The sequence below is a fragment of the Ambystoma mexicanum genome, chromosome 9 (genome assembly GCF_040938575.1).
Source record: "Ambystoma mexicanum isolate Mex_15411 chromosome 9, UKY_AmexF1_1, whole genome shotgun sequence".
NCBI lineage: Eukaryota > Metazoa > Chordata > Amphibia > Caudata > Ambystomatidae > Ambystoma > Ambystoma mexicanum.
In genome coordinates, this window is record NC_090931.1 from 575,893,203 (window position 1) to 577,046,635 (window position 1,153,433).

Consider the following 1,153,433-nt stretch of genomic DNA (forward strand, 5'->3'; position numbering starts at 1 on the left):
ATCTGTCGAGCAATTTATAGGTAGGGTGAGTCCAATGACTCCATCCTCCAGCCACCAAGAATTTGTAAACAGAGAAATATTTTTAAGACTCAAAACAATGAAAACTAACATTATTTCTAGATTGGTTTATATAATGTCATTTAACAGGGTCTTGCATAGTGGGGTTTCTGCCATTTTGGTGACCTCTTGGTGTTATGTTCTGTAAGGGGGGGCAGCTCAGTGGGGCAAAGAGAGAGGCAAGGCTCGAATTCTGACCTGATCCGTGCAGATTCAGAAGGACCTGCTGTCTGTGTGCAAGTGAGATTCTGGGTAAGTTTGACACTTGGGGAGGCGAGTGGACTGGCACATGGGCACCAGGTGCTATGCTCTACCCAGGTTCACCCTTCGAGCACAGGTAGGTGTGGAGATGCAGCTTAGTGGGAAGGGAGAGCAGATAACGATGGTGAGTGTGTTGTGGGGCGATATAAGAGCCGCTGAGCCGCTGCTGGGTGTTTCTTAGCTGGCTGATGTATGGTGGGGTAGGGGGAGCATGATGGTGAAGATAATAAATCAACTGGTCGGTAGGAGGCTATGGAGGATTTTTCAGGTCCCTATCTGAGGTGATATCTTCCAGATTCCTCCCTGTGTCCTTGCAATAACCATCAGATGCTGAGCAATGCAACCACACAATAGGAAAGTGGCCACAAAAGCTCTCTCAGAGTTTGAGAATATCACGTTGCCCACAAGTGACTCTCTGGGGCTAATGTCCTGCCTGTATGAGTGTGTAGGTGCCAAGCTGTGCATTAAATTGCCAGTTTATGGTCATACCTGGCACAAAGAACTTGGGGTGGAAATACCCGAGAAGAACTGGCAGGAGATTAGGAAGGGCCTGTGGAGTTCCACCCAGATTGTGCAATACGCAGAATGGGGATTTACCGTTTTAGCTAGGGACCACCTAACACTGGACAGAACAAAACACATGAGACGAGAGAAGGAAGATGGCTTATGTTGGCAATCGTGTGGAGGTAGACATTTGGGGGCACTGCCCAAGCTCATACAATATTGGCCGAGAGTGCTGTCAACACTTAACTGCATAACTAGAGAATCTCTCCCAATGGATCCTATTGTATGCCTCCTAGGTGTCCTTCAGGAGTAAAGAGTAACAATTCTCCTCTCAAATGCACCTGTTCTTCGTTCTATGCTCCTGGCAGCTAAAGCCACTATTACTGCCTGTGTTGACAAATGGAAGTCGACCGGGCCTCCCTCACTGGAGAAATGGTGGACGCAAATGAGGTCTCTACTGATGGCTGAGAAGATATCTCACTTTACGCAGGACAGTGTGCAGGTCTTTTTTGCAAAGTGGGGTTGTTTTGACCCATTCTAGATCTCATAATAGGGACTTCATCTGTCCTGCGAGGCTGAGGGAATTGGCTCTCCGGGACTGTTTCTAGCAACCCCCCAGAGCCTCCACGCATCAACACCCTTAACTGAAATAATAAGTGAAATCATAGCTTTGAATACTAATCTAATGATGTTAAGAACCCTTCTGTGTTTGTTGTTGGTTTATTTTCCTTTTTAACTTCTACTCCTCTTTCTGAAGTTGTTATTAGAAAGTCATCTTCTAGTTATGATACAACTGGGATCCCAGACATAATTCATCAGTGCTTTTTCAAGAGTCCACAATTGCTGGACGAGTGCATTAAGGTCATTCATCCTCTAAATGTTCTGTTTCTGCCAACAACGAGGAGTGTTCTGCTATGCATTTTAAATTGCAGTCTAATCCTTTAGTTGTATGGATTCTTTGTTAGATGATGATGCTATTCTTCTGAAGCACCCAAAGGTTTTCACTATATTTCACTACCTGCCTTTTCTTAGCTTGATCAACACTTAAGATATTGATACAGTGGAATTTCATGATGAGAAATGTGTCTCTATTGTTCTGTTGCACTTTAACTAGCGGCCAATTGTAACTCTTTTATTTTCACTGGTAGTTAATCTTAGAGGCCACAATTTGTTTTATGATGATAAATTGTCACCTAGGTACAGGCAAGGGCAGTCAGTCGGTCCCTGACTCAAATCCATCTAATGTTAAATTCAGCTATAACAAATTTTCTCTGAAAAATAATTAGGTCTTTTAACGTATACAAAGATCTAACATACCTTCCCCTCAGTTTGTGCATTACAAACACAGTAGCGAAGATTTTCAAGTGGTTAATGCAGAATGGTCATGTCACAGTTGATTTTACAAACACATTTTAACTCTCGAGTTGGATGGCAAAGATCCAAGTCACAAACTGGTATCCTGGAAGGTGATTAATAAGCAAGGTTGAAAGAGAGGCTTTAGATAACTCCATAAACTTGCTACAAAAGGGTCAAAGGTCACCGACTCGGTGTGTCTTTTTTTCTTGGCAAAATCTCCTTGCCTGGGATAGTAGAGGAATGACTTTTGAATTGTAATTATTTTCAATGTTTTTTCATACAATTGTATTTAACGATGAATCACATTTCTTGGGTAGTGAATAATGTCTATAGGCCACCAAAGAAACTAGCAGCTCGATTAATGGAAATAATGTGCGCTGAAATTTTCGGCGCAAGCGTGCGAAAGCGTGCGAATCGCAGTGCCAGTGCGAAAATCGCAGCGAAACCCGCGCACAGCGATTAATGGAAGTCAGTGCGCAAGGAAATTCCAGGATGTGCGCCAAAATACTGCGTGGTGCACGCTGGCGCAGACGTCTTCAAACCGCGTGCGCTAAGCGCACAGCGTAAGCGCACATAGTGCTGCGCACAGAACAAAAGTAGGCCTAACACGGGGCGTGACACGCGGAATGGGGAACAACGCGTGAAAATGAGGGCGTCACGGGGGAAGTACAGGAGGCAAGTGCACGGAACGCCCACACGCTCGCCTACAACACGTATTCATGGAATCAAATAGGGCAAACCAGGCCCCCACTCATGTCCCCCTGCACCCCCACCCCCCAGCAGTCAGGGGCACCTTCCAGCAGGCCCCCACTCATGTTCCCCTGCACCCCCACCCCCCAGCAGTCAGGGGCACCTGCCAGTAGGCCCCCAGTCATGTCCCCTTGCACACCCACCCCTGAGCAGTCAGGGGCACCTGCCAGCAGGCCGCCACACATGTCCCACTCATGTCCCCCTGCACCCCCATCCCCCAGCAGTGCAGGGGCACCTGCCAGCAGGCCCCCACTCATGTCCCCTTGCACCCCCACCCCCAAGCAGTCAGGGGCCCCTGCCAGCAGGTCCCCACTCATGTCCCACTCATGTCCCCCTGCACCCCCACCCCCCAGCAGTCAGGGGCACCTGCCAGCAGGCCCCCACTCATGTCCCACTCATGTCCCCTTGCACCCCCACCCCCCAGCAGTCAGGGGCACCTTCCAGCAGGCCCCCACTCATGTCCCACTCATGTCCCCTTGCACCCCCACCCCCCAGCAGTCAGGGGCACCTGCCAGCATGCCCCCAGTGCAGGGGGACAAAGTAGACGGCCTTGTGAAGACATGAGGAATGAACCTGCAAATTCAGAGGGAGACATGGAAGCAAAATCATACATTAATACACCATGCAGTGTACAATACAACAACAATATACACAAGGAATGTCTACACAGTATTGACTACAGACTGCCCACACAGCTCATGGGAACCCAACGTCACTGTGTACATCACTGTCACTTGTTCACACCCTTTGCAAGCCCATGGAAACGGGAAGCAGGAGGGGTGTGTGTCTCATGAACCCAAGCTTCTAACCCAAACTCTGGACAAGCCTGCATGTGCCCAGCCGGAATACAATGGATGCCCACGGGAGCCCCACAAGGCAACACACTGTCAAATTATTTAAAAAAATCAAAAATCAAAAATCAAAAATGGCCATGTGGGGTCCGGGGGGGGAGGCCACCCAGGAGGTCCGAGGACAGGGTGCACACCAACACCCACCTGTGTGGATGTTGGGAAATAAAACATCTCCATGGGCTCATGGCCTGCATGGCTATGCCAATGTGGGAGAATTGCTGCTGTCACTCTCATGACCCTCTGTTGCTACATCAGGAGATGGTGGTGCTATGGGAGGCAGCCCACGCAAAGCCCTGGTATAGTCCTCCATGGCAGCAAGCATGCGGGTGTGGAAGGTCTCGTTCTGGAGGATTATAGTGCAGAGATCCCAATGCAACACCTGACGTGATGCCCAGATCTCCTCCCGAGTTGCCCGCATCTCAGCTGAGAGCGTACTTGTGAGGTGCTCCAGCCGCTGTTCTGCCCTAAAATTAGCGGAAGTCTCAAGCTCAAGAAGAGTCTGCCTGAGGTTATGGAGTTCTTCACTCAGGGCTTCCCTGTGGGACTGGGACTCTATTGAGATGGATTGGCGCAGAGTCTCCAGTGCCGTCCGTTGGTCCCTGTTGGACGCCAACATGTCTTCCCTGTGTGATTGGCAAATGGGGTCTGTTGCCTGCTGTAGTTGCTCCACCTGCCTTTCAGGAGGGATAATGGAAGTGGCCACCCTCTCCATTGCCTGAGCCATCATTTCAACTGATGCTGACTGTTGGGTTGCCATAGCATACATGGAGTTCTCCCATACGCTATTGCCTGGTGGCGTACGGCCACCGCGTCGACGGGCACCACACCTGTTTGGGGCAAGGCAATGTGCACCTTGCTGTGCTGGCACCGCCTGAGGCTGCAGGACTGCATTCCCCCTCTGATCTGCTGGCCCAGGAACAGGATCAGATGCTGTGGAGTGTGACCCTGCATCCGTAACCGCCAAAGGCGCCTCTACCAACACTGACATCCCCATAGAGGGATCTACCCCTGGTGCAGGTGGGTTGGCCAGAACAGAATCCCTGCCAGAAACACTTACCTGTGACGGCACATAGGTCTCATCATCCGAATCAGCACCTGAATAGAGGTCTGGGGAGGTGCACCCAGAGACACCCCTGGAAAGTATGGTCTGCAGGAGGATTGGGTTCTCACCCACCACCACACCACGTCCCCCGCTGGTGCCCGGTCGTGCCTGGGATTCCTCCTAGGTCTGCACCATCTCCTCAACCTCAACAGCATCAAGTGCGTCATCCCCTGCAAAAACATGAAAGAGAAAAAATGGAAACAGGCATTAGCACCATAGCACACAAATAGGCCTGTCAAGCTACAGAACCAGTACATGATTCACACATGTCCCACATGACTATAACCCTCCCATGCCTGCACTGTCACTGAGTAGTAAGGGGAGGCAAAAGGCAGACACTGATGACACCAATATGGGGGAGCAACACATTTGTTGCATGCTGGGTAGCACTGCCATCACACATTGGCCTGTGAGTGGCATGACCAATACACATACATGACACATGGCAGCACACAGATGGCATTTAGCATAGCCATGGTACATTTGACAAGTACAGCCATTTGTCAGTGATTGAGTACTGTCACCCATCCATGTGAGATGGACATGATGACATGAAAAATGCCGCAGACTGGGACTAAGTACACATGTGCCACTCACTGCAACACATGCAAGGTACAAGAATACAGTAATAGTTGGCTGATCTATTTTTCCTCACATTGACATCGCAGGAAACATCTGTCATTTTCCACATGCAAACAGGCACTCATCTAAACATTTGTGCTGGCCAATACTCCATCAGCCTGAATGGTCTCATTGTGTACATAACCAGGTAAAGCATTGCCCCAGTGTGGCCAGTAAACAATGACCGAAGCATATCACATATGTCACAATATGGTTGATAAATGTCTAGCAAAAAAGGGGAGAGTGGAAAATATTATCCTGAAGGCACACTTACAAATTCTGACTAATGTAATTGCAAGATGGCAGTACAAGGTCAACTGCGCAATTGCGGACCTAATAGGATACTGTGGGCAGAAGGGATGCAGTCATAGCCAAATACAAGGCACGCAATCCCATGTGAGGAAGGAAATGGATGACCCATAACACTCTGGAGTACACACCCTCACCTGGCACTCAATCAAAACCCGTCACCCAAAATACATACACATGCACTACACAGACACGCATGGGCACTCACCGGACAATGCTTCATAATCAGGTAGTTCTCCCACACCTCGGATCTGTTCCTCTGTGACGAAGGTCCCAGCAACAGACTCATGTTCAGTGAGTTCGTTGTCCTCTTGTCGAGACCCACCGCCAGTAATCAGAGTAGCGGCATGATTTCAGACCAGCTTGTCCTTTGCTCTGCGTTTCAGGTCGTTCCACCGCTTGTAGCAATCATCAGCTGAGCGCCTCACAAATCCAAGGGCACTTATGTGGTTGGCGATGGTCTGCCAGTGTGCCTTACGTTGACCAGGTTTGGTCTTGGACCCTGCAGTCACCACCATTTCGTGGCTATGTTGCGACACATAGCTCACAAGTGCATTAAGCTCCGCGTCATTAAAGCGAGGCTTCCTTGACGTGCCGGAGTGTGTAGCCGTGCCTGGGGTCTCAGCCTGTCGTGCCAGAGCACCCTTCTTCCTCTTTTTAGAAGGTGGAGCAGAGCCAGAGTGGCTAACGCCGCTCTGGTCAGTAGGGGCAGAATCACCGGTGGACTCGGTTGTTGGAGTGTGCGAATGCACATTGACCATGGGACTTGGTGCAGGCATTGTCTGAAGTGTGATGTTGGCAGGGGGAACATCAGTATGATGGACCAGGACCGACACTGTCCCGGCTGGGAGAGTCAGAGCTGGGGCGGATGGAACTGCAGCTGCCCCTGCAGCCTCACCACCCTGCATACTTGGGGCAGCAGATGACATAGCTGCCCCAGATCCACGTGCCTTGGTGACAACTTGCACCGCCACACGTGGCCTAGACTTGCTGACCTGGAAGTCAGCCAGGGAGTCATCCTGTGCCAGGTCAGGTGCCACAATGGGCTGGTCCAACAGGGGCTGAGCTGGGATGGTCTCAGCCGCGTTTCCCTCAACCATGGGGGGGAGCATGGGCGTCCCTGATTGGTCCTCCACACATGGGGGTCTAGGGGCACCCTGCAAATCCTGGCCACGTCCCCTACCACGCCCACCACGTCCACCTTTTGAAGGTCGGCCACCTTTGCCTCCCTTACCGCTTGGTCGCCTCCCAACCATGGCACTGATGTTGGTGTGCCTATGGGAGGAGCAGTAAACTATTGTCCTGGGCAATTGGGGGGTCAAAGGGGTAGGGTACTAGATGGAATTCGTACCCTAGTGCTCTAACAAGGCTGTCTGTGACCCCTGGGGGAAGATGACGGGTCACGCAACGCACAGGCAGCCCAAAGACAAAAATAAATGTGCACGCAACCCCTCGTAGACCACGTGCGTGGATAAATTAACCCACACTACGCTGTGGCACCCAGAAACACAAAAATAAGCGTACGCGTAATACACGCAGCCTACAATGACCTCTGAAGGGGAGTGTGACACACGGGGCAAGCACAGTTGCTAAGTACGTGCGGAACTCACCGTCTGCCTGGAATAAGAACATGAAAAAGATGGGCGTGTGCGCGTTGGCAACACCCCCGCCAAAAGAAGAATTGTACGCTGTCTGAGGAGACAGGACAAAAGGAGAAGTGAACACTGTTTGGGGAAACAGGCCCAAAAAAAGTAGAAAAATGAAAGCTGTCAGAGGTAACAGGGAGTACGAACTTGAAACGCTGTGAAGTAATCGCATGTGAACCGACAAGAAGTACAGAATTCACCCACTCGCTCTCCACGAAAAGCACGTACAAGAAAATGGCGTTCTACATCTACCTTTTAAACCGGCCCACACGTACACGTCACTTACGCATGTACGCGTCCTTTCCTCCAATTATACGCGCTGACACTCGGACGTGCAGCTTTTCCACGTGTGCTCTGTCATCACGTGCTATGAGGGAAACACCCGCGTGTGTCAGGTCACAGACACGCTTACGCGCTAAGGGCCTTTGGTCCAATGAAATCGCATACATGCGCTGACGCGCTTACGCGCTAAGGGCCTTTCCTCGAATTACACGCTGATGTGCAAGATTTTCACGTGCCAAATCACTCCGTATCAAGCTGGCCACGTGTTCACACACGGAAGACCACTCTCCTGCCCAGAAGGCCGAATTACTGCCCCCAGAACCCCGAGCACACTCCCACCTGCCATCTGCTGCTGCCTGATTGCCTGCTGCCCACGTGCCCTGCCATTTGCTGCCTACACGTCAGCCTGGGGTGCTGTTGCTGTGACCACCCCTGCTGGAACCGAAGACTCCCGACTGCTATTCCATCGCTTCACAGCCCAGCCCCAGGACCCAGTTGCCCACCCACACCTGCCTCTGGGGTTGCCATGTCGGGCACTACACCATCTGGCACCACTGGCAACCCCCAGCCAGAGAGGCAGAGGGCCACCAGCTTCACTGCCACTGAAGTTGGTGTCCTGGTGGAGCAAGTCCTGGGGCAGTATGATGCCCTCTTCGGAAGTTCGGCCGCCGACAAGGAAGGACGGACTCGGATCTGGACGGACATCGTGACTGCCATCAACGCGGAGGGGGTGGCAGTCCGCGACTTTCAACATGTCAAGAAGCGCTGGGAGGACTTCAGGTCCAGGACAATCAACAAGGCCGGGGCCACCTGTCGGAACATCAGATGAGGGTCCTGGAACGCATATGCCCAGCGCTCCACGTCCAGGCCCTTGAGAGGCAGACCCGTCTGGAGTCGAGCGGTAAGTGTACATGCATACTGATTGGAAGCTGTGCGTGTGGTGGTGTGCCAGTAGTGTGCAGGTTGTACATGTGGTTTTGTAGGGCCATGTATGGATGTGTATGTACAGGGCTGTGAGGCTGACACATGCAAGTCCTTTCATGTGTGAGACACATGGATGGTGTATGTGTGGGTAAGCATGCAGGCCAAATGCAGATGTGTGAGCACACATGTTTGGATTACTGTGTATGTAAATTGGCATGGTTATGGTGTCACACATGGATGTTGGTTCCAGCTGCATGTATCTGCACCGTGTACATGTGCATGTTTGTGTATTTGACATGGGTGCAACAGTGATGCAACATGGATGCATGTGAGACTGATATGTAGAAGACTGATTGCCAGATGTGACATGGATGCCAATCCCATCACTGCGACAGTTGGCGGAGGTGTACACATGCATGTAATTGTGGTGGCGTGTGTTTCATGTGATGTCTGGCTCACCTTTGGCTGCTCATGCTGTTGTATGTGTATGGATGGTGCTGGCTCTTGCAATATGGCTGTGCAATAGCTCGTGTGTGTGAGTTGCAATGACATGTGTGTTGGGGATTGTGATGCCATGTCTAAAGTTTGACAATGCCACTCATGTACAACTGTCATGTGTGTATGAGTCCATTGTACAGTGCCCTGATGCCTGTCTCCTATCTCTCCCTTTCTGCAGCGTCAACTGATGAAGAGGGCGGAGAAGGTGCTGTGGAGCACAGGGGCAGAGATTGCACCGCCAGCCGGAGACGCAAGGCCCGGCTCCCCTCCCAGGTTGTCATCTCGTCGGGGAGTGAGGAGTCTAGTGCCGCGTCCCAGGTCGCAGCTGCCGAGGGGAGGTCCAAGAGACAGAGGTTGGAGTTGGACTCCTCGGCAGCCGAAGGGGCAGCTGAGACCCCACGGGGCCCGACGGAGGAAGATGGCACGGAGTCATCCAGGTTGGTGGGGGGTTTGGTGGAGGAGGAGGCCGTGCAACGGACAGAGACGGGGTCTGGAGGTGGGGATTCCACTGGTGCTAGTGGTGCAGTGCAGGGGCAGGGACAGGAGGCAGCACAGGCCGCCGCGGAGGTGCCTGTGTGTAATCCTGTCCCCGATCCTGTGACTGCATCATCTTGCACCAGCAGGGATACCTACGTCCAGACCCGTTTCAGGGAGGGGATTGGCTTACACCAAGTGGCCTTCCTCTCCCTGCGGATGTGGCTATCCGGCACTGGGTTGAGCCTGTCCTGGGTGGGGTGGCGTTGTGTCAACGTGCCATGCAAGCTGACCTGCAGTCTTTTCATGAGGAGACTGCACGTCTTCTTGCATGGCTGGTTGACCGCGTTGACCCACTGGGACAGCTCACCAGGGCCAGATTCCTCCGTTTTCTGGACCTTGTTCCGACCCCCTCAACTGAACCCCCTAAGCGCCAGTCGTCCTCCGTGCCATCTTCCCAGCCATCTGTCACCTGGGTGCCCTGTGGAGCTGCCTCTGACCCTGCGGCCAGGCTGGTGGAGGACACATCCCTGCCACAGTCGAGAGTCGGACGTCCAGCAGGGGTGGCCACCTCAACAACTGCACCCCAGCTGGAGGAGGATGTGCAGGCAGCAGGAGCTAGGGCACAGGCAGCCGCACAGCAGCAGCAGTAACAAGGTGGGAGCCATGATGGCTCTTGGCCTTCATCATCGGAGGGGCAGGCATCGTCCGGAGGGCAGGAGGACCCTGGACGGGAAGTGTCTTCCATGTGGCAGCGGTTGGGCCATGCGATAGATGCGGAGCGGCAGCGGGCGGAAGAGGCATGGCTCACGATGGTCAGGGCGGAGAACTCCATGCGTAGGGCCCTGAGGCGGGCCGAGTGCCTCGAGGCCATTCACAGGGACCTGGAGTTCCAGATGTCATCGTCCCTGCGAACCCTCTGGGCCATGGAAGAGGACCTCCTCCGGGACATCGAGCAGGAGTTCGATGATGCCCTGGCCCGGGACATCAACATGTGAGCCGTGGACTTGCCCGCTGCCCCTGTAAACAGTTAGATAGTGTTAGGTTTCCTTTGGTTTTTTTCTTTATTTTGCTTGCGCTTGGACAATGCACCACGTTTCTGTATATAGTTTTTCATTAGGTAGTATTTTTGATAGGTTTCATTTCTTCAGCTGGGATCATGGACCCTGGATTGTTCATCTGTATATAGTTCACTATTGGATTCATCTTTTTTTGGGGGATTTCCCCATGGAGCAATGGTTTTCACTTTTGTTTTTCCCTTGGATTTGCTTTGTTGGACTGTGACTTTGGACACCTTTCCTTTGGATTATGATTTCTTGTTTTTCATTATTTTACGGACATGCAGCTTTTCTTTTTTTATTCCCATAGTTGTTTGTTTGATTTTAATTCCATTCATGTTGCTTTTAATACATTTTTTTCTTCATACTTCGATGTGTGGTATTATCTCATTGGTTTCATGCATGTCATGATATGGGTTTTCACATTCACTTGCAACCATTGTGTGTGTGTGACGGACATGTGTTCATTTACATACTTGCCATTGGGGTTGTATCATGTAATTGCCTTTTCTATGTGGGTGGATGCAATACCTAGTTGGGTCTTTGGGCTGGGGAGGCTGGCCATAAGGGCCATGATTGAGGATCGTCATGACCTGGGGGCAGGGGGACATGAGTGGGGGCCTGCTGGCAGCTGCCCTGCACTGCTTGGGGGTGGGGGTGCAAGGGGACATGAGTGGGGGCCTGCTGGCAGGTGCCCTGCACTGCTGGGGGGGTGGGGGTGCAAGGGGACATGAGTAGGGGTCTGCTGGCAGGTGCCCTGCACTGCTGGGGGGTGGGGGTGCAAGGGGACATGAGTGGGGGCCTGCCAGCAGGTGCCCCGCACTGCTGGGGGGTGGGTGTGCAAGGGGACATGAGTGGGGGCCTGCTGGCAGGTGCCCCGCACTACTGGGGTGTAGGGGTGCTGGGGGACATGAGTGGGGGCCTGCTGGCAGGTACCCCGCACTGCTGGGTGGTGGGGGTGCAAGGGGACATGAGTGGGACATGAGTGGGGGCCTGCTGGCAGGTGCCCCGCACTGCTGCGGGGTGGGGGTGCTGGGGGACATGAGTGGGGGCTTGCTGGCAGGTGCCCCGCACTGCTGGGGGTGGGGGTTCAAGGGGACATGAGTGGGACATGAGTGGAGGCCTGCTGGCAGGTGCCCCGCACTGCTGGGGGGTGGGGGTGCAAGGGGACATGAGTTGGTGATCAGTGGTGCAAGCGGACAGGTGGCTTGGCTGGGGTGCATGGCCATGGTGGATGGGCTGGCTGCGGGACATGACCAGGGATGCGGGTTAGTCCCCTGTGGTGTGGTCTGCCTGCAGGGGCCGTGGAGGGTGTAGAGGGAACACCTGGGAGGACCCACACTGCCAATTCACGTGTAGGACTCCCCGCGCACCCCCGAAATTCACGTACCCCGCTCTGACAGCTAAATCGCGTGTGGAACTTCCCGCAAACCCCTGAAATATACGTATCCCACTCGCACAGGGCCTATCGCGGGTGAAACTTCCCGCGAATCCCAGTAATACACGTACCCCACTCGCACAGGGCCTATCGCGTGTGAAACTTCACGCAAACCCCAGGAATATTGGCCCTGTGCGAGCGAGCGGGGTACGTGTAGTTCTGGGGTACAGCGTGAAGTTTTACACGCAAAAGGGCCCTGTTGAGCGGAGTACGTGTATTCCTGGTGTTTGCGTGCAGTTTCACCCGCAATTTCAGCAGGGTACGTGTATTCCTGGGGTTTGCGTGCAGTTTGACCCGCGATTTCAGCACGGTACGTGTATTACGGGGTTTGCGTGAAGTTTCACACGCGAAAGGACCCTGGTCGAGGTAGTACGTGAATTTCAGGGGTGCGCGGCAAGTTTTACACGCGAAAGGGCAATGCCCGTGCACAATACGTCACAGACGCACTTACGCGCTAAGGGCCTTTGGTCCAATGATATCACGTACGTGTACTGACGCGCTTACGCGCTAAGGGCCTTTCCTCGAATTACACGCTGACGTGCAAGATTTTCACGTGCCAAATCACTCCGTATCAAGCTGGCCACGCGTACACACACAGAAGACCACGCTCCTGCCAAGAAGGCCATTTTCCTGCCCCACAGAGCCCCGAGCACGCTTCCACCAGCCATCTGCTGCTGCCTGTCTGCCTGCTGCCCACGTGCCTTGCTATTTGGTGCCTGCACGTCAGCTATCTGCAGGGGTCCAGTTGCTGTGTCCACCCCTGCTGGAAAAGAAGACCACCGACTGGGATTCCATCGCTCCACAGCCCAGCCCCAGGACCCAGTTGCCCACCCACTCCTGCCTCTGGGGTTGCCATGTCAGGCACATCTCCATCTGGCACCACTGGCAACCCCCAGCCAGAGAGGCAGAGGGCCACCAGCTTGGTGTCCTGGTGGAGCATGTCCTGGGGCATTATGATGCCCTCTTCGGAACATCACGCGCCAACAAGGAAGGATGGGAGAGGATCTGGGACGACGTAGTGGTTGCCATCAACGCGGAGGGGGTGGCAACCCGCGACATCAAGCACGTCAAGAAGCGCTGGGAGGACTTCAGGTCCAGGACCCTCCACAAGGCCCAGCGCCTCGCGGAGGGGGGCCGGGCACGCATGGGTAGCATCCAGATGAGGGTCCTGGAACGCGTAGGCCCAGCGCTCCACGCCCAGATCCTTCAGAGGCAGACCCATCTGGAGTTGAGCGGTAAGTGGCTAAGCATTGCTGTGTGAGACAGGGCATGTTGCAGTGTGCTGGTAGTCTGATGCTTGCCTGTATGTGTGACATAGGCCATGTATGGATGTGTGTGTGCAGGAACATCATGGTCATGCATGTTAGACCAGTTATGTGTGAACCACATGGTTGGTGCATGTGTTCTAATGCAACATGGGGAGCTCTATGTGGAATGCACACATGAAAGCATGGCTGTCTCTGTTCCTGGACATGGAGGGGGGGTGAGGAATGGGTGCTGATGTCATGTACATGTATGGTGCACATGTGTGTGTGTGTGCCTGAGAAGTGTGTGTGTAACTTTGAAACGCCATGGATGCATGTGACTTTGAAGGCAACATCTTGGTTTACAGGGGCCCTTCTACATGGATGTTGATGTTGATTGCAGGCGCCAGGACTGTTTCTGCATGTGTGTTGTGTGCATTCACCCAAGTGTTGTGGAATGGCAGGATGGAAGTGACATTTGACAGTGCCACTCATGTGTTATTGCTTCCTGTCTAGGGTATTTTGTACTGTACCCTGATGCTTGTGTTCTATGTCTCCCTCTACGCAGTGACAAGTGAAGAAGAGGGCGCAGATGGCGCTGTGGAGCCAAGCAGCGGGGATGCCTCCACTGGGCGGCGACGCAAGGCCCAGCCACCCTCCCAGGAATTACCATCATCCGGGAGCGAGGGGGCTGGTGCTGCGTCTGCCACAAAGGCTGTGGCGGAAGGACCGGGTGAGCCCCCACAGGGGCTTCCAATGGCGGAAGACGGTGTGGAGACATCCAGGTTGGTGGTCTCCACAGAGGAGGAGGAGCCCGCTACTGAGCCGCACATGGGGCCTGCTGGGGGTAGTACCACTGGTGCAAGTGGTGCAGTCCAGGGCCAGGGTCAGGAGGCAGCACAGGTCACCGCGGAGGGGCCTGTGCATGTCGCTGTCCTTGACCCTGTGACTGCACCATCATGCACCAGCAGGGAGGCCCCGTCCCAGGCCCATCCACAGGTAGGGGAGAGTGCCATATCACCTGCCTCTCCACTACCTGCGGGCGAGGGGTCCCGTGACCGTATGGGATCCGTCCTGGTGGGTGTTGCATTGCGTACGTGTGTCATTCGTGATGAAATGCGTTCTTCCTGGGCGGAGAACTCACGCCATCACGAAGAGCAGCGTCGTGACGTGGCACTGCTGGGAGGTGCCCTGGTCGGTGGGTTCCTACATGTGACGCGCACTCTGGCGGACCTCTCCTCCTCTGTGGAGGCTATGCGCCGGTCGTTCTCCACATCGTCTTCCGGCCCAGATTCCACCAGGGCCCCCTGTGGACCTGGCCTGACCAACACAGCCAGCTTGGTGAAGATCCCATCCGTGCCACAGTCGGGAGTTGGCGGTCCAGCAGGGGTGGTCAGGGCGGAGAACTCCATGCGTAGGGCCCTGAGGCGGGCCGAGTGCCTCGAGGCCATTCGCAGGGACCTGGAGTTCCAAATGTCATCGTCCCTGCGAACCCTCGGGGCCATGGAAGAGGACCGCCTCCGGGACATCAAGCAGGAGTTCGATGATGCCCTGGCCCGGAACATCAACATGTGAGCCGTTGGACTTGCTCGCTGCCCTTGTAAATAGTTAGTTAGTTAGTATTAGGTTTCCTTTGGTTTTTTCTTTATTTTGGACCACTTGGACAATGGACCACATTTTTGTATATAATGTTTTTATTAGGTAGTAGTTTTTGGTAGGTTTCATTTCTTAAGTTGGGCTCATGGACCCTGGATTCTTCAATTGTACATAGTTTTATATTGGATTCATCTTTTTTAATATTTTTTTGTGTTCACCATGGAGCAATGGTTTTTACTTTTTATTTTCCCTTGGATTTGATTTTTTGAACTGTGACTTTGGACGACATTTCTTTTTGGATTTCATTTGCTTATGTTTTCTTGATCTTCATAATTTATCGGATATGGACCATTTCTTTTGTTATTCCCATTGTTGTGTGTTTAATTTGATTTACGTTCATGTTATCTTTAATATATATTTTTTTATACTTCCATTTGTGGTATCATCTCATTGGTTTCATGCATGTCATGATATGGGGTTTGACATTCACTTGCACCCATTGTGTGTGTGTGACGGACATGTGTTCATTTACATACTTGCCTTTGGGGTTGTATCATGTAATTGGCATTTCTATGTGGGTGGATGCAATACTTGGGTGGGTCTTTGGCATGTGGAGGCTGGCCATAAGGGCCAGGGATCTAGATTGTGATGACGTGTTGGCTGGGGGACATGTGTCGGGGCCTGCTGGCAGGTGCCCCGCACTGCTGGGGGGTGGAGGGGCAGGGGACATGTGTGGGGGCCTGTTGGCAGGTGCCCCTCAGTGCTGGGGGTGGGGGTGCAAGGGGACATGAGTGGGACATGAGTGAGGGCCTGCTGGCAGGTGCCCTGCACTGCTGGGGGGTGGGGGTGCAAGGGGACATGAGTGGGGGCCTGCTGGCAGGTGCCCCTCAGTGCTGGGGGGTGGGGGTGCAAGGGGACATGAGTGGGGGCCTGCTGGCAGGTGCCCCACACTGCTGGGGGGTGGGTGTGCAAGGGGACATGAGGCTGGCCATAAGGGCCAGGGATCTAGATTGTGATGACGTGTTGGCTGGGGGACATGTGTCGGGGCCTGCTGGCAGGTGCCCCGCACTGCTGCGGGGTGGGTGTGCAAGGGGACATGAGTGGGGGACTGTTGGCTGGTGCCCCTCAGTGCTGGGGGGTGGGGGTGCAAGGGGACATGAGTGGAACATGAGTGGGGCCTGCTGGCAGGTGCCCCACACTGCTGGGGGGTGGGTGTGCAAGGAGACATGAGTGGGGGCCTGCTGGCAGGTGCCCCGCACTGCTGGGGGGTGGGGGTGCAGGGGACATGTGTGGGGGCCTGTTGGCTGGTGCCCCTCAGTGCAGGGGGGTGGGGGTGCAGGAGGACATGAGTGGGGGCCTGCTGGCAGGTGCCCTGCACTGCTGGGGGGTGGGGGTGCAAGGGGACATGAGTGGGGGCCTGCTGGCAGGTGCCCCTCAGTGCTGGGGGGTGGGGGTGCAAGGGGACATGAGTGGGGGCCTGCTGGCAGGTGCCCTGCACTGCTTGGGGGGTGGGGGTGCAAGGGGACATGAGTGGGGGCCTGCTGGCAGGTGCCCTGCACTGTTTGTAGGGTGGGGGTGCAAGGGGGTAATGCGTTGGTGATCACTAGTGCAAGGTGACATGTGGCTTGGCTGGGGAGGCATGCCCATGGTGGATGGGCTGCCTGCGGGACATGACCAGGGGTGCAGGGTAGTCCCCTGTGGTGTGGTCTGCCTGCAGGGGCCGTGGAGGGTCTAGAGGGTACACCTGGGAGGACCCACACTGCCAATTCACGTGTAGGACTCCCCTGCACCCCCGAAATACATGTACCCCACTCGCACAGGGCCTATCGCGTGTGAAACTTGCCCGCACCCCAGTAATACACGTACCCTGCTGAAATCCCGTGTGGAACTTCCCACACACCCCTGTTATACACGTACCCTGCTGAAATCGCGTGTTAAACTTCCCCGCACCCCAGAAATACACATATCCTGCTGAAATCGTGTGTGGAACTTCCCACACACCCCTTTAATACACGTACCCTGCTGAAATTGCGTGTTAAACTTCCCCGAACGCCAGAAATACACATACCCTGCTGAAATCACGTGTGGAACTTCCCGCGCACCCCAGTAATACACGTACCCTGCTGAAATCGCGTGTTAAACTTGCCCGCACCCCAGAAATACACGTACCCTGCTGAAATCGCGTGTGGAACTTCCCACACACCCCAGTAATACACGTACCCTGCTGAAATTGCGTGTTAAACTTCCCTGCACGCCAGAAATACACGTACCCTGCTGAAATCGAGTGTGGAACTTCCCGCGCACCCCAGAAATACACATACCCTGCTGAAATCGCGTGTTAAACTTGCCCGCATCTCAGAAATACACGTACCCTGCTGAAATCGCATGTGGAACTTCCCGCGCACCCCTGTAATACACGTACCCTGCGGAAATTGCGAATTAAAATTCCCGCACGCCCCAGTAATACACGTTCATCGCTCGGCGTTTGCTGTTTGCCAGCCCTGTATACTGGTCCAGGGTTGGCGCAGCCCTTTGCGCTGAATTGGGAATTTTGATGGCTTTTCCTTGCGCGAGGGCGTTCTTGGGGGCGTAACTGGCGCTGCTGCAGGGTCGCTGCGCCACTCTGCACCACGGCTGGTTTTGGAGGCTAAAATCCATGAATACGCTGTGCGCGGATATCGATTTTAGCGCACGCGGCTGGCGCAGACATTCACACGCGCACACTGTGCGCCAGCCGCGTGCGCCACTTTTGTGCGAAATTCTATGAATTACCCTGTAAGTTTATTATATTGATTTGACCATACTAGTACTGTAATGGCTGTAATGAAGGACTGGTTTGAATGAAGCAACGCTCATAATGTTGTTATTTTAGGTGATCTTAATACTTGTTGCCATAATCATTGTTATGTCAAGACTGAAGCCGATCCAACCCTGATTGCTCCCCAGAGTACCCCAGGAAAGCTCACGGTTTGGCTTGATTTGATTTTCTAACTACCTGGGGTCTGAATTCATAACATTTCCGGGCCAATTCTTGTATATCTGCTAGTTATACTTGGTCCAATTTTAAAACAAAATCCATTATTTTTCATATATTTTTTTACTGGTTTGTTTTTCAAATTTATGGTCCTAATTTGATTAGTACTCTAGCCAGTGACCATGTTTTTCTGGCGGTTTATTTTTTAAGCATGGAACGGGTATGTAGCACAACCTTGAACCTCAGCAATGTGCTGGTAAGTAACGGAAGTAAGACACGCTGTTGGAATGTATCATGTTGACGACAACGGCTCTTTTCTATCCTTGTCACAGGCTTTTTCTGCTGATACTATTTCGGATGTGATAAAAAAATGGAAATCATCCAGAGCCTCATTTCCTGGTGGTCTGTGCAATGATGTCTTTAAAGCTGACATTACATTTTGATCTACTATGTTATCTGAGATATTTCATGAAGTTCTTATAACATCCTGTTTGCCTGTTTCTGGACTAAATCTTACATCACTCCAATTTATTTATTTAAAAAAAAGGGTTCTTATGATTTCCCTGGACATTTTCATTCGATAGCCCTGATAGACGTGACTATTAAATCCTTTGTTCTTCTATACTTCTAAAACAATTGCAGAATTGGGCTGACAGTTAAGATATTATTTATATTATTTAGAAAACATTGTAATTCTCTGGTTAATTGTTTCTCACAGAATATTGTAAAATATTATGCCTTTCCAGATTCCTTACATTCATTATATGTTGCTTTCCTGGCCTTCCAAGCAGCTTTGAGAAAATTAATAGTCATAAACGTGGGACCAAACTCGCCATTTGAGGGTTTCCGAGTGGTCTTTTAAAACTATTCATTCGTTTTTAATTGGATACCATGATCTGAGTAAGGTAAGGTTATATAGGGTACTTTAAAAACCCCAATATCAGCAGCTGCAGGATTGAAACAAGGCCATGTTGTGGCACCAATTCTTTTTCATTCATATTTGGCTGATCTAGGTCTTTATTTTCATGATTCACATAACTTTCCAGTGAAATTAGGGCCATATTCCTTACAATGGCCAACCTCTGTAGATGATTTGATATTAATTGGATCAAATGAAGGCTGGCCTTCAACATCTACTTGATTCCATTTCGGGTTTGTCTTGGATAATAACCTTTCTATTGATATCTAAATCATATATAAGGCTATTTCCTAAATAACTTTAGATAGCCAAAATTCCTGATTGTTTTTTGGAAGGCCAACAATACTCAGAATTAAATGAAACCAAATATTTAAGATATCAGCTAAATAATGTGTGTAGCAAGCAACCAGCTATTTCCCAAAAATGTAAAACGGTATCTTCATTACTGTTAATGAAAACATTTCAGTTGCAGTACAGAGGTTTCATGTGTTTACCATTGATAAAGTTGTACGCGCTAAATAACATGCTGATCAAACTGTATGGTTCTGAACTATCGCTAAATGTCTGTAAGAAGGAAGCACTTGCACTTGCTTGATGGTAAGATTTGGAAATTTCTTATACGCTTTCGGGCTTCTGTACCAACTCAGGTTGTAAGGTCAGAACTAGGGCTGGTCTCATTATATTGAAGATTAACGTTACATTGAGTATGGTTTTGGATCGATTAAAGTCTGCTGAATCTAATACCAAGAATTTCAAATTAAAATGTTATTAAATACAGTTCAAAATTGATATCTTTATGCAATCTGTGCAAACAGTTAATGAGTAGCATTTATTGCCCTTTCACCGATTTTGGCAATTCTACCTTTCAAGTAGTTAAAAAACGAATTCAGCGGGATTGGTATTCCAATTGTACCCACCCTAAAATAGGCATTTGTATGAACAATTCATAGAACACTTTCACTGTTTTCTCAACATGAAGCCATATAGAAATCTCTTTCTGTGTTGGCATGTTGCAAAAGCATTCATGCATTTTCGGTCAACCTACTTCGGTATTTTAATGTAGATATGTCGTTTTTCCATAAGTACAGAGTGTATAGAAACTTTAAATTGTGTAATGTCTTGAATGCCAGGCATTATCATCTTTAAGAAATAAATGTTTAGGAAAATGTGTGAACACCTTGGCAGCCCTTGCGAGTGACACTTTGTGGACACAGTGTTATTGGAAAATCAGATTTCCTGAATAAGTGCTTTGATTCAATTCTGCAAACTTATATTGTAAAAATGTTATTTCTTTTATAAATGATATTTGCTAAATTGGTTTAATCGTAAATCTAGATCAAATTCTTTTTTTGTCCTCTTTAAGAATGGATTGAATTAATATTGATTGTATTTGTGCCTTAAATGTCTTACTTTGTTTGTGTAAGGTTTGTTTTTAAAACCATACGCACAATAAAATAAATAGTGCTGAATTTATCCCCAATGTTTACAGTGTGGAAGGACGCAGACCTGAGTGAATTAAATAAATAAATTAAATACTGATCGAGGATATGAAAAATGGTTGTTTTTTTCAGATCAAAAATGTACCCCTCATATCATGTCACTAACCCTAGTGTTTATTGTTTATTTCCTTTTCTTACCAAACTTTGATCATAACACCCACCCTGTTTTGGCATTGCATAACAATTGTCCATCATGAACTAGACTATGCATGTGCACCATTTCCGCTAACTATGAGCTTTGTGCCCTGAAAAGGGCCCTAGGACAAGGCCTTTGAACCAAAGGCAATAGATCATGCCAGAACGGATGGGCTGACACAATAAGCCCTTCATTGGAGTCAAAAACTGTCATGGGAGAGAGGACCTATGCCCCTCGCCTGAATAGGGCAAGACTGGAAGTAGACCTAATCGACTTTGTTCACTCGGAAGTGGATCATCACGTGGTGTCATTAGCCATGAACACTGTTGACGGACTATGTTTTGGGATAAATGGTTGTGTTGCTTAAGGCAGGATGTGGGAACAGCATGCCGGAAGGCCTGGTATGTGCTTCTAGAAATTTCAGGGTTTGTGTGCCCTGAACAATATAAAAGTTGCAGATCTCGAGGGCAAGGCAGGTAACTTCGTTTGGAATTATGTCTGTTTGTCTTACAAGCAAACTGATTAATGCGTTTTGCTTACTCATCACCAATTTCAAAAGATAAATCTGTTTCTAACGTTCACAACAGTCACCAAGAGACTCCTTGCCACTACTTTAAATGTATTTCATTGCGATTTTACATCACTTTCATCAAAGTGCTGTTCCTCATCTTGTACACAAGCAAAGTATAAAATAAAATAAAATTGACCAAGCCCTAACATGACTGAGGAGGAATAAGAGGGAAAGCAGCTGAGAGGGGATGCAAAGAACTAGGATGGCTGCAGTGGGAATAGGCAGAGATGGGGCATTCCAAATCTCGGGCTATCAGAGAGAAAACATATTAACAATAAGATGCTCGACATAAGTGTAGACCAACCAGACATGAGTGATAGAAAAGAGATTATGAAAGGGTAAATACAATAACCATAGAAGTATGATAAGGAGGGATTCAAGATTATGCGTTCACTTAAATCCAATAGAGGAAACGTAACTGAATCAGAGTGGCAAACTAAAACCCTTTAAGTGAGGCACGAGAGGTGTATAGGGGAGCTAAGAGACAATGTATGTTTCACCTGAAGACAGGTTACATGCACAGTAGAACATAGGCAGGAGGAACACAAATAAGAGAAGAGATGTATTCCAGGAGGGACAGGACCACAATGGGGAGGATGATGTTGCCAGTCGGAAAAACAGCATATCCGATGTCTGTTGTATAGCTGATGTGTGCAGGTTCTGGAGAGTGAAGAAGTGTGGACAGAAACTGAGAATGGAACAATGCTTCCATTTCCTTTTTTGAGAGATGTGGTGAGTTAGAATTGGGAGATGGACAATGAGGCATGATTAGCTTCAGTTGTATTCTCTCTTCAACATAAGTAAGACTTAGGGGCCGATTCATGGAACAAACGTGCGCCGAAAATCCCAGCGCAAGCAGGCACAAGATGGCGCAAGCGTGAGAAAGCAAGCGCACGCGTGCGATTCAAGGAAGGCGCTGCGCTTGTTTCCCACTGGTTGTGTGCCAAATCGGTGCATGTCGCACGCGGGCACACACGTCATCAAACAGCGTGCGCTATGCGCACAGCAAAAGCGCATATAGCGCAGCGCACACAACAAAAGTGGGCGGAACAATGGGCGTAACACTCAAAATGGGGAATAACGCGTGAAAAGAAGGCGTAATTGGGAAGTACTGCAGGGAACCACACAGAACGCCCACACGCACGCGAACAGCCCGTATTCATGGATTCGAATACGGGAAACCCGCGCACGGCAAAAGACGCACACAGGCGTGAACGCGTCCGCCACACAAAGGCAGGCGGAAGCGTCCCCGCGCACAGTATAAAAGTGCGCGCAAACAACAAACAAGTATATACAGCTACGATGAAGGCCCCATTTGTCGCAGCACTGATCGTGGGACACCGCAGGAGGAGGAGAATAGCCAGGGCATGCATTTTTTCACCACGGACAAGCCTTTTTGGGATGCCTGACGACCAGGTGTACGGCAGGTATAGGTTTCCACCCCGTATCATCCTAGACCTGGTCAGGGAGTGGGAAGATGACCTTACATCCCCCACCCTTTGCTCCCAAGCATTGAGCCCCTTGGAGAAGGTGCTCAATGTCCTGCATTTCTTGGCCACTGGGTCATTTCAGTGGACTACTGCCATAGTGGGGGGGGTTTCACAGGCCACGCAGTCACGCTGCCTACACCAGGTCTTGGCAATCATGACAGCGCGCCCCTCAGTCCGCAGGCACATATACATGCCCAGAACACCCGCAGAAAGGCAGGCCATTGTCCTGGACTTTTACAGGGTGGCACACTTCCCCAAAGTGCTCGGTGCCATAGATTGCACCCATGTGGCCCTACGTCCACCTAGGGCCACTGAGCACATCTACCGAAACCGCAAGCTCTGGCATTCCATCAATGTACAGGTGGTATGCGATGCAAAGGGAATCATCACCTCTGTCTACGCAAACTACCCTGGCTCCACCCATGACAGTTTCATATACAGAATGTCCGCCCTGAGCCGGGTCCTGGAAGCTGGGCAGCATGGCGACACATGGCTCCTAGGTGAGTACAAATGCCCTTGCACATGCATGCATGTCACACACACACACAAATACACAAACCCCAATAGTCACAACCATTATCACCTCTCCAGGGGACAGTGCCTACCCACTGAGCAACCACATGATGACGCCAATCCGCAACCCCACCACACCACCCCAGGTAAGATACAACGCGGCCCATATTGCAACCAGGGCCATAGTGGAGCGCACATTCGGAGTGCGCAAGTCACGCTTCCGCTCCCTTGAACGCTCTGGCGGGCAGCTACTCTATGCACCCCCGGTAGTGTGCAGGATCATTGTGGCAGCATGTGTCCTGCACAATGTTGCAACACGGCAGGGCGTACCGGTGGACATGGTGGTGCCGCCACATCCCCAACCACAGGCACAGGCGCTGCCCATGGGTGGGGATAGGGCACGTGGCGAGGAAGCCCGAACCCAGCTTGTGGCCACATTTTTCACCTAAACTCCCACCCCTGCGGAGTGCACACAGGCCTGGTACATACCAGGTGACAATTGATGATGACAAAGAGACAGTCAACTGTCACAACCTTACCACCCTGAGATTGTTGCCATGGAAGTGCCACATTGTGTGCATCCCTAGTTACTTAAACAGAAGCAATCCTGTGTGACCAAAAGGCACACATGCAAGGTGTGAATCACACACACCTGCAAAACAGGCCATGACTATCACTGGTATGTCACTCAAACCCTCCCAAACCACAACATGACATGGCAAGCAATAGCCATACACCAACACAGTACCAATAAGGTACACATTGCCATGTGAAAAATGTAAATTGGCATCAGACAATGATGCCTGACATGGAATCAGATGAAATGACTGACCAACAACCTCCCACCCAAAATAAGTCATACCCAAATGCATTCCAAAAGTCGTAGTTGTAACATAACAATGAATGCCTGTCTACATGCACATTGTGCATTGCAAAATCAACACTGCAGCTTCTGTGTGCCGTGTCCACCTCCTGCAACGCACTGCTCAGTGCACAGCACAGTTAACAGCCATTGCGTGTGATGCACACCCTGAGCATCACATCTAAGCGACAAACCACATCAAAAAGCAAATTAGGCATGTACAGGATCCACAATTGGTCATAGGACATGTGCTGCAGGGACACAGTGGGCACCAGAAGGCAAACAGAGTGTACACATGGACATGGAAGGGTGGTTGTACATGTAGTGCATTATAGTGCGAGTGTTTGGGCCAGTAGGGACATGGACTCAACATATGCATGTGCAATCAAGTGACCATCAGTGTCCTCTACACATCACATGTGAACATTCACCATGTGTACACCCCAGCATGTCAAACCACAACTATCCCCTCACACCTGAAAGGTAAACACAACACATGAACAGGCATTGATCAGCAGAACACAACATGTACATAGGATACCACAATTACAATGTCAGGGTGCCCATCACACTGCAGGACAAGGCAACTATCACCAACAAAGCACCCCCCCTCCCTTACAAATCACCATGACCCACTGAACAACTGCACCAGGGTTATGGAGCCTTCATCCTTGAATTTCACCTGGCCACAGGATCACCCTTCCCCTTTGTCACCATCTCCCACCTTGTGTGTAAAAAGTTGCCAGCACCCTCAGAGGCCACCTTGATTTGCAAAAACACTACATCCAAGAGAACTCAAAGCAGGCCAACACAGAAGCCAAGCAAAAAGCCTGCAGGCAGAAAAAACTAACCAGAACAGCCTCCAGTAGATGACTTGAAGTAGCAGTACCTCACAAAGGCCAAGTACTACCACAATGACGCAACAACCAAGGTAGCACAGTAAAACAATGTCACAACAGGATGTGTACCATGTGTGGTACATAACATAGAATGATGCATGGGACTCTTGGCGAGGAGTATTATTGGGGTGCTGGGTGCGGTGGAGACATGGGGTTATTTGGGAAATAATAGCTATGTGGGCGATGGTGGCTGTCAAAAGAAGGGACTTTGTGTAATAGAGCTGTGGGCTTGGAGTGACGATGGGTACCTGGCGTGATTTATGCAGCTTGGACATGATGCTTTCCGATGGCCTGAAAATAACGGTGTTGTGACTATCAACATATCATACACATTCCAACACGTGTGCCTCATAACATTAATTCTTGGGTGCTGCCAATGGTATCCACTACAGAATAATTGCTCATTTTATTATAGCCGATATGATAGCTCAGTGGGTTGCACGCTCACTGCTGCGATGTGTGTGTGTGTGTGATCTGCAGGTTGCAGGTTCGAATCCCAGCAAAGCCATATCAGCCTTTCATCCTTCTGAGGCCGATAAATAAGTACTAGCACTGGTCGGGTGACATTGAATGCATATTTGCTCTATACAAAAGAGCATAAGTGCTATACAATAACATATTATCATTTGGCCTTGGACGTCTGCTTGCATTCACAGTAATTTGACAATATGGATCTATACACACAGATATTAATGATGCATATGGTGATCCATTTTTGTATGACATGTATATCACATTAGTGAAATCATAACCATATTTTTTGTAGTGTACTTAGGAACAATGCTATTTGATGCCACTTCCTGTTTTAGGTTAAGGGGTGAAAGGTTGTGTTTCATCGCTTCCCAGGATGTGAATTTCGTGTGGGGTCAAATGACATCACTTCCGGTGATGTCATCAGAGGCCAAGGGTTGTGAGGCGAGGGGTGGGCCACTTTTTTTAGGCGAGGGGTGGGCCACTTTTTTTGGGGTATCCGAGCCTATTTCTTGTCCCAGTCCGACCCTGTCCATGGCCCTCATACAGTTCAGAGTGAGATGGCCCGCGTAATGTTGCTACTTCTACATTCTGAAGCAACTTTACCTGGTTCTCGAAAACACGATTCGGTATGCCAAACGAGAAATACGTCAGCAGCAAGGAATATGGATCGGGCAACCTTATGCAGTAGAAGGCGAATCATATCTGTGGTTAAGACATGTGCACTCCAAACGCGGGTATGGCAATAAGGCACTGTTTTTTTTTTTATTTTGTTTTTTTTTAATTTCTTTTTATTGGTTTAAACAAACCTTTAGAGAACAATAACATCACATTTAATTATTCATAAAAAAAGAAATCACAATTAACAAATAAAGCAAAGAGAAGCAGAGTATATCGCAGAATAAAAATATATAAACAATTAAAATAATAAAAGGTAATGAGAAGAAATGAACACTGAATCGGGCAATGTTGCTTCAATAATCGCAAGCCAATATTTAGGTCAATTTTTCCTGTAATTTGGCTAATTCATCTTCAATGTTTTTAAGGAGAAATGTCAGGGCGTATGTTGGTTTATTATTTATCTCTGTAAAACATTCCACCCACCATTCTTCCATGGTATGAAGAGGTGTATTTGCTACAATTGTGCTAAACAGTCTCATTCTTCTTGTGGAGAAAGCTTCACAAGTTAAAACCAGATGTTTGATATTCTCTTCAAAATGGTCACAGAATCTGCATTTTGGGTTCAGCTTCTCATATTTGCTCCATCGTCTAATTACTTCTTTTTTCTTAAATTGATTTAGTCTGAATTTCATAAGCAAAGTTCTTTTTTGTATGTCTGGACATTTTTCAAGATATTTGTAGATTGAATTGTAGGCTTCCCCTTCTGGAGAACCATCCTTCAAGACCGAATATTTGGCTCTATTTGTGCAGGTGCCGATCCAATCAATTTCCCACAACTTTTTTTTTACAGCATCTGGATTTCCCATCAGAGTGATTACATCACAATTTGTATCCATTAGAATTTGGTGACATTGATTTATCCAGGCCGAAAAAACTGTTTTTGATTGTTTGGCAACCAATTCGTGTAGAATTTTCATTTGCGGTGCACCATTTGGCAAGATTATCTTGCGAAAAATTGACAAAGTGTTCTATGTAACTTTTGCATTTATTGAGATCAGTCCCAATTCGTACCTTACTACAACTGCCGGCAATCCTCTACCAACTTTCAAAATTCTGCCCCAAAAGATATTTTCAAGGTTATCCCACAGACTTGCAGGGCATCCAAAGGCAGTTTCGGCGCCATAAATTATAGCAGGCACGGCTTTTTGTTTGTAAAATTTTAAAGTCGGAACCAATGAAAACTTGCCATATTTTGTATCTAAGGCCATAGCTTGGGCACTTAATTGACGACATTTTGATTTTGTTTTCTCAACCCAAGTATGATCATTTATGTTGGAGTTTAGCCACATGCCCAGGTATTTTACCTGTTTTACCTGTTGTAGTGGTTCGCCATCAAGGCGCCAGTTGAATTTCTTGGATGTACCTTTAGTCAAATTTTGTAATGTTAAAATGACAGACTTACTTGGATTTATCTATAGACCATTAGTTTGGACATATTGTTCCAACGCGTGCAGTTTCCTTTGTAATCCAATGGGTGTAAGTCCATTAGGGCTAAGTCATCTGCATAAAGGATCCCATTTAGAGCAGAGTACATTATTTTCGGGTCAAATCCTTTTGCTATTCCAAGTGCTTCACCGATATCAGAGATGAAGGCATTGAATATTATGGCCGCTAGAGGGCACCCTTGTTTGACTCCACAATGAGTACGAATGGGTTCCGATAGAGTTCCACTTGCATCCAACCGAATATAGATCTTAGTATCAGAATGCAAATCCCTGATGGCATGTAAAAGGCTGTTTGGACAATTCCAGCTTTTTAATTTTGTCCAAAGGATTTCTCTGTCTATGCTATCAAAAGCATGAGACAGGTCAACAAATGCAAGGTACACTTTCGTTTTTTTCATAATCATGTCCATTTTTATTAAATTGATGAGTATTAAGTTTAGGCAGCAGCCAACGCCCTTCACAAATCCACTTTGTCTGGCATCAATATGATTGGTTAAAACTAACCATTCCATCAATTTATGCTGAAGTTGTGTTGCATGAATCTTACCTATTACATCTAGCAAGGCAATAGGCCTATAATCCATTGGGTTTGATCGATTGCCCTTTTTAAATATTGGGACAACAATAGCTTTTTTCCACGACACAGGGGTGATACCTTCCATGGCGATTCTATCAAATAGTACCTTACAGAAATCAGCCCAGGCTTCTGGATCAGATTTTAGCATGGCATTTGTTATCCCATCTGGACCAGGTGCTCGAGAGTTAGAAAGTTTTTTAATGTCTGATAAAATGTCTACCTGATCAAACTGATTATCCCTAGAAGAGGGAACAGATAGCGGAGGGTCAGGACTGTTTCCCTTTTTTGAGAACAGGATTGAAAAATGCTCAATCCATTTTTTTGATGCCCTCTGTATTCCAGATTCATTGTTGATAGTTGACCAGAAATCTGTAGAATTTTTCTCTTTCATAGACTTTGTTATTTGTTCAGCATCATGTTGTTCGGTTAGAGCACAATGTGCTATAAGCCAATTCTTATAGTTTTGTTTGCTCATTTTCCTCATCTTCAGCTCATCCATTTGACTGTCAATTTTTAATTGTCGCAGGGCCCTGTGCATTTCTCTTTTCCTCATGACAATTTCAGGGTTGTAAATATGAGGGTATTTATGAGACTGAATACCACTTGGATTTCTCGAAATCTTATATTGTTCTAACAGGGGGGTATAATCTACACCCAACAAATCAATTTGTTTCTCATAATCATTTTTCAGTATATTCACCTGCTGTGAATTGAGTTTTAATCTGTTACCACTACAGTTGGGAATTATATTCCAATTCCATGTTGTTGAAAACGATTGTTGTGGCATTTCAAGATGTGCTACAATCATATTGTGATCACTGACTTGTGTGTTAAGCACTTTGAAATTTAGAATCCGTAATGATAAATTTTCAGATACAAAAATGTAGTCCAAGATGGAGTTTTGTTCATTTCTTTGCCAGGTTGGTTTGGCAGGTATGTCTCCCTCGACATTACCATTCAGCCTGGAGATTCTCCGTAAAGTTAGTTCTTCGGACCAATTTTGTATCAAATTCTGTTTCCTTGAGAGGTTATTATTACTTCTTTCTATAAAATCCAAATTAAAATCTCCACATATAATCAGACCGGCACTGGTATCTTTAATCATCAGTTTGTCAATTATATCCATAATTTGTTCAACAAAGGACAATGTTCCAGCTTTTCTATGATGCCTATACAAATTTATGACAAAAAGTGTCAGATGTTTATTGTCATTATTAATGTTCCTTTTGATGGTAACAACTTGAATTTAAGATGATATGTTGTTTTATTCCATCAGCCTACAACCAGAGGCTTTTTTCACAAGAGGATGCCTGCGCTTGGACGTCCTTTAATCCCTTGAATAGCAGGATTGAATGCTATTTCACAATCCTCTGTAATAGGACAGATATCTAACCAAGTTTCTTGCAGGCATATTATATCTATCTCATTTACCCATTTATCTTTGAAGTTATAAAAATGAGTAAAGCCTCTTGTATTCCACGAGCCAATGGTTAGGCCAATATTTTTCGGCTTCAATAAACATTAACTTCGGCTATTGTTCGCTGAGGTTGCTGCTAGCCAATTCCACTCGTTATGAGGCACTTGGTTCTCTTCACTTCTTTTTTTTGAGGGATTTGATGAGTGTTTTTTACTGTCATTCGAATTAGCTCGGATTGTTTTACTTTTTGATTATTAGTATGATCATTTCAGAGCAGATTGAGTTGTTTGTAGTCCGCTTTCCAACTTTCATCTGCCATTATTTGCGAATTTGACTGACTTTCATTTGGAACTTCATTTCGCTGACATTCAGTCAAAGGGACTACATCATTTGATTTTTTGTCAGAATGGTATCTATGTACTTCGATAATGTCAAAGCCGCAAGGTAGTAGGGCTGAAATTTATATATAAAAACACTCTATCCAAAGCAATATCATCCTTGAATCCCACAGCCTGAATGTCACTGGACTCAATAGTGCGTAACACAGGAACATGATGGAACAGACTTAAGACATTTTTTCTGTTCCTTATGAGTCCATCCTGAATATTCAGAATTCTTTCAAGACTTAGGCAGTATTTTGCCTTTATTTTGTTGATATTATTTTTCTCACCATTAGCATTGGCATTATTTCCTTGGGCTTTAGAGAAGTCTCCTTTCGCTTTACGGGAATTACGATCTGCAAGCCCATTGTTGGTTGCAAATTATTTTATAGAAAATAGTTTATCCTCTTCCAATATTCTTTCTGCATCAGCTGGTTTATAACTCGAAGCCATATTCATTTTTGGGTCGATGTTACCTTGGCTTAACGACATAAATGGAAATCTTTTCCTTTTTTCATCTAAGGTTTTAAACGGGCTCACTATTTCTTTGTATGAGTCAGAAGTAGGCTTTTTTGGTTCAAGCACCCATTCGCAAAAACGCCCAGATACTGATTCATCTTCTTTCCTTGTTAGACCGATGGGCTCAATCGATGTCTTAGACGGAGCCAGGTCAATCTCCGCATTTTCCTTATCACATCTCATTTTTTTCACTTCCTGTGGATCTTCATATGTTGACAGATTCATCAGAGTCTCAATGTCAGCTGCTTCAGACTCCATTACAGAATCATGATCTGGAATGGAAGGTATAGATGTTTCATTTTGTGTTTCAAGATATTGCAAGGGCATTTTTTTTGTTTTTCTTTATTGACATATTCATCCGGGATACTTTTCAAAGTATCGCAGTTGTTGGCTGATACATTAACAGTAACTGATTTCAAATTTCTTAAGAAAGCTCGAGCCCCATTTGTTATTTTACCTCTTTTTTGAATTTTAGATTTCTTTTTTTGCAGAACTCCTTTTAGAACTTGCTTTGAGTTATTTTTCCCAAATATATCGAAAAGCATCTTAGGTGCTTCTACATTTTTTTCTTGCAAATCTTTGATCTCACTTGAAACATTTTTTGTTTTATCATTTGTTGTTTTTTTTGTACCAAGATCTTCTTTCGCGCTGACATTAGCGCATGTTTTGGGCTGATCATCAATGACATTTCGTACATCATTTATTTCTATTATTTCAATTATGTCTTCTACCTGAGGTTTTCCCAAGGTTCCAATATTTATATTTTCACTCTGTTTGGCTTTTAAGGTACAAACACGCTCTTTTGCTGAATCATTCTTGACCTTTTTAGATCTATCCAGCCTTTTCGCTTGCAGACCATCCACTAAAATCTCGCGCTGAGCCCTGGGTGCAGTAAAGGATTCTTCTGACAGAGGGAGGCACCCTTGCCATATTTTTCCTATATCCTTTTCTGCAACTACTGTTAGAATTTCTTTATCCTTTTCCAGGAATGTACAGTCTTTCTTTTTGGATACCTGTTCAATAATTCCGCACTCAAAATTCGGTTGCACTGTTGGCAGATGATATTTCTCCATAATGGTAACTTTGTAGTTGTCTAAATAAGGGCTGCTATTTTTACCATCATTTGAGGCAGGTAAGTGTGGTTTATTAAAAAGTTTCAGCGCTTCTTGAGCAACTTCTGCGATTAATTTTTTATCCTCACGTGAGTTGTGATTGGCGTCTAAGATTAATTTCAGAAAGTTGGCATTTTGAGTCTTACCTTGTTTTTGGTTGTCCTGACTTCTTTGTTGTTCGACTTCCATGTTAGCAACTTTAGTGTTTAGCAAGGCTATTAGCGTAGTTAGGTCTTTAATGTTTCCATCCATTTGTTCATATAATTTGAGGTACGGAGAAAGTACAATGTTCATGGAGGACATAACCATTGTTTGGATGTCCGGTACATTTCTTCCAGATACGCCCTTTTCTTTTTGTGAATACGACGTTTTCTTTTTCACATACCCACGTCTTATTTTAGGAAAAGGTCTTTCCATTAAAGACGAATCATCAGAATCAGAAGTACAAGAAAAAGATGATGTAGATGAAATATTTCTTTTTTCATTTGTGGAAGCCGAAATTTAGTTAAGACCTTTGCTATGCGTTTGGATTTTGTTTTTCGGTCGCTGTGAATCTTATTGGTGAATGAAGCGTATATGACTGATTTGGAGTTCTTGTTTGAGAACAGGCCATTTCGTCCAAAAGGCTATTTCTTTTGCGTGCGGGACTGCGAGATATTATAGTTGTGTCAAGGTCTACCGAGAAATTCTTTCTTATTTCAAAATTTTCAGTATATACATCGTCATGAGGTAACTGCTGTGTCATAACGCCTCCTTTATTTAATGTGGATAGACTCTTTTGTTTGTTGTTAGTCCGATTGTTGAAATCGAAATTCATTTTTAATAGATCTTTCAAAAGTTTATCTGCCACAGTAATAGAGTCTCTTCTTTCACAGTTTGATATACCATGATTTTTGGTAAGCGGTTGCTGATCCAATATGTTGCAATTGCCAAATTGGGGTTGTTCATCATCACTTATTTGTAATGGAATTTTTTCAGTCGTGTGATCCAAATCCGACTTGGGTCCGCTCGCCACACATTAATTCTCCAGATTGAGTCAGAGTATTCAGTTTGTTATCTCCATTTGTACATTGCACAATTCTTTGGTACCATTTTTTTAGTTTCTGTATTACCATCAATTGGAAACTCGGAACACAAATAATATTTACATTCTTGGACTCCATCTTTAGTGGGAGCGCTAGGTACAGGCACAATACCAGTGGAGTATGGAGATTTGTTTGTTTTAGTTGTTTTAAAAGTTTCACTTTCAATTTCGGTTTCAGCTTCAGTAATAAAGCAATCATTATCAGCTTCGTTGATAGAATTATTGACCAAATCAGCACCGTTCTCACCATTCTCATTCTCATTCCCGTTATCAAACTGCTCATGCTCGCCAAAAGGCGCAGCGCTCATCTATCTCACCAAACTCGCCATTCTCACCATTCTTACAACACTCCTGCATACAATCCTGCATACACTGTTGCATAGAGGTTACAGCGCTACCGCCTACTCATGAATGCATTTGAAAAGCATTTGAAAAATCTGCAGTATTTGAATCTGTTGTTACGTCAACTGAATCATTTTTATCGGCTCCTCTTATATGTGCCAAAGTTTTCCTTCTTACCGTGGGTTTGGAAGAACTACCTCCTCCTCGGCGAAGGCCTGATCGGTTCTGAGGCGGGTCCATTGCTTCATTATTTTCCATCAGAATAGTTAAAGGACCCGCACTTGCTTAAAAAGCAGGCGGGAAAAACAACCAAAAAATATAAAAAAGCACACCAGCGTGGTCAGCGGAACCAAAGGACCAAAGGCACCAAAGACACTCAAGACTCAGTGCCGACTTTGCGCTGCTTCGCGGGTGCACTGGGTTCTTGAAGAGTATAGCTCCGCCTCCTGGCTGACACGGAGCTAAAGGAAGGACTCCAAAGCAACAGCAAAACGAAAAGCACAGTGCCTCCAACACACTCAAGACTCAGTGCCGACTCCGCGCCGCTCTGCGGGTGCACTGGGTTTTTGAAGAGTATAGCTCTGCCTCCTAGCTGACAAGGAGCTGAAGGAAGAACTCCAAAGCAACAGCAAAATGAAAAGCACAGTGCCTCCAAGACACTCAAGACTCAGTGCCGACTCTGCGCCGCTCCACGGGTGCACTGGGTTTTTAAAGAGTATACCTCCGCCTCCTGGCTGACAAGGAACTAAAGGAAGGACTCCAAAGCAACAGCAAAACGAAAAGCACAGTGCCTCGAAGACACTCAAGACTCAGTGCCGACTCCGCCCTGTTAAACATAGCAGTTAGTGAGTGACTAAACCTAATTAGTAGACCAACTCGAGGGGTACTTGAAAGGTTTAACACATTTGAGATCTCTTGTCTCACCCGACAATCCCCTCCTATAAGACCTTCACTCCAATCTCATCAATCACATATTTAGGGGGGGGGGGGCAAACATCACAATTTGTCAAATCATAGCAGCGTACGTCTTTGGTGGTATTCAAATACAGCATTCGAGTTGTTTGAGAAGCTTTCTGACACTGCGCTTATACATGGTAATAGAGCCATCCACAGATCACCAGGAGACAATATAAACCCAGGAACAGGATTAGTACAATGAAAGCATCCTGAACAATGGAACTCCTTAATATCCCTATAGATGTTTGTGACCCAGTACCAGATAGTATATGCTGACTCCAACATCAGTAATATATCAGTAATATTACTGATGTAGCTTGGCATGAATGTGCAGCATTCACTCTTTACAATTGCACACATGCCACCTTGGGATCCTAGGAGGGTCCATTGCCATACGGTTCTGGAGGAGCATGGTCCAGATGGTCACTTGTTCACAGGATAGTAATATCAGGGATGCAGCAGTATCATTTGCAATACCTTCAATCAATCGGGACAACAGGGTCAATCTGTCTCTGTTTAGTTTAACCCTAAGGGCTGGTCCCTGTAACAATCCCTTCCCACTCAGAGCTTCTCTTTGGTCATATGTGCACCGGAAAGGTGCGGGTATGCCGAATGGCAGGCAGGACATGGCCCATTTAGCAACTTCCTCCCCAGTTAATGGGCAGCCAAGGGTATGCCTTATCCTCATAAATTAAATATGTTCCGTGATATGTGATGTACCCAGAGAAATCAGGGTCAAAATCAAACGTGACATTATTAATGATTACACTGGAATTGGCCAAAAGGTAATATCAACGTTTACTGTTTCCCATGAATAGTACACCCGGTTGGTGTAACATATAGGGCCAGTAGCCTGAGAGGAAACGTGAAGTTCTGCTGGTCTCGGGTGGGAAAATTCAGTGGACCAGTAAACCCCATCTGGGAATAAAACCACTATAGGGTTTGGGGCTTTGGGATCAGAAAACCAATGTGAGATCCAGGAAGAGATCTGCCCAATTAAAAGGAATGGCTGCCATAGGGAACGTAGAGGACAAGTCAAATGGAAGGTGTGCACAAAACCAACAATCTGGGGGGGGGGGTGGTGGTGTGTGTGTGTGTGTGTGTGTGTGTGTGTGTGTGTGTCTCCAAGCATCTCTGCTATGGATGTGCTTTGTGCTGTAATGTATGAATGTTCAAGTAGTTCAAAATGTTTTTGAGTATGTCAAAGCAGTCTAGAACAAATGTCCTGCTAGAAATACCCCTAGTACCTTCGCCATACAAACACAGTGGTCATTACAATGAAGAGAACTACCTTGAGGGGGTAACAACATGGTCCAAATCCATCAGGTACTGGAATGTTGGTCAATGTAACTTTCAATCTCTGCCAATGCACTCCCACATTAGGGAGGTGCATTGTTGTCCAGTGGACAGGTTTAGAGGTGTGTGAGTGTACATGGAGGCACTTTTCTCTCCCCAGAGCCCTGTCGAAGCCCTCTGCAGGACTGCCGTGCATACATTCACGGTGCTGGATGGTGAGCTCCAGTGGAGTCAAGCGCTGTAGATGGTACGCAAGGAGGGAGACCTGGGTCGGGGTGGTCCCCTCTGGAGCCTCGGTTGCCTGATGAAGGAGTTTGAACAGTAGCTCCTGCAGAGACCCCACTACCGTAAACAGGCTCTGCAGCTGGCGATCTTGGCTCAGCAGCTGTGCATACAGGCGCAGAGGGAATAGGGGAGGCTGGTTCTGTCTTTGCTCGTTGATGTTCAGAAAGAATCAGGTTGAGCGGGCACTGAAAAGCTGAGGCAGTGGCTTGAACTCCAGTGGGAGAGTTGTCTGGAGGGAAGGAGCATGGCAAGGAGTAGCAGCCAGTTCTGGTAGGACAGATCGGACCTGGCCATGGAGAGAATGATCAGTCTTGACTAAGGCACGACAATAATCAAGAACAGTCTCATCCACCAGGTTCAGGTTAAGAAGGTATGGGGCTGCCGGCGGAGCAGTTTCCAAGAGCACGGGACGTTCTGTAAGAACCTTGTGTGCAGACAGTCCATGCTTACGCTGTGGGTTATTGCGCATATGGAATACTGCTAGCGACACCGCCTGTGGCCACTTTAGCCCTGACACTTCTTTGAGAGCCTGAGCTTCAGATCACCATTTTGGCATTCCAGTGCACTGCTTAAATGCAGTTAGTATGCACAGTGGAATTGCTGGGAGATTCCTAATGCTTTGCACACTTCTCTGATAACCTGACCAGTAAAATGTGTACCTCAGTCACTATCTATGATGAGTGGGAGTCCAAACCGGGATAAAAATTCAGATAACCGTTTCTTTGCAACAGTAATAGCATCTGCCTTTCTGCACGGATAAGCTTCTGTACAACCTCAGAAAATATCGGTAATGACTCGGCAGTATTCAGAATTCTGCCACCTGGGGAGCTGTATGGAGTTTGTCTGCACGTTCAAGAACAGCTCGACCTGATGTGCAGACAACTTAGTCTTCACCACTCGGCCCACATTATGGACCAGCCACACTGAACAGTTCTCACAATATGCTTGTGCAATCAATGTGAAGGTGTTAGCAAGCCAGTCTCGGTTCACACAGAGAATCATAGCATTTTTACCTGAATAGGCAACAGTGTGGTCCACTTGGGCCAGGTAAGATAGGAATGCTTCGGCGGCACCAGGCTGCCGTCTGGGGAACACCAAAGTAAATTGTTTCTCAACGTACAGAGCCGCTGAGTCCAGACCATTGGGTTTTTGCCGCAGGGCATCAAGAATCCGATGTTACAGGCTCAAATTCTATTGTGGAAAAATCAACCACAGACTCTTCAGGTGGATTGGTGAACGTCTTTAATATAAGTCAGCAAAGTGAGCAAACACAGGACAACCAGCAACCCAACAATAAAACGGGACTCGGCCGCAGCAGCCCCTCCTCCCTCAGTGCTCAGCCTTTTTACACAGCAGACATATATTTCAATAGAGGGGATGGTTCAGACATTCCTTGATATTGATGAGCAACAACGTTTCTGCATGATGTTCACAGAATCTCATCATATGAGCTTTAGGCATACACAAATTTCTCACGCCTGGGAGAGTATAATCTGTATAGTAGTAGAAGACATTCTACAATATATTTATATAGTTTCTGCTGTGCATGCTACTTCCATGGTTCTAGCACGGTTCAGAGTGAGCTGGTCTGCCTAATGTTGCTACTTCTAACTGCTGAAGCCACTTTGCCTGGTTAGGCAGTTCTGTAAAACACGCTTCGATATGTCAAACGGAAAATATGTCAATAGCGAGGTCTAAGGAAGAGGGCAACCTTATGCAGTAGAAGGCGATGCTGTGGTTAAGACATGAGCACTACAACATAGGACAAACACTGTTATGGCAATTAGGCATTGTTAAACATGGCAGTCGGTAAGTGACTAAATCTAGTTAGTAGGGCTACCCCTTCAAATGACATACTAAAAGGATTTCCACCAAACCCATAGATGGCAGATCATCTCTCAGGACTCGGGTACTTCCAACCTGGTCAAAGAGCGCTAATAAAACAACTTTACACTGCATGACATTACAGATCCTACCAGGGGCTTGGATTGTGACCTCTGCTCACACCAACACTCTGCACTCAGACGTTGGCCCGTCATAACCCTGCAACACAGTTGCAACGAATGACTCCAATGTATTTGATTAAAAAAGACTGATATTAGCATATGAAAGTCATTATCGGCCTCCTCTGAGACAATATGAATGTTTGGAATGCCGTCAATGGCTTCGCAAACAGCCAGGGAAACAACAAAATGTGTTTCCCTGCATTCACGAAACAGCAATGACATTTCCCAGCCAGATTTCTTTCAACAAGACTCTCCAATCTAATTTCACACAACAAAGTAAAAGCTTAAACACTGAACAATGCTTTCACTTTTATAGGTAAAAAACGTTCACATTAACATTGCACCTGAAGCAAACTCATGGTAAAACTGTTAGAGCTCAACCAAGTTTAACATTCAGTGTACTGGCATGGCTTGTGTACTTTACTCATTATTAAGTTAATAGGTTTTTACTCCACCACTACAACTTCTAAACCAGTATTGCTAGTAGCACTATATGTATAGCCTTATAGACCTCTGTAGGGGTCATTCCAGCTTGGGATAGTGACCCTTTCTCAAAGTATGGCTTGAGGTGAAGAAGAAGATCATTTTACTAAAATAATAACCCCTCATTTGATCTTTAAGATGTGCAAAGCCTCTGAAAATGTGCTTGTGATGATTATACCTAGAGGGGGAGGTGATATTGGACTCCGACAGTCACTGCATTAAGGCGATGACTTGCCACATGCATTAGTCAGTGCTGGAGCTAAGAATGTCATCTGTCCTGTAGAGTAATTATTCCACAAGGGCATTTCTGCATTAGAGGACTTGGCATACGTCAGTAAGCTTTGGTCCAATGTATTTCAACCCTGGGAATTGTGTTGGGGTTTGGCTTAGGACATCTTAAACATAGAATTTATTTGGAAATGGTATAGCAAGTATTGGCTGAGAAAAGACTAGTGGCTTGTGTGGAATAGAGGCATAATTAAAGACTATGGGCCTCATTACGACCCAGGCGGTAAGTTACCGCCTGGGCCGTGACTTTACCACCATGGCGTAAACTACGTTTACGCCATGGTGGTTGGCGGACTTACCGCCCCATTCCGACCTTGGCGGGGCGGTAAGTCCCCAATCCCCATTTACCCTTCCCCATTCCCATTTTTGCCCCATAGGGCATAATGGGAGTGGGGAAGGCGTTAATTACGCCACCGTAAATTACGGTGGCGTAATTAACTCCATGGTCCCTTAGCGCCATGGATTTTAACACCCGCTAAAAGCAGGTGTTAAAAGCACCATGGCGCTAGGGGACCTCGTAATTGGCGGTAAGGGGTCGGCGCAGCTAACGCTGGCGTTAACCCCTTACCGCCAGGGTCGTAATGAGGCCCTATGCAAATCCAAAAGAATGAAAAGAAGGAAAGAAGTGTTACAAATAACAATTTCACATTCTGATATGTTTTGATCTGATTAGAGTTACATAACACATGCAGGAGGAAGACATGATAACTGAAACAGATGTTGTTTACACCACGATAAGTAGTAGATATCTTTCATTTGCATGGTCATAACTAAGAGCATGTTGTAGGTGCCTTTCCCCGGCTTACTACGTGTAAGAGTAAATAAAATAACCAACACAACCCCTGTCGGGGAATGAGGCACTGAGAACCGGCTGCAAGAGTTCAAAGGATGGTTTATTTCTCCAGCTAGGAAATAACCCAAAAAAGCCCAACCTCATTTACATCATCACTCATATATATATATATATCAATTAAAGTAACTCTAACAAAAAATACTAAATGGACCCGATTGGCCAGGCGGTGTGGTGCTGTAGGTGTGGGTGGCATCTCTTCCTTCTGATTGGCTGAGTGGCTGACGAGATAATGGACGTCAAATATCTTGTGATCCACGCAGGTCAGGGTCCGGTCACTGTGGTCACTCCCTAAGCTAATATGTTGCATTTGTAAAACACTAAATAACAAATTATCTAAACATTTTATGCTACTTTTCATATTTCTACACAAATCACACATAGTATTTATTGTCAGTACAATTGGGTCATTCGTGGCTTTAATTGGAGGCCTTGACCTTTATTGTGCATGTAAAAAGAGTCAAGCTGTGTTTCACATATCTCCTAAGCTTTAGACCTATTAGTATGAGTAAAAACATATATTGTGGCAAAGTGCTTAAGGTTAGTAGTGGGTATGTTGGGTGGGTTTTGCAGCGCAGGCGAGGGTCTGGCACTTGAAAGAAATACCTTACAGGGAGCGCAGGGTCAAGATGGCAATAAATTACTCTAAATGGGGGTGGGTGGCTTGCACGTTTATGGGGACGAACGAGCAAAAAGTGCTTAGCTCATCCTGGTTCATATGCTGGTTCTCATGCTGGCAGTGATCTCAGAGGAAGAAAACTGTATTATATTGGTTGTTGCAACTTTCTCCAGCTTCAGCGTGAGAATGAGAGCGCAGAGCTTTCCTTCGCAGGGGGACTGCAAGGGTGGGGGCCAGCCAGCTGCCTGCGCGCCTTGTGTGTGTCTCTGTCCTCGGCTGTTGCGGTGGAAGGGGAGCTGAGCCTTGCTGTACTATCGCAGTGAGGCTTGGTTACCCAAGATGGAGTCGAAAGGGGGCACAAAAGATGGATGCCCCGTGTCCTGCTCAGTAGTCCCATCTATGTAGCGGTCAACCGTGGTTAACTTTACATAAGGGCAAGGGGCAACCCCACTACTGGAGGCACGTGGTCAAAGTGCCGTACTGAGGAGTGTGCAGCATGAGAGGGCCTGGGGGCCTCTCTCTCCCATACAATGTATATTTTCATCCTGATGGTTTCCTATGAACGCCCCGAGGGAGCATGCAAAGAGATGGGGAGGCATTGTACTAAATGATCGTGAAGTTACCAAAATGCCATGGGTAGCGTAAATATCATCACATACCTGATGACATCACAGGAAGTGTCAGCACAGGACCGTTGACCCTAATGACATCAGAGGAAGAGATGTTATATGACCGTTGGCCATTACGACATCACATGAAATAATATCCCACATGTAAAAGCCATCCCTAAAGTAAGTGTTCAATTAATAAATGACAAATTATACTAAAGTAGACAAAATGCTATTGAATTGTCAAACGCATATTAACTAATGTGCTACCTTGCTATGCCTTGGGTGCAGTCATGTTATGTCAGGGGAAGGGCACACCCCACAGAGCCATCATAGGCTAGGAGAACTGCCTTAATATAAGCAACTAATAGACCAAGAACCTCCTTCCTGACACTGGGTGTAGCCCTTGAGTGTAAATAAACTGCTTTAATGGTTTGATTATATTCGAGACAGTTATTGAAAACAGATTTCAATAAGCCTCAATAAACATCCAATAAACACCCAATCGGAACCATTACAATTACAAAACAGACAGAAAGTTGATATTGTCCAATGCATTTTGGATCAACGATTCTTCATCAGGTATCTGTCTATAGAAAATAGTGAAAACAAAACAAAATCGAAATTTCCTTCGCTAAGTAAATAATACTAACCATTTAATGCAAAATAACGATAAAAATAAATAACAAAATGACTTCAGCATTATACCTGTATCTGAGATCAAAATCTGTGTATCTTTGGGTGTTTTGAAATGGATCAAATTGTCTACCATCTATAATACAAAAATAGTCACAAAAATGCATGTCTAAGATTCCTCTCCAAAAAAGGGCAGAAAGAAATCAGAAAAGGATCATGGAGAAAGCTGTCAGTCATAAATCGGAACTATGCAAAAATATGTGTAAATTCACACATATGGCCACAATGTCCTTTCAGTAGACAAATAATGTATACATCATCATTATATCCTAAAAAGATTCTAGGAGTTAATTCTTCTTGACTGCTAAAAAAATGGTGGCTTAGCCTGAACGTCTTTTAATTGTGCCTAACAGCAGAGACTATAGAACGCCAAAACGGCGTGTTCACAGGTAATCTAAAAAATGCAATTCTTGCATGCGTAGCTTGAAGACATCACCACGTAACGCTGCAACACCATCACACTCGGTGACATTTTTAAAACGTAATTTCCTGTAAACACTGAACGGATGGATGTGCCGAAAAAGGATTCTATGAGTAGCCAAAAAGGGCCACTGTTGCCTAAATTGCTGTGAAAAGGTGAACATTAAAAGATGTTCACTGAAATGAATTAAAATAGAGACAGAAATAATAATCTATTTAGATGATGGTTATGGAATCTATACATTTCTCTAAGAATGTCGGGTTGTTTGTAGGTGGTCTGTAGATGAGTGGGAAGGATTGATTGGTTTGATGGCCCAGAGCTAGGTGGAGGTTGAGTGATTCACAATCTGGGATCTTTAACGATCATGCCATTGCCATTCTAAGGTGAACCTTGGCATGTCCGGTCCCCCTTCGCTGAGTGCAACTCTGTGCCATGCTTTGACACTGATCAGACGTTGACCAATTAGCATTGAATCCTTTTGTTTTCTGTGGTTTTTTGTCCCTTTGGGGGTTGAGTTGGTATGGCAATTGGACATTGGTTTGTAGCTTGGAATTCTGTTGTCTCACCAGTCCCTGGTGACGATGGTTTGTTCAGTTGTGGTGGTTCTTTTCTAGCTTGGATCCTTATTTAGTTCTTCGGTGGTGTTTGCTTCCTCTCTCCCTATGTGGTTAAGATTTATTTAAATGGATGGTTGTATGGGTTTGTAAGTGGATAGGTAAAGCGGTACAGAGATATTTTGGATAAGATATCGCATAAAGGTTCTCTCCTTTGAAGAGATTTTGTGCAAGGTTTCCCAGAGTATTCAGTTCCAAAAAGTAGTTGGTAGCTTTGTTTGGCTTCCTTCACTGGTTCTTGCATCATTATGAGTCATTCTTGTCTGGCGGCTTTTTCCGTAACCAAGGCTTTTCGGAGTGCTTTCTGTGGTTGGCTTACGGGGAGATGTGGTGCAGGCGGATCATAATAAGCAAGCGACAGCATCTCAAAACCAAGTGCTGACATTGGGTGCAAAGTACTGCCTACATTTCTCTAAGTACTACCATCTTACAACAGGTAAAGCCTGACGTCTCATGTATAGTCATCAAATGTATATATATAGCCTCAAATGTCCAGATGTTACTATAATATGTCAATTGCAACCTAATTTCCCCAGGTAGGGCCTTGTTCCACTGGGCTTGCTCCTCCAAAGGTGGCAGGTTGAACATACTGGGCCCCATATTCAAGAATGACTAAACCCCCTGTGGGTAGAGGTGTGTGGAGTTAAGGGGTGATGCAAGGGGTGTGCATATTGACATTGGTGCCGTTGAATGTATCAGCTTGGTTGTTTTTTTAGTTTTGAATGAAAGCTGACAAAGCCAACTTGGCGTAAATATTCCTTCGAGTGTGGGATTTTGGATTCATGACGGGATTCAGAATAGTTTTGTTTGCTGTGTCCTTCATCTACAGCATTCATCCAATCACGTTTTTGTATGCCCTTTACATTGCAACGTCAGGCAGACCCGGATTGCATGACTACTCTTGTCACACCATTCTTAACACTACCTTTGGTCCCTGCTCCCCCACTCAGCTCTATACTTGAACAATGTGCACACTCTTAATAGGGAATTGCAATTTAAAACTGATTTTACACCATTGTGGACAGGATGCTTTGAACTTCCACTTATGGGTCAACCTGTACTTGTCGCAATCACCTTTCCAATTAAATGTGAATGCCCCATTCCAATATCTCTCTCGCTCTCTCCTCCATCTCATTTGTTCTCTCTCACCTATTGGCACCCAAATGTTACCAGCAGAAGCGCAGAGTGAACCAGGACCTCGCTGGGACGTCATTTCACCAAAATGCCTGGGGTAGCGGAAGTGACATCTCACGACATTTGACCTCCAATGACATCACAGGAAGTGATGTCATTTGACCCCACCCCGAAGTGATATCGCGGGAAGTGATATCGCGGGAAGCGATGGAACTTGACCTTTTACCCTTTGGCAAAACAGGAAGTGGCATCACATAGCATTGTTCCTAAGTACACTCCAAAAAATATGTTTACGATATCATTATAATGTGATGTACATTTCATACAAGAATGGATCGCCATATGTATCGTTAGGATCAGTGTGTATAGACCCATATTACCAAATTACTGTGAATGCAAGCAGACGTCCATGGCCAATTCATAATGATGTGTTATTATATAGCACTTACGCCTAAGCGCTTTATATAGAAAAAATATACACCCAATATCACCCAACCTGTGTTGGTACTCATTTATCGACCTCAGAAGGATGAAAGGCTGAGTTGAGGTGTTTAAGAACAGACTAAATCAATGACTCACCCCCGAAGTGTGCCTGAAATAAACCTTGAGTCTAGCAATCATTGTATAGAATTCCAGAAAGACACATTATTTGGTATTCCTATTCTTTCTTATTTAGGGTCTGTGCTGAAAGTGTTAGACTTGTGGCACCTCTGTTCTTTTTTTTTTTTTTTAGAGGCCTGAAAAAAGAAAGCCACCCACTGCAGAAGTAAAGGGCCACATGGTGCTGGCCACAGCCCAGGAGCTTGCATTACCAAACAAAAAGACACTTTTTTAGAGGTAGCAAGGGAGACCGCAGGGGTAGCAACGCAGTTGGAACCTCTGGCGACCCCTAAATGACGTCGCTGGGACCTCGACGTAGAGAAAAGCAGCAGCTGCACAATGCCTCACAGGGCCAGTGCTCACCTCGCTCACAGAGCAGATGAAGAGCAAAATGTGCTGCGCCTGATTTGAGGTTTCGGTTAGGCCTCTTTATCGTGCAAGTATATGCTGCAGGTATTCCAGTCCTGTATTGTGGAGTGTTTGGTGATTGATGCACATTGCCTTGCAGGTAGATCGCTGCCTGATTGGAAGCCAGTGAACACGGAAGGCAGATGAGATGTGTTCTCTAGGGCCTAGATCTAGGAGGAGACTTGTGGCCATGTTCTGTACCCATTGGAGTTTTTTTAGCAGGGATGTAGCGCCTTCCAGTTATAGGGCATTAGCATAGTCTAAGCACGAAAAGGATGATCGCCATGATTGCGGTCAGGTAGGGAAAAAAGGGGCGGAGTATGTGAATGTGTGGGTAGAAGCTTTTTGTCACAGAGTTAAAGTGATGTGATAGGGTCAGGTCTGCATCCATGTGAGGGAGTAATGATTCAATTTGGATCCGAATAAAGGAGGATTGTTAGAGGGCCTAGGAACCACGAGGAGCGATTTGGATTTGATTTATTTTATTTATTGTGCATTTGTTAGGCGCTTATACAGGGAGTCAATTCTGTTTCAAAGCACCCACAGGGCAGCATCAAGGGAACATGGGATTGAAAAACAACGAATACAGTGGAAGATAAAGACGAGTCTACTATGCCTTGTGAGTATTTAGAATGTGCAATTGCAGCGAGAAGAGAAGTGGGGGGTAGGGGTAAGTGCTGGAATGTCTGTGCTCATGGGTGAGCAGCAGATGACGTGCATAGTAAGGTAAGTGCTATGACGCCTGGGGCCGCAGTGGGTAGAAAGGTGCAAGCCTACAGGACTGAGGCCGGTGGGTGCTGAGGCAAGTGCTGAGAGGTAGACAGAGGCTGGGGCATTTGGGTATCGGAGGCCAAGTCACAGAGGGACACATAAGGGCCCTGGCCACCAATCACAGGAACTGTGAGATTATCAGAGGAGGGACGTAGCAAAGGAGGAGGTGAAGAGGAAAGTCTTGAGGAGCTTTGGGTATTTGAGGAAGTCCTGCTCAAGACAGAGAGGGAAGGGGAGGGTTTCCATAAGAGGGAGCCAGATGAAGAAAGTGATCGCCTCCGGCCCTATGTTTAGCGAAACGCTTTACGCATAGAAAGATGGTGCCAGGGGACCGCAGAGGTTTAGAGGGAGAGTATTTAGTAAGAGAAAGTTGCAGACAGCGAGGTCCCGGGCTCCAGACAGCCTTGTGGATGATGCAGAGGGATCTGTGCCGTAACCAGGAGCCAGTGAAGAGTTTTTAGGGCAGGAGAGATGCAGTCCCTGGGCTTAATTGCAGTAGTCAAGCCTAGAGAGAACCAGCGCTCGGGTAACATTGAACTTCTGGGGGAAAGTGAGAAAAGGGAGAATTCCTTTCAGAAGGAAGAGTTGAATTCAGGACGTATTGGTAATGTCCTGAGTCTGAGGGAGGAAGGAGAGAGAGTAGTCTAAGGACTCCAAGGTTTCTGGCTACAGAAGGAGCAGGGAGAGAGCCCATAGAGGATGGCCAGAGTGAAGGGGGAAAAAGAGGGAGCAGGGGTCCCTATGGGAATGATCTCAGTCTTGCTGGCATTGAGGCAGAGATTGTTAGAAGTACACCAGGACTGGATGGCAGTCAGGTATGATGGAAGATGCAAGAGGGTCAGCAGGGAGTTTGAAAAAGAGTTGTGTGTTATCTGCGTAACACTAGAGGTTGGCTAAGGAGGAGGAAATGAGGAGTGCTAGCTGAGCAAGGTAAGTGTTCAAGAACAAGGGGGAACAGTTTGAGCCCTTTGGGACACCACAGGTGGAGAAGGAAGTAGGTGAGGAGAAGGTGCCCAAAATGACTTGGGACGTACGATCAGTTAGGAAGGAGATATAGCCATTCCAGTGTCCACTCTGAGAGAAAGGGTATCATGAAGCGGTTTTATGAGGATGGAATGGTTAACCATATCAAAGGGAGAGGCGATATCGAATAGGATGAGGACAGCTGGAGAGCAACAGTGGCCATTGTGGCTTAGCAAACATTCACACTATATGGACAAGGCATGTTTCTCTTGCTACGAAGAATTGTTACCTCTGTGGATAGTGGTTACAAATACAGTGTGCATATAATTTATCAAATCACAATACAGGTGTAGGTGATATGCTATATTGCAGCTCAATTAACCTAAAATCATAAAACAACCTCACCTCTTTCGCATATCACATGCTTTACTTTTAACACTAACAGATATTGGAAGTAACAGGTCTCTTACTTGGAAGAAAGTCTCTCCATTACAGGGCCCTCAGAGCAAGCAAGATAGAGGCTAGCAACAGGGAGGACACTTCACATTGCTGCTGCAATGTGGAAGAGATATGCATAGTGCATTTACACAAGTGTGCATTGCTTTGCATTTGCCATATCTGTCTCTTATTTATGGTGCACAGGAATCTGCATAAATGAATAACACTTTAACTGTACAAGAGAAAAAATAGACCGGGGGAGTTACCAATGAACCAACCAATTGTGAGAAGTGACCAGGCCAAGCCAAATCTTCAACCATCATGGCTTTTGATAACTGATTTGGCTCCGCCAGGCTCCGCCAGGCTCTTGACTATCAAATGTCAAAGTGGAGCCAAAGGCCCAAAAGTAACCCCAGCCAGAAGTGAATGTGTTCTGCTAGTGATTCCAAGCAAAGGACTGACACTCCTTGTTCCACTCTACAGCATTCCCATGTTCTGAACAATACATTGAGACTCACATGAGGCATCTTGTAGTAGGCCTAAATGGACAGCTGCTGGAGAATGCTTGATACGGTGGAGCGATTGCCCCGGAATCAAGGAAACTAAAAATAATCAAACAGACAATGTGTAAGTAAGAGAACAGCAACCATTGTACGAACAAGAGAAGTGGTGTTGGATTCTGAAGGGCTGTAAAAGCAACACCATCTAGCTTCCTGTATGCATGTTGAGGACAACCAGTAGTTATAATTATAATTGTTCTTTTTTAACAAGCTTAATACCAGGGATCCGTTTCTAAGCATGGGCCCTATGCGTTGTCTTGCTTCCAAGACAAACGCGTTACCCCTGAGCTACACTCCCTGCATCCCGGCCTTATAGTCCTCACCATGCACACAGGGACTGGATGTGGGGGAGGGGGGAAGTTATTTTATTCTTCCTCTGATCTTGTTGATTATACTCTACTGAACAGTTAGTCGCCCATCATCCATTGGTCCCTTTAAATAACCAACCCCAAATGTTGTGACACATACCAATGGCAACATAGAAAAATGAAAAAGTACCTCTACACAGTAGTCTTCAAAAAGGTGAGGACACCAACTCCCAGGATGAGGTGGGCCCCAAAGATATGCAGTGGCTTCAGATACTGTTGTCCGGCAAGCTGAGGAAAAGGCTTTCACCTTTTACAAAAAGGTGGTTTGTGTCCTCCTAACGATGATCGGACCATTTAGAGTGGTATCCAAAGATGGAAAAGAGCTCTAATGACAGATGTGGCCCATTGGCCATAGCACTCAGAGAAACCTCCCAGCAGCTGACTCTCTGAACACAAATGTCCAGTCAGCAGAGTGCTGATTCAGTGAGGTCACAGAGGTTGCTGGGTTCTGAAAATGAGATCACATGGAATGTCTCCTTCACCTGGGCTGTCATTTTTAAAATGTTTCATAAGATTTTATTTTCAATAGAAACAAAATACAACAACAACCAGTCAATTATATAACATTAGAACAAACATAAGTATACCAAACAACTGGATAATAACAGCAATGGATTACCCAACAACATCCAACCAATGAAGCTAAAAAAAAGAACAGAAGGAAAAAAGAAAAGAAGGAACATCAGAAATAGTTCATAAACAATTAATCCAAAATTAAACATTTTCAATAATCAGATATAAGAATTATGGAAGCATCACACAATAACTTGGAAGAAGTATATGGAACCATAAAGCAATGGTAGCGACAATTCCCAGAAGCATTACAGGTCAAATGTAACTCATGCATCACGCATAAACCTAGAGCAAGCTTCTCCATATGTCCCAGAACTTGTCAATGTCTCCTGCATTTTCTTAGATGGCTTTCTCGTAGGTTGAAATAGTGAGTAGCTCTTCCACCCAGTCATCGATATTGAAGGAGCTGCTTGATTTCCAGGATCACAAAATCATCTTCTTAGCGACCATGCAAGTGCGGTGCAACCACATTTTTTTGCTGAATGTGATTTCATCCATCATAGACACATCTCCTAAAATCAATAGAGAGGCAACCATGGGGACTTTACAGCACAGAACAAAGCCTAATCTCTCACATACATTTTCCCAGAACGTTTTAGTCTTTGGACAAAACCAGATTAAGTGACTGAGGAAACTGTGTGGGAGCGAGGGGCCAGCAGGCCCCTCGCATCCTTTACTTCTCAGTACAAAACTGGGACCAAGTGCCTCCAGTAGTGGGTTCGCCCCTTGCCCTTATGCGATGTCGACTATAGTTAACATTCACGTAGATGGGACCACTGAGCAGGACACAGAACAACCATTTTTGTACCACCTTTCGACTCCATCCTGGTGACTAGGCCTCACTGTGATAGTACAAAACGCTTCTCTTCCCTTTCTCACAACGGCCAGACGCACAGGGCACATGGCCCCCACCATCTTTCCCACTCTGACTGGAAAACTCTGCGGCTCCATTCTCACGCCGGAGGTACTTGCAACAAATAATAAATGTAACACATCACTCTTCCTCTGAGATCACTGTCCTGAATGTGAACCAGCATGAGCTAAGCACATAGCTCGTTCATCTGCACAAACGTGTCCTTGCCCCCACACCCTCTCCAGTGGAAATGTACTGCCATTATGACCCTGTGCCCCTGCAAGGTATTCCTTTCACGTGCCAGACCACTGACCACGCCATGATGCCCACCCAACAGATCCCCAACTAACATTAGACCCCTGCTGCAGTATATTGTTGTCTACCACTAACAAACTGTCACATACCAGAGATTCTTATGAACACAGACCCTGACTTCAACTGGTGTATTATGGTGGTCAAGACCCTTAACCTAGGGCCTTTATAATCCGATGTTATTGATAGTATAGATGCATGTGTGAAGTTTATAGAGACATGATAAGTTGTTCAAAGACTTTGAACGATTATTTTTTAGTGCATGCATTTTTAAGAATATAATGTGTTAGCTTAGCTAGTGACCACCCTGCTTCACAGCGACCTGACCTTCACCCATTCGGAACACAGATGCCTGATGTCCATCCTCCCGCCAACCAAGCAGCCAACCCAGAGGAAGAGATGCCACCCACACCATGGGCACCATATGGACTGTCCAATCTGGGACCAACGTAGTATCCTATGTTATTTGCGTCATTTGCCCTTTAAAGTGTATTGTAACATTAATTTTGGTCAGAGCGCTCTCAGAGGCACCAGAGATCTTTGAATGCCATTTACTTATATAAACCTTGCCTTGAACTCTCGCAGCCTGCTCTCTTTGCCTCATTCCCCATCTGGGGTGTGTCAGTTTTATTCTTTTGCATGAGAAAGACGGGGAGTGCACAAACATTTGGTGACCCCCTGCGACGTGATTTGGAGAGATGCCTCGAGGCCCGCACCATGCAGCAAGATCCGGGACACCCCCCAGCAAAACCATCGCCTCCGCGGCTGACCAGCCTGTGCGCATTACAAGAAAGGGTCAAGGGTTCCCGGTTAATGAATACCCAACTGAAAAAAGCTGCTCACCGAGGCGGGCCACGACTTGGTTTGGGTGCGGACCTGACTGGGGTCAGACCGTGAGCGTTGACCCTCGTATTACCCGACTGAACACGTGAGTGCCAGTTGCGAAAGTTCCCAAAGAAAGGTAAGGGGGAAAATAAGGGAACAGGGGAACAGGTGGTAGTGGGTTAAAGCCAAGAGTATGGGCTGTCTGAGTGATGTTGAGGCTTTTCTGATCTATCCTTTATATGGCCATTAGGATTTGTGAGAAGTAAGAAGAAGAGAAGAGGTCTCCTAGCCCGAACGGGGTATAAGGCAGCGCCGCGTAGCATTGTCTCGTCCAGTGCAGATAAATAAGTGAAGATAAAGAGAAAATAGTAGCGGTCTCGTATATTGAGGAGACTCGAAGTAGTTATTTAGAATATTCTTTTTCCGCGTGAGCAAGAATTCTTGGGAAAGAGTAAGAGGGTGTAAGAGGTGGGGAGTGAATGAGAAGAGTAGCCAGCGGGGGAGGATAAACAGTGTTCAGTAACAGGAACCAGGGAGAAATAAAAGCGCTCAGGTAGTGCATGTTATGTGTTCTATGTCTTTTTTTTGTTCATTATTGTCGCGGATGTCAAAATGTTGTAATTGATTTGTTGGTAAGGAGTTAAATATGCGAAAGTGAACTGTTGAAGGTGAAAATGCAATGATTACAAAGGTAACATTGAATATTGATGCACAATAACTCTCAGTAATTGAGCAATGCTTAATATATTGCTGACCTATAAAAAGAACGGTGGTTGAAGGGTGTGATTAGAGGGAGGATCAAGTGCAAGCGCGCACACAAAGCGAAGGGAGAAACATCGACATGGGGGGAATAACACCATTAGCTCACATTTGCCAACATCTCCCACTATATAGTGACAGGATTGTTACGCTCACCTGGCTCCCAGAGGGGCGACCGTCGGAACTGGATTGCTGCGGCCTCTAACAACGTGAATTGTAGTGCAGAGATGACTGACTGGACTGGCCTGCTCAATTTCGTCTGCTTGAACCGTAGGAGTATTCTCCTGAAAAAAGAGAAAAGGATTTAGCCACCCGTGGATTGAGCGAGCAGACCCCCACCTTTTTCCCACTAATCACCTCCGATGTTCCCTTTCACCAGTCTCACCTTATGGTTTTGAATGTTGAGCTCTCCATCCTGCGTGGAGTGTAGGGGCGCCTAGATAACCAGTTACTTCACTGGTCCGAAGGAATTGGGTGACTACCAGACGAATATTGACTCCGAGGTAAGTGGCGAGGAGCCGTAAGTATTTGGTTCTTAAGAGTTCAAAATGTCTGTTATTTACTCTTGTCCGATTCCTTCCTTTGTCTTGCAGCTTGATTCGAGAGGAGGTTGTCCCATAGCAGCTGATTGCGTTTAGGTAAGAGTCTGTGTTACCCAACACTGTCCGGTAAAAAATGCCAGTGCTTTCCTGTTGCTTCCTCTCTCCTTACAGGTGCAGCGTAAGCCGATGTGGCGTGCAGAAGAATAATATCTATGGCGGTAACTCGGTAAGTCTATAGTGATAATAGAAATTGTCTTTGTTGGTTTTCTCGGCTCACCTTATTGTCTTTCTTCGTCCCCTTAGGTGCCGGGAGTTCGGCGATGAATGATGGAGCAGCAGGATGCAGGACTGACAGGAACGGTAAGCGTTACGCTGCATGATGCAGAATAACGCGAAGCGTGTGCTGCTCATCGGGCGTGGTTTAAATAGCCTCCAAAGTAGTCCCAGGTAAGAAGTTCCCCAAGACCACACCCGAGTAAAAAATAGTCCCTGAAACAAAGTAGTTCCTTCCAGGCCTCACGTTGGCTTGGATTCTTTGCAGCATAGTCTGCCTGAGGTAAGTTTCTTCATATGAGCCTGGCGCCTACGACAGGACTGATCTCATATAGCCCCTAGCAGGGGTGGCTGGGTTTTCAATAGGTGTCTGGATGCCTGCTCCCTTGACTGATGGACTTGGTCTGGATGTCCGGGGGTAGGCATCATGACAGCACTCCCCCCCAAGGCCCCTCCTAAGGTCGTTCTTCCCCTTGGTCCTGGTTTGTCTGGGAAATTCCGATGGAATCTTTCCACCAGTCGAGGTGCATGAACGTGGTCACTAGGCTCCCATGACCTTTCTTGTGGCCCGTAACCCTTCCAGTCAATTAAATAAAAAAGTCGTGATTTGACCATCTTAGAGTCCAGGATATTTTTAACTTCGAATTCGGGTTCCCCATCTATTAGGATGGGGTCGGGTGGTTTGGTTAACCTGGTTCTGGGTTGTACTGGCTTCAGAAGTGAAACGTGAAAGACGGGATGAATTCGCATATTAGAAGGTAATTCCAATTTGACGGCCACCAGGTTGATAATGGCTTTAATGGTGTAAGGTCCCAAATATCTAGGGTTAAAGGTCTGAGTTCCTTTTAGAGGTAGGTTTCTTGTAGCTAGCCAAACTTGATTCCCAACCTGGTTTTGTGGGGCTTCACTTCTATGTTGATCTGCATTTTTCTTGTATTTTTCTTTTGCTCGTTTCAAATGTTCAGTTGCCTCCTTAAAGGCTTGTGTAATAGTAGCGTGTAGATGGTTCACTGCGGGCATTTCCAAGTGTTGGGGCGAGTCGAGTTGTTGTATGCGTATTCGCAAATCCATAAAATATCCTTCAAATTGCCTTGGGTTTGGTGTAACATGCAACGTAGGTATTTCTCAAGAGTCTGGTTGGTCCTCTCGGTCTGACCATCGGTCTGGGGATGATGACTGGTTGATAACCTCACGTCGGTTTGCGCCAATTCACAGCATTTTTTTCCAAAACTGCAAAATAAACTGACTACCTTGGTCAGAGACCAACACGGAAGGAAATCCATGTATTCGGACAAAGTTTTCAAGAAATTCCTTGGCCAAAGTTGAAGCTGATGGTAATCCTTTTAAAGGAATAAAGTGAGCCATTTTGGAAAAAAAGATCCACTATAACTGGAATGGTGTTAAATCCACTACATAGGGGAAGGTCAGTAATAAAATCTAGGGATAAGGTGTGCCATGGTGTAGGCGGAATATACAAAGGTTGTAAAAGACCAGCTGGTTTCTTCTTCAGACTCTTGTTTTGGGCGCAGATACCACAAGATTGCACAAATGATTTTACATATCTTCGCAAGGTATGCCACCAGAATTGTCTTTTAATTTTGGCCTTTGTCTTTGCAATTCCTGGGTGTCCCTCAATCAAAGCATCATGATAATTGGAGATAACTAGTTCTTGTAGTTCCTTGTGTGGTAGGAATAGACAACCTTGATAGTAGGGTAGTTCATCGATGACTGAATAATCTTGGCCTTTCTTTAGCCATTCCTGCAAGGCAGCTGGATCGAAAAGTTGTTGGATCTTTTAAATTAATGTCTTCTAGAGTTTGTAAAGTAGTTATACCAAGGATTCTTTTCTCCGAAATTATAGGCACCGGTTCAGGGTTCGAGTATGCTTCTCCCAATCCTATACGAGATAAGGAATCTGCTTTGCCATTTTTACAACCTGGTCGATAAGTAATCACGAAATCGAATTCCGCGAAGAACAAGGCCCACCTAAGTTGACGTGATGACTGGGCCTTGGCTGTCTTCAAATATTGTAAATTCCTGAGATCGGTGATTACAATGATGGTATGCCTGGCACCGAGAAGATAATGCCGCCAAGCCTTGAATGCAGATTTGATGGCCAATAACTCCTTATCGATAACTGCATAGTTTAATTTGGGTGCCAAACATTTTCTTGACCAGAATGCTACTGGATGAAGTTGGCCGGTTTCAGGATCCTTCTGGGAAAGAACAGCCCCCATGGCTAGACTGGATGCATCAGTTTGAACTACGTATGGAAGTTCAGGGCGTGGGTGCTTTAAAACAGGTGCAGACGTGAATTTCAATTTTAGTTCTTGGAAGGCCCTTTCAGCCTCTTCGGTCCATAGGAAGCACTTATTCTTTCGCAAGAGTGCTGTGATGGGGTGTACAATATGTGAGAATTCTGGAATTAATCTGCGGTAGAATTGAGCAAATCCAAGCATGCTTTGTACTCCTTTAACTGAACTAGGTGATGGCCACTTGAGGATTGCGTCCACCTTTCGAGAGTCCCTTCAAACTCCTTTTGGGCTCAGGATAAATCCAAGGAATTCGACTTCTGTAGAGTGAAAAATGCATTTTTCCAATTTTGCATATAACTTATGCTAGCGTAGTTTTTCAAGAACGGCATGAACGTGCTTAACATGGTCTGATTCTGAGGAGGGGTACACAAGGATATCGTCTATGTATACAACAACACAGACGTCAATGAGTTCTCAAAGGACATCGTTCATAAAATACTGGAAGGCTGCCAGTGCATTGCACAACCCGAAAGGCATCACCTGATATTCGAACAATACATACTTGGTGCGAAAGGCAGTTTTCCATTCGTCGCCTTCTTTACACGTACCAGATGATATGCCCCTCGGAGATCTAACTTGGTGTAGATACAAGCATCCTTTACTTGGACAAGTAATTTGGGGATCAGAGGCAATGGGTATCGCTTTTTTACCGTAATTTGGTTTAATGTGCAGTAATCTATGCACGTTCTAAGGTCACCTTCCTTTTTGGGCACGAAGAATAAAGCTGAGGCTGCGGGGGACTTGGATGGACGAATGAATCCATTAGCAAGGTATTGATCCAGGTATTGTCGTAGATGACGGTTTTCGGGCTCCGTAAGGGCGTAGATCCTACTGCATGGAGGTTGTGCACCGGGTAAAAGATCGATCTGACAATCGTATGATCTGTGAGGCAGTAACATGTTTGCCTGTTCTTTCTGAAAAACATCCTGAAATTCTTGATATTCCTGAGGTAACTGCGCAATTGGAGTTACGACTGTGGCCAACCCTTTATTCAAGGTTTTTTCCGGGTAACAGGTGTGTGCACAATCCGGGAACGTCATTCTCTTCTCTCGCCATTCAATACAAGGATTATGTGTTTCCAATCACAGCATTCCCATAATTATTTGGAACTGCGGGGCCTTGATTAAGTCAAACACAATGCTTTCTCGATGCCCATCTTGACCCAACAGCTTCACCTCTGTAGTGGAGTGAGTTACTGGCCCAGAGGCTATTTCAGTCCCATCGACAGTGGTGATGACATCAGTTGTGGTCTTTTTGCAAAGAGGCAGGTTCATCCTTGTAGCCAATTCGTGTTCCATGTAATTTCGGATGGCCCCGCTATCAATGTATGCTCTCACTGCGTGCATACGTGATGGCTGCCTTGGATCAATAAGGACCATTGGCACAATTAGGTGCGAAGTCTGAGTGTCCTTTTTTAAGCTCGGCAAGCGAACCTCTATGCTTGTCGGGCGTGGTCGTTTCCCGAGTCAGGCTCTATTTGGCTTTTGTCCGCAACTCCTACCACCTTATTGGGTGGTTTAACAGGGCAATCTCGCAGAAAACTTCCCGAAGTTCCACAGTACAGACACAATTGCAATTGTCGTCTCTTTTCTCTTTCCTTTTGAGTAAAGGGTCCTTTAACCGCCCGATCTGCATGGGTTCTTATGTATCTGTTCCCTTGGGGGTAACGTTGGGTTTAATAAATACCCGATTCTCAAATTTAGCTCGATCAGCCTTTCTGTTCTGAAGTCTGTGATCTAACTGGACCACCAAGTGTATATATTCAGCGCAATCCTGGGGTGGATTCACTACTTGAGCTAACACATCTTTGAGTTCTCCTCGGAGTCCACGATGAAATAACGTAATCCGTTTTGCCTCAGGCCATCCGGTTTCCACCACCAACCTATTAAAGGTTGCGATGTAGGTGAGCAGATCCTGGTTACCCTGTGGTAGGGACAAAAGTTTGTTATCCAAGGCCTGTCCTTGTAAATGTCAGGGGAATAGTCTTTCCATGCTTATTTGAAAGCCCTGAAAATCCAGAAGAAGAATATCATCCTGGTTGACTAGTGGAATTGACCAATCAGCTGAGCTGCCACTGAGATACAATAGTACAAAGGCTACTTTGGCTTGATCGTTCGGAAAGGCTCCAGGTCTACATAAAAAGTGCAAGCGGCACTGGTTCACAATTACGGCAACCCTTTTTGGGTCTCCGGCAAAGCGTTCGGGTGGTGCTAAAGGAATATTTCCAGGTAAAACTATTTGCACAGGGTTGCTTGATGGAGCAAGAGTTGGATTCCCCCCAAGTCCAGGTAAGGGTGTTTGCCCAACTTGGTTTTGCGGCAGTTGCGTAGCAAGATCATCAGTGTGTTCCTTAGACACAATCAGTTCTCTCCTGAGAGCATTAGTTTCTTGGCGGGTGGAGTGTACTTCTGCCCTAAGTTCCCCTAATAATTGGGCCAGTTGGTCAGTTTCTGAGGTCTCCATAACACCCGGGTGGGAATTTGTTGGGCGGCTTCGCGTTCTGTTACGCTCACCTGGCCCCCACAGGGGCGACGGTCGGAACTGGATAGCTGCGGCCTCTACCAACGTGAATTGTAGTGCAGAGATGACTGACTGGACTGGCCTGTTCAATTTCGTCTGCTTGAACCGTAGGAGTATTCTCCTGAAAGCGGAGAAAAGGAGTTAGCCACCCGTGGATTGAGCGAGCACACCCCCCGTTTTCCCACTAATCACCTCCGATATTCCCTTTCACCAGTCTCACCTTATGGTTTTGAATGATGAGCTCTCCATCCTGCGTGGAGTGTAGGGGCGCGTAGATAACCAGTTACTTCACTGGTCCGAAGGAATTGGGTGAGTTCCAGACGAATATTGACTCCGAGGTAAGTGGCGAGGAGCCGTAAGTATTTGGTTCTTAAGAGTTCAAAATGTCTGTTATTCACTCTTGTCCGATTCCTTCCTTTGTCTTGCAGCTTGATTCGAGAGGAGGTTGTCCCGTAGCAGCTGATTGCGTTTAGGTAAGAGTCTGAGTTACCCAACACTGTCCGGTAAAAAATGCCAGTGCTTAACCTGTTGCTTTCTCTCTCCTTACAGGTGCAGTGTAAACTGATGTGGCGTGTAGAAGAGTAATATCTCTGGCGGTAACTCAGTAAGTCTATAGTGATAATAGAAATTGTCTTTGTTGGTTTTCTCGGCTCACCTTATTGTCTTTCTTCGTCCCCTTAGGTGCTGGGAGTTCGGCAATGAATGATGGAGCAGCGCCGGGTCGAGGCGGTGCTGTGAAGACTGGTAAGTATAGCGCCGCGCTGCAGCTGGTGGTGCGACACGCACAAAATAATGTCCTTTTCCTTGTTCGGATGCGCGAAGGATCCAGGATCAGATGAAGAATGAAGGTAATGTTCTTGCTCTAACCTTTTCTTCTTATTTCCCTTCTTTCTAGGAGCACCAGATTTGAGGCAGGCGTGGCAGAAGACTAGATGCTGGACTGGCAGGCACGGTGAACGTTACGCTGCAGGATGCAGAATAACGCGAAGTGTGTGCTGCTCATCGGGCGTGGTTTAAATAGCCTCCAAAGTAGTCCCAGGTAAGAAGTTCCCCAAGACCACACCCGAGTAAAAAATAGTCCCTGAAACAAAGTAGTTCCTTCCAGGCCTCACGTTGGCTTGGGTTCTTTGCAGCATGGTCTGCATGAGGTACGTTTCTTCATATGAGCCTGGCGCCTATGGCGCCAGGACTGATCCCATATATGAGCCTGGCGCCTATGGCGCCAGGACTGAACCCAGAGAGCCCCTAGCTGGGGTGGCTGGGTTTTCAATAGGTGTCTGGATGCCTGCTCCCTGGACTGATGGACTTGGTCTGGATGTCCGGGGGTAGGCATCATGACAAGGATACAGAAATACCACAATCAATGGGTGACGGAGATAAAAGGGGACAGCGTGACACCAATTTGGGCAGAGGGAGGGTCGTTTGACAAAAGGGTGTTAGATTTATTATCCACACATTTATTGGCAAAATATAAGGGAAAACAGTTGCAGAACAGAAGGGAGGAATTGGACCTGTGGCGAATGTTCGAGGAAATCACCCCTACAGCAGAGGTAAATACAGAAAAAACAATAGAAAAACAGAAAACATCGAGAGAGGTAAGCAGAACACCAAAGGGTGAATGCACAACGACCACAGTTGAGAATGATACAACCAAAATATACCCCTTAATGACAAGACCAGCAGTAGGATACAGCGAGCCTCGGTATGTACCAGCGTGCCCGACCCCCACTCCCCCAAGTGGAGCGGTAGCCACTGCGCCACTGCCATATGACAAAGGAGGCCTTTATGGCCCAACCAGTGCGGCCCCCTGTAAATTTAGCACAATTAACCAGATATTTAGACCGCCAGTTAGCGCATGCACAAATGGAAATAACACGGCTAAGAGCACTGTGTGACATGGACCAAATGCTACCGGGGGGATGGGAAGTACCACCATTGTCCGTAGCAGATCTCACACACAGGGGAATCAGCACCAGCCACACCAGGACCAGTGCAGTCCGTATTGTCTCAGGGAGCACTCACACCACAGGGGCGAGAGAAAGAATGGCGATCGGGAGAATTCCTGTTCCACCTGAATGACAAACCAGTGAGAATCATAGGCCCAGCCAGCCCAGAAAGTCAGCGAGGGGAAGAACAAGATGAGAATGGCGAGCAAGAAGAAGAAATAGAAGAGGTGTGGAGTGACCTAGACGAATACGAGGAAGGAGTGGCAGCTGCAGGATCCCCACTGCCACATCATTTCGATGACTTAGATCCACGATCACCACCACGATGGCAGGGTAGATTAAGGCAGCAAGTAGGGAATATGCTGGTGAGTAAGGCAAAGAAAGGGATGGTAAGTAAGACAGGACAGAAGCATAAGTTGCAGATGCCATTGATACACAAGGGAGCAGGTAGACCACACTATATCCCGTGGGCCCAGATGGACAAAAACAACTTGTTGATACTCCTCCCCCCACTTGCGGGAGGGGCAGAGAAATGGATACATGCATTCGAAAAGAACACGGCAGGAGTACCGTTAGCAATAGGTGATGTAAAAAGTTTCCTAGTGTCTGCCGTCGGTGATCAAGCAGACGCTGTGTGGGAAAAGGCGGGGGTTCCCAGGAGTAACAATGAGTTGTGACCGCCACGATGGATCACCCTTCAACAATGTTCGAGCACAAGTATGGGACGCATTGTGGCGCACATTTCCAGATATTCCAGATTTACATTTGGTAATGCAATGTACAATGGAGGAGAACGCGGTTCCTACGCAGTTCATACTGCAGGTGCAAGACTTGTGGAGAAGCGAAACTGGTACGGCGTGGAACCAATCCACTGCCTTGTTCTATTTTATAATCAAGAAAGGGCTCCCGAAGGAGGTACAGAAGGCCTTGGACAAAATAGCTGGGTTAGAAGCCAAGGGTTGGCCTTAAATTCAGAGCATAATTGTGCACCACTGTAGGAGGATCAAAGAGAGAGAAAAGTTTTAGCACAAAAAAGGCTGACAGACGAAGCGAAACTGGTACAGAATAAATGAGTGAAGGTCGTCGCCATAAACGCCAGCGTAACAACAGATAGAGAGAACGAGGGGGATAAAAGTGCGGGAAGCAGGCCAGTCGGAATAGCAGCGCTGTGGGCAGCAGGAGAACAAGGACCGTGGAACGGAGAGGAGCAACACAGAGGACCACAGTGGTAAGAAAGGCCTGCAAGAGGACGAGGTGGGTACCATGGCCAGAGAGGGGAGTTCAGAGGCATGGGGAATAGAGGGTTCAGTGGCCAAGGGATGAGAGGAGGACAGCAAGGGTCATGTTGGAACTGTGGGAGATGGGGACACTATTCAAGAGATTGCAGAATGCGGCCCTCAGGGTATTTCCAAGGGCAACCACCCGTGGACAATGAACAGGTATGGGGATGCCCACACCCAGGTAGCCCCTATGGATTACCAATGGGAGGGGGAAGACCACAGGACCAGTGTCATAACAAACCCCAAATGCAGCAAAGACAACCACCCTCACAACCACATCACAGTGCATCACAGCCCATGACAAGACAAAACACTAGGAAACGCCAGCATCAACAGTTTTGCGACAGCTGCACATGGTGCACCTGCACCGTTCCGTGGCGAAACAGTAGCTGGAGGTAATGTTTTCTCAGTGCCCGGACAAGAAAGGTACGCAGATTAGGACAGCCTACAGGGAGCACTTGCGTGTCCAGTCCTAGCCACCACCCTACGTGCAGAAGAGGAACCACTAGTGGAGGCAGAGATAGGAAACAAGCAGTTTATCTTTATGGTAGACTCAGGAGCGGAAAAATCATGTCTTATGGAAGGGCGGTTTCCGCTCTCAGGCAGGAATTTGGAAACACGGGGGTTCTCTGGGGCTATTTTAAAAGTTCCTTACACCAAAGATCTTGATATAACTGTGGGGGGAAAAACAGTGCGCGCACCCTTACTGTACTACGAAGACGCGCCAATCAACTTGCTGGGTAGAGATTTGCTAAGTAAATTGAACATGACCATTTTGTTTACCGAGCAGGGAATAGTGTGTTCCACCCCAGGAGTATGCCCAGTGCGAGCAATGTTAATGAGTAGCATGATGATGAATGAAGTTGTGGTGCGAGGGATACCCATTGACATAGACATGTTTATCTATGGCATCAAAGTGTTAGCCCGAGTAGTAACTGAGATAATGAAAAAAGAATGGAGGACCCCATCAGACTTTGTATTCCGCCCAATTGAATACAGACGTCGTGCCAGGCACTTTACTGTCCATAGACATCGAGGCAGTTCAGGTATTAAGTAAACGTATTGTGATCATAGGCTTGGACACGCATGGATGCGAGTGGAGAACTGTGTTATGCATAGATCCAAACATAATGCTAAAAGATCTAACTGACGAAGAACTATTCACTGACAACGAAGATGATGGGGAGATAATAATGGAAATAAGCATACCGTGTGATATTATGATCCAGTACAGAGAGGTACACAACCCACTTATGGTCAGTGTTAATGCCCCACCAACAATATTTGAGGAAGACATGGCAAAAGTAGCACCAGAAATTTGGACTACAGGCCCACATGATGAAGGGTTATTACATGAAGTAACACCAATAAAGATAAAACTCAAACCAGCTTCCATACCACCAAGAGTGAAACAATATTCAATATCCAGAGAAGCAGAGGAAGGAATTAGGGAGACAATAAATGCACTCCTGAACCAAGGTATAATAGTGCCATCAAACTCCCCATGTAACACAGCCATCTTTCCGATTAAAAAAGCAAAAGGAGGGGCGTGGAGGATGATCCAAGATCTCCACCCACTTAATGATGTCATTCAAAAAGAATTCCCGCTAGTGCCTAACCCAGCATCAATACTGTGCAGTATACCCAAAGAATCTCCATGTTTTACTGTGGTTAACTTGAAGAATGCCTTCTTCTCCATACCACTTGACTCAGGATCGCAGTACCTCACAGCATTCACACTGGGAAATAACTGACATGAGCATCGCAGACTCCCACAGAGATATTGCAAAAGCCCAAGTATTCTTAACAGAGTATTACGAGAGGACATTGGAAATATAGATGTAGAGAGCACCATTATACAATACGTAGATGATTTACTCGTCTGTAGCAAAACAGAACAAAAGTGTAGAGAAGATTCCATAACACTGTTAAATGTGTTAGCTACGAAAGGATACAATGTTGATAAAGGGAAACTACAATATTGCCTTGCTGAAGTTGTATACCTCGGACAGTTAATATCGAAAGATGGAAAACAAATACTCCCTGACAGGGCAGCTGCTATACGTAACATAATAATACCAAAGACAGTGAAGGACAGGCAAACATTTCTTGGCATATGTAACTACTGCCGAGCATGGATCCTTGAATATGCAGCATACACACGCCCATTATTGCAAGCATTAAAAGAAGTGCAAAAAAGTAGAGCCCCAATAAAATGGACACATGATGATGTCTCAGTATTTCAGACTGAAAGACCTTATCGCTGAGGCTCCAGTACTCGCGAACCCAGATTATGAGAGGGAATTTTTCTTGTTCTCACACTGCAATGGAACACTGATGACGGCAGTGTTGACACAGAAAACATCATTAGGCCACAAGCCACTGGCTTACTACAGAGGAACACTGGATACAGTGATGCAGGGACACTTCGCGTGCAAACAGGCCCTCGCAGCCGCGGCCTTCGCCATTGAAAAAAGTGCCACAATTTTAATGGGATGTTCAGTAACATTGTATGCAGAGCATTATTTGCGATTCTTGAGCGGTCAAAATCAACACTGACAACACAGAGTGCAACCGCATATGAGATAATAATTTCAAGCCCCAACGTGCATGTGGTCAGGTGTAAAACAGTAAACCCAGCAACATTCATTACAGAGACATGTACTATGGAGGATATGCAGGAACACGACTGTGCAACCTATGAGGGGGAGGGTGATGATATTCCCAAGGCGAGTGAAAACTCCCTGATGGAAGGAGAAATACACTTCATCGACGGTTCCGCGTCAATAAACCTGGAAACAGGAGAGAAGCATGTAGGGATGGCGGAAGTTAGCTATGAAACAATCGTCCAAAACGTCTCCAGTCCCATTACTCAGCACAAGCGGCTGAATTAACTACATTAATTGAAGCATTACGTACAGCCAAAAGAAGCACAGTGACTATATACTCAGATTCAGCATATGCAACTACCACTGTCCATTCAGGACTATCACGCTGGCGTAGAAGAGGGTTCAGACGAGCAGATGGCTCACCAGTACAGCACGCCACACTATTGAATGAATTAATAGAGGCGTTGGAAGAGCCATCAGTAGTGGCAGTGGTGAAATGCCAAGCCCATACCAACAACACAGATGCCATCTCATTGGGAAACGCGGAAGCCGATGCAGCAGCGAAGGAGGCCTCGTATTTCAATATAACACCAGCAGCTGAGTGCATTGTTAAAGCCGCCACCGTAGAACCATTAGAAGAAGCCTATAGTAACACACCCATAACACAGCTAATAGAGCTACAGAGGAGAGCACCAGTGGAGGAACAAAACTTATGGAGCAAGCAGGGATGTAAACAATTGGCCACAGACCTCATTTGGAGGCAGGAGACAACAGGGAAGGTAGTGATGCCGGCAGAATTACTAGAACTAGCATTCCAAGAGCTGCACTTTCCAGCCCATGTAGCGAGACAACACATCGCCGAAGACATTCAAGAACATTGGTTTGTCCCCAATTTACAGGAACATTTGTCAAAATGTATCATAGACTGTACAACATGTCAAACATACAATTCAGGGATGACATTGAGGACATTGCGAGGTACCTTGCCACAACCGGCAGGGCCCTTCAGAGAGCTCCACATAGATTATGCAGATATGGGAGAGAGATGTAACGGGGCAAGATATCTAATTGTGGTCGTATGTCCTTTCTCAAGGTGGGTGGAGACAGGTCCATGCCCCCACCCAGACGCGAAGTGCGCGGCAAAGTTTCTGGTGAGAGAAGTGTTTTCCCGGTGGGGAATATGTGATGTGATACGGTCGGATAATGGCACGCACTTTGTGAATGACCTCTTCAAAGAAGTTACATCACTCTTAGGGGTGAAGCACAAACTGTGTTCCATTTATCATCCAATGGCTAATGGAGTGGTGGAAAAGATCAAGAGTCTGCTCAAGAGTAAACTATCGAAATTGGGTGTATTGCTTACCCCTAACACTGTTCCAACTCAGAACACAACCATGCAAGGACCACCATTTGAGCCCCCATGAAATTGTTACTGGGAGGTGAATACACACACCACTCTCCCCGATTAGGAGAGCATCAGATGCACGCAGGGCTGCCACAGTGCTGGGGGAAGAATTTAAGGAATACTTGACTCAACTGACACGCGCAGTACGCAGCATAGCGCGACAAATAGCACCGCCTTTTACTGAAAATGTGGCAACTGATACTATCACGCCAGCTGCAGATAGCCCAACTGGGCCACTGATGCCAGGAGCACAGGTATATGTGAGGAGTTTTGTCAGGAGATGGAATTCACCAAGGTTTCATGGACCATATGAAGTGATTTACAGTATGCCCACTGCAGTGAAAGTAAAGGGACTGAAATATTGGGTGCACCTCTCAGATGTGAGGAGGGCACGCAATAGTACACTCCCTCAGAACGAACAGGAATGTGCAGGTGGTACTACAAGTGAGGTTGGGAAACAATGACAACCTGATCAAATTAAACAAGGAACTTGTGAGGAGCAAAAACAATGATGTGCCTTCTGATTTGCCTTGCCCTACTTCTCTATCTTTCTCCCTTTCATTCTCCTTTCATCACTATATCTTCCTCCTGCTACAAAAATGCACAGTAAAAAAGAAAAATATAAATGAAGCGAATAACAGGGAAATGTATAAGTACAGCAACCATTAACAAAACAATGAGTAAACATGATGTGTAAATATATATAATGTACATATTCAGGTGTCTTAACAAATTTGTATCGTCCCTCCAGGTGACAAAATGGCCCAGCGAAGTACACTCGGAGAGAACACGTTAATGTTGGATAGCAATAGGGATGCCATTAGGGCTAATAAGTTTAGCAATGGTGAATGTGTTTTGAAATGGGCTGCTGTTTTGCTTTCTGTGATGTTGTTCTTCATGGCCTGGTATTACACTCTCTTATCTCTGGTTAATGACATGCATAAAGGGGGGAGCGGGGCTAAGCTGATACAAGAAGGGTCAACCCTAATATGAACTGGAGTAAAGACAATATGGGGAGAAACATATATCATTGGTATTAACGATACAAATGTAACACAAACTTCAGAGCACGCTCTTGCTGATCCAACAATTGTCTCCTTGTCACATCCTAGCATAAATATGAGTAATGATTATGAATTAAATGAATATGATGGCGACTATTATTGGCCGAGTAACTTAGCCAACTCAAGTATGCATGCAGAGACAACCATAGAACCTACCTCATATCACGCCGCTGCTACTAACGAGTATACACATGCCATATTCAACAGCAATGATACTGCCTGGGCCGAAATGTTCCCAATACATTATCAAAAGGTGAGAAGTTATAAGGAGGGAGGGAAAAGGAGAGAAAAAAGGGGGACGGGAAGGAAAAGATACAACATTTATCATGACCTGGGATTAGATGAAATAGAAGACCCCCGCCTCCCTGATCAATCTAACAAATGGTATTCAGACATGAGTGCTACGGCAAAGCAAGCAACAAATGAAAGCTGCTATGTCTGTTCACTCATACCGCATGCATCAGGGACACCCAAAATGTTGGTACCACAGGAAGTGCCCTTGTCGGAGGCTCAATGTTTGATTCACTTAGTTCTGTGTAGGATAAAAATCACCTTCCAGGCACACACCGTCAGCCTAGAAAGACTGGAAAATGAGAGAACATGCACGAGCCGGCGTCAAGGAGTAATTTGCATCAGAGCGCCATTTCTTGTCATAAAAGGAACGAGGTATGCAGAGAACAAATGGCACGATGAAACCATCGAGTGCAAAGCAGAAGCACTCTGGGGACTAGCTGAGGACAACTTCCAATGGATAAAGGAAGTGTGTGCCCCTATTTGTCACTAAGCTAACATGGATCACAGCTATGGAAAAGCCTATAAAAATACAGAAAGACGTCCAGCAGGAACTATGCTTCCATGAGGAATGGAAAGTGAACATGGGGGAGGCAAGGAAATGCAACAAGACAGTGATATGAAGAAAGGCACCGCGGCACTCATGGACATGTACTGGATTTGCGGCAAACAAGCCTACCTGCATCTACCTGCATCCTGGGAAGGTACTTGCACCTTAGCCACCCTCCATACGGCCCTGATGGTAATACCCGAAAGCCATATCCAAGGAGCAGCAGGGGAATCGGCTGGCAGATAGGCCGCAGGAGAATCGGCTGGCAAATCAGCAGCAGGGCAATCGGCTGACCCATCGACAGCGCCCCAACAAGTAAAGACATAACCTCCAGCTTATGAACTGTTGTCAGAACACGAGTTGAAAACAAAGTTATCATGAAGTAAAAGATCATCCAACTATATTTCGTCTGAATCATCAAAACTCCTTGGTGAGATCCTACAAAAGTACAAGCTCTTCTCATCCACAGAGACATTTTTTGCATCGCTCCTAGCGCCAGGGCTCCAAGCACGAGCAAATGCCAAATGGTTACAAATAGTGCGCTGGGAGCTAATCCAACTGGGCAACGACACTGAAGAAGGATTCAACGTTATAAAAATAGAGCTCCGTGCCTTGCGCCTAATGACAATGCAAAACCGATATGTTCTAGATCTCCTCTAGGCGATGGACGGTGGTGTTTGCCGAAAAATCCGGGGGGCGTGTTGCACATTCGTGCCATCTGAAGATGCAGATAACGGGACGCTCTCACATGTGATAACAGCAGTTCACAATTTAGGAGAGAGAAAGCACATGGTTTGACAACATGTTCAGCTGGATACCATAATGGGTAAATGTGATGATGAAAATACTCGTTCCTGTCATCGTCTTTGTGTTGCTATTCTTCTTCGTGTGCCAATTAGGACTCCGGTGTTGTGCAAAAAGTATGCCTACCTCAACTATGAGGATGGTAACAATGGGCCGACCGACAACGGTCGCAACTATGATAGATGCACAAATACAAACAGGGGGACATAACACTCCAAAATACAGGATGACTGCCATCTATAGGCAATATGGGGACAGGGTTGATAATTTATACCACACCACCATCAAGGAACCAGGAGAATTGCAATGGTATAAAGAGGTGTGGGTAGACCTGGATGGGGATGGTGGGATATACCTAACATGTACTCCAGACGAATATGCAAGAAGAGGTAATAGCTTGAGAAGTGTATGCAGAGCATGGATGCCGATAAAAGGTCCACCAGCCTGGGAAGAAGCAGTTGCTGAAGCTGAGTACTACCGAAGGGAGAATGAAAGAAAACAAGTGTCATAATTAGTTACTTTAGATGTAACGAAAGGGGGGAATGTGTGGGAGCGAGGGGCAAGCAGGCACCTCGCATCCTTTACTTCTCAGTACAAAACTCAGACCAAGTGCCTCCAGTAGTGGGTTCGCCCCTTGCCCTTATGCGATGTCGACTTTGGTTAGCATTTGCGTAGATCGGACCACTGAGCAGGACGCAGGGCATCCATTTTTGTACCCCCTTTCGACTCCATCTTGGTGACTAGGCCTCACTGCGATAGTACAAAACGCTTCTCTTCCCTTTCTCGCAACGGCCAGACACGCATGGCACATGGCCCCCACCATCTTTCCCACTCTGACTGGAAAACTCTGCAGCTCCATTCTCACGCCGCAGCCGGAGTTACTTGAAACAAATAATAAATGTAACACATCACTGTTCCTCTGAGATCACTGTCCTGCATGTGAACCAGCATAGCTCGTTCATCTCCACAAACGTGTCCTTGCCCCCGCACCCTCGCCAGTGGAAACTTACTGCCATTGTGACCCTGTGCCCCTGCAAGGTATTCCTTTTATGTGCCAGACCACTGACCACGCCACGATGCCCACCCAACATTTCCCCAACTAACATTAGACCCCTGCTGCAGTATATCGTTGTCTACCACTAACAAACTGTCACTTACCAGAGATTCTTATGAACACAGACCCTCACTTTAACTGGTGTATTATGGTGGTCAAGACCCTTAACCTAGGGCCTTTATAATCCGATGTTATTGATAGTATAGATACATGTGTGAAGTTTATAGAGACATGATAAGTTGTTCAAAGACTTCGAATGATTATTATTTAGTGCATGCATTTTTGAGAATATATTATGTTAGCTTAGCTAGTGACCACCCTGCTTCACAGCGACCTGACCTTCACCCATTCGGAACAGATGCCTGACGTCCATCCTCCCGCCAACCAAGCAGCCAACCCGGAGGAAGAGATACCACCCACACCATGGGCACCATATGGACTGTCCAATCCGGGACCAACATAGTATCCTATGTTAGTTGCGTCATTTGCCCTATAAAGTGTATTGTAACATTAATTTTGGTCAGAGCGCTCTCAGAGGCACCAGAGATCTTTGAATGCAATTTACTTATATAAACCTTGCCTGGAACTCTCGCAGCCTGCTCTCTTTGCCTCATTCCACGGTTGGGGTGTGTCAGTTTTATTCTTTTGCATGAGAAAGACGGGGAGGGCACAAACAGAACCTCTCGCACTTTTGCATTTCCAGCAAAGCTTGTTCTCCAAAAGTTGCTGTTTAAACAACCTTACAGGTGTCCAGTAAGACCTAAAGAGCAGATTTGTCTGCGATGCTGTAAGGCCCCAGTCTAGACTCATCAGGCGTGTATTTTCACAGCACTGTTGCCAGCAGCTCAGATCGACATCTTCTCCCATCTCCTCTGTCCATCGGGCCCCCCTTACGGCAAGCCTTTAAGACTCCATACATTGTAGCAACAGGATGAGATGCACTTATACATGTCTATAGAGCTGACCAGGCGGCTTTCTGAGCTGCCAATTGAGACACATCTAAACATGCTGTAACAATGTTCTTTAATCTCCTGTATTCAGCAAACATACAATCTGTCTTGTTAATTGTCTGACTTAGTTGTGCATATGAGATCCAATTGCCCCCTCAATCAGATCTTTGAGGTATTTTATACCTGTTAAAAACCATTCTGGCCAAAAGAAAACTTTACCTTGATACTTCAGTGCCGGATTAAGCCAGATCGAGGCATCTGGGAGTAAGTAAGGCTCTGCACACATGCGTTTAGAAATACCATACCAACAGTCCTGCAAAGATTCTGTCAATGGATTACTCTCTTTCGATTTAATTTTTCTAGTTGTCAATAGAGCTTTGGGATCCAGCTGTGACACTGCATAGCACCCCCAGGCCAAATAATGTGGTTGTTCATTGTCTATTTCAATGATCTTACAAAGATGGCGTGTGGCAAATGACAGATGGTAGTCGACGAAGTTTGGCAAGTTCCTTCCTCCCTGCTTTAATGGGAGTTGCATCTTCCACATTGCAAGCCTTGGTGGTTTTCCATCCCAAATGAACTTTTGCATGATTCTGTCGATTTCCTTAAAAAGATGACCGGGTATTTTGATTGGAAGCATAGACAAAATATAGGTTATCCGTGGTGCCAGATTCATTTTTATACAGTTAATCTTCCCCCATGTGGACAATTTCAAAAGTCCCCATCTATCCAGGTCAGACTTGAATTTCGGGAAGATCTTTGCAAATGTATTGTTGGTAACTTGGCCACCTCAGGACGGATCCAAATGCCCAGATACTTCATCTTTGCGGTACACCAGTGAACTGGAATTGAGCACATGTGTGTCGTTGACAGAGATTATTTACTGGGAGAATTTCGGATTTACTCCAATTCACTTCATAACCAGACACTACATAAAATTGCTGGATATCTCGCATCATGTGAGGTATGCCATTTGCAGGATCCTGAAGGGCAATCAGTAGATCATCTGCGTAGAGCCAGATTAGGGGCGCGAGCGGGCAGCCCTGTCTGGTACCCCTATGAAGCTTAAAAGCATCCAAAATGAAGCCATTTGTAAGCACACTTGCAGATGGATTTGTGTACAATAGCTATACCCAATGCTTAAAGTCCTGTCCAAATTTAATTCTGTCTAGGCACGAGAACAAGAAGGCCCACTCCACATGATCAAACGCCTTCTCGGCATCCAGCGAGATCACTGCATTGGCAACTGGATGTTTATGTCCTTTCTCAATTGATAGCAACAGGCATCTCATGTTGTCAGCCACAGCCCTTCCAGTGACAAAACCAACTTGAGTTTCAGGGACCAATGACGACCCAACTGTTTCCAATCGTACAGCTAAAGATTTTGCCAAAATTTTACAGTCAGTATTTATCAGGCTGATTAGCCTGTAGTTTTCACATCTAGTATCTAGTAACAGATCTGTCTTTCTTCTTCAGGACTGTTATTAAGGCATGCCGCAGTGTATCCGGTAGCAAGCCAGTCTCAAAAGCATTGTTGAAAACATCACATAGAAGCTGTAACGCAGAATCAGGCAGAATCCTATAAAATTTGGTAGGCAATCCATTTGTACCAGGCGATTTACCTACGGTAAATTTTGAAATTGCCAGGTGAATATCCTCAATTTCCAATCTTCCTTCAAGACTTGCCGCCTGGTCATCTGACAGTTCAGATACAACTAATGAATTAAGAAAGTTTTCTATCTCTGTATTCTGACATGTCAGTTTAGAGCTTTTCATAGAAGCAATGAAATAATATGTTTATCTCTTTTTGTTGTGTTTCCAGAGTATTATTCAAACCTCTAATTGCAGTAATAAAACAATCACTTTTGGCTACCTTTAGTTGGTGTGCCAACAGCTTTCCTGCTTTCTCGCCGTTTTCAAAGCAGTTAATTATCTGCCTGAATAAGGCATAATCTACTTGGCCGGATATTAGTTTGTTCAATTCATACTTTGCTCTCCTCAGTTCTTCCAGTTAGTTCCTTCAGCCTTGCTTGCTGCAAATTGGTTGTCTAGACGCTTAGCTTCAGCAGATAGCCTTTGGATTACTTTAGCCTTCAATTTCTTTTGCTTACCAGTTTTTGACATCAGCACACCATTTAATTGCTTCCCATACAGTGGAAACTGTAACATCACCGGTCTTATTCATTTGAATAAAGTTTTCAATTTCCTCCACAACCTCATCTCTAATCTGTTAGTTATTCAGAATGTTAGAGTTCATTCTCCATCTTCAGGATTCGATCAGAGCATGTTGCAGTGAAAGACGTAAGGATATAGACGCATGGTCCGACATGGCAATGAGTCCGATGCTTGAATCATAACAGCTTGAAGTCACCTGACCAGAGGTCAAGAAAAAGTCAATGCGGGAATAGGTATCATAACATTGTGAATGAAAGCTGTAGTCTCTATCAGACGGGTGCTCTAATCTCCATATGTCCGCCAGGTTGAATTCACCCATCAGACACTCTAAAGATCTCTTGCTCCTTTTCGGAATTCGCATACTGTCACCATTTGAGCAATCTAAGGCTGGATCCAACACCTGGTTGAAATCACCAGCCATCACAATTGAATCAACATTATAGCTCTGAATCAATTGAGCCAGCTCATGAAAGAAGAGAGGGTCATCCAGGTTTGGTGCATACACATTGCACAAAAACATCTTTGTATCTTGCACTTTGACTAAAACACAAACAATCCTTCCTTCTTTACCCGCCTTACTTGAGAGGATTGATATTGGCAGATTTTTCTTAACGAGTATTGAAACACCTCTTTTGCTAGACCAATAGGTCAAGAAAAAGGTTTGACCAACCTATCCCCGTTGCAGCTTTTCAGCTTTTCAGCCTCAATACAGTCTAGATGTGTCTCCTGGAGAAAGGCAATATCACATGAAGTTGATCTCAATAAGACAATATGTTGGTCCGCTTCACAGCAGTTTTTAGACCGTTGACATTCTATGAAACAATGTTAAGATGATTCACAGATCTAGCATTCATATTGCAAATCTTATTTAGGGTAAAAAAAAAGTGTGATTAGTATAGAATAGTAGAAAGAGAAAATAAAAGAGAAAGATGAGAGCCCACACCCCACCCGGGCATAAGGAAACCAGATAACACTAAAGAAAGTCACCAACCCCAGCCCACCGTCCCCACCCTATAATTATGTACAATAGCTGTCAGCAATGTATAAACAGAGTGTATACCCTCAATACACATCAAATCCGAAACAACCACACCTATGAGTCGTACACCATAAACATGTAAGTTGTTGTCCTAATGTAAGTTGTTGTCCTAATATTAATGCATATTGATAGTGGCAAACATTGGCCAAGCGAAACAGCCAGGCTCGCAACGTCCCATCAATTCAACTCTAATCATTCCAATAGTAGACAGTACCTAAAAGCCATATAAACACATAACGGCAACACCCTAAAACCACTATAGCAAGATAAACCGTACCCAACAATACGATTCTACCATTAATGACATAAATAATCAGTGCATCTGGAGCTCCAACCACTGAATAAGAAAGTATGTGCATGAAAAACAAATTCAACTGAGCCGATCCCCAAATTCACTGAATTCATAGAGCCCACACAGCATACAGGCATAGAAGCACCCGCCCGTACTGCCCGCAAGCACCATGCAGCATGTTGGTAATCCCCAAAAATGTTACACACATGGAACTTACACAAAGAGATCAACAAACCCAAAAGTAGCATGTCAAGGCTCTCCAGAAAGCAGGCACCCATGCCCGGGTGTCCCTTCACCAATCTCCAGCTCCAGTACCATGTATATGTTGATAATATCTAAGCATATGTTCCTGTAAGAAAATCCATGATGCAAGGGCTCTATCAATAGTTATAAATCTCTAGGTAATTATGTGTAGACACGTGTTTGGCATATTGGAGCAACCTGCAACAAGAAGAATACATTGGAGATGGGCTTCACTGCTACTAGAACATGTTGGCTTCTTTGATTGTGGGCCTGTGAATTATGCGCCATTTGCTGATAGAATCTTTTAAAGCAAAGGTTTGTTAAAACAAGGAGCGCATGCTCTGAATTATATGGTGTGCTAAGGAACAAGTCGTGTTCCAAATAAAATTATTATCACGTTTAAAATAAACTTTTAAAATAAACACAGCACATAAGGTTCTTTTTATCCTATGAAAGGGGATTTCTACACCTGCACCAATGTTTTCTCTCTGTTATATTTTCCTCCCATAAAGTAACACAGCACAGTCTGTGTACCCCAATGACTGCCTTTTTCATAAGAACATCTATTTGCATAACCATAGGTTGGTGAAGCATGTTTCCCTTAATAGTATTTGTATTTTGTATTTATTGTAATTTATATAGTGCTTTACAGACGAGGAACCCACATGCAAACAGTGCAATAACATTTCCCTTCTTGAGTATAACCACATGTGACAGTTGAACAATATATCCACAATCAGCCTAGGTAATTTCTGACCAAACAAAATCCTAATTGGAAGCAAATCAGAACCTGTCTCCGATGCAGTCTGTTGAGGCTAGAAAAAGAATACAAAAACGAGATGGTGGCCTCAAAAAGTTGGGTGTCCTGTCACTGTTTGTTTATCTATGACAACGGAGCACACCAGGAGTGTCACTGCTGAGCATGGTGCCCAAGGCAGAAATCAGCCTCTACCATTCTTTCCTTCGGGATAGTGCACTTGGTCGTTTAGGTGCAGAGTCAATAGATGGTTCGAAATTGAGGGGTGCTGGGAGCTATTTAGCTCATGCGTGTGGCCTAGAAGACCCTGGTTAGCTTGAGACCAACAGCTACCAGGATCTATTTTTGGCTCTCCGGGCCAACTGATGCTCAACAAACACACTTTCCTGGATTTCACAGAGCATTTTCGACAATCTATAGATAAGCATCGAGACACATCTATGTGACTTTTAACGCATAGGGGTCAGAAATAATGGGCAATGTGATATATTTGCGTCCTCTGTTCAAGTTAGATTTGCAGAATGCAATGCACTTGCACCTGGTTCCTGAGTGGTAGTTCCTGGTCACTTGTTAATGCTGGATACTGTGGCAAATCGTGGGATTACATCACTTCTCCCCAGGGGGGAGACTTTGCCAAGGACTCCCGTTCCTGTGAGGAACTCCCTGCCCAATTCACTCAACAACCAAAGGTATTGAACCCTTCTGGAAAAGAAAAAAACAAATCCTTCTGCATTTGTTACTGCAGTATCCAACTGGAGAGGAATACCTGCCTGGTACTGTGAAGAAAACCAGTGGAACAATAATGAATAATATTCCAACACAAAAAGGTCTACAGTGTTACACAGGGAAAGCACCAGCGCAGAGTCATAAGGACTGGAGGAGGAGACTCCAAAAAGAAGCCCAGGAAGCTCAAAGCTGCGACGGCAGTGAAGCAAGTGGGAAGAAAGACGCACAACTTCGTACATAGGGAGGGAGCTTACAGACTACAGTGCCCAAATTGCACCAGGAAGGAATAGCGCTTTGGTAAACTGAGGGAGATGAGCATGTCTCTGGAGAGTCATCCAGACTTGTTGAGCAAAGAGAGAACACTGGGAAACGGAACCCAAATATCAAAACCCTAAACAGAGTGGCACTGCAGAGTGTGTCCAGGAACAAGCAAGAGATTAAGTAGGTGGTAGCCCTGACCCACAGAAGTATCCAAGAGGTGAGCTGTCAACCCGGTGGTGCAGCCCCAACAACAAGAAGGTAAAGGGGAGAGCCGTGGAGGATAACACGTATAACAAATACTATACTCCCACTCATCACAGTATTGTTACAGGGATTGAGAATCACGGGCTCCCTCAAGCTCATCCCAGTGAGATGCCAAGTATCAGAAGAGTGAGAATCATCACTGGATCAATCCTACTCGTCCCAGTGAGATGCAAAGGAAGAGTGAGAATCATTACTGGGTTCATCATATTCGGCCCAGTGCAAAGTCATGTAACAAGAAGAGTGAGAATCATTACTGTGCTTATCCTACTCATCTCATTAGAAAGCCAAGTGATAAGAGGAGTGAGAATTCTGATGGAAAAAGTTTTCTCCAGCTATTCAACATACAAGTTTGATATTAGCTAAAGAGAGACTTTCAAGTACATGTAAGAAACCCAAAGTGAAAGAACCTCAGGAAAGAGGAACCCCTTTATGGAGGCTATGGAAAGGCCAAGAGGATTGGAAATGCCCCCTAAGTGAATTAAAGGAACCAATACAAGTGATAGCCAAGAACTAACTAAAGATTCTACATGAACAGAGCTGTGCTGAGGAAGCAACCCAGGAGAAGGGAGCCATTTTCCTGAGCTTTAGTTGTTTAGTATTAGTGGTAGGGTAAGAATAGATTAGTTTTGATGGAGGACAGACTATTCCTTTGGACTTCACAACTGAATGACGAGCACCATAGTTTAGTTTTGCTAGGTAGGGAAACCCATAGTTCTGAGAAAGCGAGGCATTTTCTTATCATTTAAATAAATTCACATAAAAATGGAAGAACCCAGTCCAGGGTTTGAAATTCAGAGGAGCTGGAGCTATTTAGTTCCTGCTTGTAGCCTAGAAGAGCCTGGTTAGCTTTGAACTAATAGCTACCAGGACCAACTTTTGCCTTCCCAGAACAGCTGATGACGGAGAAAAACACACATTTAACTCCATGCATTTAGGGCAACGTATACATAAACATTAGGACATATTTATACAACATTTAAAGCATAAGAGATCATAAATAATGGACAAAATTATATGTTTGCATCTCATGTTGAAGATCAATTTGCAGAACACAATGCACTAGCTCCTCATTTACCAGTGGTAGCTCCTACTCACTGGTTAATGCTGCATACCCATGGGCAGCTTTTTGCTCCTGCTTGTCCTATCTCAATGTTGACCCCGGCAATAGCTCAGTCTGGTATCTCTGGTATCATTCTGTTTCTTCACACCAAGCGCTGCTCTGATGGCAGCCTATTTCTGATGCTAGCACTGCAGTGAGATTGTGCGTACCAGCTTTTCCTCTTTGATATATTTTTGACTGACAGAATAGCCTCAACACAGGTTGTATGCCCCAGTCAACCCGTTTTTCATGGGAATATCTTCTTGCATAGTTATAGGTAATGGTGGGTGAAAATCCTGTCCAGTGAAACGGAATTGGCTTGCCGATTAATCACCTTTTCTGCTGGTCTTCTAGCAGGTTTTTTTTTCTGTGTAGAAATTTCATTTGTTGCTGAAATTTCAATATCTTTATATGGTCCAAGTCACAAACAAAACAAAGTTTCTGAGAAAAATCAAAATTAAAGCTGTGAAACACCCCTTTCACGCCCCAAAATTACCTGTTCCTGAATGGATGGGGAGTATTGCTTAAATGTGTCATGGATCTCCATCGGGGAACAGGATGTATTAGAAATCCATCTAAGAGTGTCTCTAATGATGATGCACATTTCTGAAGTCCATTTTCAAATATGCGCTAAGGATCAACTTGTATAGGTTATAGAACTCAGCCCTAATGCTATCAGAGTCCGCTGCCTTTCCAGATGGGAGGGCATCTATTGTGTGGACGATCTCCTCTACAGTTATCAGCGTGTCCAGCTGAGCCCCGGTCTCTGGCGATAGGTGAGTTAGAGGCAGCCCATCTAAAAAAATGCTAGATCCTCCACGGAGCTGCAGTAGCCCTGCATGTATAACCTGCTATAGAAATCATAGAACACAGTTTTAATGTCCCTGCTCCTATACACCTGGTCTCCGGTGGAACCCCTAATAGTCGGGATCCTCCTTCCGGACTCGATGCGAGAGGCCTTTATCACTGTCCTCCTCAAGCCGAATGAAGATGCAGAGGACTGCATATCTTACAAGCCATTGTCGCTTGTCAACTTTGATGTTAAAGTGTTTGCTAAGGTGTTGCCTAATTGTCTGATGCCTTTGATGGCGCATGTGATTCATCCGGATCAGTCCGGGTTTATTCCTGGGCGCTCAACTGCTCTCAATATACGGCAGGTTTTTAATAAAAAGCCACAAATGGATCCTAAAAGCCAGGCAGTGGCTGAGGACATCATAAAAGGTTTTGACTTAATTTGTGTTTGGGCCAGACATTGTATCTTATGTTAGGCTGCTCTACACTGCATTGGTGCTAGAGTCTTAACTAACTGGTTGTTATCTGAGCCAATATCTATTGGCAGAGGTACTCGTCAGGGATGCCCCTAGGAGATCTCATTCGCCATCGCCATTCTTACAGGTGAGTTTGAATAGGGGATACCCTGGATATAATCTCCCTTTATGCGGATGATGCCATTTTGTTTGTGTGTGAACCACAAACGCACCTAGGCCCGCTCATGCGTGATGTGATAAAATTTGGCAGACATTCAGGACTTCATATAAATTGCGCTAAACCAGTGTTTCCCTTGATGGGGGCTTCAATCAAGTCTACCAAAATACTTGTTTTCACATGGTCGCTGCATATTAAGTGATATCTGGGATTTGACATATCTAGGAGCATCATGACCCTAAATAGAAGTAAATATGGGAGCTCTATGTCCCACCTGATGGCTAAGTTACAACAATGGGTGGGATTACCATTGACCCTGGTGGGCAGGATTGCTCTGTTAAAAATGGCTGTTCTCCCGAAGTTGCTTTACCTGTTTCAAATGTGCCATTATGGCTGGGCAACTTATTTTTTAATGGCTTTCAATCGGCAGTCACTACATTTCTGTGGCTAGCGGGGCAGTGCGGTATAAGTGGTCCACCTTGACCAGGCTGTATGAGGCAGGTGAGTTTGCAGATTCTGACTTCAGAATGTACAGGATGGCCGCACATGCCCAATATGACACTTACTGGTTTGCGTGCGAGCCTGTGTATCCACATGTGAAAATTGAGAGGCATGCCTCTTGTAGCAATGATGAGAGATCCTTAATGCTGTCTGAGGAATATGCAGATGAGTGTTGATTCGACTTGGTGGGTGCAATGTTGCTAGCATGGAGGAACATGTTGTGGTTAATGGGTGAGGCTCACCCGTATAGCAAAAACCTCTGATATTCCATGCATCTAACACCCACCTCTGATGCGGCTATAATTGGTACCTGGAGGAAGGAAGTGGTTCAGACGCTGGGTGATATGTATATAAAAACTATGGTCTGAATTTCCCCTGGAGCAAGATTCAAACCCGGTGTCATATATGTTTTGCTCTTATGGATATCATGCAGTGGTATCCACACTGTATAGGCTTATAAGGTGTCCAGTGATAAAGTCACTGAGAAATGGCCACCATGGAGCGACATTTCCCCAAAATGCAAAATCAAACACTTTCCCCAAATTTTCTTGGAGTTTATAATATAAAAGTATACCCCTCTGTGAAAACAAAGAAATTGATATGAGGCCGGGAAGCCCAAAGGAAACACACCAACACAGGTTACAAAGAACATACAAAGTGCTTTATTTAAAAGCTGCAACAGTTACCAAAAAAGTCAATTGAGAAACGGATAGCTATTCGGCTCTCAGAGTAACAGAACGAACTTCAACGAAAGTTCACTGCGTTAGTGTGAGAGACCGTCCATTGGGATACTCGTGTTTTTATACTTTTTATCCTGCGTTGGCCAACCCCCTCGCGTGTTAACCATTATTAGGACCAGGCCTAGGGTTCCTTGCCAGGTCAATCCCATAATGTATGCATTTTTGATCAGTTCCGCTGATACAGTTGTTCATTTACACATAGGTCAGGGATAGGACAAGGTCTCAGTTCGCGACCCCAACAAGTCGCCTGCAGGCATATTACTTATTCATGTGTGCGGAGGTCACAACGGCCAGAATCCCACTCGAAATGTCATTTGGCCTCCATTTTGATATTCAGGGTGACTTCCACATTACAAGAGAACCTAAAATGGAGGCTAAATCCAAGATGGCGATTTACACAGTACATTAAGGTCAAGACCTTGCCGCGGAATCTATTTACACGATGTAGGCCAACACACATTCAAACAATGCAATAGGAGGTATAATATTATTTCGATTCCGACAGACCCTCCTTTTGGCCTATGCCAAGTGCTAGCATCATTCCTAATACTTTTGAAAATAACTCCATGTGTTATCATCCATAGATTCCGCATCATTGTCTGTAATGTCTATGGCCATTAGGTCGTTCATCAAAACCTCTTGTAACATGAATTCTTTAGATGCTCTATCTGGGGCATATATTTTATGCCCTATTGCGCTCACTGCTTGGGCACAACATCCCACTAGCATTCCACATATACTCGGGAGGCATTGAAAACAGCAACAAAGGAATAGCAGGATCCCTAAAATAACCAGAATAACGGAAAGCACCTTCCAACCCCAAGATCGTAAAGAATCCCAGAACCAAGTGCTAAGATTCCAGTCTCCTAAAGGGATATGTACTTCAGAACTGAGAGTATGTAAGTTCTGAATCACTTTAAAAAATGTTGGTGAGGAGTCTGGTACGAAAACACAACAAGCGGACCCCACTAATTTGCATACTCCACCTCGTTCTGCCAGAATGACATCTAATGCCATCCGATTTTGAAGTGCTACCAATCTTATTGCTTTTTGCTCTAAGGCATGGGTGCACAACATACGGCCCGCGGGCCAGTTGCGGCCCGCCATGCTCTTTTGTCCGGCCCGCGAGGCACAAAGACTTTCCTAATGGAGGGCGGCCCGCGGCCGCCCTCCATTAGGAAAGTCTTTGTTGTCTTCCGGGCCGGACAAAACACTGGCCGTCATTGGCTCAGCACACATGCACCACGTTGCTCCTACGAGCCACGTAGCGTGTGTGTGCTGACCCAATGGAGGGCCAGCACTACGGCTGGCGTGGTCCATAAGGCTTGATGCCGGAAGGCATTTCAGCCTTGGACCACGCCAGCCGTAGTACGATTCCAGCTTTCCTGCTTACCTGCCGCTTACCTGCCTTCCAGCACGTCTCCGGTAAGTGGTCTGTTTGCGTTTGTGTGTCGGGTCTGTTTTACTTTATGTTTGTGTGTGTATGTTGCGATGGGGGGGGGTGGGGGGGTGGGGGGGTGTCGGATGTGTATGAATGTTGGAATTTGAATGTATTTTGTGTGTGTGTTGAGATGCGGGGATGGGTGTCGGATGTGTATGAATGTTGGAATTTGAATGCATTTTATGTGTATGTTGAGATGCGGGGGTGGGTGGGTGTCGGATGTGTATGAATGTTTAGATTTGAATGTATTTTGTGTGTGTGTTGAGATGCGGGGGTGGGTGTCGGATGTGTATGAATGTTGGAATTTGAATGCATTTTATGTGTATGTTGAGATGCGAGGGTGGGGGGGTGTCGGATGTGTATGAATGTTGGAATTTGAATGCATTTTATGTGTATGTTGAGATGCGGGGGTGGGGGGTGTCGGATGTGTATGAATGTTGGAATTTGAATGCATTTTATGTGTATGTTGAGATGCGGGGGTGGGAGGGGTGTCGGATGTGTATGAATGTTTTGATTTGAATGTATTTTGTGTGTATGTTGAGATGCGGAGGTGGGGGGTGTGTCTGATGTGTGTGAATGTTTGTATTTGAATGTATTTTGTGTGTATGTTGAGATGCGGGGGTGGGGGTGGGTGTCGGATGTGTATGAATGTTTTGATTTGAATGTTTTTTGTGTGCTGAGTTGGGGGGGTGGGGGTTCGGGTCTGTATGGGTGCATGTTTGTGTGTGTGCTGAGTTGGGGTTGGGGGGGTTCGGGTCTGTGTGTGCTGATTTGGGGGGTGGGGGTTCAGGTCTGTATGGGTGCATGTGTGTGTGCTGAGTTGGGGGGTGGGGGGTTCGGGTCTGTATGGGTGCATGTGTGTGTGCTGAGTTGGGGGGTGGGGGTCTGGGCCTGTAAGGGTGCATGTGTGTGTGCTGAGTTGGGGGGTGGGGGGTTCGGGTCTGTAAGGGTGCATGTGTGTGTGCTGAGTTGGGGGGTGGGGGGTTCGGGTCTGTACGGGTGCATGTGTGTGTGCTGAGTTGGGGGGTGGGGGGTTCGAGTCTGTATGGGTGCATGTGTGTGTGCTGCGTTGGGGGGTGGGGGGTTCGGGTCTGTATGGGTGCATGTGTGTGTGCTGCGTTGGGGGGTGGGGGGTTCGGGTCTGTATGGGTGCATGTGTGTGTGCTGAGTTGGTGGGTGGGGGGTTCGGGTCTGTATGGGTGCATGCTTGAGAATGTGTGTGCTGCGTTGGGGGCGGGGGGTTCGGGTCTGTATGGGTTCATGCTTGAGAATGTGTGTGCTGCGTTGGGGGCGGGGGTTCGGACCTGTATGGGTGCATGCTTGAGAGTGTGTTTGGGGTATAGTGTTTGGTTGGGGGTGAGGGGGCCATGGGGCATAGTGTTTGGTTTGGGTGAGGGGGCCATGGGGCATAGTGTTTGGTTGGGGGTGAGGGATAGGGGCCATAGTGTTTGGTTGGGGGGTGAGGGACAGGGGGCATAGTGTTTGGTTGGGGGGTGAGGGACAGGGGGCATAGTGTTTGCTTGGTGGGTGAGGGACAGGGGGCATAGTGTTTGCTTGGTGGGTGAGGGACAGGGGGCATAGTGTTTGCTTGGTGGGTGAGGGACATGGGGCATAGTGTTTGCTTGGTGGGTGAGGGACAGGGGGCATAGTGTTAAGTTGGGGGTGGGAGCCATGGGGCATAGTGTTTGGTTGGGGGTGAGGGGGCCATGGGGCATAGTGTTTGGTTGGGGGGAGGGGGCCATGGGGCATAGTGTTTGGTTGGGGGTGAGGGACAGGGGGCATAGTGTTTGGTTGGGGGTGGGGGCCATGGGGCATAGTGTTTGGTTGGGGTGGGGGCCATGGGGCATAGTGTTTGGTTGGGGGTGAGGGGCCCATGGGGCATAGTGTTTGGTTGGGGGTTAGGGGGGTGAGGGGGCCATGGGGCATAGTGTTTGGTTGAGTGTGAGGGGCAGGGGGCATAGTGTTTGCTTGGGGGGTGAGGGACAGGGGGCATAGTGTTTGGTTGGGAGCCATGGGGCATAGTGTTTGGTTGGGGGTTAGGGGGGTGAGGGGGCCATGGGGCATAGTGTTTGGTTGGGGGTGAGGGACAGGGGGCATAGTGTTTGCTTGGGGGGTGAGGGACAGGGGGCATAGTGTTTGGTTGGGGGTGGGGGCCATGGGGCATAGTGTTTGGTTGGGGTGGGGGTCATGGGGCATAGTGTTTGGTTGGGGGTGAGGGGCCCATGGGGCATAGTGTTTGGTTGGGGGTTAGGGGGGTGAGGGGGCCATGGGGCATAGTGTTTGGTTGGGGGTGAGGGACAGGGGGCATAGTGTTTGGTTGGGGGTGGGGGACAGGGGGCATAGTGTTTGGTTGGGGGTGGGGGCCATGGGGCATAGTGTTTGGTTGGGGTGGGGGCCATGGGGCATAGTGTTTGGTTGGGGGTTAGGGGGGTGAGGGGGCCATGGGGCATAGTGTTTGGTTGAGTGTGAGGGACAGGGGGCATAGTGTTTGCTTGGGGGTGAGGGACAGGGGGCATTGTGTTTGCTTGGGGGTTAGGGGGGTGAGGGGGCCATGGGGCATAGTGTTTGGTTGGGGTGAGGGACAGGGGGCATAGTGTTTGCTTGGGGGGTGAGGGACAGGGGGCATAGTGTTTGGTTGGGGGTGGGGGCCATGGGGCATAGTGTTTGGTTGAGGTGGGGGTCATGGGGCATAGTGTTTGGTTGGGGGTGAGGGGCCCATGGGGCATAGTGTTTGGTTGGGGGTTAGGGGGGTGAGGGGGCCATGGGGCATAGTGTTTGGTTGGGGGTGGGGGCCATGGGTATAGTGTTTGGTTGGGGGTGAGGGGGCCCATGGGGCATAGTGTTTGGTTGGGGGTGAGGGGGCCCATGGGGCATAGTGTTTGGTTGGGGGTGAGGGGCCCATGGGGCATAGTGTTTGGTTGGGGGTGAGGGGGCCCATGGGGCATAATGTTTGTTTGGGGGTGAGGGGGCCATGGGGCATAGTGTTTGGTTGGGGATGGGAGCCATGGGGCATAGTGTTTGGTTGGGGGTGAGGGGACCATGGGGCATAGTGTTTGGTTGGGGATGGGAGGCATGGGGCATAGTGTTGCACTCCAAGAGTGAACTCAATAATAAAGCTAAAACAGGCACAGTTAGGAGATGTACATCCTTTGCTTTTTTGAGGAAACCTGACTCAACGAAGGCCATACTCCTCTTGGGTAACCCAAACAGCAAACTATAGCAGTCCAAAATAACGGAATGTCCAATCAAGGTTCAATAAAATATATATAATTTAATTAAATAGACGATATACAATAACTAAATCGAAATAAATGATAGCAATGGAAAATGTGTAGTACAAAATGTAAGTTTGAAATGCAATAAAAATCGTTACCCCTCAAAAACATCTTTTTCCATGTGTTTAATACAAATTGGGGGTTGAAAAAGCCTCCTGACATGTCCCGCCTACCGCCCCGCCCACTTTTACTTTTCGGCCCACTATAGCCCTCATGTAAGGTACTTTCGGCCCTCTGTCAAAATCAGTTGTGCACCCCTGCTCTAAGGTCATATGGTAGAGTATGTCCGTGGTCCGGTTGATCGTTCTCTCCAGTACCCTTGCTAATCCCCTAATGTTCTCTGAGTTTGTTATTTGTCCCCAAAAGGGCACAACTGATTTCGCTATATCTCCCAATACTTGCCCAAGGGTATCTCCGTTCTCGTCTCGCCGCGGGCGAGCCTTAGAAACCTCCAATGTACCAGCTACAAATACCCCGGGTAACAATATTCCTAAATAACAGGTTCCCTGCCAATCCTTGGGCAACCAGGGAAATGCTAAACTACCACAAACAAAATAAACAGGCCCTCCTACATACAGAGGCCTGTTTTCCCCAGTCAAGTTTACAATGTTTTTACAACCTTCAAAATCTCCCATTGGCCTAGTTCCATTTCTCTATACACAGAAGGGAACCGAGTCAGGACTATGATTTATAGAATAAAAAGGAGGTACAGCGTCCTTATTGCCTATCGGAGCCATTTTAAAGGAAATCAGAGTTTGAAAAGGAAGAGATAGTTTATCAGACGGCCTAAAAGAAGCGAAATTAGGTTTACTTCTATTTGCGAAAAGCGAGCATCCCAGGGGAGTCAATTCACGTTTCTCAAAATCATTCAAATTAGTTCCATCAAAGTTCCCTGAGATGCTATCATTCCATCGGCCAAAGAATAGTGCTCTAAGAGAGGCATAGCAAGCAGTCGTTAAAGGTAGAGGATGTATATACCATCCCAGTCCCTTGTTCCCATGTGGCGGTAAATGAGTACAAATCTAACAATTACTCTTATTAAAAATGGCATGAGTAGCATTCATTACTATCAGAGTGTTATTATGATACTTTTGTCTATGTTGGGAGTCTCTAGGGACAGAGTGTGAAGGTGTACAGAGGGAGTCAAAACAGTCGGTACGATTTCGGTCAGTAATAAAGGTTTCAGAGGATAGATTTCTTCGAAATACCAAAGTCCTACAGCAGCGGTTTCAAAAATAACAATTATCATTATCAACACACAGCAGTACGTTTTCGGGGCCCAGGAACATTGTTCATTGTTCGATTTGGTCACCCCCTTATTTACAAGTCCAGTGCGGGGAGCAGCGGTGGAGGTGGCAGGCATCGTAGTTTCTCAATCGACGGCCCCAATGTTCGTTGCTGGCGACGCTACGGTTGCGCGATTTCTTAGTCCTTCCCAACCCTAGCCAGCAGAATCCCCTTTGTTCAACAAAAACTTTTTCATAACAAGAGAATTTCCAATCACTTCCTTTTTTCCAAATGCACGAAAACTTGTGCCGTAGTTCTATTTCCTTGGTCGAAGGTTGTACCTGGTGGTACCCAAAATTGTCTGGTCCGGAAGTAAAGTGTCGTCACTTCCTGAGGGAAGCGACGTGTCGGAGGCGACGGAAGTCGCAGAGCTTGAAACAGTGTTTTCCGGAAGTGATTTTTCAAGAGAGTGCGGAGACGAAATGGACTGTTCCCCAAGCTCCTCAGGCTCATAGAAATTCTCTGACGCACTCACAGCGCTGTTTGCTACTCCAAGATCAGAGACTGTAGCGTCAGCGAGAGGTTCTGCTTCTTCTGTAGAGTGTGGCGTCGGGTGAGGAAGTTTCTTGACATGCGTCACGTGGATCCAATGCTTCTTTCCAGCCACCCGCACTGCTGTCCTGGTGACCAATAACACCTGGTGGGGTCCCCGCCAGCGAGGCGCAAGACAGGAAGACCTCTCGTAGGCCTTCACTAGGACCCAACTTCCAGGCTGTATATCGTGTCCCGGGCCCGTGAACCGTACAGGTAAAGCTGCATGCACCTGGTGATAAATGAAATACAGGTTTTTAGTTAACTGGTTACAGTAGTCTACAAGCAATACATTTTCCACCTCTCTCAGGGCTTTAGGTTTTGGGAGACCCCAAATATTAGCAGGTCTCCCCATCACTACCTCAAATGGAGAAAGCCCAGTCTTAGTCTGAGGTGTGGTACGCATAGCTAGTAACATGATAGGTAAGGCACCTGGCCATTTTAGTTTGGTATCCGCACATGTTTTTGCAAGTTTATTCTTTAAAATACCGTTGTGTCTTTCCACCAACCCAGCGCTTTGAGGATGTCTAGCTGAGTGAAATCGTTTCTCAATACATAGGGCTGTGCATATGTGCAAAATTACTGCTGCAATAAAGTGGGGACCATTATCTGACCAAATTATCCTCGGGAGCCCAAATCGAGGAAAGAATTCTTTTACCATAATCTTTGCAGTGGTCATGGCGGTAGCGTCTTTAACGGGGAAAGCCTCGACCCATTTACTGAAGGCACAAATAATTACAAGAACATATTTTAGATTATTACATCGTTCCATTTCAATAAAATCAAAGTGAATGACCTCGAAGGGAACAGAAGGGGGCCCAAAGCTTCCCCTTGGAGTCACTGTCCCCTTACCCACATTGTGCTGTAGGCAGATCATGCAGTTCTGGACGTGCCTCTTCGCAGTCTCCAGAATCTTGTTATTTACCCAAACTTGTTCTAACATTTTCGTGATCTGCTGGGCACACACATGCGTAGGACCGTGTGCCATCGTAACCATTGCCAATACATATGAATCAGGGAGCAACCATTTCCCTTCGGATGTATCCACCCAACACCCTTCATCATCCAGTTTCCCCATTGCTTCAGCCCACTTTTTAGATTCTTCTATTGTGGCATCAGTTTGAATATCTCGCACAGACCCAATACCTTCATCCATTATGCAAGCATCTCTCATTTCCCTCGAGGCATACATGTCCGTGCTAAGGTCTGTGGCCGTTTGTCTGGCTATCAAGTCCGCAAAAGTGTTCCCTTTGCCCACATCATCTATGACCTTGCGATGTGCTGCACATTTCATGATCGCTAACTGTTTAGGGAGTGAGAGTGCCGAGAGTAATTGCTGGATCTTGGTCCCATGTGAGGTCAGGAACCCTCTTTCCGACCAGAGCCTTCCAACGTTGTGAGCCACCCCAAATGCGTACTGGCTATCAGTATATATATTAACTATATGCCCTTGGGAGAGTTCACAAGCTCGGGTCAACGCTATAATCTCTGCGGCCTGCGCGGAGTTATGCGAAATTCTCTTAGTTTCAACAACTTTGCTCAATGTAGTAACTGCATAAGCAGCTGTAGATGTACCGTCCGAAAGTTTGAAGCAGGAGCCATCACAATACAGCTCCCCTTCTGGATTCTCCAAAGGAGTATCTATGAGGTCTATCCTGCCCTTCGTTTCTTGTTCAGTGGCATACATGCAGTCATGTAATTCCTCGTCACCGCAAACAATGTTTTGCGGGAAAGGTAAGAGTTCAGCCGGATTAAGAACACAACACCTCTTAATTTGGATGTGAGGGGCAAACAGAATTAGTTCATACCTTGTTAACCACGCAGAGGTGAGGTGTTGCGTTTGGGTTTTATTCAATAGAATATCAACAGAGTGAGGTACCATCAAAATCAAATCATGGCTTAGGACCATCCCCTCACTCTGTTTTACAGACGCGGCAGCAGCAGCGACAGCGCGCAAACATCTTGGCAAAGCGCATGCGACAGGATCAAGGGCGGAGGAGTAGTAGCCGCACGGCCTATTCTTCCCTCCGTGTTCCTTTGTTAACACAGCCAAAGCACATCCATCACATTCATGCACAAACAACACAAAGGCCTTGTCATAATTTGGAGTACCAAGAACCGGTGCCGAACATAGCGCGGTTTTGAGAAGCTCAAATGATCGTTGATGTTCCGATTCCCATGGCAGTGGCAGAGAAATGCCCTTCTTCGTCAGAGCCAAGATCGGTTTTATCACTAGTGAGAAGTTAGGGATCCACAACCTACAGTAAGAAGCCATACCTATTAGGGCTCTGACTTCCTTCTGTGTATTTGGAACAGACATGCCAGAAATGTGTTTTATTCTTTCAGGTGTCAATCGACTCCCCTCCTTTGACAGGAGGTAGCCTAAATAGGCAACCTCCTGACAACAATATTGAAATTTTTTCAGCGAAGCTTTGTGACAAATTTTAGCTAGATGAACAAGCAACAGTACAGTGCCTTCTTTACAAGCACTCTCAGAGTCAGCAGCCAAAAGCAAATTGTCAACATATTGAAGCAGTGTACAAATAGGTGGCAATTCAAGGGTGTTGAGCTGCTCTTTCAAAGCTCTACTATAAATGCTGGGACTTTCAGTATACCCTTGAGGTGCCCTTGTAAATGTAAATGAGCGTCCCCCCAAGGTGAACGCAAACAGATATCTACTTTCTTTATGTATCGGAATACTAAAGAAAGCGTTTTTTAAATCCACAACGCTGAAGTGCGTAGCCGTAGCAGGGATCATTGTCAATATAGTCGTCACATCGGGCACAATTGGAAATTGTGGGGCGACCACTCTGTTAATAGCACGAAGATCAATTATGAACCGGTATGGAATTGCATTGTCGCCTTTCTTATGTAGAGGCAAGATCGGACTATTACACAAACTACCTGTAATCTCCTCGATCACCCCACGATGCACAAAATCGGAGACAACGCATTTCAAAGCACGTTCGCCCTCAGCTGATATTTTATACTGCGGAATGCGTGGCAGTTTCACCCCATGTTTCAGTACTATTTTAACGGGCTCAATCTGTAACACTCCGACATCATTGTCGTCCACCGCCCACAAACATTCCGGGACAATGCTAAACTCAGGGGGTAAAGGTTGAATCAAAAACTGAGAATTAGGAAGTTGCTGTGGCGAAACCGTCAGCCGTACTCCATCGGAAGAACAATGAATTACTGCGTTCAATTTCTTTAACAAATTCAACCCCAGCAAATTCTCTCCACAGTTTGAAGTGAGAAGAAAAGGACAATGGTCCGTAAAGGGACCCAAAGAAACGGATACCGGTGCAGAAACCGGACAAACAGTTGGTATACCAGAAAACCCTACGGAAACATTTGTTTGCCCTGACAGTGGGATGTTTGGAACCCGAGAATGATCAATGGAGCACTTCTGGGCTCCAGTGTCAATCAAAAACTGGTGTTTCCTATTCCCTACTAATAATTCAATGTAGGGGCCTTTCTGATTAACGGGAATAGGTGAAGGTTCCAAACCCTGCTTCGGGCACTCCTAATGAAATAGAGCCTCGTCAAAGGGAAGCTCTTCAGAAAGGTAGGCAGCAGAAGGGCGATTAAATATGTTCCTAGAGTCCATACTCAAGGTCTGATTTTCCCGTGAAAAAGGTTGCTGAGGATCTTGTAAAAGCTGACCTCTATCAGGGCCCCCTGCTCCAGGGCGGCCCCTAGGTCGTCTACCCATACCCCCAAATGCGCTGTTTGACCTCTGGCGAAGGACAGGGCACTGTGCCCGCCAATGACCTTCCTGGCGGCAATAAGCACATTGATTATTATTCACAGGACCTAAAGGAGCATTTCCTTTCGGGACATACTGACCTCTAGTCTGTGTCGTGCCTCCTCTGGGGTTTCTAACAATTTGCTGTAATAATACTTTGGTTTTCAAATCTCCCTTCCTCTTTTCAATCTTTTCCTTCTCATTATTGACACGGTTCTCATAATACTGAGCCATGTGCAAAACCTCAGATTGAGATTTTGCCTGCCAAGCGCTCTCAGAGGACATAATATGTGACTGGATGTCAGGTAACAATCCACGTAAAATTTGTCCACGAACAACCTTTTCCCCGACTCTGTACCTAAATCCTGTTCACTGAAGTCAGAAAATACCTGCTCGAATCTATTAAAAAATTCGGTGGCGCCTTCAGTTTTTCCTTGGACACAGGCCGTAAGCTTATCCCAAATAATTCTTTTCTCTGGAATTATAGTTTTTAATTTTGCAACAATTCTATCAGGCAAAGTAAGTATTACCTGTGGTGGTTTCTCACCAGCTGGTCTTTCCCCATCAATTCTAATCATATTAGCCCACATATCTCCCAACCCCGGCACATCGTCTATTGTCCGAACCTGTTTCCATAGATCTACGGGTAGGAGTACAGGGAATAACAAGTCAATGTCACTCAAGGTGAACACAGAGGACTGCAAGACGGACTCTATTTCTTTGTAAAACCCAGTCGGGTTTTTCCTGATATCGGGAACTGATTGTCTAATTGTGTTCACTTCCTGTCGTGAGAACGGGACGTTAACGAATTGCGATACATAATGTGCAGGGATATCTCTAGCGGGGGCACCAGTCCCAGCGTTGGCGGGGATCTCAACTTTTGGGACAAAGGTCGGAGGAACCTCTCTCATAGGCAACTGAGATATTGGTACCTCCGGCCGCTTACTAAGCAACAAGGCCAGGTCGAGCGCTAAGGCAGCTGTAGAAGTATCAGGCGAAAAAGCCCTTTTACAAATCCCCAACAATTCTATGGGGCAACTAACCCTCTTTCTTATACATTCTTCTCGCAGGTGCTGTACCATCACCTGAATTACATTTCTTTGCATTTCTACTGTATACTGATTATACGTGTCATATACTTCATCTGGCGGAATCGATGTATCCGAGATCCATCGAATCGCATCTTTAGTACAAATTCGTACTTCTTCAGGTGCCGATCTACGGCACGGAAGGAACCGTTTCTGTACATATATTCTATCGTCTTCATCGTCCTCATCTCGTGTTTTTTCAAAGTCTTTCCTAAACTCAAACAATCTTTCAACATGCCCATATACTTTCTGCTCTGTGTCCCTCGAAAGTGCCAAAACATTCAGATCTCCCACCCCTTGTGGAAGATCCGAATTTTGTAATCTACCCCACATTACACACAACTGAGTCCCCAACCCTTTGATAAAACATTTTTCTCGGGAAAACTATTCAAATTAGATAATGTGGAAAAAACATTCGCTTGATCATCTTTCTCCATGCAATGCTTAGCCCATGCAAACAATTCCTGTTTCTTATCTGCAGAAACAGTACTACGAGTGACAATCTTCAGTCCTGCACCTGGATCGACTTCAGTCAATACGGGGCCACTCGGGAGCGGAGGTATAGGTAAATTCAATAAAGGTGCAACTATCGGTGTAGAAGGAAGGGGCGGTGCGATAGGTGGAGGAAATACAACCAGAGGACTAGGAACAATAGGTTGTATAGGGGGAACAGGAATAACAACAGGAGCTACAGCAGGAATGGGCAGAGCGCCCAAAATAGGAGCATACGGAGGTGGCGCTGAGGCGTCGGGCCTGCGTTCGTCTAGTAACTTCTCGATAAATTCCTCAGAAACATGGAAATCTTTAGAGGGGTACATTTTCTGGATCCCGAGTGAAAAAGCTCTATCCATATTTTTAACTGATTCTGAACGCTTTTCTTTATCATATAATAATGCTTTTTCGGCATTTGTTTTATGACGACGTGCATGTTTATCCCTACTTTTAAGCTGCTGTAATGCTTCTTTTTTCCAATTCTGTAACACATCAAAGGCTGCTGGTCTAGCCTTTTTCTTTAACAAGATCGATTCTAAGTATTCAATACGGGGGATCTCAAAACTGCCATTGATTGGCCACTGAAATTCGGAGGCATGTCTGGTCTGTCTGTGCCAAATATCATTAAATACTATACTTCCAATGCCATACTTACAGTACATAGTACACACCGGCGACCCCTCCTGTGGTGCCGGGCGGCCAAATTCCAAGGATTGTCAATCGCTGCGGAACAGAGCCCTAAAGCAGCTAGACAATTTCCCAGGCATTTCACAAAAAATTGGTGTTGCCTGGTCAATAATTGTGTCTGCAGATACAATACGCCAAATTCAAAGTGTCAGGGTTAAATTAAGAGCCGGGTCACGACTGCACCTGACCAAACCTAAGGAGGACCGTACGGTTTATCAAAGAACTTACCTAACGAATTTTACCTTGTGTTTGGTGGTTTCGGCAAATCTGGCCGCCTCAAAAAAAATGGACCCTCGTCAAGATGCCGTGTTAGACCACACGACTATCGTCCAAGGATCGGATCGTGCAGCGCTGCCGAGATATCGCGTCTCGATCGGTCGGGCCCGCAGAATCACACCGTCCGATCCCGGTTCGATAGTCTGCGTCAACCTTCAATGATCTGGCATCAATCTTGAGGGTCCCTATTCGGGCGCCAACTGTGAAAACAAAGAAATTGATATGAGGCCGGGAAGCCCAAAGGAAACACACCAACACAGGTTACAAAGAACATACAAAGTGCTTTATTTAAAAGCTGCAAAGTTACCAAAAAAGTCAATTGACAAACGGATAGCTATTCGGCTCTCAGAGTAACAGAACAAACTTCAACGACAGTTCACTGCGTTAGTGTGAGAGACCGTACATTGGGATACTCGTGTTTTTATACTTTTTATCCTGCGTTGGCCAACCCCCTCGCGGGTTAACCATTCTTAGGACCAGGCCTAGGGTTCCTTGCCAGGTCAATCCCATAATGTATGCATTTTTGATCAGTTCCGCTGATACAGTTGTTCATTTACACATAGGTCAGGGATAGGACAAGGTCTCAGTTCGCGACCCCAACAAGTCGCCTGCAGGCATATTACTTATTCATGTGTTCGGAGGTCACAACGGCCAGAATCCCACTCGAAATGTCATTCGGCCTCCATTTTGATATTCAGGGTGACTTCCACATTACAAGAGACCCTAAAATGGCGGCTAAATCCAAGATGGCGATTTACACAGTACATTAAGGTCAAGACCTTGCCGCGGAATCTATTTACACGATGTTTTTAGACAACTTGGCGTAGGCCAACACACATTCAAACAATGCAATAGGAGGTATAATATTATTTCGATTCTGACACCTCCTAGAATACTTGGGGAGAGTATTTCAGGGATCAGGAAAATAAGTTACCTACCTGGCGACTTTTTCCAGATGACACTATCACACGGAACTGCTGATAATGGGTCACAGTCCGGATGTCTCATCCAAGTATCGGGATACATGGGCTATCTCCAAGTAGAATTGTTTTATGAAGTCTAGTATGGAATGTGCAGGTTGACCCGTGAGCTATCACTAAATTAATGCTTTAAGCTGATCCAGTTGAAAATATTGAATAGGTTTTACTACGCTCCTGCCAGGTTGTGGTGGTTCAATCATGGGTTGGCTGATGGCTGTCCTAGATTTGGGGAAGACGTCAAAACTATAGTCACATGCTATGGTCCTGCCCATTAATTAGTGCATTCTGGTCTTACATGTGTGATACACTGCATACTATTACAGGGGTACATTTGGGTCGCTCACCGTTGGCATGCCTGTTTCGGGTATTTGGTAAACATCCCATGATACTGCTGAATATCTGTCTTCTGTTGACTCAGCGTTGGGTGTTGCTAAAATGTACTGATCCAGTCTTGAATGTTCAGTGCATACTTGAAGCTCAACCCCTCCAAGACCAAATTCCTACTCCTCACCAATAACACCGAACACTCAGACATACAGACCTGGTTATCAACCATGAACTCTGAGGGATTCACACCTGAGCTCACCTCCTGCCCCACGTCTCTCAGGTTCCATATCGACAAACACCTCTCCCTCAAGACACCCATAGCTAAGAAAACTCAGCCAGCTTGGTATCAGCTCTCCTCTCTGCGAAAAGTCAAGCCCTTACTCCCTCTGGGGAGCTTTAGATCCACTGTTCAAGCACTTGTCCTATCCCACCTGGATGGGGGCAATGCACTACTCAAAGGCCTCCTGTTGCCATTCTTTGTGCCCCTGATAAGTGTCGTACACGCGGCCACACACCTCATCAAGGGTCTATGCAGATATGACCCCATCACCCCAGCCCTCATCAACTTTCACTGGTTCCCACTGCATGCACACATCACTTTCAAGTCTTGCTTCATCACCTATAAGGAAGTCGCCCTCAAGTCACCCAGCTACCTTGTAGAGAAACTCAGCATCTCCACCGGACAGCGCACCACCAGAAGCCAGGACACATGCAGACTTGAAATCCGCCACTGCAAAAAAGAAAGGACCAGAAAACAAGCCTTCTCTGCCTACGCCCCAAGACTATGGAACCTCCTCCCTGTCAGCATAAAACTCGCCCCCATGTTCCTACAATTCAGAAAAGAACTCAAGAGACACCTCTTCAAGGAATCACACTGCTTCAACACCTAAGCCATCACATCTGCCCTTGTGCCACCTGACTTGCTAGATGACATCCGCCCCTCTGCCCACCGCCACCCGGTACAGCTGTACCACATCTCTATGCCTTCTGTATCCCACCCCGGCTGTACATCTGTTCTGGTATTAACTCTGAAAAGCGCTCTGGTATGCATACATACTGTTATATACCTCTGTAAAGCGCTCCGTAGGGTATCTGTGTTGTTTTACAGCTCTGTAAAGCGCTCTGTTGCTTCTTGAAGCCAGGTTTGCACTCAATAAATATCATAATAATATTTATAATCATAATAATAATAATTATTATTATATTAATAATAAAATTAAAATGCTGCCTAGCAAGGAGCAGTGGTGGAGGGATAGACGTTGGGCGAATGAAAAGGAGGAGCTCTGGGCTACAATGCTACCTAGGATGTGTTGCCACAGGGATATAGTAGAACCCCTTAAAGCATTTCTTCTAGGCTCTAATGTTCAACGACCCAGGCTCTGTTAGTCTACCTCTGCAGGTCTTGAATAACAGGGGCATATGGTCACTAATGAGTAGGTCACTGCAAACCTATTTTTGTGCCGGTTCACTACCTATGTATATGTTGACTGTGTCTGAGTGGATACATTATATGTTGCTCTCCTTGGAAATATAGGGTCTGAGTCATGGAAATGAGCAGAGAAATCCTGCAAGGGCTGCGTGCCAAAAAGGACACTGCGCAAGCCTGCGTGCAGGAAGAAGAATGTGCGTATTCCTGGAATTGACAGCACACAGTAACCATATACGCAAGTCGCGGCCGGAACGCCCCAGACACGCCCACACACAAAACATGAACAGCCAGAACAGCTACCTTTGCGGGCTCCCCGGGTGCGAATACACGCACCCTTCAAACAGTGCATGGGGTCCCCCATAAGCAGGCCTGCGACTCAGGGACCCTGCACGGGTTCCCCCGTAACTGCATACAGCACCCTTACAACATGCGTATGAAAAATCGTAACTCTGTAATAACTCCGGAAATCTACATGCGAACCCATGTAAAACGTTCCTGCACCTCGCTACACTGCTTACGCGCACCCCTAAGTTACATCAGAACCCTGATTGAGTACAAGCACCCTGAAATCCGACATGCGACCCCACCTGCATGCTGAAAATCCTACACGCAAGTGTACTTACACCTTCCTTTGGTTGGCGTATCATATGAAGGACTTGAGTGGCCATTTCCCAGCAGAGACGTTGCGCGATCAAATCCATGAATACATCTAGTGCCACGCAGTAGCGGACATGCAAGGGACTGCCTGCAGGCCGTCTCTCGGTAATGCCCACTTTTTTGCATGTTCTTCCCCAATTTTGGTGCACCCCCCCGTGCAGTCCATGCCCACGCTCTTCTTAAAGTATCGCGCAAGACCCTCGACGGCTCACACAGACATGCCGTGCCAGTGCAAACTCCATGCAAGTCCAGGAAAAGTACTGCGCATTTGGTTCCATGAATTGACGAAGGTGGATTTGTGCTCAGTTGCATGCGCAAGTAACATCTTTTCCGCGCAGATAATTCCATGAATCAGGCTCACAATGTGCAATGAGCATTGCGTTTGTATTTACTGCCATGCATGTTAAATAAAAGTTATTAAAAAAAAGAAAGACACTAAAACCAATACAACATTCATCGCAATTTGTTAAGAAAGGTTATGTACAACCTTGATCAACTGCTTGCTTCGCAAAACACTGCCAAAGTGTCTGCCTGTTCCAGTTGGCTAACATTTCAGTTAAAATGATGGATTCTTGAATGCTCTAAGTCAATAAAATGGATTTAATCTTAAGAAAAATAAAAGAACAGTCCTGTTAGTCACTTACAAGAATTTTTTTTAAGGGGTGAGAACTGAGAGTCGGTGGCAACCGGTGATCAGGCCTTTCAGCTAAATCCTGTATTACAAATGTTTTGTGGGATGCTATGAATAAGTTATGATTTCCACTTGCAATTGTATTGGTGATTCAACATTTGTGTGGGTGGGGAGGAATCACTGTAAATGTTCCTGTGCAGAAAGGAGTGAGATAAGGATGTATTCTTGCCAACAGCTATTTTTACTGTTCTTCAATGTTCTGGTGGAGAATATCTGGACAACGAACAGGGATTCTCAGCACTGAATTATGTCAATCACGCGATTCGACTCTTCACACATGATGCAGCTTTCACTTATAAAACTCCTACAGATGGCGTTGAATATGATCTTGACATCTGTCTGCCAAAGAAGATGATTAGCAAGACCAAAAATATGTTGTTTCGCGCCTAAAGACCACCAAAACCTGATTTGTTGTTCATAACATGAACATCAACCAAGTTAGATTTTTGGAGTAGCTTGTGGTACAATTTAGTCGGGATGAATAATGCACGCCCAAGTGGAAAAAACAACCCTATCCTCTCGAGAAAAGGTGTTGTAACTGTTAGGCAGTCTGCTGAATGTTTTTAAGGATCCTTTTCCCTATCCGTATCGGTCCCAGGCATTACCATTAGCACTTTATGGTGCCAAGTTGTTGGGATAACAATAACATTTCATGTTTGGCCATTACAGGGAACGCCTTCTTTAAAAATATTTTCCCATTCCGACTAAGCACCTCGAATCGTAGATAATATTTTAAATGCACAAATACATCTTTACTTTAATGGGTAAAGATCTGGAGCTGCGGAGATCTTATTCTTAATAAGGAGGCACTGCCTGCTGCTGTCCTGAAGGCACCAGGATCGTCCTCTTCTATTGCATGAGAGGAGTTAGGGATATGGGCAGAAATTTCAGGTTAGATTATATCTGTGGATTACCCTTCTATAATAGATGAGTACACTGCACGGATTGTGCGGCCGGCATTTGATGAGTGATCCAAAGCCGTCAAGGTGGATGCCTGCACAGATCTTGCCAAAGAAGGTCTCATCCTGAAAAGCCATCCAGGGTTTGAAGGCTACTTCAATCTGGATGAGGTTGAGCCATTCTGTTTTACAGACTTACTTCCTGGGTTGCGCGTGGTACCCTAGTTTTGGACTCCTCCTCTTCTCGATGGAAGGTACATACACATGATACACATGATTTATGTAATGCCCCCTGCCATGAGTTGTCAACAGAGCTACTCCAACTGAATGAAAAATGTCATCTTAAATTACTGAAAGTACTGGTCTCTCTTTACAGTTTTGTCGAATGGCAGATCTTGTGTTGAACGGTATTACTGGTACTGATGTACTTGTTACCTATGGCAAATAGGTGGTAGCTGAAACTATTGTCATTAAAATAAGAGCTTTAACCAAAGAGCTTGAAACAGGGGCTTTGGATGCAGGTTTGTTGTAATGCTTTTCGATGCAGGTTGGCATATGAGGATGGGGATATGGTAGTTTGACCATGTGTCCCACCCTTATAATGCCCATCGCTAAATGTTTAGGAATGTCCTCCCATTCCCACCCATTTCCTTCCAGCCACACCTTCTTTTGCACCCTTTGGCTCAATTTCTACTGTGTGGTGGATTTGTCAGCCATTTTTACTTCCATAACGGTGGCCGCCGTCTGTTAATGTTATTCTAAAGTTATTTGACTTGATTGATGCTTTAAAACATATTTACTGTAGCTTTCAAGTTATGTTACACATTTTACTGTGTTTTGTGTCTAAAATAAACAAGGTACTGTAGTAGTTATGTTATGGTTTAAAATGGTTCTGAATGCACATTTACTGATTTGTGGGGGTTGCTCTAGTGCTAAGATGTAAGCAGTAGCTGATTGGCTGTCCGTTTGTTAGTGATGTCACTATTATGTGATTGGCTCTCAAGGATGTGCTTTTTTCCCACATGGCAGCCATTTTTCTTTCATCAAATCCGAACAGGGCTCTAGAGCTGTAGTGAGTAAGTCAAGTGAGTACGTCAACCCAATCATTTTAATTCTGTTGTGGCAGAGCACACAGATAATTGAATGGGCTGTGCTGGAGCTGTTGTCCACGGGCATTATTATCCAGAGCGTATGCATTTTGTCTTCACAGAATTTCTGTGAGCCCAGCAGGGAAGCCCAGAATCACCATGACAAACCTGTCTGTCAGCCGAAACAAATGCCTAAATGCACACTGTTGTGTGTTTGGCTTCAAGTCAACCCGATCGTGTTTCTGGTAAGCATTGGAGAAATGTGCAGCTCCTCTTTGTGCTGGATTACCCCATGCTTCTATAGCCAGTGCTCGCTTATATAAATTTGGCCAGCTGACGTGCGGTTGCTGCATGATTAGCTCTGGGCGGCACATGATGAGGTAACCTTGCAGGGGTCCTGCGCACAGGAGGGTCTGACTCTCTCCCCTGGATCACTGATCGCACTGTGCAAGGAGCAGGAAGACAGGCCCACTGCATTGGGGAGGGCTTCCAGCAGCCTTTTCCCTAGCTCGCTGCAAATAATCCATGCACTCTGCGCCTCCTCAGTGCTGACTAAGCAAGGGCATTTACTCACGCTAGGCTGCGCTCTGCGTGCGCAGCCGAGCTTCTCCCAATCTCCCAGGGAGCATACACACTCACCACCAGTGACTCCCCGGTCTCTTCTCTAACTCAGACACAAGTTTCTGCAGCTCTGCTTCACAGGCACTCGCATACTCTCTCTCACGTTATGCACCAGTGTTTGACTCGACTCATCACCCTGAACTCTCAGGCACCTCTCCACAGACCTACTTCACACACCAGCACAGACAATCATGCACTCACACCTTAAACACCAGTGTCTGTCTCCACTCCTGCAGCTCTGCTTCACAAGCGCAGACACACTCTCTTTTGTTTCTCTTGGCCATGAGTGTTTTTCATTCTGACCCCTTAGCAGGAGGTGGCATCGTCAACCTGGTCCTTCCGAGCATAAATGGCCTTTCTTCACCCACTCTATAGCAGCTCTTAGCCGCCCCAGTATGTGCACCATATGCAGAGATTACCCATTGCTGAGCTCCGTACTACAGTTTTCAAAGACCTCAGAATGATGAAAGGCAGAGTGGTTCTTGCCGGAATTTTAACCAATGACTGGTACGTTTCTGCAGGGAGCAATGCTCTGTCGGGTTTTAAAATGGCCCCGGAAGTGGTAACTTTTTCAAGTTTGACTGCACCTTCAGGTAGAAATGTGTCTTTAACTTTTTAGCTCAGTGTTTAATGTTGACTTTTTCAGTGGGAGCGGTACATTTGCGGGTGAAAAGAGCAGTAGGTACACATTGCACATGCTGTATGTGTGATATTTTGTACTTGTTCATGTATGCATGAGTTGCGGGTGGACCAGGGTGCAATTTGGCCTGCCATACTTTTTAACCACAAATGGATTTCCTTCTCAATCGGGCGCCATGTCTTTGAGGGCATGCTATTTTCGTAAAGTAGCGTCCAGGAGCCTATAAGGGACGAGGAGACACCTGTAGCAGTTTCTAGGATTTCCAGAGGTTCATTGTACAGGAGCCAGAAAATAAAACACACACAATTAAACACGTGACTGCTTGTTTGCAAAAGTGTGATATCCCCTCTACAGATGCTCAATGGGATTGTTATTCGCAACATTGATGGTGCTTAATAAGACAAACGCATGTGTGCAGTTGCTGCGGGCACTCTTGTTCAGAGAAGACATTCTTGGCGTTCTGTTGAGATACTGCCCTCATCGCCATGACCAGACTTAAGAGGCAAAGTGTCACTGCATGTAGACTCTCTTGATTGGACAACATTGCACAGAACAGGTTGGTCTTTGTTCTCACTAGAAGGTTTTTGTAAGATCATTTATTGTAGTGTACCTTTTTCTAAGAATGTCAAAACCATTTAAATAAATATGACTTCAGAATACTTACATCTCTAAACAAGCATTGGCAATGGCAACAGATTGGGCATCTGTTTAGGCATGGCCAAGGCATTTGCCAAGCGCTGTCGTAGTGGTATTAACTGGCTATTGATGGTAACAGGTGCAACAAGGTGCATGTACCTGGGCATCTATTAGCAGTGCTTGGCAAATGTCTAATACTTATTTACAAGCCAAAACTGTGCCAATGCTTGTTTCTTTTGTTTTTTATTCACATTTTAAAATACCCATAACATACCAGCAAATTGTAATAGCAATATACATTCGGGCCTGGTCATTTTGCGATCTTCCTTCACATAAGCAATGGGTATTACAATATGTCTAGTATTTTAAGATTCTAGGGACACCATTCCATCATATAATCTCCCCTCAGGTAGTCTAGTATCATACCCCATCCGCAGCAAAATTTGTCTCCCTTGCCCTGTATTTTTTAAGTGATCCACTCCATGGCAGGTATATCCCATACCTTACGTAGCCATTCGACAGTGGTGGGGATGCTTTCTGTTTCCACTTCCTTGCAAACACCACCCATGTAGCTATCAGTAGTATCACATATGCTTTGCGTTGGGGTTTTAGTGGGATTTGGAACTTCGGATCGAAGAGTCCACAAATCCATTCCCTCAATGAGTAAGAAGGGGGACCTTGCACCATATCCTGAATTTGTGCCTTGACTTCCCCCCAAAACTTTTGCAACACCGGGCACTCCCACCAGATATGTCTCCAATCCCCCTCCCTGCAGATCCCCTCCAGCCTTCCTGAGTTACTCCTGGGTACATGGCGTGTTATCTCTCTGGGGTGCAATGCCACTGTACTACCATCTTGTACCATGCCCCCCTAGTTTGTATGGCACGGGTAAGTTTAGGGATCTGTGCCCAGAGACATTCCCATTGCTGCATCAGTATATCTTCGCCTAATGTGTTCTGCCATTTCCCCATATATGGACAAGCGTGGTCTGGACCCTCTCCTTGTATACTTGCATACAGGTTCGATACCAGTTGTTTGTCCCCCACGTGTGTTGATATGAATTTTTCAAACACTGCGAGTTCTCTCTGTGTAGTCTGACTCATGGTAGGTTGCTTTATCCAATGTCTTAATTGATAATACTCCAGTCTGTCTTTTTCTGATAGCCCCAGCTGCTGCTTACCCTCTAAGATGGATCTAACTCTGCCCTGTATCATCATGTGGTCTACCTTCTTCCATCTCACCGCCCGCCAAGCTGTAAAGGCGGTATGGCTCATTCCCAGAGAGAATCGAGGGTTACCAAACAGTGGGGTGAACAGAGATGGAATCGTGGAAGGTGTCCTTTCCTAATCAACCTGTCCCAGATATCACACGCCACTGACAGTACTTGGCTGAAACTTACGTTTTTAGGCCTATCGAGTTTTCCATCTAGGAGCCTTCAATGTAGCCATTGCTATTCTCGTGACTTTCCTCTGCCACATGTACTGTGAGATCATTTTATTGTAGGTCTTAAAAAATATGTGTGGAACATTGACTGGAAGCGTTTGTAAGAGGTATAACAATTTGGGGAGCACCACCATTTTTATTGAGGCTATCCTACCTAACCAGGCTATTCGGAGTGGTATCTGATTGTAGAGAGAATACTTGGTAAGTTTGTCCCGTACATTGCCAAAATTGAATTTGTTAATTTCACTCCTAGGTAGGAGTGAGTCTACAGCTAATTTAAATGGGGAGACCTTCTCCAGTGTTGCCTACTTGTTTCCAGTGAGCCCTAGGTTTCACATTTCTGATTTGGCCATATTGACCTTTAGCCCAGAAACCTTCTCCATTTCTGCAAGTTCCTGAATTAATGCCAGAATTGACGTTTCTGGCTTTGATAGAGTCATCAGCATGTCATCCGCGAAGGCTGACAGTTTGTGTTCCACAGCCCCAAAGTGGATTCCCTGTATCGTGTTTTGTCTAATGTACATGAGGAATGGCTCCAGATATATAGCATATAATAGGGGTGACAAGGGGCATCTCTGTCTTGTCCCTCGGGATAATTGTATAGAGTCAGATAGGCGCGAGTTAATAGAAATTCTCAAGGTAGGGTTATTATAAACTGCCTTTATCATTTGTACAAATCTTAGACCCACCCCCATGTCTGTTGGTGTCTCCATTAAAAATGGCCATTCAACTCGGTCAAATGCTTTCTCTGCATCAAGCGCGATTAATACTTCAGCAATGCCACAGTGCTCGACCTTCTTTATCAGGTGGCACACCCTTCTATTGTTGTCCCATGTGTTCCTCCCTCTTATAAAACTGGCTTGGTCTGTTCCCACTAGCCCTGGTAAGAGCGGTGCCAAGTATGCCACCAACACCCCAGTATACATTTTGGCATCCAAGTTTAACATCTCTATCGGGCGATAGGATCCGCATAACGTTGGGTCCTTATTGGGTTTATTCAGGACTATGACTTTAGCCTCTGTCATTGAGGGGGTCACTCTGCCCCTGTGGGCGAACGTGTTGTATAGTCTTGCTAGTATGGGGCTCAATTTTGTTCAGAACTTTTGGAAAAAGGCCATCAGGTAACCATCAGACCCAGGGTTTTATTTCTCGGTAAACCTTTAATCACTGCCCTCACCACTTCACTAGTGATCTCACCTTACAGGAGGGCCTATACCTGTCCGCAAACTTGCAGCATTGAGACTCGCTTTATGTACTGTTTCACTTCTTGTTGGTCAGGATGATCTAATTCATATAGGGCACCATTATATAATTCAAAGGCATTGGTTATTTTTTCCATTTCTGCTGACAACGTTCTGTCACTCATCCTCAAGCCCGTTATGGTACGCTTTGCCTCCTCTTTCCTTAACTGCCTAGTCAGGAGTCTGTGTGCTTTACTGGCGTTAACATAGTACCGCTGTCTTGTGTACAGTAAGGACCTCTCTGCCTTACAAGAATGGAGCAGATGCAGCTGTGAGTTAAGATCCTTCAGTTTCCTATATGTGGACCGTTTCTTATCAGTTGCTAAGGAGGGCATGGTCTCCTGTATCTGGGCTTCTATATCCGGCTCCACCACCTCTCTCTGTCTCTTTTTTGGGGCTGTATTGCTATAATTTCTTCGCGAAGAACCACCTAGAAGGCCTCCCAGACCGCTTCCAGTGACACCACGCAGTTCTCATTTTCTGCAAAGTATCGTCTACTTTGTCTCTCAAGGTGTCCAGAGCCACATCATCGGACAGAATCTCCTGGAGAACGCCCAAGCCCATAGTCCTCTAAGTGGTTCCCATCTGCGTATTGAGATAGTCAATGCTGTATGATCTGATAAAGAGATTTTCCAACAAGGATGCCGAGACCCAAATATCGTCGATTTTGAAAGCATCTGGTGTACATGTGAAAAACAGATGAAACCACTATCCTCACCCCTCACTTCTCGCCAGGCATCCCTGAAGGCCATGTTCTCAAAGGCTTCTTTTAAGCTTTTCAGAGGGGCGCTGTTACCTTGAGCACTATTTGAGCTATGGTCCCTGGAGGAGTCCCAGGCTAGATTGAAATCCTCTGTGAGTATAATCTCTCCTATTGCGTATTTTTCTAGTTTTAGGAGTACATTACGGAAGAGGCTGGGCTGGTTAGAGTTCGGTGCGTATAGAGTGCCCAGAGTTAAGTGCTTGTGTCCCAATTTGCACAAAGACATATCTTATCAATTTATCCTCAATTGAGTGAAAACTCTTTGCCTGGAGGGAGCAATCAATGATGGCTCTCAGTACGCCTGCCGCCCTCCCCACGGCGTTCGCTTGGTATATATGTGTGAATTATTGAAAATGTGGGACTGATTGGTCAGTTTTTTTATGGGGGTCTCCTGTAGCATGATAATGTCCGGTTTGTTGCGGCTAAGTAACCTTTCCACTTTTTTTCATTTGGTGGGGGAATTCAATCCCCGTACGTTGTAGGAGGTGATCTTAACTGACATTATCTCTGTAGTAACCTCTTCGTTTGAGCCACGTTATTATAAAGGTGTGTCCCCGTCCTACCTTAGCATTGAAAATTCCCTTAATTTCACTTCTCACCCCCTCCTTCCCTATCTCTGCTGACCCCTTCATCCACCAACCCCACCGCACCTCTCTGCCCCCTCATCTCACCTTTTCTGCCCCCCCCCCCTTATCCAGGTCAGGACCTAAGATCCCTCAAACCATGCTTTACTCACATTCTCACTATCTCCTCTCTCGCACTCCACTACTGCTAATGCCTCCCCTACAATCTACTTGCGTTGTGACCTTCGTAATTTTGACGCTACCCTCTTTTCTGACAATTGTTCAGCTTCTCTTCCATCTCCCCATGACTTTGCTCTACTCTCAGTGGACAATGCTCTCTCTTCCTTTCCTCTTCTATCTCCACTGCCCTAGATCAACTTAACCCTCTTTCTCTCTTTCGTCCTACTCGGAAGCCTTCTCAACCCTGGCGTACCTCCCATCTCTGTTCTATGTGGTGCCTTCTCTGGCGGTTAGAGAGACTCTGGCTCAAAACTCCCTCACTTTCTAATCAAACTTCTTACTTTTCTTACCACGCACTTTACAACTCTTGTCTTGCAGCAGCTAAATCCTCCTTGTCGGATTTTTCAAACTCTCTCCCGTCTTCTCTCTCCTCCAACTACTGATCCCTCGACCAACTCCACACTCTCTCCTTCTGACTTTGCCAATTTTTTCTCCTCCAAAATCCTCACACTCGGGCAAAAAATTAACTCCCTCTCTGACTCCCCCTCTCCTCCCTCTTCTACTATGTCCATCTTCTCACCAGTTTCCCATTCTGAAGTCTCCTCCCTTCTATCCAAAGCCCACCCCACGTCCGCCCCCTCTTACCCTCTCCCCTCCATTCTCATCCCCAAGATCTACCCTCTTCTTATCCCTTACCTTACCACCTTTTTCAACTCCTGCCTCTCCTCATCAACCTTTCCCTCTACATTCAAACACGCAACAATTATTCCTAGTCTAAAGAAACCCTCCGCCGATCCACTTCTCACTGCTAATTACAGAACTATCTCTCTTCTACCTTTCCTTTCTAAGCTTCTTGAGCGCATTGCCTACTCTCAACTCTCATCCTTTGTTACTTCTTCCTCTCTCCTTCCTCCCTTCCAATCTGGCTTCCGTCCCAAACATTCCACTGAAACTGCTCTCACCTCTATCCTTAACTCACTCCTCTCTGCTCGTCATGCTAAGCAATCCTCTATCCTTATTCTACTTGATCTCTCTGCAGCTTTTGACACTGTCCACTATCCACTCCTACTCCATACTCTTTCCTCCTTCGGATTTAAAGGCCCTGTTCTAAAATGGCTATCCTCCTACCTCTCCTCCCGTTCCTTTGCTGTTTCGTGGGGAGGCCAGTCCTCTCCTTCCTTTCCTCTTATCTACAGTGTTCCTCAAGGCTCTGTACTTAGTCCTTTCCTTTTCTCTCTTTACACCTCTCTCATTGCCCCTGTCATCTCCTCGTTTGGCATTTCCCATCACTTCTATGCTGACGATACTCAACTCTTTCTTTCTCCTCCTTCACACCTGACCTCCACCTTAAACGCTCCTCCTGCCTCACTGCTATCAAGAACTGGATGTCCTCCCGCTTTCTCTCTCTTACCACCGATAAAACCAAAGTCCTTTTCTTCCCCTCTAATTCCATTCCCCCTCCCGCCCCTCCTCCTTTCATTCACTTTCCTCCCTCTGATCTCCCGATCTCCCCCCAAGCTCGTAATCTAGGTGTTCTTTTTGATTCCTCTCTCACCTTCTCACAACACATTTCACTTACCTCCCGCACCTGCCGATACCACCTCTACAATGTACGCAAAATCTGTTCCTCCCTCACATTCCCCGCCACCAAACTCCTAATTTCCTCTCTCATCTTCTCCCGCCTCTTCTACTGCTCTTCTCTAATCTTTGGACTTCCCGCATCTCAACTTGCCCCTCTTAAATCCATATACCACTCTGCTGTTCGTACCCTCTGTCTCCTTACCTCCCTTGACTCCATCTCTTCCTCACTCTCTTACCTTGGCTGGCTACCTTTCCACTCACAGCTTAAATTCCACTTTCTCTGCCTTGTCTTCAAATCCCTCTATGGTCTTGCTCCTCCTTATCTCTCCTCCCTTCTCTCCTTCTACTCCCCATCCCGCCTCCTTCGCTCCGCTGACCCTTTCCTCCTCACTGTTCCTCCTTCCCCCTGCGCCTCCTCCAGTTTCCACTCATTGCAACTCCTTGCACCTCTGCACTGGAACTCACTCCCTCTTATAATCCGCTCTACTATGACTTTTGCCTCATATCGCACTTCCCTTAAATCCCTCCTCCTCCATTCTCCCCCTTGAAAACTTCCCCTCTCACCTGATTTCTCTCTCCGCTTTCCTATTCCTCTCTCTCTCTTCCATTTTCCCTTGCCCTGTCCAACTCCCACTCCCCCCCACCTCTTCCCTCTCCCCTTTCTACCCCCCCTCAGTTAATTGCTCTTTGCACTGTTTTGTTGAATGATTCAAGATGTAAATTTTGCTCCATTGTTAAGTGTTGTTGTTTTTTTGTATTCTGTTGTTCCATTGTACAGCGCCTTGGTGTAAAGCGCTCTATAAATCAATCAATCAATCAAACCGCCCCAAACAATATCCTGGAGCTATGGACCTGGTATAATCCTGGGAATTTCCCCCATGGGGGTGCACTACACCCTGAAGTAGATTCCAAAATAAACACCAACCCCCACCCTCTGCTCGGACCGATTTCCCCAGAAATTCATGGGTCTTTTTATGAACCTAACATGTCACCTACACCCCCAAACAATTTAACTGAGCAGCATCTGACTGCGGGCCTGTAGTGCAATCTGAGCACTGGTCAAACATGATGTGAATTACTTAACACAAGGACCTTTCAGTTTAATGTCTCTGTCCCCTTTCCTTCTCCTGCCGCCCCCATTCCCAAGGTATGTTGCCATCTCCAGTGGAAGTAACCCTGGCTGTTTGCGTTGGGTGTGTTTCTTCCTCCTCCATATTCTGTATGAATAGCCCCTCTTCGAGGGTCGTTGCTCGCTGTTGTCTACCTTCCCATGTGAACAGGATTCTTAAGGGGAACGTCAACTTGTAGGCAATGTCCTTTGCTACTAGCGTTTTGGCCACTGGCTGCATTGCCCTCCTCTTTTGCAACATGGGCAGCGCCAAGTCCTGCTATAGTTGGACTTGGTGCCATTAATAGTGAGGCCTTGCTGGGATTTTGCAGAGTGTAAGGTGTCGTCCTTCATTGTGTAAGAGGACACGGCTACCATAACGTCTCTGGGTCTCGCTCCAGGATCTCGCTTTTTGGGGTCCACTCTCTGTACACGGTCTATTTTCACTTCTTCCGGTTGGGTGTCTGTCAAGAGACTTCCAAAGCACTGTTGCAAGGTGACCTTCAGGTGAGCATCCAGAAGAGTCTCTCTCAGGCCTTTCACCCTTATGTTAGACCTACAGGAACGGTTTTCCAGGTCTTCTGCCTGGAGTTATAATTTGTGGGTCGCCCTGGATACATGTTCCAATAGAATGTTGGATACATGTTCCAATAGAATGTTGTTGTCCTTGACCTCCCTCGACACTTCAGACAACCCCTGTTCCGTTGTGTCCACCCTAGAACCGGGGTCTGGAATTTCCTTCCTAACTTGCTGGGGCGAGTCCTGAAGTTCTTCTTTTATTTTACCCAGTTGTTTATGAAAAGAGCTCACCATTTTATCATCCATACCATTTAGGCATTCCTGCAGGTCTTCTTTATTCTGTGCCATGGGTCGCATGCTTCCCGCTTTGTGTCCTCCTGTAGCTTGCTGTTCAGTGGCCGTCCCTTGAATTTCCTCTTGCTGCCGTTTCCAACAACGTTCCAGTTGGCCCCCCTGGGAGTAAAGTGATCCTTTTGGTTTGGCCGGCGTGCTTTTCACTTTGGGCCCTCGGATCTGGAATGTTACTCCTATCATACTCTCCCTTCCTTTTGCTGTAGATCTTTTTGGGGCCTTCCCACCTCACTCTGGACACCATCCGTGCCCCCTCGGTGTCCTCTGAGGGGCTGCCGGGTCCAATAACTGGTGCGCCGCAGTAACGGGGCTTGATTCAAGGATGAGCTGAACACGTAGGACCTTTAAGCGAGGTAACGATTTATTAGATAGATGGGGATGAAGAATTTACTCAGACACCAATAAGACTGACTCAGGAAGTTGCCAATACATAGCTGTTTATTTGCAATTATCAAAAACAGAGAGTGCAACGGACGTTCGCTTGAGTCTCGAAACGTTTCCCATTAAAAAATACACTTTTATAACAAAAAGTCGTCATCAGTGACGTCATACTACGTGGCAAAATAAGAAAACCTACTTGAGGTTGTGATAGGACTAAGGGGAACATCTAGGTAAACTTTCTATGGGGGTTAGGATTGTGATTGGGTCTCTCTCTAGTTAGGTGGATAACTATGCCCAACCCTAGTGCAAGTCATCTTTGCTGTCATCAAAATACACGTTTCAATGGCTTTCAAACTATAGGGCTCTTTGCTATGTGGACATCTATGATTGGTTGGCATGCTTGTACCCTTCTGGAATATTGCACTTGCTAGCAGCACACAAGCTGGTACCTCAGGTGCTTGTGGGTGGACTTGACCATGCCTTCCCACCCAATAAGTCAAACATCCATCATCACTCCTACTGTCTGCCATTCGAATTGTCTTTGATCTTGGCCTTGCAAAGTATCACCACGTCTGAGAATAAAAAGGAGTGTGAGCCCAGTCTTATCTTCAATCTTGATGTGGCTTGCCCAAAGTCTATTTCCATCTACAGCATGTGACAGGCGACTGTGGTTTAGCTCTTTCCTAGCATTTGATACTATTAAATGAATAGAACTTGGCACTCATAGTGTTTTTCCATTGCACCGCAAACAGGAGCTCACCTCGCTTCTCACATTCATTTTATCTTCTCGAATACTGGACACTGGGCAACTGGGCCAGATAAGCCTTCTCAATTCATCCTTCATCGTCAGCCGTCTTTCATTGCTGCGCCACACTTTGTAATCAGATTCTATAAGGTTCATATACTTTCTTCCTTGGCATCTCTTCTTGATGCATCATCCATGCTTCACGTGACCTCACCAGTCTCTTGCCTTTGTCACTTCACACTTCTTCAAGAACCTCCATTAAAAAATGGTAATTTCTCCGTGGGTATATTATGTGGGGCTTTCTCAATGGATACCTAGCTTCGTGGATTCTTCGTGGGATAGGTACCATTATCGGCAGTGTGCATCTCACAATTTCTGGCTTCCAACATATAGGAAGAATGTGGGTGGGACTTCCGGCAGAGGAACTTGGCTCCTCCCATACACTCCCCCCTCTGGTTGATTCATCAACCACTCATCCCATCAGTCTTCACATGAAAAAGTGCTGCTTTGGAGTCCATATCTTCATTACTCCTTTCAGAGATCCTGCTGATTTCACATGTTCATCAACACTCCAGGTCATGTGACTAAATTGTCCATTCAGACTTCAGTAGATCCATGTTCCCTCAGGTGCTAGAATGCTCACTTCTATATATTTTCTGATGTCTTCATCTGTCAGCTCTTTGGGTCCAAACCGAGACTCGACATTGATCATGATCTTCATTCCTACTGCTTTCTCTGCTGTCTTCTTGCACTGTGTGATTATTATTCTGATCACACAGAATCTGAACATGATCATCACCAAAAGTGCTCTGAGCAACTTGAAGCTATTAGCCATCCATTGTGGAACCCATGAGAAGATTGATGCAAACCAGCTGTCATCTGCAATATCTTCTGTCTCATCTTCCATTTTAATGTGCAAGTTCATCAGCATCGTTATGGCCTCTGATAAGGTCCCATACTCGTTGTCTTGAGAAGGTATGAATGTGCAACATGATTCTCCAATTTTGGCACAAAGAACTCCATCCATAGCTGTAATCATGTACAGGACATATCTGTTCTGCAGGGTCATCAATCTTATAGCTCTCAACTCTTCCTTGGTAGTGTGGAATCCCTTTATGGTAGTATTAATAACCTGCAGAAGTTCCCATCTGGAAAACTGTTTCCATTTGGCATTTGCCATCATCTTGATCCCTGGCATGAAAATAGTTGGAAAACTGCAGCAGTCTGACTGAACAACCTGTGATCATACAGAATCGAGTCCAAGGCTTCTATGGACTTAGTTGAAAAGTAGTTCTTCCTCTTTGTTCGATTTAGAAATCCAACTGATCTCCTCTTCCTCAGGTGAGCATCTGCTTTTGGGAACTCATCAATACTCAGGTCACTCTTCGGAATCACCAATGCTGGAACGTGAATGAGAACTGTGGAACAGAGCACTCCCCAGTCTCTGGTCAACTTCATATATGGTCTGGATCCACAGGCCCAGTAGTGATCCATTATCACCACTGTTCCATCCTTCATGCCTGGTACATCGAAATTCACCCACACTGCTGATTTATTCCAACATTTCTTGTGCTATTGTTTCTGAAGCACAGTTCTGCATTTGCTAGAGGTACTATCTGAAACAGTCCTCCTTTATCATCGACCCATGTCAGCAAATTTCCCAATTTTAGACCAATGCTTGCATTCATTTTCTGCAGTATCTATGACTGGTGCATAGAAACCCGTTAGTACTGATGCTCTACAAATGATCAGGCCTTCAGTCCATTCATTTGGAGTAAGCACTGTTCCCTTGATTTGCAGCTGGCCTCTCTCCTTGCATCTTCGTATTTCTTCAGGGTCCTTTTCTTGACAATTGAGCTTTTTGTTTACTTCCCATCTGATTCCTGCTCCATTCATTCCAGGCTGTCCATATCTTATCACGTGATCTCTGGTATGAGGTCTCTCTCTTGTCTTTAATTCTTGCACATAATCATCTCTGTCTGGAGCTGTCTTCTCAGTTACCCATATCAAGGATGCTGTTTGACCCTGGAACGAGAATACGGCAGAGTGCAAGATGCATCAGGCAATGATCTTTCTGGGCTGCTACTTCCATAGCTATGAATATCTTAGAATTCCCCAGGCCATAAGGTATAAGAGCACAAACAGAGCAGCTCTCCTTGGACGTTCTTTCTCCCACCTTTTTCATGTTCTGATACCACATGTTATTACCCAAGTGCACTGTGCTGTCTAGATAATTGTTTAACTCATGATCATCTTCCCTTGTGCTTCTCCTGTGTCTCTCTCTTGCACGGAGGGTGTGCGCATAATGCTCATGAGTATATCAATAAGGGTCCTTCCTACGGGGGAATCATAGGAACACTTGTCATAGAAATGGGTGGCCTGACCCAAGCCACTGGTGTGGTGACAATCACAAATGGTCATGGCCTTTCAGTAATAGATAACTATTTAAGAGTCGCTGGAGTTGGAAGAATCACAGGGACTTCTACCTTGCTTGGACCAATGAAGTAAACAGTATGGATCAACAAAATCAGGAAAACAATAATAAATGCTGAGCATGCATATATTATGCACCAATACATGAATCCCCACCATTTATGATTTTCCACACATCGTTGTATTTGCTCGCTTTCCAAAACTGTATAATTCTCGACATTCCTCATTGTGCCTGTGTAATGCTTTAAGGAACGAAAAAACCTTTTTAATCAGGCGACCCTGTTAAATGATCAGGTAACTGTACGATCTGTTCAACCATCGCCATAAGTAGCCTCCTGATTGCAGGGCCATTTTTAGGATCCTGTAGAAAAATGTGTACATTAGTACTGTGACAAACAAGAGCAGGATAAGCTCAAAGTATGTAAACAAAAACAGCAAGAAGTAGCCTATGGGCATCAGCATTTGTTAGAACCATTGGATTAAACAAAAAGAAACTCAGTAAGGAACGAGTTTGGAAACTGCTCACGTTTCCAGTCCTCAAAGTTGAACTCCAAGTTTGGAAAATTCAGTATGTCAACACTTTCTAAAGTCCAATACAAAGATTCCTGTGAGTCAAGAACTTGGTTTGCACTCTTGCTATAATATCTATAAAGAGTGTCTGGGGTGAGCCACAGTCCAAATGCACACTTGCATTTATTCAGTCTGTAACCTTAGCGTCCTTCTTCCTCGTCATCGTTCGGGTCTGCACATGCTGAACTTCTTCTTGCCTTGCTTCCGAATCGATCATTGGGGGTGGGTTGGTTTCACCAGCATATGGCTTTACGTCACTAAAGTGGATCCAGGCGCATCTCTCTTGGACTTTTACTACTGAGGGAGTAACGTTCTCAACTATGTAGGGACCACTGAAGTGTGGCTCGTGCCACTTACGGGTGAAGTTACACACTAGAACTGGGCCTCCAACAAAGAGTCGAGGTACAGGAACTAATTCTTGAATTCTGGATGCTGATTGGTCTTCATCTATGTCCTCTGACCGAACCCCCTTGCGTTTAAGTTGAACTGAAATTACAGAGATACTAGCGGTCATACATGTCAAATAAGTTCGGAACTCATTTCCTTACATTTATGCAGTCTTCTGGGAATCACTTTTGATCCTCGATGGAGGAGACAAAGGCATTCTCATTCACCTCCCTGTCACTAACCCGTAGGGTGTGAGGTGGTGGTCTGACCCAGGCTGATTACTTAAATCACATAATGCAAGGGGCAGGCAGTACAGCCATCCCTTCTTCAGTGTCAATTTTAATTTTGCAATTCTCTCTTTTAGGATACTGTTGAGTCTCTCACATATTCCGTTCACTTGCGGGTGATAAACAGAAGAAAACGTATGTTTTATACTAAGCAATAGACTAATCTGTTCAAATACTTTATTAATAAAATGGGGCCCATTTCCGGATCTCAGCCCCTCACGTACTTCCCATCTGGGAAAGACTTCTCGGACTAAAAGCTTCGCTGCACAAGTGGCATCACGTTGTGTGCAAGGACCGGCTTCGATCCACCTAGAAAAGGTACACACCACCACTATCATAGATCTGTATCCACTACATACTTGCAGCATATCAACATAATCAATATGTAAATGCTGAAAAGGACCACTTGCTCAAGGAATCACTCCTCTGATCGGTCACAGTGTGTGCCCAGTGGTAAACTTTGGCATACGATACAATGTACTACATAAAATGCAACGTGTTCTAACAGGTTCAGTACAAACCAGTCTTCCGGAATAGCTGCTGCAAGGCTTTCCCTAGTTACATGCGTGGGGTAGTGCAGCTGTTCAAGTGCTACCTTTAACAATGCTACTGGAATCACTGGCGTTCCAGTGCTGTCCTGTCGCCATAATGATTCAGAGGGGGACAAAGAACACCCCCTGCATTTCCCCAATTCCTGCTCTTCCGGTGGCGCACTGCTTTGAACTTCCATCACCTCTGTTATTGACAAATGATTAAACCCTTCATTTACTGTCATAGTTGTGACTACTTTCTCCTTTATATCTGGAGCATCAAAACTTGAAAGATCTGGTGAATATGCAACCCATTTGGCCTCTTTGTCTGCAATTTCATTCCCGTGAGAGATAAAGTCAGTTTTCTTAGTGTGTGCTGCGCATTTAACTATTGCAATGGCTACAGGGAGTTGTAGTGCCTTCATAACTCTACCCAATAATGCTGCATTGTGCACTGGAGTGCCATCCGCTCGGCGGTAGCCCCTCTGTTTACAACGTGCTAGCCCTACGTGCATGGTCGACATCACATAGGCAGAGTCACTGTACACTGTTACTTCCTGCGCTGCGTGTTTCTCAAGCGCCACAATAAAAGCCACCAATTCTCCTGCTTGTGCTGAAAAGTGAGACAGTAGTATTGCACTTGCTACCACTTCAAATTCACCATTGGCTCTGTGCCTTACCACAGCAGAACCTGAATGCCTTTCTCCACTAGTTTTATCAAATTTCAAAGAACCATCAATAAAAAGAATCTCCCCCCCTGCTAGCACATTTTCCTTTACACGCGGGATGTCATCATAGAATTCCTCATAGTTAGCACAATCATTCACATGCTCACCCTCTGCCACAGGTTCAGCAACAAACGTGGCAGGGTTCACTATTTTACACCTGATTATTTTCATTGCTGGATTTGATATAACTACCTCATATGCGGAAGCTGTTACGCTCACCTGGTATCCACGGGGACGCCACCCAGCCTGGTTGGATGATTTGCACTCTCAAACCCTTTCCCAGTCCCTTGGTAAGGCCTCTGGTTAAAGATGGTTCTGCAATATAGGAGAGCTGGATTCAATACCAGATTGTCTTTATGTTTTCCGACCTCCCTTGGACTCAACTCCTTCCTCCCCCTTGGGCCTTCTCCTCCCCTTAATATTGTAAAAGGTGGATTCTCCGTCCTGCTCCTCGTGGCAGGGGCGCGTAGATGTGGGGGGCGAGCAGCGACCAAGTTACTTCACTGGTGCAAGCCCCCCTGTGGGAATCCAGGCCTGCTGAGACTTAATAGGTTTGCTGCTTTACAACCTTTACATTCAGTTCTTATGTTCCTCTTAGTTTGAATAATAATGTCTTGCTTCTTTCCTTTTAGGTATGGAAAGGTATTTTGGTTTTTTCATGCAGTTTGAAGATGAGCATGGGCCGGTTGTCATGATGCCTACCCCTGGCATCCGGATCAAGCGCATCAGCCCCGGGAGCAGGCATCCAGATATTTAATAAAACCCCAGAAGCCCCGGCTGAGGGCTGTCTGGGTTCAGTCCTGGCGCTTTAGGCACCAAACTCATAATAGAAATCAGTCCTGGCGCCATAGGCGCCAGGCTCATAGACTTTACTTATCTCATGCAGACCATGCTGCAAATGAATCCAAGCCAACGTGAGGCCTGGATGGGACTATTTTACTTCAGGGACTATTTTTTACTCGGGTGTGGTTCTAGGGACTTCTTACTTGGAACTACTTTGGAGGCTATTTAAACCACGCCCGAACAGCAGCACATGCTTCGCGTTATTCTGCATCCAGCAGCGTGACGCTAACCGTGCCTGTAGTCAGCATCCAGTCTTCAGCCACGCCCGTCTCGAAGCCAGAGCTCCTAGCAATAGAAGAAAGAAGAAGGAAAGGTTAGAAAACAGATATTATTTCAATCCTTACCTGAATTCCGGATCATCACGTCTTCAAACTGAAAAAGACATTATTCTACACGCGTCGCATCGCCAGCTGCAGCGCCGCGCCATACTCACCAGTCCTCACAGCATTTTTCGATCCGGCGCAGCCTCCATCATTTTCTCCACCAAATTCCACCATCTAGGGGACAAAAGAAACATAAGGTGAGCCGAGAGAGCCAACAAATACAACCTCTCCACCTAGAACTTACCTGATTAACAACCGGAGGCATTATTCTGTAACAAACCGCAACTTCAGTCAATTTAAACATGCATCTTTTGCCGGACAGTGTTGGGTAATACAGACTCTTACCTGAACACCATCAGCTGCCACAAGACAATCTTCCCTTGGACCAAGCTGCAACACAAGAAAGGAATGTACAAGAGTGAACATCGGACATATTGAACTCTTTGAACTTTATTCTTACGGGTTCTCGCCTGGAACCTCGGAGTCAATATTCATCCGGAACTCTTCCAATGCCTTCAAACCAGTGAAGTAACTGGTATCTACGCGCCCCTGCATTTCACGCAGGATGGAGAGCTCATCATTTACAAACATAAGGTAAGCTTACTGAAAGTGAATATCGCTGGTGATTAGTGGGAAGAACAGTGGGGTGCCATTACTAAAATCCACTGGTGGCTAAATCCCTTCCTCCACTTGCAGGAGAATACTTCTACGGGTCAAGCAGACGAGATTAGGCGGTCCAGTCCAGTCTGCCATCTCTGCACTACGCTTCACGTTGGAGGAGGTCGCAGCTGTCCGGGTCCGATCGACGCCCCTGTGGGAGCCAGGTGAGCGTAACACCGGTAGGCGAAAGCGTGGTGTGCGCGATGCTGTCCGGTGAGTAATGCGCGATGCGCGGCGCTGTTTCGCCTTTTATATTGCTAACCTGTGTCTTTTCTCTCCTTGCAGGTTGCGATGTTCCTCGCCGAGCGCCGTAATGTTTCAGCAATGATACTGACCAGGAGATGACTACCCATGTAAGAATTGTGTGGCTTTCTTCATTCGGGAGGAAACGTGAGTAAACGCTTACTAATGCTGTCTTTCTTTCTCCTCTTTCCAGGTTATGGTATTCCAGGATGCATGCAGTGCCGGATGATGGAGTTCGTACCTTCAGGTGAGTGGAACTGAAGTCAGCGATGGATTGAAGACAGGATACTGTTCCAGGAATGTTTCGTAGTGTTCTTTCTCTCTCTGCAGGTCTTTGGTTTCAAGTAAGCTGGCATCAAAGAACTGGACACAGTGAGCGTTACGCTGCCCACAGCAGAATAACACATAGCATGTTCTGCTGTTTGGGTGCGTTTAAATAGTCTCAGGTAAAGTAGTCCAGGTAAAATAGTCCCGGGCCTGACACACCCGAAGTAGTCCAGGTAAAGTAGTCCCAGGCCTGCCACACCCAAAAGACTAGACTGCATAGCTCAGTTCCTTGTAACTGAGTTATGTGTGTGCCTCCATGTTGGCTGAACCCCCCCAAGTTAAATAGTCCCAAGTTAATAGTCCCATTCTAATGTTGGTCCTCATTGTGGTTATGAGCCTGGCACCAAAGGCGCCAGGACTGACTCCAAGAGAGTCTTGGATGAGGTTTTAAGGCCTTTGACCTGGCCCTAACTGGAAGGGTGACTTGCCAGTGAGGGCCAGGGGCAAGAGTCATGACAGAAGCTCTCTGAGATGCCAATGTACCCTTAGGTTTTTCCAAAACATCAAACAAAACATGCTCTGCAAAAAGTGTCATGGAGCACCCCATCACAATACTAGTAGACTTCTCTATTGCGAACTCAGCTGCTGCCAGCAACTGTTCGTAAGGAAAGTGCCCTTTTATAACTGGATCCAGAATCCCACTATAATATGCCAGAGGTTTATACCCTAAAGTAGTTCTCTGTGTAAGCACTGCTGTCATGACTGTCCCATTTGTGTGTGAAAATAAAAAGAACTCCTTATCATAGTTGGGAATTCCTAAAACGGTAGCTGTACAAATTGCTTTTTTCAGTTCTTCAAACTCTTCCTCCATTTCCTCATTCCATTCTATTTTTTCCTTATTCACTAGTGCTTTCTTCAGAGCCTGCAAAAGGGGTCTTGTATATGAACTATAATCAAACACCTACGCTCTGACATAGTTGCATAATCCCAAAAACTGTTGCATGTGTTTTATCATGTTCATCTTTGCTGTTTTCATAATCGCTTCAGCTCTTTCAGGTATGACCCTTTTTCCCTCATGTGAGATTAACTGGCCTATATAAAACACTTCTTCTTGACAATATTGCAACTTCTCTTTGTCTACCTTATATCCCTTGTCTGCCAGGATAGTCATTAACTGAATCAAGTCTTGTCTATACTCATCTTCTGTTGTGCTACAAACCAAAATATAATCTACGTACTGTATTAGAACGCTTTTCAAATCAATATTGCTTAGGTCCATCTGAAGGACCCTGTTAAAGATCGATGGAGACTCACAGTACCCTTGGGACAAACGAGTGCTTTTCAGTTTAGTTTGGCGAAACACAAATTACTTAAGATCTTGGGAGTTCTTATGCAACGGGATTGAGAAAAACTAATTTTTTAAGTCAATCACCGTAAAATATAGTGCTTCTGCTCGGATACTACATAATATTGTTGCCAGATTAGGAACTAAAGGAAACTCTGCTTCTACAATCTGGTTAATCGGTCTCATGTCTTGTATGAATCTGCACAACCCGCCCTTTGATTTTTTGATAGGATACACCACGGTATTACATGGTGACTGACGTCACAAAAATACCTCGTTAAATCAGGACTGATATAGTCTTAAAAATACACCATCTGCCTCTCGAGACATTGGGTACTGTCTTGCTCGAGGTAAAATTGCCCATGGCTTCAGCTTAATCTTAACCTCCCCTACCCCCTTCTAAAGGCCTACGCCATAGGGGCCTGAAGCCCATAAAGAGTTTGGCACTTTTTCCAAATCTTCATCAAAAAATGCTGGGTGCTGTCGCACTGTCACCATTCACTGTGGGATCTCTCTTTTCCATATTTTGATCAAATATGTAATACTCATCTCAGATATTACTTCATCATCTGATGGATCATCTCTAAACATGTCTTCATCTGTGACGTCAATCTACACCCTTCTCCAATGGCAATCACTGTTCTCCATGGCCTGCCCTTGTCATTGGTTCCTTCGAACATGGCCATCTCCCCTGGCACTATGGCTGCATTTAACTCTAGGGGAATAATCTGTCCCCCCTCTTCGTCCATATGTATATGTGGCATAAACAAAAATTCATCAAGTATCCGCATAATCTTTCCAACTAAGCCGGGTAGCCATGTTTACAAAATGCTTACTCCATAAAGAAAGAGTTCTGGCTCTAATGGTATTCCTCGTAGAGCCATTTGCCCTGTAAATGCCAATATAAATGTGCCGACATTCATATAATGTATCCCTGGAGTAGAACACACTATGCCTTCATCAGTAAAGGAAATTGTCATATTAAGTTTCGTCATTAAGTGTCATCCTAGAATGTTAACCAGTGTCTGTCTTGAATACAATAATGGGACAGACATGTCACACTCTCCTATGTAGACTGGTAATTTGTCAGTAAGAGGAACTCTACTCATAGCTCCAGAGAATCCTTTCCCATGCATGGTATTTCCCGACATTGGGTATTTTCCCTCTTGTATACATGAACAAGTAGCCCCAGGGTCTACTAAGAAAGAAAAAGATTTGCCTCCTATTGTCACATCAACCCTTGGTTCCTCTTGGGGATCTGGTGTCACCAATAGTACCGAACACGTCAAGTCACCCTGTGAGTTGTCCTATTGTGGATACATACTTATCCCCGTACCCATGAAAGGACTTCCTCCTACCACAGTGATACCCCCTACACTAGGTGTCCTGTGTTCGCATTCTGCTGTATCTGCCTGGGTGTGTGCTGTGACTGCCCTTGCAGGGGATTCAATGGTGCTTGCTGTGGCTGCAATGTCTGCTGCATTTTTAGCGCTTATGCTTGATACACTGTTTGATCTTGGGCAAACCCATCCCTAGCTTGTGAGTTGTATGCTGGAGAATAAACTGTCCCCCCTCTTTAGAATTGCCCATTCTGTACATACCCTTGGCTTCCACATATGCGGGCAATGTGCCCTGTCATCCCAAATGTCAACATACAGGAGGAGCATTTCTAATGTGTCCCCCTTGATTAAATCCTCCTTGCACATTCTTATTATCATTCTGCATATTCTGAAAACCACCTTGGTTATTCTGAAAGCCACCCTTCCTCTGTAACCCATTCCTCTGCCTCGTGGTATAAACCCATTCCCTCCTTCATCCATTTGGCATTGATTATTCGCCTGCTATGTACTCACTGCTTGCTGCATTCCCAATCCTTCTCTGTTTGTTAATACCGCCCCTTCCATGGCATACTTTGACAATTTCTTCTGAACTAACTTGGCTTCCTGAAGTTTTTTAGCATCTTCCTTCTTCCTATTTTTCTCTTGCAACAGTCGACAGTGATGCACTATAGTCAACTGTATCTCTGCTGATGGCTTTGCTTCCATTCCCACTAATTTATTGAGCTATCTCTGTACCTGCTCTGGCAATCCCTGACATAGAATCTGATAAAATACTGCCACTGATTTTCCCCACGGCTGCCGCGTTTCAAGAGTCCACTGTTCCCGAATACTTTGAATGTAAGCAAGCAGATCTTTGTCATCTTTCATTTTACGGGCCATAAGTGCACCCATATCTGACATATCAGGATACTGTACCCTGTGCGCTCTCCAGACATCTGCCCTATAATTGTTAAATGGCACGCTGTGTTCTGTGCTGTGACACTTTAATATCCTGCTCTTGTCTAAATGTCATCAGCCCTTTCCCCAATAATGGCTGCTAAGAGACCCTTAATGTCCCCTATTGCTAACATAGTTTCCTAAATCATAGATCCATTTTCCCACACCTGTCGTTAAACTGGGAAGTTTACACCTTAAATTATCCTTATCCATTTGTGTCTAAGGAATATACTGCGGTCTGGCCCCTCCTTTTCTCCAATAAAGGGAACTGCGTGAACCCAAATCCACAATTGGTTCCTATCGTCTGCCTATCCATAGTGGGGACAATGGTTCCTGGTCGCCTTCTACCTGGCAACAACCTCAGCCTGCTCAAATAGGGTGGCGAGTCTCCTTCTCGCGATGCGATTGTCCTTTAGTGTGGCTCTGGGTACGCTATATAATCCGGCGTTCTATCTTTAGGCTGCTCTAGATCAGACCATCTCACTTCCTTGTCTGTCTGCAGACATCCCTCGGGACTACATACACCTTTTTCCCTCTTCCCCACAGAAGATTTCTCTCTCTTCATCTGACATATCTAGTCCCCAACTAGTATGGCTCTCTTCTTTTTCACCCTTATCTAAAGTCAGCCTGTCTAAGGACAAGGCTCTGTGCTCAATACTTAACAGGTCTATTTCTTTGCTTTTTGAATGGAAGACCAGGGACTGTTCTCCCTTCCCTCGGCTTCCCAATGTGGTTTTCTTCTCTAAAGTCTTGATAGACTTTATCGATCCTATCTCTGATGCTCCCTATGTCAAAATTCTCCTCTAGGGTTACCCTAGATAGCCCCGACGTTGCTCCCTGTGATGGGAGGAACTCCTCTATATTGCTCCATGATATTACTGGACTTGGTTCCATTAACTCTTTCTGAATGCGATCAATGTCCCGCTCCATTTTTCTCCTTTTTCACTCCTTTTCTTCATCTAACTCTCTTTGCTTTCTCTCTTCCCATCTATTTGTATTCTTTTATCCCTTAATTTCTGTGCTTCCTCCTCCCCTCTCTTCCTTTCTTTCCTGTTTCAGTCTTTGATTGCTCTCTGTTGTCATATTTCTTTTGCTCCTCCGCCCTTTCTTCTTTCTTTTGTTGTTCTTCCTGATACATCTGTTCTCGTCTCTGCCTACTCTTCCTCTTATGTTCATCCTCTTTCAATCGCTTTTCTCGTTCTTTGTCTTTTCTGTCCTGCTCGTCTTGATCTTCCCTTTGCCTAACTTCCTCAATACTTTTCCCATCAAGTTTGAGCAATATCTGTCCTCCCATCCATTCATTTCGTATGAGTGTCACCTCGTCAGCGTTCTCCTTTTCTCCTTTCCATCTCTTAATTTCTCGTTCAATGTCTGTGGTTACATTCAATCGTTCGCTTTTCTCCTCCTTGTTCCGTAAGATCTTAAAGATCTCCTTTCTTCTAGTCTCTTCTGGACTATCGTCAGTGCTATAAGCAGGCGGTTCATATATTGGGTTACTATACCCTGCTGGCGTTTTCAGCTCCTTCAACGGATACAATCCTGTGCTTTCCATATCAATGCTTTTGACTTCAAGCGAGGCAAGGGTAGCAGAAGGCTGAACACCTTCCTCCTTACACTGATTAAGCATCCAGTCCTCAGGTGGTGGATCCTCTCTCTCTTCCTTATGCATCTTCGAGAGCTCTAAAATAGCTAACCTCTTCTCCAATTTCTTCCCTGTGTATGCAGCGCGCACATATGTGGTTATGAGTTGCAATACCGCTTTTGACAGCGATCCCCCTTGTGGCCATGGCATGAACATTTTGTCTGCTTTATCTTTTACCCATTCCGCACTATACTGTTTAAGTTTAGGCACATGTTTTGGCAGCGTCTTAAACAGGTGCATCAGCGGAGTAATATCTCCCATTGTGACGAGTCTCAATGGACTGTCAATACTTACCGTCGTTAACACAGATACATTTCAGAAAAACAACAAATATGAGCGCGCTCCAACCTTCGCCGCTCAAAGCCTCTATTTCTCAATTATCGCAACCTACTTTTCGTTCGGCGCTGACAATGACTAAAAAAAAGGTAATAACTTTTTATGTCTAGTTCAACTTTACACAGCTTATTCCTGTCGCTCTTGGACACCTTTTTTTATTTACAAAAATAAACTACATGTAGACAGACAAGCTAGTCGACTTTTCACATATATACCATGATACTCTTTTTTTCCTAGCCCCTAAAATACTCCAATTGGAGTTTGAGTGATTCCATATCATAAACCTGTTTATGTGCTGCCTATTTATACCCCGATTGGAGTTTTGAAAGGACTCCTTCTAGACCTGCCTTGAGATAGGAGACCGGGCTCAACAAACGCTCCTCATTTCCTTTTAATGCTCCTCGTTATTTTAAACCACCCCGTTACTTTTCTATATTACCTCAATTCAATTCCCTTATTTTGTCAGTCCCTTCAATCTACTCAACATTCGCTCTTCAGTTCAAGACCTTCTGTTTCGACTCCCCTCCTCCAATCGACCACCGTCGCCTTCTGCCCGCTCAGCACCTCTGGAAACCAGGAGGGATTTCGTCAAAGAGGGACCCATCCCACCTATATCGATCTTCTTGCAAGTTTTCTATATCGGCCGCTCTCCACAGGAAACTTTGCAATCTTTTGGCTAGATGGCGGAGGGTGTCCGATCATCCGAAACACTGGAAACCTACTGGTTGATGGGTACTCTAACCATCCTATCTCTGTAACCACGTGAACCCGTAGGCCCTTTAAGCCAGGTAACGATTTATTAAATGGATGGGGATGCAGAATTTACTCTGACACCAATAATAAGACCGACTCAGGAAGTTGGCAAAACGTAGCTGTTTTATTTGCAATGATCTAAATCAGAGTTCGCCCAAGTCTCTCAACGTTTCACAAGAAAAAATACACTTTTATAACAAAAACTCATCATCAGTGATGTCATACTACATGGCAAAATAATAAAACTTACTTGAGGTTGTGCTAGGACTAAGGGTAAGATCTAGGTATACTTTCTATGTGGGATAGGATTGTGATTGGTTCTCTATAGTCAGATGGACAACTATGCCCACCCCTAGTGCAAGTCATCTTCGCTGCCATCAAATATATGATGTTTCATTGGCTTTCAAACTATACGGCTCTTTGCTATGTGGCCCTCTATGATTGGTTGGCATGCTTGTGCCCTTCTGGAATATTCCACTTGCTAGCAGCACGCAAGCTGGTGCCCAAGGTGCTTGTGGGTGGACTTGATCATGCCTTCCCACCCAATTAGCCCATCATCCAACATCACTCCTTCTGTCTGCCATTTGAATTGTCTTTAAACTCGGCCTTGCAAAGTATCACTACGCCTGAGAACAAAAGGGGGTGTGAGCATAGTCTTATCTTCAATCTCGATGTGGCTTGCCCAACGTCTATTTCCATCTACACCATGTGACAAGAGACCGTGTTTTAGCTCCTTCCTCGCATTTCATACTATTAAATGAATAAAACTTGGCACTCATAGTGTTTTTCCATTGCACCTCAAACAGGAGCTTGCCTTGCTTCTCACGTTCATTGCATCTTCTCGAATAGATAACCAGTTTCTTGGCTGCCTCAACCCTTGACACTGGGCCAGACAAGCCTTCCCGATTCTTCCTTCATCATCAGCCGTCTTTCTTTGCTGCGCCACACTTTCAGCCCTTTCTGCTCGTGGGGTCCTAGTTTGCTAAAAAATTACATGGAACATCCAGATTCTATACAAACATATATATATATATTGGCGTCACCGCCTGCAGTCCATTGACTATTATAGCCAGCCTTCATGATTACTTAGTATACTTGCGTTCCAGCATCTGTACAGTCATAAAGCAATTTTCATTTTCTTCAGTGCTCTTCGCATTTGCAATCTTCAATCCCGTACATTAAATGTTACTCAATTCATTTACTTTGTCACCAGATTCTTTAAGGTTCATATACTTTCTTCCTTGGCATCTCTTCCTGGTGTGTCATCTCTGCTTCATGTGACGTCACCAGTCTCTTGCCCTTGTCACTTCACACTTCTTCAAGAACCTCCCTTATAAGGCTGTAATTTCTCCACAGGTATATTATGTAGGGCTTTCTCAATGGATACCTCGCTTCGAGGATTCTTCGTGGGAGTGGTACCATAATCGGTGTTGTGCATGTCGCAATTTATGGCTTCCAACATATAGGAAGAATGGGGCGGGACTTCCGGTAGAGGCATTTGGCTCCTCCCCTACTGAGCAATTTGACCCCTGTAGGTGTCCTGCGGACTCGCTTTGATGCGGCCTCTTACAGCTGTCACTTTCGGGGGGCCCCTATCTGCTTTTTGCTCAGAGACAGATGGAGCCTTTGAGTAGGGGTCATGGCTCACCACTGCACTCCCTGGGTTCTCGCGGCCCCCTCCACCTAGTTCTGTGTTGGGGGGATATTGTACCTGGAGGAGGGGGAGCCTCTTCCACTAATGCACTCCTGTGTGCAGTAGATCAATTGTGTCTTCCTTCCCTATCTCCCATGCGGGGGGAGGGGTGCCCGTAGCCCTTGCATCTGGCGTAGTTACCGGAGCGAGTGAGCCATTCCCACGTGGCCCCCCGCTCATCTGTAGGCAGCTGTGGACAGTGTCTTTTTCTGCAGCCAAAAGAGTCATGCTTCCCCTGCTGCCCGGGTCATAACTTTCAGTGCTGGATATCCCTCACGAACATCTCACGGGTCCACACGGGGCCCGCAGACCGGCTTGCTTGTCCACAAAGCTGCTTGTCCACAGGGCATGGGGCGGGGGCGCACAGGCTACGGCGCAAGCACCTCACATTCCTCCTTGAGGGTCACTCCTGGGGGCGGTGGGGGTACACTTTCTGGATGCACGCTTTCTGAATACACGAAGGTTAAATTTCATGATGATGCTTATAAGCGCCCAAGGGCGCGCTGCAATAATAGGCCCCTGTGGAGGACTAGGAACACATCCTCACTTGTCGGTGGCTATCTTGGAATGCAATGTTTGTTTTTAAAACTTGTTTTTAGTGTTGCTTGATGACTTATACATTTGATTTTTGACTGACTTATTGGTCCAGTGCTCTATAAAATCATTTGTTGATATGGTTTATGTTTCATAAATATCATACATTTAAAAAAAAAAAACGTTATTTGTACTAAACATCTGCTGATAACGTCCTTGGCACTACATTCACAATGCTAAAGGCGTTACGAGCACACCCTTAATGCGTATATGGTTAAGTGCAGTTAACAATGTACAAAAATGCATGCAGCAGCTGAAGTGTTAAGCCTGGTTAAACTGTCCTTGCGTATTTCACTAATAAGCTAAGAGTCAACAAGAATGTTTCTATTAAATAAATCATCATTACGATTTCTCAAATAATATATCTTGAAAAGAAACGTTTTTGTTACCAAGCATTGTAATGAAGTGTGAAAAAGAAATATGTGACTTTATTGAGGAGGGCTTGTCGAAGGTCACGGCCTTCGTATTACAGTTACAAAAATACATTTCTATTTGTGCTGGCACATGCTGTTAATTGCTGTCAATTTCAGAACATACTCGTCAAGAGAAAGATAGCTCAGTGAGATAAGCACTAGCTTCTGAGTTCATTGTGCAACATACTGGTCCAAGGATTGCATCCTAGAAGTGACAACTCAGCCTTGATCTTTCTGATATCCATGAACTGAGTACCGGTGACATGTAATAATAACCTCTGCAGTATGGGTATGTGACTAGAGACCTTCCTCAAAGACTACCCTTTGGAACAGGGCCTGCAACCTATGGCTCTTCAGATGTTTTGGACTACAAGTCCCCTGATCCCTCACCCTTGACTAAGCCAGCAAAGACTTGTGGCTGTCATAGTCAAAATAACAGGCGCGCCAAAGGTTTCAGACCCCGCCTTTAGCGGCTCACTCTGGAATCCCAATGAACAAGCCCTGATTGTGCCATTTAAAAACACTGTTCTGCCACCACCCACCACCAACCTCTACCACAACGTTAGGGTGGTGACTCAAGGTAATCAAAAACACCCAACAGAAGAAATAACAATTGAAAGCCCATGACCCCATCTTGAAAGGCTGATCCAATCTATTGAATCATAACTCATGGTGCCAGCCTCAAAATGCTTCCTGCAAAAGACTCACCATTAACCATACTAATTTCTCTTGACATATTCCCACGACAACTGCAGCCAACATATAACCAGAATTCAGCCTACTGACAATTATCTCAATCGGCCTGAGGATAACAACTGCTGCTAAAACAACTGTATGCCCTGCCATGCTTCATAGAATTGAAAACCTTGGTATTTGTTTATTTATTTGACCAGCGTGCTGCACTTAGTTGATGCCATGAGGGTGACCAAGTTATGGATTCTAGGCGATTGTAGAATGTGTTCCACTACAGGGAATGCAGGTGTTGGCAGACTGCTGCCTTATGGTTAAGTGGGTTCTTGAATGTAGCCACTTCATGATAGCTGGAAGCATGCAGAATACATCCACCATAATTTATCAACTTAGATGTTTTTAGAATTTTGCTGAATATAGAAATTCTAGTTTTTCATTTTACTACAACCAATGCATTTGTCCTCTACAACCTCTATGACGCTTTGCACAACACGTCTGCAATAAGAATGTACCTACCTTTCAAAACAGAAATTTGAACTGTAGCTACACACATATAATCCCCTTACCCGCCCCTAGCTTATTCCCCTACTGTATATCTCTCCACCCACAAATATGCCATTTAGATATAGGTGGCTAGCAGAGGCTCGGCCATGCCCTCATAACCTTTAATGGCCATTATGAACACACGCATACCCACACATCCGAACTTTCCCATACTACAGACTTTGGTCCCTCTGAGGGCTTTCAACATACAGTGCGTTCAGACCAAACCCATGGTGAAAGGTGCGATACAAATGACAAAATGAAATGTATTTATTTCTTTATTTATATGCAGGAAGAACAATGTTCTTTGGTTTATGATTGCGCGCTCGCCTATCCAAACTGTATGAGTTAGCGGCTAAATAAATTGAACAATTAAACCACCTAAAAAAGTGCCTACTCCAGAAAGTAACTGCAGAGCCCAATACTGTCTCACCATCACAAAAGACCTACACTGAACCGTACTAAACGGACGAACAAAGATAGTCCTAGCACCACCCCCACATCAGAAAGCCACCGACCTAACATTAAAGGAGCTCTCATAAATGCTAGGTCTTTAGTTGCCCATGCAACCGAAATATCAGATATCATACTAACAGACAACCTGGACTTCTTGGCCATCTCAGAATCTTGGTTACATGATGCGGCAGGCCCTGCCCTATCGCTGGCAGTCCCCGATAACTATACTATCTTGTGAGCAGATAGACATATCTCTTGAGGTGGAGGAATAGCAATTATAGCCAAGACCAACAAGCAGATAGACATATCTCTCGAGGTGGAGGAATAGCAATTATAGCCAAGACCAACTTAGACATGAGAATTGTCACAACACCCACTATGAAAACTTGTGAATGCCTCACAGTCAAAATCGCCACTGCCAATTCACAAACACTAAATATCTTTCTTATCTATAGACCACCAGATAAGAGCTTGGCTTCTCCCAGAAAGTTAACTCACCCACGGATAATAAAGGTTGAATCCTCGACTGGATAGCAGAATATAACTGCGAGGTAAATATCACGTCTATTGCTCCTCAGATCTGGACAGACCACCATCTCTTAGTATTCACATTGGCAACTAACCTAGCCACGGCCCAGTCCTCGCTTGCCCCACCTTCACTTACGAGGAACAAAAAAATCATGACAGTTGAAGAATTGCTGCCCCATATAATACCTAAACTTAATTCTGTATCGGACAATAAGGACCCAAACTCTCTAGTCGAACAGTACAACGAAGTCATGAACTCAGCCCTTGACAATATCGCACCGCTCAAATTAAGGAATAGCAAACCTAAAAAACACCTTAACTCTTGGTTCACCCCTCACTTAAAAAACCTTAGACTACTTAAAAGAAAGCTTGAAACTGCTTGGAGACTCTCCCCATCAGCAGAAAGCAAACTAAACCTTACTAAGGTCTCAACCCAATATAAGAAAGACATCCTCTTAGCCAAACAGGAGACTTAAAATAACAGAATATCTCAATCCAAATCTAGTGTCAAAGAATTGTTCAGTATTCTGAAAGAACTGGAAACACCCATTGTACCACAAGAAAACTGCATCAAAGACAAAAAGTGGTTCTCCAGTATCCAACACGCCTTAACTAACAAAGTCGCCAATTTACAAACCAAAATTTCCCACAAGAAAGCCTCGCTAGCACCTCAAACTCCTCAGAGCATACCTCCCCCACCACATTATAAACAAGAAATACGCTTTAGCTTCTATAAAGTATCGACCATTGAGGTGGAGAAGGTCATACTGGGACTTAAATCGCCCAATTGCAAAGGTGACCAATGCCCGGCACAACTTATTAAGGATGCTGCGAGAAAACTCTCACCCTTCATAACTAAACTTATCAACTCTTCATTCACTACCGGTACTGTCCCAAACAACCTGAAAGAATCCTGGGTACTGCCATTACTGAAAAAGCAAACCCTTGACCCTGCCATTCCCATGAACTTTAGGCCCATCACGACTGTGCCATTTCTTCAAAAAAATTTAGATGAAGTAGCCTATATTCAAATACAGAACTTCCTGGAATCTAACTTCCTACTAGGATCTCGTCACTCCTCCTTCTAGACCTCTCGCTGTATTCGACTTGGTTGACCACAAAGTCTTATGCAGCTACCTAGACTCCACAGCTCACTTCTCTAAGGAGGCTATAACCTGGATCGAGTCTTTTCTGAGCAACCTCACCATGAGAGTCTTCTCTCCATCGGCCTCAGCAGACTCTATCCCTATAACCTGGGGTGTACCACAGGGATCCTGTGTGCACCTACACTCCACAATGTATTCACTAAGCCCCTCTTCGACGAAATTGACAATTTGGGTATCGCCTACACGAACTATGCAGATGATACCCAAATCCTCCTTCTGCTTTCAGGAGATTATGCCGTGGATCTGGCTTTGGTGAATAGAATTTACAGCATTGTTCAGGCATGGATGGCCACCCATGGACTATGCCTGAACGATGACAAAACTGAGCTTATTATCTTAGGCACCCCGACCCACATATCCAAATTTAGCCCAGATTATGCCAACTTCACTATTGATGGCAACAACATAAAAGTAGCAAAGGAAGTGAAGACCATAGGGTTTTACCTAGACGCCACCATGAACTTCTCTAAACAAGTCAACTCCCTAGCCTCTGCTACCGCATACACATGCAAACTTAGAGCCAGTAAAAAATTCCTCTCCACCGACAGCAGCCTTACGCTCGCCAGGCCCCTCATACTTTTCAAAGTGGATTACTGTAATGCGCTCTACATTGAAGCGAATAAACAGACTATCCACAAAATACAGGTTCTCCCGAACAATGCCTTGAGAGCAGCACTCAAAATCAATAGAAATGAGCATATTTCCTCTACAAGAAGAAAACACAAATGGTTATCCACCTTTGATAAAATCCAATTTAAGATTACCTCCCTTAGCCACAAGTGCCTTAATAATAATGCACCGCCATACCTCAGGGACAGAATCTGGAAAAAAAAACCTTGTCCAGACCTACTAGAACAGTCAACTCTAATTGCCTCCAAGTACCACGATTCAGACTCTCTACTATCAGAGGACACAGTTTCCCAGTTAAAGCTGCGCAATTGTGGAACTCCCTACCTCCTGGTATTAGAGAACCCCAGCCCTTCTCTAAATTCAGACAGAATCTGACCAACTGGCTAAAAGAAAATGATAAATAATCACTCTGACTAACACCCTCTTGACACACCTTACTCACGCCCACCCTTCTGCTTACTGATTCGCTTACTATGTGCTAGTCCACTTGGACTCCTTTCCTGATGTATTGCGCTCACTTTAATTCTATGTTACTTGATCATGTAATTTACACTGTATATACTGATGTTCTAGTGTATATTTTTTCCTGTATTTCATGTACCCATGTACCCTGTAACTAAGCTGAACATGTTCTTATCTTCTGCGCCCTGATGCCCCTGGGTCTGGTGTGCATTATAAATAAACTAAACTAAACTAAACATACAATAGTTAAGAAATCAGATTTGATGGGAAGCAGTGAGCTCCTTACAATGGGGTGAGTTTGAGGGGCATTCTCACCAGGTTGTGGAGGGGTGTAAATGCAACAGTCACTGGGGACAATACCTAAGTAGAGAGACATGGATTAAGGAGAGTGAACATTGGACATTTGTAAGTGCAAGTTGGCCGTATGGCCAGCTGTCCTTGGGATTCGACCATGATCGGTAAAGTGCTAGAGAGGAGGCAGAAGAAGTGAGGGACAGAGGCAGGTTAGATGCAAGGGGAACATTTTAGCAGGCAGATGGGGTTTTTAGTTTAAGAGGGTAATTCAGAGCCAAGGAGGTAGGCTTTTAGTTTGGTTTTGAACAAATGTGTGTGGACTGTTTCTCAGATGTCCAGGGGACGAGAATTCCATGCAAGTGGAGCAAAAAGAGAGAAGGAGCGGAAACGAGAGGAAGCACAGGGAGAAGAGGGGCCTCAAGGGTAGTCAAGGAGGCAGAGCAGAGATTATAAGAAGACTTGTAGAGTTGACTAGAGGAGGACAGATGCAGTGGTGCCTTACCGTGGATAGATTTGTGAAACAGGAGACATTTTTTTTAATCTGGCCGTTTTGCATCGTAAGCCATCCAGCCTGGTGACGGTGCAGAGAAGTAGATGTGCAGTGAGGGAGTTCAAAGAGAGTCCTGATAGCGGAGTTAATGATCTTATAGACAGGACAGAAAGCATAGTTGGGGAGACCAAAGAGGATGCTGGCACAGTAGTCCAGTTTAGAGAAGACAAGAGTGGTTGGCGGTGTAGAAAGGAAGGAGGTTTCCCGATTTTCCTAATATTTAGGAGGTTGAAGCCAGCTGCTTTTCCAGTTGTGGAGATGAAAGTAGAGAAGGTATGAGAAGGGTCATAGATGACGCCAACTTTCTAGTTGAAGAAGAGTAGGGGAGAGGGTCAGGTGGGAACTGGATAGGCAGAGGAAGAGAGGATAGAGAGCTTTTGGAAAAGAAGAAGATCACCTTTGTTTTGGTAGAGTATAACATCAAAGAGTGCGAAGCTATGCAATATTTAATGGCACAGAGACAGTAGGACATTTTGATACAGAGATCAGAGGAGAGATCAGGAAAAGAGAAGAAGATTTGGGTGTCGTCCGTGAAGAGTTGGTACAAGAACCCAAAGGAGGTGATTAGTGCCCCAAGATCAGAGGTGTAGAGTGTAAAGTGGACCCAAGACAGAGACCTGTGGAACACCAACAGTTAGACGAGTGAGTTGAGAGGTGTTGCTGCTCCAGGAGCCAGAGAATTGGTGAGGGGCAAGGTAGGATTCCGTCCAGGCATGGGCTTCATTGCGAATCCAAAGAAAAAAGAGAGTATTGAGGAGATCAGAGTGATTGACAGTGTCAAATGCAGAAGACAGGTCAAGAATAATTAGGATAGAGGATAGGTTGGAGTGCTTAGCAGCAGTAATGAAGTTGGACACATTCATGAGAGCTTTTTCTTTGGAGACACAGGAGCAGAAACCTGCTTATAAGGGGTCTCAAAGGTTGTGGCTGACTATGAAATTAGTAGGACGGTTCAACACAACCCTTTCAAACACTTTAGAGTAGTGCGGAAGGAGAGACACCGGGTGAAAGTTAGCTGATAGGTTTGGGTCAGCCCCTTGCTTTTATAGGAGAGGGATAACTCTGGCTGTTTTGGGACACCTACCTCTCACCCATCCAGCCCAAACCCTATTAGTCCCCCACTAGCACTAAAGCAATCACGTGACAGATATGATACTCCAAAAATATTGCCTTCACACTGATGCCAGGACATTCAGCATAATTGCACTAATATACAGACATGTCACCCATGCAACACACATGATGAATGATAGGATGGCCCATCTCAAATCATCACACAACCATGTGCTTACTAATTCTAGTAACACAAATTCAATGTGTTAGAAATATGCCCACACATAACGTTGCTTGACACCGTGGCTCTTCTCTTCCTTTTTGATCAACATTTCTTTGATCTACTACCAATGATTACACATGAACCCCTACTACCACAAGCATACATCCATCCATTCCACCCCCTTGTACCTTTCCAGTTGTCTGTTGTTTGTTTCTATCATGCGCCTGCATCTCTTATCCTCACACCATTTTTATTATTTCCATTCCACCTCACAGCACAGTCTAGTTCACCCCAGGAGGCGGCGCAATACATGAATATATTGTCAGGCCTCAATGCTATAAGATGTTCTGGTGGGGCTGGACACAGTATAAGAGATTGTGTTCCTTTTGGATACAAAATATAATGCTTATTTTTATGAGGCACAGCTATTGTTCGTTTGATCGCAGAAAAATTGAATAGTTCAGTAGTGGGAATACAGATAACCTTGCATCACAAAAAGAGACCTATTGCACAGTGAAAGGTGCGCCCAACCCACAGCCCAAAAAGGGTCAGCTGACTAAAGGTTATTTGCACAGGACAAAGAATTGACAACCTGCAAAGGACTCATTCCCAGTACCATATTTCGTGATATGAAAATGTCTAGTCTGTGATGGTGTTTAATAACAGTCATAACAGTTTATTGTTGATGTGTGTCTTGCACCTGAATCGCAACATAAATAGTGACATTTTTAAAAATCCTACATTACAATAAATGCATTTAAAATAATGATATCATGTTCAATTTCTCGTCCCAATAAAATGAGCTTGTATTCGGAGCTTATTGGCAGGTGCTCTGGGGGCATGTTTACCAGCCATATTTGGGGGGAGCACAGCTCCTAGTGATTGAATAGCGTTGGAATTCCACTTGTTACCTCCCTCAGTAGAGTTCTGGTCTCCTCCAATGTGATTGGTGCATAATGGCAGATCGGTTCTAAGTCAAGGCACCAGTACTTTTTTTGATCTGTGCGAATATGGCAATTGGCACCTTTGGGTCAGGCAATATGGCACCCGGTCATTTCCCGCCTTTCTTGCGTAGTTAACACTGATTGCTTCCCTGTAGTGGAAATATCTCTTGATGCTACTAAGGCTCACACGCATTGCAGTTGTTCTTCTAATTGTGTTCTACTAGGAGCCTTACTAAGATTCCAATTATTAAGAGAACCACTGGCGCAGTGATGGCCAATCCGCGTCGTAAAATCAACGTCTTCACCGGCAGGAAATCTTTGTTTTTTGGCTCATCGCTTCCTGAACGCATGTCCTGCAGTGGTAACTGATCCGACATGGTGCTATTTTGCAAACCCTCATGAATAATGATTGCACTATTCGTATCCTCACCTGCAAAACATGAATAAAGCATATGTTAGATTTGCATAATCACAGCTAAGAACAGGGATATGTTACAAATCTTGATATTTACCATAGGAGAATCATGGCACCATGCACATATTAAGAAAGGGAGGTGTGGCTGAAGGTTTCAAATTGTGATGAAAACAGAAAACAAAGTGCAGCGTTAACAAATGTTTAGAGGTGCACATTTCTGCACTTCACAATGTGTAGAGATGTGAGTTTGATGAAAGCTCTCGTTTTTCTTCACTGCCATTGAATCTACAAGCAGAGGACAATCCAACCTGCAGACAAATCTACCACCATTGTCTGCACTCTAGGATGCCTCTACTTACATTACATCCATCTGCAAATAGAGATGCCATCTGTATTGCTCTAACTCCCCCTGCTTGAAGTAATTTACAACTTGTGATCGACAATTCCTACAAAGTGGGCCAGCCAACCCAGAGTCAATGCCTCCAACACCCTCAAGCCCAATTACAATTTGCACTCAATAACGCCAGCGGGAACAGAACATCACCTGCTCACCAGGGTAAAAGGCCATCAGCAACCACATAGATCACAGGCACTCACAACTGCCCCGCACTAAGGGTCACCCACATGTAACATATACACCCATCAGCACCTTAATAATCATTGCCAAATCCACCCCCCCCCCAGAGAGAATAGAGTCAACGTAATCTCAATACTTTCAAGAATGGTCTAATACGTACTGAGGTTTTGCCTGCTTGATTCCGGGACCACACCATAGATGCCCGCAGAGTGGTGCTCGCCCAGAGGAGTGATTACGACCCCCCTGCACCATATCTATACCGACCCGATGATTTTTTGGACCGGATGATTGTCGATAATTACAACTGATGACAATGCGGCCCCGGGAGTGCATATCATGAGCTGGATGGTGTAACTAGCTGCAGGCTTAATCAGGCTGCTTGTACAGCGTAATTCTGAGTCGCTATGGAGCCACTTTCCAACTTCACGACCGAAGGTGTTTTTTCTTGTGAAGAATCTCCCTAGCCCATGCTTGATAGCCTTAAGTAAGATGTGTGGCACCTACCTCCCGCTGGATCAGAGGCCATGCTGACGGCTTAAGCGCCAATCTAGCTGCTCTTATTCATTTGATCCAGTGTCTAACCTTTACACTACATTAATAGTGTGTGATTTTTGGTAAGACCAGGTATTGACCGGGAAACCCTGCACTTAGAAAGCGGTTTTTAGCCGTTTTTCTCCTTTTATAGCCTTCAAAATTGCACAAACAAGTTTTTAATGTGAAGAAAAAATGCTCCACAGAGCTGCGCCACAGCGTATATTTGTGGAAACTGAAATTTATTGATTATAATGCCCTTTTCGATAACATGTGTTTCGACACACCAGTGTCTTTTTCAAATCAGGACTGGTAATAAAAACTAGTGAAAGTGTAGCCGAATTCACAATGAAAAACATATATCAGAGATCATAATGCATAATCAAACACATGTAGAAGTAAACCATGAAAACAAAAGATGAAATTACATTAAAAATAGTCAGAGAAAAAAAGGGAGGGGTGAAGGGGCAGGAGGTTCAAGGTAAGAAAACAGAAAGAAAAAAGGTAAAGAACAACAAAATATTAGTACATACTCATAGGTCATTATCTAGTAGTGTTTAAACAAAAACATCAATCTTACTTAAGATGATAGATATAGAGGTTTGCCCATGGAGGCCTTACCTATATTCCAAATCAAAAGTCTTCAATTCAGTAGAACAGAAAATCATGGGTTAAATCCTCCTGTTTTGATTCATGCCAAAATATCACATTTTAGACAGTAAATACATGTGACTCGTCATTTAAAACGTCCAAAATTGGCAAAGTCTCCTATATTACATATTATTTAAACTATGGGCCTCATTCCAACCCAGGCGTTAAGGGGTTTACGGCGCCGTAAACTGCGCCGACCCTTAACGCCTGATTACAAGGTCCCTTAGCGCCATGGTGAGTTTAACGCCTGCTTTTTGCAGGCGTTAAAATCCATGGCGCTAAGGGACCTTGGAGATAATTACGGCACTGTAATTTACGGTGGCGTAATTATCTCCTTCCCCACTCCCATTATGCCCTATAGGGCAAAAATGGGAATGGGGAAGGGTAAATGGGAAATGGGGATTTACCGCCCCACTCACCTTGGAATGGGGCGGTAAATCCGCCAACCACCATGGCGTAAACGTAACTTACCGCCTGGGTTGTAATGAGGCCCTTTATGTTTAAGTGAAAAAAACCTACAATAGTGAACTACCCGAAATTAAAATAACCTCAATTATACAAATTAGTAATTTTTTGTAAGAAAGTGTTCATGTAAATACTGGATGAAATCCTAACCTGATAGAATAATAAATAAGATAAACAACATCTGACTAAAGCGCGGCAAAACAATTCAAATGATGTACTCATAGACCAAATAGTGCTAAGTCCAAAGGCGCTGCAACTACATGTATGAAGTATGCGCTTACTCTGGTCCAAGCACGGCCAGCCCATTGCTTCAGTTGCAGCCGTGCGCCAGAATGCGCCAACAAAAAAGCGCTGGGAGCACAAAAGAAATGTGCTGCAGTTTACCTCCGGCTTATACTCAATCTCCTTTCGTCTGGGTCAGTCGGCAAAGCGTTTTCTAAAAATATCAGTAGGAACACATGAAGACATTTAAGGAACGTTATATGGCGGTAACAGAGAGATCCTCCTTCGCCAGATGGAAACTCGCACAATTTGTAAATTTAGAGCAACAGAATTTGGCCTGAACCAAGACCATGAAATGGCGTACTTCCTCTAAGGGGGAAATAACACATAACGTTCCTTAAATGTATTCATGTGTTCCTGCTGATATTTTATCTGTACTACAATACTACATGTTACTCATTGTTCTCGACTAGCATTCATGATACTGAAATATTTGGAACCATTTGGCTTTACAGTTAATTTGTTTATATGACATCTTTTTCATGTAATCCTGGGGATTTAAACACATGTTTAGCGTGAATGGTATTTTGTTCAGCCGTGCCCCCATCACCTTTGTCACTTCATCTAATACTACAGCTTTTTTCTGCTATCTGGTAATATACTGGTAATATACTGAGATATTTATTTGCCTAGCCTTTCCGACTACTCTACATGCTAAAACTACAGCCCCATGGGGACCTTTTGTCTATTTCGACGATTCGTATTTCCTTTTCTACAATTCGAACTCTTAATATGGTGCTCATTTATTTTGCCTGACTCTCCGAATAGGCTGTAATGGAAATAGTAGTAGGATTAGGGTTGCCTAGACAACCCTTGTAAACTTGGGAGAAACCGCTTTGCCGACCGACCCAGACGAAAGGAGATGGAGTATAAGCTGGAGGTAAGCTGCAGCACATTTCTTTTGTGCCCCCAGCGCTTTTTTGTTGGCGCATTCTGCCCACGGCTGCAACTCGAGTAATGGGCTGGCCGTGCTTGGACCAGAGTAAGCGCATACTTCATACATGTAGTCGCGGCGCCTTTGGACTTAGCACTATTTGGTCTATGAGTACATCATTTGAATTGTTTTGCCGCGCTCTAGTCAGACGTTGTTTATCGCATTTATTATTCTATCATGTTAGGATTTCATCCAGTATTTACATGAACACTTTCTTACAAAAAATTACTAATTTGTATAATTGAGGTTATTTTAATTTCGGGTAATTCACTATTGTAGGTTTTTTTCACTTAAACATATAGTTTAAATAATATGTAATATAGGAGACTTTGCCAATTTTGGACGTTTTAAATGACGAGACACATGTATTTACTGTCTAAAATGTGATATTTTGTCATGAATCAAAACAGGGGGATTTAACCCATGATTTTCTGTTCTACTGAATTGAAGACTTTTGATTTGGAATGTAGGTAAGGCCTCCATGGGCAAACCCCTATATCTATCATCTTAAGTAAGATTGATGTTTTTGTTTAAACACTACTAGATAATGACCTATGAGTATGTACTAATATTTTGTTGTTGTTCTTTACCTTTTTTCTTTCTGTTTTCTTACCTTGAACCTCCTTCCCCTTCACCCCCCTTTTTTTCTCTGTGACTATTTTTAATGTAATTTCATCTTTTGTTTTCATGGTTTACTTCTACGTGTGTTTGATTATGCATTATGATCTCTGATATATGTTTTTCATTGTGAATTCGCCTACACTTTCACTAGTTTTTATTACCAGCCCTGATTTGAAAAAGACACTGGTGTGTCGAAACACGTGTTATCAAAAAGGGCATTATAATCAATCAATTTCAGCTTCCACAAATATACGCTGTGGTGCAGTTCTTCGAGTGTGGAGCATTTTTTCTTCAACTTTTTTCCTCAAGGGGTAGGGGTCAAATGCCCCTTTATTGCCCCAACATCAACTGCAACACATTTTTTTGAATTGCAATATTTAACCAGGCGCATGGAAACATTCTCGTAGTTGGTACAAAGTAAAACCCCACCAGTGTGGCATAATAAGTTTTTAATGTGAATTGTTGCTTCTATTTTAATACAAGCCCCCGATGAATTTCCCTTCACTGTGTTTGGTGTGAATGTACGAGCAATGAAACATGTTGGGCTGATTGGGTGTGATGCAGTGTGAGTTTCAATGTGTGACTGAGTAGAGTATAGTTTGATGTAAGTCAATTGAAACATTTTTTGTGTGATTTTTTGATAGTGATTTTTCACCTATCCCGTATGTGGATCCGGAATTAAGACGGTTCCTCTTCTCTCACTGTCACTGTGTATTTTTGTTCTTGAGTTTTCCCGTGTCCACTTTTTGCATTTTGTATTGTGTTGCTGAATATTAACAGATCTTTGAAGGTGTTTACTTTTAACCATTGTTAATTAATTGAATAAAATATATTTTTGGAAATCATGCTCAATTTGTATTGTGCAGTGAAAATGGCTGGTTGATTGTTAACCTTGGGGCTGTTATAACCCCCAGGTTGGGATGATTGATCTAGCGTGAGGTTGATGTTCTACCTGTGCCACTCCACTGTCCACCAAACTCTTTGTATAGTATTTAAAGGTTTTCCTAAATTAGGGGGCATGTTTGGTGGAGCAGTATAAAGACCCTGTTCCCCCCACCTCTCTGTGTGTCCGTTTGTCCTCATACGTACTGAAACAGCAGCCAAGCCCGCCGTCGAAGTTCAGGACAAGCTTGAGGCTGGAACCTATGGCAGTCCTGGCCTAATCTAAATGTGCTCTCCAGACATGCTCCAGCCGCAGTTGGAGAACTCCTGCCACGAAAATACAAACTGCAGGGGCAAAAAGAAGTGGAGGCTGGGGGGTATTTGTGATCTACTTCAAAGAGAAGACATGTTACATCTTTTCGGGCTCCAGATATTAGTTTGAGCATGTGAGGATATGCCGCTTTTGTCTTGTCTGCAATATATTGATAGGCTGGCTACAGCCCCACCTTCCTCAAGTAAATTCCACTCCTTTTTCCGATGACGTAGATAGTCACACAAACAACAGAAATGATCACAAACATACTGTGACACATACATCCTCCAAATCCCTGAAAGGAACTCTGGGAAAGTCCACATTTTACAAGAGAAGCAATCCCAAGTGTTAGGCATTGATCACACAAGCAGCACCTTCCAATATCAGTTCACATGCACATATTCTGGCACAGTCTTTAAGCATGAGATCTATTGAGTGCCATCCACACCAAGCCAGACAAGGATCTACCCATGTGCCTCTGTAAACAAGTACAGCCTTTAGATCACTAAAATACCATGTAAGCCAATGTGGAATGCAGTATAAAGAACGCCTGACCTGAGTTTAGAACTCATCAGGGGAGTGATGCTAGTCCCCAGAAGGAGGGCACCAAGCAACAGTTTGGAGTATTTGCCTGCTTTTAGGAATCAAAAGGGGCACATACACTGCTTATCTGCAGGGTTGAATCTACTAATTTTATATCATGATCCCGTCAGGCCGTGGCACACCAACCTAACACCCTAATTGAAATATTATTGGTAAATTAAAACAAAAACATGTTTGTCCGAATTATTTGTTGAAGGTTTAAAATGGATGTGGTATAACTTCATGACATGATATCAGGGTCAGGCATTTTTGGTGAATGTATTTCCGTGCAACCAACTTGAATTCAAAAGGCCATGAAAACCTTCCTTTTCAATAAAGCCTCTGATGACCAACACAACACCAACAGAAGACAACACCCCCTGAAAAATGGACCAGGAAACAGAGGCAACATTGCACTAAACCAGCTGAGAGTCCATCTGCGTCGATTCCGGCCACATCTCTGGCGGTCCAAAACAAACATCCTTGCCACTAAAACCTAACTACCTGTGGTATGCATGACAGTGTGTGGAGTCAGAATAGGGAATGCAGAAGTGGAGATTCTAGAAGGAGGGTTGTGGAAAGAAAGGTTGGGAAAAGGATGCTGTGGAGAAGTGCTTGATGTTTTTTTTACCTGTCCAGAATAATATTAAAATAAAGTAATAAAATATTGACGCATGGCCTCCAGCAGTGTTAGTACTAATTGTGACAAGTGAGTAAAGCCCCACCAGACCAGAGGTGAACCAAAAGTGCAGTAACAACGGTTGTGAAGCCCATTGACCAGCTTCCGAGCTCCGGCAGGAAGACAAGGAGCGATGAGCCACCAAACCGAGACAAGGTAGAAGATACATATATAATTATAAAGTAGAAAGGCTGGGCGTGCAAACATTAGCAAGACAACTGTCGCAACCCCTGCTCCCAAAAACCCCAAATATTATCCCCACTAAACATATTGCCTATGGCCGTTCCCGACGACCATCCATACAGCAATATTTTTGGTGGGGATAAAATTAGCTGATACCAAAGGAAGACGAGCATCAGGAAAGCTTTATGTGGCCAGCAGAGGTAACACACTGCTGCTCAGATGGCTGTATCAATAGAAATTGGATACTAAATTGAACCCAAATTCGGAAGTGACAGTGCTTTGCTGTGAATACATGAAGAAAGTGGTCGTTTTCATGAGGAAATTGGATGTCTTAAGGGCTATGTGCATCAGATAAAAAATATGTGCAGGTTCGGCACCAGTGGTCCACAGACTCAGAAATATTCCACTATAGCTAAGGGGAGAAATAAAAACAGAGCATGTAAAATTGTAGAAAGAAGGCATTATTGAAAAAATCACAGCACTGATTGGGTGTCTCCTATCTAAATAGTAATAGTAATGAAATTCGGTACAATTTCAGTTTGTGCATCAATCCGAATGCCTTGAATAAGTGTATAATACAGTATCATAATCCACTCCCAAATATTGTGGAGGTTTTGTCCACCATTGTAGATTCCCAGATTTTCTCAATGCCCGACCTGAAGTCTGCTTGCAGTCAAGTCAAATCCCATCCAGTATGAACAAAATCAACAGTGTTCATTACGCTACAAGGACTTTTCCAGTTCAAACACATGCAGTTTGGTCTAGTGTCTGCAGCTTAAGTTTTCCAGAGAATTATGCGTAACTTATTCATGTTGGAAGTTGGAGTCCTATCTTTTTTTATGGACAATATATTAGTTTATGGATATTGAGAAAAGGAAAGGCATTCTCAGAAAAAGAATCAGAGATGTCCCACGACCCCACTCTCCCTACTGTATTTGGCCTGCGAGGCCAGGCCACGTGTTCGGCAATGCCGAAGGATCTCCTCCGCTCGTCCCCTCCGTCGAAGATCTTGCTCGGCGGAGACAGCTTCACAACTGCGTCGAGGGAGGGATCGATATATTAAATCTTTAAACAGGAAAAAACGACCAAAGGTCGAGGAGATGGAATCTGCAATGTCTCTCGAGGAGCTCCGCGTAAAGGCGACCAGTAGCAGGGCGGAAAAAAACAATCTGAGGGACCTCGACGCGTGAGGGATTGTGGGTACAACACACATCACTATATGGATAGTATTTCAGACACGCCTTGTCGACGTCCCTTTTCGACTACGAAAAACAAAATGCAATACTCCGCAGTGACCACTGGATGTCGGACCTATGCACAGCATGTGATTCTAAGCAGATTAACAAGCATCAGAAATTAGTTTATGGATATTGAAGGAAAATGGGGGCTCATTAGGAGTTTTCCGGGATCCCGCCACCTGATAGGTAATTCCTGCCTAGTGCAAGCGGCATGAATACCAGTAAATCCCCATTCCATGGAGTCCCATACAACTCCATCGGGGGGCGTGGGGGGATTCAGCATTACCAGCACCAGTAACACTGGGGTCGGTACTACTGGCTGTTTGTTGGCGCTGGGGGCTCTGATTTACCCCTAGATTTTGGCTACCCCATTGGCAAACTCAAAGTATGCTGGTATGGAAACATGCTGGTTAATTCCGGACCGCGTACTCCTAATGACTCCCATGGTCTGACATTAAGTAAAGAAACATGTACATTCGATCAGAAAAGTATTGAAAATCTGGGATATGGGATTTCGCCATATGGCATAAAACGTACAAAGGACCTTATGAATATGATTAGAGAAACACCAGATCCAAAGGACAAAGAGAAATAACGTTAATTTTTGGGTATGGCGCAACACAATGCAAGATTTATTCCAAAGTTTGGAGACTAAACAGTACACATGAGGTACTTACTTAAAAGTAAATCGCAAATTGAATGGTCAGAGGTGTGCCAAAGAGAATTGTGCATAACTAAATTGGTATTAAACTAAACCCCATCTTTGTGAAAGTTCAGGTTAGAGCGAAAAACTATCATGTCTGCTAATACCAGCAACATGCGTCTAGGTGCAGTACTGCTACAATCAGAAGGAGGTGAAGAAATGGTCATTGGATTTGCATCAAGACTACTCACAGATGGAGAAATGTCATACTTGACATTAGAGAATGACGTGATTGCAGTCAAGTGGGCGATAGACAAATTCTGAAACTTTCTGTGGGGTACTTAATTTGAGGTATGACACGACCATAAGCCACTAAAGGAGACACTAAAGTCAAAAGGACTAAACAAGTTATCAACCAGAATTGGGAGATGGGTGACTTCTCTAGGAGAATACTTAGATGTTATTGTAGAATATGTACCAGGAAAAAGGAACATTCCAGCTCACATTCTATCATGATTGTCAGTGGGTGGACAAGAGGAATACGGAATGGAAAGAGAACATGTATTAGTAATTGAGCAGAAAGTAATTTCTAAAGAGGTTTGGGATGGAAATATGAAGTAAAATAAAGCACTGCCAGGAGTGCAGAAGCAGATAAAGTAAGGGGCGTGATGAGGAAGGACAATCGTAGGAGTTGGTTTGGAATGAGTGTGGCCTGCCAGAGATGAGATTCATGTTATAAAGGGCAATGTATTCAGGTGAGATCATATTGTACCTCCATTGGGTGTGAGAGAACAAATAATAGACTTGGCTCATGAGGGGCATCAAGGAATAACAAAGAATAACAAAGATTAAACAGTTGGTCAGAGTTGAACTTTGACATTTTTCCCTCCATTTGTGGGCCCCCCAAACTTTTAGCTTTTGTTTGGCTTTCTTATCCTGACTTTTTCCAGTGGAGCCCAGCCTTCAGCTGAACTCTCCTGGGCTTTTGCTCATTTGTTATGGGGAAACTGCACATCCTTCAGGCTGTCAGTAGTGGAAAACTATGTTTCCCTTAGTCTTTGACTATGTTTCTATTTCTTGGTAACTTTTTAACAGTGCACAATGTACCTTCCAGTACCGTGCGCTGGGGTACCTTTTATTTTATGGCCCTAGACACCCTCAAATGATTTTTTGGTGATTGTACGAGTGTGCCTGGGACTGGTGGCAGCAGTTACTTTGTATAATATTTTACTTCTTTTTACTTAATCATATCGCATTTACCACATTTGGTTCAAGACTGTGACCATGTCCGAAAATGGCAGAGCCCCAAAATCGTTTGTTCTGTCCCATGGCCATCTTGTATCTTGCCTTCACCCAAGTCAAGTATCCCGGGATTTCCTTATTTGGGCATGCAGCCTCCCGCAAAAAACTATCTCTTTCAGGGCTTCTGCCTGTCACATGTGTGTGCCCATGAATCGGGTTGGGACTGTCTGGTCTGAATCCACACTGTTGGTGCCAGGATGTCTGGAGTGCCTGAATGACTGAGACCACTGTTGGCCATGATTGATCCATGAATGGGAAGCATGCAAGAGAGAAGATCTTCGATTGGAAGTCCTCAATTTTGGCGCAATACTAATCTTTGGATAAGAGAAGGGGCTCTGCATCCATTCCAGGTCGATCACATGAGTTCTCACCAAACTATGGAAGAAACAGACTCGGGAAAATGCTGGAGATGCTTTGGAAGGTTTTGGCACCTTTTGCCCTCTGCTGTCCTGTCGGACCCCTGCTTTCTTCTTCGAAGAAGGCCTGCCAAGTGGCTTCACCCCTTTGGAGTAGTGGGAACAAATACTCTCGGTGCCCCCTCCTTAACCGCCCAACGAGACCCTTCGGAAGTGTTCCTGGGCCATCCAGTGAACTGTCCAGCTCCACTTCAGGTTATCCCGCAGAACCGCCACCATCTCAAGTGCAAACCCGGGTCTTAGGTCATTGCTTGCTTGTGGTCCAATGTATTCTCCTGCCATATATTGCAGGCCTTGTTCCTCTGGGTCCTGAATTTGGAGAGTGCGTAACGCTGCCCACATCTGTGATTCCCACGTCACTATGTGATGGTGACGGTCGCTGTAGATCCCTTGCTGGTCTGCCCTCCAGTGCCCTGAAGCCGGCTGCACAAGAATTTTCCTGATATCTCCTTCGGAAGCTGAAAAAAGGCCACAGTCCCATCATGGACGATCGTTCTCCCCCACAGCCGCTGAGAGCCGAAGCACCGCAAAACTGCATGACCCAAACCTACTAGCGACCTTAACTAAACTGGCAAAGTTTGGTCCAGACTGTGCCGAGGATCAGTGAGTACTTGCATCACTTACCGGTGGCTCCCTTGCACAACCGATCCCTTAAAAGGTATTTGAACTTGGCTGGGTTAGCCTACGCTCCCTAGCTATTCTCACCATTTGAACACTGCTTTGCCATTAAGGGCAGGGCCTACTCGAATAGTGGGAACCAATTCTTCATCACCTCAAGCCCCTTGCTGACTTGCTACAGCCCTCCCAAGAAGACCCGCTTTTTGCTTCATCTGCGTGTTTTTGCGTTTTTACGCACAACTGTACTGTTGAGCACAAGGCTCCACTCTTTTTAGGGTAGAACTCGAAAGTTAGGGAGCGAAGTCTGAAGAATTGCCTAATCCTATAACTGTGCTAACTCAACCCTCTCTTTACAGGTGGTGGCTAGATTGTACCACTGTAGTACATTAGGAAACGTAATGTATATATATATATATGACAATGCATTACTTACCGTAAAAGCATTTCTGATGGTTGTATCTGCCTAGATTCACATGCTGTGCATAGGTCCGACATCCAGTGGTCACTGCGGAGTATTGCATTTTGTTTTTCGTAGTCGAAAAGGGGACGTCGACAAGGTGTGTCTGTAACACTATCCCTATAGTGACGAGCGTTGTACCCACAATCCCTCACGCGCCGAGGTCCATCTGTTTGTATTTTTTCTGCCCTGAGGGAGCCTTCGATACGTGAGTGAGTACAGAAAAGAGAGAGAGAGAGATGTAGAAAGATGTCTATGTTCCTTCCATCCGAGCGGGGAGGAAAGGTGGGCGCATGTGAATCTAAGCAGATACAACCATCAGAAATGCTTTTACGGTAAGTAATGCATTGTCTTCTGATGTTTGTTAATCTGCTTAGAATCACATGCTGTGCATAGACTAGCGAGCAGTACCCGGAGTTGGCGGTGGCTTATGAGAAGGAACAGTAGAGAAAAGATGTCTTAATACTGCCTGTCCCACCTGGGAGTCAGATTTAGAGTGTGCGTCTAAACAGTAGTGTTTTGTAAAGGTGTGCACCGAACTCCAGGTTGCCGCCTTGCAGATGGACTCAAGGGGAACATTTGCAATGAAAGCTATGGATGCCCCTGTGCCTCGAGTAGAATGTGCTCTTGGCTTGAAGGGTAGTTCTCTCTTAGCAAGGGTGTAACAGAGAGTGATGCATTGAACAATCCATCTAGATATAGTGGACTTTGAAACTGCATCTCCTTCTCTTCCTGCTGCCACCGAGACAAAGAACTGATTAGTCTTTCTCAGTGGTCTGGTTCTTTCCATGTAAAACATGACATCGAGTGTATGCAGACTTTTTTCTCCCAGATTGGAAGGGTTTTGAAAGAACGTTGGTAGTTCTATTGACTGGTTCACATGGAATTTCGAGATGAATTTCGGTGCAAACCTTGGGTGTGTGCGTAGAACCACCTTGTCTTTGTGAACTGTTACGAAGGGGTCTAGAACTGAAAGAGCCTGTAGTTCACTTACTCTCCTAATGAAGGTGATAGCTATTAGGAAAGCAGTCTTAAGAGTGAGGTGCTTAAGAGTTGCCTTGTGCATGGGTTCAAAGGGCCCATGAGTCTGGTAGTACTACATTTAGGTCCCATCCGGGAGCTGGGTTAGCTATTGGAGGGTGTATTCTCTTTACCCCCTCCATGAAGGCTTTGATGACTGGGATTTTCCACCACAACACTTTGTGCTGCTAGGTGGACTTAAATAGAATTGAACACCAGACCTGAGTCCAATAGGTGGGTCAGGTACAGAACAATTTGTGTGGGTGAGCAGTCGACCGGGTTGATGCTTTTCCCTCTACACCAGATGACACATCTTTTCCACTTACTAGAATAGCAGTGACGAGTGTTAAGCTTTCTAGCTTCCCTGAGGATGTCCATGCATCTCTGCGGGAGTTCTAGATGTCCAAACTCTATGATCTCAGGAGCCAGGCTGCTAAGTTCATGTTCTGAGGGCATGGATGCAATGTCTTGCCCTTGTTCTGTGACAGCATGTTGTACGGGCAGGGAAGTTTCACTGGGGGAGATAGGGACATCTCCATCCAGTGAGCGAACCATGGCTGCCGGGCCCACATAGGGGCCACTAGTATCATGGTGACTTGTACCTGGTGCATCTTGTGCACAATCTTGTTGAGAAGGGGAGTCGGGGGAAAAGCGTAAACAAATCTCCCTGACCATGGAATTGACAGACCGTTCCCCTAGGACTAGTTCTGGAGGCGTAACTTTGGCATTCTGAGTTCTCGAGAGTTGCGAACAGGTCGATTTCTGGGAATCCCTATTGTGTGAAGACGTTGAAAACAATGTCTTCTCGCAACCGCCATTCGTAGTCTGAGGGCAGAGGGAAGTCTCCGCTGAGCTCGTCTGCTAGCAGTTTGAGTTCCCCTGGTACATGTCTTGACAGTAGGAACATGTTGTGTCTGAGAGCCCACTTCCATATATTCTGGGACAGCTTGGACAGTCCTGGAGAGTGGGTGCCCCCCTACTTGTTGATGTAGTACATGGCTGTGGTGATGTCCATAAGGACCATCACTGTCTTCCCTTGTAGGTTTTTTTGGAAGGCTTTTAGTGCTTTGAACATCGCCAGTAGCTCCAGTAGGTTTATGTGCTTGGATGCTACGCTCGGAGTCCACACTCCGTGAGCAGTCTGATGGGATAGGTGAGCCTCCCATCCTGTGAGGGATGCGTCTGCGGTTAGAGTGGCTTCCACTGCAGGTGTGGCAAAAGGTTTCCCTATTACCAGGTTTTCCTTTATCCACCACCGCAGCGAGAGAACCAAGGCCTGCGAGACCACCACTAGATGTCCCATTGTCCGCTGGCCTGACACCACCGGCTGTTGAGCCACTCTTGCATTGGGCGCATGCGCAGGCGCGCGCGTGGTACCAAATAAATACACAACGCCATAATTCCTAGCAAGCGCATCGCTTTGCGGACCGTCACCTCTCGACCTGCCACATATTGGGGGATCAGAAACAGCATGTTTTGGACCCTCTCGTTGGAGGGGAAGACGAGGCCGTCCTTTGTTCGAATTGGAGCCCCTAGGAATTGTTTGACTTGGCTGGGGTCTAAGCTGGACTTCTTCTCGTTGATGGAGAAGCCCAGTTGGAACAAAAGGTCTACAGTCTTTTGGGTGTTTGAGAAGCATGTCTCGTAAGAATCCCGTTATGTGCCAGTCGTCGAGGTAAGGGTATACTGGGATGGATAACCTGCGCAGGTGGGCCGCTGCCACTGCCAGTACTTTCGTGAATACTCTTGGTGCAGATGCTATGCCGAAGGGTAGCACTCTGAACTGGTAGTGTTTGCCCTCTATCATGAACCTGAGGTATTTTCTGTGCGCTGGCAACATTAAAATATGAAAGTATGAATCTTTCATGTCCAGTGTTGTCATGTAATCTCCCTGAGATAGCAGTGGGATCACTTCCTGTAATGTCACCATACGAAACTTTTGTTGTTTGACAAACTTGTTCGCTGGGCGCAGATCTAATACAGGGCGCATGGTTAGATCCTTTTTGGGTACAAGGAAGTACACTGAATTAATACCTTCCATTACCTGAGATAGAGGCACAACCTCTATAGCTCCTTTTTCCAGTAGCTGATCTACTTCTTGGAGAAGGATGGCGAGGTGTTCCAGTGTCATGCGTCGTCCCCTCGGGGGTCTGTATGTTGGGGAACTGTTGAACTCTATACAGTAGCCGCGGGCTACGGTGGATAGTACCCAGCGGTCCGATGTTATTCCCTCCCATGTTGGAAGAAAGGATGTTAACCGTCCCCCGACCGGCGATGCATGGGAGGGGACCCGAATCTTCGCGTCACTTGGTGTTGTTGGTGGCTTGGGAGCCTCTAGGGGTGGAACCCCGGCCTCTCCCCTTGCCACGGCGTTGACCTCTCTGATTGTACTGGCCACTATTACCTTGGTAGTTTTTGGCAGAATAATGTTGTTGCTGGTTTTGTTGCTGGCGTTGGAAACGAAAAAAGCGCTTGTTACCAAATCCCCGCCCGTTAGGGGGCTTTGAGATTTGGTCCAAGGTCTTTATGGTGTCAAATTCTTTTTTCGCATTCTCCAGAGCGTCGTCAACTGCCTTTCCAAAGAGGTTAGACTCTTCAATGGGCTTATTAATGAGGGACGCTTGCGTTTCTGCCTTAAACCCGGAATTGCGAAGCCAGACGTGACGCTTTAGCCAAATTCCCTGTACCAAAGTACGGCCAGCCGCTCTGCTGCATCGAGGGTATTCTTAACGATGCTTTGGTTGCCCAGAGAGCCTTCATTAATTGTAGCCAATAATAGAGTATTTGGGGGTTCAGGAGCTTCTTCGATGCCCTTCTTAAGCTTTCCCCATTGAGCATCCGCGTGGCTTGCTATTATTATTATTGGCAATTCTAGTTGAGAATGCTGCAGAGGTGGTGATTCTCTTGGCCAGGGCATAAAGCTTCTTCCCCTCTTTATCTGGGGGTGCCTTGCTGGTAGACAGTGGGACCCCAGCCCTCTTCCTAGTGTTGGTCACCACTAAGGAGTCCGGGATTGAATGACCCCTAATATATAGTGGGTCTGACTGAGAGGGTGAGAAAAATTTCTCAATTCTCGGATTGACTCCTCTCACCAGTGCCGGAGTGGACAGTGAGGGGGTAATACGTCTTTTAACTGAGGCGAGGGTGGGAATTGTTTGGCTAGTGGGAGGTTTTTCCTTGATAATCCTTTCCACGAAGTCAGTATCTGGGGTGACCTTCCCAGTTTCGAGTTCGAAATGTGCTGCTGCCTTCTTCAGTAGCGCATTGAAGGTGGGCTGATCATCAACAGGCGAAGGGTTCCTGACTGGTGTAATTTCAGTAGACCTGATGACTATACTGTCTGAGCCTGTAGACCTAGCTGGTGACTGCCAGGGATTTGGGTCACCCTCGCCTGTCTCCTCCTCGCAACCCTCCTCCACTATGTTAGAGTCCTCATGAAACCCTTCTTCTTCTTGTTGGTCTTCATCATTAATGAACTCGTCTTCCTGCTGGAAGTGAGTGTCCTCCTCAGTGAGGTCGTAAGAGTCCATGTCTTCGTGTATGGGGTTATAGAACCTTGGGTATTTAACCATTGGACTCTCCTGGGGTGCCTCCCTTGGTCTTTTGGGTGCCCTATTTTCTGGGATGGCCATGAACCTATCTATTTTATCCATACAGGACTGGAGCTTCTCTAAGGTCCACTGAGGTAGGCCAGAGCGGTCTGGGAATGAAAACTGATTTTCTTCTTCTTCTACCTGTAGTTGCCTGGTTCTGTCCCGTAACGTCGAAGAAAGCGAACCTTCACCTTCTGAGTAGCCTTCTCGCATGTTTGGGCTTTCCGTCGACGGCGGGAGCTGTCCTGACCTGTTTTCCTGCGCCTTCGGCGTTTCTTTGGCCTTGTGCGCGGTTCTCGCCGTCCGTCTCTGGGCATCTTTAGTGGATATACGCGCGAGGCTTTCGGCGACCATTCTCTCTGCCGAGGGATCGGTCGCCGTCGTGCTAGGTAACGTCGAGTTTGTACTGGTAACGTGAGCACTCTTACGAGGCGCGTCGCCGGAGGATTTGGTGTTAGCGCCCTTATCTTTAAAATGCCCGGACGCCTGTCGCGGAAGCGGTGGCGGGGAGGGCTGACGACCCTTACGGTCGGCGGAAGACGCCGGTGGACCCGACGCCCCCATTGGCACTATGGCTGCCTTCGTCTTCGACGAATGTGTGCCGGAGGGTATGTGTTTTTGTGCTTTTTTGTGTGCGTCCTTGTCGCAGGGGTGTTCATCCCCATAAACTGGGCGTGAGCCGGGCTTGTCGTGGCCGGAGACGGACGACGAGGAGCGTGAACGCTCCTTTGAGAGGTCTACAACTTCTCGTTACGGGGGCCGTGTAATCACTGTCCTTATCACATTCGGCGGCGGCGGCAGCGGGCAAGGAGTCAGGCCTAGACATGGCGTAGGCCGCCCACCTTTTGACCTTGCGGTCCTTTAACGTTTTGGGCTTAAGTAACTTACAGGCCGCACAGCCGTCCTCCTTGTGATCGAGGGGCAAACAACGGTTGCACCGTTTGTGCTTGTCTTTCCAGGTATATTTACCCTTGCAAAAGAGGGCAAAACCTAAAGGGTGTCCTCTCCATAGCTGAGGGCCAGAAGTGTGATTATGACCTCGGAAGAGAGGGAGGGGAAAGAGAAAGGCATTCTCAAAGAGAAAAGAAAGACCACACAACCCCACTCTCCCTACTGTGTAAGGCCGGCGAGGCCAGGCCACGTGTTCGGCAGCGCCGAAGGATCTCCTCCGCTCGTCCTTCCGTCGAAGATCTTGCTCGGCGGAGAAACAGCTCTGCGTTGAGGGAGGGGTCTTTGTTATTAATATTAATAATAAACGACCAAAGGTCGAAGGAATGATTTGGCAATGTCTCTCTCCGTATAAAGGCGACCAGTAACTGGGCGGAAAAAAACAATCTGAGGGACCTCGACGCGTGAGGGATTGTGGGTACAACGCACGTCACTATAGGGATAGTGTTACAGACATGCCTTTTCGACGTCCCCTTTTCGACTACGAAAAACAAAATGCAATACTCCGCAGTGACCACTGGATGTCGGACCTATGCACAGCATGTGATTCTAAGCAGATTAACAAACATCAGAAAAATATATATATATATTGTCTAGTTTAAGGATGTTGTGTAATAACTGATTTGGCATTGCTAAAGTTACTTGTGTCTATTGGTCCGGCCGACAATAAATGTATAGATATTTTTCATATACACTTGTCTAAGAGTAATTTGTGGATCATTGCTTTGTGTGCTCATTGTGGGATTCTGATCGCTCTCACCCCTCCTGAGACTTAGTCATGACCGCCTACCAAGCTACCTAGATTGGTCGGGCCTGTCCAGCAGGTTCCCCTGTTTCACTAAACCTAGGGTGTCCTCCTAAAGCTTCTGCCCACCAAGTCAGAGTTTAGAAATCCATCTTAACAGTGGCCAAGGCGTGACCAACCAGTAGAGACAATCCTTAGTTGGAATGCTTTATTCATACGAGAGATGCCCCTGACGAAAATGACGGTACCCTTAATACCATGGGAACGAGTAGGGATGGACATAGTAGACCCAATTTAGAGTCAGGGTCCACCACATTTTTTGTATAGTATTAATTTACCTTTTGTCAGGATGGGAGATGAAAATAATGAAACACTTCTACAAACACTGCAATTCAATTGTGAAATGGGGTGTTCCAAAGGGAAGGTTACCCCAACATACTACTTACTGACAATGGGGTGCAGTTTAGATCAACACAAATAAAAACATTTCCGAAGGAGTCTCATTGAGATCCAATTTATTTGGTTTAACTACCGCCAAAAAATTGATCAGTAGAGAAATCTAACAAAATAATGAAGGACTGCATCAGATAGGTATGGGCGAATAACAAAGACTGGCTAAGGCAATTGTTGAAAGAGTGATGGTCAATAGACTCTCGCCTCATTCCACCACAGGTGTGTCTCCTTTTGAAATGTGCAGCGGGAGGAGACCCACTACTGACCGAAGAGGTTTGACGATTACATTGTTGATTGTTAAAGGGGGGATGTGTGGCATGCATGACTGAGCGTGGATTCACAACAGGGAATGCAAAAGAGGAGATTCTAGATGGAGGGTTGTGGAAAGGACGGTTGGAAAAAGGACGATGTGGACAGGGGTCGGGTGGAGTTTTTTGTCTGTCCAGAATTATACTAAAATAAAGTAATACAATATTAACGGCATCCAAGAGTGTCACCTCAATACCTGGGATGCAACTGCTGCAAAGTGAGCTTACTTAGAAAGGCTAGCATGGTACAAAACATAGCAATATTAGAGGCAATTTAGAATGTAAAGGGACTTGCTCAAAATGGTCACCTTGTTCAAGTGGGGACGCAATACTATTTCTCTCTCTCTAGGCATCTGCTAGCATGGGTCTGAAATATGAATGCCTCAAATCGACATCTGATTCAGGCTCATCCCTCACATTGAATTGTGAAGCAGGTTTGGCTCTTGGAGGATCGAGATCCCTCTTCCTCCCCTCTTTCTTTCCCTTTTGTGTTCTCAACATTCACCTTTAGATGAGCAACTCCTGGCAATGGCACAATTGTCCGTCTGGTTTACTAAGAAGGGCGGTTAAAAACTGTATCTGGCGGAGAAGCCACAACACTTTAAAGGCATGCTTGAGCACATCTCAAGACATCATACAAACATTGCTTAACTAATTCTAGTATCAAGAAAACAATGTACTACAAACTAGCATGACAGAAAATGGTTCAGCATCTTGGACAGTTTTAGGTCCCTCTTTTCCAGATCAACTTTCTTGAATTATTGCCAAAATGTCATATACATACACACACACACACACACACACACAAACACACAGACACACACGCATAACTTCCACTTCTGGTATGCTCTTGCCATTTCCCCTTTCCTTTACATCCCAGACCATAACTTGGTTGACCCTAGGAAGGAAAACAATAGACCATATTCAGAGTTTGGCGGTATTTCAGTAGTACGTCTGCCAAAATACTGCCAAAATCGATTACTGTTACTGCCACTTGGTCTTGTGGGTTTACCACGGGATTACCAGTGGTGGTAAGGTGATGCTAGTCCCCATTTATGAAGACCATAGAACTCCATTGGGGACTTTTGGCGGAACTGCCATTGCCGGAATTACCAAGTGGTAATTCTGCCGATTTATGGAGGAAAAGTAGAAGATTTACCCCCAGCATCAAGCTAGAGGTAAGTCCTCCACTTTTCCTCCAAAAACAGGCACAATTACCACTTGGTAATTCCACTGGTGGTAATTTCCCCAAAACTTGAAGTTTGGCAGTGCTGGAAAGATGGTAATTCCATTGCCCCAAAAAATCTGCAGCAGCAGAATTACCACCATTTATTTTCCAGCACCGCCAAACTCTGAATGAGGCCCATTAATATGCCAATATCCAGGCAAGCCTCAATGCCATAAGACTACTACAGTGGTTGCGGGCTCATTAACATAACATACAGAATGGAACACATGATATGTAGAAGCAGGACTGTAGTGTCTGCACCAGGATGATTGAATATGAGAAGATCATACCTGACATGCTCCACTACATCGTGACATAGGGAGTACACATCATGAAGCACTGATGGAAAAAAGCTACAAATCACTTTTACAAAGGTAAAGGTTGTGCTCTTAAGTTAAAATGAGATGCAGCTAAACATTAATGTGTGCATCCGTAAGTTGGAGCCATTGCTTTGATATTCAGCACCCCCTAGTAGAAGGCCAAAAATGACATAAAAAATGAGAGTTCACTTTAGGCGAAAAGAAGAACTGGGGGCCTCATTACAAGTGTGCTGGTCTGGAACAAAATGCTGGTAATTCCGGCTCTGGCATTTTTTCAGTACCGGCACACTTCAAGTTTGCCAGTGGGGGTCACGGATCTCCCGGCAGGCCTGACCTGCTGGGAGTTCAGGCCCCCATGGGAATGGGAACTTACTGGCACTCAGCCGCCCATAATATATCCCGGTAAAACTGGGATTTCAGGCGGCGGAGGCAGTAAGGGCAGTTTGCCAGTATCCCGCCATACTGGCAAACCTAGAATGAGGACCAAGTGCATCAAGGACAGTGTTTATGTGTGTTTACTGGCAAGCAGATTTTACCTGCACTGTGCCGGCCACAAACATCTGTACAGTATGCAAGCTCAAAAGAATAATTTGTGGCATTTGTGGCATGGTGCCGATCCATATTGTGCCGCACTACATTGCCTTACATGCATATTGCACATTTCTGCCCAAAGAAAATGTGTACAGAAATGTTCAATACGACTGTGCAGCAGCAGCGCTTACCTGCGAAGGAAATCCCGGTGTTGGACCGCTAAACACTCCTGCATTTGTCCGCGCTAAAGACACATTTACGGCGGGCAGAAGGCAAGAGGCAGACTCGGCTGGCCCAGAGGAAAATAGAGCAATGGCTAAAGCAGGTCAGTGTCGGTCGGTTTTGTCAGGCACTTTAATGACTTACAGTGCCCAACAAAGCTGGTAATTTCAATCAATGTGACCTGACCAATGTGCTTTAAAATGCATCATTTACAAGAGATCTTGCCTAAAAATGTATCCCCAGATACTATTCTAATAGTTTGTCATGAAAATTCACGAACTGTGATTTTTGATTCTAGAGCCAGATTCATGGAAAAAAGCACATTTACCCTGCAAAACCTGCACGCTGAAAACAAATGTGGGTGCACCTGCGCAAATAAGAAAATCTGCAAGCTCTGCGTATTCACAGAAATTTCAATGAATGAATGAAGAAGGCGGCAAGAGGGAGAAACATGAGAAGTTTTGTTTAGTCTGTAAATCAGCATTACCGCTGCATTCTGCGCTCTTTGCACTTTACTGAGTTGTGTTTTTTGGAAAGCTCAACAAGCGACTATTACAGTAGTTCAAGTGGGCATTTGTGAGTGCTCCCACTACCTGCGCACGATCTTCTTCCGGAATGTACTGATGAGTTTGCCGTAGAAGTCTCAGGGTGTAAAAAATAGCTTTCCCCTTGGCCTCAAAACCTGGCTTTCACTACCCAAGTTATCCTGCGAGATGAAGCCAAGGTTTTTGACTTTAGTGGAAAATTTAAGTTCGACTCCCAGTAGCTTGGGGAGTGGTTGGTTTTTTATGGTGGCCGCAGGATACTCAGGGACAAACAGAATAAACTCTGTCTTGTCGGCATTCAATTCCAGTTGATTAGAGGTCATCCACCCACTAATCTCCTGAAGACATTCACTGATCTAAGCAAAGGTTTCCCTAACCATGTCAATTGTAATGAAAATCTGAGTATTGTCTGCATAAAACTGGAAACTAATTCCATGACGTCTCAGGATTACCATGGCCAGCTGGAGATACAAGTTAAAAAGGAGTGGCGACAGTGAAGACCCCTGTGAGACCCCACAATCCACCATACTAGGGGCTGATGTAAAAGCACCCAGTCTGACACATTGTTGACGCATCTCCAAAAAACACCTGAACCACCGAATGGCCTGCTCTGAAACTCTCCCGACTGTCCTCAGTCTACCCAGACGAATATCGTGATTAACCGTATCAAAGGCGGCTAACAGGTCAAGCATCACTAAAAGTGGGAGCTTGCCCTCATCAGCCACCTTTAACAATTCGTCATAGACTGTTAGCAGAGCTGTCTCCGTGCCATATTTTTGACAGAACCCAGATTGCAAGGGATCCTAAAGTGATTCCTCTTAAACAAATGCCTGTAGTTGTTGAGTCACCACTTTCTCCAATATCTTCCCTGGCCAGGGAATACCAGCGATAGGGCAATTGTTCTGAAAGACCAAGGGATCCAAATTAGATTGGTATCAAGTCAAAACATATCTTACACCCAGCAATAATTGATGCTTCAGCTCCGACCCCAAAGAAAGCATCAACATCCTTTCTAGGATTATCCGCATTTTATGCAAAGTTTGTGTCATCATTTTTGGAGGGAAAAAAAGGAAGCCTTAACTGAGGAACAGCATACAAGTGGACAGATTCACAACAATTAGCATTTTCTGAAATGAAAACCTATTTGCTCCCTTAAATATTAAATTAATTAATCTTTTATTACGCGCTTAATACCAGAGACCTGTCCCTAAGCATGAGACTGGGATTCAAACCTGTGCTGTCTTGCGTTGCCCCTGAGCTATGCTGCTTAACGCCTCATTTAATGCAAGGCTGGAAATATCAATAAAGCTTGACGACAATGCCACGGGGCCATGCTAACCCAAAGTAAGAACAGCCAAGAACACATTTTCTGCAATCGCATCAAAGACTCTTTCACTAGAGGAACAAAATCATCCCACAATTGAAAAGGAGATGCTGGCATGTGCGTGGGCTGCAGAACATTGTCAAACATATGTTTTGCGAATCAGGATATACCTACTGACAACAAGGCCTTAGTGCACTTGTTGAAAGCAGGCAGCACAAGGCCATCCACCCCAAGATTAGCCCGTTTAGCAGCAAAACCTCAAGAATACTCTTTTGATATTCAACATATTGCGAGTTGAACGAACAGTCAAGTGGATTACATGTCCCACCTACCGAATGGAGAAACTCCCAATGATACATTCCGAGGGATGAATGCATTGACGACACCCTTACAGGCATGTGAGAAGGCATGCAAGCCATCAGTGCATTGGAATGGCAGAGAGCCATGGAGACTAACAAAATCCTCAAGAATGTAGTACCTCACTACACAAGGCAATAGTCAGAAGGACCCTCTTACTGCCTTTAGCACCGCACAGAGGAAGGTCCACCGAATAACCCTCCACCGGGTCAGTACTAGTCAAAGGAGAGAAGGTGGTCCCTCCCTCTACCCTCAGACACACTATAATGGAAAAAAACTCACATTGCACACTTCGGCATTATACTGACAAAGCAAATAGTTAGAGGTATACTGGTGGCTGCAGACACCGAATTTGAATACACAGTAGCTGACAAAAATGCCACAAATGGAAAGCAAGGGAAAAAAGGCTTAAAAAACACCCCAGGCCCCTTTGCAAACCATTGAAACGGCAAAAGGCCTGTGGGAACGTGTCGGCTTAGAATTTATCAGACCGTTACACAACATGGAACTTGAAAGCAAGCAGGACATTGCAGCTGTGGATAACTTGTAGAAGTGGACTTAACTATATTTTGCTCCAAACATCACTACGCCTACCACCCGTTGGGACATTAAAAGACAATTTTGGCAGGGAAGGGCTACAAAAAAAATCTGTGATGGACAATGGGGTACACTTGATTTCAGGAGGATTGCAACAATCCTGGGAAGACCATGACATATAGCAGTGCAAAGTTGCATAAGATCCTCCCAGGCCAATGGCCTAGTTGAGAGAGTTAATGGCTTGCTTGCAAACTAAAAGCAGCCTTCGGAAGGGATCCCCATCCAACTGAGCTGTAGGCAACTTGCACACACATGCTAGCACCCACTTCTGTAATAGTGGCAACCCATTTCCAAATCATGAGAGGATGACAAGTTCATTCTATGATAATATACCATAGCTTCCTTATATCAGAACAAACCCATCCATCCCAGAGGATACATTACAGACTGTGAAGAGTGAGCAAAGTAAACAGTAGCTTCTGTATGACAAACACAATGCAACACAAGTTTCAGGTATTGTTGAGGGTGATTTTGTGGTAATCAAACTCAATCCTAAAGGTGTCTATAACTTATCCAAGCATAGTTCTCCAAAATGTGTAATCAAGAGAGGAGAAAATGACGCCTTCCCTAGTGATAGCAGAGTATGGAAGATACACAGAGAGCCATAGCCACTGCACCTTAAAACGTGTCTCACAATGTGAGTGTCTGAGTAGATGCACGCGCTCAGGAAGACCCCCTAAATGACTGCAACAAATCACCAGAACTCACTTGTATAGCTGTCATCGATATAGGAGCATTCTATCCTCAAAGATCAAACCTATTCCTTGAACATCTGATGGAGACCAGCAACCGAGAACCTAGTCTTGTCAGAACACTCAGAATCAGAGACCAAGTCACCAAGACAAGATCATTTCGTCCTGCAAATGGCAGGAAACTATCCAGCCGATTTCAATGTCTGATAAAGGGAGGTATGCAGTGATGTGCGGTTATGCACTGACCTCCGCATCGAGGAGCAATGATGCAGTGGTGCGCGGGCATAGCCAGAGTCACTGTGCGCATGTACTTGGGCGCGCATCAAAAGCACTGAGCTATCAGCAAGCGAACAATTCCTGGACCACCCTAAGGCCACTTATACTCTAATGATGGATATATGAATCCAGCACTTTTAAAATTAATAACAAAACTCCTTTATATCCATCCCTGCTTCAGACCTCATTTACTTGGACCAAGCAACTTCAAAAGTATCAAAATAACTCACTTAAGGTTAGGCTTGATTCTTAGGGTTCCCTGACAGGCTCTCTACCCATGTTTAGTGGATTGAAACAGGTGTCTATGTTGGCCCTGCTTCTTTTTAATATGCACATGGCTGACTCGTCTCTAAATCTTCCCATGGAACAATCAGACAGCCCAAACTGGCACCCCACAAATCTTATGGTTCGGCTAAACAGACAACTTCTATTAAACCTTACTCCCAGGTGTTTGCAGGCCTTGTTAGCCCATCTATTTATGCCCAACTCTCCTCCTCGCTATTCCCCCTTACCACTCCACCATAGTTGGCGGCTCAGCCTTCTCTATCCTAGCTCCCACCATCTGGAACACTCTCTGCACATCTGCTGCACCGAGGACTACTTTTCCTTCACAAAAGTCCTAAAAACTGGCTATCTGCCACATTATCCTGAAACCTGTCCCTAACCTTCCAATTCCTAATCCAAGCATATGAACATTCAGCACAAGGCAGCGCTCGCCCTTTTTGTGCTGGCCCCAGCCTTGCAGCACCTGGCGGTGCCGGCCATTATCGCGGCGGCGTGGACCACACACATAATATTAAACACAAATCATGACCCTGGTTCCCACAAGCACCACCAGCTGAAACGCAGGCCTTCATATCGTTTGTCACAGGATTGATTAGTCACTGCACTTGGAATGTACGTGGAAAACAGGCAAATCACACTCAGAGAGGTTGTGATAGACTCACCACCATCGCACTCAGGCAGATTGGATTTACTGCAGGGAATTGTCATTGGAGGAATGGTGCCATGGCCATGTCTCGCGCCCGAAGGTCAGGTGGGGGTTTCTCGAGCCGGGAAGGCAATCAAGAACTAGCCCCAGGATCGCACTGGAAGAACCTGAGGGATGAGCTGGTATCGTGCATGGATGAACTACAGGGTGGGCCATCCATGGTAAAGATAACAATTGAGAAGGTTCAGTACGAGCACAATATCTGGGTAGATTTGCTATGCTATCCACCTAGAAGAGCCTGTAAGTATGGCCCATGTTCCTCTAGTTTCAATTTGCTGAAGCATAGACTGTCGCTGTCGCTAACGGTTTTATCACAGTCCAAGAATCGACAGAGGAAGCCACAACCTGATCGGCGCACATAAAACAAATAACCACCAAATCTGCTAGGTACGTATAATGCACCACTCCTTTGGACACTGGCCACAGGCATGGCTACACACACATCAGAATACAGCAACAACTATGACAAATTTGTTTGTGCTGGTCACATAGTTTTCTGCCTACTTACACTAGACTACGCCTCAACACCTCTGACATCAGTATGCAGCAAGGAATTATGACAAATTCGGACACGCTGAACACATAACAAGTCTCTAACACTCACAAAATCTCCTGACTCCTCTCAGAACCCATCCACGTGCCTGACCTCATGCGCTACTCTTTACCGGAGTCCGGCCAGCCCTGCTAAGGCTTATTTGACCAAATTCACACAGACACATTCTAATCTTACTCCAACACTCTGGACTTCGGTCCCCAAGGGCGTTCCCACCGCCAGTTCATTGAGACAATAGTAATGTAAAAGGCGCTATATAAATGACAACTACACAATCCTTTCAAGTGCATTACCAACAAGATTCATTATTTAGAGTCAAAGAGCGGTCTCCGCGAAAGAAATAATAGCATACATACCAGAGAGGGAGTCTGTGTATGAGGGTGCCAGTTCTCCTGTCGTCTTCTGTTTTAACCCTGCTCGCTCTTGAGCCTACAAAGAAAAGGTGCAGTTTCAGTCAGGTGGTCTCCGGGATGAGTGCGTCTTCTGCTTTCCCCTTCATTGATAAAAATCAAATTGCTTTACACCTCCAAGTCACTCTGATAAACCCTCACATTTCCCCAAACCTACCACATGCAGGTACCCAGGCCCAGTGAGAGATACTGCATATGCTCGCTGTGCATATATGCAAGCAACTCAACAGTCTTCTGAAGCCACTTCAAAAACACTTCTTCAGTAGAGAAAAAGGCAAGCATTGACAAAGCCAATAATTTTCGCAGTTGTGTGGTGAAACATTGACACAAACAAGCACGCTTAGGAAGATGGGGTATGTGTCAGGGGGAGAGCACACAAAGTATGGATAAATATAAATATGTGGATTGATGAACGAAAGAGTGAGGGAGATGTGAGAATGAATGATTATGAGAATAGACTAATTTTGAACCAGATGGTGCAGAGAAAATTAATTAAAGATTTGAAAGAAGAGCGACTTAATGAAAGTTTAAGGCCATATGATAGTGCGAGGATGTATGGAGGGAAAAATGGATAAGTGGGTGATTGAATGGATTATTAAATACATATTCAGGGAATGATAAATGAGTGTGAGGATGGATGAATCAGTGAGAATGTGTGAATGGGTGACTGTGAAAACAGCAGTGTAAAGCTCAAAGCCAGGACATGCCACATGGCTGCGTTTTTTACCAAGCAGGGGCCAATGCAGCGGCCAGGAAGTTCAAGCATGTGTGCATGTGCTAACTTAACAAAGCCTGGAATCGGACAACATATGTGTAGGTCTTTCAGCAACAGTCTGTGGGCCTAATCATGAGTTGGGGGTTGCCCTTAAATGCATCAGTAACACTATTACTTCCACACTTAAGGGCTGGCCCAATCAAGAGTTGGGTGCTAAATGGCCTGTTTTACCTCCAGCTTTTTACCGCCGGCTGTATTAGCGCGCAGCATTTGTTCCGGAAAGGCCCCATTGGGTCCAATGGGGATTTACCGTTAACGCCCAACCCATGATCCGGCGCTAATAGCACCGGACCGGTTGGCGCTGGCGCAATTACAGTTGGGCCCGGGATACCGCCTAACTCGTGATGAGACCCTGTGTCCTTGTTTCCATAGTTCGAATTTGTGGGGAAAGCGAGGGGTGTGCTTCAGCTACTCATTCTACTAGCAGCTCTGCAGTACCATGCAAGCAGCTGGCTCTACCCACACATTGCCAGAGGCAGCTTTTGAGGCCAGCAAGGCAGATGCCATCTAAGGGGACACCTGAGTTCTGAATGATTTAAAGTCATTGGTGGCTGGTGAAGTCAAATATTTCCCTTAGAATTAGACCAAACAGTCAAGCTTAGCGAGGGACCCTGAAGTAATGCAGGAGTCCTGGGGGATCCACTGTAAGAATGTTTTTGCATTATGTAGCACACTCTTTGAGAATAATTTGACTAAAAATCATACAATTCACAATCCTAGGGTAAAACATGACAAACAACTACAAACACAAGGCCAATAAGTGTGCACAGGAGCATTTTACACTTTCATGATGTCTGTGCCCACAATATAAGCCAGCATTGCCACTGTAAAAAACGTTCATGATGTCACACCCAAGATATATGCCAGCATTTCCACTGCATGCCCCTTTCTTGCACCTTCTAATCAGTAGTCACAATGGATGAGATAGTAAGAGTGCCTTCCACGTCGCTTCCAGCCTGTCTACTGAATCGAAGCTTGAGCACATTTACATTCTCTGAGGATGGTAATCTTCTGTGTCTGTGCTGGAGTGTGCACTCTGTTTATACTGCTACTTTGCTGCAGCCTGCCTCTCTACTGGCTTGAACAGGGGAACTGTGCACCGTTAGGCTTTTACCAAAGATGCGGTGTGGAGAAAGTGTGCGATGTACCAGTCCACTGAGAACAAAGGCACTGATACATAAATGATGGCTAGCAGAGCTAAAGCCACGCCTGAAAAACTATCACTACATTGGCCGACACAAATTAATTTGGCAGACACTACAATAAACTGTGTGCCAGCCATGTGCACTACTTTTTGTAGAATCATTTATTGAATTAAACGCTAGTCGTTTTTTTGTTTTTAAAAGGACATACATAAAACAGCTATTCTGTACAATGCATTCTTTGCAGTCTTGCTGGTCAATAGCGGTGTTGACATTTGTGGCTTTGATATTACATTTAAAAGAGCAGGGAGTTCATTATTTCTGGCTTTGACAGCCTATGTACCCTGTAAGCGACACATCCAAGGTGGCAGAGAGGATAGGAAGTTGTGATAATATATACACGTGGAATAACTAAGATTATCCATATTTGTTTTCTCCATAGGAGTAGGAGAAAAGCAGAAAATTACACTTGCTCTCATTAGTGAAAGGCTTCAGAGGCGGAGGGAGGGACAGCAGCAAATGGAACCAATAACTATCCTGTAGTTATGGAAAGTTTCACGTTGTGTGAAAATTCACGGCCTGGCTACAGAACGTTTTCAAAATAATGATTGGTGGAAACATATTTGGCATAAATATATTTTTTATGGCCTAAGGACCTTCATGATTTCTTAAAGCTTCTGGCCAAGGCAATGTTCAACGGGCCAACCAAGCTCTGTTTGCAGGCATGTATGTGTCATGGACTGACTCTACCAGTCTTCATGTTCCCTTTGATGACAGTCCTTCTGAATGGCCAACTCCTCATCCTGATGACGCTAGACCCACCAACGCCAGTCTGCCCATTCATTCGTCCAGTGATTCACAGCAACATGCTACAAATGCAACTGTAAAATGTAGATGAAGAATTTTCCAAATTTAGAAGGAAAACATTTAAAATACATCGCACCCTACCATCACGGTCAAAATAGAGACTAAAGATGTGTTGTCGTCCTTCTGTTTTGTGGATAATCTAATTTTATCTTGCTTTGAAATGTTGCAAAGTATATTGAGATGACCTACATCTGGAATGACACATTTCCCCAAATACATTTTTCCATTAGACTTTGCTATGCGCAGCAATGTGGTTGGAGACTAGAATCAATGGTATGAAAATTATATTATGTGCTTACCTGCACAGAATGAGAACTGTCCTCCAGGGGTGTTGCTAGGTCTGTAAAAGATACGGGGCTATGCTGATTTTGGGACTGTCGGGACCAGGGGCTAGCTAGCTTTTTTGGTTGTAACCCCTGAGCTTCTATCCGGGGCTACAACCTAAAGACCCGGGGCTGTAGCCCTCCAAACCCCCCTTAGCAACGGCTCTGCTGTGTTACTGATATCAAATGTTCGGTTTTTAATAACAGTGACCTATTTCTACAATCACTTGTTGATACAAATAATTGAATTACTGTATTGGCTGCTTTCATTAGTTGAGGCTGCGCTGATATGCATTACAAGGGAGAGCAACAGCCGCCTTCCCGTGGCGACACGTGATTCTGTGAGTATATTTTGAGTATGCTCTTCTCTGTTGGACACAGGGGTAATCAGCAGGGGTGTTTGCACTGGTTTATGCCACCAGAGCAGTTGAAGTGATCTCATCTGTGTGTGACTGCCCATTAACATACAAAGGCTGTCCTATAAAAGGGTGGGTCACATTGATATAGGCATCGAAATGTAAGTGATGCTCGCTATGAGCGCAGAGTGGGTGTACTGATGACTCATCGAGAAATACTGTGGAGGGTGGAGATGACCATTCCTTTAAGGTATCATGGACAGAGGTTCCATTCAAATGTGGTGAGAGCTGTGAAAGACCTCTGGAAAAATTACCTGCCCAAGCTAGAGAAGACCTTGCAAAGGATCTTGGATGGTGGAGGGTTGGTGGATCCGATGTTGCTGAAGTAGAGAACGCCATGACATACCTGGCACTGGGAGCTTTTACAGGATGCCTGGCATAACTTGGGCCATCCTATGTGGACAACGATTTACATCTGCCCTTTGAAGGGAAGCTACGGCACCAGCACACTACGATGAGGCTTTAGCACAGTGCAAGTCAGGGGTGGTCATATTTTGGTTATCAAACAAATTTGCATTACTAGGCCAGGAGGCTAAATCAGGGTGAACATGCCAAGACAATACCGTACAACATGGGTTTGACCCCCGGTTTGGCACTTAGAGGCTGCGAGGTCCAGTATTAACTGCCATATAAATCACTAATTAATAATAGACAAATGTTCCCAACAACACTGGATTGGCCTTAACGTGAACAAGGGACAGTAACTCAAAGGCTGGCAATTTTACCACTTCACAAAACTGCGTGCTAATTCCTCTGCTGCTAATTCTGCTGGAGGAATTACCACCAAAGGAATTACCTCCAAGTAGATGGCTGTAAATCCAGAATTAAAGATGAAGGAATTAGCACATGGTAATTTCACGAAATTACAAGTATGGTTACTGCCAAAATAGGTTGTACATAGAGAGAGGGCACACCTAGAGTTCTGTGTGTTCTAAGTATTATGATAAAAGAATTTAGTTCACACTGGAACTCTCTGGCACCTGAGGGTAATGAACAATCATGAAGTGAATCCTACCAGAAACCAGGTGAATTCCTGTGGTGATTCCACACATGATTTTAGACAAGGAAAACCTTGATCATGTTACAAACACCAGTAAACTTCCTCTGAAAATATTAATTCTTCAAAAGGTCCTCTGCTATGCAACACTTAACACCCCCTAGGGGACAGTGTAAGCGGTCGAAACAAGCAGGTGTGTGATGCTACAGAGTATCAGGAGCCGGGTGGCAAAGCACGACAGAGAGAGAAGAAATCCCAGAGTGATTGATTGATTGTTTATTTGTATAGCGCCTATACACAGTGTTTCAAAGCGCTTCAAGGAGGGAGGGAACATGGGAGAAATACACGTACATTCTTACAAGTCCTTGAAACAGTACAGAATGTGAAAAATGTACTATCAAATCATAAACAGATAGTATAAGTGCATAGAACAATAAGGGAGTGAAAAGGGGGGGAAGGAGGGAGACAAAACTAGCAGTAACATTACTATGCCTAACGACAATTGTTGCAGTGCAAGAGTGACAAGAGGAGGGGGAGGGAAGGGGGGTGAGGGGAGAGGAGGGAAGGGGTGAGGAAAGGAGACAAAACAAGTGACTATCAATTGAAGGTCAATGACTGTCAAGATAGTGCTGGGGCAGGAAAGGGCGGAGAGAACATAAGGGAAAGGGGGGGGGAACCAACGAGCTGTTATCAATTGTCAAGGGACCGGTGATAAGAGTAAGTGCTTAGGGAAGTAAGAGGTATAGGAGGAGGTGAGGGGGAAGAAAGACGGCTGCAAAGACAGGCGCTACGAATTACTATGCCTGACGGCAATTGGGGTAGTGCCCGAAAATGACAGACGGCAGTAAGGAAGGGGAGGATGGGATGGGAGGGAGAGGGGGGAGGTAAGGAAGGGGGGCATAGGGCGTAGGGGAAGGCAGAAAGACAGGAAAGCGGAGAAAGAGAGCAATCACAAGGGGCAGAGGGGAAGAAAGAGGAAAAAAGGAGGAGGAGGAAGACAGGTAAACACTCATGGGGGCATTGGGGGCACACAGACACTCACAGGGGCCATTGGGGGGACACAGACCCTGTCAGGGGGCATTGGGGGCAAACGGGCATTCACAGGAGGCGGCATTTGGGTGCACACGGGGGGAAGGAAGTAAGAAACCCCAGTGTGCAGAGCAAGAAGGAGACCAACCCCAGAATGGGAAGAGAACACAGAACACCCAGAGGGGGGGGGGAGAAATAGACAACCCCCAGAGTGGGGAGACGAGAGAAAGAGCCAAACCCCAGAGTGTGGAGAAAATGAAGAAATCCCTGAGTGGGGAGCGAGAATAATGAACGCGTCAGAGTGGGGAAAAGTGGAAAGAAACCCCAGAGTAGGGAGTACGAAGGATCAGAGCCCCAGAGTGGGTAAGAAACTTTGAGACTGAAACCCAGACTAGCAATGGAGAAGGAGGAATGCCCCAGAGTGTGGAAAGTTGGAAAGAGCCCCAGAGTGGGAAGTAAGAAGGAGCGGATCCCCAGAGTGTGGAGGCGACTGAGAAAACGAACCCCAGACTGGGAATTGAGAAAAGCCCCAGACTGGGTAAGAGTTCAAGAGAATCGAAAAGACAAAAAGTCTCCTGAAGGGAAAAGTACAGAGAATAAAAACCTAGGTATAGAAGGAAAAAGACTTGGCTGGGGTCCTGGGACAGCAATCCAGTACCACCCAAACTGTTTGCCTGGAACTTTATGCATGGGCAAGTGCCTAGGGTTGGGGGTCAGAAGCCAGCAGCCAACCTTTTCCATGGTCATTTAGCAAAAGCCTGTCTTTGTTTTGTTGTTTCCTTTCAAGAGGTAGACAAAGAAAGTAGTTTAGAGCAGTATTTCGGACCGAGGACTTAAGACAGCCTGAAATTCCGACGAGCACCCTTTTGACTTTCGTTTGTAGAATAACGCCAGAGCTTATAGGTTTAGGGAAGAATAGTCCCTTTTGTTCTGAAATAAACACAACATAAAAACCGTACCTCAGACATGTCGGTCTGGGCAACTATCCTGACTATTGTTCTTCAGCCTGCCAAGCCTTTACTGAAATCAGAAAGACCATATACAAATATGCTTGGTCCCAACACAAAAGGGGCAGTCAAGCCCAAACCCTTTCATCATATCTTTTCTGCACAAGACCACAAGCAACCCCAGTTATTTTTCAGCCTCATTGGGCATCAACAGTGAGGTGTAGGGTGAGTCTCTAGTTCCAGACGGCTTGCGACACATGTCTGGGCATATCCGCCACAGTCGGGGTGACTATAGCAAAGCAAAAGAGGCGATGGCTGAAAAGTTTAGAATTAATCTTAACCTCTGGGTAGGGCCTGAGACTGCTGGGCCTAGAGAAATGGAAAGCGCTGACTGCTGTGCTGATTGCTTTCTTTCCCATGATTGAACACAAGAGCTCAGAATATATTACCTGCCAAATAGCACAAGGCTGCTCCTTCACCTTCATGTACTGATTTCTTTTCTTTCCTCCCCGTGTAAAACAGAACATCATAATATACTGCTTGACAATGATCACACAATGCTGTAGTGTAATGAACTGGTCAATTTCCTACTGTGGATTTATTTTCTTACCTACCCGTACAACAACGGAGTTCAAAGTAAGCCCTTGACGAGGATACACAGTAATGTGTGTCTTTATCTTCCAGAAGTGACCTTTTTCTCCATCCCTTCTCAATGGTCCCTAGAATTAAGTTTCTGTGGTGTTTGGCCAGGATCCCTAGGCTGCCCTGCCATGAATTCCTTGGTCTTCAAGTGCTGGTTGACTCCCTTTCCTCAACATGAATGCAAGACCTCTCAATATGTGATATTCCCAGGATCACAAGACGCTACTTTCCACAATTAAGGACAACCCATTCTCTCTGACATCGTCTTGTTGTAAAACCTGTCATATGCTGTAAATTGTGTCCCAAATTGTCATTTCTATTGTAAAAATCAGCAGTTAAACCGGCGCAATTACTGCAAGTTGATGTTTATACCGTATTTTGGACGATTTTACAAATTGAAATTGCATTACATTGCACATGGGAGTGAAAACGTGGGCATCTCTGATTCACTCTTTCTCCTCCCCCCTGGAATGTAATGCAGTGAAGGGTCAACAATTACCCTTTTCTGCATTATAAAAAGGTGTTCTGTAGTGGCATGATTCGCTTCAGAACATATTCAAAATGTTTTAAAAAATAAAAATGTTTAAAATAATGCATGTATGTTTACAAAAATACTCGCTGAAAGCTCAAATTATCACCAGCAGTAATGTTAATCACCACAGTGGTAATGAAGCCCAGCAAATTAGCCAAAGTTGTAATGTGGCCCAATCCAGGCAATACCCCAACTGTAGCATAAAAAGTAATTCTAGTGCATTTCGTGGCTTTAAGGGGTGTACCCTTACCGCTGACAATATGCGAAAAGAATGCGGCCACTGGTTAATTCCACTGATGGAATACTGCCAGAGAACACCTTCATTTCATACCTCCGCACACGAGGTGGACGTAAAAATTTTAGAAGATCCCCAAAGGGTTTTACTTTGTTACAGGAGAACCATTTCAGCATGTGGAAGCCACACGGCATGACAACGTGGGCATCACCCTTTCTCACCCCAATGTAAAGCAGAGCAGGGTCAATAATGAACAATATCGTGGTTCGGGCGGATATCTTGCGCTCACACCATATACTTGTGCTCAAGTATCAAAAATTATTTTACAAGTCTAGCATCCTTATTCATAACGTCATTCCAAATCAATTGGCATAATGTTTGTCAATGATTTTAATTCTTCATGCAGAAAAACACAGTCGACACGCGTTTCGACCACCGGCCGTTCTCAAGGCCCATATGCACTTCCGATATCTCTTTGATTTGAGATCTCAATGTAAGTTGATCTCATTTAATCTTTAGTTTCAATCCCACCTGTCAGGATGAGTCTATTGAATAAGATATTAGGTGAAAATTATAAGCTCCCGTAATCTTATACTTGTAAGTTTGTGGCTCCAAAGTTCAAAAAGACACCATTTAATGCTTTTTTTTTGGAGCATTTTAAAGAACAGAGCCTGGGATCTAGCCCATTAAATGGTGTCTTTTTGAACCTTGGAGCCAAAAACTTACAAGTATAAGATTACGGGAGCTTATAATTTTCACCTAATATCTTATTCAATAGACTCATCCTGACAGGTGGGATTGAAACAAAAGATTAAATGAGATAGATCAACTTACATTGAGATCTCAATCAAAGAGATATAGGAAGTGCATATGGGCCTTGAGAACGACCGGTGGTCGAAACACGTGTTGGCTGTGTTTTTCTGCATGAAGAATTAAAATCATTGACAAACATTATACCAAATGATTTTTTGGATTGACATTATGAATAAGGATGTTAGACTTGTAAAATTATTTTTGATACTTGAGCACAAGTATATGGTGTGAGCGCAAGATATCCACCTGAACCACGATGTTGTCTGTTTACTTGATACAAGCTTTGTGGGAAGCTTGAGGGAAGGATATCACTTGCTGACGACTTTTCATTTAGGATTCGAGAGTGGTAAATAGCGCACACAATTCAATAGCGATCCCACAAAACTGTGAGCCAGGGTCAATAATGACCTTTTTCTTCATTATGAACATTGTTCGCCAGTGGCATGATTCAATGCTGTATATCACTAAAGAGATACTCACTGCTTCCCTACATCATTGAGGAATAAACAGAAAGGCAATATAGAAAACGGTATTGGTTAAGTTAACCTGCAATGGAACACAAACTCAATTTGTAAAATTGCCCAAAAAATGATAAATTTTAATGAAAGTTGAATTAGGCAAGAGCAGAGACGTCATTGCACCAAAATGCCAGGGGTTGTGGAAGTGACATCACCGGAAGCAATGGAACACAACCTTTCACCCCTTGACAAAACAGGAAATGGCATCATATAGCATTGTTTCTGAGTACACTACAAAACATATGGTTACGATATCACTGTAAAGTGATATACATTTCATACAAGAATGGATCATCATATATATCGTTAATATCAGTGCGTTTAGGCCCATATTAACAAATCACTGTGAATGCAAGCAGACGTCCAAGGCCAAAGTTAATGATGTGTTATCGTATAGCACTTACGCTTAAGCGCTTCATATTCAACAAATATACATACAATATCACCCAACCTGTGTAGCTACTCATTTATATACAGTAGGTGGATTTTTTGTAAGATTTAATTTCTTAAACAATAGCGCAGATGCGGATCTTGCCAATGAATTTCGTACATCACGTGTCCTTCATCAGGGTCTACAGATCTCATCTGATACATGTCAATCAGTCATGTTAAATTAATATACAAAATTGCAGGTACATAATGTAAGCGTCATGATGTCATACCATCATGTCATACTCAATACCCATATGAGTTAGCAAAGTCAAGGATTCAAAAACCATAGTAGGCCACGTGGCATTCACAACAGGGACAACATGTAAGAGAACACGGAGAAAAATTAGAAAATATGGCAAACATATTAATGTAGTATATCATTATCGCAGTATCAACCTTATTTTGTAATTTTGACATAATGCTGTATATTAAACCCTGCCCTTGTGTACCCATGCTGTATGTTAACCTTGTTATAGCGGAACCTCATTGAATTGGAGTGCTCATATGTACCTTAACATGGCATGCCTCTCATCGATCATGTCGTAAGTAGCTATTCAATGGCTAGTGCTTAACACGTGCCCACATGTGAAAAATGCAACCGACATGTGAAATCTTAAAAGACACCCATGAAAAACCTATCATTGATGACATCCCTACACATTATACAGATTCTGTTGTGAGGGCAAGAATAGGTTTTGAACACAGACAGATTCCTAAATTGAACTCTTTGGGCCTCATTGCGCGTATGGAGGTAGCCATGGTGCTATTAGCGCCATGGCTGCCTCCATACCGGGCTCCGATACCGGGTTCCTTCAATGAGGAATAACCAGGTCATTCCTACATTGGAGTACCTGGTAATTCCTCCTTGAAGGAACCATTCCCCATTCCCATTTGAGCCCCTATAGGGCTCAATGGGAATGGGGAGGGAGCTAATAACGGGCACGTAAATAACAGCCTGTTATTAGCTCCCTGTCCCCCTTGCGGGACCCGGAAAGGACGTCTGGTTTTACCAGACGTCTGTTCCGAGTCCCGCAAAGGGAACCTCGTAGTAGGCGCTCCCGTATTGATGGGTGCCAGTCCCGTACTGGCACCCTTCATTACGGGAGCACCAGGGTCGTAATGAGGCCCTTTGACTCAGACCTCCCTTAGTTTTATTGAGGTGGGGAAATCCCAGCTTAGTATAGGGTAAGTTAGGCCTTTTTCCATTCTTACTTTAAGTTAATAAAATATTAGATTTTGTATTCCGAATCTGTTGTCTGTGTCTTGCTTCATGATGCCTTCACAGATGACTTATGTAAAGCTAATCAATCAATATGATCATTCACTTAATGGATAGAATAAACACACTAATGACGACAGGCAGATGAATACGTCATTCATAGCCAATGCCCCTCCCCAATATTGATATGATATGGCATTTATAACGCACCTATACACAAGTGTTTCAAGGCGTGACGAGGCAAGGGAGGGGAACAAAGGGAATACAGACAACGATCATACTAGGCTAGGTGTCATTCAGATAGCGCAAGTGCAAGGGAAGGGGGAAGGGGAAAGTGCGGAGGGGGGGTATAGTGCGGTACTTGGGATAATAGAATAAATAACAGCAGGTAAAGTACAGCCAGCAGGTGGCAAGGGCAAGGGTAAGTGCAGGCATCGAGCTTCAAGTGGTGGTAGTGGGACTGTAGGGGTACAGAAACAGTCCCCAAGTGCGAGAGTTGCCAGGAAGGCAGCGCAGGTAAGCAACTGGCGGGGGAGAGGACCTGGGCCCGAGATCAAAGGGTGGCCAGGTAGCTAGTGCAGTTTCATTATCAGCCAGGAAGTCAGCAGGGGAGAGGGGGAGAGAAAGCAGAAGCAAAGAGAAAGGTTTTGAGGTGCTCCCGGAACCGGAGATGATTCTCCTCAAGTTTCAGGGAGGCAGGGAGGCTGTTCCAGAGGGAGGCCCCAGCCTGCATAGGTGAGAAATGCTACTCCCTAAGGCAACCATACCAGCCTTATCCCAGGCAGATACAGGATACCTGATGTAACTAAATATGGCTAAATATGGCAAGAATAAGTAACCTAACTGTCACCTGGCACACGCACATACAATAGACATGAAGCAAATATGCACTCACCATGAAGAAACGCAGACACTAGGTTAAACATGCATTTATACATGAAGAATATCGCTTGCAACCATAACGACACGAAGAACATAACATAAGCAATATATAAGCTGAAATGCAACATGAACAACACACATATATAGATCACTAACATAGAAATGCGGCAGAAATGGGCAGCCATCTTTGTCAAAATGGAAGCAGCAGCACACATTGAAATGAATGAAAGGCCTTGAGGAAGCGTGAACTGCTGAATATACTGAAATACAGACTTGTACAGGGCACTGAGAAGCAGTTGTGCAGACCCTACCAAAGTTACTGAGAAATTAGGGAGGGTTTGAATGGCTCGAAAGAGGACGCAAGATAACAATTGCCATGGCACAAGGCACATTTCTCTAAGATTAATTAAAGAACAACCAGCTTTTGAAGTCCAGGTGCAGAGTAATTATAAGCGAAAACCTTCTTAATTAATAAATCCACTAACTCTCTAGTGGCCAGAAAAGTAATAACATGTGCACTCATATTAGCAAACATCTCGATAAATGCAGGGTGAAATAATTCAGAAAATGTTCCCCTCAAGAGCACTGCCTATTCATTAGCCCAGACGGAGATAGACGCCTGCTTCGACTCCCCACATATTCTCAGAAATGCAAGGCCGAGCAAGTACGACTACAAAGAGGTTACTCTGGCTCATGGCCTAGGATTAAGAGATAATGGGCCTCATCAGGGGTTGGGCAGTCTCCTGGCGCTAAATGCGCCAGGATACCGCCCAATGCTATTAGCAGTCCCGCTACTTGGTCCGGCGCTATTAGCGTTACAGTGGTAAGTTCCCATGCATGAGGCATTGGGGTTGGAGGGTGTTATTACCACAGGTGTTAATTGCACCAATGGTAATAGCAGTGAAAAGGGCCCAAAAACAGGTGGAAAACAGGATTTTTACCTCAGGCAAAAAGCTGGAGGTAAGACTCCATACTTTCCACCTAGCTCATGATAGCTTCAGCCCTTAAATGCGGCAGTATTAGTGTTACCGCTGCATCTTTTTTAATTGAAAGGAAAACAGTTGCTAGGCCTCTCTTCACCTCCTTTCATTTGGCTCATGTGTTGGTGACTGGTCAGTTGCCCAAGGTTGGTCAGTAAGATGCCAACCAATGAAAACCCCCAATGCTAGGTCGCCCATTACGTATTATGCCAAGCCAACCAAAAACATATTCTACAGGTGACTGACATGTATTCACTATTATCAATTCAGAGCTGGCCTCAGGTGGAGTCACCAGATACATTATAATGAATAAGAAGACTAACCACTATATATTCTATGTATAGTTAATTCCCTTAACCAATCCCTCCACCACATAGGTTTTTGTAACCAAGATTGAAGTATGACGTCAGTAGTGATGTATTTTTGATTTATAAACCATTGTTTTGTATGAGACTTTTGAGAGGTCCACGATTTTACTGCATGTATGCTGTCCCAGCTTTATTTGGATTGGTAATAAAGCAGGTTTTGCCTTGCACTTTAACTATTTCCGTTATTCAGTGAGGTATTTCCCGGCCTTTCCTCTCTGCTTAAACTGGGGTTTCTCAGACCACTTTTACATATGGTAGCAGATCGGATGGCTCTACCAGAGCACTCAGATTGACGAAGTTCCCTGCTATGGCCTGAAGACTGCGAGGTGACCCGTGGAGACCGGTATCATGCATGAGCTGAGAAAGGTCGACAGGCGCCCCCTTGGAGAAATTCCTATCTGATCCGCACAGGGCACCCTGTAGGGCGGAAGGCGACTGGCTGATTGGGTGAAGTTCGATACTGGAGGCTCTTGGCTGACCATCAGATGTAAATATATAGCATCTGCTCGGCAAAATGGGTGACAAATCTGTTTGTATACTGGGGATCTGTTAGATGAAAAAAGATTGGTTATGGTGGATTACCTGTGACAAGGTCACAGAGGACACCGCACAAGGTATTGAAGGTGGTGAGATTTCACAGGACAAGGTTGCGGAAGGGAGCGTTGTAAACCCACTTCCGCGGTACAATAAAAAGAGAAGGTTACCTAACCAGGTGATGAGAAGATAGCTGTATTGTATTTGTGTTGTATTCATTTGTGTAGTGATTGCTGGCACCAGCCGTACTTTATAAGATGGTTTCATTTTGTGAATTCGGGTAGATGCTGTGACGTATAAGGTGTAATGCTTGGGGGGGGGCGTAGAAGTGTTGGAATTAAATGGAAATATTGGTGGGAGGAGAGCATGAAGGAGTGGTGAATAGGGAGTAAGCAGAACTGAAATAGAGGTTTGGTAATTATAATTAATTATATTTATAATTGGTAAGTATAAATTGTGACATGCAATTATGGGAGACACTTCCCTTAGACATTTATGCAAATCATTACCTTGGTACAAAGACAAAATTGCCAAGTACCACGCCCAGTGAGTGGAGAGCACTTCGGGCAAGATTTGTATCCCTTGGCTGCCGGCAGCCACTATATCAGATTTCAGGCATGATATCAGCACTGCAACACATGACAACATATTTGAATGCTGCATACAAAGGGCAGAAGTTAGAAAAACGATTAGCCATTCTAGAACTGTGCAACATGTATGGAGAAGAGACGGAAGAGCCACACGCGAGAGTGGATGCTCAATCAGCATGAAGGGGAGGGCACAGGGCCCTCGGCTCTTCCTCCTCCTCCAATCCATCTCCCGAAACACAGGGACTTTATCCATTAAAATAAATAAAAGCAGCATCAGGGTACACTAACCACACATATGCGCCTCCCCGTCTACAGCAGTGAATATGTTATGAATGGAATAAAAATGAATACACATAAATAAACAAAATTCAGTGTCCACGTGCGAGGAACAGAGTGAATGCTGGGAGTTACAGGCAAAAAGAGAAAGCGAAGTCAGAGAGAGACAGGTGAAGAAAGAAGAAGAGAAAAGAACAAGAGAAAAGAAAACAAGAGCAAAGAGAATGGGGGAAGAGAGAATGGGAGAGGAGATATGAAGAAGAGAAGGAAAAGGAAAAGAAACAGGAAGCAGACAGAGAGGAGAGAAAACAAGAAGAGAAAAAAAAGAGAAAGGCAAGGAGAGAAGGAAAGGAAAAGAGAGGAAGGAAGAGATAAGGAAAGACAATTAGAAATAGAAAGAAGCAAGGAAGGGAGCCAACAAGAGATAGGTGAGATTATCAAGGGATGAATGGTCCAGGATAAAGATAGAGACAAAACACAGGAATTGAGAGAAAGACAAAGATATTGGGAAAGACGTAGCAAGGAAGTGGATGAGATACTTAAAAAGCATACTCTTCCAGACGAAGATGAGGGAGAACCCATGCAAAGGAGGATTGGGAATGTGTAGAGTCAGAAGGGATGGGGCAAGCAACATAGCAAAGACAAGAGAAGAGCCTCCACAAGGCAAGGGAAGGAGCGTAGTGGAAGAGTTAATGAGTGGGACAAACATAATCCCCCTTAGGAGACTAGATTTGGAGGACAGGGAGGACAATGAAAGCGATGAGACAATGGGCCTCATTACACCTGTGGCGGCCATGGTATGAACGGTGCCGGTAAGGGACTGGCACCGTTCATACTGGGCCGCCACATTACGAGTTCTGCAGCAGGTCCCACTCTGAACGCCTGGCCAGACCAGACGTGCAGTGCGGGACCCGCTAGCGGAACAGATGCTAACAACAGGCCCATCATTAACGGGCCCGTTGTTAGCATCCTCCCCATTCCCATTGAGCCCTATGGGGGCTAAAATGGGAATGGGGACATACCGGGTCCGGGTCCCGTGAAAGGGATTTACCGGGCCCTCCAAGGTCAGAATGGCCTGGTAAGTACCCTTTGCGGGACCCGGACCCGGAGCCAAGTTTGGGGGTAGCCATGCAGCTAAAAACGGCATGGCTACCTCCAAACTCGTAATGAGGCCCAATGTGTATAAAAGAGGAAGACGAAGAAAATGTGGAGGACACCGAGGTGGAACTATCTGGGGAGTCAGGGAAGCTGCTGGGATAGCAACAAAACTGCAGCAGAGAATGGGAAAGGTTGGGGAGACTGGATTTTGCAACATATACATGGTGGCTGCATGCAGAGGGAGATAAGCCTGGGAGAATGCTTGTATGGCTGTGCAGGCAAGAGGAACCAAGGGACATGATTAGTGACATTGCTGATGAAAACAGAGAAGTTAGGACCCAGTGTGGGATCAATGAGGTGTTCTCAAGATTTAACAAATCCCTATACTCTAAATGCAAAACAGAAGAGGACAGGAACATTGACAAAGCCTTAGCCCAAATTAATCTACCAAGGCTAGAGGTGGATCAGGTAGACATGCTGGATGCACCTCTGTCGCTGGAGGAGATAAGCAAAGTCATAAGAGAACTTCTGACTGCCAAGGCCCCAGGGTCAGAGGGACTCCCGGGGGAGTTCTATAAGGCATATGCAGAAATACTAGTGCCCAGACTGCTGGCATTCTTCGCAGAGGCGTATGACTTGGGGGTGTTACCTACTAGCTTGAGGGAGGCTATTATAGTACCCATCCTGAAGCCGAGAAAAACCCCATTGTTCTGCAGGTTGTATAGGCCTCTCTCAATGATGAACCAGGACTGTAAAATCAGCGGTGCTGACAAATAGACTCAAGAATGCAATTGGGAGCCTGGTCGACATGGACCAGACGGGATATGTTTCCTGGTGTACCACAACATGGAATTTGTAGAGATTACATCATGTCTTAGATAGTACTAACCAATGGGCGAAGGATTGTGGGGTGGCCTCATTAGATGCAGTTAAGGCCTTTGACTTGGTCCGTTGGGACTGACTGTTAGCAACCCTAGAGAGATTTGGGATCAGCAAGGCCTTTTTGAAGTGAGTGGGTGAAACTGATTTGCACTACACCCACGGCATGGGTATGGACAGGTAAACAAGTCTCTGCTACATGGAAGGTACAGAGGGGTACCAGGCAGGGCTGCCCATTGCCACCGAATCTGTATATCCTAGCATAGGAACCTTTAGCCACGTTCCTCAGGAAGGAATGTACAGAAGCTGGGATTAACATAGACGGCGAGGTACACTTGGGTCTCTCTGTACGCCAATGACATGCTGTTGTACATGAAACAACCGGATGATAACCTACCACACTTACTGGATGTTGGCACGTTCTCAGGCAGTAAGGTGAACCAGTCGAAATCCTGCTTGTTCCCACTTGCAGGGCTCAAAGGCCTCATCGAGGAGCAACTACCGCACCTGGGCCTCCAATGGGCGAGGGACACTTTTTGTTATCTGGGTATCAATGTATGGCATGACCACACGCATAGGGAAAACACGCTGAAGGCTCTGGAGGGCGTAGCTAACTCAATGAGGTTCTGGAAAGAAAACATCTCCTGAGGGTACCTGGCAGAGCAGCCCTCCTGAAGATGGTAGTACTCCTCCGCCTGTTGTATTATTTTATTAATATACCCTATAATATACCGGTAGCTTTCTTCCACAAACTAGATACTATGGTCAAGAAATTTGTGAGGGAGGGAGGAATAGAGTCACGTTGTGCACACTGCAGAGGGACTATGCTGAGGGTGGGATGAAGGTACCCCATTTTGAGTGCTATTACCTGGCAGGACAGCTGTAATTTGTTGTGAACTGGCTGGGAGATGAGCCCTCGCAGGACACCGGGTTGCTGCAACCGATGCTAGGAGGTTACTCCCTAAAGGAAATATTGTGGGTGACAGAACTTGCTGGAGTAAGAACCTCCGGGCTGTTGAAACCTGGTAAAGACATATAGTGCAGGGCCTGGAAGCACCTAGGAGTGTCTGATCCCTCTTCTGTGCATGTTTCCCTCGTGGGGGTTACTGGAGAATAGCAGGGAGTGGTGCGACAGCACAGGAGGTAATGCAAAAGTAAAGGGGTAGCTACAGTGGGGGACTTAGTACAATAAGGAAAAATATTGGATTTCCAGATCTTGATTAACGTACATGGCATACACGAGGGCCAGTTCTTATTATACATAGGTATGGTAAGAAGAATTGGGCAGAGATGGTTGGGCCCACAAGTAGAGGTGCAGATCAATGCGACACTATATATCATATATGATGTGTCAGAAGGGGGACATATGGTCTCCAGATTGGACGAGTCCTTCTTGGGTAACATTGCCACACGATAGTTGAAGGTGCGTGGGAACTGGGAGGCAGACATGGGGAGAACCTTCACAGATGATGATTGGAAGAAGGTGCTGTTGTAAGCCAAACAAGTCTTGAGGAACGCAAGATTCAAGCTAACCCAACTGTATGTCACACACAGGGCGTACATGACCCCACACAGACTATCTATATGGCGGGTTGGACAATCATGCTTGCCCGAGATGCGCGCAGGTAGGGGCGGACATGATGCACATGTTTTGGGCATGCCCGGTGATCGGAAAATGTTGTCCAGAGGTGGCTGTGAGAGTGAAAAGAGGAGGTATTCATATGCAGGCATGGCCATCTGAGTATTGCTTGCCTGGTCTGTTCTCGCGAGGTGGAAGACATGAAGCACACCTTTCCAAAATGAAGGACTTGATCTGTATTCTGGTAAAACGCACAATAGCGATGGCGTGGAAAAGGACGGAAGGTCCCAAACTCTAGGCTTGGTGGGAGGACCTGAAAAGGTGATCACTAGCAGAGACCGCAGTATGGTATAGAGCGTTGAGGCGGGGGATGCATGAAAGGAGCGAGGGAGTCGAAGGTTGGATCGCATTGACACAGTCCATGTTCGCTCATGACAGAGAGGTAACAGGATGAGATTTGGGTTTGGGGGGAGTTCGGAGGGGAGGCATTCACTCAAGGGGTTAGTTATGGAGCGCATGAATGATTCAATGGAGATGGACGAGGATATAGGGTATAGTTGGGCTTGGATGGGAGGTGGACAAAGAGAAGGACTGTGAACAGTTTACCTGCAGTTTGCACTTCTATTTGTCTACAGGATTGTAAGGAAATGGTGAAACCTATCTTTGTGTTGGTTTGTTTGTAAGTCAAGCACAATAAAAACTGTTTTTAAAAAACAAACCTATTCGAGACATGTAGGGCTGTGATGTAACGCAACTCTTTGGCAGTGTAAAAGCATGTTAAATATTACATCCAAGGGTTTACCTCTTCTGTTAGGTTCTTCCAGTTGACTCTTAATACATACACAGTAAGGGAGATCGCTGGAATGGCAGCGCAGATTGTCATTGCGGCCCACAGACCTGAAGAAAAGGGAACAGTCATTAGTGGACAGCCAGTCCCTATGCAGTTAAGAGCAAAATCCTAAAGGATGCTTGGCTCTCTTTCATGATAAAGCATCACAAATGTGGTATGTAGCCTTGCTCGCAATGCATACACAGTTCAGGTGCTCATTATTACAACCCTGCACCCAATGCATGCACCGTTCAGATGCCTATTATTACATCACACATTATTACAACCATGCACCCACGCCATAAACAGATCAGATGCAGATTGTTACAACCCTGCACCCAATGCAACTGCGGTTCAGGTGCTTATTATTACTTCCCACTACCCCTCAAGCACTCCATTGTGCACCCTCTCCTTGAAAAGCCTTCTGCCGACCCTTCCTGTCCAGCTAACTACCGTCCTATCTCCATAACCCCCTTCCTGGGCAAACTCTTCCCAACTGATCCACCACACTGAATCTGTTGGTTGCCTCCATGACCATCAGTCTGACTTCAGAGCTTCGAGAGGCATGGAAACTCTCTCCTGAACACCCGTGATGACTTGCTCTCTGATCTCAATTCCAACTCTCCTTCCATTCTCATCCTTCTTGATTTTTCCTCTGACTTTGGCACAGTCAATCATGCCACCCTTAATAATCAGCTCCATGACACCCTCAACATCATGGACCTGGCACTGGACTAGTTGACCTCCTTCCACTCTGACCGACCTTCCCAGGCTCAACTGGGCCCTTTTCTCTCCTTCACCTAACTCTCCACCTGCAGCATCCCTCAGGACTCTATCCTTTCGTCGTGGCTCTTCTACATTCACAGTGCCCCTCTAGCCCACTTGATCTCCACCTTCTCTCCTCACTTCCAGTGTTATGCAGATGATACACAGTTCTCCTTCAAGCTTCCCTCCATTTCCTTCTCTTCCTCCCCTCTCATTCCTGACTGCTGACTGCTATTTAGGCATGGTGCGCTGCTAGCGATCTCTGCCTTAACGCCGGTAAGACAGAGAGCTTTATCATTGGACCCCTTCTCCCTCCTAATTTCTGGTTACTCTCCATGGGTACCCGCCCTCAACCTCTTGTGAGGCTAAAATCCTTGCACGATCTTCGACTCCTCTCTTTCCTTCTCTCCTCACATTGCGGCCCACTTTCAGCTGCAACTCCTCAGAGGCATTCTACCTTTCCTCACCTTCCCACATGTCTCCAGAGCTCTGGTCCTGTCTAGGCTGGACTACTGCAACAGCCTCTTCCTCAATCTGCCTTTATCCTCCCTTTGCCCCCTTCAACTAAACCAAAATAGGACTGCAAGACTTATCCTTGGTCTCAAGCCCAGGCGCTGCATCACTCCAGCCCTAAAGTCTCTCCACTGGCTCCTGGTGGCTGCAGGGATCAGGTTCAAGACCCTCTGCATCATCCACAAGGGGTTATGGGGCCGGGGACCCTGCTACGTCCAACTCTATCTCCCTAAATACCTCCCAGCTAGAGCCCTTCGGTCTTCCAGCTCTATTTATCAGCAAACCAGACACTTCTGTAAACAGAGAGTGGGTGTAGGTCTCTCTCTACCACAGGTGCCTCCCTCTGGAATGGTCTCTCTGCCTCTCTCACACTTGAGCCGGATCTCCTGAAGTTCTGGAAGCTTTTCAAGACCCTCCTTTTGTCCTTCCCTCTCCCCCTCCCGTGCTAATGCCCCCCTCTGCCTCTTTGACTGGCTGTCTGGTCCTTCAGTGTCCTACAGGGCACCAGGTCCTCCTCCCTAGTCCTCCCCTGTAGCCTTGTCTCCCTGATCCCTCCACCCCCAATAACCTGCACTTGCGCATCTGGGCCCCCTTTCCCTGACCAGCCTGGCTGGGTGTGCCTCCCTTCGATCCCAGCACACCCCGTCCTCGCACTTAGCAAATGGTCCTCACCCCCTGCCTCTCTGCATCTCCTGGCACTTGCCCTGCTGGCCTCCCCTTGGCACTTGGGCCCTCCTCTTCCCCTCCTCCTCCCCCCTGCATTCGTTTGCCTCCCCCTCTCTTCCCTCCCACTTTAGCATTACCCAGCCTCCCCGACCGGCTTGCGCCCCCCTCCCCACTCCCCTGCACTTCTTGTTAATGTTGCACGATCCGAATGACACAAGGCCTAGTAGGACCTTTATTGTTATTTTTCTTCTCTGCCCCCCCCCCCCTGTATTGTTGTGGCACCTTGAAACACCATTTGCTGTATAGGGGCTTTATAAATGTCGAATAAAATAAATAAAAATACAATAAAATAAATCCCTGCACCGAATGCATGCACAGGTCTGATGTCTATTATTACATCACTGCATACAATGCATCCACAGTTCAGGTGCTCATTATTACAGCCATGCACCCACTCCATACACAAGTCAGATGCCGATTGTTACAACCCTGCACTCAATGCATCCGCAGTTCTGATGTCCATTACTACAGACATTACCCAAATGCATGCACAGGGCAGATGTCTATTATTACATTCCTGCATCCAATCCATCCACAGTTCAGGGGCTCATTATTACAGTTTTGTACCCAATGGATGCCCATTATTACAACGATGCACCCACTCACACAGGTCAGATGACGATTGTTACAACCCTGCACCCAATGCATCTGCTGATTAGGTGTTCATTATTACATCCCTGCACCCAATGCATCCACTGTTAAGATGCCCATTGTTACAGCCGTGCACCCAATGCATGTATGGGTCAGGTGATCATTATTACAGTAGTGCACCCAATGCATTACTTCATCCGTGCACCCAGTTCATACACAGGTCAGATGCTAGTTATTAAAATCCTGCACCCAATGCATCTGCAGTTCAGGTGCACATTAGTCCCCCCTTGTAACCAATGCATGCACAGGTCAGATGCCTATTATTAAATCCCTGCACCCAATGCATCTGCAGTTCTAGTGCTCATTATTACAGCATTGCACCCAATGCATCTGCTGTTCAGATGCCCATTATTATTGCAATGTACCCAATCCAGACACAGATGCCGATTATTACATCCCTGCACCCAATGCATTTGCAGTTCTAGTGCTCAGGATAACAGCAGTGCACCCAATACATCCAGAGTTCAGATGCTGATTATTACAGCTATGCACCCACTCCATACACAGGTCAGATGCCATCTGTTAAAACCCTGCACCCAATGCATCTGCAGTTCAGGTGCTCATGATTATATCCCTGCAACCAATGCATGCACAGGTCAGATGCCAATTGTTACAGCCCTGCACCCAATGCAACTGCAGTTCTGATGCTCATTATTACATCCCTGCACCCATTGCATCTGCAGTTCCAATGCTCATTATTACAGCCGTGCACCCAATGCATTCCCAGTTCAAATGCTCATTATGAAAACGATCTCCATTCTATTTTTAGAAAGATAATCACAAGATTAGAGTTCAAAGCTAAATCCTAATTACATAATCACACAAATCTCTTTACAGGACACCTGAAATCAAATCAGAACCATAAGGCAGGTCATACATGTAACATAGCATAACGACTAGCTGCTTCTAATGCTGTACACTCAGTGTTAAAAAATGATTTTTAGCCCGTTGGGTAGGCCCTAGGGTAACAAAGGTAATATGCAGACAACTCAAAACACAATCTAACAAAATTAATCTATTCATGTATTTATTTGGAATGTGCATGTCGCCTAATTCAGAGACAGTCATTTCATGGCACCTGGGTTTAGGGTGGTTGGGTGGGAGGAGAATTTGTATAAAAGTAATGGTGGACCTTAGAGGAGTGATGGTGAGAAGTTGCAGAAAGAGGGCATACAATATTTGTTCACAGTAGTGTTGCCACATGTCAGGTTATACAAGTGCAAATGACAAAACTGTGTTCCATTACAGGGAACATGCTCCCTTAATATATGTGGAAGTGCATGTTTAACGCCAAACTGGAGGTAAATACAAGAGGTGCTGATATAATGAGAATACACAATATATCACGACCAGTATCAGGCCACTGCTTGAGTCTTTAGCCGTTCAGTCCATTTCTTGTGGCCCGTCACCATTCTCCGGGAAGTTGGAAGCCAGTTCCAGAGTTTTGGGCCTTGGCATGGAAGAGGTCCTTCCTCTATGTCAGTGTCCCTTGATTGTGGTGATGTGAGATGCTATGCTGGTTGATGATCTCAAGGTCGCAGTTGGGCAATGGTTATGGAGCGCTTGATGAGGGTACACTGGTCCATGCCCCAGAAGGCTACTAGAACTAGTCGTAAGGTTTCGGAATCTAAAGTGTTTCAATGAAAGAGGTGTAAGTGTGGAAAAGATAGGAAGTGTGAGGGAGCCTTCTGTAAAGGTAGAGAAATGAGGACCAGTAGCAAAAGGGACAGGATGGATGCTAATGTGTAGCCATGGTAACAAGCTGTGTGACTGCGGACATATTTATAGACAAAGCCAACAAAAAACAAAAAACAAACACAGATGTCAGCAAGGAGGAGTGAGTTGTGTAGAGATTTTGCAAAATAAAGGGAATGGCTGAGCTCAGAAGAGGCTGGCAGCGAGTGTAGAAATAGGAGGGAATCTAATATACTGAAAGGTCCATGGCTCATTAATGACCCCTTTATTTCATATTGCTTAATCTCGGATGGTATCCGGTTAGCAAGCATTCCCATTGTTGACAAATAAGGGAGCGGATGCATTGGGAAAAACCGGATTTGCTCAGAGCTGTACACATTGGTTGAGTAGGAAAATCTGGATCAGAACTCAGATCTTTCCTTTGCTTAGTTAAGGCATGGATCCAAGGCAAGGAGGAGTGAGTTGTGTAGAGATTTTGCAAAATAAAGGGAATGGCTGAGCTCAGAAGAGGCTGGCAGCGAGTGTAGAAATAGGAGGGAATCTAATATACTGAAAGGTCCATGGCTCATTAATGACCCCTTTATTTCATATTGCTTAATCTCGGATGGTATCCGGTTAGCAAGCATTCCCATTGTTGACAAATAAGGGAGCGGATGCATTGGGAAAAACCGGATTTGCTCAGAGCTGTACACATTGGTTGAGTAGGAAAATCTGGATCAGAACTCAGATCTTTCCTTTGCTTAGTTAAGGCATGGATCCAGTGCTCATGGTCCATCCAGCCATCACTCAGGGTTTTTTTTGGGGAGGGAATGTTCTTGGAGCAGAGGTCTTCAGGTAGTTCAACTACACCAGGATTTCAGGATAACCACTGGCTTTGTGGAGAACTCCCACTTAGGTTCAGAGTATTCAAATGTATTCAGTTTGGCTACCCTGAAAACCTGGGTGGATTTGGCTCTTGAAGATGGGACCGGGAATCCTTGCACTTAAAGGGACAGGATCCTTCAGGCCACCAAAGGAAAATGGATGCCATGATTACATGCAGATGATGTCAGAAGAAAGGGGAACAGGGAAAACACATAAGGAAGGGCAAAAAACACCCAGATTAGAGATAGGGAAAAAACATTTCATGACTTAAAGAGTTTGTGTAAATGTAGAAAATAAAAAGCTCGTTTGAAAACCTTCTGCCTAAAAGGGGGGGAGGAGCTGAAGCAAGATAGTGTGGAAGGTGCAATCAAGAGGATTGGTTTCAAATTGCGAAAAGAAGATGGCTGCCGGACATCAGACGTACATGGTGAGGCGAAGAAATGCCTCACCATGTACAGTGCGAAAGGAGAGATTGGAGAGGCGACTAGCTAAAGGGAAAGAGGCCCTTGCAGCAAGCAAAGACTTATCGACATTAGATGTAGACACACAGATCTCAATGCTTTTATTTTTACTGGGCATTAGTTCAAAGATTAGACCATAAGCCAACCTGAGCCGCACGTACCACATTCATGGTATTTATTTCTGCAGTCATTAATGGCACAGCGCAACCTCCTATGATGTCTGGGTGCTGCACATTTTGACAAGTAATACATTTACAAATATAACAGTTCATATAAACAAATAAAGGATTCACATGATTCTGGGTGGGTGGTGTAATCCATTGTAATCAATGGGGCAACATGGAAGAGCATGCAAGCTCAGAGTCGTAGACTTTAGGGGTGTGTGGTTAATAAATGACTGCACAGGATGCTAAAGAGCAACAAGACCATGAGCCTCATTACGAGGTTGTCGGTAACTCGCCAGTCCTTCTGGCGGGTTGACGCCAACCCCGTAGCACTGTTACTGCCGCCTGATCTCCCGGTGCCACAGGGATATCACAAGTGGCAGTAATAATGGTTAATCCCCATTGAAATGGGGACACAGAAGCACTGGTGCTTCCGTGACAGCCATGCCAGTAGGGGCCTGAACTCCCGGCAGGTCAGGCCTGCTGGGGGATCCGTGGCCCCTTCTGGCATCGTTGTAGTATGTCGGTCCGGAAAGGGTGGCGGTAGGTTGCTACCGACACCCTTATTTCCGGACCGCCATACTTGTAATGAGGGCCCATGTCTACCAATGGTAAGCAGATAGATGCGTTGGATGGGAGCTCATTGGCTGCATTTCACACTGGTTTACCTTCATTGGGGGGATGAACATAGTTAACCTCAATCTGATAGAAAAAGCGTGGCGTGGTGGTTCCAAACCAAGCCTAGCCATATGTTTGATAAGATCTCCACTCGCTGAATAATGTCATAAAGGGGTTCTGAGCTTGTAATACTGCTGCTAAGTTGCCTTTCTATTACCAATTGATGGGTCCTTCATATGAGATCTGCCAGGGAATTTGGATAATTTGGATTTTAAGGTGGGGCTCAGGAGGCGATTTTTTAGTGTAACAGTTGTGCAATGCCAGGATTAACTGGGTTTCCTCCTTCCAAAGAATCATCCCAAAACCTAGGCCGCAATGAGCGGCTGCACTTAAATTCTTGGTGATTCTACCATATCATTGGCAGGACCAAGTGCTTGAGGGGGCGGGATTCAGAATGGGGATGGGGTACACCCCAGAGGCGTTGCTAGGGGGCTATAGACCCTGGTCTTTTGGTTGTAGCCCCGGATAGAATCTCCGGAGCTACAACCAAAAGTCTAGCTATCCCGCAGTCTTGACAGTTCCAACATTAGCGTAGCCCCGGGTCTTTTCCAGACCTAGCAACACCCCTGGTTCACCCTGCTACAGGATGAAGGGGCGGATGGGGATTTCCGAAACAAGGAAGGAGGCCCATCCCAAGGGTGAAGGCATTGAAGGGGGAGATGTTGTGGTTGCACATTATAAGCACACAGAAAGGCCAAATTGTATGTGCCTTTTGATGGATTGCTGCATAAGGAATAGTAGTCCAATTTTCTGAGGCACTGGGCCTAGTTAGATATACTTTATTAACGAGGATTATTTTAGGGTTTTCCAAGAATAAGATAAGGGATGGTGCTCAGCGTAGCACAAGTCTGAGCCTGTTCCCAGGTTACAGGCCACTCCCAAGAAGGATAGACTTGAAGGTTGAGGCTGAATCTAGAGACAATGCCATGTGGAGAGTTAATATTATCATTATTTTGGAAGAACGGAGCTGGAGGCAGGAGTGGCTCAGTGCCTAGTATAGCCTTATAGACGGAGGGAGGGGTTCAAGGCTCAGGTCACGGGTACACGCGGGTGGACAGAGTCCCCTGCACTTTTTTCAGAGGGTGGCCTGAGTTCCCCCCCAGCTAAAATGAGAAACATTGATTGTCTTCTTTGAATTTATGAAATAATGCCAACCTCGAGGCTCAAACCACTGGTTTTAGGTTTGCAGGGCAAACACTTCACCACTGCACTATATAACCTGATGAAAAATAACAAAAAACTAAAGGTGATATGTCACATTTCGGTACTGCATGTTCTAGGGGAAACATTGGGACTAGTTCTTGGAGTTTAAAACATGCAGACCTTGAAAGGTTTTCAAAAACACTGCTAGAAGAAAATATCCTCTATTGATTTTGTGCGTGCGTTGATTTTATGAAAGGCAAATGTAATTTGTGCCATGCAATTTTGGTGGCTATGCAAAGCCAATTCAATGAATTGTGCATATTTCACCTTGATATGCTAATTCCTGGTGGCGTCACCTCCCATTGCGTTTGTTAATGAGTCCCCCCACTTCATTTTTAGGACTTGAACATTGGAGGGGTTGTTATCACAGGATAATGACCCAGCAACAAGTTATAGCTCGAGACGAAGCCAAAGGCCATAGGTTGGGGGAGGGTCGTTATCCCCAGCGATAATGACCCCTCCCGAGGTTGAAAGGCTATTAGCAGCACATTGTGGTAGTAGCAATACATGTTTTGGAGTTTTCGTGGTGAAGTTCAAAATGGTGCTTCAAGAATGAGTAAAGTAAATAAACAGAGTTGGTAAAATAAATGTGGTTTTATTTTGTAGTATTTAAATAGCATGGTCGCCTTCATAGGGTAATCATTTTAATTGCAACTTGGTTGAACTGCAACAAGTTTAGCATGACCATGCATTAGGTGTCATGTAAAAGTAAATTGGTTTCTCTATAAGAAAGTGAAATCATTTTCCTATGCTTTACCTTTCTCTTTTGTGTGTTAATTAGCATGATGCAGCTAAAAAAGGTCATCTCAGAGAGGAATTGTCTTGCTGAAACATAATCTTGCCTGCATGTTGCATTGTTGTTTCCCTGTCTGCTTCTGAAGACAGAATGTTTTTTAAGACAGTCAATACCAATAGTTATTGACTGCACTCTAAGCCTTCTGATTGGCTGAGAAGAAGTCAATAACGATTTCCATTTGCTAATGTTGTTAATAAGTGAGAGGCAGCTTTTCAGAGTCATCAGGTACACCTCACACTTTGCAATGACTCTGATCAGAAAATCTCATGGCATCACCACATTTGTTAAGACCAAGCCTATTTGAACACACCATACCGAGGTACGAACTGCGGCCGAAATGTAATATTTCTTGGAACAAATATACCGGAACACCTGAAGCTTTTGGACCACGCAGCCCCACCATGAGCTCACGTAATCATTCTATAGGAAAAGCTGGGAATGTGATATTGATTATGCGAAAACATAGTCATCAAGCACATAAAAAAATGAATCAAAAGGATCCAATCCTCATCCCTCCTGAAAGCTATGCAGTGGCTTGCGGGCAACATCTACATTATGTAAAAAACAAACAAATAAATAAATAATAGTACATGAATAAATACCTATCACTCCAAGTTTGGCTACGAACATGAGCGATCCCATTAGTGGCACTCCAACCACATAGTAACCAATGGCGTATGTTATGGCGCCAATCTTTTGTTTCCCTATCCCTTTAAGGATTCCATTTGCTGTGCACTGTGGGGAAAGAAAAGTGACAAGAATAAGACGCTTATATTTCATAAATCTGCTGAAGCACCAGCTGATTTAGCAACACAACAACGAGGGTTCAGATGACTGCAACAGTAGCAAATGAGGGAATATACCACCCACCTCCAATGTCCGCTTGAGTTGTAGTCTCAAACAGATTAATAACCATTCTGGACACAGAACGCTCCGGTGTAGGGTGGCAATAGGTCCCGAGACAACAAAGACCCATTTCCACAGTCATAGGTTTTTCTTTTCGAATATATTATATTCTGGTACTTTAGTGCCACTGATTCAATTGAAGTGAACCCAGATTTCAATTCCCAGAATGCGTTTATCAAAGGGAAATCACAACCCAAAACATGGTGTTCAGGTGTCATGGGGTATACATGTCAATTCCTCCTAGTTTGGAGAACAACTTGTTTATGTTTAGCTTACAAAGAAGGTATTTCATCCATATTTCTTTCTTCTAAAATGACAGTCAATGTTTTCTTTTTATTACAGGCGTACATGGAGCCACATGGTCACCCCAGGAACTAGTCCAATTAATGTCAAGTTTGATGGACATATTTCCTCTTACACTACGGGCTAGGTCTTGGATTGGTTTTCATGTTTCATGCCAGGGAGACTTGGTTCATCCAGGTGGGATCTTTCCGCTCCGCCCTCTACCTGTAATGTGCAGCATGCTCCAAGGGACAATCCGGACCCCCAATTTATTTGGTATCTGTGCAGAGGGGGATGTGGTTCTGGTCTTCAGGTTCTCTGATATCCTCACTGGCAAAGTCCACCACCTCGGGGACTGCGACTGTGCTGTTGGGGATTAGATGCTGTTGCGCCTTTTTAAAAATCAGTCTTAAATTGAATGCATCCTTCTTTCTTCTTTTAAATCTCAATCATCCTTTAGTGGGCACTGGCTGGCGCCCCTTTCTTCTCTGACATTTACTGAACTATGGGTTCTTCCGCTAAATCTCTTGGGATTAGGATTGATTTGTCTCTCAATCTTCATGGTCACATGCCTCCTATTGGTAAACCCGGTTACTTGTACCTTCATCTTTGAATAAGGTAAAACCATTTTGTGCTTCTTCTGGTTTATGTACCACTGTACAAGCCTTGGTCTTATCCATGCTTGGCGGTGGAAATGCTACTAACTCTGGCTGTCACATTTCTTCTCTTGAACCTCTAAACTTGCTCTTCAACTCATCACTGGGCCATGTAAATGGTTCCATGTCTTAGAATCGTGGCAAAAATGGCAGTGAATACAAAATTTCGCTGCAAAAATGCAGTGGTTTTGCCGCCACAATCATGTAAAGGATGCGGGGGACACCCCCCCAACCCCCAGACCCATCATACCATTTAACGGGTGCGTGGGACACCCCTGCAACACCCGGACCGATTATACCATTTAAGGGGAGTGGGGGACACCCCCGCAACCCCGGCTCCCCTTAAATGGTATAATGGGGTACACCTTTACTGGGTCAAACCACAGCATTTTTGCTGCGATTTTGTTTACCAGCGACATTTTTGTCGGAATATTATTAGCTGATACCCTGTAAATCTGAGCATCATTCCTGCCCAACTACACTGGATCCCTCTGCGATTCAGAATTGACTTTACACTTTGCTGCAATACCTATCTTTTGCATTCCATTATCATTTCTTTGTTCATCAAACACAACACGTACATTATGCATTGTTTCACCTTAAAGTCCCCTTTTCAGTTTGACTGCGATGTATGAAATTAATACTTTCAGATGAAATGATGGCCTATTAAAATATTAAAAGGCAGCAGCATGGTCATGAGCGGCATTAGCATGTGAATCGGAAACATAGATTTACGAGTGGCAATACTTACAGCAATCGACTCAAATAAATGGAAGGCTGAATACACCAGCAGCGCGTGGGCAGCTAGTTCTATGATTTCTCTGTTAAAGGAAGAAAAAGAGCAATTACAAACCTTGGTATTACCTTGCAGTGTATTTTAGGCACATAAGGAGTTGGCTGTCTAGGGTGTGCCCAAAGTTTTAAGTCATGTTTATCTCCGTTTATGTAACAGGAGTGACTTGCTCATCCGTTTCCTCACAATAACGTGATGATATGATATGGTATTTATAACACGCTTAACACCCACAGGTTTCTCAGAGCAGACCCGGGGATCGAACCTGGGTTGCTCCGTGTCATTTTGCTTCTAAGGCAAGCACCTTACCACTGAGCTATCCTCCTGAGACTCCTGATGTTTTAAGATACCCTACAGGGCAGTGAGAAACCATTGCTCTGTAGAGCTGCTAGTTCACCTCGAAATCTAGACTGCAGTGGTCAAAACTGAGCGAAAAAAACAAACAGAAAGGTCACAAACCCCCCAAAAATAATTCTGATGTGCCTATTTGGCTGGTAAAATATGGCACAAAAGTAGGTTTATTAAGATGTAAAACATCATGTTCAGGTTAAAAAAAAGGACGTAAACATTTTTTTTGAAGTGTACCTTAAATAATAACAGATATTAGCTGACAACATTTGTGACGTTTCATTCAAACTGCAAAAATACTTTTGCTCGAAAGAATTGGGCTTTAATTGAACATTTTTGAAATTTGCGCGAATTTTGAATGTTTCTTTGAAAACCGAGACCTTTTTAAGGGCTAAAATAATTAAAAAGGGAAATAAATTTGGCCAAGAGAGGACAACATCTACAAAAATCAAAAACCTAGCGTTTTCAGTGTGTACCTTTGTATTACAAAATGTAATGATTTCTCTGTATGCGTCTATGCAAAAATGGTGTATCCCCTTGGAAGAAACCATCACCTGTTGCAAGGAAAGGGGACAGGGCACATGTAGAAGTCTGCCAAACGATACAGGTAGTATTGCAGTCCTTTCTGCAGTTGAATTTATATAGTTAAAAAGTGTGTCATCTTGTCTACATCACTTTTGCTTCCTTATTCAGTGCCCCTGTCAGAGGGGGTCGATATGAGCATGCCGGTCTAGGAAAAATGCTGGTAGAACGGCCTGTGCTGTATTTTTCCCGGACCTGCAAACTCAAGAGTCTGCCAGTAGAGGCAGTGAACTACCGGCAGGCCTGACCTGCCGCGAGTTCAGGCCCCAACCGGCAGAGAAGTCACTGAATCACCGGACCCGTTAGCAACGGTGTCAGTGATTTAGTAGTTCCCATTCCATGGAGGGACTCCACAGAATGTGAACTTTCCGCCGTTGAGGGCATCCGTAATGTCTACCGGTAACCGGCTGGTAGCAACGGCGGGTTACCAGCAGACTCGTAATGAGAGCCAGAAGTGCATACCTAGGGCCTGATTTACAAAGCATTTTTCAATGGGATAGCACCATCGTAAAACGCTTTGTAAATCAGGCCCTTACAGGATTGAGATGCGACATGAACTCAGGATGTTTCTCCAAAATCTCTAAAGGAGTGCTCCAATCACTAAACCAGACTTTTGGAAAACAAATGATCCGTTGCCAGATTGAATGGTCGTAAATTTAGAAAGACTCATTGGATGTATAGCAGACGGGCTCCTCCCATATTTAGCCAACAATTCAACATCATCAAAACCATCTCATTAAGTGTAACAATGTTTCAAGATAACACTGAGAGGTGTGCATGCATAGTTCAGAACCAAGAATGTGATTACTCACTGGTCGCTGGTGAATACTCTCGCTAAACCCTTCCTCGCTCCTCCAATTATTGCAATGTCTATGGCAAACACAACACCTGGAAAACAAAATCAACCCACAACTCATAAAGGAGAATTCAATCAAAACAAAAAACGTCCCTCTAAAACTGGCATGCACTCAATATTATTCGGCATTTTTGCTTAGGATTTAACTGATATTCCACCGGTCTATGACTTTTTTTTACTGGCGATGAATAGTCTAATTAGACAATCTACATTATTGTTTATTGCTGGAGCTGTGCAGAATTTGTCTTGCATGTAAATGCATCCGATCTAGGAAAACACATAATGGGCCAGATTTTACAAAGCAACATACAGAATTATTTCTTTCTGTAGAAAGTGTGTCTACCTCATTGAATCGTTCAAAGAACAGTGCAGTTTTCGTTCACAGATTACTTATTGACGGAATCCATTTTGAAAAATTCCAAATTCCAAATTATACAGAACATGAACAGGCATTCAACATCATATAACAGCAAATACTGTATTGCAGTAATATTAGGACATTCATTAAAATGAGATCTTGACTGAGTGGTAACACATCTTTTCAATAGCGACAATATGGCTTAACGCTTCATTATGCAGTTTCAATGTTGAAAATCTTGCCGGAAGCAACTAGCTGGATCCCATTAAAAACTCTGTCGATCACCCACAGGTGCTTCTCTACTGTGCACACCCCACCCCTCTCAGAAGAGCATCAAAGCCCACTCCACGAGACCGACCAGAACTGTCTATGCTCACCGACTCATCACGCCTAAATTCAGACGAGCTAGAGCTGGCGGCTCGAGCTTGACAGCAGAACTGTGGAACGCACTAACACCGGCCTTGAGAGCTGAACAATCATACTTTATTTTCCGTAAACTTCTGAAAACCTGGCTCATCACCTAGAACCTTTCCTGAGCAGTCACACCCTCAACACCTTCTGCCAACACAAGAATTCCTGCTTTGTAACCTTCTCTGAAACAGCGCCTTGATGCCCACGGGTTTAGTGTGCTTTTCAAATGTAACATCCTTATTCTTTATAGTACATATTTTTAGATATTAAAAAAAAAAAAAAACACTCAGCCGACTCAGGGAGACACAATGACATTGTTGGAGCGAATCTCTCCTCAGATTATGTTCACTGTCTGGGGAGGTCCTTCTCCAATCAAAGCAAGCTTCTCGGTGTGTGTGCTCTGCTTACCTATAGTAGCAGTGATCGAGCAGCAAGGCTCAACTATCAGGGAGGGATGTGGGACTTCAGGAAACAGTATACAACTTTATTGCTTTGAATAAAAGGAACATAGACACCCAGTTAGAAAGACTAAAAACGTATCTACGTTGTAAGTACTGTGACTAGACGTCACACAAAAAAACCCACTCTCACTCTTTTCTGAAGGTTCAAGGGTGTTTATTCTTGATTTGATACAGCATATTAAGTTGTGTATGATCTCAGTGTTTTCAGGTCCTCAAGGAGTTTTGTGGTATTTGGACCTAGGGCATCCCTCTTGCTCTGTCATCTCCATTGGGTTACCCCGACCCTACCCCGGGCGTCCATAATCCCGGTTAGTACTAGAGGCTCAGTAACCCCCACTATCTGATGCTTTGGTTAGGACTAAGATTGTTTCTCTAAGGCAACAGCCTACTCTCTGCCTTGGTACTTTCTAACTGGCACTAGGCTAGCCTGGCTTAGTCTTCTAAAAGGGTTGTTAGAGAGCCTTGGACTCACTCTGTTGAACTCATTCAGAGAATCACACACACACTCTCTTTGCCCTTATACTCTGCCATTCTCCTTTTAGTTCTCCTCCCTATCAATGGTCTCTCCCTCCGATGTTTCAGTCCTCCCGACTATCTCCACCCTTATATATTATATTCTCTCCCTCTCCTTCTACTATGTCTTGTCACTTCCACTGCCTCTCTTCCTACCACTAATACCTCCTCTATGCTACCACTAAAGGTCCTCTTATTTCATCTGTTCCCACGTCTCTGGTACTACTGCATCCTTGCTACTAGCACTACCTCTCATCTTCCCTCCTGTCTCTCTCTCTCTCGCTTCTCAACTCTACTGCCTCCCACTACTCTACCACTGCCGCTTGTAACCACTGCTCTACTACCACTCACTACTGCTACCACCTCTTCACTACTACCACTGCCACCTCTCCACTACTAATACTAACACTCATTACTCAGGCAGGCACACCCACTCAGTACCTTTTCTCCAATAATAATCTCCACACTCCATCTCTCTCCTCCTCCTGATCTCTTGGCCGCCCTCCTGCCTCATCTGACCTCACCCTACTAACCCACACTGAACCCTTCTCAGTTCCTTACTTACAATGCCCCTACTCTTCCCAGGATTTTCTCTCTGTTCCTAGCCATTCACTTGCCTAATCTAGAGTGGTGTCTGTATGTGTGTGTTTGTGTGTGTGTCTGTGAAGGTGCTGGAAAAATCTCAAAAGGGCATAAAAGCCCCGCCCCTTTTCTCCACGCGGATCACTGCGTTCAATTCATGGAAGTAGACAGTCCGTAGGGAACTGCCTATATCTGCTGCCGTGATCCGCATGCAGCCCTCCTTTAACAGTAATAGGGCCCTGGTGGGTCAATGGCTTTCGCGGCATGTGGGGTTCAACCTGAGCAGCGCCCCTCTGCATGAGGCTATCTCTTTCAGTCACTCCTCCTGGCTTCTCTTTTCCCTGCACCATTACCACTGCTCTGTCGCCAGCCTCATCTTCTGCGGCCGCCTCCTGTAACCCCGTCGATTACCCAAGAAGCTGTTACGCCATATGGGGATGTAGTACTGGAGAAACCACGTCTCTGCAGACCAGTCGGGCCTGTGGTTACTGCCTGCATTCACACTGGCACCAGAGGGGAAGGGCGGGCGTTAGGATCCTCATACCCCCTACCCCATTACTGATGAGGCCAGAAAGCTGACTTTGGCACAGTACGAAAAAGTACAGTATGTACAATAGAAAGAAAATCAATTCACTGCAGGATTTTAAAAGATATGTGGAACAATATTTAGTTTATTGTGGTCCGAATATGGCTAAGCATAAGTCAATGTTTGAGAGTTATCCTTAGAAAACAACAGCTCCCTTATGAGGGGCTTAGATCAATGCCAGGGTGACATAAGATCAAAGCTCACTTCAGTTTAGCTTTGCAGTTCCCCAAAGTACCACCCGTACCACAATTCGACAGGTGGGCCTATTCATGAGAGCAATATTACAGTTTGGAACTTCACAGAGAGGTTTCATTTGCATTTCCCTAGCATGTTAAGGTGTTAGGCAGTTCTTGCAACTCCACAAAAAATGGAGTGGAAAAGCCTTTGAAGTGGTTCCAATATTCCTAATGGCTGGTCCAGTGGCTTAGTGTCCCCGGATGAAGGATCGCCTGAAGCAAAAGGAGTAACCTCCAGAGTGTCAGGATCCTAAGAAACTCCTTGAAGAGTTCCTGGGAGAGCCTCAGGTCATAAAGGTTGCTGGCAGCCCAAGCCCTCCGTTGCCTGATGTACTCACCTTCTCAGGTTTGTATTCAGGGAGAGAATACAGCCGGGTATCTTAGGGAGGTCTAGAGGGTTTGCAAATCTGCTAGTTCCACTGGGTCAAAGGAAGGCGGCACAGGTGCAGGCTCTGCTTTAGTCGCTTGAGGGTGGTTGATACTCGCAGACACTGGCAGAGCTTCATGTAAGAAAGGAGACATGAAAGATTTGGAGGTCTGGCAGAGAATTCACACAATTCACCTTCCGGTTTGGGTTTTGAACATAAGGGTGAAGACCTGGGTTTAAGTAGTAGCTTGCAAGCAAAAATGAAAGCTCCGCTCACAATCCCAGGTGCGCATCTATTCAAATTCTGGCAGCCACCCACTCAATCAGGGATGCCACAACCAACTTTCTCGGGCATCTTCCTAGCCCTATTTTCAAGGTTGAATACAGACAGCATTCAAACACACAGTCGTATTTAGCTCAAGCAAATAATAGCCATCGCTATTAAGGAATGCAGAGGCAATAACCATCTTGTCATATCGCACAAGATTAAACTGTCCTATTAGTTGTCCTATTAGTAAGTTTAATTATTAAAACAATAAGTGCCAGGGCGTACCATTTTTCTAAAGAACCCAGCATCACTGTTTGTCATTTATTTATTTAATGTAAATTACAGGGAAACCAATGCATTTTGGGCCTAAAAATGCTTCCAAAACGTTAACATTCATTTACAGAGTCAAAGACCAGTGTCCTTAACAATGGGTGAGAGGATGTGGGTATACGGGCAGATGATGCAGGCGGTAGAAGCAGGGATGAGGACAGTAGAGCATGATATAGGAACGGGATATTGAAGGAAGTGCTACATTTTAGGATGAATAGGTGCAGGATAAGAGCAGTGGGGTTGTCATAGAGAGGAAGGCATAGAGGAGAACAGGGAGATGTGGTGGTCTAGAATGCTATGCAAGCGGTTCTTCAGAAAGGAGGATAGCTTAGGAGGTTAGGTTTAAATGGAGATAGAGTGTGAGTAGTGCAGAGAGGGAGAGAAGGAGCTTTCCAGAGTAAGAGAGTGGAAACGAAAGGGAACGCAAGGGGCACGTAGGTGTGCCGAGGATAATTGTTGGGAGTGAGGGGGAGAGCACAGAGTGAGATGAGCCGATAGGTAGGGTGGGGCAAGTCAGTCTATTGTTTTGAAGATGATGTGAATGAGTTTATACTTTGTCCTCTGTCTCCTAGATAACCACCCTTACTGACGACAGGTTGGGGGAGGTGGAGGTGACGCACGGAAGGTTGAAGAGTGTACGGACAGCAAAGTTAAGGACATTGTCAAGAGGTGAAAAAGCATAGTTGGGAAGGCTATATAGTAGACCAGCACAGTAGTCAGATTAAGTACTAAAGAGGAGATTAGGTGCTTAGCAGTGTTGAAGGGAAGATGCAGATGCGGATTTAGCACTTGTTTGACAGACAAAGAGCGAGAGGCCCCTGCCTTGTCCTGGTGACACCTTCAAAAACTCTTCACACCAGCCACAATACACACGCCCTCATCACTCCTTGCTGGAAGTCAGGTGAAGTGGAATAAAAAGAGCAGTCTTAAGTGATCGCTCAAAGCACCTGGCTAAACATATGTCATGGCTCATGGGAGCCCATTTCAATATGAATGGCCAATAGACACACTCTCTAGCACCCATGGGCTCCTTAAATAAGAATGTTCTTTGGTTCTGAAGGGGCAGGCAGCCAGAGTAGAGCTCAAACACTAAACTGCCACTACATAAAGTTAGTAATTGCTCTGTCAGCAAGGCACTAAAGTAGATGAAACCAGAGCAAAAGAGGTGATAACACTGCTCGATGTTGGGTGTTATCAAAGGCGGGTCTGTAACCTGCTGCAACGCGCACATGTAAAGTCTTCAGTTAAATTAACAACAGCCAGCAAAGGGCAGCCTTTAACATACACACAAAGCAAAGTGCACATTTAATGCCAGGAAAGTAAGAAATATGTTGCTGTGTAGTAGACAAAATAGGGGCAGCTGCTTGCCCCCTTCCCCGAGGCTCTTGAGCACATACAGAGAATAAGACAATCAGAACACTGTGGGGCTGTTAGGCATACAAGGTGCTGATATGTTCTAATTTGTCTTCCGGACCTGTCCAGCAAAAGATATGCAGATCCCTAATTTGCATGCTATGGATTAAAATGATCAGAAGCGACATTGCAGTATATAACATTACAAGCAGTGTTATCAGTCTTCAGTACTCTAGGACACCATTGGGAAAGACATTAAAATAATTTTTCACTTGTAAGCCAAGAGAATAATCTGCTGTGCAATGTATACATATTCACTATTGTTAATATGCAACAACTCAATAGTTTAGTAAATCATGAGGGTTTTTCCTCAATTGCAAACTAAATAACTTCTAGCGACACCCAATGTCAGCTGATCAGGCACAGTGAGATTAAATGTTTTGCCCAGGATCACACATTTCCTTAAAGGGATGTAATCAATATTTGGACTCATGCTCTGATTAAGCACTTGACTATATAACTTCCAAGTGATAGGTTACATATTGTTTAAGGTTGAGTTTCTAAAAACAAAATAATTGTTTTTTCTATCAATGCCTTGGAAAGTACACAAATCACATAAGAAACCTACCTGACATTGTTAATGGGGGTATGCCAGAGGTTTTGGAGGTTAGTACGAGCTCACCCATTCAGCTCCCCAGGCCCAACAACCCTGCCCCAGAATAAACAGAGGACGCAGCCAAGGGCAAGTTAGACTGTCGTTTATTACAAAAAAACGACGAGGATCATACAGGACATTCAAGAGATTTCCAGAGTCACCAACCCAACAAACATGTCACCTGTTTTTGATGCGGAACAGCGTCAGCACCTGGAGCCTCCCCCAAAAACATATCTCTCGTGTTGATTGGGTGCTCGCAGTGGTAGGCATTATGGATCACCTATTTATATCTTACTCTATTGGACCTTCCATGTCAGGTGGCTACTCTGCCCCTTCCCCATGAAACTATCTATTACATTGTTGCAGGGTTGCAGGATTACCATTGGTCCTTGCCCCCTGCCATTCACCCCTGGATTTCTGTCCTCTGATTGGCTGGAACTAATCCCCTCAGGCCTGGGACCCAGTTTGGTTCTCAGCCCTCTGTGCACCTCTTCAAGGTGATGTGAAATGACTATGTGGTCCCAATGTATCTGTTAGCAATACCACTTTTGCCTATGAGAATGCTCTCCTCGTTGCAACATTGTTAACTTGTTTGTGTTTCTCTTCTCATCTGGGTTGCTGAGAACTGTTCATCTTCATACCACGGGTGAATACCCATTGTCTAGCTCGGCTGCATCACGTGGTTGAGGTGCACGAAATCGAGCTCATCATGCCTGCAATTATAGGATTTACTTTGTTTTTCTGCAGGTGGCTCCTTGTCATCTTAAGTTTGGAATGTGCTGCTTGTCTCTGGCCTTGGCTGCAAGCCCTGGCCTTCCGGCTTTGCGCAGCCTGGTTCTGCTTTTCTCTCGTCTCTTGTCCTGAGGTTGAGGCCATATGTGTTTTTCCGTTATACTAATACTACAATTTCGGCACACTTATACAGTGCTATGTTGCCTATTGGTTAGTCCTACTTGGTTGTGCCAGGATAATTATGTGATCCTGTTGTTCCAAGGGGTTAGTTGCCATAAGCCTCTGCAAGCTTGCTCTGCATCTCTTGGTTGCCTTGCGTTCAGCATTTCAGCAATTAGCTAATGAGAAAAATAATAAAAGCTTTGACAGTATGTAAATGTATCTGTCCTCTACCTACAGAACTGTGTAAGCATGTTCTTCATGTCTACGAGTGTGTGTTTGTGTAAAGCTGTGCATGGTTGCGAGTGTACTTCATGACTAACGTGGCTACGCCGTGGTGTCACTAGTGATGTCAGCACCATGGTTTCTCTGCATTTAGTCAACGTCATTCATCATGGAATTTGGGTCTAGGACCACTGTTGAGGCACCAGTAACCATAAAGACATTTATTGGATAAGGTTGGAATGGCGGTCTGAGGGAATACCTTGCTGCATACGTGTCAGTCACTGGTCCTCCTGGCGGTTGTCCGAATAATGAGTGGCTTTGTGCTTTCTTGATTCTTCGGGCTGTCATGTTAATGGGGATGAGGGGGAGCATTCCTGGGACCCTCTCTTCAAGATTATATACATTGTTACAGAAATCAAGCAAAAGACATGATTAGCTTTATATTCGCTCCTCTGAATGCATGATTGCAGTAGAAGCCTGCAAAAGAATCTGGACCTAAAAACAATAACATTTGGTTTATAAAAAAAGGTAATCACAATGTAAGAGAATTCCATATAAGGTAATCTGCTTGAGCCATTATTTTACACAGCATGCAGCGTTATATACCCCTTCCATTTATTATCACCCACCAATTGCACTTTCTAAAGGACAACAGTCTTTACCTAGGCGCTTCTGAGTCTGGCTCATCAACCGCTAATCAGTTTATTGAGATGAGGTTGACACAAAGCTGAACCTGGGGGTGCTGGGGCAGCAGTGGGAAAGGCATTGTGCTTCCCTGCACTCTGAACTATGACATGACAAGTGTGAGCTGGGAAGACTTTAGACAGCTGATCCTGCGACAGAGGAGAAATGTCAGACTGTATTTCTGTCACAAGCTGGCTGTGTATGAGACACGGGACACAGCCCATGAAATTGGGACAGTCCTGCAAAATGTTATGTTATGTTATGTTACTTGGCATTTATATAGTGCCTTATATATCATTGGTAGAACCTCAAAACGTGGTTTGCTGGATGGTTGGCCACCCTAAAGACACACACACAGCCCTGTTCCCCGAACTTGGTTTAATCTTGGTTTGTTAAGCTGGCAACTTGGTATAAGGTGAACACAGAGAACTCGCACAAACCGGGTTTTCGTCAACCATGTGGCTCTTTTTGGCCCATTTCAATACAACCTTATCTAATTGACATTTATGGACCCCCCCCACCCCCATACGTTTTGCTTTTGTTTGGCTAGCCGAACCTGACATTTTTCAGTGGAGCACAGCCTTCAGCTGCACTCCTCTGGCCTTTTGCTTATCTGTTATAGGGAAACTGACAGGTCCTTCATACTGTCGGTACCGGGAAACTATGTTTCCCTTAGTCTTTGATTATCTTGCCATTTCTTGGTAACTTTTCATCTATGTGCCAATTGCCTTACAGTACCGTGCATAGCGGTCCTTTTGTTTTATAGCCCTAGACACCCTCTAAGGATTTTTTGGTGATTGTGCAAGTGTGCCTAGGATGAAATGGTGGCAGCAGATTACTTTTATAGTATTTGCACTTCTTTTTAAGGAACCATATCGCATTTACCGCGTTTGCCTCAAGACTGTGGCCAGTGTCGAAAACGGCTGTGCCACAAAGTCATTTGTTCTGTCCTTTGGCCAATGTGTCCCTTTGCCTTCCCCCAGGTTGAGTAAACCCAGGGATTCCTTATTTGGGCACACAGCCTCCCACAGAAGCTGCAACTGATATTTGGTCTAAGGAAATCTGATCATATTTCCCAGTATCACAGGGTACTAGGAGGGCTACAAAGTGAAGACCTGATCCGGGTCAGACAGAGTCTTTACACAACTCTGGAAACATTGTGAATGGGGTTGCTCCTGAGTCTCTGTGATATATGGCTCATACTCTGCAAGGCCTTCTTAGGTCAAGTTCTAAGGACCTACTTGAGGTATGCACATTTCACAAAATGTCTTATGTAAACCGACTCTGTGTGTCGCGAGATGCCATCTGTGTAACTATTGCAAATCTGCATAGTAGAGATTTTTAAGATTTGATTGAAGTAGCATTTTCACTCTTTTTATGGACCCTAATTAATTAGTTAAGATGGATTAGATATTTCTGCTGTTTTCTTTCTTTTGTCTTGTGTCTGACATTGTTATTTATCAACTCTATGTGTATGCATTCCCGAATAGCGCCTTGAAACTATTTGTTCTAGTAATGAGTTTGCACTTGTAAATGTTTTACTGTGATAATTATGCATATTGGAATGTGGAATTACAGCAGTGACTGGGCATAATGGACTTTGACCAAGCTATTGGAATTGAGCATAATAGTAACTGGCCTTACTGAGCTAACTGGCCAAAATCGAACATGGCGTTGATTTCCTAATAGGGTGTAATATGAATTGCTCTGCTATTCCAGATGATCCTGGCTGTTCTTAGATAACTGATTATAAAGGAATCTGCATTGTAATGCTAACACGGCAACGCAGAACCTGTCACAGCACCGACAACTACACATATCCTTGATAATGCTTTACGTACCTGGGAAATGGATGCCAATGGTGCAAATACTTGAGGTATGATGGTTATATGTGTCGGTGGTGTAAATTCTTGAGATTTACATAGCAAACCTATGGAATGGTACAAATACCTAGGTCCTTTGAATGGATTACCTTATTTTCAGTATCATAGCAATACCTGAATTCAAAACCAGGGCATGTTATCTCATTACCTGAACCGGTGCTACTTCTTCGGTAAATGATGGTAATAGGTACTACAAATGTACTTTGTCCACAGTTGGTGTCTTATAAAACAACAATAAAAAAATAAATAGCTAGTCAATGGTGTGAGAACCTGGATACATGATTTTGATGTCTACGTATCAACTAAAACTATTGGCTTTGTCAACATATAGTTTTCTCTGCCTTAACCTTCCTGCTGATTATGCTTACGTTTACCTAATATACCTATTTCCTTCCGAGGGTTGCCTGTTTACTTCTGGTGTTGAAGAAAGGTAGAATATTATAATCTGTTCTAGAAGAATTACATCTCTCACACCTTCTGCACCTTCCTCTAGCAAGGCAGGATCAGCTTTTGTACGAAACAACATATGTATACATGCATACAGTATATAAATTCATGTTTATGTTTATATTAAAATCATTTTGTTTCACTCAAATCTTAGTATGAGTCTTCCTAGTTAAAAAGAAATAGCTATAAATCACTACTCTCACCAGGTTCATAGTCACATGATCGGTACCACATGTTCTGGCTTCCATTGCCAAGACAGCCTAAACCTTTGCTTAGGTCCCAGGGGAGAGAGAGGAAACCTTTGATTTCTGTTAGGACTTGGCCCAATCAGACTCTTGCTTAAAATCTAAATCATTTGCCACCTCTGCAACCATGCATGTGTTTCGGCATATTCAATCATTATCTGTGCCTCCCTCAGGAGACATTTCAATTTAGTTTTCAAGAGCCTTCACTCATCCTGTCAAGTCATGCGCTGTATTATGTTTGTCTGAATTGCTTCAACTGATGTTCCCTGTTCAGGCAGGCAGACCAAAACTCTGTTTGGCACAATCTTGACCGCTACCAGTATTATCTGGATGAAAATGTAGGGGCTATACAGAGTCTGAAAAGAAGCATCTCATCCTGGTAAAGTCTGCCATCTGCCAGTAATCACATAAAATAATGCATAGTGTCCAGATAGGGATGTGCAGATTGGTGTCTTTCATGGCCAAAACTCATCGCACTAATCTGCATAGCCAGTCCATGCAGATTGGTGCATGGAGAGCCAGCTTGAAATGCTTTCTTTGATTGTAATGGTTCAACTATAGAAGATTCAGTATGGTATACATCCCCCAGTCTTCCCTGCACTGCAAAGTGAAGCCTAGTCCCTTTCTGTTGCAGGGACATCTTTCATGTCTACCACATCCTGGAGGTTCTGAATCTCCAAATTCAACTACATTGAAAACTGCTGTTGGATAGGGGGAGAAAGATGGGGGAGTGACATGTGTATACCATGTCAATGATGAATATGAAATCCAGGGCGATACAAAATCACTGTTCACCCAACCCGAATGTAGTGATACTGGAACATGAGCGGGCAGGCAGTCCTTTTGCTTTTGAGAGTATGAGGCTCCTAAGCATGGGACCCTCTTACCTGTTTGTGTTTGCCCCTCGGAGTGCTCTGAAATGTCTTGTCTTTTACATTGATTGTGAAAGGCGTGAACGGCCACAATCCATCTGGACATGTCCATGCACTGACTGGAAGCAATGATCAATTTATCCTGTGATTTTCATATTGCAAGTAAATTGTCTCATGCATTTTGCCAACTGGCTTTCCTTCCTGGTGCCAAAGAGCACTTTTACTATCAAATGGCAGGTCTGAGAACTTGACCTGAACCCTTTGGAGGGGGTAGGGCCTCATTACGACTTTGAAGGTAGCCATGCCCTTAGCAAGGGCATGGCTGCCTTCAAAATCGTGTCCGGGTTCCCTGAATGGGGAAATACCGGGCCATTCCAACTTTGGAGGGCCCGGTATTTCCACCTTCAGGGAACCCGGACCCAGTCCTTCCCCATCCCCATTCGAGCCCCTATAGGGGTCAATGGGAAAGGGGAGGGAGCTAACAGGCCCGTTGTTAGCTCACTGGTCCCCTCACGGGACCCGCTCTGGACGTCTGGTAAAACCACACGTCCAGAGCGGGTCCCGCGAGGGATCCTCGTAATAGGGTGGAATGGGATTAACGGCACCTCATCAATCTCATTCCGCCAGCCTCGTGATGAGGCCCGCAGATAGATGTTAGCCCCTCATGTATTCACACCGCAACTCCAAGGTCCATGCTTCTACAGTCCTGGACACATCCTAGTAGGCCGATCACGATTTGCTTTCCCTCTTACTGAGCTACAGCAAAATCCTTCAACTTCTTCAGAAGGTCACAATCAAAATCTGCTGTACCCTTCCATAGGCAGTTATAGCATTTTACTACCAAGCACGCGGCAGTCGTACGTGGAGGGGTGGATGTCAGATTTTCTTACCAAGGTTGTCTATCTGCTTACATACCTTGTTCGAGGGCACAGCAGTGGGTGCAGCCAAGCTTTTAACCTAATCGAGCAAGGCAGCTACTATATATATATATCTGGGAAGGTGTTTGCAGATTTAGACTTAGGGTCCCATCTGTGATGACTTTATTCTTTGCCTTCAACAACAACTTTTTTAATAACTAGGGCTGGGAAATGTTTTTTAATTTTTTTCTGGTAGCAACATGCAGAAAATCCTGCTGCATAGGAGCATTCATCTCTACTTATTTTGGGCACAACAGGGACCAGGCAGGAATTGCTTCTATTTGACTAGTAAAAATAAATGTGTGCAATTTATTGCTGACCAAGGGGGTCATCAGAAGTTGGGCGGTATACTGGCTGTAAATGCGCCAGCATACCACCAACGCTAATAGCGCTACCGCAACTTGGTCCGGTGCAATAAGCGCCAGATCCCGAGTTGCGGGCAGGCGGGAAGTCCTCGCTCCCTTTGGGTCCCCTGGACCTAATGGAGCACATTGGGAGGAATTACTGCAGTGCAATTTGCGCTGCGGTAATAGTGCCACAAATGGGCGGGAACTCACCATATTTACCTCCAGCTGAAAGCTGGAGGTAAAAGCTGGGCGGTTTTCCACCCTAATCATAGTTGTGTGGAGCGGTAATGCAGTGGTAATAGCGTTACCGCCATATTATTACCACTCCGCCCAACTTATAATGAGGCCCCAAGAGTGCTTCAAGAAGAAAGTCAATGTGAAGCAGTGAGGAATGTCAGGATGGGATACATACCTGTGCTTAGCAAAGAAATTATCGTGGATCTTTTGGCATGCTCTGGATCACCAGCCCCCAATGCATTGCCCACTCTGACACCGACAGCAGTGCCCAAACTGTATGGTATCTGAAAAACAATGGCGATTGAACTTAAAGTACATTTACAACAGAACAGAACTTTTTTGCATATCTTACAAACTTGAGCTGTCGGCTGACTTTAGGCTGTAACACATTTCAAAATCTCTCAAGTGAATTTAAATAATCAGTACTTTCTTTAGTACTATTATTTGATTTGTTGGGAAATGCAGTTAGAATTGCAGTGCTATTTATTACTGAAATAATACCTCAACTGTCTTATCGTTCAATACTTTAAGAGCCACAAAATACTTTTTTTTATAGCAATAACCTTACTGAACATGATGGTCTGACAGCTCTAGACCTAAAAGCAAATCTTAGATGGTGGTCGTCTTTACTTACCCCTGTAAAGGTGGAGCAGACAGAAAGTTTCCAAATGCATGTAAAAGTTGAGTTTTAATTCCCGTTGTGGGGCAAATACAGATATATGCAAATGAATGGTCAAAAGAATGTTAATGAAAAATTTAATTGTAAGTGAGTTTAAATGTATTTTGAGTATGTATCCTGATTTCAGAAAGACTGTGGGCCTCATTATAAGTTTGCCGGTCCGGTAACAACTGTACCGGTAAGCTTGCCGGTACCGTTGTTACCGGACCGGCAAACTAAAAGTTCTGCTCGCTGGTGCCTTCCTGCCCGCCAGGTCTAACCTGGTGGGCATTCCGGCACCCACGAGCAGAGCATGTCAGATGCACCATTCACGAGTGGTGCCGGTGCGTCCGACCTCCCCATTCCCATTGAGCCCTATGGGGCTCAAATGGGAATGGGAGAATTTTATTCCGGCGCCTGCGAATGGGCAATTACCGGATCCGGTGGGGCCGGAATGACCCGGTAATTGCCCATTCGTGGGCACCAGAAAAGAAATGATACCGGTGGCAGCCATGCCGGTTTTACCGACAGGGCTACTGCCGGTCTCATAATAAGGCCCTATTCCTTCATTACAAGTTTGCTGGTCCAGAAAAAAGTGCCTGTAACAACAGTTACCGGTACCTTTTCTGGACCGGCAAACTACAAGTCTACCGGTAGGGGCTGTGAACTACTGGCAGGCCTGACCTGCTGGTAGTTTTGGCCCCTACCGGAAGATATTTCACTGAAGCACCGGCACTGTTACTTATGGTGCTGATGCTTCAGTGATCCAATTCTCATCGAGTCCTATGGGACAGCACGGGAATGAGAACTTATTGTTCCTCCGCCGCCCGTAATATCCCGGTAACACTGGGATATTGGGTGGGGGAAATGGTGAGGCGAGTCTGCCGGTAACCCACCGCTAATGTAGTTTAGAGAATACTCCAATTTGAATGATATGCTGGCAGCTACAATGGCGAGATGAAACTTGGCAACTAATGCTTTGTTTGCAGGTAAGTTTCTATCCTGCTGGCTTAGCAAAGATATTTAGAAATATGTCATGTGTGAGTCTTAATTGCATTTAGGGAGCACGTCTGTGTTAGTTATCTCTTGAATACTGGAGAAGTGGCCTTGAGTTTCCTTTCTTGCTAGTCGTCATAGAGGACTGTTGCACTAACCTGGGTATCAACGATCAGGCCCTGGCCTGGCTGACCTCTGTCCTCTCTGATCGACCCTCACACGTCCAACTTTGGTCCTTCCTCTCCTCTATCTCACTCTCCCCTTGTGGTGTTCCCCAGCGGTTAACTTCTCTCCCTGGCTGTTCAACCAATACCTGGCACCTCTTGCCCACTGCATTGTCGCTCTCTGCTCCAACTTTCGTTCTTATGTGGATGACACTCATCTTGTTTTCAGGCTTCTCTCTGCCACCTCTTCTCCCTCTCTCATCTCTGACTGTTTGTATGCAATCCAGGAGTAGTGTGCTGCCAATCACCTCTGCCTTAATGCCAGTAAAAGGGAGATTCTCCTCATCGGCACACCTGCACCATTCTTCCCTGTCATTCTCTGGCCGGCTTCCCTTGGACCTCTTCCTGTCCCCACTTGTGTGGCTAGGAACCTCGGAGTCATCTTTTGACTCCACACTCTCCTTTTCTCCCCACATCTCTGACATCTCTAAGAAGTCAAACTACCAACTGCACCTCCTCAGAGGTATTCTTCCTTTCCTCTCCTTCCCCTAGAACTTTAATGTCTCTAGAGCTCTGGTTCTCTCTAGGCTTGATTAATGCAACATCCTCTTTCTAAATCTGCCTGCTTCTATTCTCCACCCCCTGCAACTCATCTAGAACAGAACTGCAAGACTTGTCCTTGGCCTCAAGCCCTGGAATTGTATCACTACAGGCCTGAGATCTCTTAATTGGCTCCCAGTGGCTGCAACGATTAAATTCAAGACCCTCTGCATTGTCCACAAGGCTTTCTGGGGCCTGGGTCCAAAATACCTTCAACTCTCGCTCCGTAAATACCTTTCCACTCAAGCTCTTCGCTCCTCCACCTCAAACTCCCTCAGGGTCTGTTGCTTCTTCAAGCAACGAGTTGGGGGTAGATCTCTTTCCTCTGCTGGGGCCTCCCTCTGGAACAGCCTACCTGCCACTCTGAAACTTGATGAGAATCATCTCTGGTTCCGGAAGCACCTCAAGACATTCCCCTTTGCTTCTCTCTTCGCACTTCCTCTCCCCTGCTGATCTGTCTGCTTCGGCTTTGTGCACCTGGCTACCCTCAGGCCCAGGTCCCTGCCCACCCAGCCACACACCTGCACTGCTTCCTGGCAGCCCTTGCACTTGGGTCTGTATTTGTAATACGACAGTCCCCTTGCCTGCACTTATCAGACACCCCTTGTCTGCACTTTAAACCCTGCACTTGTCAACTTGCTGGCTGCAATACCAGTTGTTGTTTTATCCCTTGCTCAGCACTTTCTACCTCTTCCCCTCTCCCTTGCACTTTCTCCCTTCCCTCTCCCCTGCACTTGCGCGTTCTGACTGTCACTGGGCCTAGTAAGATCATTGTTTTTGTCCTCCCTTGAGCCCCTCCCTTGCCTCGTCGCCCTTTGAAACACTTGTGTATGAGCACAATACAAATAAAATATCATATCATATATCATTGGGAAGGCAGAAACTCTCATGAGTGAGGTAATAGAACCTCCCATTTGTTGCATTGAAGTCAGTGTACTGAGAATGTTATATAAACTGCTGATATGGGGTAGGGGTAACACAGTTTTTGATTTCTTCGGGATTGTGTGCTGTCCCTTCTGTAGTACTATTAAAGATTTACCAAAGTAACCTCACCCCAGATTAAATTCCTGCATCAGATTTCAACAAAAATGTTTGTTGCCTCAGATTCATTGGCCAAATGGTGCACCAGCGGAGTCGAGGATGAGCCCTGCGGGCCCATTGATGAAGGGAACATGCTTTGTCGTAGTGGGGAATTCGCTGAGAGGGGCATAGGTGAATCAGGGAACATTCACCACTGAAGGACAAGCAAGTTTCATTCAGAGGACAGTTCAGTAAATATTTAAGATTACAATTGTTTGTTTGGATTTGCTTATTTTGTTTGGCTCTGGTAACTGTTATTCTGGGTTTTTCAGAAAGAGCTCTTAAAAAGAATAAAACATGATCCAGGGACAGTAGAACATTAATAGTAAATAGCACTTGCCTCCACACACTACATGGAAGGGTACTACGTTGTTACATCGACAGTCTATTTTTCAATGTTTTTTTCACCTATTATTTTCCCAGAAAATGAAAAAAATATATATGGCGTATTGGGAGAGGGTATAAAGGGGAAGGGAATAATGTTAAATTAATAGGGAATGGCGGTAGGACAGGACCCCTGAAAAAAATGTCAATGAGATTTTTTGGGAAAAAAAAGGTTTTGGTAAAAAACCCATCGGAGAAAAAAAAAGGCTGTTGTGATAACATAGAACACAAATTTAAGTGGGGTTATCATAAGTGTACAAAGTCATTATTCTTATTTGAATGTGTGTGACACAATTGGGGTAACATCAGGGTACTTGTGCACTCAGGAATCCCCTAATCTATGAGAGAATGAACAGCTGCAACCTAGTTAGAACAGTTGTTGCCGCACAACTATTAAGTCAAATTCAGACTCAAAATCCTTAACATAAATGGCTGCGCTTAACCATGATTGATATAACCTGGATTTAACCAATTTCAAAAGATATGCTCAAAACCTTTCCCAGAGCTATTAAGTCCTTGAAAACATGCCCTTGACATTTATAATATTATTATACATCTTGGATTTTTATGACCATTTTTACAAAGTATATGATAAAACACAACTTCATTCAGCAGTTAGAGCCATACAATCATAAAACAATACCTTCCATAGGAATACACTTCATAAAAAACAGTTATACATCATAAAAGTTCATCGGGCCCATAATAAATAATCATCAAAACATTAAAAACCCAACAGTCACTTTGAAAATACATACTAGAACTCTTTACATGTGCCAACCTCAGCATATATAACATTTAAGAAAATGCTGTACACAGGGTATCGTGGTTTCTCCTCGGGGGAGGAGACAAGGGGCTACAATAGTATCTTCTAAGAGGGTCAAAAGTTAGGATTCCTATTACTTTGGTCTTCTTAGCCAGGCCCGGTGTAAACATTTAGACGTAGCAAACACTGCAACTGGGTCCTTACCATTGGAACAGAGATCCACTGCTTCTTGCAGCAACCTCACATTCCTAAGTGTAAAAAGGGGCAACAGAGCGCGATCTCAGGTCATTTTATCTACTGCAAAAAAGCATAAAGTGCATGAGGGATTTGTAGGCTGTCCCACTGGCTGCACACACACTGCTATTACTCGCCTTCCATTTGGAAATAAAGGAATCTACTTTCAGAGTATTGGTACGCAGCTGTATGTATAGCAAATGAGCATACCCAGGACTAACATTATCAAGATATTCCTCCAATCCATGTGACCATTTGACAGATACGATCGTTCTGTACTCAAAGCCATACAGTCCTGTTTCATCCGGTTTGTTACCGCTTCGCAATAGGCTTGCTTTACCACCATCTTTGAACCGGTTCCTAGAGATAGCCTCGACATCCAAAGCATCGAATGCAAAAGCCTCGAAAAAAAAATGCATGGAAAAAATGCATTTTTTTCTTTTTCTTTTTTTTTTTTTATGGGGGGTCCCCCCAACCCGTTTTTTTTAAAACCCATTTAAATAAAAAAAACTTTCCCTACAAAAGAATGCATTTTTCGATGCATTTTTTTCGAGGCTTTTTCATTCAATGCTTTATATTCGAGGGAATCACTGGATACCCTTTGAACCTGGTGTTATACTATGGAGACTCTCCCAGAGTATAGCCAAGTCTCGTTTGGTGAGCTCTGCACATACAAACCTAAACCAAGGAAGAGAGTGTGCCCCACCCAGTTACAAGATTCGTTAGTGCCAAGCGGTAGGGTGCTAAATACTCATTTGACCAAATCCTAATCCAATACAGTACTGGTCTCAGGGACAGGGCACCTGCAATTGCAGGCCAGTTACACCCCATTCGAAAGGTAGCTGTTGGGCCACCCTTTGGGTGCAACAGAATAGCCCTTAGAAAATCACTCTCTGTGGGGCCGCTGTTGTGCAGGCAGCAAGATGGCCGCTTGAGCGAGGAGCTCCAGCCTCGTACACATCCATGCTTTTATAAAACCCATTTGTGCCGCATTATGACGATATTGAACTGCAGCCCTTTCAACATTAAGGCGACAGGCTTCTGCTTACGAAATCCTGAGTGAATTCGGACTTTGTTAACTGAGCATTTATCACCTGAAAATCCGTCCCAAAGCCGCTCCTGCTGCACAGTGCCCGTTAGGTGCTTAGCGCGCCACCGCTCTGTTACCACTCACCGTCCGGCCCTGTTTGGGGTGCTGCCGGCCTTGGTTCACAGTAACCAGCTGGGCGGGATGGGCAATCTGGTGGCTGCTCCCCCCGGAGCTGAACCTGCGACTTCTGCGTGGACCTGACTACCTGCTTGGCTGACCCGGCTCCCCACTGCGGCGGCTAGCGAAGAGCATTGCCGGGGTCTCTGACTGCTGCTGGACCCTCTGGGTTGTGGATCTGCGGCGCCGGGAGGACTGGCGTGCCATCTGCAGACATGGCGGGCTGCACCTACATGCTGGGGCAGATCGGCAACCTGCTCCCATCCCCCGGAACTGTTGGAGTAAAGCTGACATAGGGTTCCTGCGATCACCCATGCTGCGGAGACTGGCCCTTGCCCCCGCTGTCTCAGTGGGTTGCGGGGGAGTCTCAGCCTGTAGGACACCTTCTTCTGTTGCCTGGCTACCACGATCCCATACCTGCCTCCGGCCGTGACCGTGCTCTGACTGTGGGCCGCCGCCCACTTGATGGGAGGATCATCACCCGAGTACCTGACCTTCCTGGAGCTTTGCATGAATCGGACCTTGCTGGAGGTGGGTGTCCCCATTGGAGTTTGGCCCCTGCCCCCACTTCGACCACACACGCAACTGTAGGCGCTCAAACAGGCGTGAGGGTGAGTCGGATCGGGCTCTCCTGGCCAGATCTGCGACCCGCAGCCTCACGTACGGTGATCCTAACAATTTGGCACTTAAATACGCCTGAGCGCGCTTCTTGCATTAGAGCAACGGCCCAACATTGACCAGCTCTTCATACAGTACTTGCTGGGACTGGGCCTGGGACGCTCTCTCACGCCTTTGGACTCTGGGCATCGCAATTTGCTGCTTCACTGACTAAAGCTCAGCCTGCGCATGGATGTTCCTGGCCCCGAGGCACAGTTAACTCTGCTCACTCCGGGGTGCACCGCAATGCAACACATATTGCAACAGCGTCCTGCGTCTGGCCATGCTTACATCATTCTAATGACTTTAACTGCATTCGTTCTGGCTGGGGGTCTATGGCTCTGGCAGTGCAGCCTGGGCCTCTGTATATCTCCTCAATATTGGAGCCCCTTGATCTATGGTGTACAACCCTTCCCACCCTGTGCAGTGCTGCATTTTGCCGATTGGGCCTTTAGGTCGCTACTTACTGGTAGTGACTGCCCGGCTTGTTTGGGCCTTTGAGGGGACGACTCACTGTGACTTGGGGCGGTGTGGAGCCGAGGGGCTCTGCTGGTATATACCTAACGGTCATAAGGGATCATCACAGTAGCGACCAACATGACAAAGGGGGATGGTTCCAAAAAAAAAGGGCCTGATGGATAACTATACAAATACTCACCACCAAACACTCTAATCCCCCTGCCGAGATGCCCTTGAGTGATGGCCTGACAGAGATGGCCACCTGCTCATCGCCATGCAACATGGCTTCTTGGCTGTAAACGTGAAGCTTGATGACATTGGTTCAACCATGGCTCGTTAAAGTCCAAACTGGCCTGGGGATTTGAACTTTACAAAGAACCGCCCTGACCCGCCAGCTGCTACGGATATAGGAAGAGGCAGTGCACACTGGCAGGCTACCCCCATCAATGTCGGAAGCAATGATCACAGTCCTTGTTAAGCCCAACAGGCCTGCTTCGGACATGAGCTCCTATAGACCACTGTCCCTAAATAATTCTGACACAATAATCTTTGCCAAGTTGCTAGCTGCCAGACTACTTCCACATATGACAGAACTAGTGCATCCTGACCAGTTGGGATTTATTCCTGGGTGGATGACTGTCTTTAAACTACGCAGGCTCTTTGGTGTCATCTCGCAGCTTAACCCAGAGGCACAGGCGGTGGCGGTCTCCCTTGATGCTGAGAAGGCTTTTGACTCGGTCTCCTGGCAATTCTTGTTTTCAGTGCTGCGACGCATGGGCCTGGGCGGACTCTTTATTCAATGTGTGCGGATACTATACACATCCCCGGCAGCCAGGGTCCGAACTGGCTCCACGCTGTCCCCCGTGTTCTTACTTGAGTGAGGCACGAGGCAGGGCTGTCCGCTTTCCCCATTGTTATTCGCCCTCACTATAGAACTCCTGGCTTGCATAATCCGGCCCCAGCACATTCACCAGGACTTACGTATGACGGGCCCCACGCATGTCATCTAGCTATATGCAGATGACGCCTTATTGTGCATCAGAGACCTCGGCCCGCTTCTGGATGAGGTCTGTAGGTTCACTGAATTCTCAGGATATCGCATTAATGAGGCCAAGTCGGAACTGTTCCTGTTGAATGGAGCTACCTCCCCCTGCCCCTCAACATCGAGGGGTGCCACTGAGCCCAGGACAAGTTGAAGGATTGAGGCATTATGGTCACACGCCAACAACCCTCACTGTTGCAGGAGAACCATGCAAGTTACGTGCCTATTCTTAGTGATAAACTGAACTTATGGGCCCGACTTCCAATCTCGTTGTATGGCAGACTGTCCCTTCTCAAGATGATAGTAGTCCCGAAATTACTGCATTACTTCACCATGAATGAAGTAATACACCAGGTATGAATCCCATGATCAACCACTCCATACAGGCCTGGAGAAATGTACTGCATCCCCTTCCGATCTGCGCTCCATAGTTCTGAGTAATCGTCACACTGAGAGAAGGAACCCTTTGATGGCCCCACAACTCTGCGCCATATAATGCAGCGGGCAGGGCCTAGGCTCTATAATGTTCTAGGGCGGGGGCTATAACTACCCTACCATGGGTACTAACAAATCTCTGCAGTCCCCCACAATATTTGTCCAATGACACTGTAGTCTTGTACTGCTGGTTCAGCCAATGGAGACTCTCTGAGAACCGAATGCCCAGATGATCATACGTGGCAACTTGTTCCAGGATCTTACCCTCCCATTCGATGCTCAGTGTAACCCTCCTGGCAAGCTTATGCCTTAAGACCATAGAATTTGTTTTATCACTGTTAATCGCAACAGGGGTCAAGGCAGTGATTCACAAGTTCCACAATGATTTAATCTATATAGAGGCAGAATAGCAAGGGTGCCAACGCACACCCCTGCCGTATCCCCTTCTCTACAGGCAATGACTTGGTAAGTCCCAGTGGGCCCCAACTCACTGATGCTTTGTTACAGGTATATAAGGCGCAAATGTTGTTGATGAGCTTCTCAGGTACACCTTTCCTGCCCAGAACATAGCTCTTGTGGTACACAGTCAAACGCCATATCAAGATCCACGAAGATTGCATATATTTGGGTTTTGTTTAGTAAAACATATTTAGACAGGGTCAGGCCCAATCTAAACCCCTGCTCTATCGTGCTAATACCCTGGCGGAAACCTGCCTGAAGATGATTTATAGCTTCCCTTCCGTCAGCCCACTTCTGCAGGTGGCCCAAGAGAACTTTAGCATAGATCTTCCCTGCAGTATCCAAAAGTGAAATATGCCTATAGTTCCCAGGAGCATGTCTACCGCCTTTTTTACAAATAGGCACAATTTCTGCATCACGCTAGGATAGCAGGAACGCTGCCAGTATCTGCCATGGAAGTTAACACACAGCACAGAACAGTAGTCCATACCCGTACCTCATCCTGGAAGAGGTCTATTGGCATTTTGTCGAGCCCCGGTGCCTTCCCTGCACCCAGCGCCATAATGGGCACTTCCACTTCCTTAGGCAATATAACATCTTCATCCCTTCCCCAAGCATCCCAGCTTATAAAAGATGTGTGTTCCCACTATCTGGCAAATCACTATGGTACAGGGCCCTAAAATGTTCAGGGTTGATCTGGCAGCTAAGTGGCTCTGGAGAATTCAGACCCCTCCCCGAACACAATAGTATCACCCACCTACATGGTGTATGCAGATCAGCCCAAATATCCTGATTACATGGAGATGTCTTCCTCTCTGCCACTGCTTTGTAATTTGCCCTCAGGGAAAGCAGGTGTTGCTTATCTATTGGGTTCACCACATTAGAATGTCCTTAGCAGCCCTAAAATACAAATCAAACCAGCTTTTGCACTTTAAGGCCTCCTGACAGGGGTCAAAGTGGGCGGGAGCGGTTGCAAGCAGTGCTCCTCTACATTTGTTATTACATTAAACTGTTCCTATACTTTTATTTTAAAAAGAAACTATTCCGCAATGGTTTTGTTTTAACCTAAAAAGTGTAGGAAGCAATGAACGTTCCCTTAAACAGCAGGCACATTTGTTTCAGGGTTTGTATTGTGCATGGGAGGGGTGTGGCGATGGGGTTGGTGGGGAGGGAGGCATGCCAGTAGGGAACATAGTTCCACTACTTCTTTTCATACACTGCAACCATTGCCTCCTGATGTACCTTGTTAGGCGGCTTGGTTACAAAAGGGTAGATAGTGCAGACCATACTTTCTTATGCTTCCGTAATGATCCCTGGGGAACTTTCATTCCCGCATATTTCTAGCAGATAGGGTACAATAGCAGCAAGGAGACCAGGCTTCACTACGTCAAAGTCGGGTGCAGACCATTCAATCCTTAGCCTAGCACGACTGTCAATAGTGACCAAAGAGCTTGCTGTCCCAGCCCGGCCCGCATCCCCCTGAACACAAGCCCTTAGTTTCACACCAATCTGGGCTATGGTTGCTCTCACTCCACTTTTTAACATTTACACAGATAATCCTGTCCCAACCCCAAGCACTAACAAAAATATAGTCAATCCTAGAGTTCCCCATCGGGCCTTCAAAGTAAAATTGGCAGGCTGGTCAGAACTGAACTGGCCATTACAAGCTCTTAAATTGGCACTATAGATTAGACGAGCTGCATCAATGAGCAGCTGATGGGTTCTAGTAGGTTTCTCACACACGACAGGGGGAATACCCAATGCAACATCCAACTCGTCCGAGAGCCCCACTAGTTCATCAATTGGCTCAATTTGCAAATTCAAATCCCCCATGGCCAAGACTAATGCATGGAGAGAGTATTAGTGCATGGGGGGTGCAGCCGCAATGTAATCCTAGAACCAGCCAGTGGATAGGCACGTAGCTCAACCGATATGAGCCCATCTACTTATCAGCCATTAGCCACAGCCACCTGGATGTAGTCCTCAGTATCTCTCGATATTGCCTTCCTTTCACACCCCAAAATATCATCCTGTATAATGTATCTTCAGACCCTTACGTGCCGTAACCTGTGGATTATTTTGTCCACAAGGGCTTCCTTACTCTCGTATGCTCCTACCAAGAGTCTGGGGACATTCCCCAGATAAATGCAATCAGAAACACTTGCGTTCAGGCACGTTATAAATGTCACATCATATCATATCATAGATGAGCCTCTCATATCCCCTCGCTTGGCAGCCCCGAGTACTGCGGTGAGGGCTGACCATGTAGGCAGACCATGTAGAGGCATCGTGCTGGGACCTGGGCCTGACTGGCCCAAACCACTCCTCCCATGCCTCCCTTGTGGGTTGAATCAAGAGAACCTATCGATGGTTTCTCTCAGAGCATTTAAGTTCCCCATACAAGGCCAGTCTCTAGTAATTCTCTGTAAGTGGCGTTGATTGGTGGTAGGTGCCTGGGTGCCTCTTGTCAAGCCCACTTGCCGAAACTCGTGGGGCCCATAATCTCGAGCAGTCATGGATGGAGGTGGGGTTCCCTTGTACCACAGAGCCCCTTAGTCATGGGGTCCGTCATATGCGCCTGATTTTGCCCTCGGATGCTCATGTTCCCGGCCACCCTAGGTAGTTGCAGGCTCAGGGTGTTACCCCCATTTAGGGTTTGTTGGAACGCACCCAACTGAGGTAGAGTTTTGAGGGAGTTAGTAGCATCGGTCAGTTTGACACCTTGCAACTCAAAGGAGCAATCACTTCCTTGAGTGCTTCCAAGTCTGTTGTGATAACCCCCAGGATTGTGGTGCCGCAGGCACACAAATTACTTTTGCAGGTGCTAATGTCACAGTATTCTGCACAGTGGTCATCTTGGAGGTGGTATCCTGCATTCCGTGGCGTTCCATACACCCCGTTGTTGTTGGGCTATTATTGATGTCTGCAACTTGGGTCTTCCTCTGGACTCTTTCCCCTGTTGGGGCACCACCACGAGGAGCTCGCAGCGGTTGTTAAGAGCGATTCCAAGTGAAAACGCCACTTCTTAAACCGCCCCGTCCCCACACCCCTTCGGCTTGTTTCCCATTTCCAGACACGATGCAACCTGGGGGGTCATTGGGGGTTGTTGAATCATTGGGGCATTAGCATTAGCACTAACTCTTTTCCCCTTTTGCCTGGGCCTCTGCTTTAATGCCACATCCACAGCCTCTTTTCCTTCCGAGCAGGTATCCTTTGGCTGGGGGTGACACTCTATTGCTCCCAACCAGTGCCCAGTTCCGAGCTTGTAACAGGGATAATATACTTACTCCCTGCCAGTTGCCTCTCCCCCTCAGTCTGCTTTCGGTGGCTAGATTGTTTCTCAGGATCTGCCACCTGGTAGATCTCCAACAAGTCCGGCACCTGTCAATCGATCCCACTATGGTAAGCTTTGCCCATCGCCTGTTTAACAGGCTGTGAGGTCTCAAGCGACTCTGTAGTCTCGATGGTCTCCAGGTGGGAATTTACTGCAGAGTTGGATGGGTCCCCTTTAGGTTTCCCCACAGTTTCCGTGGGCGGAACAAGTGGTAGATCATCAATACTTTGTAGGAGGCCCTGTATCTCGGTGATCAGCAGGTTCACATCCTTGATCAGCTTAAAGAGTTTGAATATTTTCTTGTTCCCTTCCTCCGGTGAGATAGGTGCAGTTGCTTTCCGTTTGGCCATCTTTTTCGGCGTGCCTAGATCAGGACGTGTCCTGGGGCCTCCAACGACGTTCCGATAGAGTACTAGAGGAAAATACAGAGGTAGATGTAGAGGGTAGACTAGAGTAGAGTAACCGGCTCAGAGTACAAAGGGGCGAGGAACGAGGAGCAGGAGCACAAAACAGAGTCTGCACCTGGTGCGAGGCAGAAGAGCTTGGCGTACTTCAGTATAGTTTACAGCTTACTCGGCTTGCTCATTTTTAACTTACACAAGCAACTTATTGAGGAGTGTTCTACTGCCAAGTTCAAAGGGAGTAACAGGAGGCATGTGTCTGTAGTTGGATCAGGTAGCCAAAGGTTTGGAATTGGGGTTGGACAGTCACAAGAAAACGTTGCTGAAAGCGCTCACTGCAGTTGCTGTCGCACCACCCTACAGTCGCCGAACACCTTGCAGGTGCGAACACCTGCACCCTTGATTCCGAGCTTCACCCTGGTGGGTCGGGGAACACCAGGTAAAGGTTAGGGGGCATGGCCAAGTGCCGCTCCGGGACTGGCTTCCACTTCCTTTCTCTTCGTCCTCCTGGTGCCAAACACCTGCGTCCTTGACTGCAGGCTTGACCCTGGCGGGTCCGGGAACGCCAGGTAAAGGTTAGGGGGTTTTGATGGTTATGATGTTATTTCAGACTGGGCATAAATGATTTGGTGGGGCTGGACTGGTGCATTGCCATTGCTCCTTTACAGCTACTTTGTGCTTCGGTGCTGCTCATGGCTCTGGCAGATGCTCTACTGCAGGATTGACACACTTCCCAGTTCTGGGTTCACCATGCAGGGCAGTGCCAGCATGCTGCTCAGTGTTCGCTGGCTTACGGGTGTATGCCGTGTAATATGTTTTTTTCCAGATACCCCCAACATTTGCCTATAGGAACAACAAATCATTACGGAGCAGTATGGTGAGAGCAGATATCAATACTACAAGAAACACAACATCGACTCACAAAGGAACAGTGCCATGCCTAAATTGTCAGCACTGCAGCAATATCATAAAAGGCAATACCATTAGACACCCAGATACAGGAATAACCATCGCCTTAAAACACTCATGCACATGCGATTCATCAAATGTGATCTATGGTCTGAAATGTCCATGTGGCATGTTCTATGTAGGCATGACCACCAGGAAGGCAAAACATGATGGTCAGAACACAAGTCAAACATTAGAACCAAGAATCAAAAATCACCAGTAGCCATGCATTTCCTAGAGGCTAGACACTCTATAGCACAAATTAAATGTGTAATATTGCAACAAATGAAACCTAACCCTAGAGGAGGTGACACAGTAAGAACACTCCAACAAAGGGAAATGTGGTGGATAGACTTTCTAGACTGTCTCAGTCCTAGAGGAATGAATGTGGATTTTGATCTTATGTGTTATGTCTAAAAATGCACCAAAAGGTTATTTGATGATAATGTTTGCTAAAACAAAGATGATGCCTGCATTTAAGGTACAAGGCACAAGCCCTATTTGGTAGACCTAACACTACTTGGCTTTAAGAAAGTATGACTTAGAATGTGACCATCTACTGGAATTTGGAAGCACGTGTTTAATCTATCAAGATGTCAGGAATGTACATGGCAGGTTTATTCAATATAATGTCTAACACTTGAGGCATTAACCATTGGTTCCACCACATGGTAATTGTAATACGGCTGAAATGGGGACCCGAGCAGACTGGTTCTGCTTCTTCCCCTCCTCAGCCTGACGTTAACAGATGTAAATCCTTCGATCCCCGACTTAGAGATTAACCATCTCCTATTTTTTCGATTCAACATTAGTGATTCTACCATATCCTGTGGATTTGATATATTGTAAGATTGCGGTATGTATCGATTGCTATTTGATCCATGGAAACTGTACCTACTATATACAGTACGGCGTCGTCCCATTGATGCGGCAACGCCGTTAACCAGGCTAACGGGCATTACACATGCACGAGAGATGGACACTATTGTGAGCTTATTCGCACACGCGCAATGGAACTCAATAATACACTTGACGTTAATAAATAAACACGAGTTCATTGCCCGTGCTATCGCTTAAAACGCATGCGCAGGAGAATAGTCGCTGGCTTAACCTGTTAGCACCGTTCACCTTGCGCATGCTCACTGTAATACTCACCACACTATTCAAAGCCAACATAGGGCTTACCATCCTGTGTATAATTGCGTAGGATGTACACCTTGGTGTTTATCTTTACGCAAGTTAAACAGTAATCAATATGGGGCTTCTCTTGTCCTGCACATATTGACGCGTAGAAGAATTGCACATGCGACCAGCCATACGCATGCCCAGTAGAGCAGTAGACGGCTCCATACGTCGGCGCTGCTCACCCTGCACATGCTCCACGAGGATACACTACTACTTAAAAAGCTTCGAGCCTGGGGAGGCTACACTCACTCCCATGCCGGACGGCAGGAGCTTCGCATGACAGACTTTAAGCTATTGAACGGGTAAGGATTGATCCTTCTATTGGGATACTCGAATTTTGGGTCATTATGGGGTGATATCCATAAACAGTATAGAATGGCTGGATATACAGATCTGGCTATTTTAGAGAGATTGATGCCGATGGATGTGTAGCGTATTGTTACACGCACCTGGCTCCCACAGGGGCGTCGATCTGAACTGGACAGCTGCGGCCTCCACCAATGTGACATGAAGTGCCGAGATGACGGACTGGACTGGCCCACCTAGCTTCGTTTGCTTGGCCCGTAGGAATATTCTTCTGCAAATGGAGAAAGGGAATTAACCACCCGGGGAGTTGAGCGTTAACCCTACCCCACTCCCGCTGTTCTTCCCACTGATCAGCTTTGATGTCCCCTCTTATAGTCTCACCTGATGGTTTGGAAATATGAGCTCTCCATCCTGCATTGAGCGCAGGGGCGCGTTGATAACCAGTTGCTTCACTGGCTCGAAGGAATTGGTGAGTTCCAGAACAATATTGACTCTGAGATTCCCGGCAAGACGCCGTAAGTATGTAGTTCGTAAGAGTTCAAATGTCTGACTTTCACTCTTGTCCGATTCCGTTCAGGTTGCAGCTTGACCCTAGCGAAGAGTTCCTTGTGGCAACCAGTAATATTCAGGTAAGGATTTGTATTATCCAACACGGTTTGATAAAATAATGTCAATATGTAACCTGTTGCTTTCTCCCTTATTCAGGTGCTGAGAGAAAATATGAAGTCTAGGGGACTAATGCCTCCGGTGGTAAAATCAGGTCAGTCTATTGTGGTGAGGAGGTTTCCCCTTGTTTGTCCCTTTGATTCACCTTGCTGTCCTTTTGTTTCCCCTTAGGGGCCGGGGTTCGGCGGGGATGCAGTGGAAGCTGCGCTGACCCGTGAAGAGGAATAGTACCCCCGGTGGTAAAATCAGGTAAATCTATGGGGGGGTACTAATATTGCCTCTTTGTATTCCCTTGGCTCACCTTGCTGTTCTTGTCTTCCCCTTAGGTGCCGGAGTGCGGCGGGAGCATGCAGAAGGATGCGGTGGAATGTGAAGATGCTGCGAAGGCCGGTGAGTTCAGCGCGGTGCTGCTGCAGGTGAGGCGATGCACATAAAATAACTTCTTTCTTCCAGCTCGAAGGCCCGATGGATCAGGAATTCAGGTAAGGATCAAAGGTATTGCTCTTGTTCTAACCTTTTCTCCTTTTTTCCCCTTTTTTTAGGAGCTCTGGACTAGAGGCGGGCGTGGCAGAAGACTGGATGCAGACTTGCAGGCACGGTGAGCGTTACGCTGCTGGATGCAGAATAACGCGAAGCGTGTGCTGCTCTTCGGGAGTGGTTTAAATAGCCTCACAAGTAGTCCCAGGTAAGTATTCCTCCCCAGCCCCACCCGAGTAAAAAAATAGTCCCTTAGGTAAAGTAGTCCCTTCCAAGCCTCCTTTGGCTTGGAGCTCTTGCAGAATGGTCTGCATCAGGTGAGTTTGCAGCATGGTCTGCATCAGGTAAGTTTTAATATCTGAGCCTGGCGCCTATGGCGCCAGGACTGACTCTTTATATGAGCCTGGCGCCATAGGCTTAGTATAACTTGATGCCTGCTTCCGGGGTTGCTGGACTTGGTCTGGGTCCCTGGGGGTAGGCATCATGACACGTAGTTCCTGTGATTTACTGAACACCTCACCTATTTGAGAGTAGAAGCTGAGTTTAACTATATGGGGCATACAAACATACTACTTCCTGACAGAATTAGATAGTAGAAAGTGCACATTTTATGCTGTAAGTAGAATTAGTAAAACTCCAAGGTCTATGGTTTTAACCATATGTAATTAATACACTTTATTCATTGCAACTAAATATGAACCAATATCCACCTTTTCTTTAAGAAACCACGGCTTCTGTATATACCAGATTTGGAAATGGGATACCGACACCCTCCTGGACACGGATGCAGTGACATCATCTACAGCAGGGTTCGCCATTAAGCCTGGGATTACAGATCCCACTGACACAATTCACGAGGTGGGTTATCAGTACTTTAATAGTGATAGATGAAAGTACTTGTATTGACCTCTATCCTAATGGCGGGTTCCTCTTTATATTCCGCCTTAGGTTTTCAAAGTACATAGGAACACATGTTCTGGAAACAATCGTAGCATCTGCCCTGAAGATGGACTGAGTGATAGTCTGAAACACGTTGGCAACAAACTAATTACATAGACAGGGTAATTCATAGAATTTCGCACAAAAGTGGCACACGCAGCTGGCGAACAGTGTACGCGTGCGAATGTCTGCGCCAGCCGCGTGCGCTAAAATCGATTTCCGCCCACAGCGTATTCATGGATTTTAGCCTCCAAAACCAGCCGTGGCGCAGAGTGGCGCAGCGACCCTGCAGCAGCGCCAGTTACGTCCCAACAACGCCCTGGCGCAAGGAAAAGCCATCAAAATTCCCAATTCAGCGCAAAGGGCTGCGCTAACCCTGGACCAGTATACAGGGCTGCCAAACGCCGAGCGGGGAACGTGTATTACTGGGGTGCGCGGGAAGTTTAACACGCAATTTCAGCAGGGTACGTGTATTTCTGGGGTGCGGGGAAGTTTAACACGCGATTTCAGCAGGGTACATGTATTACTGGGGTGCGCGGGAAGTTCCACACGCAATTTCAGCAGGGAACGTGTATTTCTGGGGTGCGGGGAAGTTTAACACGCAATTTCAGCAGGGTACGTGTATTACTGGGGTGCGTGGAAAGTTCCACACGCGATTTCAGCAGGGTACGTGTATTTCTGGGGTGCGGGGAAGTTTAACACACGATTTCAGCAGGGTACGTGTATTACTGGGGTGCACAGGAAGTCCCACACGCGATTTCAGCAGGGTAAGTGTATTTCTGGGGTGCGGGGAAGTTTAACACGCAATTTCAGCAGGGTACGTGTATTACTGGGGTGCGCGGGAAGTTCCACACGCGATTTCAGCAGGGTACGTGTATTTCTGGGGTGCGGGGAAGTTTAACACGCAATTTCAGCAGGGTACGTGTATTACTGGGGTGCGCGGAAAGTTCCACTCGCGATAGGCCCTGTGCAAGTGGGGCACGTGTATTTCGGGGGTGCAGGGGAGTCCTACACGTGAATTGGCAGTGTGGGTCCTCCCAGGTGTTCCCTCCACACCCTCCACGGCCCCTGCAGGCAGACCACACCACAGGGGACTACCCTGCACCCCTGGTCATGTCCCGCAGGCAGCCCATCCACCATGGGCATGCCCCCCCAGCCAAGCCACATGTCACCTTGCACTAGTGATCACCAACGCATTACCCCCTTGCACCCCCACCCCTCAGCAGTGCAGGGCACCTGCCAGCAGGCCCCCACTCATGTCCCCCAGCACCCCCACCCCCCAAACAGTGCAGGGTACCTGCCAGCAGGCCCCCACTCATGTCCCCTTGCAACCCCACCCTCAGCAGTGTGGGGCATCTGCCAGCAGGCCCCCACTCGTCCCCTTGCACCCCCACCCCCCAGCAGTGTGGGGCACCTGCCAGCAGGCCCCCACTCATGTCCCCTTGCACACCCACCCCCCAGCAGTGCGGGGCACCTGCCAGCAGGCCCACACTCATGTCCCACTCATGTCCCCTTCCACCCCCACCCCCCAGCAGTGCCGGGCACCTGCCAGCAGGCCCCCACTCATGTCCCCCAGCACCCCCACCCCCCAGCAGTGCAGGGCACCTGCCTGCAGGCCCCCACTCATGTCCCCCAGCACCTCCACCCCCCAGCAGTCAGGGGCACCTGCCAGCAGGCCCCCACTCATGTCCCCTTGCACCCCAACCACCAGCAGTGCAGGGCACCTGCCAGCAGGCCCCCCACTCATGTCCCCTTGCACCCCCACCCCCCAGCACTGAGGGGCACCTGCCAGCAGGCCCCCACACATGTCCCCTGCACCCCCACCCCCCAGCAGTGTGGGGCACCTGCCAGCAGGCCCCGACACATGTCCCCCAGCCAACACGTCATCACAATCTAGATCCCTGGCCCTTATGGCCAGCCTCCACATGCCAAAGACCCACCCAAGTATTGCATCCACCCACATAGAAATGCCAATTACATGATACAACCCCAATGGCAAGTATGTAAATGAACACATGTCCGTCACACACAAACAATGGGTGCAAGTGAATGTCAAAACCCATATCATGACATGCATGAAACCAATGAGATGATACCACAAATGATAGTATAAGAAAATATATATTAAAGATAACATGAACGTAAATCAAATTAAACACACAACAATGGGAATAACAAAAGAAATGGTCCATGTCCGATAAATTATGAAAATCAAGAAAACATAAGCAAAAGAAATCCATAAAGAAATGTTGTCCAAAGTCACAGTGCAAAAAATCAAATCCAAGGGAAAATAAAAAGTTAAGACCATTGCTCCATGGTGAACACAAAAAAAATATTGAAAAAGATGAATCCAATGTAGAACTATGTACAATTGAAGAATCCAGGGTCCATGAGCCCAACTTAAGAAATGAAACCTACCAAAAACTACCTAAGAAAAAAACTATATACAAAAATGTGGTCCATTGTCCAAGCGGTCCAAAATAAAGAAAAAACAAAAGGAAACCTAGTAGTAACTAACTAACTATTTACAAGGGCAGCGGGCAAGTCCAACGGCTCACATGTTGATGTCCTGGGCCAGGGCATCATCGAACTCCTGCTCGATGTCCCAGAGGCGGTCCTCTTCCATGGCCCAGAGGGTTCGCAGGGACGATGACATCTGGAACTCCAGGTCCCTGCGAATGGCCTCGAGGCAATTGGCCCGCCTCAGGGCCCTACGCATGGAGTTCTCCGCCCTGACCATCGTGAGCCGTGCCTCTTCCGCCCGCTGCCGCTCCGCATCTATCGCATGGCCCAACCGCTGCCACACGGAAGACACTTCCCGTCCAGGGTCCTTCTGCCCTCCGGCCGATGCCTGCCCCTCCGATGTTGATGGCCCCGAGCCATCATTGCTCCCACCTACAGCCTGCTCCTGCTGCTGCTGTCCATGTGCCCTGTCCGATGGTGCCTGCACATCCTCCATCTGCTGGTCTCCAGTTGTGGTGTCCACCCCTACTGGACCCCCAACTCCCGACTGGCAGGGATGGGATCTCCACCAAGCTGGCTGTGTTGGTCAGGCCAGGTCCACAGGGGGCCCTGGTGGAATCTGCGCCGGAAGACGATGTGGAGAACGACCGGCGCATAGCCTCCACAGTGGAGGGGAGGTCCGCCAGAGTGCGCGTCACATGTAGGAACCCACCGACCAGGGCCCCTCTCAGCAGTGCCACGTCACAACGCTGCTCTTCGTGATGGCGTGCGTTCTCCACCCAGGAAGAACGCACGTCATCACGAATGACACGCGTGCGCAACGCGACACCCACCAGGACGGATCCCATACGGTCGCGGGACCCCTCGCCCGCAGGTAGTGGAGAGGCAGGTGATATGGCCCTCTCCCCTACCTGCGGACGGGCCTGGGACAGGGCCTCCCTGCTGGTGCATTATGGTGCAGTCACACGGTCAAGGACAGCGACATGCACAGGCCCCTCCGCGGGGACCTGTGCTGCCTCCTGACCCTGGCCCTGGACTGCACCACTTGCACCAGTGGTACTACCCCCACCAGGCCCCATGTGCGGATCAGTAGCGGGCTCCTCCTCCTCTGTGGAGACCACCAACCTGGATGTCTCCACACCGTCTTCCGCCATTGGAAGCCCCTGTGGGGGCTCACCCGGCCCTTCCGCCACAGCCGTTGTGGCAGACGCGGCACCAGCCCCCTCGCTCCCGGATGATGGTAATTCCTGGGAGGGTGGCTGGGCCATGCATCGCCGCCCGGTGGAGGCATCCCCGCTGCTTGGCTCTACAGTGCAGTCTCCGCCCTCTTCTTCACTTGACGCTGCGTAGAGGGAGACCTAGAACACAAGCATCAGGGTACAGCACAAAATACCCTAGACAGGAAGCAATAACACATGAGTGGCACTGTCAAATGTCACTTCCATCCTGTCCTTCCACAACACATGGGTCAATGCATGCAACACACATGCAGAAACACTCCCGGCGCCTGCAATCAACACCCATGTACAAGGGCCCCTGTAAACCAAGATGTTGCCTTCAAAGTCACATGCATCCATGGCGTTTCAAAGTGAAACACACACTTCTCTGGCGCACACACACACACACACATGTGCACCATACATGTATATGACATCAGCACCCATTCCTCATCCCCCCTCCATGTCCAGGAACAGAGACTGACATGCTTTCAGGTGTGCATTCTGCATAGAGGTCCCCATGTTGCATGAAAACACATGCACCTACCATGTGGTTCACACATAACTGGTCCCACATGCATGACCATGATGTCCCTGCACACACTCATATCCATACATGGCCTATGTCACACATACAGGCAAGTATCAGACTACCAGCACACTGCAACATGCCCTGTCTCACACAGCAATGCTTGGCCACTTACCGCTCAACTCCAGACGGGTCTGCCTCCGAAGGATCTGGGCGTGGAGCGCTGGGCCTACGCGTTCCAGGACCCTCATCTGGATGTTGCTCAGGCTGACCCGGCCTCCCTCCGCGAGGCACCGGGCCTTGTTGAGGGTCCTGGACCTGAAGCCCTCCCAGCGCTTCTTGACATGATGGAATTCGCGGACTGCCACCCCCTCCGCGTTGATGGCAATCACGATGTCCGTCCAGATCCTGGCCCGTCCTTCCTTGCTGGCGCGTCTTGTTCCGAAGAGGGCATCATAATGCCCCAGGACATGCTCCACCAGGACACCAACTTCGGTGGCAGTGAAGCTGGTGGCCCTCTGCCTCTCTGGCTGGGGGTTGCCAGTGGTGCCAGATGGAGATGTGCCCGACATGGCAACCCCAGAGGCAGGTGTGGGTGGGCGACTGGGTCCTGGGGCTGGGCTGTGGAGCGATGCAATAGCAGTCGGGAGTCTTCGGTTCCAGCAGGGGTGGTCACAGCAACAGCACCCCTGGCTGACGTGCAGGCAGCAAATGGCAGGGCACGTGGGCAGCAGGCAATCAGGCAGCAGCAGATGGCAGGTGGGAGCGTGCTCGGGGCTCTGGGGGGCAGTAAGTCAGCCTTCTGGGCAGGAGCGTGGTCTTCCGTGTGTGAACGCGTGGCCAGCTTGATACGGAGTGATTTGGCACGTGAAAATCTTGCACGTCAGCGTGTAATTCGAGGAAAGGCCCTTAGCGCGTAAGCGCATCAGCGCACGTACACGATTTCATTGGACCAAAGGCCCTTAGCGCGTAAGCGTGTCTGTGACGTGATACGCGCAGGTGTTTCCCTCATAGCACGTGATGACAGAGCACACGTGGAAAAGCTGCACGTCCGAGTGTCAGCGCGTGTAATTGGAGGAAAGGACACGTACACGCGTAAGTGCGGTGTACGTGTGGGCCGGTTTCAATGGTACGTGTAGTACGCCATTTTCTTGTACGTGCTTTTCGTGGAGAGCAAGTGGGTGAATTCTGTACTTCTTGTCGGTTCACACGCGATTCCTTCACAGCGTTTCAAGTTCGTACTCCCTGTTACCTCTGACAGCTTATATTTTTCTACTTTTTTTGGGCCTGTTTCCTCAAACAGTGTTCACTTCTCCTTTTGTCCTGTCTCCTCAGACAGCGTACAATTCTTCTTTTGGCGGGGGTGTTTCCAACGCGCACACGCGCGTATTTTTCACGTTCTTATTCCAGGCAGACGGTGAGTTCCGCACGTACTTAGCAACTGTGCTTGCCCCATGTGTCGCACTCCCCTTCAGAGGTCATTGTAGGCTGCGTGTATTACGCATACGCTTATTTTTGTGTTTCTGGGTGCCACAGCGTAGTGCGGGTTCATTTTTCCACGCACGTGGTCCCCGAGGGGATGCGTGCACGTCTATTTTTGTTTTTGGGCTGCCTGTGCGTTGCGTGACCTGTCATCTTCTCCCAGTGGTCACAGACAGCCTTGTTAGAGCACTAGGGTTCGAATTCCATCTAGTACCCTACCCCTTTCACCCCCAATTGCCCAGGACAATAGTTTACTGCTCCTCCCATACGCACAACAACATCAGTGCCATGGTTGGGAGGCGACCAAGCGGTAAGGGAGGCAAAAGTGGCCGACCTTCAAAATGTGGACGTGGTGGGCGCGGTAGGGGACGTGGCCAGGATTTGCAGGGTGCCCCTAGACCCCCATGTGTGGAGGACCAATCAGGGACACTCATGCTCCCCCCCATGGTTGAGGGAAACGTGGCTGAGACCAGCTCAGCCCCTGTTGGACCAGCCCATTGTGGCACCTGACCTGGCACAGGATGACTCCCTGGCTGACTTCCAGGTCAGCAAGTCTAGGCCACGTGTGGCGGTGCAAGTTGTCACCAAGGCACATGGATCTGGGGCAGCTATGTCATCTGCTGCCCCAAGTATGCAGGGTGGTGAGGCTGCAGGGCAGCTGCAGCTCCATCCGTCCCAGCTCTGACTCTCCCAGCCAGGACAGTGTCGGTCATGGTCCATCATACTGATATTCCCCCTGCCAACATCACACTTCAGACAATGCCTGCACCAAGTCCTATGGTCAATGTGCATTCGCATACTCCAACAACCGAGTCCACCGGTGATTGTGCCCCTACTGACCAGAGCCGCGTCAGCCACTCTGGCTCCGCTCCACCTTCTAAAAAGAGGAAGAAGGGTGCTCTGGCACGACAGGCTGAGACCCCAGGCACGGCTAGACACTCCGGCACGTCAAGGAAGCCTTGCTTTAATGACGCGGAGCTTAATGCACTTGTGAGCTATGTGTCGCAACATAGCCACGAAATGGTGGTGACTGCAGGGTCCAAGACCACACCTGGTCAACGTAAGGCACACTGGCAGACCATCGCCAACCACATAGGTGCCCTTGGATTTGTGAGGCGCTCAGCTGATGATTGCTACAAGCGGTGGAACGACCTGAAACGCAGAGCAAAGGACAAGCTGGCCTCAAATCATGCCGCTACTCTGGTGACTGGCGGTGGGTCTCCACAAGAGGACAACAAACTCACTGAACATGAGTCTGTTGCTGGGACCTTCGTCACAGAGGAACAGATCTGAGGTGTGGGAGAACTACCTGATTACGAAGCATTGTCCGGTGAGTACCCATGCATGTGTGTGTAGTGCATGTGTATGTATTTTGGGTGACGGGTTCTGATTGAGTGCCAGGTGAGGGTGTGTACTCCAGAGTGTTATGGGTCACCCATTTCCTTCCTCACATGGGATCATGTGCCTTGTATTTGGCTATGACTGCATCCCTTCTGCCCACAGTATCCTATTAGGTCCACAATTGTGCAGTTGACCTTGTACTGCCATCTTGCAACTACATTGGTCAGAATTTGCAAGTGTGCCTTCAGCATAATATTTTCCACTCTCCCCTTTTTTGCTAGACATTTATCAACCATATTGTGACATATGTGATATGCTTCGGTCATTGTTTACTGGCCACACTGGGGCAATGCTTTACCTGGTTATGTACACAATGAGACCATTCAGGCTGATGGAGTATTGGCCAGCACAAATGTTTAGATGAGTGCCTGTTTGTATGTGGAAAATGACAGATGTTTCCTGCGATGTCAATGTGACGAAAAATAGATCAGCCAACTATTACTGTATTCTTGTACCTTGCATGTGTTGCAGTGAGTGGCACATGTGTACTTAGTCACAGTATGTGGCATTTTTTATGTCATCATGTCCATCTCACATGGATGGGTGACAGTACTCAATCACTGACATATGGCTGTACTTGTCAAATGTACCATGGCTATGCTAAATGCCATCTGTGTGCTGCCATATGTCATGTATGTGTATTGGACATGCCACTCAGAGGCCAATGTGTGATGGCAGTGCTACCCAGCATGCAGCAAATGTGTTGCTCTCCCATATTGGTGTCATCAGTGTCTGCCTTTTGCCTCCCCTTACTACTCAGTGACAGTGCAGGCATGGGAGGGTTATAGTCATGTGAGACATGTATGAATCATGTACTGGTTCTGTAGCTTGACAGGCCTATTTGTGTGCTATGGTGCTAATGCCTGTTTCCATTTTTTCTCTTTCATGTTTTTGCAGGGGATGACACACTTGATGCTGTTGAGGTTGAGGAGATGGTGCAGACCCAGGAGGAATCCCAGGCACGACCGGGCACCAGCGGGGGACGTGGTGTGGTGGTGGGTGAGAACCCAATCCTCCTGCAGACCATACTTACCAGGGGTGTCTCTGGGTGCACCTACCCAGACCTCTATTCAGGTGCTGATTCGGTGCAGACCTATGTGCCGTCACAGGTAAGTGTTTCTGGCAGGGATTCTGTTCTGGCCAACCCACCTGCACCAGGGGTAGATCCCCCTATGGGGATGTCAGTGTTGGTAGAGGCGCCTTTGGCGGTTACGGATGCAGGGTCACACTCCAGAGCATCTGATCCTGTTCCTGGGCCAGCCGATCAGAGGGGGAATGCAGTCCTGCAGCCTCAGGCGGTGCCAGCACAGCAAGGTACACATCGCCTTGCCCCAAACAGGTGTGGTGCCCGTCGACAAGGTGGCCGTACGCCACCAGGCAATAGCGTATGGGAGAACTCCATGTACGCTATGGCAACCCAACAGTCAGCATCAGTTGAAATGATGGCTCAGGCAATGGAGAGGGTGGCCACTTCCATTATCCCCCATGAAAGGCAGATGGAGCAACTACAGCAGGCAATAGACTCCATTTGCCAATCACACAGGGAAGACATGTTGGCGTCCAACAGGGACCGACGGGCGGCACTGGAGACTCTGCGCCAATCCATCTCAATAGAGTCCCAGGCCCACAGGGAAGCCCTGAGTGAAGAACTCCATAACCTCAGGCAGATTCTTCTTGAGCTTGAGATTTCCGCTAATTTTAGGGCAGAACAGCGGCTGGAGCACCTCACAAGTACGCTCCCAGCTGATATGCGGGCAACTCGGGAGGAGATCCGGGCATCACGTCAGGTGTTGCATGGGGATCTCTGCACTATAATCCTCCAGAAAGAGACCTTCCACACCCGCATGCTTGCTGCCATGGAGGACCATACCAGGGCTTTGCGTGGGCTGCCTCCCATAGCACCACCACCTCCTGATGCAGCAGCAGAGGGTCATGAGAGCGACGGCAGCAGTTCTCCCACATTGGCATAGCCGTGCAGGCCATGAGCCCATGGAGTTGTTTTTTTCCCAACATCCACACAGGTGGCTGTTGGTGCGCACCCTGTCCTCTGACCTCCTGGGTGGCATCCTCCTACCCCCCTCGGCCCCCACATGGCCATTTTTGATTTTTGACTTTTTTTAAAAATAATTTGACAGTGTGTTGCCTTGTGTGGCTCCCGTGGGCATCCACTGTATTCCGGCTGGGCACATGCAGGCTTGTCCTGAGTTTGGGTTAGATGCTTGGGTTCATGAGACACACACCCCTCCTGATTCCCGTTTCCATGGGCTTGCAAAGGGTGTGAACAAGTGACAGTGATGTACACAGTGACTTTGGGCTCCCATGAACTGTGTGGGCAGTCTGCAGTCAATACTGTGTAGACATTCCTTGTGTATATTGTTGTTGTATTGTACACTGTAGACATTCCTTGTGTATATTGTTGTTGTATTGTACACTGCATGGTGTATTAATGTATGATTTTGCTTCCATGTCTCCCTCTGAATTTGCAGGTTCATTCCTCATGTCTTCACAAGGCCGTCTACTTTGGAGATGGAGTTCATGTTGTATGCAGTACACAGACCAATTTTGAAGACTGCAAGACTACAGTTTGAAGGGGGCGATGTGGTGGCATATTCAGGTTGTATGACTATGACTACTTTAACTTAGTACTGTCATGTTTTAGAAATGTTTGAACTTGTCTAGATGCACTGTTTAGTTGGTAAGTATTTGGTCATGTGTGTTGTTAGTTCAACATTACTAGGAGCATATTGTATGTGGCTAGTTTCCATTAGGGACACTGTACTTTGTGACACTTGTGTCAGGTTTTTGGTATTGCTTTGTTTGCTCTCACATAGCATAGCATGGTGTGTTGGGTGGCGGTGCTGGGGAGGGGTTGGGTGACATGGCAATGTTCTCATGTTGTATTTTGCAAGGGGGTCATGCATTTAGCAGCATATGTGTCTTTTGATGACACAGCATTGGTGGTGTTTCTGTAGGTAGGGATGCACACATTGTGACACTTCCAGGTGACCAATATCAGGATGGTATGGTTGTGACAGTTGACTGTCCCTCATGTCATCATCATTGATTGTCAGCTGGTATGTGGCAGGGCTGTGTGCACTCCACAGGGGTGTGATTCTAAGTGAAGTAATTAGCCACCAGCTGTGTTCGGGCTTCCTCACCCCGTGCCCTTTCCCCTCCCATGCGTGCATGTGGTTGGGGATGTGGGGGCCCCGGCAGGCCCCGGCGTGTTGCAACGTTGTGCAGGACACATGCTGCCACTATGATCCTGCACACTACTGGGGGAGCGTATAACAGCTGCCCACCAGAACGGTCAAGGGAGCGAAAGCGTGACTTGAGCACTCCGAATGTGCGCTCCACTATGCCCCGGGTTGCAATATGGGCTGTGTTGTATATTACCTCGGGTGGCGTGGTGGGGTTCCGAATTGGCGTCATCATGTGGGTGCTCAGAGGGTAGGCACTGTCCCCTGGGGAGGTGGTGATGGGTATCATTAGTGGGGTTGTGACATTACTCAGTATCTGGCATGCATGCATGTGCTGTGGCATTTATACTCACCAAGCAGCCATGTATCGCCATGCCGCCCAGCTTCTAGGTCTCGGTTTAGGGTTGACATTCTGTAAATGAAACTGTTGTGGGTGGACCCTGGATAGTTGGCATATACTGAGGTGATGATTCCCTTGGCATCACATACTACCTGCACGTTGATGGAATGCCAGTGCTTGCAGTTTCTATAGATGTGCTCTAATGCACTGGGGGGACGTAGGGCCACATGGGTGCAATCAACGGCACCTAGGACTTTGGGGAATTGTGCCACCCCGTAGAAATCCTGGACGACAGCCTGCCTTTCTGCAGGTGTTCTGGGCAGGTATATGTGCCTGTGCACTGATGGGCGTGCAGTCATGATGGCCAAGACCTGGTGTAGGCAGCGTGACTGTGTGGCTGTGACACCCCCCCCCCACTATGGCACTTGTCCGCCCGAAATGATAACAGTGGCCAAAAAGTGCAGTACATTGAGGACATTCTCCAGGTAGCTGAGTGCTTGGGAGCAGAGGATGGGTGATGTGAGGTCATCCTCCCACTCACTAACCAGGTCGAGTATTATGTGAGGTGGAAAACTGTACCTCCCATACACCTGGTCATCAGGCATGCCAAAAAGGATTGTTCTGGGTGTGAACATTCTGGGCCTGACTATTCTCCTCCTCCTGCGGTATCCCACGACCACTGCTGCTAGGAACGGTATGTTCATCCTGGCGTCTGAGCTTGCTTGTTGTTTGCGCGCACTGCCCACTTCCTGCTGGCGTACTTGTTTCCGGATTAGCGCGTCTTTTTTGGCGCGTGCGTGTGGGCGTTCCGCGCATTTGCCTCCTGTACTTCCCCGCCCACCCCAGATTTACACGTACCCTGCTCGCACATGCCCAATCACGTGTAAAACTTCACACGAGCCCAACTTCCCGCGAGCCCCTGAAGTACACGTACCCCGCTCGCCCAGGCACAATCGTGTGTGAAACTTCCCACGAAATACACGCTATTGTTGACACAGCGGGTGTCCGTTTTTGTCACGTACCCCTTTGCACGTCATTTGTCCTGGAGGGCCACAGTATGGGAAATTCATCAGAGCTGTTTATACGTGCTTTTTGAGAGCGCACATTTTTTTTATGCACAGGGACGCTACCGCCTGCCTTCGTGTGGGGACATGTGTTGATGTACATAGTAGACTTTTGGTTTGTGTCATGGAATCGCCATTTCACTGCTGGGGCATGGGGGTGCAGGGGGACATGAGTGGGGGCCTGCTGTTAGGTGCCCCTGACTGCTCGGGGGTGGGGGTGCAGGGGGACATGAGTGGGGGCCTGCTGGCAAGTGCCCCTGACTGCTGGGGGGTGGGGGTGCAGGGGGACATGAGTGGGGGCCTGCTGGCAGGTGCCCCTGACTGCTGGGGGGTGGGGGTGCAGGGGGACATGGGTGGGGGCCTGCTGGCAGGGGCCCCTGACTTCTGGGGGTGGGGGTGCAAGGGGACATGAGTGGGGGCATGCTGGCAGGGGCCCCAGACTGCTGGGGGGTGGGGGTGCAAGGCGACATGAGTGGGGGCCTGCTGGCAGATGCCCCTGACTGCTGGGGGGTGGGGGTGCAGGGGGACATGAGTGGAGGTTGCTGGCAGGTGCCCCTGACTGCTGGGGGGTGGGGGTGCAGGGGGACATGAGTGGGGGCCTGCTTCCAGGTGCCCCTGACTGCTTGGGGGTGGGGGTGCAGGGGGACATGAGTGGGACATGAGTGGGGGCCTGCTGGCAGGGGCCCCTGACTGCTGGGTGGTGGGGGTGCAAGGGGACATGAGTGGGGGTCTGCTGGCAAGTGCCCCTGACTGCTGGGGGTGGGGGTACAGGGGGACATGAGTGGGGGCCTGCTGCCAGGTGCCCCTGACTGTTGGGGGGTGGGGGTGCAGGGGGACATGAGTGGGGCCTGCTGGCAGGTGCCCCTGACTGCTGGGGGGTGGGGGTGCAAGGGGACATGAGTGGGGGTCTGCTGGCAGGTGCCCTGCCTTGCTGGGGGTGGTGGTGCAAGGGGACATGAGTGGGGGCCTGCTGGCAGGGGCCCCTGACTGCTGGGGGGTGGGGGTGCAAGGGGACATGAGTGGGGGCCTGCTGGCAGGTGCCCCTGACTGCTGGGGGGTGGGGGTGCAGGGGGACATGAGTGGGGGCCTGCTGCCAGGTGCCCCTGACTGCTGGGGGACGGGGGTGCAAGGGGACATGAGTGAGGGTCTGCTGGCAGGTGCCCTGCCTTGCTGGGGGTGGTGGTGCAAGGGGACATGAGTGGGGGCCTGCTGGCAGGGGCCCCTGACTGCTGGGGGGTGGGGGTGCAAGGGGACATGAGTGGGGGCCTGCTGGCAGGTGCCCCTGACTGCTGGGGGGTGGGGGTGCAGGGGGACATGAGTGGGGGCCTGCTGCCAGGTACCCCTGACTGCTGGGGGGTGGGTGTGCAAGGGGACATGAGTGGGGGCCTGCTGGCAGGTGCCCCTGACTGCTGGGGGGTGGGTGTGCAAGGGGACATGAGTGGGGGCCTGCTGGCAGGGGCCCATGACTGCAGGGGCGTGGGGTGCAGGGGGACATGAGTGGGGGCCTGCTGGCAGGGGCCCCTGACTGCTGGGGGGTGGGGGTGCAAGGGACATGAGTGGGGGCCTGCTGGCAGGTGCCCCTGACTGCTGGGGGGAGGGGGTGCAGGGGGACATGAGTGGGGGCCTGCTGGCAGATGCCCCTGACTGCTGGGGGGTGGGGGTGCAGGGGGACATGAGTGGGGGCCTGCTGGCAGGGGCCCCTGACTGCTGGAGGGTGGGGGTGCAAGGGGACATGAGTGGGGGCTGCTGGCAGGTGCCACTGACTGCTGGGGGGTGGGGGTGCAGGGGGACATGAGTGGGGGCCTGCTGCCAGGTGCCCCTGACTGCTGGGGGTGGGGGTGCAGGGGAACATGAGTGGGGGCCTGCTGGCAGGGGCCCCTGACTGCTGGGGGTGCAAGGGGACATGAGTTGGGGCCTGCGGGCAAGTGCCCCTGACTGCTGGGGGTTGGGGTGCAGGGGGACATTAGTGGGGGCCTGCTGGCAGGGGCCCCTGACTGCTGGGGGGTGGGGGTGCAGGGGGACATGAGTGGGGGCCTGCTGGCAAAGGCCCCTGACTGCTGGGCAGTGGGGGTGCAGGGGGACATGAGTTGTTGATCATATGATCATATTGCAAGGTGACATGTGCCTTGGCTGGGGGGCATGCCCATGGTGGATGGGCTGCCTGCGGGACATGACCCGGGGTGCAGGGTAGTCCCCTGTTGTGTGGGCTGCCTGCAGTGGTCGTGGAGGGGGTAGAGGGAACACCTGGGGGGACCCACACTGCCAATTCACGTGTAGGACTCCCCGCGCACCCCCGAAATACACATTCCCCGCTTTGACAGCAAAATCGCGTGTGAAACTTCCCGCGCACCCCTGAAATACACGTACCCAGGCCAATCGCGTGTGAAACTTCCGGCGCACCCCAGATTTACACGTACCCCGCTCGCCCAAGGCCAATCGCGTGTGAAACTTCACGCGAACCCCTGAAATACACGTACCCCGCTCGCCCAAGGCCTATCGCGTGTGAAACTTCCCACGCACCCTCAAAATACATGCACACGCTATTTTTTACACAGCGGGTGTCAGTGTTTGTCGCGTACTCCTTTGCACGTCATTTGTCCTAGAGGGCCACAGTATGGGACATTCATAATGGCTGTATATACGTTCTTTTTGTTAGCACACATTTTGGCGCACATTTCTTTCATGCGCAGGGACGCTACCGCCTGCCTTCGTGTGGCGGACGTGTTTAGGCCTGTGCGCGTCTTTGCCCATGTGCTGGTTTGCCCTATTCGATTCCATGAATACGTGTTGTAGGCGAGCGTGTGGGCGCTCCGCGCACTTGCCTCCTGTACTTCCCCGTAACGCCCTCATTTTCATGCGTTGTTCCCCATTCCACGTGTGACGCCCCGTGTTACGCCTACTTTTGTTGTGTGCGCCGCGCTATGTGCACTTTCGCTGTGCGCTTAGAGCACGCAGTTTGAAGACGTGTGCGCCAGCGTGCGCCACGCAGTATTTTGGCACACATCCTGGAATTTCCTCGCGAGACTTCCATGAATCGCTGTGCGCGGGTTTCGCTGCGATTTTCGCACTGGCACTGCGATTCGCACGCTTTCGCACGCTTGCGCCGAAAATTTCAGCGCACATTATTTCCATGAATCGATCTGAGAGTTGGTACCTTTGGGATTGACAAACCTCAACCAGTTGAACTTTTGTTTTTACATTGATGAACAGATACACAAGGCCCTGGGGACTACAGGACCCTACACCAATAACCTGCCAAAAGAAGCGAGTTGCATTGTGATATTATAAATTGTTTTTTGAATTATGACAGTGTACTGTTCTTGGTAACACTAATTGGGGAATTGTGTTACATAAACCTCAAGTTATCTTGATTGTCCTAATTTACCTTCAAAAATTATTGTGTAAATGTCTTTTTTGAAATCTGATCATATCAGTAAAAAGTATTTTTTTCCTTTTTTGAACAAATGGTCGTTGTGAATTGTTTATTGACAATATTGAAAGTTTACATTGAATGTTGCCATCAGAATGATGTGAATTACACATCCCACGTTAACTACTAGTCAAACGAATACATGGGGAGGTTTTCATCTCCCATTTGGAGTGCACTGTGGGCAGACAGGTAGCAATACATGTCTCTTTCTCTCTTCGGTGCCAGCATGCTGCTCACTGTTCGCTGGTTTACGGGTGTATGCCGAGTAATATGTTGGTTCCGCTCTGCTGCATGATGTTGCTAAATATGGCCCAGCAATGAATACATCCCTTCCTTCCCACAGGACATAACCTTTCCGGCTTGGTCGCTTCTCCCCGATCAGGGGCAAATCGATCAAAGAATGTAGGTCAAATGATTACTTAGGCAAAGCATCCGATTGTTATCCTCATACCGACCAGAACCAAGAATGATGATGACACCTTGACTGTGGAAGGAATGCAAGAGAACAGACCTAAAAGAAAGAGAGATTCATTAACTGTTCCGAAAGTGTTATAACTCCAGACACGGAACTCCAAAAGGGCAAAGGGTATACATTATCATTTTCGTGGTGAAAAGGGCTTCAGGAGCAGTAAGGCTGGAATATGATCTGAAATACGTCAACTGTTCCATTCCCATGATCCACTTCAAAACAGAAAGCTTACAGAGGATGAGCCTTCTCATTTCCAACAGGAACATTATGGTGTCCCTGGACTGGTCAGAGTCCTACTTGCACATGCCTGCCCATCCAGGGTGCAAGCAGGCAGTACATCTGCTTCGCATGCCTACACATCCAGGGTGCAGGCAGTACCTCTACTTCGCATGCCTACTCACCCAGGGTGCAGGCAGTACCTCTGCTTCGCATGCCTAATCACAGAGGGTGCAGGCAGTACCTCTGCTTCGCATGCCTACACATCCGGGGTGCAGGCAGTACCTCGGCTTCGCATGCCTACACATCCAGGGTGCAGGCAGTACCTCTGCTTCGCAAGGCTACTCATCCAGGGTGCAGGCAGTACCTCTGCTTCGCAAGGCTACTCATCCAGGGTGCAGGCAGTACCTCTGCTTCGCAAGGCTACTCATCCAGGGTGCAGGCAGTACCTCTGCTTCGCAAGGCTACTCATCCAGGGTGCAGGCAGTACCTCTGCTTCGCATGCCTACACATCCAGGCTGCAGGCAGTACCTCTGCTTCGCATGCCTACACATCCAGGGTGCAGGCAGTACCTCTGCTTTGCATGCCTACACATCCAGGCTGCAGGCAGTACCTCTGCTTTGCATGCCTACTCACCCAGGGTGCAGGCAGTACCTCTGCTTCGCATGCCTAATCACAGAGGGTGCAGGCAGTACCTCTGCTTCGCATGCCTACACATCCGGGGTGCAGGCAGTACCTCTGCTTCGCATGCCTACACATCCAGGGTGCAGGCAGTACCTCTGCTTCGCAAGGCTACTCATCCAGGGTGCAGGCAGTACCTCTGCTTCGCAAGGCTACTCATCCAGGGTGCAGGCAGTACCTCTGCTTTGCAAGGCTACTCATCCAGGGTGCAGGCAGTACCTCTGCTTCGCATGCCTACACATCCAGGCTGCAGGCAGTACCTCTGCTTCGCATGCCTACACATCCAGGGTGCAGGCAGTACCTCTGCTTTGCATGCCTACACATCCAGGCTGCAGGCAGTACCTCTGCTTTGCATGCCTACTCACCCAGGGTGCAGGCAGTACCTCTGCTTTGCATGCCTACACATCCAGGGTGCGGGCAGGTTCTTGCGCTGATTGTGTGGATTCTGATAAAAAAATAAATATTGGTCTTCTCATGCCTTGATGGCTGGATGAAGATGGCACCATTGACACTTCTTCTAAACAAGCACACATTGGAGGAATTGCATCTGGTGCCAAGCCAAGACATTCAGTATATAGGAGCCATGCTGTTCAGTACTTAGCTGATGGAAAACCAGACAACAGGACAGCAAGATGCCCTGTCCCTTCGCTCCCAAGAATGGCCCCCAGTATGGAAATCATTGAGAGTGCAAGGCCTCAGGACCTCTTGTGGTGTGCTCACGGTACCATGGGTCAGACTACCTCTCAGGCCTCTATGGGAACTTGCACAGCCAATGGAGTTCATTGCCTTCGAATTCTGAGCACCGGCTCTCATGCATATTTTAAAAAATGATCAATATACTGCCACTAATAGGGAAAACAAATATTTTTATTAGCTACACGTTGCATCACTAAACAGGAGCTGGAATAGTTTTCATGTGGGCAGGGACTTAATGGTATATCTAATTCTTCTGTTGCGAGGTGCAGGTGTTTGGGTGACTTCAACCTAACTTGAAAGTATTTTAAACAGTTTTAAAAATGTTTTATGAATGGGTCACTATACCGCAGGAAGTTTAGCACAGTTCATTGTATTGTGTCCTGTGCATGGAATGACAAGCTAGACCAGGCCTGAAGGTGTGGGTGGGGGATCCAACAGGCCAGATGAAGATGCAGTAGCAGAACCATAAGCCTAAACAAACGGGGATCACAGAGTGTCCCCAGTGCAATGCTCATAACACGAGTTACACATCGCACAAAGAAAGGAAAAACGCATGGACGGCGGGCTCCCCTTTGAGATGGAAAACAATGAGGAGGGCCACAGTCATCTAGTCCTTTGCCGGGGGCATTACTCTGAGCGGCATGGCAGAGCCTGAAAATGAGGATGAAGTGTGGGGGGGGGCTGGGACAGTGCGCACGCGACTGCAGGCAGGACTTTAGGTGACGTAGAAAATCGATGGGGGGGGGCTCATTTGGGGGCGTGGCTTGTGTGATGGGAGTGGCCTAAAAAGTACACAAACCATAGTAAAGTACGCAAATATATAAATGCATGTAAGCATTTATATATTTGTATGCGTACCTTACTATTGTCTGTGGACTATGGAAGCCATCTTTTATAAACATAGAAATATGTTACATACTTCTATATTTATAAAAGATGGCTTGAAAAGTACACAAACCATACTAAGGTACGCACATAAATATCTAAATGCTTACATTTATATATTTATTTGCGTGCCTTTTTATGGTTTGTGTACTTTAAGATGGCGTCAAAAGTACGCACACCATAGTAAAGTATGCAAACAAATATATAACATTTATACATTTGTATGCATACCTTGTGGTTTGGGAACTTTTCAAGCCATCTTTTAAAATATTTATCTGTTTATAAAAGATGCCTTGAAAAGTACACAATTCAATCTATCTTTTATAAAGCTTTGACAACGGACAAAGTCCGAGGCTTCTTTGTCTGTCGGCAAAGCTTTATAAAAGATGGCTTGCCTTGTGTACTTTTCAAGCCATCTTTTCTAAACATAGAAATGAGCTGGGAGTCCCCAGGTTTGCAGAGGGTCAAAGACGCCTCAGTGACCTGGGGAAACAAAAGAACAGTAACTTCCTCTTGTGACCCCTTGCGTGAGGGGTCACAAGAGGAAGTTACAGTGACCTGACACTTCTGTCAACTTGCCTGACTCGAAAATGGCAGGCGCATCTCCCGTCGCAAATGCGGCCACGGTGGGATAATGTGTCCCACCAATGTTGTGGTGGGACCAGGGAGCCCTGGCCCACTTAAAACACCAACTGCAGGTATGCCGGTGGAGGAAGCAGGGACCACTCAAGGCTGTCACCTCATCAGAGCGTGGGTGGTGGTGGGGTGCGGGAGACAGATGCACCAGCAGTGAGCAAGTTAGCAGAGCCAATGGCAGAGGGAACAGTGTGCGCAGAGATATATCTGCAGTATTACCACCCCCAGGAACATGGCCCTGATCCAAATAAACATCTCACGTTTTTACCGCTGCTCAATGAAAATAGATAAAGGACTTACCATGTAAAAGAGGACCACGATCTGATAAATGATGGACTGTCCGGCTAGTTCCGTCACGCTGATCAGACCTGCAAGAAGAAAATATTAGTTCTTATTTTTAGAGGCGACAGAAATAGTATTAATTCCATTTTGAATTCATCGCCATTAGAAATAGGCAGCTCCCATCACTCGTGCATGGTTCCTGGAATCAGTTGTCCAAACCCTACTTGTTTGGCAATGTTGTAAACCAAACAGTGATGGATGGAAATGTTTGGGCCAACACTTCCTAACCTAAGGGCTTCTGACTCACCTGTGCCACTTAGTTTTCTGGTAGGGTCTCCTCAAGTAGAAACCATATATGCCCGGGCATGGTCCAAGGCTTGCTCTCTTCAGAGTCATCTGTGCCATTTAATTTTCTGGTGGGCTCTCCTCAATCAGAAAGCATATATGCCTGGGCACGGCTCCAAGCTTGCCCTCTTCAGAGCCATCTGTGCCATTTAGTTTTATGATGGGCTCTGCTCAAGCAGAAAGCATATATGCCCAGACACGGTCCCAAGCTTGCTCTCTTGGGTGCTTTAAGCTACACCTCATCAACGAGGCCCCGTGAGGCCTATTGACTCTGGTAAACCTTTGGGGCTGCTTCCTTTCCCGTGCAGCGGGGACATAGATTTGATCGTGCTTAGCAGTTTATACTGGACGGCTAGCTTTGGGGGTTTTGTCAACACTGATTGACAGAAACAAATTAAAAATTAAATGGAAAGCTACCCAGAAGAAATCCCAGCAGTGAAAAGTGCCGTTTCAAGTATTTTTAATCATCGATGTATGACTTTCTTTGTGAGTCCTTCTGCAAAGGATTAAGAGCAAATGAGGGTCCTCGGCTCCCTGCGATGAGGACATTTAGCTGTACCTCACTTATAAGGCTCTATGAGGCTGACACACACCAGGGGTTACTTGTGTTGCCATGCTTTGAGGACATGGGCTACCAGTTGGAGCTGGATTCGCCCCACTGGTCAAGACTGAAGTCCACACGGTTAGTCCCTGTATGCAAGCTCACAGAAGGAATAGCATGCGATGGAATGGGATGCTACCAAGAGGAATTCCCAGTGGTTGAGAAGCCTCAGCTCCCACATTTCCCTCCAGCCCCATGTGTGCTTCAGTGCGACTGTCAACTGTGCATGAAAAAAGGTTGCAAACTGGTGTTGTTAGCACATGCAATGCTCATGCCAGGCATTTTATGTAGTACTAAGAAAATTCTATTTTTTTCTTCTATTTTGCTCAAAAAGAGTTAGCATAAACACTTTCAGATTAGTTCTATGATTTAGTAACAGTGATTACAATAGAAGAGGGCTTTTTACTGGATACCTCGCCGTTTATTGTTTCTTTGAAAAAATATAGATTTTCCACGCTTTTGCGTTTAGTGATAAGTGCAGGTTTATTCATCAATTGTGGTGTGGGCTCGTGGTCACAATTGTGGTCATCCTAAACCTACACTTATCACTAAACACAAAAGCATGGAAAATCTATATTTTTTCAAAGAAACAATAAACTCGAGGTATCCAGGAAAACCCCCTCTATCATACCAAAAGGAGGTGTGGGCTTCACCTCAAAATGCATCCTGTGACCTTGCACTAACAATTAGGGTATCACTACAAATAGACAGAGCTTAGCAAGGACGGTTCCAATCCTAGGGCCCCACTTTTGCTTTATGATTACAATAGAAACCGCACTTTGCATGTGTGCAACACAGCTCATTTCCCTCCCAGGGATAGGGGATTATCCCGTTTGCCGCAGGGAGAGCACTAAGGTGTTAAAAGACAGGGACTGATATCTGGGCTGTCAGTGGACCTGTTAAAGCTGGATATTACATCTGGGAAGCCGGAGGATATTTTAGAGGACCGGAGTTTGGACAACCACAGTCGTAAACATGTTAAAAGACAGGCATTTAGAGATGGGATGTAAATAGCCAAGATTGACGGCGTGTGTTGTAAGAGGACAGGAATTCACGCCTTCTCTGACAGTGTTCATTGTAAAAGAACAGAAGTTTAGATTTGGGCTGGCAGTGCCTGTTTCAGAGCACACGCGTTTACCCCTATACCCGCAGTGCCCATGTTGGAGGACATGTTGAAAGTGGTCTTCTGAGAGTACACGAATGTATATCTAGGCTGGCAATGTCCATGTTAGAGGGCAGGGCTTTACTCATAAGCTTTACTCATAAGCTGCAGCGAGCTTTACTGATAAGCTGCAGCAGTCGCAATAGGTGATAGGAGACTATGCTCAGCCTGGGAATGGTGATGTTACAGTAGAGGGGTAAATACCTTTGCCATGAATCAGACCCTAAGTGTCTGACATAGTGGAGACAATGTTAAAGTCCTTTTACTCTTTCAATAAACAGTGCACCACATTTGCCTTATTTTCTATGGCGGAGAGAAGGGGCAGAATGCAACTTGTGTTCCCACTGCTCTCTTTTTCTCTGCCATGCACATCCTCCAGCATTTGGGCTGCGCAAATGCTGGGGATCCCCATGTGGTCTGCCTGCTTCATGTGCCAGCGAAAAGCAGAAGGGCCCCCTAGGTATCAAATGCAAACGCTGCCTGCCATATGTACATTGCAAGCTACGCTTACTTCATTTGCACAGCGGAGTGTAAGAGGGGAGGGCAAGAGACAGCGTGTGCACAATAGCACATCCACTGCCCTTTTGCACTCTGACGTGCAGATTACACAAAGGTGGTCAATTGTTCACGTAATGGCTACCTACCATCAAATTACGAGCTCATATAAAATGAGCTCCTAAGTGTCTGCATGGACTCCTCCAGTCCATACCGCCTGCCCTATTATGTTTAAAGCTCATCATTTGATTTGGGCCTCATCAATACATTTGTAAACATTGCCCACCTTCCCTGGCTCCACCAACCTTACAAGACCCCATGCCAGTCCCATTTAGCTAAGATTCTACTAACCACAGGTTCGATGCCTTAAAATCCCCTGCCACCCACGCGACTATGCATCTGACTACACCTCTTAGCGACTTTTCGGAATCACCTTGCACCGGCCATTTACTAATGTATCCTCTATATATCAGCCCAAATATATTTGCCTAGTTTCGCCTAATTATTCATATAACTGTACAGTCTGTATCTATCTATGCCCATTTGATCTCTAGCCCAACTGTATCTGCTTACACTGCCTAATTACTAGCTTTCTGTAACAGTATGTACCTGCATATGCCCACTTAGGTCCTAGGCCAAACTGTATCTGTTTAGTCCTAATTAATTCCTAGCATAACATATTGCATCATAGAATACTGCAACAGTCTGTATTTGTCTATGACCACTTAAGTCTCAGCCCAAACTGTATTTGCTTGAACTTGCCAAACAACTCGAATATTGTAACACTATGTAACTGCCTACCACTTGAATGCTACAATTAACACTAGTGCACACCATTGTATGTGCTACTAGATTAGACCTATAGCCGAAACCCGGACCTGCCTATTACCAGCTCCTCCCTGTTTATGACCATGTTGAAAACCACTAATACCCAGGCATTACATTTTGCATTAAGCCTCCTTACTACTATGGCACTCGCATCTGTTGCTTCATGCCCGCCTAAGGATATAAATATGAGACTGAGGGCAAGACTGTACCATCTCCATGAACCTTCATTTTACCACACCTACAGAGGTTATATCGATTTAGCTAACAAACGCTCACATATCTCAATTCTACCTGTTTGCCTCCGACCCTCCCGGCAACCAACCAATTAACCTCACGAAGAGCTAATCCTACTAAAAATAAACAACTGACTACTACCACACCTACTAGTACCCTACTACTAACTGGGTCACTTATCCATGCTAGATCTATGGTAGCTCATCCCACAGAGATCTCAGATACCTTGAGTAATGAGAATCTGGACCTGTTGGTCATAACAGAGACCTGGCTCCACGAGGCTGCTGGCCCTGCAATCATGTTAGCAATACCAGATGGTTACCAACTTCTAAGAGTCGACAGACCTAACACTAAAGGGGGTGGCCTAGCCATCATCCACAAATCCAATCTACCTATCAGGTTAGCCACTACCCTGCTATTTCTGTCATGTGAACTCCTTACTGCTAAACTCCACCTATCATGCAACCGTACCCTTACCATCTACGTGATCTATAGAGCACCTGGACCACTAGGATCCTTTGAGGACGACTTAACGAGTATCCTGACCAATAATACTAAAGACCAGGCTCACATTCTTCTACTGGGAGACTTCATCCTCGGCTTTAATGACTGCAATGACAAATATGCCTCAGCTGTTGCCGCACTGTTGAATGATTATGGCCTGACACAAAAAGTTGCTACCCCTACTCACTGTAAATGTAGGACCCTAGATTGGGTTGCTGACTTGAACTGCAACATCAGCATCACTAACATAAGACCGCAATTATGGACGGACCACCACTTAATCTCATTCTCTGCCTCACTTGATCTTATTCACCCTAAACCAATACTCATGGCCCCGCCGATCCCTACTAGAAGTAAAAAAGAAATTTTAGCAGAACATCTCTTACCACACATCCTCCCCACTCTTGACAACCTAGACAACATCATAGACCCGACCCTACTTGTGGAAGCCTACAATAGCACCATGATCAAGGCACTTGACACAATTGCTCCGATTAAAGTCTGTAAAGGTAGACAACTTTCTCATTTGAATAACTGGTTCACACCGCAGCTGAAAGACCTAAGAATTCAAAAAAGAAAGTTGCAATAAATCTGGCGCCACTCGCCGACCGAGGAGAACAAAATTAAGTTAACCATTCACTCTAAATGGTACAAAAAGGAAATCATTAGCACTAAAAAGAACACCTATAATGATAGAATATTTAGGGCCAAATCAGATACCAAGGAACTATTCTCCATCCTTCGCGAAATGGAATCACCCTTACCTCAAATTGACAACACTCCTAAAAACAAGCTGTGGTGTACTAATATACAAAATGCCCTAGCGGGAAAAATTAGCTCTCTACAAATCAAAATTGCCAACAAGAAAGCTTCCCTGCTCTTGCCGGCGTAGCCTCCACCATTGCCACAGCCTCCGCTAAACCTGCATAATAACACCCCCCACCCATTCAGCTTCAAACAAATAACTATACTAGAGACAAAAAAATTATACTCTCACTGAAACTTTCAAACTGCAAAGGAGACAATTGCCCAGCCCACATTATAAAAGATGCAGCTAGAGATCTAGCTCCCTTCATCTCCAAGCTTATCAACACTTCCTTCAAGTCAAACCTAGTACCTAATAACTTAGAACAATCCTGGGTGCTTCCCTTGCTTAAAAAACAAACACTTGACCCTGCCATACCGACAAACTATAGACCCATTACCACCGTTCCATTCCTACTCAAAAATATTGACAGACTAGCTTACTTGCAAATTCAGGAATATCTAGAAACCAACAATCTTTTAGGTTCACGTCAATCTGGCTTCCATCCCCTTCATGGTACCGAAACAGCTTTGATTGACCCCAAGACCCAAATTGACGAGTTGAAGGACAATGTTAAGTCAGCTATGCTACTCCTCCCTGACCTATCGGTGGCTTTCGACCTGGTAGTTCATGCAGTGTTATGCAATCATCTCAGCTCGGCCGCCCATTTCTCAAGTGATGCGATAACTTGGGTGCAATCCTTCCTTGCGAACCATACAATGAGAGTCTTCTCGCCCCTAGCAGCCGCCGATCCCATACAAGTTTCCTGCGGTGTCCCCCAAGGATCATGTGTATCTCCCACGATGTACAACGTCTTTACTAAGCCCCTGTTTGACACCAACTACGCAGATGACACTCAGATCCTCATCCCCCTTTCGGGCAACTTCTTGGAAGACTCGGCCTTAGTAAACAAGAATTATCTCCTCATTCAGGCATGGTTGGCATCTCACGGCCTCTGCCTGAATGACGTCAAAATGGAGCTACTGATCCTTGGCACAGAGACGGCGATTAAAAAACCTGACCGAACTATGCCTCATTCAACATCGACAATAACGTCATCAAAGTGATGCCTGCAGTCAAAACCCTTGGGATCTATCTTGACTCAGCACTCACCTTTAAGAAACAAATCAATACTCTAGCATCCTCCACAGCTTATACTTGCAAATTGATCTGAACCTGTAGATCATTCCTATCTGAGACTAGCTGCAATTCACTAGCCAATGCACTTATCATATCCAGATTGGATTACTGTAATGCTCTATACGTGGGATCTAACAAGAACATTCTTGATAAACTCCAATCTCTCCAAAATAACGTTCTTAGAGCAGCTTTACATATCCCGAATAGAGATCATGTTTCCGCCACCAGAAGAAATATCCACTGGCTAAAAATTTAGGATAGGATTACCCTTAAAACACTCTCTCTCACCTCTAAATGTCTCAATAACGTAGCTCCTCCTTACCTGGCAGACAGAGTCAACAAGAGAACGTCAAACCATCCCACAAGATCGACTAACGCCTATACCTTAGTGGTGCCCAGATACAAAAAGAGCACAGCCGGCGGCTCCAGCTTTCCGGTCATAGCTGCCCAAACCTGGAACAGACTTCCTCTATATCTTAGAACTGACCAACCCTACCCTAGTTTCAGGCGGAAGGTCCTCACCTGGATACGATCTAATGATACCTAAACTTTGACCATTTCTCCTCCCTATGACCCCTCGCTTTGCCACCCTTTGCCCTCCGGCTTTCCTGCCCCTACCTAACACTTTCTGGCATCTGCCGTTAGCTTCTAGGAATGTCATGGGCCTCCCCTGACCTTTGGGACCTTCCGATGGCTCCATCTATGTCACCCTGCTTCTGTTTCCCGCTATTAACTGATTCTTTTTACGCAGTATGAAATGATGTTTACTAAATCACACTGTATTACTGTATCACCTTGCAACTAAGTTCTCAAGCATCCTTGTAATGTTCTGAGCCCAGCTACTTTCGGGTTTGGTCTTACGCTATACCAAATAAACAAACAACAAACAAACAAGACATGGTGAAACCACTGGGTCCACCTGTGATGCTGAGCTTGATTGTGGGAGAAGGAGGTGATGCAGGCAGGGGAAGATGCATAATAGAAGCAGACAGTACCACGCAAGCCTGTACTCATAAACCATATGACTGAGGTGTGAAGAGAATATGCTCTGACCTGCCAGGAAAGTCCCAATTTCGTAGATCCACCACTCGAAACACACAGTGAGAATGCTGGGAATGGCCAACTTGCTGAGGGGGCCCCACTCCTGAAAGCACTCCCAGGACCAACCTGGGGAAGAAAAACACAAGGACAATTATTCATCTGCACGTGGTCTGTGGGTGATGGGTATGCGTGTTTTGACGAGTTTGTGTGTGTGTGCGACCATCTTCTTTGTCTACCTGTCAATCTTTGTGTATCCACACCTGCCCACCCTTCTATATATATTTCTACCTGTCTCACTATCTATAGGGATCTATCGGTCTTACCTATGTGACTGTCTATATTCCTATCTGTGTATCTATGTGCATGTCTATCTAAGCTATCTATCTATCCATCTATCTATCTTTTTAGCAATCCATATTTCTGGCAGACAGCGAGATAGGTGATGATAGCAGGCAGGATTATCAATGGCTTGATAGACAGATTGATGGCAAAGCAGATAGAAAATTAGACAGATGGATAAGCAGACATGGAGCCAGGCTGATAGGTGGATATATAGGACAGCAGGCAGATAGACAGGAGTATAGATTGGCACGCATGGTAAATAGATGGATAGACATACATAGAGGCAGGTAAGATAGATAGACAGGCAGATAAGGAGATATCTGCCTAGACATATAGATAGTTATATAGAAAGATAGATTATGTAAGGAACTCATGGTGGCAACAGTAAAGACATACACAACTGATCACAGTTCAAGGGTGTTTATTGAACAATGATAGCCGGTTGGAAAAACACCTAATCTAAACCTAAATCTAGGATGGGAGCAAGCGTCGACCATCAAATGAAAATAAGGCAGTCCTAGTGGTGTTTTGTCAAAATAAAAGGGCCTATAATAAGAAAAACCTATTGCCAAGTCCTTACGCTAAATACAAAAGAGGAGTGGGATAGGGGTCCAGTAAAGAAAGACGTGTTCTCTAATAATAAGTCAGGATGTGATTGCCAGGGGTCTCACTTTGCCACGTTTTCAGCAGGCGACAAGGTGGGTCTCCTGAGCACAGCACACACTGAAGCTTTACCCAGCGCGCTCCAGCTATTAGGTTCTCTGATGGCTTAAAGTCTCTTTGCAATAAAAAATCTCTTACCCTCGAGGGCCTGATAGTTTCAACAAAACAAATACAAAAGTTCTATTTCATGTATCACTCTGGGTGATGGCTTCATCCCCTTCGGTACCCTATTCTGGGTGCTGACCCTTCCGATACTTTGGGTGATGACTTCACCCTTGGGTCCCCCTCTTCTGGGTGCAGACCTCTCAGACACTTTGGGTGATAGCTTCACCCGTGGGTACCCCCCCTGTTCAGGGCTTGGACCCCTCAGACACTTTGGGTGATGGCTTCACCCCCGGTCCCCCTCTTCCGGGTGCAGGCTCCCCTCAGACACTTTGGATGATGGTTCCATTGCTGGGTCCCCCTCTTCCAGGTGCTAACCTCTCACAATCTTACTTGCTTACTCAAACAGTTCCTTTTTAGTGAAATTTGGGTGATAACTTTTCACACCTGGATCTCCCTCGGCCTGGCTCGGACCCCAAATGCCAAATGGGATGGTACACTTTCTCTTTGTCTCGTTAACACAGTTCACTCGTGGACATCCCTTGTTCGGGTTTACTCTTGACAACACACTGTATTTCGGGACTTCAGACTTCGCCCCTTCTTTACTGGCGTACCCCTTTCCGGTTCACTCTCGCCAACTTTACATTCAATTTATTTTCAGTGATTGCGGGATTCACTTCCCACAGTTCCTCTCGTTGCATGATTCACTCCCCTTGCTTTCTCTACAGTTCATTGGTCAAAGACTTGCAAATGTACGGGGCTTTTGCTGGACCTCCTACATGACTATTTTGATCTATCTTGGCGGCTCTCCCGTGGCCTTATGGTATCTGTAGTTTCATCAATGGAGCAATCACCACGAGCATGAACCCACATGGTGTCTGACTTTGCTCTGCTGGTTTTCCTCCACAATTCAAATAACAGTTCTTTGTTTCAAAGTTCAATTAGCCTTTTGCTACTTTTGTTCACAAAGTTCGGTTTCTTTATTGGGTCTTCCTTCGACTCACCGATTGTGATGAACAGCTTTGCTTTCTCGTATGTAGAGGCAAGACCGGTACCATTGGGCCAGGTGTCTCTCTCCGGGTTGGCTGTCAGCGGAGGAGGCACCAGGTACCGTGGGCATCTGCTGCAACACGCGCAGGCTATTGTTCCTGGTCTTATGATTCCTTCTATAAAGGTGTCACGGGTCTCTGTCGATAAGGGCAAGGTCACTCCTCCCCTTGGTAGCCTCTCGACACGCACCATCTTTCGCCTTCTCTTGAACTGCCGGGCTCTATTAGATCTCACGTTGTGCGGTCTGCTAATGATCTTCCTGTGCTGTCGAGCTCCACCTTTTATCCCTGTAGGGAAGGGAAAGGGCCGTCAGGTGTGTGCGATTATGGTCAATTGCCTGAGCCTTGTTTTGGTACATGCGAAGTAAACTGCTCTGTTGATAGTCCATTGTCTTTCTTGCTGTGGAAAAGTGTTTGTGTAAGAAAAGGGGGGGGGGGGGGTAGAGAGGCTGAATGTCGTGTATAGTAAGATAGGGTAGAGAGTTTGACAGAAGGGAAATATCTCGTCTCACCCGTCGGTGTTCCCGTTCCACTCCCTGAGGACACCCCCATCCCGGTGATCCTCCTGCACTAGTCCACCCCAGGAACTGGATCCAATAGCGATGGCTGTTTCCTGGCCACCTGGATAACAGATCCCCGGGGACTCGATTGGGATAGACCTTCGGGTTTCTCACAATAGACAGATGGATAGGCAGATAGGCGAAATACAAGTGGATAGGCAGATAGATAGGTAGGTATACAGATGAATAGACAGGAAAACAGACAGACATATAGATGTATACGCAGGCATATACAGCCAGATGCCTACAGAGCTGGGCATGCAGACAGTCCGAGAAATAGGTGTATAGGCAGAGAGACAGGCAGAATGATGGATAGGCATATAGAAAGGCTACTAGACAGATATACAGATATGCAGAATGAAGGATAAGATAAACAGATGGATACGAAAATAGCATGATAGATTGATAGACAGACAGACAGACAGATAGATGGACATGAAGAAAGACATGCATATAAACGGATAAAGAGAGAGGAAGACAGGCAGATAGATGGATGTCTAGATGGCAATGAAGATAGAAAGAAGGGTAGATGGCTAGGCAAGCAGATATACAGACATAATCGTAGGTATGAATATGCAGACAGGCAGATAACTAGATCAATAGGCAGAAAATATTTTAAGCAGCAGTAGTACAATTAAGGTTAGATCGGACTTTACATAAGAAAATGCAAAAATGATTGTATCTGTGACTTTTGTTTTCATCCATGAAAGTACACCAAATTGTGCATGCAAATCTTGCCAAATCTGATCACTCATGCTCATAGAAACAGAGGGGAGACTCTCATTAGGGGGTGTGGCCTAACTTAACCCCTATCAAGAGCCCCCCTTGCCTAAGGGAGGGTGGTTGCTAAAAGAAGTAGAGCTGGGGCACACCGTCATTTTTACCTTTGATGCACCCAGCCCCTCCGTTTGAACAAAAGAAGGGACTGGGTGCACCAAAGGTGTGACACCGTTGTGCCCCAGCTCACATGCAGCAGGCCACCCTTTCATTCAAGGAGCCGGGTGGTGCAACGCTTTAAACACAGGCTCCTTTAATGAAAGGGCTGCCTGCTGCTGATAACTCTGTTCTCTGAAACAGGAGGAGGGCTGGACTGCCAGCTCTCCTTTTGTTTACGAGTAGTCATCAACCAGCATGAAACCTCTTGGCGATGACTTTTCTTTTTTCTAATCTGAAGTGCTAACACCTGCAGGCAGCTCGTGTAATTGTGCAGCTGCTACAGAGGCTGCCTCAGGTGTCGGCGGGGCAGGGGCTAGTTGGGAGTGGGCCCTTCCAGGGCACCGGCCCGGGAGCCCTTTCTGGAGACTGCAGGGGCATGGCCCTCGCTAGCCCCGCCCCACTTAAAGCACTGTTCATGCGAAATTTGGCAAAGATTCATCAATATTTCTATCCTGAAAATGATTGTGGAACAAAACATAGATGCTGAAAAAGTCCTTGATTAGCCCATTATAACTCAAAATGGTCCGATTTGGAGATTAGTAAAGATGGGGCTCCTGGCTAAACCCTGATCTACCCAGGTAAGTTAATGATCAAAAAACAGAAAAGTGATCAGGGTGACTGAACGTAGTGTACACTCCTCACACCGTTTTTACAACATGAATAACATTGTTTCAGGTTAGGAGAAAACAAGAACAAATGGTTGTCTGGAAAAACAGATTTTCATTTTTACCACACAATTTAATGCATAAAGGTTTTGATAAAAAGTCTTAACAGAGCACTTTTCAGTTCCGAAACAGTATATCTGAGTGATGCATTAATGTATGTCCAATCCAGTTTGCCTGGATCACAGTGCAAGAAAACATGCATACACTCTAGTAACAATCAAAGTGGAACATCTGAGCATGTAGACAACATGCAATTGTCCGAATTGCGTGATTGAACCAGCTGATAAAGCTGGATACATGGTATAGTGTGGTCACAAACAATAGGTCCAGGAAGACTACACACAACTAAAAGGATCATAACTGTTACCAACTACTGAGAAATGGTCCTACATTGAAATTTAATTGTGTTTTGAAAGAAACATTACAACTCTGGTGCAATCCAGGTTTACTTATTAGAGGTGAATTTCAATATATCTTTTTAATTCATCCTACCATACCCAAGTTCTATTTACTTCCAAAGATGCGCAAACATGTAAAAAATCCTCCAGGAAGATCTAGAGTAAGGTCCATTGGTTCCATAATCAATCCATGATCTAGTTTTGTAGACTTATATTTACCACTATTCTTGACCAGTTTGCTATCATACAATAAAGATGCAAGAGCAGAACTAAATGGACTAAACAACGTACCTTGCCATTCTGATTATATTCATGTAACTTTAGATGTCTCTACCTTATATACAGCCATTTCACATATTGATGGTCTTAAAATTCCAGATTTCTTTTTTTGAGAAACCGTTCTATAAACTTTAAAGAGCACACAAAAATGTTATTGGAAATTATAAAATATGTATAGAGACATCATTATTTTCTCATTAACAAAGATTTCTTTTTTTCACAAATAAGATGTTCCGCTAATTTTCAAATGTAGTATTAGGAGGACTATTATGTCTTAAACAATCCATCCAAAATATGGGATAATAACATTATGATATTTTTATGTTATATAGATCTCTTTAATTTGTGGAAAGGTCCAGAAACAGAGTTGAAATAATGTGTGGAATTCATTAGTGATGAAGAGTTTGATTTGAACTAGGCCCTAACTTTCAGTCATATCCCAGTAGAATGTTTGGATCTCTTAGTTATGGTACAAGATGATCAGATGCAAACAAAGCTGTTTCAATTACAATGCAATTAAGAACCTTATTGAACGGAAAGATGCAGGTCTGATTAGGCTGTTTTCGACACTTGGAGGATAATTGCCGGATGGTCAAGTCAAAGGGTAATGCAAGGGTTTCTGGAAGATCTACTGGAAAAGGAAGACTTTGGGCGAATTGGGTGCTTCACGCTCGCACAGCTAAGCATTAATGCAGTTAAGAACAGCGTATGAAGATGCAATCTACCCTTTCTATCATTTGGCAGTAGGTTGCTTTATTTATTTATTTGGAATAGGAACAGTACAAGATGCAAAGACCCTTTTATTAGTCATCCAGCAATTTGATCTGTTTTAAACTGCAGAAGTTATTTAGATATTGTTATGCAATAATTAAGCAATGTAACGGTCAGGTAACGCCTCGTGCATAAGTTAGAAGCCAGAGCGAAGTGAGGGTTTTATTGCTATTAGTGCTCCAGCATGTTGTTCCGGGGCACTAATAGAGTTTTATCTCAAATTGAGAAACAGTGTGTTTGCCATTTCTCAACTTGAGAAAAAATTACAAAACAAGATAACCACCATGGATTGAGAAGAAGGGAACTACATGTAGTCCCTTCTTCCTTTCCAAAGTGGCAATTTCCAGGAAGGAGATGCACTGGGAGAACTGAGTCTTCTCGGTACTGGCGAGGGATGGAGGATGATTGCAGAGTAAGGGGGGTTTGGATGGAGGTGGGTTGGTAGTGTGGGAATTGGGGTTGGGGGTGGGGGAAGGACAAGATGAGGGAGCAAACTTACCCGATTCCCTGTGAGGGAAGATATCAGCGTCCAGCTCTGAGGAGACTCAGAGCAGGGGTTTTACTGTGTGGTAAAGCCCCTGTTCTGAGCCTTCTGATTGACACACCCCTTACTAATAATGTTTAAAATATAGAGGTAAAAATGGCTTTTCTTTTTCTCATATTCTTTTTTCTTTCCGTTTCAGATAGATAGATAGATGAAGAGACACATAAACATAAAGGTAGATCGTTACATAGGAATAGACACCTAGATACACAGATACAGAAAGATAGAAAGGCAAGCAGACAGGCAATACAGGCATACAGGCAGCACCAATGATACATAGATTAATAGATAGGCCGATAAGTAGATAGATAGATAGATTGATTCAAAGACAGTCAGGAGGGCAGACACAAAGATAGGTAGCTAGAAAGATAGACAGATAGATAATACATAGATAGATAAATAGACATAGACATGGATACTCAGAAAAGTAGATACATGCCCGGGAAGCCCTCCTCTAATGGCAGCGCCTGAGGAAGCAGCTCCATTCCGTGTTTGCTCTTGTTCGCCTTGGAAGCCTGCCGCCATCAACCAGCAGCGACTGATAATGTAAGTGTGGTCTGGGTGGGAGTACTGTATTCCATTAAAACCTACCACTCTTATTACCTTAAACAACATATCAAACGAAGTCAGTCAGCAAGTGTTAGGAAAGATTTCGTAATTGTAGGTAATTTTCCTTCCATATGGCAACCCCTAAACTTTTTGCTGTTGTTTTTCACCTTGTTCTCGACTTTGCCAGAGAAGTGCAGCCTTCTGCCGCACTCCTCTGGGCTATCGCTCCTTTCTTACGGGGAAACTGACATGCCCTTAAGACAGTCAGTACCGGGGAACGCTGTTTCCCGTAGTTTCTTTTATCATGTTGCGGCTTTCGTGCAACATGACACAAGAGGGCACTGTAAGCTAAGTTACAGCTCTCTTGGGTCTCTAGCCTTCTACAGGTCCTAGATACTCGTTTAGGATTGTATCTGATCGGTGCAAGTAATTCAGGGACGGGAATGGTGGCAGCGATCGTTTCTTGTGTTTTGAGCTCCTTTTGGCGTTCTAAGCGCGTTTTCCGCGCTTAACCCAAAATGGTGGCCTGGCTCCCAAAATGGCCAGACCACAAGGCTCCTTTGTCCTGTCCGCTGACCGTCTTGCTCCCTTCACCTTCCCCAGGTCGAGCCGACCCGGTGCCTTCCTTATTGGGGCATGTACTTTCCCGCGAAACACGGATGCTTTCGCGGGCTTCTACATGTCTTGTGTGTGCCTCCAGGATGTGGGCTGGGATGTCTGGTCCCAATACACATCCTGGGTGCCAGAGAGTCTAGGGTGGTGTGAATGCCTGGGACCACCGTGGTCCGTGATTGGTCCACGAATGGTGCGAGTGTTGATGAGCAGATCTCCCATTGGGTCCCCTCCGTTTTGGCGCGAAGGGAACCGTGGATAAGAGGGGGCTGGAAACACCACTACCATGTCGATCTCCTGAGTTCTCACGAACGAAGGAATACAGGAGCCAAGTATCCTGCAACCAAGAGGCTGGACGGAGGAATCGCTGGTGGCCCGCTGAAGGACTTCTCCTCTGCACTGCTGTCGCCTTGTGAAACCCTTTTCACCTTTGATCGAACCAGAAGGCCTGTACTGGTACTTCGACCCTTGGAATAGCGGGAACAGCTATTCTCGGCATCTTCACCATCTCCTGCCAGTAAGCCTTCGGAAGTGTCTTTGGGCCATCCAGCTGACTGACCAGTTTACACGGGAGTCTTGCTCTGTAACCGCCGCCAGGTTGTGTAGTATTTCGAGTCCTTGTCACTCTCACACGCTTCGTACACTTGGCGTTCCCAGGTCTGAAGTGAGTAGTGTACATTTGGCTCAGATACACACGGCCGCTCCGTTGCCCTGCTGTGGTAACAAACTGTGCAGGTTTCTTCGATTGGGACGTCTTTTTACTCAACACGACGACGAGGCGTTCCCTGCTCTTCTGAACCTGCCAGCGACTGAAACTGACGCGGAGAAGCCTGGGTCTGCTTGCATCGGGGACCGGTGAGTAGCATAGCTAGGATCTGGTCGCCCTCCTGCAGGAGCCCATTGCTTTTCCCCGCTGTGTCAAAACAGCGCCCTTTTCCGTACTCGCGCTCTGCTTCTGCCCACTGTGGAGGCTGCGCTTGAGTCGCGGAACTTGTTCTTCTTTTGTGCACTAAACCGAACTGCCTGATTTCCCTCGAAGAGCTTCTCCTTTTGCCCGTTGGCACCAGCGTGTGCAGGTACTTTTGAGCACAAGGCTCTACTCTTCGCAGGGCTCGGACTTCCATCTAGTTAGGTGCCTCTGAAGGCGAACTGGGTCTAAGCATTATTTCGCACTGCCTGTTTTCCTTCCCTTTTAGGTGGACTACACATTTTGTGCATATAACGCTTGAGACTTCTTGTATTTGTATATATATTGTATTGGTATGGTATGTGTTGGTTTACTATTGTTATATTGTGATTTTCTCGCTACGGTCATTGTTTTAAAGGCCTGGAAATAAATGTGTATATATTTTTAATATAACAACTGTTTGGAGTAGTTTGTAAGTGTCCTTGCTTTGTGTGCTCATTGCGGGCTTTCAGTCACCCTCACCCCTCTTGAGACCTAGTCTTGACCGCCGCGATCGCTACCTTGATTGGTCTGGCTCGCCAGAGGTTACCCTGTTCCAAGTAATTAGGTTGGCCTTCTGAACTTCTGCGCCACCAGGACAGAGTTCAGAAATCTGTCTTAACAGCAAGTAAATAATTGTCCAATCATTTCTGTGTTCCAATTGAGGGAGGTTCTCTATTTACTGCGGTATCTCAAGTTTAGGCATTTTTCCCACTTGCCAAGCATCTCAAATCTAAGTGTTTTCTTCTTACTGCTGTATCTGAAATGTAAGCATTTTTCCCACTTGCCAGGTATCACATATCTAAGTGTTTTCTACTTACAGCCATGTATCTCAAATCTAAGTGTTTTCTACTTACTGCTGTAACTCAAATCTAAGTGTTTCTCCTGTAGCGCTGTATGCCAGTTCCAAGGGTCCCCACACTGCTACTGTGTTTCAAATCTAGGTGTTCTTCCCTTAGCTCCTCCAGACCAGAGTGGAGTGCAAGGAAGGAGAGATGTGTCTGAATAAGAGGGGCGGTTTTTGAGACCTAGGGTGTACCCTTCCCCCCTGTCAAAGGGGAAACAGTGGAGGGAGATGGGTCTGACTTAATTGGACCATTGATAGAGGGCCTTCGATGGAAGCAGGGGAGAGAGAGGCGTCCCGATCTCGGAACGGATGGACCACAGGGCACTCAACCCCTGGGGGAACGTTTGGGGTGGTAATTGCGGTACACTGTAATGTACTAAAGGGGAAGGGCTATGGATGGCACTTAGTCAAAACACTGGTGGTAGAAAAGGTGCTGCCACTAAATAACCCTACTAAAACCCACACTTCTGCATACACCATAGAGGTGGTAATTGCAACAAACTAGAATGTACGACAGGTGAAGGGGTATGGGCCACAATTAGTCAGAATAGCAGGGGTAGGAAAGGGTACTGCCGCTAACCAACACTACTAAAAGCTCAGCCTTCTGCATACACCGCTCGAAATCTGAACTAAACGCAACCACACCTTTAAAGCACAACAAACCGCACACACTTCACTACACCACAATAGCAAACCACACATAGCCCCGCCCAACAGCACATGGAGATTACCAATCGAAAAACACACCTTCGCTCAGTGGACAGTGTCAACCGAACTGATGCTACCATCAGCAAATCACAGCTCTCCTGCTGCTTAGAAGTACCTTTTACATACCATAAGATAACATACGTAGATACACAGATACAGAAAGAAAGACAAACAAGAAGATAGGCCAGTGGATAGACAGACAGAAAAACAGATATATGCAAATAGATTAAAAAATGATAGATAGATAGATAGATAGATAGATAGATAGATAGATAGATAGATAGATAGATAGATAGATAGACCAATAGATTCATAGATACATTCATAACTAGATAAATACATCATTTCAAAGACAGGAAGATGGGCAGCGATAGATAGATAGATAGATAGATAGATAGATAGATAGATAGATAGATAGATAGATAGATAGATAGATAGATAGATAGATAGATAGATAGAGACACAGATTCACAAATTGAAAAATAGGCATATACAAAGACGAACAAACAGATAAGACAGGTAAATCGAGCAACAGGCGTCCACATATTTGCAATGTTGGGTTGGCGATGGAAATGGGAGCCAACTACTTAAAATCCACACAATCTGTATGTACACCTAAACCCTGCCAGAAAAAAGCCACAAAGTAGACACATTAGCATGTGAGTTCGAGACTGGCCACTACCTTGTAAATGAAAGTCGTGCTACACTGATTCCTTAATGTGGTTGCAGAAAGTGCATCTATGTCTGCAGAACTTGCATATGCCGCAGGTGGCTCGAAGCTCTAGGACTTTGGGTGAACAAATCATGACTATGGCAAAGGGGCCATCAAGAGACAGTACCTGGTTAAGGCACACTGCTTTTGCAAAGTAAGGAAGTGAAGGGAAACCTTGGTATGGCTGTGCTTCCAGAGCTATCAAAATGTCACATGCATTGGAGGGTTAGTCTTTCATGTACATTCAATATACATTCCAGGACCACTAGTTTACTTTCTGTCCATTCTCAACTTTGGAAGACTACAAGTACTAGAATTCACTGGAAAGAAACAGGAAGTACATGGTGAAACTTGTCAGCTCTGCAATCATGACAAATGGCAAACTCGGGTGAAATTCAATCGCATGGTTGCTCATTTACTAAATCACTCTTGAAGAGCACCTTGTGAAGTCATATCAGTGAGCGATGAATCCTACCAAAGAAGTGAGCAATGTCAGGACCAACAAATGTCACCACAGCGGTGCCAACTCATGGCATCTCACAACTCGAACTACACTAAAGCATAATCAAAAGAAATAAACATAGCTTAAAACATTAAACCAAAAGGGACAATGCATTCAAAATTATTCACAACACACATGCAACATGGACGCCATGCCTACATGTCAACGTCTCCCCTTACAACACACTTTTACAGTCCGTACTGCCATCTTCATGCACAACCAAGCGGACTCCCCTGTATGTCTTACCCGGAGCCATGTAGGTTCATCGCGCAGCAGGATATTGTGTTTTGTGACCAATCAGAAGATGAAGTCAATTGGCGTTCCTTCAATGTTCTGATAATCCGGCCTATGAGGGGGCGTTTTAATGAATGGAAACCTCAAAACAGATACTGTGGAACTGGAGAGAGAGGATATAAGCCCGAAAAACACAACAAAAGCTTGGGTGTCAAGTTGGCTGGGGGAAATGCACAGTGTGACTGCAGTTCCTCCCCGAACGCGACTGAGACTGGCCCAGGTCCTTGCATCATTGTGCCCTCAAAAGATGCAAAGTGGCTCTACAGAAATTGCAGATTCGGCTGTTGGCACCTGGTTATAAGACCTTGGTGGGTCGAGTCATGACAATCAGAGAATGGTATAGGCTGGGCCCAATAACCTCGTACTTAAAGGGAGCAATACAGATCGGCGCAAGGTACCTTGGGTACATAGAACAGCCAAAAGAGAACTCTGAGAAGCCTTTTAGAGTACTGCATGCTCTTCAAACGGCGCAAATATACCAACTAATGGGCACATTTAACACAATGTAGGCCATTCTAAAATCAATTAGTGTGATCCAAAAAACCTTGGTATTAATCAAACTTTCCAGTCAGATGAAGCTGACACAGTAGCATCTTGAGTTGCTCCTACTCGCTAGACGCAGTCAAAAAGAATGCACGATCGAAAATGCACTGAAGGGGGTTAATGCTTGTTTTTTGTAGACCAGTGGCAGAACCCAATCCACTTACTCCTGTACTACGAGAGTGTAGAGGGTTTTCTGGCTGCCTGGACCATCTTCAAGTTCTATTCATAGAGGGCCAAATATCCTAGTACCAATTGTTCAGGTACCGGCTCACTAATTTCGGCGGTTGAGGGGATAAAGAATTCCCCTCACCTTGCTGGGAGATCACTGAAAACACTGGTAGTGAGACGGGCATTTCTTGCTCTGTTCCACCAAGTCCGAGAACCATGTCCTCACAGGCCAATGGGGTATAATGAGTATCATGGTTACTCTGTGGATCATTGCCCACTTGTTGATCAACTTCGGAATAACGAGGAACTGAAGGAAATGCAAAAACGGAGGTCTCTTCCCAGGGAATGTGAAATGCTTCCCTCTGTGACCAAAGGCCTAAGCCCACTCCCAATCCAAATCTCTTGCATTTCACATTGCCCTCTGAAGCGAACAAATCCAGGTGAGGCAACTCCTATTTCTGGAACATCCTTTTTTTTACTGACGGGTGAACCTAGCACTTGCGATTTGCGTGAAAGAGCCTGCTCCGGAGGTCTGCCTCTTCGTTCTGTATTCCTGTAATGGTTATGGCTCTCAGAGAAATGGAATTCTCCAGAGACCACTTCCATATCGGAATGTTCAGCCTACAAGGTCCTGGAGATCACATCCCTCCTTGTTTGTTTATATAATGCATGCAGGATGGAAGAAAGTGGTAACCACGCAACTGCAGCAACAAATCGACACCAACAATCTCCTCCAAACCTACCAATCTGGGTTCAGACCCAGATGCAGTATGGATTTGGCAACCATACAGGTGGTTGACAATGCCCTTAACATCCTTGACGACTGCCACCCTAGTCTGCTGGTTCTACTTGACCTCCAAGCTGCTTTCGACACAGTGAACCACCAGGCGCTCACGGACACCCTACACCAGCGCATGGGGATCAGCAAACTTGTCCTATGATGGCTCAAACCCTACCTCGCCAACCGCCATCAGTTTGTTTAGATGGATTTCTCTAGATCGCCACTGCTACCTGTTAGCTGTGAAGTCCAGCAGGGCTCCATCCGTTCCTCAATGATCTTCAATCCATACATGGAACCGCTGGGAACCCTCATACTAACACACACCATCCACATCCGCCAATACACCGATTACACACAGCTATACCTCAAGATTAACTCCATTAAGGACATTCACAGGCTCAAAACCTGCCTCTCGCTGATCCAGTTTTGTATGTCCACGGTATAGGACGAAAAGTCTGAATAAAAATTACCGATCCCACCAAAAGACCTAAAACACACACCACGAAAAGTTCTAACTACCAAAAGTTCGAACTTTTCATGGTATCTGTTTAGGTGTTTCACTGGGGTCGGTATGGGGCTGGGGGGTGTCCCCCGCAACACCCTGCTCACTACAGTGAGCGGGGTGTTGCGGGGGACATCCCCCCTAGCCCCCCGCCAGAACAACAAAAAAACGTAGATCCATGTCCACTGCATACTTCAAGCTCAACTCCTCCAAGACCGAATTCTTTCTCCTCACAAAAAACACAAACACCCACACATACAAAGCTGGCTAACAACCGTGTACCCTGAGGGCTTCACAAATGAGCTCACCTCCTGCACCAAGTCCTTTGGGTTCCACATAGACAAACACTTCTCTCAAGCCCTTCCTCCCACCAGGCAGCTTTAGTTCCACCCTTCAAGAAAGGGTCCTATTCCACCTGGATGGGGCAATGCCCTCCTGAAAGGCTTCGCGTTAGCCGCTCCTGTGCCCCTGAGAAGTGTCCTACACATGGCAGCATGCCTCATCCAGGTTGTATGCAAATATGACCACATCCCCCCGGCCCTCATCGACCTTCACTGGCTCCCACTGCACGCATGAATCACCTTCAAGTCTGGATGCATCATCTATAAGGCAGTTGCCCTCAAGCCACCCAGCTACCTCGCAGAGAAACTCAGCATCTCTGGCAGACAGCAGACCACCAGAAGCCAGGACAGGTGCAGACATGAAATCTGCTGCTGCAAAAAGGAAAGGACCAGAAAACATCCTTCTCTGCCTACATCTCAAGACTATGTAACGTCCTCAAGTCAGCATCAGACTCACCCCCACGCTCCTACAATTCAGAAAAGAACTCAAGGGTGTTAGGTGAAAAGATCTTTTTCTAATACTTGATTTAGTAAGAACACTCTGTGACCACACAGTGGTCTTTCAAAATCAAACTGTCGTGCCCCTGCCACATACAAGTGCACGCAGGGGCTGACAGGCACGTCAGAACCAGGAAGAGTCATCGTGGGAGAACAGGTAAGTCTGCGTGTGTGTTATGATTTGGTGTGTTTAGTTGGGGAGGGAGGCAGAGGGAATTGAGAAGGGCGATTCGGTGGGTAAAACCCCCGATTTTACAGCCCGCCAGCGATGATGGGGGGCAATGGGTTGTGATATTTCTGCTTTTTGTATCACATCGCCCCCCGTGCCTCCTGAATAGCTAGACAACGCCACCCCTTTCCTTCCCCTCACCTGGTACAGCTGTACCCCTCCTCTGTGTCCTCTGTATCTATACCCCCGCTGTATAGATCTACAGCGGGGGTAGGATAGTTCTGTTGTTACCTCTGAAAAGCACTCCGTTATGCATCTGTACTGTTGCATACCCCTGTAAAGCGCTCCATTGTGTATCTGTATTGTGGTATAACTCTGTAAAGCAATCCATTGCTTCTCGAAGCTAGGTCCATTCTCAATTAATACAATAATAATAATAATAATAATAATAATAATAATAAAAGAAAAGCTTCAGCACCAGCTGAATGGCTTAGAGTTACAAAATATTAATGTGTTCCTGCTGCTATTGCTATGACTAGAGCTCGTGGACAGAGAGCTAACCCAGCGTAGCCCCCCCCACCCATGAAGGATGAGTCTGTTGGCGACACCATGTTGTTTTTGCATCCTGCGAATGCCCAGCATTCCAGCAGGTTTGCTTCCAGATACCACCAAAAAGGGCCAGATATAGCGAATTCAGAACTGGCATCAGTGCTGATTATGGATCCAACGCCTGATTCCAGTGCTCCACCAAAGGTAACTGTATCCTCCTCAGTGAAGACAAGCATATGCAACAAAGATGCTGCTGCGACCATAGAGGAAGAGGGACATGGATGCTATTCAGAGTAACTACTTTGGAGCTCAGTTTCCAATAACATAAGTCAAGACGTTTACTGACTATGGTAGTAGAGTGAGCTTTGGCCTACACCTTGGATGCTTCTTCCAGCGCATACTTCTGCATGGGGGTTCCTGAGCGGGCCGACATTTTAAGGCGCAGGACCCAAACAAGCCCTCTAGTTCACTGGGGGGGAACGGCTGGCATTGGAAGGCTTACAAATATCTTGTATCTCAGCTGGACTCGTCACTGGCAATGGAGTAGAATCTCCTGCCATAGGCTTAACCAGAGCATTTGGCGTAGGTTCCTACAATGTGCTAGTCAGGGGCCTAGAAGCTGGAGCTGGATGTGGAGGAGGTGCCATAGGTGGAGTCAGAGAATTGGGCGCACAGGCTTCTAGAGGTGTGGGCATGGGCATTCGAGGAAACTGGTCTTAAACCAATCCATTGAAGTAGAACGTTATCACTTGCGACTTTTTGAGCATTTGGAATCGATTGAAAAATTATCTTTGCAAGCAGCCTGTGTCTGTGACACAGCTGGAGTCAGGACGCTGAAGAAGATGGAGTCAATCGAGCCAGATTGCTTGGATAGCCATAGGGTTGTCTGGTTTGATGGCTCCATGGTTCAGCATAATGGATAGCTGAAGAAGAGGAGTACTGTGTGGACCAATACGGCATTGTAGTAATCAGGAATAACTACACCCTGGGCATGAAAGAAGCTCTGGAAACTATAAGCGGTAATGGAATGGAGTGCCATTTTGTCCTTGGCGACTCTTCCACAAGTGATTCCTCGGGGGACTGCATAGAGCCATGAGGTGAGAATCTACCAGACACCGAACTCATGGTTTTGAAAATGTGCAGCTGTTCCCTCCGAACGTGCCACCATCTTGTGACTTGAGGGCTGTGACACAGTAGAGTACATTTTGGCATTTGATGACTTTCCCTTGTCCCTCACTGAAGACTCAGAGAAGCCCTCTGACCGGAGTCGTATTGTAGCAGTACGAACCTTGGAGTATACTCTGGTAGAAGGCAGCTGGCCCTCGAACAAGGTGCCACAGTACAAGTTGGGAGACTCTGCAGAGCCCTCAGCAAAGATGCTGATACTAGATCCTGAAAGGTCATTGGCACCTGGAAACCTCAGCTCAAAAGTCCGTACAAGCCTGAGTGGTTCCAGGATTGCCCCTAGACGTGGATGCTACAGGAAAGGAGTCACCATGCCAGGGTGCAAAAGGAAAAAATGAAGTCACCCATCTTATCTCCTCTTGACCCTGAATATTCTGAGGTGTTGTAGAGGAATTGTGCCAAAGATCACCACCAACCGCACCAAACAAGTCCCAGTGATGATAGGGGCCCAGACTCTGTAGGCACAGTGTGTGTCGGTCCCATGCCAAAAAAGGGAAACAAGCATGACCTGCAGAAAGAAAACCCTGGTTTAGCACCCAACATAAATGAGGAAAAACGGCAGAAGTTCCAGTGCAGCAATTAACAAAAATGGAGAACAGAACAAAAAAAGGCTGAGGAACGCTTTGCTGTGCAACTGCCCCCATCCATGCAGACAAAAGGGACTGGTGGGCATAGATGGTAGGTGTAGTCAGCATAAATCAGGGCATGTCTGCATTTGTGCAGACTCCACCCCCATATTTAAATTTGGAGGACATTTTTTGTTTGGACAGACACTTGTGAAGTATGCAAGCTAAGGGATGGGAAGTAGGAGTATTGATTCCTATGGAATACGCTGCTCGTTAGCAGGTGCTAATATGAGGCGGATTCCATGGGAATACATTCGTTTTATATCCGCATGAAAATCTCATGCAGAGCAGATGGAGGAGGAAAGAAAAGCAGAGATGAAAGCTCCACTTTGTGACCATCCTACGCCTTGCAAGGGCTGTTTTAATGTCCAGTTGTATTAGATTGATTGTCATAATCGCTTTGTGCTGAGAGTATGATAATGTTGAAGACGTGGTGGTTGCAGGACTCCAAGCCTGTAGGTGTTTGGTAACTGCCTAATCGCATTCAGACGTCTCTGTTCCTCAATTCAGTTAATATTTGGGAGAGTGAGTATTTCTCGACTTCAGACTGTAGCAGACGCGCACCAATTCAGTAGTACATATTTTGACGATGATGGATTTCGACATTCAGGACTATAATATTCAAGAACCATTTCTATGCATCTCTGGTGCAGGACCACTCTTCACAAACCATTGTGTGCAGGAGGAAACAGGCACATTGGGAAAATGACTCTCCCAGGCCTTATCACTCTGTTAATGAGTCAATCAAATCTAATTAATCTAAGGGACAACCAGTGGATAATTTAGAGTGGAACGCGATAAGGGCTACTACTGTAATGTGCCTTTAGTCCAAAATGTATTGTTTAAAAAGGCTATTACTGTGCTTATTTTAGACACTAAAGATGCATGTGCCAATGACATAGCTAATTTGCAAAAACCTGGGCAGGTTAGAGAATTGTTGCCAATTTCTATGTTTTTGATCTATTTTGTTCATGTAAAAATGTTTTGCAAAATACTGACTTCTTCAGCACATGTGTCTTCTGTGTCTAAGCTAAGCAAATGGAATAAAGTTTTTTAGGGAAAAATAACAGGCACATGGCCATTCAAGACAATCCAATGGATGTATTTTAGATTAATACGTATTGATTGAGTCACTAAGATAATCATGTTCCAAATAATAGCATATTTGTTTTCAACTTTTTTTCATGTTTCTCTCTGCCATAAAAGTTCAGATTGGCATAATAATTCAAAGGGAAGATATCAATAACAAACAAATAGGTATAAACAAACAAATGAAAAATTGTAAAATTGGTCTATGATGATCTGTAGCTAAAGTGTGCATTGACAGAAAACATGATATTAGGATACATGGAACTGTGTCCCAGTTGCACTTACCTATGGAGGTCAGAAAAAAATCATAAACACCAAAAATACATATTTTAAAAATTATATATGTAGCAATCTTGAACTGTAATTGATTTATTGACTTGCATTGTGACAGAGCATTTACATTTTTTGTATATGACTGACTATGCCATGGCCATGTCAAGGCCAGACTTGCTTCTACTTAATAAATAATCCACAATTGAGACTCTTTCTGGCATTCCCACTGTAGCTTCACTGGCCGAACCAGGGATTGTAAAGTGAATTCAATCCGGTCTAGGCCATGCTCATGAAAATAGTGATTGTCCCCATTTACTTGCGAAAGCTGTTTGTGCTATATGGTTCTATTTCCCTTTGCCGACAGCTGTTTTTTTGAAGTAATCTTCAATTAAGAAATTGCTTCGAAAAAACGCATTGAATTTTCTTATTTTATTTTGGTGGGACCCCAAACCCCTCCCACATTTACCTATACTATTAACCCAGCCCCAAACCCTCGCGACCCTTTTTAACCCCTTATATAGTTCGATGAGTTTTCAAAGTAGTTTCCTTGTTAAAAATTACTTGGAAAAAATATCTGTCGGTGCAACAACGCAATACTGTGGTATATGCCAGCCTTTGGGCTATAAAAGGAACCTGCGATGTTGTTTAATTGCACCACAGTGAGGACTACCACAATATAACAAGAGCACACAAATATCGATAGCATGGGGGAAAGCAATGAACCTGATTCTAAAAAATTTGAACTGGAGCAAATAAGAGATGCCCTTGGGCATTTCTTATTTGCCCCGGGTGCCTTAAACCTGACTCACAAAGCCCAAAACTGGAGCGAATCTATAGATGCCTGGAGCATCCATGTGATGACCTTGAACAAATCTTTGAGAACTGCATTTGCATGTGAGCATTTCAGAGATGGTCCCGGCATCTCCAGACTTGCTTCGGTTTTAGACTTTGAGAATCAGGAATGAGGTAACAGGTTCAAATCAGAAATGCTCACAGGCATCTCTGATTTTCTCCAGTGCAAATATTTGAGAATCAGGCCCTATGTGTATCACAGGCATGGCTGATCCATGGGAAAGTCTCTGATGAAACTAGAGTTGGAAAGTGGGAGAATTCTGGTTACTGGGGGGTGTTGGGAGTGGGTTAGTTGAAATGACAGCCGTATATTGAGAAATAATCATTCAAAATCTAGAAGCAGTAAAGCAAATGGGGTAGGGGAATCAAATGACCCTCATGCCACACTTCCCAGTCCTGGGTATCCCTATGACTCACATAATCTATTTTCCAGGACTGGGAAGTTGGTGTACCCTCGACCAGGAGTACTCTAGTCGCCATAGAGAGAGGAAAGAATGAAGGTCTGAAAAGAGTGACTAGAGAGCATTGGAAAAAATATGCAAGGCCAAATAAGCAATGAAGGCGTACTCTTTGGAACAATTTAGTGAAGAGTGAAATAAATATAACAAAACAAGAGAACCCGAGATGATAGCGGAATTAAGAATAAGTTAATAACCATAGCAACTCTTATACTCCTACATCATAGCCCTCTTTCCTCGATAATTGTGGGATTTTGTCCCTTGAAAGGAGATGGGCCTGGAGCATGGTGCAAATCTGCAATTTCGATATTGGAAAAAGAGAGGATGCTGGTTCACATGTGCAGACATGCCACCTTTTGTCCTCCCCCCTGCATTGTCCTGGTCCCAACCACCAGTCCTTTTCTCAACAATATCGGAGATATTCCTTATCACAGAGAGATGTCAGGGAGGGTCATATGAATGAAAGGGGACTATGGACTAGATGTACAATAGTCACTATAGCATGTCAATTTATCTGATTCCTACCTCACGCTCCCTTTCCAACATTCGCTTGGGAGATTGCAAAGCACCTTAAGTCTGCAAGGATGGAGATTAGTAACAGGCAATAAATAGAAACCAAGATATGAGGACAGAGTAGCTAGAGATATTATGGAGGCCAGCCTGTCCGAACTGAGCATCAGCTCTACAGCTTGTATCTAAGAAGAATTGTAGCAACCATGCAACTATCTACAATAGTATTTCTCTCGAAAGCTACTGAGGCTGTCTTTGCTCTGACAAGAGGGACTCCCCTTAGGCAAAGCCATTTTTCTAAGTGAATATCTTTCCAAAATACAATTTACTACCCAATGGAGATAGTGGCCTTGGCTGCTTTTTGCCAGGTGAAGTATGACCGTAGGTGACAAAGAGATGGTAGATAGTCCTTTCCTGGTAACACCTAAGAGCTCTGCTGATGTCCAGGTTGTGCAGTGGAAAAAATGACAGGAAGATTCATTTCCTGAGTCAAGGAAAATTCAGAGACTATTTTGGAAAAAGCTAGGATGGGTCATAAGAACCCCCTTATCCTTGTGAAAAATGGGAAATAGTCTACCACTAACCCTGGGAACTGTGGTGAGTGCTACTAAAAAAATTGTCCTTATTTAAACCAAGGTTTTATCTGTAGAAGAAATTGGCTCAAACGGTTTGTGAGGCAAAGTGGAAAATCTTGGTCTAACAGTGGGCGGGAAAGCTTTACCGGTGAACAGTTTCTTGAGATCATTTCTACGCTGTTTTACAAATTATTAGATCAAGAAATATGTACTGACCCAGTAGGGTAATAGGTCCTCTGAGCCCAGGTCCTGCAGGAATCCAGCTTGACCTTACCTGGCAAAGTCCATGATGAAGCGAAGAACAGTCTAGAGGACAGACCAAAGGGTTTTGTTGCCTATCCACCACCGGTAGCTCAGCCTAGTCCACCTGATAGAGTAATAATTGCTGGTGGAGTGTAAAAACTGGTCACCATTGACCAGGGGAGCTATGACTTTGCTTTGCAGTTCTACTACCAGCTTGGTATTTTTCAGCCACACCCCTGCTTCCGATGATCCCAAGCAGCTGTATAAATGTGCTCAGCCATCCATCTAGCATGTCGAGAGTCACTCCTTTAGTGTCTGAAATCCTTTCTAAGAGCAGGTCTTTTCTCTATGGGGGAAGACCAAGAGTAAAGTGCATAATATCTTCCACAGGCAGTGGCATTTGGGTTAGTCTTGCATGGGATAATGCATGATTTAAATCAACCTTTTTTTCCCATGCATCTATCACTTGTTCCTGCCTGCCCAGAGAGACAAATAATGAAAATGATGACGAAGAAGTTGCAGAGGAACTACTGCTCTTGACGAAGCCACTATCATTCTTTCACAAGGATGCAAAATGTGGCATTTGTTTTGGGGTTAATTGGGAGCACTGAGTTTGTGACTCCCACAGATCTTCAGCTTTGTGAATTACATCTGGCTACAAGCGAAATCATTATTTTCTCGCCTCCTTGTCAGAACTACTGAATGTTCCCTTGATATGTAATTTTTGTTTTAGCCATGCTTAGGGCATGATGATTGAGTGAAATCTTAAGCTGTGTAGCCTTTTGGGTGAACACATGGTGAAATGTATTGAAATATATTCAGTCAATGTGGTAATATTAACACACAGTAACAATTCCTCGTTCAGTTTGATTGTCTGGGCTGTGCGCAGACCTATCTATTGTTATGGAACACAGAGGCTAATTGCCCCATTTGTTTTGGTAAATAAAACTGAATGTTCTTGTAAAAACACCAATATTTAAGATACTACAATAGACTACAATGCTACCGGGCAAAGCTATGAGGGAACAAGGAACAGGGAGAATGTCGACTAAAGGTTTAGGCAACTCCCCATTGACCTTGCTTTAGAGATAAGCCAGGATCTTGCTAACAGCTGCCACGCACTAAGCTGAAAAGCTGGCAACTTGTGACGAGGCACCCTGTTAGGGCCTTGAGTAAGGGGTTGTTCTACAACCTGCTGATAGGGAGGAAATGGATTAAGTTAAAGAACGCTCCGAAAACCATTAAAAAAAGACCCGCTTCGGTGAAGGCTCTCAGTAGGAACTGGAGCTGACAAGGCAGACTAGGCTGGAAGGACCACCCAGAAGCAGACTGGAACATCCTTCCATGCAAGCCAATGCAGAGGGGGGAATGTTCCTCCTTTTTCTGGCTGGGATTTGAAGCACCTGAAATTGGATTTCCTGACTTGAGTCTCAAAAAGACGTTTCTCTTTGTTTTTGATAGGAATTACTGTCTTTGACTGAACTATATGGGGAGTATCACTATCAGCAATTAGCTCACCACCTATGGACATATCTGATTTATGACTGGCTGTTGTTCCCACAATGGTCAATACCAATTCACACTAATCTTTTAAAGGCTTTTTTTAAACCATTTTTTGGCTGCTTTTTGCTAAGAGACTGTAAGAGACCATGGTGATTTTGAAAGGTGTTTTTTCCAATTGGATTTGATGTTTTTAGATAATTGTGGATTTTGCAGACTAGTGTCCAGGCAACTGACATCCAGCTACAGCTCTCATCTGCCTACCCTCTGAGGAAAGTAGTGAGTATCTACCCATTCTTGATATCACATTGGGAAAGGAGTTGGGTATTGAAAGGGCAGTTCCTTTCATGAGGTTGCCTAGTGAGAACTAATGAAGTAGTTAGTTGCTTTTAAAGTCGATTTTATGTTTCTGTGATGATAGATTGATCTTGGATAAGACACAGCGGCAATAACAATGATGGCTGCATAGTCATTGATAAAACATTTTGCATAATAAGTGTTTTTTGTGTAGTTACTATATTAGTTGCAATGTTCCTTTACTATTTATTCCTCATTAGTAAGCGTATTACACTACACAGGAGAGTGTAAGAGCATTTCTTGAATGTTCATTATTGAGAATCAAGTCAGAAACATTAGAATGCCTATATTATATTGAAGTGTGGGGAATCTATTTCGGATACTTTATATTGACATATTGTATTTGGGGCATAGTAGAAGGTTTTAGCAGTGGAACATCAATAAAATATATGTGGCATTAGTAAATGTGTCCTTTGTGGATGAGTAAGTGTAGTCACCCACTGCAGGGAGTTTTTGCATACTCTATCTTCTGTTGCACAGTAACAGATATATGGTTTTCTCTACCCCTATTCCTACCACAGCCCCTGCTGGGGGTGGGTCTAGGACACTCCCCAAGTGGTGGAGGAAAGGCTCTGGGAGGTAGAGGTGATAATAATCAGTTCACCCTTGTCTCAGCTGTCCCTGGCTCCAGGATTTCTTATTGATGTAACTTCATGAAATGGATGGCCTGAGAATGCAGTGCCTTAACTGGCTTGGGAAGGCCCTCTATTTCCAGAGATGTGTTACTTTTATCAGATGAACCTACTGGAGGCGACATGGCGTCTCTGTCCAAGACAGTCTCTTGTTGCACCATAGCCTATGGGATGCCTGGAGGGGCAGCCATATCTGCTGGAGGTGATGCTGATGTCTGACCTGGACACGCAAGAGAAGGTGGCAGAGGAGCCTGAGGTGGAGTAAGCAGAGGCAGAGGGGGAGGCAGTAAAGCAGACATAGAACCTCAGAGACCAGTGTCTTGAGATGATTTGTTTAAAGAAAGATCACAATGGGATGGCCATCATAAAGTGTTTTGAGTTTTTGCAACAAAGATGTCTCCTCTTGGGGGCGCTGTGGAGCAGTCAGCAAGATGGCCGCCTAGCTCTATGGCTCCGTGACCCACAGACGATAATCCATGCACAACGGTGGAATCCTTACATCTGGTCTCCCAAGAACGACGCCCAGTGCCCCCCGTACACGGGGCACACTCTGAGAGAAAATCACTGTTGGTGGCTCAGCGGCGCCGAAGTTACAGCAGAGAGCATTGTTCGGCCATACAGGCCCGCCTCCAGGACGGGCATGGAGCTTTGGAACCTTGACGGCCCCGGAATACCTGCCCACGAAGTGGAGCTGCACCTCACCGAAGAGCCCCCCCCGGGTCTGCTGCTGGCTCCGGTGCTACCCTGTGAGGAGGAGAGACGGGACCACGGACCCGCGCCTACGCCCTTCTGCTTCGCCGCCGCTGGCTTTTGCCGATGGCGGGCGGTGACGGTAGGTGCCTTGGGGGGGAGGGCAGTGGTGCTGCCGTATTCATTGCAGCCTCGCTTGGACTTCCCCGGACCTGTTGCAGGGCCGCGGCTCGCCCCTCTGCCCCTCCTCTTCCCCCGGCATAACACGCCAACCTGTCGGGATGCGGCGGCGATCTGTGACCGCCCGAGCTGGGGATCCAGATTGACTGGTGGGACGCTCACCGCGGCTTGGCCCCCTGCCTGTGAGGCCCGGCGCCGCTGGCCGTGCACACACGGACCGGCTCCCCAGCCCCCCGCCCCCACACGCTGACTGCCAGCTCCGGTGCTCCCCAGATCAGGAGCATATAAAAGACTAGCAGCGAGGGCAGCTGGGAAATCAAACTATGCGCTGACCCCTCATGGCGTGTGATCGACACCTCACATGATTTTCCACACATTCAGGTGCTGATAATCCCCATCAAAGGAACTGTGACTGTGCAGGGCAGTCACACCTCAATATCAGCATTCTCTGATCAGATCAATGTTATTTCATCATTTTACAGCCCCCCCTACCTATCTCAACAATTGCCCGGCGCCCAGCGAGCCCAAACACTGGGTAGAGAAACACTGACTACACAGGGGTTCTCCTGACACCCCCCAGCTCTCAACTCTTGCTGCTCCTGTGGCTGCTACAAAGTACTTGCTAAACCCATCAGGGTACAGTATGCACCCTCCCTGGCCAGTCTCGGTCCGCAGCTGCCTGCTACCACTACCCACCCACGTGCTGCCTACTCCTAACCGGGCGTGACATATACCCAGACCAGTGGGCCGCTTCCTGCACACCACAACCACGTGCCAACTACCACACCCAATCCAGGATCCGCGGTCCCCACCAATCCCATCAAATTGGGCGTTGCTCCCCATCACAGCAATGCCCAACAGATCGCGAGGAGCTAGCAAGGTAGGTGCCATGGACAAGTTTACCAAGGCAACACCCAGGACGGACCAAGCATCCTCCTCCACTGCACAAGACGATGGGGTTATCCTCCCAGATCCCCCACAGCCCGACCTGACTGCAATAATGGAGTCCATGGCCAAAAACGCTGCTGCCTTCCATGAAAAACTGGACGATATTAACGCAAATGTTGCCTCCCTAAGAGCTAAATTCGACCAACATGGGGCCAGGATCACTGAGACTGAGCCAAGAGTGGGAACCACTGAAGACAATGTTCACACCCTTCAAAACACAGTCACGGAGCTTGTCCGCGACATGAAGCAGGTCAAGGCTAAGTGCGATGACCTTGAATCAAGGTCACGCAGAAACAACATTCGCATAGTGGGGGTGCCTGAATCTGCGCTAAAAGAGCGGATGGAACCTGCGGTCGAACAACTTCTCAAAGATCTCCTGAATAACCCTGAGCTATCACCATTCTTCACTGTTGAAAGAGCACACCGTCGCTGGCAGCCCGGCCTAAGCGAGGAGACTTCCCTAGAACAATAATTGCAAACAGCTGAGTTACAAGGACAGAGACCACATACTTCGCCTGTGGCTAGAGAGAAGGGGGAACTAAGGCTGGAATCACAAATCATCAGGATTTTCCCTGACTTCTCAGTAGGGGTGCAGATGGAGCGACGCCAATTCGGGGGAGTTAAAAAAAATGCTGAGACAGGAAAATCGAGTACGCGATGCAATTCCCTACCGGATTGAAATTTACTCACCGAAACAAGCTGTACTTTTTCACGGTCCCGGATGAAGAAGTCAAATTCATCGAGGCACAAATCCCATTGGTGGATCCCCCGGAGGATCCAATGGACGACAACTAAGACCAAGGCTCCCACGGCCCGACCATGGCCCTGAGCGGCCGGGCCCAATCTACGAACTGCCCCCCAGGGGATTGACTGATTGCCCTCTTCCTCGCCCTACTCTGGGCCTAAAATAGCCCAGCATCAACATCCCATGTACAATACCTGTGGAAGGGGATACATCCCCAATCAGCCTGTTTATAGTGGCACACATTGGGCCCGTTCCTCGATAATCAGGCCTTACTGTTTGACGCCGGCCTACGGCGGCACCTGCTTTGATCTCGCTACCTAACAATATGTTTGCTTCATTGTAACCTAAATTTCATCAGCCGTTCGAAAGCATTCTTACCATGATATGCATTGACAAATGTGGGTCAGATGGCAGCGGCAGCCCCCACTGCAGCTGCAATGCCTCTTGAGGCAGAGTGTTTATGTTCAAGCCCCCGTTGGGCTATTGGTCAAGCGTCGCCAAGTTAGGGAAGGCACGCAGTTGGTCGGTCTGGGGGTGGGCACTACTACACTGCTAGTTTTGAATGGGCGGTGAGGGTGGGGGGTGGTGAAGTTGGGGAATGCTTTACTAAAATCGGCAAGAAAGTGACGACTGGTTTTGAAAAGAGGCACGCTTACGCCAGTGCAACACATATGGTTGTGGACAGAGAGAGATCCTTTACCTGGGATGTCCCATAAATCGTCACCATGGCTCTTAAAATAATGACATGGACCATTCGGGGACTAACAAATTTCACGAAATCCCGTAGAATTACGGCATATGCACAAAGGCATGGGATCAAGGTACTCCTATCGCAGGAAATACACGCTCAGAAACTCCTATCATCGAACATTGCACAGGCATGGGGCCCCAACAGATTTTATACCCAATATTCTACTCAATCCAGGGGAGTTTTGACTCTCATTCACAAATCGGTTAAGTTTGCACTCCACACAGCCCACATTGACACAGAAGGTAGATATCTGATCCTCCACTGCACTCTAGCTAATGAAGAATGCTTAATCGCAAACTCATACGGTCCCAATAGTGATTCCCCCGAATTCGTAGATGCAGTAGCCGCTATTCTCATGAGATATGTAGAAGTCCCAGTCATATGGGGGGGAGACATGAATCTTATACTTGACAATGTCCTGGATAGAACAACCACTACACGCAGGGCCACGTCCCGAGCCGCAAAGCAACTTCTTACACATATGGGTTCACTAAATCTACACAACGTTTGGAGAACGCTCCATCCCCAAGAGAGAGACTATACTTTCCATTCAACAGTACATAATAGCTCTTGGAGAATTGACATGTTCCTATTATCCGGGTGTCAGGTAGGCAGGGTGACTGAGGAACAAGTTACTTACCTGTAACTGTTGTTCTCCAGCATGAGTCTGGCATGGATTCACATGCTCATGAATATTCCCCGTCGTCAGGCTGGGAATCCCTGGTAAATAAAAAATCAGTATCAGTTTTGTTTCTGATCTGTCTTTCTTAGTAGTAACCAATCACTGATCTCTGGGTCATACTGCCCACAGCCAATGACTGCCCTCTCCCTAAACCCCGGCTCTGGCAGCCATCCTCAGATTTGGTAGCACGCAAAGTGGCAGTATGACCAAGTGAAGAGCCGCAGAGGGGTAGGCGGGAGGGTTCGCATGTGAATCCATGCCAGACCCATGCTGGAGAACAACAGTTACAGGTAAGTAACTTGTACCTTCTCCAGCATGGGGTCTGGCATGGATTCACATGCTCATGAATAAAAGAATACATAGCAGTACACACATGCACAACCACGGGAGGTGGCAAAGGCTCAACATTAAGCATTACATCCAAAACTCAACATTAAGCAATTCTTACCTCCTCACCAGGCTCACCTTAGGCGAACAGGTCGCGCAGCACTGCTTGGCCGACCCCGCAACGATCGATGCAGTAGAATCTTGTGAAGGTGTGCGTCGACCTCCACGTAGCAGCCCTGCAGATGTCCAGCAGGGGCCCACCAGACAGGAACGCCGTGGTAGCAGCAATCGCTCTGGTCGAATGGGCTCTTGGACGGCCGGGCAGCGGTCGGTTTGCCAACCGGTGACAGTGCATGATGCAGCCGGAGAGCCATCTGGAAATGGAAGTCTTCGAGAGAGCCTTCCCTTGATTCACAGACCCAAAGTTCACAAACAGCTGTGACGTCTTCCGAAAACTCTTTGTGCGGTCCACGTAGAAGGTCAGCGCTCTAGCTACATCCAGTGTGTGCAAAGTCCTCTCGGCCGGCGTCTAAGGCGACGGGAAGAAAACTGGTAACACCAAGGGCTCGTTGAGGTGGAAGTCCGACGGCACCTTGGGCATGAAGGAGGGGTGCGTTCCTCAGCACGACCCTCGTGTCATGAAAAGTCAAGTATGGAGGCTTGCAAGATAGGGCCTGGATCTCTCCCACTCGACGTGCGGAGGTGATGGCCACGAGGAACGCTGTCTTCCATGACAGGAACTTCAAAGGTGCCGAATGCATAGGCTCGAATGGGGCCCCCACGAGCCTGGTCAGCACCACATTAAGCTCCCACGGAGGGGCAGGAGCCTTCACCGGCGGGAATGATCAGAATAGTCTCTTCATAAATTCCTTCACCAGGCGATGAGACCACAAGGACGCCCGTCCCGTAGTCCTGGTATATCGGGAGATGGCAGCCAGATGTATTTTGATGGAGGCGTGAGCCAGTCCAGCTTTGGCCAGCGACAGTAGGTACGGCAGTACTTGAGGGCCCGTAATCCTCAGAGGGTTAATCTTCTGTGCACAGCACCAGACAGAGAACCTCTTCCACTTATGACCGTAACACTTGAGAGTTGAGGACGCCCTGGCTTTTGCAAGAACCTCTCTGCAGTCAGCCGGGATATCATACCCTCCAAACTCTAGTGCTGCAGGAGCCAGGCCTGCAAGTTCAGCGACTACGGGTCGTGATGAAGAATGGCGCCTCCTTCTCGGGAGAGAAGATCCGCGTCCGCCGGCAGCTTGACTGGTGGGGACGTTGACAAGTCCAGAAGGTCTGGGAACCAGATCTGCCTCGGCCACGCCGGTGCGACGGGGATCATTCTGCACCTGGTCTTCTTGAGCTGGTTGATGAGACGGAGCAGCAACGGCAACAGAGGGAACGCATATAGAATCAGGCCGTCCCAAAGGAATGAGAAAGCATCGCCCATGCTCCTCGGCTGCGGGAACCTGCTGGCGAACCTCTGGCACTTGGAGTTCGTCGCCGTCACGAAAAGGTCGATCCGGGGTTTGCCCCATCATTGAAAGAGCCGATCCACTTGGTCCTGACGTAGTTCCCACTCGTGGCACGAGCGCAGCTCCCTGCTGAGTCAGTCGGCGATGGTGTTTTTTATTCCTGCCAAGTGGAAGGGAACCAGAAACATCCCCTGGGCGACGGGCCCAGTGCCACAGATCCTGGGCCTCCTTGGATAGGGCTGGGGATATGGTGCCTCCCTGCTTCCGTATGTAGAACATCGTGGTGGTGTTGTCGGTGAAGATCCTCACCACTTTGTCCTTGATGGACGGAAGGAACGACTTCAGCGCCCAGAACACTGCTCGAAGCTTCAGAATGTTGATGTGGAGAGATCTCTCCTCCGGGAGCCAAAGGCCTCTTGCATGGAGATCTCCGGTGTGGGCCCCCCAACCCTCCAGAGAGGCGTCCGTCATCACCGTCTCCTGAAACGCTGGGGTCTGAAAGTCCGTGCCTGTAGTGAGTTGCGCACGGGTACCCCACCATAGGATCGCCTGACGGAACTTCTTGTCGAGAGGGATCCTGTCTTCGAAGCAGCCCGTCGCCTGAAACCAGCGGGGGTCGAGGAACTCCTGTAGCGGACGCATCCAAAGTCTGCAAAGGGGTACAAGGTAGATGCATGAGGACATCATCCTGGCAACGTCCGTGGCTAGCAGGCGCCGCTCCATGCCCAGAATGGCCTTCGTCCTCTCCTCCGACGGGCAGGCCAATTGCCCCACTGTATCGAGCTTCGCTCCCAGAAACAGTGCTACTTGCGACGGAACCAGGTGGGATTTGGGGTAGTTGATGGCGAATCCCAGTTCCATGAGCAGCCGGACGGTCCTCGCTGTGTGTTCGACGGCGAGTTCTCTTGTCCTTGACCGGATTAGCCAGTCGTCCAGGTAGGGGTAGACGTGGATCCCCTGCAGGCGCAGCCGCGCCGCCACTGGTGCCAGGCACTTGGTGAATACCCTGGGTGCCGACTTTAATCCGAACGGTAGGGCTCTGAATTGGTAGTGGCGTCCCTGAACCACGAACCTGAGAAACTTTCTGTGTCCTTTTAGAATGGGGATGTGGAAGTAAGCATCCTCCAGGTCCAACGACGATAGGAAGTCGCCCTCCTCCAGCTGTCCCAGCACGTGCTGGAGGGTGACCATCCTGAATTTCTGCGCCTTGATGTACTTGTTAAACTGATGCAGGTCCAAGTACCTTGAGTACACTCCGGAGCCCCAGAGCCTTCTGAGGACGAGCTCAATGGCACCTTTCTTGAGCATCGCCCTTACCTCCAACAGCAGTTGAGGGACGTAATTCTCCTTCCTGGCCACGGGAGGAATGAGAGGACACTTCTTTTGGAATTCCAGCGAGTGCCCGTTGGCCAGGGTGTCCAGCACCCAAAGGTCGGTGGAGATGGACTCCCACACGCTGACGAACTTCGCCAGCCGGCCTCCCACCGGGGTGCTTCGTTGGGGGCCCTACGCCACGGCCGGTTCAGTCTTGCTTGGAGGAGGCCTTGCTGCCTTGGCCTCCTTGACGACGACGGCGGGATCCCCCTTGCTTGCCGCGACCTCTGTAGGCCTCCTGGGATGAGGAGCGGGCCGCCTGGCGGTATGTAGAAGAGCTACCGCTGGATCCCTTGGAGGCACCCTGTCTGCCTCCGGAGCTCTGAAAGGGCTGTCGTTGTTGAAGTACCCCTAGGGCCCGGGCCGTCTCCGAGTCGGTCTTGATGGCCTGGAGCGACTTGTCCACCGTCTTCCCAAAAAGGTTGTTGCCGTCGAACGGCATATCCAACACTCTGGTCGCCCTGGCGAAAGTCAGTCGCCTTGAGCCATCCTCGTCGTCGGAGGCAAACCCCGTTGCTCAGTTGGCGAAATCCGGTATCGGCAATGTCCACTGCCACCGTTATGGCGTGATCTGATGCCACCTCTCCTTCCTGCAGAATTTGTAGGGCCTCCACCCTCTTGTCGTCCGGTAGGAAGTCTAGTCTTGAACCAAAGCTCCCTGTCGTAGCGGGCCACGATCGCTAAGGCATTGGCCGCCTTAATCGTTGTCGCCGCCGACGAGATGGCTTGTCGTCCCATGGAGTCCAACTTCTTGCCCTCGCTGTCCGGCGGGGAAGTGGAAGTTGAAGCCGCCGCACCCGCTGCTTTCTTGTTGGCCACTGCCGAGACGACAGAGTCTGGCGTGGGCTGGGCCCTGAGGCACAAGGGGGCGGCATCGGGGACTCAGTACTTCTTCTCGTACCTGTCCCTCTTGGCAGGTGTCGTGGAAGGGTTCTTGAGGATAGCTAGCCCCTCGTCCCAGATGTCGTCAAGCAACGGGACCGCGAGGACCGTCTTCCTCTTGGCCTCTCGTCGTTGGTAAAGAAACCCTTCCTTTTTCTGTTCCTCAGGGCAGAGCTGGAAGAGCTTGGATGCCCTGGTTATCATGGCGTGAAAGGAGCCAATTTCGTCGGGTGGAGAAGCCCGAGGGGGGGGGGGGTGATGACGGGATGTCCGTGTCATCGCCACCGCCATCGTCGTCCGTCCCCGTCGCTGTATCTGTCGCCGTATCCTCTCTAGGGTCCGGCGAGGGGGATGAGGGGTCCACAGGCCTTGTGGGCATGAAGGGAGGAGCGGGGTGGACTCTCCTCCGCTTGCTCGGAGGGCTTCCCGGCGGGCCTGGTTCTGGATCCTCCATCGGGGTCCGTGGTAACCTCGTCCTTATCTCAGTACATAAGGATTGGATCGCCAACAAAATGGCTGCCGAGCTATCCTGGGGCTCGGGTTATGGCTGCGACGGATGGGATGGCTGCTCCACTGGGCCATCTTCGTCGCCATTGTCGCTATCTTCGATTACATCAGCGGGAACCGTCCCCTGGGATCGAACCTTCTCGAACTTCTCGTTGAGGCCTATGAACCTCTCGTTGAGGCCCTTCCCGGTTTCCATCAGATCCTCCTCACAGGCTGATTCCGAGTCTGTAATGGCCACCGCCCCCCCCTCTTTTTCCGCCGGGGTCTTCACGGGGGTCTTAACGATGGGCTGGAAAGAGGATTCCCTCCGCAGTGGCAGGGATACTCTGGGCCCAGAGGCCGTTTCCACTGGCGTAGTCTCAGCCGGCTTCGGCAGGGTCGCAGCGACCACTTCGATAGAGGCCTTAGGCCTTTGCTGGCTGGATCAAAGCCCTCACCACCTTAGGTGCGTCCTGGGCCTTCGCCTTGGGGGGAGGGTCAACGCCTCGCTCCCCCTCGGGTCCCTTCGAGATCGACCGGGGCCGCTCCAGCAGCTTACCTGGGTTCTCGGACTTCCTCTTCCCCGAACCAGAGCGCTGGCTCGTGGTTGAATGTGCTGGGGAAGTCGCACACTGCCTGGCAGCCGAAGAGCCCTACCTTTCGGCGCTCCCGGTGCCCACGGACTCGCGGTGCTTGGCCTTTTGTTGGGCCCCCGTCACCGGGGCGCCCTCAAAGGACTTAGAAGCCCGCTCAGACTTTTTCTCCGCCTTCTCACCTGCTGTGCCCTTCTCCAGCTAGGCGGCGAGGCGGGAACGACGATCTTGTTTGGTACGTTCCGAAAGGTTCTTGCAGAACGCACAGTCCATCTCCACGTGCGTCTTGTCCTCATGAAGGCAGTAGAGACATCGCAAATGCTCGTCCTCCTTGAAAACATTTTGTAATCCGCATCCAGGGCAGCACCTAAACAGCTTGGATCCGGGCGTCGAGCTTCCCTTGTCCTGGGGCATGTCCGTTGAGGTAGGCCGCAGATCTTCCGGAATCCTCCAAGAAGCGTAAACTCGATGAAAACTTCACCCTTGAGGGGCGTAGAAGAATTCCAAAACGGGTCCCCGTTATCGGAAGTAGAAACGGTGGAGCTTGAGGCTCGATTAAACCAAAAAATGAGAAAATCTCCTGAAAAAGAGCTAAAACGTAGCAAAAAACTCAAGAGCTAAGCACGAGGACTCCCAACACTTGAACGTGCGGTAAAAAACTGAGGATGGCTGCCAGAGGCGGTGCTTAGGGAGAAGGCAGTCATTGGCTGGGGGCAGTATGACCCATAGATCAGTGATTGGTTACTACTAAGAAAGACAGATCAGAAACGAAACTGATACTGATTTTTTCTTTACCGAGGATTCCCAGCCTGACGACGGGGAATATTCATGAGCATGTGAATCCATGCCAGACCCCATGCTGGAGAATGTGAAGATCCTTGCACGCACGCTCTCCGATTACTCCCCTGTGCTGCTGCAGATCCAACTGGGTAGGACCCTGGTCACTCGTCCCCACTGGCGCTTTAAGTCTGAGGCTCTACCTGGCATTGGCCCTCATTACGACCCTGGCGGAAATCGAAAAACGATGGCGGAAATGCAATACCGCCATCGAATAGCGCTCGGTGCGATTATGACCCGTCACCGTAAAGTACGATGCCATTAGCGACACCGTAGTGAACGCCAACGCTAACTGCACCAAGTACGCGCACGCGCGCCATGCCAAACCGTAACTACCACCATGGCGCAATGGTACGCGAATTCTGACCCTAGCGGACATGTACCTAACGCCATGAAGCATGGCGGAAAGTACCATTCCGCCATGGTGAGAAGTATGGCATCGCGAATCAACCGTAAACGGCCCTACTGAGTGCCTGTACACCACTCCCTGGCCACATTGCACAACTCCCCGTAGGTGCAATGAAGTCACACAATGCAACCAGTGAAATGTACAAGTCACCCATGCATGCCAACGAACAAATTAATCCAGGGGCTCCAAGTGCCTTGTGAGTGGCCATCCATATTCGCCATGGCACCATTGCCGCACTGATGCAGCACAGGCATGTGAAGGTTCAAGTACAGCAACATGAACTGAAATATGAGACAAACAAAAACAGGCCCCCCATCGCTTGACACCAGTGTAAGGCAACATTCAAAGCAGTATCTTGAGTGAGACTGCACCAGCCCTGTACTCCTGCCACTAAACAAACCAACCATCAGCATAAGCATGTACCACACAAGTTGGCAGAGTGACTGAGCAGCCAGGCTCATCTCAAGAGGGGACAATGGGAGCTGCAGGGCACAGATGGCACGAATACAGAAGCTATTCCAATGGACATGACCTCAGTCTCCCTCCAAGAAACGCACGCAAACACAGGCACCTGTGACCAGCCATATTCTGATAATCACATCATTCCACCAATCCACCTGGCTGACCAGCATCTGTTACACAAAAGCTAATCCCCCGCCCATGAGCATGACAACATTAAAACAGTCATAATGGTAGCCCCTATCCCTGACCACACTGGGCTTCGTAGGCAAACGCGGCCAGTACAGTACCACGCAACCATAACCAGAAGCCGGAACCCAATGCAGATCTCCTCACAATACATCGCACCACAAATAGGAATATGCTACATTACTTGGAAAGAAGAACGCTACACGGTTAATATCAGAATAGAAATTTAATGCACCACAAAATCACCAAGCCCATACAGCCATTAGGTCATGAACCCCAAAATACATTTCATCATTGTGGGCTGCATCCGCAATAAATGACCAGCTTCTTCTTGTGTGACGCCCTGTTCCTCCATGGTACACAGGGGCTACAATCACGTTCAAAAAGGCAACATGGAAGCGCCTAGAACCGCAGGGCCGTCCCATTAGGTAGGCACTAATCCAGCTGAAGGGTCGAAATGTTGCTCCTAGCCACTAGAACTGCGTAAGGGCATGTGGCCCATTGTCGATCGTCCCATAAGATCGTAATGGTGCTCCACTGATTAACTCGAAGCAGCGGGTGTCGGGAGTAAAAGCCATCTGCAGGAGTGGCATACAGATGGCAGCGGCAAAAGGGGAGGAGATACCTGTCACCCAAATGAAATGAAAAAGAATAGTATGGGCATCAGAACTTGATTTGTATTACTCACTTCAATCACCACACTAAATCCACAGCCATATGTATGCTAGCCCACTCCAAAGGATTATTCCCACCCAGAAATCACCTGCGAATCATAACTATGAAAATCGAGGTGAAAACACTATTACAAACGAGTGTTTGTGTGCATGCGTCTGTCAAAACAGAATCCATTCGATGGGATTAGTAACGTGCATAGACACAAGTGTCTGAAGGCGCGTTGAGACAGGGAGGGTTCAACAAGGGCAGATAGACGATGGTCCCACTATGGCAGCTCTGCATCACATAGCGCAGGGGAGGTGGATAGATCCCAAAAAGCCCTGTAAATGGCAAACTCTCCATCAAATCATCTGTCCATGCATCCATACATCATTCCCTCATCCCGGTATGAAAACGCCTGATTATTTACTCACATAACATGTGAATTTTCCATTGAGTCCGTGCGTAATGCAGTCTGCAAAATCCACTGTGCTCCAGGCAGGAATTCCAGTGTTGTGAAGTAACATGTATTTGGGAACGTCCTGCCTTATCGTCCACTACGCTATTGCGCATCCCATACTATTCATATCAATCATTGCATTCTCGCCATGGCCCCTGTCCCAAGGACATTAAACAATAGAACGTTATATTTGCAGTCAGACCTGTGGGCGTCTCCTCGCCGCTAGCTGAAGACCGAAAGCGCCGTCCTTCGAATTCCTCATTTGCAACATCACATCGAAAAGGCATCTGTGACCGCTTGAAATCACAAATCCATCCATGTAGTGCGGCAATGTGTGAAAATGCAAAGTGGCTTCACTCACAAATGGGACGCCACGCCCGTCGGTGAACCGCGGTACAGTGCTGCATGAGGGTCCACCGTTAATCGAGTACTACATTCCACTGACCCTTCACAAGTTTGTTCGCGACTGCAAAGATAGTATGTGAAACAATGGGACCATAGCAGAATGAACATATGAACCAATATTTCACTGGCATCGGGATCAAATACATGATTGTAATAGCAAGATGCCATGCGTCGAATTGCAGCGTTGTGTGCGGGACGTGCTCGCCCAAAGGGGATTGCAGCTTGCGCAGGTGGAATGAATCACCACAGGTGGAGGCAATACAGCTTGAAAACACATAAATTGCACACCCAACCCCCTCCCACAACCACACCCACTCCAAAATGCTACCGGCAGGACTAGCGATGTTGGCCCTGGGGGACCTGATAGCACTGCAAGTACTCCAACTTCAAGAAGAAGACGAACACCAACTACTACAACAACCGGCCGCACAGAGGAGACGCAGGAGGAGGAGGAGGGCAAGGCAGGCCCAGCAAGGCCCGCCAGCACAGCCACTACCACCACGCAGGCAGCCCGCAATCCCACGCCTCCGAGCACATCCGTTCGACCTCACGGATGAGCAGATCCACACCCTCTACCGTTTGGACCGGGACACCATAACCGCCATTGTGGACATGACACAGGCTGACCTTGTCAGCATGATAGATAGCCCAACCGCCATTCCACCCCTACTGAAGGTGGTGTCTGTACTCCACTTCCTGGCCACAGGCACCTACCAGCACACAGTCGGACAGTTGCATGGCATTTCACAGCCATTGTTCTCACGGACACTATTGCAAGTGCTCGATGCCCTCCTGAAGCACGCAGACGACTACATCTCTCTACCACGCTCGGAGCAGGAAATTACGAACACAAAAGTGGGATTCCATGCACTTGGCGGCATACCGGGTTGCATTGGTGCCATCGACTGCACCCATGTGGAATTGGTCGTCCCACATGCCATGGAGGCCCAGTACCGCAACCGAAAACAATTTCATTCTCTGAATGTACAAATGGTGTGTGACTCCAACAGGATCATTACACATTGTTGTGCACGATTTCCAGGATCAACCCATGATTCTATGGTCTTGAGGAACTCTAAAATACCACGCTACATGGAGCGACACGCAGGGAACAGATCCTGGCTACTCGGTGAGTCTCATTTCATGCATGATAATATGGGGTATGTGATGCGGCAATGACCTGGCAGGAAGGGGGGGGTGGGGCCTACGTAGCAATGTCATTCCACAAACATCCTTCATTGTCCACGTACAGGTGATGCCGGGTATCCACTGAAGAGATGGCTCCTTACACCACTCCGGAACCCACAGAACCAGCCTGAGGAGGACTACAACCATGCCCACTCACGTACCCGTGTAGTCATAGAACAGGCATTCGGCCTACTGAAGACTCGTTTCCGCTGCCTCAGCAGGTCTGGCGGGGCACTCCTGTACCGCCATGTGAAGGTTGCAAAGATGGTCATGGCATGTGTCATGCTACACAACATGTGCGTACGTAGAAATGTGCCCATGCCCCCTGACGCAGAACTGCAAGCACCTGAAGATGGTCATGATGAGGGTGGGGATGTGGCAGCACCTCAAGGAGTCTGCGAGGCACAGGAGGGCCGTGACATTCATCAGATTCTCATTGATTCATGCTTCTAGCACTCACGCCTGGTGGCTGATACATGGACACGGGACTTGTGGCACTGTGTGTGTCTGGAACATGCACAATATGGACTGTACGCCTATAAAGGCCTCGTACACAAAGATCAATGTCCACACATCTCATTGGATGATCGTGCATTGTTTATAGCATATGTGAAATTATGTTACACACCCCATCCACCCGCCACCCAAGTGAGCCCAACACACCCCCTCCACCCTCCTACCTCCCCCCCGAACACCAGTGTCTGAAGATGCTCATAGTCAGTGGGCAGACGCTATTGCAAGCCCCCTCTCCGGGTATCAGGGGCACCCCTGCCTGTGGAGCGCAGGTTCCTCCCAGATCTACGTTGGTGGCTGCCCTGGACGGAACTTGCAACGGATGATGTCTCTGCCTGCTCACGTCCATGCATGTCCCTAAGGGTTTGTGAGAGCTCAGTGAGCACACGGCGCACAGCGGCAAGTTCAGCACATACGTCTTTGGACGTCGCATGCAGTTCCCCCCTCAGGCTCTCGTTGCTTCTCTCCATTTGTACTCTCAGGCTCTCGGTGCTTCTCTCCATTTCTGCCCTAAGTGTCTCAGTTGATGTTTCTATGGCTGCCTTAGTAGCCCCACATTCATCAGCATGGTCCATGAGGAGCGTGGCCAGTTGCTGCTGTTGCACGATCACCTGGTCGAGGGACTGTTGCCTCTGCTGTGCCATGGCCATTTGCGGTGGTGTCACAGAGGGGCTGGTCACCTCATGTTGCCTTGCCACAGGGCTTGTGGGGGATGGCCAGTCGTCGTCTTGTGGGTGCCCCTGCGTGGTATCCTCATGGTGTACGGGATGAAACAGACAGGGGGATTGAGACAGGTCATGGATGGATCTTACTTCGACATCCCCGTTTTCTGTGTCGGAGCATGCTGCCATTAATGCAGTGTCACCTATGGTGCTGCTGCCACCAGAAGCAGTGCCTTCTGTGGCATCCATTGGGGGGACCAGTGGTGGTGCTGTTGTGGGCATGCTGGCTGCTGGGGTGCCTGTTGGAGTTCCCTCCTATGTGCTGCCACTTGATTTGTGCTGCTGCCGTGTCTTGATGCGTGCAGCTGAGGTGGAGGGTCTTTGGCCGTTGGTCTTGGCCCTCTTTGCAGGTGTGCTGGTAGGGGTGTCCTGGAGCTCGTCGTTTGAATCGGACCCTGTGGTGGAGTAAAGGAGGGCGAGCGTTATTAATGGGTCTGTTGAAATTGGAATGGCAATGTATCACATGCATTGGGGTGGTACCTGAGGGTGATTTGGGTCGGGGCCTTGGAGGTGGTTTCATTTTTGTGTGGATTGAGGATGCAGTTGTTTTGCAGCCTGCAGTTAGGGTGTGCCTGCTGCACGTGTAGAGGGTGTTTTTAGGATTTTTAATTATTTATGTATTTAATGTGAGTTTTAAAGTGCGCTATCTGGCCGATGTATGTGGACGTTCTCCTGGACATGTGTTACTGTTGGACTATGTGGACACATGGTACTTCACATGATTGGACATTGTGGATTTAGCATTGTTTAATTTGGCCCACCTACCTGATTCTTCGGATGTCTGCACTCCTTTCTCCATCCCTCCGACTCCCTCTATACTCTCCATTCCAATGGTGGAGGCACAGATTTCTTCCCAGCGGGTCAACTTGATGGGTGATTCCGATCCTCCCCCGGTAGCTGTGGCAATGTTTCGGTTGGCAGAAAGTATGCTACGGACGCGGATCCACAGGTCGTTCCATCGCTTTCTGCATTGCTGTGGGTTGCGGGGTGCGGTCCCCACCGCACTTACCCGCTGTGCCACCAGGGCCCATATGGCCTTCTTGTTCGCAAGTGCCGTCCTGGTCATTTGCGTCGAGAAGACGACGGCAGCATTCTCCTGGAGGGTCTCTGTGAGCATGGTGAGTTCCTCACGGGAGAAGTGGACCTGCCGCTTGCGGTCGCACGCTTTTTTCGCTACTTTTCCCATTTTTATTGCTTTCACTAGGGTGGATGACGGGTTGGGATGTGTCTCAGGGTAGTGTTTTTAATGGTTGTGTGGGAATTCTGATTTTATAGGTGTACGGCGTGCTGTTTCCCGTTCCGGGCCCATGTTTTTGCTTCCGTTTCCGTATATTTACGGTCACCGTACTTTCCGATTGCCGCTCATTACGGTGACCGCTAAGATGGGTGGCGGAATTGCACCTTGGGCGCCGTACGACGGCGGTGAGGGGCGTTTTGGGGTCATTTCCGCCATCGCGGACTTTGCACTTCCGCCATGGCGTAGTGCTCGTGCCCGATGGGTCGGAATTAGCCGCACTTTGCTCTGTCATGCAATGGCGGAAACGCTATTTACGCGTATGGCGGTCAGGTCAGTCACTTTCCGCCAGGGTCGTAATGAGGGCCATTGTCTTTAAAGCTGTGGTCCTATCGGACATAAACACCTTTTTTGAAAATAACAACACGCAGGACACAACCGAGGGGACCCGCTGGGAGGCATTTAAAGTATACATCAGGGGGATGTGCATCTCAAGGGAGGCCGGGGTTCTTAAAACCATAAGGCAGGCCCTAAACAACTCTGAGACTAAGCTCAAAACTTTAGAACGAGAACATGCTTCCGCGCCAGCTCCAGCAACCCTAGCAAAGATTAGAAAGGAACTAGAACTATTTGAGTCTCACGCCCTGAGCGAGGTGTGGTACTATGCTCGCCCCGTGGCCGCCCGAAGGTACGGTGAGGGAGACAGACCAGGAAGAACCCTGGCCAAATTAGTGCACGCAGAGAAAGGTGGAACCCGGGTAGATAGTATTCTAGATGAACAAAGCACATGACACTGGACTGACCAAGCCATCGTCGACACCTTTGCTAGCTTCTATGCCAGCCTATATGGCGCCCAGCCGGAACACACAATCCATGACCTGGACGACCTACTAGAAAGCATTCTTATGACTCTCATCTCCCTAAACACCAGTGAACAACTCGAGGTCCCGTTCACCTTAGATGAGATGGTCCAGGTAATTTCAGACCTTCCAAAGAACAAGGCCCTGGGCCCCGACGGGCTCACATCTGAGTTCTACCAAGAACATGTTGCCATTTTAGCTCCCATACTACATGGGGTCTGGTCCGAATCACTACGCTTGGCCACTCTGCCTCCCGCCTTAAGAGAGGTTCTTATCACCGTCCTCCCCAAACCAGGTAAGCCCCCAGACGAATGTGGTTCCCATAGGCCATTATCGCTTATTAACACGGACATGAACATTTTTGCTAAGATAATAGCGAACAGATTCCTTCCATTCATGCCCCACCTAGTTCACGCGGTTCAAAGTGGATTTGTTCCCGGTCGCTCCACGGCTCTTAATATCTGTTGTCTATTCAATGTGATGTCCAGAATCGACCCAACAGCAGACGCGGTGGCGGTCACACTGGACGCCCAGAAGGCATTTGACATGGTCTCATGGTAATACTTGTGGGCCGTGCTGGAGAAAATGGGTGTTGGACCCAAGATGATCTCCTACATAAAACTCCTGTATACAGGACCGACGGCCAGGGTGTTGGTCAACTCCATTGCCTCCTTTCCCTTCACGCTATACAGGGGTACCCGCCAGGGATGTCCATTCTCCCCCATCCTCTTTGCGCTCGCCATTGAACCCATGGCGGACCATGTCAGAGATCGGCATACCCGTAAGGGCATTCGCCTACAAGACACACCGGAAATCATCTCACTGTACACTGACGATGTACTTCTGTACGTCAGAAACCCCTCCACATATCTAGACTCTATTATCCGAGATATAACCAAAATAGGCACATACTTTGGCTTCACCATCAACTACTCTAAATTTCCCTCTCACCGCGGCAACCCAGCAACCATCATGCGAATTCCCCCTACGCTGGTCCCCAGGTGGCATCAGATACCTCGGGGTCCAAGTGTCACTATCCAAAACCTCCTTACTGGCGGATAATTATGAGACAGCGGCACAGCTAATTGAATCCAAAATGCTCAAATGGTGTAATCTCGCACTGTCCCTTGCGGGCAGGCAGGCCCTAATAAAAATGATCGCGGTCCCCAAGCTCCTCTATATTTTTGCCAACGTGCCAGTATGTCCCGGGAAGCAATATTTCAAGAGGCTCCACTCGGCGTGCGCCCAATTTCTCTGGCACTCAGCAGCTGTCCGTAAGAAGTGGCACAATATGACCATACCATACGAAAAAGGAGGCTTCTCAGCCCCGGACCTAACACTATACTGGATCGCAGCACAGGCCCAATACGCCACACACTGGTACGCACACTTGAACCCGCCCCCGCACGTCAAATTGGAGAATCTGGCTGGTGTTGGGAACAACATTATGATGACCTTACTACTACATCGTACGTTCCAGACAGATGACCTGGCGGACCCCGTGGCTACCACGATTAGAGCGTGGAATAGCATTCTAGACTCGAACCATGAGCATCGCCCATACTACAAATGGCTCCCTATATGGCAATTCCCCAGCCTCTCCCCCACACATGACCAGCATTTCCTGCGGAACTGGGAAAACCTGGGCTATCGAGCACTGACTGATCTGTACCCCGACGGCAAATGTATTACCCCTCAAACATGGCGGCCCGAAAACTCCAACTCACCACTCAAGCTACTACAATACTTCAGGCTGAGAGCGGCGGTCCGCGAAATGTGGCCCTCCTACCCAGGCGAGCCCCCAGACTCACCAGAAGTCCAATACATATCAAATTCTGCAGGAGGCAAGGGCATAATATCCTCTTTGTACAAAATGCAGCTGGACAAAGTAGGGGATACATCCCCCAAACCACGAGAAGCTTGGGCCAGGGAGCTAGAAAGGAAATCACTGATGAGTTATGGACCAAAAACGTGTGCGCACACGCGCAAAGTCTCCCTTAGCGCTAGATTCCGTTGCATACAATGTAAATTCCTCAACAGACTCTATTACACACCGCTCAGAGTTGCGAAATTCACACACACCCCGACCCACATATGCCCGAGATGCAGGTCTGAGGAAGCAGATCATATACATATTTTTTAGTCCTGTGCTGCGCTGGGTGGGTTCTGGAGAGAAGTGACAGAAGCACTCTCGGAGATAGTTGGGTCCCCGGTGGACCTTGACCCGTTGGCCTTGTTGTTTGGAATCTGGACTGGAGAGAGTGTAAAAAAAATGTCAACATTTTTAAATGTAAGTACTATTGTGGCTAAAAGATGTATATTGCAATGCTGGAAGCGCCGCTCCCCTCCCCACCCTGGAGATGTGGCTGAAAGACCTTACTTGGGTACAAAGGTGTGAGGACGAGTATATTGGATCACTAGCCATGCCATCTTGCCCCAAAAATGTGTGGACCGAATTCTGCAGTTATCTAAACAACAGAGACGGGGGTGATTTGAGCTCCACACCCCCGCCGGACAAGTCAGACTCCTCATAAGTAATGAACAGTTTATGATCCCTCGTGTTACCACTCCTCCCCCTTCCCCCACCCGGAGCTGCCTGCATTGATGCATGATGTAATGCCTGAGTGCAATATTGTGGTTTTGTTTTTTTCTCTGTGTATAATGCGTTGTACCTGTCCTAACTTTCTACCAATAAATAAAACTTTTAAAAAAAATAAACAAAAATAAAGATGTCTCCTCTTGCTGGGATCTTGTTGGTGAAGCAGGTTCTGTAAAATACGGGGCTGATGTGCATCTGATGTATCAGGTGAAACACTCGGGCATGCAGTACACTGTGGAGCAAGGGGTGAAGGGGCACCCCGTGCTGGCTGTTAGAGGGGTTTGCCGGTCCTTCTGCAGCTGAAAGTCAGAATTCCTTGTGCTTCAGAAAATTCTGTCAACTAAGCTAGAAGACTGTGAAAAGTTATTATATTATATTATAGAATTGGGGAAACTCGGCATAGAGGCAGAGGCAGAGAGGACGAGAGGCTGCCGTGGTGGAGCACGAAAACTCGAAACGAAATTTGAAATGCGGCCCTCGGCCTGCAGTGTGGACGAGGTGTGGACAAGGTCTGCGGCTGTATTGTGGTGCGGACGAGATTCGCTCCGGTGCCTAGAGGCTGAAGTGCAACTGCTTGAAAACCGTGTGAGTTAGTGTGAGTCTGCTGAGGTTCTTGCTCCCTTCTTTTGGATCTCCTCTTGGCAGTACCACTTGGCAGTACTACCGTAACCACACCTATTCTACCCTACCTGCACCTTTGCACCCGCTCTCCATTTACATTACACCATTCTCCCTCACAGTACAAATCCTATATTTGTGTTAAGGAGAGGTTGAGGTGCACGGTAGTGGGGAAGTCAGTGCTTCAGGATCCTGCGACGAAGTGAGGACTGTCAAGAGTTTTTTGACTCTGTTGACTCACTTACTGTTTATTTTTCTCTGGTTACAGCGACTAACTAGAGTGTGTTCTTTTTTTTCCTGTTGTTACTGTTTTCTGAAACAGAGAAACAACATCCTTTTTTGATTTATCATCGGAGTGAACTGCGGGTAAATCGCAGTCTGAGGCAGTCCGAGCCTTCCAGGCTCCGGGTTGAGGCACCGCTATGGAGGATGACTCCAGAACTTTGAGAAGCGGTCGTCCCCGGATCACAGAGCCTGGCGGCTGTGCCCGAGAAAGGGAAAATGAAAACCTGTCGCTCAGCACCCCGTCTGACACTACAGCTGGAAGCACTTCCCCGTTGAAGGACCTGGGCACATTTGAGGACATGAGCAAGGACACGGGTAAGCGCTCTATTGAACAAACGGGCGGGAGAACGGGGTTGTGGGGAAACACTTCTGAAGCGCGGTGTCCCCCTCCGGCCCACAATATCATCACTGTGCCTCCTCCAATACCGATTGATCCGGGAAGTACACCCCCAAACAGACCCTTCCCCCACAAATAACGACCACGCGCATCAAATAAGTCACCAATACAAGAAGGCCAAATCTACGTCCTTCACCTCTCAACAGAAAAAAAATATTAACCACCGCACTTAATCTATTTCTTCTAAAAAGATTTCAGACAATGGTACCTGGAACTGAGAACGAGAACGACCTAACAGACGCAGAATGAATTGTTGGTACAGAAACCCTTGAAACATCTATACATCTTCTACCTTCAAAAAAAGAATGGAAAATTGACAAATGAAAAAGTAAATCAGAACCCTCCGGAGCTAAAAAAAAAACAGTTCTCTGATAACGAGACATGTTTCCACTCTTAAGAACGCAGATGGCGACTCCCGTAGACAGAGATGGCACTATGGAAAACCACGCGACCCCCTCCAAATGGGAAGCCTCCGTTAGAATGCGGAACTCCGCCGGACGGCGAAGTCATGCCTAACACTCAAAATCAGTTGTTGAACTGTCATGATCAAAGAGAGGGAGTGTCAACACATTATGAAGAAAATGGAAATAAAAAAAATTATAACACGTGTGATGAGCACACTATAGGACCACAGTCTCCACAAGGTGCAAACAACTCGTTAAGAGAATTGCCTGGTGAAAAAGAAAATTACCCCAAGCTGGGAAATATAGATCCAAGGACCCCAGGACAAACTGCAAAACCTAAGATCGTTGGAAGAAAAAGAGACAGGGAAAAGGGAAAAGGTGGTGACCCGAGTTTACTTTTCCCTAGAACTCCCTCAACTCCGACTGGAAGACGGCACAGTGAAATCTCATCACTACCACATAGAGACACACCGTCAAAGAAGATCGACTTAATGTCAATTATGTCCACTATAACAACTGCCTTGAACCAATTTTGCAAACTTTATGAAACGCTAGGTGATAACCTGAAAGACCAATCATCCCTAATAGCAGCAATGAACTCAAAATTAACCCTTTTAGAGGGGCATATGCTGGCTAACTCAGATGAAAAGCTCAAGCAGACAACACCCTCGAAACTGGCTAACACGGCATCTCAAACGGAGGACTTTCAAGGCCACTACCCGAAGGTTACCTGTGTCTACATAAACAGACACCACCATTGTCTTAATCTCTCCACAGAAGTGGGCGCTGGGAACAAGAACGTATTTGAAGGGTGACTCACCTCAGAAAATAATGGGTTCAAGAGTGCCACCCCAGGTGGACGACAATGTGACTATCAACAATCCCGACAGAAGCAAATCATCATGGGGGTTGCTACAACTGCACCTACGTTCAAAGGAAACCGTTTGATCAGTCACGATCCCACTACGTTATATAAGATTGCCGATTTGCAACTGACTGACCAAGATCAAAACTCTAAGGTTCCACAGACTAAGGACAGTCAACCGTCTTACGGTATTTTTTCACAAAAACTCAGTGGCAGTCTGAAAGATCAGTCAGATAAGGTGGCAATCTTTGACTTCGGAGTGAGGGGTGGCCAAAGTACTAGAATTCTTGGAAAGAAGGAAACAAAAACAGTCCAACTCAAAATAGGAAAATCACAAAGGAGGGAGGCAAAAATCACCGCCCAAATACCCAATTCAACGGAAAAGAAAAACTTCATCGATCTGGAGGAGGAGGAATCTGATTTGGTCGATCTTATGGACCCGAGTCAATATCCTTCTGAGGATTCTGACATAGAGGAGCTCCCACCAATACAACTGAAAAGTAAAGCTACATCTCCTTCAAAAACGGATCAGGTATGGGAACCAAAAAGAAAGATCATAAGAAGCGACAGAAGGGCTACTCAGAAAGGGTCAGCAGAGATCTACATCCCCTACTGACACAATAAATGGAGCCCGGAGTACCCCAAGAAGAAAAAGCAGAGATAGAGCACCTATTCCTAATGAAATCCCGAGAGAAGAGAGAAAGAGAAGAGATGATGGGGAGCCGCGAGGAATCGCTTCAAGGACAAACCAGGAGAAATCAAAAAAGGCTTTGGGGGACTATGTGGACATAGATGCAAGGATCTAACTGAAATAAAAAGAGAAGGGAAACACGAAGCATGGCGGATCCACAAAGCTGTGAAACAACAAAAAAGAGAGATTTCTCCCTTAAGATCCAACCGAGGTAAAAGAAGAGAAAGCATGACCAAAATGCAAATCTACCGAGCATTCAAAATAATGAGAAACATTGATAAAACTGACAATCTGATCTTGAATCGATGGACAATAATGAAACTATGCATCAAAATCCCAACTTTAAGTGGGCTCCGTTCAGAGGATCTAACCATTGTAGAGCCTATGCATGAAGGTAGAAAGCCATGTTCATACCTACACATAGGTTCAACAAGAACTACAGCCTTAATGAGATCTCCCAGTCGAAATTTCCTAAAATTAGGATTTACCTTAATCGATCTATCCGCAGCTACATCGCACCATCATGAGGCAGACCCAAGCGATCATCCACAGACCAGGGAACTACGTCGGTATCCTCCAACACCAGTCTCAAAGAAGGATTCTCCTCGAAATCGACCACAGATCTGGAAATCACGGCGTCAACTTTCAATATCAGTTCCAAAAAAGAACACCCCAAGACTCTTAAGAAAAGAGTATGCTAGGGCAGTAAGCCCAGGGGCCTACACAAAAAAGGAAAGAAATTATGTGAAAGAAATAGTTGAGAGGCGTTGGTCAAGAAGAGACTATGAAGACCGGGAGGAAAACAAACACAGACACCACGCAAACAAAGAGGAAGATTTTGAGCACTTCCATAATGAACACAACAGATACCCCAAAGGCCCGCACTCAAGTAGAAGTATGCGAAAAGAAAGTGACGCTTTTAGAAGACCTAATCCAGCCAACTCAAGTAAGAGAAGGGCTTCGGTGACAAAATATCGAACAACCGACCCGAGAAATTGGACTTGTGTCTCCAAGGCAGTCCAAAAGCAATCTGCGATCTAGCCACTAAAACAGGACCAGGCCAGTCTCATTCAGACACTTAGCCCTAATAGAACCCATCAAAGCCAAAATGATCAGATATTGATGGGCTCATGGAACACTTGGGGCTTTACACATCTCACTGGGATCTCTGATGTGAATCTTGGAGACTACGGTATCTTATGTCTCCAAGAGACCTGGCTGGTGACAAAACCAAGTTTGGATGGGTACGAAATTGCTGAAAAAGGGCACAAGGGAAGACCCTCTGCTGGCTTACTAACTGCCATTCGTTCTGGTAGCGGGCTGCTTCTCAAATCAATACTGACCCTAATAACCTTGTCTCAAGCAGTGTTGATTGAATGGTCAAAATATAATACAGAGGGAAACCAGGAAACACCACTTCTGATTCTGCTAATCAATTCCTTCTGGAATCCCGCTGTAGTCAACGATGAATCCTTTATCCAATCAATTGGGAACATCTTGGAAGACTCAATATTAACCCCAAAAATTGATCACATCATCGTCACCGGTGACCTGAATGCACTAGATACTGGTGGTATTCGATCTTCATAACCTCCACTCTACAAGAAAATATCAACACCCTACAATCCCATCTTGGGAAAGAAATGGCCAAGGGATGACGATCGATCATACGTTCGTATCACGAGAGTTGTTATTAGTTATCGACAACTTCGAAGTCATAAGAACGCAAAATAGTGACCACAATTTGCTACAGACAAGGTGGAAAACTACCCAGAACCGGCTGGAACAAATGTCAGCAGACCTGGAACTGTACAATGGGAATTCTTGGCTCCATTTAAATGAAAAGGACATTCTGATACTAACCCAAAACTACCGAATCCAGCTGGAAAAGTCCTCACACCTTCAAACAATAGCCCTGGATTACCATCCTTTGCTAGAAACTTACAAAGTTAGCAAGAAAAAAGGGATGCAGACCAAATCAACTAAATGACATGCCTACAATGCCCCATTAGTGGCAAGAAGACAAATATTCAGAGCGCTTAAAAGACAAGCTAATAAGACAAGTGACCCATTGATTAAGGAGAAATGGGAGCAGGAAGTCCGAAGCTATAGGGCATGGGTTCGTAACAAAAAGCATACTCTATACCAAAAAGACTCTGAAGACATGCTATCTTGCATTTTCCGGGAAAAAATCCATAGACTTTTGGTCACTGATTCGAGCAACGGGAGGTGATCCCAGTGGGAGCCTAAAAAATGGTGTGGGAGATGTATTGTGGGCGAATCACTTTAAAGAACTGTATAAATCCAACGCCACTACCGTTAATACCAATCCTAGAACAGTAGGAAAATGGAACATTACTTGGGCAATAGAAGAAACTGAATCAAGCATAAGAAAACTAAACAATTCCCGGGCCGCGGATCCTGACGGCATTACGAACCTCCAATTGAAAAGGCATCTGGAGTCTTGAGCCCCCCTTATCAGCACGATCTTTAAGGAAACAGTAAGGACCAGCAGTATTCCAACTTCATGGAGAAGGGCACACATTGTGCCAATCTTCAAAACAGGTGACAAAGCAGACCCGTGCCAATACCGACCGATCGCCCTGCTTGATACAATGGGGAACATTTTTGGGTCAATTGCCCTGGAAAACCTGCAAGGCTGGATAAACCAATCAGATAATTTTGACCCACTACAAACAGGCTTCGTGAGAGGCCTGGGAAAAAACAATTAACATCTTACTATTAAGTGCTCTGAAAGCGAAAGTAATGGAAGGGAAGCCATGAATGCACCTAATATTTATTGATTTAGTCCAAGCTTTCGACAGGGTTGATCAGGAAATCCTGTGGGACAAGATGTAAAAGCGAAATTGTCCAAATACAATCATGGGTCCAATAAGAGCTTTGTATACAGAAACATCGGTAAAGGTGAGACTCAATAGAGCAGGAGATTTATCACGAGAAATTCCCACTGCTTGGGGTGTCAAACAGGGCTGCCCCTTGGCTCTCGCCCTTTACATCCTATACACGTCGGATTTCATGGACACTCAAACTTCGATAAGATCTTTTCCTCCAACATTGGGAAATGAGAAAATCTCGAGACTGATCTATGCCTACGTCATTATTTTAATTGACCAAACTCAAGTTGGCCTGCAGAGGCAGTTGAATAACCTCATTGCATATTTGAAAAAGAACAAGTTAGAATTAAACAAATCAAAAACAAAAGTCATGTCATTTGAAAAAGGAAGAAGCATAAAGAAGAACATCAAGCTGTCTGCAGAAGGAACACAACTTGAAAAGGTAACAAGTTTTAAATATCTAGGGATTATATTGAACAATAGCCGGGTGGAACTCCCGATCCAGGAACACCTGTTCAATAAACTGAAAGCCCTGATCAATCAGTCTAAAATGATCAATCGAAAGTTTGGGCGTTTCTCAATCCTTCCCATCCTAAACTATTATAAAGCAAAAGTTGTGCCAACACTGATTTACGGCGTAGAAGCAACGCCGAGCCTGCCATCAAACCTATGGCCAAAATTGGAAGGACGTTTTTGGCGTAAAGTCCTAAGCCTACCAAATTCAACTCCTACGGCGGTGATAAGGAGAGAACTAAGCCTAAGCCTGAAAGTCCTGGTGGAGAGAATCCCCTTGATGTTATTTAGGAAAGTAAAAGATCCATTAGCAAAACCCATTTTGAAAATGATCAAAAAAGAAATGGAAAAAAAAGAAAATGGGATACTACTTGAGTGGAGGACGCGAAGTAAACAGTTGCTTGAAAAAAATGGAAGAACGAAAGAAGATCTGCTATCAAATCCTACACTGATTAGCTCAAAACTCCTGGAAATGGATTGGATTGAGACCAGTGACACAGCATGCCAGTACAAGCTGCTTGCTGATCTCCCGGGGAACCCAAAAAAATTGAACGAGATGGCTCCATATCTACTTAAATTTCCTGATCAACGAATATGGCAAGCCTTTATGCGAATTAGACTGAATCTAGTCAACACTAATGAAATCCTAGCAGTCAGAGGGAAGGCTTCATCAAACAAATGTAGATTATGTCCTTCTCTTACTCACGTAGAGACAAGAAGGCATTTACTTCTGGAATGTGTGGGTTTGGCGAAGAGAAGACACTCTTGGCTAGGCCACCTTTTCAGGGTTCTTCACGTTTATAGTGAAGATGATTGGTGGGCTCGCCTAATGAGCGGAGAGCAAACCCGCTGGGTCATCGCCGTGGTGGGCTTTTTTGGACAGTTGGAATTGGAGGAACAACTAGGTCAGCCAGAGAAAGCACCATGAACTTCTACCCTTGCTCCCCGGCTTCTTAGAAACTACGACAGTCTTTTTCTCGCCTCCTACACAAATTCTTATTCAGAAGATTGGTGACTTCTACTCATTTTGTAAAAATTGTTTGTACAATTAAAACATTTTGTTTTTTTTTAAAAGTTATAAAAGAAGTGGAAGGAGGGGCTGATACCTCCTGAGATGTACCAGAATTGGACAAAACTGGAAATGCTGACACATCTTTTACCTTTGAAGAAGGGACCTTCCCCAAAAGCAAACTGTTGGGGCATTCTTCTTAAAGTGATGTTCTGCGGGTTTCTTGGTGCTTTATAGCATTTTTTGCTAGCTGCACATGAATGTTGTACAAATCAGGTGCTGATATTGGTGTGGCAGCAGCGGCTAGTAATGCCTTATGTGCGTGGTGACAAGAAATCAAACCTAGATGGAGCTCATGTTCAAAAGAGGAGTATCTACCCTGTGACTTGTTAGAGGATTTGCTTGTGCGGTGGGGCAATCCCTGTGCTGTATGAGAGGAATTGGGGGTATAGAGTCAGCAGAAACTGCCCTTGGATGTGAGGGTGCCTAATTAATGTATAGGTTCCTCTGAGGAAAGTCCTGGTACTAGCCTCACTGGATCCTTTGGACCATGGGACGCCTCAGCCCGAAAGACTGGCGGGACACTATAAAGTGAGACCTCAGAATTCCTCCCAGTATTAGGCAGTGACAGACCATAAACAGTATGAGTAGGAGTTGAGGAATCAATGGCTCCCATTATGGGGAGCCATCATAAATGTGTCCCCTCACTGGGGGACCATGGGAAACAAGCAAATGCTTTCACTGTCTTGTTATTGAAAACACTCAGGGTGGTGAGGAGCAAGCCACCCAAACTCTTCTTCCAGTGTAACATGGAAGACAGGGAACGGAGCAGGGACGAACTGGAAAGCGTGCGGTGTGGCCACAAGCCTTCCAGACCCACAGCTTACACAGCATCTAAAATCGGTTCAGGAAACAGATGGAAGGCAGTAAAAGAAATGTAAATATTATGTATAAACGTGTAAGACCAGCATCACTGCTTGCCCACCCTGCTCATGAAGAGAAAAGAACTGGTGGTTGGGGCTGTGAAAGCATGAGCAAAGGAGGTAGACCCAGGGAGTGCGTTGCATATGCGTGCCGGCACACCCTCTTGTTTAATATCTAAAAAACGTACTCTATATCTATGAAAATGTTCATGGTCAGTTTATCCCAAACAGTATAGTGAATTTCACAGTGATTATGAAAACACTTTGACATTTAATCAGGGCTCTGCAACCTTTGGCTCTCCTGATGTTTTGGACTACAACTCCCACCCATCCTAGCCAACATTGTTAGGGGTGGGGGATCACTGGTTTCGTAGTCCAAAATATCTGTAGAACCGCAGGTTACAGACCCCTAAATGTGTTGCAGGTAAAAGGAGAAGGAATATGCAGGAATCGGAGCGATTCGCCATTTCTAGCTCCCATACTTGCACAGGCAGGTGCATAGATTACCAATCATCACTGTAAAATGCACGTTATTGATGTGTGAACCTGACAACAATTTTTAAATAACAAAATGCCTATTTTTTGTAAAGACAATTTTGCTGTTGTAAGTGCTCTTTGTTAAATTGTATGAACCACTATTTCATGAGTGTTCGGGGACTCTCGACTATGTGAGTGGAACCCATCCTTCTTTATTTTACCTTGTCAGTCCAACAAAGAATTGCAATGCTGCAGGTAGAGGTATTATACCAATAGAGACAACAAAATAGGAACCACAATAATATGGTACAAGAAAATGATTTAAAAAGCATGGAGTAATACACTAGGGTTCCAGACGTTTGTTTACCAAGATCATCATATACAACCAAATCGTTCTACTATTTGCCAAGAAAATGTAACCCATAAATACACACACATCGTACTGTACTTTTGTTTCATCACAAAATACAATGGCGGCTGGGTATTGTGAGGGTACTGTAATGTTTTCTCCACCAATCAAAGTGCGCCACACAGTACCTCCCCAGGTCGTGACGTGCAGCTTCCTCACCCAGATGTACAGGAAAAGCACAACCACCAAAGCCAATCGAGAGCAGATGACCGCATACGCCGCACCTCTGAGGAAAGAGAAAGAGGCAAAGGTGTAGATTAATTGTGGTTATTTTTGCAGCTGAGTGCAGACTCATGTGTTAATGAATTGAGGAGTTTTGTGGAGCACAGCAAGGTAGCACTCAACTTCTGAAAGGCATCTAACAATGCTCTGGACTTTACTTAAAGCCAGCAGAGGGTGGAGCCAGAATTCGTGCACATTTGGAGAACAAAGTTAACAAAGCTGGTGAAATTGCAAATGCTTTGTGATGGGTGCTATGCCAAACATTTTGTAAGAGGAGGATGTTTATGTCACCATGACAATTGACAGCCATCCTAAGTGTTGTAACATTTTTAAAACAAATGCTTTTTTTTATATCGCAAATAAAATTCAGAAAAAATCCATAATGTTCTTGAAACGCCTTAGCATCTCATACTTTTAGAGCAATTTCACTAATTCAATTTTCCTTATGAAATGTTGCACAAACAATTTAAATAAGAACTTTTTCACTCACACTGAACTTCACCTAATATTATGTTATGATATGATAGGTTATTTATAAGCGGACCCAGGAATCAAACCTGAGTTGCTCAACTCGTTTTGCTTCCAAGGCTGACACTTGTCTGAGGGTTGGCGTATTGTGACCCCATCGGGTGTTGCAAGACCGTCTTAGTATGTGGATAGTGTGGAAAAGGGCTGGGAGGATAAGAGGGAAATGGAGAAAAAAAACATGTATGCATTTTAGGCTGCTTGATCGAGCTTTCTTAATGTATCTTCAGGTTACAGAAGAGTAATAGTATACTGCATATATTTTAAATAAGCCTTTTAGACCAGGGAAGGGGTCATTATCGTGGGATATTGACACACCCAGCTGTCTAAGGATGGCAGAATTAACTAAAGTGATATTGGCTTCACAAATGCCTTTACACGAGCTGCTTCAGGCCTCCCACAGTATAGGCAGACAACTCCCAACACATACCTTATTATGGAAAGGATGCAGTCTAGAATGCACCCAAGGAGGTGTCTCCAGGCCTGGAAATACCCTGTGCTCCCATATACACTCTCACAATCAATGGCCATGATGAAAGCCGCTCAGAGTTCAGTCCCAATTACAGATGCAAAACTGCTTTCTGATCTGGGGGAACATAGAGGGCAAAAAAACAAGTACAGGGCAGTTAGGCCCAAACAGTTGTCTGCCACGAGGCCCCCAATCAGAATTATAACAACCCAGGTGAAATCCTTAAAAAGGGGAACCATGTGGTGTGTGCACGAAAAAACCCAACAAATCAAGACACCAGTAAAGATGGTAACAATGTTTAAGATATTGAATATTTGACTCACTTTGAAATAAATTCAGAGTGAAATCAAGAAGGCGGTCATACCTATTTGGTCCCAATGGAGGGACAAAACATCAAGGAAGGCCAGGACCTGATCCTGGCGTCACCCTGTGTTAGTAACTGTGCCAGAGACAGCCAGCAACAGAGACGGTTTAGGAGGGGAAGGCGGGGGCTATGAGGAGGGGGAGTGCCCCTCCCAATAGGTTCTCCTCCCTAAGCTTAGTAAATGTAGTGGGATATACTAGATGATTTGGCTATGAAAGAGGAGATAAGTGCACTCTCATTGATTATGTTTCAGCAAATTTGACTGTGTTAACAAATGTGAAAAGCCTGCATGTTTTGCTTAAATCTGGAAGCCATTGTAATCGAGCAGTTTTGAGTATATACCCATGCATTGAGCGTCGATGGAAAGGAGTCGATTTTCATACAAGTTCCAACAATAGGAGGCAAATAAAGTGGTAGTCTTTGGACAAAGGTAAGATTCCCCCAGAAATCTACAGAAATGTTCTTTCTATTTGGAGACAATACTGTGGATGGTGAACACTGACCCAGGTAATATCTGGGTCATATATAAAAATTTAACAAATGCAGTAAAACCATTGGACACAAAAGAAAGCAGTGAAGACTGCAAAGAACACATGAAGAAAGACACTTAGGGCCTAATTACTAGTTTGGTGGTACTCCGACGGTAAATCTGCCAGAATATCTCCAAACTGTATTACCATTACCCCCACTTGGTCGGGCAGAACTACCGCTGGATAACAAGTGATGGTATGGCCCTGTTAGTCCCTGTTTATGGAGTCCCTAGGACTCCATGGGGATTTTGGTGGAATTACCACTGGCGGTAAATCCACCGAAATTGCTGAGTTTTGGCAGTAAGGTGGAGAATTTACCTCCAGCTTTTTCCTGGAGATTTCTCCTCCACCCCACCACTAAAACCATAGTTGGGCGGTGCGGTAATGTGGCAGCAATGGAATAACCACTGCATTACTGCTGATATTTACCACACCACCCACCTCTTAATGAGGACCTTAGTTTGAAGCAAACTGTCACTTTTCGCACTTAAGTGAGGTTGGGCACACCCACTGCATGCTAACTGCACAATTAGGATATAAAAACTTCATCCAGGCTGAAAAGTGCACTTTTGCAGACAAAACTGTGATTCACTGAAAAGTGCAGTTGTCAGAATCCTTTCCAAAAACGTTGATGAATAATTATATCTGGCATAAGAGATATTGGTACATATTTTGAATTCTGTATACCAGAGTTCTGCAGAAGACCGACAGCTTTTTAGTGCTTATGAAAATTGTGGTCTAATTTGAGACAGAAGGGTACATGTTCCTATGCATGAGATTTTCGTTAGAATAGGTCAACATGCCATATATCTAGAAAAGCACCTGTGCCAAATAGGTTGCCTATTTAGCTATTATGATAGAATCTGGACTGCATATTTTACATTGCTGTTTAACAGCATTTATGAGTTGGAAGGTGCCCTGCTCATCGGGTATGGCTGTCATTGGACCCCTTTATGAACAAGCATTGGCAAAGCCAAATGTTTTTACTTTTGTGTATGATATGATATGATATCTTATTTATAGTGCGCCTATACACAAGTCTTTCTAGGCGCGACGAGGCCAGGGGGGTCAAGGGGGGACAAGACAACGATCTTACTAGGTATGCCAAGTGACATTGAGATTGCGCAAGTGCGGGGGAGGAGGAGAAGTGCGAGACATAGGATCAAGACTTAGGAAAAGCGTGCGGCCAACAGGTGGAGGCGCGGGGGTTAAGCGCAGACAAGCGTTGATAAGTGCAAGTAGGCATGGGATAGTTATTTGCCATGCACTGTCATAATGCTACTATCTGGTCATAAAATGGCAACAGCTGGTGAATCATGTGAGTAACTGGGAATATGATGTCGGGGCCTGGAAAAATCCTGATACCTATACACAAGCCAAAACCTTTTGGTTTGCTAATGCTTGTTTTTTAACATGAACACATGTAAGGCACACATTCTGTTCATGAATCAAGTGGTTGAAGACACACTTGGTTAAGAAATGTGTAAGACACAAGAAGCATATTTACAACTGCAATTAAACCATTTACTCTCAGAATACTGCTTAAATTTAACACCGGCAGGCCAAATACAATGACACGTTTGATGTTACTGGTTGATATGGTTAGCTGAAAGAGATCTCAGGAGCATGTGTTTCGAGTGGGTAGGTGCACTTAGTAGCTGAGAATAGCATAGGGATTAACATGACCATGGGCAGTCAAAAGATGGGTAAAAACTAACCAACAGGTTAAATAACTAACCAACATCGACAAGGTATGTGTCCCTGCTCACATCCCATGCCCCTCCTATCTGTACTGTCATGCAATAGTTTTAGCTGATAGATGACACGTAAGCATCAGCTAATAACAAAAAACAAAAAGAGTCATGGACATGCCGGGCAACTATCGCCCAATTGCACTAGTAGGTTATGCCAGGAAAATGTATGGGATGATACATCTAAAGTGCTTAGAAGACTGTCTTGAGTAAATAAAGAACTAATTCAATGGAAAGCAGATTTTCAAAATGGAGCAGGTGCTGTCGACCAAGCAATATATTTTCTCCACTGCTGCAAAAACGCATAATTTAAAAACATATTTAAGATGGTGTTTTTTTGTTCAAGGCATAGCGTCGAAAATTACAGTTCACTACTGCCCCCACGGATGCAACATTGCAGTTTGTTAGAGTCTGATCTTTGTTTGAATTGTAGGAAAGGAACTGGATCACTGACACCTTTGCTCTGGAGATATTCTTCTGGGGAGAGGTATTTTAAGGGTTAACTTCCTAGAAGGGCGCTCGCTTCCTGTGCCACAGGAATCGTTTCCTCTTCACCTTCATGTCGAAGTGGATTGACCTGACCCTCTGTATCCAAGAGGCTTTGGTTGTAGAGTCCTTTAATAATTGCCCAGACTGAAGTTCTAAGGGCTCGGAAGTCTCCATGTAAGCATGGTCGGATGCCATGGCTCTCCAATCGAAATATGAGAAAATACATCTCCAGCATGGGGGCGAGCTGGACGGCTACCACTGATATTTGGGACACCTATAGAGATCTGTACGTCTGATCAGTACATCTGGTAAAGTGCTGTACATCTGTGTATATCAGTACTATCATGTGAGCTGCCGCCAGGCCCTTGTGCTCACCGCATTGCCCTTCTTTAATAGGGATGACCCTCTATGGGCATGTGTGTGGCTATCTTTTTTTGCGCCTTGGAGGGGAGATTCTGAATGTCATTCTGTTGAAATATACCTTGTAGCTCTGAATCCTTTTGCGTTTTTATCGGCCTTAGGAGCACCTCTGAATGGGTTCCAAGAGGTGAGCTTTGGGAACACACTTTAGTTGTAACTCAGCTTATGTTAGATGGGGCCCAGGGAACATATCAAGCACGTTTCCAGCAGCAAAGGGTATTTAACAAGGCTGCCTGCATGCCTCATCCCTGTTCTGTTTATATATCAACGTTAGTTTAGACCAGAGTTTCGCTCTATTTTTTGTACTTTCATGGCGATTTTCAAATAAAGCAACCGCATTCATCCGTACTTTTATGCGGAGAGTTAATGTAACGATCATTTTGCTCCATTCCCAAACCTGAAGCAGTGCTGACAATGTTAAACAGTTTGGGATTTTGTGCAGGCATGGGAAAGGCACTTGCCAGGCACTGCAGTAGTGGTATTAACTGGCCATAGATGGTAGTAGGTAAAAAAGGCTGCGAGTACCTGAGCATTTAATAGCAGTGCCTGGCAAATACATAATACCTATATGCAAGCCAAAACTGTTGGCTTTGCCACAGCTTGTTTTTAACAAGACTTCGGTGAAGGTCATGCATAGTGCTTAGAAATCGAGTGGCTGAAGGCAGACCTGGTTAAGACATTTTTATTACACAAGTAGCTTACATCTCAAATTAAGTCATTACCTTTCAGAACACTGCTTTGAAAAATATTGGCAGGCACATTGAGTGGGACGATTGATGGTAAGGCTTCATTAAAGCAAACTCAAATAGTTCACATGAGGATGTGTTTTAAGCAGGGAGGAGAAGAAACAGGGTGGGAATGGCCACAGGAATTAGCATGGGCAGCCAATAGGTAAGCAAATAACCAAGCAACACCTACAAGCTTTGTGTCCCTCCTTGTATGCCATTTCCCCCTATCTGTACTCTGATGCAGTAGTTTTAGCGCCACCTAATAGCCCAAACTAAAAATGAACACCGGTCATGGCAATGGGAACCCAGCTTCTTAATTGGCGGAGGAACTGTCCATAACATTTATTTTTTATTTATTTATTTGACATTTGCATCAGCACACCTGGCCTGCAAGCAATTAGGTGCTGGTTACATTCAGGCAGAGGAGGGGGTGGGGGGTTGGCGAGAGGGGAAAACATGCAGTCAGTTAACTAGGTATGTTTTCAGCTTTCTCCTGAAGATGCTGTAGATGGTTTGTCTCGCAGGTGAGAGGGGAGATCATTTCAGATAATGGGAGCACGGCTTGGGAAGCTACAACCTCCTGCTCTCTTACGGTTGAACCTTGGGGTGGAGAGAATGTTTGTAGGCCAATCTCAGTGGCCTGGGTGGAGAGTATCTTTGAAGTTTGTTAGCCAGGTAGGAAGGAGCGTTGTTGGAGAGGCATGAATCCGTGATGGACAGGATCTTAGAGTTGATTCTGTCCTTGACTGGGAGCCAGTGAATGGATGTTCTTACCTCCGTGATGTGGTCGCACTTTCCAAAGTCAAGTGCGGCTCGCAGAGCATTGTTCTGTACAGGCTGGAGGTTGGACAGATTTTTTCGTTTTTAGTGGTTGTGCCACTAAGCAGTGAGTTGCAGTAATCCAATTTAGAGCAGATAAGAGCATGCGCAACTTCGAGTCGGTTGTTGCTGGACAGGAAGGGTCAGCTGGCCGTAATGAGCTTTGGGGCGTAGGAAGATGTTGATGCTATGTGATTGATCTGCCGTGTCATGTTGAGAGAAGCATCCAGGTAGATGCCTAGAGTTTTTACAGAGGTGGCAATGGGAATAGAATTCCCATCAATGGTGAAGGTTTTGTAAGACTGGTGAATTTTAGCTAGGCGCAATGGGGAGCCAAGGAGGAGGAGCTCTGTTCTTTCATCGTTCAGGCACAGGCTATGCGCGGCCAACTAGGTCTGGATGGTTTTTAGGTAGAGTTAATCTTGAGCATGTTCTGTGTGTAAACATCTGTGAGGGGGATGAGGATCTGTGTGTCATCGGCATAGTGGTGTACGATATGCCTAACGAGTCCAGGAGATCAAAGAGGTGGTTGGTGTATATATATTAGAAAGGGTGGGGGAGACACAGGATCCTTGTGGTACCCCACAGGATCTCGGTGTGGGAACTGCGGCCACCTCGCCCGCGAACACTTGTGAGGGTCTGTTGGCTAGGAAGAAGACAATCCAGCAGGTTGCATCTGTGGAGAAGTGGGCTGCGGTCGTGAGGTGGCGGCAGAGCGTCAAGTGATCAATCAAAACAAAGGCTGCAGAGAGGTCTAGAAGCATGAGAAGTGTGAGGTTACCCTGGTCAACGGAGGAACCCAGTTGATTTTTGAGGTCCAGTAGGGCGGTCTCTATTCCATACTCTGGGCAGAAGCCTGATTGCGGGTTGCCTTTTGCGAACAGGCTGGTCTGTTTGCGATGGGGAGAGGAATGGTGAAAGTGATGGAATTGTTGTCTGACCAAGGACATTGGAGGTTGGAGAGGGTGGCTGTATTGCAATTGTGGTCTAAGACCCACTCTAATGTTAGTCCATGAGTATGGGTAGGGCTGTCGACACGTTGTGAGAAATCTAAAGCCGCTACAGTGATGTGGGAGGGGGTGGAGAATGCATATGTGTTAATTCACCACAAAATGAAGGATTATGAACATTAACATCAGCAATTTACATAAATACTCAGCATCAAGTACAAGAAAAGGAAGAGAGTGCTTCCATATGTGGACTGGCATGTTCAGTTAGTTATATCCATGACAAATATGAAATATGGAAACATTTGCCCCTTTTAAAGAAGAGGTTTCAAATGGACCATTGAACTATTCAGGTACATGTATCCTTATTTGGAGCCCCATAATCACATCATGGGTTGTCAAATATCTGGATGTGACTGTTAAAGGGTATAGATACAATTCGCACACATGCATTTGGACGCAGCACAGTGAGGGAGCTGATGTGCTCTCTTCTGACTGATAACTGTTTATGAAATAATTAGTTCAAATATACAGGGAAATAACGCTAATGGTAGCACCATTTGAATAGGATGACCCTTGCCATTCTGGTATGGTGTGTACATTTGTGAATAATTAATTGAAGGCAATGTAACCTTTTGAGGGGAAATAAATGTTTAATAGGATGGAGTTATTGGATAACTATAACACAGATACAAATGATTGGTGGAAATGTATGTCACTTCCTTAGAAAGTTGGAATTTAAACCAATTATGATACGAGTAAAAGGCTGAAAGCGCCATCCCAATACTTAGAGTGTATTTACCTCTGACAGCATTAGGCTCCTAACGTATGACGTAATCGCATTTTGTTTACTTAATAATAATAGTAATTAAGCATTTATATAGCGCTATGAACCCTCAGGCATCTGAGCGCTGTTTATTATTACCCACGGTGTGTGGTGCTCATGTATCGACCTCGGAAGGATGAAAGGCTGAGTTTGGCCCTGCCGAGATTCGAACCTGCATCAGCAGGCTCTGCACAGATGTCAACGCAAGAGCTCTATTCGCTGTGTTATTTGACCGGCTGTTAAAGTAAAATCAAGATGGCAGTGTCCCCGAAAACACGCAGAACCCCACCATCCTGAAAGAAAACGGCAAAGGCTGGTATCAGGAATATATCAGTAGACATTAAGAAGTATTAATAAGATTGGAACTCAGTAGAGTTAGATAAACTTTGCTAATTCTGGATTAGCATGTTGTTGGCTAATGGATAGTGGTTTTATTTAAGAATGGCACACATGTTCAAATACATTTATGTTGGATAATTCACAACCAGGGAAGCGGTTTTAGTGAATAGGACATATTTTTTTTGTTTGTGTTACAGATAAATATCCAAAGATAAATTTGAGAAGAATAAAACTGATGGAATATAGCAACCTAAAGTTGGGTGGAATAATCAAAAACACAGGTATCAGATGGCATTTTATTGGAACCAAAATGCATAATTTCGACTAATTGCATCTAAAGGTACAAATTATGGTTTTCATCTCTTAGATAAGATTGGAACACATATACAGATGACAAAAGAAAAAGGAAGGAAAGTCCAAACTCTTGGCATGAGGGGCTAGTAATTCCCCTGGTAAGCTGACAGTGATGTATATATATATAGCATATGTGATCTAGGGAATTCACACCCACTTATAAAGTAATATGTTTTCCCTTATTTCTTCATTATTTTATATCCCTCCTAACTCCTCAGGAAGGAACCACGACAGGGAATTAAACAAAAGTCTTTAGGAGAGATCACAAAACAATGATATAAATGAGATGAATACATGTTACTATGATACATGGATATTACATGGAACTGGATACTTGGTACTTATAACCATTAGGGTCTTGTGATCTTGATATGGAATGGTCAACAAAAATAAGGATGTTTCTATGTCTCAATGAAAAATGCATTTGGGTTAAATTCAAAGGTGGACATAGGAGAAATCAAACTCAGGTTCAAAGATTGTGAAATGCTTTGAGAACTTAATGAATGTGAAATATTTTGCGGACTATTGAAAAGTTGGACATTTGATGAAACATATAAGATTGAATGACCATAAGGGTCCTTTTTTTGCCTTGAGAAAGCCCTTGTTGGGTGAAACATATGCACACGCCCCATTAGCGTAATGATGGCAAACTGACAAACTAGACATTGGAAAGTGTATATTGTCACTAACTGCATATGCATAAGAGTGGTATTTTTGTAATAAATAGGAAAGAATCATTTCCATCAAACCAGACTGAATTAGGTGTTTTGATTAAGAAAAGTCAAAGTTGCTTTATAACACAAGACTCGCTTCGCCTTACCTACCTATTTTTCCTACAGATTTTTAAATCATGCCTTAAGCCTTTGATCCAATTAATATTCAGTAAGAAACTGGGAAAGCGTATTATTCTCAGTTCTGGTTTGTACTAGTGCCTAACAAAAGAAGCAAAGCACACAAAGAACCTTTTCAAGTTGTGAGGTGTAATATGGAGAACAACATCACAGATGTGTGTGTTTTGGACTATGAAAGGTGCCCCAGGATTTCATTCAAGCAAGTGCTCTCAGGCACAGAGTTACAATGGGGCTAGCACCATTTTGGGCTGAGCTCATGGCAATATATATTATACCCTTACTTTAATTGTATTTATATAATAGAACCCTGTTACTGTACCCCCTTCTTGTACATTGTAGCATTGCTTCACAGTCATGTATAAAACCCAGTACATACATACATACATACATACATACATACATACATACATACATAGAAATGGAGCTCGGAAGTCTGCAGGGAAAACAGAGGTTTGTTTGATGGCTTTGGAACTTCTTTTTGACCTACTCCCTTTTGAACTTTGTAAGGTGCTCCGACACCCACTGGGTAATGCCAGTGCTGTATAGTACAAAAGTTTGAAAACAAGACCATAATGTTTTGAATAACTAACAAGCATTCACAAAGTCAACAATTGTGTTTGTCCCCTGGTGAAAGGTAATGCCATCATGCTTCCGGCTTGGGCACCATATGTAAGGAATACCCTCACATGTGCAGGAACCACTATCATATGCCAAGCGCAGCTACAAATGTCCCTATAATGTCATCATAGGCCTGCTCAGCCACCATATTAAAGATATAGCCTCACAGTTGCTGACATCAGATTCCCACTGAAGCATTAATTGCCCTAAATAACACCATCATCAGCACTTTTGAAATTATTTCCATCCTGCTGCATGCAGATAAGGGAATACCCTTGTCTTTTTGTAAAGGATCTGACCTGTTCAATTAAACATAGTCTCTTTTCTATGTTTAACAGCCTGAAGGAAGTCAATTAAAAATGTATACAGCCCTTGAGGAATGCTGATAAGTATTTGTTTGTGGCTTTTGAGCATAGAAATTGTAGTTTTCTACTTCTATGTAGACAAGCCACATTTAAGATACATGTCAATTAGCACTTCTGAAACAATTTGGAGCATCCTGTAGGGCAAGGGGAAAAGTGCCCCGCCCAATGCCGTCTCCTGCACTCCCCTGGTCTCTAGCCACGTTTTTCATTGTTTTAAAGATCCTCTTTCTATGTCTAATGGGGCTGTTGAGATCCTTGAAATAATTGTAGAAAATGTTGCTAGTCTTCGGCGAAAATACAGGAAGGACTTTGAACATGCAAAAATATGGATCTGTAGTTGACCATAGAAGTAGCTTGCGGCATAGAAATGTCACGAGCTAATATAATCTTAAAGCTTTGGAGATTGTTGCAAAGGAAATTAATGATTCTCTTTAATCAAATAATACAAGTCCATGAGATAGCACAAATGGAAAGAATCTGGAGTAAAAAAGCAATCCCCTTTGAGGAAAAAAAATATATCCTCCGTCACTGGAAAGAACACCAGAATATACAAATTGAGGAGAGGCTGATTGTGATATTTAGTTGAGAAGTCTGGAGTGGAAGACCACCATGGACAATGATGATTAAGAGGACCGGTTCCAGGCTATTAGAGGGAACTACATTGAATGCTATGGCTGACCGAGAAAGCCATTTGGACTATTGGAGGCACAGTGTGTTCATCTATGATCAACGTGATGCAAAGGGCACAGTTGAAAGGTGTTCGAAGGTGTGCTAAACGTATCATTTTTGATGCGTTTATGAACATTCCGTTCTATGTATACAATGCAAACCTTTCGATAAAACAATATTTGGCAGATGCAAGAACTATTACCAAGCGAAGAGTGTCAAGATACTCCCATGTTGCAGCGGATACTCTGCACAGAGGCGTATTGGAGGGCTGGAGCTGGTATGTTAGTGGCTGGATTCCACAGAGGCACCACGGGCACTATGTTGCCATGTCAGTTTAGATAACAAGGCCACACTCTAAAAAGGTTCAGGAAGAGAAGTAGGGGAAATGTTCTTCTGGGTGACCAAGTGTTACAACCTAAGACAAAAGTCAGGGGAAAACACAGCACCTTAAAAGGTTCACACCTCTATCCACTGCCCTGCTTTTAAAAACGGATAATGGACTTACCCTCCAAGGGCCCATAAAGTCTGCAATAAACTGAAATTGGCATTGCTTAATTAGTACTATTAGGGGAACTTACCTTTAAGTACTGAGAAGTTCAAAAGTGCCTAGAATGCACCAGAATATCATATCAGAAGACATGGTGACAGACACCAGGGGCGGCTCATACATAATGGGTGGCAGGCCATCAACCAATCACCCCTTAAGGATGAACCAGGCAAGCCCATTGAAAACACTGAACAGTCCCTCGGGTGCAGCCAGCAGCTGAGAGAGTGCTTCTTGGCTTTTGGCTTGCTGTAAACTGAACAAGGAACAAGGTTTCACTTTGACAGTTGAGTACTGCATCATGCATGTACAATTGGACATGCAAGCCTGGGGGTGTTTTGTTCTCCATTGGGAATGCAGGCTAGAGCACTGAAAGGATGAATGTTCATAGTGGCGATTATGCACCTCCCCACACATTCAGGGACCCAGGGTCGGTGAGATGGAAGTGTTCTGGCTCCATTGGGCAAGTGCAGGAACCAGGATGCTTTCCCTGCTCCCTCATTCCCAATTTGTGCTGTGTGGGAACCAGAAGGCCATCTTGGCAGGCAGCTTGAGCTGAGAGGAGTTGGGGCCAAGGCTGTAGGTACAAAATATATATATATGTGTGTATGAATGTGTGTATGGTTGCATGCGAGGTTTTGTGTCCGTAAGTGTGCGTGTCAACGAGTGAGTGTATGTGATAAGGGGCATGTGTGAATGAGCGAGTGTATGCTGTATGGGCGCAAAAGTGAATGAGAGCGTATACATATGATCTATTGGTGCGCATTTGCATTATGAGTGTATGCAGTACAAACGTTTAGGTGCTGCATTATGTGCCAAGCCAGGTGTCTTTGGTTTGGGGGTCTCATTTGTGCAGCTGCCAGTCTGGATATATGTTCTTACTGTGGCACTGCATTTATTACTGGGCATCAATGGTAAAGCAAACATAAGTGTTATTACATGGCTAGACGTTCCTACATTGGTTCAGCCAGTATGGATATATTTTCAACTGAGCATCAAGGGTAAAGCAAACATGAAAGTATTATTGCATGGCTACACTGGGCTACATTGGTGCAGCTAATCTTGTTAAGCTTTCTCACTGTGTCATGGCATTTTACTCTGATCATCAAGAGTAAAGCTAACATGATAACTATTATTGCATAGCTATTCTGGCCTATATTGGTACAACGAATCTGGACATGTTTTAATTCTTTGTCATGGCATTTTCTTACTAGCTTTCAAAGGCAAAAGCAACATGATGAGTGTTGTTAAGGGATTTACTGTCCTCCATTGAGCTCACATGGAGGAAATGGACTTTCATTTCCGCATTGTCGGGATGGCACACATGTAGCACGCAGTATTCCGGAATCCTTCCGGTTACATCTGTGCCTTTTGCAGCAGAGGAAAATCAAACATGGATAGATGGTAAACAGACACATATTCTGGGCTACATGTGTGCCTTTCCCAAGAGGAAAAAAAGGAACATTAATTTCCTTCTCCTGGCAAAGGCACATGTGCAGCATGCAGTATTCAAGAATACTACAAGTTTATCTGTCCCTTTCCCACCAGGGGAAAATGAAACTTGGATGGAACAGAGGACATATAAGGGATTTAATGGAGCAGTTTTTTGGATTTGTTAAGATAAGAATATGAGTCTTTCGTTTCTGTCAACCACTGCAAGAAAAGCAAGTAACCCTTTCAAATGTCAAACTCTATGAAGCCTTGGCAGTTAGGCTCCCTTCTTGCATACCTGCAAAGTCTGCCCCTACTCTTTCTTTCGAAGCGCAGTTTAGAGCCTTTTTATTACACAGACCTGCAATATTGTAAAAAAAGAGATGTGTTGGTGACAGAGTGTTCTGTTTACCCTACATTAAATAAGACTTTCAATACTTGGAGAACATGTTGTTCCCATTTTAAGAACACTAATTCCATTCAAAAGGCTGATGGGCAAGTTCACTAGGAGCTTACTCCATCGTATCCTTAACTTAAACCCAGAGAGCACTATTCAGTTCACAAGGAAGTTATTATGAGCAACTTTGACCTTCTCATCACTTAATCCTAGTAAGTTGAGAATAAGTCAAGAGTTACTCATGGTGAATTCTACGTGAATCAGCCCCTGGAATGAAAAGGATGATGTTTGTGCTACTTTCATTGTAATGAATAAAAGTGAGCATTGCCTAGTAGACTACTACATTGAGAAAGTTGGCGGCACTATGTGTCTGTATTAATTAATAATCTAATTGACTACATGTTTTTATGGTATATCAATGGTACCTCGAAGAATGTAAGGCTCAGTGGACCCGATCAAGATTAAACTTGGTACACGTTTTGCAGCAGGCCCTTAACCCAACAAGCATTCTCAGAATAACATCATGGTCAACAGTTATTAAAGGGAAAAGTTTCCATTTACCTTTTAGAGTGGAGTTGCTATAATTTGCAATGTAATAGTACAAATTAAAAACTATGTGGAAAAAAGAGTTCCAAGGATTGCTTTCAGAAATGCAGGTGTTATTCACTGCATGCTGAAGCCTCTGAATTACAGTTTTAGGCTACACACTGCAAAAATATCTGAAAATATCCAAATTCATCATCCAGACACTTGCTGTTATATTTTTTAAGAGGTTCGATGACAGTCAAGCGCTACTTACGGTATGCCGAGATGAAGCACAAACAGAAAGACATAATGCAGGACAATGTTAATAATGTTTGCGAAGATGCCAGCGAAGATCTGTGGCATGGTTATTCCCTAAAAAAGAAAGAAATATTCAGAACATGAGTTTGGAAAGAAGAAACTGTTATTTTCTTGAGACACAGTGGTGCAGTCATCTACGGTGCACTGGGTCGAGTGCCCTTTTGTCCCGCGTCCTATGCCCCACACATGGCAATGGGCCCAGGTTTCCTCCTTGTAGGGCCAATTAATAATTCCCACTGGAGGAGCAGTAGATGGGCACCTGTTATTGCCTAGATGATAACCACCCATGCTTTACATGAACCCAACCATCTCCATCAACTGTCATCAAGAGACACAATCATGCCAGGTGTTCGGCATAAACACTGGCTCTTGGACTTGACTTACAAACTCCTGCTCTAGTAATCAATTAAATGGTGTGCATACAAACACCTTGAAAGATAAGAGGCAGTGAATGACAGGTATGGTAAAATTCAGCAGCATGACCCTTCTAATCTCTTCCATGTAAGAACTAGTGATATTCTGCAACAGACACATCTATGGGTAGTATAGCTCAGTGACAATGCGCTGGTCTTCGAAGGAAGATGACGCAGAGCAACATAGGTTTGAATCCCGGGTCAGCGCTTAGAAGCCTCTTTGGTATGAAAAGAAAACGTATAACAATAATGCATCTTGTGGAGTATCACCAAAGGATTTCCCTGAGAATGGCAGACAGGGTGAGGGAAGGAGAGACTGTCTGCACAATGGCAGCAAATGTTTGTTAAAGCAGCAATGAATCCAAGATATAGTTTTCTAAAATATAATTAAAAAAAAGACCAAAGAAAAGCAAAAATAACAAAAACATAATCATAAAACAAAACAAACAAAAACAAAAACAAATGCTGAATTGGCAACTATACGTAATCCAACAGTGTGCTCCCACATGCAACCAGCAACCCTGTCTAGATTGTGGCGTGAGAGATTTTGAGACAGAAAGAAATCTTTTCAAGGACACATTCTGGGAAAACTTCACTCCTGGTATAAGGTCTTGTGTTGAGTAAAAGAAAATATACATTCATGTTTATGAGTGGACTGAGCCACAGGGGGTTGGGTTGGTCGGGCAGCTACCCAATGCATCTCCCAGAGGGTGTATGAAACAGAATTTCTTGTGTGTGACCACCCCTCAGAGATGCAGTATTTCCAAATCTAATTTGATGATGTTACTAACTCATATGAGTTCAGGAGACTACAAGTGCCGCGCATACTGTGAAAGGGTTAGTCTCGGACCCTGAAACCAACTTACACAGCAGAGTAGATGTGATCCACGAGTGTCTGCAGACACTGAATGTGGAGGAAAGACAAATCACAAACATTTCCCACCTTCACATCTGAAGAAAGGACACTGCTTGGACTACTCATGGTCTGGTAGAAACACAGGCCCGCTTATGAGGAAAAGGCAGGCCACCATGGAACACCGCAAGCGGAGGAACTGTCAGTTTCAAGATGGGGCTACAGGCCCTGCCCATACTTAAAGCCTCAGAATCAGACCTGGGGCTAAATACCAACCAATTAAATTCTTCTCTATATCAAGACCTGAAATCGGACACTCGGGGAAAGGAAAATACTTGGCTGTCTCACAAAGAGGCCAAGCAGGCCATGTATATAAAGGAAGCTGTAGACAGCCACAGAATAGTGAAGGCTGGGAAGGGGCATGTGTGCTACTCATTGCTTCATGGATAAACTGGAAGTAGTGAAATACGAAAGCTGGGAAGAAGGCCTGAGCAATGTGTTTTAAGCACCAGAGGCCTTGTAATGTCTAAAAGCAGTGTCAATTAAGATGATGAAGAGGGAGGTCCGAGAATCTCCCACCTTGTGAAAGAGAGCGTACTAGAGACCATGGAGCTCCCTGGGAGAAGACGTGGCTAAGAAAACACCAAACAGCCGTGAAGAAAACAAAACTGTGCATTCTCCTTGCAGGGGACTATCCAAAGGAGCATCTTATGTTTATTTGTTTCTAGCACAGGGATGGACTGTAAAAGGTTGAGGCTTATGAACCGTTTTGTTGGCCAAACTGGTAGAACATTTCTTTTGTAGCATCAGGTTAGCCAGGAAGCTAAAGCACTTGTCAGGACTAGATTTACAATTTATGTTGGCCATCACGTTTGGACTTTGGTTTATAGATGAAGGCATCTCTGGAGAGACAGAGACTTGGGAGTTTAGCATTACAAATATTGCAACATTTCTTGAGTTCCTTTAGGCGTTTATCCAACCCAAGACCTGATATTACTCTTTTTTTAAATTTGGTTTTATTAGTTTTACAAGAACAATAAAACAAAAAACAGACATTAAACAAAAAGAAATATACGTTGTGTAATACACCACCCTTAGCACATGGTAGCTCGATTAAGACAGAACATATTGTGTCATTTGAGTCCCGTAATTTGGCAGTAGTTCCATGTTTCTGGGTGTATCACCCCAACTGTTAGCTTCAACCTACTCCCACCCCCCTCCCCTACTTGGATTAGCATACATCTTATGAATAATTGCATAACCTGAGTACTAGAAAGGCACAGTAAACACAGTTCAAGTGTCTGGCAGCACCGTCACCACTGAACATGAGTCTTCTCCCACTTTGATGTCCTTGGGTTTTGCATCTTGAGTCAGGGCCTTGGGGGCTCCTCCAATTGGGAATCAGAGGCAGGTGCAATACATTTATTCCTGAAGTCCATCCATAAGGCTTCCCATTTGGCCGCTTTATTGTGTAGGGAGGCAGTGATTGTTTCCATCAAGTAGATGTTGGAGGCCAAGTTGATCCATTCGCTCTTGCGTGGAACTGTTGGGGATTTGCATTTAATCACTAATAGGGCTCCCGCAGCCAACAATAGTTGGGGAGCTAGGCTTTTCTCCCTGAACCAGTCGTCTTCGTTCTTTCCGAGGCCGAACAATATGAGGTAGGGGTCAACTTCCTTTTGAATCTCGTCTACTTCCTTGATCCATCCCAGGACCTCGGCCCAAAACACCTTGATGTACGGGCAACCCCACCACATGTGCCAATAATTAGCAGTTTCACCACATTTTCTCCAACATCTCGGGCTCATTGCTTGAGACATTTTAGAAAGTCTAAGAGGATCATATTGCCACCTGTGCAAAAGCTTAACTGCATGGAGTTTATATTGGTTGGATATGGAGGTTTTGGATGCAGCTCTACACATTAAGTTCCATTGGTCAGGAAGTATCTCTTCTCCAAAGTCTTTTTCCCATCTGGCCCTGAGGGGATCTGTGGTTCCCTCTCCTGCCGATATTAGTTCCTGATACATCACGGATATTAGGCCTTTCATTTCAGATCTGGAATCCAAGAGTTTCTCAAATGGGGTTAGATCTCTTTTAAGCTTTTCTCTCCATTCGGGCTTTGTTAGTACCCCTTTTAATTGGATAAACTGGAATGTAGATAGAGTGCCTATACCCAAGGCCTCCGTCAGAACTGGTAGCGTGATGAACGAATCCTTTCTTTGCAGTTGCCCCACCCTTTCCAGGCCCGCCTCATACCATGATTGGAACCGCCCCACATTGGGAATATGATTGTTTATGCCGGGTGACCACAGGTGACTGAGCGGGGATGGCCAGGTGGTGATTTTGTGCATCTCTTTGCCAGTTCGCCATATGCTCCATATAGTGCTCAATATGGGGTGGCCTTTGATTCTCTTTTGTACCCTTTTGTATGGGGTCCATAACCATTCTGAAACCGTGGCGGGGGACAGTTAGTGATTGTCCATTTGTACCCATTGGAGGTTCTTATGGTCCCTAAGGTGTGGAATTAGGACACGCAACTTAGCAGCTTTATAGTAGGTTCTCAGATCAGGGAGCCCTATTCCTCCCTTGTCTTTGGGGAGTACCAATGTATTATATGAAATTCTTGGTTTCTTCCCCTGCCAGATGAATCGCATCATGATCTTTTTGTCCTCCATGAAGAACCCCTTAGGTATCTCGATTAGCAACATCTGGAAGGGATACAGGAATCGGGGGAGGCATACCATTTTGACGGCGTTAATGCGCCCTAGCCAAGAAATCGTGAGTTTGCTCCATTTTTTAAGGTCTGTCTCAAATCGCCAGAGAAGCGGGGGGAAGTTGACTTCATAGAGGTAATTCAGGGTTCTAGTGATCTGTATACCCAGATATTGAAGTGCTGTGTGTTCCAATTTGAGACCTAGTGAGAGGAACCTGACATTGTTCTCTTCAGGGGATCCCTGGAGAGGGAAGAGTATGGACTTGGATTTATTTACTTTGAACCAAGAGAACCGGCCATATTCGTCTATTAGGTTAAGCGCGTGCAGGATGGAGTCTGTAGGGTTTATGTGTAAAAGAATGTCGTCTGCATATAGTGCTGCCTTATATTCCACCGCCCCTAACCTCATTCCCTGTATATTGGGGTCATCTCATTTTTTGTGCCAGTGGTTCGAGGGAGAGTGCGAACAGGATCGCAGAGAGGGGGCAACCCTGCCTGGTCCCTCGTTGCAATTCAAACCATCTGGAGTATTACCCATCTACAAATATCGATGCCTTAGGGGAGGTGTATATTTCTTGTATCCCATCCCGAACGTTCGGGCTTATCCCTACTTTCTGTAGGACTGTTCCCAGAAACTCCCATTCCACCCTATCAAAGGCTTTCTCTGCGTCGATTGACAGGAGGACAGCATCGCCGGGGAGGTTGTGAGCTGCATGGGTGAGGTGTAATGTTTTGCGCATGGTATCGGCTCTTTGTCTCCCGAGAATAAACCCGACCTGGTCAGGGTGGATCAAACAGGGCATTAGGGTTTCCAGTCTTGCAGCCAGTACCCTAGCGTAGATCTTGGCGTCGAGATTAAGGAGGGAGATGGGTGGCACGATCCTCAGTGTTTGGGGTCTCTCCCTCCTTTGGGAATCACTGTTACCAGCGCCCTTTTAAAAGAGTCCGGTGCGAGTCCAGTGTCTATTATCTCATTAAAGAGTTCTGTTAGGAAAGGTGTTAATTGCCCACTAAAGGTTTTGTAGAAGCCGACAGCATAACCGTCTTCACCTGGAGATTTCCCCAGCGTTAGTTTTTTGATTGCATCTTGGATCTCCTGTTCAGCTATCGGAGTATCAAGGAGCTCAGCTTCTGTGTGCGTTATTGTGGGCATAGTGATTGAGGATAAGTAGGAGGTTATATCGGATTGGGCAGTGTTAAGACGGATTTCTGAACTCTGTCCTGGCGGCGCAGAAGTTCAGAAGGCCAACCTAATTACTTGGAACAGGGTAACCTCTGGACAAGCCAGACCAATCAGGGTAGCGATCGCGGCGGTCAAGACTAGGTCTCAAGAGGGGTGAGGGTGACTGAAAGCCCGCAATGAGCACACAAAGCAAGGACACTTACAAACTACTCCAAACAGGTGTTATATTAAAAATATATACACATTTATTCCGAGGCCTTTGCAATAATGACCGTAGCGAGAAATCACAATAAATCTCTAGTAAACCAACACATACCAAACCAATACAATATATATACAAATACAAACGAGTCTAAAGCGTTAGATACACGAAATGTGTAGTCCACCTAGAAGGGGAGTAAAACAGGCAGTGCAAAATAATGATTAGACCCAGTCTGCCTTCAGAGGCAGCTAACTAAAAGGAAGTCCAAGCCCTACGAAGAGTGGAGCCTTGTGCTCAAAAGTACCTGTACACGCTGGTGCCAACGGGCAAAAAGGGGAGTCTCTTCGAGGGAATCAGGCAGTTCAGTTTGGTGCACAAATGAAGAAGAACAGAGTTCCGCGACTCAAGCGCAGTCTCCACTGTGGGCAGAAGCAGAGCGCGAGTACGGAAAGGCGTGCTGTTTTGACACAGCGGGGAAAAGCTATGGGCTCCTGCAGGAGGGCGACCAGTTCCTAGCTATGCTACTCACCGGTCCCCGATGCAAGCAGACCCAGGCTTCTCTGCGCCAGTTTCAGCGCTGGCAGGTTCAGGAGAGCAGGGGACGTCTCGTCGTCGTGTAGATTCTGCAGCAGCAGAGTTGAGTTAAAGATGTCCCAAACGAAGTGAACCCGCACAGTTTGTTACCACAGCAGGGCAACGGAGCGGCCATGTGTATCTCAGCCAAATGTACACTACTCACTTCAGACCTGGGAACACCAAGTGTACGAATCGTGTGAGAGTGACAAGGACTAGAAATACAACACAACCTGGCGGCGGTTACAGAGCAAGACTCCTGGGTAGGCTGGTCAGTCTGCTGGATGGCCCAGAGACACTCCCGAAGGTTTACGTGCAGGAGATGGTGAAGATGCCGAGAATAGCTGTCCCCGCTATTCCAAGGGTCGAAGTACCAGTACAGGCCTTCTGGTTCGATCAGAGGTAGAAAGGGTTTCACAAGGCGACAGCAGTGCAGAGGAGCAGTCCTTCAGCGGGTCACCAGCGATTCCTCGGTTCAGCCTCTTGGTTGCAGGATACTTGGCTCCTGTATTCCTTCGTTCGTGAGAACTCAGGAGATCGACATGGTAGTGGCGTTTCCAGCCCCCTCTTATCCACGGTTCCCTTCGCGACAAAACGGAGGGGACCCAATGGGAGATCCGCTCATCAACACTCACACCATAGGTGGACCTATCACGGACCACGGTGGTCCCAGGCATTCACACCACCCTAGACTCTCTGGCAGCCAGGATGTGTATTGGGACCAGACATCCCAGCCCACATCCTGGAGGCACACACAAGGCCTGTAGAAGCCCTCGAAAGCACCCATGTTTCGCGGGAAAGTACATGCCCAAATAAGGAAGGCCCCGGGTCGGCTCGACCTGGGGAAGGTGAAGGGAGCAAGACGGTCAGCGGACAGGACAAAGGAGCCTCGTGGTCTGGCCATTTTGGGAGCCAGGCCACCATTTTGGGCTAAGCGCGAGAAACGCGCTTAAAACGCCAAAAGGAGCTCAAAACACAAGAAACGCCGCTGCCACCATTCCCGTCCGTGATTCACTTGCACCGATCAGTTACAATCCAAAAAGAGTATCTAGGGCCTGTAGAAGGCTAGAGACCCAAGAGAGCAGTAACTTAGCTTACAGTGCTCTCTTGTGTCATATTGCACGAAAGCCGCAGCATGATAAAGAAACTACGGAAAACAGCGTTTCCCGGTACTGACTGTCTTAAGGGCATGTCAGTTTCCCCGTAAGAATGGAGCGAAAGCCCAGAGGAGTGCGGCAGAAGGCTGCACTTCTCTGGCAAAGTCTAGATCATGGTGAAAACAACAGCAAAAAGTTTAGGGGTTGCCACATGGAAGGAAAATTACCCACAATTAAGAAATCTTCAAGACAGAATTCGTCCAACCCATTCAACACATGATTCACAAGCCTCTGGAAAGTGGCAGGTGCATTCTTCAACCCGAACGGCATTACCCTGAATTGGTAAAGGCCGTCTGGAGTAGAAAACGCTGTCTTCTCCTTGGCATGTTCTGCTAAAGCTATTTGCCAATAGCCAGCAGTGAGGTCAAACATGCTGAGGTACTTGGAGGCACCCAAAGTATCCACCAGCTCATCTGTTCGAGGCAAGGGGTGTGCATCTGTCTTGGTGACAACATTCAGAGCCCTGTAATCCACGCAGAACCTCAATTCAGAAGTGCCTGCCTTTGGTACCAAAACCACAGGGCTGGACCAAGGACTACTAGAAGGTTCAATCACCCCAAGGTCTAACATCTTGTTGACCTCGGTCTTAATATAATACCGTACTTTGTCTGACATCCTGTATCCCCTACTTTTGGTAGGTACACTGTCTCCTGTGTCTATGTTATGTTTGCACCAAGGTGTCAAACCAGGCGACTGTGAAAACAGGGGGGAAAACTGCCTAAGCAAACTTTTCACCTCAGCCTGCTGATCAGAATTCAGGTGAGGGGCCACTCGGACACCCTCAAAGGAGCTATCTGAAGGACCGCTTTGGAACAGGTCGGGGAGAGGTTCAGACTCCTCTTCCTCAACATCTGAAGCCAGTAGCAGTGCTGCGATTTCGACTCTTGGGACGAAAGCCTTCAGCCTATTTACGTGAAACACTTTTGGGGCTCCACCACTGTGTAAGGGCCTGACCATTTGTCCTGTAAAGCTCGAGTCCTTATGGGATTCATGATCAGGACTTGCTGACCAGGTGTAAAGTTGATGAGGGAAGCTTTCTGGTCGTACCAATGTTTCACCAGCACTTGTCACGCCTTCAATTTATCACTAGCCAAGCCCATCAGAAGTACCATCCGTTTTCTGAGCCCCAGCACATAATCTACTACCTTGGTAGTAACAGGGGGAGTGGGCATCTCCCATCCCTCTTTGACTATGGCTAAGGGTCCCCGTACAGGATGACCGAACAGAAGTTCGAAGGGGCTGAAGCCAACACCCTCCTGTGGTACCTCTCGGTAGGCAAACAGTAAGCATGGTAAAAGAAGATCCCATTTTCTTCTCTGAGGTTCTTCCAGAGCCCCAATCATGCTCTTTAACGTTCTGTTGAAACGTTCCACCAGACCATTGGTCTGGGGGTGGTATGCAGAAGAGAACTTGTAGGTGACCCCACATTCTTTCCACATAGCCTGCATATATTTCGACATAAAGTTGCTGCCACAATCCGACACAACTTCTTTAGGGAAGCCAACCCTAGTAAATATGCCAAGTAACGCTTTTGCAACTGACTCGGTAGTTACAGTTTTCAATGGGATGGCCTCAGGATATCTGGTTGCATGGTGGACCAGCACCAGGATAAACCTATTGCCTGAGGATGTTTGCGGGTCAAGGGGACCAACGATGTCGATCTCTACCCTTTCGAATGGTATTCCCACAACTGGGAGTGGTACCAATGGAGCTTGGATTGTCGAGCCAACCTTACCAGATAACTGGCAGGAGGCACAACTCCTGCAGTGACTTTCTACTTGCACCCCCATCTTGGGCCAGTAGAAGTGCATGGATAACCTTTGCTTGGTCCTCTTAATACCAAGGTGACTAGCAAGGGGCACTTCATGCGCCAACTGCAGGAGGAAGGGTCTTACAGCAAGGGGAACCACCAACCTCCTATGGTCTCCTTCTGTAGACTCTGTGGGGTCACTATACAGGAGTCCACCTTCTCAATAAATCCGATGCGTCCCAGGAGGTTCACCCTCAAGCTGGGAGCAGGCCTGTCTCCTTAGGCCTTCCAGAGATGGGGACTCACGTTGGCCTTTACTGAATTCGTCCCTATCAGGACCACCTTCTACTAACAAGTCTTTTAGTTCAGGATGGTCGTTGGGGTCAAATACTTCAGGCATCGCCACCTCCTCGTCAGGCCCAGGCGATTGACCAACTTCCTCCACCGCAGTGGTAGGCGAGCTCTGGGGAATATTCTCTTTCTCGACTTGACTTGTTTACTCCTTTCGCCCTGGGTTTCCCCTTCGGCTGGGGCAGTGTATTGGTCTTGGCCAATGCTGCCCGTGCTTGAGACCGTGTGTAGGGTCTGTCGGCAGTGTCTCCTAAGAGCCCTAAAGCTCTGAGATCATTACCTAACAAGACCTTTCCTGGGACGTTTCTCTGAATGCTCACTGGAATCCTGATTGCTGTACCATTTAAAGTAAGATTTACAGGTATTACTGGGAACATACGGAGTGGGCCGTCAGCCAACTTAGTGGGTATCAGAGTAGCTCTGGCAACTTCCTCTGAGTCTACCAAGGTAGAATCCACTACAGTTCGACTGCACCCACTATCCCTAAGAGTTGGAGTATCTACTCCATTGATCAGCACACTGTCTTTAAAGTAGTGCTTGGTATTATCTGGAATCCTAGCATAAGCCTCTGCGACTTTAGGCTCCCAGGAACCCAGGGAAACTAAAACTACCTCAGCTTCTATCCCGCTGGGGAATGAGTCTGAGGAGAAGGATGCTCCTGTAATCTCTTCTTCCTCATAGGAGGAGAAGGCCAGATTAGCTTAGTGGACCCCCAAAGGTTTAACCTTACACCGGGGATCCCCCTTTACGTGGTCAGTTGCTCCACAAGCAAAACAAGATCCATTGGGTCTGTTTACATAGGGAGGCTTATGGTAACCAGAGTTCTGTTTCGGAGGCTGACCTCCACTACCCTGTGAGTTCTCTTGTGTCTTAGCCTTATTTTTCTTTTTGTGGCCCCTTCGAGAAGAAGATTTATCAGATTCTCCACCCTCCTTATCTTTGGACTTTTTCCCTTCCTCCTGCTTACCAGGATGAGTTTTGTCCTTATGGGACACTTGATGTGACACCCATAAGTCTGCTGCAATGGCCAGCTTCTTAGGATCTATCTCCTTCGAATCGGCCAAATGCTGCTTAAGCTCCGGGGAAGAAGATGCAAAAATGTGTTCCAGCATGACAAGATTTATCATGCCTTCAAAGGTAGAAACCTTGTAACCTTCGACCCAGCCAGTCAAGTTTTTTAAGGATTCAGTGACATAAGATACCCAAGTACCACCTTTTTTTTTCTTGTACTCTCGGAATCGTTTTAAATATTGGGCCGGAGTCTTTCCAAACTTTAAAATGAGAGTTTGCTTTAACATTGCGAAATCAGCTCGCTCAGCCTTCGACATTTCCATAATGGCACTACAGCCAGAATGGGGCAGTCTGCTGAGTAAACAGGCAATCTTATCAGCATTGTCAACTTCTTGAACTTCACATGCATACTCAAACGTATTCAGCCAGTCCTAATGTCATTCTTTTCCTCATACACACTGAGCAGATCTTTTGGAAACCGTGGATGAGAGGAGGCCCCAGACCCATGTCCAGGACCCTTGGACCCATTTGCAACCTGAAGCTTGGCCAGTTCCAACTGGTAATCCCTGTTTTTCTGTTTTTCTCCCTGTTCGATTTTTAGCTTGACCCTATTGAACTCAAGCTCTTCCTGTAGTTTGGCCATATTGAACTCAAGCTCCTTCTGCCTAAACAGCAGCTCTTGCTTCTTGAATTCAAGCATGGCCTCCCCATCGACACTGGCAGAGGAAACATTAGACATCACATCCTCCCTGTCCTCGTGGTCGCGGTGGATCAGTGCAGCGGCAGAACCGTCGGTTCTACCAGTGAGAGCAGCCCCACCTCCTTCCGCACTGTCCTCAGAAGTTATAGCGTCAAGCTGCGCTTCTTGCCACGCCACAATTCTTTGGATCATATCCAATTTAGACCCTTGAAAGGAAACACCTCTCTCCGCACACATCTTTTTCAATGTTTCTGATTTGGAAGCATTTAAAGTTAACAAGGTATTTGTTTCCATACTGTTAGATAGGACTATGGCCTTTTTAAAGTTATACTACAACAATTCACTACGTGTCCTGGTAGGAATAACTTGAAATGCATTAGTTCGTGCGCAACACTGGATACCTTCAGTCATATCCCACCGCTGTACACCAATTTGTTAAAACGGATTTCTGAACTCTGTCCTGGCGGCGCAGAAGTTCAGAAGGCCAACCTAATTACTTGGAACAGGGTAACATCTGGACAAGCCAGACCAATCAGGGTAGCGATCGCGGCGGTCAAGACTAGGTCTCAAGAGGGGTGAGGGTGACTGAAAGCCCGCAATGAGCACACAAAGCAAGGACACTTACAAACTACTCCAAAAAGGTGTTATATTAAAAATATATACACATTTATTCCAAGGCCTTTGCAATAATGACAGTAGCGAGAAATCACAATAAAACTCTAGTAAACCAACACATACCAAACCAATACAATATATATACAAATACAAACGAGTCTAAAGCGTTAGATGCACGAAATGTGTAGTCCACCTAGAAGGGGAGGAAAACAGGCAGTGCAAAATAATGATTAGACCCAGTCTGCCTTCAGAGGTACCTAACTAAAAGGAAGTCCAAGCCCTACGAAGAGTGGAGCCTTGTGCTCAAAAGTACCTGTACACGCTGGTGCCAACGGGCAAAAAGGGGAGTCTCTTCGAGGGAATCAGGCAGTTCAGTTTGGTGCACAAATGAAGAAGAACAGAGTTCCGCGACTCAAGCGCAGCCTCCACTGTGGGCAGAAGCAGAGCGCGAGTACGGAAAGGCGTGCTGTTTTGACACAGCGGGGAAAAGCTATGGGCTCCTGCAGGAGGGCGACCAGTTTCTAGCTATGCTACTCACCGGTCCCCGATGCAAGCACACCCAGGCTTCTCCGCGTCAGTTTCAGTGCTGGCAGGTTCAGGAGAGCAGGTGACGTCTCATCGTCGTGTAAATTCTGCAGCAGCAGAGTTGAGTTAAAGATGTCCCAAACGAAGTGAACCCGCACAGTTTGTTACCACAGCAGGGCAACGGAGCGGCCGTGTGTATCTCAGCCAAATGTACACTACTCACTTCAGACCTGGGAACGCCAAGTGTACGAATCGTGTGAGAGTGACAAGGACTAGAAATACAACACAACCTGGCGGCGGTTACAGAGCAAGATTCCTGGGTAGGCAGGTCAGTCTGCTGGATGGCCCAGAGACACTTCCGAAGGCTTACGTGCAGGAGATGGTGAAGATGCCGTGAATAGCTGTCCCCGCTATTTCAAGGGTCGAAGTACCAGTACAGGCCTTCTGGTTCGATCGGAGGTAGAAAGGGTTTCACAAGGCGACAGCAGTGCAGAGGAGCAGTCCTTCAGCGGGTCACCAGCGATTCCTCGGTTCAGCCTCTTGGTTGCAGGATACTTTGCTCCTGTATTCCTTCGTTCGTGAGAACTCAGGAGATCGACATGGTAGTGGCGTTTCCAGCCCCCTCTTTTCCACGGTTCCCTTCGCGCCAAAACGGGGGGGACCCAATGGGAGATCCGCTCATCAACACTCACACCATACGTGGACCTATCACGGACCACGGTGGTCCCAGGCATTCACACCACCCTAGACTCTCTGGCAGCCAGGATGTGTATTGGGACCAGACATCCCAGCCCACATCCTGGAGGCACACACAAGGCCTGTAGAAGCCCGCAAAAGCATTCATGTTTCGCGGGAAAGTACATGCCCAAATAAGGAAGGCCCCGGGCCGGCTCGACCTGGGGAAGGTGAAGGGAGCAAGACGGTCAGCGGACAGGACAAAGGAGCCTCGTGGTCTGGCCATTTTGGGAGCCATGCCACCATTTTGGGTTAAGCGCGAGAAACGCGCTTAAAACGCCAAAAGGAGCTCAAAACACAAGAAACGATCGCTGCCCCCATTCCCGACCGTGATTCACTTGCACCGATCAGTTACAATCCAAACAGAGTATCTAGGGCCTGTAGAAGGCTAGAGACCCAAGAGAGCAGTAACTTAGCTTACAGTGCCCTCTTGTGTCATGTTGCACGAAAGCTGCAATATGATAAAGAAACTACGGAAAACAGCGTTTCCCGGTTCTGACTGTCTTAAGGGCATGCCAGTTACCCCGTAAGAATGGAGCGAAAGCCCAGAGGAGTGCGGCAGAAGGCTGCACTTCTCTGGCAAAGTCTAGATCATGGTGAAAACAACAGCAAAAAGTTTAGGGGTTGCCACATGGAAGGAAAATTACCCACAATTAAGAAATCTTTCCTAACAGGCAGAGGTCATTTGGGAGGTATATAGGTTCTCATAAAAGCTGGCGAAGCACTCAGGTATTGGGTGGGGAGGGTGAGCCGTGGGGGCCTCTATTATCTGTTTCACCTTGTGTTCCGCCCTTTGTTCACTAAGTCTGGCCGCTAATAGTGCATCAGCTTTATCCCCCTTTTCGTAAAATTTTTGCCTGAGAAATTGCAATCTGCGTACCACTTAATCGTGTTCTAACAGCCGTAATTCCTCTCTTTTGTGTTGGGCTGCATCTATTTTATCAGGGTCCACCTCCGTGTTCCCCCTTACTTCCTCCTCTAGCTGATGTATTTCATTACGCCGTCTATTTTCTACAATCTTACGTTCCCTCTTCTTAGAGGAGCCCTCGCATATTAGTATGCCTCTCCACGTGGCCTTCCCAGCTTCCCAGATCGTTTGTTTGGAGACTTCCCCATTATTGTTCGTTTTGAAATATTCATCAATCTCAGTTTCCATCTCGCTTTTAAAAACCACATCTTTCCAAAGGGACTCATTGCATCGCCAAGCCCCCTCAGTAACAGGTAGGTCGGCCCAGTTGATATCTGCTAATACCATGTCGTGATCTGACCACGTTATCGGAATGATTTCGGAGTAACACGTGGTGCCAGTGAGGTCAGCCGTGAGGAATATATAATCTATACGTGTAAATGTGCTGTGGTGGTTCGAGTAGAAGGTGAATCCACTTTCTCTGGGGTGCAGAGCTCTCCACACATCTTTTAGCTCATATAGTTCCATAATTGCGGACAATTCAGTAAGGACTCCTCTATGTTGAATTGCCGTTTCCGGTTTACCTGTCTCCAGTCCATGGACGGGTCTGCCCATTGGTTAAAGTCGCCTCCTAGAACAATGTGCCCTGCAGCTTCTAGCATTATTTTAGGGATCGTTTTCCCAAGGAATGCGGCCTGTCCACTGTTGGGTGAGTAAACTGTGGCAATTGTGACCTGGACTTTCGCAATTTTCCCCACTATCAGGAGGGCCTGTCCACTTACATCAGACCATGGGCCTCATTACGAGTCCGGCGGTAACCGAGGCGGTAAAACCGCCTGGTTACCGCCGGACTCGTATTACCATTCCGCCTCCGTGATTCCCGGAATTACCGGGGCATTACAACCCCGGTTTCCTGGGAATCACAGAGGCGGAATGGTGTTAATCCCCATTCCCATTGAGTCCTATCGGACTCAATGGGAATGGGGATCATGGAAACACCGGCAGCATCTCGTAATGCTGCCAGTGTTTCCTCGTCCGCCTGCAGGCGGGCGGTGTTAAACCCGCCAGGTCAGACCTGGTGGGAACATCACCTCCCGCCTGCAGGAGTCGGGATCAGGCGGTCCGGAAACAACGGACTCCACAGAACTTTCTTCCTTTCACCCTTCATTGAGGCAGGCATGGACCAGAAAGGTCTGAATGAAAAGCTTTTCTGCCATTGGTATGGTCTAGGCCTTGGTAGTCTGGTAGTGTGATTGCTTGATGCATTTTCCCTCAATTACCTAATGTTAACCACTACCATGACCTAAAACCCCGAAGCACCAAGAAGGAAGTGTGAGCAATAAAGGGAAACTATAAACAAAAGAAATATAAATACAATGAATTGCTGAAACTTATTAAAATAATATTGTATTTTGTATTTCTCCAAATTACTGTGCACTGCTCACAATTGGGGTCAGTACGACCCTGGCGGTAGCCGTGCCGGTAATTACTGGCACGGCTGCTGCCGGAGTCTTGAATTTTGCAGCAACCAGCAATGGGAAATTACCAGGGCATCACAAGCTTGGCGTATCCCGGTAATTGCCCATTGCCGGGTGCTGCATAATATTACACCCCATTACCATTTAAGTCCAATTGCACTCAATAGGAATGGGGAGGATGGATTCACCGGCACCATTCATGAATGGTGCCGGTGCATCCGTTTAGATTTGCAAGGGTGTGCCTTTCAGTCTGCCAGGAAAGACCTGGCGGGCTGAAAGGCACCCGCTCGCATAACTCGTAGTTTGCCGGTCTGGAAACAATGGTACCAGCAAGCTTACCTGTACCGTTGTTTCCAGACCGGCAAACTTATAATGAGGCCCTTGTCCTTGTATGTGGAATTTATAGGCACATCTCTGGCTGAGAATCCAGCAAGCCCTGGACGTAGGGGGGAGGCACACCTGTGGGTTATGAGTAGGGTGCCGGGTGGTAAATGAGCAGGGATGATAGGGGGAGCAGGGAATGGGGAGAGATAGGGTTGGTTGGAGCTTTACCCTTATAGCAAACTGCTCTACATGTGATAGAGCTACTAACATGGATGTGCAACTCTACTGTGCAGGTGTACATTGTAGAATGAAAATCTATCATCCTGCAGTCAGAGAAGGGAACCAGTGTCTAAAAGGATGTGTGTATTTAATCCTGTACTGAGGCTCCCCTTCATCCATGGAAGGCACCAACATTGGTGAGATTATTTCATTTGATCTAATGGAGGGAACTGCCCTGCAGTCAGAGCCCTGTTATGTTATGTTATGTATACTTATATAGCAATGGCAGCCTGCAGGCATCAGGGCGCATGTAACATACACCACATAGACTAGATCTACAAGGGATACCATTAGTAATCCCAAACAGCGGCTCTCAGTTTCCTTACTGGGTGCAATCACTTGAAGAGACACGTCTTCAGGCTTTTCCTGAATGTGTGGTAATTCTCTTCCAGCCGCAGAGTGAGTGGAAGTTTATTCCAGTGTTGCACAGCACGCACTGCAAAGGATCTGTCTATATCTGCCTTAAGTTTATATCTTGGCACGTTGAGCAGTCCTTTGTCTGCTGAGCGTAACTGTCTCAAAGGAGTGTATCTTACGAATTGATTCTTAAGGTAGAGGGGAGCCTCTCCAAGCAGGCACCTGTGTATGATGGTCATATACTTGAAGGTCACTCTATCCTCTACTCTTAGCCAGTGCATAGATTTCCTTGCCGTTGTTATGTGATCTCTAAGGGAATAGTTTCTTACCTGTAACTCCATTTCTCCAGCATTGGTATCTTTCATGGATTCACATGCTTAGAATATTCCCCGTCGTCAGGCTGGGAATCCTCGGTAAGTTATATAGACATTTTCCATAGGAAAAATTCTGACACTTTTGTGTCCTATCTATGTCGTATTGGGCCGCGCACACCGGCGCCACTAGGACGTAGGGGTATATATAGCTCCGCCCCCGCGGCTCCCTCAGATTTCAGCCCCCAAAGTATTATGGGGGGATCTCTGGTTTGCATGCTCAGGGGAGGCCGGCGGGCGCTTTTGAATCCATGAAAGATACTAATGCTGGAGAAATGGAGTTACAGGTAAGAAACTATTCCCTTCTCCAGCATTGGATCTTTCATGGATTCACATGCTTAGAATAGATTGTATAGCAGTATTCCCCAACATTGGAGGCGTGTATGCAAACCAACATCACAACAATCACAGTGCCCACTTACTATGGCAACACATTACATTATAGCATGTTAACCGTAAAAGACACGACACTTTAAAGCATAGTTGCCGAAAGGATGCAACCCCACTTGGGACTACCTTATTGGAACAGGTGACGTAGTACTGCCCGCCCCATCTGTGTATCCTCAGCATGTTGCTGTGCGAGACAGTAATGTCGGGTAAACGTGTGTGGTACCGACCAGGAAGCCGCCTGGCAGATATCCCCCAGCGGAATTCCGGACCACAAAGCCGTCGACGACGGTGTAGATCTCGTCGAATGGGCACTTGGACGCTTTTCTAGTGGCTTTCCGGCCTTGGAATGACAATAAGAAATGGCTGAAGACACCCATCTGGATAGTCCTTGTTTTGAAATTGCTTTTCCCCTAGCCGCAGGACCATAAGCTACGAAGAGTTGTCTCATGTCTCTGAAGCTTTGAGTGCGATGGAGATAAAATTTTAAAGCTCTTTTCACGTCCAATGTATGGAGAGTCTTCTCTGCCACTGAAGACGGTGTTGGAAAGAATGTAGGCAACACTATAGAAGCGTGTTTATGGAACATGGAAGGTACTTTAGGTATGAAATGCGGGTTAGTGGCCAGCACAACTTTATTACTGAAAAATCTCAAATACGGAGGGTCGATCACTAAAGCTTGTATTTCCGACAGGCGACGAGCAGAAGTAATGGCCACCAGGAAAGCCAATTTCCAAGACAAAAATTTTAATGATGTCGATGACATTGGTTCAAAAGGGGGAGTCATTAGGGCTGCCAGGACCAGGTTCAGACTCCAGATCGGAGGAAACTTCTTCTTGGGAGGAAAGGTTCGAAACAACCCTTTAAGGAAGTTTTTAACTAGGCGGTCACTGAACAGTGGAGTGGAATGTCTCTTCCGAGTAAATATTGAGATGGCAGCTAGATGCACCTTTATGGATGAAACAGATAAACCGTTATTTGCCAGGAGCAACAAGTATGGTAGGAGTTGTTCCAGTGTGATCGCCCGCGGGACCAGACCTGGTTGACCTGCGCACCATATGCAGAACCTTTTCCATTTGTATGTGTATGAAGTGTTCGTGGAAGATGACCTTGCAGCTTGCAAAATACGTCGACAATCTGCTGGAATCGCTAATGCGCCAAACTCGGCGAAATCAGGAGCCATGCCGTCAGACTGAGGTTGTCCGGGTCGTGATGCCAAACGGTCCCTTTCTCCTGAGACAGAAGGTTGGGGATCTTCTGGAACCTCATTGGTTCTGCCGCTGAGAGGTGAATTAGATCGGAGAACCACTTGCCTGGCCCAATACGGGGCCACCAGGATCATCCGACAAGGATATCTCTGGATCCATTGCAGAGTCCGACGGATGAGAGGGAATGGGGGTAAGGCATACAGAAACTTGCCCGTCCACGGGAAGGAGAACGCGTCCCCTAGCGAGTCTTGTTGTGGCTACCTGCTCCCGTATTGGGAGCATTTCTTGTTGTCCCTCGTCGCAAAGAGATTGAGGGCCGGATGACCCCATTCCGCGAAGACACGGTGCAGTTGCTGATTGTTCAGTTCCCATTCGTGTAGACAATTCATCTCCCTACTGAGAGCGTCTGCTTGCACATTTTTTACTCCTGGTAAGTGGAACGCCAACAGATGTATGTCGTGTTGTAGGGCCCAATGCCAGATCTCCTGAGCTTCCGCCGACAGGCTCCTGGAGCGAGTTCCTCCCTGCTTTCGTAGATAAAACATTGTTGTCGTGTTGTCTGTCATGATTCTCACCACTGAGCCCTTTATCTGTGGCAGAAAGGATTTTAGGGCCCAACGCACGGCCCTCAACTCTAGCAGGTTGATGTGGAGGGAGGACTCTTCCGATGACCAACGACCCTGAACCTGTAAGGAGTCCAGATGAGCTCCCCACCCAGTTAGAGAAGCATCCATAACCACTGTCTTCTGGAACGCAGGTTCCAGTAAGGACATTCCCTTCGTTAGGTGTATGGAGATTCTCCACCATTGAAGCGCCTGCACGAGCTGGTCGTTGATGGTCAACTTATCCGACCAGCGTCCTCGACTTTGTGCCCATCGATCCGCCAAGAATTCATGAAGAGGCCTCATGAAGAGGCGACAATTGTCTATCAAGGGCATGCAGAACGACATGGTCCCCAGCAGGGACATGTACCTTCGTACTGACACTCTGGTGTCGACCTCCCATTCCGATGCCTTTTGTTGCAGTCTGTGAATCCTTTCGAGGGATGGCTTCACCAGCCCCGACTGTGTGTGGAACTCTGCCCCCAAAAAGACCAAGGTCCTTGAAGGCTTTAACGAGGACTTGTCGAAGTTCACTGCGAAGCCCAAACGTTGCAGGAGGGACAGGGTGGCATCTACGCTTTCTTGTGTCCTTTCCGGAGACAGTCCCCTCACTAGCCAGTCGTCCAAATAAGGGTACACATGGTGACCTTCCTTTCTTAACCAGGCTGCTATTGGAGCCAGACATTTGGTGAACGTCCTGGGGGACGATTTTAGACCGAACGGGAGGACCTTTAACTGATAGTGGGTTCGTCCGACGACGAACCGCAGAAATCTTTTGTGCCTTCGACGCATCGGGATATGGAAGTATGCGTCCTGAAGGTCTAACAACGACAAATAATCTCCGGGTTGTATCGATCGGATCACCTCCTGAAGCGTCAGCATTTTGAATTTTAAATTCTTGAGCAGTTTGTTGAGCGCTCGTAGATCCAGAATGGGACGCCATTTTCCATTTGGTTTCTTGACGACAAAGTACCGGGAGTACACTCCCTGTCCTTTTTCTGCCACCGGGACCCGTTCTATAGCTCCTTTCTGCAGCATAAGCGCCACCTCCTGTAGTAGTATTTGAAGGTGGGGCTGGGCCGAGAACACCGGTGGAATGTGTGGTGGCTTGCCCTTGAACTGTACAGAGTGGCCCAGATGAATCGTGTCCAAAACCCATCGGTCTGTTGTTATGCGCTCCCACTCGTCGATGCGACGAGACACTCGGCTCCCCAGGACGTCCTGAAACATGCCATTGTTGGTTCTTGGTTTGTTTATCTTTCGTCGACGAAGGGTAGGCACCCCGACGTCTGGAGGTTTGGTAATCTCTGCCTGTAGCCTTGGGACGAGTAGGAGGGTCTGCTGAAACCTCGGTCTCTAGATGACCCAAACCGGGAGTTACCGGAGGCCCATCTGAAAGGACGAAAGGAACGAAAATTCCTACCACTCTGGAGGGCTCCGAGTGACGGCGCCGTGTCAGTATCCTCTTTCATGCCCTTCCAGGCCTCATCAACTTTTTCACACGGCATATCCAAGACTTTATATTGCACCTCCGGTCTGAACGTAGTGCACTTGAGCCAGGCTTGTCTACGTAGAACTACGCCATTATTGATTTGCTTAAAACCAGACTCGGCTAGGTCGACGGCAATGTTTATAGCATGGTTGGAGGCCTCCTCTCCTTCCCGCACTAGCAACATGGCGGACTTTCTATGTACCTCGGGCAAATGCTCCAAGATAGGAGCCAGTCGGTGCCACATTTCCCTGTCATACCTAGACATAATCGCCAAGGAGTTGGCTGCTTTAACTGTAGTCGCGCCGACGGACAGCACTTTCTTGCCGAAAGCGTCCTGTCTCCTGGCCTCGTTGTCTGGAGGGGTTGTGCATTTATGTTGAGACCTGGCCTTTCTAGCCGCCGATACCACCGACTCCGGCGAAGGTTGAGACGTCAGGCACTTGGGAGTCGCTTCCGGAACCTTGAACTTCTTCTCCAAACGACCTTTCACTGCCGGTTCAGAGAACGGGTGCTGCATGGTCTTCAGGCCCTCTTGCCAGACATGATCCAAAATCGGGATGGCGAATATGGATTTCCTTCTTTTGCCCATATGATCAAAAAGAAAACAATCCTTTTTCTCCTCTTCAGGGACTAGGCCAAACTCCGAACACACCTTACTCATTGTTAAGAAAGGAGGAAGGCAATGAATATGTCAAGGGAAATGTGCACAGAATCGCACAGTGAACAACTATGAATCTAACAACGTGCATACAATACCCAAGACTCGTGTATACTAAAACCCAGGAGTGCAAATAGAGTGAAACAATAATACCAATATATGAAAAGGGATGTGGGGGTAAGCACTTAGAACCTCCTTATGACTGAAAGGAAAGTCGGCAAACTCCTTACCCACTATGCTATTACAGATACTGACAGCGCTAAGCCCACGTAGAGGGCAAGCAAGGACAGGATCTGTGAGCTGACACTCTGGAAGATACTGAATAAGGAACTTAGAAACAGTACTCACGAGGACCGGAAAGACCACTTGAATGTCAGTAAACCCACAAACTCAGTTGATCAAACTGAGAAGCCAAACTATAACAAGGCTATAACAGCAATGAGTGGAGGATAACTAAATACATAAGACCCAAGTCAAGGGGCAAGTAGGAAATGTGATTATAGAATAGAGAGGAAAACAAAAGGCATTCACACATGGGCTAGTTACAACTGCACCCCACACCTAATAATCAATGGGAAATAAATGCAGAAGTGCAAAGGAAAACATGGAATGGATCCCAATAGAAGGTAAGGATCAGGAGCAGGGAAAATGATATCACAAAAGGAAACCTTTCCCACCCATCCAAGGAGAAAAGGCAGGAAGCTAAATCTATAAAGGGAAAGACTAATGCATTAAGTTTTTCAGTAGCAAAGGACAGCATCAAAGAAACAGAACACAGGCAAATTGGGCTGCATCAAAGGGTAGAGCACAGAGAAAGGCTGCCTGCAGACAGAGGAAGACAGAAAGGGAAATCCAGAAAGCAGAAATCAATTAAGCACATAAATTCGAAATCCAGGGCAGAGGAACAAGAAACAGGAACTAGGACGTAGGCACAAAAGCTAGGAACCAGGAACAAGGGACCAGTCACAACAGGAACACTGCAACAATGACCAGCGCTGGACTGAAGTAAACTGAGGCTTTTAAAGCTGCTTAACGAGCACACCCCTCAGGTGTGCCGCCTGCTGCACCTGCAGCCACAGGTGTTGCCTATCCTCCACCCAACCTTGTCCTGCAAGGGAGGAGGTGAAGCAGTGAGCCAGGCATTCTGGGAAGCATAGTCATTAGATTAAAGTAGCATGCTGGCTGCCAAAAACCTGGAATCGATCCGGAAGGGAAGTAACTTGGAAAATAAGGTTTTAGCGCTCCCAATTCATCACAACACTGTAGCATAAGGTTCGGAGGAAATGTCCAGTAGGGAATAAACCCCAAAACATGCCCCCAAGTGACGGGAACGGGAGCGAAGGGAGCGAGCCGTGACACTCATCATGGCATGGAATGCACCCACGTCGCTGTGCCAGGCTTCTCAGAGCTTCCATCTCTGCTTCAGAGTCCCAAGTTGGGTCCCTTGAGGGGGATAGTGGGATGTCTGAACCTGATCCTTCACGGTCAGAGTCCTGTAGTTCACCTTCTTTTTGCAGGGTAGGGCAATCCTCCGGCGTGTGGGAAGCGGCCGTAATCCTGGTCGCCGAGCGAGGAGCCGGGCCCGGCTCGTCGACGAATGGCATAGACTGTATCCATGTCGGGTGCCTAGGCTGGGGTATTTGTGTGTCCAAACGCTGTAATAGCTTCTGTAGCGTATTTAGCACCTCCAAGGACAGAACCGCCTGGGGGTTCAGTAATGACGAGGTTGTAGGGATGGAACCCACACCCAAGAGCGACATCGCGCTGGTCGGCTGCAGCCCCAGATCGGTTGGGCGCACGACCGTGTCGCATTCCTCGTCAGCCGACGAGATGGAGAAAGTCGCCTCTGGTTGAAGCAGGGCTTCCGGCGGGACGGGATCGAAAACCTCCGGTTGCCATCCCATCGACGGGACCACCGTCGACGATATGTTTCCTACCGCCGCAGTCTGACATGTGGGAGGAGCTGCCGATGACGCAGGCGTCGACGAGCGGGTCGTAGGCGAAGCCAGTGGCACAAGGCCTTGAGGTATTCCCGCCGCTTTTGGGGCCGACTTGCTGGCCGCGGCCTCTCGACTCAAGTTAGACTTATGAGGGTCTCCTGAGGAGGATTTAGATGGTTCTTTTCTTTCCTTTTTAGATGAGGAGGAAGAAGACAGCGTCTTGTGTGAAGAGGAGGAGGCCTTCGAATGTTTTTCCGAATGTTTCTCCGAGGGTCGTTTTTCGGCCGACTCCGAGGTTCGTTTTTCGGCAGCACGTGCCTTCTTCGTCGGGGGTTCCGACCCACCTCCGATGCTGGGTACGCACCCGCTCCGTCATTGAGCCAATCGACCAGGCGTCTTTTTCGATCTTTGAGGGTTTTCTGGGAGAAACCCTGACAGATTTCACAAGTGTCCGCCGTGTGGTGTGGATGAAGGCAGTAAATGCAGTCCATATGACCATCCCCTTCGTACACCTTCCTAAAACCGCACGTAGCACACGGACGAAACAACGCCTTTCCAGACATTCTCTTGAGAAGAACAAACAGTCGCAGGAGTAGAAAGTACAACCTAACCAAATAGCAGATACGCGAGGTAATCCCACCACTTTGGAAGACGGTTGAAATCTGAGGGAGCCGCGGGGGCGGAGCTATATATACCCCTACGTCCTAGTGGCGCCGGCGTGCGCGGCCCAAAACGACGTAGATAGGACACAAAAGTGTTGGAATTTTTCCTATGGAAAATGTCTATATAACTTACCGAGGATTCCCAGCCTGACGACGGGGAATATTCTAAGCATGTGAATCCATGAAAGATCCAATGCTGGAGAATTTTTATTCTCTTCACTATACATGCTGCGTCATTTTCCATGACTTGACACCTGGCAAGATCTTTTTTAGTTGCTCCTATTAACAGGGCATTACCATAATCCAGTCTAGAAAATACTATAGCTCTCGCAATAGTTGCTGTATTCTCCTCATTTAGGTACAGTCTAATTGCTCTCATGAGGCAGAGGTAGTATGCAGTGGTTTTATGCAAATAGTTAACCTGGGCCTCTGAGCTAACTGTGGCATTTACCATCACCCCCAGTGTCTTGACACTGAGCCTGGTTGGGCTCTAGCAGTTTATACCCGTTATGTACTGTCTGCAGTACTCTGTGGATTGTTTCTATACATTTTCAGTAGTTAATACATCTGCACACATTGAGCAGTACAACTCATGAATAGCAGAAATGTGTGCTTCCCAACTCATTCCCACCCCTGAACCTATTGGTGCAGGTTGGGTCCTGGGAAAAAAAGGGCAGGCCTTGCTCCTAAGGTCACAGCCTGTCTATGCCAGTCGCTGGTACAGGCAATTATAAGGAGGCAGGCACTGACAGTGTAAAGTCCTGTCTTCCAGGTGATAGGGATGAAGTATGACAGCAGTGTGATAGAACAAAATGGTGTGCTATGAGGGATGACAGAGGCAGGCTTAAAATGGAGAGCAGTTCTCATGTGATAGTAAAACAGACACCTCAGGCTCTGTTTCTGAATGGTGTCCTGTTTTGTCTTCTACAATGATTTCTCTGTGTAGGCTTAAGGGTCTAATAAAAGGCATCACACATTTTTAACTTTTACCTAAAAGTATAGAACAGATTATACAAGTTCAAACTTTCGGCTTGGTCTTCAGAAGTGTACTAAAGAAAATGGTTCCATAAAACCAATATATCTCCTTTAGTCTTCAGGGGCCCCTGCCTTAGGCCCGCATGTACATGGTGAGAGGTCCGACCCTGTCAAGGCATCCTGGCTACACCACTGGTACCAGTGGATAGATTGCAATCAATTCCAGGCATTGCCAGTTGTTTTCAACACCACTCAGGCATGGGGACCAGACAGATCATGGGCAATCTGTCCTATTGCGGTCTCACTTTGATTTGGTTTCATCGGGCCACAGTCAAACTTAAACTCTTGTCAAGGTCAACGATCAGCCCTTCATCTCTGTGATCTTTCAAATTCTCAGCCAGACTCTCAGCCACAGCCAGACTCATGCGCGTGCTTGCCAGGCTTCATTTGAGTTGATCTATAACATCTGTGCCTCTCCAGAGCCCTTTCCTTCATCTCAAACCCGGGAACTTTAACTGTCTCAAACATGCCATATGAGGTTAGCAGAATTTTCAACGGTGCTGAGGAAATTTTTTAACCACAAGCTCAGAGATCTGGCATGCACCTTTTTGCTCATCTATCCGCGTATTGTGGAGCACCAGAAAGATTATAAATCTCTACAAACGGCATTGGGGACGACTTGAGCTATTTCATGAAGAGCCGTGACACCACAGAAGTACTAAAAGAAAACACTTAAGCAATTATAACCATGGCAGTCGGCTAGACCAGCCAATAACAGCTTGTGGCCCATGTTACAAGCCTGAGTCAAGCAAGGCCAGGATGCCATTACCGGACCATTCAGCCCACAGCCCGAAGGTCTATTGCTAAGAAGCACCCCACGGTACAGCCTGTGTGCTCATAGAGTTTTTTAAAATAAAAAGCAGACTTGCACATGCTCACGGGTTGCAGAGAAGTTGGCTGTCATAGAATTTGTAGCCACCGTTCCATTTCTATGACTTACGCCGTGGTGCGGGGGGTGGTGCAAGGAGGGAATCCAGGCATGCCAAGCAGCACAGACCGGTTGAGCGGGGAAGTGTGAGTTGGGGGGAAAGGACAAGCTTGCAATGGACTAATAAGCAAAACACAGATTTCCACCAGGACATGATTCTGCATATGAGAAATATAGCAAAGGGGTTTCACTGATATTTTGGAGCCTCACATCAAACAAATCCTATGCAGTGCTCCATCTGTAACTCTCCCTGCATTTCTCCAGCAATAGATGTTTTAATGCTTAAGAGTTTCAAGAATGTATCTAATACATCTTTGCTAGAAAAAACAGGTTGTCCACACAGCCACAATATGAGGCCCCTAGAGTCCCACATCCTCTGCCTCTGGGCGACCTCCAGTCAGATCCCCCACAGCTCAACCAGCGTTCTGTCTTTCACCGATAGCCCACCCAAACCATCCTGAGCTTTGGGTGCCGCTGTCAACGACAACAGCCAGCCCCTTACTGAGATTGACTGAGATGAGGGTTACTTTCCTATTCAGTGTTTTCATTTTATTGTTGGGAAATGTGTTATTTTCCAGGATCTGAAAAATGACACTACGGCTAGAAAAAATATGAGGATTTTGTGCCTTTTTGGTCCGAAAGAAACAACGTTATTCCACTTTTCCTAATCCTTCCTGTCCTTGCAACAGAAAAGCATAGCCGTGCCATTACAGTTTCTAATATGCTGAACACCAAATTCCAGGCTTTTTATGACAAATTTATTTATGTTTCTAAGGGGTTTTTAAAAACAAATTGTATGTTTCCATAGTGAAAATTACTAAAGAATCCAGATCATTACAAACATGTAATCTTTCAGAAGAGGTTAATTATAACATACTTAAACAGAACTAAGCTTGTTCATATCATAATCTGGAGTCCAATATTAGGACCTTACCAGGTACTAAATATTTTCCTTGCTAACAAAACAAGCACGTAAAGAGCCCTTGTTCATAACACATTTTTCCTGAGTTTGTTCCTTCGATGAAAGACCCTCTCTAAGCCAATAATATACTTCCTTTTATGGCGCCAGATCCCAAAGATTGGTCATCCAACAGGTTTTTATTTGTTAGTGATTGAACTACAGGCCAACAGGGAGCCCACATAGATGTAATTCCTCTCCCTCCTATTCATTTTCTTTTTCTATACCAAGCAACGTACTATGATCTCTTAATCTAAAGATCCCTATCAAACATCTTACTGAATTCCTTACAAATGTCACCCCAAATCCGCCTGATTCTTGCACGTTGTGAGAAGATGTGATCCTAGGAAGGCACACCGGTTTTGCGTCTTCAACACAAGGGTGAAGCCTTCTAATATATCCATGACAAGCTTTCCAGTGTATAGCAAAATCTAAACATACAGAAATAATGGCTACACTGTAGGTTTGCTCCAATTCAAATATTGTGCGTCATACTAACCAGATGATGCCTTTCCTCTATGCCCTATCAGAAACCGCTCACCTGCTCAACCTCTCCTTTACTTGAGCACACTCAGTATATAGTCTTAGGTGACCCAAGGTCATCAGGACGCCGCTTGTATCCCCTTGACTTGCTTGTAAACAATGGCCTATTTGTAGGTACATAATGAACTGTGGGCCTGATTCATGGAATTTTTAGTGCAGTGCAAAGTGACTTTGGACTGGTGCAAAATGACTCTGCACTGCCAACAAACACCCTAATTCACAGAGTGGTGCAAAGTCTATTTTTGCAGCGCACAGTCAGTGCAAAGGGGCCCCTAAATCCGTATCGATCTTACCTTTAAGTTGGGATTACCATACAAGTGGTTGTTGGCTCGTAAGCTTTCCATGATGATTTCCCTGACGTGAGGTTGCGCGGTCACATCCATGGGTACGCTTGGTTCAGCGCAGCTGTGGGCATGCGATTGACTCGCGCGGGCCTTCCCTCGACACGCCCACAATTTGCCTTATTCTTTCTGATTCTGCATGTTCTGCCCCCTACTTTGAGCTCTGCATAGGCCTAACCCATCATCTGCATGGAGTCTCACGCAACATGCCGACTGCATGCAGAGACGCGCAGGACCTGCGGGAAGGCACCACAGAGTACAGATTTTTCCTGCAAAGTCGATATCCATGAATAGACGAAGGGGGGTTTGGTGAACTGAATGGCACGCAAAGTATAGATTTACCCTGCAAAGTATTACATGAATCAGGCCCTTTGTGTCAGCTGGACCCAATTTATTGAGTGGGACTCAACTGTATGCTATAGGGCACAGCACTACAGGAAGAATGTAGGGGCAACTGTCTAAAGTTGAGGGCTCCACTATACTTTACATGCACTGTACATGCATATAATAGAGACTGTGAAAGCTGAACCGAAATGCTCATGGCAGTCCTCTGTATACTATGTGGCGCTGTTGCCAACATGTTGGTTATTTCTATTAGAGACCAAAGCCCACATTCTTAATTTGTCTTTCTTAGCTATTGCTTCTAACATACTTGCGCCTTTGTGTATTTCCCCAATTTTTTGAAATGTTTTATCTTTGCAGTTAATTCATCCTCTCGAACCAGATTTGAGCATTTAACTGTCTTAGCCGTTTACACATTACTTTTTTCTCAGTTGCGATGGCTTTGCCAAAATGGTTGAAAAGGCACTTTTTTAAGAATGGTCTTGCAAAATACCTTGGATAGTGCATATCTACTGTATCATTCGCTTATTTGTTCAGAGAAAGAAGGAGAACAATCTAGAACGCATTAATTAAATTGGGTATTTCTAAGCGAGATGTTTCTACGCACCATTATTTCAGATGAATTTTCATCTTCATTAAGTTTCTATGTGACCAGACAATGCAATTTGTTTGAGAATTAACCCTAACATCACAAAATTGATCACTTGACTACTAATTTCAGAATTACAGGTCGGAATAAGGAAAAGATCAGGCCTTGTATTTTTTTTCTCCTGAAGTTACACTACCTCCGACAAAATGGTACATTAGATGAAAAAAGTGATTGCAATAAAAAATAAGAGGATCTCCATGCGACCAACACTTCTCCTCAGGTAGGCAACTCCTTAAGGGAGGAGCCTTAAGGTTATTCCTCTCCGACGATTCTCCAGAAGTTGTAGATGGTTTCTTCTCTATTTCAATCATACATTTGTCAAACTCCTACAAGGTGATCACCACATTGCATTATCAAAAGTGTCAATATTTCTATTAACATTTGAAAAGACTTTTTAGATAAAATATGCCTAATATCAGTTAATGCAAACTTTTTTTTATTTATGTGAAAGCATTATTTGCGGGTGTGTTGACTATCACATTGTAAGTACCTGTCACAGTTTTTTGCAGCGTGAGGGATAGAAACATTTGAACCTTTTCCCATTTTATTGACCTTGACACCTTGGTACTCCGGAGCCTGAGATGCCATCACCTCAGACTGTACGGTGAAGATTCCCACTGGAAAGCAAAGCCCCAGTAAATGTCTTTGCTTTTTTGGGCCTTTGCCCTCTGGATGGTATATGACTCATTGATTCCCAATGAGCCCATTCAGGTGTTGAGGAGGACTTCTATAGGCATATCTTACTGAAATCAGCACATACAGAAACAGGCTCTTTGATGACCTTCAGTTCTTTCCCCTTGTCCACAGAACCTCATCCACTTTAGCACTTGAATATTATGCTTAATACTTCAGTTCATTATCCTTTCAGACCCACAACACCCTCTGTGCTTAGACTAGTCACGTGGAAGACTGCATTACCACGCCCTCAATCTAAATTTGGTGTAACTAGATCCCAACTAGTCCAACCATTAAGTCAGTCTACAGTTATGTTATTGTGGGTCTCGGCGGAGTAGTTATTCGATGTACATAATAAAAAGGGTTGATTACTGTACACAAGCGATTTTGCCATATGCATGTGAACATTTGAATTACGTTTCACAAAAACACTATGGAGCTACGTTCCGTCCCTACGTGGTGGAAATCAATAGCAAGGCTTTTACGTTACTGATTCCCGCCACAGCCGTTTTCTTTCATTTGTATGTTGGGGAAGAGGGGCGGAATGCAACTTGCGCTTCCGCCACTTCCTTCCTCTCGACCATACAAATGCTCCAGCATTTGCACCCGCATGCATTTTCTTATGGTGCAAATGCTGGGGATTCGTATAGGGTTTGCCTGCTTTATGGGCCAGCAAAAAGCAGGCAAATCCCATATGGATCCACTGTAAAAGCAGGCAGCGTTTACTTCATATACACGGCGGAATGCAAAAGGGGAGGGCATCGTACAGGCTTGTATGCCACCTTTGGCACTTCACCATGCAAATGACGGACATTTAGCGGTAGGGACATGTTTACGTTGAAGTGTTCACATAACAGCTCCCAGCCATCACATTACAAGCTCCAAGAAAATGAGCACCTATGTGGCAGATTCTCCAAAAAGAGGTTCATATCAATAAGATGCACCTGCACCATTCCCAATCCACAAAAATTCATACTAAATTGAACTTAGCGCAAGGGAGTGTCAGTGCTACAGCAAAAATAGTGCAAATGAAAAAATCAGATGCGATACACATGTTTGTACTGCATCTGTCAGATGGAGTAAAATATTTTGGTGCAATTAATGCTAGACTTATGAAGTTGCATCAAAAATATGCCCATCCATCAGATCCCACAAACACATGTCCAATTTTCAGAATCACTGAATAGCACATTGTAAGACCTGAAGGCCTCATCCTGTATCCTGGAATATCCAGGATTCTAACATCCCACCCTGAGAAATAGGAAACTTGCAAAAGAAGGAGAATAAGGGCAGGTGAACTTAATGACAAACAATCAGGGCACCCTCTTCAATAAAGATGGGCATCTGGCCAGAACGGACCACCAATGTGAATGTCCTGGGTGTTGCCCCACAGGACACTGATGGAAATGACTGCAACTTCCTAGTCCAGTGCTGTCCACATCAAAAAAAGATTCTAGTGACCCCTGTCCCCCCCAGAGCACCTTAGGTCGCTTGCCCCAACCTTTATTTTCTTTAGAAAGAATATGCTTTTATCATTAGAAGGTTTTAATTAACTGCATAAACCATTTTTCCGAACATGGGCCATGAGGATCTTTCCATTGCCTTGCTATTGTTACCCGCCCGAACAAATTAAGTCCCAGAAAAATCAAACCACTCACTGGGGGGCCTTTCATAATAGACAACCAGGCTCGATCAAGCCCCAATAACATCCCCCTATGAGTTGGGGTAATTTTAATTATATCAGACAGTCTTTCAAATACCGTATTCGTGTAATCCTGAATATATCCGGACATCCAAAACACAGATCAGCCACACTTTCTCCATATGGCAGTCATGCATACAGACGTCTAATGGACCCTTTACTCAATTTGGCAGGAGTTTATTACCAACAAAAAATAATTGAAATTGACTCAAATAATGATTAGCACAAAGCACTAACATTATGATGGGTCACAAGCTATCTTTCAAAGAACTCATAATATCATCCTCCGACATGTATTGTGTCCAATTTAACATGCTATCCCTTTGTAGGGGATTGCTACAGTGCAAACAACAGGATGAGGAGATCCCACAGGAAGATGCCCTGAGATTTTAAAGGAGTAGCTGCTATATCTCAATATAGCAGGGATTATGAAGCAGAGGTGGCTTTAGAATTCATTGGGCCTCATTGCGACTGTTGTGGTAAGGCAACAACAGCGCTGGTAGTACTACCGGTGTCGTTGTTGCCATGGTGCAACATTAAGGAGTTTGCTTGTGGGTGCCGCTCTGGACGCCTTGTGAGGCCAGGCGTGCAGAGCAGCACCTGCGAGCAGACCAGGATGGTAGCAACGGTACCATTATGAACGGTACCGCTGCTATCATCCTCCCCATTCCCATTGAGCCCTATGGGGACTCAAATGGGAATGGGGACATACCGGCTGCGGGTCCCGCGAAAGGGAAATTACTGGGCCCTCCAAGGTCAGAATGGCCCGGTAATTCCCCTTTCGCAGGACCCGGAGCCGGACCCGAGTTTGGGGATAGCCATGCCCTTATTAAGGGCATGGATACCTCCAACCTCGTAATGTGGCCCATTGTGTGCTGCATATGGACAGCCCGGCTTCCACAAAGGGCTCATTACAACCTAGGTGGTAGAAGGTTAACATCGCCGGTAGAGCTGCCGGCGCCATTAACCCTCTACCGCCTCACTACGAGGTATGCTTGCGGGTCCCGCTAAGGACGTCTGGTAAAACCAGGTGTCCTTAGTGGGACCCGCTAGCAGACCAGAATGCTAACAACGGGCACGTCATTAACGGGCCCGTTGTTAGCATCCTCCCCATTCCCATTGAGTCCTATAGGGGCTCAAATGGGAATGGGAATGTACCGTGTCTGGGTTCCAGGAAAGGGAATTACCGGGCCCTCCAAGGTCGGAATGGCCCGGTAATTCCTCATTCCAGGAACCCCGACCCAGTACCCGGTATGGGGGTAGCCAGGCTAAAAGCGGCATAGCTACCTCCATACTCGTAATGAGGCCCAAGATCTTTTTGAGCTCAGAAGTAAACTCTCCAAGGAGAATGAAGAAGCAGACAATGGCACTCACGCTGGGCTCCAAAATGGCAAATCTGCATGGAGAGCATTTAGGCAAGGTGGCGTGAAGCTAGTGGAGCAGCAGTGCAGTTGAACAATGGACAAAACCAACCTCTCAAGTTCACATGTTCCAAAGATCAAGATGCTATGGTGCCTAATTTTACAAATATTTGGACTTGAGCAAATCAGGGTCTACCAAGAGCATCTTTGATTTGCACCGGCTAACGTATACGCCATTCACAAAGTCTACAATTGGTGCAAATGTGGAGCTACCTGGCACATCGGTGAGAAGCCTGTGAGTGAATATTTGAGAATCATGTGTGCATGTGAGCATCACAGAGATAGACCAGGCAGCTCGAGATTAGCTCCAGTTTTTACTGTTGCGAATCAGGAATGAAATAGCAGGAGAAGAAAATCAGAGAAGCTAACAGACATCTCTGATTTGCTCCAGTGCAAATCTTCAGGAACCTGACTCCTTCAATTTCTTGATTTGACAGTATTACACTATGAAGGGATATTATGCACCAGGATGCACTCTGAGCACAAAGAAGGTTATGCTCTCTTAAAACATCATTTTTGACATCCCAAATACCTTGGAGGCAATCTCCCATCTGGAGTTTTGAGGATCCAGCACTACTGTTCTTGTATCACAGACTATTAAGAACAATCCAGAGTGCTGGAATACAAGATGGGGCAGTGGCGGGGGGGTGCATCCTTAATACATCGTCAGATGGGTCAAGAAACAAGGCGTTATTAACAGGCGTGCTCTACTGGAAAGGACGGCATCATTGACCTTAAATAGACAGTGGAATTGCACAAGTTGAAAAATGAACTTCATTGGTACATGACAGAACCAAGAACTAGTATATGCCAGTAGCCTGATGTTGGGATAGTATGCCCAGCATCTAACAGCACCAGCGATTATAAAGATGTAACACCCCCAAAAGGTCTTACTAATACATGTGACCAGGCAATATGTAACAGACACTGGAAATCAAGCATTGGGTAGCAATTTGTGAGTTCATTATTTTTCTCTTTCCATTTTGTTAACAAAAATCTGCTCAAAATGTATTTCACTCCATATAGACGCCTTCTCAGGACATACAAAGTAGTTAACTATATTATCAGCTGGAAGATAGAAGTTCAAAAACTTCTTTATCTAGTCATGTCAGTTTGATCTTGGTCAAGCATGTGAAAAATGCTTCTTAAGTGCGGACCATGTTCCGGACAATACCTAGTTTCAAGAAAGACAAAAAATACAATATAAAATATGGCACAATTTGTAGATAAAATGAAACCATGAACGAAATCTAAAATCATTTACAGTGCCATATTCCAGTAGAAAGAATGTAGACAGACTGGCTTAACTGAAAAGGAACTAAAGAAAAGGACACTCTGCAGTATGATGATAGTAGAAGCAGGACTGAGAAATCCAAACTTCTGTTATTTCATTGAGACACCATCACTCATGAGGCATGGATGCCCAAAGTAAGAATTCCTGTTAAAACAATCACAGCTGGATCTATATTTGAATCATTTATCTTCAGTGAAGTACAGTAGCCAGGTATCAACACTATCCCAACAAACACATTTTTTGCTGTAGCAACTTTTACTAAATTTGCACCTCACTAGGCTTCTTCCAGATCCTTCTTAAGGATAGGCCACCGATTTGTATCAGACAATCAAAATAAGTGAGGGTCCTCGTCTCTTAACGCAGTCAACAAGCATTCACCAACATTTGTAAGTGACATTAACAAGGATTTCCTTGACACTGTTAGACAAGCCCCTTACCGTTTTATCCACTCAATAATCCCTTATATTCCTTACACCTAACTCTGGGACTTTAATGGCCTACACTGACATTATTTTGAGCAGGGCGGGCATAAGCAGTAGCCTGTATGCTAGATAACATATCAGGCTTGGGTATGTTTGGTTAATATAACTATCACTCATGATGTTAATTTACTTCAGTCCAGCATTTGAAATAGATGTTGACAAATGCTTTCAATTATTTTCACAAGTTCACACATACCCTCTTACTATCTGGTCTACCACTACCGCCTACTATTCCCAGATGAAGCAATTGAATATTAAAGGAAAGAAGCATGGTGAATCGGCACATGTATTCATGACATGCTGTTTAGGGGCAGTGCTCAGAAAGGTTGTGCAAGCTTTTGTAGATGTGTATTTTGATAGAGAAAGAAGGAAACACTTTCTTGTATCTGTGAATTTATCACATTTATGAAGGTCATCTAAATGATGGCCCCATTGGTGTATGCATTGCAAATATATCTTCATAGAATTGAGAAAGGTCCTGATAAAATGACTCATGATCTCTGTAATAGTTGGTTACAAATGTTGGAAATTGCTATATTGAAATCGTTTTTGAATCTTTTTTTTTTTAGTTGAAAAGTTCATGTTGCATTGGAAAGTAGTTCCCTGAATGCTGTGAACAATTGAACCGTGGCTTTTATGCTTGGGGGTGCGTTTACATACAGGAGCTCTCTGGGAAGACGCTCAGTTTGCAGAAGTTGTAGTTTGGTTACATTTTCTTTTGAGGTGCCTAGCAGTAAGATATTGCAATAGTCTAGCTTTGTGAGGATTAGGGCTCTGGCGACTGTCAGGCAGTTTTCTGTGGAAAGGAAGGGTTTGCTTAAGGTGATGAGTTTGGCTGTGTATGCAGTGGAAGAGGCAAGTGCGCTGATATGATTTTTCATAGTGAGATTAGAATCGAGGTGGACTCCTAACTTTTCGACTTTATGTGATATGTTGATGGGGGTGCCGCCTCTCAGGATGAAGGTTTAGTCAGGCGGGCAGTTTGCTGAGTTTGGCTGGGGAACCGACTATGAGAATCTCAGTTTTTTCTGTTTAGGCAGAGACTATTGTTTGCCATCCAATTTTGGATGAGGGAGTAGATTTTGTTGATACAGGCCGAATCCTGTACTAGATGACCTGAGATGGGGATAAGTATTTGCGTATCGTCGTCAAAATTTGCGTAAATTACTCCCACGGCATCTAGTATCGCAAAGAGTAACTTTGTATATACATTATAAAGCGTTGGGGAGAGGCAGGACCATTGTGGTACTCCCAAGGGTACCGGAATGGGATCAGCTGCTTCTTCTCCTAGGGCAACTCTTGATGTACGGTCTGAAAGGATGGATTTTATCCAGGTTAGGACTTTCTTTGAGAAGTGGAAGTTGGTGGGGAGGGTGCAGCGTAGTTTGTCATGGTTGACTAAATCAAACGCAGCGAAGAGATCTAGTAGTAATAGAATGCCCAGTTTGCCAGAGTTCCTAATAGAATCCATCTGGCTTTTTTAAACCAAGGAGGGCCGTCTCAGTGCTGTGGCTGGACCAGAATCCTGATTGTCTGTCCCCTAATAGATGGTACTGTTGTTCTAGGTGGGTTTCTACTTGAAAGTAAGATATTTTATCAATGATTTTAAGGAGGAAGGGTACTGTTGTAATGGGCCTATAGTTAGATGGGTTAGTGGGGTCTAGTGTGGGTTTTTTGAATAGAGGTGTGACCCATGCTGATTTAATGGAAGCTGGGATAGTGCTGGATTTGAAGCATTCGTTAAAAAATTTGGTGATGATGGGTGCTAATGTTGTGGCGCAATCTTTGACTACTTTAGCAGGGAAGTTGTCGCCTTCACAATTTTATGGCTTAAGGGAGGCTACAGTTTTAAGGACTTGGTCTTTGGTGACTTGTTTAAAGTGGAAGTCTGGTACACCAGATTTAATGAATGCGTCAGGTAGATGGGATGGAGTATCGTTGGGTTTGAGGAGTTTTTTTGGGGGGGCAATTTTGCTTTGGAGTGTGTTCACTTTGGAGGATAGAGCATCCTGTATGGTAGTACACCACGCTTTACTGATTGATGGTAATGGGGGTAATGGGTTGGATAGGGGATTCAAGTTCTTTAATAATGGTGAATAGTTCTTTTGTATTAGAGGCTGAATTGACTATTTATTAAGTGAATCTGCTTTGTAGATGAGTATGCTGTGTTTGTATGTTTTGGACAATTGTTGCAGTTTGATTTGGAATTCTGGGGTGTGTTTTTTTCTGATTAAGTGTTCAAATGCTCTTTCTTCCCTTCTGAGCTCTTTAAGCTCTTCATTGAACCAGGCAGAACTACGTTTGGGTTTGGGTGTTTTGGTTCTGAGCGGGGCTACTTTGTCTATTGCGGATTTTAGGCATTGTTGGTAGTGGTCTGAGATGTTTTCAATATTAGTGAGGTCTAGAGGTTTGGAGTTGAGTAGATTGCTGAGTAGTGGGTTAAGGTTTTCATGGGTAAGTTTAATTGCGTTTCTTACCTGAATAGGTCCTTGATTAGGAGTTTTAGTTATTAGCTCTGAATTTAGGTTTATGCTGAAATGAATTAAATGTTTGTCAGTCCATTGCATTTTGTGGATGTCTACTATAGTTACAATGGTGTTAAGGGTGAGTATCCAGTCGAGGATTCTACCTTTGGAGTGGGTGGGGGCGTTCACTATTTGAGTGAATTGCATCTCACAGAAGGCCCTGTGGCAGTCTGTTGCTTTATTGTCTTGCGGGTCATTGAAAACTAGGTTGAGGTGTCCTAGAAGTATATATTTGATTTAAGGTTTGAGCGTAGGTGTGATTAGTAGCAGTAAGTCTATATCTCGGTTGGTTGAGGTGCTTGATGATCTGTGTACTATTAGGAAGTTAATTGTTGACTTTGGGCTAGTGGCTAGTTTGAGAGCTAGGGTTTTGTATCCCGCTAGTGATTCCATTTTGCATTCCCTGAACTGAAGTGAGGTTTTGTGGATTATGGCCACTCCCTCACCTATAGCATCTAATCACTCAGCTCAAAGGAGGGAATACTCCCCTGGGACCGCTAAGGTGATTTGTGGGCCTGAGGCAGTGTGCATCCATGTTTCAGTGAGGACCAGGATGTCGAGTTTGAGTTCTAATATACAGTTGTGTATATTAAAGGCATGTGCTCCTATGGCTCTTACATTTATTAGGGCTCCTGATAGTGCCTCACTGTATTTGGGTGGACTCAGAGGCGGGGTCAAGAGCATTTGGGGTTGTGACACTGTGTTGTTGGGTAGGATTTGCGCGGTCTCATTATCAATGGCAGACTGCTGGGTGTTGGTTATGGGGTTTATTTTGTCTGAGGATTTTAAGAGTATTGTGTATGGTTGCGTCACAAAGGGGGTCTGCTGGATTTTGATGGTGAGGTGATGGGTGCGTGTTGAGAGTCTGTCATTTCTTGTGGATACTGAGTGGGGTCGGGAAGTGGTTGTGGTATGTTTGGTTCTGGTGGCTAGGCGTGTGTTGCGTGTTCTACCCAGTATAGGTTGAGTTTGGATGTGAGACGTCTGTGTGATAGGGGATGCGGGGGTACTGGGGAGGAATGGCGTGGGGCAAGGCAAGGGGTGGTGTCTGTGACAGAGGAGTCAGGCAAGGCCTGTCTTGTGGAAGATATAGGCTCCTTCTGAGCAGACTATATTATTCTGGATTGAGGCTGCTGGATTGCCGAGGGTGGTAGTGAAGGGGCTGATGCTGTGTGTGTAGGTGGGCATTGTTTGGTGTGTGGTGGCACTGTACAGTATGTGGAGGTAGCTGAGGATAAAGAGGAGTGCATGGGGGGAGAAACCTCTAGGTAATCTCCCAGTCCTGTTGTTACAATGCTCAATATACTTGGGCATGTGTGTAAAAATGACTTGATGTTTGTGGTGATGCATTAGGGCAGTTGCTATGGTATGTTGCAAGCACGTGGGTGCGGAAATACTGAGAAGGGTGGCTCGTATTGTCTGTGGAAGATAGGTCAGAAGAACAAGTTACTTTCTTACCTGGTAACGTTCTTTCGATGGGGTGGTCCGACGACGTATTCCATATCTATGACATGTAATCACCACAGCTGTGCTGCTTCGGAAACTTTTTCGGCGTCTGCGTCCTGCGTCGATGACGTCGATGCGCCGTCGTCGAGGACCTCCTCCGACGTCATCCGATGTGATAAGTAGGACGCACGACGCCCATAGCCTCAGTTATAGTTTTTTCCCCCAGAACGTGTGACATAAGTCAACTGCCAGTCAGACACAAAGCCTTGCGGAACGTAAGCTGCAATCGCAAAAGAAATTCTGCAGCGGGGAAGGCAGGGCGGGAGCGATATGGAATACGTCGTCGGACCATCCCATCGAAAGAACGTTACCAGGTAAGAAAGTAACTTGTTCTTCGAGGGGATTGGGTCCTCCGACGTATTCCATATCTATGACAGACTCCCAAAGCAGTACCAAAGCAAGGAGGAGGGAAAGAATTTAGAATCAAAATGTAGAATAGCCAATCAAATAGCAGAGCAAAGGACCGCCTTGCCAAAGACCAGATCCTGTGCTCGGATGGAATCAAGGGAATAGTGACGTACAAATGTATGTACTGAAGCCCAGGTGGCTGCATCACAGATGTTGCGAATAGGAACACCCCTCTGCAGGGCAGTAGACGCAGCCATACCCCTGGTAGAATGGGCCCGCAAGCCAGCCGGTGGGTCCTTACCCGCCATAGGTAGCACTCCGAGATGGCCAAAATAATCCAGCGAGACAAAGTCTGTTTCGTCACAGCTTGCCCCAAACGCTTACCAGCGTAACCAATAAAGAGTTGATCATCCACTCTGACCCGGGACATGCGTGAAACATAAAAGCTCAAAGCTCTCCTAGGATCAAGCCTATGGAGCCTCTCCTCTTCCTTACCAGGATGCGGAGGAGGATAGAATGCCGGAAGAACAACCTTCTGGGCCAAATGAAATTCCGTCACTACCTTCGGAAGAAAAGAAGGACGAACTCTAAGGACAACCCTGTCCTTGTGAAATACAGTGAAGGGAGGCTTAACTGAAAGTGCCTGTAACTCACTCACTCTGCGAGCGGAAGTAACCGCAACTAAAAACACAGTTTTCAGAGTGAACAGCCTCAAAGGGCAAGAATGTAAAGGCTCAAACGGAGCACCCATAAGAAACTTAAGAACCAGGTTTAAATCCCAACCGGGCACCAGGAAAGGTGACGGAGGGAACACATTAGTGAGCCCTTTCAGGAACTGTGAAATCAAAGGGATTTTAAAGTAAGAACACTCTTCAGACGAGCGCTTAAAGATGGACAGCGGCGCCAGGTAACCCTTAACGGTACCCACTTGCAAGCCCCTCTGGGCCAAAGAAAGCAAAAAGGACAGAACCATGGGGATGTCACATGCAAAAGGATCCACATTCTGAACTCTGCACCAGTCGCAGAACTTACGCCAACGGTACAGAGACTTAGTTGCCGGCCTTCGGGCCGAAAGCAACACCTCCATCACGTCCTCAGGGAGGTCCCAATCCTTATACCTCAACCTTTCAGAAGCCAAGCGTGAAGGTTGAGGGACCTGACCTCTGGATGGAGAACCTGACCCCCCTCCCGTGAGAGCAGATCGTCTCGGTAGGGAAGACGACGTGGAGGGCAGATGGACAAGTCGAGAAGGTCCGGGTACCACGTCCTCCGAGCCCACGCCGGGGCAATTAGGATCATCCGGGAACCGAACTTCCGTAACCTCCGCAGCACTTGCGGGATGACGGGGACTGGAGGAAACGCGTACAGCAGCGGGAATGACCACTCCACCACGAACGCGTCTCCTAAGGCTCCTTCTGGAGGAAATTCCCGCGAGCAAAACCTTTCGCACTTCTGGTTGACACTGGAGGCGAAGAGATCCACTTGAGGGGTCCCCCAAAGGGCGAAGATCTCCAGGAGAATCTCCTGAGCCAACTCCCACTCGTGAGAGATCGCGCTCTGCCTGCTCAGAGCGTCCGCCGTCACGTTTTCGGCTCCGGCCAGATGAACTGCCGAGATCGAAACTTCCTGCTGGATGGCCCAGAACTCGAGCTGCATCGCCTCTCTGCACAGAGGAAGTGACCCTGGCCCCCCCTTTTTGTTGAGGTAGTGCATGGCCACTGTGTTGTCCGTCAGGATCAGGACATTCTTCCCTCGCACAGACGGCAGAAAAGCCTTCAGGGCTAGCCTGACGGCCCTCAGCTCCAACAGATTGATATGGAGTCTGGACTCCGACGGAGACCAACGACCGCTGACTGTCAGCCCGTTGGCATGAGCTCCCCATCCCGTGAGGGATGCATCCGTCACGATCGTCACCTCCGGCCAGGGAAGCCAAAATGGAGCCCCCTTCATCAAGTTGCCTTCGACGGCCCACCACAGAAGGTCCCAGGCGACCGAGGACGGCACCTGAATCGAGTCCGACATCCTGCCGGAGGACTGCGACCATTGCGTCTTGAGTGCCCACTGCAAAGATCTCATCCGCAGGCGAGCCTCTGGCACCAGAAGAATGCAGGATGCCATGAGGCCGAGCAACCTCAGGAACTCGAACGCTGGGAGCGTCTGGGCATGCTGAAACTTGTGCACCATCTGCTGAATGTGAAGAGCCCTCACCTGGGGAGGAAAACACTGCCCCAGGGAAGTGTCGAGCACTGCTCCGATGTACTGGAGCCGCTGTGTTGGCGTCAAATGGGACTTCTTTAAATTGAGGGAGAAGCCCAGCCTGTGAAGGGAGCGACAGGCGATCGATAGATGATCCAGGACTTGCTCGGGAGAGCTCCCCCTGATCAACCAATCGTCCAGGTAGGGGTAGACGTGAATCCCCCCTTGCCTGAGATGCGCTGCCACCACCACCATGAGCTTGGTGAAAACCCTCGGGGCGGAGGTCAATCCGAACGGCAGGACCCGAAACTGAAAGTGCGAGTCGCCAACCGCGAACCTCAGGTACTTCTTGTGCTTGGGATGGATCGGCACATGGAAGTAAGCATCCTTGAGGTCGAGTGACACCAACCAGTCCTGAAGCTGAAGGGCCTGGAGGACTTGAGAGAGAGTAACCATCTTGAACTTGTCCTTCCTGAGGAGTTTGTTCAAACCGCGCAAGTCCATGATGGGTCTCAATCCCCCGTCTTTCTTCGAAACCAAAAAATAAGGGGAATACCAACCCTTGTTCCTCTCCGCTACAGGCACCAGTTCTATGGCGCCTTTCTCCAGCAGGGCTAGAATTTCCTGCGCAAGGAGCGGATCCGGACTCTGCAAAGAGAGGTTCCCCGGTGGATTGTCGCGAGGCCTGTGCCGAAAAGGAAGACAGTAGCCGTGGGTTATGATCTCCAGAACCCACACATCTGAAGTAATGGCTTGCCACTCTACAAGATGCTGCGCCAGCCTTCCCCCAACCGGCGAACCATGGGACATGGCCTCACGACTGAGCGGGAGCGGCAGCGGCGTTACCTGAGGGCAAAGAGGCAACTGCCCGAGCGGCCTTGGCACCACGGGTACCCTGTCGTCCACCTCTGGTACCCCTGCGTTGGCCTCTTTGACTGCCAGCTCCTCTCGCTTTACTGAAGGATGAGTAATAGCGAAAGGAACCACCCCTCCACTGCTGTCCCCTGGGACGAAAAGGCGGAGGTTGGCGAACTGCAGCGCCCAACGACTTCGCTGCAGCTTTTGAGGTCTGCAACCTCTCAAGGCTCTCGTCAGCCTTGCTGCCAAAAAGGTGTTCACCATCAAAGGGCATGTTGAGGAGCCGGGACTGCACATCAGGCGCAAACCCCGACTTCCGCAACCACGCAAACCTGCGTATCACGGTGCTCGCCGCCATGGACCTACTGACGCATTCAGCTAAGTCCAAACCCGACTGAACGGACTCACACATGGCATCCTTACCATCCTGGACCATAGCAAGGAAGCCATCCCGTTCAACCCCTTCGGGAACATGTTCAGCCGCTAATGCAACACAGTTCCACAGAGTGTGCGTGAAACGTGACAAGGCACAAATGGAGTTGGCCGCCTGAAGCGCCATACCACCAGAAGAAAACACTTTCTTCGCCCAGCCATCAAAACGTTTGTCGTCCCTATCAGGAGGGATGGTAGGGTACGACGCCTGCTTCGCCGGGGCCGTGGCCGCCTGCACCACCAAACTCTCCGGAGTGGGGTGCCTGGTCAAGTAGCAGGGGTCGCCACTGGCTGGACGGTATTTTCGCGACAAGGATCTGCCCACCGCCGGGAGACTCTCCGGAGCAGTCCAAGCCGCCGCCACCCTTCTCTGTAAAGCCATATGGAACGGCAGAACCGGGTCAGTTGGGGGACCAACATCAAGGATGTCCGTCAAATCATCCTGCACAAACTCCCCCGGGGGAGCAGACCATCCCAAGTACTCAGAAACCCTAGCCATAAGGCGCCGGTACGAGGAATCAGCATGAGAGCCAGGCTCAGGCCTACAAAACTCTACCTCCGGAGAGGTGTCCAGTCCACTGGCATCATGCAGTTACTGTCTCAACTCGTCAAACTGACTATGGCCCGAGACAATGTCATCCGGAACCTGACTAGGAACCAGGCCATCAGAATCCTCATCCGCCTCTGAAATATAATCCAGGTGGCGAAAAGAAGGCACTCGAGAGTGCTTGCTCTTAACCAGAGCCTTCCTAGGGGGTCCACCCGTGCCCTGGGGTACCTCCGACATGAAAGGCGTCGATGGCGTCGAGCGAATCGGCGCCAGCGTCGAGAGAACCGGCATCGGCGCCGAGAGGATCGGCGTCGACGTCGAGGAAATCGGCGTCGACGTCAGATGCAGCGCCTCCAGAATCGGCGGCGTCGACACAGCCCTCGAGGCCGGAGCCCCGAGCGTGTCCCTCGACGACCTGAGCGTCGACGGCATCGACGACTTCCTCGGAGCCAGCGCCTCGAGAAAACCTGTCGACGCCCTCGACGCCACAGACGTCGAAGCCTTCTTCGAAGACCTCACAGGTGCACACGGTCTGGAACGCGTCGAGGACCGGGACCTGGAACGGGTACGTGGAGAACGAGTCCCCTTGTCCGAACGGGACCTTTCCCGTGACTCGTGCCGACCACTCTTGCGAGCGGTGTCTCTCGACCTCACACGACCGACCCCACTCGGGGGCGCGGACGGCTGAGTACCCTGCGACTCAAGAATCGCCAACATCTTCTTCCCGAAGGAAGCCCATTCCTCCGGCGTCGCACGGCCCGAGGGGTAAGCGACGTGCCGGGCAGAGCCCTCCGAAGAGGACCTGGAAGACGACCGATGTCGGCGCTTCCGAGAATGCCTCGAAGAGGCAGAGGAGTGGCGAGACCGACTCCTAGAAGGAGACCCACGAGACTTCCGACGATGACAAGGAGAGTCACCCCTCGAAGCATCCGTCGAAAGCCCCGCAGACTTCGACTTCCGGGGCTTGGACACCCGACCTACCGACAACTTCTTCTTACGTTCGCGTAAGGCTTTGGACGTGAGCGACTGGCAGTCGATACAGTCATCCGTGTCGTGGGCCTCCCCGAGGCACCAGAGGCAGGCGTCGTGCGAGTCCGTCACCGACATCTTGGACCCACACTCCCCGCACTTCTTGAAACCCGGACGCGGGGTCGAAGACGAAGTAGAAGACATCTTCAGAAGGATTAACACAAACGAACAGGTTCGAAGAACCGAGAAGAACAGAACTCCAAAGAGTCGAGGCGTTCAAACCGAGAAACACGAAGCAACACGTTCGCGGAAAAAACGGAACTGAGGCTATGGGCGTGGTGCGTCCTACTTATCACATCGGATGACGTCGGACGTCGGAGGAGGTCCTCGACGACGGCGCATCGACGTCATCGACGCAGGACGCAGACGCCGAAAAAGTTTCCGAAGCAGCACAGCTGTGGTGATTACATGTCATAGATATGGAATACGTCGGAGGACCCAATCCCCTCGAAATATGGATTGTGATTCGATTGGGTGATGTGGCAGTGGGCGGGCACAGCGGTCTACATTTCACTTGGATAAAGAATACATGATAACTTTACATAAATAAGCAATAATACATCAGGGGGTTCCAATGTTACAGGGGAAACACCTTCAAGTATAATCTAGTTGAAGAGTGAAGTTTCTTTTCTGAGATCGAGTGGAAGTGAGTTCCAGTTTTTTGGTGCTCACACTGCGAGGCTGGGACCGCCGGCTTTGGTTCTTTTGAAGACATGGGGCCTCATTACGACCCGTGCGGTAACCATGGCGCTAGTGGCGCCATGGTTGCCGCCGGTATTTTACCGATTCCGCCATGGTGAATGGCGGAATTACCGCCCCATTCCAAGGTTGGCGGGGCATTAATTCCCCATTCACCATTGGACCTTCCCCATTCCCATTTTTGCCCCCATAGGGCTTAATGGAAATGGGGAAGGTGGTAGTTACGGTACCGCAAATTGCGGTACTGTAATTACCTCCAAGGTCCCTTTGCGGGTCCAATCCTTAACAGCTGGTAAAACCAGCCGTTAAGGTGCGAACCCGCAAAGGGACCTCGTAATTAGGCGGCAAGGGGTTAACGGCGCCGCCACCTTTTACGGCGCCGTTAACCCCTTACCGCCTAGGTCGTAATGAGGCCCAGGGACTGAGAGTTTGTGTGAATATTGGGCACGTTTAGGTCTGTTTTCTGGCGCCTGGTGAATTTGTTCCGACAGATAAGAGAGTGCGGACTGAGAGAGGCATCTATGTGTGATGGTGAGGGCCTTAAACAGTATGCGCTCCCTAACTGGGAGCCAGTGGGCGTCTCGTCTGGCCTGAGAGATATGCTCTCTCCTGGGGATAGTAAGTGCCGCTCTGAGAGCATTGTTTTGCGTAATTTTCAGTTTGTTGAGGTTTTTTGATGAGGTGCCAAGGAGCAGGACGTTGCAGTAATCCAACCTGGCACCTATGGTGGCTCTGGCTATGTTGAGGCAGTTTTTGGGAGACAGGTGAGGTTTTATTGCATTCATGATTTTGGTTGTGCAAACTGCTGACAATGAGATGGCACTGATTTCATTGATAGGGTGGAGTCAAGGTAAACACTCAGGGTTTTTACTGTAGCAAAGACTGTGATTACAGTGTTCTCGATGCTGAAGGAGCTGTATTGGCTGTCCAGTTAGTTTAGTATTTCCTTAGGGCCTACCAGAAGGATTTCTGTGTTGTCCCCATTGAGACACAGGCCGTTTGCTGCCATCCAGGCCTGGATGAGTGCATAGGTCTCTTTAAAGGAGTTCAGATCTTGCTCGTATGAGCCTGACAACGGGAGGAGAATTTGTGTATCATCGGCATAGTTGGTGAATGCAATGCCGTGCTCGTCTAAGTCATGAAAGAGTGGTAGAGTGAAGAGATTGTAGAGGGTAGGGGAGGTGCATCAGCCTTGTGGAACTCCGCAATCGATGCGGGATGGGGTGGCCGAGGCCTGGTCAGAGAAGACCTTCATGGTCCGAATTCCAGGAAGGAAATTATCCACGCTGTGGCTTCGTTAGAGAAATGAGCAGCCTCCTTGAGGTGTCTACATCGGATCTTGTGGTCAGCGAGGTCGAAGGCGGCCGACAGATCCAGAAGCAGAAGAAGCTCAGGTTTGCCTTTGCCCATAGTTTTTCTAGTGCCACCATCGACAAGCACATCATAGAGAGGGTGAGAAAAAAAGAACTAGATAGAAACATTGGGGGTCATTACGACCCAGGCGGTAACCATGGCGCTAATAGCGCCATGGTTGCCGCCGGTAATTTACTGATTGCACCATGGTAAATGGTGGAATAACCGCCCCATTCCAAGGTTGGCGAGGTGGTAATTCCCCATTCACCATTGGCCCTTCGCCATTCCCATTTTTGCTCCCATAGGGCTCAATGGAAATGGGGAAGGCGCTAGTCACGGTACTGCAAATTGTGGTACCATAAATACCTCCAAGGTCCCTTTGCGGGTCCAATCCTTAACAGCTGGTAGACCCATCCGTTAAGGTCGGGACCCGCAAAGGGACCTCGTAATTAGGCGGTAAGTGGTTAACGGCACCGCCACCTTTTACGGCGCCGTTAACCCCTTACCGCCTGGGTCGTAATGAGCCCCACTGTCTGTAGTGAAGTTATGTCTGTGGTCACTCTGAGCTGCTGCACCTCAAGAGAGAAATCAAGAGAGAAGGGCTCTTGGCAAAAGCAATATTTGTTTGCATTATATTTATAATAAAGAAAGAAAACAATTGCCATACATTTGAAGCACACCTCTACTATACATAACTATTGTGGACAATTAGATTTTGCCGTGGATCTCATTAAAAAACCCTGGACAGGGTTGTGAGGGAGTGACAAATTCATTTGTGTAGAGTCCTCCACAAACTGAATTACCTCTTGATATTTAAAATATTTTTTTATTTATGATCAAACTTCAGTGCTCTGCGTTTTCTTGACCCAGCAAAACTGAAATTGAGAGTTGGGTCACCCAAGATTGTACCATGTGACCTGCAGGCTACATACAGACCTCTGCAATGGTGTTACACCTACGGAGCAATCTTCCCAGCTACCTGGCCAGGTTGAGAGAGATGAGACAGTGGGCATTGTGTTTGCATGGCTGAGTAAGAAGAAGTTAGAGAGAATTACTTCGAACACATATGTATCCATTTTTACAACTTTAATACAATTTTCTTTGTGGGGACCTGACTTTAAATGTGTGTGTTTATTCAATAGATGGATGGAGGGAGAAAGACACTTGTGGAATCTTCGTGTGGAAGAGAGAAATATTTCTACAAGGGGTGAAAGACATCTTTTCATCAATAAGTTAGAAGACAAATGAACACATTACCTGATTTTGCAAATAGCTCATCTGCAACTGGAATATGAACACCTCCTGCAAGACATTAATAACACATTCATAAAAAAAAATGTAACAAGACATTTTTGAGGTCGCAAGATATGAAAAAAAATCCTGGATTGGGTCTGATGTGCAAATACATTTTTGATGTTTTCACATCTTTGAACATCTTTATTTTCATGTGTCGTAAAATTGGTTTAGGGATGAAAGTTTCACACATACTGACAAAGAGCATTCTCATTTAGGATGGAATCTCAAACAGGACAGAGCCATTTTGTGTTTGACAGGAGGTTCCAAAGTATTTCATTTACCCATCGGACAACCCTCAAATTGTTACACGTGATTTTAACGAACCACAAAACAAATTAATTTTTAACGAAGCAAAAACATCTAAAAAGAATAACACATTTTTTTCTTTGTTTTGGGAGGCATCCCCTTCAATCCCCCACCCCCAAAACTACTATTCCAATTCCCAACTACATATATATAGTTTTAACAAATTCGTAATTTTTTTTATACATGTTTTCGGTTGGTTCACAATTCAATTTGTTATTTTTCATTCGTCAAAATTACTGCATACCCCACAAACATGGATACAGCTGGAAAAAATGATGGACAGGGCAGTTGGGACTATCAAGGATGGGGAATCAGATCCCCGGCGCCCACAATCCCAAGTGGAGAGAATACAATATAATTTCCCCCCCATTTCCGTGCTCACAAAGATCTTAATTGGGGGCCAAAAGGGGCACGTGTCACAAACTCACACCTGTCTGCCTGATGCAAAGATGTCACTGCACACCTTTTTAAAAAACATAATTAGCATGCCATGATATTAGATAGTGTACAGCCTTTCTTCGATTCCCCGCTACCACCTTTTCCCAACAGACGAAGATATAGCTTCACCCCAGGTGGAGACAAAATACATATGCCACTACGTGGATGAGTTATTCAAAATGACACCTCATATAGGTATACAGACCTTCCTGTTAACCAAATACTGAGGTATCACACACAAACATAGACAGGTGCAGGTCACTAAATAAATGTGTTCCGTAACACTAGCCCTAACCAGAAGCACACCCTATCATTATAGAATGTGCTGTCCCTAGGCTGGAGGTGGTGCACCGCCTATCTAATAGGATAGAAAAGGGAGAAACTACCCCTACCACTACAATGAGAATAGACAAGAACTATAAAAATAGCTGGTATCCTCTCACAAATACATCACATCTTCGGACAAGCTGTGGGGCATTCAGACCACTCTGGCGGTGACATGTGCAGTACAAATGTTCTTTAACGTAACATAGTGTGCTGCTGAGGCTCTGGGCGTGCTGCCTGGCTGTTGTTGACACTGAGGTCGGATCTGCTGAATTATTCCTGTGATGTGCTACTGTTTTACATACAGTTTGTGCTTTCACTATAGCACAACCCTTGTAGTCTTTTCCTTGGAGAATATACCTATCACATGCAGTAACTAAAGTTGAAATGGATATTGATAACTTTGAGTTCATGGTGATTACGATGGTTTATAGTGATATTTTCGAATTCAATAATTTCGAATGCATTCATTTCGAATCAATAATGTCAAAAAAAATGTCCAATTTATTTATTTATTTATTTTTTTAACGCGGGGGTTCCCCCAACCCCCATTTTTTTAAAAACCCTTTTTTTACTAGCCACACCCCCCCAAAAAACATATAAAATAAAAAAATAAATATTCAACATTTTTTTCGACATTCTTTTTTTCGAAATGAATGCATTTGAAATTATTCATTCAACATTTTAACTACACACCGATTACAAATGCTCAGTGTGTTAAGCACTTAGTGCATAGATCTGTGTTCACATGCTAGGAAACATGACCAAATCCCAGCAAGGCCGGCTCAGCCTTTCCTCTCTCTGAAGTAGATACACTGTGGCAATAAGATCCGAGGCGGCGGGCCAATACCGCCCCAAGTAATGCCCGGGGCCTTACCGAAGCCCCCGGGCATTACCTGCGGCGGTATTGGCCCGCCGCCGAGGGTCTTATTGCCATTACCACCCCGGCCCGTTGGATCGGGGTGCTAATGGCATTTGTTTTCTGTTTCGGCGCGCTTCGAAACAGAAAAAATAAAATAAAATGGCCACCGGGAAAGGGAAAACAGAGTCCGTTTTCCCTTTCCATGGTGGCCATCGGGAGCGGACGCGCTGGGAACACAAGTGTTCCCAGCGCGTCCGCTCCCGAAAAAAAAAGAAAAAAAAGAAGCAGAAGGTAAGTGGGGTTGGGAGGGTCGAAGGGAGGGAGGGTAAGAAAAAAAAACGTACCTGCGTCCCCGCTGGGGGACGATGGAAGCCTCCAGCCATGTGGAGGCACGGAGTGAGGATGGCCCACTCCGAGTCTCCACACTGCTGAAGCCTGCTATCGTTGCCCAGCGGGGACGCAGGAGCAAAATGGTAAGTGGGGTAGGGAGGAGGGAGGGACGGAAGGAAAAAGAAAAAGCTTACCTGAGTCCCCAGCAGGGGGCAAAGGCAGCTTCTCAGTCGTGGGGAGGCTCGGAGCGGGGATGGCCCCGCTTCGAGCCTCCTCATTGGCTGAGGGGCTGCCACGCCCCCGTCGAGGACAAGGCGGCTGGAATCCCGGCCGAGAATCAAAGGATTCTCGGCCGGGTAATGACCCGGTGAGAGCCAATCAGAAGGCTTGTTGCATTCTGATTGCCTCTCGCCGGGTACTAATGGAGCATATTGACTTTGATCATAGCAAGGCCTTCTTTTGGTTGAAAGCCATGAGAGCATTAGTTACAGAAACTGCCATAGCATTGGTGTGGTGCCAGGGTACAGTTTGTCTCTCCAGATGAGGTGTGTAAAAATGGGCAGCAGAATGCATTAGTTGGGTGAGGGGTGTCACGAAGGTCACGTGGAGTAAACCTGAGAAGATATTATACATTTCCGATTGACACATGTTTATTGGGTTTCTTTACAATAAATGGGGGTTCACATGGGAAAATGTGTGTCGTGGGTATCCTCTATTCCTCTTTTCCCTAAACCTGCTACACATTGATTTTGGGTAAAGTCAAAGATAACATAAAAAATGAACTAGTTGTTTCTCCCCAGCTTCCTCCACAATTCCTCAAGTCCAGGCCGCTCTTTATGCAGCTCTCTCTCTCTTTGGCACCCCTTCTCTGAGCGAATTGCCTTCACCATCCTCCACTCACCCTAAAGCCTCATCTTTAGCCAACTGCCATCCAGTGTGTTGCCTTGCTGCCTTAAACCCCCAACATTATCCCCTTCTGCCAGTTTTCTTTTATGGACCAGTATCCCCACCCTCGAGTTTGGGCTTGGAATAATGATCTCCACAAGAGTGCTTTCAAGTTGGCCAACAGGAGATTGGTCCGTGTACACAGACTTTTCATTCTCCAGAGGTTTGTGTTTAACTCCCGAGTTTTGTCTCGGGAGGATCGCTCAGGGGCAACGTGCTCGCCTTGGAAGCAAGATGACACAGAGAAACATGTTCGATCCCCGGGTCCGCGCTTAGAAACCTCTGGGTATTAAGAGCGTTATAAATAACCTATCATATCATATCATATCAAATACGTTGGTCCCTCGTGCTAGACAGGCAGGGTTTTTAAAAGGCCAGACCACTATCTTGGAGTTATGCATGTAGATTTACAAGGACCTGGTGGTGACAAGGGGACCCTCCACACCATCCATGACACCAGTGACTCATCTGGTGTGTCCAGTCTACCAGTGAGCCTCCTTACTACCCCCTTCCATACTCTGACATAGCAACTAGTACAATGCAGCTCATACAACCGCGGCCTGGTGTTAAAGGGCCTGCGGTTCCAGTGTTAGCAACACCAATATTACACAAGCTCTGAGTATAATCCTTTTGGGCGACAATGATAGATGTCAAATGTATGTGGACAGTCTCTGGTCCTTTCTGGTGACATGGTGGTGTTCGCCCGGGGATCTTCCTGGAGCTACCTCACCTGTCTTATGCCACCATCAGGACCCCAACATAGCCCCACCATTCACCTGCAGGGCTGGGCAGTGGACTCTGTCACAGGACGTTAGCTAGACAAATTGGAGTCATTGGAACCAAAATGTCAAGGTCCGATCCGTCTTTTCCACAGAATGATACTGTGATCCTGGGCAAATCATCTTATCTCATTGTATAGTGATGTCTTTGGTGAAAAGTTTAATCGATTCACATTCTGTTAGGATTCTTGCTCCCATTCCCTTTCTTTTCATGTAGACCATTTAAGCGGAAGGGACCTTAGACAGAAGAGTTGACCACATGTCAAAGCCCTCTGATAAGCATGAATGACACAAATATTGTTTTGCTTTTTTCTAGAATTTCAAATGTTCTTCATAACATAAATATCAATCAGACAGCCCGTGTCAAAAAATGAATACAAACAGGTGAACTTATTGCAGTCTATTTTACTGTGTGCATTTAACTCTTGAAAACACAGTGGCAAAACCCAAATTACATTTTTTAATCTTACATTTAAATTTCTATTACATTTAGACTTCCATTTTTGATGGTGAAAATAAAGCTACAATCACGCTCCTTTTGTGCAGTTCTACAAACCAACATGGTACTTCAATTCTTGAAAATAGAACAGTCACAAAAAAAGTGCACTTTGCTACATGACAACAGTGTTGAAAGAATGTGGTCAAGTGATCTTGGGCAACTCATCTCATAGTGACTAATCTGTCAACATTGCCAGGCCCTTTCTTCTCCTTTTCCACTGTTGTGAAAGGGGTGGAGATATTATTGTTCTGAGACGCTTATTCATGTTCTCTTATTGATGTGTGCCTTGCGACCCTCACCCACCTAGATAATATCTAAGGTTCTGGTATGAGTGTGTGATCTGCTTGATTTCTTCTATTTTGCAGCTGATGTGAAGTGGTTGGAAGTATTGTTGTTCTGAGAAGTTTAGTTGCGCTCTCTTCTTGGATTGTGCCTGGCAACCCTTTTAGAACGGTGCCTTGATGAAGCCTGAGGTCCTGGGTCGATTGTATGCTCTACTTGATTTCGTACTCTATTACAGCTGCTGTGAATGGAGTTGAAGTATTATTGTTCTCAGAACTTCATTGGTACTCTTTTCTTGATATGTGCCTTGCAACCCTTCTAGAAGCGCAACCTGGTGATACTGGAAGTCTTGGGATGGCTCTATGGTCTGATGCATTTCTTCTCCTGTTGCAGCTGGTGTAGAGTGAGCTTAGGTGTTATTGTTCTCAGAAGTTTGTTGATACTCTATTCTTGATTTGTGCCTGGCGACCCTCCTTGATGGGCCCTCTGATGACATCTGTGGTCCTGGAATGATTGTGTTCTCTGCTTGATTTCTTCCCCTGTTGCAACTGCTATGAAGTGAGTGGGGATATTGATTGTTCTGAAGTTTGTTGGTGTTCTCTTCTTAATGTGTGCCTTCCGCACCTGATATCTTTCCCATACAACTACTACTACTACCTTCCCTGTGGCACCCCTCTCAATGAGGAGTGTCACTAAGTTGTTTTTGAAAGGGGTTGTTCAATAATACAAAAATATATGAGGATGGTGGTTAAATTGGGATGGTGGTCCTGACAAGGTGCGCTTGAGGCGCTTTAGTTGCTTGCATTTCTGAATTGGAGTTGTTTTCAAGTTCTCTTTAACTTGAACTCAATACAATGTTTTTGAATATAGATTAATATAAGTAATTTGTGCCGTGTGTCCCTGTCTACTGAGGTGCAATACTAGCACGAAGCAATAGGAACTAGGAAATGGCACTTATTAAAAAAAAACTCTTATCTAACCTCTGGTGCCCAGTCGCAAGTACTAGACAGATACTTTAATTCACAAAATGAAGATCCAAGTGTAACTGAACAAGAGGTTTTATATGCATACGTGTTATGATGCTCTACTGCATAAACCATCAAATATCAAGGAGCAATTGGAAGTGGAAAGAAATACAAATGACAGAGCCTCTTTGTGATCTGACTTTGCTTGAGTATTCGCTGGCTCAGAAGTCATCATAATTCCATCTACAGCTGGAACACTCCTGAAGCTCTGCAATCTGTGAAGACAGATGCCATATTAGTACCCGGCGAGGGGTCACGTGTTTTCCAAACACGCACGCCACTGGCTGCAGTGCGGGTGTTACCCACCTGGCAATCCCTCACCTGCAGTGCTGTTCTTCCTTCCCCTTCCATCCCCGGCAGGGGTTGGGGGGGTGTTGGCAGCCACTCAGCCAATGAGGAAGCTGAGAACAGTGCAGTTACCAGCGGTAATCCCCCGCTCCGAGCTGCCGCATCGCTGGAGGCCGCCATCACCCCCCTCCGGGGAACGAGGTAAGTGTTGTCCCCCCAATCCACAGAATTCCCTTCCCGCCCTCCCCACTACACTTATCGTCTCTGTTGTCCATTTCGGGAGCAGATGGGCTCGGAACACTTCCGTTCCCAGCCATCCACTCACGATCTGCGACAGTCCGTCATGTAAAGGAAGAAGGGACTACACATAGGGCCTCATTACACGGTAGGCGGTGAGCCATGGTGCTATTAGCGCCATGGCTCATGCCGGTAAAATACCGGCACCGCCTTGGCGGAAAGGGGATTTACCGCCCCATTCCAAGGTTGGAGGGGCGGTAAATCCCCTTTCCGCCATTGCCCTTCCCCATTCCCATTACTGCCCCATAGGGCTCTATGGAAATGGGGAAGGCGCTAATTACGGCACCGCAATTTTGCGGTGCCGTAATTAGCTCCGAGGTCCCTTAGCGGGTTGGATTTTAACGCCTGCAAGAAGCAGGCGTTAAATCCTCCAACCCGCAAAGGGACCTCGTAGTACGGCGGTAAGGGTTAACGGTCACCGTTGCCATTAACGGTGACCGTTAACCCTTACCGCAGTCCGTGTAGTGAGGCCCATAGTCCCTACTCTCCTTTGCAATGCAGCCATTTTTTTTGTTTACATTTTCCCTATTTTTGAATGGCTGTCAAGGAAACAAAGAAGGCACTACGTGTAGTCCCTTCTCCCTTTCCATGGCGGCCATTTTGTTTGTTTACTTTTTCACACTTCTTTTTTATGGCAGCCATGGAAAGGGAAAACAGACTTCGTTTTCCCTTCCCTGGTGGCCATTTTTTTTAAACATTTTTTTTTCTGATATGGGCGGGGGTACTAACAGCAATAGGCCCCTCACAGGGGGGCGGGGGGAGGCATTTCCACTTCATATAATGCTCCCCCTTGCGAGGGGCATATTGCTTAAATAATGACAACAAAAGAACAGCATTAACCTTTGTACTAACAATTAACTAGTATAATCTGAATGACTGATTGAAGAGGACAAATACCACCAAACCTTCACAACAGATGATTTATCAAAAGTCTGACGTGCCTTACAGTCTCACAAAGCAAACAAAACCCAATCTGTATCGAGCTTCTAGTCTTTGTCATAAAACCATATTTTGAATATTCATGCATTGATTCATTAGAGATGAGGGAATTGATGGAAACAAGGACTGGAACTGCGGCTTAGTGGGGAGTATTTGAAGCACTTTGAATATTTCTGAATTCCTTTCTTTACGCATTTCATTTTTCCTCTCTCAAAGTCGAAGATCTGTTTAAAAGTCCACTTGTATTCGTGTCCTGCCATTGTAGCAGATACTGTGAGGAATCCAGGGTGTTTGGGGCCATATCAAATGTTTCTGCTTAAAGCTGAACTTTGTTCCTGAGTGATTCGGGAGCAGAGTGGTGTTTAAGATAGTGATCCGTCTTTTCCATCTGGGCACTTCAGCATCAGAGTGGTGGCATTGGGGTGTGATGGTGTGAGCTTGTGGGCTATATTTTAACTCCTGATTCAGCATGTTGGTATTGACTCATTGTTATTGCAGCGTCTAGTTCTGGTATTGCCATAGTTGTGTGCCACCCACCTCTTGTCATTGGCTGCTGACTCTTAGTACTTAATCAGTTGGTGATGGGAAGAACATGCGTCCCAACCCATCCCTCTTCTTCGCGGTGCAGATGTTCTGTTTGAGGTTCCATATAGTCCTTGTTTGTTGATGTTTAACTTCTCCAGGCCATCCCAATGTATTTTTATGCCAGGATAACTTTTCCCCATTTGCAGGCATTTGCTTTGGAATTTCTCACTCTTATCTTGTATGACTATGAGGATGGAGCAAGTAGGGTTGCACAGTGTTGGGATACACTGATGATGCCCTATCGGTGTGAAATGTCTATGTGGTTGCCTGCATACTAGAGAGCTGTCTGTCTTGGGTTGATAAAGTTATGTAAAGCCATTTGCTATGACAAAGAATTAGATAGGGCTAAGTGGTGCAGCATACCTTCACTTACATTGTAAAAGGCTACTTGGCTGCCTCTTGTATTTGGAGGAGAGATCTGTAAAAATAAATCACACGATTGTAGGAAATGCAAATTGATGACCAGACTCAACGTACTGACATCAACAGATAAGTGTACCTCTGGGAAATATCAAATGTATACACAACATAAGCATAAAGGACAGGTGATTATTACAAACTGTCCTAAGTTTAAGAGAGGGACTGCGAGTCCATTGATCCCAATCAATTCCACACACCTGCACTAGTGGTATCCATATAGTTCAAAGGATAAAAGGGGGAGGTTTCTAGAGATCAAAAAATCGTTCTTTTGCCCGACAGTGATCAATGGATATCATAGTGAAAGAGTCTTTATTATTCATATTCACTCTTTACATTAAAATAAATTAGAAACAATTAATAAGAGTTGAAAAATGAAACATAGTACATAATTAGAAAAAGAAAAGAAGGGTTACAATAAGACAAAACAGTACACACCAATGTAAATCAATTCAAAACATGTGCAAATAAATAACCTAAACTAAACTAAAACTGCGTTGTCACCCTATCAGACTTCGTAACAAAGGTCAAAAAGTATGGTAGTTAGGGGAGGTGCACCGAAAGCAAGAGGGAGAGGATGTAGAAAGTGAAATTGGTTCAAATTCAAAATGTTATTACATTATGTGAACACAACTTCTTCTTCTTGTCAAATCAACATATGATTAGGTACAAGTGGACACTCTTTGCACTGTTCTACAAATCGCATAAAGTCTGCTACCATCTCTTAGATCAAACATACCATTCATCAATTTTCATACAGTATTCTGCCATTTAGGGAGGCAATCAAATCAATATACCCCCTATGAAATGCCCGCAATACCTGCAAAAGGAGTGTGGTGTCAACAAAAAGTAATTGCGGAATGGGTGCTGATGAAGAACTGGCGCATTTTCTGCTAGTGTGCGGGAATTATCAGGATCAAAGCAAATAGTGGCTTAATGGCTTAACGGCTAATGGCTAAAATTAGAACTTACCAAGAGGCATTTTCTTTTATAATGAATTGTAACAACAAGGATTTTATTTTTAATCTTTGCAAGTATGTATGAGAAGCTCTCATTTATAGGGATGTTTTAATGAAAAATTGTACTTAGAAATGTTCTCTTTTTTTCGCCTGATTTTTCTGAAGCGATGTATCTTAGGGATGTTTGACATAATTTTATGTTGGGTCAATTGGGATGTTGGGATAATTGCATTGATTGTAATGATGTACTGTGTTAATATTGTATGTGTTTTAAGGGAGAAATTCGAATAAAGATATTTTGACTTGACTTACAAAATAGCTGTGCCCTAAAATAAAACAATAGTTATTTCACACAAAGCTAGAAATGCAAGCTTTTAAACTCATCTGCATACCCACAGTACATTGCATTGTGACCCTGAACTGGTGGTGAACTTCCAGGGATGGCTGCTAGTCGGTGATGTGGCATGTGTCACTTGTTAACTAACATTTCCTATTCTCTTCTTCTTATTGGCATTCTTTATATTTACTAAATATATCGGCCAACACTTTTCTCTATGTGGAGAACATATTACGCACCATGTAGACTAAATTGGTACTTTACAATTGCCCACACAAAATGCCTATATCACTTTTGAAGATGCAGATCAGACACACATGTTTGCAAATTGGTATTACTTTCACTCGTTGGTCAAGTGTATTTAACACACGTTAAATACAATTACTTTGTCAGACCCTGCTTGAATCCTCTTAGGACCCTTTATTTATCTATAAAAGTGGGTAGGGAGAGAGGAAAACAGGTTAATGCAGTGGCATAGAGTGCCAGGGAACAGGCTTGTCAGAAAGGAGAGCTTTAAGGTTAGATATAAATAGTGGTTGAGTTGGAGTAGTACAGAGAGGGAGAGGAAGAGCATTCTAGAGTAGCAGAGCGAGGAGAGAAGGAGCGAGCGGAACCAATAGGGAGCGCAGGGGGCTTGAGTGGTGGCAAGGAGGTGAGCTGAGGATGATCTTAACGAGTGAGGAGGAAAGTAGGGAGTGAAATGAGCAGATAGGTAGGGCGGGACGGGTCCATGGTTAGTTTTGAAGATGATGAGAAGACGTTCATACTTAGCCCTTTTTTCACAGAAAGCCAGCCAATATGGCAATGGGCAGAGGAGGTAGAGGTAAAGCGAGAAAGGTTGAAAAGTGTGCAGGTCGCGAAGTTGAGGGCTTTGTCCAGAGGTGAAAAAGCATAGTTGGGAAGGCCATAGAGGAGGCTGGTAGTTCTAGAAAGGACTAAGGAGGAGATTAGCCGTTTAGCAGTATTGAAAAGCAGACGATGGCTGATTTTCCTGATATTGAGGAGGCTGAGTCTGGCTGCAGTGGCAGATTTGGAGATAAAGAGTGTGAAGTTGTCTGATGGGTCAAAGATGACACCAAGCTTATGAGCGGGAGCAGAGTAAGAAAAGTAGTAGTCAGGAGAGAAGAGAATGAGAGGAACAGATATCCTATTTATTTATTGGTAATTTGTTTTGCACCTATACACGTGTGTCTCAAAGCGCAACAAGGCAAGGGGGGATGAATGATCCTACTAGGCCTTGTACATTTGGATTGTGCAAGTGCAGGTTATTTATAACATGCTTAATCCTGAGATCGGTTTCATGCGTGGATCCAGGATTCAAACCTGTGTTGCTGAGCATGGTCTGGATTCCACGACCCGCGCTTTTCCACAGATCTATCCTCCCTCGAGTTGGGAGGGAGAGAACTTCAGTCTTAGTTGAGCATGAGCCAGTGAAACACAACCCAAAATTTGATGGCAGAGACAGTTTGACATTTTTTACAACAGCTCGTCGGATAAGGAGTGAAATGAGAAGTTCTGAGTGTCGTCAGCAAAAAATTGATAGCAGAAATTGTAAGAGGAGAGCAGGGCGTCAAGACCTGAAGTACAGAGAGTGAAGAGAATTGGACCAAGAACAGACCCTTGTGGAACTCCAACAGTAAGAGGGGTGATTTTGGAGGTAAGGATGTTGCAGGACACCTGAAAGGTATGGAGCAAGTCAAGCCAAGGGCTTATCTCTGATGCCAAGGAGAGATAATGTAGAGAGAAGGTCAGAATGGTCCACAGCATTGAAGACAGCACAGAGGTTGAGAAGAATAAGACTAGATGAAAGATCCTCATGAAAGATTTATTCTTGCAGCAATGCATGATGCTGGTATGTTTATAATTAACACAGATATGGGAGGACCCTCAGTTTTCAAATGGTTAAAGTAATATAGCACTGTTCAATATTAGATTTGATTATTTCTCCATCCAATTCAAACCTAAAAACAAGCAGCAAACATGATAATGAGGGATAAACTGAGCCAGAAAGGTTAATTAATTACTTTCTTATTAAATCAGTTGTGTGGCTTGAAACAGTGATCGATACCTGAAATGCATTAGGAGAATCTTGTTATATTTTGTTTTAATTATTGGCACCTGACCCACACCACACAAGGTATCATCGGTGGCAACAAGGACTACTAGCACCATTTTGTATTCAGTGATTCACACAACAATTTGGGTCATCTACAAAATAGAAAACTGCAGCAAAGGAGTTGGCGAGAACCAACAGAAAGACTCCTACCGTTGAAACCATGGAACGACTGCATCGGGACCATTAACAGGGCTAGGCTATAGCTTTAGCTATTTCCAGAAGTCCACAATAAAATCCACAATGACAACACACACAACACAACACAAAATCATTCAAAACTGTTTAAATATATTTAAGCAGTAGTCAACCAATATTAAACTAGATTCTGGCAAACCAATTCTGCTTCCATTTAGTTCAAGTTCAAATGGCTTTTATTCGACACAAATGTCATCTTGCCAAAAATACACATGGTAAAGATATATTAATACAATATATCCATATAAATCGCATCAACAATTCATAAATACCAATACAAGGATTACAAGGGCTTAAAGATCATTGTTAAAACCGTTGGTGTGTGTCACTTGCCAAATAAGTCCATATGAGTGCTCCACATTATTTTAGTACTGTGCAATACATGTGTTTTCAGAGGAGACAAAGTATGGAAAAAGTAAATCAAACAGAAAAAGCGGATTGCTCAGAACCCCAAACTTCCCTCTTTTATAATTTTGGACCTTGCACGCCAAGCGCCTAGGTAAAATAGGTTGCTAGACAAAATACCACTTTAATATCTTCACAGCTTTTAAAGAGCTGAAGCGCTACACTAATGCGACGTATGCCATACATATTACATAGAGATGTTAGGAACTTACATCAGGCAATGCGATAACCATCACAGAAAAAGAGAAAATTAGACCATGATTCCTCTACTAAACCACAAACTGGACAAGTCTCATTTCCATCTAAAACCCACTTCTTTGTGACACTTGCCAAACTCAATTGGGAAACTCTAAACCTAATATAAAGGTTACGCATTGGGGATGGGGCCCAACCAAATCTAAATAACTTTCAAACCCCATACTTGGCTTGCTAGACAGCTAGGTGGAGCTCACTGAAAGGTTCATACATTCATTAATTAGCACTGCATCAATGAGAGTCTGGGAGATATGCTTAGCTTTAATTCGATCTCCTTAGGTAAAGCACTGGGGGTTCTGACATAAATCAACCAAACCCATCTGCACCATGAAGTTTTTAACAAGCTGAAACCATGTCACGGATCTACCACCCTCTGCATCCAAGTCAGCCAGAATAATGACAGTCAAACGATGGACTCTTTTTGAATTGGTCTAACGCCCGATTCAAGATAGAATGTGGTACTCGGGCTTGATTTGGGAGGTCCCAAGAGTTTTTTTTAGAAAGGAAAGTTCTGCCAACCCCAACTTGTTACAATCTGTGTAGCCCCAAATTTCAGCCCCATACATGGCTGATGATTTAGCCTGAACTGTAAACATTTTGATTGCAGGTGAAATAGGAACTTGGCCTTGAGTGTAACAAAATCTCAATATCCCTCCCCCGTATGTTTCCAACTGCAGACAGGATTTAGTCATTTGAGTAAGCCAATTGCCTTGGTCGTTAAACCGCAAGTCTAGATAATCATAATGTTGAACTTGCTCGAGGGAGGTATGATTGATGGCCAGCCTAAGCTTAGTAAGTTTACTGAATTTGGGGCGAAAAACTAAAAGCGTACTTTTTTCCATGTTAATCTCCAATTGGAGCTCAGAGAATTTCTCCACGAAGGCTTCCAAAGTGGTCCTAAGGCCCTTTACAGAGGTTGCTAGGATAACTGCATTGTCTGCAAAGAGAAGCATTGGACAAATCTCCAGTCCCATCTTAGGGGGATCAAGACATTTCCTCCTAACATGCCTTACCACCTTGTCAATATAGAAGAAAAAGAGGGGGGCTAGGATACAACCCTGCCTCACACCTCTCGAAACATCAAAGGAATCCATGAGTTCCCCACCCAAACCCCATCCGACTGAGGCAGTGTTATTAGAATATAACTGAATTATTATCTTCAGGAGGCCAGCTGGGAACATCCTTTTTTCTAGAATAGTCCATAGAGTCGCTCTTGACACAGAATCGAAAGCAGCCCTCAGGTCGACGAAGTCAGAATATACCTTCATCTTTTTCAGGACGGCATACTTCTGCGTTATCAGATGTAATGAAAAAGCCTGATCTAACATGCTTATTCTTGGTTGCAATCTGGCGCAGGTGATCAATGACATCATATTGCTTTAGCAAAAACTTTCCCTACCCCATCCAATACAAAGATGGGCCTAAAACTAAATGGGTCCTCCTCCCTCCCTTCTTATAGATTGGTATTAGTATAGCCTTTCGCCAGGAGGGGAGCCCTATTTTGCCTAAGGCTTGCGTTAAAAAGAAGCCATAACATGGGCGCCCAGACCATTACTTCATCTTTAAATAGATCTGTGGGCATGAGGTCAGGACCTGGAGCCTACCCCCACTTCTGGGTTGAGATTGCTTTACAAACCTCCCTAAACTCCAATTGAATTGGTTTGATGGGATTCCCAAAGGCCTGAGATACTTGAAGTTCACCCTGGTCAACTATGGAATCACCCATTCCATAAAGCTCCTGAGAGTGCTTCATCCAGGAATTAGGGCTTATCTCGGACGCCACCCCCTCAATCTCGCCCTTCTTCAAGCCCGCTCAATACCCTCCAAAATGTCTGGCAATCGCCAATGTGTCCCATTTTTACCAGACAAAAGCCTCTTTTTTGGCTTTCGTCATGGTTTTAAAGGCTGACCTAAGTGATCCCAGCTCTGTTTTAGCCGGGCCTTGTTCCCTTTTTAGACAGTTTAAGATGGCAGTCTTCGCAGTCCTACATTCCTTGTCATACCAAGCACAAGAATCAATGGCATGTTTTTTTATTCTCTTACTAGATTTTGTGACAAATGGTTGAATAGTCTCAATGACTCTATTATATGTAGAGAATATATCAATATCTCCCATTTCTAACAGGGAAAACTGTCCAATGAGGGGCAAAATGGCCTCGTAGATCTGGGGTTTCACTTGAATCAGGTCGAGGACTAACCATTTGATCCAGTGTTTGGTTTGGCCCTGGATGAAAATAGGGATGCTGGGGGTACTATGAGAATATTTCTGGTGGCCTCGTCAGCTAGATAGCTTCAGATGTAACGGCTTGTGGTCGCTCCCCTGTGTGCTCAGGACTTCAAAGTCTTTTATGTTGCCCCACAATTCCATTGATAAGAATATAGATTCTATGGATTCTATTTGTAGGTCAAAAGCAGTACTAATCCATAGGGCAAGCCCTCCATATGGCCTACCCTTAGGACCTTCTCTTGCTGGAAGCTGAAAGGCCTCCGATCCCTGGAAGATGGTCGATTCCAGGTCCCAGGTCTCCTGCAGACAAATCATGTCGTAACCCCGGACAACGTCACACCACTCGGGAGCCACCAGATGTTTCTTAAACCCAGCTATATTCCAATAATAATGACTCTCTCGCTAGTCCGGGACCTTAGTTCGGGGGAAACGAAATGTCAGTCTATGGCCTCAAGATACATGTTCTCCTGATTACTAGGGGTATGTAACAACCTTGTGTTCGGGTATCGGTATATATGGGGGCAAATAGGCAGTATTTTGCACATCGTTCCTCTGATTCCCAACTGTTGGCCTGATCGATATTTTTATGCCCACAGGGGGATGGGAGGGGGGGTATGTTGTGGCATTTATGGATAACAGGCCATCCATCAACCACATTTTTTGTTAAATGGACCATGGTCTTATCATCGCCATTAAGTTACCTTATTTATCAGTGATTCAGGGTTTTCATATGCCTCCGGCACCAATTTCCCCACATTAAACAAGGTGATGAACGGTCCCACCAACTGGGGCCTTGCGTTAAAGGAACTAATTGGCGGTGTGGCGACTCCCCACCCTGGTTATAGCGTTGACCTCACCCTCCCATGGACCCCAACAGTGTTCCATTTGGCTCAGAAATCCAATGGGGGGTACCTATGGAGGGATTCAGATTTGGGGAATTCGTTTTACTCATCGGCCAGCCCAAATTCCCCCCCACTTCTCCTGTTGTCTATATGGGGCGCTGCTAGAAGGGTTCACCAGGTCACGCACAATGGGGGGCCTGGCGACCCCCACCCCCAACCCCCCAATCAGACCACTTTGTTTTGGTGCTCACACCTATTTTGTGCTTCGCTATGCAAATTAAGGAGCAGGGTTTTGCACTTGGCTGGAAATGTTTTAATTTTTAATCACCTATTGGGAATCCGTTTTGCCTCAAGTCTTGAACTCAGGCTTTCTTTAATGGAGGATAGATCTGCTGCAAACTTATTAGAATGAGTCTTAATAATGTTTCCAATTTGTTACACATAAGATTAATTAAACCTGATGTGTCTACACCACTCGTGACCCTCCCCCTTTCAGGAATTACATTTATATCAGCTCCTTCTGTCTGGGTACCCATGTCTAGAATAATAAAATTGTTCTTTCCCAGTACCGATTTGAGGTGGGAAACATGAATTGGAACTCCCCATCACCTTCTTCCAGGGTAGTCACATTAATCCCCCCCTTCCATGTTGGAGAGATGGGGTATCCTCTTTATCGGTTGAAACAATAGTGCTGAATGGGGGGTAATAGATCCACAATATTTCTGCTCAGTTTGATTACTTGAACACATTCCGCCCCTAGCGCAACAATGGGCAGGCATAGATCCCCCCTCTTGCCCCTCATAGGGGCCTATTTCATATTTACCCATATGATCTTTGAGTTTCCTCCGTTCCCTAAGCATATGGGGCTGCGCTTGCACTGTCGGCTTTAGAATATGGCAATACTTTCAGATAAGATGGCAGTGTCTTCCACAGCAGATATACAATTTGAAGCTGCTGCTGGCTTCCTACTTTGTGGTTCTTTTGTTTTCTTGGCCATCAGGCCTTGAATATCGTACAAGAGGCCTTTAATTTCTGTAATAGGAATATTGACATCATTAATAGGCTCCAGCATTTTGAGGGCCCTTTTACTAAACACCCCTTTCATTGAGATGGATTGCACTGCCTTCCGTTTGGACATATTAACAGGATAAGGGGGGGATGTTGCGAACTAAAATGGACTAAAATAGACGAGATCACAAATACACAAAATTAATGAACCGGACGTACTACAAATACGCCCTACGTATAGACAAAGATAAAATAGGCAAGCTAATCACGCCTATTAATGGAGGTACTCCAAGCACCCACCACCTACCAGTATAAGAAAGCAATCTAGTGCGTAACGGTCCAAACAAATATTCAAACCTTATTTTAAACATATGGTAACATTTCAAGGTAAAATAATTAAACTAGTAATAAAATGAGGGCTTTCCCTAGATACAATTTCAAATCACAAACAAGGTGAAAAAGCGGGTCCCAATCAAAAAATGGGAAGCAGAAGCTTATAATCTGGACATGCCGCTCAGTACTGTTGAAAAGTCATCAACAAAAATAAGACAAACGGCGGGCAGGGAACGCCTCGACAGCTGAAGGAACTGCTAAAGTCTGACTCTTCCCCCCATGCCCCACCTTCGGCTCCTTCAACACTGGCACCTCGGAACTCTGTGCACAGTCACTGCTTCTCAAACTAAAATAAGGAAAGTCTGCGATACTCCATCCTTCCAGTTATCCCGTAGGAACTCAGGTGCTCGGTGTTAACGCCTCCCTTTAGCCCGTTACACTACACATATAACCTTTGATCCTGATTGGCTCCAACGCCCCCCACCCCACATGGGGAAGATAACATGCATTTCAATGAGATAACACGTGTGTGTTGATCTCCATGTGGTCCAGGTAATGGGTACCTTAGCACTCCCTGGCCACTGCGACATAGATGCCAGGAAAATTGGCTTCAGTCCAGTGAAAGAGATTCATGCTACCAGGTGCGTTAAAGGACACCTCGAAGGACCAAACTGATTCCTCAAAAATAGGTGGTAAATTATATGAGCGGTTTCAGTACTAAAATGTAGTTCTATGCGCCTCGATTGGCAGCATTGCAACATCTACTGTTTCTGGGTTGTTGGTGAGCCATGCACTAAACAACCTGCAGTGGAAACACTCTCACACACACACACACACTAGTGCAATCTTTTCTTGTCACAGTTTTATGTTGGCCATAATGAGTGAATCGGCTCATTTCCTTGCAATTAAATTCAACTGTACTGTAACAACGAAGTATGAAGGTGCAAACATCAACCTACCAGCAGGACAGGAGACGAAATCAGCACATACTTGCCGGCAAGCCTGTAAGGGAAAACAAAGCATAGGTATTCAAGAGGCAAAGACAACGTTTCAGTAGATGCCAGCTAGGTGGAAATGATCAGATGTTTCTAAAATGCACCTTACTCAGTATCCCGCTAGCTAGTCCTTTGTCTCCAAAATCTCCATGCATGTCAGTGGTGATTATTGCAGCATGCTTGACATTCTTCCTTGATGATATTTTCCATGTAATCCCAACATTTTCAACCGGGGTATCAAAGAGTGCCTGAACTAGGTTTTCTGGTGAAGCAAATGGCTCCCATTTAGATTAACTGTATTTTGTGTGGATATCTTGAAAATATAGAGCGGATCTGGGTCTCGATGACTGGATTCCGAGAACGCTGGATTACATAGTTTAGTTGTGAGTTCTGTGGAATTTACATCCACAGCCTTTCTTAATGAAATTCCATGTGATGGAAAAGTGTTGAGAATTGTAACTAATTGGTATGTTGTCTACACACATGTACATCAATTGGCTATGCTTATCCACAAGAATGCCATGTTTTTAACCACAGTTTTTTCAGAGTAAGGAAGATGATCTCTGAAAACACACACCGACCTAAACCTTAAGTCAAGCTCTTTAGCCAGGTAGAAGTACAACATTTTTTTATTAAGTGCATATGGTTAAATTAACCTTTTGCACTATAAAACAATAACAACTTGTTTTAAAAATACATATTCCAAATTTAAAATGCCTCATTACAACAGTTAATTGTGTTCCTTATAGAGAAAATAAAAATAAATGAAAACTGCATTGTAGACATAATACTAGGAAAAGGAAAGAGAAAAACACAAACATGCTCAATCACATAATCTAATTTTCACCTTTTCCTAGATATGCAACGTCCTAGCAGTAAGTACAAGAGATTCAGTCCCATACAATAAGCTCCAAAACTGATCAGATCTTATGTTTCAATATTTGACATAACCGTATCATACATGGCTTGAAGTCTGGGGCATTGGGTCAGGATATGCCGAGCGGTCTCGACGGTTACCTCACGCAACCTACAAATTCTCTTTTCTCAAGGCATTCCAAATCATTCCCCAGTATAAACCAATACCGGTAAGATCTTAAATCTCAAATGGAGAACAAAGTGTATCAATCCCGGGGCACGGAACTTAGTGAGATAACTACAGGCAGTTTCCACATGGAGGCCTTGGTAGGTATATTGCACATAACTCAGCCGAAGAGCCAGTTGATCTGTAGTCAAAGCCTGATCATGATAACGCGTCTTATCCTCAAATTTAGCAAGATGAAATTCAATCATTGAATTGAGGACTTCACTCAGTCCGTTAGCCAAAAAATTGGATATGTTTTTTTTCCATTAAGCTGAACCAAACTATCCTGGTCACTCTGCGTGAGTGTTGTACTGTAAAATTCAGGAGGTTTGGCTCGTGGGAAGCATCTAGAGTAACCTTTCCTAGGGCGGATAGCTCAAGGGAAACGTGCTAGCCTTGGAAGCAAGACGACGTGGAGCAACACAGGTTCGATCCCTGGGTCCGCGCTTAGAAACCTCTGCGTATTAGGCGCGTTATAAATAACCAATCATATCATAACCTTAGCCCACAGCCTACAGCCCACAGCCTACAGACAGCAAGTTTCCACAGTGAGGGCATGACTGCAGTCCAAGTCAAAGCCTAACAGCCTGAACTGGGTCAGTGCTGGGTAAATCCAGCAGGGAACGATGTATTTTCCCTTCTAATCGTTCCAACCAACCCACTGATCTCTCTGGGAGAACCTCCAAACCATACATTATCCCAGGAATAATTGACTGCATATATACCTTCAGCTTTGCCTCAATGGACCCCCCACCAAACCTATTGACAGTACTCCTAAGTACAAGCCATTTGGACCAAGCCTTTCCACAGACAATCTCTCCCACATGGGACTGATCCTTCAAAGCCCTAACCGTCATGCCCAAGTACTTCAAGTATTCACCAACTTGTCCCCGGGGCTGGCCATCAATTTGCCAGACAAAATTTGGGGAGCCATACGCTCGCTTCCCAATGGTTATAATTTTTGTCTTGGTGACATTTACTGTGAGGTCTAGTTCCCTGGCATAGACAGTTTGTGCGTCCAAGGAACGCTGTAACCCGATAGCTGTTGAGTAAAGAATAACAGTATCGTCAGTGTAGGTGAGACAATGAATACCCAAAGAGCCAAATCTAGTGGGATGATTAATCACTAGTCTTAAACACTGCTCAAAATTGGATATGTAAAGATTATATTTTTTTATTTTACATTTTTAAAGCGCTCACACAGCCCGCAGGCATCGAGGCGCTGTTACAGGAATAGTTTGTTTTTTTTAGTTGCGTAATTGTTTTTTTCTTAGTTGCGTATTTATAACGCGCTTAAACACCCAGAGGTTTCGAAGCGCGGACCCGGGGATCGAACTTGTGTTGCTTCGTGTCGTCTTGCTTCCAAGGCGAGCACGTTGCCGCTGAGCTATCCTCCCGGGACGGGGCAAGCACACATCAACCCAGATTGCTGGCTTGTGTTAGGCAAATCTGAACCTCAGTATCAGTGTGTAACTGCTTATGAAAAATACAGAACAGAGGGATTCCTACCCCAACTCTCCAACTTAGACCAGAGTTTTCCCCAATAAACACTGTCAAAAGCCAAACTATAATCGACAAAACATAGATACAGTGCTTCGTCAACGTTTTGTAAGGTGTCTGAAATTAATGTAAACAAAACCCACAGAGGATGACTAGTTCAGCAATTCTTTCTAAATCCTGTCTGCGTAAGATTTAAAAGGGCACGATTTTTAACCCAATTTGACAGTGTCTCCAATAGCAACTTCGCAAATATTTTTGATCCACTGTCCAGCATTGCCAAGAGTCTAAAGTTTGCAGGCATGTGCCGAGAGCCCTTCTTATAAACCGGAATTATAATGGAGGATTGCCAGGTCTTTGGAATGGTTCCTGTCTCACAAATGTATAGAAATAATTGTCACAGGGCCACTGCACAATATTCAGGCTTGTTCCTGAAGATAATATTGCGGAGGCCATCAGGGCCAGATGACCAGGAATCTGCCAATTTGCTAATGATCAAATTCAAATCTGCTTCCTCCACCAGCCTCCCCACCACGGTGTTAACCATTGACTTAGTAGGTAAGATCTGAGAAGAGACCTGTTCCACCCAATAATTTTGCCTAATATGTGTTTCCCAATGGGACTCTTCAACAGAGCATACTTCGCGGGTCCCACCTCCATCAGACTGGATCGAATCAGGTGCCAGAATTTCCTAGAATCTCTTTCTTGGATGAGATTGTTCATAATCATCCAGGCTGCGCTGGTCATACCATATCGATGATTGATAAGCCAGCGTTTATAGATGCCTCTCAGGAAAGTGACTTCTTGGTTTCACACTTTAGAACTGGCATAATGCCTTTTAACCCCACAACTAGCCACCCTTAGGTCTCTCTTCTTGGAGGCGATAATTGCATTGTACAGGGTTCCCAACCTTTTGGTACCACACCTAGCAATAATAGAGCTGGCAGACTGTGGTGCATACCTGGCAACCAACGTGGCAAATTCAAATTTTCCTGGAAATGATATAGCAGTTCATTATGTAAAAACCCCCATACCAGCGCGGTGCATGCTGTTCACACTTCCCTTTAACGATCAGGGTATTTTCTAGCCATCTCAAGCAGAGTGAAAGCATGGAAGGCGATCTAAGCTTCCGTACTTCTCTACTGCTCTGCCTTCAAATTGCAATGTGGTTTTCTGGCAGCATGTATTTTCATGCTGGTGGAAAACCGAAGAATTCCTGTCCATAGAGATCCATTGTAAATGCTGCATGGAAACCGTTATTTGCAGGCTACGTTTGCATTTCTTCCAAAACGGGTCAGAAAAGAGAAGCGTAAATGCTGTTTTCAGCTCCACATTTCCACACAAAAAAAATCACTCAGAATGGGACCTTTAGCACGCAAATACAAATGGACAAGTTCTCGCTTAGTATCCTTTGGGGGCCATTTAAAGTGAACCCCATAGATCTGTCAGGCAACAGTGTATTTATTATACAAGCATAATGCTCCTAAACATACCCGGTGCAGTTAAAAATTCACAGAAACACTAAGTGAAAAGAGCAGTAGGAACAGAATAGGAGGAAACATATAAACCCCTTGTGACTTTCAAAGCTCAAATAATTAAAAAGAAATCTCAGAAAATAGGGGTGAATTCATAAGCAGTCAGATCATGAGGTTGGCCATGTACAAATATGTTGGTGTAAATTCAGTTACTGCCAAAAACAAGTAGAGGTACAAAATGTACCGACAAGTTGCAGGCAGTGCCAAATTCTGAGATTGAATTTATTGGGGATTTTTTCAAATCTTCTTATTGCACTTCTGCATAGGGCATATCTTATATTGCCGTGGGTTGCTACAGTTTTTCATCCTTGGCGTGCAATATGCTGTTTTGGGCCCAGAGATTGTCTTCCTAAAATATATCTTGGACTTTGGGAGCCCTCCTGGTTGGGTTGGACATTGTGTTCCCCTGATCTCTACATCTCACAGAGGTAACTGTGGTATATGCACATGCATTATTTATAATACTCTATTTAGACTTTAGCAGGACACCTGTGATATCTTCTGTGCGGTAGGTACCCTTAGATCCCGACTGGTAATCATTGCTGAGTGCATTACTGTCTGGGGGTCGATTTCTTAATTTATATCTGAAAGTGCATCAGTATAGTGCCTACCACTGGGTATGGGGCCTACATGTTAGGTTAAGGAGTTAGTTCTTTACTGGCCATTTACTGTGTTGTATCTACACTATGCTCTGCTATGTGTTCTGTGTAACCTGACTAGATATTTTTCCTAGCATAACTATTTCATGCGTGACCTTATCATAAAGTCTAAATATTTTCAGTATACCAGTGTGGTGTATTCTTTTGTGATATGTACGGGATCTTCCTGCCACCGTCTTCTCTTCTAAAGTTAAGCCTGACTGCTTTGCCCAAGCTCCCACCGGAGAGTCTGGTCTTTGCTGTTGGCTGGTACACTGTGCCATTAGGTTAGATGATTACAAGCCAGAGGGTTGCGCAGCAATCTCCCGAACATTTACCATCACTTGTAACCTGGCAGTATATCCACCAAACCAGCAGCAGTAACACTAATTCCACACACAAAAAAACATGGTATTAGTGTCACATTCATAACAAGGCCGATCATCCACTAATATGGATGTTGTGTTTCTGTGATCGATCGACGGCAGTAAATAAATCAGAAAGTCAAGATATCATCACCCTTTCCAGCAGCAATGCCAGTCAATGAGCTTCAGTAAATTCTCAGAAGTACACAGGGAAGATATATTGAACAGTTTCTTTATATCGATAACCCTGCTTTTGGCAATTTACATGGAATGGTGCCTTAAAGGAAACCGTTGTGTGTTGCTTTTGAGCACTTTCTTTACCGGTTGGGGTACGCAAGACCGGGCTTATCCATAGGCAAAGTTCCTCACGTCTCTTATCCACACGGCTCTAACTAGCACAGATTGCTGGACCTAAGAGGTGCAGATGAACATCATGCTTCAAAAAAGAGCTCCCGCAACTTACAAAGTCCGCATTGGTCAACTGTGAGATCCCCATGTCAGTTACAAGATGCTTGTAAAAAAACTTTTCCAGGGCGCTGGGAAACAATATTTTCAAAAGCCTGAGGCCCAACATCCTCTCTTGGGATTCAGACTGCATGCTTGTGATCACACTGAGAGAGGTGGTCAAGGAGGGTCCCTTTTATTGCGAGGGATTCATGTTGCGCACATTATACTGATGGCAGGAGGGGGATGATAGCAAAATGGGATAGTGCCGCAAATCCATATGAATCATGTACAAAGATGCAATATTAAAACTGCAAATGCAACATGAACACAAATTCATACAGGGGGCTGCTTTTTTACATGGCATTCTTAAGTGGCAGGGACATTCTTGACAGGAAAGAGAATGAGTTACTTAGTATTAGCACATGGGCGGGTGAAGCCAGCCAATCAGGTGGCTAGGAACGTGTGCCTGAACTGGCGATGCAAGCCTGTGTTCCAGCCAACCTGACAGCCGGCTCCCCCCAACGCTATCTTCCCTCACACTCATGACTCTTTTTTTTTTTTACACCCTTCCCACCGTCACTCACCTTATTTTGACTGCAGTGGCACTCAATGCTGTAGCCGCTCCTTCTTCCTGGCTCCAGCTGGCTGCCATGGATAGAGAAGAGGGGCTCTGTACGCAGCCCCGCCTTACCTTTTCCATGGCAGCCATCTTTCTATAGTATTTTCCTTCATTCAAGGGAAGCATGTGGCATCCCATTGAATGAAGGAAAATCCTTTTTTTTTAGCAGTGGTGTGCCTGTTTTGGTTTAAAGTGATTGAAGGCCCATCCCCACAAAACCAAGAGTACTGCTCCCAAATCTTGGTTGAGTGGCATTCTCTGGTGTGACTGAGAATGTCTGGCACTTCCTCTCATGATGTGTTCCATGCACAGAAGTCTCACTTCTTAGCCATTTCTCTCCATGACTTGCACCTCCTGTAATGTATGTGGATACCCACCTTGATCATCACGTCTATATTATACAAATGTAAAATAAAGATTTCACTTTCCACGATATTCAAGGATTTATAAATAATTACCTGGACACTAGAGGATCTTGCTTGAGCAACAGTAAAATATTCTCTGTGTTAATGAAGAGAGCCCAGCAGGGGAAGCAAAGGAGAAACAATAGGATCAGCGCTCGCTGCATGATGATGCCAATCTGCTTCAGGTTATTGCCTCCAAAAGTCTAAAAAGCAAAGAGAAAAAGCAGAGGCATAATATACATTGATGAGGCACACACTATTCTAGCATAGAAAACATCATATTGATTGTGTCCTTTTAAAGGTTAATGGGAATCATTGGGAGTTTGGCCACCGTTTGGTGGTAAATCTGTGGAATTCCTGCCAAAATCAATTACCGTTGCAGCGACTCGCTCCTGTGGAATTAACACGGGATCACAAGCAGTGGCGCAGCGGTGTTAGCCCCATTTTTTAGTACATAGGATTTTTTCTGAATTATTGCAAGCTGTAATTCGGCCACGGTAATTCCAACAGTCTCTTACTAGTACAGTGGATGATTGACCTGCTGCTTTTTGCTGGAGTTCGCTCCCCCATTTTACCACAAAACCCTGTAGTACGGCGGTGCAGTAAAGTGGCGCCAATGAAATTACCACCACATTACGGACGTTTCTAGCTACAACGCCATACTTGTAATTAGGCCTAGTGACCTTCACTGTGGCATTAATTTTGCTGTGAACATGATTTTATTTTGTTTTCACAGCACAAGGAGTAGGGAAAACAAGTAAATGAGTACAGTTCCATTCAAACAATCATGTCACAATACAGAGGGGAAGTACATTCCTATTTTATAACATAAAAATGCAGTAAAAACGTATAAGAACATATTGGACCTATGGTTGTCTCAAGGAACCAGCAACAGAGCAAACTCACAGGACACAACATCCAAGTCTTGTCTTTGGGCTGGAGTGGGGCCGAGGTTTAAAGGACACTCCAGGTTAGTGTAAAAGAGATATTAAAGTCATACCCAGGAAGAAACCCCAAAGGAAACCCCAAAGGAGAAACCTCTAGCCTACTGGGAAAGCTGCAAGTCTGATTTAAGAGCACTGCTGAATCTGTTGGTTCCGTTCTCAGGGGCTCTGGTCTTCTTACCAACCATTTCTTCACCACACATTGTTGACCGTTTCCTGGTGCCAAAAAAAGTAGATGGTAGGTTTGGGTGAGGCAATATTGGATCGGGGATATAGGGGGTGGAGAAAGTAGAAGGGCGAGGTCCCCGTCATTTTGCAGTTGAAAAGAGTAAAATAAAATGTGGTAAAAACGGGTCTGTAAAAAACTGTTCTGTTAAATCACATGGAATATGTTTGGGTAGGATTTTCTACATTTTAGGGGCAAAAGCGTCCAAGGCGTTGATGCCCATAGCTCTTCCTTTTGTACTTGGGAAGTTTCAAGAGGTGCTCTCTTGATAACTTGATGTTCCAAGCTGGGGGCTAGATATTCAATATGGCTCTGTGGACCTTTGCTGAAAAGAAAGCCACTCTAATTACTTGAAATTTGGGGGGATGGGTTCTCGCTTGTGGAGGCCCAAGATTTGCCTTACAGCGCAATGTTGAATGAGCCTGAGTTTGTATGTCTGGTGCTTAGTGCCGCCTAAGTACATAGAGTTGCAATAGTGTAGGTAAAACAGGACACAAAATCTTGTCAACTTTATCTTTCGCGGCATTTTGTGAAGCTTCAAATGGGCTGTGCGTGAGACTCTGTCAGTTTATGGGTGCATGCCATCTCAGTGTCAAGGATGATGCCAAGTTTCTTTAATGATTTGGCTCGGACCAGTGAGGATCCTGGGGATTCTGTGCATCGGAAAGGAAGTTTGCTAAAGTTGGGAAAGAAAAGCAAGAGAAGGTATGTTTTTCAAGGAGTTAAAGCAAGGGTTGCTCATCGTCATCCACTCAAGGAGTACCCTGAGACAACTGAAGATATTTATTTATTTATTCACTGAGCATTTGTTAGGCGCCCTATACAACGAAATGGTGTTTCCATGCAACACATGGCAAAAGTGGGGAGGGATCAAGGGAAGTAAATAACAGTGGCAAAACAGTAAATATACAATTGTGGTCCTACTAGGTCTTGTCACATTCAGACAGGCAAGTGCAGTGAAGTGAGGGAAGTACAGGAATGGAAGTGAGGGGGGTAGCAGGGTATGGACAAGTGATGGTGGGAATACGGGAGGTAAGTGCTAAGGGGTGTCAGGGTGAAAGGCTACTGGCTATGTGCTAGGGCGGAGGGATCCCAAGAGTGGGATGTACAGCCGCCAGGCGATGGGCCCGCAAGGGCAGTGCTGTAGAGTGGAGGGTGCTGGTGTCGACTAGATAGAGGGCCTGGCAATCTGTGAGGTTCATGAAGGACCAGGCTACTAGTCTCAGTGGCAATGGGATGATTAGCAGGAAAGGGAAAGAGGAAAAGAGGTAGAGAAATAAGTGAATGTTTCCAGAACTTAAGGAGGTCCGGCTCAAGTCTGAGAGGGGAAGGGAGGCTGTTCCAAAGAGAGGCACCAGCCAAAGAGAGAGACCTGCCCCAGCTCTCTCTTTGAAGAAGTATTTGACAAGCACAGAGTTGGAGTAAGAGGAGTGTAGGGCTCTAGCAGGGAAGTATGTAGGTAAAGGTGGAGATAGCATGGACCCAGACTCCAGAAGGCCTTGTGGATGATGCAGATGGTCTTGAATTTGATCCTTACAGCCAACGGGAGCCAGTGGAAAGATGTTAGGGCTCGAGAGATATTGTCCCTGGGCTTGAGGCCAAGGATAAGTCTTGCAGCCCTATTCTAGATTAGCTGAAGGGGACATAGGGAGGAAAGGGGGTGGTTGTGGAAGAGGCTGTTGCAGAGGTCCAGCCTAGAGAGGACCAGAGCTCTAGAGACATTGAGCTTTTGGGGGAAGGTGAGGAAAGAGAGAATGCTTCTAAGGAGATGAAGCTGGGAGTGGGCCTTCTTGGCAAGGTCCAAGATGTGAGGGGTGAAAGAGAGAGAGGAGTTGAAGATGACCCCAAAATATTTGGCCTCACAGGATGGTGAAGGTAGAGGGCCCAAGGAAGGGGGGCAGAGGGTGGTAGGGAAACAGGGTGCATGTGTCCCAATAAGAAGGATCTCTGTCTTACTGCTATCAAGAGATCGTTAGCTGCACACCATGTGTGGATGGCAGTACGACAATCAGGGATGAGAGAAGAGGAGGAGGAGGTAGTAGACAGAAGTTTGAAAGAAAGCTGTCTGTCATCAGCATAACACTAGAAATGAGGAGAGAAGTAGGAGATCAGGTGGGTCAGAGGGGCGAGATAGATATTGAAGAGCCATGGCGATAGGGTAGAGACCTGAGGGACGCCATAGGTAGAGAGTGAGATGGTAGAGGAGAAAGGGCCCAGTTAGAACTGTGAAGGGTTCTTAGTGAGGAAAGAAGTCAGTCAGTCCAGTGGCCGGTCCGTGATGCCGAGGGTATCGCAGAGCCAGTTTATGAGGATAGTATGGTTGACTGTGTCAAAGGCAGAGGAAAGATCGAGGAGAGTGAGGACAGCAGGAGAGTTAGAGTCAAGGTTTGCAAGCATGTCTTCACAGGTGTTCAGGAGAGCAGTTTCCATGCCTCTGGATGCCTGGAATCCAAGAGTTTACCCAGGAAGGGGGTGGTTAGCGAGTCAGGAGGGGTCAGCAGACTGCTTTTTTAGGAGAGGGTGCACAAGGGAGTGCTTGAGGGATAGAGGGAAAGAGCCAGTGGCAAAGGAGTTATTACAGAAGTCGGCAAGAGCCAGAGCAAGAGAGTAGATGGTGTCCTTAATGGGTTCTAGAAGAGCAGGGGAGCACCTGTTTGGATGAGACTTTCATATAGCGGACAACTTTAGAGACCTCATCAGGAGTTGTGGGTAGGAGGGAGGAGAGTGGATGCTAGGAAGAGGTGCCAAGGGAGGTGGGGGAGCCGGGGCAGGAAAGGAGATGGGGGGTGAAGAGTGAGGACAGGATGTCCTGAGTTTTAGATGTGAAATTGGAGGTCATGGTGGAGCCGAGAGCCTGGGAAGGAAGGAGAGAGGTGGAGAATGCATCAGTGGTCAAAGTGGGCAGGAGCGGTCGGGAGCGGTGCTCCTCTACTTCTTTTAATTAAGTTTTACTGTTCCTATACTTTTATTTTAAAAAGAACCGTTCCGGAATGGTTTCATTTTAAAATAAAAGTGTATAAAGAAGTTGAAACTTGCACTTTCAGTGCACTGCACTGAACGTTCCCTTAAACAGCAAGCGCATGTGTTTTGGGATTTGTGTTGTGCGTGTGAGGGTGCGTGGCGATGGGGTTTGTGGGGAGTGGTGCAGGCCAGTAGGGAACATAGTTCCACTACTTATCTCCGAACACTTTGACCACTGGACTGCATAGATGGGCGAGTTACTTGCAGATTTTGAAAAGTTCAGCCGTGTTTTTGGTGGCTCCAGAGATGTGGGCTTGGATGTGGGCCCTCTTCTTGGATCGGATAGAAAAGCAATATTGCCTTCGGAGCAGACGACAAGCCAGTTTGTCAGGATGAACCTGATGTCTGCCACTTCCGTTCAGCTACTGTGCACTTACATTTCAGAGAAGTTAGATCGAAGTCAAACCAGCCATTGCACTTGGAGTCTGGCTTCAGGCGTATCATCATGACAGGGGCAAGGATGTCAAAGGAGTTAGAGATGGGGAGGTGAATGTTAGCAAGGTCAGAGTCAGAGGGAGAGTCAGAGGCAGGGGTCGCAGGGGAGATGAAAGTGGAGGCAATAGCAGCAAATGACACTCGCTTCATCGGTTGAATGATGGCAAAGGAGGCTAGAAGTGCAGGAGGCAGCTCTGGCAGTGGGCTGAGGGGCCCCAAGTGGAGGAGAGGAGAGAGTGGTCAGACCAGGAGAGGGGGGTGATAACCAGTTAGAGATAGGGATGTATCCAGAGACTAAGGCATCAGAGTGTGTCCGGCTGAGTGGGCCGGACCGGAAGGTAGAATAGTAAGAGAGAGGGAGTCACACAGGTCACCGAACCATGAGGTCGGCTGATTCAGGAGAGTCAAGGTGTATGTTGAAGTCAATGAGGAGGAGGAGGAGTTTGGAAGTAGAGGACAAGAGGGAGGAGGTGAGGTCAGCCCATTAAGAGAGGAAAAGATGGATAGGGCCAGGGGGCCTGTAGATGGTAGCGAGGTTGAGTGAGATAGTAGGAGAGACCCCGAGCCTACAGATGAGGCATTGAAAAGAGGTTTAGAGTTGAGTAGGTATGATAGAAGCAGGGACTCACTCAAGGCCACTCCACCTCCAGGCCGGTTGGGCCTGGTTTTGAAGAGGAGTTTGTAGCTCTTGGGAAGGAGAGTGTCAAGAGCAGTGATGGAGCTGGAATTGAACCACGTCTTGGTAAGCACAAGGATGTCAAGGTCAAAGTCTTCAAGAAGGAGACAGATGTCAGAGGAGTGTTTGAAAGCAGAATGAACATTCAGAGTAGCTAAGTGAAGCTGATTGCCACCTTTGAGGGTTTTGTGAGAAAGGGTAAAAGGGGGTGGTACTCCCGTCGGTGGTGGTGGAGAGGATAGATGACAGGAGGAAGGAGAAGTTGCGGGAGAAGGGAGGAAGATAATGAGAGACAGCAGGAGCCGGTCAAGAAGGAGAAGAGTAGGCTGAGAGCCTTGGACCATGATAGTGCCATTATGATAGACATTAATGATGCACCCAGAGGATGAGAAGTATGCCAAGAGTACTTCCCATCTAGCGCTACCATAAATGAGTGAAGAGTAGAGGCCAAGTGGGGAGTCCATAGGTCCGAGGAGGGACAGAAAATAGGATGTTGGTAATAGTCTGCCTCGAAGTAGCATTAACATAGGTGTCAGCAATAGGTAGGCCTGGATTACAGGTCAGGAGAGCTTTTTAAAGATTTTTCCTACCAGACTTCGTAAGAGAGGTAGGATAGGTAGTAGTTAGAATAGACAGGAAGATATAGAGTCGAGCCCCATGTGAGTGGCGGGGGGAGGGAGAGAGACAGGGGAGCTGCATAGTGCACGAATAACTCACAAGGCAGCCTAGCAGCCACAGATGAAGGAGGTAGAAAGACAATCAATGCACAAGTTCAAAGGCACATCTAAATGCAACTTTCCATCTGGGCACTACAATTCAGTAGAAAGACAATCAATGCATATGTTTAAAGGCACATTGAAATGCAACTTTAAAGCAAGGTAATAAAATGCAGCAGAGAACAATCTGTACAGATGGTACTCATTGCACAGGCTGCGGTGGAAGAGGGCAGCATCACTTTCCTGAACATGAGCAGTGCAGCTTAACCTGACAGAGGTGGTAGATGGGAAAAAGTAACTGCAGAGGTAGAGTAGAAGCAGTCCTCCAATACAGAAGATAAGTTAGTCAGGTGCAGTGCAACGTGATGGGCAGGTAACAACCTTGAGAGTATGCAGCAGAGGTTGGGAAGATTGTGGTGAGAGCGTGGAGAGGTCAGGCCGGTCCTGGAGGCATGCCAAGTGAGGGAGGGCCGCAAAGGAAGGCACGCATATCGAGCCAGTCGGTGGTGCCCTGCGAGTAGTTGCAAAGTGAGAGCAATGCGGGTAAAAGGTGCAAGAACCGACCAACAAGGCTAGGTATGAGCTAGCCAGGTGGCGCCGTGGATGTGGTGGCAGACAGTAAGCAACAGGTGCTGCAGCATTGGAAAAAAGAGAAAGTTGGTCTTTACCCTGTGCTGCGGAATAGATGGCCGTCGTCAGCAAAATCCATGGATAGGAAAAGGGGTGCCCTATTGGCCCTGCCAGGCCCAGACAGGGTGAGACCCTGCCCTTGTAGGGAGGCCCTTGGAGTGGCACCAGAGTTCGCCTGCAAGCTCACAGGGATTTATGTTCTTGGTGCCTCAGCAGAGCCAATCCCGCAGCTCGATGTAAGTGGGTCAGCAAAGTCCTCAGATGAAGAAAGATACCCGGCGGCCAAGATGGAAGGCCCGGGAGACAAAGAGGGCAATGCGGCCCAAGTGGGCACAAGGGCCTTGAAGAATAAATAGAACAGGATGCTCCTGATAAAAAAAAATGCCCAAAAGTGGGGCACATGGTATTATTTTTTGTTTAAATTGAAGGCAATTTCTGCATCGTCACAACTCCAGTTAGAATTGGATACTGGAGTGTTTCAGAACTGTCACCAGTGATCTAATGTAGGTATCCTAGCAACTCAGCCCTCCTTTCTTCTTTACAACACAGTCCCTATCATGTCTGTATGTTTCGGGAAGCCAAATTAAAATAAGAAAAACATACAACAAACATTTGTATACTTAATGAATTACATTTTATTTTTTTGCGACTGATTTAGTTTGTGAAAATTGCAAATCTAAATCTAAAGCTAAGATGGGAGCAAGCTATGACCATCAAATAATAATAATACAGTCCCAGTAGTGTCTAGTCAAATAAAAAGGCCCTATACTAAAAGACCAATTGCCAATCCTTACCGCTAAGCTACAAAATAGTGAGGGATAATGTTCACAAGAAAAGAAAGAAGTGTTCACAAAATGATAAGTCAGGATGTTATGGTCAGGGTCTCCCTTGCCCACGTTTTTAGCACAGGACAAGGTGAGACTCTTGAGCACAGCACACTCCTGGGCTTCTGGCACAAGCTTACAGTTCATTTTCTTTAAATCAGGGCCTTCTGTGCCCAAGTCTCTTCTCATGCAAAGTCTCTTGCTTCAGATGGGCCTGATATTTCAAAACCAACAAAACAAAAACAGTTCCTTCTGATAACTTTCACTTTGGGTGGTTACTCTTCCCCCTAGTATCCCCCTCAGCCGGGCTGCGATCCTTCTTTCAGCGTTAGCCTCCCAAAGCACTTGCCAATTGAAACAGAGGCTTCCGATGGGCGATCACGTCTCGCTGGGTTACTCTGTTATTCTATGGCAAGTGCTTGCTTTCACAATATTACAATTCGTACGGTGTTCCCCTCAGCTGGCTGTAAACGCCAGTTTCACAATTCCCTCAGTCGGGTACATACTTTCCACAGTTCACAAATTTTACATCTTGTCAAGGGCTTTCAATTGTAAAAGGAGTTTGGCTTGACCCTTATTTAAGCACCTTGACACCTTTCGCCGGACTTCTCTATGGCCTCTTGGCACCTGTAGTTTCACTATTTTCCCATTCAATACTTTTCTTGTTCAGGAGAGGGGTACCAGCCAGAGACCTTTGAATGAGCACCCACATGGCACTGGATCTCTCTATTTCTGATACCAAGTTTGTTCACAAAAACCTCTGTTTGTTAAGTAATGTTGCCACTGCAACCTTGAGTCTAATACAGTCCGGCCTACTATCAGGTTCTTCCAACTCACAGGCTTTGCTGAACGCATTGGCGTTTCTTTTATCGCTCGATGCAAGGACGGTACCATGAAGGCAACCACAACTCCCCACCCTGGCAATCAGTGTGGGAGGTTTCCATGTACCTCTGACATCTGTCACACCACTCGCCAGCTGTGATTCCTGGTCTTATGTTTCTTTCATCGGAGGCTGCGCAAATCTGGGTTTTCTTCTCCGTTTGAACTGCCGTCCTGGAATAGTTGCTTCGTCATGCGTTTGGCCTTGCACAGTGTGTGCTCTTGTGCTCCGCCTTTTATCCCAGTGGGGAAGGGAAAGGGCAGTCAGGTGCGTGTAGTTGTCGGCAATTGCCTGACTCTGCCTGACCCTTGTGTTTGGACATGTCAGTTAAACAGCTCTGGTATCAGTCCATTGTCGCTCACGGTGTGAGAAAGTGTTTGCGTTGGAAAAGAGGGGGTAGAGTTTCAAAGTATCCTACTGGGAAGATGAGGAAAGGGTGTCATAAGGAAGGGAACACTGCGTCTCACCCTTCGGTGTCCCACTTCCACTCCCCGAAGATTCCCCATCCAGATGATCCTACTACACTGGTCCACCCCCAGGAACTGGATCCAATAGCGATGGCCATTTCCTGAGCACCTGGATGACAGATCCCCGGGGACTAGCAAGTGAGACACCTTCAGGTTTCTCACAAGGGTCATTATGACAGATTTCTTTGTAGAAATACAGTTGGTGGTAAATACCACCTCCGCCAATGGTATTTCTGCAAATCCATAATATTCAGAATCTACCACTAGTGGTAGTGGTGTTGCTGGAATACCCCTAGGGGTATTACAGAAATGCCATTGCCACCAGTGGTAAACTTTGGAGTTTAATTTAGTAATTTTATTTTCTGTCCAGTTCCACCTTCAATGTGATGGCGCAAATGGATAATGTACACTAGTGGGTCATGACACTACTCATCATTTTTTCAATGCACACAATGGTCCTTTCTGAGTCAATGCTCCATTACTTGGTTATGTTTGTGAGTGGGCATCAGACATGTCCACTTTTTCACTCTCTACCAATGACTGTGTAGTTTAACTGTTTTTGAAGGGATGCACCAACACTTAAATATTCTACAGTTAAAAAGGTTGAAAACACATATGAGAACAATTTAAGATGCTTACCCCAACCTCTGAGGTGGACGTAAAACTAGGCAGAATTTAGATTGAAGTCCTCCAGACAATTTATCAAATATCTGGATGATGATAATTCCTGTGGTATTTTGTCCTGGACCAGTGCAGGACAAAAGTGGTGTTCATTCCGTTACTGACACTTTTTTGGGTGGCAACAGAATTACTGTTGTTTTTCCTGCACTGCCACATTATAACTGGCTAATTCACAGCTGGTGGAATTACTTCATGGTAAATCCACTGATTTTTGGAGGACAAGGGACCGATTCAACTGTAGCTTGTTGCTGGAGGTAAATCCTCCACTTTACCTAAATGAATCAGTAGATTTACTGCAGTGATTACACTGATGGCAAATGCCCCCCCAAAAAACCACAGAGTCCTATGGTCTCTAAAATTAGGGGGGTTACACCTCCCTACAGCACTTGTAATCCCGTGGTAAACCCATGGGACCAAGTGGCTGTAATGGTAACTGATTTTGCTGGTAATTCAGCAAATTTACAGCTGAATTACCAACAAACTCTTAATGAGGCCCATTTGTGATATAACGCTTAATGACCGCATTATATATAAAACACTTGCTGAAGTGAGGCTTTCCTTTTTTTTAATTTGCCTTATTTGGGAAATGTTTGCCTTACAAGATGTTAAACATGTTCTCCTTATCAAATGGATGCTAGAAGATGAATGCACACTTTCTCTCCTTAAAGACACTTCTTTAGCTATGCTATGTATTCCAGTATGTATACTGCATCGATCGCCACCATAGTGGCCTTACAGCACATGAACCTTTTCCAAGAAGTGGCGTATTGTGGCCTTGCTAGGATGTCGACCAGAGTTAGTCGGTGGATAGAAAGAAGAGTGTCTTGGGGAGCAAGGGAGGATATAGGAAAGGGGGATTAGCCAGCAGACCGACACATGTTTCTTAACTGTGATTAGTTATCAGTAAGTGTGAGAGAAAACTTCAGGCATATAATGCTCAGTTGAAAGCATTGGCTTTTTGGTAAGGGCAATAGACTAGCCGAGGCCTAGTAATACTACAGTAGTTGGCCTGTGGTTGGGTAATGGACTAGAAGTATGCTTAAGCAAGCCTTTCTAATGACTTTTTTTTAACCAAAATGCTGTCAAAAACATGGCTTGTGGATTCATGTCAACACTGGACACTTCTGATAAACCAATACAACTGAGGCTTTTACTGTGAAAGCATAATACTTCCCAAAAAACAGGGTAAAGGGTGGGTTCTAGAAAGTGAACAATCCAGTGCTGAGCCCTATATTTATGTGTTGCATAGAGTTTTAACTCAGCAAGGTCTCAGATAAGAAGAGGTAAACCCAATACCTCTTGTAGACAAAGTGCAGGAACAGTCCTGGTTACCTTGAAATGAGAAAAGTATTGATTGACCCTTTATAGAAAGGACCTGACGCTTGTTGCTGCGTTTATAGAGTATATTTGTATTTGTTATAGTGTAGACGTTTTGTCTGGAGAGGGAGTCAGCTGACACGTGTTTCAACCCCTAAGGGTCTTTCTCAAGGCGCGTAAGAAACTAATGGAGGATGAAATCTTGTTAAGTTTTGTTGCCGGATGGCAGGATGGTCTGCAGGAATCGGAAAGGATCCAAGAGGCTGCTGCCTGCTGTTTGTGAGTATTACGATAACTGAGCAGGTTTCCTGATGGCCGTGGTTGTATTCTGAATACAACCACAGCCGTCGGGGGTTGAAACACATGTCGGCTGACCGCCCTCTCTAGATAAAACGTCTACACTATAACGAATAAAAATACACTCTATAAGTGCAACAACAATGGTAGTTATTGAAATGTGAATCTATACAATTAATGCAAGAGACTGGGACATTAACCTTTTTGTTATTGAGTTTTACCACTTCATTTTTCTTGTTTAATGAAGTATCAGAGATGGTGAGTACTTTTTAAAAGAAAAGTTCTGTTTTTTAGGTTGTGGGTCCTAAATAATTCTGGAAAATTGCTATCACTTTAAAATTCAGCTTAACGTTTGACTTTAAACTTGATGGGGAGCAACACAACTAATTAACAAGCACAGTAGTTCTAGGATGAAAGAACATAATGGGAAGTATTAAGCAGGACCAGTCCTGGTTACTTTGCAAAAATAATTGATTGACCCTTTAAAGAAAGTATAAACTCAAGAGCAAAAAGGTTAATGTCCCAGTCACTTGCATTAATTTTATAGATTCACATTTCAATAATTACCATTGTTTTGGATACTTTGCATTATGGGTTTGTAACCCTAGTTTTAGGAATTGGTATGAATTTTGGTATGAATTTTGGACTTAATTTCAAGAGAATCCAGAGCACATACAATAGACCAAGAGTAATGGAAGGGGTCGCTCGAAATGGCACTGATTGATTATGGCGGTCAGGTTGTTTTTTGTCCAGGTGCTCAACCAAATGCAACTACCGAAGAAAGGGTTTTGATGAGTCGCATGGTTTTAGGAGAGGTGGCGAGAAGAGCTTCCTTGATAATGGGGTGGGAGGTAGGGGGGCTGTTCTATTTGTTGCCCCAACCAGCCAATTTCACAACACAAGTGTTCATACAGACTGGTAGGAGGTGCACTGCTCGGGAATAGGTTACTGTAGTTCCACACTGACAAGTCCAGGCTCCCCTCTTCTCTCTTCTCTCCCAATCATTGTTCAACTCCAAAGTCCCATTATTCCCATTATTCCCAGTCACAACGTGAAAATAATGAGTGCCAAAATAGCAAAAGAGTTCTTACCTGTGATACGTGTGTGTCGGTTGCTGAGGCAAAGCCAACCCCTAGAGAATAACCTGTTGTGGACATTACCTAGAAGAAAAGAGAGTTTATGTAAGTGGGGAGATCTGGTCTGGTGGCAAAGCAGCCTATTTTTGAAATCAATGAACAGCAAATAAAGTCCTGGCTTCACACTTCACTTAGCATGGTGTGATCACAGCTATCTTGCTGTTTGTTCTTCAGATTTAGTTCTCTTACCTGTTAAAGTTGGGAGCAGTTTAAATGAGGCTGAATGCAACCCTAAGTCCTCTAGAAGAAAAACATACTGTGTCTAGCCTGGGAGGGCAGAGGTGGTCCATGTCAATTGTGTATTATTATTAATATTATCATGGTATTTATTGAGGGCGGACTTAGTTTCGAAAAGCAATGGAGTGCTTTGCAGAGGTGTACAACAATACAGATACAAGACGGAGCACTTTACAGAGGTGTACACCAGTGCTGATGCATAACGGAGCGCTACTCAGAGGTAACAACAGAACAGATATAGAATGGGGGATGGTATACAGAGGGGCACAGAGGAGGGGTGCAGCTGTACCGTATGGCAGGGAGTAGAGGGGCAGGCGGGCGACTAGTGCACCAGGTGGAGCGAGGAGTGACACGATGGTCTAGCTGTTGAGGAGGGATTCCTTAAAGAGGTGAGTCTTGAGTTATTTTCTGAATTGTAGGAGTTTGGGGGCTATATGATGCTGAATTTACTGCATTCTACAAGTACCCTTTGCCAACTCTCAAGTTTTTTCCCAAAGTTATAATTGTTTCAAGTTCTTCAGGCATTAACTAAAAATTGTGTTGATTTAGATCTACTTTTTATTTTGTAAGCGCCACATGGAGTGCAGTGCATGCTTTGCAAAAGCTACTTGCACATTTAATTGAGCTTACAAGCCTATGCACATAGTTGTTTGAGAACATTTTGTGATGACCAGTAGTTTGCATTTCAAAGGGGGTGTAACAGATATCTGACTCTGCCCCAGTCCCGACAGTGTTTTGGAAGTGTGTCCAGCGCTCTCTCAAATTCCTTAAAGGAAAATGCCTCTTAAATAATGTCATTAACTTTTGAGACACCTACGGTAGAAACAGCAAACTGCACCCCATAAAATATCATCAAAATATTTTTGCTTCGATTTACAGTAGTTAAATGCTGCCCTCTGTCTATTGTAAGCATGCAGAGCAGTGGTCTGCAACCTGTGGCTCTCCATATGTTTCGCTCTACCACTACCATCAGCCCTAGCGAGCAGAGTCGAAGGTGTGGGATCATGGGAGTCATAGTCAAGAAATCTGGAGACCCACAGGGTGGAGACCCCTGGCAGAGGGAACATCCCCCGCTATTCAGGTCCCCAATGCCCCTGACATTTGACCAGGGTCTCCCCTCTCATCCCAATACTTACTCAATGAAATTCCCACATCTCTCTCTGTACATGAGGTGGAATATTGGTAGGGAGTGACGGTCAGAGGCTGCAGCCTCTGTTCCATCTCTCTGTGGAATATATTTGCAGTGATAGTTCTGCTTCCCCAAGACTGCCCCCCCCCCCCCCCGGCTATCTGGAAACTCCTCAAAGGGTAAAGGCATTATACATAATTTTAAATGCATGAACTGAAAGACAAAAATGTCAAAAATTAACATGTTTTTCCAGAGGTTTTAATGCATTTCCACCTGGGATTTCAAATGAGTTCCCAAATGTCTGCTGCCCAAACTCCTATTTATCCTGCTACTGGTGAAGGGTGAAGTTCTGTGTGTCAAATATGCAGTAAACTCATGTGTGTTGTGACAGGTTTTATTTCAAACCCGCCTGTTGATTATAAAGGATTTCTAAGTGTATAAACTCCCCAGATTACCATTTCTCGTGCCCCAGCTAAATTCTTAGACCAACCCTATGTACGTTTTCAAGCCCATTCTCTCTATTCTGGGCCTGAAGGCTGTCCTGGGACACTGCACCGATACCTGTTATACTAACTAGGCCACCCAAGCTCAGCCATGGAGTTTGAAAGGGGTGGTTTGAGTTCAGATTCTATGACAAGACTGGAGGCAAGCATTATGCTTCAACTTCTTTAATTACTACTCTTCAGCAGTTTCAACAAACTCATAAATACCGTAACAATACACTGAAAAATGTCTGAACAGACTTTTCTTCCTTTGAAGCTACAATCCCCATAGTCTCTGTAGTCCATCTCACTCCATGCTCAGCTATGACCACTTCCTGTGCCTGAGCTCCTCCTCTTCTTTTACTGCTCTTCAAGCAGATAAGTACTATTCTGATTATTTCCCTATTTAATGTGGAATTTTAGTGGTTTCAGCATTGTATAGGGATAGGATAGAGTGATAAGCATATCTTGCCAGAGTACGACTGCGCATCTCAGGCTCAATAGCGCAGGAATGTATATATATTTTATTCTTTTGATCTTCGGATCGTTAATCTTTGACATATCGACGTGAGCAGCGCGGCTGCGCGACGTTCATTGACTGCGAGCTGCTTTATCTAGCTTTTGCGTGAATTGCCCGTTCGTGCGGGCGTACCCCACAGCACGTCCGCCCCGTGCTGTATAGCCGGCACCCCAGGGGTGGCTGCCCATCGCCGTGGGAGTTTGCAGCGGCCCGAGGAGCCGCGCAGAAGTAGGGAGTCCCCAGCCCCCTCACTCGCGGATGCGGAGGCAGCGGGGACTCTGAGCGCCTAAGATTGCGTGCCCCTCCCTCAGGGAGGCGGAGCCAGCAGCGCTCTAGTACGCCGAGGCCCTACGGCCCTCGCCTTTGCAGGGGCGGGGCCAGGACACAGTGCTCGCTTCCGCGTCACATTTATTCCAGCGATGCGGAGCAGAGCACTCTTGGGAAGCCGGGCCCGGCGGTGATTTGATAATAAACTACGCTAGTAGCCAGTTTGAACACATCTGCACAAATTCCGAGCTTAGGTGCTCGGAGTAACACGCGCGCCCCAGAGTGCAGATTCAATCAGCAAACGGCTCTCTGAAAGAGCTACGGCCTCGCAAGGCGAACCAAGGCTTTTGCCTAAGATATGTACAGCGCTCCTCGCAGACAGTGAGGACAGTAAGAAAAACACCCTTACCACGCACAATTGAGAACTGTATTAAGTCTGGTGCAGCCACAACCTGCTATGTTGTTATTACATTCATTAAGAAGGAAAGAGAAAGAAGTCCCTGATATTTCATACTAGACCATTTTAAGGACATCTGAAGCACCTATAGTGAAAGGGCGTGCAGAGACACCTCCACGGGTACATCAGGCACACAGCACCCTCCCATGATGTCGGAATTTGAGTGGATTGAAGAGGAGCAGCCATCAGACGTTGCTGCCAGCTTCAAGGAGGTGCTGGGGAGTTCACTTATAGATGCAGTGGCTCAAGGGGTTAAACCCCTGCACGATAGGCTGGAGTCCCTAGAGGCAATGCTACACCAGCCCATAGACAGCGCCGGACGGAATAATCGCACGCCCGCAGAACCCTCTGAAACAGGGTCAATGGGGAGTACTAAGGCCCGAAAGAGGAAAGCCTCTCGCGACCCCCAGGGCCCTTCGGATGGGGCAAAAGAGAAGGCCCCAGAGGTCGTGGACGCCTTGCAAAGCTCCGTGAAGCGTATTTGCGGCGTCAGACAGTGCCAGACCTCACGACCCCCACTCCAGGGGAAGAAGAAGATGGAGAAGGGAACCAAGGCTCGGAAGAGGAGCTGGAGGAAGGTGACCCCACCTCCCAAGATGAGGCGGAATCAAGGGAGGAGGAGGAAATCAAACCCAGCGGAGGGAAGAGAATCCGCAAAGAGAAGCACCTCGAGGAGGTGGAAGAGGATATGTTTGACCCGGACAGCATCCGGAACCCGAGATCCTCGGACTGGCAGCCCTCGCCAAGAGTGGCTCAGTATATGACCAAGAGGTTAAGAAAAGCTCTGGACAAAGAGGTCTGCCAGCGCCTTTGGGCGTAGTGTCCTAGGGGAAAGTGGCTGAGACGCCAGAAATAGACCCCAAGATGCTGACATTCGTATCGAAAACAAGCAAGGACCCCCGTAAAGGCATTCATAGATCTTGGAGGAGTTGCCAGGAGAAGGTGCTTGACCTGGCCGGCCCACTCGTGAAAATCATGGATCTGGCAGAAAGGACAAGGGATACAGGAGAAGAGGTGGACCCTGACGCCCTGGCAGGCTGGGCGCAGAGAGCAGTATGCCTCTTAGGGAATGCTAACTGCGCCATTGCCTCGGAACGCTGGAGGTGTCTATTATTGAAAATTGAGGCAAAGCTCAGTGACCTCGCCTCATACGAGGCCGGAGAGGCAGCACAAGGACTCCTCTTCGGAGAGACCTTTGGCAAAGAAATGGGCCGCTTTGTCGGCAACTACACATCACTGGAGAAGGCGCAGGCCTCAATCCGAAAGATTTTTCCTAACCGAGTTTTTGGCGGGACCAGTCACCACAGGGGTTGTTCGACTGGTCGCAACCAGGGTGGAAGAATATCCTGAGGATGCTTCCCAAGAGGACGCAGAGGAAGAGGATCCGGCCGTGGTCAAGGGTTCACACAAGGTGAGAGCAGCGCATTACCCCCTGTAGGGGGGAGAACTGGCATGTTCTTGAGAAACTGGCGCGCATTTTCCAGGGATGCCCGAGTGCTACAAACAGTTTTGGGTATGCGCCTAGAGTTTATACAACCACCCGTTCAGGAGCGCAGGCCTCACCAGCAGCATTTAGAGCACGCAGAGCAGAGGCTTCTAGACCAAGAGCTATACCTGTTAGCAAGAAGAACGCCATAGAGAGGTGTCCGGGAGACCCCGACTTTATAAGCAATATGTTTCTGGTGCACAGAAAGGAGAAAGTGCGTCCAGTGATAAACTTAAAGGAGCTGAACGGTTGGATAGTTTACCGGCATTTCAAGATGGAGGGCATCCATCAACTCCGAGACTCACTCAGAGAGAAAGATTGGCTGACGAGGCTGGATCTGAAGGATGCCTATCTAGCGATCCCATAGTTCTGGACCTTCCTAGCTTTTCGCTGGAAAGGACAGTTCTGGCGATTCAAGACTATGCCCTTTGGGCTTGCTTCAGCGACCTGGGCCTTTCCCAAGCTGATGAAGCCAATAGCAGCAGCAATAAGAGAGAAAGGAATAAGATTGATCATTTATTTAGACGATCTCCTGCTGTTAAGCGAGGACCGAGAGACACTCATATACCAGACAAGATGGGTCCAGGACCTGCTATCCTCCCTGGGATTCCTAGTAAATATAGAGAAGTCAGACACCAAACCAACCCAAAGACTGGACTTTCTGGGTTTCGTCCTGGATACCAGGAAAGCGACGCTCGAGCTTCCAGCTCGAAAAATTTGTGACATCAAGAAGGAATTGAGAGGGTGCCTACAAAGACAGGTAGTGTCACTCCGAACACTGGCGAGAATAGTGGGGCTGTTAGCAGCTTCCATTCAAGCCATATTTACCGGACCTTTACATTATCGAGCACTGAAGAGGTTGAAGATAAAGCATCTGCAGCAGGGCTTGAGAAACCATCAATCGGTCCCGTTGGATCAGGAATCCAGGACGGAGCTGGAATGGTGGTTGAAGAATATGGACACCTGGAATGGGATTGCCATTTTCGGAGATAGACCAGATTTGATTATAGAATCCGACGCCAGTCGGCTGGGCTGGGGCGCAGGGTGCAGAGACCTATAGACAGGAGGGAAATGGAGCGAAGAGGAACTCCGATTACACATAAATTGCCTAGAGTTACTAGCAGGGTCCTTTGCAATCAGAGCTTTCACGAGGGGGAAGATGAGATCGTGCGTCCTATTAAATATGGACAACATATCAGCAGTGCGATATATAAACCATCTAGGCGGCACCAATTCCAGGATGCTAGCCGAGCTAGCAAAGGACTTTTGGCACTTCTGCCTGCAATCAGAGACATCGGTCACAGTGGAGTATCTCCCCGGGACGCTGAACGTAATAGCGGACTGAAACTCACGCTACCTCACAGACTCCAGCAATTGGAGGCTGGACCCAGCAGTGTTTCAGAGGTTGACCGAGAGATGGGGTCCGATACATATAGACCTCTTCACATCCCGGTTGAACGCCCAGACAGCAGAATATTTCAGCTGGAGGCTAGACCCGGGGGCTCGAGGGACAGATGCGTTCCTGCAAGAATGGAGCAAAGGTCCACAATACGCGTTTCCCCCATTCACGATGCTGAGCAGAGTTCTAGCGAAGTGTCGGAGGGAGAAGGCGGAGTTGCTGTTAGTAGCACCGTTCTGGAAGTCTCAAGTGTGGTTCCCGACTCTTATGGAACTAACAGCGGATTTCCCGAGAATACTCCCAGAAGGTGAATATCTGATCACGGACCCAGTTGGGTCATATCATCCTCTGCGAGTGAGAGGGACTCTCCCGCTCATCGCGTGCAGGATATCAGAAGACGCTGGGCGTTGCCAGGCATTTCATCACAGGCTGCTCAGCTCATCACAGAATCCTGGGCTCCATCCACGAGAAGGAGCTACGACGCGGCTTGGGCCAAGTGGACTAGCTGGTGCAAAGGGAGAGGTGTTCATCCCATTTCTGAGCCTCTAGTGATGATTTTGAATTGTCTAGCACAGTTATTACAAGGTGGTAAAGCATTCCATGCCATAGGAGTGTACTGGTCAGCCATTTCCGTGGGACACCTGCCAATCGAGGGTGTACCAGCGGGTGAGCATCCAGCAGTGATTAGGCTCATTCGAGGAGCCAAATTTAAAGCACCTCCAGAACCTCAATATAAGACAGTCTGGGATGTACTAATAGTTCTTAAGCTATTGGAGAGTTGGCCCGGGAACAGATATTTATCCCTGAAACAATTGTCAGGGAAGTTAGCAATGCTTTTTTGCTTAGTCTCTTGTAAACGCGTGTCAGACGTGAGCTCTAGAAGTAGATAGGAAGTCTTTTTGACCAGAGGGCGTAACATTTACAATAGTGGGGAGGACTAAGACAGGTACATCTTCAGTACACTACCCATATTTTCCGAATAGACCTAAATGGTATGTGGCAAGCTGCGTCAGAGAATATGAAAGCAGGACAGCGGAACACAGAGCAGCAAATACCACGCAATTGCTTATAGCGCGTAGAAAGCCTTTCAAGGATGTATCCACAGCTACTATCGCCAGATGGGTTAAAGAAGTCATGCATGCAGCAAGGATAGATGTGAGGAAGTATGGGGCACATTCCGTACATGGAGCTATGGCATCTAAAGCCTTTAAGACAGGAGTATCCCTTAGTGATATTATGTTAACAGCAGACTGGTCAATTGATCGAACATTTAAAGAATTTTATTTCAAGCCGACCGAGAGTTTAGCGGTCGCTGTGTTGGGAAGCTTCGAACAAGCATTATGCTTGTCTCCAGTCTTGTCATAGAATGAACATTACCCCTGCTAACTGCGCAGGGAGTATTAATTCTATTAAAGACTAGGAGGCGAGCATTAAATTCCCACCCAAGCTATGTATTGTACATGATGTTGGATTATTGCATGTGATAAGATTGTGATGATATTGTCAATACATGGACGCCACCCTGATTTCTCTGCTTTGTATTATTCCTAGGAGAGGGGCAGAAGAACAATTGAAGTAGGAGACTAGCTGAGGTAGTCGCCTGGAGTCGAGGAAGTTCGACATTCGGTTTGGAGTGGTTCATGTCTTTGCCAGTTGCAGGACTTAGTGTGGAGTTTTCAGAGTGACATTTTCAGAGCGAGTAAAAGAGAGGAGGCGCTCAGGGACAGGAAGTGGTCATAGCTGAGCATGGAGTGAGATGGACTACAGAGACTATGGGGATTGTAGTTTCAAAGGAAGAAAAGTCTGTTCAGACATTTTTCAGTGTTTTGTTATGGTTTTTTATGAGTTTGTTGAAACTGCTGAAGAGTAGTAATTAAAGAAGTTGAAGCATAATGCTCGCCTCCTAGTCTTTAATAGAATTAATACTCCCAGCGCAGTTAGCAGGGGTAATCTTCATTATTCTCTTAGGAGGCTAGCAGCCTTTAAAAGGGGAACAGTTTCCACAACCCTCAAAGATTTGATGGCACGGCACAGTGGCTGCTTGGGCAACAGCCTGAGGGTACTGGAATCAGACTATTAAAATCCACCCTAACCAGGAAGGGTCTTCAGGGTCACCCTCTTAACCCTAGTATAGAACTGGCTGTTTGTGGCACACTTATTCTTACTTGCTGGCTTGCAGCCCGAACTATTTCCTCCTGCTCCTGAATGTTGTGTGGTGGCCTTGCTGTGTCTTTATGCACCACAGAGAACACAAGTATCGACTTTTCATCTAGGGTCATGCACAACATATTTACTTCACCAACTTTGTCCATTGCAATCCATTTCCTTTTTTAACTAACAGTATCCACCTCTCACACACCCTTCTAGGTTTTCAGCCCCCGAATTATTAAGAGGCACAGAAGGTATGCATTTTAAGCCCACATATCTATCAGCATTGCTAAAGTATGTTCGGAAGCCCCTCAAATACCCAACACAACTCAAACTCTATCTTATAATACTCAAAAATGACTTGGAATCCAGGTGCTTATATTAGTTCAACACATGCCCTCTGTGCCACCCCTCCCAAGAACATAGTCCATATATAATGAGTGAATGCGCGTCCATACCAATACAAGCATGCCTGCCTCCCTCCCGGTGTCTGCAAACTTCTTGTCTGCATTCGCGCCCTCATTCTTCACCCTTGTTCATGCTATTGTGCCGAGCGGACTTAGGTCTGTTGATTCCCGGCAGGGGCACTATATGCCTAGGACAATGATTCAGCACTTTGAAACTACTATACCGCTGAGTTGGTGCAGTTCAAAAGCAGAGTACTGTAACACAACAACAACAAAAAAAGAAAAAAGAAAAATTGGTCAGTGTTTTTGAGGCTGCACCACCTATTATCCGCATTGTCATTCCTCTCCTCACTAATGTGAGAAACCTGAGGGCTTTCTCACTTATGGACTCCAGGGATTCTTTGTTCAGGTTGCCAGGGCACGACCATCGCCTTTGGAACCAGACCCTGGGGGTGGACCAGTGCCGGAGGATCACCTGGGCAGGGGGCCCTTGGGGACAGTTGGAGGAATGCCCTCAGGAGAGAAACAGTATTACCCCCTTTCTGATAAACCCCTACCTGACACGTCCTTCACCTTTATAGGTTATGAATCATGTCCTGTAGCCCCATCCCCAATTCCAACAGGTACTAACATTAAAGGGAGGCGTAGGTGAAGAAATATATCCCTATCCAACATCCCCACAGTCACTATCGGACATTATCATCTAAAACCCTTTCACTTACAACCACAAATCTTCCCCCTTCACCATACTTCCTCCACATTACCTTCTGTCAAAACCACTGGGACGAAGAAGACGAGGAATAGAGCTATGAGGATTTCCCATTGCAACCAATGTACCATGGATTCCTATGGGCAGTCTCCAGCCTGTCCCATTAACGAGGACAGGCATGGTCAGGCCTCCCTTTTCAACCACCCACACCTGACTCCAATTAACACTCCCTGTCAGTATAAAAGGTGGAGCAGTGAGACACACTTTGGGCAAGCTGGGGATGCAGTGTGGACCACAAGAGCTGAAGAGCTGAAGAGCTGAAGAGCTGAAGAGCTGAAGAGCTGAAGAGCTGAAGAGCTGAAGAGCTGAAGAGCAGAGGAGAGTGCTTAAAGAACACTAGAGAATCTGGAAGTGACCTGAGGGCCAAGATGCCAATCCTGTGTTGTTAAAGGACTGCAGCAGGGCACCCAGAGAGCTCCACAGAAGTTGCTCGCCAGAGCTGCGCTAACAGGTGAGTCTCATGGCAAGAGAGAGGAAATCCAGGTGAGCGTGTTTGTAGCTGGAGCGGGAACCTGAACATTAAATTTGAGAAAGAAAGCAGGAAATAAAAAGGCCCATGAAAGGCATTATGGGACTTAAAGTTCGTTTTGAAATGAAGTGAAATTGAACTGTAAAATAAAGTAACAGAGTGGTTCGGCGGAAAAAGAAAGTAAGCCCATTCGAAAGAATCTGTGCATTGTGTTTCGGCTGGAGCCCGACAGCGGGAAGCCTAAAGGAATTGAACTGTGATAATCTTTTGCAAACCAAACTGGCTTGAGCCCAATGGAAGCATACCTAAGAATTGTGTTTGAAGAAGTTATATGAAAACTGTGTTTGATTCTGACAAAAGTGGAGAGTCTTTGCAATCTCTGTGAGGCCCGGACTTGGGTAAGGAAAACCTGAGAGGTCGGGTGTGAAGAAGTGTACAGAAACTGTGGATAAAGTATTGTGGCATAGCAAGGCTGAAGAGAGCCTGAGAAGATTGTGCGAACTGTTGAATCTGGTCAAATATTTGGAACTGTGTGAAAAGCATACGAGTACCATAAGGCATAGCAAACGCTAAGGAATAAAGCTAGGGGAAGGGAACCCAGAGAAAGTACATTGGGCCTCATTAGGAGTGTTGCGGTAAGGCAACAACGGCGCTGGTAGTGCTACCGGCGGCGTTGTTACCTCACCGCAACATTCCGAGTTTGCTCGCGGGTGCCGCTCTGAACGCCTGGTGATTTCTTTTTATTTAGATGGTAGTGTGTGCTCTCATCTCTAGTGTTAGGGCAAGACAGGAGTTCTTCCATCCCCCTTTTGAAGTAAATAAAACCAAGTGAGTTGTGTCCTCGTCCTCCTTGGGATACTATGCCTTCCTCAGACTAATCATACCCTGAGTTCGTGGAGGTCATGCAAGTGTCAGCAGTGCATGCTAGGAATCCACATAACGTAACATAACATAACTTTTGGACCTGGATAAAAAAAAACTCTAGAATGCATCACAGAGATGTTTAATTGCTGTACATCAATGTTAAGACCATCCTCTGGTCAAATGCAGTTCCTGCTCCGGATTGTTAAGTTGCACATGTAAGAGATCATCAGGTTCTCAGTGTAACCTTTTCAAGCCCTGCAACAATCCACCTGCTGGCATACGGTGGAAAGGTCATAAGCACAATGATTGTATTAACCAGTTGTATTTTGGAGGGCGGGGGGCGGGAGGGAGAGGGGGTGTGCAGAATGTTTATGGATATTATATGTTCAAAACGATACTTGTATGTGGTGCACAATGTTTTGCAAAACCTAATAAAATCAAATAAAAAAAGAAAACAAAGAAAGACTAATGCACTGAGGGACATTACAGTCTTATCTATATAGACAAGCCACCTTTAAAGTTATGATTAATGATGCCTAGCTCACAGTTTAGGCTCTTAATACTATTGGGCTCAGGTTGATAGTTTCTCTGCTTCCCCTGCCTTTTTGGTCATCTCATGATTTCTCCATGCATTCATCTATATCCGTCAAACTCTTGGCAGGACACATCTATCCGACGGCTTGGCAAACTCTGTTCTCTCTCCTTACATAGAGGGCCTCATTACGAGTTTGGAGGTAGCCATGCCGTTCTTACCGGCATGGCTACCCCTAAACCGGGTACCGGGTCCCAAAAATAGGGAATTACCGGGCCATGCCGACTTTTGTGGGCCCGGTAATTCCCATTCTCGGGACCCGGACCCGGTACATCCCCATAGGGCTCAATGGGAATGGGGAGGATGTTTACAACGGACCCGTTAATGACAGGTCCGTTATTAGCATTCTGGTCTGCTCAGGGGTGCCGCTAAGGTCTGACCAGACGTCCTTAGCGGCACCCGCTAGCAGACCTCGTAATGAGTCGGTAGAGTGATAACAGCGCTGGCAGCTCTACCGGTGCCGTTATCACTCTACCGCCTACGTTGTAATGAGGCCCAGAGAGTCTTTATTACTAACTTTTCTGAAAGCCTCCACACTACAAGGCCCGCTTGAGCACATATCGGGTCCATCACGGTCCGCACACCAACTACATCTCGTACAATGCATTTGTCTGGTCAAGAGTTAGCCATCACAGTAAAGCCTTTGTTTTAAACCAAGCTTTACACCTGAAATGTTCTCTCATGCTTACTGAAAACGAATCATAGTTAAGAAGCACACCACATATCCACCACAACCATATTATCCTCCCTCCTTATTCCATGTATTTTTGCCCTTCGGTATTTATTCAACTACTGGCTAAACCTCCATTTCTTAGCTCCATCCCACCTCAAATCTCCTCCTCACTAGCCACAGAATAAGGTCTGGTGACAATATGGACAGGTCAAAATGCCCCACCATTCAGTGCCATGAGACCAATACTGTGGTGATGGGTGCACTATCAATTTTCAAAAGCTTAACATAATAACGATGGTATGAACTTACTGTGGTCCCACACACTAACTTCGAACAAGTGGCAACGATATAAACTGCGTGCAGCGGCGAGGGAGCGGAGCAGGTTTTGGTAACAAGGCACCATTAAAAGCCAACCTCAATGACATGGTCAAGGAGTGGTTGTAGCCCTTTATGATTGCCAGCAATAAAGCCCACAGTGCTGGTATGCTCTCTTCTCTACACCTGGTAAGACATCAGCTGAGGAGTCCAAAAGGTAAGCGTCTATGCACGCAGCAACAACAACTAGAGTCAGCATCATTACCGAGAATCCTACGTGGCGGCACCTAGTGCTTATGGGCAGAGCAGCATTTTGGCTGAAACATGTTAAACAAGGGGAAAACATTGTATTACAGGCAATATACTCCATTGTGTTTGCTCTGTTACTCTGAGCCATCATAGTAATCTACAGCAAAGAGTATAGTTGTCTTAGCATAAAAAAGGTATTACCTCCTCCATGCTCTTAACCTGCTCTTGGCGACTCCATGTACCATAATAGGACATGTTTCACTTTTATGTTCATGCCTGAGGCGTCAATGTGCGCCACAGAGGATTCCATTATGTCTTGTGCAACCATTTTTGACTACCGCCAGCCCTACCTTGAAGCGTGCCAAACGCTGCACTGGAAGTGGCCGAGGAGTGTGGCTGTGAGAGTGCCAACAGCAAGAGGGGGCCCGCTCCAGCTGTCTAAACCTGGTGTTGAGGTGCCTGTTGGTAGGCTGAGCCGAATGGGGCTCAAGCTGGGGCCTGCTGACCTGAGCCGGCTGCTGAGAAGGGGGCTGTGGGGCTGCCAAGACCGTTGGAGGCGTGGGAGCCAGTGTTGTGGGTACTGCAAGAGAAGCTGGGGATGCACAGGAGCCGGAGGCGCTGGATCCAACAACGGCATGGCCGTGGGTGCTAGCGACAGAACCGGAGCGAGTATGTCCCTGAGGGTCATGGCTTTTCAAGAAAACCCGTCTTCACAGGCCGGTGGAGCGCTTGGAGGAACGGGCATGGGCGCGGGTCCTTCAGGGTGTTGCGGCCTGAACCCACTCTGCCTTACTGCCTGCGGGTTGCATCGGCCCTGCGACGATGAAGGGTATTCAGTGGGCCACGTACTTAGTGAAGGCCAGTCCCACCTGGAAACTCGTTCCCCTACCTGTTCCCCAAAGGGGGATGTGTCGGACGAGCCACCATTTTATCTGGCCCGGCAAACATTTTGTCTGGCTGCATGCCGGTGTCGTGGTGCTTGCCACGTTGGGCCCTGCCTCTTCCAAGACTCCTGCAGGTGGAGGTTGAGGCCTACCCTGCACCTCAGGACGGGGCCTGGTAGGCGGATTGCCCTCTGCGATGCCGCCAATAGTGCTGCGTACAGGCGCCCCCTCAGACATCTGTCTGGTACTAGGGCGTAGCCCTTCAGGCCTAACTCCGGTAATAGAAACTTGCGGCCCCTCCGCTCAGTCACTGGTAGGATCTGGCAACCCCTCGGCCTGGAGGCCAGTAGCTGTAGTAGCAGTCTTGGTACCTGCACTTGTGCAAGAACCTGGAAGGTCTGTCCCATGCTTGTGCCTCCTGGACAGAGACAACTTTGTTGGGTGAGTGGTGCGTAAAGCGCCCCCTCGCACATCTCCCCAGTACTAGGGCGAAGCCCCTCAGGTGTAGACCCAGTAATTGAACCTTGCGGCTGTTCAGCGCAGTCCCCGGTAGGATCACGTGACCCCCACGGCCTGATGGCTTTAGCTGTAGCAAGCAGCTTTGGTACCTGCACTGATACCAGGACCTGAAAGGTCCCTCCCACTCCAATGCTTCCTGGGAAAGGAGTCACTTTTGTGAAGTACGTGGTGAGTACAGGTGCCCTCTCGGACATCTGTCCGGTACTAAAGCGTAGCCCCTCTGTTTAGACCCGGTAATAGAACCTTGTGGCCCCTCAGCACAGTGTCCGGTAGAGTCCGGCGACCCCTCAGCCTGACGGCCGGTAACTGTAGCAGCCTTGGTACCGGGCTAACCTGCTCTTCAGAATGCGTTGTAAGCACGTTGCATGCTGTACAGGCATGGTCGGGGCCAAGGCAGCAGAGGCGGAGAGTGTGGGGGTCAGACATAGGGAAGAGCCCCTTGCAGGCTGAACACCTGCTGGAGCCTGCTGACGTCGAACTGTGCCGGGGAGGAGCGTGGCGTCAGAGGACAGAGGCATCTGATTAAAGACAAGAAGAAGACTAAAAGAAAACACTTCTCCGGGGAAGAGCGCGTGGAATTACAAGGCCGGAGGACTAACCCAGGAGCACTGGTGAATGCGGTCAGTTCCTGTTGACGTGGAAAAAGAGGACTGAGGAGTGACACCGGTGGGCGGAGTCAGGGGAGCCCATGCCCCCAGGGCCACGCCCCCACGCGCCTCTAAATTTAAAGGGGAAGAAGGGTTTTTCTGGTGAACAGTTCAGTCTCCCGTCCCTAGCGAGGAACGCCCATTAAGTATGGAGGAAAGGGGACGGGACATAAGAGTACCAAGGGCGAAAGCCGATCAGTTCTGTCACACCACACAAAAGTATATATGCATGAAACCAACTACAGAAAACATAGATATATATTAGTGGAAAAAATACACGTCCAAGTCCCAATGTTCTACTACACTATTCAACACTACCTGCGATTGTTTAAAGTTGTGGTAAGAAAAAATTAGTCAATCTGGAAGACATTAAGTACTAGGGAACAATATGGTGTTTAAAAATTGAAACATCACCATGTAGAAATATACATTGATCTCCTTTTTAAGACAATTGAAAATTCTATTTGATGGACTATTCTCTTCACAAAAACAGCTTAGTTGCCATTTTCTGTTCATCCCTAAGGGAAACATTGACTGTCATTTGTGAAACCTAAATGATTCTTTTTGTAAAAGGTCTCTTTTCTCTATCCCCACCTCTGAGGTGTTTCAAGATGACATCGATTATTTGGAATTTGAGTTCAGTAATATGATTGCACTCAATAAAATGTTTTACAACATGGGATTTTGAGTTTGTATTCCTAATATATGTCCTTTGTTTACACCAATTCGTTCTTTTGTCTCACCTACATAGATCTTGCCACATGGACATTTCAAACTGTATACTGTGAATGTTGTAGTACAAGTGGCATAATATCTGAGACAAATATTTCTCCAGTTTCTGGATGATATAAGGTGTTACCTATAATAACATTATTACAGTATATACAGTTGCAGCATCTGTAAGTCGGATATATGTCGTATGGGCTGGCAGGTTTGTAGAATCTACTCGTATTAGTACAACCCTCAAATTTCTTTGCCTTTTGAATGCCACTTTAGGGAATTCCTTACCTATTCTATATGTACATGGATCTGTTTGTAGAATGGTCCAATGGAACTTCATCAATTTGATTACTTGCTAAGTATCCTGTCCAAACGTCACGGGAAACACTAGCTGTGATATTTCTTGTTATTCTTGTGGTTGACATTGCAACAAATCATCTCATGGTTGTGTGAATGGCTTCATTTGGGCTTGCTCCAGGACATTCATAGGATATCCTCGACTCAACAGTTTTGATTACAGTAGCGTTTCTTCTTTTTCAAATTCATGATCTTCAGAACTCCTTCTTCCAAGTCTCACAAATTGTGAATATGGTAAATTCTGTACGAGATTTCTCAGATAGAAAGGATCCTATCATAGTAGTGATTTCCTATCCTCTGTTTTGTGAAACACCGTAAATTCAATAAATTGTTAATGACACATTTGTATCTGAGAAGTTGACGCTGGAACAAGACACGGTCGATGTGAATTTTATCATGTCGTGGATGGTGTTTACATACTCAAAACAGGTGGTTAGATCAGATTCCTAACCTTGCCAGAAGATGAATCCAATAGGTAGTATTTTGTCTATGATATGATATGATAGGTTATTTATAACGCACTTAAAACCCAGTGGTTTCTAAGCGCAGACCCAGGGATCGAACCCGTGTTGCTCCGTGTCGTCTTGCTTCCAAGGCAAGCACGTTCCTGCTGAGCTATCCTCCAGAGACAGCTATCTTCCTCATGTTATTGCATAAAGAGGATAGCATATGCAGGTGCAAACCGTGCGCCCGTGGAGGTCCTTTTAATCTGCACAAAGAATTGGACACCAAACCCAAAATATATGTCAAGCAAAACGAATAAGAGCAATTTGCAAACAAATCCATGATGAGTGGCTTGAACATTGTGACTTTGTAAAGCCCTCAAAACCATGTTAGCACCATCTTCATGTGGAATGTTAGTGTACAGACTGATTACATCCATCGTGGCCTTAATTGTTACATTGATAGCCTTGTAATATTGTAATAAAATGTGTGGTAGCCTTAACATGATGAATATTATCTACAAGTGGTTGCAGGGTATTTTTTAAGTAGCCGATGGTAGTGACAGGGTAAACTTTAAATATAATCTATGCCTAAATTAAGACATGGGACATGGCACAACTCATGATCACTGCAGCCACATCCAAATTGATATCACACATGTGTCCGTTCCTGTGAGCCAACTCAGCTGTGGAAGGTAATGTGTGTTCTGGCCAGAAAAGCTGGTCCTGCCAACTGACAGGACAGAAACCTGAATGTCCAGGACACTCCTTTGATCTTTTTGTGAGTGTTCATAATACCCTCCACCAAAGACAGCCACTCTGCAGGAAGCTGGCCTGGGACCAGATGTCATTGGACCTTAGGAGAGTGGAAATTCCAGAATCATCCACCAGTAAGGTGAGGTGAATACTGAGCATCCTAGGCAGAGGCGGGCTCTGTTCCCTACCAATCCCTAGGGACCATTGGGGGTGAACCTGCGGCTGAAACAAGACATGTCTCTCTGCCAACCACACTCATGCCAGGACCAACATGGTTAAAGATTCCCTGAAGGTGTGCACAAGCCTCCCTTGCTGGGTGCCATAGAAAAAGGACTGAACTTGTCCCTGAGAACCCTGAGTGGGACCCACAACATCCAGAGCGCCAAGACAGCCCATGGCCCTCTGTCTCCATGCATCAAACTGGCCAAACTGTAATTGAGCCGTGTTGACTGCATTTTTAGACATCAGCACCCTCTGGCACTGCCGTTGGCATTCAGCAAGCTTTTCAAAGTCGAACTGCTCGTTCGAACCTGGCCACCCCTGCACCGTGCTAGTTGAGAGTGCTGTGGTCTCTGCTCCAACTAGAAGGTCCTTTGTAGCCAAATCGCAGCTTGTTCCACCAGCATCTTCACTGCTGATCATCATCACCAGTCGAACGACCCTTGGACGCTGCATCGAATCCCTAGAACCAAACCTGCATATCAAGTCAGCAGTGTCTTCATCGTCAACTCGACCGTCAAACAACTGTAACGCTCACCTGACTCCCACGGGGGCGCTGGCCTGGTTCGCGCTGCTGTGACCTCGTCTAAGGCGATGCGCAGGGTTCGGAAGACGGACTGGACCGGACCCCAGATCTGGCTTGTCTGACTCGCAGAAGTATCTTTCTGTAGGTGAGAATAGGGGGTTAACTGTCTGCGGGGTAATGCAATCGGCCTCCCACTTCCCCCTCTCACCCTCCTCAAACCCTTCTGTGCTTCCCCGTAGCGTCTCACCTTAGGGTCTGGAAGGACGAGCTCTCCATCCTGCTTCTGATGCAGGGGCGCGTTGGTATCCAGTTACGTCACTGGATTTTCAGATGCGTGAGAACCAAACTTGCTTGGCTTCCAGGTAAGTTTTTCTATAAGTGGTTCCCCTTGTGTCCATGCATTAATGTTCTAATGCTAGTGTCTTTTTCCCCATAGGGGCCGGGGTACGGAATGCCGGGGAACAGGCACCGACCCGAGGTGAGCGGTGAAATCCTTGAGGAAATCAGGTAAGTCTTTAATGAGTGTTTTGGTAATGTCTTTTCATTCACTCATTAACGCTGATGTCTTTTTCCCCTTAGGGGCCGGGGTCCGAAAATGCCTGGATGCGGCGCGGACCCGAAATGAAAAGGGAATGACCCAACAGGTAAGTCTTGACATGGAGTTTTAGCTTCCCTTTTCCCTTCTTTCTCTCACCTTTGTTCTTGTCTTTTTCTCCCTAGGCGCGGGGGCGCGACTGCGAATCCGGATGGTCGCTGCTGAACATGGAGGCGCCCTGTAAAGGTGAGTAGAATGCGGCGCTGCAGCGATCGATGCGATGTGCTTTTAAAAATAAATGTCTTCTTTTTCGGGATTGTCGGCGAAATGTCTCTGGGATGCAGATTTAGCAGGTGAGGCCTTTTCCTTCTTCTGTTCTCTTGTTCCCTTCCTTTGCAGGTGATTCAGGATGCTGGCAGGTGTGGCAGAAGTCAAGATGCAGGAGCAGACACGGTGAGCGTCCAGCTGCTAGATGCAGAACAACGCAAAGCACATGTGGCTGATCGGGTGTGGTTTAAATTGTCTTGGAAGAAGTTCCTAGAATGTGTCCTTCCTCCAATCAGGTATGTATCCTTCCCTGACCACGCCCGGGTGATAAATGAGTCCCACAGGTAAAGTAGTTCCTTTCAGGCCTCAAGGAGGCCGGGGTTCTGCAGCATGGTCTGCATCAGGTAAGTGCACCCAAACACTTTCATAATGTGCCTGGCGCCTATGGCGCCAGGACTGACGTTTTCTATGAGCTTTAGACGCTGTCCAAAGGGCCCCTATAAGGGGTTGCTGGGACCTTCCCCGGGGACTTGATGTCCGCTTTCGGGGACACAGGGCCTGAGCCGGCTCCCCGGGAGCAGGCATCGTGACAGCACTCCCCCCCCCAAAGCCCCTCCCAAGGTTGTTCCCTCCGGGGATTTTGGTTTGTTTGGGAAGAGTCGGTGGAATTTCCTGACTAATCGAGGTGCATGCACATTGTCACTGGGTTCCCACGACCTCTCCTGAAGTCCGTACCCCTTCCAATCAATTAGGTAGAAAAGCTTTGACCTAAACATTTTTGAATCTAAAATGTTCTTCACTTCGAATTCGGGTTCCCCATCTATTTGAATAGGTTCTGGAGGTTTGAGTAGTCGGGTTCCGGGGACCACTGGTTTCAGAAGTGACACATGAAAAACAGGGTGAATTTGCATATTAGCTGGTAAATCAAGTTTAACCGCTACTGGGTTCATTATTGCCGTAATAGAATAAGGTCCCAGATATTTTGGGTTAAAAGTTCGAGGCCCTTTGAGCGGTAAATGTCTGGTAGCTAACCACACTTGATCCCCAATCTGATACGGAGGTGATTCACTCCGCTGTAGGTCAGCATTCTCCTTGTATTTTCTCTTGGCTTGTTGTAAATGCGTGGTTGCTTCTTTGAAGGCTCGGGTAATGGTAGAATGCAGATGTTCTACTGCGGGCACTCCGAGGTTCTGAGGTGAGTCGAGGTTTGAGGTTCGAGGGTGATGTCCAAACAAGGTATAAAAAGGACTATGGCCAGTTCCAGAGTGTACGCATATAATAATTCGGTATTCGGCTATCCAAAGAATGTCTTTCCAGTTGCTTTCAGATTCCTGTAACATACACCGTAAGTACTGCTCAAGGGTCTGATTTGTCCTCTCGCTCTGACCATCGGTCTGAGGGTGGTGACTGGTCGATAATCTTACGTCGATTTGTGCCATTTGACAACATTTGCGCCAGAAGTGGGAAATGAATTGGCTTCCCCGGTCAGAGATTAGTATAGATGGGAATCCATGTAGCCGAACAATATTTTCGAGGAATTCTTTGGCTAGGACAGAAGCTGAAGGTAAACCTTTCAAAGGAATGAAGTGGGCCATTTTGGAAAACAAATCCACAATTACCAGAATGGTAATGTATCCCGAACAAGGAGGCAAGTCCATAATAAAATCCATTGATAGGGTGTGCCAGGGTGCTGGCGGTATGTCTAGAGGTTGAAGGAGACCGGCTGGTCTTTTCTTTTGACCTTTATTTTGGACGCAAACACCACAGGACATCACAAAAGATTTAACATCTTTTCGCCAAGAGGGCCACCAGAATTGTCGTTTCACCTTTTCCATTGTCTTGGCAATACCGGGGTGTCCCTCTATTAATGTATCATGATAACCTGAAATGACTAGTTCGTGTAAATCCTTGTGCGGCAGGAATAAGCGTCCTTGGTAATAAGGTAAACCATTATCTATGGTAAAGTCTGATCCCTTTTGTATCCAATCCTGTAGGACTGTAGGGTCCAGGAGTTGTTTCACTCTGACTTGAATGTCTTCAAGTGTCTGTAACGAAGTCATGCCTAGAATTCTCTGTTCGGGAATTATTGGTACTGGTTCTGAGTTTGTATCAGATTCTCCCATTCCAATTCGGAATAAGGCGTCTGCTTTGCTGTTCTTGCAGCCAGGTCGATAGGTAATCACGAAATCAAATTCAGCGAAAAACAAAGCACATCGGAGCTGCCGTGATGACTGAGCCTTGGCGGTTTTCAAATACTGTAAATTCCGGTGATCAGTGATCACCGTGATGGTATGTCGAGCGCCAAGCAGGTAATGCCGCCAGGCTTTAAAAGCGGACTTTATGGCTAACAGTTCTTTGTCAGTGATTGCGTAATTAATCTCTGGTGCCGAGAATTTTCTGGACCAAAATGCTATGGGATGCAGTTGTTTGGTTTCAGGATCTCTTTGAGACAGAACTGCTCCCATGGCTAGGCTGGATGCATCAGTTTCGACGACATACAGGAGATCTGGACGTGGGTGTTTCAATATAGGTGCGGAGGTAAACTTAGCTTTTAAATCCTGGAAGGCCTGCTCGGCTTCTTCAGACCATTCAAAACGTTTTTTTTCCTCAAGAGTGCAGTAATGGGTTGTACTTTGCGTGAAAATCCCGGGATAAACCTGCGATAGAAATTGGCAAAGCCGAGCATGCTTTGAACCCCTTTTACAGAGCTAGGTGATGGCCATTTGAGGATGGCATCCACTTTTCTTGAGTCCATTCGGACTCCTTTGGGTGTCAGGATGAAACCGAGAAACTCAACTTCTGTGGTATGGAAAACACATTTCTCCAGTTTAGCAAATAGTTTGTGTTGGCACAGTTTTTCCAGAACTGCCCTAACGTGTTTTCTGTGATCAGATTCCGAAGAGGAGTACACTAGAATGTCATCGATATAGACGACAACACAAACATCGATGAGTTCCCGAAGGACATCATTCATGAAGAATTGGAAGGCAGCAGGCGCATTGCACAACCCGAAAGGCATTACCTGGTATTCGAATAATCCATATTTTGTACGGAAGGCTGTTTTCCATTCGTCGCCTTCTTTTACTCGCATCAGATGATTTGCCCCCCGGAGATCTAACTTGGTGGATATGCAAGCGTCCTTCACCTGGTCAAGGAGTTCAGGAATCAGAGGCAGAGGATAACGGTTTTTAACCGTTATCTGGTTCAATGCGTGGTAATCGATACAAGTTCTAAGATCGCCTTCTTTTTTAGGCATGAAGAACAAAGCCGAGGATGCCGGGGACTTTGACGGGCGAATAAAACCATTGGCGAGGTATTGATCCAAATATTGTCTCAAATGCAGCTTCTCAGGTTCGGTAAGGGCATAAATCCTGCTACAAGGGGGTTGTGCACCGGGCACCAGATCGATTTGGCAATCGTACGATCGGTGAGGAGGTAACGTGTTGGCCTGTTCCTTTTGGAAGACGTCCTGAAAGTCCTGGTATTCCGGAGGTAATTGCATGGAGGCAGAGGTTACAGATGCTAGATGAATCTTCAGGTTTTCTGGGTAGCATGTTTGTGCACAATCCGGGAAGGTTATTCTCTTAGCTCGCCAATCAATTCGAGGATTATGTGTCTCTAACCAAGGAATTCCAAGAATAACCTGAAACTGTAGAGCCTTGATTACATCAAACACAACTGCCTCCCGATGGCCGTCAGGACCAATAAGAGTCACCCCAGTAGTGGAATGTGTTACCGGTCCAGAGGCAATTTCAGTTCCATCGACTGTGGTGATGACATCTTTGCTGGTTTTAGGACGGAGAGGGAGGTTAATCCTAGAGGCCAATTCACGATCCACATAGTTTCCAATAGCCCCACTATCGATGTATGCCTTTATTGCGTGCAACCGCTTAGGCTTTTCTGGATCTACGAGAACCATTGGCACAATGAAATGCGAGGTCTGAGAGTTAGTTTTCAAGCTCGGCAAGCGGACCCCTACGCTTGTCGGGCTGAGTCGTTTCCCGAAACAGAGTCTTCATGGTTTTTATCAGCGGCTCCTACCGCTTTTCGGGGCGGTTTTGCCGGGCAATCTCGTAGAAAGTGTCCAGAGTTCCCACAATAAAGACATAATTTTAACTGCCGCCTCCTTTCACGTTCCTTTTGAGTTAAGGGTTCTTTAACCCCTCCAATTTGCATAGGCTCAGAGACATCAACTCCCTTGGGGTTAGCGTGGGTCTTGACCAACACCCGGGTCTCAAACCTGAACCGATCTGTTTTTCTGTTTTGAAGTCTGTGATCCAATTGGACCACTAAGTCTATATATTCTGTGCATTCTTGGGGCGGATTTACAACTTGGGCCAAGACATCTTTAAGTTCTCCGCGTAGACCTCGATAAAATAATGTGACTCTTTTATCCTCTGGCCATCCCGTTTCCACAATTAGTCTATTAAAGGTTGCAATATAGGATAGGAGGTCCTGATTGCCCTGTCGCAGGGATAGAAGTTCGTCATCCAGAGCCTGCCCGAGAGTGTCGAGCAAATAACCTTCCCATGCTTGCTTGAAATCCTTGAAAATCACAGAGAATCGGGTCATCTTGAGTAACCAGTGGAACTGACCAATCGGCAGCGCAGCCGCTGAGATATGACAATACAAAGGCTACTTTGGTCTGATCATTAGGGAAGGCCCCAGGTCTGCATAGGAAGTGCAAACGACACTGATTCATGAATACGGCGAATCGTTTGGGGTCCCCAGCAAAGCGTTCAGGTGGGGCCAGCGGCATGTTTCCAGGTAGATTAATCTGCACAGGGTTACTGGGAACCACAGGAGCGGGGTTCCCTCCGGAACAGGGTAGAGGAGTTTGTCCAGCTTGACCTTGCAAAAGCTGTCTGGCCAGGTCATCAGTTCGTTCCTTTGATATTATTAATTCCCTCTTGAGGGCATTAGTCTCTTGACGAGCGGCATGTACTTCGGCCCGTAATGCCCCCAGTAATAGGGCCAACTGATCAGTCTCAGAAGTTTCCATAGCGCCTGGGTGGGAATTTGTAGGAAGTCTTCGTATTCTGTAACGCTCACCTGACTCCCACGGGGGAGCTGGCCTGGTTCGCGCTGCTGTGACCTCGTCTAAGGCGATGCGCAGGGTTCGGAAGACGGACTGGACCGGGCCCCAGATCTGGCTTGTCTGACTCGCAGAAGTATCTTTCTGTAGGTGAGAATAGGGGGTTAACTGTCTGCGGGGTAATGCAATCGGCCTCCCACTTCCCCCTCTCACCCTCCTCAAACCCTTCTGTGCTTCCCCGTAGCGTCTCACCTTAGGGTCTGGAAGGACAAGCTCTCCATCCTGCTTCTGATGCAGGGGCGCGTTGGTATCCAGTTACGTCACTGGATTTTCGGATGGGTGAGAACCAAACTTGCTTGGCTTCCAGGTAAGTTTTTCTATAAGTGGTTCCCCTTGTGTCCATGCATTAATGTTCTAATGCTAGTGTCTTTTTCCCCATAGGGGCCGGGGTACGGAATGCCAGGGAACAGGCACCGACCCGAGGTGAGCGGTGAAATCCTTGAGGAAATCAGGTAAGTCTTTAATGAGTGTTTTGGTAATGTCTTTTCATTCACTCATTAACGCTGATGTCTTTTTCCCCTTAGGGGCTGGGGTCCGAAAATGCCTGGATGCGGCGCGGACCCGAAATGAAAAGGGAATGACCCAACAGGTAAGTCTTGACATGGAGTTTTCGCTTCCCTTTTCCCTTCTTTCTCTCACCTTTGTTCTTGTCTTTTTCTCCCTAGGCGCGGGGGCGCGACTGCGAATCCGGATGGTCGCTGCTGAACATGGAGGCGCCCTGTAAAGGTGAGTAGAATGCGGCGCTGCAGCGATCGACGCGATGAGCTTTTAAATAAAAGTCTTCCTTTTCAGGATTGTCGGCGAAATGTCTCTGGGATGCAGATTTAGCAGGTGAGGCCTTTTCCTTCTTCTGTTCTCTTGTTCCCTTCCTTTGCAGGTGATTCAGGATGCTGGCAGGTGTGGCAGAAGTCAAGATGCAGGAGCAGACACGGTGAGCGTCCAGCTGCTAGATGCAGAACAACGCGAAGCACGTGTGGCTGATCGGGTGTGGTTTAAATAGCCTTGGAAGAAGTTCCTAGAATGTGTCCTTCCTCCAATCAGGTATGTATCCTTCCCCGACCACGCCCGGGTGGTAAATTAGTCCCACAGGTAAAGTAGTTCCTTTCAGGCCTTAAGGAGGCCGGGGTTCTGCAGCATGGTCTGCATCAGGTAAGTGCACCCAAACACTTTCATAATGAGCCTGGCGCCTATGGCGCCAGGACTGACGTTTTCTATGAGCTTGGCGCCATAGGCACCAGGACGCTGTCCAAAGGGCCCCCATAAGGGGTTGCTGGGACCTTCCCCGGGGACTTGATGTCCGCTTTCGGGGGCGCAAGGCCTGAGCCGGCTCCCCGGGAGCGGGCATCGTGACAACAACCCAGGTGGCCTTCACGATGTGCATCTCTTTGAACACTTAATTGAACCTGTCTAGCGTAACCAGTCACCAGCCTCTTCGAACTGACTGCTGAACCGACTCTGGTGCCCCTCATGATCCGTAAGTCTCCCGTATCGCCTACGAACAGAAGCAAGCTCCGTTCTATGCCTGATCGACATCGCTCACCATCTCGGACACCACGCCCGCTGCACTTTAACAGCCTCGAACATCACAAACAGCACCAAGCATCTTGGTTCACTGTTGTCAAAGTACCAAGAAGGTACTATTGACACCTAACTGCTCCCATTGTCCATTTTGGACCCTAGCGACTGGTTAGGTAAATTGTGCACCTTTTTCCCCAAGACATATCCTTTTACAAAAAACATTGTGGTCGCTGAAATTGCCTTACCCCTGTATCCTTGCCCACAGTGTTGCATTCTCTATTCTTGCATTTCCTCTGTATTTTCCATCAGGGTGGGTTTTTGTACAGTTTAGGTTTCTTGCAAATGTGTGTTTAATTAAAGTATACCTTTTTTTTTATACAACCTTAATTGGACATTCCCTTTATTTTGAGCGGTGATACTTTGCTGTTTGGGTCACTAATGAATCACATTCACACCCCTCTTAAGAGTATAGCTTCCATCGGCCTGTGTTACCACAAAAGCCGAAGAAGGTATATCTCCTGAGTGCGCCTGTTTTACCTTTATGACTGTGTTGGCTTTTGGTATGTAGAAGTGTGAGGGCTGAGTTGGTGCTTGAGCCTCTACTCATCCTTGCACTCCTGCAGAACATAAGTCAATTGTCACCATCATTCTTCCTGCTGGCATCCTTTAAAGTTCCCCCATAACCTCCATTCTGCCCTCATGCCATTACTCTACACTCTTAAATGTCCCCCTAAAATAATAAATGCTAACTATCCCATGCTACACTAAATAGTGCGCAGGTAATAAAAGCTTCCTTGTAAGGACTCTATTCCCGTGTAGCCATGTAATGTTTGACTGTACCCAATATCGATGCACAGCGCTCCATTGTTTCCAAAGCAAGGTTTCCTCCCAATACATACCCAAAATAAAACAAATTAAAAATGCTTTCCCAAACAAACATACCATCCCACACATATAATCCCACCAATGCACTCTCAAAATGTGCACAGTATAGTAGCAATCCATTGGCAGTGTGAAGCTGTTTTGAACGTGGTGGCTGCTTTGAGTACACTAAACTGATTTTGCCCAGTCCGATTATCTTGTGATCTAAAATCCTGTTTTGTTTTCACACTGGGCGTCCTTCAATTAGGAGACTGGTAAACGCAGGGCCATCTTAACAGTTTCTGGCGCCAGGTGCACAGAGAGCCTTGCCCCCTCCCCCTGAAACACATGAAACCATGACACCCATGTCACTACCTCCCTGAAACCCATGCCCCCTCCCAATTAGCAAAATTAAGGGATTACATACCTTGAGTCATATTCAACAAAAACTCCTCTAGGCTTTAAATAGATTATGTGATGAATCCTATGGATCCCTTACTGAAACCCTGCCTAAATTCCCCTCCCAGGTGGCCAGGGGAAAGGCAGACACTTCCTGACCTTAACATAGAGGGTGGTGTTCCGCGGAAGGAGACAAGGTCCAGGGTGGTGAGGAGATTCCCTGGGATGTGACGCTGTGTTTGCGTCACAATGGGAAAATATTTCACAAGTACCAAAATGTGTAATGGCTTTTGTTATTATTTTTCTGTTCCACAAATTGCACATTTATGGATAAAGCCAAATAGAAATCCCTAAACATTGTAGGAAAGGAAAACCCATCAAAGGCTTATCAAACTAAAAAATCACAATGAGATCTGTAATTAATGGCGTAAACAAACTGCTTTCTCCTTCTCAAGTAAATCCCTGTGACATTTTCTTAAAACAACCTAGAAGAAGTGAACCTGAATTTCAAAGTAAAAGTGTTACAGTAAAATCTGACTTTGCTGTTGGAGATTTCAAGTCCCATACTTCCCTGAGTACTGGGACGTGGAAGAGGGCTACAGAGCAATATTGCAGCAGTGGTCAGCCTGTTTAGGCAAATTAACCACACCTGAGGAGGCTAAGGGGCCTAAAAGGCCCCCTCAGGTGCAGGTCAGCAGGGACAGCAGCCCTAGAGGCAGCAGTGGTAGTAGCAGAAGGAGAGAGCAGCAGCAGGCTCATTGTTGGCAGTCCAAATGAAGTTGGAGGAAAGAAGAGGGGATGCCGTGACCATTGAAGGGCAGATTCCAGTTGCCGATCCTGAGTTGGTCCTTTTTCCCCTCAATCTGAAGCGTAGAGCTTGCACAGCGGAAGGCTTGAGAAACAAAGGCTTTTCCCCCTGATGAACCGAGTTGCAGAGACTGTGCAGCAGGAAATGTGCTGGAGACCGTGGTCAGGGGCCTGGCGTTCACCCAAGGGTCGCAGGAGCCCAAAGAGCTCCTTTCAGAAGTGGTGTGGTCAAGGACAACTTCAACAAAGAAGTGTATCTGATCAGGAAACTTCAGAGAAGTGGAAGCCCTACAGTGCGTGCAGGGATCAAAGGGACAGAAAAAATCTGGTGTTGCTGAACGCTCTAATTCCTTTTGCGTGGTTCAGACAGGCAACATGTTACGCTCACCTGGTATCCATGGGGACGCCACCCAGCTGTGGGGACTCTGGTATCCTTCTCAGCGTCTCCCAGGTATGATCAGTGGAGAAGTTCTGCCTGGAATACAGGTGGGCAATGTTCAAGACTGGGCAACTGGGGTAAGAGCCTCCCAACCCCCCCGTATGCCCGCAGCCCCCCCTGACCTTTCCTCACCTTGTTATGGGTTTTGGCGTGCTCTCCGTCCTGCCTTCTTGGCAGGGGCGCGTTGTCCTTTGTGGGCGAGTGCGATCTAGTTATTTCACTGATGCCAGCCCTTTTCAGTCTTTCAGGTAGGTCTTATTACTGTTATGCTTGTATGCCTTTCTTTGGTTTAAAAATGTCTTTTCCCTTTCGTTAGGTGCGCGGAAGTTCACTGTGGAACGTTGGCTGAGTTGGGACTCGCCAGTAAATGATGGTGCATCGAGAGCACCTTGATGCGGTAAGTAGGTGCTATGCACAGCGCTATGATGCCTTGCCTTTGCTAACCTGTTGCCTTTTCGTTGCAGTAGATTGCGGTGCTCACCCGGAGCAAGAAGTCCTAAGGTGATGCTGGTCGATGGGCGATTCCTGAGGTAAGCTTCCGGCACGATTGTAAAATGTCTAATGTCCTGTTTCTCCCTTTTTTGCAGATCCATCGGTTCGGGAGGCTCGCTGATCCTTGGATGCAGTTTGCAGGAGCTGAGGGCAGCTAGCGATGGAATTACAGGTAAGCTGCTGCTATTAACAATGTTCTTTTCTTTTTCAGATGCTGTTCTTCCGAGGTTCGCAGGTACAGCTGAACGTCACGTTGCAGGATTGCAAAGTAACGCAAAGCGTGTCATTCAAGTCGGGTATGGTTTAAATAGCTTCAGAAAAGTAGTCCAGGTAAAGTAGTTCCTAGGCTACCCCACCCAAAACACTATACCGCATAGCTTGGTTCCAAGGGAACCAAGCTCTGTGGGTGCTACCATGTTGGCTGGCACTGGAAACAAAGTAGTCCCAAAAACACAAGTCCTCACGAAGTATGAGCCTGGCGCCAACGGCACCAGGACTGGCCCCAAGAGGGCTTCAGCAAAGGATGCCTGAGTTTGTTAGAGACCCGATCCAAGGCCCCTCCTGGCCCATGGACTGGCCAGGGGGGTTTCTGGATATGGGTCGTGACACAACAGTAGCAGAGAAGAATCACTTGAGTGTGAGTGTAGTTGCTTTTAACTCAACCGATTGATTCCAGAACAATCACAGTAACACTTTTAACACTCACATGAGTGAAAATGCTTTCCTAACACTATTTGAATACCAAACGTATGAAAACAGCTCAAATAGAAGTTGTGCATAGTTAAGTGAGTCCCAAGTGAAAGTTAACTATGGAACACTTAATGAAGCAGCAGAAAACAGTGTAACAATTAAACCAATTAACAGAACTTAATGATTGTGAGCTTCAGTGAACATGCAAGCATTGCCCAAAGCCAAGAGACATGCACGCATTGCCCAAGCGAAAAGAGACTAACAACAAGCTATATTAGTAAACAAGTTTTGCCAACAGGAAGAAAAGTGGCTAATGAAAGGTTGTTAATGGTGAAACTTGTTGATTGTGACTGTTACATAAAATTCAAAGCTGATGTAGGAACTAACATTGCCAAAGCGATAAGAAGGAAGATAGCTCAGTGGCAATGCCCAGCTCTGAGAAGCAATACCATGCTGAGTAACACTGGTTTGAATCCCAGATCCACGCTTAAAATCAACCTTGGATATTAAGTGTGTTATAAATACCTGCACATGGACAATCTGAATGTACATGGCCTAGTAGGATAGTTCCACCCTCCCCCACCCTTGCCTTGTTGCACCTTGAGAGACACAAATGTATAGGCGCATTGCAAATGAACAACACAAAAAAAAAATAATGTCAAAGTTATAATGTTGGTTATACTTGGTTTATGGTGCTGCAGCAAGCAAAGAGGCTGCCCTTCTGGAAGGTGAATGTTAAGAAGAAGAGTGCGCTGTTTACTTGGAAGTGTAACCAGACGATCACCGTGAGACCAACAGCGCTCCCTCAACCCAGCCGGGCACGGATGCTACCCAGCACACACACACACACGATCCACACCTGACCTGGACCCACAAGGGAACGGAAACTACCATGATCTTGCCTTGAGAAAAACCTTTTGTTGAAAAACGTGTCGGCACTGAAACCATAAGCAAGCAGCATGTGACCTTAGTCAGAACAAATTGTACACCATGATGTATGTCACACAAGTGACAAAGATTTCTAACTAAAAAGTACAATTGACCATTTGGCATAATAAAGACACTCTTTTCTGAAAGCCCAAAATAGTGTCAACTATTATTGAAGAATGAATCAAAGTACTCCTTATAAAAACAGGTGAAAACCTGGTCTAGCGCCATCGTACAACAAGGTTCCCCCGAAGAAACCATACATTCCCAGATCTGGGACTGAAAGAGCTCTGTCCTTTGGAACCTACATAGAGGCAGCTGTAGACATAACATCAACCAGACTTATATCCACAATATATGGACAAAACACTGTACGTAGGCCAGCGCAGAGATCCACAGTTCCACTAAGCTCCAACCACATGATCCTACTTGGAAGTGTCGTGGGGCACTAAAGTGAATCTTGTCTTTTCTGAAAAGTTGTTCAAAGTCACAAAGTTGCAAACTGCAGAAGCTGTGGTGAATATTAATGTTGCTGAAAGACAAGAGTGGCAAAGAGGCTGCCTTTCTGAAAGGTGAATGTTCAGAGGAAGGGTGCCTTGCCTACCTGAAGGAGCACCAATGTGAGCATTTGTATTTGTATTTTGTATTTATTTTATTTATATTGCGCACCAGGCCCGGAGGCATCTGGGCGCATTTCTTATACAGTTGCAGATACATCACAGATCATAATACGGAATTGGCGTGCATAGTGGTACATAGATTACATACATATATTATACAGACAATTTGTCTGTACTGTTTAGAGAGAAAAAATGAGAAAGTGCAGTATTTACAAAAAAGAAGAGATTATTACATTCCCCATTTGCAGAAGTATTTACTAGTATTTACAGGGATTTAAGGTAACTTTACATTAGGCAGTGGAGGAAGCTAAATCCTGCTCAGTGAGCCATAGTTTGGCTCTGTTCTTAAAGGCAAGGTAAGGGAGTTCAGTTCTGAGTGTGTTTGGGAGTGTGTTCCATAGTTTTGAAGCAAGGTCTGGGAAGCAGGACCCCCCAGCTTTCTGTAGTTTAAATCGAGGAATGGTGAGCGAATGGGCTTGTGCAGATCTAAGTGGTCAAGTGGCAGTGTGTGCTGTAAGGCCAGGTTGGCCAGGTAATCAGGTGCTAGGTTGGCTTATGACTTATGAGTAAGTGCGAGAGTTTTGAGTGAGATTCTGGATGGAACTGGGAGCCAGTGAAGACTCTGTCTTGTATCGGAGATGTGGGATTTTCTGGGAATATTAAAGGAATGGTTTGGTCAAAAAATGTTATTGCCCCTACGGGTCGGCCATGTGTTTTTAAGCCTAAGTCACTCGATTTTAGAAAAATTTCCTATGGACCGTACCCGAGTTTTCGTCCCATTAAATGCACGCGAAAACAGGCACCAGGGAGCTGCCATTTTGTGATAATCCTATCATTTCCCCCATCGCCCTGGCTGACCTGCTTTTGCGGCACTAAATCATATCCCCCGCCCCTGAGCCTGACATTATCAAAACATTCATATTCCCCGCCTCTCTCCGTGACGTTACTGTGCTGCGTAGGCAAACGCGCCCAGTCGTCTTCTACGCGACTTCACACAGAACCCGGAAACCAACACAGATCAGCTCACAACACAGTGTGCCACAATTCGGAATATGAAACTGTACTTTAAAATCAAACAGCAACACAGTAAATTTGGTAAAGTACATTTATTTGACATTAAATGTTTATAGAATATTCAGCAATTGCCATATGAACTCCGAAAGTCATTTATTTTCTTTTATCTCTATCCGCAAATCCGTAAAATTTTATCGTGAGTCACGCGCTGTTCCTTTATGGTACACAGGGTGTTGGTTTTCGTTCAAAGAAGCACTTTTGTCGCACACTGAACCGCAAGGCTGTTCCATCAAGTAGGCACTAGGCCAGCGTAAAGGTTGATATGTTGCTTCTAGCCGCTAGTACCGCGTAAGGGCATATGGGCCCTTGGCGATCGTCCCATAATCGTCCCATAAGATCATCAGAATGGTGCAGTTGTTTACATTAAGCTGCAGCTGGCGGCTGAAGAAACCGATTAAGCTGCAGCTGGCGGCTGAAGAAACCGTCTGTCGATGTCTGAAACTGGTGGCAGTGGCAAAAAGGAAGTATATACCTGTTTTGAAAACATAAAATTTATAATTAGTCTCGCCAGCCGATCTTTATTAATATTATTCATTTTATTTATTACGGCCGAGCTGAAACTATTTGCTTTCAAGGATAGTGCAATGGAGTATGTTCGGCTCTAAAATCAATGCGAAAACTAACAAAATAAATGGAGGTTAGTACACAATGAGAAACGACTTTTTGTCTACATGCGTGGGGAATGTGGACCTGCATGCCCATGTGCCCGCTACAAGGACGATCCCACAAACGTTTTCAAAGCTCTTCATTCATTCATTTATTCATGCATCCATTCATTAATTCTTCATTCCGGTATAAAAGCGTCTAAAGAGTTACTTACATTATATTTGCAATTTCCATTGTGTCTCTGCGTAATGCAGTCTGTAAATCCCACTGTGTTCTTGACAACGATTTTTTGTATACTGAACTAACATGAAACTCGGTCTAGTTTAAGAATTTTCTGCTTTATCGTAGCTTACGTTATTGCACACCCCAAGACCTCCTTCAAATGAAGTTCTTTCTGCATGGTCCCTGTCTCTCAAGGTCAAAAAACAATAGAACCTTATACTGCCAGTGGGAGTTGTGGGCCTCTTCAGGGTGCGAGCTGAAAATCAAAGCCGCTGACCTTCACTAGAAATGAGCATACATTCTTTCTTTGCAACATCCCGTAGTAAAGCCATCTGTGAGAACTTGAAATTTCTAATCCATCTATGTAGTGCGCCTCAATGTGCAAATGCGAACTGGCTTCTCTCCCATCTGCAACGGCGCGCTTGGCGCGTTCTAAGGTTCCCAATTTTGTCCTCGTTGTCTGCGAGCTTTGAAGCCCCAAAGAACCATAACTATTGAGACTTTTAATTTTTTGGGGAAGGTCAGGGAAAGTATAAAGTACCCGAGGAGTTGAGTTGAAAGTGAGATTTATTGTTTGTTTTATTATTTGCAATACACAAGCCTCCCCTCGGTTAACAGTGCCCAGCATTTATAAGAGATTGCGAAAATTAGTTACATCAACAAAAATATATACATACACATATAGACAAGGTCAACAATATGAGGTGAATAGAGAGAGAATTCAAAGATGACACCCAGGTAGTTCGGCACCCAGGATGGTGAAGGTTAGGGTTAGCGTGCTTTGTATGCACACTGTACAATAACATTTATTTACAAAAAGACAATCGTATTACAATTATTTAAACCGGGATTTGTACTTCACAACCAGCTCTCCTTTGGGTGGACATGGCACAGTGGCAATGGATCAGTGCTCTGCACAGAAACGTTCACAATTCCATATCTGTGCTTCTCTAATACAGTAACAATAAGGCTTTTGACAAAACCGAACTCCATTTCCTCATAGACTGGTTTGATCACCCATTGCTTACTTCTTTTTGAAAAGGCCTTAGTGTAGCGAGGCATCCTTACATTACCCTTAGTCCTAGATTGTTCACGGCCGAGATTCTCGTTATGGGCCAAGACGGCAAGTAGAGTCCTATGTCTCATGCCCTGTATGCTGAAATGCAAGCGCTTTGGCCTGTACTTTAGGCACATATTGTGGAACACCTCAAAACCTCCTGTGTGACAGAATTCTGTCAGTCCCCTCAAATCTCTTGATAGAGTTTTATCGAAAACAATCTTCTCAATGGCTTTGTGTGTCGGTGAAGATGGATTCAACCACTTATTCTTCCGTGCCTCCACTGGGGATAAAGGGCCATGTTCACATTAGTGGAAATGTAGGTTTTCTGACCAGCGGTGCACGTTGGTACAGTGGTGCATCAGTGACCGCCATTTTTCAAGTAGTATTTCTACTGACCCTTCACAAGTTTTGGAGCTCCACCAAAGATGGTTGCTGATAGACTGGGACCACTCTGAAATACTTTCCAAACCTTTTTTTTCCCCTGCAGTCGAGATTTTCTTATTGATTGATTTAGCAAGATGCCATACGTCAAATTGATGTTTAATATGTGGCAACTGCTCTCTCATTGTCTTGGCAATTGAAACGTGTCTGTCCGTGGCTATGAGGTCGATGTGCATTCCCCTCGATTGTAGATATTCCACTGATTTTATAAATCCTAGTTTCTCCATGGCCACTGAGGATGTACATTGTGTTACCTGCACGACCACCGAACTCACAATTTTCTTACTATCCATGTCCTGAAAGTGGTAGGTGCAGTACTTGGCAGAAAATCCAGGGCTGTCGCACGGTCCATCGCCAGCTAGCCTGAATCGTTTGCCTTCGAATGTACTTGCTAGAGACAATTGTTCAATTTTCCAAGCATCACTAATGGCTGGAAACAGATAATCATGTTGGTATTTGTAGTACTGCGTTTTTTAAATGAAATGGAGTCCCACAAACTGAAAGAAAGACTCTTAACTTTCTAAAACTGGAGCCACTAAAAAGTGATGCAGCTGCACACAGTAGATTGCCTGCTGGCAGTTTCCCCAGCATCGGTTGTGCAGACCATGAGAACGTATGATGTAATCTACAGGCGGCATGTATTGTGACGTTACTGCCTTGTTTTTGACGAGACACATGAATCAATGGCTTCCCACATACTTTCCCTCTGACGGAATGCCCACATTTCAGCATACTTATAATATCCATCAAACAACTGTCGAATACTATGTATTTGCCCTCTTTCATTAGACTGTCATCCTGCGTCAAAGTTGTTTCGGCCTGTGATGTTGAGGACATATTACCACATTTGAAAGAAATATCGCTGCTATCAAGTTCTGATGAGTCGGTGAATGCTGCTGCTGGTTCATTCTCTGTCATTTCAACATCTGCTACCTCAACATTGATGGGAGAACACAACAATGTCGACAGCTTTTTTGGTGGCAATTTTTTGGCGGGTGTAGATTGTGTGAATTGATCTGCGACTACGTCAGAGCTATCTTCAATACATCCAGTATCATGTTGTTGCGGCGGTACGGTCGTACTGTAACAATGGTCCAATACAACTTTACTGGATTCTCCGGACACATTCATTTCGTGTTCTGGCCATTGGACATGAGCATCCCGAGTCTCAACATGCCGCATATGAATTAATAGTTCCTCCATATAGTGTAAATGGTGTGGCAAGCAACATCTCTCATTCACTTCACTGTCCGTGTATGTATAGTTCGTAGACCCACGGGTAACTAGAGGACAGATTGGAAAAGGGATGTTCAGTTTAAACACAAGATAAAGTATAGTACAATTGACTGGAAAAAAACATAAAATAGTCCCCAGCACAAAACATTTCTAAAGTTATGAACTGTCTGTTACTAACCTTATTTGTGTTTCTTTTCTTTGAAACTTTTTTGACTCGATTTTCAACATCTGCATGCTGTTGCTCCGATACGTATCCGCATGTCTCCCCTTCCTCTTGCGCTGCAACGACTATATTTTCTGTATCCGCATAGACAGCACGGAATGAGGCTCCATCGACTCCCTGAAACATAGTATTTTCATTACTGTGTATCAAAATATTGTTAGCATAAAACGCACGTGAGGACGAACACACATGTACATCTCAATAGCCAAACACAATTTGAACATTGTGTGGAACAATCAAACGACAAGTATTCGAGCTCTGATGACCTAGTTCGATGGAGCTGTCAGTATCCATACCTCTGGCTCTACATGGACTGCCACAAATGATTGTATTGAAGAGGAGGCATCAGCAACTCCCTGAAACACAGTACTTGCGTTAGTATGGTTTTCAATATCGTAAACATAGCACACACTTGGGGTCGACGGCACAGGTACATATAACGAGATAATCACAAATGTTGCATTGTCTAAAAGAATCAAGGAATATTTTAAAATGATCAGATTTAATCAACTTATTTCTCCGATTTCTTTACATCTGCATCATCTGAATGGGCTTGTGATTGTAGTGGAAGCTCCATCATCTCCCTGAAACACAGTACTTGCGTTAATAGGGAAGAAAGTATAGCAAATGGAATCACATTATATGATCACGCTCGATGGAGCTGTCAGTATCCATACCTCATGCTGCTGAAGAATATCTAGGGCTGTTGTGAATGTGGTGCGCACTTCCGAAAGCTGTTGCGCTGATTCGTATCTGCATGGTCCCGCTTCCACTTGAATTACTTGAATGTCAGGCTCCGCATCAAGTGCGTGGGTTGACGATTCAACAACTGCCTGAAACATAGTATTTGCATTAGTAAGGATTACAATATTGAAAACACAACACACGCTTGGGGTCGACCGCACAGGTACATATCAACGGCTAACCACAAATGAAACATGGTGTCGAACAATCAAACGACAAGTGTTCCAGTCCTGTTGATCACGGTCAGTTGGGCTGTCAGTATCCATACCTCGGGCTGCTGAAGAACATCTAGGGCTGTCGTTAATGTGGTGGACGCTTCAGCATCTCCCTGAAAGACAGTACTTGCATTAGTATGGATAACACTATAACTGAAAACAAACACCAGGGGACGACAACTAAGGTGTATATCAATTGGAAAGCACTAACCAAACAATTAGTAAAATAATCACACGATACATAGAAACTATTACTTGACATGCATAAAACAAGTCTGTAGCGGAATAGCCAAGTATGATTACCTGATACGCGCTAGAAGTGGTTGATAACTGCGAGCACGTGACGGAAGTAGAATGTTCTTGCTTCAGATTCAAGGGATAGTCAAGAAGTTGTAAAGGTAAATTATTGTTTGATAATGAAATGCCAATATTTAAAATTGCCATGTAAGGAGACAGAATACTTGAGTAATGCGCAATATAGCACAGTTGCCTGTGCCCATATATAGATTTCGTTTGTGGGTTATGAAATCTAAAAATAATATATTGATAAATGTCATTATTCAAAAAGCTATACACTCATATCAATGTCGAAAGTATTACAAATTGGAAACAACACCTAAAATATCAATGAATCCATTCGGCTACCTACACACTACCGCAAGGCCTAAAGCTAAAAACGGACACTTGACTCACCAGTGGCGGATTGTGGACGAATAGAGTGGGAATAGCGTTTGCGAGCAATTTTCGTGTCGATCGCCGTTTATTCTTCTTTGTTACCCAAGATGTGGTGTACATGTTCGAGGGAAAGTGCCGGCTGCAGATGCGGTATCGATCACCCCTCTTGTCCTCAAAGACTTATTGGACTCTACTTTCCAGCTCATCCAGTGGATATCCGCAATGTCTGACCCATTCTCTTATTCGATCAACAGTTTTCGGGAATACATGCATTGTAGTGCCTTCAGATTTAGCATGGGTCTTCGAAGGGCAACCGCTAATCGAACAGGCAGGCATTGTTGAAAATTCTGAAAAGTAAATATCAAGATTATTATAAAACCTTGATGAATAAAAATGTCATAAAAAGTAAATGAACCATACCATGCTCAATGCAAGGTTTGTTTTGGTCGCCGGAACTATACCAGTTCATCATGTGCGGCTTAGTATTTGCATAAATTACAGAAATATTTTAAATTATGTGACTAAACTCTGAACATGTGACTCGTCCCTTGGATTTTCTGTCTTGCACGAAAAGGAACCATGCTTACATTATAGACTGGACCCCCGAAGGATGCAATTCGATGACAATTGACACAGATGAAAATAAATAGATCTATTGATAGCATAACAATTGAAACTCAAGTCAATAGCAATGAGACCAATGACCATAGCTCTATTGGGTACTGTAATAGCAAATAGATTGAAGTGTAAAAATGACTGAAATATGACTAGGATACATGGCCTTACCTTGACCAACAAACAGTTGGATTCAGCAGGCCGAGCAGTATGTTGCAGGAGAACAGGTAGATGGCCACAGGTAGCACACTGACGAGTTTGATCGAAGCGGTCACAGATAGCACGGCGACGAGCAGATTAGCATAGATCGCAGTGCTTCTCAGGTAGAAGGTTCAGGAGTTGACTTGCAAAGCACAAAGATGTTCTCATGAGACATATCAAGTGGTTTAAAAAGTATTAGAAACAGGGGTGTGTTTGTGAATGAATGACGTGTGTATGTCGTGGTATTATGTTTATTGCCGGGGGGCGGCCTGCCTCAGGGGAGGCCTGCCTGGAGACACAGGGTCTGAGGAGGCCAGTGGGATACCTTTTGAAGTGTACATGCTGTTTGGCACCTTGGCCGTTTGCGCCCGTCACAGCCCCCCATGCCAGCACTCATCCCCGGGTGCGAACCGCTTTTGATAGAGGGGGTGGGATGGATGGACCTGGGGCGTGCAGATAAGGCACAGGAAGACTGCTGAATGGAGACACACTTATGTGGATTGCAGGGGGGCGGCCTGCCTCAGGGGAGGCCTGCCTGGAGACACGGGGTCTGAGGAGGCCATGTGAGCGATGGCCCCTGGGCGTGGGATACCTTTTGAAGTGTACATGCTGTTTGGCACCGTAGCCGTTTGCGCCCGTCACAGCCCCCCATGCCAGCGCTCATCCCCGGGTGCGAACCACCTTTTGGCGTGCAGGCCAGTGTGTGGGAGCGAGGGGCCATCAGGCCCCTCTCATCCTTTACTTCTCAGTAGAAACTCGTACCAAGTGCCTCCAGTAGTGGGTTCGCCCCTTGCCCTTATGTGTTGTTAACTTTGCATGACATTCGCGTAGATGGGAACACTGAGCAGGACACGGGGCATCCATTTTTGCACCCCCTTTCCACTCCATTTTGGTGACCAGGTCTCACTGCGATAGTACAGCGCGCAGAGCACATGGCCCACAGCCTCGTTCCCACTCTGACTGGAAAACTCCAGAGGTATTTGCAACAGCTAATAAATGTAACACATTACTCTCTGAGATCACGGTCCTGCATGTGAACCGGCCTGAACCAAGCATATGGCTCGTTTATCTCCACAAACGTGTCCTTGCCCACGCACCCGCGCCAGTGGAAAGTTACTGCCATTCTGACCCTGTGTCCCTGCAAGGTATTCTCTTCATGTGCCAGACCACTGACCACGCCATGATGCCCACCTAGCAGATCCTCAACTAACATAAGACCCCTACTGCAGTATATCGTTGCCTATCAATAACAAATGCCACATATCGGAGATTCTTGTGAGCACAGACCCACACTTCAAACAGTGTATTATAGTGGTCAAGACCCTTGACCTAAGGCCTGTATAATCCAATGTTAATTGATAGTATTGATATATGTGAGACATAACCGACTGAAAGACTTTGAACAAGTGTTATTTAGTGCATGCATTATTGATAATATATTATGTTAGCTTAGATAGTGACCACCCCGCTTCACAGCGACCTGAACTTCACCCATTCCGAGCACAGGTGTCTGACGTCCATCCTTGAATGGAGACACACTTGATTGATTTAAAAAATCGAAAAAACCGTTGTTAAAATATATGTGGTGTTTTATTTTGTAGCTTATTTTGATGACACAAAAATACAAAACTTTACACATTGTACAGTTCAGGTTGCAGCACAGCGAGAGAAAATCCCCTGTACTGACCGCTGTCACTCGGGAACGTTTCTCTTATGGCACGAACGGCACAGGCGGGTATCACTCTTCGAACGCGGTGTCCAAGCCTCCCGTGAAGCCACCATGTAAAGGAACGATAGGCCACCAGCCTGTACCACCTGTGAAAAGGAATGAAACAAACTGTTTTTAAATGACCAAGATAAGTTTAATAAACGTTTGTTGTCAATGACAATTCTTGTAACTAATGGCATTCTGCTCGGACAAATGCTATATAGACACTGCACACTATTGAACGACTTTCATCCGTTACAATGATATGTATGTGTTATTTTGGATATAGTAGAAAACCATGAAATAGGAGTGGCATCACAAGCAGAGTATACTTACTCGTTACTCGGATTACGAGGACGAACAGTTGCGCGAAGTTCGTGCATAAGCACCATCATTATCCTCAACACGGACCGTGTGAGGCAGGCTGCCCTGAAGTCTGGCAGCTCGGTGATGCATTGCGGTCGTGGCTCGCCTTCCGAAATGTAGGCCACGCATCCCGAGTTTTCACAGCAGCAGTTCTCGTCCTCGGTTGGCATTAGCTCGCACCGATTGCATGTGCACCAGGTGGAAACACCGTCCATGCGACTAGGTCCAGGCTCTTCAGCTGTTGAATCGTCCTCCCAACTGCCGTCCGAAGACCCATCGTTTTCGCGTGTTTCCCTTTCCAGTAGTTCCTCCTCGGTATACTCGGGCTCGTACATGTAGGGCATTACTGTATCCATTGTGTGTTACACAAACTAAAATAATTGATAGCGGTGGTACTGGTATCTGTTCACACGGGCTACAAGCAACGAAGGTAGCTGACCAGAGCACAGAAACGAGTCACAGAATACTCAAAGTAGCACAGAGAGAGGAGTGGAATCGGAAATCTGCTGCTGTGTGTTGTGAAACGGTCTGTTTATACTTAATGAGGAAAGAGGCATCCTGCCATTTCCATGGCGACACGTCATTAGCTGAAGCGCAGCGAATGTTGACACGAGACGTGCTTTGGCGTTGTGAAATGGGCGGTATGCATCTGCTGATGACAGGCTCAGGGGCGGGGGATATGGTTTAGTGCCGCAAAAGCAGGTCAGCCAGGGCGATGGGGGAAATGATAGGATTATCACAAAGTGGCAGCTCCCTGGTGCCTGTTTTCGCGTGCGTTTAATGGACGAAAACTCGGGTAAGGCCCATTGGAAATTTTTCTAAAAACGAGCGACTTAGGCTTAAAAACACATGGCCGACCCGTAGGGGCAATAAAAAATGTTGACCGAACCATTACTTTAAGGGCTGCTCTGATGCCGTTACTCTGAGTTACTTGTAGCTTGTTGATGTTTTTAAGACTGGTCCCCAGGTAAAGGGCATTACAGTAGTCAACTTTAGTCATGATGAGTGTTCTTGCAAGGATTATGCAGTTCGATGCGGTGAGGAACGATCTGCAGGCTGTTAGCAGTTTGCATGTGTATGCAGATGCTGAGACCACCGCATTTACTTGTCTCGTCAGTGAGAGGGTCGAGTCCAGATGGAAGCCAAGGGTTTTGGTATCATTAGAGACCTTAATGATATTCCCGTCAATGCTAAAGGTTTTAAAGACGGTGTCCAGTTTGTTGAGATTAAGTTGGGAGCCTAGGATAAGTAGCTCAGTATTATCATTGTTTAAGCATTGTCCGTGATGTGCCATCCAGGCCTGAATGACTGAGTAGACGTTGTTAAGAGCTTTAGAATCAGTTTCATGGTCTCCAGTGATGGGGATGTGTATCTGGGTGTCATCCACGTAGTTAGTGTAGGTGACACCCAGATAGTCGAGAATAGCGAATAGTAGTTTTGTGAATACATTATACAATGTGGGTGAAACGCAAAATCCTTGCAGGACACCACATGTTATTGGTGATGGATCGGCAGATACAGACGGGGAGAATACCCGCATGGTTCTGCGTACCAAGAAGGAACTGATCCATGAGGTGGCTTCGTCTGAGAAGTGGGCAGCAGTTTTTAGGTGATGGCAGAGAATTCGATGGTTAACCAGGTCGAATGCCGCGGAGCGGTCCAGTATGAGTAGTAAGGCTAGCTTACCCTTGTCTTTTAAATCCTCAATTTGTGTTTTGAGGTCGATGAGGGCGGTCTCTGTTCCGTGTCTGGGGCGGAAGCCTGATTGTCGGAGGCCGAGTAGTTTGTTAGATTCGAGGTAGTCCTGGATTTTTAAGTAAGCTGCTTGGTCTAACATTTTTAGGAGAAATGGCACTGTGGTAATGGGCCTGTAGTTTGAGGGGTTGCTTGGGTCAACGGTAGGTTTTTGATGAGAGCGATGTCCCAGGCATCTTTGAGATTATCTGGGACAGTACCTGATTTGAATGAGGAGGTGATGACGGTGGTGATAAATGGGGCTAGATCATGGGCAGCTTCCATGATGACCGTCGCAGGACAAGAGTCGCCTTGACAGTTGGTGTGTTTGAGTTTTTTAAGGATGTTTTCCACTTCCCAAATAGACAAAGGGGAGAAGCTGAATGGTTTCCCAGGATGGATGGGAGCGGGGTGGTTGAGATTGGGTGTGGTGAAGGGTGGGTCTGTAAGCAGACTACATTTTTTGTTATCGATTTTAGTCTTCACTGTGGTTATTTTGTCGAAGTGCCATTTGGATATTAGTGCACCATAGAGTGTCTGTGGTGCACTTAATGGGGGTTATGAGACATTCAAGTTCTTTTAGAATCTTGAAGAGCTCTTTGATATTAGATTGTGCCTGCAGGATGCGTTTATTGTAGTCGTCTTTTTTTGCTGTGAGTATCGCTTCCTTGTGGTTGGTAGAGGCAGCGATTAGTATACTTTTGTTGCCGTCTGTTTGATAACTTTTCCAGTGAGATTCTGCATTTCTTTTTGCTTTACGTAAGTCCCTCAGCTGTGGTGTGAACCACGAGTTAAGGTGGGCACGTGGTTTCGGTTTCTGCAGTTTTAGAGGAGTTATAGAATTAAATGCTTTTTGGATCGTTTGGTTGTAGATATCAATGAATGCTGTCGGATCAGAGCAGGATACAGCGGCATTGTTGAGAAGGGGAAGAATTAGCGGTGGTAGTTTCTCCTTCATAATATCCTTCGTATTAAGGGTTTGGATGGAGGGTGCAATACTGGGTTTAAGATTAGGAGGAGAGGCTTTCACTGTGAAGGTTATTTTATGGTGATCGGACCATATGCAGGATGTGACAAACATCAGGTTGATGCTGCAGTTGAGATTGTCGTCTCAACTGCAGCAATGTAGCAAAGTTGCATTGTCTTTTCTGAAAAGGTGTTTAAAGTTACAAACTGCTGAAGCTGTGGCCAAACATTTGGTTGTCAGTAGATTTAAGACTTCAGAAGCATTGTTGAATATGGAACAATATTGGGCAGGTGAATAAGACCCGCATGGTGAATCTTTTTAGAAGTGAACTGGGGTGAGAATAAACCTGGTGGAATTAGAGGCGCTAAGAAGTTATCCTGACAAAGTTGTAAATTGTGATTTATGGTGTTATAAAGAAGAGAGCTTAGAAGAAGCTGTGTTTCTTTATTCCTTGGCAAGAAGCTATGTTTCTTTAATCTTTGACAGAGGTTGTGCTGCTTTGGATCCAACAAGGCGTAATATTTTATTTGACATTTATAAAGTGTGGCAAAGCCCTTTGACCAAGAATACCATTGATGCTATTTGATGAAGTTGCCATTTTCCTTTAAAGAAGAGGATTTGTTATGTTTGATTTAACAGAACTTTCTTTTGCCAAGGTGAAGGAGCCAAGAACTGTGTTGGAACTTTGTTGCAAACCCAGATGTCCTTGTTTCTTTTTGTTGAACCTTGGAACTGAATTTAACCTGAAACCTGGGGAAGGGAAGTACACTCAGGTTATAAAGAAAAACTGTGAATGCATTCTAAATTCAGTTGTTAATGTTGTTGTGAATTGCCATATATATTCGTGTGTATTTTATGCATAAGTGTGTGTGCCAGATATCCTTTATTTTCCTTTAGCTTTTGATAGGCAGGGAAATTCTCATCTGGGTAGGGATAGTGAGACGTTTATTTTATACTTTAATAAAATGGCATATTTTGAGAAATCATCCAAAAGATGGCCCCCTCGCATTTCTGATCCCTCACAAACATCTAGTTTAAAAAAAATATAAACATTACACATCTCTGTGACCTGTTACTCCAAGAGGGTGCTATTTTAAACACATGTTCGCTTTGTTTTTCGAATAATGTATACATTTTGAAAGAAAATAAAGGAATGTTATTTTTAAGCAAGTATTTTTATAATCAAATGATAACCTAACCATTTTTTTCTGTATGAATGTGTCCCTTGGAAAAACATGACATGACCAGACAGCAGAGAAAACAAAAAGGTATCACAAATATCAAACATCACTTAGCATTTCAGTTAATGCTCAAACAGCAGACAAATAAATGCAAGTAATGAGATGAGAAGCACCCAGTGAGTATATGCTTTCTACTGCACAATGCTGATGTGCCTGAAACACTGCCACGATTAAACTATGTATTTCCATCTAGATTTAGATACTGCAAAATCATGAATTATGTCATAAAATTCTATCTCTTTAACCATTCGAGACTCCATGCTTAACAGAGCTAAAGTACTACATTTAGCTTCAATCATAAAGGTAAAACAGGGACAGCTAAGAGATATATCTCCTTTGCCTTTTGTGGTAACATAGGCTGAGGTAAGGCTTTGCTCTTAAGAGGGGTGTTAAGGTGAACCAGTACTGACCCAAACAACTCAGGATTGCAGTCCAAAGTAAAGGGAATGTCCAATCAATGTTCTTTAAAAATATGCATACTTTCACTAAACACACCACTGGTAATAGAACAAATAGACAATACTGTACAAATCCTCTCCCCCGAAGGAAGAACTGAGAAGATGATATGAAGAAACTAGCCCCCTGAACATGGTTCTAGGGGTAGTAGGAGAATTACTAGCCACAAAAAGGATGTGTCTATGTTGAAAACAAGCGCGATCGAAACCTAACCCGTCTATAGGGCCCAATTGGACTCAGGGTGAAGTTCAGGGACAACAGTACCTGGATCCAGTTCTTGGTGGGCGCCGAGTGGGGCGAATGTGGTCACTCTGTGCAGCAGATGGGGTGCTCTCAATGACGCAGGTCCGAGTGGTCCCAGGACTGCTTCACAGTTGAGCCAAGCCGAGTCAGGTTTTAGCCGCTGGAAGGGGTTAATGAGTGACGCTCTAGCGGTTTGAGTCGGCGAGCAATGTTTGTTGAAGTGGTAACTTCGGGGGCGTCGATTTGCAGGTCGATGAGGTGGGCGTTCAAGGGCTAGCTGGGCTGAGCCATGGTTGTAACCCCTGGTCAGAGTCGGTGTGTGACTCAGCAGTGATTCGGTTTGGGCCCCGGCGTCAAGCAGTCGATTCAGTGCTAGCAGGTGACGGGCTTGGCTAGGGCACAATGCAGCTTCAAGCTGGGTTGAAGTGCAAGCAATAGTTTGACTTGGTGATGGAGCACGAAAGCCAGCGCTGGCGCCATCCATCACATTAACAGTGCAATAAACAAGGAGTGACTGGTTCAGTAGAACAGAGAACTTCAGCTGGTCTGGCCCTCCAGCTGCTGTTAAGCCTGCTTATGGGAACTCCAGGACAGGATGGTTCCATTCAGGGCCTGCGCAGAATGGTAGGTCCTGGTCGGCAGCAAAGGTCACTCCAGATGTGCCCTGGGAGTGGGTAGGGGAAGAGACCTTCTTTCCGCCTTGTACGACTCCGTCTTCACCTCAGGCTGAGAGCTCTGGAAAGCACAACTTTCCCAAAGGAAATCCAGTGAGTTCTTCTCAGGTGAATCTTCGTGTCTTGACAGGATCCGAGAGGATCTGAGAGAATCTAAAGTAGGGGTGGGAGAACCCCTTCTTTTAAACGCAAATGTCACCAGCTGATTGGACTAAAGCTAGCCTGACTTAACGAGCCCATCCCTGTTCTTGAACACAGCGAACTTTGCCATTCCGATGTCACACCCACAGTGCTTTGCACCGGAGGAAGTGGAGGGGACAGGAAAAAGAGAGACAGAGAGAAACAAGATGGTGCAAGTCTCCTTCAATTGACCAGCGGCTCCTGCCTTCTCTAATCATTCCCCTATTCCCTTCCCACTAGGAACAAAGGCCATTAGAGATGCAGCACCCTGGTGTGAGGCTACTCCTTTTGAATAGGGGTGCTCCTTTGACGGCCGGGCCCAGGACAGCTGCCTCTGACCTCACAAGGCTACTCCTTTTGAATGGGTGTGCTCCTTTGTTGCATGGGCCCGGGACAGATGCCTCTGGTTGAGAGCATTAACTGCACTCACAAATAGATCAAAGAAGAGGCCAGTCCTCCAGGTTCCTGTCTTGCCATTTAGCAGTCTCCACCCAGCTGACCAGAATCCACATCACCTTTCAAGGCACAGCTGACTCACAGGAGCTGACGCATGTGCAGTATCAATTGGGATACATTGACCATGATCATAAGTAGTACCATGCACTGTGCCTAATCTTAGGCATAGCTTTAGTTAAGAGTTTACCCTGCCACCAGCATGGGTTAGTCATGATCATCATAGTTTATATGTAGGATGTCTTACATGCTGCCCCTGCATGGAAGAAACTTGGCTTTTGCTGCGGCTGTCAAGTGGGCATCTTGTGACCTTTGAATCTGCTACATGCCATGAGCATGCGCTTCGGATCAGGTTACTGATGCAGCAGGGCCCAAGTACATTATGTTTTTGCATTGAGCTGATAAAAAGGCGAATCTGGTCGGCAGGTTACACTTTTGGAGATGTAACTTCCTGCATCATTTTATGTATTATTTATGTATTCACAACATTTTTTTAAAACGCCATGGATTTGCACCCTCCCCAGATGGCAATTCTTCACACTGTGTACATTCTAAAATGTGACATAGGGCATGCTAAGGAATTGATTTTTAAAAAAACAGGACATTGATCAAGGGGACCTGTAATATGGAAGATACGTCTTAAAGAAAGCACAAATTAAAGTAAAGTAAAGAAAAGATGAAGAGGGCAATTATAAGGGGCTTTGACACATGCTAGTATCAACTCCCATTGCACATTTTGCATGAACCAGTAGACGGTTGAAGACAGATAAATTTAGCAGCTATCATTTATCTTGCAATGCTGTTCTTGCTATAAAAAATATTGGTGTGAGGAAAGACAAGACCAGTACCATAAAGATGTTTTTTAGTTTACATAACTCGTTCTTTTTATTGTATGTATGTTGTTTAGTAGCACAATAAGTGCTCTTATCAACAGCATGTATATGCACAAATATGAAACACTGTGTATGAACACATATCTCTACAACATGTGCTTACCTCACTGAGCGATCTTCTTCACTATGGTAGAAATACAACTTACCAATATTCATTTCAACTTTGATTATAGCATTTTTTATATTCCCTAAAGAAAGACGGAATTACTGCAAAGGTTGTGATGTAGTGAATGCTCAAACTGGGCATTTAAAGGTTCAGTTGATCTGATCTGATCTGAACTTGGTTGCAATACCTCATCAGCACACTATGCATTATCGTGAGGTGTTTAAGTCTTTAAAAAAATGCAACAACTTCTTTGACAGGAGCCATCTGGAGGCCCTTCCCACAGTGCAACATCTCAGTGTATGCAGACACATAGATCACACTTGTCCTGCCTATTATTACTCTCCTTTTGTTGTCAGCCATCACCTTAGCTAGGCACTGATCGACATTACAAACTGTTAGGGTGTGGATGCCAGCCCTGCACCAAAGATGAACTGTAACAGGCATGCTGCAAAGCACATACTCGCAGAGGTAAGCGATTGCATTTGATCTTTGCTGCTGGTGACTTACCACAACTGAGGACTACAAGTCCCAGAACTCCACAGCACGTACTATACGAAACATCAGGCGCTTCAGCACTGGCACTTTGAAAGCCAAGCCAGTCTTGCGCCGGCCCCGCCAGCCCTACTTAAGACTGCCCCTCCATTGCACCTCTACAGGGCTTTTTGTGTGTGTGTGTGTGTGGTTTCCCTGGCAACGCGCTAGGTCTATCAGCTCCGCTAATGCTAGGTTCACGCAAGACAGAATTGCAAATACCGAGGGATTTTGTTTAAGGGAGTTGATTGGATTGTATAACCGCATAACTGTGATAACTGTGTGTGTGTGTAAGCACTTGTAAAACCCACTCTTAATACCGTGCTTTAACACCACCTATACACACACGCGCTGTGATTTATAAAGCAGCATGTGTCTCTCAGTGCGTGTTATGGTAACTTCTTTGGCTGTTTTCAGAATTACTCACAACTGAGGAAGAAACTCGTAGCATTCTGAACATCAGCAGAACGCTTCCATTCTAATTAGTTTAGACGGCAGTCTGCATTAACAAGCATCGGTTGACACAGAAAGTGTTTGAAACTGAAATTGTGGCTGAATGCAATTGCATTTGATCTTTGTTGCTGGTGACTTCCCACAAATGAGGACGACAAGTCCTAGAACTACATGGCACATCCTTTACGGAACATCAGGCGCTTCAGCGCGGGCGCTTCGAAAGCCAAGCAGATCTTGCACCGGTCCCGCCGTACACGGTGTACACAAGGCCACTGACCTTGGCCTTCTCACACTCAGTCGAAATACAGAGGTAAGAATGAAGAATAAACATGCAAGGCTGCATGAATTTAACCTATTACATCATGTTCGCATGGAATGGTGGAAATGGCTGCACAAAGGGTTTTGGAAGGAGTTAGACACAAAACAGACACGGTACACCATACACATATGCAGGAACAAGCACATGTTCACAAAAAACACAACCAGAGCCAGAAAATGGCTAGGGTCACAACAATTAATGTATTTACTAACCTACATACTGACTGTGCCAACAAACCCAGGCAATTGAAGTTCTGATTGCTCAACACTAGATCCCTCAATAAACATGCTCAAGATGTGCATGATTTAAATATTAGGGAAGAAGTTGACGTGGCATGTATAACGGAGACATGGTTACAGGAACCAATTTGGTCCACATGCTCCATAGCAGTCCCACAAGGCTATGTTCTATACCACAAAGACCGGGAATCGGAAACAGTGGAGGAGTGGCCATGATAGTTAGAGACATCATTCAAATGTTTCCATCTGTAACATCAGTAAGATAGCTCAGCGGGTTGAGCGCTCGCTGCTGCAACCTGAGCGTGATCTGCAGGTCGCAGGTTTGAATCCCTGCAAAGCCAACTCAGCCTTTCATCCTTCCGAGGTCGATAAATGAGTTCCAATTTTGGTTTGGGTGATATTGTATGTAAATATGTGCTCTGTAAAGCGCTTTGGATTAAGGCGCTGTATAAATAACACATAATTATCATTACATCATTTTCATTATCTTCAACCACAAGTACTGACTGTGAAATGTTGCATCTTAAGCACCCTCCCACAGCAAACATCAGTATTAACAACCATAATATATAGACCTCCATCACTCGGCTCAGATTTCAACGACGACATCACCCAACAACTAAACTCATTGAAAGGCAAAAACACTGCCACACTGGTTTTAGGGAATGTCAATAGAGGAAATATAAAAGACAAAGAGGCAATCCATTTGGAAAAGACCTTAAATAACATCGACTTTAAGGTCAAGAATACTGACCCAACCATGAAAAATGGTAACCAATTGGACTGGATAATCACCAATAATCTTGAGATCAATGGATTTGATACCAAAAGTTGCATATGGTCGGACCATTTCCTGCTTACAATCTTGATTGCATTAAATATGCCTACCAAGAACAATATTGGAAATGAACCAAAAAAAAAGTCAGCAGTAGAAATTACAAAAAGATTGAACCGCAACACATGGAACAATGTATAGAGAAAATACTAAAAGAAACTAAGGAAGATAACTCTTGCGATAAATTGATTGCTGACTTTAAATTGCAGGCAAAGCAATTAGTGGACCTAAAGGCCACCCTACAAAACAGATTAATAAGACCCAATAAAAACCACCAGAAATGGTTCTACATTGCACTTGTTGAGCTTAAAAGAGAAAAAAGGGAGAGAGGAGAAATGTCAAAAAAATCTATCACAGGTAAAGAAGGACAGCTGGAAAGAAAGTGAAATGATCTACAGAAAATGCATCTGTGACACTAAGAGGAATTACTTCAATGAACAAATAAAGTCAGCAGAAAGTTCATCTAGCAAACTATTCGAAATCCTTAAAGCAATAGAAAAGCCCAGAGCGCTGACTCCCCCCGCTTCCTTTTCTCACCGACAAGGGACGACTGTGATAAGGTACAAAAAGTGTTCACAGAAAAAATCTGAAAAACTAGGACTTCATTAAGAGAGGCTCCAAAAATCACACTGAGCCAGGCTCAGTCAGCAAATGAAGCTGAGTCCGTATTTCAACCAGGAACGTTTAAATTCCATGAAATTACGACTGAAGAAATGATAAAAACTCTAAAATCCATGAAACCAACCCCATGTGCTAAAAACATAATTCCGCCAAAACTGATATTGGAGAATGCAAGCATCTTTGGCCCCTTACTCACCAAGATGGTGAATGCTTCCTTTCGGGATGTCCATGTACCGACTGACATCAAAAAGGTCACTATCACCCCTTAGCAAAACAGAACCAGACCAAAGGGATCTCGGTAATTTAAGAACAATCACCAATTGTAATTTCATACTTAAGGTACTAGATAAGATTGCCAAAAACCAACTACAGGCATTTGTCGAAGCTAACAAGATCCTACATAGCCAACAGTCAGGGTTCCGGGCGGCACACAGTACCGAAACGGCAATGCTCGACCTTCAATCCCACATGCTGAGCATAGTGGAGAATGGGAAAGCTTGGCTATTGATCTTACTAGATCTTAGTGCAGCTTTTGACCTTCTGGATCACAACCAACTCAGACTTGCTCTGGAAAAGGGAGCAAACTGTTCCAAAGAGCTCTCCTCATTTCTTTCGGACAGGAAATCAAGCGTTCACTGTGGGGACAGTTTCTCTTTTTAGGAGAATATCAGCTGTGGTGTGCCGCAGTGAGCTAGCTTATCGCCACTTCTTTTCAACCTGTATATCAGGTTCCTTTGTATGATCCTGGAGAAAAGCGGGGTATTTTTCACCAACTACACCGATGATACCCAGTTGGTCATCAAACTAAGCGGTAACTACTCCCAGGACAGTGCCAACATGGAAAAATTTAAATTTGGATGACTAACAATTGGCTATGTCTTAATGCCAAGAAGACAGAATTGATGATCTACAGAACCAACACAGCCAGGGCCAAACTGAACCATTAATACGAGTCTTTCAACATCAATGAGTACCAAATAAAGTCAAAACCCTGGGAATGCATATGGAAGCAACTCTGAGCCCAGAGGCTCAAGTTATGCAAGTGAATAAAAACTGCTCCTACTACATGAGACTCTTACACAGAATACACCCCTACTTAAGTGAGTAAAACTGCTCTACAGTCGCAAGAGCAACCATCTTGTCCAGGTTGGACGGCGGAAATGCACTATTATTAGGAGCAAACAAAGGGCACATAGCAAAATGGCAAACAATTCAAAACAGATTGGTCAAAATTATCAAAAGAAAAAGGAAAACTGAACTCATTAGTGAAGATAGGAGAACACTACACTGGCTAACCATCGAGGACAGAATCCATTTCAAGACCCTGACCCTAGCTCATAGGTGTGTCCATGGGAAAGCCCCTGCATACCTCAAGAAGAAACTGGTTGCCTATGTGCCAGGTCGTGTGCTCGGATCCGAAGCCCAGGGCCAACTTGCAATCACCAGATGTAGGAAAACAAATCGTCTAGGGAAAGCTTTTCACATTAAGGTTGAGGCCTTATGGAATAAACTCCCATCATTAATAAGATTAGAGTTTGCCATATTACAATATTTTCCGCAAAAAACTCAAGACCCACCTGTTTAGATAAATTCCCTGAACTAAACCAGGCCCTGCCTGGTATTCTTATGTTGTGTGTTGTCCTGTAGCATACATGTTTAAAGTTTTTTTCTTGTACATGTGGCGGCCGATGCAGTAGAAATAAATAAATAAATAAATGGAAAAAAATCCATCACAGGTAAATAAGGACAGCTGGAATGTTTTTCAAAATGATTGCCAACATTGAGCATCAGGGACTAAGGTGAGATTGCAACCTATGTCTGTTTGTTTTAATGTGTACCGCTCTGCCTACAACAGTTCAACACACACATAATTTGTAGAGAAAACATTCTTGGTGAAAGCTTTCACACATTGAAACATTTATTGTGCTTTGGGTGAAAATAGTTTCCATTACTATTACATTCCTGTTGGGGATGCAGCCTATCTGTCACCTGTTTTTGTCTTCTCTCAGAGACATAGGCTCCAGGGAGGTTAACCTGGTCAATAGTAACTGTGAATCAAACGTGCCATGGCTTAGAAGTGGCCCGGTATCTGACTGAGATAGCAGGTTCCTGGCCTATGTGCGGTACAAGGTGCTATACAAAAAATTAGAAGACAAAGGGCCTCATTCCAAGTCTGGCAGTAACCCGCTGGTGCTACCGGTGGGTTGCCGCCGGACTGAAACACTGTTTTCGCCGCCTGATATCACAGTGCCACCGGGACCTTACAAGTTCTGGCAGCCCGGGATACCAGGCAGCGGAAAATGTTAGTTCCCATTCCCATAGAGTCCCATAGGACTCCAGAGTAATGGGGACTTGCACGCACCAGCACCATTGGTAATGCTGCAGGTGCTTCCATGACAACTCTGCTTTCCGGGGGTGTTGTGCCCGGCAGGTCCGATCTGCCAGGCGCACAGGCCCAGGAAGGCAGTGTTGTAGTCTGCCAATCCGGAAAGGATGCCGGTACATTGCCACCAGCACCACTGTTCCTAGACCGGCAGACTCCTAATGATACCAAAAGACATGATTTAGCTCTTACAGCATGCTGTGTGAAAACTTTACTTAGTTGCTCTCAGAATGGTTGCCGTCTCGGGCTATACATCCCTGCTTTCTAAAACCATACACTTATTTATGGACCCTGTGGATGGGGGAAGCCTCCTCACTGTGTGCTCTGCAGAATCAAGGGCTTGGGCGGGTGGGGGGCACTCCCACACCAGAAATACTTTCCACTACAGTGAGGACTTGCCAATGCCCTCCTCAGACTCCCTCTCCCAATATGACTACATTTTGTCCTCAGACAAGCATTTTTTTTTATGTATGTGTCGAGTTATTTTGGACACTTAAAACTAACCTGGTGCTTAAGTAATCAGGGGTTTCAATGCTCAGCTAAAGGGCACTCATTGTATCCACCTCTGAAAGGATGAAAGGCTGAGTTGGCCCTGATGGGGGTCAGAAACAATGTCCTGCAGGTTACCGAGCTCGGCACCCATTAGCATTTCCTTTAACTATGTGTTTATTTTTTGTACTCTGAGCAGGTTATTACAAATTCAACGTAATATAAAAGCTGAACTGTTACTGCCCGTCTCCCTTATCGAGCTGGATATAAGATATTTAAGATGGCGGCAGGGATCCCTCAAGCATGCACTACTGCATGCAAAGCAATCTTGCCTTGGGGCTGCGGAGCCCGAATTAGAGAATCCTAGATGTAATGGGATGATATTAGCGCACACAGCACCACAGCAGCTGGCAGCTACAGTTTCACATCACATTCCACATAATTCAATTTCTAGACCTGGGGAAATGCAGAGATTGGTTCAGAATGACACTGTGCTGATCCGGTACTGAAGCTAGGATTTAAATCCAAGTGTCTGCGTACTAAGCTCAGCAATGAGGACACTAGGCCACATATCCAATTCGTTGTCACTGGGACTTGGCTGCAGATGCCAGAAGTGCTATGCAAACAATAACCTACAGCACAACACATGAGGAACTCCCACCCCACGAGGCAACCTTACCCTGTGAGGTCCTGGCCAGTTTTCCCTGCTGACTATCACCCCACTTTTGACGGCCTTCATGGATGATGAATGTACATAACTTCTGTAATTTGATAACCATTCATCCCCCTCGCCTCAAGCCTCGAGGAGGAGCGACTCGAGGAAGAGCTCCTCAGGCTCCTTGCTGGCTGTCGTTCTGTGGCAGGCAGGCTGTAGGCAGCAAAGTGAAAGTGCTGATCATGGGAGGCAGACAAACAGTAAAAGTAGTGGTCACCTATTACACCATGCCCCAAGGTAGGGCAGAGTCAGAGCTGCCACCTCAGGTAAGCTGCTGGAGTGTGCCACCCGCACAGGAAGAGGGGAAGCATCAGTTCCAATGCAGGCAGAAATCACGATAGAAGTCTCGGCCTGCTGCCTCTCTAAGTGTAGGCCATTGTGCTGCTTGGCTCTGAGGCTCGGGCAGCTGCGCTCTCTCCCCTTCACACCCACGACCACACCCAGCAGTTAGAGAAAGCAGAGAGATCAGTGACAAATTGCAGGATCACGGCAAGGAGGGTTGGAGCCATCTGACAACATGAGCGCATCCATGTCAATTGTCATTACTGTTTTTTAGTTAGGGTTATTAGGTGGCGCTTTATCGCCACCTATAAGCTGAAACTATTGCAATAGAGTACAGATTGGGAGAAATGGCATGGCAATCAACACACGCACCTTCATGTCAATCATCATTACTGGTTTTTTGTTTTGGCTATTAGGTGGTGCTTTATCGCCACCTATAAGCTGAAACTATTGCATTACAGTACAAATAGGGAGACATGGAGACATGGCATGTCAATCAACATGAGCATCTCCATGTCAATGATTATTACTGTTTTTTGGTTAGGGCTATTAGGTGGCACTTTATCGCCATCTATAAGCCGCATCTATTGGATCAGATTACAGATAGGGAGAAATGGCATGTCACTAATCATTACCTTTTTTTAGTTAGGGACATTAGGTGACACTTTATCGCCACCTATACGCCCACACTATTGCATTAGAGTACAGATAGGGAGAAATGGCATATGAGGAGGGACACAAAGCTTGCAGGTGTGGTTTGGTTATTGGCCCACAATTGACTACCAATGGTCATGCTAATCTATATAAACATTCCCACCCAGTTCCTGCCCCTCCCCATCCAAAATACTTTTAGCTCGCTTTAATCAAGCAATGCCTGGCAAGGGTCTTTCCTATGCCTACAAAAAAGTCCAAACGGTTGGCATTGCCAGTGCTTGTTTTTATATCTTCTTAGTTTTTGGCTGTCATTCCCAATCTAGCTCCAGCAATGAGCAGCACGTGTCCAATCAGCAAACTGGTTGCCATGTGGTGGGTGCTGCGCAGTTCAGGGGCCGCAATTAGTCATCTCATTAGTTTGGGCCAGGGGTGTTGCTAGGTCTGGAAAAGACCCGGGGCTAGGTTAATGTCGGAATTGTCAGGACTGGGGGCTAGCTAGCCTTTTGGTTGTAGCTCCTGAGATTCTACCCGGGGCTAAAACCAAAAGACTATAGCCTCCATAGCTCCCCCCTAGCAACGCCTCTGGTTTGAGCTATTAGGTACCAGCGACACCTATAAGCCAAAACTATCACACTAGAGTACAGACAGGGAGAAATGGCATCTGAGGAGGGATACAAAGTTTGAAGGTGTTTTTTGGCTATATGCCGACCCATTGACTGCCCATGGCCATACTAATCCCTATGACCATTCTCTCTCATTTCCTGCCACTCCGCACCTAAAACACCTCCTCATGGGAACTCTTCCAGCCTACTTTAATCAAGCCTTATCATCAAACGATGCTCTCAAAGTGCCTACCAGTGTTTTTTCGAAGCAGTCTTCTGAGAATTAATGATTTAATTTGAGTTGTAAACACACTACTGTTGTAATAAAAATGTCAACCAGGTCTGCCTTGTGGCAATCGATTTTTATAAGAACTATGCATGCACTTCACTGAAGTCCTGTTAAAAACCAGAATTGGCAAAGCCAACAGCTTTGGCTTGTGTATAAGTATTAGGCATTTGCCAGGTGCTGCTATTCAATGCCCAGGTAATTGTAATTGTTTATTTACAAAGCGCTTATACACAAGTGAAGTGCTTCCATGCACTTGCACTATTTTGCACATACCATCATCAATAGCCAGCTAATATCACTAGGCAGTGCTTGGCAAGTGCTTTCCTATGCATACACAAAAGCTCAAACTGTTGGCATTGCCAATGCTTGTTTTTTTGTGTCAAATGTGCCTGGAGGCATGCACGAACAAAGCGTATATTCTTTTCAGTGTCTAAATGATGTAAAAGAGAGAAAGAAAGAACACAAAATATTGTCTGGCCTCGTGACTTGGCCACACAGCATGAAGTGCTGACCCCCTCCCCAAGCAGTGTAACCCACCACCCAAATTGGTAAGCAGGTGGGAACCCCCAAGTGTGGGGGGCCAGGGCCTGTGCCCCGTTTGCCCACTGTGAAGGCATCATGAAGCAAGACACAGACAACAGATTCAAAGTTCAAAATCATATCAAATGTCAGGATGGTTGAAGGCCTAACTTGCACTATACTAAGGTGGGATTTCCCTACCTGAACGAAATTCAGGAAAGTCTGAGTCAAAGAGTTCAACTGTCTGTGTCCAAACCTATCCTTGCACTCCCAACTAAAGCTAAACAATGTGTAGGAATGTCAATAATCAAAGAAATTGTGATCAAAACAAAGTTCTGAATTTCTTCCAGCTCTTAGCTTCCTTCTCAGCTTCCCGTCCTCAAGCTCAAGAAAGTTCCACAAAAGTCTTCGAGATTACCTTTCCGAAATTCAAAACAGTACCTCAAAAACTTGAGATTACCTTTCCCAAGTTCAATGGAATATAGGTCCACACAATCCTCAGGGTTGCCTTCCCCAAGTTCAAGGTAACGTAGTTGAAAAGAAAAGGGTCTTAAGGCTCTGTCCTCAAGACATTTGCAGCTCATCAAGTCACAGGGTTCCCCTTCCCCAAGACTTCAACGTAGCAACTTGTACTTATTTCAATCTCTGAATGTTCAACAGAACTCCAGGTCAACTTGACCCTACTTCTGGATTGCATCAACAGTTCACTTATAGTGTTCCCTCTTGATTTGTTTCACAATGTCTCTTGGTGTTCACAATTTTTAACTTTCATCAACTAATAGCTTTGCCCTCAAAGTTTTCATGCAGTTCGGTATTCATTATGCATAATTTAGATTCACTTCAAGTTTCCATTCAGTTTGTTATTCAATTTGATTTATACAACACTTTGTTACTTATGCAGAGCGCCTAGGAGTGCTTGGAGTGTCATTTCCCTGCACTCACCGGTCCTCGGCGTTCCTCTCTGGCGGCCTCACTGCTTCCCTTCTGCTTTGCCGGCTGGGATCCAGGCTTGTACTCTGGGTGCTTGCCTGTACATGCCGGCAGCTATGCTCATCTTCCAGGAATGCAGACAGCGTCCTCTCTTCTTTCTTTCTTCTCTGCAGCTCCAGCTGCTCCCTTCTGACCACAGAGGCTCCCACACCTGTGGAATTCTAAACAGCCCAACTTGCCCTGGGATCCACAGTTCCTTCTAGGACATCTGCCGGTGTCCTGGCTTTCTCTCAGGTCCCACCACGGCTGCCTCCTTACGCGCAGGGTGCCCTGCTGGTCTCTCCCATACAGGCATCCCTGTTGGTCTTCCTCTTGCAGCTCTCTGCCTCTCCTCTCATACACTTGCAATCACTTGACAGGTTGCAAGTGTGACTTCTCAATTGGTTTTGCCTGACTGTAGTTAGAGGGACATGCCTGACCTCCACAGTATTTTGCAGGCATCTTCATCAACCCAGTACTAGAGTGGTGAAAGGAATTACTAGTGTTCATTACTCCTAGTCACCTCTTCCTCATTCCAGTACTGTCATAGGTAAAGTGTGGGAAAATTAGGAAGATGTTTTACAATAACCCATAAAGGCCGGGGGGATGGTTAGGTTGGTTTTCAATAAGGAAGGGGTGATACCATGTCTCGCATGTGGGTACCCCACTCCGAATCCTCAAGGACGCTCCACCCAGGTGATCCTCCCTCACTTCTCCACCCCCAGGTGCCAGGATCCAAAAGTAATGGCCTTTCCCTGGCCACCTGAGAAGAGGATCCATAGGGAGTAGGAATGTGGATACCTTCATGTTTCTCACATCACCCATAAAAACGTCCCAGGTAAAAGTTGCAGCTGCATTTCAGTTGTTTAAACTGTCAAGCTGTGCTTTGACAAGCTGACTATAAAACAGCCATAAAACTGCTATTTTAAAGTTTTTGCAGGGATGGAATTAGTATAAGGTCCAACATTTCCAAAATAAGAGTTACTACTCTAAGCGTGCTTCATTTGAGCACTCAATAAACACATCACTGCATTAGAATATCGAACCAATGTATACTTCCGAGATAACTGCTTTAGCCCTCCAAGAATGTTACATGGATGGCTTATATAAGCACATGTCACTTTTTTTTTTAATGCACAAAGGTGCTTTTATCTGTTTGTTTGGAACGAAAACGATTTCAAATATACTTTTTCAAAAAGGTTCTAAATCACTTTTATTGTTCATTTAGTTGTTTCAACAGCAGTGATGTTTTTATTGGAGGTATGTAAATGCTATCCCACAAATATTTAGGAGCAACCAAGCGTAGTTACAATGGTGCGTTTCACAGCACATTTTCTGTGAAAAATTGGGTAACATGTCACACAGTTTGTAATCAGTGGTATAGGGTAACACATGAAAAATATGCAATAGAAAGCAAGGCACTAGAGTGCACAGGATCATTTTCATGATGCCTTTGCCCACAATGTGTATTACAGTATGACATGTATTTTCATGCTGGCTGTGCCCATACATTTCCATACAGGCTGCACAAACATATGCCAGTATTAGCTTAGAAGAACTTACACCTGTTGGCTTTGCAGTAAAAAATGTCACACAACCATACGAAAATATATCCATACAGGCTGCACCAATATGCGATAGTCTAGCCACAAACTAACACTTCTCAGGTTTGCTTTACCCTTAATGGCCAGTAATAAATGCCATGCCACAGTACGAAAATATTTTCAGGCTAGCTACACCAATTGAGGCCAGTCTAGCCATGTAAAAATGCCATGTCACAGTTATGAAGTATATTCAGAATGACACCAATGCAGGGCAGCCGAGCCACAAAAAAACTCTTATGTTTGCTCTACCCTTGATGGCCGTAAAAGAATTGCACACTAAAGTAAGATAGCATACCCAAACGGGATGCACCAATGTAGGGCACTGTAGCCATGAAATAACACTTATTAAGCCTGCTTTACCCTTGGTACCTACTAAAAAATATGAGAATATACGGTCAGACTGGTGCCATCAATATAGGTCAGTCTAGCCACAGAAGTACACTTATCATGTTTGCTTTTCCCTTGATGTTAAGTAAAAAAAAAATGCAATGCCACAAATATGAAGTTTGTCGAGTCTTGGTGTACCAATGTAGACCAGTCTAGTCCCGTAATAACACTTGTCATGTTTTCTTTACCGTTAATTCCCAGTAAAATAAAACCTAGGCCACAGTAAGAATATATACGGCCAGACTGGCACCACCGATGTAGTTCAGTCTAGCCACATAGTAACACTTACCATATTTACCCGTGATGCCCAGTATTAAATGCAATGCTGCCAGTGGCACCCCCTAAAATTAAAGGCCATCTCCCTGGCCCTTCATACATGCAGCACAGGCACACATATTCATACAGCACCCGCCCACTCATTCATATGTGCATTCATACAGCATTCAGGCCACCAATGCATTCACACATATACAGTCATACACACAAACATACATTCATTCATTCACACACAGGCACACTCACACATGCACACTGAGACAACCCCCCCTTGCAGTCAAACATACATACAAGCACATCATATACATAGTAATTACTACTTTACCTACCTGCTTGAACTCTCAGGGCACCACCTCCACACAAATGACCAGATGGCCTATCACTCTTCACTTCTGAACACAAAGATGATTCCTGTCAATCAGTCTGCAAGTCCGGAAGTCCTGTGGAAGGGTGAAGGGTTTGATTTTGTAAAGGGAGGAGATTTGGAGCCAGACTTCTTGGGCCTCCTTGCCTATGTGTTTCTGAAAGGACAGGCTGCTGTCAATGGTGAAGCCTAAGCATTTTGCTGAATTCGAAAGTTGCTGATCAAATCCATCAAGGCGCATATCATTGAGCCACTGTTGGGCATTTTCTGTTTAACGGGGACCGACGAGGATGAATTTGGTCTTGGATGATTTAAGTATGAGGTAGGCAGTCGACATCCAAGATTGGATGGTGGCTAGGTAATCGGAGTGGAAACTGATGTCACGTGGGCTTTTTATTCTCATGTACAACTGAGTATCGTCTGGGTATTGATGGATGGCTATATTGGGATCTTTGAGGGGTCTGCCCAGAGGCATCATGATAACAGTTATAAGAGGTCTCTGCAGGAGACTAGGAGTTGGTTAGAATGCAATGTAATCATCTGGATGGCCAGGTGTATACCTGAGAGGTAGGACGTAAACCAATTCAGGACAGTGCCATAGAATACATCCTGTCGGCGAGGAGTGAGAGGAAAATGCATTGGTCGATGGTGTCAAATGCAGCTGAGAGGCCTAGGAGGACGAGGAAGCATGAGTCACCCCTATCGATGATTTAAAGGGCATCATCTACCACCTGGATGGGATCTCAAGGGTGTACAGGGGGCGGATGCTTTGTTGTTAGCATGGCTGGTTTTTAAGGGTGAATGAGTGTCTAGTTCACTATTAAATGATTCTTGGAGGACAGATGCATTCTCTGTGGTGGGGAAGTCCGCGAAGTTTGCTTCTAGCTAATTGACTGGAAAGGTTTTGAATGAGCGGCACCGAGTCAGCGGCCATTTAGCCTGCCCTTTCTGGGCTGTAGTCGAGTGGGTGATGTAAGAAACTCATGGTGGCAACTGTAAAGACAGACACGAGTGATCACAGTTCAATGGTGTTTATTGAACCATGTTTGCAGGATGGAAAAATGCCTAAACTACATCTAAATCTAAGATGGGATCAAGTGTCGACCATCAAATGAAAATAAGGCAGGTCTTGTCCTAGGGCAGTCCTAGTGGTGTTAAGTCAAATAAAAAAGGACCTATACTAAGAAACCTATTGTCAAACCTTACAACTAATACAAAAAGGGTGTGGGATGGTTTTCAAGAAAAGAAAGATTTGTTCATAAATAATATGTCAGGATTGATATTTTTTATTTCTATCACGCTCGTACACAAGTGTTTCAGAGCGTGACAAGGCAAGGGAGGGGAACAGGGGAGAACAAAACAGCGATCTTACTAGGCCCAGTGACATTGAGAACGCGCAAGTGCATGGGAGAGGGGGGAGGGGAAAAGTGCATGGAAGGGGGAGAGGTGGAAAGTGCGAAGCAGAAGAGAAACAGATTAATAACAATAAATAAATAATAAAGGCAACAAACAGTGGTAATGCAGCCAGCAATTTGCAAGTGCTAGGTTTAATGCAGCAGACAGGGTAGGTCCGATAAGTGCAGGAAGAAAAAGGGGGGCTGCATGGGTACAGATACAGACCCCAGTGCAAGCGGTGGCCCGGAGGCAGTGCGGGAGGGTGGCAGGATGAGCAGGTACCTGGGCCCAAAAGACAGAGGATGGCCAGGTGCACGGTGCCAAGAGAGAACAGATCAGCAGGGGAGAGGGGGAGCAAAGGCAGAAGAAAAGAGAAAGGTCTTGAGGTGCTTCCGGAACGGGAGATGGTTCTCCTCAAGTTTTAGAGTGGCAGGGAGGCTGTTCCAGAGGGAGGCCCCAGCCGAAGACAGAGATCTACCCCAGCTCGTTTCTTAGAAAAACGACTGACCCTGAGTGAGTTGGAGGTAGAGGAGCGAAGAGCTCGAGAGGGGAGGTATTTGCGGAGGGATAGCTGAAGGGATGCAATAGTTTGGTTCTCCCTTCGTCACGTTTTCAGCACGGGGTAAGGTGGGATTTTGGAGCACAGCACACACTCGAGCTTCCCCAGCACGAGTCGACAGTTCCGTTCCAGTTTATCAGGAACCTCGATGGCAAGACTCGTTTCACTTGAAAGTCTCTTGCCTTCAAAAACCTGATGTATTCAAACAACAAAAGAAACGTTCTTCAATAAACGAAAAATCGTTTTTGGTTTCACTTAGGGTGAGGATTCTTCACTCCTGGGTGCCCCTCTTCTGGGCGCTTACCCCTGTTACTATCAATATCAGGGCCTCAGTGGTTGTGTCTCCTGGTTCCGAAGGCCTGATAGATTTTCAAATAACAAAAACAACAAACAAACACAAAGTTCTGTTCTGCGTATTTCTCATGTGATGGATTTACCCCTGTGTCCCCCTCTTCTGGGTGCAGATCCCTCTGGGCTTTCAGCCTCCTTCCACTGGGTTCAGTCTGTCTTTTCTCGGGTGATGGATTCTCCCCTGGATCTCCCTCGTTCGGACTTGGATCATTCTCAAATGTCATTGTCTTTTTAAACCGTTCATAGTGGAGATCCTTTGGCCAATTCATGTTTGTAAACGCACTGTTTCCTGGGACTTTAGACTTTGCCCCTCTTCTCTGGCATCCCTCCTTCGGGTTCACTCTTGCCGTTTCAGTACATTCAATATTGGCGGGATTCACTTCCCTTTTCACTTTCACCATGCAGGATTCACTTCCCTTGCTTTCTCACAGTTCTTAGATCAAAGACTTTCGACTGTACGGGGGTTTTGCTTGACCTCCTCTATGACCACTTTGACCTATCTTGTCAGCTCTCCTACGGCCTTCTGGTATTTGTAGTTTCATTCAGACAGGGATTGGTCAGAGTCTCTCTGTTAAACTGTAATGTAATTGGACAGCCCGAATGTCACGTTATGTATGTTGGCCGTAAGCAAATTGCATCATGAAACGAACACCACAAAGCATAAATGTGGACAGTGGGAATCCATTTTGTAATTGTCTGCCATTTTCTTTTTCATTTTCTTCATGTAACGCTTTGCAAACTATATTCTGTGCTTCAGACTCACACATGGTGCGAGGCCATAGCTTGAACTCTGAATCCTGTTTAGACAGGAATGTGAAACCCTGCAGAAATACATTGTTTTATTATTTGGTTACGCCTTGAAGCTGTACAAGAGCTGCGGCTAATCAGTGCCCCAGGTGCCAGCTGTCTTGCAAGCGATGTCGTAGAAGGCACTTAACTGAGAATTATATGCAACTAACGGTACAGTGCTCCTTCCCAAAGGATGGTATTTCTTTACTTTAGAACTGTCTCACGCTTAGCCCGTGAGCGCAGCAACTAGATAACATTGTTGGAATGTCTCTCTGCTAGAACATGATATCCTTCCTTGTGCCAGTGCCCCGCGTTACCCAAAACAGTAAGATGTCTCTGCAAACCTCGGCTAGAAATACCGAATGTTTAGACTAAATGAAGTTACATGCCTAACTGTCAATTACTGAACCCTAGCTTGCACGTCATGTATGTGGGTGATCCAAATAATGTTGTACAATGATGATGTATTATGCAGATATATTATTGCTTTATCAACGGCTCTCTCTCTCCTCTCACGGCGTTTGTGAGCACACATCGTGAGGTGTTGAGACCCGATCGGCTGATCGAGATACTCTGAATAAAATCAGACTTGTTTGGGAAACTAACCTCACGACTGGCGTGTCATTTAGTATATGGTTATGGTGCCTTTATTCCATATATGGTCTTCCATCTCGAGTTAGCACCCACATGGTGCCAGTTCCCTCTAAAACTGGTCTCCCCTCTACACTTTTACAGCTCTTTGAACTTGGTTCAAATTGCCATTTTGTGTCTTTCATTCACCACAGCCCGGCTCTTATCGGCTCTCCCCTCAACTCACCGGCTGTGATGAACCGCTTGGCTTTCCTCATAACTAGAGTTAAGGCTCGTACAGATAGCAGGAGTTTCCCTCGCTCCTGCTTACCGGTGTCAACATGCTCCGTATCACATTGACATCGGCTGCAGCACACTTGGGCTATTGTCCTCGGTCTTACAATTCCCTCTGCAAGGTTTCACGGGTCTGCACCGAAAAGGACAAGGTAGTGTCTCTCCTCCTCTTCAATTTCCGGGTCTGGATAGCTGTCTTGTTGTGAGGCCTGCCTTGCTCGTGCTGCGCTCTCTTGCTCCACCTTTTATCCCTGTGGGGAAAAGGAACGGCCATCAGGTGTGTGTGATTTAAGTCAATTGCCTGACTTTGCCTGAGCCTTGTGTTGGGACATGTCAGGTAAACATTTTTTTACAAGTCTGCTGTCTGTCACAAGGTAAAGAAGTGTTCAGGTTGGAAACATAGGGCCGTAGAGTTCTTGAGTATCCTACGCGGTAGGATGGAGAAAAGGTGTTATACAGGATTATAGTTCTCTTACTGGGGGGTTGGTAGGGGTTGAGGAATGAACAAGAGCGACCAGAGTTTTTATCGTGATCTAAACAGGGGGGATTGTGGGAATGGTAGTCTGTTGTCATTGCTGTTTACTGGGTGTTTTGGACAGAGTAAGCAGAGGGATGTAAAGAAGAACGATTGGGAGTATTTGGATAGAGAACAGGAAAGCTGGGATTCTGAGAGAGATGGTCTCTGAATGCCACGGGGTGAGGAATCCTATGGGATTTGTTACATACAGAGGGGGTGGTAGCTTTGAGTAAGATAGACTCAATGGGACGAAGGTAGGTAAACATATTATAGCCTACAAATGCCTCAGGTATATCGTCCTCCTCTCCATCTTCCCCGGTACAATACTGCGTCTGACCTTGGGCAATCCCCCAAGCATAACCCTGGGCTCCCTTACCCAGGGGATCCTTCCTCACTTGTCCACCCCCAGGGTTGGGATCTGGGAGTGCCAGCCATCCCCTGGCCACCTGAATAAGGGTTTCCCTAGATCTACTTGGGAGAATACCCTCAGGTTGATCAACAGTAGGATGGCAACCTTGTCACACCAGTCCAGTTGGATAGGGTCTGCACTGGTGATATCAGGGTATGATGTAAAGACTAGGTTTGGGGTGTTTCATTTGCATGGGGGAGAGAACAATGTGCTCAAAGTTTTAGAATCTGGTCAGTGCAAAAAGCATGCTTCAAGCATGGTTGTCGATGTGAGACTCAGGGATGTTAAAATCACTGAGAAACACATGATTACTGTGTGCTAATTTGGAAGCGGAGAGTAAGGTGAAGATGTCGGCAATGAAAGACTCACTCTTGTGAGGTGGTCTGTAGATGGGTTGGAAGGTTATGGATTCCTTGTGAGATAAAGGGAACTGGCAGGTGAGTGATTCAAACAAACTTTCTCTGGGAGAGGGGACGATGGAGAATGGCAAATCACTCTGCCTCCTGCCCTTCCTGGTCGGTGGCATGTTGAGTGCAGTAGCCTATGGGTAGGAGGACATCAAAAAAATGGTGGGAGGATGGGGTAAACCATGTTTTGGCGATTAGGTTATTGTACACATTGAGATCAGTCATCTCTGTGGCATGAGTGACTGCTGAGTGAGCATCGATCAGTATGTGGGGGCATGTAGTCCATTGGTATGGGGCCGATATTGCTGGGTTTCACTAGAGTAGCTTGCCAGACTGCCTAGAGTGCTTTGCCATTCGCACCCTACAAAATGTGGGGGAAAATTTGGGGATAGGCTGCGCAGGGAGGAGACACATAGTGAAGCCTTTTGTAGAGTAGTAGTAGTTATGCCTATCAGGCTCAATCAGGCACAAACATGTGAGTTCTTTGTCCTTTGCTGAAGATACTGCCAAAGAGGATGGCTAAGGAGGACTGGTGAAATAAGTGGTGGGCAGAACAATAGAGTGGCAACACCTGGTCACGTGATAAGCAGCACCCTCGTTGCTGTCTGCCTGAAGGCGTGAAACCTGGTTGTGGGCAGAGCAACTGAGTGGCAGAACCTGGGCATGTGACCAACAGTCTCATCAATGGTGTCTGCCTGGAAGACGCCAAACCTGGTTGTGGGCGGAGCAACTGAGTAAAAGGGCCTGGTCACGTGGCCAAAAGCCTCCTCAATCCTCTCATTAGTGGTGCCGATCTCTGTATACTTTCTTACTGTGGCATGGCATATTTTTACTAGGCATCAAGGATAAAGCAATCATTATAAGTGTTATTAGGTGGCTAGACTGCACTACATTCGTGGTGCAGTTCTGCATTTACTTTCGTACTGTGGCATGGTATTTTTTACTGGACATCAAGGGTAAAGCAAATATGATGTGTGTTATTGCGTGGCTGGCTACACTAGCTTACATTGGTGGCTCCAGTATGGTCACATATTGTTAGTGTGTCATGGCCTTTTGTACAGAGCTCCAAGAGTAAAAGCAAACGTAAGTGTGATTAAGTGGTACAAAGGCCTGTGTTGGCATAGCTAGACCATATATACTTTCTTGGCATGGCATATTTTATTGGTTGGGAGTCCTTTTATGGTCATACTGGCCGTCTGCATGGATACGTACATGCACAGCCAGCATAAAAATAGTTTATATACTGGCACCCCACCTTCCCCTAAATGCCCCTTGTTTAGTTTGGGCTCCCTTGCTAAGCTTATTTGCTCTCCTGCATATTCGCCCCTCTAGTTAAAAAATTCACCAGCTGCCACTAGGTCAGGCATGCACATCATATGTCAGAACAACTGGACCATTCAATGTTTCCATCCATTTCCATTTCTTATTTCTAGAGTGCAAAACCACCTACGGGTGTCCAGGCTGTAACTAACATAAAGCACAGCTCAGACACTAAAGTGAAAACGGCACTACCAACAGCGAGAACCACTGCACACTGATCATAACAAGAAGGTTTGATTTTTGATGTTTTGACTCTTCCATCTACTTTCGACACTTAAAGTAGTGGAAAGAGATACCCATTTATTACCATTCATGAGTTCTGCATGTCGTAGATTTATGGATTGCCATCGTCAAGTAGTTCCTCCTATATGCAGTGAGGAAAACATTTCTGAGAATGAAGAGATTCAAACATATTACACCAGCACTACGTATTCTCCAGAGGCGCGACCACCGTTGCAAAGTTGGGGGGACCAAAATTGTGAGATGTTCTTTTAGGATTGTAGCTTTGGAGCACTTAAGCAACATTACTTTGCAAAATTATTGTGTAGGTGTCGCAGGCTGCCTTGAGAAACTCACTTGTCCGATGGATGGTTGAAAGGTTTTTTATTATCAAATCTTTACTAAATTTGTTGCTTAGGTTTTGAGACTGTAGGGTAATTGGACTAAGCGCATGTCCTGGGTGGCCCCTCTACCTCCCATGGGCTTTCTCCACCCTAGCCCAGGCTTCTCTGTTACTCAATGTCTGTACCATGGGGGGCCCTAAAGGTCACAGTCAGAGCCTTATCTATCTTACTCCCTCCAAGAATTCCTAAGGGTACCGTACTCAAGTGTTTCCCCAAATGATGATCTCAATGTCCTTTTAGATGGATGCATGTTTCTTCAAACTATCTCATATTCTCTCTAACTCCCTTTCACTGCTCCTATCGCTGGTCTTTTGCCTCCTTACATTTTACTAATTCCCCCTCCTACTTCCTCTCTCGTCCTTCTCCCTTCTGCTCCCCGACCTTCTTTTCTCCCTTCCTAGTCACTTGGTCTTCTCCCACCTACTACTTCACGGTAAGGCTATTAGCCTCTGCTTGACTCTTGTGTTATTTATTTTACCTTCCATGTTATCCTTTCCTTTTAGGCACCAGGCTTATAATGGGGCCGTGGCATGTGACTGGGTGCCGCTGACTGCAATCACGCTATACTGTAGTGTTTTTTTTTATTCTATGTTTATTTTAAATGTATTTATTTTACTTATCTTTCTTCTGTTCCTTGTAAGCCAGTCAGCCCTGGTGAAGGGTGCCTGGTCTCTGAGCATTCCGAGGCTCGCACACGGGTAATGTCGATTACTTCTTTTTATTTCTTCCATACACTCAGTGGAGTGAAGTCTGTTGTCACTGCCTATTGCAGTGAGGCCGGATTGGAAAGGGAACATAGACAGTGCAGCGGTCGGGCGCAGAGGGAGCGTGCTTGTTGCACTGATGTTGAGCCAAAGTTAAGCCTGTCTGGGTCCGTCCAGGTCTCGGGGGGGTCCAGAGGGTCTGGGCAGACAGTTAGGCTGACCTTAACGCGGGAAGCCATACTGGATCTCTCTACTCCAGGTACTGTGCTTCTCTTGAACTTTGTGAATGGTAATTCTCTAACTGCTAGTAGTGCACTTGATGGCAAATGCCTTCTTACCGCTTTTTAAATTATCTCCCATTAATTGGTGGCCCATGCTGCATGCATGTATGACTTTTTGGCCCATGATTCGCCTGATGTGGTCTGCATCACTGCGATTGTGGATACTTCTACACCCATGCTCTCACAGGCTCTTCCAGATGACTACAGCATTATCCACCTGGATGGGGGAGCTCCCCGCCCAGGTGGGGGAGTAGCTATTATTTTTTAAATGGTTCACCAATTCTCTATGATTCTTCTACCTCATACTTTAAAAATGGATGCTCTTTTAGTGATACAAATGGCATAGGATTTGCGCTTGTGACACTTTTTAATATTATACCGCCCACCAGGTTCCTTATCCACATTTTTTAATACTTTTTTGGACCTAATAGCATCGCTTTAAATCAAATTAAAAACCGAGTGGTGTTGGGGGACTTTATCAGTTTTAACTCTCCACAAGGCCAGGTCTAGTGCAGGTATTTGACGCATTGACAGACTTGGGCATGCATCAATCAGTTTGTACGTGAACCTACTCACGTGTTGTGTGGTACCTAGACCTCACCTCTGCAACTTAGTCTAGTATGTGTGTCTCTCCAGTTTGGCAGATTCTGTGGTTGGATCACTGCCTTGTTCCTTTATCTGTATAGGTCAAATGCCAAATCCTCCTCAGTTACTACCCTGAAGCACAATTGGTGCCAACTGGATCACAGCCTGATGGTATCACTGATTAATGACAAGTGCAGGAACGTCCCAACAGTGGACCTGGCCTCACTTTTCTCAGATATTGACCTTGGTGACTGATCAGGTAGCCCTCCTAAACCGACTCATTCCCGGAGATGTCGCTTTGAGCCCTGGTTTACAGAAGAGCTTAGAGCAGCAGGTCTACAACTTAGAGAGGCAGAGCGCAAGTGGAGTTACTCGTACAGCCCTGTGGAAAAGAAGGCCTTTCTGCAGCTTACCAGAGACTACCATCTGAGTATTTGTACGGCTAAGCAGAATTTGTTCACCTGTAAAGTTGAGCGAGATCTGAATCAATCCAGGGATTATTTTCAGTGGTTACATTGTTTTCCTCTAAAACACGTTTCAATCCGAATGTTCCAGCCACATCTCTCTGTGACTTACTCTCAGACTTTTTTGTTACTGAGGTTGCTGATATAAGGAACATCATACAGCTTAGTGGCCAGAGCACCACGAATATAACCCCTGGGCAGATGGTGGATACCATGACTCATTCCTGGTCTCAGTTTTCTGCAAAAGAGGTTTTAGCAGCAGTCAGCCATCTTAAGTCTGCTGCTTTTTCTGACCCCATTTCACTGTCCATCCTTAAGGCAATTATGCCTGACATGATTTTGTGGGTCACGGAAGCAGTCAACCGTGCCTGTCAGGCAGGCTCCATCCTTGCATAGCTTAAGCAGGATTTTGTAATTCCCATTCTGAAAAAAACATCACTGTGGCCTTTGGTCTTGGCTAACTTTTGCCCCATTTCCCTTCTTTCTCTTTTTCATGAAGGAGTTGGAATCTTTGGTTTCCCCTCTGTTGTCTTCTTTTCTTGAAACTACTGGCTTCTTTGATCCTTTTCAATCTGGGTCCGGCCTGGGCGGGGAATGGAGAGTGTCCTGGTGTCTATTATGGATGACCTAGCAAAGCTGACATAGGAACCCTGATACTCTTATATCTGTCTGCGGCATTCAACACTGTCGACAACTCCATCCTGTTATCATGCTTGGCCTTGGCAGGCCTCTCTGGGCCCATGCTGGCCTGGTTTACCTCGTTTCTGGCCGATAGGAGCCACCTTTTCTCTCTAACGCGTTTTCATTCTTTATCCCATGCACTTACCTGTGGTATTCCACAGGGCTCTCCCATGTCCCCCATTCTATTTAACGTCTATATTCAGCCGCTAGTTCATCTCATGCACTCCTGTGGCTTCCGTTGTTACTCTTATGCCGACACACAGATTCTAGTCCGACTAGATCTTGACCAGGCGGAGCTGTCATCACGGTTGCGTGGGTGCTTGGCGGCCGTGGGTGAATGTATGATTATGAACTGGCTTAAGGTCAACCGGGACAAGACAGAGGTCCGGGTGGTGGGTTCTCCTCCTAATCCTGCACTATGAATGGGTATTCATACAAAGGGTGATCTTCCTATTCCAGTGACAACAGTGACAATGGTGAAGAATGTAGGGGTCCTTCTTTCCTCCTCCTCCCTTTATATGTCCCCTCACCTGTAAGACAGGTCAGAAAGTCCTTCCATTTCTTCCCAGCCATTTTAGACGGCTGATTGTTGCCTCATTGGTTACTAATCGGATTGACAATTGTAATGTGTTATAATGTGGTATTCCCTGATACATTGCTTGCAACTGTTGCAAAATCTTACGGCCCGGGTGGCTACTAATTCCCCTTTTGGTGCCCATATTAGCCCAGTGCTCAGCTCACTCCACTGGTTCCCTGTGAGCCAGAGGAAAACATTTAAATATTTGTGTCTGGTTCACAGGGCGTTTTAGTGCCTGGGAGCAGACTACCTGCAAAACTAATTTCATTCCTATGTTCCAGGTTGAACTTTTCGATCTGGCAGTTCCCACCTGTTCGCCATTCCGAAAATCTGTTTATCTCGAAAGGGAGGCCAGACCTTCATGTATGCCGCTGGCAAACTGTGGAATGGTCTTCCAATGACACGCAGCTTGTATAGCCAGTCAGATAGCACAGCAAATAGAGCGCTTGCTTTGACTTCTGTGCAGAGCCTGCTGACACAGGTTAAAATCCCGGCAGGGCCAAACTCAGACTTTCATCCTTCTGAGGTTGTTAAATGAGCACCACACACCGTGGGTAATAATAAGCAGCACTCAGATGCCTGAGGGTTCGTAATGCTATATAAATGCTAAATTATCATTATTGAGAACTTTTTACAATTTAGCAGATCCTTGAAGACCTTGCTATTTTAGGCTACAGGTTGCTTAGCCTAGTAGTGAAATCCTCATGCCAAGATTCCCCTAGGCGAATGTGCGCAGGACAAATGTGCCTAACATAAGCTACCCCCACTTCTATTCTAATTTCCTACTATCATCACTCTTATCTCCCCCTGGTGTGCAGGTTCTCTATCGTTCCCTTTCTAGCCTCCCTCTCTTTCATCCCACCTCTTTCCTCCTCTGTCCATCTGATCTTCTTACACTCCTCTCTCTCTCTCCTATCTCTATGACTTCCCTCCTCCACCAACAACTCTCCCCACCCTGCAACATTTCCATTTATATTCCCTGACTCTCCTTCTTTCAACCATTTTCTACCATTCTCTTGTTGTAATTCACTCCGTTTCATACTCTCACACTCTCTACTCTCTCCTTGACCCCCACACATTCCCTCCACCCCTCTTCTACTTCTTATACCCCTTTCTACCACCGCTCTCTCTCTCATACAATCTCATAATCACAGATTCATTCTATCCAATGGGTACCACTCTCTCATACATACAATACCTCACCTGCACTCCTATCTAACTCCTGCACAGATTCTTCAGCACTCTGCTCCACCTTCCATCCTCTGCCTGGTCTCGCCGTACATCTGCTCATCTCTTGACCTCACCCGAACACCATTTTCTCATTTTCATTCCCCTGGGTCTTTCATACTTGTGTTTACCTTCTTCTGTCCTTCCTTCCCACCCCATTGGTCCCAGGTTTCAGCTGGCAGTGTGGACCAATTTAAAGCTGCCGTTTCCCCAGGAGTTGGGTCCTACAAAATACCCTCTTAGCCCCACCCCTTGTTGCTCAGATTCTTTTAATAGTCTCTACAATGTCATCTGCGCGATGTCGGTTAGTGTTGTGCTTCATTTGGGCTGCAGTGAATAATTCTTCTCTTCGATGAAATGCATCAGAATGTCTGATACTACATGGAGGTAATCAGTTTACTCCAGCAGCGGTCCACTGGGTTCTCTCAGTGTGGGAGGGCATGGTGGTCAGGTAGTTCTCGAATAAAGAAAAGCAAACTCAGGCCAGATTTGAGGGTGTATGGCATTGGGTGATTGAAGGTGGAATCTGTTTTAGCAGTTAAGGCACATACAGGGTGTTCAGGCACTGGGGCCATCCCAACTCCTTCACCACAACTCTAGGGTAGGACTGGCTCTGATTTACACCATGGTAGGCCTTCGACCCCAGGTAGGGAGCAGTCCCCGTTCCCCCTTGATACAGTCAAGCCTCTGGCCGTGTCATAGTTATCACTGTTGCAAGGTATGTTAGCTCTGTACAGTAATAACATGGTTGAAGCAAACATGAATGAACAAGTGACCTGCCATGTGTAGGCAGAATGGATCCATTGTGGACTGCCATTCCCTTAGGAAGGATACGTTTTTGTGATAAGCTTTTCTTGGAACGCATGAGTGAAGGTGATTCATCAAGCCCCATTGACTGATGAATCATTGAAGCACTCTAGAAGTTTTCTTCTGAAAAGGGAATTATAACTTGTTGAGGGTGAGGCCTGGAGATTTGCTCATGGACAAACTTTCATTCAACTGTAGTGGCGGACTGATTATGGGCATTGTCCATAGGCCAAAGCACTGCATTTGATCTATAGGAAGTATAGGTTCTCTTCATTGTTCCAAGGACAAAACACTAAATTTCACCTGTTAGATTCTGGGCATGTTCTCAATCAAAGAAACACGTTTACCTGTTGTAATAATTGATTTTCAGGTTCCTTTAAACAAGCATTATCTATTACTTGAAAAATGTGATGTTTATATGGATTGATGAATAGAGAATAGAATTGAGGGTGGATTCTGGGATTTTTTCAGGGACAACACAATTTTTTCCCTTGTACGAAGTAGGGGTTCTGGAGCATGTCAAATGTAGGAAACATGTGTTTGTGGGATTTGCTCTTGGCCAAACAAAGGACCTTTATCTGTAGACAGAATGGGCTAAAGGGATCAGGAAAAGAACACAGAACCTACCATTAAAAGGTAAAACTTGCCAGTAAGAGCTATACAAACACAAGTTATTGTGATGTTGGAGATTTGGTACTGGTACCTAGAGAAGAGGTGGGAAGCCAGTTACCTATACAAAGGATTTGTTCGGGGGAGTGGACTCAGGATAATCAGCTAGTTACTTGTGGGTGGGATAGGTTTTAGGGATTCACCAGAAACAGAGAAACTGGCCACCTGCAGAAATGTTGTGGGGATTTTGAAAGTGGTTGGGAAGTTTTGAAACAAACTGGGAGAGTGGCTTTAAGCTTAATGACTCAAGCTGAACTTCCACAACTCCCTATTCAACCAGGCATGGATAGGGCCTAGCCAAATGCCCCGGCAAAGTACCCCTTGCTTACACATGGGCAGAACAGACTAAGCTCAAGTTCTCAGCCAGATGAGTCATTTCATCAATGACCTACAATTACAATGTAGTTGAGAAATAAAAAAATAAGAATAGATCAATGTCATCAACACGGAATACATTCTATCACCTGTAGGAAGGATAGATTTGGATATTCACTTACCTAGGGAAATTAAAAAGAATGACCTGTTCTGTGTCTTTATCTAAGGACAGGCAACATGGCACCTGTAGTAAGGACAATTTCTCAGGGGGTCACGCAAAGATATAAAATACATGAACTCTTGAAAAGGTAAGTTCCATGAGTTCACACGGCTGGAGAAACTGTTGACGGTAGGGAGGATGTATTCCTGCAGAGAAGGAGAATCTGCCGTCTGCATAAAACATTAATCTCAGCCTTCTCTCCAGCGACTGGGAACTTGGGCCGTATGAAGAATGGTCATCTGGGGATTCACTCAGGGAAAGTAGAATACGTCACATGCCTGAAAGAATGGTTTCTGGTTATTAAGCCTTTAAGATAGATTGGCGATTTAAGAGCCTGCTACAGACATTTGTATTTAGACTAGAGAACACAGGTTTGAAGCCTGTGAAGTCGATATCAGGCCTCTGAAGTCGATATCAGCTTTTTGCCAATGGCTAATAACAACACTTTTTATCACAGGACTTAGAGACGGAAGGAAACTGGCATGATACGATACACAAAACATTGTTTTTGATTTGGTAACATCAAACCTCTAAAAACAGTAGAGCCGCCTGAAAGTAATAGCCGCCCTTCTCTCAGGGTGGAAGTCCAGAGTATTTTCACAGGGATATGAAACAAATGCCCCCCCTTCTAGACAGGATGGGTTGAAGCCAAGAGATACAGAGCATTTCACCTACAATGGAGGTTGGGCTCAGTGAATCAAAGTAGGTATATAAAGTCTACCACCTCAAATAGTGGACTGTTCCAAAAAGACTGGAAAGGCAGAAAGGATTTAACAACAAAACAGAATATCCTCTTGCTGAAAGTTGATGGGTTCAAGAGCTATGCCCAGCAATTTGGGGTCTGTCAATATGGTCTCTAGGACCAAATTGGTTTAGGAAATTGGCACAGGGGTCGAGATCCAAATTCAACACCACCATTAACACTGGATGTGTGTATGGGAATTGCACAGGGATGCCTAACTCAACATTGCACCATTTAAAGGCCTCAAGATAGGAAAATATCAATCTGTCGCTTTTTGGTCTCTTTCTGGAAGCCTCAGAGTGGGGTTGTTGACTTTAGCTGATCATCCGTTCTTTGTCCTCTCTAAAGGCACTACTCTTTGAGTGATTTTGGATGCCAGGCCAATGAAATACCTGTTACTGCAAACTCTCATCTAGAGAACAAGAGTTCAGTATTCTGCACATTCTGTCCTTGTCCTCTCTCTCTCTGGAGAGATCTCATCCATAGGCTAGGTGCACCCTCTTTTTCTACATATATACCCTTTTATCAATCTACACACCATCGGTAGGACACCTCACCCCCCCCCCCTCACCCTCATAGATGTTTGTCACACGCCACTCTCTGGCCCCCTCTTCCCATGACCGGGGTTGGGGAGGAGGGGGTCATGATCCACCAGAATCACTCTCCATGCACTTCTCCAGTTCAATCTATTGAAACAATAGGGTCTAATTGCAGAACCTTTTTATTTGTATAACAGCATTCCTTTATAAGCCGACCCTGGGAGAAGCATGTGAAATAAAAATAAAGACAAGAAAGAAAGCCATACTGAAGAAAAGAGCACGGTCTTGTGAGAAGCCCCAAAGCATTTGCTTTTCCCCATCATTTCGCTGAAAACTTTTCAAGTTGGAGGGCTGCTTAGCTCAGTTCAGAATTTCAGATAATTTTCTTTCAACTTGGGAATGAGTTGATATGGGTAGGCTGTGGATATTCTCTCTCTTTCTCTTTCTCTCTCTCTCTTCTCTCTCTCTTTTTGCTCCTTCTCTCCTTTCTGTCTATCTCTATCCCCTCCCCTGTCTCTCCCCCCACTGTATTAGGCCAGCAGCTCATACCTGCAGTCAGTGATGGCGATACTGCCAAGCTCACAAATATTTGTATCGATCTTACCTGCAGTAGGCTGCCACAATAACAGCCCAGGCACAGCATGCCGTGCCATTTTGTAAGGCCAGCTACAGCAGTCGAGGCCTATGCAGTACAGTCATCAAATGTCATAAATAGGCAGCATTATGTTGAAAGGAAGATGAGTATGACCGTTTTATTGGCAGCCCAGCACTGGACTCCAATTAAAATTCAAGTCTCTGGGTAAGTGGCATAACACAAAATGATAGGGGGAGGTGGCCTGTAAGCCCTGCTGAGGGGTTCTTCGAAGCTCCTCAAAGACGCCCATGCTGCACCCCAAAGCAGGGCCATCCTGCATGCGCAATACAAATGATGAGACGATCATGCTGCCAGAGGGGCACTCCATGCCCTGAAACATAGCAGCCAACAGTTTGCACAGCCAGAAACATGATTATTGCGTATGTCCAATGGCAGAGGCAGCTTTAGTTGCTGGGGTGATGCCAGAGTGGGCACTCATATTGTAAGCGATTCAAGGTCAGTGGTAGCAGGCTAATATTTTTGTGGAGGGGTATTAAGATCTCCCTCAAATTAGCACCAGTGTGCGGTGCCCTAATTGATTTAGGGGGATTAGACCCAGACAACATATAAAATAATGTGTTGATATTAGTGCATTTTACAAGACAATTTTTGTGAAAAGGGGAGTAAAAAGCCATACAATTGGTTCTCTTTCGTAACACATAACAAAATCCAGTAATGTGACATTGAGTGGGGCTCTAACCAGGGGTGTGGCTTAAAGAGCGATGGGTTTTTCGTGAAAGGGAAGCCGCAAGCCCCAAACAATAAATCATACAACCCTGCAAATATGTACTTTGGGTCATGTAACATGGCCTTCCGTGGTCTGGTTTGCCTTGAGTCTGCATATTGTAAATATATCGCTGTGGTCCAGTTAGTAAATAAATCGCTGTCTTTTAATAAAACACTCTCTACTAAATTTTGTCGGGCACATTTTGTTAAAAACAGTCATTGATTCAACGAGACCACCAATGTAGGCACTCGCGTGCTGGTGGGTCCCCGTAGTGCAATTTTCTATTCGAGCAAAATAGAGTGTAAAACGAAAGAGTAAATATCTGTTTTGTAAAAATATGTTAAAGCAGCCTGCAAATTACATTTACAAAGGACTGTGTTTACCAAGTGTGAAACGCAGACACACGCCATTAGTTTTAGGCGTGAATGAAGATCTCATGCAGGCATAAAAAGAGGCAGCTTTGCAGGCGTAGTGGTCATGGGGAAGAGGAACAGTAATTTCCTCACCTGCCTGGCAAAAAGATTTTCAAAATGCCCCAGAGTGTAAAACAAGTGTAAAGACTGCTGTAAGACTTACACTTATGGTGCAACAACACAGCTTTTAAAACGAGCCCCAATAAGTAAATAAGTCTCATTCTGTAAAAAACAAAACAGCTTTGTGAATGGGACAAATAGCACCTTTCAGTTTTACATAAAATCAAAGAGCATTTTGGGAACCATCAGCATGACCATTGGTTTTTATACTGGACAAATATGGCTGGGAAAGTGATTTATGCTGAAATCCTTTTGAGCCAGCAATGTTCATTGGGTTTTGTAAACATGTCATTGTGATTTGTCCGGCACTCTTACCAGGGAAGGGGCCTGCTCTCCTTCAGAAAGAAGTTGCAGTGCTACACCAGTCCCAGGCCCCAAAAAAGTTTCAAGAGGCATCCTCATTCTCCTCTTTTAATAATAAATAATTTAGCATTAATATAGCACTACGAACCCTCAGGTAACTGAGCGCTGCTTATTATTACCCACGGTGTGTGGTGATCGTTTATCGACCGCGGAAGGATGAAAGGCTGAGTCCGGCTCTGCCGGGATTCGAACCTGTGTCAGGAGGCTCTGCATAGATGTCAAAGCAAGCCGCTGTGCTATCGGACCGGCTTTTGACACCCAACTCTGGAAAACACTACCTAAACATCTCACTTGGAAATTAACCACCTGACATTCAGGAAACAGCCCAAGACGTGGCTCTTCAACCAATCAACTTGAAATAAAACCGCAACCAACCAAGAGCTACTGGAGAGCTGTTTGCTGGTGGTTGGGTCTGAGCTTTCTGCAGCTGGTGTACGGTGCAGGATAATGGCTCTCAGTCTGAGGTTTCTTGCTGTTTTGTCATTCTTTTTTTTAATAAACAAACTTAATTAGGTTATATATGAACAACCAATTAATTCCTTTTAGAACAAGAAATACATTATAGAGTCAATAGGAACAAGGGGAGAGGGAGAGCACAAAGGTAGATGGGTGCTGCAATTATTAAATTCATGACTACAAGTTGATCAGGCATAAGGTTAATTAAATACATTCCATATCTCAGTATACTGTTCCACAGCACCTTGCCTTTGATAGGAGACTTTTTCCTTAGCTGAAAGGGTGATCATACTATGAAACCCTTCTTCATAGGCAGGTTTAGATTTATTTTTCCAGAGATAATATCTGTTTCTTTCCCATTATAAGAGCTCTATGAATCTGCATTAGTTTTTCATTTGACAAGCCCTGCAATTTTAATAGAAGACCCAGAATGCATGAGATCAGCTGTCTAGCAAGTGAGGAGTTTATTAACACGTAATTTCAACTAGGAACCTCTTCCCATTAAACTTTATTTATTTTTTTATTTAGTTTTATTTGGTTTTGAACACAGAAGATTTATAACATGCATTTGGGTCGTCTTACAACCAAGCAGTTCCCGTTCCCCACCTCCCCCACCAAATAAACCATAACCAAAAACAATATCTTAGTCTCCCCCACCACTCCCTCCACCCCCCAGGACCAGGTTCCTTCTCTACAGTTTACACTTTGTCGTACTGTCAAGCTTATGCTGTACAAGGGTCACATTCCGATTCTACTCATTTTTAGTATCAAAAACGCAAAGACTAGGCTACTGCAGCAACTTGTCTCACGGATTGCCGACCCGCACCACTAATGAGTCATAGGGTCCATTTCTCATGCTGGTTTTCCCCTCAGTTCCTTTGTGCAGGGCTTGGCGTGGGGTCAGGGGCATACATATTCGCAAAGTCTTTCCATAATGCCTCGTTTTGAGCAGCCTTTCCATGGAGGGCTGCAGTAATTTTTTCCATTGTATAAATGTTTGTGGCAACTCCAATCCACTCCCTCCTGCAGGGGCATTGGTCCGCCTTCCACTTGATCACCAAGCAAGCACGTGCAGCAAGGAGGAGGGGGGCCTCAATTCCATTTGCTCTCAGTACTTCATCTTCACCTTCCTATAAGCCAAACAATATCAGGAGAGGCTTGCCCCTCGGGAGATCCCATCTATCTGCCTAATCCAGCCCAGGACTTCGTTCAATATACCTGAACTCGGGGGCATCCCACCACATATGCCAGTAATCGGCTTTCTCCCCACATAGTCGCCAGCACACGGAACTCATTGCCTAAAACATATATATTTTTTTTAATTTGGTTTTATTGAATTTCATCAAACAAAATAAGCAGATTACAGATGGAAGTGAAACAAATCAGAATAAGATTACATATCGTATTCTTATAACAACCATTAAAAAGTAGTTCATCAATCTAATAAAATTTCAAACTTTTTCCCCCTCACTTCTCTCCCCCTCTTACATCCCTCCAGGGCAGAGTTTCATCTGTGACTTTGCCACCTGCATCCATTATGTTTGAGCATTGTAGATGGTGTTCCATTCAAGTTGATATTATCAATTGTCAGACTCTGGTAGCAATGGGACAGTGAATGTCCCGGTTCCCGGCCGCCCTGGGTCAACTAAACTCCTGAGCACAATTTTTATGACATATTTCTTTGCAACTATCGTCCACCCCATCACACATCATTTTGTGCGGGGGAAGACAGGTATTCATTCACAAAATCAATCCACAATTGCCCATTCTGTGCAGCTCTCCCATGAAGGGCAGCAGTAATTTGTTCCATTGTATAAATATTAGTTGCTACCCCAATCCATTCTTTTTGGCTTGAAACCTGGTCCGCTTTCCACTTAATCACCAAGCAGGCCCTCACTGCTAAGAGAAGTGGGGCCAAAATTCCATTCACCCTGGTCACCTCTCCTTCACTTTCTGCAACACTAAGCAATATTAGGAGGGGAGTAGTGTCCCGGGAAATCCCATCAAATTGTTTGATCCATCCAAGGACCTCATTCCAATACATCCGGACCCGGGGACACGTCCACCACATATGCCAATAATCAGCCCTCTCCCCGCATTGACGCCAGCAACAATATAGGGCTCCCTGTCTGAAACATTTTAGACAGTCTATAGGGGTCGTACTGCCATCGATGGAGCAGCATAATGGCGTGCAGGTTGTATTGCGCAGCTATACATACCAGTGACGCTCCCCTACAAATCTTAGCCCATACCTCCGTATCAAGCAATTCTCCGAGGTCCCGTTCCCATCTGTTTTAAATTATCAGTTGATCCCTTCCTCGTCTCCAAGAGCACTTTATACATATTCAAGATTACATCTCCGGTCGCGGAGGTTGTATTAAGTAGTTTTTCAAAGGGAATGAGATCCCTCTGAAGTTTACTCTGCCATTCTTTAAGTGTGAGAGTGCCCTTCAGCTGCAAGAAAGGGAAGAGCGGAAGAAGGTGACTCCCCTACGCTTCCTCTAATTCTGTGATTGTGAGAAATGTCCCACCTTTCCATAATTGCCCCACCCTCTCCAGCCCCATCTCATATCAGGACTGAAATCGCGCATGGTCTGGAATTTTTTTCTCACATGCCCGGTGCCCATATATGACTGAGTAGTGAGGGCCACATGGTGACTCCTTTCATGTCCCCTCCCTCTTTTCAGATTTCCTATATTGTGCCAAGTATGGGATGATTTCGAAGCCTACTAACAGTTTGTTGTAAGGGACCCATAGCCACTCCGACACTGTGGCGGGGGCTAAGTTATGATTGTCCAGTTGTACCCATTGTAGATCACCTCTTCCTCTAAAGTGAGGGACTAATACTCTCAATTGTATGGGATAATAATACAGTTTGAGATCAGAGAGGCCCATACCTCCCTTTTCTTTGGGTAGAGCGAGAGTATCATACACTACTCTGTGTTTCTTCCCTTGCCATAAAAACCTTACAATGGCTCTCTTCACCTCCCTGAAGAACGCTTCGGGGAGTTTTAGCGGGAGCATCTGAAACGGATAGAGGAATCTTGGTAGGCAGACCATTTTGACTGCATTAAGTCTCCCCATCCATGACATTGTAAACTTTTGCCATTTTTCCAGATCTTTATGGAAGCATTCGAGTAGCTTGGGAAAATTTGCTTCATATACGTCTTCCAACTTTTTGGTCAGATTTATTCCAAGGTAACGTAGAGAGTCATCTTCCAACACCAGGCCAAGTGATGAGAAAATGATGATTTATTCCAAGGTAACGAAGAGAGTCAACTTCCAACACCAGGCCAAGTGATGAGAGAATGATGGCATCATTGGGGGAGAGATCATATAAAGGAAACAGAATCGATTTGGACCTATTCATTTTAAAACCCGAGAGCGAGCCATATTTTTCAATCAAGTGGACAGCTCTAGATATGGATGTCAAGGGGCTCTGGATGTGAAGTAGGATGTAATCGACGTAGAGAGCTACCTTGTATTATGTTCCGGCTACCCACATGCCCTTCACCTGGGGATCTGCTCTCAGCGCCTGGGCAAGAGGTTCCACTGAGAGAGAAAACAGTATTGCCGACAGGGGACAACCCTGCCTTGTGCCTCTGCTCAAGTCAAACCACCTAGAGTATTCCTAGTTAACCATGACTGCAGCCTTAGGGGACGTGTATACCACCTTCACCCATCTGAGGAACACGGGAACCAGTCCCACCTTCGCGAGCACCGCCTCAAAGAAGCCCCATTTCACCCTATCAAACGCCTTCTCTGCATCAATAGACAAGAGCGCCGGGTTGGCTGTCATTGTCTTCGATTCATGAATCAGGTGAAGGGATTTGGGCATTGTATCCGCACCCTGCCTTCTCAAGATAAAGCCAACTTTGTCGGGGTGGAAGAGTAGTGGCATGTGTGTCTCCAATCTAGCTGCTAGAACACAGGTGTAGATCTTTGCGTCTATGTTAAGAAAGGAAATGGGGCGGTAAGATCCACACTGCCTGGGGTCTTTACCTTATTTGGGGATCACCGAGATCAATGCCTGCGAGAATGACTCAGGGGCCACACCTGTTAACAAAATATCATTAAATAGGCCTACCATAAAGGGGCGAAGGGAGGGCATGAAGACAGTATAGAACCCCGCCGTGTAACCGTCGTTCCCGGTGCTTGTCACAAAGGGAGCCTTTTGATCGCCCTTTATACCTCGTCGATCATAATGGGTGACGCCATCCCTTCCACTGCCTCCTGGGGGAGCACCGTCATGTTCACTTCCTGCATATATTGATCTAGTTCAGACCCCCCCTGGCCCCGTACTAGTGTATATAGGTGTTCATAGAATTTCGCAAATGCCTCTGGGATGTCTCTTGCGTTTGGTGCCTGGGCCCCTCCATCCCCTTCAATTTCAGCAACCCACCTCTCCGCCCGGCGTCCCCGCAGACTAGCTGCTAACAGCGAGTCCGCCTTGTCTCCTTTCTCATATTGTCTTGTGCTCTAGCCCCGCTAGTATTCCACCCACCGCTTCCAGTTGGGCGATCTCGTCCCGTAGTATATTTTCTATTATGGTTCTCTCTCTCTTTTTCACAGCGCCTTCCCTGATCAGGAGACCTCTCCATGTTGCCTTTCCCGCCTCCCAAACCATCATTTTTGACACTTCACTCGTATCATTGGTTTTAAAGTATTCTTCTATCTCATGGGCTAACTCTGCACGAAAGACCACATCCCTCCACAGGAATTCATTACATCGCCACTTTGCGTTCTTCCATGGGAGGGCACACAGTTAGATAACCATATCATGGTCAGACCACCAGATTGGGACTATGTCAGAGGCATTTGTGGCCTCACTTATGTCTTTCGATAAATACAGGTAATCAATACTTGTATATGTCAGGTGCGGGCCGAAAAAAAACTTAAACCCTTTTTCAGTCGGGTGAGCGGTGCGCCAGATATCTTGCAGGCCATGCACTCGCATAATTTCCATCGCCTCTACACGGCCCCTACCAAGTGGTGGGCCGGCCTCTGATTTACCCGCTTGTCTGTCCATAGTAGGGTCCGCCCACAAATTAAAATTCCCACCCATGATAACATGACCCACTGCTTCTAGCCTTATCTTAGGGACTATGCGTTTCAGGAAGCGGGACTGATTGTTGTTGGGGGCGTAAGGTGTGGCAAGGGTCAAGGTGGTGTTGTGCATCCTTCCCACTACCACCATGGCCCTCCCCTCGACATCCATCCAAGTTTTAATGACCTCCAAATTGAGACCTTTCCTGACAAGCATACCCACTCCTGCTTTCCTCAGAGGACCAGATATTCAGTGCCCATTCTAGAATACAGAACCTTACGTTCTTCCACCTTTATATATTTGGAAGAGCACATCTAGATGTGCCCTTCTAAATGCCCTACTTACAAGGGACCTACTGTTGGGGGACTTAAGCCATTTCACATTGAGTGTGTCTACCCTGAACCGCCCAGGTACGTCAACCGGAGGCAGCATCGCCATTAGAGTCTCCTGCCTATATGGAGGCCAACTACTGCCCACATGAAATGGTTTCTCAACTTGCTTAAATACTACTTGAGGCACCATGAACTCTACTCCGTCCCTTCCCCCACCACCCTCTAAGCAACACCCCCACCCTAGCAGCATCCGACCGAGCTGAGTTATCTTCACTAGGCCAGTTCCGAACCACCAGTGTGGGTCATGCAACCCACAGTCCCGCCTCAAAATACCACATGCCTTGAGCCCTCTTAAACCCCCCCCGACCCCAACACTATCACAGATAAACCTTTTCTATTTTTCCACTTCTCTTACAATGTCAAACTGTAAGCATCCAAGTCTGGTCAGACTCGGGCACGTGCACAATACTTCTGCAGTGTCCCTCGTGTATTCGCATCATCTCTTTATCTCTCCATCCTGGCGGTCTTCAAGCAATGTGCTACATTGTCAAGGGCATAGAGTTCTACAGCAGGCCCTCCTTTCCCAAACACAGGCCGCCCTCCGTATCCGTGTTCTTGTGAACTGTGCCATATGATCGCAACCTGCATCAATGTTCGGCGTTCGGAGAGGTATTCATCCTCCTGTACTTCCTGCATCCCAGGATTTTCCGCCTTCTCGGACCTTGGATACGCCATTGCCGGTATTCACGTTGACCCTCTTCCGGGTTTTGCTCATTGTCCTGGTTGTCCATTAGGCCTGCTATACAGGCCTTTATGTCTTTTGCAGTTCAGAGTTTCACTGTGTTTCCCTCCCATTCAAACGTGAGGGAGAACGGGTATCCCCATCGGTATCGGACACCTTTCTCTTTAAGCCACCTGGTCAGGGGCATGCACATCCTGCGCATGGCAAGAGTGAGTGAGGACAAGTCCTGATAAATCATAATCCTTGCTGTGTCCAGAAGGAGCTGAGCGGTGTTCTTGGCCTTATCGAGGATCCTGGTTCTGTCAGTGTAGTTATGCAGCCTAACCAGGACTGTTTTTGGGCCGCCCGGTGCACCCCCTGCACTGTGTATCCGATCGATCTTCGGTTCATCCACCGTGTCCTCTTCGAACACTATTTTGAGAAGCGCATGGAGAGTTCTCTTTAAGTCCTGCTTGGTTTCCATATCTCGACTAGGTATACTGAATGATCCGGAGGTTATTGCGCCTCTCTCGATTTTCCAGATCGTCTAGTTTGAGGCGAAATTCTTCCTCGCGGGTTTCTATGTCTCCAAGCCTCAGATCCATCTGAGACTCGAGCGTGTCGAGAGAAGTTTGATTGTGCTCCACTTCGTCAAGCCTTTCTTCTAGTTTGTCTATTTTATTTGTAATCTTGTCAATCTTGCCGCCAATATCTGCTCTCATGCTTTTCATCTCATTCAGGAAGGCTGCTACATCAGCTTTTGTTGCAGCCGCATCCGTCCCGGACGCCGCCATCTCTCCCTTTGAGCATGAGACTATTCCAGAATTACGTGAAGTATAGGAGTATTTAGCCAATTTTTGATGCATGTCCATGTGCTATTCGTACTGAAAGTGGGAGGATGCAAGATGTCAGTCCTGTTATCGGTGCCTATACAAAAAGTTGGGGGTCCTTGTACACCTCAGACCTTTTGGATTCTCCGGCATATTGACACTTCAGCTGTGCCACCCCTCGAGAGGGCCTGTTCTGTCCGTATCTCTGAGCTGCTATCGGGGTACAATCCTCATACTGTGAGAGTCCAATCCCTTACAATAGGAATTTGTTGTCCGAGCCGGCCCACCAGCGATGAGCCGATCAGGGAGGGAGGCAGTGGCGAGGACAGGAAGGTGCAGGAAAATCTTCAGAGGGTCCAGGTGTTTCTACTTCGTTGTATAAGTGGATAGCGCTCAGCTTTAACCTCATTGGGAGACAGTTCTGTGCACCAGGGGCTTCTGGTGGGAGAACTTCTCCTGGCACCGGAGGAGGGCACACGCCCCGCTTCAGGGAGCCCAACCCTCCGGGCAGTACTCGCAATGGATTCATTCGGATGACCTTGGAGGTGTGCACTAAAGATGTGCTCCCTTGAATAGTATAATAGTGCGTAATGGAGATGCATATTCCACTTATTGTCCTCAGGTGGAGCCATCAATGACGCGTTGCAGTTCTCTCTTTTCTATTCTGGGCCTCAGACCATGCATGCTGAGGACCCCAGGTCCAACGGTACACATCTGTCCGTTGATGGCTTGGGCATGCGTGACTTCAGGGCATCCCAATATGTTGGAAGGAGTACGGTGTGCATTTCGTTCAGTCTACTCTGTTCTACACACTGAGGAATTTTCCACCACGTCATAATTGTCTCAGTAGGCACATGTTATTGGGAGGAGGTGGTGCCCTCACAACTCTATAGGTGTGAAGTTCCACAGTTCCGATGACTTCTGAATGGTTCCAGGACCCATTCCTTTCAGTGGCCCCTGTGCTTTGGTATTACTAATGGTCTGCTGTGTCCTGGTAATATGGGCAAGCAGGCTGTCTCACCTTGATGTGGGCCTGCTATGTGCCGTCTTGGGCACCATGTTACCCAGTCCTAACTGGTGTTTAATGGGGGCACAGTCTGCCAGGTATACTTGGGGACCACTTGGAATTGGTGATATTCTTAGATATGAATAAAGGAGCTGGTTGAATCAGGTCTGGGGAGTTGTTTATGATGCTGGAGACGCAATGGTGTTGCCGCACTATAGAAGGGCAATGTTCATACTTGAGCTCTGTGGTCCTCAAGTTTATGAATCTTATAGCTTGGAGAGCGCAACTCCCGACACCGTAATACACACCAATCAGGTGTCCACCGGGGGTTAACAGCATACGGCACAGTAGCGGAGCTGGGGATTCTTCAATAGAAGGGGAGAGGATTCTGTTGCAGCAAAGGAGCCCCTGTGTCCTTTCTGAACTCGATGTCGGGCAGTAGGTCGGGCCCTGACCGCCGCAGTGAGGAGGTGAATCAGGCGTTCTGGATGGGCTAGGGTTCCTGCTCTGTATCGCGCACTCACATCTGCTTCACCGGTGCAGAGAGGGGCATGCGTGAAGAGAGTCGGGAGCGGGGGTGATCATACCTTGGCTCCTGGAAGCGATGCAGGCCGGTTGTAGTGTAAAATGCCCCTGAGCAGTAGGAATATCGAACCAATCCGCTGGCAGTAGGACACTGTGACGATGCGCAGGGGCTGGGTACGCCACCGCGCACACGGAGCTGCAGGGGTGTCGCGTGTTCCTTGGTGATCTTTCAGCTTGCAAAGGTGCTTATTTTCTAAAGGGAACACCCTGCGCATCAGCCGCACTATCCCCTCTTTAACAATACGGAGGGTGGTTTCTGTTTCTCCTGGACGCCGTCCCCTCCTTCCTCTCAGGCACGGCGTGCGCACCAGGTCGCAGCTGAGGACCGAAACTCCTTTGTCGTGTTTGTTACGTTTCCCTGGTCTGGTTTTAGTCCAGTTTTCCGTCGTTGGGGCGGGGGGGTCAGTTCCCACGCCGGATTCTCAGGTTTATAGTGGGGAGGGGGTCCACAAGTGGGGGCTCATGCCACTTCTGGGACCAGGGTACACGGAGCTTACACGGAGGTTAAACTCATCTGTGCGCCCCTTGGTGGCCAATCATCCTGAAACATTTTTGACAGCCTATAAGGGTCGTATTGGCAAAACAGAAGGATGATGGCTGGAAGGTTTTGAATTAATCATAACCACGGGCAAAGCTCTGGGCACCCCTCCAGACCATCGTTTTTCAGCCTGCCAAGCCATTACAGAAGGGGAAAAACCATATGCAAATCAGGCTTGGTCCTATCCCAAAAGGGGCAGTCCAGCCCGAACTGCTAGGTCACATCCCTTCTGCACGAGACCACAAGCATCCCCAGACATGTTTCAGCCTTGTTGGGCGTCATCAGTGAAGAGTAGCTTGGGACTCTAGGCCCGGCAGACTCGGGACCCACGTCTGGGCATACCCGTCCCACTCGGGGTGACTTTGGCAAAACAGAAGGATGATGGCTGGAAGGTTTTGAATTAATCATAACCACGGCAAAGCTGTGGGCAACCCTCCAGACCATCATTTTTCAGCCGGCCAAGCCATTACAGAAGGGGAAAAACCATATGCAAATCAGGCTTGGTCCTACCCCAAAAGGGGCAGTCCAGCCCGAACTGCTAGGTCACATCCCTTCTGCACAAGACCAGAAGCATCCCCAGACATGTTTCAGCCTTGTTGGGCATCATCAGTGAGGAGTAGCTTGGGTCTCTAGGCCCGGCAGACTCGGGACCCACGTCTGGGCATACCCGTCCCAGTCGGGGTGACTTTGGCAAAACAGAAGGATGATGGCTGGAAGGTTTTGAATTAATCATAACCACGGGCAAAGCTCTGGGCAACCCTCCACACCATTGTTTTTTAGCCTGCCAAGCCATTACAGAAGGGGAAAAACCTATAAGGGTCGTATTGCCACCTGTGCAGAAACTTGATAGCATGTAATTTGTATTGGGCTGCAATCGACACCTGTGCGGCTCCTCTACACATCTTAACCATGTGCTTTCATCTAGCTCTCCACCAGGATCTTGCTCCCACCTGTGCTTAGGTTTAGTAGTAGACATCCCACCGCTATCCAGTAGTGCCCTATACATTCTCAAGATCATACCCTTGTTTTCTGTCACCCTGTGAAGCAGTTTTTCAAATGGTGTGAGTTCTGTTTTTTCATTTGCCATTTTTCTCTGGAGAAGACACCCTTAAGTCTCAGGTAGAGGAAGAGCGGGATTGGGTGAATTCCCAGTGCCGCCTCCAGATCCGAGATCGTAAGAAAGACACCACCTAGCCACAATTGTCCCACCCTCTCCAGGCACGCCTCATACCAGGATTGATATTGTGCATGTTCAGGTATCTTCTCGAACCCCTGGGGCCCATATGTGGCTCAGAGGAGAAGGCCACATAGTGGAACCCTTCATATGTACTCCATCCCTCCAGATGTCCCATATCGTGGCAAATATGGGGTGGTCTCGAAACCTATGGAGGAGTTTCAATCTGGGAACCCACAGCCATTCTGAGACTGTGGCGGGAGCCAAGTTATAATTGTGAAGGTGAACCCACTGTACGTCCTTTCCGCTCTCGCAGGTGGGTAAACAACACTCTTAACTGCGCAGCTTGATAATATATCTTTAAATCTGGGAGGCCCACCCCTCCCTTATCTTTGGGCATGGTGGAAGTTTCATACGATATTCTCGCCTTGTTCCCCTACCATAGAAATTTGAGGATGGCACTTTTTACCTCTCTAAAAAATATCTCCGGGAGCTTCAACGAAGCACCTGGAATGGGTACAGGAATCGTGGGAGGCGCACCATTTTCACTGCATTGAGCCTCCCCATCCAGGATATTGTGAGCTTATGCAATTTCGCTAAATCTGCATGGAATGAGGTGAGGAGGTGGGGGAAGTTTGCTGCCTACATTTCGTCCACGTTCCTTGTCAGGTTGCTCCCCAAATAATGTAAAGTGAGTCCCCCCAACTTAAGGCCCAGCTGAGAGAATTGGATGGAGTTCTCTGGAGTATGTGTCTGTAACGGAAACAGAATGGATTTGGACCTACTGATTTTAAAGCCCAAGAGTATCCCGTAAGTCTCTATTAAGTGTATGGCTCTGGGTATTGATGTCATAGGATTCGTTACGTGGAGTAAGATGTCATCAGCATAGAGGGCTTCTTTATATTCCTTTCCGTCTACTTTGAGACCCTCTACCTGACAATCAGCTCTGAGCATTAGGGTGAGTGGCTCGAGAGAGAGAGCGAACAGTATTGCTGAAAGGGGGGAGCCTTTTCTCTTCCACTTCCCAGGTTGAACCATCTAGAGTATTCCGAGTTGACCATTACAGATGCCAGGGGGGACGTATAGACCACCTTCACTGCCTTTCTGAAAGTGGGGCCCATTCCAACCTTACATAATACTGCATCCAAGAAGTCCCACTCAACCCTGTTGCACGCTTTCTCGGCGTCAATGGACAGGAGTGAGGTATTGCCCACCATTTTCTTTGATTCATGTATTAGGTGGAGAGGCTTGAGAATTGGGTCGGCCCCCTGCCTCCCCAGAATGAACCTGACCTGGTCGGGGTGTATCAACAATAGGGATGTAACGGTATTACGGTATACCGTTAAATATACCGTGAACCACTTAATTGAACAATAATAACCGTCACATTGTTTATACCGGTATACCGTTCATACCGTTAAGTGGGCTTTTCAATCTGATTTGGAAAGGCTGCAGTAAGCAAGTGCTGTACAGTCTTGGTCTTGCACTGTTGGATGTGCCGTCTGCTAAGTAGTTTCAGTTTGAGCAGTTTTTAATGCCATTCCATAAACCACACGTGCCTGACACAAAAGCAATATGTTAGCAATAGGAAGAATAAATACAGTGCCAAGAAGGAAGAGGTTTTTTTTTAATGTACATTTTTTTTAAAGCGCTCATACAGCCTGCGGGCATTGAGGCGCTGTTAAAGAAATTGGTTTTGTTTATTTAGTTGCGTAATTGTTTTTGTCTTCGTTGCGTATTTATAACGCACTTAAGCACCCAGAGGTTTCTAAGCGCAGACCCAGGGATCGAACCTGTGTTGCTTCGTGTCGTCTTGCTTCCAAGGCACGCACGTTGCCGCTGAGCTATCCTCCCGGGACTTTGGGTTGGTGGCTTTGGGGTTTATATATTTATAATGGATAATGTTTTCTAAACATATGACAATGGGGGATTTGCCTGGTTCTTTCATTGAATTTACATATAATAAGTCACACTGTGAAATGTTATCATCTCTGTGGGTATTCCCTGCTGCCATACCAAAGGGTAACATGTCTGTGATTACTGAACACCTTTCGGCCCGGAAGTAAACTAAAGGCTGTAACATAAAGAGAGAGTGTGTGTGCGTGTGTGTGTGTGTGTGTGTGTATGCCCACAAGCGTATACTACCATCAGACTCCACTGATCTGTGGCATGCAGATTATCAAGATGGCAACATGTTCATCTTCACCAGTAGCCAGTGGGGGGAGCTAAAAGCCTAAAGGACCATTTAAGAAAAGCTATTCAGTTTGCTTTGCCAGTTGCAGCAGCCCCCCCCCTTTCCACACGTGTTTGTGTTTGGTGGAAGCAAGGGGTGGCATTTCAGTGGAAAGTATGTTGAAAAGCCCAATTCTGGCCCTGGGTGCCTGGTTTTGTTTGTGATGATAAACCTGACAATTTATGACCTTTTAGAAAATATTTGTTAAGATTAGTTAACTCCACCTGCTATACCGCGATAACCATGATATACCGTCATTTGGCAAGAAGGTTATTGTACCGTCGTAAAACTAATACCGTGACACCCCTAATCAACAAGGGCATATAGATCTCTAACCTGGCTGCTAATACGGGGGTATAGATTTTTGCGGCGATGTTAAAGAGGGAGATGGGGCGGTAAGATCTGCATAGCTTGGCGTCCTTACCTTCCTTGGGAATCACAGAGATTAGCGCCTGCATGAAATATTCAGGAGCTACTCCCGTTTGTAGTAGATCATTGAATAACTCTACCATGAAAGGGAGGAGGGACGAACTAAAAGTCTTATAGAACCCAGCTGTATATCAATAATTTCCAGGTGCTTTAGCCATTGGGATTCTCTTAATCGCCCTTTCCACCTCATCTAGCGTTTTAGGAGACGCTAGCACTTCCATCTTGTCTCGAGAGTTTGGGCATGTCGACACGCTTCATGTACTGGTCTATGTCTGCAATGCTACGAGACTCACATTGGTGGTGACCATATCGTGGTCTGACCATGAAATTGGAGTAATCTCAAAAGCAGTTGTGGCCACATACAACCCCGCAGAGAGATTTAGGTAATCTATTCTGGTGAATGTGGAGTGTGATGCCGAATACAAAGTGTGCCCTGTTTGATCAGGATGGGAGTATTGCCAGATAGCCTGCAACCCATACAACTTCATCATTTCAACCACCTCTGTACAGCCACCATCTGACCGTTTGCCTGTCTCCGGATTGCCAGCTTGTCTATCGAGTGTAGGGTCAGCCTATATGTTGAAGTCACTCCCCAGAATAATCTTCCCCGCAACTTCAAACATAATCTTTGGGACCATGCGTTGGAGAAATCGGGATTGCACAGTGTTGGGGGCAGAGAGTGTTGCAAGAGTGAGAGTGGTATTACATATGCTGCCAACCAACGCCATGGCCCTTACCTCTACATCAGACCATACTTTAGTGACCTCAAAGTTGGGTCCCTTATTCACAAGTATACCCACTCCAGCGTTCCGCAAGGGGCCAGAGCCCCAGTGTTCAGGTCCCAATCTAGGGTACATGACCTTACGCTCCTCCCCCGTGTGTATTTAGTCTCTTGAAGAAAGAGTATATCTAAGTTCGCTCTCTTAAATTCTCTAGCCACCAATGACCGTTTAGTAGGGGAATTGAGTCACTTCATATTAAGTGTGCCGGCCCTAAGAAATCCGGTGTAGAGTTTGTTGGCGTAGCCATTTCTACAGCCCTTTTGCGCGTATAGAGTCCTTATACAACCTCTTTCTGAAATGTTTACTGCACCCATGTCTTTAACTTTATAGAAACCTGCCGCTGCCCCGCCCCCCCAACCCATTTCCCCCACCCCCTCCCCCTTGTGGCGTCCGACCTAACTTGGTTATTTTCACCTAGTCAGTCTCGGACCACCAGTAAGTGCATCTCCCGGTCCCATCTCAAGACACCATTATACACAATGAGCCCCCGCTCACCCCCCCACTCCATACCGCAAATATGATTGTCTGTTTCGTGCTCTTCAGTATCCTTTGTGTGTGAGCCATTTGCCTGAAATGAATTAGCAAGCCACCAGTCCGGGCCCACACCTTGGAGATGTCAGCGCAAAATAGCAGAAAGTTCAGTGTTCCATGTCCGGGGATGCGTTCATCCTCCTAAACTTTCTGGAACCTGGTATCCTCCTCTGCTTTGGTCCTTTGATTCGCCATTCTCTATCCTCATCTCTTCTTCTGTCTTGATTTGCTCCTTCCTCCTGATCCCCCACTAGGTCAGTCGTACAGCTCTCAGATTTCAGCCTGATCGTGCTCCCTTCCCATTCGAATGTAAGCGAGAAAGGATAGCCCCAGCGGTATCTCACACCCTTTTCTTTTAATCATTTGGTGAGTGGGAGGCATTTCCTTCTCATAGCCAGTGTAAGAGAGGACAGGTCTTGGTAAATCGAAATATTTGCTGTATCCAGGGAAATCTGTGCACCACACCTGGCCTTCTCGAGGACCCTAGCTTTGTCAGCATAGTTATGGAACCGCGCCAGTACTGTTTTTAGACCACCTGCTGCACCTCCAGCTCTATGTATGCGGTCAATTTTTGGTTCATCGATAGAATCGTCTTCCAACAAAAGTTTCATAAGTGTGTGCAGGGTTCTTTTTAGGTCGAGCTCGGTTTCCCTTTTTCTTTACGGAATGCCGAAATACGTAGGTTGTTGCGTCGTTCCCGAGTCTCCAAGTTGTTGACTTTCAAGCAGAATTCTTCTTCCCTGGCCTCAATGTCTGCGATCCTCTGATCCATTTGGGATCCCAGTGTGGCAAGGGAGGTCTGGTTATTCTCGACTTCCTCCAATCTCTCTTCCATTTTGTCAATTCACTGAGTTATTTTGTCAACTTTTCCGCCTATGTCAGCTCTCATACTCTTCATTTCGTTCAGTAGATCAGCTACATCTGCATTGGTTGCGGCTGAGTCAGGCACTGAGGTCGTCATTGTAGCAACCAGAGGAAGTATGTTATCAGCACGGTGGAGGGAGAACTTGTAGGGTGCGAGCTTCTCCCCAATGTCCATGTGCACCTGGTTCAAGGCAATTCAGAGGGATGGCGTTCAGTATGGTGTGCCAGGGTCTTGTGTAACCACGCCAGTCACCTCGACTCTGCCTAAAGAGAAGAGGCCACACGCCCCAAGGGTGGGGACTCAGCCTTCTCGGTTGAGGGTGGGGGGGGGTCAGGAGAGGTGGACTGAACTGCCCTTCACAAGAACACCTTGCCCACTGAGCGAATCAACTTCCCACTGATCCCAGTCGTCTCCTGCAATGATTGTCTATCAATTGTAGGTGGGGTGTACAACCCGATTGTTTGTGAGAAGTGTTTCACAGTAGGGAGAGTCTTGGTTGGTGTGGTTCGAGGAGGACACATGCCCTGTTCAACAGGGGCCCAACCCTCTAGTTACAGGTCATGAAGAAGACCAGGTCGAGTTCGCATTGGTGCTGGGTTGTGCCCACTTTTCTTAGGGTGTGCTGTTGGTTTCGTTTGACAGTGTTGTGTCTCGTATAGGTTTCTTGCGGTATTGAGTGGCTGCTCGCACTTGCTGGAGCAGGGCTCCTTACACTCAAGGCTTTCCTTCGTGGCCCTCTGCTGTAAAAGAGTGTGAGACAAGTTTAAAGATTGTGGGGGTGCTGTCTGCAAAGATCACCTGTGCGAGCACAAAATATTCCCAGGGGCTATCAAATATCTGGTGCCTCTAGTCCCCTTTCCCTTGTGCTTAATATAGGGAGCGTTCCAGGGCCACTGGTTCGGGCCTGCAAAGTCTGCAATTAATTCAGAAGTGTTCAGAATGACTCCAGGACTATTGTCTGTGTGGGGGTACACAGGTCGAGTGTAAAATGACCTCCCAGACTGGCTTAGTCTCCACACTATCTCGGGCTCTCTCAACACATTTAGTTTCTGCTTAACGGTCGCAGCTCCCTTTGTTCCCCTTTGGCTTCACGAGGGATCGTGTGTAGGCCAGACAGCTCTAACCACTTACAGCAGTGCTGGTCTGGGGGCACCTAGACCGATGGCGTAGGCGGTCTCTGTCCGCCCAGAGTGCCAGAATGGGGCCAGCGTCCAGGCAGACTCCGAGCGCAGTGTTAGTCCCATGCAGGCAATAGGAGTATCGTGCGTGTGCTTTCAGACTTGCAGCCCCTTCAAGCAATCACACCGTTAAGTGTGGAGGGCTGCCGCGTTTTGGGGTCCAGAACCCAGTGTCTTCCTCTCCCTGATGCGTCCTGCTTCATTTCCCTGCTGTTGCTTTCCGGACGCCAACGTATGAAGGAAGGCACCGATGTTCCATGTGGAGGAAGGCCGCTACGCGGGCTATGCCGTGTGGTACAAACAACGCAAAGGAGTTGGAAGTAGTGCACAGTGGGTCCCAGACCCTGGCCCCTGTAAGGGGAGAGTCTTTGGAGAGGAGAGTCTGCAGGGGGGTGAACGTTGCTACCGTTAGTAATGGCTGTGACACGGCCGCTCGCCTGTGACTCAGGAAGGAAAGTAAGGCTTTGAGCTCTGAGAGCGCCTTATCTCCAGAAGTATCTTCTGGGGAACACTGTCTTTTTCGGTTTTCCTTGCTGGACGTCACTAGTCACTATTGCAAAAGATACAGGTACGAACCTCTCGAAGTTGCGGATGGCAATGCAGTGTTCGTTAGTCCACCGCCGTAGTGGCCACACTTCTCAGGGCCGCGACCTGGGTGTTCGCACTGTGTCCGTTTCGGGGATCGGGTGGGCCCAATTCCTTGCAATCCCTGCCGACATAGGGCGGTTGCCGGGGGGCACGCTACCGACAGGTTCTTCTCCAAAGGGCGGGTTCCCCCAATTGCTAGTGCGGAGCAACGATCGGGCTGTGACACACTGTTGGGTTCTCACGTTGCAGGCCTGTTGCACAGTTAACTGGAACGGTTTCACGTTCTCTTATCTCTGTGAAAATACGTCCGATTTCCATCAAATTTTCTCTCCAGGCGTTCACACCACCATGTGCTGCGGGATTCACACAGTTTCCTAGTCGGGGTGGAGGGGTCCCGTGGGGGCTCAATCCACTTTTTGGGACCTCTGGACAGAGCTCACACGGAGGAGATACTCATCCGTGAACCCCCTGGTGACCAGTAAACTTGAACTTTTAAGCAATTTCAGAATATATGGGTCAATAACTGTGACAAATTCATCAGGTCTTGTCACTTCTCCCCAGAGAGGAGCCCTTTCCTATGAGGGTAGGGAGGTGAGGCTGCTACCCAATAGTCCCCCTAGGTGTGGTAATATGAGGGAGGACCTCATAAGGAGGGACTCCCCTTCTGGGGATAAGGACGTCCACCTGGGGAAACGCCTCCATACCATTACCATCACATATAAACCACTATCCTCATTGTCATGTTTTTCCTCCACCATTGATAGTGAACCACGTGTGACAAGTATAAGACCTACTGAGAAGAAGAATAATGTGAGAGGCATGTGGAGAACCCTGATGGAAAGTCAGCCAAGTACTGTAACAAGACGGCTCACTGGAGGCATGAAGAGTGCCAAAAGGACTTTCACAGAAGGTGTTGACGTTACGCATAAACTGTATGAATAGGAAAGAGAGAACGGACAACAGAGATCTCATTGCGGAAGCCAGGGGTATGCAAAAAGATCCTGTGGAGTTCAAAGTTTGAACGCTGCAACCGGGGCACTCGCATCTACCCAGGAACAAGAGAGAAAGGACAGGACGTTGCTGGAGCGATCTGAGAGCCGGTATAGAGCCAACTCAGTTGATGGTGGAATGGGCACTGGAAGGTGAGCAGTTGGGTACAGAAACGACGCAGAGACCACCAGCCTGCTGCGGAGCCAAGCAGGAAGAGAGAAGATGGAAAAAGGCGCCTGCAACCCCTGGAAGTACCTTTGCCGTGTCCCAAAGGCACAACAGGTAACGGGAACAGCTGGAAAACCAGCTGGGGTCCGGGAAGAGGCTCTGCTCCAGCAGAGTACATGGGTAGTCATCTCCCTTGTCGCAGTGGCCAAACACATAACACTGCTCAAGCAGAGTGCAACGAGATTCAACTCCCTCGTCGCAGTGGCCCAACCAATACCACTCCTCCACCTGAGTACATCCGAAGTATCTCCCTTGTCACAGTGGCCAGCACATACCACTGCTCTGTCAGAGTGCATTGAGTGGCATCTCCCTGTTGCAGTGAGCCAACCATTTCCACTGCTCAGGTACACTGGTGGAGGGTTTCCTCATACTATTTATTTTTTAATCTTTTATTACTGCAATTGGTTAACAATTATTATCTAATGCAACCAACATCCTAAAACCACATAGATTAAAACATTTATAACATTTCAAATGTACATCACAATAAATCATTTTCTCTTTGTTAAAAGGCCAATTCATAATGTCCACTATATCGAGGTAAAACATCTAAAATAATCCCAGATCAAATCTCTAATCAACACCTTTTAAAAATGATTTCTATATATAAAAAGCTGCAGCTACCACCACTAAAAGGCAGCTGGAAAATATTTGTTACCAAAACTGATCCCCCTTGATATCGAGAACTTTATGAACAAATGTTCTATAACCATATATATCTATATATATATATATATATATATATATATATATCCAAGAGCAAATGGCACAAGGTGAGCACATGTCTACAGTTTCCACTTCCAAATGACACAAACACATTTCCTTAGGTCATAAGGTATTTTGCTCCAGGCTCCTGTATTATCCACAGTCTGTAATGCATTAAAACATAACCTCATTAGAAAATTAAACAGTTCCCTGCTATTAGTTTTAATGACATAATTAAAGGGTTCTTGAAAAGCAAATTACTGTTGAACGTATGACTGGAATTTACTCATGCTATCCAATTTACTAATCGATACACTGTCAGTCTAGAAAAATGGATACCTCTCATATGTAACGGCAAACGTATTTTGATGGCCATGGGCCAACCGTCTCATGCACGATATGACAGACATATAGGTTTCCAAGTTTGCCAATGAACGGCCATTTTGATGTAACAAGAATCGCCATTGTTTTCTAACCATTGCTCATTGCTTTCTGTTCTTATTGCTTCGCAGTACATTTTCTGCTTACACTGCTCGACTGTAAAACATTGTTGTCTGCACGTAAAAAGGACAAGGCCGCAGGGCCGCGAGGATAACAAGAGTTTGTTGAAACACAACGTAGGCAGCGCCAGGAAGAATGCCCGGCTCCCTCCCGAATGTAGCCTTGAAGCAGAGCTGCAGGGCATTTAATTATTTCGCAGCTGCCAGCCAGTCTCGTTATATGGTAGAATATGTTTAGAACAAAGCAACTAAAGGCTTGAATTATGCTCTTCTTACGGCCCCCCTTTACTGAGCCCTGTTAGAGCGTGTCGGCTCCCAGGACACAAATAGCACCTCATAGATAGCAAGGTCTGGAATGCGACTCTTCCCCCGTATGTAGCTCGCTTCCAAGAACAGAAGCACTGTGTTCTGTTCAACAAATGAAAGATGCCTCCGCACTTACAAATTGCATTTTGTTGATAGAATAGATATTTGAAGGTGACATAATTGTCGAAAGTGTCCATCATCACACCGAGTTCAAAGAAACCCAATAAAGGGGGGTGTTAAACATGTCATAGCTGATTGTTTGATATGCATTTTGTATAGATGTAACTGATGTACGTAATTCACTCTCTTGCGTCCCTCGAGGTCTAGAGATACACGTCGCCGGGCGTGAGACCGAGTTGGCCAACTGAGACTTTTTGCTTTGCAATAAACCCTAGCTTTGGGAATACAACCTTGTGTCTGGCGTATCTATCGTTTGTGGTACCTTGCCTTGTTTCCATAGACGTAAGGGACCCCTAGGGGCCCCTTTCAAGATGCTGCCCGAATAGGGACCCTCCCCCACTTGTTCCATCGCATACGTTGTAATTGAGTAAGGCGGAGAACGGCGAGGACGGGACGATCGAGCCGGGATCAAGAGGTGTTCGGGGCGCCCTGTAGAAGTGATGAGAGAAACCTTTGCAGATCTGCACACATCTGATCGCTGATCGACGTGCCTGGCTAGAGAACAAGGAGGCGAGGGTCCCGAAACGAGGCGGAAGCCAAGAAACGCAGACACGACGTCATCGGTTGCGTCAGTATACAGACGACTTGTGTCCGAAAGGACAAATTGATTTATCAGGTGAGTCATTCCCCGATTCAAAGTAATCCTGATATTGGTTGAGAGTTGACTTTGCAAAATCAAACGCCCTAGGTAAGGTTGATTAACCAGGGGGAAGGTTGAAACATGCCTGGGGTATTGTCCACCCTAGCGGGGTTTTTCCACTGTGGTAGACAAACTTTGGAAGATGGCCAAATTGCACCACCTGGGGGAACGTCGGCATATGAGATGTATGTGAAGTATGGTGTGGGTGCGATAATATTCTGTGAGACTTGGCATAGGCAAACCAGAAAGCAACCAGACCAACAGTGGCCGATTAATGGTAGTTTTGAGATAGCGAGAATAGATAACTTGGAAAGGGTGTTGATAAGAAAGAAAGCGCGTCCTGCAGCATTTGATATCGTTAAAGACTGGAGAAGGGAAGCAATGCTCCGATTTAGAAGTAGAGCGAAGCATGCGCGCAGGCATAAATCGAAAGGTGAAGTAGCGGAAGAAAAAGAAGAGGAGGAGTGGTCTGAGTCTAAGGAGGTCAGGTAGGCATGACCAGTTGAATATAGAAAAAATATACCCACAACGAGGATTACACATAGCCGATGAATTGATAGAAAACATATTGACCCATACAAAACAAGGCCCAAGATCAGAAGTGAGGCCAGACACGTCAGTAACTAGTGCCAAAACCCCGTCCGTAGCCCAAACTCTCCCTCCTGTAACTCAAGCCCTCCCACAGCCACAGACCGCACACGTAACACTTCCTATTAGCCAAGCAGGCCTACAACAGACACTCCGTTCCCATTGTCCCATCCGCACCTCCCGCCTTAGACACAGCCTCCGTACCATCCGTTCCTCCCGGAGTTGAAGTTGAAACCACGGGGAGCAAGAGGCGGGACTGAACAACGTGGATGCACGAGGTTAACTCGCAGTGCGATCAGCAAAGAAAGGAAGGTGGAATTGCAGCAACAGGCAGAGATGTATATAGACGGGAATGATGGGACGGCGGCATTGGCTTCGATGTATGACTTCCGAAGAAGCAACGAAAGACAGGTAGTGTTGGAATGCATGGGTGAATATTTGGTAGAGAAATGGAAACAGTTAATTGGGAAATTACCACCGCAGCGATTGTTAGATTTGAATGCATTAGCACGCTGTAGGGAGAGGGATGAAGAAGTGAGAGAACATGTATATGGACTTTTTGAACTTAAAGATGAATTAGATAATGATTATGCCGAAATGTTTACTACACCTGGGTACAGGGGTAAGGATATCTGGAGACATCGGAAGGGAATGCAGGGGTCACCTAATGGACGGCAGCAGTTACCATCGCCGGGGCAGAAGGCAATGGTGGACGAATTATCATTGTTAAAACAGATGGGGGCAGACTTGAAAGCATGCCTACTGAAAACGCAGGTACTACTGCAGCAAGTTGTAGGACACTATAGAGGGAGAGGGAACGCACAAGGAAGGAGTAATTAGAATATGCATGGAGGAACAGTGGGACCAAATCAGTGTGCGTATTGTAAGGAGGAATGACACTGGCGAGCGCAATGTCCGCATCTGCAGAATAGAAATGGGTCTGGTCAGAGGAGACAGCATAGAGGACACCAAGGAGCGAATGGACCAAATAGGAATAGTATGCAGCAGCACCACAATAATGGAGGTAATCAAAACCAAGCCCAAAACCAAAGTGCTCCTAACCGGAGTCAGGGACAGCAAAACCAACAGTATGGAAACCAGAGTGGGAGAAATAGAGGGAAGAGTGGGAATGTTTTCAATACACAGCCAAACACGTATTACAGTAATAGTAATGATTACACATCGGACGATGTGTTATTTCCCCAATACGACAGCCCAGGACACGGGTCGGAACCAGTGTCTATTCCCGTGAATCAGAGAGGACCCTACGTAGAAATGAGTCAGGAATGAGGAGCACCGCTTTCTTGTAGATACAGGAGCGCAAAAGTGTTCAACAGACCATCACTTGGTTCCGGATATAACACTGTCAGGGCAAAATAATGTTTCCGTAGGGTTCGCAGGTACACCAGTCATAAACCCAGTGTCCCAACCAGTCCCAGTTACTATAGGACCATTCACTGAACATTGTCCTTTCCTTTTAACAGACAATTGTGGGGAGAACTTGTTGGGATTAAGTTCCGTTAAGCATTGCACGGCAGGCGGGGTGTTCCTAACAATTTGGCCACAAGATGCCCCTGTGTCAGAATTCATGTCTGAAACTTTACCAGGAGAACTAAGTAAAGTTCCAACCTGTATATGGGCAATGCGTGACAACGATGTAGGATGATTGAAAATAGAGCCAGTAAAGATCATTTTGAAAGAGGGTGTTACCCTACCGCGAATTCCCCAATACAGAATTTCGGCTGAAAGTGAGAAAGGATTGAAGAGTATTGTTACAGATTTGGTGAAATTAGGGGTAGTTGAAGAAATTACAGGCAGTACATGCAACAGCCCGATTCTTCCAGTTTATAAAAGAGGAGGCAATGAAGTACCATACCGTTTTATAATTGATTTGCGCGTGCTAAACAAAGTAGTAGATCCATAATTTCCTTTAGTGCCAGATGTCACTACAATATTGACAATGATACCTGTTTCAGCAGAATACTTTAGTGTAGTTGATCTAAAAAATGTGTTCTTTAGCATTCCGGTGGACAAGGACAGCAGATATTTGTTCGTGTTCACATTAGGAGGACTATCATTTACATTCACGCGGATTCCGCAAGGTTACACGGAAAGTCGAAGTATTTACAGTAGAGCAGCTAGACATGCTAGACTTACCAGTGGGTTGCGTACTCTTGCAATACATAGACGATCTATTATTAGCTGCTGACACAGAGGAGATTTGTAATGAAAGCACTGTATTACTACTGTCACACCTAGCGGCACAGGGCCATAAAGCTAGTTTTAAGAAATTTCAATATAATCGAAAGGAGTTGGCCTATTTGGGCTACCTACTTTCGAAAGAAGGGAGAAGGCTAACGCCAGAACGCATAGAAAGTATTTCTTGTATGCCTATTCCAAAGACACAGAGAGGAGTCAGAGCCATAATAGGCATGGCTTCATATTGCCGACAATGGATTGGTAATTTTGCGTTAATTGTGAAACCAATGGTGAATTTGACTAGAAAGGATGCGGTTATGCCCTTACAGTGGGATGAGGAATGTCAGAAAGCATTTGATCAATTGAAAACTGCATTGTGTTCTGCTCCAGTTTTGGGCGCGCCGAATTATGAGAAGGTTTTTAGACTGTTTGTGTGTGAAAGTGAAGGATGTGCATTGGCGGTTTTGACACTGGAACAAGGTGGAAGAAATAGGCCATGCAGCTATTTTTCTTCTGCGCTGGACCCTGTAGCGCACGCACTACCGAGTTGTTTGCGATCTGTTGCGGCGGCTGCTGCATCAGTGAAACAAACGGAAGGGATGGTATTGGGGCATACTTTAATTCTGATGGTGCCACATGCCATAGACGTTCTATTAAATAGAACACAGAAGCAACACCTCACCTCTGCTAGATTGACAAGATATGAGATTATCTTGTTCGCGCCACATATCCAAATTATGAGGTGTAGCGCTTTGAATCCAGCAGAATTAATGCCACTACCCATAAAAGAAATTGGGGAGAATTAATCACCCCCCCATGATTGCTTAATGGTCACTGAGGAAGAAACCAAGGGGAGAGTTGATTTAAGTGATACCCCACAGAAAAAGCCAAATGGAGAGTTATTTTGTGACGGCTCATGTTTTAAATTACCTGACGGCACGACAACTACCGCGTACGCTATCACTACCCTAGAGAGCATTGTAGAAAGCAAAAGAATCCCCTACAACTCCCCATAAATCGCAGAGATAATAGCATTGACCAGAGCCTGCGAGATTTCTGAAAATTTGAATGTGAAGATATAAAATGATAGTCAGTATGCTTTTGGGGTGGTTCATAACTTTGGTCGACTCTGGGCTGAGGGAGGGTTTTTGACATCACATGGTGCCAGAATTCAACATGGCCCTTTGATTGTACGATTGCTGTCTGCACTCACGCTTCCAAAGCGCCTAGCAATAGTGAAATGCGAGGCACACAAAAAGGTAACATGCAAAGTAGGAGAGGGAAACGCGTTTGCAGATAGAAATGCGAAACAAACTACCACTGATTTAAATACCAAAATGATGACGGTTCAGACTGAGGAAGTACCCTGTATGATAGAAAATGGAGTTGCCACTGTCAAAGAAATGCAGGCCGAAGCTACGGCCGATGAAATACAAGGGTGGGCAGAGGGCTCTGCTGAGTTAGATCTGGAGGGTTGTTGGGTGGACAAGGGAACTAGAAACTGGATGTTGCCAAATTCATATGTGACTGCAATGGTCACAATGGCCCACAGCCCTACTCACATCTGTGCGAAAAAGATATACAGCACCTATCTACAGTATGGCAGAATGTGAACATAAAGAAGAATGCAGAGAGGTTGGTGCAGAACTGTATCACGTGTTTACAACACAATGTAAGAAAGGGAACAGTGACTCCAATAGGCAGTTTTGGCCCGCCTCCATACCTTTTGAGGTGATCCATTTTGATTTCATAGAGATGGAGGGATGCCAAAATGTGAAATATGTCTTAGTGGTGATCTGTGCATTCAGTAAGTGGGTGGAGGCATATCCCTTAAAAGACTGCACAGCAATGAGCACGGCAAAAGTAATGCTTAAAGAATATTTTTACCGTTTTGGCTTGCCCCGTGTCTTATGGTCAGATAATGGCCTGCATTTTGTGGGAGCAGTGGTGTTACAGATATGTGCGGGTCTTCAGATTGATAAGAGATTCCATAGTTCAAGGCATCCGAGTTCGGCCGGTCTTGTGGAGAGACACAATGGGATTCTCAAGTTAAAAATCAGCAAAATATGTGCAGGAAGCAAGTTGAGTTGGGTGGATGCATTACCAATAGCGCTATTATGCATGCGTACGTCTGTACAGGCTAAAACTGGGCTCTCCCCGTACGAAATCGTAACGGGGAGGCCGGCAAATGTTTGGTGCGCACCTCAGCCAAAACGACTTAGAGAGGTAGAACATCCTGTGCTTAGTACTTATTGTGGCCTTTTAATGCAGAAATTGCGTTTGATTCATCAGCAGGTGCAGGAGGCATTACCAGTGAGATACACCGGTCCGGGGCACGCGCTGGAGCCAGGAGACTGGGTGCTGCTTAAAATTTTTGAAAGTCATTGTTGGCACCTAGGTGGCGTGGCCCCTATCAAGTACACTACGGGTGGATGGACGGAAGTCGTGGATCCATGCCACCCATGCCAAAAGATTTCAACTTCACTGAAAGACTTGCCTGACCCAGACGACCGGAAAGAGACAGCGGTCCCAGAAACAGAAGAAACTGTTGCCAGTAAGCCGCCACCAAATCTGCCCAAGCGAGAAGTAAAACTCGAAACAAAGCCTGAGACGATTGCCAAAAAGGGGAAAGAGCAAAGAGTGCCCCAACGTTGCTCAGCAGAATCGACATCACTGTTGGCCGACACGAAATCTGCCTTGCATATACCAGCAGAAACTAAACATGTACCCCTTTGGCGCCTACCAGCACTTGCCAGCACGCCAAAAGACCGAATCTGCATCACTGGCGCGGCGCACACCAGCACCTGCAGTAGCGCCACAGGTTGACTTTGAGCCTGAATCTGGAAGTGCACCGGCACTGTTCACGGATCACACAATACCAGGAGTAAGGCGATACAATTTGCGGCCTCGAAAGACAAAGTGATCCACAGTTCTTTGGTGTTTATGTCAACCTCTGGTTCTGCTCATGGACGGAGAAGGAACTAGAGCTGTAGAGGAGAGTAGCGTGAGAATTGTGCAAGCCGGACAATTCAAGACTCACCGCTCGTCAGTGCGATCATAAAAAGTACATGTGTCCTGAACCAGAGTGGACAAGCTGGGTGCACATGGTACTAAGGCAATAAGATAACTGATCAAAAGTCCTCTGAGCAGTATGAGAAAGGACAAGTGATCTTGCCTAAAAATAAATAAGCAAATCCAGGCTATAAAGGACTGGCAGAACTGAACTGTGACAATTCCGTTGAACTTATTGACATCAGAGGAAGTGCAACGAAGAGAGATATCCACAACGAACTGTAATAAGGAAGAAGGACGATGAGAAACATGTCGGGACCGGTTCCAGCCTCCTCCTGCACCACTGCTGAGAATGAATCAATTGTAGAGACTGTAAGCTTAAGAAAAACACATGGTAAAAAGAATTGTATGCTGGCACTGACAATTAGGTGCTTTATGAGCGTGGTAGCACCGATAACGACAGCACTAGTATTATGGTATGTGGTATCGATACACCCATTGGAAATGTTTTTACCAATAGTCGATATATCTACTACTGAAAGCCCGGTTCAGGTGATTACTTATACCCTGTCCCCAATGGAAGAAAGGCACAGGCAAGGGTTTGGTAACAACACGTTGTTATTAATTATGCATATGACACATGCAATTCTGAAGAAAACAAATTGCTGGGTATGTGCCCATTTACCACAGCATGCTGGGAAAGGAATAGGTTGGTATGTACAGCCATTACCATTAGGTTCTGCATGTAGTGCATCTTTAAGTGCAATGTTCTATGGGAAATGTAATGAGAGTAGTACGGGTCAATTGGACAGAACCACCATGAGTGAGTTTGCGGAAATAATAATGAGGCCTGTGGGTTGTTCCATATTTCATAAAGCACAAGTAATGACCCCACAGCCTATGAGGAAAAGTACGCGAAAGATAACCCGACAAAATAGACAAGATAGATTGTCCCCACCAGTTAAAACATCTGTGATGACGTTTCGTGCAAGAACAGGCAGGGACAAAGATGCAGTTCCCCCTTCTTACCCGGTGAATTATAACCCAAGAACTGTCCCTTTTTGTCTAAAAAAGAAAGGCTCCTTTTCAGTCTGAACATTTACTGGGTGCATGAATACAGTGGTATTGAAATGGGAAATAGAACCAGTATATGTGGGAGATTCAGTTTATTTCATATGTGGAGAGAAAGCATATCCTTGGTTGCCCAGAAACTGGGGAGGTACATGTTACCTAGGTCTACTGTTCCCATGAGTGTTCCTCTTAGAAACAGCAGACATGGCCAGACTATCCAGATCTAGAGTCAAAAGGAGTAGCGATGATGTTTTGATAGCGACCGACGTAGCAAAATCATTCATTCCATTCTTGTCCCAGTTGGTGAACTCCTACAATATAAGGCAGCTGTCCAGAATACTAAAAAATACCATAAACACAACGACAGATATACTATTTAACATGACGTTGGAAGAAAAAGGAATCAGGTTAATGACGCTGCAAAATAGAATGGCTCTTGATGTGATCCTGGTTGATCGTGGGGAAATTTGCAAAATAGTCGGATCATCGTGTTGTGTATTTGTAGATGACTATTCCCCTACAATCTTTGAAGCAATAAAAAAAATGCATGTCCTAAGTTCCAAACTCCCCACTGGAGAAGAAGGCTGGGGAATAGAGTCCTGGTTTTGGGGAATACTGCGTTCTTGGGGATGGAAGTTGATTTCGATATTAGTTGTGGTGTTTGGAATATTCATAACGTGTTGTTGTTGCATACACTGCCTACCAATAGTTTGCGCTGAGGTAACTGAGGGATGTACTAAGGGATGTATGCATATGATGACAAAAAGAAAACAAACTCATGGTTGGGCTGACCAAGACACAAATGAGATGAAAACAGTAAAAGAATTGATGGCTATAGATATTAATGAGGATGATGATGCTTACAATAGCATGCAAAATTCCGACATAAGTACTTCAGACTTATCGTCATTAGAGGAGGATACAATAAATGGATGAGAAGTTTGGCATACGGCCAAAGGAGGGTTTGTCAGTCTAGAAAAATGGATACCTCTCATATGTAGCGGCAAACGTATTTTGATGGCCGTGGGCCAACCGTCTCATGCACGATATGACAGACATATAGGTTTCCGAGTTTGCCAATGAACGGCCATTTTGATGTAACAAGAATCGCCATTTTGTTTTCTAACCATTGCTCATTGCTTTCTGTTCTTATTGCTTCGCAGTACATTTTCTGCTTAAACTGCTCGACTATAAAACATTGTTGTCTGCACGTAAAAGGACAAGGCCGCAGGGCCGCGAGGATAACAAGAGTTCATTGAAACACAACGTAGGCAGCGCCAGGAAGAATGCCCGGCTCCCTCCCGAATGTAGCCTTGAAGCAGAGCTGCAGGGCATTTAATCATTTCGCAGCTGCCAGCCAGTCTCGTTATATGTTTAGAATAAAGCAGCTAAAGGCTTGAATTATGCTCTTCTTACGGCCCCCCTTTACTGAGCCCTGTTAGAGCGTGTCGGCTCCCAGGACACGAATAGCACCTCATAGATAGCAAGGTCTGGAATGCGACTCTTCTCCCGTATGTAGCTCGCTTCCAAGAACAGAAGCACTGTGTTCTGTTCAACAACTGAAAGATGTCTCCGCACTTACAAATTACATTTTGTTGCTAGAATAGATATTTGAAGGTGTCATAATTGTCGAAAGTGTCCATCATCACACCGAGTTCAAAGAAACCCAATAAAGGGGGGTGTTAAACATGTCATAGCTGATTGTTTGATATGCATTTTGTATATATGTAACTGATGTACGTAATTCACTCTCTTGCGTCCCTCGAGGTCTAGAGATACACGTCGCGGGGCGTGAGACCGAGTTGGCCAACTGAGACTTTTTGCTTTGCAATAAACCCTAGCTTTGGGAATACAACCTTGTGTCTGGAGTATCTATCGTGTGTGGTGACTCGCCTTGTTTCCATAGATGTAAGGGGCCACACTGCGGTCTCAATCCCCAGCTTTTTATTTGAGCTCCTTAAAATGTACCTCTGGATTACCATTGGTATTCACCTTCAGGTCAATTTCAAGGTGAAATTGTTCCACTTCCTTCACAAAGTTTACCCAGACTTTAGAAAGGTCTTTTCCCATATTTGAAAATAGTTATAATAACGATTTAAAATGTTTGCTATCAAACAATATCTTCAAATAAAAGGAGCTATATGCAATCTTCCACAGCGTCAGAATCGAGACAAGGCCTAATTCACTGCAGATTGATTCAATTGGAGTGGAGCATGGTACGCCCAAACACTGGCGCCATACTTTACCTTCAATTCATTTATTACAATGTATTTCCTTTTCTAAAACGGCTCGAGTCCATAAAGTATGGCAGGGACAAAACTAGATTTGAAGATTTTTAATATTTCTTCAACAATCCTTCCATAGAGTAGCCCCCTTTAGTACTTATAAATGATTGAAATTGTCTAAATTTACTGAGGACTTTAGGGACAACGGTTTTCATTAGAACAAGTCCACCCAATCCACTACCGATAGGTAAACCTGAACTGAGGACAGAAATCTCTGCACTGGCTCCCAGTGGCTGCACGGATTAATTTCAAAACCCTCTGCATTGTCCACAAGGCCTTCTGGGGCCTGGGGCCGCAATACCTTCAACTCTCTCTTCCCAAATACCTTCCTTCTCGTGCTCTTCGCTCATCTGCCTCCAACTCCCTCAGGGTCAGTCGCTTCTCCAAGCAACGAGTTGGTGGTCGATCTCACTCTTCGGCAGGGGCCTCCCGCTGGAACAGCCTTCCTGCCTCTCTGAAACTTGAGGAGAACCATCTCCAGCTCCGGAAACACCTCAAAACCTTCCTCTTTGCTTTTTGCTTTCTCTGCCTCTCTCCCCTGCTGAAATTCCTGACTGAAACTGCACTGGTTACCTGGCCACCCTTTCTGATCTTGGGGCCAGGCCCCACCTTTTGCACACCTGCCCTGCCTGCCTGGCAACCCCCGCACCTAGGGACTGTTTTCTGTATCCCTACAGTCCCCCTACCAGCACTTATGTCTGCTCTTACCTTGCACTTGCCACCATCTGGCCGCTTTTATTTATCTTGTTTATTCTTCTATCCCATGTACTGCACTTTCCCCTCTCCCTTCCCCCAGGCACTTTTCCCTTTCATCCTACTCATGCACTTGCGCAATCTGAATGACACCTGGCCTAGTAGGATCGTTGTCTGTCTTCCCACTGTTTGCCCTCCCTTGCATCGTCGTGCCTTAAAACACTTGTGCATAGGCGCGCGTTATAAATGCCAATTCATATCATATCATACCTAAATAGCGACATTCATTTACCACTTCTATGATTTGTTCATCCAGCTTCCACACAAAATAATTACTCCTTCTTCTATAAAGGTGAATTATCACAATTTTAGTTTTTTGACATTTATCTTCAGATCGTTGGCTTTAGAGAATTTTTGCAACGCCTCTATTCTGCGTTGCAACCCAACCGCTGTTCTGTCAATGAGAATCGTGTCATCAGCCATGACACAGGGAAGGTACCTATATGTAGTGGGAAATTAAGTACATGTGTCAACCAATCCCCAAAGTCAGCTACGTGCAGATTATATGGCAGAGGAGCCAAAACGCGCCCCTGCTTGATTCCTACATTAATCTTAATCAGTGAAGACAGCAAACCACCCTCATCGAGCCAAACTCTAACTGATGTGTCCTGATACAATTGTTTGATTAAGCCTAAAATATTAAAATTCAACCCCATTTAGCCAATTTATCCCAAGGTTTACTGTGGCACACAGAGTCAAATGCCCCAGCATAATTTATATAGAAAATATACAGCCTAGATTATTTAGACATCAACATTGCTCTAATAAGAAAGGTTAAAATCCATATATTATATAATGTACTAAAACATTTCCAGAAGCCTGTCTGTTAGGGCTTGAGCCCCTCCTCCAGCAGCTCCCGCTCCAACTCCAAGGCAGAGACTGCCCTTGTCTGCCCTTCGCAGTGGCTTCGCTGCACTAGGTGTTTGTAGTGTCTTAGTGTCGGGGACAGGTGCAGGCAATGAGCCCCTCCCCCATCAGCTCATGCTCCAACTCCAAGGCAGAGAATGCCCTTGTCCGCCCTTCCGCCTCCATTTTGGAAACCTTCAATAGGTAGGGTCGAAACTCCCACATCCTTAGTAATAGATGGTTTCTTTTAATGGCGGGCAGACTTAATTAATTCTTTGACTGGTTGTTTAGAGCAACCATTGCTCCGCTTAACGTATACTTTTATCTTTAGACAGCATAATCGGCTGAATCAATTCTTACCACATTACACCGTGTCACTAGCTCTGCCACTGCCCGCTGCTTGTGTGCCACGCCTGCTCTAAGATGCACACGCAAGGCGTGGGTCAAGTCCTTTAAATAATCCACCAGCATGGAAGTGCAGGAGCACAACTGCTGCCAATAAACTCAATGCCGAACATTTGCCGCGTCTGCACTCGAAGATGCACGCGCGCATTGCCCGTTCAAGTCCTTTAAATAATCCACCAGCGCTGGAAGTGTAGGAGCACAGCTGCTGCCAAAATACTGCTGGCCTGAGCAAGGAAAAAACAACATATGCTGCATCTGCACTCTACGATGCAGTCACCGATGTTTCCTCATATACAGATGAGCCTGGAAAAGACAATAGTTGTCCAGACATTCAAGGCACGGCAAATAAGGCCTTGAGCTTTTCTACTTCCTAGAAAGAGTTGAAGGAACTGATACAAGCTTTCTGTAAATGTGCTGAAGGGGCCCTGTGGAGAACTTTGATAAAGGCACTAGGGGCAGGGAGTCATTCCCCTGGACATATTTTAAAGGGGCACTGAAGGAATTGTTATCACAATAAGACTGAAAAAAGACACCAGAAGAAGGAACGATTTCTTTTGTTTAGATTTTTGGTTTAGGTGTTAGGGCTAGAGTGTTAGGTGCCTGACAGAGGATGGAGAACATATTATCTTTGAAGGTCATTCTGACAAGTCACTTTAGTTTTCCTAGGGTTTGGCAGGGGAAGCCTGTAGAAGTACGGAGTGATTGGTTTATCTACTCAAAATAAAGATTTGTACCCCCAAACATGACCCCTCCTTGTCAGTCAGTCTTTTACACCATCACAGGACCCAATACCTTTTTTACAGCCCCAACATAAAGGAAGCAACTGACTTTGCCACATCTTTATGAGGGAACCAGTATAAATTGTGGATAATTCTCTGTTGCTTAAAACGCAAATCCAGATCTACTTTCCACCTCTTAGGACCATTCCAAATCCAGTAACAGTCTCCTAGGGGAATCCGGGAATCCTTATGCTTAGATCTTCTTCCAATACCAACCTACTTTTCCCTAGAGCCATATATGCAATATTAGAGTAAAGGAGGTTATATAATGTAGCTGCTTAGGGAGTTGACATTGTTGAGAGATGGATTATTGTAGGCAATTCATGTTTTCTCATTCTGCTTCTATGTTACCAGGAAAAAACACAAAAACCCTGCCAAGCACCATATCAAGGACACATGGAATGAGAGAAAGTTAGACTGCTCAGAAACAGACTGGCACAAGGGGGGACAGGAGTTGGGGCCCATTCAACTGCCACTGTCACCTCCCGGGTAGCAATGGCTCTGGAATTCTCCTTGGTAGGCCTCCGAGCCTTAGCTGATAGGGGATACTTTCCTTTCATGACAGAGCCGGGGTACCATTCATACCCACGGGCTTTGTCCGGGTGCAAATAGATTTACTGATTTTTTTTTCTTTTTCAGGAGAGGGGCTCCATAAATATCGCATGAGCCAAACCTCCCATTAAAAAAAGATGGCCGCCACTGTAAAAAGTAGGTGCCTGATAGGCAAGGAGCATGGCAGTCAGATCCAGGAGTCACGAGTCATAGGCTTGCAGGTAAGTGGGGGGTGGGAGCAGGGGTAAGGGAGTTGGGGATGATGTGCTGTCTGAGGGACAGAAGCGCAGGCTAATGGAAGTGCCAGGCGCAGAGGCACCAAGGCCCCAATATTGGGGACGGGGAGTTGGGGATGATGTGCTGTCTGCGGGGGAGAAGAGCGGGCTAATAGAAGGGCCAGGCGCAGAGGCACTGAGGCTGCAATATTAAATGACGGCACCCCGAGTTCGCAAATGAGATATGTTGCAATGTATGTCCAGAACAAACACAGGATATTTGAACAGCAGCTTCCCGAATCTTAAAGAGGCCATATTATTTCAGCATTGGTATCTGTGAATAGAGATGGGTGGGGAGTAGTTTTGGGGGCGGGGGGGGCTCTTCTTTTCTTTGTCTTGCATTGTTGGCTACTATGTTTTAAGCAGTACTCAGTACAGAACATGTGGCATGGTATGTAATCATTTGTTATAAAAACATAATGAAAACACATGAATACAAAAAAGAGGAATGAATGCTTTCTGCAGATTTTCAAAGCAGTAGCAAGAGCCCCCCACCTGAAGTAATTTGAAACAGCAAGGACATGATCACAAGATATAGATGTTTTTTGTGAATAAATACTTGCCGGCATCTTCTTCTGAAGTCATTCCAAACATGAATCACCTATTCTACTGCCAGAACTACGCAGAAGCCCTGTTAAACTTCCACAAACACTGCTTTTCTTGGAAACTGCATGCTGTGCTGGTCCCACGAATGACTTCAAACTAGTATTTTATAATGCAAAGCTTTGTTTTGTACATGGTCTTGCGGTTAAATCTAGCCTCATTAATTCCCTGTGGTGTCTGTGTTTAGCTACGCAACAATTGTCTCCTCGAAAGAGGGTGTTTGATTACAGTTGTTTTGCCCAGAATTGCCTTCATTTTGCAACAACAGATATTGTGCTGGGCCCGGAAGCTTTTAAATGTTCTGCGGCTGCTAACTGGGTCCCTAACCAACGATATTGCTCTTATACTGAAACCTCTGACTGGGAGAGTTTCCCAACTGCTGATGAATTTACCCTGTGACCTATTGGACAACCCTGCTTCTGAGTTTCTGTCCTGTGGGAAGACTCTGCAGCAGCCATGTTGAAGTTCAGTGTCTGGCCATTTCAGAGAAAGTTAGACTGTCATAGCCGAAATCAGCATACCCGATCCAACCTGCTTAGGAAATCTATGCCACACATTGATCTCAATGAATATTCCATAAGAGAATCTTCACATCAAGCACTCACACAAAACCTTCCAACAAAGACTACATAAGTCGCACTACACATGGGCTCCAACACGATCGCAAAATTAGAGGTGATCAACGACTCTGCTGCATTCTTTGTGCACAAAAGATAATGCCTATCACGAGGTTCCACATAGTTTGAAGAGCTAACAAAAACGCTCCTACCAAACAAAGCCCTTACTTATACTTCACCAACGTGCTGGATCCTCACCCAGTCACACAGGCTTGCTGTCAAGCATGCCTACATTACCCACCTATAACCACTCCTCACACAAGCTTGTGGTGATACACCTGCCCCACTGGTCTGCAACCTTTGACTCGCCAGCAGTTTTGGACTATAAGTCCCATCAGCCCTAGCCAGCATAGACAATGTTGTAGGCCAAACGATCTGGAGATACACAGGGCACAGACCCTTGACACAATCTCTGCTTGGAAATTTTCTGAAAATCAGTTCCACTCTCGCCCTCTGGCCCCCTTAAGGTCTGTGCATACTATTTTTTTATTCACCACTACCCACACTCGGCTGTTTTCACAAGATCATTCCACTCAGAACCATCCCTGAGGACTTTTTTCCTTCATGAATACATTTTCTTGCCATCCAGAATGTCAGCACCTCCAATCTGAAAAATAGCTTCCTATACCCTCAACACACTGTTGTCAGGGTTGGCAGCAGCAGTGGGGAAGGTGATTTCCGTTTCGCGCTCAGAAACTGTGACAAGTTGCACTTACATATAGAACAGATATAGCTGAAAATTTAAATCAATTTTATTTACAACAAACCCTGTGCATGCCTTCCGGATTTCATTGGGTAAAAACATGAGGACATGATGGCGCATCTCATAATTTCCACACAAAAAATGATGCACCTTGTTCTGGGGGGTCATTTGAATGAGAACATCATATATGCAAACATCCAAATGACCTCTTTTCCACTTTGCAGCATTTGTGCAAATGAGGGTACGTGTGTTTGCATTTTAAAGCAGATCCCGGATTCAGTAAATGAAATGCAGCTTACAAAGTGCAGAAAACAAAAAATAGTTGTCATGCACATTGCATGACAGACGTTCCTCACCCTGTCATGCATTCTTCTTAAAGTAGTCCAGCAACGGCCTCAGCAGCTGTTGCTCCACCTTCATTTCTAATTTCCATCCCTCAGACAGCGATAGAAATGCTTTGACTATTGCTTATATTGTAATGTATGTTGATTTATTAAAGCGCTGCAAATACCTGAAGGCATCAAGGTGCTGGAGGCAGTGAACCGCCAGAGAGGGAGGAGTAGAAAACAGGCTCAACAGACGCGTTTTTACCCAGGTCACTTTTTTAAATTTAAAACTTCATTTATTCAACCACAATCCTTATTTCATAACAATGATGGCACAGGTATTCCAATAAACGTTTCACATACAATTTTCATTAGCCGCTCTAACTTAGTTTCCCCTTAGGATCGCAGATTGTGAATTTATATGGTTCCGTTCAACATTGACTATACCATTTTAAAAAAAAGTTTCATGCAACCCCTCCCCTTCCCACCCTAACCCCAAAAGGTATGGTCCGATGCCCATATCGTGCAGAGTGTTCAATGTGTCCTTTCTTTAGGCATAAATCCCAGGTTCAGGTTTTCTTTCGTCCCTATTTGGTGTCCCTCAGTTTTGTAGTGCTCTCATTATTGCCAGTCTATAATACTGTCCTTCCCTATCCCTAACAAAATTGAGAAAGGCGTCCCATACTGGCCAGAATTTCTGGTGTCTACCCTCCTTCAGTGCCCCTACTTTCTCCATGGCCATTATGTTCCAAATTTTAACCCACCAGCATGCTATTATGGGGCCCTCTGGATTTTTCCATCCTTGGGCCAGGGTCATCTTTGCCGCCATTTACAAGTGGGTGATGAGGGTTGCATTGTTACCTGTTGCTGCGTAAATACCCTCCACTTCTGTTCACAATAGGATTACCTTTGGTGTGGTTGGAACCTCCTTCCAGTACATTGTGGCCATGGGGCAGGACCACCACATGTGGGACAGATCTCCTTTGCCTCTGCATTGTCTCCAGCATGTAGGCGGGAACGAGGGGTTCATTTTGAGCAGCCTATGGGGAGTCAGGTAACACCTGAAACAAATTTTGTGTGCTGTTTCCTTAATGGCAGTGCATTTGGATATCTTTTGTGCCCTCCTCCAGATTTGGTCCCATTCCTCCTCAGTGATGCGTGTGCGCCCATGTCCCTCGCCCAATTGGTTTTATATGAGAGAGTGTCCTGCCTTGTGCCTTGCTCAACAGCCTGTACAATCTCGATATTGCCCTAGTCATACTACCCTCCTGTAAAGTCAGCTCCATCCCTATCGGGGTCCTAGTGGCCGCCTTCCTGGCCTCCCTCTGTGTTATCCAGGGCCTGATCTGAGTGTATGTATATCTTTCTATTTCCCCTACGCCAAATTTCTGTTTACATTCCTCGAATAGCAGCAGGGTTTCTCCCTGGAAAAATTATTTTAAGTGAATAGTTTGCGCCTGACCCCAGTTTTCCCCGAACCATGTTTCTTAACTGGGGTAAAGTCCTGATTGTGTGCCATTGGTTTGAAGGGTCCCAAACCCGGTGTGATGTTGTTCCTCCTGAGTGCTCTATCCCATCCCTTCAGTGACACTTTGGTGGCTTCCAGCAAGTGTCCCTCCCCTCCTCTGACTTGTGCTCGCAACGCATGTAGCCTTCCCAGCGGGATTGTAGTCACCCCTTGTTCGATTCCCGTCCACCCATTTAATGTGTCTTCCCTCATCCACTTCAACACTGGTGCTATTTGAGTGGCCAGGATGTACCTCTTGATATCGGGAACCCCAAGTCCTCCCAGGAGTAGTGGCCTTGTCAAAACCTTCTTTTGTGTTCTAGGTTTTTGAAGTTTGTTAGCTCTTTCTGTAACGCTTTACATATCTTGGGGGGATGTCTGCCGGAATGGAACCTACCACATATAGCAAACGGGCAAGCAGAGTAATTTTAAGTGCTGCAATGTGAGCGAACCAGGATAGTTCTTGGGCATCCCATCTATGTAAGTCTTCCCTCAATTGTTTCCACAGGAGTGCTATATTAGCTTCATACAGGCCTTTGTAGTCCTTTGTTAATTGGATCCCCAGATATTCTATTGCCTCGCTTTCCCAGATCAGAAGGTGTAGTGCTCTCAATGTATCAATCTCCCCGTCTTCTTCTGTGGTGTTCAAGGCTTTAGATTTGGTGAGGTTTATGGTGAACCCCGAGATCTCAGCAAACTCTTGTAACCTTTCCAGTACTTTTGGTAGTGTACCTATAGAGTTTGGTTTATAGTGAAAAGACCGAAAAAACATATCGAAAAAAAAGGTTGAATCAAAAAATCTCGGAAAAAAAAAAAAATTGCATTTTTTTTCAATACTTTTTTTTCGAAATGGGGGGTTCCCCCCCAAGCTCCCTTTTTTAATTTTTTTTATTTTACGCCTTTTTTTTACTTACCTGACCCCAAAAATACCTATAAATAAATAAAAAATTCGCCTTTTGACTGACCACCATAGAGTTTGTAAGGAAGAGCATGATGTCACCTGCATACAATGCTATCTTGTGCACTATCCCTCCACAAGTCACCCCCGCCGCCTCCTGGTACTCCCTTATTTTTTCAGCGATAGGTTCCATCGTCATGGCGAATATTAGGGGGTATAGTGGACATCCCTGGCGTGTGCCCCTCTGTATTTTTATTTGGCCTGTGGCTTTCCCATTAACCATGAAGGCCGTGTTCGGGAGTCGGAAGTTCGCTACAACCATCCTTATGAACTCAGGGTCGCAGCCATATTTCTTCAAGACCAGCTGCAAATATGTCCAGGCTAGACTGTCAAAAGCCCACCGTGCATCCAAAGTGGCTATAGAAAACCTCTGACTCGTCCTGGATCCCAGGTCAATTATATCCACTGCCCACCAGATGTTAACTTGCGTAGGCCTCCCTAGTATAAAGCCTGCTTGGTCTGCATGAATTATTTTGGGTAGTACCTTCGACAGCCTTATTGGGAGGACTGTAGCATACAATTTGGCATCAGTTTTGAGCAACGATATTGGCCGGTAGCTAGTGCAGTCTGTAGGGTTCTTGCCTGGTTTAAGTATTAGGATTGTTATCGAGCTTCCCATGTCAGGCGTAACCGTACCACTGTCTCTAATATGATTGAACAGTTGTGTTAATGGGCCTAGTAGTTGATTACGGAATGTTTTGTAATATCCGTTCCCTAGCCCATCTGGTCCTGGGGTCTTGTTAGGAGGGTAACACTGTTATAGCGTCACTTATTTCTTGTGCTGTTCTGGGGGCTTGTAAAGTGTCATTGTTCGCTTCAGTGATCTGGGTTAGGGTGAATTTAGTCATGTAGTCTATTTGTGCCTGTGGGTGGAGGTTTTCTTCTTTGAGAAGCTCCTGATGGAATCTCTCCATTATATTCAGTTTCCCCTGCTCTGATGTACATAGTTCCCCTTTTTCGTCTTTAAGCTACACAATATAATTTCGGGATCTTTATTTACGTAGGCTGGCAATATGTCTGTTTGTTGTACAATAAGGATTGAGCTGTATGTTCTGTTACATGTGTTTCTAGTTGGGCCCACGCCTTCCGGATTGCACTAAGCGACTTTTGAGTTTGTTTAGTTTTGTGTTGTGTTTCGGCTTCCATTAGTGCTAGATCAAGTTTCTTCTTAACAAGCCCTCTTTCCCACATGTATGCTGTGGCTTGCGACATGAATTCCCCCCGGACCACCACTTTCCCCGTATCCCAGATCACTCGCCAGTCTATTTCCCCGTTGTCATTTTCTTGGAAATAGTTATGCAATACTTTCTCCATGTGTGCTCTAAGTGCTATGTCACTCAATATCATTTTGTTCAACCTCCAGTTCTTACGGGTCTCATTCGCGCTTTTGAGCGTCTCAATTTGTACTAGGAGTGGAGCATGATCGGAGAGATATTTAGCTCCTATTTCTACACTACGAACCTGGGGAATCAAAGTGGCTGAGACAAATATCATATCAATTCTTGAATACCCTTTGTGGGCTGCCGATTAGTGGGTGAATTCCTTCTTTTGCTCATGGAAAGATCTCCACATTTCCACCCCCCAGTGCTTAAAGAGTTTCCCCAGCACCTGCCTATTCCTCCTGTCTGCGGCAGCGGGTGGCAGTGTTTTGTCTAGGGTGGGATCCATAACACAATTAAAGTCTGCGCCAATCACTATTTGACCTTCACACCATCCCCACAGTTTCTGTAATATTTCCCCTAGATATAGGTCTTGTTTCTCGTTAGGGGCATATATTGCAATAAATGTATATATATGTTCCCCCAACTTACCTTTTAGGAGTAAGTATCTGCCCTCCTTATCCCTGTGCAGTGCCCATTTCTTGAATATCATCTTAGACCCCATTAATATAGCCACGCCCTTGGTCTTTTTCCCGCCTGAGGCATAGTATTGTCTAGGGAATGCTCTATGGGTCATTCTTCTCTCATCCATAGGGAGAAGGTGGGGTTCTTGTAAAAAATAAACAATTGATGCTTGCAGATCTATCAGTCTCGTAAGGATAGAATGACGCTTCACTGGCGAATTTAGGCCCAGTTCAGGGTAATGATATTCAGTTCAACCATCCCATCTATGCTCGAGATTTCCCAAGTTTACGCTATGCCTCGTCCAGTTGATTGAACTCTGTTTTCCCTCATCTTGCGGACCATACCTTGAAACTTTCCCTGTTAACTGAAGATCAACTTTAGCTATCCTTCCCCCCCCCCCACTCCCTCTCCCCTGCCCCTCTGTTCAAGGCACTTAGAACCTTTGCCGGGCCCCTCCTGGGGCATTGGGTGTCAGTTCTACTCCAACTTCCCCTCCGCCAGGACATTTATGTCCTGAGTTAGATTCCAGGATATCTCCCTCCCCTCACTCCGTCTGGGTTTGCTTCGCTCGTCTCACTCTCATTTACCCTCCTTATTGTCTCATTTTGCCCCTGGCCCAATTCCTAAACCACACTTACTGGTTATTGACTCTTGTGAGCCCCTGCTGCAAAGCATCATTTCAGAGTGGGGCCTGTTAAAGTGATCTCTTCATCACGCCTCCTGTTGGTACTAGACGACCATTTCCATTGTCTAATTCCATCTCCTTTCCGGTTTTGACTTGATCCTCTATCTGGGCGTGGATCTTCCTCCTCTAGGTGTAGCAGGGACAGTCCTTCTTCACAGGTGGTGATGTGCTGCTGTCTACCCTCCCAGGTGAACAGCAAGCCAAAAAGGGTATGCCCATTTATATAGGATTCCTTTGGATTTTAATGCCCTTCTGACCGGCATCATTAGTCTCCTTTTGTGCAAGGTAGATAATGCTAAGTCCTGAAACAGCTGGACTTGCGTTCCGTTGATGGAGACCATCTGTTGTCTTCTTGCTGCCTGTAGAATCTCTTCCTTCGTAGTGTACGAAGTCATTGCTAGGAGGACGTCTCTAGGCCTGGCTTCAGGGTATCCTTTTATAGGCCCCACTCTATGCACTCTATCTATAAGTATGTCCTCTGGTTGAACACCGGCTAGTAGACTGCTGAACCAGTTTGCATTGTTTCTTTCAGATCTTTGTCCTCAATTGTTTCCACAAGACCCTTAACCATGATGTTGGATCTTCGGGATCTGTTCTTGAGGTCTTCTACCTGGAATTCTAGATTGTGTGTCGCCCTGGAGACTTGTTCAGTCTTGAGTCTTCCGCAATCCCGGAAAGCCCCGCTTCTGCAGTGTCTACTCTGTCTCCTAGGACTGTGATGTCCTTTCTAACTTCCTGCAGGGAGGTGCGCAGTTCTTCCCTTATTTTTCCCAATTGATCTAGGAGGGACTCCATCATTCAGCTTTCCATTTCTTTCAAACATTCTTGGAGTCCCTCCTTGCTCAGGGCCATGTTGGTGCCGTCCTCCATGCTTCCTCTATTGTCCAGCTCCTCCGTTGCGGTCTCAATCTGTAGTTCTTGCTGTCGGCGTTGTCTCCAGCTGTCCTCCTCAAATTTTGTCTGTGTTCTTGGCTTTCAGGATGGTGTTTTTCGATTTGGCCCCTGGCATATTTATCTTTTTCGGGGGACACTGGACCGATGGGCAGGCAAAAAGGGGGCGCCCCTTGTGTATTTCAGTTTCCCAGCCCCCTTGTACAGACTCTGACGTTAGGTTGTGCGCGGGCTCTGGTTACACCCTATTTTTTTGGGGGGTTCACAAGCACAACCACTGTTCATTGCGTGTTGTTAATTCTTTGCAGTCTTTTATTTATTCTTCTTTTTTTAATTTCAATTTAATTGACTTAACAATTTTTACAAAATGTACAACATTATCTTGCGCTGTCTTATCCACCATGTCCTACGCCACACCATAATGCCTGGCTTTATCCTCTATGCTCTCTGAGATCTTAACTCGTCTTATTAACCGGTTCACCAGAATCTCATGGCCCCTTCAAGGCATGAAATGCGATAAATTTGCTTATGACATAGGTCCAGATTGTTCCGTTTGAGATTCTGGGTGGATTTCAGTTATAAGGCCTTTGTTTAATTTAATTTGATTTTACATAATTATTCCTCCTCAGTAGTTATTGTTGGTTCTAATTGTGGGCGTATAGGTCGTATCATAGACACGGCAGCTATAGCCCACAAAGTCTTTTCTCCATTTATCAAGGCTTTCCAGATATCCTCATCATCCATCGTCCTGTAATTCTCTGTCAATGCTGTTAAAGACTTTCCTCTTGTATCTCTCAAACCAGTGCAATAGATCAAGAGGTGCTTTATGGTTTCAGTCCCGTTTGTAGATAGGCAAAATCGACATGTGCTACATTCTGATTAGCCACGAATTGTGTTTATCTTGTTGGTTTTTATCAGGTTTAGCCTTATTCTCATAAAGATTGCTCTATAGAATCTGTCTGGGAATTTTAGTAGGTACTCTCGAGGTTGGTTTAACTTAGTTCCACTTGCTGGCAAGTCTCTTGAGAGTTTACTGGCTGCTGCAACATCGAGCGTGTTAATCCAGTCCTTCTCGAGGTGCTTCCTCTTTACTCTTGTGGGGTTCAAGATCAGATCTTCTTCAGGCCATCCTATCTCCTCCAATTTCTCTTTCCTGCCGTTTAGCCATTTGATTAACATAGTGTTAAAATCGCTGAATAGTTCTTCGTACAGTATCCTGAAGATTGATGGGTTTGATGATGATAAGATCTGGAATGATCTTTCCCCTATAGAAATTAATAACTACAACCATAGAAAAAACCCCAACCTTCCTGTCCATAGTCTCACCTGGGTAGCCAGTGTTTTCACTTTTGTTACTAAGGCTTCTTGTGCTGGTGTCTCAATAAGGCTGTTGTTATAGTTGACACCTAGGTATTTGAACATTTCTACCTGTTCGATCTTAGTGGAACCCAGGTGCCATATAAATGAGTTTTTATGTTTTTTTTTCCATTATGAAGTGGCATTCTGTTTGTCTTCTCCTGATTTATATCCAGGTAGTTTAGATCTATGTATCTCTGGAGAGTGTCCAACTGACGTTGAAGTCCGATTTTCGCCTTGTCGATCAATATAATATCGTCGGCATACAGTAATCATGTCACCTTCGTTTTGCCAATTGTCGGAGGAAAGGATCTAATAAGTGGTTCAAATTCAGGGATGTCCAAGATGTAAAAATGATATATGGCAGGGGCTAAGGGACATCCCTCTCAAGGTCGGTATTGCGGATGTTAATCAACCACCTCGGTTTAGGCGCACTCTTATTGTGGTATCAGAATATAGTGCGACCAGGGGCTCCATTATGTCTTCCGGGAAGTCCCTGTCAGATAGTTTTTGCCACAATAGCTCTCTGTTGACTCGGTTAAAAGCCTGGACCAGGCGAACGGATGCTAGGAATATCTTTTTTCTGTGTTGGTTAGTTTGAGCCTTGAGGATGCTTAGCAGCATGATGCTTGCTGAAGTTCCTACATTTTTAATGAATCCCGTCTGGAATGGATCCGACCAGTCATTTTCAGTTGTCCAATTCGAGAATCTCGTCAACATGAAATTGCCAAAGATTTTCCCTATCACGTCTAACAGCGCGATAGGCTGATAATTTCAAGGATCCTCCTTGTTTCCTTTTTTGAATATCGGCACTATCGTCGCTGTCTTCCACGATGCTGTTATCATGTGTTGTTGCAATACTTTTCTAAATAATGTGTGGATAAAGAGAGCCCAGTCGTCCGGGTGGGCCTTGAGCATTTGGTTAGTCAGACCGTCCGGGCCTGGGGGCCTTTAAGCATTCAGATTCTGTATTTTGATTAAAATGTCTTTAATCCCATATTGGAGGCTCCATTCCCTTGTGGCTTTTGGTGTTGTGGGAAGAGCGATGTTGTTTGGGCCCTTGAAAAGCATAGAAAAGTGTTGCCTCATTGACGTAGTTTTGCTGGGACTCAGGCTTTGCAGATGTAGTTTGCTTGATTAGAGTCAAGAAGTCCTTGGACTTCTTTTTGCTTAGTGCCCTAAGCATTTGTTCTGAATCTTGCTGTAGCAATGTTCTTCTTCGACTGGCTATCCAAGCTTTATAGATTTTGCTGGCAGTTTTTGCTTGTTGTTTCAGGTTCTCGCAATTTGACTTGGCTGCTGCTCTTTTGGTTAGTCTAACTTCTCTTCGTTTGTCGACTAGGAACTTATCATAAGTATGTCGACCTTGTTGATGTATTTTGTCACTGCCAGTATTTTTCACACTAAGGGGGTAATTCATAGATTCTCGCGGAGAAGTAGCGCACGCGGCTAGCGCAGTGAGGGAGCGTGCGCCAGACGCATGCGCTAAATTCCATTGACGCGCACTGCGTATTCATGGATTTCCCAAGCCATTTACAGCCGTGGCGCAGCGAACATCCAGCAGCGCCAGTTACGCCCCTAACACCGCCCCTTGTGCCAAAAACAGCCGCACAAAATACAAATCCACAATTTGGCACAAAGGCCAGTGGACCAGCATACAGCCCCCCAACAACGAAATCACGCTAAAAACGCTTGCGTACCCCGCTCGAGCCAGCTAAATCATATGTAAAACTCCTTGCGCACCCCTCGGAATATGGGTACGCGTATTCCAAGGGGTGCGCAAGGAATTTTTACACAAAAACGCTTGCGTACCCCGCTCGCGCCAGCTAAATCGCATGCAAAACTCCTTGTGCACCCCTCAGGAATACGGGTATGAGAGGAATTTTTACACGTGATTTGGCTGGCGTAAGCGGGCCACGCGTATTCTGAGGGGTGCATGAGGAGTTTTACACGCGATTTGGCTGGCGCGAGTGCAGTACGTGTATTCTGAGGGGTGCGCAAGGAGTTTTACATGCAATTTGACTGGCGCGAGCAGGGTACATGTTTTCCGAGGGGTGCGCGAGGAGTTTTACACGCGATCTGGCTGGCGCAAGTGGGGTACACGTATTCCGAGGGAATGTAGCACTTCCAGGGAAACAATCTCAGGGTGGTAGGGTTATGAAGGTTGACTGTCCCTTTCTCATCATCGATTGTCACCTGGTATGTTCCAGGCCTGTGTGCACTCCGCGGGGGTGGGATTTTAGGTGAAAAATGTAGCCACAAGCTGGGTATGGGCTTCCTCGTCACGTGCCCTTTCCCCTCCCATGCGCAGCAGGCATGCATGTGGTTGGGGATATGGGGGCACCACCATGTCCACCAGCACGCCACGCCGGGTTGCAAAGTTGTGCAGGACACATGCTGCCACAATGATCCTGCACACTACCGGGGGCGCATGTAGCAGCTGGCCACCAGAGCGATCAAGGGAAGGGAAACGTGACTTGAGCACTCCAAACGTGCGCTCCACTATGCCCCGGGTTGCAATATGGGCTGCATTGTATCTTACCTCGGGTGGTGTGGTGGGGTTCCGTATTGGCGTCATCATGTAGGTGCTCAGACGGTAGGCACTGTCCCCTGGGGAGGTGATAATGGTTGTGATTAGTTGGGTTTTGCCATTTCTCTGTGTGTGACATGCATGCATGTGCACAGATATTTGTACTCACCAATGAGCCACGTGTCGCCATGCCTCCCAGCTTCCAGGTCCTGGTTTAGGGGTGACATTCTGAATATGAAACTATCATGGATGGCGCCTGGATAGTTTGCATAGACAGAGGTGATTATACCACCTGCACGTTGATGGAATGCCAGTGCTTGCGGTTGCGATAGATGTGCTCAGTGGCCCTAGGTGGACGTAGAGCCACATGGGTGCAATCAATGGCACTGATCACTTTGGGGAAGTGTGCCACCCCGTAAAAGTTCTGGACCACGGCCTGCCTTTCTGCGGGGGTTCTGGGCATGTATATGTGCCTGCAGACTGAGGGGCATGCAGTCATGACAACACCTGGTGTAGGCAGCGTGACTACGCGGGCTGCGAGACGCCCCCAACTATGGCACTTCTCCATTGAAATGACCCAGTGGCCAAGAAATGCAGGCCATTGAGCACCTTTTCCAAGGGGCTCAGTGCTTGGGAGCACACGGTGGGTGATGTGAGGTCATCCTCCCACTCAGCGGCCAGGTCTAGAATGATATGGGGTGGAAACCTGTACCTGCCATAGACCTGGTCATCAGGCATCCCAAAAAGGCTGGTCGTGGGTAACAAAATGCAGGGCCTGGCTATCCTCCTCCTCCTGCGGTGTCCCACGACCACTGCTGCGAGGAACTTTACATTAATCGTATCGGTATGAGCTTGTTTGTTGTTTGCGCGCACTTTTATGCTGCTCAGGGGCACGTATGCCAGCTTTCGCCTGGCGTATGTATTTCCGGCTTAGTGTGTCTTTTGTGGCGCGCAGGTTCCCCCTGTTCAATTCCATGAATACGTGCTGTTAGCCTGAGTGTGGGTGTTGCGAGGATTTGGCAGCGGTACTTCCCTCGTAACGCCCACATTTTCCTGTGTTGTTCCCCATTCCGCGTGTTCCGCCCCCTTTTTAGGTGTGGGCACTGGGGGGTGTACGCCTTCACTGGCCGTCTCGTGCACAGCCTTCGGGATGTCGCAATGACGTGTGCGCCACACGTGGATTCGGCTCACTTCCCAGGTAAGCCACGCGCAGTGCTGCGATTTTCACGCTTGCGCCCCCTTTTTCAGCACACATTGATTCCATGAATTACCTTGTAAATTGATCCAAGAATGGCGTATAGTCCACATCTAAGTTCTCCATGTTATGTCCTTTATGATCCGTCTTCACTGTATAGTCGTCGGTTAAGATCTTGATAGCTTTACTCTTAATGCGTAGACGGTTACCGCTCTTGTTTTCTTTGACCGCCACTCTCATTACTTGGGTTGCAGTCTTTTTAGTTTGTATGGATTTATGTACCTTACAAGGCACCCCTTGACTGCACGTGGCGTAGTTCCCAGTGGTTACACTCTGCGTTAAAATCTGCATTTGCCCGTAGTACACTGGCTACACACCAGATTATTTTTCGGTGGGGAGGTGCTACTGTGTGTTAGGATGATCCCGCCTCTGGGGTTGTTGTTTCCAATTCTGGGAGTGTCTTGCACCTTGAAACTGAAAAGAATCTTCTCTCAGTTTATCCATGCATCTGTTATGGCTGTCGCATGCATCAGCCTGCTATGATGCTGGCCTGCTATGATGCAGAGGCTTTGTGGCGTGCTATTCCCCGGGTCTTTAGAGCTGCTCCCTGTCCCGCTTTGCTTTCGTCTTTCTCACCTCTAGGTTCGGTGTCGGAACGGTGTCACAGTAACCCGCTTCAGCTGTCGGCATATTAACGGTGCCGAGCTTCCCCTTATCTGCGGTCCTTCTCCCTTACAAGTTATATTCAACCTGATTCGTTTCAGCTTACTGCGGGTGGAGATGTTGCAATTTCCATTGGCGGCGGTTGCGAGGTAGGGCTGGTCTTGTCTGCAGTCTCTTCGGCTTCCTGCAGCCTGCCACTTTGCAGGGGCCACCAGCGCCGTCCTCTCTCCGTGGCGGCTACCATCCTGCTGTAGTCCTCGGCCCTCACGGTGGAGCTGCTGGGACTGCAACTCGTCTGGGGCTAGTGTGACTTCCAATGGCGCTCTGGGCTGTTTGTTTCACTGGGTTCCGCAGCAGGACGCTGCTAATCTTGACTGGCAAGTATTTTTCTGGGTTGTCACACCTCCTTCAGGGGCCCTGGGGGAAAAGAGGGAAGTGATGTTTCTCCGTTTTACTGCAAATTTGTTACCTTTCAATATACCGCTCGGACGGAGCTCAGGCTCGTACACCCTCACGGGACGGCAGCCATCTTGGAATCTCTCACCCTGGTCATTTTTTACTGATCTGTAATTGTTTTGAGGACCTGTGTCAGAAACTGCTGAAACCGCATTTTATCTGGAATAACATTAGACAGTGAGGAATATGTTAGGGTTGCGTTAATTTGTCGAGCAGGATATATGCAATGTTAGGTTTTGTATTGATTTTAGGTCGAATTTTATAAAATGATCAATGCTCGGTCTGGCATAGAGTCGATGTTTTACCAACAGGTAATGGGCGGTATGTGGAAATTCTTTTTGTATCTATTTTACAACAAATGTAGGTCTTATATATAATTTTAATGGAGAAATTCGAATTTAATAAGCTATGATGATGATGAAATGATTTGTTTCTTTAGTTTTAGAATTTACAGGCCTTTTACGGGTCATTGTTCTATGCTCATTATCGGTGCTACTACAAATACATTTGCTTTTCATAACCATTATAACCATTGAGAGCTAAGGTATAGGTGTGAAACACCATCTGTCCATTAAGTACTATTCCATGGGCTATATGTTGTGGCGCATTCTGATCTATATTAATCTGTGGCCTGTGACTATAAACACAATCAGAAGTAGTATTCAGTATGCCCCCTGCTTAGTCGGAAAACTTCTGAGAATGACATGGGAAAGAGTCCTCTGCAGCCGCAAACGATTATTACAGTCCCATTATTTGGGATTGTCATGAATGTGTTCAAGCCCATAAAACATTTAAAGAGCAGTAACTGCCACGTCCTAATCCTATTAGATTATGCCACTCATGATTCCAACGCTTTTCCCATGATGGCAAACACGAACCACAATATTCATAAACAGTGATCCCTTAAGATTCCCGGAAGAGATTCTCATGTAGAAGGTGAATCTCTTCATGTACGAATCCCTTGGAGATATTTGAAAAAGTTATTTCAGACAGATATGCTCTGCACCTCAATGTAAAATGTTCAGACTGACAGCACTTTAATCAGAGCCTAATGAACCTACTAAGGAAATTTTCCTCAGAGTATGGGTAGGGCATATCCTTATGTTATGTCGGCACGTGAAAGTCAAACTATTGAGAAGTTTATTTTCCGCTGTTTAATCTGTGTAGTTTAAACTTTCATTCTGGTAGGAAATGAAGAGCCAGGTTTTTACACTTTTCCTGAATTCTTAGTGGTCCTTCAGCGTATGGTTTTTCCTTGGTAGTGCATTCCAGTGTTTGGCAACAATAGTGGAAAAGGGGAAGCCTCTGTGTCTTTCTGTGCAAAAGTTTTTGGTTTCTTGTAGAATGCTGTTTTAAGATTTTACATCTCTGGTTAGTTGATAGAGTGAGATTTTATTTTTCAGGAATTCTGCTCCTTGACCATCTAGTGCTCTGTGAGCGATTCAGAGAGTGAGATTGTATTTTTCAGGAATTCTGCTCTGTGAGCTATTCAGAGGTCCTTGAAGTGGATCCTTATTTTTTATTAGTAGCCAGTAGAATGATCTAAGAGCCGTTGTTATCTATTTCCACCTGTTGAGCTAGAGCAATAGTCTAGATGCTGTGTTTTGGATACGTTCATGTTTTTTCATACCGAGGTAAATGCTGTTTGCGTTTCCGATTCTGAAGGAATCAGGAATATAACGGTCAGCACTCTGTGCGCAAAAAAGAGGTGGGGAATCGTCCGCCTGATAGAGCAGAGATGGTAGAAGCACTTTTTGGCTATTGCATTGAGTTTGGATTCCAGTGTAAGTCTGTTGTGCATTAACCTTCCTAGGTTCTTGATCACTTTGGATGTTTTAGGGCAGTTACCAATTTCCAAAGTCCATGGTAGGGGTGTTTCAGGTGCGTGGTGAGGTGCGACTATAACTGTTTCATTTTGTCTGGGCTGACTTCTAGGGGGTTGTCTATAATCCATTCCCATTTTTGGTTGTATGTGATCTTGCCGCAAACAATTACAGAGTGGTAAATGTAATCATGGACAAAACATTGAAAAACACTGATTTGTTTTATTGATATTTTAATTTGGGGGGTCTCTCCCCAATCCCGTTTTTAAAATCTATTAACGCCACCACACCCCGACCCATTTTAACCTCTTACCCCACCACTCTTTATTTATTTAATTAATGTTTGCACTGTTTTTCTGTGTTATTGTCGGCTCTGAAATTTACCACTCTGTTTTGTTTGCAATAAAATTACTTGATACCACTTATTTGTGGAAGGCAGTTGCTGAGCGTGGTGGTGGAATTTACATCTGTCATTTTGCAAACAATTTGCGCAATTTTATGAATTAAGCTATCACATGCATTCAAGGAAGTGGCAAGCCAGGTCTAGGAAATGTGGGAATGAGCTGTGCAAGGACATTCCAGAGAAGTTCAGGCACAGTGGTCTATGGAATGTTAAGTGTTAAGGGACCCTAATATCCACATCATGTAGCCGTAAATATTTTCAGAAAGTACTGGACACCCGCTAAGATGTTTAAAGTGGGCCTGAAAGTCACTGGCTGTTGCTGGTACAGTGGAGCCCATACTAGCTATGTTCTGGTAATGTTGGAAGCTAGCAGGCTTTTGGCCTACAGATGCGAGAGTAGGTCTCATGACTAGAGAACATTTGCGGCTTGACCCACTCCTGGTGGTATAGGGCTGAGCCCATAATCTGGGGAATATGAAGAAGGAAACTCTGCAGTGGATATTCCGTGCAAATTTGTTTGTGCGAAAAGGCTGATATTGTGGAGGTGGAAGGAGAGGCATAAAACAAGGCTAGTGGACCTTCATATTTATCTAACAGATTACAGTCAGAAAATGCTGGCTCATGGCGAATCCACACTTTTGTGTTTACAGGGTAGTTGTCAGGCAAGGTTGACTTTCCCAGTTGTGTGACTGCTTCACAGCAAAGAGACAAAATTATTTAGATGGGGATGATCAAACGCTGTGCCAACTTATCCTTTCTAAATGGACAGACCCAGATAATAGATATTTGAAGAACTTGCATGTCATAGATGGTGGTTTAATTCAAAGATTGTTTTTAATTGTAGAATTTCCAATAAATGTTCTCTCATGAATACTCTCTACACGTGGTTCACCATTCAGAGATAGGAAATGGCTCATCAGGAGAGTTTTTAACACTTGTGACTATTACTTATTGGTCCTGTTGGAAACAAAGGAAAATCACAGAAAAAAGGAAAAAAGAAAGGAAAAGGAAAAGGCAAAGGCTGTTTTTGTTCCAAATAAAGTGATTTGGAATCAAAAGCAAAAAGAGGGTATCAAAAATTAGTTTTTTTATCACTTACCCATAGATTGGGTTATTTTCATATATCCTTATTTGCATTGGTTAAGCATAAAAGATTGAATTTCCAATTTGTTTTTAAAAAATAAGTATTTTCTTCATATATCTGGCATCTTAAACTGTTGGGTGCCCCAGAGAAGGGAAAGCAGGAGAGAGTAGTCAGTATGAAGGTTTTCCAGCTTCAAGAAAGGAGGGGGGATGAGGAGAGAGAGAAAGGGAGAAGCAAGGTAGGAATATAATAGTGGCTAAGCAAGCTGGATTGCTGCTAGATCTTCCCTTGACAAGTCACACTTTCAGGAATGTAGAAGGTATTGGTTTTGGTGTGTCTCTTTCTCCCAGATTCTTCCTGTTAGATGCTGTCAGGATTAGTCAGGCGAGTACAAAGGCAGCGAATATGGCAAGGGAAATGTGCACCCAGGAACTACGACTCAGGTATGCTAGAACCCAGGAGTGCAAATAGAGTGTGACATCAAAACCAATATATGAAAAGGGATGTGGGGTAAGCACCTGACCGCGAGGAAAGTCGGCAAGCGCCTTACCCCCAATTGCTGTTACAGGTACTGACAGCGCTAAACCCACGTGGAGGGCAAGCAATGACAGGATCTGTGTACTAACACTCTTGATGGTATTACATAAGGGAACTTAAGAACTGTACTCACGAGGACGAGATAAACCTCTTGAATGTCAGCTAGCCCACGAATCCTGTTGAAGAAACTGGGACCCCGAAAGGCTAGAACAGCAATGGAAGGAAAACTAAATACCTAAGTGGGAATAGTGTTTACAAAATAGTGAGGAAAACATAAGCATTCACACAGGAGCTAGCTACTACCGCACACCACACCTAATAATCAAAGGGAAAATAAATGCAGAAGTGCAGTGGAAAACATGGAATGGATCCTCTAGAAAGTAAGGATCAGGAGCAGGGAAAAACGAAATAACCTATGCAAACTTCTCCCTACCCCTCCAAGGAAAAGACAGGAAACTAAACTAAGAGGAAGGCTAAGGCAAATGGGTAACAGCAGCAAAGGACAGAGTCAAAGAAATATAGAACACAGACAAGCTGGGCTGCATCTAAAAGGGGAAAGCACTGAGAATTGCTGCCTGCAAACAGAGGAAGACAAAAAGGGAAATCAAGGGAGCAGAAATCAATTAGCACATGAATCCGAAATTCAGGGCGGAGGAAACAAGAAAACAGGAACAAGGAAGTAGGTACAAAGGCAAGGAACCAGGAACCAGGGACTAGTCAAAAACAGGAACACTGCAATCGATGACCAGCGCTGGACTGAAGTAAGACTGAGGCTTTTAAAGCTGCTTAACGAGCACACGCCTCGGGTGTGCTGATTGCTGCACCTGCCGCCACAGCTGTTACCTCTCCTCCACCCAACCTTGTGTTGCAAGGGCGGAGGTGGAGCAGTGGGCCAGGCATTCTGGGAAGCATAGTCATTTGGTTAAAGAAGCATGCTGGATGCCAAAAACCTGGAATGGATCCGGAAGGGAAGTAGCTGGGAAAATAGGGATTTAGCGCTCCCAAATCATCACAGCACTGTAGCATAAAGTTCGGAGGAAAGGTCCAGTAGGGAATAAACCCCAAATCATGCCCCCAAATGGTGGGAACGGGAGCGAAGGGAGCGAGTCGTGACAGTATACCCCCTCCTACGGCCGGCTTCGGGTGCCCGCCACCCGCACGAGACATCTTCTTTCCATGATGGGAGTGCTTTTTCTTTGGAGGTGGCAATGATGGAAATGGTGGCCTGTGGGCAAAGGCAGATGGACTTCCATGATAGGAGTGCTTTGTCTTTGGAGGTGGTACTGATGGAAACGGTGGCTTCTGGTGAGGAAGAGACTCATGGTTCGAAGAAAGGCATGAAGGACTTGCAGGACCAGAAGCAGAGTTGGAAGGTCCAGGAAGCTCAGTCACTGGGAGTGGACCCTTATAAGTCTTTGAGGAGGGAGGCAGGCTGGTGCAACATGCCTTAGGCAATGGTAGAAGCTCTGTTAGCCTTTCTGCCGAGAGTGGACATGCGGGAGGTGAGGAAAATGCTGGTTTCAGGAAAGGTTTATGCTCAGCCATTAGAGAAGGTGGTGGCTGAGGTAGAGGTTCAGATTTCCTTCTGTCATCCATCTGGGAAAAGGCTTGTGGTTGAAAGTGACTAAGGTTTGACTGCACATGTTCTACGCCTTGGAGACCTGAAAGTCCAATGGGTTGTACAAGGCTAGTACTCCTGGTGACAGTCGTGTAGCCACTTTGTTTCACGTGGGATACCACAGCAGGGATGTTTGGCATCCTGATAGGAGTGATAGACGCAGTACTTGGTATTTCAGGCAGACTTGCAGAAGGAGCAATAACAGACACATCTTGAACTGCAGCAGTCATTCCCTTCCTTTGGCTACTAGCACCCGACTGGTGCTTCTTGGCGGAATTCTGTTGCACAAGTCCTGTAGGTAATACGCCGGTCTGCACCACCCCTTGTGCACACCCAAGTGAGTGGTTCTGACTCACCACTTGATCCAGCTTGATGACTCTGAAGCGGGAGCTGGCAAAAGTCTCAAACTCTGATGCTGCATCTTTAGGAGGCTCTGATGCTAAAGTGAAGCAGTTGGGAGAATCGTCTTGTGGAAAAGGCAGGCATTCTGGTGCTCCTCCTGAAGCAAAAGAAAGGCAGGCTAGACGTTCATCGACTGTAAATGGTTGGGATTTAGGAGGAATCGCTGGAGCAGAAGAAAATACAGCAGAATCTGATGGTGTAGACAGGTATACCTCTGATATTGGCAGCGAGGCTATGCAGGATACAGGCGTCTCATGAACTGAAGGCAAATACTCAGTATACTCCGGGACTGAAGACATGCTCTTTTGATGGACTACCGGAGGCTCTAAAGCTGAAGGATGATCTGCAGGATGAGTCACTGTAGCTGAAGACAGGCAGGTCAGGGGAAACCTTGAGGCTGAATGCATGCAAGCTGGAGCAATCTCGGTTGCTGGATACAAACATGTCCAGGTCTTTGGGACTGGCTCTTGAGTAAATGGCAGACATGGCAGCGGTTCATTGGTTGAAGACAGGTGTGCCAAAGATGACTGCAGGGCTGTGGATTGAATCATAGAAGAGTCAATGGTTGTAGGAGGACAGACAGAAGTCTCAGAAGTTGACAGACCCATCGGTGGCTCAGGAATGAAGGGCACCTTTAGGGCAGTAGACTCCTTGGCACCAGTAACCAAAGACTGAGCTGTACCCTTGCAGTCCCTTTCTTTAGTGGGTGACACAGAGTCTTTTTCTTTGTAGAAGTCAAAATCAATCAGTGGAATCACCATAGTAAAGTCTCTGTTAATCAGGATTTCGTCTATTGTCCATTCCTCTGTTTTAGCTTCTGAAAGAGGCAGATTATCAATCAACAGTTCAGGAACCGCCTGACGGTTCTTTGGTTCAGTATACTGTGGAATGAGTCCATCAGAACATGAAATCTGTACTGTCTCTGACTGTTCGTATTGATCAGAAGTGGCAGAAGGAAGAGTGAACCCAGAGGTAACATTGTTTTCCACATCAGCTTTAACATCTACTTCAGTCTCAGCAGCTGTATCAAGAGCAGGGCCTAAGCCTACGGTAGTGACTGAATCTGTGTATGCCACCATTGTGGATTGTGTTTGGAATTCAGAAGCTTGTATGTGTGCTAGCTCAGAATTATGACAAACTGCTACACAGGGTATTTTTGGTAAAGGAGTGGCTTGTAACTCTTCAGCTAACTGCAATCCCTGATAAACAGCAGAACAATTGTTAGAACCTGTGCCTAGATTAAGCGCTGTGCTAGACGAAAGACCTTCACTCCCAATAGATCTAACATATCGACAAATATCATGGTTTACCAAAGTCTCTGCACTCAGGGGCTGAACAGTGTTCACTTCCTCCACATCAACAGATAAAGTCTGAGGTGTATTCAGTAAAGAGTGTAAGGTTTTATTTTCCTCTTGTGCAGAAATGAGTTCTTGTCTTAACTCCTCAAGTTTAGCTCTTAGCATGCCCTGCATTAACTGTACATCACTATCAGTAGGCACAGGGGGAAGCATAGTGGCATCAGGGCTGGATCCTGCACTAGCAATCTGGATGTGCATCGATTGTACATTGTCCTCTACTGCTTGCAGGTTCTGTGATTTATAGTTTATTTTTCCAACTTGGTCTGTGTTTCCCTTAAACAAACTATTGACATTAGACCTCTTGGCATTAGGGACTACTGTATGTACCTGTGCAACGGAGTATGCGTTAGACTGTGGGTAGAAAACAGAAGTTATGCAAGAAACCCCTCCATTCTTTATGTTGGTATCATGAAACTGTTCTATCTGAGGTGAAGCACAACTGGAATCATGGGGTTCAACAACAGAGGTACTCTCGTATAATAAGTCTAACAGTGTGTTGTTTTCTGCGGCTAAGGCTTGTGCTGACATAGAATCAGGATCAAAACCAAAGATAGAACTAGGATCAGGACATGTAGGATGTGCCATCCTATGGGAAAAATACTTTGCACGTAAATGCCCATTCGTGACAAGGAGTTCATTGGAGTCAGGACTAGTGATTTGATTGTCACAGGTAAATGTAGGGGAAGCTTTCTGTACAAACTTGTTAGAGGCCTTGCTGCCTTTCTTTCTTAAACTTGCCATATTCAATGGTAATTTTGGGCTGGTCATACTGTCAGGATTAGTCAGGCGAGTACAAAGGCAGCGAATATGGCAAGGGAAATGTGCACCCAGGAACTACGACTCAGGTATGCTAGAACCCAGGAGTGCAAATAGAGTGTGACATCAAAACCAATATATGAAAAGGGATGTGGGGTAAGCACCTGACCACGAGGAAAGTCGGCAAGCGCCTTACCCCCAATTGCTGTTACAGGTACTGACAGCGCTAAACCCACGTGGAGGGCAAGCAATGACAGGATCTGTGTACTAACACTCTTGATGGTATTACATAAGGGAACTTAAGAACTGTACTCACGAGGACGAGATAAACCTCTTGAATGTCAGCTAGCCCACGAATCCTGTTGAAGAAACTGGGACCCCGAAAGGCTAGAACAGCAATGGAAGGAAAACTAAATACCTAAGTGGGAATAGTGTTTACAAAATAGTGAGGAAAACATAAGCATTCACACAGGAGCTAGCTACTACCGCACACCACACCTAATAATCAAAGGGAAAATAAATGCAGAAGTGCAGTGGAAAACATGGAATGGATCCTCTAGAAAGTAAGGATCAGGAGCAGGGAAAAACGAAATAACCTATGCAAACTTCTCCCTACCCCTCCAAGGAAAATACAGGAAACTAAACTAAGAGGAAGGCTAAGGCAAATGGGTAACAGCAGCAAAGGACAGAGTCAAAGAAATATAGAACACAGACAAGCTGGGCTGCATCTAAAAGGGGAAAGCACTGAGAATTGCTGCCTGCAAACAGAGGAAGACAAAAAGGGAAATCAAGGGAGCAGAAATCAATTAGCACATGAATCCGAAATTCAGGGCGGAGGAAACAAGAAAACAGGAACAAGGAAGTAGGTACAAAGGCAAGGAACCAGGAACCAGGGACTAGTCAAAAACAGGAACACTGCAATCGATGACCAGCGCTGGACTGAAGTAAGACTGAGGCTTTTAAAGCTGCTTAACGAGCACACGCCTCGGGTGTGCTGATTGCTGCACCTGCCGCCACAGCTGTTACCTATCCTCCACCCAACCTTGTGTTGCAAGGGCGGAGGTGGAGCAGTGGGCCAGGCATTCTGGGAAGCATAGTCATTTGGTTAAAGAAGCATGCTGGCTGCCAAAAACCTGGAATGGATCCGGAAGGGAAGTAGCTGGGAAAATAGGGATTTAGCGCTCCCAAATCATCACAGCACTGTAGCATAAAGTTCGGAGGAAAGGTCCAGTAGGAAATAAACCCCAAATCATGCCCCCAAATGGTGGGAACGGGAGCGAAGGGAGCGAGTCGTGACAGATGCATCCATTGGGACTGGCATATCATGCTTTTATTGCGCGTTAGTGCAACTTGATGACGCCATGCAGCATTTTACGTATGCTTGGAGCAGCGTGACATCATCGCGCTAAATATATGCGTGGTGACGCCATTGCGTCGCGTGAAATCAGCCATTTTGTGCAAGTAATGTCGTATTGCACAAAAAAATGGGAGATAAATACTATGTTGGAAATATAAGAAATGTTGGATAATAAACACTGAGCAGGGCCGCAATATGCTTATATGGGAAAATTGGAGGTATTATTATCTATAGGCCTCGATAGAGGGAAAAGTGTGCTGACACAGTAAATGTTGAGTAATAATCACAGAGTATGGCCACATAATCCTAATGTGGGAAAGTTCGATATATTAATATCTACAGGCCTCAATTGAGGAAAAAGTGTGCTGACTCAGTAAATATTAGATTAGTGACTCTGAAGTAATCTTGGAAAGATTTCAATAATGAATTGAATTTAAGATAAGATGGGTATCATAGCTAATCGGGTCGGGAAATGAATACTATGAATTTCTAGTAGAGTAGAGTGGTTATATGCATATGTGGAAGGTACTGAAAGATACTGATAAATGCAATGTCAGATAGACAGGGAAATACTAGAGAAGGGTGATGAATGATATTAGTTGTTTAGAAAAAAGATACGAGCAACGATTGGTATATTCAGAAAAACAGGAAAGGAGAAAAATGGAGAAGAGAAGTCGAGAGATGAGGAGTCAAGGAGGGAAGGTGTAGCCAAATGTATCTTGACACAAGGTTTCGTAGGGTTACACGTTTTCTTATGCTGTGTGTCTGCTGCTTTATAACCAGTTGTTCCTCTCTGTGTCACAGTTCAAACCATTTTCACAAACATCCATTATAAAGATCCATTTTACTTCAGAATTTCGAAGAAAGGTTTCTCTATTTCCTCATCTAGGTGTTTTTTGATGATTTCCAGACCAAAAACTCTAAAGTTTTCAATTTTGAAAGCCTTGTGATTAGTTAGCACATGCAGCGATAAAGGGTATCTAATATCTGTGTTCCTTATTGCTCTTAGGTGCTCTAAGATTCTGGTTTTTAAAGGTCTTATCGTGCTGCCGATGTATAGTTTATTGCACGTGCACCTGATACCGTAGATGAAAAGTTGTTTTGCAGTTGATAAAGTGATTGATGTTTTTTGTGTGTCCATTGGGAAGTAAGATCTCTTTCATGCCATGATTCATGGACCTTCATAGAATGGAACTAGAGCATCTAAAATCCAAGAAGAAACCCAAGAAAGGCATGACAGGATAAGGACAAACTTTGCGGAGTGGCAAGAAACATGATTTGTTTAATAATGAAAAAGTATTACAAGGTATTCTCTAAGCAGCAACCTTCCCTCTTTCCCACTGCCTCCAACACCTTGAGCGCCCATTATTTTTCTCCTGTTACCCATCCATGCCACCATTATCGTCGGACCAAACTGCCCCTAGTAATTTATTCCATCCCTCCCCTTTTCCCGGTGTATGGTGGTTGCGTCCTTGAAGCTGTTCAGAATCACTTACCGGTACTCCCCACTATGGCTCGATGGCTTACCGCGGGATAGTGAGTAGTGGCACAGTGGTGTTAGCCATCATTCTTTTAGTCCATAGGACTCCATAGGGATTTAACTTTAACTATTGGGTACACTTCTACTTTCTGGTGATAAAAGAGCGTTTGTACAAATGTCACTCTGAAGTACAACACTGAGCAGAGTTTTTCTTGGATCATACGACTATACATACATTTACATACAATTGACAGATATCATTGGAAAACACATGAAACAACAATGTGAGCAGACAGAGAAAGTTTGTTGAGCTAACGGTGGAAAGATCCAGAACATTCTTTGCCCACATTTGACCATGAGTACAGTTCCTTTTGAAAGGCATCAAACAACCACCCCGCACAACCCCACAACCCCTTCCGGAGTGTTAGGGAGAATTCTCACCCAAGTGCTAAATTCTCTCTACCTTAGAGCCCTCCAGCACTTTTGCTATATTTTGGAACTTTGAACTTTTCATTTTGATGTGTGTTGTACTCTTGTGTTCTTTAGTTATGGAGTTTTAAAACAACTCCATAGGCATCATCATTTTTTATATGTCACACGGAACCTTCAGACTCCCTAAGGTTTAAATACCTTCTCTGGGACTGACTACTGTCGCCCAGTGTATTTAAAGTTAAATTGACTTTACTAGTCTTTTTAAATTTACAGAGCCAGCACGCACTATCTTACTATAGCGTGCTGGAGGGGTTGCCTAGCTTCCCCTGAGTCTAAACACTCATGTAACAGTCAAATGCTACTCTTTCCAACATGAAATCGCTTTTGGCAGTGGTTTGAAACAAACTACCATGATTTTTACCGACCGCGAACACTGGTAGCTAAAAATCGGGTCAGCAATGTTTTCCAATATGGTGCCCCAGACCTATCTGTAAAAACAGACTCTGGTCAACTTTTTTCGCCATTTCTTTTTGGAAAGGTCCTTCTTGTGTTTGTCTCTGCGTGCCAAACCAGGTTTGGTCCCTTTGTTTGTTGGCCTTGGCGGGCTTCAGTGCTGAAGCCCTCCTCTGGCGCCTGAGTGTCTGGGGTGGACAGGTTGTGAGGGAGGTGCCCAGAACTCCCTGTGCTTAGTCTCCTAGGAGACCTGAATGCACTCTTGCGTGATTGGCCGGCTGGCTGTCCAGCAAGGACAGCCATCCTGCTGTGTGAGTGACAGCCAGGCTGGAATAAATGGGGGAAAACTGTTTAAAAGCAGGTCTCTGGGACTTGGAAAGCAGAGTAGACCACTGGAACGAAAGAACTTAAGACGAACTGAAGGAAGACGGCTGCTGCAACTCCTGGTCCACTGGTGAAGCCCTGCTGCAGGTCCGAATTGCCTGAAACTCCATCGACAGAGAAGCCCTTCAAGGTTAACTTCTTCCCTTGAGTTTGGTGGGAACAACCAACTCGAAATCTGTCTGGATACAATCCCCATACTGGTCAAATTTTCTGTAGAGTGCTATGGAAAACTAGATAGCCAACGGGAAGGATACCAGTTTGTGGTCTTTAAGGCACTCACACCTTAAGCCAACATTGTATTGTGCCAAGCTTGTGGCCTCTTCCCTGGGCAGTGCAGGAACCTCCTGACGTCCTCCTTCTTGTCCCCACGACTGAAGCTCAGGAACAGCGAAATCTGCAGGAACTGCCAGGAACAATTGCCTCAGCTACAGCTTTTCTTCACTTACAAGATACTGTGCAAGTGCGGTGCACAACTCTGTTCGGTCGCGGTGAAAGTTTGTGAAACTTTCCCGACTTTGAAGGATTGTCCTTCCCTAAACCAACATCTAACTTTTTGTCTGACCAAATTCTTCTAAGATCCATGGCAAAGACTTAACCGTTTACTACGAGAACTGTGTTATCCTATACAAGACTCTGAACCATTGACTTTGGCCAGGCCTATTGAATTAAATTGCTGGTTGTAGGGAACTGAAACCCTTTGCCCTGTCTATGAAAGTATTTGTGCTGTTGATTCTTATAACCTTGTCTTTTTACCCCTTTTTAAAGTAACTGAAGTGCCATTTTGCTCCCACTTCAGGGGAGCTGAACTTGTTCAGAAACTGCTTGGTTGTATATTGTAGTGTATTAGATTGTGATATTGAGCTGCTTTTGCTAGTGGAATGTTTTCCACATGACTGTGTAAATAAATGTATATTCTTTTACCAAGAAACCTTGAGTAAGTGTTTGGTCCTTTGTGTAACCTGTTGTACTGCTCACTTTACTCTTGAGATAAGTCTGGCTGCAAAGCCACTGCTACCACATTACTGTTTAGTACCGAAAGTGGAATTGTACTGACACTTGTCTTCATTGTGTGTAGTGTTCCCAAAGGGTACTACATATGATTCTGCCTAACACGGGGCACAGCATAGTCAATGCTACAAAGAAGCAGTTTGTTCACGGATAGGCTAGAAGCCCCGGAGGCCTTGTCTAAAGTACTCATACGTACCGCATTGGCGATAGTGGCTGCGTCCAGCTCCTCTTTCCCCAAGTGTCCGCAGAACATTGTGCTGACCATGCTTATCAAGAACATTAAGAACTGTGAAATCATCTGTTGGGGAAAACAAATAACAGCCTGGATCAATTCTTGCAATACAAAAATTCGAACGAATGTCACATGACCTAGTGGATAATATAATACAGACTCTACAAATGGAGGCTATTAAACTGTAAAGTGCTGATCTCAGGCGCACTGAACGTAGAGTGCACATTGCTTTTTCAGAGTGCTTCTTTGGTAGGAAAAAACTTCTTTCTGGGCAGCTAAGCTAAAACTTTCTTTGGGGCTCATTTTCCTCAAGCGATTACGTAAACAGATGGCGTACAAGTTTTGCCCAGGGCCTGTCCGCCACCCATTTACGTTATGGCTAATTTTCAGTAATTTCTATGGAAGAGAGGAGGGATTGCGTTTCTGCACTATTCAAATGCCACAGAATTTGCACCTGCATCCTAGCAAAAATTCTGGGCATCCGGCTTCTTGCACCAGCAAAAAGCAGGCAGAATCCATGTGCCTCCATTGTAAACCACAAGCAGCGTTTACCCTATTTGCACAGCAGAGCGCAAAAGAGGAGGGCAATAGGCGGCGTAAACGCTTGTACGCCGTCTTTTGTCCTCCCCTTTTGCACTCCACTCTGCAAATGATGACCATTTGGCAGCACGGACCCGTTTACGTTGAAGTGTTAATGTAACGGCTCCCCACCATCAAATTAAGGCTCTATGAAAATGAGCTCCTTTCACTTCATATTGGAGCAGCCAGTGATTTCTTGTGACACTCATTCCCTACACAACATTTCCTTCTGTCATTCCTTCCCCCTCATCATGCTAAACCTTACCCGTAAAGTCAATTCACCAGCAGAATGTCTTTGATAGTCTAGTGATGACCTTTGAACTGTAGAATATTGAACACATAATGGAAATGCCTGGCAAAATGCCTATTCAAGAGTAAAACGGTTGGATTTTTCAATGCTTGCCTTTCACAGAAGGTCAGTGGATTGAACAGATGCAAGGACACACACACATCTCATAAATCAAGTGGCTGAAGACACACTTGTTAAAGACATTTGTATTACTCCAGAACAGGTTTATGGCTGCAATTAATTCATTACCTTTCAAAAGGGTGCTCAGAAATCATAGAGCTAGTTCCAAGAAATACCTCTGGGAGGCGTTGTGAGCATGCAGTAGCGCACATTGAACGAGCGCATTCTCGGAGCTCCTTCCATTTGCAGTGCTTTATGAGAATCTGCCCCTTTATATCTGTACCTCGGGCAACATATCCAGTTAGCGCATCTGCGCCAAACTGCACCTGGCCAGGCAGAGCAAATTGAAGAAAGAGGAGAGGGCATACAAGTAGAGAAAATACAAATTGACTCTCAACCATTTTAGGGTCTACCCATTCAATCACATTCTGGCCGCTTTGATTTCTACCACAGTCCTGAAAGAATGCATTCCAAAACTTAAAAATCAATGCACAGAATGCACTTCCACAACACATCTAGCATCTGCAATTCTGTCGCCGCTTCGCCATCCATGTCACTGAATGAGGGTAAGCTGACACACTACTGTGACGAAGGGGCAGCTTCTCCACACTGTGTAATGTAGTGAGTAATAGAATAGGAAGAGTTAGGATAGAGGAAGGTGCTGGTTGAGCCCGGTGGTTCTCATAAAGAAGCCCCAATCACAGGAATTGAGGGTGTGCATAGACCTGCGCAGCTTAAACTTGGAAGTCATCACGGACAATTACCCTCTTCCAAGCATTAACAAACTCATTCTACTAATGAAAGAGGCCAAGATATTTTCAAAACTCGACATGAGAAATGCATACCACCAAATACAGCTCCATGAAGAGTCAAAACCCCTCACGGCATTCATCACTCCGTTTGGGACATACCAATTCACCAAAATGCCTTTTGGGTTGTCATCAGCAGCATCAGCCTTCCAAAGGATGATGGATGTCCTGCTACGCAATGTTAAAAACGTAGTATATTTCCAGGACGACATCCTGGTGTATGCAGGGGATGAGCAGACCCACGACTCCACGTTGAGAAAAGTCCTCAACAAGCTACAAGAAGCAGGCATCGACTTCATAGGACCCCTGGAGGCTATGTCGCCTGAACATAGGTATGGCATAGTGCTGGTGGACTACTTATCGAAATGGGTGGAGGCAGAGTTTGTCCCGAATATAACCACCAAGACGGTCATAGAAGTACTCACAGAAATTTTTCAAAGGGAAGGCCTCCCCAAAGAGGTGGTTACGGACAATGGGGTGGAACTGGTCTCTAAAGACATGGAAGATTTTCTAAAAAGAAATCATATCAAACAAAAGAAAGCTGCCCTGTATCACCCTCAGGCCAATGGGCTTGTAGAAAGGGCAAACAGGTTCATAAAGGGCGCCATCCAATTGGCAACAGCTTCAGGAATGGACCCGCTTTTGTGAGACAGGCATAGTGACAAGAGAGGCACAGACTCTTTAAAGTTTCCGGGTTGATGTAATACCTAACTAATCATACCTCTAAAGGGATGTTTCCCTGAAATGAAGCTTCTAAGGGCCATTGATGCCTGAAAGTCCAAATAAAAAGTCTGTCTGTGTCTAAACCTATGCTTGTCCTCACTCCATGCAAACATGTGTAAGTGCTTCTTTTGTTAAAAATAAAGTAGTGGTTCAACAGAAAATAGGAAACCAGGGTTGGTTTCCGGGGGCCTTCTTGCCAAGTGTGGTTTTAAGCTTACCAAAAATAAGTTCAACCAAACAGGGTTGCCTGCAAGTCCTTCACCACAGGGTCCTTGCAGTGTATTCTAAAATCATAAGTATATTTGTGTTACTTGGGGTTCCCTTCCCCAAGCTTCAACTTATTCAAGTTTCAAATGCCACAAGCAAAAATGTATCAAGGTTCCTGCTGAAGCGTCTCATGCCTCCCCTCCACACGCATCAGACCTTTTAACACCATAAGGTAAATAAATAAGACTCTGACTTAGCTGCTCCTTTTAGGGTTCCCTTTGCCAAGCTCAGGCCCCTTGCAGCTTTCTAAACACAAAGTCAATTTTATCAGGATGCAGTTTGATTTCTTAAGTGGGCCTCTTAGGGTTTGCTTCCCCAAGCACAGGACTCTTCCAACTTTCAACACCAAACAAAATATATGACAGTCATACAGCTGGTCAGGATATGCCTTTTCCTTATTTACAGCTTCTCTTATATACAATCCTCTCATGAGGTAGAAACATAGGCTTTCGAAAACACCAGGCTATTTGCTTTTACTAAGCGCGACCACTCTGATCATTTGCCACGCTCTATATTTCTGCCTTACACTTTTTTTTACTTGATACAGTTTATCTTCAGGTGTTTCTCATGCATACTTGCATTGTCTTTTATACCTTTCACTTTGCTGTGCACACTTGCAGTGTTCTTTTCCACTTCTTATGTGCCTCTTGCACCTTCCTGCTTTTATTGTGCTTCTTACACCTTCGGTTTCACTCACTTCTGTCTTGGGTTGTGCACACTTGCACTTCTTTTCAATTGCTGTGCGTCCCAGCACCTTTAAACTGTCACTTTGCTTCTGCGTGCCTACTCACACATTTTTCCTTACTTTCCTTTCGGGCTGCTTGGCCTCTCTTGACTTTATCATGCACACCTCACACTTTCTTCTTACTTTGTGTTTGTCCAGTTTAAATTAACATTCGGGCCGCTAAACCTTTCTTTCAAATCTATTTATTTTCTGTAATTTTTTATTTATTTATTTTGACACTTATATAGGGCACCGCACCCAGAGGCATCTGGGCGCTTATCTTAAGATGGTTGGTTACAGGGGCTGCTTAAGTGGTGGTTACATAGTATACTTACAGTATTTACTGTTTCTTACATATTGGTTACATAGTATAGTTACAGTGGTAGTTATAGCATGCAAAGTGCTTAAGAGCAGGTACGCAGTGGTAGGGCAGTGCAGGCTGCCAAATCATGTCGGATATGTTGCAGGCATAAATTAGGCAAGTGGGCAGCACAGGCTACCAGGTCAAATTGGGTATGTTACAGGCACAGATTGGGCAGGTGGGCAGAACAGTCTACCCGGTCAAATCAAGTATGTTCTAGGCATAGATTAGGCAAGTGGGCAGCGCAGGCTACCAGGTCAAGTCAAGTATGTTACAGGCATATAATAGGCAAGTGGGCAGCACAGGCTACCAGGTCAAGTCAGGTATGTTGCAGGCATAGATTAGGCAAGTGGGCAGCGCAGGCTAGCAGGTCAAGTCAGGTATGTTGTAGATATAGATTAGGCAGGTGGACAAAACAGGCTACCAGGTTAAGTCAAGTATGTTGCAAGCATAGATTGGGCGAGTGGGCAGCGCAAGATACCATGTCAAATCAGGTAAGTAATGGGCATAGATTAGGCAAGAGGGCAGGGCAATCTACCAGGTCAAATCAGGTAAGTAATAGGCATAGATTGGGCCAGAGGGCAGTACGGGCTACCAGGTCAAATCAGGTAAATTACATGCATAGATTAGGTGGGTAAGCAGCGCAAGGCTACCCAGTTGGATTGGGTGTATCTGCGCGCACAGCCCTCAGGCAAATCAACACTGGTTGCACACAGTGCAAAAGACATGAGCATATGGTTACAGGCATAAATATGTTTGAGTATTCTGGCTGGTGAACATCGAGTCATGGGAGGTTACCTCAGGCATACAAACATAATGGTAGTGTACATATATATAAGTTGGCAGGGGCACAGCTTACGTAATGGAGGGTGCGACAGGCAAGCACATGTCAGGCAATGAGGTTGCAAAGTGAGCTGGTGTGAGACGCTATGAGTGGAGTGCACTTTTAACAGAGTGCATGTACGCTGGAGGGCTGAGGAGCCAGTGACAAAAACAGTTATTGTCATAATTGTGGTAAGTGGAAGAAGATCACAGGATGAACACGGTTGGGCCGCGGCTGTACGAAAAGGTTCATGGCTAGCAAGCGCTTGCGAACACGGGCCGCGCAGTAGCACGGAGGGGCATCATGTAGTAGAGGTGTTGGTTTTTTTGGAGAACGGCAGGTTCTTAACTCAGCAGTCTTACGGTTTGCAATGATTTTTCTGTCTGGGTGGTTGACAGCAGGATCGGAGTGGTGAATGACAAGCTTTTGAAATAAGGCGCGAAGAAGCGGCAAATGACATGGCAAGTTGCAATTGTGCAATAATAGTCGGCGAGCCTTAAAGAAATGTAGTGAGTACAGAGAGACCAAGAAAAAAGAGTACCTAATCGGCAGTACCAAAGAAAGGACAATCAGAAAAGGAATGCAGAAACAGTCAAAGTTCGGTAGTTGCGAAGTGAAGAGTGGGTGTATAGTCAGGCGAGATGGCTAGATCTACCGAGAAGTGCAGATCTTACCTCGGCAAGCGCCCTCGTCCGACATCCCAGCAAGACAGGGAAAGACAGGTTGAGCAGCCTTAGAGTTGTGCCTTAGCTGGTGCCGGCTTTGCCTCACCTGCCTGAGCTATGACTTAGCTTGTTTTTGCGCCACTCGCATGCACCATTACTTTCTTTCACTTGCTTTCTGCTTCATGCCGTTTCACAAATTTTGCTTTTTCTTCCTTTTTCCCGCTCCAGCCACCCACACGCTCCAGAGTTTCTCTTACTGTCATGTGAAACTCACTGGTTAACGTAGCGCTGTCGAACGGTCTCTCTGTGATGTTTAGGATCAAAGTCAGGGTCTCGCCACCTGCCCTTCAGACACCCTTGGGCCCAGCACCCGGCCCAAGAGATCAAGCAATGACACAGACTCTGCCAGCAGGGTCCCAACTGTAAACATGCCAACATTCAGAGCCACCTGGGAGGAAGATTTCCACTGGGAAATCGGGAGGCCTACATTTCTCCATAGGAATACATTGGGGCTACAGTAATTTTTGGCGGGAGAATGTGAAAAATAGAAATATTTTTCTGCAAAAAATCGAGTCTCCCGCCTAAATCGGGAGAGTTGGCATGTATGCAACTGCCTCAATCGGGCTCTCAGGAGACACAGCCCCTGCCACGCTGCAGCCATCCTCCATACTGGGTCAGCACTGCAGCACGCCGCTCTCCTCCAGATCCTCCTTCCTGCAGCTCCCAACTTCGTGGCTTCTCTGGTCCAAAGTGCTCCTCCAGCTCACTTCTCCATTTGTGTAAAACCACACCTTTTATAGTGAAAAAATGTGAAGTCAGGTGTAAATGATCACTATTAACTGTCTGACCCTGCCTGATTATATTAGTGGGACAGCTCGACTTCTTTCTAGGGTAGGTTTCCCTTATTTTCCACATGTTATTCGTATGGTTAATCTTTACTGATCTTAGTTGCCTCTTCTTCGTCTCAGTATTTGTTGGAAATGGGGAAGGGGAGACGGGGTGAGATTGGAGATACACCATAAAGGCTGAGGGAGAGTAGGTTGGGGTATTTTTGGGACTGAGGAAATACCATGTCTTGCCCTTGGGTATACTTCTTCCAATCCCTTGTAACCGTTCACTCAGGTGATCCTCTCTCGCTTGTCCACCCCCAGGGTTGGGATCCAAAAGTGAGGCCCTTCCCTGGCCACCTGAATGGAAGATCCCGAGGGAGTAGGTGGAAGAATACCATCAGGTTTCTTACACTTTGCAAAACAGTAATTTGAAAGGAAAGAAATATCAAACACATTTTCTTAGATAATTTAGACAGCAGGCGCTCTCCCTCCTCCCCCATCCGTGTCTCGACTGAATCCATCAGTATTGCTATAAATGCAATAACCATGGTTCTGATCGGACTATATTCATGAGCTTGATATCTACTACTAGATACCAAATAGCCATAAAAGTCACAGGGCCTCATTACACGGTAGGCGCTAAGGGATTACCGGTACCGGTAAGGTCACTGGTGCCGGTAATGCCTTAGCACCCTACTACGAGGTACCTCAGCGGGTTCCGTCCTTAACGCCTGTTCTGACCAGGTGTTAAGGGCGGGACCCGCTAAGGGACTTCAGAGCTAATAATGGTATCGCAAATTGCCCCCTATGGGGGCTCGAATGGGAAAGGGGAATGGTATTTGGCATGGGGATTTACCGGGTCCTCCAGGGTCGGAATGACCCGGTAAGTCCCCATACCGCCTACCCGGACCCGGTATGCGGTAAGGGAGTAGCCATGCCGCTAATAGCGGCATGGTTACCTCCTACCATGTAATGAGGCCCACAGTCATTTAGGGCAGGAAACATATTTTTCTGCGACTTGAAGGGCATCCGGGGCTGTCGCCATTCCTTTTCTGGCAGAAACCACAGAGCTAAAATGGCTGATGTGCAAACTTGGGCTCACTCTGAGCCCAGACTTGCACACTCTAGTGTGGCTTGAACTGGTTTAGACTGGTCACAAGCCTTAGGCAGGCCAATGCACATACTATGTTGCTGAACCTGGCCTCATTGGCTGGCCACAAAACCATTGTGTGTGTGCCCTTGTGAGTAATTTAAAGCTGGCCTAGACCAGCCCATGAGCGGATGGGTATAAAAAGGGGACCCTGACCCTTCTCTATTCTGCTGGGGTTACTTACCTGCTGCTGGAGGCTTTTCCCACAAAGCTGTGCTGCTGCCATTTCAGAACGAGATTTGGACATACTGGCTGACTCTAAATCCATACCCTTAGCTCTAGTTTACATTTTCGGCTCTTGAACATCCTCCCTGGGCTGTCACTCATCCTCCCCTTGTCCACCTCACTAGAAAGGCTGAATATCCGATTCTGGGATCATTTCTGAGCAGTTTTACAGAAGTTTTTCCAAATTACCTACTTGGTTGTATGCCTTTTGGAAGGTAGCTGCCATCATCTAGAAGAGTGGTGGAACAATACTATCCCATCTTTGCAGTTTGTATGGGTCATCTGGAGTGGCCTCCACAGTTTCCTTCGTGGGAACTTTTTCTACTGTCTGGCTGCGTTATTTTGCCCATCAAACTGTCTGGATCTGCTTGTCTGGGGGTTATACTCACCGCTGTTTTCATTCTTGGCTGGTGGGCCACCCTCATGGGAAAGCAAATTGATCGTCTTTTGGGTCATCTGGGTCATCGTTGGCTGGATCTTGTAAATCAACCTGAAACAGACAACGTTAACTCAGGTGGTTGTGTTGCTGTTCCTGAGAGTTGTTATCCAGAACTACTGCTGGGAGTACTCAACTCTGGACCATGGGCTGGTGGGTTATTCTTCAGACCTACCCTTAGGAGTCCCTGTGGTCTTTGGTCACAGATATCTTGAGTTCTCCTTCTAATGTATTTTTTCATGGATTTACATTGGCCCTATTCCTGCTTCGTTTGCTTCTTCCTTGGGCTTCTGGGTCCCAAACCTATAATTGCAGTTCAAAGAGAGGGTCTCTTCTGGCGTTCCCTAGGGTAGGTTATACCTTCGCTGCATCTGTGGGGTAAAACTCAGGCTTATCAGACTGTTCTCAATAACTGTAACTGTGCCTACAGATGCTGCCCCATTACATCCCATGGGGAATGTTTACAGCCTTGGTAAACTCTAATTAAATTACTTTGAAATGTACATACCTGAAAACTTGCATTTTCTCCTGTGTTCCCTTGAATACCCAGACTTTACTTCAAAAGACTGGAATTTTGGATGTATTCCTGATTTTATTTGCATTTTTAAAGTCTTGGTATTGCACTCGTGCCTACTGAAAATTATATAAATATTGGTTATTAGTATCTCTATTTAACAAGGAGTGTAATAAGGTCTTGTGGGTCTGGTACTATAGGTTTGACCTAATCCTAACGTTTGGCCTCACTCTGGGCTTGGCTTGGCTGTTAAGGTATTAACCCTTTCTCTCCCTCAGTCTGGGGGCTGTAGGAAATGCATGGTGTGCATTTGCAACATGTATGCTTCTCTGTGGTGGTGGTATAGGAATTATGGTGACTGTTTTCTGTGTGGCATTTTGGGTCCTGTTCATGGTATTAATGTATGTTTTTATGGTCTGGAGTTCCCTTTTATTCTGCTCACATACCCTTGTACTTTGCCTACCAACAGTTAGTGGGTAACCAAATTATTTTAGGAGTAGATTGGGTATTCACTTGCCATTACTGTTTCCATACACTGTGTGCTTAGTGCGTATTATGTTGAACCCAAAGTAATCATTTGACCTAATAGCAGGGTTCTGCCACCTTTGGCACTAATATGTATTCTATGTATAATTTTTTAATAAATTGTATATTTTACTGTATATCAATGTAGTGTATTCTGTGGGGAATACATGTACTTCATTACCACCTTTCCCCCGCTCCCTGGAGTTATGTCTCGCTGTTCTGTGTCATAAGCTACCATTCCTAGAGGTGTAGTGTACCTTTTGGTTGGAACTCTGTTTTGCCATTAGGTTAGATGCTTTCACATTCCTCTCCAGAGGGATGTTGAAAAAATCTCTGTAACAATTATGTTCATTTGCTCTTCTTCCAGATACTCAGCTCTAACCTCCTCTTGCTACTCAACCCCAATTCCTTCTGATGTTCCTTAACATCCTCCCCCCAGTCCTCAACTCTAACTTTTCGGACCCTCAACTCCAACCTCCTCGTGATGTTCTTTTACCTCCTCCAGATGTTCCTTAAACTCCTCCTCCTGGTCCTCAACCCCAGCCTCTTTCCGACCCTTAATTCCAACCTAGTCCTAATGCTCCCTAACCTCCCCCTCCTCCTGATACTCATCTCCATTATCTTCCTGATGCTACTTCGATTCCTCTACTTCACGCTTCTACACTAGCTCTCTCTTCCAGCCTCCCGTACTCCAAGCTCCTTTCACAATATCCTCTCTGTACCACCAACTTGCTCCAAACTCCTGCTGCAAGCTCCATTCCCAAACACCCACACTACTCTGGCTTGGGACAGTCTTTTTATATCCTGGGGTCTTTTTGTTTGAGCATTTGCACTGTTGTGTAATGATTGGTGGGGAAGCAGGATTGGTTCACCCTGATTCTCTTATCTGAACCATAAGTGTCTAATTGAGGATTATGTATGCAATGTGGCGGGAGGATCATAGCTAGACAATGCCAGTCTGCCATCTTGGATTTGCTGGTTATGAACATCCACGAATGTATGCTGGTATCTTCTCTCCAAACTGGAGGTGAAGGTAACAAGTGTGTCAGCTGTGTGATTATGACATTTGCATATTTTCTTAGCCAGGCTGCCTCAGAGAAAATGTACCTCTTGCTTCATGAGGCTGAGAGGCTAATTAGAGTGCTCTTAAATTGTCACTGTTGTTCACATGGTGTATGGGACTGTCCCTCACCTGATGCCATAGTTTAAGTGAGGGTGACCAGGGATCCTCCCCATACGTACCCCAGGTCCATAAACCACTAGCTTAGGGAGACCCACACCCTCTTGTGCAACTCCAACAGATATCCTCATAGTTAAGAATGGGACTTGATCACAGTACATACATCCTGAAGTACATGCATATAATATGTTAACACATCAGCCCAGGCATAACCACCACAAAATAATTTTAAACTCTTACTAGTTTCTGTGCTTCATTGCATCTATTGCTAACTCACAGAGGCCCTTTGGCTCTAGACTTTAGGTGGTGAAACGGTCACACATAATCAGTAAATGTACATGGTCAAGTGGTATACCCCATCAGAGTTACAAGGTGCCCCTGTCCTGTTCAGTTCAATGATGTATGGCCAGTCCTCCAGTTGCAACCCCCAAGAAAAGGGTGGATGCTCTTATGCAGAAATACCATGCATGATCACACAGGCTTAAATTCTCTCCACCTAATCAAAGTATTCTTTCTTTTGCTCTGATCCGGTGCACCAGGAAGGAATCTCTGATGCTAGTTGGGCTGGGGACCACTCAAGGAGGTGAGCACAGGCTTGGACACCATGAGGAGGAAATTGTTAAAAAGAACTGACGAAATAGGCGCAGACCTGGTGCCACAGACAGGCAGTCACCACTAACAAAAGCTCCATATCATCTAACGCCAACTGAAAGGACAGGGAAGCAGCAAACCAACAAATCCCCAATATAGCAGTGTCATGCGCCCGTCTTGGCACTTATTTAGGCCGTGGAGCAGGTGCCGCCATTAATGGGCCGCTACGTCCACATTTCGGAACGTAGTGGTCTAGTCTATCTTATTCGCTGTGGCTACCGGACCCTTATTGCCTTTCCCTTCTGGCAGCCCGATGTGTTGCAACCCAGTAGCCTAGGTTGGTAGACGCTGTGCTTTTTCCTTTGTGTGCATTCGGCTATTCCAAAAACCCTCTTCACTTTTCTCTCTGCTGCTCGCGGCTTCCTCTCTGTCTCCCGCTCCGATCAGCTGTTCCTTCTGCGGAGCGGTCCCCCGCTTCGCTACTCTCCTTTTTTTTCCTGCTTTCTTTGGCTTCCCTAGCGGTACCCCGCCTGTGTGTTCTTCTCCTGGTCTCCTCACCTACTAGCGTGGTTCTTGCTTTCCTTTTACTGGACATGCTTGAGGCATATCTAACCTCTACCTGTGACCTGCTGCTCCCCAAAACCCCTCGAGTATCCTGCTCGCCCAGAGCGTTCCTCTGCCTACCAGAGTTTACTTCCTTCCTGGATCACACGTTAATAATCCGGTGGGACTTTCTCTGCAAATCAGCCCTACTGGCCGGCCCAGTAGGCAAACTTAAGGAATCAGACACGTGACTTTCTGCTCAGGGGTTTTTTGTGCCAAGCCTGGCATTTTCTCCTTTTCTGCCTATTCCAGTCAGGAAGTCACTTGCCCAGCGGTGCACTATTCAGGCATACTGGCTTCTCTCCGGGGCAGGCCCTAACTACATAACAAAAAAGGATTCTACAGACGAGGATGACGTAAAGACCCTGCCAGCAGCGTCAGTTTATCAGGTGAGGAGGAGCTCTCTGCCGTGGAATCAGAGGTAGAAGGGGAAGAGCTAGACCGAGTTGACAGCAGTACAGCAAGACACTGGAAACAGCCACGTAGACAGTGAAGCACAGACAAGCCATTTACCCTTGCTGCAAAAGAAAGGTGCTGGGGACAAGAGAGGTGAGACATTCAACTTGACCCAAAGGAATGGCGGCCAAACAAGGGCAAGCAAATCACTATGGAGACATATGCCACAAGCCATGATGGATCAGTGAAGGGAAAGGAGGGTATCGGAGCTACAGGTGAGGTGGTAGACCAATCAGACTCAACTAGCCAAGGAAACCAGCAGATATTGAATGCCATCGCAACCCTAAAAGCGACATTGGAAGCTAAAATTGAAGAAGTGAGGGTGGATGTGGGATTATTATTTGCTTGTTTGTTTGTTTGTTTATTTGGTATTGCGCACCAAACCCTTGGGTAGCCGGGCGCAGCAGAGATCAAGACAACTTAAACTTAGTTACAGAATGTGTACAAAGAAGCATATAATATACAAAACAGTTGGAAAATAGATGCTGCCAGGATAGTTACAATGGCATACGGAAGGAGGCAAGGTAAGAGCATGCAGCAGAGACAACTGTGCAAGGTACCGAGAAGGCAAGCTAACAGTCGTTCGTTGGTAGCCATTTAATTGCATTGAGTCTAAATTTAGGATACGGTTGTTCCTTTCTGAGGTCATGCGGTAATGCATTCCAAGTTTGTGCTGCAATAACTGGGATTCTAGATCCTCCAGCTGTAACACGTTTAAATCTAGGCGTTTCCAGGGTGCGGGCATTGGCTGCTCTCGATGGACGTGTGGACCATCTTCTGTTTATCCTTTCAGCAAGGTAGTGTGGAGCTAAGTTGTTTAAGCATTTGGTAGTGAGGGAGGCTGTTTTTAGGAGTATCCTGTCAGATATTTTTAGCCAATGAACCTCTCTTCTAGCATCTGAAATGTGTTCTCTCATAGGGATATTCAGAGCTGCTCTTAGGGCATTATTTTGCATTCTTTGTATTTTGTCGATGATATTTTTGTTGGCATCTGAGTAGAGAGCATTACAATAGTCTAGTCTCGACATTACGAGGGCATTGGCCAAGGTGATGCAACTCGAGGTAGAGAGGAATGGTCTACATGGTCGGATAAGCTTGCAGGTGTAGGCTGTGGAGGATGCGAGTGAATTGACTTGTTCCTTGAGCGAAAGAGTGGCATCAAGATAGAAGCCTAGTGTCTTGACCACTGGCATCACCTTGATGAGATTGTTGTCAATATTGAAGGCGGTATAACTAGGGCTGAGTTTTTATGTTAGTTTCAGAGCATAGGATTAGTATCTCGGTTGTATCGTCATTCAGGCAGAGGCCATGAGATGCCATCCATGCCTGAATGAGGAGGTATACTCTGTTTACTAAGGCTGTGTCTTCCAAAAAGTTGCCCGAAAGGGGGATAAGGATCTGGGTATCATCTGCATAATTTGTGTAGGTGATACCCAGTCTGTCTAATTTGTCAAACAGAGGCTTAGTAAAGATGTTGTACATAGTGGGTGAGACACAGGATCCTTGGGGTACTCCGCAGGAGATTTGGGTTGGGTCAGCAGCCGTTAATGGGGAAAAGACTCGCATTGTCCTGTTGGCCAGGAAGGATTGGACCCTGTCTATGGCTTCCTCTGAAAAGTGAGCCGCCGACCTAAGGTGGTTGCATAAGACTGCATGATCCACTAGGTCGAACGCTGCAGAGAGGTCCAGGAGAAGTAGCATAGCTGTTTGTCCCTTGTCCTTCAACTTGTCAATTTGAGTTTTAAGGTCTAGCAGGGCAGTTTCCGTTCCGTGGAGTGGCCGGAAGCCAGACTGTCGTGATCCTAGTAGATGATTCACTTCTAGGTATTCCTGAATTTGAATATAGGCTACTCTATCAATAATTTTAAGTAGAAAGGGGACAGTGGTAATAGGTCTATAGTTGGTGGGGATGGTAGGGTCTAGCATTTGTTTTTTAAGCAAGGGGGGGACCCAAGAAACTTTGAGGTTATTAGGTACTGTATTGGTTTTAAAGGAAGCGTTAATGAGCTTGCAGATAAATGGGGCAAGGTCTCTAGCAGCATCCTTTATAATTTGTGCCGGGCAACTGTCATCCTTGCAGTTTGAAGAGAGAATGATTTTTTCCGTGTCAAGGATAGAGATTTCTTTAAAGGTAAATGGTGTAGTTGTGTTACGCCCTGTGTCAGGGGATGGTAGTTGCTCAGGGGGGGGGGGGGGGGGGGCAGAGGGGCCTTTTTGATTGCTATTTTCTGTTGGAGCCTAGTGATTTTGTTTAAGAGGGCTTTTTGAATTGCAGTGCACCATGGCTTATCCTTAGGGACAGTGTCTGCCGGTGGAGTTGGGGATTCCATTTCGCGGAGGATGGAAAATAGTTCCTTAGTATTGGAGCTAGCTTTTGCAATTCTTTCATTGAATAGGTTTTTTTTTGTGTTGATTATTTCTTTTTTGTAATGTTTGGAGAATTCTGTTAATTTAACCTTATTGACAGTAGTCGGGGAGTAGCGCCAGATGGTTTGCAGTTTTCTTTTTTGTAATCTTAACTCTTTAAGTTGAGGTGTGAACCATGCGTTAAGGTGGGATTTTTGTCTGGCTTTGCGCATTTTAAGTGGGACGGTGGTGTCCAAGGCCTGGGACATGGAAGTATTGAACATTTCTACTAATGATTTAGGGTCAGCATTATTATTAACGTTGTTCAGAGATGGGAGGAGGTGAGGGAGTAGTTTTTCTGCTGTGATGTCCTTTTTACTTCTTATGGGGAGTGGGGTTGGCTTATCAATGGTTTTAGGACTAAGGAGGTCGAGTGTGGCTGCGAAAGTAATAAGGTGATGGTCGGTCCATAATTGCGGTACATTATCTGTAATAGTAATGTTACAGTTCAAGTCAGCAACCCAATCCAGTGTTCTGCCTTTGATATGGGTGGGGGATAGGACTTTTTGTGAGAGTCCATGATCTTTGAGAAGTGTAGCTATGGCTTGGGCGTGTTTGTTTCCAGCGTCATTGAAGTCGAGCTTGAAATCCCCCAGCAGCAGGGTTTGTGAGTAGTTCTTAGTGTTGTTGGCTATCCTCAAAGGTTCCTAGTGGACCAGGCAGGATGTGCCTGGTCTTGTCAGGATGTGTATTAAGGCAGGATGTGCGTGGCCTAGCCAAACGTATCAGTAAGTTGGAAACACACGTCAAGGAAAACACTGCAGAGAAAGTGCAAATGGCTGCGGATGTGAATGTGCTACAGCAGAAAGTCAAACTACGAGAAGAGAGGGCAGAAGACGCTGAAGGAAGAGCGAGACGCAACAACATTAGGATTGTCAGCTTGCCCGAAGGGACGGAAGGATCGGACCCAACCAACTATATCGAGAACCTACTGCTCCAGGAAGTGGGAGCAGAGAATCTGACACAGGGCTTCACCATTAAGAGGGCGCACCGCTCCCTGGCAAGGAAACCACCGCTGGGTGCCCCTCTAAGACCCATCATAGCAAAGGTACTTAATTATAAGGACAGGGAGAAAATACTGGTGTTCTACCGGAATGGTGGGAATGTGCAACGGGCCTCATCCAAGGTAGCGTTCTTCCCAGACTGCACATTTCAAACACAGAAGATGCAAGCACAATTCATTACGGCAAAGGAGAGGCTGCGTAAGGCTGGGCTTAAATATATGCTGATCTGTCCAGCTAGACTCAAAGTATTGCACAACGGGAAGGCTTTGTTCCTTGAATCACTGGATGGACAGTGTTCCGATTGTGGCGCCAGACCAAGAATGACACGATGAGAAATACGCATTCCACAGATGAGACGATGCAGCAGCAACACAGAACTTTGCTTGCCACAGGAGCACCGTGGCTCACTCTCGGAAGTCTTGTTGCGGGACTCATCTGAGGCAGGCAAGTTGCTACCTCATAGCCGTATTTGAGGGTGCAGGATCGTATCTACCCTTTGGGCACTTGGAGCTCTGCCGGCTGGTGAGAGTTCGAGGAGCGGAAGCGAGTTAAGTCTAACATGCGATGCATGACTGGACGGTTTGAGTTATGGGGAGTTATGTTATGTGGGAAGAGGGAGTTGTGGGTATTAAAGGCAAGGGGAGGGGGCCTGGCGAAAAACAAATGTGCAATGGTTATATTGCTATGGATTACATTGGTCTGGTACATGGCGATTATTGAACCTGAATTGTCACGGACACAATGGTTGGAGACCTAAAAGTTATAACCTGGAATGTAATTTGAGGGGCCACAAAAACTATATCAAAAGGCAGAGAGTAATCACATACTTGAGAAGACACAAGATTGGTATAGCTATGCTACAAGAAACAGATTAAAATGAGCAGAAATTGTCAAAGCTGGCCGGTAAATGGGGAGGGGTTGTGATGGGCTCTAATTACTCCACATATGCTAGGGGTGTCCTGACATAGATAGCGCCCTCTATTCCTTTTAAGGTAATGCACACTAAAACAGATAGAGAGGGCAGAATGGTGATTATCCAAGGTCTGCTGGAAAACAGGACAGTGAACATAGTGAACACTTACACGCCTAATCATGATGCCACGATCTTCTTCAAATCCCTGTACATAAGATTGGCCCCGTATAGAGATGGGATTGTGATATGGGGAGGCGATTCTAATTGCACTTTGAACACCACAATCGATAGATCTAACAACAAATTCAAAAGGCCTAACCCCCCCCCCCACCCCAGCCAAAATCCTGAACACGCTCCTGTCACAATTTCAACTGGTGGATGTGTGGAGGTCCTTGCACGTAGATGGAAGAGACTATTCTTATTACTCGGCCCCACATAGAGTTTACACCAGGCTAGATTAGTTGTTCGTCTCCACTGAACACATAGCTGAATTTGTAGAGACTGCATATTTACCCCGAATCCTCAGATCACGCACCACTTTGGCTCAAATGTTTGATAGCGCCTCCAAGATCTCCGATACCCAACTGGAGACTCAGGAGTGAAGCACTGCTAGACACTGCATTTTGAGAACACATCAGGCAGCGCACGACAGACTTTGTTGAGACCAATGAGGGGAGTGTCGCTCAAATAGGTACAGTTTGGGAAGCATATACGGTGGTAATAAGGCGGGCAATGATAGCTACTGCGGGGGGGTGTGGAAATCCATTATCTCTGACCTCGCAAGGACAGAAAACGAAATAGCCGAACTCGAGAGGAGCAAAAGCAGAGGAGTGAGTATCTGGAGGACGAGATAGGACTCAGAAAGGCGTGCCTGGCACACTGGGATAGGTTGGTGAAGTTCAGCTATGCTAATTATGTAGAGAGAGCCCACGCGTTAGCGGATAAACCAGGCAGAATGCTAACCTCGTTATATAAGAGCACTGATAAGAGTCCCAAGATACTCTATACAAACAGAGGCCGGCAAGGAGGAACACACAAGCTGGAGTGAATACAGCATTCCAAGACTACTATAATAAATTGTATACAGACACTCACTTGGGCAACGATGAGGCCATTCTAGACACATTAGACTCAATACAGCTTTCAAACTTAGATGAGGCACAGAAAGAGGGCCTCGAGGAATCCAGCATGCCCGAGGAGGTTCTAGCCACTATAAGATCGCTACCTACGGGCAAATCACTGGGTACGGATGATCTCCCAGGCGAATATTATAAAGAATATGCAAACCTACTCCTAGCCAAGGTATTAAATGAAGCTTTCGAGGCTGGTATCCTCCCTGATAGCATGAGAGAGGCCCTAATGATTTCACTGCTTAAGCCGCATAAAAGCACCACAGATTGCAGATCTTATAGACCCCTGTCGTTACTAAACCAGGACACTAAGATCCTCACAGCAGTGTTATCAGGCAGATTGAGAAAGGTGATACATAAGCTAATACACCCAGACCAGACAGGTTACGTCCCCGCCAGGAACATATCCTGGAATTTAAGACTGTTACACCATGTAATAGACAGTACCAACTACAGACAAGAAGACTACCTGTAGCATCACTAAATGTGAGCAAGGCCTTTTATTCTGTCCACAGGGACAGGTTATACGCCACAATAGCAAAAATGGGGTTTGGGACAAATTACATGAAGTGATTGAGATTGATATACACTGAACCAATGGCTACGGTCAGGACGGGAACGACCTACTCTGAGAGGAGGGTGCTCCAGCAGGGCACCAGGCGAGGATGCCCATTATCCACAATGTTGTACATCATTGCAGTTGAACTAGTTGCGGCATACCTGAGGCAGGAATATAAAGTTAACGGAATAGAAATAAAAGGCACTGAACACATAGTGTCCATGTTCGCAGACGATATGTTGATATACTTGAAAGATCCGGAAAGTAATCTAGAGTACGTCATGGAGGTTTTGGACAATTTTGGTACTTTAACAAGGATAAGGATTAACAAGACCAAATCCACCTTATTTTCCCCAGCTCAGATGAATAGGGTGGGGAGTGCAGGCTTGCCCATACTTTCCCTGCTGTGGAGCGAGTCACACTTTAGATACTTAGGCATGGACATACATCATGACCCCAAGCAGGAGCATGATCTAAACACCATCCGGGATAAAGAAGGCCTGAGCAGGTCTATGCTATTTTGGAGCAAACTACCCCTCTCAATGATGGGTAGGACGGCCTTTCTTAAAATGGTAACCCTCCCAAGACTAATGCACTGCTTTGGGAATGTCCCATATGACATACCCAGGAAATTTTTCCTTGAGCTAGAAGGAGATTGTAGGAGTTTCTTGTGGCAAGGCGGAAGGTACAGGGTGGTGCTGCATACATTAGACCCTATGAGATGGGAGGGTTGAGGATACCCAACTTCGAGCTATATTACCTAGTAGCCCAGTTACAATATGTGGTCAATTGGATAGCGGACCAGCCAGCAGTTGACACCACCCTCCCACAGCCCGCGCTGGGTAAGCTGCACCTGAGGGACCTGGTATGGGTGCCTGAGCAGGACTCTGGGGAGTACCCAATGCTCATGAGCCTAGGCATCAAGATTTGGCGTAGGGCCTGCAGAGCCATGGGAATCAAGGACCCAATCTTACCACAGACGCCATTGGCAGCAGTAATGGCCGACAAGAGGGGACTACAGGAGGGAGTCAGAACACATTGGGAACCACGGGGGATAGCGACAATAGGAGACTTGTGAGATGGAGATACCCAGATAGCCTTTTTCAGAACTACAGTCATCCACGGGCATACACAGCGGCCAATTCCTAATGCACATGATTATCCTAAAAACTATTAAAAAACTGTGGCCAGAAGCAGACAGAGCTCAAATAACTAATGAAAACATGGAAACTATTCTTAACGTCTCGGAGGGAGGACATGCCATTTCAAGGCTGTATGAGATCCTAATCGAGGCCATCTCGAAAGAAGAAATTAGATACAGGGTGGGGTAGGGTGGGAGAGGGAACTGGGGAGGGCCTTTGAGGATAAGGAGTGGGGTAAAATCGTGGCATACCACAAAAAGGTCTTGAGAAACGCTAGGCTTCAGACGCTCCAATTTTACATAACCCAAAGGGCATACCTCACACCTGAGGCGATAGTCAAATTCAGAGGAGCAGGGGTTCAGAGGTGCCCCAAATGTTATGTAGAAAATGCAGGCATGACACACATGTTTTGGGAATGTGCCGTTATACAGGGATTTTGGAATATTGTAGCCACCAGAGTGGCAGCGGGAGGCATTGACATAGACGTGCAGTCACTGGGAGCATTTATATTAGGGCAGTTTAAAAGATGTACAAAACAAAAAGCAAGGGGTAAGATCAAAGATCTTATATATGCATTGGCTAATAGGAGCATTGCCATGATGTGGAAAGTCAAGGTGGCCCCAAGTGTAAACAAGTGATGGGAAGACTTGAGAAAATGGTCTACAGCCGAAACAGGAGTGTGGGAGAAGGCAATGAGGGAGCAAAAACAGGAGCCGGGGCAAGATCTCATGCAATGGATAACCTTAACTGTAACAATGTTTAGTGAGACCACAGGTAATGACTCAGCCGAGATGTGAGAGTTTGAAAGGATGCCAGATTGCTAGACCTGCCATGGTAGAAGATTGATGTGATAGACCTGTGTGAAATTTTCAGCAAAACCAATCATTTTCTTTTTTTTTTAATGTCAATGTAGACCAAAACCCTCTTGCCTCCAAGAAACCAGAGAAATGTCTCTCCAGCTAGGAAAATTGTGCACCTTGATCTGTTAATAATTGTCCTGGTGGGACCACAGGTTCTCAGAGCAAGCAAACACTGAGGATTTTGTAGTGATAGAGATCAATAGGAACAAACAGAAGCCGTACCATCAAGTGGGATTCCCTCATAAACTACTGACTGCCCTCTGTTGCCTCTTTGGTAAGACAGATTTGCTGAGCTGGAGGCTTTTTGAACTGAACAATCCACCACCAAACGCAACTATGTCTGTCTCATGCGGTTGGGTCAATGGGACCACCTTAAGACATGACGACATGCAACAATAGCACCTGCAGGGGAGGATCTGGCTCATAACCATGTCCAGCACCACACCATCAAAATGGATTCTCTGTGATAGTCAATGTGGATGTCAGTGGGTTCACAGAGAGGCCCAATTGGAAAAAGCAGGTGCAGAAATGACTAGCACTAGACTGCCACATGCTTCTGAGTCAAGGCTCAAACCACCAATTGTCCAGCTAGGGATAGAAGTGTACCCACCGCTGCACAAGATGTGTTGCCATCACCAATATCACCTTTCTGTTGAACAGTGGGCTGTGCAGAGCAAACATTGAAGACCTTTCTACTGGAAATGTTAGGAAGGATCTTTGACAGGGTCAGAAAGAGATGTGGCAAATCACATGGAGGTGTGTTGTCAAAGAAGGCTTCAGACTTCACTTTCAAACCCAGACCCTACCGGACATACAATAAAACTTTTTAAAAAGAGGAGTAAGATGGCACTTTCCTGAACCAGACTGTCTTCTTTGTTTATCGTAATATAACAGGATAACATTCAGAATTTAAGAAGACCTTCAACAACAAGCTTGCATTGGCCATAGTGATTTTACAAACTTCCTCTAGATGTAGACATGCCCACCCTTCTTCCCACACCCCGCATAACACACCTTGAATTATACAGGCAAGTGAAGAAAGGCGAAATGGAGATTAGAGGGTAGGGATTTAGAAACCAAGCCACAGAAATTAAAAAACAGACAGAGACAGATTTAACTGTCTAGTCATCTGATCTAAGCGGGATACAAAGGCAACTGTCTTGAATGTGCAAAGCAAAACCACCCCGCAGTGGTCTGCAACCACTGGTTTAGGTTTAGATTAATTCATTTTGTAATATACTATGTTCCCACAGTAGTGGTAGCTGGTAAACTTTAAAAGGGGGGAGAGGGAGATAAATAGCTGCCTTTAGTTGCCGAGATACCTGCTTTGAAATTCCAAGCGACTGAACCTTGTGAGCTTGTACCATTCCCGCCACACCTCCCGCCCACCAAAGTAGCAAAGTTTGAAAAAGGTTCTATGAAATTGTTCAATTTACAGCACACTTTCCCAAAGTATTTGGATGAAAAAAACAAGGAACTGTGATATTCCAATACTGTATGTTAATTGACCTTTTATTACGTGCCTACTACCGAAGACCCACTGGAGACTCTAAGCGTGGAACTGGGATTCAAACTTGTATTGCTCCACGTTGTTGCTATTCCAAGCTACACACGTTGCCCATTAGCTATATTCCAAATCTTAATGTTATGCCCGACAACGTACTTATGAGATTGTCTATGCGGCAGCAATTAGTGTATACGGCTATGCACTGTCACAAAGCCAAGCGGGGATCCAAGAGACATATATACCCAGATAGTAACTTAACATAGTTAAGATAGTAACTTAACAGGGTAAACAGAAGGATTTTATTTCCGCCTGTTGGAAGCAAGGCAAACAAAAAAAAGGATTTTTCCTTCAGTTTACAACAGGGCAAACAAATAGCTTTCTGGCTGCTTCTTGGGATTAAGGAAATAAGCAAGACGTCACTTTGGGAATCAACCGTCTCACAGTCTGGTTTCCCCGGCCCAGCAATCCACAAGGGATATCAGCCTCTTCCAGCCTTAAGCAGTTCATCCACCAGTCCTTTATTTAGTGTTGTATTGCTACACACTGGCACCAGATGTGGAGAGAACAAGAGGTATGTTTCAACTAAGAATCAAAAGATGCGTGAGTGGTGTGTGAATGAGTCTGTGCGTACTCGGTGAGTGTGTGGCTCTTTCACTGAGCAAACGTATGTGAGCCTGCATGTGTGCAAGCATGTGTGAGCTAGAATGGTTGATGCGGGCCTCATTCATGGTTCTTATAGAGAAGAAGTTGCATGCAGAGGTGCTGATGGCAGGGAAGATGGAGTAGCCACAGTGAGCTTGACACTGTGTTCTTACAGTGGCTTTGCTGACATTATGGGTAAAGCCAAAATGAGTGTGCTTACGTGGCCATACCTGCATACATAATGTAGCTAGCATGGATGTATTTTCTTACAGTGGCATTGCTGGCATAGTGGGACAAAGCCAACAGGAACGTGCTCTCAAGTGGTACTGTTATGTTATTGTGATGTATACCGCGCACCGCTGCCATTTTTATGGTCTCCAGACGCTCTTAGGTTGGCATAGTTAGTGAGATTGAAAGGGAAAAGCGCAAGAGAACTTTGATGTGCTTTTTCGCAGGCTAATGCATGTCACGTGTGTAGGTACCCAGGAAGTGGGCTGAGACTGTCTGATCCCAATCAACACTACTAGTGCCAGGATGTCTGGTCTGCAGAAGAGCATGGGAGCCGCACTGGTCCCTGATTGGATCACTGCTGGTGTGCATGAGTGGAGGAGATCTCCTCATTGGCCAGCTGTGTGCGAGCACTCACTGGATTTTAGGATATGAGGAGGGGGACTGAATGCAGACCCGCAGATCACCCATAGGTCCGAATCAACCTATACACAGAGCCAAGTATCCAGATAAACAAAGCAGATCCAAGGACTATCCAGGCCAGCGAAGAGAAGGTTTGGCACCCTGAGCCTGCATTTGTCATGGTAGAACCCTGCTTTGCGCTCCATCTCCAAAGACATGCAAAGGTGCCTCAACCCCTTGGAGTGGTGGCAGCCAATCACACTTTATGTCTCCTTGTTGCCTTGCAAACGAGCCTTCTCAGAAGTGTCCCTGGGCCCTCCAGTGGACTGACCAGTTTGTACCTTGGTAGCTGCGTTGGAGCGTTGGGTTGGAGCGTTGGTAAATCGAATTTTGCCTCAAGTTTTTAAGAAATTCTAGTTCACCCTGCAAAGCATCTCCTTGCCAATTTCGGGTTGACCTAGCTGCTTTGGGCCGCGAGAGAGGAGCGTGCGTCAGACCGTGACACTTGGATGCCCCTGTGTCACTGTGCGACAGTGGCTGTCACTGCTGGTGACTTTACCACCTTTCTTCGAGTGTCCTGAAACCAGTTGCATTGATGCTTTCTTTGTCCTGCATTCGTGACGAGAGATCCAGCTCCAGATGTAAACTGGACCCTCATCTGCACCCACAGCCCCTGAGCACTTTAAAGCTTAAACAAGGAGGGGATTTCATACTCCAGGCGACCATTTCGTAGCCTGCCAAGTTTGGACACTGAGTGAGCTAAGGGTGGTGAGTAGTCATAACACTTACCGGTGGTCCCTAGTTCTTCCAACCTGTTTTTACACACAAAGAATCCCTTGTGGACCTTGCCTTGGCTTAGGAGGCGCTTGCTTCCTAAAGATGTCTGACAGTTGGGGACAGCTTTGTTGTCTGCAGAAGATCCTTCTCTGACTCTCGGAGCCGAACTGCCACATGACAGAATCTCTTGCTAACTTTTCCTTCCCATTAAATATTGTCCTTTGTAAGCTTTACGCTTTAGCAAGCGCTTTTACGCACAGACATGACACTGAGCACAAGGCTCCAATCTTCATAGGGCTGGACTGTTTAAGTTAGGGATATTCATCTCTGGAGTTGACGAATGTATTAAAATTTGTTTGCCTTCCCTCCCGACATGTTTTGGTGGGAAACCGCACTTTACTGCATTGACCGATAAGTGATTGTACATATATTTTACATAGTGCGTGTTTAAGTAGTGATATTACTGTGTTTTCCATTATTCGCTAGTGTTTGTTCTGGGCCTAATAAAGTGTATATTTTGATACTACTGTCTAAGGGTAATCATTGTCGTCCTATTGTGTGTGCTTATCCAAGACCTTAGATCACCCCCACTACTCCTGAGACTTAGCCATGGCTGCTCTCCAAGCTACCTTGAATTGTGCTGGCTAACTTTTCATAAGTGTCCCCTGTTTCAATAACAAGTGTGGCCTCCTAAACATCTGTTCAACAGAGCAGAGTTTAGAACTCCATTCTAATAAAGGGTGCTAGCCAAGTTATTTCTGTTCTTTCTGTAATGAAAGATTTTAGCCAGAGTAACACTGTGTTGCCGATTCCTATACCTTCGAGTCTTTTAATGAGTGTTTCGTGGTGGACTGTGTCAAAGGCTGCTGATGGATCAAGTAGTATTAGTACTGATTTTACGCTGGAGTCTGCGTTGACTTTTAGATCATCCCATATCGATAGTAATGCTGTTTCCTTTCCTCTCATGGTTCTGAAGCCGACTTGTGCCTGGTCTAGTGTCTGATTGTTTTCTAAATTTTCCATGATTTGTTCGTAGATGTAGCTTTGTAGGGGTTTCGCCGGGTAGGGGATGTTTGATGTCGGAAATTGGTTAGGTCTTCTGTGTTTCCCAATGGAATGATGTATGAACACTTTTTCCAGTGCTCCAGTGTGGGATGTGAAACATCTCGCCATAGTTTTCTTTAGTGAGGGAGTGCATGTTTTTTCTGGTGCAATGTCATCTAGTGTTTTTGTGACCCATTTTTGGATTGTCTCAGTTAATTCTTCTATGCTGGTTGAATCTAAGACGGTGATTGTTTTTTTGCTTCCAATCTGGTGTTTAGGTCTGCAATGTTTATTGATATCCTGTTTCCTTTCTGAATTGGAGGATTTTTTGGGAGGCTAGATAGTATTCACGTTGGCGGGTGGCTCATGAAGGGTATTATTAGGTGGTTGCTCAAGAGGATTTGCATTGGAGTTGCAGTTGTGACCAGAATTTTGTTGCAGAAGATTGCATCTAGGGTTTAGCCTGCTGTGTGTGTCCCTCCCTTCACCAATTGTTATAGATACATCAGTGCTAGCTGATTTGTTTGAGCTTTGGGAGAATCAATGTTTTCTTCTTCAAACCAGGTGTGGAAATCTCCCAGTATGATCAGGTGATCATTTTTAATAGTGATGTTGGTGATGGCTTCCACAAATCCGTCAGTGAAAATAGGGTTGTATGTCAGTGGCTTGTAGACACGAAGAAATGATAGGCTGGTTTGGTGATCTAAGGCAAAGTTCAGGAGGAGTGATTTGCAGTTTGGGATGTTTAGTGGTGGTGCTTTTGTTATCTTTAGCTGATCATTGTATGCAATGACAAGATCTTCTCTTTTTCCTTCTTGGTTGGCTTGTTTAAATTTGAAGTTATTGGGTAGGGAATTGTGTGCTGCTACCTTGACGTTTTGAGTAAGCCAGGTTTCGGTGAGGAATAGTATGTCCGCTCCTCCATCACTTTGTAGTTAGTATATTTCTACTGTGTGTTTTGACATGGATCTGGTGTCAACTAGGTTGCAGTGTATCTTTTTGCTTCCGGGGGTTTTGTTTGTTCTTTGACAGTGGGGTTGGTAGCTTGAGTTCTTATTGATTTGTTTTTCATCAGATTGTGCCCTTGGTTCTGTTGTTTTTGTTTCTTTGTTTCTTGGTTGAGTAGGTCAAAAAGGTTTCATTTTAGGTTGATGTTTGCTTCCAGGTTGCCTGTATGCTCACAATGATGATTCTTTGTGTCATGCCAATTCTCTTGTGACAAATGGTGGGTTGAGGTTGCTTCTTTCAGTTGTGCTTCTGTGGATGTCACGTCTGTCTGTTGGTTTTCCGGCAATATACTCCTTATGTGATTGTGGTTCTTATGGTTAGTTGGTTGTCTGAGTGGGTAGTACGTTGATAGGTAGAGCAATAAGTACAGTGATTTTGGATGACCAGCAATGGGGCTCTTTCGTGGTGGGTGGTTAGGTGTGCAATTTCTTGGTGTTGTTTGGCTCCCAGCTGTGATGTTTTGAGATGGTTGGACTTGTTCCAATTGATTTGTTCTGTTTTGGCTATGTCTTGTGCATCAGACTTTTCTGGTAAAGTGCATTTTCTGGTGTGGGCTTGTTGCTTGGGGTTGAGTTTCCTGTTCATTTCCGTATTTTCATATCAGGATGAATGGTTTTCTTTTTCTGGTGGATTCTCTGTTTGTACTCACTGTTTTTCTCTTCGCTTGGGCTGTTTGTGTCATTCCAGTGTGGAGAAGTGTCATGGGTATAGTTTGTAAGATTATAGGCCTATCCCAGTGTTCTAGCGGTCCAGGGAGTTGGACTGTTTCAGGCATCAAACTTTCCCATGGGTAGGCCTATCCCGGGGTCTACCCTGGTTCTGGGAGCTAGCTTTTTCTCGCGTGGTAGCCTTATTCTTGGTCTAAAATTTATCCTAGTTCAAGAGAATGTATCCTTGGAGCAAGGCCTATCCCAAGAGTCGGGCCTATCCCAGGGGCAGGAGCTATCTCAGGGGTGGGAGCTATCCCAGGTGCAGGAGCTATCCCGGGCTGTGAGCTATCCCAGAGACGTGAGATATCCCTGGGACGTGAGCTATGCTAGGGGCATTTACTTGCAATTAATGACACAGCCAACAGGGACAGGTTTTCTCACAGTGGCATTTCTGGCATGGATTGTGCATCCTTACGAAGACCCCCAAAATAATATGTAAAACCATTTATATATACATTTTGATGCTGTATAGATGTTAGACTGTTGCTGAATAACATACCCATGCAAACATTAAATGCATTCTTAACAGCTGTTTAATTGTTGTCTATGGTTATTGACCAAGATTTTCTGGGAATTTAGTGGATTTAGGTACAGTACTCACTCTATTTCACCACACATCTTCTCTATCCCCCGAATTTGTATTAATATAAAGACTTTATGAAACATGAATTAATTTCGGAAGTTATATAATGAATAAATCATATGCATTAAGACAGAATAGTTGCTTTATCAGACTTTGTGTATTTATTTGATTTTTACAATGTTTGAGCTGAATTAGTGCAGTATTCATTTAGATGATTAGGGTGTCATTTTGAACAAAAATAACTTACATAGTATAAATTAAATTATCAGATGACAGAGGCAGTTCTGGTTTGAGAGTACTTTCACAATATACAGTGGTTAGTGGGTGGTGGGTAAGCCTGGTGATGGTGGGGTAGATCAAAGAAGTGAAATATAACAGCAACATTAACAACGGGACATACAGAAGTAGGATCAAAAGGTAGGACCTAGTGCAATTATCTGTGTTTAAGCAATATACATATTGAAATATTTACATTCTTGAGTGAACTAATGTCAGGGATGTTATGGGTGATTCAGGAGTGTGGAGGGGGTACAGAACACCCCATTGCTAGCAAGCAGGTGGTGTTTGAGGAAAGTCTTGAAGAGTTGTACTGGTGGGCTGATTTTGATGTCTAGAGGGAAGACATTTTAGTGTAGGGGTCAAGTGGGGAGAAAAAGGGAAGCAGGATGCATCACAGGGTGGACGGATCACAGAAAGGCTGAGGAGAGCAGAAGACGTCAGAGAACAAGAGGGATGGTAGAGAGTTGCAGTCAGCGGCGACCAAAGCATTAATACATGTGTAGAGTAAATGTAGGAATTTGAAGAGGCATTGATTATGCCTGAAGAGCCATCCATCACTGTGTTTGTAGGTGGAAGTGGAGTTAGGGGAGGTGCTGGGTAGATTATAGGGGGTGCATGTGGTGAGGTTGAGGACTTTGTTATTTTATTGACACAGCAAGCATGGGGTTAGGGCCTTATTAAGCTCTTTTAATGTTACCACATGCAGTAAGGTACTGCATTACGCCCGAGCATGGCACATATCCTTACTGCTCTTAGCACAACCTATTCACCTAGGCAAGATGTCTTATATAAATGTCTCTTTCTTATGAATGTGTAGCACTGCTTAGCCCGCCCCACCAGCAATAGCCATATCCATACTGTGATCACTATACGTGTGACAGCCTCCCACTCAATCCACTTGCGCCAATACCGATACCAGCCTAACGCTGTCCTCGCACAGTGAACAGCACCTAACCACCTGAATGTGTTGTTGCTTTGCATGCCAGAAATGTTCATGCCTAATTCCTGATTGCATGCCAGTACTAAATTGAACTACCACTGTGATTCTTAAAATGGCCTGCTCTGCTCTGCATACCCTCCATTACTGTGCTAATGAATGTGTCTGCCATGCTGACACGAACAACTGCTCACTTGATCTAAATAAACCCATACTTTTGTATTGTTCCATCAACCAGAACTAGTCAGCACATGAGTCCTTGCCACCCCCGACCACAGTCCGCTCGGAACCCTTTCAAATATTTAGAAATTTGGCGAGCCCAGCTTTAAAACCTATCAGCCTGCTGATCAAACTCACGCTACTACATACCTATGGCCACCCAGCATACCAACCTCGTAAGGCTACTACCCTGCCTGCTAACCTATGCACTATCCCTATACCTAGTTATCCTCGTATGGTACCACACCACTCTGGTATACCGAGTACACGACAGTCCACAAATGGATCACGCTAAAAACAGCCATGCACTCTCCAAGCCTGAATATAGCCGCTCCCTAACTATGGCCATGACACTGCCATGCTCAGCCAACATTCAACCCACATTCTTCCTACCAGACCTTGTACAACCCAGTCCAAAACTTGCATCAAACTCCCACCAAGACCACAACCTCACACCAGAACAATGGATACATCTATTTGTTAGAAAACCCACACCCAACATACCCTGCACCACCACCATCAGGAACTCCAGACTAGGCAACATATTCCCCAAAAGACATCTCAAAACTTCACCTAACCATGACAGTAAACAACAACAACACACTATACACAACATAGCATTTACCGCTAATAATACACCTACCAGGCTGAGCTTACCAGCCAAAAAACATTAGCCAACACCCTTCAGACCTACACCTCCAACAACTTGAAAGACGGTCTTATCAACTCTAGGTCTCTAACTGCACACGCACTTGACATTAACAACCTTATAACCTCCAATGACGTAGAGCTCCTAGCCATCACAGAGACGTGGCTCCACATTGCCTCAGGCCCCCTCCTATCATTAGCCATCCCAGACCAATACACCATCATTAGACAGGACAGAACCTCATCCAAAGGGGGCAGTGTAGCTATTATTGCTAAATCCTCCCTAGGCCTCAGACAAACCCCTAGCCAAACGTTTGCCTCTACCGAACACTTATCATTGAAACTACCTCTATCTCCGACTCAAACAATCACAGCCCACCTGATCTACAGCCAACTGTCCTCCTTTGAAGAAGACTTATCGCTATTACTGACCACTAATACCAAACCTTGCTCACAAACACTCCTCCTTGGAGGCCTCAACCTGGGTCTATATGACACCAATGATAATAACCCACGATGATTAGCAACAGCATAGCAGACCTAGGTCTCACCCAACGCTTGACACAAGCCACCCATTCCAAAGGTAGACAACGAGACTGGATAGCCGATTGCAACTGCAACACTACCATCACCTCAAACCATCCTCTTACCTGGACTGACCAGCACGCTATTCTCTTCTCTATTCCCAGAGACCCCCCCCCCCCCAACCAGGAGAAAACCATTGCCCCTCCACTCACGCAACATAACAGCCCCTAAACTACTCCCACTTCTTCAATCAATCCTGCATAGGGATACTATCATCGAAACTAATGACCCTACCTACCTGGTGAACCTCTACAATACCACCATCCTAAATGCCATAGACAAACTAGCACCACAGAAGTCTCGTAAAGCCAAACCTGTCGCCCACCTAAACACCTGGTTTACCCCACAATTGAGGACACTCTGAAAAAACAAAAGAGCAACTGAAAACAAACTGGAGAAACGTCCCCACAGCTCCTAACAAAGAGAACCTCATAGCAGCCTCTACCTTATACAAATCTGCTATCTTCCTAGCCAAATCTGATTACAATAACCGCATCCAGAATGGCAAATCCAACACTAAGGAACTAGTCAGCATTCCTACATCAAGGACACCTCTTGGTGCCAAAACATTCAAAAAGCACTATCAGACAAAATTGAGCTCCTACAAAGGAAAATTGAAACATAAAAAGACAACCTAACCCAAAATCTTCTTGGTCACTCATCAGTGACCCCACCCCCTCTCTAACCTATCTTATTCAAATTCTCCTCACTCAGTGCCAAAGAAGTAGAAGAAATAATACTAAGCCTCAAGCCAACTAGATGCATGGGCGATATCTGCCCTGCTCCCATCATAAAAGAAACAGCGAAGGAGATTACCCCATTCATTACAACACTGATCAACACCTCTTTCAAGACCAATGAAATCCCTACTAACGTGAAGGATGCATGGATCATGCCTCTTCTTAAGAAACCATCCCTTGATCCCAACAACCCTTCCAACTATAGACCAATCACCACGGTACCCTTCCTCTTGAAGATCATCGACAGAGCAGCTTACCTACAAATTCAGTACCACTTGGAAAGCAACAATCTACTAGGGCTACGACAGTCCAGATTCCGACCTACACACAGCACAGAAACTGCCCTGATAGCTCTAGTAACCCAAATTGATAACATTAAAGACTCAGGCAACCTTGCCCTCCTTCTCTTACTAGACCTATCAGCAGCGTTTGACCTAGTCGACCATAAAATTCTCTGCAAACACCTCTCCACCACAGCCCACTTCTCCAATGATGCCATCACTTGGATCCAATCATTTCTGAACAATAGAACAACCAGAGTATTTGCACCATCGGCCTCTACACCTCCCTCGACTGTCACATGTGGGGTCCCATAAGGCTCATGTGTCTCCCCCATACTCTACAATATCTTCACCAAACCGCTATTTGACAAACTCGACCAACTGGGCATATCCTACACTAATTACGATGATGACACACAAATTCTCATACACATCACAGGTAATCACGACTCTGACTCTCAACGACATCTACCTGATCATCCAAGCCTGGATGGCACAACACGGTCTATGCCTCAACGACGACAAGACTGAACTTCTCCTAGTGGGAACCCAAGCCAGACTCAAAAAACTGGACAACAAATTCAACACCTTTAATATTTACTGCAATGACATCAAAGTATCTAAAGACATCAAAACATTAGTTACGTATATTGATGCCACCCTCTCGCTAGGTAAAAAAATCAACACCACAGCGTCTACCACTGCCTACACTTGTAAGCTTATTAATGCCTGCAGCCCATTCTTGACGACAGAAAATTGCATCACCCTGGCTAGAGCACTGGTACTTACTAAACTGGACTATTGCAATGCGCTATATCTAGGCACCAGTCAACACAATCTTCAAAAATTACAAATCTTTCAAAATAATGCGCTCAGGGCAGCCACCAATTTCCCCAAAAAACTGCACATCTCACATCTGAGACGCAAAGGTCCAATGGTTATCTATCAACCAAAGAATTAAATTCAAGACCCTCTCCATAGTACACAAATGTATACACAACCAAGCACCTAAATACCTCTATGACAAATTCAAACTCAACACTTCAGCCAGACAAACTAGATCCTCCCACTCCAACCTCCTCACCGTACCTAGGTACAAACTGGAAAAAGCAGGGTGCAGAAGCGTCCCAGACCTCGCTGCCAAAACCTGGAACACACTACCGCCCAACATCAGGCTAGAACCTTCCATTCATAAATTCTGCAATGGGGCCAAAACCTGCTCACTCTGAACGAAGACTAAGCCACGACAGCTAAACTCGCTCTATACACTCTCATAGACGATCATGTAATCTTTGTATAGACGCCTGTGTTCTAGGCCATCTATGTAAATTCCTATGTAAATTCTTTTATAATATGTAATGTGCCTTCTGTTCAACTCTCATGCATGTAATGTTGATGCCCTATGCCTTTAACTGTATATATGCATATCTTTGTTGATACCTAAGAAATGTGCCCAGTTGTATAAATATGCATATCTTTGTCTGTACCTAGGAAATGTGCCCAGTTGGCTCAGGGCTCGGCGCGCTTTATAAATAAAATACAATACACTACAATAATGTTGTTAACACGTCGCCGGGACATATTTGCAACGTTAGTGAAATTAATTCAGAACCGGCGGCGGCATGCGTTCCCCGATGTGAAGCCGCTGCTGGGTGTGCCAGTACCTCTGCAGTTTCTGCTTCACCCATCATTGTTCTTTTTCCTTTTTACTGCTTTTCAAAATGTTACTTTTTTATTGCTTTTCTTTTTTTCTCAAAGGGCTGTATGAATTATATCAATAGATGTGAAATGCATTTGACTAAATATGGGTTGGAGGTGAAGGCTTAATCCTTCCATTCCAACATGTCTGACATGTTTAGACACAGCGTGTCTTTCCAGTCCGATCCAGTCCAATCTTTATACTCTTGCAATACTAATTCTACTGCAGGTTGCGATGGATGAGCGATGCAGCTGCAATGTCGCCGGCAAGCGCAGCTAATACCCAGCTGCTGATGTCAGTTCTGATGGACATCTGAGCTGCTCGGACACGGTTCCCCAGGAGTTGAACAAACCCATGCCCTCTGGTCACCGAGGGGTCTTTCGAAAGCCTGGGGATCAGGTAATAAAGGGAGAGGGTCGCAATATCTTTTCACTTCCTAGTGAAGTGGTCTGCCCCAGGTTTTTTTTTATAAATACGTTATTGGACAGCCCTTCCTTGAGAGGTTGCAGAGGAGCTTTCAGAGTCATTGTCACATATAGGAACATTTGGTGCATAGGTGAGAGGGTTCTTCCTTCCTCCCTCCAGTCCATTTTATTACTTTCACGTTTCCCACTTCCCTGTCCAGACAAATGTGTGTTCTATGGCTACAGTTTGTTTGACTTTAACAAGTCTCCCTTTAAGCTTAAGTCCCTTCGCTGGATAAATGACAGACACTTGTTTCACCCTGTCTGCCAACAAGTATGAAATCTTATGTTGCAGAAAGTGAACCATTAAAGAGTGTGGAAAATATTAGGGTAGTATTTCCATTACAATCGGGTGAAACATTAAACCTGCCAAATAAGAGTGATCTACTGACAGAATCCCATAAGCGCACAGTTGTTTTGGTTCTGTGAGTAGAGAGGTGTGCCTCTGAAGAAAAGTATTTTCTTGCTATTAGGATTTATTTCGATGTTTTGCAAATCACCAATATTGTATAGCAACAAGGTTCTGCACAGAGCTACACGTGTGATAAGTGTACTGAAGCACATTTCCCTAGGTGTGAGTATACAAAAAACAGTAAACAAATTACAGGAGGAAAGAAAGTGGGTGAATGTTTTGAAATGCTGACTCCAACAACCAAGGTTTAAGATTGCTACATAAATGGTTAAATCACTTTCCTTTTCCCGATTTCCAAGGGGTGATTGTTCCAATTAGAGACGTAGGCTGCAAAGGAGTGTCGAGTTTCTGCAGAACTTCGGAAAGGTGAGCGAATGCAAAGGGATAGATCCAAGAATGCTTTGGGGCCTTCTCGCTCTTATGGAGAGTTCAAATAGTCTTGGAGATGATTTTCTGTTCACCTAGAAACTGCTTTAAAATGTTCATGGATGACATGATGGGGTCCCAAGGTTAGAGGGAGAAAATGAGACTGGATGTGTTGTTTTGGAGAAGGGTCAGCTGTCTAATGGTCTTCTTGTTGAGACCTATGTAGATGAAGGTACAATAATCTAGTCTAGCGTGCACTCTAGCTTGGACTACCTAATTATTCTAGTGGTAAGTCAATATTTTTTAGTCGTGGCTATTGGATGGTGCTGAAAGTGTTACCTTTAAAGCCAAAACTATTGTCATTAAAATAAGAACTTTAACATAAGAGCTTGAATTAGGGGCTTTGGATGTAGGTTTGTAATGCTTTTCCATGCAGATGGCATATGAGGATGGATTTATGTAGTTTGGCTATGTGTCCCACTCATTTAAACGCCCAGTGCTAAATGAAATCTATAGGAGTTTCCTCCTATTCCCACCCATTTTCCCTCCAAACACACCTCTTTTTGCACTCTTTGGCGGAATTTGTATCAGTGGCTGCCTCCGTTGCTCTATTCCCCTTCTCATTCCATTGCACACCTGCACCCCTTGCATCCTCCCTTAAAAATGTGCACTCTCCTCCTTGCATTCTGCTGCCTATAAATGCAAAACACAAAGAACAGCAATAAACGGCAAAACAAGCAATGCTTGTTTATCATGAAGTAAAACTCCTTTTTCTGTCCTTAGTGTTTTTTATTGTGGCACTACTATGTCATCATAGGCCGAGCAAACTTGAGTTTGTTCTTACACGATATGTATTGCCACAGTCAGCCTGGACATGTATTCTTACAGTGGCATTAGTGTATTATGGGCAAAGACAACATGGGTGTGTTGTTATGTGTCAATTTTAGTATATATTTACATGGCCTACATGGATTGTTTTTTTGCAGTGCAAATACTGCCATTTAAGGGTATAGCCAACATGAAAATGTCTTCCTGCATCAGCAGAATATTGCAAAAATATATTTTTGGGAAAAGCACTTTTTGCCACTGCCAGTGTCAATACATGTCTGTGCGTACCCTGATTTGCCCTGATTTGGCTTTTTGAATTGTTCTTTTCTTTTCCGTTTGCAGACCAAACAACCAACCCCATTGGTATGTACTTACCCTCATTGGTTATCAATGTTCCTTTAAACCTTATTCAGGCCGATTCATGGAATTAATGTGCGCCGAAAATCGCTGCGAAAGCGTGCGAATTGCAGCACAAGCGCGAAAATTGTAGCGCAAGCGTGAGAAAGCCGCGAACATCGATTCCTGGAAGTCCGCACGCGTGTAAATCCTGGGATGTGCGCTAAAATCCTGCGTGGCGCACGCGGGCGCACACGTCATCAAACGGCGTGCGATACACGCACAGCGAAAGCGCACATAGCGCGGCACACACAACAAAAGTGGGCTGAACACGGGGCATAACACGCGGAATGGGGAATAACACGTGAAATTGTGGGCGTTACGGGGAAAGTACAGGAGGTAAATGCGCGAAACGCCCACATGCTTGCCTACAACACGTATTCATGGAATCGAACAGGGAAAACGCGTGCGCCAAAAAAGACGCGCTAATCCGGAAACATACGCAAGCAGGAAGCAGGCGTACGCGGCCCAGCGCAGCATAAAAGTGCGCGCAAACAACAAACAAGCTCAGACGCTACGATGATTATACCATTCCTCGCAGCAGTGGTCGTGGGACACCACAGGAGGAGGATAGCCAGGCCCAGAATTTTCACACCCAGGACCAGCCTTTTTGGGATGCCTGATAACCAGGTGTATGGGAGGCACAGGTTCCCACCACACATAATACCCGACCTGGTGAGTGAATGGGAGGATGACCTCACATCACCCACCCTGTGCTCCCAAACACTGAGCCCCTTGGAAAAGGATCTCAATGTACTGCACTTCTTGGCCACTGGTTCATTTCAGCGGACAAGTGCCATAGTGGGGAGGGGGGTGTCACAGGCCACGCAGTCACGCTGCCTACACCAGGTGTTGGCCATCATGACTGCACGCTCTTCAGTACGCATGCACATATACATGCACAGAACACCTGCAGAAAGGCAGGCTGCCGTCCAGGACTTTCATGGGGTGGCACACTTCCCCAAAGTGCTAGGTGCCATTGATTGCACCCCTGTGGCCTTTACGTCCTCCCAGGGCAACTGAGCATATCTATAGAAACCGCAAGCACTGGCATTCCATCAACGTGCAGGTAGTATGTGATGCCAAGGGAATCATCACCTCAGTATATGCCAACTATCCAGGGTCCACCCATGACAGTTTCATTTTCAGTATGTCACCCCTAAACCGGGACCTAGAAGCTGGGCGGCATGGTGATACATGGCTGCTTGGTGAGTATAAATGCCTGTGCAAATGCATGTATGTCAGATACTGAGTAATGTCACAACCCCACTAATGATACCCATCATCACCTCCCCAGGGGATAGTGCCTACCCTCTGAGCACCCACATGATGACGCCAATTCGGAACCCCACCACACCACCCGAGGTAAGATACAAAACAGCCCATATTGCAACCCGGGGCATAGTGGAGCGCACATTCGGAGTGCTCAATTCACGCTTTCGCTCCCTTGACCGCTCTGGTGGGCAGCTGCTATATGCTCCCCCAGTAGTGTGCAGGATCATAGTGGCAGCATGTGTCCTGCACAACGTTGCAACCCGCCGGGGCCTGCCGGTGGACATGGTGGTGCCCCCACATCCCCAACCACATGCACGGCCGCTGCGCATGGGAGGGGAAAGGGCATGTGGTGAGGCAGCCCGTACGCAGCTGGTGGCTAATTTCTTCACCTAAAATCACACCCCTGTGGAGTGCACACAGCCCTGGCACATAGCTGACAATCAATGATGATGACATAAGGGACAGTCAACTGTCAGAACCATACCAGCCTGAGATTGGTCACCTGGAAGTGTTACATTGTGTGCATCCCTACCTACTGAAAGACAACCAATGCTGTGTCACAAAAAGACACACATGTATGCTGCATGAATTACCCCCTTGCAAAATACAACATGAAAATAGTACCATGTAACCAAACCCCTCCCCATCTCAGCTACCCAACACACCATGGCATGGCATGCAATGTGAAAGCAACCACATGAATGCACAACACATGAAACAAGTGTCACAAAGTGCACTGTCCCAAATGGAAACAGGCCACAGACAATATGCTCCCAGTAATCAATAACAAACAGCACACATGACCAAATACTTACCAGCAACACATGATGAAACAGTGGCAAAATATGACAGTACAAAATCAAAGTAGTGCAAGTCTTACAACCTGAATAAGCCAGCACATCGACCCCTTCCAACTGCAGAGTGTTACCGTCAGGCAAATGTGTCAGTGTACTGCATACAACATGAACTGCATCTGCAAAGGAGACGGCCTTGTGAAGACATGAAGAAGGTACCTGTGAATAAGGAGGAAGACATGGATGCACAAGCACATATCAATACACCATGCAGTGTTCAATACAACAACAATCCCCACTAGAGATGTCCACACAGTTTTGACTACAGACTGCCCACACAGCTCCCATGGGAGCCCAATGTCACTGTGTAAGTCACTGTCACATGGTCACACCCTTTGCAAGCCCATGGAAAGGGGAAGCAGGATGGGTGTGTGTGTCATGAAACCAAGCATCTAACCCAAAGACAGGACAAGCCTGCATGTGCCCAGCTGGAATACACAGTGGATGCCCATGGGAGCCACACAAGGCAACACACTGTAAAGAAAAAGAAAAAAAAATACAAAAATCAAAAATGGCCATGTGTGGACCGGGGGGCAGGCCACCCAGGAGGTTCGAGGACAGGGTGCACACCAACACCCACCTGCGTGGATGTTGCGAAAAAAATAAATACCTCCATGGGCTCATGGCCTGCACGGCTACGCCAATGTGGGAGAACTGCTGTCGCTCTCTTCACCCTCTGCTGCTACATCAGGAGGTGGCGGTGCTATGGGAGGCAGCCCATGCAAAGCCCTGGTATGGTCCTCCATGGCAGCAAGCATGCGGTGTGGAAGGTCTGGTTCTGGAGGATGATAGTACGGAGATCCCCATGCAGCACCTCACGGGTTGCCTGAATTTCTGCATGCATGGCCTCACGTGATGCCCGGATCTCCTCACGAGTTGCCTGCAGCTCAGCTGAGAGCGAACGTGTGAGGTGCTCCAGCTGCTGTTCTGACCTAAAATTTCGGGAAGCCTCAAGTTCACCCAGAGTCTCCCTGAGGAAATGGAGTTCTAACCTCAGGGCTTCCCTGTGGCCCTGTGACTCTACAGATATGGCTTCGCGCAGAGTCTCCAGTGCCGCCCGTCGGTCCCTGTTGGACGCCAACATGTCTTCCCTGTGTGATTGGCAAATGGAGTCTGTTGCCTGCTGTTGTTGCTCCATCTGCCTTTCAGGGGGGAGAATGGAAGTGGCCACCCTCTCCATTGCCTGAGCCATCATTTCAACCGATGCTCCCTGTTGTGCTGCTATACTGTACATGGAGTCTTCCCATACAGTATTGCTTGGTGGCGTACGGCCACCGCGTCGACGGGCACCACACCTGTTTGGGGCAAGGCGATCTGCACCTTGCTGTGCAGGCACTGCCTGAGGCAGCAGGACTGCATTCCCCCTCTGATCTGCTGGCCCAGGAACAGGATCAGATGTTGTGGAGTGTGTCCCTGCATCCGTAACCACCAAAGGCGGAGTTACCAACACTGACATCCCCATAGAGAGGCCTACCCCCGGTGCAGGTGGGTTGGACAGAACAGCATCCCTGCCAGAAACACTCACCTGCGACAGCACATAAGTGCCACTGTCCGATTCAGCACCTGAATCATAGGAGTCTGGGGAGGTGCACCCAGAGACACCTGTGGACAGTATGGTCTGCAGGAGGATAGGGTTTTCACCCACCACCAGACCACGTCCTCCACTGGTGCCCGGTCGTGGCTGAGATTCCTCCTGGGTCTGCACCATCTCCTCCACCTCAACAGCATCAAGTGCGACATCACCTGCAAAAACATGAAAGACAACAAATGGAAACAGGCATGAGCACCATAGCACACACAGAGGCCTGACAAGGCAGAGATCCAGTACATGAATAACACATGTCCCACACAACTATAACCCTGGCATGCATGCACTTTCAATGAGTTGGAAGGGGAGGCAAAAAGCAGACACTGAGGACTCCAAGATGTAAAATCAAAACATGTGCTGTATGCTGGATAGCACTGGCATCACAGATTAGCCTGTGAGTGGCATGGGCAATCCACATACATGACACATGCCAGCACACAGATGGCACGTAGCATAGCCATGGTGCATTTGACAAGTACAGCCATATGTCAGTGAATGAGTACTGTCACCCATCCATGTGAGATGGACATGAAGAGATGAAAAATTGAAAATATTGTGACAAAATACCCATGTGCCACACACTGCAACACATCCAGTGTGCAACAATACAGTGATGGCAGGAAGATGGATACATCAATGGTTGGTCACTTTAACATGACAGGAAACAACAATCATGTTCCACATTCAAACAGGCCCCAAAAATTAATGTGAGCAGGCCCTTACTCAATCAGCCTGAATGGTCAAATCATTCCCATAACAAGGTAATAAATATGGGCCAATGTGGGTTGTAATCTATGACAGAAGGATGTCACATATGTGGCATTAGGGCAGAAAAATGCGTTTGAAGAATGGGAGGATTTACACAATCAGGCTGAATGAACACTGAAAAATCAGAACAATGTTGTTGCAAGATGACAGTTCAAGGGCAACTGCAGTAATGTGGCGCTAATTGGCTACTGTGGTCAGAAGGGATACTGTCATACCCAAACCCAAGGCCGGTGAATAGTTTGGAGCAAGGACATGGGTGACCCATACCACTCAGGAGTACACACCCTCACCTGGCACTCTATCATTACACATCACCCAAGAAACATACACATGGATTACACACACTTGCATGGGCACTCACCGGACAATGCCTCATAATCTGGTAGGTCTCCCACGCCTTGGATCTGTTCCTCTGTGACGAAGGTTCCAGCTACAGACTTATGTTCAGTGAGTTGGTCATCCTCTACTGGAGACCCACTGCCAGTCACCAGAGTAGAGCCATGATTGGAAGCCAGCTTGTTCTTTGCTCTGGGTTTAAGGTCATTCCACCGCTTGTAGCAATCATCAGCTGTGCGCCTCACAAATCTAAGAGCACTAATGTGGTCCGCGATGGTCTGCCAGTGGGCCCTACGTTGAGCAGTCGTAGTCTTACAGCCTGCAGTCACCAACATTTCACGGCTATGTGCCGACACATAGGCCACAAGTGCATCAAGTTCAGCGTCACTGAAGCTAGGCTTCCTTGACGTGCCTGAGTGTGTAGCTGCGTCTGGGGTCTCAGTCTGTAGTGCAAGAGCACCCTTCTTCTTCTTCTTGGAAGGCGGTGCGGATCCTGAGTGGCTTACGCCGCTCTGGTCAGTAGAGGCATAAGCGCAAGTGGACTAGGTACTAGAAGCCTGTAAAGGCACAATGACCATAGGTCTTGGTGCAGGCATTGGCTGCAGGGTGATGTCGGCAGGGCCAACGTCGGTGTGATGGACCTGGACCGACACTGTCCCGGCTGGGAGACTCGGAGATGGGGTGGATTGAGCTGCAGCTGCCCCTGCAGTCTCCCCACCCTGGCTACTTGGGGCAGCAGATGACATTGTTGCCCCAGATCCATGTGGCCTGGTGACAGCAACTTTCACCGCCACACGTGGATTAGACTTGCTGACCTGGAAGTCAGCCTGGGAGTCATCCTGTGCCAGTTCAGGTGACAAAATGGGCCGGTCCAACAAGGGCTGAGCTGGCATGGTGTCAGCTACGTTTCCCACAACCATTTGGTGGGGGCATAGGGGGCCCCGATTGGTCCTCCACACAAGGGGCTCTAGGGGCACCCTGCAAATCCTGGCCACGTCCCCTACCACACCCACCTTTTGGAGCTCAGCCACCTTTGCCTCCCTTACTAGATGGAATTCGTACCCTAGTGCTCTAGCAACGCTGTATATGACCCCTGGGGGAAGATGACGGGTCACCCAACGCACAGGCACCCCAAAAACAAAAGTACACGTGCACGCAACCCCGGTAGACCACGTGCGTGGAAAAATGAACCCACACTACGCTGTGGTAACCAGAAACACAAAAATAAGCGTACGCGTGTTACACGCAGCCTACAATGACCTCTGAAGGGGTAGGCGACACACGGGGGAAACCACAGTTGGAAAAACGTGTGCGACTCACCGTCTGCCTTGAAAAAGAACGTGAAAATGACGTGCGTGTGCGCGTTGGCAACACCCCCGCCAAAAGAAGAAAAGAACGCAGTCTGAGGAAACGGGGAGTACGAACTGGAAACGTTGTGAAGTAATCGCGTGTGAACCGACAAGTACAGGAAACACCCGCTCGCTCTCCACAAAAAGCACGTATAAGTAAATAGCGTGATACTCGTATCTTTTAAGCCAGCCCACACATGCAACGTCACTTAAGCGCTAAGGCCCTTTCCTCGGATTTCACTCTGACGTGCATTTTTTTCACATGCCAAATCACTCCGTATCAAGCTGGCCACGCGAAAACACATGGAAGACAACGCTTCTGCCCAAAAGGCCATTTTCCTGCCCCCAAGAGCCCGGAGCACACTCCCACCAGCCATCTGCTGCTGCCTGCCTGCTGCGCACGTGCCCTGCTATTTGGTGCCTGCACGTCAGCCATCTGCAGGGGTCCAGTTGCTTTGTCCACCCCTGCTGGAACAGAAGACTCCCGACTGGGATACCATCACTCCACAGCCCAGCCCCAGGACCCAGTTGCCCACCCACGCCTGCCTCGGGGGTCGCCATGTCGGGGCAAACACCACCTGAGACCACTGGCGACCCTCAGCCAGAGAGGCAGAGTGCCACCAGCTTCAGTGAGAAGGAAGTTGGTGTCCTGGTGGAGCATGTCCTGGGGCATTATGATGCCCTCTTCGGAACATCACGCGCCAACAAGGAAGGACGGGAGAGGATCTGGGAGGACGCAGTGGTTGCCATCAACGGGGAGGGGGTGGCAACCCGTGACATCAAGCACGTCCGGAAGCGCTGGGAGGACTTCAGGTCCAGGACCCTCTACAAGGCCCGGCGCCTCGCGGAGGGGGGCCGGGTCAGCATGAGCAACATCCAGATGAGGGGCCTGGAACGCGTAGGACCAGCGCTCCACGCCCAGATCCTTCGGAGGCAGACTCGTCTGGAGTTGAGCGGTAAGTGGCCAAGCATTGCTGTGTGAGACAGGGCATGTTGCAGTGTGCTGGTAGTCTGATACTTGCCTGTATGTGTGACATAGGCCATGTATGGATGTGTGTGTGCAGGGACATCATGGTCATGCATGTGAGACCAGTAATGTGTGAACCACATGGATGGTGCATGTGTCAGGGCCCTGACTCTCACTATTGGGGGTTGGGGTGCTGGGGGACATGAGTCGGGCCCTGACCCTCACTGCTGGGTGGGTGGGGTTGCTGGGGGACATGAGTCGGGCCCTGCTGGCAGGTGACCCTCACTGCTGGGTGTGTGGGGGTGCTGGGGGACATGAGTCGGGCCCTGACCCTCACTGCTGGGTGGGTGGGGGTGCTGGGGGACATGAGTCAGGGCCTGACCCTCACTGATGGGGGTGGGGTTGCTGGGGGACATGAGTCGGGCCCTGACCCTCACTGCTGGGCGGGTGGTGGTGCTGGGGGACATGAGTCGGGCCCTGCTGGCAGGTGACCGTCACTGCTGGGTGTGTGGGTGTGCTGGGGGACCTGACTCGGGGGCCTGGTGGCAGGTGACCCTCACCGCTGGGTGGGTGGGGATGCTGGGGGACATGAGTCGGGCCCTGACCCTCACTGCTGGGTGGGTGGGGGTGCTGGGGGACGAGTCAGGGCCTGACCCTCACTCCTGGGTGGGTGGGGGTGCTGGGGGACATGAGTTGGTGATCACTAGTGCAAGGTGACATGTGGGCTGGGTAGGGGGCATGCCCATGGTGGATGGGCCGCCTGCAGGACATGACCAGGGGTGCAGGGTAGTCCCCTGTGGTGTGGGCTGCCTGCAGGGGCCGTGGAGGTGGTAGAGGGCACACCTGGGTGGACCCACACTGCCAATTCACGTGTGAAACTTCCCGCGCACCCCAGTAATACACGTACCCCGCTCGCACAGGCCCAATCGCGTGTGAAACTTCCCACGCACCCCCGTAATACACGTACCCCGCTCGCACAGGCTCAACCATGTGTGAAACTTCCTGCGCACTCCCGTAATACACGTACCCCGCTCGCACAGGCCCAATCGCGTCTGAAACTTCCCGCGCACCCCCGAAATACACGTACCCCGCTCGCACAGGCCCAATCGCGTGTGAATCTTCCTGAGTACCCCCGAAATACATGTACTCCGCTCGCACAGGGCCAATCGCGCGTGACTCTTCCCGCATACCCCCGAAATACATGTACCCCGCTCGCACAGGGCCAATCGCGTGTGAAACTTCCCGCGCACCCCCGAAATACACGTACCCCGCTCGCACAGGGCCAATCACATGTGAAACTTCCCGCGCACCCCAGTAATACACGTACCCCACTCGCACAGGCCCAATCGCATGTGAAACTCCCCACGCACCCCAGTAATACACGTATCCTGCTCGCACAGGGCCAATCGCGTGTCAAACTCCCCGCACACCCCAGTAATACACGTACCCCGCTCGCACAGGCCCAATCACATGTGAAACTTCCAGCACACCCCCGAAATACACGTACCCCGCTCGCACAGGGCCAATCGCGTGTGAATCTTCCCGCATACCCCAGTAATACAGGTACCCCGCTCGCACAGGCCCAATCGCGTGTGAAACTCCCCGCGCACCCCAGTAATACATGTACCTCACTCGCACAGGCCCAATCGCGTGTGAATCTTTCCGCGTACCCCCGAAATACTCGTACCCCGCTCGCACAGGCCCAATCGCGTGTGATTCTCCCCATGTATGTGTATTCGGAGGGGTGCGCGGAGCGTTTTACAGGTATTTTCGTGGTTGGGGGACTGTATGCTGGTCCACTGGCCTTGCGCCGTGTACGGGATTTGTGCGCTGTGCATGGCGCACAGGGAGGGGTTGGGGGCGTGACTGGCACTGCTGCAGGGTTGCTGCGCCACTCTGCACCATGGCTGGTAATGGATGTTAAAATCCATGAATACGCTGTGTGCGGAAATGGATTTTGGCGCACGCGGCTGGCGCAGACTGTCACACGCGCACACTGTGCACCAGCCGCGTGCGCCACTTGTGCGCTGAATTCTATGAATTACCCCCATTGTGTGGATATCACTGCTTGTATTCACTATATATATCACAGGTTTTGGTGAATGATGTTATTGTAAACTAAGCTGAAGATGTACGTAGCTTAGCCCTGAAGACGGAAAATATTTCTGAAATGCATTGGCTCACACTGCCAAGACAATTATCTGGATATGAATACTGCTTAATTATCTGGATTTGAATACTGCTTTTGAAAAGATGAAACAGACTTTTTACAAAAGTAATGGAAAGTCTCTTTGTTGTGACTTTCTTGCAAGTAGCACAAACAGTCAATAGTAAATACGTGCAGCTTTTTTGAAGAGCACTTTGTGAACTAACCACGAATTAGGAAGCGTTCATAGTTCCCTTTTTGGAATTTCTCATACCTAGGTGCCTAGGCCTTAGTGGTATGCTCCGATACAATATCATGTGAATCTGAATAAAAGTACTACAGAATTATATAGAGCAAGTGGTGCCCACCCTCATCTCTCCACAGTTTTCCCTTTGGCACATCCTTAGGGTGGAGGCACACATTCAAAATGTATTTTGGAGCTATAGGGGCACTTGCAACAATTAGACCAGAGACCTTGGGTTTCTCTACTGAAGAGAGGCTGTCCTGGGAATAATCAGGGATCCGACATGGAACAACACCTCAACAGCCCACACAGCCGACCCATCCAAACGGATCAAACAATTGGAATACCTAATCCGGAAGGAAATCAATAGGAAATGACATGCAATCACGCTTGGACACTATCACAGAAACCAACGGATACCAAGAGGCCTAAGAATGAACTTGAGACCAACGTTATGCAAAGGAAGCAAGGAGTTTGTACGAAACTGGGAAGCAATATTAAATAAATGCTCTCTGGATCTCATACTTCTGACGATACAAGAACTCTCAAAGAACACAACCAGCTTAAACATTGAAATAAAAGAGATAGAGAAAGAATTACAAGAACAACTAGGTAATGAAGAACTTGAGACCATCCCGGTGGACATAAATCATAAACCTGAATCATACAAAAAAGAATTGGAAACTAAGAAATTCCAAAAATTCAAACGCAATATCTATGATATCCTCAAGGGAGGAGGAATGAGTGACAAGACTCAAAAAGAAAACCTAGTAATTAACCTATCGCATAGAGCTTAATACTGCAGAGACGAACGTGGTACAGAAGGGATTGAACTTTGTGCCTACATACAGCACGACTCTATTTAAAATAAAGGTGGAACTTTTCCGGTTTATCAGGAAACTCGAACTGAAGGTATTTTTCAATGAAAAAGAAAATACAGAGACATCCGATGCAAAACAATCAACAGATGAATTATTCAGAAGTAAACGCCCTTTTTTCCCCACCAATAAACATTCCCTCAATTGAAATTGTTCAGAAACAAACCCTAAGGGACCTTAAACAAATTTCTTACAAAAATCCAAAGTTCAGCAAGCTGAAAACGTCAGAACTTTCTTTACTTAAAAATCTTTACGGCGACAAGGACATTGTAATACGTGCAGCTGATAAAGGAGGAGCTTTGGTTATAATGGATATCAATGACTACGAAGAAGAATGCGAAAGGCAATTAAACAACACCACTGTATATGCCAAATTGAATACTGATCCCATCACAGAAAATACATCTAATCTTACTGAAATACTTGAAAAGGCTGATAGTTGTGAATGGATAAATCAATACACCAAGCGATTCCTCTTCAAAACACATCCTAGAATACTGAATTTCAATATATTGCCCAAAGTTCATAAGCATCCAACTAAACCACCAGGCAGACCCATTGTTGCAGGTATGGAGAGCATACTACAACCATTAGGGATTTACATTTTTTTCTGCACCCATTGATACAAAAGACAAGTACCTATATCAAAGACACTGCACATTTCCTGCAACACCTAGAGAACACAAGATATATCCAAAACTACATTATGTTCACCATCGATGTAAAAAGCCTATATACATCAATTCCCCACAACCTGGACATGGAAGCAATTGAATAGATGTTTTTGAAAGAAGATGAGATGCAAGCTTCTAAGGAATTCATCCTCATGTTTCTTCAATTCATTACAGAGAATTCGTACTTCCAATACAAAAAATACCTTTACCTACAGGTTTCTTGCACCTTGATGGGAGCATCAATTGCACCCACTGATGCAAACTGCTTCATAAATACATTTGAAAATGATTATATCTTGGAACATGGAGTATGACGAAACTAAGTAACAGTATGGGTCCGCTATTTTGATGACATTTTCGGCATATGGAAAGGCACACAGGAAAATCTTGAAGGCCTATTTACATAAGTACACACTATCGACCCCAGAATACAGTTCACCTTTGGATCCTCTAAAGAACGGATTCACTTTCTAGACGTAGCCATTGAAATCCATGAAAAGAAATTCAGGACAAACCTATTCCAAAAAGATACTGACCGCAATAATCCACTCCGCAGATTGAGTTTTCATCAACCAAGCCTGATCAAAAACCTACCCTACAGCCAGATGTTACGGGTAAAGAGGATCATAAGTGGCCCTGAAGATTGAGAGGAAGAGATACAAATCATGGGTGATGCATTTCTAGCACATGGGTACAAACGGGATGAAATTATTGCTGCAACTGAACGCCTTGCCAACATACAACCCACTGAGACTCCACATGGAGCCGGTAAGAAGGAGAAAACTAATCAGCCATTGGTATTTTTTTTATTTTCCAATATTCCCCACAAAGCCACAGAATCAAGACAACTATTACTAAAAACTGGAGAACATTGACCAGCGATACAAGGGTCAAACACATTTTTACCAATCTGCCTGTCTTTGCATACCAACACAGCAGAAATCCGAAAGACCAACTAGTCAAAACGAGACCTTTGGACCAACAAATCACAGCAAAGAGAAAAGGCACCTTCTGGTGCTTAAATTTAAGTAACTGCAGATTTGTGACAAAGGGCGACACAATCAATCATCCGAGAAAAGGAGAGAAAATTAAGCTTTGTGATTTTTGTCACATGTGACACATCTAACATCATATATACCATCATATGCCCATGCGGTATCTCTTACATGGGACAATTCAAGCGCCAAGCCAAAACAAGATGGAACGAGCACAGGTTGTGTTTAAGGAATAATATCATCGACGGTCACAAGACATTGGGCCTCATTACGACTCAGGCGGTAAGGGGTTTACGGCGGCGTAAACAGCGCCGACCCTTACGGCCTGATTCCGAGGTCCCTTAGCGCCATGGAGGTTTTAACACCTGCTTTTAGCAGGTGTTAAAATCCATGGCGCTAAGGGACCTTGATGTTAATTACGCCACCGTAATTTACGGTGGCGTAATTAACGCCTTCCCCACTCCCATTATGCCCTATGGGGCAAAAATGGGAATGGGGAAGGGTAAATGGGGATTGGGGACTTACTGCCCCGCCAACCTCGGAATGGGGCGGTAAGTCCGCCAAACCACCATGGCGTAAACGTAGTTTACGCCATGGTGGTAAAGGTACGACCCAGGCGGTAACTTACCGCCTGGGTCGTAATGAGGCCCATTGGATTGAAAAGACTCACAGCATTAGCCAAATAAGATTCCAGATAGTTGAGACTATTATCAGACACAATGGGCCTCATTATGAGGTTGCTGGTCCAGTAACAAGTGTACCGGTATGTTTGCCGGTACCGTTGTAACCGGACCGGTAAACTCTGAGTTGTGCTCCCGGGTGCCTTTCATTCCGCCAGGCCTGGCGGAATGAAAGGAACCCGCGAGCACAGCAAGCCTGTAGCACGGGCACCGTTATGAATGGTTTTACCAGCAAAGCTACCTCCATACTGGCAAGAAAATCCAGCACCCACGAAAGGGCCATTAGCGGGTAAAACCGGCAAGGCTACCTCCATCCTCGTAATGAGGCCCAATGTACATGAAAACTGGGAATCAGATTTGACCAGCAGGAGATATACTGGATAGACCACCCAGATGCTATGACACCAGGAGTAATCAATGAAGAAATACATTTCATGTGTTACAGTTGAGCACCGAATGCCTTATACAGACTGAGCCAATTTACTGCTTCCCAGCATATGTCAATGCCCACGTATGCCTAATACAGACTGAGCCACTTCACTGCTCCCCAGCAGGTCTCAAACCCCACACGTGATTTCTTGTTTGAGTGACCTCCTTAACAGACCCATGAGTCCATGTTTTTGGATTCTATTTCCACCCACTCTATTACACGCCTCAAATCATTATTGTTAGGGCATCACGTGGCACAGATATTTTCAGCCTTCAGGCCACATCCTTGCATAACCACCTTTAATTTATTGATAAGATTCCCCCCGTGGTATTTATCTATTGACAGATTGGGGCCCATCATGCCAGCCCATCATGAACACTTCTGCCACCGTGATATACAGTGTGCACTCAATTGTACTTATTCCAATTTTGCCAACCATACAATGGCGGCCAGGATTAAGTATTAAACATTTAAATAAACTCCAACCACAAGATGGCCGGCACCCCGTGCATCCGTCCCCATGGAGACACAGGATGCCAGGCGAACGTCGGCATGGCTTCCCCATACGCATCACGACATGTCGCCTAGCAACGGCTGTTAAACCATGTTCGCATAAATGCCATCTGATTATGAATGTTGACCTCTTGAACAAGATTTATCTGAACTTTCTTTTCCAAGTGGTTCTGCTCCACTTGTAATGATTGAAGGGGAGAGTGCTGCTTCAAGAATAGTCACTCGTGGTACAGTATCTAAAGCTAGAAAAAGAGAATTGTATGTATGGGCTAAGAAATATATAGAAGAGGGTGAAGAATCAGCTGTTTTAGTTGCGATTTCTGTTAAAAAAAAGTATTCCCGAACAGGCTATTTTGATAGAGGGATTGGGGACGCATTTAGCTGATATTTGGAGTGCTTTGACGGACATGAATGTCCCACAGGGGTTGAGGGATTTGAATGTCCTTGCCCATTCAAGGGACACTGCAGTGAAAGTACATGAGCATGTTGAGAAGGTATTTGATTTTAAAAGGGAGCTAGATCGGTTAGAGAATGATTAGTTAGATGGTAATAGATTGGAAGCCTCATATGTGCAGAAACTATTTCTTCCTTCATTGAAACCAGTGAGTGAAGAAACACGCATTTGCACAAGAGACGCTCTTAGATGGATTTCGGATGTTTCAATTTCTCCCATTGAAGTGCATGACACGTTTAGTCAGTATGCTCCGGCAATGCAAAGGAAAGTGTTACCGGTGATGGTAGAGTATCTACAAGATGAGTTTATGACGAGAAAGGTTTGTTGTCTCTCAGATTTGATGGTCATTTATAAGAGAGCATTTTCACCTAATACTGCTTTGACTACTTTGTCACTAGATTTAGTTTTGTTGCTTAATAAGCACTCAGAATTGCCTACTTTACAATTGCCAATGAGGGAGGTTCCTCTGACATTTGATCCCAAAGTAAAAATTCCAGCTGATGCTGCAGCAGGCACACCAGCCACTACTATTGAAGCACATTAGGTCTCAAAGTTTGTGAATGTCCCATTTTCTAGACAGGAAGGGAATACCATTAGACAAACAATTCCAGATATAAGAAGAATCCAACAGGATTTTATAAAGAAATTGAATCTATCTTGCATTCATCAGTTTTCATGCTGGGTGATATAGATTCGATGTTCCCTCTGAACCTACCTGCTGATTTATGGAAGCAGATTAGAACTGTAGATGATCAGGCAGCGATGGGTGATATATGGGTAACTTGGTGTGAATAGCTGGGGAACGGAACGCTGGTGAGAAATCGCCAGAGGTCATATTGATGTTGCCAGACAGAATAGTAGCTAAATTGAAAACGTTGGTTCCAGAAAGAAGAATAGTTTGGGACAAGCTTACAGCTTGCATCCAAGGGAATTCTGAGGGAGCTCCTGAATTTTTTAATCGATTTGAACAAGTGTTTTCAGATTTCAGTGGTCAAGACTTAAGTACAGAGTCAGGGAAAAGGCTGTTTGAAGACAAGCTTGTGCACGGATTGTTGCCTGAAATCTAATCACAAATTATGACTTCCGAGAGGGCTTGGAAAGCGAAATCACAGTCTGAAGTATTACATATTAACCCTATGAGAATAGGGTTAATACCAAAAAAGAGAAGGTGGAAAAGAAGAAGGGAGACTTGAAAACTAAAGTATTGTTGCAGAAAATAGTTAGAGGAACTAGGGGTGAGAATACGCAGTTTGGAGGTCAATTTATGCCACAGAGTAATGCACAACTGGGTCCTGTACACATGAACTAATGTGCCTATTGTAGACAGGAAGGCCATTGGCAAGCACAATGCCCGGTGCTTCAGCAAAGATCAAATGGCAAATATGGTGCCATGGGTAGATGATCCAGAGGCCGTCCTGGGATCGGGGGTTGTGGTAGAAGTCAGTTCACTCAGAATTAACAGTCATCTTCACAGGATATTCAGCAACATAGTGTCAATAGTGGGAACATTTTTGATAATCCTTTGACTTTTTATTTTTCTGAGAATCTAGCATTTGATGACATGCTGTTCCGCTAGGACAGCCTGAAGCAGAGTCTGGAACCTGTACCTATTCCCGTCGATCAGAAAAGTACCTACGTTGAGATGCAGTTGGGGAATAGGAAGCATTTATTTTTGATGGATACAGTAGCACAGAAGTGGTCCATTGATCATTCACGGGTTCCGGATATTCCTCTGTCAGGGCAGAACAACATTTCTGTAGGGTTTTCTGGTATGACAGTGGTTAGTCCAGTCTCTCAGCCGGTACCGATTGCACTGGGGCCATTTACTGATTCGTGTCCATTTCTTTTTACGACAAATAGTGGCTAAAATTTGTTGGAGTTAAATTTGTTGAAAGAATTGAATGCTGTTATTTATTGTTCTCCAGATGGAGTGCATTTAACGATTTTGCCCCAACAAAATTCTGTTCCATTAGTGTTGTGGATTTAAAGAAGGCCTTCTTCAGTATTTCTGTACATGTCGACAGTAGATATTTGTTTGCATTCACCCTAGGAGGACGCTCGTTTACAATTACTTGTGTACCACAAGGGTACACTGAGAGTCCAAGCATCTATAGAAGAGCATTGAAGGAACAGCTTGATACACTTGAGTTACCTTCTACTTGCACTTTGTTACAGTATGTAGACAATTCACTTTTTAGCTGCTGATTCTGAAGTTTCTTGCAAGGAGGGCACTGTGTTGCTGCTTGCTCATCTAGCAGAACATGGGCATAAGGTTTCACAAAAAAAGTTTCAATATTGTCAACAGGAGGTCGCCTATTTAGGCTACCTCCTGTCGAAGGAGGGAAGAAGACTGACACCTGAACAGGTACAAAGCATCTCTAGCATGTCTGTCCCAAATACACAGAAAGAGGTCACAGCCTTGATAGGTCTGGATTCATACTGTAGACAGTAGATCCCAAATTTTCCAATGTTGGCATTGACAAAGAAGGGCATTTTGTTGCCTTTACCGTGGAACATGGACTGCCAGAAAGCCTTTTGATCTTCTCAAGGCTACGTTGTGTTCAGCGCCAGTTTTGGGCACACCAAATCATGAAAAGGCCTTTGTGTTCCATGTGCATGAATGTGAAGGGTGTGCTTTGGCTGTATTAACGCAGGAGCATAGGGGAAAGAATCGACTGTGCGGTTATTTTTCCTCCATGCTTGATCCTGTTGCATGCACTTTGCCGAGATGTTTGAGAGCTGTTGCTGCTGCCGCTGTATCTGTAAAACAGAGTGAGGGTATGGTTCTGGGTCACCCCTAACTGTGATGGTACCTAACACAAATGCAACATCTCACATCAGCACGATTAACAAGGTAAGAGCTGATTCTATTTGCACCGCACATTCAAATTAAGAGATGTTGCTCATTAAATCTGGCCAAACTATTGACTCTTCCACAAGAAATTGCTTGCAGTGACAAGACGCCACATGACTGCCACAAGGGGAGCTGTTTTGCGATATCTCCTGCTTCAAACTTCCAGATGGTACATCCACTGCTGCTTATGCAATCACCACTTTTAGCACGATAGTGGAAACCAAAAGAATTCTGCAAAATTCTGCGCAGGCCGCCGAGATTATTGCATTGACCAGAGCTTGTGAACTTTCTGAGGGGCTTAGTGTGAACATATATACGGGCAGCCAGTATGCCTTTGGGGTGGTACACAACTTTCGTCGACTATGGACAGAGAGAGGTTCCTTGACCTCGCATGGAACTAAAATACAACATGGCACCTTGATTGTTCGGCTACATTCAGCGCTTACGCTTTCTACACAGTTAGCAATAATGAAGTCCGCTGCACACCAGAGAATAACAGACGATGTGGGAAAAGGAAACGCTTTTGCTGACTGTATAGCCAAACAAACTGCCACTGATTTTCATTCAAAGATGTATGTGCTGGACCTTACAAAAGGGGTCCCTAACACTTGTCTGTTAGATGAAGGAATTAGTTGCATAAAACAAATTCAAGCTGATGTTACTCCAGATGAAATTAAATAGTAGGCTGAGGGTCCAGCAAGTTTAGATGATGAGGGTTGTTGGGTAGACACTGACAAACTAAAGTGGATGCTGCCCAATGCTTATGTTACTGCTATGGTGACAATGGGTCATGTTCCACCTCATGTATGTGCCAGAAGGATTAGCAAACTATTAGAATCTGTCTGGATTAATGTAAATCATAGTATGCCTACAGCACAATAGTGGTAAAGGAACCCCGACACCAAGGGGTAGGTTTGGTCTCCCTTCCATGCCCTTTTAAGATCCCAAAGCCCAAATTACTGAAAGATGTTGAAAATGTACTTCTTGCTGACTATTGTGACCAGTTAACTCAGAACTTGTATTTTGATTCATCAACAGGTGCGAGAAGCCCTTCCAGTAAAGTTCGAGGGTCCAGGTCGACCTGGTGACTGGATGCTCATGAAAGTAAAGAACCCCCTGACTCGCACCACCCTGGAGAGGACCGCACCAAGTCCTCCTGGCTACACAGACTGCCATCCAAGTGACCGACAAGAAGAACTGGATCCACGCAACACATACAAAGAAGATTCCTTTTCCTCTGGCCTATGACGGAGGCAAGGAGAAGAGAACTGGTGACCCTGATGCTCACAACAAGCCTGTTCTAACCGACACTGAGGGTGTCCCAGAAACCCTTCCTGAGCCCGTGGGGCCTGGGGAGATTGTTGCACCATTGAGCAATCTTGCTTCTGCTCCTCCATTGTCTTCATTGCCTTCAGGAAAAAATGACACTCTGTTTGCAGATCACACCATACCTGGAATCTTGAGGTACGATCTGCAACCAAGAAATTAGACTTACAGTACAGCATCGGCTGTACCTACAAGAAGATCATCGTTGAGTCAGTCCCCTGTCATAAAATAAGAGGAAGGGACGGACAAAAGCCACCTACAACCAACATAAGCCACGTAGCCAGAAGCCATCGACGGATGAGCTAAAGAACCTAACAGAGAGGCTTTTAAACGGACTCTGAGAAACAATGCCTATTCCTAAATTTGCTCGTGCTGGAAAAGCTATTAGTCACTTTTGTAATGATGAATCTGCCCATCGAGGTTCATGGTCCCTGAGGACCTACTGTTTTCTGGTAATAGTAGTAACTTGCTTAATAATTGTATTTACACTTGGGTTTTGGTATCTTGAAAGAGTGCATCCACTTGATATTCTGCTACCCTCTGAATAAATCCTCACTGTGTCTCCACCCTTCGTGCATCTGCAGACTCTTCCTCCTCGAGACTTCCAACATAGACAGGGTTACCATAATAACACTCCCTTAAAGATTATGAACGCTACCCATGCGATTCTGAATAAAACAAATTGCTGGGTGTGTTCACACCCGCCGCAGCAAGAGGAAAAGGGGCTGGGGTGGTATATTCATCCTCTTCCTTTAACCACTGCCTGCTATGCCCCACTTTGAGCACTATTCTTTGGTCGTTGGAACGATAGTATTACTGGGAATTTTGATGGAACTAATCTCAATGAATTTAAAAAACGAGTCTTCACACCTTTATGGTGTTCTCTCTTTAAGAATAGGAGCAAGCTCAATGTTGCTTCTATTAGACCTTCTGATAGACTTTCTAGACATTTTCAATCATTGATCTCCTTCAAAATGGCTCCCTTAGGCAACCGGGATGCCATGCCTCCTTCTTATACTATCAACCATAGTCCCAATTCTGTTCCTTTCTGCATACAAAGGTTCTCAGCCAATGGGTACATTTGAGGGTTGTAGTAGTATTGGAAATCTAACTAGTGAGGACAGACCTTTGTATGTAGGAGACCATGTGCATTTTGTTTGCAGCAATGTAACATACCCTTGGTTACCCAGAGATTGGCAGGGTACTTGTTACTTAGGTATATTATTGCCAGGAGTATATGTTGCTACCATCTTTGAAATGTCTAAAGCTTGCGGGATGAGAATGGTGATACACCTTCACAAGTCTTGGGTGACGTAGCAAAATCCTTTGTGCCATTCTGGGGTCGAATAATGAATTCTGAGGATATCAGAAGACTAGCAAGGGTACTGGAAAAGACCATCAATAGGACCACTGATATTTTGTACAACATGACGCTAGAGCAAAAGGCAATTAGGTTAAAATAATGTGTTTCGGTATCCAGACATCAGAGCGCCAATTACATAACAAGAATGATATTACGCTGATAAGAAGCGTTCTTTCTGATCCAATTGGTGTGACATGACTGCTGCTATCCCATCAGATCATAGGTTACCCAAACCCTATGAAGTAACTGAAGAATCTGGTAATCTGCGGAGAAAGCGCTGTCCAAAAGTATTGTGTGAGCCTTCAAAAGTCCAAGAATGGTACAAAATAGTATGTCTCGTCCAAAAGATAATTTATTATTGTTTCAATTGTGGGCCCAAGCTGTGCCAACACGTGTTTCGACCGTTTTTGTCCTTTTCAAGGCTGGGCCTATTTACCAATGTGCTACTTATGAAAATTAGATCATGATAGAGGGGTAAGCATAAGACCAAAAGGAAACATATAGGAACCAAAGTGCAAGAACATTTTTTACATATTCCATTTGTAACATAGTGAACATATGTCAGCATATATCAGATGAGAAAATAAAACCAAATTGAGTGGACCAAAGTTCACATTCAGGGAGTAACATATGTTAAGCCATTTGGACAATGTATACAACAAACAGAAAGCAACAAAAAGAACAAAAGGAAAAAAGAAATGGGGAGAAAATACACATAAATCACTCATTAGACTAGACATTCTTTAGCTCTTATTACATCTATTTGCACCACTTAATTTGAATAAATGAAGTGATGTAACTCCAGTAATGCACCCCAAAGTGCAACTAATAAGAGGATAGAGCCACAGTGAAAGGGAGTAGGTTGGAGCCCTGTTCCAATTCACTCTATTGGTAAGCGTGCTCATTAATTCGCCAAGGATACTAAAACTACCTAAAAAAATCAAAACAAAAGGTGCATGCATATGGTGAGCTAAGGTGATAGGTAGGGTCTACATGTGTCTTTGTGAGTCTCCTGTTTATATCCTGTGCCGGGTCCTTGCCTAATAGTCCCAAAGTGACATGCATGGGTGGAATTAAGCCAATAATTTGGGTTTTAGATATATCAGTAAATCACCTGACAATATCCTGTTCCAATTCATGATCTCTGCAATTTGGGAAAGCTGTAATTAGATCACACTATTTTAATGGTTGCTGGTATCAGTAAAATAATAATAAAGGACTGAAAATATCATATTTACCTTTTCTGGTGTGGGTAAAACCAAAACAAGAGGTTGGTTCTTGGTTTTAAATGGCTGTTCACATCTGTTTTAAGGTTTGTTTGATCGGGTGTAAGCACCCCAATTTAGGTAACGGTACCTATAATTTAACGAAATACAGTGTATTTATGAATCACTTGCTCCTGAGTGTATGTTTCTAAGAAGAGTCTATTACATTTGAATAATAATAAAAAAAATGTTTTAAAGAACATTTACGTTTGCTGGCAGGCATTCCTGAGCACTCCTTAAATTCAATAAAGCATGTGAATGCTACGTTTGTATCCTTAGTAATTATGTTAGTAGCCCTACAAAATAGAATGGTGCTAGACATCCTTCTAGCTGAGCGTGGTGGGGTATGCAAAATGGTGGGATATGCGTGTTGTGTTTTTGTACCCAACTCCTCCCCTACTATATTCAAGGCAATTCAAAGTTTACATACCTCCAGTACGTGTCCCTGAGGGAAACTGGAATCTTAGTACTTGGTTCTGGGACTTGTTGCGATCAGGGAGTTGAAAGATCTTTGCATTCCTTATGATAATCCTTGGTATTTTACTGTTTTGTTGTTGTTGTGTACAATGTCTGCCTGTCATATCTTCCATGATAGGAGGATGTTGTGCACAAACAATGGGTACTCTAGGACCTAAGATACAAATGCCTGAGAAAGCTACTAATGCCTTAGTAATGCAGGATATTACCTTCAAAGAGTTAATGGCAATTGATGTTTTTGAAGAATATGATTCAGGATGTACGGATATTGATGCATGGTTTTTGAATAATACGAATGTTTGAGTGAAGCTCTTGGCTTAGGCCAATAGGAGGGTTTGTTAAACCATGTTCGCATAAATACCATCTGATTATGCATGTTGGCCTAAGCGCATTCTCATTTGTATTAAAAACCACAGTTAAACAGATCTAAATAGAATTGACTTTGCTGCCATCTTAGAAACATCCGCCATTTTGATTCTAACCCCTGCTTTCTGTCTTGAAATGGTTAACTGTGTTTTAAGCTGCCACTGAGCAGAGTGAACTTTGAGCCTATGTCAACATTATGGCTGCTAAGAGCAGAATGTTTGTTCAGTGCAATGAGACATTGTAATCAAGATGAACTGCCATTCAAAGTGTTATCTGTGTCTACAAGCCTCATCTTCACTCAAACAATGGAACACAATGCAAAGCAACTAAAGCTGTGGGCATTGGGAGAAAACCTTTGTACTCATCTCTTGGAACTAGACTTACCCTAAAGCTCAAGAACAAGGAAGAGTCTACATGGACAAGCAAAGCAAAGTTTGTCATCACTGTATTTCTCAAACAATGGAACACAATGCAAAGAAACTAAAGTTGTGGGCTTTGGGAGAAAACCTTTGTGCTCATCTCTTGGAACTAGATTTACCCTAAAGCTCAAGAACAAGGAAGAGTCTACATGGAGAAGCAAAGCAAAGTTTGTCATCACTGTATTTCGTGTGTAAAGGATTGCGTCTTAAATCTGGAAACAACAATGCTGTATTTGCCATGTGAACTGGGCATGAACTCTAACAACTGTGTAACTTGAAGAGGGGCTGGACAATGTTACCGGGCTTGGGGACGAAAGTATAAATACTGTGAGTTTTGTAATGTCCAATATTCTCTCCCCTCATGGTGTCGGCTGGTACACACTGCGAGGTTCTTGAGAGCCAGATAGTTTTCTGCTTTCATATTTGTATCTGTACAGAATAAAAGTTATAACTTTGACTTTGTGACTGGCAGATTTCATCTTTGGTGGTACTAAGCCTTGATATTCCTTGCTGATCTATCACAGCGACCACTATGCACACTTAGATCCCCACCCTAAGCAACCTGCGAGGTCCACAGTAACATGCCAGTAATGCCAGCCCACCATGATCACTGCTGTCAGTGTGACATACATTGTGCACGCATTTGTACATTTTCTAATTTTGCCAACCACCCGATGGTAACCAGCATTTTGTATCACACATTAAGAGTTATACTCCAACCACAACATTAGCATTCCGTGCTTCCATTCCCATGGAGGCACGGATACAAGGCGAACGTCGTCATTGCGTCCTCGGACGCGAGACGACATGTAGCCTAGCAATGGAGGCCACTTTGTACACATAGATCCCCACCCTGAGCAACCCATGAGATCCACAGTAACCTGCACGCCACAGCGCAGTACGTGTCCCGGCGACAGGTAAGGGGATATGTTTTCTTCCACTTAGCATATGCACATTACAGCATAGAGCTGCAACACACTTTAAAGCTTAGGGCGTCATTAGGACCCTGGCGGAATGGGTTCAATGGCACCGGTAAAGGTGCCAGTGCAGTTAAACCCATTCCGCCTTATTACGAGGTCCCCTTGCGGGACCCGCTCTGGACATCTGGTCAGACCGGCACCGTTATTAATGGTGACGGTGCTTCCGCGTTCCCCATTTCCATTGAGGCCTACCGGACTCAATGGGAATGGGGAATTACAACGTTACCGGTGCCCGACTTCCCGGCTACCGGACTCGGAATAGCACAGTGGCACCGGGAAGTCAGGCACCAGTAATTCTTTACGGGTCCGGCTTCAAGCTGCCAGTATCACCGGCAGGCTTACCGCCGGACCCGTAATGAGGCCCTAAATATCTGGAACTGATTTTGTACAAAAGCGATGGAAAGTCTCTTTTTTGTAAGTTTCTTGCAAGTAGCACAGTCAATACTAAATACGTGCAGCTTTTTTGAAGAGCACTTCGTGAGGTAACCACGAATTATGAAGTTTCTCTAGTTCCCTTTTTGGGAAAAGCATCATGAACATGTTTTGAGAAATGCTTTTGTGCACTGGGTGTGACCTGGTATTTGTTGGATTTTGTCCTGTGTTAACCTACAACAGAGATTGTAAATTGTATGGATGTTTACCCAATTTTATTTTACAAATGTGTGCTGTAATATGCAACATTTAACCCATTATATTAATGACATGCTTGGCCGGGGAGCCACCGCACCTGAGCAGGAATTTTTCTTTACGTCTTGGTGCTGAGATGATGCTGAACTGTGCCAGGTTTAGTTTATCCAATAATCCCAACTCTGTAGGTTCGAATCCCTTGACATCCAACGCTGCTCTTTTCACCAACATTTTCAGACACTCACCTGGCATGTGTCTGTCTCTTCCCCAATCACCCTAGCAGCTTGGCTTGTAATTTCTGTAAGGGCTAGGACAATTCTGGGGCCACACAGTAGCTTTTGTGGGATGTGGTTCGTTGCTTTTATTTTCAAATCCGCAAACAACAAAAACAGAGGTAGACATATGACTGATTGAACCAACATCTGAGCTCCCAATTTGGTTGAGCGAGGTGTATTCTTTACTCACTTGGGAGTTTGAGGTAGCTGTTCCATCTATCAAGTTGTCCAGCTCCGGTTTGTATAATCCCTCCAGTGGTTTATGGTCTTTCCATCTAATGCCATTGCATCTAATGACATTCCATCGAATTTTCTCCATTTAAAAACTTTGCATCTAATGCATTTCTTTTTTTTTTTTGGGCACGGTGTCCCCCCTATCCCCTGTTTTTTACCCTTTATAATGCACCTAAACAAAAATTAACCCTTAACCCCCCCCAAAAAATGCATTAGATGAAACGTTTTTAGATGGAAAAAATTTGGTGGAATGGCATTAACATGTATTTTCCCGAAGCTATTCACTTTGTTATGCCTCCCGTCTGGGAAACCTGCAAACATGTATGTAAGCATTAACTTGCAAACTATGCGCCCAGATACCCCAGGGCAAGGTGCGCAATATAAATAAAATAAATACAAATACAAGGGCATTAGATGGAAAGACCAGATACCCCTCCAGTGATCAAACGTTTACAAAATATCTTTACATCAAATGTTATTTTTTGTAATTGTACAAAAACCTAATACGTATAGCGACTCAAAACTCAAGGGGCCTCATTACGAACCTGGCGGAACGGGTTAACGGGCTCCACTAAAGGAGGCGGACCTGTTAAACCCGTTCCGCCACATTATGAGGTCCCCTCGCGAGACACGGTTAGGACGCCAGGCGTCCTTACCGGGTCCCGCGAGGGGAAGAGGGAGCTAACAACGGGCCGTTCGTAATTGGCCCGTTGTTAGCTCCCTCCACCATTCCCATTCAGCCCTATGGGGCCTGAAATGGGAATGGGGAAGGTCCGGCCCGGGTTCCTGGAGGGAGGAATTACCAGGCCCTCCGAACTCGGAATAGCCCGGTAATTCCCCATTCTGGGAACCCAGACCCGATTTCGGCGGCAGCCATGCCGCCAATAGCGGCATGGCTACCGCCGAAGTCATAATGAGGCCCAAGGGCCAGGCCAATTGCTCACTGTACACAGTTCTCGGCTACCACCACCTGCCAGCTGACCAGTCCTGTCCCACGTGTGATGGGTCAGGGTGTGTTTTGCAATACAGACCTGGGTAGCCAGCTGACAGAATAGTGAGTCTCGTGTTCGCCAAGTGCAAAGGTCTGGCCTTTTGTCTGTTTGTGTCAAACAAAAATGTGGATGTTCATACTTTCTGTGGGTCGTTCCTGTCAACCTGGTATGCAAAGCAAGGTGCCTTTGTGCCCTCGAGAGTACTATAGCTGGGATAACGACTATGCACGAGTAGCAGTTTTTATGCATTAGGACATGCATTCATCTCCCACACCCTGCTTGCTAACTTCATCCATGGGGACCATGGTGTGGTTCTCACATGCCTGGTGGCAAGAGGCCCCTTTACAGTGGCATTATTGTGCTGCAAAGGTTTTGTTGCATACAGTACTACTGCAGTATATCAATCCCCAGTTTTTGTTCAGAGGTCACTTATACAATTTTAACGTACCTCCATCTGTGTTCAGGTATGTGGAAATCTCTATTCACTATTACTCAGGCGTACAGTACATGGCAGTATTAATGTGTGTGTTTTTCTAATTTTCTGTTTCGCAGTCATTCTGAAGACTGGCGTCACGCCCCCAGGCACTTAGCAAACTAAATAATGCAAGACTTTGTTTGCTACATTGCATTAGGGTGCAGCATAATGTACAACACTAATGTGTTTTTTTTACTGCTGTTACGCAGATGAAAGTTAACAATCAGCTTACATTGCAATATTCCAAAACCAGCTAACAGCATGTACTAATCTCTTTTATTTCATTTTAATCGTTTTTTTATAGGATTCGAACCTCTGTTGCTATGCGTGATCATGTTTGCAAGACGAGCCCGTCGCCCCTGTTCAATTTACTTGCCAGTAAACAAACGGGTTGTGCAATCGTACTGTTGACTGATGATGCAATCTCCAGTTTGTCCACCACCACCAAGCTGAACTCATTCTATTAACCGCTGATTCTGAAACTCTGATGACATAGTACTGCAATGTAGGTGTGTGGCCTTTTCTTTAACTGTACAATATAGCAGTTTTGAGGCCAGGTGGAGGATGCACTTCAGAGGTCTGACCTCTGAGGTCTCCCTTGCGACCTCTAAAAAAAAGTTTAGTATTTTCTTTTTGTATTGCAAGCTCCTGGGATGTGGCCAGCACCACGTGGCTCTTTAGCTCTGGAGTGGCTGGCTTTCTTGGTCAGGCCTCTTAAAAAAAGAAAGAAAAATAAGGACAAGAGTGCCACAAGTCTTACACTTTCAGCACTGACCCTAAATAAGGAAGAATAGGAATACCAAATAATGTGTCTTTCTGGAATTCTATACAATAATTGCTAGACTCATTAAACGTTTATTTCAGGCACACTTCAGGGGGTGAGTCACTGATTTAGTCTGTTCTTAAACGGCTCAACTCAGCCTTTCATCCTTCTGAGGTCCATAAATGATTACCAACACAGGTTGGGTGATACTGGGTGTATATTTTTTCTATATAAAGCGCTTAAGCGTGAGTGCTATATAATAACACATCATTATTATTTGGTCATGGACGTCTACTTGCATTCACAGTAATATGGGCCTATACACACTGATCTTAACGATACATATGGTGATCCATTCTTGTATGAAATGTACATCACATTATAGTGATATCATAACTGTTTTTTCGTAGTGTACAATGCTATGTGATGCCACTTCCTGTTTTGTCAACAGGTGGAAGGTTGTGTTCCATCGCTTCCGCGATATCACTTCGGGGTGGGGTCAAATGCCATCACTTCCTGTGATGTCATCAGGGGTCAAGGGTCATGTGATGTCACTTCTGCTATCCCTGGCATTTTGGTGAAATGGCCTCCCTGCACTTGAGCTGCACACACACACACACACACATCCTCAACGTTACTGTCCGTATGTCAGCATACTACTGTGCACTAGTAAAGTAACATGTTTGTATTAAGTGAACTCTCAAGTTTGTATACAGATGTCTGCACAGGTCCGTCCCTTAACCCACTGTGTTGTGTTACTGGTGAATAGGAAGAAAGGTCGTACTGATTGGCAATATATCACTATAATCATCCTTTCTAAATCCAGTGGTCGAAGTGAGCGGGAGCGGTTGGGAGCGGTGCTCCTCTACTTAAAATTAAGTTTTACAGCTCCTATACTTTTCTTTTAAAAAGAAACCGTTCCGGAACGGTTTCGTTGTAAAATAACAGTGGTAGGAAGAAGCTGAAAACTTGCACTTTCAGTGCACTGCACTGAACATTCCCTTAAACAGGAGGCATATGTGTTTGGGGGTTTGTATTGTGTGTGGGAGAGGCAATGGGGTTTGTGAGGAGCGGGGCAGGCTAGCAGGGAACATACTTCCATTACTTCTTTTCTTACACTCCGACCACTGTCTAAATCCCTTTCATAAATATCTCAGTGGGTTAAGCAACATGCTGCAGACATCTGGTTGCAACCCGTACTGTAGATCACTGAATCAAATGTGGGCAAGGAGGACTCAGCCCTTCCACCATGCTTGTTAAAAAACTGTATTTGTTATTATAATCTAATTTAAGGGTGTGACATTTTTTCATTTCTTCCAGAGGGCTGATGGGAGCTGTAATTCATCAAAGAAAGTTTTGTTTTTGTTACAATCCGTTTGAACTTTACATACTTGGATATTTTATGAGAATGGCTTTGCAATGAGAGAGCACTGTCACGGTGACACGTTTGGCTAAAGACACTACAACATGTTCAGTGAAAGATAACTTGTACACCTAATATAATTTGTTGGTGTTTTTGGTAAATACATGTGTTTCATTACACGCCATTTTTAAAAGTCAGCATCCCTGCCCTTATCCTTATTGTGACAAAACTGTTATAGAATATTCAATCTCTGATTAATAATGTCAAATGACATGACCGTTTTGCATTTCATGAAGAGGGATTTTCTGTGATGTTTATTTGCAGATATTGATTTATAAGGATACTGTAGATATTGATACATACATGAGCAAATAAAGGCATACATAGTGAAAGGAGTCCACATGCATCTGTTGGGAAGGGAGTTTCTCTGGGGGGGTTTGTTTGTTGTAAGTCTGGGAAAGTCGTTGTGTTATGACCTGAGGTGGATATGAAAGGCATATTTCCTTGCAAAGGGGGAAGCAGAAGTGTATGGGCAGAAGTAGGACTCACTTAATCTACTAGCTCACTTGCATTGGTGAGATCTTATGAAAGGAGAGTACCATTTGCACGGTATTCATCCTTGCTTGCGAGTAGGGAGATGTTTGAAACGTTTATTGGACATTTACTGCAAACAAACGGTGTTTGCAGTAAATGTCAAATAAAGGTTTCACTGTGCATGGCTGGCCTTTGGATGCCCCCATCACCACGGGGTGAGTGCATTTCTCTTAGGTCAAGTATGCAATCTAAGGAACTCGCCCTGCAGGTCTAGTGGGATTTTTAAGACTTTGCAAGGGCTGACAAGGTCTGCTGGGGATGTTGGCAGAGCATTTGCCGGAATGTGCTCATCTTCTCCTTGATATGATGCAAATTACCTACTCCTATGAAATGTGCATACTCAAAGGACAGCATGGTTGTCCTCAGAATATAAGGAAGGAACACATTGGCCCTCATTACGAGTTCGGCGGTAACCATGCCGCTATTGGCGGCATGACTGCCGCCGAAATCGCGTCGGGGTCCGGGTCCTCGGAATGAGGATTTACTGGGTCATTCTGAGTTCGGAAGGCCCTGTAATTCCTCCCTCCAAGGACCTGGACCCGGTCCTTCCCCATTCCCATTTCAGCCCCCATAAGGCTGAATGGGAATGGGAGAGGGAGCAAACAACGGGCCATTATGAGATGGCCCGTTATTTGCTCCCTCTTCCCCTCGTGGGACCCGGTAAGCACGCCTGGTTTTCCCAGGCGTGCTTACCGTGTTCCGCGAGGGGAACTCGTAATGCGGCGGTACGGAGTGAACGGCGCCGGCACCTTTTACGGCGCCGTTCACTCCGTACCGCCAGGGTCGTAATGAGGCACATTGTTTTGCAATCCATCCCAATTGACTTTCTTATACCATTCTTGATACTATTCAAACAATAACCGGTGTTCAGTATGCAGATCATATACAAACATTTCTGTCTGTGGATGCTATCAATGACTCGCTCATACTGCTAGGTAATACAGCACAATGGGTAGTTAAGTAAAGAGGCACCAGTGCTGTTCTTTCTTAGAACTATGGGGTGGTGTGAGGGATTTGTGCAAGAGGCTGTACTAAAAGGAATGGATCTTACTAGGGTGCCGATGCCCAGTGGACAAGTTTGGTGTCCTGTTGTTGAAGCTGCCAAGGGAATTGTTGCTGTTGCCAATGGGACAGGCTATGTGAGGCTATCAATTAGTGGTTTTAAAGTGTGGGGCAACAGCTAGGACCTGTGAGCAAGGTGTAGATAATAAAAGTATGGGAGGTACTGGAATTATTGGGAAAAGAGTGAAGGGATTTGCACTCCCAAGTTGGCTGCCAGAGCTCTTCAGGGGTGTGCAGTGCAAGTCTTGGAAGGGGGAGGTCATGGTTGGGGGCTCTTCAAGGTGGGGCTGCTCACTTGTGATATACACTGCCAAATTCTCTTTTTGCACCATTCTCATTAAGCAGGTGCATAATATTCTTTAAGTGGAGCAAATGCAGCTTCTGTGTGCACAGTGTAGAGTACACTTTCTGCATCCAGGAATGCAGGGTGGGCAGGCAGACCTGCAAGTGTCAGGCTTCTTTGGGGGGCCCTTCGACTTATCATCATATTCAATTTTTTGTACCTCCTCCACATCCCCAAAAGCAGGTTTTGACCCCCGCTATCTATTTTTCCCACTTCACAGTGTCATCGAAGGCAGGTTGGTTGGGCTCCCAACCTTTTTCCCAATCAATGCTGTCATACTGTGGCAACGGCTCATCCAACATTGTGTTGCCACAAAATAAAAGAACATACATGATGAATCTGGCGATGTCATCACTCCTTTCACAGAGAAAGTCTTTCATCTCGTGGCCAGGGAAAGGCAGAATCTACCTGACTCTAACCTGGGGGTGGATATCTGTGGGAGGACCACGTAGGGGAAGACACACTCTAGAAGGACGGAAGAATGCTAGATCAAAATAGTCTTGCAGTCCCAATTCCCAATGACACATATATGCCTCTGCAACATACATACATAGCTTATTGTGGTATAGATGTGATGAAGAAATCATGCCTTACTGCAGTAAAACACCTTATGTGTTTTCCCCTCTCCTTTTCAATATAAGTCAAGGAAGAGGGATGGAGTAATGAAGATGACCAGAAGCGATAAGCCAACGCCGCGTTTTAGTTTTTGGTAGGAATTACAACGTGCCGGGAAGTTTAAAGATGACACATCTAAGAGAACACCAGAATGAAGAAAGAGACAGAGGCTGGCTCTGACAGTGACTTGTTCTGACGCTGGGCAGAACACTGAGGACGAGCAGATCGTCAGAAGCAGTGCTGAACCTGACACTAACGGCATGCACGAGAGGTGAACCGGAGGAAGCTTACCTATTGAGGGCCCGAAGCAGCGAGAGCCGTGTGCAGCAGAGGAGGGCAAAGCAAAAGCTTACAGGCTCACGGGAAAGCACGCTGAATCAGTGAACCGAAGAAGACGGAGAAGGGAAGACACGAGGAACACCGAAGTCGCCCGGTAAGGCCGGAGAAAGCAAACAGGTTACTGGACTGCGTGTAGGTGAATGCTGTGTCGTGTTAAGTAACACCATTGAAGAAGTTGGTGTGAATGCAAGCAAAATTAGAAAAGGGTCGGTGACCCCACATTCCAAAACAGGAATTGGTGTGAGTGCAAACAGTGCTGGAACAGGGTCTCAGACCCCATATCTGAAGGAAGGAGTGAAAGCAGAAACAAACTGTAATGAGAAAGAGTTTGTGACCCAATATATAGAAATAATTGTTTCGTAGGTGGAAAAGAAAGTAGTTGGCGATTGGTACAGCCCTGGCAGGTTAGTGAACCAGACAAATAGTGAGTCTGGAGCTCAAACCCCCAGGAGAAGTGAACTTTGAGAAACAGTGTGATATCCTGGCAGGAGAGTAAACCAGAAGTGAACTTTAGGAAACAGTGTGCCATCCTGGCAGGAGAGTAAACCAGGAGTGGAAAGGGAAATGAACCTTAGGTTGAGAAGAGTATCAAACCAATACATAAAAAGGGAAACAGTATACCTCTTTTTGGAATCAGTGAGAAAGGAGTGAATACCCTGGAAGGAGAGTACAGCAGGGACACAGAGAGGAATAATCATCAGAGAAGGCTAGAGCTTTACCCTCTGAAAACAAGTGGAAAATACAGAGTGTGATGAACTGGAACAATTAAAAAGAATTCTGTATTTAAAGGGAGATGCCAGGGGAGGCCAAACCCCTTGAAATTGTCAAGTAAAGAGCACCTGATGTGCAAAGGAAACTCATGGAAAGATTCATATAATTTAAGATTGTGAATACTTAAAGTAAAGAATTCAAGGTTGAAGGAATACAATGGAAAAGAGGAATGTTTAATTAAAATGCATGACAGCCTAAAGGAAGATAGAAAATCTCACGAGAGAAGTCGTTCTCGTTGAACCTGTAAAGCGAAGCCTTAAAAATGGAAGAGAAACACAGTGAAGGATCCCAACCTTTGTTGAATAGTGAAACGTTGTGGAACTTAATCCGCAGGCACCGGATAAATACAGAAGGATACAAAGAAACATAGGGGAAGGGAGGATCCCTTTTCCTGGTGGAACTATATTTCTTTCTTTTCTGCACCTTAAACTTTATATTTTGGAACTCTGAAAGAAGCTATGAATGCATAAGTCTATAAGAAATCCCCTTGTGCACATTATATTAAGTTTAGAGTGGAACGGTCAGATTAGGGTTTTTGGAAAAAGGACGGAGGACGCTCGTTTGTTCACCATCCTGAGTTTTATTGAGGCAGGGAAACCGCTCTGAGGATAGACAGAATTTCCCCAAACCCTCTTATTGTTTTGAGAAATAAAAGTCCATGGCAAACAACAAACATGCCACAGTGTTTTAGGGCATCATTACGACCCAGGCGCTAGAGGGTTAACGGCGCTGGTAGAGCTGCCGGCGCCGTTAGCCCTCTACCGCCTCATTACAAGGTCTGCTCGCGGGTCCCGCTAAGGATGTCTCGTGAAACCAGGTGTCCTTAGCGGGACCCGCTAGCAGACCAGGATGCTAACAACGGGCCCGTTGTTAGCATCCTCCCCATTCCCATGGAGCCCTATGGGGGCTCAAATGGAAATGGGGATGTACCGGGTCTGGGTCCGGGGAATGGGGAATTACCGGGCCCTTCAAGGTTGGAATGGCCCGGTATTTCCCCATTCCAGGAACCTGGACCCAGTACCCGGTATGAGGGTAGCCATGCCTCTAAAAGCAGCATGGCTTCCTCCATACTCGTAATGAGGCCCCTAGTCTTTCTCTTGATACCTTACAGTTTGCACAAAAGGGATGAATACAACACTACAGTATTAAACCATTCCAAAGCCAATAGAGAATATTTGAGACATTTGCTAAAGGCAGAAATGGGAAGAACACAATAAACTGTACTGTACCCCATACCGTTTCAAACCTTTCCAACAGCAATAACAATGGAAAACATAGCACAGTACATTACAATTACAAAGTGCGGCCACCTTCACCAGAAGGTGGAGAGAACCTGCTCCTTCACCTTAGGCACTCTCATTTTCTTAGCTCAAGGTCCCAATCACCTCCTGATGTCTTTGCGGTTACATGACAGATTGTTTTATATCCAAACATGGGATTATTGACTGTTTGCGTGGAATTGTCTGCTGCTTTCAGCTGAACCTGTTGCTCACCATTTAGAGATTGGTCCCGTTGGATGCGATCAGTTCTTGGCAAATACTGCCTTCAGAAATGAAAAAGCAGTAAAGGGGCAATTTTCACCCTATCCCTCGGTTGTAAGTGCTGCACATGCCACTGCCAGTGAGTAAAAGATCCACCATGCAATTGTCATATTTTTTCTGTGTGAACTTCTGCCATATTATGGCAGGAGTTCATCTTGTGGATGCTAATTCACTCTCCTTGGGGGTACTAATGGCATCTGATGGGTCCAAAACGGTAGGGGTAAGTCTATGAACTCAACATTATAATCTGACCTTTCCAGTATAAACTTAATATAATATGCACAGGGGGATTTATTATAGACTATGCATTCATAGCCTTCTTTCAGAGTTCCAAAATATAAAGTTTAAGGTGCAGAAAAGAAAGAAGTATGCCAGCTTCCCGTACCTAGCATCCCTACAATGGAAGGCCCTACCACCACCACTACGTGGTACGAAAAGCGATGAAAACTATGCTCTTATTCTGATCAGCCCCCCACAAATCCCACTTGACTGCATAATTGTATAAATGTAGAATCCGTAAATGTATATACAACCTGTGCTTAAATTATATAAATGTATAACCTGTAAATGTATATCCACCTGTACTTCCCCATGTAACTAAGTGCCCCTCAAGTAACAGCGCTGCCATGCCCCAGAGCTGCCTGTGCACTATACAGATGTCAAAAGTAAATAAAAATAAATTGGTTTTATAATTCATCATTGTTTTTTATAATGTGCTAAATCCCGAAGAGGTTTCCAAGCACGGACCCAGGATTTTAACCTGTGTTGCTCTGCATTGTCTTGCTTTCAAGACGAGCATGTTGCCACTGAGCTATGCTACAAAGCTAGGTGTGAATGGGTAGGGGAGAGGAGGGATCAACGAAAGGATAGCTTCAGCCGAACAGCTCTTTAAAATAAAATGGTGTCAGGGAGTTCATTGAAAAGTAGAGCATTTCTGGAGTTCTCATTCTCCTCGATCTTTCCTCTGCCTTTGGCAAGGTCAATCATTCTATCCTCATAAAACGGCTCTGTGATACCCTCAGCATCACAGACTGGGCACTGAATTGGCTTACCTCTTTCCTTGCTAAGGACCCCACCCAGTTGCAGCTGGCCCCTTTCTCCTCCACCACTTCACTCACAACCTGCGGCTTCCTCCAGGGCTCTATCCTATCCCCATGGCTCCTCTATCTCTATCTCGCCCTTCGCCCCTCTAGCTCACCTGTACTCCTCCTTCTCTCCTCATTTGCAGTGTTATGCCGATGACACAAAGCTTTCCTTCAAACTTCCCTCTACTACATCCTCTTCCTCCTCCCTCATGCCTGACTGTCTGTTTGCTATCAAGGCCTGGTGTGCAGCTAACGATTGGTGTCTTAATGCCAGTAAGACAGAGATATTTCTTATTGTGACACCTGCGCTCTCGGCCCTGATTCCCTCCCACCCTCTGGCTGCCTTCCTTGGGCCTCTATCCTCACCATCCTGTGAGGCCAAAAACCTTGGCGTCATCTTTGACTCATCTCTCTACTTCACCCCTCAAATATTGCACCTTGCAGAGAAGGCCATCTTCCAGTTTCACCTCCTTAGAGGCATTCTCCCTTTCCTCACCTTTTCCCAGAAGCTCAGTGTGTCCGGAGCCCTGGTCCTCTCTAGGCTGGACTACTTCCTCAATCTCCACCTTTCCTCCCTACACTCCCTTCAGCTAATCCAGAACAGGGCTGCAAAACATATCCTTGGCCTCAAGCGCAGAGACTGTATCTCTCCAGCCCTGAGATCTCTTCACTGGCTCCCGGTGGCCACGAGGATCAAATTCAAGACCCTTTGCATCATCCACAAGGTTTTCTGGGGCATGGAACCATGCTGTCTCCAACTTTCTCTTCCTAAATATGATATGATATGCTAGGTTCTAAGCGTGGACACAGGGATCAGGCCAGTGTTGCTCCGTGTCGTCTTGCTTCCAAGGCGAGCACGTTGGCCCTGAGTTATACTCCCTTAGCCATATTTCCCTGTTAGAGCCCTCCGCTGGTTCCATGTAATAATGTTCCCTCAAAAATATCACCATGCAAAAAAATCGCTGAAAAATTGCCGTTTTTTGTGGGGACATTATTACATGGAACATGCGGGGGACACCGCTGCAACCCCCAAACCATACCTGCCTACATTTGAAAATCAAAATTCCTGAGATGTATGCCTCGCCCAAAGCCACACAAGACTCTGCCCATTTGCACACGGTTCTGCCCACACGCCCCGGCCACCTGTCACAAAGGTAAACTCGGTTGTTGTAGCCTTCAGTTTGATTACCATAGCACTGAAAATCATTAATTCAATGCTATAGTAAGCAAAATGAAGGTGACGCCGCCGCCGAAATAATAGTGCTTTCAATCTATGTCTTTGGATTGAAGGCACTGTTATTGCGGCGGCGCTGCCTTCATTTTGCTTACTATAGCATTGAATGACTGATTTTCAGTGCTATGGTAATTAAAATGAATGCGGCACCGCCTCAGTAATAATAGTGCTTTCAATCCAATGATATGGATTGAAAGCACTATAATTACGGCGGTCGGGGGTCGCATTAAGGGAGTAGCGGCCTCATATAGTGGTGATGCGGACAGTGGGCACGAACATTTCTTGCCGTTTGTGGGTCCCGCCCACTTCTCCACCCGATTGGCTACCAGCGGCAGCCAATCAGGTGGAGAATATGACGGGACCTGTAAAGAATCTCAAAATTCATGAGATTCAAGGGACTTTTCCGGAGACCCCGAGAAATGCTTAAAATTCCAGAGTCTCAGGAAAAATTCCGGAGGTTAGGCAGGTATGCCCCAAACCCTTTTTTTTCATGGGGAGCGGGGGACACCCCTGCAACCCCCGCTGCCCCTGTCCCTATATACATGGTCACCTATATAATGTCACCCATTTATATGTAGGGATATTACCTGATACCCCTGTGCTCCTCTAACTCCAACTCTCTGCGCATCAAACGCTTCTCCAAGCAGAGGGTGGGGGCCAGGTCCCTCTCTTTGGCTGGTGCCTATCTTTCGAACAGCCTCCCTTCACGTCACAGACTTGAGCCGGACCTCCTTAAGTTCTGGAAACTTCTCGAAACTCTGCTTTTCTCTACCTCTTTTCCTCTTTCCCTTCCCTGCTAATCACCCCACTGTCGCTGAGACTGGCAGCTTGGTCCTTCATGAATCTTACAGGTTACCAAGCGCCTGCCCAGTCGACACCAGCACCCCCCGACCCCAGCACTGCCCTTGTGGGCCCCCTACATGTCGGCTGTGCGTCCCACCCTTGGAATTGCCCCACCCTAGTACTTAGCAGCGGCCTCTTCCCCAGCACTTCTCTGCCGGGCTCTCACCAGCACTTGCCTATACCTTGCTCTCTCCCCACTCTCCTCCCTCCCCTATCTCTTGCACTTCTCCTCACTGCACTTGCACTTCCAAATGTCACAAGGCCTATTAGGACCACGATTGTATATTTACTGTTTTTTTGCCATTATTATTTACTCCCCTTGTTCCCCCCCCACTTTGTCTTGTGGCGTCTGGCAATACCATTTTGTTGTATCTGCGCCTAACAAATGCTCAATAAATACAATAAATAAGTAAGGAAGGGGGGGATGGGCGGGAAGGATTGGACGATGATCAGTGATTCAAAGAGCGCTGGTAAGGTGAAATTGCCTGCCCCTCCGACTGGTTTATTCGTTCAGGTACGGTAAATCACAAGGTTCATTGACAGCGTGGGTCTTCGGCGACAGGCCCTTTATTTCCTCGCTGGCCGTATCGATAAGGGAATAGGTGTTAAGACTGGGGGCAAGGGTGGGGGATACTCCAGGTGAAGGTAAATGTTGTTACAGACTTCCCCATTAAGGGAAGGGTTTTACCATGGGCGTAATTATAGGGGGGTACAGGGGGTTTTGTCCCCCCCAACTTCTGTGTCATGCCTTTTTGTCCCCCCCATCTTTTGGAGGGAGGGCAGAGGGACCACAATCATCAATTATGTAATTGGTCACCGCAAGCCCAGCTGGGGTGCCCAGCAAGGCTTGCGCTGTCTCATTACATAATGCTGAGATGCCTGGCAGCCGCGCTGCAACACATTCAGGGCTGGAATGCCCTGCATGCCTCAGTCCCTCACCCTGGCTGGCCTGGCTCAAAGTCAGCAGCCAGGGTGCTGAACTGGGTGTTACAGGGCCTGGCGCCTGTGCTGCCACGCTAGCAGCAGCACTTCCAGGGGCTGAGGCGCAGAGAATTGCTTCCCGGCTTTGAGTTTGTGCGATACAAAGACAGGAACTAGGAAGCTCATTCAGCTTGCTGGTTTCTGTCTGGAGGTGTGTGAGTGCGAAGCGGTTAGGTCGGTGTAAAATGAGACGTGACCCGGGTGATATGATATGATATGATATGATATATGGCATTTTGTAACGAGGCAAGGGAGGGGGAACACTCATAGATGGCAGACAGTCAGAGATGAGGGAAGGAGAGGAGGAGGGCGAGGGTAGCCTGAAAATGAGCTGGGTATCGTCTGCATAGCACTGAAGTTGGGGCAAAGAGCAGCGATGCAGTGGGCAAGGAGTGCCAGGTATTGGTTGAACAGCCAGGGAGAGAGGTTATACCCCTGGGGGACACCATAGGTAGAGAAAGAATATCACAGAGGAAGGACCCAAGTTGGACCTGGGAGGGTCGGTCGGAGAGGAAAGAAGTCAGCCACGCCAGAGCCTGACCAGTGATACCCAGGCTATCACAAGACGGTTGAGCAGGATGGCATGGTTGACAGTGTCAAAGGCAGAAGAGAGATCAAGTAGGATGAGGACGCACGGGGTGTTGGAGTCAAGGTTGGAGAGCAGGTCTTCACGTATGTTCAGGAGAGCAGTTTCCGGGCTTCTGGCAGCTCTGAAGCCAGACTGATGGTCATGAAGACAACCAACATATTCAGTGTGGAGATTAAGCTGGGAGATGGCCTTTTTAAACTTCTTCCTACCAGACTTAGTGAGGAGAGCAGGATAGTCAATAGAGAAGCAGTTTGAAAAAATAGGGGGGATAGAGAGCACCATAGAGTGGGTGGGAGAGGAGGGGGTGGGAAGGGAGATTGGAGGGGACCCTAGGGTAGACAGACAAGACAGTGAGAGGCAAGTGATTAGAGCTGTGGGACAAGATGACGGCACTCGGGATGGGTGCTCAGAAAATGCCCATTCTAAAACAGGAGAGAAGACACACCTAAGTTTGAGAATCCTAAAGAGGGAGAAAAGGCCTAGGTTTCACAACGCAATGTGGTGGTACTGATACAGGTACATTTAGAACAATATGAAACAACAGTGGAATAAACCGCTGGTAAGTGGAAGGGGGTAAACAGGGCGGTCAGAAGGGAGGTGACTGGCAGCTTGCGTCCCCTGCGGACACCTGCAGACAACAGGGAGCTACCAAGTAGGAGCCGCCCTCTGCCTAGGGGCCCTTTGCCGTGGGTTTGCTGGGCAGAGGCTGCCCAAGGAAGGTCAGAGATATGGAGGGAGAAGCCAATCAGGGGGGGTGGGCGGGTAGGAGGGACAGATGCGGGAGGAGGGAGGCCGGGAAAGGAATGGAGACACGGAGGGCACAGCAACCAATAAATTTCACAACACAATATTATCCCCCAAAACAATGCGAGCACAAGGCCCAGGAGGGCTGCTAAATTTCAATAACAGCAGAGTAGGGTTACGCTGCACTCACCCCGCTCGACCGCGTTAGGAATGGGTAAGGAGTGGGTAGCATTGGAAAGCAAAGCAGAGGTAGACATTAAGGCCCCAGTTATGAAGACACAGTAACAATAACAAATGGTGCATTCTCTGTGGCAAGCCACAGCTCTGCAACGCCTCTAAAATTAGCCTTGCCACTTTTCAGATGCTACTAAAGCACCACCATCCTAATTTCGAAATGAAGTTGGCGGAAGGTGCGCCCTCCCCAAGTAGAGTGGAAAGAGTCAAGCTGAGAAATCCTGTGACCCAAAACTGTCCTACATTGCATATTCTATGAAATGAAGCTGAGTGCTATACGCCTTCCAAGAAATGGTGAACTTTTGTTAAGCAGTTTTTGCTTTAGGTGCGCAGAAGGAACCATATGGGATTTTGTGTTAAAAGCACACTTTTAGGAGCCCTGTATAACTTTTCCCCCTGCTGCCAAAAAATAATCTTCACCAAACTGGCAAAAAGTATTTTGAGTTTTGCAGACACTTTTTCAGGATGGTATGGTGCAAATTAGTAAATGGATGTCATGGTTCAGGTTACAGGCGACCAAAAACTGCTTCACTTACCAAACTAAGCCAGGGAGTTCCCCATGGTGGATAGCGGAATTACCACCCCATTCCAAGGTGAGTGGGGCGGTAATTCCCCATTCACCAATAGCCCCTTCCCGATTCCCATTTTTGCCCCATAGGGCATAATGGGAATGTGGAAAGGCGATAATTACGGCACCGTAAATTACGGTGCCGTAATTATCGCCAAGGTCCCTTTGAGGCATGGCTTTTAACGCCTGCAAAAAGCAGGCGTTAAACAGCCATCCCGCAAAGGGAACCTTGTAATCAGGCGTTAAGGGTCGGCGCCGTTTACGGCGCCGTAAACCCCTTAACGCCTGAGTCGGAATGAGGCCCCATGTGATTAAATGATTTTCTCAGGATAACACACTTGGTTAAATGGTGAAACTGGCATGTGGACAATTTAAGCGGCCTTGCACATCTTTCCAGGTTTAGTTGATCTAGATATTTATTAAGGTTTTGCTTTACATTTCATGTGTTTAAATAATTGTTTCTAGCAATTCCTTGGAAGCAAACCACATTACATAATAAACTAGCCCTTCATAGTAAAATAACCATACACTATATACATTGTCATAGAAATATGTTGAGCAGTGGGTCTATGGCTTTAGTTTTATTCTCCCCATTCTGCATGGAAAGTGACAATAGCATCATGTAGATTAATGTGAGCCTAACAAATCCCCCTTGGGTTTTAAAGCCATAGTCATTATTTCATAAAGCATGCAACATTATGCACCCTTCTCACTTCTGATCAGACCCCCCATTCACATTTCTAAAGGGACAAAAGTCCCTGCTAATAGTACCCCCCTTCCTCCCATCAGTGCCTAATGGCTCACATTGAAATGCTGTGTTGATACAGAGCAACGTGAGGCCCTCTGCTGCTCAGAGCTCATTGGGACATTGTCCTGGCAGCGGGACACCTCTACCATTCGGAACAGGTAAGGTGTCCTGCTGCCAGGACAATGAGTGTGCTAAGCAGAAATTGCTCAGCACACATTGACCTGCCAGCAGGATACCTTTGACATTGGGCGCCCTCTTTGAGGTTCCCAACGGCAGAGGTGTCCCAATGACAAATGTCCCGGTTTAGCTCTTAAAAGTGCCACAGGGGGCAGCTTGCCCCCCTGTCTCTCCCGCTCGGTTCTCCACTGCTTGGAGACATTTGAACACAGGAAAACATACTTAAATTTTAATCAGTCAGAATCTTGTAGAAAAAATATATCAGCACATACACATATAAGGTGCTCTGCAGAACCCAAGTTTGGAGATATATGGCATTTAAAAATGTATACCAAGTATACCTGATCACCCGCTGCACTGCATTAACCAATGGCTTCTGCCTTTAAATGAAAGAAAAAAATCAAGGGAATTTCTGACATTCCAGTGAATCTGTTCCCTTCGGCCATGGCTTCATAGTTCAGATAGGTCAAGTCAACTTGGCTCAAAATGTTAGGGATCAAGGAGTGATAAAGTCTGGTCTGCTCAATGGACGTTGCGCCACTGTTTCCATGTGTTATTGTATATGTACATGTATATGTACATATAAATGTTTTGTGCACACAGTGTATGTCATTGGAGGTGCTAGGTGCATTGTGTGTGAGTGAGAGTGTATGCAAACATATGCGTGTTGAATTTTGTGTCTTCCTGAATGATAAATAATGCATTGTTTGTATATTCTATTGGAATTAAGTTTGTGAATGTTATGTTGTGTCACTGGGTGCATGGCAGGTGTGTGGGGGCCCAATTGAATTTTAAAGATGCGCCACCAGTCTTATGAAAGTTATAACAGAGCGTCAGCAATGGACTCTTGTGGTGTAGTAGTCTAGTATTATCCCTCTGGGATTTAGGTTGTTTGACTGCGGTACAAAATCACGGCAGAATTGACCGTAGTAATTTTCACTGCAAATACGTTTTCACCTCAGTTCAAAAAAGCAAACCCATGTCCTCCCAAACCACCAGTAAACAAATAAACCCCACCTACTTACCTTTTCTCCATCCACCGCCTCTTCTGTACCCTGCAGCATCAGATCCATCCATCTGACACGGGTCGGATCTGACTCTGCAGGGTCCCTTTTTCTTCTTTTTTTATTGGGTCCTCTGCCACCAATGCTGAGGAAGCCGAGGATACCCCTGCAACCGCTGAAGCCAAAAATACCAAACATGGGGTGTGGGGGACACCCCTGCAACCCCAGCTCTTCATGTTCAGTATCTTTGGCTTCGAACTAATGGTGATGACCGAATTCAGTGAAATCTACCATTCGACCTGATTTTTTCAAACAATTTGGCCGAAACGCTCCCTAAGACCCACCATCTGCCCTCCCTCCACCCCACCTCTGTCCCCCACAACATTTTCAGCAAAGTTACTCCATTGGGTTTTACTGTTTATTTCTTTTCGAGAGTCGGATCTATTTGATGCCTGAATATTTAGAGCACATGTCGGCAGTGAGATTTTTTTCCCGCTCACCGCAATGGTTTCACACCGGGCAGGGCGTGTGTCTAGTTGGGACTTTTGCAACTGCAGGGGTTTCTCTTATACGGTACCAACGCCTCATGCGAGGATACAAGAAAGCCAAGGGAGCGTTGGTTTCCGGTGTCAGAAACCTTACTGGTACCGGTTGCTGAACTTTTGAATATAGGCAGTGGATCAGCTAGGATTTACCCTGGTCTGCCTCCTACCGTTAGGCAGAAGGCACAGTTTACGCGTATCTCCCATATAATGAATAACATTGTGTTATTAATGCTCACCTTTGATTGAAGTGACTGGATGATGTATTTCTGCCGCTGTTTGGTTTCGCTCAGTAAACAAAGAAAACATATAAGCAGCAGCAAAGGGGTTGGCTGCAGTATCTCTATCTCGCATCTCTGTGTGTTGTACGTCCTGTCTGTCACCTTTTAAAATAATATTTCACTTTATGTCCTAGTTGGAGGGTGTGGGGGAGGGGGGCTCAGTAAGAGTTTCTTTCCCACAAAGGACTCCTTCAAGCGTTTTCTCTTATTTCCCAGGTCTGAGTGAAATGGTTAGATGCGTATGTCAGATGATGTATTGCTGCCGGGGTTTGTTTTTTCTCACCCCACTCCCCTCATCACACCCCCGCCCGTTTCACCTGCCGCCGCCTGTCCCTTTTTCCTCGTGTGTTTGTGTGTGTTTGTGATTGGATTATTGATGTGATAGTCTGCAGCTACCTAGGGTTTTCTACAGTCGACAGTAACAGAAATAAACTGGGTGTTTTATGCAGTACTGTAGGTTTGAACATGGCACGGCGAGGCCTGCAAACAGACCCATGCAAATGTTTTGTTGCTGAGGGTTGAGGTACTTGACAGAAACATGAACACCCTTCTGGTTTGGAACCCCCATGAATAAGTCTTGATGTTTACAATTAATGCCCCTATGAAATGGACGGGGAGGGAGCATAATGTGAAACAGAAGAACAAGTTACTTCTTACCTTGTAACGTTCTTTCGACGGGATGTTGCTCCGACGTATTCCTCATCTTAGATATATCCTTCCAGCTCTGCTGGCCTCGGAACATTTTTTCTCTAGAGGGCGCTGCGCATCGACGTCCCTCGAGTCGATGTCCTTCGACAGCCGCCGTATCGACGCTCGACGTCATCCTGCCTATAAAGGCCGCGCGCAGCGTCCGTTGCTCAGTTCCGTTTTGTAGCCCACAGTATTACTGTCTGGACTAGACTAATCACCCTGAAGGAGCGTAAGCTGCAACAACAAGGGAAGTAGAACTGCGGGGATGGATGGGAGGGTCGATGAGGAATACGTCGGAGGAACATCCCGTCGAAAGAACGTTACAAGGTAAGAAGTAACTTGTTCTTCGAAGGGATTGTGTCCTCCTACGTATTCCTCATCTTAGATAGGCTCCCATAGCAGTATTCTATATTCAGAGGAGGGAGTACTGACTTCACGCTGTCTTCTATTGATGAATAGAATGCAGTACAGCCCTTCCAAACCTAGTCTCTTGACTAGAGGAGGAATCCAGATTGTAAAAACGTGTAAAGGTATGGACAGACGACCATGTAGCGGCCGCACATATGTCTTTAACCGGCACGCCTCTTTTGAGGGCCGATGAAGCTGCAATACCTCTGGTCGAATGAGCCCTAAGGTTTTGAGGGGGCTCTTTCCCTGCCAGTTTATAACATTCCAGAATGGCTAGAATGATCCATCTGGAAATGGTCTGCTTAGTTATTGGTAACCCCAGCTTGTGACCTGCGTAACCTACAAACAGCTGGTCTGCCTGTCTTATCCTGGCTAGTCTACTAATGTAAAAACTTAAAACCCTCCTAGGGTCTAGTCTGTGTAACCTCTCTTCCTCTTTCCCCGGGTGAGGAGGAGGATAGAAAGATGGTAGGGTAATCTTCTGAGAGATATGGAATTCAGAAACCACCTTTGGGAGGAAATTAGGCTTCACTTGCAGGACAACTTTGTCTTTGTGAAAGATTGTATGAGGGGGTTTACAAGAAAGAGCTTGTAATTCACTCACCCTTCTAGCAGATGTAAGTGCTATTAATAAAACAGTTTTAAGGGTAAGGAATCTTAACGAACAAGAATGGAGAGGTTCGAAAGGGTACCCATCAGGAAAGTTAGTACTAAGTTTAAATCCCATAGGGGAACTTGGAATGGTCTTGGGGGATAAACATTGGTTAACCCCTTTAGAAACTGTATTACCAAGGGTAATTTGAAATAGGATGGTTCTTCCGCAGTACGCTTAAAGATAGATAGCGCTGCGAGATAGCCCTTAATGGTGCCAACTTGAAGGCCTGAATTTGCCAAATATAGTAGGAAGGACAAAACCATTGGTGTACCACATGAAAATGGGTCGATATTCTGTTCTCTACACCAGCTGCAAAATCTGTTCCAACGGCAGCGGTATAAAGACTTTGTTGCTGGCCTCCTTGCCGAAAGCAACACCTCCATAACATCATCAGGGAGGTCCCAATCCTTGTACCTCAGCCGTTCAGAAGCCAAGCGTGAAGGTTGAGGGTTTTGATGTCTGGATGGAGAACCTGACCTCCCTTCTGTGAGAGTAGGTTCTCTCTGAGAGGGAGTCGAATTGGAGGGCAGATGGACAAGTCTAGAAGGTCCGGGTACCACGTTCTCCTGGCCTAATCCGGGGCAATTAGGATCATGGTTCGCCGGAATCTTCTCAACCTCCTGATCATTTGAGGAATGACAGGGACCGGTGGGAACGCGTACAGAAGCGGAAACTCCCAGTCCACTATGAACGCGTCTCCCAGAGCTCCTCTCGGAGGAAATTCCCTTGAGCAGAACAGGTCGTATTTCCTGTTTAGGCTGGTGGCGAACAGATCTACCTGAGGGGTTCCCCAAAGGGCGAAGATCTCTTGAAGGACTTCCTGAGCTAGCTCCCACTCGTGGGAGACTGTGTTCTGCCTGCTCAGAGCGTCCGCTGTCAAGTTCTTCTCTCCGGCTAGGTGAACTGCCGATAGAGAGATTCCTTCTTGGATTGCCCAAAACCAGAGCTGCATCGCCTCTCTGCACAGGGGTAGTGATCCTACGCCTCCTCTTTTGTTGAGGTAATGCATGGCCACCGTGTTGTCCGTCATTATCAGGACGTTCTTCCCTTGTACAGCTGGCAGGAAAGCCTTCAACGCAAGTCTGATGGCTCTCAGCTCTAACAGGTTGATGTGTAGTCTGGACTCTGATGGAGACCAACGACCGCTGATGGTCAAGTCGTTGGCGTGGGCTCCCCACCCCGTGAGTGAGGCATCCGTGACTACTGTTATCTCCGGCCAGGGTTGCCAAAACTGTTCTCCTTTCAGAATGTTCTCCTGACAGGCCCACCACTGAAGGTCTCGAGCCACCCTGCCGGGAACCTGAAGAAGATCTGTCATTCTCCCTGAGAATTGTGACCACTGAGTCCTCGGTGCCCACTGGAGGGATCTCATTCTCAGGCGAGCCTCTGGCACAAGGAAAATGCAGGATGCCATGAGGCCTAGCAACCTCAAAAAGTCGAAGGCTGGGAGACGTTGGGCATGCTGGAACTTGGTAACCATCTGTAGAATATCTTGAGCCCTCACCTCTGGTGGCGAGGCTTTTCCCAGGGAAGTATCCAGGATCGCTCCTATGAACTGGAGTCTCTGCGATGGTATCATTTGAGACTTCTTTAAATTGAGGGAGAAGCCCAGTTTGTGAAGGGAGTAGCACACGTGATTTAGCTGGATCTGAGCTTGCTCCGGAGAAATAGCCCTGATCAGCCAATCGTCCAGGTAGGGGTAGACGTGAATCCCTTCCCTCCTTAGACTTGCAGCCACTACCGACATTAACTTGGTGAAGACCCTCGGGGCGGAGGTCAGCCCAAATGGCAGTACTCGAAATTGATAGTGAGAGTTGCCAATTGCGAACCTCAGGTATTTCCTGTGTTTGAGATGGATAGGCACATGGAAATAAGCGTCCTGAAGGTCCAGAGATACCAAACAGTCCTGAAACTGAAGGGCCTGGAGGATCTGAGAAAGAGTGACCATCTTGAATTTGTCTTTCCTGAGGAATTTGTTCAATTCTCGAAGTCCAAGATGGGTCTCAGTCCTCCGTCTTTCTTCGGAATGAGAAAGTAAGGGGAGTACCAGCCCTTGTTCCTCTCCGCTACAGGTACCGGTTCTATGGCACCTTTCTCTAGCAGGTCCAACATTTCCTGCAAGAGGAGCGGATCTGGAGCTTTCTGAGAGCTGATCCCCGGTGGATGACTCTGAGGTATACGTAGGAAAGGCAGGCAGTAACCTTGGGCGACTGTTTCCAATGCCCAAGCATCTGACGTGATAGCCTGCCATACCGTCAGATGTTGAGTCAACCTGCCTCCTACAGGTGTCCTGTGAGGGGAGTCCTCAGAGTGGTTTTGGGGCGGCTGATGTAGATGCCGATGGTAAAGAGGCACCTGCTGTTGCTGCGGCTTTAGAATATCTACCCCGTCCACCTCGGGTAGTTCTTCTTTGACCCCTTTGAGCCGGTCGTCCTCTACCTCTTCCGAATGCGGAGTAGAAGCGAAAGGACTTTCCCCTCGCAGAGGTTCCTGTGGAACGAAAAGGAGTCTGAGGGATTGCAGCTCCTAGGGATTTTGCTGCAGCTTTTGAAGTTTGCAGTTTCTCTAAACTGTCATCCGCCTTTTTCCCGAACAAAGAAGAGCCATCGAATGGCATGTTCAAGAGCCTGGCTTGCACATCTGGGGCAAAACCCGACTTTCTCAACCAAGCGAATCTCCTGGTTGATGTACTTGCCGCCATTGCTCTGCTGATACTGTCAGCCGAATCAATGCCCGTCTGGAGGGATTCGCACATAGCGTCTTTACCGTCCTGTATAATATTCAGGAACGCATCCCTTTCTTCTCCCTCCGGGATGCAGTCAGCCGCTGTAGAAGCACACTCCCAAAGTGTATGGCTGAACCTAGCAAGGGTGCAAGTAGCATTAACAGACTTTAACGCCATGCTACATGCTGAAAAGACTTTCTTTGCCATAGCATCATATTTTTTATCGTCCCTGTCCTGTGGGACTGTAGGATAAGCCGTCTTGACATCGGTAGAGGATGCTGCTTGTACCACCAGACTTTCTGGGGATGGATGTTTAGACAAAAACTCTGGGTCTGTGGAAGATACCCTGTACTTTGCAGACAGTTTTTTATTTACTGCTGGTATTACATCTGGGGTTTCCCAGTTTGTCATGATCTTTCTCTGAAGAGCTTTATGAAAGGGCACCACTGGATCCTCTTGTGGGCCTTTGTCAAGAATATCCGTGAGGTCATCTTGCTGGAAAGATTGTGAAGGTGTAGACCACCCCATGAACTCTGTAATCCTGGCCATTAAGGCTCTGTAGGGGGTTTCAGCATGCTCCCCCGGGTCTGGCTTAGCAAAATCCACCTCAGGGGAAGTGTCTAACCCACTTGCCTCATGTAAAGAATCATGAAGATCCTTTAATCTGCGCTCTTCAGAGGAAAATTCCTCTCTAACTGGGGTTACAGGTCCCTGTAACTCAAATGTGTCTTGTTCAGACAAATCACCCTCTTCTAAAATTGAGGATATAGTTCTCAATTGTTCTGAACTCATAAAGGGAGTAAATCCCATTTCCAAGGCAGAGGGTGCCGAACTTGTCATTATTGGCCTCGAAAACGTCGATGTCGTCGACGCCGACGGCTTCGAGCGTGGCGTCGAAAACAGAGGTGGAAGCCTCGAGGACCTCGACAGAATTGGAATTCTACTCGACAATATCGACGCCATCGACGTCGAGGGCCTGGGGATAGTCATTGGATGTGTGGTCACCGTGACTTTTCTTGGAGTCGACGCCGGTGTCGAGTCGACAGACCCGTGTGTCGAAGGTCCCTTCGACAACGGCGTCGAAGACATCGACCTCGACGTCGACGGAACCTTCGTCGACGGCGTCGACGGAACCTTCGAGGAAGGTTTGGAGGTCATAGTCCTGCTCGAGGGTTCGAGACGCGCTCGAGAGGTTTCTTTCGCCGGGTACTGCGACTCGCTGCGTTTTTGACCTTCGGGTCTTTCGACCAGAGCATCGCTCTCAGCAGTCTTCGAGGGGGTCGAGGCCGCTTTCTCGAAGACGCTCATCATATTTTTTCGGAATTTCTCCCATTCAGCCCGGGAACTATGTTTCGTGGGGCAAGGGATTCTTTTTGGCGAAACGGAGGAAGAGGAAGACGGAGAAGGGGATCTTCGACGTCTCCTCTTCGAGTGCTTCGATCTCGAGGAGTGATGAGACCCACTCCGAGACCTGGAGCGCGAATGGTGACGAGGAGACGAATGTCTCGACTTCGTCGATGAAGAAGAAGCTTTAAAAGTCTTACCTTTCTCCAGCTTCCCCCTACGCTCCTTCAGGGCCTTAGCTGTCATCGACATACAGTCCTCGCATTCCGAACAATGGTGTTCAGCTCCCAAGCACCACAGACAATTTCTGTGAGGATCGGTCAACGACATCTTTTTCCCACAATCTCGACATTTTTTGAAGCCGGATCGAGGAGTTGTCGGTTCCGACGAGGAAGCCATCGAGTACGGATCGAATAACTCGAGGTAAATAGGATTAATCTGACTAAGAACTGAGCAACGGTATTCCGAGGCACTGAGTAAGCGCGGAAAAACGGAACTGAGCAACGGACGCTGCGCGCGGCCTTTATAGGCAGGATGACGTTGAGCGTCGATACGGCGGCTGTCGAAGGACATCGACTCGAGGGACGTCGACGCGCAGCGCCCTCTAGAGAAAAAATTTTCCGAGGCCAGCAGAGCTGGAAGGATATATCTAAGATGAGGAATACGTCGGAGGGCACAATCCCTTCGAAATATGAGTTGCAGAGAAAGCCAACATTGAGGGCATCATTACCCTTTCATTTCGCTAAGGTGATAAGCACATGCTATTTACTTATCAGTAAGGTAATACTTTATATGTGTGCTGCTACTGTGAGGCCTTGGGATTAACTTTAGGCCCACATGGAATAGATGGGGGCCATCCCCATTTACTATGGTTGTGTATTAAGAGGCTTTGTCAAACATCAAAACAAATGTGTATTCATGTCGCTCCATGTTAAATGTGAATCTAATGTATTTATTTATTTAATATTTATGAGCATAAAGGTTACCCTTAAAGAGGGAATACAAATATATTATATACAACTATTGCATCTTAAAGGCCAACCTGTCACTGGACGGGTACAAATATATTATATACAACTATTGCATCTTAAAGGCCAACCTGTCGCTGGACAGGTACACAGCGCTACTTTCTCTTTTACAGGTTAAAGGGGTCCCCTGGACTGGCCCAGACACTTGCTCCAGGTTGGAGACGCTAAGCCACATGCTTGGTGTTATCTCATACTATCCCTGGATCTCTCAAGACACGCACATGTGTGCGGTTTGGTGTATGACCATTTCTCTGGTAACAAATTTATAGGTGAGTACAGGTACGCCAGTTCTTCTGTTACAAATCAAGGTCAGAATCACCTTACACTTGCACGTTTCAACACCACTTTTAATATCAAAGTCCCTGCTTATTCCATCTGCAGACTGTTGTCTCTCATTTTCGTCCTCTGTCACGAATCGTGGGATTCTGTCACTTCTCCACGGGGAAGAGGGGACCTTTCCGTTTAAGACTATGGAGGTGAGTCAGCTACGCAATACCCTCCCTAGGGGTAGAGGTAAGCGGGACCTCACTGGGTGAGACTCCCTCTCTGGGGACAAGGACTCCCGTTCCTATGAGAGACTCTTTAAGCAACATATCACTAACACAGTTTTAAAACCACCCAGTGAAGGAAGATATGAAGAACAAACCGGAATCTGGTATTGTCAGTCAAACACTCTAAGGGTACCTGTGAAAGAACCCTTATGTGGTACTGCGACGGAGAAAATCATTGGAAGGATACATAGTATGTATCAAACAAAGAAGGACATTCCCACTATGCTGTGGAAGTCCCAAGACAGCATCATAAAACTTGAAGGTGGAGATCTTGAGAGGGAGAGAACTAAACTAAACCTGCATGTTTTGAATCAGCTGGGAGAGATACGCTGAAGGAAACTTGGATGTGTGGCGTCCAAGGCTAGAAAAATGCTTCAGTGGTGCTTCCGACGTGCTACGTTGGGAAAGAGAAGAGACGTGAGAGACTGAGGTGGATGCAAAGCGTCAGGAGCCTGAGAGAAACATAAGTGGCAGCGTGAAAGTAAACCAGTCATGGTGGAGGTCCATGAACAACAGCGATACTATTTCCATTAAGGTATCGCAGTAAACCCACCGAAGAAAGAACAGAGAAACTATATGTGACAGTGCTGAGAAAACGAATAGCCAACCTAACAAGCAAAGGAGAGGGTCCCAGCCTGTTAATAACCCCAGTGAAGTTATCCCTGAACAATCCAGGTAACATGGAAAACAGTAGACCTGGGAGGGGGACTAAAGATAATTACTGGAATGCTCACACTTGTCCCAGTAAAGACAAAGTATCAAGAGTACATGAGGAGAGTCAGAATGATTACTGGAGTGCTCATACTCATCACAGTTGAGATAAGGTATCAAGAGAACGGGAGGGGCGTGAGAATTATTACTGGAGTGTTCATACTTGTCACAGTCGAGACAAACTGTTAAGGGTAAATGAAGAGGGTGAACATTATTACTGGAATGCTCCTACTCGTCCCAGTCGAGTGAACTGGCAAGAATACACAAACAGGGTGAAAATCATTACTGGAACATTCATACTCGTCCTAGTTGAGATATAGGGCCTGATTCATGGAAGTGTTTTATAATGGCGCAATCCCATAGAAAACGTTCCATGATTCAGGCCCATAGTATTAAGACTGACTGAAGGACAAGAGAATCAATACTAGAACCTGCAATCTTGTCCCATTGAAGATCAAGAGTGGACGTTGAATAAAGAGAAAACCTTACATTTGAGTAAAGAGAATGGAAAAATCTTGTCTGTGGAAGGAAAGGGATAAACCCAACCAGAATAACACAAGAAGAGAAGAAAGAAAGAAAGAAAGAAAGAAAGAAAGAAAGAAAGAAAGAAAGAAAGAAAGAAAGAAAGAAAGAAAGAAAGAAAGAAAGAAAGAAAGAAAGAAGGAAAGGAAGGAAGGAGTAATCATGTGAAACAGACAGTTGAGACCAAGAGTTAGAGTTAGAGTGAAGATTTGCGATCCTGTCTTCACAGGTGTTTAGGAGAGCAGTTTCCGTGCCTCTGGATGCACGGAATCCAGATTGATGGTCATGGAGGCAACCAACAAGTTCAGTATGAAGGATGAGTTGGGGGAGGACCAACTTTTTCAAGAGTTAACCCAGGAAGGGGATGGTGGGGGTAGGGCGATAGTTAGCCGGGCAGGACGGATCAGCAGATTTTCTTTTAGAAGAGGGTGAGCCAGTGGCTAAGGAGAGGTTACAGAAATCTGCAAGTGCCGGGGCGAGAGAGGAGATGTTGTCCTTAATGGTTCTAGAAAAGCAGGGGGACAACTGTTTAGATGAGATGTTCATAGAGCCCACAACTTTAGAGACCATCAAGAGCTAGGGGCACGAGTGAGGTGTGTGGGTGTGGACGGAGGGGAGCCAAGGGAGGCAGGAGAGCAGGAGCGGGAGTGGAGGTGGGGGAGGTGGAGAGTGAGGTCAGGATGTCCTGAGATTTAGATGTGAAATCGGAGGCCAAAGCGATGCAGAGTCTCTGGGAAGATAGGGGAGAGGTGGAGACTGCAGTTGGATTGGCGAGTTCCTTGCAGATTTTAAAAGGTTCACCAATGTTGTTAGTAGCTCCACAGATGCGGGCTTGGATGTGGGCCCTCTTCTTGGAGCGGATAGAGAAAAGATATTGCCTTTGGAGCAGGCGACAGGTCAGTTTGTCAGAGTATGCTAGATCGGAATCATACCAACTCATAGAAGCTTATCATAGAAGCTTATCAAAATAAAAGGTGAAATCACCTCAGGGAAACACCAACTCCCCCTGCTGGTGGGCGAAAACCAACACCCTCCATGTTCTAACTCCAAGGAGATGGAGTCCAATAGTGCAACAAAATGGATGCACAGACATTTCATTTAGAAAAATAGAATGGAATTCCTATCCATTTTGGGCTACACCATACATCGGACTAATTCATGGGGGCCTAGTAATAACGCATACCACACCAAACAAACTCCACTTTCCACATCCAGGCATTTTACAAAGATATACCATACATTTGAAAACAGTAGAGTACACATTTTCCATTTGTCATAGAAATATACATAGCCCTACAGATAAGGGAGTATCAGCCACTTTTACTCATTAAAAATTGGCAAATACTCCCAAAAGAAAATAGGGAGTAAAAATACTCCCAACATAAAATATGAAAAATCTGAAAAAAACATGTAGAATCTTGCACCCCTACTTTGACCTTCAGAGCTCCATGGATATGTTTGGACCAGTAGTGCACGAAGTACCACAAATGAAACTACTTTAACTGCCTGGTTGGGAGAAGTAAACATGTATCTTTTAATGTGCATGAATAACTAGGTGCAAAGAAATAAATATTACAAACATATTTCAGTTTTTCAGTTAAAACATTTTTACTCACGTATAAAATACTCTCATTGGGAATTGGACTTACAATTTTACTCCCTAAATAAATTATTCAACTCCCAACTTTAATACTCCCACTTCCAAATCTTATCTGGAGCACTACTATAATTCAACCGTCTTTGCTCACCGCAGAATTTTATGAAGGGTTACACAAGCATGTCTTTTCACATTCTGATTATTACTGTGGTACCCTATGGTAGCTTGTGGTAACTTAAGATACATCATTGTTCTATCTCTTTGAAGTGTAAATTTGATATCAATCATTGAAAGGGCCTTAGCCTCAAAAGCATTGTAAGAATTCTCTCTTCCCACATTTTTGAAGAGCCAATCTGACAGCTGATGCATGTTGAAAGCTCTTTGATATTATGATAGATTTTGGAAGGCAATTGTCCTAAAAATGCAACTTTTAAAAATGTTGACAAAGAGAATGTATGTCTAAGACCAAGGCTCCATACAGAATCTCTCAGAACCACAAAGCCAGTAGCCAAATCCTTTTTCTTATTGAATACATTTCATTAGCACGCTGGCAGTGGGTGCCAGCCAATTAGGTCGCTAGGAACGCAGGCTCGAACCGCAGGTGAAGGCCTGCCTTCCATTTTGCCTGACAGCCAATATTGCCCCCACCCTTCATCCCCTTTATTTAATGTGTTTTACATTCTCCCACCCCACTACTTACCTTATTTTGGTGGTGGGTGCCGCCACAGCATCTACGCCTTCTGCAGGCTGCCATGGAAAGGGAAAAGGGGCTCCATACAGAGCCCCGCCTTCCATTTCCATGGCAGCCTTGTTTGTAAAGGATTTTCCTTCGTTCAACGGGACGTTGATGGACTTAAGCACGCGTTCCAACTGGTGGAATGTGGTTAAGGGCGCAGAGCCCTCGTTAATGCCCTTGCTTCGCTCGGGCTGTTAACTTGGGCTGCCGGGCCGTTATCCCCCATTCAAGCTCTTGTAAAATTCTTCCAGTAAAATTACTGGAAAATTAAAACAATTTCACATTGTTTCTAGAAAAAAATAACTCAAAATTAAGTAGCATCTAGCCAGTTTGGCTTTTGTTAAGCACAGTAGGCCTCATTACAAGTTTGGTGATGCGTGAAAAAACTGGGGGTACTTTTTTGGGTGGTAACGGAATTACTGCTCTTTTTGCTGCATTGCCAAACTGCAAGTTTGACCTTAAAGTGGAGGATTTTCCTGCATCATCATGCTGGATGTAAATCTGGCACTTTAAGGTAAATAATCAGCAGAATTACTGTCATGGAATTACCACTTGTTGTGAGCCTGCTCTCTACACAGAAAAAGGTGGCATGCCCTAATGGGTGGCTGGGCACTATACCACAGCCCATCGTAAATGAGCCACAATTGGAACCTTAAAAAATACTAATTATGGAACAGCAGGCTCAAGAAGAAATGCAAAAGAATATATATTTCTTGTGTGTGGTGGCATAAATAGTATTTTTATGTTAAAAGAGGAAGCATGCCATTAGTGGAAATATAAATAATAATTTTTACCGCAGGGTCCCCAGTTTTAAATCTATAATAAATGCTATTTATAGCGCAGACCTGCAGGCCTTATTGTTTCGATGTCTAGTGTGGACCAGTCTAAAATGAAAATAGGAAACATATCTCTATGCAAGGATAGAATTCATTTTTCTTTTTGTAGATCAATTGCCTGTGCTTTCGGTGCTCCCAAATCGCATGTCAAGGTCATGGTGGCTGAGGTTTGTGGCGACTCCTGTGATATGATTGATGTGATATGATTGTTTATTTATATAGCGCCTATACACAAAGGGCCTCATTAGGACCCAGGCGGTAAGGGGTTTACGGCGGCGTAAACAGCGCCGACCCTTACCGCCTGATTCCGAGGTCCCTTAGCGCCATGGAGGATTTAACACCTGCTTTTAGCAGGTGTTAAAATCCATGGCGCTAAGGGACCTTGTTAATTACGCCACCGTAATTTACGGTGGCGTAACTAACGCCTTCCCCACTCCCATTATGCCCTATGGGGCAAAAATGGGAATGGGGAGGGTAAATGGGGATTGGGGACTTACCGCCCCGCCAACCTCGGAATGGGGCGGTAAGTCCGCCAACCACCATGGCGTAAACGTAGTTTAGGCCATGGTGGTAAAGATACGACCCAGGCGGTAACTTACCGCCTGGGTCGTAATGAGGCCCAAAGTGTTTCAAAGCACTTCAAGGCAAGGGAGGGAACAAGGGAAAATACAATGACATTCTTACAGGCCATGAACAGTAAGGATGTGAAATTAACTATCGTACTCGGCCTGACGACATTTCCGATAGTGCAAGAGCTAAGACATAGATAAGGAAGGGAGGGGGAGGGTGGGAAGGAAATGGAAACAGACAGGTGACTACCATACTAGGCCTGACGACATTTGTGGTAGAGCCGGAGAAAACAAAAGGTGAGTGAGAGGGGTGCAGAAAGGGAGGGGAGGAATAAAACAAGCGACTATCGTACTAGCCCTGACAACGTTTCAGATAGTGCTGGAGGGAGGGGGGGATCAGTAAGGGGATGGGGGAGCGACAGACGAGGTTGCTATCATACTAGGTCCAGGGACAATTCTGATAGAGTAAGTGCAGAGAAGAAAGTAGGGGGAGGAGGGGAGGAGATAGGGAAAGGGAGGACGGAAGAGGAGGAGAGAACAGAGAGTAAGCAGTCAAAAAGAGCAGAGAAGCAGGAGGGAAGAGGGAATCCAACTGCAGAAGTCAGTAGTAACACATAATGTTGCAAGCCAGGATACAAGATGAAGATGGAAACAGCATGATTCAGGGTCACCATGAGTACAAGATGTAAAGGAAGTCCAGCATGAGAGTTGAGAAAGGGTAACGCACCGTGAATCAATGAAGTCCATAAAAGTAAAATCCAGCATTGGCCACAAGATGGTGATGGTGAAACCAGAATGTAGCAGGACAGACTCCTGTGAGTGGGAAGTGGGGGGGGGGCACAAGGGAACAACACGGGGGGACCAGATAGGGAGATAGGGTGGGGATGACCTGTGGGGACAGAGGGTGTAAGCATATGTTGGTGCATGTTTACCTGCTGGCTTGGCAGGGGTTTGGGCCCTGGATCCTCCTGGTCCGAACAGGTCCAAACAGGAATTGCCCTTCCCTTTAGACGCCCTTGATCTAAGAGTTAAGAGCAGGAAGGAAGAGGCAGGGATAGAAGGTGGGTGGTGCTTAGGCCAGGTGAACTAGATCCACTTACACCTGCTCCCCAGCTGCAAGGGAAAAGAGGCTGGAGGGCTCCTTAAGTAGGGAAAAGAGTGGCAAGCAGGAAGGCACCAGGTGGGAGGGGCTTGCTAAGTGGTGAAAAAGGGTGACAAGCAGGAAGGCACCAGGTGGGTGGGGCTTGCTAAGTGGTAAAAAAAAGGCAGCAAGCAGGAAGGCACCAGGTGGGCGGGGCTTGCTAAGTGGTGAAAAAGGGTGCCAAGCAGGAGGGCACCAAATGGGAGGGGCTTGCTAACTGCTGAAAAAGGGCAGCAAGGAGGAAGGCACCGGTGGGATGGGCTTGCCAAGTGGTGAAAAAGGGTGGCAAACAGGAAGGCACCAGGTGGGCAGGGCTTAGGCCAGGTGACCTAGATCCACTTACACCTGCTCCCCAGCTGCAAAGGAAAAGAGGCTGGAGGGCTCCTTAATTAGGGAGAAGCATGGCAACCAGGAAGGTACCCTGTGGGCGGGGCTTAGGCCAGGTGACCTAGATCCACTTACACCTGCTCCCCAGCTGCAATTTATCCCAGGATTTCTGTGGGTGGCACATGTCAGGCCTTGTACATTCTTAAAAAATCCCAATAGACATGAAAGGACGAGTCCCTTAGATTAGATACTCAGCCTAGGAGAAATGCACTCGCCCCATGGAAATGGGTGACAAAACATGTACCAGTGCTTTCTGTGAAATGGTGCACGTCACCATAAGCACACTTCATATTTGGTGCAATACTGCCATCCAAAGGCCAGCCATGAACAGTGAAACTTGTATTTGCCATTTATTGCAAGCAGTTTGCAGTAAATGTGAAAACAAGTTTCAAAAATACCCATGCTCGCCAGCAAGTTTGAGTACCATGCCGAGGGCCATTTTTTGAACATTTCTTACTGTTCCAAAACACCAGAGCGTTTCGGGACAGAAAAAAAATGCTTTTAGTACCCCAGTCTTAAGGGCCGGGGTACTAATAGCAATAAGCCACCGGCAGGGGGGGACATTACCACTTCAGGTAACTATGGGCCCCGGGCATTACCTGAAGTGGTAATGCCCCTCCTGCTCGGGGCTTGCTGCTTAAATATGTTACAGGACCAAGACTGAGCTGAAAATAAATAGCCACTTTTCATGGCTTCAGTCAATCTTTCTTGTGCATTCGGCTGTGTGGATCATGTTAGGAAACGGAATAAGCTGTATAAGTAGGGAATTCGGGGAGGGTGGCTCTTAAAGTTCCTGGTGCTGCTACACACTGATACTACAGTCTAGATTAGATGGAATAATGCAGGCATTATGGGCTCTGGGTTCCAATCCTTCACTAGCATGAGCCAAGGTTGTGTCCTTGCCCCAGGCCTGTTAAATCTCTACTTATCAGGCCTGTTAAATCTCTACTTTTCAGGACTAGTAGACACTTTAATTAATGCCAATGCCTCCCCTCCCAAACTGGGACATATTAATTTACTGTTTGGTTATTTGTGGATGCTATTGTCCTATTCGTTAATACACAGATCAGGTTTTCGCTGTCCCTCAACAGATTTGGAAATCGTTTCAACTTGCACCAGTTGCTGCCACTTAGGATTTCATTTGACAAACTGGTGACCTATATTAAATGTCAAAAAATTAGGCACATTTTTTAAGGATCATCACAAAGTAATTGCGTACAGTATATAACATTAGCACACCGGTCAGGTGCGTCATCCATAGAAATGCTTGGATGGCAGTTTGTAACCGATGGTTCAATACTGCTTTTTACACATTATCACGGTTGCCCATATCTGCTCCTTCCTCCCTCTCCAGACCCACATCCAGCCACATTCCGCCCATCTGCCACTCCCCACACCTTTGCGTCATTATTTTTAAAAACATGCTATGTTTGAACGTATCTTTTTGGGCCTTTGTTTCTGCCATACTACCTACATCTCATACGCCATGGCTGCGATGGAAATAGGAAAGGAGATATTATGAACTCGCATTTCTTTTTTCCTTGGTGGCCATCTTGCTTTGGGCTCCTTTTTCCTTTATGAAAATGTGTTCACCAACCGCATATGTTTTGCTTTAGTCCCAATAGTGTTAATCGCCTCTGGGGCATACCATACAGGCTTGTAGGGCCTGCCCCCGAGGTGATTATTGCCAAAGTAATTTTTTTTTTCTCCATTTCACACTAAGCACGTCATACCTTTAAATTCACTTCTATTAAAAAAAGGCTTTGCTTTTACAATGGGTATTACAAATAAGCTATCATGCATCTTCAAAGCTATATTATAAAAGACATGGGGCCCAATTCATGGAAAACTTGCATAAATTCTGCAAAGTCCCTTGTGCCGAAATCGACTCTGCACCTCCCTGCGCGCAAAAGATTCTGTGCGCGCTTTGCATATTAATGTAATTTAGACTGCAAAGTAAACCTATGCGCACGTAGTGGCCCAAAACGCCCACGACACGCCCCCACACAAAGCAAACCCAGCCACGTATACCAATCTTTGTGCCCTCCTCGTCCACAAAGTAATGCAACCTGGTAATACTGCGTGCAAATCCCCCCAACCAAGGCAGCACCCTGGCGACACTGCGTGGGGTCCCCCGTAACTATTTATAGCACTATGTCAATATGCATACCATTTTTCATAACTGCAGTCAGTCCCTGGTAAACTGTGGCTGCACCCCGAAACCTGCATACGCACACCCCTAACTGCGATCGGCGCCCCAACTGCGTGCACAAACCCCTAAACTCCTGATCGGACCATATGTTTGCGTGGGGATTCCTATGCGATTGGGGCCTTGCGCCTACTTTCACGAGGTGTGTTCGGGAGTTTCGCGTTCGGATTTCCTGACGTAATGTTGCACGGTCAGATCCATGAATACGCTTGGTTATATATGTGGTGCTGGGCGTGCGATTTCCTTGTGTATGCCGTCCCCCGACATGCCCACGTTGTTCCTTGTTCTTCCTCATTCTGCATTGAGATGGGGAATAAGCATGTTCCGCGTCTATTTAAATCTATGCACAGGCCTAACCCAGACGCTGCGTGGAGTCTCGCGCAATGCGTCCGACTGCATCCAGAGACGTGCCGGACCAGTGCAAAGTCGATTCCAAGAATCGACAAAGGGGTTTTGCCCGCTGAATGGCGTACAAAGTCGCTATTCATAGTGCAGAAAATTTCATGAATCAGGCCCATAACATTTTACCTATATGTATATGCTTTTTATAAAAACCGGACAACAAAGTAAAACGCTAAATGGTCATCACGTATAATTAATGTCATCTTGCCTAATAAACAAGGATGTCAGATGAAACACAACTGATAATCTGGTAATTGACAAAAAAGCCTTACAATGAATATGCACTGGTTTGATACCATCATTATTTATTCCTGTATGTATGTTTTATTTTCATCGAACACTGACCCAGAGGCTAACAGGTACAATACATGAAACCACCAGATAGTGCAAAAAGCAACAGCAGAAAAGAAATGAAATGGCACATACATCGCTTTCATTGCTATTTGATAACAAAGTTAAGCGAACTGATCTAATTCTGCAGTCTATTAACGACACACATAATTATAATGTTACAAGAGAGACAGGGTTTATTTTAATGTTGCAGGAACATAGCTCACTTTAATAGCTTGAACTCACAGAATATGAATGATAGTCTTAAAGGACCAAAGGCAGAAGCAGTCCCTTTCAAGCGGGCCTCCTAGCTATTAGGTAAGTACTTCTAATGGGTGTGAGGGATGATGCTAGAAAATATTCCAGTGAGTTATCTGAACAGGAAGGTCTTTGTTTTTTATTCAGACGCACTTGTGCTCAGAGTTATATCCCAGGCCGATTGACAACTCATTCAAAAGCTCTGCTGTAATACAAGAGAAGGCTCTATTGCCATAGCTAGCTCTCAAAAACCTGGCAACCACATCCATATGTGCATTGGATGATCTGGTTGCATTGAGGCTGATACCATCAGATGTATTAACTCAGAATCTAGGGGATATGTTGTTGATGGATCGGTGGACCACACACATTGCCTTAAACTTAACATGTGTCATAACTGGCAACCAATTTAATGAAGTTAGTGCTGGTGTGATATGGTCAATATTTTCCAACCACAGAAGTATACACACAGTCATGTCTTCTGCTCTTTGCAGTATTGGCATTTGCTTTATTGGACTCCCTGATTAAACACTGCTGGCATAGTCTATTTAGTACCAGTAAGATAGTAAGTCAGGGTTCTTTTGGATACATTCAGCAAGGGTATGATGTGCTTATTAAAGGCACAGAATATGGAAGCATTTCTTAGCAACCTTCAATACTTAGGCCTACATGGAGAGTATGGGGTCCGTCATTAGCCCAAGATTGTTCAGACCAGGTCTATGTAGCTCAGATCAGTCCATGAAATGTGTCTCTCCAATGTTTAGAACATGGCGTACACAATACTGGCAGAATGAAATTCTAAGAGCAATGCTTGGTACTTTTCAGAGCAAGTTTCTTCCCAACCCAGTTGATAAGTGACTGTGGGAGACCACTGTTCTTGAGGCCTTATATTCAGCTTAGTATAGAAGGGACTTCGATACTTCACAGCATCGCTGTCTCAAGCTCTTTCAGACATGAGCAGCATCTTAGAATCTTCTACGATGTCCAAAGCAGGCATACCAACATTGCAGATGACAAAGATTACTGGGAGGGCATGAAAGACTTGTGACACTACCAAAGGACTTAACAGAGCAAATTATAACAATTATTTTGTATTTTATTGTTTAAAGCAAGGAACTAGCTCGAGAAAAGCAGAGCGCTGTACAGGGTGTGGGGACCTAGTGTATGGGCTGGCATCTTTTAATAGTAATTCTAGGGAAAGGCAACAGACACGTCCCCAACAGTGCCTTGTATTTAAAGTGTACTAGGATGCCAGCTAAGCTGTGAGTGTATAGGTGTGGAGTGACGAGGCCGCCATTTCACCAGAAACATGTAGAATATCAAAGGATTTATATCCCCAGTTGCGCTAAATCAGTCTAGAGAAGTTCTATTGCATCATGGGTCCATTCCAAGTAAGTTTGATCATATCAGTGTCCTTGCTATTAGTGTTATGGTTTATTATTCTCAAAATAATTAATACAATGTTCCAGCTAACACGTGTTTCGACCCGTCCGGGTCTTCTTCTAGGTTGTGCAAGTTCATACCATATTAAATTAAAGTTGGTTACATTGGAGTTAAAGATCTCCGAAATCGTGAAAAAAACCATAATGTGCACAAACCCATATACATTGTTAAGTCTAAATGCAGTCATAGAACAAGGGATAAAGATGATTGAGGGAATACCCCTATTATCCAACATCATAAAAAGGGTAAGAACAACATTTCAAAGTATTGCATAATGACCAGTTATCAGGTGCGTAATATCACAGGAGGCGTACCCTATCGATTCAAGCAAAGGTGGAGAGGGAAGGGAGAGAAAGACACAAACGATCATCAGTTATTAATTAGTACTTGACTGGTTCATCAGGGCATGACATCATTACGTATTCAGTGGTCAAAGTGAGTCCCTGTGACATATTCCTTACCAAAACAACTGCTTTGTATGTGCGAAAAGGTGAGTTACTTCTAATCCATTATCTAGGAAAGTGTTCAAAGAGTCCTGTTAATCTGTATATTGTGGACGATTGGTGCAAAACATCCTTGTCTTGATTAAGATGCAGGGACACATGTGTATCTTGTATCTGTTTCGGAATCGCTTGGACGACAGACTGATTGCACATTGCCATTCAGGAGCCGCTGCTCTTTGAATTTTCTATATGACTTGAAAAGGGGTGATATATATATACTGGGTACCATCCAAACTGCTCGGAGTGAGATCAGAGCAACCCTTACCAATAATACCAATAACACAGCTTTCGATTCACGCACTGTTCCACTTCAATCGAAACGTGGCGCTCTGAATATTCTATAGGACCTGTAAAGAAGCCGCGTATATATATTACTCTATAGTAAGACTTATTGAGTACCCTCAAAACTGCTTGCAGTGAAATCAAAGCAATCCATAGCAATATTATAGTTTTCAGATTTATGCATGGTTGTGCTTCCTTCGAGACGTCTATGGTAGTGCTATGCGAGCAGTTTCTGTATCAGTGACAGAGGGGCTGATTCATGGAATTATTTGCGCCGAAAAACAGGGATTTGTGCGCAATTCTGCCTGCAAATCCCCATTTGTTAAACAGCGATTTGGGGGAAGAATGAAGAGATGCATCAGACCTATCAAATGATGACTTTCAGTCAGAGTGAGAGAAATTTAGCTGGGCAATATGCCAGCATGTGGACACGGCCTCTTGGTAGACAACCCCACCCGTGCCATGTTGTTCTTGTAGGAATATTACGCTGTGTTGAGCTCAATGCAGTGTTGCTCGTCAGGATTCATGAATGTCATGTTTTTTATGATGTTTATATTAGCCTAATGATGAGTAACGTGGAACATGTGATGTCACCATTTGGAAGACGTGACAAGGCATATACCTGTACCAATGCGGGCCCTCATGACGGTTGCGAACATTGGGAAATGCTATCCGTATACATATGAGAATTGATGCATGTAAGACATAGTTGACTATATAATTTAGGGTCCAACAGTTCAATATTGTGTATGGAGGACGCCTTCTCAGTGGATAAGGTAATATATAGAAGAGATGGTTTAAAATGGAGAATCTGATTCACTGCAGAGTGGATACTTAGAATCTGTGCAATTTGGAGCGCTTAGTGTGTATGTATGACATGCACAGGGCACAATTAGAGTAGGGACATTTATGAAGAAAGTGGTTCAGGAAAGAGTATCTGATCCGCCATTACGTACATTCCAGGAGTCTGTGTATTACGAACAGCATGGTGTGTGTGTTGTTAGGCACAGGGCACAATTTGCATAGTTGAAGAGTGGTTAGGGGGAGGGGATGTAAGCCATCCTTAAATGAACAGAGACAATCTAAAATGTGCAGGGAACATGGTGTGTGTGTGATGCTTACAAGCCACCAACTGCACGACTGATAAGCTGAGTGGATATGTGGGTATGTGTCTTGGATGATTGGATCCTGAAAGAAATTGAAAATGTGGAAGTTAATTCTGGGGGATTATGCATGAATTGCTTAATAGTGATTCACGGTAATACAAGAGGATAATGTCTCTCAAGGACTCCCAAGCTCACTTGTTACAACAAAAACTGACCATAGTACGGCCTGATATTCACAGAAACACATTAGATTCATAGTCTGAGTTCAGCCCATCTGATACAGTTAGGAATGTACAGATATATCATTTTTCCTGTTGCCGGAGCATCTGTTTTCTGTCACCAACTCGGATTTCACAAGACACTGCTTCAAGCCCCTTGAATCTGATGTTCCTCATGTTGTTTAGTTGATGTTTCATCTACCAATGAGAAGTGAGGGCACATTTCATATCATGATTGCCCAGCATATTGAGATGCCCACAAATTCTAATTCTTAGCTCCCTTATAGTGCTTCCATGGATGTCATTTGGAAGTAGCCAGAGGTCGCAGTCATGACCCCTGCAGTCTCCCTTGATAACCCTGTATGAAAATCGTTTTTTATTCTAAATGGAAGTTTGTGGGCACTGGAGTAGTGGGGGCCTCTGCAGCACAAGAAGGAAGCGCTCGGTAGTGATTGGAGCTGACTGTGACATTTGGCACATGTCACATGCCACGTTCAGTTTCAGCCTCTTCTCCTCCATCTTCCTCGCGGCTCATAAACAGGAATTAGAAAGCTCTCCCTGCTTCCTAGTTCCTGTTTGTGAGCAGCATGGATGATCCACGGGTGGCCTGGAGTGACGGGCCACAGCTGGAAAAACAGGTAAGAAGGCTTTTTATTTTTAATGCATTGTGTATTTTGCATATCTGAAGTTGGTGTCAGATGTATGTATGTGCTATGGATCAGTGAGTGGTAGATGAATGAGAAGAAATGTGATAGTGTGTGTTTGAATGCTCTGGGTGGGTGTGTGCCTGTGTGGCGAATGCAGTTAGAGTGGATGTACGAGAAGGTTTATGAGTGAGTGACTGGTGGGTGAATGAGTATGAATGTGATAGTGTGTTTCAATGTTCTGGCTGGGTACATGTCTGTGTATGGAGATGCAGTGTGAGTGGACTCGAGAGAAAGTGTACGAGTCAGTGAGTGGTGGGTGAATGAGTTGGAATGTGATAGTGTGTGTTTGAATGTTCTGCGTGGGTGGGTGCCTTCCTGTGTGGAGAATGCAGTGCAAGTGGATGTGAGAGGTTTATGTGTGAGTGAATGGTGGGTGGGCAAGTAGGAATATGAGTGTGTGTGTATGTGTAAATGTTCTGGTTGTGAGTTTATGTGAGAGATGGTATACAGGTGAGTGACTGGTGGGTATGGGCATGATTATGTGTGTGAATGTTCTTGGTGGGTGAGTGCATGCCTGTGTGGTGAATGCAGTGTGAATGAATGTGAGAGAAGATGTATCGGTGGGTGAAGGTGTGTGTGTGTGTGTGTGTGTGTGTGTGTGTGTCCTGGGAGACTGGGGATCACTAGACCATTTTTCACACATTGATAATTGACGTTGCATGTTTACTGGTATTTTTGGACAAAGCCAACTTCATGTGTGTCATTACCTGGCTAGATTGGCATTTTGGTACAGCCAGTCTAGCCATTGCTTAATGTGACATGACATTTATTATTCAGTATCTTTGATAAAGCAAGCATGATGAATAGTTTTACCTCGCTAGACTGACATTTTGGTGTAGCGGCCTGTATATTTCTTACGGTAGCATGACTTTTTATTAACTGAGCATCTATGATGAAGCAAGCATGATAAGTGTTCTTAGGGGTCTAGACTGGCTTACATTGGAACCAATTTGGATATGTTTTCTTATTGCGACATGCCACTTTGAATGGCCAAACCAACGGGTATATTGTTTTAATAGGATTACTGGCATATATTGGCAGAGCCAGCTTTGTGCCTTGTGCAAGTCATGATACTATAAAAAACATCTTAAAGCGAACATGAATATGTTCTTATATGGGAATACTAGCATATGTTGGTGTAGCCAGCATGGAAATGCTTGGGCTCAGCCAGAATGAAAGTGGGTTTTATACTGGCATATATTGAAGGGACCGGCATGACAATGAATTGGGAAAGGAACTTGTACACTTTTGGTGGCCTGCATCTATTGTATTTTTTTTCATGAGTTACCCGACACCCTAGACAACCGATTGAAAACGGTCTAGCCTTTTACACCAAACTTTCACAGAAAGTGTGCAATGTAATGCACCATTTTAACCCATTATTCAAAACATTTTCTGAAGCAATAGGGAAGAATCCCCCCCCGACCCTCCAACCCCGTTTTCGTTAGTACGGCCCCCTTGTTAGGCTCGGTTGTATACTTGTGACAAATATTTACATCTGCCAATTAAAAAACTCACCAGCCACTACTGGTGGCTGGTATATTTGGGGACCAGGCACTGTCCCCTTCTTTCTACGCTAGGTGAAACATTTAAGCTTTTATTAAAAAACATATTTACTTCTTTCACTTGAAGTAGTGTGTATGCCCCTGCAGCGGATTAATCATCATGGACATTGTGCACACGTGTTGGTCCAGGCCGACCCGGGGTGAGGTGGGCCCTGTACTTTGTTAAGGAGCTTGGGCGGCTTGCAGGGGGGGCCCCAGATTTTGTGCTACACAACTGATTGGGCTCTGCTCACCTTGAACGCATTCAAGTGTGATGTGAATGGTTGAGAAGTGCTGCAAACTCGACCAGGACTCTGCTCTGGTGCAACACTGTTTAAGAAAATAAGCGCTGCACATGGAGTCACAGAAGTGAGAGAGCCATGGAGTGATCAACCCCTCCCCGCTCAAGCTCCTTCTTGGAAAGGGCTTTGTGGAAGCTTCATTCACGGGCCGGCGCTGTGGGTGTCATTGAATGACGCACCTCGCACATAGAGCTCTGAAAATCGTATATGCATTGGTCCGAATCTTGAGGGAAGTACAGCGTCGCCTCCCCGACCTCACTCCATTAAAAAAGATTGAAGAAGAGTCATGTATCAAAGCCTAGTACAATAAGATGTTATTTTCAGCTCTGGGTTGTGGGGGAAAACATGTGGTTGCTTGTCACATAACTTAAAGATAAATGTTCATGGAGACAGATGGCCTCAGCTTACAACCTCACAAAAGGTTTCTTCTATCATAGTGGTAGCTGACTGATTGATACATTTATAACCAGGGAATTTTGTTGATAGTAAATCCTGTTCAATGATTTATATGTTCAGGCCTTGCTCGTGCAGCATTCTGATCCTGGGTAAACAGACAGTGCCCGCCTCCCGAGGTCAGGGCTTTTTTGGCTTGTTTAACACATCAATGCCACAGATAACAAGTACTTTTGTGTCCATTAATCTATAGCTGTTTCATACACTAGCTGTAGCCTGCGTTAGAGATTTTGATTTCCCTATTACAAGTACTGCATTATGTATGTTTTACATATAGGTCCCACGTCAAATCTGGAAAAAGACATTCCCCAATAGTGTGATCATGGTCAAATCACATCTCCCCCTCTGTGCCATGGTTCTCATATCTGGCTGAAATGAGAGCGCCTGGAAACACGGGTGTTATATGCATCACAACGTTATGTGCCATCACTTCCTGTGATGCCACTTGAGGTGGTGTCAAATAACATCACTTCCTGTGATGTCATCAGAGGTCAAGGGTCGTGTGAGGTCACTTCCGCTACCCCTGCAATTTTTGTGAAATTACATCACTGAGTGCTTCCAATGCATACAGGCTTTAAGTCCTATGCCTTGAATTCTAAAAAACTGGTGGTGAACCAACATGGCGAGTTTCATATACTGCACTTTTTCAACTGTCGCACCAAGTATGCAATTTATGTGATTATTTGTGTGTTAGATATGTATACATTTGATGCACTGTAAGGGAAGGGAACTAAGAATTAGAATTTGCAAACATCTCAATATACTGGGAAATCAAGATATGAAATGTCCCCTCGCCTCGCACTAGCAGATGAAACATCAACTAGACGACAAGAGGAACATAAGATTTGTGGGGCCTGAAACAGTGTCTTGTGGAATCACAGGTGGTGACAGAGAACAGAAACTCTGGCAACAAGACGCCAGATGTATCTGTACATTCTGAACTGTATCAGATGTGCTGAATGCAGAACATGAATTTAACGTGTTTTTATGAATATCAGGCCATACAAGGACCTCTTTTCGTTGCAACAAGTGATCTTGCAAGTACTTGGAAGATATTATACCACTGCATTACCTTGAACAACTTTTGAACAATTCATGCATATTTCCCTGGAACAAACTTTCAAACGTTCAATTTCTTTCTGGATCCAATGATCTAAGGCGCATAACCATATATCCAGTTGGCTTGTCAGTCATGCACTTGGTGGCTTGCATGCATCACACACACACCATGTTCCCTGCGATTTTTAGATTCTCTCAGTGCATTTAATCCACGTAATGGTGGATCAGATTCTCTTTCCTGAACCACTTTCTTCTTAAATTACCCAACTCTAATTGTGCCTTGTGCATGTCATACACACAAAGATCTCCACATTGCACAGATTCTGATTATCCACTCTGTTGTAAATCAGATTCTCTATTTTGAACCATTTCTTCTATAAATGACTTTATTCACCGAGAAGGCGTCCGCCATACAGAATATTGAACTGTGCGACTCTAAACTATATAGCCAACTGTTTCTTACATCCATCGATCCTCATGTGTATACGGATAGCATTTCACAATTTTCACAAACCCCAAGAGGCCCTGCATATGACTTGTCACGTCCTCCAAATGGTGACATCAGACGTTCCATGTAACACATCATTAGGCTAATATAAACATAATAGAAAACATGGTGTCCGCGAATCCCGACGAGGAACACTGCATTGAGCCGAACATGGCATATTATACATAGAAGAACAGTATTGCACAGGTACGGTTGTCTACCTGCAGGCTGTGTCCACATGCTGACATATTTCCCAGTTATATTTCTCCCACTCTGACTGAAAGTCATCATTTGATAAGTCTCTTATAGACTCTGTCACTGATACAGAAACTGCTCGTCTCGAAGGTAGCACATCCGTGCATAAATCTGAAAGCTATAATATTGGTAAGGATTGATTTGATTCCACTGCAAGCAGTTTTTAAGGTACCCCATAAGTCTTACTACAGACAAATATAAACTCTGCTCCATTACAGGTCCTATGGAATATTCAGAGCACCTCGTTTCAATTAAAGCGCAACAGTGCGTGAATCCGAAAGCTGTATCATTGGTAAGGGACTCTATGGTCTCACTCCCAGAAGTTTGAATGGTACCTTTTAAGTCTTACTTCTGACCAATATATACTTCACCCCTATTCAGGTCATATAGAAAATTCAAAGTACAACGGCTCCTGAATAACAATGTGCAATCAGTCTGTCATCCAGGCAATTCCAAGACAGATATAAGGTAAACATGCACCCCTCCGCCTTAATCTATACATAGATGTTTTGCGCCATTCTTCCAGAATATATAGATTAACAGGACTCTTTTAACCCTTTCCTAGGCCTTCTCATAAATGTGTTGTTTTTGGTAAGGAATATCTCACAGGCACTCATATTGACCACTGAAAACTTAATGATGTCATGCACCAGTGAACCAGTCAAGTACCTATACATAATTTATGATGCTTTGTGTAATTCTCTCCCTTCCCTCTCTATCTTTGCTTGAATCCACCAGGTACGCCGCCTGTGATATTGCGCACCTGCTAGCTGGTCATTATGCATTACTTTGAAATGTTGTTATTGCCCTTTTCATGATGTTGGATAATTGGGGTATCCTTATAAATCATCTTTATCCCTTGTTATATGACCATGCCTCATACGACCCAGGCGGTAAGTTACCGCCTGGGTCGTACCTTTACCACCATGGCGTAAACTATAATTTTACGCCATGGTGGTTGGCGGATTTACCGCCCCATTCCGAGGTGAGTGGGGCGGTAAGTCCCCATTAACCCATTTACCCTTCCCCATTCCCATTTTTGCCCCATAGGGCATAACGGGAGTGGGGAAGGCGTTAATTACGCCACCGTAAATTAAGGTGGCGTAATTAACAACAAGGTCCCTTAGCGCCATGGATTTTAACACCTGCTAAAAGCAGGTGTTAAAACCTCCATGGCGCTAAGGGACCTCGGAATCAGGCGGTAAGGGTCGGCGCTGTTTACGCCGCCGTAAACCCCCTACCGCCTGGGTACTAATGAGGCCCCATGTATTCAGACTTAACAATGTTTATGGGTTTGCACACATTCGTTTTTTTTAACGATTTGGGTGATACTGTACCAACAAACGTAATCAAGTTTGATTTATTATGGTATGAACTTACACAGCCTTGAAGAAGACCTAGACGGGTCAAAAAACGTGTTGGCTGGAAAACTGTATTAATTAATTTGAGAAAAATAAATCTTAACACTAATAACAAGGACATTGACATGATCAAACGTACTTGCTTACTTGGAATGAAGCTATGATGCAATAGAACAACTTTAAACTGACTTAAAGTGCCTGGGGTTTAGGGACCTTTTGATATCTTTGGATAGTAGCACAGTACTGTGATGTGCGATCTGTGCATCGGTCTGTACATCCTTTGGGATTAGACCTTGGTCAGGTGTTGTTAAAAAAGCCTTGTTTCGAGAGAATTGCAAAACTGGAGAACTTTGGGGGCATTCCAAGCCAATACCGGGATCGAGTTCCAAAGGGTGGATGCATGACAAGAGAAACGTTGTTTGCGGGTCCTCTCGTTGTGAGGCAAGTTGTGATTCAAGCCGGTTGGTCGATTTTCTGCATGAGGGGCATGTGCTACCAGATCTGTGGAGCTTAGTTGGCAAGTACACTGGTGTGCTACTCGTGATTGCTTTGTAGATGATACATGCAGTCTTGAAGAGTACCCTGGCCTGGAGTGGAAGCCAATGAGTTCCTTGCAAGATGAGGGTTAAGTGGTCAAACTTCTGTGCATCTGTAAAAAGATGTGCTGCATCAAGATGCTTTTAGGGAAGCCAAGTTAGTGGCTGTATGCTTCGTCAGGCGGTCATTTCCCCCATCGATGTGCGAGACCACAAAGGCCTGCACTATGGTCCGCAGTTTGGCTGCAGGATACACGTTTTGATTTTGAGAAGAATGTCAGATTTGGAGCCAGGCCATTTGGACCTCTCGGGTATGTGTTTCTGGATGGGCTGCTGTCAATGGTGAAGCCTAAGGATTTTGCTGAATCAGAGAGTTGCATATCAAATCCTTCTAGGCACATATCATTGAGCCACTGTTGGACAATCTGTTTTTTAGAGGGTAAACTGATGAGAACAAATTCGCTCTTGGATGGGTTAACAACAATGATGGTAAAAGAGGTCTTGCCTGCCTGCCTTTTTTCAATTAACAGCAACCTGCTTTCCTTGGACTACCAGCTTTGGCTACTCTGCCACGCAAAGGATGATCAGGACAAGTGACCAGCAACCTGTATAAGCACTAACATTGTTTTCAGATAAACACAAAGTTAGTCTCATCGCCAACTTCAAAAAAAGCATTTGGCATATGAGAGAGGCAGGAATGCAGTACTAAAAGATAATCAAGCTTCATCTATGAACTCCACATCAGCGATTGCTTGAGAATGAGTTTTTCCAACAAGAGGTCCTTGTTAACCTACAGCTGAAGGGAGGCTGTGCAAGTCCATTGTCTAACTATTGCCCTGCTCCTAAGGTCTATGGGCAGTTTGCAAGAAGACTCCAGGGAGACTGAGTATCTGGCTGGGGCAGGTGTCTTGATGAAGTTCAGTGAGATTAACATTCTGCTTGGGTCCCCAACTGTCCTTAAAGACCACAAGTTTGGTAATTTTACATCCTGAAATGGGCATTGTAAAATGCCACTATCTGGAATTATAAGATAATCACATCCAATGTAGTCCATAGAGGATACTTGCTGTTAGTTACATTGCTTCACTATAGATCTTTGCTGGGATGTGGTAGGCGTTTTGAACTACAACTCCCCTGATCCTCTCTATTAAGCATGCTGGTTTGGGCTAGTTGAAGTTGTAGTTCAAAATATTTGGAGAACCAAAAGTTGCAGACCTCTGCCCTAGGTCCAAGATGAAGTTTAACCTCACTAAATCCAGACTAGTCCTGAATCCCTATAACATGCAAAGTCATTCCTGAACATGTTACAGCTGCATCGCTTCAGCAGTTCAGCCACAAGACGCTAAACTCTCTACTTTAGCACACTTTAGTCCCCAAAAAAGTATTCCCTCGTTTACATGACTCTGAGTGTGTATTTGAAAAGGGTCAGATTGATAGGTGACTCCATATCACTATGGCTACTAAGCACAGTCCAGAATTAAAGCATTGTAACTGGATGATATGAAGTCGTCTGGTAACTCAGTGAAGAAGAGGCTTCAGGTACTGACCATTGATGTTAAAAGGAAAATATTGGAAATGGTAAACTCAGACATACCTCAAAGTGTACGCTTCGGGAAAAAACAACACAAGAGAGGTCACTACATAATTAAGGCATTCCTTTCCTATTTACTTGAAAAAAATGCAACTTTACTGGTTTGCCCATGACTGCCTTTGCCTCCAGGGTGTTCAACAAAGGTGAGAGGTACTTTGTTGAAACCTGAATTCGGATGATATTGCAGAGCTGAATTAGCACTTGCATGAAATTAAAACACTCTTGAAGTAACATGGGTCACTCTTAAAGGTCTTTTAAAACAATGTTGGAGTTGTCCGAGGTTCTCCAGACTAATTGCTAATCAGAGGTGAGAGTGAATTTATTAAGCAATATTCGCTTCGGGGGGCTGTTAACGCCAGCTTATGACCAGGGGCCCAAGTCACTAGGCCCATGTGAAGCCAGTGCTTTAAAGCAGACAGCCATTGTACCATAACAGGAGGCAAAGTCCCTCCTCCCCAAGGAGGTTATAGCTATTAGCAGCCCGGCATGCTTTCCAGAGCACCAATAGCTTTATTTTTAGCTGCTGTGGTCGTTAAACAAGTTTTTTTAAAACTACAAATCAAAGGGACCACAAAGGAAAATGGAGAAGGGAACTACTCATGGTTTTTCCTCGATTTCCATGGCGGCTATCGACGATCAAGTGAATAAGGGGTACAGCAGGTTATCGGGGGAGGGTGCCAGATGGGAGAGACAAGACCATAGCTAAGTAGAATGGGAAGGAGGGAAGGGGAAATAGGTAAGTGGAAGGTAAGGGGAATGTTTTGCAGAGTGAGGAAGGAGTGCTGAATTGGACACCATGAAGTGAGGATGGTGTTCCGAGCCCCTGAATGGCTGGGAGGCACATCTACATCCCTCCCAGCCTGCTAATCTGAAGAAGTGTGGCATTCATTTATATAATATGAAGTGTCTATTCCTGTAGCAGTGCTTCTACAACACTGAAAGCCTCTACACAGCCATAAACTTGGTTAAATAATTTCCCAACTTTAGGTTAGGTTTTCAGCATACTTTTCTTTGTACCCTCGCAATATTATTAGGGATAAAGCCATCTCTATTCCAACATAACTTCACAAGGGCAAGACAAATTCAACCTCTTAGCCTGGGCATGCAATCGTCGGGCGTGTTATGGGTCACCCCGAGAGTAGACTGGAGGAACTCTGTTAAAAGACCTTGCTATAGGCTGCAGTTCAATCAACCTAAATGTCCCTTGTTTGCAGAGGGCATTCTTTCTGAGAGCAGAACCTTAAATCACAAAAAGCATACTAGTTTATTCGAAGTCGTTGCTTCTGTGAGAGCACTACCTTGGCATACCACTTATGAAATTGCTGCTAATCTAGTGCCATAAAATTTAGCAATATAATAGTTTTATTGAAAAGATAAAGTGACATAATTTTACACAAAAATCATGGAGGTGGCTCGGGAATTTACTTATACCCATGTACAACTGTAAAAACCTTCTCAATTGACGAAAGTCATGGCTACAATAAAGCTGTTACAGATGAAATGAGGCCACCTTGGCAACAATGCCTGCCCTCCCAAGTCGTTAACGCAAGTGCCGAGTGTCTCTGTGGTTTCGACTCAGCCTTTTTCAGAGAACCATTTTCCTCTAGACCAGTGGTCTGCAACTTCCAATTCTCCAGATGTTTTGGACTACGACTACCTTGGTCCCTTCCTAATGATTATGCTGGCTAGGGCTTTTGGAAGTTGTAGTGAAACATCTGGGGAGCCAAAGTTGCATATCACAATTTAGAACCTTGTTTGCGAAAGAATCTGCAACTAATTGGTGACCTCAAACAAATTCCAAGATGACCACAAATGAGGCACGTTTGTTGACGGATTCGCCAAGGAAGAATCAGCACGCAGAGACGCAGACTCAGCGTTAGTGTAACTGTGGAGATTTGCTTGTAGTTTTGAAAGGGCTAGCAATGGCTCTGACTGCCTCACATTGGAATATCCCCAATTGGAAAGCAGGTCTGTCTCCGCATGGATCGAAACATGAATCTGATGAGCATGAGCTAAATACAGCTGCTGGGTATCCATAATCAGAGTGTGTGCAGGAGCTACCTCTGGGGCACGAGGTGCTAGTACCTAGCATGCCACAAATCTTATTTCCACATGAGATGCAAAACAGAACTTTATGTTGATTACGCATGACCCATTATGCCTTCTGCATGTGTCCCGGTGTTCCATTATACACGTTCCCAAACACACAGTGCTAATGTTACATAGGTATGTGAGTGTGGTACTTGATAACCCAGGAGTCAAAAGTAGCTTCGGGTAGCTGTTGGTGTGAAGCCAACCAGGCTCTCCTAGGCTATAAGTAGGAGCTAAATGGCTGCCAGCAATTCCAAACCCTTTTCTGGCGGAAGGATTACACCTGTGACACTATTTTACAGTCTCCCTGCTGTACCCTTTTAAATTCACTCAACTGCTCACAGCATGCCCAGTAACAAAATGTCACTTGGACTCCAAACAAATATACCCTGCTGTCAAACTCAAAGCAAGACGTCTAAGGCAGCACAAAGACCTTCAGTGTATGGGGCCTTTGTGCACAACTATGACCGCAAGGTTTCAATGCACTGCACACGTGTTTGCGTCCTCTGATCATGACGAGGGCATGTGATACCGCCTGGTCTCATGACCAGGGATCAAATGCATGCGCAGAGTTTTGATGTGAGGATCACACTGCGTCGGCAGAAGACTCCAGTGACCAGGGAAACCATGTCCCGGTCATGGGCTTTCATTTCCCCATCACTTGCCTCGCGGGATTTAGTGACACGTCACTTCAACTGAATAAAACAGGCGGAAGTAAAACTAAAAAGCCCGCCCAGACTGCTGATGGGGGGCAGAGTTAGTAGTGACTGCTAGGCATAGTTGACCTTGTATTCGCCTGCCAGCGTCTTTTAATCAAACACATTTTTTTTTATAAGAAACCATTGGCTCCGTCGACGTTTTACTGTTGTGCTAATGACGATAGGCTGTACTGGCCGGAAGAGCCCGCAACCGAGTTGCTTATCAACAATTTCATGTTTTTCTTTTTCATTTCACACATATGGTCATCTCCTAAAATCCGATGCCAGAAAACAAGGTTTTGTTCTTACAATGCATATTAGAAATAAGTACTCTTTCCGTAAACCTTCAAAATCACACTATGAAAGACATCACATTGTACCTGCTTTTTTGAAACTCAGACTATAAAATATAAAAGCCAAAATGGTCAGCTAATTAAATGACGTATAACAAACCATGCTCCAGTCAGAATACAGCTCTCATTCAGCCAGTGAGGGAGCATCGTTTGGATTGCCTGAAGAAACATTGGCTGAACTGACAGCTCTATGCACCAACATGCATCAAGCATGCTCGCAAACTTCATGGCACTCTTTCACCTATTGTAGGAAGATGTACTGAAGCGACAGACCCACAACGAAAATGGGTGAACCTTACAATGGCAGCCTGAGATTGTCTTTGGCCAACATTGACATCCTTTTCTAGGTGTTTTTAAACATGTTATTAGCAACATTAACTCTGGGGGAGAGCTACAGCACTAAAGCCAGGTTAAAACAATTCAGAGGTTAAAAAGAACAGAAGTAAAAGAAAAGGTTTGTTGTGAAAGAATCTCTGGACCCCAGGTTAGACCCCGCTACCCTAGACATTTCAAAAAGAAAAGAACCCCCCTTCATATACATTCAGTGAAAATCCCCCTCAATTACAGAAAACTAAACAGCAAGCCAGTATCGAAAGAGGTGTGTGGTAGTTATTTAAATTCATCAGTAATGTTTAGGTAATACTGGTCTGTGAAGCAGCTCTTCTTTGTCTCTAACATGCTCCTGCAAGAGACCAGATTCGAGAATATGTTGGGAGATTATTAACACAGAAAGCAAAGATATTTACTATAGCCAAGCCTTCCCAAGTCCGCTAGCACGAAATAACAGGACCGATTTTTTTTTGCAAAACTGTGTCAGTGTAAATTGAGCTGCATTTAGGAAGTGTGTAATGAATTTGACTGTAGGTGCTCAAATAGAAAATAACCCATCCTCATCTTTCTCACCCAAAACAGTGACAAAAAGCCATAGGAAGTTGGATAACCAGGATCCCCTGATGACAGCCATCATCTGTTTCCAATAAATCTGGGCAGTTGGACATTTCCACCACATGTGTCCCAATTGTGTGCTGTCTTTTCTTCTGTTCAACCTACAGTGCTGCTAATAAAGACTTACAGAACTAACTTCACCTGAGATTCGAGGCCCGTGTCTGTTTCCTGTGACAAACTTTAGCTCTAAGTTTCTGGAATCACACATCCACCACGCTAACCAGTGGTGCCTCTAGGGAAGGGTCTGTGGGGCACTTGCCTACCCCACGAAATGTTGTGCCCACCTCCCCAGGGGGAAGGTATGGCCTCGGGTTGCTGTACTTGAGCATCTCTATGGAAAAAGCCAGTACAGAACAGAAGAGGAAGTCTCTCCCAGGCTGAAGCCTTGGGACCAACAGGATCCATGTTTGGGGCTCCTACTCTGGCTGTTGGGGGGCAGGATGGCAGGTATGGAGCTTGCAGTCTTGTTGGTAGGGGGTAGGATTCCAGGTATAGGGCTTGTGCACTGAGTTGTAGGGGGGCCAGAATGATGGGCATGGTGCTTGCAATCTTGATGGCGGTGACAGGACACTGGGTGGTGGGGGGCAGGGTGCCAGGTATTGGGTTTGTGATCTGGGTGGTAGGGGGCAGGATGCCAGGTATAGGGCTTGGATTCTGGGTGGTGAGAGAATAGTATGTCAGGCACCAGGCTTGCAATCCTGGTGGTGGGAGCAGGAAGCCAGGTATAGGGCTTGTGCTATGGGTGGTGGGGCAGAATGCCTGGTATGGGGTTCGAGCTCTGGGTGGTGAGGGGAAAGGTGCCATTATTGGCCTTAAACTCTTGGTGTTTGGGGAGGCAGGATTCCAAGTATGTGACTTGTGTTCTGGGTGGTGGGGAGACACATTACCAGATATGTGGCTTATACTCTGCATGGTGAGGGGCAGGATGCCAGGTATGGGGATTGTTTGCATGGTGGTATGGGGCTTGTGCTCTGGTGGTGGAGGGGCAGGATGTCAGGTATTGGGCTTGTGCTGGTGGAGGGCCAGGATGCCAGGTATGGGCTTGCAATCATGGTGGTGGGGGGCATGATGCCAGGTACAAAGCCTATTTTCTGAGTGGTCGACGGGGAGGATGCCAGGTATTTGGCTTGTGCTCTGGGTGGTGGAGGGTCAGGATGACAGGTATGGGTCTTGTGCTCCAGCTGGTGGGGGGGCAGGATGCCAGGTATTGGGCTTGTGCTCTGGGTGGTGGGGAGCAGGTTGCCAGGTATGGGACTTGAGCTCTGCGAGTAGGGGGCAGAATGCCAGGGACAGTGCTTCCAATCTGGGTGGTGGGAGCAGGATGCCAGGCATTGCGGTTGTGCTCTGGGTGGTGGAAGACAGGATGCCAGGTATGGGGATTGCGCTCTGGGTGGTGGGATCACAGGTATGGGGCTTGTGGCCAAGGTGGTAGGGGGCAGAATGTCAGGTACAGTGCTTCCAATCTTTGTGGTGGAGGCAGGATGCCAGATATGGTGCTTGATATCTAGGTGGTGGAGGTTCAGGATGCCAGGTATGGTGCTTGTGATCTGGGTGGTGGGAGCAGGATGCCAAGCATGGGCCTTGTGTTCTGGGTAGTGGGGAGGCACAATCCCAGGTATGTGGCTTGTACTCTCATTAGTGGGGTGGGGGTGCAGGATGGCAGGTATGATGCTTGTGTGCTGGGTGTTAGGTCTCAGGAGGGCAGGTTTGAGGCTTGCAGTCTTGATGATAGAGCAAAGGATAACAAGTATGGGGTTTGTTGTCTCTGGTTTTATAGGGTAGGATGCCAGGTATAGGGATTGTGCTCAAGGGGTGGGGGCAAGTCGCTAGGTATAGCACTTGTGTTTTGGGTGGTGTAGAGCAGACTTTCAGGTATGGGGCTTGTGCTCTAGGTTGTAGGGGAAAGGATGCCAGGTATGGGGCTTGTACTTCGGCTGGTGGGGGGCAGGATGCCAGGTATAGGGCTTGTGCTCTGGCTGGTGGAGGGGCAGGATGACAGGTATGGGCTTGCAATCATGGCAAAGGGGGGCAGGATACCAAGCATTAGGGTTGTGCTCTGGGTGGTGGGTGAGCAGGATGCCAGACATTGCGGTTGTGATCTGGGTGGTGAGGGACATGATGCCAGGTATGGGGTTTGTGCTCTGGGTGGTTGGTGGCAGCATGCCCAGTATTGGGCTTGTGCTCAAGGTGGTGGGGGGCAGCATGCCAGGGACAGTGCTTCCAATTTGGGTGGTGGGAACAGGATGCCAGGCATTGTGGTTGTGCTCTGGGTGGTGGAAGACAGGATGCCAGGTATGGGGAATTTAGCTCTGGGTGGTGGGATGCCAGGTATGGGGCTTGTGCTCAAGGTGGTAGGGGGCAGAATGCCAGGTACAGTGCTTCCAATCTTTGTGGTGGAGGCAGGATGACAGATATGGTGCTTGCTATCTAGGTGGTGGATGTTCAGGATGCCAGGCATGGTTCTTGTGATCTGGGTGGTGGGAGCAGGATTCCAAGCATGGGCCTTGTGTTCTGGGTAGTGGGGAGGCACAATCCCAGGTATATGGCTTGTACTCTCATTAGTGGGGTGGCGGTGCAGGATGCCAGGGATGATGCTTGTGTGCTGGGTGGTAGGTCTCAGGAGGGCAGGTTTGAGGCTTGCAGTCTTGATGATAGGACAAAGGATAACAAGTATGGGGTTTGTTGTCTCGGGTTTTATAGGGTAGGATGCCAGGTATAGGGATTGTGCTCTAAGGTGTGGGGGCAAGTTGCTAGTTATAGCACTTGTGCTTTGGGTGGTGTAGAGCAGACTGTCAGGTATGGGGCTTGTGCTCTGGGTTGTAGGGGAAAGGATGCCAGGTATGGGTCTTGTACTTCGGCTGGTGGGGGGCAGGATGCCAGGTATTGGGCTTGTGCTCTGGCTGGTGAGGGGGCAGGATGCCAGGTATAGGGATTGTGCTTTGGGAAGTGGGGGGCAGCTTGCCACATATGGAACTTGAGCTCTGGGTGGTCGGGGGCAGAAAGCCAGGTACAGTGCTTGCAGTCTTGGTGGTCGGGACAGGATGCCAGAAATGGGACTTGGTTTCTGGGTGGTGGAGGTTCAGAATGCCAGGTATGGGGCATGTGTTTTGGCTGGTGGGGAGGCATGATGCCAGGTATGTGGTTTGTACTCTGATTAGTGGGAGGGGACAGCATGCCTGATATGGGGCTTGTGCGCTGCGTGGTAGAGGCCATGATGCCAGATATGAGGCTTGTAGTCTTGGTGATAGGGAACAGGATGCCAGGTATATGGATGGTGGTCTCAGTTGTGATAGGGCAGGCTGCCAGGTAAATGGATTGTGTTCTAGGTGGTGGGGGCAGGTTTCTAGGTATGGGGCTTGTGCTTTGGGTGATGGGGGCAGAATGTCAGGTGTGGGGATTGTGCTCTGGGTGGTAGGGGGCAGGATGCCAGGAATGGGGCTTGTGTTCTGATGGTGGAGGGACTGGATGCCAGGAATGGGGCTTGTTCTCTGAATGATGGCGGTGGAATGATGCCAGGTATAGGGCTTGTGCTCTGGGTAGTGGAGGGCATCTTGCCAGGTATAGGACTTGAGCTCTGGGTGGTGGGGGCAGAATACCAGGTTCATTGTTTGCAATCTTGGTGGTGGGAGCAGGATGCCACATATGGGGCTCGCTTTCTGGGTGGTGGAGATTCTGGATGCCAGGTATGGGGCTTGTGCTCTGGGTGGTGGGGGGCAGGATGATAAGTATGGGATGTGTGTTCTGGGTGGTGGGGAGGCACGATGCCAGGTATGTGGCTTGTACTCTGCGTAGTGGGGGAGGGCAGGATGCCAGGTATGAAGCTTGTGCGCCGGGTGGTAGACGCCATGATCCCAGATATGAGGCTTGTAGTCTTGGTGATAGGGAACAGGATGCCAGGTATATGGCTTGTGGTCTCAATTGTGATGGGGCAGGATGCCAGGAAAAGGGATTGTGCTCTAGGTGGTGGGGGAAGGTTTCTAGGTATGGGACATATGCTTTGGGTGATGGAGGCAGAATGTCAGGTATGGGGATTGTGCTCTGGGTTGTAGGAGGCAGGATGCCAGGTATGGGGCTTGTGTTGTGATGGTGGAGGGACTGGATGCCAGCAATGGAGCTTGTTCTCTGGATGATGGGGGAGGGGAATGATACCAGGTATAGGGCTTGTGCTCTGAGTAGTGGAGGGCAGGTTGCCAGGTATGGGACGTGAGCTCTGGGTGGTGGAAGCAGAATGTCAGGTACAGTATTTGCAATCTTGGTGGTGGGAGCAGGATGCCAGATATGGGGCTTGTGCTCTGGGTGGTGGGGAGCAGTTTGCCAGGTATGGGACTTGAGCTCTGCGAGTAGGGGGCAGAATGCCAGGGACAGTGCTTCCAATCTGGATGGTGGGAGCAGGATGCCAGGCATTGCGGTTGTGCTCTGGGTGGTGGAAGACAGGATGCCAGGTATGGGGATTGAGCTCTGGGTGGTGGGATCACAGGTATGGGGCTTGTGCTCAAGGTGGTAGGGGGCAGAATGTCAGGTACAGTGCTTACAATCTTTGTGGTGGAGGCAGGATGCCAGATATGGTGCTTGATATCTAGGTGGTGGAGGTTCAGGATGCCAGGTATGGTGCTTGTGATCTGGGTGATGGGAGCAGGATGCCAAGCATGGGCCTTGTGTTCTGGGTAGTGGGGAGGCACAATCCCAGGTATGTGGCTTGTACTCTCATTAGTGGGGTGGGGGTGCAGGATGGCAGGTATGATGCTTGTGTGCTGGTTGTTAGGTCTCAGGAGGGCAGGTTTGAGGCTTGCAGTCTTGATGATAGAGCAAAGGATAACAAGTATGGGGTTTGTTGTCTCTGGTTTTATAGGGTAGGATGCCAGGTATAGGGATTGTGCTCTAGGGGGTGGGGGCAAGTTGCTAGGTATAGCACTTGTGTTTTGGGTGGTGTAGAGCAGACTTTCAGGTATGGGGCTTGTGCTCTAGGTTGTAGGGGAAAGGATGCCAGGTATGGGGCTTGTACTTCGGCTGGTGGGGGGCAGGATGCCAGGTATAGGGCTTGTGCTCTGGCTGGTGGAGGGGCAGGATGACAGGTATGGGCTTGCAATCATGGCACAGGGGGGGCAGGATACCAAGCATTAGGGTTGTGCTCTGGGTGGTGGGTGAGCAGGATGCCAGACATTGCGGTTGTGATCTGGGTGGTGAGGGACATGATGCCAGGTATGGGGTTTGTGCTCTGGGTGGTTGGTGGCAGCATGCCCAGTATTGGGCTTGTGCTCAAGGTGGTGGGGGGCAGCATGCCAGGTACAGTGCTTCCAATTTGGGTGGTGGGAACAGGATGCCAGGCATTGTGGTTGTGCTCTGGGTGGTGGAAGACAGGATGCCAGGTATGGGGAATTTAGCTCTGGGTGGTGGGATGCCAGGTATGGGGCTTGTGCTCAAGGTGGTAGGGGGCAGAATGCCAGGTACAGTGCTTCCAATCTTTGTGGTGGAGGCAGGATGACAGATATGGTGCTTGCTATCTAGGTGGTGGATGTTCAGGATGCCAGGCATGGTTCTTGTGATCTGGGTGGTGGGAGCAGGATTCCAAGCATGGGCCTTGTGTTCTGGGTAGTGGGGAGGCACAATCCCAGGTATATGGCTTGTACTCTCATTAGTGGGGTGGCGGTGCAGGATGCCAGGGATGATGCTTGTGTGCTGGGTGGTAGGTCTCAGGAGGGCAGGTTTGAGGCTTGCAGTCTTGATGATAGGACAAAGGATAACAAGTATGGGGTTTGTTGTCTCGGGTTTTATAGGGTAGGATGCCAGGTATAGGGATTGTGCTCTAAGGGGTGGGGGCAAGTTTCTAGTTATAGCACTTATGCTTTGGGTGGTGTAGAGCAGACTGTCAGGTATGGGGCTTGTGCTCTAGGTTGTAGGGGAAAGGATGCCAGGTACGGGGCTTGTACTTCGGCTGGTGGGGGGCAGGATGCCAGGTATTGGGCTTGTGCTCTGGCTGGTGAGGGGGCAGGATGCCAGGTATAGGGATTGTGCTTTGGGAAGTGGGGGGCAGCTTGCCACATATGGAACTTGAGCTCTGGGTGGTGGGGGGCAGAAAGCCAGGTACAGTGCTTGCAGTCTTGGTGGTCGGGGCAGGATGCCAGAAATGGGACTTGGTTTCTGGGTGGTGGAGGTTCAGAATGCCAGGTATGGGGCATGTGTTTTGGCTGGTCGGGAGGCATGATGCCAGGTATGTGGTTTGTACTCTGATTAGTGGGAGGGGACAGCATGCCTGATATGGGGCTTGTGCGCTGCGTGGTAGAGGCCATGATGCCAGATATGAGGCTTGTAGTCTTGGTGATAGGGAACAGGATGCCAGGTATATGGATGGTGGTCTCAGTTGTGATAGGGCAGGCTGCCAGGTAAAGGGATTGTGTTCTAGGTGGTAGGGGCAGGTTTCTAGGTATGGGGCTTGTGCTTTGGGTGATGGGGGCAGAATGTCAGGTGTGGGGATTGTGCTCTGGGTGGTAGGGGGCAGGATGCCAGGAATGGGGCTTGTGTTCTGATGGTGGAGGGACTGGATGCCAGGAATGGGGCTTGTTCTCTGGATGATGGCGGTGGAATGATGCCAGGTATAGGGCTTGTGCTCTGGGTAGTGGAGGGCATCTTGCCAGGTATAGGACTTGAGCTCTGGGTGGTGGGGGCAGAATACCAGGTTCATTGTTTGCAATCTTGGTGGTGGGAGCAGGATGCCACATATGGGGCTCGCTTTCTGGGTGGTGGAGGTTCTGGATGCCAGGTATGGGGCTTGTGCTCTGGGTGGTGGGGGGCAGGATGATAATTATGGGATGTGTGTTCTGGGTGGTGGGGAGGCACGATGCCAGGTATGTGGCTTGTACTCTGCGTAGTGGGGGAGGGCAGGATGCCAGGTATGAAGCTTGTGCGCTGGGTGGTAGACGCCATGATCCCAGATATGAGGCTTGTAGTCTTGGTGATAGGGAACAGGATGCCAGGTATATGGCTTGTGGTCTCAATTGTGATGGGGCAGGATGCCAGGAAAATGGATTGTGCTCTAGGTGGTGGGGGAAGGTTTCTAGGTATGGGACATATGCTTTGGGTGATGGAGGCAGAATGTCAGGTATGGGGATTGTGCTCTGGGTTGTAGGAGGCAGGATGCCAGGTATGGGGCTTGTGTTCTGATGGCGGAGGGACTGGATGCCAGCAACGGAGCTTGTTCTCTGGATGATGGGGGGGGGAATGATACCAGGTATAGGGCTTGTGCTCTGAGTAGTGGAGGGCAGGTTGCCAGGTATGGGACGTGAGCTCTGGGTGGTGGAAGCAGAATGTCAGGTACAGTATTTGCAATCTTGGTGGTGGGAGCAGGATGCCAGATATGGGCCTCACTTTCAGGGTGGTGGAGGTTCTGGATGCCAGGTATTGGGCTTGTGCTTTGGATGGTGTTGGGGCAGGATGTCAGTAAGGGGCTTGAGCTCTGGGCTGTAGGGGGCAGGATTCCACGTGTGGAGCTTGTGCATTTGTGGTGGAGGGGCAGGATTACAGGTATGGGCTTGCAATAATGGTGCTGGGGGTCAGGATGCCAAGCTTTAGGGTTGTGCTCTGGGTGGTGGGTGAGCAGGATGCTAGGTATTGCGGTTGTGCTCTGGGTGGTAGGTGACAGGATGCCAGGTATGGGGCTTGTGCTCTGGGTGATGGGTGGCGGGATGCCAGGTACACTGCTTCCAATCTTTGTGGTGGAGGCAGCATGACAGATATGGGGCTTGCTTTCTGGGTGGTGGAGGTTCAGGATGCCAGGTATGGTGCTCTTGATCTGGGCGGTGGGAGCAGGATGACAGGCATTGCGGTTGTGCTCTAGGTGGTGGGGGACAGGACGCCAGGTATGGGGCATGTGCTCTGGGTGGTGAGGTGCAGGATGCCAGGTATGGGCTTGCAATAATGGTGGTCGGGGCAGGATGCCAGGTATAGAGCTTGTTTTCTGGGTTGTCAACAGGGAGGATGCCAGGTATGAGGCTTGTGCTCTGGGTGGTGGAGGGTCAGGATGCCAGGTATAGGGCTTATACTCTAGGTGGTGCAGGTCCTGGATACCAGGTGTGGGGCTTTTCTCAGGGTGGGGTGGGTCAGCATGCCAGGTATGGGGCTTGCTTTCTGGGTGGTGGAGGTTGAGGATGTCAGGTATGGGGCTTGTGATCTGGGTGTTGGGGGACAGGATGCCAGGTAAGGGGCTTGTGCACTGGGTGGTGGGAGGCCGGGTGTCAAGTATGGGGCTTGTGCTCTGGGTTGTAGGGGACAGGATGCCAGGTATGGGGCTTGTGCTCTGGTGGTGGAGGGGCAGGATGCCAAGTATGGGCTTGCAATCATGGTGGTCGGCAGGATGCCAGGTATAGAGCTTGTTTTCTGGTTTGTCAACAGGGAGGATGCCAGGTATGCAGCTTGTGGTCTGGGTGGTGGAGGGTCAGGATGCCGGGATTAGGGCTTGTGCTCTGGGTAGTGGAGGTCCTGGATGCCAGGTATGGGGCTTGCTTTCTGGGTGGTTGAGGTTCAGGATGTCGGGTATGGGTCTTGTAATCTGGGTGTTCAGGGGCAGGATGCCATGTATGGGGCAAGTGCTTTGGGTGGTGGGGGGCAGAATGTCAGGTATGGGGCTTTTGCTCCTGGTGGTGGGTTAGCAGAATGCCAGGGTTGTGCTGTGGGTATTGGGCGACAGGATGCCAGGTATGGGGCTTGTGCACTCGGTGGTGGAAGGCCGGATGTCAAGTATGGGGCTTGTGCTCTGGGTGGTATGGTGCAGGATGCCTGGTATGGGGCTTGTGCTCTGGTGGTGGAGGGGCAGGATGCCATGTATGGGCTTGCAATCATGGTGGTGTGGGCAGGATGTCAGGGACAGTGATTCCAATCTTTGTGGTGGAGGCAGGATGACAGATATGGTGCTTGTGATCTGGGTGGTGGGAGCAGGATGCTAAGATGCAGTTCTTAGATGTTTCTTATCTTCCCCTAGAACTACCTATGATGCCCATCTCTAAACTACAACTACCAAAAAGGAAAAAACAGAATGGCCGCTGGCACTCATCTACGTGCTTACAGCCTCAGAGAAGCTTCAGCGGTTACAACATTAAAGGGTTTTGGATTTTCATCACAGGAGGCTTTACTCGCTTCAGGTAAGTGTAGCTTCTTTTCTTTACAATCTCTTTTTTATTACGTTTGCACTGCGTGGTGAAGCAGGAAAACGCGTTGAAAATTAACAGCGTTCGCTCACTAACTGCAATGTCCTGCCATTTCGTCATTTAACCAAAATGCAAAGTTTGCCAGCTCTGTCTGGTCTAATCTGAAGCCTGAAGCATTCCTGCTGTACTTGCCTCAATCGCTCGCGGTACACGTGATGCGATATCTAACAAGGGCAACTTACTTTAAAAGTTAATGCAAGACGCAATCTTGGAACAGTTTACCACATAAAATATCCTTGTTCCAAAAACAATATGATTTACATTCGGCTCCTAAATTTAACTGACGTCTCAAAAAACCATAGCCACTTAATTTGCTTTAGTAATGAACTTAAAATAGCTGAAAGCTCTCAATAACGCTGCGCTCCCACCAGCAAAAAGAAACTGCTGCAGATTCCTACGTTTCTTCTTCTTCAAGTCCTTTTGGATTCCCTTTAAGTAGGCCTCTGTGGAGCTGGCTATAAACACCTCTGATATTCGGTGGATATGTTAATGATAAGCAGTTTAGAATTGAGCTCACCTCCAATGTGCACTCAACAATCTAATTTGGAATATTACTGAGGTGAACCACCATTTTGCCCTGGGTTAATGCCCAATCCTCCATCTTGTGCACTGAAACCAGCAAATCGCTGCAGATTAACGTTAAGGAAAATAGGAAACCTTTTACCTTTTCCCCCACACACTGCCACTGACTGCAATCTACAGCGCCTATATGTCCTTGTCCCAAGTCTGATTCTTGTCCCAAGCCTCGCCAGGACCCTAACAGGTGACTGCTAAGAGCACACAATTATACAGCCACAGCAATTTCATATCACATTAGTGTCAGCTCTGTGAGCAGGGCTCAGCTATGATGTGACGGATGTGGATTGGTGTGTAGTATATCTGTCTCCACTCCTGCCAGGTGGAACAATAGCCAGGATGGTGCCTCCAATTCTCCTGCAGGAAGTGTAACACCTTGCCCCAGGGCACAGGAACTCCTCCCAGGAGGTCTCGGGGGAACTGATACTTCAGTGGCAGCACTTACATAACAAAGACACCCTCACACCAGGATTCTGATCACTGGAGACCTTTTGAGGTAAACAGGCATGGGAAAGGGGCAGAGGTAGAGTAATCCGGGGAGCGATGGGCTGAAAGAAGGGTCCCGCCATCTTGGTTTTCATTAGGGCTCTCTTCCTTTTCCTTTCCCCTCCATTTCCTGCAGGCAAGACACTGTGAGTAATATCATAAGGCAAAGGGCACTTGTTACAACCACCTAGAGTGGACCCATTAAATCAGGCTTGCTTTAGACTAATCCCTTGTGAAATCCTGCCTATAAAAGGAGTGGGGCACCCCCTCATTCTTTGGTTCAACCCTGGACTTGCACAAGGTCAAGAAAAATGTATCTGGACCTCTGTTGGAGAGACAGTCTCTCCCAAAGTTTGCTGCCAGGGAGATGAAGACAGAAGGCTTCCAAGGCAGAAGAGAGATCTGACCCCTAACCCATTGCCTGGGAACATTGGGGGTGAATTATTATTGGAACACAGCCTCCCTACTGAATGTACTGGAACCAGGCTCCTGTTCACTGGAAGTAAAGGATCCCCCGTAGGTGGCCTCCAAGCATCTTGGAGTGGGGGTGCAGAACAAAAGAACTCACCTTATCCTGGAGCCTCTTGATTGGGCTCCCAATAACCACAGAACCAAGGATATGACCACTGACTCTCCCAGCATCTCTGAACTGCCTTGATGCCTGTTTGATCACCTTCAATGCTCAAAAGCTGCTGCAAGAAAACAGCTGGAGTCATCCGTGATCGCAACACTCGAGGGCCTCTGCATCTCCAAGTTTACTCGATGCCACTGCTAAGCTCTGCCATCCCCCCATCCACAACCCGCTGAATCTTCTAGCATCTCCAACTCGACACTGCTGTCTGGGCTACAGCTTTTTCAAGCTTCAGCCGTACACTGTTGAAGTACCTGGAAACTGTGTCGGGCCAGAGGAGCCTGCTCACCTTTTGAAGGTCAGTCTCCATTTGGCTGCACCCAAGTCTTCTGAGTCTTCCCGCACCAATGACCCAGCATCGCCTGCCGTCCCCAGTGTATTTGACAGGCAAGCCAACGGCTCTGCCAAACAGCACAGCGTCATTGGACCCAGCACCGCAGGTCCCCAACTCGACACTGGTCTGGCGCTGAAAGTGCCCAGACTACTGGCTTGACCCTCAAAAGCCTCGCTCAATTCTTTTGAGCCCTGAAGACAAGAAAATAAGATACTGTTAAGTAGCCCTTAATCCCTGATCCACCTTTTAGACAATAGTAACTTTTAACCCCCCCTGTATCTATCTTGTTCTTCAAGACATACACTTTGAACATTGGCATTGTGCTAATCTTGTGCTTGAATATCCCTGCTAGCCAGAGTGCCCTTTCATAAAAGTATGCATTCTCTGTATTCTTTTACAGGCGTGGTTTCTGAATAGTTGCTTGCATTTTATTGTTTAAGAAAAGTCTATATGTACAAAGATCTTTGACTGGACATTCTTTTATTTTGGACAATTGTGCTTTCGTTTTTTGGGTTGCTACTGCTATCACCTGGCACCCTCCTAAAGAGATAATCGGCCCGGTTATCACAAAACGCAAAGGAGTGCCCATTTCACCTTTATGGTTGATATCACTTATGGTTTAGTAGTAGTCTGGGGCTGAGTTTGCGGTATAGGTTCTACTCATCTATGTACCTCCAGAGTCGTAATCATTTAGTCACAGTGGCCCCATCCCAGGTTTCTCCAGTACATTTGTCTCAAAATATACCTAATCTATGTGATCAAAGCCAGTATGGCGAATGTATGTCTGTTCTGTGCATTTTCCCTGTTCAATCAGGATCACGACTCTGCAAACATTGTCTTGCATAATTCGATTAGTAATGAAGCCTGTTTGATTGGATTTCACTAGAGTTGGGACCCCCCCCTCCGCACTTCTGCCCGTCCACTTCCCCGCACTTGCGCGATCTGAATGACACAAGCCCTAGTGAGATCATTGTTTTGCCCTCGCTCTGTTTCCCCCTCCTTGTCTTGTTGCACCTAGAAACACTTGTGTACAGGCGCGTTATAAATGCCATATCAGATCATATCCATCAGACTACAAGCATTGACCTTCACAAAGATCGGTGCAACCCATTGAGGAGGGAAACTGGGTGATAAGAAGCACAATCAGACGGATCATTTCCTGGATTGATAATTGGGGTTGTAGCTGATTCAGCCTTTGTGCACGCTACTGTCCCTGAAGCAAGGAAATAATGGAATTATTTAATTAAAGGTGGTACTAGTAATGCTTTAAAGGTCTTCTAAGTTATGGAACCCACCTGTGCCTGGGCTGGATCACTGCCTCTAAGTCCTCCAGAACTATTGGGTGATATTGCTTTTAACTTTCAGTTTCTGAAATGTATGTGAGGGATGCAGGGGATAAACAATGATGTTGTACATTTTGATCTAGCAAATCCGCCTTCAGTAAAGTCTCATAGTATGTCTTGATTAATTCTGACTTGCCTTCGCCCCCATAACATCTTTTCCCCTTCAGTCCCAATAAGTCCTAGGATAAAATGATGTGTTTTTAACATCTTCAATTTAGCTGCTTGAAAGTGGTTTGCTGCGGTTACCCTTTGCACAATAGGATTGCTTAGATTACTAGAGAATAACCTGGGCTGCGAATTCAGCCATGTGTGCTTCTAATTGATTTGTGGCTATCCCCAAGGCCAAAAGATCTCTAACGGAGCTAGTTTCCTTGTTTTGCTTGTTGCACCCCATAATTACTCTTTTCAGAACTTTACACGTTGCTTAGCTAGCCCTTAAGTAGACAGAGGTCTTGCTTATTCTCCCCCCCCCCCTTACAGCCACTTTGGCTGTAAGCCAAATCATGGCAACATCTAAGTATGGAGAGTTGTTGCCCTGAAAGTACTGAGTAGACAGAGGAGAGGCGAAGGTAAAGGGATTCCATTATTGGTGAGTGTAGTGTACCTTCTCCCAAGATTCTATTACTAAGCTTCCACAGGGATAGTCTGATCTGCTGCCTGAAGCCAAAGGGAAAAAGACACACGCTCTTCTAAATGTTTTGGTACAGTGTCGATCAGTGGTACTCTTAGGATTAAAAGCATATCTATTCCAGAGCATTTCTTGTGAATGAAAGAACAGTCCATATAATCCATTTCTTTCCCATGGAAAAATCTTCAGGCCTCAATTAAGGACACATCTCTGAGCACCTTAGGTAAGGCTTGCAGATTCCTAATACCTGATGCATCGGAGCAAGAATTAGCCCCCAACCACAATACCAATTTCTTCTTCGCAAAAACTGCTTTTGGTAAGTAAAGCAGCTTTAAATAAAGGTTCCCTTTTTTGGTTATGATCATACAATTCTATTAGTGTAAACATTTTTACATGTAACATCCCCCTTAACCATCAGGAGCCTCCATTCTGGATCTCTGTATATTGCTCTCTTGACAAAACGTATTTCTTGACTCATTAAAATTGCCACCCCTCTTTTCTTTGTTCTGCTGCAACCAAAAACAAATTCTGATATTGCCTATTGATCATCCTTATTCTGCTCTAAGAGGCGGATCTCTCTGAGAAAATCTATCCACACTTTTATATTCCACAATCCATGAAATATGGATTTTTGCCTAGGAGGACTGTTAAAACCCTGCATATTCCAATGGTTCGCATGGCCATCGTCATGAACAGATCTGCCAGACCAACGATAAGGTGTATTAACACTTATTTGGGATATAGTATACAGGAGGGGCCAAAATAATGTTCAAAAGGTTGGAAAGAAACATAAAGAAATCATTAGGATGGACCCAAACGATTGTTCCAAGTGGTGGATGAAAACAACAAAGTCTCTCAGTTCTGGATGGAACAAAGTGATGTTCCACAGATTAAACAAAGCAACACAAAGTCTTTTGTCCTTGGAGAAGGGCCCCCTTCTGCAGGTGCCAATCAGTTTTTCCCCTTTGGGTTGGCGTTAGGGCACTCGCAGGGCTCCCGGACCCTTCTTCTAGGTCTCTTTGAGGAGTTGGCGAGAAGAGTATGTTATGGCAGGAATTGTCATCAGGTGGATTGACCCCCTTCCGATTTTAGCAGTGCAATCAAGAGGGTTATGTTACCTCCCTATTTTAATATTTCGGCTTCTCCCATAAGTGTAACCTCTTTAAGCCTGCCATACTCTCGTTCCTAACCACCATGCTACCATCTTGTTCCAACTCCAGCACCTGCCTGCAGCCAGACTGCCCCTTCCGGAATCTTCCTATGCTAACTTTCAAATATATCCCCTGCTGTTCTATAAACGGTTTCTTGCTTTACTACTTCCCTTCCATCTTCTCCAGACTTCTTCAGGGTCTCTCTTAATAACGCTTTCTGATGTCTAACACATTGCTTATCATTCTCTTCAACAACCTCTTGTTATCATTCTTCAAATATCTGCCCAATCTCTCCCGTTCTCCCCATCTGATGAGCTGCAAGCCTCTTCTTAACACCTCCTCTGGAGCTCACTATCTAAACCTCTCCACCTGGAAGCTAGTTACCTGACTTTTAGGAAACAGCTTGAAAGCAACAAAAAAGAGCACACAAATGCAGCTATCGATCACACCAAATCAATGGCTGAGGGGACCAGCGTGTCAGACAAATATGTCATATTTTGAGAGCAACCCTGCACCGCGTCCCCGCTAGTGAGGAGCACACTCATACCAAGCTCATACCCAGCTCCTCTGTACTCTGAATGGTCACTGCCGGGAATAATAATACTTCAATAAAATATTCAACTGGACCTGAAACCGGAATCATCTTATAATCTCTACTACCTAAATATACTACCATTGTGGGATACCCCGCACAGTTGCAGACCCCAGATGTATGACAATGAACCACACCAGAATCTCTCAAAGAAACCTACAAACATGAGCCGGAGAGCGACAATACCAAACTCTTTCCCCTTCACCTAGCTGTCATCACTCAACTAACCCATTGTTCTTTCATTGAAATCTTGCAACAACTCAATCCCTTAAGATGACCCACCAGGTCTAGTGTACTATGAAGACTCCTTTAACCATATTCTATTAGCAAACACTCTATGAAGTAGTGTCCCACAACCTGGGGCCTGGGGGCTTCCTTTACTGCTACCATTCACTGTCCATACCCATCAATAAGAACACTCATTTGGCAATATCGGCAAACAGGTAACAGGTACTTCCGACCTGTATAAATTAAATGTACAGGTTTTCTGCATCTACCGTTACCGATATTCGGCTAACAACCCTCACCCACCTTTCGTACAGATTCATGCAATGCAAGGCCAACATTTTCGGCAGAAGGGTGCTATATAAGACCACTTACATTATCACTTCTGTCGTATATTTACCAACCTCCACTTCAATCTCACTGTCTTCCTTAATATCGCCACCCTCTTCCTTACCCTCACATAATGCCATCGCCAGAGCATTACGATCCTCAATCCTATACCTCTGATTTTCACCAATCACCTTTGTAACTTCACTGCCTCTGTAACCTTAAACACCTCCAACAGGATTTACCTTCTCCTTAATTCTGCTAACCCCCCCCACAATACTGTCAGCTCCTGCTTAAACTTCCCACCCTCCTCCAACAGCTCTCCCACATCCCCCTTACTCTCTAACCAATTCCATAACCTCCACTGACACAGATTCCTGATATTTCTCTGCTCAGTCCTCTGTAATGCTCACCACCATCTTAGACTCATTAAGCATCTTCAAGGCTGTCTCCGGCTATGCCCTCCAAGATCCTCAATTCTTTGCTCCTACTCCACACTCATCTCTACTTGCTCCCTACTCTCTTCCAAACACCAGGCACCAGTTCTAAACACCAATATCCTTCTTTCAAATGACCACCCAGCTGACATAGCCCTTGAATTTATATAGGGTCTTGCAGCCCCCTCATGTTGACATATGGGAACTCATGTGTGGAGACTTTTATTGGGAGATTGGAAGTGGTAGTTCTGTGGGCCTGGTTGGGTCTCCAGTCTCTCCTGAGCATAAACCTAAAGAACTGCATCCGCCAACTTGGAGATTATGTGAAAATGTTTTATATAGGCAGCACAATTGGAGAGCCTCGCGTGTATCACAGAACACTTGAACCCCATTGCAGGACCCTAAACTGCCACTGGCACTTCACTGGTAGACTACACAGTAAATGGGCGAAAAGAAAAACATTTAGTTTATATGACTACAGACAGCCAAGTGGGGCACCAGAGGTGGTAACCATGAACTAAAACAAAGACAGCAGGAAGCAAGGTTGATCTGCCACTTCATATGTGTTACCAATGGTCTGAATTTAGATCATGGATTTAATGTTTTTTTGTAAACCTCAGACGATTATCACAAATTGAAATATGTCATGAGTTTAAGATGCTGTTTTAGCCCTGACACAGTATCACACTGCCTAAATGTTGCCAGCTCACAATCACATACAATCATAAAACGCCATAGACTGTTCCCGGATTTAGCTGGTGCCTCCATCAGGGGCACGGTTTGGGCACCTGTAGGGATGGACCTAGCACAAGCTGAACTGCAAGCTATAGGACAGACCCCTTGCACGTGGGGCAACCAGTAACATGAGCCCCCTGGCTCAATGGGACGTCTCTACACACATGGGAGTGGGTCATTCCCACGTGGGCAGAGGCCAACTTCTGGCTTTCTTCAATTCTTTGTGAACATATATAAAATGTTCTCCAAACAAAAATTAATCCAATTGTATACTCATCAGCAGAATTATCCTTATTTTACATTTCACCATCGGTTGCGCACAACGCGTAAAGGCTGAACCCTTACTAATATGTGCCTTATGGTTGCGGTTCCCAAAGCGCATGCACAGAGGGACTAGCAACCACGGGAAATCATGACTGGCACAAGCCCAGTGAGTGCATGTGCGCCCAATCAGGACCTCAATCAATAGCACTATAACTAAGCCCACACAAGCAGTTGCGGTCTGATCACTGCAGGACAGACCATATCAAGAACAGACCTTCACACCAAGCGGCAGGTAAGACCTCCACCCACACGGGTTTGTGGAGGCCAGTGCTTTTTTTCACCTATGGCAATAACAACAAGCCTGCCTAATATACCTGTTACCAACGGGTCCCACCCAAACGCATTCTCCCGACCGTACCTTGGTAGGGGCCATTAGCTTGCATTTGGTTAACCAAGGTGTTACTCCTAGCTTCACGCAGACAGGCATGGCCCTCCACTCATTATCCAGTGCGGCTCATACATGGGGCACTCCCTTTGTATAGTCATTCACGACCCATCAGCAAACATTAATTAATCCCAGTGCAGGGGTACACATATGGTGACTAGCAAACCAGCCCTGAGCACTTCGCACACATAGACTTTCAATTAGTTCACAGACAGCACAATAAGGCATTCCATTGGACATGTCTTAAGGCGGGCACCGAGCCGGTTTGGCCCCACTCACTGCTTTAATCATCAGTACTTTATCCCAGTTTCCTCATTCCCACCGGGGGAATTCCGACACATCCATTTTCTTTCTTCACAGAACCGATGCTGAGTGTGGCATGCAAGTCTAGCCAGACTTACAGTGGGAGGAGCACACTCCGACCAGTATTTGAGCGCCATTTCACTGTCTGATGTGGAATATCACAACGCTTTAGGTAAGGCCTACCATGTCAGGCTTAAAAAAATAATATTTACAAATGAATTCAGTAACAATTGAATCCTCGCTATGTTTTTCTTTCTCTCCTTAAACAATTTGAAATATATTGTTATATTAATCTATGTGACTTTATTTACAAACAAACATGTCATTTGTCCTGAAACCTGCGGAATGGGGTTTCTTATGAATGAATCACACCTATCACAAAATGTATCTACCTATGCCACCAAATGTCACTTTAAATCACGCTATATTACACAATGTAACCAAATGTAAAAACTCAGCCTTGATAAAGACGAGAGGGTCGAAGCGCGTTTCGGCTGACAACACGAATCACGATTTAAAGCAATAAACAACAAAATTAAAATAAATATTACTCAAAAATTGGTCTACAAAAATAGACTCATTACTATTTGTGCGCAAGATATTCGGGCACCCCCAAAGATTTCAGCCCCACAAGAGGTGTGGGCAACACCTCCAAGACCCGTGATATCGCAGCACGCGATCTCAAAACAAACAGTGTATAATTTCGGAAGTCTTTGCAAGTAGATTTAGAACTTTAGGGCCCAACTACTACTCTGACATTTTTGTGACAAGGTATGTCCCACGCAAGAGATACCTTACTCATGGTGACAATCAATCTTGGTCCCAGTTTACAAAAAAGGGGACAGCAACTGCATCATGGATGCCTCAATGGACAAGACTCTCCCAGCAACATCCAGCGATAACCTGAACAGACGTGCCTTGGCTCAATTTCTTAGAGACCTACAACTAATAGAAACCTGGCGTTTCTTTCGTCCAAACGAAAAAGATTACACTTTTTATTCAGCAGCACATAAGGGATACTCCCGGATCGATATGATCTTAATCTCCGATACAACCATCCCACAGATCACAGGTTTAGAGATAGAAGTGCGATGTATATCTGATCATGCACCGGTCTGAATGACCATGGAAATGTCACATCCGAAGTAACAGGTACGCAAAACTTGGCGATTAAATGAATTACTACTGAAAGACCTGGCATTGAGTACGGACATTGAACAAGCGCTAAAAAATTACTTTACCGAAAACACCACACCCCGGAATTGTCTGGGGAATATTGTGTGATGCCAGCAAGGCAGTAGTCCGAGGAGAATTTATAGCGCACACAGCGAACCTACTAAAGAGAAAAAAAAGGTAGAGGCAAGCACTAGAGATGAAAGGTAAAGCTGCAGAAGTGCACTATAAAGATAAATGATCTCAAAAAGCTTGGTGAGAACTCAAACAAACCAAAGCAGTATTAGAAGCTCATTATGCGGATGAACCCACACAACTCCTTTTACGAACAAAACAAAGGTACTATATAAAAGGGGATAAAGCCAATCAGCTGCTAGCAGCCAAACTGGAAAAGCATAAACATCGTGATCGCATTACCCAATCAGCATATCCCGGGGGGTGGTGGATGGCCAAAGACGAAAGAAAGATAACAAAGGTCATGCATGCCTGTTATACTAAACTCTTAGCAGGGATAACTTAAAAAGGGAGTCGCAAACGGAATTCCTGGCACAGTTTGAACTGCCACAGATCGCAGAGAATGACAGACTGGAACTGGAAGCCTCTATATTGGAAGAAGAGGTGCGTGGTGTCATTAATGCCCTGAAAGGGAACAAATCCCCGGGCCCAGATGGCCTAAGTAATGCTTATTACAAAACTTTCCAAAACATATTAGTCGGCCCACTAATGCGCCTATTTAATCACATAAGAGACACTGGCCAAGTTACGGGGCATATGAGCTCAGCCACCTCAGTCCTTCTCCTAAAACCAAATAGGGACCCGACAGACTGCACCAGCTACCGTTCCATCTCCTTGTTAAACGGCGATGCAAACATTTACTCTACTGTCTTAGCACAAAGGTTAGCCCAAGTCCTCCCTAAAATAATTAATTCAGACCAGGCGGGCTGATATAATAATATTTGCAGGGCAATTAATACTATAGAATGGGCATGAAGAACAAACCAACCGATGTCGGTAATAGCACTGGACTCTTCTAGGGCTTTTGACAGCTTAGATTGGAGCTTTCTTCAGCTAGTCTTGGGGAGGTTTGGATGTGGCCCAATTTTCCCCCGCATGGTAATGGCCAACTTCAAACACCCATCGACAAGATTGATGATCAACGGCCAACTGACCGAGAGTATCCCAATTCGTAAAGGCATGAGACAGGGATGCCCCCTTTCGCCGCCTATTTTTGCCATGGCTATGTAGCTGCTAGAACAAGTTATACCAGTAGAACAGGATATCAAACGGGTGGACACTGGGTCTGGGGGTACACAAATAATTGCATTATATGCCGACGATATCCTTCTCTTTTTGAAAGTCACAGAACACTCTCTTCCTCACGCAATTACAATGTTAAAGCACTTAGCGGAAGTGTCGGGGTTTCATATTAACTACGCCAAATCCAGCGCACTTAATATCACAGAAAACCCAGAGAGGGTGGCAAGGTGGGAGGGAGCATACCCATTAAAATGGAGCCGAGGACCCATAGCCTATTTAGGAGTAAACCTAACATCTACCTACAGAAAGCTATATGGGGCAAATATCCCGGGACTGATGACAACTTTGATAGATGACCTGAAAAGGTGGGATATGCAGGAGTTATCCTGGTCAGCGCGGATAGCTGGAGTTAAAATGTCTCTACTTTCCAGATTTTTATATGTAACCGGCACCCTTCCGGTGAAAGTCCCTCCCCCAGCGGTTCAGAACTTACAAAAGAAAGTTAGGGCCTTCATTTGGAAAGGGAAAAAGGCAAGAATCCTCAAAAAAGTTCTCTTCCGAACACAAATCATGGGGGGTTTAGTGGTGCCAGAGTTTCGGAGATACCTCTGGGCTACGCAAATCGCACAAATGTTACAATGGTTCCCGAGAGACTACCAGAATCGATGGGTACACCTAGAAAGAGAAGCAACGAATACCCCGTTGGAAGCTATTGGTTTCCTTTGCCCAAAACATAGAGGAAAAGTAGGCACGCTTCTGGAAGCAATGAAAACTTCCCTATGGTACTGGGATAAGGCCCTGAGGAGCCAAAAGCTAAAATTAGGGGGAGGCCCACTCACACCAATGGCCAGCAACCCAGACTTTTCTCCAGGTATGCAACCACAATTCTGGTCTCGCTGGGAAGGAAGGGAGAAGCTTGTCCTAGGATACTTTTATATGTTTGGGGTGCCCCTGACATTCAAAGGATGTAAAAGAAAGTTCTTGGTCCTGGAAACTGAACAATTTCATTATATTCAGATAAGACACTGGATCACGAACACTAAGGTGAAGAAAGACTCATCTCGACAACCAATGGTGCTGGAACTCACTATACAAGAAGGAACAGTTGAAAAAGGCATATCACGAATATACCGCCTACTCTGCGGAGCTGACCCAGAAGAGACACTACCATACATGAAGAAATGAGAAGACGAGATGGGCAAGCAAATTCCTATGGAAACGTGGGGACAAGTATGGCACCGGGCAGCGAAGAGTTCCAAGTGTGCCTCAATCAAAGAAGCAGCATTTAAACTGTGCCTTAGATGGTATATGACTCCACAGCGTATAAACTCCATCAAGAATAGCTACTCCCCATTGTGCTGGCGGGGTAGTAGAGAAGTGGGAGACATGATCCATATGTGGTGGTCTTGTCCTCAAGCACAGACTTATTGGAAAGAAATCCTGAGTCATATCAAAGAAATAACGAAGGTACAGCTCCCCATGGATCCAGTAGTAATATTGTTGGGGGCGGCAGTCGAGAACATCTATGCGAACACCATGAGCAACTCCATGCTCATTACCCACATATTAAGCGCAGCAAGGATCAACCTGGCACATATGTGGAAAACCAAACATGGCCCAATAGAAGCTATGTGATAGGTTAAACTGTGGGAATCATGGCCCTAAAAAAGATAACAGCCCTGGCATACGGCTCATACTCGAAATATTTGGACACATGGATGCCCCTCCACGAATTTACCAGAGATAGAGAACATATGTACTTCAAACCCAGAATACTACAGAAAGTCTCTATAATATGACTAATGCATCCAGGACGAATCTCCTCAAGGATGGGAACCGCAGAGACACATAAAAGGATGGGTTTTATAGTCAAATCAACCGCACTCAATTACTTTGATTATAATATAAGCTGCGAGAAGAGGGTGGGTGGGAGGGAAAGGGGGGGAATTTGTTTATTCTCCGATTGTTCATTGTTACTTAACTGATGCATTATTAAGCTCAAGAACTCAATGGTATAAGCGACGGTATGGAAATCGTAAGAAACCTAGATACGGACTGCACAATATCATGTCTTATTATCCTTTATTAACATGTTTGTAACTAGAATTCTTGAGAAAAAATATAAAATAAAGTTTGTAAAAAAAAAAGGGGGACAGATTATTACCAGCAAATTATAGATTATTGTCCCTCTTGGATGTGACAGGGAATTTTTTTTTACTGTTGTCCTTAACGAGTCCTGCAGACGTGGGTGGACGAAAACCACTTACTTCACTTTACTCAGACCGGATTCCATGCTGGGAGTGCTACTACCCACAACCTTAGGGCCTTGGATAGATTGATGCGGACAGCAACAGTTAAGGGAGGGTCAGCACTGTATATTATTTTTGTACACTTTCGTGCTGCCTTTCACTGCATCAACCGGGAAAAGGTATGGCGTAGGATGGAGGAATTGGGTTGCCCTAATTGGGTGACGTGTATTTTGAAGGGTCTACACCTAAACACTGGGAGAGTGAAACTGGATGACTCCAGCAGCAGGACTGCACTGATCTCGATTAACAGGGGAGTCAAACATGGATGGGGTTTGGCCCCCCCCTGTTGTTCAATATATACTTGTCATAGTTGTCCTCCCGCTTCTCCTCCAAGGGCGGCTGTCACCGAAAATTGGAGTTGTGCCCATACCCTGCATGTTATACGCTGATGATTTAGTGTTGTTTAATCACACTCTTTGAGGCGCAAGAGTGATATTTGAGGAACTTAAGACATTCGTAGTTAAAAATGAACTGGCCATGAATAGGGACAAAATGAAAGTAATGTTGGTATCTGTGAAGAAGATATATCGGACCACCTTTTTGACAAGCCTGGGTATGTTATACTATGTGGATAGGTACGTATACCTGGGCTTAGAAATGAGTGCCAGTAGGGACAATGCACAAATAATAGAGACTAGAAAGGTCCGGCGAATAATGCATATAATAGATACATTTGAAAATCAGACAGCGGGATACTCCATAGAGGGGATAATAATGCTGTATAAGCAAAGTTATTGTCCCACAGTATTATTTTGTCTCAATGCTGTGGCCATGAGGAATTTAAATTGGCTAGATAAACTGGAGGGTTATTTTTGCAGGAGGGTTCTAAAACACCCTCCTTCCGCCCTGATGAAATATCTTAGGTTGGTATTGGGTTTTCTTTCCTTGAATGGTTTGTTGATGGTAAAGCGAGGATAATTGTTTATAAAATCGAATTCTAATCCCAAATGCCAATTACTATCGGTGGTGGGAAGGAACACTAGCGTAGGGAAAGGCGACCTTCACAGACCTTGACTAGGTAACAAGCGGCACAATTTCATACACATTGGATCAAGTTAAGAATCGAAATGAACCGCATTGTCTAATTGCATTGTGGATCGAGGCTCGCACTATATTTGGTAATTTGACATTGTTTGGGAACCCGTCCATTTGAACCTATCAAACCATTCTGAGAAGGATTACACCCTCGCTATTACAAGTCCATAACTGACCAACAATATAAAATCTGAACAATTGCCTTGAAGACGACTTTGGTCGAAAAACGTGTCGGTTGACTTTGTGGCAAATTAAAACACACGTCTGTTGCAAAGTTTGCAGTTATTTTACCTTTCAATTATATTCTATTCCTTAAACTTAGTAGGCAGAGTGTGATACGCCAATTCCGAAAACATTTTCATGTCTTTACCGAATGCAAATTACTGGGGCAGGTTTATATGCACCCTTTTGGTCAATACATTTACAATTACGACTCGATAAAAACCAAGCTCTTTTGGAATTAATCTATCAATTCTGAGTCAGAAGGTTTACACATTGTATTGTATTGGCTATGGTGACATATTGTAAAGCTTTTTATCTTAGACACAGAAGTCTGCTTGGCAGACTTCACCCAGGGTTCCCAGTAGTAAACCTTTGGGTCTTTAAAGGTTTAAAGGATTAAAGGATTTTAAGGATTTTAGGGATTTTTAAGATTCAAATGATTTTTAAGGATTTTAAGGAAATGCCTCAAGAAACTTTTAGGAAATTGTCATTGTCAAACAAATTGTTTTCAGGAAATGTTTTAAGGAAATGTTTTAATTGTTAACCATTTCATTTGAAAATGAAACATTTGATTATAAAGTATATGGGAAATAACGATAAATTGTGAAAGGTTTTTAACTGATTTCAATTTTGTAAAGGTTTTTTTCAAAATCAATACAAATACAAATAAATAAATAATAAAAAAAACGAATTTTACTGCAGAGTAAAAGACTAAAAGTAACCCAGAATGTTTGACCCCCACCCCCTTTCTCAAACTCTAGGACAACTAATACAGGCATAATGTAAGAATGAGTCACCCCCACCCCAGGACCTCTACCCAAACCCTCACCTTAGCTCTTGGAAGCTTTATGTGAATGCCTATGAGCTCCACTGCTCAAACTTCAATTCTGAACAAGTAGGAAGCCCATAATAAAGAAAACATAATTTCCAAAACACGTAAAACAATACCTTAGACCCAATTCTAACAATGAGACGGGGGCTTAATGAATTCTCAGCTACCAAATATCCAACTAGCTCAAAGAACAGGAACAGGAGAACCACCAACCAATCTGTCCAGTACATGTGCTATCTGTGGCTTTGGTTTCACTGCGTGCCTTCTTGCTGCCTGGACACTATCTCTCCTAAATCCTGCTGCTTCCATGTCACCACCCCTTATTTTTAGATGCTTTGCACACCATTACAGGTGTATGGATGATAGCGGACAAAGCTTTATTGTCCAGACTCGTGATTGCATACAGTTCCTGCTCTCTACTGATGGCATAATGTCAGTTCTTGAATATAAATAACAATCTGCATCGTTGGGGATTCGTGCTGAAACCTCATGACTATGTTTTCCTGTTTGGTCTTGCACCAGCTGTCATATGGAAAACAGGGCCAAAGGAAACAAGATATGAATAGTCTCTAATTATGTTGCCATTTGCAGATTTCTACAGCATCCGTTTAAGTGTCTCTGGGCAGCTCAGAGTTAAATTTCACATCCAATGGCGGTTTGTTCCAGAACTCTACAGCACTGTGAAAGAAGGGTCTGCTGTCATGTCTAGTCCCCTGGAACCTGGGGACCACGACAATATGTTTGTTGAGTGATCGGAAATTATGCTGGGACAGATATAATCAAATGTTGTTTCATTAGAATCTAGGGCCTATGTTGATGATGGATCGGGGCACCATACACACTGCCTTAAATTTAACATGGTCCATGAATGTCAGTGTTGTGATTAACTTTGCATTCATCTGGTGCAAGTGACTAGAATCTTGAGATGGAATGCAGGGCTTAGAATGTTTATCTATGAGTGAGTTCCAGGTTTGTTAGTTGCAAGGATGTAAGCCCTGAGAGAGGATGCCGATGGGTGTCCTATGTCCCCTTTTACTTACCTGACTCTAAGAACTGTATTTGGTGTACCTAAACTTAAGTAAATAAGTCAACAGTTCACTGGAGTGTCAGAGTCATTTGTGGCCAAACCCTGAACTCAACACTGGCGACGAGGATGGGATCTGGCTGTGCTGGGGGGACAGCACCAAAGGGAGACACCCACCGCCCCCCCCCCCCCCTCTGAGAAGTGATCCTCTCTCAGGTAAGAGCGCTGGATGGCTGTGAGGCACTGCAAGTGCAGTGAGGGCAATTGAGGTCCAGACAGAGGTGCTACAGAGGCAGAGGGGGCAAGAAAGGCCCAGACAGAGGCGCTACGAAGGCACTGGAATAACAGAGCAGCTATGGATGTAAAGGTGCTGCATTAGGCAGTGGAGAGGTTCTGCCAGGGCAATGAGGCGCTACAATGGGCAATGAGATGTTGCAGAGGCAGTGAGGCGCTGCATGAAGAGGTGCTCCAAGGGCAGTTAGGCGCTGCAACAGGCAGTGAAGAGGCGCTGCAGAGACAGTGAAGCGCTGCTAGGGGCAGTGAGATGCTACAGAGGCAGTGAGGCGCTGCATGAAGAAGTGCTGCAAGGGCAGTGAGGTGCTGCAACAGGCAGTGAAGACGCGCTGCAGGGGCAGTGAGGTGCTGCGTGAGGCAGTGAAGAGGTGCTGCATGAGGCAGTCAAGAGATTCTGCAAGGGCAGTGAGGCACTGCAAGATGCAGTTAAGAGGTGCTGCAAGAGGCAGTCAAGAGGCAGTGAGTGGTCGCTGCAGAGGCTGTGAAGTGCTGCATGGTGCAGTGAAGAGGTGAGGCGCTGCGAGGGCAGTGAAATGCTGCACGGGGCAGTGAAGAGGCACTGCATAGGGTGTGAAGAGGCACTTCAGTGACAAGGGTGTGTTGCAAAGGGCAGTGGGGACAAGAAGTTCTAGTGTTGAAAGGTACAACGGTCTGCTGTAAAGTGCAGTGGGCTCTGTGAGACTTATGGTTATTAGAAGGAGCTGTGAAGTTCATTGGAGCAGCAAGGTTCATTCATTCATTGGCATGGTGAAGTTCAAGGTGGCAGTCTCTCATAAAGCATTTAAGAGAATTGAGACTGTACAAACATTCAGAAGAGTTGGAAGTTGTTAATGGATCTAGGAGGGGCCTGGGGCCCATGGACTGTGCAAACATCTGTTGCGCCAAGGCTACAAGCTATTGGTCATAGTGAAGGCAGCTGAGATCACTGACAAAGTTATCCGATGTCAGCGCTTACCTTTGACTGGAACCGAAGGTTGCTGCGGTTGGCTTGAGTGGAGTCCTGGAGTTCGGCATGAGTGCTGCAGCGGGAGGCCTGACTCAGTTATGAAGTTTGATGGGGATGGGAGCTCTGTGTTCCTCCGTTACTCTCTATGCAATGGTGAAGTAGGAGAGAATGCAGAGGTGCTGGTGATTAGAGATGAGATACTAGAGCTGATATATATTAGTTTATTAGAGTGATGTTGTAGGTACATGTCTCTCTCTTTAATTGAGTTATGTAGTTTAACATATTTCTCTCCACAGGCGGACTACTGTCCATTACATGTGTTGCATGTGTAAAAAGGTGCAATGGTTGAGGTGAACCGTTGAGCGGACTACTGTCCATTACATGTGTTGCATGTGTAAAAGGGTGCAATGGTTGAGGTGAACCGTTGAGCGGACTACTGTCCATTACATGTGTTGCATGTGTGAAAAGGTGCAATGGTTGTGGTGAACCATTGAGCGGACTACTGTCCATTACATGTGTTGCATGTGTGAAAAGGTGCAATGGTTGAGGTGAACCGTTGAGCGGACTACTGTCCATTACATGTGTTGCATGTGTAAAAAGGTGCAATGGTTGAGGTGAACCGTTGAGCGGACTACTGTCCATTACATGTGTTGCATGTGTAAAAAGGTGCAATGGTTGAGGTGAACCGTTGAGCGGACTACTGTCCATTACATGTGTTGCATGTGTAAAAAGGTGCAATGGTTGAGGTGAACCGTTGAGCGGACTACTGTCCATTACATGTGTTGCATGTGTAAAAAGGTGCAATGGTTGAGGTCAACCGTTGAGCGGACTACTGTCCATTACATGTGTTGCATGTGTAAAAAGGTGCAATGGTTGAGGTGAACCGTTGAGCGGACTACTGTCCATTACATGTGTTGCATGTGTGAAAAGGTGCAATGGTTGTGGTGAACCATTGAGCGGACTACTGTCCATTACACTGTCTGTATAAAAAGGGAAATGTTGTTCCTAGACTTTGGTGCCATTGTTTTGGCATATGTTGGTAGACATGTATGCGGCGATGTGTGAGTGAAATAAGATATTAAGGTTTTGAGTGTTTATTAAATCTTCATTAGAGTTATTAAGTTGATAACAGTGTTCATCATTAGCTGTTCTATGTAGGCATATTAATATGTTCTCTCCACAGGTGGACTTTTAATTTTAATCCACAGATGGACATTGATGTTAATGTTAATAGATTTTGAAGTGGTGACAGGGTCTAAACCTTTTGGAGTTGGTTGTGGTTATATATGAAATGCTTTGAATAATCTTTTGTTTTTCAGGTGGGACTTTACTGGACAAATCTTTTGATGAAATATTGATCTTGCCACCAATACTTTACTGTTCTTGTTGTTGTCCCTATAGGGGAAAGATGTGTTGTGATTAACTTTGCATTCATCTGGTGCAAGTGACTAGAATCTTGAGATGGAATGCAGGGCTTAGAATGTTTATCTATGAGTGAGTTCCAGGTTTGTTAGTTGCAAGGATGTAAGCCCTGAGAGAGGATGCCGGTGGGTGTCCTATGTCCCCTTTTACTTACCTGACTCTAAGAACTGTATTTGGTGTACCTAAACTTAAGTAAATAAGTCAACAGTTCACTGGAGTGTCAGAGTCATTTGTGGCCAAACCCTGAACTCAACAGTCAGCCAATGTACTGAGACGAGCGCTGGCATAATGGTGTCAATATTTATCAACCGCAGCAGGATATGTGCAGCCATGTTTTGTGTTCTTTGCAGTCTTAGAATAATCCCAAAATAAATAATGGTTGAATAGTCCAGTTGTGATAGTACCAGTGAGAAAATGTCCAGTGTTCTCTTGAAGATGTGCTAATGGGTATCTAGCATATGGAAGCATTTCTTAGTTACCTTCAATACGTGAGTATTACTGTACAGTTAAACATCATAATCCCAAGAGTGTTCACTGTTCGTCAAAGAGACATTTGGGGCCAGGTCTGGGTAGGCCAGATCTGTCAATGATATGTGCCTTCCCCACATTCAGAGCATGGTGTACTAAACATTGCAAGAGCAAAATGCTAAAATGAATGCTTGCTACTTTTCAGAATGCTATTCACCCACACCAAGTCGATAAGTAACTATAGGGGACCACCGTTCTTCAAGAGGCCTGGGATTCAGTACAATCGCGAAAGGACTCTCCAAGTCCTCTGCTAACCTACAATCTGGCTTTGTCAATTAGAGCCAAATCAGAGATTGGGAAATAATTAAAAGTAGGTCCTTACACAGTTAATGTCCTGCTGCCAATCTCCACCCACAGTGTACAAGAAGATACAAAGGAGGCTGAGTGCCAGGCCTGGGCAGGTGCGATGATGAAGCCCAGTAGGATATCTCTCTTCTTGGGTCCTCAACTGTCCTTACTAACCAAAGGTTTGAACACTTTATATCCTGTTTTAAAGGAACAGGCATAGTAATATATCGTCAGCTCGTCTTCACAACCAATCTGGTCTATAATGGATGCTTGCCATTAGTAAAATTGCTTCACTGTAGCTCTTTGATGGGATGCCGTAGGTTAGGGGTCTGCAACTTTGCATGTCCAGACGTTTTGGACTACAATTCCCATGACCCCCCTCCATTGACCATGCTTACTTGGGCCAGTGGAAGTTGTAGTCCAAACCATCTGTAGAGCCAAAGGTTGGATACCCTGCACTAGATCAAAGAATAAGTCTAATCTCCCTGAATCCATACTCGCCCTGAGTCGTATAAGCTGCAGGGCCCTTCTTGAAGATTGTACAGCTGCAGCTCTTCAGCAGCCCAGCCACAAAACCCTAAACTCTCCACTTTAGTCCACTTTTGTCTAATTAATTTTTACATGGCTCTGGGTGTGTATGCTAAAAACAGTAGGCAAAAATGAAGGTTGGAAGTTACTAACAAGCTACATCAATTCTATACATCCTGAGAGTACACCATTTCTTACTTGCCAAGAGTCAAATGTCACTGGCCAATGACTAGTGGAGAGTGTAAAATGTGTGCCCTGCTGAGAGGGTCAGATTGGTCAGATTGTAAAATGACTTAATGTCACTGTGGCCACTAAGCACAGCCCAACATTAAAGCATTGTAACCTGATGACATGTAGTTGTCTGATAACCCAGTGAAAAAGAGGATCTGGGTACTCACTATCTGTGGCATCTCCTGAGATAATTATTGGGAGGAGGGAGCAAAAATAGGACTTGGGGGGTGGGGTGGGAGCACAAATATATAAAGGTTAACAAGTCAAACTTATTTAAGTAAACAAATAATTTACGCTGTTTGTATTTATTTGAACATTGATATTATGCAAGTACAGAGTAAGTTTAGGACAACAAAAGGATTGACCTAAAGTTAGTGGACTCCCTAAAAAGGTAACATGTTCAGCAGTAGCAAGAAGGCCCTTGACAAAGCATCACAAGACATTTAGGGGGTAATTCATAGAATTCAGCGCACAAGTGGCCCACGCGGCTGGCGCACAGTGTGCGAGTGCGAATCCCTGCGCCAGCCGCGTGCGCTATAATACATTTCCGCGCACAGCGTATTCATGGATTCCAGCCACCAAAACCAGCCGTGGCGCACAGTGGCGCAGCGACCCTGCAGAAGCGCCAGTTACGCCCCCAAGAACGCCTCTCGCGCAGGGAAAAGCCATCAATATACCCAATCCAGCGCAAAGGGCTGCGCTAACCCTGTGCCAGCACGGCAAGCGGGCTACGTGTATCACTGGGGTGCGCGGGAAGTACCACACGTGATTGGCCCCATGCGAGCAGGGTACGCGTATTTCAGGGGTGCGCGGGAAGTTCCACACGCGATTTCCGCAGGGTACGCATATCTCAGGGGTGCGCGGGAAGTGCCACACGCGATTTCAGCAGGGTACGTGTATTTCAGGGGTGTGTGTGAATTTCCACACGCGATTGGGCCCGTGCGAGCAGGGCACCCGTACCTCAGGGGTGCGCGGGAAGTGCCACACGCGATTTCAGCAGGGTACGTGTATTTCAGAGGTGCGCGGGAAATTCCACACGCGATTTCATCATGGTACATGTATTTTGGGGTGCGGGGGAAGTTTCACACGCGACATCAGCAGGGCACGTGTATTTCAGGGGTGCGCGGGAAGTTCCACACGCGATCTCATCAGGGTACGTGTATTTCGTGGTGCGGGGGAAGTTTCACACGCGACATCTGCAGGGTACGTGTATTCCAGGGGTGCGCGGGAAGTTCCACACGCGATTCCATCAGGGTACGTGTATTCCAGGGGTGCGCGGGAAGTTCCACACGCGATTGGGCCCGTGCGAGCAGGGTACGCGCATTTCAGGGGTGTGCGGGAAGTTCCACACGCGATTCCATCAGGGTACATGTATTACAGGGGTGCGCGGGGAGCACCACACGTGAATTGCACGTGTGGGTCCTCCCAGGTGTTCCCTCTACATCCTCCACGGCCCCTGCAGGTGGCTCACACCACAGGGGCCTACCCTGCACATGTCCTGCAGGCATACCATCCACCATGGCCATGACCCCCAGCCAACCCACATGTCAACTTGCACTACTGCCCACCAAAGCATGTCCCCCTGCACCACCAGTCACCAGGGGCACCCTCCACCAGGCCCCCACCCATGTCTCCCAGCACCCCCACCCCCCAGCAGTGCAGGGGCACCCACCACCAGGCCCCCACCCATGTCTCCCACCACCCCCACCCCCCAGCCACCAGGGGCAGCCTCCACCAGGCCCCCACCCATGTCTCCCACCCCCCCACCCCCCCAGCAGTGCAGAGACACCCACCACCAGGCCCCCACCCATGTCTCCCAGCACCCCCACCCCCCCAGTCACCAGGGGCAGCCTCCACCAGGCCCCCACCCATGTCTCCCAGCACCCCCACCCCCCAGCCACCAGGGGCAGCTTCCACCAGGCCCCCACCCATGTCTCCCAGCACCCCCACCCCCCAGCAGTGCAGGGGCAGCCTCCACCAGGCCCCCACCCATGTCTCCCACCACCCCCAGCCACCAGGGGCAGCCTCCACCAGGCCCCCACCCATGTCTCCCACCACCCCCACCCCCCAGCACGGTGGGGCACCCACCACCAGGCCCCCACCCATGTCCAACTCATGTTCCCCAGCACCCGCACCCCCCAGCACTGTGGGGCACCTGCCAGCAGGCCCCCACCCATGTCCAACTCATGTTCCCCACCACCCCGACCCCCCAGCACTGTGGGGCACCTGCCAGCAGGCCCCCACCCATGTCCAACTCATGTTCCCCACCACCCCCACCCCCCAGCACTGTGGAGCACCTGCCAGCAGGCCCCCACCCATGTCCAACTCATGTTCCCCAGCACCCCCACCCCCCAGCACTGTGGGGCACCTGCCAGCAGGCCCCCACCCATGTCTCCCACCACCCCCACCCCCAGCCACCAGGGGCACCCACCACCAGGCCCCCACCCATGTCTCCCACCACCCCCACCCCCCAGCAGTGCAGGGGCAGCCTCCACCAGGCCCCCACCCATGTCTCCCAGCACCCCCACCCCCCAGCCACCAGGGGCAGCCTCCACCAGGCCCCCACCCATGTCTCCCACCACCCCACCCCCCAGCACTGTGGGGCACCCACCACCAGGCCCCCACCCATGTCCAACTCATGTTCCCCAGCACCCCCACCCCCCAGCACTGTGGGGCACCTGCCAGCAGGCCCCCACCCATGTCTCCCAGCACCCCCACCCCCCAGCCACCAGTAGCAGCCTCCACCAGGCCCCACCCATGTCTCCCACCACCCCCACCCCCCCAGCAGTGCAGGGGCAGCCTCCACCAGGCCCCCACCCATGTCCAACTCATGTTCCCCACCACCCCCACCCCCCAGCACTGTGGAGCACCTGCCAGCAGGCCCCCACCCATGTCCAACTCATGTTCCCCAGCACCCCCACCCCCCAGCAGTGCAGGGGCACCCACCACCAGGCCCCCACCCATGTCTCCCACCACCCCCACCCCCCAGCCACCAGGGGCACCCACCACCAGGCCCCCACCCATGTCTCCCACCACCCCCACCCCCCAGCAGTGCAGGGGCAGCCTCCACCAGGCCCCCACCCATGTCTCCCAGCACCCCCACCCCCCAGCCACCAGGGGCAGCCTCCACCAGGCCCCCACCCATGTCTCCCACCACCCCCACCCCCCAGCACTGTGGGGCACCCACCACCAGGCCCCCACCCATGTCCAACTCATGTTCCCCAGCACCCCCACCCCCCAGCACTGTGGGGCACCTGCCAGCAGGCCCCCACCCATGTCCAACTCATGTTCCCCACCACCCCCACCCCCCAGCACTGTGGGGCACCTGCCAGCAGGCCCCCACCCATGTCTCCCAGCACCCCCACCCCCAGCCACCAGGGGCAGCCTCCACCAGGCCCCCACCCATGTCTCCCAGCACCCCCACCCCCCCAGCAGTGCAGGGGCAGCCTCCACCAGGCCCCCACCCATGTCTCCCACCACCCCCCCAGTCACCAGGGGCAGCCTCCACTAGGCCCCCACCCATGTCTCCCAGCACCCCCGCCCCCAGCCACCAGGGGCAGCCTCCACCAGGCCCCCACCCATGTCTCCCAGCACCCCCACCCCCCAGCAGTGCAGGGGCAGCCTCCACCAGGCCCCCACCCATGTCTCCCACCACCCCCACCTCCCAGCCACCAGGGGCAGCCTCCACCAGGCCCCCACCCATGTCTCCCACCACCCTCACCCCCCCCAGCAGTGCAGGGGCAGCCTCCACCAGGCCCCCACCCATGTCTCCCACCACCCCCACCCCCAGCACTGTGGGGCACCTGCCAGCAGGCCCCCACCCATGTCCAACTCATGTTCCCCACCACCCCCACCCCACAGCACTGTGGGGCACCTGCCAGCAGGCCCCCACCCATGTCCAACTCATGTTCCCCAGCAACCCCCCCACCAGCAATGTGGGGCACTTGCCAGCAGGCCCCCACCCATGTCCAACTCATGTTCCCCACCACCTCCACCCCCAGCAGTGCAGGGGCACCCACCACCAGGCCCCCACCCATGTCTACCACCACCCCCAGCCACCAGGGGCACCCACCACCAGGCCCCCACCCATGTCTCCCAGCACCCCCACCCCTCCAGTCACAAGGGGCAGCCTCCACCAGGCCCCCACCCATGTCTCCCAGCACCCCCATCCACCAGGGGCAGCCTCCACCAGGCCCCCACCCATGTCTCCCAGCACCCCCACCCCCCAGCATCCAGGGGCAGCCTCCACCAGGCCCCCACCCATGTCTCCCACCACCCCCACCCCACAGCACTGTGGGGAACCCACCACCAGGCCCCCACCCATGTCCAACTCATGTTCCCCAGCACCCCCAACCCCCAGCACTGTGGGGCACCTGCCAGCAGGCCCCCACCCATGTCCAACTCATGTTCCCCACCACCCCCACCCCCCAGCACTGTGGGGCACCTGCCAGCAGGCCCCCACCCATGTCCAACTCATGTTCCCCAGCAACCCCCCCACCAGCAATGTGGGGCACTTGCCAGCAGGCCCCCACCCATGTCCAACTCATGTTCCCCACCACCCCCACCCCCCAGCAGTGCAGGGGCACCCACCACCAGGCCCCCACCCATGTCTACCACCACCCCCAGCCACCAGGGGCACCCACCACCAGGCCCCCACCCATGTCTCCAGGCACCCCCACCCCTCCAGTCACAAGGGGCAGCCTCCACCAGGCCCCCACCCATGTCTCCCAGCACCCCCACCCCCCAGCCACCAGGGGCAGCCTCCACCAGGCCCCCACCCATGTCTCCCAGCACCCCCACCCCCCAGCATCCAGGGGCAGCCTCCACCAGGCCCCCACCCATGTCTCCCACCACCCCCACCCCACAGCACTGTGGGGAACCCACCACCAGGCCCCCACCCATGTCCAACTCATGTTCCCCAGCACCCCCAACCCCCAGCACTGTGGGGCACCTGCCAGCAGGCCCCCACCCATGTCCAACTCATGTTCCCCACCACCCCCACCCCCCAGCACTGTGGGGCACCTGCCTGGGGGCCTGGTGGAGGCTGCCCCTGGTGGCTGCGGGGTGGGGGTGCTGGGAGACATGGGTGGGGGCCTGGTGGTGGGTGCCCCTGGTGGCTGGGGGGTGGGGGTGCTGGGAGACATGGGTGGGGGCCTGGTGGTGGGTGCCCCTGCACTGCTGGGGGGTGGGGGAGGGTGGTGGGAGACATGGGTGGGGGCCTGGTGGAGGCTGCCCCTGGTGGCTGGGGGGTGGGGGTGCTGGGAGACATGGGTGGGGGCCTGGTGGAGGCTGCCCCTGCATTTCTGGGGGGTGGTGGGAGACATGGGTGGGGGCCTGGTGGAGGCTGCCCCTGGTGGCTGGGGGGTGGGGGTGGTGGGAGACATGGGTGGGGGCCTGGTGGAGGCTGCCCCTGGGGGGTGGGGGTGGGGGTGCTGGGAGACATGGGTGGGGGCCTGGTGGAGGCTGCCCCTGCACTGCTGGGGGGTGGGGGTGGTGGGAGACATGGGTGGGGGCCTGGTGGAGGTTGTCCCTGGTGGCTGGGGGGTGGGGGTGGTGGGGAACATGAGTTGGACATGGGTGGGGGCCTGCTGGCAGGTACCCCACAGTGGTGGGAGACATGGGTGGGGGCCTGGTGGAGGCTGCCCCTGGTGGCTGGGGGGTGGGGGTGCTGGGAGACATGGGTGGGGCCTGGTGGAGGCTGCCCCTGGTGACTGGGGGTGGGGGTGGTGGGAGACATGGGTGGGGGCCTGGTGGAGGCTGCCCCTGGTGGCTGGGGGTGCTTGGAGACATGGGTGGGGGCCTGGTGGTGGGTGCCCCTGGTGGCTGGGGGGTGGGGGTGGTGGGAGACATGGGTGGGGGCTTGGTGGAGGCTGCCCCTGGTGACTGGGGGGTGGGGGTGCTGGGAGACATGGGTGGGGGCCTGGTGGAGGCTGCCCCTGGTGGCTGGGGGGTGGGGGTGCTGGGAGACATGGGTGGGGGCCTGGTGGTGGGTGCCCCTGCACTGCTGGGGGGTGGGAGTGGTGGAGACATGGGTGGGGGCCTGGTGGAGGGTGCCCCTGGTGGCTGGGGGTGCAGGGGGACATGCGTTGGTGGGCAGTAGTGCAAGTTGACATGTGGGTTGGCTGGTGGGCATGGCCATGGTGGATGGGGTGCCTGCAGGACATGTGCTGGGTAGCCCCTGTGGTGTGAGCCACCTGCAGGGGCCGTGGAGGGTGTAGAGGGAACACCTGGGAGGACCCACACGTGCAATTCACGTGTGCTGCTCCCCGCGCACCCCTCTAATACACGTACCCTGATGAGATCGCGTTTGGAACTTCCCACGCACCCCTGTAATACACGTACCCTGATGGAATTGCGTGTGGAACTTCCCGCGCACCCCTGGAATACACGTAACCTGCTGATGTTGCGTGGGATACTTCCCCCGCACCTCAAAATACACGTACCCTGATGAGATCGCGTGTGTGACTTCCCACGCACCCCCGAAATACACGTACCCCGCTCAATCGCGTGTGTAACTTCCCGCGCACCCCCAAAATACACGTACCCCGCTCAATCGCGTGTGTAACTTCCCGCGCACCCCCGAAATACACGTACCCCGCTCAATCGCGTGTGTAACTTCCCGCGCACCCCCGAAATACACGTACCCCGCTCAATCGCGTGTGTAACTTCCCGCGCACCCCCGAAATACACGTACCTCGCTCAATCGCGTGTGTAACTTCCCGCGCACCCCCGAAATACACGTACCCCGCTCAATCGCGTATCTAACTTCCTGCGCACCCCCGAAATACACGTACCCCGCTCAATCGCGTGTGTAACTTCCCGCGCACCCCCGAAATACACGTACCTCGCTAAATCGCGTGTGTAACTTCCCGCGCACCCCCGAAATACACGTACCCCGCTCAATCGCGTATCTAACTTCCCGCGCACCCCCAAAATACACGTACCCCGCTCAATCGCGTGTGTAACTTCCCGCGCACCCCCGAAATACACGTACCCCGCTCAATCGCGTGTGTAACTTCCCGCGCACCCCCGAAATACACGTACCCCGCTCAATCGCGTGTGTAACTTCCCGCGCACCCCCGAAATACACGTACCTCGCTCAATCGCGTGTGTAACTTCCCGCGCACCCCCGAAATACACGTACCCCGCTCAATCGCGTATCTAACTTCCTGCGCACCCCCGAAATACACGTACCCCGCTCAATCGCGTGTGTAACTTCCCGCGCACCCCCGAAATACACGTACCTCGCTAAATCGCGTGTGTAACTTCCCGCGCACCCCCGAAATACACGTACCCCGCTCAATCGCGTATCTAACTTCCTGCGCACCCCCGAAATACACGTACCCCGCTCAATCGCGTGTGTAACTTCCCACGCATCCCCAAAATACACGTACCCCGCTCAATCGCGTGTGTAACTTCCCGCGCACCCCCGAAATACACGTACCTCGCTCAATCGCGTGTGTAACTTCCCGCGCACCCCCGAAATACACGTACCCCGCTCAATCGCGTATCTAACTTCCCGCGCACCACCAAAATACACGTACCCCGCTCAATCGCGTGTGTAACTTCCCACGCATCCCCGAAATGACAGTGGCCCTCATTAGGACCCAGGCGTTAAGGGGTTTACGGCGCCGTAAACGGCGCCGACCCTTAACGCCTGATTCCAAGGTCCCTTTGCGGGATGGTGATTTTAACGCCTGCTTTTTGCAGGCGTTAAAACCCATGCCGCAAAGGGACCTTGGTGCTAATTACGCCACCATAATTTACGGTGGCGTAATTAGCCCCTTTCCCCATTCCCATTATGCCCTATGGGCCAAAATGGGAATGGGGAAGGGTAAAATGGGAAATGGGGATTTACCGCCCCACTCACCTTGGAATGGGGCGGTAAATCCGCCATCCACCATGGTGTAAATGTAGTTTACACCATGGTGGTAAGGGTACGACCCAGGCAGTAACTTACCACCTGGGTCGTAATGAGGGCCAGTGACTTGTGCGCCATGCACGGGTTTGGCGCACATCCCGAGGTGAACACGCGCAGGGACTTCCATGAATCGCACGCGTGCGCGTGCGCCTGTTTTTTTCCGCTTGCGCCTGCTTGCACCTGCTTGCGCCTGCTTGCGCGAAGATTTTCGGCGCACGTTTGTTCCATGAATCGGCCCCTAAGTCCTACAAGTTTTTTACTGGGTGTTTTTTTTTTTAACACATTTCCTCATCCCTTGTTGCAGTAGCTTAAAACCATTGAATGAAAAGAATCATAAAAAATAATTTAGTTCACAATCACCCCCAATCTTCCCCCTAATCAGCTACCTTCAAGGTCCAACCCACAGCACCATGAATTGCACCTCAGCCACACTTACACGTAGCAACTACAACATGACAGTGCTGCCGTCTTCCTTAAAGTGCCCACTCAGATATAAACACATAATCCACAACAATGTTGCATCTAACCCTTCATCATTATTTCGAGTTCATCAATAATAACAATATCACGTTTCTATCTAGCGCTTCATGGCAGAAACTTCCCTTGTCTAAGAGATGTAATAAGCATTGTTACTACCCAACTTAATGGTAATGTAATCATGTACTGTCAAGTGCATCTCTGAAATTTCCAGCAGCCATGTGGAGTGCGGCTCTGCAAAAAAGAGGGGAGTGGTTATAAGCAAGAATCAAGGTCTGAAACATGTGGTGTTGATGAGCGTGGACCAGAAGTAACAGAGTCCTGAGTAGCGTTCTGGTTCAATGTGGTTTGTGGCATTGGTGCTTTGGTATCGGTTGTACGCAGAGGAAATAAATGCAACATCTGTTAGATGGCAGCACTGGGACACTAGGAGAGCCCCTGGTAGGCTGCAGTGTATGACAAAACTAAAGATGTAGCAGGCCTTGAGATGAGCTCTGAGCCGCTCCCAGAGGCATAAGGCGCTGGGGGAATGAATGGGACATATTCGCTCACATTCCTGATTGGAGGGATACAACACCATTCATCCATCCACATTCCAGAGTTCACAGGACTTTATGGCTGGTGTAAAAACAAATAATGCATCATGGGATTGTATAGTGCACTACTGAGGCTGCCTGGCTGTTGCTGACACGCTTAGATTCGACCCGATCATTTCATCCTGTAATGTGTTGTATCTTCACTGTGCTACAAAGTTTTTGTGTTCATTGCAGCAGCACTTGTGTGGTGTTTCCACCTTGCTTTATTCATTTGTAACGCGCCAAGGGTCCATAGGCATTAAGGCACGCATAAAAAGAAGAGAGAACAAACAAACATAAACAAAACTGGAGAAACACGCCAGAACCAAAAGCAAATTCATAAACTGGAAACTGAAACCGGCAAGCAGCAGTAGTCAGGGACAGGCTATTAAAGTGGTATTAGCAAATCCAGCAATAACTTACTTGAAGAAGTGAGTCCCTAGCGCCTTGTTAAAGAGAAGAAAGGAAACAATTTCTCTCAGGTCTAATGGAAGGTTAATTCCAAAGATGAGGAGCCGTTGAGCCAAAGCCAGTCTACCAGCTCTTTCAAATTTGACTCATGGCAACAAATTGCTGGAGGGCAATGTCCAAGCATAGGATTTGAAGGTCAGTTTAGATTTTAAATACGACCAACCTTTCCTATAGAGGCATTTATGGGCAAGAGTAAGAACTCTAAAGGCAAAATGCTCCTTCGCTGGCAACCAGTGTAGGACATGACGAGCCTCCATAACACAATTCCTACGTTTCATTTGGTTCACTATTTTGATCGCACTATTTTATAATGTATGCAGCTTAGTTACATTGCCTTGCATAGTTCTGTGCAAACGGCTGCCACATTAATTAATACGTTATCACAGTAATTAATCTTTGCACTAACAATGGCACATGCTAGACAAGCGCAAATCTCCTTTAAAAGGAAGGGGTGAATACGGCACAACAGTCAAAAAGATATGAGGTGCTAAAGACACCATTGTTCGTGGAGGCTTTCATCATAAGGCAGGCATTAAGATAAACTTCCAACCTTTGTTCCCATTGGAATGACACAACCAGCAATGGCAAATTCGCTAAAATCATTAGAGAGCTTTGCTAGTCTTTGTTGGGTGCCAAAAATAAGCAGCTCTCTTTTGGAGTCATACAGCACTAATACATTGAAAGCCATCCAGGTTTGGACGTTATTACAAATCTTGTTAATATTGTCCAAATCCTGTTAATTTCTGTAAATAAATGCAGCATAATCTCTGTGTCAGCAGCGTAGTTAGTATATAACACACCAAGATTATCAAGAAATCAAAAATATGTTTTGTGAATACATTATATAAAGTGGGGGGAAAGACAAGACCCCTGCGGGACACCACAGATCAAGTTAACGGGGGGGGGGCTGCTGCAGATTAACTTAAAACTCTTGCAGTGCATTCAGACAGAAAAGAGAACCCAGGCTGTGGCCTCAGGAGAACAATTAGCAGAATAATGCAGTCTATCTACCAATATGCTATAATCTACCAAATTCAATGCCGCAGAAATATCCAAAAGCATAAACAAAGCGACCCCAGCCTTATCCATAATTTGGAGCATGTTGGACTTAAGGTTTAATAGGGCAGTTTCTGTCCCATGTGTAGCCATAAAGCTTAACTGCCTAAGATCAAGTAAGTTGTACTCCTCCAGATAAGACTGTTTATGCAGATATGCTACTCGATCGATAATCATTAGTAAGAAAGGTTCATTAGTTATCAGTCGGTAGTTAGTCGCCACATTAGGGTCCAGGGTAGAATTCTTAAGCAAAGGTGTTATCCACACCTGCTTGATGATAGAAGCTACAGTAGCTGATTTAAAGGAAATGTTGATAACGTATTGATCATAGAAAAGGTTTGGATAGGGTGAGCCCCTTTGGAACTTATTGTTATGGGAGAAGTCTTACTTGAATTTGAGAGACTCTGTGCCTGTAATTACATCTAAGCCGCAGCCGGACGAGTTGCCCCAGAGCGAGAGTTTGCTTCGAGTTGTGTTGGAGTGACTGGAGAGAAACAATGCCCCTGCTGTCCATGTTTATTGTACTGTGCCTTTAATGCTAGGAGAGACTGTGCCTGTAGTTACATATAAGCCGCATCTGGGCGTGTAGCGCCAGCGCGTGAGTTAGCTTGGAGTTGTGTCGGAGTGACTGGAGAGAAACGCTGCACCTGCTATCTACGTTTATTGTACTGTGCCTTTAATACTACGGGAGACTCTGTGCATGTAATTACATAGAAGCCGCAGCTGGGCGCGTAGCACCGGCCCGTGAGTTGGCTTGGAGTTGTGTCCGAGTTTGGTCATGTTTGGTCAGCTAAATGGATTCAATCGGTCCAAGGACATGATGTTAAGTACGGCGCCATGAAGAAGTGACCTTAGCACACACTGTGCTTCAACCAGGCCCGGAGCGGGAGCCAGAAGGCGGCCCGAGGTGGGAGGTGAGTTTTGGTCCTAAGGCACTGTCTGACATGCCGCAAATGGTTTGTGATATTACCAACGGCGTGGAGATTGGCTTACCGGCTACTCGGTTTTACACTCTGCACAATGATGCCTCGGGTTCGAGCATGGAATATACAATTGTTAGAGGTCTGGTAGTTTTAATCGAAAAGGGCAGGAACAGTGAAAATTATATCGCGATTATGATGAAAGAAACAGCAAATGCCTTGCCTGCTTTGTTAGCTTCGAACTTGTGTTTGTACTTGACCGGGATGGCCTTAAACTCAAATTGCATGGATGAGACAGATGACTGCACGTCGCAGAGCCCCCGTACTTTCAATGTAAATTTAAAAACTGCTCAACCAATTCTATTGCAGAATATTAATATGGCAAAAATTAAATGCGACAGGGGCAGTATCAATCATGAAGGAGGACATGTGGAGCCGGTAGAGTTGAGCTCCTTATCAAAGGAGACATCAATATTGGAAATAGACATTGAGACCTGTCTTCTCCAACCTGGCGGCTCTAAGGAACGGGCTGTGTCGCGGCCCATGATAAAATGACCCTCAGAACTAGCCGCTCGCCTATCACATGACATAGCGGAAATACAGTCTCTGATAGTAAACCAAAAAAGACACAGTGATGTATTTGGCCAAGCTTATTTTCAGAGTGAGAAGTGGTTATCATTGTGTGCATCAATTGACTTAACAAGTTCACAACCCTCTGCTACGATATGTGTGACAGCTAATTCAGTGGAAAGCCACGATAATCTGGGTGAGACAGAAGAACACTCAGAGACTTTCATGCCTTGAGCTGATACTTGTGGCTTTGCTGATCTCTCTAGAGGCATAGAATCGACACTGAAGGCAAGACAAGAATTGCAAGATGCATCAGTATCAATGTCATCGTCATCAGGATAAGATTACTCGGGATACATGCAAGACAATAGTCATAGTGGGCCAACCGAGAAGACAAAACAACTGAAATCTAATCTTGATTGAAGCCTTTCTCCTGTAACTATGGCCTGGATCCAAAATAACATTATTTCAGTATTATCCAGCGCGCTAACCCCTTCCACTAAACTCTATGAATCTATTGGCGAGGCACTAAAGGATCAATCCACGTTACTGGCCAAGATTCACTCTAAACAGATCTTTTTAGAGTCATTTACATATATTCCCTATGTTTAACAAAGTATTGAAAATGCCTGCAAAAAATGGAAAACATCAAAGGAAGTCCAAGAAGATGCATTTGGGAAAAGAAAACTAAATCAAATGGATCGAGAGGAACGTAAAAACTCCCCCGGGCTACACCACAAATTTGCTGATTTAGCAGTCGGGAGACCTGCGAAATAAGGTTAGTGAAAATCAACTCGATAGATGAGAGCCCAAAGTGACTTTTCTGAATTTATCTGAAGTAGAAATTAGCAATACTCTCTTGAATCTATCAGTCTATTCAATTGAGGAGGAGTTCGGGGAGGAGGATCAACTGTCTACTCTAGAAGATGAGGTGTTTGAGGAGATACTCACGATAGAGGAGGTTGAAGAAAAGGATATCTTGGGCACTTATACAAAAATAAATGTCCCCTTGTCTAATCTCAAGATATGTTGACGGAACCATTTCTGACTCTTGAGGAGAAACGCCTGCTTATTCTGAGTAGGCCCTCAGATGGGACCGATCATACTGTTCAGAGAGAGAAAGAAAGCAGGATAAATAAAAAGTCTTCTCCTTTACAGAAACCTTGTGACATCATGATAACTGGAAACATGGTAGTGATTGAATGACTGTTGCTAACTGGGGATGGACTGATACTAAATCAAGCAAATGTATTAAAGCTCCTACTCCATATTCCCAAGCTCAGATTCATTGAGTCTGATGACAAAAATATTGTTCAGTCCGTAGAATAAAAGAGACTGGATTGGGTTATTTTCCACTTATCCTCAACACCAGTCAAAATGGCCTTGTTAGAAGCGGCCTCATATCTTCTTCCACTGGGATTCGAGTTATCAGAGGGCCCCTTAAGAAATGTGCATGGCCCAACACTGAATTGCCCTAGTTCATACAAGAAAGCATTGGCTGAAAGTGAAACGCATTGTCGGGTGTTAAAGAGAAGACAGCCAGTAAATGGTCCTTCATTAACCCGTAAGCCAATTGTGACTGGAGATGGTATGCAGCCATCGATAAAAGTGAGTTTTGACTCAACAAAAACTAACGAGAGCAGAGTAGTCGAGATTCAAAGTAATAAACGTACCACCCATTGAGAAGATGAGAACTTGTCATGGGTGGCAGCTACCCTGGTCCCCCAAAAAGAAATTAGCAACAAGATCATCAAACGTACAATCCTCTACAACTATGCTCCTGGAAACACAAGAGGTGTTGCGCACTTGTTTATGGAGGGTTATGGAGGGTAATTCCGATCTAGTAAAATATGATATCCTGTGTTTTTACAGGAGACTTGGCTATGATATAATATGATAGGCTATTTATAATACTCAGAGGTTTCTACGCGCGCACTCGGGGATCGAACCAGTGTTGCTCTGTGTCGTCATGCTTCTATGGCGAGCACGTTGCCGCTGAGCTATCCTCCCAAGACTATGTTCGGTTCCATTATGTAATGGGTTCATTACATATTTAAACCCAGCTAGAAAAGGTTTACTTGGGTGCCCATCTTTGGGTTTGTTTACTCTGGAAAAATCTACCGAAGGTTCAACTGTGATTGATGTGATGAACCCTAATCAATTTGTACAAATTGTGATATTGTAGTGGAATGGTTCTGTTACAAATGCGCAGAACATTTTGCTGGTTTTTAATTTGTGTTGGAACTCGACAGGAATCAATGACCAGTGTTTCATCAATCTAACATTATGTTGGGTCGACAATTTGCACCTCTGATTCAAAAATCGCTGTGTAGTTGGTTGTATGTGGACATTTGAATGTATATTACTTTGATGAGAGGGTATTCGGCTCCCTGATAGCTTAATTGCTAAGAAGGCAGATACATGGTTGAAAGAACTCCATGCGCGCTCCATCTATCTGTTAAATGGTCAAATAACGGGGGACTTCCCGGCCAGGCCGACCTGGTTGAGTGGTAACTCAAAGGCACATTTAGGCACATTTGGATTACATTTTTGTTTCACAAAATATGATGCTGCAAGTTATATTTAACAACAAAAGCGACCACCAGTTAGTTGCTTTACCATGGAAGGGATAACAAGAAGGTTCAAAAAGCCCAAAGCTGCCCCAATTACATGTATCTAAAGGAAGGAATAGACTACGAATATATTCTAAGGACATTCCAGGAATAACTTCTAAATTTGCAGCATGAGGTGAGATAGATAATACAATGTTAGAATATGGTCGGGTCCTATTACCCTTTGAGATAAAAGAGTGTTGAGGCCCCAAAATAGATTCTCAGAATGATCATGCATACAATACAGAGGTAGAGGCCATGAGAAAGATATATTGAGCAGACCTAAGAAAGTTGAACTATTCACCATTAGGAGAAAGGATGCAATTAAGGGAAAAAGGAAACAGCAATATAGAAAATGGTTATTGAACTCACAATTAGAACGTCTTCAACTAGATGCCGAAATAATGTTATAGGCCATGTGCAAGCAAAATACATCCAATGTATGGTTTACTTAATAGGCAAACTAAGTACAACCTTTTATTAACAATTGCTGTTCCAGAAAAGGCTTGAATGTCCCACTTTTCAACACTATTTGCGAAAAGGGGAAATGAGGGAGAAAAGACTAGTGTTGAGCCTCCTGAGAAATGGCATATTGACTTCCATAGAGAGGAAATCTTGATGTTGATAAAAAGGCTAAATACTTCACGAGCCCCTAGACCGGATAGTCTGAGCAATGATATACTCAGATCAAATCCGGTGGCATGGGCTGATTTTTGTCTGATTGTGTTTGCTAAAATTTTGAAAGCTAAAGATGTTCCTTCAACTTGGAGAATGGCCGTGGTAGTGCCAGTGTTCAAAAAGGGTGATAGATGAGACCCCATAAACTATCGACAAATGGGTCTCCTTGACCCTGTGGGGAACATTTTCGCTTCGATATTATTGCGGCGTCTAACAACTTGGGCAACAGAGAGCAATAGGATGGATACTAGACAGACAGGCTTTGTTAAAGCGGTGTTAACCAACATTAACTTGTTTTTACTGAATGTGATAAAGCTGGAAGCCTTGAAGGCCAGAACTAAAATATATTTGGTCTTTATAGACTTTGAGCAAGCTTTTGATAGTATCAACAGAGAGAAAATGTGGCAACAATTGTTAAAGTTGAAGTGGCCTTTGGACCTAGTGTCTGCTATCAAAAGCACTATATTCAGCAACAACAATTCAAGTTAGATTGTCTGCTGAAGGAGCGCTCTCTAAAAAGATTGAGACCTTTTGTGACCTTAAACAGGGATGGCTTTCTAGCCCCGATACTATCCAATCTTTATCTGCCGGATTTGGAAAATACTCAGAGGGAAATTGTTGCATACCCGCCGAAAATGAATGCCCAGCCGGTGCTGTGGGTCATGAATGCTGATGACTTGGTAATGCTTGACAAGACGCTGATTGGTCTTCAGCTGAGGTTACAAGGCTTAAAATCATACATAGAGGAAAACGACCGAAAAAATGAATTTTAAAAAAACATAAAGGCAAATTTAAACTATACTTGAGGGCAACAAAATTGGACCAGATGTACTCCATAAAATATTCAAAGTTGAAAAGCTTGGCCCGGCAAGGGCTGATACTACATAAGAAATATGTTAAATTCTCCATATACCCAATGTAACGCTCACCTGATTCTCGCAGAGGCGCCGGTCTTGACTGGGCGACTACCGTATCTTCAAAGGTGATGTGTAGCACCCGGTTGGCTCTTTGGGCTGGACCTCTGTGCACTGTATGCCTGACGTGTAGAGTAAGATGTCTGCAGATAGAAAATATGGGGTTAATGAACTGGGGTTATTGGGGTGTCCCTATCTCTTTCCTCTTCTCCTCTCCTGTAGACCCCCAAAGGTTAACGCTCTCACCTTAGGTAAGTGAATGCCGAGCTCTCCATCTGCTTCGGGGCAGGGTGCTGTAACCAGTTTCTTCACTGGATAGGTAGCGCAGGCCTCTTGACTTCAGAGGACTGCTGTCCGTCGTTTACTGCACGAGCGGTAAGTTTCGAGTCATTCAAATGTCTTTAAAGTCTTTAGTAATGATGTCTCTTGTTCTGCAGGGTTCCGGCGATGGCGGATGACGGGCTGAAGTGAGTTGAAGATGGAGCCCGTGTGATGAATAGAAGCGCCTGGAAGCACGTAAGTAAGCGCTTGTTGCCTGCTTCACTATGCGCTCTAACTGTCTTTTTATTTTGCAGGTACGAGTTCGGAGCGGCTGCAGGGTGCCGGAATACCCACTGGATTAGATGTGGAAAGGAGTAATGGCACGTGAGTATTAAAGTTCCCCAATGTCTTTAAACGCACCTTGTTTTGTCTTTCAGATGCGGGATGCAGCGCCGAAGGCCTCCGGAGCGTGCGAAGAGTTGGTAAACTTTTGTCTTTCAGATGCCGGAATGCAGTGTGAAGACCTCCGGAGCGCACGAAGAGTAGGTAAGCCTTTGCCTTTCAGATGCCGGAATGCTAACCTGTTCTTTCTTGTCTTTATAGGTGTTGCTGAAGACTGGATTCAGGATGGTAAGCCTTTGCCTTTCAGATGCCGGAATGCTAACCTGTTCTTTCTTGTCTTTATAGGTGTTGCTGAAGACTGGATTCAGGATGGTAAGCCTTTTTCCTTAGGCCCAGGACCGGATGCAGAAGAAACGATGAGCGTTCTGCTGCAGAGGTTGCAGAATAACGCAAAGCAAGATTCATCCACCGGGTGTGGTTTAAATAGCCTCCTGTAGTGCTTAGGTGTCTCCTTCCACAGCCACGCCTAAGTAAGAAAAGAGTTCCTGGTAAGAAAAGAGTTCCTGCCTTCCAGAAGAGTTCCAGTGTTCTGAATCTAGGGAGTGGCTCCAGCCCCACCCAACAGGAAAAGTAGTTCCAAACAGAAGAGGATCAGAGGCTCAACTGGCAGGCAAGTAAGCAGCATGGTCTGCTGAAGGTAAGTCCACCCAAGCATTATGAGCCCGGCGCTTCCAGCGCTGGGACTGGGCATATTTATGAGCCTGGTACCACTGGCGCCAGGACTGGGTCCAAAAGGTCCCAATTGGGACTGGTTGGCACTCGGAACCTGGGTTATGGATCTGCTTCCAAGGGAGTTGGGAAAACCCTGACCTTTTGGAAGCAGAGATCATGACAGTACCCCCCCTCAAGGCCCCTCCCAAACCGGGCTTCTCCGGGGGTTTTGGCTTGTCAGGAAATGTTCGGTGAAATCTTTTGATTAGGCGAGGAGCGTGGACATATTCAGCAGGTTCCCAGGATCTCTCTTGGGGGCCGTAGCCTTTCCAGTCAATTAGGTAGAATAGTTTAGATTTGGAGATCTTGGAGTCCAGAATGCTTTTGACTTCAAACTCGAGTTCTCCATCCACTAGGATAGGTTTTGGAGATTTGGTTAGTCGGGTTTGAGGTTGCACGGGTTTTAATAGAGAGACGTGGAAGACCGGATGTATCTTCATGTGCGGGGGCAAGTCCAACTTGACCGCTACTGGGTTTACTATGGTAGTGATGGAATAGGGACCAAGGTATCTTGGGTTGAATGTGCGTGGCCCTTTTAGAGATAGATATTTGGTGGATAACCAGACTTGATCCCCTACTTGATAGTGAGGGGCTTCCTTCCGATGTTGATCTGCTCCTTTCTTGTATTGTTCTTTAGCCCTTTGAAGGTGAGAAACAGCTTCCTTAAAGGCTTGGGTGATTGTAGAATGCAGGTAGTCTACTGCTGGTGTTTCAAGATCTTGGAGGGGATCCAATTCCGAGGTTCGAGGGTGACTGCCGTACAAAAGAAAAAACGGGGTTTTCCCAGTTCCCGAATGGACAGAGTTATTGTAGGCATACTCGGCTATCCAAAGGATATCTTTCCAAGTTTTTTCAGTTTGTTGCAGCATGCAGCGTAAATACTGTTCCAGAGTTTGATTGGTCCTCTCGGTTTGTCCATCGGTCTGAGGGTGGTGACTGGTCGATAGTCTCACATCAATTTGAGCCGACCGACAGCAACTTCGCCAAAAATGAGAAATAAATTGACTACCTCGATCCGAAATTAGAACCGAAGGAAAACCGTGCAGTCGGACGATGTTTTCGAGAAATTCTCGTGCCAGAGTTGCTGCTGTTGGCAAGCCTTTGAGCGGAATGAAATGCGCCATCTTGGAGAATAAGTCCACGATTACTAGAATCGTATTGTATCCGGAGCATGGAGGTAGATCGGTGATGAAGTCCATAGAAAGCGTATGCCAAGGGCGAGGTGGGATGTCAATAGGGCGTAAGAGGCCTGCTGGTCTTTCCTTTTGACTCTTGTTTTGGGCGCATACTCCACAGGACATTATAAAGTCTCTGATATCTTTTTTCCAAGACGGCCACCAGAAGTAGCGCTTGATCTTTTCTGAGGTCTTGGCTATACCGGGATGACCTTCCATTAAAGAGTCGTGATAACAAGAGATTACTTTTTTCTGTAAATCTGTGCTGGGTAGGTATAATCTTTCTTGGAAATACAATAAGTTGTCCTTTACTGCAAAGTCCTTTCCCTGCAGATGCCAATTCTGTATGTCTGCTGGAGTTACAAGTTGCCTGGCTTTATCCTTAACTTCCTCTATGGATTCTGTGGCGATTACACCCAGAATTCTTTGTTCGGGAATGATTGGTACAGGTTTAGGGTTGACCAAGTGTTCTTCCACTCCCATCCGAGAAAGGGCATCGGCTTTACCGTTCTTTGTACCAGGTCGATAGGTAATTATGAAGTCAAACTCGGCAAAGAATAATGCCCAACGGAGTTGTCTAGAGGATTGGGCTTTTGCGGTCTTCAAATATTGCAGGTTTCGGTGATCCGTAATCACAGTAACGGTGTGTCGGGCCCCCAGCAGATAATGCCGCCAAGCCTTAAAGGCAGACTTGATAGCCAGAAGTTCCTTGTCAGTAATCGTGTAATTGATTTCAGGAGGCGAGAATTTGCGGGACCAAAATGCCACGGGATGCAACTGATTGGTTATCGGGTCCTTTTGTGATAGAACTGCCCCCATGGCAAGGCTTGAAGCATCAGTTTCCACGATGTAGGGGAGTTCGGGGCGAGGGTGTTTTAAGATTGGTGCAGAGATAAATTTAGTCTTCAAATCCTGGAAAGCTTGTTCCGCCTCGGTAGACCATTCAAAACGTTTGTTTTTCTTTAACAAGGCAGTGATGGGCTGGACTATTCGAGAGAATTCGGGGATAAACCTGCGGTAAAAGTTAGCGAAGCCTAACATGCTTTGCACACCTTTTACGGAGGATGGTGATGGCCATTTGAGAACTGCATCGACCTTCTTTGAATCCATACGCACTCCGCCAGGTGATAATATGAATCCCAAGAATTCAACTTCAGTCACATTGAAAACACATTTTTCCAACTTAGCGAAAAGTTTGTGTTGACGCAATCTTTCGAGGACCATTTTCACGTGTTTCCGATGTTCAGATTCCGATGAAGAATAAACGAGGATGTCGTCAATGTAAACAACAACACATACATCTATGAGCTCTCTGAGGACATCGTTCATAAAATATTGAAAGGCGGCCGGGGCATTGCAAAGTCCGAAGGGCATGACCTGATATTCAAATAGCCCATACTTGGTGCGGAAGGCCGTCTTCCATTCATCGCCCTCTTTTACTCGTACCAAGTGGTAAGCTCCTCTAAGATCCAGCTTTGTATATATGCATGCTTTTCTGACTTGGTCCAGGAGTTCAGGGATCAAAGGTAACGGATATCTATTCTTAACGGTGATCTGGTTCAGGGAGCGATAATCGATACAAGTTCTAAGGTCTCCTTCCTTTTTTGGAACGAAGAACAAAGCTGAAGAAGCAGGGGACTTGGAAGGACGAATAAACCCATTTGCCAGGTATTGATCCAGGTATTGTCGAAGGTGAAGGTTCTCAGGCTCGGTGAGGGCATAAATTCTACTACAAGGAGGAGTAGATCCAGGTATCAGGTCTATCTGGCAGTCATAAGACCTATGAGGAGGTAGAGAGTTAGCCTGATCCTTCTGGAAAACATCTTGGTATTCTAGGTATTCGGGAGGTAACTGGGGAGTCTCTGAAGAAATTGCGGCCAGTGCAACACCAGGTGGAGGGTGACAAGTAGAGACACATTCTGGAAACTGGACCGTTCTTGCTCGCCAATCGATCAGAGGATTGTGTTTCTCTAACCAAGGTATTCCTAGAATAATCTGAAACTGAGGGGCCTTGATCACATCGAACACGATCTTCTCATGGTGTCCATCTTGACTTACTAGCGTCACCTCTTGAGTGGTATGCGTTACTGGCCCGGAGGCTATCTCCGTACCATCCACCGTAGTAATGACGTCCTTTACAGCCTTGGGACAAAGAGTTAGATTCATCCTCAAAACCATTTCATGATCCACATAATTGCCGATGGCACCGCTGTCGACGTAAGCTTCAATTGCATGTAATCGATCCGGATTATCAGGGCTAATGAGGACCATAGGTATCACGAAATGCGAGGTCACGGAACTGGTTTTCACGCTCGGCAAGAGGACCTCTATTCTTGTCGGGCGAGGTCGTTTCCCTGCTCAGAGTTTGTAACTTTGGTAACTGCAGCTCCTACTGCCTTCTTGGCAGGTTTCACCGGACAGTCTCGAAGAAAGTGCCCTGAGTTTCCGCAATATAGGCATAATTGCAACTGTTTCCTCCTTTCCCGCTCCCTTTGTGTTAGAGGACCTTTCAGACCCCCTATTTGCATGGGTTCCCCAGAGTCTACTCCTTTGGAAGGAGTTGGCGGTTTGGAAAATACTCGAGCATCAAACTTGGAACGATCGGCCTTCCTGTTCTGCAGCCTGTGATCTATTTGAACGACCAAGTCTATATAATCCGAACAGTCTTGTGGGGGATTCACTACTTGGGCTAAAACGTCTTTGAGCTCTCCACGTAGACCTCTATAAAACAGCGTAATCCTTTTGTCCTCAGGCCATTGAGTTTCCACTATTAGTCTATTGAAAGATGCAATATAAGCCAAAAGGTCTTGATTACCCTGTTGCAACGAAAGAAGCTCATTGTCCAAGGCCTGCCCCTGTGAATGTCTTGCGAACAGTTTTTCCATACTAAGCTGAAAGGCTTGAAAATCATGGAGAACCGGATCATCTTGATTAACTAGAGGGATCGACCAGTCTGCCGCATTGCCACTAAGGTACGAAAGTACAAAAGCTACTTTAGCTTGATCAGTTGGAAAGGCTGCTGGCCGGCATAAGAAGTGCAACCGGCACTGATTGATAAATACTGCAAACCTCTTTGGGTCACCAGAAAATCGTTTGGGCGGAGCCAGAGGTACATTCCCAGGTAGGTTGATCTGCACTGGATTCATAGAGGATGTTGAAGGAAGATTTGCCCCTGATGCGGGTAACGGGGTCTGTCCGGCTTGTGACTGTAGCACTTGTCTAGCAAGATTGTCTGTTCTCTCCTTGGAAATAATTAGTTCCCTTCTTAGAGCATTCGTTTCCTGACGAGCTGCATGCACTTCTGCCCTTAGTTCCCCAAGTAACCGGGCTAGGGGGTCAGTATCCGAGGTTTCCATAGCGCCTGGGCGAGAGTTTTGCGGTAGGCTTTGCGTTCTGTAACGCTCACCTGATTCTCGCAGAGGCGCCGGTCTTGACTGGGCGACTACCGTATCTTCAAAGGTGATGTGTAGCACCCGGTTGGCTCTTTGGGCTGGACCTCTGTGCACTGTATGCCTGACGTGTAGAGTAAGATGTCTGCAGATAGAAAATATGGGGTTAATGAACTGGGGTTATTGGGGTGTCCCTATCTCTTTCCTCTTCTCCTCTCCTGTAGACCCCCAAAGGTTAACGCTCTCACCTTAGGTAAGTGAATGCCGAGCTCTCCATCTGCCTCGGGGCAGGGTGCTGTAACCAGTTTCTTCACTGGATAGGTAGCGCAGGCCTCTTGACTTCAGAGGACTGCTGTCCGTCGTTTACTGCACGAGCGGTAAGTTTCGAGTCATTCAAATGTCTTTAAAGTCTTTAGTAATGATGTCTCTTGTTCTGCAGGGTTCCGGCGATGGCGGATGACGGGCTGAAGTGAGTTGAAGATGGAGCCCGTGTGATGAATAGAAGCGCCTGGAAGCACGTAAGTAAGCGCTTGTTGCCTGCTTCACTATGCGCTCTAACTGTCTTTTTATTTTGCAGGTACGAGTTCGGAGCGGCTGCAGGGTGCCGGAATACCCACTGGATTAGATGTGGAAAGGAGTAATGGCACGTGAGTATTAAAGTTCCCCAATGTCTTTAAACGCACCTTGTTTTGTCTTTCAGATGCGGGATGCAGCGCCGAAGGCCTCCGGAGCGTGCGAAGAGTTGGTAAACTTTTGTCTTTCAGATGCCGGAATGCAGTGTGAAGACCTCCGGAGCGCACGAAGAGTAGGTAAGCCTTTGCCTTTCAGATGCCGGAATGCTAACCTGTTCTTTCTTGTCTTTATAGGTGTTGCTGAAGACTGGATTCAGGATGGTAAGCCTTTGCCTTTCAGATGCCGGAATGCTAACCTGTTCTTTCTTGTCTTTATAGGTGTTGCTGAAGACTGGATTCAGGATGGTAAGCCTTTTTCCTTAGGCCCAGGACCGGATGCAGAAGAAACGATGAGCGTTCTGCTGCAGAGGTTGCAGAATAACGCAAAGCAAGATTCATCCACCGGGTGTGGTTTAAATAGCCTCCTGTAGTGCTTAGGTGTCTCCTTCCACAGCCACGCCTAAGTAAGAAAAGAGTTCCTGGTAAGAAAAGAGTTCCTGCCTTCCAGAAGAGTTCCAGTGTTCTGAATCTAGGGAGTGGCTCCAGCCCCACCCAACAGGAAAAGTAGTTCCAAACAGAAGAGGATCAGACGCTCAACTGGCAGGCAAGTAAGCAGCATGGTCTGCTGAAGGTAAGTCCACCCAAGCATTATGAGCCCGGCGCTTCCAGCGCTGGGACTGGGCATATTTATGAGCCTGGTACCACTGGCGCCAGGACTGGGTCCAAAAGGTCCCAATTGGGACTGGTTGGCACTCGGAACCTGGGTTATGGATCTGCTTCCAAGGGAGTTGGGAAAACCCTGACCTTTTGGAAGCAGAGATCATGACACCCAATAGTCACCATCTACAAATAGAAGGTGGCTCCCATTTTGATATATGGAGCGGAAATGGCTCTAAATCTACAATGGGAACTGTGGGACATTCTGGAAGATACCTTTTAGCGAAGGGTACTCTATGTGCCTCCCAACTTTCCAGTGACCAAGATAAGATACAAATTATCACTTCAGTCCCTCCAGTCAAAAGTTCTCTGGAAGTCCTTGCAGTTGTTTCGTAAATCTGTAATGGGTGATATTTGACCAACTGTTGAAATACTAAGAGAGAGACAGACGGAGAGACAGAGAGGCTTGCTGGAAGCTTGGAAACTAAAATGTAGTAATTGGTTAGAATTTCTTGATTTGCCAATAGATGTCTTGAAAAATAACCCTGAAAAAGGGAAAAAGAATATTGACAAATGACTCGATTGAGACCCAAGAAAAGAGAAATGCGTATCGGCTGTCTATAAACCTATCTCATGAGAGGCGGTCGATAAATCCATTGCTGTGGTATCTGGTGAAATTCCTGTGTCCTAGGTTTAGAGATATATTTATGCGCTTGTGACTGAATCTCCTTCTTATGAGGCAAGTTCTATGTCATCATAGACAGTTGGACATTCAGGAACCTACCTGTAGATTTTGCAAGGAGCCTGGTTCGATTGAATCATCGAAGCAGCTGATGGTTGAATGTGTAGCATTATCTGGTATAAGAAACGAACATATGGAAGAGCTGACATGTAATGTATCTACTCTGGAAGCTGATGAGTTGTGGAACTTGATGTTGGTGGGGGAACAGAATAATATGATTTTTGTGATGATGACATTTTGGAAGGAAATATTCCCATGATTGATTTCATATGATGATGCATCCATTTCCTTTCTCTTTTTCTTTTTCTCTATTTTATGGATGATGAAGGGAGTAGAGTCCTTCCCTAATTTACTTACTCCTTTTTCTTCTTCTATTTAAAGAGAAGTTCTTTGTTTTAATCCTGCAATATTTATCTAGGTGGTTTGCTGTATATTGGATGGAATTGGTAGTTATTGAGGAATTGAAGAACTGTGATTTGTTTTATGGAAATCATGTGAAAGGTTTGTAATAAACCAAAACACTAATAATAAAACACGTTTTTTTAAAAGATATGTTCTTGGTATGTTCAGGTTTTATTGTGAAAGCATGTATGAGCCCTATAAAATGTGAACCATGTAATTTTTACAAATAGAATACATTTTTAGACAGTTGCAATGAAATTGTGATAAGAGGGTGAATTTCATTACATGTGTTGACTTTTTATTTTTGTGTTATTGCTCCACACCGATCGTCAGAAATGACAAAGCAGATGTAAATATGACATTAAGGATGGAAACAAATTACTTGGTTTTTTGATTAGCAAGGATATTGGCGCAGCCCGGAAGAAGCTAATTAGACTCCACAAAGAAGACACTGTGGACTCTATGTGAAACACGTGTTGGCTAGTGGCTAATTTGAGTTTACATTTTGATGAGCGGGTCAGGTTGAAATGATACGTTGTTGGAATTAAGAGTGCATGGTGTTAAATTGATGATATTTTATACAAATTACTGTTAAGGATCTCAGGAGCATACTGCTACACAAATAAAAAGTGATGTATTGACTGATGATTAGTGCTCTATACAGTGTGCACAAGTTCAGCTATTAACCTATATGATATCATAATAAAGGTGAAATAGCAATTATTGGCTATGTTGGTCAAAGTGATGACTCAGTGGCACATTAGGGTTTTATGGTTTATTTGGTTAAACGATTGGTATTTATGCTTGGCAGCACAGGCCTAGCAATAACGTTAATCTTGGTACTAGGAACAGTAACAACCAGATTAGTATCTGACCGCACCAGGTACTGGCATAATCAACAAGGAGCCCCTCCTGTGTTTCATTAGCGGCAGTTCTTGCTTAGTAACTGATTTTTCAATGACATCCAAACACAGAGTTATAGCTGGCAACAGCTGCAGCTCCCCGAGAGACTTATATCAGGCAATAATTTCAGTGGAGCTCTGACACCTAGTATGCAATATCTATGTTTCAGACATAGTAGAAGCTTTTGTTTTAGTCCTCATCTCCGCCATCAAAGCAAGTGGATTAGCCTCAATCATGGAAAGCATAACAGCAAAATTACCAAAACGGGAGCGAGGCAAAACAGTCCAACACGCCGACACGTTGGCACTTCCAGTCACGAACCGGCATGCACGCGCCAGCGCTTACGCACCTGATTAGGTGGAAAAAGCTGCACTAGGCTGCGTGTGAGATGTAGTCCCACTGTGTTATCAGTGGCGAGAAATAGCGAAAGGGAGCTAAAAATCAATCCCACCAACACACGGTAGCAGTAAGGAGAAACCCAGAAACCTAGCAAGTTCTCAGCATCAGTCATTTCAATAAAACAGAGCAAACGCAAAGCGCAGTGCTCAGCACGTCAGGTTTAAAACAAACAAAGTGTCTAATCGCCGCTGAGGTGTGCTTTAAGTACCGGCACAGACCGACTTGCACCCGTGATTAGGTGGAAAAAGCAGCGCTTGGCTATCTGGGAAATTTAGTGCCACAGTATTATCAGTGGCAAGAAATAGCAAAATGGAACAAAAACACAAACACACGTTAACGGCAAGGAGAAGCACAGTAAGTTTTTAGCATCAGTAATTTCAATAAAACAGAGCAAAGCACAGTGCACAACACACCAGGTTTAGAACAAATAATGAAGGCTAGTGTGTGATCTTGGGTAATGTATTAAATCTTACACTGCCCAACCTTTCAACAATTTCGAACTGGAGACCGGGGTGAGAATCCCCAATGCCATCAGTTCCCTTGCGAAATTATTCGCTGCTCAATTAATTATAATTTGTAACATTCCTTCTATTGTAATTCATACAGAGGCACTACTTTCCATTTACATGAAAGATAATATTTTTAATAAGGATGCCAAACGGGTATAGTGGAGGTGTAATGCATTTCAGACTGTAAATCCGTTATAAGGGCCAAAATCTGTCTCCTTTCAATAAAACTCACCCCACTACCAGCTATCCAGATTGAATCTTTGGCAGTTTTTGTTTTCTAGAATGAAAGATAAAAATGCTGGTAAGATCTTGAATGACAGCCTAAAGCTTTCTCTGCCATCATTACCCTTAAAATGTTTGTGTGCACATTGATTGTGCTAACTTGTCTATAGTTGTGTCAGGGCCTGGGGGGATATTGGAATCAACTAAAAGTGCCCCTATAACTACATGCCACTGAGACACCTTTTCCCAGACCCTTTTCAGTCCTGGAAATGTCCGGACGGTCTAGAGGAATGGCTAGGGGGATAAAGTACTAACCCCCCGTTTCCTATTTGCACTATGCTTTCTTAGTACCTGGAGAGAGTGAACCAGAATGTAAAACACATTCTGATTGGCTCTTGCCGGGTCGTTACCCAGCCGGGAATCCCTCAGCCGGGATTCCACGGCCATTGTTCCCGGCGGGGGGGCATGGCAGCCCCTTGGCCAATGAGGAGGCTCGAAGTGGGGCTATCCCCGCTCCAATCCTCCACTCGGCTGAGAAGCTGCCATCGCCCCCCTGCCAGAGACTCAGGTATGCTTTTTTTTCTCTTTTTCCCTTTCCTTCCCCGCCCTGTCTGCTCTCCCAACCCAATGTACCTTCTGATTTCTCCTTTTCTGGAGCAAACGCTCTGTTCCCAGCGCGTCTGCTCCCTAAGGCCACCATGGAAAGGGAAAATGGACTCCGTTTTCCCTTTCCCAGTGGCCATTTTCTTTATCGTTTATTTATTTATTTTTTCTGTCCCGAAATGCAGCAATTGTAGTTTTAGTTCCAGACTATAAAGCCAGATGTAAGTACCAGAAAGCAATGGGATAAGAGCGGGTTTATCATCACAACCTGACATAGGCTAATTTGAGAGGTTTTTAATCCTCCCACCCAGTGCGTTATAAATGTGTCATAGGTTCCTGCTTTTAGTCATGTTTGATGCAGACATGCAGCTTGTTGTTACAGATTATGTACACACAAGACAGAGAGAGCATAGCTTTAATAAAGACTTCATTCATGGTGCAACCATCTAATATGCTCTGAGCAAAAGGAAGTGCTTTTAACTAAAACAGACATCACTTCCAGCTCAGCTTCCAATCATATGTAGTCAAGGAAAGTCTGTGAGGATATATCACCCACACGTACCGAATACGGGGACAGGGGTGGATACCCATTTAGTTTTTTGGCAACTAGGGCAGCACATCACTTTGCCACCACAGAGATGTTTCCAGGTTTCATTTTCTGACGACATGTCCTAAATTAATCTGTCTGAAGTGTCAGTGTGGCTGGAGATTAAATACTACTGGCCTCAAAGTCATGTTCGTGAACTGTACTGTTGGTAATACAGTGATTTTAGCACAATCAAGGACCCACATCTGGGGTTGAATTCTTTGGAAGTAGAGTGGCATGTCCTTAGTTAGAAAGCGACCAAGGTAGCTCAGCAAGTAGAGTGAATGTTGCAGAGATGATATATGTTTAACACTGCCAGTAAACACATGGCCTTCTGCTATAGTTTATTTAAAAATGTGTGCCGCAAGATGCACTGTTCGAGGAAGGATTGCCCTGGTGACTTGCTCATATTCAGAGAGGGGCGAGGGAATTTCTACACCCATTGTGAAAATCAAAAAGATGGCCCCAGGAATCCATAGCTCAATTTCCTATCAGTACCCAGCGAGGGTCAATCAGAATGTAACAAACAATCTGATTGGCCCTCGCCAGGGCTTTGCCCAACCGCTAGGATTCCTTTCCTTTTTCCCGACAGGGTGCGTGGCAGCCCCTCAGTCAATGAGGATTTTCGAAATGGGACAATCGCTGCTCCGAGCCTCCACACTGCTGGAGGCTGCCATCCTCCTGCCGTGGGGATTCAGATAAGTGTTTTCTCTCTTCCTCCCCGCCCTCCGAACCCCACTTACCTTATTTTTTCTCCTTTTTCGGGAGCAAACGCGCTGGGCACACTTGTGTCCCCAGCGCGTGCGCTCCCAATGCCCACCATGGAAAGGGAAAACTGACTGCATTTTCCCTCCCCTGGCGGCCATTTTCTTTGCCAAACGCAGCGTTTCGGAACAGAAAAAGAATGCTATTAGTACCCCGGTCTTGCAGGCCGGGCTACGAATAGCAATAAGCCACTTCACTCTGGCCTATAACTATGGTCCCCGGGGCATTAACTGACTCGATAACGCCCCCGCTGCTCGGGGCGTATAGCTTAAATAACTGCTTTCAGCACAACAGAATCATTTCATTTTGATTGAGAAGTCTGACAAGCCAATAACCTCTAGCAATAGGCCCTGGGATAAAATGCACAATACAAAGAACAACTTAGGAGAGGTAAGAGGATTTTTAGCCCTCTGCTTAGCACATCCTCAATAATTTTAGGCAAAGCCTAGAGCAACAAACAAACAAGTGCCAAGAGGCTATTTGTGTTCCCTATTTCGATTGGGGTCCCAATACCTGAGGCATCAATCAACAATTACAAATCAGATGCCAAACCATTTTACAAAAATATATAACATTTATTTATTTAATATTTCATCTTAAAACCAGACGTATATTCAATATCAACACAGTTTAGTAAAAACATCATTCACCAAACAAATGGTATAAAGTGCAAATGCTAATGACGTGTACCCCTACAGATCAAGAGGTAAAAACAGCAGAGTAAACAGAAAAAACAGAAAAAACGCAAACAATTCTCAACTGGTACCAAACAATAGCAGATTGTGTGAAAACTGAGAGTGAAACGAGATTGGAGTCACTCGGGGGTAGTGTTGTTTAGATGTAACCAAATAAACTTAATCACGCACTACATTCATTCGACTTCAAATTCAGACATACTCCTTCTTTCTCCACTCTTCCCAACATGTTTCTTTCTGGACGTGTGTGTAGGTAAATTGAACAGAAATTCATCAGGGGCAGTCTGCCATCTACCAACTCAAAACAATTAGAAATAACAAAAAAACTGGTATTAATTAGGGTACATTTCTTCTAGTAACCACCATAATTACGCAGCGTTTCGGAACAGAAAAAGAATGCTATTAGTACCCCGGTCTTGCAGGCCGGGGTACAAATAGCAATAAGCCACTTCACTCTGGCCTATAACTATGGTCCCCGGGGCATTACCTGACTCGATAATGCCCCCGCTGCTCGGGGCTTATAGCTTAAATAACTGCTATCAGCACAACAGAATGATTTCATTTCGATTGAGAAGTCTGACAAGCCAATAACCTCTAGCAATAGTCCCTGGGATAAAATGCACAATGCCAGGTGAACAGGAATGACAGTTGTTGTGGTGGCATCACCACAAACAAATGTACACAGCTTAATGAAATCAACTGGTGGCTTTAGGTTTAACAAACACCTTTCAGTTTGAAAATGTATTTTTTTATTGTTTCATATTAAATTGTCAGTGGTGTGTTTAGCAAACAACAGTGGACGTCTGCTTTTAAAATAGATGGCCCTCACCCAATGATATTCAGGGTGCATCTATTCCTGGGGTGTCTGCTTCAGGCAAGAAGAAAGGAAAGCTCAGAAAACAAAGGGACTGTGAAAACATGATGGCCGTCTGGTAAGTATTCTTAGCTAGAGCTCGAGCTCTGGGGCAGAACAGACGTTAGGGAAGGCAATTGCCCCACGTTGCCCCCCTATGCGGACCCCTATGCTTACTATTAAAAAAAAGAGAACTATATATGAATTGTTGAACTCAGCTATAACTTAAAATGTATGCTTCTGAACAAGTGACGTTTATACATATTTAATCATCCCTTTCTTACTTAATTGAAAAACCTGAAATTTCACTGGTTTAGCCAGGACTGCCTTTGCCTCAAGTGTTTGCACAGAGAAGTGGTAAGTACATTCTTATACTGATGTTGTTTGTGCTGCTACATCATCACTAGAATGCAACTGGAATACTCTTGAAGTAATCCGGGATGAACTTGAAGATCTTGCAAATTAACTAGTGGAATTGTCTAAAATTCTCTGGAATAATTCAGTAATCGGAGGTGAGAGAGACCTTTCTAAGCAAGTTGGAGGGCTTTACAACCAGGTAATAGCATGGGGCCGAATTTACAAGCCAGAGTGTAGCAAGGGCCTTATAGTCGGTTTGGCGCTTTTCACAGGCAGTTAAGTCCCTCATGGAGAGGATTAGAGGTAGTAGCACTCCAGCATGCTTTCCATGGTACTAATAGAGGATTTAAAGCTGTGTAACGCTGCTATGGCTGTTTCACAAGTACAAAAACTACAAATCAAAATGGACACCAATGAAACTATAGACAAGAACTACTCATAGTCTCTGCTCCATTTCCATGGGGGCTATCAGTGAAGGAGGGAAAAGCTTGTGCGGCAGGGTGAGCAATGTTGCATGGTGCCCAAGAGAGGCACAACCGAGGTAAGTGGATGGTGATATGATATGGGCACCTGCTTGCAGAATATCTAAAGAAAAATATTATTCCACAGGGACTCCTAGTTAGGAATGAACCTTGTTTGTTTATCGACGATTTAGAATATAAAACAGCTTTTTCTGGTGTAGGCACCAAATGCAGTAGGGATTGGATGTTACTTACTATCAACACCGCCCTAAAAAAAGCGTGTTCGTCGGTAATGAGATAGATGAAGCCGAGGCAGCTTTTGCACTCGACACTACCATCTTAAATATAAAAGAAAAGCTAGATCTCATAGATAAACATACTAAAGAGTTTATCAAGCTAACTACGACCAAAAAGATGGAATAACTTAAAAAAGATATTTCTGCCTTCTCTAAAGAAAATGCCTATCCTTACTTGAGCCCAGATTATGCTGGCCCTGGCCAAGCAAATGATCCATCACATTCCAACTCCGTTCAATAGAACTTTAGGAAAAGGGTTACCTTTTCGGATAGCTCCCCTGACGGGAGTGGATCATTCCCTAACCAAAATACACGTGGCCAAAGAGGCCGCCAATGGAATAGAGGCCAACACGGGGGGAGAAGAGGGTGTCAAAGTTGGCACTAGCAACAATATATGCAGATGCCAATGTACGTACCTCAGGGTCCGTACCCGGCGTTTCCACCGCCCAATCTTCCTTTTCCTCCGACCGATGCAGGACCACCACCAATAGAAAATGTATTTCGGACCAGGAGGAGAGCGTACCGGCGATAACTACTTTATCACCAGTATATAAGATCTCCAATAGAATACTTACCCAAGATGAGATTACTATCCTGGAGAAGGGCTTCTCATTTATTCCCATGCAAAATCTTAGCCAAATGGACCTGGAAATGGAAGAGATCATTTTGGGTCTAGCAGTATTGATTTAGACAAAAACAACAATACACCATTCTACATTCACACCGACTTCCCAAATGGTCTCGAATGAAACAATTATATTTGAGTGGGCCGTCCTTCGAGACTTTCATTCCATCTTCTCTGCCCCGGCAGATTCTAAGCATAAACAGTGCTATAACTTTTTCAGAAGGGAATGGGAATGCCTACAGAACCTCAAGGGAGATACTTCTATCATCATCAAACAAGCCGATAAAGGCGGAGGGGTTGTTGTTTGGGATTCCACCTATTATGACTCTGAGGTGTTGAGACAGCTAGACAACACTACTTTCTACCTTAAGCTTAGAGGGGACTCCACAGATGGTATACGAAACGAGATTCAAGCCCTTGTTACATGGGCACGAGACATTGATATCTTGAGTCCCAAAGAATTTCAATTCCTTACCATCAAAGGGACGAGGGTTCCCTTATCCCTTATTCTATATTCTCCCAAAGGTTCACAAGAACATGTTTAATCCTCCAGGTAGACCGATAGTGTCTCTATGTGGTTCAATTTTGGAGCCTGTGGGCAAATATCTTGATTATTTTCTTGAACCTTTGGCTGCCGACACTCCTACCTACCTGGCAGATACCACAGATGCTATTGTACATCTGGAAGGTCTTCCCTTTGACCCTATGATCAATCTCTTCATCACTCTAGACATGGAATCTTTATATTCTAATATTCCACAGTCAAAATCTTTGCCCATTATTAAATTCTTCTTGGATCTAAGAAGCGATCTGCAACTGGTCCCTAGCGAGTTTATTATTGACCTTTTGGAGATCGCCTTAACAAAGAATTACTTTAGGTTCAAAGAAGAGTTCTACTTACAAATTAAGGGAACCGCAATGGGCGCCTCTTATGCCCCGAATTATGCTGCATTATTCATGTGGGCATTCGAGAAAGGTTCCATCTTTGATGAATCCAATCCTTTTTTGCAATCTATTACATTTTACAAAAGATACATAGACGACATTATCATTATTGTGGACAAAACCAAAGGTGACCTTGAGCAATTTTTGACATGGATTAATTCCTTAAATGAACATCTTCGGTTCACTATGTTCGTTGATAACACGTCTATTCCTTTTTTGGATCTTCTTTTGAAGGTTAAGGATGGGTCTATTGTAGTAGACCTATATCGGAACACCACTGATAGAAATACTATCCTGCAATTTGAAAGTTTTCACCCTCAATCCCTATGGTCAATTTTTAAGGGCCAGACGCAACTGCACAGATAGAAAAGATTTTTCGGCACAGGCCGATACCATAGAGTATAGATTGTCTCATAGAGGGTACCCCCAGCATATATTGAGACTGTCCTGCAAAAGGGCACATCATCAACATTGCGGGGTGCTACTGTCCAAACATATTCGCGAGAGTTCCAACAAGTCACGCATGGTTTGCGCAATGACTTATAGTACTCACCACCCGGAGATCAAGAAGGCCATTAGCAAACATTGGCATCTATTACAATTGAACAATTCGGACTTGGACTCCCTATGTATGCATTCAAAAAGGGAAAGAACCTTAAGAACTGACTATTACAGGCAGATAGGTCCCAAGTCAAAAAGGCACCCAAAACCATCACGAAATGTAGGGGATGAATAAGGTTACTGGCCACTTTCCATGCGGCTATTGTTGCCAATGTGGGTCGACGACTGCTGCTAGCATTGTCACTATTAATAACAAGCCCTGGAATCTCAGGGAGCATACGACATGCAACTCGAAGAATGTCGTATATGCTGTGACGTGTCCATGTGAAATGACCTATATAGGCAAAACATCTAGACCTGTAAAATTCAGGATTACTGAACAGAAGTCCAGGATCAGGACTCGCAATCTTTCTTCGCCTTTAGTCGCCCACTTTATAGAACATAATCACAGTTGTGATGATCTTCGGTGGTGGGTTCTTGAACATGTAGGAGGGTCGGATCAATACGCAGTTGCTAATAGACTTGGCACACGAGAACACTGGTGGATCTATAACACCCAAAGCCATACGGTTGAGTTGAATGCCCAGGATGAATGGCAATCAATCTTTAACAGACCCCCATAGGTGTTCTGAATATCTTAGTCCTTCTTTATTGCTTTATACTTCATATATTGGAGACTGTTTATGATCTCTGTTTTTCTTGAAAAGTTTCTAGTTTTGGCATGTTATAACAATTTTTATTGTGTTCGGGCCCTTATTTGGGCATACCACCGTTGTTGTTTAACACAATACAATCTTTTCTTGATCTGGCTCATGCCATTCAGTGCATGCGTTTTTCATCTGCGTCTTTCCATTTCTCCAGACAGTATTTAATGGTGTACATGTTTAACAATTATTAAGGTTGATTAATACTTCTGTATTTATTTTTTTTGTTAATCCCTTTTATAGCATTGTGCGACCATTATAGTGACTTGATGATATTAGGGTGGGTTCTAAAATGAATTAGAACTCACTAATTTCAGCGACTTTTTGCACTTTCACCAACTGTTCGGCAAAGTCAACGTTCACCTGCGTGCACAGGTGATGTACATAACGGGCGTCTTGTAATTGCAATTGTTTTTGGTTTTTGTTTCATCAAGACGGCCGGATTGTCTTCCCGGGCCATCCTATGTAGGGAGAGCATTCTAGCTCTTAGGTTGTACGTGTGAAGTAGCACGTCCTACACGCAGTTTGTATATTTATGCGCTACACACTGACGCGATTTTAGGTCCGCCACATCCTGTTTCTCTTTGCCGCGGTGAGGCGGTCTCTATGGAAGGTAAGCCGGGGCATGTCATTTCATTACTCTGCGTTCCAAATCAGAGTTTTTTCAAGCAATGCGGACGCCCGTTCCGGATGGGTACTTTGTTGCAGGAATGGAATGGATGGCCAGCCTGCATCTTTGTCGTTTGTTTATATTTGACTTAGGTGCATTTCAGGGACTGCTCTTCATTGCTATTTTTCAAGTCCATTTGCTAACTCGAATCATTGTAAGCTCAGTAGAATTGCTACTTTAGGAGATCCAAGCTGCATAGAACAGGGAATATTGAAAGTTGCCACGTGAGCGCATTTACGAGTATGTGGACACTCTTTAAGCTATTGATTGATTATCAATGGGAAACTTTCCTGTTGAGAATTGAATACTATTTACATATGCAACTGAGATGACAGTCGTTGGAAGCTATTTTAATGAAGCATTTTTCCCTTTATATTCTTTGTTTTTTTATATTTAAATGTTTGTGTTGTTTTATCTTATGCAGTCGCCCTAATGGTGCAGCTCTGCGCAACTAGAAAACAACGTTGTAGTCCCTCTGGCGAGGCTTGATTACCGGTAGAGGTGTAATAATTTCAGCACCGATTACATTGTCCATACCTAAATGAGGGTAGTGTTCCATCACTGGGACCTGCTAGTAATTGTCTACAGGTGAGTTGTCATGAAGCATTAGTTTAGCTTTCTGTATTGTATTGCTAATTTGGCCTCTGGTGGCCTGTACTAGATTGAATGCTCCAACGCCTTGCTGCTACCTGGATCTTTGGGATCGGCACCCTCTTTAGGTCCTCCTGCTTCACATTTTTTGCAATTTTCTGACTGTTATCCATGGTCACATAATCAATGCGTTTGTCCTTGCTTTTTGCAGATCTAATTCATTGTGATCTATCCTTGGCATGGCCCATATATATATTCCTGGATTCATTTACAGGATACTGGGACCAGCCTTCCGGGTTGAGATAACAGTAATTATCATTTCTCCCTACTTATAGTTTATGACTTACCTGAACTTAGATAATGATAGAGGTTCCCCCATTTTACACCACAGATCGCCATTTTTTAACTGTTTTTTAACTTGTTATTGGCTGTCCTTTTTTGTTTCCTTTTTTTCCTTTTCCTTGTTGCATTTGTTTTAGGTGTGATTATTACCTCTAATATATAAGTTTGCATTGTTAGTCTTAATATCTTTGCAACAAAGCCACAGATGAAAAATCAAGGGGCCATGATCCCTAAGGGAGTGCTTCGTCCTGAAGAAGATGGGCATCAACTGCAATAAAGTTAGATGCACCTTACCATCAAAACTACTATTCATTATCAGTGCCAGGCTTATTGCATGTATTTTACTGCCTTGACACCTTAGTAGTTGACACACGGCACCCCATGGTTAGCTTTTGTGTATTTTTGATTATTGTGAGATTGTTCTATTTTCGTTTTTTCCATCAAACACTCCACAGGTGACTGCCGGTTCTCCATTTGAGTGATCCCCTTCACTCACTTGGGGTCCCTGACATTGCGCCTGTGAATTAGCGACACGGACCAATTAGATGGCGCCTCTTTTCGCTTTTTCTTTAACAAGCACTTTATGATTATGCACTTTATCTTTGACATATCAGGTTTATATTAAATATGAGCTCATGATGATGTAATATGTATTTTAACATTGATGAAGAAAAAATTACACAGTTTTTTACAATGAATTTTGGTCTTATGTAAGGTTCATCTGGGGTGTGGATCTGGGGGGTCCTTCTTTTTCATTTTTTGTCGGCTATGTCTTGTTGATTAAGTATTGTTACATTCTGCTGACATGACTCCTGTTTGAATATTGCTTGCTGCTTCCCCTCTGTCAGCGAGGAAGGGGTAACCCATCCGTTGTGTTATTGATATGATATGATATGGCATTTATAACGTGCCTATACACAAGTGTTTCAAGGTGCGACGAGGCAAGGGAGGGGAAACAGAGAGAGGACAGAGACAGTGATCCTCCTAGGCCAGGTGACATTGAGATTGTGCAAGTGCAGGCTAGGGAGGAAGGGAGAAAGGGCAGGGGACAGTGCAGTACATAGGATAACAGTAAGATAGATGAGGACAATAAATAAGAGAGCAGCCAGCTGATGGAAAGTGCAAGGGTAAGTGCAGACATCAGGTGTCAAGTGCTAGTAGGGGCTGAGGGGATACAGAAACAGTCCCTGAGTGCAAGGGTTGCCAGGGGGGCAGTGCAGGTGTGCAACTGGCGGGGAGGGAACCTAGGCCCGAGAACAGAGGGTAGCTAGGTAACCAGTGCGGTTTCAGCCAGGAGATCAGCAGGGTAGAAGAGGAGAGAAAACAGAAGCAAAGAGGAAGGTATTGAGGTGCTCCCGGAATCGGAGATGGTCCTCCTCAAGTGTCAGAGAGGCAGGGAGGCTGTTCCAGAGGGAGGCCCCAGCAGAAGAAAGATATCTACCACCAACTTGCTGTTTGGAGAAGAGACTGACCCTGAGGGAGTTGGAGGTGGATGTGCAAAGAGCTCGAGAGGGAAGATATTTAGGAAGAGAGAGTTGAAGGTATTAAGGTCCCAGGCCCTAGAAGGCCTTTTGGACAATGCAGAGGGTTTTGAACTTAATCCTCGCTGCAACTGGGAGCCAGTGCAGATATTTCAGTCCTGGAGAGATAAGATCCCTGGGCTTGAGGCCAAGGACAAGTCTCACAGTCCTGTTTTGGATGAGCTGCAGAAGGCGGAGTGTAGAGGCAGGCAGATTTAGAAAGAGGCTGTTGCAGTAGTCCAACCTAGAGAGAACCAGAGCTCTGGAGACAGTGAGCTTCTGGGGGAAGGAGATGAAATGGAGAATACCTCTGAGGAGGTGCAGCTGGTAGTGTGACTTCTTAGAGACGTCAGAGATCTGAGGAGAGAAGGAAAGTGTGGAGACGAAGATGACCCAGAGGTTTATAGCCTCACAGGTGGGAGCAGGAAGAGGGCCAAGAAAGGCCGGCCAAAGAGTAACAGGAATGAGGGAGCGTGTGTGCCGATAAGGAGAATCTTGGTCTGACTGGCATTAAGGCAGAGATCATTGGTGGCGCATCACTCCTGGATGGCGGACAGACAGTCAGAGATGAGAGGAGAAGAGGTGGTGGAAGGGAGCCTGGAGAGGAGTTGAGTGTCATCCACATCGCACTGAAAGTTGGGGCAGAGAGCGGCAATGCAGTGGGCAAGAAGTGCCAGGTATTGGTTGAACGGGATTGAGGTTAGACCCCTGGAAAACAGTACAGGTAGAGGTAGAGATAGAGATAGAGGAGAGGAAGGAGAGGAAGGACCCAAGTTGGACCTGGGAGGGTCGATCAGAGAGGAAGGAGGTCAGCCAAGCCAGGGCCTGATCATTGATACCCAGTTTATCACGGAGACGGTTGAGCAGGATGGCATGGTTAATCGGGTCAAAGGCAGAAGAGAGATCAAGTAAGATGAGGACCAGGGGGTGTTGGAATCGAGTTCAGAGAGCAGATCTTCATGGATGTTCAGGAGAGCAGTTTCCATGCTTCTGGCATCTCTGAAGCCAGACTGATGGTCATGGAGACAACCAGCAGATTCAGTGTGAAGATTAAGCTGGGAGATGGCCAGCTTTTCCAGGAGTTTGCCCAAGATAGGAGTGATGGAGATTGGGTGATAGTTAGCCGGGCAGAAAGGGTCGGCAGAGGGTTTTCTAAGAAGAGGGTGCATAGGGGAGTGCTTCAGGGGGAGGGGAAGACTCCAGTGGCAAAGGAGTGGTTGCACAAATCAGCCAGAGCAGGAGCCATGGTGTTAATGTGGTCCTTGATGGTTTTGACAAGACTTTCATAGATCGGACTAAAGGCTTTAAGTCTGGTGCGAGTTTAAAAGTATTTATCACCCACACGGAAAGTGCTGTGTGCAGAGATTCAAGGTTGACTGAGAGCAGCTGAAAAACAGGTGCACGCAATTCGGTATTTTAATAGCATGAATATGTGTTTTTCAGTGGTGTGGTTTCATGAAACAGAATTGACTTATATTCAGAAAAGATAAGATGGAGAGCAAGGCAGTCTATGTTCTGAAATCTGGAACAAATGCACAATTCTCAGAATTGCAACATATTGCATGTTAAAGTGAAATTTGGGAAAATTACTTAGATTTGCATAAGGAGTCTTGTGTTTCTAAACTGCCATTATATATATTTTTTTTATTGCTTCTCCTTTAGGAAGTGGGAAATAGCAAATCATCCTGAGCAGCAAATCTTTTTAGTCCAATGGAGAGTCAATGATAGTTTGACCTCTTTGTAGAAGATCCAATGAAAATGTATTAAAAAGTAAGGTCCATATTTGCATACAAATATTGTGCAATCATGTATGTGCTTTTAAAAGTGTGTTTAAAATGAGCAGGCTGGAGAGTTCATGCTTCTTTGACTGACCAACCGTGGCTGCAGTGAGGGTTCCCAGCTGTGTACACAGATCCCACAAATGTGTGTACAGATCCTGTGTCTGATGAGGCTATTTTTGAAGTATGACTGCGCTGTGGCCTCCAGCACATAGTGAAACTAAACACTTGGCCCCCAAGAACATTAAGAGGAAATGTCACTGATTTCTGGGCACTGCCTGTCCTCCAGTCCCAGATGTAGACCTGCCTTCTAGCACCTATGGAGAAACACATGGAGATGGATGCAGCTCACAAAACATCAAAGGCGAGATCTGACAAAAAATCCGCTTGAAGGTGCATCCACTCAATCAGCCCCTGGCAGACCTTCCCAGCATCCATCAGATCGTATAAATATTGTAAGCCATCAAGATGGAATTTTACCATTAAAGAAACATAGGTGCATGCCCTCATGAGCAAACGTGCACTTTCCAAGTTTGTTCTAAGGGCAGCATCTATTCTACTGCTTTTCCATGGGCCACTAAGGGTCTTGGTGTGAGGCTGGATAGCAGGAAGTCCACCTCTGCACAAATTGCCAACTTTTTATCAGGTTCAAGAAGATAAGGTTTATTCAAGGAGCATATACAACAATCTTTCGGGGTCTTTCCACTCCTTCAGGAGTTTTTTTTAATGGCCGGGATAAGTAGAACCTCCTTTTCACCTCCACCTCATATTGTTATACTGTAGAATGTTCCACTGCATTTGAGTCTGGTGCCTTAAATTTCAAGCAGGAGGCCAGAATATTTGCCTCCACCATGCATTCCAGCAAACTGCCCAAGTGTATGGAGGCTTCCTCTGACTCAGATAAGGAGGAAGATCAGGAAAATGAAGAAGTGTCCCACTTACAATTATTTTTGGACCTTCTTCTGGCAGCTCTGAGTTCCCTCATTGTTTCCTTGATGAGAGATTTGAAACTGGGAGGCACATCAGTCAAAAAATAGTCATAGGTGCCCCTCTGCGAGAATGAACACGGCTAAATGACCTGTTCTCTGGAAAGGTACCCACTCGAGAGTCCGCAGACAATATGAATATTGGTTGTTTAAGGGACTTAGGTTTAGTCACCCTAAGTATCCTAGGATCATCCAGATGTGGACCCCTTGCTCACTGTGCTCAGAGAGGCACAGCTCAACCTCACTGATGAGGCCCAACAAGGCTGAAACACGTATCTGGGGTTGCTGTTCGTACTCTTGTTCAGAAGAGAATTGCCATAGCGGGCGGGATAAAGACTGATATGCAAATGGGTATTTTCCTTCTGTGAAAGGTAAAGTGAGCTAAAGTGTGGCTGCAGACTCTCGAATGGGTACTTTCCCAAAGAACAGGTCATTTAGCCGTGTTCATTCTTGCAGAAGGGCACCTATGATTATTTTTTGGGAGGCACATCAAGTTTAAGTAAGTAGGGAAAAAAACAATATTCATACTAATTATATTTATTGCTGCCCTTTACCTTTTTAGAAGAGGGGCTAAGGGGCTGGAAAAAAAGAAGTTTTGAGGGCTCACTGGATTGCGTTTAAGGAGATCACTTTCTTTGTTTGGTGATGTATGTGCACAGGAGCGTGTGTGTGTGTATGTTATTGAGTGTGAAATAATTGTATGTGCAAACAAGAATTAAAAAAGCCAACAGTTTTCACCTATGTGTAGTGAAAAGGATTTCTTTGTTGCTACTGTAGGTATTGAGATTGCATGTCCAGGTACCTTTACGATTTGCCTAGTTTTACACTCAGTGGTTCAAGTTCCTATAATTTGATATGTTTTGCCACAATTTGCTAGCATACAACATATTACAGGTATAGCCTCCATACAGTAAGGAATTGGCGTCATTGTCATGTACTCGCACAAACTGCCAGCTTTTGCCATCAGACAACAGCAACTAGCACAATGTACTAGGTATTTCAATATGTTGGCATTGTACCTGCTTAACATAACTATAATTTGGTGAATGTCATAGAGGTTCATGCAGATGGACCACTTCTTATCTCTAAGCTATTAATCAGTGTTATTGCTAAGTGATGTTACCTGATTCATCGCCCTCAGAATGATGATGGGCCCAGTTGGCACAACCAGGGTTTTATACCGGTCACATGGAATTGTCTCATTCCCAAAACCAGCAAGTTACAAATGAGCTATCCTTCCGGCATGCAACTATTTACCAAAAGTTAACAATTATGTATGTGTATGTTGGGCATATTCTCTACAGCATGCCTCGTGTCTCACCTCAGCAGCACCAGCCTATTCAAACCAACGACCCACTCTGCAGCGGTAAAGCCCGCAAGGTCAAGGGCTGCAGGTGTTTGCAGCCGCAGGGTGCTTGGGTGGGCCACTTTACCCTATTCATGCTGTGCTCGCCCAGCACTGTGTCAGGAAAGTCCTGCGGTCAGTGCCCAACACACTAAAGGTGAGCCACCTTCTGCACTCATACACTCATTGTGTGCCCCAAGAAATTACTTACCTGCTCCAAAGCCGTTGGGAGAGTTGTTAAGCTTTGGGTCCCTGAACGAAGTTGTGGGGCTGTGCTGCTTGTATTAATGACTGCAAGGTGCCCTGTTTTCTGCCTGATCAGAGGAATTGCTAGGGTGGGGCTGCGGTCGCTATAGACCCGGGTCTTTTAGTTATAGCCCTGGATAGAAGCTCAGCGGCTACAACCAAAAAGCTAGCTAGCCCTGAGTCCTGACAGCCCTGACATTAGCGTAGCCCTGGATCTTTTCCAGACCTAGCAACATCACTAGCCCTGACTCCAACGGATTAGCTCTGTATCTAGTGTCATTCAGTCCTTGTGGCCCAATTTGTGGCATTTGCTTCAGACTTCAACGATTGAAGCACAAATTGTTGTCAATCCATTGAGCCTCAGACTGGAAGGCACAATGTGGCTTGCGACAACAAGTATATTTGCATTTGCACATTCCAGTCTTTCCAGTCTTTTCCAGGCTTTGTTTATACTGCAGAAGCCTGTGGAAGTTTGACATTCAGATTCTTTTCTCTTTGGCAGGTTCAAAGCAGAGTCTTTGTACAGGGTAGAGACGTGGGGAGAGGGGCTAAGGCAGCCCCTTGAACAAGTCGTGTGTGCCTCGCTCCCTGATGTTCCTTTTCTTTTTATGTTTATCTGCATTGCTTGGAATTTCTGTTATTACATTCTGTCTCTAAGTCTCTGGCGGCTAGCACTACTAAACATGGAGTCTGCCCCGCTGGGTTTTATCTCCGGAGTGGGCCTGACTAAAGATTTGTCTGGGGCTTTTTGTTTTTCCTGCGCTGGATTAGCCAGATACACGTGAAGAGTCACTTTGTCTGGCCTTGACCTGGATACTGTCTGGTAGCCGCCCCAGGGCGTCAGACTCTGGCTACCCCTCGAGCTATCGGGCGTGCCTCGTTGGGAATTTTGTAATCTGTTTGGGTGGTGTAATTTTCTTGGTGTTTCTGATGTGAGAAGAGGGTAAGTTTGGTGTCTGGTGCGGGGATTGTTGGTTTTTTTTTACAGTCCTAGCTTCTCTGCTTGTAGTAGCAGTAGTTGAAAATATGACGAAAACGAAAGGCACAAACTCCCCCCCACTAATGCACAAGTTGGGAAAAGATTGGTGGTGCAGACAGCCCATATCGATGAGGCCAATGCTATAATTAATGAGATAGCTTCTTTGCTACATGGCATCAAACCCACACAGGAACCCTCCCAAATTCCACCTCATGAAGCTAAGTCTACACTTCTCCAGGTGCTGAAGAACAAATGGAAAATGATAAAGCGCACTTCCAATTGCACTGTTGATGGTGTACATGAGCGCATGACAATAGGTTCCGAATCAAACCATATGGTAGGGGGGGCTCAGACTGATGGGTGTGTGTTGCCATTTAAGCCCACCATCTCCCTCTAAAATACAGAGATATTAGCACATGATCGTTTCAAAATCCCCAAAGCCTGGCTGACGTGGGTACAATTTTGCCCTGTTACGAAGTTCCTTGACACTTGGCCGAAAAGGAAGGTAAATGTTATTAGATCCCAGTAGAATTGAATATGGGCAGGGAGGATTTGGGTCGGCAACATACACCTCTTTTTGAGTATGGTTAATGAAATCTGTGGTGAGCCTAAGTCCCTGGATTGGGTTATTTTCTCACCTGAGCTTGTGCCAAATATTCCAACTTCTAATAGGTATGACCTTTTGACCACATTAGACATGCTAAATGTAGTAGGTCTGCCTGAAGCCAAGGAATTGAATTCCAAAATCGATCCAGAGGATAGGGTAATGGTCCCAACAGGAGGAAACCATGAGCGCGCTTGAGCAGGGCAGAGTGATGACTCTTACCCAAAGTCACTTAGGCATTGTGGTGATGAAACTCACATCAGAAGATAAAGCTCTTATTGATGTGATGAGTAGCCTAAAACTGGAATTTAAGGAATTTAAAGAAGACATCATCTTGAAGATTGGCTGAGGGTACCTGTCTCTACTGCTATTAAGAGCAGAATCAACCCAACCGGAGAGTCTATTTCGAGACATATGGGGGAAGAGGTGTTAAACATTTCACAAGTAATTAAGGAGCATGAGAATAGAAATCCTCAGAGGAATACTATCTCCCAATTGCTTCCGCAGGAGAAAAGTGATAAGATTACAAATGGTCCCCTTCCTAAAAACAGTAGTAAGAGGCTTTGTTTTATTTAGCTAGTGTTCATAAGTTACTTACAAATAAATATGAGACAACAGAAAGCTTAGTTTACAAGGTCACTCAGTGGTTGAGAGAAAATAGCGGCTGTTACTCTATTATCAGACGTGACATTATAGCCTGCAATTGGATATCATATTCCCTTGGAAGGGATTATATTGAAGTGTTTTTGGCCTCAGATATGTTGCTAGATGGTCTTTTGGCTATGCAGCAGTAGTCTCTCCCTCCTAATGATTTGGAAATTGTAGTTGTTTTTACACCTCCATCTACTAGAAATAAGATCCTTGTGGGTAATGTGCAGGAAGGACGCCAAGTGCTAGGCCTTACTAGAACTTTTTGCCATCTGGAAGCACAACTCAAATCCTGAGCCAAGCAGCCTGCCTTGTGCATGGTTTGGCTGGGACTAATCATTAGCCTTTCCATTGCGGAGGGGTCCACTGTGCTCTGCAATCATCAAGACCTTGGGCCTCATTACGACCCAGGCGTTAAGGGTTAACGCCGTCGTTAACCCTTAACGCCTATTCTGATTTTAACGGCTGCTTTTAGCAGCCGTTAAAATCCATGGCGCTAACCCGCCATGATGCTAATTACGCCACTGTAATTTACGGTGGGGTAATTAGCACCTTCCCCACTCCCATTATGCCCTATGGGGCAAAAATGGGAATGGGGAAGGGAAAATGGGAAATGGGGATTTACCGCCCCACTCACCTTGGAATGGGGCGGTAAATCCGCCATCCACCATGGTGTAAAGTTCTGGCATTATTTGGAAATAGTATATACATCTATACTGATGAACCGAGAATATGGGTTTCATATTTGACAAAGTTATCTTGTCAAAGGTTGCCCAGTCTTGGACATAGGCAATTATTGTACCCATCCTCAAGAAGGGGGATCAGGATCTCCCAACTAACTATAGACCCATCTCCCTTCTTGATGCTGGGGGAAGATTTTTGCAAAAGCTATCCTGATGCAACTTAAGAATTAGATTCTAGAGGCCGGGGTATTGAGTCACCTACAGGCTAGCTTCCAGGGGGAATTAGTACCGTGGACCGGCATCTGAGACTTTGTCTGGTCCATGACAAACACGTTGTACTTAGGAATATGTCGGTCTACACTATCTGCATATACCTTAAAACGGCCTTCGACATGGTACCAAGGGCAAGACTGTGGTCTACTTTAGAGGCACTAGGCAATTCTCTGGAGTTGCTTGCTGCTATCAAGTCCTTATAGATGGGGGCTTGATGGAGCCACTTCCATTTGGGTAGGAATAGAGATGGGGTGCATCAGGGCTGTGTCTTGGCCCCCTCCCTCTTTGTATATGTAGTAATGGGGTGATCAGCAAGTTGCAGGAAGGTCCAACAGATGAGCCAACCCTGGCTGGTAACGAAATACCAATTTTAATGTTTGCAGACAATGCAGTCCTACTTTATTATGCCACTGAAAGCGGCTACACTGTCATTTGGAGATATTTTCCCATTCCTGCCATGAAAATGGGTTGTATATTAACACCCAAAAAATGAAGTCCATGGTCTTCAGGGCGAGCAGAGTGAAAAAGCCACTGAGAATTCAAATCAGTCTCCCTGACGGTTCAATTGACCAGGTTGCTACCAATGACTACCTGGAGGTTAGCGTTAAAGATGAGGGTACTTGGGGCAAGCAGCTCGACAAATCCAGGGATGTATTAGCTAAATACAGTGGTGTGCTCACTAAATTTACAAGAGAACATGGAGGTGGTCTTGTGAGGATAGCCATTGAGGCCTATAAATTGCAGGCCAGACAGGCAGCTCTTTATGCTGCAGAGATTTGGGGGTGACCAAACATCCTGGGCCTGTCCGTTATAGAAAACAGATTCCTGAAAAACCTTCTAGGCTGTACCTTTTACTACACGAACCTTCCGGAAACCCTTGAACTTGATCTGCAGCCTATAGCATATCTCTGCAAAGCAAAAACCAATTCATTACTGTGTCAGGCTGTGGTCCAGTGACAACCTCTTTAAATTTCGACAAGCAGTAAAAGGTGTGCTATCCCAGAGTGAAGCCTTTAAATTGCTGTGGTTTCATAATATGAAGAGTGAATTAGAATCTCTGGGCCTTCTTGATATCTGGACCAAGCCAGAGTTAATTGTCAGTGGGGCCAAAGCCTGTATTGAAGGCTCCATTAATGCGAAGAGGGACGATGAAATACAGATGAGGATGATCCTCTCTACCAAATTAACTGGCTACTGGCAGCTTAACCAGTTACTGGGTGTTGAAGGCTACTTAGATAACATACAGGCCAGGCAGAAAGCCTTGTTTCTGAAGGCCCGGATGGGTATCCTTCGTTTGGCAGCTACAAAAAACAAATGGAACCCTACTCAGCAGCCGTCCTGTCCCTTCTGCTTAGAGTACCATGAAGATTTACTCCATTTCGTTTTATTCTGCACTTGTTATAGCAATTTGAGAGAAGTTTGTTAAAACCTCTATTTAATTCTTGCACGGTTAGAACCATTACTGAGGCACTACTACTGTGTTTTGCTCCCAAGGACCCCTTGCTACCCATTGTATGGGTAATTAGCAGTGAATGATACATAATGAGACTTATTTCAAGTATGTGATGACCATAGAGATGGTCCTTGGCATCTCCTGTTATGTTCATGTCACAATGAGTGATGCATTGGCCTTATGTAAAACTTCACACCCCTGAGATTTTGAATAGCTTTAATTAGATTTCTTACTCCTGGCTGGATCTATGGATTGATTGTTTTAATGGTCGCTACAGCTGTATGTTGTGCTATGATAACAATGTCTCTTTTATGGCGCTTCGACATGTCAAATGAACTTTTAATCGTTTTTATTCCAATTTTATTCCAGAGAATATTGCTCTGATTTTACTTTAATTGTATTTTGAATATGTTTTGTTTTGTAATTATTGCTTTTATGACACATTTGTGGAAATAAGATTTAAATGAACGTATGTGTATGAAATGTAATTTAATGGTTTTATTGGATGTATATGTGAAAAGGTGAAGTGCTGGCAAGTGTCAGTCTGCAGTCGCTACGCAACTAAGTTGGTCATGCTTTGCTTGTGTGTTGCTGTGCTAACCCTTTGGAACTGTGCATGGAATAGCTGCGGAGATTCTAACAACATTTACATCTTTAAGACATGGACTTGCCTGGGGACACTGTGTAGAGCAGGCGAGAAGCTTGACCCCCCAGCTGACTTTTATAATCTCGCGGGACTGTGAAGCAGCCGCGAAGTGCCGGCAAGTGTCAGTCTGCAGTCTCCAGAGCTGTCTGAACCTCAGCCGCTGCCGTAAGAAGAACTGTAAACCCTAACTCCACCTGTAAGTACATGCATTCTATTTTGGGCATTTGTGGATCAAGAGCCTCTTCGTATTCTGTGGGTGTGGCCAAAGCCACAGGAGAAGCTGAAAGGAGGTTTGCCCTACTGGGAGTCTATTGAAGTTGAGTGGTATCCTCTACTAGCAACTCACTCTGTTTGAAGGGTATGACTACTAACTCTGTAGACCACATGGACTACTCTGTTCCTAAACTGATGGAGGTCTGATCACCGAGGGGGGCGGCTGCTGAGAGGCTGGCTTCCCCACGCCGCTCAGTGGAGGTCCATACAGGCAAAGAACTCAGTTTAATGCAAGAACATTTGCAAGCTCAAGCCTGTGCAGAAAATGTGGAGTGGGAGGTGCTGGACGCGCGCTTACTGGCCGGTAATGAGGGAGAAACTTGAGCAAAGGGCTATCCCTTTAATGGGCAAGTTCATATCACGGGCATGGATATTTTGGATCCTGTCTCTACGGTATTAAAGACTTCATTATCTACTGAGATGCAGCTACAAGGGAAGGAGCAGGAGGGAGGGACAAGTTTTACTAGGCCCCCCACTGATCTTCGATTAGTTCACATTGTAGAAGCATTGCCCTGCAATCCTAATCATGGCTTCGGCGGTACAGCAGCGCCCAGAGTCACACTGCGTTGCACCCCAAAATTCAGCACCTGTACTACAATTCAACATCCAGGAGGGAGAACTCGCCCCAGTGGCAGAGGCTTCACTAGCTGCTTCAACCTTGTCTTCCAATCCTCACGGTGCCGCCACCACAAGAGTGTACAGATTTCCCAAAATTCCATGTAAGAATTTTGTAACCAACTCTTTGGAGTCTTGTTTTTCATATCGGAGGTCAGTTGTACATCTAACCTCAATAGCGGCACTGCATTTGCAAGTCTCATTAACTGCAAAAAAGCTACCCCCTCTAGGTCCACATCAAGTCGATTGGGCATGGTCCAAGGGCCCTTACCGAGGGCGGCGCACTTGGAGGAGGGCAGGGGCTTTTCAGAGGAACCTTCCGGGGGGGGGAGATTAGCCGGCATGAGGGTAGGGCAGTAGAAAGCCCCCCTTTAAAAAGGCGTGCGGTGCCTCTGGGAGACGATTCGGCTTCATTAACAAAAAGAATGAAGACAAATCCGTCTGGAAATTTTTCTGTCATGCACCATATAAGGGTGCCTCTACAAAGTCTTGTCCTTTGGGGGGGGGCCCTTGAGTGATCCTTAAGGCTATATTTTCGATGGGCCACATGACAGCTCAATCTCCTTCTGATTGCCAATTGGCAGATGAATATCTCTAGCTGGACTTGGCGGCTGCACAGGTGGAAGACCTGGCACTGTGTTCCTCCAAGGTGGATAGAGGCCTAGTTGCGGCCTTGACATTGACTCTGGCCCCATTCATGAAGCTTCATGAAACAATGAGTGATCATATCAGGGACCAGAATACAGTAATTGCAATGTTGCACACAAAGTTGCTATTTTTAGAGGGCTTTGTGACAGGCATCCAGGGAATCTTGAAAAAAACAAGGAAGAGATCACCAATATCGTTCACTCAATCATCGATACTGCAACAAGAGAAAAAAATTAAAGGAGGATTGATGTGTCCCAGGGTACCCCCTCCGGTCTCCAAGTGAGTGTCTAACAGCAGTGACTATTTCCCATCGCGCCACTGGATTGGAGGAGGGAAGTAAGGTGAAATTCCAAGGTGTCCAGTTGCCTTCAAGGCCTCTGAAGTTGAATAGCTTGCAAGTGGGTCCGGGAGGCACTGAGCGAGTCTTGGATGCCCAAGCATGTACATCCCTCCAGAAGTCAACCAAGTAGTCCTCAGTTGCAGCTATGTCAGACCCTTGTATTATTGTTTCACAGGCATCGGAAGGTGTGGGGGATATACCGTTAACTCACACCAAGAAAAAATATGACATTTTCTCTAAACTATTTTAGAGTGATAGGTCAAACAATAAGTCGCTGCAAACGAAGAGATTGTCCCTGAAAAAGAAGTTGGCACGGGAAAAGCATACAGTAAGTGCACATGTCCCTAGGCAATTTTCTATAGACCCTTCCCGACCAGCAATAGCGGGGAGGATAAGGCAGTCTATTAGGAATCTACTTCCTCCCAGTACTTCAAAGCCAAAAAGCCCTGTGGGTTCAAGTATACACAGAGTGTCTGACCTTGCCCGGTCCCTCTCTAGCGCTGGGCAATTGATCAACGTATCAAGGCAGTTGGATGGCCTAACAGATGAAGAGTCTATAGATGTAATCAATCTTTCTACTTATTCATTGGAGGAAGATGAGGATCTAAGTTATGAGGCCAATCAGCCACAAGCTGACACTCAGTCAAGCCAAGCTACTCAATGTGTCGTCTCCAGCCTGAGAGAGGTTTTAAGTGAGGACGTAGGCCTTCAGGGAGTCATTCATCAAAGGCCCGCTAAACCTCTTCCAAGAAAATTGACCTCAAGGGTCACTTTTTCCTTGGATGGCCTTAGTGAACACAGCAATCTGGATCCTCTTGACAATGAGGTGCTGATGGAGGAACCTCGGATGGTCGTCCCTCGAGTAAACATCAACTCTGCGGCAGTCATGGGATTCAAAACACTTGAAGAGAAAAGATTGTTATTTTTAAATTCCATCAAAAGTTCTAATCATTCTCGAGGGGACTCAGCAAATAACCCACCTATTTTTCATCAGGTTAAAATAGATTCTAGGTGGCCAAAAGATGCCCGGAGGACAAATTCCCCTCCAAAGGATCACTAATGGTGTGAGAAGGGGTTGTGCCTCCTTGTGTCTCCTTGGAGAGAATACTTATTATTAATGACAATCTAATGCTGAATAGAGCAAACCTCATGCGTCTTTTGGAAACTATTCCAGCCTTTAATCAAATTAAATCAAAAGACCTGCTGTTAGTGTGCTGTTAGTGGAGTTCCCGGATGAAGGTCGATTGGATAAAATATTAATACACCTTTCGTCAATGAGTAAGACAGATAGACTTCCATGAGACAGTGCAAAATTACTACAGTTCGGCTTCAGGTTAAAGGACTATGACATAGAAAGTCCAACGGTCACTAAATACCATCAAGGAAAACTGAGGGAAGAGTCTCCTCGTGGACGGGGGACTCAACGATCAAATGTTCATGCTCTCTCTCTAAGAAGGCTGACAAAAGAGGAAAGAGTACCCTCAAGGCAACCATACCAGTCATCAATAGTACAACCAGCAAGATCCTCACCAAACAATAACTTCTGTTATAACAAGGCTCAGAGAGTCCATCAGGAGCCTTGCCACAATATGGCAAGAGATGACTGGGGCTGGCTGGCGGGGGCCTTAGCAGAAGGAAATACTTGCGCATAGCATTGGGGAGGTACGGGGGCCCTTGGTGACCACGTCATGGATGAGCAGGTGAGATTTTGTAGCTGGAATACTCAGGGGTTTATGCGCCTGTTTGGAGAGGGCATTCCCAACCTCCATGATTTTGACATAGTCTGCCTGCAGGAGATGTGGTTGAGGTCCCCTCCGTTTTTAACCCGGCGGAAATAGGTCAAAATGGTAGACCCATGGCTGGCCTCTTAACAGCTCTCAGAACTGCGAGGGGTTTTGATATAATTTCGGAACTCCAACCTTCGCAGCTGATTCAGTCAACAATAATATAAATGGGCCTGGCTGCAACTTGGAGTATTAAAAAGATCATAGTGGTTAACCTCTATTGGAATGTGGCATCACCTTGGAGTAAGAATTTTGTGAAGACAGTGGTCTCACTTATTGATAAAGCCACAGCCTCTTACCCTAAATTAGAGATCCTTTTGTGTGGGGACTTAAATATCCACTGTTTTGACGAAGATTCAAATTTCATTGAAGACCCACTCCCAACGGCACATCCGCAAGTGCTGAGAGCATTATATTGGAGACAAGAACTGGCAGATAGAAATATATTTCTGGTGAATGGGCATATTGAAGATGATCATCACCCAAGGCCAACATGGAAAAGGGGTTTGGAGACCAAAGTCCTGGATTATGTTTTTGCGTCAGAATCATTATTCCTTGATCTATCAAATTTAGTAGTCTTGGAAACTGATCGGAGCGATCACATTATTGTGATTACGGCTGTAAAGTGACATTGAAGAAGTGCACAAGGCAAAATGTTCTCTTGGATATTGAACCGGGAAGAAATTGGGTGAGGGTGAAATCAACACCTCATATTGTTTCTTCACAGTCAGAGGACAATCTCGCTTCATGCCAGTGGACGGAACCTTTTAGGGCCTATGTTGTTACACAGCCAACATCTAATAAAGTGGGATTTACTATGCATCATAAATATGACACAGAGGTTGCAAGGAGGAAAAAAGTCCTAAATAAAGAACTAAGAGCAAACGCCTTAAGTGGAACAGCAGAGGCACTCGAAAGCTCTAGACGGCTCAAACAAGCTTTCAAGAATTGGCTCAAGAGCAATAAGCATCAGATGTTGCAATTGGATGCAGAACATTTTTTAGAATTTCTTTCTTCAAAGAATAAAGCAGAGATATGGAGAGCCAACAACCCACTGCATGCACCTCAAGAAACTTTACTTTTAAATCCAATCTCGTCAGAAAATTTGAAAAATCATTTTTAGACGGTCTTCAGAAGGCTGCCAGTTCAATGGGACCCTGGATGTTCTCTACAACTCGAAACAAAATCTACAATGAGATTCACAAGGCAAGTAATTCATGAGCAGCAGGCCCCGTCAGGATGACGAATTTAACTCTTAAAGAAGAGCCTGATAAATGGGCTGACCATTTGTGCCTTTGGTTTGAATAAATTAAAAGAGAAAAGAAAAATCCGGACCTCCTGGACTTGCCCAACCATTGTCCCAATAGGGCGAATCCGAGTAACTACTGGCCCATTGCCCTTTAGATGTTAGTAGCAAAGTCTTTGGATCCCTGCTCCTTAAGGCCCTTGCCAGCTGGGCAAAATCTACATGTCATCTCGACCAGTGTCAAGCAGGGTTTGTAAGGGGCGTGGGAACATCAGTAAACTTATTCCTCTTGAACATTCTCAAGTCGAAGGCAAAGGCAAATAATGGTCATGAACTATATGTGTTATCAATAGATCTGGCCCAAGCCTTCGCACCAAAGACCGTCAATGTCTGTGGGCAAAACCGGAAGCCTGGGGATGTCCATGGGGCATTAGAGACCCTTTAAAACTATTACATGATCAAACATCCCTACGAGTGAGACTTGATAGAAAGGGGCTCAAGAGTGACCCAATCTCAATGTTTAATGGGCTAAAGCAAGGATGTTCATTGGCCCCTGCCATCTTCAACTTCTTCATTTCAAACGTCGAGTCAGCGTTTGATTCAGTCAGATGTTTTTCACCTAGATTGGCGGGGTTGCCAATTGGAAGATTACTCTATGCGGACGATTTAATCCTCCTCGACCAAACCCAGGTCGGTCTCCAAAGACAGTTAGGAAAATATGTGAAGTCAAATGGGTTAAAAATTAATGTCAAGAAATCAAGGATATTAATTTTTGGACGGAAGAGAAAGAAGAAAACAACTACAGCTAAGGTATGGTACATTAAAGGTGAAAACATTCTGGAAGTATCAGCACTTACTTATTTGAGTTTTTGCATAAATGACAGCCTGGCTGGCTCTCAAAGGGAAGCAAGCTTGAGGAGCAAAACTAAGAACTTGGCTGCTCAAGCTTGCATTAATCAGAGACATTACTGCAAATTTTCCCCTGTTACCAGTAATTGTGTTTTTTCATCTAAAAGTGTCACACATTTTGACATATAGTGCTGAAGCTTCTATTTCTTTATCAGCCATGGTGTGGGGTAAACTTGAAGGCCTATTTTGGAGGAGGGTTTTACGACTGCCTAATTGTATCCCAATCCAGGTCGTTAGGGTGGAACTAGTTTTGACCACCCTTTATGCCTTTACGGTATGGAAACCCCTTTCGTTTTACAGAAAATGTTGCGCGATGGAGCTGGAAGGAGGCTTTGCTACAATTGGCACAGCAAAGTCAAAGCCTCTGAGATTCTTTTGAAAACTTGGCTTACAATCTGTAAAGTAATTCTGATTGATCTGGGAGAATCAGAGGACTCGTTATGGATAAACCTGGCTAGGATTAAGAGAAAGCTTTACAACTTAGACTGGATCCAATCATTGGACTACAGAGCAAACTCTAAGCTCTATGGTAACAACTTCAAAGTCATTAGAGGAAGGGGTTCATTACCGCCATGTAAATACAAACACTTTCTTGCGGGTGAGGTTGAATTTGTGTCCTACCAAGGAAGTTTTAGAGGTGCATAAACTAGCTGATATGCAAGACTTTCAATGCAGGTTTTGCACTTTTTATAGAGGAACATTATATCACCTCACACTGTCCGGGTGTGAATGACTTGAGATTAAAATGGCTCGCAAAGTTTTCTAGTAAGTTTTCAACCATGTCATTGGACGACTGGTGGGGGAGGCTGATGTCATGTTCTCAAATCTCTTTGTCTCTAGCTCTGTTGGCCTTTGTTAAAGAAGTTGTTGATCAATCTACAGAAAAGCAGGAGCCTTTCATATGATCCAGCCACATGGAAGAGAGTTGAGGAGACTTTCAAAGGCAAAATCCACTGTGTTATTGTTGAAGACTGTACATCCTGATAATGTGTGAATCAAATTATTTGCATTATTTGTGCTCCTCGCTGTTTAGGTTCTTTTTTCTTAAATTTAAATTTTTAATTTTCTTCTGTTCCTTTCAATTTAATCTCATTTATTAACTTTGTCTTTCTTTTCTTTATCTTTCGTTCTGTTTTTGTTAACATGTTGATCTTAAAGCTTAATGTTTATTTTTTTTAACCAAATGCTAATTAAATAAAAAATTAAAAAATATGTGAAAAGGTCCATTTATTTGACCATAATGCATTCATAACATTTTAAAAAAAGAAATATAACCAGGAACTCACATGCCTAAGCACTCATGCCATTTTCTAGATACTACAATCCTATATTTAGGTACTCACCATATATCAGGTTTTTCCATTAAATGCGCATGCACACACTATTTGGCAAGTATGTGAAGACAGAGGTCCAAGTATGGCCCTTATGACCCTCACACGACTCTCAGCCCGAAGACTGAGACACGATCGACACACCTCACTCTTAGGCCCTTCAGCGCCATCGTCGATGTATCGCAGATGTGAGAAACGTTACTCTCTGAGACAGCCATTCAGGCCATGCCCAGTTGATGATCTGAGATGCCATCAATCAAATAAGTCGACTGACCACAAATCAAGAAATCAATGAAGTCATCACTGACATCACTACGTAGCCACACTTAGACATTAAGTACATAGCCATCCATTCACGAAGCTACATGAACGTGCATTTGCTTATTGCATATAAACACGAAACACATGCATATGCTTGACTGACACTAACATGGAAAATCCATAAGCACAAATATGGAAGCTATGGACCCACTGAGGGAGGAGAGACAAGCTTCGAGTACATGGAAGGACTGGCATGATCGCTGCAGCAACTGGCAAGCAGAAAAGATGCACCCAGCCAAGGACGAGTCGAGATGGGAAAGTTCCTGGTTACCAAGACGATAAGCCACCTGCAAGAAATTCAGACTAAAATCCTCATAATTACAGGCAAGAGAGCTCCATTTCGTGGTCTCTACACATGTGACCAGGAAGAAAAGGACAATACCTATTTACTCGAGGTGGACGGAGAGAAGCTGTTCCCACCAAATCAGAGGTGGAAACATACAAGTGTTGTTCCCGAATTGGCATCTGAATGCACTCTCCCAGGCTTAGGTGATCAGAGTTGGCAACATTAGGGAACATGCAGCCCCTCCATGTTCATTCTCATTACCTTGAGAAGGTATACTCAATCCAGAGTCGCTTTTCACTTGAAGATATATTCTGTTGCAGGAAGCAAAGGTCTCATTGAGTCCCTGCAACATTGTAAATTGAAACATGCAGAGATGGTCCCACAAGGAGCCACCAGATACGGCTATCCAATAGTAGAATTAACCCCTATAGAACCTATACTTAGTTTGCCTAAACTGACCAATGTAATGCCTGGGGACGGAGCTTGGTTTTGTAATGTCACACCTGGATAAAATTGGGTGACACGCTCAGAACACGAGAACCCTGGAGAATTAATGTTTTTTCTAGAGTGATCCCTGTCATTCTGTTAGATAATAAAGACAGTAAACTTTGCCCCATAGCTGAGTCTTCCGTTCTTGTTGTGGGGAGTTTTTGATGGTCCTGAGTGTCTCTCTGCTGGTAATTGGGGTGACTGCTATAGAGCCCTGTTGCTAAAAGTGGTACCAGAGGACGGTTTCTAAGACCTTTAGGCAGAGAACTGCCGCATCCCACCGCATGCCCGAGGAGCTGCGCCGTGACCCGTGGTAACCGATACCTAAAACCGTATGTGGCGAAAAAAAGATAAGAGGTCGACAGGAGCTGCCTTTGGAGGAAATTCTTGCGCACTTCCCGTGGGATGCCTAGCAGACCAGACGGCAGGGTGGTAGGTTGTAAGATAGTCGGTGTCTGAGAGGCTTCAGCGAACCACAGAGTCTAGTATAGACTCAGGTATATTGCAAATAAAGGGGGGAAGGAAATGTTCCACTTGATGTTCTGTGTTGCAGTTTTTGTTCTGTGTAAGGATTACCCTTTCTTTAGTCAGTATGGGCGGTCAGCTTAGACGCTCAGCTTAGCTGCAGATGAAAAAACTTTGAAAAAGAAAAAATATATAATGGTTTCCCTGTGAGTTAGGCAATTTAGCTTGGATCATGGATGATTACATATGGTTTACCTGTGTATAGGTGTTAGCGGGAGAATCTAGCTTATATCATGATTTATCTCTCGGAGATGTATTCCTATATGGCGACGCTATAGAAGAGGGACTACTGGACTTAATGGTTTACCTTTTTAGTAAGGCAAAGAGACGGCCGTGTATGTATTACGTCATGTTTGTCATTGTGTTTGGGCAGTTAACAAGCGGACATATATGCATATTTACAGGCATCGAGAATTTTTCCTCTAAGATATTGGTGACGTCACCGGCAAGGTTGTTTGATAGGACTTGAGGTGCATTGGAAGTGGTGGATTTCAGTGGTTATACTTTTGATTGAGTTCAAGAACTAGTGTTGGGCCATTGGGGTGGAGATTGAGAAGCGTACAAGTGAAGTTGTGATTTGAGCCTTCTGGAGTGAAGGGCCACAGTGGGGAGGTGAACGTAGCACGCCCGCAGTGATGGTGGTGACCTGGAGGGGCTAAGGAAAAGATGTCATTGCACTGTTAGGATATGAATATGTGGTCTTAGAGAAATAGTATTGAGATCGTGGATTGCAAAATTGCTAGGTAAACTTGGATGTTTATCGAAATCCTGATTTGAGGTCAAGTAAGTATTGACAAGTGTTATATAAGGTGACTAAATGATGGGTACACCTCTCCAACACTTAGGCATGTCCCTCCTGCGGTATCAAGACAAAATACGCAAGTATAGCGCAGAATGGATTCACAGTACGAAGGCAAGTTGGCAAAGCCATGGCCCAATGATGGAAGCTTTTCCAAATGTGTGCAGCAAACATTGACCACTTATTTACATCCAGCCTATAAGGGGAACAAATTAAGCAAGCGACTGGCCATATTAGACTTATGGAAAATATTTCAGGACGAGGAAGGGGACTCGATCTAGCTGCATTGGATGCTGAATCAATGGGATATGCAAGGCAAAGGGCCCTCCTCCTCCTCAAACCGCGGACATAGATGCAGCAACAGAAAGTAAGGGATTTTACCCCATAAAGGAGTTAAAAGCAGCAACGGGATACACCAATCCCACTTTCGCACCTCCAGCGTATAGTGGTGGAGATGCACTTAGTGGCACATAGCAAGTGAGTAAACAAACGCAAGATATCAGCAGCAAATTTAAGGAGCACAGCGAGTTGCATGCTAAGTTAAAGGAGAATGACTTGGGGAAGACAGGGTTTAGTGAGGACCAAGAATTGATAGTCCCGAATGAATGGGGAGGTGGGCAGATATTGCTCAAGATGGATGGGAAAGCCGCAAGTGAGACAAGGCAAGTGGGGAAGGAACTACTGAGTAGTAAAGACGCGGATGAGGAAGCTAAAGAATGGGCAGAGATAATGGAGGAAGTTCATAGAAGGGAAAGGAAAGAGAAGGAGGAGAGTGAAAGGTTGTGAAAAGAGAGGGAGTGAGCAGAAGCATGAGAAAGAAAAGAAAAGGAGAAAAGAAAACAGAGAGAGCTAGAGGACACAGCAATAAGAAAAGCAGAAGAAGAGCGGGTAAAGCAATTGCAAACTAATCACTCTGTATGCGCGTAGGCTCAGGACCCTGCCAGGGCAGAAATGGACAGAGATGGCAAGGACATTCACTGCCACTAAAGATATGGAGAGACAGGACGGAGGGAGGAGACCTACACAGTTCCCAATATTGGAGAAGGGTGGTGGGCGGCCTCACTATATTCCATGGCTTCAAATGGACAAGGACAATTTAAGATGCAAGTTACCGTTGTTGACTGCTGGTGCTGGGAAATGGATTTACGAGCTATAATGACTGAGAGCAGGGACAACATTAGCGGTGGGTGACATGAAGAGCTTACTTTCAGCTATTCAGCTATTCTTGGGGAGGTAGCCGACGATGTATGGAGAAGGGCAGGGTATCGCAGAGTGACTGCACAGAACATAGCACATGATGGCGCGCCGTTCAATAACTGCCGAGTGGCCTTATGGCAAACTCTAAGGGTGCAATACACAGACACCTCGAATATAAGCGTGATTATGGCATGCAAAATGGGTGAGGATGAAGACCCACTTCAATAAATTCAGGAGATCAAGAGAGATGGCGACTTGAAATGAGAGAGCCGTGGGAAAAAACAGTGGGGTTATTTTACCACATATTATGTCAAGGGTTGTCCGAGCAGGTGCAAAAGCAGCTTAAGGAGCTAGTGGGGTTAGTGGCTAAGCCTTGGTCAGAAAGTCTGCTAATCATAGTGCAATACTGAAGAATAATGCAAGAGAATGTGAGGAAGAAGCATGAGGATAGAAAACAGGAAGACGCAAAGTTAGTGCAGAAGAAATTATCCAAGTACACAATGGAAGGGGCAATGCTAACAACTGGGGAAGGAGTAGTTACTCGGCATGCGCAGAATACACTGCAAGTACCAGGGGGAGGTTTTGCAGGGGGAGGGGATATAAATCAGTGGTGACGAGGAGGAGCACCTATGGAGAAAGGGTTTGGGTATCTAATGCAACATAGAGCAGAGGGGTGTCATGGGGGACAGCAAAGACAGACAGGGGGTCATGCACAATGTTAGGTGTGTGGGCAATGCACGAGAATGTGGGAATGCAGCACCAACCCACATATCAGACAGAACAGACTGACTAATATGCCCAGGATCACACGCAAGAACAGACATAGCTCTGCGACAGACATACAGACAGGACCTGCAAGTGCAGCCATATCAGCCCATGACACATGCATCGCAGATGCAGGAATACATGCAGCCGTCACAACCAGTAACACAGGACATCATAACCATGACACATGCAGATGCCACGATGCTGACTCACATGCAAAAGCTGGGGGATCCACTGTTTTAGGGTGAAATCCATTCACAGGAATGTGAATGTCATTATACCCGCAATAGGACAGCCCACAGACAGACGTGATATGTCCAATCCTATCCTTCACGCCTAATCCGGATGAGGAACAATGTATAGGGGTCACAATAGTTGACAAGACTTTCTCCTTTCTCGTGGATACGGGGGCAATGCAGTCCTGTATTAAGAAAGGAAGATGCCCAGTGCCAGGCATCACCATGAATGTGTAGGGATTTTCTGGGTCTACAGATGTGGTTCCTTTTACCAACAAACTTCCACTTTCCATAGGCGAGCATGACCTGAGCATGCCACTGTTATATTCCCAACAGACACTGGTGAACATAATGGGTAGAGACATGATGAGTCGACTTAACATTACCATTTTGTTCACAGACCAGGTGATAGTGTGCTAGACACCATGAATTCATTATATGAACACAAGTGAACTCATTCAGGCATGTTGCTGGCAGACGGCACAGAGGGAGGTGCCAGTACTGTGAGAAACCAGAAGGTGTCTCACCCACTAGTCCCCGGTGATCTGTCATGCAGGTGGCCAGGACGCGGCCATCGCTTTTGGGTCCAGTTCCCGGGGGGTGGACCAGTGCTCGATGATCACCTGGGTGAGAGGTCTTTGGGGAGTGGGTGTGGGACATCGGATGCTGAGACACGGTATCCCCTTCCTTGTAACACCTTTACCCCATCCTACCAGGTAGGATATTTAGGAACTCCACCCCCCCTTTTATAACACAAACAATTTGACACAGACAGCCCACTATGAGAGAAAACAGACTAAAATCTGAGCCGTATACCTGACGTGTCCCAATACAGTGGTCAGGCGAGGTCAGGCAATTACTGACCATCATACACACCTGAATTCCATTAAGCGTCCCCACACAGATTAAAGGCGGAGCACAAGAGAACACTCTGAGCGAAGCAAAGTACATGTGGAAACAGCAGTTTCCAGACAGCAGCTGAACGAAAGAAGAAAGATAGCAAAACAGAAGGGGATCGCAAGGAGGGAAGTTCCCTTGACCTTTTCAATAAGAAACCATTACTTTCCGGAAACCTTGAGAATAGAAAATGTAAGACGAGTAAACCAGGCTGAAGAATCCTGCATTGTGTGTCAGAGAAACCCGGGGCCCTCCCGCTTCAATAATCAAGGCAAGGTGAAGCACAAGCCGCCGTTGTACCGACCTTGGCTCCAAGAAAAAAGCAGCGTCAGTGAAATCAACACGGCCGGTTAGTTGGGGAGACCGATACAAGACTGGTCTGTGTTGAAGCCAAGGTTTCAAGCAGCAACATTGTATGGTGAGCACTGGAACAAACATTGTTAAAACGCCTGTGATAAAAGATGCAAATAAAGTTGAACTGCTGATGAGTGATTGAACTTTCAAAGCAAGATGTAATACCTTGGACACAGTGGTCTGGCACCGCGTGGGTGCTCAATCGAAGGTCTCTGTAAGGTATCCAGCTGAGAAATAGCAAAAGTGAAAGTGAGAAAAAGGTTATATCAAGAAGGGAACACATAATTGTGAAACAAAGTGGTCCTGCGATGGGTTGAGCAAAATCCTTCAGTCTTTGATTTTTGAAGTAAAGAAAGCTTGGAAAAGTAGATAAAGTTGGTCAGAGCCCAGCAGAGGGAGATCAATTGAAAGCTTTGTATTAAAGTGGGTCTGAGGGCACCAGAGGGGGACCCGGGCTGAACAAGCAAATCACCTGAGAAGGTTTTGTGTCAAAGTGGGTCTGAGCCTGGAGGAGGGGAACCCGGGGTGAATCAAAAATCACCCGATAAGTTGTATATGTGAAATCCTAAGAAGAAAGAACTTTAATGTTTGTCGTGTTTCATCAGTCCCTCTGAAATAGGAGACTATGAATGGCAAAGATACTTTGGCACAGAAGGCCCTGATGTTGAGATTTTGAAGTGCATCCATGTGCTAGAAAGGCAGAGAGTGTGCTAAGATTGAGGGTGCCTCCTTGCCCCATGCTGAAAATGTGGGGAAGGGAAGCCAACAACTTGAATAGCCAGACCTATCATTTCTTGATCATTTTTCTTTTGCATAACATTGCTTCCCACACTATTTGTATTTAGAAGTAAGGATTGGCAATAGGTTTATTAGTATAGGCCCTGTTATTTTCGTGGACTCGACTAGGACTGCGTTATTATTATTTGATGGTCGTAGCTTGCTCCCATCTTTAGATTTAGGATCAGATAGGTGTTTTTCAAACCAAATTGAAGTTCAATTAACACCCTTTAACTGTGATCACTTATGTCTCTCTTACTGTTTGATACCATGCCTTCCTTACAGTAAACATTGAGTTGTTTCAATATGGAGTGGAAGTATTGATAGCGTGGCTCCCAGGGATACAGGGCAGGCCGTTATGCATACCCAACAAGTTCTTATTCAGATCATAGATTCCCTTAGATGACCAGGAAGGAAAGGTGATCCCAATAGAACTAGAGGCAGGTATAGTGAGGGACGAGAGAATAGCATTGCATGGCAATGACGACACAGGACGATCATGGAGAACGGTGATTGCAGAGTGAGAGGGATACAGATTGACTGACGTGACAGATGAGGAACTACTTCAGGATGATTGATCAGATCACAAGGTGGTATTTAACATAAGCATTACATACTGGGTGAGAATACATTACAGGACAGTGCTACAGAGAATGGCCGTGTTGCGAAAAGCACCTCCACCATTTCTCAAGGAAGACTTGGGCGAGTATCTTATTGACTAGTGGTCCCTATGACGTGGGTCTACTAAAAGGGATAGTGGCAGTCAAGATTAAGCTCAAACCAGGGGCTATTTTACCAAGGGTGTGACAGTATCCCCTATCAAAAGAAGGAGATAAATGTATTTATGAGACCATCGCCGCACTAGTGAAGCAAGGGATATGGTATACCCTCAGAATCGCAGTGCAATATCGTAGTGTACCCTGTAAAAAATGCGACTGGGGGGTTGTGGCATTTTATTCAGGATTTGCGTCCCTTTAACCAAATCATGGAAGCAGAATTTGGTTAGTTCCTAATCCAGTGACAATTCTGTCTAGCATCCAGATGGAATCTATCCACTTCTCAGAGATAGACTTGAAGAATGCCTTCTTCTCTATGCCGCTCCATTAAGAGTCACAGGACTTGACCTCATTCCTATATAGAAACCAGAAGTGGACACACACGAGACTCCCACAGGGGTACTGAGAGTCACCTTCCATCTTCAATAAGTTCCTCCAGATGGATCTTAGCAATATATAGATGGAGAGCACTGTCATAAAGTATGTGGACAACATTTTGATTTGTAGCAAGTCAGAGGCACAGTGTCGAAATGACTCGGTATACTTGTTGACAGTATTGGCAGGAAAGGGTTACAGGGTGGACAAGGCAAAATTACAATATTGCCAGAAGGAAGTGCTATATATCGGACAATTGATATCGCAGCAAGGGCTAAAAGTGACTTTAGAATGGGTGAAGGCGATCAGCCGGATGCTGATGCCAAAGACAGTGAGAGAAATGCAGCAGTTTTTGGGCCTCTGTAATTATTGTAGAGCCTGGGTGTTTGACTACAGTACATATCCGAGACCCTTGTTAGGGAGACTCAGGGAGGCACAGAGAGGGGATTGCAAGTTGCTATGGACACATGAAATGACTCAAGCTTTCGAAGAGCTGAAAAAAGCAATATGCACAGCTCCAGTGTTAGGGATCCTGTGGGATGTATTTACCCATGCATCCGAGCCCTACCTCAAAGCTGTGCATTACTGACATGGAAAACATCATGATGGCCAGAGCTTCCCAGAAAATGCACAGGGAAATGCATGAAGAATAGGCTGCCACTCATTTTTGCCGATGTTATGGGCACAGAAGGACACTGCCTAAAACCACCATTGGACTACCCACACAGTAGTCTGAAACCATTGGGAATGGCAATGCTGATTGCCAAAAGCAAACCCATAACTGTTGGGAATTCATTTTCTTAAATCCCAAAAAGCGGTGCAGTACCAGTACTCACCACTATCCAAAAGCTGGCGTTTTAAAACAACACCAGATTTTACTTTTTTGTGTAAAACTGAATAAATGAACCCAAGGCAAGCCAAAGAAAGACTTACTGAGAGGTGGATCCAATGTAAAGTTATATTCTGAAGTGACTTGAAGGTTTATAACAAGACTGGCTGAGCTGTGGATTTCAGCAGTTTAAGTAAATTTGGACTGAAAGACACTAAAACATTTAAATGTTTAAAAGAAATGAGTGACCTACTTTGAGTGTCACATAGGTTGCAATTGTTTAAATGTCATAGTTTTAAACTTAGAATCAGCATTCTAGCTGCATATGTAAACATTGTCTTGACTTAAACTGGGTAACAAAAAGTGACATTTTATCTGAAACCTGGCTTAAGGAACTGAATTCTGCCTGGCAACTACCCCCATCAGGAGTGAAACTTGAGTCACAGCTGTGTTCCCAGGCCTATCTGCCTTTTGCTGGCCACACTAAGGATATGCCATCTCTCTGATAATTGAATTAAGGGGAGCCCCCACAGAATACAGGAGCTCTGAACAAAGCCCTGTCCTGACTCAGGCAAATGTTTTATTGCAGATGTCGTAAAATAGCTTCCTCTTGGCAGAAGCTGGGAGGGGCAGGGTCTCTGAGCTTGGCAGAAACTGGAAAGACTGGTTTCTGTACCATGTGACCTGAAAAGACACACCTCTATAGCCAGAATATGGTTTTAGAAAAAGATGAATAACTCATAGTACGGACTTGTGAAAATTATTTAAATGACACCATAATTCTTGTGATTTTTCTGTCCACATTTTAAGAGGTTTTTAGAACCGGTGGCATGTTCAGGGGGGTTTTAGCGGAAAAGAGGATATTACTCAAAATGTGTGCATGTGAAAAATCTGACACTTCATCAACTAATGTCCATACTCCTTGCGCACATGTGTGTAAATTTGGGTTAATGTCCGAAATTGCAAACTAGTTAAAAAGTGCAAAATATTGCCATTTCTGAATGCAAGCCCCCAGGAAGAGCAGAGTTTGAACAGGGTATACCTCCTGTAATGCATGATGGGTGCATATGATTTTAAAACAATATGTACCTCTACAAATATGTATTTGGTTCAAATCTAGATTTGTGTGCAAGTTGACAGGAGGAGTGGACTTTCTGCAGGCTGTAAAATGACATCACTCTGACACAACTTAGCTTCCCCAATCATGGGAGAAATGAAAGCTTGGCCAATGATAAGTGGAGAGGGGTAGGGTCTAGTGATGCTGCACACACACCCACTTTGAAAACACATAAAAGCAGACAGACAGGACAGATAGGGACCTTCAAATCCATTTGCTGCGGGACGCTCTGCTGGAAAATCCATACTTTACCTCCATCAACCTTCAGAGACCCAGACCAGACCAGCAGAGTAGAGCTGACCTGTTAGCAGAACCAGAGAGAGCTGACCCAGATCACTGTGAAGTGCAGAGACCAGAGTCCAGTCCTAAACCTGACCAGATCCGTGGCAAGGCATATTTCTAAATATATTGTGAGTACATAGCAAAACTGTGCAGAACCAATCTCTTAGTTAAAATAATATAATTCAATCCTATTTTAACCTAAGTAGAACTGTCTCCTGACTGTCACCTGTCATTTGTAAAGCTGTCACCTGTCATTTTCTAGTTGCAAGCTGCACTTGTCTTTTTGAACTTTAAAATTTCAAATCTGAAAAACGACCTTCATCTGGTAGTTCCTCTGTAATTGCGCTCGGCGCATTCGCAAATTTAGCCGCGATTTGACATTTTACCGCGATTTGCAAATTTCTTCACGTGTAAAAATCTGCTGCTGCTTGCCTTTCAGTTGCCAAAAATTCGTTTAACCTGCTAGTTACACCCTAGATCCTTGCTAAAGTGAGCCTGGACTAATATTAACTAGATACCACTCACCCTGAACCTCTAGAAGGAATTGGAAGCATTTTAGCATCTTTTTTTTCTTCATTTCCAGCACATTTAAAAGCATTTGGGCCTGTGTTTTAAACTTCTGTAGTCTAAGCTTGCTGGGGTTAACTGAATCACATTTAATTGCATTTCTGAGAACTGTGTGCTTCCTTCCATTTTCTTGCATTGCATAAAAGGGGGGGGGGTGAATTGTCCAAGAAAGTGATTACGTTGTCTTTTGCTGCAATCCTATCAAGTAATTTTCTGTACTGCATTTCATTCCACATTGCATCCATTTGAAACCATAAAAGAATTGTTGCTATCTTATCCATCCTATAACCACTCATCATTGATTATAAAGAAGTGTGCTAGTGCCAGATTCTCCGTTGTTAATCTTTATCATATCAGATTAAGTGTGCTATTCAATTATTAATTTATTATAAAGCGTGATATATATATATATATATATATATATATATATATATATATATTGTTTAGATTATCAATTAAACCTTTTAACTTGCAAAACAGAACTACTTCTTGGCTCAGTGGGGTCAGGAGGATTCCAAGAGAGGGGTGTTATATAGGGGTAGTCATCCAGAACGCATGAACTGGACATAAAGTTATATCAATAAGGGTTTTCATTCAGTATTATAGACTAGGCGTTGACTTAGCTGTAGTGTTGAATTGAATCCTCTTACAAATTGGGGGCTCGTGCCGGACGTTTGGGTTAGATCTACCATTTGTGCAGATTAATACAGCGTGCCAGCTGACCAGATACACATATCTGGTCGGATCACCACGCTGTGTTACGCTGTAAAGCACTCCTCGTAGGAACGCTCTAAGAAAAAGGTCTGTTTTGCAAAAATAAAATACTAATTTCTGTAAGTCAGGACAGAGACCAATCTCTAGAATGACGACCTTAGTAGACATTAAAATAGCCAGAGAGCACCTATTACATAAACTATTTGTGAGAGGTGAATGGACTGAACAGGGCCAGGATGCCTGGTTGCAGGCCATCACGCGACAGGTCACTGAAACAGGGTCAGACCTATGGAGAGATCAGGGTCCATTACATGTGGCCCTGAGTGAACTATATATGGCTCCTAAAGCCAAAGATGAACACAATAAGATTGCCAGGGTAGCGGCATATTTATATTTACATATGGGAGCCATGCAGGACAAATGTGCTGAAGGCCAAGATCTGGCGAGTAGGCAACTGCTGGCATTACAGAAGGCCCAATCTGAGCTGGACTCTTCTGAGCAGAGGCTGCTCAGGAGCCAGAAGTCAGAAAATGATAGTAGGCAATATATCATTAAAATAAAAGAGGATATGGGCATCCTACAACAGGAAAAGACAGACCAGGATACCAGATTTCTGGCCCTGCAGAAGGAGCACCAAGACAGTTTGGACTCCTTACTGCAGAACCAGAAAAAGTTGGAGCAACAGATCAATTTCAACAGGGCATGCGCGGAGCAGGTAGTCACCCTGCAAAGCCAGCTAGATAGAGAGAAAGAGGAGAGCAATAAACTGATTCTGAAAGACCTGGATACCCAGGCAGAGTTTGATGAGGAGCGCCAAAAAGCTGGTGCCTTTCAACGACAGAGGGACGACCTGGCAGCACAGATGCAGGCTCTCAGTCAGGAAAGAGACACTTTAGGCCAGGAAGTCTGCCACTTAAAAAAGGAAATTGAAGAAAATCACCTGGCCCTCCAGGGGCTGGGTGACCTCCAAAAAGAAAACCAGAACTTGGTAGAGCACACCAGAAGGGTGGAAGATGCTCTGGCAAGAAAGGAGCAGGCCAGTAGGGATGGGACTCAGGAGGTAAACCTCCTGCAGCAAAGACTGGCCCAGTTCTCCAGGACCAACCAGGAAGCACAGAGGGAAAATGAGGCCCTCTGTCAACACAATGATAGGCTCCAACAACAGGTAGCAATGCAGGAGAGACTGATAGAGTCTAGTAAGGCCTTAACTGAGGAACTGAAGGCGCAGGCTCTTGCATTGCAATAGGGAGCAGGGGCGGATAGAGATGAGGTTCGCTGGGAAAGAGAAACTCCTGAGCATAACCCCAGGAGCCCTAGTACCAGAGGCCTTTATTTCTCTCAGTCCCTGGACTCTGCCACCCCCATGTCCCCTGGCGCACATGAGCACAGGGCCACAGGGATGGCAGATTACTATCCAGCTAAAAGTATGGGGCTCATAGGCCAGTACCACTCAGGAATGGAGGGGTGGGCATCCGGGTATGGGCACCCAAGTACAGTACAGTTCAGTGGGGAACCCCAGGAGAGTAGGCCCCTTAAGGGCATCCTGAAAACCTCTGCCCAGTTAGGTCAGTGGGGGGGGGGGTACCCAGCAAATCCTGGCAGCAAGGAGGGATCTGAGGACTCCTCTGAGCACCACAGGAAACAGGAGACCAGGTCCCCACATTCTGCCAGCCAGTCCCAGGCTTGCAGAATCCGGGAAAACCTGGAAGAACAGACAGGAACCTCTGGGAGCAGTGCCTCTGAGTCAGAGGATGAATGGACAAGGGTTACCCGAACCAAAAGGGCCAGTAAGGCAAAAAGGGCCTTGCTTAAGGACCCCTTAAAGCAGATTAAGGCGATCAGGAGCGTCATCACGCCTTACCATAAGAACGCTAAGTATTCTGTTTGGGAGCACTTAGAGTTTTTTGAGCAAATGATGGAGACTTTCCATTTGAAGGACAGCCAAAGCTGTATTCAATATGTAAAGTGGACCTTCTCCCCGGAATACTCCAGTTTCTTTGCGGGGCTGGAGGACCAAAATCATTTAAGATGGTCCACCTATAAGGCGGCCATCTTGAAACATTTTTCCATTCATAGAAATCCTCAAGAGGCTCGCAAGGCAGCCTACAATTTGCAATGTGGGGAGGATCAGGCCCCACAAGAGTTTGTGCAAGAACTGAAACGTGCCTTTGCGCAGACCACCAGAAGGGTGCGCACAGACAGCAGAGAATTTGTTAATACTTTTTTCCATGCCTTGCCCAAATATATAATGACCCAGCTCGTGAGGGATTTTCACGAGAAAAGATCTTTAGACTGGGTCATTGAACAGGCTACCCGGATCTATGAGGTGCAGAAACCGGTAGATAGCAAAAGTAATGCCCAGAAAAACCCCAAAGCCAACAGCACCCCTGCTGCTGCCAAGGTGGCAGAGGTAAAGGTCACCCCCATTTTGGATTTGGAGATGGGGGGGCCTAAAAACCTACCTGCACCTAATAATGCTAGGCCCAGGAGGTCCTCGGGTCAGTCACAGACAGGGAGCCAAGGAGGCAGCCCCACAAATGGGGTCCCTCGCTTTCCTGATTATGTAAATCCCCGTTACAAGGGAAACAGACCCATCCTGGGTTATGTGTGGACTCCCCCAGCCCAAAGGGGGGGATCCAACCGAGCACCGAACCCAGGGAACTTCCCTCCAAACTTTCCACAGGAGGGCAGAAATTTACCAAACCCTGGGCAGAACTTTTTCCCCAGGTATCCACCCAATTTTCAGCCCCAAAATCATCCATCCTTCTTTCCCCAATTCCCTGAGCCCAGACAACCTAATCCGGGAGAGGGGAGGCCAAGGGTGGAGGGGTACCCAAATCTTCCCAACCAGGGGTACTACCAAAGAAGGGACAGCTACCCTTCCCGGGATCAGCCCAGGGGATAAAACAGGGCCCCGTATCAGCCTGAGCGGGTTTCCCAGTTAGAGCGCCAGGTTCAAAACATGGCGCGGGATCTGGGTCACATACTGAGGGCTCAGCAGAACCCTCAGATGGGCGTGCCGGCGCAGAACGCACCCAACTCTGGACCTGGTGCTCCAGAACAATGACGGGGGCAGCACCCCGATAACTCACCGGTTCCCAGGGAGGAGGCACAAAGGGAAGGGGGGTGTAAAGCCTTGGAGGAAGCTTCCTTCCTCACTTGTAAACAGCCCCTGGAAACCCAGGAACCGGAAACAAAATCTCCTGCCCCTGAAAGTCTGCCTCCTAAGGAGCAGAGGGGGGGTAGGAGAAACAAAAGACCCAAACAGAATCAGTTTGAGGAGGAGGTACAGATCTTCCAATTTGAGGGAGAGGGATCCTCAGAGGATCCTGGGAAAAGGATCTTCTCCTTCAGAGAGGGGGGAACTCCTCCCAAAGAAAAATGGGTCCCTAGGGATGCAAATCCAGACTGGGGAGATGTGGAGACTGAGCTACCGCCGCCCACCATCTCATCCCAGAACCAACAGCAAGAAAATCCCCTGGTTCAAACCCATCCTGGTGACTGCCTCCAAAAAGGGGGGGGTGGCCCGGAACCTGAGCCAGGGGAACCCACAATGGCTCTGATCTCCAGTTGCCAACTTTTTCTTTCAGATTCCCAAGGCTCGCCACAGAATTCTGCCCAAATCTCTTCGCTAGCGATGTCCAAAACCAGAAAGTTAGCCCACCAGTTGTCCAAAAATGTGCATTATCTGTGCCCCCTTGAGGAGAAGGAGGGAAGATACTATACCCCGGTACAAGTACAGGGGCAGGGTACAATTTCAGCGCTGGTGGACACTGGATCTCAAGCTACCCTTCTGTCCAGAAGGGCCTTTGATGAACTGAATGCAGGAAGGGGAGGGAATTACCAAATTCCTCTCACCTCTCTTCCTGGACAACTCCAGAACTTTGACGGGAAGGAAATTCCCGTCGAGGGGGCGGCAGATTTGGACATTAAAATTGGGCGGCACAAGTTGAAACACCCGGTCATAGTTGTGACTCCAGAGGGCACCCCTTGTTTACTAGGGAATGACCTCCTGAGAAGGTTGTCACCCCTAATAGATTGTGTAAACAAGGTCCTCTGGACCCAGACTAGCCGACCAATAAAATTAAAACAGAGTGTCAACCATGTTAGTTTAAACGGCACCTGCCACATGGTTGAACAAAAATCTGACCAAGTAGAATTTCACTTCCAGAATAGCCAAATTCCAGATGTGACAGTAATAGCAGTAGGACAACAGACTGGTGATGGGGGGTCCTCTCTATTTCTGAAAATCAACCTTCCTTCCAGTCTAAAGTGGTACTCCACGCTGGAAGGAAACACTCTGAGATTCTATACTAATCCACAATCAGAAACTCCCACTCCTATAGTCCAGGAAGATGTGAAATCAGCTCAGAGCCTGGCTGATATTCAGCAAATTGGAGAGCAGTTGTTCATCCCTGTTCAGTTAAATGATGGGAAGGACTCTGTTCTCGCTCGAGTGTGTGTGAATAACGGTAAGAGCTTCATCAGCGAAGCCATGTTCCGCCAACTCCCAAATGATCCAGCCATTCCCACATTCAAACTGATAGACAAATGGGAAATGGACCTGGAAGCGCCTAATTCCAAACATCTCCTGCCAAGCAGGCGTATGCTCAAAATCTCCATTGGCAACAAGAGCATAGTCCATAATTGTTGGGTCGTGCGAGACGTCCCTGCCGCCTTTTACTTAGGCAGTGACATTCTCAATCGCTTTGCCATTAGTTTGGACCTAATAAACTTCAAAGCTTGGTCCCGATTAGCGGATAATCCCATGGGCTTTGATGATCCAGAAAAAGCATTTAGGTCAGCTCAATTGCTACCTTATGCAGTTGAGATTCAGATCAAAGAGGAAGTCACCATCCCAGAAAGGACCCGACAATTCTCCCTGGAAGTGAAAGTTAAAAGGGGACAAGAGTTGAAAAACCCTGATGCTTACATACATCTAAATGCTTCTCTCCAACAGCAAGGGTTGGGGGTAAACCCAACTCCATTAGTCAACATAGGACATGACACCATTCCAATAGAGGTGGATAACAGCGACTTAAAGAGTATTACTCTAGCCGCAGGCACCATTATTGGAATGGCGGTTGATGACCGACATTTTTCCATCGACTTAGTAAATGAACTGTTAGGACCAATCCCCAAGGACTGCTTTGACAGTGACAGTGATGACAATACAACACCAGACAGGATTTTTACCTGGCATGGGGGGAACTTCCTGGTGTACACTTCCTGCCCCTATGGTAAGGAAGATGTGACTTGTGACTTCAGGAGGGATGAGGTGATTTTCCAAGTCCATGAGGGCTGCCTTTCCCACCTGAAGCCTCCAGTCCAAATCAGCACTCTGACCAGGGACTTCTCCACCCAGCTGGAGGAGGCAGCTGAAATGGCCAAACCAGAAGTCTTTCCAGGCTTCAGGCAGATGGTGGAAGAGAGAGTCAACCTAGCTGATGCCTGTGTGACTCTGGAACAAAAGCTAAAGTTGAAACAAGTTTTCTTGGATTTCCAAGATCTCTTTGCGGTAGACTCATATGACTGTGGTCGCACTGACATCCACACAACAACAATCCCCACGGACCCTGGCATGACTCCAGTGTTTGTGAAGCAATATCGCTTGCCTCTCGCATCAATGGAGTCCCTTACTGAAATAATTAAGAACCTTGAGTCCCGGGGAATAATCCGTCCAGTCCACAGCACCTTCAATAATCCGGTGCTGGGAATATTGAAGCCAAACGGCCAGTGGAGACTCTGCGCCGACCTCAGGGAGCTCAACAAACGGGTCCATACTTCCCGATGGCCTCTGCCCTACATTGACCAAGGGCTGGCCCAGATCCAGGGGTCACAGGTATTCACTGCAATAGACCTGACCAATGGATACTGGACCGTGCCTGTTAGCAGGGAGGACCAATACAAACTGGCTTTTACCTTTGGGGGCCAGCAGTACACATGGACCTGGACTCCCTTCGGATACCTTAACTCCGGTAATGAGTTCAATATTTTCCTACATAAGGCCATGCCCGACCTGGGTGCGAGGGGTAACCTGGCTTATGTAGATGATGTCCTCATCAAAAGTATCTGTGGAGGAACACATAGCGGAGATCCGTTATGTTCTGACGCAGTTGAGGGCCGCCGGAGCAAAACTTTCCTTTCAGAAAGCACAGTGGTGTAGAACCCGTGTTAATTTCTTGGGGCATGAGATTACTCCTCAGGGTCCCTGTCCCCAGGAAAAGAAAGTGGAAGCACTTCAGAAACTGAAAGACCCCACAACTCTGCGAGAACTAAGGAGCCTCCTTGGACTGACTAATTACAGCAGAAAGTTCATTGAGGGCTACGCAGAGATCACCAGACCCCTGATTCATCTCCTGAAGGGGGGGGTCAAGTGGGAATGGGGTCCAGGACAAGCCGAGGCAGTAAGACAACTCAAAAGAAGCCTCTCACAAGCGCCTTGCCTAGCTTACCCTGTCAGAAACAAGGAGTTCTTCCTGGAGACAGGGTTCTCTAATACGTGCTTGACGGCAGTATTATACCAAAGGCATGACAAGGTCAATAAAGTAATCTCCTATGCGAGCAAAACTTTATCCTCTGTGGAGGAAAAATTCAACGATTGTGAGAAGGCACTCCTGGCAACGGTGTGGGCATTGAAGAATTACCGCCCGTTTATCCAGGGGGAACACATCATAGTGGAGACTCCACACCAGCCTCTGCAATATCTCCAAAGTGACAGAATCCGGGCCGTAAATGTGAGTAATTCACGAATTACTTCCTGGATTCTGTCAATGCAAGGCTTTCCTGTGGAGGTCAGATATGGCCAAAACAAGAAGAGTCCCCTCGCGCAAGGTCTGGCTGACTTGCATGATTTTGCCAGAGAAAACAGTCTCGAGGACGAAAGTCTAAAAATAAAGGACAACATGGAGGCATACCTTAATTCCCCACACAAAGTCTTTGAAGAAGACAAGTGTGAGGGAATGCCCACTGTCTATATGGATGGATGCTCTTACCATGTTGACAACAACGGGGAGAAAGAACTGGTGGCCGGCGTAGGGAATGCATGGGTGAATGAGTCCCCAGAACCCTCCGCTGGATACAAAATTGGTCCCCGAAGTAGTCAGGTGGCAGCATTGATGGCTGTGCATCAGGCCATCCTCACTGCTGTCCAGCATCAACTCCACGAACTGGTCATAATCACAGATTCGGATTATGTACGGAACGGGTTCGTGGAGCACCTGGTTAATTGGAAAACCAGAGGCATGTTATGTGCTAACAACAAACCCTTGAAACATGGGAAGTTGATCCAAAACATTGATGATCTGGTCACCTCGAATGAGATGACCATCTATTGGAAAAAGATCAAGGGTCATTCCAAAGTAGAGGGACCAGACAAAACTGGAAACGACTTAGCTGATCAGCTGGCCAAAACCGGGGCCATCCAAGGGGATCTAATTGAGATTGAGTCCCTGTTGGGGGAAATCCAGGTCACTGCTATCACTAGGTCCCAGACAAATGCTCACAATGACCTTTCAATTGCACAATGGAGTAAGGAGACCCCTGATGCTGATTTGATTACAGCTCAGAAGGGGGATCCAATTATTGGTAAGTTTTACCAACACGTTGAGGACCCTGAGAACTTTCCCCTGACAGATACCGATTACATTGGGAAAGAGGACCTGAGAGTGTTGATGAAATGTCCAAAAATGTTCCGAATCCAAGACGGTTTGCTGGTAAGGAAATCCAAAGCTGGCCACGATCAGTGGGTGGTTCCTACCTCATTCCGAAGCCTGATGTTAAGTCACACCCATGATGCAGCCACCGCCGGTCATAGGGGGTTTCACACAACACTGGAAATCTTAAGAGAGGTTGCATACTGGCCACACATGGGGCAGGACCTCGACCAATACTTGAAGGGGTGTCTTGTGTGTGCACAATTTCAGCCATCATCCCTCACACACCGTGCGCCTCTCCAAAAGCGGGGGATGACACTGCCATGGTCAGATTTACAAATCGACTTTGTAGGCCCCGTGATTCGCTCTGCTAGGGGGAATAAGTACATGTTGACTGTGACATGCTTGTTTACCAAGTGGGTGGAATGTCTCCCAGCCCCAAACTGCAAGGCAGAAACTGCAGCTGCCCTGATGATTAACCACATCTTTTCCCGTTTTGGTCTACCTCAAAGGATTGAGTCAGACAGGGGTAGCCACTTCACCAGTGAAGTAATGACAAAGATGTGGGAAATACTGGGGGTCAAAAGGAAGTTGCATATTGCTTAAAGGCCAGATTCTTCTGGGGCAGTAGAGAGATATAACCGGACAATTGTGAGCATCTTAAAAAAGTTTTTGGCAGATTCTGGGCCAAGTTGGGATATCCGATTACCTCTGGTCCTAATGGCCATCAGATCTACCCCTTCATCTGCAACCAAAATGTCACCATTTGAGTTGATGACTGGGCGCAAGATGGTGCTTCCCCAGCATTTGCTCTATAGGACCCAAGAGCAGACACTGATAAATGCCTCCACTACTCATGAGTATGTGGAGAATTTAAGGAAACACCTCCAACATGCTTTTGCTTACGCTCAGCGGAATCTAGAAAGATCGGCTGATAGCATGAAGACCCACTATGACCTGAAGACTTCCAGGAAGGAATATCAGGTGGGGGACCAGGTCTATCTATACAACTTCCAAAGGAACCAGGCCAAGCAGCGCAAATTTTTGCCTACATGGAAGGGACCCTTTGAGATCATCGACAAGATCTCCCCTGTGGCCTACAAAATCCACATCCCCAAAGGTCCTTTGGCAGCGGGGGAAGACAAGTGGGTCCACATAAACCAGTTGAAATGTTGCCATCCCAGGCACACTCTGCAACAACTGGAGGAATCCTCTGGAATCCTAGCGGGTATTGTCTCAGACTAATTCAGTTCCAACCATAGAACATACCACATCTAGTCTCTAAAATATTGTGATTTGCATGAAACTGTCTCTTAGTCATACTGTTTGTTTTTTCGAAATAAGAATGTAATGTTTTGTTATGATGAAATACATATGCTGCCCCACTATCTCAACAGTGGTGGAAAAACATCTATGAATAGGTATTGCCGCTCTTCCTTTGTCGTCCTAGGAGAAAGAAAACCGGGAGACGGGCCAAGGAGGACGATCCGGAGACCGGGAGCAGAGACGTAAGCGGGCCCAGTGTACCGCCCAATATTCCCATCAGGACCGGCGAGGAAAACCGATCGATCAGTACCGGATGGAGGAAAAGATGCTGGACTGTGCCATCTATTGGAAGAAGATGAGGAAACATCCCAGATCTTGCGGGTCCCACCAGTGAAGGATCAGTTGGCCACCGCAAGAAGGGGGGCTTGTGGGATGTATTTACCCATGCATCCGAGCCCTACCTCAAAGCTGTGCATTACTGACATGGAAAACATCATGATGGCCAGAGCTTCCCAGAAAATGCACAGGGAAATGCATGAAGAATAGGCTGCCACTCATTTTTGCCGATGTTATGGGCACAGAAGGACACTGCCTAAAACCACCATTGGACTACCCACACAGTAGTCTGAAACCATTGGGAATGGCAATGCTGATTGCCAAAAGCAAACCCATAACTGTTGGGAATTCATTTTCTTAAATCCCAAAAAGCGGTGCAGTACCAGTACTCACCACTATCCAAAAGCCGGCGTTTTAAAACAACACCAGATTTTACTTCTTTGTGTAAAACTGAATAAATGAACCCAAGGCAAGCCAAAGAAAGACTTACTGAGAGGTGGATCCAATGTAAAGTTATATTCTGAAGTGACTTGAAGGTTTATAACAAGACTGGCTGAGCTGTGGATTTCAGCAGTTTAAGTAAATTTGGACTGAAAGACACTAAAACATTTAAATGTTTAAAAGAAATGAGTGACCTACTTTGAGTGTCACATAGGTTGCAATTGTTTAAATGTCATAGTTTTAAACTTAGAATCAGCATTCTAGCTGCATATGTAAACATTGTCTTGACTTAAACTGGGTAACAAAAAGTGACATTTTATCTGAAACCTGGCTTAAGGAACTGAATTCTGCCTGGCAACTACCCCCATCAGGAGTGAAACTTGAGTCACAGCTGTGTTCCCAGGCCTATCTGCCTTTTGCTGGCCACACTAAGGATATGCCATCTCTCTAATAATTGAATTAAGGGGAGCCCCCACAGAATACAGGAGCTCTGAACAAAGCCCTGTCCTGACTCAGGCAAATGTTTTATTGCAGATGTCGTAAAACAGCTTCCTCTTGGCAGAAGCTGGGAGGGGCAGGGTCTCTGAGCTTGGCAGAAACTGGAAAGACTGGTTTCTGTACCATGTGACCTGAAAAGACACACCTCTATAGCCAGAATATGGTTTTAGAAAAAGATGAATAACTCATAGTACGGACTTGTGAAAATTATTTAAATGACACCATAATTCTTGTGATTTTTCTGCCCACATTTTAAGAGGTTTTTAGAACCGATGGCATGTTCAGGGGGGTTTTAGCGTAAAAGAGGATATTACTCAAAATGTGTGCATGTGAAAAATCTGACACTTCATCAACTAATGTCCATACTCCTTGCGCACATGTGTGTAAATTTGGGTTAATGTCCGAAATTGCAAACCAGTTAAAAAGTGCAAAATATTGCCATTTCTGAATGCAAGCCCCCAGGAAGAGCAGAGTTTGAACAGGGTATACCTCCTGTAATGCATGATGGGTGCATATGATTTTAAAACAATATGTACCTCTGCAATTATGTATTTGGTTCAAATCTAGATTTGTGTGCAAGTTGACAGGAGGAGTGGACTTTCTGCAGGCTGTAAAATGACATCACTCTGACACAACTTAGCTTCCCCAATCAGAGGAGAAATGAAAGCTTGGCCAATGATAAGTGGAGAGGGGTAGGGTCTAGTGATGCTGCACACACACCCACTTTGAAAACACATAAAAGCAGACAGACAGGACAGATAGGGATCTTCAAATCCATTTGCTGCGGGACGCTCTGCTGGAAAATCCATACTTTACCTCCATCAACCTTCAGAGACCCAGACCAGACCAGCAGAGTAGAGCTGACCTGTTAGCAGAACCAGAGAGAGCTGACCCAGATCACTGTGAAGTGCAGAGACCAGAGTCCAGTCCTAAACCTGACCAGATCCGTGGCAAGGCATATTTCTAAATATATTGTGAGTACATAGCAAAACTGTGCAGAACCAATCTCTTAGTTAAAATAATATAATTCAATCCTATTTTAACCTAAGTAGAACTGTCTCCTGACTGTCACCTGTCATTTGTAAAGCTGTCACCTGTCATTTTCTAGTTGCAAGCTGCACTTGTCTTTTTGAACTTTAAAATTTCAAATCTGAAAAACGACCTTTATTTAATCGCTCATATCTCCGTGACCGTTTGTGCTAGAGACTTGCAGTAACTTTCATCTGGAAGCTGAGATCCTAGGCTTTCCTAGGACCCCATAACGATAGTGATAGTCCTTGTAGTTCCTCTGTAATCGCGCTCGGCGCATTCGCAAATGTAGCCGCGATTTGACATTTTACCGCGATTTGCAAATTTCTTCACGTGTAAAAATCTGCTGCTGCTTGCCTTTCAGTTGCCAAAAATTCGTTTAACCTGCTAGTTACACCCTAGATCCTTGCTAAAGTGAGCCTGGACTAATATTAACTAGATACCACTCACCCTGAACCTCTAGAAGGAATTGGAAGCATTTTAGCATATTTTTTTTCTTCATTTCCAGCACATTTAAAAGCATTTGGGCCTGTGTTTTAAACTTCTGTAGTCTAAGCTTGCTGGGGTTAACTGAATCACGTTTAATTGCATTTCTGAGAACTGTGTGCTTCCTTCCATTTTCTTGCATTGCATAAAAGGGGGGTGTGAATTGTCCAAGAAAGTGATTACGTTGTCTTTTGCTGCAATCCTATCAAGTTATTTTCTGTACTGCATTTCATTCCACATTGCATCCATTTGAAACCATAAAAGTATTGTTGCTATCTTATCCATCCTATAACCACTCATCATTGATTATAAAGAAGTGTGCTAGTGCCAGATTCTCCGTTGTTAATCTTTATCATATCAGATTAAGTGTGCTATTCAATTATTAATTTATTATAAAGCGTGATATATATATATATATATTGTTTAGATTATCAATTAAACCTTTTAACTTGCAAAACAGAACTACTTCTTGGCTCAGTGGGGTCAGGAGGATTCCAAGAGAGGGGTGTTATATAGGGGTAGTCATCCAGAACGCATGAACTGGACATAAAGTTATATCAATAAGGGTTTTCATTCAGTATTATAGACTAGGCGTTGACTTAGCTGTAGTGTTGAATTGAATCCTCTTACAATCCCTGACTACCATTCCAGCAGTCCAAACTAGCACAAATGCTAAGTGGCTCCAAATGACGCGTTGGAAGCTGCTGCCGACAATAAATTCAATTGTAAAAGGATTCAATGCCATCAAGGAAGAGCTGCAAGCAGTGAGGTTAATAGCTCTCCAGAATAGATATGTGCTAGACCTCATCACTGCCATGGAGGGAGGCGCTTGCACTAAGATTGGTTCTTCTTGCTGTGCATGTCACCCTGCCCATGATGAGGACAAAAGGAGGCAGAGGCCATTACCCTGTTATCAGAGCTGCATGCTAAAATGGAGGCAGAAGCAAATAATGTAGGAAAAGACAAAGGCGGGCTGGCATATATATATTTTCATGGATACCAAAATGGATGGCCAATGGACTGAAGGTACTGGTGACAGCCATGGTATTAGTGTTGTTCGCCTTTTGTGTCAACAGAATAGCCATCACGCAATGCAAAAAGACCACTGAAAAGACCAAAGGGATGAAAGTATTGATAGACTTAGAGACTGAAGAAAATGAAGAGACAAAGATCCGGAATACAGTGAAATCACAACTGATGCAGTGACCTTGGTTCCCAACAGGAACAGTGTTCGAGTTCCAGTTCAAAACCTGTGTCTATTGGTTGAAATGGGTTTTGTGCCACCCTGGATGAGACTGCAGTTACCTGATATGGAGTTTGGACGATCATGCAAATTACCATGGACATCTCAGAGGGATAAAAAAAGGTTGGCTCCCAAAGTTACATGTCAATAGAGAGAGTTGTGCAGGTAATGTGGTCGACATGTCAACCAGAGGGGGGATACAAGATGGAGGTCCAAGTATGGCCCTTATGACCCCCACACAACTCTCAGCTCGAAGACTGAGACACAATAGATGCACTTCACTCTCAGGCCCTTCACCACCATCGTCAATGTATTGCAGATGTAAGAAACGTTACTCTCTCAGACAGCCGTTCAGGCCATGCCCAGTTGATGATCTGGAGGAGATGGAGATGCCATCAATCGAACAAGTGGACTGACCACAAATCAAGTAATCAATGACGTCTTCACTGACATCACGACGTAGCCGCACTTAGACATGAAGCACATTGCCATCTATTCATGAACCTACAAGAACACGCATTAGCTTATTGCATATATGCATGAAACACATGCTTATGACTCACTGAGGTAGACGACAAACGCACATACATATCCCTATATATAGTCACATTGTTTGCGAAAGCGGAATCGCAAGACGTAAACTATGCGTATTCCAAGCTTGCATATGCTTGACTGCCACTAACATGGAAAAGTCATAAGGACAAACATGGGAGCTATAGGTCCACTGAAATGAATGAGGAAGGGGAGACAAGCTTCGAGTACATGGAAGGGCTGGCACGATCGCTACAACCAGAGGCAAGCAGAAATGATGCAATCAGCCAAGGATAAGTGGAGACAGGAAGGTTCCTGGTTACCAAGACGATAAGCCACATTTCAGACTAAAATCCTCATAATTACAGACAAGAGAGCTCTGTTTCGTGGTCTCTACACACGTGACCAGGAAGAGCAGGATGATGCCTATTTACTCAAAGTGCACAGAGAGAAGCTGTTCCCACCAAATCAGAGGTAGAAATATACAAGTGTTGCTCACAAAATGCCAAACTGAATGCACTCTCCCAGGCTTAGGTGACCAGAAGTGGCAACATCAGGGAACATGCAGCCCCTGCATGTTCATTCTCATTACCTTGAGAAGGTACACTCAGCCTGGTAACCGTCCAGGGTCCCAGGGCTGGGAGGATCCATTCTACCCAATCCAGAGTCGCCTTTCATGTGAAGATGTATATGTTGCAGGAGACAATGATCTCCCTGTGACCCTGCAAGATTACCAATTGAAACATGCAGAGGTGGTCCCAGGAGGATCCACCAGATATGGCTATCCAGTAGTAGAATTAACCCCTAAAGAACCTATACGTAGTTTGCCTAAACTTACCAATGTGAATGCCCGATAGATTTCCGGGCTGGAGCTTGATTTCGTGACATCACACCAGGATAAAACTGGGTGGCACACGCTCAGAAGATGCAAACCCTAGAGACTTAATGTTATCCTAGAGTGATCCCTGTGGTTTTGTTAGATAATAAAGAAAGTAAACTTTGCCCCATAGCTGAGTCTTCCGTTCTTGCAGTGGGGTTTTTGATGGGCCGAGTGTCTCTCTCTGCTGGCAATTGGGGTGACTGATCTAGAGCCATGTTCTTATACTTTCTCTAGGTACCCAGACGACATGGCAAAATGCCTGCTTCACCTCATAGCCTACCCACTACTCTGGTCTAGCACTATAGCGCTTTGAAGTAGTTTCAAGGCAATCTTTGCACCCTAGCCTTACTTAATGTAGCTGGCGACTTAGAAACAACATCCCTTTTTCCCACAACCTAACTCTCCCGCTTTATTTCACACCCATCTTCCTTTGTTCCGCCTGAGCATTTGAAACGCTTCCTGAGCGCAATGCTCACCAATTGAAGAGGGCTGTTGGCTCTTGTTACACTTACAATTGAAAGAAACATTGTTTAAAATATGAATTACGCTGCAGCAATGCATTCTTTTGTGACATCAACATCTCGGAGAGTGCCCTTCATTTATACAATGCACATAAACATGGGATAATAAAATTAATTCCTGTTCCTAATATTGTTATACATTGAAACAGCAATGACTTTGGAGAGGGAGGTATTCTGTCTTTTCGCCCTGGGACAATATTGTCTAGAAACTGCCCTGACACCAACTATCTTCCTCGACTGCCAACCAGCAAATCTCTTGCTTGCAAGTAGTCCAAACCACAGCAGCTAGACTGGCAATTACTACAGTGGCTTCAGTCCTCCCACTCCAGCCACTGGCGATCAAGCAAAGCCCAAGTGGGTTCTAATGCCCTGTACTTCACCCACCTTAAATACACCTAAGGAAGAGCCCAAAACACGCAGCAGCAAAATAGAATTCTAGCCCCCCCAGGTTTTCCAAGGTTTGCTATAGGCACCCAGTTGTGGCGCCAGGGAGCAATGCATGCACGGGGAAGGTACAGTAGCGTGGTGTGGCCGAGGGGCGAAAGAGCTCTGACGACCAAAACTTCTGTCAGACAACCCCACAAATAAACCCTTTGCAGTGTGAACAGATCACAAGCAAACCCTATGCAGTGTGAACAGATTGGCACTGATACCATCCTCGGGAGCATAGCTCAGGGGCAACGTGCTCGTCTTGGAGGCAAGACAACACGGAGCACCACAGGTTCAATCCTCGGGTTCGCGCTTAGAAACCTCTGGGCATTAAGCGTGTTATAAATAACATATCATAACCAACCCCTCACAAAAACGACTACACTTCGAGCGTTTCCTAACTCAGAATGTATCAACTTCTCCAAGCATGACCTAGTTCATTTATCCACCCACCCATTCAGTGTGAGGTGGGGTGGCCGTGGCCCTTACCAGAGGCACCGCGAGTTTTGTGAGCTCTTTAATTTCGCCCAGGCAGCCAGCGGGCAGGCACCGGCGGACCCATCGCGCGCAAGGCCCGCAGCAGCACAGGGGGCCCTCCCGCGGGGCCGGAGGCTTCGAGTCGTCGCTCTTCCCGACGCTTGGTGGCAGGTCCATCAGGAAAGCTCGGAGGCACCAGCCCCGTGGAAGACGCTCCTGTGGCCGACTGGATCTAAGGCAGGAGCTGCAAAGTACACAGAGCTTCCTCAGCGCGCGCCGATGTTTGAGGAGACGAACCGCCACCCCTCCTCCTTGTTTGATATGCGCCGAGAATACAATGAACTGTGAAACCTCCACAATCACATGTCTGCATAAGTACACTTTGACGACAGTGCCAGAGGCCTTGCTGTGACTGAGAGGGCGGAGCATGGTACTCGAAAATATCCACAGGGTCAGAGGTGGAGCAGACAAAATGCTACCATTGGAAGTGTTGGTTTTCTTGAAAAGCGTGTTTGTTCAAAAACAGTTCGTGTTCAGAAGAGTCCAGGGGAACACAATCTTCTTCTAAAATCTTTCTAATTCTTTGCATTTTTCTGACCTATCCTTGTTTCGTTGTAATACAGAGGGCAGTTGGAAACTTAATTGTAATAGCACTGCTGCTGGACCACCGGTTGGCGTAAGGAAGAGGGAACGTCAAAAAAATGTAATTTACACAAATGTAATTAGCACTAACAAAGATCAATTTTATATTTGTTCTGTATAATGGAAACGTTCGTGTTTTGAATATGGCGTGTCTATAGTTCTGAACAAATGCATATCTGAAAGTGTAAATGCATTTACTAAAAGTATCAGATGAGAGGGTAAGAATTGCGTGGCCACACATTCTGAACCCTTACAATTCCTACTAAACACTGGCAGGTAGTCTGAGGGGATCAGCTCTCTTTAAGCAGAGACTACACCATTTGTGTGAGAGTAACTCCAAGCGCTAACATGGCTCCTATATGTTTAGTGCCACAATGCACACCAAGTCAGCGACACTTTTCAATAGTGTTGTATTGTGCTGGCCCTTTTCAGCAATACTTTAAATAGGGCTGCAGGACTTGTACCTTTTCACTACAGCTGTAATTATTTAAATGACACAGCATATGCATTTCTCAGCTGGGCTGCTATACGTATTAGGGCAGTGCCTTCACTTTTTAGAGGAACTGCAATGTCATAATGACACTAATTGTCTCGGCAGAGAGCCCAAGCAAGGAATGGGCAAAGAGCACTCAAGAGGAGCCAGCTGTCATTAAGCTGACATGCTGCATGTAATGCTCTCAATCAGCACTTAGCCCCAGTGGTCGAAGTGTGCGAAAAGAAGTAGTGGAACTATGTTCCCTGATGGTCTGCCCCGCGCCCCACAAACCCCATGCCTGCGCCCCCTCCCACACACAATCCAAACCCCCAAACAAACACAACTGCTGTTTATGGGAATGTGCAGTGCAGTGCACTGAAGTGCAAGCTTCAACTTCTTCCTACACTTTTATTTGAAAACTAAACCATTCCAGAATGGTTTCTTTTTAAAATAAAAGTATAGGAACGACGAAACTTAAAATAAAAAGTATGGGAGCACCACTCCCGACCGCTCCCGCCCACTTCTACCTCTGCTTAGCCCATCCTTTCTACACTTTCCTTTGCTTTACAAACAACACTGCTCTAGCATAACCCGCCTCCCTTATGCAACATTTGCCTTCCCTTAGGTGTTGGTAAATAACATTTTTTCCATTTTGGATAATCTGTATGCACCCCAGGAGAGCTTGGGCAGAGCCAGTCTTAATTTAGGTGCACCTTATATGTCAATGACACCGCCCCAGCCCTGCAATTCCTCCAGTAGTGCTAACCTCTTATTAAATAACATTTTTATTAATGTGCATGGGTAGAGATCGTTGATTACCTTGAAGCCCCGGGTTCCGATGCTGAATACAAGGTATTACCCAAAGTGTTCGAGTACAATTGTTCGAAATATACAATTGACCGAATTACAGGGGTCCGAATTGATCTACTGCACAATTGACCGTATGGTAGTTTTTTTTTTTTTTTTTAACTTGTTTATTTTTCGGTAGGCATACAGGAGAATGCATTAGCATGTCAGATTAACATTTTATCTCAGCATTATTATACACTTATTTATACCCCAACACCCAACCCCACATCTTAGTCTCGGGCTCCTTCGCTCCCGTCTCCTCCTGCCTCGATTCGTCTTCCTCCCTCTTCTCCCGACTTACGTCCTCAAATCCTGGGTTTGGCTATCCTCCGGGGCCTGCTCCTCTACCAGCTGAGACTGTTCTCTGTCTGCCGCCTGCTGGGCCTGTTGCACCAGGCGCGGTTTGTATGTCAGGGCCGGGAAGCGTGAGTCATAGTCTATCACCGGCGACCAAATGTTCGTGAAACGATGGAGGCGGCCTCCGTTTGCTGCCATCACTTTCTCAGCGATGAAGATGTCCCAGATTTTCAACCACCATAGCACCGTTAGGGGGCCCTCTGGGGTCTTCCATGTCCGAGCTATTGTGATTTTGGCGGCTAGGAGTAATTGCGTGATGAGGGCCGCGGATGCGCCCGCCTTCGGGTATGTGTCTGGGATCGGGGTCCCCAGCAGTAGCGGCTCCGGTTCCAGTGGCAGTGAGATTTGGGTTATGTCTGTGATGGTAGCTATACATTGGGACCAGAAGACCTTCACCACTGGGCATGACCACCACATGTGTAAGTAGGAGCCTGGCGAGCCGCACCGACGCCAGCACTGTGGGTCTAGCGACTGGTTGAAGTGGTGTAGTTGTAGCGGCGGGAAATACCATCTCATGAGCAGTTTATATGCGCATTCTCGGTTGGTGATGCAAAAGGATGATGAGTGTGTGCGGGCCCAGATATCGGTCCAGTCTTGATCCTGGATTGGGTGCCCTAGGTCCTTTTCCCACTGCGCCATGTATGTCGCTCTTTTGGACAGGAGGTTCTCCTGGAATAGTCGATGCAGCGTCGAGATCCGCCCTCGGGATGGAGGGTCCGCTACTGTTAATTCCAAGGCATCTAGGGTCCTGGTGGCCGCCTCTCGCGTCTGGGGGTGAGTGCACCAGTGTCTGATCTGGCAATATGCGAACCTGTCTGACTCTGCTAGGTTAAACGTACTTTTGCATTGGGCGAATGTCAGCGGCTGTGTCCCCTCAAATAGTTGGCTTAGGGATGAGAGGCCTCCGGTAATCCAGTTCTTGAAGTTTGAGGGGTGAGCTCCCGGAGAGAACGCCGGATTGTGGAAGACTGGGGCTGAGGGGCCCAGAGCTCTCGGGATACCTCTGGATTTGCGGGCCCAATCCCATGCCTTCAATGTTTGCTTGGTTGAGGATAGTATGGCTGGCCATGTCCGGCGCAGCGCGGTTGGCAGGTGTAGAAGAAAGCGCAATGGGAGGGGTACTCGGGATTGCTCTATGTCCATCCATTTGGGGCGTCCTGACGTTATAGTCCAGGCCCTGGTATGCGCTATCTGCGCCGCCATTTGGTATTTTTGGAGGTCAGGGACCCCTAGGCCTCCCTGGTCCGGAGCACATAGCATTGTCTTCCGTGGAATGCGGGCCTTCTTCCTCCTCCATATGAATCCGAATATCTTCCTTTGAAGTCTCTGTAGTTGGGGACGAGGGACTATGATGGGGAGAGCTGAGCAGGCGTATAGGAATCGTGGCAGCAGATTCATTTTGCAGGCTGTGATGCGACCTATTAGGGATATTTTTTATATATATAAAATGGGCTGGGTTGGTGTGATAATAATGTAAGGAGATTGAGTAAGGGGTTGTGGTGGGGGTTCGATTGGATAGGGGGCTGCTGGGGGTTCCCCCCTCATATATATCCTAATTGACCGTTTCAATTCGGTCAGTTGTGCAGAAGGTCAATTGTCATTCGGACAATTGTCATTCGAACAATTCGTATACAACCAAATACAAAGCTTCATCGGGAAATATGCTTGCCGTATACATTCATGCTCAACCTGCAGACCGTAGGCTAGTGTCGCATCTGAGCTGGCACAGCCTTCAACTTCACAGCAGGGCTGTAATTCATTAGGTTGGACAGCACCAAGGCATCTCAGCAAAGCGGCTTTAATTTAATTCGTAGTGTTGCTTAGTGTGTTTTTTAATAGTAGTTAGAATCACCTAACATCCATTTCATAATGATCATCTTTTCAGCTCAGTGATGGCGTCTATTACATTAGAGTTGTGTAAGTGAGGCAGGCTGTCTTGAAGATAATGTGAATTTGGAGGAATAACCAGCGTAGCTGTGTGTGGCTGGGGGAAATACGTTTGGATTTCTTCAGTCCTGCAATGAGGCATGTTGGGGAGTGCTGGACAGTTTCCAGAGGGGCAAAGTTAGTGTTTGGGACACCGGTCAGGAGAGCATTCTCATCATCCATGTGGGTGAGCACAAGGGCCTGGACGACAGATCTGAGGTGTGGCATGAAGTGGTTGATTCAGAGCAGTAATGAGAGTTAGTTTCATCATGTGTGTGTCTTCTTGGAAATGTGTGCTTCGAAGGTGAGGTCGTAACTGAGGATGAAGTTAGGAGACTTTGCCATAGGGATCAGTTGGTGGGATAGGCAATCAAGATCCTTCTGTGTCAGTCAGTTTTGAAACTTGGGTGTCTTTGTTGGTGCCCCCAAGGAGGATGGAGTTTTGGCAGTTTTGAGTTTAACATAGGCACTTGACATCCAGTCTTGAATGGTGTAGAGGCAGTGCTTCAATTGGATAATGTCATCCTGCATCGCTGGGACCACCAACAACATGGCTGAACTTTTCAAAATCTGCAAGGAACTTGCCAATCCTACTGCAGTCTCCATTTCTCCTCCTTCTCAGGCCCTCTGCACAGCCTTGGCCACTCATTTCACACCAAAAAACTCAGGACATCCTTCCTCTCTCTCCTCTACGCCCCTCCCTCCCCCACCTGCATGAAGCCTCTCCTGGCCCCCCTCTGCCTCACCCTTCTCTCCTCCTTCTTACCCATAGCACCAAATCAGGTCACCAAGACAGTCTGCTCTATGAAAGTCTCCTACAACCAGGTGCTTCCCTGCTCCTCTAGAACTATCAAGGACATTGCTTCTCTTACTCCCTCCTTAACTGCGTTCTGTAACCACTCTTTTGCAAGTGGTTCCTTCCCTTCAACCCTCAAGCACTCCCCTGTGCACCCCCTCCTAATAAAGCCATCTGTGGACCCTTCCTGATGGTTAACTACTGACCTATCTTCACTACCCCCTTCTTGGGCACATTCCTGGAGAAGTTGGTCATCTCCCAACTAATCCATCACAATGAATCTGTTGGCTGCCTCCTTGACCGCCAGTCCGGCTTCTGAGCAGCCAGAGGCTTGGAAACTGCTCTCCTGAACACCCATAATGACCTGCTCTCAAAAAGTGACTCCAATTCTCCCTCTGCCCTTATTCTCCTCGATCTGTCCTCTGCCTTTGACACAGTAAATCATTCCATCCTCATAAATCGGCTCTCTGATACCCTGGGCATCACAGACCAGGCACTGGATTGGTTAACTTCTCTCCTCTCGAATAGGCCCTCCCAATTTCAACTGGGTCCCTTTCTCTCCTCTATCTCACTCTCAACTTGTGGCACCCCTCAGGGCTCTACCCTCTTGCTGCAGCTTTTCAACATACACCTTGCCCCTCTTGCTCACTTGATCTCCACCTTCTCTTCTTGTTTCCAGTGTTATGCTGACGACACACAGCTCTCCTTTAAGCTTCTCACATCTTCCTCCTCTCATTCTCGACTTTCTGAATGATCTCTGCTTTAACGCCAGTAAGACTGAGATCCTCCTGATTGGGACACCTACTCCCTACTTCCCTCCCACACTCTGGCTGCCCACCTTGGGCCTCCTCCAATCACCCTTGTGTGTGCTCTCTCCTTCTCACCTGATATCACTGACCTTGCCAAGAAGACCCACTATCAGCTTCACCTCCTCAGAGGCATTCTCCCTTTCCTCACCTTCCACCAGAAACACAAAGTCTCCAGAGCTCTGTTTTTTTTCAAGGCTTGATTACTGCAACAGCCTCTTCCTTAATCTATTTTCCCCACTCCACCCTTTTTAACTAATCCAGAATAGGACTGCAAGACTTATTCTTGGTTGCAAGCCCAGGGGCCACATCTCTCCTGCACTAAAATCTCTCCGCTGTCTCGAGTGTTTGCAAGGATCTAATTCAAGACCCTTTGCATCATCCACAAGGTTTTCTGTGGCCTGGGACCCCACTATATTCAACTCTCTCCCTAAATATCTCCTGACTAGAAGTCTTCGGTCCACTAGCTCCAACTCTCTGCAGATCAGATGTTTCTCCAAGCAGAGAGTCGGGGTAGATCTCTCTCTCTCTCTTCCACAGGAGCCTCCCTCTGGAACGCCCTTCCTGCCCCTCTCTGACTTGAGCTGGATCTCCTTAAGTTCTGGAAGCTTCTTAAGACCTTCCTCTTCTCCTCCTCCTTCCCTGCTAATCTCATCCTGCAGCTACGACTGGATACCTGTGTCCCTTATGAGTCCCCCTGGGTCAGGCCCTCCTTCATCAAGTCTTCCCCTCTCACCCCTTCCTACCAGCACTTGCTCCGGGGCACCCTTTCCTGATTGGCCTTCCGAGGTTGGTCCTCCCCCACCCTCGCATTATTACCCCTACTCCAGGCTCCCCCTGGCACTTTCCCTCCTGAGCACTCCTTAGCACTTGCCCAGGCCCTTGGGCCCCCTCCTTCTTTCACTTCTCCCCCTTTCACTGTCTCCCTTTCTCATTCCTTGCCCTGACTTGCACCCTCCCCCGGCACTTCTCGATACTGCACTTGCACAATCTGAATGTCACAAGGCCTAGTAGGGCCGCTATGCCACCCGCCCCTCTCTTGTGGCACCTGGAAAAACTTTCTGCTGTATAGGTGCAATACAAATGTTCAATAAATACAGAAAAACAAAAACATAAAGCAGTTGCACTTCAGTTATAGCTTTGTGTCATCAGCATATTGGTAGATTTTGATGTTGAATTTAGCCGAGTGCACCTGGTGGCTCCATGTAGTGGTTGAAGATGACAGGGAGATAATGGGCCTTGGTGAACTTCACAGGACACTGGTTGTTGTTGGGATCTGTGGTTGTTCATCTGAATGAGTTATTTTCTGTTGGTGACGTATGAGTCAAACCATTGAAACACTGTGGGAAAGGCCAGAGTGTTGAGTAGCAATTTGTTGCTGAGTTGTTGAATGTGGCAGAGAGTGTGAGCAGGACCAGGAGACATGTGTTGCTCTTGTCATTGATGGGGAATACCGTGTCAATGACCTGGATGGTGGTGGACTCATCTTGCATCTTGGTCGGATGTCAGACTTGTATTCTTGAGGTAGGTTGTTTTGGACAATCTTGTTGTGTCATTAAAGCATGAAAGTCTTCTCAATGGTCTTGCCAATGGATGATGGGGTGGTAGTTTGTTATCTTGTCTGGGCCAAGTGTGCACTTCTTTAAGAAGGAGCAGGATCTGACCGGTTTTCAGTGTGTTGGAGAAGATTCCTTGCATGAGCCAAGAGTCGATAGTATGGAAGAGAGGTGTGAGAGCCTTTCCTGTGATGTTCTTCATGATGGTGACTAAGATGATGTCCTCACAAGAGGTGGCCTTGAGTGATGCAAGGGTTTTTGTGAGCTCTTCTAGTGTTAGTGGTCTTGAATTCTGACCATTGTAGAACATGTAGTGGTGTTACAGCTGCGGTGTCTACTGTAAGTAGGGTGTCATCCATGTGGCAATGCATATTCTTGATTTTATCTAAGGTGAACATGTTGATTGAATTGCATCTCTCTGAGGATTTCTTTACTGCAGGAGGTCATAGGGGGCAGTGTTTGATAGCCTTTCACGGTGGAGACGTATGCTCTTGATGCTGTGTGGTTATGTGCTTTGGATGAGTAAATGTCAGACTCCTCCAGTTCAATAGGCTGGCTTGCATGTCATTTCTTTGTTGTAGACTTCTTTTGAACCTTTTCTTGGTGGGTGGTCCGTTTGGAGCGGGTCTCATGCAGAAAGGGGCGAGCCTCCCCACATGCCACCCTGCCTGTAAGGAGATACCCTGGGCTTGGTGACCTCTAGAAGAACTGCCAGTGATTTCCAGGAGAAAAACCTTCCAAAAGGAAGTAAAATCCTGGATGCATTTTCCAATGGTAAATCCAAGGGTAACCGAAAAGCAGTCTAGAGGAGCAGAGCTCAAAAGGCACAAACACGGCAGGCAGACACGGAGGATCCAGAGTAAGCACATGAGGCGAAGAGGCAGGGCAAAAGGAGGAACAGGGAAGGAGCAGAAAAAGGGGAACTAGAGTAACAAGGCGAGGCAGTGCGAACGAAGCAAGTAAGGTAGCGCTGAGTGGGGTAAACTATTACTGTACATTGAGACGTAGAAAAACAGCGCCAGTCTCCAGGCTTTTTATACGTGACTTGTGCTGTCGCCGGGAGGACGAAAAATGAGTAAACCGCTCGTTCTGCTTCTGGAAGGGTAAGCAGGGCGCCATCTTGGAAGAAAAGATGGCGCAAGTGGTGGCCGGCGCAAACCTCCAGGAGGTCCAAAGTGACCAGGGCGGTAAGCCATGACAATAAATGAGGGTTTTGTGGGCTGAACAAAAGATTTTCATTGCAGTGAAATCTCTCAGTAGGTGTGTTATTCTCCAGATTTCTAGTTTGTGGATTACACATTTACTGTTGGTGAATTATTGTGTATATGAGGGTGCAGGTGGCTTGGTTTTGTTGGTTCTTAGTTTCAGTGGTAGATGGATGTTGGCAGAGTCAGCTAGAATGCAGTTGATCTGGTTGAGATGATTTTAATGTCAGATGAAGGAGTGTGTGTGAAAGCCAAGTTGGTGAGGTCAAATGCTTCTAGGGGAAGTTTTTGAAGGAGCATCACGGTGTCTTTGTTGGTTTTAGTTGCCCTCAATTGGAGAACTTTGAGTGCTGGAGCTAGATAGGTATGACTGCATTTTCAGACCAGTCGAATTTTATTCGAGGGAGGCAGTTGATTTATGGTGATAATGTGAATGACAAGTCGAGAGTGCAGCCTTTGGTTTGCTCATGGAATGGAACATTTAAAGTCTCCATGCATAATCCTACTCATGAGTGGGCAATTGTCAGTTATAATAAGGACAAACCTAAGAGGGTAATAGGGGAAATCTGAAAATAAGCTCATAAAAAGTATTGAAGGCTTTTCCTAAAAGCAAAAACCTGGTCTCAGTTCAACTCGCAGCTTGGTTCATTGTGAGGGGCTGTGGACCCTAAAGAAGCGTTTACTGGGTCTTTTCCTGACAAATGCTGCAATGGTACTTTAGTATGTAAGTAGCCTGTAGGTGCTGTGTCAAATGATCCTGTGGAACTCTAACACGCTATCCTGTACCAAGAAGAGTGGAATCCCGAAGACTGTCAATAAACTGGTATCCGGTCATTGCATCGACAACCAAAGCATCGACAGCCAAATCATCTAAAAAAAAAGTATCTAAAAAAAAAGCATCTAATGCATTTTTTTAGATGGTAAAGGGTTTAGTTTAATAAAAATGGGTTATAAAGGTTAAAAAAGGGGGATTGTGGGGACCCCCATTAAAAAAAATTGAAAAAAAATCATTAGATGCCTTTTTTTAGATGCTTTTTTTGATGGTATGGCATTAGATGCTTTGGCTGTCGATGGAATGACTATACACCAATAATCTATCTCCTAAAAAGAAATCAAACCAACAAAGGGATAACCATTATATGAACACCATCAACCTCAAACGGTTAACATAAAGTCTGTCTTATGCAAAGCAACTATGTGGCAGTGCTTAATGTGTGCCAGTGTTCAATAGGACAGATCCTGAAGACTTATTCATGAACCCCTGCACTTATTATCTTCAATGCAGTTCAATTATGATGTGCTGTTTTGGTAACCTCATTATTTAATTGTAACGGTTACAACCCTGTTTGATAGGTACCATATTACATGTCTGAACTTGTCCATCATATACTACCACGTTCAGTGCTTTCTGTGGGTAGACGGTCCACATATCACTTGTAGAATCTGAGAAAAAGGATCAGCAAGATTATGGGCCTCATTACGACTCAGGCGGTAAGGGGTTTACGGCGGCGTAAACAGCGCCGACCCTTACCGCCTGATTCCGAGGTCCCTTAGCGCCATGGAGGTTTTAACACCTGCTTTTGGCAGGTGTTAAAATCCATGGCGCTAAGGGTCCTTGATGTTAATTACGCCACCGTAATTTACGGTGGCGTAATTAACACCTTCCCCACTCCCATTATGCCCTATGGGGCAAAAATGGGAATGGGGAAGGGTAAATGGGGATTGGGGATTTACCGCCCCGCCAACCTCGGAATGGGGCGGTAAGTCCGCCAACCACCATGGCGTAAACATAGTTTACGCCATGGTGGTAAAGGTACGACCCAGGCGGTAACTTACCGCCTGGGTCGTAATGAGGCCCTATGTGTTTAAAGAAGCAGGTAAAGAGTTGATGTCTCCTTTCCACCCACAACTGCAATGTTATGTATCTTGGTATTTGTAGACCTCGCATCTGCCATGGGTAGTCCACCCATCACTCCAAATCAGTCAGTGGGAGCTGTAGCCGAGGCCCAGAATGTGTTTACATTATTGCAGTAGTTTTGGGTGGGGTTGCGGGTGGTGGCAGTGGGATTCAAGCTGCAGTGCTGTTGTGACATAGACATTCTAGAAAATGTTTGGGCCCTGAAAGCTATTTTACAAATTAAGTAGTGATCAAAGGGGAAGCGGTGACAGCATGTAGTAATTGTTCAAGTTGGCAACCATAGGTGTGCTGCCCCATTTATCCAGCAAAACGCACTGCATCCTGTGCCCAGGGGTGAAACTGGGTGGGATACAATGGAGTAGCGATTATGCTCTTGCACACTAGATTGGGTGGCTGAAATGGCAGTCAGCATACATTTGACCAAAATGGAAACATCCATACATTTAGGTCTCAACATATCTGCCATAACTTTAATGGGCGGTACTGTTGGCACAATACCAGTGTGGTTTTTAACAAAGCACATAATGATCAAATGGCTATACTGTCGCAGATTGGTTCTTACCATATTTCATAGGCATGATGTGCACTGAGGAGCAGTGTGAGAAGGCTGCATTGTGGTGGGCTAATCCATCACCTTTATTAATGTCCTGCTCCAATGCCTGATATGTGACCGATACTGACATTTTGGAGGTGAAAACAAACCAATCAAGTGAGGATATGTTTAATCTTGGGGGCCTAAAATGAGGTCCTCATTATATGTTGCTTGAAGTTAGGATGTGCGTGTACATATGTGGGCGTGTGTGTGTTTGTGTGTTTGTCTTAATCTTTCTTGCAGCAGGTCACAAGTATTTTCTTTACATGAACAGGTCGCCTCGCGGTGTCCTGTTCACGGGAATAAAATACGATGCAAACATGGCCACCATGGAATAGGTAGGAGGGTCTCCTCATGGATTTCGATGGCGGCCAAACGGAGCAGGCACAGAAGTTGCCGCCGCAGCAATCAGGTAAGTGGGGATTAGGGGGCTGTGGGTTAAAATGACTGATGGGTCAGTGAAGGAAGATGGCGGGTGTGGAAATCGGCCATCAGGAGGCTTGGAACGCAGGCTTAGATTAGCAGTTCCAGCCCACATTTCGTGCCTCCTTATTGGCTTGCTACCCGCCAAGGGTGTTAATGCCATTTAAAACGAGTTAGCCTTTCACTTCTCTCACACTAGTGCAGTTCTCCAAGTGTAACTGTACCGATACGTCTCTGCAGTGCAGATGCAATTTTTAATGGGAATGTATTTTATATGCGTTGCTTTTATATAGTCGTGTATATAGTCTGATAGGCTCTACAGAGTGCTGAAATGGCAATAGTTTTTAACTGAGCAACTCCTGCACTTCACAACAGGGATAATGCACCTTTAAATCTGACTGTACAGCAATTCTCGGGAGTGAGCTATACTTTGAATATATAAGCAGAGGGATGCTCAGTAGATCTCTTATACTTTTAATGGTCAAGAACAGTAGTTTTAGCAATGCTGATCGACCTTTAATGGGACTAGGAGCCACTTGTCAGCATGGCTGATATGCTGTCAGTGAGACAATGCTCACCTTTTTCAGTCTGACTGTAATGGATTTAATAAGACAATATTGTAGTTTTTAGCAGGACTTAGTTTTATTATGACAGTACAGACCTTTATTACCATTGTATCTGCTAATGTTCTTTAAATGAAGCACTAGAACTCATCAACAGGACTGCTATACCTACGACAGACAGCATTGGCACTTTCATAATTACAGTTAAACTTTACATTTAAAAGTACCTGAACTTCTCAGAAGGTTTTTTTAAAAAACAATGTTTATTATTTTCTTAACCACAATATAACATACAGACTTCCATGTACATTTACATGATCATATACTGCCAAATTGTGTCTGTGTTATCCCCACAACCTCCCCCACCCTCACCCCAGCCTACTTCGCCCACATTAATCTTCGTTGCATCGACTGCTCCTTATACACATTGGCCCTCATTACGACCCTGGCGGAGAGGGGTTTACGCCAGCGTAATGCATGGCGTACCTCTCCGCCAGATTAGGACTTTCCGCAGCGCCATGGTGATTTTTACGCCCGGATTTTCCGGGCGGAAAAATCCATGGCGCTACGGGTCCCCTCGTTAATTACGCCACCGTATTCTACGGTGGCGTAATTAACGCCTTCCCCACTCCCATTATACCCTATGGGGCAAAAATGAGAATGGGGAAGGGTAAATGGGGATTGGGGACTTACCGCCCCGCCAAGGTCGGAATGGGGCGGTAAGTCCGCCAACCCCCATGGCGGAGTTGGCAGCTCTGCGCCATGGTCCATGGTGCAAATTGCACCATGGACCTCCGCCAGGGTCGTAATGAGGGCCATTTACTTAATCCGCCAATCAGGACAGGGCTTCTACTGCCCTTTGCATCTCAGCCTGCCTTGAGGCCATCAGTTCCTGCACTATCTGCTTCCATGAATCTAAGTCTGCATTTTGTTCCCCCTGGCCTCCGTGGGCCGCCTCGTGCCACACTGTGGTTTCTGCCAGTGTCCATTTCTGGAGATCGCTCCACCACCTGCGTATGTCTGGACCTTTGGGTGCTTTCCAGAGCATTGCTATCTGGCGCTTGCCTAGGATATATACTAAGTCTTTCATCTTGTTCACGTGTCTTGCCCGCTTCGGGAGTGCAAAAATACCTAGCATGCAGGCCTTGGGGGATCCTGTGTCCAATGTTATACCTGCTTTGGCTAGGGCCAAGGCTATGTCATCCCAATATTGACGTATCTTCCCACATGCCCAGAACATATGTACCAGGCCAGCATTAATTAATCTGCATTTTGGGCAAGACTGTTTGGAGGCATCGCTAAATGTGGCGATTCTATCCGGGGTTAGGTACGCCCTATGTGTTATGTACAATTGGATTAACTGGAGTCTCGCGTTCCTAGACACTTTCTTATGATAAGCCAATGTTCTTCTCCATTCTGCATCTGTCAATTTCTTTTGCAGATCCGCCTCCCAACTAAGCCTAGTCTGCCCCTGCATGCCCCCCTTCTGTGACGTTAATAGCTCATATATTCTCAACACTGCATGCCCACCGTCTGAAATATCGTTAAAAGTTTCTATCCCTTCGTTCTCCTGTAGCACCCCATCCGTTCCCAGACATTTCTGCTTTAGTATAGTGATGAGTGAGGCATATGTTACGTGTTGTCCTTCATGTATACCTGTCTCTGCCGTGAGTGCTGTAAAGTCCATAGGTCAGCCCTCTCATAATAAATCTCCCACCGTTATCACTCCCATGGGCTACCTATACCTCCTCACATTTAATCTGAGTTGTTATACTTCCTCTCTTAATGTCACTAGTGGGATCTGAGGGGAGTAGGGTGTGTCCTTCTCTAGAAAGCCCTATGCCATACCGTCTTGGCTAGTGTCAACAACAGCGGGAGTTTAAAAACCCTCTGCCCCGCTGTTCATATCACCTCCTTCAGATAAAATGGGGTACATGCTGACTGTAGCAACCGCGTTTCTTGGGACTGTTCGTCCAACAACCAACTTGTAACGCACTGCAGCTGGCACGCCAGAAAATATGCCTCAAAACTGGGTACTTTTATACCTCCGTGATCATACGGCTTCTGTAATTTTGACAGTGCCATCCTGCATCTTGAGTTATGCCATAGAAAGCTATGGCATATTGTGTCGAGTTTCTTGGAAAAACCTTTAGGTATATTGTATGTGATGTTAGTAAAGAAATGTAGAAGTCTCGGGAGTACCACCATATTTAACAATGCGGTCCCTACCCTTCACTGAGAGTGGTAACCTGGCCCAGAAAATCATAGATTTCTCAATATTTCCAACCGCTTTCATGGTGTTCTGTGTGTATTCTGTCTTGGGATCATGAAAGATGTCTACTCCCAGATATCTGAATGAATTCACTTCCCACCTGATGCGCAGTACTGGTAATGCGTTCAGGAGTTTCCCTTTATACCCAGCTAAGGGGAACAAACAAGATTTCTGTGCATTAATCATGATACATCAGCATATCTCTCAAGCAGTTATAAGATATACTGCAAGTTGGTTTTAGGGTGCTGTAAGTATAATAACATGTCATCAGCGTATATAGAAATCAGATAATCGGTGCCCCTTACTGCTATGCCTGCTTCACAATATTCTTTTCTAAGATATGCTGCTAGTGGTTTGAGGGCCAGAATGAAGAACATAGGTGACCATGGGCAACCCTGCTTCGTGCCCTTCTCCGGCAGCCATTGATCTAAGATGTGGGTTCCCGCCTTGATCCTCGCTCTCTGGCTGCTATACAGCAACCGCATCCACCTTATGCATGTGGGCCCTATGGCGAACCTCTGCAGGACGCAAGCAGCCATGGCCATCTGACCGAGTCAAATGCTTTGACTGCGTTGAACAAGGCCACTGCATACTGACCTGAACTGTTTTGGGTGTGATCACTGATATGGTGTAATCTCCTTAAATTGCATGTGATATTCCTGTCCAGAACGTATCCTGACTGCTCTCTGTGTATTAGCTTAGATGTTGCCGGCTTAAGCCTGTTGGTCATTAAGGCTGTTAATATTTCCCTTTCTTGGTTAAGCAGAGACAGTGGTCGATATGATCCGCAGTCTGTGGCTGGCTTATTGGGCTTCAATAGCGGAACAATAACTGACTCGTAATGATATATGGGCAACATTCTGATTTCAAGTGCCTCATTGAACATGGCTAATAACAGGGGTAGTACATCTGTTATGTATTCTTTATAGAATTCACTGGGTAATCCATCCGTCCCTGGGGCCTTGCAAGTCGGCAACCCTCTGACGGTAGATTCCAGCTCCTCTTTGTTTATGGGGGCTTCCAGCTGGTTCGCTGTCTCTGCATCTAAGTGTGGGAGATCTATCTGTTCCAGGGCTTCATCTATGTCCAAGACTTGTGTTGCCGATATCTCAGTGTATAGCTCTTGATAATACTCCTGGAAGCGCTTGTTTATGCTATCCTGAGTCCTATGGATCTCCCTGTTTCCTCCGGTGATCTCGCTTATCATTTCCAGTTTATGTTTGCTTTTACACAACCAGGTCAACAGACGTCCCGGCTTATCTCCTTCAGCATGTTGCCTTTCAACATATTTCCTGTAGTTCAGCATGCCTAGTCTGTCCCATTCCTGCTGCAGTTGAGAGACCTCGCCTGCCCGGTCCTTGGTCGTGTCTCCTGCATTCACTAAGACTTCCAATTTGGTTTCGGCACTCTGCAAATCTCTTTCAATTTCAGCCTGCATTCCTTTCGGTTTAGCTATCGCCGTCCCTCTTATCACCACTTTAAAGGCTTCCCACAACGTGCCCGCTGATTTAACACACCCAGCGTTGTTTATAAAATACTCTTTCACCCCCTTTCTCAGGAGTTCCCTGAACATGGGATCTCTTAGAGATTCACTTCTAAGCCTCCAAGTCGGTTTATGTGCCCTAGGGGGGTGCCCTGCCACGTGACCACCAAAGGGGCTTGGTCTGATAGTACCTGTGCTTTGTATTCAGCTGTCTTACACGAATGACTCGTCTCCCGTGAAGACAGAGGCCCTCATTACGACCCTGGCGGTAAGGGGTTTGCGCCAGCGTTAGCTGCGCCGACCCCTTACCGCCAACTACGAGTTCCCATAGCGCCATGGTCATTTTTCCGCCCGCTTTTTGCGGGCGTAAAAATCCATGGCGCTATGGGACCTTGGTGTTAATTACGCCACCGTAATTTACGGTGGCGTAATTAACTCCTTCCCCACTCCCATTATACCCTATGGGGCCGAAATGGGAATGGGGAAGGGTAAATGGGTCAATGGGGACTTACCGCCCCGCCGACCTCGGAATGGGGCGGTAAGTCCACCATCCGCCATGGCGTAAACGGACTTTACGCCATGGCCGGAAAGTCCGTCGATGGCGGAAAAAATCCGCCAGGGTCGTAATGAGGGCCATAGTCTAGTCTGGTACATAAATCCTTGGGGGCCGTGTAATGGGAATAACCTTGAGCTTGCGGGTGTAGTGTCCTCCATATGTCCGCTAAGTTGAATGCTTGTAACAAAGTATTTAAGGCCTTAGCCACAGGGCTTGGGTGCTTCTGCCTATTGTATGATCTATCAAGTTCTGGGCACAGTGTACAATTGTAATCTCCTCCCCATACTACTTTATCATCTCTATATGAGCCAATATGGGGGTATAATAGGTGGAAATAGGCTTCTGTATCGTGATTTGGTGCGTAAGTGTTAATAATGCACATACCTCTCCCTTACATAAGTCCCTGCACTATAATCACCCTCCTCATCCGCGAAGGTCCCAAGAACTTTAAATGGTATTGTCGGTGCTATCCATATTAGGACCCCTCTGGCGTATGCAGAATACGATGAGCCCAATGTTGTCCCCCTCCATTTTCAGCCTAGAACAGACAGTTTCTCTACTGTGAGATGCGTCTCCTGCAGGAGCGCTATATCGATTTTCTGGAGCCGTAAATAAGTCATTGCCCTCTGTCGTGTTGTAAGAGGATTCAATTCAACACTACAGCTAAGTCAACGCCTAGTCTATAATACTGAATGAAAACCCTTATTGATATATCTTTAGGTCCAGTTCATGCGTTCTGGATGACTACCCCGATATAACACCCCTCTCTTGGAATCCCCCTGACCCCACTGAGCCAAGAAGTAGTTCTGTTTTGCAAGTTTAAAAGGTTTATTTGATAATTTAAACAATAGATATATATATGACACTTTATAATAAATTAATAATTGAATAGCACACTTAATCTGATATGATAAAGATCAACAACGGAGAATCTGGCACTAGCACACTTCTTATAATCACTAATGAGTTGACATGAAATGGATAAGGTAGCACACTGGTAAATAGGAACAAAAGAAGAAGGTGGTACAAAATGCTTTATAGAGTTCAAATGGATGCAAGGTTGAATGAATGAAATGCAGTATAGAAATACTCAATATGATTTCAACAAAACAATGTAATCACTTTTCTCTGGCAATTCCCTCCCCCCCTTGATGCAAGGCAAGGAAATGGAAGGAAGCACACAGTTCTCAGAAATGCGATCAAATGTGATTCAGTTCACCCCAGCAAGCTTACACCACAGAAAACAGATAGGAGTTTTGAAAACACAGGCCCAAATGCTTTTATATGTGTTAGCAATGGATGAGAAATATGCTGGAAATGCTGTTAATTCCCTTTCAGAGGTTCAGGGTGAGTGGTATCTAGTTAATATTAGTCCAGGCTCACACTAGCAATGATGCAGGGATAGTTAGCAGGTTAAAACGAATTTCTGACAAATGGAAGGCAAGCAGCAGCAGTTTTTACATGTGAAGAAATTGCAAATCGCGGTAAAATTCGCGGATGCGTGTTCCGCGATTGCGGTAAAACTATAAGGGGTAGGAATGCGGTTCTTGGTGCGATTCAAAGCTACGATTCTAAGCTATCAGAGGAAAGTTACTGCAAGTCTCTAGCCCAAACGGTCGCGGAGATATGAGCGATTTAATAAAGGTCGTTTTTGGGTTTGCAAATTTCAAAAGCTCAAAATGACAAGTGCAGCTTGCAACTAGCAAATCACAGGTGACAGCTTTACAAGTGACAGGTGACAGTTAGGAGACAGTTCTACTTAGATTAAAATAGGATTGAATTATATTATTTTAACTAAGAGATTGGTTCTGCACAGTTTTCTAGGTACTCACACTATATTCTTGAGTGAAATGGGCCTCGCCACGGATCTTGTCAGGGTTTTAGACTGGACTCTGGTCTGGTCTGTTCTGGCCTCTGCACTTCACAGTGATCTGGGTCAGCTCTCTCTGCTGGTCTGGGTCTCTCTGGGTACAGCACTGCTTTCTCTCTGGTTCTCTTAGTTCTGGATAGATTGAAGTCTCTAGTTTGGCTTTCTGGAGGTTGATGGAGGTAAGTATGGATTTTTCCGGCAGAGCGTCCCGCTGCAGATGGATTTGGAAAGTCCCTATCTGTCCTGTCTGTCTGCTTTTATGTGTTTAGAATGTGGGTGTGTTCTAGCATCACTGACCCTACCTCTCTCTCAGCTTCTAATTGGTCAAACTTCCATTTATCATTTGATTGGGGAATGAACTGTGAGTCAGAGTGATGTCATTTTACAGCCTGCAGAAAGTCCACTCCTCCTGTCAACTTACACACAAATCTAGATTTGAAACAAATACATATTTGCAGAGGTACATATTGTTTTAAAATCATATGCACCCATCATGCATTACAGGAGGTATCCCCTGTTCAAACTCTGCTCTTCCTGGGAGCTTGCATTCAGAAATGGCACATATTTCACTTTTTAACTGATTTTGCAATTTCTGACATTGACCCAACTTTACATACATGTGTGCAGGGAGTAGGGACATTAACTGAAGAAGTTTCAGATTTTTAACATGCATACAGTTAGAGTAATATCCATTTTTCCGCTAAAACCCCCCTGAACATGCCACCGGGTCGAAAAACCTCTTAAAATGTGGGCAGAAAAATCACAAGAATTATGGTATCATTTATAAAATTTTCACATGTCCGCTCTATGAGTTATTCATCTTTTTAAAGTTATGTTCTGGCTCCAAAGGGGTGTGGTTTCCCAGGTCACATGGTATAGAAACCAGTCTTTCCAGTTTCTGCCAAGCCAGCTTGCTCTCACAGGCAGTGCCCCTCCCAGCTCTTGCCAAGAGGAAGCTACATTTTACGACTGCGGTAATAAAAACCTTTGCCTGAGTGAAGAGGGCTTTGTTCACTCTCCTGCAGAGCACAGATAATTCAATTATCAGATAGATGGCATATCCTTAGTGTGGGCAGCAAAAGGAAGGTTGGCCTGGGAACACAGTGGTGACTCAAGTTTCACTGCTGATGGGGGTAGTTGCCAGGCAGAATCAAGTTCCTTAAGCCAGACTTTCAGCTACTGTCATGTCATTTGTTGCTTTTTAAATTAACTTGCAATTTTACACATGCAGCTAGAATGCTGATTCTAAGTGCAAAACTATGACATTTACACAATTGCAACCTATGTGACACTCAAAAGTAGGTCACTCAGTCAATTTAAACATTTAGATTTTTTTTTAGTGTCTTTCAATCCAGTGCAACTTAAACTGCTGAAATCCACAGCGCAGCCAGTCTTGTTATAAACCTTGTCTTATGATCTTCATTTCCCAGATTTTGTAGGCACACAAAACTCCATTCTGCCAAATGTCTGCAGGTGTTCAGTAAATATTTTGCACATATTGCAATGTTTGAAAATAGGCATTTTGACTTGCCTTCAGGGAAACAGAGTGGTTTTAAAACGCCGGCTTTTGGATAGTGGTGAGTACTGGTACTGCACCCATTTTTGGGATTTAAGAAATGAATTCCCCACAATTCTAGGTTGCATTTGGCAATCAGCATTGCCATTCCCAATGGTTTCAGACTACTGTGCGGGTAGTCCAATGGTGGTTTTAGGCAGTGTCCTTCTGTGCCCATAACATCGGCAAAAATGGGTGGCAGCCTATTCTTCCTGCATTTCCCTGTGCATTTTCTGGGAAGCTCTGGCCATCATGATGTTTTCATGTCAGTACTGCACAGTTTTGAGGTACGGCTCGGATGCATGGGTAAATACATCCCACAAGCCCCCCTCTTGCGATGGCCATTCTATTTCACGAATGGGACTCGCAAGACCTGGGATGTTTCCTCATCTTCTTCCAATAGATGGCACAGTTCAGCATCTTTTCCTCCATCCGGTCGGATCGATCGGTTCTCCTCGCCGGTCCTGATGGGAATATTGGGCGGTACCCCGAGCCCATTGGATCTTCGTTCCCGGTCTCCGGATCATCCTCCTTGGCCAGTCTCAAGGTCTTCTTTCTCCTAGGACGACAAAGGAAGAGCGGCAATACCTACTCATAGACGTTTTTCCACCACTGTTGAGATGGTGGGACAGCATATGCATTTCATCATGACGAAACATTACATTCTTACTTTGATAAAAAAAACAGTATAACTCAGAGACAATTTCATGCAAATCACAATATTTTAGAGACTAGATGTGGTATGTTTTATGATTGGAACTGAATTAGTCTGAGACAGTACCCGCTAGGATTCCAGAGGATTCCTTCAGTTGTTGCAGAGTGTGCCTGGGATGGCAACATTTCAACTGGTTTATGTGGACCCACTTGTCTTCCCCCTCTGCCGAACCGCCTTTGGGGATGCGGATCTTGTAGGCCACAGGGGAGATTTTGTCGATGATCTCAAATGGTCCTTTCCATGTAGGCAAAAATTTGCGCTGCTTGGCCTGGTTCCTTTGGAAGTTGTATAGATAGACCCGGTCTCCCACCTGATATTCCTTCCTGGAAGTTTTCAGGTCATAATGGGTCTTCATGCTATCAGCTGATCTTTCTAGATTCCGCTGAGCATAAGCAAAAGCATGTTGAAGGTGTTTCCTTAAATTCTCCACATACTCATGAGTAGTGGAGGCATTTATCAGTGTCTGCTCTTGGGTCCTGTAGAGCAAATGCTGAGGAAGCACCATCTTGCGCCCAGTCATCAACTCAAATGGTGACATTTTGGTTGCAGATGAAGGGGTAGATCTGATAGCCATTAGGACCAGAGGTAATCGGATATCCCAACTTGGCCCAGAATCTGCCACAAACTTCTTTAATATGCTCACAATTGTCCGGTTATATCTCTCTACTGCCCCAGAAGAAGCTGGTCTATAAGCAATATGCAGCTTTCTCTTGACCCCCAGTATCTCCCACATCTTTGTCATTACTTCACTGGTGAAGTGGCTACCTCTGTCTGACTCAATCCTTTGAGGTAGACCAAAACGGGAAAAGATGTGGTTAATCATCAAGGCAGCTGCAGTTTCTGCCTTGCAATTTGGGGCTGGGAGACATTCCACCCACTTGGTAAACAAGCATGTCACAGTCAACATGTACTTATTCCCCCTAGCCGAGCGAATCACAGGGCCTACAAAGTCGATTTGTAAATCTGACCATGGCAGTGTCATCCCCCGCTTTTGTAAAGGTGCCCGGTGTGTGAGGGATGTCGGCTGAAGTTGTGCACACACAAGACAACCCTTCAAATATTGGTTGAGGTCCTGGCCCATGTGTGGCCAGTATGCAACCTCTCTTAAGATTTCCAATGTTGTGTGAAACCCCCTATGACCGGCGGTGGCCGCATCATGGGCGTGACTTAACATCAGGCTTCGGAATGAGGTAGGAACCACCCACTGATCGTGGCCAGCTTTGGATTTCCTTACCAGCAAACCGTCTTGGATTCGGAACATTTTTGGACATTTCATCAACACTCTTAGGTCCTCTTTCCCAATGTAATCGGTATCCGTCAGGGGAAAGTTCTCAGGGTCCTCAAGGTGCTGGTAAAATTTACCAATAATTGGATCCCCCTTCTGAGCAGTAATCAAATCAGCATCAGGGGTCTCCTTACTCCATTGTGCAATTGAAAGGTCATTGTGAGCATTTGTCTGGGACCTAGTGATAGCAGTGACCTGGATTTCCCCCAACAGGGACTCAATCTCTATTAGATCCCCTTGGATGGCCCCGGTTTTGGCCAGCTGATCAGCTAAGTCATTTCCCGTTTTGTCTGGTCCCTCTACTTTGGAATGACCCTTGATCTTTTTCCAATAGATGGTCATCCCATTCGATGTGACCAGATCATCAATGTTTTGGATCAACTTCCCATGTTTCAAGGGTTTGTTGTTATTACATAACATGCCTCTGGTTTTCCAATTAACCAGGTGCTCCACGAACCCGTTCCGTACATAATCCGAATCTGTGATTATGACCAGTTCGTGGAGTTGATGTTGGACAGCAGTGAGGATGGCCTGATGCACAGCCATCAATTCTGCCACCTGACTACTTCGGGGACCAATTTTGTATCCAGCGGAGGGTTCTGGGGACTCATTCACCCATGCATTCCCTACGCCAGCCACCAGTTTTTTCTCCCCGTCGTTGTCAACATGGTAAGAGCATCCATCCACATAGACAGTGGGCATTCCCTCACACTTGTCCTCTTCAAAGACTTTGTGGGGGGAATTAAGGTATGCCTCCATGTTGTCCTTGATTTTTAGACTTTCGTCCTCGAGACAGTTTTCTCTGGCACAATCATGCAAGTCAGCCAGACCTTGCGCGAGGGGACTCTTCTTGTTTTGGCCATATCTGACCTCCACAGGAAAGCCTTGCATTGACAGAATCCAGGAAGTAATTCGGGAATTACTCACATTTCCGGCCCGGATTCTGTCACTTTGGAGATATTGCAGAGGCTGGTGTGGAGTCTCCACTATTATGTGTTCCCCCTGGATAAACGGGCGGTAATTCTTCAATGCCCACACCGTTGCCAGGAGTGCCTTCTCACAATCGTTGAATTTTTCCTCCACAGAGGATAAAGTTTTGCTCGCATAGGAGATTACTTTATTGACCTTGTCATGCTTTTGGTATAATACTGCCGTCAAGCACGTATTAGAGAACCCCGTCTCCAGGAAGAACTCCTTGTTTCTGACAGGGTAAGCTAGGCAGGGCGCTTGTGAGAGGCTTCTTTTGAGTTGTTTTACTGCCTCTGCCTGTTCTGGACCCCATTCCCACTTGACCCCCCCCTTCAGGAGATGAATCAGGGGTCTGGTGATCTCTGCGTAGCCCTCAATGAACTTTCTGCTGTAATTAGTCAGTCCAAGGAGGCTCCTTAGTTCCCGCAGAGTTGTGGGGTCTTTCAGTTTCTGAAGTGCTTCCACTTTCTTTTCCTGGGGACAGAGGCCCTGAGGAGTAATCTCATGCCCCAAGAAATTAACACGGGTTCTACACCACTGTGCTTTCTGAAAGGAAAGTTTTGCTCCGGCGGCCCTCAACTGTGTCAGAACATAACGGATCTCCGCTATGTGTTCCTCCACAGATGAACTTTTGATGAGGACATCATCTACATAAGCCAAGTTACCCCTTGCACCCAAGTCAGGCATGGCCTTGTGTAGAAAAATGTTGAATTCATTGCCGGAGTTGAGGTATCCGAAGGGAGTCCGGGTCCAGGTGTACTGCTGGCCCCCAAAGGTAAAAGCCAGCTTGTATTGGTCCTCCCTACTGACAGGCACAGTCCAGTATCCATTGGTCAGGTCTATTGCAGTGAATACCTGTGACCCCTGGATCTGGGCCAGCCCTTGGTCAATGTAGGGCAGAGGCCATCGGGAAGTATGGACCCGTTTGTTGAGCTCCCTGAGGTCGGCACAGAGTCTCCACTGGCCGTTTGGCTTCAATATTCCCAGCACCGGATTATGGAAGGTGCTGTGGACTGGACGGATTATTCCCCGGGACTCAAGGTTCTTAATTATTTTAGTAAGGGACTCCATTGATGCGAGAGGCAAGCGATATTGCTTCACAAACACAGGAGTCATGCCAGGGTCCGTGGGGATTGTTGTTGTGTGGATGTCAGTGCGACCACAGTCATATGAGTCTACCGCAAAGAGATCTTGGAAATCCAAGAAAACTTGTTTCAACTTTTGCTTTTGTTCCAGAGTCACACAGGCATCAGCTAGGTTGACTCTCTCTTCCACCATCTGCCTGAAGCCTGGAAAGACTTCTGGTTTGGCTATTTCCGCGGCCTCCTCCAGCTGGGTGGAGAAGTCCCTGGTCAGAGTGCTGATTTGGACCGGAGGCTTCAGGTGGGAAAGGCAGCCCTCATGTACCTGGAAGATCACCTCATCCCTCCTGAAGTCACACGTCACATCTTCCTTACCATAGGGGCAGGAAGTGTACACCAGGAAGTTCCCCCCATGCCGGGTGAAAATCCTGTCTGGTGTTGTATTGTCCTCACTGTCACTGTCAACACAGTCCTTGGGGATTGGTCCTAACAGTTCATTTACAAGATCAATGGAGAAATGTCGGTCATCAACCGCCATTCCAATAATGGTGCCTGCGGCTAGAGTAATACTCTTTAAGTCGCTGTTATCCACCTCTATTGGAATGGTGTCATGTTCTATGTTGACTAATGGTGTTGGGTTTACCCCCAACCCTTGCTGTTGGAGAGAAGCATTTAGATGTATGTAAGCATCAGGGTTTTTCAACTCTTGTCCTCTTTTAACTTTCACTTCCAGGGAGAATTGTCGGGTCCTTTCTGGGATGGTGACTTCCTCTTTGATCTGAATTTCAACTGCATAAGGTAGCAATTGAGCTGACCTAAATGCTTTTTCTGGATCATCAAAGCCCATGGGATTATCCGCTAATCGGGACCAAGCTTTGAAGTTTATTAGGTCCAAACTAATGGCAAAGCGATTGAGAATGTCACTGCCTAAGTAAAAGGCGGCAGTGACGTCTCGCACGACCCAACAATTATGGACTATGCTCTTGTTGCCAATGGAGATTTTGAGCATACACCTGCTTGGCAGGAGATGTTTTGAATTGGGTGCTTCCAGGTCCATTTCCCATTCGTCTATCAGTTTGAAGGTGGGAATGGCTGGATCTTTTGGGAGTTGGCGAAACATGGCTTCGCTGATGAAGCTCTTACCGTTGTTCACACACGCTCGAGCGAGAACAGAGTCCTTCCCATCATTTAACTGAACAGGGATGAACAACTGCTCTCCAATTTGCTGAATATCAGCCAGGCTCTGAGCTGATTTCACATCTTTCTGGACTGTAGGAGTGGGAGTTTCTGATTGTGGATTAGTAAAGAATTTCAGGGTGTTTCCTTCCAGCGTGGAGTGCCACTTTAGACTGGAAGGAAGGTTGATTTTCAGGAATAGAGAGGACCCCCCATCACCAGTCTGTTGTCCTACTGCTATTACTGTCACGTCTGGAATTTGGCTATTCTGGAAGTGAAATTCTACTTGGTCAGATTTTTGTTCAACCATGTGGCAGGTGCCGTTTAAACTAACATGGTTGACACTCTGTTTTAATTTTATTGGTCTGCTAGTCTGGGTCCAGAGGACCTTGTTTACGCAATCTATTAGGGGTGACAACCTTCTCAGGAGGTCATTCCCTAGTAAACAAGGGGTGCCCTCTGGGGTCACAACTATGACCGGGTGTTTCAACTTGTGTCGCCCGATCTTAATGTCCAAGTCTGCCGTCCCCTCGACGGGAATTTCCTTCCCGTCAAAGTTCTGCAGTTGTCCAGGAAGAGAGGTGAGAGGAATTTGGTAATTCTCTCCCCTTCCTGCATTCAGTTCGTCAAAGGCCCTTCTGGACAGAAGGGTAGCTTGAGATCCAGTGTCCACCAGTGCCAAAATTGTACCCTGCCCCTGTACTTGTACCGGGGCATAATATCTTCCCTCCTTCTCCTCAAGGGGGCACAGATAATGTACATTTTTGGACAACTGGTGGGCTAATTTTCTGGTTTTGGACATTGCTAGCGAAGAGATTTGGGCAGAATTCTGTGGAGAGTCTTGGGAATCTGAAAGAAACAGTTGGCAACTGGAGATCAGAGCCATTGTGGGTTCCCCTGGTTCCGGTTCTGGGCCGCCCCCCCCTTTTTGGAGGCAGTCCCCAGGATGGGTTTGAACCAGGGGATTTTCTTGCTGTTGGTTCTGGGATGAGATGGTGGGCGGCGGTAGCTCAGTCTCCACATCTCCCCAGTCTGGATTTGCATCCCTAGGGACCCATTTTTCTTTGGGAGGAGTTCCCCCCTCTCTGAAGGAGAAGATCCTTTTCCCAGGATCCTCTGAGGATCCCTCTCCCTCAAATTGGAAGATCTGTACCTCCTCCTCAAACTGAGTCTGTTTGGGTCTTTTGTTTCTCCTACCCCCCCTCTGCTCCTTAGGAGGCAGACTTTCAGGGGCAAGAGATTTTGTTTCCGGTTCCTGGGTTTCCAGGGGCTGTTTACAAGTGAGGAAGGAAGCTTCCTCCAAGGCTTTACACCCCCCTTCCCTTTGTGCCTCCTCCCTGGGAACCGGTGAGTTATCGGGGTGCTGCCCCCGTCATTGTTCTGGAGCACCAGGTCCAGAGTTGAGTGCGTTCTGCGCCGGCATGCTGATCTGAGGGTTCTGCTGCGCCCTCAGTATATGACCCATATCCCGCGCCATGTTTTGAACCTGGCGCTCTAACTGGGAAACCCGCTCAGGCTGATACGGGGCCCTGTTTTCTCCCCTGGGCTGATCCCGGGAAGGGTAGCTATCCCTCCTCTGGTAATACCCCGGGTTGGGAAGATTTGGGTACCCCTCCACCCTTGGCCTCCCCTCTCCCGGATTCAGTGGTCTGGGCTCAGGGAATTGGGGAAAGAAGGATGGATGGTTTTGGGGCTGAAAGTTGGGTGGATACCTGGGGAAAAAGTTCTGCCCAGGATTTGGAGAGTTTCTGCCCTCCGGTGGGAAGTTAGGAGGGAAGTTCCCTGGGTTAGGTGCTTGGCTGGATCCCCCCCCTTGGGCTGGAGGAGTCCACACATAACCCAGGATGGGTCTGTTTCCCTTGTAACGGGGACTTACATAATCAGGAGAGCGAGGGACCCCATTTGTGGGGCTGCCTCCCTGGCTCCCTGTCTGTGACTGACCCGAGGACCTCCTGGGCCTAGCATTATTAGGTGCAGGTAGGTTTTTAGGCCCCCCCATCTCCAAATCCAAAACGGGGGTGACCTTTACCTCTGCCACCTTGGCAGCAGCAGGGGTGCTGTTGGCTTTGGGGTTTTTCTGGGCATTACTTTTGCTATCTACCGGTTTCTGCACCTCATAGATCCGGGTAGCCTGTTCAATGACCCAGTCTAAAGATCTTTTCTCGTGAAAATCCCTCACGAGCTGGGTCATGATATATTTGGGCAAGGCATGGAAAAATGTATTAACGAATTCTCGACTGTCTGTGCGCACCCTTCTTGTGGTCTGTGCAAAAGCACGCTTTAACTCCTGCACAAATTCTTGTGGGGCCTGATCCTCCCCACATTGCAAATTGTAGGCTGCCTTGCGAGCCTCTTGAGGATTTCTGTGAACAGAAAAATGTTTCAGGATGGCCGCCTTATATGTGGACCATCTTAAATGATTTTGGTCCTCCAGCCCCGCAAAGAAACTGGAGTATTCCGGGGAGAAGGTCCACTTTACATATTGAATACAGCTTTGGCTGTCCTTCATATGGAAAGTCTCCATCATTTGCTCAAACAACTCTAAGTGCTCCCAAACAGAATACTTAGCGTTCTTATGGTAAGGCGTGATGACGCTCCTGATCGCCTTAATCTGCTTTAAAGGGTCCTTAAGCAAGGCCCTTTTTGCCTTATTGGCCTTTTTGGTTCGGGTAACCCTTGTCCATTCTTCCTCGGACTCAGAGGCACTGCTCCCAGAGGTTCCCGTCTGTTCTTCCAGGTTTTCCCGGATTCTGCGAGCCTGGGAATGGCTGGCAGAATGTGGGGACCTGGTCTCCTGTGTCCTGCGCAGTTCAGAGGGGTCTTCAGATTCCTCCTTGCTGCCAGGATTTGATGGGTACCCCCTCCACTGACCTAACTGGGCAGAGGTTTTCAGGATGCCCTTAATGGGCCTACTCTCCTGGGGTTCCCCATTGAACTGTACTGTACTTGGGTGCCCATACCCGGATGCCCACCCCTCCATTCCTGAGTGGTTCTGGCCTATGAGCCCCATACTCTTAGCTGGATAGTAATCTGCCATCCCTGTGGCCCTGTGCTCATGTGCGCCAGGGAACATGGGGGTGGCAGAGTCCAGGGACTGAGAGGTATGAGGGCCTCTGGTACTAGGGCTCCTGAGGTTATGCTCCGGAGTTTCCCTTTCCCAGCGAACCTCATCTCTATCCGCCCCTGCTCCCTGTTGCAATGCAAGAGCCTGCATTTGTGCCTTCAGTTCTTCAGTTAAGGCCTTACTGGACTCTATCAGTCTCTCCTGCATCGCTACCTGTTGTTGGAGCCTATCATTGTGTTCACAGAGGGCCTCGTTTTCCCTCTGTGCTTCCTGGTTGGTCCTGGAGAACTGGGCCAGTCTTTGCTGCAGGAGGGTTACCTCCTGAGCTGTGTCCCTATTGGCCTGCTCCTTTCTTGCTAGAGCATCCTCCACCCTCCTGGTGTGCTCTAACAAGTTCTGGTGTTCTTTTTGGAGATCACCCAGTCCCTGGTGGGCCAGGTGATTTTCTTCCATTTTTCTTTTTAAATGGCAGACTTCCTGGCCTAAGGCGTCTCTTTCCTGACTAAGAGCCTGCATTTGTGCCGCCAGGTCGTCCCTTTGCCGTTGAAGGGCACCAGCTTTTTGGCGCTCCTCATCAAACTCTGCCTGGGTATCCAGGTCTTTCAAGATCAGCTTGTTGCTCTCTACCTTCACTCTATCTAGATGACTTTGCAGGGTGGCTACCTGCTCCGTGCATGCCCTGTTAAAGTCTAATTGTTGCTCCAGCTTTTTCTGGCTCTGCAGTAAGGAGTCCAAACTGTCTTGGTGCTCCTTCTGCAGGGCCAGAAATCTGGTATCCTGTTCTGACTTTTCCTTTTGCAGCACATCCATATCCTCCTTCATTTTAGTGATGTACAGTCTGCTGTCATTTTCTGACTCCTGGCTCCTCTGCAGCCTCTGCTCAGAAGAGACCAGGTCAGATTGGACCTTCTGTAATGCCAGCAGTTGCCTACTCGCCAGATCTTGGCCTTCAGCACATTTGTCCTGCACGGCTCCCATATGTAAATATAAATACGCCGCTACCCTGGCAATCTTATTGTGTTCATCTTTGGCTTTAGGAGCCATATATAGTTCACTCAGGGCCACATGTAAGGGACCCTGATCTCTATATATATCTGACCCTGTTTCAGTGACCTGTTGTGTGATGGCCTGCAACCACGCATCCTGGCCCTGTTCGGTCCATTCACCTCTCACAAATAGCTTATGCAAGAGGTGCTCTCTGGCTATTTTCATGTCTACTAAGGTCGTCATTCTAGAGATTGGTCTCTGTCCTGACTTACAGAAGTTTGTATTTTATTTTTGCAGAACAGAACTTTTCTTGGAGTGTCCCTTTTGAGGAATGCTTCACAGCGTAATGCAGCGTGGTGATCCGACCGGATGTATGTATCCCGTCAGTTAGCACACTGTATTAAGCTGCACAAGTGGTAAATCTAACCCAACGTCTCGGCTCGAGCCCCCAATTTGTAAGAGGATTCAATTCAACACTACAGCTAAGTCAACGCCTAGTCTATAATACTGAATGAAAACCCTTATTGATATATCTTTAGGTCCAGTTCATGCGTTCTGGATGACTACCCCTATATAACACCCCTCTCTTGGAATCCCCCTGACCCCACTGAGCCAAGAAGTAGTTCTGTTTTGCAAGTTTAAAAGGTTTATTTGATAATTTAAACAATAGATATATATATGACACTTTATAATAAATTAATAATTGAATAGCACACTTAATCTGATATGATAAAGATCAACAACGGAGAATCTGGCACTAGCACACTTCTTATAATCACTAATGAGTTGACATGAAATGGATAAGGTAGCACACTGGTAAATAGGAACAAAAGAAGAAGGTGGTACAAAATGCTTTATAGAGTTCAAATGGATGCAAGGTTGAATGAATGAAATGCAGTATAGAAATACTCAATATGATTTCAACAAAACAATGTAATCACTTTTCTCTGGCAATTCCCTCCCCCCCTTGATGCAAGGCAAGGAAATGGAAGGAAGCACACAGTTCTCAGAAATGCGATCAAATGTGATTCAGTTCACCCCAGCAAGCTTACACCACAGAAAACAGATAGGAGTTTTGAAAACACAGGCCCAAATGCTTTTATATGTGTTAGCAATGGATGAGAAATATGCTGGAAATGCTGTTAATTCCCTTTCAGAGGTTCAGGGTGAGTGGTATCTAGTTAATATTAGTCCAGGCTCACACTAGCAATGATGCAGGGATAGTTAGCAGGTTAAAACGAATTTCTGGCAAATGGAAGGCAAGCAGCAGCAGTTTTTACATGTGAAGAAATTGCAAATCGCGGTAAAATTCGCGGATGCGTGTTCCGCGATTGCGGTAAAACTATAAGGGGTAGGAATGCGGTTCTTGGTGCGATTCAAAGCTACGATTCTAAGCTATCAGAGGAAAGTTACTGCAAGTCTCTAGCCCAAACGGTCGCGGAGATATGAGCGATTTAATAAAGGTCGTTTTTGGGTTTGCAAATTTCAAAAGCTCAAAATGACAAGTGCAGCTTGCAACTAGCAAATCACAGGTGACAGCTTTACAAGTGACAGGTGACAGTTAGGAGACAGTTCTACTTAGATTAAAATAGGATTGAATTATATTATTTTAACTAAGAGATTGGTTCTGCACAGTTTTCTAGGTACTCACACTATATTCTTGAGTGAAATGGGCCTCGCCACGGATCTGGTCAGGGTTTTAGACTGGACTCTGGTCTGGTCTGGTCTGGCCTCTGCACTTCACAGTGATCTGGGTCAGCTCTCTCTGCTGGTCTGGGTCTCTCTGGGTACAGCACTGCTTTCTCTCTGGTTCTCTTAGTTCTGGATAGATTGAAGTCTCTAGTTTGGCTTTCTGGAGGTTGATGGAGGTAAGTATGGATTTTTCCGGCAGAGCGTCCCGCTGCAGATGGATTTGGAAAGTCCCTATCTGTCCTGTCTGTCTGCTTTTATGTGTTTAGAATGTGGGTGTGTTCTAGCATCACTGACCCTACCTCTCTCTCAGCTTCTAATTGGTCAAACTTCCATTTATCATTTGATTGGGGAATGAACTGTGAGTCAGAGTGATGTCATTTTACAGCCTGCAGAAAGTCCACTCCTCCTGTCAACTTACACACAAATCTAGATTTGAAACAAATACATATTTGCAGAGGTACATATTGTTTTAAAATCATATGCACCCATCATGCATTACAGGAGGTATCCCCTGTTCAAACTCTGCTCTTCCTGGGAGCTTGCATTCAGAAATGGCACATATTTCACTTTTTAACTGATTTTGCAATTTCTGACATTGACCCAACTTTACATACATGTGTGCAGGGAGTAGGGACATTAACTGAAGAAGTTTCAGATTTTTAACATGCATACAGTTAGAGTAATATCCATTTTTCCGCTAAAACCCCCCTGAACATGCCACCGGGTCGAAAAACCTCTTAAAATGTGGGCAGAAAAATCACAAGAATTATGGTATCATTTATAAAATTTTCACATGTCCGCTCTATGAGTTATTCATCTTTTTAAAGTTATGTTCTGGCTCCAAAGGGGTGTGGTTTCCCAGGTCACATGGTATAGAAACCAGTCTTTCCAGTTTCTGCCAAGCCAGCTTGCTCTCACAGGCAGTGCCCCTCCCAGCTCTTGCCAAGAGGAAGCTACATTTTACGACTGCGGTAATAAAAACCTTTGCCTGAGTGAAGAGGGCTTTGTTCACTCTCCTGCAGAGCACAGATAATTCAATTATCAGATAGATGGCATATCCTTAGTGTGGGCAGCAAAAGGAAGGTTGGCCTGGGAACACAGTGGTGACTCAAGTTTCACTGCTGATGGGGGTAGTTGCCAGGCAGAATCAAGTTCCTTAAGCCAGACTTTCAGCTACTGTCATGTTATTTGTTGCTTTTTAAATTAACTTGCAATTTTACACATGCAGCTAGAATGCTGATTCTAAGTGCAAAACTATGACATTTACACAATTGCAACCTATGTGACACTCAAAAGTAGGTCACTCAGTCAATTTAAACATTTAGATTTTTTTTTAGTGTCTTTCAATCCAGTGCAACTTAAACTGCTGAAATCCACAGCGCAGCCAGTCTTGTTATAAACCTTGTCTTATGATCTTCATTTCCCAGATTTTGTAGGCACACAAAACTCCATTCTGCCAAATGTCTGCAGGTGTTCAGTAAATATTTTGCACATATTGCAATGTTTGAAAATAGGCATTTTGACTTGCCTTCAGGGAAACAGAGTGGTTTTAAAACGCCGGCTTTTGGATAGTGGTGAGTACTGGTACTGCACCCATTTTTGGGATTTAAGAAATGAATTCCCCACAATTCTAGGTTGCATTTGGCAATCAGCATTGCCATTCCCAATGGTTTCAGACTACTGTGCGGGTAGTCCAATGGTGGTTTTAGGCAGTGTCCTTCTGTGCCCATAACATCGGCAAAAATGGGTGGCAGCCTATTCTTCCTGCATTTCCCTGTGCATTTTCTGGGAAGCTCTGGCCATCATGATGTTTTCATGTCAGTACTGCACAGTTTTGAGGTACGGCTCGGATGCATGGGTAAATACATCCCACAGTGTAATGTAACGATGTAGTTCCCTGACATTCCATGAGGCTATTCTAAGTTCCCCCATCATAAATTGGAGTTCCCCCATCCTAAAATAGCATTCCTCCATGTCTCGGCAGTCCATCATACATATTATACATTTCATGTGTGGATCCATAGGTTAACTCCCAACTAACTACTCCAACTCCCACTCTTCCCCCCAACAATTGCCCAGCTCAATACCTTGTGCTCATGCATCCCTTCTTCTCACCCCAACCCCACTGTTTGTCCTGGTGTCGGGGTGCAGCAGGCGGATACGTAACTGCTAGTATCCGTAAACAAATCCACTCTACGGTGAAGAACACCTCCGCACAGTGCATTCCCAGAGGGGAACTACTTTGCTGGCTCCTGCTTCCGCAAAATTATTGGTGCCCGAAAATTGTTCAAATTAGGAAGTTGCTCCTCGCCGCAAGCCATCTGTTGGGTCTGGCAACTTCCTCACCAGTCCTCCGTAGGTTGCTAGCGTGTGTCATCTTCATCCGGCGTTGGCATGTTTTCCGCATCCATCCATTAGTGGGCATCCTCAGGGGTATCAAAGAAGATGGCCTTTCCCCTGCTTAATACTTTCAGCAGTGTTGGGTACACCAGCATGTACCTGAGGTTCACCTCCCGCAGCCTCCTCTTCTACCGATGTAAACGGCATCCTCTGTTTTTCCACCTGCAGGATGTAGTCTGGGTACGCGGTAATAGTGGCTGAAGAGAGCTGCATCAAGCCGCTTTTACGGAAGTGTTCAAGAATCCTTTCTCTATCTTTGTCATTTAGAATCCATGCTATAATGTGTCTTGGCGAGGCTCCCAGTGGTGGTTTCCTCATCAGGGATCTATGTGCCCTTTCTACAGTGAAGGGTACCCGGGCCGCTATGTTGTAAGAGCATAGTCTCAATGAAATTGGTGGGGTTTGTGCCCTCCTCTCCTTCCGGGAGTCCAATAATTCCGACATTGTTACATCTGGCCCTTCCTTCTGCATTTTCCACTCTGCCCTCCAGGTTCCACACTTGCTGCTGCAGTATCAACACGTCCCTCGAGGTGTCTGTCAGGATAGCAGTATTCACTGCGACTTGCTTTTCTAGGTACGTTCTACAAGTGATTGTACATCCTGCCACAGGAAGCTAATATCCGGACTGATGGCATCCATTTTCGACTTCAGTGCTACTTTCGGGCTGCTATGGCATCCAGAACTTGCTGATCTCCCTTTGTTTGGGTCTGTCCTCCTTGTGAAGCTGGGGTTGCCAGCATGGCCTTCTCCGTCACACTTGTAGATTTAGTGAAATTGTCTAACGTAGGTTGTGACGCCATAATTAGTATACCCAGTGCCGGTTCTTCTGTCTATTTGTTCCGCACTCGTTGTTGGCCGTTACACTAATCAAGTGCTATTATTGGATGAAGGCTGCCTCAAACAACTCGTGCCTTAATATTGTCGTCCCTGATGTTTACCATGTAATATGCCCTGATGAGTGTTTCCTATCCTGATCAATGGCTGGTGTGGTGTTTCCCTACCCAGAGGTGGGTTGTTGCCCAGTTGAGTGTCACCACCGTGGCGGTGTCTGTTGTACTTTGATTGCACCTAGCCTGTGGCTCTTTGCACCCTGTTGGCCCCCTCTTTGCCCTGCTGGCCAATTCACTTTGCAGCACACTCCTACTGTTCCGGTGTGGTATCCCGTGTCCCACCGCTCCGTTACCGGCTCTAAAATGCATGCACTTGGTCTTATCAGGCCTTGTTTTGTAGTCCAGTGTGTGTCTCTGCTAGTCCCCGCTTTAGGTTCTTGTCTGCAAGGATGTGGATTGCACTATGACGCAGCGCCCTTCAGCAGCTTATCCTTTGATGACCCTTTGGTCGGTGTACTCTGCTGACAGGGGTATTGTAACTGCACCCGTCCCTTAATTCATCAGCCACGGTCGGCGTCCTCTCTTTATAGTCATTCTTAGTGTGCCTGATCTGACAGCGGGAAGAGGGACCGGGGTCGGCACCAGGCGTGTTCTTCTTCCCTATGTGCGCCCTAAAATGTAAACAACGCACCAGGTCATCTGTCTCTGCCGTAATGATCTGCAGGGAGGCCTGTCTCCAAGTCTAGACCCCTCTTCCCTTATGTGGTTCAGCCGGCGTGCCCCCCGCAGTCACTACTACATGTGACACTCCAGCTTGTGTTTACTCAACCCTGCTCCCGGGTCGTTCCTGTCTGGGCGTGAACTGCGGTGGCATACTGTTTACATCAGCAGATGGGTGGTACATTATTTTATAGTACTGTTCTTGCCTATAGGGGCCTGCTTCTGTCTATATGCATCAATGGTCCCCTCCGTGGTCCGCCTCGCGCACTATTTGCATCAGTGTATGTGTGTATTTTATCGCGCAGTCCTTACTCCGCAGGCAGAGGTCTGCTTCTATATTGTGCACCAATGGTCCCCTCTGTGGTCCACCTTGCGAACCATGTGCATTAGTGGCTGGGTTTTTCTGATTGATCAATCCTTGCTCCGCAGGCAGGGGCCTGCTTCTATCTATGCGCTCCAATGTTCCTCTCCGTGGTCCGCCTCACGCACTATTTGCATCAGTCGATGGGTTGTCTTATTGTGCAGTCCTTACTTCGCAGGCAGGGGCCTGCTTTGCACTTTGTGCACCAGTGGTCCCCCCTGTGGTCTGCCTCTCACCCTATTCACACCAGCGGGTAGGTGTTTCGTAATCATTAGTTGTCATCCAGCGCACCAGGGCTACTTCCACCAACGCGTACCGACGGTTCCCTTCTCAGGGTATTACCCAAATCGGTCGTTTACAATTGTTCGAATGAACAATTGACCGAATTTAAAGGGTCACAATTCACCTTTTCACATTGACCGAATATTTATATATATATATATATATATATATATATATATATATATATGATGAAAAAGAGGAGAGGGGCGCACTCCAGTTCCCTGCACAGTAAACCTTCTCAGCCACAGGTGTTCTCCTCCGACCGGTTTCTGTGCCAATACACGTCATCAAGGAGGCTGTCTTAACTTGCAGCTCACAGCAAGTGCAGGTGTTAACACTTAGTGATAATTCTGCTGCAAGGACTTCTGGTAGCTGTAGTCATCAGGTTTGCAAGGAACAAACTCACACCCAATCCCATAAATGGGGAAAGGGGGGAGTAGCCTACAGTGAGGCACTCCAAAGTTGGGCATATGTTACCCCGGTGCAGCACCCTATAAGATTTCTGAAGATTCCACCCTTCAGAAAACTTGCAAATGTGATGAAAAAGAGGAGAGGGGCGCACTCCAGTTCCCTGCACAGTAAACCTTCTCAGCCACAGGTGTTCTCCTCCGACCGGTTTCTGTGCCAATACACGTCATCAGGGAGGCTGTCTTAACTTGCAGCTCACAGCAAGTGCAGGTGTTAACACTTAGTGATAATTCTGCTGCAAGGACTTCTGGTAGCTGTAGTCATCAGGTTTGCAAGGAACAAACTCACACCCAATCCCATAAATGGGGAAAGGAGGGGGAGTAGCCTACAGTGAGGCACTCCAAAGTTGGGCATATGTTACCCCGGTGCAGCACCCTATAAGATTTCTGAAGATTCCACCCTTCAGAAAACTTGCAAATGTGATGAAAAAGAGGAGAGGGGCGCACTCCAGTTCCCTGCACAGTAAACCTTCTCAGCCACAGGTGTTCTCCTCCGACCGGTTTCTGTGCCAATACACGTCATCAGGGAGGCTGTCTTAACTTGCAGCTCACAGCAAGTGCAGGTGTTAACACTTAGTGATAATTCTGCTGCAAGGACTTCTGGTAGCTGTAGTCATCAGGTTTGCAAGGAACAAACTCACACCCAATCCCATAAATGGGGAAAGGGGGGGGAGTAGCCTACAGTGAGGCACTCCAAAGTTGGGCATATGTTACCCCGGTGCAGCACCCTATAAGATTTCTGAAGATTCCACCCTTCAGAAAACTTGCAAATGTGATGAAAAAGAGGAGAGGGGCGCACTCCAGTTCCCTGCACAGTAAACCTTCTCAGCCACAGGTGTTCTCCTCCGACCGGTTTCTGTGCCAATACACGTCATCAGGGAGGCTGTCTTAACTTGCAGCTCACAGCAAGTGCAGGTGTTAACACTTAGTGATAATTCTGCTGCAAGGACTTCTGGTAGCTGTAGTCATCAGGTTTGCAAGGAACAAACTCACACCGAATCCCATAAATGGGGAAAGGGGGGGAGTAGCCTACAGTGAGGCACTCCAACGTTGGGCATATGTTACCCCGGTGCAGCACCCTATAAGATTTCTGAAGATTCCACCCTTCAGAAAACTTGCAAATGTGATGAAAAAGAGGAGAGGGGCGCACTCCAGTTCCCTGCACAGTAAACCTTCTCAGCCACAGGTGTTCTCCTCCGACCGGTTTCTGTGCCAATACACGTCATCAGGGAGGCTGTCTTAACTTGCAGCTCACAGCAAGTGCAGGTGTTAACACTTAGTGATAATTCTGCTGCAAGGACTTCTGGTAGCTGTAGTTATCAGGTTTGCAAGGAACAAACTCACACCCAATCCCATAAATGGGGAAAGGGGGGGGAGTAGCCTACAGTGAGGCACTCCAAAGTTGGGCATATGTTACCCCGGTGCAGCACCCTATAAGATTTCTGAAGATTCCACCCTTCAGAAAACTTGCAAACTTGCAACTTTGGAGTGCCTCACTGTAGGCTACTCCCCCCTTTCCCCATTTATGGGATTGGGTGTGAGTTTGTTCCCTGCAAACCTGATGACTACAGCTACCAGAAGTCCTTGCAGCAGAATCATCACTAAGTGTTAACACCTGCACTTGCTGTGAGCTGCAAGTTAAGACAGCCTCCCTGATGACGTGTATTGGCACAGAAACCGGTCGGAGGAGAACACCTGTAGCTGAGAAGGCTTATTGTGCAGGCAACTGGAGTGCGCCCCTCTCCTCTTTTTTCAACACATTTGCAAGTTTTCTGAAGGGTGGAATCTTCAGAAATCTTATAGGGTGCTGCACCGGGGTAATATATGCCCAACTTTGGAGTGCCTCACTGTAGGCTACTCCCCCCATTTATGGGATTGGGTGTGAGTTTGTTCCCTGCAAACCTGATGACTACAGCTACCAGAAGTCCTTGCAGCAGAATCATCACTAAGTGTTAACACCTGCACTTGCTGTGAGCTGCAAGTTAAAACAGCCTCCCTGATGACGTGTATTGGCACAGAAACCGGTCGGAGGAGAACACCTGTAGCTGAGAAGGCTTATTGTGCAGGGAACTGGAGTGCGCCCCTCTCCTCTTTTTTCAACATATATGTATATATATATAATGGTTTGGTAATATATATATATATATATATATATATATATATATATATATATATATATGGGTTTTGGGGGGTTGGCGTTGGGTGGGGGGTTGTGGGGGGTTTCCCCCCACATATATGGTACAATTGACCTTCACAATTCGGTCAATTGTGAAAAGGTCAATTGTCATTCGAGCAGTTGTAAAACGATCAATTCGTATACAACCCTTCTCAGTCCGCATCTGTGTTGCGCTGAGTTATGAGTCTAGTGGCGGGGGGCCTGGGGGCCTCGTCTGACACTGGGCACTCCCGTGCCTTTGTGCACTTCATGATCCCTCCAGCTTGCAAGGCTCTGCCCACCCGCGCTACTGCATCTGCCGGGCGGATCTTCTCGCAGGCTGACACCAACACGCCCCTTACCGCTCTTTGTGCGGCTTTTGCGTCACTCCCACTGCGGTTTTTTGCACTGCAACTAATCTTTTCTGCCTTTTAAGCCACAGTACTCTGCTTATGCAGTGTCTGCGCCATCCTGCACTATTCCGCTCAACTCAGAGCCATTCAACTCGTGGTGGACTCAAGGAGGGGGCCAGCCAGGCTCCTCAGATGTTTGCTCACTGTTCCCTCTTTGATATCATGGCTTTGTTCTATTTGTACGCTGGCTCCAGCCGAGCGTCCACCATCTTGTGTTCGTTGCTGCAGGCTAGGCCCCCACCTTTTCGAGCTTGTGCTCGGCTCTCCGCCACCTTTTGTTTTTGCACCCAGCTGTGTCAGGCCACTTCAGACGTCCGTAGTTAGGTTGGCTGGAAACACCCCCCAGTAATGCAGGTATTACAGGCCAGCATCGTTCAGGATCAGCACGAGCTGTTGGAGAAATGTTCTTACAGCATCGCTGCTTGCCACGCCCCCTATCAACTCCTCAGAAGGGTTGCTGTACTTTAAGTAGTTCAGTGCCAAATGTTATCTTTTATTATTAGAAGAGAGACTGATTGACTATGCATTGAGTTTAAACTCCCTGCTAGTGTTCTCAAGAAGGTATTGTGCACAGATAGCACTTTTAACAATTTCTCCTCCTCCCATGTCTGACATTCAAAACAATTTGGTTTAACAAAGCACAAGAGAGCAATTTTCTTTTTGTTATGTTATCCTGGATTTGTGCTCAGAAGAGGAGACGCATATGGTTTATACTCTATGATGGATAAACATTTCAACCTGATTTTCCTTTTTCTTTTACACATCAATATTGCTAAAATACAGAGCAAGGAGTAAGGCTGCATGGCTCTCCCTGCCATTATGTTGCCTCTCATAGATGCTCCATAATTAGGCAAAGAACACATATTATACTCTATTGACATTTTCTTCTAACATGATTAATGGTTTGTACTTCCTTTCACTGAAATGCTGTGATTCATGTGGCAAGTACTATGATAAAAGATCTCTCCACCTCAACAGATAACTATGAATATTGCATAATTCTACTGAACAATATTCTGAAACCCAATTCCATGGACATGTTCAGTGGGCATGGTCTACTCCAACCTTTAGGTGTGTATTGTTCAATGGCACAGTATTCTAAGCGGCATCTTTTGATTGCAAAGTATTACTGTGAAACATTATTTCTGCTAAATTTATTATATACCTGGTTGTAATATTTACCCTGGAACAATATTCGTCATGCTACTTTCCTTAACACTGACAGTATTACTAGTAGATAATATTTTTTGGGCAAAATATTTATGATGGGAGTTATTACTACTGGGGCACGATGTTTGATGTGGAGAGGATTAAGACTATTACACACACTCAAAGTATACATAACATGCTCAAATTGGATATAAACTGTTAAGCTACAAAGGACTAAATTGTCCTGCCACTGAGGGACATGGTAACATTTTAGTGAATTAGTGAGGTCTCTAACATGTCTCCCATAAAAGAAAGTTTATTGTAAATCACTCAAAGTTGTTACAGCTCTCCACCTGTAAAGTAACGAATTGGCTGTCAATCCTTGTTTGATATAATCATTTAGCGCTACGAAGCAATTTGGTACAGAATATGCTCTTTAAAATCTAGAATGCCGAGCAATGTCACACTTCATCCATATGTTTGTGGAAAGACCTCCTTTAAAATGAACCATTGAACCCTATGTTTCAGAAATGTGTTAAATTGGACCCACTCCCACCATTGTTTCCGCTGAAGGCATTACTTCATCGGATAGCCTCACTTCCTCAGTAACACCAGGTTCATTAGCACTAGGAAACACGACAGGTTTTCGCATTGGGGGGCCCCGCCTCACCAAATTGTTCCAGCACTATTTTACCCACTAAGGGTGCAAGGCTCTGGTTCTCCCGTGGCCACCAGCTGCAATTGGTCCATGGGGCGAGCATTTCTACTGGCTTCAAGGAGCCTACGATGGAGTGACAGACACAGAGGATGGGTGAAATGGAAGAAGTGACGGGATTAGGAGCGGGAACCCTATGTTATGTAATATTTGGTAGACCGTACGTTTCTAGGCTCCCCGCGTCTTGGACAGATGACTGTCTTTGTAGCCTAGCCGCAGGCCCAGGCACAGAGTCAGACAATCAGAACCGTCTATGACCTTCCTCATCACCTTCTTTTGAGGAAGAGAAGGACTTGGTGAAATGACGATTGATTAATTCATGTAAGTAGGGCAATGTCATAGCTCTCATCTCACACGCTTTTTGGCGGGTTTGACCTTCTTGATAGATGGCATGGATTTGAGTAGTTAACTTGAGATTTGTGGAGGCTTCCAGATGGTCAAGTTATTATTACCCAAGCATTCACACTTATTATGGTAGCATGCCACGACATTGATCGTTCCAAAGATCCACTACTGTTGTCCAGTACACTAACATCTACCATCAGCATTGTGCCAGGAGCGTCCTTCTCATAACAGACCAGGCTACCCAATGAGCGCAAGTTCCTGTGTAGCCCATGTCCTACCCTCATTATAGGTAATGCATCCTTTCATCTCATGGCATATGCACATATGCATAAAGAATATTGCTGCAATACTGCTAATGCACAAACAATTTGTGCTATAAAGAAGGAATAGATCCATCAACTTGGGTCCGAGCCCCTAAAGATTGAATTGGTTATGTGGAATGTGAATGGACAGTTAACTCCAAGAAAAAATAAAAACATTACTAGATTGTGACTTACATGTGTAAGTAAACAATTATTAGAATTACACGGAAACAATGCATTTACATATAAATATGTTGTCTTCCAAATGTGCTCCCATGGACCTCTGAAGAAAATGTTTGTGCCTTGAGCAACCTCCTGCCCCCTTTTTGTAATAATACATCTTGTGCAGTAAATTAAAGGTGTTACTATTATCCAATGCAAATATTCAGAATAGATATATGTTTTTTTGTAGAGTGCTCACTTAAAATGTAATTGGTCCTTGGTGCTTTTGGGAGATTGGAGTGAAAGAATGAATAACAGGCTCTGGAGGTCAGCCTGTTATTCTAACCTAAGAACTCCAGAAAGAATTCAGATGGCAGAAGAGCATAACGTTATGTATTTAACTTACAGATCTATCTGGCCAGCCATCTGTTCACAAGTGTTGGGGGAGACTGCTGGCATTGTGCCTAGCGGGCTACCTGACCCTTCTCTCAAGCTTTTTTCTGTTTTGTCTTTTTCCTGTTCTCTCTATTACATCCCCCTATTTCGGGAATGCATCAGGATCGCGCATCAGATGCGCGTGACTTAAGCCTTTCGCATTTGGCCATTTTTGGATTGGACGCATGCGCTTCTATCATTTTTACAGCCTCCAGGAACAGGGAGGAATCCTGCCAGACATAGTAATGCCGCATATTCAGACATCACTGTACAAATACAGCTTACAGAAATTCATATTCTTTTGAGGTAGCAAGTTGTTACTGGAAAACATGGAATAAAAACGACTGTTCATTCAGAAGTGTTAGAGTGAAACAATCCTACCGTTGCTCATGTCAAAATTTATAGAAATGGCCATTAACAAATGAGGAATGGGGTGTATCCTGAGGATCGGGGGTAACGCTCAGCAGACAGCTTAGAAATGTTACTGGCCCTCATTACGACTCTGGCGTTAACCAATGGCGCCAATAGCGCCATGGTTAACGCCGGTAACTTACCGATTCCGCCAATGGTAAATGGGGAATTACCACCCCATTCCAAGGTTGGCGGGGCAGTAATTCCCCATTTACCATTGGCCATTCCCATTTTTGCCCCATAGGGCTCAATGGGACTGGGGAAGGTGGTAATTACGGTACCGCAATTTGCGGTACAGTAATTACCTCGAAAGTCCCTTTGCGGGTCCCTACTTTAACGGCTGGTCCAGACCAGCCGTTAAGGTCGGGAGCCACAAAGGGACCTCGTAATCAGGCGTTAAGGGTTTAACGGCGCAGACACCTTTTACGGCGCCGTTAACCCCCTAACGCCAGGGTCGGAATGAGGGCCACTGTCTGATTAAAATAACTGAAAGAGATCCCAAGAGGATGGCCCTCATTACAAGTCAGGCGGTGAACCATGGTGCTATTAGCACCATGGTCCATGCCGGATTCCGCCATGGTGGATGACGGAATTACCACCCCATTCCAAGGTGAGTGGGGCGGTAATTCCCCATTCACCATTTGCCCTTCCCCATTCCCATTTCTGCCCCATAGGGCATAATGGGGATGGGGAAGGTGCTAATTACGGTACCGTAAATTACGGTGCCGTAATTAGCACCAAGGTCGCTTAGCGCCTTGGACTTTAACTGCAAAAAGCAGGCGTTAAAGTGTGAATCAGGCGTTAAGGGTTAACGCCTGACTTGTAATGAGGGCCGATGTGTTTTGGGTGGAATGGGGCATGTACTGTGCATAAATGCCATAGGAATTAGTATGGCCATGTGCAGTCAATGGGTGGGTAAATATTGGAAACAACACCTACAAGCTCTGTGTCTCTCCTCACAAGCTACCGTCCTCTTAGCTGTACTTCAATGCAATAGTTTCAGATTAGATGGTGCTGAAGCACCACCTGATCGCTAAAACTAAAAATTGTACTTTGTCCTCCCTATAAACAATGGTACTTTGTTCATCAACATGAACCTCTTGAGTTACTTCTCTTTTGATACACTATCCACCTTAACCCACAAAGAATGACTGGGAACTGGTGAATTGTGTGAATATGGTTACACCAGTTGCCTGGCTGAATGCAGGGGAGGAACCTATATATACAAAAATTTCAGCTCATGCTGTGGGAGAAAGTTTGGAATTGAAGATTGTATGTACACCCCTTGTATACTGTTGCACTATGCTATTGAGTAGGCACTGTGAACTTCCATGTTTAAACACTGTTTCTTGCCCACGCGAGTTAAGTCTTTAGGCTTTACTGCACATATCTTTGCAATGAAGGAGTTTTGTCTATTGTGTAGGAATGCTTGCCTTCATATCTCTCACATCAGATGTGTTGTCCTTTTGGCATATGTAAGCATGTTTTAGGCTCCCGCTTTCTTAGGAAAAGTGGCTGTAGCAGATAGAAGTCATCATACTGTAAGCGTTCTCGCCTGCCTCGGAGCGTGTGTGAAACTTTGAGGAGCATATTCAACCTCACTAAATGTATCATGTTATACTTTCATCCCTGCCTAAAATGCAAGCACACAGTTGGTATCAAAGACTTGCACAGTGGGGCTTTGATCCCTGCTTGCAACATTGTTTCATTATGATTCTTGGCCCTGTCTTGACCACCCCTTTCATTGAAATACATGTGTTCCTTTGATTACAAGAGAACTGTGCACGGAAGTGGGGGGGTTCCCAATTGCATCATGGTCTCATCCTGTTGCTTTTTTTGTACTGTTCACTTTCTACTAATAAATTGTTTATCAAACCACCGGAAAAGTCAGTGGTCATTTATGCACAACAATGGCAAGTTGAGTCCTTCCTCTTATCTGTGTCCCATTGCTCAAATCGATGGCAAAACAATTCTGCCTTGATTTGTATTCAATTAATTTTTTCTTCACCACAGTTCTGATTTATGCAGCGTTGGCCTTTGTATCTTTTATGGTTCTAATAATGTTACCAACACCTTGCTCTCAGTCTTTGGGCTGTCTTTGTAGAAATTCCTGCGGCCTTTGTTTATTTAATACGGGAGCTAACTACAAATTAATATGCTGTACAAAGAACATTATGGCTCCATCAACGTCTCCTGCTCGGATTAATAAAATGCACTTGTTCTCTAACTCTATTTTTATAGGCTGTCATCTTGGATTTCAGTTGATGTGTGTTATCTGGTAACACATTCCTACAAATCTCGGAAACTGTCTTGTGATTTGAATGTACTTCTGCGCTTTAGATTCTGGTATGGATACTATGGGCCTCATTACGAGGCTACCGCCGGTAATCATTTTCTTCCGGCGCCCAGAAAAGGGCAATTACCGAGTCATTATGAGCTTGCTGGACCCAGTAATTGCCCTTTTCTGGGCGCTGGAAAAACGTATTCCCAATTCCCGTTTGAGCCCGATAGGGCTCAATGGGAATGGGCAGGGTGTTGCACCGGTACCGTTAATAACGGTACCGTTGCTACCATCATGTTCTGCTGGCGGGTGCCGGTACGGCCACCAGGCCAGACCTGGTGGCTGCAAGGGCACCCGCGAGCAGAACTCGTAGTATGGCGGTATGGTAGCAACGGTGCCGGTAGCGATACCGGCGCCATTGTTGCCTTACCGCCAGCCTCGTAATGAGGCCCTGTGCCTTTAATGTTCTCCAAATTTCTTTGCCACTGATTTAGAACCTTAGTTAAGAGGGCCTTTCAGTTTCTGTCCGTAGTTGTAAGTTTGGACTCCATAACATCCAATTTCTTTTGAGGTAGCAGCATAGTGAGTTCATCAAGTCTCTTGTATTTTGTGAACATATGTGGATTGTATTGCTATCTTGGAGCTGGAGCGGTTCAGGATTTTGTGAAATATGTGTTTTGTTTTTCAAACAGTACTTTTCTATGTTTTTTCAATTTTTCACATCTAGCAAACTACATAGGCAATAATGAAATGGCAACTGCTACCAAGTCTGAAAGGCTTTAACATCGAGCTGCAATTACTTACATATATTTTTACAAATTGTTAGGCAGAATCATATGCAGTACCCTTTGGGAACACCATACACAATTAAGCCTACAGGTGACAGTACAAATTCACCTTTGGTGCAAGCCTGTACTACACAGTAAAGTGGTAGCGATGGCTGAGCAGCCAGACTTATCTCAAGAGTAAAGTGAGCAGTATCAGAAGTTACACAAAGGACAGCAATTACTATGGTTCAAACAAACACTGACTCAAGGTTTCTGAGTAAAAGAATATACATTTATTTACACATCATTTGTAAAACAATTTACTAAAGTAAAGCAGTAGAAAAACACTTAATATACTATACGCCACCCAATAGATTCTGGACAAGTTAAACTTAAAATGAAGTGTGAGCAAAATGTCACTCCAGCAATTAAACAAGGGTGGGAAAGACAAGATTAGACAAAAATTAAGCAGGACCAACAAGTAAGTAAGCAGGGCAATCTAGAAAAGGCTACTACAGTGAGGGAATCGAAACAAGGGGCCTGAGCCAAAGTCAGTGGAGCAAAGTCTTTGCAGAGGATCACACAGTTCAGAGTAGTTCGCGGTTAAGTCTTTGCCAAAAGTTCGGAACCTAGTTGGTCAGAAGAAAAGTTACTTTAAAGAATAGAGAAGGACAAGCCCTCGGATTGGCGAAAGATTTCAAACACTTTCACCGCGGTCGGACGGAACGAACAACCGGGTTAGAACAGTACCTTAAATGAAGAAGAAGGCTGTTGCTGAGGCAGAAGTTCCTGGCAGGTCCTGCAGGCTCACGGTTCCTGAAGCGACAGTCGGACTGACACGAAGTAGGAAGACTGGAGGGTCCTGCACTGCCCAGGGAAGAAACCAGCAGCAGAGCGAAGCAACAAATAAAAGCTGCGCTCCTTAAAACCCAAGCAGGGTCCGGTCCTTCTGGCTATCCGGTTCACTGTAGCTGTGCTGAGTAAATTCGACCAGAGGAGGGAGGCCTGGCTCGTAGTTAGGCAAACTGGTTGGTCCCACCAGCTCAATGGGAGAAGATTCCTTGCAGATCTTCCCTGTCGTCGAAGTTCGGAGATTCGGACCCGCAGCAGGGCTTCACCGGGAGGTTCAGTCGTGGTAGAGGTCCTCTTCTTTCAGCTTCTCTTCGGTACTCTCGATCCAGTGGTGACTCTGCCTTCTAAGTCCGAGAGACCTGCTTTTTATGTAGTTTACCCCCATTCACACAGCCTGGCTGTCAATCACACAGCAGGGTGGCTGTCCTGGCGGGACAGTCACCACAGCCAATCACACAGAGTGCGACATGGGTCTCCAAGGAGACCCTGCGCAGGGAGTCTCAAACCCCTCCCTCACATCCTGTCCCCCTCAGACATTCAGGTGCCTAAAGAGGGCTTCTGTGCAGAAGCCCGCCAAAGGACGGCAAACAAAGGAACCAAACCTGGTTTGGCGCGCAGAGTAAAATACGAGAAAGACCTTTACAAAAAGAAATGGTGAATAAACCCATCCGGAACCGAAATAAAACATAAGGGGTCCAGTGGGTTTAAGTTCGAGGCTACTAACTTAGCTGAAACAATACCAAGGCTATTTAAATAGACCGCGTTAGCAAAAAATAAGGTAGGTAACACTGCCACCAGCCAAATATTAAAGAAAGGGGAACAAAATAATGTTCCATGAGAAACAGACAAAAAGAGATAACTATTAACCCTTTCCAGAACTCTATGTAAGATAGTTGGTACTGGGTCTGTGAATTTAAAAAGACTAATAAAGTCAATGGCAACTTTACATGTTCTGGGAGACAGTAGTCAGTCCCAGAAAATTGAGTTTACAGTAGGAAGTCTGAAAAAGACAACCCTGTGCCACTGCACTAAAGGTGCTGTGTGACACACAATAAAAAGATGATGCCTATGGAGTAGGTGAGGCTCCACAGTCCATGAACACATAAAAAATGTACAACACATAGCCAAAAAACACATGTAAGAGTGGGAAAAAAAGGCTCACCCTCTTACCAGGTGAAAAATAAATCCTAGAAATCCAGCAAAGCTGCCGAGGGACCCAGTCGGTAAGGGAAATTAGCCATTCTGGAGAATTCTCCCTAACACAAATGACGCCATCATATGTACATATTAAGTGGAAGTTGCATTTATGTATCCAATTATTTTTCATGCAGTTATCTATCAGACGTTCTCCTGAACTTAACTTTTGGGTGATGCAATGAACGCAACATGTACACAACATGATACAAAGCTTCAAATAGTTTGTTTTGTTTGTCAGGATGTTGTTAGGACTTTTGAGTGTCCTCCCCATCTGTGCAGAATGGAGTCTCCTTTGATTCAACAACAATAACGTTTCTGTGTGCCGGAAAATTCTCTGAGGCAGATTCTCAAAACGTTTTTTGGCACCAGTGATGAAATGCACTGGCTAGTGCATCTCCTGGCTAGCACACAAACAGTGCCTTCAAATCCACAAAGGGTGTCAGAATGAACGCATCATAGATGCAAACATTCCAAGTCCCCTTTTCACCCCTTTGCGCATTTGGGCAAATCAAGGGGCATTTCTGCGCGTTTTATAGTGAATCCCGATACCTCAAGGTATCTTCTGTGCTATTTTTAGATGCACCATTTTTTGAGAATCTGCCCCTCTGTTTTCTGCAAAAATCCTTTGGGTTCAACAAATGTTTTCTAAATACATAGCTAGCCATTAGGAAAGCTATAGTTCAATATCTTGACTCTTTGCTTCCAGATTTGAATATTAATAGCAAGAAATAGAGATAGACCTTCGAATAATTAAGCAAATGATTTGTTTACGAAATGTTCATCTGCTGAAAAAAATTAAATTGTTAGAATCTGACATTCAGTAAATTGCACCATAAATATGTAACAGAATGACTAGTATTTATGTCTCAAGACGTATCTTGAAAGGATTTTAAAAAGGAATTTTATATATCCATGTAAATATGAAATTATGTAATTTTTAATGATGCATGTAATATGTGTGAAGAAGTTTTGAAAAACATTTGTCAATATGAATCCTTCCCAGATATATTCTCCCTTCTTCATCGCCATAATCTTGTGAGGGGTGGGGTTTAGCTATCCCCACACTTTCCTCTAGGTTCTTCAGTTTGTAGAATTCTGCTTCTCATCCTCAACTCTTGTGAGACCGCTTTGCCTGGGCCTCAGGGCCCTGCGTGTGCCTGCACATTATGTCTGGGTATTGGTGCAGGGCGAGGTGGAAATGGGCCCCAGTGCTTCCACCATGAGGTTGGCCACCTGAGCTTCCTTAAATATTAGGACACAGAGCCTGCTTTTCCCTTGTCTTGAGGTCCTGACCCAATCCTCAGCACCTTTTACCCATCTATCTCCTCAATAAATTGCAATGGTTTTGCACCCAAGAGGATCTTTCCAGCACCTGCTGTTCTCTTCTTACTTCCTTCAGCCTCACTGATGCCTCTCCAGGCACTCAGACTTCTACCCCTCCTCCACTCATGCCCCTCAGTTGCAGGGCATATCTGCTCCTCTGTCACCTCCATCTGGTCTTCTAAACCTCCCTTTGACTAGACATCTTCTCATTCTCAGCCTTGTTTCTAATCTCCTACTTAATATGTGCCTTTTCTTCTCCATTGTTATCTTTTCTTTTCTTTTTTTTTTTATTTGGTTGGCTGAACAAAATAAACCTTTCAAATTGACAAATGTTTTTCAAAATTTCTTCACACATATTACATGCATCATTAAAAATTACATAATTTCATATTTACATGGATATATAAAATTTCTTTTTAAAATCCTTTCAAGATACGTCTTGAGACATAAATACTAGTCATTCTGTTACATATTTATGGTGCAATTTACTGAATGTCAGATTGTAACAATTAAATTTTTTTCAGCAGATGGACATTTTGTAAACAAACCATTTTCTTAATTATTCCAAGGTCTATGTCTATTTCTTGCTATTAATATTCAAATCTGGAAGCAAAGAGTCAAGATATTGAAATATAGCTTTCCTAATGGCTAGCGTTGTATTGGAAAAGATGATCCGCCATATTTCGTCATTTCCAGTTGGTTTAAATATGCAGAGTTGATTTCCAAAATATAATTTTCGTCGAGAGGCTTAGTCTGGGCAGGTGACTATAATATGTTCAAGCGTCTCTTTTTTAGAAGCATCATTACAGAAAAGACAAAAGTTCAAATCTTTCGGAATTTGCCTCCTCATGGCGAATATATCTCTAGTGTGCCATAGACTCAGTCTGAAGTGAAGATACTTATTTCTTATATACGCCGATGGGCATTTTGCCTAGGAATCTGACACATGGCGCAGTCTCTTAAATCCAAACAAAGAGGTAGTAAAATCATTATACAGCAAACATTTCTCCCGATTACATATCCAACTGAATTGATATCATTTCAATTTGGCTCACATGGGATTGTCTAGTAAGAGCTGTAGAGAGATATTTGCATCAGACATAGTATTTAACACCTCGTGTCGCCATTTCCGCGGAAATGGATGAGATGAGCTAATCAAATAGTGAGCTACCACACTTAAGATGTTGTTTACTTGTAAACCCAATAAACACTTACAATAAAAGGGACCACACTTTTTCCAAGCCACATGACCTGACAAAGGCAACATCCTTCTAAACACACTTCTTCATCTCGCTGACAACTTCACTTCTAAACTTCTCTGCAACACAATCCTCCATCTCTGTGCCAGCATCACATCAAGTCTCCTCTATACTCCTTCCTCCATCACCTTCATCATCCATCATGTGCTTCTTTTCTCCTCCCTCCAACCACCTCACTCAATAAAGCATTTCAATATACATCTTCATATATAATGCAAAGCACAAATCACTGCATTAATGAAAAAGACCAGAATAGGAGCACATTATTCAGTCAAGCAGACTCATAGCACTCACCGGTGCAGCTGGGAGCAAACACCTCCAGCAATTAGGATCACAGGATCTCGGCATCACCCTGTCTCAGCAATCCAGCCTGCCAACCCCTGGATGGGGGCTGCCATGCTATTTATAGGTTATATGGTGGAAGGTCTGCTACCATCCGGTGGGCAGAACCACAAACCACTGCTTCTAATGATTCTAACCTGTACAACATGGAAGGCCCTTCCCTCATATGTGGGATGTAGGTAAATATTTTGCGGGGTACCCCCCTTTCAGCAAACCACCGTTAGCAAACTGCTTCTGGAGCATCTTTGCAGTTTTATCTGCTCTACACAAGTCCCTCTACAGAATCTTGCTGTTATATCAATGTAGGACCTAAGCCAAGGGCTTTAGGTCATATATTTGTTTTGGTACTGGCTCTCCAGACAGACTGCCATCTAATTCCTTAACACAGAAAATAAAATGAATTTGATTGTACAGCCTACTAGTGCAGTGCTTAAGCACATGGGATTTTTGCACTGACCTGCTTAAAACTACATAAAGAACATGTATGCATGCATGTATGAATGAACAAGCTGTCTAAAACTTTTAAGTGTTTTGCTATTATAAATGGTTACATGAAAGGAAACACATAAATACAGACTTCTCACTAAGTGGCTGCTTTGCAATCTGAGGCTAATATGGGCCTTTAAGAGCATAAAGCGCTTTGAGTATACTTGTGCCATTTGAAGCACTACGGTTGCTATTCTAAATTGATCATGTTGCAGTATGGACTGCATGCTTCACAATGCTGGCTTCAAGACACTACATTCTACTAAAAAGCTTTGTCAGCCTAATGTTGGTGTACTATTATGAGGAGAATTCTAACATGAAAAGGTATCCCATGTGCTGCTCCTATCCCGCAGGGGCAGAAGGGATGAAATCCCATATCGTCTGCCCTAGATGACATGCAATGAAGGATGGAACAATTCCTTTCTCTTCAGCTACACTCTCTAATGTCATTTTTTGCCACTTCCCCGCTTGCATTGTGATATCTCTTCTAGGTGGTTCTAGATCTAAACCAATCACATTTTATTTTTGGGGTAGTCAGCTGTATTCACACTAGTTACTAATTAGTGCTTGGATTTCTAATAAGTATTAGACATTCTACACGTTGCACATTTCTTGCTTCTAAAAGCATCACATGACATATGTGTTCCAGACGTGCTTTGTACATTGCTCAACGGGCATGAACATGAAAAACTATCATCTTGATCCCATCGTACACTTTCAGTATCACTGTCTGAGATTCCCTCCCCCCCTTCACTCTGGGGAGCGTACCCCTAGGGTATTTGACATTGCATTCCGATCAACATCACTCTGTCCAACATTGACAGTGTTGGTGGTGTTAGCTGTATTACATGTATCAGCTAGAGTCGTGTCTGTGTCAGAAAAAAGGTCAATTTCCACTTTTATTTTTATTTATCTATTTAAATATGTGCATAGCCATCACTGGCTTTACATACTACAAACATATACATCATACAATGCTTACTTACATCAATGTCTAAAAACAACGATTTCAAGTATGAAACTAAAATACCAGCAGACACATCTTTTTAAATGGTTAAAATTAACTCATAAAATGTCATCATATGGAAGATAAGATTAATATCATTACCTTCTAACAGACATTGCCATGTCACTTCTATACTAACATACTGGAATTATTATTCCTTTTCAAGTACTTATATTGCCGCTGGTTAAGGCTTTCACAGTTGCAAATAAGGTGTTTAGCAGTTTCAATATTTACAGTATCACATAGTCTGCATAATCTCTCATTTCTGGTGATACCAAATTTAGCCCTTTTAAATCTGGCAATGAAGCTCTGGCTTACATTGACTCATTCTGGTATTCAAGTCCACTATCTGTACTCTAATCAGTTAGTTTATTATTAAGCTGGGGTGTAGTTGGGTCACCAGCCGCTTCTTCTGGCATCTCTCACTTTGGTTCCAGGATGTCTTGTCTCATTCAATTGACATACCGTCGCTCTACATTGTAGATTTCTATACGAAGGTCCAGTTTATCCTTCCATTCGTTCCTGCATTGCTCTCAATACTTCCTTGACACAATGAGACCGTTCAGAAGTCCTGCCAACAAGAACTCTCTGTGGGGGCACCTATCACAAAGCAACACACCTACAAAATGTCCAGCTCTTCCACATTGCAAGGCCATGGTATAATGGATACTTATGCCATTAATTAAGTCTCTGCCCAGTTCTGCGTGGAACCGTTTCCAGGATGAAGACTTCCTAGCTGCCATAGAAAGAGCAGCTCTTTCGAACTGTATGTGGGCTTGGTATAGACAAACGTTTCTGAAGCCAACGTTCAATGTTCCTAGGCTACGTTTAAAAAAGAGGGTTTTGCGCTACAAGGCCTCAGCTCACGTAAAACCTGTATTGCAGTGTCGTAAAAAGATGAACCAATGCTTACTGGACTGGTGATGTCACTTGCCAGCTGCATAGTCAGCTCAAGGTCAGATCTTCAATTAACTGGAATGTAGTTCTTGTTTCCCACACAGTAGGAAGAGGACGATGGGCGGGTTCTGCATTGTTCGAGGACAGGTGTGCAGATGCGGTGTCACTGATGTCTTCAGCAATGTCATCTTGCAGTTGTGGCAACGTGGGGCAGCATCTTCACGATGGAGGAAAGTGCTGAGCTCTAACGGATGGCGATGCGTGCTGTGCCACAATGTTTTTGTCTTCTAGGCGCTGGTCTGAGAATTCTCAGGTACGGCTGGAAGGGGCAGCCGTGGAAGCAGTTTGGTGGGGATGCACGACTTTGCTTCCCCAGTAACCGAGCAACAAGTGGGCAGGTGTGTGGATTGTAGACATACAAGCGTGTCTGGAAGTAATGAAAAATACAAAATGTAAATTGTCTGCTTGTGACATACTTCTACTGGAACATCATTGCAAAGCACTGTTTTCCTGCTTGGATTGCTACAGTATTCTAAAGCATTGTCTACTGTATCTGTTTAGAGCTGCTTCTAAACATGCTAGGGGCCAATTACCCCACGTCCACCCCCAAGCCAGGGCGTGAAAGCTATTCGCACCCCAGGATTTGCCAGTTTGCGGATAGATTTCATTTGTTTTTTATCTGGCAGGAGACAAGCTCTGCACGAACCCATCTACCGTCGGGGTGCAAAAAAATTGCCACCATCATTAAAATAGAAAATGATGACGACCGCCATGGAAAACATGTTCCAAAATGGCCACTGTCATCCGAAAAGGGACCTAGTCCCTTTTCTATTTCGATGGTGGCAAGATGGGAGGAGCATCCGGTCCCACGGGTAAGTTGGGGTGGGGAGAAGGGCATTTAGGTTTTTCGAACGCCCCTGTTGCCTCCCCACGTTTGAAAAAAAAGAAAAAGGAAAAAAAAGCACCACCCAGGGAAGGGCCTCATGTGATTGGAATTGTGTTTTCTCACACACTGTTCCAGCCACCTAATTGGCTGAACCTGGGTGCAAAGGTAAAATATTGACTCTCTGTTAACACGCTCAGTGTGTTTCTAGCACATATATGGATTACGGATAGGTCTTTCCTGTTGAATTACACTTCTGCACATTTTTGACAGCAATATATCGTACAGAGATGGTTACCTTTATGTCTAATTGCAATCATGTTTGCAAGCTGAGAATATATACAGGGCCAGGTTCAAATGGCCAAACAAAGACTGTATCCTTAGCTCCTCTTGTCTGCGTATATTCCCATACTCACTTTGCCTTTTATTTGGGATGGCTGTAAGAATGGCTAGTATCCGCAAAGCAGATGATATTGCTTATGATGCTATCGGTTTCCCCTTGACTCGAACTCAGAGAAGAAGCAAATTCACAAAATTACGATTATTACTGTAGGCACATTATAAATGCATCTTAATGCTGTTAATTCAATATCAGTCTACTATCATTTCTTCGAAGACAATGGGCCTCATTACGACCCTGGCGGTATAGGGTTGACAGGGCCGGTAGAGCTGCCAGCCCTGTTAACCGTCTACCGTCTCATTACAAGGTCTGTTGGCGAGACCCGCTAAGGACGCCTGGTACGACCAGGCGTCCTTAGCGGGTCCCACGAGCAGACCAGGATGCAAACAACAGGCCCGTCATTAACCGGCCCATTGTTTGCATCCTCCCCATTCCCATTGACCCCTATGAGGGCTCAATGGGAATGGGGATTTACCGGGTCCGGATTCCTTGAATGGGGAAATACCGGGCCCTGCAAGGTCGGAATGGCCCGGTATTTCCCCATTCAAGGAACCTGGAACCAGTACCCGGTATGGGGCTAGCCATGCAGCAAATAGCGGCATGGCTACCCCCATACTTGTAACGAGGACCAATATCACTAATTGAATCAGAGGAGATGAAAATTGCACAGTATATATTTGCTTCACTCTTCTACCCTTTTTTGTGCTTTGCTTTATCCATGTATTCAAATGACTGTGAATCATACATGTTTGAGCATTGCTGCATGAAACACAGGATGCACTTGCATGATTCTGCAGTGTATTTACAAAGGCGTGAATCCACACGTGTCGAAGTGGCATACGCATACGACAAATTACACATGTAATTGTTTTCTCTATTCATTGAGAGATTTGCTGCCCCTTCAATGAAGGAGAGGAATCATTGACTTCCCTTTGTTTCGAGAAAGTGACTAAAAAATGTGACAAGTTTTTTTATATAGCACCTATGATGTATGGTTCTAGGAGCTATATAAATGCCATGTTTGGTTGCAAGGGTCGTAGCTGTCTGTCATACTTAAACATGCTCAATGTGGCTGGCTGAAGTGGTAGATGCTAGGCCTTGCACTGAATTGTTTTTCAAACTGCACTTTGTGATATCCATTCTCTGTATATGTGATAGCTCTTTGCGTGTACACACTTGAATAAAGATGTGCTCTGGTACTGTGGGGTCACACATAAAGGAACACTTTAAAGTTACATCACAAGTTTGTCTAATCAATGCCTCAGCACTGTGATGCTCCAGGAACTTCAAATACATGCAAGCCTTGCTCACTAAGTCGTCAACATGCAGGTGCATGCATCCTAGCGAGTCATGGCTACTCGCCAGTGCAACCTTTTCCTAACAGAATAATACACATTAAAATTCCATCACTGGTCAGTCCTAGATTCCATTTCCAGGTACCCTTAAAGTGAAACAGAGGTTTATTCACCCTCTGTTTTGGCAGAAGAGCAGCCTGCCTGTGCTTGCTTTTGGGTGTTATCTCACACCTGTTGTTTAGAAGACTCTTTAAGCATCAATGACACTGATATTGTTTTGATTTTGATTTGATTCATTTATATGGAGCAACCTGCGAAACTTACTCGTATTTGGGGGCAGGTGGATCATCAAATAGTGGTCGGAAGAGGCCGGCGAACCAAAATTCAACTAACAGGCAATAAACAAGGTGCAGTGAAATCCACACCCGAACCATCACCTAGATTCATTTAAATCGATCGGTATTTAAACCTTTTCGAAAGAGACTGAGTGATTTAGCTGCCCAAATAGCCAGGGTTGTCTGTTCCAAACTCTGGGTCCGTAGACCAAGAAACTCTGGTCACCCCTGGACACACAGGAGGATGATGGAATTCTTAGCAGCCGTTTGTCCTCAGACCGGAGCGAGTGGGTTGGGTAGTATCTGTGGATTTTATCTGCTAAATAAACCAGGGCCAAGTTGTTTAAGAATTTAAATATAAGACAGAGGACATTAACGTCAATTCTGTCCCTCAGAGGTAGCCAGTGCAGGGAACGACGAAATCCCAAGATATGAGCAGACCTCTTCACCCCCAACACCAGTCTAACTGCAGCATTCTGTGCTCCTTGTAGCCATTGACACCGTTTAGCTGGGATGCCTGCAAGCAGGCTGTTACATTAGTCTAATTGAGAGTTTACTAATACTCTGACCACTGCTATCTGCTTGTCTGATGGCACATAGGGTAAAGTCTGGCACAGAACACGAAGGCTGAAAAAAGCGGACACACCTTGCCGCTCACCTGAGCCTCACTGCTCAGATTCTCTCTTTTGAAAACTAAAGTACAACCTAAAGTCAAATCTTTCACCTGTGTGACTCTTGTGATTCTAATCTAGCAGTGATGTCCTTGTCATGTATGTGCTTTTTCTCGTTGTCCACTTTGGAAAATAAAGAATTGCAATTTTAAAACATAGAATAACACCCAAAATAATATCACATATTAATGGTAGACATACTTTGTAATGATTTACCATAAATATTACAGCTACAAAATGTTTTCCATTTTAATTTATTCAAACAAGTTTCAAAAATTTGATTTCGGACAACAAATATTCAACAATGTAATTAAAATACACATTTTATAAGCAAAATAGACTCACATTTATAAAACTAGAAATGTATTTATTTTAAATAAAATAAAAAAATTACAAAATAAGTACTGTTGAACTTTTAAAAAAAGAAAATGTTATACGATTTCAGTTTTTGAGAAAATGTTATACAAATTGGATAGGAAGAATATTTAAAGACCACACCACTCTATTTGAATCTTGAAGTCAACTTTCCAACAATTTCAACATTGCAGGACAAACCACATTAGTAATGTTCTGTGGCATAGACTGCCCCTGGAAACATAATCTGTTCTCAGTCCGTGCATTTGCATGGCCAGCACAGTCAAAGTTAGATCTTTCACAAAGTCAAATTCCATTTGCTCTAATATTGGCTTAGCCACCCATTGCTTTTTTATTTTTGTAAAGGCCATGGCGGAACAAAGCATACCAAAAGCACCTCCTGTCCTTGCTTGTTCCCTACCAATATTCTCATTGTGAGCAAGTACAACCAGACTTGTTCTAGCCTTCAGAACATTGTTAAGGATTCTAATCAGGCGTCACACACCAGGCCAGGATTCTTGATACTGGCATAGGCTGCAGCGCACCATTAAAACACTTTACTTTATAAACTCGCTGTGCCACTTGACAGCCGGTCAAGTGGCACAGCGAGTAGAGCGCTCGCTTTGACATCCGTGTAGAGCTTGCTAACATAGGTTTGAATCCTAGCAGGGCCAAACTCAGCCTTTCATCCTTCCGAGGTCAATAAATGAGCACCACACACAGTGGGTAATAATAAGCAGCGCTCAGATACCTGAGGGTTCGTAGCGCTATATAAATGCGAAATTATTATTATTATTTATTTACTAAGAATTCAGATTGAGAAGGCACCCAACCCGTCTCACACCCACCTTTCCAACCACCCCGGGTCACAATGGACCATGAACCAGGCTGGTGCATAGTAATACAATATTTATTTTGAAAATCCAAATGAAATCACACAAATTTAATATTGGGCAGCAATCACCAGTGGGGTGATAATAACAGTGTAAAATGATAGAATACACTTAGTTTGGCCTTCTAATATAACATACACGAAGCACAAGCGACTGAGAGCAAGATTGCTTTTTGGGTAGATAGCACCCCACCCCACCCCACCTGCAATACTTTCTCAAACCCCTATTAACCAAATTCTGGGTGGATAGAAATGGAGTCAGGTACACCATGCAGCAAACAGAATTAAAATCCAACCTTCCCCCACAAAATGGGAGGAAAAACCCTTTCCAATTGCACAAAATATCACACAGAATTAGTAAATATTTGTTTTACATGTACAGTTGAATGAATAAAGTAAATATGAGTTATACCAGTATCAGGGATGTAAGAACACTAGCAAACTACAAGGCAAGGTACTAAAAATGGGCATATAGTTCAGGAAATCAGCTCTGAAGTGAAAACTCAGTGCAGCCAAATCACATGTGTAGAAATTGCATTTGCTTACTTTCACGGGTTTAAATGTCAAAACGGTTTGAAAAACGGGTGGAATAGACAAAATCGCAATGCAGTTTTTATGCTAAGGGACAGATACACATCACAGGGATAATATGAAAGTGAAAAGGGAACTCTAGATGACTGACAGGATGAGATTCTTAACAGGAAAGGAAATTCGATTCAAGCAGTGGACAGGGAAAAACCCTTTGAAATTGCACAAAATAGCACTCGGAATTAGTAAATATTTGTTTTACATGTGCAGTTGAATGAATGAAGTAAATATGAGTTATAGCAGTATCAGGGGTGTAAGAACACTAGCAAACCACAAGCCACGGTACTAACAACGGGCATATAGTTCAGAAAATCAACTTTGAAGTGAAAGCACAGTGTAGCCAGATCACACACATAGAAATTGTATTTGCTTACTTTCACTGGTTTAAATGTCAAAATGGTTTGAAAAACGGGTGGAATAGACAAAATCGGAACTCGGTTTATATGCTAAGGGACAGATACACATCACTGGGATAATATGAAAGTGAAAAGGGAACTCTAGATGAATGGATGAGATTCTTAACAGGAAAGAAAATTTGGTTTTAAAAGTGAAAGCAGTGGCCAGGGAAAAATTGGTTTGGAAAGGACAAGTCTCACTTAAACAAAATTTTAGTGGCTCGAAAAGTGAAACACCACCCGTGAAACGCCACCCGTGAATAGGAAGGTTAACTGCAGTTGTAACCCCTTCACGCTGTGTGCCTCTTTTAGGGAGAATTAATTTATTTCATCAAAATAGTATTAAGGACTTACACAGGACAGAAATGAATGGAAGAATGGCGCTAACACTTGGAGATCAAGGACAAGATGCACAGAGGATTCGGACAGTTTTAAGGATTTCTGTTAAGACAGTTATGGGATTTCGATGTGATTGGACCTAATACAAGGTAACAGAGCAAAGGATTCAGTTTGTGGTTGTTGGGTAAGGGAAATACAAAAAGCACTTGAATGGGGTATTTTGGACGGCGGACCGAGTTTCTGGACAGCGAGGCAATATCTGGTCACTGGTCACAGCGGCGGCCTCTCCTAGCAGAAAACAGCTGGGCAAAGGTCTGGTCACAGCCCAGTGGCACCTCAGCTGGATAGAGCGGGTAGCAGGGCAAGCAGGTAGTACTGGAGAATCCCAAAGAGGATTCAGCCACCTTTCCCCTTTCTCCCTGAGTTATTGGGATTTCTAGTGTGGTTTTTGTGGATCAATGGTCCTGCCTGGATAGGGTCAGCTATGCTCTGGCTTGGCAGTGGAATCTGGAATCTTGAATATGGAATATCTGGATACGCAGGAGCTGGAAAATTCAGAAGATAGTGTGTGTCCAGTCTCTGTGAGCTTCTACCTTTTATAAGGCGGGTGACATCACAGGATTTACTCGGGAGGCAGACCTAAGCTAGACCTACTTCTAAGAATCGGATAGGTCGCCTCCTCCCTAGAAGCAGATTGGACTGAAGGAGGGGACTCCGTTTTATGGGGTGTGTTTTTATGAGATACAGAGCCATCCCACAGTCACTTTTACCAAAATCCGTTAGGACACAAAAATGCACCTTTTTACAGTTGTGGCACTTTTGAAAATCACATAGGCAGATTACATATTTCACACAGAGCATGGCATTCCAACTTTCAAGTTTATACGGTGTCATTTAGCCCTTCTAATAATCTTTCGCAATTTTTGGTGGGAAATATTTAACTTAAAATTCTACAATTTTATATGTGTGTTCCTATTATCAAAGAGCATGTTTGCCTTAAATTTCAAAGTTATACCATGTACACTTTTCCCTACATTTCCGTTTGCGTCCCATACATGCTAGTGAAAGCCACAATGGGCCTCATTATGGGCTTGCCGGTCTGGATACAACTGTACCGGTAAGCTTGCCGGTACCGTTATACCGGACTGGCAAACTCCGATACCGTTATACCGGACTGGCAAACTCCGAGTTGTGCTCGTGGGTGCCTTTCATTCTGCCAGGTCAGACCTGGCAGAATAAAAGGCACCCGTGAGCACAGCATGCCTGTAGCACAGGCACCGTTATGAACGATGCCGGTGCTACAGGCCTCCCCATTCCCATTGAGCCCTATGGGGCTCAATGGGAATTGGGATCACCTGATTCCGGCACCCGCGAAAGGGCAATTACCAGATCCGGCGAGGCCAGAATACCGCAGCAATTGCCCATTCGCGAGTGCCAGACTTTCTTGCAAGTTTGGAGGTAGCCTTGCCGGTATTACCATCAGGTCTACCTCCAAACTTGTAATGAGGCCCAATATCTTGTTTTAATGCACACACATTACATTAAAACTGTTAAACTTTTGCATTCCTGTGTTTTCTGGTTGCAGAAATAAAAGTCTTAAAGTTTATTAATGCAGAACAGTCTTTTTCCCCAAATGGGCCAGCATTGTCTTTCAAATAAGGGCATTTTTCTCAACCCACAGCCAACTGTCAGGCACTAGTCCAGTGTTGCCATGGATTTGTCTTTGAAGCTCCTCAGTTTGAGTGGAGGGGAGGTGCTGCTAAAAAGTCACACCCATGTGTCCCAGAAATCCATTGTACCCGGCTGGAGCACTGCCTCAGAGTCTGATGAGGGTGTGACATGCTTCACCCTGGCCTATTCATATGCCCCTAATGCTGGTACACTTGGGGGAGGTAGATCCTGTAGTCAGTCCTTTGAAGCCAGGGCCTAAAAAACCTGTCCTGCTGGTTTCACAGTACATTTATTTTTCTTTCCTGAACCAGAAAGCAAGACTGTTGTAATTAAGCATCCTATATATGTTTTTTTTTTTTTAAAAACATCACATTCCTAGGCAAGGAAATGGGCCTTAATTCAACATTTCACTTTTAAACAGATATTTTCTTGTTTGTAAAGAGCACCAATTTACACGTGGTTCATTTTCCTTGGCTATCACTTTACAATGCAGCTTTTCCTGGTATCTTTATTCTGAGCATGTCCATGGCCATAGTCAATTTCTACTACACAGGAATCTGTTCCAAGCAAGGGTCCAATGAAACTGACATGAGCAAAGAGAGAGAGAGCTTCTTATGAAGGGTTTATCTGTATCATTTTGTTGCAAAAAGGAAAGCGTTTTGCGTATGGCTTGAAGAGAAGTTCTTTGTTATTTCACAGATCTTGCCTGACACAGTGGGCCTCATTACACGGTAGGCAGTAAGGGATTACTGGCACCGGTAAGGGCACCGGTGCCGGTAATACCTTACCGCCCTAATACGAGGTCCCTTAGCGGGTCCCTTCCCTAACCCCTGGTTTTACCAGGCGTTATGGAAGGGACCCGTTGAGGGACTTCAGAGCTAATAACGGGCCCGTAATTAGCTCCATCCCCATTCCCATTGAGCCCTATGGGGGCTCAAATGGGAATGGGGAATGGTTCCCCGAATGGGGACTTTCCGGGTCCTCCAAAGTCGGAATGACCCGGTAAGTCCCTATTCCGGGAACACGGACCCGGAATGCTGTAAGGGGGTAGCCATGTAATGAGGCCCAGTGTCATTCAAATGAGAAATGCCCCCTTTTTGCTGGAGCACAACCTGAATATGGAGGGAACTAGCTGGGTCTCACTGGACCAGAACTTTATACTGTTGAACAGAAGAAAAAGAGCATCAGGGCACAGTCATTTTGAAAGGCAGAATATTTTCTTTCTCAGTGAAAAGGTTTTGAGCTGGCAGCATAACAGTGCTGCCTTTGAATTCTTTTCTTTGGTGCAATTGAAGAAAATACTGGCAGTAATTCTCGGGGTGTTCTGTGTTTCATCTTGCCCCATGTGTGGCTGGTGAGACAGCGCAGCCATCATTTTTGTAGCTGCAAAATGCAGTTTTGATGCAAGGGAAGAGTGCTCAACAGAACCAGCGCAGCCATTCTGCTGGTGACTGCTGAGATGTAGCTTGGTGAGGTAGGGGAATCTGCTGGGCTGGGAGATGTATCCCACAACATCTATGCCAGAATGCAATCTTTTAGACCGGTACTTTAGGTACATTTTATGGAAAACCTCCAAATCACCAGTGTGTCAAAATTCTGTCAGGCACTTAAAATCTCTGGTAAGCATTTTGTCGCAAACAATATTTGTATGGCCATGTGAGGAGGGGAGCCTTCCAACAATTACTTGTACGCTTGTGAAAATACTCATTATCCTCCCATGAGTATATGTTGGAACCATGATGTAGCATTGACTGCCACCTTTCTACCAGAATCTGAACTGAACCCTCACAAGTATTTGAACACCACCAAAGATGGTTGCTGATGGACTGTGGCCATTTTTAAATTTCTCCTGATCTCCTTTTATTTACCAGCAGCTACTATTCTTTTGGATATTGATTTTGTGATGATGCATAGATCAAATGTATGCTATGTGTGTTGGAAATACTCATCCATGGCCTTTACTATTCCAACATGCCTGTCAGTGGCTATCAATTCTATTTACAATCCCCTTGATTGCAAAAGTTTAATGGATTTAATGAAACCATATTTTTCCATGGCAACAGAGGATGTACATTCTTACACTTGAACCGCTACATAACAAATTATTTTTTTTGTGTCCGTTTCCTGGAAGTGATAAGTGCAGTACTTGACTGAACATCCAAAACTGTACATCACCAGCAAGCCTGACCCTTTTGTCTGAAAGAGCGTTGTTCATGGAAAGCTGTTTGAGATTTCAGGCCTGCCTAATTATCGGGAACAAGAACTGTCGCTGATATTTGTAGTATGCAGTTTTAGCAAGGAACTAATGTCCTACAAATTTACAGAAATGTAATATCTTATTAAACGTTGAACCACTAGCCAACAGAGCAGAGGAACAAAGCAAATTCCCAGCTGGTAATGTTAATGTTAATTAACTCTTATAAGACGCAACAGCCAGTGAGAGCATACTCCAACAGAAAGAGCCACAGAGAAATACCACGGGAAAACGTCAGGAACTAGTGAGCTCTAGTCGTTTGAGTTAAAAGAGAAATGTTTTAAGAGATTTCTTAAACGAAGAAAACTCTGGACACCCAGGGAAACAGGAAGAGAGTTCCAAAATCATGGAGCAACAGAACCGAAGCATGTTCCCCCGAAGCGAACAAGCTTGTATCGTGGCTGCTCAAGGTTGATAGAGTTACTAGACCGTAGAGAGCAAGATGACTGTGAATACTTAATCCTATCTTTCAAATAGGATGGTGCATTGTCAGTAAACCACTTATAGGTAAGGGATAGTACCTTATATCTAATGCCGTGCTTAACAGGAAGCCAATGTAAGGAATTGGGAGCTTCAGTGGCGTGTAATGTTACCTCTAAGCTATGCGCATGTGAGCTTGCCCAGCCTCCTTCTGGGTGACGCTCAGAAAGATTTTTAGCAGTACACGCAGACAATTATCACCTATTCAAAAAGATTTAATAAGACACAAGCCACAGCAATTACCTAACATTTTCTTTCTCTTAAAGTAAGCAATTAATCTTCACATTCTACTCATTTGCATTACACTACTACACAAGGGAAACCTAAAATCCCTAACAGAAAAATACACACACAAGAGGATAAAAACGTATATAAAAAACTGGCTCCATGAACAGAAGAATCAAACCAAGATAGACCTGGACCCATTAACCAAATAATGTTCCCTAACCACCCTTGACTCCTAAACCTGACTCTATCCCACTTTTACCTTATGACTAACTTCTGCCCCAGAACACATTAAGATACTACTGGACAATGTCGACTCTTCGTCTTTTAGCTCTGCGAAAGGTTAGCAGACATGTTCCTACATCCACTTATTTTATGTTTGTTGTAAAATGAATAACGTTCATGCCAGAATTTGTGTTACTCATTTTGCCTTACCAAAAGCGTCATCCACACAATATAATCGAACTACCAGATCAAATATCGGATACTGACTGTAAGTAAGTAGGCTACCCTTGTCGCATATTTCCTCTTCTTTGTACATATGTCACGCACGTGCTTTGAAGCGGCCCCCTTGCACTTTAACGCATTATAAAACTCAAATATTAATTTGCCCTCTAAACATTTTGATAAGACACATGTGATGCTCACCATCTCCTACTTTAGCATTACAAACATTACCCTATAAGTGGAGAGCATCCTTGCAATACCATTTACTCAGCCAACAAGGGATAATGGGTATGGACTGTGCCTGGGATTTCTCGTCCATAGTATCAGCACACCGGATATTCAGACAGGAGAAAGCTTTTCAAACAATCTTCATAATTTCCAAGTGTTCAGAGTTCCTTTGGGCACAGACCTTCACAACCCGCTTCCATACAAAAACGGTTTCACTGAGCACTTGTGTAATCCGGCACAATGATATAAGGGTGGGGAATGCTACAAACAATCTTGTATGCACTGCAAATGAATTGTGTAATGCAGAGTCATGACATTCTCATGACATAATATGTTGAGGCATTAAATATACCTCGCTTGCAAAGTATTGTGGGTCTGCAAATATCCCAGTGAATGTTTAATGGTACAATCGCTCACTTTTTACAATGCTCTATCAACTAGTATGGTAGGCTAGCACAGGGGTTGGGGAAGGGTATGGGTGGAAGAGCACAGGTCATCACTGTTTGTGGGTGATGAACAAAGCAGCAAATTTCAAAACCCAAGTCAGACGTTTCGGCAGCACACTGAAGGAGATGTGTTGCTTGTTTGCTAATGATATGAAATTCTAGTACCCGTCTAGACAACAGCACCTTATTTTTCTTTCTATGCTCAGCTGTTGAGGGCTTTTCAATATAACCATGTGTTATGTGTGTATAGTCTCTAGCATCTCCTTGCATCTTATTTAACTGGTCACAAAGAATTACAGAATAGGGGCCCATAGTTATAGAAGGCACTCGATCAGTTGTATATCTGATGAATTGATGCTATTAACTTAAAAGGCATATATGTGATTTTCTTCAACAGGGCTCCATAATAAACCTCAAAAAGGCTCTTGTTTAATTTTATTTAGGCTGTGGTGCGGAAGGGTGGGCAAAACTATACACTTTATTATGTTCCCTGTCATTTCACTTCCTATGTTAGGGGTGCAAGCCTGGCTCTAATCAGATTTGCTCCCTACTTGGAGGCAAATGATTTTTCAGGCAGTAAAAAAGTAATTAGCTTTGCTTATTAAAAGATGTTCTTTCCCGTTAAAATTACTCTTGAGAACGGGCATTAATATTATTAGAGTTCCTTCCTATGCCATTGCTCTATTGGTCACTAATTAAAAAAAATATCAGTGGAGCTCAGTGGGTTGAAGCAATCTTATGTTAATTGCTTCTCGTTTTTCCTTTCTTTCGGGAGTAAAAATTGATGGTGCATATGTCTCTCAGCTGTAAGGCTGGTGTTATCACTACCCACAGGAGAATGCAATGTGAATAGTAAGTAGAGGCACAAGAATTTGTGATCATCGTATTCTGAGGTGTAGTTATTATGATGCAATTATCATCCTTACACAAATTATTAGAAGCATGTTCTCCTGAACCTTGAATTACTTCATTAAAGTGGCACTTGAACTCCAATCAGCATGTTTTTTGACACCTTGCTTTTAATTGCCATTAATCCTTCTGCAAATGTTGTATTGTGTCTGAATTTTTTGACAGCCACATCAGTTATGACAAGAGATATTTGCATTTTGTAATACACATGAGTGATTTTCCAGTGGCATAAAACATACATTTTTCTCTGCACCGAAGTACCTTTGCAAGGTACTGTGTCAGATGTTGAAGTCTTGGACTGGTTGATGAGTTTTCTGTATAATCACATTCGACATATTTTATATTAGCCTACGTGTTTGGAAAAAGTGTGCACATGGAAAATAATGTGCGCACAACAGCCAGCCAGTTCCGCACATAGAGTAAAATAATTACAGGGAACATTGATAGTGACATGCTTCAAGAAGGGGGGCAAGTAGAAAAAGAAAAAAAGAGGTTTGTAGGAGTAGTAAGATAGGGAAGAATCCGAAGGTAAATACATGGACTGAGTGCAGATGGGAGAGGATCAGCAGGGGAAGCGTAGGCTGGGCACAAATTAGAAAATGAGCACTATCAAGATCTAGGAGAGGGGAAAAGACAGAAAAAGAAGCAAGAGAGAGAGAGTGGGAGAAGTGTACTGATAGGGGATGGGCGGAGCAGGGAGTAGGAGAAGCAGAGTGAAGAGTAGTAACCTCGGAGGTGAAGTAATCAGCAAGATCCGAGGCAGATAGTAAAGAAGAAAGAGAGGGATCAGGTGGGCGAGGTGGGAGGATGTTGTCGAGAAGTTGAAAGAGACGACTCCATAATGTGCCTGATGACTGTAAACTCCTTCACATGAAGTGTTTACAGAATTAAACAGCTAACAAAGATTGCTTTAGACACATGTACAGTTCAACCAATATCTCTCACAGCGACACTACACTCGTGTGTTGAAGACATTGTTCATAGCGCTACAGTGGCTGCAGGAATACAGGAAGGTTAGAAAATCATTCTGAATTGCTTCAGAAATTCTCTATCGTTCCTTTTCTACAAATACTTGTATACCTGGCAGAACCAGGTATGCGCTATTGAAGAGATGTGTGCACTCTTTGTCCCCATAAGAGGTTGCTATGGTTTCTTTTGTGATGTAATTTCCTGTTGGATATACAAGCATGAAGTATGTTATCTGAATAGCCTTGTCACAATTTCCTGCATCCACACAACAAAAGCAGCATATTCCAAACTATTTTAATGGTTATTATTATTATAATTAGGGTATTTATTGATTGCAGGCCTAGCTTCGAGAAGCAACAGAGCACTTTACAAGCATAGGGGGAAGAATATAGTGAGGGGATCAGAGAAACAAGGGAGGGGGGAGCTAGCAGGGGAGAGGGACAGTGGGAAATTTGCCAGCAACCAAGGGAGGAAACACTTAGGATCAGATCAGCCAGACTCAGGTAGGGTGGGGAGTGGAGGGTGCGTGGACCCAGGTGTTCGGGTTTTGCAGCTGATGCATGCTGTTGCCATGTCATCCTTGCCACGTGGAAAATGATGGTGTGCAATTTCCTGCTAGCCTGACTCCGCCATACCGCTAAGGTTCGAAAGGAATAAATAAAACGACCTATGGGACATTATCATTCATTAGTGCCCCTTGCTGGAACATAAGCAGGCATGCTTACTACCTGAGGGGAAAAGCTGCTTGTTACTGCAGTTCTTTTAAGTAGGAGAGCGGTGTGAGGGACAACAAATTACACACTGCGAATTTGCAAGTGCAGCGAGAGACGGAATCACTGTATTACTTTGCAATGCACTACAATGACCTGCAGTATGTCGCCGGCGAAAACTAAAAGCAACCAAAATGCCCCAATGCAGAAATGAGTTTCTTTTTTTTCCCCCGCTGATCATGAGTCTCTTATCAACCTACCTCACTTGGCCTTAAGGAAAGATACGGTTCCTGGGAAGGTGTATTTTTCCACTTCAGGGAGCGAGCTCCTTCTATTCCATTGGTAATGCTAGTCCCACGTCCTGAGGCATGCAGTAACATAGCTTTTAGTCCCCCTGAAATGTCCCATCTAGGAGCTAGCCTTGAGTGGATAGCTAACACCTCCACTAACATAGCATTCTGGCAATTTCCATCTACACACGTTAGTCCCACCTTTTCCCCCCCATTTGTCCGCCAATGGCCCCCCTGTACCGCTTACCAGTGCCAAGAGATGTCTGACGATGTCAGCATTTTCATTTCAATATCTCAAGACAACTTGTTCCATCAAAGATCAGATCAAAAAAGACAAAATACACAAGCATATCTAAATCAACTACATTGTCCACGTACAGAAAATGTTTGCATATATAAGAAGCATTTTTTTTTAAAAAAAATCAATAAAACAGGATCCTGTTTAAGAACACAACAAAAAGAATAATGTCTTAAAATAGAAAATATCCAACTTTTTAAAATCACACATTTGCCAAATAAGTATTCTAGAAAAAAAAGAATGATTCTTTATATTTTCAACATAACATATACACCCTAGATTATATGTGTTAGTATCGCCAAATTGTCTTCCTCCTGGCCAGGCACGACTAGCGTACATGTTCAAAGCCCACATACCAACAGGATTCTTAGCTGCTAAAATAAACATACCAAAATCAGCATCTATTCATAGTGCAACAGCCTTGTGGCTGTGGCCTCATTGTTCTGCCCTTTTCTGTTTTCATTGCCTGCACAAAAGAGGTATGGTACAATGCAAGCAATGATTTTATAGCGGCACAGGGTTTCACTCTTTCTAACAATGGGGAGGCATTAGAATTTAGCTTGTATACATCGTTTAATTCTAGTGGTTGCTTTAGGTAGGTAAAGGGTATAATGTAGCAGGTGGGACATAACCATTCATTGGGTGCTTGGGTGAGGTGGGGGCAGGATCTCGCCAAGATTATTGAGGAAGTAGGTTTGGCGCACAGGGATGCTAATAATTAAAACTATAATTGGTTATTTAGAACTGCTCAATACCCAGAGGTTTCTAAGCGAGGGCCTGGAGATCGAGCCTGTGTTGCTCCGTGTTGTCTTGCTTCCACGACAAGCGTTTTGCCTCTGAGCTATCCTCCCAAGGCAATTAAACTTGAACAACTGAAATAGAGTTTATTTGTAAGAACTGTATTTCAATATTGGTCCGTATCTGAACTTTATTAAATTGTGTTATCATTATGGTGTTTATTAAACAGTCTTTATATCAGTTAGGCCTCACTTGTGATTCTTTTTCTTTTCATCCTTTCCATAAAGAGAGCACTTTGGACTATTTACTTCATCTCTCAGAATGGAGCAGGTAATATATGTATGTATAACGTTTATTCAGGAAAACAAAGTTCCATCAAACTTCCAGTAGAATATAAAACTGCTGAAGTGTTTAAAAACAAACATAAAAACAAGCTATTGGTTTTTACAAAAAGTCACAGGGGGTCATTACGAGATTGGAGGTAATTGAAAAATATCGCTCCGGGCTTTTCCGACCTAAGTCCCGGTATTAAAGGCACCGTTAATAACGGTGCCTCTAATAGCGGCAAGGGCGCGGGCACGCGGCCCATCATGCCAGCAAGACCGGCATGCCGCTAATGGGAGGACATCACAAGTAAGGCGGACATGCAAATACCGGCATCATGAAGGTGCTAATAGGGGATACCCGCATGCCGGTAATACCGGCATCGTGAACCAACCGTAAAATGCTATGTGCAGTGTTCCAAACTGCCATAGGTGCACACAATCAGCACAGGTGGAGGCAATGGAGTCTGGGCCAGCCAAAAGAAGCACATCCACACACCACACCCCTTTCAACACCCAAATGATTCCACTAGTAATAGCAATACTGGGGATGGAGGACATGCTTGCATTGCTACACCAGCAACAACAACAACAGCAACAGCAGGCACCTCAGAGGAGACGCAGGAGGAGAAGGAGGGTGAGACAGGCCCAGCATGCCCCACCAGTGCAGCCAGTGGTACCACGCAGGCAGCCCCCAGTCCCTCGCATCAGAGCCAGTTTATTCAACCGAACTCCTGAGCAGATCCACACCCTGTACCGTCTGGACCGGGACACCATCACCACCATCATGGACATGATACATGATGACATTGTCAGCCTGATTGAAATATGCACCGCCATCCCCTCCCTACTGAAGGTAGTGTCGGTGCTCCACTTCCTTGCCACAGGCACATACCAGCACACAGTGGGGCACATGCATGGTATATCACAGCCCTTATTTTCTCGCATGCTGAACCAAGTGCTGGATGCCCTCCTGAAGCACACAAGGGCCCCCATATCCCTACCACGGACTCCCCAGGAGATTTTTGACACAAAAGTTGCTTCCATGCAATGGCAGGCATGCCAAATTGTATAGGTGCCCTCGACTGCACCCATGTGGAGTTGGTGGTCCCGCATGCCATGGAGGTGGTGTACCGCAACCGCAAGCAATACCACTCCATCAATGTGCAGACGGTATGTGGCGCCCGCAAGATCATCACACATTTTTGTGCCCGATATCCTGGATCAACACATGATCTAATGGTCCTGCGAAACTCTACGCTACCAGGCTACATGGAGCGACATGCAGGATGACGTGCCTGGCTGCTTGGTAAGTTGCATGACAGGCACATGGCAGTGATATGGGGGGATAGATGCACACTCCACGATGGGGTATTGTTGATGTGATAGCATGATGTGCACATCAGAAAACATTGTGCCCGAAAGCATCCAAAACTGAACATGACGATAAAATCCCATAGCAATGAAGTAAGCTGGACACCTATCACAACATGCCAAACTTAAAAACACCCAACATCCCACAACACATCCACCACCCATCATCGTACCTCATCCTCTGTAACACAATCCTGGAACATGCTGTGAACATTCACTATGTAAATGACTGCAGCAAATCACTACACAGGACAAACATCCATGTGAGTGCACTGAAGAACATCACCAAGGGAATCCACTGCTTGTCACAGGGCCGCCACCACCAATGAAGTGCAGCATGTCACCATTGTAATAATCAGCGCTGAATGCCTAATATTGCAGAGCCCACTGCCAACGCTGCCAGTTAGAAAATCAGACATAACACTACACATCACAAATTTGACACAAACACTGCGGGATGCATCCACAATGCATGAGCATCATCAGGGCAGTGTACACCGTGTGTCAACTTAGAGATGCAACCCACACCACAAGTCCATGGCACAGAACACATTGAGGGCATGAAAATTGTGTGCATACAACCAGGGACATGTGCATGTGACCAACGATAATCTGCAGGCATGTGTTACTACTACAGCTGTCCATCATGAATCGAATGACATATACCTTTTATTGCCTCTCATGCAGGTGATAGTGGCTATCCCTTGAAGCCGTGGCTCCTCACCCCAGTCTGAAACCCACATAACAGGCACAAGGAGGACTACAATCGTTCCCATACCCGCACCCGTGTGGTCATCGAGCAGACCTTTGGCCTGTTGAAGGCACGGTTTTGCTGCCTTAGCCGGTTGGGTGGGCCCTCCTCTACAGGCATGAGAAAGTGGCCAAGTTCATCATGGTATGTGTTATGCTGCACAACATGTGTATCCGACGTAATGTTCTCCTACCCCCTGACATTGAACTGAAACCACCTGGTGATGATGAATGGGATGAGGAAGATGTGGCTGCACATCATCGCTGTGTCGATGCACAGGAGGGACGTGCTGTGCGTCAGTCAGTGATAGCACAATATTTCTGACACATGGGTGCAGAGGCTGACATGAAAGTTGGACAGAGGGCACTGGGTGTGGGAGTACATGTACACTATTCACTGTATATGAATAAATGACACATATGCAATGAGGAATGTCCACTCAAGATATTTTTTTCACACAAGTGGTGTATTTAAATATTTAAATGTCCAATAAAGATTAAAGTGCTCAAACCCTCCACCACACACACCCTCTCCACCTCCCACTACCCCCACAACTCCCCCGCACACCCTCACCCCCTTCCCCACAACTCCCCCACACACCTTCACCCCTCCCTCTCTCCCCACAACTCCCCCACACACCCTCACGCCCATCCCCCGCCCCACACAACTCCCCCACACATGGTGTCCAAGCAATTGTCTATTGCCTTCATCAGACTGGCCAGTCTACATCCTAGCACTCCCTGCACCTGGTGGCGGCATGTCCGAGCGGCCAGGGTGTGCATCGACGCTCAGCCTCCATTGAATCGGCAATGCGGCTGAGGACCTGCCGCAGGGCAGACACCTCCTCGCACAATCTACTGGTGCTATCCGCGATGATCTGCCTCAGGGAGGCGGTGTTCTCGCGCCACTCCTGACTTGCTTGGGCACTGTCTGTGAAAAACTCTCTCACCAGGGCAGTTAGCTCCTCCTGCCGCTGTGAAGCGTACCCTGCCTGCTGCACCCCCGCCGGAACACCAGTGGAGGTGGAGGGTGCTTGTGTGTCATGCTCAAATGCATGTGGGTCCTCTATGGGACTCATGCACCCTTGGATGTACTCCCCCCAGACTGCTCCGGGGTGGTGCCATGGTTGGAGTCGACAGATGTGAGCTGGGGGGATGGTGCCAGACTTGGTGTAGCCGGTAAGTCGGAGGACTCGTCCTCGATGGGCACACACACCTGTCCCTGCACGTCATTATCAGTCAGGGGTGCTGTAGCTACTGCTTCCCCGACAGAGCTGTTTTCTGCAGAGAGTGCCACTTCAACTGTCTCCTGAGCAGGTGTCACAGGAGTTGTGAGTACAGTGGGGATGGGCCTTGGCAGCACCAGTGCCGTGGCATCCTGGTGTGGTTTGTTCTTCGGTGCCTGTCGTGGCTTGTGTCGAGCTTTGGAGGTGGAAGCCCTGTTGCCTTCATCCCTGGCCCTCTTCCGGGGGTGTAGTCGGCTGTGGGGTGAGTCTCGGGCCTCGCTGTCAGGATCTCAGCATGTGGGGGTCGGAGAGAGGGACGGCATGAGTGATGGTTTTACAAGCATCATGCATACATTTGTATAATTGCTCATCTACACAATAGAGGGGAATAGGCAATGGAGTTTGGATGATCACGTTGCTTGCTATATGGGTGGGTAATGCAGGCATGCGTCGGGGTCACTCATGTTGGGGCGGACGTATGCTATGTGACATGCATATCTGTTGTGGCCTGCGTGCAGTGTGACCTATGCCATTGACATCTTAGTGTGGTGTGTGTCAGGTATAGCATTGCCTTGCTGCAGGCATCTGCATGTGTTGGTGCTGCGGACGACAACTAGTCTGGGAATGTGTCTGTATTGGGGCATGACTTGCCTCTTTAGACAGACAAATTTGTGGACTATCATCAGACTTTGCATTACAGTGTTTTCCTAGGACACTCACCTCCTTCCGCCGATGAGGTGGCGCCACACTCCAAGCCACCCACGTCTTCAATGGCCTCGAGGCCGATCGTGCTGGCACATATCTTCTCCCACCGGCTCAACTTTATCGGCGAGCTTGCTCCTCCACCAGTTGCCATGGCCTGGCTCCTGTTTGTGGACAGGATGTTCCTGACTCGCAAGCGCAGGTCATCCCACCTCTTCCGGACATCCTTAGTTGTGCGGGGGGTGTTGCCTACCGCGCTGACTCTTTGTGCGACTAGTGCCCGGATTTCCTTCTTCTTGATGACTGCCTGCCTCTTGAGCTGTGAGCGAATACAACATCGACATTCTCAGCCAGGGTCTCAGCCAGCATGGTGCGCTCATCTTCATTAAAGCGCTCCTTGCACTGACGGGAGGCGCCTTTTTTCACTGCCTTGGGCATTATATAGTTGTTGTGGGTTGATGTAGGTACACAACAATATACTCCAGGTCCTGGGTGCTGAGGCTGGCAACGGATTGTGTTTTTAAAAATGGCTGCCGTGCTCTTTCCCGTTTCTGTGCGATGACGCAACTTCCGGTTCCACTTATTTACAGTGAACGTCATAGCGGTCACCGCTAATAGCGGTGTCCACTATTAGCGGTCACCGCTAATGCCGTTTTAATTGATGCCGGTAGTACTGTCTGCGCTTTACATGATGCCGCTAAGGGCCATTTTTAGGACTTTAACGGCATGGCGGTAATGTCGTTACCGGCATGGCGCAAAGCTTGTGCACGCAAACTCGTAATAGCCCTCTATTAGCGGGCTCTTTACTACACGGACACAGGGCCTTATTACGAGGTGGGCGGTAAGGGATTACCGGCTCCGGTAAGTGCACCGGTGCCGGTAATCCCTTACCGCCCTACTACGAGTTCCCTTTGCGGGTCCTTCCTTAACGCCTGGTTTTACCAGGCGTTAAGGACGGGACCCGCAAAGGGATACCGGGGTCAATAACGGTACCACAATTTGCGGTACTGTTATTGCCGCCTTCCCCGTTCCCATTGAGCCCTATGGGGGCTCAAATGGGAATGGGGAATGGCTCTGATGAATGGGGAATTACCGATCCCACCGACCTTGGAATGGACCGGTAATTGCTCCATCCACCAGACCGGAGTCGGAACTATTTTGGAGGCAGCTGGTTTACATTGTCTGAAATTCAGACCTTTGAGGAGTGGATTAAAAAGGCCTGGCGGGATATCATGTGGGCCAGGCAGAAAAAGAACAGATGTAACACATCCTCAGTAACTGCCTTACAGATACTACACATTTAATTAGATGGATTTTCCCCCGTCCACTTCACAGTTATCCCATTCAACGTAACATTGAACCTAGCTTTGGTAATGAGGGCACGATCATTTCTTAGCTTGGGCCTGGACAAGTAACCAGGCAGCTGACCCTCAAATTATGTACCTCCTATTGGCAGGTTTATACAGTTCCAGCTGTTCAGTTTCCAAATTACATCTAAATCGAAGATCAGAGATGATATTTCCTTCGAGAGTTTTTTACAATCTTCTGGCATTACAGAAATAGGCGTTAAAATTCACAGCCTGTAGGGATCATTTAATAAAAGTCATCCAAGGAATCTTCAATACAATTTTCTCCCTACCCATCAAATGGGACAACTTTTCCTTGGTCGGCAAAGTCATGTCATTTGTCCAGACCCTTAACCATCAATGAATAGCTTCCAATCTCAGATCAACTTCTAGAGATGTTACGACGATGAGAGAGGTAAGCTCAAGATGTATTTCATGTATGAATTCTCCAGTACAGTTAAAGGTGAGATATCACCAAAAGCTCACATACTCACCCCATATAAGGCAACTGCCTTTGGTTTGGCCTTATATACCCGCAGAATAATTGATAGCGGTTGTGCTTATAAACTTTGGAGACCCTCTGTATGCCCCCAAAAGCTTGTTACATCCTCCTGGCCTGCTTTACCATGTGTGCATCACCACTAAAGATAGAAGAAAAGAAGATCTCCAAATAATCGAAGGCCTCTGGGAGTGGAATTTGTTTATCATCAACCCATGAGGTTGACCTTCTTTGAATTACCCCTAGGGTTACAGATTAGCAGATTGTGTAGCATTTATTATGTGTGTTGGCATCCAGAAACTGCTGTAGTGAGCAGGAGGACCTACACAACAAAACTGTGTCATCAGCGTTTGCTAAGACAGGAATATGGCCTTTCCAAAGTGGGAAATGTCAGCATTACTAGATTTTAAACATTAATTGAGGCCATTGGTATATAATGAGAAAGGTAAAAGGGCCAAGACACAACCCTGACAACCACCTGAGTGCCCAGTAAACCAATACATTAAATTCAACATCTCTACTTCACAGAACACTTTGGGACTTTTATTCCAATTCCCACAATGCAGCGTTGTCTTATTAGGCTCAATGGGCCTCATTATGAGTATGCCGGCCTGGTAACAATGGTGCCAGTGAGCTACCGGCACCGTTGTTACCGGACCGACATACTCTGAGTTCTGCGTGCGGATGTCTTCCTGCCTGCCAGGTCTGATCTGGCGGGTGGAACGGCACCCGCTCGCAGACCTTGACGGTAGCACCGGCACCATTGTAAATGGTGCCGGTGCTACCGTCCTCTCCATTGAGTCCAATGGCACTGGAATGGGAATGGGGAGTAATTTTTCCCAGCGCCCGGCAATGGGGAATTACCGGAACTGCTGGGGCTGTAATGCCCCGGTAAGGCCCCATTGTCGGATGCCAGAATAAAATGAGTCCAGCGGCAGCTGTGCCATTTTTACTGCCACTGCTACCGCCGGGGTCATAATGAGGCCCGATGTGTTTCTCATTCACAGAATGATTTGGAGCATTCCCATAGTGCAAAATTCCTGTGGTGTGGTTTGTTTAGTCTGACCTCAGTGAGTTCTGAGGTGATATCATTATCGTGGTTTGTTTGGTCCCCAGCATCTTAAATTCAACACCTTTGGGTCTACATTTCATTTCCCTGGGATTCCCAGTGTCCTTGCGCAGTTTACATCTGAGGGTCCTGATAGTTCTTCCCCACTCTCCCATTGGCTTGTGGCTCTGGTAGTTTCAGCACTTTCCCACTGACTTGGTTTTTCCACCATCTCTCCTAGCGCCTCAACACTTTCACAACAGTTTGGGGCTTTTGGCTTCTTTCTCAGCTGTTTACCTGTTGACAGTTGCTTGTGCATTGCTGCCTCTTTATTGAATCCTTCTTGAATCCTCAGTGGCGCTGTAGTTGCTGGTGCCTCAGATCGTCATTCTCATCTCCTCACCAGTGTTGCATCTGTTTGTGCCTTTTAATGTCTTCCTCGCTGCCTCACCAGAATTGCTGCCGCTTGTCCCCTGCTCCTCACCACCATTGTAGTCAATTGTGCCTTGCAGCATCTTTCTTGTCTCCTGCCCAGCATAGTAAAATCTTCTGCTTTGCAGAATATTTCTTGGCTCCTCACCAATGTTAATGCCACTTGTGCCGCGCAGCTTATTTATTTGATCCTCACCGTTGTCATAGCTGCTGTGCAGGGCCTCTTTTGGCTTTTGTGTCCAGGGTGCCTGGCCACACCACACACTACCTGATACAGGACCCTGTGACAGTATGGAAATTATCATCTGCTCCCCCCAAAAGATCAGAGTTGTTCTGACAGTGGCATTTCACGTTGGTCCTGTGGCCAATTTAAGGTGCATCTTTCTAAATGCACATGCCCAGCCAGTGCATCCTTCTCATGCAAACCCACATCGTTATCATCTGGAAGACCTTGGATAAACTTAACCTAATACCCCAAAAAGAGGGCACTGCCTATACAACTAGCAAGTGAGTGGGTGGCAGGCCCGCTCCCGGCACTGGAGGGCTTGCAAATGCACGCCTGTGCTGACTGTCACAAAACGAGATGGTAGTCCAGCCTGGTAGGCTTAGTCCACAGCCCCCGGCAAAGCCTGGGAAGACACTCATACCCAACTGAGCCAATGGCATGATCATTTATCCACCAGTACCCAGTGCGCACCCATCATGCTTCTCAGGTGCACATGGTGACATATACCTGGCCCCAGGTGTGAGGTCTCAAGAGTATATACATGCAGGGAGAAGTAGGCTACTTGTGGGCTGGTGGTGCAGTGGAGGAGCAGTGAACAGCAAGGAAGATATGGTGCAGGTGGAGTGAAGGGTGCAGGTGGTGAAGCAGTGGAAGGTGTCAGGGTAGGTAGAGGTTCAGCAGGAGTACAACATGTAGAAGGCGTTACAAAGGAAGTGGAGAGGGCAACAGGATGTGAAGGTGCATATGAAGTAGAATGAAGTGTAATGGCAGTAGGTGAACATCGAAGAAGCGAGGAGGGGCGAGAACTGAAAAGGCTAAAGGTGGTGAGGACCAAGGAGCAGGAGAGAGAGCAGAAGAGTTTGGAGGCGAAGAGCATCGGAAGAGGTGGAAGAAGGAGAAGAAGAGGTTAGAGAAGTTGAAGTGGAGAGAGAGAGAGAGAGAGAGAAAGACGAAGCAGCTGAAGAGAGGAAGGTGAAGTGGCATGGTGGAGGAAAATGTAGCAGGATGAGCAGAGAAAGGACAGGAACTAAGGAGAGAGGATGCTGGGAAGTCCCTTGGAGTTGTAGTGTCAGTGAAATCCAGAAATTAAAAAAACACAAGCCTATTGGTTTCCTGTGAGGCATGGCAGGAGGAACAAGTGGTATGCAATCATAATATCAAAAAAAAAAATACATTGGGAGAATGACATTTTCTTTCTCCCACTATTCAGCAATTTCAGCACGTATTCTAAGACTGGAGCTTGTTTATATAATCACACCAGTACTTGAATATGTTGGGATTGCTCTTTAGAAGGATAAGAAAATATTTTTTAACCCAACAATGTTTTTTCAAGCGATAAAATGACATGGAATCTGAACAAGCACCGGGCAGAATGTCGAGGTGGTTATACAATACCCATCTTGAAAGACAGCTTTTAGGTACAGTGACAGGTCTTGAGTGAGCATCGGTTCGGCAACAGGCAGAGTGAGATGGTGTAGGTGGTTTATGACCCTCGCACTGGATGTTGATCTGAGACCTAACCAGTCACATAGAGCATCTCATGGCCTGCCTCACCTCTGAGTGGGACTCAGGATCTTGCTGCAACAGAGCCGGGAGCTGCAATGTGATACCAAGGGCCCCTAGGCAGCGTTACCCTATCCATGGCTGACAGAGGTGGAGCCACACTGACCGGACAAATACTTTTTGACCAATGTTATGCCTAAATACAGTGAGTGACACCAGTAGGAATCCTTGATTTAGACCATGCCGTGTCAACAACAATATTTATAATAAGGGAGAAAAGAAGGAACCTGCCTTTTCTTCTATTCGTATGTTGATCCTTTATCTACAACACAGTCAGTCAGCAAAGAAGTTCCAAAAGACAAACCAGGAATACATCCTACTGGGAAGGTTAAAAAAGTTTCCAGGAAGCCTTACACAAACTTAACAAGTAAAAAAAAGATTTACCTGGTAGGTGAGCCCCGGGAGGAATTCTTTATATGAGAACATCATAACCAGCGACACCACGAAATTGCGAAATAGCTTACTACAAGGTATACAACCAAATCAGCCACAGATCTATTGAGAAAATGGAAACCTTTACAGAGCAATTTATCCCTTGGCTTATTTTAGTTGCTTATTTTAGTTGCTTATCCCTTTACTCATAAGCAAAGTTTCTATCTTTATTATTCCCATTTGACGATACTCTTAGTTCTGAACAAGGAGTGGATCTCTTGAAACTCATCCACTTGTCTGGTATTGTTTTCCCAAAGTCATTGTGGCATGCCGCTTGCGGCGTACGCATCGACTTTCTTTGCTCCCTCCTGGCACAGTAGCTGTTTGAGGGTTGCAGCCCTCTTCTCTGCTCCTCACTGAAGTTGCAGCCACTTGTACCAGCAAGCATCCCTTCCAGCCTCCAACCGGTGCATCGGAGGCATGGCTCTTTGTGGCTCTTCTGGCTTGCCTTTCCCTGACTTTCCAACAGCCCGCAGCACAGTCCAATGCGGGCCTGTTGCAGGCTTTTCTGCTCTTCACACTGTCGCAACCTGCTGTTTCCCGGGCTCCTGCTATCGACTCTCTTTCCTGATCACTGCCTTTATAGCATGCCCTTCTGCCACCTATCGCACAGGTGTGAGACAGTACATGTTACTCATTGTAGTGACCACTGCACTCCAGTTTTGTAGTCCCCTTTCCACCATGCGTCTTGCATGTTGCTTCGAGGGCGGGAAAGGAGCCGGAGCACTCTGTTGTCTAGCAATAAATTAGATAAGCTTGAGGCATGGGTGGTGAACAGCTACGAATGCTCCCTCTTCCTCATGTTCAAGCCTGGGGGCACCACTATTTGACAGCTTTTCAGTTAAACATGCAAACTGTGGGGCTAGTGTTCAGGACACATGGAGGAAAGCTGATTATGGAGTAGAAGTACAGCGGTCACAATGGTGAGTAACACATACTTGCAGGAGGTGGCAGAAAAGTAAATAGCAGACAATCAGCCAAAGAGATTTTCTAAGACTGCCAGGCTGAACTCCCCTTGACCTGGTGTTAGGGTAGGAGTATCCGCAGATGGTGTGAGGTGTAGCCCCTGTTGCTGCCTTACAAATATCTTTCAGGGGACATAGCATTGGAAATCCACAGGCTCTGCACTGACCCTGAAGCAATTGGTGTGATGCACTTCACTTCAAAATAAATCTTTATTCTGAAAATAAATTCCTTAAAATAATCAGCATAGGACATGTTACAGCTATTATCCCGAAAAATACCATCCTTATATCAGTGTTCAAAACTTGCAGTCTCAATAAATGCTTGAAAGACAATTGACCAACTTTAAAATATAATCAGTAGCATAGTGTACAAAATGCATTTGTGAAGGGAGGATAGCACAGGGGCAACGTGCTGGTCTTGGAAACAAGAACGCGCAGAGAAACAGAGATTCAAATCGCGGATCAGTTTTTTTAAAAAATATAATTTGTATCCAATAAAAAAAAACAATCAAACATATACAATCCAAAAAAACATTTGAAATAATATACACCAACTTGTATCATTTTACTTGAACTCATCTGACAATGGGCCTCATTACGAGTGAGGCGGAACGGGTTAACGGGCTCCGCTAAAGGAGGCAGACCCGTTAAACCCATTCTGCCTCATTACAAGCTCCCGTCGCGGGACCCGGTAAGTAACGCCTGGTCAAACCAGACGTCCTTACCGGGTCCCGTGAGGGGAAAAGGGAGCAAACAACGGGCCGCTCGTAATCGGCCCGTTGTTTGCACCCTCTCCCATTCCCATTGAGCCCTATAGGGGCTCAAATGGGAATGGTGAAGGTCTGGGCCTGGGTTCCTGGAGGGAGGAATTACCGGGCCCTCCGAACTCGGAATGGCCCGGTAATTCCCCATTCTGGGAACCCGGACCCGATTTCGGAGGCAGCCAAGTCGTAATGAGGCCCAATGTCTTACTTGGACCGGAGACAGCCTTATTTCTTTAAACCTTAGTAAGGAGGGCAAAAAGTGCTCCAGGCACAAACATACTCTACAGTCATTAGCCAACATGAGGTAATAAAAAGCAACTCTGAAACCTAAAAACTTTAAAAGGGGAATCAGGTATCTCTGCGGTGGTCATTTTTGCCAAGAGCAGAAAAATAGAGGATTCATATTAGTTTCTAATGAAGAATTATCACATTGTCCGCTTGTATCCTTTACCATCTTCCACTTCGTTCTATTGGCCACAAATGGTATCTTGCTAAACCTTCATTTTGGTAATAACTTCCTTGCCTTTATGTTACGTACATATGATAAATAAAATTCATTCATGAAATTACTGTGCATAGATGGTAGATACGCTAGTACAGTTGCTTTTGTGCCTTCAGACCATGCTGCCTGTATCTTTTGCTTCTTCTTAATTAATTACACTGATGTCTTTTAGTTGATGGGCTGAGCGGAAAGAGTTCTTTGACCAAATTTGATAGCCCGTGGTTTTTCAACACTTTTAATTTATAATGAACCCACTTTGATCTCATTTTATTCTCTAGGTTGAATAAATCCTCGAGTATATTGTGCAGGTAGGCAACCATGGGGCTAGAGTGCCAATTCTTAATTGGTCACTTAACGGAGAGAGAGACCGCTCTCATGGTATAAGAGTTCTGTTGGCATCCCAGGAAAAACACCAACTAGCTAGTGCAAGGATTTCCGCTCTACTGCTGCAATAGTCGATAAATCAGAGAAATCCCATACACCACATCCATTCAAAGCGTGCTGCCCCTCAGATTTAACCAGATAGGCCTTCAATGTTTGAAAGACTGCTCCACCACCCTGACGTGAATAAAAAATCAGAATCCCAGGGCAGGGTTATCTTTGCAGCTATTTCTACCGTGCTTGGTTTTCCAGAGTCCTTTGCTGCCTTTCGTCCCAGTGCGTCTCTGTTTCTCAGGAACTCCTCCTTCTTCTCCTTCTCCTCAGAAGTTGTGATTGTGAGTTCAGCCGATGTTCCTGGACAGGGGTCTCTCCGGCCTCTTCCTTACCTCTGCAGGTTCGTCGTGCTTCTCTGGGTACTTTCTTTCCCTGCTCTGGTGACTGTTCTGTAACATGTGTAGCTATCTCTTCTTTTGGTCTCTATCTTTCCCTGGCTGCTTCTGTTTACTACAGAACCATCCTTACCTGTCCTTCCAGTACACTGCCTAGTCTCTATCGTCCAGCCACTGTTACTGCCTTTTGGATTTTCTCTGTTTATCCTTCTAAAACTGTAATACTGAGCACACCATCTCAAGCGGACATACCTACCTTCCAACTACCATCCTGTTTTTTTTTTTTATGCCATCAGCTTTATCCCCATCTTGGCCTGCGCAGGGGAAAAGTCATTCTTGTTGCCTACTGCTCCTCAGTGCAACAACATTGGCTAGTTCCCGGAACAGACCCTACCTCTTCAAAAAGAAGGGACCGCCTGACAACACCACCGCAGAGCCTTCTGGATCTGACCTCTCTTCCATCGACAGCGACTCCGAGGCACAGGTGAGACCTTCGTCGCTTGACATCAGGCCACTTTTCAGTGCACCACCTACCCCTCCAGTACACTCCAAATCATCCAGCGCCTGGGGCATCTGAAACAATGTGCACTTCCCACACCACTGGGTCCCCTTGCAGCCACATTGACACTCCATGAATTTCTTCCAAAAATCTCAAACAAAACCTACAATACTCCTTGACAGCTCCTGGAATCCTCACCCTGTGATGTGGGTACTTCACCCCTACCATGGAACGTGCCATATTCCTGCAGAAAGTATTACCTGGTGCCATCACCTGACACACAAAATTGAGATGCCCTACTAACCTCTGCATGTCCACCAGCGTCATTCTATGGGTCCCCTATCACCTTCTCTAACAACTCTACCAGTCTGCTCACCTTGTTGTCCGGCAAGCATGAGATCATGGCCACTGAATACAGCTCTATTCCTAGAAAAGTCAAAACCACAGCCGGCCCCTCAGTCTTGTCCTCCGCCAATGGCACTCCCAACTCAAGCATCAATGACTGAAAAATCTCTAGCATCCGCTGGCATTCCTGTTCTTTGCCCGCCCCACTGATGAACAAAAAATCCTCAAAACCAGAACTGTAAGTAAAAACCCATTGCAGAAAAGAGCTAAAAACGCTCAAACAATGCACATGAAACTGCGCAGCCCATCGGCAACGCTTTGTCAACATAAATCCGACCCTCAAACTGCATTGCCAGCAACCAAAAATCCTCCAGAAGCACTGGTAGCAAACAAAAAGCTGCTTTGATATCACACTTGTCCATGAAAGCATCATGTAGTGACCTGCCTTGGCTGTGTATGTGTGTGGGCCAGCCTGGCTGTGATGTCACCGCTTGGAATGTTTATGTACAATATACATTCTGGGGATTTGAAGGGTGACAGTTGGGGCCAGCCTTCCACCAGGGCTGGTGGATGTGTTTCTCTTTGCACTTAAATTGATATCTTTTACATGTTCTTGGTAAATAAACAACTTAAGAACATACAGCCTGCCTCTGATCCTGAATAACACAACAAACTTTACATTGGCAACGAGGATACTAACTTAACGCGTGATGACCAAGAAAGAAGAAAGCTGACTCGCTGTGCGCAAAGTTTCTGAAGTTAACTGAGCTGTTCATGGTGCTGACAGGGCACGGGGAGGAGCAGCTGCAAGGTGCAACAGCAATGAGCTGTGAAGGTGGCTTTACTGGAGGGGTTCGGTGTACCAGCAGTAAGGAGAGCGTGTGCAAGACAGAGCCAGAGACATCCACCAGCCACGGGGCCCCGCAGCCCCTGGCCATAAGGTGAGGCCTGCACTTCTGGCCTTAGGAGGGGGGCATTGATACAAGCTAGCAGCACAGCGAACGTGTTAGTGAGCACCAGTGACCTTCGGAGGCATCTGTAAAAGGGGGCGCGTATTTAAAGTAGCAGCTAGTGTACCGTTTGGAAGGTTGGGAGTGTTTCTAACAGTGCCACAGGTGTGTGCTCTTTAAGAACTGTCAGTGCCTGGAGTTTGGTGCCTGAGTCCTCGTTAAGTAAAAAGGGAGGTGATACGAACATTCCCACTGGAGACCATTCCCACCGGAGACTCTTTACTCAAGCAAAGTTACTTTGAAATGATGACGTCTGTCCCAGGCGTAACGTCCACTGAGCCGGAGACGGATGGGTCACATGGGGCTGTGCTTGCATTCAGGGAGCAGCGAGGACTGTCGCAGCTGATGAGGCCGATATGTGCAGGCGAGGGCAAACTTGAGTCGGAGATGGCGGATAAACAAGTTTGTGTCCTGTTGGGGAAACGCTGTCTGGTTAAATGCAACTTTCTATCGGCGGCGACGGAGAATGGTGCGAGTTATTGTTTGGGGCTCTTTCCACGCCCCTGATGCGGTCCCGCAAGCCCCGCCACACATAGCACACGGAGACACGGTGTTGCTAGTTCGGGCTTCCCGGTCGCTCTGACGCGGCCGGGAACGCCCCCTTTATTTAAACAGCACGCGGCGGCGTGACGTGTCACGCCGCCGCGTTAGCCCGTCATCGGGCAACGCCACACTCCTCCTTTTCCGGGAGGATCAACAAGCAACACAAACCTTTCAACTTTATTAACCCAATAACCACACTTATGAAAACTTCACTGCACACCCAGAAAACAGAACCCCTTTAATTGCAGCCACCCCCATTGGAATCCCCAAACTCACTGGCCATCTGTCCAACAACATAGTCACTGAGGTAGGCGGGCTTCCCATGCCAAGATCGCTGGGGGTACCTCCGGCCTACCTCCGGCAATCGATGTCCCTCGGTTGCTTCACCTCGGAGGGGAGACTCCGGCACCTCGTCCTGGAAGCTGTCGTTGAACGATGTGTAGGGAGGATCAGGTTCAGGGGGGGTTTCAGTTCGCGAATCCCCCAACTTCTTGAAGAAGCTGACGTTCCGGGTGACGGCCGACCTGCCATCAGAGGCCGTGACCATGGAACCTTTCACCGCCACAACGTCCAATGGTTCGGGTTCGTAGGGTAGTGATAGTTTACCCTGGGGATGTCTATTCCGGATTAGAACCTCATCCCCTGGTTCAAGCCTCTGAGGTTGAAGGCCCCGTCGAAGATTTTCCTGCTCGATCCGAAGCCGTCTCTCAACCTCAACTCGCTGATCATCAATGACCCCGGGTTCCCTGTCCCCCGCTTCCGGCAGCAGTCCTCGGGGGCATCTCCGGAACAGCACCTCCGCCGGGGCCACTCCGGTGGCGGCATGTGGAGTGGTACGGTACACACGGAGAAATTGATAAAGGGCCCGTTGTAGGGACTGGCCTTGTCCCTGAGCAATTCGGAATGTTTTATTCAATGTCCGCATCAGTCTCTCGGCATCTCCATTTGCCCGGGGCCACAGAGGGGACACCTTCCTATGATGTACTCCACAGCTCTCCATCAGCTCAGAGAATCTCTCGCTTTGAAACGGCGAACCATTGTCGGAACAGAGTGTGTGGGGAAAACCATGGGCCGCAAAGATCTTCTCAACAGCGATCACCACATGCTCGAATGCCACGGACTCCACAAACTCAACCTCTGGATATCTGGAGTATTCATCTATTATCACCAGGAAATGAGTCCCCACTGACGTCGAGCCAAAGTCCGCATGAACGATCTCCCACGGCCTCGTGCCCCTAGGCATGGCCTCGATGGCAGGCTCCCGTTGGAGAGGGGAGGCCGCTTGACACCACACACATGCTGCCACGAACTCGTCGACCTTTCTCTCCAGCTCGGGAAACCAAACCTTCGAGCGGAGTCGCGCCTTGGTCTTTGCGGCCCCTTGGTGTCCGTGGTGGGCGAGCCTGATCACCTCGAGGACCTTTGATTGTGGAACAACAATGCGGTCCCCCCGGAGCAGCAGCCCGGAGTTAGAGAATGATAACTCTTCCTTGACCTTCCACAACTGTTCCAGCGATGCTCTAGCCTCTGGTGTGCGTCCGGCCACTGCCTCCAGAATGGACTTCCAGGATCCGTTGTGCAACGATTGTTTCAATATCTGAAAACACTCATCTCCTGCTGCTGCCACCTCCAGTTCCTCTATGGACATCGCATTGGGTGTTGCCGCCTCCACAACCATGCTTATATGACTGTCCGCTTCCTCTTCACAGGTATCATACCCCTCTCCCCCACTCGCTCCAGGATGGCGGGATAAGTAGTCCGCTGCATTGTTGACTCCTGGTCTGTAGACAAGGGTGACGGAGTATTCAAGTAGGGCAAGCATCCATCTCTCGATTCTTGCCGGGGGTTTAGATGAGGACCCTGCCAGTATTGGAATCAGTGGTTTATGGTCTGTGACCACGGTCACCGGGTGCCCCAACACGTAGAGCCGGAAGTGGCGGCAGCCCCATAACACCGCCAAAGCCTCCCGTTCAATTTGGGAGTATCTCTGTTCCGTGTCTGTGAGAGCCTTGCTGGCATACGCCACCGGTCGAATGGTCCCCGTGATGTCTATTTGGGTCAACACAGCACCCAGCCCGAAAGGGCTCGCATCGACCACAATTTCCGACTCCAGCGCTGGGTCGAAGAATGCCATAGTGTCCTCCATGGTGAGAGCACCTTTGATGTCTTCGAAGGCAGCTTGTTCCAGGGGGCCCCAGTGCCACAGCGTATCCTTCTTGGTGAGCGCCCGAAGAGGTTCCGACCTTGCGGCCAGATTCTGGATGAAACGCCCACAGTACGTGACCATCCCTAGGAAACTCCTCACCTCCGTTACCGACTCAGGTGCTTTCGCCGCCTTAATGTCTTGGACCTTCTTCGGATCTGGCGACACCCCGCCCTCCTTAAAAATGAACCCAAAGAACTCGATAGATGAGCGCAGGAACTCACATTTCTCCCTGTGAAGGGTGAGGCCCAGCGACAGAAGGCGGTCTAGAGTCTTTCCCAGTCTCTGCATATGGTCCACCTCGGTCTTGGCAAACACCAGAATATCATCGCTGATATTAAGGACGCCTTCCAGATCTGCCAGGGCGCCCCTGATGATATTCTGGAATACCTCGGCAGCCGACGACACTCCAAAGCTCAGCCGCTTGTACCGATACAACCCCCGATGAGTAGTGAAGGTTGTAATGTACCGGGACTCAGGGTGGAGTACGACCTGATGATAGCCAGCTCGGAGGTCCAGCTTGGAGAACACACGAGCCCCTTGGACCTCAGCAATAATGTCATCGATGGTCGGTGTGAGGTGCCGCTCCCTCCGGATGGCTTTATTGGGGAGCCTCATGTCCACACATATGCGTACTGAGTCAGGTTGCTTAGGTTTTCTGGCAACCACAATCGGGGACACCCAGGGTGTTGGGCCCTCCACTTTCTCGATGATATCGAGGTGCACCAAATTGTCCAGTTCTTTGTCCACCAGTTCTCTTAGATGGAAGGGAACTCTGCGGTGTTTCAGCGCAACAGGTTGCACGGACTCATCAATATGCAGTCGGATCGGTTCTCCTGTCATCTTCCCGATCCCATTGAAGAGTTTAGCGTAACGGTCAAGGAGGTCATTTATGTCCTCTCGGTGCACGGCGTATGCAAATCTTACGATCCCCAAAGCTTCCGCAGCCGCACAACTGAGCAGGGTATTGCTACTGACTGGGGTTACGTAAAATCGAGCCTTGATGTGCGACCCATCATGCTCCACCTTCGCTACAAACGCCCCATCCAGTGGTATGGGATCTTGACCACCGAATGCAAATATACGGGCTTTCGGCGTTACCAAACTTGGGGGGGGTCTAAGAGAGTCATAATGTTCTCTGGCCATCACATTAACAGAGGCACCTGTGTCCACCAGGACTGGGACCGGGGTGTTGTTGATCTCAACGATACACCGTGGCTGCCTTCGCTTTGAGCATCTCCACACTCGAGACAAAAAATATGTTTTCCTCGTCCTCTTCATCAGCCACCTCCGCCTGCGGATCACCCTCACCCTGTTCCACCTGGGCCACGCTGGGCTGCTGGTATTGGCGAGGGGCCCATATCCGAGCCTGACCTCTAGGTACCATCACGGGCAGGGCTGCACGGCACACCCTCGAGAAGTGGTCTGCCAGTCCACACCTCCCACAGACCTTTCCAGCCGCCGGGCACTCCGCTGTGTGAGGGAGGTCATACCCGCACTTTTGGCATGACTCACCGGCTCTTCCTGCCCTGTCTCGGGGCCCTCCGCCCGGACGCCTCGCTCCTCGGCCACCTCGCCACACGACGCACACCTCCTCCGACCTCACTGAACGAGACCCAGACTCCATCTTGACAGCCCGGGCTTCAGCTACCTCATGGCACCGGCCTAGCTCCAATATGCGTGGCAGCGTGATGCCAGGCTCCCTGAGGACTTGTCTCCTGAGTTTCCCCGACGAACATGCTTGAATGAGCATGGTGCGGATCATGTCGTCCGCATCCCCCCATGCACATCCCAGAGAAAGACGCCGTAGGCGACCATAGAAAGTGTCCAGCGTCTCCTCCTCCTTTTGCTTGGCCGAGAGCATGACAAACCTCTCATAGTCCGTGTTCGCAAGAGGGAGAAAATGAGTAAGGAGTGCCGCCTTGGCCGCATCATACGTGTTGTTGGCAGGCGTAAGGGACTCAAAAATGTCTTGGACTGCGGATCCAGCCGAATACAGCATAGTGGCGATTCTGCTGTCATCATCCGTCACGTGTGCCGCTCTGAAGTACATATCAAGACGACTCACCCATCTCCTCCATCGAGGCCCCATGCTTGAGGGTGGACCTGACGCGTCAAACTCTGGAATGGGCTGCAGAGCTGCGTGAGCGGTGGGCACTGGTTGTTGAGCCATGATGGGGGGTGCAGGTTGGCCCAGCAGCAGACCTGGAGGAGCCTGAGTCCCTGGGGGTGCAGCAGCCGGCTGTTGGGCGGTCCGCGGGGCAGCCCCCTGGCCACGATCCTGGGGTTGCGACGTTGATGAAGTGTCGTCGTCTGAACCGTCAGATCCGTCCATGGACTTGAGCGCACAGGCACCCCCACCTACTGCGTTGGGGGCCGCAACTCAAACCCACGATCATTCAGGCGTTCATGCAGCAGCCTCAATCTGGTCACCCCAGCACACCAGCAGTCCCCATGGGTTAAATCCGGCAAGACCCACCACGCCAGGTGTACCTGATGATGAAGGAGATGAAGAAAGAGATGCACCGCACCCTGATGATGAAGGTGATGAAGAAGCAGACATGCAACCACTATTGACTGTCCATCCGAATTTAGGAAGTTCCAAAAATTAAGCCTGGAGCATGGACTGGTTTCAGGCAGGCCCAGTCATACCAATCCTTCTCCGAGCTTCCACACGACGTATGAGTCCCAGAAAAACTCAAAAATCCATAACAAGGATATGGGCGTGCAGATTGAGCTACCCGCTCTTAATGTGTCCAAAAATTAGGCTCATAAAACGTTTCTGCTCCAAACCGGAGCCTGAGAAAGATTTATGGCCTCGAGACAAAATGGCCGCCGGCCGCGTGTGCGTCCTCGCGACCCGGCCTTGATCGGAGCGAATCTTCGATCCGCTCCGTTACGAAAAATATTGTGAAGTCATTCACCGCCGGGCCCGGGTCTCCTCTACACCTCGTCGCCACTGTTGTGGGGCTCTTTCCACGCCCCTGCTGCGGTCCCGCAAGCCCCGCCACACATAGCACACGGAGACACGGTGTTGCTAGTTCGGGCTTCCCGGTCGCTCTGACGCGGCCGGGAACGCCCCCTTTATTTAAACAGCACGCGGCGGCGTGACGTGTCACGCCGCCGCGTTAGCCCGTCATCGGGCAACGCCACAGTTATGAGAAAAAGTCCAAGCTTGCAGAGGACTCTGTTTTGACTGCAGGGTCAGTGACTGGATATATCAGGTACTGTGATGCTGAAGAAGTGTTGTTTCACGATGTGGACAGTACTCTGGCCAGGGAGAAGTCGCAGGAGGAGCATCTGGGTGATGGCAGAGTGGAGAGAAGCATTAAGGTGTTGCAAGAACTGGACCCGGACTTGCTGCGATTTTTTCAATATTTGCAATCTTACGACAGGGAAAATTAGTTGTAGGGGATGTGAGGTCGGTGTGGTTGTGTCATTAGGATGACCTGTCATGGCCTCCGTTAGTCCAGAAGCGAGAGTGAGTTTGGTGTTTGTGCAGGATGATTATGCTGACACAGAGAAAGTTTTATGTCCATATATAATGATGCTAATTTTGTTCCCATTTCAGGTTTATCTAATTGTACCCCGTGCCTAGAGAGTTATGCGATGGGTGTGGTGTGCAAGCTGGGAATGTATAGCCAGTTTCGGTATGATTTCAGATGGTCGTAAGCTGCCTGCATTGTTTAGCGGATGTGTGCCTAGTCCTCGTATTTTGGGGGTGGGCTCGGTGACCATTAGGGGGCGTACACCTATCCCAGAGAGTTATGCGATGGGTGGGTTTGCCATTGAGAGTGAGGGGCCCTCGTGCTGTGTGTTCTGTTTGAGTGTTATTTAGGTGTTAAGGAGATCAGGATTGCACTGAGTACATGGCACGGCGCTATGTGGTTTGTTTAGGTGTCATGGAGACATGGCATGGCGCTATGTAGTGTTGTTTTAGGAGATCAGCAATGCGCTGAGTGCATGGCATGGCGCTATGTGGTTTGTTTAGGTGTTATGAAGACATGGCATGGCACTATGTAATTTTGTTCGAGGAGATCAGCATTGCGCTGAGTACATGGCACGGCGCTATGTGATATTTGTTTTAGGATGTGATTTTTTTTTTTTTTTGGAGACATGGCATGGCGCTATGTAGTGTTGTTTTAGGAGATCAGCAATGCGCTGAGTGCCTGGCATGGCGCTATGTGGTTTGTTTAGGTGTTATGAAGACATGGCATGGCACTATGTAATTTTGTTCGAGGAGATCAGCATTGCGCTGAGTACATGGCACGGCGCTATGTGATATTTGTTTTAGGATGTGATTTTTTTTTTTTTTTGGAGACATGGCATGGCGCTATGTAGTGTTGTTTTAGGAGATCAGCAATGCGCTGAGTGCCTGGCATGGCGCTATGTGGTTTGTTTAGGTGTTATGAAGACATGGCATGGCACTATGTAATTTTGTTCGAGGAGATCAGCATTGCGCTGAGTACATGGCACGGCGCTATGTGATATTTGTTTTAGGATGTGATTTTTTTTTTTTTTGGAGACATGGCATGGCGCTATGTAGTGTTGTTTTAGGAGATCAGCAATGCGCTGAGTGCCTGGCATGGCGCTATGTGGTTTGTTTAGGTGTTATGAAGACATGGCATGGCACTATGTAATTTTGTTCGAGGAGATCAGCATTGCGCTGAGTACATGGCACGGCGCTATGTGATATTTGTTTTAGGATGTGATATTTTTTTTTTTTTGGAGACATGGCATGGCGCTATGTAGTGTTGTTTTAGGAGATCAGCATTGCGCTGAGTACATGGCATGGCGCTATGTGATATTTGTTTTAGGATGTGATATTTTTTTTTTTTTTGGAGACATGGCATGGCGCTATGTGATATTTGTTTTAGGATGTGATATTTTTTTTTTTTTTGGAGACATGGCATGGCGCTATGTGATATTTGTTTTAGGATGTGATATTTTTTTTTTTTTTGGAGACATGGCATGGCGCTATGTGATATTTGTTTTAGGATGTGATTTTTTTTTTTTTTTGGAGACATGGCATGGCGCTATGTGATATTTGTTTTAGGATGTGATTTTTTTTTTTTTTGGAGACATGGCATGGCGCTATGTAATGTTGTTTTAGGAGATCAGCATTGCGCTGAGTGCATGGCACGGAGCCCTGTATATTATAATACTACCTCATAGTTAGACACTCCTTTTGAATACACCGTTCATCTTTTATTGGCTTTTCACAATTCCTATAGTTTTAAGATGAGCACGAGGGAGGGGTAATCACACTCCTTTTAACTTTTGATAGCGGTTTCATTTTTGTCTCATAATTTCTGACAGCAGCATGCCAGCTCAATGAAACCAAAACAATCAAGCACTATGCTCCGGGAACGATGCGGAGACACGTGACATACATTTGTGGCATATTCAGTCATCATTTTACGAAATATTAATATTTGTATTAATTATAAAAAGTTGTAAAGAAGTCGAATTTGGTGTTGAAAGGAAGAGGAGACTTTAATCTACAAAACACAATGGGGCTGATTCATGGAATTTGTGTGTGCCGAAAAACCGGGATTTGTGCACCATTCTGCCCGCAAATCCCCATTTGCAGGGATTTGCGGGCAGAATGGCGCACAAATACCCGTTTTCCGGTGCACAATTTCCATGAATCAGCCCCAATAGGTTTCAGGCTATGTCAGGTCTGCGCCCCTAGGAGCTGCTAAGCACCATCTATCGGCTGAAGTCACGCTTGTATCTGCCACACATCGCCCTGGCTCACGGAGTCATAGCATTCATTCACCGGTCACAAGGAAGACATCTCCATATTTGGCCACATAGACACATAGACACTATTGGTGAGAGCTGGGAGGCAGAGCATGCACAATTGAAACGGGGAACCAGATGTCCCATCAGCACTTGCTCTGAGGTGAAACTCTGTTCAACTCAATTCAGCCCCATGGAGGAGCTTTTCAATTTACACAAAATGTGGCCTTTAAATTTTGGCCTTTAAATGTGGCCATTATGTACTATATTATTTTAAATCAATTAAATGTGTCATTATGGCTTTGTACAATAATCTGGCATTTGTTAGAGAAATAAAAAATCACATTAGAGAACGCATTTGAATTTTTAGGAATGCCGTTGCATATTGTTCTTGGTATATCATTTGAAAACATAGCAAATGCCGGTGAAATACTGTGGCCATTCCCTTAACTTTCATATGTTAAAATAAATGTTTTTGCGGGACGGTTTAGGTTCATTTCAGACATCTGGTCATCAGTATTTTTTGACAATGTTCCATTGAAACAGGGATAGTTCTCAGGCTTTCAGTGCTTCCTTTCAAGGAAGCAAATGACTGAAGAAAATATATATTTATTTAAATTTACATTTTTGTACAACAGCTCTAGCTTTTCATTGAGACAGGCTTTATGTCTTGTATTAGGTGCAGTTCCTTATAACAATACAATCGGATGTCTCACACTAAAAAAAGTGCCATTTTCAGCACCTTTCACTGTATTCCCAGGCCTACTTCCTTTGCCTTTGAATCTCTCCACAAACCCCACCCGGACCAGAGTCTTGAGGGGCAAGACTCGAGAGTAAGCATGGGTTGCTCCATCAGCGGTCAAATAACATTCATTTGTGTGTGTTGACACAATGTTGTTCCCTCCTCGCTTGATCTTGACAAATATACCTGTCCCTAGATACTGTTGATTTTCCTTTTAGGATTCTGTTCCTTTGGATAAGGATACACCCATTCTCCTTTTTGGGGCTTGCGAGTGACATCATTTTCTCTGGGTTCTTTCACCTGTTCTGATTTTTGGTCTGGGAGCTGGAAGGAGTTTTCAACTAATTCCTAGAAAAGAGGAGTAGAAAGCCTGGTTTAGTTTTACAGCTCCCTTAGTTCCCCGCCTCCTTCTATAATCCTTATGCCATTTTACAAACATCATTACATATAATTTTGTTTACTTTATAAAACATTACAAAAACATTAAGCTTTTCATCTTCTGAAGGTCTCTTCTTAATCACAATGCATCTCAATGGGTTTTTAGTAAACATCTTTAACTTGATTCAGAAAGTATCCATTAACAAAAATCATAAACACACATTTTCTAACACATTAAAAAGGTAATTAATCAAAATCAGCGTAAAAACCTCAGAATGTTCTCGAGATTCTTCAAAAAACAGCTCTTACAAAATGTAAAACGTCATATATAAAATCGTTGTCAATATAATTAATAAACAAGGTCATGGCATCCATACATGACTTGACATTATTTTTAATAAATGAGACCTAAGCCCTCTCTATCTAAAATCAACATATTAATTTAAAAAAATGCATAATATCCTCTTCTTTGCCCATGCCCCAAGAACACAACTTGTCAATACCAAACCAACTCATTCGGGCCTTCAAGGGGAGCACATTTATTTGAATCATCAAAGCTGTCCTTCTGCACTCAGGGGACATCATTTTACTTATGAAATTAGATGTAACATTAGTTGACCCTAAACCCACACAGGCTTTACAATACAACTCTAATTACTGTAAATGTTCAATTCTGGTCAAGTTTCTACGATGCTCTACTTCTATGGCTCTTTTTTTAAGAAGGGCCTTGCGTTGCAATTTAGATGTGTTACTAAAAGCAGTAGCATCCCCAAAGCCCGACTCTTCATCAAGACAATACCACTTGAATACCAACAAAACTTGTGCTGTATGGGAGAAGGTATCACTTCTATGAGGGCATTGCCTATATTATGATTTACAGAGGGATCTATTCGATCTTTAGAAATAATTTTAAAAATCTCCTTTTTGCCTGGCAGGTCTTACTAAGGACATCAAATTCGAGGCTCAAAGCATCTCCAGGAGTACTGGGTGATCCCTCTGACACTTTCCTCAATAACGTGTCCTGCAAAACCTCTAGGTCTTCACAGGTGGAGAACCCCCATATCTTGCATCCATGTACTGCTGTCATCTGGGTTTTAGCCTAAAACACTAACAGGAATTTCTCCAATCTATTCCCCCCGTATTGATAATAAAAACGAAGTAGCACACTGAAGCCTGGCGCAGCCTACTTGGCAACCTTCTTTATATGTATGCCCCAGTTGCCATATTGGAAAATACCAGCCCTAAATACTTCCAAGATGAACATCCTGTATTTTCTCATTATCAATGAACCAGCTACTCTTTGGCACTCCCTGTCCAAAGACCATAGCCTTTGTTTTAATCAAATTTAATTTCAGTCCATGGTTGTTGAAGTATGAATTTGCATACATTAGTCTCTGCTGTAGACCCCCAGGTGTGAGGTCTAATAAGACTGTATCGCTTAATCCCATTTATAAAGGGTGGGATTAGCCTAGCAGGTGAGTGATGCGTGTTGTAATCTGACAAACACAAAATAAATAATAGCGGGGCTAGAGGACAGCCTTGTTTTAACACCCTGTCCTTGAGAATATCATTCAACCAATCATTTGTCTTAGAGCAGCAGACAGCAGTGGACGTGTCCTCATGCAACAGTTGAATTAGCATAAGACCTTCGTCTACACCAATGCTATCTAGCTTTTTCTATAACAGAGCGTGCTCATTAGAATCAAATGCCTTTGACAAGTCTAGAAAGGCTGCATATACTCATCTCAATGGGAGGAAAAACGAATTCCTCGATCTGATGAAGAACATTCCGGGGATGGCTGGTTACCATAGACCCAATGTTTTTCTGTCTGTTCCCCCGTTGGAAATGTTGATCTGGTGTGCAAGAGGGGAAATATTTTCTATGATCTCATAGGCCCCATGCCAGCTGGGAAGGAACCTTCGCTTCTTAGCTTGATTCCTTTGATAATTATAGAGGTAAACTTGATCACCTACCGCATACTCCTTTTTGGATGTCCACAAGTCATGGTAGGTTTTTGTACTTACCATAAATTTCTCCAGGTTCCTCTGCACATAGGCAAAAGAATGTTATGTTTTCTATGTATTCATGAGTTGTAGAGGCATTAATCTGTTCCTGTGTTGAGTATAACAAATGTTGAGGCAAGACCATTTTCCTAACTGTCATGAGATAAAAGGGGGTATCTTAGTGGCAGAAGTAGGGTTAGAGCTCAGGCCCATCAGGACTAGTGGTAATTGCAAGACCCAACTGAGTGCAGAATCCTCGATGAACTTCAAGATTCAGACAATGGTTTTATCATATTGCTCCACCCACCCTGCTGTATGCCTGTTGGTAGGCAATATGTAGTTTACGCATGACTCCTAAAATTTCCACCACCTTAGTCTTTACCTCACTGGTGAAATAACTACCCCGGTCCGACTCAATCTTTTGATGGATGCTGAAATGAGAGAAGATGTAGCTATTGTCTCTGCCTTGCAATTTTGGTACAAGGAGACAATCAACCCACTTGGTTAGGCATTGACTCTAAATTGCACAAACTAATGTAAGTCTCTGGTTTTGTGTGATCGGAATTTTGCAGGCCCGTTGGAGAACTAGGTTGAGAACTAGTCATCTAGCTCTGAACAGAGGGCCTTCCCTGTCTGTTAAGAGCCTTAATATCAGGGGAGTACATCTTTGCCCCTCCCCCCTCTAAATCCAAATGAGGAGTGCTTTTCACCTCTGCTACCTTAATTGCAGTTGAAGCAGGTATTTGTTTGGGGTTCTTTTCTTTATTTTTGGGAGTCGTTGGATTCTGTACATCATAGATCCTAATAGCTTGCATGATTATTCACTCAAGCCTTCTTGAGTCATTGGAATCACAACTAACTGAGTTTATACGTGCTTTGGAAGGGCTGGGGAGAATGCAGTTTTGAAATCTCAACTTTCAATATCAACACGTTGAGAAATCTGGGCAAATGTGTGCTTGAGTTCTTGAGCAAACTCCATAGGAGATGGATCCTCAGCACAAATTAAATTATAGACTGCCTTGTGGGCTTCTTGGGGATTTCTGTCAGTTGACAAATATCTCAAAATGGCTTCCTTGTAAGAGGACCATTTGTAATGATTTTGATCTTCCAGTATAGCAAAGAATCTAGAAAACTCTGGAGAGAACGTCCATTTGATGAATTCTATGTTTTGGTCATTTTTCAAACCATATGATAGCATTATCTGTTTGTGCAATTCTAGATTTTTCCAAAAAGAATATGCTTGCTATGTTAAGGAGTCATTCATTTTTGTATAGCCTTAATCTGCTTGATTGGTCTTTCACAAACTGTGATTGTGGTTTTCTTTTTCTATGCCTGTTCACTTGACTTCAACTACCCTCCTCATAGTATGAGCCACTGCTGGAGCCTCCCTCCCTGCTTCTATATTAGCCCCCCTGTCATAATGGCTACAAGGTCTTTTTATATGTATATGGTAAAGAGGATGTGCTTTGTTCTCTCTTTCCCATTGGTCTTCAAATTGTCGTTACAATGTTGCGTGTGTAAATTTTTGAACGACACTAGGCTAGGGGTGGTAGTAAGTGGATTCCATGTCATTGAAAAGTTTTGACCTATAGCTTAAAAACAAAACAGGCTGCAGGGTGGTATTGAAGCACATGAATACAATAAAGTGTGGCTGATGAAGGGTGAGCATGGGGCAGAGCACGCCACTGCACCCGAAGTAGGCTTTGAGGGTAGTCATGCTTGCAAATGATAAGTAGGGCACTAGGCAGACATGGGATCTAACATAGCAATGTCTAATCAGGCGATTCAGCTTATAGAGATTGTGTTAGGAGCAATGTTACCTTTTAATGTCAATTTAAATGAAATAAAATATCCACTGCATCGGCTTCAACAGAGAGGATGGATAGAGGGATACTTGATTTATGATAAAATTGTGGAATGGGTCCAGTATTCTATCGGCTACCACTAGCTGTGTGTGGCAACCTGGCCACCAGCATAGCTGTGCCACATCAGATTTCTATTATTAGTACCTGGTCGGTAAGTGGACCTTTAACAGTCGATACAAAGTCTTGTTGAGACTCCCGTGGAAGTGAAGTACGTTGCGCTCTATTCGTTTTTTTGTCTACCTGGCTGAAGTTGTGCCACAGAAGTCTGTCTACTGGCTCTACTGGCAGAGGTGGAGCTAACCTATCAAAGACCGCGCCATACCGCGGAGTGGCACGGACCCGGCACAGAGCCTTGTTGAGACTTCCATGGAAGTGAAGTGTGTGGGGCTCTATTCATTTTTTTGTCTATCTGGCTGAAGTTGTGCTGCAGGAGTCTGTCTACTTGCTCTACTGGCAGAGGTGGAGCTAACCTATCAAAGACACCGCCATATCGTGGAGCGGCGCGGAGTCGGCACAGAGTCTTGTAGAGTCTGTGTGAGGCTCTATGAAGCTTGGAGGGAAATCACAATCAAGTGTCGAGTTTCTGCATTTTCTCCGGCTGAGGTTAAAGACCATCGATCCCAAGCAAGGACTGTAGCGCTTTACGTGTTGAACCTTTTCTCAATATTTGTTCTTCCTTTTGCCCTATCTTTGTGTGGCTCTAACCCCGGCAGACATTTGGAGACAGCATAATTAACCCCACACAGGTACACTTGACTATTGTCAAACATCCCCAACTTGAAAGGGAAGTGTTCTGTGGGTGCTATCTGGGCGGTGGAAAAGAAGGGTCAAGCTGCGCTTTCAATTAAATCTGGCGATGATTACTAGATGTAATCTAAGGTGTGGCCTACTCACGGGCGAACTAAGGGCCCCAGAATAAGAGGGCTCATTTGCATCTAAATCCAACTCATTTGAGGGTGGGCAGTGTCCGCAATTAAACCAAAACATTCCGGCTGGTTGTGAAGTAATTGCATGCGCCCAAGTTCATAATACAGTCATCAGCCAAAGGCCAAGGAGGGTGAAGGAAATGGACTGCTAACTTTGGATTCCACATTAAAAGGTGGGAAGGATTTCACCCTTTCAGCCTTGAACATTAAAGGGACAATTAACCAGTACTTCTGCAGGCGGAGGCACAGGAGTGCGGGAGATCCACATATGGGTGCACTGGAGCAGCCGTACAAACCTACAATAAACGTGGCGGGCACCAGATTAATAGGGAATACAATCCTCGACCTTCACTTCATACAGGGTCTCAATCTCTCCCCTATTTTACAGAACAGTGCAGTAAACCTCTTGACCACACTCAATCTGACAGAAGATACTAGGGGGGAGTCAATTTTACGAAATCCCGGGGCAAATGATGGCACATTTCATACTCCGCCTCACAGCTCTAACCAAGAGGCGGATACAAATGACATTACTCTTATAGGCTTGAACTTTGTCTTAAATTCACTGGTCAGGGTCTTTGAAATAATGAAAGGTGAAGTACAAACTCACTCAGGAATTTTGTTGGAAATGTCTAAAGACATTGAGCATTGTGACTTGTCACTGGTGGGATTAAGAAATGCCATTAATACTTTGGTTGCACCACCCCTAACAACGTTGTCAGAAGCAATTGCTAAACAAAACATTGAAATATCTGGAATCAAAGATTCTCTTAAAGTCTTGTGCCTAAATGGAAAAGAAACCCAAGCCCTGTTAATTAATCACACGCGATCAAAAGAGTTGGGATAGACTCAGGAGTCGGAGGCCAAAATATTGGTCAAAGTAGTAGAGGATATTCCCATCTTTGATGACACCCCCCCTTTCAGAGTTAGTGCTGGAGGAATTTTGCCGTTTGGCACATGTGGTGGAAGCATATCCTGGAGAAAAAATTGTCCTCACAGAGGATGACATCTCTCTCAAGAACAGGAAGGACTGGAAGGGGATGGGTCTTGGAAAGAAAGCTATCAGCAAAATTATCAGAGGAGAAGAAGGTTTAAGAGAAAGAAACAGAAAAAGACCATGTCAGCAGCCCTGTCACCCACTTTGCGGGAGAAGAAAACCAAATATGAAAGCGAAAAAGTTGAAAAACTCTGGTGTAAACAGCCTTATGAACGGACTTGGTGACCTACTCAAAAACCCACACATAAAAGTCGGGGCAGAACAGATCAATCCATTACTAAGAGACCAAATGGATGCTCTACTAATCCAACAAAACCAAAAAAGAAGCAAAGAGAGCTAATGGAACCATTGGTACTTGAGGAGACTAATGTGACAAAAGTCACCATAGGAATACAAACTGATGACATTCAAGGGCCCAAGCAGGGAGTTCCTGCCCCAAGTCTTCAAAATAGTTCTGGGAAACCGGTAAAATGGGCTCTGATTTTTTTGCCATGGTAAAAGTTAGTTCAAAAGACCAAGCCCCCTCCTGGTGAAAATTTGAAACTAGCACCAATTTTCCTATGGGGGAAGAAGACAGAAAAGTCTAAAATCTTTGGGCCACAAACATTGGAGATTCATCCACCAGGCCCCTATCTCCCCCCTTTGGAGCCAGATATAGTCGAGAAAGTGATCCCTGTACCAAAGGACCAAGAAAAACAGAGGGCAGAGGAGACGAGAACAGAAGAAATAGAAAGCCTTTGAGTAGATGACTCTGGCCCTTTCAGCATAGACTCTGGTGTTAGCCAAAAAGATTTGGCTCCTTTCGCAGTTCCGAGACTTTGGCTCTCATGTCAAAAACACAACCTCAGTACCAAACATTTGAACAGTGGTGAAGTACCAGATTTGTATCTTTTCCCAACTAAAGATATTGTATATGTTTTGTTCCCTGACCACCAAGCTGAGTATATGGTAAAGGTTGGGTTTACTTCTAAAATTGGGGTGAATGCCATTCGCGCAGCCGCTGGGTCCTTACAGCGACAATGTCTAGTGGTTCATGAAACCCTGACTCTTTTAGAGGAGCGAGATGGTAAGGAAGATTGCGTGGAGGATGGTGGCCACAAGGAGAAGACAGACAAAACCAAGGAGATGGCAAATGGTCAGGGGACATAAAGTGGTACACAGACAGAAATATGGTCAATGATACCGAGATTATAACACAGGTTTGCCAGAAATTAGGGGTGGGCCAAGCTTCTCTTTAGTTGGGAGGAAATTAAGTTTGTGCGTTGGAACATGCGGGGCTCCAGTTCTTTTAAAAATGTTACAATGAGGAAGGAGGTTTTTGGTAACAATGATTTGATCCTCCTCCAGGAGACATGGCTAGTTAATTCCTCACAATTAGAGGGGTTTACAATGTTAACCCACCCAGCTACCACTAAGGGGAGGGGAAGCCCAAAAGGTGGTTTGCTGATAGCATGTAAGACCTCGCTCTCTAAAGAGACGGTAGTCATCCCCTGTAAGGGAGAGGGGATTTTAGTAGTAAATAGGGCCATTCCATCTGAGGAGGGTATGAAGAAATTAATAGCCATAAATCTATACTTGAACCCCGTGAGAATTAAACTCACCGACTTCCTGGAATCCCTGGCTGGTATCTTGACGCAGATAAAACTGACTCTCCCAGGCACTCTTATCCTAATTGCAGGAGACCTAAATTCACAATGTGTGTCGAGCAGTGCAGGGGATCCATTGTCTAAAACCAAAACTGTGTCTGCTAATGGAAGAAGCTGGTTGTCTTTCTTCATTGATTGGGACATGAGGATTACAAATGGTTCTATAGAGGGGGATGTTCCCCCGGCAGTAAGATGGAACCGTGGGCAAATATCATGTACTATTGACTATATTTTCCTCTTGCCTGGTTTATTTAGGAATTGTACAAAACTCTCTGTAAGGGACGGGGGAACGAGTGACCATAAGCGTTTGGAAGTGACCATTTCCTGAAATTTTAAGTAAAAAATCTACTCATGGTCAGAAAGAGTAGTGGTCAATAACCCCAAAAATCGGCTGGTTAAGTATAGGAGAGATGGAGCTTATCTAAACAATGTTCTTCATTTGGCCTGCAGTGATCTACAGGCCAATGATCTCAAATATAAATGTAGCCATATCGATTTCACGATTTTCTGTGGGAAGTTGAACACCCCCAGACCATGCCATTACACAGACCTTTGTCTCATACACATACTTTTGATGAGATAACATGGACCAAAAAGCGTGAAATGCGCAATGCCATGAAAGCCATGAGGAGGGAAACCTTGGATAAGGTCCAACTGTCCAAAAGGGTAAAGAACATTAAAAATGAATACAAAGATTGGTCAAAACAGCAACAAATGATGTGGTTACAGAAAGTTGGTGTGATGCTCAGAGCTTTAGGTGATAATACATCCCGCAGCTTCTGGGCAATAATCAACACAGTTGATTATGACCAAAAAAGTTATCAATCCAACAATGTGTCTGAATTCCACTCGGTGCACCATCTTAACATGCAATACTATGAAACAAAGGGGGCTCCCACATACAAGACCATGGATGTACCCTGGGCTCTAGAATTCTCTGAGGATGATATTCTCGAGTTGATAAATAAGTCCTCATCCTCGAGAGCAGCAGGTCCTAGTTGTCTGACTTATTAGGTTCTGAAGGGCAAAGGGAAATTGTGGGCTTGAATTCTGACCATACCTTTCCGGGAAATAGTAGAAAAGAGAGCGATCCCCCCCTCTTGGAAGTCTGCCGTCATCATTCCTATCTTCAAGAGGGGGGAATCACAAGAATCCAACAAATTATAGACCTATTACGTTGCTGGACATGGAGAGTAAGCTCTTCTCCAGCCTCTTACTTGGTGAACTTGAAAAATGGGCTAAAAACAACAAAGTTAGGTCCAAGCAACAGAGTGGTTTTCGTAAGGGACAGTCAACACCTCAAAATGGTATAATTTTGGCCTGTCTTTGTGCTGGAAAGGGGGGTAATAAGATGTCAAGGCTCTATGGCGTTTTTTATCGACCTGTCCAGTGCATTTGACTTGGTCTATAGAGATTGTTATTGGTCAAAGTTGGGGAGCCCCAAAATCACTTACTAACATGCTGGCCTCTCTCCACGAGGGAAACACGGTCAGAATAAGATTGAATAATGAAGGTCAACAATCCGAACCTGTGAAAGTAGAAAGAGGAGTCCGACAAGGTTGTATGGTTGCTCCCTTTTTATTTAACTCTTACTTGGCTGATTTTGGACGCGAAATAGACTCAGCGTCATTGGCAAGCCCTAAAATCGGATCCAACTCCACCAAATAGCTAATGTATACTGATGACATCGTCCTCTTGGACAAAACAGCAGTAGGCCTTCAAAGGCTTCTGAATACCTTGGATATATATATGAAGAAAAAGGACTTAATCATTAATCCAGGGAAGTCAAAAGTATTAATCTTCGGAGACAAGGGAACTCAGGATCATAAGTTTTCATGGTCAGTGGAAGGCCATGTGATTCCAGTTGTAGAGGAGATTGTTTATCTGGGATACACTCTGTATGCTTCCCCAAGAATAGGCCAAACTCTATCCGATCTCTTGTCCAAAGGATCTCAGTTGACATCTCAGAAGCAGAAGATCTTTGGACAATATTGTACATTTTCATTATTGTCAGTGGTAAGGTTTTATATGTCCAAAATTGTCCTGGTACTTTTGTGCGGGCTAGAGGCTAAACCTCTGGCTTGGGCAATGAACTGGCAGAAACTGGAGGGCAATATTTGGAAGAAAGTCTTGGGCTTGCCCAATAGCTTACCAATTGTGAGTCTGATATATGAGCTGGGCCTTAGATCTCTTAAGTCACAGGCTGGTTGGAGGATCCTTTCTCTTTATAGATCAATAATAGACCCCCCAAGACAATACACTGTATGAGGATCTCCTAATACATCTTAATCTCAACCAGTCTAAGGTTCTGCGAGATTTAAAGAAGATGGCGCTGGATATCCTCACTAATTGTGAATTGTGACAGTGATATGGAAACACTAGTTTTGAATACCATGAAGACTAAGAAGGCCTTAATAACCTTTGACTGGATCAGGACAATAGATCAAATGCAGGGATCATCTATAGCGGCTTCCTTCGCTCCTTGTGACAAGAAGCTGGGCTTTCTCTCAAAATGCTTGGTAAAGTTTCCAGATGTTAAGAAGAGGCAGAACTTTCTTAGAGTTTGTCTAAACATGGTCCACACAGGAGAGGTCCTCGATCGTTGGGGGCTTGGGGAGAAAAATAAAATACAATGTCCAGATTGCACTGACCCTAAAAAACAGACCATAGAGCATTTGCTAAGAGATTGTCAGGGGACTTGGGAGGTTAGAGAGAAACACCTTGGCCGATTTACCGATTCACTGGACTGGCTACACTCAACAATGTTCTGGGAAAGGTTGATAGCTGGTCATGAAACGTCATTGATGATAAATGTCCTCCATGTTCTGCAGTAGACCAGGTTCTTCTCCTCTGAGTTCTGCTGATAACTCTGTATTCGGGCGGCAGAGGTTGGTGAGACTGAGTCTTCTGTCTTAATCTGTATCGATTTCCTTTTCTTATTTTCACATACGCCTTTCTGTTTAGAGAAGTTAACAATGTAAACATGTTTTATTGTTTTGTATTAATGATGTAGCTGCATGTAACCGATTTTTTTTACCTTTTCTATTTGTGAACAACCAAATTTGGTTGTACCACAATAAATAAATAAAACAATAATTACATATTTGAGTTTGGATTATGAACAATATATTTAGAGTCACAGGAAAGTAAATAGCGCAATGGCAAAGACATTCAAAACACCGTCCTAAATTTAGTGATTCAAATCTGCCTTATTTTAAGTGTTATTCCATTCGGGGGATGCATTTTGCATCGTGTGTTATGCGCTTTTATTGCATTTATTAAATGTATTAAATTGCAGCAATCTAGACTACAACTCCCAGAATGCAGTTGGTGTGGCCATGTAATTATGGGACGGGCATGGACCTTTCTGTTAAGCATTAAAGGCTCATCAGTAACTAGGTTACTTCTCTCCTCTAAACTGGCTGATCCGGCTACACAAATGCTCAAAAACGGTTCCCAGTGGTTTTGGAATCTAAACAAACAAGAAGTTCTTGATGTAATTCTAAGCCTGAGCACCTCCATGGCCCCGGGCCCTGACAGGCTGTATAACTATGCACTGAAGTTAGCACTGGAGGAATGGTCAGAATTTGCCTATTTTTCTCTTTTGTCAAATCCTGCGAGAAAAAAAAGATTCCATCTAGCTGGAACAAGGCAGTGATTGTACCAATTTTTTAAAAAGGGTGACAAACTGATTTGGTAATTATTGCCCTATAGCCCTATTAAACAGTTTGGGAAAAATCGTTGCCACTTTAATATTAAACCGTCTGACCAAATGGGCTTGAGATTCGGGCCATCAAGATCCCAGGCAAACTGGTTTTGTGAAGGGTATATGAACTAGTTTGAATTTATTTCTGTTATACGTATTAAAGCTCCAGGCAATCAAGGGGAAAACTATACTCTATATCGCCTCGGTTGACCTGGAGCAAGCATTTGATAGCCTGAATCGAGTAAGACTATGGTCCAAATTGAGGGAATGAAACTGTCCGGAGAACTTACTAGAACCTATGGAGGCACTGTATTTGGATACAACAATTCAGGTTTGCCTTATTCAGCAAGGGCTCCCGTCAGAGGTAATCAAGGTTAATAGAGGCTTGAAGCAAGGATGTGCCCTGGCGCCAATCCTCTTTAACCTGTATATCTCTGACTTTGAAACTACACAAATGGGAGTCTGTGGTTTCCCGCCAAAAAATAATGGGAGGCCAGTTCCGTGGATAATTTACGTGGATGACTTCCTTTTGATTAATAGAATACCAATAGGGCTGCAAAGCGGCTTAGATGCCCCTCACTCTTACATGGCTCTAAATTATCTAAGAGTCAATGCAAAAAAATTCTGGTCTTTAATAGAAAGATAGGCGTTAAACAAATAAGAAGTCCAAAATGGCAACTTAATCGCGAACCATTGGAGTGCGCTGACTCTATTATCTACCTGGGAGTATGTATTAATCAAAGCATAGCGGAAACCCTTTGGGCAAATATGCTAAGATTTAAGACCAGAAGCTTAGGCCTCAATGTAGGATTCTACACAAAAGATTTGGAAAGTGTTCTATGCTCCCTTTAATTACCTTTTATAACCAAAAGGTAATTCCTGTTTTGTCCTATAGAGCTGAATTAACCTTGAATCTGGCATTGCAAATATGGGAGACTCTGGAGGCACTTTTTGGAAGCGAATATTGGGGCTTCCAAGAGGTTTTCCTGTGGAATGCATAAGATTTGAAGTAGGCTTGCCCTCCTTGTATTCTGTATGTTTGTGGAAAATGTTATCTCTCTTCCGCAAACGTTTGCTGTCTCATACAGCCCCGCAATTGACCATCTTGGGAGATAATATGCAGACCTTAGGATCTGACAATCTAAAACTGTGGAAGGCAAAATGTGTAAACGTTTTGCTGGACCTGTATATGTCAGTTCAACCTTTAATATCCAACCCTGTCTCGGTAAAGAAAAAATAAGCCCGCAGGACTGGATACTTACTCAAACTAAGTGGAAAAATGTGGTTCTGATGAAAGATTAAGCTCTCAAATGCAAATCCTTAATGCAGAGACCCGGATATCTCAAAAGGTTCCTCTGCTCAGTGATCAGGGGGAATTTCTTGAGAGTACGCTTAAACCTATACCCGACTAGAGAGGTTTTAGCTACTCAGGAACAGTTGATTGATTCGGAAATGATGTGTAGGTTCTGTAAGCGATCAACTGAAACAAAGTCATTAAAACATCTGCTAGCCTCCTGCACAGGCCTAACGAATCGCCATACTCGGTTTCTGGGGACCAGTATTGCTATGGCTCTGACATTGTCCCGGGATGAATGGTGGCAGAGATATCTGCTGGGTGAGCATTCACCATTGGTTTGTGCTGTGGTTAAATTTTTTAAGGGAATTATGGAAGAGAGAGGATAATAATTATGGGTCTGTTGATTGTGGGATGGACTGTAATATCTGCTAGCTCAACAGTACGGAAACCGCAAATCCCCTGGGATTATTAACGTGACTGTTAAAGTGGATGAGGATGATGGGAGGACAGTGTTTGTTTGTCTGTTTGTTTGTTTGTTTATGTATTTGTAATGCGCGCCAGACCCAGCGGGTATCAGGGCGCAGGCTACAGAAAAGGTTACAAGAATACTTTCAGCTTCAGGTAAGTAAGTTACAAGGTTACATAAATAAGGTATGCACCGCTTCCAAATACAGAACAATTTAGGTATTGGTAATCATACCAGACATACAGGCAAGTTGCATTAATTACATAAAGCATATATATATATATATATGTAGATAGAGTCACACATATGTAATTACATATTTACAGTTGATAGTAGGATGACTAAGATAATGATCAGATGAATGGTCATGCAATCCAGTCAGATCTGTGGGTGAGTCATAATATGAACTGGTGCGGGATGGGAACTAATGTGGTTAGTGGACTGCTAATTTAGTGGACTGCTCATTTCAGTGGTAAGAATGTTATTGTCAGTGACATTAGATGAGTAATTTGGCTAAAATGAGCAATAGGCTTACCTTGAATTTTCTGTGGGTTTCTTTACTCTCGTCCTCTTTTTGATTTGAATTAAGATTGTTTGTATAAAAGAATGAATGAATTGTATGGAAATATGTTTGTTAAAGGTTTGAAATAAACTAATAAAACTAAAGAAATCTAAATATTTATATTTATGAAAGTGTGTTTCTATGTTCAGGGTTGGCTCCAGCCCCATAACAGTTAGTGGGCTGAGATTTTGACCCACGGTCAGCAACCAGTCTGGGGTGTACTCACAATAGTGAAATTTGACCAACCCCACACATTCGCCCTGCACAGGGCGGGGTCCTGGCCTGTGCTATAAGTAAAGGCAATTTCAGGAGCTGATTTTCCGATTGTTAGCTCCAGCCCCACAGTAGTTGGTAGGCTGAATGTTTGGCCCGATGTTGGCATACCAGTCTGGGATGTACTGGGGATAGTGAAAACTGACCAACCTCATCCATTTGCTCTGCACAGGAGTGGAGCAGGGAACAGCCCTGTGCTATCAGTATAGGCGATTTTGGGAGATTGATGATTTTGGATTTTTCAAAAATAGGATGTAATGGCACAATAAAACATCCACAATGCTATAGCAGATCCCAAGGTGCATGTCAGCTACAGACCCATGCAACACCGGGTGGTACCGCTAGTATTGTAATATTAAAAACTTGCAGAGAACTCTAGTCTACCATGAGTAGGATGTACAACGAGGTGGAAAAGTAGATTAGTATTTACATGCCACAATGATGTGTAGTAGGATGTGGACAATTACAATTTGTAGAAAGGGGTCAAAGACGTCATGGCATTAAATAGTTAACTGGGGGAACTGTATGTGCCACAACATACCAATGCATGCAACTGTACTATGCAGTGGCTGAGTAAAATATTATGCTTGGGGTTTATAAGGTCCTGATTAATTAGATTGTATGAGGAGTGGGGGGTGCATCTCCCATCAAAGTAGGTCAACAGCTCCAGTTATATCGAGAGGACAAGAGGTCATCATTGGACGGGTTTGGTGAGGATGTGTTGCAGCTGCAAGGCAGCAAGCCGATGTGGGTATCAGGTGGTCTGTCATCGAGGGTGGTTGTTGATATGGATATTGATCATTTGGTTATGAGTGATGGTTATCATCAGCTTCCTGCCAGTGGCATGGCGTGGGTCTATGTTTAGAAATAGGCTGCAAAGGGGCTGCATTGCGGGCCCAATTCTATGTGCATTGGTATCGAGGGGTTCAGCTGGACACCTTGCTCCATGAGTGTAGATGGAAGGGAGATAGATGCTCCAGTTTGGGTGTTATTAAGGAGGCGGGGCCACTTCAAGGCAAGCACCCGCTTTGGTATATAATAAGGTTGTGTGATCGAGATGGAGACTGCAGGGATGGGATGGTATCTTGCATTCCTGTCACGAGGGAAATGGGAATGAGGATTCAGAGTACGAGTTAGGAGAAAGGAATTTTTGTTGGGCATCTGATAATGGTTCTAGAAGGTTGGTTTAGAAACACACTACTACAAATGAGCGTGCAACTTTATGTCATTTTATTATTAGGACCATCATGGATAAGGCAAATTGGGTTAAAATCCCCTGGTTAGCATTTATTGTTGCATCCCTGTCCAGAAGAAACATTCGGGTTCTCTCTCCTCCAGCCAGTTTGCTGACCTCTGGGCAATTGTGCTCCTAGAAGAGAATTTTGAATCTCGCAATGAAGGACAAAAGGGATTCAATGGAACTTGCTCTTAATCGGGACAGAAATCATGTCGTTATTAGCAGGGTGAACGAGATTCAGCCATACCTTCTCCTGAGGTCAAAAAAGGGAGAGCGCTGGTTGATCACACGAGCCACATTTCATTGTTTACAGCTGAGGGGAAATACTGCAAATTGGGTGGCGCACCCCGACTCACAAAGTTGTCCAGTCTGTGGGGTGGATCGGGAGGATCTGAAGCATCTTATACTGTTTTCTCCAGCATACAGTGACATTAGAAGGTCTACAATGTTACCAGTTCACAGGTCATTCAATATTCGTTCCCACAGTCCGGCTCTACTATTTCTTTTAGCAACAGATTCTGTTTTGACGGCTTGGACATTTCTGTCCTCCTTCTTCAGAAGAGCTATGTACAAGAGAAAGGGGATTTTGGCACAACTGTTTGTTTGTTTGTTTTATTTCTAATGCGCTCCAGACCCATAGGTAGAAGGGCGCAGCAGGTAGGATAATGCGAAGCTTACATCGTTACAGATTATACAGGATACAGTAAAAGTTATACATATTATACAAGATACAGTAATGGATAATATAGATATTATACAAGTTATACATATTATACAAGATACAGTAATAGTATACAAATGTGCAGGACCATCATCGTGCAGGTCGATGAGTTACATAGAAGATGGTACGCATAACATATCGTGAGACAGAGGAGAGGGACCAGTGTCAGGTCTGGGAATACTATAAACCTATATCTAGTGGTCGTTGGAGGTAAGATATTGGATAGCATTCCTTCTGAATAGTGGGTACAGCTGATCTGCTCTTAGATTGTTGGGTAATAGATTCCAGGTTTTAGCCGCCTTCACAGGGAAACTATTCCCACCGACCGTGGTTAGTTTAAATATAGGTACTACCAGACAGTTAGTGTTGGTAGCTCTAATAGGTCTGATGGAGGGTTTTTTTGTATTTTGTTCGTGAGATAGCTTGGGGCGGCGTTGTTAAGAGCTTTATGTGTCAAGGAGATCATTTTTAATTGAATTTTGTGGCTTGTAGATAGCCATTTGTGTTGACGTCTAATGGTGGAAATGTGTGCTCTTTTATTTATGCCAATCGCTGCTCGCAGAGCATTGTTTTGGAGCGTTTGAAGTTTCTGGATGGTGACTGTGATGATGCTTGTCTACACTACTGGACATGCAATGCACTTAAATTCTTTTTAACCAAATTGTATTTATAATTTGATGAATTGTGTAGTTTTTATATTTTACAGGCTATTGTTTTTATTGTGTTTGATGGATGAATTTATCCGACTAAACATATTGCCTGAGGAACAAACTACTACAATTGCAGTTAGCTGGGAGAGAGGTAATAGACCATTATCGTTGGTGAAATGTGGATGGCTGATACAGGTTCGGCTAATGGAGTGTCACTGGTTGGTGCGGTGTCAGAGCTGCAAGGCAGCAAGCTAGGATCGGCGTTTTGTTAGCTTTTCACTGGTGGCTTTATTTCTTGTGATGCGTTTTTGTCTTTCTGGCCCCAAGGGTTTGGGGTCGTGGGACACTAGTTATATTGTGAGCTGGGAGAGGAATACATATTGATGGAAGAATCTGTGGGTGTAGTGCTTGAGCATTCATGATACACAAGAGATTGGATGTTAGTAGTTTGGGTGGTCATTAGGATGGGTAGGAAGGATTTGCTAACCAACTTGACTTCACTTTCATCTGGATTGCACAGGTGACAACAGGCATGTTATCCACATGGGAAGACCGGTTGATCAGTGCGGTGTATGGGTCATTCAACCCATTCGGGAGGTGGCTTGGCAGAGCGACTGCGTTTCTGGATAGGGAGACTCCTCTGTGTCTACAGCCACCTCAGGGTTGTGGCAGAGTTACAAGGTGCATCCACTTAAAATGTACCCGCAGGGACCACTAGGGTGCTGCGCGGCCAAGAGTCAGCTCACAGCACCAATGGGTGCTAGGCCCTCGTGAGGCCACTCGGGTATGATATGATATATTTTATTTGTATCACGCTGATACACAAGTGTTTCAGAGCGCGACAAGGCAAGGGAAGGGAACAGGGGAGAACACAACAACGATCTTACTAGGCCCAGTGACATTGAGAACGTACAAGTGCATATTGATGTGGGTGAAGGGTTGGGGGTTAAAGAGACACAAACGTTGAAGGGAAACGCCACAGAAGGTCCCAAGACCGGCTGCGAGGCCAAGAAGGAAACAAAGATTTAAGCAAGAAATATGGGAAATGAAGCAAGGGGGTACGGTTGGTATGAGTGGGTTGAATAGAGAGAGATATTAGTAAGGCACAGAGATGGTCAGCGGCTTATTGGGGGGAGGTTGCTCCCCAAGAACGAAGTGCTCATGCAAATGCCCCTCAGCTACATTCTAGGTGACCATGGGGGGAATTGATTTTCTTCCAATCTAGAGCCAGAATGCCAGTCGACAGTAGAATCCCGAGACTGTGACGTCATTTGATGGAGCACCTGAAAGATAACTCCTGGCTAATGAAGCACAGCACGGGCATTTTCTTTCCACACACCACTTTGTCGTTGTCACTTTATTTCTGGGAAACCAGGCTTGAAAGACAAGAGGAGGTTAGGGGGTTGGCCAGAGTAGTTTGGGGTTGGGAGGGATGCATTGTTTTCTTTTGCAGAGATTCCTGTAGCAGAGTTACATGGTGCATCCACCTAAAAAGGACTGGCAGGGACCACAAGGGTGCTGCATAGCGAAGAGTCATATCACAACGTCCTTGGGTACAAGACCGTGTGGACACGACTGGGGCATTGATGTGGGTGGAGTTTTGTGGGCAGCCCTACAGATAAGGGGTGTATCGGACACTTTTACTCTCTTAAAATAGGCAAATATTCCCCAAAAATAAAAATAAAGAGTAAAAATAGGAAACAGACACAGTGAACCCTGAGCCCCCGCTTTCATCCACACAGCTCCATTGATATGTTTGGACCAGTAGGGCATGTAGTACTGTACCACAGAAAGAAACTACTAGTATTATTGCCTTCTGTGAAGAAATACACATGCATCTTTCCATGTGTATGAATAACTAGGTCCAAAGGAATAAACATTACACAAATATTTCTGTTTTTCCGTTAAGACATATTTTTACTATCTAATAAAATACTCCTATTTGAAATTGGACGTACATTTTTACTCCCTAAAAAGTCATCTTACTCCCAACTAAAAAAGAGGGAGTAAAATACTCCTGCTTCAAAATCTTACCTGGAGCCCTGTTTGGCGGGTAAAAGAGACACGAAGGTTGAAGAATGAATGGAAGCGCAACTGAAGGTCACAAGACTGCCTGCAAGGCCAATAAGATAACTCCTGCCTAATAAAGCAGGCTGCAGGTGACGCACCACGTTGACATCTTAGCTCTTGGCAACCAGGCTCAGAGGGCAAGCGGAGGTTGGCCTGGGTAGGTAAATAGGGAGTTGGCCAGGGTGGAGGGTGTCAGTGTTTGTGCTTCTGTATTGACATGTGGAAGGCTGGCGTGGGTTGTCGCTGCTATGCGGGGGAGGGAGATGGGCTTCTCGAAGTGTTGTGTTCTACCTGAGGGTCCAGCTCTCCTGATTGCCATGGCGTGGGCTCCGCGGCACACCCATTACACTCCAGTAAATCCTACATAATTACTTTGATGTTTTATAGTGTTAAATTCTTGAATCGCAATGAAATGTGTACTTAGTCGGGGGGATAGTGATACAAATGGGCACACGTCTCCCGACAGTATGCGATTTGAGGGGTTGATGCTGTTCAGGCCACTGAGGGTCCCAGCAAATGAAATGGGTAATGTGTTCCACAGGAACACATCTATAGAAATCAAAGCATGCTAATTTAGGTTTTCATTAATAATAAACAGTTAATTCATTAGAATGGACATGTCCACAGCAACACAAAGGTTTATAGTGATTGCATTGCATCGAATGCCTTAGTATCTAAAAAAAGCAACAAAAAAAAGCATTGAATGCATTTTTTTTCATTTCTTTTTTAACAGCCCCCAACCCCTGTATGTTTACACATTATAATTAAAATAAAACCTTAACCTTTGAAAAAAAAGCATTTGATACTTTTTTTGATGCTTTTGTTCCAATGCTTTTTTCCGATGCTTTTGTTATTCAATGCTTTGTGTTCGATGCAATGACTGGATACCAACATAAACAGCTCTTTATGGACTGGGCTGGGGGCAATGCATGAAGGCCTTACGAGATCCCAAAAACATAAGCATAACTAGTTTAATTGTGTGTGGGGGGGGGAGGGCGACTGGGCAGTCCCAACATCACTAAAATTCTACACATTTTGGAACAGGCCTCTTGGTTCGGTTCCATTAGTCAGCACCACTGACAGTATGATTGTGTTCGCCTCATGCCCTGTCTCCAAACCTCAAGTAGGCGACGAAGGCCGGACACACAGTTTTGGACTGTTTGCATGTTGCCTCATCTCACAACTTTACTATCCCTTCCCAAGCTATTCCATGTCCGGAGCAAAAATACGCCACTCCGATTCCAGATCTAGGACAGGCATATAGGACAGATATGTTTATCCAATGGCAGTAAGAAGGCAAGATAGCTCAGGAGGTTCACGTGCTTCACCCTTCTGAGGTCAACAAGTTGAGTACCGTTACATTGTTATGTTATGTTGATTTATACTGTGCATCGCTAACACCCAGGGGCAGTCTCCAGGCGCTCATGTGACTCTGCAAGAAAGAGGACGGGCTTGATTAGTGAGGGTAGAGAGATAGGATAGGATCAGAACCAGGAGAAACTGGCACCTGTGTGTGTTGGGTTGCAGGTGGGTTGATTGCGTGCACCGGCTTGTTGTATCGTAAGGGTGCGGCCCAGTGCCTGGGATGTTTGCTGTAAGTGAATGTCTGTTATGTTGGGTGTGTGTTTGTGTGTTGTATGTGTAAATTGGCTGGAATGTAAGGTTATGGTTGTGCGCATCTGGCTTGTTCTGTCCGTAGGGGTGAGGTCCAGTTATGTGAGTGTTAGTTATGTTGGGAGTGTGTTAATGTGTAGTTTGGCGTGTATTTGTACAATGTGTGTAATTGTACAGCCGATTTGTACAAGGGGGGAGAGGAGCAGGAGAGGGGTGGTTAGTACATTGGGTACTCTCAAAGTTCTTCTAGGTGGCTAATCTTCACGATTCTATCTAAATGTGAGGCATGGCTAATCTTCACAATTCTACCTAAAAGTGACGCGCCGCTAATTGTCACAATTCTGTCTGGAGGTGGCGCATGGCTAATCTTCACAATTCTATCTAAGTGTGACACAATGTTAATCTGCACAAAATATCTATTGTAACATGTTTCCTACCCACAAAATACATCCGGGCGCAACACATTGTGTAATAACCTTAGCTCTAATAGAGGGCCGCCTGCAATACTCAATCCAAAAGCCTGTAAATCATGTTCTTTTGCAGGCTACTTACATCACTAATGTCCTTTAATAAGAGCATGACATCAATACTGTAACTGCTTTCAGTTCTTGCAGTTGCACTGTGACAGCACATGGCCCTCTGCTTGTGCCAGCAAAGAGAAGAATTCCAGCTGTCACTGCAGCACTCAGCTACAGCCATGACACACTTTTCATTTTTTTTGTTCCTCAAGACGTATCTTTCCGTTACGCTTTACAGCCATTCATTCATAAGGAACTGTTTGTGGTAATATGTTCATCTTATGCACTGCTGGTGTTTCACGCAGGAGAGTCAAAATCTATCTGCATGTTATCATTTATTTTAAAACAACAAAATCGTTTTTAGATGTATTTTATTAAACTGCTTCTAAACTATTTTCCTGCAGCACATTACAAGCTTCCTAATGTTTTTGTTTTTTTTGTTTTAATCCAATCAGATTCTGCATTGATTCGTTGTATAAACAACTGGAAGATATCTTACATCAGATTAAGCAAGCAGGTGTGTATTAAATAGGATCACAAAGTGTGTGGCAATGTGTTATGAGGAATAACATACTCTACCATACATAATAAATCATATTAGAAGTGAGATGTGACTGCAAAGCCTGCTGGTACAGCCTACACAGAACATAATTCCAGCTGTCACTGGAGCACTCAAAGCAACGGCTAGTTTCCATATTCCTTCTTTCTGAGGTAGCTTTCTGTGCCTTCCACTTTAATTAATTGATACAGAAATGTGTAATGCATGGTAGTATGATTGGTTTATGAACTGTAGGAGTTTAACACAATTGAGCAACAATGTTTGTGCATGTTATCACTTATTCGCAAGGATGCTTAGCCAATCAGTTGGCTGGAACAGTGGGCGAGCCTCTCCCTGTTGCCTCCCACCCTCCCATTCCCCAAAACAATCCTTAGCCCTTCCCCACTTACCTGCTGAACCAGAGTTTTGTGCTCAGGTCCCAGCATTCCTAACATCTCCCGGGCCACTGCCAAAGTAATGGAAAAGGTACTTAGTCCCTTTTCCCTATGGTGGTGGCCATCTTTTTTTCATTTTTATTTCCTCGGGAGATTGGCTGTGCAAGCGACGCCAATCTCCTGAAGGAAAAAACCAACATCCGTACCCTGGATAAACCCTGAGGTGTGAATGGCTTTCACCCCCGCTGTGGGTGGCAGACATTGCCTTTACCGGCTCACAGCCCTCGTAAGGGCCTAACTGGGATCGGTCCGGTGGGCCATTAAAGGCCATTTCTACACCCCACAGCAGGGGTGAAAGCCATATTTAAACACAAAACAGCTCTTAAATGTGTTATGCTTAAAATATGTATTTACAACACATTGCAAGCTGCATATTAGTGTTTTTTTTTCCTCTGCACAGATTCTACACTTATTATACACATCAACGACTGGAAGCTCTATTGCATCAGAGTAAACAAGTGACCGAGTACTAAAGGGGATAACGGTGCATCCATGTGGTAGAAAGAATAAAATACCCTCTACCATATGTGAAATGGATGCTGCTAGTCAACTTGGAGTTATGTAACCTTGTAAAGGAACTTAGATGTCTGTCTCACTCTTCCATTTTGTCATAAAACATCTCAGCGATTCACAATAATATCCTTATAGAAAATGGTTGCCTGGGTGTACTCCAGGGTTGTTAATGATTGTCACACTAAAAAGAGATATAAAAAAGAAAGTGTTTGATTGTTGGAACGAGCAAAATGTAATTAATATTGCCTCAAAGTCAAATAGTGGTCCATATCTCGAAGAGTATTTAACCAGAACCACCTCTCCAAAATATATTGAAGCATATCCTAGCACTAGCCCTTTTTGTACATATCTTCTAATGAAATTTAATATGACGGAAGCATTAGCTACCAAAGGAGATACTGTTGGTATTCCACATGAAATGAGGAAATGTCGTTTATGTGGTAATGATGTTCATGAGTCACTTTATCACCTAATTATGAACTGTGAAAGCTTGACTGTGTTAAGAACTAAATCTTTTAAATCTCTTAATAATGCTATTGATATGATGCATATCACTGAATTATGGATGTCTTTTATGAGAGGCAATGATATTAATCTAATTTATCATCTTGTCGTATTTTATGTAAAGATTGTGGCGATTTTAAAATGTATTGAATAATGTATTTTAATGTGTAGTTGCTCTCTGTATTTAAGAATCGTGTAATTTTAGTCTTTTGTAGGACTACTTGTATATGATGTATGTTTTGTGATATATAAAGCCTTGTGGCTATAAATATATCTAATTCAATAAATAAATATCCTTATAGCTTATGGTGGAGGTACCTCGTCCCATATATCAGTAGTCTGCAACCTACAGCTTTCCAGATGTTTTGGACAACAGCTCCTTTCAGACCTAGCCAGTATAGATCATGTGAGGGATCAAGGAAATCAGTGCCAAAAACATTTGGAGAGCCACAGGTTGCATATCACTGCCCAGTGGCATACTGAGCTGACGGGTGGGGGGCAGCTTGCCCCCTCTGTGGCTCTTTTAAGATCCAGACCGGGATAGTGGCACGCAGGGACTTGACGCGTTGCTCTGTTTCAACACAACATTGCAATGGGAGCCATTAGACATTGATGGGAGGGAGGGGGAACTACTAGCAGGGACTTTTGTCCCTTAAGAAATGTGAATGGGGTGATCAGAAGTGAGAAGTGTGCATAAGGTTGAATACTAATTGACCTTTTCACAATTGACCTCGGGAGAATTGACCTAATTTAGAAGGTCAATTAGGACATATATGTGGGGGGACACCCCTGCAATCCCCCACCCAATCCAAAACCCCCTGCAACCCCCCGCCCAATCCCCTTTTATTATTTATAATCCAAAACCAACCCAATACATATATAAAATAACTAAAATAATATAAAGGTCAATTGTGCAGAAGGTCAATTAGGACCACTATAATTAGGTCAATTGTGCAAAAGGTCAATTGTAAAAGGTCAATTTGGGTAATACCGTGCATAATGCTGCATGTTTTATGAAATAATGACTATGGCTTTAAAACCCAAGTGGGATTTGTTAGGATCTGTGTGCACTCGTGTGAAGCGTGGGGCGTGGCTCAAGGGTCTGCAGCATTTACTGTGCGCCCTCTTTTTGCCCACGATCTTCAGATTGCAGTCAAAAGAGGGGATACCAATTGTTCCTGTAGTTCCATATGTAAGGTGGACCTCATCAAGGCCCCCAATGAGCACATTTCTAGTCCTCGAAAGTCAGCTCACGAAACCCTGACATGAATCCTATATTCCAGCAACTATATGAGTGGAGACCTCCCCACTTTGTCTACTATAGAGTAAAGATATACAGCCTCACCTCACCACCTTCACACCTCGCCACTGACTTTGGAAGCCCTTAAGTGTCGTGTGGTCCCCTTTAAGAATGCGCGTCAGGACTGTGTCAGCCTGCATCTGCAGTTAGTATGGTGGCAAACTCGATGACTGGCACTTCTGTCTCCGTGGGCCTCATTACGAGGTTGGAGGTAGCCTTCCGGGTAAAACCGGTAAGGCTACCTCCAAACTCGCATCCGGGTACGGCACCCGCAAATGGGCAATTACCAGGCTATTCCGGCCCAGCCGGACCCGGTAATTGCCTTTTCGCGGGTGCTGGGCCCGGTACATCCCTTTCCCATTTGAGCCCCATAGGGCTCAATGGGAATGGGGACGTTGGATGCACCGGCACCGTTGTTGCCTTACCGCCATACTTATAATGAGGCCCTGTGTCTTTTATTGCATACAGGTTGACGCGGTGGGACCACGGTACGGCAGCCCCCTTTAGATGTGGGTGATCCCTGCTCTGTGGGTGAGACCTGGGTGCCCCTGGATCACTGTCCAGCTACGTTGTAAGCCTGGGTGCCCCCAGCAACTGTTGTCCGCTGTGTGAATACGGCAACTGAAGAAAGTGCTGGGTGCACCCAACACTTAACGGGACAGCCCGTGTGCCCACGGTTCTATGTTAATTCTTCGTCATTTTATTTTTTGCTGCACTTTTTGCCAAAAATTTTTGCTGAAAAAAAACACCAATATTTTTTTATTGGGGGGGGGGCTCCCCCTAACCTTCCTCCCCTATTATGTTTCCCTAGACACCAACCACACCCTACCCTTTATATGACCTCTCCCACCCCCCATATTTTTCTATGTTCTTTCAGCAAAACATTTTCGGCAAAAAGTGCTGCGGAAAAAAAGACAGCGAAAATAAACAGGGAATGAATGAACATCGTACCGTGCCCGCAGACAGCCCCATAACATTAACCACTAAACCGGATCCATCAGATGTGAAGTTCAGATGTTAAGGGCTCCGCTTTTAGCCACAGCTTTCATATCTGCTTGTAAACCCGGAATGGTGTGCGCATTCAACTGGATCTAAACCCTGCGGGGTCACTCATGCGTGACCCGGTAACACATGCAGGGGCGAACTGGCCTATAGGCAACTCTGTAGATTTCCCGACAGGCCTCTACACCCTGCGCCTCTTTTGTCCATTTATATATTTTATTTCCACATTTTATTATAGGAAAAGGGTTAGGCTTGCTGAAAATGTGTAATATTTGGCCCCTTTGAAAATTAATTCCAGGGCCTCTTTTCATTCACAGTCCACCCCTGAACACATGTGCCAGGGCGCGTGGCACCGACCCTGCGTTCTACGTTTCCGGGTGCGGTGTGCTACTCCCTCCCTGAAACAGTGCAAAGCAAACTGATCCTGCGACAAGGGATGTGCGTGCAACGTGGCGGCCTGAAAGGCCAGCAACACTCTGGCAGCGTGAGGATGTGGCCCGGATTCAAAACTATGAAACTATTCCCCCTCCACGCAAACCGTGGGTGCCTCCTCGCGCCAACGTAAAGCCAACGAAACATAAGCGGCCCACAGCCATTGCTAAAACGACTCTGTCACCAGGTAAGGGCTTAATGGTCTCTCTCGTGCGCTTAGCACTGAATCAGACAGTGCAGAAGGGCATTGGCCATAGGCCATGTGAAGAATAAACAGAGCTTACAATGGCGTTTCCATGAATGCACTGCTTGCTGCCATACTTTACATCACCAATGCCAATATTATACATTTTAATGGGGTACACTTTATTAAACCTAGGCTGATGTGTGGGGGAGCCATTTTAAAATGAAGTCTGGAGTGCACTTGACTTCGGTTGGGAAAACCGCTAGCATATATTAACAGCACGAATGCATTTATTTATTTATTTATTTGGATTTATAAAGCGCGCAACAGCCCTCGGGCATCGCGGAGCTGTTACAGGAGGCTTGCTTAGTTACATTCATGTGGTGTACCTTAAGATTCAAATGCAAAACTGTAAAGGAAAAGTGCTGTATACAAGCTGTTTCATAGGGTGCAGCTTTGGATCACTATATCATAAGAAGTGGGCGGAATTCATGGGATATTATCTGTTTTGTGTCTCTTCCTTCACAGCATTTTAGCATCTTCCCTGTTGAATGACATGTCTACATGAGCAATAGGAAGTTGAACATGCACGGTTTTGGTTGCTTGCAGGGCCGCTAGAGTGACTTACTTCTAAGGCAATTTTGTAGCGTTTCTAAATCTCTTCTGAGATCCTACTGGTGTCTCCATCTTAGTCAGGGGGGTTCTTACACAGACACCCCCCTAGCAGAGGGGACCTTGCCCTCTCCAAGTCTGATGGGCTTTGAGACCCTTCTAGTCGGGGGGTGGGGGGGGGGCTCTGATTCTGGGTCTTTAATAGTCTGAGAGTTGCTAACGCTCAAACCATTTTAGTTTGGGCGGTTCTGAAACAGGCCTCCTGCTAGCTGAGGGGACCTTACACTCTCCTAGTCTGATGGGCTTTGAGACCCTTCTAGTTAAGGATTGTATTAGTCGAATCTAAAACTATTTTAATCGGTGTAGTTCTTACAAATGCACCCTCCTGGTCCTAGGGGACCTTATATTCCCGTAGTCTGAGTGGACCTTACACTATGCTAGGCTGTTGGGCTTTGAGACCATTCTAGTCGGTGTGACTGATTCTGGGACCATACTAGTCTGAGAGTGCCGACATTCACCATCTTACACTCGTCTAGCTGAGGGGAAATTACATCATCCTAGTTTGTTGGGCTTTGACGCCCCTCTACTCAGGGGACTCTGATTCTGGGATCGTATTGATCTGAGGGGAACTGACACTCACACCATCCCGGTATGGTTCCTACACTGGCAACATCCTAGTATAAGGGGACCTTACATTCGCCTAGCAAAAGGGACCTTACATTCTCCTAGCTGATGGGATATTGCACTCTCCTAGCCTATTGGGCTTTAACATCCTTCTAGTAATGGGATTCGTAATAGTAATACTCTGAGAGGTGCCAACACTTATTATGGCCTCATTATAAGTTTGGCGGTGCAGGAAAAGTGGCAGTAATTCCGTTACCACCACTTTTCCTGCAGTGCCAAACTACAGGTTTGCTGGTGGGGGTTGACTGATTTACCTCCAACAAAGAGCTGGAGGTAAAGGGGGCCCCCACTGGCAAATAAAAGCCATTATTACCGGCACCAGAATACCAGCAATTCCCTCAATGGAGTCTACTGCGACTCCATGGATTGGGAAATGACAGATGTTGCCCGCACCTGTAATATCCCAGTATGATGATGATAGGTTATTTATAACATGCTTACTACCCAGAGGTTTCTAAGCACGGACCCGGGGATCGAACCTGTGGTGCTCCATTTTGTCTTACTTCCAAGGTGAGCATGTTGCCCTTGAGCTATCCCCCCGAGACCAGAATAATGGGATATCAGGCGCTGGTAACGTTCGGTCCATAATGACACCCTTAGTATGGTTCCTACACAGGCACCCTTCTAGTACGAGGGGCCCTCACATGTTCCTTGTCTGAGAGGTTTTGGCAATGAAAGCTTTCTTGTCTGAAAGACTCTGAGACCCTTATAATATTGGTTGCTCTGATCTTGTTATCTTTTCATTTCCTGAGACGGCAATCTCATTGCTTGTGGACCTCTGCTACTACAGAAGACTCTGACTCATAGACATTTGTAGTGCCGCTGCCTTATTAGTCTGTGCTGGGTAACTCAATGGCCACCCCAATGATGAGGTTCTTAGATTGTTACTCCGCTTACACCCGCTTACACTGGGGGGATCTGGTTGTCACCAACCCCTACTCCACGGGGGTTTGACTTGGGATTGGGCCTCTCCTGGTCTGAAAGGTCCTAATGCTGAGCGCATGCTAGTCCTAGGGGCTCCAACTCAGAGACCCTCTTGATGTAAAACGCTCTGAAGTATTTTTAGTCTGTGTGTGTCTGTTTATGACACCCGCTTACTCTGAGAGACAGACTGGTTAATCCCCTGCACTAACGTGAGAGGGGGTTTAGATTCTATTAAAGACAGGAGGCAAGTATTATGCATTACAATCTGTACTCCTGAACCACAGCAGCAAAGAAAAAACTTTTGCAAACAAAAAGTTTAAACCATAAACTTAGAACACAGTTCAAATACAGTGTAAGGGGAACACCCCACTCCAACATGGAGGGCAGGTTATGCCCTGTGGATGACCAATGAGCCGAGACCCACCCCCATAAAGGTCCATTACTCTAACACCAACTACTCTTTCTGCAGCTGTCCTGCATAAAACGCCCACTGCAACGATCCAACTGTGTAGCGCGGAGAAAAGGATCCAATGAAACTGGAGGGATCTCAACCTTTCCGCAACCTGAAACTACTAGGAAACTCTTCTGAATAGGACCTCTTACCCGAAAGCTGAAAGAATACGAAACAGAACAGGGTGGGAGGGTGTTCTAAGAAACAGAAAAAGAGTGGGTGGGTGAATACTCGCCTCCTGTAACAGAATCTAAACCCCCTCTCACGTTAGTGCGGGGGTTTAACCATTCTATGTCAAGACAGGAGGCTTCATATTATGCAAGTTCAAAGCCCTTGGATCACATCAATTGCAACATGAGCAATACGCTTATGATAAAACATTTTGAAAGTTGATTCTCTTGACCAATCAGCTTCCTTCAGTATTTGCTCTATACGACCCCCAAAGAAAAGAAGCTTTAGAGGCCATAGCACCCCTAACTGAATGGGGACCAAAGGAGGACGTGTCAACACCCACCTCCTGCATGACCCACTTAAACCATCTGGCCAAAGTGGAAAGGGACACCGGCTTATGGAGCTATCTATAGGAAATCCGCAGCTGAGAGGTATTCAGAGGTTTAAGACCCTCTGTCTTCAACTCAAAACATTTTAAACACTTAATAACACATACTTTACAATCTTCTGGAAAGGCTGGATGAGATATTGAGGAAATCAAACATTTAGTTCTTCTTGAAATAAAGAAAGTGACCCCTTGTGGGGTGAACATTTTATTGTCCACATACAACGCTCTGATATCATAGACCCTCTTAATAGACACCAAACGTAACAACATTGGCAGTTTGAAAATAGTTGCTGCAAAGACAAGTTTTCATTATGAGGCCAGGCTCGGGAGAGATCCAACACCATGTTAACATCCCAGAGAACAGAATAGCTCGCTTTTGGTGGGACCTTAATGCGAATGGATTTTAAAGCTGTTCGTACCAAAAGATTTCTACCAACAGGTTCCCCTTTAACCAAAAGGTGAGCCGCTGAAATAGCAGATCTGAACCCATTTATAGTCCTGTAAGCTTTACCTTCTTTAAATAACTCCACCAGAAAATTAACTACCTCTACTGGAGGGGCAGAAACGGGATCAAGATGTCTAGCCACACAACAGCCAACCCAGCGGTTCCACGCTGAAGAGTATCCTGACTTAATAGAGGCCGTGCAGGAGTCTTTGGTGATCGACACAGAGTCCTGTGAAAGTCCTTGGAAGCACCAGGAAGAGCTGAAATCTTCCAAGCCATAAGGGAGAGGTGCCCTTGAAGGACCAGCTTGCGAGGGAGACCCGCCGGATCTGACAGTAGCTGGGGATGGAGAGGAAGAAGACGAGGAATGTCCACCGCCAACTCCAAAAGGGCTGGGAACCACACCTGGGGAGACCAAAAGGGGGCAATCAACACAAGAGTTGCCGCCTGCCTGCATACCTGAACTAGCACCCTGGCTATAATGGCAAAGGGAGCGAAGGCATATGACAGAGGACCCGACCAATCCTGAAGGAATGCGTTGGTAGCTAGAGCACAGGGATCTGGTCTCCAGCTGTAGAAGCTGGGAACCTGGCAGTTTAGCCTTGCGGCAAACAAATCTACTGCAGTGGGACCCCAAAGAGACAAAATCCTGGCAAAGAGCACCCTATCTAACATCCAGTCGCTTCTGTCCTGCAGATGCATGGAGTTCCAATCCGCAACCGCGTTGCTGACACCAGGAAGATATTCCGCTTTCAAGACATTGTCCCGATCCAGGCAAAATGCCAAAATTCCCTCGCTAGATCTGCTAGGGCCTTGGACCTGGTGCCCCCAGGCGATTGATGTATCTCACCGCCGCCACATTGTCCATGCAGAGGAGGACACAACAACTCCCTTGGTCCTTGAGAAGGCTCTTGACAGCGAAAGAGCCCTCTAACAACTCCAGACAGTTGATATGCAGTTCTTTCTCTGAATCGGACCTGTCCTAACCTGGCTCCCCAGCCCGCTCTGCTAGCATCGGACTCCAGAATGACATCCACAGAGGGACCAAAAATTGCTCTGCCATTCCAGGCATCCACGTGCCTGAGCCACCAAAGGAGTTCTACCCTGGCCTCGTGGGACAGCACCACCAATTGCGAATAAGACAGAGACTTGCGCAGGTGTTTGGCTTTGAGGCGTTGCAACGGTCTGTAATGTAGGGGGCTGGTAAGATTGCCTGAATGGATGCTGACAACATCCCCACTACCCCTGCCAACTGCCTGAGGGAGACCTTCCCCTTCCTGAGGAGAAGACGAATGCCCTTCTTTATCTTGGAGAGCCTGCAGTCTGGGAGAAGGAAGATGCAGCGCTTTGAATCTATATTGAACCCCAGAAATTGGAAACATTGCATAGGCTTCAATATGGACTTCTTCACATTCATGACAAACCCTAATCTTTGGAGAAGGGACACTGTAACCTCCAGATGAGTGCAAAGAGTGTGAGAGTTTTGAGCTAAAATTGGCATATCGTCCAGGTAAATTATTATCCGAATCCCTTTGGATCTGAGGTGAGCCATCACTGGTTTCATTTACTTGGTGAAACACCAGGGAGCTGACGACAGGCCAAACGGAAGGGAGGAAAACTGCCAAATGCACCCCCCCCCCCACTGGAACTGAAGAAACTCTTGATGGGGAGGGAAGACAGGGACCACTAGGTACACGTCCTTGAGGTCTAACTTGGCCATCCAGTCTGCCGGTAGAAGGGTATCCCTGAGCAGATGGATCCCCTCCATTTTGAAGTGAAGGTATACTACAAATGAGTTGAGTGCCCTTAGGTTTATGATCGGACGGAAACCCTCCTTGGGCTTCGGAACCAGAAAAATCGAGCTCAGAAATTGAGAGGCTGTGTAAGAGGCTGGGACTACCGCTCCCGTGGAAATGAGGTCCCTGGCCTCCACATCCATCAGATGCTGTTTGACCTCGTCGAACACCAAGGGAAGGGGAAAGGAGAACTGGCACGGGGGTGAGTAAAACTCTATTTGAAACCCCTTTACTGTCTGCAACACCCAAGGGTCCGAGTTGAGAGCCTCCCACTGGGAAAGAAACCTGGCCCATATGCCCCCTAAATTTCTGAGGCATTACCTGATGCTCCTCTTGATCCGCCAGCACTCCTTCCGGCATGTCCTCTTCAATTGGAATTTCTTCGAGGGTAAAACTGGGCAGTCGCTCCCTGAGCAGTGGAAGAATTGTGTGTGCCTCTTGATGTGTATTGGCGGGGACGGGTAGAGCCCTGGGAAAAACGGCCAGAGGAGCGGGCTCTACCTTTTCCAGCCTTGTCAAAAACCTTAGGGGCAAAGACTTTCTTAATGTTAGCTTGAGCTTTGTCCAAAGCAGTGAACGTGTGCACATAGGCTGAGAGATCCTTCATAAACCTATCCCCAAACAGATTGCCTTGGGCCGAAGGGACCCCCCCTCTCTCTGACATTTCAGCCAACTTCGGATTCAGCCTCATGAGCAGGGATTTGCGCCTCTCTTTAGAGATGGAAGCATTAGCATTGCCGAGCCGTCAAACCGTTCTTTGAATCCACCCTCTCAGGATGTGAATGTCCACAGGACAGGAATGTTAGAAGTTGCTGCCTCTGCTAACTCAAAAATGTGTGTAACCGGACCCAACACGTCCAGTAACTTGTCTTGGCTGCTGCGCCAGGCTTTATCCATCCCTTTCTTGGGGTCATTCCCTTTTTGGGATAGGAAGGAGGCCATGGACTGGTCAATTTCAGGTGTGAGGGCCACCTTATCGGGAACCACCGGCCTGGGGCATTCCGAGCGTAATTTATTTCTGTCCTCTTTAGGCAGGGGGCGCCTGACCCAATAGTTCAAGAAAGAGGACACCTCCTCTGAAGGATGCCATTCGGCAGAGCCGGGGTGCTGGATAAGGGAAGGATCAAAAATGGGACCCCATTAACGTCCAGAACTGGCCCCTTTCCTGGCGGGACAGGGGCTACTTTCCATTTGCGCCTTTTCGGAGGCAAATCGGAAACGTTAGAGCTATCTGAAAATGAAATAGGGATTGCAGGAGCAGTAGTGGGAAGCTGTGAGGTGGTCGACCAAGGGGGAACAGAGCGAGACTGTTGGGATTCTTTCAACCTACACTTCAGACATCTACCCGGTGAAGAACTCTGAGACGGGACGTAAGATGGACTGAGTTGTCTTTGAACATGCTTGGACTTACTAGAGCATTTTCTAGGGGCTTTGGTATTAATGGAGGGACCCACCTCTTGGGAAGGGTGAAAATCAGCTATTCTGTTAATAAGCCTTTCAAAAGACGAGACAAGGGTACCATTGAGGTCTGACAAGGCTGTGTCCAATGACCAGTGTATTGCCTGAGCCACCGATGGCTGGCCATGATGGGAAAGGTCACCCAAACCCTATCCCAATTTATCGCTTTTTTTAGAAAGCTGCACCTGAGTGCTGGTATCCACAGAAGAGGGAACCTCCAAACTTCTAGGTTCCATGACAGCACCAAGTCAATGTTAAATTTAATAAAAAATAAACACAGTAATATATATATATATATATATATATATATAAATGTATATACAAAATACAAGTGTGCCTACAAAACACCCAAAAGCAAACAATAATTCTGTACAAGGCGCTTATAGCACCACCCTGGAGGAAGGCAACCGAGCGGGAGCCCCTCCTCCACGCTGCTCACCCTAGCAGGGTGATAATAACAGCAGCACACGAGGACCAAACCTCGTAAAAATGTCAGGCATTTTTAACCTAGTAGGTACTAACAAGCGATCAGCGTGAACGCTCCGGTGAAAAGAAAGACATTTCTGAGGCTACAATAAAATAAACTGTTAGAACTTCACAGTAAAATCCAGTGAATTCCAGTGACACGCAGCAGGCCTGAAGAGAAGCTTCCCCGCACGCATCACAGATAATGGGAAAAGTAAACAAACAAACCAACCAACACGCCAGGCCGAGTGTTTCAGAACTGAGGCATGTGTGCGTCCCTCGAATTCCAACTGGGGAAACAGAGCCTGCTTGTGACGGCCTGAAGCAAAAGTTTAAAAGGCACATGCAGTGGGCAGCAGAGACGCAACAAAGTCTGTGTGGAACGGCGCGGATGAACACGCTTAAGTAAATAAATACTGCTCGCTCCTCACAGAAACAAATATACATTTTCCTGACAAGCGTGTCTCAAAGCGGACACGAAGCAAAGTGAACGCTTCGCTAGAGACAGTAAAATACTGTAACAAATACAGTTCTATACAAAGTATCAAGGCAACACTACACTAGTATTGAAAAGTAACTAAAAGGAGTGACTTAGCTGTGGTCGTCAGCAGCAAAGAAAGGGGAGTTGGTGTTAGAGTAATGGACCTTTATGGGGGTGGGTCTCAGCTCATTGGTCATCCACAGGGCATGACCTGCCCTCCATGTTGGACTGGGGTGTTCCCCTTACACTGTATTTGAACTGTTTTCTAAGTTTATGGTTTAAACCTTTTGTTTGCAAAAGTTTTTTCTTTGCTGCTGTGGTTCACTAGTAAAGATTGTAATGCATAATATGAAGCCTCCTGTCTTGTCATAGAATCTGAACCCCCAGTGAAAGTCAGGCATTCTGTCTTAAAGAGACCATCCCTGTGTGAGGAGCTCGAACCCGTGATCTTCCTAATCCAAGCTCTCTGACGCTCTCAACTCTGGGGGACTGTGACTCAGAGACACTCTTAGGCCCTCATTACGAGTTTGGCAGTAGCCATGGAGCTATTAGCTCGATGGCTGCCACCAAACCGGGCTCATTTACCGGGTTCCTGCAATGAGGAATAACCGGGTCATTCCAACATTGGAGGACCCGGTAATTCCTCCTTGCAGGAACCATTCCCCATTCCCATTTGAGCCCCCATAGGGCTCAATGGGAATGGGGATGGAGGTAACAACGGGCAGATTACAACTGGCCCATTGTTACCTCCTTCTTCCCCTAGCGGGACCCGGAAAGCACGGCTGGTTTTACCAGGCGTCCAATCTGGATCCAACGCTGGGAAGCTTGTAATCGGCGCTCCCGTAATGAAGGGGGCCGGTCCCGTACCGTCCCCTTTCATTAGGGGAGTGCCAGGGTCGTAATGCGGCCCTTAGTCTAATGAGGTCAGGGACGCAGACCTCCCCCCTCAGAGGCCATAGGACTCTGGTGTGCACACAGTCAGAAAGGGTCTGACACTGTGACCCTGTATATGTGGTGCTAACACAGAGGGCCTCATTATAAGGCTGGCGCTCCCGTAATGAAGGGGGCCGATAGAGGACCGGCCTCCTTCATTCCGGGAGCACCGATTACGAGCTTACCATCGCAGGACCCGGATCGCACGCCTGGTAAAACCAGGCATGCTTTCCAGGCCCCGCGAGGGGAAGAGGGAGGCGATAACGTGCCAGATGTAATCTGCCCATTATTACCTCCCTCCCCATTCCCATTGAGCCCTATGGGGGCTCAAATGGGAATGGGGATGGGTTCCTGCAAGGAGGAATTACTGTGTCCTCCCATGTCGGAGTAACCCGGTAAGTCCCCATTGCAGGAACCCGGTAATGGAACCCGGAACGGAGGCAGCCATGGAGCTATTCCTCCATTCTCGTAATGAGGCCCTAGTCTCCCCTAGGCTGGGAGTCTGAGAGGATCTGTTTTAAGTTGCACAGGCACCAGTTGACAAAAGCCAGTATGAGCTTTTGCTTTTAATACTGAAAAGCTAAAAAGCTAATGCAAGCCTGTAAGACACGTGTGAGCCGACGGCTTCTGCCTGCTGAGAGTTCAAGATATCCTCGGTCATCTGAGAGCATTTCATCCAGGGCTGTTTCTTTTCTTCTTTGGAGTTTTACACCCGCAGTTTTGAACTTCTTGTAATTAAGTACTGATTACAGGTCCCAGAATGTAGAAAAAAGCTTGGAAGAGCAAGTCACACTGGACCAGAAACAGTGACGTTGCTAGAGGGGTGTGTTCCTGCGGGAGGGAGGGGGGGTGTCAGTCCCCACTTTGAAATCCTGGGCCCCCCTTGTGCCCCCCTAAGGCTAGCAGTGACCATGTTCTCTGTTCATGGTGTTATTTGTGAAACTCACTCAGGCAAATACTCTCCTTCAGTCTCAAAGCTAGCAGTGATTTTGGTATGCATTCTGGCATGGTGTGAACATGAGCCACTTCTCAGGTGTTCCTGCCCGGCGTCTGCACAGCGACCTCCATAGGTGCAGAGCAGCTTGCAGCCCCTCCCATCAGAATGTAGGGCACGAGACTGCTAATGATGGCCATTAGCCACTGAACGGTTTCACGCATGTATTCGGAGGGGAGGTGCAGTGGGGTGTGGGAAGTTGGTGTGCACAAAAGCCTCTCTGCATCACATATTACTTTTCATAGGCGCCCCCCCCCGCACGCTTTTGTCTTCAGCCCCCCTTCTGTGCCCCTCCTAAATTTGATTCCTGGCGACACCACTGACCAGAAACAGCTTGAGTCCTCTCTCTGCCGTTGACTTGAATCCGGTGCAGTGTCCCTTAGTACAGGACTTCCGGGGTGTGGCAGTGAGCTAGGTGGGGCATGGAGCATAATGGAGAATATATGTTTCCTAATGCAAACCGCAACCGTCAGGTTTGTTTGTTTTATCATTGGGGTTGCACAGCAGCAGCTGCACTTCATTTTTCTCCAAACCTAATCACTGCCCCACACCAAAGACTGGAAAGCAGGGCGAAACATGTCTGTGATGAGTGGACCCCTTTTGGTGGATGTCTGTCGTTGGCTAACCAGGATGCATTTAAAGGGACTCAGCCTTTAGTTACTAGAATGTTCTGAACCTTTGCCTAGTGAGGCCCCCTCAGTGAATATGTGTCTTCTCACAGCCTCAGCTTGTGCCTTGATTCTGTAGCAAAATCTTAGATAAAGCAACGCTAGGGTTGATGTCAAGCGAAATGCTTATTGTCCTCTGTACAACAGAACAAAGAAAGGCAGCCAGCAGACGAGCTGGAAACCTATTTGAACACCTATGAAAAGCTGTTAAACTTCGCAGGCTCACGGGAGTCCAACATTTGACTCGCAGTGTGACCACACATCTCAGCAACAAGCGCCTAACTCACTGAGCTATCTGTCCTGCGCGTGAACGTAACTAGTAACCAGCCATCTGTTTACGATGAGAGAGGCGCTGCAGAAGGTGACACGGGCACTTTACTTATGGTAATAGCTCCTTGTTGCCTTTCTTCGTCTGTGCTGAGGAAGCCCTTGGTTTGATGGCGAAGGGAGGAGGGTTGTGGTTGCATTCATGGGGGCAGGTGTAACCCCCGTGCTGAGGATGAAAGAAATGGCAAAAATAACAAAATAAGATCCACGGTGCAGGAAAAACACTTTGGGGGGTCTAATCACGAGTTTGGCAGTAACCCTTAAATGCAGCAGTAATGCTATTGCCGCTGCATTTAAGGGTCTGCCAAATCACAGGCTCAGAGCTGGGGGAAAATCTGCCTGGAATTTGCTGATTTTCAGTGCTATTACTGTGCGGTAAAAGCGCCGACAGAAATCCCGCCAACAATTCCCCATTGTGTCCAATGGGGAATGGGGAATTCCCGAATGGGCCCAATGAGGAATGGGGAACTACTGTTCCACCAAAACCGTGATCCGGCACCGGACCAGTTGGCGGTAGCGCGATTAGCGCAGCCAGTATCCCGGTGGAAATACCACTGGGATACCGCCCAACCCGTGATGAGGCCCTTAGAGTGATGAGCACTCTCACGTGCTGACACGAGGGCCCCTTTACATCGAAACCAACATTAGAGGCGCGAGCGGAGGCCCGATTTCTTAATGGAAACCCCTCCAACGGTTTTACACGCGCTCCACTCGGCATCCGTACACCGCTGCTGCCAGGCCTGTAAGCGTTCCCCTGACAGGCAGGGGCTCGCCACGAGCATCGCCACCCCCCAGGTGGCCATCAATCCCTGCCACCGCCCGGGCACATTTAATTTAACAGCGCTCTCCACAGCAGGGAAGCACCCAACGTTTCCGGCCTCCTGGGCTGAATTTAAATAATGGGGGTAACCCACCATGACAGGTGGCCCACCGAGACCTGGGCCACACCTGGCAGACGTGGCCCGAGTGTGAGAAAGTGGTGGCGAGGGGGCTCCCCATGCCGCTTCTGTTTGCTGGGCTGCATCTTGGACCAGCGGCCCAGCCTTATAAAACGCCTTGGTGCCTCCACTGACTGTTGCTGCCTGCCGCCTTCTGCCAGCAAGAGCCATCACAGGGCAGCGTGCCAAGCCCAAAGAACATTGAGGGAGAGCAGCAGAAAAGACCTTGCCACAGCCCTGGCCAGGTTGTCAAGTGTAGTAGTTTTAATATAGTGCACTGTATGGACCTTGTACATTTTTTTTTGAAAGACTCCCTTTTATTTTTGTATTACTTAAAAGGACCTTTTTTGAATTTGTTATTTAGTTATGCAGCACCTAGGATTTGTTTCATTTGTATAGTGTTTTCCCCTTTTAAAAAAAATCCCTGATGTTGTACCGGAAGGCGAAAAGTGTACATATAAGAACTACAAAGAACTGTACACCAGCATCCCTTTGAACACCTTCCCATTAGTGTGCCAGTTACTTTAACCTTGTCACTTTTTCCCTTAGGAGTATTTGGGAATACTGCCCTAACCTCCTGCTTTTCCCTACCTTCGCCTTCACAGAGGAACTCACCGGGGTGCTCTTGAACCCAAGACAGTGGGATTTGGAGACAGGTAAGAGGCGGGTCAAGTTATAAGTAAGGCATACAATATATATTGGGTTCCCGCCAACACCGGCCTCCTAATAAGTGGGTAATATGATCACCGCGCTGCACAGGCCTATACAGCAGGGAACCAGCCCCGCAGGATTGGATGCTGTAGGCCATCTGTGATTGAGCCCACTCAATTTACTGGCTTATCCGCCCCTGCATGTAAGTCGCGGACCATCAGAACGGTTTTATGAGGTTTTCTCTGCTTTATTGGGACAAATTATATTTTTACACATTTATTTATTCAGTTTTTACCGTTTTTTACCACTAAAAATGGGCAGAGACCCCCCACACTGCCTTCAGATGCCCCCCCACACCATCTTTTCCATACATCTAACCCAAACCCACCATCTATCCATTTTGCGGTAAAAAACTAAAAATGCAGCAAAATGTAACTCAGCCAAAAGGTTGGTCGAAAAAAGTGTAGAACACCATAACAACCCTTGCGAGCCTGGCTTAGAAGGGATTTTTGATTGAATACTGCCCATTCGCCCTCCCCTCCCCCCACGCCACTTCTGCATGGTACCTAAAGCAGAACAGACTACACAATCTGAAAAAAATGTAAGGCGAGGGAGAGAGTGGTAGTATGGAACAGATACAGCATGCTCGGAAACAGTACTCTTCTAATTATGGTGATCGTCCCAGGCACGGATAGGTGGGTCATGTCTCTAGCTCAGCATCTGCCTTCAATACATGAGTGTTGAATAAAACGAAATGCTACCAGCATAGATTTCCCAGTCTTGACACATTTAAAATAGACAAAATGATCTGAAAAATGAAAAAAGCACCCCTTGAATGCCCTTTCACCAACCTAGTCAGATGACCTCACTTTAACTGTTAATTAGGCCGTGCGTCACTGAGAACCTGCGGACGGACCACACTCAAACCCACGTGACACAAGCGGTCTGTTTTTGGTTGTAGACTTTTATTAATATCCAAAGGAAAAGGAAATCCCTATCTGTCCCTATTTTTAAAAGGTGTTTCCCTGCCTCAAAATAAAGTAGGGATTCTGTCAGGAGATCTTGTTAAAAGTAAATGGTCCACGGCCATGCCAGAAACGTATTTCCTTCCCTTACGTAAATGGTCCACCGTCATGCCAGAAACGTATTTCCTTCCCTTACGTAAATGGTCCACCGTCATGCCAGAAACGTATTTCCTTCCCTTATGTAAATGGTCCACCATCATGCCAGAAACATATTTCCTTCCCTTATGTAAATGGTCCACCGCCATGTCAGAAACGTATTTCCTTCCCTTACGTAAATGGTCCACCGCCATGTCAGAAACATATTTCCTTCCCTTACGTAAATGGTCCACCGCCATGTCAGAAACGTATTTCCTTCCCTTACATTCTAAATAAGCTAAAGAAAATAAAAGGTTGATCGACTCAGTTCAGAAGAATATCTCTGTGGGGATGCCATGTTCTCCCTGTGTCGTCAATAATCCCGTAAGGGGCTTCCCTTCCCATGAGAACCACCCGCTGAGTACCACCCCAGAGGGTCTATCGGCTAGCACCTCACTTCCCTGGACTCACGGGAAGGGACTCCGCCGCGGGGAGAAGTGACGACATCCCGGGATTCGGCACACTGTGGAAATCAAACCACTTATCACTGAGGATCTTTTCAGTACAGATTGGGGTTTTGTTGATACACTGGGTTGAAACATTGGGCCTCATTACGACTCAGGCGGTAAGGGGTTTACGGCGGCGTAAACAGTGCCGACCCTTACCGCCTGATTCCGAGGTCCCTTAGCGCCATGGAGGTTTTAACACCTGCTTTTAGCAGGTGTTAAAATCCATGGCGCTAAGGGACCTTGATGTTAATTACGCCACCGTAATTTACGGTGGCGTAATTAACGCCTTCCCCACTCCCATTATGCCCTATGGGGCAAAAATGGGAATGGGGAAGGGTAAATGGGGATTGGGGACTTACCGCCCCTCCAACCTCGGAATGGGGCGGTAAGTCCGCCAACCACCATGGCGTAAACGTAGTTTACGCCATGGTGGTAAAGGTACGACCCAGGCGGTAACTTACCGCCTGGGTCGTAATGAGGCCCAATGTCTGCTATTTATTGTTCTCCTTCCCAGAGAGTTATAGAATAATTCCTCTGCCCCTTCTCCTTTCATGTACGTGAGGAGTGGAAACTCACCCACCACACCATCCTTATCTCGAGTTCTTCCAGTGTGATGATCAGGATCCCTCCATCCCAGGCTGTTGATTTAGTTCATATCCTCAAGGGCCAGAACCTCTCCTCTGTGGTATAACACCGCAACCCCGTCCACTCCCTGTTAAAAACTGCCACAGGCGTGACAGAGAAGTACTGGACATTTGAGGCTGCGTTATGCATATGATGGCAGCACTTGGACAATTGAGGCTGCATTATGCATGGTGACTATACCAGGAACAAGAGGCATTAACTGGCATTAGATGGCATTTGAGGCTGTGACTGACATTTGATAGCATCACCCGCACATGTGAGGCTGTACCTTGCATATGGTGCCTATGGGGCATATGACGCTTAAATGGCAGTATTGGGGAATTTGTGGCTACACCTGCTATTTCATATAGTTACTGGTGTCTCTTGTGTCGGCCCTGCTGCCTCCCAACTAGACTGGGTTAATGAAACTGTACCAGTGTAAGGCAGAGCATCTGGTCATAACTTTCAGTCCTAGGCAAATACATACATATGCAAAATGATGGCAGCAACTGGGCATGGCACAATGTACCTTGCATATGGGGACGATTCCAGTCACATTTGGCTTCAATGGCATTGGGTGGCTTTATTGAGGCCAGTGAGGCTGCACCTGGCATATGATGGCAGTGTATGGGCATATGACGCTGTATTTTACTCCTGAGATTATCCCTGGTACACAATACATTAATTTGCTTGAAATGGTATTATTCAGGCATTTTAGGCAGTATTGGCATAAGCTGGCAATACCTGCACATGTGAGGTTTTAGCTTCTACCTGGTGACTATACCAAACATATGCTGCATTGACTGGCATTCAATGGGAACACTAGGGTATAGTATTTGAAGCAGAATGTATCACATGTTGGCAAACCCGTACATGTGTGGTGTACTTGGCATATACCAGGTATATGAGGATCCACATGACATTAGGTAACATTACTGAAGAATTTTCGCAACAGTTGTACCACACACATATTGATTATACCAGCCGTACAATGCAGTATTGGCATAAAATGGCAGTACTGGGTTATTTAAAGATACACTTGGAAAATGATGTTAGGACCTAGACATGTTAGTGTGTACTGTGTATATTATGAATGCATCGAGCTTGTGCGTCTTAACTGCAGTAAGATGCCAGTACCTGTATGTGAGAGGCTACATTTGGCCTATTATTGTATTGCCTAAGAATTTGAGGCTATGTTTAGCATGGAATGAAAATACCTGGACTGTAACTCTAAACATATGAATTACTATTATAGCACTATAGAACTCGGAAGGGGTCATTAACACAGGATAATGAACCGCCACCAAGTCATATGCTGAGAAAGGGTCCCTATCCATAGCGATAATGACCGCTCCCGAGGTCTGTAAGTCTATTGGCACATGCTGGTACTAGCAATACATGTTTTGGAGATGAAGTAAAACATGTTTTATTTTGTAGTATTTAAATAACATGGTTATCTTTATTAGTTAAGCATTTTAATTGCAATATGGTTGAACTGGGACTGATTTAAGAAGAGAATGCATTTCTATAAGAAAGTGAAAGCATTTTCCAATATTTTAGGTTTATCTCTGAAGTATTAAATGGCATGTTGTAGCAAAAAGGTCCTCCCAGAGAGGGAGTAGCTTGTTGACAAAAGAAACATTCCTGGAAATTGCATTGTTGTTTACATGTCTGTAATTATTGACTGCACTTTAAACATTCTGATTGGCTGAGAGGAGGTCAATCACGATCTCTGTGTGCTAACAATATGTATTGAAGAGGGAATGATGTAGATACCCACAAACAGTAGCAGCAGCAAATCCATATCTGCATTATTTATGAGTACCTTACTATAGCATCATTTAAGCATCGGTGGAGAAGTGGGAATCAACAACCCAGCCAGATTGGCCACTACAAACAAGTCCTGGGGCTCCATTTTTCTCAGCCCAACCATTGGCAGGATGCGGGAACTGGCCACCTTCAAGGGAGGCTTTAAGGGTGGATTTAAAAACAGGGATTTATGTGGTGTTTTTAATATGAGGGGTAAGGGAGTTCCAGCCGAAGGAGGTGAGTAGGGCGTATGGGTGAATTCGACAGTTAGCACATGGGGCAAGGAATAGAGGGATTGGCAAGTCAGCAGACTCAAATGGTGCAGGTTAAGGATTGGAGAGGTATAGAATTAGCAAGACCAGGGCACTAGACTTATTTATGATTTATTTTATTTATAAATATCATAGAGAATGCAATGCATTTTGTGCACAAAAACGCAGACAGAATGTACCCTTGATAAGAGAGTGGAGGGCATGGGTCCTTTACAATGGGGTGAGAATGTGGCTTGAAGACCAGATGTTGCAGGGGAAGGTGGAAACATGAACCAGGGATGAGGTCAGGACAGTATGACATAGGATCGGGATGGTGGAAGAAGTGCTAAATTAAGGATTGCTGGGCAACAGAAAAGTGTTGTAGGGTTGTCCATGAAGGGTAGCAGGAGTGGAAAACTGGGTAATGCAGTAGCATAGAGAGCTAGGAAACATGTTCTTCAGAAAGAAGGAGAAAGTTGAGGTTGGTTTTAAATAGTGTTAGGGTGTGAGCAGTGGTCGAAGTATGTGCGAAAAGAAGTAGTGGAACTATGTTCCCTACTGGCCTGCCCCTGCTCCCCAAAAACCCCATTGCCACACCCCCTCCCACACACAATACAAACTCCCAAACACATGTGCCCGCTGTTAAAGGGCACATTCAGTGCAGTGCACTGAAGTGCAAGTTTAAACTTCTTTCTACACTTTTATTTTAAAACGAAGATATTCTGGAACTGTTTCTTGTTAAAATAAAAGTAGGGGAACAGTAAAACAATTTAAAAAAGTAGCAGAGCACTGCTCCCAATCGCGCCCGCTCACTTCACCCACTGCGTTTCAGTAGCACAGAGAGGGAGAGGAAGGGCACTCCAAAGTAGGGGAGTGAGGAGAAAGAGAAGTAGACATTTAAAAAGGGATCTGTGGTGCAGAAAGCATGTGATTAGTGGGCAGAGATGGCAGAAGAGAGGGGGGGGGTAGACGGATTGCAAATAGTAACTTTGCAAATTTTATAAGGAGGTTAAGGAGTAGAAAGGAAGGCACAGGGGAAGGCTGAAGCAGCAGACAACACCACTAAGTACTATGGTGGGGCGCATAGTGCTTGCAGAGTGGTAGATGAGTGAGAGTTAGTGAGTTAGGTGACTTGTATAGTGCGCATTATGTAAATAAATTGCCTCTTGGCACTGATCATCATTGCAGAGCGGAGATCTCCGCACAACCAATGAAATAAAGAGCAAGAATTTCCAAAAGAGAGACCTGAAATGAAGTTCTTTGAGCTCCATCTTAATATTCCCAGACAGAGCATTCCAATGTCCAAGACCCCAGACAGTGGTCACCAAAACAGACACAATAAGCTTTGGGAACAATAAGGAGATTTCTTCTGGTGGACCCGCAGGTGACAATATGGTGATGGATAAGGGAATGAAAATACTCCTGTGCCAGTCCCCAGAGGCATTTATGGGGATTAGGTGTGATGCTCGAAATGTATTGGAGGGACAGGGCCTCCCTGTCCTTGTCCTCTGGTCCTTTTTCATTTGTGTTCTGTATTGTTTTCTGCCCAGGAGTCCACATGGGACTCCTGGCAGTGCAACTCTTCCTGTTTGTGATTTGGGTACAGACCTATGGGATACCGTTATGGCACCCATGGGTAGGGTTGCAACCCTGTGCCGCTCGTGTATGTTTTGGGCACCTGTGTGTGGCCCACAGAGCAGGGTGTGGGTTGGTGGCAGCTCCATGCTGAATTTGACAGGTGCTCTGAGTATCCTCCATTTTGGGATATCCAGGCCCTGCCATTGGAATTAGTTGATTCCCGATAGGAAACAAGATGGCCCATGTGGCCTCTTGCTTTCTATTGCCTGTTACCTTATTTTCCCAAAGTCCTGGGAAGCCCTTAATCTGCCCCTTCCCCCTGACTGGCTATTGGGTGGAAGTTCCACATATGGTGTTGTTGTGAAGTCCAGGCCAGACTGGCTGGAGCCTTCACAGTGACTGTATGTTGTGGGTACACCCTGTGTGTGGGACCTGGGTGAATGGAGTCTGTGACCAATATGAACTTCTTGTTGCGGATGTCTGATTTCTGGTGTATTACACAATGACCGAGACAGCCCTGCCCGAAACTAGTATGAATGCAGTGTGTAGTGTTGAATGGCTGGGTACTTGTCCCAATACACATTCCTTGTGAGTGTCTGAGAGGGAGGAGTATGGCCTGAATACACTGTATGCCTGATTGGCTGACTGACTGCATGAATGCCCCTCTGTATGATTGGCTGCCCAATGTGACCCAGCAGTGTGGATGAGAGACAGAATAGTATATCTTGGGACCTCTTATCACTGGAAATTGTTCAGAAGCTGAGTTGCCACTTGAAGAGTAACTGGAACTGCTTATCCTTGACGCCCAGCTGGAAGAAGAAGAACTGCACTGCATTTGTTTCGACTCGATCCGAATGCTGTCGAGTTAATCAAGGACTGATCCGAGAGAGGACCTGGTTAGGCGCCCTCTTCCCGTGCTCCGAGGGACCATTGAGCACCGCTAACCTTTTGCCGAAGCTCCCTGGAAGTCAGACCCTCGAAAGGCTGCCGACCGGAGACGGGGACCGCCAAGGAGAACAAAGTAAAGCACCCAACATCGACGCCGTCGAAGTCCATTGCCGTCAACCAGGGTTCGGAGTATCACGGTAACCGCTGGAGGCTCGTCGAAGCCAGGTTGCAGAGAAGAGGGGACCGCTTGCCGCCGTGCCGCTGACGACCGGAGCCGCACGCTCCTTTGCCTAACACTTTTGATTCATGGAGGCGCTCCTCTGCACCGCCGCCCGCCTTATCCCGCTGGAGAAGGCCAGGCTGTCGATGCACCGAGGAGCATCCACCGGTGGGTTTCCCGCCACCCGAAGACCACAAAGACTTCGACGACTCAACGCCCTTGTCAGGCCACAGTTCTTCAGAAACTCTTTGCGGTCCTGAACTATCAAACACGAGGTGCCCCGCACACCTCATCCTCGCAGGACGTCACAGACGAGCACCGCCTGGATCGACGCTGTGGTCTCGGCACCATCGAACTTTTCATCGACGCCGTCGACGCCAAGTTCACCTTCTTCAACGCCTCTTCACGATCCGTGGCTCCTGCTTTAAAGGGAGTCACTAAAGAAGGATCCATCGACACCTCATCGAAGAACTCTGCTCTACCAGGTACATTGGGGGGGGGGTAGAAACCTTGTAGAAGGAAATAATACTTATAGAACAATATATGGACTGGGCGTGTGATATATCTTTAATATACAGGTTGCCCAGGTGGGTGATCTCCACACAGAATTGTGCCTAGTTGGTAGGGGTCAATATTCTGCCAGTTGTTCTAACCAACTGCTTTTCTCCTATATCTATTGTTGGTTACTTTTATTCCTTGATCTGTGTGACATTTGACCAGAGTATAGTTGATGCACTTTAATGAGATCTGATAATAATTGTGGTACCACTATAGAACTGTATATATTTGCCATTGTGGATTTTATGAGCTCAAATTGAGTTATTGTGATAGTGTACATAATCTTGTATATTAATTATATAAAGACTGTGTTTTAACTAATACAGTGTGTGGACATTCCTTTGTGGGGGCTTTGGGACTACACTGTACTTAAGAACCAGCCTGCATCACCTCCTGAGAAGCTAGGCCTTGATTACTCGACCACGTACCAATAATAGAGAATCTTGGCTGGGGTCGTCTGTGCCTCTCCTCTGCCATATAGAGAGCAGAACTACAGACCCCCCTCCAGTTTTTACATAAGGTCATTGGGCCTCATTACGAGTATGGCTGTACAGGAAAAAACTGCAGTAAAGTGGTACCAAACACAGATAGAAATTTGTATGCAAAGATGCCCATGGCCAGGCTGGACTGGGGGCTTCCCTCCCTGGTGTCAACAGATCAATCAGGTTTTGTGGCTGGGAGATAGGCGGCAGAAAACACTCGCCGCGTTGTGGATCTTTTTGATATTGCACACAAGACAAAGAGGCCCTCTATGCTGGTAGCTGTAGATGCAGAAAAGGCATTCAACCGGATGGAGTGGGATTATCTCGAGGAGGTATTGCAGTTAATTTATAAAGGGTATATTCACCTTATGCAATACTTCAATGGGAAAAGTCTCGGTCAATGGACATCGCTTTCAGGGCTTTCAAGTGTGCAGGAGGACGCAGCAAGTCTGCCCGCTATCCTCCCTAATCTTTGCATGGTCAGTTGAACCATTAGTAGAGTTAATCAGGAGAGGGGAGGGTATTCATAGCATCAGGTATGGTGAAGTAGAGCACAAAATAGTGTTGTTTGCAGATGATGTCCTCTTCGCTTTATCAAAACCAAAGGACCCACTCCCGCGGATACTTGAGCTCCTGGACAGGTACAAGGCTGTATCCGGGTTCAAGGTAAAAAGCCGTGGAAGCAGGTGGAGGAGCAGGTGGCAGGGCCGCCTCTGCGATATATGCTGTGGGCCCCACGTGGGGATTGCCCCATATGTCTATATGAACTGCCATCTACAACCTCTGTTTTTAAAGTATGGGATGCAATTGCGCTAAATTTAGATTTAACTTTATTCCCCGGGCCAGCCAGCCCAAATCACCACAACAGTAGCTTCTCACCAGCATATCTAAACAACACCTTCATGACATAGCAAGAGGGAGGTTGTGAATACATTGCACACATCTTTGAGGGGGGGCAGCCTTAGGTCTTTCCCTGAATGTAAAGATACTTTTGGAGTTTCAGAGAGCACTTGTTTTTACATATTTACAACTACGACACTGGATGCTACAAGGGGCAATAAAAGGGGTACCATAAGAGCCCTTCTGGCCTTTGAGACACTGATCTTCACCCAGGGAGGATCTGTAGGCCTGATATCACAGATATATTGTTGTCTTCACACACAGACATTAGCCAGACTTCCCTCCTACACTAAGGGATGGCACAAAGATCTGGGGCTAGAGGTAGACCGAGAACAATGGGCGGAGATATGGTGTGGAGCCGCGAAAATGGTCAGTGCACAGTAAAAAATGTTGCCAAGGTGGTATGTTTGCCCGGAAAGGGAAGTACACATGGTCCCCACAGATTCGGGGCTGTGCTGCCGTGGTTGTGGGGCTGCAGGTATTTACAAACATGTTTGGTGGCACTGTCCCAAGCTGCGTCCCTACTGGGAAGAGACAGCTGACACGTTGAGATGGATAACGAACCTCCCGCTGAAATAAATGACTGAGCTCTGTCTGTTGGGCTGGTAGTCTCCACCACCTGGTCAAGACCACAAGCAACCAAAGACAGTCGCTGCAGCTGATTAGACTGATGCTACAAATTGCCAGAAATGCTGTCGTAGTTTGATGGAAGTCCACACACATCGCCACATTAGACGACTGGTTTAGCGGCACATGCAGATTATTTATTTGTGAAAAGCTGACCTACACGTTGCATACTGCAGCTGTGTCCTTCCTCAGTAAATGGGGAGCATTTCTACAATATATCAATGACTCAAATAAGGACTGCACCTGTCCCCCCAGGCTGAGGGCCCCGGGCATCTCGACATAGTCATAAAGGACTCCACTCATCGTCTCATTACTACTCAAAGGTGGGAGAACCGTCATCCAGAAACTAAGAGTGATGTAGGCTATGGGCAAAGGGAGCGGGTGGGGGGAGGGAGAACAAGGGAGGGGTTAGAGAGGGAGGAGGGTGGAGAGGGTGGTTGGGAGATTGGGAGAGGGTGGGTGTGTTGCTAGTACAAAGGTAATCAGTCAAGCCAAAGTGTAAGCTATGGGATGGCAACTTTGACCATTGTACTCTGTAATGTCGAGAGCTATGATCTAATTGGTGTGTTATCTCAGGAAAGAGTTGAACACTAAAAATGGCAGTAAAATGTGATGGAAGTACCAACACTCTACAGCCACTGCCCGCGTTTTGGAAATGAAGTGTAGGATTTAGCTGCAGGATATAACTGATGGTAAATGATCAATTGTTTCTGCAAGAATCATCAGATTTACAGTGGCTGAGTTATAGCTCATGGTAAATACAAAAAAAACATCCCTGTGCAGTCCCATGTACTGCAATAATGGGGATACATAGCCTTACCACCTCTTCTAATCCTCTGGTAATTTCATGGGACTGAGTGGTGATAACAGTACATGATTTTGGCAGTAATTCTACAAACGTAGTGCCAAATTACCACCCAACTTGTAATGAAGCCCAATGGCTTGAATGCAATTTTTTACCCCAAGCCCATGATGAGTTTTCCAGCTCTCTGTGGCAGGATCTCGTTTCCTGAGACCCAGAACAAGCATTACTGCAGCATTCTGGGTCACTGACAACATATTGATGAAGATTTCAGGAAGTCCCTCAAAGAGACAGTTGCAAAAGTCTATGTGAGTATTGCACAGTCCTCTTTGGGAAGAAAGGGAAGACATTGTTTCAGAAGGTTCATCTGGAAGAAGCAGTTTTTTCACTTGATCTATCAGTCGGATATAGGAGCAAAGACACATGCCAGAGTCCATGAGAACACCAAGGTTCCTAACTGGGCTGCAGGAAATGGACACATCAGCCAGAAAGATCAGTGGTGGTATAGCAAGGATGAGGTCCATGGTAAATCAATGAGGGCCAAGGATAAAAGCTCATTCTGAGACGCATTATTTTTTAACCTTTTTCTTCTCATTCAAGGATGGATAGAAGCAAGACAAGGATTAAGATTGCAAAGAAGAGGTAGGGAATGCTCAAATTTCCATATAAACTTGGCATCATCAGTGTACGTCTGACATCCAATGTTGAGACTTTTACTGATTTCAAAAAAGGGGTTGAATATCTATATATATATTCAACAGAATGGGCAGGATGGAAGAGCCCGTAGAATTCTGTATGGGATATGGTCAATGGATGAGCAGCATGAGCCAGGAGCCACCTCTTGAAATCTTCTATATAGAGAAAAAGATAACCAATTGATGGTCCACTGGGTGTCTCATAACCTGGGTGAAATCATGATTGATGGCTAATTTAAAAGGTTATTTGCCAGCACAAAATAAGGGATTTTCGGTTGTAGCAAAGGACCCGAGAAGATTGGTTTGCAGGAGGAGGATAGCGGTGGGCTGATCGTTGGCTGGACTTCAGTTGTTTTTTGATAACAAGACAGATCAGTCAGGAAAAGGATTGTTCTGAAAGTAGGTATTCATTATCCAGCTAATGTGGGCAACAAAAAGTCTTGTGAATTCTGTATGATTTATATGAACATGGGATCTGCCCGGAAATTAGAATTGCTCATTGCTAGTAACTATGCTTTACCTGCTACACTGATAACCAGGAAGAAAGTAAACAACTGGATATCGTCGGCTCTTTCATGGCATCTATTCTGGGTACCTGCTCCTAGGTGTCACTTAGAAAGATATCGTTCCTTATTTTGCTAATTTTTAAAAAAAATGAAGTTCAGAATATTGTCACATAGGTCAATGAATATTGCGCCAACGTATTTATAGTTTGTCCTCTCCGAAATAGCGCTCGTGCCATTTAGTCTCCAGTGCTTTAGATTTCCCTTTTAATGTTTTTAACTCAGTCACAAAACGAGGAGGCATCCCTTGGTTTGCAAAATGTTGTGCATGCTAATGTATCATAAGTCGCTCTCAATGTTTTGTTATGGTGACCGAATTTTCTCATTGCTGAGAAAGCTGGCTCTAGCTGCAGTAGCAATATAATTGTGGAATTGCTGAACTTGAACTGTCAGATTATGGTAAACGAGAACCTCAATGGTGCAAACCTTGGCAGAAGGAGACAGATAATCGGGGCAAAGAATAGGGGCATGAGGAGGCGGGTAAAGCAGCATGAGCAAGTAGGTGGAACCTCAGTCTTCGAGGAATTGAGAATAAGACCGTGAAGTGCCATCTATTGGTGAATCATCTAAAGACAATCAGCGGTAAGAGAGGTCATTTCAGGGGTGAAAGTTGAAAAGGAGATGATGATCTTGGTATCATTGGTGAATAGATGACAGGAAAAGTCAAATGAAGACATTAGCTTGCCAAGAGGGAAGGTATACAGGATAAAGAGCGATGCACCAAGGACAGAGCACCGAGCAATGACCATCGAGGGGGAAGGAGCATGATCAGTCAGAAAGGTATCCTGGATGCCCAGAGTTCAAAGGGTTTGAAGCAGGATGTGCTGGTCAACATTGTCAAAAGTAGCTAATAGGTCAAAGAGAATGAGGATCGAGGAGAGTTTCAAGTGGTGTTCAGAAGCCAGAAAGTTGGAGGCTTGGGTCAGTGCCGGTTTGTGGAGTAACAGCTTGGGAAGACTGGGTGAGACCGTTTGTTGGTTTCAAGGTTGTTAGTGATCTGATCTGCTTATAGACGAGATATACACAAGCTTTGGAGTACTGGGAAGGGATTGAGTCAGGCCAATAGTTGGCAGAGTTTTCAGGGTTAGCAGAGAGCTTGTTTAGGATAAGCAGCTCAGTGGCTGTCTTGAAGCAGGTGGGGAAGATGCCTGATTTAAGAGAGAGGTCAATGGGACCTTAGAAGTACCAGTACCCTGACATTTTGTGGAGGAAAAGGAGCAATTAGGTCACAGGATGCAATTAGGTTCCTATGGGCATCTGTTGATTAAGAAAGGTGGGGATAAAGGATTAAAGAGTGCAAAGAATAAGGGGAAGTGGAGGAGAAATGAAAGAGCTAAGCATAGGGAGAGAGACAATGGCAGTTACAATGTTACAGAGTTTAGAGGTCATAGGTGAAACGTACATCGCAAAGTCATGTGCAGACCTGGAGGTGAACAAGAGTGAGGTAGGGGGTCAGCATGGCCTGCAGGGTAGTAGCTAGTTAAAGTGGTGCAGGATTGTAGATAGACTTTTCTTTGTTTATTGCCATCATTAGGGCAGAGAGGGTAGTCTTGTAGGTGGTCAGGAGAGAGAGGGAGCTGTCTTTATGCTAACAACATAGTCTGAGTCTTATTCTGGTCTTGAGGCATGAGATATTAAGAGAGATCCAAAGCCACGGGTGAAGGCTAACAGGGGTGAAAGTTCAGCATGGGTTGTGGTGCTCAAAAGAAGATCTTAGGGCTTAGTTAAAGACAAGGAAGTCTGGCACAATAGTGCTTGGCTGGAATTGAAGAATAAGAGAAGGAAACACCTTCTGTAGAGGTTAGGGAGCCAGGGCCTTATGCTTAAAATTGCATTCCGTTATAGGGATGTTGGGCAGGAGAACAGTGGGACAAACATAATCCAGATGTGAACAAGTGAGAAGTTAGATGGCAAGGGGTTGATAGTGAACGTGCATGAAGTGAGGGAGGAAGGCAGAAAGTAGGTTAATGGAGTTGTTATGAATATGGGATGGCTGGTGAGGTCAAGCAGAGCAGTCAAAGAGTGACACAAGAGTAGAGATTAAAGTACAGTTAGGAGGAAGGAAGTGTAATTATGGATATTAAGGTCCTCAAGGCGAGCAATGGGAGGCACAGTTGGTAGGGAGTCAAGAAGCAGCTCAAGGAGGAAGGATTTGAAGGAGACATGAAGTCATCAGACAAGGGCCATACCCTGCAGCAGGTGAGTGGGGGTGGTAGTGGGTTGAGAGGTGCAAATGGTGCTGCGTAATGGTCTGGGTTTCCGGGGGGAAACCTTGCCGACAAGGAAGGTGAGAGGGCCACGCACAAAAGGTTGCACCCACGGGATTGCAACACTTTGTGCTACAATCCGCGATGTGGCCTTTAGTGCGCGGCCTTCAGACATAGAACCGCTATGAAATGGCAATGGTGGATAAAACCACCAATGCAGATATAGTCAGAGAAAACTTTATTTCAGCAAACAATGCCATAAACTTATACAAACAATACAATACAATATCACAATATAATGGCAATTGATTTAACTGTCGGCGTAAAATTCGACTACATGACTGTAATGCTCATGAAAACAAAGATATGAAATTTAAAAGATTTCAAAGAATTACACAGTAAAGTTCACTTAAAAATGTATTTCATGCACCGGTCTCATATCAATACATGTAACCAGCCACGCTTGCCTTATGAAAAGTAGCAGGGCTCAAGCAGGGGAGGGCAGGCAACATTTGGCCTGTGGGGTAAGTTCACTTTTGTGGCCCATAGTCCAATGGCCCAAGCCCATAGTGCAGCGGCCCCAATTTACAGAACAAGTAAACACCAACCTTTCCCCCTCTAACACATTCTCAAGTGTATATATAGTAGACATAATTGTCATTACTTTCCTTTTATGCAACATATTTTTTCAGTTATTTTTGTGGCTTCTTAGAAACCCCGATCCCAGGAAATTCTCACACTTAGCAAACATAGTCAAATTAATTCACCAAGATAATATACATTTTGAAATGGGAAAGCTGTGATTTGAGCCCTGTTTTGAATGTGTTCCAGTTTGTAATTCTACAGCAGGCTACTTCTCCTCCCATCCCATCTTTAGTTTTAGAAAAATGTAAAGTGCTGGCAAAGCTAGAGAATTCAATGGTAAAGCAGAGTGATTGCTGAACCAGGGGGTCCGGGTAAACTCTCAGAGCCAAACATGAGCTGGCATGGCAAAATACCCATTCCTGGCTTCCTGCCTCTCCAGCGACAACACAACCCACACCTGTACCCAGTGTTCCCACGCCTTGCAACATAAGACCCCCACTTGTCATCCTGCCTCCTCACCCTAATGCTTAACATAAACTGTTAAAATTATAATTATTAATAGAGTAACATTATAGAGTATAAACCCATATGAGTGAGGCTTTCTCTACAAGTAGTAAGTCAAATAAGGCACAGTAATGAAAAGTGGATTGCTCAGGATCACATAATATATGGAGTGTGCAAGGTGGGGATTTGAGTCCTGTCTTCATGGTTCATCAGCTACCAATTATGAAAGCCGGGAAGATATTATCTTCCCCTATTCCATCTTCAATATTAGAAACAAACAAAATACTTTCTGCAAAGTTGTTAGTCAAGGGCTATACTGTTTAATAAATCTGGTTTTTAAAGGGGGGCCTATTAATCACCTGTTTCCTGAGGCAAAAACATCTGAGAAACAGACTAAGATTATAATTATGATGAAAACTTAATATAATTAGAATATTAGTCTGTACAAGTGTGTGTATTTTCAAAGCACCAAGTCACCTGATAAAGCAATCTAACACATATACGAAGTAGTTATTGAAACATGTTCATAAAGCAAGTATGCATCACTTCATCCGAAAAAAAAAGTGTGTCAAGCCAGTCCTACAATCGGGTGCAGTGGCATGCAGGTCAGGCATAGATCTCAACAACAGTCAACCTGCTGACTTACCATTGCAGATGTGCACATCCGTCTCATTTACCCTATTTTCCTTACCCATCATCCTCCGGTATCCTTTCCTTTCACCACATTCTGAGGCCTTCCTGTTTCTTATATTTAACTTTCAGACCTCTGTTCCCCTTTTGCTCCAAACTATTAACTCAATCCCCTTCCCCTACCTTTCACCCAAAGCCTTCCCTATCCCTCATTGCTCAGTCACAAATTCCTTGCCACTTACACCCTTTCATTTCCCACCACTTCAAACCTATTTCTTGCCCCTCACCACCTTCAGTTACACTGGCTTACCGTAATATAGTAGACTGTCTTGATTTGCCTGTCAGCCTCTGCCGGATACAACAAGAAGGCGTGGTCGGGCTCTTGCTGGTAAATGTGACCATGGGGTCTGCACTTGGACAGTGCAGGGTGAAAGACTGAGTCGATGTGGCTTTTTTGTGCTTGGAAAGTTGGCTGCATATTTCAACTCACAGAAGCACAGAGAACTTCAAGGGGATATGCCTTGGGCCTGTTGATGGAGAGGGAGGACAAGCGGCCTATCATACATATTTTTCTTTCTTTTTTTAAACTCTTTATTTATAATTATTTACATTATTATACAAAAAGAAACAGACCAAGCCAAATGATAAGAGCACATAGTAACACTAGAATCAACCCCCACCGGCAATTAATGAACTTCCAGCCAACCTATGTAACAAAAATATTTATTTATTTTAATTTTTTGTTAAGCGCTACACGCCCGTGGGCCTGAGAGCGCATACATCCTAAAGAATCCTAAAGAAATACAAATGAGGTTTATCAGTCAGGATAAGAACATGAAACAAGCCAACCCTAAACAGATAATTCCTAGATATGACTTAAAACAAACACACAAGACACAACGACACAGCATATACAGAGACAACCAAGCACACACATAATCACACAATTCACCGACATCATCATGACAAATCCAGACATTGTACATTAGAAGAAAAGAAACGATGTACCACACAAATTATTAAATGGTGACAAGAGTTCCAAGTAAACGTCTTCTCGATCATGTCTACGAAAAAGAACTCTCTCAAAGTCCGATAACCCTTGTACGTCATTCAGCCAATCCTCCACCAATGGCTTTGTCCTGGTTTTCCACAACTTCAAAATTATACTTATGTTTAGAAATAAGGTGGAATGTATGTTTCAGTTTCTGTAATTGAGATATTTGTGACAGTGTAAAGTATAGATGGTAGAATTTATCTGTGTTCATGTGACCTTGTATCTATATAACTGACACTGGTGTTTGTTTGCATGTCTATCTTTTGTTGGTCACATAAGAGTATAGTCTTCTGGACAAGACAATGGAAATGATCACAGACTTAAGGCAGTCATTGGGAGTTGGGTGGCAACAGTAAAATCGTCAGCATTTGGCAAATGCTGTTGATTTTACTGTTCACCCAATTCAGGGGTTTGATAAAATAATATCAGTGGGATTCCATGGCAATACCGGCAGTGGTATTTTATGTGGACTTTTTGTAGAAAAGCCTCCTATTCTTACATCCACCTTAAAGTGAGGGTACCGCTATCCGAGGTGGCATTTCTGAAATAGCGCTGGAGGTATTCCAGCAATACCGCTTCTGGTGGTAAACATGGATTAGGGTGGATTTGTAGAAATACCACCGATGGAGCAGGTAACTTTCTTCTGCCCAATTCTAAAGGACCCCCTTAGTTTGTTAACTCCTAATAATTAATGCCAGAATATTGTATCTTGTCTATGAGTGTTTTTCACCTATGTCCAAAAGTAAGTACCACAAACAGTGCAACAGCAATTGTTATAACCACTATATAAGTAATATCCATGGGTGCTATTCAGTGTGAAATAAATCTCTTTTTGTATGAAAACGCTGGTGAGGGTTCATAACTGTGTATTAAAGAATTTAGAGTAGCACAGGGAAAGCAGCGCCCTAACACAGCATCCTGTACTCTGGGCACTCGTTACCTCATACATGCAAACCAACATCCTGAACAGCATGTCAGGGAGATGGGAAAGATAGCCACATTGCCACAAGGCATTCATTGTGGCACAATGAAATCAAGGGCCACTTTATGTTCTATGGTCAAACATTTCTAAACTGTACACAATGTTTTAGGCACAAGGATTTTGTGAAGTGACCAAGGTCACATAGATGGAATGGCTTGTGATGATCGTAACAGAGACAATGGCAGAAAAAAAACATGCTATAACTGCAACCTTCGAAAAGCAAAATACATAGTCCAAAATGGATGCTTAATCTACTCTATATGCTTTTTGGATGTTTTTGTCTGCGTTGTGAATTTGAGGTGTTTAAGAACATACTAATCAGTGACTCACCCCTTGAAGTGTGCCTGAAATAAACCTTTACTGAGTCTTGCAATTATTGTGTAGAATTCCGGAAATGCAAATCATTTGTTATTCCTATTATTTCTTATTTAGGGTCACTGCTCAAAGTGTTACACGGAACCCCCTGCATTTTTAACGAGGCCTGAACAAGAAAGCCAGCCACTCCAGAAACAAAGAGCCCCATGGCGCTGGAAACAGCCCAGGAGCTTCCGTTAAAAAAAAAAATTATATATATATATATATATATATATTATTTTTAGGGGTACAATGGGGACCACAGGGGTCGAAGCTACGACCCCTGGCGACCCCCAAATTACATCCCTGGGGCCACCCGGGCACATCTACAACATTGCTTAAATCAAGATGAAAGCCTCACCCCATTACAATAAATCTGAGCAGGCTTTACAACACTCAGTTACTTTGTGGCAGGCTAGATTCTGAAGGACTTCATCTTTTTAATTTTGGAGCTCTGGGCCATGGGGCAACAGCTCAACCAGCCTGTGGGGCAATTGCCCCTTTGCTCCCCTTATCAGACCGACCCTAGTCTCAAATATTATTGGGTGAAGAAGCTCAAACTTAAAAAAGTAATGTCTGTCAGCAATGTTTGAATCCTCAAAACCTGAATAAGGGCATAAGGGCACTTTGCCTTACTGATTTGTATTTTGAACAAAAAATTCAGAAATTCATGTAATGTTCGTGTACTAAAGGACAAAGGGACAAGTGTTATTATTCAGAATCTGAATATTGGTATTAAACGACCAATAATATTGAAATTCAATAGTGCCAGGGTCAATACTATTGGCATGTCATTTAGCCAAATTAAAATGAGCCTTAGTAACAAAAAAAGCAGTCTTTTAAATCGGGAGACCATGAAAGATAAGGATGAGCATTTGTAAAAAAAGAAATTGATTCATGAGATCTGTTTCCTCATTTTAGCATTTGCCTAAACTCAACATTAACCTTTTGGTTCTGGCTGTGACCTGAATTTCTAGCCCTGACAGGGTGACCAATGAAGTCAAAGGACAAATCAGAGACAAGTGAAACTTTACGGACAAAATCGAAGGAACACAGCCAGCTCTATCACGCAGCCATATATCATTCATCATTAATTTAGAGCATTTTGCATGTTCGTTAAGATATTCAACAACGGTTCAATAGGTACTGCTGAGAATCCATCAGCTGTGTAAATCGGACCCAGTTCGTGGCTGATTTAGGTAGACCTAGCAGGCGTTTACAAACATAATTGGAAGGAATTGCCTACTATTGAAGCCCCAAACACCAGCACTATAGAGAACCACCGACTATACTTTCATTTCATAGGCTCTCAACATATAAGCAATCAGGTGAACTTGAACTTTAAACCTGGGAACAAATCTAAAGATGCCTCTGATGGCTTGTTTTATTTTATTTGCTTTATTAGTCACATGGCTCGAACCTGACAGTTTCTGGAAAACCTCATACCAAGATAGTCAAATTCTTTTACCTGTGGAAATGAGCAGCCACTAGTGTAAACCTTCTTAGGTTCTTAATTGATTTGGCAGAAAAATGCATTAATACCAGCAGTAACTTTCAGGCCAAACTTGACCATAAAGTCTGTCTATAGATTAAGAAGAGTGTGCAAGTAGTTTGGAGTCCTCTATAGTAAACCTCTGTCATCGAAATAGGCCAAAATAGGTACAGGTATTCCAGAAATCATAGGTACAACTGCACCACCTACGGATAAAAGCTTGTACAGTCAATTTGTAAAAACAATAAAATAAAATATTGGGGGAATACGCAAGGCTGGTGAACTCAGTGATTAATTTTAAATCCCCAGGTGGGATAAAGTATACAACGACTGAGTTATCACAGTGGGGTGAGATTAAAATCTACAAAGGACCTGAAGGTATACCAATCTTATAAAAGGATTTCCAAATTCTAGGCGATCCACTGATTCGAAGGCAGTTGCCAAGTTTCTTGTTTAATATACATAGGGTTTGCAGCCAGCATGTACAAGTTGAGAGACTGATGTTGAGTGCCAACACCTTTCACAAAACCCCTCTGAATTGGAGCCAAAATGTTTTTTGAGCGACCCATTCCATAAGCTTTTCCAGCAACACTTTCCTATAAATCTTAAATGAAAGGTACAAAGGAGCAAGACTCTCTCTGGCGTCTTTCTTAAATATTGGGAATATTACTGCCTTCCTCCATGATTTTGGAAAATGATTCAGTTGGGTCATTAGATTAAACACTTTACGAATGAGCAGACCCCCGTATTGCAATTTTTAATTTATAAAAATCGGAAGGGATATTATCAGGCCCAGGACTCTTCTGAGCCTTCAATGAATTGATTGCCTTTGTGATTTCACTTATAGTAAAGCACATTGTTCCGATGAGTATAGTTAGAATCAATCATCAGCCAAGCCTCCTTTGCCCAAACCATCAGAGTAACATCTTGCAAAGTGGGACTCAAATACAATTTAGAAAGCCTATTATTCCTCGTATAGTCTGGACCATTGGAAACTAGATCCCAAACATGCCTTCAGTTACTTTTGTTTGTATCACACATGGCCCTCACCAAGTCATGCCATGCCTCTTCAGTTAATTGTTTTCTGCAGATCTCCAGGCTTTCTTTATTCTGTCTACAGAAGGCCAACATTTGTTGGCGAGAAGGGTTATCACTTCAAAATCTTAAGCAAATCGCTTCTTGCATCTGTACATGCTTTATTTGACCATGATTTAGTTTTCTGAAGAGCTGAGTTAGAGAACCATGATGCTCTAGATCGGCTGTTGCCAATATAAATTAATAATTTCTCAAAACAGGAAAGTGTGCTATTGGGATACAAACAATCTCCCTGTAAACAGAATGTAATCAGGTTACAGTTCTCAATATTAATATCGGCCAGCAGATTACCACTCAAAAAACAACCCCATTTAAAATGCTCTCTATAACCAGCCAGGGATCCCTCGGTTGCTTTCATTTGAGGAATTTCGTTTTCTGCCTAACCAAAAGTGGTGGACCTAAGATAGAATAGTCAGTGTCTAGCCTTTTAGTTACATTGAGGTCCTTCATCCAGTTCCAGTGGGTCAGTGAGACAAACATATAATCTATAATCCCGCCGTTGGCTCCCATAAAAGTAAGATTATCTGGATTATCAGATTTCTTTCTCCCCTTAACAAATCTGAGATTCCATGCAAGAGTATGATGTAACAGAGTCAAACCATTACTTTTGTGCCTTTCATCACAAACGATAGGTGTAGGAATACCATAAATAACACCCTCTTGTCGATCCCAGCTTGATAAACCAGCTAAAATCCTTTTCTTGGCATTAAAGTGGCCAAAGATTATGAAAGGGAGATGATTATCAGGATGTTCTTTATGGATATCCATGATGGCTTTATTCAACGATTTATGAAATAAGCCATCTTTTCTTGATGAAATTGGTATATAACAGTTTGCCAGCCAAATGTGTATACTTGCAAAAAGTTCTAATTCAACCAGAAGTACTTCTGGGGATTCAAAAAGACATTTAGAATACATCAGGAAATCTAAAGAAAGCAAAAGAGCTAACCCACCAGAATTCCTATTGTGGCAGTTGCAGGTAGCTGCTGTAAGGAACTCATGTTAGCAATAGTAAAGACAGACACAAACGATCACAGTTCAAGGGTGTTTATTAAAGGGAAAGTGCGCTCAAAAATGTTATTGTCCCAAGAGTTCGGGCATATGTTTTTAATCATACTGTGATTGATCGTAATTAAAATTCCTATGCATCTTACCTTAGTTTTCTTCTCTTTTACACATACGAAAACAACAGGTTGGGGTCGCGGCCATCTTGTGCTAATCTTATCTGTTGCTGCATCGCCCTATATTCAAGTGCCCTCGCGGCACTAAATCATATCACCCGCCCCTGAAGTTGACATCACTATTCCAAACGATATGCTCCACCTATGTTCATGTTGCTAGTGGACAGGGTAGCCAAACGTGCCCAGTCATAACCAACGTCATAACGTCAGTTACCGCAGAACCCAGAAGATCAACACACACATCCTCTCACAGCATGTCCCAAATCGGATTTGAAAACAATATTTTTAAAGTAAACATCATGAATCTGCAATTTAGCAAGTCCTTTTATTTAACAAAGAGCGCTCCAAAAACAACATTATCATGATCCGCTGATTGCAATCAATGACCAATTGTTGTGTGTACTTGGGTTAGAGCATCAAAACTTTATAATGACACACATTGTTTTCCTTTCGGGAGAAGATGGGGATTTGATGCACCTTCAATCGCAAGGCTTTGGCATCAGCTTCTTGCTAGACAGTAAACGATGACAGGTTGTTCCTTGTTGCTGGTACCGCCAAAAGGGCATCTTGGTCCCGGTCTATCGTCCCATATGAGGGTGATGCAAAGCGATGTCTTTAGGCATATCTGCCATTGTTGATTAAAGAAACCGTCCCACGGTAGCTGGAAAATATGGCATTCGCAGAACGGTACAATATATCTCTGTAGATAACATAATAAAAATATATTATAGTAGCGACTCTTTAGCCATTCTTTATTCAAATGTATCTATTTACCCTGTAATTCTGCACCGGATGAAACCTAATAACTAACACAAACCACAAATAATGAACACACATAGACAACATGGGGGAGTATTTGAGACTACGATGTGCATGAAAAGTTAGCGCTGTGAAGTAGGTATAGCGCCCAACGGGATGGAGAAGCTGACAGATAAATGGAACAACAGACAGATGGCATTATAACGGAATTGGGAATATTATATATCGAAAACCGAACCAGGTTCCCTTGGAAAATGTTCTGCCCCCTGCAACGTTGATAGCACACCCTGATATTCCATGGGACGAAGTGGCTTAGATATCACTAGCCTATACAGTTTGTGTTTGCGGGTCGTCGATGACTAATCATCACAATATGCTCCAACTAGCAACCCATAACAATGTGAGTAAGCAATACCGGTCAAAAAATCAAACCTTTACTCATTCCTCTTTAAACTATACACAAATAATTATTAGTAGACTTATAAACAAACCGCGAGTTACGAAATCGTTTTTTTTAATATGGCACAGTGTAAATTTAACCAACGGAACAACGTATTATGTACACCAGTTCCGTCAAATGGCATTTTCACACGTCGCTGAATTGTTCCATATGCATACAGCACAAATGCTGTTTTTAATCGCAAAATTATTATGGATAGCTGAACTTACATTATGTTTGGTTGTTCCATTCTCTTGGCGTAAAGTGGAGTGTCCGCTCAGAACAACGGTTTGCATACATTGAAACAATGTTCCAATGTCCACTTTCAATATAGTAAATGTTTTCGTTTCTGCGGGTCTTCAACACCTTCTGTCCTTCTAGCCTAGCGATTGCTCCCTTTCATCCAAGGTCAAATAACAATTGAAGCTTGTTTTCAGCGTGTATGTATGGTACACATTCTCGTCAGACCCCAACATCCTCGCAAAAATATTCACAGACACCATTACCATGGCTGTCAACACCGTTGCCCCACTAGAAAGCAAAAAAGAGAAAACATCATTCCACTCCAATTCCTGGTTCACGGAGGAACTTCAGACGCTGCGCAAAGACAAACGTCAGGCGCTCAAAAATTGGCAACACAATCCCTGCAATGCCACAAAAGATAACGTTAAGTCCATAGCCAAAAAATACAAAGAAGCCATATTTAGTGCTAAATCCGATGCCTACAACCACTGTATCGCCGCTGCCAACTCCCACTCTAAAGAACTCTTCAGTATCTTTAAAGACTTAACTGTACCACCTACATGCCCTGATGAGATCGTCAAAGATGAAGCCTGGTGCACAGGCATACAAGCAGCCATGCTTGCAAAAATAAATCTCCTCCAAAACAAGATATCTCACCACTACAATACTCTACCCAAGCAAAGCCCCCCTGCACAGACACCACCGAATGTAAAAACTTGTAATATGCCCAATTTCTCATTCTCCGAAATCTCCGAAGCAGAGGTCATTGACATCCTCAGACACCTCAAACCTTCACAATGTAAAGGTGATGAGTGCCCCCCAAAAATCATCAAAGATTGCGCAGAACCACTCGCTCCTCTTCTCATGGCATTCATTAATGCCTCATTCAAAACGAACTTAGTCACAAACAGCCTGAAAGAGGCCTGGGTGTGCCCTCTCTGAAAAAAACCAACGCTAGACCCTGCTAACCCCAACAAGTAACGACCCATAACGACAGTTCCATTCCTCCTTAAAATATTAGACAAGGCCGCCCACAAACAGATTCAACTATACCTGGAATCGAATGCGATCCTAGGAAAAAGACAATCTGGGTTTCGCAAGGGGCATGGAACAGAAACCGCCTTACTAGACCTAAAAAACAAAATCACCAACATCCTTGACAAAGGCAAGCCAGCGCTCCTCCTTCTCCTTGACCTCTCAGCAGCGTTTGATCTGGTAGATCACGCTACACTGACCAATCATCTGACACATGCTGCACACTTTTCTAAGGACGCAGCGTCCTGGGTGACATCATTCCTGGAGGACAGAGCTATGAAGGTGTTCTCCAACACAGCTCATGCAGCACCATCCATCATCCACTGCGGTGTCCCACAAGGCTCATGTACTGCCCCCACGCTCTATAATCTTTTTACAAAGCCTCTCTTTGATAAACTGGACGCACTGGGGATCACATACACAAACTATGCTGATGACACTCAGGTTCTCCTTCCCCTCACGGGGCATTATCACCAAGACGCCTCTACCCTACAACAAATTTACTCCACCATACAAGCATGGATGGCTACCAACGGCCTCTGTCAGAACGGGGACAAGACCGAAATCCTCATTTTAGGTCAGAAATCCACTCTCTCCAACCACAACCCGTTGTACCTCAATTTCAACATAGACAACTGTGTCATCCCAGTACTATCCTCAGTCAAAACTCTTGGGGTTCACATAGACGCTACCCTGTCCATGGACAAACAAGTCAGTGCCATAGTCTCAGCATCAGCAATGAGTACTAAACTCATCAACGCAATAAAACCATTCCTAACCAAGGATAACTGCCTCTCCATCGCTAGAGCAACTATAGGAGCCAAACTAGATTACTGTAATGCGCTCTTAGCAGGCACCTCCAAAAAAAACTATCAAGGCTCCAAACAACTCAAAACAACGCTCTGAGAGCAGCCCTCAGCATACCGAAAAGAGATCACATCACTCAAGCCAGGAAAACAGCCCACTGGCTCCCAGTCAAGGACCCCATCTCTTTCAAAATTCTTACAACCACGCACAAATGCATCAACCTCACTGCACCCTCCTACCTATCTGACACCCTACTTAGATCTCAATCCACCAGACCGACCAGACTACAATACTCCAATCAACTAACGATACCTCGCATCAGCAGCACAAAGGCAGGAGGCATAGGCTTCCCATTCCTCGCACCTAAGCTCTGGAACTCTCTACCCACTGACCTCAGAGCTGAAACTTCTCTCTCCTCCTTCCGAAAAGAACCTCAAAACTACTCTCTTTAACTAACCTTGCTCTCCTAGTTACCTGTCCCTCTATGTATATATGTAACAAAAAGAATCATATTGTCCAATGTAACCTCACAGACTCGAATTGTATGTAACTAAGTATAAGCAACACTGTAACAAGCACCACAATGCCTCCGATCTGCTGTGCGCTCAACAAATACGAATAAATAAATAAATAAATAGGTTTTGTTTATGTGAAAGAATGCCACAGTAATAAAACTCCCCGGACAAGACGCATCAGTGTGAACTGATTAATTTCTTCTATTCCCACAAGCATCATCCCATGAAGTGACCTTCACTCCATGGGAGCAATGAGCCCAGCTGACCAAAGTGGCATTCGAAATAGGCCTGAAAAATAAACAAATTGTCTGCTGGCTTCCACCAATGCTGCGTGATCAAGAATACTTTTTTAGCCATCACTAGTGCGGGTTATGAACCTATATGTGATGTCCTTCATGACCCTGTGACCTTTCTATAGGCAAAATTATTAATTCTGGAGTTTCAATGTTCTCAAAGAGCAGACACATTTGAAGATTTTTTTATTTCAGAAAAAGTTTACCTTGTAAAACCCTGCAAGCTATCTCTTGGCTTCTTTCCCGAGAGGTTTGTATTTATTATGTGGTGGGCTTTAACAGGGGACAGCCTTCAATTGCATGCCATCTTCTATAATTGATGCATGTCCGTTCAAACTATTTATCCCACCTGAGGCAGCCCTGTCTATATTCAAGCAAGACAGGTTACACTGCTTGCCCAAACCAAGTTAGTTGCATTCATGATCTGACTATGCCTTGTGTCAATCGGCCAGGCGAGTGCATAGGGTAAGCGAGAATGAGCTTTAGACAATTTTTCTGATTTGTTCCCTAACTTTCTGATGCAGACCTGAGAAGTCGGTAGCCTTGTGCTCAACATTGCAGTAGTGCGCGAAAGCGCACAATTGCGACGCTCAAGCAAAAAGCGTTTCTTCTTGGGAAGGCTGTTGCAAGTCAGGAAGGGGCCTTAGGTGATGAAGAATTGGTTCCCACTCTTTGTGTAAGATGTGCCCTTGGCAGAAGATCCGATTTCAAAATGTGAAAATAGCTGGTGAGCGCAGGCTAACCCAGCCAGCATCGACTTCCTTTACTAGACCCTATCCGTTGTACCGTGACTCTCAGCAAGAAATCACATAGTGTAATAAACTGGACAATACATTTTTTTGATCTTCTGATACTCATATAATAGGCACGGTATAAACCGATGAATTATATTCTGGATAACTGTCATTCTAGGGGAGTTGGACTTTGGGGTGTACTATTCAATTACAGTTGCTTTTTGGTTCACAGAGTAGGGGAAGCAATTACTTCAAGTTTGTTTTGGAAAACAGTTACACTCAAGTTAAGTAAAACCGATACTACAATCCACTGATAGGCTGGTGTGACCTAAGATTCCTTTTGTGTCTGTCTAAAACAAACCATGATATGGCATGATGATATGATATTACATTTGTAGCGCGTCTATGCACAAGTGTTTCAAGGCACGCGGAGGCAAGGGAGGGGGAACAGAGGGAAGATAGAGACAATGATCTTACTAGGCCAGGTGACATTGAGATCGTGCAAATGCAGTGTAGAGGGAGAGGAAAAGTGCACAGGGAAAGAGGGAGGTGGCAGTGCAGTGCATAGGATAAACAGTGAAAATAAATAAAGACAAGGGGCCTCATTCCGAGATTGGAGGTAGTCATGGCGCTATTTGCGCCATGACTGCCTCCAATAGCGGTATCGGCACCGGTCTCGTTCAATGGGGACTTACCGGTGTAGTCCAACCTTTGCGGGACCGGTAAGTCCCCATTGAAAAAACCATTCCCCATTCCCATTTGAGCCCCCATAGGGCTCAATGGGAATGAGGAAGTAGCTAATAACGGTACCGCAATTTGCGGTACCGTTATTACCTCTGAAGTCCCTTAGAGGGTCACATCCATAACGCCTGGTAAAACCAGGCGTTAAAGGAGGGACCCGCTTAGGGAACTCGTAGTAGGGCGGTAAGGGATTACCGGCACTGGTCTCCTTACCGTTGCCCGTTATCCCTTACCGCCCCACTCGGAATGAGGCCCAATAAATGCAAAGTGCAGCCAGCTAGTGGCAAGTGCAAGGGTAAGTGCAGACATCAGGTAGGGGGCTGTATGGATACAGAAACAGTTTCAGTGAGTCCAGGTGAAGGACAGCAAGCATCCAGGTTGATGTTAAAGTCTCCAAGAAGGAGGAGTTGAGTGGTCAAGACCAGGAGGGAAGAGGATAGGTCCGTCCACTCAGAGAGGAAGGAGGAGATCTGACCAAGTAGCCGATAGATGGTAGCCACAGTAATGGAATGGCCAGGAGAGAGAGAGAGCCTGCAGACGAGGCATTCGAAAGATGAGTAGGCCTGAATAGGAATGACAGAGGCATTCATTAAATAAGATGCATTAAGTAAACATTAATGATGACCTTAGAGGAGTGGAAGGAGTGGAATGGGAGAAGAAGAGAAAGGAGAGAGCACAGAGACCATTTGTAGATCCCACAGATCTGGAGAAGGAATGACAAAGAGGATGTTGGTGAGGGTTTGCCTGGAGGAAGCACTGGTATAGGTATCAGCAATAGAGAGGCCTGGGTTGGAGACCAGGATGTCCTTTTTAAACTTCTTCCTACCAGATTTAGTGAGGAGAGCAAGATAGTCAATAGAGAAGCAGTTAGAAAAGATAGGAGAGACAGAGAGCACCATAGAGTAGGTAGGGAGAGGAGAGAAGAGGAAGGTGGGGGAGGGGATGGGGAGAAAACAAGGGAGGACACAGGGAGAGGGGCTCATGCAACGCAAACCACATAGTCACACTGTATGGCAACCTAGCAAAAACGGGCACTTATTGCCAATAATTTGACAAAGAGGATACATTTGAAAAGACAATTTGGATGCTATGGCGAGCTATGAGAACCCAAAAAATCACACACATCAAAAGACCAAAATACTCTGAGTGTTTAAAAAGGTACTCACTCACTGAGGTGTTTGAAAAAATAATCCACTGCTAAAGCAAAACGTTCTGTTAGTTATGGGGTTGACACAGGTCAGGCGATTGATCATTGCTATGAAAATCTTACCCACCATAGGCCATAAACACCAGTGCCATGCGCTGCATGTGTGGATGTGGTTTGGGTCTAGCAAAGGCATTTACAGACACCAAGCCTCAGTGTACCTTTGCCTTAGTGCAAATATCCATTTGCCCATCAGTATTTCAGCAACCCAAATGGGCAATGCAGCACCAATGTGCTAGGGCAATTCTATTCTGAAATATATCACCAATATCAACCACATACATGTATCTTATCGATCGAGGACCAGTAATATAAATTAAGGGAAGGTAAAAGATATACATTAATGAATCATATACCCGATTAAATATGCATAGTTAAATACTTTTTATAGCATTGAAATTGAATGCAATAGCATTCAATTGTTGATGTAGAATGTCCAAACATTGGGAAACATATTGATAATGTTACTGTGAGCACATTATGAAGACAGCTACAAATCATTTGAATCGGGAGGTTAACTTTTCAACAAGTTCCGCTTTAGGTGGACAGGGCTCGTTTGCAATGTTTTGTGGCATTATATGTGTCAGAGGAACAAAATCAGGATCGATTCCATGAGTATGCATGGCCAACACAGTCAATGTTAGATCTTTCATAAATTCCATTTCCTGGTATATTGGCTTGGCCACCCATTGTTTGCCTTGTTTTGTAAAGTTCAATAGGGAACAAAGCATCCCGAAGTTTCTGGCACTTTTCACTTGTCCTCTCCCAATGTTCTCCTTGTGTGCAAGTACAGCTAGCCTTGTTCTGGCCTCCATACCGTCTATGCCGAAATGCAACATTTTGGGCCTGTACTTTAGGCACATATTATGGAACCCCTCCAAATCTCCAGCAAGACAGAATTCTGTGAGTCCTTTCAGGTCGGTTGAAAGAGTTTTATCATACACAATGTTCTCAGGAGCTTTGTGTGGAGGTGAACATGGCACCAACCACTTCTTCTTGCATTACTGCTCCTTCGATAAAGGTCCAAGTGTACAATCGTGAAAATTTTGGTTTTCTGTCCATGAGTTTACATTGGAACAATGGTGCATCAATTAACGCCATTTTTCAAGTAGAATTTCTACAGACCCAATACAAGTTTTGGAGCTCCACCAAAGATGGTTGTTGATAGACTGAGACACCACTTTGAAATATTTTCCAAACCCTTGTTTTTTACCAAAACATTTTTATTGACTGATTTGGCAATGTGCCATAGATCAAATTGATGACAAATGCGTGGAAACTGCTCTTGCATGGCCTCAGCTATTGAAACATGCCTGTCAGTAGCTGTCAGGTCTATTTGCAGTCTCCTCGATTGAAGATGTTCGACGGATTTGATCAAACATTGTTTCTCCATGGTCACAGAAGATGTACATTCGGACACCTGCACAATCTCTGAGCTCACAATTGTTTTACTTTCCATGTCTTGAAAGTGGTATGTGCAGTACTTTGCTGAAAATCCGGGGCTGTCACACTGTCCCTCGCCATCTAGCCAGAAATGTCTCCGAGAGAATGTGCTTTTGATTGACATCTGTTCAGTTTTCCAGGCTTGACTAATAGCGGGGAATAAGAATTCCCTTTGATATTTGTAGTACTGGGTTTTAGCAAGGAACTCAACTCCCACAAACTGACAGAAAATGGAAATCTTACTGAAAGTCGACCCGCTGAAAAGTAAAGCTGCTGAACATAGTAGATTTCCAGCTGGCACTTTGCCCAGCATCAGTTGAGCGGACCATGGAAATGTATTATGGAGGTGGACACAGCTGGCTTGGATTTCCAGGTTAGTGCCATGCAATATACGTGACACATTAACCAAAGGCTCCTGCATATGTTCCCCCTCAATGCATGCACACATTTCAGAATCTGTACAATCTCTAGCAGGCAGCTGTCGAATACTATGGGCCTCATTACGACCGTGGCGGTCCGGAAATAACGGTGGCGGTAAACCCGCTGCCACCGTTGTTTCCGGACCGCCTGATCCCGACCCCTGCAGGCGGGAGGCGATGTTCCCGCCAGGTCTGACCTGGCGGGTTTAACACCGCCCGCCTGCAGGCGGACGAGGAAACACCGGCAGCATTACAAGATGCTGCCGGTGTTTCCATGATCCCGATTCCCATTGAGTCCCATAGGACTCAATGGGAATGGGGAGTTACACCATTCCGCCTCCGTGATTCCCAGAAAACCGGGGTTGTGATGCCCCGGTAATTCCGGGAATCACGGAGGCGGAATGGTAATACGAGTCCGGCGTTAACCAGGCGGTTTTACCGCCTCGGTTAACGCCGGACTCGTAATGAGGCCCAATGTATTTTTTCTTCTTTATTAGCCATTCGTCCAGCATGAATGTGGTTTGTGACTCGACTGTGGTCGACAAATTGCCAAAACTAGGGAAACCGAAGTCGAGATCTTTAACAAGTTCCTCTGTCAATTGCGTTGAAGCTTCAGTCTCTGTAAGTTCAGGTTGTGATATTTGCATGCGAATTGGAGAAACAGGTAACAGCAAATGTTTCTTGGGTGGAACACTTTTAGCGGGTGTAGATTGTTTCAATGGGTCTGCGAGGAATTGCAATGCATCTTCATTGTATTCAGTTTCATCTTCTCGAGTTGTCTCATGGTAGCAATGGTCGATGGACACTTTGCACAGAACACCGGCACATACCATTCAGTTTCCTGCCATTGGGCATCACAAGTCTGCTTATTGACTGCACCATGCTGCTCCCCAAATAGTAGTTGCTCCATTGTGAAATCTGGTTGGCAAGCGACATCTTTGGTTTTATTTGTTGACTGTGTCTTTATACTTCTTTTCTTTCTTTGCCTCTTAGAGATTTGTTGAAAAACATGCTCAATGTATAGCACACATACAGCAGAGACCACTTTAAAAACAAAAACATTCTATGAATAAAACACCAGTTAAAAACTTCTACAAAACAAACTTGTTTGTTTGTTACCCTTGTTTTCTTTGTTTTCTTTGTAACTGTGGGCTTCTCTTTTCCCACTGCACCAGCAAACTGAAAAAAATAGCATTTTATATGGTTTAAATCAAGCACATTTCATTTCCATGCAAACAAGCATATGTACATATCTACAAACAGAACCAACTGCATTTAAATGTATTCCAAATCCAATGTGTTGTCCAATTGTATTCAATATTAGGTTATGTTCACCTCTGGTCTATGTGCCTCCTTTTCTAGTGCCACACCTTGTGTACATTCCTTGAATAGAATATTCATTAGAAAAAATAAAAAGTCAATTGTACTGGAAATTAAAATATTTCATAGCACAGAGGACTTATACACAAAGTAGTATTAAATGATTAAGAACCGTATAAAGCAAGGTTTGTTGTCGCAACACTAAAGAACATTTGTATGAGCATACACTCACAAACAGTGTTCGTCATTAAGTCATAATATACTTGTCAGATTTCACCTGATAACCTTTCCGCAAAGACACATGTACTTGATCAGAGATCACCGTGAAAAACATACTGATTGTAATGTTGCCCCTCAAACCTTTTGTAATGTATTCTGCATTAGGGAGGAAGTGTAACATTACAACCGAAATCAGAAAAGTTTGAAGCAGTGCACGGTTACATGCATTTCACTCTCTAATAATATCCTTTGTAGGATTTTCTTTCATTTTTGCAAAGGAACTGTAAGTTAGCATACCTCATACTGTGGACCAGTTGCAAAGGAGGAAGTGATTGTAGTCTAAGTTCCAGCATCCCCCTGTAACACAGTACTTGTTTTAGTACGGTAAAAACAGCAAAATGGAACTGAGACAATGAGAGGCAGACAATGGTACATATTGAGAGACACCCATACCTGCCACTTGGTGTAAATAACTGATAGCATACATAAACATTTTCATATTATTTGAAATTCCAAGCATAACACATTCTTCTAAAGGTCAAACAAAATAAAATTACTTGATAGGCGAGTGAAATTGATGTTGACCCTGGAAAAGAAATTGATGCAGAATCTTGCTCCTTCATTTTCAGTGCATTGTCATAAAGTGGTACACGGGAATATTAAAGTTGTGTTAGATATGTGGGCAGATCCAACACTCGAGAATATCACTTTGTGCATGTCGGTAGGGCTCACCATTGGGATACTGGACGTGTCTGTGGTTTCATCACTTGGGAGGGTCTATGCTTCCATCAGTGTGCTCTACGAAAAAAGGGACATGTCAAGCAACCGATTACGAAAACATTATGCTTCTTTTAAAGGGCACTATGGCATTGTTTCATAATTGTCATAATTCCTTCATTTATTAGAGGCTCCAGAAAGTGGAGACAGATGTAGTGTAGTAAAATGTAGCATAGTAAAAATTCAATACAATCTGGTAACTATGGAAACTTTACTAAGATCCATTTTAAGTAAATATACACCGAAAGCTCCAATCTGTTCATGAAGCTACCTTTTCAATACCCTACCCTAATTATATTGAGAGATCATAGACAATACTTATTTATGCAGACCATCATCCTACATAACAACAAACACAGCTAATTCATCATCCAGGACTCACTTGAGGCAGCGTGTGCATACATTTATTTGGAATTGCATTTGGAAGCAATTTACTAAGAATTCTGGGTCAATGCTTTTTTGTGTACTTTGATTGTTCGTACATATCGTCGGTAAAGTGCAGGCTGCAGAATCGATTGGTCTGCATGTCCTTCAAGACATTCTGTGCTCTATTTTCAATCTTGTCCACCGGAAAACCACAATATTTAACCCACCTTCTTATTGAATGTATGCAGGACTGTGCCTGGATGTTTGGCATGGCTCATAGAAGGGCAACCGAAAACCATACAAGCAGGCATTCTTGAAAAGTATGTAAGATCTGGCTAAAAAAAATATAAATAATTTAACAAATTATGCTGTATGCATGTGATTGATGGAATTATATCACATCTTAGTATGCAATATTTGTTTTAGTCAAAGGAAAACCTGTGTAACCTAGTCGAATTAACACACTGATAACTTTCTTAGAGAATTGATTGGTATACCGCAGATTGTAACGTGTTACTCGTCCGTTGAATGTACTTTCATGCATCAAAAGGAAACATGCTTACAGACACGGACCACAAAAGATGCCATTCTATTATAGTGCACATTAATGCAATGTGCTATTAATCGAGATCAAAATACTTGAAACATTAGACAATGGTGAAGTCATTGAGATGAAGGAACATTACAATACTGGGTACAGTAGGTGGAAATAGATAGAAAATTTGAGATCAGCAATCGATGAATATAGAGAAGTAAATAGGCGACCTACCCTTACCTGGACAATCAATCAAGCTGATTCAGCATGCAGGGGAGCAAGTAGCCGGGGAACAGGTAGCACGATAAAGAGATAACTTGCAGAGTTCAGAGATGTTCTCCTGTAAAATGTCAAGGTGTTTACAAAGGATTAGAAAAGTGGGTGTGTATGTGAATGTGTGACATGTTTGTTGCGGGGTCTTGAAGAGGGGAGCCTGGAGACACTGGGCCTCGGGTGGCCATGAGTACATTGGTCACCGTGCAGAAGATCCCTTTTGAAGTGTACATGGTGTTTGGCACCTTGGCTGCTCCCATCCTCCCAGCCGCCTTGCGAGCGCATGACCACAGGGATGAACTGCCATTGAATCTTGAGGGGGGATGGATGGGCATGAGGCTAGCGCAAAAGGCCCATAATACTGCTGAAGGGAGACACACTTATCTGGATTGCAGGGGCGGGGCCTTGAAGAGGGGAGCCTGGAGACAATGGGTCTGGGGAAGCCATGAGAACAATGGTCACCGTGCAGAAGTGTACGTGGTGTTTGGCACCTTGACCGTTCCCACCCACCTAGTACCAGAGTGTGGTATAATGGAGTGGGGATGGATTTATGCGGACGAGGTAAGCGTAAAAGGGCACCAACCATTCTTTTATGTCCCTCACAAATGAGTGAGCGTGTTCTTGATTCACAGAAAGGTTGACTATTCGTATATGCTCATTTGTATTTTATTTAGTTTGGGGATGTTGATGGATCAAAAGAAACTACACATTTTATACTGAGGTTGCAGCACAGTGTGTGAAAATCCTCTGTACTGTCCACTGTCACTGGGGAATTTGGCACAAATGGCTCCAACGACACAGGTGGGTATTACTCGTCGGACGCGGAATCCAAGCCTCCCATAAAGCCATCATGTAAATGAACGGTAGGCCACCAGCCTGTACCACCTGTGGAAGAGAAACACACACACTGTAATTAAATGAACCTGATAAGTGTACAATATAGAGAGGAATCAGGTTCTAGTTTTGAAGACTCCTGTGCTGAGCTCAATTTATTAAACTTATGGTCATAGATTTTTTCATGCAAGGTCAAAGGTAGGTAGAGGTGAACCCACACCTCCAGGTAAGTATAGAGGGACAGTCCTGGTTACCTTGCAATGCATACATTTGAGAATCCTTTATATGAATTGATTCCTAAGCAAATGCGTTTTTTTACAGTGGCATTTTTATTGTGGTATAGACGTGTGGTCTGATAGTGATCAGCCGACACATGTTTCGACCTCAACAGGTTTTTATCAAGGGAAAGTATAGGTTTGAAAGGATGTGGGGGTGTTGCCCCAGGTTGAGTGCCCTTGGGGCTAGGAGTTTTCTGTTTGGGTCCCAGTCTTGGGTCTTGGATTCGCCTGAGGCTGATGTTGCAGTCCCGGCTGTATGCTACAAGTGGAGGGATCCTAACCCCAAGGGGACTCAACCTGGGGCAACAGTTAGTTGAAATGTTAGTTGTCTCAGTGTTCAAAATGACATCACATCTAGAGTACACTTTCTCGTTACTTGGATTGCGAGGGTGAACTGTTGCGTGAACTTCGTGCATAAGCACTATCATAATCCTCAGGCTGCCTTGAAGTCATGCAGCTCGGTAACGCATATCAGTGGTGTGTCTCCTTCTGATATGTAGGCCAAGCATCCAGAGTTTTCTTTGCAGCAGCAGTTCTCCACCTCGGTTGGCATGACCTTGCAGCAATTGCAGGTACACCAGGTGGCCACGTCTTCCATGCAACTAGGCTCAGGTTCATGATCCAGTGATTCATCTTCCCAACTATCGTTAGATTTCCCATTGTTTCCGCATCTTTCTCTTTCAATTACTTCTTCCTCTGAATAATCGGGCTCGTACTGGTAGGGCTGTATTGTTGCCATTATATGACAAATATTTAAATAAAATGCAAGTAATGATTGAAATCAATACTAATGCTAGTGTAAGTATCAGTCCGCAGGGGCTTCGTGCAATGAAGATAGCTGAACAGAGCAGAAACGAGTCACAGGCTATCCAAAAAATAGACAGTGAAAAAGCAACTCTGATGTTGTCTGATGAGAAGGGGTCTTTTTATACTTATTGAGGAAAGAGCCGTCCATCCATTTCCATTGAGACACATCAATAGCTTGCGCACAGAGAACCTTGACACGAGACATGCATTGGGGTTGTGAAGTGATGTCAGTTTCAGGGGCGGGTGAATGATTTAGTGCCGCAAGGGCACTTGAATTTAGGGCAATGCAGCAACGGATAAGATTAGCACAAGATGGCCGTGCCCAACCCGTTGTTTTTGCATGTGTGAAAGTGAGGAAAACTAAGGTAAGATGCATAGGAATTTTTTTTACTATCAATAACAGTATGCTTAGAAACACATGGCCGAACGCTCGGGACAATAACATTTTTGAGCGCACATTCCCTTTAAACTGTATGCATGGGTGAGAAAAGCACCTAATCTAAACCTAAATCTAAGATGGGAGCAAGTTACAACCATCAAATAATAACAAAGCAGTCCTAGTAGTCCTTCGAATGAACACTCCTGCAGCTCCTGACCACTCTGCAGCTCGCCCTTGTCTGGGCTTTCTCAAAAGTTCAAACAAACACACAAGCACTTTCTTCTCAAGTTCCTTGCGTTCACATAATGTTGCCACTTGCAACCTTGGGCTCAACACAGTTTGGCTTGCTATCAGCTTCCTCAGACTCACCGGCTGTGTTCAACCCATTGGCTTGTCTTGCCTCTGGGGTCAAGGACGGTACCACGGTAGCCAGCATGCATCCCCGCCTCTGCTATCAATGCGGGAGGCCACCATGCACCGTTGAAATCTGTTCCTCCACAGACCAGCTGTTTTTTGGGAAACCCAAAGGTGCTATGTGATGGGTCAGGTGATAAATTATGTAATGATACGATCAGCATAGGTTTCCCTATAAAAACAGTGCAATGTATAGACTTTACTGAGAATGAGGTCCATTTAGCCTTGATGTTGGCCATGTTGGATTGTAGTTCCAAGATATTTGCCAACATTTTTTTAGACCTACTATCCAGCTGGGTGGCGGAGCGTGGTTTACTGAATTTTCAGCAGACGGGTCTCAGAAAGGGTTGTGGGATGGCCCATTTTATCTGGGCCCTTCTAACTCTAATATCGGGCCTACAATGTTATTCTGGTACAGCGTTCTACCTTTGCTTTGTAGATTATTCTGCTGCTTTTGACAGCATATTAAAATTGAAACTCTGGGAAAAGCTGGCACGATGGGGCATTAATCCCTCGTTATTATATTTTATTAAATCTTTATACAATGACACACAGGTTAGAGATCAAATGTCCCAGGAGGGGGTGCTGGCTAGATCTTTCTCCACCAACAGAGGGCTCAAGCAGGGGTGTGTACACTCACCCCAGCTATTCAACCTCTACGTAGCTGAGTTAGCTCTTGCGTTGAAGACCTTTAATAATTATCCACCGCGTTATGGCAGTAAATTCATCACTTGCCTGACGTATGCGGATAATACTGTTATATTAGATCAGACTGCAGTTGGCCTCCAGCAATCTCTAGATGCCCTCCATATAGTTGCCTGTGACCATGGACTTAGTTCCAATGCCATGAAAACTAAGATCATGACGGTAGGGAAAAAGGGATTATGGTGCCCTGTTGTTGGTTTGGAATTTGGGTTGAGTTAAATTAGAGCAGATCTTTGAATATAAATATTTCGGAATCCGCATTAGAGCAACTATTTTGCATGTATATCTGGCCAAAGGGATAATGCATAAGGCCTGGAAGAAGTGGCTGTCTATTAAAAAGATTATTGACATGCATGGGGGTCGCACTATTGAGGGCAAAATCATTGCCTATATGACTTCAATGGTCCTGGGTATATTATATGCCCTGGAGGTTTTTTCAGAGAGGGCAGTTGCGTGGCTCCCAAGGTTGGAATCCAAAATTCTCTGGTCCTTCCTTAGCCGCCCTGGGAGGGTTCCAGTAGAAGCTATAAAACTTGAATTAGGTTTGGCCTCTCTTCTTTCTCTTTGGAAGACATCTGCTTGTATGTTTTGGCCAAAGATGCACTATGGTTGCCTGGGGGAAGATACTTTATTGAGTCTGCCAGTTACTCACTCCAATAGATTCTGTGGAGTGTATGGTTAAGGGAACTGTAGTGTATGGCAAAACCTCACCTTATTGAAATCGGTGTACATAGTGAGCCAGAATCATGGCTGGGCCTTAATCCATCTAAAATAGAAAAAAAGTCTAGATTTCATGATATTGGCCAGTCTCACTGAATCATCTGGCGAAATTGCGCAGGTATGAGACCTATTCACATCAAGGCTTCTGTATAGATCACCCAAAGCATTATCTCACAAGGCTCTGGGTACCGGTATTGATCAGATTTATCCTATCGGTTCGACTTTACACTCTTCCTGTTTTAGGAAACACGAGGGGCTGGTCAGGTATTCCTTGGAAAGATCGATTATGCAGACTCTGGGGTAGACAAGTAGAGTCCCCGCGACACATCCTGACCCAATGAGAAGCACCCAGTATGGAGTATGAGAAAGGTTAGAGTAAGTTTGTGCTCCATTTGTCAGATCAATTTTGGAGTATGATCCTCAGTGCTGAGTCTATGGTGATTTAAAAAAAAATAATAATAAAAGGTACGCGGGGAAAAAGCAAGTACGGAGAAAGTCAGAGAACGAAACTGGCAAACATAGGTCACAATAAAAAGGGAAAGATACGGTTTAGTGATAGTGAACGCTGCGTTGCATGTATAGTAGTAGGGGTTTACACTAAAAAAGTTCATGTAAAGAATCAAGAACTGTCCATATTGAACAAGTCAATTATCTTGTCAGTTAGCAGTGAAATGTGTTGTTGGTATTATTTAAAATTGAGTTATGGATGTGTGGTGGCCTCGGGATGTGCTCAAGAGTTCATTTGAGTTGTGGGGGCTTAAAAACAGGTATTGGTAATGTGTTCCCTTATGAGGAGTACTCAAGAAACCTGGTAAAACTAAGCCCAGTGACAGAGGTGTCTATGTGGTGAAAATGTCTATGGAATATGATGTAGGTCTGCTGTAATATAACAATGGGCCGTAAATTACGCACCAGGAACCACTCTGTATAGAAAACGGATACTCCTCCTGCTTTGAGTGGTCTATTGGCTAAAACAACCTTATTATTTTCTACTACGTCATCATGAAGCAGGCTGAGATTGGGAGCGTGGGGCCAGTTCTCCGGTGCCTAGAAAACCTAATTCATTGTCATCTACTAAGTCATGTATTTCAGCTATATCTTTGGGAAAATACCAGGCATTGACTAATACCCCTTTCACCTGTTTAGTATTATTCTCGCGAGCAATATGAGGGGGCAATGGGAAAGGGGTAAAATAATGACTTGAAGCATCTATTGCAATTGGGAAAACTCGCCATAGTTCTGATATTGTATATGATATGTTTTACTTTATGGAAAGGACATTTCCAGAAGCAATGTGTCTCCCTGAGTGCCTGGAATGCGTGCGCAGCTCGTATTGCCCTGGGTGCTGCTAGTAGAACCCCCATCTGTACACGAGGGCTGGGATGTGTCTGGTGACTGCATTTTCATGAGTAGGGGCACTATGTGCTACCGGGCGACGGGTGTCAGCTGGTGTTAACAGTTCCACTCAGAGAGAGAGACAAACTAACTCTTTCTTTTCAGCAGCCAAAAATAGTTCCCTCACAAAACACATACTACCAATGCTTGTGCTGCGCTTGCCGTTCACAGTTGCATGCCCGCTGGAAACAAATAACTCCTCCCGTTTTAAAATGGCCGAGCTCAATCCAACTCATGTAAGCGTCCTAATAACGACAAAAGGCGGCATCTTCACGCTTGACCTGCACCTGACTCTGGCCTACAGGCCTTTCCTGTGCATATTCATGTCAAGCACTCCCCTCATTGTGCTATCAGGCGCTGCAATGCTACCAGAGCTTGATTTGTAAAAAAAATATGAGGGCAACATCTCCCCTCCCAATGCTACCGTCACTGACTGCTGCTCCCCATTGTCAACATATGTGGGGTTGTAGCTGCAACTCCCGCGGTTCATTGGGAGTGATGGGTGCATTACCCAAAACAGATGTGAGAGCTACAAATGCTATAGAACACAACAGAAAGAGTCATCATGAGTTTGACGGTAACCCTTAAATGCACCGATAACGCTATTACCGCAGCATTCAAGGGTCCGCCAAATGAAGGGTTTAGCAGGAGTTACCCTAGCTATGAGCTGGGGGTAAATCTGACACTAATTTACTGATTTTTGGCACAAGTACCGCAGGGTAATACCACCGACGGTAGTTGCGCTGGAATTCCCCATTGGGCCCAATGGGGAGTTCCCGAATGGGCCCAATGGGGAATGGAAATTCCTGTTCGACCAAACCCATGATCCGGCACGAATAGTGCACGGGGGTTTGGAAGTAATGCTATTAGCCACAGGGATATCTCGGCAGTAATGCCGCTGGGATACCGTCCAACTCGTGATGAAGCCCAAATTAATGTAACATGAAATACTAGTGGTGTCTTGAATTGAGACACCAAGAAGTTAATTTTGCTCTGGGGTGTAACATAAATGAAAGGGGAAACGCCATGCGTAAGGCGTTCACGCCTTTCATTGATGTCCCCTACCACTTTCATTCATTTGTAGGCTGGAGAGGAGGCGCGGATCATAAGCTACGATTCCGCCCACCCTTCCTCTCAGCCATACAAATACTCAGTAAGCTACGATTCCGCCCACCCTTCCTCTCAGCCATACAAATACTCAGTAAGCTACGATTCCGCCCACCCTTCCTCTCAGCCATACAAATACTCAGTAAGCTACGATTCCGCCCACCCTTCCTCTCAGCCATACAAATACTCAGTAAGCTACGATTCCGCCCACCCTTCCTCTCAGCCATACAAATACTCAGTAAGCTACGATTCCGCCCACCCTTTCTCTCAGCCATACAAATACTCAGTAAGCTACGATTCCGCCCACCCTTCCTCTCAGCCATACAAATACTCAGTAAGCTACGATTCCGCCCACCCTTCCTCTCAGCCATACAAATACTCCAGCATTTGTACCAGCATGCGTCTTCATGCTGGCGCAAATGCTGTGGATTCCCATGGAGTCCATTTGCTTTTCACACCAGCAAAACGCAAGTGCACTCCATATGAATCCATTGTAAACTATGCCGGCCGGCAGCGTTTACTTCAATGACAGGTGGAAGGAAAAGGGGTTACAAGCCTATACTACCTTTTTACACTCCCTTGTTGTAGTCCACCGTGCAAATAAGGAAATTGACAGGCAGGCCTCTGTGTATGCAAACGTGTAAACGTAACAGGTACCTGTGCTGTTTTTAGGGGAACTCCAATATGAACCCCAAAGTGTTTACTGTTTCTTTAAACACCTCATCCTCGTTATCATTTTCATCTGATTCGACAGATGGCAAGTGGAGCATTTTGATTGCCTATCTACCAAAACCAGGTGAAAAAAGTGCTTCCTTCCTACAGTATAGTGATAGACAAATGCAGACTGAACTCATCACTGAACTCATGAACTTGCCTATCACACACCACTGCAGCATATTTTCGACAGGTCGGCACTCAGCACTACCACTACTAACCAGCAGTGACCTATTCCCTGGCCTTGCCCCTTTGGTGGAGCTGCTGTCTGGTGGCTTTGCTGTTGTTATCTACCCTGTGCCACGTGACCCCCTGCCAGCTTATAGCAGTGGCAACTGTGCAGCACTGATTACAGTCACGTGATTGAGTCGAAGTCAGCAGCATGTTATGCACCTGCGTTTTGACGCAGGGCATGCTGGCTGTGCACTATCAGAGAAAGGGCTAGTGCCCAGCTTAAGGCCCTGCATATGCACTCTGAGTGCCCTTGCCTGTAGAGGCACAGCAGCGCATGAGCCGTGAAATCCATGTGCCAGCCATATCACTGACACTGGCAAACATGCAGATGCATGCACACGTGCCCGGAAACAGATTTAGGCAGCTGCCTGGCTGCTGCCCATACACCCCAGCCACCCACCCTGCATACCCTGCTCCAGCAGTGCTAAACATTATTACATTAGTGGAGTACCTCAAATATCATGCAGGCTAACTGGAGCAGTGCGTTGGTATAGCATAAGTAAGCGTGCACAGCATCTGACCCATTATTTTTCATAAAAATGGAAAACTAGCACAACAGCACCAGCTTAGCGCATCAGGTTCATGAATAACTAGGAGATGGCCGTGATGCAGAGGCACATGGCCCATGCACATTTTTGTTGCCTTTTGTGTGGTTGTTGACTGACTGTAAAATTAATAAGGTTACCAGAACACCAAACTGAACAAAGTCTTAGAAAAAAAGTGCTGGTGCTCAGAAATAAGTCCCAGGACTCAGCCCTAGCAAGCACCCCCAAATATTAAGCACTGAATGCTACTATTTTTACCCAAAGCATAATGATGAAAATCAGACCAATGCATGACTGACATGTTATTTTCTTATCCAGACCAATGTATGCAGTTTGTTGTTTACACACACAGACATCTCAGCAGCATGTGCATTAGCCTACTGTGTTATCTGACTGCAAAGTTGAATAGTCTGACCTATCATGATAAGATTAACAGATCTAACAATGCACAGCCGTTGTCCCCCTCTGGCTCTGAGTTTCTGCCTTTCCCAAACCCTTATCCGTATTCCTGCAGTTTTTACGCACATTTGAAGGTAACCATTTGGATTATTTTATAATTACAGATTGCTGCCATGACATTACGAATTTCCCAATTCTTCCATTATATCTTGTAATAGAAAATGAAAAAATATACTCTGGAAACCCATGGGGCGGGTGGGGGAGTGGCCGGAGGTATGGGGCATGTCATGGGGTGGAGTCAAGGCCGGCAAGTGATATGCATGTAAAAAGTATCAAATAAGACATAGGACTCATGTAACAGTGCGTTTTATAGGGATGCCTTGTGTGGTGTGTCCCCTTTAAGGATATGTCATGGCTTGGCTCACAATAAAAGGAGCCTCCGCCGGCACGTGCCTTTAGAAAGGCGGCAGACTCCATGAATCGCACTTCTGTCTCGTATCTCATTTATTGGGCCTGCAGGATGATGCCGTGTGATCACGGCCCTGCTACCCAGGCCTGCAGGCTGATGCCGTGTGATCACAGTCCTGCTACCCAGGCCTGCAGGCTGATGCCGTGTGATCACGGTCCTGCTACCCTGGCCTGCAGGCTGATGCCGTGTGATCACGGCCCTGCTATCCTGGCCTGCAGGATGATGCCGTGTGATCAGGCACTGCTACCCTGGCCTGCAGGCTGATGCCGTGTGATCACGGTCCTGCTAGCCAGGCCTGCAGGCTGATGCCGTGTGATCAGGCACTGCTACCCTGGCCTGCAGGCTGATGCTGTGTGATCACGGCCCTGCTATCCTGGCCTGCAGGATGATGCCGTGTGATCAGGCACTGCTACCCTGGCCTGCAGGCTGATGCCGTGTGATCACGGTCCTGCTACCCTGGCCTGCAGGCTGATGCCGTGTGATCACGGTCCTGCTACCCTGGCATGCAGGCTGATGCAGTGTGATCACGGTCCTGCTACCCAGGCCTGCAGGCTGATGCTGTGTGATCACGGCAGTGCTACCCAGGCCTGCAGGCTGATGCCGTGTGATCACGGTCCTGCTACCCAGGCCTGCAGGTTGATCCTGACTGGATGCCTACAATTACCAGCAAATTACCCGATGTGAACCTAAACAAGCTACCTCTGAAAAGAAACAGAGCATGCAGTTTAATGCACGTCTCTCTTTCTAACCAGCCACAGTTTGCATCTGTTAACACACAGTTACCACTCCCAATCATCTACTCGCTGCTGTTTCTACAACCATCAAAAGTTTAATGTGCTTAAATAATGCAAAATAATGCAAATAAATAAATGCAAGGAGTAGAGCTTTCGTGAACAGCTGATCACTGTAGATGCAGTATTCTACAGCAGCGTGGGATTTTGATATCCGAGATCCAGGAAGAGTGTTTTCGCTGGATTCTGGATCCGGTGAAATCCAGGCCTTCTCCGGCACTGCTTATATCCCCTGGGGAGTCAAGCCACCGGAAGGAGCTTTAGGGAGTAAGGAAATCCGGCAAAGACCATATGGATCGACTTATATCCCTGTTGATACATAAAGGCCCATTAATTAATTTTAAGAATGTTCTGCAAGGTGAATGGTAGGAACTTCACAGAGGTCCCGCTCTAGCCAGAGGAGGACCTGGGGGCTTTATGCATGCATATGATATATAAGCCAATGCATATGGAATTGCCTAGCTGAAAGATGCATATGCACATTTTCTTTTAAAGCAAAGATAGTGAATATCGTGTCTGCAGCAGGACATCAAAACAGAAGTTGACTCATATGGTAGTAGGGGCACTATTTGGGTGTTATCAATGAGAAATTATAGTAGCCAACATCTAGTGCCTAGGAATTTACTTCCAGGCTTTAGAATCGACATAGGGTAAAGTGATCAAAGATCTCAAGGTGTCTGATCGGATAAAGTCATCGCCACAGCCACCACTACATGTGATGTGTGCTGGCCTGGGATTCCTACATTGCAAATCGGGCTCTGACATAACGGAGAACCGTGGAACGAGGGGATGCAGTTCTAGGGTACATCTATATGGCTGCACTTAGGCTGAGCTATTAAGGGTACACTTGGAAGGTCACTGAGAGAGGGGAAACAAGTTAGGGAGGGAAAGGCACCCGACTCTTGATTTTCGCTGGGGAATCCTCAGCCATGCTCCTTTGAAGAGATAAAAGATTGAGTTATTTTTCATATATACAGGGAAAAAAGGTCCAACCAGATAAAAAAAAACAGCCACTCAATCCAGTGCCAAATAATCCTGTCTCTTGATAGAAAAAATGAAAATGACCCCGGCACTCGGTTTTAGAAAAAGTGCAAAATTTGTTTTATTAGCCAATGGTTGTCATACCATGGTTAGAAGTTAATTAATGTAGAAGTCTATGTGGAGTAAGGGGGCACAACCGTATGTTGGAAAAAGAGTTTCATTGTTAAGGATAATTCCCTCTGGCAGGAGGTATATTTATTTAGAGAAGCTGCTCGGCATAAAAGGATCCTATGACGCAAGGATCAAAATAGGCAAACAAACAAAGACTAGGTGTTTCCACTCAGAAAGCGAAGCACTCAGAATGTGCTCTTATAGAAAAGCTGCAATTTTTTGTTATTCTTTACTTTCTAATTATTTGAGGGTAATTGAACAAGTACATAGTCAATATATTGACTCTTCAGAAAAAGTGCCCAGATTTATGTTTAAATATTTTTGAAGGCAGTAGCATTCTCAGCAGTGCTAGCTCATAAGCCAATGCATTTTGGAATTCAATTCCATCTTCAGGGCTGAGCTCTTTCGAATTACAACCAGTGGTCGAAGTGAGCGGGAGCGGTGCTCCTCTACTTTTTTTAATTATGTTTTAGGTTTCCGATACTTTTATTTTAAAAAGAAAACGTTCCGGAATGCTTTTGTTTTAAAATAAAAGCGTAAGAAGAAGTTGAAACTTGCACTTTCAGTGCACTACACTGAACGTTCCCTTAAACAGCAGGTGAAAGTGTTTGGGGGGTTTGTATTGTGTGGGGGTGGGGCGTGGTGATGGAGTTTGTGGGGAGTGGGTGCAGGTTAGCAGGGAGCATAGTTCCACTACTTCTTTTAATACACTTCGACCACTGATTACAACGCGTAATTTCAAAGGCACAAAGAATATACATTACAACATGTGGTATACATTTAAAAAAAGTAGCATTCAAAGGGTGTGAGATCCAAAAGATGTACATACCACCACATCGGAAGTTGTAAAAAGAAAGGGAAAAGAAAAAAGAAAAGCAATTATCACATTAGTCATTAGTGATTTGGTGCATTGCTAGCATGCTCATGTCAATAAACCAGACATACGAAAATGTTCTTTCGCTGATATGTTTGCGTATCTGTGGGAACAATAGCAGCAACCATAATATGCCGTCATTGGTAGTACATAATAAAAAATTAAGCAACAAGTCTTGAGTATCTGAAATGTGCCTTAAGAATGAGAAAGCCCTTATCTGGACTGAAGTTCGTAGTGGCTTCAGGTTAACCCATATGGGTCGCTGATCTATGAGGAAGTATGCATATTAATGAGATCTGTGTGTACTAAGGTAGCAGGGTATGAGGTAATCTTGATGCAGTGACAGAGCTTACCTTAGCGGGTTGCCAGGGGGTTGTTGGGACAAGAGAAGCCTCTCGTATGCATGCTGGTACTATGTATCTACTATGTTGCCCTAGAAACCAATAGGCGTGCGATATCCCGCATGGGAAAGCGCAGTGAAATCATCGGCGCCTCGCGTCCCGTTCTGTTTGAATGAACAGAGGGGCCGGGACAGGTCAAGGGCAGAGCGGATGATAGAAATGCGAGAGGATCCCTTTAAAGGATGAGGATCATGTTATAGTGAGAGAATAGTAAAGGAGGCAATTTACATACATGTATATACAACAAAGCAATTCAGTGGTTGCTCGGAACAAGGTACGCGTCTCAATCATATATATATATGTATATGTGTATATGTGTATATATATATATATATATATATATATATATATATGTCCAAAATATGAATATCTTAATTATGTCAAATCACATATTTAACATAAGAATGTTAACAAAGCCTGGCATCTACATAGAATCGATGCACAGACAGAAACCAACAAAGCAATTTGGTGGTTGCTCAGAACACGGTACGTATCTCTTCAATCATATGTGTATGTCTAAATGTGAACATCTTAATTATGTCACATCACGCATGAATGTTCACGGTGCTAGGCATCTACATAGAACTGTTACATAGACAGAATCCAGTTGGGTAACACTGCTGTGTGTGGATGCAGTGACACCCAGCTTAACATGTGTTGGGATATAAGTACTCGGGAATACGCAGTGCACAATGCAAAGGTGGCATGCGTCCCATTGTGTGATCAGGTATAAATAGGTGGGGCATTGCAGCGTTGCTACTCACGCAATAACATTTTAGAAAAATGTTCACAGGGATTGATCTCATGAATTATTAATGAGATATTGATGCAAGATGTCATACAAAGCAGATGTAGTTGATTTCCACGTTTATTGCATTAGGTGCCAAGTTGCCAAGACACTCGATCCAAAAAGTTTCTCTTTGGCCCAGCTTTTTGGTCAAATGTTCATATTGGTTATATTTTATCACTGTTTCAACAATCTTCTTCAACCATCCCAGCAAAACCTTACCTCTTATTTGATCTTCAGAAGGCCTTAACCCACGCTTCTCCTCTCTACCAGTGGGAGCAACCTGTCTCCACCCAGATCTCAAGGATCCTTTGAAACCTTTGGAAGTGTCCTTGGGCCATCCTGTGGACAATGACCATATGTTTTCGGGCTCAGCCACAGCTCGTATGTGCGAAGACCAGCCCTTAGACAGCACTGCTCTGTCCATTGACATTGGTCCTCCGGTTTCTAGCTGCATTTTGGGGATAGGAAATGTCTTGCACCTAGCTGTATTTTGGGGGTAGGAAATGTGTCGCACTTAGATGGATTTCTGGGCATGGGAAAGGTGTTGCACTTAGATGGATTGTGGGAGTAGGAAATATAGTACATTTAAGCTTATTTTGGGGGTAGGAAATGTATTGCAGCTAGCTGTATATTGGGGGTAGGAAATGTGTTGCACTTAGATGGATTTTTGGGGGTAGCAAATGTATTGCACTTAGCTGTAATTCAGGAAATGTGCCGAACTTAGATCGATTTGAGGGTAGAAGACATTCGGTAGGTCTACCCCAGGTTGCGCTTATTAGAAACTTTGTAGATTAGCTGATGTATTGCATGTGAAGAACTGTGATGGCTAGCACATGTATTGCTTGTAGAAGAATGTGGGTGGGTTAGCACATGTATTGCACTTAGAAGAAATTGTGTCGGTTAGAAGATGTATTGCATGGGATGAACTGTGAAGGCTAGAACATGTACTGCTCTAGACGAAATTGGGAAGGTATCATATATAATTGCACTCAGAAGATCTGTGAACGTTAGATTGATTTGAGGGCGGGCAGTCTGCTGCACTTAGATGGACTTGGGAGTGGGCACTTGTGTTGCACTTTATAATGTTAGCCTGTCCATTGCGCTCAAAGATATATGATAATAACCTATCCATTGCACTTAGAAGATCTATAAATTGGCCATTGCAACACATAAAGATATATGAAAGTATCCTTGATATTGCACTTAGAAGATGCCTGAAGGTAGCCCCCTTTATATATATTCTGTTTAGAGAATCCTATGATCCCAAGATCCTAAGGTAGCCTGTCTGTCACACTTTGAAGATGTACTAAGATAGCTGGTCTAGTAAGCTTAGAAGACTTTGAGGTTTGCCTGTCCATAGTGTCTATAAAAGCCTATGAGTGTACCCTCTCCTTGTTCACACAGCGAGATCAAAGATAAGCTTCATCTGAGCTTAAGGTACGTATACCGCACCACTTTGATCGACATCTGCCACAGGCACAGCTATTCATCCACACACATTAGAATGCAGCTACGACTATGACAACTTCGGTCTAGCTTGACACTTACGTCTTCACCTACTTACACCAACTTGCCCCAACACTTTTGCAATTAGAATACAGTGATAACCTAGGACAATGTTCGGCCTAGCTGGTCACACATTGAGTCTCTTGCACTAGCGCTCTGTCATGACCTCCCTCAGCACCCAACCACATGCCAGTAGCGGTGCCTGGATTGTGTAACAAGTGGGGCCTGAAACTAATTTATTTGGGCCTACCACAGTGACATTCAAATCGGTAAATGCTCACATAGTGGTGCTGAGTGAGCATTTACAGATTTTGAATGGGCCTTGCCCATTTTAGGCCCTACCCTGTCTACGCCTGTGCCACATGCCTGGCCTCTTGGGTTGCTTACTGCAGCCTAGCCAGCTCACCTAATTTCTTATCTTGGCCAAATTCACACAGGCACTGTAAGCCTTTTCTGAGACTTTTCCCATACCTGGACTTTGGTCCCTGGGGGTGTTCCTACCACAATCGCGTTGAGGTGCAGAGTGTGGGGCCAGAGTGTTTGGTGTTGCTAGTGGAGATGCTGTAGTTTGCATTCTCTCTCTTCATTTCTTGTACCAGACACTACCCCTTTAATTCTTTTAATACTTATAAACCGGAAGCAGTGCGAAGCACGGTGCGCAGAGTGTGCGTTCAGAGTGTTTGGTGTTCCTGGTGGAGACGCTGCAGTTTGGATTCTCTCTTTTCATTTCTTGTACGAGACACTGCCCCTGTAATTCTTCGAAAACGTATAAACCGGAAGCAGCGCAAAGTGTGTTGCATGGAGTGTGGGGCCAGAGTGTTTGGTGTTCAGCGCTGTGGTCCAGGGCCTGGGAAGAACTCGTCTGGCAAAGTCCATTGAACTTGGTTGAAGTGGTGAGGAGCACACTGTGTATTAAGATGGACGTTTGGCTTTTTTGGGCCTAGGGGGAGCAAAGCTTGCTGTCTAGGGGCTGAACCCTCCGGTGCCCCTGTGACTTTTCTTTTTTGCCGACACTATTATTACATGGTTCTTTGACTCACTATATGACCATCTTGCCTTAACAGCTTAATGAAATTAAAAAAAGGTTCACCCCATCACACTACGTAGTGATACCAGAATAATGGGAAAGCAGTCATGGAGCCCCCAAAGCAAAAGGTGAAATTTAAACTCCACTCCCTGTAGTAAAAAGGATAAAAGGGAAGGAATGCACATTGTGGAGACTTCTCAGTCAAAAATAAAGGATTATTTTGGAAATGCCGCACCTGCTAAAAAGATCACTTCTGGAGGCTCTATTCATGATTCCATTAACTAAAAAGGGGTTGAGCAAGGGCTGGATCCTAATATTTCTATTGATAATAATGCCTCCCTGTTAAAAAAAATGTCAGGTCATGCAAAGGAACCCTATGGGTCCTACAGACTTTGTATATGATAACACGTTAGGTTCAAATTTTTCTCAGAGCCCTGACTTGGGAAAGTTGCTAAGCACCTCAAAGACATTATCTAATAATAGTGATAGTGATTCTGAGGAGGAAGTACCAGTGGTCGGTCCAACGCCATCCCATGGAACATATAAAATGCAAACCTGCTCCACAGCATTATTAGGGGCAATGGAATCTAAAATTGATGTTCTGTTTTTATTGTGCACAAACATGGCCGGGGAGCAGCAAGGCATGAAGGCGGTTTTAGGCAAAGTGGTGGACATAATTATTCGGCCCAGTTCTGACTCTGTTTCTCCTGATGTCCAGCGTGCAGATTGGTTTCCTGTCTCAGGCCTGGTAGATCCGTCTCTTGCTGCTGTTAAGCTACCCTCTGGTCTTAACATAGATACTGACTCTTCTGCAAGGGCGGAAGGATTTGGCTGTTTACATGTAATGTCTTCACTTCTCTGGAGAGGAAAAGCAGCAGGCAACATCTTATGTGGTGGCAGACTCAGACAGTGGTGCATTGGAGGCGATTTGTGCAGAGATTACACTCCTTAACAGCCCTCTGTGCCCCGTGAAAAATAAGCAGCAAAAGCATCAGGTAATCTTGGGCCACAGTTCGTTTCTTAATAATCGTGAATCTCTTGCTATTATAATGAGGGCCCAGTTTTTCTGTCTGCAGGAAATGTGCTTGTCCACTTCATTTGAGCTGAATGGCTATACCATTCTGTTCTGCCCATCTTCACGGCCACAAAAGGGCTGTCTGAAAGGTGGGATTTGGATTGGAGCTTAAGTGGTGCAAAACATTTGTGAATTTCCTGTTTCTAAACCTCACAGGAATTGTATGTGTGTCTGTACGACTTCCTCAATGTTTGGTCAGGGGTACACCTTGGTGGTAACCCTGTATGATCCTCCTGGAGGGGACCTCTGGGCAGAGTTCACTGAGGTAGTAGCCGAGACTTTCAGAAACTGGCACATTCAACATCCTAAGGAAGGTATCATTCTTATGGGAGATTTTAACACTGATTGTGCACATGATACAGAAAATAATGTGAGGGGTGGTCTGAAGGGTCTCGCGCGGACTAAGGTGAAAGAATGGTGGGGGGTATTAGAGGAATTTGACCTTACACCTATGTCTGTCAAAGAGGGTGAGTGAGAGATTACGTGGTCTAATGGAGTATATTGTAGCTGTATCGATTTTGTTTTTATTAACCCTCAAATTGCCAGCAATTGCCCTGAGCTTGAGACTATGCCTATGACTGCCAGTGTACATGTGATTCTATCCATGAAGTATTTGGGCCCCCACCCAAAACCCAGTAACATACTGGGTGTTAACCCGGCAGTTAATATCCAGTAGACTAGGTAATGCGGGCGGGACAGCAATGAATATACAAAAATGTAACGCTGCTCTGGGGTGCTCCGGGTTCCAATGGGGAGGACATTTTGAGGGAATGCAATTGGGATCTGGAAAAGATGAAGGATTTTTATAGTAATTTGGTTCTCAGGCACTTATTACCAAGTAAACACATAGGCAAGCCAGGAGCTAGGTTTGACTATGGCATTGATAAAAAGAAAAAAGAGATCAATGCGCCAGTGCAGAGAACTAAGAGAAGCCCCATTCTATCTTTAAGGTAAGAATCAAGAATAATGGCTGCTGCTAGGCCCAGATACAAGATTTGGTTGTGACGGTGTACATTTTGGGAGGCTAAGGACCCATGATACAAAGAAGTGCTGGCACCTCATACGCAGTCATAGATCCGGCAGTGCTGCCAAAGAAATTTGCTGCATACCAGAAGAGCTCTGGGGAACTTTTATTGAGAATTCTTGTTGGTGGGAAATGGAACCTTCCCTGAAGGAGGAACCCAAGTCAATGCGTGAATCGCTGATATCCACGCATCTAAGGGAGGTGGATCTGATCCTTACTTAGCATCCCTCCTGGGAGGGTTCCAGTAGAAGCTATAAGACTTGAATTAGGTCTGGGCTCTCTTCTTTCTCTTTGGAAGACATCTGCTTATATGTTTTGGGCTAAAAATGCACTATGGTTGCCTGGGGGAAGGTACTTTGTTAAGTCTGATAGTTATTCACTCCAGTAGATTCTGTAAAAGTGTATGGTTAAGGGAACTGGAGTGTATGGCAAAACATCACCTTATTGAAATCGGTGTACATAGTGAGCCAGAATCATGGCTGGGCCTTAATCCATCCAAAATAGAAAAGAAGTCTAGATTTCATGATATTGGCCAGTCTCACTGAATCATCTGGCAAAATTGCGCAGGTATGAGACCTATTCACATCAAGGCTTCTGTATAGATCGCCCAAAGCATTATCTCACAAGGCTCTGGGTACCGGTATTGATCAGATGTATCCTTTTTGTTCGACTTCACACTCTTCCTGTTTTAGGAAACACGAGGGGGCTGGTCAGGTATTCCTTGGAAAGATCGATTATGCAGACTCTGCGGTAGACAAGTAGAGTCCCCGCAACACATCCTGACCCAATGTGAAGCACCCAGTATGGAGCATGAGAAAGGTTAGAGTAAGTTTGTGCTCCATTCATCAGATCAATTTTGAAGTATGATCCTCAGTGCTGAATCTCTGGTGATCTCGTCGGCGGCTTTTCATATTTGGCAAATGGTGGCTGGTAAATTGTCAGTTTGTTTTAAAATGTTATTATTGATGATTCTTTTAGGGAAATGTATTTATAGTATATTATAGGGTGTGTTTTTAGTTTGTAGTTGATATGAATTGTATCTTAATTATTATTATTTGATGTTATACCATATCGTATTATGCTTTTTAACATAGTGTAAAATGTGACAAAGCTCAACCAAATGCACTTAATAAAAAATAAAGGATAAAAGGTATGCGGGAAAAGGCAAATAGGGAGAAAGTCAGAGAACAAAACTCACAAACATATGTCACAACAAAAAGGGAAAGATACAGTTTAGTGATAGTGAAAGCCGGGTTGCGTGTATAGTAGTAGGGGTTTAAATCTAAAAAGTTCATGACAACAATTGAGAACTTTCCATACTGGACAAGTCAATTGTCTTGTAAATTAGCATTGAAATGTGTTGTTGGTATTATTGAAAACTGAATTATGGATGTGTGGTGGCCTTGGGATGTGCTCAAGAGTTCATTTGAATTGCGGGGGCTTAAAAAAACAGGTATTGGTAATGGGTTCCCTTATGAGGATTATGCAAGAAACCTGGCAAAACTAAGCCCAGTGACAGAGGTGTCTATGTGGTGAAAATGTCTATGGAGTATGATGTAGGTCTGCTGCAATATAACAATGGGCCGTAAATTAAGCACCAGGAACCACTCTGTATAGAAAACGGATACTCCTCCTGCTTTGAGTGGTCTATTGGCTAGAAAAACCTTATTATTTTCTACTACGTCATCATGAAGCAGGCTGAGATTGGGAGCGTGGGGCCAGTTCTCCGGTGCCTAGAAAACCTAATTCATTGTCATCTACTAAGTCATGTATTTCAGCTACATGCGAGAACATACCAATCATTGACTAATACCCCTTTCACCTGTTTAGTATTATTCTCGCGAGCAATATGAGGGGGCAATGGGAAAGGGGTAAAATAATGACTTGAAGCATCTGTTGCAATTGGGAAAACTCGCCATAGTTCTGATATTGTATATGATATGTTTTACTTTATGGAAAGGACATTTCCAGAAGCAATGTGTCTCCCTGAGTGCCTGGAATGCGTGCGCAGGCCGTATTGCCCTGGGTGTTGCTAGTAGAACCCCCATCTGTACACGAGGGCTGGGATGTGTCTGGTGACTGCATTTTCATGAGTAGGGGCACTATGTGCTACCGGGCGACGGGTGTCAGCTGGTGTTAACAGTTCCACTCAGAGAGAGAGACAAACTAACTCTTTCTTTTCAGCAGCCAAAAATAGTTCCCTCACAAAACACATACTACCAATGCTTGTGCTGCGCTTGCTGTTCACAGTTGCAGGCCCGCTGGAAACAAATAACTCCTCCCGTTTTAAAATGGCCGAGCTCAATCCAACTCATGTAACCGTCCTAATAAAGACAAAAGGCAGCATCTTCACGCTTGACCTGACTCTGGCTCAGCCCTACAGGCCTTTCCTGTGCATATTCATGTCTAGGACTCCCCTCGTTGTGCTGCAATGCTACCAGAGCTTGATTTGGAAAAAAAAATATAGGGCGGTGGCTCTCCTCCCACTGCTACCAGCACTCACTGCTGCTCCCCATTGTCAACATATGTGGGGTTGCAGCTGCGAACCCGCGGTTCATTGGGAGCGATGGGTGAATTACCCAAAACAGATGTGAGAGCTACAAATGCGCGAGGACACAAAATAATGTAACATGAAATACTAGTGGTGCCTTGAATTGAGACACCAAGAAGTACATTTTTTGCTCTGGGGCGTAACGTAAATGAAAGGGCAAAGGCCTTGCGTAAGGCGTTCACGCCTTTCATTGATGTCCCCTACCACTTTCATTCATTTGTAGGCTGGAGAGGAGGCACGGGTCATAAGCTACGATTCCGCCCACCCTTCCTCTCTGCCACACAAATACTCCAGCATTTGTACCAGCATGCGTCTTCATGTTGGCGCAAATGCTGTGGATTCCCATGGAGTCCATTTGCTTTTCACACCAGCAAAAAACAAGTGCACTCCATATGAATCCATACTTCAATTACAGGGAGGAAAGAAAAGGGGGTGCAAGCCTGTAAGCCACCTTTTTACACTTCCTTGTTGCACTCCACCGTGCAAATGAGGAAACTGACATGGCAGGCCTCTGTGTATGCAAAGGTGTAAACATAACAGGTACCTGTCGTGTTTTTACGGGGAACTCCAATATGAGCCCCCAAGTGTTTACTGCTTCTTTAAACACCACATCCTCACCATCATGCAAGTGGAGCATTTTGATTGTCTATCTACCGAAATCAAGTGAATAAAGTGCTTTCTTCCTACAGTAGAGTGATAGACAAAAGCAGACAAAGTCATCACTGAACTCATGAACTTGCCTATCACACACCATTGCAAGATATTTTCGATAGGCCAGCACTCAGCACTATCACTGCTAACGAGCATTGGCCGATTCCCTGGCCTTGCCCCATTGGTGGAGCTGCTGGCTGGTGCCTTTGCTGTTGTTATCTACTCGTTGCCAGGTGACCCCCTGCCAGTTTATAGCACTGGCAACTGTGCAGCCTGATTATTCACGTGATTGAGTCGAAGTCAGCAGCATGTTATGCACCTGCGTTTTGACGCAGGGCATGCTGGCTGTACACTATCAGAGAAAGGGGTAGTGCCCAGTTTAAGGCCCTACATATGCACTCTGAGTGCCCCTGCCTGTAGAGGCACAGCAGCGCATGAGCCGTGCAATCCATGTGCCAGCCATATCACTGACACTGGCAAACATGCAGATGCATGCACACGTGCCCGCGAACAGATTTAGGCGGCTGCCTGGCTGCTGCCCATACTCACACCCCAGCCACCCACCCCGCTTACCCTGCTGTGGCAGTGCTGGCCATTATTACAGTAGCAGAGTAGCACGAATATCATGCAGGTTAACTGAAGCAGTGCGTGGCTATAGCGTAAGCGTGCACAGCATCTGACCCATTATTTTTTATAAAAATGGAAAACTAGCACAACAGCACCAGCGCATCAGGTTCATGAATAACTAGGAGATGGACGTGATGCAGAAGCACATGGCCCACACACAGTGTTGTTGCCTGTTGTGTGGTTGTTGACTGACTGCAAAATTAATAAGGTTACCAGAACACCAAACTGAACAAAGTCTTAGATAATAAGTGCAGGTGCTCAGAAATAAGTCCCAGGACTCAGCCCTAGCAAGCACCCCCAAATATTAAGCACATAATTCTACTAATTTTACCCAAAGCATAAGGATGAAAATCAGACCAATGCATGACTAACATGTTATTTTCTTATCCAGACCAACAGATGCAGTTTGTTGTTTAAACAGACATCTCAGCAGCATGTGCATTAGCCTACTGTGTTATTTGACTGCAAAGTTTATTAGTCTGTCCTATCATGATAAGATTAACAGATCTAACAATGCACAGCCGTTGTCCCCCTCTTGCTCTGAGTTTTTGCCTTTCGCAAACCCTTATCTGTATTCCTGCAGCTTTTACACACATTTGAAGATATCCATTTGGATTATTTAATAATTACTGATTGCTGCCATGGCATTATGAATTTCCATATTCTTCCCTTATATCCTGTGATAGAAAAGAAAAGACTATACTCTGGAAACCCACAGGGCGGCAGGGGGAGTGGCCAGAGGTATGGGGGCATGTCATGGGGTGGCGTCAAGGCGGGACACGTGATATGCATGTAAAAAGTATCAAATAAAACATAGGACTCAAGTAACAGTCTGTTTTATAGGGATGCCTTGTGTGGTGTGTCCCCTTTAAGGATGTGTCATGGCTTGGCTCACAATAAAAGGAGCCTCCGCTGGCACGTGCCTTTAGAAAGGCGGCAGACTCCATGAATCGCACTTCTGTCTCGTATCTCATTTATTGGGCCTGCAGGATGATGCCGTGTGATCACGGTCCTGCTATCCTGGCCTACAGGCTGATGCCGTGTGATCAGGCACTGCTACCCTGGCATGCAGGATGATGCTGTGTGATCACCCACTGCTATCCTGGCCTGCAGGATGATGCCGTGTGATCACGGTCCTGCTATCCTGGCCTGCAGGCTGATGCCGTGTGATCACGGTCCTGCTACCCAGGCCTGCAGGCTGATGCCGTGTGATCACGGTCCTGCTACCCTGGCCTGCAGGCTGATGCCGTGTGATCAGGCACTGCTACCCTGGCCTGCAGGATGATGCCGTGTGATCACGGTCCTGCTACCCAGGCCTGCAGGCTGATGCCTTGTGATCATGGTCCTGCTACCCTGGCCTGCAGGCTGATGCCGTGTGATCAGGCACTGCTATCCTGGCCTGCAGGTTGATGCTGCGTGACGGTTCAGACTACTATGAAACTGCTATAGTAACATGTTGCGCAAGAAAGCGTACGATTGCAGCTTCATTTTCCTGATCCTGACTGGAAGCCTACAATCACCCGATGTGAACCTGAACAAACTACCTCTGGAAAGAAACAGAGCATGCAGTTTAAAGCACGTCTCTCTTTCTAACCAGCCACAGTTTGCATCTGTTAACACACCGTTACCACTTCCAATCATCTACTCGCTGCTGTGTCTACAACCATCAAAAGTTAACTGCAATTTAATGTGCTTAAATAATGCAAAACAAAAATAAATGCAAGCAGGAGTAGAGCTTTCGCCAACAGCTGATCACTGTAGATGCAGTATTCTACAGCAGCGTTGGCGTTTGATATCCGAGATCCAGGAAGACTTTTTTCGCTGGATTCTGTATCTGGTGAAATCCAGCCCTATTCCAGCACTGCTTATATCCCCTGGGGAGTCAGGCAACCGGAAGGAGTTTTAGGGAGTAAGGAAAACCGGCAAAGTTCCATGGATCGACCTATGTCCCTGTTGATTCATAAGAGCCGATTAGTTAATTTTAAGAAAGTTCTGCAAGGTGAATGGTAGCAACTGCACCGAGGTCCCGCTCTAGCCAGAGGAGGTCCTGAGCGCTTTATGACATATAAGCCATGCATATGGAATAGCCTAGCTAAAAGATGCAGATGTGCATTTCCTTTTAAAGCAAAGATAGTGAATATCGTGTCCGCAGCAGGCCATCAAAACAGAAGTTGACTCCTATGGTGGTAGGGGCACTACTTGGGTGTTATCAATGAGAAATTATAGTAGCCAATATCTAGTGCCTAGGAATTTACTTCCAGGCATAGAATCGACATAGGGTAAAGAGATCAAAGATCTCAAGGTGTCTGATCGGATAAAGTCATCGCCACAGCCACCTCTACATGTGATGTGTGCTGGCCTGGGATTCCTACATTGCAAATCGGGCTCTGACATAACGTAGAACAAAGGGATGCAGTTCTAGGGTACATCTATATGGCTGCACTTAGGATGAGCTATTAAGGGTACACTTGGAAGGTCACTGAGAGAGGGGAAACAAGTTAGGGAGGGAAAGGCACCCGACTCTTGACTTTCGCTGGGGAATCCTCAGCCATGCTCCTTTGAAGCGATAAAAGATTGAGTTATTTTTCATATATATAGGGAAAAAAGGTCCAACCAGATAAAAAAAACAGCCACTCAATCCATCCAGTGCCAAATAATCCTGTCTCTTGAGAGAGAAAATGACCCCGGCACTCTGTTTTAGAAAAAGCGCAAAATTAGTTTATTAGCGACTGGTTGTCATACCATGGTTAGAAATTCATTAATGTAGAAGTCTATGTGGAGTAGGTGGGAACGTATGTTAGAAAAAAGGTTAATTTTTAAGGATAATTCCCTCTGGCATGAGGTATATTTATTTAGAGAAGCTGCTCGGTATAAAAGGATCCTATGACACAAGGCTCGAAATAGGCAAACAAACAAAGACTGGGCGTTTCCACTCAGAAAGCCAAGCACTCAGAATGTGCTCTTGTATAAAAGCTGCGATTTCTGTTATTCTTTACTTTCTAATTAAAGTATATAGTCAATATATTGACTCTTCAGAAAAAGTGCCCAGATTTATATTTAATTATTTTTGAAGGCAGTAGCATTCTCAGCAGTGCTAGCTCATAAGCCAATGCATTTTAGAATTCAATTCCATCTTCAGGGGGGAGCTCTTTCGAATTACAACGCGTAATTTCAAAGGCACAAAGAATATATATCACAACATGTGGTATACATAAAAAAGTAACATTCAAAGGGTGTGAGATCCAAAAGATGTACAAACCACCACATCGGAAGTTGTAAAAAGAAAGGGAAAAGAAAAAAGAAAAGCAATTATCACATTAGTCATTAGTGATTTGGTGCATTGCTAGCATGCTCATGTCAATAAACCAGAAATACGAAAATGTACCTTTGATGACATGTCTGTGTATCTGTGGGAACAATAGCAGCAACCATAATATGCCGTCATTGGTAGTACATAATAAAAAATTAAGCAACGAGTCTTGAGTATCTGAAATGTGTCTTAAGAATGAGAAAGCCCTTATCTGGACTGAAGTTCGTAGTGGCTTCAGGTTAACCCATATGGGTCGCTGATCTATGAGGAAGTATGCATATTAATGAGATCTGTCTGTACTAAGTTAGCGGGGTATGAGGTAATCTTGGTGCAGTGTCAGAACTTACCTTAGCACATTGCCAGGCGGTTGTAGGGAGAGGAGAAACCTCTTGTTTGGATGCCTTTATTATGTATATACTATTTTGCCGTAAGAACCATTAGGCGTTGCAGCGTTCCGTGTTGGAGAACGCAGTGAAGTCATCGACGCCTCGCGTCCCGTTCTCTCTGAGTGAACAGAGGGGCCACGACAGGACAAGGGCAGAGCGGATGATAGTAATGTGAGAGCATTGCATTAAAGGATGATGATCATGTTATAGTGAGAGAATAGTAAAGGAGGCAATGTACATAAATGTATATACAACAGAGCAATTCAGTGGTTGCTCGGAACACGGTACGCAGCTCATCAATCATATATATATGTCCAAAATATGAACATCTTAATTATGTCACATCACATAATTAACATAAGAATGTTAACAAACCTTGGAATCTACATAGAATCAATACATAGACAGAAACCAACAACGCAATTCGGTGGTTGCTCAGAACACAGTACGTATCTCTTCAATCATGTATGTATGTCTAAATATGAACATCTTAATTATGTCACATCACGTATGAATGTTCACAGTGCTAGGCATCTACATAGGATTGCTACATTGACAGAATCCAGTTGGGTAACACTGCTGTGTGTGGATGCAGTGACACCAAGCTTAACATGTTGTTGAGAGATAAGTACTCTGGAATACGCAGTGCTCAATGCAAAGTTGGCATGCGTCCCATTGTGTGATCGGGTATAAATAGGTGGGGCATCGCAGTGTTGCTACTCACACAATAACATTTTGGAAAAAAGTTCACAGGGATTGATATCATTAATTATTAATGAGATATTGATGCAAGATGTCATACAATGCACATGTAGTTGATTTCCTCGTATATGCCATTAGGTGCCAAGACGCTCGATCCAAAAAAATGACTCTTTGGTCCAGCTTTTTGGTCAAATTTTCATACTGGTTATATTTTCTCACAGCTTCAACAATCTGTAATCGTATCTGTGAGATGTTGCGTTTCGAGTTGGGATTCCTATTTCTGATACATGATCTGTGTTCGTTCCATCTTTGCTTTGCAAGTCTCTTGGATTGTCCTATATACTATAGCCCACACAGGCATTTGATAGAGTAGATTATGTTTTCGATGTCACACGTGGCGAAATTCCGTAATTTTATCTTCTCTCCTGAGCAGGGGTGGTTGATTGTCTTACCTTTTGTGTCAAACCCACGATTCGTGCAATGTAAGCTTGGGAATGTGCCGGTGCGTTTTGTGATCTGTTTATGTACTGTTGGTCTTGTGGTGACTAGTTGATCTCTGAAGTTTTTGCTCCTTTGGTATGCAAATACGGGTGGTTTTTAAAGAGATTGATTATATACTTGTTCAATTAACCTTCAATTAATCAGAAAGTAAAGAATAACATAAATTGAAGCTTTTATATAAGAGCACATTGTGAGCGCTTGGCTTTCTTCTTGGAAACACCCAGTCTTTATTTGTTTTAGAAGTTCATTAATATCACAAACTGAACAAATATAAACATACCCGTCAATACGAGTAGACATTGCCATGTATTCCGTCTTTCTACTGGTTTACACATTTGAAATGTGGGCCTGTCACATGTTAGGCAATCACCTGATGGTCTCTTACTACATCCCAGAGACTCTATGATGATCACGAGTAGTGCGAGCGGCCATATTAAAATGACTAAATAATGCCCTCAAGTTAATACATATAGCCACAGTGCTTATCTAAATATAGTTACTGTATCCTTAATATCCTAACAACATAAAATCTGTGGTTGCCTACACGTGTCTGACCCACAATTATACATTAGTACAATTTAATATCACTGAGCTAAAGTGCTTGTGCATTTGATACAATTATAGCACAGTGCTCCGCTTTCATTTTCCATACAATATATTCAAGGTATATAAAGTGTGATCATGCCAGGCAGCTCAAACAGTGCAAAATTGGAGGTATCTAGGATGTGCAAAAAACACATATACCTTTTGTAGCAATAAAATAATCAATTTAAATCACATACGTACCAGTAGTACACTTGTTACTGGTGCTTGATTGCACACTTTTTGGTAATAATGATTTTCAATTGAAAACCATGATGCGTTAAAATGATACATGGCGTTCATGGCGACAGAGATCGCACGCTCAGATTATTAACTAAGTCCTCACTAGAAGCCCATTATATTATGGGAATCACGCTAAATGAATAGAAATGTGAGGACATATATAGTGTCAGATATAATGTGTGGCAACTCATAATGCCTACTGGCACTAAATAATTAGTAGGGAAAAAGAAAACTGATCATTCAATTGATTATTTAAGGGGTAAGCATTTGGATTGGCTGGCAGAATAACTGAACCAACATACTGCTAAAATATAGCAGTACTAATGCACTCCCAAATAAGCAGCCAGGACATAAGCCGCATAAGTAGGTATATGGCTGTGCCAGAATACCATATAGCCATTAATATAGCACTGTATAGGAAATAATTCCAAATGCCTCGTATCAGTACTAACGATTAATTATAATGGATTATAATGAATAAATGCAATAAATAAATATATCATGGATGGACAACGATTTCATCTAAGGAAGACATATAGCTCTTCATCGCTATTAGGTTTAAGTGTTTCCATTTTGATGATAAGTCTAGCCTCTAAACATCTGAGTTGCTTCTCTCTGTTTCCGTTATGCCTATGTGCTTTTACATGTGCCAAAGCACCAAACCTTATCAGGGAGACATCACTCTCATATTTATGTTGACAATGTACAGCTAACAGGTAATTGGCGTTCATATTTATGGTAGCCCTATAGTGCTGCAAGATTCCCAGTTTGAGAGGGACTATAGTAGAACCAATATATCTCATCTTGCATGGGCAATCTATATAGTATACCACAACATGTGTTCTGCATGTTATGGGTTCAGGGTTGTACTGGGGCATAACATTGTCTCGGCCACCAATGAAAAAGTGGCCCACGGGTGCAGGTGGCAAATCATTCCTTTTGTGAAAGACTGTTTGGATAGTACCCAAGGGGGACTTTTTTGTTAAAATCTGATGCAAACTGTGCAATTTAAAGAATATTTATTCAGCAACAATGGTTATAACCACTGTAGCGTCCCATGTTTGTATTTGTCATCCTGTCCCATGTCTATGTCTGTTAGCCCTGAGCTTTGACAGGGAACTCATGTGACAGGAAAAGGAGTAGCATATAGTACGATGTATGTACAAGAAATAAAGAGATGAGAATCGTCCCCCAGCTCTATGTCAGTGTTATTATTGCCTGCGGCACCAACAGTCAAGCTTCATGGAATGTATCCAAGTGTATGTGTCATGTACACTTAACACTGGCAACAAAGGTTGTGGGTTTTGTTTTGCTTCTGAAAGAGTGCATGGACAAATCTTATTTCTCTTATAAATACACTGAATGAAAAACCTCGCATCAGGTACTTCAAAATGGCAGATGCGCTACAGGCTCCTGGCTGGTGAGAATCTGGAAGTCCCAGCCTGATCGAGCCTGCGCGAGCAGCAGTGAAGCCCCACAACAGGCGTCCAGAGGCGAGCAGCAGCTGCGGGTGCCCCGCAACACACCCGGTAAGAACTTTGGAGGTCGGGACCGGGCACAACTTGTCGCCCCTTCACCCATCCCTCTAAGCTTTCTGCTCTTCGCTACTCCGGCGGCTCGTGAGCACTAAGAGCCTCCGGGGACTGCAAAGCAGTTGATCCCCATACTTGAAAGAGGGCGGGCCGCCGCCAGAGCGGTGGGCCTTCCCCGCCTGACATTGTATCGCGGGGCTCGCATGTGAGCCGGGGACACTTGCGGGCATCCTCCGGAGTGGAGCCTTTTTAACAGCGGGAACACTGGGACGGGGCGCCCAAGACGTTTCTCCTTGCACTGCAACCTATTACTCAGGACATCCCAAACTCAGCACCCGGAGCAATTTGAAAAAAATAAAATAATAAAAGACTCCTCAGCAATAAAGCATTTAAGCTGAATGGGCTGCTCCAACTTGAGATAGCAGGCCACCGAATCACTCAATACATAAATTTCTGAGAGCCCTCTTAGCCACACCCACAGAACTTGGACTGGGGCCCTGAGGAACTCTTTTGATCCCCACTAAGTAAGCCAAGCACTTGAGGACATATCAGACACTAGCCCCACATCTCAGCAGCCAATTACTTGTAACTGTCGCTTGTAGCAGCGGGCCGCCCACCTACATCATAAAATCCTGCCACGAACAGCTAGCATTGTTAAACGCCTCGATGCTCCCAAGGCACTAACGGACCGAAGGCACTGTGAAGAGAACGATAAACACTTGCCCTCCCGGGGGTAACCCGGAGGTGCACCCAGAGGGGAGAGAGAGGCGGAAACATGGATTAACACTATCCTTGTACAACGAGGCACGGGGAAGGAGGTGTTGGAAGACCTGCCTGGTCCCCCCCTTCAGCAAAGTCACAGTGGCAGGGGTGCAGGCACTCCTCCTCTAAAGTAGTTCTGCTCAACACTGTTGCCCGGGGGCCCACTTATCAACGGGGATCATTGTATTCAAGCAGTGACAGCGAGTCACTGTTGCTACCGGGGGAGAAAGCTGGACCCACGCACCCTAGCAACGTTGCGAACATTCAGCAGAGCTGACACCACCATGGACTCAGACGAGGTCCAGAGCTCTTCAGAAATTTCAGACAACGACCTTCATAGTGCCACTAAGTCAGACATAAGGCACCTGCTCGGTGAGATTAGATCCATCAAGTGCGGCCTCACAGAAACCGTCTCCAACTTGCAGACCAAAATGGCCATGGTGGAAGACCGACTGGACGCCATCGAAAACAACCAGCAATCAGGAGACATCACGTCAATGGAGTACGAAGCCCGCTTTCAAGACCTGGAGCAGAAGGAAAGGGACATTGAAGCAAACTCGTTGACCTTGAAAATCGAGAGAGAAGGTCAAATATTCGAATCATGGGCCTGGTCGAAGAGCAGGGGGAAAGCCCAGCGAGCCGGGAAGGCAAGGTTACTGCTTTGATTCTATCGCTGTACAGTAAAGAAAATCCTCCTAAACTGGAATTCGACAGGGTGCACAGAGCACCGGGGACCCCGGTCGGTTCTTGTAAAATGCCATTATTATGCCCAACGACAGGATATTTCATTGAGAGCAAGAGAAAAAGAAACGCTAGAATTTAAGGGCTCAAGTGCAAAGCTCTATTAGGACCTCTTGGCGATGACTCTGGCTAAGAGAAGAGGATGCCGCCCCCTCACAACCTGGCTGCAGGAAAATGGAGTTCATTATCAATGGGGTCACCCCTTCTCGTTGTCGTTTGAGTTCAGCAAGGACTTCAGGCTCACTACAATAGTCACTACACTAGAAGCAGAAGGAGCCCTACTGCACCTCTGGGGCCCCGACGCAAGCTCAGACACTGACACCCGAAGAAGACCCACAGGACCGCAACAGGACCCAGCGACAAAAGTCCCAAGAAGAAGCCGGGCGCAAACAAAGTGGAAATATAAACATCTGAACACTCCATGACGAGTGAAATTGCTCCTATTTTTGTTCTGTATCCTCTCTTCTGGCTTTTGCAAGCCACACATACAGGTGCTGGAATGCTTCACTAAGGAGCGATAACCTAGATAAATGAGGGATGAATATGATTGACTTCTGCCTCTGCATAATGTTCCATTTGCATGTTCCTGCATTTCACGTTCTGAATACTTGCCTGGAGAGGGGCATCACAAGAGTGGCCCTTCTTAGTATAGGGCGTCTCTTTTTGAGTTAGGGAATGCAACCTTTTGCATTCCTCGGGGGCGGGGGGAGTGGGCTGGAGGGTAGGGACACTCAGCCAAACGAAAAGAGCTATCAGAATCACAACACTGAAACACGTTTATATTCAGCAAGAAATCCTTATTATAGCATATGAAGAGATATGTCCTCCACTTAAGTTGCAAGGTTCAAGGGCGGCACACAAGATGAACACTTACCAACATGGCGGGACCTTATAGCATAGTCTTTGGATCCCTCAATGTGAAGGGTCTTAACTCGACACAAAAAAGTCTATGTTGATGCGAAAATGTAAACAATCTAGACTGGATGTGCAAGAGACAAAATTCTCCCGGGGAAGTGAGGGCAGGATTGTGGGAAGGGATATTGGAGTCGCAATATGGGCGTCTGGCCCCCAAAAAATATGGGGGGGGTGGGGGGGTTGGGATTATGTACAGGAAATCTCTGGGGCTCCAAATAGAGCAGATACACAGAGACGCCCAGGGGAGATATGTGGTTCTTAAGGGGAGACTAAGGACACGTTAGCTTACTCTCTGCTCAGTTTATGCCCCAAACCAGAACCAATCAGGTTTGTTTGCACCTCTGTTGGATTTTTTAAAAGTGGATACATTGGTTTGCAGGGGGGATTTTAATGTGGTAGCGCAGCGTGAGCTGGACTGGTACTCGGTGCGGCAAAACACCCACCCGCCAAGCAACCTACAGGGGGACAGATTCCTTGGCCAGTTAAGGGAGCACCACTTAATCGACACATGCCGTACAAGCCATCCTGGGGGAAAGCCTACACTTTTTTCCCCCTCCTCCCACCAGACTTTCTCAAGAATAGATTACCTTTTGTTGGGGGCTGAAAGCGAAAACGAGAGTCTTAGAACATCCACAGAAGTGGTGGCATGGACCGATCACAAGCTATGCACGCTTGATTTGGACCTCAGACCCCCTCGTAGGTCAAAAAGACGGTGGGTCTGCAATGATTTTCTGTGTAGAGACTCTGTGTTTAGGGAGACCCTAGCTGATGCCATTACAAGCTATTTTGAAACATTATGTGGAAGGGGTGTCGCTGAACACAGTCTGGGAAGCCGGGAAGGCCATGATAAGGGGAATTCTGATAGCGGAGGGGCATCCAAGAAAAGAATCAGGCAGCAAAGAGAGGTAAAGCTCAGGTCGGGCATCTCTCGTTTAGAACGAGAACTTCAAAAACTCCCGGCCCAGAGCGAAGAAGTGATGGGCCAGATTAAGCGACTAAGGGAAGAATTGAGGGATATATGGAATGGGAAAGCACTTACGCAGCTTAGATACCTTAAACAGAAATTTTTCGAGAAAGGGAACAAAGCCCACACTGTGATTGCAAATCATCTGCGAAAGCAGAGAGTGGACAGACCGGTACACAAAATCAATGATGAGTGTGGAGCTGCACTCACAAAGCCTCAAGAGATTGTGAGCTGCTTTTTAAGGTTCTACACAAAACTATACAAGGCGGAGGGAGACAGCTCCCCCTCAGTAATTGATGAATACTTAGCTGCCCTCCCCCGCCCTCCCATTACTCAGGAACACCTTGAAATACTGAATGCCCCGATCACCACACTGGAGGTACAAGGTGCTATTTCTAACCTGAAAGCGGCTCAGCTCCAAGGCAAGATGGCTATACGCCAGCTTTCTACAAGTCAAATTCCAACACCCTCACCCCTTTTCTCACTAAGCTCTTTAATTTTATACTGTTGTCAGGACAAGGCCCCAAATCATTCACTGAGTCGATAATTATTGTAATTCCAAAAGAGGGCAAAGACCCCCAAGAGAGCGCATCGTATCGGCGATTTCCCTCATCAATGTTGACTCGAAAATGTACTCCGGCATCCTGCCCACTCGCCTAGCCCATGTTCTCCCCCAGCAGGTCCACCCAGATCATGTGGGTTATGTAAGAGGAAGGCAGATAGCAGACAACATCAGAAAAACCTTAGATCTCATGGCCATCTTAAAAAAACCGAGGACGATGCACTCCTTCTATCGCTGGACGCGGAGAAGGCGTTCGACCACGTCAAATGGCCTTTCCTGTGGGCGGTGGTGAGGTGGGCCGGTGTTGGAGCGGTGTGGTCTTAGGGGGCCGAAGCACTGTATCGCACAGCCCAAGCCAAGATCTCCATCAATGGCATCTCCTCCGATCCCTTCGCCCTCACTCGGGGTACTAGGCAGGGCTTCCCACTCTCCCCTTTGATTTACGCCCTGGTTATCGAACCCTTTACCGAGGCCATCCGGACTAACCCACTGATTCACGGCATGACAAGGGGCGGCAGGGATACAAGTTGCCCATGTTTGCTGACGACGTTCTGTGTTTCTCACCCGGCCGGCAGAAACAATCCCTGCCCTCTTTCAAGAACTGTCAAAATATGGAGCCCTATCAGGCTTCTGGGCGAATCTCCAAAAAACGGTGGCCGTTCCCTTAAAAACAAATAATGAACTACCGCTGTCACTAGTAGCGAGTTGGGGCTTCCAGGTACAGACACAATCTGTAAGATACTTGGGATTGACATTACCGTGTCCCTCTCAGATCTTTTCGAGGCAAATTATGTACCCCTGTGGAAGGCTGTCAGAAACGATGTTAACAGATGGTCCAAGTTATCCTTGTTTTGGCCAGCACGATTCACATCCATAAAGATGAACATCTTGCCCAGGTTCCTGTTTCTTATCCAATCTCTCCCCGTATCTATTCCAGAATCTTTCCTCTGAGAAGTTAAACACACCTGTTGGCCGGTAAAAGTCCCTTACTCCACACTCATTCTGGTCAAAGAGTCAGGGGGCATGGGATATCTAGACCTGGTGGAATACTTTAGAGCCTCGCAGCTCCGGATTCTGCCTGACCACCCATGGGAAAATCCTGAAAAACAATGGGTGGCCATAGAAAATGTCATCTTTGTACCAGTCACTCTAGGAGAATGGTTGTGGGTCCCCCGTTCAGCCATGATACGAAGAATCCGAGAACAACCAGTTTTGAAGGTGCTGTGGTCGGTTTGGCATCCCTCCCACATCCCTCCCGCGCCAAGCAAGGAGTCACAATGTGGCCCTCCCCGCTTAGCTGTGTCTAGTCTCCCCCCATTCAAAATTTGATAAGCGAAGTCCACCGCTTCCAGCCCTGGTATGAGGCCGGTCTTGTTAGAGCTGGACAGATGTGTAAAAGGGGTTCGTACATCTCCATAGAAAATCTAAAGGAGGCTTTGCAGGGGGTGGAGGTTTCCCCCATGCACTACCTCCAACTACGCAGTGTTCTTAGAGACCCCCATTGGGGAAGCTCCCTGCGGCGCCCCCTGACACCATTTGAGCTAATCCTCAGTGTCCCCCAAACGACAAAGGGCCTGATAGCGCGTATGTACAAAGCGTTGATAGCTAGAGGTCACTTACAACAGCCATCATCAGAATCCAAATGGGAGGCAGAGCTGGGGCTGACAGACCAACCAGAGGTGTGGAAGGCTATATACAGGGCAGTGTGGGCATCATCCATCTCTGTGCAATATAAAATGCACAATGCACGGTTATTAGTGAGGTGGCATTACACCGCCTTAAGGTTGTCTAAAATGTTCACGGGCACATCCCCCTATTGTTGGAGAGGCTGTGGGGCAATTTGCAACTATTGGGATCAGTGGTGGGAATGCAGTAAAGTTAAGACGTACTGGAAAGAGGTCCTGGGGTGGATCCAGGCTATAGATGGAATATCAAGAGTACTCACGCCGGTGCTGGTCCTATTTGGGGTGGAGTCAGATGGGGAGGATTCTTATGTCACGCTCTCACACATGCCACGTAACCTACTGTTAGCAGCCAGGGTGCGCTTAACTATTAAATGAAAGTCCGCAGCCCTTCCCTCAAAAAGAGAATGGCTGACCAAGGCCCACGCAATTTATGAAATGGAAAGCTTGATGGCAGCGGTCCTTGAGTCACGTACGAATATTGATTTGATCTGGTTTCCCTTCCAGGAATTCTACACATCATGCTTGGATTCTCAAAAACCATCTGACTAAATCTGTCACATTGAACTCTCCGCCTTTAAAACTGTGCAGCCACGTGAAGTCTAAATGCTTGAACTATTGTGAGGAACTGTAGAATACAAAACGAGCAATGCCTTACAACGTCAGCTATGTGGTCAACTGCTTGTTACTTAAACTCTTTAGTACTGTTTATTTTTTCCAGTTGAGTGTGGGTGAGGGTGGGGGAAGGAGGGGAAGGGAGGGAAGGAGGGTTATATACAACAAGTTGCAGTCATTTTTTCTTTCTACAATTTCTCCTTTGGTTATATGTGCATGCTACTGACCTTTACTGTGTAATTAACATGTGTTATGTCAGACTTGTTACAAAATCTATAAAAATCATTTTTTTAAAAAGGCAACACAGAATAAATGAAGCAAAGAAGTCTAAAGAAAATACATCACCATTGACGCAGCTTTAAAGAATGCCCTCATCTCACCAGAATCAGCTGAATAGCCCCAAAAACAGTCAGGCAAGAAACCACGGCAGCCATCAGGCCTATAGTGAGTCGTCCCCAATCCAGTATGAAGCTTTCTGCCTGAACCCTTCAGTGGCCCGCATTTTAAGCCTCTGTAAAGGCACGGGTGGCATCTTCTAGAATCTTTTGGCCCGAGTCTCTTCCTGTTCATAGTTCCTGTGTGCCCCCGGCCGGAGTGACCCACAATAACCTCAAGGAGTAGAACTTTTCCCTTTCTCAAGAAAGCAGCAAAAACTACTCTTTAACTCATCCTCAGCTTTGACAAAACCTTATCAGGTACCATCCGGCACCTGCGTTTCCCAGCCTTTTCAGGCACAGTGTCCTTGGATGAGCAATGCACCCAACATAAGCAACGAATAACGTTGAAAACATGTTTTCCAGTAAAATACTGCTAAAGATGCTAAAAATATGTTGACAGTTCACTGAGGCATGGAGCAAATGTCCCCTGACTCTGGTGCACCAGAATGCCCTGCGCACCAGCGCCATCTTTTAGCTCAAAGTTTTACAGGCTTGTGTACCCACACATATCGGCAACGCTGAAGTGGGCCTATCTTCAAGGGCCTAGCGATGCGCTATGGACCACGCGTCTGCTCATGCAGCTGAGTGTACCAGCTGAGGTCTTCGTTCGGCAAATGACTCACCGACTGGCAGAAGGAATGAGGTCCTGTTAGGAGGCCCACCTGACGACAATTTCCCCCTGAATGCAGTCATATTTTATAACAAGCTGACTTCACATATTTCATCAAGTACACTGTCATCATTTCCATAATGGGCTGACACACCTCTCAAATGCACTGTTATATTTCATGACGTGCTGCCATCCATGCCATTGGGGAGATTGAGCCCTTAGTGCAATGTCAGCCTGCCTGCATGCTGCAGGAGGAAGGTGACAGCGCACTGGGGCAGGATCCACAGCGCAACAGACTGGAAACCAGGCCCTGTGGTGACAAGTGGCCTACTGACCACGACCACAGACACCTGTACACAAGTTAAAGAGTCAAGTCAGTGCTGTGGCAAATCCTGATTGCGTTCAGGCCTCCCCATCCATGTTTACACCTATTGTACAGAGTATAGTGGATGGGGGTTATTAATCTCTGCAGCTACAGGCTGTTCCACCATTTGATATCTCGGACACCAGTTACGATGGAACAGATGGTTAAAGAAATTGTACATCTACATCAACGCCACTGGGGTAAGGCAAGAAAGACGTCTAGGAGGCATACTCATGCACTCGCTGGGGCCAATAGTACGGGACAATGTCTTCAAGATGCCAGATAATGCAACAGGCACATTTACAGGAATTATTGACTCATTAAACACCTACTTTGCTCCGCATAGGAATGCTGGTTATGAGAGACATATATTTCATGCAGACACTCAAGAGAAAGGCAAGCCGTTGGACACATTTGTGATGAGATTGAGAAAGAGGGCCAAGTATTGTGATTTTGACAATTATTCAACTGATGAAGCCCTGAAATCACAGGTCATTGCGGGCCGCAAGTCTGCACGATTTTGGAAAAAGTTATTACAGAATTGCAGGTCTCTGGAGGAAATCCTGATACTTGTGAGAACTGACCTGGCCATATCTATGCAAGCAGAGTCATTTGGCAACATCAAAATCACACAGACAGTGGGCCTCATTACGACCCTGGCGGTAAGTTACCGCCAGGGCCGTGACTTTACCACCATGGTGTAAACTACGTTTACACCATAGTGGTTGGCGGACTTACCGCCCCATTCCGACCTTGGCGGGGCGGTAAGTCCCCAATCCCCATTTACCCTTCCCCATTCCCATTTTTGCCCCATAGGGCATAATGGGAGTGGGGAAGGCGTTAATTACGCCACCGTAAATTACGGTGGCGTAATTAACTCCATGGTCCCTTAGCGCCATGGATTTTAACACCCGCTAAAATCGGGTGTTAAAACCTCCATGGCGCTAGGGGAACTCGGAATTGGCGGTAAGGGGTCGGCGCAGCTAACGCTGGCGTTAACCCCTTACCGCCAGGGTCGTAATGAGGCCCAGTGGCTGCTGCATCTATATGTCAGGTTCAAATGGCCGATAGATCAACCAACAAGGAGCAACGCAAATGCTATCGGTGTGGCTGTCATTTCCCTCATGTCAGACCCTGTCCACACACGTTTGGACCATTGTCAAATGGCAAATACCTACTAGTGGCCATTGATGAGATGTCTTGTTTCCCAGAGGTACACCTAGTTTCTTCGACCGCTGCTCATGCTGTGATTCCAGCTTTAGACAAAATGTTTGCTGAATAGTGTACTCGGTGTGTGAGAGTTTGCCTTGTTCGAAGAATATCTGGAATTTCAACACCATAGGATCACCTCACTATGGCCTCATGCCAATGGCAGTGTGAGCGTTTCATGGGCAACATTAAACACACTCTTAAAATTTGCGCCATCACCCGATGGTCATTCACGCAGGCCATCTGCACATTGCTGCGCGATTATAGGAACCCCCCGCACAGCTCGATGGGAGTATGCCCCTTGGAATTGATTTTTTGCAGAGTCGTGCAAACTCAGTTGCCACAAGTGGTGGCTCAAGTGATTTGTTCAGACCTGGATCAGCAGGTTCGGAAGAAGGACGACGTAAGCAGAGATATGCAGATGGTCAGAGAAGAACCAGGAAATCAAATATACAAGTAGGCGACTCAGTGCTAGAATGCCAACCTCAGGCGCAGAAGGATGTGTCTGCGTTTGATCCCAATATATGGATTGCGATGGCATTTCAAGGATCAATGGTGTCGACAGAAGGGTCTGGGCATTCCATCACAGGAAACTCCTAATTCTTCAGGAAACTTGCACAAGGCACCCCTGACATACTCATCTCCCAATGGAGTTGCTCTGGCTATATGGATGCTGATATAGACACTGATGACAGTTGTTGTAGTATTGATACAGAAGTGGCTATGTCCCAGAGTCCATCAAAGAGAGTGATTAGAAAACCACTAAGGTGGATTGAAGAGATGTGACATGCTTTGATTTATGTAAGGGGAGATGTAGTGACCCATGTTTGTTTCGGATCTGTGTGATTTTTTCACAGATTAATTACCTGTGACGGAAATGTCTGCATGGGAAATGTGCGCAATACAAAAATGTTCGTACATTTCCCACGCGGACATGCATTAAAAAACAACCCCAGATCCATACAATCACACACACCCCCACACACCTCCACCGTCAACACCCCATCGACCCCCTAGTTCGAACTTTTTGTGGTATGCGTTTTATGTCTTTTGGTGGGGTTGGTCATTTATTTTCAGTAATTGCGGCCTATTTCCTTGTTTCTATGTCATCCTGTCCCATGTCTATGTCTGCTAGCCCTGGGTCTTCACACAGACTCATGTGACAGGAAAAGGAGGAGAATATAGTACGATGTATGTAGAGGAAATAGAGATGAGAACTGTCCACCCAGCTTCAAATCAGTGTTAATATTGCGTGCAGAACCAACAGTCAAGCTTTATTGAATGTATTTAATTGTACGAGTCGCGTACACTTGACAACTAGTAGCCGCATAGTGTAGTAACTCACCAAATTGTCCCACATCAGGCAAAACAAGTTGCCCACTTTGACCAAACTAATTTGCCCACACTTGCTTTTTGTGTTTTTGGTTCATCATTTCCCTATTGCCCTATAGGCCAGTCCTTGCCTGTATGGGTTGTTCAATATGCCATATATGGTGATCTCCATATGGTACGCTTTTTCCCTTTACAGATAAATTGCAAGCCTTGCATTTGTAACAAGGTTGACAACTCATGTTACGCTTGGAATTCTTAGACTATAATGTACATTGCTGTGCAACCTCTTCTTTCAACATACTAGGTGCTAACGTATCCTTAAGGGAGGGAGCCCTTGAGTATGTTATTTGGGTATTGGTGGCCAGAACTTTAGAACATCATTTTTTAAAATAGATCAGTGTTTTTTCTTTATATTTGTGCAATCTTAGAAGATTGCACATTATATTATAGCTTTATAGACCTGCAGCAAGGGCCGTACCGGGCGTTATGGGCCCTGAAGACCGAGTTAACGAGGTATGAGGGACCATAACGCCCGGTACGGCCCTCGCTGCAGGTCTATAAAGCTATTAGAACACCCTCACTGTTTAATTAAACTTGAATAAATGAGACATGTTTAATGGAAGTACAAAAAATTGCAAAAATGGTAAATAAATGCTGCACACATTTTTTGTACTTCCATTAAACATGTTTCATTTTTTTATAGGGTGGTGGGAGGAGTATCATACTAAAGTGGAATCAGGTGTGGGTATGTCTGCCCCCTACTCTAATTACATTTTCTTTAGGTGTGCTTTATCCCCCCCACCCCACTACACAAATGTTAGGCACCACTTACTCCACACAAACATGCAAGTTAATAAACTTCTACAAGCTCCACATGTACATACATTCACTTAGCAGCCAATTCATTTACTTACCTTTCTGTGCAACGTCCACAAATGTCTGCAACATTTCCTCTGATTTCTTTGCTAAATTTAAACTTTTCTATTTGTTCCCCATTATGCTGCAGTGCAGCTCATGTCAGCCCTTTTTTCATTTGAAACGCTGCAAAAGCGTTTCCTTTGCTTTTTTATTTAATAACTTAATGTCCGTGAGCGTGATGCTGGGAAAGCGTTCCAATACCTTTGGTTTCCTTTTTTCCTGTCCGTGAGCCTACGTGCACACGTTGGTCTAGGAATGTGTATTTCGGGGGAAAGTTAACTCTTTCCATACCGGAATACACACGCTGACCAACGCGTCCACTGCTGTAGGCAGCTCTGCTGGATCTCGTAACTCCTTGCAGCCCGAACTACAGATTGTAATCAATCTGTGGGCTATACCAGTGCGTATAGCCCGCAGATTGACCAATCAGCTTCCTGCAAACACCACTAGGGTGTTCTAATATGTGATATATCTGATAGTATCACTTTTACTGGCTATTTTAGCCTTTTGTTTTAACAGATCCAATTTAGGTCTTTGCCTGGTTTTTTGAAAGGCTTTATCAATGATTTTATGTGAGTAGCCTCTCATTAAAAAACGATCACCAATGGACTTTGCCACTGATTTGAATTTATGGTCATCTGAGCAGTTTCTTGTCACCCTAAGCAATTCTCCTTAGGGAATACTTTGAATGAGCATTTTAGGATGATGGCTCTGTGCATGTAGCAGAGAGTTAGATGCATTTGGTTTCCTATAGAACTCTGACATCAGAGTGTTGTGGATAACTTTAAATTCCACTTCCAAAAAAAACAATTCCTTAGCACTCAATGGGCCTCATTACAACCTTGGTGCTAAGTGCACCAACTTTACCACCATGGTGTAAACTCCGTTTACACCATGGTGGATGGCGGATTTACCGCCCCATTCCAAGGTGAGTGGGGCGGTAAATCCCCATTTCCCATTTTCCCTTCCCCATTCCCATTTTTGCCCCATAGGGCATAATGGGAGTGGGGAAGGCGCTAATTACGCCGCCGTAAATTACGGCGGCGTAATTAGCACCATGGCAGGTTAGCGCCATGGATTTTAACGCCTGCTAAAAACAGGCGTTAAAATCAGAATCAGGCGTTAAGGGTTAACGGTGGCGTTAACCCTTAACGCCTGAGTTGTAATGAGGCCCATTGTCATGGTAAGATGAATATTGTGTTTGTTGACATTCAAACAATCAACGTATTCAACCATTTTGTGCATTGAACCGTCCCAGATGATAAATAAGTCATGTATGAAACGGTACCAATGCAGCACACGATTCACAAATGGGTCATATTGTTCAGACTATGCTATAGGGGCCTCCCGCCACCCCATGAAAAGGTTAGCATAGGTCGGTGCCATTCATGAGCCCATGGCAGTTCCGACCAGTTGTTTAAAATACTTTGGGCCTCATTACAGGGATGGCGGTAAGGGTTTACCGGTACCGGTATTTTACCGGTACCGGTAAATCCTTACCGCCTTACTACGAGGTCCCTTTGCGGGTTGGGGAATTTAACGCCTGCTTTTTGCAGGCGTTAAAAACCAACCCGCAAAGGGACCCAGGGAGCTAATTACGGTACCGCAATTTGCGGTACCGTAATTAGCGCCTTCCCCATTCCCATTATGCCCTATGGGGCAAAAATGGGAATGGGGAAGGGCAATGGTGGAAGGGGGAATTACTGCCCCGCCGACCTTGGAATGGGGCGGTAATTCCCCTTTCCACCAAGGCGGTGCCGGTATTTTACCGGCATGAACCATGGGGTTAATAGCGCCATGGTTCTCTGCCATCCGTGTAATGAGGCCCTTTGTCTCAAACAGGAAAACATTGTGCCCACTGATTGGATGCTCAAAAGCGTGAGGTGCATCATATTTTTTTAAACTGTGGCCATGTTAGATCCGCGGATAGCCGCCTCGTTCTGCGGATACCACGGTGGGGAAAAAAATCTGGAAAACACATTTGTGGTTATTTGGTGGTCGAAAGATGGGCTGGAAAGGGTTGTGGTGGAATAAAGATGATATGGAACTGCTTTCTTAGGTGAAAAAAGGGTTTGCAGATGCTGCCGATTCCGCTGTCAATTTTGGTGTCCGCAGACATCATTTCAATTGCAGGGGGGTCAGGGTGAGTTTGTTATTTGATGGTGTATTGTATTTACTTGTTATATGGTTTAATTATACTGTGGTACGGCCATTCTCCCAAGAATCTGGGCACTGGCCACTCACACTACAGTAATATGTGTGTAGTAATTATTGGTACTTTAGGGGGAATATATAGTATTTGTAATATGGTGGAATGATATAATTGAAGTGTATATGGTATTTATGATTGTATTACAATTGAGGCTAGTGCTTATGGAATATGTATTTGTCTTTATTTGGTATGGTTACATTGTTGCATACAGTAATAAAGCTGGAATCTCTGTTTCGTTTTCTATGGAAAAAACCCAGTATAATTTGTTAAACAGGATAGTTTGAAAGTTTTAATTGCATAGAATGTTACATACATGTTTACCTTCTTTGACCCTCATAAACAATATATTCTATGTACTATGTTTGGTACAACATTAGTGTGTGCTACACTGCTGTTGTAATGACATCAAATGATCAGTGGGAAATAAGTCCATAGAGGATTTAAAAAAACGATTATAATTATGTGAGTGTAAGTGTGATAGCATGTTTGTTTGACGTGTGTTGTAATTAAGGGAATGTCTAAAGCAGTTAGATACCTGTTGGCGTATTCTAACTATTTTGACTTTTAAAAGTACTTTTGCAGTATTATGGATGTAGTTAGATACCTGTTGGCATATTCTGTTTATGGTGCTACAGTTTAGTGAGTACATTTGGGTCGAATGAATATAAGTAGCCATTTGTTAGATTTGCTGGTAACCTATGTTTTGGAGTAACAGAGGTGTTACATTCAAACCAACCACTTTTGTTTACATTTCATATGCAGTTTAGTGCCCAGAAGTGGTTGTGACACCAGTGTGGTATATTATACCTACTGTTGTGAAGGTTTTCTTGCAAAGAGATACTTGGGCTTGTGTAAAGATAGTGAGTTTACAGTTATTTTTGGTATCATCTGCATTGTACCTTAGAAGCATTAGTATGACACATTGGCTATGTGAGCTTATTTGTATGCTGGAACGATTGTCTGAATTGCAAAAAGGGCATACTATTATGCCATTATTTGCATTCTGCAGAAGCTGTTGAAATTAAATGGATTCACAATGTGTTATGGATACATATACAAATCGTTCATTAGGGATGCGCTCTTGTGAAACATGGTTGCAGAGAGTGCAAATATGTTTCCACGTGTATGAAATCTGGAAGGTTTAATTTATAGGGATGTTTCTGGTTTCCAGTACTTGTATTAAGTACATTAGGAACTCTTGTGCATCTTCCTGTGTGTTTATGGTACATTTTACCATTCCTGCAAAGTAGTCCAATTCTTGCCTTATACCTGAGACACTGTAAGTGCTGTCAGGATTATTTGTGGCATTTATATGAAGGATGAGCATTTGCAAACACAACTGGTCCAAGCCGTTTAAGTAAATGTTGTGAACAATTTGTGGCAATTTGAAGAGAAGATTGATTGTTACATTTGCATGGCAATTTACTCCAGTTGTGTTGCTGAATTTAAATGGACCAGAGAGTTGTGTCTCTGCATCGTTTGGTGGACCTGCAGATATTTTTTAGAAGAGATATTTGTCTTTTTGTCTTGTGATGGACATGTAGTTGAGTTTGTACTAGACAGTTTTGTATTATGTGATGGAGAAGCAGTTGGTCATTGTGTCTTTTGCGGTACTGTTTGGAGATCTGCTATAGGTTCGGTTTGTATTAGTTTTCTATTCAAATGTTTTATTTTTTTAGGTACAGGTTACATGTCTAAATGGGGGTGTACAGTGCACATAGCCTGTTGTATTCTAGAATGCAAGGAATGCCAGTGTTGACTTTATTTGCCTCAAAGTTACCTATGAATAGACCATTGAGTGTACGGAGATGTGAAAGTGCTACATAACTCATACCTTCTATAAAGACTGTGCTGCCAATGTCAATCAATTTGTGATCTAGGGTTAGACCTTGCGATTTGTGAATAGTGACAGCATGTGCAAGAGATAGAGAGAATTGTTCTCTGTGTACGTATATGTCTTTGAAAAGAAGGAAACATGCTATTGTCCGGCCAATTTTTAAGGGTAGACTGTGACTTTTCAGCAGTTTTTATAAGATTGTGAAGAACTCTACGGTGGAACATATTTTGTAAAATAATTTTTGGCGATTACTTTACAGTGGCTACATTAACATTGGTAGATATAGTGTTAGGTTTATTATAAGGGCTGCTTTCATTTTTTCCAAGAAGGGCCTTACCTTTTTTAGTGGAGGCTGGTTTAGTTTTGTTGAGTGAGGTTCCTAGCTCTTTTGTTTTAATGTTTTATATACATTGTTTTAGAGGTGGATGGCCATATGGATTGCTTTTATTCTTATATTATTTCTTCTTTCTTTTCTACATAGTTGCTTTTTAGTTGACGTTTTTGTGTCTGTTGGAAAAATAAAAGGTTTGGGTTTGAAAGTTGTGGAATGGGTGTGTGGGTTTGATTGTAGAGATGAATAGGGCGCTGTTTGATTGTGAAGTGGCATAATAGTTGTGGTTGGGAAGATTGTAAGAGTAAGAGTTGGTTGAGGTGGGATGGGGTGGGTTAGTGAGGAAGCTAGTGGTGGTGTGATTGAATAGGTAGGGACATTATGATGTTTTGAGGAACACAGTGGGTGTTATAATTGTGCTGTTTAGATGGGAATAGAAAGATTGTGATTGGTGCAATGTAATGAGCAAGAGTGAAATAAATGTTGATTCGAAAAGAATACCCTAGGCTAATATATAGTGGAAGTATATTTTTACAATTAAAGAGATTTACATGGAACATTAATGTACTTACTTTGTAGGATGTGAAGTGTATTCTTTTTTCGGTAGCTATCTTCAGCCATCTTCTTTTTACCTGTTATTGTAAAAGAAAGTTAGTGGGTATATGTGGTAATGGTAAAGTACTTTTAGTAAGCAGGGTTATTATTTATGATGGTAGGAGGACTTGTTGTGAAAAAGAGTTAATGAAGGTGTGTCATGGGTGGTGTACTAAAGTGTGTTAACTATGTTGTTAGAAGAATTGGAGTATACGAAGTTCTGTTTCACACCTTACAAGGAACAGGGCAAACATGGGTGTGAGGAAAAGGTGCATATCTAGGTTATTTTTGTGCTGCTGATTTTAATAAAAGAAGTGTTCTTTTTGGAGTGTAATGTATTTGTATGTGTCGCAGTGTTTTTAAAGAATAGGCAAACTGTGGCCTTGTGGTGATGCAATGGTGGATTGTTATTGCAGCAGTGTTTGGTGTCTTATAGTAGAGTTTGGGAAAGAAGAGTACTTTATATGTAAGGTGAAGTGTTGTATATTGACACTTTGGCAGTATACAGATATGTGTGAGCCGATGGAGAATGGTGGCAATGTAAGGGATGTAATAAGTGAGGTTGGAAAGTATGACATCTATAAAAAATGAAAAATGGAAGGTGATGTTATGCTCACCTGGCTCCCACAGAGGCGTCGGTCTGAACTGCACAGCTGCGGTCTCCACCAATGTGACGCGTAGGGCCGAGATGACGGACTGGACTGGCCCACCTAGCTTCGTTTGCTTGGCCCGTAGGAATATTCTTCTGTTAATGGAGAAAGGGAATTAACCACCCGTGGGGTTGAGCGTAAATCCCCCCACCCCCGCTGTTCTCCCCACAGATCACCTTTGAGGTCGCCTCTTATAGTCTCACCTGATGGTTTGAAAAGATGAGCTCACCATCCTGCATTGAGCGCAGGGGCGCGTTGATAACCAGTTGCTTCACTGGCTCGAATTGGTGAGTTCCAGAACAATATTGACTCCAAAAAGTATGTAGTTCGTAAGAGTTCACATGTCTGACTTTCACTCTTGTCAGATTCCTTGCAGTCTGCAGCTTCACCCCAGCGAAGAGTTCCTCGTGGTAGCTGACAAAGTTCAGGTAAGGATTTGGCTTATCCTACAAAGTTCAATAAAATAAGGCCAGAATGTAACCTGTGGCTTGCTCCCTTATTCAGGTGTGGAGAGAAATATGAAGTTCGGGGAATAATGCCTCCGGCGGTAAAATTAGGTAAGTCTATTGTGGTGAGAAGAGTTCCCCTTGTTTGTCCCTTCATCTCACCTTGCTGTCCTTTTGTTCCCCTTAGGGGCCGGGGTACGGCGAGGATGCAATGGAGACTGCGCCGACCCGTGAAGAGGAATAGTACCCCCGGCGGTAATCAGGTAAGTCTATGGGGGTAGTTACTATTGCCTCTGTTTATTCCCTTGGCTCACCTTTGCTGTTCTTGTGTTCCCCTTAGGTGCCAGAGTGCGGCGGGAACGTGCAGAAGGATGCAGTGGATCGTGAGGATGCTGCGAAGGCCGGTGAGTTCAGCGCGGCGCTGCAGCAGGCGAGGCGGCACGCGTAAAATGCTTCTTTCTTCCAGCTCGAAGGCGCGGTGGATCCGGAATTCAGGTAAGGATCGAAGGTTTTGCTCTTGTTCTAACCTCTTCTCCTTCTGTTCCTCCCTTTTTCTAGGAGCTGCAGACTCGAGGCAGGCGTGGCAGAAGACTGGATGCAGGCTTGCAGACACGGTGAGCATTACGCTGCTGGATGCAGAATAACACGAAGCGTGTGCTGCTCTTCGGGCGTGGTTTAAATAGCCACCAAAGTAGTCCCAGGTAAGTATTCCTCCCCAGCCCCACCCGAGTAAAAATTGTCCCTCGGGAAAATAGTCCCTTCCAAGCCTCATTTGGCTTGGAGCTCTGCAGCATGGTCTGCATCAGGTAAGCTTGCAGCATGGTCTGCATCAGGTAAGTTCTACTCTATGAGCCTGGCACCATAGGCGCCAGGACCGTACCCAAACAGCCCCTAGCAGGGGTTTTTGGGCTTGCTCAAAATAACGTGATGCCTGCTTCCGGGGTTGCTGGACCTGGTCCTCTTTCCCCGGGCGTAGGCATCATGACAGGTGATGACATTTCAAAATGTGTCTTTACAGGAGCATTTTCATGAAAGTTAAGAAATGCATATGTGCATGTATAGGAGCTCTGTGTGAAACTGTGAAACTTTTTTTGTAAAAGAAAATAAAAGCAGTACGAAAAGATTTGTAGACCATTTTTAAGTGGCACTTGGTTTGTGTAAATTTAATGTTTTGGCAGTACATGCATACTTGCCAACATGATGACTGCGGGGTGCCGGCGCATAATAAATACAGACAAATAAATGATCCATTCCAACCTGTAGGTGCTTATGTAGTCCCAGTTTTTTGTTTGTGTTCTGGACTTGTAGTTCCACTTTTCCCATTAAAAAACTTGGACTACAAGTTCCAGATTTCTGAAAAAAAAACAGAATGTATAAGCACCTACAGATTGGAATGGGTTACACCTTAGCAAGTATGCATGTACTGCCAACATATTAAGTTTCGAAATAGGGATTGCCTTACTGCCACAGGTTCTACAGGCTACATATAATGGAACAACAAAAATGAACCTGGGCAAAATGAGATCAGAACATCTGTACACATTTAAACAATACCAAGTCTTGTCAAAAAATATATATATTTATTTATAAGCAATTTACACAAATATTTATTGTTCTCAACATCCACATTTAAACACCACCATTCATTCCATCATTCATTCACAATCTCACTATACATGTCAATATTCCACACTTGTAGTACTAAGACCACCTTTAACCAATATATTAACATACATTTCAACACCTCTTGGTGATTACAGTAAGTGTTAATACAAAAACAAATAGCATATTGCTTATTTGCTGTAACTCAACATATGTTTCGGTCGTCACAATAGGCCCCTAATTCAAGCCGGTAAATATAAGCGACCTTCTTCAGGAGACGGATGGTTCTGTTGCAACCACTCCGAAATGTCAAAAGGTGGAGGATGTCATCAACCCTCAATCTACAAACAAACCATATACATAACATCAGAATTCCAATCTCTTATTTGTTTAGACACAGATATATCTTGTGTGTATATCTCAGTTTATGTGTACACAGATTGGCACTCACCTCCACGTGAAATGATGGAGACCCGTGTCAACGATTGGCTAAATCCTGCAGTGGTACTAGATAACTCTGCGCCTATACTGCAACGTAAGAGGAGGACAAAGCATCTTAGTAAGCCTGCCCTATAAACAATACACCATTATATATATGGTATGGACACACTGTCTTACCTGATCAAAAATTCAGGTATGGGGGTGTCTTGCGTTTTTAGTCAATAAATCCAAAGAGGAAAAATCCCTAAAAGTCCCCACTGTGGTCCGCGGATACCGCACGTGCCAATCAGCCAATCACGTTTCATGGGTGTGGTGTACAGGAAGACTGGGTTTGGTATGTGCACTGAAGATGGCTATGGCTATGTCTTTGAGGAAGCAAACTGTATGGATTCTTGGAGACTGTTGGATCCATTGGCTGCAGGTTTATTCTGAGCACTGTGGATTGTCTGAAAATCTTGGATTCGATGAATTTTCATGGTAGAGAGTTTGAGCAATGAAGTGGGCGCCATTTATCCCGTTGTGTGAGAATATAGTTCACTTGAAGCATCTGGACATCATTGTAGTTCACTGTGGAGGCAACAGTTTGGGATATGTTACCGGAATGTCATTACAGTTTGCAATGAAGGAAACATTTGGGAAGTTGATCGAACTGTTTCCACATTCGAAAATTCTTTTTCTCAAATAGTTCAGAGAGAAATGTGGATGTGTTCGAATTTATTTTGTCCACAAATTGAGAAAGCAAGGTGCAATGTGAACAAAGTTGTATGTGCCTTTTCGTGGGATGTTGCCATGACATCTTTTCGAAATGAAAATTTTAAATTTGATATTGTCACAATTTTTTGAAGAGATGGAGTGCATCTTGGGCAATTTCTGTGAGTTACAAAAAATAATTGCGTTTTGTAGAACGTTTGTTAGTTTAGTAGTTTAGTACATAAAACAAAATAATAAAAATATATATAAAAGTCAAAAAGACAAAAATAATTATTTTAAGAGCCACCATGTTTGCGTGAAAAACAATTTAAATGATTTTCATTCCCTCACCCCATGCCTGGATTTTTTCAGATGTCCGCAGACTACCGCGCTGTCCACGCAATATGCAGGCTGCAAAGGGGCTTGTCCGTTTTTTATTTACAGTTCTATCTTTTAACTGTGAAAGGTGGCTCCTAGAGAAACAATTTTTTTGTGTTTTTTTTATTTTGTATTTTTTGGCTTTTTTGGTTTTTTCCAGGAGAAGCAAGGTAAGGTGGGGAGGGAAGGGGCACCAACCACAGAGACAGAGGGGCAGGTGGAAATAGGAAGATGTTGGGCAGACCTTAAATAAGGTGGGGAGCAGTGTTTTTCATGCTCCTTGACCGTGGCCTTGAAAGCACTATGAAACTGCTCCCCCCTGCAGATTGGTGCAACGCAGTACATACAGAATACTATGACCCTCGAAAGATATGGGTCAACATTGTTCTGTATGGCCTGCGAGGTGGCCGCTGGGAACCTCTGCCCTACAGGAGTAGTTTGTGTGGTGACAGGAGGGTTGAGGAAGGTGGGCTGGAGGACGTCAATCTTCTCCCTGAAAAAGGTACCGCCTTTGCCAGAGCCCCCGGGTGGTTGGATCTGGTGTGGTGGAACCAAAGGTGGTCCCTTAGGAGTACAGCCCTGTTTTTCCATGACTGAGTACAACTTTGTACTCAGTGCGTCAGACCTTGGCTGCCCAAGCCTTTTGTACACCACTAACGGTGGTGAAAAACCGCCACACCCAGGACTCACTCCAGGTGCTGGAGGTAGGCACTTCCTTTACCTCATCTTCATCTTCCTCCTCATCCTCGTCTACATCCTCGCACCTGATCCTCTTTCCTGGCTCTCCAGATGGTGATGGTGGTGATCCCTGAGGAGGAAAGATGGCAAGGAGAGATGCCATTGGATTCAGTTGGATTGAGGTCTGCAAAGCAGGTGTTGGAAGATGTTGGGCCTCATTACAACTGAGGCGGAATGGGTTAACGGGCTCTGCTAAAGGAGGCGGACCCGTTAAACCCGTTCTGCCTCATTAAAAGCTCCAATCGCGGGACCCGGTAAGGAACGCCTGGTTAAACCAGGCATCCTTACCGGGTCCCGTGAGGGGAAGAAGGAGCAAACAACGGGCCGCTCGTAATCGGCCCGTTGTTTGCTCCCTCTCCCATTCCCATTGAGCCCTGTGGGGGCTCAAATGGGAATGGGGAAGGACCGGGCCCAGGTTCCTGGAGGGAGGAATTACAGGGCCCTCCGAACTCGGGAATGGCCCAGTAATTCCCCATTCAGGGAACCCGGACCCGATTTTGGCCAATAGCGGCATGGCTACCGCCAAAGTCGTAATGAGGCCCGCTCTCTCCTGGATATGCAGATTGAGAATGATTGGAAGAAATGGGTGGGTCCCTTTAGAAGAGCCGCCCGCGGACTGCGCAACTGTCTGCGGACAATCAAGTCAAAACTAGGCCTTGGAAAGTTGTAAAAAATTCCCAGATCAATTAAGAATGGGTCTAGGAGATCTGCAAGCGTAAACTTTCAACTTGAAACACTGTAGATTGTCAGAAAGTTTTGTTTTAAACTGTCCACGGAGAATAGACACTATCCGCGGTCAGGTCATCACGCTGCTTGGGTGTGGACACATCCGCACCGCTGACGGCCATCCGACGACACCCATAGGGTGGGAGACGCAGGGCGCATGCGTGTGATGGTCCAAAGAATTGACACCAATCCACGGACTAATTAAAAGTGTGGTATGCGATAACGGACACGTCCGGACACGTTGAGCTGTCCGCAGACACCCCCATTTTGAAAATGGACACTTCGAACAGTCGTATTGTCCGCTGACTATTAATTGAAGTTTAAAAAAATATATCATGGAACAATGTACAAAATATTTATAGTATACAAAATTCATTTATTTATGAAAGGGATCTGGTATCAGAATGGGAAACACGAATGGGAGAATTTTGAATTTCTGTACAATAATGATCAGGGGAGGAAGGGAGTGAAGTTTCATCAAAGCATCTTTCATTTATATTTTGGGAATTGGATGGGGACGATTGCTGGGGACAAGGGAGACAGGTCAAAGAAGGACAGTGATAATCAACATTTTGAATAACATGATTTTTAACATAATTTAAATGTTCCTTAAAGTCATTACTAAGTTTAGACAATTTTGCAGACATTATTGTGATTTCACTATGTACATCTGGGGATAGGGCTTGTATTTGTGATTCTTAGGATTCTCCATAATTAAATTGGGGTGCCGTTTCTTCATGTAAACTATGTACTATAAGAAAACAATAAATTATTATTTCACTGACGTCTGTAGAAATTACATTATTTGTTTATATTAAAAGATGTATTGTTTAGCATTATAGATGTTATCATCACTCATTTCTTCTGTTTGAAAGTTGTCTTCCAAGCACTGAAGTGTGTTTGCCATTTCTGTTAAAATAAAAAAAAATTGTAATATTTGCTTATAAGAAATGTTTACATAATGAATGGTAATAATAAATAAATAAATACAGTGTACTTACTTTTTGGTGAGAGATTGTTTTTGAACAAGTGCTTGATGCATGTGAGTCTCTATGAACAGTTGTACTGTAGTGATCATATGAGGTGTACAGTTATGGTTTATGCTTGGTGCATTCCATTATATTGTGTTATAAATAAAACAATTTGTACATTTTGAAGTAATCATTTGAACAAAAAGGTATATTTGCATGCAGTAAATATAAGTAATCTTGTTTTATGTATACCTGTTTGTTGGTTGCTGGGTAGAACATTTTCTGTTGTCCCCTGTGTTTCTGGGCTTGGTGAATGATGTCTTCCGTCCGCGGCTACCGCACTGTCTGCAGACTTCACAGCTGTTATATTGGAGGCGAGTATAATATAAGGAACTTGTAGCAACTTAAGGGTGCACTGGTAAAAAGCTATGACATTCAGTGAAGAAACTTCGATAAAGGGACGTTATGGTTAAGTTGCAATAATAAAAACCTATGAAATTCAGTGACAAAACGTTGTTAAAGGGACGCTACCCTGCCAATTATGGGAACCATAACTCACTCCACCACTGTGCACTGCTAAAACTAACAACCAGGACATCAGAGATGACATCAGATATAAAATACAAGGGGTTGTGATTATAATGTTGGTAACAAGATGTTAGTGCTGATTGGGAGACCTACTATTAACTACTTAATGCATTAAGAAATGTACTCATGTAAACAACACATTGGGCCTCATTACGAGATTGGCGCTACAAATCTGTCATTACCGGCATGCTGCTATGAACGTGTCCGTGTTGCACAGCGCCTGTAATGAACGGGAGATCCCGAGGCCGCGTGCATGCGCGTACCGCATGCCAGTAACGGCAGTACCGCCATGCCTGTAATGGCCATATCGCCCCCGATAGTGGCTTCATCGAATGTGCATAGACCTCCACCGGCATCATAGAATACGCTATGAACGGCACAGTTCATACCGGCATCGCTACTATCAGTACCGCTATTACCGCCGCCGGAAGCAACGTCATCGCTTCGGAACGGGAAAGGCACAGGCGGCCATCTTGAAAAACACAATTCATTGCAATCCTTTGGCAACAGGACCTGGAATTGCCAACTGTGAACCCTGCCTGCCCGAGAATGACCCAATTGACCCGCAAAGGCACACCTTGACAGCGCAAACCATGGTTTAGTGACAACGAGCTAGACATGCTTGCAGACACCCTGGTCCAGCATGCGGATGTGGTGTTCTGCACAGACCTGTGCCGTGCTGCACAAATGCAGAAAAAACACATCTGGGAGGAGGTGGCCAGAAGGTGTCCGCAGTGGGGACTACCCCACGCAGTGTAAAGGACTGTCGCAAAAGGTGGGACGATCTGCGGCTGCGTGTCCGCAACATACTCACAGCCAACCGTACACAGGCCCAGGCATCAGGTGGCGGACCATCCTCGCCCATCAAGCTAGCACGATGGGAAGAAACGTGCAGCTCTGTGATTCACATGGAGGCCATCGAAAGGGTCGGCCATGCCGAGCCGGGAGTGGTATCGTCGGCTGATGAAGGTGAGTGACCGTTAGCACAACACAAAAGTGAACACACACAAAACACCCCAAACACAATGGTGGAGTCCAAATGCCAAGTAGATGACAGCAAGCAGATCGCCCATCACCTCCAACCTAAACTAAAGTCTGCCCCAACAGAAATGCCACATCCCTGTCACGGTAACACACAACCAACACGTATGACACAAACCACATGAGTCCCCCATTGCAAACACAAGCACCATCTGCATGCGGACACACACATGCATCACTGTATCGATGCAGGCCTCACCACTGTGACCTCTCTTTGCATGATGCTGACATCTCCACCACCGTGTGCACCCCTGAGCCTCAACCACACAGCAGATGGCATGCAGATCCTGAGGCATGCCTACCGCACGCAATCCACAACACACCCATAGGCCACCCAACATACAGCATCTACAACATGGCTGCGGTACAATGATGCACAGACACTGCACCCCAACCCCAACTCCTGTGAGCGCCATGTTCGCCCCTCCAACATGCACACAGCAATGCACAGGGCCCAAAATGTACAAACAATAATGTAGGATGTACTTTCACCCATAACTCCATCCCCCACAGGCACAGGATCAGACAGTGATGCGGGCCCACCGTAAAAACCAAGGCAACACCAGCACGCAGGAGCAGAGGGCATGACAACAGCACCAAGCCGTCCACACCAAGGGCAGGCCTGAGGCGAACCACCACCCCAAGCCACAGCAGCCGGCAAACAGGGCCCACAGGCCTCAGGACCTGGGGAGCAGCCATCTCCGACGCCTGGCAATGTGCCGCAGCCAGGGAAAACTGGTACCATCATGGCACACATGCCACAAGGCACACCGACCCCAAAGGCCATGGACAAGACAACCCCTGCCCCACTGCAGCCACCTCATGTGGACGAGGAGGGTTCACCAGCGTGCTGGATGCTGAGGGGCCGCACTCAGTGGCCACAAGTGACCTAGGTGAGGCGGCCCAATCCGCCCTACATAGCGCGGTGGAGGACGACCAACATGATGATGCTTACACAGCAGGCCTATGCATGTCACAGGAAATTGTGCATACACCATCCCTGCCGCACACACCTCAGCACTCCCTGGGCCATGGGTCTGTTGGTTGCAGCTCTGGGGAGGAGATACCTGGAGACGTTGTGAGCCCACAAAAGAGTCCCACTCCACTTCCCGTCCAACCACCAGCTGGAAACAACATACGGGACCTAGAGGCCTGCATGACCCGCATGGAGGAGCGCCAGCAGGCCATGCAGGATATGGTGTGACAATACCTGGCAGATGGGGAGGCCACACGCCAGGCCCACCGTGACAACAACCAAGTACTCACCCGTGCTATGTACCGCGTGGCCAGGCGGGTGCGCAAGGGCATGGAATCTGTGACGCAGGCGCTCACACAATTGGCTGCCACCATGGCCCAACGTCATGCTGCACCGGGCGAGCCACAAACCCACCATCTGCTAGCACCACCCCAGCAAGCTCGACTCAGACGAGCCCGGTGCGTAGGTCGCTATGCAGCATGTGCCAGCCAGGGGAGCAACAGCCTCCAACCAAAAGTGGCTGTCAGTAGCCGGACATACATGCAGGAGGGAGTCTAGTTGGACTTGTATTGGGTGCAGGGACGTGGATGTGTGGGGATGTTGAGGAATGGGGGGTGGTCGGTGGGGGCAAGGGTGTGTGAGGGTGTTGAGGGATGGGGGTTGGTGGGTGGGGGTGAGGGTGTGTGAGGGAGTTGAGGGATGGGGGTGGTGGGTTGGGGGCACTTTGTTGAACAATTATGGTATCTGCTGCACATTTATACCTGCATATTGTACATAGTTCAAATTTACTTAATACAACTGGTGTGCACATGAAGTACTCATGACTGGACATTGATCATTGAGTGTGTGTCTATTTATCTGTCAACAGTGCCCAGTTTCCAACATTCAAAGTGCCATGTGTTACCAGTACATTAGTGATATTTTTTTTTTTATTTTTTTTATTTAGTTGAATTTAATCAACTTTTTTCAATTTAAGACAACAGTTTATCAAAAGGTTTACATATATAACACGTCACACGGGGCCACGTCACACGCCACTTTGCTGGAGTTTGAGTGTGTGTCTGTAGGTGCGGCTTGACGCGGGTATTGAAGCCGTTGGGTGCTTTTCTCTAGCAGCAACCCAGAAACGTGCGACGAGGTGAAGCGGGCGCAGCTGTGGAAATCAGGACGGGCGCCGCGCTGGAGTAGGGGCTGCGGAGGGCCGGAAGAGCCGAGAAGCCGAGTCGACTTGAGGCTTAGACAGCTCCCATAGCTCCCGCAAACTACCTACAACTTCTGGCTGGGACGTGGATGTGTGCGGCAGAGGTGAGGCATAGCAAGCGGTGATCCGGAGGATCCGGGAGACTGAGCTGGGATTTTCCTCGCCCTCGGCCCCTCTCACCCCTCCCCCCCCTTTTTTTTTTTTTTTTTTCTATTACTCTGCCAAAAGGGACCCGGGGCTGAAACAGGGACTGTGGAGAGCTGGGAGAGGCGAGAAGTGGAGCGGAGCCGAGCCTAGTTGACTTGAGGCTCAGACAGCTCCCAGAGCTCCTGTAAATTGCGCTGACGTGCGCAGCGGAGGTGAGGCATAGCGAGCGGCGATCCGGGGGATTGAGCAGGGATTCTCCTCGCCCTCGGACCCTCTCGCTCCCCCCCCCTTAATTTGTCAAAGGAACCTGGGCCGTAGTGGCTCCCCCCCCCCATCTTTCCCCTTTTCCCTCTGCCCTGTGGTTTCTACTTTTTATCAGCTGGCACACGTGTTCTGCCATTGCATTCAGCACAGTCGCCTGGAACCACTGTACACCAGACGAAAACCTCACAACGGGCACCTTTGTATATTTCCCATGCTCCCCTGCCTGCTTTGCCTGCATTAAGAACAACGCCATGTCAGTCAGAGGCTAGGGTAGACGCAACTTAAAGATACAGGCCTTAGTCACTCACTCATTCACATATACTGTGAATCGGGGAAATCTTCGGATATTTGATTGAGCCTAGGACACAACAGTGGTGCATATTGACTGAAAGCTCTATTCTGTGCCCTTACAGTAACGGCACTAATTACCTGAGGATTTGCTCAAATACCCCTAAGACACCCTGCTTGCGCTTCCCAACGTTCTTGAAAGTACCAAGGGAACATTATATACCATCAGCTAAAGGCAATCTTATTGGATATATTGCCCACGGGTCATTTCCCTTCTACCCTGACCCGACAAGGAAGCGAAGGAACAGTATCACTATGCTAACTGTCAAGAAGTGTTCTGCCACGAGATACAACCTTCGGAACCAGAAGGGCAGAACCTCTACCACAGGGCCGAACAAGGGCAAGGGTACGAAACCAGTTCCGAAGGAAAGAGGAATTATTACTGATTTTTTTCCACCTCCGCCTACTTCAGATACCATAAGTCCATTGCTAAACGAGGAGAAGGAGCCGAGCATTTACAGCAGAACGAACAACTCAGTGTGCCTAGGGGAGAGTATAATTGATAATAACTCACTGCTTGACCTCTGTCTGTCCATGCAGAGAGCCATGACTCCGCTACCGCGAAGCAGCACAAGCAATCAAATCAATAGTTACCAACCCCAGACGATAACCTCACAACGAGAAGCGATAGATAGATTATCCGCTTCCCCTAACCTTGATGTCCATTTAGACTCGCAGGAACCCGAAAACAACAGTGACCTCAGAGAAGGCAGTACGAGCCTGGGGGATTTGCAAGCATCAGTCGCATCTGTACAATTTGCATTAAATATTCTATTGAAGATGTGCGGGAAGATACTCGATGTTACTCTCGCAATTGCAACAAGCGATACCGAGAAAAACAACCCAAAGGAGACCGAGCCGGAACTCATCAATACTAACACGCAAGATGGCTCTGACTCTGGGACCCAGGACCCAAACACTACTAATAACTCGGAAATCTACCTCTCACGCAAACAGAGACGCCTGACAAAAAAGGCGATTGGAAGAAGAAAGCGTCAAATTGCAACAATCATACTACCAGATACAGCAGAGACAGTAGAGGAAATCTCGAGGCCAACAGAAGGCAGCACTCCCAAAAAAGGACAGAGAAAAGTCAAACGGAGAGCGGCACGGGCACGTAAACGTATTGCAGTAAAAGAAGGAAAGCTCACTAGCTGGCTTATTAATGACAAATGCAATACCTCTAAATTAACAGTGGCACTAGAACCAGAATTTTCTCTATGCGAAAAAGAACAGGATACAAAGGTATCCCAGAATAACACAAACAATATATCAGCTATCTCAATACCTCCGACCAACGAGCCTCAATTAACAACAGCATCACCAGTGGAGGACAAGGGCAATCTTATGGTACCTAGAGGCGGAAGAATCTGCCTGATTAAAAATCTCTATCAATCTAGTAACCACGACTGGATTACCAGATCAGCATTGATGACCAGACTGCATACCATTCCGCAGCTGAGAGTGCTACGATCTGAGGACTTTGTATTTGTCGAACCATTAGAAGTGACGAACTCAAGTACATCGGCCCTTCACTGCAAATTCTTAGCCACTGCAGAACTGCTGCGTAATTTTAAAACCAACTTGAGGGAAGTTGACCTGGAAATAGATGCTGATCCGAACATCACTGATCCACAGTGGCCGATCCAGATGCCAAATCCAATTATGGAAGAAAGGACCATAACACAGCCACCTAAAGATGACTCAGTACAGTTGGTAGACATACAGAAGGTCCTCAAATGGCTAATAGAGTCCCTACCAGGAACAACAGCAAATCAATGAGATCAAACCATCATTTCTTGGAATTGTCGGGGATTCAGCCATCTATTATCGCCTGATGGCTCAGTGCCCTTAATAATGGGCCATACCTGCATATGCTTACAAGAGACGTGGCTTACCGCCCGAGCCCTGTTAAATGGGTACACTATACACCAGGAATTAGCAAAAAAGGGACTAAGGGGAAGACCATATGGAGGTCTACTAATTGGCATCTTGTATCCACTAAGATCTATCCGCATTCACACGAAAACGGACAAATTTATATTAGCAGTGGAACTGGAGCTTCCTGGCGAAGATAAAACGGAACATGTTCTCCTGGTTAATATATATAATCCATCTGAATCTTCTCAGAGTGAGACTATCCAGGAAGCTTGCCACGATCTGTTGATCAGCTGGCTGACGGAGCCGAAGAAAAATATGGTTATCTTTGTTGGTGACTTTAATTGTCACTTAATTGGTGAGCCGAGCATCAGTAACAACCCCTTGCTGAAGAAAATAGGCAAATTGAAACATGGAAGCGTAAATACGGAGGGACAGCTATGGTTTAATTTCTTTAAGTCATGGAACTTTGAACTACTAAACGGCAGAACCATTAGCGACTATCCGGGAAAATCAACATGGAGAAACTTCATATCCAGTAGTACATTGGACTATATGTACGTAAGTCCTACCATGACCACCTGGGTCACAGATATGAAGATCAAGGATAATGATTGGAGCGACCATGCTACTCTCACACTCTCTTTCAATTACATTACACAATTTATATCGCATAAACCTATTGGCGAGTTGAAGACGAATCATGCTCTCTCCAAGATACGATGGTCTGACAACAACATTAAACGAGCTATAGAGCACACAATCAACTATCCAAATCTGTGTCACACAGAACTCTTAGCCATGACCAGCAAGGAGATTGAAGAATGGATCGCAGCATTCTCAAACACCTATGCAGCGATTAAAACAAATATGCGGGCCCCTGAGACCAAGACCACTAATATATTCGATATTGAAATTAGAGATGCCAAACGAACTCTAAGAGGTGACCTGAGGAAATTACGTAAAGCTTCCACTACATCGTACAACTATCTGACTCTAAGCAAGAAGCTGAAAAATGCCTACAGAACATGGCTAAAGCAGAAACGCTATGCAATAAAACTGCTCAAATGGCAAACAACAGTCCAAACGTTATGTACGGGGAACTCCCGAACCATATGGGGACTACTGAGCACGGCTCGTGGTGACACCAGTATCCCCTTAACCAATTCAATCGGCATTAGCCAATGGGAGGAATTCCTGAAAACCTGGAACGGCACGGACCAGGCAAAGCCACAGGAGAGGATGCCCCAGGATCCACCTTCGATCCCTTTCAAAGTGTCAGTCGAATCTCTGATAATCAGGATAAAAAAGCTCAAATCCTCAAGAGCTCCGGGACCCAACGGCTTAGCAAATGCCGTATTAAAGAGCAACCCGGAGTATTGGGCAGAGGTACTCGAGATCCTCTTTGAAAAGATTCTGAAGGAAGGTCAAATCCCTGAATCCTGGCAGACTGCAATTTTGATCCCTGTGTATAAGAGAGGCGACCGCTCAGACCCTTGTAATTACCGTCTACTTTCAATGCTGGACTGCACGGGCAAGTTATTTGCAGCATATCTTCTACAGGAACTCCAAATATGGGCAGACAGAGAAAAGATCCTTGATTGTTTCCAATGTGGATTCAGAAGCGGATATTATACTACACATAATCTGGTAGTAATGGATATTCTTTGTAACAAGGCCAGAACATCAGGTAATCCACCTTTATACGCCTTGTTCATAGATTTTAAGTCCGCCTTTGATCTAGTCCCCAGGGAACTACTTTGGGCCAAACTTGAAAAATTGGGATGTCCTAAAGAAATACTACATTACCTCAAGTTATTGCACTACAATACCACAGTTTCCCTGAAGCTGGACACGAAAGGGAATATGACTAACAAGATCAACCAAAACTGTGGCGTGAAACAAGGATGTGTTACGGCACCAATACTGTATAACCTGTTTGTCCACGATATACCTAAAGCACTATCATTGGAAAACAACTGCCCCCCCCAAGATTGGATCCACTCACTGTGTAGTGCTAGCATACGCTGATGATTTAGTCATCTTGGACCACACTATCAGCGGCATTCGTAGATCAGCTGAGGCACTATGGTCCTATACTCAATCCAATGGGCTGGCTATCAATCTAAATAAAACACAGATGGTAATGTTCAGTTCCAAGAAGACAGCAAGAATCGGTCTAAACATATATGGGACGGCAATTAAATATACCCCATATTATAGATATCTGGGTGTCGAGGTTGAGCCCAAGGGGCACTATACCATTTGCAAACAAATTAGAACCACAAGAGCTGCCCAAGTAACAGCACTTATTTATCGTTTTTCTACAACTCACTGTGGCTATACCATCTGGGCAGCACGCCAACTATACCTTCAGGTCTTAACACCAATGATAATCTATGGCCTGGAGGCATTGCAATTGATAGAACTTGACTGGCTCCAAATCCTCGAAGGAAAATTTTGGAAAAAAATACTCGGTCTCCCGGGCTGTATCCCAATGGCCATCCTTAGATTAGAGCTCGGCCTTATTTCCTGGAAGTCTCTTGTACTCAGGAAAAGAGCCGAATTATATCTAGAAACAACACCTGATACAGCCAACTTATTGTTAGTGGCGATTTATTGCGAAATTAACAAAGCATCTTCATATTCTTTTATGAAAAAGAACATTGTTAAATATCTTGAAGAGATCGGCTGGACCCAAAAACAACAAGAGGTCTCCCCTCCTGTGCTGAGAGCGCTAGCCAAGAAATCTGAATTACACAATTGGATTAGCAATTTTGCACACTTGGAAAATCTAAAGCGCTATAAATTTGTGCAATTCATGAATTACACTCTTAAGAAGCCATTGCCATATCTGAATCTATGCCCTTCGCCACGGCTACGACGATTCATTCTTTTGCTAAGGATCGATCAGTTGCCTGTACTGGCCATAAGTGGGATTAAGAACAATCTCCCCCTACCTGAACGTTTCTGCAGGTTGTGTAAGGACAGAATGAAATCGGAAACGGGCAAACATGTTCTTACCAGATGTGTCACTATGATAAAGGTCTACACAACATTTTATACAGATTTTGTCCATAACTTGGAACACGTTGGCAGTAATGAATTCTGGCAAAGAGCCGTTAACGCAAAGGGAAACGGGATGAAATTATACGTTGCTATGTACAATGTTTGGACGACTGTCGAGAAATCATTGGACATAAACATATAGCGAACTGCCAATTCATGGATGTTCTCCTTCCTTTTTACTATGGGAAAGTTTTTATCAGGAAAAACTGCTTATAAATTTGCCATCCGCAATTACTATTTGGACTTGTAGTCTCGAATATGTAAAAGAATTAATACTTATTCACTGGTGGATCATGGACACATTCATATATCCGCTTAATTTTGAATTCCGAATGTAACTCATTTTTCTTCTTATTCTCAATTTATTATTTTTTTTCTCTTCTGCTTATTTTGTTTCTTATGCTACTATTTTCTTTATTCATTTAATATGCTAGTATTTATCTTAACGATCAATTGTTTTTTCTTAAATGTAATTTTTATGTCATGTGAAAAGCTTATAATAAGCTATAACACATTAATAATAAATTAAACTAAATTAAAACACAATGAATTGTAAAACATGCAATCATAAGTCCCTACAGATCACACCAAATGGCAAACCATCAATTCTAATGCTAATAGTTACATTTGGATTTTGCAATTATTAATCGATTGAAAAGGCAATGAGCGAGTATGACAATCACTGATCCAAAGAACAGTTATCATTAGGAATCAAACTATTTTAGTAAATTTAAGGCTCGCACAAAGTTAATTGTGGCCAGCCTTATACTCATACAGTTGGTAGTGGAGATAGCAAGCCATCTATGCTCATGTCTCATCTGGCTAAAGTAGGGCAAATGTTTACTAAAGTGACTTTGTCTTAAGTTCATAAGTTCAGGACAGTCCACAATGACATGCTCCAAAGTTTCAACAGTTGTTGCATTATTGCAAAAACGACATCCTGAAGATTCCGGTGGGATTTCTTTCCTACGGCTTGAATTTCACGGGTAGGACATAAATTAAAACGCATGCGCAACAATGCATTCCTGACGGCAGGAGAAGGAGATTTGCATAAGTAGAAGGCCATGTCTCTATAACGCTTTGCCGAAAAAACAGATGGATCAAAATCTTTATACTTCAAACACAGATCTCTAGTGTCAATCCAATCCATCATGTAGAGTTTTTTCTTAGCTCTATCCGGATCGGTAACAAGGGTTTCAATAGAAATGTCTGCATTTAGTAGTATGGTAAGGATGTTTTTAGACCATGTTTTCGGAAACAGATGAGAGGATGACATTAAGTAACTGGCAACTGTAGCTAAAGTTGATTTATCAAGAACAGATAATAAACATTTTCTGAACAGGCTGCATAAGCGCATTAGTGATATTGTTCAATCGAAGATTGGCGTACATCACGTCCTTCAGGCACTTTCTGCTGTGGCTGATATGCACCATCTTCCCCATCATCCTCCTCAACTTCCGGTGGATTTACTTCCATGTCAGGTGGCAGGGGTACATTGCGCCAGATGCACTTGTTGTGCAGCATGGCACATACCAATGCTATCTTAACCACCTTATCAGGGCCGTATATGAGTGCACAACCAGACCTGCTGATGCAGCGTAACCGTGCCTTCACAGCCCAAATTTCTGCTCAATCATGACATGAGTGTGTGCATGCGTGCCTGGGACTGCATGCCTGACAGAGGTGAGGAGCCACGGCTTCAGGGGATACCCAGCATCACCTGTATGGGAGCAATTGTCATTTAAATTGTTTGTGTGTTTGCAATTCCTTGTGTACACTGGCTCTACATTGTTCGTGGTCAGATGCAAGGGATATTCACTGTCAGCTATTGCCATTTCATTACAGCAACACTCAGGTTGGTACACTCCATGTTGGTCCAGGGTAGGGGAGCATGGGTCACGTACAGGTCGTAGGGACCTTGACACCCGATACAGCACTCACACAGATGATGTCAGTAGGCCTTTGATGTGCTCACATGTGATTTCTGCATTGCAGTGGTGAATCCAGTATGCATGTAGGGCACTGGATGATGGTTTTCCCTGATGTGCAACATGTTACACGTTGTTTTGCCAATCATGCTTCCATATACATGATGATGCCATGCCCATGTCTGTCACCGCCGTCACCCGTGTGACCATGGCACAATGGAATTGGCGGTATGGTCCGCCGGTGTAGAGAGACAGTTCTGTGATGGCGCTGGGTGTCAACTGACATGGTGGGAGTGAGGTGCTCTGTATTGGTCCTGCAGCAGTTGCACATGTGTCTGTGGTGTTCACCACTTGCTGGAATCTATTCTGTGCAACCATGTCCCATTGGACTTTTGGGTGTCTCTTCAGTTGCTGTGTATGGCATGGTGATGTTCTTGTCGGGCAGGGGCAGTGACAGGGGATTCCTTGAGAGGCAGTTGGATTGCGATCAGTCATGTCTGCATGACCTGCGCCGTACTTTGCTGTGCTCATGTCATTTATGCATTGTGACTGCAGGTTGGTGCATTGTGATACCTGTGGTTGAGGTCTGATGATGTACCTTGTGCATGTGCAGGGGTGGGTGCAGTGCTGTGTTCCTAGCTACCAGTTACACATGGCTGTGCGGTCATGGCGCCTTCATCCATTGTCAGTCTCACGCATCCCATTTTATTGATTGGGGTCACAGTGGTTGACACGCAGGACGGTGCCCCCCCAACAACAACCCCCATGGCCCTGTGGTTGGATTTACCTGGTAGCCAGTCACCTAATGTAGCGTGACGTCCCATGTTGCAGGGTAGCATGGAGTTGCGCAGCACCATTGCAAGGAAGTGGAGCACAGTCACTACCTTCAGCAGAGGGGGCATGGCGGCATGGATGTTGATCAGGCTGTCCAGGTCATCGTGAATGTCATCCACAATTGTGCATATTGTGTCCCTGTCCAGGCGGTACAAGGTGTGGATCTGTGCAGGGGTTTAGTCAAATGGACTGGCCCTTATGCGAGGGATTGGTGGCTGCCTGCGGGGTACCACTGCCTGCACTGGTGGTATGTGCTGGCCCAGTCTCACCCCCCTTCTCCTCCTACACATCCCCTGGTTTAGCGACGCTGGAGTAGTGGCAGTGCAGGCATGTCCTCCAGCCCCTGTATGGCAACTGCTAGTGGTATCATTTTGGACTTGGATGGGGTGTGGTGTGTGCTCCTTTTGTGCTGTGCCTTACTCCATTGCCTCCACCTGTGCTGATTGTGTGCACCTGTGGCAGTTGGGTACACAGCAGTTTGCTATTTACAGGAGATCCGCGATGCTGGTATTGCTGGCATCATGGTGGCCCTTATTACCAGCATCTGGATGCCGGTATATGCATGTCCGTGAGGCTCGTAATGTGCTCTTCCTTGCGGCATGCCGGTATTTCGCACACGCCGGTATGGTGGAGCACGGCCACAGCAGGTCCCTGTCGATGCCGGTGGTACCGGCATCTAGGGTCATAATACAACGGCCTGGTAATGGATGCCGGTATTGCCTTACCGGCAACGTTATTACCAGAGCGCCAACCTTGTAATGAGGCCCATTATATTGGAGTGTTGTTGTTAATACAGGAATCTAAGCATACATACACATAGTGAATGGCTGCAGCATGTACCATAGAAGTACAACATTTTTTATCTGCCAATTTTGAATAGTAGAATAATTAATACTACTTTATCAGAGTTTTCAGTGATGTTAAACATGGAATAAAAAGCTAACAATTCAAGAATCACTACAAACCTGTGTAAGTACAAACAATGCGTATGAAGACCCACAATGCCTACAAATTGGAGGCACATACAGGGAAACTAAAGTAAGGAAGAAAGAAAAAAAGAGGACCAGAAAATGTCAATTACATTAAAGTTCATCTTTATATATACAAATGAATTATGTGTTTGATGCCTGCTTATTGTCCCGCGTATGTGCACGATGAGCTAACACCAAACCCTAAAAAAAGTACTTTAAGAACATACGACAAGGTTAACGTCTAGATATAGAGCACCTTTTGCATTTTCATATTTTGACTCTCAGTGAACAAAAACACCTGGCTTAGATATGTCAGTCAACAAAAACAATTGTCCCAGATATGTGAAGTTATCAATGATGTAATCAATGACATTTGTGATGTCATCTTTGATGTCCTCAGTGTTAGTCTGAGCAGTGCACAGTGGTGGCGCGAGTTATGGTTAGGTCTCCAAATCACCCCTGACATCTTCTTACCAACATTACAAACACAACCCCCTTGTAGGGACTTTTCATCCAAATCAATTTAATATGTGATGTCATCAGGGATGTAATCAATGACATTTGTGATGTCATCTTTGATGTCCTGGGTGTTCGCCTTAACAGTGCAGTGCACAATAGTAGCGTAAGTTATGGTTACCATTCCTGGTGAATTTATGGGGGTTTTCGGTTTTATTTGTAACCATAATGTCCTTTAGCAAAGTTTTTCATTGAATTTCATAGGTTTTTATTAGTGCAACTTAACCATAATGTCCCTTTAACAAAGTTTTTTTCACTGAATATATTACAGGGCCTGCGGTAACTCATAGGAAGAGCACTTTTTGGGTGGCTTATAACTTTGCCCCCTCTGGACGAATCCTTACCAAACTTTGCAAAGACAGTATATGTCCCTGTCTGAATTTCTGTGCCAGGTTTGGTGAGGTTTTATCAAGGGGGGGGCAAAGTTGGAGGTGGGGTCCCAAAATGTTCTTTTTTTCCATAGACGCAATGGAAAAAGAATTTGCTCACGCCTACTGCCCAAACCGCTTAGAAGGATTTTCACCAAATTTGCGGCAGGAGCGGCGGCTTGGTCCCGAAAGCATCCAGTAGTTTTCTTTAAAACAGCCCAAAAGTAGGTAAAAAGAATTAGTGACATCTGGGTTCAGTCTGTGGACTCACTTCCCTGTTTGGTCTGCATCTGATTGGCCTAGAAAGCGACGTGAAGTCTGCGGACATCAGACGCTCCCACTGATTGGATGGTGAAAAGCGTGAGGTGCGTCAGATTTTTGGAAACGCCCACCATGTTGGATTCATCGATATCCGCCGGTGTCGGCGAACATCGCAGTAAAAACATATTAAAAAACACAAACATTGCACTTGTGAAACTCATCAAACAATCTCTGGGGAGTTGAGGGGTGATGAGGATGCGAAGGAATATGGCCATAAGAAGCCAAAAAACGGGTGTTTTTCTTCCCTGATGTTCGCGAACACTTCAGATGTTCGGGGACATCTATGCCGATTTCTGCATTACAGGGTTGGTGAAAAGCAGTTTTTGCATGGTTTATAACTTTGGCGCCACTGCATGAAATTTTTAAATTTTATTCGAGACCTGATTCTGAATGGTTTTGGAAAGTGTGGAGCTGTTTTGTCAAGAGGGAACAAAATGTAAAGGCTTATAAATGTGGTGCCATTTGACAAATCTACACAAAGGTTTGCAAAAAGATTTTAGATCTAGATATAAATGTTTTAGTAAAAAGGGGTGGGATTTTGTCAAGAGGGGGCTAAATTAGTGGGGAGTCTCAACATTTTTAGATGGCTTATAACTTTGTTACCATTTGACAAATGTGGACAAAGGTTTTCAGAGAGATTATAGACCCTTGAATGTTTCTGTCAAATCTGAATGGATTTTGTCAAGTGGGGGCTAAGTTATATGACTATTCTATGTACATACATTTTTACACTTTTGAAAAAATAAAACACGGGCGGATTTCCAGCAAACTCGTGTAAGAAGCATTGGCAAGGACCTTAAAGCATGGTTTTGCAAATGTGCCCATGTTTTATTTTGTGACAAGTGTCATAATGTATGTACAAAAAATAGGGATATACCTTGGGTGACTGAGGTTTAGCCTGTGGCCATGGGCAGTGGCCATATTTTCCGGGTCAGGGCATAAGTCCATGACCCGGACAATCTGGCTACTGGCCATGACCACGAGGGACGACAAATGGGGTTAAAGTGGCCATGTCCACCTGGGACCGGCTATGTGGTAAAGTTATTCAAAAGTGGTATATGTTTGAATGGGAAAGAAAAATGTGCTCATGGTGATATGGTCATAGGGTTCTTTCTTCGCCTTATGCAGGTTGCCATAGAAAGGAAACGGGGGCTCTGAATCTTGGAAAAGGATTTTTCTTCCTACAGCGGGACGCCAGAAGAAAAATCCTTAATTTTTTTATTTAGCACCCTAGGTTCCTGCTTTGGGAACCCTGGGGGCTAATGGCCTTCATCCCCCATTGCAAGGGCTAGAACAGAGGATAACGGTCCGGAGCCCTCAATATCCGCCCTTGCTTCCCTTGGGCCGATAACTTGGGCTGCGGGGCCGTTATCCCTGTTCCAGTTCCTGGAACGGGGGATGAACGCCACATTATTCCCATTAGCATAACACCAAATGCTAATAGAAATGTTGGAAAATCTTATTGAGTCTATGTACTTTACGGAGAAATGTAAAGTAGATCGAGTATATACGTTTTTTTTGTTTTTGTACTGTTTTTTAACTGTGAAAGGTGTTTCCTAAACGATCCTTTCTTTTGTTGTTATTTGATGTATTTTTCTTTTGCAGGAGAGGTTGGAACGTAAGGTGGGGAGGGAAATGAGGGAAGAGGCACGGATTACTCATTTGAAGGGGCAGGTGGACAGGGGAAGATGTTGCGCGTGTGTTACTTCTATGGCAGAGGGCAGTGTTTCTCATGCTCCTTGATTACAGCTTCAAATGCACTTCAAAATTGCTTCCCCCTGCAGAGTGGTGTGTTGCAGTATATACAAAGGACTGTTGTCTTCGAAAGGTATGGATCAACAGCATCTTTTATTATTTGCAAGGTAGCTGGTGGGATTTTGTGTCCCACAGAAGTAGGCTGTTTGGTAACAGTATTGGTTGAGGAAGATGAGGTGCAGGGAGGCAGCCTATTACTTGCTAAGAAAGGAACAACACTCTGAGAGTATTGTAGTGGTTGGATTTTGTGTGGCGGCGCATGGAGGTGGTCCCGTAGGAGTACTGTCCAAGTGTCCACGACTGAGTACAAAGTTGCACTCCGTGTATTTCACTTTGGTAGCTTTAGCCTTTTGTACATTCCCAACCGTGGTAGATAACTGCCACACCCATTATTCTCGCTAGGGTGCTAGAGGTAGGCACTTCCTCTACCTCATCTTCTTGGTCCTCTTCATTGTCTTTGGAAGTACTGCGCTTTTTTTGTTGTGTAGGTCCTCCAGCTGGTTGTGGTGGTGGCTCTTGGGGAGGAGGGATGGCAATACCTGATGCCATTTTTAAGATAAATAGCAGTCTTGCTAATATTCTTCCAAGTATGTGCTTTGTACTAAATTGTTAATGGATAATGAGTAATTATAGGTGTAGGAGTTGTGCAAGGGTACATTTTGAGCCTGAAAGTTCCTAGATCAGAAGAAAATGCAGTTCCGAACTGTCCTTGAAGCACGGAGCCGATCGCGAAGTGCGGATGCCTTTGCGGACACATCACCATGCCGCGCACGCGCGCATTGTCACCCTGGTGCAAGGTCTGTGATGACGTCAGACATTCGCTGATGTCGACTGATGCAAAAACAGTGGAAAAAGTTGCAAAAAGTGTATAGAAGTGTTAAAAATGATGTTAGAAAGTGGTAAATGGCAGAGTTCTAAGGTGAAACTTTGTAAATTGCACAGCAATGTTGCTATATTGGGGTAAGTATGATATTAGTAAGTTGTAGGAAAATAGCATGCACTGGTAAAAACCCATGAAATTCACTGAAAAAACTTTGTTAAAGGGACGTTATGGTTAAGATGCACTAATAGAAATCTAGGAAATTCAATGAAAAAACGTTGTTAAAGGGACATTATGGTTACAAGTAAAACCAAAAAAATCCTCAGAAATTCATCAGTTATGGTAAGCTAAGCAACCGTACTGCGCACCACCCCCGTGCACTGCTAGGACTGACACCTAAGACATGAAAGATGAATCACAAATGTCATTGATGACATCACTGATGACATCACATATCTGGCCCACTTGTTTTTGTTCAATGGCATATCTAGGCCAGGTGGTTTTGTTCACTGACATTCAGAATATAAAAATTCAAAAGGTGCTATATATCTAGACGTTAACTTTGTCATATGTTCTTAAAGTACTCTCCTTAGGGTTTGGTCTCAGCTCATGGTGCACATACATGGGGCAATAAGCAGGCCTCAAACACACCATTCATTTGTATACATGAAGATACACTTTAATGTTATTAACATTTTCTGATGATGCCGTTTCTTTCTTCCTTACTTTAGTTTCCCTGTATGTGCCTCTGATTTGTATGCATTGTGGGTCTTAATATGTATTGTTTGTAATAGCACTAACATTAGTCAAAACTCTGATAAGGTAGCATTCATTATTTTGCTATCCAGAATTCCAAGATTATACATTCTGTAGTTCTATGGTGCATGCTGCAGCCATTGCCTATGTTTATTTATGATTAGGTTCCTGTATTAACAACAACACTCCAATACAATGTTGTTTAGATGAGTATATTCTTTAATACATTAAATAGTTCATGATAGGTGTCCCGATCACCCCTGACATCTTGTTACCAACATTATAAACGCAACCCCTTGAAGGGACTTTTCATCAAAATGAATTTCACATGTGATGTCATCGGTGATGTCATCAATGACATTTGTGATGTCATCTTTGATGTCCTGGGTGTTAGTCTTAGCAGTGCATGGTGGTGGGGCAAGTTATGGTTGCTTAGCTTAACATAACTGGCGAATTTCTGAGGTTTTTTGGTTTTACTTGTAACCATAACGTCCCTTTAACAAAGTTTTTTCATTGAATTTCATAGGTTTTTTTTAGTGCAACTTAACCATAACATCCCTTTAACAACGTTTTTTCATTGAATATATATATATATATATATATATAATATTTATTGAAAATTACACATATATTCCAAACAGTAATCGAAATCATTCAGTAAATAGGTTTCAAGAGCTCATAATAATGGTAAGAGTACAAGGTATACTACATAAATACAATCAGTTAAATGTCTCTTAAAAAAAAAAGAAAAAAAGCTTACCATTTTACATTTCGTTTGTTTCTGTTATAACAATTTACCCTTAATGGGGTAGACATAGCAGGAGTAATAATGAATTTGAGGCATCGTTTGGAAGGGGCAGTGGTACGTCCCAAGCCAAGATGAACTAGTCTTATGTCCTAGTGCATTAAAAAGAACATTACTACAGCGGGTGAGTTCCATGCAATCATGCCTTCCTAAATGCACTGCTGAGTTCCTGGATCTTTCTCAGGGATTCCCTCCTTTGCCGCCTCCTGCTTTGAGGGAGGAAGCCAAGTGTGTCCCTTTTTAATCCACCCACCCCCCCGGAGAAGGCCCAAAGGTGGCAAGCCATTTAGCAACTTTTGACGCATTGTTTACATCTTTTTTTGGGTCATTTCCCCAAAGTACACCCCCTAAGGTGGCAAGCCATCAAGCAACGCTTCCGATTTTTACTGCCATGTTCTATGGCAGTCAAACTCTGAACATTATTTTTCTGAGTGTCTCTCCAGGTTTCCGCACTTCAGACTATAGTGACTAACCTTGATTTTCAATGCACTTAAGTAGCAAATAGGAGATCATATCCAAAATATCCACCCAAAAAGAAGCGCTTACTGCATTTGGGGGTCGAATGCAAAAACAAAGGGGCCCAGTTTTTATGACAAAATGGTGTCTAGCAGCCTTTTAGTGCTGGATTCGGGGGGCTATCACAAGAAGTAGAATGTCATTACAAGGGTGGGCAGGAGGATGGTCGTCAATATTAACATTTGAGCGAGATCTGGTGATGGAATGCTGGAATTCTCTGCTGGGAAAGGAAAGGGGACAGATCGACAGATCTTCAGATCTCAGAACAGCCGAAAACAAATCAACACAGGTTCAACAGGTGGGTTTTATATCAACAAATACACTTGAAAGCAATTGCACACACAGCCGCAAATGTCGCTGCAGGCAGACCTTAACATATGAGGACAGGCTCCCTAGATCACGACAGGGACAGGCTACAACAGCATTAGTACAGGCTTCACAGTTGTGTTTATATGCAACAAATACAGCGTGCAGAATCAAAAACACAGCCAGACTAGCTGACTCAAGTCCAGTCACAGAATCATTGGCAAACACCACCAAAAGTCAAAGACTTAGGGGCCGAGTCATAGAATATTTGCAGTCTGAAAAATGACTTTGCACACTTTTCAGTGTGCAAAACTCCATTCACCGATTCATGGATCGGACTTTGCATGACTTTCCAGGACTTTGCATGGGTCCATGATGACGTTGCGTTCAGTGGAGCGCTTTACGCAACACACCACGCAAAGTGGTGGACGGGCCTGCGCAAAGAACTAAATAGGGGACAGAACATGCATATTCCCCATTCCCCCCGCAAAATGAGGAAAGATGAAGAATTACATGATCCTGTTGAGGGACGCACCAGGCAAAGAAATCTCATGCCCATTCAAGCGCAAACAGAACCAAATTCATGGATTTCAACGCACAACATCACGGCGGGAAAAGTCACACGCAAACCTTGTGATTATCATTATCTTACCGCCACATGATATTAGACGGAAAGTACAACGCGCAAAGGAAACAACACGTAAAGCATGCAATGCGCACCATTCAAATGTCTCTCAGCCAGGATGAATGCAGGTATACTGGGAGACATTGTGCATGGCCATAGAAGAAGGAGGAGGAGAAGGAGGATGGCGAGTGACAGGATTTTCCTACCACGTACTGCACTCTTTGGGATGCCAGACGACAAGGTGTATGCAATGTACAGGTTCCCCCCCCATGTCATCCTAGACCTGGTCAGGGAGTGGGAGGAAGACCTTGCATCACCCACCATTTGCTCCCATGCCCTCACACCTCTGTAGAAGGTGCTGACAGCCCTACATTATATCACCACAGGTTCCTTCCAGCAAACCACTGCCATTGTAGGGGGCTTATCTCAGGCCACGCAATCCCAGTGTCTACACCAGGTATTGGGTCTGCATCATATCACGTGCATCTGTGCTTAGGCACATATTCATGCCACGCACAATGTGGGAAAGGCAGAGTGTGTGCCTGGAGTTTTATGTTGTAGCCCATTTTCAATGTGTACTCAGAGCCATTGACTGAACGCATGTCGTGCTACGGCTCCCCGAATGACAGAGCACATTTACCGCAACCAGAAGCATTGGCATTCCATCAATGTGCAGGTCATATGTGACGCAAATGGAGTCACCATGCAAATCAATGCCAATTTTCCTGGAAGTACACATGACGACTTCATTTACCACCAGTCACCACTCTACCGGGCCCTGGCATCGGGAACCTTTGGCAACACCTGACTCATTGGTGAGTACCAACTGTTATGCACAGGCATGCAATCACGTGACAAACTGAACAACAGACCATGACAATCAATGCCAATAACATCAATTTACACATTTGCAGTGCCTACCCGCTCTCACCATTCATGCTCAAGCCATTCAGGAATCCTGCCACACCAGCGCGGTAAGGTACAATTCAGCACATATAGCCACTAGGGGCATAGTAACAAGGGGAGTCCTGGGAGTCTCTCTGCCAGACATTAGTCCTGGTTGCGAGTGCCTTACCCAGATTCTTTAGCTCACTATCTGTCACAGAGGAGAAATTTCCAAAACATAGCAGTCCAGCATCGAAACCCTAGCCAATTCTCTTATGAACAAGAGTACCAACGGCAACCCCAGACACATGTTTGGACCTCGTTAGTAGGGTGGAGCTGTGCATCTCTAAGAATAGTGAGCAAGGTGTCCACGTCTGGATTCCCCTAGTAATTTAGGGTGAGACCCAAAGCTACTTAAATTATGCAAATTAACGAGGGGGTGTCCTGGGAGTCTCTCTGCCAGACATTAGTCCAGGTTGTGAGAGCCTTACCCAGATTCTTTGGCTCACTATCTTTCACAGAGGAGACATTTCCAAAACATAATAGTCTTTGTCCTGCCCTGCGGAAGTCCAGCACCAAAATGCTAAGCAATTCTCCTCCGAACAAGAGTACCAACAGCAATCCCAGACACGTGTTTCAGTCTGGTTGGACCTCGTCAGTAGGGTGGAGCTGTGCCTTTCTAAGAATAGTGAGCAAGGGGTCCACATCCGGATTCCTCTAGTAACTTAGTGTGAGACCCAAAGCTTCTTTAATTATCCAAATTAACAAGGGGGGTCCTGAGAGTCTCTCTGCCAGACATTAGTCCTGGTTGCGAGAGCCTTACCCAGATTCTTTAGCTCACTATCTTTCACAGAGGAGAAATTTCCAAAACATATCAGTTTTCACTCCCTTGACCACTCTGGTGGGGTATTGCTATATACCCTACCAGTAGTTTGCAGAATCATTGTGGCAGCTTGTGTCAAGCACAATGTTGCCACACAGTGTGGCATACCAGAAGACATGCAGGTGGGATATCACCCTCAGCCACAGGCACCAATCATGCCCTTGGTCGACCAAAGGGCACAGGGGGGCTGCACACAATCAGCTCAAGCAAACCTACTTCTCATGAACACCCGCCCCTGTGGAGCACACACACTGAAGCCACATCCCTGCTGCCATTCAATGATGCATTTGGGATAATCCTCAGTGCCCATAACAACACACTGAGAATGTGTGACTGGGAGAGGCAAACTGTGTGTGTCCATAGCCATAAAATCAACTGCACAAACCACTTTTATAGTCATAGTAAGTGGAAACAACGGTATACTTGTAGCTCACACAAAAGCACACAACACAATCAACGAAATCCCTCACCACATTCACATGCCCCACAACAACCAATGAGCATGCAGAATGCCAATGACACACATGAGAACACAAGGAAGAAGGAACAGCGCAAAATGTAACCAGTAGCCAACTCATGTGAGGACTTCCTTGGCCACCCGATGCGTGTCGCAGCACAATATACAGGCGTACTGGCCACCGCATTCCCTGATAACAATTATGCACACAATACACATCTACATCTAAATAGCCATATGAACTGAGAAAATAGCAAGCCCACTTCAAGAAAGATGCACATCTCAACTCACATCTTTACCCTTGTGAGCCTGCCGCAGCTGTACCCAGCAATGTATCCATGCTCCACTACGTAGGAGTCCAAAACAGCCTACACTGCTGAGGTGCTGTGTGCAGGCATCCCAAAGCCCTGTTCTCTTGGATAGAAGCAACCATATCCCCTTATGCAATGGCTCAGTAGAAAAAAACAACACAAGGTCAGAGCAGGTAACACATCCATGCACCCAATAACACAACACCCTGTGTCCCCCTGGATGCCATGCAACAAGTGCAAGCAATGACTCGCTAGCCTACCATTACCATGTATCCCCTGCACCCATGCAGCAAGACCTGCTCACCTCAGGCCAACACAATGAAAAACACCCCACACGGTGACACCATGGCCACCCACAACACCTCCACTGCCTGCCCCCCCTGAGTGCCATGCTGTGAAGGACCATGTTCCACTAACCCCTTGTTGCACTGGGGGGTCATTGTGATCTTTCAGATCCGGCTGTAGTCAGAATGATACTGAGAGAACTCCCGAAAAGAGATCATTGAGAGGTTGGAAAACCAGGATTCCTCGCAAGCCTCCCCAATGCCACATTTTGCAACCTCTGATTAACGTGGCATCAGTACAGTGTAAAAAATCCTGGCAGGGAAGCCTATGATTGAATGTCCAAGATGACGGTAGGCGAACTTCTCAGCAATTGCAGTGAAGACAGGGTCTGACAGAAGGCAGCTGGGCAAACAGACAGCAGTCATAGAGGAAGGCAGGGCACAGAGGCAACAGGCAACAAAGAGACAAGCAGACAAGAGAAATGAATGAGAAACAGAGGTCAAGGATACTGGCTCACAAAAGGGAGCAGGGAACAGGCTCTGAGGGACTGGACTGAGCGGGGACCAATGAGCTTGGAACTGAAGGGAGCATTGAGATGCACTAAGCAGCCTTCAACTGTTATCTAAATAGCTGCTGTGATACCACGCACGGTATGTGGTACCATTACAAACAACAACACCAGGCCTATGGCATGTGCCTGGTGTCTGGGGGCAGGATCTCCACACTATTGCAGTCGGACAAACAGGCCAGACCCTGTATGGCCTGCTATGCTGTGCTGGGTGTGGATTTGTCTGGGAGTGCAACTCCAGATAGAGCTAAAGCCCCAGGAATGTACTGCGAGCCTGGGTAGACACGCCATGAAAAGGTGAGTGAACGGGATACTATGTGGCAGGCATGACAAATTGAAATTGTCAACGCAAGCATTGACATTGAACAGCCCACACAGTGACAGCCTCCCTACCACCTATGTCACCACAACCTGTGCCCCCCTGAGTGAAATGCAAAAACTGCAAGCAATGACTCACCAGCCTCCCAACCCCATCTGTCCCCTCACCCATGTAGCCGGCCCTGCTCACCTCAGGCCAATGCAATGAAAAACACCCCACACAATGACAGCCTCCCTGCCACCTATGACACTACACCCTGTGCCCCTCTGAGTCCCTTGAACTAACCTTCACAATGTACCCACCTGTCTTGCATCCACAGTATTTCTCCTGAAACAATATTGTTAGCTTGCAAAGGCATGCATTGCATGAAAGTAATCAAACGGGACAGCCTTGATTTCTTCAGTATGGAACAAGGTAACTTGACTGTCATGGTCCAACCAGTGTCAACGACTGGAAAGCCAAATCACAGAGCATGAGAAACAATGAATTAATCAAAATCAAAAATCATTGCAAGAGTAATCTCTGGCACTGAAGCCAGAAAAAGCCCACCACAGCACGACATGCACTCTGGACACAGGAGTTAGTCTGCCCTGGGATGCAGGCACAAGCTGGGTCATTGATTGCAGGCATACAAGTTGTGCACATGGGCAGATGGGGAGCAGGTGCAAGTGGATCTAGGTCACCTGGCCTAAGCCACGCCCACCTGGTGCCTTCCTGCCTGCCGCTCTTTTTCACCACTTAAGGAGCCCTCCAGCCTCTTTTGCTTTGCAGATGGGGAGCAGGTGCAAGTGGATCTAGGTCACCTGGCCTAAGCCCCGCCCACCTGGTGCCTTCCTGCCTGCCGCTCTTTTTCACCACTTAAGGAGCCCTCCAGCCTCTTTTCCTTTGCAGATGGGGAGCAGGTGCAAGTGGATCTAGGTCACCTGGCCTAAGCCCCGCCCACCTTCCTATCCCTGCCTCTTCCTTCCTGCTCTTAACTATTGGACTTAGGGCCGACCCCCTGCTCAGAAAGCAGGTAAGCATGCACCAACATGTTTACTCCCTCTGTGCCCACAGGCCATCCCCACCCCCTCTGGTCCCCCCCTGATGTTCCTTTGTGCCCCACCATTCTTGCACACAGGTGTTGCCTGTTTCGCTTGATTCTTCTACCCTGCTCCCCACTAACCCCCCTCAAGCCTACTTCTGCAGGAGTCTGTCCTGATATATTATGGTTTCAGCTTCATCGTCTTGTGGCCAACGCTGGATTTGACCTTTATGGGCTCCATTCATTCACGGTGCGTCACCCTTTCTTAACTCTCATGCTGGACTTCCTTTGCATTGTGTACTCATGGTGACCCTGAATCATGCTGTTCCCATCTTCATCTTGTATCCTGGCTGGCAACATTATGTGTTACTACTAACTTCTGCAATTGTATTCGCTCTCCCCTCTTGCTTCTCCACTCTTTTGACTGCTAACTCTTTTCTCTCCTCCTTTCCCTACTCCCTTTTCCTATCTCCTCACCTTACTTTCTTCTATGCACTTACTCTCTCAGAATTGTCCCTGGACCTAGTATGATAGCAACCTTGTCTGTCTCATCCCCCCACTCCTTACTGGTTTTTTCCTCCCCACCCCCCTCCAGCACTATCTGAAATGTCGTCAGGCCTAGTACGATAGTCGCTTGTTTTGTTCCTCCCCTACCTTTCTGCACCCCTCTCCCTCACCTCTTGTTTTTCTCCGGCTCTACCAGAAATGTTGTCAGGCCTAGTACGGTAGTCGTCTGTCTGTTTCCATTTCCTTCCCACTCTCCCCCTCCCTTCCTTATCTATGTATTAGCTCTTGCACTATCCTGTCCTGCCCCCTCCCAGGGGGGTGTTGGGAGGGAAAAGAGAGAGACAGAGAGAGATAGAGAGACAGAGAGAGAGAAAGAGAGAGAGAGAGAGAGAGAGAGAGAGAGAGAGAGAGAGAGAGAGAGAGAGGTAGAGACAGTTGCACTCCTAGGTCCCTGACAGGCACATGCACAGGTGTAGATAAAGTGTAGAAGGCCAGAATGAGGGGGTCCACAGGGCAGTGGCCAACAGAGGGCCAGCCACAAGGACCTCCATCTTATCCCCATTCAGTTGCAGCCAATTCATAGCCATCCAGCACCCCACGGCCTCCAAACAATTCCTGAATTGAGATGACGTGTCAGCATGTAAGAGATTCAGATGAACAAGAATCTGCTTATCATCTGCATATGCATAACATTGGAAGTCATGGGAGAGGACGAGGCCCACTAAGGCTTGCATGTAAAATTAAAAGAAATGGGCGATAGAGCCGAGCCCTGCAGAACCTCACAAGAAAGAGAGGCAGAATGAAAAGGGAAGAGAGAAAGTATTTGTGTCCTGTCCGACAGAAAGAAGGAAACCCCTGCCAGCACAGAGCTGGCAATGCCAGCTTGGGCCAAGCGTTCCAGTAGGACCGAGTGGTCAACAGTATCAAATGCTGCAGATAGATCTAATAGGACTGATCAGACAACTGCACCAGGTCATCCGGAGCAGAGACAAGGACACTCTCAGTGCCCCAGTCTGGGCAGAAGCTAGATTGAAAAAAAACAGTGTTTTCTAAGAACTGACTGAGCAAAGGAGGTATTAGAGACTCAAGGAGTTTCATAGGAAAGGACAAAAGAGGGATAGGTCGGAAATTAGCTGGGATGGCCGTATCCAGACATGTTTTTTTAGGATAGGAACCACCAGCACTTGTTTCAGTTCCACGGGAATCGAGCCAGAAACACATGAGGAATTGACCACCCTGGTAACCCACGTAGCAACCAGGGGCAGGATTTCCTTCCAAATTTTCAGAGAAACAGGGTCCAGGGGGAATGCTGACTTAAGTTTCGTAGTAGCTTGAAGAATGTCTTCTTCTGAAAAAACAGGGAAGGTGGACCAGGAATGACTAGCCCTTGTCTGAGTAGAGATATTCTCGGTGGGTCCAGGGGCAGATATACTCGCCCAAATGTCAGTCGTTTTCTGCACAAAGAAAGAGGATAAAGAATCATAGAAGGACTGGGAATGAACCACAGCAGAAGAAGAATTAGCAGAGGAGGAAAGAGAGAGTACCACGGAAAATAATTCCTTAGGTTGATTTAGTGCGCCTGCGACCTTTTCCTGATAGAAGGCCCATTTGGCCTCCCAAATAGCACTATGATACATAGAAGATGCAACGTGGAATAATAGCCTATCACCTGGAAGGTTGCCCAAGTAGGGGCAATACAGCAGTATTAGGCTGAAGAAACTAAGGGAAGTCCACGCACAGATTAAGACAATATTTGACAGTAGTTGAATAAAATCTTAAAATAATTGTTTGAAGCACCTTGAACAATATGAGGCTAAATCATTAACCACTCTGAATGAGGAGAGGCAATGGTGCCATATGACCTTATTGCAGTATTGTCTGCCCATGGTTTGCCCTGACAAAGGCCCCATAGGTCGAAACACGTGTCGGCGAGAGGAATATGTGTATTAATGTTGAGAATAAATATTGAGACTACAAATATTGACCAATTGGAATTTTTCTAAGAGTGTATGAGGATAAAACTGTGTGGACCTTGGGGATTCTGTGTTGAATTAACATAGACCTTACATACAGTATACTTAATTTAGATGAGCGCAAGTTATTCTTGTACACCTTACTTGTTATATTTCACTTTTAGGCAGGGGCATAGCCTAAATTAGCCAGAATCTGCTATCTGTTCAATTACAATATCCACATTTTAGTGAATCATAGTAACTACTATTTTCTAAGCACTCCTGCTAGCCTTCACCAGCCCCACCTACAGTAATAGTTAATCCCTCAACCTTCAAGTAAATGACAGCACAGTGGGTTGAGAGCCTGTTGCAGAGGCCTGTTTGTGGGGGCGCATCTCCAATACTGATTCGCATATGGCATTACCTTCTGCAATGGTGCAGATGGGCTAAAAATCAACGATGGAAGGTTACCTAGCGCAAAGCTGAGAGTTCAGATTAATTCCAGACCTTCCAGCCATTACATTTTTGGTTATAATGTGCGCGTCGTGGGCGTGATGTCTCACCTTTCTAAGGTCAATAAAATGAGTATCATGCCAAATAAGCATACCACCTATTAAAGACACGGCTAGAGAATAAAAACTTGAGACCTGTGCACACAGTTTGCTACTAAACTCCTGAAAAGACTTACTTATCATAAATTGCCATTTACCAGATCCAATCCCCCATACTCATGGGGGGATAAAGAAGTATATATCACTGTCTACTTGGTTATATACTACTAACTGGGCAACATCTTGTACCCAAAAACCTAAGGAGGTGTAATTGTGATGAGACTTCCCAATGAACAATGGGGCAAAGCGGTTTTACTGGGATTGTTCAGATGCAAAATGGCAGTCTACATGAAAAGTAAATTCTGAGTAAGAGCCTTTTGAATGCCAGTAAGGTTAACTAACTAGTGGCCACATTTGTCATCTGATGTCAGTCCATTTTCTGCAGCCCTTCACTCAGCTACCTCCAACTGTCTGAGGGTTAGACGTTTCTCCAGACAGAGTGGGGGGCAGATCTCTCTCCTCTGCAGGTGTCTCCCTCTGGAATGGCCTCCCTGCCCCTCTCAAACTTGAGCCGGACCACCTGAAGTTCCGGAAGCAGCTCAAAACTTTCCTATTCTCCTCTGCTTTCTCTCTCTCCCTCCCCTGCTGACCTACCTGTCTGCTGTACCGACTGGTTGCTTGGCTACCCTCAGAGTCTCCCTGGGTAACAGGCTCTTTCTTGATCAGTCACCCTTGCACTGCCTGCGGGCCTACCACGCACTTAGGGGCTGTAACTGTAACCCTACAGTCCCTTGTTCTCCTTGCCATACCCAGAGCAGCGCTGCCCTAGCTGCAATTACTAAGAGCATTGCTGCCCTGTTTTACCCTCTTCCTTGCACTCTCCCACCCTCCCTTTCCCCTTGCACTTCTCGGTCTCGCACTTGCACGATCTGGATGACACACGGCCTAGTAAGATCGTTGTCTTGTTCTCCCTCTGCCTCCCTCCCTTGTCTTGTCGTGCCGAGAAACACATGTGCACAGACGCGTTATAAATGACTTTCATATCATATCAGGTCTGTTTACAAGGATCAGATTTGGAGGGTGATGTGGTCCTGGAGCTAGGAATGGTGGAACATCTAACACTTGACTTTGGATAGCGTAGTTGTGCTGCAGAGAGGAGACATGTCAACAAAGCGTTGCTAAACCGCCCCATTATGTGTCTGATAAGCTTCCCCTCCCTACCTTTCCTCCTGATCCCCCCCTACATCCTTCCTCTGCAGGAGTCTGTCCTGATACATTCTGGTTTCACCATCAACGCCTTTTGCTAGTGCTTGGATTTGACTTTTATGGATTTCATTGACTCACGGTGTGTCACCCTCTCTCAACTCTCATGCTGGACTCCCCTGCATCTTGTACTCATGGTGGCCCTGAATCATGCTGTTCCCATTTTCATCTTGAATCCTGGCTTGTATTTCCTGTTCTCTCGCAACATTGTGTTACTACTGACTTCAGCAATTGTATTCGCTCTCCCCTCATGCTTCTCCACTTTTTCACAGCTCACTCTCTGTTCTCTCCTCCTCTCCCTTTCTCCCTTTTCCTATCTCCTCTCCTCCTCCCTTTACTTTCTTCTATGCACTTACTCTATCAGAATTGTCCTTGGCCTAGTATGATAGTAACCTTGTTTGTCTCCTCCCCCTCCCCTACTTGTTCCCCCCACCTCCCTCCAGCACTATCTGAAATGTCATCAGGCCTAATACATTAGTCGCTTGTTTTGTTCCTCCCCTCTCCCTCACCTTTTGTTAATTTTGTCCGGCTCTACCAGAAATGTTGTCAGGCCTAGAACGGTAGTCGCCCACCTGTTTCCATTTCCTTCCCACTCTCCCTCTCCCTTCCTTATCTATGTCTTAGCTCTTGCACTATCTGAAATGTCATCAGGCCGAGTACAACAGTTAATTTCACATTCTTATTGTTCATGGCCTCTAAGAATGTCATTGTATTTTCCTTTGTTTCCTCCTTTGCCTTGAAGCGCTTAGAAACACATTGTGTATAGGTGCTATATAAATACACTATAATATCATATCATACCACCACCCAGCCCTGACTTTTCACTCTACATCTGCTTGCATTCTGGGACTTGTAGATTAGCTTTTTACATAACTATAGGCCTGCAAATCAGCAAATGTAACGTGCTGGTTACTTAAAAGCAGAGGTCAACCACTAGTCAGTTACCAAGCCGAATACATATATATATTCACAAAATCAGAGGACAGGGAGATCTAAATGCGAGAGTAATTGGGCCCCATGGCAGGTGTGAGTGTTGCATCCTGTGCTGTGTGATTCTCTGCACTGTGGTTGGCACTCATAGTCTGCTTCCTATATTAAATGCGGAGCCGCAAAGGGCCAGTGTAAGAATAAAAGGCAGGACTGGATGCCCTATTCACATATGACCCTGGGAAAGCTTTAGATGTCTGTACAGCAGTTGGACGCTTTATCAATGAACACCACTTGCTGGCTGTATTGTTTGAAGCAGGAATGCAGCATGTTGTTTTACCTCCTATCAACAAAGGGTTCAGTTTCACAAAAGTAATGTGTTTACTCTTCAAATAAGCAGGCAACTGTATACGTTTTTAGAAGTATCTTCTTGCCGTTTTCTTTTTTTTTTTAAATGATGTATTCTGCTGCTGTAAGCCGAAGACGGACTTGGATTTAAAATGTGCATGGCCTATCGGGGCCAGGTATCCTAGCACCCTTGGGCCTTTTCATGAAGATGTGGAACTTTGCATAATGAAAGCACCCCTGAAGATTAAGCTGCCCTTAGACCCAACAGAACTCCATTAATTCGACAACTGTGTAATCATGCAGGTGGGGGTCGAACACTCCACACCCCCTGCGCCCCCAAACACATCCCCTTCAGCTACGCCACTGTGTGCATTCTCTGGGAGTCTAAGCCTAGGCCTCTGTCGGGTAACATATGTCAATAGCAAATTCTCTAAGCGTTTTAAATAATGCCATGTTTTGAATGCTAATTAATATCAAACAAGTGCAAAACCCCCGAGGCTGCAGTGCTTGCCGGTTGCACACCTACAGGTGCTGACATCCGAGCATGCGTGGCCACGTGGCCTCGCGCGTCCCCAGCAGCCAAGAGAGAGAGAGTTTGCCAAAGACCAAGCGCCAAAAGGATATTATGTCCCGGATCACGAATATTGCTAAATCCGGTCCATTTCCATCACCACATGCACACAAATATGTTGATGGAGGCATTCACAAAGCGCCCCTTTTTAATGCTGTTAGCAGTAAGCGAGTGCACAGCATGGCCAGAGCCAATCCTGCCAAGGGCCTCCTGAACAATGAACGGGGAGGAATATACTAAACAGTGGCGTAACGGCTACCAATCGAGCGGGAAGTCGCTCATTACTTTTATTATTTTCCAAGTCATGTGGTCACTGGCACGAGCCCTGGGAGATACCATGTTCCCAGGAGGGGTGACACACCACACTCCTGCTTTTCCAGAAGGAACAAACAAAAAACAAGCATCACTGGACATCAAAACAAATGAAATCACGAACAGCAACCCTTGCATAGCTCTCAACAATTTGTGCTGCAAAGGCGGGTGAAATCACCCGTTTCTGTTTCTGGCGGGTGAGACGCCCATTGGAATGAATGGGCGTGCAGGAGGCTTGGCGGGTGATTCAGCCCTTTACAAGGCAGGTGACACCAGCCAAAAGCGTGTGAGTTGAGAGCTATGCCCTTGTGATTATGGGTGCAAACAACACTCACATACCTTTAGGGTCTGATGATTATACACATAAAACATGCGTTTAGCATGTACACATATTCGAAGATGACAGGGTTGTTGGCACGTTGGGGGGTTACACCACATTATCAAAGGACCCTTTATTAACCTGGGTGAGTGAAACCTAAAGCCACTGATTGACACCAATGACAGCTCCTGGCACCACCTTAGGTATGTCCACAATACAGATGTTCAAAGCTTCGCATAGCCCATTTACAGGGCCATTTTAAGCAAGTCCAGGGTCTGCAGGCTCACAGTTTTCATGGGGATGACTACTGAGTCCTTCTTAAGCACTTGTGGATTTGCCGGAAACCAGTGCATACTTTCACCAGTATCAGTTTAGGATATTCACACCACAGTTCAGGTGCCGGCAAATCCACACTTAGGTGCAACAGGGGCCACATCCGCCTAGTCCATATATGGTGAGGGCAACCATTGGAAAGTGTACTGGTGGCGGGAAGATAGGCCACTCTGTAAACTCCCTTTTCCACCTAGGGGCAGCTGGCAGGCAGACACTGGTGGCAGGGTGTCTAGGCCACAGGCCTTGGAGGGTGAACAAGCACTCATGAGAGCTGCAACCCTTCCTTGCTGTTCCCTTTCTTTTCATCATTTTTCTTTTGTCTAACAAATCACCGCCATTGGCCTGGGTACACTGTACAAAAAGAACACTGCTCTCCAATCTTTGCTCCGACATGGTGCGCTTTGCTTTTTCTTCGCTCCGGCGGGAGACTTCCTTGTCTGTGCGCAACATGGGCCCGGGATGTGAGGAGGGCCCATACTTTGAATGCTCATTGCGCCAGCATGCAGCGCGCCATTTCTCTTCCCTTTCACCATGGGCGGCCCGGGGAGGCATGGGGTGCCTCCCCACTCAATGCCAGCAGCTCCGACAGGGACCCTTTCCATTCCGCCCGCCCCGGGATGATATGTCCACGGCACGGCTTCTTCCTTTTCCTCTCCGACACAGAGCTTCTCATATGCCCCAGCTGGCTGCGCAACTTCATTTCTTTTTCTTTGCAGAGGCTCCGACGTCAGGAGCCAGGCTGCCCACCCACCTTCTTCTTCTTGGCGGCTGACGCTGCCGCCTCACACGTGTTCGATGCCGCTTTTACACATTTGAGGAGCCAACTGGCAGCCCGCACCACCAAACACTTGGGGGACCCAGACCACCTCGATTGTTGTGGGGCCGACACCGCACTCCTCTACCGCACCGGCTCCCATTACCTCCTCATGGGGGGACACAAGCCCCACACAGACCACTCGCAGGGCCCAGCTAACAGGTGCCGGACAGCCACGGCGGTCGGGCGGGCTCCTGCTCCTTTCCTCATGGCGAGCATGCCACTACACAGTACGGGGCACAGGGGCCCTTACTCGTCATCGCCAATTTTATGTCCTGGTCTGCGGTCATGCAGGCCCAGTAGACCAAGGCTGGGGGCACCCAGCAGACACATGGACTGCAGTCACGCAGTTGTGTTTTAGGCAGGGGTCACGCTGCTTATGTCAGGATCGCCCGACATGACATCAAGGCCGGGGGCACCCAGTGGACATCTCAGGACCGGGGGTAAGAACAGCACAGCAGGCAGGAGTCGGTTAGTTCCAAGACCGATGAGCGGGAAGCCGCTCGTTACTTTTATTGTTTTCCAGGTCACGTGGTCACTGGCACGAGCCCTGGGAGATACCATGCTCCCAGGAGGGGTGACACACCACACCACATACATCAACATTTGCACGATTGTACATGAGCCCATTGAAACACGCAGCTGCAAAAGATCCCACTAACTCAGCCCAACTTTTAAAAACAGAGGGGGAATATCCAAGTCGCAGAGAGCCTAAAGGTAAGCGCTCGGCTACATTTCGCTCTGAGTGGCCCTAATGGTTGCCCTTTATGCAAGGACAGGACTAAATGCCATTCAGCAAGGCGGTGTCACCGCCCGGATTTAATGTGCGCCTTTACCCCTTACAGTTACACCATAAATGACTGCCTTAAAAACCATCCACGTGAGTAATAGTGGAAAAATAGACCTTTTTTGCATCACATTTTGCACCAAAAAACACCACCTGAGCAGAGCAGGTCCAATTCATAATTGTAACAGGGAATTGATTACAACCACCCCAGGCAGCGCGTCAGCCTGCAGCCCGGCCCGCACCCACCCGGTCCTACTCAAGGCAGCCCATCAGCCTGCAGCTTGGCCTCCACCTCAGGCAGCACATTTTATATCCTGGACCATACCTCAGGCAGCCATCAGTCTGCACCATAGGCTTCACCCCAGGCACCCACCAGATTGCGCCCTAGCCCATATCCCAGCGACTTCATGATCCTGCATCCTAGCCCCCACCCCAGTTAGGCCATCAGCTTGCACCCCGGCACTCTCAGCAGGAGAGGTAGGAGAGCTCAAAGGCTTTACCCGCAGATGGTGGACAAGGCCAGACTGTTCCATGATACCCTCGGAGTCCAGCAGGTCCTTGCTACTACAGGGCTGGACATCTCCACTGTCTTCGGACTCCTGGCAGAAACTGGTCGCTTTATTGAGCCTGACACATAAAAAGCTACAAAAATTCTTCCACCCTGTTGAAGATCCTTAAATGCTCCATTGCTTGTGTCACAGGCAGTTTCCAGCTCACTGTGGCCCTGGAACATGGCATTAGCCAGACATGCTTCTCCTGCATCCATCCACAAGGATTCCATGTGTTAATATCCCCGCAAAAATATCACCATACAAGAATATCACCATATTGTCGCGGCAATATTATCCCATGGAACCTGCGGCGGCCTATGGCCTTACCCCACAACCATATATATGGCGATATTATTGGTGGCGATAATATTACTCGGTACCTCCACAAGTGGTGCAGGCCATGATGAGACGGATGCTCCAGCACATGACCTTCCCACACCAATCCTTTGGCTCTCAGCCATGTGAAGCCCCAGTTTTATTCTAGAGTGGACTTCCCCAGGGCGTTTTGGGGCCCCTGACCTGCACAGATGTGACCCTTGTACTACCGGAGCAGGCCTTCATCAGAGATGGATGCAGCACCCCATCAGTATGCAGATTCTGTGTGATGCTGACCTGCTCTTTCTGCATGTGTATGCAAGATTCCCAGGCTCTACCCGACACTCCACAGTCCTGGTTCAGAGACCCTGCCATGCATCATGGGTGGATTATTTCTATACCAGGGCTAGCTGCTGGGTATGTACGTGAAATCCCATCTCCTCTACAGTGTATCCCATTAGACACACTGAAACCCACATGTGACCCTACATCTTTCCATTGTGCAGACCTCAGGGCTACAGCATGCAGAGTTGACAAGACACTAGGGGTGCACCCAACTTCGGCTTTGAGTAAGTATTCGGCTAAATTCCGGCTAAAAAAAAACTATTCGGCTCCGGCCGAATAGTTTCTTGCTATTCGGCTCTTGCCGAATACTTTGACATTCTCATTTGAATACATGCAACATGAACTCAGAAAGGCAAATATAGACTTCAGTTTGAAAAACTGAATAGAATTAGACCAGACAATTTGCTATTATACAGCTGAAAAATATCTTGTATTGTAATCTGCTCTTTAGGGCATGTTTTGTTACAGATTCTTAGACAAAAAGGTGCTCATCTTTTATACTTAGCCTGTAACAATACAGGAACATCTTCTCTTTTGGCAAATGTTTACATGCAATGTGCACTTTTTTCAGTTGGAAAAAAAAAACTGAAAGAAATGTGCATAGATACTTTCAGTTTCTGCCATGTCACTTCCCATTGCGTACGTCATAGTCCCCCCTTTTCTTTTTTTAAGAACTTGAGTCCTGAGTTTAAACATTATCTGATATTTTATCAGGAATGATAAGTTGCATATGTTTGTGTATTGGCGAGAAGGAGTGGCTAGGATAAGTGAAAAGTCAGCAGCATTTGTTTGGGTGGGGTGAATAGTTGTGAGATGGAGTTCACGCATTTCAGATTTCCTCTTGACTTGTGTCCTGCATGAGCCGACATGAACCATTTATGTATGTCCTGAGCAGAGACCAACATCACAGTCGCACTGCCTGCCGGTCCCTGGCGATTATTGCTGACCAATCACAGCATCTCGCAATCTGCCATATCAGTAATCATGGCTGTGTTATGGTTCTGCCCAGGAGAGCTGCATGTTCAGTGCTGATAAGAGAACAAATATCATCAGCACTGACACCTTCAAGGTGTTCTGGAATGGCCATGCATATTCTTGAACTTTTTAAAGTCACATGAATTACGTCTAATGGTAATGTACTGGGCATTGTTCCTGATATCCTGGGCAGAACCGAGAACATCAATTATGAGTATTGAGAATTTTGCCGGTCAGATTACGGGTGCACAGATTGTGTAACGTGTTGTAGGGGACTTTGTGTTGGCTTCTGTACAAGAGATTTTAGCATGTTGGGTTGGCAGTCGGTAGGAGAGTTGTGTGGGGTTTGCCTCTTATCAAAGTTAACCGCATGTTTGGTTGCCATGTGAAATTGAAAAGTTTGGCCTCCTCTTGTCGGCATGGCTTTGGGCATGCATAATGTGTTCCCATTTGGCATTTGCTCTGCATATTGCAGTGCTGTTTCCAAGCATAGCTGAGTGTGAGTTGTGTTCCCTGAGTGGATACGTGTAACGCTCACCTGATTCTCGCAGAGGCGCCGGTCTTCACTGGGCGACTACCGTATCTTCAAAGGTGATGTGTAGCACCCGGTTGGCTCTTTGGGCTGGACCTCTGTGCACTGTATGCCTGACGTGTAGAGTAAGATGTCTGCAGATAGAAAATATGGGGTTAATGAACTGGGGTTATTGGGGTGTCCCTATCTCTTTCCTCTTCTCCTCTCCTGTAGACCCCAAAGGTTAACGCTCTCACCTTAGGTAAGTGAATGCCGAGCTCTCCATCTGCCTCGGGGCAGGGTGCTGTAGCCAGTTTCTTCACTGGATAGGTAGCGCAGGCCTCTTGACTTCAGAGGACTGCTGTCCGTCGTTTACTGCACGAACGGTAAGTTTCGAGTCATTCAAATGTCTTTTTAAAGTTTTAGTAATGATGTCTCTTGTTTTGCAGGGTTCCGGCGATGGCGGATGACGGGCTGAAGTGAGTTGAAGATGGAGCCCGTGTGATGAATAGAAGCGCCTGGAAGCACGTGAGTAAGCGCTTGTTGCCTGCTTCACGATGCGCTCTAACAGTCTTTTTATTTTGCAGGTACGAGTTCGGAGCGGCTGCAGGGTGCCGGAATACCCACTGGATTAGATGTGGAAAGGAGTAATGGCACGTGAGTATTAAAGTTCCCCAATGTCTTTAAACGCACCTTGTTTTGTCTTTCAGATGCGGATGCAGCGCCGAAGGCCTCCGGAGCGTGCGAAGAGTTGGTAAGCTTTTGTCTTTCAGATGCCGGAATGCAGTATGAAGACCTCCGGAGCGCACGAAGAGTAGGTAAGCCTTTGCCTTTCCGATGCCGGAATGCTAACCTGTTCTTTCTTGTCTTTATAGGTGTTGCTGAAGACTGGATTCAGGATGGTAAGCCTTTGCCTTTCAGATGCCGGAATGCTAACCTGTTCTTTCTTGTCTTTATAGGTGTTGCTGAAGACTGGATTCAGGATGGTAAGCCTTTTTCCTTAGGCCCAGGACTGGATGCAGAAGACACGATGAGCGTCCTGCCGCAGAGGGTGCAGAATAACGCAAAGCAAGATTCATCCACCGGGTGTGGTTTAAATAGCCTCCTGTAGTGCTTAGGTGTCTCCTTCCACAGCCACGCCTAAGTAAGAAAAGAGTTCCTGGTAAGAAAAGAGTTCCTGCCTTCCACAAGAGTTCCAGTGTTCTAAATCTAGGGAGTGGCTCCAGCCCCACCCAACAGGAAAAGTAGTTCCAAACAGAAGAGGATCAGAGGGTCAACTGGCAGGTAAGTAAGCAGCATGGTCTGCTGCAGGTAAGTCCACCCAAGCATTATGAGCCCGGCGCTTCCAGCGCTTGGACTGGGCATATTTATGAGCCTGGTGCCACTGGCGCCAGGACTGGGTCCAAAAGGTCCCAATTGGGTCTGGTTGGCACTCGGAACCTGGGTTATGGATCTGCTTCCTAGGGAGTTGGGAAAACCCTGACCTTTTGGAAGCAGAGATCATGACAATACGATACATGTGTTGAATATGAGCAAAGGTCATTGCGAACTGGTGCCTCTTGACCTGCATTTGTGTCATGTGTCAACTCATTTGGTAGCTGCGTCTCCTTGTTGGAAAAGGAAAAATAAACAAGTACTCTTTGGTGTGCGCTCAAAAAGAAAAAATTGTTTTGTTTATTTTCACAACATTTAGATATTCTTGTTTGTATTTAATTCATACATCAATTTCACATGAATTCAATCAATAGCTTCCATCTGTATTCAATTGCAAATTGTTACAGTCCCTCTATCAATCCTTAATTCATTTGATCCTTCATTTAATCGCTCTTAATTCATTTGATTCTTCATTTAATCCGTCTACACGTACTTCCCCATCATATCGGATGGTTCTTCAGGAAGGAGAAGAGAAATGTATTTGTCCTTGGTTTGGTTTTACAATCAGTGTCCTTGTTTTGCAAATAGTTTGTTCTCAATTATTTTTTATGGGTTATGGGACTCCAATTATCAATTATGTGCCCTTAATCTTGTCTGGCCTTCAATCCCTTTCTCTCCCAATGTTTGGTTCTATATACCTTTTTCTTTAAGGATTTTTTTCAATTGTGTCTCCAATTTAATTTTATGCGGTTTGGCTTCTCTCATATCTTTCCCCATTGATCTGGATGCATTTCTGGATCCACGTGTCATTCAGACTGTTAAGAGTGACCCTGTTGTATCCATCCAGTGAGTGTTGTCGTCTGTGGTTTCCTCACTGCTCTTAGTAAGGAGACTGAGTTGTGCTTGTTGGTCTTCCCAATATAGCGGCCTGGGCGATTTCCTTCCCAAGGTGGTTGGGTGTCCGACTGTGACTGTCAAGTGGATTGTGTTGGGGCAGCATGTGGTTGAAGGATATACTATGTTATTTCCTTCTTTCTTATGAGTTTCCCTCATGTGGTGGTGTTCAATTCCAATCTCTGTGTGTAAGGACAGCTGGTGGTGTTTTTTCAATGTGCCTTGCTCGAATGCTACTGGTTTGTGGAGGCATTGGATGTGTTCCACTATAGCTTTATAGACCCCGCCCGAGGGGGCCCTGAAGACTGAATTAAAGCGCAGCAAGGGCCTTTAATGAGGTATGAGGGCCCCATATTGACGGTACGGCCCGATGGCAAGGCCAATAAAGCTATTAGAACCCATGGCCAAAGAGAAAAAAGTTCATTTCAAAATATATATTTTTAAAATTATTATATTGTTTTTTGGGGACTTGAATATTCCTCATTGAATATTTAAGTTTAAAAAAAACATGAAAAATAAGATGACATAAAGCTATTGGAACCCATAGCCTAAAAAAAAGGTTCATTTAAACATATATTTTTATTATATATTTATTTAGATTTATATATATATTTTTTTATTATTATATTGTTTTTTGGGGACTTGAATATTCTCTATCATATATTATTTAAGTTAAAAAAATCATGAAAAGTAACATGACAAAAAGCTTTTAGAACTCATGGGAAAAGAAATAAAAGTTTATATAAAAATAAATATTTTTGTATTATTATATTGTTATTGTATTATTATATTGTTATTTTGGGGACTTGAATATTCCCTATCGAATATTTAAGTTAAAAAAAACAATAAAAATAACATGACAAAAAGCTATTAGAACCCTTGGCCAAAGACAAAAAAGTTAATTAAAAAATATTAGAACACCCTAGTGGTGTTTGCAGGAAGCTGATTGGTCAATCCGCGGGCTATACGCACTGGTATTGCCAACAGATTGATTACAGCCCGTAGTTTGGGCTGCAAGGAGTTACGAGATCCAGCAGAGCTGCCTACAGCAGTGGAAGCGTTGGGCACGTGTGTATTCCGGAATGGAAAGAGTTAACTTTCCGTTCCGAAATACACATTCCTAGGCCAACGTGTGCACGTAGACTCACGGACAGGAAAAAAGGAAACCAAAGCAATGGGAACGCTTTCCCAGCATCACGCTCACTGATATTCAGTTATTAAATAAAAAAGCAAAGGAAACGCTTTTGCAGCGTTTCAAATGAAAAAAGGGCTGACATGAGCTGCACTGCAGCATAATGGGGAACAAATAGAAAAGTTTGAATTTAGCAAAGAAATCAGAGGAAATGTTGCAGACATTTGTGGACGTTGCACAGAAAGGTAAGTAAATGAATTGGCTGCTAAGTGAATGTATGTACATGTGGAGCTTGTAGAAGTTTATTAACTTGCATGTTTGTGTGGAGTAAGTGGTGCCTAACATTTGTGTAGTGGGGTGGGGGGGATAAAGCACACCTAAAGTAAATGTAATTAGAGTAGGGGGCAGAAATACCCACACCTGATTCCACTTTATTATGATACTCCTCCCACCACCCTATAAAAAAATGAAACATGTTTAATGAAGTACAAAAAATGTGTGCAACATTTATTTACCATTTTTGCAATTTTTTGTACTTCCATTAAACATGTCTCATTTATTCAAGTTTAATTAAACAGTGAGGGTATTCTAATAGCTTTATAGACCTGCAGCGAAGGCCGTACCGGGCGTTATGGTCCCTCATACCTCGTTAACTCAGTCTTCAGGGCCCATAACGCCCGGTACGGCTCTCGCTGCAGGTCTATAAAGCTATATTATTTTTTTGTATTAATATATTGTTTTTTGTTGACTTAAATTTTCCATGAAAAATAACATGACACAAATATAAGTCATGCTTATTCATATTAAGTTATTCTTTTCTAACAAACTATCTAATGAAAAAGCACAGTGTTGGTAGGTAAATTAATGCACAACTTTCTAAGCTGAAGAAAGCAAAGGCTATACCTTTTCTGATAGCCCTGAAATTGACCAATAGGAAAGGGTTATTCACCCGACCAGGGTTCTACTTGAAGGTAGGGGCAGTGGTGTTTTGTGAGTGTGAGAGTGGTAAGGTTGAGTGGTTATGTTGTTTTCTCTTGAGCATGTTTCGTTTCCCTTTGATTCTTTAACTGTCTTTAACTTTTACATGTGCATGGAGGGAGCAGTGCTGTAATGCTCTCCACGAGTACTGCTGCAGGTAACGACTCTGATGTCATTTGGCAGTGTGAGCATGGAATGTGGTGTGAGGGTTTGAATTCAGCAATAACACCTAATCAGGATGAAGCGCAAGGACCTTAACGATGCCACCCCCCCCCCCCCCGGCGCCCTAGGGTGGCCAACTTCCCATGCTGGAGCACTCTGTCCCGTACAATGGGTGACGGCCCCATGCTGTTAATGTTGCAGACTGAATTCCAAAATTCCAATGCTAATGCTTTGCTCATGGAGTTGTGATGGCCATGTTTACGGTTAAAAAACGTGACCATCACCTATCAAGGACAAACCAACCATTAGCATTGCAATTAAACCGGATGTTTGAGCATTAACAGCCATTCACCAATTGTTTTAATAACAATTGGGGGCGGACCAAAGAAGAATGATGCTGTTGCGTCATCACCGCTTTGTGGGCAAGTGTCCCGCAAAATTATTTCTGAAAGTTGGCCATCCTAGCGCCACTACCACCTGATCCGGCCCACCAGTTCAGTTGTTATTGCTAATAGCACCCAGGGTTTCCAATCTGGAAACAAGGAATGCTGAAAGCAGTGTGTTTTGTATGAGTGAACGGAATGCACTTGTGGCGTTGTGTTCTTTTATATATGAAATGCTTACCTAAGATGGCCGTTGTGGAGCTGGAAGTCGGGGCTCCTTGCGGAGCCTCTCTTCCATTTCCATTGCATCCCTGGAGGCTGGAGCAGCGGTTGTGCTGCCACCAAAAGAATAAGGTGAATGGGGTAATGGGGAAGGGAGGGAAGGGAACAGTGACAAGAGGGAAGAGGTGTGGGGGAAGATGGCAGGACGGAAAGCAGCCTTCAGGTTGCTCTGAATGCGGGCTTAGATCGTAAGATTCAGCCTGCGAACCGAGCATCCTGATTGGTTGGCTTCCCCACCTCAGGTGTTAGTGAGTGTTCGATGTTTGTCAGTGAGGAGAAAGAGATGACCGTGCAGAAACCAGGTGTAATCTGCTGACATGAATGGGCCAGTGATATCTATGGGACCGCCATGCAAAATCCCTGTCATGTCAATGTGCGCACAGTGAATATCGCCACTGATTCTTTCTGATGCCTTTCAATGCATGCATAAGGTGAGTCCCTGATACATCTCAAAACGAAGCTGTGAGTTGGGGAATTATTTCTGTTATTTTCCCCCCAATAAACAGTTCATTTTGTACTATATCAATATCACCTTTCTTCCCATTACTCTGTGTAGGGATTTAAGTGGGCCGGGGCTAGCTGTGTCAGAGTCCCACAAGTCTCTCAAAATTGTGTCTGAGACGTGGCCCTGCTGGGGCTCCCTGGAGTCCCATGGTAACCGCAACTCACCAGGCAGTTAGAAGAGGAGTACTTTTTTCCAAACCCTGAAGGTCTCACGTATTAGTTAAAGAAATGGTTACCTGTACTACCAGAGTCCTTCAGGTAAGGTATACATGAAAGAATATAGAAAATGGACTCTGGTGACGGGGCTAGAACAATTCAATATCTGGTGACTGAACACTCAATTCTATCTAAAAATATATATTTTATTCAATTCAAAATGACATTCATATTATTGTTTACACATTAATCTTCTAAACTATTGGGCACTTTTTCAGGATCTTCACCCATCTCAACTCATTCATTCCATACCATTACTGATTCATACTGACAAAATATATCAAAGAAATATTTTTTTTCCTTATCAACACCGAACTCTAATATACAATTACAAATACACTTGTGATCAATCTTTATGCGTGTGTATACAACAAATAGCTCATCAGCTTATTCGTTATATCTACATATGTTTCAGTTGTCTTGTCGGTCCTTGCATTCTGGACTCATTGTTCCACAACTTTCTTCAGGATCAACACAGACTTCAACTCTGGTCTGGTCTAAACAATATATGGGTGAACAGTGTCTTCTGGCACATGTCTCCTACTTCAAAATAATGGGGATTGTTTCAACCATGGAATTATTCCAGCGTGCCTTCCAATGCCAAATATTATGGACGGCTTCTTTATGTCTGTGACATTATTTCACAAATGTTTCTTCTTTAATAGGTGCAAAAACCAGTTTATATTACTGCCTTCCCACTAATCGTATTAGATTGCAATGCTGTCCCAGCCACATGGGCGTCTTCAGCACCTGTACACTGTGATGTGTAGTATCGCCCCCGGTATATTACTTCTGGCAGCGTCCAAATTGATTTACAGCATGCCTGCTGGTGTTGGCTCCACTAAAAAAATCTTTCTTTGATATATTTTGTGAGTATGAATCAGTAATGGTATGGAATGAATGAGTTGAGATGGGTGAAGATCCTGAAAAAGTGCCCAATAGTTCAGAAGTGTCATGCCTGCCAGGTCCTTCCATGCTCGTGCTCAGCACCCTACACGTACAGCCCAGAGATCAGCCAGACCATTTTATACTCTGTGGCGACTCTGGGGGAAGATTCCTGGCAAACGCCTTCTTTCCCGCTAATTCATTGTCAGACTTCCTTATCTTCTGCCTTTTGCGAACAGGCGGACATTCCTTATCAAGCATACCGCGCATACCATTTACCAATACCAGTTGCATTCCACAGGTATGCGCGAGTATCACATGACTGGACGTCATCGCGCTACTCACGCATTCTCGTCAGCTGACTCGTATTTAAACGGAAGCCTTCCGCTAATCGGCGCTTCTGATCGTTGTTCTTTGATCTTCGTCCCAGAGCTCGGTTTCTACCTTGCTTCTAAGCAGTTTCCAAACTGCTTTTTCCTTTTGCTACCCGCCGGACCCGCACTGCCATTTTTGGCAGTTTACTGAACTGCTCTTTCCTTACTGCCAGCCAGATCTGCGCTGTTATATTCGGCAGTTTCCAGACTGCTTTTCCTTTGCTACCAGCCGGACCCGCGTTGCAAGTCTCGGCTAGAACCCCAGCTATCCTGACGCCACGGTCCTCTGGCTCCTCGCAGCAACACCCTGCGGTTCATACCGCTATCTTCAGCTGGTTATTCTATTCTCCACATCTGGATTTCGGATCCATCTCAAACCTCTAAAAAGGGCTCTGCCAGTCCCAGCCTATCCTGGACCTTCCTGTTCTAGGAATACCTTTTCCATCCAGACCTCCATCCAACTACTTTCTACAAGGATAGTGCACAGAACTTTATGGACGCTATCCGGTGTGCACCAACCCGTCACTAGTGCGGCCCTCATTCCGTTCGGGTTAGTTACCTTACTAACTTCCCTTTTTCCCTTTGTTGGTTTTTATTTTCGGATTTGTATTCCTGGAACTCAGTCTTCAGTCCACACAAACTACAGGTTAGTGTGTCCTTAATCCAACCCATACATAGTAATTAGATCATTTGACTAGTGACTAAAACGTATTATTCTTTATCCAGCAGACTGGTGGTATCCATCCCATATCTGGCCCTTTCCACTTATTACTCTCTCAGGCTGTTTTTTGTTTATCAATAGTCTGAGAGTGACATTGGTTGGAAGGTTTTCAATCATCAAACTCATCTCCTTAGAAGTCACCCGGAATAGCCGATTGTGAGAAGTCCTCCGGAAATTCAACTTGTATCCTTTTTTGTACATCTGAGTATCCTTTTGGTGTTGTGCTAGCGTTCTAAATCTGTGATTGTAACAGACCTTTTTGGTGTTGTGCTAGCGTTCTAAGTCTGTGATTGTAACAGACCTTTTTGGTGTTGCACTAGCGTTCTAAGTCTGTGATTGTAACAGAATCAGAAGCCTAAGATGGAAGGTACCGATCCCTTACACGTCCTCACGCAGCTCATAGCTGATCTGAGGCACGAGATGATATCCGCTCAGGATACCCTCCGTCACCGCATGGACGTAATGCAGGACGCTATACGAGCTGCACCACAAGGAGCGACAGGTGGGGAACCAGTGGCTTCCGGCTTGGGTTTTCCTCCTCCCTCCAGAAAGTTACAGGTCCTGATGCCTACCCAGTTCCCCTTGGCCCCACCAGAGAGGTTTTTGGGGGACCCCAAATGCTATCGTACTTTCGTAAACCAATGTCGCCTGCACTTTCTCTTTAGGCCCAGCTCCTTTCCAGACCTGACCACTAAAGCGGCCTTTGTGCTGTCCCATTTAGGCGGTTCTGCTGCAGCTTGGGCCAATCCGCTATTAGAGTCAAACAGCCCCTTACTATATGATTGTGACGCCCTATTGTCTGCCATGAGTAAGGTATTCGATATGCGCCACGCTAACCAGGCTACGGATCTGGAGCTACTAAGCTTAAAACAGGGTAACCAGACACTCTTGGCCTACCTCGCTCGCTTTAATCAACTGACGGCAGAGACCCAATGGCCTGAAGACAAGAAAACGGCTGTTTTCTACAAAGGACTGTCAGAAGAACTAAAAGACGCTGTGTCACCGGTTCCTGTGGTCCCTGCTGGTTATTCAGAGTTTTTGGATTTAGTCCTCCAAATAGATGCACGGCGATCCGCAAGGAAAGGGGAGAAGAAACCGTTTACGTCAGCTTCTGGTCACTCTGATGTGTCTCAACCCATTCCTAGCGAACCCGAACCCATGCAGATTGGCGCTATATGTGGCCGCTTGTCATCCGCTGAACGCAAGAATCGCCGCAAGAACAACCTATGTATGTATGTATTGCGGTTCCGCTGAGCATCTATTGGTTTCTTGCCCTAAGAAACCGCTTAGAAAAGCGGGAAACGCCAAAGCTCGGCAATAGCAGGGGTTCCTTTGTCGAGCACCAAACAGGACTCCGCATTATATTTAGCCTCGTCCATAGAGGTAGCAGTCTCTTTGGAGTTCAACGGAACCACCGTCTTTTCCAAGGCGATGTTAGATTCCGGTGCTTCCAATAAATACATAGACATCACGTTCGCTACACAATCGGCTATTCCCACAGTTACCAAAACAGTACCTGAATCCGTCAACACCGTTGACGGATCAGCTTTGTCTTCTGGTTTAGTAACTGAAGAAACTATCCCCATTAAGGTAACCCTGCCTGATGGCCACACTGAATACCTGGTTTTCGACGTGATTGCTGCGCCTCAGAACCCACTGATTTTGGGTTTATCATGGCTCAGACTGCACAACCCTCACGTATATTGGGTAACCGGTCACATCCAATACCCATCAGCCTATTGCAATAAAAACTGCTTTGTGGAGTCGGAAGTGGTATCCACGCCTGTGCTGGCCTTCCTTGACAGTTCTCCTAGTATTGGGGCACTCCGCTCTAACACAGTCCTGGTGCCTACTGAATACAACGCGTATTCCGACGTTTTTGATAAGAGTAAAGCGGAGGCATTGCAACCACACAGGCAATACGACTGTCCTATCGAATTAGTGGTCGGTGCCAAGATACCAACGGGACGTGTGTACTCTCTCACTCCAAGGGAAGATGCAGTCTTGAAAGACTACATCAACAAGGCCCTCGCCAATGGGTTTATTCGTCCTTCTCAATCTCTGGCGGTCTCTCCTTTGTTCTTCGTCCCAAAGAAGGAGGGGGACCTCAGGCCTTGCATTGATTATAGGGCCCTTAATGCCATAACAATAAAGAACCAGTACCCATTGCGCCTTATCAACGTCCTTCTGGACCAATTGGGTGCTTCTGTCATCTTTACCAAGTTGGATTTGTGGGGGGCGTACAATCTTGTGCGTATTTGACAAGGTGACGAATGGAAGACCGCCTTTAAGACCCGGTACGGTCTCTTCAAATACCTTGTTATGCCGTTTGGCCTGTGCAACGCCCCCGCAACTTTCCAGTATTTCATGAATGACATTTTTAGTGATTACATCGATCAGTTTGTAGTCGTCTATCTCGACGACATACTGATATATTCAACCTCCCTCCAGGATCACATCACACATGTCACCAAGGTTCTCCAGAGACTGAGAGAAAACCACCTGTTCGTAAAAGCAGAAAAATGCGTTTTTCACACTTCCGACGTTGAGTTCCTGGGTTATGATATCACCAGTCTTGGAGTTAGAATGAGTCAATCTAAAGTCAAAGCCATCCTGGACTGGCCTGTACCCTTCTCCGTCAAATCCTTGCAATCATTTCTTGGTTTTGCAAACTTTTATAGGCGGTTTATACACGCCTTCTCTAAGACAGTAGCACCTCTCACTGCAATAACAAGTCCTAAGGTTGCGTTCCGCTGGACGACAGAGGCCCAAAAGGCTTTTGATCTGCTGAAAGAAACCTTCACCACCGCCCCGGTTCTGCAGCAACCTGACCCTAGTTTGCCTTTTATAGTGGAGGCAGATGCCTCCAACATGGCCATTGGCGCTATCCTTTCCCAGGTGTGCAAATCCACCGGAGCAGAACATCCTGTGGCCTTCTTCTCCCGCAAACTGGCTCCTTATGAAAGGAACTATACAGTCACAGAGAAGGAACTTTTGGCCATTAAAGATGCCTTCCTGACATGGCGGCATCATCTTCTCGGGGCTAAATATCCGGTGTGTGTTTATTCAGACCACAGGAACCTCCAAGCCATAAAGACGATGAAGTGTCTGACCGCACGGCAGGCTCGATGGCATTCATTTTTTGCCCAGTTTGATTTCCGGGTCACATATCGCCCTGCCAGAGAACACACCAAAGCCGACGCCCTGTCCCGGCTCCATACGGTTGTTACCGAAGACTCAAGCAAGCCGACCTTATCGGCTGAAAAGGTGATTTGTAGCTGCTCTGTTCAACCGTCTTTGAAACAAGAGATCACAGATTGGGTTTCTCAAAATCCCCAAGAGGTACTACGCCTGAACCTAGACATTCGTGGCGGTCTCCCATACTACAATGGCCTCTTATATCTACCCACAGAAAACACCTGTGCCAAGGCATTAAACTGGGGTCATGACTCGTTGGTTGCGGCCCATCCAGGTCAGAAGAAAACATTGGAATTAATCCGGAGGTGGGCCTGGTGGCCGAGCATGTCCAAGAACGTGATAGACTACATCACCTCCTGCTCTATATGCACTCAAAGTAAGGGATCGCTTCAGAAACCAATGGGGCTTTTGCATCCCTTGCCTGTACCCCATAAACCCTGGTTTATGGTATCCATGGATTTCGTGGTCGAATTACCTCCTATCCAAGGATTCGACACGGTGTGGGTCGTGGTGGACTATTTCACGAAAATGGCACTGTTTCTGCCTTGTCAGGGTGTTCCTACAGCGGCTATTCTAGCTGATCTGTTTTTGAAACATGTGTTCCGGTTTTTTGGTTTACCCTCTGTGGTCGTCACCGACAGGGGGTCACAGTTTGCGTCTCGTTTCTGGAGGGCATTGTCAACAGCCCTCCTGATGGATGAACGCATGTCTAGTTCCTACCACCCTCAGACAGACGGCCAGACGGAACGGGTCAACGGTACAATGGAACAATACCTACGGTGTTTGGCTTTACAGTACCAATCTACCTGGCTGGAGGTACTGCCCGCAGCCGAGTTTGCATACAATAATTTGGTACATTCTTCAACTGGAACTTCTCCGTTCTACGCTTTATACGGACAGCATCCTAGGTCCATTCCAGTGGACTTAGAGCCTTCCGGCTTGGTTCCTAGGGCTGACGATAAATTGAAGGAATTGTCATCCTTGCATTCTTCAATTAAAAAGAATCTGGAGAAAGCGCAGGTTTGTTCCAAACATTACGCTGACAAAAACAGACGTCTGTCTCCTCTTTAGAAAGTGGGTATATCGGTGTGGTTGTCCACCAAGAACCTGAGAATGCCGGGAAAAAGAAAACTGTTACCACGCTTTGGGGGACCATACAAGATTGCCAAGGTGTTGAATCCAGTGGCTGTACGTTTGAGTCTACCCTCGCATTGGAGAGTACATCCAGTGTTTCAGGTCTCCTTAGTGAAACCATTCATAGCCAGAACTCGGCTACCTGTTCGGCCTGTGGCTCTTTCTGTGAGAGGTTCCGAGGAGTACGAAGTACAGGCGATACTAGACATGAGAATGCGTGCAGGGGTTCCACATTACCTCATCGATTGGAAGTGTTACGGTCCAGAGGACCGCTCCTGGGAACCACTTGCTAACATCCATGCTCCCGCTCTTCTGCGCCGGTTCCACAATTCCAGGGGGGTGGCGCGCCCTTTGGGAGATGGCACTGTCATGCCTGCCAGGTCCTCCCATGCTTGTGCTCAGCACCCTGCACGTACAGCCCAGAGATCAGCCAGACCATTTTATACTCGGTGGCGACTCTGGGGGAAGATTCCTGGCAAACGCCTTCTTTCCCGCTAATTAATTGTCAGACTTCCTTATCTTCTGCCTTTTGCGAACAGGCGGACATTCCTTATTAAGCATACCGCGCATACCATTTAGCAATACCAGTTGCATTCCACAGGTATGCGCGAGTATCACATGACTGGACGTCATTGCGCTACTCACGCATTCTCGTCAGCTGACTCGTATTTAAACGGAAGCCTTCCGCTAATCGGCGCTTCTGATCGTTGTTCTTTGATCTTCGTTCCGGAGCTCGGTTTCTACCTTGCTTCTAAGTAGTTTCCAAACTGCTTTTTCCTTTTGCTACCAGCTGGACCCGCGCTGACATTTTTGGCAGTTTCCTGAACTGCTCTTTCCTTACTGCCAGCCGGATCTGCGCTGTTATATTCGGCAGTTTGCAGACTGGTTTTCCTTTGCTACCAGCCGGACCCGCGTTGCAAGTCTCGGCTAGAACCCCAGCTATCCTGACGCCACGGTCCTCTGGCTCCTCGCAGCAACACCCTGCGGTTCATACCGCTATCTTCAGCTGGTTATTCTATTCTCCACATCTGGATTTCGGATCCATCTCAAACCTCTAAAGGGCTCTGCCAGTCCCAGCCTATCCTGGACCTTCCTGTTCTAGGAATACCTTTTCATCCAGACCTCCATCCAACTACTTTCTAGAAGGATAGAGCACGGAACTTTATGGACGCTATCCGGTGTGCACCAACCCGTCACTAGTGCGGCCCTCGTTCCGTTCGGGTTAGTTACCTTACTAACTTCCCTTTTTCTCTTCGTTGGTTTTTATTTTCGGATTTGTATTCCTGGAACTCAGTCTTCAGTCCACACAAACTTCACACAAAATTCAAGCCCAGAAGGGAAGAGGTGAGTGTGTGGCAAAGTCACATTGCAGGTCCCTCACTGGAGATTCAGGCAGTCTTTGGGATCCACGGATGCACACTCCTTTCCTGGGTGGATTAGGCAAACCCATTTAGTAGACCCTTGCGTTCCCCAGATAGCATTAGTAATCATGAATGATGATTCTCCACAGGTTTCAGGCAGTAGAAAGGAGCCCCTTTCAATCCACCCATTCTCCCACCTTTGTTGGATTTGCCACCTGTAACCATTATAGTGAAACTAAAAGTAGAAGTGCTGCTCCTCCTGCTGGATAGCACTGCATCATTGGTAACGAAAGCACCATCTACCGTCAGGCGGGCTTGTGCTGGGAAACATAGTTCCCCTTGACCTAGCCGACCAGTGGCAAACTTCCTCAGAGACACCAAGGAGATCCGAATCAGCACCGCAGAGCCACGAGGTTTGAGCTCCGACCTCAAAATGGCAGAACAGCCTTTTCTGTCCTCAGCTGGTGTTACACACTTCCCAATTCACATATTTTACCAACCTGCAGGTAACCATCACTCACAAAGATGAACTTAATTAAAACTGTAAAAATGCTTGACTAGTAGCCGTTTTGGAGAGGGGGATAGCATATTGCATAGAATGAGAGGAGAGAATAGTTTATTTGGAATGTTAATGCGCAATTAGATCAATCATGAGTACTGTAAAAGAGCCCAGGACTGGCCATTTAGTGGCCAGAACAGGTCACAGACCAGACGCTATAGAGAGGAGAGAAAGAAACTAAGATGAGGGCCTTGATATTTGCTAAGGGAAAGCTCAGATCTTTCTGGGGGCTATACCCAAGACACTGGCTAAGACCAAAACAAGAAAGAAATCGAAAAACCTGCCAAGGGCTTCATCACAGACACTAGTGAAGGTTAACTTATAAGAGGAGAAGGCGGCCTTGGCTCAGTAGGGCAATCTGTGGTTGGAGGGTAACCATACACAGCCTGACAACAATCATAGGCTAGTGGGAAGAGTAGGAGAGTGTGTTTGTGTGTATGTGCAAGGCCTTACCATACACCAGCTGGGGGTAAGAATATATATTTCTGACTTTCACTGTTGGAAGGTTGAGAAAATAATATAAGTGGTACAATGTATGTGGTTGAACAAAGGTTTTATTCTGATTTATGTCATGTAATGGGATGGATCAAATGCCTGTTGGCAATAGTGGGATCTTAAACAAATAAAAAGCAGAGTTCCTACAAAGAGACAGTGTCAACGATGGGTCAACTCAACGTAGGATTTCTTTCTGCCATCCAACACCATCAGTGCCATTTGTAAGGATCTCATGGTATCAACAGTAAAGACAGACACCTAATCTAAATCTAAAACGGGGCAAGCTACGACCATCAAACAGAAATAAGGCAGTCCTAGTGGCGTCTTGTCAAATAAAAAGGGCTAAACTAAAACAAAACTATTGCCAATCCTTACAACTAAGTTACAAAGCACTGTGGGATGATGTTCACAAGAAAAGAAAGAATTGTTCACCAAACAATAAGTTAGGATGGTAGGGCTGGGGTCTCCCTACCCCATGTTTTAGCACGGGCCAAGGCAGGACCGCATCACATTCCTGGGCCTCACCAGCACAAGGTTACAGTTCCTTTCATTAATGCCAGGACGTTCTGGGGCCAAGTCTCTTTCCTGTAAAGTCTCTTGCCTTAGAAGGCCTGCTGAACCATAAACAATAAGCCTAGGTTTTCCAACCCCCAGTCAGGCTTTCTCTTAGCCCCCAGTCGGCTTCACATATTCACAGTTCAATCAGTTTTCTCCAATGTGTGGAAGACTTTCGAGTGTACAAGGGTTTTTGCTGACCGTCATAGGACCACTTTGACACTTCACACTGGCTTTGGGCCCAGCACAGTTTGGTTTTACTATCGGTTTTCTTCGACTCACCAGCTGTGATGAACTGTCGGAGTTTCTTGTGTCAGGAGCAGTGACAGATTTAAGACAAAGTGCCCCATGGGCAAGATTGACAGAGGGACCTCTGTAGGCGGTATTTGGAGGCAGAGATTAGGGTGGGGTAAATTAATGGCACCCAATGATGAATTTAGGGACAAATGTTCCATGTTTTCAAATTTGTCTTTTTCTATTATTGGAGTGTGCTTAGTGGTATGGCTGGTTGGAAAAAGCCTTCTCACCTCACAAAGTCTTGCCGACATAGTGATTTCCCCAGGATCTCTTGATTTGACACTTGTGTTGGGTGACATGTGTAACGTCACCCAATCAGTGGGATAAGGACATATATAAGATGGAGAGGGAGACATTAAGACTCACAAATATACATTTCACAGAGAAATGCCCCTCTAGTGGCGAAAGCTCCCGAAGCTATCACCCTATGGAAACTCTGCTGTCCACATTTATCCGCTCATCACTTTCAAAATAACAGGTTCTCCTGCACCTCTTCAAAAATAGTCTCCTCTCCTCTTCCATCCACTCCTCTGTCATCTTCCATAAGTTCCCCCGCTACTTTCACCTTCCATTCACTACTATCTTCCATCTACTCCCCCAATCCCCATAAGAGAAACAATTGCCGCACCATGAACAATGAAAACTGTACACCTTCGTCCGCTGAACAAAAGACACAGAAGAGAATCTCACTTAATCTTGCCCTACGAATTGAAGTTATGTACCTTCGTTCAACATGTGTTCATAAATTGAGCTATAAAAAAAGCACAAACCCAAAGCAAAAGAGAATGATGAAAAGTAGTGAGGAAACATCAACGGTTGATTATCTCCTCCCTTCTGCTCCCCCTTCCTATTCCATCCACTCCCCCATTACTTTTCACCCTCTGGTCAACTTCCATACACTCCCCTTGCCACAATTCTCCTTTGCCACCATCCTACACCCCCACCATGGCCTCTTGGCCTGGCGGGGGAGAATAGAGCATGATACCCCCTCTCCTCGGCGAGGGCTGAGCAATGAGGCCCCAGACCTTATTCCTATAACCTTCAGCATGGATCCAAAAATGGCTCCATAAATACTGTGTCTACTCCCAGCAGGCTGTGGAGAGGGGCTTAGGGTCCCGACATCTTCTTGTGAAAGACAGACAACCCCTCCCATCCCCAGAATACTCCAGCATACAATGGGATGTTGTGTGACCTTAAGCAATGACATTTTGAAGCACACAATTGTATTTTTGTGTCAATTTTGCAGCACATGTTTTATTGCATTGAGGTTGTGGAGTGTTAGCATGCCAGGGTGCAACAGCTTATGAATATGTAACCAATAACCTCAGGGTGATATACACATTTTGAAAAATCTGCTACTTTGTATGATGAATATGAACGTTCACTATTTTTATATACGGATCTACACTAGTTTGTACACTTTGAATGAGACTTTTTTTTTGGAATAGTGCACGCTGTGAACTGAATCATCACTTCTAGGGGCCCCTAATTTTGATAGTTAAGGCACAGTGAGATGACATGTTTTGCCAAGATTCACACACCTTGGTTAAGTGGTGAAGCCAGAAATTGAGTCTAGTCTGAAACGTAGGTACGTGACAATGTATCTTCCCAGTTAAAGTTGTTACAAATATGTATTAACGTTTGTGTTTGAAAACCTAAAATAATACTCCATTTCATATAGATCACTTAACATGTTTACATGTTACATGATAAACCAACTTGACAGTGATTGTACAAATATGGTTATCAAAGAAAGTATGGGGTAATTGTGTTTTCAATCCAATGTTGCATAAAGTTTACACCCCTGTTTTGCAATTTTGAGCAAAAGGGCCCCTCTGTGCAAATTGTGAGGCAAAATAACCCTCTGTGCAATTTCGAGGCAAAAGGGCCCTCCGTGCAATTGTGAGGCAAAAGGGCCCCTCTGTGGAATTTTGTTGCAAAAGTGCCCCTCTGTGCAATTGTGTTGCAAAAGGGCCCCTCTGTGCAATTTTGAGGCAAAACCGGCCATCTGTGCAATTATGAGGAAATAGGCACATCTGTTAAATTTTGGGGCAAACGGGCAGCTCTGTAATTGTACTCGTTTCCACTGGGTTGTGGGAAAGTAAATAATACAACACATGCACATTTGTCACCTTTCCACTACCTGTCTAAATAACTGTAAATCCCTCCCACAATTAACCATTGTGCAAATCATGCTCTATGGATTCCTTAGAAAGGTCCTTGCTTTTACCAGTTGCAAGCCAGCCAGATTCCATAGGAATCTATTGGTTTTTCCACCAGCATAAAAAGCCATGGTGGAGGAAAACCAAAGACTTGACAGGCAGACCTCGAAACTGTAGGCAAACGTGTTAAGTGTTTGTTTATTTATTTTATTTGTTTGTTTGTTTGTTTATTTGTATGGCGCTCCAAACCCAGAGGTAGAAGGGCGCTTAAGAATATGGTTACAGTGTGCATACTTCGTACAGGTTTATAATATATACATATATATACAGTGGTTAATAAACAGAACATATGCAGTGCGTACAATATACAATTTTCAGAATAAATACAGTGTTTAAGCCAGTATTCGCACGGGGCTAGAGTTAGTGGTGTTATTCCTTGTTTAGCAGCCATCTGATTACCTGCTTCCTAAAGATCTGGAAGGATTCGACAGTTTTGATGTTAAGCGGTAGGGAGTTCCAGAGTTGGGGGGCCAGCACTGTGAAGCTTACCCCTCCCGCTCTTTTTAAGTGGAACCTGGGCACTAGTAGGCAGAGTGTTGGAGGATCTGGTGAGTCTGGTGGCAGGTTTCAGGGTGAGTTTATTAGCTAGATAAGGTGGTGCTAGGTGATTGAGGGCTTTGTACGTGAGGCAGATTTTTAGATCAATTTTTTGGCGTATGGAAAGCCAATTGCAGGCTTTCCTAGTGGCAGAGATATGCTCTTGTCTGGGAATGTTGAGGGCTGCGCGTAAGGCGTTATTTTGTATTACCTGCAATTTATTGAGTACGGATTGATTAGCACCTAGGTACAGGCTGTTACAGTAATCCAGTTTGGATTGTATTAGGGCCCTGGCAAGGGTGAGGCAGCTGTTGGGTGATAGGAAGGGTCTGCTGGCCCTAATGAGGTTGCCGGTATAGGCAGCGGCTGAGGCGATCATATTGGTGTGTTTGCTGAGGTTGGAGTTGGCATCTAGATAGAAACCCAGGGTTTTTACGCTTTTGGCTATGGGAATGGGATGACCATCGATGGTGATGTTATTATAGCAAGGGTCAAGTTTAGTTAGAGTGTTGGGGGAGCCGACAATTAGGAGCTCTGTTTTCTCATCATTCAGGCAGAGACCATGGGAGGCCATCCATGCCTGAATGATGGAGAATATTTTGTTGATCCGGGCGGAGTCTTCTTGGTAATTACCAGAGATAGTGAGGAGTATCTGGGTGTCATCTGCGTAGTTAGTGTAGGTGACACCCAGATGATCCAGTTGGTCAAATAGAGGCTTTGTAAATATGTTATACAAAGTGGGGGATACACAGGAACCTTGTGGGACCCCGCATGTGATGGGGGTGGGGTCTGCTGCAGCTGTGGTGGAAAAGACTCGTATGGTTCTGTTAGCCAGGAAGGATTGTATCCATGTGATGGCAGGGGAGGAGAAGTGGGCTGCGGTGGCAAGGTGATTACAGAGGACCTCATGGCTGACCAGGTCAAAGGCCGCTGAGAGGTCTAGGAGGAGTATGATAGCGCCATTGCCTTTGTCTTTAATTTCATCAATCTGGCTTTTGAGATCAACAAGGGCGGTTTCAGTTCCGTGTTGAGGTCTGAAGCCAGATTGATGTATTCCTAGCAGTTGGTTGGATTCTAGGTATTCCTGAATTTGGATGTAGGCGACTCTGTCCAGGATTTTCAGTAGGAAGGGGACTGTGGTGATGGGCCTGTAGTTTGTGGGTGTGGCCGGGTCGAGGGATTGTTTTTTCAGGAGGGGGAGAACCCATGATTGTTTTAAGTTGCTGGGGATGGAGCTACTGGTGAAGGATAGGTTAATGAGTTTGGTGATGAAGGGGGATAGCTCTCTGGCTGCATCTTTTATGATTTGAGCCGGGCAGCTGTCTCCTTTACAGTTAGAGGGTTTCAGGGATGTGATGATTTTTTGAACTTCCGGTATGGTGACTTTTTTGAACGAGAAGCCTGCGCTAGTGTAGACAGGTGAGGGTAGGCTAAGGTTGGTGACATTGTTGTTGAGTTGTTGCCGTTTGTTTTCGATTTTAGTTTGGAGTCCTAAAATTTTATTGATGAGGGCGTTCTGGATGTTGGTGCACCAGGGTTTGTCTTTCGGGCAGGTTTCCGGGGGCGAAGTAGGGTTTTCTAGTTCCTTCAGAATTTTGAATAATTCTTTAGTGGAGGATCCTGCCTGAGTTATCCTGGTGTTGTAATTATCTTTTTTTTTGGTCCGGATTATCTCGCTTTTGTAAAGTGAGGATAAGTTAGTGAGGTTGGATTTGTTTACTGCAGTGGGGTTAGTCTTCCAGGTGAGGTGAGCCTTAGCTTTCTTTTTTCTAAGTAGTTTGAGCTCAGGGGTGTACCATGAGTTCAGATGAGCTTTGGGTTTAGCTTTGCGTATTTTCAAGGGGGCAACGGTGTCCATTGCTTTGGCCATGGAGTCATTGAAGGTGTCAATCAGCAGGTTTAAGTCAGCGTTAGCTGGGAGGGCATTGAGGGTAGGTAAGACCAGTGGTAGTAGGGCTTCAGCAGTGATGTTGCGTTTGTTCCTGGTGGGGTATGCTGGTGCCATGGGGTGCTTATTGGGCAGTACCTGATTGGTGTTAACCTCAAGGGGAATCATGTGGTGATCGGTCCATGCTGCACCTAATCCTGTAAGGTGTAAACATGTAGCTGTAAATGCTTTTACCACCACTTTTTTCACTGTTCAGGACTTGGAAAATGAACCCCTGTTATTGTAGATATATTTTCCCCATTGCAGTTGAAGACTACAAGTTCCAGAATGCAAATGAATGAGAATCTGCAAAACATGTTCCTACAGACACAAAGGAGGTCATTACAAGTTTGGTGGTATCCCGCCGGTATTACCAGCAGGATACCACCAAAGGGACTTAGCATTACTGGCACTCAGTCTTCCAGAATTATCGTCAGATTCCAAGTGCCATCAAGGTAAGAAAGTCTGCATTCCTTGGAGTCTATGGGACTGCATGGAGCGGATTGCTGGAATTACCGGCACGAGTATTACCGGTGCCAATAATTCTGCCATTTATTTGAAAATTTGTAGTTTCCCAGTGCGTAAAAAGTGCCAGATATGGTGTTACTGCAATTTACTGCAATTTTTCCTGCACCTGGAAACATATGAACCCCAAAGTGAGGTAAAATGTATGAGCAAGTAATTCTTTCACACAGATTGTTCTCTGCCACCATCATTTCTAATCACCCAACAACCACACTTAAAACGTTTATTAAAACCTGTTATAATTCCAAGAATAAAGTGCCACAGCAATAGTCACTGATAGTTACCTGTTCCCATCACTGATCATTCCCTGTTGTAAAAAGGTCTGCTGAGACGTGTTCAAAAGATACAACCTCACTCAAAGGCATGTGCAGTCCTGGCTGTTTGTCTTTGAGGTGAGAGAGACAGAGTAGGGGGGTTGGAGAGTCTGTGGGCATTTGGCCTTTGTCCCACTGTTAAATCTGCCTCTACTCGGGAGTCAAGGATGGCACCACGGCAGGCAAGGGGTTATTCCTGCTTTGGCTATCAGGGCAGGAAGGCCATGTGTGCCATTGACACCTGTCACACCACACGCCAGCTGGAATCTTATGATTTCTGTTTCAGAGGCTTTGCGGGTTTGAGTTGAAAAGGGCATGGCCAGTTCCCCCTTCATCATCCCTCCAGATCTCACTGCCTTTCTCCTCCGTTTGAACTGCCGGTTGGTGTAGCTGTTTACATGTGTATTCGGCCTTCTCAGTATGTGCTCTCATGCTCTGCCTTTTATCCCTGTGACGAAGGGAAAGGGCCATCAGGTGTGTATAATTTTGATCAATTGGCTGACTCTGCTTGACCCTTGTGTTGGGACATGTCAGGTAAACGGATCTGTCATAGTGTAGGAAAGTGTTCGCGTTGTAAAAGGGGGGGTTAAACTTCTGAACATCTTACGGGGTAGGATCGGAAAACAGTGTTATAGGGAATGGGGTGACTGGTCAACTCAGAAAGGTGAGTTTTGTACATTGAATAGGGGAGGACATGGGAAGGGTAGTGTTTTGTTGAAACTGGGAGTTAGGGAAATAATAATCAGAGGGATGGGGAGGAGAATGACTGGCAGTATTCGGGTAGAACACACAAAAACAGGGATTTGTGGAGAGGTAATTTTCTGAGTGCAACAGGGTTCGGATTCCTAGGGGATATGCCTTATACAGAGGGGTCATTTGATCTGGGCAAGAGAGATTCATTGGGAGGAAAGGAGACAGATGTGGTACAACCTACAAAGATCTCAGGGATCCCATCCTCTTCTCCTTCTTCCCTGATATAATACTGCTTCTCACCTGAGGGTATTCTCCCAAGCAGACCTCACTTCTCACCTGGGTTATTCCCCAGAGCACGACCCCAAGCTCCCCCATCCAGGTGATACTCTCTCGCTTGTCTGCCTCCAGGGTTGGGATCTGAGAGCGTCAGCCCTTCCCTGGACACCTGAATTTGGGATTCTCAAGGTCTGCTTTGGGAATACCCTCAGGTTTCTCACACATTACACCAAATTATAAAATTCATTCAAACACAATATTACAAGCCCTTGTCCCTCCATGGAATCAGACTACAATACAATATAAAATCATGTGTCAAACAGAGAGGTCCAAACCATTACTTTAGAAGCCCTGAGGCTCCTTCACCTGGTCAGGCCCCTCACCAACCTGTCTCTCATGATTCACTTGCTCAGGTCTCCCCAAGACCGATTCCTCAGGATTCACTTTGTGAGGTCTCTTCGGGACCTGGTCCTCTCCGCAACGTATTTCTAATGTGGTTTGCAGTTGGGCACTTCCTGAACTTTTGGCAGACTATGCAACCTTGTATCAGTTCTTATTTAGATAGACGTCCCTCCATCAATGTAGCCCCCGTAAGTCAATTGGCGGTCTCCGTGCTTAGGCAGGAAGAAGTAAGAAACAAGTTGTTCTGCTCCCAACCTGATGGTCCCAATATTTCAGCTTCACTACAGGCCTTTGTTCTCCTCCTTTGTATGTTCATCCAGCTTCTTTTATAGTCCTTGAAAAGCTTTCCTATTTGTAGCGGCCCATGTAACTGGATAGGGCTACAAACGTTTTACCTAATCTCGCCACGTTGGTAAAATATTGGATTTGCAGCACCTTCGCGGCTTTCACTTTGTGGCACAATATCCACACCATCTTGAATTCTCTACTGTAGCCTTTAGCCGGACCATGGCATGCTGCGTCCCTCAGCAGTTTATCAGCGGCTCTGCGCAAATGTTGCTTCTTGACCACATGATTTATGGTTGCTGTTCTTCTGCTTTTTGTTTTGGTAGGTTTGGGGACTGCACTCGGGTGGGTTTGCGAACCCCACATGGGCAAAACTAAATGATGGGAGTTGCTTAATATGCAATGTTTGATCAGTACATAGAATGGATTTCCCAAAGTATTTCTTTTTGGGTGTAGGCTTTAGGTTCACTGTTCGTTTTTTATGCAGTCTTGGTGCGTACGGCAAGCCTTCAGCTTCCTACTCCTTCAAGACCAACCCAGTCCCTAGTAGCTCACCCCCCATCACATATAGAGATGGGTAGTATGTCCAGCTCACTACATTACTTTTGGAAAGTGGGGAAAATACCTGCTGGTAGGCGAAGTCAAGAAGTGAGCTGGGTGCTACTTGCCTGGGACTGGGAAAACATTTAGACTAGCCTTCCTTTTAACCTGACAATATTTTGCTCAGCTGCTTCTTAGATAAGAATATTGTGACTTATTGTGATAAGATGTACCCTCATACGAGTTTATCCCTATCCCATTCTGACAAATGAATAAACATTTGTTTAAATCTGACATACATATTTAAATAAGGTGTGTTTGTATGTGTTCTTTTAGTCCATCATCACAGGTGTGAGGACGACCTAAACAAAGTGTGTTTGTATGTGTTCTTTTAGTCCATCATCACAGGTGTGAGGACGGCCTAGTGCACGTATTTGAAAAAAAATACAGGCAAACCCGACCACCCAATACAGAAAAAACACCTGTCAATTCTGTAGGAAAAAGGCAATATTCAAATACTTCTGATGCTAGGGTGTCATCTGTAAGTACAATGCCAACAATGCACCATAGGTCAGTATAAATGACACCAGTTTCAATATTGTGCCAGGATATCATGCAATACACAGAGTTGGGTTTGGATGAGAATGCATATAACAAGAATTAGTTGCAAGGTGTTAGCACCAAAATGCCATGTTACTCCAAAGTATACCTTAGTGTTGCCCAAATGGTGCACAGTGCTATCAATTCAGGGTGACCCGAGTGGTTTATAAAATTGCCAACCTGTCTGGAGAACTGTTTAAATACCCCATGGTTCTTTTAAAAATGGCAATGTTCCGCTCAATGTACTAGCTGCCAGGTAAGCATATCCTTGCCAGTGTCAAACAACTTTACTTAATCACAGTCCGCATAATGGAAATTCCAACAGTGCCATGCCAGTCTTGCCAAAGCCTGCCCCTTTATGACATGTTCTAATGTAAGTGTGTTGGGAGGCAGATGGTTATGTCTTATGATATGATATTGTATTTGTATGGCGCTCGTACACAAGTATTTCAGAGCGTGACTAGGCAAGGGAGGGGAACAGGGGAGAACACAACACAACATAAAAACAATCTTACTAGGCCCAGTGACATTGAGAACGTGCAAGTGCATGGGAAAGAGAAAAGGGAAAAAGTGCACGGAAGGGGGAGAGTGGAAAGTGCAGAGCCGAGGAGCGCAGATAAATAAAATAAATACAAAATCGATGAAAACTGTGGTAGTGCAGCCAGCAAGTGGCAAGTGCTGTGTTTAAGGCAGCAGACTGGGTAAGTCTGAATAAGTGCAGAAAAAGAAGAAAAATGGGGGGGGGGCTATATCGGTACAGATACAGTGCCCAGTGCAAGGGGTGGCCAGGAGGCAGTGCAGGAAGGTGGCAGGGTGAGCAGGTACCTGGGCCCAGGGGACAGAAGGTGGCCAGGTGCACAGTGCCAAGAGAGCAGATCAGCAGGGGAGAAGGGGAGCGAAGGCAGAAGCAAAGAGGAAGGTTTTGAGGTGCTTCCGGAACCGGCGATGGTTCTCCTCAAGTTTTAGAGTGGCAAGGAGGCTGTTCCAGAGGGAGGCCCCAGCCGAAGATAGAGATCTACCCCTAGCTTGTTTCTTTGAAAAACGACTGACCCTGAGGGAGTTAGAGGTAGAGGAGCGAAGAGCTCGAGAGGGGAGGTATTTGCGGAGGGATAGCTGAAGGTATTTTGGACCCAGGCCCCAGAAAGCCTTGTGGACAATGCAGAGGGTTTTGAATTTAATCCTTGCATCCACTGGGAGCCAATGGAGAGATTTCAAAGCTGGAGAGATACGATCCCAGGGCTTGAGGCCAAGGACAAGTCTTGGAGTCCTGTTCTGGATAAGTTGTAGAGGGCGGAGAGTAGAGGCAGGTAGATTTAGAAAGAGGCTGTTACAATAGTCCAAGCTAGAGAGAACCAGAGCTTGGGATACCATGAGCTTCTGGGGGAAGGAGAGGAAAGGCAGAATACCTCTGAGGAGGTGCAGTCGGAAGTTTGACTTTTTAGAGACATCAGAGATAACGGCCGAGAAGGAAATTGTGGAGTCAAAGATGACACCAAGGTTCTTAGCCTCGCAGGTAGGGGTAGGAGGAGGGCCAAGGGAGGCTGGCCAGAGAGTGAGGGAAAAGGATGGAGATGGTGTGCCGATGAGGAGGATCTCCGTCTTGCTGGCATTCAGAGAAAGATCATTGGTGGCACACCAATTTTGAATGGCAGTTAGGCAGACAGAGATGAGAGAGGGAGAGGAGGTGGCCGAGGGCAGCCGGAAAATGAGGAGTGTCATCAGCATAGCACTGGAAATTTGGGCAGAAAATGGCAATGCAGTGAGCGAGAGTTGCCAGGTATTGGTTGAAAAGCCAGGGCGAGAGGGGTTAGACCCCTAGGGAACCCCACAGGTGGAGAGGAAGATAGATGATAGGAAAGACCCCAGTTGGACCTGGGAGGGTCGATTAGAGAGGAAAGAGGTCAGCCAGGCCAGAGCCTGATCAGTGATACCCAGATTATCACGGAGACGGTTGAGCAGGATGGTGTGGTTGACAGTGTCAAAGGCAGAAGAGAGATCAAGAAGAATGAGGACAGAGGGAATGTTACAATCAAGGTTGGAGAGCAGATATTCACGGATATTGAGTAGAGCAGTTTCCGTGCTTCTGGCCGCTCTGGAGACAACCAACAGAATCTGAATGAAGGTTAAGCTGAGAGAGGGCCAGCTTTTCCAGGAGTTTGCCCAGAAAGTCTGCCGGACAGGAAGTATCAGCTGTGGGTTTCTTGAGAAGAGGATGTACAAGGGAGTGTTTCAGAGGGGAGGGGAAGGATCCTGAGGCAAACGAGTGGTTGCAAAAATCAGCAAGGGCAGGAGCGAGCGTGTCAATGTGGTCCTTGATGGTTTTGGAGGAACAGGGATGAACCTGTTTTGACGAGGCTTTCATAGATCGGACTTGTCTAGCGACCTTGTTAGGGGAGAAAATAGGAAAGGAAGAGAAGGATGGTGGGGGAGTGCTTAAAGGGGGGTCAACAAGCACAGACTGAGAGGGAATAGGAGGGGGAGGGGAGGCGAGGGTGGACAGGATGTCCAGGGTTTTAGAGATAAAGTGCGAGGCAAGGGCATTGCAGAGAGCCTGAGAGGCAAGAGGAGGGGAGGAGACTTTTGCAGGGTTGGTAAGCTCCTTGCAGATTTTAAAGAGTTCGGCCGAGTTGTTGGATGCTGCAGAGACACAGGCTTGAATGTGGGCTCTCTTCTTAGTGCGGACAGAGAGTCGGTATTGCCTTTGGAGCAGGCGACAGGACAGTTTGTCAAAGGATGAGCAAGAAGACATCCATTTCCTCTCAGCCGCCCTTCACTTACGTTTAAGTGTAGCTAGGTCAGAATCATACCAGGAATTGCACTTGGCTTTGGACTTCAAGCGGATCCTCATGACAGGGGCAAGAGCATCAAGAGTATCAGAGATAGAAGAGTAGAGAAGGGACAGGGTTGGGTCGGGGTGTGAGTCAGCCAGGGGAGTAGGAGGGGGAGAGAAGGTGGCAGCGAAAGCCTCAGCTGACACACGCTTCATAGGTCGGATGACCGAGAAGGTATGTGGAAGTGTTGGGGTGTGGTTGGCTTGGGCAGAAGAGAGTGAGAGATGGCAGTGGTCACTCCAGGAGAGAGGAGTGGTCAGAGGACTAGAGAGGGGGAGGCCAGGGGAGATCAAGACATCAAGTGTGTGTCCTGCAGAGTGCGTCGGGCCAGAGGGTAGGATAGAGAGCGAGAGGGTATCGCAGAGGTTGCGAAAGAGCAGTGATGAGGGACAGTGAGAATCGAGGTGAATGTTGAGGTCACCAAGGAGGAGGAGTTGAGTGGTTGAGGCCAGGAGGGAGGAGGAGAGGTCGGCCCACTCAGAGAGAAAAGAGGTGATTTGCCCAGTGGGCCGGTAGAGAGTAGCAACACTAAGAGAGTGGCTAGGAGAGAGTGAGAGCCTGCAGACAAGGCATTCAAAAGAGGAGTAAATCTGAATGGGAATGATAGTGGCAGGAATCCACTCAGGAAAGATCAGGGCTACGCCCCCTCCAGGTCGAGTGGATCTGGGTGCGGAGAGGATCTTGTAGCCCTCAGGGAGTAGAGTGTCAAAGCTTGTGACAGAGCTAGCCGTGAACCATGTCTCTGTAAGACCGAGGACATCAAGGTCCAGTTCTTCAAGGAGTTGGCAGATGTCAGAGGCGTGTTTGACAGCAGAGCGAGAGTTGAGAGTGGCAAGATGAAGAAGGTTGCTGGCCTTAAAGACCTTCTGGGGAGGGGTACAAATCAGAGGTACGCCCTGCGGAGTTGTGGAGGTAGCCTGAAGAGTGGCAGAGGAAGAGGTAAAAGTGGGTAAGGTAGCCAGGGAGTGAGAGGAGGGGACAGCTGGAGATGAGAGGAAGTTGATGAGGCGAGGGAAACGCCTATCGAAGAGGAGGAGATTGGCCTGAGGACCTTGGACCGTGCCAGTGCCATTTAGGTAGACATTAAGGATGACTCTTCCATTGCTTCTGCCCCTCCCATGGCCCAATAGCACACATGTGAGAAACGTTACTCACTAAGGCAATCGTACCACCCTTGTACCAGGCAGGTACAGCAGTATATGGACACAATTTGAGCTAAAGATAGCAAGAGTAATAAAACCAACGTTGCAACAATACATGTGCATGCATTAGACACAAAGCAAATTTGCACTCAACATGAAGAACAGGTACATAAGGTAATATATGCATTTATACAGGAATAATATTCACGTAGCATCCATAAAACATATAGAATACTAACATAAGCAATGTATAAGTTGAATGCAGCGTGGACGACACACAAATATATCTCACTAATATAGAAACGCAAGTGTAATAGACAGCCATCCTTTTCAAAATGGAAGCTGCAGCATCCTTTCAGATACACAAAGGCCTCAGGGCTTGAGAGAACACAAAATGCTGAAACCACAGAAATACAGATCCGTGCTCAGGCAGGAAATGGCAACCACAGCCAATATTACAGCTAATTAAGGAAGGGTCAAAATGTTGCAGCGAAAGCATGATAGCAATTTCCAGGATGCAAGAAGGATACTACCAGATTAATGTAAGTTTAGAAGAACACAACAGACCATTGTTAGCCAGGTGCAGACAATTATAAGCCAAGAGAAATCCACACAGAATAACTCAATAGTGTCTCCAGTGGTAAAAGAAACCACAACACTCACATTAATATTAGCTAAAATCCTAATACATGCAGGGTAAAATATTTTGAAACACGGTTCCATCACACGTGACCCATAATTGAAGAACACTGCCTGTTCATTAGCAACAAACACAGATAGGACACCTGCCTTATTCTTTCCACGTACACCTAGACATAAGATGCCACACAAGGCCAGATACTAAGAGATCACCATGGCTCATGGCCTAGAAATGTGGGATTGTACCTTTTTCAATTGAAAGGAAAGCAGTCCGTGGACCTCCCTCCCCACTCCTTTCTGGCCCATGTATCGATGACCTGTCAATTGTCCAAGGTAGGTTAGTAAGAAGCCAACCAATGCAAATCCCCAATATTACACCTCCCATGAAGTAAGGTGCCAGTCAATTACATATTGCAGAAATGTCTTTTTGACAATTCAGAGGTGGTACCATCAGACAAGCGTTAGCCAATTAGAACTGTATCCCCTATAGATTGTATATGTAATCACCACCACTAACCAATCCTTGTTCCCCGTAGGTTTCAGTTGCTAAAATTACATTATGATGTCAGTTGTGTGAAATGTTGAATATATAAACCATTGTTTTTTATGCAAGCAGTGAGAGCTCCAAGACATTAATGATTATTTGCTGTCCTTGCTTTATTTTTATTTATAATGAAGCTGGGTTTTCCTTTGCACTTTGTTTTACTTCCGTCATTGAGTCCAGTTTGAACTGACTCCAGAACCTCTGCATAATCTGGGGCTTTCCATAGCATCTTAGCAGATGGTAGCAGAGGTGATAGTTTGCTTGGAGTTGTCAGATTGTCGAGTGGTCCCTTGTCATGGCCTGAAGACTGCAGAGGTGGCCTGTGGAGAGCTGAATTACGTGTAACTGAGAAAGGTGAACAGGTGCCCTTTTGGAGAAAGTCCTGTCTGGTCCCCGCTGAGCACCCTGTAGGGCAGAGGGCAGCTGGCTGTTAGGGGAGACTCGACATCAAAGACCTTCAGCAGATCCACAGATGTATTCACGACATAGGGCTGGCAAATTTGGGGAATTATTTTTGTATATTGGGGGATTGTGATGAAATGAAGAGATGAATGGTAAAGGAGATAGGTTCTGACAAGGGTCTGGAAATATCACGTGGTACATCTCATTATGGGGTAATAACAAGAAGAGACAAATACCTCACCATGAGTTGGGAAGATGGCCGTAGCGTATTTATTTGTGTAGTAATTGCTGGTGCCAGCCTTATGTTGTGAGATAATTCAGGTTTTTGTAGAAGTGGTTTTGTGTCTATTAGTGGACAAGGTAAAGTGGTGGTGTGGACCAATGAGTGTGGTCCGGTGTGGGAGCAGTGAAGGGGGGTTGCTTAGATTGTGAGTGATGAATCTGGTGTCCATCAGAAGGATTTGAAGGAACAGCGAGGTGGGGATGTTCGGTGCGTGAATGACGTTTCTGGTGCCACCCTGAAGCATTGTGTAATGCAAAAGGCGTGGTCTCTGAGAGAGACGCCGACATATTGATCTGTTGAAGAAAAGTATTATTGGGGAAGGGTGTGAAAGGGAGGTAAAAGAGGGTGAGCGAGAATTGAAATAAAGTTTGGTAAGTATTGGTAAGTTATGCTGTGACATATTAACATGGGAGATACTCCCATTATCCTCCTGGGCAAAGCATCACCCCGGTATAAGGATAACAAACTTAAAAACCACACACACTGGGTGAGGGACATGGCAGGTAAATTGTTTATGTCCTGGCCACAAGAACATGTGCACCTATTTACATGCTGTCTATGAGGGAAAACATTTACTAAATCTACTAGCCATTCTGAAACTATTGAAAATGTATGGTGGAAAAGGTAGAGGAGTCCCCTGCGAAATAATTGATGCTTAAGCAGCATAGCGAAGGGAGTATAGCACCTGTGGCTTCTCCTACTCTTCCCTAGAGCAGTGATCGGTCTCCAGATGCACAGGGATTAAATTGCTTAGAAGCATTAAAAGCAGTGGTGGGGTACACTAACCCTGCATGTGCGCCCCTTTAGCGTACAGTAGTGAAGACATTAAAAGCAGGAAAAAAGCAAGCTTTGGCGGCAGCAGGCTTTGCGATTGAGAAATCTGCCAGTATAACCATGGGCTGCAAAGTTACATTATATGTCGAGTATGCCCTGTTTGCCATACTTGAAAAACCCAAAAGCACATTGATTACACAGAATGCCTGCGGTCATGAAGTAATTATATATAACCCATCGATTAAAATGGTCAGGTGCCGAGTGGTAAACCAAGCCAGATTTATTACAAAAATTGTGAAGGAAGGAAATTACATGCATGATTGCACCAAGTACACTGAATACCAAGATGAAATACCACATGTCAAGGAAAATGTCCTAGGAAGGTGGATCATTCTCTTCATTGTTGGGTCAGTAGACCAGAACAATGGCGAAATGCTCAGTGGCACAGCAGTAGTGAAGGCAAAAGAGAAGAACAGCTTTGAGACAGTGACAAGTGCAAGATTGGCAGTCATTTCTCAGCACAAGTGGGAGAATTGGTAACGTTGAATTTGGCCCTTGAAGCACATGAAGAAGAGGCGGTAATGGTGTATTCTGACTCCGCCTATGTGATGTCAATAGTACATTTAGGACTGTCACGTTGGAAAAGGAGGGACTTCCTGCGCACAGACAGCCCACCAGTGCAGCATGTGCTACTATTGGACAGACTCAAACGCACGCCAACTCCCATCGGCCATCGCCATGGTGAAGTGCGCAGTGCACACCAGAGGTGCCGATTTGATCTCTTGTGGCAACAAGGTCACTGACCTAGAAGCAAAAAGAGCAGCATATTTTCCTGAAATATCTGACATTGTGAATACACCAACCAAGTATACACATGCATGCAACATGGTGACGTAGGAGGGTTTTAATAAGCTACCCACAATGCAAATCATCGAATTACGGTGGAGGGGACCACCAGAAGAGCAAGAGTTGTGGAAAAGGAAAGGGTGTGCATTGTCCCCCACAGACACAATGTGGAGGCAGCACAGCACCAGGAAACTAGTCATGTCTCTTGGGTTACTTACAATAGCACTAGACCAATTGCACTACCCAGCAAACACATCGAGAGAGTGTCTTGCAGTACTGATTTCGGAGAACTGGTTGGTCCCTAATTTGGCAGAACAGGTTGCTAATTTTATTGTAAATTGTTAAACATGGCAGAGGTTCACTGCTGGTCATACTCTGCGGACAGTGAGAGGAGCAACACCCCGTCCTACCAGACCATTTCTGCACTTGCATATTGACTACATGGAAATGCTCCAAATTTGTAACAGCTATAGATATATGCTAGTGATCATATGTCTTTTTACCGGATGGATTGAAGGAGGTCCATGCACACATCCAGATGCCACATGTGCTGCAAAGCTCCTTGTACACGAGGTATTTCCAAGGTGGGGAGAGAGAGAAGTGTTCAGGTCTGACAATGGACCACATTTTGTAAATTAGGTATTTGAGCACATCACTATCTTTTTGGGCATAAAGCATAAGTACTCATCTTCTTACCACCCACAAGCAAACAGGATTTGTGAGCTCCTCAATGGCCTCGTAAAGGAATGAACTGTCAAACTACAAGAGACACTGAAAAAGGCAAGGCTCCATTGTCTTCCTTTAGTCCTATTCACACAATCAGCCTTGCTCGGACATCACCTGACACCACGTGAGATGGTGACACAGCGCCGGATGCACACACCCCTTGCTGCTTCCCACTGAAGCTCAGACAGATGAAGAGCATGCTGGTACTGTGTTGGGGGAAAGAAATACATGATTATTTGACAGCTCTGAAGAATCTCTTAAATGTATGTGTTGACAGGTACAAGCGCGGCTGGAGGGGTACGACGAAGATCGATGAAGCACATGAACAAATTGATCCACACATTTTGTTGAGTCCCTTATTGTTATTTCCGGGGGACAAGATCTTGTGCAGGAACTTTACCATGAGGTGGCACAAGCCCGCTTTGAGGGACCGTTCATAGTGGAGGCGGTTATACAGTCTGCAGTGAACGTTCAAGGAAGGTGTGCATCTCAGTGACATCAAACCCTACAAAGGAGAGACCCCCATGCCTGTCAAAAGTGAGATCGAAATTGAAGAAAAGGTGTCAAGACCCCAAATGAGTTTGATGATGGGGCCAATCAGCAACAAAAATAATAAAAGACACAGTGTTTTAATATAGATACACAGACAAGTTAGTTTGACATACTTTAACGATGCTTGCCTAACATAAAGCATGGTACATCTACAGTAAAAAAAAAAAGATGTACCCTAAAGCAATTTTATTTTTCTTGGTCTTGTCCTTTTTCGTGACCACTTATCCCTTTTTTGGAGCTTGGAACCGCTGCATAACAATATTACTATTCGTTCTAAAGACTTGTATAGTGTTGGAAAAAAATATTATCTCAATATTAACAAGTCTTTTCTTGTGAACGCTTGTTATTTTAAGGAAACAAAAGAAACGCATCCCTTGATAGAAAAATACATATATTGAATGACATAAGATATTCCCTTTTAGTGCCTGGACGACAATTGACTCACAGAGATTTGCAGACAGTTGATAAACTACCAATGGTATCCGGCATTTCTTCGAATATATAGTTTTGTATGCCAAAGTTTAAAAAATAATGCATCAAAAAAATGCATTTTTTTTATAGGTAAAGTTTTTTTTTTTTAACTAAAATGGGTATTAAGGGGTATTAAGGGGTACAAAAACGGGAGTTCGGGGAACCCCCCTCATTAATTTTCTTTTTTTAAAATGCATTTATTCAATGATAAATGAAATGACACCAGAACAATTCCCTGTAGTAAACACACAGATTAGAACACTAAAATGAACTGGCACCCAAGCAAATATATTGCTGATTCTGCCCATGGTATCAATAATGTATGGTTTCAGCACACAAGCAAAGTAGGGAGAGAGACGTCAGATCAGAGCTGTTATGTGTATTTCCTATGCCATGAGCGTGGCCACAGAAATACCTGCACATAGAGAACACTGCCTAACACACTTAGCACAATTAGGGGGCAAGTCCAAGAAAGATGGGCCACCTAGCAATGGATGACAAAAAAGATGTTCCCTTATAAGGATATTTATTTTATTTTATTAATAGAGTATTTATGAGGCGCTCTGTACAGCAGAAAGTGTTTTTAGGCACCATAAGGCAACAAGGGAGGGAGGAAAAGTAATGGTCCTACTAGGCCTTGTGACATTCGGATCATTCAAGTGCAGAAAACAAGAAGTGCAGTTGGGTAGAGGAGTGGTGGAGGGGGGTGGGAGGGGCATAATGCAGCCGTATAAAATACAGGGGGAGTGGGAAAGGGCCCATCCCAGAGGTCCGGCACATGCTCAGGAGGTGACCCGGGGGGTGCAAGTGACAGGGGGATGACAGGGGGGGTCTATCAGCTAAGTGCCAGGGAACGGGGGTGGGCCATCCCACCTGGCTGGGCAAGGATGGGACCAAGGAGGGCAGTGGTGGTAGGGGGGCAGGGGTGCTGGTTTAGGACTGGTCAGGGAAGGCCTGGAGCTCTGTATGACTCATGAGAGAACCAGGTTGCCAGTCAAAGCAGCAGGAGGGGCGATTAGCAAGTGTGGCAGGGGGAAGGATGTAGAGAAGAGAAGGGTCTTGAGAAGCTCTCAGAATGTAAGGAGAATGTAAGGAGGTCCAGCTCAAGTCTGAGAGGGGCAGGTTCGGCCATTCCATAGTGAGGGACCTGCCAAAGTGAGAGATCTACCCCCCACTCTCTGCTTGGAGAAACGGCTGATCTGCACAGAGTTTAAGCTAGAGAACCGAAGGGCTCTAGCAGGGAGTTATTTAGGGAGAGAAAGTTGGATGTAGTGGGGTCCCAGGCCCCAGGCGGCCTTGTGGATGATGCAGAGAGTCTTGAATTTGATCCTTGCAGCCACCGCGGGGAGTTTGTGGTGGGGTTTAAGGGCTGGAGAGGGGCAGTCCTTGGTCTTGAGGCTAAGGATAAGTCTTTCAGTCCTGTTCTGGATTAGTTGAAGGGGGCAAAGAGTAGAAATAGGTGGATTGAGGAAGAGGCTGTTGCAGTAGACCAGCCTAGAGAGAACCAGAGCTCTGGAGTCACTGAGTTTCTGAGGGAAGGAAAGGAAGAATGCCTCTGAGGAGATGAAGCTGAAAGTGGGCCTTCTTGGCAGGGTCCGTGATGTGAGGGGAGAAGGAGAGAGTCAAAGAGAAGAGTCAAAGATGATACAAAGGTTTTTTGCCTCACTAGAAGGTGAGGGGAGGGGACCCAAAGAGGGAGGCCAGTGAGTGGGAGGGAAGCAAATATTAAATTAGCCAATATATGCATATATACATGAAGAAAATTAACGTAGCATCCATAAGACATGAACAATACTAGCATAAGCTATGCATAAGGTTAATGCAGCATAGACAACACACAAATATAGCATCTCTACTATAGAAACGCAAGTGTGATAGACAGCCACATTTTTCAACATGGAGGCTGTTGCGCGCTTTCAGATAGACAAAAGCCTCAATACTTTGAAAGAACACGAAATGTTGAAACCAAAGAAAGACAGATCTGTGCAGATCTCAGGCAGGAGCTGGTGACCACAGCCAAGGTTACAGTGAATTGAGGAATGGCCAGAACATTGCAGTGAAAGCATAAAATACAATTCCTTGGACATAGGAAGGATACTCCCAGATTAATTAAAGTTTAGAAGAACACAGCTGACCATTGTCAGCCAGGTGCATGCAATAATCAGACAACAGAAATCCCTGCAGAATAACTTAATAGTGTCCCCAGTGGTAAAACAAACCATAACACTCACATTGATATTAGTTAAAATCCTAATAAATGCACGGCAAAATAATTCCGAACATGGTCCAATCACACCTGACCCATAATTGAAAAACATTGTCTATTCATTAGCAACAAATACAGATCGGGCACCTGCCTTACTCTTTACCCGTGCACTCAGACACAAGACACAACACAAGGCTAAATACAAAACGTTCACCCTGGCTCATGGTCTAGAAATGAGGGATTTTATCTTTTTTAATTGAAAGGAAAGCAGTCCGTGGACCTCTCTCCCCCTTCTCCTTTCTGGCTCATGTCTTGTCTTGTCAATTGTCCAAGGTTGGTTAATAAGAAGCCAACCAATGAAAATCCCCAATATTGCGCCACCCGTGAAGTAAGGTGCCAGCCGGAGGAGTTGCTATTGGGCATGAGGGGACAATAGCCCCAGGTCTTTTGGTTGCATCCCCGGATAGAAGCTCAGGGGCTACGACCAAAAGGCTAGCTAGCCCCGAGTCCTGACAGTCCTGACATTAGCTTAGTTCCAGATCTTTTCCAGACTTAATAACACCCCTGGCTGCCAGCCAATTACATATTGCAGAAATTATGTCTTTTTACCATTATCAATTTAGAGGTGGTCTCACGAGGAGCCATCAGACAAGCTTTCCTCAGTTAGAAATGTTACCCATCCATAATGTATATGTAATCACCACCACTAACCAATCTCCGTTTTGGTAACTAAGATTACAGTATGAAGTCAGTTATGAAAAATGTTGAATATATAAACCATTGTTTTTCATGTAAGCAGTGAGAGCTCCAAGAATGTAATGGTTGTATACTGTCCCTGCTTTACTCTGATGATAATAAAGCTGTGTTTTGCCTTGCACTTTGATTTACTTCCCTTATTGAGTCCGGTTTGAACTGACTCCAGAACTTCTGGGTAATCTGGACAGGCCATCTTAACAAGTGCAACTTCAAATACACCAATAATGCTAACACATGCCTGGTCAGTCACCATATGTAATGTATAACCTTGCATGGGCTGCAATAATATTCCTAGTGCAGCTTCAAATGCCCCAATAATGCCATGTTATTGTTGCTCGAGTCACCATATACAAGTCCAAACTCAAATGTCCCAACATTGCTAAGACCCAGTGCGCAAGCCCCATACCTGGCATCCTGACCGCACCACTAAGGGTGCAAACCCCATACTTTCATTCTGTCCCTCTAAACTCCAAAGCAGAAGCCCTGTACCTGGCATCCTGCCCCACCCCACCAAGAGCACAAACCCTATACCTGGCATCCTGCCCCCACCACCCAGAGTGAAAGCCTCATGACTGGTCTGCCTCCACCATAAGGATTGCAAGCCCCATACCTTTTATCCTGCCCCCCAGCACCCAGGGCACAAGACCTATACCTGGCATCCTGCTCCGACACCACCCTGAGCACAAGCCCCATGCCTGGCATCCTCCCCCCACCACCCAGAGTGCAAGACTCATACCTGGCATCCTGCCCCCTCCACATCCCATGCACAAGTACTGTACATGGCATCCTGCCCCGACCACCCAGAGCACAAGCCACATACTGGGCATCCTGTCCCCAACACCAAGATTGCAAGTACCATGCCTGGGACCCTGCCTCCCACCACACAAAGTGCAAGCACAACAATAGGCATACTTCCCCCACCACACAAATCACAAGCCCTATACCTGGCATCCTGCCACCCACCACTCAGAGCACAAGCCCTATAACTGGCATACTGCCCCCCACCACCCAGTGCACAAGCCCCATGCCTGCCATGCCACCACCCAGGGGACAAGCCCCATACTTGGCATCTCACCATCTAGAATACAAGCTCCATTCTTGGCATCCTGACCCCCACTACCCAGAGCACAAGCCCCATAGCTGGCATTCTGCCACCCATCACACAGAGCACACGCCGTATACCTGGCATCATATCCATCATCGCCCAGAGCACACGCTCCATACCTGGCATCCTGCCCCCCACAACCAAGCTTGCAAGCCCCATACCTGGCATACTGACCCCAACTACCCTGAGCATAAGCCCCATACCTGGTGCCCTGACCCCCCACTGCCCAGAGCACAAGCTACATAGCTATCATCCTGCCCCTCCACTACCCGGAGCACAAGCACCATACCTGGCATCCTGCCCATCCCCCTGCTACCTGGAACACAAGCCCCATAAGGGGCATCAAACCCGCAACCACCAAGATTTGAAGCCCATACCTGGAATCCTACCTCCCCCGACAGCCAGACCTGAAGCCCCATACCTGGCACCTGGCTCCGACTCACCACAATGGAAGCCCCATAACATCCAGGCCATGGCAACATCCCCTTCCAAAAAAGCCACTTCGAGCGGTGGTGGGCAGCACTGGTTGAACGGCCTTATGATGTTGGTCCTGAGGAGTCTCCATAGAGAGGCAGCCAGCACAGCAACCCAGTCCCACACCTACTGCCTGGGGTGGGGGAGGGACAACATTTAGTAGGGGAGGCAGGTGCCCCCCTGGCCATACCCTAGAGACTGTTACGCTCACCTGGTCTCTGCAGAGGCATTGGGGAATGGTTGCAGCCCTCCCTGAACTTGAATCACCCCCTTCAGGCCTCTCCCTCAATAGAAAAGCTGTGAGCGGTGGTACATGGTGATACTGCTCCTGCATGGAGATAAGAGTGTGTGAGTGCGCCAATCTGTGATTGTTGTACCTCTCAAACCCTTCACCCCAAAGTACGATTTCTGTGAGCTTACGCCGGCCCATAAAGCTCACCTGTGAATTATGGAAGATAAGCTCTCCGTCCTGCTACTTCTGGCAGGGGCGCGTCGAATGGGATCTAGTTCCTACACTGATCCTGATACCTGATAAGGATTAGTGCAGCTGCGACTATGCTTCTCCTTATGATTGGTAAGTCTTTCTTGAGCTCTTGTGATGCTGTTTGTTCTGTTTAATGTCTTTATATGTTGCTCCTATTTATGCCCGCAATAATGTCTCTCTTCTCTTTTCTTCCCTTAGGTGGAAATGCAGCCTCAATGCAGCTGTGAGAGGCGAGACGCGGCCGGATGGAAGATGGATGCTACCGCAATGTCCAACAGCAGGTAAGTGATGGTTTAAGCAAAAGCACGAAGTATGGCGAAGTGCAACCTTAAACTGACTGTTTTTTCGATGTCTAACCTTGTCTCCTGTTTTTGCTTGCAGGCGCTGCTGTCGACGATGGAGCGTTTCGTGCTGCGGTGCCAAGATGAAGATTTTGGCATTCCGGAAAGGGAAAAGATGAATACTTGGTTCGCCGAAGAGATGTACAGGTAAGAGCAGCTTCCCCAGTTGGTAAGTAGGCTGGCAGGGAGCAGGATCTTCAAAGGTAAGTCTGACCTCAGGCGACGGTGAGCGTTGCGCTGCTTGCTTGCAAAAACACAAAGCGTCTATCTTGAGGATCGGGGAAGCTTATATTGCTGAGATCATGGGCGCGCCCAATAGGGCCAGCTTACCAGCCACACCCTGCCACTCCTAGAGAGGGAGCACGTGCGAAGGCAATCCATTAGCAGCCACACCCAAGAATGCACTTGGGGCTGCTTAATGGATGGAATGTTCAAGGTTAATGCATCCTGCTTAATGGATGGAATGTTCAAGGTTAATGCATCTGAAGTGCTATGTCCATTATAAAAGCTTTTTGGTGTTAAATGGATGTTCTTGTTTACTTTTGTTCATGATCCTGGCACCAAAGGCGCCAGGACAGTGTCCACCCAGGTCTCCTGTGCATGCGACCCCTGCATGCCTGTGCCCCTGACTTCATAACCATGACAGCACTCCCCCTCAAGGCCCCTCTCAAGGGTGGTTCTCCTCCCGGTCCTGGCTGGTGGGATTATTGCGATGGAACTGTCTGATTTAACACGGAGCATGGACGTGTTCACTGGGTTCCCAAGTTAGGTCTTGAGGTCCGTAACCTTTCCAGTCAATTAGGTAATACAATTTTCATCGAACCACCTTGGAGTCCAGGATGGATTTGACTTCATATTCTGGGTCTCCATCTATTACTTCGGGCTCTGGCAGAGAACTAAGCCATGCATTGGATTTCATTGGTTTGAGGAGAGAGACATGAAATATGGGGTGAATTTTCATGTGAGATGGTAACTCCAATTTCATGGCGACAGGATTGATTATGGACTTTATAGTATAGGGGCCCAGGTATCTTGGGCGGAAAGCTCTTGGCCGCATCAGGGGAATATATTTGCATGCTAACCACACCTTTTCTCCAATCTGTTAGGCAGGAGCTTCCTTCCGATGTCGATCAGCAGCAAACAGTTTTTGTCTTTCCTTAGCCTTGGTCAGATGCTCTGTCTGGCTACAAAACATTTGGACACCCCACCCCTTTTCCCGGATGTCAGCATCTTCACGCATGAGACGGTTGCCTGAAATCGGTGAAACATCAATGTGGTTGTAGAAGGACCGGCCTCAACCCTAAAATGCACGGTTTCTGGGACATTTGCACTGCAATGCACCAAAATAAATTGCACCAAGCCAGTGTGAGGCAACAGGTGGGGAGCGAGCACAGTAGGTCCCAGTGTGCAGCAGCACACCAACTCTCGCCTCCCCTCCACATCTGCGCCGGGGCATGTCAGTCAGCTACACGTGCCCATTCTCAGTGCAGTTTACTTCAGAGTGCAAAGCACATCAAGCGATAAGCCAATCGGAACAGTGACCAACAGGATTGTTCAACAATTGATGAGAGTGTTGTCATGTCTGTGAACAGAACCTGTTCAGAGAATGGGTACTTTTTGCTATCAAATGAAGTGTAGTAAAACATATACCTACACATACCTGTAACTATTATCCAACTACAGTGTGACTTCACTAGACTTCCTAGACATCACCATCACGGTTGACCATGAGAACAAGAAACTATACGTGAAGCCCTTTAACAAACCGACTCATAAAAATTCAGTACTTCACTATTCAAGCTTCCACCCACACCATGTTCGCGATAATCTCCCTTTGGGCCAATTCCTCAGGCTCAAACGAAACAGCACCAAAAGGTCTGACTACAAAATGGAAGCCAAGAAAATGCAAGAACGGTTAACTAAAAGAGGGTACCCATGTAAAGTCACAGCTAATGTGCTTAAAGGAGCAGATAACAACAACAGAGATGCTCTCCTTGAATATAAGGAACAGAGGATGCAAAAATAAAAAACTGAACGGATTGTGTTTGTCAACACCTTTAGTCACATGTCTAACGCGATCAAAAAAATAATTGGGAAAGTTTCGCACATATTGGAGAAAAGCCAACAGCCAATACCGAGACCAATCATTGCGTTTAAAAGGAGTCGGAACATCAAAGATCAGATCACATGCAACAACGTCAGTCTCAGACCAATAAAACCAAGAACACTACTGCAACAGTGGGGTTTACCGAGTTAGTTGGTCATTATCCCTGTGGACACTGCATGTGCTGCCCATTTACGAGTAAAAGCACGTCGATAGACATTGGTCCATGAACTCCATGGCTACAAAAGACACACACAAATTGAAACTCTAGTATGGTCATTTATGTCATCTGGTGTCCGTGTAAAAAGCTGTATATTGGGAAAACAGACAGAAAAGCTAAATTGCGGATAAGTGAGCACAGGAGTTGTGTTAAAAATCGCACCCTAAATGCTCCCTTGGTGGACCATTGGATCGAGCAAGTCCACCGTGTAGAGGATCTGAGATGGTCAATCTCGTACAAGCGGAAAAAGGGAACAGACACCAATGAAGACAAAAAGCTACTGTTGAAGAAAGAGCAGCAATTTATCTTCTTGACTAACAGTATGCAATCAGGTCTAAATGAGACTGGATGATCTACCAACCAATTAAGGACTAATGACCGGCATGGACCCACACGGGGTAGTCCACCTGACAGCGGAAATCTGATAGAACCACAAGCTGAACAATAATGTACATAATTCACTGATCATTTTACGGGCTTGTGACATTCTGTTGCCTGTATAACTTTGTTTAGTGACCAGTGTGGACCCAATTGAGGTGGTCCGCCTGACAATGGCAACCCGGTGTGGTCACGAGCTGAGCAACAATGCACATAACTCATTGATCCTTTGCGGTTTTGTCGAGATTTATTGCCCTTACACTGTTGTTTTGTATCTGGGTGAAAATGAGACGGCAACACTTGGCGGTGCTCTTACATGGATTAAACACAGAAAGAGGACTAAAAGACATTTGTCTTACAGTGAGCTGAAAACTCCAGATGCAGGAATGGTAAGTGAAATCTTTGGGAGCTGATGGGTTAAAACCAGTAATCGAACAGTGTCTGTCAGTTGAAGCCTGGAGAAGCCGATGCGTTTGCTGCTGGAAGGATATGTACGCCCGCAAACGGAGCTGCTCACGGTAAGATGCACCGCTAATTAACTGCACACTGTGATACGTTAGTACACCTTCTTACGCTCTTCCGTTTTCACTTGATCCATAGTGAGAGTAGCTTGGCTGCGGGTAGCTGCAAGAAGTAGAGGGAGATGCCGGGGAGCCCGCATGCAATTCGTGATGGGAGATAAGGCTGAATGTAGAGCACCAGATAATCGTGGAAGAATAAACCTACCCATGGCCATATACTCGGGTCAGCAGCCTGGTTAAGACTGTCTAGCATACAGCCTAAGGCAATTAAGAAAGCTATTGTACCCCAAATCTGTTTGCTCGTAATTGCCCCTGAGAGAGATAGTACGCGGACACAAGGTATACCTAGCGATCTGTTGATTGTTGTCCATGTGTTGTTTTTCGGCAGTCTTTTGAAATGCCGTCTGCAAGAGGTGGTGACTGAACGTAGATTAAACACAACAGTGACACCAAGAAACGCGCACCGGTGGAGGACGCCAGATCATCAGGCATGGACGTGCTGCGTTTGGGTAAGCATTAAAGCCAAAACTAAGCCCTTGCTCCAAATGGGGGGACCTGGTTGAATGTACGTAGAACCACGTTTTCAGTAGGGTTCACCCCCTGATGTCCCTGCTTTCATATTCAGCCTTCTAGACTATATGACTTCAAGGAGATGCAATAGCACAATGTTCTGATTGCGGATGTAAGGATTCCAGTATTGGCTGTGAACATGAGGAGAACGCTGAGGATGGTAAGCATCATGCTGGCGCGCCAGCTTGTGGTCTCTTAAGCTCTCCTCGCGTTTTAACACCTTAATGGGCTAAACATTTTAAATAAAAGAAATGGCCTTTTGGATTAGAGGCTAGAATGAGTGAGACTCCCTGCACACTGTCAGCTTTGTATTTAATTAAAAACCAGTTGACCAGTCGGGACTACACTTGGGTGAACAGATGCTGTACCCTTGGTAGATGGCATGGGAGTGTCATGCTAACTGATGTGGAGGATTTAGAGAAGAGGAAGACATGTCGTTTTGAGATGACCGGTGTAAATAACGACTATTAGACTGATTAATTGCAATTGGTAGTCTAATTGATACTAAAATGCATATACATTTGGCATTGAATTCCTTATGTCTGCTGTTTTGTTATAGGAGAAGACATTCGCAGTTGCATTAGTTGCAGTCTGACTCAAGGATTGAAGACTTGATAGACAAACGTTATTAGGAGTTTTGGAAGTTAACCAGAGGCCGAGATGGTTTGTGTAATTGAAATATGTATCTTTTACAAAATATTTTTGCCCCTGATGAATTTCCTTTGATTAACACACTGAAACCGTAATGAAAGAAACATGATGGGCACTTTTGTTTGTATAGATCTTTATGTATTGAGTATGTATTTGGGATGATGAGAATGAGAATGGTATGACTGGGATGCAAGTGGAAGAGTGCTTTTGAATGAGGTATGTCCATTGCGATTTTGCGCAGCACAAGTCACTTTAGTAGCAAGATACTGTAGGAGATTGCTCAAGAAACAAATGTATTTTGTACAAGACCACCTTGGTCCCTGTATGATTACCGGCTTGATGAAATGTCGATTTAAATAGCATTGTATGTCTTTGTTGAAATTGTGAAGAATAACTATTAAAATATGTATTTTCTTACGTTGGCAGACGCCTAAAATAAGACTGAACTTGTGAATGTCCTCCCTATAAAATGAACAGCACTGACCGCAAGCTCTATATGTTTGTTGTTTAAAGGGTACCCCCCTTTTATTGAGGGATCACTTGTTGGTCTGAATTGTCCTCTACCTCTCAACGTGGTTGTTTGGTACTATTTTATTAAAAAAATGTATTTCATGAATTACACTATTTTTTCAAAATAAAAGAACCAGCAAAGTTTCTTCCCCTGGAGATCAATCATTTTGAAAGAAAAAGAGCATCATAAAAGTCGTGACCCAGAAGGGAAGGCAAAAGGCTAGTGAAACCGGGTTGTGCTAAAGCTCCCGAAGTCTGATGCTCCAGGTAACAGTTCCTTCCAGTTGTTTGGTACTATTATCAATTCACCAGAAATGTCTCTGTTAGCTTGTCTCTTTACTCATATTCTGTCCTATGTCCATCTTCACCCCTACGCCACTCATTTGCTCTGATCCGTGTGGGAGCTACCCCAGAAGACACCAGAACTTCCTGCAACCTGGCATGGTTTCAGACCCTAAATATATTTTAGATCCATTAATGGTAGAACGTGCAGTGCTTTTTAAGTACTACATATTTTGTTCGGCATAAAAAAGATTGTCTATGGCACACCACTTTGAAATCCTGCATGTGTAAAGGTGGGGACTTGTTTTCTTATGCCTCCAACATTGTGGCTCAGAAGAAGGTTTTGCAGAAGCTTCCCTCAGAATAACTTTGTTTGACTATAGCTCGTGCCATTCGAATCACCTCATTCGTTCATTTCAAGACTTCAAGAGCCCAAACTGATATCACAAATTTGAGATTATTGGTTGGGAATTTGGCTGGGGCCTACTTGTAAAATCTCGAAGATGACAGCGTGTGAATAGTTGGAAGTGGTGTGTTGGGAGCTCATTAAAATGGACATCCCAGTCAGAGTAAAGAGCTGGGAAGTGCGTTGCCTAAGTGATCACGTGCATGTGGTTGTTGGTCTTGCCAGATTCGTAGTTGCTCCTCCTATGTTCGTTAACAACAACATCTTTGAGTTCTTTGCCCTCATAATGGGAAATGGGTTGCAATATGGACAGAAGAAGCCTGTTGAAATAGCAAAGCCTTATGTTTTTTGTTCTTGCCGCTGCAAATCATGAATGCAAGGGGTAGTCGTCATGTTTACCCTTTTTAATGGCCGATGAAGATAGCAGTGTGCTGCGCCTAACTGTTTTGAGAATGGGCTGAATAACCTGAAAAGCCGGTGTGCTTAGCTGTAGTGATAGAAGAAACAGAAAGATCTGGAGTAATACATTTGTACAGAACGTGTCCACATATCGACTCGCTAAAAGGAAGCTCTGCCAATTGCAAGTAGCAACGCGGGGTTCAGAAATGGCCGCAATGTTGAGGACATCATTGGTCATAAGTATTTTTTTACATTATTGAGAACATGGAGTTACTGAAATTCAGATAGTGGTATTTGGGGAAATCTGCATCCATTTTAAAACAATATCTATTTACATCCTCTCCATGAAGATGAAGATGGTCTACGTACACTAGAGGGCCATACCACCACTCTACCTTAAGTGTATTTTTTTCTTGCAGAAAATGGGCAAAGGGGATATTTTCATGCATTCTTCCTAAGAAACTGCTGAAAACCTTCTCCCCTGTATTCAACAGTTAAAAAAAAAACTATAATATTCTGGAAACGTTTGCCATTTTTTGCCTTCAGCTCTTTGGGTGGAGGTAAACATTGGTGGATTTTCAAAGCGAAATTTCACTTTTAAAATTGAGCTATGTAGCTCCAGGCTATATACTCAGCCTGGGCTGCAATGTGGGAGCGGTTTAAGTAGGCGGTATTTGTGACACACTGCCTGTTTGAAAGCTACCAAAGAGTCTGCAATGAGGCTCTATGCACAGGAACACGCTTAACATTGAGAGGGTAGCTTGGATCCTCTTGCATGTGAACTGCCATAATGTGCTGTGATACGGCAGAGAAGGGCCCCATCCTGTCCTACCCCTGAATTGTCAAAGGCTTTAAGCACCATTGCTCCATGATCGCCCTATCTGGGCAGGGCTCGAGGGCACTCTGAAACATGGCTGGAGCCGTTCTTGCCACTCCTCTTTTGCAAATGCTAACTTGTATCCTTACAGTTCTCAGGTCCTTCTTATCATGCTTTGAAAATGCCCCTGTCCCACCCTCATTGGTCGATTTTGGGTAGGAAGCAGTTGGCCTTTACAGTTTGTTGCCTTGCGGGCAAGCCTCAGAGCTGTAGGACCGGTCAATTGGTACTGGCGTAAAAAAAAACTCTCAACATAATAGATGAATCCAATGCTCGAAGATGTCTGAAGAGGGAACCTGGTGTGGATGGAAAAGTGTTGGTACACAACACCTGCTGCAGAAGATATGGGTGGCACGGAGATTGTTTCCCTCTGCCATTGGATGTGTACACCGCCCCTCCACCACCCCTTTGTCTTCATGCCCCAGCCCGCCCTTTACATTCCAGGTCTGCTCTATTGGTTTCTGTCTAACTGACTGAGTTCAGAATTCAAAATGGAAAACAGATTAAAGACCACACACTTCGCCGCCTTTCTCTCACTTTCCTTGTGTCTCCTTATAACTTTTCCAGACGTGGACTGGCTATAACAGATTAAACTAAACAATAAAGAATCAGTGGTACAGCTGGGTTGGTAGACATACGCCATCTTGGTGGGTTTCTTGGAGGCTAGTGCACAGGAGTGCATTGTGGGATATATTGCCTGTTTGCTTTGGCACCTGTGAAAGGTTTTGTTGCAAAAGGTATCAGCAAATTAATATCGGGGTTTCTGATGGTGGCTTAATTTCATGCTCATTTTTGGGGTATGACACAGTTGGTCTGATCTTTTGAACTAGCTTTATAAAGAAGGTTGAAAGATTGTTGCTAGGTTCGTGGGTGGATGGGATGGCCGAGGGGGTGTCAGTGGTGTTAATGACTGCCGGAACCTCTGCGCTGTGTGACCATGTCATGGAGGAGAGGCTATGGGATGTGATCCTGGAGAGCCCGGGGACAGGGGACCACAGCCCACTAAACGATGCTAGTGAAGGAGGTCGTGTACAGTGTATCCTTCAGGACCTCAAGCCCATCCCCATCTTCATATGTAGGCTGGGAGGTACAGTTCCTGGCCTCATGAAAGCCCCCTGAGCAGTGCCAACTTGAACACAAGTCTGCAGGGTTCGTGAACATGATTCTCTGAGCAGCAGAGACAATCAGAAATCGTGGTCTGAAAAGTGCACCACACACACGCATATAGACGCAAATTGGATCCTATGGTATCATGGTGGAGTTAGACAGCCCCCATGATAAAGCTGCATGTTCCCAAAACATGGGGACTCGCCTTTCATAACTTTGGTCTGTGTGGCTGTGGACCCCTGCACAAGCTTCCAAAGGTTTGTGGGTTCACCTGGGTGGATGACTGGAGGCAGGACAATCAGCCAATCGCACAGCGTGAATGCTATGCACCGTCAGATGTCCCCAAAGTTGGATTTGGCAGCCCAATTAACTGGGTGTAAGAGGCTTGCTTTTAGATCAGTAGTGGGAGTGTTAGGTGACGGATTACCAGGAGTGCTGAGAGAGAGAGAGCGAGAGATGGAGAGAGAGCGAGGGTTAAGGTGAGAGAGCCGTGGTGAAGTGGAGACAAGAGAAATCAGGGGAGAGAAAAAAGGCAAGAAGCAGGTAAAGGAGAGTGGGCAAGAGAGAGGAGGGGAGGGGAAGCAAGGAAAGAGGATGAGATATAAAAGAGCAAGGGAGAGCATGAAGGCAAGGAGGAAATGAGAGCAAATGGAGAATTGTAATACTGAGGAAAAGCAATAGAAACACCTGGAAGGAGAAGGGAGGAGAAACAAAAAAGAGAACACCCCTAGAAGAAGGAACCAGGTCAGTAGTGGGAACGAACAAAGTGGTAATAAGGAAAGAAAATAGTGAGGAAGAGGAAAGAGAAAATGGAAGACATATAAGCGAGTCAACAACTAGAGAACAGAAGGGAGTTGGTAGAGGCAATTTGGAGGAAAGAGGCTGTCAGTAAGACAGAAGTAAGACAAGGAAGGGAATGTAAGGAGTGCCAGGAAGGTAAGATTGGGAGAAGGAGAGGAGAAAGAAGCAAAAAGACCTTGATATCCTGAGTAAAGTGTTGGGCTAAGTTTGAACCACAGGCTGGTTGGGAGGTTGGTGTGCCAACCCCATCCTCTATGACAGAGAGAAAGAAACTCCATTCCAGCCCTAATGCTTAACAACGAAGCTAATAGCCCTGAATGGGAGGGGAACCTAATAGTACCCTGTGGTCCTGACACCTTTAAGTGTTTGAGGCCTGATCCTCGTGAGGCGACCTATGAGCATGGTGTGATGGTGTCTGGTAGCAGTGTGTCCAGGAGGAACTATACAACATTGTGATCCCGAAGACGCCCGTCAAGAAAGGACCATCAACCATCAAGAACAAAGTGTCTAGGAGCCCTCTAAACTGTCAGCAACTATGAGTGGTGGTCTGATCTACCAGGGACATGAAGGCTGTAACCCAGTACAGGGACGGACTCAGGATCTCTGTCTTTATGATAATCCTTGCCCTAAGCACTGTTCTGGTCCTGTGGATTCCTCTCCCTTAGGGAGCACCATAGGCCTTGCTACCCTTCCATAGCAATTTTAATCTACATAAAAGAGAAAGAAAGTATAGTACCGTTCTGCCCTAGTTGTCTGTTGAGCCAGTGGCCGCCACAGCCGTTTATGGCTTCTGTAATGTTTTTGCGGCAATAGTCACTTTTTGCTCATATGATAGCTTGTTAGTACACACTGGGAGCTGCTTTTAGTTTACAATTGATTTATGGCCACAAAAGTGTTGAGTGGAAGGTTTCGAATGAATCTGAACCACTGGCATTGCTCTGGGAAACCTTACACACCACCGTTTTTTTAGCCCGTGCGCCATTGCAAAAGGCATCCAGCCATGTGCAAATCAGTCAGCTGCCGCCACCAATGTTAGCAGCCCAGCCCGAACTGCTAGGCCAGGTCCCCTCTGCACAGAAAACCAAGCAACCCCAGACATGTTTCGGCCTTGTTGGACCTCCTCAGTGAGGTGCAGCCTGGTTCCCTATGGCGCAGCGAGCAAGGGACCCACGTCTGGGCATACCCTCTCTCACATGGAGAGACAAACTGTGACCATAAAAGTGATGGGTGGAAGGTTTCGAATGAATCTGAACCACTGGCAATTGCTTTGGGCAACCTTCCACACCACCGTTTTTCAGCCCGTCTGCGCCATTGCAAAAGGGGTCTAGCCATGTTCAAATCAGTCAGCTGCCGCCACCAATGGTAGCAGCCCAGCCCGAACTGCTAGGCCAGGTCCCCTCTGCAGAGAAAACCAAGCAACCCCAGACATGTTTTGGCCTTGTTGGACCTCCTCAGTGAGGTGCAGCCTGGTTCCCTATGGCACAGCGAGCAAGGGACCCACGTCTGGGCATACCCTCTCTCACATGGAGAGACAAACTGTGATCATTGATTTATGGGTCATTGCCTCTACACCAGGCTATACCCAGATGTGGAAGGGGTTGTTCTATGGGCCTGTGGGAAGTTTGATTGGTGGGAAGTTGAGGTTAATCCGTTCTAAGCAATGTCAGTGTGCTTCTTTAGAACTGTTTGTAATAGCTTTTGTAGAGTTAAAAATAGGTTGGGGTAGTTGTGTTGATGTGATTGTTTCATGGTGGGTTACAAAGCAAGTCAGCTAATGTTCGACCAGCACATAGAGGTTGCATTGATGCCTCTGCACTGGATTCCATGGGGGTGGATGTCACAGCATTGCCCATTTTCACGGGAAAGCAGTTACAATGGAACATTTATGTTCCTTTCCTCAGGGGTGATGTGGAGCTCATATTTGCATTATGTGGCGCTGTCTTATATCCAGAAGTCATCTGCAAAGAGTGGGTGACTAGTGGACTGGAAGAGCCGAGTGAGGCCAGTGAGGCAGTTGGAGAAGTTGGCCATAAACATTGTGGATGGGCCTGCTGGCCTTTAGTGGGTGATGAGCACACAGTGTGTAGAAAGGGTGGCTCTTACTTCTTCATCTGCTGGTTTGCCACCTTCGGAGAGCTGAAGCATATGGGGCAAAGAGGAAGCTGCATCTCTTTTGGACTATTCCTACTCCCACCTCTCTGCCTGTTTCTCAGTGTGCATGTGTTTCCAGCATTCCGGGGCCACCAGGTGTTCAAGGGTTGTAGAGGAGGTGTTTGTATAATAGGTTTCTGTAATGAGGATGTCAAGGTGTCAATTGAGGATGAGCTTCTGCATGTCCCAGCATGATTGCTGACTGACGTGCCATTGAGCATGCATTTCTTTTCTTCATTTGTGGTGTCTGATTGTGCATTGGTGTGGGGTGTGTGGGTCTTTGTGACATGGAGTGAAAAGTGTTTCTTTTGCAGTTCATGATTGATGGCACTCCCTGCAGGACGGGCAGGAGGTGCTGAGGTCTGATCAATCAAGTACTGTCGCCTGATTTGATTTGAATATTTTCCTGTGATGGGCCAGGGGTATGAGCACACTCCACATCATGGTCCATGCATAAACATAAAGGGGATACCCTTATCCAAATACATCATTTGCTTTCTGGGGGCAGAACACAATCAAGTAACTATGCCATTTGCCGAATTCCCGTGTGATGAGCCAATGGCAATGCAGCAGGGAAGTCCAGTTTAGCAGGTCTTTGCTGTGGATGCTGCGTGCCCTTCTGCTGCTAATCCTGCACTGTCTATATTTTTTAGACACATGACCAGGTAGTCGGTCAATATTGTTGCAATGGTTGTGTGAGGACTGTAGGGAAAGGTATTCTGAATTTCAACAAGGATACCTCTACATTTTAACGTCCACATTTTAGCAAAGGCATGGATTTCAACTAGGACTCTGCATTTCAACATGGTAAAAGATTGCTTCCAGTGGAGAACATGAGTGTGAGACTCCATTGTGAGACTCAATCTAGTAGATGTAATTATGGGAAATGCACAGAACACATGCAAGAAAAATAAAGGTTTTGAATTGGGCATTGCATAACAGGGTGTTATCACTTTACAACACCACACCACACCACGGTTATGGGCTGAGTTGCACTAAAATAAAAACATGAGACTAACATATACTAATTTACCTTATCCCTCTAACATATAACATACCATGATACTAACAATCAGTGCACAAAAGTTCACGCTGGTTATCTAAATGTGTTGCAGATTGATAAATCTAAGGCATTTGGGTTGTGCAGGGTTAGTTTGGAAATATGATTAAAAAACATGCAGAATTAAGGGTGCACTGTGTTTGAATGAAGATGTGAAAAGTCAGAAGTGTGGAATGTGAAGTTCATTTAGCTTATTGTTTAATACTTTCAGAGGAGGAAATGGGGCAAATGTTATGTTTGCATCCAATTTGGTTCTGCTCTAAGCCGGCAGATTGGCCATGTGCTTCAGAACTATCTGGAGGGCTGGCTGATTGACAAAAAGGAAGGTGGTTTTAAATGTCACATGAGGCCACAGAAAGGGGCAGGCATTTCTACAGTTTATGTAGGTAGGATCTATATTCTGGGTAGGTTTCGGAAAAATGCTTTAAAAGGCTGGTCAGGAAAGGGCTGGGTTTTTTTTCTCTCACTCTCTGGCTTCGGGTTCCTGGCAGGCAGCCGTCTCAGAAGAGTTTTGCTTACCCTGCGGACAGATGTGTGCAGAGAGATGCTGTTTCCAAACTTAGAAGAGGGTGGCCGGCAGCTAGATGGGGCGTTGGCAGTTCGGGACAGACACAAACTTAAAGATTATCCTTGGTGAGTTCAGTTAATTTGAGGAGCGTGCTAATGTTTGAATGCTTAGTATTGGATCATGTGGGGTGGAGAATATCATTATTAACTTGTCAGAGGTCGACATTTCATTTTTAGGCACCATACAGTGAAGTCTTAAACGTGCATAACTGTTTATATTTTTTTTATTCATGCAACCAAATTCAAATGTAATAGTAGTTTAGTCTCCGCCAAGACTTGTTAGAAGCTCAAGGACATTTTTCTCAGAGTGCTGACTAGTTACCAAAATACACTGCCCTTAAGGCTCATTTATAATTAAAAAAATATATATTTTGAAATCTAGCATAGCAAGGCCCTTTCATTGCAGAGAAAAATAACCGCAAGTGAAGTTCACTTAGAAATGTTTATTTTTGATTCCTGGCACCAAGCTGTAGGGGCTATGTGAACATTTTGCATTGTATGTTAAGTCTGTATCTTGCATATTTCTAACCTCTGATAAAGAATAACAATTCAAAAGTTCAATCATTTCAGAATATTTGTTACGTGTTTGATCTGTGATGGTAACACGGGGCCCTGGGTGTAACCAGTAGTGAGATTGTATGCCTTTGGTAATTTCACTTTGTCATGTGTGATAGGACAACAACCAAACTGGTTATTGTACACTGGGTTACAGAAGGGCTATCTTTGTGAATATTCATGTTTCATTTACATGGTAACTGTAGTCTGAGATGGAAGCCAAAATGGCATATTGTGGTATTGTAAATAAGATACTGCAAGGGGATAAATTCATTGTTTAAAGTGTACTAAGTCCAGTATTTCGTTACAGTTAGTGATCCCGGTATAAGAACAATTATCAGGCAGTACTCTAAAGCTAGGCTCACCACTATACCATGAAATACCCCAAAATACCACCAACCTCAAATACCACCCTAAATACCTCCAACAGGACATTTTGGGTAGGCCTCCATTTGGGATACTGTCTCTCTTTGTGGTTGCTAGGTGCACGAGGAACACTTTTGCTGCTGATCTGGTGATTCTGCATACCACAGGCCAGCACTTTAAAGTGTTTTGGCACCTCCAGTATTTTCCGGTCATGTCAATGAGCAATGGGCCAATCACCCCATAACAGCGTAGCAACGCCATATTTATTGGTGTTGTGCAGAGTGTGGACAGGGTCTTGAAGGTGCCCTTAACTCTTTCAATCTTTTCTAGTCACCTGACTGGATGGCTTGCAAATGACTGTGAAGTTGGTGAGCGAGGACATGGTGGTCAGGCATCTGCTTCGGTCACTGCTTCTTCTTCTGGTGGGTCAGTGCGGTGGTGCTTCCTGCTGCTGAAATAGACAATAAACCAATTCTTAGTAAAATACAGAGTTCATACATTAGGCCACCTATGATAGCACTGCACACTGTTTCCTTTACAATCCAATGTTGCTCTGTATTTCCATTTCATAATTATGGTGATTTTGATATATTGACCCCATTTTGTTTGTGGTTGTGACTGTTTGGCGTAAGCATAATACTGTAAATTTGTGTGACTTTTCACCCTTGTACTGGCATGTTAATTGTTGCAAATAGAATAATATATTGAAGGGCCTCGTGCACATTTTGAAAGACGCCATTTTGGCACTATTCAAAAGCTTCAGTCATAACAAAAGGTGGAGAATTGTTAACTTTTTCATTTATTTTTCAGACAACATTTAGTTTGGGATACTCAGAAGAATATTTCACCGGGAGATCAAAATGTACATGCAACAATGAAGTGCAATACATACAGACCCTTATCAGAGCTGACAATCAACTAAGAAATTGATCTGAGTTAAAAACTGAAATGCCTTTTTTCCAACCAATTCAGTCTGAAACTGAGATCTGATGTGAACTACTCCATTGTATTATTTTGTTTTCTTGAAGTGTGTTAATAAGCAAGTACTTTTTCATGACTAGTCACAGACAAATATGCCATTTATGAACCTATGGCAGATTGTAATATCTTTCAAAACAACCACCAATTTGATAACCAAAAGTCTGCCATCATCTTTCCATACAAGGGGTGTGCATGGTTTATTGGAGAATTGCTGTTACCCAGACCAAAGATGCAAAGGAAGAGTGGAAGATGATTGGCAGAGAAATGGCTAGATTCTGACCAAATCAATGTCTTGCGAGAATAGGCTTGCCATCAGGTGATTGCTATGGCAAAGTATTTTTTATCTTAACTAATTGTGCCAGTCATAGATTAGACTGATCTAGCTCTTTCTCCACCTCTTTCACTCTTTCTCTCTGCACTCTCTTTTCCTCTATGTCATGCTATATCTCTAAAGCGTGCCCTCAATGTGGGCTCTTCTACTGCCTCACTCTCTCTCTTTATATGTGGGCGAGAGTCTCCTTGTGAAGTGCCCATTTTCTAGAGCCCTCACAGCCATTGCTGGCAGCTTTATGCACATATGGAAAAAATATCATAGGGAATGGTGTTTCCTTTGTAAAAGCAGGTTTAAAAAAATAAAATTATTTAATTGTACTAACATTGTAATAAAAACATTATAAACTGGCTATTTTTAAAATGTTACAGTATTACATTTCTAATGACAGCTCCAAGCACCTATTTTAGTCTCAATAAGAATGCTGCACGTCTTTTTGAACAAAAACATTATCACAACCTAGAAGGACATTATGATTTGTGTATGGAAGTTTATTTTCATTCAAAGATGTAGAGTCATGTACACAACCTATTGTTCTCTTCAGAATAACCCAATGAGAAAGGGGAGGTGGTCAAATAACAATAGAGAGGAATCCGGCCTGTTTAGGATTAAATCAACATGCATCTTGGGAAAATAAAAATGACCAAAGGGTTTTAGATTTGACAGTTATGCCTGTGATAAAAATGGTTACAACTTGCTAGCTTGAATCAGTGAGTTCATAATCCTCATCGGAGTTGGTGCTCCATTAAAATGTTTGTAACATTGAACCATGTGTACTGATTTGGACGGAGTCAGGGCTTCGATGTGGGGTCAAAAAGCTGTGATGTCAGTCGCTCCTTTGGGTTCCAATGACTGCCAAATGATAATGTTTACTTTTCCTGTATTGGATTTTAGCATGATCGGGTAAGTATGGCTGTGCACATGATCAGATCCTAATGCACAATCATTCTAATAGAATTATATGTATATATATATGACACCAGATGTTGGTCAGCTGGGTAAGTCTGATCAAATGTCCCAGCTGTAAAACACGGTCAGATAATAGTGAGGCTCCAGCAGTGCTGAGCTAGCCCAATCACTGAAGCGTGCCCTCAGTTTGGGCCCTTCTACTGCCTCACTGAGATTTCACTTTTAACTCACTCATAACAAATAGTGATGCAGGAGGTGTCAGAAAGGACACGGGCAGTGTTGTCACTATCTTGTTTTTGCTTAATATAATTCTTCAATAGAAATAATGCTGATATCTGAAGTATTACTGACCTATACGTCGAATGTTCATGTTGGTGTTAGCAGATCATCCAGAATAGATGTTGATCAAGGAGGGAAGTGTCGACTTTGTGGTAGAACGTCTAAAAAATTAACCAGTATCTGGTTTTAACTTTGCAACTGTTAATTTAGTGTTGAATTAACGTGTGTTTCACAGGTGAAACTGCTCTATCAGGACACCAATGTACAATATGTGAGAACAGGTTATATGGTCTGTCTTTTATCCTCCATGTGCTGTTAGAAACATTTTAAAAACTAGCAAATGGGAGCAAGGTTACCAAGAAATGGGAAGGTGGCATAGGAGAGGCATAATTGGAGAAGAGAGTAATAACATACAAACGCAAATCAGATCAAATGTGAAATTTACAATTTCGAACTTGCATTTACAGTAATAAAATGAATACTGACGCAATGCATTTTCAAATGTAGTTGTTTCAAACATATGGCTTCAAACCGTGTGTCTATAACTAGTTATTAATCACCAGATTGCAGGATTTTTAAAGTTGATGATAACCAGACAGGGGCAAATCAGTCTGATGAAAACTTGAACCCCATGCATTTTGAGTGGTTTGAAATCCTGCAAACTTGTTCAGAAATTGCTTCAGAAAAGATTATGATTCACCCATGAGGGTGTTGTCAAAGCGGGAAGGATTCAGCCATCCATCCCATCCAAGGGCCCGTTAATGTTAAGGGGAGAAGTCGTCCTTGCAGGGGCTTCTCTGTCGCTTTAGCTAAACCAGAAACCTATCAGGTTAGCCACGAAGTAGCCTCACTCTGGGTGGGACGCTGCCTTTTCTGGGTTTAGGGCTCAAATTCTATGTTTGGCAAAATTGAAAACCGAAAAATGCAGAAGATTGTTCCAACAAGCAAAATCTCAAATGATTTAAATAATTCTGACATCTGCTCTTTAAAAGCATATTAATTAATGTAGAAACGTAGACATGAACAACACCCATGACAAAAAAGCCTTGAGATATTTCTAAGCCACTCAGTTCACCCTTTTTAAATAAATCGATTGCTTGTAAAGATCTGCACACACACACATTGATGAATGTTGTCAAAACACACAAATTCAGAAAACCAAACAAAATTCAATATATTTTATATGCAGCCAAATGAGAATTAAATAGGAACTTCAGTGTCATTATTAAATGCTATGAAAATCACTCTTTTACAGTGATCAAGCCATTATAACTTTAAAGCATTTGAAAATGTCCCTTTGTAGCACTGCTTCTGGCATTGTGTGAAAACCGCATTGGGCCTCAATAAAAGTACAGAAGTATCGGATAAATGGCAGTAAAAGCAGTAACAGAATTACTGACAGTTTCCTGCACAGCCGAGGTTGTGGGTGAAGGCTAGGATTTACATCCTGATAATAGCTGGAGATTAATCTTGCACTTTATCTCAAAAGATCAGTGGATTTACCATGGCGGATTTACCACACGGTGTAAATCTGCCCAAATCTTCCGAGAGTCCTCTGGATTCAAAAGATGGACGCTAACATTACCAGTCCACTTACCATCCTACAGAAAATCTGCGGGACCAAGTGGCAATAACATTGGAGGAATTTGGCAGTAACTCTGACACAAATACAGGCAAACTCGCAATGAAACCCTTTGGGTGTCTCTTACTAAGATTCTACATTGCCTTCTCCATCCCTGAGGGGTGAAAAGCTAGGTTGACATTCCAATATATGCTTAGATTAACAATAGAACATCTTAATGATAAATCTTTTTTTTTAAATGATGAGGTTGCAGATTTGTTTACAATTAATAATTAAGAGTTGAATCAACATGTTTCACAGCTAAACGCTGCTCCATCAGGACTCCAAATGACTAAGTAAAAACAGTTTCTATTCTCTGTTTATTGCTATACTTTGTGGCAGTGATGTAGCCTCTTTCTAAATAGCCTAAGTTTTGGACCAGCGTTGGGATCCACTAATAAACAAATGAGATAAAGTGTTTATTAGCCCCAGTACATGTCTTTACCCAATTCTTAACATATATTCAAGGCTGAGAAACTTCACTGTTATAAAAATAAAAATGTTATTGGTGTTAAAACACTCCTGCAGTTCCTGGGTTGTTTTCATACACTACACCTGGAATCTTCTTTATAGCATCAGTTTGGACCTTGTCACATGTGTGATAATGAACGCGTACGATTCTTGCGAAATAATATGCTTACCATAGCATTTCTTGATAATGTCATGGATAATAACTAAGCACAAGGTCTATTTCGATTCTGGCAGAATCTTCTACTTGGCGCAAATGCTTGCAGATACTCTTGGACACTGATGATGTTCTCCTAATGGTGGTCCAGTGATACTGATAGACCAGGCAAAGCTTTTCCACCAAGCAAATCTAATTTACTGTTAGATGCCTGCATCGGAAGTTATTCTGGTGAGGGGCGGGGCAGCCCCTTATGGTCAGGGAATATCATGAGTTCTGTTTCCTGTGCTAGCCAGACATGTTAGACAGGGTTATGAGTTTGAATCCTGAAGGTTCTACACCCTTCGGTCCAATGTAGTTGGTGCATGCCACCAGCATCCCTGCATGGGCCGGAAGGATAGCTCATGGGCAACATGTTTGTCTTGGAAACGAGACAACACAGAGCAACATAGGTTCGAATTCCAGTCCCACGCTTAGAGACAGGTCTCTGATATTAGATGTGTAATAAGAGATGAATAACTATTAAGCATCAAAGGGGCCAGGGCAGTAAACATTCCAAAGGCAAATGTTTGGGCCAGATAAAGAGTGGTTACTTCCATCATCCATTTTAGAGGAGGGTTGTTGTTTGGCACCAAAAACAATGATATGCTTCGACCAGCCCTAGCTGAAGTGAAGTGCAAATGCAGATAGAATGTTTCTTGTATGAGGGCTTTTCTTCCTCCAAATAAAAGACAACATACCTAGTAAAGCAGTGGTAGCTTAACGAAAGTTTTGTAACAGGATTGCGTTCAGTATATTGTTTTGGTTTTAATAATATGATGCTGAAAAATTAGTTGTATCAAACTGTTACTTTTCTTTTTGTAACAAATCTGTTTAACTTGTGGGCTAACAATTGACTTAATTAAAATTCGCAGTAGTGGTTAATTAAATGTGAATGGTTTTATGCTTACCAAATATATTTTGTAATCATTCTCTTTGTGTACTACAATTTTTCTCTGAAGTGAAAGGTATCACATTGGAGTTTCTCTTACTCTCAATATTCAACTTATATTTTAACCATATTTGCATAACATTCTGACAAATTAACTATGTTGTCAGTATCAGCGAGATGACCCTCCCATTATTCAGAGACACCCACTTCACTGTGATGCATAGCTCTCCACTTCAGCAGTCATGTGTAAGCAGTCAGGTATATCTGGCACTGGGGGTATTTGAGAGGGAGCCAGAATAAGATGTTCAATGGAGATGTGAAAGCGAGAAGCTTTTTTAGAGAGCAAGGAGAGTTACGAAGGGAGTTGGAAGTTGGGGGGAGTGAGTTATAATAAAAGTGGAGGAAAAGGGTTACCATCTGAAGAGGAAGTCATTGGAGGGGAAGGGTTTTTATCTGGAGAGAGATTCCTTAGAACAGTAGGGTTATCATCTGGAGAGGGAACCACTGAAGGGGAATGGTTACCACCTGGAAAGAGAGTTATTGGGGAATGAACATTACCACTTGAAGGCACTAGCGGGGAGGGAGGGCATTTTGATAGGAAGGAAGGGGCAGAGGAGAATGCTCAGGATCGAGGGAGAGATATATTCACTAAGCCTAAGAAGGTGCAAGTGGGACAGGCCATTCCTGAAGTCTGTCAGATCAGGAAGGTTCCAACAGGCCAAGTAGGCTCAGCAGTCATTAGAAGTGGAAGAAGAAAATAAATGGTACAGCTCACCTGGGGTTGGAAGGTACTGTTAGACATAGCACGGTGGGAGTGGCTAGTGCAGGCGTTGGTCAAGGGGTTGAGACCCACCCACAGGCACCTGTAAAACCTTTAGAAAGCACAGTGCGCTGAACTAAGTATCCCACTACCTGAATTTAGCATGCAGAACCCTGAGACTTTGCCTGACACACCGCATATTTGCATTGAAGGATTCTGATAAGCAGATATGATGGGTGGAGTTTCTGGAAAGCCAATCAACTTCAACCCAAGGCAAATACGTGGGCACCTTGTTAGCTATTGAACTAGGACCAAAATGAAAAACGACCAATGAGTTTGTATGAGACATTTTATTTGTGCACAATATCAGCTTGAGGGGAACCATGACTATTTTGATCATGTAATGAATTTTATTTTTCCAAGAAAAATAAAATTGAGTTAAATTAATAAGAGAAGATGGAGCGCTGCTTCTCACCCTCTCAGACGCTGACCTCCTGGTCCTATCTCATATGGATCACCCAGACACACTTGCTTCCCTTAAGGCTATTGCTTACACATGCGACTTCAATCGGCCTCTCCATTAAATAAACTCACTGGCCCAGCACCTCATGCTCTCCTCAGCATTGGGAACACCTACTACAGCAAAGGTGAATTCCCAGATGCATTGAAGAAAGGTTACGGCTCTTTGTACTGCTTCTCAGGAAGAAGCCAACTACAGACCCATCACAAACCTGCGGTTCATCAGGAAGCTTATAGAGGAAGTTGTTTCAACTCAGCCACTTCCCAAAATCAACCAGTTTTCCCTCCTCTATGATTACCAACCTGGCTTCTGTTCCTAATGCAGCACCAAGACTGCAAGCATCCAAGTGGTGGGCGATTCGCTGTGAATTACTGACACAGGAGACTTGTGCCTTCTAATCCTCTTAAAAGTCTCGACTGCCTTCGACACAGTTGATCAACTAATGGTCCTCCTCTTCCCCTTACCATCAGGAGGGGCTTCTCTGGAACTATCATACAATGATTCACTTCCTACCTTTATGGGAGATACCAGGCTGTACAGATGGGCACATTCAGATCTAGGTGACTCCCTGTCACGTGTGGGAGTCCCAAGTTTCCATCCTCTCGCAATCATCTTCACACTATAAATGGAACTTTTGGAAACTCTCCTAAACCAGTCTGACATAGTGATCCATGAATACACTGATCACACTCAGCTGGTGTATAGGTCAACGCTGGAGGAAATCTCTCCCCTTTGTGAATGCATGGCTATCATCCACACATGGATGTGAAATGCCTTCTTCAAACTGAACCCACCCAAGACTGAATTAATTCTCATTGGCCCCCCTGCAAACAATGGCTGGATGATATGCGGCTGTAAGGATTCATCGTGCAGCTGTCACACTCAGCTAAATGTGTAGGCTTCATTGTTGACAGTAGCCTTTTCTTACAAAGCACATAGCCAAAAAGTTGCAAACTGTGTGGCTATGATCTTCACTCTTTGCCAAATAAGACCATCCTTTTCCCCACCTTACTTCCGCATGGTAATCTAAGCCTCGTGATCTCACACATTAAAAGGGGAAAAATTACCCTTACCATGCTTATAGCCACACAAGCAATGGTAGCCCAACTCACTGCAGCCCCCCTAATGTCAGACACTGGCAAATTTGACTGTATTTCTCCTGCACTGCATGAGCTTTGCTGGCTTACTCTGCCCTCCAAGATAATATTCAAATCTGCATGTATAATGTGCAAAGCAGTCTTGAACTGAACATCAACATACTTGATAGGTAAACTCCACACCTCGGGTGCCTTATGTAGAAAAGTTATCAAAATTATTTCTCCTACCATGCCTACCTGACAATCTAAAACTCAATCCTGGCAGAGACTTAAAATGCCCCACCATACTCCAGTTCCGCAAAACTCATAAAACATGGCTCTTTCAACAACACCTTCAGGACAAATAAAATTCCTGCCCTCCCAATACCAATACTACTGTGCTACTGTAGAAAATGCTAAGCCCAATCCTCGTGCCCTGTGGTTATAAAGCACTGTATTGCTCTTGAGCTTGACTCATGGTATTAACAATGAATTAAAAATAAAATATGCTGTGCCCGTGTGTCCCCTTCTTTGTGCTACCTAATCCTGCCATTCCATGGCAGGTTATGAAAATAAAAAAACACAGGAAAATATCTTTAGTTTCATAAATCCCAATCCCACGATACCTTTCTGGGGTACTGTCAATTCTGAGCTACTCATAGTCTGATGGGTTTGAATGCCCCACGCTTCTTTATTACCTGCTGGGTCCATCAATTCAGGTCCTCTTCTTCTCATCTTGGATTCTTGGGAGATCATCCACCTGCATTTTGGACTCTTTAGTGGTAGAGAAACCACAGGCTATACCCAAAATTTAAACCAGGAGGCTGACAACCTATGTTGGGTTACAAGCTGGTTTTGGTCGCAATCACTCCCTTTCCATCATGGGCTCTGGCTCTAGTCCCCCCAAAAACAAACCTCTGTAGCCTACCCACTCCCTAGCAAAATCATGGTCCAACTATTGATGTTGACTGGCTGCCATTTTGGGTTTTAAATCTGCCTATGCATGTTGAGGGCTTGATTTAGTGAAGCCCCCACATAGCCCCACTTGACCACGTACACGTCACAGAGGACTGAATATTTCTCACATGAGCTTACTTCAGGGTGTTATTTTATACTAGGGATCAGCATTTCCTTGCCCAATCAAATGTTTCCACAATCTGTGTATTTCTGTTCATTGTAGATTTTATATAAAATAATGTGACTGCCTGCTTTCCTTACGTCTATCATGCCAGGGCCCTGCGTGTGAGCTGGAGCTTCATCTGTCCTATATGGGGAATATTTGGGGATTATAACCTTGCATGGCTGCTGGTAATTCAGAGGGTCTTCCCAAGCTATGAGATCATCCTTGAAAGTGTATGATCATGACTTAACCCCGTCCTATCAAACTACTGGGAAAAGACAGGGGAGACCAGAGGATCCTCACTCCACTGTTCCAGGGCCCAGCATCACAATGCAGTTGGCGGCACCTGAACCTCGTGACCACTCCACCCTTTACCCCAACTGTCAGGCAAGGGTCAACTTCACATATTTCCTGGCCCCTTCTTTTGAGTTCCTCCCGGGTTGTCTAGTGTGTGTCTATACAGAAAGTCCATGTTCACATTTAAGTGCCCTTCTTTGTGGGCTACCATGAACTGATACTGTTTGTAAGACTGGAAAGTACTGGGTAATGCTGGCGCTAGTTCCATGTTCCTGTTCTATGGCCCACATTGTTGCCAGATGTTCTAGTTCTAGGACCACGCATTTCCTTTCAAAAGGGATGAGTTTGGGGTTTGTGTAAAGACGCATGTCTAGGGTTGAGGAGGGACTGTTGGAATAGAGAGTTCTTGGTTCCTTTGAAGATCTCCTCCATTGTTATCTTGATACATTGTGATCCTTTTAGCAAATCAATGAGGGGCCTGGCCATAGTGAAGAATTGTGCAATGCCTGTAGTACCTGGGCCAAAACAATCTCTGAGTTCTCTTTTCATAATAGGTGCTCAGACATTCTGGATGGTTTCAACTTGGCTTCCTACGGTTGGACGTTGCCTTTTCCCTTATGAATTTTAAGCATATATCACTGGGAGTGCCGGATCACAATTGCTTTGGTTAGGTTTAAATCCTGCTTTCTGAACACTCTGGGTATCTAGGTACAAATGGTGCATGTGATCTGGACAAATTCTACTATGCAGCACGATGTAAACCACATATGCACACCTCCATATTCATGGTGGGGCAGAAGGATAGGAACCATCATCTACTGGAAGGTGTCTGGGGCACTGACAGGTTCCCAAGGTCTGTGTTATCTATGCCGGTAGACAAGAAGGTGAACAGAGCACTCTTGGGCATCGTCCAAGATTGGGATTGGTATGAGGTGGCAGATTGGGGTCCTGAGGTTTGAGGCAAACTGAGAGCCAAGTCCTGGCAGTCTAGGAAATACTTTGTTTTTAATCCATTTGTAGATGAAGAGCCAAATACCCCTACCAGAAGCTCTGCCCCATGTTGCTTATAAGCTGGGAACTGGAAATTGCGACACATGCAGTACCAGTGAGGATGCCTGTACCGCAAAGAATTCTTGAAACAAGCTATCCATTGAGAAAACCCTGTATGAATTCATGAAGAAATTATGGTCTTCTGGACAGAGTTCCAGAAGAAGTGTGAAAATGAGCAAGAAAGACGACTGGTGATGTCATGCGAAGCAGAACTGACGCACGCTGAAAAGATACACAAGACAAAAGAACATAGACATTCTATAAAATCTGAAGAGGGGGTGTCTAAGATAAACAATATTTCAGGCACGAAATGAAGATACTCATGCAAAGAAATGCTGAAGAAAATGCAAAGTCATTTTACACTTGTACACATGCTGTAACGCAAGTAGACAAAGTGATCTTGAGGCTGGCTATGTAGTGAATAGGTTGCAGCGATGCGCCAATATATATGCATAGGAATGGATAGAACCTGTATGTTCCACGATGCACTGTAGCAAAGCTTGAACCCTGTGATTGGAAAGGGTTTAATCATGGCGCATTTGGAAAATAGCTAATGGCGGAGGAGAATCCAAGAAAGGCTGGCTGGCTCAGCACCAAGAGTCGAGGACACCGTGAGCCTGGTTGTCTGTCAAGTAGTTACATTAACGTGAGAAAGAAACAAACTTCTGTTTGAGTTGGAATGAAAAAACACTGAAGGCGTCAAGAGTTCATCATTTAATAGTATTATATGCAGCGAAGGGCTCAAAAACGTGGTCTCCCGTCACATGGTCAGATCGAAATAGACTTTGGGTCGAGGTACACCGAAAACGGAAACTAAAACCATGTCACACTCCCTTTTATTCTCAGGCACAGATAGCTTCTGCAAGGCCAAGTTCAAAGCCTTAATTAAATGACTGACTGCAAGAGTTATGATAGATGTTGGGCTAATTGGGAAGGGGGGCATGACCAGCCCGACCACCCAACCACCTGAGGAACCAGCCTGCGTGCTGCTAGTGTGTGGAATATTCCAGAAGGGTACAGGCGTGCCAACCAATTATAAAGGGCCACGTAACAGAGAGCCCTATAATTTGTGTTACCCATGAATCGTTGTGTATTTTGTGCCGATGAAGATGACTTGCACTAGAGAAGGGCAAGTAGGTTTTTATAGTTTGCCACGTAGTGTGACGTCTATGATGATGAATTTTTACTATAAAAGTTGTGTTTTTTATTAAATTCATCGAGATCGCACTTTGCGACGTCTGTTGATGTCCGTTGTAACTCCCTGTTTTAGATAATTGCAAATAAAACAGTACTAAGTTTTACCAACTTCCTGAGTCAGTTTAATTATTGATGTATGAGTAAGTTCTGCATCCCCATCCATCTCTAAGTATTGCTGCCTCGTCTTAAAGGACCGAGGTCTCTGGGTTCACGTGATAGCAGAGGTAGGATGGTTAAAGATATGTTGCCCAGTAGGCTTTTAAGGGTCTCGGAATATCGAACGTCCTTTGCTATTTAGCTGGAGGACCGCAAGGCTTCCTCTGGATAGCGGCCGAAAATAAGTTCTTGCAAGACACAATGAGAAAGGTGGAACTGTTCCCTCTTTCACAGAATTCCCCTCCCGATTTCTACAGGCAGCTGAGCGGACGGAGGGCTGCAGTGGCCAGTTGTGCAGGAGATGTTCCCGAGGGTTAGGAGCTGAAAAGCGAATGGTGGGCAGATTGAGAAAGGTGGCAAAAAGTGATGTATGGATATTAAGTGGGGAAAGTGATAATGGGAAGAAAGTAAAGGAGGGTTGGTGGGGTATTTAGTTAATAATGAAGAGCGTCACGTAGAGGTATATATATAGAATAAGGACCGTCATAGATTAAGCCTATAAATCCTACGTCCAAGGGATGTCTAGATGAAGTTATTTCAAAATCCAAGTGGATATACTTAGGCTACAAGCGAACAAGGTTTGTTAAGGGAGATAACTTATACTCCGATCGGCGTAACTTTAGGGGTAAGAATAAGCAGAGATATATGTTGGGGCCGGCCAGTGTGTCTGTGTGCATTTTGTATGTTTTGTATGTATTGAGGAAATGATGAAATGTCGAAGAGCGACAAATAACAGATTGTGGTAAAAGACAGAGTAGATTATTTATTTTTTTAGTTGTTAATAGTGTCGATTGAATAGGTAGATTGAAGTAAAGTGAAACAGAGTGGTGACAATTGTTACACGCTCATATTATATTGTTTTTCTGAAAAGTATTTCCTGTGTAAAATAACGGTAAGTATTGACAGTCGATTGTGACCTGCCAAAACTAGTACCCAAGCTTAAGCAATATAGCTCATTACCAGGATGTAGGCGATCAGGAAGCATTGTCCCTACTATGGATAAGCAGGCAATGGGAACCGATTGTGATTTGGGGATTTCACAATTTCCCTTGTTAGAAAAAGAAGGGGCCAGACCGCAGTATGTCTCATGGCTCCAGATGGATAAGGACAATTTAAGATGTAAACTTCCCAGTTTAACGTCAGAGGCAGGGAAATGGATCTATGAATTGGAAAAAATGACATGAGGAAATACGTTAGATACAGGAGACATTATGGGTCTTCTAGCGGCTATCGTTGGGGAAAGGGCTGATGACATTTGGACGAGAGCAGGATACTCAAGTGTCACAGCACAGAGCACAGCGCATGATGGAGCGCCATTTATAATTGCAGAGCAGCAGTCTGGAAAGCGCTTTTAGTACACTATCCTGATACGTCAGCTATGGGCACAATTATGGCACGCAAGATGCAGCAAGGCAAGGGTCCATTTGCTTACATTCAGAATCTTCAGGAACAGTGGTCTTTGGAAACTGGAGAGTCTTTGGGGAAATTGATACCTGTATTCTATCATATTTTGTGTCAAGGATTGCCAGATCAGGTACAGAGACAGTTCAAGAAGCTGGTGGTTATGGAAACAAAGCCATGGCCAGAAATACAGCTGACCATTGCAAACCATTGTTGATTGTTACAAGAGAAAAATCAAAAGAGAGAAGATGCTAGGAAGATTGAGGAAGCCAAACTAGTACAGAAAAAGCTGTCGAAATATGCTACAAAAGGGGTGATGTTGACTAGCGGAGAGGGGCTAGGGTCACAGCAGACAGCAGGTATGCCGCAGGTGAACAACCAATTGCAGACGGATCAAGGAGGGAATAGATTTATGCCGAGAGGCAGGGGGCACTTCAGAGGAAGAGGAGGCTTTCAGAATAATCAGGGACATTTTGAGAATAACCAGGGTGGTTTTCAGAATGTGCAGAATGATAGTCAAGGCATGCAGGGAGGGCAAATTGAAAGACTCCCTCCTGTGTGTTGGACATGTGGAATGACAGGACATATTGCATGAACATGTGGGAGCCAAGGGTATGTACGGAATGGGCAATTCTCAAGAGGGAGGACAGCTTATCTTCCAGCCTATAGCCCACAAAGCAGGAACGGGTTCACCTAAGATCAAGCACAAGCACCACGAACACAAAAGGCTTTACAACCACAGCAAGCACCACTGAATCTGCTGCAAAGGCAGTCACAGCACGCACACATGCAAATACAACAGAGCACAAACACAGGACAATAATTGACTCCTAGAGTAAGGGGTGTCACTATCGAGGGTGGGAATCCTTTCACAAGCACAGGAATAAGTATGTCCCCACAATAGGACAGCTCACAGGATGAAATGATGTGTTCAGTACTATCAGTGACGCTAAATCCTCAAGAGGAACCAAGGGTTGATGTTACAATAGCAGGCAAATCATTTTCTTTTTTAATAGACACTGGAGCAACTCGCTCATGTATACGAGAGGGAATATTTTCATATCAGGAAATTCCCTGAATGCTCAAGGGTTCTCTGGAGCTGCAAGTAGAGTTCATTTTACTGAGAAATTGCCAGTCTCTATAGGAGGGTGTGATATGTCTGTCCCATTGTTGTATTCAAGGCAGACACCAGTTAATATACTGGGCCGAAATTTAATCACAAAGCTAAATATGACAATTTCCTTCAATGATGAAGGCATATTGTGTTCAAAGCCAGGAATACATTATTTTAATGTGGGCGAATTTATCATGGCATTTACAGAACAAATAGCTCTGCAAGGAACTCTATTAGAGCCAGAGTTTTTACCTATGTGGTACGTATTTTGTTAACGTAGTTACCAGGTTTAGTGGGCAAGATTATGAGAATACCTGACAAATTTCTGTTCAGGCCACATATACCTATGGACGAAGAGGGGGGACAGGTTTTTCCCTTGGAATTACAGGCAGCCATAGTGCGAGGGGAATTGGCTATGCTCAAAGGATTCGATGATGAAAGCAGGCCATGGAGAACAGTGATTTCTATTGGGGAAGGATATAGACTGAATGATGTCACTGACAAGGATATGTTTAAAGACAACCCCTCATATGACAAAGTAGTGTTCCAAATGTGCATTACATATTGGATCAGGACAGAAAGACGAGAGATTCCACAGAAGATGAGGATAGTGCGGCAGCGTGCCACATTTTTTGATAAAGATTTGGAGGAAGTACCAATTTCTTTATGGACTATGGGCCCTTATGACATAGGCCTGTCAAAAGGGGTGGGAGAAGTTAACATTAAGTTGCAACCAGGAGCAATTTTACCTTGAGCAAGGCAGTATCCTATGTCTCGAGAGACAGACAAGGGTATTTTCAAGACTATGGGCCTCATTACGACCCAGGCGGAGTACCATGGTGCTATTAGCACTATGGTCCATGCCGGTGTCCGCCATGGCGGAATGGGGAATTACCACCCCATTCTGAGGTCTGTGGGGCAGTAATTCCCCATGCCGCCATGGCCCTTCCCCATTCCCATTTTTTCCCCATAGGGCTCAATGGGATTGGGGAAGGCGCTAAGTACGGTCCCGCAAATTGGGGTACCGTAATTACCACCGAGGTCCCTTTGCGGCACCCTACTTTAACGGCTGGTAAAACCAGCCGTTAAGGTCGAGTCCCGCAAAGGGACCTCGTAATCAGGCGTTAAGGGTTTAACGGCGCTGACACCTTTTACGGCGCCGTTAAACCCTTAACGCCAGGGTCGTAATGAGGCCCAATATCAGCTATGATGGAACATGGTATCTTAGTGACATCAGAGTCACCATGTAATACCGCAGTGTGTCCGATAAAAAAATCAAAGGGTGGGTCATGGCGTTTAATTCAGGATATGAGACGGATTAACCAGATTGTAGAGGCAGAGTTTCCTGTAGTTCCGAATCCTGCGACGATTTTATGCAGCATTCCCCGAAGCAAGATATTTCACGGTGATTGACTTGAAAAACGTGTTTTTCTCAATCCCGTTGCATAAAGATTCCCAAGATCTTACGTCATTCATGTCTGTCAGACTAAACTGAAAAGTACATGTTTGCCCCAGGTGTACTGTGGGTCCCCAACAATCTTTAATAGGGTCCTGCAGATGGCCTAAGCAATACTGATTTGCCAAGTGTTGTGCTGCAATACGTAGATGATATTTTGGTCTGTAGCACAACAGAAGAAGAGTGCACACGAGACTAGATTCAACTAATGATTATTTTAGCAGACAAAGGATATAAAGTGGATAAAAAGAAGTTGCAGTGCCAGGAAGAGGTGTTGTACATAGGACAGTTAATCTCGCATGAATGAAAGTTACACCTGAAAATAGGGAGGCGATCTTGAAAACATCAAAACCGCACATGACAAAGCAAATCCAACAGTTTTTAGGACTGTGTAATTATGTTAGAGCATGGGTATTTGATTATAGTTCATAAACAAGACCATTGTTTCAGGCCGTGAAGAAGGCACACGTGAATAAGAAAAAATTGAATGGACTGAGGAAATGGAAGCAGGGTTTGATTAACTAAAAAAGGCAATTTGTACAACTCCGGTTTTAGGAATTCCCAATTAGTCTGAGGAGTTATTTTTATTCTTGCACAGGAATGGGACAGTCAAGACAGCAGTACTCACACAGAAAACTACTTTGGGGTACAAACTCATAGCATATTACAGCGGGATTTTGGACCCAGTTATGAGACGTCGCTTCCCTTGCAAACAATCACTGGCAGCAGCCGTGTTCGCTATTGAGAAATCTGCAAGCATAGTGATGGGGTGTTCTATGACATTATCATTTTTTTTAATACTCTTTATTGATTTTATATTAACATTACAAAAAAAAAACATATAACATATAACATAACTGACTGTCTGGCACTCTGCATAGGTATCCCTTCTCATCTTCCATCTCGGAGTGATCCGGCGATCGTGTTGTTGTAGGCTAACTCTGCACCCGTGGCAGTCTTAAGATTTTTCTGATTTGTATCTCCCGCTCTTGGGGGGTCCTCAAGTGTCCTTTCTTTATTGTTCCTCCTCCCCCCTAGGATCATCCCCTTCACCTTCCTCTTTATGTTTGAACAGATCCTGCATCAGGGAGTTCCATGCTGTTATTTTGTGTCCTGTTTCCCCTTCTCCTTTCTGCACTGCTCGTATCCACACCGTCGTTTCTGCCATTGCCCATTTCCTGAGGTCTGCCCACCATGAGTCTATTGTCGGTCCTTCTTTTGTATTCCATGCCATTGCTATCCACCGTTTGGCTAGTATGCATATTAAATATTTAATTTTTTAAAGGTGCGACCTGTGTCTGCCTCCTCTTGGGAACAGGCCCAGCAGGTACAGTTCAGGGTTTTCTGCTTGTATTTGAAGTACACTTCTGGCCACTTTGTGTCTGATTTTATCCCAGAAAACCTGTATCACTGGGCAGGACCAGAACATGTGTATCATGTCTGCTTCCTCTTCGGAGCAGCGAGGGCATGTGCGGGGGTCTCCCAAGTTCATTCTGTTCATCCTCTTGGGCGTGAGGTATGCCCTGTGCATCGTGTATAATAGTGCTTGTCTAAACCTTGCGTTCCTCAATACTTTTTTGGGATATTTCAGCACTCTGGTCCACTCCTGATCGCTTAGGGGTCTCCCAAGTACTTCTTTCTAGCGTCCTCTTATATGTAGCGCTTGCAAGTTATTGGATTGTAGCAATTGTTCGTATAGCCTGGATGTTGTGTGTCCCCCTTCTGATATATTGTACCATGCATCTAGTTCTCCTCCTATGTGCTCTTGTTCTGGCCATTCCGGCCACCTCTTCTTAATTGTCAATAGTATTCTGTTATGTAGGAGGAATTGACCTTCCTGTATGTCATATTCTTCCACCAAGTCTCGGAACTCCATCCATTGTTCGTCCACTCTCAGGTCTCCTATTTGCGCTACTCCTTTGGCTTCCCAATGGCATCTGTATGCTGCGAGTTTACTCATGTCTGTGCCTAGTAATCCTGCTAATGGGATCTGTGTTGGACAGGGATCTTTTGTCCTCTGGAGTCTCCACGCCCTCGCCCACAGATCCGTTGAGAGCTTAAGCATGTTTGGCAGGGTCCTAAGCAGGGATTTGTCGATCCATGGTAATTCTCGCAGGTAGTATGATTTCAGTGCTGGCTGGAAGAGTGTTTTGTCTATTGATTCGTCCTTGCCCAGCCATTTGACCACAAATTGCAGTTGCCCTGCTAAGTAATATTTTTCGAGATCTGGCAATCTGAGGCCCCCTTCTTCATACTCCCTCTGTAGGGCTGTCATTGCGATCCTGCACCTCCCTCCTCCCCACAGGAACCTTTGTATTATTAGGTTCAGCTTCGTGAATGTTTGTAAAGTAGTATAACAGTCGTGGGAGTACTACCATGTTCAGAATGGCCGCTCTTCCCATCATCCCCAATGGGAGTGTCCCCCAGAAGTCCATGGCCTTTTGTGTTTTCTCTAGGGCTACCTGTGTGTTGCGTTTGTGCGATTCAGCAGCGTCGTGATGTATCTATATCCCCAAATACCGGAAGGAGTTTGATGCCCATGCTAGACCCATGTCTGTAAGTTTGTCTCGGGGGACCTTCTTTAGGTCAGCCAGGGGAAACAGGACGGACTTCTCTTTATTGATGGCTCTCCCTGAGAGCCTAGTGTATGCGTCCGCCGCTTCTAGGAGGAAAGGTAGGTTAGCGTGCAGGTTCTCCACGAAGAGGAGGATGTCGTCCGCATACAACGAGATCTGGTGTAGTACTCCATCTATTTCTATCCCTTTGTCCCCATATTCTGCCCTGAGAAAGACCGCCCATGGATCGAGGGCCAATATGTATACCATTGGTGACAGTGGGCAGCCCTGTTTGGTTCCTCTGTATATTCTCCAGGGTTTCGAAATGTGTTTTCCCGTTTTCACTCTTGTTCTGGGATCTCTGTACAGGAGCCTAATCCATCTAAGAAACCCTTCCCCTATACCAAAGTGGGCCAAGACACTCAGAAACCACTTCCAGCTGACGGAGTCGAAGGCTTTAACAGCATCTAATGACACTACTGCGCATTCGCCCCATCTCTGGTTTGTCTGATCTATAACATAATGCATTCTGCAGAGGTTCCAAGATGTGTTGCGTCCTGGGACATAGCCCGTCTGGTCTAAGTGGATCAGCGTGGATATTACTACTTTCAGACAGTTAGCCAGGACCACAGCAAATATTTTGGCGTCTTGATTAATAAGGCAAATCGGCCTATAGGAGGCGCACTCTACTGGGGATTTCCCTGGTTTGAGGATCGGTACAATTATTGTTTCTGACATACTGTTTGGTAGTTGTGTTGTTTCGTAAGCCTCCTGGTATGTTTCTAGTAATTTTGGGGCTATAGTGCCCTTATATGTCTTATGAAACTCTCCCGGAAGCCCATCAGGGCACGGGGATTTGCCCGAAGGAAGCTCAGAAATCACTGTCTCGATTTCTTCCACAGTAATGGGGGTGTCCAATAGTTGGGCCTGTTCAGCTGTTAGTTTCGGTAATCTTATCTCTACTACGGCGTCTGCAATGCCTTCCTGCTCCACCTCTGGGTTGGGAGCGTGGAGCCATTCATAAAAAACGGCAAATAGATTGTTTATATCTTCTTGGTTCCTGACCTCGGTCCCTGTTTTATCTTTTAGTACGACTATGGGCTCTCTCTTGTTTTCCTGTTTAGTGAGCCATGCTAGGAATCTGCTAGGTTTATCTCCTTCTGCGTGGAGTCTCTGTAAATATTTCCCATAATTCAGCTTCCCTAGTTTCTCCCAGAGTTCTATGCATCTTGTTCTTAACTCCAGTAGTTCCATGGGTTCCTCGCCGCCCTCTCTGCCCTTCATTCCTCCATTTTTATCTCCCTTTCTAGTTTGTCCAGTTCTTCCATGATTGTTACTTTTAACCCTCCTGTTTTCCCAATTGCCGCCCCTCTGATCACTACCTTGAATGCATCCCAGAGCATAGCATTCCTTCCTATGCTACCCTCGCTATGGTCAAAGTAATCTTCTATCACCGCTTGCAGATGTTCTTCCAGTTCTCCCTCCCCTAGGGCCTCGGCTCGAAGGTGCCACGTAAGTATTGGGGTTCTCCTATGGGTGTGCGCCCATGTTGCTAGTATCGGGGCATGATCTGAGAGTGTGCGTGCTTTTATGTCAATTCCTGTGAATTCTATCAGAGATTCGCTACCCGTAAATAGGTAGTCTATTCGTGTGAATGTGCCGTGGGGTGCGCTATAGTGTGTATACCCTCTCCCGCTTCCGTGTACCTGCCTCCAGATGTCCACCAGCTGCAGTCATGCGAGGGTCCTTTGAAGTTCCTTAGCAGGGGGTGCCGGCTTCCTATGTTTATCGTCTGACCTGTCGAGGAGCGGGTCCAGGGTACAATTAAAATCTCCTTCCCAGTTGAACATAGCCTCCCTGTATTGAGCCAGCCTGGGCGCTAAGCTCCTGAAGAATTTTGATGCATCGTGGTTTGGGGCATAGGTGTTAATCAGGCATATTTCCCTGTTTTCTAGCATTCCCTGTACCAACACTAGTGTTCCTTCCGGATTGCTTTCCTGCTTTATTAGTTGGAACGGTACCCCCGGCGCTATCCAAATTAGCGCCCCCCTTGCATAGTTCGAGTATGTAGTGCTGTATACTTGTCCTCCCCATTTCTTGCCCACCTTGGCCTGTTTTTCTGATGTTAGATGAGCCTCTTGCAGCATTGCTATCTTGGCTTTCATCTTGTTTAACCAGGCGTACACTCTGAGTCTTTTGACGTAGGCGTTAAGTCCTCGCACATTCCAGGTTCTATTGTTATCTCGTCAGGGTCCATCTACGTCTTGTTTACTCAGGCTCTGCTGTCCCATGGCCTTTATCTTGTTTCTCGCCCAGTTTCTTCTCTTTCCGTCTGTCTCTTGGGGCGTGCCCCCTTCCTCTCGATCTTCTCAGCCTTTTCATCTGGGGTGATTCCCTTTAGTTGGTTGCTGTAGGTCTTCCCGGTCGCCTCTCACTAGAGCTGTTCTGTGAATGCCTAAGTTGTCCTTCCCACCATGAGTGCCTTGTGCCAGCCAGCAACATTTTTTACTAACCAACACAAACCAAAACTTCCAAACTAATGCCCAGCCACCCTCCCCCTGCTCGGGCCTCGCCGCTTCTCTTGCTCTGTCCGCCGAAGTGGAACAGGCTTGCCGCAGCGTGATGCCTCCAAACTGGCATCCGAACTTGTGAAACGTTCATTTTGGGGTTGTGGTTTTCCTTAGCCATCAGAGCTGGATTGAAGCAAGTCACTCCTTCATGCTCTGCATCTGGCTTAGCGACCTTAATTTATGTTGACGTCTTGTCCCTAAAGTTGATGTTTTCTCTCACTGAGGCTGGTTCTCGTTGTTATTCCGGTTTCTTTGTCTTTTGTCTTTGCTGGGGGATGCCCTGTTGGTCCATCCATGTGTGAACATCTTGAGTTGAGTCAAAGAACCAGGATTTCCCTTGATGTAATACCTTAAGTTTGGCGGGGTATAAGAGCATGTAACGCACTCCTGCTGTCCTGCGGTGCTCTTTAGTCGGACCAAATTTCACTCTTTGTTTTTGAACCATGACAGTATAGTCTGGGTAGATGGTAATTTTGGAGGTGTTCCTTGTAATCATTCCCCCTTCCCTTGAGAATGATAGTATCTTGCCCCTGTCCTTGACATTCATGATCCTGGCAATCATCGCTCTCGGAGGGCGCCTGGCTGAGGTCTTTTGGTTAGTGCTCTGTGCGCCCTCTCCACTGCGAAACCTTGGGACAATGACCGCTCCAATCTCTTGGAGCAGCATGTTTTCAATATATTCAGTGGGATCCCTGCCTTCTTCGCCCTCTGGAAGCCCAACTATGCAAATATTATTCCTTCGTGCTCTGCCTTCTGCGTCTTCCGCCCTTTGTTCGAGGATCTTGACCTTTTGTATAACTTCTGACATTTGTGTTTGCGTGACCGCCACATCTGTGGTGTTTTGCTGCACTTGCTGCTCCGTTGTTGTTACTCTGTCTGTCAGATTTCTGGCGTCCTGGCAGAGGAGGCCCACGTCTACCATAACAGTGTCCAGTTTATTCTCTAAGGATGCCTTGAGGGCACCTATCGCTGTGTCCATTTTGGCCTCAAGGGACACTTTCAAGGCGGCTATTGCTTCTAGGATCGGTCCTTCAATTGTGTTTTCCGCCTGTTGTGTTGTGCTCGAGGTAGCCATTGCTGTGTCAGGCTGGACAGGTTGTTTGTTTCCGGATGTTTAGTGAAGGCTTCTATGCTGGTTTGTTTAGATTTTCCCTCTGTTTTCCGATTTGGCATTATCTCTATGGAACTCGCCTTTGTACTGCCAAGTGGTCGGCGGATCCGGGTCCATCTGTGCCCCGGCCCTATGAGTCTCTAAATATCTCGAGTTCCTGGGCTTCCCCGCTATGGGGTTTAACTGTCCTGTGAGTTGTTTTGCGCCCTCTTCATCTGCTGGGGGAGCTTACCGCGCTGAATGTTGAGCCATAGCTTGTTTCGTACTGGCCCATCTTTAGTGCACCCCAATGCGCCTTGTGGACTTCTCTGAGTGTGTCTTCCGTTTGCCGCAGGTCTCCGGCGCTACGGAGTCCGCTTCCCTTTATATTGTCTGCCCCTCTCGCCTGCCGCTGCTTCCCCGAGCCTCTGGGTATGTCCCCCCCCCGCCGGCCACGTGCGTTTCTGGCTGATTATCTTGACCCGCCTTTATGATCCTTGCCGGTGGAGTGGCTCCGTAGGGGGACGTGGCCTTTGTGCCCCGGCGCCCGAGTTTGAGCTCAGCGTGCTCTCACCGCCAGGCTTCTTCCAGCCCCGTACCTCTCTAGTGTCCGTATCAGCTTTTCCTGGACCGCCTCTGTTTGTCTTCGGTCAGCCACGGGTGTTTCTGGCCGATTATCTTAATCCACCTTAACTTTGTCGATCTTGCGGCGGGGTGGCTCCGGAGGGAGATGGAGCCCTCGCGCCTGTGTTTGTGTGGAGCCCAGGTGCGTACTCCACGCTGGGCTTCTCCAGCTCCGCACCTCTGTAGTGCCCGGGCTCCCTTTCCTGGACCACCTGTGTTTATCTTCAGCCGCCTCTGCGGGGTGGCTCCCACTGTGCAGGGTGTTGCCCTAGACAGCCGCACCTCGCCTGTGGTTATGAAGCGTTGACTTTCTCTCCGGCGGTTCGGTTGCTCGTGCCCACCATTTGGTTTTCCGTGGGTGCCGTCTTCATTTGCCTTTTTCTCCTCGATTCCCGCTCCGATTTCCGTCGGGAGACTCAGCAAGTGATCTATGGTTGTTCCGACATCTGTTTCTGTTAGTTTTAGGTGCTTTTTAGTAGTTTTGTGCCAGTTTGGCTGGATTTGCTTCAGGATCTCGAAGGAGCTTCTCGATCATGCCTCCTACTGCATGGCCGCCAAGCCACGCCCCCCCTTCCATGACATTATTTGTTGAGCATACTTAGTTTGCTGTTTTGGAGAAACCTAAGGGTGCACTAACGTCTCACGGAGCTTCTGCCTGTGAGATGGTTATATTGAACCTAGCCATCAAAATAGTCAGGTGTAAAATGGTGAATCCTGCCAAGTTTGTAGCCACTGGCATTGGATGAGCAAGTGAGTGATTGCTCAAACTTTGAGGAATTCTATGACGAGATCCCGAGAGTGAAGGAAAATGCTCTAGCAGCTGGGGAGGTTCTCTTTATTGATGGTTCTTTGAAGATTGATCAAACTGATGGAGAAAGGCATTCAGGCTCAGCTGTGGTAAGACCCAGAGCCAATGGGTAATTTGAAGTGGTAGCAAGTGTGAGACTACCGCCTAATTTTTCAGCATAGGCTGCAGAATTGGTGGCGCTTATTGTCACGCTTGCGAATCATGCAGGGCAGGAAGTAACGGTGTACAGTGACTCCACCTACGTGATGTCAACCATGCACGCTGAGTTAGCACATTCGAAAAGGAGGGGCTACCTCTGAGCGGACAGCACTACAGTGCAACAGGCCGCATTATTGGACAGGCTTATTAAAGCACTACAACTTCCGGTAGCCATTGCAATAGTTAAATGCACAGCACATTCTAAGAGAACTGACTTTATTTCATGTGGAAACCAAGCCACAGACGAAGAGGCCAAAAGAGTTGCATATTCTTCTGATATTTTTAGTTTTGATACTCCAGATGTGAAAGAGAAAATGGTTGTAATAATGGTTGTGAATGAAGGCTTTAATCATTTATCGTGAACCCAATTAATGGAAGTCCAAGGTGGAGCTCCACAGGAAGAGAAATAACTGTGGATGCGGAGGGGGTATTCTTTATCCCCTGCTGAAGCACTGTGGCAACAAGACAACACTGGTAAACCAGGGTGGCGTTAGAACAGCTACAATACTCTGTGAATGTTACTAGGTAGAGCCTCACAGCAACCACTGAGGAGGACTGGTTCGTACCAGACCTGTTAGACCACATTGCTTTTTATATAGTAAACTGCATGGTATGTCAAAACTTTACTGATGGGCAAGCACTGCGAACAGTCTGATGAATAATTCCTCGACCAAATGGTCCTTTTCAGCATTTACATATTGATTATGTTGGTATGCTGCAGGTTTGTAATGGATATAGGAATATGATAGTGGTAGTGTGCCCGTTTCTGAGATGGATTGAAGCTGGTCCGTGCATACATATTGATGGCACTTGCACTGTGAAGTTTTTAGTCCAAGAAGTATTTCCTAGATAGGGAGTATGTGAGGTGCTGAGATCAGATAATGGCCCCCATTTTGTGAAGGAGGTATTGGAGAAGATTAGCTTATTGCTTAGTATTAAGCACAATATTGCTTCTGCTTATCACCCACAAGCAAATAGAATATGTGAGAGACTCAACTGTCTGCTCAAGGAGAGAATAGCAAAGTTGAAACTGACACTGAAGAAGGGGTGGCTGCATTGCCTGCCCCTTGCATTATATGCATTAAGAAATCAGCCCGGCTCTGACCACCACCTCACAAATTAGTTACAGGGAGGCAAATGAGAACTCCTCTGACTCATCCATCGAGGACTAGGAGTGATGCCCAGACAACTGGAGAATTGTTAGGACATGAGTTACGTGAGTATTTAACATGTATGACAGCTAGTATCTGTGTCATTTCAAATCAAATCAAATCAAGTGGATGGGGTGTCAGTCTCAGAGCACAGATGAAGACCATACAGCAACCGGACCAGAGAGACTATGTGTTCCTAAATTGTTTGCTGTAGATAAGGTTCTAATAAGGAACTTCACGAGAAAGTGGCACGTGCCCAGATTTAGCAGCCCTTTCGTTGTGGAGGACATTACTCCATCAGCAGTCAAGGTCCAAGGGAGACGAGATTGGATACACCTAGGAGATGTGAAAATCTATTCTGGAGAGACCGTCGCACCCCCAACCTATTCAGAAGCAAGTCAAGGAGAAGTTCCACACGTGCAGACTCAATCGATGATGAGGAAGAATGATGCAAAGACTGTCCAGTAAACAGATAAAAGTGTACATTTGGACTGTGGATCCGCTGATAATCTCTTTGTAGCTGCTATAACAAGGAGTGAGAAAGTTACTGTCCTTGAGCCACAGGTGTTTGTTGACATTGGACTATGAATACTGAAGTCAATGGAAAAATGCCAGATTTAGAATTTCTGTTTGATGACTGGAAGAGGGAACAGTTCCCCGACTTGTTTCTCCCAGAGTTTCTCTTTGGAGGTGGCCATAGTGCTGTCAGATGTTGACATACACAGACTACTTCTTGCTGTCTTCATATTTAAACTCAGTGCTTACCCTGCTCTTGTTGGGAGGAGCACTGATATACATATTTTTGTCCAAGATCCTAAAAATGGCCCGACAATTAGATGATTATTGGCAGCAATTATAGAGCAGATCAGACTATTACCTGAACATCTTTCCGGACGCACAGATGGTCCTATCTAACAACGGTGCCCACAAACTTCTTGTCATGATCTTTTACTATTTTCTTCAAGTACACCCTTATCTTGTTTGGTGGCACACCAACACTTACGTGTTAATGCGAGATCCTATAAATTGTCCTGCAATCAGCGGATTATTTGTGGAGATAATAGAGCAAATTCGATAACTACTGGAGCATCTAAAGAGATTGCTTGAATAAAATGAGTTTTTACTTCCTTAAAAGTAATTACAGGCAATCATGTGGTCTATTGAGCACATTGCAGTTCCAGAAAGTGAGCAGAGTCAACGACGTGTGGAGAGACATCGATGGTGGAGCCTAATGTATTGGTGCATAATATATGCCTTTTCAGCATCCATTATGGTTTTTCTGTTTCTATTGATCCACACTCTGTATTTTAATGGTTCCAGAAGGGAAGGAGTTCCATTAATCCTTCCCACTCCAGTTACTTTTGCAGAACTAGACACTGTAAGAAGGCCAAGGCCTTATGTGATTGTTCCTACTCCAGTAGCTTATGTGAAGGCAACAATTTCTTTGACAAATGTCCTTGTGATTCCCCCAGTTCGGAGAATGTATACTGATGTATTTCATGAGTTTCTTATACTAGCTCATCTGGCACGACAGAGATAAGAGAAGTGCAAGGGAGGATGATAATGAATTAAATTATTATTTAGACAGTACAGCACATTTGGTGAACAACATATGGTATCAGCACATGAAAGAAGGGGGAAAAAGCCCTTCTAAGGAGGATTGCTATGTGTGTGCACTCCTGCCTTATGCCATGGGAAAGTAAGTTATTCATAGCTATTGAAGTAGATGTTCAAACAGCTCATTGCCTCACCCACCTTGCACTCTTTCAAACAGGAGTTAAGTTCCAGGGTTGAACGGCATCCTCGGTATGGGTGACAGAATGTTCAGCCCCAGATGAAGATGATTATGTTCAAGACTTAAAGACGAAAGAAAGAGCACACACCAGAAACCATGTGATAAGATATGAACAACCTGGCATAAAGGGAGCTGGAATCAGATGGGAGATAAACAGGAAACTCAACTGCCAAAGAAAGACTAATGAAGAAGTTGAAGGTGCAAGGAAAGAGTCCAGATGTGAATCTGGGGAACAGTACTTTCTCCAGACGGCTGGGAAGAAGGCATAGTCATGTGCAGAGCTGTGGCAGTAACTGTTCATCACAAGCCAGTTATTGAACAAGTGGAAAATTGATGCAAACCTCTCTGGCTGAGGCTTGCAAAGCTTCTGATGTGGGTCAAAGACAGAGGAGGCCCATTACAGATAGTGCCTTTGGCTAGTGGAGAACTATGTTTCAGAAATAATAGCATGAGAAAAGTTGAAGAGAATCAACATTGCGGACGAATCTTAGATGTACCAGGAATGAAAGACAGGACAGTAGTGATAATGGATCACTGTTGGGTCTGCGTAGCCACAGACTATATGAAGTTGCCCAGAGACTGGGGAGAACTATGTTCCATCATGATCGTTCATATTCCAGCATTGGGGATTTCAAAGAGTGATCTGCATATTGGAGAGTTTCCAAAAGCAGATGCTCACCCAAAGGAAAAAGAGATCTGCTGAACTCCTAAATCGAATGAGGAGAGAACATTATTTCTCAGCCAAATCGATAGAAGCCTTTGATGCCATCCATTCCATATGAACACAGATTGTTCAGCAAGACTTCTTCAGTGTTTACTGTTATCTTTATGCCTGGGATCCAGACAATGGCAAATACCAAATGGTTAAAGATAACCAGATGGGAGCTTCTGCAGATGATCAACACCATCATAAAGGGATTTAATACTATGACGGAGGAGCTAAGAGCCATACGACTGATGACTCTGCAGAACAGATATGTCTTGGATATGATTACAGCTATCGGTGGAGGTGTTTGTGCCAAAATCGGAGAATCATGTTGCACATTCATACCTTCTCATGATGATGAGAATGGCACCTTGACAGAGGCCATAACGATGCTGACAAACCTACACGTTAAGATGGAAGATGAAGTGGAAGACATTGCTGATGACAGCTGGTTCGTCAGTCTTCTCATGGGTTCCACAATGGATGGCAAACATTTTCAAGTTCCTTGGAGCCCTGTTGGTGATGATCATGTTTGCATTCTGTGTGATCAGGATAATAATCACACAATGCCAGAAGACCACAAAGAAAGCAGTAGGAAGATTGTGATTGATGTCAAATTAGGATTCGAACCTAAAGAGCTAACAGATGAAGAAATCAGAGACTGCGTAAAAGCCAGTATTCATGCACCTGAGGGAACTGAGTTCCTTTATACAAAGCTCCATAAGAAGTATGTGAAAAGATGGATTTGCTGCAGTCCTAATGAACAATGCAGTCTTATGACCTGGAGTGTTGATGAGCATGCAAAATCAGCAGGGTGCCTGAAAGGAGTCATAGATATGGACTCCAAAGAAGCATTTCTTCAGACGAGGATGTTGTGATGTGAAGATTAATGAGAGAGTGGTCGATGAATCACCCAGAGGGGGGGAGTGTAGAGGAAGAGCCAAATACCCCTACCAGAAGCTCTGCCCCCATGTTGCCTATATGTTGGGAACCGCAAATTGCGACACGTGGAGTACCAGTGAGGATGCTTGTACCGCAAAGAATTCTTGAAACAAGGTATCCATTCAGAAAACCCTATATGCATTCACAAAGAAATAATGGTCTTCTGGACAGAGTACCGGAAGAAGTTTGAAAATGAGCAAGAAAGAAGACTGGTGATGTCATACGAAGCAGAACTGACGCACCCTGAAAAGATACACAAGACAAAAGAACATAGACATTCCATAAGATCTGAAGAGGAGGTGTCGTAGATAAACAACATTTCAGGCTCGAAATGAAGATGCTCATGCAAAGAAACGCTAAAGAAAATGCAAGGTCATTTTACACTTGTACAGATGCTGTAACACAAGTAGGCAAAGTGAACTTGAGGCTCGCTACGTAGTGAATAGATTGTGGTGATGCGCCAATGTATATACATAGGAATGTATTGAACCTGGATGTTCCATGATGCACTTTAGCAAAGCTTGAACGCAGTGAATGGAAAGGGTTTCAGTGTGGCACACTTGGAAAATAGCTAATGGTGAATGAGAATCCAAGAAAGGCTGACTGGCCTAGCACCAAGAGTCGTGGCCACCGTGAGCCTGGTTGTCTGTCAAGTAGTTACATGAATGTGAGAAAGAAACAAATTTCTGTTTGAGGTGGAATGAAAAAAAATGAAAGCGTCAAGAGTTAATCATTTAATAGTATTATATGCAGCGAATGGTTCAAAAAACGTGGTCTCCAGTCAGTTCAAAATAGTCTTTGGGTCGAGCTACACCAAAACCAGAAGATACAACCATGCCACACTCCCTTTTATTCTCAGGACAGAGAGCTTCTTCAAGGCCAAGTTCAAAGCCTTAATTGAATGGCACACCGCAAGAGTGATTATAGATGTTGGGCTAATTGGGAAGATAGGCATGACCAGGCCGCCCCCCCACCCCCAAGCACCTGGGGTACCAGCCTGTGTGCTGCTATCGTGTGGAATATTCCAGAAGGGTACACGTGTGCCAATCACTTATAGAGGACCATGTAACAGAGAGCCCCATAGTTTGTGTAACCAATGAATCATCATGTATTTTGTGACAATAAAGATGACTTGCACTAGAGGAGGGCTTAGTTGTCCACCTGATGTTAGAGACCCAATCACAACACCCGTTAGCATAGAACATATACTTAGATGTTCCCGTAAGCCTATCACATCCCCAAGCCCCGTAGTGTGACGTCAATGATGATCATTATTATTTAACTTTTGTTTATTGGCAGAATGTTAAAACAGGTACAGCACAGAAATAGCAGAGACAATCAAACATCATAGTAGCGTGCGGAGACATTACATCATAACCATTTCAGACATTCCGGGGTGAGGGGAAATCAACGTAGAAAAGCATAAATGTTACAAATGTCAAGTTCCTAAGGATGAGTCGGGCTGGGCTGGTGGGGGGGTGGAGCTCCACTCAGTCTCATCTCTGCCATTCAAGAAAGTGCAACATTCTGACCACACATTTTTGGGGCACGATGGCAAGGGCAGGGATCCTATATATTCTTCTTCACACCTTTGTACCCAGGTGAGGGCTTTCAGCCACATTTGGAGGGGGGTGGGGGGGATAACGGCGCTTCCAGCGTTGTAATATGCATCGTTTGGCGACAATAGTACTTACATTTAGGAATTTCGACATCTTCCTTTAATTTTCCCCAACCCAAATTCCAAACAATAGGGCTAATGGGTCCAGGTCTACTGGTGACCCAATTATATCAGAGCGCTTTACCCACTTCCACCCAAAACGACTTGAGCACTGCGCAAGACCAAAACATGTGCATATGATCTGCCTCACCTGATCTACATTTTGGGCATGTGTGAGCCAGGGAGCGTGTGAATTTTGCTACTCTATGCAGTGTATAATAGAGCCTGTTGAGGAGTTTGTATTGTATACAGCGGAATCTGGCACTAATGGAAACTTTGCGCGTGTGTGCGCTCATTTTGCTCCACAAATCATCTGTGATATCCGTTTCATGCTCCATGGCCCATGCTTCCCGTGGTTTGAGGGATATATTTACTCCTTTTTCGAGCTGCATTCTGTACAGAGAGGATATTATGCCCCTACTGCCTGCGGAATTCGCTATGTATTGGAGTTCAGGTGAGTCTGGGGGTTCGTCTGGGTAAGAAGGCCACATTGCCCGTATCGCTGCTCTGAGCCTGTAATATTGCAGCATCTCGAGTGCGGAGTTGTAATGTTCGGGCCGCCATGTTTGAGGGGTGATAAAGGTGCCTTCAGAGAATAGATCGGTCAGGGCTCGATAGCCCAGATTTTCCCAGTATCGCGAGAGGTGCAGGTCAAGTGTGGGGGGGAGCCCGGGAAATTGCCATATGGGGAGCCACTTATAGTATGGGTATTGCTCTTGAGTAGAGTGTAGAATACTCTTCCACGCTCTGATCGTGGTGGCCACCGGGTCTGATGGAGCATCTGTCTGGAATGAGCGGTGAAATAGTAGGGTCATGATGTTGGTCCCGGCCCCTGCCAGTTTCTCTAATTTTACGTGTGAGGGTGGGTTAAGGTGTGTGTACCAGTGGGTAGCATGCTGGGCCTTGCACAGCGTTCCGGTATAAGACTAAATCTGGGGCTGTGAAACCCCCTTTTTCATATGGTAAGGTCATCTTTAGCCACTTCTTGCGGACCGCACCGGAGTGCCACAGAAATTGGGTGAACTCAGAGTGGAGCCGCTTGAAGTATTGCTTCCCGTGCCATAGAGGCACCTTGGCAAAGATGTAGAGGAGCTTGGAGACCACTATCATTTTTATTAGAGAGAGTCTGCCCGCAAGGGATAGTGGGAGATTGCGCCATTTGAGCATCTTGGACTCAATGAGCTGTGCTGTTGTCTCGTAGTTGTCCACCAGCAAGGAAGCTCTGGTTAGCGACACATGCACCCCGAGGTATCTGATGCAGCCCGGTGACCAGCGTAAGGGGTATTCGCACACTGGTTGTTGAGTTGCTATAGTGAGAGGGAACATTTCTGATTTAGAATAGTTGCTAGTGAAACCGGAGTATGTGCCAATTTTAGTTATGTCTCGGATGATCGGGTCCAAATACGTGGAGGGGTTTCTGACATATAAAAGTACATCGTCCGCGTATAGCGAGATGATTTCTTGCGTGTCCTGTAACCGAATGCCCTTATTGGTATGGCGTTCCCGTACGTGATCAGCCATGGGTTCAATGGCAAGCGCAAAAAGGATGGGGTAGAATGGACATCCCTGTTGCGTGCCTCTATGTAGCTCAAAGGGAGAGGAGGGAATAGAGCTGACCAGCACCCTCGCCATTGGTCCTGTGTATTGTAGTTTTATATAGGAGATCATATTTGGACCCACTCCCATTTTTTTCCAGCACAGCCCATAAGTATTGCCATGAGACCATGTCAAACGCCTTTTGGGTGTCCAATGTTACTGCCACTGCATCCGCATTCGGATCAATTCTGGACAGCACGTTGAATAAGCGGCGGATGTTAAGTGCCGTGGAGCGACCGGGGACAAAACCACTTTGGTCCGCGTGGACCAAATGGGGCATAAGTGGGAGGAACCTGTTGGCGATTATTTTGGCGAAGATTTTCGTGTCCGTGTTGATGAGGGAGAGGGGCCTATAGGAACCACATTGATCCGGGGGTTTCCCTGGCTTGGGGAGCACGGTTATTACGGCTTCTTTTAAGGAGGGAGGGAGAGTATTCAACCGGAGTGATTCAGACCAGACCCCGTACAGTACTGGTGCTAATATGGCGACATGTTCCTGATACAACTCAGATGTGAGCCCGTCAGTGCCAGGGGCCTTGTTCTTGGGAAGGTCGCAAATTACCTGGACTATCTCGTCTAGGGTGAATGGGGTATCAAGGCAGTTCCTGGTGTTCTGAGAGATAAGGGTCATGGGAATGGCTTACAGCAGGTCATCTAGGTCCTGGGCTGTGTGTTCAGGTTGGGGGCCATATAGATTGGTGTAGAAGCTGGCGAAGGTGTCAAGAATGGCCTGATCCCACCAATGTCTTACTCCCTTTTCGTCAAGTATGCTGTCAATACGGGTCCTGCCACCCTCCACCTGCACCAGCCTGGCCAGGGTTCTACCCGGTCTGTCTCCTTCACCATATCTACGGGCGGTGATGGGGGGCAAAGTATCGCACCTAGGTCAAGGCATGCGACTCAAATTGTTCCAGTTCAGTTCTGATCTTTGCTAGGGTTGCTGGAGCCGGCGTGGATGCGTACTCTCGTTCTAGGATTTTGGGCTTGGTTTCGGAGCTGTTTAGAGCGTGCCTGATGGTTTTTAGGACACCGGATTCCGTAGAGATACACATCTCCCTTATGTACACTTTAAATGCCTCCCAGCTGATGCCTTCTGCTGTGTCGGATGTATTGTTATTTTCAAAGAATGTGTTTACGTCTGCTAGGATCTCCGCCTTAAAAACAATGTCAGCTAGGGCATGAGATTTAAAGCGCCAGGCGGGTCGGGCCAACATTGTATTACCGAGTTGGATCTGCAGCAGTACGGGGGAGTGGTCAGAGAGTGTGCGTGCAAGGATTTTAATCTCCAGGACCCTGCCCACGTGGCTACCTGACAGGAGGACCAGATCTATCCTTGAGGAGCTGTCGTGCACAGTTGAATAGAAAGTGTAGTCTCTTTCGTGGGAATGGAGCGTTCTCCGCACATCGTGCAGATTTAGAGAGCTCATATGTATTCGGAGCCGTGTGGCTGCCCGAGTTGTGGCCCTGCGAGTAGTGGTTGTTCTATCTAAGATATTATCGAATATAAGGTTCATATCTCCACCCCATATAATGGGAATCTCCACGTATTTCGTGCGAATGGCGATCATTGCATCTATGAATTTGGGGGAATCAGTATTGGGCGTGTACGAATTGACCAGCAAGCATTCTTCATTAGCTAAGGTGCAATGTAGGATCACGTATCTTCCCTCTGTATCGATGTGTGGAGTGTGAAGTTAACAGATTTGTGGATGAGGGTAAGCACTCCCCTGGCTTGAGTTGAGTATTGGGTGTAGTACCTATTGGAACCCCAGGTGTGTGCAAGGTTCAAGGACAAGAGTCTCAGAGCTTGTGTCTCCTGTAATAGGAGTACCTTGACCCCATGTCTTTGTGCGTATGCCGTTATCTTATGGGACTTTGTGAAATTCGTCAGTCCCCGAATGTTCCACGTCATTATTTTAATAGCCATGCAGGTATCTTATGGGACGTCCCAGGTGTAGATTCTGTCTCTCATTTCTAACCCGCGTACTGCAGTGGCGTAAGAACGCCCTTCTGCAAAACCAGTCACAACCAACTTGCCGTTTTGTGTGTAACATTCCTCCCCTTCCCCACCCCCACCGCCCTATATGTCCTAGCAGTGTATAGGTACCCACCCTTAAAGCAAACAACTATGTGCCGTCCCCAACTTGGCAACGCTTGAGAAACCGCTCAACCGGGGCTCAGATGCAAACAGTATGCCTTAAAGGGCATTGGAGCTGCAATGGGGGCTGCCGTGGCCGTCTGACCCACATTAGGTATAACATTATTCAGATGATACATCGTTAATCGTTTGAACGGTTGATGAAACTAAGGTTACGAAGCAAGGACACTCATGTTTTAGAGTAGCAATGACATAGGCTGAACTGCCTAAGAAAGCATGCAACAGTGAAGCTGGGCTTTGCAATGTTCGGACCCAGGGAGTGGTTGCAGTGTTACTTGGGCTAAGGGTGTATCCCCCACAGGACGTTGTGCGCCCACAGCAGTGACATTAGGCCACATTGGGGCTGCAGCAGGACAAAGAGGGGGGAGCCTAGAGCCCAAAGGGAGAGTCTACAGTAGGTTCACCACACCCACGGGGGTCAATTGGGGGAGTCTGGGAGTCCTGGCATTAGTCATCCTCCATCTGCTCCTCAGGAGGATCTACCAGCGAGATCTGTGCCTCGATGAACTTGTCCGCCTCATCCGGTACCGTGAAAAAGTAGAGTTTGTTTCGGTGGGTGAATTTTAGACGAGCGGGGAAAAGCATTGCACACTCAATATGTCTTTCTCTTAACATTTGTTTCACCCCGCTGAATTGTCGCCTCTCCGCTTGCACCGCCACCAAAAAATCTGGGACAATCCTGATGATTTGTGAGTCCAGCTTAAGTTCCCCTTTCTCACTTGCCAGTCGTAGTATAAGGTCTCTGTCTTTATAACTTAATAATTTTGCAATTGTTGGCCTGGGGAAGTCTCCCGGCTTCGGCCGGGGTGCAAGGGAGTGATGTGCCCTTTCCACAGTGAAGAATGGTGAAAGTGAATGGTTGTCAAGTAGGTCCTTGATGAGCTGTTCGACCGCCAGTTCCATGCGGCCCTTTAGTGCGGACTCGGAAACCCCCACTATTCGAATGTTATTTCTTCGGGACCTCGATTCCCTGCCTGTCCTCCTCCCCCTCCTGCACCACAGAAGACGACACCTGATCCTCCCTGATCGCTATCCTGGCGAACTTGTCCATGGTGCCTGCTTTGCCGCCAGCTTGCGCCTTGCCGGGCATCGCAGTGGAGGAAATTAGTGCCCAATTTGCTAGGGTTGAAGGTGGCCTCATGCGAGCCCCTCGAGGGGGGGGCGGTAGTAGGACAGTGGTTGAGGCGCCTGAACAGCCCGATAGCAGTGGGGTTAGTATTGTCAAGCCAGGATAGAGGGGGCCAGGTCGTGGCGAGGCAGTGATGGCGGAGCTGTAGGTGGGGGTGAGCCCGGGAGGGGCGGGAAGCCTAATGTGATAGGCGTCACTCCGAAATATGGTGAGGCGCGCCGGGCGCTGCCTCGTTGGTAAGACAGGCAGAGGCCTCCCTCCAGCTGGGGAGAATCCCTGCGTTCAGCGGTGTACATTGAGAGGGTAGGGAGTTGTAGTCTTTAACCGCCTCGGGAAGCAGCAACCCAACAGCTTAAGAGCCCCGGGTCGTGGATATGTGGGGCCTCGTGGGGCAGTGGCCCTGAGGGTATATTACCGCTCCTGTAGGGTGATGGAGACTCAAGATCCAGGGTATGGTCCGTGGGGGGCTAAGGTGCTGAGAGTAGTGTGAGTTGGGGGGAGCAGGCCAAGCTCCCGTGCAAGCACACCGGATGAAGTGCAGAGGTGGGTAGGGAGACACCCCAAAATTGGAGCACAGGGGTGTAATTCGGGGACAAACACCCACCTTATGGACCTCAGGGCGGCCAGAATCGCACGTTCCGTGGCGCGAGATTTGTCCCTCAAGAGGCACTTCCAACCCCGCAGGGGCAGGCCCCGATCCGGGGCAGTGCGGGGTAAAGGGTACAGCCAGCCGGTGGTCAGCGCCGCCCTAGATGTTGATGGAGAACACCCAAAAGAAAAAAAGATTAAAAAACACCCTCTTGGGGCCAGGTGTGTCACTGGGGCCGCGATGGTAGGCCCCCGATGGAGCGGCAGGTCCACAGCTTCCAAGGGCCGTGGGGGGGGTCGCGCCCACGTCCCGCCACCGGCGTCTGCAGAGGAGATTACCGCTTGCTCAGCGCAGCTCCAGCGGCCCCCGTCTCTCCATGGCAGGGTCGTGGCTTTGTGTGGGCGCGGGGGGTCTCAAGCCCAGCCCACGGCAGCAGGATCCAAGCGGCGGCCCAACGAGCCTGGCGGCCAGTGCGCCGCAACAAGGCTCGATCTTCAGTGCTCCAGCGGGGGATCCGACCCTTGGGGCATCGGAGCAACGCAGGGAGCCCGCGTCGGCGGACCCGATGGTTAGGTGGGGGAGCGCCTCCGGGGAGAGAGGCGTGTCCTCAGCCGCGTGCGGCCGCAGGCCCTAATGTCCGTAGTGGCAGTTCCAGGCACTGATTCCTTCCCAGACTTCGACTGTGTGAACCGGATAGTTAGATTAGAAGAATCGTGGCAGTAGCATTAGGCAGGATTGCAGATTAACGCTGATGTTTGATAGATTTAGATGGGTACAGACGGAGCTCACTGACTAGGCAGCCATTTTCATCGGCTGCTCAACAGCGTCCCCCAATGATGATTAATTTTTACCATAAAAGTTGTGTTTTTTATGAAATTCATAGAGATCGTACTGTGCGACGTCCGTTGATGTTCGTTGTAAAACCCTGTTTTAGATCATTGCGGATAAAAAACACTAAGTTTTGCCAACTTCCTGAGTCAGTTTGATTATTTATTTATGAGTAACTTCTGCACCCCCATCCATCTCTAATTATTGCTGCCTCGTCTTAAAGGATCCAGGTCTATGGGTTCACGTTCAATAAATACTTGTTTGTTAGTGTGATTTGCTTCAATTTACAATTGTTCAGAAAGCATCAACTCTCCATGCCAAGATCTAGCTGGAGTGACTGATCAGGATTTAAGAAGAGCATCAAGCTTTGAAGTTGAAACTCTTCCAATATTCCTAATTGACCACCCAGAAGTCTACAATCCATGTTCACAATATGTTATGTGTAAGGCCCATAACCTTAGTGTTTCTCTCTTCCTTTAAGCTGTGGGAAAGCTTCAAGATCATTGATGGGATGCCCGAGCCTACTACCATGCTTGCCCTGAGGTTAAAGTTTAGTGCTGTGCTTCAGGTTTTGTTGCTCTGTGTGTGTACGTGTGTAGCCTACACATTTTCCAACATAGTTCCAGCTGCAGGGGCTGTAATGTGTTGGCATAAGGCTTGGAACACTGGAAGTGATACTATCTCTGATGCTATGATTAAGTGCAACTGCTCTCTTGGAGTGTGGTATGGTGCACATGAACATGCATGCCCTCAGTTGGAGCAGACAATTTATTACAAGTGATTGCATTGTAATAAGTGTTGTGCGGTTGCGCGTACAGTGTCTGATAGTATTGTTCCCACTGCTCTTCTTGCACTGCATTAATTTGCATTGGGATGTACTGTAAGAGAGCTTATGCCCCCTATGAGTAGCATGTAGCATGTAGACATACATTTGATGTCTTCACAATCACATTCATTTTGCTATAATCTGTGGTCCAACCCATTTACGAACATATCAAATAGGGAGTCCAAGGAGGGTGGTTTATTTAGTACAATAAATAGCTAATGAAGAAATTAGGGAAGGTTATATATTCCAGATAACTCAAGCTTTCAAGAAGACTAGAGTCTTCGAGGCAATGAATGCCATACATGAGGAAGATGTATGCGCAGGGCCTGACATAGCGTGGACTTTATTTCACGGATCTATGCCATTTCCATAGGCAAAGCATGCCAACTGATGGCAAAGCAAACACCTTTACATTTGGTTATGAGTATAAAAGATGTATGGGAAGAGTCAGTTAGACAGCTATCCTCGTCAGGGGAGGTCACCTAGGAAAGGTTAGGGCCAAGAAGGATGCAAAAGAAGCTGAATCTATAGTCAAGATAATCGTTCTGGAAATCCAATTACTTGCAAAGAAGGCCGATCAAGATGAGCCATGTTGCAACCAATGACAACTACAATGCATTGCAGCAGGGAATCGACCAGCTGAAGGGAAGAAGTAGTAAATATGGTGCATATCATCCAAGATGACTTGGAAACATTACAGGATGAACAACAAGCAATTGTTGAACTTCTGAAGATCACAGAATTTCTGAACACACTCTATACAGGTGTTCTAGTCTAGTCGATCAAACTATGACCAGAGCAACTGACAGAATAGAATCGCCATTCAGAGTCCATCTACACTTTGCTAAATCTACTCAACAGCACATTCTACAGAATATCGGTGTGGGACAGACAATGGCTTGCTGCCATAGATGCTGCATGGGATCCTGAATATTCCTGTGCCAGCAGTAATACTACTGTTGTGTGAAGAACTGCAGTCCTGGGGCACCATGCATCAAGCAGAGAATTGTATTTATTGTGAATTTGTTAGGCACTTATACAACAAGTAAATTGTGTTTCAAAGCACCCACAGGGCAACAGGAAGAGAACATGGGATAGGGAACAATTAATACAGTGGGGGATAAAGACAGACGTCCTAGGCCTTCTGAGCATTCAGAGCACCAAGTGCAGAGAGAGAAAAGGGGAAGAGGGAGTGGAAGGTAAGTGCTGGGGTTTCTGTGCTCATGGGTGAGTGTCCAGTGTAGGAAAAGTTAGGGAACGATCAGCTGCAATAAGTAGTTAAGTGCAGGCCTACAGATGTATAGGCAAGTGGGTGTCAAGGCAAGTTCTGTGGGAGGCGGAGGCTGAAGGCCATTGGGTGTCGGAGTCCAGGGCCCTGAAGGACACTTAAGGGCCCTGGACACCAATACCAGCAACTATGGGATTAGCAGAGGAGGGAAGAAGAAAAGGAGGAGGTGAAAAGAAGAGTCTTGAGGAGTTTCTGGAAATTTGAGGAGAACCGGCTGAAGACGAAGAGGAAGGGGGAGGCTGTTCCATAAGAGGCAGTCAGCTGAGGAAAGAGGAAAGCCGCCAGCCCTCCATTTAGCGAAATGCTTGACACACATAGAGTTGGTACCAGAGGAACATAGAGGTCTAGAGGGAGAGTGTATTTACTAAGAGCAAGTTGCAGGTAGCGTGGTCCCCAACCCCAGATAGCCTTGTGGATGATGCAGAGGGATTTAAATTTGATCCTTGCAGCAACAGGGAGTCAATTAAGAGTTTTTAGGGCAGGAGAGATGCAGTCCCTGGGCATGAGGCCAAGGATAAGTCTTGCTGCCCTATTCTGGATTAGTTGGAGGGGTCGTATGGAGGAAAAGGGTAGATTTAATAAAAGGCTATTGCAGTAATGTACATTAACTAAACAAAACCACCCACAATAAATTGGGGGTGGGGACCTAAACTCCACTGCATAACACTATAATGTTGATTCTAAATTCTATAAACTTACAACTAAAAATAAGGTGTGGAAAAAATTGCTGCAAGGACTACCACAACAGACTCAAAGTCCCCTTGCGAGTCTGACTCCAAAATGTGCATAACAAATATTAATGGTCTTTGTAAAAGTGCATAACCGATCAAAATCTCTCCTACAGAACCATAATATATCAACAATTATTAATGAAATCAACAAATAACTAAGTAAACCCTAAATGGTATCAGTCAAAAACTTAAACTATTGTCCTATGTTGTTGATTCAATTCTTTATTCCATTCTGGTGATTTTCATACTCCCGCAAACATGTTTTTCAACATCACAATACATAGGTCTTCATCAGGGCTGTTGAATCACCCTTATACATGTCACAATTGTATTATAATCATATCATCACAACAATATATCAAACATTAATCACAATTAATGTGCCATCAAAGAAAAGAAAAATGATATACAAAAACACATAAATAAATATTGAATACTGACCAGGTCATGAACCAGAGTTTTGTTTCACATCAGAGGGAAACAGAGCTAGAACAAAAACATATATAAAAATAAACATTGAGCAAGTAGGTCATCAAATTACACTTATGTCATATTACATTGTAACCTCTCCACGCCAGTGCCATACACTTATCATTGTGTGTATTATAAGTGAGTTCCATTTAGCATGTTCGTAACGCTCACCCGCGGTGCATCGAGGTGTCCACCACCACCTTAAATTCCAGTGGTACTACTGTCCACTTAACAGTTATATCATGTTAATGCCTTCACCATATGAAATCCAATCTACATGACACCAAATCCTGCATGGATCAACCGTTTCCTAATCACCCTGCATTAATAATCATGCATGTATCCCAACCTCTCTAATCCTCTTACCTTTCTTCTTCAAAGTGAGGCGCTGCCTCAAATATTGTTCTAGTATTACATTTATCAAGTCACTGCGCAGTGTGCTAATTAAATAGCCTACAACAAAAAAGGAGTATAAATCCACTTGTAATTGAACACTTGAGTGTTATCTCTATATTTAAACTGGTCCTTACCTCTCCAAAACTATTCGTTTTAGGCCAATAACCATAACTTAATCCCTTCTGAATCCCTGCTCTTAATTCTTTCTTAAATGATCATCTCTAATTGACCTGTACATTGAAAAGTGCAAAATCACACAAAGCGTACTCATTTGCATTATTTGCAATTAGTCTTATAAAAAGACTCATGAATCAAATTCAACCTATTCAACTTGTCTCCACTCCATTCTTCAAGGTTTTCCTAATATGCTGTCTTATGTGATCTAACCTGTGAAAAATATTAAGATGAGAGGAAATATATACCCCTCTTTATTTTACCTTACGCTTGCCGCCTCTGCCTTACCTATAAGGTGCTCTTGCTAGCACTGTTGAAAATCTCCTTCTCTTCTAAATTAACAGCTTCGTGCTAGAGCGCCAGCTCTTCTCCAATGTTTATATAGTTGCTAAGATACTCGTGTGAGCATGTGAAGACGTTCTGCATTATGCAACCAATCATTTTGCTTTTCTACTGCGCATGTGTTACTCGCTAACACTTGCTAATAACGCATGTACCTCTTCAGAATACTGTTAGCGCATGCGCCTCTTCAAAATACAGTCCCTAAATGTATTTCCTGGTACACATTGTTTGAGTGTAGATGCCACCAAAGTCATCTTGTATGGGGTGATCCCACACAGTGCATGCTGAGTGCAATTTAAATGCAAACCGGCAGTAGTAAAGCTCTACAACTACCGAATGGATCCTACATTGTACATGATGTGTGCCTGGGGGATTGCCAGCTGGATCACATTCTCAAAGTGGTGAACTATCGCAGTTATGTTCTACATCCACCAGTGAGGACTGAGTTACTGCTAATCTAGTGAACTGGCCTAAAGTGAAGCTATCACCAATGAATTTCCTGCAACTGACACTGAGACTGGCATGTCTCCTGAATGTGGAAATGCAAAGAAATACACAGCACTGGCACCACAGTAATGTTTATTGATTCAACAAACGCAGTACTGCAGTTGGCCAAGCATCTACTGCAAGATTACCGGAATGGCCGGTCAAAGGTCTTTCAAGCGCTAGTGGAAAGCTCTACTCTAACACATAGGAGCTCCATCATATGTTCCAACTTCTGGCTGAAGAATACAGTTGCTTTCTTCAATCCATTGAAAGCATTATGATCTTCTTTGGAACCTCAGGCACGTCGATCAAACCTGTGCTCTGCATCCTTGTAGCTGTGTTCATCCTGATCCTGATCAACGTTTTACTTTGTCATTTCAAGCAGAAGTGACTTTGTCAATGCACCAAGACTGTCTCCTGAATAACCGAAGAGAACTGATTGGTACTATTTGTGTGGCCAACATTTATTGATCCATTATTCATTAGCAAACATCAGCGGCTGTAGATTGTCTGCTGACCAGTACCAGTTGCAGCTGGCTCATGTCAAGAATGACATGCCCACGTTTTGACATTTAGGAAATAGTGAAGATTCTAAGTGAATACCTAAGAATTTAGCAAATAAGTATTGTGATATATTTTACATGATCTTTTGTCTCTTCACTCTCATTCCTATGGTTCCCGTAAAGCCCCAGAAGCTGCTCTACGTCTCATGGGGGGTTCTCTATATTCTACAGCTTAAGCCCCACACTTAATATTCATGTTCTTTTTTTTTCCACTTTATTTTTATTAAGCTTTTCAGTGGTCAACAATTCGGCACACACCCCTGGCGTATCCCAACACTAACAAACTTTAAAATGACAAAACATACCAGTTTTCCCCCCAACCTCCACCGCACCCCACCCCCCTCTCCCAACACAGGCAAACCAGGCTTCCCGACACAATAGGTACATGAGCCATGAAGTTAGAGCAAGACACAAATGATGACCTTTCAGCGGGATAACAATTAAAGTAAGGTTCCAGGTGGTGTAGCGAGCTGCCGCGACTTGGAAGGCCACCAGCCACATCCATACGCCTTCTAAAAACATTGCCAACCAAGATAGACCACAGCTTCAAAGCCTCACAGTCTGCACTGAGAAGAACAACGGTCTAATCCTCTAGAAAAGAAGGCAAAGTATCATTAGCGATGGCTGTCAGTTTCTCATAAGTAAAGATGGCAAGCAGTTTATTAAGCCACTCTGCCTTGGTGGGGGCAGAGGAACTCTTCCGCTTTTCGGGCAGGGCCAGTCTCCCCGCCCTCAACATAGCCCCCGTCACCTTTGAAAAAGGTAAGGACTCACTATCCGGCCTGGGCGTGCCGAATAAAACTTCTAGGGGGTGAAGGGAGGGGCTCGTTCCCAGAATATCCTTAATCCAACTGAGTAGCTCTGCCCAGAAAACCCGGATGACCGAACACTCCCACCACATAAGGAACCAAGTGCCGCGGTGAGAACACAACCTAGAACACATCGGCGACACCTTAGAAACATCCTAGATAGGGTGACAGGGGAACGGTGCCAAGAATGAAGAATCTTAAAATTATGTTCCATGGCAGCCGTATACAACCTTCCTGAAAAGATCGACTTAAAGGCCATCTCCCATGCATGGTCTTCAAGGGCAAGGCCTAATCTCTCCTCCCAGATCTGCTTGAACGACAGTCTGCCATCGAGATTAGGGGAGACCAACACACTGTAAATCTTCGAAAGAATGCCCTTCCTAGTTCGGGCCTCCACAACGATCCTCTCGAAAGGAGACAGTGGCCGTGTCAGGTCAGCCACCCAATTGGCTTGAGTGGGGATCCCCCTGAGCCGCAAATACTCAAAAATGGAGAGGGGTTTGTCCCTCAGCACCTCCCGCAACTGATCATACTCAATAAAGACGCCCTGGCGAAAGAGTTGGGCCACCATCTCCAGCCCCTGGTCAGACTACGACTGCGTTTCACGGAACCCTCTAGCACGGTGATCGAATGGCGGTCCCTACAGGAAAGAGGGGGGAGGCCAGGAGGAGAGGAACTTGTTATCTTTATTTGGCTTCCAGGATGCCCATAGAGCAGCTAGGATTGGATGTGACCTAACTGACAAAGGAAGGGACCTCGGGGGAGCCCATAGGACATCCCTGACTTTTTTCAGATGAACCTGAACATCTTCCACATATGTCCAATATGTCGTTAGGTCGACCCTTAGGTGTTCTAGCATCACACGCATCTGCGCTGCCTTGTAGTACAATCTAAAGCCAGGGAGACCAGAGCTGTAATGCTCACCTGACTCCCACGGAGGCGCTGGCCTGGTTCGCGCTGCTGTGACCTCTTCTAAGGTGATGCGCAGGGTTCGGAAGACGGACTGGACCGGGCCCCCATATCTGGCTTGTCTGGCTCGCAGAAGTATCCTTCTGTAGGCGAAAATAGGGGATTAACTGTCTGCGGGGTAATGCAATCGGCCTCCCACTTTCCCCTCTCACCCTCCTCGAAACCCTTCTGTGATTCCTCGTAGCGTCTCACCTTAGGGTCTGGAAGGACGAGCTCTCCATCCTGCTTCTGATGCAGGGGCGCGTTGGTATCCAGTTACTTCTCTGGATTTTCGGATTGGTGAGAACCAAACTTGCTTGGCTTCCAGGTAAGTTTTTTGATAAGAGATTCCCCTTGTGTCCATGCATTAATGTACTAATGCTAGTGTCTTTTTCCCCATAGGGGCCGGGGTACGGAATGCCGGGGAACAGGCACCGACCCGAGATGAGAGGTGAAATCCTTGTAGAAATCAGGTAAGTCTTTAATGAGCTTTTTTTGGTAATGTCTTTTCATTCGCTCATTAATGCTGATGTCTCTTTTTCCCCTTAGGGGCCGGGGTCCGGAAATGCCAGGATGCGGCGCGGACCCAAAATGGAGAGGGAATGAATCAACAGGTAAGTCTTAACATGGAGATTTAGCTTTCCTTATTCCCTTCTCTCTCTCTCACCTTTTGTTCTGGTCTTTTTCTCCCTAGGCGCTGGGGCGTGACTGCGAATCCGGATGATCGCTGCTGAACATGGAGGCGCCCTGTAAAGGTGAGTGGAATGCGGCGCTGCAGAGATCGACGCGATGAGCTTTTAAATAAAAGTCTTCCTTTTCAGGATTGTCAGCGAGATGTCTCCGGGATGCGGTTTTAGCAGGTAAGGACTTTTCCTTCTTCTGTTCTCTTCTTCTCTTCCTTTGCAGGTGATCCAGGATGCTGGCAGGCGTCGCAGAAGTCAGGATGCAGGAGCAGACACGGTGAGCGTCCAGCTGCTAGATGCAGAACAATGCGAAGCACGTGTGGCTGTTCGGGTGGGGTTTAAATAGCCTTGGAAGAGGTTCCAGGTATGTATCCTTCCTCCAATCAGGTATGTATCCTTCCCCGACCACGCCCGGATGGTAAATGAGTCCCACAGGTAAAGTAGTTCCTTTCAGGCCTCAAGGAGGCCGGGATCCTGCAGCATGGTCTGCATCAGGTAAGTGCACCCAAGCACTCCCATAATGAGCCTGGCGCCTATGGCGCCAGGACTGATGTCTTTTATGAGCCTGGCGCCATAGGCGCCAGGACACTGTCCAAAGGGCCCCTATATGGGGTTGCTGGGTCCTTCCTTGGGGACTGGATATCCGCTTTCGGGGACGCAGGGCTTGAACCGGCTCCCCGGGAGCGGGCATCATGACAGCACTCTCCCCCAAGGCCCCTCCCAAGGTTGTTCCCTCCGGGGGTTTTGGTTTGTCTGGGAAGAGTCGGTGGAATTTCCTGACTAATCGAGGTGCATGCACATGGTCGCTGGGTTCCCACGACCTCTCCTGAGGTCCGTACCCCTTCCAATCAATTAGGTAGAACAGTTTTGACCTAAACATTTTTGAGTCTAAAATGTTCTTCACTTCGAATTCGGGCTCCCCATCTATTAGAATAGGTTCTGGAGGTTTGAGTAGTCGGGTTCCGGGTACCACTGGTTTCAGAAGTGACACATGAAAAACAGGGTGAATTTGCATACTAGCTGGTAAATCAAGTTTAACAGCCACTGGGTTAATTATTGCCGTAATAGAATAACGTCCCAGATATTTTGGGTTAAAAGTTCGAGGCCCCTTGAGTGGTAAATGTCTGGTAGCTAACCACACTTGATCCCCAATCTGATACGGAGGTGCTTCACTCCGATGTAGATCAGCATTCTCCTTGTATTTTCTCTTGGCTTGTTGTAAATGTGTAGTTGCCTCTTTAAAGGCTTGGGTAATTGTAGAATGCAGATGTTCGACTGCAGGCATTCCGAGGTTCTGAGGTGAGTCAAGGTTTGAGGTTCGAGGGTGATGCCGAAACAAAGTATAAAAAGGACTGTGGCCAGTTCCAGAGTGTACTGAATTATTATATGCGTATTCGGCTATCCAAAGAATGTCTTTCCAGTTGCTTTCAGATTGCTGTAACATACACCGTAAGTACTGCTCAAGGGTCTGATTTGTCCTCTCGGTCTTACCATCGGTCTGAGGGTGGTGACTGGTCGATAATCTTACGTCGATCTGCGCCATTTGACAACATTTGCGCCAGAAGTGGGAAATGAATTGGCTTCCCCGGTCAGAGATTAGTATAGATGGGAATCCATGTAGCCGAACAATATTTTCGAGGAATTCTTTGGCTAGGACAGAAGCTGAAGGTCAAGCTTTCAAAGGAATAAAGTGGGCCATTTTTTAAAACAAATCCACAATTACCAGAATAGTATTGTACTCCGAACAAGGAGGCAGGTCAGTAATAAAATCCATTGATAGGGTGTGCCAGGGTGCTGGCGGTATGTCTAGATGTTGAAGGAGACCGGCTGGTCTTTTCTTTTGACTTTTATTTTGGGCGCAAACACCACAGGACATCACAAAAGATTTAACATCTTTTCGCCAAGAGGGCCACCAAAATTGTCGTTTCACCTTTTCCTCTGTCTTGGCAATACCGGGGTGTCCCTCTATTAATGTATCATGCTAACCGGAAATAACTAGTTCGTGTAATCCCTTATGTGGCAGGAATAAGCGTCCTTGGAAATAAGGTAAACCATTATCTATGTTAAAGTCTGATCCCTTTTGTATCTAATCCTGTAAGGTTGTAGGGTCCAGGAGTTGTTTCACTCTGGCTTGAATGTCTTCAAGCGTCTGTAACAAAGTCATGCCTAGAATCCTCTGTTCGGGAATTATTGGTACTGGTTCTGAGTTGGTATCAGATTCTCCCATTCCAATTCGGGATAAGGTGTCTGCTTTGCCATTCTTGCAGCCAGGTCGATAGGTAATCACGAAATCAAATAAAGTGAAAAACAAAGCCCATCGGAGCTGCCGTGATGACTGAGCCTTGGCGGTTTTCAAATACTGTAAATTCCGGTGATCAGTGATCACTGTGATGGTATGTCGAGCGCCAAGCAGATAATGCCGCCAGGCTTTAAAAGCGGACTTAATGGCTAACAGTTCTTTGTCCGTGATTGCATAATTAACCTCGGGTGCTGAGAATTTTCTGGACCAAAATGCTACGGGATGCAGTTGGTTGGTTTCGGGATCTCTTTGGGACAGGACAGCTCCCATGGCTAGGCTGGATGCGTCAGTCTCGACGACATGAGGGAGATCTGGACGCGGGTGTTTCAATATAGGTGCGGAGGTAAACTTAGCTTTTAAATCCTGAAAGGCCTGCTCGGCTTCTTCAGACCATTCAAAACGTTTATTTTTCCTCAAGAGTGCAGTAATGGGTTGTACCACGCGTGAAAATTCCGGGATAAACCTGCGATAGAAATTGGCAAAGCCGAGCATGCTTTGAACCCCTTTTACAGAGCTAGGTGATGGCCATTTGAGGATGGCATCCACCTTTCTTGAGTCCATTCGGACTCCTTTGGGTGTCAGGATGAAACCTAGAAACTCGACTTCTGTGGTATGGAAAACACATTTCTCCAATTTAGCAAATAGTTTGTGTTGGCGCAGTTTTTCAAGTACTGCCCTGACATGTTTTCTGTGATCAGATTCTGAAGAGGAGTACACCAGAATGTCATCGATATATACGACAACACAAACATCGATGAGTTCCCGAAGGACATCATTCATGAAGTATTGGAAGGCAGCCGGCGCGTTACACAATCCGAAAGGCATCACCTGGTACTCGAATAATCCGTATTTAGTACGGAAGGCAGTTTTCCATTTGTCGCCTTCTTTAACTCGTACCAGGTGATAAGCCCCCCGGAGATCTAACTTGGTGTATATGCAAGCGTCCTTCACCTGGTAAAGGAGTTCAGGGATCAGAGGCAGAGGATAACGGTTTTTAACCGTTATCTGGTTCAATGCGCGGTAATCGATACAAGTTCTAAAGTCGCCTTCCTTTTTAGGCACGAAGAACAAAGCCGAGGATGCCGGGGACTTTGACGGGCAAATAAAACCATTAGCTAGGTATTGATCCAAATATTGTCTCAAATGCAGATTCTCAGGTTCGGTAAGGGCATAAATCCTGCTACAAGGGGGTTGTGCACCGGGCACCAGATCGATTTGGCAATCGTACGATCTGTGAGGAGGTAACGTGTTGGCCTGTTCCTTTTGGAAGACGTCCTGAAAGTCTTGGTATTCCGGAGGTAGTTGCATGGAGGCAGAGGTTACAGATGCTAGATTAATCTTCAGGTTTTCTGGGTAGCAGGTTTGTGTACAATCCGGGAAGGTTATTCTCTTAGCTCGCCAATCAATTCGAGGATTATGTGTCTCTAATCAAGGGATTCCAAGAATAACCTGAAACTGTGGAGCCTTGATTACATCAAACACAACACCCTCCCGATGGCCGTCGGGACCAATAAGAGTCACCTCAGTAGTGGAATGTGTTACCGGTCCAGAGGCAATTTCAGTTCCATCGACTGTGGTGATGACATCTTTGCTGGTTTTAGGACGGAGAGGGAGGTTAATCCTAGAGACCAATTCACGATCCACATAGTTTCCAATAGCCCCACTATCGCTGTAAGCCTTTATTGCATGCAACCGCTTACGCTGTTCTGGATCTACGAGAACCATTGGCACAATGAAATGCGAGGTCTGAGAGTTAGTTTTCAAGCTCGGCAAGCGGACCCCTACACTTGTCGGGCGGAGCCGTTTCCCGAAACAGAGTCTTCATGGTTTTTATCAGCGGCTCCTACCACCTTTTGGGGCGGTTTTGCCGGGCAATCTCGTAGAAAGTGTCCAGAATTCCCACAATAAAGACATAATTTTAACTGCCGCCTCCTTTCACGTTCCTTTTGAGTTAAGGATCATTTAACCCCTCCAATTTGCATAGGCTCAGAGACATCAACTCCCTTGGGATTAGCATGGGTCTTGACCAACACTCGGGTCTCAAACCTGGACCGATCAGCTTTTCTGTTTTGAAGTCTGTGATCCAATTGGACCACTAAGTCTATATACTCTGTGCATTCTTGGGGCGGATTTACAACTTGGGCCAAGACATCTTTAAGTTCTCCGCGTAGGCCTCGATAAAACAATGTGACTCTTTTATCCTCTGGCCATCCTGTTTCCACAATTAGTCTATTAAAGGTTGCAATATAGGATAGGAGGCCCCGATTGCCCTGTCGCAGGGATAGGAGTTCGTCATCCAGAGCCTGCCCCTGAGAGTGTCGAGCAAATAACCTTTCCATGCTTGCTTGAAACCTTTGAAAATCACGGAGAATCGGGTCATCCTGAGTAACCAGTGGAACTGACCAATCGGCAGCGCAGCCGCTGAGATATGACAATACAAAGGCTACCTTGGTCTGATCATTAGGGAAGGCCCCAGGTCTGCATAGGAAGTGCAAACGACACTGATTCATGAATACGGCAAATCGTTTGGGGTCCCCAGCAAAGCGTTCGGGTGGGGCCAGCGGCATGTTTCCAGGTAGATTAATCTGCACAGGGTTACTGGAAACCACAGGAGCGGGGTTCCCTCCGGAACCGGGTAGAGGAGTTTGCCCAGCTTGACCTTGCAAAAGCTGTCTGGCCAGGTCATCAGTTCTTTCCTTTGATATTATTAATTCCCTCCTGAGGGCATTAGTCTCTTGATGAGCGGCATGTACTTTGGCCCGTAATTCCCCCAGTAATTGGGCCAACTGATCAGTCTCAGAACTTTCCATAGCGCCTAGGTTGGAATTTGTAGGAAGGCTTCATATTCTGTAACGCTCACCTGACTCCCACGGAGGCGCTGGCCTGGTTCGCGCTGCTGTGACCTCTTCTAAGGTGATGCGCAGGGTTCGGAAGACGGACTGGACCGGGCCCCCAAATCTGGCTTGTCTGGCTCGCAGAAGTATCCTTCTGTAGGCGAAAATAGGGGATTAACTGTCTGCGGGGTAATGCAATCGGCCTCCCACTTTCCCCTCTCACCCTCCTCGAAACCCTTCTGTGATTCCTCGTAGCGTCTCACCTTAGGGTCTGGAAGGACGAGCTCTCCATCCTGCTTCTGATGCAGGGGCGCGTTGGAATCCAGTTACTTCACTGGATTTTCGGATTGGTGAGAACCAAACCTGCTTGGCTTCCAGGTAAGTTTTTTGATAAGAGATTCCCCTTGTGTCCATGCATTAATGTACTAATGCTAGTGTCTTTTTCCCGATAGGGGCCGGGGTACGGAATGCCGGGGAACAGGCACCGACCCGAGATGAGAGGTGAAAGCCTTGTAGAAATCAGGTAAGTCTTTAATGAGCTTTTTTTGGTAATGTCTTTTCATTCGCTCATTAACGCTGATGTCTCTTTTTCCCCTAAGGGGCCGGGGTCCGGAAATGCCAGGATGCGGCATGGACTCGAAATGGAGAGGGAATGAATCAACAGATAAGTCTTAACATGGAGATTTAGCTTTCCTTATTCCCTTCTCTCTCTCACCTTTTGTTCTGGTCTTTTTCTCCCTAGGCGCTGGGGCGTGACTGCGAATCCGGATGATCGCTGCTGAACATGGAGGCGCCCTATAAAGGTGAGTGGAATGCGGCGCTGCAGCGATCGACGCGATGAGCTTTTAAATAAAAGTCTTCCTTTTCAGGATTGTCGGCGAGATGTCTCCGGGATGCGGTTTTAGCAGGTAAGGACTTTTCCTTCTTCTGTTCTCTTCTTCTCTTCCTTTGCAGGTGATCCAGGATGCTGGCAGGCGTGGCAGAAGTCATGATGCAGGAGCAGACACGGTGAGCGTCCAGCTGCTAAATGCAGAACAACGCGAAGCACGTGTGGCTGTTCGGGTGGGGTTTAAATAGCCTTGGAAGAAGTTCCAGGTATGTATCCTTCCTCCAATCAGGTATGTATCCTTCCCCGACCATGCCCAGATGGTAAATGAGTCCCACAGGTAAAGTAGTTCCTTTCAGGCCTCAAGGAGGCCGGGATCCTGCAGCATGGTCTGCATCAGATAAGTGCACCCAAGCACTCCCATAATGAGCCTGGCGCCTATGGCGCCAGGACTGATGTCTTTTATGAGCCTGGCACCATAGGTGCCAGGACACTGTCCAAAGGGCCCCTATATGGGGTTGCTGGGTCCTTCCTTGGGGACTGGATGTCCGCTTTCGGGGACGCAGGGCTTGAACCGGCTCCCCGGGAGCGGGCATCATGACAAGAGCCTCTAAAAGACTTAGGAAGAGTCAAGGTGAAGTATTTCACTCTAACCCTTTTGCCGTTCCAGATGAAGCAAAGAAGACGAGATTGCAAACATTCGAAAAAGCATTCGGGAATAATGCTGGGGAGGGATGAAAAAAGATAGAGGAGCTGAGGGAGAACGTTCAATTTAATCGTGACCATTCTTCCAACCCACGAGAGAGTAAGAGGGGCCCAATTTATGAGATCGCTTTGGATCTTCGCCTGAAAAGGGAGGAAATTAAGCTCAAACACCTTCCCCAAATTTCTGGGAATGTTGGTGCCAAGATATCTGGAGGATTCCCGCTCAACCCTCATACCCAACACTCTACTCTACCTCTGACTTCTCGGTCCAACTTACCCATAGGCATTAAGCATGATTTGGCGACATTGACCTTAAGCCCCGAAAAGGAGCCAAAGCAACAAATTAAGTCCAATAAGTGGGGAAGGGATTTATGGAGATTGGTCAAATACACCAAGATATCGTCTGCGAACAGGGATAGTTTGAACTCACATTCCCCACAGAACACCCCCGCGACTCCACCGTCGGCTCTGACCGCAATAGAAAAGGGTTCCATTTCCAAAGCATATAAGAGGGGGGAAAGAGGGCACCCTTGCCAGGTACCCCTAGAGAGCGGAAGACCTGCCGACGCACAACTGTTAACCAGCACCATTGCGCTGGGGCCGTTGTACAAGGCTGAGACCCACCCACACATTTTTTATCCCCAGACCCATCTTTTGAAGCACCTTTCCATATAAAGCCATTCGACCCGGTCGAAGGCCTTTTCTGAATCTAAGACAACAGATAGGCCTCTATATCCCGCCTCGACACCTCATGCATAAGGTCAAGGGTCTTCCTCATGTTGTCTGACCCCTGGCTACCGGGAATGAAACAGACCTGGTCTCCATGAACCAGAGAAGGAAGGAATTTGGACACTCTATTCGCCAGAAGTTTAGCAAAGATTTTAACATCTATGTTGAGAAGGGAGATGGGCCTGTAGGACTGACAAAGTGAGGGTTCTTTCCCTTCCTTCGGAAAGACCACAATAAGTGCTGACATCATGGAATGGGGGAGGGAGCCTGTATCCAGGGCTGAGTTGAACACCTTAGCCAGAAAGGGAGCTAACGTGGACCGGAAAGTTTTATAGAAGGTGACCGTGAACCCATCTTCCTCCGGAGCGGTGTCGCTCCTCAACGATGAAATAGTGTCAATTATTTCCTGGGGCGAGACTGGGAGCTCCAATGAGTCAGAGTTCTCAGGGGAGAGACGAGGAATGGGAAGTGATTCTAAGAAGCTGTCCACATCGGCCCCATCTCCTGAATATTCCGACGCATAAAGGGATTCGTAATATTGCTTGAACTGCTCTGCTATCAGGTCATCCTGCAAAAAATGTTCTCCTGCCTGGCTGGAAATAAAGCTCACTCTTCTACTATTCCGAAGCTCTCTCAGCCTCCATGCTACAATCTTGTCCGCCTTTCCCCCCCCTCTCCATATACCAGTGTTTTAGGAAAGCAAATTTTATCTCCGTCTGCCCCACCAGCAGGGCCGACAGTTTCGCCCTGAGCCCCTGGAGTTCCTCCCACCTGCCCAGGCCCATCTGCGATTTCAACTTCCCCCCCAGGCTGAATGGCTGCCATTTGTTCTCTAAGTTTTGACTCTTCCCGACCCCTCTCCCTCTTTCTCCTCGAGCCCATTTCCATCAACGAGCCCCTAATCGTGGCCTTAAACGCGTCCCAAGTTTCCCTAACATCCACCTCCCCAGTATCGTTATGGACAAAGTATTCCTTGATAGCAATTAGAAGACACTGCCTCAACTCCCTATCTTGCAACATAGAGTCATTGCAGATCCACCAAGACCTGGCTGGAGCAGGAGGGGGAACCCTCAGATTGGCTCTGACCAAGTTGTGGACAGACCACAGAATTGTTTCTACCCCAGACTCAGAGATACAGTCCCGAATAAAGGAATCCACCAGAAAATAATCTATCATTGAGAATGCCAAATGCACTTTGGTGAAAAAGTTGAAAAGTGGCTTGCGGTCGCATTCAACGAAGTGCGCATCAACCAAGTCTAATTCCTCGTTAACCCGGCGGAACGAGCCCGCTAACTTCATTTGGGGCCTTAGATCGGGGCAAGGATTAGAGGACTTCTTATCCCTATCCGGACAAAGAACCATATTAAAATCCCCTCCTACAATTAGAGAGCCCTCCGTGAATCCTCTGATTCTCTCACCCATCCCCTCCCAAAAGACATCCTGTCCTTCATTTGGGGCATACACTCCCACCAACGTAAACAACCTGCCTCTCGCTACACCCTTGACCATAATATAACGCCCTTCCGGGTCTGATTTATGAGCCTTTAGGGAAAAGTGAGCATTTGGAGAAACCAAAAGGGCAACCTCTTGCTTCTTTGCTGAATAAGAGGATTTGAACACATGTTGGATGACCCTAGACCTTAGAGTCAGATCCTTCCCCTTGACCCAATGTGATTCCTGTAGAAAAAGAAAGTGAAGCTTGAGCCTGGAAAATTCCCTCACCACCAACTATCTATTAGTAGGAGAGTTTAATCCCCGCACATTTAGGGACCCCACCAATAAAAACTGAAAAGAGTCACCCATTGGAAGAACAAAAAGAACCCACAAACTCCTCTCGGGAGTCCATTGTGCCTGTCGCAGCCCCCACCTCTGCACGCAAAAATAAACCCATAAAAGCCTAGTGAACCCCCTATTGACTGAAAACCCTGGCTGCCTAGAGAACCCCACCCCAACAACAAAGGTAACCCTCTTTCCCACTCTCCCCCCCGCCCAGTCCCACCCCAACTCTGCCACCCACCGCAACCACCCACCCTCCCTATCCCTAAGCGCCTGGAAGAGCTGCGACATTGAACCGCCGCACATCCAGGCCACCAAGGATCGCCTCCACCAGGGCAATTACCCCACAAAAAGACTCCAACCTTCTGAGATCCCCAACTGCGGAAATAAGCCCTATAACAACATATTTTTCAACCCCCCAACTCCAACTCCCCAAGCCTCTTTATAGGCTAAACATTAGAGGCCGTCGCCGACCCTCTGGGATCAGCTCCGTAGCCCCTCAATGCCCTGAATGACAAGCCAATAAGCACAGGCCCCCCACTCAAGGTTAGGTCGCAGGCTGCCCCGGGGATGGAGGGGCCACCTTTATATACTTCCTGTGGCCCGAATGCGACGTCTCCCTACAAACTCTGAGGCTTCACGGGGGCCACTGCCTCCTCCATTCTCAACATCCTTAACAGGTCTTGAGGATGAGTCACCCAACAGATCACTAGTCATTCTCTGAATCTTGTGCTCCGTAGCAAGGGAATATTTATAGCCATCAACCTCAAACAAGTGTAAGAACGGATGCCCCACTTATATTGCACTCCCTTAGACTGCAACTACCTCGTCAGGGGCCCGCAAAATCTCTGGCGCGAGAGGGTGAGAGCCGAAAGGTCTTGATAGATCGTTATTTTAGCACCCTCCCAGTCAATGGGGCACTTTTTACGCGCTAGCTCCAGAATCTTAGTTTTCTCAGCGTAGTAATGAAATTTACCAAGGACAGATCTCGGCCCACCTGCGCGCCCTCCCGCTCTATGGGCTCTACCAATCATAGGCTCACTTGTGTTTCCTCCATCAAACAGCTTAATTATGATTGCCTTGATTCCCCTCACAATGTCCGTCTGGGTCTCCCCTTCCTGTTCCGCGATGCCCAGAAACCTTAGGTTGGAGCGCCGTTCCCTATTTTCTAGGTCATCGAGCTTAAGAGCGGCTTTATCCTCTCGCCTCTCCAACTCTGCCAAGCGCATATCAAACTGCGTGTCGAGAAGGTCAGCTGAGGTTTTATTGGCCTCCAGGGCCTGGACTCGGTCCTCAACAACATCCACCTTCTGATCAAGGGAGTCAAGCCTTCTGCCAATGTCCGCCCTGAAACCACGGATCTCCTCCAACAGGGCCGCCATATTTTGACTCATTGACTGGGCCTCTGCTGCTTCTGGCTGACTGGCTGACTGCATACTGGCCCTTTCTGGCGTCTGCTCAGGGGTGCGCCGGAACTTCCTAATGACTGGGCCCAGTCCATCAAAAATTAAAAGGGCGCGGACCACCCTAAAAGTCATGGAAGCAGAAGAACCGTGGGGCCCGCTGAATTTGAGCACTCGAACCGGCCGCCTCCACAAACTCTGCTGTGACTCCCAACTGAGGAACAACACCTCAAAGCAGGCCGCCCAGCACCCGGCCCATCACACTGCGGCTCTGTAGCGGGGGAGTTTTGTGAGTTGACCGACCCCCCCGAAGTCCAGCGGATAGAGCTCGGTCCGATCCCAGGCATATAACATTTAGGTGGGCCCAAGAGGAGCAACTCACTCCAGCGAGGCCAAGGGCGACCAACTACCAGGGCCTACGCCCTCCGAGACCCTGAGCCGGAACCCCTCCACAGAAGGAAGCGTGTCCCGGAGGGACAGCTCTACAGCCGGCCAACTCAGATAGGCGCCCTACAGCTAGGACGCGACTTCAGCCTGCCCCCGCCACCCCTCAAGGATTGCACTCCTCCTCACCAATCCCGCTCTCTCCGACTCACAATCCTCCTCCAGGATGCCCACTGCAGAGAAGAGAGCATCAGTCCCAGCGGGCAGGCCCCGGGTTCACAAACTCCGGGCAAACTGTGGAGCCGACCGTGGTTGAGAGGCAGGCCTCCTCAGGCTTCCAAAGCGCGTCACCTGCCTGGACCTCCTCTTCCACCCCTGTTGTCGTGGTCGAGTGTCCCGTGCTCTTGCACCTGGGGTTTGCTCTTCCCCCCGCAACGTACACAGTGTCCAAGGCCAAAGAGGCCGGTGGGCAGTCTCCTGCAATCCTTCACCCCACCACACTTCCAAAGCTCCAGGGAACAATCAAGTCTCGAGGTGGGTAATATCTTGTATGTTGACGCTTGAGTTTGATGAATAGTACAAGATTTGAAATTAGACATTACAATACCTCAAATGCCGTCCCCAGTGCAAATCCTGGTAGATTTCATAGATTCATTCATAGGGGAAGATAGATCGAACATATGGTGATGTAATTTCGCCGCTGTTCACCCTAATGCAGGAAGAAAATGAGTCATTGATTGTCCTGGAATGGAGCCTCAGATTAATAGAGGGAGGTATTGCGAGTAGACTGTTCTGTCCCCAGCTGCAGTAAAGGACACACCGACAGGACCTGACACCAACACTGCGCCGTCTGGGGCCTCCGACCCCGCGAGGATTCCCCCGAATGCCTGCTCCAAACACTCAGGCCCCCCGCCCAGGGTCCACCAGAGGGCAGAGGCCGCTGTCCCACGCCTCTGCCTGAGTCCCGCAGTCCGGACTCCAGGTGCCCCTCTCGCAGTCCTTCTTAGGGGACGGGCCCGAGGCCGAGGCTCGTGCCCTTCCCCCACTGCCAGGCAGCCGACGAAGGCTTTCCCTCGGCTCCCGCTCGCTGTCGGAATACGGCCGTTCTTAGGTCACCCGGCACCAACAAGCACCGGGATCACGCTTTGCCACCGCTCAAGGGTCTCAGCTCACCTACGGGGGTAAAACTTCACTCCCACAGGGCTGGGTGGGCTCAGATTCGCAATAACAGTGCTCCGGGGAGGAGACCAGCCGAGACACTTCAGCACATCTCGGCGCCCCCTGGTGGCTCCTAATATTCATGTTCAATGTCATCTGATATCACTCAGTAATGAACACTCAATGAATGTGTCTCACACTCTCATATAAAAAATAAATCATGTTAATTATCAGAAATATGTAATAATGAAACATCATCATTATTATCATCACTATACACAACACACTTAGAATGCAATAAACCATTAATGGCAAAGTTGAACCATTGTCATTTGCCTCCATTTTAAATCAAGTCTAAGACTTATCAGCCTTGTCCAAGAAGTCAAAATCACCTCAAAACCAACTACCTGCCTCACCAGGTCACGATAGGCATCCTCACAAAACATGCTTGTCAATCTAACACCTGCCTCACCAAATCATGATAGGCAATCTCATAGAGGCATCTGCCACAATCAATAATTAATACACCAATACCTTTCTCAATGTGATATCAAATGCAGGGTAAAGAAAGGCTCTTCATACTCACTAAGGTAGGGAGCCTAAGAGAGCAGAAAAAATGGATGCCTGGAAAATCCACAATTCTAAATAAAAATTAGTAAATGGAAAAATGAAAAAGTTGGAAACAATCCAAAAAAGACATCTGTTGCTACACCTTGGACTTTTCATCAGAAACACATCAAAATAGGATTAAATGCCTAAATAATTATTCAATGTATTCAAAAATATTTAAATGTCCATTGGACTTATTGGTGCCAGGATATAGCCAACCCGGATAAGGTGTCTGCTCTTAGGCTGTGAGTTGATTATGGTGCCTTGCGTAATAGTGAAAGTCATTCCCCAAACAGCACAAAACAAAGTAGAGCTCTGCTCAAAATATTTAATATAGCAAGAACCCAGTTCAAGGCTTTAAAAATCTAGAAAAAGCTTTAGGAGTGGAATCACCCCTCCCATCAAGGGAAGCCTTTTCTGCTTTCCATCTCTGTCCAGCCATCTGCATGCCCATGTCTTCATGCCAGCCCCCTTGCCCTGAACAGCCTTCCCAGGGACTGAGTTTACTCTGTTATATATCGTCTGTGCCTTTCCTTTTTGAAAACCATCCATGCCTACTGCCTGTCCTTCAGAGAGCCCTAAGAAGTTTGCCAATAATTTCAGTCAACAACATCTTTCTCTTGCAAAGATAAGGATGTGGTCATTCTTTCAGTGAGCCCTAGGAATTTTGCCAACAGTTGCGTTTCAAATCATTGCGCTTTTACGTGCATAGCATGGTAAACTTGCCAGTGGAGTTACCCGTTTAACCTACGCAATAGAACTACAGCAGCCAGGTTTTTTTGTAGTTTGCAGTATTCTGTTGTTATCTTATATTTTGTGTTTAGGGAGAACATTGGCTCTCTTCTCGGATGGAGTCTAAATAGCGATTAATCAGGATGTTTATTTAAGCAGAGCACAGTGTATTTAGTTTCAAGGTCACTGGTGCACAGCCCAGAATAATGAAAAAACTCTAATGCAATCCATCACAACATGGAAAAGTGACACACGGCCTGCATTAGAAGGAACAAGTTACTTACCTGTAACTGTTGTTCTCCAGCATGGGTCTGGCATGGATTCACATGCTCATGAATATTCCCCGTCGTCAGGCTGGGAATCCTCGGTAAAGAAAAAACCAGTATCAGTTTCGTTTCTGATCTGTCTTTCGTAGTAATAACCAATCACTGGTCTCTGCGTCATACTGACCACAGCCAATGACTGCCCTCTACCTAAGCACCGCCTCTGGCAGCCATCTTCAGATTTGGAAGCACGTGAAGTGGCAGTATGACCAAGTGAAGAGCCGCAGAGGGGTAGGCGGGAGGGTTCGCATGTGAATCCATGCCAGACCCATGCTGGAGAACAACAGTTACAGGTAAGTAACTTGTTCCTTCTCCAGCATGGGGTCTGGCATGGATTCACATGCTCATGAATAAAGAATACATAGCAGTACACACATGCACAACCACGGGAGGTGGCAAAGGCTCAACATTAAGCATCACATCAACTCAACACTAAGCATCTTACCTCCTCACCAGGTTCACCTCAGGCGAACAGGTTGCGCAGCACTGCTTGGCCGACCCTGGACTCCTCCCTGGAATCCCGGTCGACGCAGTAGAATTTCGTGAAGGTGTGCGTCGACCTCCACGTAGCAGCCCTGCATATGTCCAGCAGGGGCACACCAGATAGGAACGCCGTGGTAGCTGCGATCGCTCTGGTGGAATGGGCTCTCGGACGGCCAGGCAGCGGTCGGTTTGCCAACCGGTGACAGCACATGATACAGCCGGAGAGCCATCTGGAGATGGAAGCCTTCGAGAGAGCCTTCCCCTGATTGACAGGTCCAAAGTTCACAAAGAGTTGTGACGTCTTCCGAAAACCCTTTGTGCGGTCCACGTAGAACTTCAGCGCTCTAGCTACATCCAGCGAGTGCAAAGTCCTCTCAGCCGGCGACGAAGGCGACGGGAAGAACACAGGTAACACCAAGGGTTCGTTGAGATGGAAGTCCGACGGTACCTTGGGCATGAAGGAGGGGTGCGTCCTGAGCACTACCCTCGTGTCGTGGAAAGTCAAGTACGGGGCCTTGCAGGAAAGGGCCTGGATCTCTCCCACTCGTCGTGCGGAGGTGATGGCCACAAGAAAAGCTGTTTTCCACGATAGAAACTTCAACGGGGCCGAGTGCAGAGGCTCGAACGGAGGTCCCATGAGCTTGGTCAGCACCACGTTGAGCTCCCACGCCGGGGCCGGAGCCTTCACCGGCGGGAACGATCTGAACAGTCCCTTCATGAACTCTTTCACCAGACGATGAGACCACAAGGACGTCCGGCCCGTGGTTCTGGTGTATCGGGAGATCGCAGCAAGATGAATCTTGATGGACGCGTGTGCCAGACCAGCTTTGGCCAGCGTCAGCAGGTACGGCAGTACTTGGGGAGCCGTAATCCGTAGAGGGTTAATCTTCTGTGCGCGGCACCAGACAGAGAACCTCTTCCATTTGTGTCCGTAGCATTTAAGAGTCGAGGACGCCCTTGCCTTTGCAAGAACCTCTCTGCAATCGGCCGGTATGTCGTATCCTCCAAACTCTAGCGCTGCAGGAGCCAGGCCTGCAAGTTCAGCGACTTCGGGTCGTGGTGGAGGATGGCGCCTCCTTCCCTGGAGAGTAGATCCGCGTCCGCCGGCAGCTTGATCGGCGGGGACGCTGACAAGTCCAGCAAGTCCGGGAACCATATCTGCCTCGGCCACGCAGGTGCGACGAGGATCATCCTGCACCGTGACCTCTTGAGCTGGTTGATGAGCCGGATTAGCAGAGGCAAAGGAGGGAACGCGTAGAGGAACAGGCCCTCCCAGGGGAACGAGAAAGCATTGCCCATGCTCCTCGTCTGGGGAAACCTGCTGGCGAACCTCCGGCACTTGGTGTTCGTCGCCGTCGCGAACAGGTCGATCTGGGGTGTGCCCCACCGTCGGAAGAGGCGATCCACCAGATCCTGCCGTAGTTCCCACTCGTGGCACGAGCCCAGCTCCCTGCTGAGTGAGTCGGCGATGGTGTTTTTTATCCCTGCCAGATGAAACGGCACCAGAAAAATCCCTTGGGCGACGGCCCAATGCCACAGGTCCTGCGCCTCCTTGGACAGCGCTGGGGACCTGGTTCCGCCCTGTTTCCTGATGTAAAACATGGTGGTGGTGTTGTCGGTGAAGATCCTCACCACCTTGCCCTTGAGGGACGGAAGGAAGGACCTGAGGGCCCAAAACACTGCACGGAGCTCCAGGACGTTGATATGCAGGGACTTCTCCGTCGGGAGCCAGAGTCCCCTTGCGTGCAGATTTTCGGTGTGCGCTCCCCACCCTTCCAGGGAGGCATCCGTGGTCACAGTCTCCTGGTGGGCTGGGGCCTGGAAGTCCATGCCCGCCGTCAGATGCGCGCGGGTGCCCCACCACCGTATCGCTCGTCGGAAGCTCTCGTCGAGCTTGATCCTTTCCTCGAAGCTGCCCGTCGTCTGGATCCAGCGCGCATCCAGGAATTCTTGCAACGGGCGCATCCGGAGCCTGCACATGGGAATGAGGTAGATGCAGGAAGACATCATCCCGAGGAGGGACTTGATGGACCTCACTTTGGCCGCGTCGGCCACCAACATCCGTTGCACCTTGCCCAAGATGGTCCTGGTCCTCTCCTCCGACGGGGAGGCCAGAAGGGACACTGTGTCGAGCCTCGCTCCCAGAAACAGTGCGACTTGCGCGGGCACCAGGTGGGATTTGGCGTAGTTCACGGAGAATCCCAGGTCCGTGAGGAGTTGGACGGTCCTTGCCGTGTGGACCACGGCGAGCTCCCTCGTCTTGGCGCAGATGAGCCAGTCGTCCAGGTAGGGGTAGACGTGAATCCCCTCGCGGCGCAGCTGCGCCGCCACCGGTGCGAGGCACTTGGTGAATACCCTGGGTGCCGACCGTAGTCCGAAGGGAAGGGCTTTGAACTGGTAATGACGCCCTTGGACCACGAACCTGAGGAATTTCCGGTGCCCCTTTAGGATGGGAATGTGGAAGTAGGCATCCTCCAAATCCAACGACGATAGGAAGTCTCCTTCCTCCAGCTGACCCAGGACGTGCTGGAGGGTGACCATCCGGAACTTCTGCGCCTTGATGAACTTGTTCAGACGTCGCAGGTCTAGGATGGGGCGCCATCCTCCCGTCTTCTTCTTCACGAGGAAGTATCTCGAGTAGACTCCGGAGCCCCGAAGCCCCTTTGGGACGAGTTCGATGGCGCCCTTCCTGAGCATCGCCTTCACCTCCAGGAGAAGTTGAGGGGCCTGAAGTTCTTTCCTGGCCACGGGGGGGACGCGCGGGCACCTTCTTTGAAACTCGAGCGCGTGGCCCCGGGCCAGGGCGTCCAGCACCCAACGGTCGGTGGAGATTGTCTCCCACACGCTGACGAAGCCCGCCAGCCGGCCTCCCACCGGGGTGCTTCGGTGGGGGCCCGACCCAACGGCCGGTTCAATCCTGCTTGGACGCGGCCTTGCCGCCTTGACCTCCTTGGCGACGACGGCGGGGTCCGCTAGACTTGCCTCGTCCTCTGTAGGCCTCTTGCGACGACGAGCGGGCCGCTTGACGGTAGGAAGCGAAACCGCCGCCGGAACCTTTGGAGGCGCCCTTGCCTCCGCTGCTCCGAAAGGGCGTCCGTCGTTGCTGCAGAACTCCAAGGGCCCGGGCCGTCTCAGTATCCGCCTTGATAGCCTGAAGGGAATCGTCCACTGTCTTCCCAAACAGATTGTTCCCGTCGAAGGGCATGTCCAGGACTCTGGTCTGGACGTCCTGCCGGAAGTCCGTAGCTTTGAGCCATCCACGACGTCGAAGGCAAACGCCGTTGCCCAGCTGGCGGAACCCAGTGTCGGCGATGTCCGTCGCCACGGTGATGGTGTGGTCCGAGGCCACCTCACCTTCCTGCAGGATCTCCAGGGCCTCCGCCCTCTTGTCGTCCGGCAGAAAATCCAGCAGGGGAGCTATCTTGTACCAGAGCTCCCTGTCGTAGCGAGCCACGATAGCCAAGGCGTTGGCCGCTTTAATAGTCGTCGCTGCCGACGAGATGACTCTACGTCCCATAGCATCCAATTTCCTTCCCTCGCCGTCCGGCGGGGAGGTCGATGTGGAGGCCGCACCCCCCCCCGCTTTCTTCCTGGCTGCCGCGGAGACGACGGAATCCGGGGTAGGCTGCGCCCGGAGGCACAGGGGGGCCGTGTCCGGGACCTGGTACTTTTTCTCGTACCGGTCTCTTCTAGCTGGCGTCGTGGAAGGGTTCTTGAGGAGGGAAAGGCCCTCATCCCAAATGTCGTCCAACACAGGCACTGCGAGGACCGTCTTCCTCTTGGCCTCGCGCCGCTGATAAAGGAAGCCTTCCTTTTTCTTCTCCTCAGGGCAGAGTTGGAAAAGCTCGGAAGCCCTAGAGATCATGGAGTGGAAAGATCCGATCTCGTCGGGCGGAGAAGCCCTGGCGGGAGGCGACGACGGAAAATCCTCGTCGTATGCCTCGTCGTCCGTACCCGTCGCTGCCGTGTCAGTCCCCGTATCATCCCCTCGGGTGGACGGGGAGGAGGGCTGGACGGGGCGCGACGGTTGAAAAGGAGGTGGTGGATGGATCCTTCTTTTCTTGGTAGGGGGAACACCAGAAGGTCCCGGTTCTGGATCCCCCGACGGGAGAGGTTCCTCCGTCGGTAACGGTAGCCTCGTCCTTATCTCGGAGCATAAGGACTGTATGGCCAACAAAATGGCCGCCGAGTTGTCTTGCGGCGCTGGCAGAGGGGAGTCCGACGGGCGAGCAGGGGCCCCGTCGGTATCCTCGACGATGTCGTCGTCGTCACCTGCGTCGGGGTCCATTCCGACGGGCTGGCCTTCTTCCACGCCTAGGCCGTGGCTTAAGACCTCGATCAGTTCCTCTTCTGAGGTTGAGGCCGAATCTACGACGACGCCCTGCCCCCCCTTCTTCTTCCCCACGGAGTGTTTCACGGGGGTCCTATCGATGGGCACAAAAGAAGACTCCCTCCGAGGAGGCAGGGAGATTCTGGGCCCCGAGGTCGCCACCACTGGTGCAGCCTCCACAGGCTGAGCCAGGGCCGCCGCGACCGTTTCGATAGAGGGCTTGGTCGGATGGATCAAGGCCTTCACCACCTTAGGTGCGCTCACCGCCTTATCCTTGAGGGAGGGGGCACTGCCACGCTCCTCCTCTGCCTTAGAGCTCGACCGGGGCCTCTCCAGGAGCTTCGCCGGGTGCTCGGCCTTCCTCTTACCCGACCCAGAGCGTTGGCTCGTGGTTGATGGTGCCGGGGAGGGTGCGCCCTGCCTGACGCCCGTAGAGCCCGACCATTCGGCGCTTCCGGTGCCAGCGGACTCGCGGTGCTTAGCCTTATGTTGGGCCCCCGTCGCCGGGGCGCCCTCAAAGGTCTTAGAAGACCGCTCGGATTTCTTCTTCTTCTCGCCAGACGGGCTCTTACCCTCCAGCCAGTTGGCGGGACGTTGATGGCGGTCCTTCATGGTCCGTTCCGACATGTTGCCGCAAAACGCACAGTCCTTATCCACGTGCGTCTTGTCCTCATGAAGGCAGTAAAGGCAGAAAGAGTGTTCGTCCTCCTTAAAGACGTTCTGCAGCTGGCATCCAGGGCAGACCCTGAACAGCTTTCCGGGCGTCGAGCTTCCCTTCTCCTGGGCCATCTCCGAGACCGGGCCTGAGAAGCTTCTGGAGTCCTCCGAAGTGTAGCTCGACGAAATCTTCACCCTTGAGGGGCACAGACGAATCCGACACGGGTCCCCGTTGATCGGATGTAGGATCGGTGGAGCTTGAGGCTCTTTTGACCGAAAGAATCGAAGTTTTTTGTGAAAAAGCGCGAAAAATAGCACTAACGCTCGAGAGCAATAGCACGAGGATCCCAACACATGAACGTGCGGTAAAAATCTGAAGATGGCTGCCAGAGGCGGTGCTTAGGTAGAGGGCAGTCATTGGCTGTGGTCAGTATGACGCAGAGACCAGTGATTGGTTATTACTACGAAAGACAGATCAGAAACGAAACTGATACTGGTTTTTTCTTTACCGAGGATTCCCAGCCTGACGACGGGGAATATTCATGAGCATGTGAATCCATGCCAGACCCCATGCTGGAGAACATGTTTTTATCATGTTGTGCAAATCACTAAATATAAATGTGTTTACATTGCACTATGCTTTATAGCGAGGAGGCCTGAAGGCCTGCATGGCACATAATATTAAACTGTTCTCACCGCACAGTGTACAAGCCTGGTCTGCGACTCAGATCACTGGCCATATTGCACATAGCTTAATATGGACCGACATAGAAAATCCATGTCAAAAGATTCTATAGATATTGCATCTTTAACCCATTCTTCTTGCCCCCTGTAGATTTCTCATTACAAGCATCAGATGTCTACTTCAGTTTTGTACGTGTGCTTTAGATTTCCTTTAGGTCTCTATGTACACTTATTCAGACAGTTATATGGTTAAGGCATATAAAGGAAGGTGTGATAGTATAGGAGAAGTTTATAAATGATTACTTTTTTTAAGTATGGTACTGTCCGCAATGAGGGTCTTCAAGATAATTTAATGAATGTACACAGAACACGGGTAGTTGATGCAATCACATGGCAATGGAGGCCTCGGGTGAAAAGAGGGGTGGATGAAGGGAAAGAGTATGGCCAATATAAAGGGGTCGTATTTGACACAATGACTGATGTGCATCATTCGGAATTCAGCAATCTATGGTATAGTCACATGCGCCCAGTGGGGCAGCAGTGGCCAAATGGGAGCTACTGTGTTTGTTCTTGTCCCCCATGCATCTGGGGCACCCAAAATGTAAGATCCCCAAGAGATGTGTTTGATTCATTTGGCACTGTGTCGGGTTCGAAGCATGTTCCAGGGGCACGGAGTACGAGTTGTGCTGATGGACAAAGATGAAGAAAAGTGTGGAAAGGATGGCAAAAACCTGTGATGCAAGCCACACCCACTGCTAAAGATGGACAAAGTGTTGTTCATGGGAGGAGGCAATAGTAAGCTGCACAGCAGGGGGGGTGGCGGGGTTCGATGAAGAAATAATATGGAACGTCAACAAGAAATGTCTTGCTTTATAGGCCATGTAATTTTCTAAACTCACATGGATCGACACAAAAGAAATACCAGTGAAAGTGCAAGCGGCCGATTAATATGAGTTTTGTTTTTGAGGACATGAACTGTTCTGGTGGGAAACAACAGCAAGTGCTACAAAACATTATTCATCCGTGATCTCAGCAAGGGCACAGCAGTGCATATGGACATCTTTTGGGTATGTGGTCAGCGACCATACATGCATCTGTCACCATCATGGAGAGGGACATATTCGCTAATGACCTTACATTCAGCAATCCCTGTGGTTCCTGAAGCTTAATTAACTAGAGCACTGAGGTCCGTCACAGAACAGTCGCAACCATCCCCATCCCAACCCCTGAAAGTAAGAAGGAAAAAGCGCTCACTAAGAGGACAGCAGAAGTGATCACATTATTTATCCGACGATTCCTCCAAACTGCTTAAAGATATTCCATACAAAAATCACCTGTAGACCAAAACAAGAGATGTTATTTCCCTCCCTTCTGCTACCAGAGGTCCTGGCTGCAACCAACGCCAAATGGCTCCAGATAGTGAAGTGGGAAATGATCCAGTTGGTGAATGATACAGAGCAAGGTGTTGGGAATGAGGGAGCATGCTACTGTTATTGTGGCCATAGTCACCAAGAGAAAGCTAATAAGCCCTGGCACTGCCGAACGTTAGGACCCCAGACTACATTACCCAAAAGCCTGGGCGGCATTGCTAGTGGCATTCGGCACACAGGTCTAGCTTGATAAGGAGCGCCTCTGCCCAGGTCATGGGCTTACGGTCAGAGGCACGGGCGGAGGGTGTTGCTGAAAGTCGTGGAGAAGCGTTTGTTTCTTTCTCGAACGCAGTGAACCTTCTAAACAAATGCCTCCCGGGCAGTAGTGGTGAAATCAGAGAGTTGCTGGGTACCGATGCAGTGCCAGCAGAGTCAGAGTTGGATACTGCGTGACAACGTTTGCTCTGGAGGCCTCACGAGAGATAAGTGGCCTTGTTGAATGCTAAGCACATTCTCAGAATACACAGGGCATTAACTCGTCCTGGGACAATGTTAGGAAATAAGTGACTGTGTTACGAAGACCAAGTTGATGTGATGCACACAAGTGAGGGACATGCTTGTAAATGCTTTTGTGGAACTGTGCAACTTCTGTAGGCTCCGGGGCAGGGAAGTTATGGTTGCCTAAAATTCTCAGTGTGTGAGGTGAACACATGGAGGGGATGGACACAAGGTGTACAGAGCGAAGTGCTAAATGCTGATCAAGACATTCAGTATATGTTGTATATGTTATCATTTCATCCGTTCATCATGTAATTTCATTGTCCATGCCACTATTATGTTTTATGTTGCTTGCATGGGTAATGAGGACAAATATCACCAGGATTGGACAGGAGAGGTTATAATGAGGGCGAGTCTGTGAAGGGAAGTTAGGGATTCAAGGTTCATGAGATAAGGGTGTATGCTGCTTGTTACATAGTCACAATTAAGAATGATTGTATGTCAAAAGATATTCTTTTTCTAAGTTCCCTGTCCTATCCAATTGATTACCCTAACCCTCTTTTCGGTTTCCCTACAACCCCCTTACCCATCCACAACCTCTCCCTAACCCCTCTTCACCCCCACTGGCTGCCTCATGGTCACCTGTTACTTGGAACCAGAGACCCGTGCCAACAATGGTGGGAGGGGTTGTATACATTTCGGCTTCCGTGGTTCGGGAGGGGTGTTGATACCCTTTCCTCCATTGAGTTGTGACATAATCACCAGCCCCCATTTGGGTATATTCACACCACCTAAGCCAAAATGGAAGCAGCTTCTCCGCCTTTAGCGGATGTGCTAAAGGCGCTACAGGATATTCAGTTAGAATTGGCTCATTCTATTGAGGAGACCACTGCTTTGAAGGCTCAAGTGAATGGGTGGTGGTTCAGGAACTGGCATTGCCTAGTCCTGGGCCCTCTATTTCGCAAGCTATGTCTGGTAGGGCATCTATTGTAGTGTTTAAGACACCAAACAATGTTCCATGGGCTACTCCGGAACGTTTTGAAGGAGACCCAAAGTATAATATATGACATTCTTAACTAAGTGCCAGTTACATTTTTTATGCAAACCTGCAGCATTTGAGAGTACACAAGCTAGAACAGCATTTCTTAATTCTTATCAGACGGAGGATGCAGCGGTTTGGGGAATGCCTTTGGTACAGAAGGATGACCCCATTTTATACAATAGGTACTTATTTAGGTCCGAATTTTGAAGGTTATTTGATCAGCGACATGTGTCATTAGCACAGGACAAGGAATGATTAGCGTTACGGCAAGGTTTGAAGAATTGATATCATATGTGACACATTTCAATAGACTCATAATTGAGAAAGACTGGCCAGAACAGAAGCAGACTGTGGTGTTCTACCACAGGCTTAGGGATGAGCTTAAGGACGCTATAGCACAGGTAGATTTACAACTGACGTCTTGCTCCACACTCATCGATTTGGCACTCAGGTTAGATCATCAGATTGCTGAAAGAATGTGCAAAAGTAGCAAGCCTGATACTTGCCCTTTGTACGTTTATACCGATGCCGGGATGGAGAGGCACGACAGGTAGAGAGGGAGCCCCTGCAGATTGGTAGTGTTAGAGGGCCGTAATCTCATGAAGAGAAGTATAAGCAGAGGCAAAATAAGGTATGCCTATATTGTGGCAAGCCTGGACATTATATTAGGAATTGTTCTAATACTCCAAATCGAGGGATGGGAGGAGACAAACACAAGACAGAATCAGGAATAGCCCTGGCTCAGTCCAAGAGGGGATAAGGGAGTTGATCCAAATTGAGGAGAAATTCCCTAGTATGATAGCAAACACTGTGCAGACTAAGGCCCCCCCATTTATGTATTCTGGTGACCTTGGGGGTCATTCTGAGTTTGGAGATAAGTAACAGTCCTTACCGGCATGGCGTAAATAGCATGTCCGGGCAGTCATTAGTCCGCTAATAGAGGACTATTACGACCTCGCGGGCACAAGCTTTGCGCCATGCCAGTAAGATCATTACCGCCTTGCCGTTAAAGGCACAAAAAATCCCCTTAGCGGTATCATGCATAGTGCAGATAGCACTACCAGCCTTGCCCAATGCAGCATTAGCGGTGACCGTTATTAGCGGTCACCGCTAATAAGCAGAACCCGAAGTAGCGTCATCGCACAGGAACGGGAAGGAGCACGGCGGCCATCTTTAAAAATACAATCCATTGCCATCCTCACCACACAGGACCCATGGGACTCTGCTGTTGTTCAGAAAACATTCTCCAATCACACCACTATGCCCAAGGCCCTTAAGAAGGGAGCTGCCCGCCAGCGCAAGGAGAGATTTAATGAGGATGAGCTGGAGATGCTGGTCGGGACACTGCAGGAGCATGCTGGGATAGTCTTTTCCAACAACATGAAGAGGGGGGCAATCCTGAAAAAAAAGGATATCTGGGCACTTGTTGCTCAGAAAGTCAGTGCTGTTGGAAACACCCCACGCACCACCAAAGACTGCCGTAAGCGCAGGGACTATCTGCGACTCAGAGTTAGAAATATACTCTCAGTGAACATGAGCCAGGCAATGGCAACAGGAGGAGGTCCCAGCTCACCCATCAAGCTGACCCCATGGGAGGACATCTGCGCCAGCATGATCGGAATGGATGGGATAGAAGGTGTTGGCGAGTTGGAGTGTGGCGCCACAACATCGGGCGATGCAGGTGATTGTCCTAAGAAAACACTAATGCCGAGTCTGATCAAAGTCAACCAATATGTCAGTCCAAAGTGTCAAGCCATGGTCCAACACACACACTCCCAGCAAAGTAGGCGGACGCATCACAGACACATGCAGATGCCTGCTGCAAGGCAATACCGTACCTGACACATACCCCACAAAGATGTAAATGCCATGAGTCACACAGCGATCAGGCCCCAAATAATATGCATGTCAGATAGCATAGCTCTCGGCCAACATGAGTGACGCCGACGTATGCCTGCATAACACCCCATGTATCAAACAACAAGCTCATCCAAACACACATGCCTATTAACCCCAATTGTGTGGATGATCAATTGTCCAAATGTATGTATGATGCCTATCAAAACATCACTCATCCCGTCCCTCTCTTCGACCCCCACAGGCTCTGACCATGACAGCGATGGGCAGGACGCAACCCCCGCAAAGTCCACACCCCGGAAGAGGTTCCAGAATGACGCCAACCACCCTTTGACCTCGAGGGGACAACCCAGGGACCACCGTGCACCAACAGGCAAGACACGCCAGGTTGCCAGTACACCGATGCCGCCAAGGGCTGTAGAGGCCGAAGCACCACCACCCATTGGCCATCCTGAGGAATCAGGCGAGGCACCACATTCTGAGGAGTCCAGTTTGGCTGGAGAGGTGGCAGCGACAGCACCCGACTGTGGAGGACCCACATGATGACATATGGGTGCCCATTGAGGACGATGCATCGGAAGTGGTCCGCACGCCCAGTCCACCGGAATCCCCCAAATATCATCCCTCGAAACTGACCACACCACCAACCCAGAGCAGTCTAGTCAGGAGCAAATGGAAGAGCACTTCAGTCCCATTTTGACGAGTATAGAGGCTGAGCAGGATAGCCAGGGACCATCAACCAACACAGGTGCACCCGCAGGGCCGCAGCCGTCAGAACAGCTGACGGCCCTTGTGCACCAGTTAGTCGAGGACAACACACTGGCCAGACAGGAGTGGCGTGAGCACTTCCCCTCTCTAGGCAGGTCCATCACAGACAACACCGCCTCCATGGCCAAAATCTTTGCATTAACACCAGCCGCCTCTGCGAGGAGGCCTTGACCCTCCGCCAGGTCTTAGGCCGCATAGCCGATGCCATAGATGCAAGACATCTGGCTACCCAATCCCAGCAGGTGGCCACACCGTCATCATCTAGCTCGACGCAGATGAGCTCGCTCTGCAGGTCAGCACGTACCCTATGCCAGTGTAAAGGAGGTCCCAGACATGACCTGCACCCCAGCCCCTCATTCCAAGCTACCAGGGAGGTACTCGCCAAGGTACGTGACGTATGAAGAGCAAATGAACCAATAGAGAGCCGCACTGGGACTCTGCCCAGTGTACATTAGAAGATCTGTACCTGTTGAAGCGCCCATAACCAGACAACCCTGGGCAGCATGGTACCCTATCAGACAGCCATACCAGCCACTGCTACGAAAAGGAGTACCTACATACGGTCCACGAAGAGACCCCAAGAGCCTTAATGGAAGGCAAGTAGAAATGACATAAGTGCCTGAACAGACTCGCAAATGAACACATCGGCTATCGAAGATAACACTCCAGCGCGAGCAATTATGAAAATAGATGTAATGGACACAGGAGAGAGACGATATTGAAATGTAAGGAAACGCGTGTAAATCGGCTTGGAACGCAAGAAGCTAAAGAAAACGATACTGCTTGCTATGCTTAGTAGAAAAATGGAAAGCAGCATGCGCCAAATATATATCTACCTCAAAAAGTACATTATACAAGTGTGACTCCATTTTGTAAAGCAGAAATGTGCCCAGGCTGCCTGAGGCCTAACAGGCCCAGTTTCACAACCCAGCCAGAGCAGAGAGGAGGAGCGGAATCGAAACTCAACAGAGCGCGGCTCATGCCTGGGAAATCAAGGTCACCCAGAGAAAGGGAGGAAAACGTCAACTCGCAAGAATCAAACTTCGGAGCATACCAGCTCGCCCGTGAAGGTCAAGATAAGAGAGGCCCAGGCAGGTGGCTGGGCCGAAGCAGAATTAAATACAATAAAAGCTGGAAACTGAAGCAGATCCATGGTGAATAGACACGTGACCAGCCAGGCGCGAAGAGATACCATCGCCTGATGTCATCCAGAACCCGAGGATGCCATAACCTTTCCTGATAAGAGGCTACAGTTCTGAGGCCATACCCAGCCAACTAATTGACACATAGCCCTAAGATACTGATTGATGGAAGAGAGGCAGGGTAAAACTTGGGACACCAGGCACCTGGGTGTCCACTCTGCATGCTGCTAATTAAAATGGGGATTTATGTCTAGGGGTGTAACCCGCCCAATCACAATCGATCAAGTTATCTGGAGTCCTATAGATATTATAACCAAGTAGAGGTTGATGTAGAGGGTTGGACGTAGACGCCCACCCGATAAGAGTTATCCAATCCGCATGCTCTGTTACCATATACAGATATAGCACCTGCACCTACACTTTCCTAACAAATTATATTGCATTCCGAGTTTTGTAGAATTAGACGTCAATGATGACGAGTTTTATGCATAAAAGTTGCTGTTCAACTGAAGTTCGAGGAACGCGGCGCGAGACAGGTGATCGCAATGCTGCTGATTTCCATTTTTTCTCTGTTTGATGTACTTGTCATTAAACAGACTTCCCTTTGCCAATTTACTGAGTCCTCATTATTGCGTCGTCTTGGAGTATGTGAATCCTGCACCCCAATTCCTCACATGGTACAGCTATCTTGTTTTACAGGTTCTAGAGGGTGAGCGCTGACCTATGGGCCCGTCAGTGAATTCCTCTCGGCGTGAACACTTGGCAGCGTGAGGATGGTTGCGGCCATCGATTATTGATTATCGTTTGATATAATTATAAGACACCGTTAGGCCAACGGCACTAAGTAACTCTAGGCTTTCGGTAAGATCGCGAATCCTTTCGCCATTCCGGCTGAGTAGACTGAGAAGCTCCCCGTGGACAATGATAGAGTAAAATTTCAAAAATCTGCAGTGGGTCTGAAGGAACCCGCCTTTCCAAGCATAACCCTTCTCATTCCCATGGGCAGCGGATCAGACGAAAACCTTAAAAGTAGGAAGAGGAAGGGGCGGTGATCCAGAAGTTCCAGAGAGGAAACGATGCGGTCGGTGAGTGAAACAATAAACTCGTTACTTTGGCAAATATCATGGAGGCATAAGAGCCAGTAAGGGAAAGGTAACGCTGGGCAGCGGAGAAAAAATAAAGTAGTTAGAAGTAGAGAAGACTATATATATATATATATATATATATATATATAGGTGGTTAATGACTTGAGCATAAGAAATAAAGAGTGGATATAGGGGGGCACCTGAGACAAAAAGTAAGGATACAGGGGGGCACCTGAGACAAAACGTAAGGATTACCAGGGGGGCACCTGAGACAAAATGTAAGGATTACCAGGGGGGCACCTGAGACAAAAACGTAAGGATTTGCCTTGTTCCTGCGCTTTAAAGAGTGGTCAGAAGAAACATGAACTCAGTGCCCACAGAGGGGGGACAATTAGGCTACGATGACGTTTAAAGACGTCATTAAGGGAGTTTGTTTACATCCCATGACGGGGTATTGATTAGAAGGCAGGTATACGTATGACCAGCTGGTGTCCGTCTAGTCTGTCAAATGTCTGTCATATGTGTTCTGTTGTATGTCAAATGTGAAATAATTGTATTGATGATTGGTTGAAATGCATTTTGGCTTTACGTGATTCTGTAACTAAGAGGGAATCGCCATTGAATTGATGAGTTTTGAGTAAATTGACAGTATATATTTTGGTGGGAAAAGATTGGATTGGAGCTTGCATACTTGGTGCTCACTCATACTATTGAAGGGTCAAAGGACTGTATAAGTACTGGTAGTGACGAAATTAGAAATGGAGGAAGTTACCCCACTTGCACATTTATGCAAGCGGCTGCCCAAGCATGCACCAAAGCTGAAGAAATACAGCCAGGAGTGGGTTAAGGGTACCGCCATTAAGATGTTTATGCCGTGGCCCCAGAATGGGTCACTCTCTAAGGCTGTTTTGCAGCATATGACTACCTTCCTACACGCCACATATACAGGCAAGAAGTTAGAAAAACGCCTTAATGTTTTTGAACTGTGGAAAATGTTTGAGCAGACAAAGGAGGAAGAACCGCCCGCAGATTGGATAGTAAATGTATGTACGGAGGGGGGTGAGACGCCTACCGTGCCACCTGCCCCGCCTGAACCAGTGATCGAAGGGAGTAAGTCAGAGGGTCTTTACCCACTAAGAGAACTTAAGTCAGCCACGGGGTATAGCAACCCCGCATATGAGTCGCCTACGTACAGTAGTGACGATAATAAAGGAAAATAACAGGAAAACAATATCGCCTCTGCAGTCTCAAGGGACAAAGAGAGATGCAAAGATGAAGGGAAAGATTGGGCACGGAGTTGTGCACCTCCAGATAAGGAGAGAGAGGGAAATAAACGTAAAGGAAATGAAGGTAGAGGTGACGCGATAGCATTCGCGAAAGACGAATGGATGGGAGGTCAAATATTACTGAAGTTGGATGCAAAAGGATGTGATGATTTGAGGCAAAGGGAGAGGTCTGATGAGACGCAAAGGAGAGAGAGAGGGAAAGGGATGGAAGAAAAAGATGAAAGGACTAGAAATAAAGATAGCCTAAGGCGAGAACAACTATATCGCGAAGAGCAAGGAATACCGCTCAATTGCACACAGTACGCAGCCTATAAAAAGTACAGACAGAACATGCTAAAGTTAGAGGAAGAAAGGAGAGTGCACAAAAGGAAAGTAAAAAAAAAGTGGGAAGACGAGGAAAGTAGAAGGGCAAAAGAACGTAGAAATGAACAGATGAGGGAAGTAGATAAGGCTAGAGAAGAAGCGAAGAAGCGAAAGGAAATAGACGAGGAAGTAGAACATAAGCACAGACAGAAGGCACGGGATCTTGAAATTTTGGAGTGGGAAGTGATTAAACCCAATCCTACAGTAGAATGGGAAGACATAAAAGAATTCTTTCCTGCAAGCGATGTGGTACCAGGTACAAGCAGGACAAATATTGAAGATGACTTCGACACCAGAAGCATCGGGGAAAAAACGATCGATAAAATATACGATGCGATGGGGCTAGAGCAGATATCCGATGGGGGAAGGGAAGATGAGCGCTTAGAGAGCACTCAGCTATATGACACTGAGGATGTCACCCGAAGTAGTGGGAGCAGGGGAATGTCCCTAGACAGGCTGGAGATTGGGCAGAACGAAGAAGATGCTAGGAGTTGTGTAAACTGGGAGTATTCAGAATCTGACTCCGGTGGGGAAACGGAGGATGGGGCACATGAAGAAGGGAGACGGTGCGAAAAATGGCTCCCAGTGGACCGAGGGGTATGATAGTCAGAAACTAGCGGGTCCACAAGTAGGGCACCGAAGTCTGCCGCGCAGTCCGTCCGACATGAAGGAACACCCCACAGTCAGAGGGGGGTGTCAGCACCAGCCTATGCAGACATATTAAGGGCATTGCCAGGTAGACGGCAAGGCGAGAATGCCACCCCGGCGATAGACCAGAGAGCTATGGGGAAAGAGAAGGAGGACTGTGCAAGACCACAATATATTCCATGGCCACACATGGACCGAGAGAACCTTACAAATAAGCTTCCATTGCTGACATCGGGATCCGGAAAGTGGATACATGAGTTAGAGAAAATGACGGGGGGTGTCACCTTAGCTATAGGGGACATTAAGGGTCTCCTAATTGCCATACTTGGTGAAAGACCAGATGATGTATGGAAACAGGCAGACTATCCTAGGGTAACCCTAACTAACACCTCCCATGACGGAGCGCCATTTAATAACTGTAGGGCAGCAGTGTGTAAAGTGCTGCGAACGCTATATCCAGACACCTCTGATATGGGAGCTATAATGACTCGAAAAATGAAAGAGTCAGAGGATCCGTTGATTTATATCCAGAATTTTCAGGACGCGTGGGTGCTCGAAACGCATGAGTCTTGGACGAAATCTATCCCTGTATTATACCATATATTATGCCAAGGGTTACCTGAACTGGTGCAAAAACAACTCAAGAAATTGGTAGGACAGTTGATATTTGCACACTATTGTAGATTGTTGCAAGAAAAGAATCGGAAAAAGGAGGCAACTCGTAAGGGAGAGGAGGCAAAGCTGGTGCAAAAGAATCTCTCGAAATATGCTCTCGAGGGAACCATGCTCACCAGCCCAGCCGAGCCAAGTGCACAGCAAGCGACTAACCCATCGCAGGATAACCAAGGTAACACAGGGCAAGGGGTTTTGGAGGAAGAGGATGGTAGAGTAATAAAGGAGGGTTTCGAGGTAACCAAGGAGGTTTTCAGAATGTTCAAGGTGGCTTCCAGAACGCGCAGATGGGCGGTCCAGCTATGCCATATGGACAGATGGCCCGACCACCGCCAGTATGTTGGCTGTGTGGAATGACAGGACATGTGGCGCGCATGTGCAGAAGCCAAGGCATGTGGCAAAACAGCCAAGGGATGGGGATAGGCATGGTGAATCAACCTGCCGTTCCGCAGCATGGCGGTGCACAAAATTACGCAGTACAGCCACAGGCGTCAGGCGTGCAACATGGGGAATTTGCCACAGGGACAACCCCAGCAGGCACCACTACAGATGGCACAGGGTACTAATTCCGGAAGGGGAGTTAACTCTGGAAATGGGGGGAGCACACAAGTATACAGTGGACCAAACCTATATATGAAATAGGACAGCTCACGGGAGACTCTGATGTGCTCTATCCTATCAGCGACACCAGACCCTAATAGGAAACCTAGGGTGAAGGTCACCATAGGGGGTAAAGAATATTCCTTCTTAGTTGACACGGGTGCGACACGTTTGTGCATACGAGAAGGCAAGTGTTCCTTGTCCGGCGAGGCTATAGATACTCAGAGTTTCACTGGAGATCATAGTAGAGTTTCCTTTACAGATGCACTCCCAGTCTCACTGGGAGAGCGCGAAATGAATGTACCCCTTTTATATTCACGTCAAACCCCAGTAAATAGTCTGGGCCGAGACCTGATGACTAAATTAAACATGACCATCTCGTTTACCGAGAATGGTATAGTGTGCTCCACTCCAGGAATGCATTATTCAAACGTGTGCGAAATGATCAGAGCGTACTCAGGATGTATAGCTATGAGAGCTATACCGTTAGAATCAGCAGTCTTTACATTTGGTGTGCGGGTGCTTATGGTGGGGTTGCCAGGCCTCGCAGACAAAACTATGAGAACCCCTGATGAGTTTCTATTCAGACCAAGAATACCCATGCACGAAGAGGAGGGACAAGTATTTCCCTTAATGATACAATCTGCCGCAGTGCGAGGAAAAGTGGTATTGGTCGAAGGATATGATGACAAAGGCAGACAATGGTGTGCGATTATCGCCATCGAAGAAGGGTATTGAGTGACTGACGTCACCGATGACGATCTGTTCGAAGAACACCCTGACCTGGAGGAGACAAGAGTGGAAGTAAGTTTCACATTTTGGGTCAAAATGATCAGACGGGAGGTGCCACAGAGAATGATGTTGGCACTGATACAACCAGAATACTTAGATGACGACATGGCCCAAGTGCCTGCCGCAATATGGACTACAGGGCCCTATGATGTAGGTCTCCTGAAAGGGGCAGGCGAAATGAAAATTAAACTGAAACCAGGAGCAATTTTACCACAAGCGCGATAATATCCCATGTCCAGAGAAGCGGATGAAGGGATTGCGAAGACAATTTCCGCCATGATGGAGCAGGGCATCTTAGTGACATCAGAATCACCTTGCTACACAGTGATTTACCCAGTCAAAAAATCAAAGGGAGGGTCTTGGTGTTTAATCCAAGATTTAGGAGCACTCAACGATATAGTTGAGGCCGAGTTCCCTCTAGTCCCTAATCCATCCACAATACTATGTAACATACCCAATGAGGCAAAATATTTCACGGTGATCGATTTGAAAAATGTGTTTTTCTCAATTCCGTTGCACCATGACTCGCAAGACCTGATGTCATTCACCTTCAGACAAATGCGCCTGAAAAGTACGAGGTTGCCACAGGGGTACTGCGAGTCCCCGTCTATTTTCAACAGAGTCCTGCAAATGGACCTAAACAATATTGCGGTGGACAGTGTTGTTTTGCAGCGTGTAGATGACATTCTGATCTGCAGCACCACTGAAGAGCAATGCAGGCGCGACTCAGTCCAGCTATTGACTATACTGGCTGAAAAGGGATACAAAGTTGATAAGGAGAAGTTGCAGTACTGTCAACAAGAAGTGTTGTACATAGGGCAACTGATCTCACATGAGGGGAAAAAGGTAACCCCAGAAAGGGCTGAAACTATCATGAACATGGCCAAGCCGCGTACGATAAAACAAATGCAAAGCTTTTTAGGCCTGTGCAGTTATGTCAGAGCATGGGTCTTTGACTACAGCTCATATACCAAGCCCTTGCTTCAGGCCCTAAAAAAGGCCCAGCAACAAGAGAAGATATCAAATGGACTGAGGCAATGGAAAAGGGGTTTACAGAGCTCAAGGGGGCAATTTGTAAGGCCCCAGTTCTTGGGATTTCTAATTATGCAGAGGAATTCTACCTGTTCTCACACTCCGATGGTAATTTTATGACAGCAGTGCTCGCGCAGCGAACCTCGCTGGGGTACAAGCCCCTAGCATATTACAGCGGGAGTCTGGACCCGGTCATGAAGGGCCACTTCCCATGCGAACAAAACCTATCTGCTGCTTCATTCGCTATCGAAAAGGCGTCATCCATTGTGATGGGGTGCTCCATGGCATTGTTTGTAGAGCACTCACTGTTCGCCATACTAGAAAAGCCAAAGGGCACACTGACATCTCAGAGAGCATCCGCCTATGAGGTGATTATCTGTAATCCATCGATCAAAATAGTGCAATGTAAAACTGTAAACCCTGCTAGGTTCATAGCTGAGCCATTCACAGAGGGAGAACCTATACACGGCTGTGCGAACTATGAGGAATTCTATGATGAGATCCCCAGGGTAAAGGGAAATGCCCTGGCGAGTGGAGAGATCGTCTTCATTGACGGGTCTTCGAGAATCGACCAAGAAGACGGACAAAGGTATACAGGCGTGGCCGTGGTAAAACACCTAGTGAATGGGGAGTTTTGAGTACTCGTTGGTGCACAAATACCATCTCACTATTCGGCATAGGCTGCAGAACTATTGGCGTCGATACTGGCCATTGAGAATCATGCAGATCAGGAAGTAACAGTGTACAGTGACTCCGCCTATGTATGTCCGCAGTGCACGAAGGACTAGCATGCTGGAAAAGGAGGGGCTACCTCCGAGCAGACGGCACGCCAGTGCAACATGCAGCCTTATTGGACAGGCTGATAAAAGCACTGCAGCTCCCAGTGGGCATAGTGGTCGTGAAATGCGCCCCTCATACCAAGGGGACGGATTTCGTGTCACGTGGAAACCATGAAGCGGACACGGAAGCCAAGCGCATGGCATCCAACACTAAACAATCATCGACGTGGAGGTGGCACATACCCATGAGCGAATGATGGTAGCACGAGCCACACCAGAAGCCTATAGCAATATGGGGCAGACTCAGCTAATGGAGGTCCAGGAGGAGGCACCTCAGGAGGAGAAAAATGTGTGGAAGCATTGAGTGTGTTCTTTAAACCCCTCTGACGGGTTGTGAAGACAAGACAGCACTGGTAAACCAGTAATGCCTGTTGCCCTTCTAAAAGTAGCATTAGAACAACTACACTACCCCATCCATATGAGGAAAGGAAACCTGGCTGCAATGCTTGCAAAAGACTGGTTCACACCGAATTTAGCAGAGCATGTTGCATTTTTCATGGTGAACTGCATAATCTGCCAGCAATTCACCGATGGGCACACATTAAATGTAGTGAGAGGAATCATTCCCAGACCAAATGAGCCGTTCCAGCACTTACATATCGATTACATCGATATGATTCAAGTATGCAATGGGACAGGTATTTAATTGTGGTGGTGTGTCCATTCTCAATACAAATAATTTATACTCACAGCCCTTGCTGTGTGTGTGTTTTTTCTTCCTGGACAATTTCATGGGCTATAAACTTTGGGATACATTCCATTAGTATAACTGGTAAAGGCTCCCCGATATAACCTAAATGTTTTGCTTCATTCATTAACAAAAATTGGTTTGAGCCTTTCTAAGTAGCAGTACTACCTCTTTTGTGTTTTATCATTCTCTGCCCGAGTCTGCTACCCTTCGCCATGGGCATACCGAACGCTCAGGTGTGAGTTTGTGCATGCAGAGCCTGAAGAACTCATACATGATAATACATTTAATGGAGTTGGAATCCTCCAGGGACCACATTATGTTTGTTTTGAAGAGACACTTCATGCTGTGCTTCATGGTCTTGAAGAAATATTTGTCTTGACTGGTGTCTTAGACTATTGTGGCCATGCAGCATGTGGCCTTGACAGTGTTGATCATTTGTCTGTCTGTAGCGCACTTGGCAGAGTTGGGCTTGCATGCATGCGAGTGGAATATTTCCCAAATTACTTCTTGTCTACTGATGATACTTTTGGAGAGGTTGCGTTCTAAGGTGTACCATGGTTTAGAAGTTGAAGGTCGCAGGGTATGTTGGCACACAGGTTCATGTTGGTTGATGTTGGCTGCAGGACTGCTGTTTATTGTTAGGATATGGGAGTTTCAGTCATGGTTAGGTTCTCTGGCATCAGGCCATGTGAGAAGGCGGGTGCCGTTGCTGATGTCTTCTGTGACCTCTTACACTGGGAAGTGACTGAATGATCTGAATGCCTGTTTGCTGGCTCACTGAAGTATTTGCTTTACTGGAATGGTGTGGCTAATGGGAAAGTAAATTGTCAGATTCTCCAACAAGTTCTGTGTGATTGGAGAGGCATGACACGGGGTGTATAGTGTGTTGATTATGAGGAAGTGTATATAACCTTTTCAGTGTGCTGGGTCTATAGCGTACTGTGTATGGATCAGTGTTGAGCAGCCAGTGGACACCATCCTTCAGCCAATTGTTTGATAGATTGCCAGGGATTTTGAAGCCACTGAGGAAAATGTAGTTGTGGTGAGTGAATGTGAGAGACATTGTGGTGACCAAGCCTGTGAACTCACCAATCAAATAATGTTTGTTTTTGGATGGTAGTTAAATGATTTTAAAGGTGACTGTGTCTGTTGATGAAAGCGGGAAGACTCCGAAGATTTGTTAGAAGAAACCAATGTTTGTGACGTATGTGTGCGTGCATCTGTGTGAAACATTGTAAATGATGACAAGGCCTGTGACCAACCTCTCCGGACAGTATCCTCACATTAATCTGTAGGTATTGTGGAGCCACTGAGGAAGAAGTAGATGTGATGAGTGAGAGATATTGGGGTGACCAAGTCAGTGAATTCTCCATCAAACAATGCTTGCCATTGGGTGGTAGTTAAATGATATTGAAACTGGCTGTGTCTGTTGCGGAAATGAGGAAGTGTCCAGATACGTGTTAAAAAGAGCATATTCATTTATTTATTTAGTGTTTATTTGTATAGCGCCTATACACAGAGAAGTGTTTCAATGCACTCAAGAAGGGAAGGGGAACAGTGGAAAAAAAAACAACAGTCATTCAGCACCCTTGAGTTTCTGAATGATGCAGGCCTGCGCAAGGCAAGGGAGTCCATGAATAAGTGCAAATAATACATATACCAGTGAAGATAACTTTCTAATATCTAACGACAGTCCTTAGTTTTTCAAAGTGCCTAACACAAATAGGGTAAAGGCGGGTGACACGGGGGGGGCTGGACAGACAGGCTACTATACAATGCTAAGTTGAAGTGAAACAGTTACATAGCGGTGTGACATAAATACAGGGGAGGGGGTTGGGTGGAAGGGAGGGGAGGGGAGGGGAAGAGGAGCATAGGAAAGTTAGACTGCTGGGCCTAATTACAAAGTTAGACTGCTGGGCCTAACTACACTCAGAGTAGTTAAGCAGTTTTAAGATATAAGGAAATGGGCAAGTAGGGTGGAGGGGAGAGGAGGATGGGAAGGGTGTTGAAACAGAAGTGGGGCAGTACATCGACACACAAGGAGTATACAAGAAGAAGAAGAGAGTGCTAGCAGAGAGGGTAGGGCGGGGAGGGGAGGGGGTGGAGGAGGAACGGGGGCAGGAGGAAGAGGCTGCAGATGGCACAACCAAACTTGACTTTGGCAGGTAAAGGTGACACACACTCAGCAACTAGGCACAGGCAGATTCGATTATGGCAGGACAGATGAAACAAACACGGCAACTGGGCACAACAAAATGTGACATTTGCAGGACAGGTGAAACACACGCAGCAACTGGTCACAGCCAGATTGGATTATGGCAGGACATGGTGAAACACATGCAGAAACTGGTCACAGCCAGATTCGATAATGGCAGGACAAGGTGAAACACACGTGGCAACTGGTCAAAGCCAGATTCGATTATGGCAGGATAAGGTGAAACACACGCAGCAGCTGGGCACAACCAGGTTTGATTTTGGCAGATTAAGGTGAAACACACACAGCAACTGGGCACAGCCAGAGAAAGTGGGGGTCCAGATGGGGTAGAGTGAGAGGTGAGACAGTCGCAGGTGTGAGGATGAGAGTCAATGAAGTTCCTAGAGGGAACTGACCTTTAGAAAAATTATGATAGTTGATCCAATTGGTCAGTGTGAACAGAACGTATGGAGTACCCCTCAGCATCCGTGTACACGTGGGGATTAGCGGTGTAGGAGAGGACCCAGCCAGGCAACAGACAGCGTAACAGACAGGGCCTTTTGATGTGGGCCTTTGGTATAAAGCCTGCTGGTCCCCAATAGGCCAATTTTATCAGCCCCTCCCGGCAAATTGTGGTGCAAGTAGGTGGAAGAGGAGGACTTCAGGGCCTCCTCCAAGATGAACGGCACAGCGGCCATCATGGAGTTGCCACGAGGAGAGCTGGCAATGGGCAATTTCAGTAGATCTCCCTTTTTCCAAATTGCATGCTGCCCTAAGGTGATAAAATGGGCAGCGTTGCAAAACCAACAATGCAGCGCGGATTTGGCGCATTCAGAAGAGCACTTTGCAAAAATGTATTCACTTTTCGCAATGTAAATTTGAAAAAAGCTTTTCATCATGCTTTTACAGCGTTCCTACCTCATGTGCAAGGTAGTGAGGGGGAGACACAATGCGGCATCAGGGAAGCTGGAGCACCATGGGGTTTTAAGAAGGAAAGCAGGTCACATCGTCGTGGCTCAGGTAGAGAGGGAGAAAGAAGGCAGGTTTCGGAGATGTCGATGATGTCAATATGGGTGCATCTGCATGAACCATTGTAAATTATGACGATGCCTCTGACCATCTTCTTTGGACAGTCTCCTCATAGTAATCTATAGTTGTTGTGCAGGAGGACCTTTGGGATGTTGTTGTAGGTGGAAGTCATATGGGTATAATTCATGAAGAAGTTGTTCAAGTCGTGTGTGAGGTTATGGTTTGTGATTTATGCTGTGTGCCAGGTTGCTGAGCGGATGTACGGGAACATCACTCCTCATGTAGTGGTGGCTGATGTAGTTCTGATGGGACCTATGGTGACATGTGTTAGACTGTACACTGAGCAGCCTTGCTGTCATTAAGTGTAGATGGTGTGTATGGGCTGAAATGAGGGAGAGGGGTGTAGAAATCATTACAGGGAGCTCACCTGATTTGTGCAGAGAAAGGGATCTGGTTATGGGATCTCCTGATCCAAACCTGTCCACACAGGGACTGGTTTTACTATGTCTGCTCTACCCTAGAAGGCTATAGGGAGGAATGGATTGTGATCTAACAGGGAAGAAAGGAAAGCTAGCAGCAGGGCTACACCACTGGGTGGGACAGAGCTCACGTGACCTACATCCACTTGCACCAGCTGTGCAAAGCACTCTGGGCTTGATTAGAAACCTCTCTTTCAAGGAGCACATAGCAAGGAATTGAAAAAGGGTGTACTGCCAACATGCACTCATGAGGACATACGCTGATGTCCATCATTGTAGTAAAACACATTAGATGCTCCGTCCAAGCCTTGGCCCGATCACGCATTGGATGTTGGCAATGTCCTCCTGAAAGGCTTTCTGGATGCCACCTTAACAGCAGGAATGTGTTCTTCATGTTACAGCATTATACTGATAAGCCTTACACCCAAAAAAGCATTAGCTCCCACTTTAAAGACATATCACCTTCACAATAGCATGCAGCATCCACCAGCCTGTTTCTCTCAAGTCCCCAAGCATTCATGTGGAGAATCTATGAATATCTTGAGCTTTACAATCCACCAGATAGACGGACATGTCAACAACCTCCCAATCAACATTTGATTTGCCACCCCACCTCACCACTCAGGCTTAAACTCAATACAATCGACTGCAAGCAATGGATCCTCCACAACAGCTACCTTCACCTACCCTTCACTCCCCACCTAACCTGAGAATGGCTCATCTCATCCCCCTGTTACATCACCTGGTTACATGTAGATCCCTTGATGTTAATATCTTTCAGAACTAGCCCTCTGTTACTTCCCAGCACCATCGTGTTGATCCCTTGCCACATGCTCCCATCTATGTGCACATCACTATATGAATAAGACAGTACTCAGTTGCTTCCTGAAGAAATATACACCATCAATAAATACACAAATGAATTAAGTAATGAGGAATGCCCCCCCCTGTGAGGCTAGGGAGGTGAGCCCACTCCACAGTACCCCACTTAGGGGTAGAGGAAAGTGGGACCTCACCGAGAGAGACTCCCGTTTAGGGGACAAGGGCTCCATTCCCATGAGGAACTCCCTACAGTGACACATACTATGGCATACATGAGATGTTCTCAAATTCCAGAAACCTCTTTGCTTGCAAACTGGATGAAGAAACTCTACAGAGATGCCATCATTTTGCTGAAAAGGACTATGTCACTTTAAATAGAAATAACCAATCCACTGAGACAAGTACACTTTATAATGCAACCTTGGGGAATCGTGAAAGAGGAAGCAGGAACAAGAGAGCCCACAAGTTTCAAACTCGCTCCAGCATGTCAGGCAGAACACCAACACTACGGCATGGCAGCAATGAAAGAATCCAGCAGCAGCTTGCAAATAGATAATAGTGGGACCACATGAAACATCTGTGGTGGACCGACGGTGTAAACAACTCAGCAGAGCCTGGGACCATTGTGAAGAGGAAGCATGAAGGGGCCTTGGCCCATATTCACAGAACGGAGCACCGAAACGAGTCAAGAAAACAAGAGGAGAGGAGACTGTGTTAGAAACCACATGCCAAAGAACGAAAGGTAGCGGCGGGCAACAACAGGCAAGAAAGATCCCGAAGAACCAGACTCCAGAAGACGTTCTCCTGTGAAGAATAAGATAACCAGGACTATGGGAGCCATGGGTGGCCTCGATTAGGGGATCCTTATATTGTAGATCCAACTCATCTCAGTACTAATTTGGAAACACAGTTAATCTTGAAGCAAATCAAGGGAAAGAGTCAGACCCCAAAATGGGAAACAATTGAGAAGCACAATACTGAGAGAGAAGATCCTGTGAATGTAATATCCTAGGGAAAGGGGAAAGAATCTAAAATGAATGCAAAGTATGACCCCTCGAAAGTACAAGTTATTAAAAAGCTGACTGAAGAGAGAAAAAAGCCGGTGAACATATTACCTTGGAAAAAGGCACAAACAGTGCAGCAGATACAAGGTTGGGCAGGCTAAAATGAAGTGAACCATAATAAAGGAAGGGAAACAAAAACCCCAATGCAGGAATATAACCAAGAGTATATTAAAAGCTGCAGTCAAGAAAGTGAAACGTGTAATAAGCCCACCAAAGAGATCCCAAAAGGGAACAGAAAACTCCCAAGCCCATTGGAAGAGTTACAGAGACTTATCAAAGAAGTAATGAGAAGATATTTAAGAATCCCAAACTAATTAGCAGACTGATACTAAAAGTATCCAAAGGAGAAGGGAGCCATTCTCCAAACCTAAGTTAGTTTACATAATGGTAGTGTCAATTAGGGTAGTTTTGGACAGCAGATTTCTTTATTTCTTTATTTGGACTTCCACGACTGACTGACAAGCATATTAGTAACATGTATGTTACTTGATCTGCAGCACATACTTGTGTGGCTCAATGGTCATGCTTGTGTATGGGCCGCGCACCTATTGTGGGTACCTCTTGAGATTTGGCAGTTCTGGACAGGTGGTTCTGGCAAATGTACAATTGCATGAGGTTGTTCACCTCAAAACGCGTCTGTTTGCAGATTAGTTAGGACATTATTCTAAGTCCTATTCATCCACTCCACATTCATGATGTGATTCAAACATGTCCTTTTCTATGTATTGTGGTGTGGCACACAAAATATAAGGCATCATCCAAGAGACAGTCCTATATAGCTCTCCTTTCATTCTGAAATCAGTCATTGCCACAAGAGACATGCGTGAATCCCAAATCCCAAAACTGCCCTTGTGTCAGGGGAAAGACACGTGGAGGTACTACAAATGACTTGACATAGGATGCACTTTAATGCTGACCATGTAGCAGTTATGTCTGCAGTGCATAAGGGCAAAACTGGCCAATGAGTGACTCCTTATGGTCTTTCATTGGCCATTTTGTGTTCTGTACTCACACACCAGTAAACCTATATAAATCATGAAGACAAGATGGTGCAGCTGTTGCAAGTCCCACATGACTTTTAAAACAAATGGGATTGTTATGAAAAGGAAGCGGAGCCGCAGGGGCGGTTCCTGGGTAGGGCTCATATGCATTTATGGAACCTATTTCAAGACTGATACAGGCAGAAGGTTTTGCCATCACAGTCAATCACTTGTATGAGGGCCGGGTGATAGACAAGTCCTCAAACTGCCCCTCCTTAGTCGAGAGAGAGAGAGAGAGAGAGAGAGACAGAGAGACAGAGAGAGAGAGAGAGAGACAGAGACAGAAAGAGACAGAGAGAGACAGAGAGAGAGAGAGAGAGAGAGAGAGAGAGAGAGAGAGAGAGAGAGAGAGAGAGAGAGAGAGAGAGACTCCCCCTTTTCTTGTAAGCATATCATGACAGATATTCTAACTTTAATCATCTCTATCTCTTTCCCCAATAATTGTGCCAAGCCTCCCTTATTCTTCCTTTCATCAGTGCTCAGCCTGCTTGTACTTATCCATAACTACATTTTCATTTAACAAAACCCTGCAAAAACCCTAAATAGTGGATTCCTTATTCTTAGAAGTCAGACCTTTAGGGCGTGTTCTTCTATAAAAAATACTTTTTTTAACCTAATGTTTTCTCAATACAACAATTTAAATATATCATGACCCTTTGTCCACATTGTGTGTGACCTTAGAACCAGTGCGCTTTGCGAGCGCTTCCCCTCATTCCCCACTGCTACTGCATTCTAAATACACATATTTTCATTAATATATGCCTATATAATATTTTTCCCTATTCTTGCTATTCCCCATAAATATTCACTGCACTTAATTTAATATCATCCACTATTACACCAGGCTTAATTCTAATGTAATTTGCACTCATAATTACATTTTTACTCTCAGTGCCATGCTTTTCAATTTGTGTGATTTTACACACATTTTCCTTTTCTTCTTCAAATTCGCCTATATTGCATAGTTATACTGTATGGTGAGGAAAACACTGCCCCCCCTTTGGTGATCATCCAATCTGCTCTGGCTTTGGTGAACATGCTTAAACTCTGATGTGTAACACCCTTATGATTCTACAATATATTGTAGGCATAACCCATGCCTTCTCTCTGTCCACAACTACCAGTATTCTCGTTATTGGGTCACCCACAGCACTCTTCTGTGCTTTCATTTTGCAATCTGTCTTTCTTCTGAAGGCACACCGAACCCTCTTTAGCAAACATTTTCCCTTTTTTCCTCACCTGGGCAATTGTCCCATACATGCACCAGGACCCACGTCCTTCCAAATATCCCATCCATCCTCAACAAAAGATGGCTACTTGCCCAACATAAAATCAACAAATCAGGGGCGTTCTTAGTGTTTGCCCAACCAGGACGGCATCTAACACCACCCCACTAAATGACCAACTAACCCCCTAAAAATGAGAAGTGATTTGTGTGACCCTAAACAGTGACTCAATGGGGTCTCCCCAGCTCACACATATACAATAACTGGGAACAGTCTCCCATTCAAAAAACTGTATATTCAAAAATAAAGTTCAACCACATATAATTTTCCTGTCAAAAATCAACAAAAATGCTGTTCCAGAACACACACATATATATATATATATATATATATATATCCCAAAAAATCTCAAAAAGAAACAAATTTATTTAATGAGTTCTTGTTCAACTTCATATTCCCATAAGAGTCAGGGACAGCCCCAAACCTCTTCCAGCCTGGCACCAAAAGAAACACATTTTTCAAAACTGCACAAATGAATCTCTAAACATTTTTCTTACATACGTATACACATGTCAGCTTTAACCTTAGTAATTTTGGCCACCTTTCCATAAATCTTCATTCATTTTTCTGTTTTCTGTTTTAATCACTCTCAGACATTTTTTCATTCCTGCCATCAGAAGCAACAAACTACTCTTTTCTATATATAAAGCTTAGCACACAGCTTTTCCAATTTGCAGGACTTATCCCATGGTTTCAACTTTAAAAGCAGCTTTTGTTTTTTCCTGAAACCATTAATTATTCTCCTGACTCTGCCAACTTTTATCTCTCAGCCTTGAACAAGAGCTTTTAACTATTCTCAGCATGGCTTTGAACATCAATCTTCATTGTGTACTGCCAGCGCAGGCTTATTGTCAACTGCGCACCACGTATTAAAATGGTCCTATCTGTATGTAATTTTATTTTTAAAACATATCATATCTTATTAGCTTAACTATGCCAAGCAGGAAAGGAATGTGATGTCGGATTTAGTGTCAATTGGATTTAAAACCCCTATTTATCCCTTCTTCTAACTGCGTAGATGCCCGTCTGAGGCAAGATGAATTTCTCTCACATGTCCCATCTTATCTGTTGTTAATTTGCATGAAGTGTTTGGTGGATTTCTACCATGCAAGACCTTTTGGTATCTTAAAGCTGTAAATTATGGAGGTATATTAAAATAAACCCTCTCACCCGCCTGCCTTAAGGATGCAAAGTTAGTCACATGTTTGGCTTCATTTTTTCTATCCTTTTTACCAACAGCCTTAAAAATATCTAAAAAAAAAAACAAATGTATGCTCGCCCATCAATCGCTTGCTCAAAACCTCTGCCTTTTTCACTGATGCCTGCCTACTATTTGATTGGTGCAAATCACCTCTCCTAAATAAATAATGTAATTTCTTGACTTCATCTCAACTTTTGATAACTCATTGTCGCTCTTTGACATCTTAATTTTAAAACAGACACATAACAGACAGACAGAATAATCCTCAGCGCTATTTGCTCTATCTCTGCCCCTAAATATACCCGATAGGGGTTTGAGTCATTATTTTACAGGGACCTGTCCTCTGCATCTCTTATTTTTTATTTATTTTATTTATTTATTTGTTACACGCCCAAACCCTCAGGTGTCACGGCGAGGAAATAAGATGCCTTAGGAGTTAGTCATATTCATACATTACATTAGTTGCTTTACATGATATAGGTTACAAACATATTCATAAAAATATACAGTGGCCTAAGTATTCACAGCAGTATCCGGTGGGAGGGGACCTATCTTTGGGTGCTAATATTGGTTGAATAGCCAGGTTTTTAGCTGTTTCTTAAAGATCGTGAAGGAGGATGCTTTTTTGATGGTGGTGGGTAGGGTGTTCCAGTGTTTGGGGGCTAGAGTGGTGAAGCTGCTGCCCCCTGCTCTTGCGGTTTTGAATCGGGGGGGGTCCAGGAGGAGTTTGTCATTGGATCTCAGTAGTCTTATATTAGTTTTAGGATGCAGAGTGTTGTTGAGGTAGATGGGTCCTTTTTTAGTGATGCATTTGTGGGTGATGCATAATGTTTTGAAAATGATGCGGGCTTTGATGGGGAGCCAGTGGGCATCTTTCCTGGTCTTGGATATATGGTCTGATTTTTTTATACCTAGCGCTGCCCTCAGGACTTTGTTTTGCAGAAGTTGCATTTTGGCTAGGTTGGTGTTGGAAGTGCCCAGTAGTAATACATTACAGTAGTCCAATTTCGATAGGACCAGTGCTCTGGCCAGGGTGAGGCAGTTAACTGGAGTCAGAAATTGGCGGCTGAGTGCAATTAATTTGGAAGTGTAGGCCGTGGAGGTGGAAAGTACATTGATCTGTTTAGTCATGGTCAGGCTAGCATCGAGGTACACGCCCAGTGTTTTTACTTGTTTTGATACTGGAATATTGGTGCCGTCGATGTTGATGGTTGAATATTCTTAGATTTAGTTCACTTGAAGTTTATAATGACTTCTTCTGAAATTCCTTGTGTCTTGACTTGCCGCGTAGTGAAGAGTAAATGGGCCTCTGTCCACAAATCACCCACAGGGAGAGAGTAAAGGAACTCCCTGTGCGAGCTTTGAGGCCACAAGTGGTTTGATGATTCGCCGGATCTGATGACGCCGAGGACCCCGGAGGCTGTTAAAAGGAAGTTAGGGTTAGCATAGGCAAACACAGTACTTTGATATGAAAGTGTGTGCAAAACGTTCTTACCTAAGTCTAGCGGGATGGTGCTAGGGTGCCTGGGGTCAGATGCGAGGGAGCGTCAAAGATCCGGGCAGCCGTGTCCCAGATGGTAGGTACCGGCTGATACATGTAGCCCTTCTGTAGCCGAAGGGAACTTGAAACTGATCACAAAGCCTATGGTCGGAAGATCAAAAGCCAGAAGGGGAAATCCGAAAGCAATCCGTTGAGCGTAGCAAAAGAGTCCAGAGTACCAATATCCATCCAGAGTTCCGAGTGACAGTATCCGTGGAGCAAGAAAGCCAATCCGTGGTTCGTAAGCCTGAGTCCAAAATCCGATGCAGCAAACAACGTAAATCCTGAAAGCGGCAAACAGAGTTGTGAAACAGCTGTGAAGCGGTGAGCAACTCGAACTTCCCGGCTTTTACGTGCGCCGGCTCCCAGTCACGTGAGCGGAAACTTGAGCACGTGATCGGGAAGCCGTCGCGGAACCAGGAAGTAACCGCGATCGGGTGCTCCAGCCCGAACGCAGTCTCCACGGGAGTTGCCAATGGAAACGAGGCAACAAACCGGGCCGGCCTCTGCGCACGGCCGAATCCGCCGGTGATGACGACTGCCTCGCACCATAGGTGAAGGGATGGCTTGGGAGGCGGACTGTGACCCGGGGAGTCTAGCAGTGTGTGTCGGGGTATCAGCCAGGGTGGTGCATAGTTGTGTAACTGATTTGTTGTGCATGACAGAGCCCCCCCTCAATGGCCCACGACCACGTGGGCAAGAAGGGTGTTCCCGGTTAAAACGTGAAACAAGCCTCGGGGCATGGACATCACACGCGGGGACCCAAAGCGCTCCTCGGGGCCAAAACCCGCCCAGTCCACAAGGTACTGGAGACCACCCCGAACCATACGAGAACCCAATATACCCGAGACCTCATACTCCACCGAGCCACCCACTGAAACAGGGCCAGGCGTAGACCGGAGACGGGTAGGTGCCAGACAAGGTTTCAACAAAGAGGTGTGGAAAACAGGGTGTATGCGCCAGGAGGCAGGGACCGAGAGGCGATAGGCCACAGGGTTGATCACAGCGGAAATCCTATAAGGGCCCACAAAACGAGGGAGTAACTTGCGACAACCAGGAAGCCTGAGATGGCGAGAAGAGAGCCAAACCCTGTCCCCCACAACATAGGAAGGTGCCACTGTCCTCCTCCGATCCGCTGCAGCCTTCGTAGAATCCTGGGCCTCCCGAAGGTGAGTAAGGGTTTGGGCCTGAACGGCCGACAAGTCGCGAGCACAGGCGGCAGCAGCAGCAGGATTATCAGAAGGTGCAAGGTCTGGGATAGGCAAGGTTCGAGGGTGTTGACCATACAAAACATAAAAGGGAGAAGAGCCAGTGGAAGAATGCGTGGCATTGTTGTAGGAGAACTCAGCGAGGTGTAGCAAACCCAGCCAGGACTGCTGGTGTTGCAACACCAGACAATGCAAATACTGCTCCATGGCTTGGTTCACCTTCTCAGTCTGGCAGTCCGTCTCCGGATGATATGCGGAGGAAAAACGGGAATCGATACCTAGGAGGACCGTGAGTGCTCGCCAGAAACGGGAAGTGAACTGGGGTCCCCTATCTGAGATGATAACCGTGGGTAACCCAAAGAGGCAAAAGACCAATTTAAAGAAAAGATCGGCCAAGGCCGGGGCTGAAGGGATGCCAGAACAAGGAATAAAACGAGCCATTTTGGAAAAGGAGTCGACCACCACCCAAATGGTATCGAATCCCTTGGTTCGGGGTAGGTCTGTTACGAAATCCATGGATACCGTGTGCCAGGGCCTGGGGGGTATGGGTAAAGGAAGCAGGAGCCCCACCGGCCGCCCTCTGCGGTGCTTACACTGGGCGCATATTGCACAGGTGTTAACGTATCCTTCTACATCGTGTTTCATGGAGGGCCACCAACACCAACGTCTGCGGAGGTCCAACGTGCGTTTTTGTCCGGGATGGCCATTGATGGCGCTATCGTGGGACCATTCCAGAGCAAGATTGCGAGCGTCGGTTGTTGGTAACCACAATCTGTTCGGATATACGGTAGCCCGTCCTGAAACACCGGATCCCACTCGGTAACCTGATCAGGATGTAGTGAAACCCATTTGCGAATGGAATCCAACAAAGGCAGAGGAGGGGTGCAAATACAAATGACATGTTGGTCTAATAGATTTTCCAGGAAAACAGGCAAGGATACCCGACCCGGAGAGCGAGACAATGCGTCCGCCTTCCCATGGGACAGACCGGACCGATGTTTGATCTGGAAGTCAAAGGCCGTGAAGAACAAGTGCCACCGCACCTGCCGACTGTTAATACACTTTAGCGAGGCCAAGTACAGGAGGTTACAGTGGTCGGTGAACACAGTGACAGCGTGCCTTTCCCCCAACAGATGATGCCGCCAGACCTGGAAGGCATCCTTGATGGCCAACAGCTCCTTCCCCGTGACGGTGTAGTGCAACTCCGTAGCAAAGAACTTCCGAGAATGAAACACATCCGGGTGTAACTGACCCGAAGAAGGACAGCGTTGGGACAAGACCGCACCAAGCGCGAAGGAGGAAGCATCAGCCTCCACGATGAACGGGAGTTCTGGGTCAGGGTGCTTCAGGACAGGGGCTGTAATAAATGCTAACTTCAGGGCGTCAAAAGCAGCTTGGTGTTTATCCAACCAGACAAAAGGTGACTTGGGACTGGTCAGGGCAGTAAGGGGGGCTACAAGGGACGAGAAATCCTGGATGAAGTGCCTGTAGAAATTCGAGAACCCAAGGAATGATTGCAGGGCCTTAATGTTACAGGGCTTCGGCCAGTCCAAAACCGCACGGACCTTGGACTGGTTCATTGCCAAACCCCCAGGGGTGATATGGGAACTCAGAAATTCCACACTTTCAGTGTGGAACTGACATTTCTCGGGTTTGGCATAGAGTGAGTGTCGGCGGAGACGGGACAGTACCTCGCGGACATGTGATATGTGGTCCTTCATGTCCTGTGAGTATATCAAGATGTCATCCAGGTATACTGCTACACACACATCCAACAAGTCGTGAAAAATCTCATTCATGAAACGTTGGAAGGTAGCAGGGGCGTTACAAAGCCCGAAGGGCATGACCACATATTCAAACAATCCGTAGCGAGTACAGAAGGCCGTCTTCCACTCGTCTCCGGAGCGGATTCTGACCAGGTTATAGGCCCCGCGGAGATCAAGTTTTGTGAAGATGGTGGCATGGCTTAACCTGTCCAATAATGGGGTAATCAGAGGAATCGGGTATCGACTCTTGATGGTAATAGAATTTAGTCGGCGGTAGTCCACACAAGCATGCAGATCGCCCTCCTTTTTGGGGACAAAGAAAATAGGGATAGCCGCCGGTGAGGTGGAGGGACGTATATGATCGACCTTCAAGGCTACCTGTATGTACTCCTTTAATGCTTGATCTTCCGACGGAGACAAGGAATAGATGCGGCCTGTGGGAATCACAGAGTCAGGAAGCAGGTCGATGAGGCAGTCGTAGGAACAATGTGGCGGGAGCACCTCCGAGGAACCCTTATCAAAGACCTCATGGAAATCCCCATATTCTGTAGGGAAACCAATGGCAACAGCCCCCACCACATGAGGCTCCAGGGCCATACGAACGTCTTCGTGTAGTGTGAGTTGCGCTATGGCCCCTAGGGCTCGTGGGGGTGATTCAGTGTCGTCAGTTGCGGTGAGACAATAGTTCTGACACGTTTCAAATTCGAAATGACCCTGCCCAGACTTCCAGTCAATCAAAGGGTTATGTTGATGCAACCAAGGGAGACCCAATATGATCCCAAACTGTGGCATTGTAATCAGGTCGAATGAGATAACTTCCTGATGCGTGTTCTGGATAGTTAGGGTGTCCGGGGCGGTCTGTTGCTTGATTGGGCCTGAAATCAGTGCTGTGCCATCCACCGCCTGTACCGGCTCTGGATGTTCCTTGGTAATCAGAGGTAGATTTAAGGACCCAGCCAGTTTAATGTCAATATAGTTGCCCGTGGCGCCTGAGTCTAAGTAAATCGAGACAGCGTGAACAATATCGGGTATTGGTTTTAACGTGGCCTGTACTAGCACTGGCCTAATCCTGCCAAAGTTGGGGTACCTGTCCGGGTAAATGGAAGTATTGCTCGAGCCGGCCCCCGGGTCTAGGGTCGAGCATTCCGAAAAACCCGATTCTTGAGCTTAGGGCGTCTGGGACATGACTTTACAAAATGGCCATTTCAGGCCGCAGTAGAAACAAGCGTGGTCGGTTCTTCTGCGGTCCCTCTCTACTTGTGTGATGGGGCTGCGAATACCACCTATCTGCATGGGCCTGACGCCTGTATCAGAGGAAGAGGAAGGCAAATTGGTATTGGGGACACCTGTTTCGAACCGACGTTCGGAACGCCTTGCGTCAATTTGTAACGAGAGGTCCACTAAATCGGTGTGGGTCGTGGGCAAGGAAGGGACGACAGCCATAGAGTCTTTCATGGTGTTGTTGAGCCCTCTATAGAAGACAACTGCCTTTTTTTGTTCAGGCCAGGATGTTTCAGCAGCTAGCTGATTGAAACGAGCAATGTATTCTATGAGGGATCCCTTTCCTTGAGTCAGATCTAACAGCTTGAGGTCCCGGGACTGGGCCTTGTGACGTGTGTCGAACACACGAGACATTTCTGTGATCAGTAGCTCAAAGTCGTATAGAACAGGGTTGTCATTTTCCAACAAAGGGTTAGTCCATGCTGCAGCGGTGCCGGCCAAATGAGACAAAGTGAACGCTGCCTTTGTGGTGGCGTCAGGAAAAGCCTGAGGTCTGCAGAGGAAGTGTAGTTTGCACTGGTTTATAAAGATGCGAAACTTTCTAGGGTCACCGTGGAACCTCTCTGGGGCGGCTATGGGAAAAGACGTGGGCATGAGTACTGGCAACTGAGGTGTTGTAGGGGCAATAGGAGGCTGGGGAACAATAGGCTGGACAGCTGGGGGTTGTGCCGCGGCAGCGGCCTCCCCGAACTCCGCATCGGCGGGCAGAGGGTGTTGTGTACTTTGGATCAAGTCTAGCCTCTGGTGTATCGCAGCAGTGGCTGCACCCATATCCGCCCTTAGCAATGTGAGTGCCTGTACCAAGGCAGCCATGGGGTCCTCAGCTGCAGGCTCCATACTCATCACAACGCAACGGCTTCACAGTCTGTCTTGACTTGTCACGTAGTGAAGAGTAAATGGGCCCCTGTCCACAAATCACCCAGAGGGAGAGAATAAAGGAACTCCCTGTGCGGGCTTTGAGGCCACAGGTGGTTTGATGATTTGCCGGATCTGATGACGCCGAGGACCCCAGAGGCTGTTAAAAGGAAGT

At 46.0% G+C, this 1,153,433-nt stretch overlaps 1 protein-coding gene and 1 long non-coding RNA gene across 2 annotated transcripts; one reads left to right on the plus strand and one right to left on the minus strand.

The window, feature by feature from the left end:
* Positions 1-130,913: 130,913 nt before the first annotated feature.
* On the minus strand, positions 130,914-755,443 carry LOC138488297 (multidrug and toxin extrusion protein 2-like). The gene is made up of 17 exons (XM_069615180.1): positions 755,115-755,443; positions 534,311-534,412; positions 396,682-396,750; positions 384,531-384,679; positions 377,855-377,897; positions 359,864-359,908; positions 313,251-313,348; positions 298,922-299,019; positions 246,374-246,487; positions 239,225-239,292; positions 202,994-203,102; positions 189,907-189,982; positions 188,123-188,192; positions 186,130-186,262; positions 176,985-177,079; positions 158,056-158,128; positions 130,914-131,637 (listed from the first exon to the last, which is right to left on the minus strand). The coding sequence occupies exons 1-17, from the start codon at positions 755,277-755,279 to the stop codon at positions 131,414-131,416; spliced, it is 1,731 nt and encodes a 576-aa protein (XP_069471281.1). The 5' UTR covers positions 755,280-755,443; the 3' UTR covers positions 130,914-131,413.
* Positions 755,444-837,888: 82,445 nt separating this feature from the next.
* On the plus strand, positions 837,889-1,060,958 carry LOC138488298 (uncharacterized). The gene is made up of 4 exons (XR_011274631.1): positions 837,889-837,997; positions 868,685-868,746; positions 872,859-873,160; positions 1,059,690-1,060,958. It is a non-coding gene; the product is annotated as an uncharacterized lncRNA (long non-coding RNA).
* Positions 1,060,959-1,153,433: the final 92,475 nt, after the last annotated feature.

Excerpts from the sequence above, each read along its gene's own strand:
- LOC138488297 (XM_069615180.1), bottom strand. The coding sequence starts at position 755,279 with ATGGACCTGCCACCAAGCGTCGGGAAGAGCGACGACTCGAAGCCTCCG. Across the intron at positions 377,898-384,530 it reads CAAGATCCTCTAGTGTCCAG|GCTTGCCGGCAAGTATGTGC; the intron begins GTAATTATTTAT and ends TTTCCCTTACAG. Across the intron at positions 189,983-202,993 it reads AATTTCTTTGCTAAGCACAG|GTGTTGTGTTTGCCATAGAC; the intron begins GTATGTATCCCA and ends TTTGTTTTCCAG.